General features: G+C 31.4%; 41 protein-coding genes, 1 long non-coding RNA gene and 2 pseudogenes across 59 annotated transcripts; 25 read left to right on the forward strand and 19 right to left on the reverse strand.

The window, feature by feature from the left end:
* Positions 1–15109: 15109 nt before the first annotated feature.
* LOC113397344 (protein MAK16 homolog) lies at positions 15110–19959 on the reverse strand. The gene is made up of 8 exons (XM_026635644.2): positions 19829–19959; positions 19715–19761; positions 19489–19632; positions 18207–18389; positions 17508–17637; positions 16086–16289; positions 15759–15830; positions 15110–15222 (listed from the first exon to the last, which is right to left on the reverse strand). Exons 1-8 carry the CDS (start codon positions 19841–19843, stop codon positions 15121–15123), a joined length of 897 nt encoding a protein of 298 aa, XP_026491429.1. The 5' UTR covers positions 19844–19959; the 3' UTR covers positions 15110–15120.
* Positions 19960–20641: 682 nt separating this feature from the next.
* Positions 20642–42212, forward strand: LOC113397132 (centromere-associated protein E-like). 2 transcript variants are annotated; one of them, XM_026635298.2, is made up of 29 exons: positions 20643–20973; positions 21134–21368; positions 21450–21603; positions 22347–22421; positions 22581–22786; positions 23393–23518; positions 23842–23977; positions 24553–24758; positions 26668–26810; positions 26892–26951; positions 27538–27650; positions 29054–29221; positions 29681–29834; positions 30071–32574; positions 33070–35531; positions 35736–35910; positions 36218–36347; positions 36524–36635; positions 36874–36904; positions 36997–37084; positions 37453–37492; positions 37587–37752; positions 38201–38306; positions 38493–38664; positions 38921–39089; positions 39418–39547; positions 40160–40245; positions 40424–40525; positions 41088–42212. In XM_026635298.2, the coding sequence occupies exons 1-29, from the start codon at positions 20823–20825 to the stop codon at positions 41223–41225; spliced, it is 8538 nt and encodes a 2845-aa protein (XP_026491083.2). In that variant the 5' UTR covers positions 20643–20822; the 3' UTR covers positions 41226–42212. The 2 variants fall into 2 exon arrangements, with proteins under 2 accessions (XP_026491082.2, XP_026491083.2); XM_026635297.2 differs by having other exon boundaries at positions 20642–20973; positions 30071–35531.
* A 1992-nt stretch (positions 42213–44204) lies between these two features.
* On the reverse strand, positions 44205–54568 carry LOC113397094 (gem-associated protein 5-like). Its single transcript, XM_064217627.1, has 18 exons — positions 54309–54568; positions 54016–54175; positions 53014–53230; positions 51767–52370; positions 51511–51702; positions 50381–50635; positions 49949–50135; positions 49621–49780; positions 49094–49250; positions 48794–48933; positions 48057–48178; positions 47593–47767; positions 46818–47234; positions 46580–46727; positions 46247–46326; positions 45569–45701; positions 45250–45336; positions 44205–44908 (listed from the first exon to the last, which is right to left on the reverse strand). The coding sequence occupies exons 1-18, from the start codon at positions 54506–54508 to the stop codon at positions 44641–44643; spliced, it is 3702 nt and encodes a 1233-aa protein (XP_064073697.1). The 5' UTR covers positions 54509–54568; the 3' UTR covers positions 44205–44640.
* Positions 54569–55180: 612 nt separating this feature from the next.
* LOC113397338 (protein FAM50 homolog) lies at positions 55181–57833 on the forward strand. The gene is made up of 6 exons (XM_026635637.2): positions 55181–55647; positions 55723–55818; positions 55955–56159; positions 56569–56723; positions 57242–57354; positions 57708–57833. Exons 1-6 carry the CDS (start codon positions 55303–55305, stop codon positions 57805–57807), a joined length of 1014 nt encoding a protein of 337 aa, XP_026491422.1. The 5' UTR covers positions 55181–55302; the 3' UTR covers positions 57808–57833.
* A 641-nt stretch (positions 57834–58474) lies between these two features.
* On the reverse strand, positions 58475–470606 carry LOC113397339 (dehydrodolichyl diphosphate synthase complex subunit DHDDS). Its single transcript, XM_026635638.2, has 6 exons — positions 470597–470606; positions 60027–60238; positions 59809–59942; positions 59566–59714; positions 59309–59484; positions 58475–58759 (listed from the first exon to the last, which is right to left on the reverse strand). The coding sequence occupies exons 2-6, from the start codon at positions 60216–60218 to the stop codon at positions 58559–58561; spliced, it is 852 nt and encodes a 283-aa protein (XP_026491423.1). The 5' UTR covers positions 60219–60238; positions 470597–470606; the 3' UTR covers positions 58475–58558.
* On the forward strand, positions 61520–63588 carry LOC113397341 (RNA transcription, translation and transport factor protein). Its single transcript, XM_026635640.2, has 4 exons — positions 61520–61689; positions 61776–62000; positions 62425–62511; positions 62811–63588. The coding sequence occupies exons 1-4, from the start codon at positions 61620–61622 to the stop codon at positions 63107–63109; spliced, it is 681 nt and encodes a 226-aa protein (XP_026491425.1). The 5' UTR covers positions 61520–61619; the 3' UTR covers positions 63110–63588.
* Positions 63463–376204, reverse strand: LOC113397343 (mitochondrial import inner membrane translocase subunit Tim8). Of its 2 annotated transcripts, XM_064218799.1 has the most exons (3): positions 376194–376204; positions 64700–64818; positions 63463–63929 (listed from the first exon to the last, which is right to left on the reverse strand). In XM_064218799.1, the coding sequence occupies exons 2-3, from the start codon at positions 64790–64792 to the stop codon at positions 63756–63758; spliced, it is 267 nt and encodes an 88-aa protein (XP_064074869.1). In that variant the 5' UTR covers positions 64793–64818; positions 376194–376204; the 3' UTR covers positions 63463–63755. The 2 variants fall into 2 exon arrangements, with proteins under 2 accessions (XP_064074869.1, XP_026491428.1); XM_026635643.2 differs by lacking the exon at positions 376194–376204 and having other exon boundaries at positions 64700–64879.
* On the reverse strand, positions 65338–67474 carry LOC113397337 (adenosine deaminase-like protein). Its single transcript, XM_026635636.2, has 7 exons — positions 67319–67474; positions 67102–67250; positions 66841–67029; positions 66540–66753; positions 66112–66268; positions 65946–66046; positions 65338–65550 (listed from the first exon to the last, which is right to left on the reverse strand). The coding sequence occupies exons 1-7, from the start codon at positions 67355–67357 to the stop codon at positions 65362–65364; spliced, it is 1038 nt and encodes a 345-aa protein (XP_026491421.2). The 5' UTR covers positions 67358–67474; the 3' UTR covers positions 65338–65361.
* On the forward strand, positions 68228–70435 carry LOC113397336 (N(4)-(Beta-N-acetylglucosaminyl)-L-asparaginase). Its single transcript, XM_026635635.2, has 6 exons — positions 68228–68388; positions 68461–68614; positions 68757–68985; positions 69170–69363; positions 69654–69761; positions 70048–70435. Exons 1-6 carry the CDS (start codon positions 68277–68279, stop codon positions 70289–70291), a joined length of 1041 nt encoding a protein of 346 aa, XP_026491420.1. The 5' UTR covers positions 68228–68276; the 3' UTR covers positions 70292–70435.
* On the forward strand, positions 71726–73233 carry LOC113397340 (small ribosomal subunit protein uS5). The gene is made up of 3 exons (XM_026635639.2): positions 71726–71882; positions 72211–72730; positions 72929–73233. Exons 2-3 carry the CDS (start codon positions 72212–72214, stop codon positions 73193–73195), a joined length of 786 nt encoding a protein of 261 aa, XP_026491424.1. The 5' UTR covers positions 71726–71882; position 72211; the 3' UTR covers positions 73196–73233.
* On the reverse strand, positions 74460–75407 carry Polr1d (RNA polymerase I and III subunit D). The gene is made up of 3 exons (XM_026635642.2): positions 75252–75407; positions 75067–75167; positions 74460–74681 (listed from the first exon to the last, which is right to left on the reverse strand). The coding sequence occupies exons 1-3, from the start codon at positions 75264–75266 to the stop codon at positions 74495–74497; spliced, it is 303 nt and encodes a 100-aa protein (XP_026491427.1). The 5' UTR covers positions 75267–75407; the 3' UTR covers positions 74460–74494.
* LOC113397242 (cytochrome P450 CYP12A2-like) lies at positions 130032–134382 on the forward strand. The gene is made up of 10 exons (XM_026635515.2): positions 130032–130277; positions 130585–130712; positions 131874–132010; positions 132093–132211; positions 132653–132769; positions 132864–133142; positions 133227–133383; positions 133485–133697; positions 133766–133937; positions 134172–134382. Exons 1-10 carry the CDS (start codon positions 130219–130221, stop codon positions 134324–134326), a joined length of 1536 nt encoding a protein of 511 aa, XP_026491300.2. The 5' UTR covers positions 130032–130218; the 3' UTR covers positions 134327–134382.
* LOC113397243 (cytochrome P450 CYP12A2-like) lies at positions 134384–143297 on the forward strand (annotated as a pseudogene).
* LOC113397093 (carboxypeptidase Q-like) lies at positions 163206–165257 on the reverse strand. Its single transcript, XM_064218473.1, has 3 exons — positions 164966–165257; positions 164363–164492; positions 163206–164293 (listed from the first exon to the last, which is right to left on the reverse strand). Exons 1-3 carry the CDS (start codon positions 165175–165177, stop codon positions 163211–163213), a joined length of 1425 nt encoding a protein of 474 aa, XP_064074543.1. The 5' UTR covers positions 165178–165257; the 3' UTR covers positions 163206–163210.
* Positions 197163–240666, reverse strand: LOC113397174 (uncharacterized). Its single transcript, XM_026635402.2, has 7 exons — positions 240535–240666; positions 239017–239115; positions 223904–223991; positions 213915–214000; positions 210677–210784; positions 198682–198741; positions 197163–197890 (listed from the first exon to the last, which is right to left on the reverse strand). Exons 2-7 carry the CDS (start codon positions 239113–239115, stop codon positions 197804–197806), a joined length of 528 nt encoding a protein of 175 aa, XP_026491187.1. The 5' UTR covers positions 240535–240666; the 3' UTR covers positions 197163–197803.
* On the forward strand, positions 255059–257353 carry LOC135194121 (ctenidin-1-like). Of its 2 annotated transcripts, XM_064218821.1 has the most exons (5): positions 255059–255166; positions 255551–255721; positions 255902–255964; positions 256053–256085; positions 257127–257351. In XM_064218821.1, exons 1-5 carry the CDS (start codon positions 255093–255095, stop codon positions 257275–257277), a joined length of 492 nt encoding a protein of 163 aa, XP_064074891.1. In that variant the 5' UTR covers positions 255059–255092; the 3' UTR covers positions 257278–257351. The 2 variants fall into 2 exon arrangements, with proteins under 2 accessions (XP_064074891.1, XP_064074897.1); XM_064218827.1 differs by lacking the exon at positions 255902–255964 and having other exon boundaries at positions 257127–257353.
* Positions 259643–262427, forward strand: LOC113397092 (uncharacterized). The gene is made up of 5 exons (XM_064219355.1): positions 259643–259759; positions 260267–260377; positions 260735–260866; positions 261167–261301; positions 262245–262427. The coding sequence occupies exons 1-5, from the start codon at positions 259692–259694 to the stop codon at positions 262357–262359; spliced, it is 561 nt and encodes a 186-aa protein (XP_064075425.1). The 5' UTR covers positions 259643–259691; the 3' UTR covers positions 262360–262427.
* LOC113397211 (carboxypeptidase Q-like) lies at positions 269963–275182 on the reverse strand. Of its 2 annotated transcripts, none has more exons than XM_026635452.2 (3): positions 274913–275182; positions 271264–271393; positions 269963–271118 (listed from the first exon to the last, which is right to left on the reverse strand). In XM_026635452.2, the coding sequence occupies exons 1-3, from the start codon at positions 275110–275112 to the stop codon at positions 270027–270029; spliced, it is 1422 nt and encodes a 473-aa protein (XP_026491237.2). In that variant the 5' UTR covers positions 275113–275182; the 3' UTR covers positions 269963–270026. The 2 variants fall into 2 exon arrangements, with proteins under 2 accessions (XP_026491237.2, XP_026491236.1); XM_026635451.2 differs by lacking the exon at positions 274913–275182 and adding an exon at positions 271691–271932.
* On the forward strand, positions 282380–285852 carry LOC113397212 (cytochrome P450 CYP12A2-like; annotated as a pseudogene).
* LOC135194112 (putative uncharacterized protein DDB_G0285869) lies at positions 352414–669592 on the forward strand. Of its 2 annotated transcripts, none has more exons than XM_064218781.1 (3): positions 352414–352420; positions 668272–668472; positions 668697–669592. In XM_064218781.1, the coding sequence occupies exons 2-3, from the start codon at positions 668337–668339 to the stop codon at positions 669431–669433; spliced, it is 873 nt and encodes a 290-aa protein (XP_064074851.1). In that variant the 5' UTR covers positions 352414–352420; positions 668272–668336; the 3' UTR covers positions 669434–669592. The 2 variants fall into 2 exon arrangements, with proteins under 2 accessions (XP_064074851.1, XP_064074849.1); XM_064218779.1 differs by lacking the exon at positions 352414–352420 and adding an exon at positions 667865–668011.
* LOC113397397 (trimethyllysine dioxygenase, mitochondrial) lies at positions 368906–376357 on the forward strand. The gene is made up of 8 exons (XM_026635717.2): positions 368906–369016; positions 369457–369556; positions 369833–369945; positions 370772–370992; positions 371835–372010; positions 372970–373194; positions 375414–375547; positions 376171–376357. The coding sequence occupies exons 1-8, from the start codon at positions 369010–369012 to the stop codon at positions 376305–376307; spliced, it is 1113 nt and encodes a 370-aa protein (XP_026491502.2). The 5' UTR covers positions 368906–369009; the 3' UTR covers positions 376308–376357.
* On the reverse strand, positions 404037–443284 carry LOC113397249 (venom dipeptidyl peptidase 4-like). Of its 2 annotated transcripts, none has more exons than XM_026635524.2 (18): positions 442974–443284; positions 418388–418460; positions 417062–417380; positions 416798–416892; positions 415810–415887; positions 413752–414013; positions 413316–413485; positions 411058–411149; positions 410477–410597; positions 409751–409843; positions 409106–409239; positions 408203–408410; positions 407491–407675; positions 407159–407353; positions 406640–406797; positions 406120–406205; positions 405727–405852; positions 404037–405047 (listed from the first exon to the last, which is right to left on the reverse strand). In XM_026635524.2, the coding sequence occupies exons 2-18, from the start codon at positions 418436–418438 to the stop codon at positions 404958–404960; spliced, it is 2463 nt and encodes an 820-aa protein (XP_026491309.2). In that variant the 5' UTR covers positions 418439–418460; positions 442974–443284; the 3' UTR covers positions 404037–404957. The 2 variants fall into 2 exon arrangements, with proteins under 2 accessions (XP_026491309.2, XP_026491310.2); XM_026635525.2 differs by lacking the exon at positions 442974–443284 and adding an exon at positions 422460–422546.
* Positions 449819–450407, forward strand: LOC113397253 (uncharacterized). The gene is made up of 2 exons (XR_003368820.2): positions 449819–450085; positions 450318–450407. It is a non-coding gene; the product is annotated as an uncharacterized LOC113397253 (long non-coding RNA).
* Positions 457823–510042, forward strand: LOC113397251 (synaptotagmin-5-like). 2 transcript variants are annotated; one of them, XM_026635528.2, is made up of 9 exons: positions 457823–457932; positions 458360–458691; positions 493158–493301; positions 502620–502852; positions 506285–506508; positions 507279–507486; positions 507577–507803; positions 508395–508540; positions 508920–510042. In XM_026635528.2, exons 1-9 carry the CDS (start codon positions 457929–457931, stop codon positions 509064–509066), a joined length of 1665 nt encoding a protein of 554 aa, XP_026491313.2. In that variant the 5' UTR covers positions 457823–457928; the 3' UTR covers positions 509067–510042. The 2 variants fall into 2 exon arrangements, with proteins under 2 accessions (XP_026491313.2, XP_026491314.1); XM_026635529.2 differs by lacking the exons at positions 457823–457932; positions 458360–458691 and adding an exon at positions 484232–484556 and having other exon boundaries at positions 508920–510041.
* On the reverse strand, positions 510806–517834 carry LOC113397248 (myosin-2 heavy chain). Of its 5 annotated transcripts, none has more exons than XR_010309650.1 (7): positions 517471–517834; positions 513126–514525; positions 512849–513057; positions 512578–512772; positions 512053–512505; positions 511639–511745; positions 510806–511039 (listed from the first exon to the last, which is right to left on the reverse strand). XR_010309650.1 is itself a non-coding variant. In XM_026635523.2 (6 exons), exons 1-6 carry the CDS (start codon positions 517661–517663, stop codon positions 511691–511693), a joined length of 2505 nt encoding a protein of 834 aa, XP_026491308.2. In that variant the 5' UTR covers positions 517664–517834; the 3' UTR covers positions 510806–511690. The 5 variants fall into 5 exon arrangements, 2 of the variants coding, with proteins under 2 accessions (XP_026491308.2, XP_026491307.2); XR_003368819.2 differs by having other exon boundaries at positions 510806–511566; XR_003368818.2 differs by lacking the exon at positions 511639–511745 and adding an exon at positions 511321–511566 and having other exon boundaries at positions 517471–517833.
* LOC113397250 (TBC domain-containing protein kinase-like protein) lies at positions 518459–531328 on the forward strand. Its single transcript, XM_026635527.2, has 13 exons — positions 518459–518663; positions 518973–519225; positions 519670–519886; positions 520455–520717; positions 521107–521350; positions 522215–522376; positions 522796–522973; positions 523943–524149; positions 525085–525272; positions 527574–527657; positions 529547–529671; positions 530664–530835; positions 531183–531328. The coding sequence occupies exons 1-13, from the start codon at positions 518471–518473 to the stop codon at positions 531303–531305; spliced, it is 2409 nt and encodes an 802-aa protein (XP_026491312.2). The 5' UTR covers positions 518459–518470; the 3' UTR covers positions 531306–531328.
* Positions 533647–632463, forward strand: LOC113397252 (cyclic AMP response element-binding protein A). 2 transcript variants are annotated; one of them, XM_026635531.2, is made up of 7 exons: positions 533647–534059; positions 616661–616862; positions 625920–626110; positions 627412–627553; positions 628577–628764; positions 629019–629162; positions 629373–632463. In XM_026635531.2, exons 1-7 carry the CDS (start codon positions 533997–533999, stop codon positions 629559–629561), a joined length of 1119 nt encoding a protein of 372 aa, XP_026491316.1. In that variant the 5' UTR covers positions 533647–533996; the 3' UTR covers positions 629562–632463. The 2 variants fall into 2 exon arrangements, with proteins under 2 accessions (XP_026491316.1, XP_026491317.1); XM_026635532.2 differs by having other exon boundaries at positions 628580–628764.
* Positions 633781–656315, reverse strand: LOC113397275 (heparan-alpha-glucosaminide N-acetyltransferase). Its single transcript, XM_026635556.2, has 10 exons — positions 655896–656315; positions 647182–647312; positions 643686–643801; positions 637889–638045; positions 637360–637564; positions 635516–635683; positions 635314–635435; positions 635056–635225; positions 634639–634825; positions 633781–634319 (listed from the first exon to the last, which is right to left on the reverse strand). Exons 1-10 carry the CDS (start codon positions 656082–656084, stop codon positions 634025–634027), a joined length of 1740 nt encoding a protein of 579 aa, XP_026491341.2. The 5' UTR covers positions 656085–656315; the 3' UTR covers positions 633781–634024.
* On the forward strand, positions 639292–641222 carry LOC135194132 (esterase FE4-like). Its single transcript, XM_064218981.1, has 3 exons — positions 639292–639565; positions 639654–640876; positions 640960–641222. The coding sequence occupies exons 1-3, from the start codon at positions 639386–639388 to the stop codon at positions 641153–641155; spliced, it is 1599 nt and encodes a 532-aa protein (XP_064075051.1). The 5' UTR covers positions 639292–639385; the 3' UTR covers positions 641156–641222.
* On the forward strand, positions 651950–873572 carry LOC113397191 (large ribosomal subunit protein bL27m). The gene is made up of 4 exons (XM_026635422.2): positions 651950–651953; positions 872151–872207; positions 872394–872557; positions 873321–873572. Exons 2-4 carry the CDS (start codon positions 872156–872158, stop codon positions 873522–873524), a joined length of 420 nt encoding a protein of 139 aa, XP_026491207.1. The 5' UTR covers positions 651950–651953; positions 872151–872155; the 3' UTR covers positions 873525–873572.
* LOC113397276 (lipase member H-A-like) lies at positions 659191–662713 on the forward strand. The gene is made up of 6 exons (XM_026635557.2): positions 659191–659371; positions 659678–659853; positions 659949–660079; positions 660557–660738; positions 661848–662000; positions 662342–662713. The coding sequence occupies exons 1-6, from the start codon at positions 659284–659286 to the stop codon at positions 662686–662688; spliced, it is 1077 nt and encodes a 358-aa protein (XP_026491342.2). The 5' UTR covers positions 659191–659283; the 3' UTR covers positions 662689–662713.
* LOC113397271 (phosphatidylinositol 4-phosphate 3-kinase C2 domain-containing subunit alpha) lies at positions 663184–685649 on the reverse strand. Of its 2 annotated transcripts, none has more exons than XM_064218731.1 (33): positions 685500–685649; positions 685208–685343; positions 681714–681837; positions 681285–681410; positions 680616–681210; positions 680208–680292; positions 678711–678898; positions 678426–678516; positions 678202–678345; positions 677999–678087; positions 677602–677839; positions 676927–677099; positions 676280–676484; positions 675877–676081; positions 675597–675797; positions 675231–675349; positions 674864–675042; positions 674601–674767; positions 674276–674409; positions 674065–674153; positions 673591–673764; positions 673220–673377; positions 672659–672746; positions 672450–672579; positions 671964–672119; positions 671511–671661; positions 670852–671008; positions 670571–670704; positions 670309–670416; positions 669883–670083; positions 666547–666740; positions 665530–665675; positions 663184–665206 (listed from the first exon to the last, which is right to left on the reverse strand). In XM_064218731.1, the coding sequence occupies exons 2-33, from the start codon at positions 685317–685319 to the stop codon at positions 664943–664945; spliced, it is 5325 nt and encodes a 1774-aa protein (XP_064074801.1). In that variant the 5' UTR covers positions 685320–685343; positions 685500–685649; the 3' UTR covers positions 663184–664942. The 2 variants fall into 2 exon arrangements, with proteins under 2 accessions (XP_064074801.1, XP_064074797.1); XM_064218727.1 differs by having other exon boundaries at positions 680145–680292.
* On the forward strand, positions 688532–703631 carry LOC113397273 (uncharacterized protein). Of its 2 annotated transcripts, none has more exons than XM_064218747.1 (17): positions 688532–688876; positions 691225–691356; positions 691900–692005; positions 693335–693393; positions 695270–695481; positions 695947–696045; positions 696294–696398; positions 696482–696560; positions 696927–697144; positions 697654–697888; positions 698413–698514; positions 698735–698869; positions 700361–700675; positions 701173–701286; positions 701826–701972; positions 702402–702607; positions 703170–703631. In XM_064218747.1, exons 1-17 carry the CDS (start codon positions 688628–688630, stop codon positions 703324–703326), a joined length of 2670 nt encoding a protein of 889 aa, XP_064074817.1. In that variant the 5' UTR covers positions 688532–688627; the 3' UTR covers positions 703327–703631. The 2 variants fall into 2 exon arrangements, with proteins under 2 accessions (XP_064074817.1, XP_064074813.1); XM_064218743.1 differs by lacking the exon at positions 688532–688876 and adding an exon at positions 690452–690638 and having other exon boundaries at positions 691206–691356.
* Positions 703634–712754, reverse strand: Ube3a (Ubiquitin protein ligase E3A). The gene is made up of 16 exons (XM_026635552.2): positions 712528–712754; positions 712079–712292; positions 711402–711532; positions 711076–711236; positions 710138–710320; positions 709798–709913; positions 708891–709107; positions 708343–708512; positions 707941–708109; positions 707620–707754; positions 706947–707149; positions 706350–706531; positions 705900–706068; positions 705219–705386; positions 704463–704618; positions 703634–704114 (listed from the first exon to the last, which is right to left on the reverse strand). The coding sequence occupies exons 1-16, from the start codon at positions 712560–712562 to the stop codon at positions 703776–703778; spliced, it is 2748 nt and encodes a 915-aa protein (XP_026491337.2). The 5' UTR covers positions 712563–712754; the 3' UTR covers positions 703634–703775.
* Positions 713239–716941, forward strand: LOC113397381 (retinal rod rhodopsin-sensitive cGMP 3',5'-cyclic phosphodiesterase subunit delta). The gene is made up of 5 exons (XM_026635698.2): positions 713239–713494; positions 713784–713815; positions 713989–714140; positions 714702–714838; positions 715740–716941. Exons 1-5 carry the CDS (start codon positions 713424–713426, stop codon positions 715819–715821), a joined length of 474 nt encoding a protein of 157 aa, XP_026491483.1. The 5' UTR covers positions 713239–713423; the 3' UTR covers positions 715822–716941.
* On the reverse strand, positions 752002–790374 carry LOC113397264 (protein sprouty). 4 transcript variants are annotated; one of them, XM_064218184.1, is made up of 3 exons: positions 790199–790374; positions 767759–767787; positions 752002–753141 (listed from the first exon to the last, which is right to left on the reverse strand). In XM_064218184.1, exon 3 carries the CDS (start codon positions 753082–753084, stop codon positions 752428–752430), a length of 657 nt encoding a protein of 218 aa, XP_064074254.1. In that variant the 5' UTR covers positions 753085–753141; positions 767759–767787; positions 790199–790374; the 3' UTR covers positions 752002–752427. The 4 variants fall into 4 exon arrangements, with proteins under 4 accessions (XP_064074254.1, XP_064074247.1, XP_064074245.1 ...); XM_064218177.1 differs by having other exon boundaries at positions 790213–790373; XM_064218175.1 differs by lacking the exon at positions 790199–790374 and adding an exon at positions 788309–788466.
* LOC113397557 (eukaryotic translation initiation factor 5B) lies at positions 793272–814607 on the reverse strand. Its single transcript, XM_026635967.2, has 18 exons — positions 814392–814607; positions 814248–814310; positions 813919–814076; positions 811578–812740; positions 811154–811318; positions 810308–810442; positions 809805–810023; positions 809327–809440; positions 808868–809095; positions 808011–808193; positions 807707–807868; positions 807415–807545; positions 806793–806925; positions 806306–806413; positions 805603–805767; positions 805417–805524; positions 803796–803957; positions 793272–794341 (listed from the first exon to the last, which is right to left on the reverse strand). Exons 1-18 carry the CDS (start codon positions 814436–814438, stop codon positions 794234–794236), a joined length of 3552 nt encoding a protein of 1183 aa, XP_026491752.1. The 5' UTR covers positions 814439–814607; the 3' UTR covers positions 793272–794233.
* LOC113397222 (ATP-dependent RNA helicase SUV3 homolog, mitochondrial) lies at positions 815279–826860 on the forward strand. Its single transcript, XM_026635466.2, has 15 exons — positions 815279–815772; positions 816132–816252; positions 816507–816675; positions 816932–817118; positions 817563–817640; positions 818196–818287; positions 818586–818725; positions 818992–819126; positions 819875–819981; positions 820589–820782; positions 821552–821731; positions 824908–825056; positions 826049–826147; positions 826388–826529; positions 826690–826860. The coding sequence occupies exons 1-15, from the start codon at positions 815349–815351 to the stop codon at positions 826786–826788; spliced, it is 2316 nt and encodes a 771-aa protein (XP_026491251.2). The 5' UTR covers positions 815279–815348; the 3' UTR covers positions 826789–826860.
* Positions 829948–832889, forward strand: LOC113397223 (uncharacterized). Its single transcript, XM_026635467.2, has 5 exons — positions 829948–830135; positions 830213–830345; positions 831274–831576; positions 831936–832102; positions 832396–832889. Exons 1-5 carry the CDS (start codon positions 830063–830065, stop codon positions 832677–832679), a joined length of 960 nt encoding a protein of 319 aa, XP_026491252.1. The 5' UTR covers positions 829948–830062; the 3' UTR covers positions 832680–832889.
* Positions 833175–835047, reverse strand: LOC113397362 (transcriptional adapter 1-like). Its single transcript, XM_026635670.2, has 3 exons — positions 834524–835047; positions 833884–834248; positions 833175–833351 (listed from the first exon to the last, which is right to left on the reverse strand). Exons 1-3 carry the CDS (start codon positions 834917–834919, stop codon positions 833201–833203), a joined length of 912 nt encoding a protein of 303 aa, XP_026491455.2. The 5' UTR covers positions 834920–835047; the 3' UTR covers positions 833175–833200.
* On the reverse strand, positions 837484–848005 carry LOC113397090 (cytochrome P450 4d2-like). Its single transcript, XM_026635243.2, has 11 exons — positions 847754–848005; positions 844421–844527; positions 844096–844186; positions 843008–843193; positions 842567–842636; positions 842286–842488; positions 841821–841930; positions 841496–841629; positions 841115–841215; positions 839439–839627; positions 837484–837674 (listed from the first exon to the last, which is right to left on the reverse strand). The coding sequence occupies exons 1-11, from the start codon at positions 847902–847904 to the stop codon at positions 837508–837510; spliced, it is 1509 nt and encodes a 502-aa protein (XP_026491028.2). The 5' UTR covers positions 847905–848005; the 3' UTR covers positions 837484–837507.
* LOC113397189 (cytochrome P450 4C1-like) lies at positions 855472–869523 on the reverse strand. Its single transcript, XM_026635421.2, has 11 exons — positions 869324–869523; positions 863470–863576; positions 863202–863292; positions 862377–862562; positions 861994–862063; positions 861719–861915; positions 861429–861538; positions 860168–860301; positions 859937–860037; positions 856744–856929; positions 855472–855754 (listed from the first exon to the last, which is right to left on the reverse strand). Exons 1-11 carry the CDS (start codon positions 869472–869474, stop codon positions 855588–855590), a joined length of 1500 nt encoding a protein of 499 aa, XP_026491206.2. The 5' UTR covers positions 869475–869523; the 3' UTR covers positions 855472–855587.
* An 83937-nt stretch (positions 873573–957509) lies between the features above and the next one.
* LOC113397328 (lipopolysaccharide-induced tumor necrosis factor-alpha factor-like) lies at positions 957510–964254 on the forward strand. The gene is made up of 3 exons (XM_026635628.2): positions 957510–957650; positions 958422–958560; positions 964017–964254. Exons 2-3 carry the CDS (start codon positions 958427–958429, stop codon positions 964117–964119), a joined length of 237 nt encoding a protein of 78 aa, XP_026491413.1. The 5' UTR covers positions 957510–957650; positions 958422–958426; the 3' UTR covers positions 964120–964254.
* An 85851-nt stretch (positions 964255–1050105) lies between these two features.
* LOC113397372 (roundabout homolog 2-like) lies at positions 1050106–1105208 on the forward strand. The gene is made up of 11 exons (XM_064218454.1): positions 1050106–1050268; positions 1090633–1090749; positions 1098005–1098334; positions 1098432–1098585; positions 1099675–1099805; positions 1099933–1100205; positions 1100308–1101624; positions 1101738–1102071; positions 1102166–1102338; positions 1102899–1103245; positions 1103325–1105208. The coding sequence occupies exons 2-11, from the start codon at positions 1090701–1090703 to the stop codon at positions 1103907–1103909; spliced, it is 3693 nt and encodes a 1230-aa protein (XP_064074524.1). The 5' UTR covers positions 1050106–1050268; positions 1090633–1090700; the 3' UTR covers positions 1103910–1105208.
* Positions 1105209–1153433: the final 48225 nt, after the last annotated feature.

Below are 1153433 nucleotides of genomic sequence, written 5' to 3' on the forward strand. Positions count from 1 at the left end.
GATTAGGTAGCAATTCTATTATAGTTTTTAGTCCAAGGTAACTTCTAGCTTTCCACTTGCAGCTTATGCAGGATATTTTCCAGTTCAATGAACAAGATAACGCAACATCGCCAGGGGATAAAAAGAATAATTTGCTATTGAACTTGCCTCGTTCATGTTAAATTAGTGTCCGTAAAGAATTTTTGTAAACTTGGAAAGTTTACAAAAATTCTTCACTTACGGAAATTACTTTGAATTTATTTGGTGCGTCTGCTATGTTTTTTAACTATTATGTTGTCAAATATTTGTAGTTTTTAGCTTGACCGTATATAAATCGAAAACTTCCTGACAAAATTATATGTAGCTGATACTGCAGATATCGAGTTATTGACTTTTCTGTATAAAAATAATTGAAAATAACATCTCGAAGTTAACAGGTACCCGTGGTTTGAAAAGTACCTAAAGTCGTTGGTCCGATACATTTCATTATCTTATTGAACTTACAACGCACATAATAACATTCTGTGTAGACAAATAGTTCTTGAAATTAACCGTTGTTGATGACAGACAAACTATTTTTTTATGGCAGCCTCGTGAATTTAATATGCCCAAGGACTTTAGGAACACCGAAGGACTTGCAGCTACGTTACCGGCGTTTCAGGAATAATGATCTCTTTTCTTGACGTCATGTTTATAAAAGACAGAAAATGCTTTTAAAATCAAATTATTTTGAACTAGCAGATTGACATAAATCTAAGACATTAAATAAACAGAGTATCTTGATTCAAAATTACATGGAATAAATTACTTGTGGTTTAATATTGAAAATCTTTAATTTGAATTCTAGTACGTGAGTCGAACTCGCGTCACAGAATTCCCTTAATGAATCGAAGCAAATGAAACGTTCATTTAATTGGATTTCCTAAGGGACATCCTCGAAATTAATTTGCAGACGTGTATCTGTCGTTACAATTTTACTAAAATTAGATTTTTTTATTCCCTTCGTTGTATTATAAGTATATTAAATTTATTTTACTTTGCTAATTTTCTTAACGTGACTATAGTACACGGCCTTCAATTTGGTCAATGTATTATTGATCCTAACTGACACAAAAGTAGGAGATTAGGAGGTATTTACTTATTTACTAGCTGTTACCCGCGGCTTCGCTCGCGTAGAATAAATAAATAAATAATAAATATTGGACAACATCACATACATTACTCTGATCCCAATGTAAGTAGCTAAAGCACTTGTGTTATGGAAATCAGAAGTCACGACGGTACTACAAACAAACAGACCCAAGAAAATATAGCAAACTAATTAACTTTTTCTACATCGATTCGGCCGGACATCGAACCCGGGACCTCGGAGTGGCGTACCCATGAAAACCGGTGTACACATTACCCGACCACGGAGGTCGTCATCGTAGAATATGAATATATTTACAAATGAACCTAAAATATTACGTTAATGTAAGATCTCTTTGTATACCACATTGGTGTGTATTTCAGCCCTTAGAGTAGAATATCCAGAATTAAATTCGCTTAAATTCGAATCAAGTCATTTTTAATCGGTAGCCCAAAAATAAAACTTCACGCTTCTAACATTAAAAACGACGGACTTTCAGACTAACTCGTATACGAAATGTCAATCCCTATATCTCCTTTCCTTTCTCAGGCTCTAGACTATTTGTGTACCAAATTTCATCTAAATCGGTTCAGTAGTTTTGTCGTGAAAGCGAGACAGACAGACAGACAGACAGACAGACAGAGTTACTTTCGCATTTATAATATTAGTATGGATTACATCGACTGTATTCAATTGAGATATGAAGTACGAATAACTTATAGTTCTTCAGAAGTAACATGTTTGTTGAAGACTGAAACTTTTTTTCATTTTACAATACAGGTTTGCTGTTGAAATTGTTTATATTGTTAATAAAACTTAGTCGTTCATTGTTTAGCCTCGACACAGTTGTCAACTGCTGACATTTTGTAGGTCATTTAAAAACCTTCTAATAGAAAAATCATTATTATTATCTATTTATTTCTAAATAGGTTTAATCGAATTAAAAAACCTGTTTTTTATTCTTTTAATATAACTAAAACTTAGAAACTATTATTTGATGATATAAGAATTACCCAAAAGGTTCAAAACAGTTCCAACGTGAGTGAGGATAGAACCGAAAACTATAGTTTAAAAAAATATTATATATCAGTTTGATGTAGAATCATGTTTAAAAGTGGTTTATTGTATTGATATTTTGAGAGATTTATTGTACATAAGAACATCATCATCATTAAGAGAGATTAGCTTAGCAAAGCATAACAATAAAATAATTCGTGCCTTAGAAACATTTCAGACAAATTATGGTTTGTTTCTATATATTTCGCTCGTGTCGCAATTAACGAGTTAAATAATTAATTTGCCGTGACGCGACGCGCCGTGAGACGAGTTCCAACTAAGCTTACCAGACATATACGAAACAAAGGATTGTCCTGTTTATTTTTAAGTAATTAATAAATAATAAAATAAAAAGCCTTATATATCTTGCTTAATTATACAAAAACTATGAAAACAAAATATTCTTATTATCTAAGTATCTTGTCTTTTTTTTCAAAAATTTAATTTTTGTTATATATAATATGTATGTAGCTAAGAAGAACCCCTCGTCTCGAAAGTGAAGGCCTCCTCTAGAGTTCTCCATTGGTCTCTATCGCAAGCTATATTCATCCAGTGTTTTCCAGCCACTTGCACTATGTTATCAGCCCACCGTGCCACTGGTCTTCCTCTTTTTCTTATACCAATAGGTCTGGACCAAGAAGTCAATCTTTTTGTCCATCTGTTATCAGTCATTCTGGTTATATGGCCAGCCCAGTGCCACTTTAGTTTTTTTGAGTAAGAGAGAGCATCGATAACTTTAGTATTCTCCCTTATACTTGTACTTGGGTATTTTTTGTATTCGCCTAACTTTCGTAATGGTTTTAAGTAATTATCATACATTTATTAGTTCCTTCAATGAAATAATATGACTTTGAGTTAAAAATAAGTCTACAATGATTAGAATATTATGTAAGGTTAATTGAAGTTTATGACTTTAATGAAGAGATGTATTTTAATTCTTTAATATTATTTCTTTAATACTTTGATCTTACTTATAATTATGAATCTACTTTATTCCAATTTACAATTAAATAAGCGGTTCAAAATAGGGGTCATTACCTTGCAAAAAATATACAGATGCTGGGCTGAGACCACATTTCTTTTTTGAGGAAGACTTATTTCCCTAAGTTGTTCCAATGTGCGTTTGTAGATCCACATATGGGAAATTTTCATAGAGGCTACCTCACGACGTTTTTCTTGACCTAGCACGAGATTAATTATAAACACAAAAACAAGATAATTCATTATTGCTTGCCCGGTTTTGAACCAGTTATCATCAGTCAAGATTAAAAAAATATATAATACTCACACAAACATTTTGTTCACTAAATAACAATGAATATGGTGCACATACTTTCAACGCGCAAACTAAAATCTGGACTGGCGTGTTCACGACGTGACGTTGGCATTTAATGCAATATATTATGTATAACCTATTTATTTAGTAATTAGATCAACCTTTTTATAGCAATAAAATGGTGTGCAAATTAACTTCTCTTTAAAACTCAAAGCGATTTTAACGTATAAAGCCTATCCGAATAACCGAATATATACAGACCATGAGATTGCAAATTGAATTCTTGATTGAGTTACGCCTATAATTTAATTTATAAAGCTTCATGTTTTGTAATGTGTTTTTAAATATAATTCGACTTATGGTAAATTAGAAAAATACAATTTTAAATTCAAATAGCTGTGTGATAAAATGATATAACTCTCAACTTGGACGCCATTTTGATGCAAACCCCTTAACACGTCCTCGAGTTAAGTCACGGATCGACTTTTATGTTTTGGGCAGTCCGTGTAAATCTTTTTTTTCTCATATGTTTACATTATTAGGCAAACCATGATAAAACATTACTTGGCATGAAATTTATGTGTTTTTCTGAGTAGGCACCACCATATTCTACCACTGATCTTAAGATTAAGGTAGCCAGTGCAATAACAAAAAATACGAGACATACCTTCTTAGTTCTCAAGGTATGTGGGTCATTGGTAATCGCAATGCGCACTGATTCGAAGCGCCATCACCGGCAATGCCGGTGGGCTGATAACAAGTTACCACCAGATGGTCTGTTAGCTTGTCCTATCTACCATAAACAAAAAAAACACGAACAGTAAATGCATGGCTGAGGTCTTCTTTTCTTTAGAGGAGAAAACTTGGAGCTTATTCTACAACACAATTCATCACAGCTCCAATTCGGATTGATGAACACACATATGTTAGTATTACATACGACACATCCAGGTTTTTACATACATATGTTTTCCTTCACCACCAAGCATGAGATGAATATAATAGGTTAAACCAGTGCTTCCCATTGGTTTAAACGTGCTATCTTCTTAAGATTCACATGTACTGACTACTAGTCCACCTCGGATCGAAACATAATTAAGAAGGTATATTTTTATTGATAGCATGGAGGCAAACATCCAAAGGGATTGCTAATGGATATTACATCATCATCACATCTGCAAATATACATTAGTATCATAAGAGACATTAGCGATTCCTCACATGTTCCTTGCATATTACGATGTTGGAAACGAAACGAGATCTAAGTTATATATCCCATATTATCATGTACAGTTGTATTCAAAATCTAGTAAAAAAGAGTTTTCCTCCAATCGGTTATAAATGAAGTAAAGTATAATAAAAGGTTTCACTAATGTTCGCATCTAATTCGTGAAATTCATACACGTTATTGCTAAAATACATGTTAAACTTATGTTAACAATTTATATGACAAGATAAATGTTGAAAATAAATTAAATGATGAAATTGAAAGTAAATAAGAATTTTATTCACCGTTATACATACATATATCAGATGACGCCACAGTACACATTTACAGTTAGTAATGTTATTTTGACAAAAATAATACTAAAATTGACAAAAATAAATCATCAACCGTATTAAGGTTGCCCTTTTCTTATGATATATTCAGTGGCCGAAAGATTAATCACCGTATTAATGAATAGACAAGGAAAATACGCGAAGGCAGTGACGCGAAAGCTATGCCGAATATTCCGTAAATTTCCGTATCACTTGAACGATAGGGATCGCGCAATATCGGAATACCGACGCAGCGGCATTCGCTCAATAGTTCCACTGTTCTATACCGCCCTTAATTGCTCAGGAAACATAACCAGTACCCTGCGATGTGACTCCACATCTACTGCCCCAATTGTAAATAAGCACATTTTAATTACGTATATTCTATTTATTGCATTTGAAAACAATATCTCATAGCAAAACATAACAATAACAATAAGCCATAACGATATATTGGTTAACTTGTCCTTATTAGGTTGTTAAAGGAACATGTTTGTTTAACAGTTTTACCATACTTTAATACTCTATTTAAGTTCATGAAACTTTAAAAGAATAAAAATATAAAAATTGCCCTAATTTGAAAGGGAGTTCAATAAGTTATAATAAATACTTCGATTCTTTATAATAGATGGCAGGTAATAAATTGATCTGAATCGAGTCAGTCTGATAGCAAAACCAGTATTTAAATCTAAATAGTAAATTAAAACTAATCGCGATAATAATTAATTTAGAACATGAACATCAATTAATTTATATTAACATTTAAATTTCGTATAAAAAAATTCAAAACGAAGATAAAAGGGGTAAAATCATCGAAGAGGAAGGAGACAGAATAGATTCCAGTGAATTGACGCCTTAAGTCGATGAAATTATCAGAGCATTAAATTATAAAAATATTCTTTATTTATGACCTGAAACAAAAATCATTATTTTAATGTAATTTGTTTTATTTTACTAATAGGGTACAGATTAATAATTTATAATTTAATTGAATATAGAATTTACAACTCGTACCAGAAGTATAATTATCAGTCGGTGCAAATATCTTCAAACCTAAATCAATAAAGTAAACCAAATCAAATTAAACGTGGATCATCGTTTAATCGCCATCGTTAAATCGTACTTCCTTTTATTTATCTTAGTCGGACGAGAGCGTTAACAGGCAGCCCTTCCGAATCACTTCGAATAAATCCACTTCATCAATCGTGGGCCGCTACATTAATTTAATGTAATTGAAAACAAATATTCAGGAACAGACCGTGTTTGTACGAGCTGTAATTGATAACAGACGACCCACCGACCCTCATCCACTGGCTCTGTGTTCTTAAGCAGTTTGTCCTAAGTTTAAATCTTCTCATTCATCAATGGTTACGGAAAATTCAATAGGAGTATAGTGTTTATAAATAGCTACGAATCAAATAATTTGTAATTCAATAAAACGCCATTTTTATGTATATTAAAATACTTTATCTATTTATGCATTTTTGTGTCATTTACTTTCAAGCATCAAGTTTGATGCATGTAGAAACAAAAATTAAGCTTTTAATATTTTGTTTGGACTAACGATAGACAATATTCGAACACACAGCTAAGATGAAGACGATGTCACTAATTATTTTCATAAAACACTTATTTCATTACCTAATACTTACAATGACTTTACCAGTAACTTAGGCAATTTTTTTGTTATACTTTTTCTCATTCAAGACCAACTATATTATATTACGAAGCTTATTTGAACATATTCATTTCGAGGTCACAAACATTTTTTTTTTTGATTAATCATAAATATCACGTAGATTTAGTGGATTAGATCCTGAGATTGAGGGGCCCGGGCATTACATTTTTTGGATTTCATCCCATTTACTTGGTGGTAGGGCTTTGTGCAAGCCCGTCTGGGTTTGTACCACCCACTCATCACATATTCCACCGCCAAAGAGCAGTACTCAGAATTGTTGTGTTCCGGTTTGAAGGGTGAGTGAGCCAGTGTAACTACAGGCACAAGGGACATAACATCTTAGTTCCCAAGGTTGGTGGCGCGTTGGTGATGTAAGGAATGGTGAATGTTTCTTACAACGCCATTGTCTATGAGTGGTGGTGACCACTTACCATCAGGTGGCCCATTTGCTCGTCCGCCTACCGATACCATAAAAATAAAAAACATTAAATTTAGCATTCAAGAATTCTTCAACAATCGTAAATTTGCAATATTATACTGCCGCCCTTGAAAGCACATAAAAACACTTCTGACCTGAGTCTACGTCTTCCCCGGTCGAATATGCACACATAAACAATATGATACCTGCTCTGTATCCACATGCTGGATTATACTTGCATTCACTGCATTGGCAATACAACTATTTTGTTTTTACGCGTATTATTAGTGTTATAAATACAATTTATCAGACTCTGTATAATTTATTCACTTGACGCAAGTACTAGTCCTTACTAATAACTTAATAGGTTTTGGTTCCTAACCTTTTACAGATTAAGCCCTTCGTATGTAACACAATAAACACTTTTATTTTTATTTTATTATTTCATTATGAAAAATGTATCAAATTCGAACTTCAAGCCACAAACCTTTGTAGTTATTCGATATACATCTCAGGTAATCTTAGCCACCTCACTAGCCTGTCCTACATACAAGGTAAATAATGTATCTCTCACATTACTCATTAGTCAGTTCACGCACGCTTTACGAGGCCCTTACTGAGGTTCATGGTGGTAAATAACGCCACCTGAGATCTAAGCAGCACTTTATTATAGCGATGATATGATATGCGCTAGTTAAACTTCATTTACCGTACCGTCAACATAGAATTACTTGTATACTTTCAAGATTCACCTACGAAAACTATTGAACTTACTTGTTATTTAATTTTTATTATACTTAGATACCGACGTTGTAAATTAAATACATACTTGTAAGCATGGTACTCGTTTACATAATTTGATTTCACGTTTATTTTTAACTTATGCTTAATAATAAATTGAAATATCGTGTAATATTTATGAATAAGTAAAGCTTATTGCCCGATAATTATACGATAAGTAAGCCTGGATCTGTTGATTTTTATATAGGACAATTATAGACATTATTTTAACTTAGATTCTTCTCGGTAGATTCTACATTTGATACTGTGACATGACGATTTAAAAATTGTTTATTTTGAATTTGATAGATAAAATATTTATAGATAAATTTGACAAATATATTAATGTATCTCTGATATATTGTGAATATTAATACGCATATTATAACGTGCATTGGGTTTGAAGCCGATATTTAAAACAATTCATGACATTAAACGTATTTTTAACACAAGCAACGGGTATTGCATGCGACAGAAGTACAAAACAAAAGACACGCGAGTTCACCTACACTTCGCTGAAATGCCTGCGGGTGACAACCTCATTAATCCAGCACTGTCAATGCTCCTCTACAGTTTCTTGTTACTCTAGCGAATGAGATACGATGTATTGTAAGGGTGTGTGTATTTATTTTACAATATCCATTTTTTACGTGGCTTTGCAACTTCGACTTCGGAGTATTGTTATTTTTGGTTTATATTTCTTACTAACTTTATAAAACCTTGTAAGGCATATTATATCTATGATCCAGTAATTGACTGAACGTAATGACTTAGTGATACACATTTCTGAATTTAATTTTTAGTTCGATAATTTTATATATTGTTATTGTTATATGGTTTTCATTTTATTTATTTACTCTCTTTTTTATTACATAAAATAAACACCAGACTGTATTCAAATTATTGTAATGAGAAAGTCGTCTACACATTCTTAGGATTATCATCCAGCAGAAAATTGTGTAAGTCCGTAATTTTAATGACATACATTAATTACGGACTCCGATGGTTTTCTGTTTGTGTATACAGTAGAATCCGTTTATTATGATTCCGCCTGTAATCGACCAACCGTTTATTATCACGTAATTACACTATGAAGTTTGGTTTTCATATAAAATTATTTGTAAAAAAAGTTGGATATAATGACTTCCCTTATAGTGACAGTTCGCTTATTATGACCCATTTTTAATAAATTATGTCCTGTTATAATGATCGATATGATTCTTTACACCTTCGGTAATGTTCGTTGATTCCCGGCGACGTTCGGCACCTGGCTCGTTTTTGTTTTTTATCTGAGTGAGTAATTGACACTTGAAGGTCACGCATCACATACTATATGATGTATGATACAGGTTATGTCTTAAATTGGTAAAGAGTAAGTAGAAGTCACATATACATTTACTTTACTTTGCTTTGCTAATGTACTAATAATAGCTTTAAGGCTAAGTATAAAAATAGTAACAAATAACCTAATTAAATAAGTCGCGTTATTTTTCAGACTCCAAATTTATTACATCTCCAGTAAACAAATTTCATAATGTAAGACAAATTTTTCGAACATCACTCACTACTGAATCAATTATTCCCGCCATTACGTATTTTTTTCGCTTTTATCAAATTTCTGAAATGACAAGCCTGACGGTGAAGATAATCTCATTAGCTCAGAATAAAGAAACCGAGAAAATTGTTGTATTAAACAAGACAATTTTATAAAACGAAACTGCTGTATCACAGTATAGAAACACAATTATTTTTTAACAAGTATTTTTCTTACTACGTTTTACTTTATAGTTATCAAAAGTTGATATGGTGAATGGCCATGAATAAAGCGATCCGTATCATGAATTATTTCCTTACAATATATATATGGATATACTAGCTGCACGCGGCTTTGCTTGCGTGAAAATTTATTATATGACAGAATGATTTAAAATATTACATTAAATTAAGACCTCTTTGTATACCACATTTGTGGTTCGACTTTCGTGGGCTAGATCCACCAGACTACTCGTAGAGCTCACTGTAGAACAGGCTATTTAGAACTGTCCATGCGAAAAACGGTCATCTCTTAGTTCTACTCCGGCTATTTTAAAGATTTACCTTGTGCTTTATTCATTGTCATGGCGAAGCAGACTTTAAGCACGAACTATACACTCTTGAACTTGAATGGGAATTTTGATGATATCAAAGATATTCGTGAAATATACAGTTTCTCTTTTAGCACATCCAGTGATAACTGTAGTCTCTGTGACGTATGGAGTGCCGTTACTATTAGTCTGGTGCCATTGCATATTTTTGGAGGTCTTAAATTCCTCTGTAACATTATTGGCGAACCAATCTACTAACCTTAACCAATCTTTTTAATCAATATACCAAAAATAAAGTTTCATATTTCTAACTTAAAAATTGAGGTCGTGCATTCTGGTCGTGTTATTATTTACTAAATGCTATTAAATGTGTGTTCGCTTGACACTCAGTGTACCAAGTGCTCTAGACAATCAGCATATTATTTCATATGATGAATAACTCAGATGTTTTTAGGAACAAAATTACATTACAACATTGCAGGCCTCGCAATAAATAAAATATAAATATAAGGTATATCTTACGGAGAGACACATTTTTGTAATATTAGAACAGTTTTATTATACTAATATTAATTTCAATACATTTTACGTATATTAATACTAAACTTTTTTTTATCTTAACTTAGAATTGAACAGCCATTACTTAAGATTAATATAAGCCATTGATTTACGCTATTCCCAGCACAATGTGGCCGTTATCACGCATCTCACATGTGTCTCTAAGGAACGACTCTTTCGTATTACACTATATTTTTATTCAGACTCCAACGAATAGAATATTTGTAAGACATGCATGAAATTAAAAAAATATATATTTATTTAAAAATTTCAGAACACATAAAATAAAGTAATCAAAAACTTAACACTTAAAATAGATATGATTGTTTCCTTAAAATTTAAATACAATACGATTATAACAGATACACGTATGGTATTTTATTAAAAAAAGGCCTGAATAATAATTCATTTGGAACCCTTTAGATTGTTATTATGGAACGAAAAAATATGTACATACACACATACAACAAAACAGTACAACATGTAAAAAATTATCGTATCTAAATATTAATGACTTAACAATCATCAGCAACAACAACTTACTTGTGATAATTTATCTTATTTATATTCGTATATTAAACTTTATATGAATCGAGAAGTTATAGGTACATCGTAGAATCGATCAAAGATATTTGAATTTAATAAAGTAGGTAAGCCTAAAAAACAAAAGAACGTAAAAATAACTGACAATATCGTTTAATAGCAGCGAATTTTTCTCACTGAGCTTAATTTATAAGAGCTGTAACATGTGTCGGGGACTGGCAGATTAAAAGTGTAATTTCCGATGGCCGCGCCGGCATTTCCTTCGGACGATGTCAGAGTATGATGTATTATCATAAGCGTTACTTTTACGGCTCCCGTGTTTGATCAAAAAATAAGTAGGCTCTTTGATATTATGTCGTTTGGGTTTTTCTTCAGATATACATATTACTCAAACTCATGTAAATAAAAAATTGGTACGCGGTTTTATCTCATTGAAATTGGAAAGTGTTTTTGTGTCAACAAAGCCCCAATCGCTCAACGTATACGAGCCACCCAGTGATAAGAAAGTGGCTAGTCAATCCTGACCCCTTGGGGACTTGAGGTGTTGTGGTACCCACTCCTAACATAAGTAAAAAATAACTTAAAAACTGCTCTAGTTTCAGAGGAGATCAAATGAGACGTTGATCGTTAGTTTTCTTAAACCATAGATTAGGTAACTTTATAATCATTCAGATATTTCGTGTTCACTTGTACAATATTTAAAGTTGAAAAATTCTATTCTACATCCTTTTTAGCTTCGTTGTAGTAAAAGTAAATACAAAGTTTGTAATTATATATTACTTTCACGTATACGCCCCATTCTCTCTAATGTCTCCCCGGAGGACCACACACCGATTCAGAATGCTTTATGTTCCTGTGAAACAAACAAACGTTGGATTTGAACACGTCTTGTGGTAAGAATAAAATACTCGTTTTATCTCGTGCTTTACTTTAAAAGTAAGGTGAATAACGTAATGGAGAATGATTAACTTTTCAAAATTAGTAATAAAATGTTATACTAAATTAAAAGGATCTAAGTTTATTTCTCCAATTAAAGTCGATTATTTTCTTATTTAAATATTTTATTGTTAACAATTATATTCAACAATAATGTCAAGTGCCTTCTAGTTTATTCCCCCCGTTGCCATAGTTACATAATTAAAGTAATTATATGACTATGGCCAGTTATAACTTATGAATTTGAAACTTATTAGTGTATATATTACATAGTATTAAATAAATATATCATAATATAATATCTTGGCTAATTAACCTTACAAAATATTGCAATTACATTAGCTGATTCCCTTTTTTGTCTGTCATACATCTCCATTGATTTACTGTCGGTGTATTTGGAATATGTTTACATATACCTACATCTCGTATACATAACTACATAATTATTTTGTGTATTATTATTTTTTATTTATATGTAGTATATTACATATTCGCTTTTTATAATTGTTGTACCTCTGCGAACATTTATTTTATAATCTGTCCTCTGCCCGAGTTTTAATTCATCTAGTGCTCGGTAGTAAAAGAAACCTATATGTGTTGAAATATTTTGTACATCAAGTAAAATCCAACACCTTCAAAAATAAGGAGAGGACGCCTTCAGAACAATTTGTCTAATGTGTAACTTTACATTTAATTCAACACTGTAACAAAACGATTCAAAAGTTATTTTATTAGCCTACTTGAATAAAGAATATTATTTTAGATATTTGATTTTTAACCCACATAATACCTATATACTAAGTATACATTTACTTAACAGAACTATAGAATGTATTGTATAGAATTTAATTACGTCTTAAGTAAACTGGAATACGTCGAAGAACGCAATGGGCGTTCTCCAGGGTATCGATTCAGATTCGAATAGAAAACTTTCTTAATTAACGAGTGAGTGTAATTAAGTCGCGAACAAAGTGTCACCCTTCACTAGCTTCTGATTTCCAATCAATAGTGCCTATTCATATTCAATAATCAAACTAACTTCTATCAGATTAAGAATAGTAATAAACATACTTTAAAGTACTTATTATTCATTTACTTTGTAATAAAAACAGATATTTTTAAATTTGTCACAAAAATATAATTGTTAAAATGCATTGATTAATCAGATATTACTGAATACCAGATACTGAAAAACCGCGGCGTTAGTTTTTTTTTGCTGTTCATTTTAATACCATACATATTATATGTAGAATTTGACTATCTTTTTGCCACAATTCTCGAGATCTTGGTTTCAAAGCCCAGGTCGGGCCGATAAAAAATTGGATTTATCGAAATTTAAACGTAATTAAGCATAAAAGCCCGCAGTCTGGAAGTTGGAAGTGTATACACTTCCATGCCTCGGAACTCTTTCCAGTCGTGTCGGATAAACCGCCCCATCGGATTATGATTGAGGGAATAAATAGTGCGTCCATGTTTGCGCACACTCTCGTGCACTATAATATGTCCAACTTAGTTGGCTGGTGGCCCTTGAGATTGACCGAGGCTGAAATTAGTCAAGACGACATCATCATATGTAGAAAAGAATAATAAATTCACTTGACATTCTTCTCGGTAAATTCTACATATCTTAGAACACGTATTTTTATTAAATATTGCTGTATTCAAAAGTGCTTGGTGCGAGCCTTCCTGAAGAAAGTATATTTTGATTTTTGTTATTCATAATATCATTCAATTGGCTGTAAATTATTTTCTTATATTTTATATTTATACCAGTGTTATGATTAAATTTATCTGTGATCAGCAGTAAACATAGCATCTACAATTACGTCTACAGTTTACAATGTATTTGTATTTACTTTATCATTAGTTCAGTAATTTGTTACTTGAAAAGTTTTACGTTTAACCAGGCAGTTTCGAACTTTGGCATTTTTATTGATTACGACGCTCTTTTTAACTTATCTTTATAAAAATATTTGTCATCTTTGACGACCATCATTTCATTTTATAACATACAATACCATGAACCTCCATGCAAAACTAAGATAGTTTGATATGTCACAATAGGCTATTTGACTGATTTTCAAAATTCATTTTATATTATTTAGTAGAGGTTAAGGAACCCAGTAAAAGTTGTTTTTTTAAATTCTAGTACATGTTTGCTGAAAAATATCAAAGTAAAAATTCCATATTTAAATAGCGCGCGAAAATGCTACTTTTACAATATGGCGCTGCAATGGGGTCAGTGACGTCACTTGCCTGTATTGTTATCTGTGGCACATATAATCCACATGCAGTAGGCAAACGAGGTTAACAAGCAAGTGACGTCATCATAAAGCCGACCAATCAGGAGCGTTTTGTGCCACGTGACAAGCAAGCGTTTAAAGAAATACATTTTTATTTATGGATTTTTGAATAAATAATTATTTTCAACTTTCGTTAATAAATAACCATTTTTTAACTCTTAATATATACTGATTACAATAATTGAATCATTATTTTTCGCATTGTCAAATAGCCTATTACAACTTGCTAATTTTAGGGCATTCTACAACTAGTTAAGTAAGTAAATAAGAAAAAAAAAACTTTATTAAAATACAAAGGTTTACTTTTGTCAGCCATTCAGGGCAAGGAAAAGTAGACGTTAATAATAATCATATACATATATGTTACTATCCAAATCAGATTGTCTACTGTGTGTTTCGATCACGATGAAAATTATCACATTTATGTACATATTTCTTCATCGCTGTCAGGAGGCGTGGCGGCGGTAGCACATTAGTTGCGATATCGTTCAACCAGTCGCCACGACAATTTGACTATACATACAGACTGTGATGTTTTGTAGATATAAATGATAATGTTTAGGTAAAAACTTTCTTTGAAACACGTTAAATATAATGGTACAAATTTATTTTTATTTAGCGATCATGGCATGATGCGCGTTTAAAAAAAGGGATATTTTTATAGAAAAAGCTTAAGCAATATTTATATGTCATATAAAAATGAATATTTATATGAAAAAAAAATTACATTCCATACAAATTTAATGAAATGAACAATATTTATGTAATTTCAATGATTTAAATAATTCACAAATTCATTGTAATGAAAGGATTTTTTGAATAATAAAACGTTTAAAAATCATCATTGTTTTATTTTCTTTCTGGAGACTGTTGCCACTGGCTCGGTTTCATACTCAATTTCTACACGAGGCTTCTTAGCGATTGGAAGCTTAACTGGCATATCCTGTGAATTGGAAAAAAAGGTTAATATTTACTTATGAAAGGCAGAATAACAATATTATTAACAGATACCATAATCCTCTAATATACATCAAATTTAATAATTAATTCAAAAAACAAAACAAAACTAAATATGATTGCATACATCTTGATGATACACGTTAATGTTAAGGCAAGGTCGTTCGTTGACAAGTCGCGTCCAATTTTATTCGCTTTTAGTTTTGTGGTTTTAATAAGCTAGTAAAACTGACTCCCAAAACATTAGGTTTAATAAACATTGAGCATGATGAAATATTCTTCAATAAAATATTCTTATTCTAAAGCAATAATAAACGGTTTAAAGTAATCAGTCTGAATTTTTTTTTGTCTAATAAATGCAATTAACCGGTTTCTAAAATGCTATTAAAAGTAAGTTAGGGCGGACGTAATCGCGATTTTCTAAGACCAATTCACCATAAAAGAGGAAAACTTAATCCAATGGAGGGACATTTAGGGGCTTTACTTAATCAAAACAAGTTCATGAAACATTGTTTTCCTCACCTCAATATCAGATGTTTCCGATTCGAAATCACTTCCGACATTTGCATTTTCTTTTCTACCAGAATCGCTTTCCTAAAAAAAAATATAAAAGAAAATTATAACTATGCCAAATTCAAAATACTGTACTTGTAATTGTTTCTCATTAACACGTTAACAAAACAAATGTTTATTACATTACAAAATATAATAATATACCAAAATTAATTAAACAAATCAAACAGCGCAGCTTCGTCCCTTTTCAGGAAATCACTCCCAAACAACGTAGAAAATTGTGAGAGAGATGTTACACATAAATAAAAACTTATTGATATGATTGAAAAAACATACCGCATCACTCTCCATATCACTGTCAGCTTCAACAAATTCATCAACTTGCTCAATATTTCTCTCCAGTTCCTTTTCAAGTTCAGGCTCCATTTCCCTTTCCACATCTTCCTCATCTGATTTCTCACTTTCGCTTTCCGAGGAAACTTCCTCGGCTTTAAGTGCTGCATCGAAAGCCATTTGCGGGAAGTTGTAGATGTCATTGTACTGTGAATGTTAATTAGTTTATAATCAAGTTACCCTTATTAGTTGTCTTTGTTGTTTTACTTTTTTTTTATATTTAAATATTTGTTTATTTGAGATACAATTTTTATTCATAATTATCAAATAGGAAGGAATATGTAGACCTAGTCTGTAAAATTGGTGGTAGGGCTCTGTGTATGCCCGTCTTATTAAATAAGATCTTACCCGCACTTACTAGAACTCAGATTGGTGGTGTATTGTAATACAAAGAATGTTTTATATTTCAAATAGTGCCAATACCATCAGGTGGCCCATTTGCCTATCTGCCTTAAACACAATCAAAAATCTAATAACATGTTGTAATCTAGGCCACAATTAAATTTTATGGTGATGATGTGATCCTAAATGATTTTGGTTAAAACATGTTAAACACGGGAGTGTAATCTATCAAATTCCAAACTGCTATATAGTACTGCTATAAGAGACTTTCTACAAAATCAAAATATACTTTATTCAAGTAGGCTTTTAAAAGCACTTTTGAATCGTCATTTAACAAACTATTTAAAGTAAAGCTACCACTAGTTCAGAATGTAGATTCAACCGAGAAGAACCGGTAAGAAACTCAGTAGTTACTCTTTTTCAACAAAAATACAGTCATGTTAGTTAAATACAATTATATATGTATGTTATGTCTCCTGCCTGGAAGTCAACAAGCATTAACTCCACGCTTTTTTATCATCGATATAATCTTGTATCGAATAATATACCTTGTTTACAAATGTGTTTTTTACAATTGACTTGAATCTATGAAACGGCAATGTAAAAAATGTCTGCGGAATTTTATTATAGAAGCAGATACCTTGCCCCAAGAATTATTTATTGACTTTGCAGAGTCGGAAACTTGGGGTTCTGAGCATATCCTTACTTCTTGTGCACATACAATGATTATCACTGATTTTATCAAAGTGATCAATGCTACTGTGAATATACATAATATTGTTGTAAATATATTGTGACGCAACAGTGAGTATTCCTACTTTGTTAAAAACATCCCGAAGAGAGTATCTAGCTCCAAGATTATAAAAAGACCGGATTGCTCTCTTTTGTAAAATAAAAACAGATTCAATATCTGCAGCAACACACCAAAGTAATATGTCATATGATACAAGGCACATACATACACTTTAAAAAAAAATTACAGAATATTGTGTCGCACAATTTTTGCCGTATTAGATTACTTACAGTCCCTTTCTTTAATCTATCTAACAATTGCTTCTCTATAGCATTGTCTATTCTTGCAGCAACTAGTGCTTTCTCCTCTCTTCTTCTTTCACGTCTTTCTATCTTACGTTGTATTGGAACCAACTCTTTCCTAGAACAGATAAATTATTATTTAATTCAAATTTTGTATTAAGTAAACCATGAATTCCAAGAATGAATGTTTCTTTCCATGAAAATTTCTTGCAAAAACATTTGATGTAACATTAAAGACAATAAATATATAAAAACAACTACAACTACAAGACAAAAAATTTAAATCAATTTAAAAATTTAAGCTTTTGATGCATAGTTATTCAATGAAAATATATATATTTCAATATTTATAATACCTAATCCAGTCAGACACAGAAAACAAGGTGTTTAGATATTTGCATGTTAGTTATTGATTATTATTATTTATTTTTTTATTTATAAATATTGTTGTCATAAATATATTCTACTAAAAGTCCTGCACAAATGAGGCTGTACCACTTACATTTACACCAAAATATAAATTATTAACATTTAGATAAAAAGCACCTTTAAAAAATGTATTCATAAATTTAGTGTTTTAAGAGTTTTTACAGTTGGCCATAAATCTATTTATAATAATGGTATTTCCTTTCTTATTATTATGATTAAATTACAAAATTATCAATGAAAAATTTATATCATACTCACACTCTTCTTAATTTGAGTTTTCTCATTCTTATCAAATACTGTGTTATCTTGACAAATCTTTGTTTGCATTTTGCTTTTATAAATGCAGGCCAGTAGAGTAGATTCTCATTTATCTGATAAATAGCTTTTTCGAAATTTCTTGACAGCTTGACTTTTTCCCATTGTTTAGCAGGAAACATTACCCTGTAAAAGCAATAAATTAAACTAACTTATAAAAAAACAGAGCAAAGGACAATGTTAGGAAGGAATATTATAACCACATTGAAAATGACATTTCATGTAAATGATGTTTCACATTGAATCATTTATGATATACATTATGGATTTGCAAAGAATAGAAGTAAAATTATAGTGAATGTAAGTAGTTAAATGGAATAGTATTTTGTTACCCATACAGATATATTAACCTAAAACTGTTAGCAATATATGTATATGTAAAACTAAGGTTTTTCTTAGATTGGTATGGACTATGGTAATGTATTCTTGCCCTTTTTATCACATTATAATTGCTACACTTTTAAATGACAGGACATATATCATTTAACAACAGAACTAGACTTTACAGATATATATATAAAATTTAAAACCAAATGGTTTGAAAATTTGTTAAGTATACAGTACATTCACAGATTTTTATAATGACAATAACAGTAATGAAGGATTGATTGTATTAAGTGTCTAAGAATTAAATATCTATAACACAAACATTTCACCTCAGTCCTACTCACTGTAATGAGATACTATTGTGCTTTATTAACCCTTGGATAGAAAATAATAAATAGAGTCGAGACCTAAGATAATGTGAAAAAAAAAAAGATTAATACTCACTGGGTATGAGTTAAATTAAATTTTTTCACATTTCAATTTACTAATGTGTGATTATTTCACATGATAAAGCCATACACTATTTATTAATTCACATTTTAAACAGTGAGTAGGCAAATTAAGTTGTAAATTAAATATACTTATGATCTTCATTAAAAAATGTCAAATCCTATGAAAATAATATAATAATAAGTATATAGTAATAATATAATAATAATAAGAAAAAATTTAGTGCATCAAATCTTAAGTCCTTGTTGTTAATAATATTTTAATACAAAGAGCACTGTACAATCATCATAACTCATAAACATATCACTAATATTTTTTATTTGTCTGTTGTCATTTGAATGTGTGACAACTGTATATAAATTGGATGCTCACAATTTATATAAAAACATCCTATTGTTATACAATTGTGAATAATATTATGTAGTAGAATGTGTCACTAAAACCAAACCTTTCAGCAGTCTTCATGTACAAATAAATAATACCATTCTCTTCTCTGATTGTAGCATATTTACTGTTTGCGAGAGGACAAGACGACCGACTGCACAAACCTGTGAGGTTATATTCATTTCGACAAAATTGTTGAGTTTTAGTGCTGTAATTATAACAAATAATTAATAATAACGAAAAATAAAGGTATGCTTAAAAACTATACTAATTATAAAAAAAATACTTACGTTACTTTATGAGAACAATGTGTTTTGTTTATTATTGCCCACACAACCTAAAAAAACATGTTGTTTAGTTAAAAAGTTCAATCTTATGCCATAATTCGTTTTAATAATACTCACATCATCGTGCTGCATCTTTCTTTTAAAATAAATTTAAGTTTATATATTCTTTGAATATTAATGTTCATAAAACTTCACATGTGTGATGTGTTATAAATGAAAAATTTACAAGTGACATACCGTCATAGATTTCGATATGGTATGTCACAATGACAATGACGTTTAATCTGTAATGTATAATATAAATGTTTGTGTTGACTCTTGGCATGGGCGTTGGGATTTTGTCTAAACATAGACAATGTTACTTAATGTGGAATACAATAAAGTTAATGAAGTAAAACTAAAGGTGTGTTTAAGTTCGCAATTTCGCAGTTCATCTATTTATTTTTAAGGTTAATTTTTATTTGATTATTCATCAATCATTGCTGTTTGCATTTTATAATTTTTAATGATAAAAAGATGTCAATTTGTATAATAATTAATAGGTCATTACATTAGCGCTACGTACATTACAGTATATTTTAGTTTATTTTATCATCTCCCAGTATAAATAACACTGGGTTAAACGGGGCTTTAATTCTTAAATATTTCATTTAAATCATAGGATAATTGCTTTTTGTCTAGTTTTCAATCGATGCAGCGTGATTCATATATATTTTATATTTATAGAAAGAAAGTTGGTATAAAACATACAACCCTTTTCAAAAAAAATATTCTTCCTTTTCTTTTCTACTAAAAATGAGACTGAAAGAGATAACATTATAAAATCCGCGGCAATTGGTTTATTAGTATAAATAAATTCACGCAAAAAATAATATATATATGTAATCTGCGACAAGCGAAAGTAAGATTGTCTATAGTAATCGGAAATGAAATTGAAATTGTCCGTTGGTTATTTTGGTGACGGTCTGTCATTATAATCCATATTCTGTAAAATATTTCGACTAAAAGCAAGCATGGGAATGTTAATTCTATATTATTGTGACATCTTAATTTAAATAAGTAAATGTACCTTAATATATTTAATTGATAATAAGTTATAATTTAATTGAAAATGAGTGATAATATCAAAGTTGTTGTCAAAGTCCGGCCACTTATTTCCCGTGAAATAGATGACAAGCTTGGCTACCAATGGCGCGTAAACAATAATACACTCTATCAAATAGATCAAAATGGAAAAGATTGTGGACAATATTATACTTTTGGTATGTATAACATTTGAAGTTACTTTAACAGTGAGTGCGTTGTCAGTAGAATGTCTAATATTTGTTACTTAAGCAATGCGGCAATGCCATGCACAAATATGTACTTACTTACTTTGCGTCAGAGTGAAGGTCACAAAAATTGTTGCGTTTCCAATTTCAGACAAAGTATACGATAAAGATACGAAAACTGGTGATGTATATAATGATATTGCGAAACCTATTGTCGAAGCTGCGACTGCTGGATTCAATGGCACCATTTTCGCATACGGCCAGACATCCTCAGGCAAAACCTACACCATGGCTGGCACAAAAGAGGCACCCGGTATAATACCGCTGGCTGTAATAAATTTATTTGATATTATAAAAAATATTCCAGACAGAGACTTCTTAGTCAGGTAATACTTATTAAATTAATTAGCTAGCTAATTTAAAAGCTTTATAAATATTAATTTAAGTAATAATATATTATTTTTCAGAGTATCTTATGTTGAAATATATAATGAAACATTAACAGACTTACTAGATTTGAGGAAGAATATTAAAATAATGGAGACATTACAAGGTGTTAAAGTTGACGCTACTGAAAAAGTGACCACATCACCTGAGGAAGTGCTAGAAGTTATGAGAACGGTAAATAAATTATACTAAATTTTTTTCATATAATAATATATTAATGATTGATTTAGTATAGTAAATTTTAATATATTATCCTCCATAGAAAATATATGTTTTTTTTATAGTATCAGGTTATAAATTTAATCATAACATATAGGAACAACTAGTACTAGTAGAAGATCTGTATTTTATATATTACTTTTCATTGAGTGTGGCTCTTAAAGTAACAGCTTATCTCCTTTTTGAGAAGAAGATTGCTCCATTGCATGCACACACACACACACAGACATGTGGCAGAATTTAATTGAAATTAAATGCAAGTTTCTTCACAATGTTTACCTTCACTGCTAAGCTTTAGTAAACAACTATTTAGTAAATTAAAATTCAGTTGTGCTTGTCTGGGATTGAACCTACAATTATTGGTGAAAATGCACACATTGTAACATCTGGGGCATCTATGCTCTGGGCTATTACTAATATATAATAGATTTTAATATTTATTCAACAAAAGATTTTTACATGTTTTTCATTTTATCAATTTTATGTATACACATGTGGTTTTATTACAATTATGTATTTTTAATTACAATTATCTATATACAAATCAGAATGTAAGTTTAAAACTTATATGCAATACTCGTGTGATTTTATATGTTATTTTATGCTTCTTGCGCCATTTGTTTTAAATTAACCTTGAACAATGTGCATCACATGTATTGATTCAGTCATTATTTGTTTTATAAGGAAATTGTTTTTAGGGTAAAGCTAATAGACAAACCGGTGCCACAAATATGAATGAAGAAAGCAGTAGATCCCATTCCATCTTTCAAATTGTAAGTAAATATAACTTTCATCTGTATCTATTAAAGTGTAAACATAAAAATTGCCTGATTGGACTTGCCAGTGGAACTTCTTCTAAGATTCCGAAAATGAAATTACATTTCGATTATTATTGTTTTTTTTTTTAATACATCGTAAATGTTTTTTTTTAGACCATAGAATCGCGTGAGCATATCGAAGGTGAAGAAGAAGTGGGTTCAGTGAATGTATCTCAGTTAAATCTTGTTGATCTGGCTGGGTCTGAACGATCTGGTCAAACTGGAGCTACAGGCATACGTTTTAAAGAAGGCACACACATAAACAAGTCCTTGTCTTCACTAGCCTTAGTTATTAAGCAATTATCAGAAGATCCCAATAAGTAAGTTCAACAATATTGGTACAATTTTTTTTTAAAGAAATTTGTCTTACTAACATTCTTATTTAATATTAATACTACTACTAGTACTAGGAGTTAAACTGAAATTGAATTAGTATCTTTAGGATTTCAATTACAAATTTAATATCTCAATATTTTCACAAAGACTCTTATTTTATTATTCTTTGATACTACTCACTTTAATTTCCTCCTCACCTTTAATTTACCCCCTGCAAATCAATGTATGCATACATTGAAAACAATGCCCTGATAATAACTACATATGTAATTTTAATTGAATAACTTTATTGATCGCATAGCATTTTCTGCTTTATGCTTTCCTAAAAAATGCGATTTGTAATTGATAGTAATAATGTCTTACACAAGGTTAATGGGATAATGTATTGAATATGTTCAGCTAAATTTAAGTTTAAGATCATTAATTTTAAGTTATCTTACTTATCTCTTAAAAAAGAATAATCTATGATAAATTCAATACTATTTTAGATTATTCAGATTTTGATATACTCTTGGCATATTTTAAATTGATAACATTTTTATCAATCAATAGCGATAGCAATTGCTTAATTTTTATTTTTATTTTTTCAGGCATGTAAATTACCGTGATAGTAAACTAACACGAATACTTCAAAACTCCCTTGGGGGTAATGCTAAAACAAGTATTATTTGTGCGGTGACACCTGCTGCTGTCGAGGAAACAATATCTACATTACAGTAAGTTACACAGAATATCATATTATTGTGACCTTTATTTATATGCTTAATGCTTTATGTATGTGATTAAAAAAAAATGTTGTTCTCTTAAAAATGAATGACAATATCTTTAAAAAAATACAATTTATGTAAATATTCCTTACTATTTCTAGATATTATTAGTATGCAAATTAAAATTAACAACATTTCTAAGTACTAACTCAGACCAGAGAAACAAATAGACATGATTTTTTTTATATAAAACAGCTTGAAGTTCATTGGTTAATTCCCAAAGTGCAATGTTATGTATAAACTTACTACGTGTGCTACATATAAATTTTCAGATTCGCTAACAGAGCTAAAGCAATCAAAAACAACCCGGCAGTTAACGCCGTGGCCACGAATGTGACAATGATCCAAACGTTAACAAAACAATTATCAGCACTTAAGACTCAACTCGAGAGCAAAAAGACTGTCGAGGTTAGTTTTGAGACATTAAATTAGCATTAAAATAGACTTTCGTTATTAAATTTTTAGCTATGCTTTAACCAAAATATTCCAAAATATCAGCTATTGTGATGCATATTACATACAATAATAAATAATTATTTAGAATATCTCTATCAATCATCGAAAATCAGTTTTTATCATCAATAAAACATTCAACAATTTTTTTATTTTATTAGGAAATCAAGCTACTATAAAAACATGTACAACAAAACCACCGACGTTTCTATACCATAATGCATAGATAAAAATATTATGTTATATAGTACTTGTTCCTTCCGCGGCTGCGTTCACGTGTTTAAGGGGGGGGAGCATTTGTGGTGGGTAGTCATACCAAATTTCATTAAATTTGGTTCAGTGGTTCAGCCGTGAAAGCGCAACAATTACTTTTGCATTTATAATATTAGTATAGATAATCCATGATACAATAATCAAAAATAAATGTTGAATACTAACAATTCTATGTTATGAAAAATGTTTTAGTACAACTACAAAATCACCACTATAAATATATTTTTATTTTACAAGTAATTATTATATACTTACAGCAAGATAACTACAACCTACAAAAGCAGATTGGTGGCTTACAAAGATTGATCCTGAATGGATTCGCCCAAAGAAGCAGTACAGATCTCAGCGGAGCTCGAAGGAAACTCCTTCAGCCGAGACGAGTTACAATATCAACGTTGCATCCAATACAAGAAGATCCAGTTCCGTCAATACCAAAGTTTTGTACTCCCAGCTTAAAATATAAGTAAGTGCAAGATTTTACTTACTACTTGAAGGCCTTATGTGCGTAAAACTTATTTAAATAGTAGTGATGCAAAAATGATACTCGTCCGTCATCTGTACTGAACTTTTTAATTTATACAAACTAGCTTACCCAAAAAAAATAAAAAATTAAATCAAACGAGAAACAAAAAGAAAAAAATATTATTTAATAAAAGTAGCAAAACCTGGCAAACATCCTATCATCGTATGTATTCCGAGTCATGGTGATTGATTGAACGGTATAGAAAGTTAAGTCCTATAGTGCCACCTAGTGGTGAAATGCTGCAATAAATGTAAAATCAACCAAAATATTCTTTATTGAAGTATAAAACCACTTTTGAATCGTCATGTTACAGTGTTGAATTAAATGTAAAGCCATCATTAAATACGTGTGTAGACTATTCCAATAGAAGAAAGAATAAAGATAAATATACCCTAATTTTACGTATTCCATGCAATTTGTTAATAACTTAGCAATATTGTGCACCAGTAACAGTTCTTGATTTTTTATTATACTATACGCGATGTCATTGGTCGAGAGATTGATTAATCTATGATGTTCACTATGGATTTGCGAAAACATGCCGTTTTGAACGTCAACGAAACTTACCGGAATTTCGGATGTAAAGTTAAAGTGAAAATAAGTGGTTAACTGCAATAGTGTTGTATTATAAATAAAGATATATTGATCATAAACTCTTAATAGTGCATAATGTAGCTGAGCTATTAGCAAATTGCATGAAATACGTAAATTTAAGATTTGTTTATCTTTTTTCTGACTCCCATTGGAATAGGGTATAAGTGTATTTATGTGTAACATAAAGTATAATTATAAATAAAAACCGTATGAATAGTATGAATTGTAAAAGTAAATAATTAATTATTTACTTTTACTATTCATAATTTGATATTATTCAAACGTAGTCGTCGTACGTCGGGTATTATAGAGAATGGTTTAATAGTTGTTCTCTTTCGTCGTTTTCAATTATTCACTTTATTTCATTTGCATAATATTTTCATTATCAAGATTAAAATACTCTTCCGTCCGTATAAAAATTATGTACCTTCTTAAATCCTCTATACAAACTTTTTATTAATGTGACATTCGGTTTAAAATAAATATTTTCTTCTGTCATAAAAAATAGATTTGTCAAGATTTACTATATTTTAGTAATTATGCACAATAAAAAGCAATCGTTCTGAAAAAATAGGTATGCGTTTCATATACTATACTATAAATAAGTTTACGATATATTTATCGTAATAAAGTCTAAAAATCTAAGTATACAAAAATATTTTTCTATACTGCTTTAGTTTCCGTAGCGATATTTAATCAAAATTGTAACTCTTCTTTCTCTAAATTTAATAGCTCGAGGTGAGATTTTTATTTGCTGGTATGTTTTTGTCCGAATTGATGTCGGTGTTGTGGGAAATTTTCATAAATGACATTGTATTTGGACCGTAATAGAGGGAATAAATAATTTAAAGATTTAAAACAGTACGGGTCCATTTGTATGTGTTTTCTTCAGACTTTTAACAAATAGAATACGCGAAATATGCTCCTCAATGCCCTCGGGATAATTAACAAATAACGGATGACGCGTTATGTCACGCTCACATACGTGACGAAAAAATAAATTCCGGCGCAAGAGGGCGCGGGCACTAGTAAGTGCGGAAAATAAAATATAAAAAATAATACGTACATACATCAGGACGCTAGATTTCAGAAAAATAAATCAAAATTAATTTTGATAAAAAAAAAGTAACAATATTTTTTAAAACGATTTTTTTTAGAAATTTTCTGTTATGCTATTTTTTATTGGTAATTACAAATTGTTCAAAATATTGCAAAATAGTACAAGCAAAATATATATATTTTTTAATATTTTCAGTCCTATGTCAATAGCAAGCGCATCAGACTTTGTACCTATTCAAAACATATCGAGTCTACCGAGTGTGTCAGAAGAGCTGCGTCTCATCACACCTCCACCAACTGAAAGGAAGGTCAATTTTAATAACGAAATAATTGAAATAGGTAATTGACGTATTAAATAATATTAACAGCTTAGTATTTTGTACGTAGATTGTTGATTAAAATTAAGTCATTTACATCTAGATAGCGATGACGACAACTCAACAGACATACAGACTTGTTCGCCATATCACAAATGTTACCGTAAGTAAACTAGCAATTATTTTTAAAATATAGATTGTTATATGTTAAACTATCACCCCATACAACTGAAATTGTTAACTTTTGCGTAACCGACGAGAATTCATAACCTTAGATTCTGTAATTAGTTTTATATATCTTATATAAACTTTGAAAAAAGATTGTATACGTGACTTCCTGACATATTGCAAGCATAGACATTTTTAACTATTTAAATAAATAATATTTACAATAAATATGTACTATTATACTTTGTAATGCATCATTCGTATTCATAAAATGTGTTATAAATACTTATGTAAGGCTTGTAGTTGGAACATTTTCATACTTTAATTTTTTTTAAAGATTAGATTAACTTTTTAATATAATAATAATATTAGAAATATTTGTATATATCTTTTATAATTCTTACATAAATATAATGTCTCAGTTATATTGATTAATAAATATTTTTATTTTTTATTTAAAGCAAGCAAGAAGTAGAGGTTTTTTAGGGAGTACCTCTGCCCAAAGACATTATTATTGTAAAATATTTTAGTGTCCTACTTCATAATATTATCATATTATATATTATCATAAAATATTTCAGAGTCATCAAAAACTCCACCTTGTGTTCTCAGAAAGAATGCTAAGTTAGCAGAGAAGAATTTTAAAGACATTGTTGAACTGACAGAGAGAGAAAAGATATACACACCTAATATCGTAAGTCTCTTTTATTAGATGTTGTGACATATTATGTAAATGACATATGACAGAACAATTTATAGTCCATACCAATGAAAGGAAGAATGAATATAAATAAACATGTGTACATATCTCTTCTACATTTTGTACAGTCACAAGCAATAAAACTCATCAACCTAGCCTATTCCAATCGAAGTAGGAATAAAGATAAACAAACCTTAGATTTACGTACTTCATGAGATTTTTTAATAACTCAGCTATATTGTATACTACTAAGAGTGTATGGTTAAGATATTATTATTTATAATACAACACTATTACACTTAACTACTTATTTACACTTTAAATTTACTTCCAAAATTCCGATAACAGTTTCGTCGACGTTTAAAACGCAATTTTTTCGCAAATCCATTGTGAATATCATAGGTTCTCGACCAATGACATCGCGTCAATTTGCTGTCAAATGTTGTTTCTTCTCTTATGGTTGGAATAGAGTAAATGTATTTATATATATGTTGATAAGTTTTGTAATTCATCTAAAATTAATACATAACAAAAAAGAGTTGACGAGCTTTGTCTAAATAATATGTATTGTATGTAATAACTAGTGTTATCAACTACTGTATCGGTACTTTAGTTCAATTTTAAATGGATACATTTAATTGATTATTAAATGGAGATTAAAAACGACATTAATGGTCTTAATATTTATAGTGATTGTTCTAATTTTTTTTATATTTTGCAATGTTATGTACTCAATCGATAGCTGCAAAACAACATCAACAACAAAATGTATCTCTTGACGCCGCTTTAACAAAAGGTTATTTATTCCGCTTGTGAGAAGTTAAAGAGCGTTTGTGTGCTAAAGGATATTACAACACTAATGACTTTTTAGTTGACTGCACACCTTGGGAATGAAATGATCGCCTCCAGGCTGTTTCAAATAACTAAAATATAATAATTATTGTACATGCAAAATGAAAAAAAAAAAAAAAATATCCCGCTGAGTTTCTTTCGCCGGTTCTTCTCAGGTCCGAGGTGCTAAATTCCGAACCGGTGGTAGATTTTTGACAATCAATAAGCAAGTGTAAACACTTCTATATTGAATAAAGATTTTTGATTTTGTTTTTTTTTTTGCATATCATGCTCTGAAATTATATACCTCGATATGTGTGGGTTGGTTAGTTGAAATTGACGATTTAGGAATATGTGGTAACAGTTTCTAAATTACAAAAGCAATGGTCTTTAAATAACAATTCTTGTATTATTTAGTTTATTTAACCTGTTTTGAATAGAAACTAAGTTTTTAAATCAGCTGTGCCTATAACCCCTTGTCTTGTGGCACTTCTAAAACTGTTCAGTATTCCTTGTTAAATAAAATTTTATTTAAAAAAAATTACAATTTGTAATATAATTTTAAGGTTGAACTAATGGAAAAGTTGGAAAGCAAATCAACAAGGATAGCAAAGTTGGAAGACGAAATTCATAAACTTGGTAGATTGAGTAATGACAAGGATTTAGAAATGGAAAAGCTTAAGTGTAACATTAATAAAATGGAAGATGAAATAAAAAACGTGACTTCTGCGAAGGTAAACAACATTTAACACAGTTCATTCAGTTTATGTATGTTAAAACAATAGGGAATTGCTACTAGTAATACTCTCCTCCTATGCAATATTAGTTTTATGAAAACGCTTAAAAACTGCTACAGCGATGGGCAATTCACGACACAGATTAGTCACTATTGACAGAATAAAATATTATAATATGCAATATAGTATACAAATAGCAAAATTAATATAACATATAATAAAATAATTTATCAAATTGGTCATAGTTTCTCTCCCTCATGGATGTTCAGAGCTTAAAAAACATCAATTCAATTTAATACATCATTAAAAATGTGGGTACTAATAAAACTTTTGAATTGTAAATATAGTTAATTGGGTTTATAGCCTTTAGATTTATGCCTAAACATTATTGTAATGTCTTAATATGCCACTTAAATAATTAAAAACATGGTAAATGGGTATAACTTATAATTTCAGGCAGATCTTGAAGCAGTCTGTAAGAACTATAACACGAAACTGACAGATTGGGAAGTCAGTTACGAGACCTTGAAGAAAAAGGCTAAAACTAGAGAAGATGAACTACTTTCTCTTTTGCAAGAACATGAAGCTAAGAAAAAATATGAGAAAATTGGTACAAATATAGATTTTTATTTAAGTTTACTAAACTAAACTTAATTTACTTTGTAAAGATACTTAAATTACAAACATCATATTAATCTTAGAGTTTCAGTGAGATTCATTTGAATAATTTATTATTATCCAATTACTAACAAAAGCATTCATTACGAAATTTATTTTAGCATAAATGTGTTGGAATTGATAATATTATTACTTGATTAAAATAAATTTATTTACAATCCTAAACAGGTAAATTAGCATCGAAATCTATAGAAAGAGAATTAACAAATTTCATGGAACTGTCCAGAGATATATCTTTAGTCAATAGTGATATTGAAAACAGTATTATAAATATAGAAGAAGGAACGACATTTCAAGTTCACCATACAAAAAATAATGATATTGAACTATCTGTCCAAGATCAAACAATTTTAGACTTAAAATTAGATTTACAGTCACAAAAATCAAAAATAGACAGCTTAGAAACTATAAACAAAGAATTACAGGAGATCATTTCTAGTTACAAAGAAAAACTTAAGGACTTAGAAAATGAAAATTCTTTACATATATCAACCATTGATAAATTAAATAATAACATTGAAAGTCAAAAAACAGTATTAGAAACAATCAATGCGGACATTGATTCCTACAATAGTGTAATTCAAGAGTTGCAAATTAAATTAGCTAAAAAGGAAAATGTCACTGAAAACGTTGACTCTGAGTTAGAAGCAATGATAACAAAGGAGGAAATGTTCATAGCAAATAACGAAAACATTAAAAACATTATACATTCACTAAAAGCTGCCCTCTATGCTCGAAACAAAGATATAAAAGAATTAAAATCATCTCTTGATAAAGGCAAAACACAAGAAATGTATACTATGGAAGAAGAATCTGAAAACAAGAAAAAAGAAATTTCTATACTCACTCAAGAAGTTGAACGCCTGAAAACTCAGTCGAATGAAAATGTCGGTATTTTTGATAAATTACTCGAAGAAAAAAATAACTTTTTACATATGGAACAGCAGCTTCAAATAAAAAATATTAAAATCCAAAAAGAAAAGGAATTGCTTGATGAAACAATTGCACAACATATAATTGAAATAAAGGAGTTAAAAAATTGTAAAGAAAAATTGAATATTCATTTAGAAGAAAAAGACCGAGAAATATTATCTATTAAAGAAAGTAAAGACAAGGAAATAAGAACTATGTCATTAAAAATTATAGACTTAGAAGAGAATATCAAAGTAAAAGACGAAATTATTACTTCACTACAAAAACACGAAATTGAAAATCAAGAAAATCTAAATAAAGTCCAATTAAATATAAACAAATTCAACAGAATAATGGTTTTATTCACAGGAAATATATTAGCAGTCCCAGAAGAAATAAACGACTTAGTTTCAGCGCTCAATACGCTAAGTGATAATTTATCGTCTTTGGAGAACCTCGCCAAAGACACTATCACACAAAAAAAAATAGTAGTTACTTTATTAGAGCAAAGAGAAACAGAATTAGGACATCTTCAATCACATATTAATGATCTCAGCAATGCTGTAGATTGTTTTTATAAGGAATATGAAACCTTAACGGGTATTAATCACAAAAACGGAACATACAGTAAAGATTCAAACGAACCGCAAAATATAAATACAAATTCCATCGAAAGTTTAAAAAGTAACATAATGAATCTCATTGCTGTTATAAAATTGACGCAAATTAGCATTAATCAAACTTTACGTGATAAAGAAACAGAACTACATGAATTAAATTCAAAGTATGAAAGTAAAGAAATAGAACTAGAAAATGAATGCGATAAAGTTACAAAATATATGCAGGAAATCGAAGATTTAACAAATGAACGGGATAACTTATTACAAAATATTCTACGGAAAACCACAGTATTGACATCTGAATATAATGTCGAAAATACTTTATCCTGTCAGTTTAGCAGTAATCCTCAACATGTGTATGAACGAATTATTTTAACTTTGGATAAAATAGGCAACCATATATCGATGTTAAATTCTGAACGTGAAGCAAAATACGACAACATCGAAAGCACATTATTGGAAGCTAAAACTGAAATAATGAAATTGACAGAAGAAAATATTAAATTAATTCAAGATATTTCAAACTTAGAAAGCAGCAATAAAACTTTAACAAGTGATATCAAAAAGATTCAGGATGATAGTAAGAGCTTAACAATAGATTTACAAATAAGTCATAATCTGTTAAACCAGATGCAACAAGACTTGACAACAAAGAGCAGTGAAATTGAACTTGTGGAAGGGAAAGCTATAGAATGGAAGGAAAAGTTTACAAATCTCGAAGTTATAAAGAAACAACAAATAGAATTGTTAGAAAATGAAAATATAGAACTCAAGTCCAAATTTTCGGGATTACAATTACAAGATAGGCAAGAGTATACTACGGGATCTTTAAAATCAAATCAACATTCCACAAAGAAGTCCAATGTTTATACAGACATTAACTCACCGCCCAGTCTACTAAAAATTTGCTGTGAAAGTATAATTGATACGTTTTCGCCTAATGAAGATGACGAAAAAATTAGTTCTGCAAGCTCTTCTATAGACGAAATTAAAAATAGACCTTGCGTTATGAAAATATCCCAATGTGAAAAAGACTTGGACATCTTGAAAGACAGCAATATAAAATTAATGGTAAAACTAAAGCAATTAGAAAATGATAACGAATATCTTAATAAGGAACGAGAAGAAGTACAAAAAGAGGTACAGTTACTTGTAGAAAATATATACGAATTACAGAAAAAAATAGTCAATCATCGAACTAATTTGTCCACTTTGACTGCAACTACGTATGCTGAAAATAGGTCTTTAAGCTCTCAAGTAAAATTCTTGCAACATCATCATAATAGATTCCATATCGTATGCCAAAGAGATATACCAGATTTTAAAAACCAATTGCAGGATCTGCTAATTTTGTTAAAATCGGAACATTTAGGCAAACTAAATGAGAGTTTAAAACGCTATTCACTTCCAAATGCATTAGAGACAGTTGCGTTACATTCGCCACTCATAAACGAGTCGATGATTGATGGTGATCTTTTAATGTTAGATACCAACGTTACTTTAACCACTTGTGATAATACTCTCATTTCTCATGATCAAACATGTTTTGATGTTACTCAGGTTTGTACGTATAATGAGGTAGCATGTCAAACTAATACTACTGAAATTTCTAACAGTAATTTGTCATATCCTCAGATGAATGTACAATCGCTTGATGAGACCAAAATATTAAAGACTTTAGAATCTCTCAAGAAAGAAAATCAAAAGTTACGGGATGTTGTTGATGAATATTTGCAAAATAAAAAATCCAAATGTCTATCAGATGCCCAAAGTAGTCCCATTAAAATATTTCTTAACTGTAATGATCCTATTGAAAATAGTCAAGATCTAGAGTCATGTAATAACTGTACGCATATTTTAGAAAAAATGAAAATTCAAAAAGAATCGTACGAAAGTGAAATTGAGTTAATGACAATTAAAATGACGGATCTTGAATCACAAAAAGTTGATATTGAGACGAAGTACCAAAATCTATCTTTAGAAATTCCTTCATCCGAACTATTAATACGCAAATTAGGTACCTTAGAAAAAGATAATTGGCAAAAACAAAATGAAATTGATAAACTAAATTCCGCATTAGATAAAAAATGTGCAGAACTTAAAACCTTGCAAGAAGAAAATGATCTTTTATCGAATCAAATAATTGAAAGTATTTCTGAGGTAGATGACCTTAAAAAGGAACATGATTTATTAAAAGAAATAAATATTAATCTAAATGATAAGTTTTCTCAGCTAGAGAGAGAAATCGAGCGGTTAAAGTATGAGAACTCTACTGAAAGGACGTGTATGGAATGTACAGTTAAAAATGAAATTATAAGCAGTTTAAAGAGCAATGTTACAAATTCCCACCAAAAATTAGACAGAAGCTATAGCGATTCTGATAGTTCATCAAGGTATAACAAAATCTGTACGTTACAAAATGAGTTACATGCCGGCAAAGAAGATTGCATAGAATTAAAAGAACAAGTCACTACAATTAAAAACCACCTAGAGCGTAGTAATCTATCTATGGGTCATGCTATAGATTTAGATGACAGCATTGGCGATTCACATATATGTTCGTTTAATGAAGATTTCGACAACATTAAGTCGAATATTAACAAGTATAATATGCCTGACATCCCAGAAGAACGTCCTTTAGATAACCATACAATAGATAAACTTGATTGTTTTAATTTCTATCTTGAAAAAACAGCTGCTGATAAAAATACTCTAAACTGTGATGGTAAAATAATAGATGTCATGAAAATGCTGTATGAAAATATAGAAAATAAACATGCAAATGAAATTGAAAATTTAAATAATAAATTAAAAGACTTTGAAGAGTCTAAAACCGAAATTCAAATGCAGTTAAATAAAATGAGCTTAGACCAAACAAGAATTACTAAAGAATTAAAAGAAAAAGACACTTACTTCGAAACATTAGCTAATATAGTTTCTCAAATACGAAATAATATCGAAAGTATAAAAAGTGTAGAATTTGACGATATAGTCAATTATTTTAGTGATAATGTTTTGATGAAAGTTGATAAAGAATTTGGTTTTACTAGTACTGAAATATTTAAATTTATAATACAACAGATAAATGTAAAACAAAGATCTGAAATAATAAAATTAGCCACGGATAATGACCAATTAAATAATACTCTTAAACAAAAATCTGGAGAACTTGAATGTCTTCAAGAAAATTTATCTGCAATGAAATTAAATCTAACTGAAAAAGAAACTAATCTCGATTTGCTGCAAAGGCAAAGAGAAAAAATACATGAAATAAGTGCAGCTGTTACTCTGGACATTGTTACAAGAGAGAAGATATTAAAAGACCAAGTTATTAAAAATTACGAAAAACTTGTAGAAAGTAAAATAATAAACCAAAATGTAGATATGGCATTGCCTGCGATGGAAATAATTAACTTAATATTCGAAGATATTTTTAAAAACCATGAGAAATTAGAAATTGAAAAACACGCCCTTGTTTTAAAGATGAACGAATTAAAGGAAATTATAGATGTAAAAGAAAAAGAATTACAAAAACTAAAGGCTGAGTTTGAAGACCTTAACAAAATGTATAACAAAAAAGAAGACGAACACAGCATTAGTGTAACAACTGTAAACAAATTAACCGAAGATATTTGTACATTAAAAGCAGACATTTCAAATAAAGATGCCTTGATTACGTCCTTAAAAAGTAAATTCGAAGCAGTTAATAATAATATGCAATATGAAGTACAAGTAAGCGAACTTCTCCAATCAACTGCAAATTTACAACAAGAAATAGATAATTTGAAATCTATTAACGATATAATACTAAAAGAAAAGAAAACGTGTGCAGAAGAATTGGAAAATGCGATTGCAATAATTAAACAGAACAAAATCGATTTTGAGAATTTGACATCTGAAATTCTGTTACTTAAGGATAAAATTAAGAAGAATTCGATAGTCACTGAAAATATGAAATTAGAATCAGAGAGATTGTTGAAGGAAAATACAATAATACAAAATCATTTGGAAGAAAAATGTAAAGAATATTCTCGCATGGAAGACAACATAAAAAAACACCAGAAAACTGCAGAGATACAAAGCGGAATTATAATAAGGTAAGAGTTTCATTTAATGTGTGATTTCATTGAGGTGTTATTATTAATTATTCGTTTAGAAAACTTAGTAATATTTGGGTAGATTTAAAGTAACATTTTATCAACAATATGTTGTGTATAAATTTGTCTTCAAGTTTAGGTGTTAAATACTTACAATAAATAATTCAATTTCGTTCTTTTTTCGAAAATCAAATTGCCTTACAGATTAAAAAAACAAAAACAAGAAGATGAAACACTGTGTCTTGAAAAAAATAATCAAATTGACAAATTGACCCAAAATTGCAAGATACTAGAGACGCGAGGCCAAGAGTTGACCAATGAATTACAATCGTCTAAAGAAAAAATTGAGGAGTTATTAATCTCCAAACAACTATTGGAGGTAATTTTTATCTATCTCATTGTTTTTCCAGTGCATTATAATATCATAATGTATTTCGTATTTAATTATTTTAATTGTCAATGCTGAAAGTGAGACGAATCAAAGAAATATATATTTTTTTCAATTATGAGCAATATCTGTTTAATGGTGCATGTTGCCTAAGTTCGTTCTGCATTTTTTTTTTTTTTAAATAGATTACAAATTATTTATTGATGGTCTGAAATATTATATGAACAAGTTAGAAATATTAATATTTAATGAAAATTATAAATTAGATTACACATGATACATTTTGTTTGTTCTTTAGACGCGCATATCTGAATTAGAAGCGAATGTCAATACAAGGCCACGCTTATCTATCGATACCATGGCAGATACTACGAGAAGAAGGCGTCAGAGTATCCATGACTCTAAACGATTATTTTCAGACGATGAAGGTTTGTAGAAATGAATGCACATACAACTGATATCTAATAAAGTAAAATAAATAATTAAGAGAGGATCATTTAAAAATTATTAAGATTAAACATTAAATAACAAATAGATAGACAACTTCTTTTCACATTAATAATATCAGTCTGAATTTATTTATGTTATGTAATACAACTTTCAGAGCATCTGAAAATGGAGGATGTATTCAAATCTTGTGGGAAAATTGATGACTTATGTATGGATGTTGATGAAAATACTTCTAACAGAAGCACTCCCATTAGGTTGAGCAGAGGGTAAGATACAAAGTAACCAAACATGAAGCGATATACACATTGCATATTGCTTTTATTTAATTTCCAAAATTTGGTCTCAAGGATTTTATATGTAATAAAACCTTTTAAAATAGTTTACGATTAATTGTTTAAAATGAGGTACATTGTAATAAGCATTATGAGTATTAAGTATTTAATTTGAAATTTCATTTATTTTACGGCAATTACAAAATTAACACTATATTTTTCTTCATTTCAGACGCGATAGTCTCCCATTGAATCACGATCAGGTAAATATATTTTAATTAATTATTATTATCTCATTCATCGTCATCCGTAGTATGTAATGTTCTAATACAATGTTGTGCATGTGCACGCGCAGGGCGAGCGGGACGACGAGCGGCCCGGCCGCGTGCAGGCCGCGCGCCGCCGCCGCCAGAGCGCGCACGACCTGCGCCGCGCCGCGCACGGTAAGCCCTGCGAGCACTTTAACCTTACTCTGACGTCATTGTCTTAAATACACACCAGCTTGGTATATATTCAAAAAATAGTTGCGAAAGAATATTTACCTACATTTGTAACAATGAAATTTAAAAAAATAACCCTTATATCATTAGATGTCATAAATCATTCATTAAAGAGGCAAATATATATATTTTTTTCAATATTTCTAATTACGTGCCACGTCATTGTCTATTTGCAGATTTGACTGCATGTCCTTTTGCTTATCGATATTATATATCGAGTATTATCCTTATCAAAACTTCAAAAATGTGAATTATAATGTATTTTGTTTTGGGTAGAAATATTTTTTCTCATTATTCTTATTATATTTTAGACAACTCCCGTGAATCTTCGCAAAACAACAGTATGGAAAGGTAAATATTTTGAACAATAAAAATGTAACTGCTAAAGCGATACCATATACTTACTTTACCTAGTTTTACTTTTGCATTTTTTTATATTTTCCAGTGAAGTTACTCAACTAAGGAAACAACTATCAAGCTGTCAGCAAGAGCTAGAAGAGCTAAAGGATAAATACAAAGAGTTAGACGAAGAGTGCGAGACATGTGCTGAATATTTGAAAGAACGTGACGAACAGTGTCTACGGTTAAAGAAGGAAAAACTTGCTCTAGAGGTATTTCTCCAGTTATTTAATACTAGTTTTCGGCCAGGCTTTGGGGGTAGTAGGTTTTAGTTATAAAGAATTAACCTATGTCCTTGGGGGCAAGCCTGCTTCATACCATATTTCATCAAATTCGGTTCAATGGTTTAGCCGTAAGAGAGTAACACACACATAGTTTTTGCTTCTCCCCTTTGTTCGAAAAAATCCAAATTATTTGTTTATGAAGTAATTATTTATTGAAGTAAAAGACCATAAAATTCATGCTAGTATCGTCAATAGTTAGAATTTAAAGAGAGTTAAACTGCGAAGCGCTGCTAATTAGAGTTGCTCTAACATTTATTAGATTATACATATTATATAAATTTATAGAATAGTTACATTGAAAATACTAATATATTTGTTTAAACATACTAATACTATTGGGGTGTTTTTTTAGTGTTTTGTTTTTCTTTTGTTTCAGAAAACGGTTGCTGATTTAAAAGAAAAATTAACGAATAGCAATCCAAGCGATATTACTACAAATGTAAAAAAAAATCTAGTTAATGCCTCAGTTAAAACTGATGAAGGTAATTATGTGATCAAACTATATTTATTTGTTCACTTGTATATATTTGAAATATTATTTTGTTAATAATATACAATATTCTGTAATACGTTAATTGTTTATGATTGTGAATTGTTTATGAAAGTATAAACTATTAATACCTTAAATTACGTTCCACTAACAAAACTAATAAAAGCGAAATTCACAGATTGGGTAAATCTTCATTCCGTGGTTGTGGACAGAATGTCATATGACATGGAAGTAGAAAAGAACAAGAAATTAATGAAAACCGTCGAAGAGCTCCGCTTCAACAAGCAAGACCTGAAAAAGACTATTGCCAAGATGCAAAAAGCTTTAGAGAAAAATAATGTAAAAGACAGGTATAACAATACAAAATGAAATGACATAATTATTATTAGATTCTAAATTCAAAATTAATATTGTTGTCATGCGTCACTTTAATTATAAATATTGGAAGCATAAATTGCGTATAAGATATTTACTGCAGAACCAACCGTATAGTAAAGTTTTATTCAATTGCTAAATGCTTTACCATGGATTAGTGGTCCTAAACTTGACATATATTGCAAAAAAATAAGGGAAGAATAATTGTTCAATTTGTTAATACAATTTCAGTAAAGAATTGGAAACTATGAAAGATGAGCTGTCAGCTTGTAAACAAGAATTAGAAGAGTTGAAGGTGAAATACAAGGAGCTCGACGAAGAGTGTGAGACCTGCGCTGAATATCTGCGAGAGAGGGACGAACAGTGCCGGAAGTTGAAGGAAGCTAAAGCTGCTTTAGAGGTACACTAACTACCCATTGATTGTAACTTTATTTTGAGTTAGAGCCGAACATTTGTAAGAGTAATAAAAAAAATTCAAAAGGAGTGAAAGCCCTATGTATATACAATAATACAGGCTGTTACTTGACTTCAGATGACAGAATAAAAATAAACAAACGCCATAATGGATTTTCTACCCTTATGATTTTATAAATCTCATCCTGTACTACTTAATGACAAAAGTTTAAGGCAAATGTTAAAGAAATAATTATATAATAAAACTAATCGAATTTTGTTATGCAGGTCATGAAACAGTCATAAAATGTTATTTACTGATATTTATGTTACAGTTAAAATTACAAGAGTATCACGATCTTAGCAACATAACGCATTCCGTTCGTAAGAAGCGCCAGAATCTCCACGACAAAAACCGCACCTCCAGCATTTCGCTCATTGACGCCGCCACACTCACCGACGACGGTAATTAGACACGTTAATTGCTTAATTACGACAAATTAAATATTACATTCAATTTCATCTTCTTAGTTCTTGATATAATTTTAAGACAGTCAACGGTCAAGAGTAAAATTTGGCACAATAATTGTATAGTTCATAAAAAACTAAATGGAACGAGACATTTACATTTTTTACCACAACACAATTTAATTTTTCGCTTTATCGATAAATTAATTTGCACACATGATGATTATTTACTCAATTACCAAGTAAAGAAATAGTGTAAAACTAAATTTTGTAAGACAGAGATGCAACTATAAAAGACATCCGGAAAGATTTCACTTAATGACCTGTATAAGATGCAAACCTGTTAATCAAATTAAGTACATTATAAAATCTAATTATGGTTGTTTTTTTACACCTATATTATACCACCCGCCTGAAAGCTTGTCCAAGACTGTCTACGCCACATTGCTAATGAGCATTTAAAGTTTTTTAAAACTGTTATTGATGGACTAAGGTAAAAGTGCTTGTGGCTCACGACCTGAATGTGATCATTTGATATATTCCTAAATAAATCGATTGTACCCAAAATAATATATTGAAAACTAAAGCATACTAATAATCTTTTTTCAGACTTACTCCAACAACAAGTTGAAAAAAATACCTCCTCACTTCGACTATCGGATGATACACACGCAGAGATGAGACGCCTCAAATTGGTAAATAATTTTTTATATGAAAAATTATTTAGTACAACTTTCACCCTGTAAATATTATAAAATTATTCCTAATTACGATTATAAAATATTTTATACAAATATTTTTATCAATCCAAGAATTCAAGTTTATATCTAGTTTTAATTAGTTATTGAGATTATCTATTATTTTTATATACAGGCCTTGGAAAAGTTATCACAGCAGAAAGTTGCATTAGAACATCAGCTACTGGTAGCTTCGGCTAACCCACTGTATGTAGCTACAGGAAGTGCGATTATCCAGGTGAACTTTCTCATATTGACTCATATTATAAATATATAGTAGATGGCCAAATGGACCTAACTGGGTCCCAATTCTACCAACAAATTGAGAGTTTATCGCAATCGAATCGAAAAGAATTAAAGTAATTGTAGCCGTTCAGCCGAGTACCTATTCTACAAAAGCAATGATCAAGTTGCGGTTTGGTCAATCAAGATCGTAAACCCGATATAAATAAGTAGAATTGGTCTTCAGTTACGATTAAGCTGAATTTCTGGGGAATTAAACCTGTGATATATATACTCAGTGATTTTTTATTATCTTACCTTCACTCAGATTCACTTAGTGTGTGTGTAGGATAAAAATAATATTACAAATTACATTATTTTATGACCGTCGTTTTAAAACAAACTAAAGTTTTGCGTGTAATTTAAAGTGGGGGGGGGCACGGGAATTAATACTGGTTTTTGTTTCGTGTTGCTGTCAAAGGATACTGAACAGAAATAAGTTAAACAGAAGCTAAGTTCTGTTTAAGCTGATTTTAAAATAATGTACTAAATTAATAATCGTGACTAAACTATTACAGAACCAACAACTAACCGATGTTATGAAAGAAAATCAAAAACTAAAGAAGATAAACGCGAAATTAGTTACCATTTGTAAGAAACGCGGCAAAGCACAGATTGACGCTAACAGAGAAAACGAGGATCCATTGAACAATTGAAACGAACTCTTAATAATATTATTTAATACTCAATTTTATTTCATTGTTAAATTTTGTAATAACAAGAAGCTGGATTTTTTGTTTTAATTTTTAAAAAGATCTAAAATGATCATATCTTTTAATAATACCATTGGAGTTTTCATTTAGCCTTGCATAATAATAAGTTGATTCTAAACGAAAAATTAAATCTTCAATAAAAGACTGAAATGCTATGATGACATTCCATAAGCATTTACTACTAATATAATAAGGTTGATATTGATCTAACAATATAATAATTAATTAACATAAATACAATTGTAGCAAAACATGACATAACTTAAACAAAGTGCATATAATACTTTATGCTACTTGTAAATGATAAATAGTTAATTACAGTAATATGTTATAGAGTACTCTTTTTTACCGATCTATTCATAAAATGAGCAAGGACATTATGAATCAACATTTATTGTTTGTTTGAAAATACTAATCAATAACTTTTAAATATGACAATGTTAAAAAAGTTTTTGGCCATTTGACTCTGGTGCCATTTTGAAACACTGAATATACTTGTATAATATTGAAACGTACTTATTGATACGGGTGCCTGAATAGTAACTAAACATAAGTTTTCAGAATTGTATATTTTCATTAGATTGTAAATTTATAGCTTACAAAGCCTAACGTCCAAAATTAGTTAGTATTACTAACAAAGTACCTATAGAAAATCGCTTACGAAATTAATTCAATTTTTTTTTTTTTCATTTATAAAATTAATTTTATACTTCAGAAATAATTAATAAATTAATTATTATATATATATATATATAATTAACTATTTTGCTGTAACAACACAACATGCACAAAGCTATGCCAAAATAAGATAAAACACATGTATATTATTTGCCTTAACAATGTTTATTAATAAGAATATAATTAATTTGTTTTTAAAAGAATGGTGCCTGCGTTGATTGATTTAAATGAATGATTGACTATTGAATGAAACCTTGTTTTATTTGTTTTTTTCCTTTCCTATGAAGATTTTATCACGATGGTGATGGAAATGCCTTTCATTTGGATATACATTCAAACTAATTTCAGATCTCAATTGAAATTCGGAATTTACATTGCTGTTAGGATTTCTTTGCTTTACGATAATGTTCCGAGCGCTCTATCTGCCCTTTGTTTTATAATCTGATATCCTAGCGTTATCAATTTTATGGATTTAAAATCGGAAATGTATTAAATTGACTGTTGTAGAATTTTTTGCAAAATTAATTTTAAGAGTATTAAAAGTATCAGCGAAGTCCATCGCGTACATGGCCGTAGTTTGAAGTTTCAATTTACTCTTAAGAAATTCACATACCAATTATAACAAGTCAGTATTTGTAACAACTGAAACGAAAGGCAATAACAACAACTATGTTATATATATTTTTTATTATTAATCGTTTATATTTTTTTCACTCAGTTCTCTTTTACCGCCTTATTGCTATAGCGACCCCGTCTTTTCTTTTCTGTTATCGGTTGCCATGGGCGACAATCCCTTTTGCATAATTGTTAATGAGTAACGTTCGGAAAAGACTGGGTCGGCTATTCAATTCTAAGGCTTGGCTTGGCTTGGCTTGGCTCGGCTCGGCTCGGCTAGGCTTGGCTTGGTTTAGCATATAGCGTTACACAACTGAACATTTAATATACTCTAACAAACCCTAAAATTAATTAAATAAAAAAAAACACGATTGGCTAACCTATACTTCTTTATTTATTTATTTATAATCGAACACAATTACCGTCAATATATAACTCTAATCAACTATACAAGAATATTGCAATACATAAAGAGTTAATAATTATATAAGAATTATAAATATCACGACCGATACGAACAGACTCGGACCTAGTCGACCGACCGACAACCGAACATTAACCCGTTACTAAGCGCTCTGCCGTATTTATGTGATTCCGCTCGGTCCAGGCTGAGGAGAGGGTAGTTCTTGTAAAAATACGTATTTCATGGAACTTAATACGTACTATGTAGTTTATACGTAAGAAAAGTCGTAACATAGTGCTAATTGCAATTGCCTCTTGTCAATTTCTGTCATATCTATGCTTGTGTTGTGCGTATGCGTGTATAATCAAACAACAACAACAATAGTTAATTACATAACATTATTTATTCCGTATAATTTTTCAATGAGTTTTATTTAGAAAATAAAATTACATACCAATCATAATAAATTACTGAAATAATTATAAAATATTAGTTATAGACAAAGTAGATATATAAAAAAAGAAATATTGAGTAAAATATTAAAATCGATTCATAATTGCATAAATATTAATAGGTTAACTATGTAGATTTGTAAAAATAACATGAAGTTTGCATATTGTGCATTAAGTTTGGTTTTCGTTCTTTTTTTTCTCAAAATAATATGGGAATACATTTCTTTTTTTTCCAATACATTCTAAAGAAGTCGATCAGCGTTCAATTTACACTAAATTATGGAAAATTTTGAAATAATACATTTTTAACAATTAATTTGTCATTTTTTGATTTTCTGATTTTTCAATAGATTTTATTAATAAGAAACTACACTTTTATATAGTATTTTTTGTTTAAGTAATTGTAATATAATATTTGACTATCCCTTTAAAAAGTCGAGCAACAACGGCTAATCTAACATAAGCGCTCTTAAAAATAAACATTTAATATAAATTTTGTTATTTTATGTCCACCTATCTTACGTCGTAATAGACATTATCATAGCTGCATAGGTATTGAAAATATAACTCTGGGACATACCACAATTATAGTCTTTGTTTTTTAAATCTTCTTTTACTCTTCATTATTGTTTATATGGATCAAACTTTTTTTAGGTATATCTATAATATTACATTGTAAACCTTTGTTTTTTTGTTGTTGTTTTTATTTATGTCTCAAATAAACATTTCTTATTCTTATAAAGTAATAACGAAGGTTTCAACATAAAACAAAAAAACGTTCCATCTTTTATTTAAAAAATAAACTTAAATCCTAAAACACAGGTATTAAACAAGTAACTGGTTAAAAGTTAGTTCCACTTAACAATTGGTAAACTTAAAGTTAAAAATCACACTTTACAAAACAAAATAGTCATTTAAATATAAGTAACATCACATTTTGTCCTATTAATATAGTATAGCACAATCTGTCTGTTTATACTTCAGTAAAGTGATATTTAATATTTTTTAAAACTACCTTAACAATATTTGTGGTTTATTTAACTAAAAAATACTCCCTATAACTTTTAATGGTCTTCTAAAATAATATAGAATTTAGTAAGACCACATAACATTAACTAATAAACAAACCAGTATTTTTGTAAAATAGTAATTTTCTAAATCACATGCCATTTATTTTGCATTCATCAACACATATTGTCATGGTTTCATGTTACTCTTCATTGGTTTCAGTAACATTTTCACTTGTTATTTCGATATTTTTCATCAACAGATCTAACTTCGAAGGCAATGGTTTTAAATCCTCAGTTTCTTTCTCTGGCGTTTCGCTTTGAATTTGAGATCTTTTATCTTCAATGTGGTTAGCAAACGTCGGTTGCCCAGCAACCTTAGCGAGTTCTGAAGCTAAACTGAGACACTCTTGATCATTTGACTTAGCTAAAGTCACAGCTGCATTGTACACATCTCCTAATCCAAGGTAACTGGAAAATAGAAAAAAAATATTGTGTTCATTTTACCTAACAAGAGTGACAAATCAATTAGTGTGACAGAAGGCAAATTTAACAGTTTTGACAGAGGACAGAGTTATAAGTGTGCCAGCAGAGAACGGAACTGTTGAATATCTGGCCAGTTCTATTTTAAATCTCATCATTATATTATATATACATTATACTCCAGCAACTATTATTGTATCTAGACTATTACAATTAGTCATTAAGATTAGATAGTATTTAATTCCAAGACTGTTTTAAACTTAAAACTTATATTATGTTGATTTAATATGTTACACAATTTATTATATTCAGTTATAAAATGTAATTACCAAATAGCAGTCATATTTATATATCCTGAGTATGCACAGTCTGCTGTCCACATTTTTAAAGTTTCTTCAGCTATACTATCCATATGTCTGAAACAATAAAAAAAAAATGCTATAATTATACAATATTTCATATTAAACAAACTCTTATGAATATTATAATTGTATTATATTATATATTTATAGTCAATGTATATATTATGTATATTTTATTTTTTTACTTTAAATAATAAATATAATATATTTATATCTAGAAGAGAACAATCTGTATTATCAATAACATTAAAATACTTTTGTTTAAACATTTAAAGCCGTTAAATACCTAGATTTAGATAGTATGTAGGCCTCCTTGTACAGCTTAGTGTCTGTGAGCGCTGTAACAGCACCCTTTACGTCGTGTATGCTCAGCAGTAGTGCCACTTTTCGATATATTTGACCACCGTAGTGCTTGTTTTCTGGGAATGGACAATTAAAAGTGTTTAAATGTTGTACAGATGGTCCTGCCTTTGTGATGATTTAATAAAAGAATAATGATAAATTTTCTTTTTAGAAAAAGCTGTGGGCACAATTTTGAATTTTCACCTTATAAAACAATTTGGAATAAATTTTTGTCACATATAATTTATATTTTGCATGAATAACATAAGATATGTTTGTCAAACTTTAGGAAATCCTATTGCAAGCTTTTAAAAACAAATACTCATAGTTAACATATTACATGCCATTTTGCAGTTTTTCTAATGAATATCATTAGAAAAACAGCAGATTTATTCACTTCAGAGCACAGTTCTAATGCGTTTTTTCACAAATGTATGTATAAAACACACTAAAGTTTTATTTGTTTGTAATTGAAACCCAAATCTTGATTTGAAATACCTACTGACTGTATTGGTCTAATTGCAATAGTATATGTGAATATTTCATCAGTATTTATTCTATAAAACTAAAAACTATTTTATGGATAATTTATTTACTTTAAACCTCAGATTGATGTACTCACCCCATAACTTTTTGTGTTCCGATTTAGCTACCAGCCTTTCAATTTGAGCCAAATACAGCTGTGTTACAGTTTTCCAATACCTATGTATGGAAAAATACATTTTATGAACGCAATAAAAAAAAACGGATTGACAAATTAGCTCAATTGTAACATTGTATTATAATACAGTACTATAGCAAATGATTTTATTTTTGATTACTTAAATATATTTATTTTTAATATAATAAGAAAACTATATTACAGTTACATATAAACTCTTTCATATTTATACTAGAAATGGCTCATTAATGATTGCATATGGTATTATTATTATATAGGATCATAATTACTTACTTGAAAGACACACAAGGCGACAAACTGACTAGAAACGGACAGAGCGCGTCCCTCTGCGTCGCGAACTGAATCATAGAGTCGATGTGACCACGGAATATCGATAGCATAATCGAAGCCTCAAATCTGTCATTCTCAATGTGTTTTCGCACTAAAATAATTATAATAAATACAACTTTTAGTAAGGTATTGTTAACTTAATACTATGATTTAAAAAAAATATATTTCAAAAAGCACTTACTTTCCATATCTAGCAAATCGTTGATATCATTCGTGCTTCCAAACATCTTAGTGAAATCTACATCCTCTGCTTTATCCTCTTTAACATCGTTCGAATCACTTTTCTCTTCACATTGATCGGGTGATTCTAATTTACCATTTGATTGAACATTATCAGAGACTAAAATATATTTTTCCGCCAATTTTCTTACACTTTGAATTGTGGTGCACGGTGACATTTGTCGCTGTATTGTCGGTAAGAGGAATCGTTTTGGTGCTTTTATTTTAGCATTAATATCCACATTTGTTGCAACTTGACCCTCTGTTAATTCTGTTTCAGTAGGTTTTTCTTCGGCTGCATTTTCTGTTGATTTCTTTTCTTCTTTTCTCTCTTTCCTCTCTCTCTTTTTCTCTTTTAGAGCTGTTTCATGTTTGACTTCTATAAACATAATTATACATTGTTAGTCGAAAATTACTTTAGACATACAACTAATATAGTCTGCATATAACATGTATATATTTAGACATGTATAATTATAGTATAAATAATAAATTTGCATAATAGATTATAATATAAATTATATCAATGGTATTGTATATATAATTTATATTTTATTACGTTTATTATTACTAATTTTTTTACTTGCATTTTGCACACACTCACTACCAACCTCTGCTGTACATCGTTTGTACTTGCCTTATCATGGGAATATGATATATAATTTATTCATCTATAAAATTCAAAGAAGAAGTGATTGAGGAGTTGCTATATTCGATTTTTTTATTACACTACTAACCTGAATAAGCTTCGGGAGGGTAGTCTTCATAATTCCATATTCTTAAGCAGCAATCCGCTCCACCAGACATTATAGTAGACGAAAGTTGTGGAAAGGCACTCCAGCACGCAGAAAACGAAGCTTTATAGTGCCCATCGAAAATGGCGATACATATACCGTCAGAAACATCCCATACCTTGTGGACAAAAAATAATATTTTTAAAGTTCACACACAATTAAACAATACTTGTAGAAGCGAAATGTTTTAGGGGCTAATATTGGTAAAAAAATAATGAACTTTAAAAAAAAATACAATAAACACTTAGTCTCTATTTCATTTTAATTATCCAATAAAATATTGGTAAAAACTGGAAATAACTTATTGGAACTATGTGGTAGAATAAGTTCAAACATTTGTCAAAAGGAGGGCTCAGCAGTTATGTTCGGCATGATTTTTAAATTAAAATAAAGGGTGCTATACTCACTCGGACTGTACTGTCATATGATGTGGACAAAAGATAACCATCTTTGTGTGGATTCCATGTCACTTGGCACACTGGTTCTAGGTGACCATTGAGCATTTTCCAAGGATGTAGTTTAGGGCCATCTAAAAATTAAAATAATATATGATCAAAGAGATAGGCATAATTTTCAAAAAATATATAAGCCTAACCAACAATGCAGAATATTAAAAAAAAAACTTAATAAAATTTATCATTCAATTATTTATTCATTAAAGTTTAAAGTTAAGTATAGTTAGAGGGATTTGTATCTACATTTTTTTGATGAACATAGCTTCAACATTTTGAATTATAGCTACTAGTTTCATTTTAAAGATCCATCTCATAAAATGTATTGTGTTTTTTTTACATTTATATATAGTTGGATATTTTAAACACAATGAGAGAGTTACAAATGAATGTGAACTGTTCCACAAACAATATCTACTTCATGTGTACATATATGAATTACTGCACTTTAACATTCTTGACCCATATAACAAATATAAATGGATTTAAATTACTTATAGTTATTCTATATATCAGCCTCCTCCAACTATTTCCAAGGATTGATCTATAAACACTGTTTATATCAAACATTGGAAATAGTTGGAGGTATTATTACTTTAAATTTTTAATTAATTTGCTTTTTCTATTGTTGGTAAGGGAAAGTATCAACAGTTTGCATTAAATTTTAGACTACTTAAAAGCATAACTCATACCTCCTTTGTCAGCATATTCAAGTACAGCGATAAAGCATTCTTTATCTAATGATGAAATGGCTATTAAATTTTTGTTTGGAGATTCTTCACTAGAATTAGACGTCTGTTGTGGATGCCAGGTAATATTGTGAATCATTTTGCTAGAAAAGTAGATGTATCTCTTGTATAAATTATATATAATAATATATAGACTGATTAACTGTATTGATAGAAGTGTTTTGTAATAGCAGTAGTAGGAGTCAAAATTGAACATCCAATTCTTCTTATCTTTAAAAAATGTATAATAATCTTTTAGTTTACCTGAAAACAAAAGTCGCAGTAACAAGCTCATAGGTTACTGGGTTCAGAACAGCAACAGCACCATAATAACTACCACATACAAGACCCATTGGATACCAAACCCCTGAGCTGATTTGTAACTTCTTGCCTTCAAACTCCACATTTATTGGTTCAGGAGCTGGAGAGACAGATAAACTTTATTATATACTTTTGTTACCTTTAATTGTAATAAAAAAAAACATTTGACAACTTGTCAACTCGGAAAGAACAACAAGAAAAAATATTATTATTAAACCTTCCTAATGTTATTTACTTACCTAATAAATTGTCAAATACCTTCGATATATTCTATTCTAAAAATGTTGTCCTTTTGTCTGGCAAATCAAATCATATATCGCACTGATTTCAATATTTTTTATTCACAAAACAAGTTAAACTTCTGTTGCATATTTTGAGATTGAAAGATGTAAGAATGTAGCATTTACTTAATTTTCACCTAAATGTACTGTACACCCTTTTTAATCTAAAGTGTGGATATTTAAACATACCTTGTTCAGGCTGATCAGTGTGATACAACACCATATCACCTCCGCCACAAGCATAGAGGTCAAATTTATCTCCCCAACAAAGAGAATATATTGCTCCGTTGACACCTGGTAATAAGTTTTTGGCCGGACGTTCAGATTTACTTGCATCTATTATACCGATCTGGAATAATATTAAACAAAATATTCTATATATGTGAGATATCTATTGAGCGATGGAATGTGAATGATATACTTACGAGAGAGTAACAATCTCATCTGGTTTAACATTGTGTAAATCATTTCCATAGACCATTAAAAAAAATATGTTATCTAACAAATTAATAGTTACCCTTGATTCAGCAGTGGCAAATGCTAGTAAGTTTTCCTTAGTCGGGTGCCATGTAGAAGTTAACACTTTTCCCTGGACATTCTGCCAAAATGACATAACATTCCCTAAAGAAAGTTTTAATCCATCTTCATCACATATATCAGATTCCCATACACGTACAGCACCATCACCTACACTCACTGCTATCCTGGAAATACAATTAAATTATTAAATTGATTATTATTAAAAATTTAAGTTACAAAAAAAAGCAGTTTGATTTCGACTGTTGATTAGTAGAGCACGAAAGCATCCTAACCACTAGTATTTTGGTTAGCATGGTAAAAAAGAGATGTTCATTTCATTTAGTCTTCATTTTGTTATGCGAACAAGAGTTTGTCACTTCTCTCACTTCATTTGGAAAAACAAAGAATTACATTTAAGAATTACCCTTACTTTTTCGCATCATATGGACAACTTTGCAAGGTGTATATAAAACTTCCACATGTATTGTATGTGGCAATTTTTTGTTTTTTCTCAAAGGAATAGCACACCATATTCCGATCCTGTGCGACTGTCCAAACTTTCCATTCGTCCTGCAACTGATCACTCGACTGGTCCATCGACTGTACGCGTGGTGCATCTGTTGCTATACAATATAAGCCACGTTTGTGGAAAGTGTGCAGCACACTCCACTCAAGTTTGTTTTTACTGAAAAAATATAAATAATATAAATGGCATTTGGTGTAAAATATACTTTTATATCATTAAATTTATAAAATATAGTTAAGTGTTAAACATAGAATGGTCATGAGTTATTTAAAATGTCTTATTTGATATTATGTGTCAGTCTAATACTGGTCCCTGAAAGAAATTATTCAAAACAAAATTCTTGGAATACCCTAAAAAAAACAGGAGATTAAAATTTTATTCTAAAGATTAATGTTATATTTAAACATATAGCAGATCCAAGATAAGTGGGAAACTATTACCACTGACATCACAATGACTTACAAATTTGAATCGAAATATCAATAACTGTTTCTAATGGCAGGAAGAATGAAGATAAATAAACAACTTAGACTTTGAATAAATATGACATAATCTATGGTATTACAATGTAACATTTTTTTATAAAGATTTCGCCAGCATTGTAACTGTGATGAAGCTTAGGCTTTAAAGCTTTAAACATAAAACTTAAGGTGATATAAGTAGTTGATAGATTTAAGTGAATTTATAAAAAAAAAAAAAATTAAAAAAAAAAGATATATATCTTTTCAGAATTCGTAATGCAAAATAGAGCTTTTAGAAAATCGATTGAAATATGTAAACTTAAGCTTGTCTATCGTCACTCCTAGTACTATTGAAATATATGCCAAGCCTTCATCTACAGGTAGATGTACTACTGCTGGGTACTGCTGCTGGGCTGAACTCTATTCTTGAGGTAAAGACTTGGCATCAATTTCAATGATATAGATTGTTCATAAATATATTACTACACATAATTTCTCAATGAATAAGTAGTTAGTAATCTTAGTTAAATTTATAGCAAGTTATATTAAAATATATGGAAGTTTTAGTCTTACCAGTCAATTTTTAAAGGATTACACTCTAATAGTTGGCTCTTTCCATCAGCAATGAGAAGAACATCAGGTTTGTACCACAAAAGTGAGTTCGAATTTGGATTTGGTCTCTTATTTCTTTGACTCTTATTTACTGAATTAGGTACAGCACAGCTACCCACAAGTTTGCCTGTTTTAGACCATATCCGGACCCCACTGAAAAGAAATGCTTAATCAGTAATATATCCTTGAAAGGAAAAAAAAAGTTTTTTTTACTAACCCATATTTTCCAATAGTTGCTAAAAGGTGCCTATGCGTGTGTATGGTAGAATCACCTAATTGTTTTGCTTGTGTTTCTTTCTCATCCCCTTCTGGAGATTCTCTAGTATCATTCTCTTTTTCTTCTGAATCTGAAATATCACTATCTACATGTGTTTTGTCTAAAGCTTCAACTAGATTAGCTATTGTTGGTTCTGGTTCACTTTTGTTTTTTAATATAACTTCTTTGAGCTTTAGACACTCTGCTAAAAAGTCATCATTTTCCTTTTCTTCTTTGACTTTAACTATTATATCTTCAGGTTCAAACTTTTTGTGACCAAACTCATCTGCTTCATGATCTTTGTATATATCAAACATATCATCTTCTTGAACAACGGTTTCATCAAAACTGTCTTCTGGTAGGGTCTTGGCTATAGCAGAATTGTTTAAATTTACTTCAGGTTCATCAATTTCTGACCTTATCTTTTCCAACCTCTCCGTGGCAGTAGACCTCCTTTGAGACTCATTGAGAGATTTTCTGACTATGGTCTTATATTGTGGACACCATGATACATTGACAATTTCATCATCTTGACCTCTAATTTTGTATATGATTTTCCCCTGATCTGCAAATCATTCAATTGAATGAAAAATTGGACATCATTATTAATTACTTTTTTCTATTTGATTGAATAAAAAAAAAGATTTGTCAAATTTAATATCAAGGCATTCCTTAGGTATGGTTTGTTAGTCAGTCATCAATCAGTTTGTAAGATATGGCCTGCTATATTTTTTTAGAATATTAAGTAAATGTGTAAGTTTTCGAAAATTTGATTAGAATAAGCAGATCTATAATCTGTATTAGTTCAAAATAAATCTATACTAATATTAAATGTGAAAGTAAAGTCTGTCGCTCTTTCACTGCCAAACCAATTAACTGAATTTGACAAAATTTGGTATAAAGCAAACTTGAACTCCAAGGAAGGACATGGGCTACATTTTTTGCCTAACACATAACAACCAACCCCTAAAACGCGAGCGAAGCCACGGGCGTCAACTAGTTAACTATATATAAAATGTCATTAAATTACAAATAAAATGTAGAATACTTGATTTTAATGATAAAAAAATGCATTTTTAGACTAAATTTAAAAATAATTATACATCTTTATTATAATTTAATACAGCGAGAACTTCTCTCAGTTGATAATAATTATGAATATTATTAATAATAGAGATTGCAGTAGAATATGTTATAAAGGAACTTACTGTTTAAGTCTAATACAAAAATCACTCCTTGTTTGGTACCAACAGCTACATTTAATGGAATGTGATGGGAACATGCAACACAACTTGGTCGAAAACTTTTCAGAAAGTTATTATAATTTTTAGCTATATTTGAATTAAGATCCCATTTCACAACATTACCAAAACTACCCACAGTTACAGCAAAGGGTTCACTGCTGTAGGCGACACTAACCACTTCCTAAAATTGAAAACATTTAAGAGTTACAATATATGTCTCGTATAAGATATCATTACTAATATAAAATAAAGCTACAGCCTAATTTGGCAATTAAATATTATACTTGTGTCAAAATAAACAAATATTATATCAAACTTAAAATAAATTTTGCATAGAGTTGAAGTGTATGTATGTATGTATGTATATATAAATTATATATTTTAGATATACTATTAAAAATGAAATATTGAAAAAGATGGCTGATGTCAAAGTTAATTTGTGATTAAAGTACATGAAATGTAAGCTAAAAAATTCTACATATATGTTGAATTTAGTCAGTGGTAACTAGCATCAATACATAATTTCTATACACTTGCTTTATTTTGCCTTTGGTCCAACATGCATAATTCTAGTCAATAAGGCTTGTTACTTATTCAGTGTAAAAGATTATTTGTTCACCATATCACATACATAAAATCACTTTTACATTTATTTAAGTCTGTACATCAACATCAACATCATCATCATCAACAAATCTGTACATATTTATACAATAATTTTATGAATAATTCAAAAAAAAATTGTTTTTGTTTCAAATATTTTAAGTGAATTTCCAAGTCCTCTCAAGCCAAAGGTAATAAAGATATTGTTATTAAAGTGATAATGTTTCCTTTGTACATTATTTTGTAACATTTATAGATATTTATATTATTTTATTCTTAAGTGTAGATTTAAGCATATTTGTGCTGCAATTAGTAAGAAAAATAACCAGTAACTATAAAAGTAGGAAGAAAATAAGGATATACCTCTTTTTCATTTTTGTGAACCGCATGGGTGTGAGTTGATTTAATTTTGCCATTGTTATCCAATTGATCAACATTCCATTGTTTAACAATACCATCAGCACTTCCAGTAAGTATAAGTTTCTTTTCAGGCCATTGCCTTGATAAATCTACGCTCACTATTCTGTAATAAATTAATAAAGACACTAAACAAAAAATAGAAGTATGAGTCAAAAATCCTGTATTTTAATGATAATAATTGAAATACTAATTAAAAAAAGAGTCTTATTTTCTAAAAACCAGAACACTGAACATACTTTTCTTTGTGCACTTTCCAATTTATTTGAGTTTGATATGATGGTTTTTTCTGTAGAATTCCATCTTGACCAGGATCTAAAGGTTTTAAAATACACAAACTTTTTATTGGACCACCATAAACTAACCAACCATCTTTAGAAACTGCAAATCCCGAAACTTGGAACCAATTCGGTGACGGAAATAATACACTTTCGCCCATGTTTTTCAAAATATAGCAGTTTATTTAAGCCGGTATAAGCAAAGAACGAAACTATTAGCTAAGTCTAAGCCACAGAGTATATATGGTCTCAGCTAGCCATACGCTTGCTCCACACGTTAGCTCAAATGCCGGCCTGCTCACACTACGTGTAGTTTGTGAAATTACTATAAGCCTAGTTGGCCATTCTTTTTCGGTTGTTTACATACGTGTAACGAAGACTTCATCTTCATTTGCAAAATCACTACTCATACCTGGCCGAATGAAAAAAGTTTTCGAGTTAATAGAACACTTACATTCTTAGCAAATAATATGAAACGCTTAATGCAATTTGATCTCAGTAGCGTACACATCACATATACTTTTATCAAAGAGTAACAACTTTTCAAATCAACTTTATGTATTTCCTGAAAATTTACTTTACATACATATTTTTTTTTTATTTAGTTTCGAATTTCTACATACTTTTGTTTATCTTGTATTTATTCAATGCAGTTTTTAAATTCTATTTAACTATTAACAATATTACATTATGCCAGACTTTTTTTCGTAAAGCGGAGTTCCGAGATTAGTAATTTAGTGAAATAAAGTTATGGTAGTCGATACTTTGTAATAATATTAAATATATATATAATCTGTTTTGTGAGTTTTGTTAGTTTAGTATTACTCTTGTTTTGACTTTGAGAGGAGGGACTGTCAAATGTGTTAAGTAGATAACCGAGCTGCAGTAGATTTTCTCGTGCTCAATATTCGAGAAATAAACATTAATTCTTCAATAACATTAAAACTTGTTTGAAATGGCACACTACAAAGGTGCAGCTTCAGAAGCTGGCAGAGCCATGCATTTAATGAAGAAACGAGAAAAAGCACAACAAGAAATAGAACTACGAAAAAAGAAGATTGAAGAGGATTTAAAGATAGATAATATCGAAAACAAATTCGCTACACATTATGATGCAGTGGAACAACAATTAAAAAGTTCTACTATTGGCTTAGTAACTCTTGATGAAATGAAAGCCAAACAAGAACATATAGTTAGGGAAAGGGAGAAAAAGTTAGCCCAAAAGAAAGCGGAAAAAGAGAAGGAACGTCAAAAAGAAATAGAAGCTAAACAGGCCCAAAAAAACAAACAAAAAAGACAAGTAAATTAAAACTGCAACAAAAAGTATTGTTATATTTTATATATAATCATATTTAATGTTGTTGTTATTTTACAGATTCAAGCTCTTTCTTTTGATTTAAATGAAGATGAAGAAGAAGATGTAGAAGACGAAGAAACGCCAGAAACTACCTGGCGAGACAAAGATGAAACGGTATGTTAATTTTTTTAATATTATATATATATTATATATACTTTTCTAATAGTTTGAATTCATCACTTATTTTGACATACTTTTTAACAATAAATAGACTAAGTTAGTAAAAATCAGCCAATAATGTCATTTACAGGTATGTAAAAAAATTAAAAAAAATCCAGATGTAGACACATCATTTTTACCTGACAGAGAACGAGAGGAAGCTGATTTGAAATTAAGGGAGGAGCTCAGATTAGAGTGGGTCATGACTCAAGCGAGCCTTAAGGATGAGCCCATTACTGTTACATTCAGCTATTGGGATGGATCCGGCCATAGAAGAAATGTCACATTAAAAAAAGGTATGCAATCAGTTTAACTTTGTCAATCATCCTCACTTCAAGAAAGAGCCCAAACTCCCACACCCCATAACAACACAAATAATATAAATCTATACATTAGTAAATAAATAAATTTGGGACCAATTTAGCTATTAGTAAAATGTATGATGTAAACAAAATAGGGTTCCCTGGGAAAGTTCCTCAAAACATTTATTATTGATTACTTTATCTTAGTATAGAAATTTGCCATCTTATAATTTGCAACCCCTAGATTTACATACCACTTATTTTGAACTCAATCATTAAAAACAACTTTTTTATTTACACTTTGGTTTTATTTAAAAAATAAGTAACATCATTTTTATATATATAATTCTACAGACATTATTAAACTTTAAATAAATTGTAACTATGCTGTAATACATTTCAGGTAATTCTATATATCAATTCCTTCAAAGATGTTTGGATACACTTAGGCCTGAGTTTAGTGAACTGAAAACAGTATCAGCTGATCAACTTATGTATGTAAAAGAAGACCTGATATTGCCGCATCATTATACATTTTATGACTTTATTGTTACAAAGGTATTAGTCTTTCTTATTAAATTAGTATATGTATTTGTTTGTATTATATACATTTGTGCCTCAAGTTCAAACTTTAGAGATCAACAGATTATATTATTATTATATTGGACAATTTTTACAAAAATATATTATTTTTAATAAATAAGGATGTATGATAATATTTTTTGTAAAAAATACACTATTGTCGTATAGAAAAACACAGACAAAATCTTACTTAAGTTTTTCTTGATACTTAATAAAATCCACATTGTTCACAAAAATATTTGCAAGCGAAAGCTTGAGAGAAAAATAAATTTTCTTTTTCTAAAATTGATTTTTGTAAAAGTTAAGATCAAGTAAATATGAATATTTGTATGGTATATATTGGTTCTGATGTGCACATTAGACGAAAATCTCTTGTAATGCTTACTTTAAAACTTATTTTAAAACAACTGCTTATATTAAAAGGAAAACATTGAATTCCAATTGATTTGTTTTATTATTTGAGTTTTGTACCTAAAATGAATAATATTTTGTAGGCAAGAGGTAAGAGTGGTCCCCTATTCCAATTTGATGCCTCAGATGATATACGATTAGTGAATGATGCAACACAAGAAAAACAAGATTCACATGCCGGAAAAGTACTTTTAAGGTAAGTAAAATATTTTGTTGCAGTAAATTTATATAAGGTAACAAAACTCATTTTTAACTTCCCAAAATGTCTTATGTAACAATACTGAAAAATCCCTACTTATTATTAAAATTACTTTAAAAAAAAAATTCAGTTTCTGGTTCTCCTGTATATTTGTTGGTATAATACATGCCATTAAAATAAATCAATAAATATAAGTATGTGGGAAGTACATCATTATATTAAGATAGTCCTTGTGTATTTTATCTCTATAAATTCAATTTAATTTATATTTGCATTTTTTCTGATCTTAAAAATGTCTTTCCATAAAATAAAATATATGTTTATTATATTATAATTTTCCATGATTACAGATCGTGGTATGAAAGAAACAAACATATCTTTCCTGCATCTAGGTGGGAACCCTATGATCCAACTAAAACATATTCCAAATATACAATTAAAGGAAAATAAGATACAGTAGAATTTATATATATGTATACAAATAAACTAGTGTGACAATGTGTTTACTGGACAGTGAATTAACCAATTATTGTCATCAATATTAATTTAAATGCTAGTTTAATTATCAAATAAGTTATTATTATATTAAAACATTAAAGTAGTTTGTAATTTTTAAGTCTCTTTTTTGTTTCTTATCTGTGTCTAAGAAAATATCCACTGGGTATGAACCCACAACCTTTGACTTAATCAAAGAAGAAAAAATCAGGTATCCTAACCACTGGGTCATCTTGGTAATTTTTTTTTATCGTTCTATATTCAATTTCAATTTAATGCAATTAGGAAATTAAGCTGTTACATTTATTATAAAACTGATAAATCCTAATGTTTGAAAATACTCATACAAGATAGATATAAGAAAGATATAAATGTCTGTTCATGAGGACTTATGTACAAACAAACAGATTACACTTTATGGAACCCAGAAACAAATTTTTGGAGTCTTATAATCTTTGAAAATCATCAAAACTTAAACTTTAAAAGTAGGTTTTAATTAAAATTTTCTAAATAGAGTTACAGTTAATAGTAAAAAAAAAAATGTAATCTATTTATTAATAAATAAAATTTTTTAAATTGCTAAAAAACTTATTTAAATTGCTAAAGCATTTCAAACCCAAAATCTGCATACTGTACAACATCAGCAATTATGCCTAATGTTTCACATGAAGTCTCTTTCCCATCATATAACATAAATAACTATAGTCTAAAAGCTAATAATTTTTTCCAGCTCTTGCCATTTCTTATTTTCTAATTTTTTCAAAAATTTCTGTTGAACAGGACTGTTTTCTTTTTCTTCTGGTAATGGTGGTGCATGTCTTTGGAAATGTATGATGGCACCCAATAGGTTCCATATTGTAAATTCTGGCCATAAAACATCACTGAAGTAAAGAACTGTATTAGATACCTGTAAATGAAAAAAAAAGGACAAAATAAGGATATTGAAAACATATCACTGGTTTTAACACAACTTACCTTTTATACTTACTTATATTTATTTTTGGGCTATGAACCAAATAAAAGTTTAAAACATGATTGTTTTGTTTATTGAATGGTTTAGGTTAGGTTAGCAGATAGAGAACAAATATTCATTTTAATAGATTCATTAACCTACTCTGCGAGAAATATCTTTTGTCAGCAAGTAAACTTAGTGCCTTTTTATTGTAGTGTGATACAGTATCCAAGTTATGAAATAAAATTGATTGTTTATAAATTAAAGAGAAACATTACATGCACTACAACATTTATCTGATAAAAAAACAATCTCTTACATTAATATTATAGTTTTAATTCCTTTTTTTTGTGATATATGTTTTTTTATATAAATTTATACACAAAGCAGGTGAAGTAATTATAGAAGTAAACCTGCCTTATTTTTAGTATAGTAATAAGTTGTTCTAGTATAAGTACAATTAATAAATTGTGATGTTTATATATATTAAAAATTTTATTTTACCTGCCATAGCATGAAATCAGAAAGTCTGACTTCACCAGAAGTTCTTACTAATAGTTCAGGTGCTCCAAGGTCCAATGTTTGTGTGATTAGGTCTTCGTCGATATCATCAGGTGAAAGATCATTATTCTGAACGCTATCTACAATATGTGAAGCAGCTCTACTTATTTCATCACGACCTATAAAAACATCAATGTTAATTTATATTATAATAAACTGATATTCAAATGAAAACTTGGGATAGTGCATAAAATATATACCTGTATAAGAATATGCTATATTTAGGCGAAGTTTATTATTATTTTTAGTGGCCAACATTGCCTTAGACAAAATTACTTGCAAATCACTAGGCAGAAGAGACAAACGTCCCGCAATATGTAACTTCACTCCCCATTCATTTATCTGATCACTGTTTGCAGAAAAACATTAATTGTAAAATAAATAGAGATTATTCATATAATAATCAACATAAGAAAAATTGAAATAAAAAAAAATAAACATACATTTCATCCAAAAACCTCTTAAATTTGTCACGAGCTAAGTCCATCAAAGCATCAACTTCTGAAGTGCTTCTCTTATAATTTTCAATACTAAATGCATAGACTGTCACTTCAGGAATACCAAGGTCTAAACACCACTGAAATTATTTAATTCTGTTTTACACTTAACTTTATTACCTTAAAAAATATATATAAAAAATAATATAATTAATTCATAATACCTTCAAAGTTTCTGAAAGCTTATCAAATCCTTTAACATGACCAGCACTGCAGTTCACACTTAACTTTTTTGCATAACGACGGTTACCATCCATTATAAATGCTAAATGTTGTGGTACTCGTCCATTCTTAATCACTTTTATGCAAAATAATTGAAAAAATGATATGCAATTTTGTTTTATCCATGTCGCCATTATATTTTTGTTTCAAAAATCTTAATAATTTTAATAAATATTTCTCTTTAAAACTGAACTGTCTATACTTTGTAAGAATATTACTAATTTCAGTACCACCTTATAGAATGTTATGTTCTATAAAATGCTTATTTATTGTTACTGCAAATATTATTAATAAACTTATTTTACAATTTTACAGTTATTTACCCGAGGTATGTGGTAAAACTTGTTTTACTGGTAGTTCTGATTTTGTGTAAATTAAGAAAAAAAAAATTAATTTTTCGCAATTAAATGAACATGTAAACTTGCATTACCAATACATACTTACAAAATATTTTTTAATCAATTATTTATTCGTTTTGTTACTTTCATTTTTATCTTTAAGAATTTTCTTATATTTGTTCACTATTCACAAATTCACAATTCAGTATCAGTTTATAATTGACCCGTCGTATGTCAAATTGTCAATGTCAATTGTCTTTGTCACTAGCTTATCGCTAGCAGGTACACGTTACATAAACACGTATGTAGTGATTTTATACTTTTTGGTGTAAACTGCCAACTTTTCAGTTCTACACGTAAATTGTACATCTTAGGTATTTGGGAACACTATACACATTACAGTAGAACACTTTGATATGATTTTACAAACAAAAAAAAATTATAGGATCCCTAATAAAAAGTATATATTAGTTTGTTAAACCTATTCATTGATACTATTCCAATAAACTCAAAATGCAAACATGATACCTCTTCTACAAGTTAGTGAAATTTTGAATTTGGTTGACTTCTTCTGAGTTCTGATCTGATCATTCCTTTCATTACTAAAATATACCTGATCATTTTTAAGATGATATTCCTAAGTATATAATATATTATATGGAAAAATAAGTATTTTACAAACATTCTAAAAAGAAAGAGAGCCGCGAGTTTTACTTGGTGGTAGGGCTTTGTGCAAGCCCGTCTGGGTAGGTACCACACACTCATCAAATATTCTACCGCCAAACAGCAGTACTCAGTGTTGTTGTGTTCCGGTTTGAAGGGTGAGTGAGCCAGTGTAACTATAGGCACAAGGGCCATAACATCTAAGTTCAATCCTTAAATATTAATGGTTAATATTTCTATTGTCTATGGGCGGTAGTGACCACTTACCATCAGGTGACCTATTTTATATTAAACTAAGAAATAAACAAAAAATTATAGATTGGGCTGTGTATTTCAATATTTTTTCCTTTCCCAATGAACAAATAAACAAACAAAACTAATAATTTTAATTTTAAGTTTTGACATTCTATCAAGTACAACTATTTTACTTGTCAATTGTTGTGTCGCCGATGTCGGCGTTATAAACGAGAATATTGCAAAATATTGTGCTGGTGTAATTAACAAAGAAGTAAAATATATATATAATTATCCAATATGAATAATATTTTTAAACTTAAGCTCACAGCTCTCGGCCATCCGAATCCGGTAGGATTTAATTCTGAAGGTATGGAAGTCATAACCAACGTTATTAGTATTTATGCGATTGAGAAAATCATTTGTAATTAACATTTAAAACCTTTTAAAAAACAGATGAAAAAGAATATAGGAGTGTTGTCTTATGGCTAGAAGATCAAAAAATTAGACATTACAAAATTGAAGAAAGAGAGGGCTTGAGAAATATTGAGTCTGATAAATGGAAGGATGCGTACAATACGTATCAAAGGGATTTAGTTAGTCCAGTTGTTGAAGGAACACTTAATGAACAGTTAAACTGGTTATTGTCATATGCAGTAAGATTAGAATACGCTGATAATGGTAAGCAAAACTCAACTAGTATGTCATCATATTAAGTAATCTTCTTTTATTTATTTTACACTATAAACTTCAAAATCATAGTTTCATACTGGAAAAAATATTTAAGAGTACCTATGAAAATATGACACCTATACAAATAATACGTAAGCTTTGAAGTGATAGATTTAAATATTGTTACTCAAGATTTAAATATTGTTACTCAATGACTTAAAACTTTATTTATACTTCTATATTTTCGATAGTAGTTTTAATACAAACATTTGTAAAATATGGATTTAAATCTCATTTCTTTAAAATCTTAGTGCTAAAACTATTGTTTTAGTACATTATTTAAATTATATTAAAATCAATGAAAGACTGTATAACCTTATACCTTTTTATTGTTACTTATTAAAATTTGTGTTTTTCAAAATTGTATTTTCAGTTACAAAATATAAAGATGTAAAAGTGGAACAACCAAAACAGTCTGCTCCAAATGTAGTTTCATCTAACCCATTGGACAATCTAGACTGTAAGTATGTTAACATGTCTTTATTCTGACAGTAATAAAAAAAAAATGTTATCTATTTTCTACAATAGTTTTTTTTTAATTGTTATTATTAGAAAGGCAAACAATGGGGTGGATAAATTATCAAAGTTCATTTCTGGCATTGTAACATTCAGTCATTCCTTGTGACAAGAAAAGTATTCAACTATGTATCTATCAAATAAATTGTATTGTGTAATTTTATTTTGAGTTGAACTACAACTAACATATAGATTTATTTAAAAGTAATATAATTTTAAAACTATTAATGTATTGTATTTCAGTTGATAGCCCTGCATTTAAAGCTGGAGTTGAAAGGATTTGTGCTTTAACTGGAGTGGGACCTCATTCGGACCCTAAAGTTCGTCTGTCTGCTGTAGCTAAGATCTTAAAGACAGCCCCTCACCCAGATTTTCCGAAGAATGAATTCAACATGGTACAACAGCCAGTTGATGTCTTGAAGCTTCTTTTCATACAAGATCTTAGAGAATTACAAACAAAAATTAATGAAGCTTTGGTGGCTGTACAAACAGTCACTGCTGATCCTCGCACAGATACATCTTTGGGCAAAGTTGGGAGATAAATTTGTGTTATAAATGCATTTAAAATCAAGTTAAATAAAAAATATATGTAATCTATGTATGCTTCATATAACTTGGATTATTTAATTTTTTTTGGAAAATAGTTTTTTGTTGTTTTTGTTGTTACAAAAACAGAAATACTTTTTTAATTATAACACACGTAATATACATATATTACCAAAATTAAAATGCTTATTAACAGAAAATTTTGACTTTGTCATATTCTTAAAAGGCCCTATTTAATTGAATATTATATGAGTAAAAGAACAGTTTTGATAAGGTCTCTTTTTTTTTGATGAGAAGTTTTTTTTAAGAGAATTTTATAGTATATTTTGGTTAAATAAATACACTTAACTGTATTTAAGGTTTATTTCTTTCTAGTCTTAACAATATTAAAGAAAAAATGCATTACGATAAGGATATATCCTTAAACTAGGATTTTTATTTATTTCAGCAATGGGAGCAATATATTAATTGCTTTAACATTTTTTGTTTTATTTCAAAACATTTTTATACATTAACAACAAAATGTTAATTGGAAAAAAACTTACTCAAATTGTTCTGTGTAATAACCAATTCACTAAACTACAAGTTAACCAACATTCATAAAGCTATATTATACACAACATAGAATCAAGTTTTTGAGTTTCAATGCATGCCACCACCCTTCTCTAGCATCTGTGCAAATCTATTTGTGATGAGTAGAGACACATCGATAAATCTCTCGACACAATTAGTGAGGCATGTTTCTGTTCTTGAATCCAACTTTGAACCAGGCTTGTCGACACACTTGTCCCAACAGAAGTCATTAAATTCATGAATCTATAATAAATATTTTTGTGTATTTCATATGAAATATTAAGTTTCTCAAGCTATTACTTTTTATTAATAATAAATCTGGTGTGAGAGTGCTTTAAATATTATAAATTGAAAAATATATTTCGGAGGTATATTAAATATCTATTCGCTATACATATTTAAAATAGTCAAAATAATTGGATTTTTATAATAAAATTAAAAGGAGAGAAGAGGAACGTAATAGTCTGATGCAATATTACATTAATTGCACAAGAACTGAGCATGCCCATAACTTACTTTTTTTAGATATGACATTGCTAAATTAATAAAATAGTTTAAACAGTTTTAAACCATCACTTGAGTTACATAATATAAACCTAGTAGTTGAAATTATTTCGCATAATTTTAAATAAATAATATTAATTTGTAACTAAAATATTTATGAAATTTTATATTGTATTTTAACATACAAATACCAATGGTATTAAAATTTTTATTTTATTTTAATGTGTTTTGAAAATTATAAACTTCTGCAACTTGTTAAAATTATTAAAAAAACCAAAATAAATATAACATCTTTATATGAAATATTTAGAAAAAATGAAATGTGTTTTCTAAGAAATGAAATTAAGATTATGCTAGAAAACCTTGCTATCACAATAATAACAAATTTTAAAGATCGGTTTAAATATGTATGACTTTTTTGAAATTACCCTTACTTAAGTTGGTACTTAAAATAAATTTCAAATAATTGATATTATAATATTAAAATTACTGTAGTATAATAGAAGTACCTGAGCATGGAATTGAGCTTTCTGCTTTTCTACTAACAAAAAGTCTTGTAGTTCCGAATCTTTTCCGGCTGAAAAGTCCGATAAGTCAGTCATTTTGTAATTTATAATATATTTTATTTCTTACAGGGTTTTCGCTTTTCTTTTTGGCTATAATAAATGCTAGATAAGTTTTAGGTTAGAATTAGAACCACAGATTTCAAAAGCTTCAGAAATCAATTTGTTATTTGACAAATTATATTCAAGTGTTGTCATCATTTTTTTAAAATTATAATAAAAAAAATCAGGATTTTAGTAGAATCGGTAATAACAACTGGGAATTAATTATAACAACTATTCAGCTATGTTTAAAAACAGATCCCGCAAATAAAAGCACTTCAAGAAAATTTAAGAAATCTAACTTACTTTTTTTTTATTATTCACTTTTATTATTATTTCCTTCACATTCTATAGGTCTTATTTTTCTTTTACTTATTCCTCATTATTAATAGCTTATCTAGCTTACAAAACGTCTAGTAACACAATAATTTGCTCCCGGAAGTGAACAATAGCAACATTATTTTATATGGTGCTTATAACAAAAAGATTAAATTGGGAACAGCAGATGTTTAAGATTTTTTTTAAATAGAAATAAATTGCGATTATTGTTTCAAGTATATTATCTTTTACAATCCATTTTTATTAATGAAATTAAGTATTTTATCACTAAGAGTCTTCCGTTTATCTTCAGAAAATATATAATCACATGATCGAAGGCTTATTCTGGCTAGCTTCGATGGATCTATTCCAAAAGTTTCAGCACAAATACGATATTCTTGCGAAAGCGATGTTGCAAAGACTCCTTTATCATCAGTCTAAAAAATAAATTTCTTATATTAATATAAGTTAATAAAAATTATTAGAAAATATTAATACAGATATTTCTGATTGATTGATAAATATCATGGGTATTTCAAATGAGCAATATGTAGTAGAGCATATTTTCAGTTGACTATGAATCTCATCTGTTATTTTCAACTTAGGGAAGTATGCCCAATATACTCTGAATGTAGTTATAGAACTCCAACTCACACTCTAGCAGCTTACACTGTAGCGATTGGGAAAAAGAGTGGGCATGTTGAATTAAACTATCTATACAAGCATATTTTATTAATCATTTGACATGAAAGCCTTATTCAATTGAAATCTCCTTTCCCTTCTCCTTGATTTTGTAAATATTCATAAGAAATAACTAAAGAAAAACACTTACACATATAGATATAGGAATATTTGCATTATAAAGTTCTTTAAAATGATGTGAACTGTAATCTGGAGTTGATTTTGTACTGACATTACTTGTTAAGCAAACCTCTGAAACATATTTAATATATTATTGTAATATCAAAATGGTTAATTTTACACAAAATCATACTAACCAACAGGTATCTGTGATTTGCACAATAATTGCCATATCTCATCATTGCCACCATATAATGGATGTATACAAACTGCATGGCCAATACGTTCTGGTTTAAATTTAAGCATTTCTATAACTTCTTGGGGATTGCATATTTCGCCACAATGTAATGTTATCTGAAAAGAAGAGAATTTGTATAAAATTTAAGAGTGACAAAAAATATTGTATAATTTTTAATTGTGTTTGAACATCAAGTTCAAGGTTTTTTAAATAGGAAAGTTTATCCCTTGCTTTCATCATTGATATAATGTGTGACAGTCAAAGCAGCATTTACCTATTCAGTCACTACACAATATTAATAGGTAAAACTATACAAGTTTACTAAAAATGCAACAACTTGTTTGTAAGAGTAATATCTAAATCAAACTAATATAATATTCATTTTACTTTTAAACCAGCTTCCCTTGCTTTTGTTAAGACTGGTACAAAATATTGGAATTTACCAACAGCCGGATTTCCACTTAATTCAATACCAACAACTAAATCTGGATACTTTTTGTGATATTCAATTGCCAAGTCTGTTATGATCTCTATTTCTTGTTGTTGGCTACTCCTATTTATGGATATTATAAGACATGCTATAATTGAGGCAGTATTATTTCTGTAAAACGCATATCATATTACATAATTGTTTATAAAATATGAATTCAATAATAGTTGTTCTTAATTAAGGTATCATGTGATTTACTTCAATGTTTGAATAATTGCTTCTATATATTGTTTATAGGACATGTGCAAGGTTTCCTTAGGTGTGCTTCTTAATTCAATATAACAGCAACCATCATCTTCAAATTCTTGGAGAGTCAGAGCCGTTGCCATAGCTAGTGTTTGTGGAATACTTGTCAGTTCATGTGCTATGACAAATAATGGAAAAACTCTGTAAAATTTTAAAGAGTTAACCAAAATCCAAATTAAATAAATGAATATTAGTTTGTTGTATAAAACTTACTCAGATAAATTTATTGAATCACCAGAACTCATTTGAAATTCGTCTAGAAAAGCGTTAGATTTATCTGTCATGCCTAAATCTGCGAGGCATCGCTGCAGCTGGAGCATTGTAGAACGGCTTAGTGAACCATTTAAGTGAGCGTGTAATTCCTATAAATATAGTTAAAGTTATTATTATTTTCACGTTTCACGTTGAAAACATATCAATCCATACTCACAACTTTAGGAACTTCGTGACAAAAAGTAACAAGATCCATTTTTGCGTTTTCTTAAAATTTATTTATTAATAATTATTGTGAAGAATTTTTTTTTGTGCCACTGCCTTTAAATTTCAAATTTTCACTCTTCCCTATGTAGTATATAAAAACTTCCTACAGAAGATCTACTCTATGACTTGATTCTAGATCTATGTTTAGGTTAATTGTTAGTCGTCAACTCAAAAATAATATTATCATTATAATTTTACATAATAATTATAAAAGTAAAGTGTAATTTTTATCTTATCATCAAATTAATCAAAAAACAAATATATATATGTTTAACGCTCTTGTTATTGACATTAGAATCTCATTATTCTTGTTTTGAAGCTAAAGCCGTTTTAAAGACTTACATGTACAGACTACAGTGCACATGGTGCCACAGCTTTGTTATTAAATATTAATTAATTAATAGACCACCGCACGCCACTGACTTCGTTGTGCTGCCGCGGTGACAGTTTTACTTTTTACTATGCGATGCTGTATATTGTTTATATGCGCCGCTAGATTTGAATTTAATATAAGTTGACAATAAAAATGAGGAGAAGTATCAATTACAAAGTAAAACATTTGGAATATTAGCAAATTGTTATTTAATATGTTACATTTTCTATGAATATAATAAAATTAAATTATTAAGTTATGTCATAATTTTTTTTAACTCAACTTTTTTATTGCGAATCATTCATAACTGCTTTTTAAACATGACATTTATAGCATGTGTGGCTCTAACTTATAGATTTTTGTTTTACTGACAGTGACTTCATTCACTAGTTCATTCATTCTTGATTTTTCTTTCTGTCAAATATGAAAATATAAGTTTAAATTATTGATATGAAAAAATATTAGACACTATTGACAAAAGGGTTTAACAAATAATACACAGAAGAAAACATAATATTATATTATATTTAAAAGTATGTCAAGAATATGCATTTTTATTACTTTTATGTCGGTTATGCTTGTTAATAGTGAACAAAATACGCCAATAGTTGTAACAACATGGAATTTCGTTAATTCTACTATCACCGGTAAATATTAATTATTATCGGTAATGATTTTTACTTTTACTAAATAGTTTAGTTAATATATTTCTGTATCAGCTTGGAACATTCTTAAGCAAGGCGGTTATTCCCTTGATGCAATAGAAAGAGGAACTTCAATATGTGAAGAACAGCAATGCGATGGAACCGTAGGTTTTGGAGGAAGTCCAGATGAAGACGGTGAAACAACATTGGACGCTCTTATAATGGACGGGTATTTAATTATCTTGTATATAAAACAAAATAAAATCAGCAAATAAATGTTTTTCTCACAACATTGTGAGAGAAACATTTATTTCAAATTACCTTACTATTCGAATTGTATTTAATTATGGAATATTCTTTCTTATATTCAGGAGGACAATGAATGTTGGTGCAGTGGGTGCACTGCGTAGAATTAAAAGAGCAGCTTCGGTAGCAAGACATGTCTTAGAGCATACAAAGCATTCTATTCTTGTTGGAGAGTTGGCAACACAATTTGCAGAACAAATGGGTTTTTATGAAGAATCTTTAACTACGCCGGATTCAAAAAGGTTATGGTTAAGATGGTATTACAGAAATCACTGTCAACCAAACTTCTGGATGGTAATTAAGAGTATTAATTGTATTAGTATGAAAGTAAAGAAATAAATAATAAATCTTTAAAAAAATATATTAAATTTATAAATGTATATAGAATTGTTATCATTCAACTTAAGACAATAACATATATGATAAATTCTCAAGTACTATATTTGTTGATGAGGTCAAGTGTTTTATCTTATCATAGGATGTCACACCTGATCCTGGAAAATTCTGTGGACCATACAGTAAACTTGAAAATTTTGGTCACAAGAGTGACAATTGGATACCAATGAAAATAAATAGATTCAATCATGATACCATTGGAATGGTTGCTATAGACAGGAAAGGTGATGTTGCTGCTGGAACATCTACAAATGGGGCAAAGTTTAAAATTCCTGGGTTCGTTTTTCTAATATGTAACCAAAGAATAATACGACTAAATATATAAATAAAAGCTCAGTAAATTGTGAGGGAATTGATTTAATTACATCTGAATTAAATTATTATATATATTACTGATTGAATCACATAGGCATTAATGTGATAGGAAACCAATGACTTAACAGTATTTTGTTGAATCAGTAAAGCTGATTTTGCTCATTAAATCAAAAACTGACAGTTAATCTGCTTTATTATTATATAATATAGTATAGGTAAGTAAGCATTTTTTTAATAATTTATATTTTTAGGCGCATAGGAGATTCTCCTATCCCAGGTGCAGGTGCTTACGCAGATAATGCTGTAGGAGGTGCCACTGCTACTGGAGATGGAGATATAATGCTTAGATTTTTACCAAGGTACTTATTTCAAAATTTAATAAAGAAAACGAAATCATTAAGATTTATAATAAGCATGTAGCATACAGCACAAATTGAAAAAAATTACTATAGTCTAAAAGTATTTGCACTACTTTCTTTCCAAAAACAAGCCATTAATATATAACATAACAATCGTTCATATTATTTATTTAGTTAACAAATTCTTTTCAGTTTATAAAATTATTTCTAAAATAAATTATACTATACATATATTGTTCACAATTTTGTTAACTGTAAAAATGAAACGTAATATTCTTGTTTTCAGTTTTCTCGCCGTTGAAGAAATGCGTCGCGGCGCAACCCCAACACAGGCTGCTCGGACAGCTATAAACAGAGTAGCAACACATTATCCTGACTTTATGGGTGCGGTCATTGCTTTGAACATTGATGGAGTGTATGGAGCAGCTTGCCATGGCTTAGGAGATGAACCATTCCCATTTGTAGTTCAAGACATCACTATGAATAAATATAAAATTGAAACCGTCAATTGTTCCTGGCCATTACACTAAATTTACATCTGATACAAATCAGTCAATTTAATGTTGTTGCGATATTACGTTTTTAGTTCCTGTATATATTTACTTAAGAGTAAAATTTATGATTAAATTGTAAATACATATTGTTTATATAAATAGATTTTGAGTACCGATGCAGTGATGCTTGTTCTTTTTATAGGCAACTCCTTATATAAGTATTTCAAATGTATACTAAAAAAATTGGGAAACCTAAATCATTCTGCTCTGCTAACAAAGTCTTAGTCACCCCATAATAACATATTTTCAGTGGAAGGGAAGAAACGCCAAAGGACAGCCATTGGACAACCAATGTTTTATTTATTCCAGAAAATAATATCTCCTTTGGTTTTATGCGATTGTTTGTACTACACAAACGAAAATAGTATTATTATTTATTTTTCATCTAAAATTACATTTTTTTTTTCTGAAAAAAATCTAAACCTCTATTTCCAAAAGTAACATATCTTCGCTTTAGCTTTCTTTTCTTTCAACTATGGTATGAGGTTTAGTATTAAGTGTATTAGTAAGATAATATAACACTCAAATCTTCTAATTGAACAAATTAATCTCGTGGGAAGCAAGCTTAAGTTTCCGTTGCTTAATTCTTAATTTTTTAAGTCAAAACAAAAAAATAAGGCAATTGCAAAACCATATAAAATATGTTCTCATTCTTTCAATATTTACAAGCGCAGCATATTTTTTATAATTGACCGCCAAATTTCAAGACCACAGAGTACATCACCACTCCGTGACTTGCGTTCATGAGATCGAAATGGTAAAATCGCGCTGCAAATTATAACGCGGGATTTTTAGTTTTGCGGTTTAACTGCTCGCAGCACTGCAAATTAAGTAATTCGTATAAGTCATTGTTTGATTGATATCACAATTGAAAAGGAAAACGACATTTTAAAATAGCAGCTGCTATTCTAAAATGTTGAAAATGAGGGCTTGGCATATTTTTTCTTCGCAACTATTGGAGCGACATAACTTTCCGTACAATGTATTCGCCCGAAGTAATATTAAATCTGCAAATCTCCGCATTAAATTACCTAACTTTATTCGCGTCTATTATTACTTTATATACCTATTTACATATTTATTTTTACGGTTCAAATTACATAATAAATATCTATAATATTAAATACACCCTACATCAAAGTACATATAATAAAATTTGACTGTTAATGTGAATAGATAAATGTTGGATATTTTTAAAAGAACAGTATGTCTATTTTTGGAAAATAATTTACAACCTGAGAATATAGTAGTTGTAAGAAAAGTTGTGCTTATAATTAATCTTTATTTTGGGATTCTGAAAACTACATAAATATCCTATAATTTCCTGATTTAGTTAATTATAATAAATCAATCAATTAGTATTATTTTTTATTAGATTAAATTACATCGGCTTTAAATTATTGTCACAAACTTATTATATAATCTGTCTCCAGTTTAATATCTTACGTTTTCATTCACTCAAACGAATGATTCTTTGAATTCTAGGCAAAAAATGTTTCAGTCATTTACGAAGTAAGCATCTTCGTCCATTTTGAATTTGACCGTCTTTTCAAGCTCACGGTTCAACGTAAGTACCTACTTTCATATTCTTTAAATTTAGTTACATATTTTGCACATGCAAGTTTATTATTAAATAGATCGAATTAAACTATATAAAGCACGTGCTACATATTTTATGGTTCAATTTGATGAAGTGATTAATTGTAAATAACCTAATACCACGTGGTGAGTTAAATATTGATATGATGAGGCTTAAATAACTATTTCATTCGTGGTATCCTACCATAGTGTTTACACGGTGATGGCCTAAACGCGTCTGATTAATATAAATCAGTCATTGATGTATCCAGTTTTACAACATTTGATTAAATATGCCTGGTGCATTTTCCTTGCAGAATGGCGGACGCAGCTCCAGCCGGTGGACGTGGCGGTTTTCGCGGTGGCTTTGGATCACGTGGAGGCGATAGAGGACGTGGTGGTCCTCGTGGACGTGGTCGCGGCCGCGGTCGTGGTCGTGGACGTGGAAAGGAAGACCAAAAAGAATGGGTTCCAGTTACAAAGTTAGGTCGCCTTGTAAGAGAGGGAAAGATTGATAAACTGGAGAGCATTTATCTGTTCTCTCTGCCTATCAAAGAATTCGAAATCATCGATTTCTTCCTTGGCGCATCCTTGAACGACGAAGTGCTTAAAATCATGCCTGTCCAGAAGCAAACTCGTGCCGGTCAACGTACACGTTTCAAGGCTTTCGTGGCGATTGGAGACAACAATGGACATATTGGACTTGGTGTTAAGTGCAGCAAGGAAGTGGCAACTGCTATTAGAGGAGCTATCATCTTGGCTAAGCTGTCTGTTCTTCCAGTGCGAAGAGGATATTGGGGCAATAAAATCGGCAAACCCCACACTGTACCGTGCAAGGTATAATATTTTTATAAATTTTTAAATTAACATTTTATATGTCCGACACATTTAATGATGAGAGCTTAACAATCATTTCATTCGTGGTATCCTCTTGAGGCTTAGCCTATGAAGCTTAGTTGCGTCTGATTATAAAACAATAATTAATTTTATATTTTAATTCTTTGCCCTTCGTAATATTTTTCATGTATTTTGTAGGTTACCGGCAAATGTGGTTCAGTAACGGTGCGCCTGATCCCAGCTCCTCGTGGTACCGGAATTGTGTCTGCTCCAGTTCCCAAGAAACTTCTTCAGATGGCTGGAGTCCAAGATTGCTACACTTCTGCCCGTGGTTCTACTGGAACTCTTGGCAACTTCGCTAAGGCAACTTATGCGGCTATTGCCAAGACATACGCCTACCTAACACCAGATTTGTGGAGGGATATCCCATTGACCAAGTCGCCATACTCTGAATTCAAAGTCTAAACAAATGAATAAATAAATACCTTGGAATACACTTAAAACTTGTTTTTTTTTTTATGTTATTCTTTGTAAAGAAAAATCCAATAAATACAAAAAGAAATTATAATCTGAGTTTATATGAAATAATATACATTACTAGCTGTTTACCATGATGGCATGTCCCAATCGAAAATTGAATTCGAATTCCTTTATTTAATATAATAGAAGCATTAAATTCACCAATTTTCAAATTAATAACTACCAACTGTTCGGAACAATATAGCCTGACATGAGACTGCCGCTCTGTTTAATTTTTGGTCAATTTGTAATTGTTGCTCACATGTTCAAATTTCAATATAAAGAAATAAAAAGAAATAGAAGGCAGTTTAGTTACAGGAGTAATTAGGTTTGTTTCTTATAATAATGTTAGATGTATCGCATTTTTTTCATTACTATTTATCTGGATATACATGATATTACAGAATATATATAGAGAAGCAACAGATGCGTAAACCTAAAAACTGATTTATCTATTTCTAGTATTAGAAATGTCGAATTTTAATAAAAACATTCATGGTCTATGTAACTTAAAAATCCTTTATTGCCAGGTGAGCAATAAATGTTCCTTAAGGAATTACTGGGCAAATTACATCTTGTTAGACCCACTAGTCTAGGCTGCGCATTGTAGTCATAATTTTAAAATTGCATTAGGTAAATAGATAGAGCCTTTTCAATGGTCATTATGGTCAATAAATAAATTATTATTATTATATTGTAAGAAAAAATTAATGTTGTATATAATTATAACATTGGTTTTCATTCATATGTCCTTCAAATTGTGAATGAATTTACTTCACATGGTATGGTAAAATGCATTATTCCAAACATTTTGAAATAAATCATAAGTCAACATAAATTACTTATGAAAAAGGCCCATCAAGCAAGGTTTATCTATTGGTATTTAGGCCATAATATGTATCTTGTTACTGAGAAATTTATATAAATAAAACTTTATTGACATTCAATACTATAACCCTGGCAATATTAATAAGATTTGAATGAAAATGTTGCAGAAAATGTGTTAATAGAAGGAAAAGAAATTGAGGCAGAAAATAAAATACTAAATCCAAAAAACAGTAAGGCAAACTGTTAGCTTAAGTTATTTACTAACTCCATATTAATTCTAGATGGAGTGTAGCACTACAAAATAACTAAAATAAACTTTGACAATTTTTCTTAATTGATGTATTTATATTATGTGTTTCTATTATAATTGCTAATAGAAATACAATTCAGACCCTTCCAGTTTAAATAAAAACCCAGTTACGCTTTACTAAAGTCTTTTACTTCTTTTTCAAACAAGTCTATTGTGTGGTCACATACTTTTTGTAAATCCTTAAGACCACGTTTTAATACTTCAAGAGTAGGAGTTTCATGGGTTTGTATACGGAAATGCATTTTTGATTCAGCTGGATGAGGGACTGTGTATCCACAAAATTGGACATCTTCACTGAAACAGATAAAGATATACTAATTGACTGATTTAGATCCAATCCACGTCAGTTAATTAATAATAATGAATTTAAATTAATGTAGTTTTTGCTAATACTCACATTTATGCAAGTATTTTTAGTATAATCTACATTATACACATAAATGTGTGTTAAATTTTGCTTAAGATTCTAATAAAAATGTATACATTCGTTTTTAAAATAAATGTATTAATTTAATAATAAATAATAGTTTGACTTCCATATCACAAAACAATACTTAATATATAATGAGACAATTTATTTCATAAATAACCCTGTATTATATATTACCTTAAAGAAATGTAATGTAGATGAGTTACTTGACGAAATTTTAGTATTTAAAATTATTTATGAATAACTTACTATTTATTTATAATACACTTCAAAGCATTTCCTAGTGTATGACTTTCATTCTGAAAAACATATGTGCGACAGGTCACCCCTGAATCTTCGTCACCAGGAAGCTAAAATATTATGGTAATTTTTAAAACAATCGATTTATAAAACATAATTATAAATTATGATTAAAACCTCGCAACATCACACACCTCTGATATTTTCATTATTATATATTCCTTAGGAAATTTGTATTCTTTGAAGCGAGAAAATTTAGCTTTCGATGAGAATCGTTCCTAGGGTTTTTATTTCATATATTTTGTTTTACAAAAATATCCACATGCTATTGTTTTGAAATGTTAAAATGTAACCTTAAGTGTCAACTGTCAAACGTTCTTTTTAAATTATTGAATTGCTCTGGATACGAGCATTTACACCTTCCTCGTAATTAAAACTAATTTCATCTTGAAAATAAAGTAACATACATGTCGGCGGGAAACCACGTATTTAAGAAAAACACGTATCTGGAAATGATTTTTAATTATTTTAATGATTGAAAACTGTTAGTTTATTAAATTAATAATATTTAGTGAATTCTCAGATGTTAAATTATAATTATAGGTGTTATATTGGGTGAATTGTTCTCCCCACCCAATTTTGTTATAAAAGGTCGAGCGCCCGCCGGTATCGAGAATCCAGCGGGAACGAGATCCAGGATTAGTGACGTCACGGAAGTGGTCGTGGTGTCAATCGATTCAATCGGGGATCCGAACAGAAGTGCTCTACACTCCACCGACTACGTTCTGAGCCGAGGTGCGATCTCATAGGAGACACCCTCAGGACGAACGTCACTCTCAAGCCCGAAAGGGTTCAAACTTCAAGGCTGAACCTACTAGTACTTGCCCAAAATACCCTCACTGCCTGATATAAAGTTACAATACGAATCCTCTAAATATTATTAAACAAACAGAATTATAGTATCTGTGAACTTCAAACGAATTATATTTATATTAAAGTAAGAAGGAAAAACAGGACAAGAACATTGGTATTTATTTGATGATACTAATTATTAGATTTGGAAGTTTTATAATTTAGTTATTTTCCGCTGTACAGGATGCTAACAATGACGAGCTTTTACAGTAAGGTAATGAAATAGGACGACCCGTAAACAATATAATAATAGTAATACAAATTTTTATTGGTATAAAAATGATACAGTTTAATTTAATCAGAAGAAGATGACTTCTTTTAGGCTTTATAGCCCGTGCCAGAAGTCATCGTCCTTCCATATCCAAATTTTTTTAAACAGGGATATGACATAATTTACAATATTAAGCTTTAAATCTAAAATTTTTGAAATATCTTTAATAACATCGTTTAAAGATAATTTTAGAGAAATAATAGCTAAATATATTATTATATAAATATAAAAGTTCAAAGTGGATGAAATTGTAAATAGGTAATAATTAATAGTCTTATATAACTTAAACTAAACGGGGAAAATTGTAAATTGAGTTATTTGGTATGGTTATGCGAATAAATGTAAATGCAATAGGATGACCGAATAAAGATAGTTGGAGTGTGTGAAGGCTGTTATGTGCAACATTGAGTATAATTGACGGTAAGTCAGATATAGAGATAAATGAAAAAAATTGATGTAAATATCAGACATGATGTAATATTTAAAATATTTTTTTTTATCTGTAAATTTGTAGGTTTTACAAAGTTAAGAACTCGAGCTCAGTTATTTAATGCCTCACAAAATGGTTCATAAATCCTTTCTCTAATTTACGAGTGTAACAGAGTGCTTTAAATTCATCGTCTGAAATAATTATGCCTTGTCTACATTTCTCTTGAGAGAAAATTTCTCGTTCAAGCATGATCGCTGCTCGTTTAAATTAGGTGCTATTCTATAGCGGAGAACCAAATCACGGATCTTAAGTAGATTTAATATTTGATTTACTTGCCGAAATACTATAAAATATTATAAAAATCAGTTTCTTTTCTTTCAAATTCAGGCTAATCTACTTTAATGTGATTTTTATGCCCTAATGGACCGTCTCAAAGTTACTCATATAACATGTTACACATCAAACTTGATGCATTTTGTTTTTAAATTTCTCTAATTCATTCGCCTTTTAGCTTATGTTGCTTAATATTATTGTAAAGAAATCTCTCTTCTGCCATCAACCCGCACTGAATAAGCTCTAATCCTCGTCTTAAGTGGAGAGATCAATGCCCATCGGTTGTACATTTTTGGACTGTTCGCTTAAGTTTTATTTTAGAGTGTTATGTAATACATTTTGAAAGCGTTGTGGTATGTCGTCTACAAGCACTGTAGGTTTTATACCGTTATTTTACAATAGTATGTGGTAAGTTACCACCAGTTTGGAATGTAGATTCTACTTAAGAGAATGAGCACGACACTTAGTTTTTTTTCATTTTTATTCAGAGCTTATTTATCAACCGCCAGTAAAAACTGACATAATGTTGTTATTAATAAATTTATTGAATACATTTATTTATTTTTAAACGAATTTATAAGTAACAGTATCTAAAACGGGATATTTACCATGTTTTTTATTTTTATTTGGTGGAGCTCGATATTTCGATATTATCTACGAATGTCTTGTTCACGAGACTGACGTTTGCGGGTAGATGTTGACGGCATTAGAAGTGTCCATATCGGACTACCTCCTTTCTCGTACGTTTGCTGCGTAAACACTGGTTACCACTACCACTGTCACTTTCACCCCTACTATTTGTTTTATTTACACTCGAAACTCGATCCCGTGTTTTACAAACGAAACTCACCGTATCGATTCGCGAATTTTTTATATTATTATTCAAGGGTTTGCATAATTTTATCACTGGATTCCATACTTTTGACAGTTGAGGTAGTCCGATATGGACACTTCTAATGCCGTCAACATCTACCCGCAAACGTCAGTCTCGTGAACAAGACATTCGTAGATAATGTCGAAATATCGAGCTCCACCAAATAAAAATAAAAAACATGGTAAATATCCCGTTTTAGATACTGTTAGTAATAAAAATAACCATGTTAATTTAGAATTTATAAGTAGCCTAGTAGTTTCTAATTTAATATTAAAATATATTGTATTCATGTCTTAATTCTATTAATTATTATTTTGCCTTAATACCTACTTGTCAACTGTTATAATTATGTTATTCTTTCACGAAAAAATTCTAAATACTTTGTCGTTTTCATATTTAAAACGCAGTTTGCTATGGTAAGACTGACTAGCTTATGTGTTTCATACAAGTAAGTTAAATGAGTAGGTAAACAAATTACAAAAGCGGTCGTAATCTTAACATAGACATTTTAATTTCCGTCGTAAAGGTTAGTTAAATAATGCGACCTCCTTTGAATAAATAATTTCATTTGTGACTAACTTTCCTATGATCGTATCTTTAAATTCTGATTAACTTAAGCTCACGCCCTAACTTAAATGAAGTTTGTGTAAATTATTCATCTAAAATGTTGACAAAAGAATTATTGATTATAACAAAACATGAAAAATGTTTTGTTATTTAAATTACTTTAATTTGGTAACGCATAAATAAATGTGATTACTGTTTACTACCTACTTTTTGGATAAGTACCTACTTCATTTATTTTCAGTATTTAATTTGATCTGTACTCTATTCCAACTACCTATAACAGGAAATAATTGATAAAAAAATTAAACCGATTTCAAAATTAGAAACAGCTAGTGAACTACTGGATCGATTTTAATGAAACTTACACTGTTCCCTAAATTAAAGTGTACCTAAAAAATGATCCTCTCGATACGACTTATAGTTTACGAGAAATTCGTGGACTCTCACACTCAAATATAATTCAATTCACCCCTTTTTTTGAAGTGGGTTAAAAAGCCAAATAAACAACATTTGACAGCAAATTAACGCGATATAATTGGTTGAGAGTTTGATTAATCTATTACATTCACTATGAACTAGTGGGCATGCCGCGAAACTTCGCGTTTATTCAAAAAATGTTTAAGAATTTTGTAACCTATGACTGGTTTTGTTTTGATTTAATTACATTGTAAACTGCAAGTCACTCGTCTGTAGACGAGTGACTTGCAGTGGCGCCAAAATGGTAAAACATTTTTAATATCAAATACATTACATCTTACATCTCAGTTAGAATTTGAGTTTTTCTATAGCAATTTTCTATAATTTTATTTACATTTTATCCATATACAGCCGTAGTACCGCTCTCTAACCGGCCAGTACCTTTTTTCCTTCTCAAAAATTAATTCTTTGTTAAATTGTACCAATTTCGTAAATTGCAATCAAGAATCCTATTTAATTTTCTTTACATCCACGGCTGGAGCTCTTTAAAATGAGACCATGACCGTTATTTTTGTCGATGAAACTGTTATCGGAATTTTGGCAGTAAAATTACAATGGAAATAAGAAGTTAAGTGTAATAGTGTTGTATTATAAATAAAGATATATTAATCATAAAACAATATAGCTAAGCTATTAGCAAATCGCATGAAATACGTAAATTTAAGTCTTGTTTATTTTTTAAGTATTTTTTCTACTTCCATTGGTATAGGCTATAGGTATTTAATCTATCTATAATATTTATGTACTATATATTATTCATCAAATATATTTTTTTTTTATTATAGAACAAAATACAAAATAAAATCAGATAAAATATATAAATATTATTTCGGTTTTAAAAAGCCTGTTAATTTGGTCACTTAGTAGAACAGTCCCCTCAAAATAATGTAGTTCAGATAACGTACTTATTTAAGCTTATTATGTAACAAGTTGTTATGCAGACTGTTAATTATTTTTGACGCTTATTAATTTTAATAATGTCACAAAGCCTCTGGATATTATCTGCGAGGTAAACTAAGTAGGTTTTATGTAGAACACTGTGTTTATTTAGAAGTATAAACAAGCTTCAGGGCGTCTTATTATCATCCCTCGTCACCGAGAAACGTGACTTGGTAATGTGAATTCTAATGAAAATATAAGGTTTTAATATTGTTCATTCGGTGCTAACGAGTGTCCAAAGATAAAACAGTTTTTTTTTGTATTTATATTAGGTATATATTTGTCATAAATAGTATGTTATGATTTATAATAAGATCAAAAGAAGACGGAAATATGGGTCACCTCAAAGCCAGAGGAGGATTTTTCTATAAGCCGATTAGGCCCGGGCCTGAAGTTGCAAAATTTGGTGAGTTTTTATAGTAGTCGCAACTTTTTTGTATTCTGACGTCAGCGTTGAAAAACTCAAAAAGATGTCTATAAAATCTCACAATAAAATATTGTGTTGAGATACCTTAAAAATTTCATCTATTCCATTTCTGCTGGAAGTCGGAAGCTGAATTTTGAACAAATTACTCTTGAAGTAACGGTGTATCAATCAAAAAGGAAATCATTCGAGGGTTCGTCTAAGGTAGAAAGAGCTTAAATGCTGAAAATGTGTGTTATAATTGTAATGTATATATGAAAATTATTGTATTAAGATAAGTAAGGGTAGGAATATAAATAAATAAAAACTACTGGTATACTCACCCTGTAAGCAACGCAAGTGTTGGTTGGGCTTTTTCAAAGAGGAGTTAATTTTAATGAACATTAAAATTGCTACAAAGTAAAATGTTTAAAGAATATACTTATGTACATATGTTGAGATGGTGATGGTGGTAAGACGGTGGTGCAAAGCCAGGAAAGCATCACTGAATTTTTATTTATACCGTGCTCAGCGTCAAAATTTGCTGTACATGTCCTTCTACTGAGCTAAGACTCTTCTCTTCTCATTTGGTGGTTCGGAGCTCATACCTCCACGCTGCTCTAATGTGGGTTAGCGAAGAACAAAGTGACTGAATTTCATGTGACACATACAGATTTCCTTACGATGTTCTCCTTTTCCGCCAATCACGATTTAAATCGATAACATAAATTAAGCACACCAAGCTCAGTAGATCTGATCCGGTTTGAAGCCGTAATCATCGGCTAAGATTCATGACTTCTAGCGACTGGGCTATTTCAGCTCTTAATTATTATATGATAAATTTAGTTATGAATATTTGATCTGATACCTATAAATCTGTAATGGTTATACGCTGGATGTCGAAATTAATTATTTGATATCAAAATATTTTTTTCTACTCTTGGGAATTTTTGCTTTATTGCGTTGTCTTGTTTATTTCGGATAATATTGTTCATAATTGTATTTTTACGTCTGCATTGGCTGGAATCAATATAAATCGTTTAATTTATTATTTTAATATCCTCAAAAAGAAAACTTATGCTTGCCAACAGGTGTCGAGTATTGTACTCGATATTTGTTGGCAAGTCGCTTGGATAATAATGGTAGGTAATATGTAATATGTAAAATAAAATCTTTTATAATGTCACCACACTTGAAATGTTTAACGATTCTGTTACCGTCAGTAAACTTCTGAGAGAGCTAATCTTAAAAGGCGAGTTATAAAAGGTTTATGCATTTGGCGGCCGTAAAGAGGTGATTTTATATTTATTTTATATACCCTATAGATATATTGGATAAAAAAAGTAATTTGATTAAATAGCATAGTCTACATATAGTATTTAAATAATCAATTTATTATAAAAATATTTTCGGCAAAGTTAAAATAATTAGTAATGGCTTTAAATGTATCGGTTAAAGCTGTTTTTATATGTAATATCTGCTCATTGTTTATTCAATAAAAACATTGAAAAGTTGAAATATTATAAGGCTTGGAATTTGTGAATGATTGTTTGAAATATGTCTGGGTGCAGTGAGGTATGCTTAAGCTATCAATTCCTATACCGATCAATTGCCAAATAGGCTAAGTTAGTATGCATAATTTATGCAGTTTTATAATTTTTGTGATCAGGTAATCATTCTGCCAAATTTTTGAATTGTGTTACTATTTTCTATATTTAAAAGAAATGTAGTAATCAAAAGTCTTATTTAGCCCTTCTTACTCGGGAAGGGTCGCTCCTTGGACATAAATCAGCATACAATTTTGGGACTGTGAAATTAAATGTAAATTTAAATAATTTTTAATTCTTATAACATCAGTTGTTCTGAATTTGTAAAAGCTAATTATAACTTTTATATTTCACGTGATTTAGACATGTTTTGATTTTAATTTTATTACGCAGTACATACATCACAAAGTATGTAAATACAATATATTATTTTAATGCAATGATTGTCGACAATACAAATGAAGTAGCAAATATATTTACATCTTCACAATCGTGAGGAGGTATCTATACGAACATTATTATTTTATAGTATATCGGTCGACGGAAGGGCCCATAAATATTGTCGCTGTAAGAATTACATCTTCAGTACTAAAATGTAAATCAGAAGAGTTTAATTTTCACTAATCTCAAGATATGCTAGAACGTTTAACGTTAGAAAAGACAAGACTCACGAGGCGAAGCTGTAGTATAACTCAAGGTTTAGCTATACTCTATTCCAAATATAAGAGGAAAAAAGCCAAATAAACAACATTTGACAGCAAATTGACGCGATATCATTGGTTGAGAGCTTGATTAATCAATGATATTCACTAAGGATTTGAGAAAAAATGGCGTTCTGAACGTCGACGTAACTGTTATCAGTTAACTCGCTTGCACGCCAAAACTACTGGACCGATTTAAATGAAATTTGGTACACAAATAGTCTAGAGCCTGAGAAATGACATAGGCTAAGTCATTTTGAAGTTAGAAGCTCGAAATTTTATTTTTGGGCTATCGATTGAAAGTGAGTTGATTCGCTTTTAAGCGTTTTCGGATATTTTACGCTTAAAGGGAAAAATTGGGGTTGACATTTCGTATACAGGTTAGTCTGGAAGTCCGTCATTATTGAAGTTAGAAGCTCGAAACTTGATATTTGGGCTACCGATTAAAAATGAGTTGATTCGCATTTAAGCTATCTGGATATTCTACCCTAAGGGCTGAAGTACACACCAATGTGGTATACAAAGAGGTCTTACATTAACTTAAAATTTTAACTTCATTTATAAATATATTCATATTCTACGCGAGCGAAGCCGCGGGTAACAGCTATTAAATAAATATATATTAATCATAATTTCTTAGTAGTACACAACGTAGCAAATCGCATGAAATACGTATGTAAATCTAATGTATGTTTATCTTTTTTCCTACTTCAATTGGAATAGGCTATATGTGAAGTCGCATGGAGTAACTAGTTAGTAAAGTAGAGATAATTTTTTTTTTACCTGAGAATGGAATGGAATGAAATGGGCAGAAAACTCGTAATTTGCAATTTGTTTTGTATATGTTACTTGATATATTTACTAATCATGAACAAAATTTTAATGATACTTTTTTATTTATAAAAAAAAAGCGTATTATTTGAATGGTTTTATTTTTAAAATATAATTAATCCTCATACCTTGAAAAGTTAGGTTGCGTGTATGTTAAATTTAATGAATATTTTTAATTAATAGGGTATATAGGCTACTTGATAATTAATATGAGATTACAATTTACATGTAAAACCGACGTACGCCAATATATCATACGTCTATACTAAACTTTGTATGCCAGTGAATGTATATCTGTATTTCTTGAACAATTTAACTTCGAAAATGAATTCTCACCACAGCGAGAAAGCGTTGTAAAGGGTCTAATTAATTAAACAATAAATTATTCTGCCTGTAATCATTTAAATCAGTGATTGAAATTCAAATAAGTATAAATTGAGATTAAACTTTGAATATGCATGTTAAAAGACTCTTCAGTTGAACGTTTATAATTTTCGTCAACGATTCACTAACTTTTGGTTAGCATAGAAATTTTCAATACCGGGATAAGCCGACAGTCTAACTTCTATCTACCGATTTAATTCGAAGGCTCAGCGCAGCTCAGGTGTTTAACAGAACATTAATTTTGTAAATTATTTCGAATAAATGGTAATACACGAATACATTTCAATAAAATATCAAAATGTATCCTTATAAAACGCCCAGATTCAATATATAACTTTATCAATGAAACGGTTAAATCAAGAGTTATACATTATAATGTTACCGCCAAATAAAAGTACTCTGTATTGTTGTGTTCCGGTTAGATGGGTGAGTGAGCCAGTTTTATCGCAGGCACAAGGGACATAACATCTTATAGTTCCCAAGGTTGGTGGCGCATAGGTGATGTAAGGAATGGTTAATATTTCTTACAGCGCCTTTGTCTATGGGCGGTGGTGACCACTTACTATCAGGTGGCCCATATGCTCGTCCACCAACCAATGCCATAAAAAAATCTTTTATGAAAAAGATTTGAGTGTTGAGATTAAGTGTTGCACGATAGAATATCTCAGAATACACTAATATCATCATCATATTATAGTCTCATGCATCATATGCACGTCAAGTAACGATATCGTAGTAATATAATTTGACATTTTCTTGTTCTAATAAGAATTCTAAGTTACATTTAAATAGTCATTATTTGTTCAAAATTTAGCCAGTATTTGCTGTCTAGGAGAGCCAATTTATAAATTTGAATATCAGATTGCATAGAAAATTTATAATTTAATATTTTAATTTTATAAAACTTTAATGTTTTCATAGAAAATTTATAATGTAACAAACTACATTTACAGATCATAAAAGTATTGATAAATAATTATCATTGAGAATTATGTAACATAAGCGACGTGATAAATACATAAAGACCAAACCTGGGAAAAGTCAGTCATTGAAATAATACCAAAAATTACAAAATAAATTTTGTTATTTTTTATTTTAAATAATTATTGATCAGTCACATGATCTACTCGCTTTCTAAAAATACATCGCCTGTCGTTATATCTCTGAAATTTAACTCTGTAACGGCACTCTACTAAATTGCTTGGATACAAAATGAATCCAAACTGTACATTTTCCACAACAATGTCTAATGACAATGTTTTGATTCTCGTTCAAAGCTGAAAATATCTTTGAAGAAAATATTTCATTTCTTCAAATTACTTCAAAAACTCCGAATGAAGGATTTAAAGAGATAACTTGAATATTATTTAAGGCAGATAAAATTACTCGAAAGCAAAACTTAACTTATTTTACAATAGATAGCTTTAAATTATGTCTTCAAGGAAATTATACAAATACTTATTTTAATATATTTCATTAGCAACCTTACAATTTCTTGTTATATTTTGTAGCTTAAAATACATTAAAAATAGAAAATCTAACAATATTGTGAAGTTATAAACACATACCACTCATTGTTGGCAATTTCACAGTAGTTTTGAATAATCACTAATGAAAATATATTGCACTTAGACACAGATTAAATAATACGATGACTTTATTGAAATTGCTTAACAAATTTCAATTAAGATAACTTCTTTTTAATTGTAGAGAAAATTTTAGCGTTTACATATGATGTTCATGAAGCATTTAAGTAAACAAATTTAACGGCACGCCGATGTAACGACCACTTAAAAGTTTACAGCCGTTTAAATGCGCTTAAAAAGTCGTTAAAACATGTACAATGAAAACAAATGGAAGTGACGTTTAAAGAGTTGCACCATATTTTAATTTTAGACTAAAAGAAAGTGCTGACTGTTCCGATCTTCATCCCTAAACCCACCCACACTACAATAGGTATCTAAAATAAATGTTTTGATTAATTAATTATTATTAAATACTAATAAACAATTATATTGTGGAGAGATGGAGAGATTCATAAAATATACTATTTATCTAAGTTATTTTATCACAACGGATTGTATTCTACTCCAATAGACCATCGAATTATGCAAATAGGTTTAATAAATTACATAAAAGTTCCAAAGTAATTTAAACTTAGGCAGTCGTGTTCAGGTGCTGCAAACATTGAATCAGGACGTTTTAGATAAATATTCATTCCATACTTTTGACCAAACGGCGCACTGTTAAACTTCTGACATAATTTTTAAATCGTTTTATTCGAATCATTCTGCACAACATTATATTGTGGAGACTGGCAAATATGACATACAGTGGTAGTAAGTGGTCACTTTTATGTAGCGCCAAAGACAGTCTCATAAGTGTAAACTATTCCTTACATCATATCAGTGAGCGCATAAATCTTGTGCAAAGTATTGATGTTTGTCATAAAGATAAGTGGTTTTTAGATCTCGACCAATTTCCCGTCATTGCATTGATGTATGTTCTCTTAAGAAAGTATATTCGGCAATACTATTTAGCTTCAGTTGCAAAAGGTAGTATAATAATAATAAAACTGTCAAGCTTAGTAAGTGACTGTATCTCGAAAAAATATATTAAAAATTATCAAAAGTACTCATAACGTTCAAAGAATAGATAAAAAATATACAAAATAATTCAAAGTTGAACTTTGAGATGTGAGAAAGGTTATTTATTAATTATAATTAAACGACACTAAATAAGAAACTTATTCACAATAGGGATTATATTGAAAATAAATCACTCCATTCGTGATTTTTTTCGCAAGTAACAGTGTTTTCATATTTCACACCTGATTAACGTGAAAAGTTTTGGACTATTTTGATTAAAACTATTTATGAAAAGAACAAAAGTCAGAACAATCGGATTAAAGTTTTCTTTTTGAAGACTACAAAATTAGCAACACTCATAGTTTGTTATATAAAAATACAAAATAAAAACGAAAAATAATGTTTAACTATCTTGAAGCCATACTTTTACATGGTTGTAAAATTTTATTTTATGAATAAGACTTCACCATTTCCGTAACGTAAAAGTCGTTCATAAATATAGCAACTCAATTGCTCCTAAAACGTTTACTTCGTAATCCTGCGTCCGGAAACGTCCCTAGTGGAAACAAATGAAAGTTCTATGTAAGAACAGAAGCCACGAATTCCTATCTGGGGTATTTGTGAAACTGCGATGGACTTCCCTCGATGTACACATAGACTCTAATATAAATACAATTTAATTAATACGACTGAGGTTAAAGAAAGGTTATTTAAAAAATGTACGCTAAATAATATTAGAAGTAAATTAATTATCCTTTGATGTTTATTAAATTTTAATGTATTAATAAAATTCTTTTTGTAGGATTATAAAGTTTTGTATTAAATGTTGATGAGCGGTAAATGAACTATATTATTATGTCAAATGCAATTTATATCAGTTTTTTTTCTTATATTATATTTCTAATTATATATAACTAAATATTCAAATTTACTAATTTTAACAATTCTGTTATTATGGCTTTGAATTTCCTATAAATTAAAAATGGTTAAATAAATTCCAAGTATTAATATATAAATATTACTAGAAGAAACCAAGTAATTTTAAGCTTAATCTTGGCCTCGGGAGTTCTAATCCGGTTTTGATAATAACTATTTCATGTTACAACCCGCCGAGGCGTTTATATGATTATGGTTCATTTTATGGAGATGTAACCGAGGAGCAGCTTTCTTCGAAACAATTGAGTGAAAATGAAAGTTTTTATTAGAAATTATTATTAACTGCTTGAGATTGTTTGCTCAAAGGAAAAAGCTTTGCAATATATTTTATGAAAACTCGTCTTTTTCAAAAGTTATAAATATGGAAATCGATATTTAGGAATTTGTTTATGAGCGAAAGACAAGTTAAACTGTTATTGAAAGTTCATCACCCAGTAGATTAAAATTCCTGTGCTTAATATCATGTACAATCAGTGTTTAGGCATCTATATATGAGTAAAAGACTATTCTATCGCATTTTTTAATTAATCACCTAAAGGGTGAAATTAGGCATGGGTTACACAGAAAGTGTGCTGTGACCGGGGTAATGCAGGTTACCAAAAAACTGTATTATTTAGGTAAATTCGGTGGGTTTCTAAATAATACCGAAATTTTCGATCGGGTAGCTTTCTACGAAAACATCTTACAGATGATTTTCATAATTAAAAATTGTCTCTATCATTTTGTAGTACAATATAATAAAAAACTACGTAATTACGAAGTAGTTGTTCAAATAGGCAACTAATATTAAAGGAATATTAAGTAAGTTTTTAATATAGTTAAATTAGTTTGTCCAAGTTCGCTACACGAGTCTCCGGAGGTCACTGCGCGTGTCTCGAAGTCAAGATCCAATTAAAGTTAGTTTTAGCTCCAGCGAAGCGTTATCGATAAGTGTCACTATGGTTCAGTAATGACAAGTCTTAATTTTGAATATTGTACGTACGTATAGTATTATTTATTGTCTTGTTGTTCTACCAAAAATGTTGCTTAGAAGAGATCGCTATAGCGTGATTTGATACTTGGAAGCAAAATACGTAAAAATGGTCTTTTTAAAGCTGACCTAGATCTCGGATCCGGCAGTGAGAAAACGTCGCGACTCGTTTGTTAAAAAAATGTGTTTTGGATGTGACGTTTGCCTAATCTCAAAAACGTATATGACTTTATTTATCTATTTCTCTAAAAAAATATATATGCCGCATATATGCTGCACTCGTGCGGCATATTTTGAGATACTAAATGAAATATAACATGAGAGGATTATTTAATTTAAGGCACAAGGAACATAACATCTTAGTTCCCAAGGTTGGTGGTGCATTCGCGAAGTAAGGGATGGTTAATATTTCTAACAGCGCCAATATCTATGCGCGGTGGTGACCACTTAACATCAGGTGGCCCATTTGCCGGTGCGCCTACCTATTACATAAAAAAAAAATTAATGTTAATCAGATTACTAAGTACTGCTAAATTTTTTGATGTTAATAATTTCAATCTTTTAAAGTACCCATTATAGCCGTTTTTTTAATATAATATTTAAAAAAAACATAGCGTTGACCGAATTTTAATTTTAGCAAGGCGACATAATCTTTAACTGTCGCTTAAAGGTGTTTAACGGGGTACGTTTATCAAGTCGGGTGCCCCATTAACTTGCGGTGAATAAAACCTATTTTCCACTGAATAAATAAAGCCAACAGACAAAAAAATCATAAAAGCAACTGTGAATGTTTCATCGATAATTAGTGGAGGATTAAAAGATGGTTAGGATTAAGTTTCTCACCAGAAATTAAAATATATCAAAACAACACTCGTAAGCGCTGCGAAGCGCTTCGCTATGTTGGAAGGCTTACTGTGAGCACAGTCTCTATACATATTAGAATTCAGGTACAGCCGCAGAACCGTTTTAATAATGGATCTTATGACATAATACGTATTATAGGTATATGTTACTATACATTTTGAAGAAATATTTCCGTTCCATACTTTATTATTTAGAAAACAATGATTGTGGTAATTTAATGTATTTTTTAGCATCTTAATCGTGTTATAGATTGTGTTATTGAAAATAAGTATATTTAAGCGGCTTACAGAGGATTGAACTAGCAACAATCGTCATGAAAGGAATTTTTGTTCTTGTTTTAATTTACACGGGATTTTTGAATATTGGTATATTTGTTGACTTAGACAGTGCTTGACATCACGAAAGATGGCTTGTAGGTATGTACTTTTTTAGGAAAAAAAATTATACAGTCCAATATGACGTTATTCCTCACTAGGTTACTGCAGTAGACTGTCAGGCTAACCAATCATTATGGCGATCTGTTCAACACTACATATTCCTTTCAACAGATTGCCAAAATAATTGGTTTTTATAAATATATTTTATACTAGTGTTCGCCCACTGGTTGATATTCGACCATACTATTTTTTATCAACTGCTCTAAACGTTAACACGAAAGATCATTAACTTTCCAATTTTTTTTATTTACATAACCACAAATCTATTATTAAATAAAATAAATAAAAAAGCCATGCCTATTTTTCCCTTCTGCCGCACTGCTCTTCCCTTTAATTGGCGTGGTGCGTATACTATATACATTGTTGTTATATATAGTTTTACAATAACCAGAACGATATATTTGTTTTATTACTCGGAAACTCGGTTTTTAATTATTTTACTCCATATTTAAATATTTATTGCTTTTTGTTAATTATAAATTCTTTCATTAACTATCATATTTGATATTTTACAAGTGCCGGCGTCCCGTCGATCACATTTTATTATTAACAACACATTCAAAGAATTTAATTAAACTATTTATAAAAACATGGGTAGAAATATAATAAACAAGATTTTACTCAATCATTTAATCAACAGTACTCTAAACACTGTACTGTACTGTACTGTTGTTAATATAACTTCGTTTTATTCAAATTATGATATTTCAATTCATTAGCGAGTTTATTTACATATATTTATAGGTGGTAAATATATTTGAAAATAATACCAGACTAATACAAATAAAATTAAAGCATATGCTTGAAGGTTTCCATTAAGGCATCATCACGTCGAGAGATGGAATCCTAACTATGCGAGCGAGGTTAAATACAGAGGCAGGTCGACTTATTAAAGCCTACCTTCCATTACCGCGTTTATGTGTAAATAGTTAAGTTTAACGATTTTACGCTCTTACTTTACAGCTTTGAACCTCTCGTGTATTCCCAAATGACCTCGCTCAAGTACTATTCATTATGTTATTGTATTAGAAATGTACACGATTCTAGTTTAATATTATTACGTATTTATCTTGTTTGGATTAATTCGAGCGTTTGTTACAACGATTTACTGTTATTTTGGTTTTAAGATTGAGGTGTTTTAGGAGAAATTATTGGATAATGATAATACTGTATAAGTCGTGTGTACAATTTTGTGTACTTAATTTCGGAGCAAAAAATGTGTTTATTTCGTCATATTATAATAATATATCATATTATTATTTTAGTAGGTAAATATTTAATAATATAATTTCTACAGCATCAACTAACGCAGGTTTTTTATAAAATTTACAATACGAACTTAATTTTTGTAGACGACTTTTTGCAAGTAACATATACCTATGTTATATAGAAGGTACGTTAGTCTTACAAAAGCGGTGCAGCAAGTTGACTGTGGGTAGCGAGTTCAAATTATTTCACTTCATGGTATTATCAATAAATAATTAATAATTAAAAAGTTGGTAATGGCTAACTTATGGGGTTGTAAATTCTGAAGTCAAATCCCGGCTATGTCAATTAAAAGTTATTGGTTTTTACTGATAAAAAAATCTCATTAGCAGCATAGGTTTGTCAGTTGGTATTTTTTCAGTCCTTGTAATTCATAAAGCTAAACTCAGTATTGGCATTGAGTTCGACTTTACTGTTGCTTGTTAAATAATTATATCTTTCATTTTTTTTGTTTGTTTTATAAAGATCTATAGAGATATTCTTCTATGTTCTGATGCATAATTCTGTCAAATAAAATTTAAGATACCTAATTATACAGAAAAAGTAACTAGTAAGTACATTTTAGGAAGATATTGCAACGATAAAACAAAATGTTTTTTTTAACAAAACTCTTACGAACTTCAAAAAAATCTTAATGCTTTCGTATTCCCTCTCGGGAGTTAATATTTGTGAGACCCGAAAACAACAATGTTTGTGTTGTCTAATACAAAGAATTAGGGTAAAGAATAAAAAAAATTGGAATTTTTGCTTATGTTATTTGCAGAAAACTTTTTTAACACTTTGTCAGATGAATTTCATAATATTTTTTTGATAAGTAACTTTGTAAAAGTAAGTACCAAGAGACATGGTCGCGGATTGAGATGCAGGCATGCACTGAGTGTGTCATGTGCTTTAAAAAAAGAATATAGGAATGTTACGAGATCATGAAATAATTTTTAGTCAATACATTGATGTTTTCAATGTAAGTGAATACATAGGTTTTCACTTCTAGCAAAAAGTTAATAAACATATGTATTGTTACATGTTTTAAATAATTAACTAGTCAGTAATTACACAAGTACTGTTCTTGTTAACTAAGCTATATGTTTTTTAAAGCATGCTAGGTTTACATCCAGAAGACTGCAACTTAATAACACTCTGTTTAGCTTAGATTTTATTTTGTATGCACTAGTTGTAAGTCAGTTTTGTAAACTTAAATAAATTAAAAAAAAATGTTGTTTTTTTCACAATACGAGTTAACAGATTTTGTTTTAAATTAGAGCTATATGAGTTGAAATAATAAGTCATTATAATATTAAGAAAGTAATGTGTTATAAGATTTGTTTATAAAAAGTTTAATCGATATTGAATTAGAAAAAAATTAATACGCAAAAATAATTACGTGATTAATACGCAGACTGCTTCAATGTAATTAATATCTCAAATTTAATTTATATTTATAACATTGCATCTCGATTTTTTGCTTTATTTTCATATTTTTTAATTAGTACAAAAAACAAATATTAATTAGTAATCAACAGAAAAGTTAATTAATTCGAATACTCTTATCCAAATATTTCTTATAACGAACAAAGTACTTTGTGTCGTCGTTAAATTTTAATAGAATAAATAGAAAATTATATCAAAGTGTAATCATCTAGTCGTGAAACTAGTAGCTGAGTAAGCTAAAGAACAATCTTTGTGTTAATTTTAAATAACTTATTTAACCATAGGATTATTTATCCTTTTAGTACATTCCAGAGGTTCTCTATCGGTTTGAAGTTGGTATTTCAAGTTGACCAATTAAAACGTAGAATTTTGACTTCCGAATCAAAATTTTCTTCGAGACATGAAGAATTAAAGCTTCCCTTGTGTATCGATGCGCATTAAGTTGGCAATTCCAATTTAGACCAGCTCTATACGTTGTAACTTGGATTCATGTTTTACTCGGCGGTAGGGTAGGGTACCTTGTACAAATCCGCCTGGTTCCACCCTTTGAGATACGGCTAAAAAGCATTACTAAATATTGTTGTGTTCTGGTTAGCATGGTGAGTGAGTCAATGTAACTACAGGCACAAGGGACATAACATTTTAGTTTTCAAGGTTGGTGGCGCATTGATTAAGTGGTTAATATATCTTGCAGCGTCAATTTCACCAAAATCCACATATCTTTTATAATAAAAAAAACTATAATATTTCTGAGAAGTGCTAGTATTTTTCTCGTTGCTAAGTAACGGGATTCCGTTTTTAGTAAACTTTAATAATTTAGTCAAAATTTATTTTAAATAGATGGAGAATTATTAAGAAAAGTAATTTCTTTCTATTGTATAGAAGTCTGAATAAATCATTTGAATTTGAAACTAATTTTTACACGCTAGAACACTTTATTAACAAACCGGTATACTCAAATTAAAAAATAATAAAACGTTTTTCATTATGTTTTTTTTTTCAGGCAAGAAAAAAATAATAATAAGGTTTTTGCAATAATAATATAATAATGAGATTATTGTATTAATATCAGAAAGAGCATATTTTGTTTCCTTATTTTTTCTGGATTCTTGGAAATAAACTTAACTTATAATATATGTTGAAGATCTAGTAATCTTACAAATTGATGCTGGATGCAAATGGATACAATCAGAGAGTTAAATTATGTGTCGAAAATTGTTTTAAATAATTTCGATGTTTAAATTATCGAAATGTCTAATAAGATTCTGTTGAAAATGATCGATTTTACAGAAATGAAGCCTTATAAACACTATTACATGTAGCAGTTATGAATTTAAAAAGAAGATTTTTTCAAAAATCTAATTAGGCTTCAAAAAGTCATAGATATTGGATTGGAATTTGGAAGGTTAACTTTTAGGATGAAATATAATATAATCACGACTGAGATTCACGTGTTTGGCGGTAAAACATCGGTAGGAAATGCCTGTATTAAATTAAATTCTGTCCCAAAAAAAGTTGTGTTTGCTTATGATTCGACACACATTAATTTGATTTAGTTAGAGGAGATATAAATGATTTTTGTTTTCAGTGCTAACCTTTTTAAATAAATGAAAGGGTAAGTATCATATAAATCGTTAATCGCTTTCTCTCTTCGGCAAAATTATTATTTTTGTAGAAAGAAATATTTAACGTTATCGTGAAATGGTTCAATGCTTTCGTATTACGTGACCCTCGTCATAACGACATTTAAGTATTTGTTGCGAAAAATATTTTTCTATGAGGAATGTGGCAATATTCTTTAGTAGTTTTGGCATTATTACATTTTTTTTCGATATATTTATGAAAAAAAGTGTGCAAAGATAACCCAACAGGCCCTCAGTATATTGAGGAAATATTCTTGACGGATTGAAGTATGTCACATCTGCATCAAAAAAATCGCCTAGGAAGATAGATATAGACTATTTTAATTTATAAACATTAGAGATACATTTACAGGCTGACGCTTTACTTTATAAAATATAATTAAACATAACTTTGTACTTTGCACCTAAATACATGCGTCAGGAGTTTTTGTAAAAGCTGCTAGCTGCTGTTGTTACTTCTAGAACGTTTGAGCCAAATGTTAAGAATATTAATAGCAATTTTACTTCCAACACGCACATTAGGTTTCGCTTAACGAAATAATTTACTAAAATACTAACCCCATATGATAACTAAAAAACCTTACTACTATTAAAGTTAAAAAATTATATTATATACAAAAAACAACAAACGACACATAAACATATTCCTATTTACTGTCAACCATTTATAAAAAAATAATTACATAATGCTGTAGAATTTGACAGCTTAGGAGAGCAGCGAGTAATTTAAATTGTAATTTCGACAGAATTTTTCACGTAAACATAAAATAAATATACAAATTTACTTAATTAAGTATAACTATTAGTCAGATATCATTGATATAAAATAATAAATAATAAAAATATAATTAAAAAAAAATACCACTACCGAAAAAAGGTCTGTTAATAAAATCTATAAGTCAATAATACATTTAATAATAATTTTATTTTTTTACAGTAACTGAGTGTTCAAGGTAAAAATTGATGCAAAGCAATAAGCTAATATCTATTATAATGTCTATAATAAATTCTGATATTGTAAGTCGGTATTTTTTATCTGTTGTGATGCGAATAACTATTTCAGTATATCCAATTTGCTGGAGTAGTAAAACATGTGATCTCTTTTCAGACGAATTAATGTTTTATTCCATCGTTTTATTTTGCTACGTATATTTTATCTTTTATTTTTTGTATATGATGTTATAAGAACTAAAAATATGGTATATATATATAACATACATTTATAAAGATTTTACACACATAATACATATTTCTATCAGTATTATATATTTCATTGAATAAGAATTTAATTTAGCTCAGCCGAACATTTTAAACTTTAATATTAGTTAGCCAAACCTTGTTAAGGCAGAATATGTACACCCAAATAATATAATTGCCCCGATTTTACACCTAATTTACGTACATATATCCCTTAACCGTTCCTTAAGTAAGTTTTATGTTAGTCAAAGTACCAGGTCATGGGGAACAAAGTTTAATTAATCCAACAGGACCCTAATAAGTTTGTAGAGATTCTCACCCTGTTTATTAGAGTTTCATCCTTTGTGATAGCTTTATATAAAAATCCTTAATATGTTTTATTGAATATTAATGCACGGTAAATATTTAAATAAATATTGGTTATGACAACACGTAGATATTGCGATACTGCAAATAAAATGTTAGGTACACTTAAACTATGAGAGTTTTAAGTTTCCAATTTTTAAGACTCTCTTCTAAACCATAAGGTAAAATTTCTGAGACAAGTAATTAACACTACTTCGTTTTTGAAATGCTCGCTAAGCCGCCATGTAAGTGCCAAGTCACTCGAAATAGACAATTTCACACCTACTTTTACGATGTTTAGTTAATTACAAATTTAAATTAGAATGTTTAGATTCGTGAGTGAGTGTTAAAGTTAATAGAGGCGAAAAAGAAGAAATTAGTTTTATCACAATAATAATTATTAATATAGTATTCATAAGTCGATTTTTATTATTTTATTGTAATTGATTATTCGCACGCAATTATTTTTTTTTTTTTGATTACGCCCAAGATGTATAACTTCCCACGCACGTACATAAGTACAAACATGTTTTTTATTATATGACAGCCACTCAAACTGAATTGAATACGACCAGTTCCAAATAACTGATTTATCATACAATACCTATATTGTTTACTTATCTTCAATAATGAAAGGTTTGTTGTATTTGTAATCGCTTATTTTTATTACAAAATAGTAATCTGTTATGACCGCTTTATTGATCCTTAAGTAATGAATATATAATGATAATCAAAACCTTTATAATATGTTAAGGACATGTTAGTAAAATAAGTTTAAGCATCTAGTATATACTGAGTACATACAAAAACTAATATTATTCAAACATCAGTTAAGGAGATATCTTAGACTCACAAGATTGAATGTTATTTTGGTTTGAGGTGTGTCAAGAGTTTAATGCGTCTGGCATCATTGAGAGCTTTAATTAAAACGGCTTGCGGTCTTGCCTTTGTTCCTAACAATTTTAATATGCGGCAGGAGTGGGAAATATTATCCTGCCGGCGTCGTGTTAATGAGAACACCCAGTCTTATAAACGGGTACCTTTCACACCTTTAAACAAATTAAAAAAAAAAATTATTACATTATTACAGGACTCTGTGGGTTTTATTACATATAAAGAAATGTTTAAATTTTTTGCATTTGCTTATGAATATATTTTTTTGTAAAAATTTTGAGTTATTTAGGGAGTTATGTCTACTTATTTTATATTGTAAGATATTGGCGGAGAAGTCTGTTGAATAAGGTACAAGATAAAGGGAATTTATCTAGGCAATCTATCAAGTTATTTATGTTCTCCGTCAAAATACTTTAACTAAAGTTTACTCAAAGAAAATGACAACTAAAACAACTTTTGAATAATGTGCATACTTTACATAATCTTAAATCTTCGTGAAGTTCTTAGGACGTTTTGATAAGGTTTCAATTTAAGGGAATATTTTTTTTATATAAGAGCCTTAAAATAAAATAACATTTCAAAAAAGGCAAAGCTCTTTTAATGTGATGGTTTCTTCCAGCACTCTTCTGTAGTGCATATAAATATTTCTGATGAAAGAAAATTAGTGGATATTTTGTTTTACATTTTTTTGTAATATCCTTGAACAAACAAAATTTTTCAACTGCATAAATTAAACGTTTTCTGAAATCCTGTTACAAAAGTATACGTTGCCCAATATAAGAATTATTAATTCTACGTAGTCGGGTATCATTCGTAACTAGCTTATCCTTATAATTAGCACTAATAATATGAACGTCACAATTTTTACAAAAGTCTCTTATATTTTAACAAATATACATCACATTATCAAGTATATATTGAGAAGCAATACTTTAATTTCTATATTTTTTTTCTTAGAAAACTCTGGGGCCATGATTATATAATCTTTTGCAACACACAGATCACAAAAATTTAGGCTGCATTACCCTGAAGCAGAATGACACAGTACAATATGCTGTGGAAGTAATTAAAATAAACAAGGCGAACCGTTTCCTAACCTAACCTAACCTAATTTTCTTAACCGCGAATGCGGCAAAGCTCAGTCCACTCGCCAACCCATTAATATGTTTTGAGGCACAGTAAGTAAGTAATTAGTCATTTATATTTTATTAGTAGAAATATTTACTACTTCGTGTATGATAAGGTAAGTTATGTGAAGCTAACTTATATTTGTAACGGTTGCAGAGATAGATAAAAATATTTAATTTTACCGGAACTCTCGGCAGCCTTGTCTGCGTCTTACTTGATAGAATTTGTATCCATTTATATAACTTTAATTTATAAGATACTAAATGGAATTAATTATCGGGCTAGGCTTCCTCTTCTTTAGAAGAAAAGAAGATGGTAATTTATTTGTTTTTTTTGGATCTGGTGGAAAGTGACTATACCGCCCATGGACATCTATAACACCGAAGGGCTTGCAGGTGTGTTGCCGATCCCAAGTCGTATCTGTTCGGAAAAACCGCCGGCGCTAGCTGGTTCCGTACTGTGGTTGTACAAGGCAATATTAATCACATTTAGTTAACATTAAGCTATTTAAGATGTACAATAATGTGTATAGCATTTCAATTCAAAGAAAATTCTCTGTATTATAGGCCAGTCAATAAAGCCCGTGAAGGTCAAGTAATTAGTATCATTATGATTTTTTTATATGTGGTCTATGACGTTAAAATAATAACAAATTAAAATTTACTTTTTTTTTAATAACTAATTTTGCACTAAACAAAAAAGGTTGAAATTTTAATACAAGGTAAGTTATAATTATTTATACCTTCTGTCTAATTTTCAACCATCTAACAATTTTTTTCACAAAGTTATTAACAAAAACGCTTTTCACCCTCTCAAACCCCTAACCTTCACCCCAGAGGGTTGAAAATTTTAATTTGTTATTATTTTAACGTCCCAAACCACATATAAAAAAAATCATAATTATACTTATTACTTGACCTTCACGGGCTTTATTGACTGGCCTATTATGCTGATACAATTTCAGCGTAAGACACAGTAACGAAATTATACTTGGATATTTTTAATGATAGTTACATGAAAAAATGATTACATCACTATATAGTATAAAACAAAGTCGCTTCCCGCGGTCTGTCTGTCCCTGTGTATGTCTAAAGCTTTAAAACTGTTTATGTTGCGGTCTATATATGTACATATATGCGGTATACATGCTTAATATAGTTGAGAAACACTGATTGATTTGAATTTTAGAGGTTTCTAATGTGATGTCGTAATTATACACATTTTTTTGCGCTTATATTACAAACGTTGGCTGAACCCTACTAAGTGGTTTTAAGCAGTACAGCATTCATCCTTATCCAATTAAGTACCTCAAATACATTGAGTATTTAATATAGATCAAAATGGGCCTTTGCAGCATGTAATTTAAATGAATATTTTCGAAGATATTACAAATGCATTTTAATGCAGGTATATAGCGGTTTGTATTGTCTAATAACAAAAAAGCTATGAACGTTGTATAAACATACATTCTATAGTAATTTTAGTATCAGCATTGCATCCGTGTGAAGCCGGGGCGGGTCTCTAGTACATCATGAATTAACAAAAGAAACTATTTTTTTAAGTAACAAAATATCAAATCGAATTTATAAGGAGGAGCAATTTAGGATTTATGTCTATAAATATATATTATATAAATGATATTTTATGTATTATATAATATTTAGTATTTATATACTAGATAAGAATTACTTTCGGTGAAATTGTATGATATAAATAAAGGCTATTCATTTTAAAGTTTCAAACAATTTCTTAAAGATCCATAATTTCTAAAACTTTACAAATTAATTACTATTTAACTACGTTCTTAATTTTTTAATTTATGCTCTCTTGTTTCTAATTAATATTAAAATAAAGTAATATTAATTTAAAAGAGTATTATAATATTATTAAAGGATGACGTTCATGTCGTATCACTAAACATTTTACATATAAAAACACATTCTATGTATAAAATTGCAAATTTAACCAGACAACTCGGTTATACAAACCACTGTGATGTTTTATATCACTTAACGTAAATTTATTCTCAAAAGTAACTAAACGTTGTAAAGTGGTAGTTAATTAATTTAAAATTTTCTACGTTGGTTATTTAAACTAACACTTTATTAGCAATTTGCATTTTACAACGGTATTAGCCGCTGGCGGTGTTGTACTACAGATAATTAAAACCTTCAAGATCTCTTTTAAATATAGAAGTGCAGTTAATATTATATTCGACAGCAGTTTAAATGTATTTTTTTTATTTGATAGTAAGCAGTGGTAAAATAGCTTGTATTATTTTTTAAAAGTAATGACTTTGTGGTGCGACATATTTATTAAACATCGAGGGGTCAAATAGAAGTCTTCTATTCTTATTCGCCAGTTTATATTTGAGACATCTGTGGTTATTTTGCTTGCTTTTATTCAAGTTTTTTGGAGACTTAACAAATAGACGAAATATGATTTCGAATTTACTTGAAATTGATATATTATTTAAATATTATTAAAAAAATCGTATATTCATATTTTTCGAAGGTTTTCTATTTGACGTATACGATTTGGGGAGTTTCATGACCCATGTGAAGCCTCGGACTATTCCTGTGTAGAAGTAATTCATCTATACAAATTAAACGTTATCTACATTCTACACACTTAACTAGCAACAATGTTTAGCTCATTTTATATTATGGATATCACTCACATACCGTTGATCTATAAAGTGCCTGAAATTGTGTAAGTGATATTATCTCTTTCATTAGAATCATTTCAGGTGCTGAGTCAATCATTTTCACGATTTCATTGGATCATTCTTTTACACCTAAAAGGTTATGAACTAAATTGAATTTGGAGGTTTACGATCGGTTATTAAATAGCTTGTTTTCGTTTAATACCGCTTATATTTAAATATCGTTAAGACTCATGATTTAATCTTTTCAATCATTTTTGTAATCAGATTAATGTTCAATTGGATTCCATCAAATAATGTTTTAAGGGTCACCGTGAAAATTTAGGGTTATATACGATATTTTTAGTTTAATTAAATATTATAAAGTGCGAGCAAAACTTTCTTTTTCCATCAATATGTTTTAAACTTAAAATTAACTTTAATCTTGTATAGATTTCGTCAAGTGCTTTTGTATAAGCGCTTTAAATTACAAATAATTTGAAAATACCCGGTCTAAAATGTGTCCATATCAAAGATCCTCAGTTTGTTTATATAGTTTATATTATTGTATACTTTTATAAAACAATATGATGTGATAAAGTATAGCGAGAATGACGTAAGGCGTGATCTACGATGTATTACCGTTGAGCGAAAGTCGGAATGGCAGGAGAAATCCCTTGAGATTATTGAGATAGATTGCCATATATTTATTTATACTTATTATGTCAAAGAATTGGTTTCTTAAAATATTTCTTTCTGTGCACGAGAAGTCAAAGAAAATCACTAAAACATTTAGTAAATCTACATTAGATTTTTAATTTTATTAGTCTGTTAAGCATTTTGATTTTATAATTGTAATAGTTTTTACACATGAATTGTCAGTATCTGTTTGTCTACTCCTCCACCATTCCACGCGGTCGAGATTTATACAGTAACTATTATTAATTCATTTTTGTTTATATTTAAGCACTCAATGTTATCAATTCTTATGTTAATAAATAATAAAACTTTTTATACAAAAAAAAAAATATATATGTATAATTAATAAAAAATCCTTTATCCAATGACGCATACTACTATAATTACTATGGTTATTTAATTACAAATGTTCCATTTATTTCTAGATAAATTGGTAAATAATTTGAAATCGAATGTTTCTTGTATAAAATATGCCAATTCCAAAGAAGGAGAGAAATCTCATAAGCCCTTATTCTAATTTAATTTCAATTTATTTGGGTTTACTGTTAAGATAGTGTTGAGTTATTATATAATTTATGATTCTGCTTATCCTTGGAGGATTTTACAGCTTTGTATCGAAACACTTGAAGTCTAAAATGAGTCAATTCCTTTGAGAGAACGACGCAAATCTCATTCAGGTAGCTCCTATCTTTATATAGATATATCTCTATATAGATGTTTCATCAGATCACCCAGGGGAGGTTTTCGCTTGTAGGATTATGGAATAAACGTTTTAGAAGTCACTTAGTTTCTGTATTTACGAGCATATTCAAGATACCGGGTGGTCCCAGTTTGTTCACAATGTAAAATACAATATTGAATACGCGTGGGATTATAATTTCCTTCATATAAAAGTTTGCTGTAGTTGTAATAGATTTGGCAGCGCTCGACATGAGAGCAGACGCTACACGTCTGGCTGGTTTTCTTCGACCGCGTTTATTATATGAATACAATATACGGGGTGTTTGAGATCTATATTTTATCATGACATAGAAAAATAGATAAATGGCACGTTTCATAATAATTTGTATTATTCATATAAAACAAAAATTAGGTATCGATTTTCGTAGGAATGCAAAGACAGGTTTTTGTTTAGATTTTTCTTTATACTTTGAGTGGAAGGTTCTGGATATGATATTTTTGAAGAACATTAACTTCAGTAGATTTCATTGTAAGGAGGAATGGAAAGCCCGATTTTTACACAAATTATTTCATATCCTTTAATTTATACGGATTGAAAATTTTTTAACAATGTTTTGATGTATTTCTCGAAACCCTCATTCCCGTTGACTTCGTCTCATTGCCTTTGTTTTTTTTTAAATATTTCTCATATTAATTTTCATTCCAAAAGTCATCTTCCAAAAACAAAATTTATTTATAGAAATAAAACTCTTTGCCCACGGCTAAATTTTAACAATTTTTATTTCGTAGATGCGGAGATAATATGATGTGGAAAATACGAGAGACATAGGTAATCTTAGAAAGTTTTATATAGACTGAACAAAACAGAAATAATTGAAGTTAATTTTTTATTAAGATTTAATATTTTCACAATATTTGACGCTTAGTACATGGTTCCCTTTATTGTATTCGTGTTAAGATATACTTAAAGAGTAACATTTGCTACAACGAAAAACTTTTTCAATTTTGATCAAATGTTAAAATCAATACTTAGAGATGTCAAAAGTTTTATAATAAAAAGAATCGAATAAGGTATTCAAGCTTGATCCGAATGAAAATAGTATGAATAATTCCTGAAATGTAATTTTATCGAACCGTTTTATTTCTATGAAGGTCGTTCTTTTTTTTTTTTGTTTCAGTAAGGTAGACGATTTTATGGACCACCCGGCCCATTTTTAAAATGATTTAACATTTTATCACTATACACTAGATTGTATTGTTACAAGACCAAAAGTGTGATCAATATTTCAGTACAATCGGCAAAATGAAAAGGTATTTCAGAGGGTTAAATTAATATTAACATTTCTGTTGTTTAATTTCAGTAATATATTATGAAAATAATTTAAACGAAAGACAAACGATTATCATACAATAGAGGCTACTATAAATTAAGTTTGAAGTTGTCGTTCATACAATGGATTATGGATCCATACAAATAAAAAAAATAGCTTCTGAAAAAATCATGACCGCGTCGAAGCTTGACAAAAATGTTCGCAGCATTTCCACTTTAAATGTCAATACTGACCATTTGGGTATTTTTACCCAGTCCTCCGTTTTTTAAAGATTTTTTCACTATTACTTCAAGTCTCCACTTCAAATTTGGAATAAGGGGCGAATATTTGTGTTATTTGTTAATTTTAGCATTTTGCGCGTCGGCTTCGGTCTTTAACATTGTTCCTTTGTTGTGCGACGTGCCAATATGTCAAAGTGTTGCGTCTTAAACTAAGGAAATTCACTGCAAATAATGTTAGGTGATATAACTTAATACATATATTTTTAATAAATAAACTCTGTCTAAAATAATTAGTCCTCTCTAAAGAGTCTGACCTGGGGTATGTTTTTAAATGTTGAAAACATACTCAAGTTCAGGCGCTTTACTGACAAGACATTAAATGCCTGTACCCAGTTTTTAGTTGTCTGAGAATAGTTTGCGACTGAAGCTGCATGAATTTGAAACAAAGAGTTTTTAGAAATCCTCAAGTATTACGTTTGTATTGATATATTGGTTAAGTTGGGCGTAACCTTTGAATTTAATAAACTTATCAATATACACCAAAGAAACTGTACAACTAATATATTCGAATATTTATGTTGTTTTCATTTTCAATGTATATTAAAGTTTAACCGTTTAAGTGTACTTGAAAATTGTGTTAAGTGGATATTACAACAGCACCCCATCGACGTTTTGCGATAAAATTTCATTTTACATGATCTATTTTTATATTCATAGATTAAAGGCAGATTGGTTGACTCATTTGCCAATCTGGTACTCATAAATAGTGCTATTATCATCATATATGATAAACTCCGTATACTATTAATGCATTATTGAAGCAAGCAAATTTATGACATTTCAACCCAAGCTCATGTTCTTAAATTGGAATCCTGCGCCTTGAAAAAGTATTACAACTTATTATATTCGCCAGTAGGATTTGAGGATCATAGATGAATCTGGAAATACTAGCTTGCGAGTGGTATGCTAGATGCTAGAGTGGCGATCATAATTTTTTACAACGATAGATACAATTTGTAAGAACTGATTTATAATTATATCTGTTAGTAATAAATTTAGTAGTTTACTCACGTTTATTTATATGCTAATATTATTATGGTCTATAAATACTTATCCTGATAATAAACAGTTGATTTTGATTATTCATATATAATTTCATAAATTCCAATGTGGTTATGCATTTGCGATGTAAGTAATGATTAATATGCCTACAGCTTCAATGTCTATCTGCGGTGGTGACCACAAACCAGCTTAAGAGTTGAGCTATGATACCTAAATATATATATATATGTATATATTTTTAGGGCTTCTGTATAGCCGAGATGGCCCAGTGGTTGGAACGCGTGTATCTTAACCGATGATTTCGTGTTAAAGCCCAGGCACCACTGAATTTTCATGTGCTTAATTTGTGTTTATAATTCATCTCGTACTCGGCGGTAAAGGAAAACATCGTGGGGAAACCTTCATGTGTCTAATTTCAATGAAACTCTGCTTTATATGCTCCAAACCTTCTCAACGGGAGAGGCCTTAGCCCAGCGGTGAGAAATCTACAGGCTGTTAATGTAGTGTTTTTGTATGAAATGCCCCATTCTTGTTCATTTTGGAAAACGTATGTTAACTTTTGCCGAATATATATTTGAATCCGTCCTACCGATTGACGTAATTTTGACAAATTTGCCCCGAATTGTGAGAACGCGAAAAACGGAAATGGATTTTTCGAATGATTTCACAAATCTTTTTTCGAAAATTTACGATAGTATTTACACATAATTTTTTCAACGAGTTTCCATGTCAAATCTGGTGAAGTAAGATCAAATGACAAAAGTACGATCGGTTGTTGATCAGTGCACGGAGAATCATAATAAATCGAAAATAATAAAGTTAAATTTTTAATTAATATTAACATATATATTCTATGATAAAAATGTAGAAGAATATAGTGAGGATGATAAACCAATATTTAAAATTAAGATTATTATAAAACTTTTTTTATTACATTATTACAGGACTCTGTATAATATTTACGTAGAACTGTCTCGCGCTAGTGATACGCGATTAATAGATTTCTTTAGTGCACAAGCACTTTTACGTTATGTTACAGTGTTGATTTAAATGTAAAGTTACCACCGCTTCGAAGGAGATTCTACCGAGAAGAATCGGCAAGGAGCTCAGTAGTTACTCCTTTCCACTATTTTAACTACAGAGTATGTCAGTAAGATACAATTAAATTTTTATATGTCTTGTCTAGAAATCAATAAAGACGAAGTCCACGCTTTTTATCTTTAATATAAAATTGTATTAAGTAATATGCTTAATGCATCAATGTTTTTTTATCACTAGCTTTTTTAATTTTTAACAAGCCAAGTTAATAAATGTGAAATCATATTATAGAAACGAACACTGTGCCCCAGGAAGTATGTATAATATTTGCGAAGTCGGAAACTAGGTGTTATTCGTTTACCTTTTTTCTTCGTGTCTATACAATGATCTTCACCTTTTCTTTTAAAAAGATCTATTTTATTATGAATATACATACTCGTAGTATTATTGTAATAATATTGTTAGTAACTGTAAGTATACCCACTTTCTTGTCTCGGGCTCCTTTATTATAAATAGACCGATAGCTCTTTTTTGCAGTATGAAAACAGTTTCAATATCTGTAGCGTTACCCCAAAGATAATGCCGTAAGACATAATACTATGATAAGATTATTTCAACAGTTTTTGATGGAAATTAAAAGTTATATTTTAATATTAGAAACTATTAATAAATTCGCTAAAATGCATGATGTGTCTACCCATTTAGAACTTTTATTGTTCTGAATGTGTTCCACCAACATACATTAATGTAATTGTTACATATTATACTTGGATACTTACGCACTTTACGTACTCTTTTTGGTAAAACTACAAAAATATATAATCTAAATCAAATTAGTAACTTTTATACTGCGTTGGTTTCATTCGAAATGTAGAAAAAATATTTTGAAGTTATTTAAAAAGGAATAAAGCGAAAATAGGGTTTTGATAATAATTGGCCCAAAATGATTTACAACAACCAGCAACATAATAAAGACACCAACCAAAAGATTTCTCATTGAAACCCGGTGAGACTCTTTTATGTTTCTTTAACAAATCTAATAAAAAATAAAAACGGAGAGAGAATTTTATTTTTGAAATCTATACTTATTCAGTGAATAAAACGCAACGTGACTTCCCAGGGGAAGCTGATGAGGGCGTATCTTTAGCGCGCGACAGTTCTACGTAAATATTTTCCTGGAATATACGGTGAACGTCACTACTTCACCCAGTTTCGACTTGCTAGATAATCATTCGAAACTTGTGTTCTGTCAGACATTACCGCACATTTATTGTGTTATAACGTTAACGAATAATAAACTATAATATTTTTTACCATCCGTCACGTTGATGCAATTGAAACATCTAAATTTTTGGCTTTAGATGATATTAATAAAAACGAGTTTTCTTAAACAAATAAATATACGTTTGTTGTTATTATTATAATGATACTTTATACGCGTCAAGCATACTCCGTAAGGGCGTTGAGGAGAGAGAAACACTGGTAAGGAGGCATTTCGTTTGCCGTCGCGACATTCGAGTCCTACCCATTACCCCTATCAATCTATACTTAACACAATAATTATAAATATATAGATGTAATTAAAAATTATTGTATTAACCACACATCGACGTCACTTAAAATTTATAAAATTATGTAATAAAATATTATTAAGAGCTGTAGCAAGATATTCTTATAATCGCCGCTAGGGTGATCCCTGAACGTCAATCCAAGTTATAGGTATTAATATATCATCTTTTTTTGTAGAAAGTCTATTCTCTAGTGATATACGTTGAGTTTTTTGTTTATGTTCATATTGATTTTCAAAGGAACTTAGTTTAAGATTAAAAAAGGTTTATAAAACTTAAGTAAATGTCCTCTACAAATTTTGTATAAAAAAAATCAGTAGATGGTGAATGATATACAGCGAGGTTAATTCTAAACAGGCACTACTATGACATATTCCAATTTGAAATACATTATTAGGATTTTTTGCACGAATCCGGCTCTTGTAGGATATAATTACACTGTAAATTATGGAAATGTTCATGATAATTAATTAATCTGTATTTTAATTTATGAACGTAATAATTATTATCTGACTAGATGCCTCCAGCGTTATCGCCATGTCAGGGGCGATATAGAAGTTAGGTACCCAATGTCCATTTTTATACACCTGACAACGTGTATGCAAATTGGTGACGATGAGTAATTAAGATTTAAAATAAACAAATGAACTCTTACGAATTGTACTAAATATTCTATTTAATTAATAAAATAAAAAAAAATAATGATAAAATAAATGTATATTGCCTGACATCACATATTAAATTTATATTTATAGTACTAGTAATAATAGCTCGTAAGTGTCACATTGTTGGGCTAAAGCCTTCTCTTCTTCTGAGGAGATAGTATACTCCTCTGAAAGGATCAAATTTTTTTACGCAATCACTATGCATGATATGAAACACAAAACCACGAGATTTAGATATACTTGAAAAGGTAAATTTTAGATACAGCGTTTTAAGACAAACTACACTGAGAAAAGTTTATTTTGTATTATGTAAGTCAAGAAGCTGATTTTAATCATCTGAAACCTAATATACGTTTCTATTATTTTATGTATTACCTACTTTCCGCGGACGGTTCATGTTACAAGTTTGTTTTTACTTCTTGTGTTTACACAATGTTTGTAACGATTTCTATCAACATAATCAATTTTATAGTGTATTATTTAGTTACAAATATACTTTGATGCTCGTGCAAGTATTCTAACTTTGTAAACGATAGCCCGAAGAAGTATTGTATTGAAGTATTAATAACTTTTGTATGCTGTAGCGTTACCTAAAAGTAATAATATAAATTTTGAATTTTACGAATATATTTTCTTAATAATATATACAGTAGAGTTACAAATACTCGTATTACATACATACAATAGTTATAGTGTGCAAATACAGCAATTAGCACTCTCTATTCAATCCGTCACAGAGTGCGATGGAACAGCAATCAGACAAGAACGATCAGAAAACCTGAAAGCTGAAATATCGAAGAAAGATCGTCGAAAGGCTTTACGTCCTTTCCGAGTCACCGGATTTCACTGACAATTCCTTTTTGTCTTTTATTGATGACTGACTTGACAGAATAACTCGATGACTGTTTTATTGTTCGACTCGGCGATCAAACCATTCATTTCCTAATCTGCGGCTCACAATAAATATTTATTTTTATTTTTCACATGGTCTTATTTCTATGTTACATAAGGAATGTATATTTTAATTATAATATGTTACTACTAAAAAGTGGCCGTTAGGAGAGACCAGACAGAAGTGAAACATCGATATTGCTGATTATTTATTGAAAGGTTTTTTATGATTGATTTGGTCGAAATATGGCATTCATATGCAACAAATTATATTGTATACGCGTCACGAACACACAAGTGAGTGTACAGTGGCAACGGATAATAACTGCATAAGAGAGCGCCATGTCGATTGCCGTTCCGGCATACCAGTTTACTTTGTGATTAGGCTTTGTCTAAGATGGGTCTGAGATACTTCCACTCATACCACCACCTACCACCAAACAGCGATACTTAGTGTCGTGATGTTCCGGATTGAAGGGTGAGTGAACTGGTGTATCCACAGATACAATGGACATAAAATCTATGTCCCCAAGCGCTTTTTGGTTGCGCATTAGTTATGTGAGAAATGGTTAAAATTTCATACGGCGCTAATGTCTATCTGGGCGGTGGTAATCGCCTACCGTCCCATTTTAGCTTATTTGCCAGTTCGTCTATCAATATGAATTGTTAGATTATGAAATTTCCAAAATCAAAACAAACTCATAAAACTACTTTTGAATGATCATTTAACAAGATTAAATTAAATGTAATTTTATGGTTGAATATAGATTGTTTGACCACGAAGTATATAATTTAAAGGAATTACATATAATCAACTACATTAATTATACATGTTACTGTAACAGCACGAACTACGGCAAATCCTAAGATGTATATACCAACAATATATTTGATAAATAAAATTGATATAACGCACATCTTAATCGTATTGTATTAACTTGTTGAGAAATGAACAACAAGAGAGCAGGTTTTCCGTTTGAGATTCGGTCATTCGGCAAATACAATCTTTTTGCTAACGGATTCTCAAGGAGCACTTGTAGGATCAGACTGCAGAATGATAAAATTAAGCATTATAGCAAATCGTGTCTCGAACTCAAAGGACCAGGATCGAAAATCGAATGAAATCATTAATGTTAATAGAAGTTCAGTATTGTATATTATCAAAATTGCATAATTATATTTAATTCAACAATTATAAATTTAATTAACCACCAAACCTATAATAAAGATTCATTATATGTATTGAATATATTTCGCAATCCGTTCTACCTATATTAAATATTTATTTATTCATTCATTAATGCGTTGTAAATCTTATAATTTAATTAATGAAACATTTCTCGAAAATAGCTATAAATTTTATCTTTCTGTTTATAGTTGTAGTCCTGTATACGCATAAAATAAACAAACTACATGTAGCTGTGTGTAGTACACTGCAATGCATAATCTTAGCAAGTGATCTATCATGACTATACTGGTCGTTATTTTAACGAAGGAAAACCGCAAACGGTAATTAAGTCTGTCTAGAGCAATAGCACGCGGTTGCTGTAGCCGAGATGTTTAAATTATGTTAATTTTCTTTAGCAAATAACTAAACAATAGCTATGTGAATCATGTAATTAAAAAAAAGGAAAAAGGCAAAAGCTCAAATAACTGAAAAAAAATATTTCGTAAAATGACACTTAAGTCTGTGGAGATAAAGTTCGTACGAAAATAACATGTAGTATAAATCTCATAATGTTTATTGTATTATTAAATTATAAAAATAACAAAAGACTAAATATAGTAGGATTAATAGCTGTAGTAGATTCATAGATAGGTTATTTGTTAATCCATTTTCTGCAATTAATTCTTACACATATGTTAGATACCTACCGTTTGTTCGCTGCGAAATGAGTTGTCGGATTATTGGCTGTAACACAAAAAAAATGATACAGGCGGTTAAAAAAAACCAAATTTCAATTTAAAACAAATTTTGATATATGTTTCAAAATAAAATTTTAATTCATATTTCTCAAAGATGACTTACTAATATAAAATAATAAATAAATAAATAAACCTATTAAATATTTTCTTGCTAAGCGCTTTTCTCATACAAAGCCGGGACACTAGTTTTGTTAAAAAAACAAAACTGCAAGTTTTTTTATTAATTAACTTCACAACTGTAACATATAATTTTAACGTGAATTGCGATAAGATTCATTTATTATTAAATGAGCCCTTTCAATTATAGGTAAGTAATTAGAAAATACATTTATTTAAAAAATATGAAACTTGGAGTAAACCTACTAAGGAAATAAAATTAACAGTATAGTGATAATGTGGCGGACACTGAACGCCATGCTAGCTTTCTAGTGACGTCATAATAAGGACGATAAAATTTTTGATTTGATATTTTTTATTTGATTTGATTTTTGAATAATAAACTCTTTTTCTTTCCTTTAAGTATCAGTACAAGTATACAACATTTAAAGGAACAATACACACGAATAATCTAAAGCTTACTTCGCGATCCAATTTTCTTTGAATAGTGTGATTTAGAATATTCAAAATATACATTTGCACTTGGATTCAGCAGATGTAATCCTAGATTTATCTGGAGATTTTCGAAAGGAAGATAATCTTATAGGTTCTATTTGTAAAAGAAAAATCCACTGAATGTATTCCGATATATCCGAAGCCGCGGATTGGGGCGAATTTACCGTTATTGCGGTAATGTTCAATTATATCACCATTATTTATCTTTTGTCTATATGGTTGTCCCCTTATATCTTTTGAAGTTATAAATAACGAACAGAATTTTTGTTTTCGAGTGTAAGTACTAAACTATAACTATGGTAAACGAGGAATATAAATAGTATAGTATTTTTTTTGAGGAGAAAAATCTTATCAGCCGATACTTTATACTGTGTGTTACATTGTAACAGCTTGTTAATAGAAAAATAAATTAATTTGCTTATATCTAACTTATACTGAACTGGCTTGCTTTGTAATGCCTCTTTAAAATTGTTTGTAAACGTGTAGCCATATTGTCCCGCCACCTGTTACGAATTTAGTACGTACATACGTACGTACGTACGTAGTTACGTACGTATTCTGTCAGAATCCCTCACAAGAGCCCCAACAACAACTCCACTAAGCTACAACTACATCCGATGAACTATTTATGAACTCGTATACAACAAACGAAAACAAGTATAAAATCAATCACGTTTGAGTAGCCAATTAGCTTGCTTATAATTATATATTAAAGCTATACGCTTCGGAATATAGATTCTACCGAGAAGAACCAGAAACGAAATCAGTATTTACTCTTTTCCACCAATTAAATTATTAAGGTAGGTTTGTAATATAATTAAATTACTAAATATGCTTAATTAATTTTGTACGGAAAGTAAATTTTATTTAAAAATACTTGGAAAAAATGTAATCAATCAAAATGCATCTGCAGATAAATTTTATATAAATAATAAATGCTGTGTATATGTATATCCTATAATGCTTTGACGTGGTAAATTCAATATTTGTAGGATTTTATAGTATTCGTAATTAGTTCGACACATGAAGTATACGTATATCATCTCATTCTTAGATATATAAGAAAAATCTTCTATTCGTGTGTATGCATTTGAACTGTTCCTAAACGGTTGGACCTACTTCACACGTATACTATTTTTTGTATACCATAACGTACTTTGTAATAAGTATTTTTTGCTAAGTAAGAAACCTACTAGTGTGAAATAGTAAAAACTGTCTAAAATATTACTAAACGTTATAAATAACAAAAATGTCTTCTTGACTGACATCACGTCACACCGCCACGGCGGCCAATCTTAAACCGGAGTCTTATGGCAGTTTTACGTGCTTAGCGAAACTCAGACAAATACCTAATTCCAGCCCGAAGTTAGTAATTTTTTGAAAGAAAGAAACTAGATATAATTTATTGCCATTGCACCAACAGTTCGTCATAAATATACACATAACATGGGCGAGTATGACTTGCATACTAAGGTCTATATATCAATAAATATTAATGAATTTTCTATATTTTCCTTAACTTTTACTTTGAAAATCACTCACTACACAAATAAATATAAATAATTAAAGAACGAGATCAAGATCTATTTATTTTCATTAGCACCATTATTATTAAACAATATATTTGTTAGAAATTGAACTAAATAATATTCATCTGTTTTTGCTTTTATTGAAATCTGGTCATCTTCGTCATTGATTGCGGAAAAATGTTTTGTGTAACAGATGCAATTGTTCTCAACCTCAATACAAATGTTCCATGCACAAAGCTTATTTGTGCAATGGCTACTGCGGGTATTCGCAATTTAAATTACACATTTACTTCAGGACAAAAATAGAAAACTGCGCTTAACCCGCGGTCACATCCTATCTGCAAATCAGATCTACATTGCTTTATTTTCTGTTCTGTTTCTGCAATCGAAGTCAAATTACTATTTAATTTCCAATGTAGCACTGTCCTTGTCGTGAACTCTACCCTTGACATAGGAATTACATCAATGTCAACATTAACTGGTAAATCATGGGCGATTTGATTCAATTCGCCAAATTGCTTGCGTGTCGCGAAGTAAAGTTTGTTCCAAGAGTCCTATTTTATTAAGGCAGTTTCATGGTCGAGGGCAAGAAGCCGAGTTTATTTATTGAATAGTTTTTTTGTTATCAATTCAACAACACTTTTATATAAATTTTGAAGAAATGCCATCTAGCGTCATTCCTTAGACAGCATTTAGTTAGACAATGATTCGTCTTGTCAAATCAATGAGGACTGAAATAGATAAATTAGTGTTTATCTGTTAAGTAACATTATTAAGTTAAAAAACCCCGATCAGTTTACAGTTTAAATGGTTTTTTTTTTAATGTAAAATATCGTCCAATTTATCAGTATAGTTACAAAGTTTCCCCTGGGAACATACAGTGCTATGAAGTTGAGGAATGGCGAAGGGATTTTGTTGTTGAACTCGACAGGACTTTGAACTCGTTGCCAAATTGGGCTCTGATAATCTTGTCGAGTTTAATGCTAATAAAACGCAGGTATGCGCTTTCACTGTGTAAAAGTCATAATTTTCCTCTGTTCCTTCCTTCTGTGGCACTACGCTGGTGATATAAAGCAAAATTGCCACGCTGGGTTGCTGAATTATTGCCACTGACGTTCTCTACAACCTCTATTTAAGAGATTATTATCTATCGATTGTTATTTATCTATCGAGATTGTTATCAAAACAGCCTCACGGAAACTCGGGGTCTTGATCAAGGTGCGGCATTTTTTCATGCCATAATAACTGCCTAACCGTGATATCAATTCCACCGCGTACGAAGAAATTTGCACTAACACTTTTCTTTGTCGCACCGCAAAAAATGGAATTCTCTACCAGCACACATGTTAACCTCCTCATATCCCCTGGGTTTCATTATACGAGGCGTGAAGAGGCAGGTATAGCAAGGTAGTCCATTTCATTCTTCCTAATTGTACTGGTTGGCTTGGCGTTTGGACTCCACTACCACTTACCATTTGCTTACCCGGGATATAAAAAAAAATAGTGCACTGTGCAACACAATAATATTATATGGCTGGGTATGATTATTACCGTTTGTTATTTAGTATGAAACTAAAATTATTGTGTATAGTTTTTACGTCCTCTTAATGATTTTTGTTTGTCCAGCAATAATTTTTCACTGATCACAACGTCGGAGCTCATTAGTTCTCAATTAGACCAAGTGACGAGGATTCACCCGACTATTCGCCGTAGGATCATGTCATAAAATTTCCCCGCAAATCTTGTTACGTTAGCGTTACGCCTTGAGGACATATTTGTATTAGATCACGCGGTATTTTCTGAAAAAATATTTTGATATTATTTATCTTCAAACTATTCTTACAAGAACTACCCCCTCCTCAACCTGGACCGAGCGGAATCACATAAATATGACAGAGCGCTTAGTAACGGGTTTAATATTCGGTTGTCTGTCGGTCGATTAGGTTCGAGTCTGTTCGTATCGGTCGTGATATTTACTATTCTTATATACTTATTAACTCTCTATGTATTGCAATATTCTTGTGTAGTTGATTAAAGTTATATACTGACGGTAATTGTGTTCGATTATAAATAAATAAAGAAGTATAGGTTAGCCACTCGTGCTATTTTTTTATTTAATTAATCTTAGGGTTGTTAGACTATTATAAATAATTTTACTAAAAGGTCTTGAAAAATAAACTTTATTGTTTTGGTTTTTTAATAGGCCCTATATAAACAGTTTCCTGGTACTGTATTTATCTACATTTTACGAGCTATTATTTTTACATTTACTGATAACATCTAACTATCACGAACGATTTCTGGAAAATTAAGACATTGAATTGAATTAACGATCTTTTCATATAAAATATTTGATTTTACATATAAAATAACATAGATTTTGTTAAAAATAAAAACTAATTCTTTATGTTTAGCTGATATGTATTATTAGTGGATACAATAGGAACATTTTTAAAATTTTATTGTCAAAATCAGTAGCTTATTTAATGAATACAGTCTACTTAAAAATGATAAGAGCTAGACTGAAACTCACTAAAAATGCATCTTTCGGCCTACTGGAACACCTACTTTTGGCGATTTCCAATGTGGATAGAATTTTGACGACTCTTCCCTTCGAAGACGCTGAAACTCGCGTCGATTTAAAACATTTGAGATATAAAATACAACTGAGAAAGCGGTATTTCCACCTTTTTATTTTGCATAATTTAATAATTAGAAAGCTAAATGCAGGTATGTGTTACTACAGCTTGTCTCTACAAGCATGCAGATGAGATGCAGTATGTAATATTTTCCCTGATCTAGTTGTTAAACACAATATATATAATATCGTTTTGTTATTACCTACTGTATTGTTATTACAGGATATTTGAAGATGATTGAAGTTTAATGAATTCGATGTAAAATAAATAATTTATTCTATTAAGTAGATGAGCCCTCTTGTGTGAGCAGTGGGAAATTTACAGGCTGCTAGTGTAAAATAAAAAATGTTATGTCCCTTATAGAAGTATAAGATTTAATCCGTATTAAACCCGAAAATAATAATATCGTTAAAAATAAAGAGTTTGTTAAGTAAAGCGAAATTATAATTATAATATTTATTCGTCATACGATTTATGAAAGGTATTTTTAAGGCGACGAATAAGTATGAAAAATAAAAATTAAGCGTGGACTAGTTTTATGAGATGGTTATCGCATTTTATTTCTATTGTACCCATTGAAACGAAAGAGTGTCATATTGTATCACATTTCTATTGTAGTTACCGCACAAAAGGCTTGATATACCAAGTTTGACGTGAAAGGAAATTTAGGAAGCTTGAAATATTACTGACAGAGCCTTCTACGTGTTCAGCGTTGATTATGCATATTCAACAAACTGCGTATATGAATTCGTGTAAGCGGAGTTTATTACTGATAAAATCTCACATTCAAAATTTATATTAATAGTGGAATAGGCTAATTTGCCCTACGGATAGAACAAGGGAACCTTAATCGAAGATCAAGGCTCAAACCGACCAAGCACCAAATGTTTTATGTAATATATATTAGAAGATAAAACTATAATAATATTGGCTTTGATAAATAATATATATATTGTAGGTACGACAAAACGTGTACTGTATGTTACTTTTAGTATGGAAGAAGAAGACATGCTGCGCCGACCCCAAGTAAAATTGGGATAAGGGCAGGAGGATGATGATGATGAAATAATATATATATTTGCTTTAATTATATTCATAATTCATCTCGTACTCAGCACGAAAGAAAACATCGGGATTCTATTAATTTTCTTATTTATATGCTACTTATTGATATCGTTCTGTTTTGTTATGATTTTACATTGATTTGATTTATTTTATAAAATAGTTTATTGAATAAAAATTTTACATTGCCCAAAGCTTATTTAAATGAAGTGGTGCGTCGCTGTTCAGAATTCAGACATAAATGTTGTTAAAACGAGTAAATACCGCGCGCGATAAATTGTCCATAAATCAAGACATTGTTGATAGATCCTACCATGTTACGATAGAGCTAAAATGAGCGATACAATTATTATTCTTTATTACAACTATATATATATTATTACTAAGAGTTCGTTCGTTTGGTATTGACAGATCAAATGATTGGATTTAACAGCGTTGAAGCCTTTTTAAAATTCGAATGCTCATTGAACGCTTTCTCGTTCTAGGGACAGGTTTGAGTTCATTCAAAAAATAGTTAAGTATAAGTTTATAAACTTCCCTTGTAATTTGTTAACAAACTTACTGAGCGAATAAATCGAGATTTTAACTTACTGATAACGTTATAAACACCGAATTAAACGTTTCGTATTTGTGACATCGCGCACACATCATTTTCAGTTCGCTAGTCTACGTTAGATAGGTCGCTGTTACCAAAATCGGTCAGCGGTACAACACAAATTGTTTTAAGAAACGTGCTTTAAATTAAAAATACAACAATTGTTTCTCGATTTCGTCAGAGGAACGAATATTGTCACAAATTAAACATAATGGTAAGCAATTACTTTCAAATACATCGACTGTAAGCGATGTTAACGAGTTGGCATCATACAAAGTGCATTTGAGGCAATATGCTTTACTGATCTTGCCTCTACGTCAGTATCGGTGAAGCTATTCAAATTATAAAGCGAGAGTAACAAGGACGTGTAAATGGCAGGCTATTTTAATATGGGTCTATGAAAATTCAATATTCCGCAACGGCTTTAACCTGATAAAGCACATCGATGTACAAAGGAAAATGGCAACTATGAACGTTTTATATTGACCAGAATATGATATTAATATTATATTTAATATTTAATCTATGAAAGAAGTTTTGAATATTTTTTATAGAATTATTGCAAGATTACATTGAGTACATCACTCAAATATAGTTTTAAGCGTCGGTAGGCAATAAATAATAAATAAATAATTAAGCTTGTAATGTTTTTTTTTTATTTATGTATTAAAGTCGCTTGAATGAAAATTGTGCAGTACAATATTTTGTGCGATGTAAACTTTTAACTTGGTAATTTTAAGTGTTATAAGATTGTTTATAATGTTAATGTTATTTTTTATCCTTTTATGTTCTATTTACGAAATTCAAAAATATAATATAAATCTTCGTATTTCAGATTTGGAAAATGACAAACTTTCATGCAAACAGTCACCCCTTATTAAAACTTAGGTGGGAAATTTTCACTTCAATAATAACAAACTTCTAATCAAGTTTTTATCCCCCACCTAAACGTCAAATACGGTTGAGTAATGATAACGAATATGATGGTTTATTAAAAAAAAAAATGTTCTATTTACATTATTATAAGTATATTGGATTAACAAAATTTAAGGAAGAGTCCTAATAACAAATATTTTATTTAAAACAGATTTAGTATTTTAATAAAAAAACACGTTTTGGTGTTGAAAACTGTATTTTTTAAAATTACAAATAAATATTTATTAATTTTTTACTATTCTAAAATGTTCATAATCAATCACCCGCTCGTACGCGCTCTTACTTTTGTGTTAGAATATAAAAAAAATAGCTTTATTTTATTTTACTATCAAAAGACTCCACAAATCGCCTGCATATCTGACCCCCAGCCTCAATTTAGCTGTGTTCAAATGCTTGCTGTAACGAAGGTCTTGATGTGATGCTTACATTTGCTACCCATGAGTCTAGAAAAATATTCACGATTATAAGCAACAGTATTTATAAGTAGTATGTGGGGTTTGTCCTATGTAATTAAGTCTTGGACACACTACAAACTATGTAAAGTCTGGACGTAACACTCCACAGTCCACACGTTTAACTCATTCTCTTAAGATGTCAGTTTAAATAAGTTTATTTTATTAGGCCGAAATGGCTTTAGTGTTGCTTTATGAAGGCTTTGATTTTAAAGTTTGCTTCAATTACTTAAAACAGTCACAAATAATATAAAGCAATCTACGCCAAGCGATCTTCTCGTACGTTGCTATTACAAGTTTAATTATCTTTAAAAAAATAAATATGCAGAATAAATGAAAGTATGTAGCTTTTATCCGCCATTTCGTTAAATTAATAAAAATATTAATTCTTACAATAAGGTCCAATATCATTATTTAAAAGTTGATGTGTATGAGAAGCCACCCATAAAGGAAAGAATTATTGAAATTCTACTCCTAAGGGGGTGAAATAGGGGTAGAAAGTTTGTATGAAAGTCCGTCATTTTTAAGTTAGAAACATGAAATTTAATTTTGGGATTAAAAATGATTAGATACGTATTTAAGCGTTTTTGGATATTCTACCCTAAGGGGCTACATATACATGCCAATGTGGTATACAAAGAGGTCTTAAATTAACGTAATATTTAAAATTAATTTGTAAATATATTCAACTTCCACACGAGCAAAGCCGCGGGCAACAGCTAGTCCTAGATAAATAAGCACTGTCAATTATTCATTCGCAAATAAATGTGATGCCAACATTAAAGGTATTTATCAACACAAATATACTTTACGAGTTACATCAAGAAAGATGTTGAGAGGAGCATAATTCTCCAATGTTACCGTATCAACGCCACTGAATAGATCGTTCGTTATAATGAGAGCCATTTTTTCGTTTGCTTCGAGAAGTTTCTTTAACACATTTATTTGATAGTTGGTACTTTACCCTTTTGCCCGATTGTAGGTACGAAAATAAGTGTACTGTTTGTTACTTTTAGTATATATTTTAAGGATAGGTTAAGTTAGGTTAGGTTTTTAAAAAAAAAATGCATACTTAATATAAGTTCGCTAATTACCGTAAAATAAGAAAATGAAAAAAAAAAACAAGTGAATATTCGACACTTAAGCTCTTATAAAATGTTGTTTTCGTTTGTGTATATAATATTGTACAGAAAAAAATATAATATATTAAATTTGGAAGCTTTGGCTTGAAGTTAGTTTTCGTTGATTTCAATACAGGATATATTATTATAAAAATGTACTTGTATGATTATTACATGTATGTTTTATTGATGAGAAACTTACTTATTAATATTGTTTCTTGTCGGTTACTCTTGGTAAAATTCCGAACTGGATTAAGCTTTAATTTATCTTGTAAAATGATGATCCAAAAATTCCCAATTGAATCGAAAAACTCAAAAAACTTTGAACTATGTAATCATTAAATGGATGAACGCCAATATGTGGTTGTTAAATTAAGATACATTATCAATTTTTTACTTGTATAACATTCGCACTCTTAATACTTGCTTATGAGTCAGGGCTACTAATTATATTGATAAAATACGATGACTTTTATTGATTTGATATAGATTTCGAACCAAGGATCTCTGAATCTACAGCCGTACGCTAGAGCAATAAAGCATTCGACCGAATGGAATAACGTTTAAAGGCATTTTTATAAAATATCGTAACTAAAACAATACGAAAGGTTTGCGTTCTGAATACAACGTTCTCACTTAAAAAGTTTATATTGGAATGATATTTAAATAATTATAATTTATTCAAGTAATCTTTACAATAAGGCATTTTTGGAAAATTATTTTTATTATTTTTTAATTTATTAATCTTTAAATTATATATATATATTCTAAAGCAGTCGTTAATACACCAATTTCTTTAAATGTTTCACGCAATGGTATCCTACAAATATTATATTATTATTATATATATAATATATTTAAGTTTTCTTTTTCTTCTTGTATTTGTGTTTCAAATGAAATAACTTATTCCTTAAATATTAAATATGTATAAATAAAAATTAACTATAACTTAACAATTTTGTTATTAACATCCCTCAATTTACTATAAAATATATTTACAGATATTGTATCATGAAAATAAACTTGAAGAAAGTCCAAAATATATGAAACACTGAATAGTTATTCAAATTTATATAATTTAAAAAAAAGGGATAAAAAAGATACATATGTAATAATTATTATTTTAAAAATAAAATGGGCAGTTTTCTTTGACAAGGAATTATTGATGTTACTTTATGCATATTTAAGCGTAAAATGTATTGAAAGTGGTTGTAATAATACACCAAGGGATCAGGAATGAACCTACGGTTTATGTACAATGTGTCATTGAGCCATCGAGGCTTTATCTATCCCGTAGCTGTTCTTGTATGCTTTACATTACATGTAGTGTGAGGGAAAGATGTTATATCTTTATAAGCTATAAAAACACTAATTTATCAATACAACTTCTATGATGCACCGAGTTTTTTCGGTAATCCATCTTTCTGGTATATATTCCTTTGCTCTCGGGAATTGCTCTTCCATTGACGATAAAAATTGATGACCAAACGATACATGTATATATATATATATATCAATATATCATTATTTATAATATGACGACGACGATAAGAGCTCCCGACCAATGATTTCGCGTCAAATCAATGTCAAATGTTGTTTTCGCCCACAGGAGGACAAGAGCCATTTCGCTTTTTTTCTCTTGTGGTTGGAATAGACTTTACGTAGAATATATGTCAATGGTATTTCCTTACTCTAATACCGCGATGGGTTGATTACGAGAAACGACCAAAGGGCTGGACTCGGTCTTTATCCGGAGTTAGGTGTGTAATATAGCTGCTTAAGCCCGTATTAGTTATATGTAGAATATAGTGAAGATTTTATTATGAAACAAGTGTGAGGGAGAAAAAAATTATAAAAAAATACTATAAATATACCATAAAAATATGTATAATGTACAAGATAAAATATTTTTTTTTTATACTGCATATTTTGATTATATATTTATTTGAAATGTGCAATCAACTATGCTACTTATTGGTTTAAGGTAATGCTCATTCTTAGTATTGATTTTTTTCATGTTTTTCATCTTAATTAAAAAAATACTATCACTAAAATCTGCTGGTTGGCTTTAGGATAGTTATGGTGGACATCGTTGTGTTTTGAGGGTTTATTGTGAGACAACGAAATACATCTTGTTATTGCTTCAATATATAGGCTTGGTTAGGCCCAATAACGTGTATTGTTTCTGTTTCAATTTCAGCGCCTGATGATATTTCAAAAGCATCAACCGAGACATCGGTGACTTTTTCTTTGAGTTTCTTTTTGTGCACTGCTGCTCCCTGGATCAATGTTTTAACATCGACAATAATGAAGGCTCATAGAAAATTACCTCGCAAGCCTAAGTCGAGTTTGACGTTTTTTCACCATAATATATATTTATTGGTGTATTGTTTGCGGCAAAATAATTTTAGGCGCTCTGAATGTTCGATTTGTGTTTTGTTTTGTTGCTTTCAAAACGTCTGTGCCGTTGTTGATATCGGAGATAGTATAAATGTCTAGTGACTGGACAGAGATAGCAGTGAGGTCCACTTCGGATCAGCAGTGATCAGACTACAGCTTGAGCAGCATTTTCTTGTTTCATTTAAAATCTTACTTGCAGTTCTTCTAGATCATAAAATGACGCTTGCTTGTCGCATCGAAAACATTTATTTAAAAATGTGTCAGTTTTCTAATACAATATGAATACACTAAAAAAAATTAGTCTATTAAAAATTATACATTAAAGTTGAAAATATTTTAGAAATTGAATCGCAAATTAATTATTAGTTTTTTTTTCTATTAATAACAAAGACGCGACGTAAGAGCACGACGGATGAGCGCCATACATATATGTATGTATGCTTGCCCGCTCTCGCACTATATATAATACGAAATTAATTTGTTTGACTTACTAAGAAAGAGTCTTTGCCCTTTGGACATCGACATTCGTATGTTGTAATTATGATGTCAGTCCTACAGTTTTATTTAAGGTATCTTTTGAATTTCCTATTTTTATCTTATTATTGTAATACATAATATTAAATAATATTCAAAATAAATGTTGGTTTATATTATTATAATTCAATACCTAAATAAAAAAGTATCAAAGGTTAAACTAATTTAGTTGACATTGTAATTTTAAAATTTAATCAAAGCATGTTAGGATGATATTGTTTCTTATAAAAAATAAAATTTTATGTAAAAACGTAGTGACTTTATTATGTACCTTTGTGATAATATAACGTATACATTTACATATTTCGATATGGTTGGGAAATTAAATAGCTATCGTCCCAATCACAGCAATTTCATTTTGGTCACTATAGACAAATTTAATTTAATGTTTCTCACCCCATTTCAGTTCTCTCCCAATTGTTTCCGAGAGCTGCGAAAATTTATTACTTTTGAGACATTTTAGATTGAATCAATGACTGTCATCGTCAAATAGGATTTTAATCACTAAATATAAAGAAAGAGCAGTCAAAATCTTAAAAAACAAATTATTTTATATTTATTTTAAAAATCTCAGAGATTAAAAATCTTACTCTTAGTTTTTATGTTCATCTTCGTACATAGCGACCATTTGAATGAATACTGACGGGTTTAAAGGAGGACTTAACTACGTCATCAATTAATCATAGGCCTTAGCAATCCATTGATTTTATGAGTGCGGCATATACTAAGAAGGTGGACATAATTATAGTACTTTTCTTTATAATTTTGTTTGTGTTACAGTAGCCTAACACCACGGTATCGGTGTGCCTTCAACTTTACTGTACATGAAGATAAATAACTCGATATATTTTAATAATAAAAAGTATTGGAGTCAACGGAATGCGACCACCCATCGCCGGCCCCGACCGTGGACACCATTCTCTTACTTCACTTCAGTAGGGAATCACCTTTCTTTAGTTATGTAATTTAAATAAATATTTTAATTGTAATTTAAATTAATAAAAGTATTATAAGTATATTGCCTTTTTTTGCATCTGCAGCTGCAACAATAGTAACTAGAGTTTCTCTGTTTGAGAGCAACAGTTCAAACATACATAATTTTCATATAACTCTATTGATATTCACGTTTTGTCGTATTTCAATTCGGGTTATATACGTATGTTCATATTCATCTGTCTCGTGGTGCGTGATGTAATGGCATGTCAAACGGGAGGTCGGGCGACGGGGATGATTTACGTATACTAGGTGTTTTTTGCACGTCACGTTTTTTTAAGCATGAAAACGTATAGGCATAATGTCTACAGCCATATTATTGCTGTACTTTTTTGTGATATATTTATTTCTGTGCTTTAACTAGTGACATTTCAAACAAAATATGATCATATCGCCGACTTTCGTAAATTGCTTCAGTGGCTCCCAATTCGCTCTCGCAGGAATACTCATATTCTCCATCTGCTATATAGTCAATACTTTTTTATCATTTCTATTTTTATATAGATATTAGGAGCGTGTTTCTATATAGGTATATCTATTTTTAGGAGCGTGTGACCGTGGAGAATTATCTGAAGATAATTTACTTTTAGAAATTCCTCCTCATTCGACTTCATATTTTATATACTAATATTCCTTTACCGTTCAAGTTGTTCGTCTGTGCAACTCTCTTAATGTTGTAATAAGGTGCTTCATTTAAAACTATCTTAAAACAATACTGTCTTGCACTTTAATGCTGTATGCTTCGCGAGCATTTAGTTTAATTTGATACATAGATTATATTTAATTATAAAATACATATATGTATGCATATGTTCATATATATATATTAAATTGTACATAAATTTATTTAAAATCTATTATTATTTCATTGTAATGTAAATTCGGTGAACAAAAGTAAATATTTTTGTAACCGCTAAAGCGCACTCACTTTCTCACCGTTGTAGCCTTTTAAATATTCACCCAAATTACGTATTGTAAAAGAGAAAGTGCTTTAAATATTACAAGATAAAAATATTAATTTAAATAAGAATAAAAGATAGATATACATGCACTGCCAAGGACTTTATTGTTGAACTATTTAAGACAAACATTTCCACTTAACTTAAATTACAGTTTTTGCATCGTACGCCAAAATACCTCGTAGATCACAGAGTTTTTTCCGAATACATTGAAAATAAAATATTTCCAACTTCCGACTCATTTGTATAACAATTGTTACCAAATTTTCAGCAATCACAATGACTGCGAGCGTTAAATTAAAAAGAGACCTGTGTTAAAATACCAAAACCTGGAAACTTTCGTTTTATTATCTTTTATTCTGTTAAAATGACAAGAATTTAAGCTAAAATTTGGGTAGTGACAATTTACACGTTTTACAAGGTTCAGGGTTCAGCTAAGAAATTATTTCTCTTCGATGAACAATTATGGGTGGACTCGACCCTTGACCGTTTGAGGATCAAAAACACTACGTCATGTCCGGCCGTATTCTCTGCGACGTCTTGGAATATCTAGTTCGAATTATTTCCTGCGGTCAGTACCTGATGTCATAGAAAAAGGAGCGATTGTGTTTTTTGCCCAAGGAAGGTCGTCCGCTTTAACTCGGCATACCGACCACTTGTCCTCTTCTTTGAGAAAGTATGTGCAGGTCCAAATGAGCTAACTGGGTTTGTCTGGTTTGGCCCGAAAGTAGGGCTTCGGGCAGCAGCAGCAGCAGCCTCCTACGCAATGTACGCTACGCTAGTGTGTAGCTCTTAATGGCACTCTATGGGGCACGTCATAGGGAGAACGCAGGCATAATGGTGAGAGCGATACGAGGTTGTGTGTCGTGAACGACGGACAGTAACCATCTAGGGTCGACGTAGGTGAATCGAGTTAGTGAAAATTTATTCGAGTGGGATTCTGCTTATAAGCAAAAGTAGATTTCTTATATGATCATATTGACGCTTATACGAAAATTTAACGCTTTCTCGGCTAATCTATTGAATCGAATTTGAAGAAATTTGGTATAAAGTAAGCTTCGGCTGTTTTATTATACCTAACAGCCGACGACCCCTACAACTTGAGCGAAGCCGCGGGCAACAAATATAATGTAATATATAATAAATAACGTTTCAAACAGTAATGTTAGTTCAAATTGTGAAATAAATATCATTTTCTTATTTTTACATTACATTACATTAACAGCCTGTAAATTTCCCTCGGCTGGGCTAAGGCCTCCTTTCCCTTTGAGGAGAACCTGCATGTGGCAGAATTTCGTTGAAATTAGCCACATGCAGGTTTCCTTACGATGTTTTCCTTCACCGCCGAGCACGAGATGAATTATAAACACATATTAAACACATGAAAACTCAGTGGTGCTCGGCTGGGTTTGAATCCGCAATTATCGGTTAAGATGCACGCGTTCTAACCACAGGACCATCTCGGCTCATTTTCTTATTGCCTATTCTATTCTTTTTGTTTGTTCTATTTGTTCATGTGTTGTTTGTTTTATTCTTATAACAAATAAGCTACCTAACGTTGATGGATAATTTCTGGTCATAATTAAATTACACGTGACCGTAATTTCTTGTATCATATTATTCTAGAACGAATATAATTGGTCTTCGTTAGAACAAAAATATAAGCGAACGTTAAGTGTTCACAAGAAACGTAAACAAATAATAGACGTCTAAATAACACTTGAAAATTACCTGCTGATTACTTCGCTCGGTGAGTCGCACTTATAAAAAGCGCTGCTAATGATGTTCAATTGCATTCGCTATGGTCGTGAATTTATATGTGTTTTTGTTATATTATTAAATACCTTCGTGGAGAGTTTGTTCCAATAAGTCACATGTTCACATTAAGTATTCGAAGTCACTTTTCAATGGGATGAAATGTAATTAAAACGTAAAAAACTATAAAGTTATTTTTGAACAATAATTGTTTTATATATAACATTAAAATTTATATCATAGTAGATACCGTAAAGTAAAGAGTAAATTATATCATTATCATTATGTATTTATTGTCAAAGTTTTGGTTGCTCAGGTAGTTATTTTAGCAATAGTCGGCTATGTTTCTATGCGGAAAAATCACAAGATTCATCTAATTGAATATCATATAATAATGGTTGAAATTTTGACTCTAATTAATCTCGTATTCTGCGAAAAATGTTTTGTTTTTTCTATAAATTTATTTATACATTTACGTTTACATAACGTTTACGTTTATACAATGTTCGCTTGGAAATTGCTCATACCGAAAATTCTGTTTTCAATCATGTCTACGTAAGAAGCTCTGATAATCTTTAAAAAATATACAAAATATAAAAAACAATTCGAAATGAATAGCATTAGTTCTATTTTCATGAACCCGAAACATATACACTAAAAAAAAATTAGTACTAGCTTAATACCATTTAAATGATACAGTGTGTGATTAATTTTGAATTTTAAAATTTTATTAATTTAAAAATAGTCTTAGGTCAAGACTTCTTTCCTCATGAGTTTTTTAGCTTATTACATGACGCTGCAGCAATGCGGGTTACACCACGATGTTTTTCTTCGCCACTCCGGATGAAATTAAATATAAACACTAATTAAGCGTAAAAATCAATCTTTGGTTACGATTCACCTTTTATAATTATTCGATCATAACTGTTTATAAATTATACTATATTACACTCATAAATTTAATATATATATACTTATTTATTTCAAGTTTATTTAATATTAGTAGTAAATTATGTCCTATGATGTCTGTGTAATTTTTTGCTCAAATAGACATTTATAATATAAATAATATATTATTATTTGAAGGGTTCTTATCTCATACGATAAATAAATAAGATAAAAGTATGATGTTATAAATCTTATCATATCTATGATAAACCGGTGCTTGGAACTAAGACGAATATATAATTATCATCAACATTTAAATGCTGCCAGTCGTTGTTTACGTCTTTGGATGACTTAGCAACTTTTAGTAAGTATAATATGATTCTAAATTTATACTTAATCAACGAAATAAGTGTTCATTGTTGAAACATAATAATAAAAATTAAACAAACATGAAGTAAACTTTTTTTTTCAACGATGATTTGAGGGTCTCTACCGTCAACTTCACCTGCCCGTGGTGCATCCTGCTGATCAATTGTCCTGTTGAACATTGTTTGGATTAATCCCTGCTGCTGAGAGTACGTTCTGTTGTTGAAGGTTCTGTAGGAAGTCGTATCGGTTCGGAAAAACCGCCGGCGACAGCTGTCCAGACTGTTCGAGCGAGGCAGAAAATGTTTTAAAAAACGCGCTATTGTGGGTTTTTGGACATCTATATGGAAAACATCTCTTATTCCGTTCTCCACAATAGTATTACACCAAAGGTATGGAGCGGAGGTGATTTTGTACTATTTTTCAAAAAGGTTAATACAGCTCTTTTGTAAAAATGTACCAACCACCAAATACTGATGAATTTAAGCCGGTGAGCTATTGAAAAGGCTTCTGTACTACGGTACGGTACGGTAAGGTTTATGGACCAAATACATGCACTTAGGCAAATAATACAGAAGACCGAGGAATATAATATGCCTCTACAGCTAGAAGATTTTGTGGACTATGAAAAAGCCACCGATACCAATGAGACATAGGCTTTTTTGGAATCCATGCAGATATGCCTAATTGACTGTCGGTATGTCCAGGGGTTAAAGTGTTTGTATAAGACCACAACCATGACATTCCAAGTTCAAGATCAGAGCACAAGATCAATCCAATTGCCTCGCGGGGTAAGATAGGGGGTTGTAATCTCACCAAAATTTTTGGAATTGGAAAATTATTGTATAAATAAAGCTATATAAATCAAGAACAGTTTTTAGCACATTATACAGCACAGTAGTACATTATATAGCAGAGCTGTTAGGAGTATATTTCTATGGTTTCTAGGAGTCTTATCAAAGCGCAGTGGTAGTCTAAGCGAAGCCAAGACAAGGCCAATTGTCATATTTCAAGGCTTCTTCGCTTCACGTCCAATGATCACATTGTACGGCGAAGAAACTATATCCCTTGTGAGTATTATTCCTATTGGTAAATTGATATTAGGCTACGTTTCAGAAGTTATATTATATAATAAAGTTTTCCTTTAGATACTTCGGAGTGAAAATACGTTGTCAGTTCGTTTCGGATTTCAATGCCTAAAATATTTCAGAACGAATGTATAGTATAATATAGTATGAAAGAAGATTATCCACCGGATGGGCCAACTGTATTGATAACAGATTATTGTTTACGTCAATTGTTGCATACATAATCATAATTTTATATAATTAAACTAGCTGTTACCCGCGGCTTTGCTCGCGTAGAATATGAATACATATAACAACACAAATAATATACAAATTAACTTAAAATATTACGTTAATGTAAAACACATTGGTGTGTATTTTAGCTCTTAGAGTAGAATATCCAAAAACGCTTAAATGCGTATCAACTCATTTTTAATCGGTCTTTTTTTCTTGATATTTTAGGCGTAAAATATCAAGAAACGCTTAAATACGTATCTACTCATTTTTAATCAGTATCCCTAAAAAATAGTTTCATGTTTTTAATTTAAAAAATGACGAACTTCCATAAAAACTTACATCCCTTATTTCACCCCCTCAGAGATAGAATATCAAGAATCGCCCAAATACATATCTACTCATACATTGACAATTACTGCTATAATAGCAATAAAAATACATTTTACTTTACAAAAAAAGATTGTTTTTTTTTTGGTCTCCAAGTGTACGATCCTAAAAACGTCACGAAACACAGAACTGACGAATATTTACAAACAAATATATTTATATATTTTTTTTATTAACAAACAGATATTTCTGTTAACGTATAATTTTATCGTTGATTATTCGCTTGCTATTATCCTATCTTATTTAGCTGAACATCACGACCGGCAGTCTGCCGTATATCCAACATTGATGTGGGTTGTGGTGGATTGGTTCCTCGAAACCATACGAATGGTAGAGCTGTCGTCTCTTACGAACCTAAAGTTTGAAAAAGGGTTGCTCTATACATTCTAATATATGTCCCGAAACTAATCATGAAATCAAATAAGATGAGTAATGAAATAATTAAATTTCAAACTTGTATAAATATTTCTTTTGACAGTTTGATGGTGTTTTAATTATTAGTTTGTTACGCTTACACGTTTGCACTGGCTAAACTGAGATACATTATATAACAATACATAACAACTATATTAATAGCTATATATCTGATACAATGTAATAAAAAACTTTATATTAACATTGGAATGAATATTTAAGAAGATGTGATCGTCTCCAAAATATGTACAACGAAAAAAATTCATCGTCGGATAACTGGTGCCTACAATAAAAAATGACCTTGGTAAAAATTTGAGCAAATAATATTCGAATATATTATAAATACAATAAGAATGTTAGTACTTTACATAATTCAAACAGATAAATAGTTGAACGGAATAGTTATAAGTTATAATATTTATACATAGACTTAATAAAAAACTCTCATGGTACTGATAGAAAATTTATCTTGTCCAATATTAAATAATTTTAAATGAGACCACCTTGGAGCTAAACTAAATCCAACATATAAATAATCTTTATAAAAAAAAATGTATCTTTATAAATAAAAAATTGGGAACCTACCACCTTCACTTTTGAAGTCGTTAAAAATATATATGTCTTTAAGCGTTTTTTGCTTTTTTTACATACAACAATTACAAACGTATGTATTTACATTTAATACTAACTACACGTTTAAAATATACGTTTTATTTTTATAATTTTGTACATAATAATACTCCTTGTTTATAAATATTAAACGTAGACTTCTGTGGTAATAACATAAAAAATACTATTTGCGTGTTACACGTTTGATCACGCACGTTAGTAATATTATCACAGTGGTATAGAATGGTCAAGCAGACAAGCATAGTAACTATTTCGGTATGAATTGACGATCAAGGTCAAAAACAATAATAATCGCTTAGTAGGCGTCGTCCCGCTGTTCGTATCATTAGACGTCCATATTTTGCGTGGATATGTTGATATTTCATGATTTAAAAGATAATAAGTGATAAAGATTTCATATAGTGTTGCGCTTAGTGTAAGTCAATTCCACTGATTAGTTTGAAGGCAGTGCAGATATAGTTAATTGTAGTATAATTTTATAATTTGTGTAAAATATGCAATCATTTAGGAAATCGGCCATAAATTTGGCCGTGTTAAATAAACAATTCGTAAGGTAAGTTGAATTTAATAAATCTTCTTGTTATATTTGTATCATATATTTTTTGGTTAAGATAAATATTCGTTATGTTTTAAATTTTAGAAGTTATTGAAAATTATAATATTAATTTGGTTTAAAGTCATATAATTTAAAATTAGCTCTAAATTATCTAGATAACAAAATTAATCGCCGATTAATTTTTTACTTGTTATCGAATGAGTATTATCAAACAACAAATTTACCTTGTTTAATTATTTCTTATTAGTTTATTATCTAATTATTCGTGTTTGTTAAAATTCATGCCTCTAAATATATTTTAAAGGTCAGTGACCGTAAGCAGTTCAGCCGTTAATAGTAATGAGAATTGTCAGGAACTGAAGTCATGGCGAGAGATACCTGGCCCTTCTTCTTTACCTCTAATTGGACAAATACATCATTTTCTTCCTGGAGGTATGTTTATTGTATCCGACATTACGTGAATGTTCGGTAGATGTGAAACAACGAAATCGATAGTTATTTAAATAGTTATAATTAAAGAAAACCAATAAATAAATATGGTGTAAAAATATATATTTATTATGATAACAATAGATAATAGGAGTAGTGTATTTACCTACGCAGACAACGTAAGATAACGATAACGGCAAACGGCACAAGATGCCCTTCATCGTCATGCCCTTTGCCGTGACGGCGTACGAGACGATTTTACCTGCAAGACTTGTTCGTAGATGTTTATCTTAACTTTTCTAAAACTTTAAATTTGAAATTTTCTTAAAAAAGAATTTAAGATAATATTTGTTTCATCCTTTGAAATCTCTCACATTGGCAGTACTATACGCTGTTGTGTAAGATGTAAATTCAAATCCCAATCTCACTCATGGCAAAAGTCACTAATGTCAATGATTAACTCGATGTCGACTTAGAGCGATGGGCTATTTTGATATTATAGTGATGCATTAAAGGATATCACTTTCTGTTAATGTCGACGCTTTCTTAATGATTGTTTACTACGGTGAGTTTTGAATTTCCACAAATCTTCGTGAAAGAATCAGTTCAACCAATGTTGAATTTATTTCATGAAAATTTAATTTATTTTTAATATATTTGGAAAGACATAGTTAATGGTCAATTACATACTTAGTAGATAACATGTCTTGTTTGTTTTAGAAGTCAACCTCATAACTTTTAATAGGATAACTGATATCGAATTATTCGTTTTGTAAAGTTAATTTAAAAGTAATAATAACTTCAACCAAGTTTTATGAGTAACTTGGATGGATTAAACAGATCGTTTACTGTAAAGACATCGAAACATATCTAAATATTTAATGCCATTTAAAGTAACAGCCGTTAAATGTTCTACTGCTGGGATAAGGTCAACTCTTGTCAACAATTTATTCCACCACGCTGCACCAGTGCATGGAATGTCATTGCAGTTAAACGATTAAGATTGACACGTTTTCACCACTGGACCAATCACTCTTAATATAAAAATATACATCATCATCATCATCAGCCCACAATTGTCCACTGCTGGACATAGGCCTCTCCAAATGCACGCCACTGTGGTCTTTCTTCGGCAAAAAATATACTAAGAGTCAATATTTTTAGGCTCACTACATACAATTGAAAGTAATATGGGCTTATCCGAAAAGTTGTACCAGCTTTTTGGACCGATTGTTAGACTGGATGGTGCATTTGGTTCGCCCAGTATAATTTTTTTGTTCGACGCTGAAGCTTCGTCTCAAGTAAGACTTTTTCTAACATATCAAATAGTTATGTGACTGGCAGGTACCACAAAGACTATATGAAATAAAATACAAATTTCAGATACTTCGTAATGAGAATTGGATGCCGATTCGAATCGGTTTTCAAAGTTTGGAATATTTCAGGAAGAACTATAAGAAAAGCGAACGTGATCAAAATGAATCAACAGGTCTAATCACTGAGTGAGTCAGTATATTTTTTTATGTCCTTTTATGATAAAATAATTTTTATGCTTAATAAAAATAAAACATAATCAGCCTGTAAATTTCCCACTGCTGGGCTAAGGCCTCCTCTCCCGTTGAGGAGAAGGTATGGAGCGTATTCCACCACGCTGCTCCAATGCGGGTTGGTGGAATACACATGTGGCAGAATTTCGTTGAAATTAGACACATGTAGGTTTCCTCACGATGTTATCCTTCACCGCCGAGCACGAGATGAATTATAAACAAATTAAGCACATGTAAATTCAGTGGTGCCTGCCTGGGTTTGAACCCGAAATCATCGGTTAAGATGCACGCGTTCTAACCACTGGGCCATCTCGGCAATTTTTTTTTTTATGCTTAACTGTTATTAAATTGGTAAAAATTTTATACGACATATAATAGTTATTTTGCAAATTTTAGACAACTTGAACCGTGGAAGAAGTTCCGATCAACTGTCAACCCTATTATGCTACAAACTAAAACTATTAAACTGTATAGAAATAGCTTAATTGAAGTTGCTGAAGATATGATTAAAAGGTATAACACCGTTTCATTGAATTTTTACGAAATAATATTACTGCTCTACATCTCATTAAAAGTAGCAAATCTAGTTAATTTATAAACTTTTTAGAATGAAGCTTATACGTAACGAAAAAAATATGTTGGAAGGGAAATTCGATGAGGAGATGAATTTGTGGGCTTTGGAATCCATTGCTTTAGTAGCACTTGGGGGTCGTCTTAATTGCCTTGATCGTAGTCTCCCAGAAAATTCTCCGGAAAGGAAGTTAATACAGACAATACATGACATATTTAAAACAGCGGAAGAAATTGATTTTAAGCCAAGCCTCTGGAGATACATTTCAACCCCAACCTTTAAAAAGGCAATGAACATGTATGAAACACAAGTAGAGTATGTATCTTTCTTTAATGGTTTTCTCGTAACATATTTATGAATTAATAGAATAAATTATTTAATGGTTTATTCGCCCTTTAGACTCAGTAAATTTTTTATTGGAAAAGCGATAAAACAACTTGAAACTAAAGACAAAAACTTGAACGAAGAAAAAGGCATTTTGGAAAAACTACTGGAAATTGACGAAAACACAGCCGTAACCATGGCTAGTGACATGTTGTTTGCTGGTGTCGACACGGTAAGTTATTGTAATTAATAAAATAACATATTCAAAAACAGTATGCCCAAATGCATGCAATGAATATGCAATTTCAAATTATAAACACTGAACTGTTTTAGGCGGCCAACACCATGACAGCGACTCTTTACTTACTGGGTACAAACCCAGAAAAGCAAATAAAATTAAGGAAAGAAATCATGTCCGGAAAAGAGGAGCGATCATACTTAAAAGCGTGTATAAAAGAGTCGATGAGGATGCTCCCGGTGGTTGCGGGTAACATGAGGCAAACAACAAAAGAATACGATATTTTAGGCTACAGAATACCCAAAGATGTAAGTACAAGATATTTTTTATCACTTTAAATATTCAGTGGAATTAAGCCATTCACCTATAATTTCAGATGCATGTATCGTTTGGTCATCAATTTTTATCGTCAATGGAAGAGCAATTCCCGAGAGCAAAGGAATATATACCAGAAAGATGGATTACCGAAAAAACTGACCCGTTGCATCACAGCAATGCACATCCTTTTGCATTCAGCCCATTCGGATTTGGAGCTCGCAGTTGTATTGGTAAATTAGCGTTTTCATTGCTTCCTAAGATGTTCTGTTTAACGTTTATACATTTTATGAATTTTTAATTTTGTTCACATATCGTTTTATGTCTATTTTAATTATATAATTAGATATAAAATTATTTTACGCTCCTTCTAACGTTCAACTTTACAAATATTTAGATGTATTTTTCATACTAATATATGTTGTTACTGACTTCTTTCCATATATTACTTATTCTTTATGTTACAGGTCGTCGGATAGCTGAATTGGAAATAGAAATATTCCTCGCTAAGGTCATAGAGAACTTCCACGTGGAATGGTTTGGACCACCTCTGAAGGTTAAGCCTAGTACTCTCAATTACATCACGGAACCCTTCAACTTTGTGTTTAAGGATGTTAAGTAGTATATTTTAATAGCGTCTTAGTTAGTGCTGAATAGGATACAAGATACATACTGAGTGATGTCTTCCTCTACTATGTTGTTCCTCACACCCACAGGTAATGTAAAGCATAGAATAGTAACAACGGGATAGATAAAACCTCAATAGTTCAATTTTATATTGTATATAAATCGCAGGTTCATTTGTGATCCCTATAATCCCTTTGTCTTACCCACTTCTAGTACACATATTGAAAAATACAATATTTATAATTTCTTGTTAAAGAGAACTGCCACAATTATTTAAAAAAAAAACAAACATTTATTTTATGTCTAAAGTGTCCTTCTACGGAAGAAACATGATTTGTGATATATTTTTTTTAGTTGTATAAATTTTAATTATTATTCAATATTTTATGTATAATATTTGAATTTCATTATTTTTGTATTTATTTTTATGATGTAAAGGGATGTGTTTGTTTGGTATAATTTAAGTTATTCCTGATTTTTATTTGTAATGTAAGTACATATCTAATATTTAAGCTCTTTAAGTTATTTATCCTGGAACACATCCACGAAATGTTTTTATATAGGTTAATATAATTTTGAAAAGTTCTATCTACAGAACCTTTTCGTCTATTAAAATAATGCACACAAATAATAATTTACAATAAATTGAACGGTACCAAAATACCTTATATACACATATTTTTACAATTATAAATATATAATTGGAAAGTGATGAAGAAAAAAGAAGCGTAAATATATTTTATCGATACGTATTAAAATAATTCAAAACGTTGGGTCGAAACCAACAATAAAGCAATACTTTACCAACAATCTTTCGTTTCTCTTTCAAAATTGTCTAGTTTATATTCAAATATCATTCCAATATAAACTTTGTAATGAAAATTTTGTATTCATAACGCCTTTCGTCGTGTTTTAGTTAATTTATGATGTCATAAAATGAGTTTTAAACATTTCTCTATTGTTCCGAATGACCCATTGGTCTTATAGCTATCATCGGCTTTAGATTCTGTGATCCTTGGCTCGAAATCTGGGTCAGATGAATAAAAGTCGTTATATTTGATCGATAATTCGCATTGACTTCGAACGTTTGTAGCAATCCTATATACGAGTATTAAAAGCGAAAGCCGATTTTTGTCCCAGTGATTATGGGACGATAGCTGCACATAGAAAATCGGTTATGATCTCATTTCGAAGAGCTCCAGCCGTAGATGTGAAGAAAAATAATGAGGATTCCTGATTGTAATTTATTAAATTATTATGATTTAACAAATTGAAAAAAGCTACTGGCCGGTTAGAGAGCGACGCTACTGTTGTATATAAAAACCATACCTGCTACGACATACGTTGTGTTTATGTTTTAGTAAAAATATTTTTTAACTGACTGCTAGGTTGCGAACTTGAATCAGAGGCCTAAGCAAGTACATTTTGATCGAATTCAGTATCAGCTTAGCCGCAGCGAGTCACCATGGGCAGCACCGTACATTCCAGCGTATCTTCTTCGTATTGGTGATGACAAACAGGTCAGTCGCTGCTACAAAAGCATCGACTCTGTTGTCACGGACGATTTTGCAGTGCAAACTCGATATCCAATTGAATTTTTGAACAGCCTCAACGTGTCAGGACTTCCACCTCGCAACTTGCAATTGAAAATTGGTTCAATTGTTACCCTGCTTCGTAGCTTGAACGTGAAGGCTTTCTGAAGCGTCGCCAATTTCCAGTCAAGTTGGCATTTGCCATGTCGATTAACAAGAGTCAAGGACAAAGTTTGGGCAAAGTTAGCGTTTATTTGCCGAGTTCCGACTTCGCACACGGTCAAATACATGTGGCAATATCTCGAGTCGGTTCTAAAAACTCATTCAATATACAAATAGACAACAACAACACTAATTCACAGTTCCTTGCATTGATCATTTATTAAACAAGTTATCGTTAATATAATTTAATTAAAATAACAATATTTTAGTTGTAAATTGTGAAAGTGTATTCTAAAGAAAATTAAAGTAAATTGCTATCAATAAACTCCAATTCTAACTAAACTAATGTGTACCATTTGTCATTAAAAAAAACGTTTAAAAAAATGTTTCTTTGTTTGGCGACGACTTGCAGTTTACAACGAAATGAAATCAAAACAAAATCTGTCATAGGTTTCAAAATTCCTAAAAAATCTGTTGAATAAACGCGCAGTTTCGCGGGCGACCCACTAGTAAGAATATAATTGTCATACGAGTAATAAATTAATGATGCAACTTACGATCGACGATGTCGATAGCTTTGAACTCAAAGTTTTGTGATTACACTTGTACAAAGTTACAAACCAAAGATCTTCGTCGCAAATGGTTAGTCTTCAAGATTGGCAACTGTGGGAGACCCTGAGTTAAAGAGACCGTATTATTATTATTACGAAAATAAAATAATTATACTCTTACAATCTAATTCATAAATATCATATGGCGAAATACTTTAAAAAAAAGTGCGCGTGGATTGCTTTATATTATATTTGTGATGGTTTTATCATTACAACTCTAAACGTTATTAAGATTCCTGCGAAGTCATAGGCACTAACTTTAAAACAATAGTTTTTACTTCGCAAAGCCTAAAGTACTTAAGCCTATTAGACTTATTCAAGAAAATGTAATTATAACTTGTGGAGTGTGGAGTGTTACGGTCAGAGCCACTTCATTGTTGTACGACCAAGATTTATTTACATTTAAAACTTATTTATAAATAAAATATTCAAATAAATAAATTATGTATACATATACAATATATTTATATTGTTGTTTATGTTTTTACGGGTAGTAAAAAATGTTAATGGGTAGCAAATGGAAGCATCACATCAAGAGATTCATTATATCAAGCATTTCGTATGAAAATAAAAAAAATGTTTTATTTTAATATTGCATTACAAAAAGATTGCGTTTACTTGTAACCAACAATTTACACAGCTAAATGCGTACGATTATATATTTAATTTATATAAATATATAAGTAATATATTTAATTAATATATTGAACCAGCTAAAACTTTTGCCGAGAATGAGAAAATGTGCACAACGAAGAATTGAATTATAAAAAGGCTGCAACGCTATTAAATTCAATCATTTGATCTGTCAATACCAAACGATTGAAGTCATAGTCGCTTAAATAATAAATAGTAATTTTATCCCTAATTGTAGCTCTATCGTAACACGTCCATAAACAATTTATGGACAATTCATTGCATGCGGTATTTATTAGTTTTAACAACATTTATGCCTGAGTTGCACTATTTCATTGATTAGCTTTCAGCAATGTCAATATTTTTTTATTTAATAAAATAAACTTATTGAAAATAAAATTAGATTAAACGTATTTTTAATAAATAAAGCATTATAATCAGTACGATTTAAATAAGTAGCATATAAATAAAAAATATAGTAATATCCCGAAGTTTTCTTTAGTGCTGAGTACAAGATGTATTGTTGTTAACATATAATAAGTCTTTTTAAATTAACATGGTTATTTTTATTACTAACAGTATCTAAAACGGGATATTTACCATGTTTTTTATTTTTATTTGGTGGAGCTCGATATTTATCGAGCTTATAATAATATCTATCTTTAATAATAAATATCGATATTTATCGATAATATCGAGCTCCACCAAATAAAAATAAAAAACATGGTAAATATCCCGTTTTAGATACTGTTAGTAATATAATAAGTCTTTTAAATGAGAGATTTTATCAATAATGAACTTCGTTTACACGCATTTGTTGAATATGCATAATCAACGCAGAACACGTAGAAGGCTCTGTCAGTAATATTTCAAGCTTCTTAAATTTTCTTTCACGTCACACTTGGTATATCAAAGCTTTTGTGCGGAAGAAGGTCATGTATCACATTTCTAATGTAGTTAACATTAGAAATGTGATACATGACTTTCTTTCGTCTCAATGTGTACAACAAAAGGGTAGCCATCTCATAAAACTAGTCCACCATTAGTTTTTATTTTTGAAAATACTATTATTATTATTCGTTTATTTATTTTAATTTTTCAATGTTTTCGTTTTATAGAGGTTTTTTTTCCGTTTTTACGGGATTTTGTCCAAACAAAAACGGTTAGGACTACCTAATCTTATTTATTTAGATAAGAATTTCCGAACAATTCTACATGAATTGAGTATGACTGCTTTCTGTAATAAAATAAAAGTGAGTTTGTGAATACCAAGCGCCTGTAAGCTGGAGAATAGTGAGTGAGGCATGACTCCAGTTGATGAGATGATAATGGGTATAATTTTTACGACCTTAACTTTCCACTGAGATTTAATTTCGATAGACAAATCAGTTTATCTACTTGGCTATTTTTTCAGTGAAAGTTGGAGCTATGTTATGAGTTTTAAGCACAGCGATATCTATGAGGTATACGGTCTCATTTAACTTATCATGTATCATCATATCCGTTCTATTAAAGTGCACAGTCTTATCAGTTATTCCAGTCCTATCCCAATACAGCTTAAATTCACGTGATTCGAGGATGATGTCTGGTTTGTATTTATAATATGCAGTTTTGTCATTAACAAGTTTGTATTTGAATGCTAGGTATTGATGAACAGAGACAGCTATTTGATCGTGCCTATTTAATATTTAATTATTATCGTTATTACTTGTTAAATTCATGTCAGCGGTAATAACCCAAAAAAAAAAAAACCTATTTGCGTTTTACACGTCAAATCATGCACGCTAGTAATATTATAACAGCAATATAGAATGAAGAAGCAAACAAGCATAATACATATTTCGGTAAAATTGCATTGAAAAGTTTGAAGGCAGATATAGTGAATTGTAGTGTAATTTTATAATTTGTGTAAAACATGCTAATCGTTTAGGAAATCGGCCATAAATTTCGCCGTGTTAAATAAACAATTCGTAAGGTAAGTTGAATTTAATAAATCTTCTTGTTATATTTGTATCATATATTTTTTGGTTAAGATAAGTACTCGTTATGTTTTAAACATTAGAAGTTATTGAAAATTATAATATTAATTTGGTTTAAAAACATATAATTTGAAATAAGCTCTAAAATTATAATATTATAGTTATAATTATATAACTCTAAATTATGTAGAGTACTAATAAACACCGGGTAAATTTGTACTTATTATCGAATAAGTATTATCAAACAACAAATTTACCTTGTTTTATCGTTTCTTAGTTCATATAGATAAAGTATATTTTATATTAAAATCAACACAAATTATTGTTCGTGTTTATAAAAATTCATGCCTCTAAATATATTTTAAAGGTCAGTGACGGTAAGCAGTTCAGCCGTTAATAGTAATGAGAATAGTCAGGAACTGAAGTCATGGCGATAGATACCTGGCCCTTCTCCTTTACCTCTAATTGGACAAATACATCATTTTCTTCCTGGAGGTATGTTCATTGTATCCGTGAATGTCCGGTAGATGTGAAACAACGAAATCGATAGCTAGCGAAATAATTTATAATTAAAAAAACCAATAAATAAATATGGAGTAAAAAGTATATAACAGAGAAGTATACAATGTGCCTGTGTCGCCAAAGCATTAAATGATACCAATATTCATATTAGGTCCTTACAATATGAAATTAGCGTTTTGACGTACTGACTCTTGGTTAAGAATTCCAAATTCAAATTTATAAATTCATTTAGCTGGTATATTTGAATTTTGAAAACAGACATTCATTTGTTTTTTTCTCATTATTTTTTTCTTTGGCGTCGCTTATTACCTCATAATAGAAAACAGGAAATATGGGTATATTTACGAGTACGAGTTCTACCGTGGCACCAGTGCTGCAGAAACAGCTCGAAGGATTAATTATATGTACGGTGCTGGTATCGCATAAGAAAGGACGGTACTTTTTTGGTTCCAATGTTTTCGTTCTGGAATATTGGACCTTCAGAACCAACCCCGAGGACGGCCGGACACCAAAGTGGAAAATGAAGAATTAAAGGCAGTCCAAACTGCCTTCAAAGACTTTATTGATTCTCGCCCCCATGGTTTTTTTTAGTAAAGGGATAAATGAACTACCTATGAGATGGCAAAAGCGCATACTTTGATTAATTATATATAACTTTATATTCCTCCCGTACAAAACGCCAATTTCATATGTAAGGACACAATATATGACATTTTAAGACCAAACGTAAAATAAAAATCAAAATCATTCATTAACTTAGCCACAGGACATGTTTTTTAATTTCATTAATTTACAACATCTGATAACATTATCAGAAATGTTGTTACATAAATATTAGGGGATCAGTTACTTGTGGCTAAAATAGTTAAACGTTGCCGTTCCGAACAAGTCATTCACAAAATTATTAACCTTAAGAAACCTGCCGGCTGAAGTCAAAAGGGACTGTGCGAGGAGCGGGTGAGCAGGTACCTCCAATGCTCGCGTTGCCGCGTGTCGTTGCCGTTTTTACAGGTTATTAAAATAATTTTGCAAATGGTGTAATTTTCCTGTAAATTATCTTGTTTGAAAAATCCACTTTTTTATTATTTGTTTTTTTTTCGACAATTTAATTACACTTATATTAATGAGTATTAATCGTCGTTTCATTTAATGTGATGACGTCGGCGCCACTCTGTATAGTCACGCTACACAACGCAAAATAACTATAACGGCAAACGACATAAGATAACGTCATGCCGTTTGCCGTGTGACGAGATTATCTTACCTCCAAGACCTGTGCATGTTCATAGATGTTTAACTTAACTTTTCTACAACTTGATAATTTATTCAAGTAAATTTCAAATTTACTTAAATATACCAATCTCATGTAATTTGTATCGACTTACAGTGATAGGTTCTATTATTTTTATATTATTTAAAGGATATCACTTTTTGTCAATGTAGAAAAATTTATGATTTTATATTACGTTGAGTTTCGAATTTCCTGAATGGAAAATAAAGTAACAGCGGTAAATGCCTCCTCTCCCTATCGAGGAAAATATTTTGAGCTTATTCCACCACGTGGGGTAGTGGATACACATGTGGCAGAATTTCATTGATATAACACGCATGCAGATTTCTTACCTTCAGTTCAGAGCACGAGATGAATTATAAAGACAAATTAAGCACATGAAAATTCAACAGTGCCTGCCTGGATTTGAATTCGCAATCATCGGTTCAGATGAAAACAGAATAAAAATTATACTGAGTCATTATTTTCAGGCTCACTACATTCAGTTGATAGCGGTATCGGTAGACCAGAAAAATTATACCAGATTTTTGGACCTATTGTTAGAATGGAAGTAGCATTTGGTTCGCCGACTATAATTTTTTTGTTCGACGCAGAAGCCTCGTCTCACGTCTTATTATCGAAGTCTTTCTAACATGTAAAATGTTATGTAAATGGAAGCTATCACAAAGACTATATAAAATGAAATACAAATTTCAGATACTTCGTAATGAGAACTGGATGCCGATTCGAATCGGTTTTCAAAGTTTGGAATATTTCAGGAAGAAGAAAAGCGAACGTGATCAGAATGAATCAACAGGGCTAATCACTGAGTGAGACAGTATTTTTTGTATGTCCTTTTATGTTAAAATACTTTTTATGCTTAACTGTTATTAAATTGGTGAAAATTTGATACGACATATAATAGTTATTTTGCAAATTTTAGACAACTTGAACCGTGGAAGAAGTTCCGATCAACTGTCAACCCTATTATGCTACAAACTAAAACTATTAAACTGTATAGAAACAGCTTAAATGAAGTTGCTGAAGATATGATTAAAAGGTATAACACCGTTTCATTGAATTTTTACGAAATAATATTACTGCTCTATGTCTAATTAAAAGTAGCAAATCTCGTTAATTTATAAACTTTTTAGAATGAAGCTTATATGTAACGAAAAAAATATGTTGGAAGGGAAATTCGATGAGGAGATGAATTTGTGGGCTTTGGAATCCATTGCTTTATCTACTTGGGGGTCGTCTTAATTGCCTTGATCGTAGTCTCCCAGAAAATTTTCCGGAAAGGAAGTTAATACAGACAATACATTACATATTTAAAACGGTGGAAGAAATTGATTTTAAGCGAAGCCTCTGGATATACATTTCAACCCCAACCTTTAAAAAGGTAATGAAGATGTATGAAACACAAGTAGAGTATGTATCTTTCTTTAATTGTTTTCTCGTTACATATTTATGAATTAACAGAAAAAACTATTTAATGGTTTATTCTCTCTTTAGACTCAGTAAATTTTTTGTTGGAAAAGCGATAAAACAACTTGAAACTAAGGATAAAAACTTAAACGAAGAAAAAGGCATTTTGGAAAAACTACTGGAAATTGACGAAAACATAGCCGTAACCATGGCCCGTAATATGATGTTTGTTGGTGTCGACACGGTAAGTTATTGTAATTAATAAAATAACAAATTCAAAAACAGTATGCCCAAATGCATGCAATGTATATGAAATTACAAATTATAAACACTGAACTGTTTTAGGCGGCAAACACCATGACAGCGACTCTTAACTTACTGGCTACAAACCCAGAAAAGCAAATAAAATTAAGGGAAGAAATCATGTCCGGAAAAGAGGAGCGATCATACTTAAAAGCGTCTATAAAACAGTCGATGAGGATGCTCCCGGTGGTTTCAGGAAACTTGAAGTAAACAACAAAAGAATACGATATTTTAGGCTACAGAATACCCAAAGATGTAAGTAAAGTAAAATTTTTATATCACTTTAATTTTCAATTGAATCAAACCATTCCCCTCCATTTTCAGATGCAAGTATCATTTGGTCATCAATTTTTATCGTCAATGGATGAGCATTTCCCGATAGCAAAAGATACCAGAAAGATGGATTACCGAAAAAACTGACCCGTTGCATCACAGCAACACACATCCTTTTGCATTCAGCCCATTCGGATTTGGAGTTCTCAGTTATATTGGTAAATGGCGTTTTCATTTCTTACGAACTCCTTAAGACAAGTTTGTACATACTATGAATTCTTAATTTTCATCACATATTGTTTTATTTATTTAAATACTTTATTGACCACCATAAAGTTAATGGGACAAAAGGCGGACTTAATGCCTGAAGGCATTCTCTGCCGTCAACCTTTAGGTCAAACAGAAAACCATGAAGGCGGTAATTAAAAATGAATTAACAATATGTGTACATACTTATATAAAACTACATTAAAAAAAACATATACATACATATCCATATAGTATCTACAAAATAAATATTGATCTATACTGTCTATCGTAAAAACATATATAATATAACAATAGTTAATTTCATAATAATAGTGCATAACAGAAATCATAAGAGCTAGGTGCTTTCTTACAATATGTGCTCACGTAGACGAGTTTTAAAAGTAAATTTTGAGGTAGCTTTTCTAATATGTTCGGGTACTTTGTTCCATAATCGGACAGCTTGAACGGAGTAGGAATTAGAGACGAAACCGGAAGTGTGACTAGGGACAGAGAAGGTAAGAATCCTTAGAACGTAGTTGACGATTGTGGTTATCACAAAGAAATTTGAATTTGCTTTTCAAATAATAGGGAGAAAGGATCAAAGAGAATAGAGAAAAGAGATGAAAGTAATCGGAAGTCTCTACGTTGTCGAATTGTAAACCATTTTAGTTTATCACGATACTGAGAGATATGGTCGAACTTACTAAGACAGAAAATGAAGCGAAAAGAGTTATTTAAGAGACGATCAAGTTTATCCAGTTGATTTTTGTTGAGATCGTAATAACATACGTCTGCATAATCAATTATGGGAAAGACCACAGCGTACACAAGTAAAATCTTAGTCTTGATGGGAAGGAAATTTCGAAGTCGATTCAGACACCTTAACGTGGCTGTAACTGAGCGACTAATATCAGAGATATGCACAGACCAACTGAATGTGTAATCAATATGAAGACATTTAGATGGATTTACCTTTATACCGAATTTTTGAGACCAAGTATTTACACTAGCTAGGTTATTATTAATAGTTGTAACAGCATCATTTATGTCATCCAACTTGGTTTGACAGTAGAGCTGCAAGTCGTCGGCGTAAAAATGATAAGAACAGTTGATGTAAGTTGTGAGGAGATTTATACACAGAGAGAAAATAAGAGGAGATAAAATGCCACCTTGTGGTACGCCAGTATGAAGGTCAAACCAATCGGAGAGCGATTGATCCAATCTAACTGCTTGCTGGCGGCCGCGAAGATATGATGAGAACCACTCCAAAACTAATGGCGAAAACTTGAGATGCTCGAGTATAGCAAGGACAATATCATGGTCAACCATGTTAAAAGCATTAGAAAAGTCGATTAAGACTAAAATGGTGACCATTCTATTCTCCATACCATTCAGAACATCCTCCGTGACCTTCAGAGGAGCCGTAGTAGTACTATGACCGGATCGAAAACCCGACTGAAATGAACTAAGGATATTGTTACTATAAACGAAGGAGGTCACTTGTTTGTAAACTGTATGTTCAAGAATTTTGGACATAAAGGGCAGGATCGAGATAGGTCTAAAATCAGTTAACTGGCTAGGGTTAGAGACTTTAGGAAGAGGAATGACAAAAGCCTTGCGCCAATTTATAGGGAACATACCGAATGACATGGAAAAGTTAACAATGTGAGTGATAGCGGGCAGTACTTTATTTACAATAGATGTAATCATCAGGCGATTGATACTATCAAAAACAGGTACCATTTGAGTTAATTGAAAATAAAATTTTACGAATTTCATCATCAGTTATCGGAGAAAAGACAAAGTTATCACTTGAAGCAACGGACATGACCTGATTTCAGAAATAGTCGTTAATTAATAGCTGAGCATAAAGGCGTAATTGAGGAAAAATATTGATTTAAAACATTAGGAGAAAGTGTTGAGACAACAACTTTTCCTTCACGCTTGTTTAAACCCATGGTTTAAAGGAACTTCCATACAGTGGACGTGGAAGCATTTGAAATGTTACTGTGACAGTAGTGGCGCTTTGCTGTTCTCACCATCGTATTACACCTGTTACGAGCAATTTTATATATGTACCAATTTTCAGCACTTCTTTCATTTTTGTATCTCCTGAATGCGCGATCACGTCGTGTCATGGCCATACGCACTTCTTGCGTTATCCACGGTGCTGGTGGCCGTCTTATCTTAATCGGTCTTAGTGGAGCATGTTTATCGAAGAGCGTTAAAATGGACGGTTTAAAATGGGAGACTTTATCGTCGAGTGACGAAGAACTGTATACCAGTTTTATGTCTATTTTAATTATATAATTAGTATATAAAATCCTGTTACCTTGTAACGTTCAATTTTACAAAGACAGCGACAAGCTATTATATCATATAAATTGTGTCGGATGTGTCAAATGTGACATAACGTTATAAGTATAATATATAAGTTAACAGTAAAAGTTTTAGTGTTTTTTTAATGTTTTGTTGTGTTTTATTTTTTCTTTTTACCGCACTTAAATAAAAGCTTGTTTTTAAGAAGGTTTTTTTATTTTTTACTTTTAAGTAATTAATCTCGCATTCGTAGTCTCAGTAAGTCCTTTCATTTGATACCCATATTATAGGCAAGCACTAAAAACTTACTCCGCCATATTGGTTTACAGTCAAAAAATAAAATGAAGTCAATTTTATTTTTTGACTTATTCTCAGCAAGCTCTTTCATTTGAGAGCCATATTGTAGGAATGTATTAAAAAAATAATAGTGAGTGCTAAATATATTTGCTTCTAAATTGAGTTGCAAGATTTCACTCGCACATACTTTTGAAGTTACGTAAGTACATTGGAAGTTAAATAAAAGCTTTTAAAAAGAACAAGATTTCTATGTCAAGACTATCCTTCTACGGAACATAATTTGTGATATATTTTTTTAATGTTATATAAATTTTAATAACAATTCAGTATGTATTTGGATTTTACTATATTTAAATTTATTTACTAAATAAAGGGATGATTGTTTGTTATAAAATTTTCCTCCATTTTTTCTTGTAATTTAATTACATATTTATTTTGAAATGAAATTATATCGAAATGTTATATCTATATAACCGTTTCATTTATGATATTAATGCACACAAATAATATTTTTTAATAATATACAATGATTGCCACCGTTTCTTTAAAAAAAATATATGGAAATATTATTGCATCATAATATTGTTGTAAACATATTGTGAAGCAACTGTAATTATACCTGAATATTAAAAACATCCCGAAAAGCGTCTCTTTTTTGTAGGATTAAAACAGTTTCAATGTCTTTAGCGTTACCCCAAAGCATAATGCCACGACAGACAGTATACTATGAAAGTAACCAAAGCATATTATTACATTACAGTACAAAATTATTCCGTTTGCTTGAAAACAACCTCTATACAGCTAAACATGTACAAGTGGACGATTTTTATATACAATTAGGAGTGAGTTGAAACCTAGATTTATTTATTTTAATTAAATATACATTTTTATTTTATATTCCAGTGTATTAAGAATGATGCAACAAAAACCCTATTGGATTTATCCGTACATCGGTATTCGTTGTCAACACTTCTAACAGATAACATATTATATATATATATACATTATAGACTTAGAACTATACAATAATAAGAAGATAAAAATATAAAAGAAACAAAAAGCAGCTTCATAACAAATAAATAATGTTATAATTAGTGGTTTTCGTTTTTTTTTTCATAAAACAGTGGTAAGTGGATTGTCGCGGTGACTATTCAACAACTGGCTTACAAACAAACTTAACTAACTAAACTTGGTGTACTTACAAGTACTCGTACAACATCGTTGAGTATACCATTTATACAGGTGTTCTAAGAATTGTATTAAATATTTTATATTTGCAAAATATACATCGAGTTTTTTTATATTTATTTCCTGTTTTTTTTTTTATTTTTCAGTCACCAATTTTGTTAATTTATAAATAAATATTTTGAACCAGCTAAAACTTTCACTGAGAATGAGATAATGTGCACAGCAAAGAATTTAATTATAAAAAGGCTTCAACGCTGTTAAATCCAATCATTTGATCTGTCAATACCAAACGAATGAATTCTCAGTCGTTATAATAATAAATAATAATTTTATCGCTCATTGAAGCTCTATCGTAACATGGTAAGATATATCAACAATGTCTTGATTTATGAAAAATGCATCGCGCGCGGTATTTACTTGTTTTAACAACATTTGTCTGAATTATTAGTGGACGATAGTTGCACATAAAAAATCGGTAATGGTCTCATTTTGAAGAGCTCCAGCCGTAGATGTGCAGAAAAATAAAGAGGATTGTTGATTGGAATTTACGAAATTGTTACGATTTAACAAAGAATTAATTTTAGAGAGTGGAAACAATTTACTGGCCGGTTAAAGATAGGTACTCCAATTCTAACTGAACTAATGTATAATATTTGACATTAAAAATTAAATAAAATAAGGTTTCATAATTTTGGAGTCAAATGTAGATGAGCGAGTTTACAACGAAATGAAATCAAAACAAAATCTGTCATAGGTTTTAAAATTCCTAAAAAATCTGTTGAATAAACGCGAAGTTTTTTATCAAACAGGTGTGTGTTTAAGCGTCTTCAAAGGGAAGATTCATCAATGTTCTATCCATATTGAAGTCCGTGTGATCGCCCTTTGAGCCAAAAGACGCATTTTCAGTAAGTGACAATCTACTTTTTATCATATTTAAGTAGAAAATATTCATTGACTTAGCTACTGATTCATTTTGTATGGATATTTCTTAATATAAAGTAGAAACAGTTTCGATTATCAATAAATCTCACTTTACAAATACAACGACGTTAAATAGCTATTATATCAATAACAGAAAACAATTAAAATTGTAATCGTGAAACTTCGATATTGATGCCGCCTGAAAATAAAAAATGGAGTCTAATCAAACAAACATTGTTAAAGTCTAATATATTTAGTTTGAATAAAGGTCAATCAAAGGGACGAACCACGTCTGTGGAGATTTGATAGTTTAAATATAATTTATTATGTCCACTCCAACATTTTGGTAAATATCAAATAATTAATATCAGCTAACTATAAAATATTACTTTTTACTTTTACAATATATTTTTTCTTTCATGTGTGAAATTAAAATATAATTAATTCAATTCAATGTCTTCGTTTTCTAGTAATTGTTTGAGGTAGTGAGATATTATCGGTAAATGTAAAAATAATAACTCGTAAGATTTGAAACTGCCAGGAAACTGTTTGTACAGGGCTCTTTAAAAAAACAATTATGATTATTTTTTTCAAAACAAGTGGCATCGTACTACAATTTTTTCTGTTAAAATTATATATAATAGTTTTACAGATAAAGCATTTTAAAATATTGTTTCAGAAAATACAGCGTGATTAAATATAAATATGTCCTCTAAGCGTAACGCTAACGTAACAAGATTTGCGGGGAAATTTTACGACAATATCCTAAGGCGAATAGTCGGGTAAATCCTCGTCACTTGATCTAAGAGAGCACTGACGATAACCGACGTCGTGTTCACAGAGAAATTCTTGCCGGACAACAAGAAAATGTATTGTGTCATGTTTTTCCATACTAATTTAACAAACGATAATAATTATATCGATATAAATATATTATTTTATTGTGTTAAAAAATCGGTGCACCACTTTATAACATCTGAAACACTGAAAAACCGTTTTAAGTTTATCAATTATACAGATTTTGGACAACACTACTCGGCGTTTGTTAACTTAAAAACGTTAATTTTCATATAAATTCTTATTTATTTATGTCTTCATTGATTTGACATTCGAAAGAAGAAGACGCAGTATTGTCTAACATATCACCCCTTAAATATTTATAAGGCAACGACATTTATAAAGCAAAGGCGAAACACTTCATTATTTATTATAATATAAATATTGTTGTATGGATAAAAAAAGCGTTCGATAAATTTGGATTCTTGCCCTCGACCATGAAACTCGGCCTCAATAAATTAGGACTTGGAACAAACGTTACTTTGCGACACGCAAGCAATATGGCTTATTGAATCAACTCGCCTAAGATTCGCCAGTTAATGTTGACATTGATGTAATTCCTATGTCAAGGGCAGAGTTCACCTTCCGGAGTAAGTGGTGGCTGGTGGCGCACGCGATGTCATTACCGATATTGAACACGGCTTTTAGTAGTATTAAAAATCTATGTTTCTATAGTGGCTCGGAAATATTTACGCCTACGAAAATTTTTATTGAGTCGGATTAGTATCGAAGTTGAAAATAAAATCACTTAGCTAATTAATCTATAAAATAAAGTTACGATCTGTAAATGTACTACTGCTAGGTTAATTAGACACTAGAAAATTTTGTGGTGCTTGCCTCGGTTTGAACCCGCAATATTCAGTTCACGTTAGCCTATGCTAACCACTATGCTCTTCCGGTATTAATTTCTAATTTGAAATCATTTTGCACTTAACATAACTTTTATAATAGACGAATAAAATATTCAAAACATGAATGTAGAGTACCGATTACTCTAGCTTTCCTTTGCCGTTGGATTGAGTTATCTTATTTCCCAGTACAATTTATATCTTGCTTGAATAAAACAGTGCTACATTGGAAATTAAACGGTAATTTGACTTCTATTGCAACAGAATACAAAGCAATGTAGATCTGATTTGCAGATAGGATGTGACCGCGGGATTAGCGTAGTTTTCTCCTTTTGTCCTGAAGTGAAGGTGTAATTTAAATTGCAAATACCCGCAGTAGCCATTGCACAAACAAGCTTTGTGCATGGAACATTTGCATTGAGATTGAGAACGATTGCATCTGTTACATAAAACATTTTTCCGCAATCAATTACAAAGATGACCAAATTTCAATAAAAACAAAAACAGATGAATGTTATTTTGTTATATTGCTATCAAATAATATTCTTTAATAATAATGACAATAACGATGTAAATGAAAATAAAATAGATCTCGATCTTTAATTATTTGTTTTTATTTGTGTAATGAAGATAAATTATGGATTTCTCAATCCTTACTTTCTCAAGCACACCGTACCTATATAAGTTTAATTATGTGGTACAATTTAAGTGGTATAAGTTACTTTCACTGATGACGCTATTAATTTAAATTATAATTTAAGATAAAAACAAGACTTATCTTATACTAAGATTCTTAAATACTAAACGATTTTAGGAAGTAAAATAAATTCTACCTTTTTTGGGTTTCATAAATTCAAATAAAAAAGGTAACATGATATCTAGAGATACTAAGTCATTGTCAGGCGAGCAAATCTATCCGTCCCATAACAAATTACGGTCCTAATATTGTAACTCACCACAAAATTTACTGCCATTGACTAACAAACTTAAAATATAGCAAAACGAGTTTCTGTTATTTAATAGTAAAAGTTGAGGGAAATATCGAAAAGTCATTAATATTTATTGACATAGAGCCCTTAGAGCGAAATCGTACTCACCCATATAAATTTATTTATAACGAGTTGTTGGTTCAGTGGTATTAACATTCATCTATTTTTTTTCTATCAAGTAATTCTTACTGAAGGTTTGGAGTTAGGAAGTTGCCAGAGTTTCGTAAAGCACGTTAAAGTGTCGTTCCTGCTTCTGATCTCTCTCTCTAGTCTCTGAGTGTCGGGTAGCCATTCATCCAGAGAACTGGCATGATTTTGTCGGCCATAACTAATTTCAGTCAAGACGACAATGTTGTTATTTATTATATTTACTAAGATTGTCATTAGTTTATAAATCTATTTGAAATAAAAAAATAACATGATTGGTCAAAATAAAAAATATTTCTTTCTCCACCCTAGTGGGTGTCTAGTACTTTGTAAAAATGTACTTATAACAACGTGCGTTATGGTATACAAGAACTATTTAGTATATAAGATGAATAATACGTTATAAATAAACGTTCATCGTAATAATGTCATGTAAAGACGAAATAAAACCAGACATCGTTCTAGGTACTTAAATAACATCATTCATTGTGATTTCCAAGAAAGGAAATCTCAATTTATTAAACCGTAGGAAAATTTACCACGAGGAAGGAACCTCTCCCGATCTTATTAAATAGCGGTTCGCTGTTCTTTCGTATTATTAAAACGTTTTTAAAATACAAATGACAATATAAAACTAGAGATATCTTACTAGCTGATCGTCCTAGCTTCGTTCGGGTGAAATAAAAATTTTATTTACAACCGGGTCTTTTCTAAGCCATACTGAAAAAAAACCCACACAAATACACACCAAAAATAATTATCGAAATAGGTCTTGGACCATTTAGGAGTCGAGACTAGTACATATTGTAAGCAAATCATAATATGTCATATTTAAGAATATTTATTACTTTACGTTTAAATCCAATAATTATTTATGTCTACTGTAATCGAACGTTAATTAATCATTATATATTTATATTATTACGTATTTTCATCGTAATTATTAGTTCATTTTACACCTAACTAGTAACATTTTCGAAAGCAAATAGCTGTAGTTTTCCATGGAGGAAAGATCAAAATTAATTTATCATGTCATTGCTGCCAACTGTATTGTAATGAAGAAAGAATTTGGCAGCATCGTGTATCTATCTATCTATCCTTCCCAATGTTGCCAAAGCATAATGACAAATGACAAAATTAATATTTATAACAACACCTATTTTAAGGGCGGTGGAGACCACTTAAAATCATTTGCCGGTCCGCCTACCTATTACATAAAAAAAGTTACAAATAAATCTTTAAGCGCATACAAAAATAACTATAATTCTTACGTCATACTTAATAAAGTGGTGAACGTAAATGAAACGCCACTAATCACTTTGAAGCACAACACTCTTATACACAATATATAGTGCACTTATTATATTGAAAATGATCACCTTACTGTTATTAATTGTTCATACGGCTTGGAACGCAAATCCCGCGTAATTGTAAGAAAACTCCTTTCTATAGTTTAAATTGCTCTAATTATTGATTTATTTATTTATTAAAAAGACACAATTAACCGTTATTCTTTCAGCATATGAATTATATTTATCTTTGTGATTCGTTAAAAAGCAACGTCCATTTTGTCAAAAATAATTTTGTGTTTTAAATCTTAAATCCCGCCAAAACTATCTATTATTTTTCCACAGATAATAAAATCTTTTGTTCGTTTCGTTCGAAAAACACATTACAATGTAGTAAATATTGAAAATTATAATATTACAATTATGATTATTACAATACGATTATATTTATAGCAAATTTCGTGCCTACCACCCTTAAGGCCCCAACGAATTCGACGACGTGCAGTGCGATTCGCCCTTGACACTTTCCCCCCGCGTTAGTTCTGAATCTGAATTTTCACAATCGTATTCTGCGGTGAGTTTCGAGTTTGCTCTTATAGAATATTAAGTAGTACGGCTACAGAAAGATAATAATTATTTTTTGTTTTTTTGATACACATTAAATTAGGCTGTTTGATCTGATGTACACAATATATAGTTAATCAACGATAGGACTAATAAAAAAATTGACTGATTTTTTTACAAAAATATTATTTGTTTCAACGAAAACATAATATAACTCACCTTGAGAACAGTTTGCATTTTTCGACTATTAGTTGTAAGCGTTTAACTCATTCGCAAATTTGTTTTTAATCGCATTTCGTCATACAGGCGAAGAAATATTCTTACTTTAAAAAAGGGGAAGGTTGTATAATATTTTTATTTTTACGAGCATAATTCCGTCACATATAAATTGATTTCCTAAATTACTTTTTTGTTCGAAAGAGTATCATTCCGTAATGTTACCGTTCAATTTCCTATTTTAAAACTCTGAGGTTCGGAGACAGACAACGGGAATCTTCAATAAATGCCAGCAAATCAAACGCGATTGCTGCTTTATTATTGCTCTTGAAATTGGGTTTTTTACGAAAAAATACTTTTTATAAGATCTAACCTTGGTGCGTGATTACATATATAGGAGGAAGTGGCTAAACTATTCCAGTTTATTGTTTATATATATATATATATATATATATATATATATATATATATATATATATTTTAAATAGTTTCTTAAATCATATTTGTAATGTTATATTTATTATCGTATCAAATCTTATTAATACACTCCAAAGTTATTATTATAATATTGCTTCACACGTAGAGTTGAAGTTGAGCAGTGTCGAGGGGCCATCTTAACGTTTCGGCGGGAAATACGTAGTAGTTATATAGTCTGTGACGGGAATTTGAGTAAAAGGTAATAAACAATATATACAATATAACCAACGATCCACCACGTTCCAGCTTTCCGCCAAGCTAGAACGAGGTGGATCATTGGAAAAGTTAATATTAAATAATAATAATTATTAAATATTATATTATAAATGTTGTATTATATTATAAATATAAATATTAATAAAAGTTGTTGAGTAAAGTTAGATCAGTGTCGCTAACTTGCTACTCGATTGTAACTGTTGGATTGTTGTTTTAGTAACCGTGAAATAATAATTATGAAGTTGTTGAACATTGTAAAACTTTAATTAAATTTTAGAACAGTTTATAATTTGTTTTGTGCTCGCATTCAATCCCGATGACACCCATAAGACATGTAACCACTTATGATGATGTCGAGGAGGATAGTTGTAAATTGATAAAAAAAATATCGATGATGACGTAACATTACGAGTATAACCATAAAGTAATAGATGGGTATATTTTTTATATAACTAAATAAATCAGTCCCTTTTATTTTTATTTTGCTATCTTGGCGATTCTAGCCAAAATACTAGAACAAAATCATTATTGCCAACAGTCGTTAGTACGCGTACCAATTGGAGCATGGTGAAAATCGCGTTGATAGATTCCGTTACGTATGTAGATACATTCAGGTTAAGCGTATGTTAATTAGAATAATATCAGATTTGCTCCAGTATTACTTAAAATGTTAGAAGATTGTACTACAGCTCGAACTAGAAAAACAGATTTATTTATTGATCAACGAAGCAAGTCTAGACAAATCAAGTCAGTCACACACACACACACCTACAATTATTTGCATGCACTCACACAGTAGATTTTAGCGCATACACTACTACAGTTTTATCTTAATTACTATCTTCACGTTTGTAATAAAATAATATCATTAAACGAATTGTGTAATCCTAGTTCAGTTTTCCTTACAATTTTGGATACGTTATGTAATAAGTTATGTATTTAAACTGTTGGATTACCAAATAAAAATGAATAAATCATAGTGTACATTGCATTATAAAGATCGGTTTGATGATCGTTTTGATAAGAAGAATTGCTGTTTTACGATTTCCTAGTAAACAATATTTTCTTCCTAACCGATATAGAAGAGAAGGTTGAATGTTAAAGATGCATGTTTCGTGCCTGTGTATGTTCATTTTACATGTTTAAACAATTTTTACAATACAATTACAATAGCAAAACGAATCGCAAACTAAACAAAATAGTATGTATAATATTTGAAACTGTATATATATATATATATAAATGTAATATGTTTATAAAGTAAGTCGTCTATTTACACGAATATATTGTGTATACATTAAGTGAGCGTGGAATAGTAAATATGTATCATTTTCTGTGTGTGCTATTAATGGGAATTTCTTCTCAGGTTTGACGTGTTTCTTTTCGAACCGGTTGTAGAATTTTGACAAGCAATAAGAAAATGTAATGCTGCTATGTTGATTGAAGATATTTGTATTTGAATTTAAGTTGGATCCGGGCTCCTGACTCTTTGTACTGTTTTCATTTAGTTGGAAAATCAATAGGAATTGTATGCTTTAAGCTTATAATGATGCGATGTTTATTATTAATTTTATATATCAAATAAACGTAATCGAATATTTAAAAAAGGCGTAATAGACCAATGCTTTAACCTAAACAAGTTTTTGACTCTTGGAAATATTTAAATGAAAAAAAAAAATTAAATCAATTTTTTAACTATTTTTTGTAATAATGAATTTTCATTCTGAACAAAAATGTAACTGATACCATCGGCTATGGTAAACTTTATTTAGATTTATATTTAGTTCGGTTTAATTTATTCAATGCTATAGGGATAATCCTTCTCGTATTTTATCGCCGAGAGATCGCAAAGGGTCAAAACTGTTTACCCTTTAAAGTTGATTGAATAAGTAAGTGATTCGGTAAAACAGTAAAATTTATGATTTTGTTCTTACTTATAATTTTGTGAATATGTTATTTAAAGTTGGTAAATGTAAAACAGTAAATCTGTGACATTTGATTCTTTTTGTGATTTACTAAAGCGTTCTTATTCTATTTTCAAAGATAACTTACTTTGTGGTGGACTGGGTAGTTACGACCCGCTCAGATATTCTACCACCAAACAGTAGTACTCAGTGAGATTATGATCCGGTTTTAACGGTGAGTTAGCCAATGTAACTACAGGCACATCTCAGATCCCTCGGTTACTGGCGCATTGACGATGTAAGGAATGGTTAATATGTTTCCTGATTGATTGTAATCAATCGTAAATAGAAGAATTATAACAAAGTTAAGGGCTTTGATAGAGAAGGGAAATTTACAATAAAAAAGAAAGGGATAAAAACAAAATATAAGTGTGGTTTGCAATGTATTCCATCACGCTGTTCCAATGCAAATTGGTATATCTATCAAATTAGCAAATTTTGAATTCAAAATTAATTGTGCTTCACTGGGTATGAAATAGAAGTTTTCGGTTAATATTTTCCTGTTCTAAGACTGGGCTATCTCGGCTCTTATATCAGGTATGAACATTTCAGTATCATTTAATCGACATCGTAAATTAATAACGACAGCACAGTATGGTCAGTTACGTTGACAGGCAGCATAAATCTCTTGTCATGTTTCGTAACTGTGTCGCTGCAATAAATCTCGAAGGATAACGAACTAAGGTTTCAAACCACATTTTCAAGTATTCGTCGTCAAAATGAAATATGGATAAATACTGTATACTATTTAGTGTTACTGCTCATTTACAGAAGGTTATATAATTGATTATATGGTCCTATTCCGGTTTGTTAGAGTTGGTAAATGTAATTAAAAAGTAGAAGTCAAAAGCAATGTTACTGAATATGACTGAACAAATTCAAAAGTATATGAAAAGATATTCTATTTCAAAACAGATTTGCTTTTGAGCAGGGCACAGAGCTAACTTTATTTTAGTTTATTTTTCAGTCAAGATTTATCGCAAACGAATAAAAGAAGTAAGTCATTACGTCAGCGGTCCACGGACTCAGCGATGTGAAGCTTTTGTAAGAATTCTGCAATTTATCTGAATTGGAAAGAAAGACACATTTTGTAGTTCGTGAAATACGAAATAGTCAACGAACTTGTTAGTATAAAAAAAATTAACTTCTAATGTGTTATGTATTGATATATTCACACAAAAAAGACCCAATACCCTTATACGTTAAACCGTCGGCATTTTAATGATATACTTAACAAGTATAATCTTATTTTGTATTTTTTTGTTATCTTTACTCTTGATCGTCTCACGCACACTAAGACATATTGTATACACGAACGTCACTCACTCATAATAATCATTAATGCACGGCCATAATAATTTAACGTAGAGAGGCGCCCCTTCGTGAGTGTATAGGTCTATAATTACATTAATCTTGTTCGTATCTAGTAAATTACTCATACTTCGAGCATGTTTCGATCACTGATTGTTATACATGCTGATATTATAAGGAGAAATATTTAGTAGTCGTTATAAAGTAATACGATTGAACCTTTATTACAGCCTGTATCACATGTATGCCAATAAATGTTGTTTAGGGGGTTCTTAGGTAGATAATGCTGTCTTTTTCTCTCGAATATCAAATTAATGGTGACTAAAGGAGATACAACAGAGTTTATCTAAACATCCGCTATATAATTATGGGGATCAGATTTCTAACCCTATGAGTATGGTCTTATCAAATTTGTTACTACATAATACTATACTCGTAATTCAATTATGATTCTGGAGTTGTCGAGATTATGCAATCACAAAATGATTTTTCTAACTTAGATGGGTCAGTTAGAATACGTGAATCTTGATCAATGATTATGGGTTCAAAGCAAGCAAATACTTTGATTTTTATAATTTGTGTTTATAATTTACATCTTGCTCGACGGTGGAGGAATAATATCGTTAAGAAACCTGTATGTGTTGGTTGAAAGTACATATATATGAATTAGGCATGACCTCCGATCACCTGACTCGCCTATTGGTGGTACACGTTAATATATTTAGAGTTAGAAATTATTAAACAAATCAAACGCGGTGTCTTAAACTTTACAAATAATTAAAAATTAACAAACACTCTCATTATCATTAAATATATTGTAGAAAATGAATTTATTAAAATAATTTATTTGGGATTCAATTTTACATTAAATCTTTACAATAGTCAATCATGCCTCTAAAAATCATAACTATAACCTTATTACTATGAGGTTATAGTGTAACTACAGCCACAAGGGATATAATATCTTAGCTCCCAAGGTTGGTTTCGCTTTATTATGATGTAAGGAATGGTTTTTATTTCATACAGCGCCAATGTCTACCGGCAGTGGGGACAACTTACCATCAGGTGGCTCATTTGTATAAAAAAAATCGTTTAGGAAGAGATCAGTTATAGGATTATATATATTTATAAAGAAGTGCCTCAGCAAAAGGTTTTTCTCAAATAATACAAAATGGCCCTAGATTTTAATTTAATGAGAGCATAGCAAACAAAACACACGCGGCCGGCTCTATTGTAAAATAAATCAATGATTTACATTAAAATAATACAAGGACTGGTAATTCTTGCTTGTCACTTCCTTTTTATATATATAATACTGCGCGACATCTTTAATTAGTTTTGTGTATATTGGTTTAGTCGATTTTCAGTTAGGCATTACAAACATTTTTTTTATTTATTCGTATAGATAATAAAAGTATAAAGCATAAAAGAAACCTTTTTACCACAATAATGATAAAAGAGAGTCTTCATTGGTAAGCGAATGCGGTGAATTAAAAGGGACTAATGGTCGGTACATCAGTCGGAAACGAGAATCATAATAAGGGACATATGAGATGGGTTTCAATCTCCACGAAAATTGAAATAGATCTGGGGACGAAACCTCGTTATGGGACCTTTACTATTATCGAGACCTTCAGGGCTCTTGAAATTTGGGAAAAGGACAAAAGTTTCTCTTGTAATGTTCGTGAATGAGAATATATTATTCAAAAATGTCATGAAGGGAAGGGATTTATTTCTTTTGTTTTTATTAACATTATTTGATGTTTGTAAAATTATTATTATCAGTCTTGTTTAGTCTCTAGTCTTGTTTAACTATTTAATTACTATACACTGATTATTACTGCAGTCCTCTGGCATAGGCATTCTCTAACATAGGCTTCTGTCATACTGGCTAATAAGCACGTGAAGCCATTGCTTCTGGACCTGAATTCTCTCCGGTCTTGCCAGATTGCCGTTCCCTCGATTAATGAAAGTGTACCTGTTTTCGCACATATTCGAGTACTGAATTAATTAAATATAAAAGCCTTCGTGACCGAAATTGGTTGGAAGGATTAGGATTATCTTAAGCAACTACAACTACAACTTAGTGTAACTTTTTTTATGTTTCTTATTAACAATGTATGAATCACGTGTTTCAAATAATAGTAACTAAGATTAATCATACAAAAGCCCTAGTTACTCGATACGATTTCAAAGATTAACCGATTCAAATCCAAGAGCCGTAGTGTATTTTTTTAACCCATAAATTTCTCAAGAATTATGCAATCACATAATTGTAGTTCTAGAAATTCATACAGAAAACAAAGTAACTCGTATGAAACATATCGGCTATTATGAAGAACACGATTATAAATAAAAAAAATATTTTCATATTTTTCACGGTCAACCGATTTCTGAAAAGTCATTTCAAGATTGTGAACAAATAATACGATTTAAAAAAAGATATCTAAATAATTAACATACCGTAATCCTGATTAAAAGTTAATTTTGATTGTAATAGACAAGTATATATTGAAATAGAATGATTACAAGTTATTTGTTTGATTTCTAAGACTAAAAGGGCAGATTTAAAATATGTATAGAGACGGTTCCTAATAAACTTTTCAATTTGTTGAACTTCTCAATATTTGCAAAAGGAAATAACCAATAAATCAATTGAATTGATTTATTGCTCAGTTATTTGAACTAGCCGACCGTCATAAATCATTCACAGATGTTTTTTGTTAAAATAGTAGATGTTTGTTGATGGTTCTGGTAAATATTTGTATGAATCAACGTCGTTTAAATAAGATTTTTTAACCGTTTGTTTTCACTTGTTTTAAAATTGATATTTTCATGAAAATTGGAACGAACATGACACATTGAGATAAATGAAACGTATCGACTAATTAGGATATTGAAGCGACCCCGTGACGCCCTCGTATAGATGGAGTGGATGCTCCAGCTTTTTTAGTGGGTAGTATGGCGCACTCGGCGCGACTTAGATACAAGATAAATACTTTATGTAGAGGAAACGCGTAAATGCGTTTTAACAAAAAAATATGTACCTACTAATAAATTAAATTTTATCCAATCCTTTTAATGTATCTATTGTATATTTAATCTTGAAACATACTTTAATACCTTTCAATATATTTAGATACTAGCTGTTGCCCGCAGCTTTGCTCGCGTAAAATATGAATATATTTACAAATTAACTTAAAATATTACGTTAATGTAACACCTCTTTGTATAACTTATTGAAGTATGTTTGAGCCCTTAGGATTGAATATCCAGAAACACTTAAATACGTATCAACTCACTTTTATCGGTATCCCAAAAATAAATCTACTAGCTTCTAACTTCAAAAATGACAGACTTCCAGACTAACCTGTATAAGTCAACCCAATTTCCCTCCTTAGGCGTAAAATATCCAGAAACGTTTAAATACGTATCAACTCATTTTTAATCGGTCCCCAAAAATAAAGTTTCATGTTTTTAAAATTAAAAAATGACTGACTCCCATAAAAACTTTAAACCCCTATTTCATCGCTTTAGGGGTAGAGTTTCCAAAGCTTCCTCCATAGTGGGTATCATGGTATGTTATTTTATAACTGTAGATCAACAGCCTAAAATATAAGTTTTATGTTTCTAGTTCTAAAAATGACAATACTTTCATACAACCTTTCATCCCCCTTTTTAACCGTTTACAATACTTTTTTTTAATTAGAAAGTGGCCTCTCCCCCTATCTCCTTTCTCAGGCTTTAGACTATTTGTGTATCAAATTTCATTTAAATCAGTCCAGTAGATTTGGCGTGAAAATTAAAAAATATATATAACCGAATTAAAAACCTCCTTTTTTGAAGTCGGCTAAAAGGTACTAAATTGTAATGTTAATGACATCATCAATTTACACGAAACTTTATTACCGTTTAAGTTGAATTTCATAGAGAATAATAATGAAAAATATACGACACTTCGTTATTAGGAGTATATATGTACGTATGAAAACGTTTGGTGACAACAAAATATGGTCAGACGAGTACGATTGAATATTAATCAAAAACAATACCGCTGACCAAATTGGAATTTTATTTTCAACCATAATCAACCGTGGCAATCAAAATGGAAATGAATAAAAAACTCAAATTCAATTATAATACTACGTATTTGATTGATGTGGATTTTTTTAGAGACTAGTTAGTTTAAGCATTTATGTAAGTTAATGGTAATGTGGAAAATATTATTCCACTAAAAATTCGTAGCCGTACATTAAAATGTATGGAATAAGATTTGTGGAGAGTGTCAATGCACTAGTTTTTTCATTACGCTTATGAAAATACACTGAATAACGCTTCTATTTGTGTACCTAGGGCGCTTTATCAGAAATATTTGTTATGAGATAATTAATCCGGGATCTCTACTCAATCTAACCTTTGTGTGATAAATGATGCTATTCGTATTGGAGATTATTGCAAGATTTGTATCACACGATTGTATGAACACTTTTTCTTATTCCTTACCGAATACATTTATAAGATAACTAATAAAGATAATTATTTGGCATCGATCTTTTGAAATAATAACAGTCGGGAAGATTCATAATAAAATAGCCGTTTAGAAACATTTAGGTAGAAATCACGTAGAGAGGAAAAGAAAAAAGTATTTAATTTGTCGAGATAAAACGTGTAATGAAACAAAAGTTTAAGTGACAAGAAGAAATATTAAAACAGAAATTATAACGAAAAAGGTATTATACGTAATTAAACCTCCTTTCATAATTTATAAAAAAAATGACAATGCCTTATTAATGTATGTTTCGAATTTCATTACCATATACGAGTACAATATCGATATATAAAATACTAGCTACCCGCCCCGGCTTCGCACGGGTGTAATGATGTTACTAAATATACTACAGAACAATACAACGTTCACAGTTTTTCAGTCGTTTGACTATACAAACTGCTATGTCCCTGCTTTTTAAATCTGTAATATTCATTTAAATTACATGTTGTGAAGGGTCATATTGATCTGTATTAAATGCACAATGTATTAAATGTACTTAATTGGATTAATTCTTTGTTGCTTTAAACCACTTCTAAAATAAGCCATTATTTCTCGTAAAAAGTAAAGGATAAAAAAATGGTTATTGTGGGTTATCCCTAAGAGATAGATATATACCATCGAAGACTTTTTTGTGTACAATACTGTACTACATTATTTTGATCGATCTCATAGGGTGCCGCCAGCGTTTGCAATGTAAGCAAAAATGTCTTTATTTAAGACATCACTTCAGAAACCTTTTAAATTATGAGTATTTCTCTAGTATATTGTGCATGTATTATACATATAAACCTTCCTCTTGAATCAATATATCTATTAAAAATATCGCATCAAAATCTGTTGTGTAATTTTAAAGATCTAAGCATACACAGGGACACTGACTTTGTTTTATACTATGTAATGATGCAGCAGGTTAAAAGAACAGATTTAATATCAACACGACTTAAAACTAAGGACAATATACTAATAACTTAATTTAAAAGCTACAAAAAAAAAATTATATAGTAGATTTCTCGTTTGTATGGACGAGCATTGTCGATGCACGTAGTTGATGTTTTCTCAGAATAAAGCAATTCCATCTCAAATCCCAAAGCAATAGTTTGTAAAATGAATTATTATTTTTTTAATTTATGGGTTTAAGGATGTTTTATTTTGAAATAAATTGACATAAACCTATATTACTTATATGAATAGGTATAGTGTCGCACTAAAAAATAATTAAAACAAACGAACTAACTTTTTTTTTTACGTTTGTCTTTTATTTGTGTCAAGAGGGCACAGATTATTTCGCCAATGTCACGTGCGAATGAACTCACTTTATTATCTAGGTGTGGGTGACAGTTATGATTGACACTCACCAAAAGTCATAATACTTTAATAATCCCAAAATTAAAGTCAATCAAACATTAAAAAAAAATAAAAATATATAAACACACATCTTTTATTTAAATAGTTTATGTGATAAATATTAATATTTTTGTTAGTATTGTACGTAGAAGTTAGTTGTATCATCTGCCTAAATATTAATTTATGTAGCAATATGTCTCCGATATTATCAATTTTATGGTTGTGTGGTCGAAATAGCTCTGTAACGTTAAGACGACCTCTATAGCATTGTGCATATTTTTGTAATGTTGTTTATCTTTACTTTGGTGTACAATAAAGTATTTTATTCTTATTGATATTGTTATAGCATAATCAAATTTCAATACTAACTCAAAGAAAAACATTTTTTATTAGTGTTCGCTACATGTTTTTCTGAAGCAATCGAATATTTTTTTGTATATTTCAGTGTCGTGGAACTGGAATCGGTATATCTGCAATAACGTAAGATATCGCTGCCCAAAACGCGGCACAATCTGTTACTTGTTGCCTATTTTGCGCTGTCAAAGTATCAGCATTTGTATGATGGTATAAAAAGTAATTATTATCTCGATTCAACAATGATGCTCCTGGAATTCCATTATTAACAAAAAGAGACAATTCGGATCCTGTATTATTAACAAGCTTTATCTTACTAATCGGCGAAAAAAGTTTTAAAATGTTTGCAATTAAACATTTTGCATTTTTAGATCCAGCTATTTCTAAGCCTAAAGGTTTAAAGGTTCCTGCATCGGATTCTAACACAAAATTTATGTTATCTAGCTCATTCATATGTCTCCTTAAATACTCAGCTCCACCAATAAGGCCCTCTTCTTCTGCAGTCCATAAAATAGAGCGTATAGTTCTTCTAGGTCTTAAATTCAAATAATTTAATATCACAGGTACAAACCAACTAATCATCATTCCACCACCGTTGTCAATAGCTCCTTGCCCTACATCCCAACTATCTATATGACCTGAAACTATCACCATCTTTCTTGGCTCCGACCTTCCCCTCAGATCAATAATAGTATTTCGAGATGTTTTTTTATTTAATGTATTTAACATTGTTATGTTTATTGTAATTTTTTCTCCGTAATTATATAATCTTTGAATTAAATCGGCGTCTTCTGTTGTAATAGCAGCCGCTGGTATCTTTTTGACATTTTGTTTATATGTTAATGCACCGGTGTGAGGAGTATACAATGAAAAAGGCGTTAGACTTCTAATTAATACTGCAATGGCTCCCTTTTGAGCAGCTTTTATTGCTGAATAAACTCTGTATACTACGGTTTCTATATATGTAGTAAATATAGTATTAAATAAAACAATTTTCCCTTGTACATTATCGACTTCATCCAATTCCTCGAAGCTACGAACAACAATTAAATCCGCAGTAAGGCCATAAAGAGGAGTTGCAACACTAAGTCCTAGACCAATTGCTGCAATATCTTTTACGCGAGGACGTATCATTTTGATAGATTCATAGATCCGTTGCCAATGTGGTACCTGCAATCAAAGACTGTCTTATAACTAAGTAATTAAAAAGCACCTTTATTAGACTGTGTAAAGATATACCGAAACATTCTCCGTAAAAACATTTTTAACTCCACTGTGGTACGTAAGTCGCTTCATATAATCTATTGCATTTTCCAAGTTCTTACTTCCAGCAGGACGAGCCCCAAAAATATCGAGGAATGTTGAATATCTATCATAAAAATAAAATATTTAATTACTTAAAACTATAATGAACAAAGGGAAAACTTAATGCCTGAAGGTATTTTATTGTAATGATAGCATTTACTCGTGTAAGTCAACGTATAATAAAAACTATTTTCTAAATCCTACTACCGGGTTAAATCCTTTCCCCTTTTTTTAAGGAATAGGATGAAGTTTAATCCGACACGGTTTCGTGGATACACGTAGTAGATTTTCATTCGCCATATGGATGTTTTTTTCCTTCACCTCCGTGCATGAGATAATTATAAAAACTAATTAAGCACATGAAAATTTAGTTGTTCTTACCCGGGTTTGAACTCGTGATCTTCCTTTGAGATTTATGTGCTCTTACTAGCATCTATTAATGTATGCGAAAGATTAATGGCAGACAGCCGGAGGATGAAACTAAAAGTGATAGAGGATGAAGAAGATTTAATGTTTAATCAGTTTGGTTTTACTCACTTTTCATAAAAATCCTCTGAAATCAGCTTAGATTTAACCGTAGCCATAATATAATTAATGACAGGTTGATATGACGAAAGTTTGTCCAATAACGGCTTATCAAAATGGCACTCATTTCTAAGAAATATACTTTCATCGTTGTCCAACTCATGTTGTTCTATAACTTTTGTATAATAAATAAAAATTATTGCCAAAATTGTTTTGAGATACATTTTTATTTTCGTTTTTAAGATTATTACAGTATTTAAACCATGACCAAATATATTTAATTGAAAACCGTCAGCCTGTGTTAGTGCAGGAAACCGATGTGTTAACGATTAACTGGTTAATAAAGAGAAGCAAATCAAAATGTTTTGTTTTAATTGGAACTTTATTACACCAACTCAAAAGTCATATTTGTTAATCATTGAAACGTATACACACCTAAAACTAATTATACACTAATTCCACAAGCGTGAAATATTAGATTGTGTCGTTAATTAATCGTTTCCAATGCAAAATAATGTGGTGATAAAAAAATCATATTTCAAATATAATACGATTTTTTATGCTAAAACTTTTAGAGAAAATTATGTTCAGGATTAATTTAAATAATTAGATTCGCATAATTTGATGTATATGAGTAAGAATGAACAGAGCAATTTGTCTAAATTTTGGTCTAAAAATAGTTATCATATAAAATTATATGTATAGTATTAGTTAAAATCCAGATTACATTACTTTTTTTGTTTAATTTGTTTCTTCTTTTATATAACTTGTTATTGTATGAGTACCTAGAATGATTTACAACATTTATTCGCAACCTGCAATCTAAACTTATATTATAAATACGAAAGTAACTCTATCTACCTGTGGGTCTGTCTCTTCGTTTGTCTACGCTCTAACGGCCAAAGTACTGAAAATTATGAATATGATGAAATTCGCTATGAAGCCAGCTTGAGAACTAAGTCCTTAACATAGGGTACTTTTTTATACCTAACACGTGACGACCAACCCCTAAAGTCGCGGGCGAAAACTGCTTATCAATAAGAATGAAGTTTTAAGGCTGACTTTATACTGTAGAAGTTGGTACTGTGCTGCAGTGGATGAAAGTAAAAGTTATTTTTAGTTCAAGCGTTGTTGTATGTCAAGTTTTTTTTTAGCATAGAGCGATCAAGCAGGCTCGGGAAATGGTAGAATGTTGGGGACGCGTGATGTAAGTACCTCGAATGGACATTCGCTGTCAGTTCCAGACGGCCCTGAGGAGAACCGCAGCTGGGATGCCCTCGTGCTACCGCAGGCATTAGCAAGAAGTGCGGGGGTGGAAGATCATCACGTTATATGGACATGATCCCGAAGCCTCTGGGATCCGTGTTGATTGAAGATGGCAATAGCAGTAGATATCCCACAAAACCCGGTTGCCCCCATCCCGGGTACATTTCTGAAGGTTCCACTGTGTGGAAAAAAATCATAAAACCGTTAAGGCGTTAATTAAAATATGTAATATCTAACCTTATTATAATTTGGCAATTCAAACTACACTTAATCAATATTTTCTGTAAATATTCAATTAATCATCTATTTTAAGGTCTCACTTTAGATTTGCTAATTTAAGATTTGGAATTCAATCATTTCTCTTATGCAGTTACATCTACTAACTTCGAATTTATTACGTTATTTTTCATACACACAAAATTTTGTTGTGATTTTGCTGATAAAAATATTTTTCGTTATAAAATTCGTAGAAAAATTAACAATAGATCAAATGCTTTGAATTTTATGGAAACATTTCTTACTTAGAAAAAATATTCAAATTTAATATAGAGCTGTCTTAATTATCCATCAACACATGAAATCAAATTAATTAAAATAAAGTTGATTGAAAAGAAATCGTCATCATCATTTCAGTCGGAAGACGTCCATTGCTGGACAATGGCCTCCCAAAAGAGATCTCACAGTCGGTTTAGCGCTATCCGCATACATTGGCTTCCCGTGACGACCAGATAGTCGAGAATTTTCTAAGAGCTATGTGCCAAATCTGCTGCCATTTCAGTTTGGGTATTTTTCAAAAATAAAAGGAAAATGAATAATAATCATAAAACATTTGCTTAAGATAACTAATTATAATAGGAGTCCCCCCACTGTATCTGTTTGTCTGCTCGCAATACACTCAAAAACTATTTAATATATTTTGTATGTAATGGACGGTGCGATTTTCGAGGACGGTTAAAGTGTAATTCATTACTATAAGTTTTCTGTAAATTAGCTGAAATATGTTAATGACTAGCTGTTCCCCGCGGCTTTGCTCACGTAGAATATGAATATATTTAGAAATTAACTTAAAATAATACGTTAATGTAATACCTCTTTGTATACCACATTGGTGTGTATTTCAGCCCTTAGGGTAGAATATCCAGAAACGCTTAAATGCGAATCAACTAATTTTTAATCGGTAGCCAAAAATAAAATTTCGAGCTTCTAACTTCAAAATGACGGACTTCCATACTAACCTGTATACGAAATGTCAAACCCTATTAAGCCTCTTAGAGGTAGAATATCTAAAATCACTTAAATACGTATTAAATCATTTTTAATCAGTACCTCAAAAATAAAGTTTCATATTTTTAACTTAAAAAACTGACGGTCTTCCATAAAAACTTTCATCCCTTATTTCATCCCCTCAAACGTAGGATATCAAAAAACGCTTAAATACGTATTTACTCATTTTTTATCAGTATCCCAAAAATAAAGTTTCATGTTTTTAACTTAAAAAATGACTGACTTCCATAAAAACTTTCAACCCTTATTTCACCCCCTTAGTGGTAGATTATCTAGAAACGCTTAAATACGTATGTACTCATTTTTGAGCAGTATCCCAAAAATTAAGTTTCATGTTTATTTTTCAAAAAATGACGGACTCCTATACATATTTTCAACCCTTATTTCACCCCCGTAGGGCTAGATTGTGTAAAAAGACTTAAATAAGTATCTACTCCTCTTTAATCAGTATCCCAAAAATTTAGTTTCATGTTTCTAACTTAAAAAATTACGGACTTCCATACAAACGTTCAATACCTATGTCACCCATTTAGGGGTAGAATTTCCAAAATTCGCTCCTTAGTGGGTGTCATGATATGTTAGTTTATAAGTGTACAGCCTAAATATAAGTTTTATGCTTGTAATTCCAAAAATGACTATACTTTCAACAACTTACAAACTTTCATCCCCGTTTTCAACCCTTTACAGCACTTTTTTCCAAATAAAAAGTATAGTGTAGTGTCCTTTCTCAAGCTCTCTATCTGTGTACCAAATTTCATTTAAATCAGTCCAGTAGTTTTGGCGTGAAAGCGAGACAGTCAGACAGAGTTACTTTCGTATTTATAATATATTAAATAATGGAATATTAAATATATCAAATATTAAATATAATATATATATAATATAGTATGGATTGTTGAAGATATCGGAAATAATTTTGCCGACTGGAAGCTTCACTGGTGTGCGCCGTATAAACCATTACAGGAATTACATTTATTACGATAATCATGTTTTTTGAGAACTTATATTTTACACGTGTGAACCCGAGACGAATAATAACAAATACATGTAACAAATCAAATCAAATTGTAATAAATTAAGCGTTGGATTGATATTTCTAGCAATGTGGAAAGTTTGTACAGAAATTCGCTGCAGAAATTGCATCGAAATGCATTGAACATTGCGTATTGAGATTGCATCATTTGTGTGCTGTGTTTCGTACACAACCGATATCAAAGGGGATATCAAAGGGATGACGTTGCAGACAAGAATAATACGAGAATAAAATACTATTACTGTTAAAATATGAATAGTTTTTGTTGTGGTGTCTTTTTTTATAAACAAGTTGTGGTTTCAAATTCATTGGCGAGAAGTTTATTAATAAAGTTATAGTTTTGGCTCGCTCTAATTTGCTACTCCCTCTTTAACACACTCTTTGCCATTTTTCTTTGATAATTTATTTTTGTCTTTGTTTATATATATTTCTAGATAGACTTTGATAGCTGAGAAGGCGTCGAAAAAAATAGTAACCAACAGTTGGCGATTAAGTACACGCACACTAGTAAAGTAGTATGACTTTATTTACTTGGTGGTAGGGCTTTGTGCAAGCCCGTCTGGGTAGGTACCACCCACTCATAAGATATTCTACCGCCAAATAACAGTACTCTGTATTGTTGTGTTCCGGTTAGATGGGTGAGTGAGCCAGTGGAATCACAGGCACAAGGGACATAACATCTTAGTTCGAAGGTTGGTGGCGCACAGGTGATGTAAGGAATGGTTGATATTTCTTACAGCGCCTTTGTCTATGGGCGGTGGTGACCACTTACCATCAGGTGGCCCATATGCTCGTCCGCCAACCGATGCCATAAAAAAAAATGACGTTTGGCGAGTGTCGAGCGTAGCTGTCACGCACGCCAAGATAATAAAGTGACTCGTTTGTTGTAGTTCTTGTGTAATGCGACAACTTTATTGTGTAGGTATATTTATAAATAATCTAAGATATAAAAACGACAATGTTATACACTCATTTATTGAATTTCCAATACTAATATGTTTCACCTTAATTTACGAGATATTATTTTAAAATACATAGGTATTACACATTACAACTACAAATTAATATACAAAACTTGACACTATTTATATAAATATTATAATCGTATCGAATCGTATTCACAAATTATCTTAAAATAACCATGTTTATATGTAGGAAAAATTATACCCAGGACCAGTTTTACTTTTATCCAAAACTCTTTGTCGGATGTTTCCTCTACTAGGGCGCCGAATAAAGTGAACTCGGCATTTGTCGATCACGTGAAGTAATCTCGCAAAACAAGGGTTTTGACAAGTGGCGACATCTGCAGCAAATAGCTAACCGAACACATTTTTATTATAATTGAAATGGCGAGAATAGATACTTGTATTCGATTACAAGTAGTACAAGATTCGGTAGAAAAATTAAAACATCTCAAATTCAACTCAAATTTTTTTATTTGAATTTCATTATAGTGACTAACCCAAGCGTTGGTATTTAAAAGTTACATATACTCGTAAGTTAAAAAAAATAATCACGACTACGTAAGGAAGCCTAATGGGTTAATTATTTGTTTCTGAGAATAGCATTATCTCTTTGGAGCAGCAAGTTTTACTTGTTTTATTATATCAGGATATTGAATGAACTATTCTTAGAGAAGCAACAAATCCACAACGGCGTGGTTTTTAAGGCATATTTTCCCTTGCACAACCACTCTGGAACCAACTTCCTATTGTGACATCGGCCTTTTCTATAAAAAATAAATATTTAAAGATACCCAGGTATTGTTTCTGGATATAGATCGCAAATAGTAATCTCAAAGTAACATTTACGGATATATCAATTACGAGTTTGTACTTCAGTTAAAGGTCACTGATTAATCGATTTTACGTTATATTCTTGGAAACTATACGAATCCTTCGTTAGCAATTCATACAAGGCTAGCAACCCGTCCGCACTTTTCACGTTTAAAAATACGAGTAGGTTTTAGTTAGTCAGTCATAAATTTTAAATACGAGTAAGCTTGAATATAAATATTCACTTAATTGCTTTGATTTTTTTATTTTTTGTATTTTTGCGCATCATTCAATATGTTAAAAGTTTTAACAGCTGTTGTGAAGTTTTTGGCATAGTACCAGTACCCCACTTTCAGATTAATGCTAATCCGACAAGACTCAGGTCCAATCCGAAAAGAGATCAGGTGAAGAAGCAATTGCTTTATGCACTTTGCACGGAAACCTATACACTGCCAATATCCAGACACCAGGCTGCTATTGACATTTTTTGTCAGAAAAACCTAATAACTTTTTAATGGTCTGACCAGGGATTTGATCATATGACCCTGTGATCTGCAGCCGTACAGCTAGCTATCAGACCAACCAGTCAATAATATTATTTGATGCATTGTTATGGTGACTCTGAAATTTATGTGGAGTATGAGTTAGGAATAAGTTCATCAAATAGAGAAGTATATAATTTTCTTATACGTACATTGTAATAGATACCCTTTGAACTAAAACCCTGTAATCTTTTTTGTCTTTTGGTACTAGTAGACCTTTTAATTTATTATAACTATGAAAGCTAATCGATATTACCCCAAAGGTTTTGAATTATTCGTAATAAAATGTTTAATCCAAGAGAAACGAAAATGTTCTATTACATTTACTCCGAAATGTACCTGAAATCAAGCGTCTTTCACACGAAGTAAACGGGTTATTTTTGTGTTTAGAATATTGTTGGAAAAATCTTGTTTGTTAACGCCAGTACCTACAAAAGAAATGCAGGCAAAACATATATTTATTGACCAACGGATATCTGCATTAGCACGTATGGAAAACATTACGACTGAACCAAACACAATCAATATATTATATAAAAAGAAGATAATTAATATTAAAATACATAATTATTAAATTGACACGTCTATTTTAATAATAAGAAATAGTACAGATATGCAACGGCTTCAATCTAAATAGTTTTTGTACTGTGAATGCATTCCTGCCCACTTTTTACTTACGCTGGCTTATAAAGATCACGTAACTTAATATATCTATTATAAAAACATTTATAAATCCTATAACTAAGTGCGTACCCGACAAGCACTAATTAATGCTTAATTTGTATTTATAAAGAATCTCATGGTCGACGGTAAAGGAAAACATCGTGAGGAAAGCTGCATGAAAATCTTCCAAATATGTATTAATTCAACAACCCGCATTGGAGCAGCGAGGTCAAGTAAGCTACAAAACTTCTCAAAGAATCGAGGAGGTCTTCCTAGCAGTGGGGCATTTACTTTATACTTTTATAAACTTTTACAATACTATTACTACAAACATTGGCTGTAACCGGGTTCGATTCTCGGCCGATTCGGTGTAGAAAAAGTTCATTAGTTTTCTATGTTGTCTGGGTCTGAGTGTTTGTAGTACCGTCGTTACTTCTGATTTTCCATAACACAAGTGCTTTAGCTACTTACATTGGGATCAGAGTAATGTATGTGATGTTGTCCAATATATTTATTATTTATCCGTGTACTCAGATGAATATTAAACACAACTAAAGTTCCCAATTTCATATAATTAAAGCTTTTGGTAACATCCTCGTTATAAAAAGAAAAGTATTCGGTAAATTTAAGACTTCTTTGCCTCGTTACAGTTGTTATAAAAGTAATATCATCTCGCTTCGAAGGCAACAATGAAATTATTTTTTTCCATAAATTGCTCCCGGTTATTTGAAGCAAAGATAACTCTTTTGACTCGTTTTTCCGTTATAAAAATAACATATTTTGTTCAAGAAATGTGAACTGACTTTTAGCAATTAGTCTCTGTCGCTTCTTATTTTAATTATCGCACGAAAGCGTTCTTTCTAATGTTTATTTCATTTATTTAGCCGAGTCACTGCTTAGCTCGACTCTTGTTAATTTGATGCTTAAGGTGCCACTTGAAAGGAATATATACGTATATTTTTTTAAACTAATATCAACCTACTAACAATCAAAATCAATATAATTGACGTATTATGAGATTTAATATTATAAGAAAAACGTTAAAGTATACGCGCCTACATAAGCATTTCAGACATATTTTTTTTGTTTGACATATTTAAATCACTTGTACAAATATTCCTAAATAAACCATAAATTTATTTTTTAAGAAGTTACTTAAAGTTTGGACTAATAATGTTTAAAATTCCTGATCTAAAGTGCGAGCTAGCAACTACTACGAAGACTGACTCGCGGTCTTCGTAGTAGTTGCAATGCAGCAAATTATATAATATATAATATTTAAATATCACCCGCACCACCTAGATGTCCGAAAATCCACAACAGCGCGATTTTTAAGACATTTTCTGCCTCGCACAGCCACTCTGTGGAACCAGCTTTCGAAAAGAGCGTATTCCTTCGTGAAAGACCAGCAACGCACCTGCAAGCCCCCCGGTGTTGCAGATGTCCATGGGCGGTGGTAGTCACTTTCCATCAGATGAGCCTCCTGCTCGTTTGCCACCTATGACATAAAAAAATAAAGCTACTCGCACTATGTGGACGATCATACGAGTTACTCACACTTGCGAGTAGGACAGTAGCTCGTGTTCGATTAACTAGGTCAGTTTTTGATAGCAGCTCACACATCACTCGTAACGAACGTACACGGACCATGAATGAGGGTCCCGGTAGCGCACTACTTTAGCACACAACTCGGAACGTCTGTCATCATTTAAACATCTAAGGCATGCGGGGTTACCAACATACAAGTATACAACGCTGTCAACTGACTAGTCAGCAGCTCGCACTGCGTAAACCAGGCTTTATTTGTCAAATGAATGAAGTGACTAAATTATTATAGACTAGATGAAAACTCGGCTTCGCTCGGGTAAAATAAATACAACTTAACAAATACCGTTTAACATTTACTTTTTAAATAATATTTACTTTTTCATAAACGTTGATCTATAATTTAATGTGGATAAGTTTCCGTCGAGTCTACCATACCTGAATGATTATTTGGAACAAACTTTCTGAACGCACCCGTAAGCATCAAACATGACCACCCGTTGAACTGTTATGTCATTGATTTTTATGGATTTAATATCGAAATATATCAATTATACGAATTTTGCGGATACATATTTAATCGGATAAAAAAAAAAATTAACGGACTATAATTGTGGATAGGTTTTGATCGGGTCTATTGTAAACCTGCACGAAATTATTAATATAGATTAGCGTTCGTTTCGAGTTGGTATGCGTAGATAAGTAAAAAATATCCTTTTAATGCGAAGACAATATTAAAAATTGCAAACAAACGTAGGCTAATGGACCTAGCAGCTGATTGCGTGCAGGAATTGGAGCGTTCATGATTTTATGTTCTCTGGTAATTTAAGTTAGTACAGCGTTTTATCCCTCTGTATATAGGTTGTATAATAAAGTTGTACAAATAAAAATATAGATGATACGCAACTATTATACTTGGTGGTAAGACAAGGGACATATAATTTTAGTTCCAAAGGTTGTTAGCGCATTGGCGATTTAATTAAATAAGGTAAATGTTTATAGGCATTAGTGATCACTGACTTACCATCAAGTGGGCCTGTCCGCCACCTATGTTATAAAAAAAATATAAAATATAGTAATTTATTTGATGTTCACACCTTCGTCATTGAATAGATCAATAACGTGCACCTTATGTAAGCGAGATCATTAGTTCTAACATGTAGACGTAGTCTCGTCAAATAACAAAACTTTAATTACACATCGTATTTGATACGTACATATTATGCTTAGACAATGAATGCTATTGAATTAATGTAATTTAGGAGTTATGACAGTTGCTGTAACTTGGAATAGAATTCGATATTTAAGCAAGTGTAATAATAAATATTTTTTATAGTACTATAGCCACATATATTGTGCACATTATATAAAAGAGCAAGATGTTTTCGGTTGGATAATTGTTACGATTATCCAATTGGAAACGTGATTGGAACGCTTCTGTCGCTAAAGTTAAAATAAAAATCTGAAAAAAAAGTTTAGGTGTCAAAATCTTAAACTCTAGTGCTTAATACAAATACTTTACAAAGGAGTATTGTTAAGCTTATTGTGTGTGGAATAAAATGAAACAACTGATATTTTGATGCAAATAAGACGAAGCACAAAGAATATGGCGGACTCATTTACCGAAATATCTGAAAGTAATATAAATAGTGAATTTGTTAAATATTATTAAAATAAATCTTTTCAATTAATCTTTAAAAATATCTATAGTAATGATCGATGACGTTTACGAACTAATATATGTTCAATTTGATTTTTTTTTTTTAAATTGTACAGAAATATAAATTTAAACATAAATATTTCATTTATTTATTACCTTAAATTGGAAACGGATCGAAATTTCGGGTTGTATTAGGTTGTATTCAATACTAAAACTGGAGTCCGTGGTTTCGACGATCCGTTCCAATTCTCGTACTGTGTCGAAACTATATCTCAGAAACATCGAAACAGATTTCGGTACTCAATTTGTCATTGTATACTACGAGTATATATCAAAAGCAGGAGCAGTGGAGATATACAGACCAAATTCAGATATTCCATGCGCTTTGAATAGCTATGCTGTTATGCACTACAAACAGTTCTTGACAATTTTTTCTTAATTTTGATTCCTTTAGTAAGTACTTACTTTAATTTTACTTTTAAAATTCAGATAAAAAATTACCGTCAATATACTTTATTCGAAAAGCAATTTTTTTCGAATTCTTAATGAACACCACAGATTATTTTCGACTTGACCAGTGATTTCTTGTCAATTCTAGACGAATTCTATGGCTAATTATTTACTTTGTATATTAGTCCTTTTGTTATTCGAATCGCCTATTGGTTGGTAAAAATACATATATAAAACCATTTAAAAACACACAACTCTATTTGTTACATAACGTTACGTGTTGTATTAGTCCTAGGAAACGTATTAAGATATTAAAGGCAATCACAATAAATACAATTTTGTACGGCGTGGCACATACTTCGGAAGCAATTTACTTAAGTGTGGGTAATAAACTTTTTTTTACATCAAGTCGTTTTGATTCGAATCCCTGACCTTTACCATGGTATGCATTAGCCATTATTATAGACGTCAACGATTTTCTTTGAGATATCGTTCTGCTGGAAGCCCGAATAACCTCTTAGGGAGAGATATAAAGCATAAAGATACAGAGGACACAATTAATAAATAATACCTTATTATAATTAAAAAAGTTTTACTTCTATTGGTCCTATAGGTCATGATGACGTTGTTGGGTTGAGTATTGCGACGGTCGGCATAATGGAACGCGAAATCTTAGGGTTTCGGTCTCGGAGGTCATTGGCCCTAGAACGTGGTCGGAATGTTTTGTATGGGTTGGTTTGTCTTTGATCGACGTGATTATTTACTTTCAGATAGTTTATGGATCGAAGAGTGACTGAGATAATTTTGATTCTGGGACGAAAAATGTCTTAATGACGAGGCTGTGGGTGCAAACTCGTTGTAAATAAATTATAAAAATTTTGCGACGCCATTTTGAAGTGTACTACAATTCAAAACTAAGGCACAATTGACTGCTTAAGCTATGGAATAATCGGGAGAGTCTTCAATATATTCTTTGTATCGGAAAAGCTCGGATTTTGCGCCACAAACCTGAGTCGGTAATTGGAATAGTCTTTATATGTAGTACGAACTGTGCTCGGTACTGTTACTTTTATTTCGTAAAAAACCAATTACAGCTTTAAACTCTTTAATCTACAGTTATGTAGTTTAAATTAACGTCTAAACGTAAAACATGTTTTATTTTAACTAGTATCAAACTATCCACTTTTCTATTTTTTATATTTTACTAATACATCCATTGAACCCTCCATTAAACTTAAATTTTGTGGTAGGAGTGGGGACAATAACCCATGGGGTCAGTATTGAGCGTGTATTTAAATCATTGTGCTATTGACGCTTCAATTTGACATCTACTTCTCATTACTGATATATGATTCTCTGCCTATTTTTTTTTAATTTTTTTTTTTATAATAATTAATTGTATTTTATAGATAAAGGCTTAGTAGGGCTAATCCAAAAGGACAAAGGACTTCAGATAAATAAGGATTCACCAGTAAAATGAAGATATTCCAAATGAAAAAAAATATTCTAACTACTATAACAATAGGTAATCTTTTGTCTGATTTACCAAATACTAATAACGTTGCCGAGGGCAAAATCGTTTTGTTTATTTAAAAGTAAAAGAGCAACAGCCTTAAATACATGTCTCACGGTCGAGCGATGGCCTTTTTGTTCTCTTAAGAAAACAATTTGGAGGTTATTCCATCACATAGCTCTAGGGCAGATTGTTATATATATATATATATATATATAGATATATATAAAGTATATATAATTATATACATACTTTCACTAATGAGCATAAGGGTGGCTTCTCACCGGCAGCAGACAATTTTGAGCGTTACATTTACAGTACAGCTTTGCTGACTGACGAGCATTCACCTGTAATGTAAATATCTATTATTCGATTTTGAGCCTTCCCCAGCAGTCGAGTCTTCTCTCTCACTGATGTAATATTTCAAATTGTATCATTACAGGATAAGTACTTCTCCTAACTCACTTATGTAATGCACGAATCTGAATTTTTACTGCAAAGGTGAATGCTCTCGGTGAGTGACCACCCTAAAATGCATTTTAAATTCAAACGAAGCACGTAAAGATTAAGTTGTCCTGGCCAAGACTAGCATCCAAGATCCATTAATCTCAGATTTATCATATGTTTGTTTCTAATCAAACATTGCACTTGCTATTTTAATGACTAACTTCACATTGAGTTGTGATGGAGCTGTGATGGCCCTCTGGCTAGAACATGAAAATATTTGCCTAAGATGACGAGTTCAAACCTGGCTTACAGTTCTGAATTCTCATGCACTTAATTTTTTCTTTTGCATAAATTTTCAGCTCGTGCTCTGAGGCGCTAAAAAAATTATGAGGCATTGCATGTGTCACATGAAATTGTGCCATCTACCAACAATAGGAGAGGAAACCTTAGCCCAATCGGTTCACACGTTTCCAGGCTGTTGCGTTACTTATTAAGTAAACGAAGACGCAAGTATAACGAGTGCCTTTAAAGGTACGTAGCCATTCATAATACATTTGCCCAATTGTTAATATGTTTTGTATATAGTCCCACACCGTACATTTTTACCTGATAAACGATAATCTTTGTACAATGTTATTTGAAAACCTTCAAATGAATTCGTTCGTGACGTTTCTAAAGTTATTGTAATCCGTGCAAACTGTGCCTGTAGAAATCGGATAAAAGGCAACTTTTCTAAAGTAAATAGAACGTTCGAGAACCACGTTTAGAAAACTTTATTTAAAATGCCGACCAAAGTGGCTTTAGGTTAAGAAATGTTGAATACTCATGTATTTTTTATTAGATTATTTCGTATAGCCTAAGAGTTAAGTTGCCGCAAAATTACTCATCGAATACTCCAATACTAAATTGATTCTATTTCAGTTCATCGAGTTCTTAGTTTGTACTTTTATTGGAACACCTTTTCTATTCCCTTTTAAATACTGAGTCTGTGTTTAATAGACTGTATTAAGTTACCGGCTAAGCTATGTTTCAGTGTAACCGAAGTGGAACTAATGCATTCAAAGCCTTTGATACCTAATTGGCATTGGTTAATCTAATTTTTAATTTATATGCATACCCTACTAGCTGTACACGCGTTTTTACCTGCATGGGATTATATGTGATTAGTTCAGACACATATTGAGGACATTTATATATTCCACTTATTATTCTTATTTTGCATATGAAAATACATGTTGGCAATTGAAAAAATATAATTTTCGATACTAGAGATTCCATCGATACTTCTATTAACAATTATCTGTTGACGCGTGATCGCCTAGATCGATAGGATATAATTGAACAAACAGTTACTGACACGCTTATCTGATGGCAAATATTTGTGTAATCGAGTATATACCTGTAGCTTGACGCCTGCATCAATAGATACTTGACAAATTTTATTAAGATTAATACGTTGAATTTTAATATTTTCTTATATTATAGAAATCTCTTTCAAAAAATATGTGGTCTAAGGCCATTGAGTTATATTCTAAACATCTTAACTTTAAGCATCTGAATTAAACTTTGAACAATCTTTAAACTTTCTATTTGAATTTGGTAATAAACAATTCCGCAACTACAGAGATTTTAATCTTTAAATAGAGTTTAGTTTTAAAGTGACGTAAAGCTCAGCTAGCTAAATCACCAGCTTAATTTATTTGCAGTGTGGGCTAGCAGTAAGATTAAAATCCTAATACCCTAAAAATAAAAACTCATTATTTTTTAATCTGTGTTAAATCACTAAGGAGGTTCCAAGCTATTTTGTTTGCTGTCTTCTTATATAAAATTATCGTAATATTATATAATAATACGTAATATTATATAATATAATAAAAGATAATCTAACATAACACTCGTATCCTCTTTCTTTTATATTAAATTCTTTATCATAAAACATGATTTAATATTAAGATATATAAGAGAGGCAACAGTAATCTGAATTTAAAACAACATACTTAAGTTTGTTTTATCTAGTTTAAAAACAAATCTAGAGAGAACGAACTCGTTTAATTATGTTTTCCAACTTTATTTTGAGCTGAATCGGATTTAGAAAAACATCGCTATGTTTAATTAATTTTTGGATAGAAATAATACGTCTGAGTTAAATAAAAACAATGTTATCTGTATTTTAATCATATAATAAATCCTATCTCTTTTTCGAATCTATGATTATTTTGTTGTTATTCGTTTTAATGTATTCTCTTTTGTATATCGAATGAAGGATCACAAATATGGCGACATAAAGTTTAAGCGATGCGTGACCAAATGAAATCAAAATATTCTTTATTCAAGCATGTTCATGAAATAATTAGATTCGTCACGTCAATATGAAGCTACCGTCAGTTTCAAAATTATATTCTACCGAGGAAAATCGGCAGCTCTTTACTACTGTTTTAATTACAGAATTTATGCCAATAAAGCAATTGAATATATATAATAAAAAGAATATATATCCTGCCTGGATATCAACAAATACTAAGTCCACGTTGTTTTATTTTTCATACATAAAGTATTAAAGTAACAGCCTATAAAAACAAACTGCTTGGTTAAAGATCTCTTTTATCGTGTAATAAGATATTGAGCTTATACCGCTATGCCTTTCCAATTCTTTTTGTGATCACACTTCAGGGAGATTTTTATCAGACTTATACAAGTTTCGTCACGGTAATTTTCAATACAATTTTAAGATAGGTGTACGAGCAGATGAGCCACCTTGTGGTAAGTGGTCACCATCGCCCGCAGGCCTTGGCGCCATAAGAAATTTTAATCGTTCTTTATAACACTAACGCCACGTCAATCTTGGAAACTAAGATGTCCTTCATACCAGAACACAACTATATTCTATTTTGCTGTTTGATGGTAGCATATCTGACGAATGGGTGGTACCTAAAAAGATGTATTTATTTTGACTTGGTGTCAATTTGTTAACATAATAATCGTTTATTATCTAACATCATCATTCGGTAGCCCTTACCCATGTAGTTAGGGTTGGCGTCATTAGCTTTTATTTGTTACAACTACGAAAGAAACAATAAATAATACAAAATTAAATTTGTAATAACTTAACACATAATAAGAGATATTAAAAATAAATGTAAATAAAAAAAATAAAGTGCAAAGAAATTAGGTCTATGCGATATAATAGACAATTTTATTTTGGTGCTTGCAACACTTTTTAATTTCTGTTATCTACATAGACATATAATATATGTTATTATTATTTATACTATCGTAGGTAAAAAAATATATTAATTATATTTGAATATAAAAAAGGAATAATTTCAAGAATGATGAGAAATAATTTACAAAGTAGTTAACCCTCACACCAAATAATTCAGAGAACCCTGCTATAATATAAATCAAAGGGGAGGCCAATGTGGCACGAGATAAAACCCTGGCTCATTCATTAAAGATTCGGCCACAAAATTCTTGAATCTTCTACATCTATTTTTATCTTTTAACCATAAGCAATTATTTTATATGATTTTTTTTTTTTGTTATAATATTTAAGGGCGAGAGATCACCTTTGTCTGGATTAGCCATGATTTATGACTTCTTGATGCAATTGGATAACAAGATAAAACGACAAAATCAATTGTAAAATCAATTTATTTCTTCAAATATAATTAAAATCAGTGTTTAGTCCAAAAATCAAATTAATAGTCTCAATATTCACGTTATATCACAAATGAATCGAAATTAATAAAAACTATCGCAGATTACACGGAACAATAGCAATTCATCGTATTTGTGGTGCATTTATGATGACGGTTTCTTTTCCCAGTTGAATGCCGCCATTACGTCTGAACTAACCATCCACACGACGCTCCGCTAGATTTTGACAGTGACGAGTAGTTGTCAAATCTAGTTCCGACGTAATTCATGATATGGCGCTACGCATGCGCCGTCATATTTATGAGTAATTTTATAATAAATACAAATTATCACAAGCGACAAACACATTTTATTTTGTGTAAAGACAAATACAAAAAGGAGATGATTTCAGAATCTAAGTATATAAGACTATGGTAGTACATTCATCTGTTCCCGGTTAGTTTCAAAGTAAGTCATCATATTTTGACAAATTAGGTGTCGTTAGTTTCGTGGTACAGTCAACGTATTAAACGCTATGTGATATATTAAATTCAATATAGCTGATAAGACTGGCATTATTTGTGCCAAGTAATAAAACTAAGTTAAAGTATTGAGCTTACATAAAAAGTATTATTCATGTAATATCACTAGCCGTGCCTCGCAACTTGGTCCGCGTGGAATAGTGACTTTTGGCAGCGTTTTTAACCTTTAGGCTAATTATTTTGCAAATGAAACGCATACATACATTAGAAGAAGCTATTTACAATATATTATTTAAGTACATTTTTATAAGCGACGTTTTTAGTTTGTCCACCTTTTGACAAAACATAAAGATTTTGAGGGCTTCATGTACGTGAGCATGCCATGTATGAAAATTTACTGAAATGGCAAATTGGTCCGAATTATAGATATAATTCTAAATTATAAATACTGGGAATCAATACATTTTCTCCTTTTGCCATTCCAGTCATGATTATAGCTTATATAATGTGAGATGTAGTGAATAGATTATATTAACTAAATATACTTATTAACCATTATACATTATGTAACCTACTTTTGTACCTATTTAATGTACGATCTATTGCAAATAAAGGCAGTATCTCTTTGAGATCTTTGAATGAGGAATACAATTAAAATTATTCTACCTACTACCTTTATTTATATACTTCCAATATATATTTAATAGCGCTCACAGAAGTCTAAGACTCGGCATTTATATTATGGTCGTAAAATATTTTTAACAAAATAGGCGAATAATAAACTATCAAACCATTATCTATAGTAAGATAACTGCCGTTTCGGAGTTTTTCAGGTGCTGTTCAACCTCCGTCTGCTGGCGCCTTTTTATGATAAAGCAGATATCCGTTATCATTGTGGTCAGTCTCTTTAATAAGCTTACGAGAATATGTTTTAGTGCATTGCTTATACTTCATGCAAGGGCATTGGGGATTTTTGCATCGCATCTACCATAAATCATATTTATAATAATAATTTCATGTAGTGACATGTCGATATCAATTTTTATTTGATCAGGCCTTAACTTAGCCTTTTAACTTTCTATCTAAAAAATCTTACAACTATAGCGTGTCTATCTATCGCACTTTGTCCCGACAGCAATTCATCAACTATTTCCAACTATTGCCAACTTGGGTTGCAGGTGAAAGTAATAAATAAATCAGGGCGACCATATGTACGTACATAAGCTAAAGCGTCTTGAATATATTCATGTAAATACCTCAGGCTATTTAATGATGACTATTTTATTTAATTATTAGGATTAACATTACCATTATTTGCTACAGCATCTTGAAGATGAATGTAGTTGTCCGCTCTTAATTTGCTTTATAATGCATAAAAATCTATGAACGATTTGCCAGTCATCATAGGGACAAGAAGAATATTACTTTCAAATATTTGAAAGTAATATCCTTCTTGCCCCTTGCTAAATATTAGCAGATGTTACATCGTATCAAAAAATGTGTGTTTGTGTGGTTAATGTGTCATTAGGGTCGTTTAAAATAATATCACGGGAAGCAAACTGTTATTCAGATATTATGGCTGCGACTTTATTGATTACTAGTACATTGGTACATTGTACCATCTTGCATATTCGCCACTTGGGGTACAGTCAGGGTTCATGACTAACTTGTATTCTTCCCTGTTTTGAAATGAGGCTGTTATGATCGTGCAAAATTCTTTGAATTTGTAAAGTGACATCTCCCTGAATATTTTGACATCTGATCAACTGCGCTAATTTCGTGTCTCATAAAGTAAATTTGGCTGATCATCAGTGGGTAGTAAAAAGCCAATTTTATGATATATCTGCCCTTGGATTGTAAAGTATTGGAAAACCCTATTATAACAACCTCATTACCTACTCTAAACGACGTCATTTGTATTACAAAATTCAGTACAAAAAACGCCGCGATTCATTATTATCGTACAAAAAAAGGGTTTTAGGGGTTCTCACCGAGGGAGGGAAGTGAAACTTTATAACAAGAAAAACACATGCCCGGAGTTTCCTCTTTGCATTTTAGTGCTTCACAATGTATAGACTCTTTATCCACGCATTTTTGTTATACAGGGCTATAAGAATTAATCGATGAATTATATAATTATTAGCTGTTACCCGCGACTTCGCTCGCGTAGTATAAATAATAAATATTGGACAATATCACATACATTACTCTGATCCCAATGTAAGTAGCTAAAGCACTTGTGTTATGGAAAATCAGAAGTAACGACGGTACTACACACACCCAGATCCAAGACAAAATAGAAGACTAATGAACTTTTTCTACATCAACTCGGCCGGGAATCGAACCCGGGACCTCGGAGTGGCGTACCCATGAAAACCGGTGTACACGTTACCCGACAACGGAGGTCGTCATCGTAGAATATGAATATATTTACAAATGAACCTAAAATATTACGTTAATGTAATTAAATACCTCTTTGTATACCACATTGGTGTGTATTTCAGCCCTTAGGGTAGAATATCCAGAAACTTAATAAATGAATGGTCCCTTAGTATGGAAGTCCGTCATTTTGAAGTTAGAAGCTCGAAATTTTATTTTTGGGCAACCGAATAAAAATGACTTGATTCGAATTTAAGCGTTTCTTGATTTTCTACCTCTGAGGGGGTGAAATAAGAGAAGACCTAAAGCCATGACTAGGAATTCAAATAAGCCATAAGGACTAGTGATGGCGGTTTTAGGGACATCATTTTTAATGGCAGGAATGTGACTGTAGGCCTTCATCAGATCAATAGTAGAGTCTTCTCTACGATTGATAACGACACAACCAGAAATGGAATGGGTGAAGTCGTGGATGTGCCTAATAGAATAACAGTCTGGGATAGTCCGTGAATTAAGCATTAGGTAATCGCCACACGGCCACCAACCGTCATCATACTAAGGCCCAGATGTAAAGAACAGGACTAGGGGCTTTCAGAAGGACGCGCAGTGCAGTCGCTGATCATCAGCTCAAATTCTTGGCGAGCAATTTTCAATTAATTCAGGGCCAGTCTGCGGGGTGTACTTGAGACAGAAGGGCTAGGTGTGGTCTTTATATTATGTACCGTGTTGTGCGTGTCGTCTGTTATAACCTTTACAAAACAAATATTAGAATATGCACTGGAAAACAAAGTTGTGCTATTGTCTTGTAGGCGTTGATTCTGGATATCTACAATTAAATTATACTAAGGAAATCAACGCCTATTATTGGCTTAGTAACCTTAGTCACAATGAATCACTTAGTGAAATTACGTCGTAAACCAAGATTTAAATCGAGTTCGATAGAACCGTATGTGTTCGTTGGACATGGACACGTATTCGTGCTGCGGTCGATGATCTTCATCAGGCCTCGTCTCTTCAGGCGTCCCTTGTAAATTGGACAATGGTTCGTCGCCACTACTGACTGCCCGTGGAGTTATTCAACTTCTTGAAGTCATAAGGTTTTAAGCAATGTTGATCGCGTGATCTTAATTTGTTATGGACTTGAATGAATTGGACCGACTCCGTTGTCGCGTTGTTGAACGTCGCCTTCGAATATATACATTTTTGTGTTTCTTAAATATATACATTCATGTCCTTTCTCTGTACCAAATTTAATTGAAATTGCTTCAGTAGTTTAATATTAAATAATATTAGTAAGGATAATAAGGATTAACGAAAAGCAACATGCCAAAGTTTCTTAAATTTTTAATTATCTGATGTTGTCTTTGTTTACTGAGTTTTTGAAGATATATCGCCGCAAATGTAACAAAACTAATAAGAATATTTTTTACACTTTCTTGGCATCATTTAAACGTTGTTTATTATTTAGTAAGCTCTTCAAATAGTAAATACTGTAAATGCGAAAAAATTTTTTAAAAACGGTCAAAGGATGTAAGTGCTGTAAAACAAAAACGTGACCCGATTAAATAAAAATAAGAGGTGTGCCCTGGGAAGTTGGAAGGAAGTTGCTTTAGCTATATTGTATATATTATTGTATACGAACTGCTAAAATGAAGTTCGCTTATTATTATATGAGTTGTTTCAGCCTTTTGTGTATTACCCGTATCAAACGGACAAGCTGCTGTCAGAACTTTAATAAATTAAGCAAATTCACGAATTGTACATATTTGTCACCTAATCCTGCTATGTTTCTTCGTTTTTCTACTGGTAATGAAATTGATGTTTTTTGTTTATTCAAAATGAAATCCAACAATTACAACTTAGTTGAGGTTCCACGTAACTTGTCTAAAGCAATCTACGTATACACAATGTGTCATCTTAATATATTACAGAAGTATATATATATCTGTCTTTATCACTACTTCTATCATAAACTTAGCATATATTCTTGGCTACGATGAAAATTCAGAAATAAATAATATCTGTAAATTTAAAGGCGGCCTGATGGTTTAAGGCATTCTACTTTTAGATTATTTACAGAAATGCACTTTTACTGATTCATCTTGCAACTTTTTTTTGATCTTCCCTTTTCAAATGACTTTTTGGTATAAATTTAGTAAACGATTTTAAATTTAAAATAAACCATCTTTGACCATTTTGATTCTATGTTTTATTGATCAACGTGGTTAAAACTACAAGAAAAAGGCGAAACTTATGTTTCGCGTCAAAGAACAGGTATTGAGATGCCGTGATTGATTGTAACTTTTAACCAACAATTATGAAACAATTGTAAACGACCAGCATGTTGACCATCTCTTTATACCGGTGCGACCGATTAGTGCGTTTCTTGTTCCAGTGGTTGGGGTTTGGAGGCAGCGCTGAGCCCGTGAAGAGTGTTCGAAGTATCATTGCCGTCGTCGGTTCTCGCATTTTTGATCCTGTGATTTTACCAGAATTTTACCAGATGATCACGAGAATCCTTAGGTAGGTCTATACTTGATATAGGACACCTTTGAGCCATGGTGAATATGTTCACCTTATTGAGGTACTTCGTCAAAAGCATCTCCTAACGCTTGCAAATACTCAAGCGTCAAGATTTGATGATTCTCCAGGTGTTTTGACTTTTGAGATGGGTAGGTGGAGAAATATATTTGATCTTTTATACGAAACTTCTGTTTCTACCCCTGGAGATTCAGAACGTGGCCGAATGTGCTCAGTTCCTGCAGGCAAATTAGCATCTGCAGCAAGTTCGGTATTGAATAAACATGCTATCTAATTTTGACTCTCGGCTAATATTCAATAACGCCTTTCTTTGTTTAATTCTCGGTTAAACTCAGGATGAAAATTTATCATCATGACTCTCACGATTATATTAAATATTGCAGACAAAATGTAGTATTTAGCCGAAATATCGTCAGATGAATTAGATTAAATAATTTTACGATGTTAATTATGTCGATTACTTTTTTCTTCTAGTTTCTTAATTTTTTCTTTATAATTATTAATTTTATCAAAACTTTTATTTTATCGCTTCGATATTTATTTATTTTTGTAGTGAAAAATCTCTTGAAATTTGAAGAGCGCGTGCGATCTTAACCTTGCAAGAAAAACCGAGCGCAGGAACAATGAAAGAAATAATTTAGGTACATATACGAGTACATATACCTTACTTGATATACATATGTATACCTACCAAATTACTTCTTGTTTTGAACCACAGTAAATAAAATACTCTTAAATACGCGAAGTTACTGAAGAATGAAATAACGAAATATAATATGTATTAAATAACAGATACAATGAAATAAATTAACAAAGTTTGATAATGGTAAATAACAAGAAAAAAAACCCGTGTAAATTAAATAATTTTATAAAACCGTAGATATATTTATAATAAAAAGAGACAAAGTGTAAGAGAAAGAGTGAGAAAGCCTGGAGGTGGTATAATGCTATTTTCATACGTGACGATGGTTAGGACAGGTAGGTAATTAAAAAATTAGGAAGCACCTTTCTTCTAACAGTCTTGTTGACCAGTGTAATTATTCGATACAACGTGCACGCCGTAAATTGTAGGCTGATGGAATTAGACCAGTAACCTTAACGGGAGTGTCAATAAATTAGTTTTTAACAAAGATTGATCTCAATATTATGAATTTGCTCGATCGAAATAAATCGTTTACTAATTTATTGCGTCGCTTTTTAGTTTTTTAACTCATGAAAGATAGCTTTCTAGTCTGCACAAAACTTAACCTTTGATATTTAATTTTTAATAAAGATAATGAGAAAAGTTCGAGGGGTTAAACTTGGTGTTTAATTTAACTAATGACTGTTTAACGGTTCAAAACTTTTTTCAACAATCTATTTTGAAAAATATTGAGATTTTCCCGTTTTCTTGTTTTATTCATTTTAAAAGTTAAAAGAGAAGACGAAAGCAAGAATCGCTAATCGACTTTCTTAATAGGCCTGTTGTTTCTCGTTTCAACTTTTAAACTAGATTTATGTTGATGTTAATTGCTCTTAAGGTACTTAATGATATTATATTTATTATTATATCTTATATAAAAATTTACTATTATGTCTATTGCATATCTTAAACTACAATATATTATTATATACACGTGTTAGATTTAAGTGATATATTTGAGCTTATAAAAAATATAATATACAGATAAATAAATATATTTTAAAGTTAAGTATTTAAAAATTATGTATATAAAAACTAGCCTGGAAGTGATTTTTTCATTTCTAAGGTATGCATTCATGCAGTAAATTCTCCTTGAATGTATTTAGTTTTAATATAGTTCTTAAAATGTCCAAAATACTAATATGTGAATAAATTATACGACTTTTTACCGTAGTAATATTTATCAGACTAATATTATAAATGCTAATTAAATCAGTATGTCTATTTGTTACTTAATTATGGCTAAACATTAGAGATGTTACTGATTTTATAAACATAAAATAAAACATGAAGTGTTAGATTGAAGTGATTTGCTACAAAAGCTTCAAGTTAATGCTTCTTTTCGCATGATAATGAACGCATATTATAACCTAATTAGCATTTCTAGATTACTCTAGGAATAAAAATGTTTTGATATTCATCATTACAACTTGTCCAAATCAGATTTTCTCAATAGTACATGCGTAATAATGCAACTTGTACACCTTACATTGATTAATTTTAAAAAGGTATACTTCGTGTAAATCTCTCGTATGAGACTCATAAATTTAATAAAAATAAACCGCTCAAATTGATATTTGATAAAGGATATAGTTTGAGCTTTTTTTTTCTTTTTTTTTTATGTCATAGGTGGCAAACGAGCAGGAGGCTCACCTGATGGAAAGTGACTACCACCGCCCATGGACATCTGCAACACCGGGGGGCTTGCAGGTGCGTTGCCGGCCTTTCAGGAAAGAGTACGCTCTTTTCTTGAGCTAGGGATCGACATAAAACAAACATGGATTTCGTGGGATTTTTAGCCAGCAATGCGCCCCTAACCTTGGAACTAAGATAGGATATCCCTTATGCCTGTAGTTATACTGGAACACAACAATACTGGGTATTGCTCTTTGGCAGAATACTATGTACGAGGTGGTACCTACTTGGGCGGGCTTGTACATAACCTTATCAGACAGTTAGTATAAAATAGTATTATCATCTTGCCAGTTTTATGTCACACTGCTTTGATGGTGTAATCGACTTTACACCAAACTATCGATTATTAAAGTTTTAATTTAATTAGATTGACAAAAAAAAAGATCGCTGAGTTTCTTTTGCCGGTTCTTCTCAGGTCAGGGTGTTTCCTTTTCCGAACCGGTGCTAGTGTTTAATTTGACTATCAATAAGTAAGTATAATGCTTCGATATTGAATAAAGGAATTTGTGTTTGAGTTTTAAATGTTTTCTTGGTAGTAGGGCTTTATGCAAGCCCGCTTGGGTAGGGCCACTGCCCACTCATTAGATATACTGTCGCCAAGCAGCAATACTTGGTATTGTTGTGTACCGGTTTGAAGGGTGAGTGAGCCAGTGTAACTGTAAGCACCAGGGACATAACATCTTAGGTCCCAAGGTTGGTGGCACATTAGCGAATTAAGGCATGGTTAATATTTCTAACAGAGCCAATGTGTATGGGCGGTGGAGATCACTTAACATCGTATGGCTCATTTGCCGGTCCGCCTACCTAAATAAACAAAACTGTTTTCTAATATGTATCTTTTTATTATTTTTGTTTATCATAAGTAATAATAAAAATATTCGATTTTGCTCTTTTTGAAATGATATTTAATATTAAGTTTTCCATTTACTTTGGGAGTCTACTTTATGTTTTGCGGTTTGATAGAGTTCTGATCAAAAGTTTACAAAATTTAAATATGGAATTTATAGCAAATATTTCTAGTTTTTAAAGAACGGAACAAATTATAAATATATTGTAAAAAAATGCATAAATATACTCTCAATATGATCATTGTAAAATAAAATTCCACACTTTTTATTATATACTAGTTGTACCCCGACTTCGTGCGCGTTTGAATTTAACAAAAAATATATTGTTGTAGCCTAAGTTACTCCTTATCACATCAGCTTTCTGTCAGTGAAAGTAGCGTCAAAATCGGTCCAGCTGTTCCAGAGATTAGCGGGAACAAACAGACAGACAGACATTAATTTTAAAAAATGTTCTTTTGCTACATTTAGTGCATATATGTTTTTAGTAAAAAGCGGTTATTTTAATATTACAAACAGACACTCCAATTTTATTATATGTATAGATGTATCCTTGCGTCAAGTGGTAAGAAACGTGCCTATTTAATTATTTATTTTTAACAAACAGTTTAAAAATTTAATAATAGGCAAAGTTAAAAAAATCTGAAGAAATGTTTTATAGAAACGAATAACGTGCTCCAGAAACGTTTTATTGAGTTTGCAAAGTTGGAAAGTTGGCGTTATAAGTTTATCCTTACATCTCGAGTGACTATCGAAATTATCAATATTACAGTCGCAAGCGACGACTAGCTTACAACTAGTTGTCGCCCGCAACTTTGCTCGCGTTTCAAGCTTTGGTCCGGTGTACTTTCTTGGAGTTCAAGCTTGCTTCATATCAAATGTCATTAAATTCGGTTCAGTGGTCTGGCCGTGAAAGAGCAACAGACAGACATACAGAGTTACTTTCGCATTTTTAAAAATGGTATAGATGTAATGTTGCTATGACGTAGGTAACTGTAAGTGTTACCATTTTATTAAAAATATCCCGAAGTAAGTCTCGCTCTCCGAGATTATAAATAGTCTGGACAGCATATTAGGATGCAATTTGCAACGTGTGGTTGCCATTAATTAGTTAGTTATATATGTTTACGTTAATGCAAATGAAACCAATACATAGTAATATACATAAATATATGTCTGTTGCTGTTTAATATAATAACATTTTAGAATACTTCAGATGGCTCAATATCAAAAACCAAATATACTTAATACAAGAAGACTTTTACAGGCACTTTTGAATCATCATTTCACAAAACGTTAACGTTTTAAATGTTAAAAGTAAAGATACCACTGGTTTGGAATGCAGATTCTTCCGAGAACCGGTAAGAAACTCATTAATTACTCTTCAACATTTGAATTATAAAGTTATGTTAGTTAAATAAAGTTATATATCCTTCCTCAAACTCAAGAAGTATTAGGTCCACGCATAAGGTGTTGAACAATATTATTTATTAATGTTTTAGAAACAAATGATTTGAATTTATGCATCGGCAAAGTTAATAATATCTGTGGAATTTTAATACAGAAACGAATACCTCGCCCTTTTGCAATTCAATTAAGAAGGATTTATTGACTTTGCGGAGTTGGAAACTTGGCGTTATAAGTTTATACTTACTTATTTATCATCACTGATTCTATCTAAGTCATGTTATTGTGAACTTACATAACAGTGTTGTAAATATATCGTAACGCAAGTACTAGATCATTATCTCCATTTCCTTTTGATTTACTGGTGTTTTTAAATTCAAAAATTTTCTTCATACTACTTGAAGTAGTTTGGCTGTAGTTCAAATGTGCTCAGCTACGAATACCTCAAAACTTATTTAATACGTTTGATGCCGTACCATTAGATCAAGACACTTTTATTCTCAATTAAGTGACATTCTACATTTCTGTCGCAAATATCCATTTTTATTATTTTTTAAGATATCTAAATATTGACTGACCTTTAAAACGCATCACATAAACAATTCAACGCAGTGCGGCGCGGCAGATGTGTAACATCAAAATTGATGGTAATTCGAAGAATGTGTAAAGAAAAATATAAGGATGAATGAATATATACATCTTTACTGTTATAATTATGTATAGCAACAAGAAAGTAGAGAGCGGCGGAGAGAACTTCCTGTGGTTCGTCACGGCATACGAGTCGTCTTTACCCCCACGGCGCGCCAAAAGCTTATTACATGTGAATTAAAAAATATAGATCAGACAAAATGTGAGTAAATTTGAAAGCAGAAATATTTTATAGTTTATACTAAATTGCCGAAAACTCTAACAATTATATAATACTGAAAACTCAATAAAATACTCTCTCGTCATAAATATTACATGTAATTTTTCTCCCGCTTAATATAAATTTATTTTTATATACAAATCATGTTTTTAGAAAGTATTAATATAATTTGTGCTACAAAGCTTATTGCTATACGAGATTTGTTCCAGCCAACATAGATTGTAAGTTGAGTATCAGTAAGTTGAGTATCTAAAGAGGTGTATACGAGGTAAGTGACGAGTAACTGAGCCTGAAGAGTGATCGGGCCTATTATTACTGTCAGAAATATTTGAACTACTTCTTACACTATCTGCGGGATCCTACCTATTATCAAGACGTTACTTATGCCCTTTTGTTTGTAATTACATCGTCTCATTTATCTTTAAAAAGAAACAGAAATAAATAATAATCTGTAAACGATGGCTGGTAAAAGTTCTCTTATCAAAAAATAGATAGATATCCTTACAGGCTTTGGTTCCAGGTTATGTAATCTTAAAATTATATACTCGTTCATATAATAGTATTTATTTATTCGCCAATTTTATTTGTCCTAATAATACTTATTAATTCGTTTGAGATAAGGAAGAGTTGGACTGCTTAGATGGCACGTCACCCTATCCTCTTTACAATAATAATTCATGTTTGTTTTCTAATATTTAAAATAAATTCCAAATTATCAAATCTCTTACACTGTAATACCGATCACAGATCAGTTACTCTGACACCCAAGAGCTATGCACCTAAGAGCTAGTACTTTGTATTACGTACATCTAACGGTTATAATCCTCGTTCCAATTGTTGTATTACGATAATAATCTTAGATTTCATGGTAGGCGATAATTAGTAGTGTATGAAATGCCTTACATTAATTAATCCCAGTATTGACTTTAGATATTTTAAGGAGTAGATGATCTGTTGTTATTATATGACTCAAATCCCGATCTGCTGAGTTATTCTAAATAAAGAGTTTTATTACAACATATAAATTTATCTTACACTACACACGTCTTTAACGATAAAATGAATGCGTGTAATATCTAATAACAAAAACGCTTTGAATATTACAGTTTAATATATATATATATATATATGAATAATGAATATATATGAAGATATTAAATGCGATTGAAATTACAAATGAAATGAATTCATTAACCAGCTTCCAAGTGACGCGAATTTTGCATATCCAAGGCTAGGTTATAAAGAATTTATTTTATATAGCAGGTAGCAGACTTTTGCTGCGGAAGGAATTTCAATTATTTCATAAAGGAAATTTATTGTAATTAAATAATATAATATTTTATCAAAAGACATAATTTTGAAATTCTTTAATGCTTTTATGATATTAAATAGCACATTTTGTTTGAATATCATGCTTTATCTTACTCTTTGCACAATATCTATATATTATTATGTACATAGATGTATTAACAATATCATTAAGAATTCAAGGACAACATATTTTAAACTCCCAGAAGTATCATATGTAACGTGAAAGGTATTCAGTTCTGTTTAAATATGTACGGCTTTACTTGATTCGTTTTAACAATGCTGTGCCCTTTTCTTGCGAATGTCAAATCAATGATGACAGAAAGAGACAGTTTCATTGAACATTCGTTAAACAATAGTCCAATAATAATTATTGTATATGCAATAGCACCACCTGCTCTGTACAATAGGATTGACAATATCCTCTTAAGCTGAACTAAATCAGCGAATTGTGTAGCGCTATCAGATAGACGGATTTACAGCCCCGACTGGCAACGACAAAGGATCTCGGGATTCCTTAATAGCCTTCGTCCAGTCTTTGAAGGCTTTTGATCCTTACGATTGCCGACGTCTTTTTTCTGCGGAATTGTTAAACGCCTAATAAGATACCAGTGAGATTGAAAATATGCTGTAAATAATATTTGTGCAGGAAATCGAACCTATGTAAATATATTTTTTTGTATATCTGCCTCGCAATTTATATTCCATATAGACTTTGGTCTTGACGATCCCCAGAGAATCTTTCCAATTCCAGGGATAAAAAGTATACAGTATGTTGATTTAGGTTACTAGCTTGCCGTGATTGAGTTTGCTGAGTTTTCATGAAACTATCAAATACTTTTCGATCGCAAAAAGAGAATATAAAAAAACTATTTTGAAATTCAAATATTCGTTACAGAAAATGTAATACTTAGCTGACTTAATAATTATTTTTATATTATTGTATACAGATAGATACCTCGAATATAGCTTAAACTATCAGGACATGCTCCTTTTTATAGGAATGAATACTTAATTTTTTTAATCATAATCATTACTGTGAGATATCTAAAAAAGATAGATAAATAATTTTATAAAGATATTTTGGAGTCACATCTATTGTGTGAGATACAAATCTATTGTCTATATACTTTTCGTAGCGTATGCTTCTTGGACTTCTTCAAATCTCTCCAACAAGGTCAGAATATTAAAATATAATTCAAAAAATATGCAACATAATAACATTCCGTATAATACGTCGCTTGTTTGATCTAAAACTGTAGGCTAGAATAATAGTAATTTTAGTGTGAAATAATAAAAAACCTCATTCATTTTTAATATTAACTAGCGACCATCTTCTTTTCATTTCATGAAATGAAAAGTGGAAACTGAGTTTAGAAAGAAAATACTAACTTGTGTATTTATTTTATAACGTTTATTTTTTAATCTTTATCAGTATGTTATCCATGGAAATTAAAAATAATATCAAAATTGTAATTTTAGTGTGAAATATATATCAAAATTTATCTATGGTTTATAGATTCAAATTTGGATAATTTTAACTGCCAAAGGCCCAATTTCATTATTACAGTCAATTATCTGACCGTTTCTAAGCGAAGGTTTTTTTAATTTACCTTATTAAAATAAAAATAAAATATATTTATCTGCACAAGGATTATTTAATAATTTACTCAGTAGGGCTTTGTGCAAGACACCACGCGCTCATCACATTTTCTACTGCCAAACAGCAATACATAGTATTGTTATGTTCCGGTTTGAAGGGTGAGTGAGCCTGTGTAACTACAGGTACAAGGGACATAATATTTTGGTGCCCCACGTTGCTTGTGTATTTTTCTCTATAAGCAATGATTAATATTTCTTACGGCGCTAATGTACATGGGCGATGGACATCACTTATCATCAGGTGGTCCATTTGCTCGTCTGTCTGCTCCTGAACTACTTCTGCTATATCAGTCATTCCCTAGAAAGACTGGCAAACTATGCAGTGTTTATTAAAGCGGTCAGGAGTGCTTGGGAAAACAAGTGTAATCTCTTTTCTCTAATGTACATAAACCGATGGAAGGGAATTAAAACATTACTTAAAATAGTTGAAGTGCAGAAACATTGGCTTTGCGGTCTTTCCAGATGTAAACACTGTCAGCTGTCAACAGAGTCGGGACCTCGGACCGATAAAGAGTTAAACTTTTTAATTTTCGTGACACAAATCTAATAACAATGTTATTGACCCAAACCGGGATTTCCCAGAACCTCGGGCTCGGATTAAAAAGTTTTTGTTTAACTTGCAATGTGTGTTAGTTTATTCGGATCAAACATCGCAAACTGAATTTGAACTACTTCATCTGATGATATTGAATTATGATTATAGACTTGGACCCAGTGCAGTGCCTACTCAAGATTAGATCCAGACGAAAAAAGTCTCCTACCTCGAACAGCTTAACACAAACTTTTAAACATTAAATATTATAGTTTTTGTATATTAATTTATTTTATATATTAGCTTTTAGACCAGTAGTTGTTATTTAGTTTTATTAAAAAAGCAAATCTTCATATATTTAAGTGCAAATCAAAACATAAATAGTCAATCAATAATCATTATCATAATATAAAACATCAAGAAAATAAACTATTTGTAAATTAATCAAATATCCATTGAATGCGTTATGTAATGTACCTACGGACTAAGAGTATTTTCAGGAAGAATAATAGGCTTTTTGTTTAAGCCGTGAAGCCTTCGAGTCGATCAAGTGTAAAACTAATCGACGCCAATATAATCCATACTATCCATACTAATATTAAAAATGGGAAAGTAACTCTGTCTGTCTGTCTGTCTCGCTTTCACGCCAAAACTACTGGACCGATTTAAATGAAATTTGGTACACATATAGTTTAAAGCCTGAGAAAGGACATACGTTACTTTTTATTTGGAAAAAAGTGCTGTAAAGGGTTGAAAAGGGGGATGAAAGGTTGTATAGAAGTCCGTCATTTTTTAAGATAGAATCATTAAACTTTATTTTTAGGATACTAATCAAAAATGAGTATATACGTATTTAAGCGTTTCTAGATAATCTACCCCTAAGGGGGTGAAATAAGGGTTGAAAGTTTTTATGGAAGTCGTCATTTTTTAATCTTAACATATGAACTTTATTTTTGTGTTACTGATTAAAAATGTGTAAATATGTATTTAAGCGTTTCTTGATATTCTACTTCTAAGGGGTTTAATAGGGGTTCACATTTCTTTTAGTTGGGTTAGTCTGGAAGTCCGTCATTTTTGAAGTTAGAAGCATGAATCTTTATTTATGGGCTACTGATTAAAAATGAGTACATATTTTTTTAAGCGTTTCTTGATATTCTACCTATGAAGGGGTGAAATAAGGGATGAAAGTTTTTATGGAAGTCCGTCATTTTTGAAGTTAGAAACATCAAATTTTATTTTGGTGCTACTGATTAAAAATGAACAGATACGTATTTAAGTGTTTCTTGAATTTTTACGCCTAAAGGGAAAACGTAGGGTTTGACATTTTGTATACAGGTTAGCCTGGAAGTCCGTCATTTTGAAGTTAGAAGCTAGAAATTTTATTTTTGGGCTACCGATTAAAAATCAGTTGATTCACATTTAAGCGTTTCTGAATATTCTACCCTAAGGGCTGAAATACACACCAATGTGGTATACAAAGAGGTCTTATATTGACGTAATATTTTAAGTTAATTTGTAAATATATTCTTATACTACGCGAGCAAAGCCGCGGGTAACAAGTAGTGATTCATACACGCTTGCCTATTATGTAAAAGAAAATCGATTTCCAGTTACCTCTTCCATGTTTTCAGGAGTAGGGTCAAAGAAAACTGCGTTATTAACATTCAATAATAATTTATTATGGTTAAAGTCACACGTTTTACCGTGAGATTAAAATTTTATATTTACAACTTAATTTTAAGAAACTGTTTTACAATATTTTAATAAAGTTTATTTATAGCGTAACATAACATGATACATTAATCTGCGTTTCTAATAACGGAAAATTGGCATTTTTGAGTTTACAACACGAGTTGATAACAAAAGATTCTAAACTATATAAAAAAACAATAAACGTTTTAAATTATTTGATGGCTTTTGAAGTATGCTAAAAGTTTCAAAGATATTAATTGCACACTTCAGTAATCACGCCTCCTTGTAATAAAATATATCTTTCATAACAAAATAAAGCTGAAGTTTACAATATTACATTGTCATGTCACGATACTATAGTCTAATTTATATACACAAATATAACTTCAACTAACTTTGTATTTACATATAATATAAATAACAAGCATCATATCAGTATCATGTACTGACTCACTTTACGTCCTTGTGATATTTTGATTCGCTTTAAAATTTTACTACAGTTATTCATTTGAACATTTTTCTGCTATGTACCATATTTACATTTTGATATATTACAATTTATCTTAAATAAAATTATGTATTTTTTAATATAATTAAATCATTTAAAATAAAATATATGTTTTATTATAAAATAGAACAATACACTTTTTTATAGAAATTTATATTAACGGGATATTTGTATTTAAATTAGTAATTATATTCATTCGAATATTGCATAAATATAGTATAACAATCATTTGTACGATTTAATTTGTCAATATCAGAAGTCCGGATATAACACATAATTACGAGCAAAATTCACACTAACTGTAAGAACTCATTTGTGTCATAGTGAGTGCAAACTCGCGTCAGTGTCGCTTTCCGCCCCGCCGAGAAGGAGACTTGTTTCACAGGGAAGGGGGCGGCTAGGCGAGTCTATTCGGACGTCTGGTTGACGCATTAGTCACAGCTCGATAGCCGCGGAACCTTTCCACGTGATACCGGCTCTTAGGAGATGATATAATCGCAACACGCACCATATACATAGACACTGAAAAAAACGTATGAATTAAATTCACAAGTCGTAACATGTAATAGGAACAACTATAACTACTAACATATTTTTAAACCATTTTTTTCTTGAGCGAGAATCGAAACCGTGACCTCGAGCGCAGCTTTATAAGGTAATCAAAATATTCTTATTCAAATAGCCAACCTCTTCAGAACTCATTCCGTAGATTCTACCGAGAAGACCCGGTTAGTCACTCAGCAGTAACTGTTATATAAATGAAATAGATACGAATTTCTTTACATATATGTCACTTTAGTTGGTTGCGGCAAAGCAAGCTCATCTCGCTAGCTGCAACCCACTCATCAAATATTTTACTGTCAAACGGCAACACTTAGTATTGTTTTGTTCCGGTTTGAAGGGAAATGTAACTAAAGACTCAAGGGACATATTTCAATCAAAAGAAGATATACATATTCGCACATACGTTGTGTGTATCTGAGTACAATTTTTTCAATCGTGTATTCTGCTCGAACGACACGATCAGAAAATTAAAATAGATATTAGTATGTTTAAAGTACGTAAGTATTGAAATATATTATTTATTGAGATCCGATGAATCTAAAATTTAAATGTAACTTTCATTTTGTAGACTTTCTGGTGTATGAAATGAAGGAATCTTCATTTCCATTTTATATAAAACTTTTTTAAGATTTTTAATTTAAACATTCAAATATTTGTTCAAATAAAATCGCTGAAGTTTATAAATATTATTGCGAAGGTAAGGAATAATCTTTCGTTGAAACGAAGATCCGACTAAATAGTATACTTACATTCAGAAGAATTCTCGGTATTAAGAATGATATTTCCGCTTTGCACATCGCGTCGAATTGCTGTAACAATAGATTCATATTGAGTATCTATAGTAATAATAATTTCAAAAAGCGTTTTAAATTATAAGAAATAATAATTGAATTTGGGTATAAGCAGGTTTGAAGTACCAATAAATAAATCTGGAGCATAGTATTGAAGTATATACGTAGTATACGTGTCACGCAGAACAAAGGAAGTAGAGAACGAGGTCGGAGAGAGAGCACGACGTTATATGAGAGCCAATGGGCGTGCATCAATATAAAGGAAGTATAAAATTGGTAAAGGTAAACATTTAAAAACTTAATACTAGGACGGACATAGCGCCTATAACAATATGTAGACTACAATCTTCCTCAATAAATAGTCTATTTAATGCATAAGAAAAATTCGATTTTTCGAAATAGGTCTGGTAGTTCCTTTATGATATTAACAAAGCTTAATCAATGCATCTTCTGACATGTTAGCTGCTATAAATATATTTATGACCACCAAAAATCCCTGATCTTTATTTCGTAATACGAAGGGTGGAAATATACGGAAACTGTTTCCTTTTAGATAACAATGAATCATTATTGTATCATAGAGTATATTCTTACAGACAATATAATTATTACATTATATCTATATATAAAAAAGTCAGAATACGCATGTTTGTGCGCGTAAAACTCAATAAGTATCGGATCGATTGACTATCAATGTTGATACAACGTTGCATTTAAAACAGGCGTGTTTTAATAGTCAAATAAACGAATACATCAAACAAAAAAATTAGAACGATTTTTATTATTTCAAACAGTAAATAGTACGAGAACTTTGATGTATGCTAGAATTCCAACTGTTACATTTTGAATAAAATTCACGAAATAATTTCATACAATAGAGAGGTCATATACGGCAGCACGTAGAACGGCGTGTAGTTTATGTTATATAATATTTAATGGTGTGTTAGCTTGATATTTAGGGTGTTGCTCGATGAAACTATGTTCGCTAGAATTAAAACTGAAGCCTGAAGTAAACTGAGCCACAGACTTAGCTAAGCGTGGTCGGGCTTAGCTAGTTTTAATATAATAATAAAATTAATAATATTAGATTATTTTTAGATATAAAATCAATAAAATAATATAATTTGACCTATTAAAATAATCATGCATTATAATTATACATATTAGTATAAATTTCTCATAGTATAATATATTTTGGTCATATTTTTTTAAATAAACCAATTTTTCATTTATAACTGTATCCATCGTTACTTATATATTTTAAGAGACATCTTTTGATTATTTATTTCATAGTCTTTTTTTCAAGTACGTCTCAATTAAAGTAATATTGGGCGTGGCTAAATTATGGAAACATCGAAGATCATCTATCCACTGGGCTATCGAAATTCACTCGTCTATGTTTTGGGGTATAATGATGACGATGAAGATGTCGTCATGATTGATTTCAGTCACGTTGGAATTTCTCAAGGGAGACTGGACGTGATGAATGTTATAGGGCTCAAGTGTGTGCGTAAACAAGTATACTCTTTATTCATTCTCTGTACTAAGCAGATGGGACAACAAGTCCAATGAACAAAAGTTCAGGTGTAAAACATTTTCAAAGGATTGGGATTTTATGTCTTTATTAGCTAGCCACTAGACTAATGAGTTAGAGGCAGTGTAATAAAAATTTAGTTTTATATTTAACTAGCGATCCGCTCCGACTTTTCACGGGTGCAATGCTGATACTAAATATCCTACAGAATGTCTTTGTATACAACGTTAAAAGCTTTTTTATCATTAGAAAATACAACCCGCTATGTCCCTGCAATTTAAATCTGTAATATCTTCGAAAATATTTATTTATTTTACTTGCTGTACCATATTAATCTATACTAAATTCATAATTTATTTAAGGTAATTCATTGGTGAACATTATAGGCAAGTCAATAAAGCCCGTGAAGGTCAAGTAATTAGTATCATTATGATTTTTTGATATGTGGTTTGGGACGTTAAAATAACAACAAATTAAAATTTTCAACCCTCTGGGGTGAACGCTAGGGGGTTGAGAGGGTGAAAAGTGTTTTTGTTTATAATTTTGTGAAAAAAATTGTTAGATGGTTGAAAATTGGACAGAAGGTATAAATAATTATAACTTACCTTGTATTAAAATTTCAACCGTTTTTGTTTAGTGCAAAGTTAGTTATTTTAAAAATATATTAAAGGTAATTTTACAAGTAGAAATGTTCAAATAAATAAGGTACAAAAAACATTCATTTTTGTTAATAACTAACTTTGCACTAAACAAAAAAGGTTGAAATTTTAATACAAGGTAAGTTATAATTATTTACACCTTCTGTCCAATTTTCAACCATCTGACAATTTTTTTCACAAAGTTATAAGCAAAAACGCTTTTCACCCCCTCAACCCCCTAGCGTTCACCGCAGAGTGTTGAAAATTTTAATTTGTTATTATTTTAACGTCCCAAACCACATATCAAAAAATCATAATGATACTAATTACTTGACCTTCACGGGCTTTATTGACTGGCCTATTAATGCTGTATTACTTAAAATCGCTTCGTAAATAAGCCCTTATTTCTCGTATAAAGTAAAGCATAAAAAATGGTTATTGTTAGCTATCCCTAAGAGATAGACATTTACTATCGCGGACTTTTTTGTAGACCCTTTTAAGGTGTACAATACTGTAGTACATTAATTTTATCTATCTCGTAAGGTTCAGTCAGCGTTAACTGTGAAAGTGAAAAATTTTGTGTTTATTTACAACTTCACATTAGAAGCCTTTAAAATTATCAGTGTTTCTCTACTTACTCATGCAAGTATTATACATATAAACCTTCCTCTTAAAATCATTCCATTTTGAAAAAATAAAATCTGATAAAATCCGCTGTGTAATTTTAAAGATCTAAGCATACACAGGGACAGACAGACAGCGGGAAGCGACTTTGTATTATACTATGTAGTGATAAAATACCTATTTAAATTGTACGATCAAACAAAATTCAAGTAACCATTACGGAATCATAATGCTATTCTAAAGCACCTGCAAAATCTATGGATATAAATACATGAGCTATCTCGGTTTACAGATGATTTCACTTTGCGCTTTCGCTTTGCTTGGTCGTGTAGGTATTTTTGAGGCTTAAATATTCTTATGTACATAGGAACACACTGTGTACATTTTTAAAGGTTAAGGTGACTCGAAGGACAGAAATACAATTACACTGATTGATTTTATTCATAATATAAAGGAAAATTGGTCAATAAAACATCTGATAATAAATTAATAAGTCAGTTAAACATTTTACCGATTTTGTTACGAAAGCTGTTCTTGCAGAACAAATAGCATAACAGAAACAAGTGTTTTATAATTCATCCTTTTTAAATTGGGAAGGAGATTCAAGTGAAGAGAATTATTTGTATAGTACTGAATCGGGAAAATATATTTCATGATAAATACGACTAAATAGCGTGACGGTTTGATATCCAAATCTTCCATAACTCTTTAGTTACATATTTACAACATCTCTCAGAACTCCTTCAGTATAACGAGCTCATTATTTTGAAAGCTCCGAAATCATAAAATTAAATGGATATATATTTATCAACTTTTATTATATATGTTTATTAAGCTATCCAGATAATGAGCAGGTTTTCTTATGTAATTTATTTATATAACTCAAGAAACAAAAAACTTATCATTTTATATTACCATCACTTCTATATAGACTGAGTCAGTCTGTAATCTAAGAAAGCTCTTTGAAGTTGACTTTTTTTAAAGAATCCTCACAATGCTTAATTCTAAAGAATTATTAATATTCCTATTTACTCATCCAAAGAAGTCTAAAGCTTGTGCTGGGAGTGTATACGACTATAGTCCAAAGCGTCAGGATCGAACCTGAAACTTTTTTCCATCACTATGCGGCGGTAAACCTTTGCGCTATTGACGTTTCTTTGATTTACTTGTAAGGAGTTGCTATACTAAGTTATGTAGGTAATACAATTGAATGCAAATACAATAATTTCGCACCATCTGACTGATGTGACGTGGATGAGTATTGTTAGACTTGATTCTAATACTGGATACATAAATTAAAGTGTATGTGATTTGAGTTTGACGAAAGAATAACTGGAGTAGTAGAGTTACTTGTGAGTTTCTCTTCCTTCTCAGAATTCAAATTCCGAACCGTTGGTAGATATCAATTTAAAGTAATCTTGAAAAATAACGATTCCAAAGTGCTTGTTAGTGCCTACTTGAATCAAATATATTATGAGTCGGAGTTTTTGACTCTTCGATGGTTGATCTTCAAGTTTGAGTTCATGTGGACTGTTCTGATGTATCTTATTAATTGTTCTCACAAAAATAAGCTTGATAGTCATTTATACTGATTATTATAATCAGATAAAAAATGATACATAAAAAATATACGTACTATAATAATACCTACTATTTATAACACTTTTTAGTGTTTCTGTTTACTTTTAAATTTGATGAATTGAATATCACTCCGCGCAAGTTTCAGGCATACTTTGCTCTTAAGATGTTTTAATCTCGTTAATTTCGGTAGCACAGAAATTTTGTTTTAAAGGTTCGCGAACTCAATTCAAATTAATCAATTTCGTTACATTGAAGAGCACATATATAACTTGGATTTCATTCATCTTTACAGACATAATAATTTACGGCGACTTAAATCTTGATAATTTTGATGTCTTTATAAAAATTAGTTCTAAAGCAGTTCGTACAAAAATGAAAATAAATATAAATAAATATATATTGGACAACATCACATACATTACTCTGATCCCAATGTAAGTAGCTAAAGTACTTGTGTTATGGAAAATCAGAAGTAACAACGGTACCACAAACACCCAGGCCCAAGATAACATAGAATATTATGTAAATTTTTCTACATCGACTCGGCCGGGAATCGAACCCGAGACCTCAGAGTGGCGTACCCATGAAAACCGATGTACACACTACTCGCCTACTGTAGTCGTCAAAGTCGTCGTCTTTGGATAAGATTAACGTGTTCTATCAATTAACCAAAAATAAACAAAATCATAATTCACGGTACGCCAGGCAAAGTGATGTGAAATTAAAAAAGTAATATTATATATTATTGTAAAAGCGATGAAATTTTTAGTATACGCGCCACAAAGGCGGGAGCAGAGAACTGCGGTGGAGAGGTGCATGACGGCAAAAGACTTAAAACAGTATCATACTTTTTGTGTTTAGGACACGAGACGGTTTTACCCCCAACGCGACCTATGACATGTAACAAAAAAGGACTGTTAAAAGTCTAATCCAGCTATTATACAAGTAGAATACAGTACTATAATTTAAAATACTAAATAATTCAATAATTACTAGCACGAAACATTTTATTATCTGTGTACGAACCATCTGTTTTATAAAACTTAAGTAATTACTACTAGGTTACATCAAACGTAGCACGTTCATAAAAGTTGTCCCCTCATTAGCTAATGAAAAATCATTATGGCAACACTCAGTTAGAATAAAATTAATGTCGCAAGTGGTATTAATTACCCTAGTTACACGTGCTGTTATTTAAATACGTTGTTTAAGTAAAAGACAATCTTTTTTACCTTAATCACCGTAAGTCATCGAATTGAAAGCACAATTAATAGTAACAATATACAAATAAAATATAATAATAATATTTTTCGTTAGTTATATGACAGTATTATTATTCAACATTACTTGAATGAGTAAATATTAAATAAATCAAACATAGATTGAAGAATAAGATAAGAAGGACTGTAGTTGAGCTAGGAATCTTTTGTTACCGTCACGATAGCATGCGGAAATCAAAAAGGGAACACTTGGCGGCCGCAGAAGAGATGTAAAGGGTACCGCTGGTTTTATAGTGGGTATTCCGGCTTACTAGTGTACACTATGCATCCTTGGCAAAGGTGTGTCCCACATAGACAATACCACCCGTGGGGAAAACGCAAAACGCGTTTTTCCAGTAAAATAAAAAAAAGAAGGAATCCTATGTTACGGTAGAACTCTTTCATTAATGACTAAGAAGTATATGTTATGTATTTTTTAGTTCCTACAGGACATATATATATATATATATATAATCAAAATATTAACCATTTTAATATAAGCTTTAAGCATCACAATATTATCCGTTAAATCATTGAAAAACGGATACCCAAACGAACGTATTATAATACGTTTTAATGAGATATAGGTTAGAGTTCATTTATCACAACAAAACACCGTAAATCATCTGTAGTAAATGAATACGGGTCTGTAATTTGACATTTCAATTTTATCTGCTCTTGATTGGTGAACTGTAATCAAGAATTCTGCGGTGTCTACAAATCACACAAAGAGATTTTTTTAATAAACGCTGTTTTTGTTTCCCTTTGTTTTCTAGACAATGAAACTTATGCGGTTTAAAGATAAAAACTGAATAGTTAAGTTGTAAAAAACGCGAGCAAAAGTCCCGAAAAAAATGTTATGAAGCTTATTATATCAAGGTTATATCAATGCTTGGCAGTGGATTCATTTGTAGCAGAATTTCATTGTACTGATGTATGTTTCCTAACAACGTTTTATTTCATTGCTAAGCACGAGTTGTCGCATAAATTAATTATATGAAAAGGCAGTGGTACTCGTTCGGATTTTATGCCGCAGTCTTCGTTCAAGATTAAAGTGAGATTCATATGTTCTAATCACTAGACCATCTCGAATGTTATATTACTGCAATATGTTGAAAAAAAGATATAATGTAGGATTATTATGGTGCAGTTAAGTAATTGCACCATAATAATACCTACACCTACACATACACATACTTACCACCAAGTGGTGGTAGGACTTTGTGCAAGCCCGATTGGGTTACCCGCTCATCATATATTTTATTACCAAACAGCGGTATTGTTGTGTTCAATTTGAAGGGTGAGTAGGCCACTGTAACTCCAGGCACACGTGACATTACATCTTAGGTCTCAATGAGTGGGGAATAGTTCACATGTCTAAGGGCGGTGGTGAACATCATCAGGTGGTTTACTTGCCAGTCGACCTGCCTATCACATAAAAAAATCATTAACAATAGTTTGTCTGCTTACTTAATTTTTATTAATAACGTTTTCACATGTCTTCACAGTCACATCTCACTAATCCATATGACACTAAATAATATTAATACCATTTCCAAAAATATGTTTATCATAAAAAGTATGGATAATTATTACATACGTGATGTTAGAATTGTTTGAAGGCCGAGGGAGTTTCTGATCGATATACGTGAGGACGTATTGTGTTAACGATTTATTAGTATTCGGGACATTGATATTGGGAGACGAATGACCGAATATTTTGTTGATTTAGTTCAGTCACAAAGACGTCACATGTTTTGTTTCGGCGAATACTGCATTATATTTGATTGAATGTAAATTTCATATGTAAATAATTACTAGTTTGTATAACTTTTGCAAGAGCATTGCAGACATGGGAAGCCTAGAATGACGTTTTCTCACCTGCGACGTTGACATAACAAGCTACATTTCAAGCATAATATATACACAAGTCTACAATCTATTCTAATTGAAGAAAGAATAAAGATAATCAAACCTTAGATTTATGTATTTCATTTGCGATTTGCTAATAGTTCGGCTATGTTCTTGATTAATATGTCATTATTTATATGACAACCCTGTTCTACTCTACGACTTATAACAGCTTCAACGTATAAAATGCATATTTTCGAAAATCAAACCAATAATATCGCGTCAAATCATGACAAATGTTGTTTATTTGGCTTTTGTCCTCTTGTGGATGGAATAGACTACCCATGTAGATATAGCAATCTATATCTGAAGTTTAATAATAATATATAAATTTCAGGTAGAAATAACATGACTTTAAAATATTGTGATAACTTTTAAAATCCATAAAATTTAATATCATAAATGTATCATATCTATCGGATTAGCTGTTTTTTCTGCTTACATTTTATCTTTAAGTATTTATCTATTATATATATTGTAAAGTGGGAGAAAGAAGAATTCATAACTTAATAAGTCAAAGCATACCGAGAAGTTTCGAACTTCCTTGGTTCGGATAAGGACCTGTCACCTTCATGTGAGGATGAGGAGATGGACTTAAAGTAATTTTATATGTCGAAATTCACGTATATTTGTAATTTACCTATTTTATACATTAATATGATTATTTTTTTACTAGGTATCTCTACCGATTTTATACGGGAAGATTTTATACAAAGATATACATACATTGCAGGTAAAATAACTTATTTTTAAAAAGTTTTTTGTTTTATTTTTTAAAGCCAATTTAGTAATATCTATAAGTTATCTTTATATCGAGGTTCATAGGTCATAATATCCGCCGGTAATTATTGTTTGTTACAACCAAAACTGCCAAACAGGGACTGTATTGATTTTTGAAGAGTGTTGTCAAAGATCTCTTGTAACATGATTTTAACTGAAATTTCAAAGACACGTTTAATTTTTTAAAGTGATTTTTTTTGATAAATAAGAAGTTTACGTAGATCTTAAAATTTATTAAAGTGCATTTTTGTTTCTATATTGAACTTATCGTTTTTAGCGAGGTTTGAAGGATAATTGAGCCAGTATAATGATCGGTTCAAAGGGCATGACGCAAGCATGATGGTGCGTCTGTGTTGCAAAGAATAGTTAATATTTCTTACAGCGCCTATGTTTTTGGGCGGTTGTGATCATTTAGCACCAGTTGGCTCATTTCTCTCTTCAAACAATACGTCAAGAAAAATTAATATACATTATGGAGTTGATTATTGTGTTAACTCAATCCGATATCATATTTTACATTTCCTTTTGTAAGTGTACATAAAATTCATATACGTTTTGTAGTGTGTGTTTAGTTTATCTCTTACTGTCATCATGACTAAATATAACTAAACTTAAACAAGATTTATGGGTAAAGACGTAAATGTATAAGGGAATTAGAAAAGCATGAGCGTAATTTATATAATTCAGATATACATCACGAAAGATTGAACGTAGGGTCAATTATTTCGTAAGTCAGACATAGATGTATGGAGGATAATTGTTACACTGCTTCATGCTTTTAATTAGCACCTAAGCTATTATCTCCCTCAAACGCAACTAATCTTACTTGTAATAAGAATGACTAAAATATATTCGTCTCTGTCTCTCAATATACCTTAGAGAGAGAAACAAAATATGAAGTTAAATATGATTATATTATATGATTAAAAATTTGTTTCGTTTTAATTAGGACATTTAAAGAAATCGTGTTAGAGTCAGTTAATAACGTAGGGTTTATTACGTAGTTATTATGTAAGGTTACATTAAAAAATAACATGGCCAGGAAATGAATTACATCAACTATACTAACTAGAAATAAAGCTATTAACTAAGTTACAGCCAAGGCCTCATAAAAAATAACATTTCATTTGTACAGTGACTTCATACAGAGTCAATTTATATTTAAATGGAAAACAGAGAACCCTTGCAACGTTTATATGTGAGGTCGGTAATAATTTTCGTTCGATAGAACATGTTAAATACGTCATAAGAATCTGAAAAATGTTCAATAAGGAGGGTCGTTCGGAAATTGCAAAAATAATCTGCCATTTTGTAAGTGCTTTTAGAATTATATACAGAGAGTACTGTAAGGATTATTTGTCCTTTCATTTTAAGAGTTTTTTTATTAAGTTTTTAATAATCTTTTGTACTATATAAAGCAAAGTGTATACTTTTACATTATTATATACAAGTATTTGTATTTCGTTACATTGAATAGGTAGTTAGTTGAATTAAATATAGTTTTATGAACTGGAAATGTTAAGGAATTTAATAAGTTCAAATGATAAACAATATCAAAGCATTATTGCTTATGATCGTTATCGATAAAAATATATTTATATATTCATCTTAAATATTAAAGAGAGTTAAACTCACGTTAACCTTTTGCAATGTAGATCCAATTAGTACTTTATATTTAACTTTTGAAGATGATCATGTCATCTTATTTTAGCCGACGTTCGCAATTGTTGCTCTCGTGGTCACGGGCTGACTGGAAGCTCCGTACGTCATACGATGTTGAGTGCACGAGCTTTCAACGCTTACGTCTACCTTCATTACACTTTTATCATTGTTATTTCTAATATAATGTTTTGAACACACTATAATAATACAATCGGACCGCGCCCACGTTTGAGGCACTTTAATTTTATTAAATTTATGTCGGTGAGAACCGGATTTCATTTTGTAGATAAATTAAATAAATCATCATGATTACATTGTTTTTTCCTTATTTCGTTTCGGGTACAAGAAGTCTCAGGTGTTACGATGTGGAATTGTTGCAACTGTGTAATATGTGCAATGTACGTCTTGAAAGCTTATTATATGTACTTTTGTAATTATTTTTGCATTAATCTGGATGACATTGAAATTGATTACCGCGTATCAAAATATTTAATATGGTTACCGAAACCTTTTAGTTAACATGGTTTTCCATTAAAACTGAGAGCTTAAACGCAAATGTACTTATTCTATAAAACAAAAAAAAAAATGTTTTTATAATGAGCTTGGTTTCTCATTATATTATCTTTCAAATTCATACTCCGAGTATGTACTACATATTTTAATTAAAAACAATGAATATCGATGAAGTATGTTGGCTGATGTAGCGTTATTTACTTTGAAGACTAAACGGAAATTAAAATGTTCATCCAACTTCGAATACGTATGTATAAATGAAGTAGACTTGTTGGTACCATAGCTTTGAGCGAGACCGTCTGCGCAGATACCGTTCACTTATGAGTTATTCTACTGGTGAACTGCAGTCCAATTACTCGCTGCCTGTCCATTTATTTGTCTGTACATGGGCTTTCTGTTATTATAAATACTATTAATAAAAGTTTTATAGTCTTATTTATTCATATTGGTCGCTCAGGTCGAATGTGGATATCCCGTTGTGTACTTAAAAAAACCTATTGTTAAAAATAAAACAGAAATACCCTTCTATTTCTGTTTTTTTTTTATAAAACTCAAAATTTTAAAAAATATTAGTAAACCGTCGCATTTTTACCTATCTAAGTAGCTCTACAAATGTAGCTTAGGACCTTCGTCAGAGAATTAATTATACCAACATCGTGATTATAAATAAGAACTTTATGAATTACTCACAATTATGCATAATTATATGTATACAATACAGCTTCAATCTAGAAAAATAAAAGCAAATTAAAAAAATATTAAACATCCATCGCAAATAATTCTTTTCTTATTTAGTAATCAACTATTAAAATAACTTCTGAGATATACAGCGAAGCAACTGAAGTATAAATTAGAACTGAAATGAGAACGTACAATTCTAGTTTTTGTAATTTAAAAATCATAATTGAAATTACGATGCAGCAAGACGCTACAATTCTTGAAAATTTTAACAAATATCGATTTTTAATTATTTTATTATATGATCGCTTGCTTCACAAGTGAATGTTTGCATCAGATGCAGTTTTGTAATATAATTTTAAAAGGTACGAATATTATTATTTGCCATGAATGCTACTATTTACGCTTAAAAAATTAATAAAAATGTGTTTATATAATTTAGTTGCTGAACCTGCGGATTTAACCGAGCGAAATAACTAAATACTTAATACTGTACCTATAGCACAAAAACCATCACCCCTATTTTACTCCCTTAAGGAGTGAATTTAAAAAAAGTAGCCTTTTTCCTTACAAAATTTCATCTAAATCGGTTTAGCGGTTTAAGCGTGACGAGGTAACGGACAGAATTACTTTTAGATTTTTTATTTAACTAATGAAGCTACTAAAAAAAGAAAATCGATTGACATGGATACAGGAAGAACAGATACACAACTATTTTCGAGATGCCTGTTTATATGTACATATATTGATTATATAATAAGGTGTATATTTACTTTATTGACGTGATCCCGTAGTATGTTAGAGTACACCATTGCCATCGCCTCCAAAGCCATGAAGGTCATGCAGCCCACTACCCATGGAACGAGAAAGGCGACGTTTTCCTGAAACAAAATATGTTTACCTTGAATTTCCTGTATGAACTTGTATTTTTATAATACGTCGTTAGTTTTCTATTTACGGAGTACCTTTAAAACCTCCGATAGGTTTAAACTTAATCTTACTACTTTATATATAAAGTCTTAGTTAGCATCTTAATTTAGATGCATCAACAACATGTATAACATAAAAAAAAAACTATTAATTTAATTCCTCGTGGTATTAATACATATGTATATATGTAATCATTGCATAAACTAAGTCTTTATTATTTTTTGTTTTTTCTATGCATACTATTATATAAATAAATTATGTACATCTACATCTCTTAGATCTTAATTATTTATACTAGTGCCACAAATATGTATTATGTATTGATATTTCAATAATACAGCCTCTGTTAACTCAAATATTTGCAAATGAAACATCCCTTTATTTAATCAATTACAATATTCAAATAATAAAATGAACGACATACATTTGTATCGTTGTCTTCATTTCGTATTTAGTTGAATAATTATTACATTATTAAAAGATCTAAAGGACATGAGAAAATTGACATGAAATGACAATTTGCTTTTTTTTATATAATTTAGTATCTCGAGTCTTGAGCCGACTTTGTACGATTTCAAGGTTTTGTGTGTAGCCTACCCAGCGACAGATTTTTTATTGTGATAAGTTTTCGGAGTGGTCGGCGGTTACTTAGTGACTGTTGGTTGCTGGTATATGTTATCAGAGTTATCTAACTTTATATAGACTATCAAATTAACTATGAAGGTTTATATACTCCGTGCTTAATATTCAGGGACAATGCATGAATATAGTTCAAATGTAATCTTTGTTTTATGAGTTTGTTCAACTTGACTTGAAAATGCTCCTTGAAATCACAGCGTGAGCTCGTAGATGCCTAATGCGTTGCTTACGATACTCTAAAGCAAAGTTCTTTATTTTGTTCTTATAAAAATAAGTCAAAGTGTATGTATATACAGTGTTTGATGTTAAAGTTACGTGTAAGAAGAAAGGCTATACTACATCTGAATTTCAAATCTTTAGTCGATTTTATTAAACTGTAAAATCACCACTGCTGGGCCAACGCTGCAGTCCTCTTGAGGTCAAGGTTTGAAGTTTATTCTATCACGCTGTTTCAATGCGTGTTGGTATATGGATATACATTTGACAATTTTTCATCCAAGACATGCAAATTTCATCACGATGTTTTCCTGACAGCCGAGAGCGAGATGAATTATTTAAACACCGATTAATCATATGAAAATTCAGCGGGTTCGAATACAAAATTAATATGATGAAGGACATGTGACAAAATTTCATTTGACACATACGGTTTTCACACGATCTTTTTCTTCGCCACAGAGTACGAGATTAAGTTTAAGAGTTACTAAAAATGTATATAAGCTCATATTTTGTAAGATCTTTTGCATTTGCATACACGTCACCGTATTGGTACTCTTAGCTATAACCTCAGTAATTAGAAATAATTTATTTATTGCTATAGAAGTAACACGAACAACACGTGTGTATCAATTTATTAATTATTTTACGTTCCTAAATAATTGTTAAATGTGAATGTGTCCGACGAGATTAGAAAACAAATAAATGATGATCTGTTGACTGAAAACGTATTCTGTAGATTATATATTCACCTAGAATAGAATTCTAAATAAGAACGTACCCATTGAACAAGAGATTCAGGATAAAAATGCTACGATTGGAGAATACGCAAAAATAATTTTATCAGACATTATTTTTTCAAACAAAGAAAAAGACAAATATAAATTTCAAATTATTTAAACTTGTATTTAGTAATTCTGTCTCATAAAAACCATCATCGCAGCGCTACGTAAATATTTATTCCAATTAAATATATTTATCTCCTGTTATTGTTTTTTTTTTTCTATAAATAAAACGTATTTACATAACGGCTTATTGCTCTGTCATAGGATTATTTTAATGATACGTGGAATAGAATATGTACATGTAAAATAGACTTATTCGCGATACCAAATGGTAACAATCATATTTGATAAATGGTTAAATTTCTAACACCAATCATTATTTTACGGTACATTATTATTCTTTTCACTTAACCTACTGTTATTTGAATTGTGTAAAGTTTGCAAGATGTTGGGTTTTGTAAAATCCAGGGTGGGTACCATTTCCTTGCCGGGTATTTTATCAATATATATTATTATTTTGCTGTCAATTTCAATGTTAAGTAGGACAGCGTATGTGCGGGCACGAGGGATAACATCTTAGAACCCATGGATGGCACGTTGACGGTATAAGAAATATATTATGTATTACTACGCTATCTATATTAAAATCGATCATAATCATATTTTAATTTAGATTTTATGTGATTGGATGTGTCTACGTTATATATGTATATACTTCTAAGTTATGTTGTCCGTGTTGGATGAAACTGAGCCGATTTCGAAGAAATTTGGTACAAATCAAGCTTGAACCCCAAGGGAGGACATGAGCCACTTGTTAGAGACCTCGTTTTTTTATATAACTGTTTTAATTCTGTTAAAACAGTAAATTGTAACCCTTTGAAAATAAAAGAAAATGAAAAATTATTATCAAATAATATCATTAAAATTAATGTTCTATAACATTCTTAAGCTTCATGAATCTAACAATCTTTGAAGTTATTAAGATAAGCTCTTTATTATTGCCGTACCAGCATGATAGAGTTATAAAGTAAACTCTGATTCTCTCGTGACTCTCGTAAACCATCACTTCACATTCGATCTCATTTCAGAACACTTTATAACACTTGCGAAAAACACAGTTTCATCATGAAGAAAAATATACGAATAACTTTAGAAGCGAGCGGTTGTAGTCTCCGGCGTAATATTTTTCAAGAAAATGCATAAAACAGCATCTATAACGGAATACGGAAAATGAAGGAGAGAACATTCCTACTAAGAATATCAAATAGTCACCTTATTTAGTCACCGGTTCTATCGATAAAAGAAAATACTTTTACAAGAATTAAAGGTTAAAACTAAAATTGCACTCAATATTTTAAACTAAAAAGCTTTTCAGCTGAAACATAATATGCAAATTTGATTTTACAGATAACAGCTGAACGAACTATAAAATTATACTCACTTTATAAATTCCGTAAAATAGGAATATGCTGAGCACAATCATAAACATTTGTGTTCCAATGATTGCAAAATACGCTATCTGAACACCTGGAACAAACGAAATAATTTATTAGCAAACACATACCAATATACAAATATATCTTTAGTCTTATGTAGAATTTATGAATATAAGCGATTTTTTTTTTATGTGTATAATATTACTCTGATGCATATAGTATACAATGTCTTCGCCAATATACTGAATTGTAAATAGTTTTTGTTTGAGTCAATATGAGGTAGGACAAATCTGTCATGTGTAAATATAGAAAAAAATATATCCACTGCATTGAACTTTCACACTGAAAAGCTTTCAATAAAAAACACTGTTTAGTGTATTTTTGTATTTTTTTTTTAATTTTGAATTAAGAATGTTTTAGTGTCGCGGTATAATTTAGCTGTTTTATTTGTAATCTCATTAAAGTGTAGTATTATCATAGCAATTAAATTTGGCTAATTTTTTTGTAACGTTGTTTTTAGTAGACCAAACATTAAACGGGATTGCAATTCTAATATACCAAGTATATTTCGTAGAAAGCAATCATAATTGATCAGCCTGTAACTACTGTCTTTATATATCTTACAGGAGGCACCGATTTGATTGTCTTCTAAATATCATATATTTATTAATAAAATTAAAATTTCTGATAAAAATATGAAGGTGACGGTGAAGGAAAACATCGTGAGGAAATCTGCATGTGTCTAATTTCAACGAAATTCTGCCACATGTGTATTCCACCAACCCGCATTGAAGCAGCGTGGTGGAATATGCTCCAAACCTTCTCCTCAAAGAGAAAGGAGGCCTTATCCCAGCAGTGGGAAATTTACAGGCTGCTAATGTAATGTAAATGTTGAAATCCAATTTAATCATAAGTCACTACATAATTTCTTCATAAATCCAAGTCTTTCTGATCGTGATAAAATAAAAAATTACTGAACCGATTTTCACACTTTCAACTTCAACCAATAGATTTATGTGTTCATGTGGTTTAGGTGTACAATTAATTTAGGTTTTGTCTATATTGGCTGAAATATGATAATGATTGTTGAGGATATCAGAATAAATCATAACGACTGAGCTTTACTGGCGAGTGCCGCGTAAATAAATAATTATATCGTTTTTTATAGAAAAGTAGATAGAAACGTTTTACGTAGACCCTTATTCTAGCGAAGACGGAACGGAACGGAGAGCTAGTATATTATAAAACAAAATATAATATACTAATCTCTATTGGATAGTGTAAAATTACAAAAAACAAACTAACCTAAATAACTTCTATAAAACGTTCTATGTACAAAGGGGTGGTCCCTATTATAAATATTAACCATCACTCCGAACGCTTACGCGCCACCAACCTTGGAAACTAAAATGTGATGTCATTTGAACCTGTAATTGAAAAACTTCAAACTGGAACACAACAATGAGTTACGTAAGTATTGCTAAGTATTGCTGTTTAGTGGTAAAATGCGTGATAATGCCTAAGGGCGGACTTGGACAGTCTCAACAGTAGGAGTACTACTTATTATTTACTAGCTGTTACCCGCGGCTTTGCTCGCGTAGAATATGAATATATTTACAAATAAACTTAAAATATTACCTTAATGTAAGACCTCTTTGTATACCATACTGGTGTATATTTCAGCCCTTAGGGTAGAATATCCAGAAACTCTTAAATGCGAATCAACTAATTTTTAATCGGTAGCCCAAAAATTAAATTTCGAGCTTCCAGACTAACCTGTATACGAAATGTCAACCCCTATTAAATCTCTTAGAGGTAGAATATCTAGAAACATTTAAATACGTATTTACTCATTTATAATCAGTATCCCAAAAATAAAGTTTCACTTAAAAAATGACTGACTCCCATAAAAACTTTCCACCCTATATCAGCCCCTTAGCAAAAGATTATCTAGAAACGCTTAAATACGTATCTACGCCTTTTTAATCAGTATTCCAAAAATAAAGTTTCATGTTTCTAACTTAAAAAGTTACGGACTTCCATACAAACGTTCATCCCTTACCCTATTTCACCCCTTTAGGGGTAGAATTTCCGAAATTCCCTTCTTAGTGGGTGTCATGATATGTTTGTTTATAAATGTACAACCTAAAATATAAGTTTTATGCTTCTAATTCTAAAAATGACAATACTTTTAATAATTTACAACCTTTCATCCCCATTTTCAACCATTTACAGCATTTTTTTCCAAATAAAAAGTAGCCTGTGCCTCCTTTCTCAGGCTCTAGACTATTTGTGTACCAAATTTCATTTAAATTGGTCCAGTAGTTTTGGCGTGAAAGCGAGACAGACAGAGACAAACAGACAGAGTTACTTTCGCATTTATAATATTAAATAATATGGAAATAATATGGATTGTCAGTCTATAAACTATTCTTCAAGCAATGTTATTAAAAATATTAAGTTATGTAATTTAAGAGTATAATTATGCAAACAAATTATTAAAGATGGTCCAGTGGCATCTGAACCAAAGCTCGCAGGTTCAAATTCAGGTCAGTTTTCATATACCTAATTTGTGTTTACAAATCCTTTCTGTCGAACATATTTTATCTGATGATAATCTGCCACATGTGTATTCACCACATATTTAATTTTACTAATTAGTTTTCTATTAATGAAAATATTAAGACTGTTTTAGCTTGGTAAATTGTTTTGGGTAGCCACAGTTAAAAAAGTAACAAAGTTTTGGGATTTCGACAAAAAAATAATGGATAATTAGTTCTATAAAATGGCGTTGAAAAATTACAAAATGTTTATCTACTGTCTTTGTAAACTATTAGTGTTATGTCAAACTAACAAAGATCAAACATCACACCACATACGTTGAACAAGAAATGTTTTATATAAATCATTTAAAAAAAACAAAGAAACATTTGCATTAGAGGTCCAATAAAAAAAATTGTTCCATTTTTAAATATGGTTTTCGAATGTTATCGGATATTGCATATATGAAACTGTCAGTTTTTGCGTTACAGGTTAATACACAAAACATTTGCTTAAATCGTGCATCGAAACATATTCGCCGTAGCAATTTAGCCTCGCTTAAATTTCTTGTAATAATACGGCGAAAATGTACATTTCATTTCGAATGAATTCAAGCAAATAGTACGAACCTATCCGAATGAAATACCCTTTATCAGTATTTATTTATATAAAAAATGATATATGCAATATTCACAACGAATTCTCGAAAATTCTAGTAATATTTTGATATATTTTTGTTTTATTCTGGTACGTAACAGAGTAAATAAGAATTTTATTCAGATTGTAATCACGTACATCACGTAATCGATTCTGAAGTGTACAAACAAGTCGAGTAAAATCGATCACATCGATTACCCGAAGGTATTTGCTTCGCTCGGCTTGAGAAAATATATGACGGAATTAAGTTGGAGGTCCCGTAGTAAATTGCATTAGAGTCGAAAATTCGATGCTCTAAATTAAATTACATGGATCATTGAAGAAACTAATTAAATTTCTTTACTTTTGCCTTTTTCTTTTACAGGTTAATTAACCTACTATTAAAAACACATTTTTTTTTAATTTTCATAATTTAAATATTATTATAATGAGACACGGTACTTATAATGAAGATTTCTCCTTGACCGATTCCGGTCACGACAACCGTTAATTATAGATATTAAATAACCGGCCAAGTGCGAGACGGATTCGCGCACGAAGAAAAATATTATCTATAAAACGGCAAAAAAATACATATCTGTTGTATGGGAGCCCTTTTAATATTTATTTTATTCTCTTTTTTAGTATTTGTTGTTATAGTGGCAACAGAACATTATCTGGGAAAATTTTAACTGTCTCACTATCTTTTGATTTATGATATACATATGGTTGGTGAAAGAAGAACAGAGAGATGAACGGACAGCGATTTCTTAGAAATAGGGTCCACTTTGCCCTTTGAGTACACAACCCTAAAAATAACTCAATGTCGGATATTATATCAATATTACATGTTTGTTTAAAGTCGCTGTAATTATTTAATTTTTTGGGTGCGGATGGTTGATTTTTTCAGACGCTAATAAATCATTTTGTTTCTAAAGAACTTCAATTTAAGTAAACCTTTTGGATTCACTGTTACCCCTCTATCATCTTGTCATTTTGATGAATTGAATATTTGGCAATTATTAGTAGTATTATATCCATATCATTAATAGCCAATATGTTTTTGTTTAATTGTACAAAGTTTTAAATACAAAAATAAAAGTGGGCTAGAAGTGAATCACGTTTTGCTAAAACAATAATTTGATCACCTTAAAAAATGTGAGGTTGAAGCCAAAGAAAACACTCTTTTTGTGTAACATACATTTTATTGTAGTAGTAAAACGTTGACTTTGAATTTTCATTTGAGAAGAAGGGTATCTGTTGAGTTTCCGGCCGGCCATTCTCGGTAGAATATCCATTCCGGGAACTTTCAATTTATCTTGTAAAATAAGGATTCAAGTGGGCTTGTATGGGCTTGCTTGAATAAACTACATATATTCTGATTTTGATATACGAAACTTATATGTGTCTATTGTCAGACAATTTTTGCTGCCTTTCATATTTATTGCAAAATTACATAAACAGTCAATACATTTTCAAGGAACTAAATATTATATTGATAAAATCTGAACGAAATAAAATTTAATCTTCTAGTCTTTTTAATATCAGTAATCTTTGAATGTTTATCCCTGGATATAATTCGATCAATATAATCCTGGATTAGAAAAATATCGACAACCGAATTTTAAATATTTTTATTTTCTGTTAAGAGTAAAATATGTCTTTCATGATTGTCACTAGAAGGCATTGATTTATTTTTAGTCCCTCCGATGACTTCGGATGTGATTACTTTCCATAATTATTTAAAAGGTTCTAGATCATCAAAGTTAAATAAACAAGTGCTCTGTTCTTTTTTTTTCTCATTTTTTGGCGTGTATCTACGATAGTTGAATGCAAAATATTCTGTCAATGTCACATGTAAAAGAGATGGTTATATCTGTCTCATTTCAACGATCAGTCAGCAGGCCAGATTCTAGATTTAAAAAAGTTTTTCTAAGTAGGTTTTACTATTTTTGTGTACATTTTAATGCATGTTCATGGATTAGTTGTTTTAATTAAAATCACATTTATTGTTTTAAATATTACTTATTAGTTTATGGACTGCTCGAGATAGTAGAAGGTTTATTTATTTTTCGAATTTGAATAAAATAAATAAAATAAAATTTATAAAAAATATATTACATTATAATAAAAATTAATAAAGATTTTAACCGTTACCATATTTTCTCCGTTCAGACCATATCAAACTATTTCAAAACTGTAACAGATCTATTAATAAACGTGTTACAAAACTGGTCCATATATTGAAATGTCATCTGAAAGCTGTGTCTATTCTTGTTGAATATATGCCATATGTAGATTGGAAACATTGTTATGGGCTATCGACCCGTTCGTTCGTTCCTTGTACCCCTATTCTAGAATAGACGGATGGCTCAGTAAATTTACACCGTAGCTCTTGGAATTTATAAAATTTACCACGAAGGTACAATTTAAAAAGAAAATAATATAACAACGGACCAGTCCGGAATGACATAAAAGAAAAATCAACGATATAAAAAACAAACCATTTTTTATAAATGAAAGTTTAATAAACTTTTTCATATCATATCATCATAATTATGGTATATTCTGTGACTTCGATATTATATTTTACAGTCCGGTCACATAATTTTAGAGATAACGTCTCATTTTCCACTGCCTTAATTATCTTTGGTAGTCGATGTCCATAAACTCCGTTCTCCGAATGACACTAGGAATAGAAATTGAAGATTAAACGCATATCAAGTTTGTAGATCTCATAGTTCTTGTGAAATAGTTTGAAGTGAATTATTTTTCAATCATAATAAGTTTTATGTGGATTTGTAAACTGAGCCAAGGTCTAAAGGACAAGGAAACTGATCTGTCTGATGATTGTTGGTGTATTAATAAAAGGAAAGGCTTATACGCTACATAATAAAGATAATTGTTGCTGACTTTCCATATACATTTTAAAGATCTACATTTTTTTTGTACAAAGTTTCCTTGTGTTTTTTATACTTTCGGCAGCATTAAAAATAGTCCCGACCTATTATTTACTCCTCGACTACGTTTACAAAAGCAGCTACATATATAAAACGTCCTAAGTAGCCTAACTGCGTTTTTTAATAGTATGAACGTTTAATATCAAACGTGAACACAATTTTTTAAATTATAAAAACGACCATTTATCGAACTAAACATAGGTGTAATAAAAACTATCAATACACTTAAGAAATCACATTAAAACACCTTATTTCTTTTACGAACTACATCGAATAACATCCATGTTTTCAAAACACGTGTAATGAAAGCGTGAGTTTTGACATTTTTATATAACGAGTTAAAATAGGCGGACTAAACAGCACTTGAAAGCGGAATACAATTTTTTCAAATTATGTTATGTTTCTAAGCTACTTGCTGATATACAAAAAATAAATGCTTAATAATTTTTATTATATGTTACAATTTTAAAAACAACTTCAGATTTGACGCAACAAAGGATTCGACCGAGTACTATTAATTTTCTCCTCAGAATTGAAGAGTTCAGTTACTTTGTCATGGATCCCATGATCCGAACCTAACCAAACTGATACCAAACAATCCCTGAACTATATGCTTTCCAATAAAAAAAAGAATCATCAAAATAGCTTGACGTGATAGTGAGTTATTCGTCCATTTGTCGCGCACATACTTAATGCAAATTTAAGACATATGGTTTTCTTATGGATACCATCATCAGAGCTGGACCAAATTAACTTGTCCACACGGGAAGCACTAGCTTCCAAATAAAAAAAAAAATCATCAAAATCGGTTCACCCAGTCAAAAGTTCTGAGGTAACAAACATTAAAAAAAAAATACAGACGAATTGATAACCTCCTCCTTTTTGAAGTCGGTTAAAAAGAATCGAATAGCTTATGCCAATCGAAGAATGAGTAGAGATAAATAAAAAAATATTTATATATGCCATTGATTTGCTTTGAGTTATAATCTATGCTATATAATGCAAACAGTTCTTGATTAAAATATATTTATTTATAATACAACAATATTCCATTTTTTCTACTTACGTCCACTTTAATTTACTTCTAAATTTTCAATAACAACCTCTCTGACATTCATAACGCCATTATTTCATGAACCCTTGACGAATATCAGCGATTATTCGAGATCTCGACCAATGATGTCATGTCAATTCAATGTCAAAGTGTTTTTGTATCGTTACACGTCCTGCCATTCGAATATCATGTCGTAACACTTGGATTGCTGTCATTAACAATTTTTATAATCACTAAATCGTTCTCGAATATAGCGTATTTCCTTCTGGAAGATTCTTTCCCGAAGTTAAATAATTCCATAAATTGTTTGCACTTAATGTATTAGTTCTCTGATTTGAATTGAAAATAAAAAATACATATAACACTAATTAAAAAATAATCTTATCATTAGAAGCAAATGTGGAAAAGCAAAACACTCAACGTAATTATGCTTCAAAAGCTAAATTTTCCATTAAAGAAAAAAACATAGAAGACCAGACAAAATATGAAATGTATTTGATCAACTGGAGAACATGTTACTTATGATATTCCTATATCAAAGGTGTAGAATCTTTTACTAACGTAGATTTTTATTTTAAATAAATAAAAGTATTCTAATAAGCGTGAAAGAAAATATAAGTTTGTAAAGAATTTGCAGTATTATTTAATTATGCAAAATTACTTGTGATGTTGTGAAAAGCCTGATTTCTTCTACTACCGTACAAATTACTAATTATTCTAATTTTAATAAACTAGAAATTAAATACATGTTTTTTTTAAAAAAATAATTCTTGCAGTAGTATTTAGTTATGCAAGATTGCTAAGATTTTTTTTACATTTTGATAATTTTTCCTAATTTCAAGTAAGTTTAATATTTACAAAAAAAATCTTTGTACCAAGAGCTGGCAGCCCGCACTGCATCCATTGTAATTTATTGTACATTTATGATAGGCTTTTTAAATTAAATCAAATAAACTTGACTTGAAATTATTTTCATTGTTACTGTCATTCCAAACTGGCTGCTGACTTGGGTAATATAATTAAATAGTTATAGTTACATTTTAGCTTTGAGAATTACGAAAACATGATAACGGGGACAAAGGGAAGATTTAATTTTTAATTATTTTTGTTTTTTTTTTCGCTAGAAATACGCCTTTACGCGTTCCCCCGCATGGTGTGGGAGGTATTTGGGGCTCGCCGGTGCTGAAAGTACCGGAATACCAACTAAAAAACACGTAATACCCATTCTTTTCGGGGGACTTCACGGGATCACTTGCACATACTACCGTTACGTTCCGACGGTACCTCTGCGGGCCTCCAAATCCTAGGGAGACGCGACCCAATGCCCGAGGATAACGTACCTTGAAGTTTATAATTTACAAATATTTTGATATTTAGTAGTTAGGTGGTCGTTTTTGACTTGACCGACAATTAATCTAATGCATCATCGGATAAATGAATTTGACTTTAATTTGAAGAATTGATGATTAGACTTTTATTTTCAAAATTTTAATTATATTTAAATTTGTATTTTTCACGTGATAGGTAGTACAAATTCATGTGTATAGGAAAAAATGTTACTACCTCGTTGGTCTATTGCCTAGATACAAGGCCACAGAATCCCAAATTCTGGGTTCAACTCCCAGTAATGATTATATTGGATTTTTATGTCGAAAAATTCTCAGCCCGGTGTCTGGAAGTTAGAAGTCTGTACACTCTCGTGCCTCGGAAAGCAAGTCCCTATGGCCCTGCACCTGAATACTTTCCGGTCGCGTCGAATTTGCCCTCCTATTAAATTATGTGAAGGATTGTGTGAAGGATTATGTCAAGAGTGCACCTGTGTTTTGTTCAAACAAGTGTATAGGACTGTAATATTATGTACTCGGTTGGTCTCCTTGAGATTGGGAGCCGTGTCAGAAGCCGGTGTGGCCGATATTATCATCATCAGGATAACATAGGACTCTTTGATTTTCAAAATAAACAAAAAATTTCATTTTTGAGTTACTTGACTTGCTTCTGCTTTATTGCAGTTAATAAAACATTATTCATTAGTGGTACTTTAGTGCTTTGTGAAAACCCATCAGTATAGGTATAAAATAAATAAATAATATTGTTATATTAAACACAATAGTAAATACCTATATATATATATATATTAGAAGAAAATTAAAATCACAAATAGCAACACTGCGATCGGATACATAAGGACGACTGTTGGCGGTACTCGTACGTCCGTTTATCTATAGCTGTCCGCATATCTAGCGATGGCCTGTCATAGAAGGAAAATGTCTGTTGGCCGCCATTACAATATTTTTTAAAAATATTATTACATTTTCTATTTGTAATAATATATATATATGTATATATATTTTCCTAAATACGCAATTAAATATCGATATGTTAAAACGTGACTATAAAAAATATCGTACTTTTGTACCTATTCATTATAAACTTCTCATATAGTTGTGTAAAATAGCCGCTCTACCCCATTAGTAAATGAAGACCACAGATCAATATTACCAATAAGCGTATTTGCTCTCAGACTATCAAAGAAAAAAAAACAATATACATTAGTATTGTTAATTTCTTAAAACGGCTTTGTGTTACAAAACCTTTTCATCTAAAAAAAATTATAATCTCATTTGGCGTTATTCGAAATTTGAAATATTTTTTTTTTATTTTAAGTTATTGCATTGCGCAAAGTTCTCAATTCGTCTGCCAAGTTAAGAGTTGTTTCAAGAAGTCCAAAAGTTAGTGAAAATTAAATTGCAAACATACAAATATAGATACCGTTCTAGCTAATGTAGAGACAAATATAACTCACCGTAATAGACATCGTCAAGTTCTTTGTATCGTTTGGCGTTAACACCAATCCTCCAACTGTATAAAAGCACCACCAGGATTGATATATTCTGTAACAAATTTACTTTACTGTATTATAAATTAATATTTAACTTATATTTAGAACTAAAATATGAACTATTCTAAAAAGTGTAACGCAATAATAAAATATGCTGTTATTATTTACATTTCAGTTTCTGCCATCTGAACGAATCGCACACAACTAATATAAATTAATTAAAAAAACGTATGAAAATATGTACATTGAATATTAAATAGTGATTCTGTAATAGCTTCGTACAAAAAGTTGGTAAAAAAATTTACCTCCGTTTCATTTCCCGGTTATCGAAAGAACTCTGATGCATTTCTTGTTATGCGTACAAACTAATCGGAAAGTGTTTTATTGGAAAACATTTTTTTTAGATTATAAAATATGTTTGAAATATGTACATGCATGTACTACTATGTAAAATATAATGATTATAATCATGATATATTTTTTTCAAAATTGCACGTTGTGTATAGATACATAATTGACGGATAGCATTTATTTATTTTTTATTATCTATTTGGTAAAATAAATTTTGCCAAAGCGATAATAATTTAAAAATCGCTCTCTAATTATTCTGTCATATAATTACACGCCGGAAAAAGATTAAAAAAAATTATATAATAGTTTGTGTATACTTTCGACGTCTGTTGTTTTATTGTAATATTATTACTATTTCAACTTGCAGATGTGTTTTACTTTTGCTATTTGTTGTTAAGTATTCGATCCTGCCTGTTCGCTGATTTGCGCTTCTCTCTAAATATTTTTATAATTATTTGTTTAACTTTGTTTATTTGTTTTGTATAAATTGTCGCCTGAGCTAAGACTGGGACGACGATCCTAAGATATGTTGCTTAATCGTTACAATCTACACAGCAAACTCATCTTGCAAAATGGTAACCGTTGCTGCAGGTATGTACTGAGTTATATACATAGCAGATATACACATATACGATGCACGGCATTATAATACATTTAAAACATTACGAACAATAAATACCTAACCAAATAATAAAAATATGTATATGCTTAGGACATTAAGATTTATCTTTAGATTAAATTAAGATTTATAATTAATAAGAATCAATTTATGACTTTGCGAGTGGGACAAAGTTCTATAGAGATTCGGACATTGTCCCTTAAATTATATGTATGTTATAAAGTTGAGGATTTATTTTTATAACCTTTTATTTAATTCTCTAGTAAAGTAGCCCTAACACAACAGAATACAGTATGGTGCACTACAGTTGCACACTCATAATCCGATGTAACACAACCAACTCATTAACTCCGCACTGCAGCCTGATAAGCTACCCACTGGAGTCTAGACCAATGAGGCAATTATCAATAATAATTGAAATTAATTATAATAACGACGTCCATAATTTAAGTAGCATTTATCTTAATAAACGACAATGACAACAATGACGTATTTGAATTGGTTACGAGCAAACAAAACTAGAAGGGTAAAGGATATATGGATGTCGTTAAATCTGAGGCGATATTTGCATAAGATTCGTACGGATATAATTATGCAGGTCGTATGCAAATATACTGAAATCACAAGACGTGCCGTGCGAGTTTATTTCACGTAGCGTTTTATACGAACACACATTTATAGTCAAAATATAGTAAAAACTTATGTCATTAATATATATATAATTCTTTTGAGTAGTTATTTTTTGAGCGTCGGACGGTATTGAGTCATATTTGGAGGTTTTTTTTTATGTGAATTAAATATATATATTGAAAAGTAGATTACTTTAGAAGATAAGCTGAAGTCAGTGATGAAATTTTGTGTAACATACTTGTTTGAATAATTTTGAGTAGGCACTAACAGTTCATTCAACGTTTGCCTGTCTGTCTTAGAAGTGTGTAAGGAAATTGTTACAAACACATAAGCACAGCTACAATCAAGCAGTGGATCCTTTAAGATTAAAAAAATAGGTATTAACATCGCCTAAGAGGATTGGATTAGGAAATTTAGTTTAAAAATTAACTAGTTATTTAAAAACACATTTTTAAGTTGTTGATGACGTAATTCGTACGAGCCAATCCGGGAGTAAAGACTACCTTACACACACCAACAGATATGTATGTAAGTACATAAGTACCTACATACATTTAATAAACTCCCTCCGTCGTATTCGGGTATAAATATTGATGTACACTAAAGGCGCCATTAGAATGTGGCGTCAGGATCTTATACAAATGAACATGAATAGCAAACACATTGTCCACACAGATTATGGTATAGTTTATAAGATGACATTCTCGTATTACGTAAGTGGGATTCAGTGTGGGTGGGATTATGTATTTTCTTGTATCTATATAGGTATTCGAGGAACTAAGGAAAATTGATATACTACTTTATGTAGAGGTAAGACTTCTGTTTGTTTATTATGAATATACGTTAAGAAAATCGAGAGATATCGAAATTCCCAATTATGATAGCTTATTGTTTGCGTATCGATAACGGATTATGATAATTATAGGATATATATATGTAACCGATTTAATATAAATAGTTCTCCGTTTATATGATCATGATATATATACTAGCGGCCCGGTACGTGCTTCGCTACGTGTAAAGTGATATAATACAAAAATGAGTTAGAACATCGATTCATTTCTTAAAAAAAAATATATTGTTCTAACAGATTTTTGTATTATTTCTAATGACAGCTCAAACATTTTTAAAATAAGAAATTGTGTTACATGCCAGTATTTAATGCTATGCTATGGGTTATTTGGAAATAATAAATTGAATTAAGACGTATTACCTCTTGAAACTGGTGGATGAGTGTACTCATTTTTAATTGATACTTACTTTTAATTTGACAGACAATTCCCCGTCTAAAAAATCTCCATTAACAAAATGACCCGCCATTTATTGAAATCATTTGTTATAATAAATGTCATAAATGAAGATCAATCGATTTTGTGCAAACTTCACATAAACCATCTACTAAATAGTCCGAACAAACCCTGAACATTTGGTTTGGATAGAGCCAGTTCTTGAGTTATAAAGTGACAACGAAAAATGACACTTATTTTTATATATATAAGAAATATATATATATATATATATATATGACGTAGAAAATAATAAATAATAGAAACCGATTAAAAAATTATGGTTGTTGTATTGTAAATATTGAAATGTAACTTTTAAGTTTTTAGTGGAAACTTACCGTACATTTATGTTAAATATTTTTTTCAAATGAACAATTTTGGGAAATATATCGCTGGACTGGATAATTTTGAAGACAAAACAAAAAACCGAAGTCCAAGGCACAACACAACATGTTGTAATTGCTTGGACACGATGGAAATTTGTCTCCGTTAAAATGAGTCCACTGATAATATCTAAAGCAAGTAACTTTACAACACTGCTACCGGTGCTGTAAAGTTATTTCATCGCGAAATACTCTATCCCAGCATACATGATCAAAAACGTTTTGAATTTATAGCGAATTGGAGCACTTCATGGACTTGTTTTATATTATGTACTAAACATTTTATGCGAATACAGTAAAGTTCAAAAAGGTAATAAATTTATATTGTTTTATGGATATATTTAATGATAAAAAGATACTTACATTTGAAACCGATGGTTGCTTTTTATTTTATTTAATCTTTGTGTCTATTTTTCAAACGTGTATATATATATATATATATATATGTAATAGTAAATGAAACGGGCAAATGGGACACCTGATGGTTAGTGGTCACCACCGCCCATAGAGACACTGTAAGAAATAATAATATTTTTTTACATTACACCAATGGGATAACATGTTATGTCCCTGTGTCTGTAGTTACACTGGCTCACTCACCCTTCAAACCGGAACACAACAATACTGTTTGGCAGTTGAATATCTGATGATTGGGTGATTATATGACAAAAGGAATGTATATTAATTTAAAAAACGATTACAAAACTAATTTTTTTTAAGATTTTAAACTAACATGGTTATTTTTATTACTAACAGTATTTGAAACGGGATATTTACCATGTTTTTTATTTTTATTTGGTGGAGCTCGATATTTCGACATTATCTACGAATGTCTTGTTCACGAGACTCTATAAACCTTCATAAGGCCAGGAATAATGAAATATTTAAAGTGGATGTGCAGCAAAAATACTGATAGATTTTGAAACAAATTAAAATTATCTAAACTCACAAAAATATTTTTTGTTTTAATCACTATCATACGATTATTCTTCTGCATTAATTAGGGGTCCGAGCTGCGCGTTTACGACATAACACGCTACGACAATCTCTCTGTCAGAATAACTCTGCCAACTGACAATAGACACTCGTCGAGGCTGGATCTTCAACTGTAGAAGTAGAAGTAAAGTGAAGCATTATCATCTGGCATCTCACTAGATATCCTAAATCCGAAGATAAACGAAGAAAACAGTACTAGAAGTTTCTTTTCGCGAAGGTGTTGAAAAACAAAAGTGTTGGAGAACGAAATAAAAATTAGCAACAATTTACAACCGAATATTACGATATTCGGTATCAAATAGTTGGAGGACAAGGTATACCTTGATATTACTATTTGATACGTACATCTTATTAGTCGTACTGGAATACAATAAACAATATTAAGGTCAAAATGGGTAGGTCAGACCACATCAAAGTACCCACTTTGCAAGTATGTATAAGTATCCAATACCAAAACCAAAACTCTTAATCATGTTTTTTAAGCTGTCATAGTATTTCTAATAATAATATGTTTTCCTTAGGTCTTGTATCTGAATTAAATTATAATGACAATAGTAGCAAGAAATAGCATGAAATAGCAAGAAAAACAAGAGAAAGTGTAATGGAACCGTTTGAGTTGATATGGACATATGAGGCGCAGAGAGGAGACACATGCAATTAAAAGAGTGGTGAGCATTAGCGCAGAGGGATGGAGACGAAGAGGATGACCTAAGAAGATATGGATGGAGTGTCTGAAGAAGAATATGATGAATGTGAATGATTAGATGACGAACAATAGACGATAATAAAAAAAAAAATATGATGCTCCGACCCTAAATACTTTTAACAAGGACAGGGAAAAAATATATTGAAGATTTTTTATATTCATATACAGAAATTTTAAATTTCCTGGTTTATAAAGTTTTAGTTTCATGTTTAAATATTTTTGTGTAGTTTGCATGTGCATAAACTTTCTGGAGTCAGTTTTAATTCCTTTTTTTTTAAATAAGTTTAAATTTTAACAAAGTAAAATTTTGGTCTCCTGTGGTAAGCAGATTTTTTTGTTAACTAATTAGATTTTTTTAAATGAACTTTGTTTCCAACAAAACTTTTGTTTCGTCCAAAGTAAGTAGGATTGTGGAAGTTTGACAGCAACTTATTTTTGTCAGTTGTTTTGTATTTAGTTATAAAATTTTCGGGGGTTATTTTAGCAAGAGACTTTTTCTGATTAATGCCGGTCTAGTACATACTATTTAACGAATAGCATAATACGATAATACATAATACTGAACACCTCAACAATAAACCTATGAATACCTTTACCGAAACTTTATTGATCGGCAGAGGCATTTCTGTAACAGCCTTGTTGGTCTCGTGGTAGATAGTAGCCTATACGATTACATATTACTAAGTCCTGGATTCAAATCTTAGGTCAGAAGAACATAAAAAGTAAGTTATTTCGGCTAAAAATTCTCAAAATTTGGAAGAACATATTATACATGATGGTAACTTTTACTTATAATAATTTTACTAAAAGTTCTAAATCGTAGAAAAATCGGTAAAAAAAAAAATATATTTCAAAAATGTTGACAATGTCAAGTACATTTTATTAGTTGTTACTTATTACGATAGAATCCAAATGTTATAAAACAAGTCCGATATAATTATTAAAACTCGAGTCTGAAAACAATATGAAAGACGACAAAGAGAATTTCGTTTAAAACGATGTTTATGAATTTGGATGAAATTTTTAAACCCATTTGAAAAGTCTTGTTCAAACTAATTTCAATTGAGACACAAGTCTAAAGATCAAAGGCTGGAGAGAACCGATCCAGTTTAATTTACAATTCGTATTGTAGCATTCGTGAAATGCGACGGAATGTTTTTATTTTCCATTTTTATGGTTCTGCAAAAAAAGAGATCTTTACATTTGGATTACTATTGCTAGACGGAATATTTTTTTGGTGGATTATGCTTAAATTACTGAGCGATTTTCATCAAGATATTTGATGGTAAAATAAATCTACTAATGTCCTGGGTTCAAACCGTGGAAAGTACCACTAAAACACCAGAATTTCTGTACGGGTTTTTTCAATATTACATTCAATTCAATTAAAAAAAATCAATTCAATTCAATATTATATGATTTGAATATTGAAATACTGCGCATGAACTTTTTTCGGTCATGTCGGAGAGAAAGACATCTAAACACAGATGTCGCCAGCGCAGGATCTCTGTTCAGATTAAGCACTGTTACCACTGAATCAGAAAGGAGATCGTATTATTTGTGAAGCCGTAATATAAATAGCCGTAAATAATATCCGAAATACACAAAACCTATCGATACTGTAATGTTTTTAAGGATAACAGTTAATAAGACGTATTAAAAATATATCATAGTAAAATGTTTGATAATAATAATAGTCCCATTTTCATTTACTTTTCGTAACAACGTTTGAGCATTGGACATACTCGTAGATATATTAACCGTGTACCTACGATGACTACCCTTGTAATACTACTACACTTAAACAGCTCATAAATATTTTAAATACATGCAAATATTTGGTTTTATTATCATATTCTATTGCGTTTATTTTATAGGCGATTTTGTTAATTTAGTATTTTTGAATCGTATTAATAAATTCAGTAAAGATTTTACTTAAAGTAATTTATTCAATACTTGGCTTTAATTTATATTTTATTATTTATTTTTTTGTCGATTACAATAAAAAAATAATATAAATTACTTTAACATTCCATGCAATGAATCTTAATGTAAATTGTTTCGACTGTGGCAACATAAATCGAGCGGTAATCCCCGTGGAGTACAAACAAGGATGGCCCTTAGGAAACGTAAATGTTGTCCAAACAACGTTATTTGTTAAACAAGTGTAGGTAAATTAACTTTCACAAAGGACATGAAGAAAATAACAAAACGAAAAAAAAAGGTATATTTGCGAAGCACGTTGTTAAACTGAGACATTTTTAATAAATATTAATCTGCAAGATTATTATTACGATTACGCTTGATTTTATCTTAATGTATGTAAAATCCTGATAAAACGCACGCACGCACACACGAGCACGCAATAGGTATAAGTTAATTTTGAATTATCTGAATATTATTATTCATATTATAATTTTAGCTTACTTTATTATTGATTTTTAAATTATGTCACTTTGAAACGGTCATCACTTATATCTCCTATTTTGTAATTCAAACTCAAACTTAAATTATTTTATTCAATATTACACATACATACCTAGTTATTTCGATTTTGTTTTACCATTGTTGTAAAGTATCTGTCAATGTTATTATTCCTTCCCTTTTGAGTGTGCTGGAAGAAATTTCTTCATCAGCATGTCTTTTGTACTAAATTCCCTTTGGTATGTCTTGAATTATTTTTTGTTGTTGACTTATAAATTTTATTTTATTTCCCTAACACAACTTTCTACCTCAAATATTGGAAGAGAGTTTCTTGCTGATTGTTCTCGATAGAATGTACATTCCGAAGCGATGGTAGATTTACATATAATACAATTCAGTAGAATGATGATTCATAAGTGCTTGTTGCCTACTTGAATAAAGTATATTTTGATTTTTATATTTATTATTTTTCTATACGTATAATAAAGTGTAAAATAAAATAAGAATTCAATTCGTTACTTCTCGTGATATATTGGAAAACAATTTACGATGATACGCTATTTTGAGCCGTGTATCATTTAAATATTATAATTTTTAGTTTCAATGTCGTATATCACCTTTTAATTTCGCAATCACTTTCTAAGCTGAATTTCGAGTTTGTTCATACAAAACATATGAATTATGTTTGTTTTATTTGTTTGATGTTTTATTATGTTATCAAATCTGTTTATAAGTAATACAAGTGATTATATAACTAGTTAATTTATTCCGAATAATAAATAATAGCTAAAGCAATGTTGATTTTGGCAATGTTTTGTCTAAAATTATTATTTTGTTTTCGGGACGTTCAGAAATGGCCAAAAGAAGCCTCGGGTAAATAAGCTGTCAAGATGTATTCGAGATCAAATTTATCAACAATTATGATATCATTTTCTAAATATTAAATATTTTATCTTATTTGATACCAAAAATAAATACTAGCTGCCCATCCCGACTTCATTAGGATTTTATTCCGTCCTATGCTCATTTAACGAACGAAGTAGAATAATAAGAAAAAATCGCTAATCGATCTCTTTGCCCGCACTGAGCTAATACGTCGTACAGGCACATCCTGCAACGCGTTCCCTATACTAATATCATAAATGGGAAAATAACTCTGTCTGTCTATTGTTCTTTCACGGTCAAATCACTAAACCGAATAAAACGCAAGCAAAGCCGCGGCTGACAACTAGTTTTAAATATTTCTTGAACAACTGGTTAGAATTGAGAGTGTAAAAACCAAATTGATCTAGAAAAAACTTTTAAAATTAAAATGTTTTCATAGGTTACTCAATTATTTATAAGAGGTAGGTATTCTTGGTATAAGGTAATATAAGTTATCGCTACCTTATCTTTAGACATTTTTGAGACCTACAAGTATCTCATACCAAGTTTTAGTTTTTGTGTATCTGTTATAGTTTTGTCATGGACTAACAATTTTCTCGCTGACCGCTTTGGCATGGTTTCGGAAGAAATATTCAAGATACAATTACTTGGTGGTAGGACTTTCTGCAAGCCCACCTGGACAAACCCCCACCCGTCTACCATATATTCTACCGCCAAGTAGTACCTGGTTGTTGTATTCCGGTTTGAAGGGTGAATGAGCGAGTGTAAATACAGACACAGGGGACTAAACATCCCAATTCCCAAGGTTGGTGGTGCGTTGGCGATGTCAGGAGTGGTTAAAATTTCTTACGGGACCAATGTCTATGAGCAGTGTCGATCACTTACCATCAGGTGGTCCAGTTGCCCGTCCGCTTACTTACGCTATAAAAAATATTATTATACAGGGTTATTGGTAATTCGACGTATTCCCGTAAGGAGGTGATAGGGGTGACTATTTGCGATACCCCCATATGCATGATGCAAAAGTGAAACATTTTTGAGTTGTCACGTTTTTTAGATTTTTTCAATATAAGTCAAAATTGCAACTTCAAAAATTTATTAAAAAAAAGTTTCAATTAAAATCTACTTTTTTCTTCTGATTTATAAACACGATTAAACACTATATTTTTCAATATTTAAACAATAATTACCGGTCCAAATTTAAAAATCCGAGACGGAAATCGATATTATTTCAATATTGTTTTAATTTTTCCCTCAAATATGCCTGAAAAACAAAAAAAAATTTATGAAACTTGTTCTGCAGATTATTTTAAAAACATAATCGTTTCGAACCCAAAATCGGGATGATAAAAAGTTGTCTGGTTTTTCTGACGAAAAAATCCATTAACAGCCCTACCTCTGGAAATATGATGTGTATATGCTCCCGTACTTCCTGAACTCTTTCCGGTTGTGTCGGATTTTCTATCTCATCGGATTCTGAGAATGATCAAATAGAAAGTGCACCTGTGTTTGTGCACCCATTTGTGCACTACAATATGTCCTGCATAGTTGGCTGATCTTTAATTTGGCATCCGTGACGAAATAATCACCAAATACAATGTTGACATTATCAAGCTTAAAAGCAAAGCATTGAATCATTTCCGTTATAAATTAACAAGCGCTTAATTCTACTCCACTTTGTCCATTCGCTTTATATCTTTGTCTGCTTTCCTCGAAATCTGCATTTACTAATCTTTCGATGGAGACAAATATAGAGATTAAGGCAGGATTTTTTATTCGTAGATTATCCGATTTGCATTTTAGAAAAGGTTTTTAAAATTTTAAATTCGATTTTTTACTTTTTTTTCAGCGTTTTTTAAGCGTCACCGTTTCCGTTGAGCTGGATATGTGTGCTGCTAAAATAGTAAGTTCACGTTCAGTGTGGTATTACAGAGTTTTTACTTTTGCTTTGTGAAATAGGATTTACCTTATTATATGAATGTAAGAAGTTTAGTTGACCCTCTGCTAGGCTTATGCCTCGTCTCCCTTTGAGGAGATTTCAATGGTTCTTGTCTGGGTTTGAACCCGTAATCATCAATTTAGTTTGTTTTCTAAGCTCTGGATCATATCGATTTCTTATGTATCATATTACATATCATCTTATATTTATAGAGCAGGTAATTGAAATACAACTCACATATCATAGATTAAAAGGATAATGGGCAGATGATATATAAAGTCACAACACTCTTTCCTTAATTACTGACAGTATGTGATCAAAGGCTCAAAACTATAAATAAAACAACAAACACAATTCACACATTGATCTATTCTATTGTGTTTGTGTAATCAATTAAACAACCGTTAATTCCAACAAAATGAGTTAAGTAGTAAATGATAAGACAGAAATCATATTATGAAATAGTGAAAGAGTCGTAATATTTAAAAAAAATAATAAATTAAAACCCAGACGATACTTAATTGATTTTGACACGTGATAATAATAACGATAAGACTTCATTTGTTAACGAGATAAAATGACGCAAGAGTCCTCGAAAAAACTAGCAACAAGTGCTCGAAAGTGGTTCAGTTGTTGTAAACTATTTCAATAAATGGGATACGAAGATAAATTTAATTATTCGCCTAATATTATTTCACCAACATCACACAGAAATGAATAGATATAAAGGAAATTGATCAGTGCGGTTGAGATTGCAGAATAAATTAAATTTCCAATAACGACACCAAAAAGGGCTTCTTAAAAATGATAGAATTTAAAAATGAGCCAGGGAAAAGATTTTCTATAATGGCCAGTATGGAACTTAATAAGTCAAGCAAAAGAGTTCTTCGTAAATTATATGAACAGGAATAGGGTATAGATTCAACTATAGCAAAGGCCTCACCAGTAAATATAAATGTTTCAGGGAGCAATTAAATTTTAGCAAAATTTTTATGTAGAAACCCATACAACGACTATTCGAGGAATTTTTTTGTTTAATGGAAATGTAACAGCTTATTTAACCGTTTTTCTCAGGTTATTTTTATATGTATATTATCGCGAATATCTCGACCGGTTTTCCTGTTTAAATACGAATGTAATAAAAAAACGGGTACTCCAGTTATCACCAATATAGTATAAAATAATATAATTATCTACTTTGTGGCAGGGCCTTGTGCAAGCCCGTCTGGGTAGGTATCACCCATTCATCAGATATTCTACCATCAAACAGCAAGACTTTGTATTGTTGTATTCCAGTTTAAAGGGTGAGTGAGCCAGTGTAACTACAGGCACAAGGGATATATCATCTTAGCTCCCAAGGTGGGTGATGCATTGTTGCAACATTACATGTTAGGAATGGTTATTATTTGAGATCATCATCATCGGATTATATAAACTCTTTGTAACCAAGTATATTATAACGGGTAAATTATAAATTAATATTTGTTATTTCATTAATATTTTGTGCTCAATAAAATAGCTTTGTTCTCAATTGCAATATATAACTTTAAAATTGAAGCTTTTTCAAAACTAATTGTGAATAAATATATATAAACTTGTAATCAAGTTAAATTGCGTTGAGAGTCAGTTGAAAACAAACACAGTTGTAAAATGTTGTTTGGTTAAAAAACAATACATTATACAATATAATGTTTGTTGCCTTAAACATCTCATCGATGTATGCAAGGAAGGGCTACAAACTTTGGTCATGAATTCGGTGGCATGTGACATAATTATCAAGTTTATATGATTTGTAGATCGTTTGTTTCAACCCGTTAAATGTACAACCAATTTTATTCAAATAGTTCAATTACGAAATCAATTAAATATAAGCAGAAGATTACCAATTCTAATGTAAAATCACACGCAAAAATTCGCCACTAAAATTGGGAATTAAAGAGGTATAGATGGTAAGAGCCAGTAGTGTCGCTGGCTCATCACCCTTCAAACCGAAACACAACAAAAACAAGTATTGCTGTTTGGCAGTAGAATCTATAATGAGTGAGCGAGATCTATCCAGATGGGCTTACATAAAACCGGATGGGCGACTAGGTGTAATAGTACCAAAAAGTAACAACTGCTGCAGTCATGTAAACGATTCAGATCCAGTAATTATTAAGCAACATTAATAAAATTTGAACCCCTAACTTACAATTAAAATTAAAAGTTACATTCCACTTAGCCATCTCAGCTCTCAGCTACAATGTAAGGAAAGTTTAATGTAGACACATCGCTTTACGTAACGAGTTTTGGTGGCGAAGTTTGAAAAACTGAACGATCTCCCGGCTACATGTCTTCCGATTTTCATTCCTCGTTTTATTACCCTCTCAAGATTGTAGAATTACGGTCCTCATGTGTATACCGTGATACGATACTACGATTCTATTTGAATATTATACGACGGTAATCGAAAAAGTTGCCTTCGTTATTAATATTTTCGACTGTTTTATTTGTATTAATGTAGCGTGTCGCTCGCTTTGTTTAGATCTGTGGTTTTTGTAATATAAATATACAAACATTGTGATGGCTGTATAATAATAATCTTTAAGGACAATTAAAAAAAAAAAAACGTTTTGTATGTTGTAAATGTTTCACTGTTGCGTTTTCTCCTCTGAGTAGAAGGTTAGGCTCAGGAGTCGATTTACAAACGTAAATTAAATAAATATAAACTCGTGTTAGTTGCCCGGATTTTATTCACGATTCATTCCATCTTTAGTTTGTCTTTGGGTCTGCATAGAATATCATACAAAGAACTGTGAGGATCTTTGTGTTATAATAAAACAGAATATATTGATTTGGTATTCCAAAGCTTTTTGAAAATTAGTAATATTCGAATCTGAACGTTTCATTACCCAGATTTGTTACGATTGAACTTTTAGTACTAAAGGACTTAGCACTTTTTTAACGTTGCTATTTAAATAAATATAAAAAGTGTTAATAGCTTAACATTGTACGGGCTGGATAGCGATGTGAATGTCACCACGTGCAATCTTGACCTCTACCGTGGGGTGAGAACGACTATACAAGATTTACGCTTTTCTGGAGAAAATACCTGAATTCTTTGAAATTACTAACATAATTTTATGACCGATTTCTAGAATCGTCATCTCCTTTCAATAAGTTTACTCAAAAAGCGTAAACATTATTCCATATGAGTAGACTTCTTATACTTATGCGAATGGCATGTTTTTTTTTTAGTGTTTCTTTTTTTAATTTAATGTTTTTTTATGGTTTTGGTGAACATTAGACAATCTTAGTCGCATTGTAATGACCACGGTAACGTTTCGATGGGGGGTGTACGGCGACTGTATCTAATGTCACGTCTAATGAAAAACCAGCCTAGCAATACTGAATAAAAAAAATAAAAAAACTGTTACTTTTTCATGCCACTTTTAAGTCTCTAGTAAAAATAACACGAACGAATTTCATTTTTCTGTTGATAAGAATAAATTTGTATAAAGATTAAATTGAATTTTACTTAACTGACACAAAAGCGTACCTATTGTTATTATAGTGATCATAAAGTCATTCGTGTCATATATAAAAGTAGCGACTTTACACGTAGTTATATATTATACATAATTAGACTGGGAATTTAAACAATCTTTTACGTATACAGATAGAGTAAATGTCCCGTTTCGGATATGTTAACCTCAGTTTTGGATAGTTGAACTTTATATATCATAATATATTTCTTTCGTGTTTAAAGTGCACTTAGGAATTGTGAGTCAAATATTGTAACCGAATTTCAAATCAGTTCCGTCCGATTGAGTAGAAATTTTGCAAGCCGTTTGTTATCTATTCAAAATATTCACCAAAAGCTTAGTTCTGAAAGCTTTATTGTATAATATTTACGACTAAATTTTAGTTTTATTCACTCCAAACTTTATGCCCCGAGCTTGAGTTGGTTTGCATTTACAAAACACACACACACACACACGGATTAATTTTAACCTGTGTGTGCAAAATGTCTGTCCAGCAAATATACTGTTATTTATTATTAATAAATACTAGTTACTAATAAATGAAAATGTATTTCGAATTAGCCGATGATAATACGTAATATATATTATAATTAAAGCCATTTTGAATGTGTGGTTACGTTAATATAGGCCTAATATATATGTTAGAATATCATAACAGTAAATTTTAGCATCGTATTTAATTTATAGAGCTTAGATTCGTTTATAGAAATAAGATCAAAAGGAAGTGGCGTGAAATAAAGTGAATTCATAATTCTACAACGCGGTTTTTGATTTCCGTAGGTCGTCGACCTATCAATTGGCACAAAGCATTTTCAAAGGCAAATAAATGTGTTTTATTTAAATTGAGAATTTATATTATGAAATTATAAATGTGGTCCTTGGACCTTAACTTTTGTTGTTATCGATTTGTGATTTTAGAAAACGTAGTGGTGGACGGGAAAATGGGCTACCTGCATTGCCAATGCGCCACTTACCTTGGAAATTAATTTGTTATGTCCTTTGGACCCATAGTTACACTGGCTAACTCACTCTTTAAATCGGAATACAACAATATTAAGTATTGCTGTTTGGTGGTAGAATATCTGATGAGTGGGTGTACAAGCCCTTCTGAGTAGGTAACACCTACTCTGAAGGGCTTGTACAAAGTACTACCACCATATAATAATTTTGTTTTTGTAACTGTTTGTTAACAGATATTACTTTTATTTCTATATACAAATAGGCCAAGACTGTTTGATAGCTTGGTCATCTTACTGAATAGATTTTTCCTGAATTTAAATTATTTTTCTATTCCAAGTAAGTACATATCATAGGAGGTAAAATGGTAAACTTACTAATGTGTACAGGGCACTCGCGTAGGCTGCGTGCTTCACGTGCAAAGTTCTGCAGCAAGACAGCGTCGTATCTTGCTCGTGGGCTGACCACGCTTTCATCTGTCGAAAAGATTTATCATTAATGTACATTTATGGAGCTCTCATGGTGCGGTTAAAACACGTTAATCTTACCCGAAGATTGCAGATTTCCCTAAACCCTAAATTTTTGAGCGTTTATATTGTCTTTTCGGTGGCACAGAAAAATACGCAGAATAAGGAAAAATATGTCGTATGAAAACCATATGTGCCTCCAGCGATCCTCATAATTGTCGCATTTTACTTTCATATTTTTTTATCAAATGGGGAGTTTTCAATTTTATTATAAACTCTTGCACTGCAAGAATAATTATTATACCTCTACCATAAATGTACGTTACCCATAAATTCTGAGACGTTATGTCCTTCATGTCTGTAATAACACTTGATTACCCTTTACCGGAATACCGCAAAATATGTGTTAATATTTTGCGGTAGAATAACTAATGGTATCTACCTAGACGTATTTCCACAAAGTTCTTCCATCGGTTAGTGTTATTAAAACACATAAAAACAGCATTTGTATTCGTCGTGTATAGTTCTCAATTTATGCCAATTAGGCAGACTTCAAGAGCCAGTCGTGACAAAACTCTTGATCGAGTGTTTCCATTCGACAAAGTCTTTGTGTTTTCTTAACTATAAATTAACATTTAATAATCAACAGATGATAAACTACTTCATTATTTTTTTCAAGGCTTTGCTTTTATGCTTTGAAGAACGTTATCGAGGCCAGTAATTTTAAATGAAAATATTCGTCATCTTAGTTTTGTATTATTAATCAACTTTAATCAATTTATGGTTTAAAGTATTTTTAAAAGTCATATTCTAATGTAGCCCTTTATATTTTGTTAAAATATCAATTACAATTTATATCTGATCTATATTAATAAATGAAATATGTTTAGAACTTGTTTCGGAGATATTAGTTGTCGTTATTCAATTATTCTATGTTAATTCATTTCTCAATAACATATCACCTCCACTTTGAGAAATATTAAAAGTCATAAAAAATCAGACAACTAATTAATACAGAATTTACGTTATAATTCAGCCATAAAACAGTAACACTATAAAAAAAAACAGATGTTCTTAATTTAAAAGTTTTCAAGAAACCACCCGTATTAAATTATAAATACATCTTAAAGGACAGTGATATGATGACTTAAAAATAATATCTACAAATGTTTCTATATTTAAAAAATAAGTTTAATTTATAAATTGCTAAATAATTATTTAGCAATTTATAAACAATTATTTTTTTATAATATTCTGGTTAATCATAATAAATAATTCAATTCAAACTTGATTTAAATATTTAAACATGCATGGGAAATAATATACGAATCGACTACATCAAATTTATCATAACATTTTATCAACCATTCATATCATATCATATACGAACTTACTGATTTTGCATGAAATATAAAGTTTATAAATTACCTTTGATTCAATGATGAAGCTGCAAAAATATCTGAATCACATTGCATAGTATTGTTACTAGTTCTTTTTATCGTAATTATTTGCGAGTTTGGGGCGACAGGACGTGGACTCACCACCGCGGTCGCGTACTGACTGAATATGGAAAGTCTTTCATGAGGCAGCGATATAAATACGAGTAATACGTTGACTTTAGGAATCGTTTTAACGAACTTTTATCGTAAAACTTTTAACAATTGGTTGAATATCTAGTTTTTTATGAAGATTCAAACTGTTCCAACGTTATATGGAAATAAGTAATTATATATAAGTGATATTATTCGTATTTATTATCCTCTCCATTAAATAAATTATAATAAAGGCTTTGTAAAATTTTGATTTGATTAAGTATATTATTTTTACTAGCTTTTATTTTACTTGCAATGTATGTACGGGTGAAATCTTGCAACTCAATTTAGAAGAATCTTTAACTGATCAGTCTGAAATTTTGTATTCATGTTCCGTTTTAGATGACAATGTGTGACGTCATTCCAAATCCAACATGGCCGTATACGGCATACCCATACTGGTATACCCAAGATGGCGGACCAATTATTTTTAATTCATTCCTACAATATGGGTATCAAATAAAAGGGCTTGCTAAGAATAGCTCGAAAAATAATGTGACATCACTCTTAATACAATATGGCGGACTTCTATAGCTTAAATTCTATATTTAAAGTAGATATCTTTAACCGATTGACCTGAAATTTTGTATACACGTTCAACTTGGATGACAATGCATGGTTAAACGTGTGACGTCATTCTAAATCCTGCATGGCAAAACAAACAAGACGGCGGATTTTTTTAAAATTTATTTCTAAAATATTAGTTTCAAATGAAAGGACTGTAAACCAATATGGCGGAGTAAGTTTTTACAGCTTGTCTATAATATGTGTATCAAATGAAAGGATTTACTGAGAATACGAATGCGAGTTTATTTACAAAAAGTTATAAAAAAATTAAAAGAAAAACCTTTTTAAAAATAAGCTTTTACTGAAATGCGATTATTTTAATTTTCAGTGCATTTAAGTAAAAACATTTTTTTAAAAATATTTTCTACTTTCAATTTATTAAATTTAATATTTACCAGTGATTTTTCCTTTAAATTTGGCCGAAAATCAATTCACGATCGATTCTAAATTCGAATCATTGCAAATCTAGTGTCTTATGATAGGTAGGCTTATAATGTACCATCATACATTTTTTAATAATTATATTGCGCAAAAGCTGTTACCATTAAAATAGATAAAAAAATCACCAGTCATGACTACACTGCTGTCGAGAATATTCTTAGGGCCTTATTATGTTTCGCATTTTCCTATTCAAGGTCAAACCTGTATCCCGCGTTACCGACGATACGAAACCTGATAAAAATAATATTTACCGAACCACTTAGTGTCGGCAAACTTCGAGGAGCTTCTGAACAATCTTGTTAAGGTAAATGTAAATACGGTCGCATGAACTCGCTTACGTTTTACTATACTTTGATATCATTGTAACTTAACTTTTTGGTTATTTTTTTTTTTTTCGTTTATAAATATCATTAATTTAATGACCTTATGCTGGGATAAGGCAACTTTGTCATTTGTGAAGAAGATTAGGAGCTGATTCCTACACGCTGCTCTAATACGCATTGGTACACGTTTGATAGATTTTCATCCCAGACATGCGAGTTTCTTTACGATGTTTCCCTTTGCAGTTGAGATCAAGAATAATTATTATAAACACCAATTAATCCAAAATCATCTGTTCTAATCACTGAAACATTTCAGCGCCTTTTTTATAAAGAATAAGTATCCATTTATTTACAAACAAACCATAACATTTGTTGTTACGTATCTGGTATAATTCCTTAAAGTGAGCCAAGGTTGTCTCAGATAAGGCCGCGAATTTTAAGCCAGCTTTTGCTGAGTTTTTCTTTTACGATTCTGTGCTACAAATAGCTATGTATATGTGTACGTGTTTATTTTGAAAAGCATCAAAAGTGTTTGGACGTTTTTAGCGATGTTGAAGCCTTTGGTGCCATCCCTTGTCATCGTCGTACTCACTTCTTACCAAACTTCAACATTCATGAGAAAATAACTATAATAGAATTGTCTTGGAATTAGATATCAGACTTCTTGTAAAACTTGTTGACCTCCAGGCGGGATGTATTGTATACACATGTCAATTACATATGTATATAATATTTAACTGACATGAATTTGTGTTTTTAAATGTTGAAAAAGAGTAACTACTGAGTTTCTTGCCAGTCCTTCTCGGTATAATCTGCATTCTGAACCAGTGGTAGCTTCACTTAATACGGTAGCCTTCTTGAATAAAGTATATTTTGTACTTATTATTTTTTATTAGCTTAACGAAAAGGTAAGATGAACACAAAGATATAAATAAAATAACGCGGGTAAAAATTTTAAACTTTATTTTGATTCCTTAATTTAGAATTTTGTCTAATTATATAGTTAATGCAAGGAATAATTATTTATAATACATAGAGATCAAAGATCGAATGTCACCGTAACCATATCACAGGCATATTTTGAAAATATTTTGTAAGCTTAAATGGTGACCACAAATCTGTGGATAAATTCAGGACATTTACGATTTTAAGTGACGCATATCACTCACCTAATTGGTATAATTATGAAGGTGATCAAATTGATACAGTAGTGGGTTTTAAATTGTTGTCGATATTAATTATTGCTTCAACAATGAACAGATGAAATATATGTACCTACAGTCTTTCGTAATATTTACGCTGATTTTTTATTCATGTTTAATTAAAACGAAAAAAAAAATGTTTTATTCGATAGCTTCATCTTAATTCCTTATCATCTTGACCTGGCTCTGGTTCATATCAATAGTATATAGCACGTAACACGTTATTGTAAAATCCAGTCTCGCTGAAATACATTCTCGTATAATATTGTTTTTGTGTGTGTTTTGTGAATATTTTACTTTGTTAAATCTGCAAATATTTTCGAATATCATGCATAAATATTCAATTGTAATCCTATGTTTCTTTGCTTTAATTGCAATAAACGAGTCTATGCCCATTCCTAGGTAAGCGTGTTTCTTATTACTCTTGGTTATGCGTCTGCTCACATGGTTTTTGTTTTAGTTTTAACTTATTAAATAATTACATATTTATAAATAAAAAATTGAGATTGTTATAAAATTTTGCCATACCTTTACGCAGTAATTTTATCAGAGCAAATTGCGTGACATGATTACGACATCATGAATCTGTCTTGCTTTTTTCTAGTACCAAGTAGATAGAATGGCTGACGACTAAATGACTACTATTTTGCCCAAAGACCTAGTTAATAAATAAAAAAAGCGTTTCTTATTGTCAATTCGCTGAATATCACGGAACTTAAAATATCATCAAAAACTAGCTACCTAAAATTGAAAAAAAATTGTGTTCGTGAGATATTTTTTCTGATTGGGTCTCAATCGTGGGAAATTAAATAGCTTAATTAAAGCTTAAATTAATTATTAATTTTACTTATATCTACTTACTTTTTTAATCCATTTAATTTATTTTTTAGAGTAAAATCTTACCAAGTTCGTGATTATACAGATCAGAAAGATAATGAAAGACAAATATCCGAACTGAGAGATAGTGAAAACAGTCCTAGGAGAGTAAAAACTAAAAAAGTGGCTGCGACTTGTGTGAATTGTAAATTAACCATAACTGGAAACGGCGTCAAGAACCATAATATAGTACAAATTAATTACTCAAATGAATGAATGCCTTTAGTTCCAGCAACATCAAATCAGCAATGAAACAGTATTGAAATGTAACGACTACAATAAAACAAAATGTAAATATACATCATTCAAGTAAGCTCTTACCAGCGCAATCGATTCTATTAAATGTAAACCTCATATCAATAGATGGCGTCACTTGACCATTCAATTCATTCATTCAAAGTCAATGAACCATTTCGGGTACACAGAATTTTCATCACAATCGGACAAATGCAACGAATTGGATATGGAAGGATTTATAATAATAAAATATTTTACGAAATATTTAAGTAATTTGATTTCGCTAATGTGTCTTTTCATATATTTTTCGTTTTTTTTCCATTTTAGTTTTAATTAATTTGAAATTGCCGTGCGTACTTACGGGTGTTACATTTATAAATAAAATATATATTAGTTATATATATTTTATATATTAGTTATGTATAATCATGTTGTTATATAAATTTAGTTAATTTTAAATAAAAATTAAACCTTTTTAATGAAATTAAATGAAAAAAAAAACAAAAATAATTGTGTTCCTATTTTGAATCCGAGATAAAGGATTATTTGTGTCTGTTTCATTCAGTTACAAGTATTTACTTCATATTGAGTGACGTTGATGTTTGCCGCTCCGCTCCTCAGGATCGTAGTAGGTAAGGAGCTACATAAAGCGATACAGCCTCAACAATCGGAGTATCTAATACAAGAATTATTTACGTAGGACTGGTATTCCATAAGATGAGTGCGAACAATCATTTAACTCCCCAGCTTTGTAATAAAATCTATTATAAATGTAAGTTCCTTGTTTATATATAATATACATATTCGCAATAATCTCAGAAACGATTGACTGATATTCATTTTGTTTTAGCCACTATGTTTATCTAATCATAAAAAGTCGAAAACAGCAGGAACTCCATTCCCATGGGAATTTGAGTTGTCATGGAGTTCTACAGGAATCGATTAAGTTGGAGATTTATGGGAGATATTCCTACTGCCTTTGATCCTTTATTTACATGAACTGTAATTATTTGATTAATTGTGTTTATCGGTAATTACTTTAACAGTTTAAAAAGTACATATATGTAAATGCTACTTTACTCATTGGACAGTATATTAATTAAGTAAGGTTTAATTATTATTCACTCACTTGAAAGCAACGATAGATTATGCCAATTGAACAATATTTATTTTTTGTCTGTATTAAGCCTTTTAGGTTATTAGAATATAAAATAAAACATAAAATAACTAAATTGTTTTTTTTAAAAATACTTTTAATTTCAACTATTGTTAAATAATATTTCTTAATAAATACACTATTAATATAATATTTTATCACTGTTATGGATAAGAAATGACATCACTTAACCACAGAACGAATAGTGACCTCATTGAAGTTTTTGTATCCGTTGCCTATAATGTTAACTGTGCAGTTCATACACTTTTCAAAATACGTGTATTCTTCAATTTCGCTTTCTTCTTCTTCGCTTTTGTAATCAGCCCAGTACTGTCTGAGAAATAAAATTTTAATATAAACACTTTCAAGTTCATTATATAGATACGGATACTTGGTGCTACCACTTGCACAAAGCACTACTGCTTTGGTTTGAGGGGCGAGTGAGCCACTGTAATTGCAAGCATGTGGCGCATTAGTGCTATCTAAGAAATGGTTAATATTTTTTGCAGCAGTGTATATAGACTGTGGTGACCACTTACCGAGGCCCGTTTGCCCGTCCGCCTATCTATTACATAAAAAAGAAAAGGCTTCAATAATTTGAAGTTATACATAAATGATTAAAAAAATCAGTTTTTTAAGTAATATTATGCGATGAAAATAAATTATAGGGAAATAATAATCAGATAACAATATTGCTTAGTAGTCAAAAAAAGGTAGATGGAGCCCTCCGATCGTAATAGAGATGCAACAAAGGTGAATACGTAATAGTAACGTCACATGAATTATTAACTTTAGTGACGTATTATAAATAGTATAATGTTACAAGGTAATCTGAAGCAATAACAGCATTTAAAAATCACACATATTGTGTAATAACTTTAGATAATGTTGATGATGACGATTATTTCTCAAATAGTACAATTAACAATGTTGAAAAATTAAATGGACAATATAAAAGGTGAACTATAAATTTACCATTTCTCTTTACCTGTGTCGGTTATGCGGCACCGCTTTATTTATAGTAAACATTACAAATAAACAAAAAACAAAAACTAGAGTTTTATTCATTATTTATCAAATATACTAAAATCACTATTTGAATAAATGTATTAAGTGAATACTCTTGTTGATTACGACTGTGAATTATTTTTAACGATTGGCTTATTTTATACATGAATGTCTTGAACCGGAGAGAGGTCATTAGATAAACAATTCGCACCATTTTTTTTTTCTTACCCAAAGATAATTCCAATAAAACAAACGTTAATAATAAAATATTAATTATATCATTTTCGATTTAATTGATTCAATGTTGTTTTTTTTTAATATTCTCTCAACCGTGTCAACCACTGTATTGTCTATTCGAATTGAAGAAGGAATAATGCATTCAATTTACGTATTCAATGCGATTTGCTAATAGCTCATCAGTGCTATTCACTAAACCCAGTTACTGATAAATACATCTTTATTTAAAATACAGAGATGTAACATCTAACTTTTATTCATTTTAATTTTATTTATTTAATTGCTTATTTACATTAAGTCCTTAAATATATACAAATATGAATTAAAAATAGTTACTCTACTAAACTTGACTGCGTGGAATGGTTGTAAGAATGCTCGCAGCATTTCCCCGTTGAATCGCAATATTGCGATCCTCTGGGCAAAAAACGAACCACCATCCTTCCTGTCACCAGTGGAGGAAAAAGGCGAGGTGTTATATTTTTAATGAAGCTTTTTGCACTACTACTCCAAGGACCAAGTGTTTCAACAGCAAATTAATTTTACAACAATAAGTAAATTAGTAATTTTATTTCTAAATTTCCGATATCAAAACCTTAATAAATATCCTATATCGTTATTCAAGAGATTTCGAGCAATGATGTCGCGTCAATGCAATGTCAAAGTTGTTTATTTGTCTTTATTACTCTTGTAGTTGGAAAAGAAATAGATTGGCAATCGTTAGGACGATGCTCTGAAAAAAATGGTGTCTATATTTATGTATATTTCATTGCACATAATGTAACGAAGTGATTCCGTCAGACTCATAAAAAAATTGTATGAGAAAAAACGTGAAAGGACTTATCTCTTGAAGCGATTACTCACAGAATACCTTTGGTGAAACAAGTTTAGTAAAAAATCGTGTAAAAGTTATATTACAAAATAAAAAATATTTTAACATATACATGTATATATGTTATACCGCGAAACATAAAATTTATGTATAATCATTATAAAGAGGTAAAGTTTATTTTTGGATCCGGGTGGGTAATCTTCAAAGTTACTCATCCGATTTAACAAAATCTTTCACCACCATTTGGAATAAACCTTCAGGGACATAGGCTATAAATTATCCCGTTAAATATAAAGGTTTTTCGGGAACACTATTTTTGGAACGGAATTCGACAAGAAAACGTCCAAGCGTTTCTCACGAAGGCTGTCTTAATGGCAAGAGATCTATGAAAGCTTTATACATTGAAATTGAGTTTAATCTGTTGAGGTTCATTCATTTTCGTAACATAGTACCTAATGTTAAAATTTTGACATAATAAATTTGTGTATTTGTTATCGTCCGGTAAATTTTGTATAGATAAAATTTACTTATACGTAACATTTTTTGGACGAGTAATTATTTATGATCGCTTTCTATTTAGATGCAATGTCTGTTGTTATATATATTTATTTTTGTTTCAAACAACTTAATTTAAAAATACGTAATGTGACGAATGTAATGAAAAAGTACTTGTCTTTTGTTTGTGGTAAATGTCAATGTCCTCTTTTATGGAATGTATAATTTTTTTATTACAACGTATAAGTGTTTTTTATCTATTTCTGCTGTTGTAATTCGTAAACGATCATAACAAATCGCGCTTTAAATTATAAAGTAAACAGATAAGTTTTTATAAATATTTTTTTAGTACTACAAATTCTATTATATCTTAGTTTATAGTTTCGGGGTTGAAATGTACATAGTAAGTTAATATTTATATTATTTGAGATGCTGTAGTCAGAAAAAAATGATACTCCTATAGGTTTTGAAGAGAAAGGTGACCAAAACAATACAACATATACGCAAAAACTTTGCAAGGGGAATATTTCCAAAATATTTACAAAAAAATATCGATTGTATATAACTATATATTATAGGTAACTCACTGAAAACAATATTAAGTATTATCCTTATCGAAATATATAATACATTAAAATGATTTTAAAAGTTTTATGTTGATATAAATTGTGGCTTTGATACTTCATCAGTCGAACCGGCAGTTTTATTGTAAAAAGCATTAGCTAAGTGAGGGCGAATAAATCAGTTGGTGAATGTTTCTATCTCACTAGTTAAATAAACCAAGGGATAATTGTTTTAGCCGTACGAATTTGGGTCGTAATTATAAACATATTACGTACATAATTCTTAATTATACTTACAATAGCATTTCAAATGAATTTTAAATAACAATTATCCATAAATGAATATATTTTTTTACTGTTTTATTTTTTTTAATTCCTCGTCGTTAAGCATGTCTTTCTTTTTTAAATTGTTTTAAAGTAATCGATTTAAAAAATATATGTGATTGATTTGTTTTTTATTAAACAGCTAGGCGGACGAGCAATTGGGGTACTTGATGGTAAGTGGTCACCGGCTCCCATAGATATTGGTTTCTAACCATGCCTTACACTTCAATACGTCACCAAACATGGGAACTAAGTTGTTACGTCCCTTGCGCTTGAAGTTGCACCGATTCACCCCTCAAACTAGAACACAACAACCCAGTATTGCTGTATGGCGGTAGAATAAATTAGGATGAGTGGGTGGTATCTATCCAGACGGGCATACCCAAAGCCCTAACATCTAGTATAAAATATTGAAATAATATACGTCATTATTAAATAAATTAAAATTCATATTTATATAGCATACCAATCGGTTAGATAAACGTTTTGTATAAGTACATACGTACGTGTATAAGTATATATGGAACAATTTATAAATTTTGTTTACCAATTAAAGCATTGCTTACACTCATTTATTTATTTTATTAATTATAATAAGTAATACAATACTGACTTCTTCATAAACCATTTGATATACAAATGTAAAAATATAATGAATCACAACATAATTAGTAAACATTTTATTCAGGTCCATGTTTGTCACAGCTTTGGATAATTTTGGTTTCGTATATTTAACGGTAGAAAAAAAGTAAAGTCCAAAGAATATGACATTTTTACATACAATTGCAGCCTGTAAATTTCCCACTGCTGGGCTGCCTCCTCTCCCTTTGAGGAGAAGGTATGGAGAATATTCCACCACGCTGCTCCAATGCGGGTTGGTGGAATACACATGGGGCAGAATTTCGTTGAAATTAGACACATGCAGGTTTCCTCACGATGTTTTCCTTCACCACCGAGCACGAGATGAATTATAAACACAAATTAACCACATGAAAATTCAGTGGTGCCTGCCTGGGTTTGAACCCGAAATCATCGGTTAAGATGCACGCGTTCTAACCACTGGGCCATCTCGGGTCCAAAGAATGTACATAATTATTTCCGAAACGTCATATTAAGATAATCTTTCTTAATGAAAACGAAGGGAAAAGAAGAGGAAATCTTGCCGAGATACGAATTATATTAATGAACTAATAATAATATAATAATTATATTCAACACATGAAAGTTGATGTTGGCTAAGCATCGCCGAATACAATTAATAACCTTTGATTGTAATTAACAATGACAATGTCCTGACGAATTACGGATACGTCGACCGAATGGCCACATCGACCGAATGAATGAAAAGAGAATTCAATCCATTGCACAATTGCAAAATCAAGTCCACTCTCTTTCATTTTCCTGATCATTTGATGGGACGGTAATCTGACACGGGTGAAAAGAGATCAGGTAACAGACCAATGGATTTACGTACTTTTCTAGGCACATGGAAACCGTGCTAACTCCCAGATTCTGTGCTGTTATTAGGAATTTCTTAGCAGAAAAACCCTTTGGTTTTTTTTAATTGCGCTTGAGCCGGGGATCTGCAGCCTATAAATTAGTCACTAGACCAACGAGGCAGCTTGTATTTTAACAATAGGCTTTTTAAAAAAATTAACAACAGACTTTAAATTAGGCATTTAACATATATAACATTAACAGCATGTAAATTTCCCACTGCTGGGCTAAGGCCTGATCTCCCTTTGAGGAGAATGTTTGGAACATATTCCACCACGCTTCAATTTCTTTGAAACATTTGTTTTCCATCACCGCCGAGCACGAGATGATTTATAAACGCAAATGAAGCACATGAAAATGCATTGGTGCTTTGGTTTGAACCCGCAATCATCGGTTAAGATGTACGCGTTCTAACCATTGGGCCATCTCGGCTCTTAATTAGGCATTTGTGATAATTTATTTCCTGTGATTCCGTTTGACATGTTTTTTATATATGGATTGTATGTTGATTTTGTATATACAGTTTTTTGCAGATAACGGAGTAGTAATGAATTATATTTTTTGTTTATTTAATTTATTAAAATAAAAAATATTTAAGTAGAGAAAAATGTAAAAAACAAATAATTCAGCTTTTTTTTTATTTCATTTTATACGTCAATATATTTACGTATTACCAATTTTCCTTTAGATAGCAGTAAATAATGAATTTGAATAATTCAGAAGGTGATACGCGCTGTGTTTATGTGAGCCGAGATGGCCCAGTGGTTAGAACGCGTGCATCTTAACCGATGATTTCGGGTTCAAACCCAGGCAGGCACCACTGAATTTACATGTGCTTAATTTGTTTATAATTCATCTCGTGCTCGGCGGTGAAGGAAAACATCGTGAGGAAACCTGCATGTGTCTAATTTCAACGAAATTCTGCCACATGTGTATTCCACCAACCCGCATTGGAGCAGCGTGGTGGAATATGCTCCATACCTTCTCCTCAACGGGAGAGGAGGCCTTAGCCCAGCAGTGGGAAATTTACAGGCTGATTATGTTATGTCGCAAGCCTAATTGATTTCTATCCAAGTTAAAGAGTTTTTCAAGTGAATTTAATAACAATTCGTGCAAATTATGTTTTTTATATTTTATAATTGATATTATATTTCTTATGTTTAGTCTTTCTCATATTTGCTGTAAAATTATATAAATAAATAGTTTCTATCCTAGAGGGGGAGTTAGCAGACCCTCAGTGCAGGGCAACCTAGTTAGGGCTCCTGCGTCCCACACACAAATGTACTTATTACTTATTATTAAAGCACATGAAATATATAAACTGTTCTGTCTGTGGAAGACAATACATAAGTTATTATTATTAATTATTACAATTTACAAACGCAACTTAGAATAAAAGTCTTCATAGAATGTATATTTAATACATATTATCTTGCAACACAAATATCTTTGTTCAATTTCTAAGCTTTTTCTAAACAGAAGTATATTTTCCGCTCTGAGACTAAAATTATACAAGGTCGTCTCACGTGTGTGTGTCACGATGCTTTGAAGCTTTCGTCTCGCATCAAAGACATAAGAAATTGCCACGCGTTTGCATGAAACATGAAGTGAGCATAAACACAATGTTAGAAACAAATATGTTTAAAAAATTGCTATATTTCCACGCACGAGTCTTATACCGGGAGGTAATATTTTATTTGATGGTCGGGTTTTGTGCAAGCCTGTGTAGATACCATACATTAAAACTGTTATTTTAGTTAGTTAGAGATTGGAATCTCTATATAAAATAAACTATCACTTAACATATTTTAAACGTAAAATCATTTTATGTCTGAGATAACGAAACCTTGCTATTTATGAGTTTAAATAATGCGTCGTAACTATATGAAAAACCCCGAGAAAACCAAAGTATCGTATTATTGATACTAGTTCTTTATCAAGTAGCAATTATATATATTTTTAAACATTAGTACATTGTTCAACAGGAATTTATTTATGTCTTATCTAATTCATATAATAAAGCTGTAAAGATTCTGTGTGTTGTATACGTTTTTCTTATATATTTGTATCGTACGACTGTATATAAACAAATGGATGTATGTAGTAGTTTTCGATTTTGTATTCGCTTTTGTTGCTTCACTATAAAGTTCCGAGTGCTCCATCTGACTTTTGATTTATAAACTGAGCTGAAATAGCAAGTGCAGCGGTCAGTAAGAAATCTGAACAAATAAATTTAGATTTCCTTCAATTAAACTTTAACAAGCATACTTGCATGACTAAGCATACCTTGTACATATCGGTTTGAATTGTAGATTTAAGTGGGAAAAAACGGCAAGAATCTCAGATTTTTTTTATATATACAGGTAGAGTGCCTCACTACAAAATAACTAAAGCAAACGAGTCAACTTCATTATTTTGGTGTTCGTGACAGCTACGCTTGTAACTCGCCAAACATCAAACTAGTTTACTAATATGCGTGTCATTGTGTGTACTTACGCGTGCACAAGTATAAGCATATTAGTTAAATATGACTTTCGGCTGCGCGTGTACTTGCACGTGGCTACCTGTGCACAAGTACACGCATATCATTTTCTAGAATACTATTTACTTTTGGTATTTAAAAAAAAATCATTCCTAGTACCGATACGTTGTTACAAGCGTTATTTGTAACAACTTGTGATGTATTCGAAAGAAATGATTTAAATTGTAAAGGATCAATGTTAGTTCGTTCAGTTATACTGAGGTATCGAATTATCGAACAAAAATGAAAATGTTATTTATGTTCTCTTACGTAATATAAGGCAACACTGAGCATTTTGTGTTTCGACTCTTAAAACGAAATTATTTATTGTTATAACGCAATTGAGTACCAGCAAACTATGCATTAATATTGCTTACATCGTCATAATCAGTGTTTTTGCTGTCAACAATTTAAATTTGTTTATACTTAAAAAGAAAAGGCCTTAAAAAATATCTTGTAGAAGTCCCACTTTTATTACGCATCCTGAATAAGATAACTTTGTTCATTAATTGTTAATTAATTTTTAACGGTAGGATAAATACTTGTATAATTAAAAAAATACGTAAACATTGCGTTATACTCGAGGCCGATCTGATGTCGTATCTCTTAACATAGTATTCGTGTAAATTATAGCTTTCAGGTTGAAATATTTTTACCTCTACGATGAATACTAATAATAATCGTATTAAGTTCATTGAACGTCAATAAATCTGGTATAAGATAATTCTATATTTATTGTCTGATCTTCAACTCAATGTACGTAAAAGTCATAAAATTAATAACAATGAAGTAATGCTTTGTTTCTCAATCCTTATTCGTAATGCCACAAACCTCTAATAATAAATAATAAATACATTGGACAACATCATATACATTACTCTGATCCCAATGTAATATGAAATTACATTCAAAATAAAATTACACACAGTTAAATTAATTTTGATCTATTTTTCACCATAAAAATATCATTCATATTTTACATTTATGGCTAGCGACCCGCCCCGGCTTCCTACGGGTGCAATTTATTAAAGGGCGGGACGCAAATTGTATATGATATTACATGTGCGTATTTTTTTTTTAGTTCTCATTAGAATCAACATTCCGACTCACTAGCAACTTCTCATTAAAATAAATAGTATATATTGATTTTGTTTTTTGTCCTCATATCAGTTGATTTTAATTTTTGACGACCTCCGTGGTCGAGTAGTGTGTACACCGGTTTTCATGGGTACGCCACTCCGAGGTCCCGGGTTTGATTCCCGGCCGAGTCGATGTAGAAAAATTTCATTAGTTTTCTATGTTGTCTTGGGTATGGGTGTTTGTGGTACCGTCGTTACTTCTGATTTTCCATAACACAAGTGCTTTAGCTACTTACATTGGGATCAGAGTAATGTTTGTGATGTTGTCAAATATTTACTATTTATTTATTTATTTATATACAAATACATACAATAATTTAAATGAAATACGGTTGTACAAAAATAAAGAAAGGTTTGTATCTGTGTCTGCCCAAATGAGAAATAAAAACGAGCTTGAGAGATTTCATATTTATTTCCATCATTTTTATTTAATTATTTATAATAGCACACTTAAAACATACACTCGAACAATTGCAAATAAACTAAAATAATAATAATAAAATATTTTAATATGCCAAGTCATAAATAAACATCAAAAATCAAGTGTGAACTACATTTTAAATTAACATCGTTGTTGTAATATAAATCTATTATAAGAAGAGCAATTGTTGTATATATATATAAGCAATAAACGTATCCCAAATGAAGCTATTTCATGTGTGTCAATACCTTTATATACTTGTCATCCATACCACGTACACCACGTACAGGCACCTTTATTTTTCCTCCATATTTGATTGGCATGTACATAATCGACTTGTTCTGGTATTATATTTTTCACCTAATGTGTGTACGCAAACTGTTGTACAAGGTTTATTTTTCATATTCACGTGTCAGTATTTTGTTTGGATATAACTTGTAAGTAAGATTTATACCTTCTTGACCTTTAGTCCTGGTCGGTCGATTATATAAAATAACTTGAACTACATAATATTATTAGTACCCACTTGGCTCGGTAAGAGGATGTACAGCGATCGTTATGCAGAATATTTTACGAGTAATCGTATCTCTCAGCGTTGTCGTAATATTTGTTGTAATCGATGCAAAACCCTGGTAAGTGTATAATTTTATTTAATTTTAAAAATAATATTTTGATTGATTTTTCTTCTGGGCAAAAAATGTACCAACCCTCCTTCACCAGTAGAGACAATGAGGCGAGGTGTTATACTTTAAGTGTAGGTGTTTTCGCGGTCATGATAATATGTACAGTCATTGTTTTTAATTTTAATATGTATATGAAAGTTAGACCATTATGGTGAGTAATGATTTATTCTTTTATTTATTTTTTTATTAAATTTAACTTAAACTTCCTTTTTATCAATATGCTACAAAAGTTGTTTAAGCTAGAAGCAACAAATGTTTTTTTTTTTACTAAATATTAGAGCTATATAATCACACATCTTCGCGGAGACATTGAATATATTTTGTCATAAACAGGTGCGGTAATTATGGTTGTGGTGATAGCGCATATGGTGGCGACAGCAGTGGGTATGGTAGTGGCATAGGTGGATATGGTGGAGGCAGGGCCGGTTTTGGTGGCGGCTATGGTAGATTTGGTCCCCCATCCATAAACGGTGGATTTGTTGGAGGTAGATTTGGTGGTCAAGGGTAAATTATTTATGCCAATGATATTTTTATAATATATTTTTTTTTAATGACAATAAAAGACCAATATTTGATAGTTGATAAACATAAATACAAAAAGATCCAAAATAATTATAATAATAATATATATAATTTCAATTTTAAGTACAAAATTATAAAATTTCAATATTATATATTTTTTAGTGGCGGTGAAATGACATTTGGCGGTGGAAAACCAAATTTTGACATCAATGCTTTGTTTGGAGGGTAAAAATAACTAATACAAGTACCTTTCGTGAAATTCATAAAAGATTTCATTTTTAATATATTATGGTTTTTTTTTCATTTCTCTGAGCTTTGGTGGAGGGCTACAAGGTCGCGGAGGGAGGTAAATGTTAAAATGTGTTATAATTTTAATAATATATTTTATTAATAATGTACTATACTTTAATGAGCCGAGATGGCCCAGTGGTTAGAACGCGTGCATTTTAACCGATGATTTCGGGTTCAAACCCAGGCAGACACCACTGAATTTTCATGTGCTTAATTTGTGTTTATAATTCATCTCGTGCTTGCCGGTGAAGGAAAACATCGTGAGGAAATCTACATGTGTCTAATTTCAACGAAATTCTGCCACATGTTTATTCCGCCAACCCGCATTGGAGCAGCGTGGTGGAATATGCTCAAAACCTTCTCCTCAAAGGGAGAGGAGGCCTTTAGCCCAGCAGTGGGAAATTTACAGGCTGCTAATGCTATACTTTAATGTAATATGTAGGAATTTTATCATTTGAAAGGAATTATTAATATCTTAGGCGCATTTTAAGCAGCGATCGGAAATGGATTTATTTTAGAAATAATATTAACGCATGTTGTTTGAGCCGATCCAAACGTAAATTCAATGATTATTGAAATTTCATTTATTTTGATGAATGTGTCCCTTGAGTGTTAGAATATATGTAGTCAAGTTTCTTCGTTGGGTTCTCTATTTAGCTCATGAAATATATTTAGGGATATGTGTATTACGTGTTATGGTCAAAGAACAAAAATGTTTTTTTTTTTTTTGGAGTTGATTCCAAACATAGTTATCCTTAACACAGTTTATGTAAATAACCCATAAAGGATAATACGTTTCACTCTTTGTAAACTGCCAAGCTACATATAAATAGAGTCTCATATGAGAATAAGTATGACAATAATTCTTCTTTTTGTAATATTTACTTTTCGCGCCAGTAAATTATATAATTATTATTATATCAAAAATTGCGAATTATTTAAAGATGTTAGAACGTAAACTGTTTTTTTTTATATCAATTATCGTATTCGTTTCTTCGAGAGTATAATATAAACACATCGTCTAAAAGTGTAGCTATTCTATAAACAAACCTTGTTTTTTATTAAGATGTTATTATTTATTTATAATTTTTTTCAGACGACCCGAATATGACGACGAATACGAAGAAGTTGAGGAAGATGAGTATAGTGACTACACTTTCCAACCCCGTGTTTGTAGGGGATGCGCGATCAACAATATAGGGAACGGTCGCAATAACAAGAACTCGTTTCACTTACATAGACATTGAATATTTTAGATTCATTAATTTAATCATAATGTAACCTGCGACTATCCTTCACGCTCCATTTAATAAATAAAATATAATTAAATATTACGCTCGTTTCAATATATTCAAAAATAATGATTGAGAACACAAATATTAATATTATATTACTGTATCGGAACTCAGCAAATTGCACATTATTTAAATTAATATATAAAATAGTCTTCATTTTGTTTTAGATAGAAAATCATTCATTAACATATACACTTACTTAGTTACTGTTAAATTAAAAGTTACATTCGGTCTAGAAAAAAAGCCCTGGCCTGAGGAGCACCGGTGAAAGAAAAACAGTGTTCTTTTTGACACATTTTGTATTTATTTTCATATACAACAAATATATATCTACTACTAGATGAATAATTTTTGGGCTACCGATTAAAAATGAGTTGATTCGCATCTAAGCGTTTCTGAATATTATACGCCTAAGGAGAGAAATTGGGTTGCCATTTCGTATATAGGATAGTCTGGAAGTCCGTCATTTTGAAGTTAGAAGCTCGAAATTTTATTTTTGGGCTACCGATTAAAAAGGACTTTATTCGAATTTAAGCCTTTCTGGATATTCTACTCTAAGGGCTGAAATACACACCAATGTGGTATACAAAGAGGTCTTACATTAACGTAATATTTTAAGTTCATTTGTAAATATATTCATAGTCTACGATGACGACTTCCATGGTCGGGTAATGTGTACACCGGTTTTCATGGGTACGCCACTCCGAGGTCCCGGGTTCGATTCCCGGCCTCGATTCCCGGCCGAGTCGATGTAGAAAAAGTTCATTAGTCTTCTATGTTGTCTTGGGTCTGGGTGTATGTGGTACCGTCTTTATTTCTGATTTTCCATAACACAAGTGCTTTAGCTACTTACATTGGGATCAGAGTAATGTATGTGATATTGTCCAATATTTATTATTTATTTATTTATTCTACGCGAGCGAAGCCGCGGGTAATAGCTAGTTTACTATAAATAAATTTAATCAATTAGGCTGAGAGTTAAAAGATTTAAATAACACGAAATAATAAGAAGGTTTAAGGCTAAACCTTGTACACTTATACACTTTTCTACGGCGAAGCAACTTTACCTTACGATCTACTGTTGTCGTGTTAACTGCAGACGTATCGTAACTGAAGCTGGTTTCAATGGTGCCGTGATAGTGTATTTCAAAAGTCAAAGAAAGAATAGGTGAAATTCTTTCGAAATATTTACGGATGAAGAATTCAAATGAAGATATCGCTGATATGAATACCTCGAATTATCAACGCGCGAAAAACACAGTAAGATTTACTTATTCTGTTTATTTATTGGACTGTGATGTCGTCCATACAGCCACTTATAAGCTACAACTATCGTTATTCAAATTGCATAATAGTTATTCGCCAAATATTTACGTTGTTTTTTTTTTAGAAATTTGTAATGATTAATTTTGGTACTAAAATAATGTTTAGAAGTTGTAACGAGATCCATCTACTGGCAAATTAAGGAACTGACTATCAATATCGGTTTTATAGTAATAATATTAAGTAATTTAAAAATATAATCTCAACGTTCGTCTCTCTTAAGTGAAATTTTTTTAAGTGTGCCAGCTTTAAAGTTGATGTGAATTATTATTTATAGAAAAATAAATAATGTAATGAAAAAAAACAATACATTTTAATTGAATGAACACAATGATATCCTTTGCGTTATTTTGTTTTGAGCTCCTAATTGAATCGCATTATTTATTTTGAAACGAGTAATCATAAAAATACTTCGTATCTTAGTAGATGTGACGGCTTCTGATATAATTTTAGCGGCAGTTTATATGTTTCTTTGTTCCGATTCCTTCGATTCTTAACTTGCTGGCAACGTAAAGTGAGAAATTCGTCGTTTAATCTTAGATTAACTGAACCGACTAATATTCGCCATTTATAATGTTGACTGAAGTTTTATTTCATTATACCATCTTTGTAATGTCATTCTAATGTAATCAGTATTTTGAAACTTAATTCCTAGATGAAGTTGTTCAAAATAATTTCTGAAGTATTTTAATAATATAAAATATTAAAGAACCTTTAATATTTTATAATTTTACCTCATTTCATTTCCAAGTCAAGTCAATGCATGTTAAAGAACCTTTGCCATCATCTCACGTGACAAAAATGGTGATCAAATTTCTTATTCGATTATTTGATAATTCATAAGTTTAAGTTTCTTTGTTTTTTTTTTTATTTTGTCTTCAATTCAAGAAATATTCAAAACATTTTTTATTCTTAACACAGTGAGTAATATAGATATTACTCTTTATATCGCGTGATCTTTAACCCGAACAATCACATAAACGTTTTAAGTTTTAGTAATAAGCAATTGAACAGTTAGCTTTGACGTGTTTAATATACTTAATATGAACAAGTCACTGTTTGTTTCGTTTTGTTTCCTTGTTTCGTTTGTTAAAATAGAAACAAAACCTTGGTAAGGATAAAATTCACTGTTAGCATGTGTTGAATTTTTTTTTTTTTTGAATGTCGATAATAATTAATAATTATTATTAGTGAAGATATAATTACATATAAACTATTTACTCAGTTTATATTAAAATGAATATTTACATAGTGCGTAATTTTGGAAGATTGTCCCACAAACATGTTGTTGATCTTATCATATATACGACAACAGTTTTACAAAACACGTATTCCTTGGCCAGTCGGAAATTAGTCACGAGGGATTGTTTAATATAGTTTTTATGAAAATAATCTTGAGAGCGTTCGAAAAGTCTTTGCGAATACCCACAAACCGGCAGCAGCTCCCTCTGTCTTTCGGACCAAGATCGTTTGCATATAAAAAACACTATATTGTGCATTGTAATTTAATAATAATTCAGTTATTGTTATTCTTACCGTTTTATATTTGTCTGACTAAGTCTAACTGGCGCATGTTATAATTTTATGAAATTTTGATTATTGTTTCTTTATTATATAGCTACACGTGTCTCCAGGGAGGTGGGGGTTATTTTGGCGGGTATGGCAGCGGATATAGTAGCAACTATGACTCCTTTGGCACCTTCTATCGCAGCGGCTTTGGTGATGGAAGGTGAAACTTATTCATCTTTTTAGAACGAAGTTCTTTACGCGACTTACAGTAGAGTGAACCGGCACGAATCGTCACGTAAGGCGACCATTTCCTCACTTTCTCTCTGTGTCTTTCTTTTATATACGGTTTTATTTCAACTTTATTTGTTAAAGATTTTATTAAAAAAAAAAAAAAAGATTTTTAATTTTAATTCATTTAATTGCGTCTATTATTTAATGCATAATATAGTTATAGCGAAATCTTCTTTCGAACCATGTTTATTATTTTGTTATATGATGATCTATAATATAAATTTTATTAAAGGAGTATTTCCATAATATATGTCACATTTATAAATCTATATTTTCCTTTACACAGTCAAATGCTCGGTAATTATTTACAAGGTGACGCTGTTGGCGCTGGTGTTGATCTGCTAGGTGCTGCTTTAGTACTCGGTCAAGGAGTTGTAAATAGTGTTTATCAAAAAAACAGTGTTGCTTGGGATGGCAGGTATGAAAATACATTCAATATTAAGATTTAATATTTTCATAATGTATGTTAGCATTTGCCCATGTTTATCGTTATGGTACAATTGTGTTACGAATCGTACTGATACGCAAGTCATTAAACTATTTTGAGTAGTTACATACATTGTTAGATATAATATTAGGTAAGTTCTTAAAATGTCAAAAGTGTTTATTATTGTATTTATATATTTAAAATTTAATTTGAACACTGATAGAATAAAAATAAATAAATAGCATAAATAATAATAATAATAATTTTTATTATATTTTTCTTTTGAAATAGAAGTTTTCAACACGGCGGTAACTATCATCGCGGAGGTGGTTTCCAATATGGTGGTGGCCACTTTCGCGGCGGTGGTTTTCAACACGGTGATGGTTTTCAACAAGGTAGTGGATCACAACATACTGAGGAAAATGGGTATGAATATTCTCGAGTATTGATAGATTGTGAATTTGATTTTCCTGTGAATTACCGTTATTGAGTTGGCAGTTCTATCTCTATTAACCACGAACAACATATATACACGTAAAAATATAGTTTATGAATAATATCGTTACTAATTAGTATTGAAACCTGCAGTGACATTCTGTTTGAACGTACTTATTACGTATATCATTTATGAAACGTTAATAATTATTGTGCTATCCGTGAAGCATAAATGATTTGTGTTTATTTTTGTCATTGACTTATATGTATACTACTAGACAAGCTGTTCAAAATTAAAATTGTGTCACAGTGACGGATAAGGAAAGCGGAAGGGGAAGTTGCCGAGACGACCGCGCAGATGTGGCACAATAGTGTTTATATTTTTCTGTTTGTCTCTGAGAGTATTATAGTGAGATTATTTGATTCAATAATGGTCATAATTGTAATTGTATTCAGTAGATCAGACAATAATTATACAAATAAATTGCTGCTTTCAAAAACTACTAAATGAGTAATGAGATTAAATGAGTTGTGGTCAATTTACCGTAACTTAGTGCGCAAAACATATAATCAATGATTTTAATACTCACAAAATATACGACTTTATATTATATAATACTTAATTTATGTATCAATCAATATTAATTAGTTTTCATAGCTTAATTAATTGTTATATTAAATTTTATCCTTGTCCTGACACCATTATATTAGATAATGGTGTCTTGTATTGTCAAAGTCACGCTATAATTATGACGGAAGTAAAGAGACAGATGAAAATGACGATAATATCATTTGACATTATTACAACTCTGGTTTCTGAATGACAGGCTTCAACACGGCCATATTTCGACAATTAATTCACGTCACCGCTATCCGCGGAAAACGGGGTTACTGAATACAAATTAAATGTTTGTTTTTTTTTTTTTTTTTGTAGAAATTCTGGTGGTAAAAGCGACAATGGCAATGGCGAGAAGAGTAGTCAAATATACAACATAGGAAATGGGCGCGAGAATCGTAACACAGTTAATATATATTTAAATAAACAATGAGTGTTTAATGAAAAAATATTGTTATATACTATATACCATTGTTGTTAAGAAAAATAAAGCTCTATAAATCATTATCGATACTTCCCATTCAGTCATACTGACTGAACCTTTGGATCTTTACCAGTGTCTGAAATTAGAAATTTGTTTTGGCAAATATTAAAAAAAAAAAATTACAAATACATACTTTCTGCTATGAATTATTTTCTTTTTAACCAACATATATTTATGAGTTTTTTTACTCTCAAATATAGTATAACGTTAACGAGTTAGAAAAAAAAAATCTTGTTCCTTTGCCGATACCAAACTTTTTAATTTTTATTTTATAATGTTGGCAATCCTAGCCAGGTCATAACACTAAGGGATAATATTAAATTATTGTATTGTTCTCAATCATTACTACTTGTTCCAATTTTGAAGTCCATCTGACGTTTAGTTACGATTTCTTACGACGATTATTTAAATATCTAGAGGGAGTGTCGCACTACAAAACAACCAAATAAAAACGAACAATCTTTATTATCTTGATGTGCGCAACAGCTACGCATGACGGCCTAACGTCATACTACTTTACTAGTGGAGTGCCAATTGTTGACCAATTAACAATCTTTTTCGCGTTCTCAGCTTTGTTAGTCCTCGACATTTACAGGTGAAGCTAATAAAAATGTGTACAAACAACAAACTCAAACTCTTTTTATATGGTAAAATAAAAAACACATTTAACTTGATATTATATTAATAAAGGTGAAGTGTTACTGCGTTTTTTTTTATTTCTTGTAGTTTAGTTAATAAGGTAATCTGCCATTGAAGATTTGCTATTCATTTGTGCCAACACAAATTGAAATTTGGAAAACTGATTACTTTTTAAAAACTGAATAAAATCTGCAATCATGATTTTTTGTTAGAAAAAACTCCAAACTCCTTTCTCTGAATCTGTTGGTCGAAATTTTTTATATATGGTAATGTGACTGAAAGACTGATGTACAGCGCAAATAAAAAAATAATTATTTAGGTTAATTTTAGGGAACAATATAGACACTAAAAGGTATATGTAATAATACATATAATGTATCGCTAATGAAAGAACTCGTTATGAGATATACAAAATTTACTACATTTTATATAAATATTAACTTAAATTCGCATTTTAAGTCGTGAACGCAATCTATATAATATTCTGCATAGTAAATAACGATATATTAAAACTATTGATATTCATTTATGTATTCTTTTATCAAAGTTAAATTGGACAATATCCAAATATTTAAAAAATCGATCGTCATTTATTGACAAACAATATCCATTAAAAGTATACACATTGACGACGATGATTCCAATCATTAATGTATTTTAGCGAAAATATAAACACAACAATCATATATTATTTAAATATATTGTTTTAGTAGTTCAAACATTTACGGATATTTAATTTGTGTCGTCTAAATTAGAAAACAATAAATCAGTGATGCGATTAATTTCGTTGCTAGTCAAAGGACAATTATAATATAGTTACAGATTTATGATTAAAATAAATAGAATTTAATTCATAATTTTGTTTCTGTATGATCCGTGGTCCTTTCTTTCCGTTCTTGCTTCTTGATAAAAATATTGATTATTTTCATTTATGTGGTTTATTAATATGAACAATGTTTGTATTTTTTCTTCCGTTACCGATGCTGTTAATTTCGCATCCTCGGCATACCTTGGGTAGATAAATAAAGGCGCTGTAGTCACCGAAGCCGTAGTCACCGTCGACTCTGAAAAATTATATATTTAAAAAGCCTAGTTATGTAGGTGATATTGTCCTCACCGATTTCGAACACGGCGGCTTATCTTGACTGTTGCGGATCAAATGAGCCATCTGATGGTAAGTGGTCGCTTCTGCCCATAGATTTTGACGCTATAATATATACCATTATTTACATCGCCAGCCTTTTATCTCTTGTATTCACCTTCACTCTACAATTATGTTTGGCGGTAGAATATTTGATGAGATGGTCCTTAACCAGGCGAGATTGCACAAAAGCCTATCAACAAGTAATTACAAAATAATATTTCTCTCATAATAAGATGGGATCGAATACGACCGTTTACTTGTAAAGACACAGGAGATTTTGACAGGAAAAAAAAATGAAATTGTTTAAATTGAAATCTGGCTTTTGGATCCGCTTCTATATAAGCTTACCATTAAACCAAAGAGGCTGTAATTCAAATTTATGTAATAAAACGAATAGGGATTTTATGGTACATTTGGGTTTATAGCACACACATGGACAGTTTCGACACGATTCTAACTTTTTTTTGTTGCATACTCAACTGAGGTCTAGCTTTTATAGCATTTACCCGTGTAAGATTACACAGTATTTTTTTACGTCAGGATATTTTTGTATGTAATAGTATTTAATAAATATTACATCACAATACTAGTTCATCGTCACGACGTTCGTCTAAAAATTTTGGATACATATAAATGGTAAATTTGTTGCTATAGTGAACTAATACAAGTTACTTATAAAAACATGTATTATTTAAATAAAGGTAAATTCATGTATTAATGATACTGGTACTGCTTAGGTTATGTAATAATATATTTAAGTAAAAAAACTACATAAGAATAGAGTATGATTTTCTTACCGTGGTTCTGGTCTTGCCTCACTGACCGCAAAGTGAGCGACGATACAAATAATGAACAAAACTGACTTCAACATTTTTTTTTTTAACTTTGAAGCAAATAGTTATCAACAACGTTACTCTCCGATGAATGTATTTATTATGTTGCTATATAATTACAGCAAGTATTTAAATATTAATTTGAACAATGCGGTTAAGCCAATTCGATAAATTCAATAATTATATAAAGTTTTTGTTTTTCAAAATAAATACATTTATCTAGTAGTATTTTCCTCTGCTAGCAATCCGCTACGGTTGGATGGTTCTATCGTTAATATTTATATAATTATATCGACATTTAGATATTAGGTAATCGTATTAATATTTGTTTTGATTTTGACATATTTTTTTTTTGTATAAATCTGTATCACAAATATTAAATTAAAAATATTAAGCCACTAAAACATGTTTTGACGGTATATTTACTTATCACGCACCTTAGAATAAATGTATTAGCCAGCAAGAGGTAGCGGCGTAATTTCGAGATCTAATGACCCGCAATATATCTTCCAATCATTATCCTGAGGTAAAAATACATTGGATTATTATTATTGACATATAAATAAAAATATTAAATAACAAGTGAAAAGGGCTTACGGGTAATATTAAAGGGTTCTCACACTCACAAGGGTCCTTCTGTATCATTTTCTTTTTCTCATTTATTCGACTTATTATTAATTATTATTTTTGATGGTGACATTGGTTTATTTTGAATTGTGAAAATTAATAAATTTTCCACTTCTGGGTTACCCTAAGTTGGTCAGAGAATACACGACGCAAACAATAAAAATAGAGAAAATATCAAATAAAAAAAAAAATAGACACAATACACATACATACACTTAAATTGGAGTTATACATAGATATAGTAATATAATATAAGTAAAATAGTTATACGTACGTATATGTCAAAACTGGGAAAGACAAACCAAAAAAACTTAACCCATGAGGAAAACCAACGAATTAGTTGCGAGTTTAACGAATTCAGTAGCTTCAGGTTGTCGCGCAGGAATTTGGAATTTAAAATATTCCGGTTTTCGTCATAAGAAATAGAATGAAGTGTATCTACGATAGAACAGTCATTCAAATATTTAAATATGGTACTTCTATAGAGCGTAGTAACTTTCGGTCAATCTCTATCTCCATTTGAAAAATATATCTTAATTAAATTAAAAATACTCTGTTTATTTCATAAAAAAAAAATTAATTTCCCCGATCACTTAACAACCGCATCGAATACTGTTATTCATTAATACTAATTATTAGTTATAATATAATACTAATATTCTTTTATCTTTACCAATAATCTTGAACATAAAATACAGATTGTTTGACCATTCTATTTACATCAAATTAATACGTCTGCGTCGTTTTAAGGAAATATCATTATTATCGGAATTAACCGCAATAAATCACATCAAACTTAAAAAAATATATATATTTGTAAAAATAATTTACTGACTGACTTGATTAATCCCTTAATGAATTAAAGGGATATTTTTTACGAATTTCTGTTTACAAAGATTAACAGGACATTGGACAAGCAGAACTCATTTAACGCAACAGCTGGGCCTCCTACAGCTTTAACTCAGTGACAATTCTCCGGTCATATTATTCTAGGTATTATATAGTATTGTAATCAATTTAAATAATATTACAATTTTTAAATCTTGAGGAGTTTTGTTGATAATGTAGAGCAAATAATATTTAAATAAAAGTACGTTTGGGCAAGCATACTCTAACTGACAAATTCCTTACACTTTTTTGTATTAGAGTGTTGTTTATAGTTTAAAGATTAATGACCACCATAGATATTAGAATTGTCAAAATATTAAACATTCCTTACATCGACAATGCGCCACCAACCTTGGAAGTTAACATACGATTTGATGTTTCATATCCCTTATGCCTGAAATTACAATGCAAATTGGTAAACAGTGGCAGATTGTCACCAGACACATGCAGACTTCCTCACAATCTCACTATCCACCTCCGAATTCAAGATAAACGCTAATTACGATCATGAAAATTCGGTGAAATTGTAAGTTTGATTTATAATTTAGTACAAAGAATTGTCATATTACATTGAATGCAACAATAACGTAATGTAACGCTTGGATTATAATTCAAAATTGTTTTATTTTGTTACAAATGAAATCTTAACTAATATTATGAATAAGAAATAGTTTATTTGTTTCTTAAGCTTTCTCGTCTTAACTACTCAACCGATCGTCATGGAAACTTGTAGTTAAGGGTACAATAAAGGCTTAGGATACTAACACTTTACCTTCCTCCACACGCGGATTAAGCTGCGGGTGGAAATGAGTGTTTTGAATGTTAATACTGCAAAATGATTGTTATATATTATATCTGTGTTCTTTTTATAAGTGTGATTTTATTCACGAATAGCTCTCTGTCATGGTATTTATTCTTAAAAATACGTGTAGCAATTATTTTATTTTCGTAATTTGCCCTCTCTCTCCAATAAGCTAACACGTTGTGAATCTTATATTGTCCCATTGATTATGGCACGATAGCTGCATATAAAAAACAGTTATGGTCTCATTTTAAAGTGCTGAAAATTAAAGAGGATTTTTGATTGCAAATTATTATATAAGCATTAATATTAGAGAGCGGATAAAAGTTACGATTAGAGAGCAGTATACTATGGCAAAAAATTAAAGAAAATTGTTTTCGTCAAACTCCAATTCTAACTAAACGAATGCATACTATTTGACTCTATGTATTTGAGTAACCTGCATTGAAGTGAGTCGTTTATAATGAAATGAAATCAAAATAATTATTGGTTCAATCATAGGTTTAAAAATTGCTAAAAAATCTTTTGAAGAAACGTGAAGTTTCGCGAGAGACCCATTAATGGTATTATTAAATTTACTTTTCAATTACGGACGTCTAAAAGTAAGACTTAATTTTAAGCACTACTTAAGTTATACCTTCTAGCTGTTTAAAGTAATGATGTTGACCATCTAAGAAAATAAACAAGCTATTTTAAAATATTTTTCAATTATTTGTACTATTAACTTTAATATTTTATTTTTATTTGGCATTTTACAAACTTCAAAGAATATCAACTTAGAATATCTTGAGAGTATTTTTTCCTTGAAATTTACTCCTTTAAGGTATCCTTACGTGTGAAGGTGTGTGCGTAAACACCACCGCTCTCTACTCCCTTATTCACATAATCCTATGGGACGGCCACCCAACACAACTTACAGATTTACGTGCCCTCCGAGACACGTGAATTTAAATACAACTACTTTTCCCTTCGGGCACTACTGTGAATTTTTTAATAATAAATTTTATAAAATAAAAAGTCAATATTTTTTTATGCGTCGACCCGTATTCGAACCCTTAAAAACTAACCAACGATATATAAAGCTATACTAACGACATTACCTAGATAAATTAATGATATGCTTGGAAAGTAATAAGGGGTTTTCTATTTGCATAATAGCTAAGAAATATATTTTATATATATTATACTTTTTGTAAGGTAACACCGAGAGCTGGCTATATCAATGAAAGCTAACGACTCAACTTCTTATCTTGCGCTGGCAGCTTTGCGAAAATGCGGACAAAAGGCCCTCATTTCAGAGCATAACTATGTTACATCCTACGTGTTTTCTTTGCTTGAATTTTAATTAGAATCTACAATGAAGTATATATGTCTAGCCGCCTTGTAAGATACAGCCTTATTTTCCAGTGTTGTTACGTCTTTATTTAAAAACTGATTCCTGTATTTCCATCATTGTATTACCATTATTAGAAAAATATACATACAATAGAAACAAGCGGCTATTCACGGGAAATTATTAAAACAAAAGCGGAAAGAACAAAGTATTATGTCATTTACATTTCAATGCAACTACATTTAAAAAGTTAGAACCATTACGTACTGTTACGAATGGTTTTTCGACGGAAATTACGACGATCCTATTAACTGGAAAATTTTGTATTGAATTCAACAAATTCAAATATACTTCAAAATCATATACTAAGAAGCAGTATAGCTCTAAGTAATATCTATCTATTGGTTGTATTGCGTAAACAAGAGATGGTTGCGATTTTATTGAAAACTAAGAAGGGCCGCATTAAATTACTTTAAAAGAAAATCTAATAACCATAGTATTTTTTATTTTACTTGGTAGTAGGACTTTGTTGAAGCCCGCCTAAGTAGGTAAATAAATAAAATAAAATAAAAGAGGTTGTGATGTAAGGGATGGTTAATATTTATCGCAGTGCCAGTATTGATGGGCGATGATGATCACTTCAGCTCATTTGCTTTATATTTAAAATAAAATAAAAACAAATATATTATTAAACTAGCTCGCTCACTCTTCTACTTTAACATAATAAATCAATGCGTCACTAGTTTCTAATATTGAAACTGCTGAAAATGTCTGAACTCAATTTCGTGTACTTGGTTAATGTGATGCCCTATAAAATAGTTTCTGATATGTTTAGAAGGTATTATCTTCCAGCTTAAAATCTACTAATTAGGAGCAGATGTATTGTTACATACAAGTTTAAATAAAGGATTAATTAGATATTAGAAATTGCCAGTCAGAACAAGTAATATTAATATTAATCCCTTCTAAATAATGGCGTTAGTTTAGCAAAGTGGAGCCTGGAAAAGATTTATAGCAATGAATATATCATTTGATTTAACAGAATTTTATTTTACTGTGGTCTAAGTTATTTATATTAAATTTTGTACTAAAACTCATCTAAAATGATAAATTATACATAACCAGGTGAATATCCCCATTATATTTTTAAACTTAAATCTAAAATAATCGTTACTTGTATCATGAATATAGTGGTGAAAATAAAGTGTCGAAGGTTAGTGTCTTTTTCGTTTTTATTGTAACGTTAAAAAATTTATGTATGTTGATCAATACTTAAAACTCAAATGAATATATTATTAATTTATTTTTGTTTGTATTTAACAATATTTTAACTGAATGTAATCTAATAGTTTATCGTGGAATATCAATGGAAATGTCAGCTATGATGTAAGCCACAGCTGTCCAAAAGGCAGCACATAAATCTAGTTCATCGGGATCTTCGACATTCATCGTATCTCCTTCAGTGTGATGAAACCAAAAATAACGTTCATTTGCATTATGAAGACTTGCGCCAGGAATTCCATTCTTGATAATTACATTTATATCAGAACCAGGACTGTCGTCTTCAACTAATGTAGAGGCATTTATTGATTTGAATAGTTTTAAGATTTCAGCTATAATACACCGAGCTTCTTGAGTACCAGCTACTGCTAAACCAAGCGGGGCAAAGGTTCCTTCATCGGACTCCATTATGAAATTGATATTATGACTTTCATTTCTATGTTTCTCTTCGTAAGCATATGCACCGATCAAACCTAATTCTTCAGCGGTCCAGAAAATTGATCGAACTGTTCGTTTAGGTCTTAAATTCAAACGTTTTAGAATAACTGGTGCTGCCCAACTTACAAATAAACCACCACCATCATCCATCGCACCTTGACCAACATCCCAGCTATCTATATGTCCGGACACTATTACCAATTTTTCTGGATGATCAGTACCTTTCAGGTCTATAATAGTATTTCTTGAAGTCTTCGTTTCGTATGTCGATGACATTGTAATATTTAGTATAATTTTTTCTCCACGGTCATAAAATCTTCTCAACAAATCCGCATCTTCGAGTGATATTGCACCGGCAGGTATTTTTTTAATATTGTCGTCATAATTTTGAGAACCGGTATGAGGCGTGTTGATAGAAAATGGAGTGATGGATCTTACTAACGAAGCAACAGCACCTTTTGCAGCTGCTTTTGATGCTCCTTGACTTCTATAAACTACAGTTTCACCATATGTTGTAAATATTGGATCATATACAACGATCTTACCATCGACATCCTTATTTGATAGATTAGACAGTTCCTCAAAATTTTTCACAATCACTACCTCAGCTGTAATACCTTCAGGTGGTGTGTTAACACTGCGTCCAAGACCTAGTACATCAATCTCTTTAATTCTTGGCTCTAACATAGTTACTTTTTCTGTTCCTCTTATCCAATGGGGTACCTGTAAATATTTTTAACATTATAGTACATACTACTAATAAATAAAATAATTAGTTATTTTGATTCCTATGGCACATTTTTGCAAGAAAAGCATGGAATGAAATGATAAATATGGAGAAAACGTGTTACTTATTGCGCTTAATTACCTCTAGCTCTTCCGTAACGATGTCGTTTAATTCCTCCTCTCGAGTTAGCTGAATCATGTGATCGATAGAATCTTCGAGAACTTGTGATCCCGAGGGCCGCGCACCGAAGGTGTCAACAAATTTTGCCAATCTGGAAATAAAGATAAATCAATTATAAGTATTCATTTATTAAGTAAAAGATTCTGCTACAAAAAGATTATAGAAATTGAAATAAATATTATGAACATCCTTTTCTTCCGCATATTGAACCTTGATCCCTTTCATTAGAAATGTATGTGGTGGATAATTAATTAAAAACAAAATGTGGTATGTTCAGAGAGTAGATTTTTTTTTAAATATTAGAATTATTTTAGGTGAGACAATTGTGTTGCCATCGAAATCGATATGTATGCGATCGGTAAAATCAAATAAAAAACTATTTACTCACTCGTCATAAGTTTTATGCTTGAAATCCCCGTCCAAAACATATTTAAAGATCTCATTTTTTACATTTTTATATGACGCTATCTCTTTTATCAGAGTATCTCCTAACAAAGCTCGGCAGCCGTTACGACTTTTTGGTAAAAATTTAGCCTCACTAGCAAAAATAATAAAAAGGGTTACAAAGATTCGGGCGGAGAAACTCATTTTTCTGCCCGTGCCTTGATAAAAATGCGATGTTGTGATAAGAAAAGACCCTTTTGTTGAGAGGCTATCTTATCGTCAGTTGTCGAAAACGTCATATTTACTTGAGATATATTCGATATAATCTTAATGTTTCTAGACATTTAGGCTTTGGAAAGATCGTTTTTCTATCTTATCAAGTTTTCTTAGAAGATTAAAGTTACAAAAAACAATACTATGTACGTACATATATTGTTTTACGTGTTCTCTAATAAACATGTTAAAAGGTATATTTAAAAGGTATAATATAATTTTCTCTATAAGTTTCTCAATCAATAAAGCCATTACTAGTTGAAAAAAATTTTTTTTTTTACGTTTTTGTAACTTGTAACTACCACTGGAGGTAGCGATTATGTGGGATTCTGCTAGTCGAAAGCCCAGTTCCAGTTTTCACCATAGATCGCAGAGGAGAGGGAGTTTTAGTATACTACATCATCCATGTCTAGCTCGGCTTAGCTTAGGGGAGAGGGGAGGGTGAGAAAGTAATCTCTTTCCGCTTGCACTTTGTAAATTTTTTTCAAAGGCGGCAAACTTTGTTTGTACGAAAGTTGCGAATTGCTACTTCTTAAGCTTGGATTTACTGCTACTCAACAGTGTTTTGAAGTGGAATGATAATATTGTTAAAACAGAAATTGTAGACGACCGATTCTTCAAAAATCTTACAACAATTTCTTCATTAAATAAGATAATTTATACTCAACCTATGTCAGCTGTTAACTGACGTGTGTGATTAAGTTTTTCTCTATAAGATCCTATATACAACTGACTAATCCTATTTACTTTCTGACTTCAATTTCAAATGTCTAAGAAATAGACATAATTCTAGTTATAAAGTTACTTTTTATGTTTCCGTCACTAAAACTAAATTGATCGATGAATAGATGTTGTGCCCAGCAGCTCAAACATTTTTTATAAAAGATTGTTGTGAATATTTTTTTAATATATATACATATAATAAAAAATAATCTTTTATAAAAACATTTACAATGTTTAAACTACTGGTGGTGGTGGTGGGATAATAGGCGGGCATATTATAGAGGTTTCCTCTCTGTTTTATTTGATTTGTTAGTTACTTTTAAAAAATAAGTATTATAGTAGCTGTGTACTTCGCTTTCATGTGTTAAGGTTTCTGAATTTCTGTTTCGCATGACATACATTAAGAGTAATCACAGCGTGCAAACCTCTATAAAAATTGCCTACATATTTAATTTTTTTTTTTTAATGATAAACATACAGATTTTACAATCTTATCTTCTAATAAGTATCGATGTAACAAAATAAATGATTTTAAGATAACAGTCACTTTATCTGCATGTCAAATATTAGTAAAAAATAATATAATATTGAATAAAAACCGAAGTAATAATAAAGTTTGAATATTTTGTTATTAAAATGTTATCTCTGTCACACTTGTTAATACTGAATCACTTTATAGCCGTGAATTTTTAAAATTAACTTATTGAAGTAGGATTTGTGAACATTAGAAGTAACACAGTGAAAACAGCTAAAATATCTGAAAAAAATATTTTTTTGTTACTCGGAAATAAGTCGTCGATCTTAAAAGAAGATCGCTGGTTCAGAACTTGTCATTTGCTGAATTTGTGCTTGAATAAGACAACATACTCATGTTTACTGATAAAATAATAAGTAACAGCTTGCCAATGTCCCATTGCTGGGCTAAGGGCTCCCTTTGAGGAGAAGATGTGTAGCTTGTTCCAGCACGCTGCTTTTATGCGTGTCGATGGATACACATATGGTAGAATTTTGTTGAAATTGGACACGTGTAGGTTTCCTCACGATGTTTTCCTTCACCGACGAGCACGAGATGAATTATAAACACAGATTATTATATGCATATTTAAATCATTAATTATGTTTGTACATATTAAAAATATATAATGTATTAATTGAAAAAAATTATTGTTTTAAAAAGTATAATATTTTGAACTGTATAAATATTAAGTTCGATTCTCGATTCTACATTTGACCTTGTGTTATCAAACATAACACAACACAGCTATCCGGTCTGTTCTCATAGAATGTCTCTGAAGAATTGTTTATTGTATTAAATATTATAGATCAAAATTATAGTGCATTTTGTTCTTTATAACCTTTATAAAAATACTGGCTATTAGAGCATGACGTTTGACCTTGATTATCTTGAGTCGCGTACACGAGTATCCATTGTGTATGTATTGTAAAAAACAAATCGTTTTGTGTTGTCATACATATTCTATTTACCTACCTTGGTTAAATTTAAATATGGCTGGACTATGAACTTCAAGCATAAAAAATTTTCCAACACTCTTTAAGTATCGTTAGTCTACCAGATACTACAAGGCATGCTGGACTGCTGAGGCATGAGAGTGCAACGTGAGAAATTCTTGACAGAACACACCAATATTTTTTATTATTCTTATAAATTTTTTTATTTGATTATTCTTATAAAGCGATATTGGCAAATTAGTTACGCTACACTTATAAAAATATAAGAACATAATAATGTAAACAAAAAACCTTTTTTGTTATCCTCAATCTTACGGGTAAGAGTTATTGGGTATCTTATATGCAATCTTACAGGTAAAAATTACTTACTATTTCAAAGAGAATGACTAAATTTTATCTTATTTTAAAACGTTAATGCTATCTATCGTTGTGTTCTTTCATACACGGCGATTAATCCAGCGTTATTATTGGCATAAGGATGTAGCCAGTTAAATCTCAAGGTTGGCAGCGCATTCATAATGTAAACATATAGTCACGTCTACTGGCAGCGCTGGCCAATTCTCATTTCTTACCCATTAAAAAAATATGAAAGAAATTGAACAATTTCTTGGACTTTAATAAATATTTATTTTCTAATCGAGTTAATGACATCTATCAACGGTCGGATTATTTACATATACATTTCACATAAGATAACACAATGTCAAACTTACCTAAAACCGAGACACGATCAATATTAATATCAAAATGTATTACTCACTCATTATAAGTCTTCCTTTTGAACGGGCCACTAACCACGTAGTCTATTATATCCTTGACCACTGTATCGTAGGATGCTATTTCATCAGCCAATGGACCGATATCACATTGTTTAATTTCCGAATAAGATTTCTTCTTAGGAGCACATTGCACTTGAGACAGTATTATCGTAAGTAAACTCACTTTGACCAAAACAAACATGTTTTATTTAGGCGCTTGAAACGTCCATACTTAATGACCAATGCAAGGTAAATGATCACACTCCAAGTCAAGTATTTTCTACAACTAGATGACTCGTCTGAGTGAAATGTTAACGCACGTACGATGTGGTTATTGAAAATTATAATTAAAGTTATTGACAAGACTTAGAGAGTTAATCATTGTTTTAGTGAATAAATTAATAAACTTCTAAAGAAAATATGTTGAACAAAAATGATAGTATGTAACTATAATATTTTTACTAGACATATATTTCTTGAAAAAATGACAATATATAGGCAATATACCTACTCCCAAAAAAAAAAAGATTTTCATAAATTATTGAGGTATGATGTAACAAGCATTAAAAATATACAATTGAATTCAGAACGACGTTCTTATCTATTTTTAACGGATTTCATCTTTGAAGTATAGTTAAATTGTATCTGAATTAACGAATCATTTCATTTAAAATACACACACACACACGTCATATACTTTAAAGTTGTGTTATATTTTCATTTTATTCTGTTACATAATATTGTATTAATTAATCAAATTGTACATTACATTTCTATAACGCTGTTAATTAGCAATAAAACATATACAATACAAATTTTGTATATATGTTATTAAATTATTATTATGATGAAACAGTGTATTATTTCTATGGTGTTGCTGTATTGTAATTAGTACAATATTTAGATCATTGAAATTTTTATACCTATATTTTTATACCTATATATTTCTATATGAATCAGAGTTTTGGGCTACAAAAGGGATGATTGTAAGACAAGTACATGTAGCGGAGATGAGACTGTTGAGATGAATGTGTGGTGTTACGCGAATGGATAGAGTAAGGAATGAGTACATAAGAGGAAGTTTGAAAGTGGCACCGGTAACCGAGAAGCTATGTGGAAACCGGCTGTCATGGTATGGGCATGTAATGCGGAGGAATGAGGACCATATTGTGAGGAAGGTCTTGAGCATGGATGTGGATGGATATAGAGGTAGGGGACGATCAAAGAAACGATGGATGGATTGTGTGAAAGACGATATGGTTAGAAAGAATGTTACTTGTGAGATGACGTTCGACAGTGAAGTATGTAAGACGAAGATATCCTGCGCCGACCCCAAGTAAAATTGGGATAAGGGCACGAGGATGGAGGATGGGTGGATATCTATTTCGTTTGTTTTAACTATGTATATATTTACTAATCACCAACACACACTTGTGTGTTTGCAACAAAATCACACTATTTTAGGTGTATTATTATTTTACTCTGAACAAAAGAATGATATTCCTCTAATTTTTATACATATATTTGTAGTTTAGGTGCTATTTAAGTTAGTACACATTCCATGTTCTTGATAGTGATCTAAAACATATTATAATACAACGTCTTATTGCCTCACCCGTGACAGGGTTGGGTTTTTGGAATTGTGATAGACACAAAAATACTATTAGTATTCTTGGAAACATTCGGAGCTTATGGTTTTTACAGTAGCATTATAAATTTTATTTAAATAATGCATATGTTAATAAATGAATTTCACCAATGAATATTAATTTATGATATGGTTAACGCATATATTTATAAACATAATATATTATATAAGGGTACAAAATATATTAAGCTGTCGCATCTTGAATGACTCTAGGAGCGATACTTATTAACACAAGAAGAGATTAAACAATATTTATTTGTTTTGGTGTTTGTATTTATTTTATCAATAAAAGTAATTTATATATTGAAAACAAATAAATGAATTTTATAGATAACACTAATATAACAGTTTAAGGAATCTTTTGTGCTGGACCAAGCGCACTCCATAACAGTACGAATTGACAATATCCGCTGTATAATAATCGGTTCGTTTGTCGAACTCAATGTCATTTGTTACATTAATATTGAGGATGCGTCGAAACCAATAGTTTCTATTGACCTTCTTTTGAACTCATGTTATCCTAGTACTTGATTTTGGTTTTGGTCGCAATATGAAATTTATAAACGGAATTTTGATTTAGAAGGTCCCTCTTATTTAATAAAATAAATATTTGTTGCATGAAAGTTATATAAGATTTCATTAATTCCAGATAAATATTATTTATTTTTATTGTGAAAATGTGGTATTTTGCAACATACGAGAAAAGAAAAATAATTTGGTCGTTATGTTTATTTATATTTCATTGACTTTTGGATCTTCTTCGTATATGTAACCATTTACGCTTGTGCAAATCTTGTTTCCTGTAGTGCGATTCTGTAAGAAATAACTTCGGATCTCACTCGTGAAATATGGACAGCCGACTTACAGTGATACGCCATTTTGATACGTGTATCCTATACATTTTATAATGGTTATAGTCAATATCGCTAAGTTTCGAGTTTCTTGTTACAGAATAGCCTGCCTGGTAAATAATATTTTTAAATACATTTTGTTTTAATACTCAATTGTGATCAGCGTTAATGACATTACACATGTGACAGTTTTATTAGCCTTTACCAGAAGTACTTTGACTTTACTTGGTGATAGGGCTTTGTGCAGGCCCGTTTGGGTAGGTACCACCCACTCATCAGATTTTTTTCCGCCAACCAGCTTATTTAATGTTGTTTTATTCCGGTTATAGAGTCGACTAAGATAGTGTAAGTGGACACAAAGGACAAAACAACTTGATGTACGAAATGGAAAATATTTTTGTCCACTTGATGAAGTGGCTCATTTGCCCGTCCGCCAATCTATATCATAAAAAAAGATCTTAGCATATTGAATTCCATTCATATGTTGGCGAACGAATAGTCTTACACGAGATCAGAGTCCTTTTACGGATTACCCTAGTAGTGTAGGGATATCGTAGCATGTCATAGGAGTTAGACAAGTGTAAAGTTATGACTCTATTCGTGTTGGGTATTCCATATCGTTTTGTGTACCTCTGATAACGTGTTTCCGTATATTATGATAATCTGTTGAGTAAGTAAGACGTAAAAGCATAACAAGGGATAGAACAACTAATAATTTTTAACATTGCCGTTTCATAAATTCAAATCATTTGTAAAAAATACATTGGAAAAGAAGGCATATTGTTCGATACAAGACTATATAGATGATAAAAAAGCGTGGAGTTAATGCTTGTTGACTTCCAGGCAGGATATATTATATACATATATTGTATTTAACTAACATGACTGTATTTTTAGATGTTGGAAAAGAGTAACTACTGAGTTTCTTGCCAGTTCTTCTCGGTAGAATCTACATTCCAAACCGGTGGTAGCTTATCTTAATATAGTTTGTTAAATTACGATTCAAAAGTGCTTGTAAAAGCCTACTTGAATAAAGTATATTTTGATTTTGAAACAAACTCGTTTTGTATTCATAATATTAGTTAGGATTATTTAATTTATAACTGGTATTGCAAACATTCTAAGAATTAATCATAAATGACTTTCCTTGATCTAATAGTATCAAAAGAGCAAGGTCGCAGCAAATGAATCGTACATTGCTTAACAACTCATTCAGTAACCGCGATACACAGTAATGTGCAGTCAGTATTATATTGTATATATTAGATAAAATGTAAAATTAGATAAGTAGCTATGTATATACATATATACTAAACTAAACATTTATACGATATCGATAAGATAACAAGTGTCCTGTTCGTAGTGATTTTTTTCTTTGTTATATACTAAATAATAGTGAAGCAATACACGCACTGAAAATATTTCCGTTTTATTTGGAGACCATTTGCAATGAATTATCAATTGTAAGGTAGGTTACTGGTGTATTTGAATGTCATATACGCATCAATGTTATTTTATTTCTGGTTCGTTGTTGTATAAAGTCCATCCGATCGTTATTGGGGTTTCCAGTTATTCGATTTTAGCTGGACGTGTTCGCCTTTTTTGCGGTCGTGTCCGATGAAATTATTACGTGTCCAGTTTATACGGCTTCTGGTAAGCTTTTTGTCAGTATTTTATAATGAAATTAATGCAGTCGCATAGAACGCTTGCAGAAATAGTGGGTCAATACTGATGCGGACAAATATTATAAAGTTATGTCAAAAATTAAAACAACTTTTGACAATAACAGGCATAAAAAAGTATCCTATTTTGAGGCAAAACACCATATGACTTGGTTCGATGCCAAGCCTAATTTTCTCTCACGTACTGACAACCTTAATAGCAATTACACACTGGTGCGTTGTTGTGTGCGTATCAAAATAATTAGTCAAAAATATAGTTCCGTAAAATAATTAGTATGTACGAGTCATTAAAATAAACATATTTAAACTTTATGATTTAGTAACGTTATTTTCATTTTATTGAAAAAAATGTTTTCTAAACAATTAATTTGACTTAATTTGACAATCGCTAACTAATACATTTTCACTTCCTAACTATTAAACTGTTCATGTTACGAATTTTGTCGAGGGTAGAGAAAGGGATGTCAGTTCCTAGCACCTTCTCATAACACGTCCACACATGCTTACTAGTATAATTTCCTACAAAAGCCTAGGTTGATCGGGAATTTGTAGTATAACGTCGTTTATTTTAATAGCTCGATAGGTTAAGGAGTTCAAAAATGATTGTAGGAAACCCTTACCGTACAAGTTTAATTAAAACTTTACAGGCTAAGTTGTTTCTAGAGAAACTGCTTCACTTCAAAGTAATAATTACAATAAACGGCTTCCACTTGAAACCCTAGGTCAAGAGTTCTTGAGTTCTAACCTTAATAATGTAACCTTAATTTGCGCTACTCTTTATAAGCCGCCTAGCGATGTGAACGATCCAGGTTCAATTCTGATTTTAGGCTTTTGTCGTCCCCTAAATATGAATACTAGTAATATCTGTAAAAAAGGCTCTTTGATTTTCAAATCAATAAAAACAGAATGTCGTCTAGTGTCAGACAGCTACTGAGTCCGTTAAAAATAAAGTTACGCCTGTTCAAACAGGTCAGTTACTGCAAAATATTTTAATTTAACTGTCCACTGACCTACCTCCTCTCCTACGCGGTCAGCTACTGGGCCAACACTCATTCTGGTTCCCATATGAACGCAACTTCTACAGTGACCAGTCAGTGCAGACAGACAGAGCACGCCTTGACAGTATCAGATATTTTCTTCGTCTTGGGTTTTTAAAACAGCAGTGGTAGGGCGTTGGAGGACACAGAAATGTTGTCAAATGACTTACATATATATGCTCTTTTCAGCAATGATTCCCGGCTGATGGTTCCATCCACAATTTTTTCTTTCTCTCCCGGTTTTAAGAATTTTTACTAAATGTTCACCACAGAATATGTAATAAATACAATAATGCGGCGACTAGAATTTCGCTCTCGTAACTGTCATGTTCGCTTCGTGGAAACACGATGGTTTTAAAACAAATTGTCAGAAATAGCAAAACAGCAGCTGTCTGCTATGGCAGTAGTCAGAACACGTCGAGAATGTGACAGTACTGTATAGACGGCAAAATATACAGTAGCTGACTACTGGGCGGTCAGAAACTGGCACCGTGAAAACCAGGCTTATAACGGTCAAATAATTTAATGATGATACAAATCTTTGCGTTGACACTGATGAAACACATATATTATGATCGGACTCTAAGAAGTAATCATTGTTATGTTCATTTTTTAGGAATAGCTTTAGGGAATTGAGATGATTTTTGTTTGATACAGTATATTAGTTATCTGCCGTTTAACTAAATAATAATTATAAGATTAAAATAATAAAAAAATATTATTATTCTGCATAGTTTCACACAGCCAAATAAATAATACAGAAAATTACACCATTAGGCTACCTTGTTTCTTCGTCTTATTTATTATAATCTATATAATAGCTAGTTTCAGTTAAATGTGCGGCATAATTATTGTTATATATACAGATTAATATCGACTGCTAATAGTATCAATAATGTAATATATAATTACAGTCTATAGGAAATCCCTGGAACGACCTCTCTGCCTATAATTGGCCAGATGCTACACTTCTTACCAGGAGGTATGAGAGACATTTCAGAACTATTGATACACATTTCGCGCGAAACAATAAGCAACTTTGTTGTAACGGCCAATATTGCGAACATATTATACAATTAATTTCATTTCATCGTGATATTTTTCGTGATTTTACTGAATTTGTTTATTTTAATTTATATTTTTATGTAATTGGTAGGCGGACGGACCACAAAGCCCTACCACCAAGTATATTTATTTGACATTATATGTATGATTTTTAGTATATATTATACGTATTTTATTATATTTATTATTAATATATCCTTATACGCCCGAGATAATTTTATTGTAAAATTTGCTGCTAATCTATTGTAACTATAATTAAATTGTAGGCGTCAGTTAATGGCCTGTTCGAGATTGGCTGTTTTTGGTATTGTCACTGCTTTTTGTTTTGGTATGTTATGTTAGGTATGTTACATGATTACAATAAGTTACAAGAGATATTATATAATAAACACGGACCAATCGTTAAACTTGACGGATCTTTAGGATCGTCTACGTTAATATTCCTCTTTGAATCAGTAACTGTATCATAGAGCCAGTAACTGTATGTTTCTAATATAATCTTTATAATATAATTCTTATAATTGAAGAATAAGACAAAAACCACCAATGTGTGGGGCTGGCTTAAGGAACGATTCTAGAATAGTAACTTATAATACTACAATGAAATGTCAGGAACGTTTCATTATAAAACGCTACGTTTAGAAAAAATGTTCATCTACTGTCACGAGTTCTGAATTATACCCGCTGTATTTTTTTTTTATAATTATAAAACATAGATTTATTTTTTATACATAGATGATATTATTTTGGTTTTTATTTTTAATTTACATATACAAATTAGCCATGAGCCGAGATGGCCCAGTGGTTAGAACGCGTGCATTTTAACCGATGATTTCGGGTTCAATTTGTGTTTATAATTCATCTTGTGCTCGGCGGTGAAGGAAAACATCGTGAGGAAACCTGCATGTGTCTAATTTCAACGAAATTCTGCCACATGTGTATTCTGCCAACCCGCATTGGAGCAACGTGGTGGAATATGCTCCAAACCTTCTCCTCAAAGGGACATGAGGCCCTTAGCCCAGCAGTGGGAAATTTGCAGGCTGCTAATGCTATATAAATTAATTCAAATTTATGGCATAATAGCAAATAATAAGTCTGTATTTATTTTGATGTTTTTGTAAACAGTTCTCACTCGTGTTACACTACAAGTGTAGTTGGTACTTGTATAGTTGTGACACAACCGAATATGCGGTTCACAAATGCAGTTACAATTGTAACTATATTGATCTAAGTTTGTTAAATTATATACATAGATTATGTGTATATTTCAGGCATGGAGAAACTTGGCGCAAATTCAGATCAGTTGTGAACCCAGCATTGCTACAACCAAAACCGATTAAACTTTATAGAGATACTTTAACTGAAGTGGCAGAAGATATGGTAAAGGTTTTTCTTGTTTATTGTGAAACGACATAATTCATTAAAAATATTGAATATAAAAAGGAACATTAATCTAAGCCTACAAAATAAAAAGGCAAACGGTCACCTCATAGGAAGTGGTCATTCGCAATGTAAGTTAACTTTTCACTTACAACTATAGAAAATTAGGAAATAATATGTTTATTGTTTCTGTATTATGGGTTGCTAGAAATCGACTGTCTTAATACTGAATACATACTTGTAAATACTACTATAATTAAAATATTACTTATTCTAATAAAATTAATCCCAAAGAGTATCTCAGAAAAATAAGATTAAATTTTATTACAGATTGAAATCAAAACGCAATCATAAAAATATGATCGATGGTAAATTTGATATGGGGATGAACTTGTGGGCTTTGGAGTCAGTTGGTGTGGTGGGCTTGGTGGTCGGTTAAACTGCTTAAATCCTAACCTCACAGAAGACTCTCCTGTGAAAAAGCTAATTCAAGTTGTACATGACGTCATGATAACTGCAAATAAACTCGACTTCCAGCCAAGTCTTTGGAGATATATCTCGACTCCAATGTTTAAGAAAACAATGAAACATTATGAAGATCAAATTCAGTTAGCCTTTGTTTATTTAACTCGTTGATTGAAAAATCAGGAAAAATATTATTGACCCGACTATATGTACCTATATGAGACGTCATGGCCTGCGAATTCATTCACCTAAAATTTTGACGAAAAATGAATTCGTTTAATACATTTTGAAATGATTTGCGATGAACCACACGAACTACTTTGCGATTTTTAAGACATTTTCTGCCTCGCACAACCACTTTGTGGAACCAGCTTTCGCCGGCGGTTTTTCCGAACCGATACGACTTGGGAACCTTCAAGAAAAGAGCGTACTCTTTCCTGAAAGGCCGGCAACGCACCTGCAAGCCCCCCGGTGTTGCAGATGTCCATGGGCGGTGGTAGTGACTTTCCATCAGGTGAGCCTCCTGCACGTTTGCCACCTAAGACATAAAAAAAAAAAAAACTTCGGATTTATAATTATGATATTTGATTATTTTTTGATATTCTATTTTTTATTCATTTTATATTTACAAGTTGATTGCTCGACCTATGTTGTGATATTTTTTTTTTAATCATCACGTTGATTATGTTATTATGCCTGAATTCTTCAAGCAAGTACGAAAAAAGTTCCTATATTTATATAAAAACTAGAAATTATGTATATATTATATGTAATTCTCATGATACTAAATAATGATTCATACATATAGTATTTTAAAAAATAAATGTGAAATATTCTGTTTAAAGGTTAAATGAATATTTTATAAACAAAGCTATAGAAAATCTCAAGAAGAGAAAGGAATCACCACTTGAAGAAAAAGGTGTGTTTGAAAAATTACTTGAAATAGATCATAAAGTTGCAGTAATAATGGCAAGCGATATGTTATTCGCTGGTATTGATACGGTAGGTCAATATATAAGTTAATTCAAATATGAACATCCGCGTTATCTGCAGAGATAATCCACCCCGATTTTGTAACTGTACATTTCATACACGACTACTCCTCCCATTCCTCCCCTTAAATGTTGTAATACCAAAAAAATATTTCTCAGTAGACCTGTAGCTATGACCCATTATAGTCGTAATGTTGTCAAAAGACCTGTTGAACTGACAGTATTTCCCTGGGTAGTCCCGTCACATATCAAGTAAATTATTTATTTCAGGGACCGATGACGACACAAAAATTCATTGTTTCCAAAATATATATTTTTGTACAAAAACACTCCTAGGAGATATATTGTTTTAACAGAACAAGACATTAATTTTCATTAATAAATACTTTGGGTTATTTTAGAGTATTTCGTTCCCTACTCGTATACTAAATATGCAACTTAAATAGTTTAAAAATTACTGACTTTCAGACTGTTCATTCGGTCATAGCAACGTTGTTTCTCCTAGCGAAAAATCCGGAAAAACAAAAGAAATTACGAGAAGAGATAATGTCGAAACAAGAAAAACAAACATATCTTAAAGGTTGTATTAAAGAAGCTATGAGGCTAATGCCAGTAGTTCGAGGAAATTTCAGACAAATAACAAAAGAATACAATGTGTTAGGTTACAAAATACCGAAAGATGTAAGCTTAATAGAAATATTATAAAGTAATTTGCATTTAAAGTAAACAGAATATTTTTCAGATGTAAGGCCACAGATTCCAAGTTGAATCTTGAAGTTGGAAGTGTATACATTCCCGTGCCTCGGAAGCCAAATAAAGCAATTGGTGCTGCGCGTAGAATTGGCCGCGGTGACCGTAATCAATCAGAATGACGTCATCATCATCATCATTTTTATTATTATTAATATATGCATATATTAAGACGGAGTATTTTAAAAAGCGAATCGGCAATCACAAAATAGTGATGTAATTATAAGCATGTCAGCTTATGAAAAACTTTATTACTTAAAATTGTGAATAAACACCGAGATATTAAGTTTAGACAATGCATCATATATTTTTAAATATTTAATAATTCGTAAATTATATTTCAGACGTTTGTGGTTGTTGGTAATCAGTATATGTCATTAATGGAGCAATATTTCCCGCAACCGTCCGAGTTTATACCAGAAAGGTGAATCGTTGATAAAGATGATCCCCTTTATTATGGTAATGCTCACCCCTTCGCTTATCGTCCGTTTGGGTTCGGCGTGCGAAGTTGCATAGGTAGGTAGGTACTTTAATAATCCACTTTCTTGCTATTTTTTCAACAGTAATTTGCATATCCTCTAGTATTTTTATACCACAAGAGGCAATGTTAAGCTTGTACAACTGCAGACATGAGGTTCCCAGATTCGAATCCTGGGACAGTGCGTTTTGTGGCAAACAGCAATACTTTGTATTTTTGTATTCATGTCGGCACTAATGTCTATGGCTGGTGACCACTTACCATCCGGTGGCCCATTTGCCTGATCGCCTCCTATTGCATAATCTGCCTGAAGTTAAGGCAATCAGAATTAAACTTCTATGATTTGGAGAGCATGCAAAAGATGGGTTTATATTGTGGGAAGTCTAAAACATGTCAGTAAAATGTTGCTATTTTTGTATTCTAATTTTATTACGAGGTCGACGTATAGCAGAACGTGAAATAGAAACATTTGTCTGGAAAGTGATTGGAAGTTTTCATTTGGATTGGTTTGGACCATCTTTGAAGGTTCGGCCCGCAACTATTAATTATTTAATAAGACCTTACAACTTTATCTTTAAGGATGTTTAATAAAAATAGTAGAATTAAAGGTGAACGTAATTTTTATTTATATTAGCATGGATTTTTTTTTAAATAAAGACATCTTATGATACATATATGTTGAAATTATTTTGTGCAATTAATTTTTTTTTTTTTATGTTAGAGGTGGCAATCGAACAGGAGTAATCTCTTCTACGTCTAATGTGTAAAGTAAAAAGGACAATGCATGAATATTTAAATTAAATAATTCAGTTGTTGTAATGAAAACATAAATGGGTAAAAATGTTACGTGATTAATTCTCAAGTCAATTAAACTAGCGAATAAAGAAAATGATGAAACATTCCTTCTTAAATGTATTATATATACTCTTGTAAACTAAATATCTATCTAAAACTATCACAAATACTCTTGAAATCCATGTTTATTTACAATTTTTACACATTAAGTTATCGAAGTAAAAATTCGGTCTTTTTCAAATTCCAAAAAAATTTTCGAAGTTCAAAAGACGAAATTCGACATATTTTTTGAGAAAATTTATTTTATGTTACACACTAAGCACGAGCGTCACTCACGCCGTATGTCGATAAAAATTGAACATATTGATTAAAATCGTAATCTTGGACATTATTATTGTTGTGCAAATGAAGAACTGTTTTCTTAAGGCAGTATAGTCTTATTTAGCATATAAGAAAATGACTTTTATTTTGGAATACGGAGTAGAGTAAATAAATAAATAAATATTGTATTGGACAACATCACATACATTACTCTGATCCCAATGTTAAAGCTAAAGCACTTGTGTTATGGAAATCAGAAGTAACGACGGCACCACAAATACCCAGACCCAAGACAACAGAAAACTAATGAACTTTTTCTACATCGACTCGGCCGGGAATCGAACCCGGGATCTCGGAGTCGCGTACCCATGAAAACCGGTGTACACACTACTCGATCACGGAGGTCGTCAAAGAGTGAAAGTTATGTATTTAATTTTAATTCTATACTAGTCTGGAATAAATATGCTCTGTCACAGTGCCAAAAGGCATTTACTTTGAATTTTTCACGAGGCTACAAAAATACAATATATATTGGAATGTAGTTCAACAAATGGCATGAGTTCGTGACAGATGTTAGGTTATTGGGAAGTACGTGACATTGGGGTGACAGTTGGGTTTCAAAACACCAGTTAATAAAAGAATGCATGCATTCATACATTTTTTTTCTACGTTTTAAGGATAACCTCAGATTCAGTGAATATTTTTAAATCACAATTATGGGTTTTGACAATTACGTCATTTATATATTATGACGATAGATAACCAAGTGTGTATTGATAAGACAAGTTATACGATTCATACAGTCCTAACGCCCGCGTGACCGAAGGGCCGTTGACGTTGACGACGTTGACCGTAGGGGCCTCGCGTGTATTGTTTCAGACGGTCCTGAGAAGGACGACAGTCGGGATAAGCCACGAAAGGAATATAACACTGGAGGGCCGCGAACCCGTTATATCGACACGCTTAAGATAAAAGAGCATTCATTCGAAGATGACGTAATATTTGACCAATAAGCGTTCAGTATTCAGGCTATTAGTAAATCTGACTTTTCTCTCTGACTTTTTTCTCATCATTACAGAGGTTAGCTATATATACGTGCTTTTTAAATGTTATGCAAAATAAAATAAAATAAATAAATAGTTAAAAATGATGAATAAATTTCATAACTTTTTACTCTTTTTAATCAATCGTAAGTCACATGACATGTCGTATCCGTATGACATTTCCATAACATGGTATTCACCAACTGTTCAACGTCACCACGTGTATCTTTGTTTAGGTTCGCAGTTAATTTGATCGTTATATATTTACATAGGGAAATAGGGAACTCCTACTATCATACTATGTATGTAGGCATTTTAGTTAAAAATAAAGGTATGTAATATACATTTTTGCAAAAAAATAAATAATATATATTATTTGAAATAATAAATGTTATTATTATGATGATAAATGTATTTTTTTCTTTTTCGCCAATACTAAAACACACCTTAACATAGAAAAGTTGTGTGAAGTTGTCTATTTCTTTTTTTCGGACTATGGGTTGCTATTGACCCTAATGACCCCTACAGCATCACCTGGCGGGAAGTCGAGTTAAAGTACTCAAGCCAGGTGTTGGGACCTCAATTAAGAATTCAGCATATCCAATGGAAGACGGACCTCGATATTCAAGCGAAATGACACTTAATTGACGGCTTAGCGATCAACATCATCAAGTAGTTTTTTGTCGTTTGATGCATTCCTTTTGAAATTTATGAGATCGAAAGAGAGTTATAAAAAAAACTTACCGAAGGTCTATAAAATTTATGGATACTTTTATTAGTCAAGAGGATACGATACTCGACAAATTTTTTATAAGGATTCTTTATGGTTTTGTGCACGATGTCGCGTGTACATCTCAACCCTCAGCATAACAGTATTTCAAATGCCACTAAAATTATGGACATGACAGGAATTTTGAATATCAAATAACAATTTATATGAAAACAGTACAATTCAATGTCATCAAATAGCGAAATTATATTCATACAAAAATAAAATATATTCGCACTGAGAAACTCCATGTGGTTTGGTGGATAAATACGTACTTATATGGCATTCATCCGATACAATGATTTCTTTACGATGTTCTCCATCACCGGTGAGAAATAAACATAAATTAAGCATATTATAACAGAGTGATGCGTTCGCGTGTTTAAATGCTCGATCCATCTGATTTATTCAATGGGTCATCTCAACTACAATGGCTGAGACCGTCAAAGGCAACACATCAATTATTAACCGACAAATACCGATAAACCTGATCATCGCTTACCGTATTTCTGTAGTCGTACGGTTGAAATATATGATATAGTTGTAACCAGTAAACCATTATTTTAAATGCTTTATGCGATTATTAGCAAATTTATATTCCCTAACCTACCCTCACTGCTCCGCCCCTGTAGGTGCATCTGGTCTATAACTATTCTCAATCTAATGAGAAATATTTTTTAAATCGTACCGGTCGATTCTAAAGTTAGTGTATTCTAAAAGCAAAGTCCACAGCTATATTCACTAAATCAGACCTACCGTCAATGTAAAAGCTATATTATTTAATATAAATTGCGATATTTTAATAATTATGTATGCAAACCATAGGGCATATGCATAGCAATTATTGCTAGCATCAAGACCCTCTGTGTGCTGTTGGTATTAGCATAACTTGATTGGATTAACGGTTCTGAAAATGTATGAATAGATTATGTTTCACGTATCGACCTACTGATACAACTCGTCTGTAAAACTAAAAATAAATTAATTAATATTATTTTTTTTTATTTACATAATTTTTTATGTTATGATAAATATTATGTAAATAAATGATAATTAATGAAAAAGCTCATCAAATCAATTCAAGAAATTGGAAAAAAAAAAGTCAAAATAAAGAACGCCTAGATATCTTAGTACGTAACGCTTAGATTATCGCTTATATTATAGATATAATATATAGTCTAATATACTATGTCAATAGTAATATTAAGTGAATAAGTATAAAATCATAAGTGTGAAATCAAAGTGGTATACGTTTAAAAAGTACTTTCTGTTGCGTGTCGGTTAATAGAGAGCAAAGGTTTATTCAACCTTTGCACGAATATATGAATTAATGAGTGGCATTGGATTTAAAATTAACTAGACCTTGCATGGAAATCAATGTCCTCCAACTTAATGCCAACAGCTGATTAGTATCGATTTGTCTTGTTATGCAATATATATAGTATTTTTTTAAATTGTTAGGTGGACGAGTAAATAGACCACCTGATTGTAAGCAGTCACCACTGCCCATATATATTGACGTGGTTGAAATTTTGATCATTTTTCAAATCGCCAATGCGCCACCAACCTTGGACACCAAGTTTTAAAGCAAAGTTTTTACGGACCCAGTAGTTTGCGGACAGTGAAGGTCATTTACTGTCATACTGTGACCGATCAGCGCAGCCAAACAGTGCATGTCTGGACAGTTTCAGATTATTAATAATTAACAAAATAAAAAAAAAAAATTTTCAAGAAAAATACTTCACAGACCGACACACACACTGTTTACGATGTGACGATATAGGGTAACTAGTTTTTTATGTTGGGCACTAGAAGACTAACACCTGAAATGCGAACTCAGCCGCGGGCGACAACAAGTATTAAATATTATTATTATTCAAATAATTAAATAATAATAATTAATTAATTTAGATAAAGATAATATAATTTGGTTGCTTACGTTTGCGATGTGTTTAATCCGTCCAATATATTTATTAAAATATTTCGAGATACTGTCCCGCTCCCCAGTCGTATCTCCCTTCCTCAGGGTCAACCACACTAAGAAATCATATATAATATTTGACAGTTCTGACACATAAATGCACAAAACTCGTCACAAGACCCGCAAACACTGAAAGCAGATTAGTTAAGCCATCTGTTCCTTAATCAAAAACTAATTAGCAATTACACTACGTTTCTGTGACTCCCTCGAGTGACAGTTTCATCATGCGATTATACATCATAGATGTGTGATGAATATATAAGGCAACTAGTGTGGTAGTTGCTACATTTCAATTGTATCATTAAAACTAAAAAATATGACGGAGTATTCTTTACCATTTTTTTACAAGAAGGGCACAAATAAATGTTCGTGATCAAGGGTTCATATGTTACTATTACAGAGTGGAGTAGATTTACGATATACGCTCCAATCATCCTCTATATGTCATACTTTGTACATTTTGTTATAATATTATCATTCTTTAAATTAACATTGATCTGTAAAATAAACTGCGGTTTGTTATATAAAAGTGTGATAAGAACTTTGCGGATGGTATTTAAAAACCAAGTAAAACGGAGATTAATCTGCGAGGTTGGATGAAAGATTAACTCTGTAGCACAGTTTGAGCTTTTTAATTGATACCGTTGTTGTAACTCAGAAGTGTAGTGTTTCATAATGAATAGGTTAGGGATCTAACAGATTACATTTCTGTATGATTAAATAAAGTCGAAGAAAATTGTTATAGCGATTGAATCCAAACCGTTTTGAATTTTGAAATAAAGAGGGAATCATATAATCGTTTAAAAAGGAGTACCGTTTTCATAAAGCCTATATCTATATCTGACGCTAATAATAATAATACTTTTATAAACGAAGTAAATTAAATATGTACTGAATTTTACTTAATAATTTCACTGATATTAAATACAACATTATATCTTTTATATGAAATGCAGATATTCAGACTTGGATCTTTGTTTAAAGCTGATATGAAACATAACAATGATAAGCTCAACAAGGGCCAGCAAGGGCCCGTTGACCTCGTTGATTCAACTAATAGAGCTTCAAACATGTAAAAATTTGTTTAAAAATAACACCCATAACAAGCAAAATATCACAACACTAAGCATTAATTCAGCAATTGCATACAAATAAGCGATTAACGCATAAATCCATGAATTTCAAAAACGTCAATATGACTTACCATTATATCGTTATCAGAGGATTAAATATTTAATTTAATTCCAAACTATCATAATGTTTTCAAAGATAATATACCGGGTTGTCATATTAACAATTCTGTGTATAGTTACCTTAATACGTGACCTTCATATTATGTAATTTATAAATAAAATAAATCGAAGGTTTATTTTAAAAAAATATTTAATTAATGTAATCCATAACCATTGAATCATTTAGCTGACATGTTTTTATTATTTTATTATTAGTAAGTAAACGTATAAAAGACCTACTTTCTACACAATAAATACTCCAACTACGTAGGATGTTTCGTCTCTTGTGTGTTACTTACCTTTCACACGGGAACATAGTTATACAATTTTGCCGGTTTGCGGTACCTAATTAAGTGGGCTTGCCTATGAGTATATAAGAATTGAGTTATATCATTAAATATTTTGTAAAAAATTAAGTCTTAGGTCTCTCGAATAAGTATCAATTTTAATTGGACAAAAACAGGATCATTGGTAAATTTAAAAATCGGAATCAAATTTATTTTATTCGATAATACCTAATATAGTATATCTTACAAATAAACCCCACAGACGTTCTCCTGACTGCGTAGACATATCAATAATTTTCATGACGATCGGTTGAGTTACAATAGAAAGTATAAAAAGTATAAATATATCAAAATATTTTAATCATAAATATACATAAAAAAATCAAATTTTAAAGGATAAGCTGACCTGAGTCTTCCTTTCCTTTAACAAATACCGCAACTATTATATAATGTTAGGTGTGTATATATATATATATAAATACATATTAATATTAGGTAGTTCGAGTTCATAACTAAATCTAACCTCACAATATGTTCACATATCGAAATAAAGGTTTATTTACAAGGTTTATTACCCCACACTCGGCGGAAGGTCTTTTGAATTTCAAGCTCGACTTAGCTCGTAAAAGCGAATTGTAAACACTGCCCTAGTGTTTGACCTACAGCTCTGTTGAACAAGATAACGTAACACTCAGATAATTAAGAGTTATTCATGAATATTGAATCACAATTTAATAATGTCAATTTGTTAAAATTCTTGCTTGGTTTTTTTTTTGTGATAAATGTTTTGTATTTTATTCAAGTGAAAGAAACTTGAAAGAATACAAAGGGAAGGAAAAAAATGCTTAAAGTTGATGGCTATCGTTGTTGCTTCAAGCGGCTATAAAATCAAAAGATAAGATGAATCGAGATAAACATTTAAAACAAGACATTTCTTTATCTTTAAAAACATTCAAAACTTCAAAGCTTACGTCGGATCAGCGGAATATTCACGAAATTTATTTATATTCATAACATTTTGTAGCGTTTAAATTTACATAATAATGTGTACCGATTATGAACCAGAGCAACTCTTACTAAATCTTAAAATTAGAAGAGGTCTGTTGTAGGAAAAAACGCAAAACCCGCAGTACGTGACATGTCAGATAAAGGAAACAAAACATATTTTAAAGATTCTAGAAAAATAACGTATAACAAGTTAATTTGCTTATACTAGCCAATAGTGTTTTATAATCTAAATAAGAAAATAAATTAAAACACTTTGAAGTTACTTCTTATAGAATAACACAATACAACACACCATTACTTTGTAACGTATAACCACAAGTCGGATTTTTTTTCATTTGTTTGTATAAGCCTATAGTGTTTTATAATATAGATACAAAAATAAATTAAAACACCAAAAACATTTCAAGAGTGAATCATGAAGTGACTTCTTACAGAATTACATAATATAACATTACTTTGTATTTTATCACATTTTTTTATATGTTCTATTCTTCAAGTTTGAATGGGAATGAGACGGTGAGATTACAGGCACAAGGGACAACCCAGTTGTTAGCGGCACATTGACAATGTAAGGAGGTCGTATAAATAAGTCTACGTAAGCCTAATGGTACAGGAAACAATTAAATATTTTTGTTTTATTTACTAATAATAACTTAAAATTAAATTTAATATAAAACAAGGACAACACTACAACAAATTTATTAATTACTTTTGTTATTTATATTTAACTTAAATGTATTAATTTCCTTTCGTCATAGTGATGTGAAAATACTCCGAAGTTTCGATAAATGTTAGATGGCTGTCATCCTTTTAACCCTGTTATCTCTAAGCTATTTAAAGGTCAGATAAGTAATTAATTTTGGTTTAAATCTCTAAATTACTTTTTGCCATTGATTTTATAATTGCGTTACATTTTATTATACTATCTAATAATACATTAATATGTTCACACTTCAAACAAATAACATTACTTGGGACAATTTATTAGTAATATTATTTGAAAAGTGTTTTTGTAAAGCGCCAAAATTTAAATATACCATGAACATAAGCAATAAATATTAACACGTGCTTAGAAGTCATAGAGTCATATATTATAATTTTATTTATAAAAGAGTATTATTTACCTATATGAAGCGTATAATATAAATTTATATTGACGTTAAAGTAACGTACAAGTTTCGTATATATGTATAATTATAGATTCTATATTCAACTCGTGGGCTATTACATCGTAAACTTCCCTCATTCCTAAGTGGGTTATTCTGTTTAAATTACACGTACAATAAAACACTGAGGGCGGGTAAATGAAACAATTTCAGAATAAGTGTCGTTTTATCCGGGCATTCGTCTCATGCTGTGACATTAAGGGTCTAAGGAGAAAGAGTACGCTGGAAATGTCATCATAAATTCAATCATACAGAATTTAAACACACACAATACATACAAACGTATAGAATACAAATTGTGTTTTTATGTTCCGGGTGATAATTTTAGGAGTATTGAAAAAAAATACTGACAAATCGAGAAGTGGGTAAATGTCTCTGAGTGAGTATTTATGAAATCAGAATTATTAATGTTACTGAAAAAAATACAGAAATGGCATGAAAAATCTATTTTTTTTTAAAGTAGTAGGTATATAAATGTTGTAATAGAAGAATAGTAAAACATTGTTATGGTGAGCTTAAATCGTTAAAATCGGTTTTCCACATGAAAAACAAAACATAAAAGTATGTTTTCAGTTTGGCTCTAGAAGGGTGCTTTCAAATTGTGTAATTGCTATAATTATTATAATCCCATAATCAGATAAACGTGAACCTTAAGTGATAATTATATTGTTTTATTACATAGCATATTTGAACAAACAAACAAACTTTCGAAAATTCTCGCAGTTAATAGTGAACATTCGGAAGATCATACGGTGGTATCACTTCAATGTCGTTATAGTGATCGCTACACACTACAAAATAAATACTAATAGGCCAGTCAATGAAGCCCGTGAAGGTCAAGTAATTAGTATCATTATGATTTTTTGATATGTGGTTTGGGACGTTAAAATAATAACAAATTAAAATTTTCAACCCTCTGGGGTGAACGCTAGGGGGTTGAGAGGGTGAAAAGCGTTTTTGTTTATAACTTTGTGAAAAAAATGTTAGATGGTTGAGAATTGGACAGAAGGAATAAATAATTATAACTTACCTTGTATTAAAATTTCAACCATTTTTGTTCAGTGCAAAATTAGTTATTAACAAAAAATATTTTTTTTTGTACCTTATTTATTTAAGGTAAGTTATAATTATTTACACGTTCTGTCCAATTTTCAACCATCTAACAATTTTTTTCACAAAGTTATAAGCAAAAACGCTTTTCACCCTCTCAACCCCCTAGCGTTCACCCCAGAGGGATGAAAATTTTAATTTGTTATTATTTTAACGTCCGAAACCACATATCAAAAAATCATAATGACACTAATTACTTGACCTTCACGGGCTTTATTGACTGGCCTATAAGAATACTAGTCAAAGTTTGCTAGAGGATCGCTCCAAATACCGAATATCTATCCGAATCAAAATGTCTTTGAAACCGAAGATGCGTTCACAACAACCCGTTTCGATCATTCATTATTGCGGTTTGTGTACATTTATGTGTATCGATAAACATCGAAAGAATTTCCATTATTGAACGACAGAGGAATTTCATTCTTTGAGAGATTATGGGGATGCGTGCCTCGGTCGAATTTCCTGGGCTTTGTTTTAATGTAACAATTGGCGTCTAATCGAAGCCATTCATGCTATATTACATACGGTAAATTTTATTTGTTATTTTGATAAATTTTGTATGGAAAATATTTGTGTGTTATAATTTTAATCTAAGACATTCAAGATTTAATTAATAAATATATAGCTGTATCTGCTCTATATATGTATATACCCATATATAATTATATATTTGTATATATAGAGGGTTTGATTGATTTTATTGCAATATACACCGCTTCAATTTGAATTAATTTTAGTAAAGATATACTATAAATTAAATTAGTTAGTGGTTAGGTGAGTCGAGATGGTTTGCACACGTGAATCGTTGAAACTCCGGTAAGCACTGAATTTTCATATGTGTAATTTGTGTTAATATTTGAAATTGGTAAATATTTCAAATAACATTTAACAAAACTAAATTAAACTCATCATAAAAGTTGTATAATATTTTTTTAAATTTTCGTAATTTATTTTATGGAGTATGTTTTTTATTTTTTAAATGTCAAATATAAATTGAAGTCTATAAATATAAATATTGTCAATACTAATCAGGGTTGTTACCTAATACCGTATGTGTTACACTTAACTTAATAAGACTTAAGTTATTAAGCCCAAGATTAGCATTAACTTAGCGAGCGAAGCTGAAATTCCAAGAGACCGATACGATCTTTTAACTTAATTTATTGGTACATTTAAGAATGGTTTCCGTATTTATAGAGTCTTGATAATATTTTCTCCGGATTCGCTTTACAGATAAAATTCTTCTAGATTTAAAATTTAAATTGTAAAAGAAATGTTTGTTATATAAGGTTAACTTTTTTAAGTAATGAAATATCAGAAAATAAGGAGTTTTGTTCGGAAAAAAATATCTTTTGTTAACTAAATTGGTCGTTAGATATTTGGACATTTGAACTTTTAAAATATATGGATAAAAGTGTTCAGAAGAACACACGGTGAATACTCATAAAATCTACATGAATATTTTGTACGAAGTAAAAAAGATTTCGAAGATAATCGGAATCTAGTTAGCGCTTCCACGTATGCCGTTTCGTTGCGAACCAAAATTGGGATGTAGAAATAGTTATGTCTGTACAAACGTAACATTAGACTTGCACGAAGCCTTTGAGTCCAGTGTGTCTAATTAGGCAATGTGAGGGGAGAATGTAGATATTTTTTTCGAGATAAAAAGTACTGAGCACTTGTGTACTTAATGTTGTTTAAAACTTTAAAGACGTATCACTTTGTATGTTACCCAAGTCAGATATTAATTTTAAGTGCTTAGTGATACGTTGATGGTGTAACTTTTCTAATAAATAAATAAATACATAAATAAATGTGCTACTTCAGATCAGTTCATAAATTCTGTCATGAGTGAGTAACAAATATTCATCCATCCATCCAAATTTTCGCAATCTTTATTTTAGTAAGATAATATGAGGGTAAAATACATAAAATTTAGTATTGCGGTGATACCGAACTTTTATATATGTACAATTGTACACAATAACATATAAATGATTTATTTTAAAAAGTTTAGCTGTTTTAGCTGTTATTTTGAATCATAAGTAAGGTGCATTCAAAACTTAACTTCAAATATTTTTCCTATCGACAAAAGCTAGACAAAAATAAATTCCTTTTTAGAGATTGAGACGGGTAATCTAACCAGTTACGTCCATTTGTTCGAGGTATATTTTCTCTTGCATTATGGCCATTATCTCCAATTGCATAAGGGCTACTCCTGTTTGTACACGTCCACGTTTAAGTGAGCACTAGGGATATCTCGGTAAATATTTGCTATCGCTTCGAAAGGAAACTTCGACTAATGGCTCACTCTGGTCGCGGGACTCATTAGAACCACTCAAAGAAAAACGTGGGGCTATTTTGTCATCCATTCTATGTTTAAACGTTTCTAGTTTATTTATTTTGTGATTTTCTTGTTGTTGGGAAAAAGATCGGCTATTACTGTAACAAGTTTGTTTTTTTGGTCATTAGTTGTTAATGCTCGCACGATAGTAAATATATTATTTATTCGCAAACAAATACAGGTAGTAATAGGATTTAAAATTTAAAGTAAAGTAACAACCTGTCAAATGTCTCTGAATGACCAGTGTCACCTTTCCTCTAAGGGGATAACTTGGAGCTTATATAGCTTACAGCCACCAGCAGCAGCGTTTTCTTTACCAAGTTAATTATAACATTATAACTGGGTAATACTTGCCTAGATTAAAAGCTACGACTTTCAAGATCCAATATTTATAATTAAAAAAGTTTTCTTAAATAAATATATAAACTCTTTTTAGTTGTGTAAGTAAAATATTTTTCTTATAAGTTCAAGGCATGGTATCGTTGTGATTTTTTAAATTAAATATAGCGCTTTAAAATAAAAAAACTTTAATGCATACACTAAAAATTTAAGTTGATCTTGAAAAATAGGTTAGTTGGCAGCCCTACCTTACGACCTTTTAGCTCAAATCCATCAAAGACTGGATAAACCTTCAAAGACTGGACCGGGGTGGCCATTATTATTAAGGGCTCTGAAGAGTCCTTTGTCATTTTCACCAATTTGACATTGATCGTCTATCTTGTATCAGCGTTAATATTTCACTGATTTTGTACAATATTGAACGTAATGATATAAACATTTTTGACAAGTGGGAACAAATTGGGTAGTTCCAAACTGGAGACAAGATGTATATATTTCGAGTAACGTATTATTAGTAGCAATATGTCTATATGAGTTATCTTTATTAACTGTTTAATGATGGACAAATTATAGGATTATTGTTTAATCGGTCATTTTAGTGTTAACTCTATGACAAAGTCATTGCATAGTTTATTGAGGTTGAAAAAGATTAATTGCAAAAATAAAAGATTACATGTCTGAGTTTAACATAACTATTGACAACGAACCGATTACTTAATTTTGGGTTCACTTGAAATTATTTGCAATTTTTTTGCTGAAATTCAATTTCCACATCTACCCACTTGTTGTTTCCTTTCCTAAGATCACGGAATCGTATTTTTTTTATAAGCAGTAGACAGACGGACTGGCAAATATTATTAATAATCTTAAGATTTTTTTAATAAATTAGTATACATTGACGCACACAAAACAATTTGAATTTACAAGTACTTGTTCGAATACTAAGGCTGGTTTTGATCTCATTAATAATATGTTGGAAGCTTCACATAAAGGTTAAGGAGATGTTGTAATTTACCTAAGGCACGATTTGTTTAACATAAAAAAAAAAAACTGATCAGAAAGCTACATCAGTATGGGGGCATCAGCAAGGGATAAATACCCCCCGTATTTATCCCACAGGGATCTAATTTTGGTCCTATAGTCTTGCCTCCTCTGAAAGGTAAAAACGATGGGATAGTCATTGTTTGCTAAGGGCTTTAATTTTTAACACCTCATTAATCATCGTTATTTAATCATCAATCAACAGGATCCCAGAAAACGTTCAAAATTATTCAATTATAAAATTCAAAAGAATCGTTAAAGAGTGTTTGTGTGCTAAAGGATATTACAACACTAATGACTATTTAGTTGACTGCACACCTTGGGAATGAAATGATCGCCTCCAGGCTGTTTCAAATAACTAAAATATAATTATTATTGTACATGCAAAATGGAAAAAAAATATATCCCGCTGAGTTTCTTTCGCCGGTTCTTCTTAGGTCCGAGGTGTTAAATTCCGAACCGGTGGTAGATTTCACTTTTATATTGAATAAAGATTTTTGACTTTGACTTTGACTTAATACACGTTATTTAATCATAAGCATTTCATGGCGTGTAACTTACAATTGTATAAAAATAAAAACAAAATGAATTAAAAATGTAAAATGCCATAAAAATAATACCTTATTAATAGTACATAGGGCCACACAGTTACACTACCATTGCCTGTTTTCAAGTGATATTATAAACTAAACTGATTGATATTCTAAGAGTGACATTATAATATTTATTTCTCAAATACGCACAATATTCCATAGATTCACAAGGTCGTACTGATTTTTAAATATATATTGAACATTTACACTCTCGGGGAATGTTTCAGATAATTGAAAATATGTACTTCATTTTAAATATATTAAAGCAGGAAATTTGGATATTTCCTAAGGGAAACGTAACGCCAGCTTTAAATAATATGAGAAAGCTTTTAGCTAAATGGATTCGATGTCTCGAGACTGTCCCGATATTGCCGTTTCTAAAAAAGGTATATTTAAATGGTAAATAAAAAAAAACAGTAAATGATTTTTAAGATTTCGTGACAGTATATATTATAATAATAATTACATAGAAATATGCATGAGTGATTTTCAAGTCCAAAATATAATTATTTTATAGTGTACATGAAAACCACTGACGGTATTTTTTGGAAATACAAATTCCATTTGGATTTTTGTCATTGGAGCGGCGGGTTCATTCAAATGAACAATATATAAAGAAATTAGAAAGATAACGTTATATACGAAAAAGTTTGCAGAACATTCGCCAAAATCAATTAACACTGGAATGAAACATACTCGATATCGTTCGATATAAAAACCCAGCCATCAGCCAGTATTAGGTTACAGTTTTTTAAAATACTTTTTTTCCCGCAGTAGTAAGGTTGAACTTCGAAGATTCTTCAATATTAATTCTTGTAGTTGTTTGTAGTAATATCTTGCACGTTAAAAATATTTTAAAATAATAGGTGACATTGTAAATAATCTGCTTAACATGATGCAGTGCCAGACAAGATACTTCTCAGCTTAAATCAGAACTTTGTTCCTCGTAATTTGCATGGATTCAGAAATGTACCCATGGCGAAGCCAGACACAAACAGACCTAAATTTTCCACAATGTTAAACCTCCAAAAAATATGGGATTAAGATTACTTAGAATTAATTCGAAATTATAATTAAACATTAAATTTTATGTAATTCGGATAACTACTCGCCTATTTATCTTAGCTCGTATGATTACTTATTTAACTAGGAGAGCAACGGATTATTACAGTCCCTGGTTCGAATAATGGGTAAGGTAAATTAAAGTAATTGTTTAATTCTGTCAAGAAAATCTTAGTAGCAATTTGTAGCTTGAGAGCTGTCAGTATTAAATGAAATTATACAATAATATTATACGAGGGTGTACCTATGTCTGCGCACATAATTGTGCACTTCAACATAAAACTCTAATACATATAATCAACAGTAAAATATCTAAAACAAAAATACATTTGTTAATTCTCTTCAAAATGTTACATTTCATCGTGATCAACTAATGTGGATGACTCGACACTTTCCCAATCCAGAATTTTCATTAGGTCGAAGCCTTGAAGGACTTAATAACCCAAAAATAATTAGAGACAATGACGACAATTAAGCACGAGCCGCAGAATTAAGCCGCCCAAACCTAATTGTGAGTGAAATCGATGTTTTAAAACTGGGCGACAGAAAAGGATGAAAAGGGTTTAAATTTAATCCTGAAAATGTCCTTCTATTTGTCGGAAATTTAATTACGAATTTTTGTTGCGTAAAATTGTATACACGAATGATCGAATACCGCGGGACATAGAAAAGTGCTCATAGTTTATTAATCCTTGTAGAAGTTTGACTCAGTGCACGTGTATTTCTGTAAGTATTATTCAGTCGCCAGCTACTCCATAGCCGACCAATGTTTTATGTATATTCCTGTATTCTAGGATAAAATGTTAAACATTTTGTTTAAAGCAACGCAAACAAACTACATTATATATGTCAGATTGATTTACTTCCTCTGAAGATTTTTTATGATTTTCCAAGATTAATAAAATAGTTAGTAAGTTGGTAAGTATTAAACTTCAAACGAGTGATATTAGTCTCATTATATTGTATTCAACCTTTTTGGTAAAGCCTGTAAGGTGATAGTTTATTTGTTGTTGAATAATATTTATTAGAGATTATTTGGTAAAAAATCTATTAAAATATGTATAATAATATATTACATTTCATAACGTTGATATCAACCCTATTCTTTCAAATGGCTTGAAGAAATGATAGCGCTAGAGGCAACGTAAATCTTCCACGAAGTTTATTTTTATTAGAAAATATGTCTTCAGCTATTATAATTGTTACGCCTAATTTTAATATTAATCTATTTACAAACGTTGGGATAATAAAATAAATTAACTAGATTTTTTTTTAAAAAGACATGCGCACACACACATATACAGAACAGAATTGGAAAGGTACCGTAGCAAATAACGAACATGGCAAATCTCAAAATCCTGTTCAAACTACAGCTGTAAATTATCTGCGACAATAAACATTAATCATATCTATGTATATAAAAGTTCTCGTTTAAATTTGAACGTAATATGTATTAATTTCAGAAAATTTTCGATTCGAATGACTCATAAATCATTTCCCAATATTTATTGATGCCAAAACTTATAATTAAGTCCGAAAACATTTATTTTAAATCAACGGTGCGTTTCTTCGTGCGATATTTTGCAATTAATGATAAAAAATTACTGAAGCCCGAATTTTGGTACTTTTGTACCTTTCGAGGATCGCAAAGTTCAACTATTTCATGTATGTGTATTAATGCATGTACGTGATTATATCTCTTGTCCCACGTAGCACAATATCACGAAAAACACCTAAATTGACGTTTTATGATTATTTTTTTTATTGATATTGTCTATATGTTCTTTCAATGGCAACTAATCGTATAAGTTATGTATTGTCACTGGTTTTTTTTTTAAAAATAATTCTAGCAATGACCCAAATTAATTAAGGAATTACTAATACTCCTATTTAACCGTCCTTTTAAGCTTATCATTTGTGTTAGGAGTGGGTACGACAATAGCCCAAGGGATCAGCATCGATCCTGCGACTTTTTTCATCGCTAGGCGGCCCTTAAACCATTGCGCTATTGAGACTTCTTTCTTTTTTTTCTAAATCTGAATCGTTAAATCAGATGGTTTATGATTTTAGTATCTAAAACTTTTTAAATAACAATTTAAACTTTTTAATGTTGTAAAATTTTGTACATGTAAAGGATCTAAGTATTCTTAGATAGTTAACAAAAACATCAATTCATTAAGTTTTGTCATTAAATTATTTTTTAACTACTTTTATTTTACAGTCATATTCAATTCAATGAACACTATTCGTCTTATTTGGATATACGAACATCCATTTTCATTTACAACAATCAAAGTAAAGTAACATTATTTATTTATCTATAAACTTAATATAGTTAGTTTAATTTGGAGGTAAAAGTTTTCTTATATAAAAAATAAAGTAAACAGTAGTATCATGTACCTGTCAACAGTAGTAACAAGTCCTACTGCTGGACTAAAGAGCCTCTCTATTTGAGCAGAAGCTTCCATCGCATTGCTCCAATGCTTCTTGTTGGATAATTGTGAGATATCGACGCATTGAGGTTTCTTTAGAATATATTCTATCAACATCGAGCACGAGATGTATTTTAAACAGAAATTAATCACTTGTAACTTCTGTTGTACTCGACAACTTTGACAGCTTTGATCCCAAGATGTGTTGCGTTTATTGTATTTTTCCCCTTTTTGTATTTTAAGAATATTCATTTTTTAAATAACAAAATACAATATTAAAGAATCTTTCTATACCTTCATAGTTGTAGTGTACCTGTTACACTGCCACCAATTTACGTAATGGCTTAATTTATATCGCAATTAACAAAGCTGCGATATATTGTATTTTATGCGAATAATCGTCTGTTAGTAATTGAAGCGATAATAGACCAACATTAAAAGCTGAACGTTGAATACGGGGAAAGTTATCTTTTTATATGTGAAAAAATCTTTATATATGAATAGGTTTTATCACCCTAACTCCAAGGCCTACTGAGAATTTATTGATATAAAGAACGAATAACTTTTATAGGGCGACCCAAGGGATCTTTCAGGCGATAAGCTAGCCACTAAACCAATGAGCTATTTAAATTTCTCTAATGATTATTTGGTAGAATTGGCTAATTAGCCGTAAGATTGCCAGTTAAATAAATTCTTATTTCTAAGCTCTTTATATGTATGTAAGATATTTTCTGATATTTTTGTTTTGTGATTAGGACGACATAGTCAAACACAATTGAATTTCTCTGTAAGAAGAGATTTATTGGTTAATTTATATAAAAATAATAAAACTGTGTATTTACTTGTTGCTTTACAATAATAATAATTACGCGCCTGTAAGAAGAGAAACGACATTTAATGTTATTATTAACAATGTCAGTTCATAAATCACAATTAGGGTACTTTACTTTTTACAATCGCGAGATGCTCCTAGGTTATCTTTTTCATAGCTCACAAAATTCATTTGTCATGTCACTGCGCGTTCGATGACGTTTGACGAAAATTAGATTTTTTCTTTACATGTATACCATAAAGTAACGATCCGAGAAGCCTATTGAATTCGTGAATCTTTACCGATCACGTCGGGTTCAATCATTTGTAAGCATCAAACACCTTGTTTCCAAATTTCGAAATTTACCGATGGTGAAAAAATATCGTGATGAAACCAACCCGACTTCAGGCAGCGTCGATGAATAAGCACGAAATCGTAGTCTTATGACGAGCTTGTTTTTGTTATTTATATGTATAAATAATATATAAAAGTTAAGTATAGTTAAGTAGTAAGTTGCGAGTTTCTGCGATGATTGTCCTGGGAATACCAAACCGAGATCGACTTTTCGTACAACTATTGTTTCGACTGATAATCATAGATAATCAACTGATCGATGCCTTTCCATTAATAAAATAAATACGAGTGGGTCTTGCGCGAAACTTCGCGTTTATTCAAAAGTTTTTTTAAAATGTTGTAATATCAACACCTCTGACAGGGCTGTGACGGACTCGTGATATTGTGACGATGTAAATAATTTGTGCGTATTAACAGCTTTAACGGTCTTAGGTTTCTTTGTATCAACGCAGTAAGGAAGTATGTTTGACAAATACATATTATTAAATTTAAAGCATGATTTGTTATAAACGCATTCTTCTTTCACCAAAAAATAATACCAAACATACATAGTATCCTATAATAATAATCAAAATTAAGACTTTCAAAGCATGGAATCTTCGATGTTACATTAATTACTAATTACTCTGCCTTAATAACCCTTTGAAAAATTAGTGGGCGGGTAGGTTGAGCCATCACCAATAATATAGTAATATCGTTAATAACCTTAATCATCTCCGTGGGTTGCCTTGCTTGGCCATAACAATAATAGACTTTATTGTGTATCAAACTAGACAATTACATTGAAATATATCCAAAATATATCTAATGTCCACAAAATGTTACCTTCTCGTTAAAAGCGATTTTGGCAATCTTTGGACAAAATAATTGTATATTTAATACCTACATATTTAATTTAATTGAATAAATGCAAGATTCATTAACTTTTGACATATAATTAATGCTTGTTTTTGTTCATCAGATTTAATTGATTTAATAAAGGAACAGTGGAGAAATTACCCATATATATTAACTTAATGGTAAGGCTTTGTGCAAGCCCATCTGAGTAAGTACCACTCACTGTTCAGATATTCTACCGCCAATCAACAATACTTAGTATTATTGCGTTCCAGTTTGAAGGGTGTGTCAGCCATAGTAACTACAGGTCTTAACTCCCCAGGTTGATGGTGCATTAGCGTGATTTACGGAATGGTTAATATTTCTGATAGCGCCAATGGATATGGGCGGTGGTGACGACTTACTTAGCGGCTCATATGCGTGTTCGCCTACCTATTACATAAAAAAAAAACCTAATAAACCCCTCATGGTAAAGGTAAATTCGATTGGAGTTACAATTAATGCATATAAAATAAATGAAATGGCTCAAAACTCTATAAACCTTGCTTCATAATAACGTAAATCCTACATCATATCTGGTTACAGGACATTGTGTTGATAGGTACCTGACATTATCTGTGTATCATCTGATCATGAATTTTATGTATACGTAATTATTTATCATTCTATGCCACGGAGAAAGATATTGAAGGTTGCATCACAGTCTAATCATTGGGATATGACAGAGATGACAGGATTATTTCTTAAAACGATCGGTTTTACGTTTGTTCGTCTTAAATTAATTGTACGAGATAGAAGATCAATTCAAGGGTATACCAATGGCACGTGCTAAGCACGCTTAATATAGTATTAAAATTTAGTGTTATGATCAGTACCTGGTGTTAATATATGTATGAAATATTGAAATTCTACGCTCATAATGATTACCAAAAACAATGGAATCAATTAATTTTATCGCTAGAAATTGACCAGGGTCTGTTTCGTTCTGCTTACACTATCAACTTCTCTTTCGATGAACTTAGAAGTCACAAACACACACACACACACACATAGACACAAGCACGCACACGTTTATTAAACTCGTATAATTATGAAGTTTGTTAGAATATTTATTAACTATCAAATGTAGTATATTGAATGCTTAATTATCTGTTTGCAATTCAAAATGAATATTTAGGTCAGGCGTCTAATTGAAGCCCCGCCCCGAATGCTGTGAATAAGCTTCATTTGATGCCAGCTGCTGTAAGGAAACTTAATATATGGGAAATGAAGGCTATACCTTGTTATTATAAAAACATATTAATGGATAAATATTAATAATAAGATTCCAGTAATAATATTATTATTGAAAATCTCATTAATCATCATTACACAGTATAAAACAAAGTCGCTTACTGCTGCCTGTCCCTATGCTTAGATCTTTAAAATTACACAACGGACTTTGATGCGGTTTTTAATAGATAGATTGATTCAAGAGGAAGGTTTATATGTATAATACATGCACAATATAGTAGAGAGACACAAATAATTTTAGAGGTTTCCAAAGTGATGTCGTAACTAAACACATTTTTTGCGCTTACATTGCAAATGCTGGCTCAACCCTACGATATAGAAAATAATGTAGTACAGTAATGTACACCTTAAAAAGGTCTTCAAAAAAGTCCGCAATGGTATATGTCTATCTCTTAGGGAGAACCCACAATAACTATTTTTATCCTTTACTTTATACGAGAAATAATGGCTTATTTACGAAGCGGTTTTAAGCAATACAGCATTACGAAAGCGCATCTGATAGGATGGTCCTGAGGATGATACTCAGAATGGACCTCATTCGGAGCTAGCTGACATTCGGTTTAAATTTTAAGGTGGAACACAATCAGAACAAAGCGTACAGCACGTTATTATTAGTCTCGATGTATGTTATTGTGTTTTTAAATTTACTCAATAAACTTAACAAATGTTTTTAAAATTTGGTGGTAGGGCTTTATGCAAGACCATCTGGGTAGGTACCACCCACTCATCAGATATTCTACCGCCAACACAAATTCACACAACTCTCAAGCAACAGTACTCAGTATTGTTGCGTTCCGGTTTGAAGGGTGAGTAAGCCAGTGTGCTTGTAGCACAAGAGACATAATATCTTAGTTCCCAAGGTTGGTGGCGCATGGGCGATGTAAGGAATGGCGCTTTCTTACAGCGCCATTGTCTATGAGCGGTTTTGACCACTTACCTTGAGGTGGCCAATATGCTCGTCCGCCGAACTATACCAAAAAAAAAATAATAAAAATATGTATACAATTTGAAATGTCATTCAAAATTGCTAACAAAATTTAACTATAATTGATTTTATTCAAAACTTTCTGGACAGATTCCTTATTATATTACTTTTTAATTATTAGAACACTGGTTCAATACAATAACATTTATAAATTATACACTTCTAGTAATTTATTATCTTTTTAATTCTTTTATTAAACTGGATAAGTAATATCCGATGATTTGTAGACGATCAGAGTTAAATTAAATTTTGTATAATTAAATATTCATAAAGAGGAAATAAATTGTAGCATCTATATAAATCACTATCGGGAATACTTAAAATTGCTTTGCATATTACGCTTCCTCAAATTGGAAAGTTGGATCTTCGCCAACCTTTAATGTATGTTTTCGGCAATATTCCGTTCCGTAATAGGTCTTTGATATTACGAGAGCATAATCATATTCAAAAAGTATATTCTAGCACTCTTAACTTTACAACGTTGAAGCAATAGGTATAGCAAACATTATTCATTTACAAATAAAACGTAACCATAAAGGTTTTAATGTGTCGCAAGCCGGGGATATAAATAAATATTGTAGTTTGATATGAATGAAAGTTGAAACGCATTTTTATTTCGGTTTTCTGACCATTCCGATAGATTTCTGGAAAAGGAAAAAACGAAACTCCATTTTCATAATAATACGAGAAAAATCGTTGAATTATTTATAGTGAAGATCACGCTTGTTACGTCATTATTCTATATTTAAAGCGGGAAATTAAATGAAGCAATTAGTTGTATGTGTAGTCGAATGAACAATTCATATTGGTACAGATTATTTTAGTTATGTGTAATAACAAACAATACGGGACAAAGGATATAACTTCTTAGTTCCCAAGGTCAGTAACGCATTGGCGATGTAAGGAATGCCACTAAACCTCTTCGAGCATCAATGTCTATGGATGTTGATGACGTCATCAGACCATTCCTTTCCCATTTTCCAGCCCGAATACTTATTAAATACAATAAAAAACGACCACTGAAAATATAATACTTAATACATAATTATTACACAGATATATGTAAGTAATACATATATGTCAGTATGTGCTTATTATGCTTTTTGGTACGAACCTTGAGATATAAGCTTAATATTGGATCATCGAAACAATCCCAATATTTTGCCTTCGAGTTATACGGAAACTGCTCGAAGCAACTTCGATAGGGATAACGGATATTGAAACAGTAGACTATTGGGTTTAAACCTACAACAGAATGTACACAGAATACATACAGAGGGAAACTGTGGCAAGAGCGCTATTCAACATTTCTATCAAAGCTTTCATACCTAAACGGTATATAATACCGTTTAAGTTTAAAGTTGGGCTGTAAAGTTTAACAACATACTAGAAAAATAATCAGTAAGGTATTAACACATAACTAACTTTAAAAATAAATAAAAAAAACCTTTTGATATGCTATTGAAATTTTGTTATTTCGTAAAAAAAAATTACCTTTATCTTTACTTCTCGTTAACTTCAAGGTACTTTCAATTTTTTTAACATTATTGTAATACAAATAATAATAAAAAAATTATACATTATTATTCAAAAAATATGTGACGCAAATAATTAATAAGGAAATGTATGATCAAAATACCACATATACGTGATATGAATATTAATTAATCATTATAGTTCATTCGTTCATCGTTCATTATTCATTTAACAAACAAGCCGAGGAGCAAGTAATCTGTGCTAATGATTATCAGTTCGGACTGATATCTTTGTCCAGAAGTGGGACGCTTATAGGCTGTCATTTGAATTGATTATTTATATTTATCAAAAGTTTCTTTCAACACATTCAGAGAACTATTAATTTTATTATTAATTTCCTTAACTGTCTCACGTTATATATTATAAGAATACATTTAAAAACGATAAAAACCAATAGTGTTTTATAACAATAACGTATTGTTTGTTTGTTTGATTGTATATGTGTTGTAACGTAGTGAGAAAAAATACCTTACACAAAGCTATTATATATAATTTATGACTACAGAGAATTATAACACAACCATATTGTAACGTTTGATTTTTAACGTTAAGGCGTTATATAACAAAATGATAATTGGATTGGTAACTGTTATGTCTTCTTTTGTTTAAAAAATATATTTCTTGTACAGACACTCGTTATTTTCATTACGCATGCATGTTGGTATCATTAATATTCCGGATAACTGAAATACGAATATTGCGAAACCAATAAATTGAATTTACGCAAACTTTCACATCTGGCGATATTCCAATATGTATCATTATATTCCAATAAAAATATCTTCTATTTATGGAATTATTAATAAAATATATATAATCTTTATTGTCGATTTAATTTTTGAATAGATATAGTTTATAGCCATAAGCCGGAAAATGAAAACGGAAGCCGGAAAGCTACTATTAATAGTCTCGGATAAAACTAATGTTTATATTATTCATTTCATAATAGTGTCGGATACAATTAATATTTTTAATATTCAATTAATGGTTCGTAACAGAAAATAGAGTTAGTATTTTTTTAATATTTTATTTTATGATATTGTGGTCACCACCAACCATAAACAATAGGGCTGTAAGTAATATTAATTATTCCTTACATCGCAAATTCACCACCAACCTTGGGAACTAATATGTTATGTCCTTTGTGCCTGAAGATGCACTGGCTCACGCACCCTTCAAACTGAAAACAACAATGCTGAGTACTGCTGTTTGGCGGTAGAATATCTGGTAAGTGGGTTGTACCTACCTAAATGGGCTCGCACAAAGTCCTACTATCAAGTGGAAGCTAATTGTGCATGTATAATTAAAACATTTTATTTTATATAGTAAGAAACTGTCTTTGTCAAAGACATATTAAGAATGTGTCTTTTACATAAAGGTTTTTACTTAAGGTTGAATTTAAATCAACTGAACCATTATTTGTCTATGGTAATCATGAATGCAGCTTAAAGAATTAAATTTACAATGTTAACTTCTCGATAAGTTAAAGAACTTACTCCAGCAATGGTTGGTCATTCGTTAAATTGTAGCAAAACTTTAGAACAAATTATGTTGAAGTTTAAACTGCAACTAAATAATGACTATTGAAAAGTTGTATTTTATTGTAACTAACTACTGTCAGTTTGTCATAGTTTATATATAAATATCCTTATGTTTTTGTTTGTATTTAAGTTGTATCGATTTATTGTTTGAAACTTAATATTTGTAACGAAATAAATGTAAATATTTATACTTTAAATAAATAAATAAATTATGTTGATCTGATAAATAAATGATAGTTTCTACAAGAATTTGTTATCAGTCATTATGTATTATTATATACATACATGTAAATGACATTTCAATTATTATATTGTTTGACAACGATTTTCTATTTTAATGTTATAATTTCACAGAGTATAAAACTGATTTTTTGCAATTATTTTCGAAAATATCGAAACTTCCTTGCTAAACAAAAAAAGGCAACAAAATTGCAGTGATATAACTACATTCTTGAAGAAAACTAGCATGAAAACTGATTTGTTATCATGCAGAAAGATCTGCGTATGCAAAGTTAAGCAATTTAATTGATATAGCTCATTAGTATACTCAGTTAATATTTCGATAGCGCCAAAAGTGTCTTATACTTTATTGTAATGCATAGACATACTACAGCCACTTACGTGTTTAATCTAAATCATCCAACCTATTAATATACGCAAGAACTACATACTAAAAATAACGACTTGTGGTCACCGTCGCTCGTGAAAGAATTTTATTATTTCTGCCTTAAACTGGACTTGTAAAAAGCGGAAAGTGAATTATATAACTGTGTTCGTGATAAAATTATTATTACAAATATTAAAGCAAGGATTTACTTAATGAATGTCAATTTTGTTCAAAAGAAAAATATGTTACTTTCAGTCTAGATGAAGGCGCTTGTATAAGTTACTGTATAACGAGAGTAGAATAATATTATTTAAGTATGAAAAAGTCATGAGGAGAAGTTTTTTTTTAAATTTCAGAGAAGTTTTTAAATTTTAGACTCCTTCGTAAGATCTAGCGAGACGTAATAAATGTCCAGCTTCCATTAGAATTATTAAAAAAGTTCTGAATTTTAATAGTAGGACTCTTTGCTTCCAATGATTATAAGGTTTTTGTGATCATTAGTTTAGTATACTTCAGAAGTAACTCTTAATTTTAGCTAACATATTTTATGAGTCAGTTTTTTATTGCTTTAAAAATGTATGTACTACAGGCTAAAGGGCCAGCACGGGTTGAGCCTGATTACATTACGGATAGTAGACACGTTGGCGTTTATATTTTATACACATACATTTACCCTACTTTACGTTATTCATAGCCTTCTGATTCGTTTAGCCTATTCCAATGGAAGGACACCTTATTTCATGCGATTTACTCATAACTCAGCTATATTGTGCACTACTAGGAGTTTATGTTTAATACATATTTATTTATAATACAACACTATTACAATTAACTACTTATTTCCATTTTGACGACCTCCGTGGTCGAGTAGTGTGTACACCGGTTTTCATGGGTACGCTACTCTGAGGTCCCAGGTTCGATTCCCGGCCGAATCGATGTAGAAAAAGTTCATTAATTTTCTATGTTGTCTTGGGTCTGGGTATTTGTGGTACCGTCGTTACATCTGAATACTACTAGCTAGCTACTTACATTGGGATCAGAGTAATGTACGTGATGTTGTCCAATATTTATTTATTTTATTTACTTTCATTTTACTTCCAAAGTTCCGATTATAGTTTCGTCGACGTTCTAAACGCCTAAAAAATTTTTTTGCAAATCCATAGTGAATATCATAGATTAATCAAGGTCTGGACCAATTATATTAATCTGTTGTCAAATTTTCTTTATTGGTCTTTTCTCCTCTTATGGTTGGAATCGAGTATAAGTAATCGTAACAAGCCAACGGTATTTTTTGACTTATCCTTATTTAAAACAATTATAATATTCGTTATGGCACGGAGAAAAATTAACCTCATTCCATGGCTGTTACTGTATTAAAAAATGATGAGGATTCGTCATATTATCAATTATAAAATATTATATTATTTTTTATATTTCATTTCATGTGACACTTGGTTGAGTTGAAACAATAGTAATGACTTTGCTTAATCAGGTGTTTATAGATCTTTACATATATGTATGTAGGTGGCCAGAAAAGTTCACGAGATAATTATGCTAATTTAAGTGCTTACTGCGCCGATGGCGCTGTAAGAAATATGAACCATTCGTTACATCGCGAAAGCGCCCACGTGCTTTACAGTTAAGATGTTATGTCACTCACCCGTTACACCGGAACACATCTATGCTAGTTTAATACCTAGATGAAAGTATATATCACACATTTATACATATACCTGATGAGGTATCCAACCAGACGGACACAACACAACAAAACAAGTTCATATCATTATATATTTTACGGTAACAATATTAATGAGCGGTTGTATCCACTTATCAGGTGGGTCGGTCACATATTTGCCGTTCAAATATAAAATAAAAAGATGTGTTTCCATTTCTCTTTCGTATGTACGTACCTTAGTTTCATATGTTAATGTTATTATTGTTATCTCGTTCCTTATATCATTATTGTATTGGTTATAATACTTGGTACATAAACTTCACAAGCAAGTCTTTGCTATCTTAGTTCGTGACTTCGAAGTCTCTCGAGGGTTTTCTATTAAATCCTCAGTGACCTAAAGTATTATTAAGCTTTTAGCATTAATTAGTTAATGAATACTTAAATTCAGATTCGTGTATTTAGAAGTCACATTGTATATGTTCAAATTCGTATTTTTAAGGATAATTTTTATTGGAAATAATTGAAATAAATAAAACTACGAATTATTTTATGGTTTATACAAATTTATTGTGTGGTTAAAATATGGCTTTCGTAATCAAATACACCTGTGACGGAGAGAGATAATATCATACCAAATAGCTTGTTTTTGTGCTTCAATTTTTTGATGGTCGTCTGGTTATTTTCCCATCGTCACGTTAGATGATTTGATTATTTGCAAAGTTTGCAAGTTCGCCAAATATGAAATAATATATCGCTTCTATATATTTATTGCATAATAATTGTAGATGCAGGAGCTATAAAAGAAAAAACTTTTTTTTTATTATGTTGGTAGACTAGCTATTTGTTTACCTAACGGTAACTATTCTCCTTTCTCAATTGACTTTATAGTCCAGTTATTATGTATATACAAAAAACAGGTCGAGACATGCAAATTAAGTGGTAAGGTTGATTGTTAGATAATATGTTGCAGGAGGAAAAACTTAACTTTAAATTGTAGACCTTGATTCGCGTGTGCGTTGATGTGCGTTCGCCGCCATCTTTAAAAGGGGGTTAAATTTCGATTTTTTTCTTTTGCGATAACTCGGCCGTGCATCGTGATACGAGTATTGTGATAAAATATTTTTTGTTGCTTCATTTACACTTTTTTTTATGATATCGGTAGGCGGACGAGCAAATAGGTAACCTGATGGTAAGTGGTCACTACCGCCCATAGACAATGGCGCTGTAAGAAATATTAACCATTCCTTACATCACCATTGCGACACCAACCTCGGGAACTAATATGTTATGTCCCTTGTGCCTGTAGTTACACTGGCTCACTCACCCTTCAAACCGGATCACAACAATACTGAGTACTGCTGTTTGGCGGTAGAATATCTGATGAGTGGGTGGTACCTACCCAGACGGGCTTGCACAAAGCCCTACCACCAAATACGCTCTACAATTTAAGTTTTATAAATTTTTAACCTACAGTTGATTGTAATTGAGATATTGAGATGGCCCAGTGGTTAGTACGCGTACACCTTATCCGATGATTGCGGGTTGAAACCCAGGCAATCACCACTGAATTAACATGTGCTTATAATTCATCTCGTGCTCGGTGGTGATGGAAAACATCGTGAGAAAACACCTGAATGTGTCTAATTTCAACGAAATTCTGTCACATGTACCACCAACCCGCATTGGAACAGCGTGGTGGAATATGCTCCAAACCGTCTCCTTAAAGGGAGAGGAGGCCTTAGCCGAGCAGTGGGAAATTTACAGGCTGTTAGTGTTATGTAATGTTGAGATATCGAGGATAAAACAGTTCATTAGCATTTCCAAATGACTGGACTGTTAACAATGCATGAAATATAAGTCGCTCCCTACACCGGAAGTCATGAGATCTAAGGTATTAAGTCCCTTATACCTGATTACACGGTGCAGTGGATCTTCATACCGAAATATAATGTTTTGTAGCATCACTGATAAGTGGGTGGCACACAATCAGACTAGATCGCACAGAGCCCAAACAATCAATAAACACAGAGATATGTTAATGAATATAACACCTTACAAAAGAATTTCAGATGGATTTTTTTTAAATAAAAACAAGTCTGTCAGTGTATTTACAACGCGGCACGTTCACTATCTTTCGTATTCAATGTACCGCGTAAGAATTACGAGTAGAAAAAAACAGGAGCCGAAGGTAGGAATTACGAATAAGGTTTGTTAAAATGTATTTTTTATTTCACCAATCTTCACCAATCAATATAACAAAAATATGTTACACATACTTTTTATAATACATTTATTTTAATATAAAAATCTTTCGTTCTACGAACTGTAGCAATAAAGAACGGCGTCATGATAAATTGCCAAAGCCTTATAATCTATATATACGCAAATGTTATTATGATCTCCGTGCAATAGTCGTACCAAGCAACTCACAGACTATTCTCGTAAATGTCTGAATTGTTACGTTTTTGTCTTTGACTTTGGACTTGACTTCCAAATTTTTTTTTAACTTTGTAGAATCTATATAACCAAATTATTGAAAGAAATACCTCCGAAGAGTGACAAATACAGAGTGTTAATTCCATGCGATCTAAGTAAATGCTTATTGCTTTGACGGTGGGAGTTCAAGTTTTTCATGTTCTATAAATGTTAAATAATAAAGCTAGATATAGATAACCTATATCTGTAAATAGTATAAAACAAAGTCATTTTTGTTTCTGGCTGGATCTCCAATTTCTTCTTCAAAACACTTAATGGATTTTAATACGGTTGTCACCAATATGACGAGCGAGAAACGAATAAGCTTTGTATATGTAATATATAAATATGTATGTGGTACAAAAAGGCTAAAACATGACAATGTTTCACGCAAAGACCTGCTTTTGTATGCTTCTAATGGCTAATGCCAGTCAAACTTTAGGAGATACATGAAAACGATGTACTAGAAAATCGTAGGTCTTAAAACAAGTCTACAGGAACAGTCCGCGGCAGCATATATTATCACTGAGTCCAAATTACGTGCAAAGACGTCGTCAGAATATACTCAAATTTAACAACAACATTTTGAACTTGACAGTTGAAAAAATATCCAAATTTAAATGTATAAGCTGTGAATAAATTCACAACTCAAATAAATTATGATATCATTCACGTTTCACATTGATGACATCTTAATATAGACTAATATCTAACGTTATGAAACAAATAAACCGATCAAATATTTTCTAGCAAAGAGCGCTTCTTACTTCCTTTATTAATAAATTGCAAATTCCAGCCGGGTCGCTAGGACTCAATATGAAAATATCACTCTGTATATCAATGTCAATGATAACAAGTCACGTCGGTCATTGACCGACGTGACTTGTTATCAGTTATCAGTTAATACGCAAACAAACCCTTACACGTATAGCTTTTCGTTTTTACGAGACGCAATAAAATTGTTCTAACGATAAGGCGCAGTCCCTCCGGCTTTTTTAGATCTGGTAAAAGGTAAAAAATTAGGGTCCGTCCGGGCTGGTACTCTTATTATAAGCAATTTTTCATCCGGATAAAAGGTTGCAATGGGGAAAGTGAATTTATAAATGATTTTATAAGGTTTATATTGATATCGAAACTGTAATAATAAGTATTTTATTGTTTTTTTTGTTAACATTTTAAATCAACCATTTTTAAATTGACTTTTCTAATAAATTTACGAGTTGCAAGTGCTCGCTCTCACTAAGATTGGTTCGCGGTTTTACTTGCGGTTTACGTTTTTGGTATTTTATTAAATTTGTACTGGAAGCGCTATCGCTTCACTATCTGAATGCTTTTGAGGCAAATTCCAGTTAATATTTGATTTATAGAAACCGAAATGTCGTCAGGTCTTAATGGTCCGAGTATCTATTTCTATAAATGTTGAGTAATAATGCAGGTAATATATCTTTGTGAAATTTACGATGATACATTTGAATTGTCGACTTACTGATTAATCCTCTAACTATTAACTCATTGTATTGTATTGTCAATCGAATAATTTGTAATATTTGGTGTATATGTGTGTGTGTGCGTGTGTGGCAATATTCATATATTGCATTGCATTGCATAGAACATCGTTTCATATGTATGGTATTAATGTCTGCTGTGAACTGACGAATTCTAAGTAATATTTCATGGCATGTGATACAGAGTTTCCATTTGAATTTATATTACACTTGAAATTTACGGTGAATATGATAATGGTTCTAAATGTGACGAATGTGACAAAGTTATAATTTATATATTATGCAAAGAATGCTATAAAGAAAAAATAATTTATTACATTTTTATTTAAATTAAATGTATATTTTTACGAAGCGTAAAGGAAAAAAATTGTTTTATTTATGTATCGGAATATGTTTATTTCTAAAATTGCAGTGAACTTATGTACGTTAATCACAATAATACTTTATTTGAATATTTCCATTACCATGTTTACTGGGTTTGCATTTGTTATTATCCGTCTGTAAAATTGCAAATGTGTCAAAAGGTCTTTTCGAAATAAGTGAGTTTTTTAATTATGAATTATTATTTATTTTTTAATACATTAAAGATATCCAACCCTAAAAATGTCAAATTACTTTTTATTCCCATTTGCTGTCGCAACACTTGGCCCTTGGAGTAATGGTGCAAAAAGCTTCATCAAAAGTATAACACCTCGCCTTATTGCCTCCACTGGTGACAGGAGGGCTGGTTCGTTTTTAGCCCAGAGGATCGGAATTGCGATTCAACGGGGAAATGCTGCTAGCATTCATGCCACCATTCCACGCGGTCAAGATGTATACAGTAACTATTTTTAATTCATATTTGTATATATATTTAAGCACTTAATGTTATCTATTTTTTAATAAATATATACTAGTAATAAATAAAGGTAGTAATTCACTACCCTAAAAAGATAAAATCATTGTTATTTATTAAATATTGTATAAATGGATTATGTAAACATGCATCTTTATGTCGTTGATATGTCATGGGTACTTAGCCACGTTTCGAGTGCATTTGCTATGAAATCATTGAGACGCTGTATCAACTTTTTGATTCAAAATCTTATGGGCACGATCTTTTGCTACTAGAATTGTGCTTCAGGAGCTCGTTTATGTCAAAGTTATTTAAATAATGGCATAATTGTGTAGGCGAATTCGGATGAGTATAATTTGACATAACAAATATTGATTTGTGTAATGAAGTTATATTGAAAGCGATGTATATCATAACACTCGACTAGACACGGGAGCCGTGCTTGGTTGTCAGATCAATTATTCAGGACGGATGCTTTGTAATATTTAAAGTGAAACCTTACGCTGAATTACACAACGTAAAAACAGATCTTTTTTTCTCATAATATATTTTATAATCTTGTTTTTTTATTATTTTCACATTTATTTTATCAATTTAAATGTATTTACTTGTTAAAAGAAGAGAATAAAGTCCTTAAGTCGTTTGTAGGTATAAAAACTTACTAAATACATACAAATGCGTATTAAAAATAAGAATCATTTATTTGCGTACAAATCATGGCAACACTTATGGACTAAAATGTTATTATATACCCCGCGTTAAATGTCTGCATAGCCGTAAATTAAATATAGATACTCAAGTTGAAGTCCACAGCACTAACGAGACGCGCATTATACCTGTATAAATTATCATAGGAACGATATGGGCAACCTCTTTGCTCGTACACTTATCAAACCAGATATGATCCCTCTCTTTCAGATTGTACTGGAACACACCCCCATTTTTTTGTGTTCGTTTCATTCTTTTACATATCTAGATGTATCTTTGAATCTCTACAAATAATTTAAAATTTTATTTTCTTGTGATATAGGTATAATTTTAGGCGATTGCACATTATATGGATAAAACGGTGACCCCCGGGCTATTTCAAATATAAGAAAATGTATTTTATTATTGTAATGAAACTGATAATTGTTAGATATACGCAAAAAAAAACACGTCCAGTTACTTTCGCCCGTTCTTCTCAGGTCCGAGGTAATTATTATCGGACCGGTGATATGTTTGGGCATTGGTTGGCGGACGGGCAAATGGACCACCTGACCAAGTGATCACCACTGCTCATAAACATTGGCCCCGTAAGAAATGTTAACCATTCTATACATCGCCAATGCGCCACCAACCTTGGGAACTAAGATGTTATATCCCTTGTGCCTATAGTTACACTGGCTCAATCACCACTCACTGTTTGGCAGTAGAATATCGGTTAAGTGGATAGTACCTACCCAATCGGACTAGCAAAAAAACCCTACCGCCAAGTAAATTAAATGAATATTATTATTTGAATTATAACTTTGTCTTAATTATTAGTGGAACGATTCATTATATTTATTACACAGAATTTTGTTGAAAATCGTATATTTAAAAAAGTAATTGCTGAATTTAATTTAAAAAAATATAGAAGCATTATGAAATCCTTAGAGAGATGAAAAATTATGTATGTATATTTAAATGTAAGACTAATGTGTCGGCATAGACAAATTTATGTGAATACACAAATCCTTGGATACGCTAGTGGAAAAAGTGAAAAATTGTGTCTACGTTTATCATCAAAATTTACATTATAAATGTATATTTTTTTATAAATAGGTACATTTATAGATTTTGTAAACTAAATAAAGTAGGTACTACTATATAATTTTATTTTATACTATTATATAATTTTAGCATTAATAAGGTATTTGTGAACGCTCGTTAGGTACCACCCAATCACAATTATTCCATGTGACGGCAATTTATTATGACAAAACGAACAATTAATTATTAATTTGATTTGGTAAAGAATATTTTTCTATAATCATTAGTCTTTTATAACATGTAATAGAAAATTATAGGTATATATTAAAAATGTATTAACAAAAATTCAAATAGGCGTGAACTAAAATTAAATTAATGCACTGTACATGCTAAGTAACATATTATATTACCTGTACTTACTTTCCGTAAAAAATTGAAATGTAAAAATCGTAAAATACGAGAAATAGCTAACAGCCTTTTTGAAAGCAAGTACGGTCGCAAAGATTTTGCAGTCTATTATAAAATACATTATTTGAATAAACCGTAGTTTTTGTAAGAAATTTTGTAAAGAAAAGACTATAGTCGAAAGAAAAAATAATTATAAGAACCGCGGAAGAAAACATAAGACGGTTTTCAGAGTTCAGCGTACTGGATTAGTCTGAAAACCCTCTTATGAGACGTCTTTGTTCTGCAACGTGCAGCAAAATTAATTAAATGTTATACCGTGTTATGTTGAGATACAACATTATAAAGTTAATAAGCCTTTTAAAAATATGACTTCGTTTCAAATTTATGTTGCATTAAGTTTTTGTCTTCATTTTAAATTAATAAAACTGCTTTTGATTTTTATACAATAATGGACATGTTTGTATGGTTTTTTTATATATATTTATTTGTTTTTACTTATTTGCCTTATAAAGACCGTAAATATGGTCGAAATTATAGCAGACGCAGAAAGAACAACTCGTATGAAAAAGAAACCAAAAAAAGTTAAAAAGTTCAAGGCCGAACAAATACGAGAGCTATGACAGTGGCAGTGTCGAAAAGGAAATGAAAAAAAAAAAAAAAACGCAAAGCGATTACACAGCGGGCTCGTCGGGTTTACAGCATTCAGCGACAGTATTTGCGTCCTCGGATCTTGAACAGATAGGCAAAGTAATTGAAAGGCAATACAAAATATGTATGTATATAGATGCTGATCTCTCTTCGTTTGCTCAATATTTATAGCAACATTTAGACATGGAAAGACTTGAGGCGTATGCCACTAATTCTTGCAGGAAACTTTAACGTTAATGAAGATAGAAATTAATAATTTCGTGCAATTTTGAAACACGTCATGATTCCTGCCCCTTGCGACGTTCGTCAACAAGAACTTTGATTTAAAACTGAATTATTTGAGATAACGTTACTGATATTTAATCTGTTTTTCATTTATAAAAGAGAGCTTTCTTGGTTTATTTATTATCTTGGAGCTAAAGACTCTCTTCGGAATGTTTTTATATGTTTTATATGTTTTTTTATGTTTTATATGTTTTTATATAACAGTTACATCACAATATATTTGCAACTATGTTATGTATGTATATTCACAAAAAAATATTGATAAAATGAGTGATGATCAACAATTATTGTACAAATAAACACGAGAAGTGAGGATAAGCTTATAACGCCAAGATTCCGACTTCGCAAAGTCAATGAATACACTTCCTGTACTTCCTGGCACAAGGTATTCGTTTCTGCAATAAAATTCCGCTTCCGCTTTTTAATTACGGCTATTTATAAATTCAAATAATTTGCTTAAAACACATTAATATGGTAGATTTTTAACACGAGATCATATAGATGATAAATAAGCTTAGAGGTAATACTTGTTGACTTTCAGGCATGGTATATATTATATAAAATAATTTAATTAATAATTTATTTAATAATTTCTAACTGAAATAACTTTGTATGTCAAATATTGGAAAAGTGTCACTACTGAGCTTCTTGCCGGTTCATCCCTGTAGAATCTACATTTCGAACCGATGGTAGCTATATAGAATTTTGTAAAACGACGATTCAAAAGTGCTTGAAAAAACCTAGTTCAATAAAATATAGTCTGATTTTGTTAGAATTCGATGCAGTGCGAAAAGTGTGTATTTGTATAGCTACCACAGGCACTTGATACAGTCAATGAACTTGTAATCTATCAATCCTTTATGTATTATACCACTCTATTAGTGATATCAGTACAAAACACCTTTGTGTACAGATATATATATATATATATATAATTGAATTTGTTTTTATCATGAAAGACGCATGTAGAAATGGAAATAAAGAAAGCGGTTTGGAAGTGAACCCGTATTTATTCAAAAATTTATATTCAATGTCAATTTAAAAAAATAATTGAAAACTTCGAATACAATTTTGACGTTTACTACATTATGTTTTCGCAAAAGACCATCTGGTCACCTTCTGTCGCATACGACGCGTGTTATAAAAATATGACTGCTTCTAAAATTAAACACTTGAGCTCCGTTGAGAGAAGAGGGGTACGCAAAAAATGTACCTGCGCTTTTTAATAAACACCATAGTGTAAAATCTTATTAAAAGGAATAATCTTCGAAATTGTTTTTAAAGCATATACAACAAGATAAAATTAATATTACCCGTTGTTGACGATATAAACAGTAAATAAATTAGATTTCGAGCCGAGGATCACGTAAGGGATGCGCGGGTGAAATATGATATTTTGGTGGCTTTACGCGCGCTCTTAATGTTGATCGAAATAAGTAATATTGACAATAATATTTTTCTACACAATATCTATATCATAACTAAATTCAAAAAATATTATTAAGATACGCTAACTCAATCCATGTCAAGAGAACTTGTAGTTAGTAATAAATCATTCTAAATGAATACAATACAAGGTATTCACAGAAATATCTACAGAAGTAGCACTCGATGTACTGACCTATATAAACTTTGATACATTTTACGCGCGACAACTTTTAACAAGGTAACCATATCTGTTCGCTTATTTGACCTAAGTTTCCGAAATATGTATATTCTGTTCCGCAGCCGAAAAAACATGAATTAGAAATCCGTGCCTACGAATGATCACATAATTGATAAAATATTATATCCACCTATGTCCTTTTCTGCGTCATAATTGGCTCATAAATCCAATTTCGTTAGAGCTATACACGCGTGAATGATTGAGAGAGTGAGCAAATGAATGATTGTGCCAGTGAGTGAGAATGAGATTAAACCTCCAAACATAATAATATAATTTAAAACACTATTTTAGTGTAGACGTCTCAAACGATTCTACTAAAGTAAATTCGTCAATCATATTTGAGAGCAGCTTTATAACGCAAACAGAAGATCATATTTATGTTAAATTTATATAAGTTAAAATCCTTTGTCTTTATTAAAGAATATCTAATAAAATTAAGATCAATATTGAACATCCAAGATAATCTTATTCGAAAATTCTAGATTCAAATACAAAATAGCAAATATTGAGTATTCACAATTTTCATATACTTAATTTGTGTTTATATATAATCTCTCTTTAAAATACAAAATAAAATTCAAGAGTTATAAAGACATTTTGTGAATGTAATTACTTAATTAACGTTGAATGAGCGCCATCTCTATTGATACATGTAACTTGCTTGCCATTCGCCAATATATTGGCAATTAAATTATATAAGGAAATTAAATTCAAATTATACTTAGTATAATTAATTAATAACTTCGTGTTAAGCGAAAGCGATAATGGTACCAAATACAAGAGACTTTTGATGCTATATGCACTAAGCCTGTATAATTTTATTTTTTAATATTCAACGAATTATCCTAACATCTAAGCTTTGGATTTACAGATTGCGATCTTTGCAGGTTTTCGTTAACCGCCGATTTACGAGAAGAATTATAAATTAAGTATTTATGTTACATGAAAAAACAGTGGTGCTCGCTCGTAATTGAACCCATATTCTTCGGTAAGATTCACGTGTTGTCCATTCAATTGGACCAGATCGGATTATAAGTTATATTTTATTACTTATTATTAAATTATATGATTTGCTTTCATTTTGCTACGAGTGCACGTTTTGCTATAATATTTAATGAATAATCAATTTCTGTACTGAAACATTATAATTTATTATCCATTACACAACATAAAGATTAATAAGTGTCTTATAATTTTTGCTGTCAATATATAAGATATATTTTATAAGTAAGGTTCAAAGGAATCATTTTTTTCCCAGACTAATTATTTACAAGAAACTATTGGTTTCGATATCGAATGATTACGATGCATTGTTTTCGCGGCGTAATTCTTAATATAAAAAAAATACATTACATAAGCAAAGCTTACCTAAGTAGCTGTTAAAGCTGTTGATCCTACAGCTATCAATATATCTGTGATAGCTCCGGAATTCTGTCCCACCAGACGATGAGAGCTCACGCTTAACTATATATCAAAATATACTTTATTCAAGTAAGCTTTTAGAAGCACTTTTGAGTGTAGATTGTAGATTCTACCGAGAAGAATCGGCAAGAAATTTGAAATACAAAGTTAAATACTAATCAATGCATAGTATAAAACAATGTCGCTTACCGCTGTCTGTCCCTGTGTATCTTTAAAATTACACAACGGATTTTGATACAGTTTTTGTAATTAGTAATGAAACATTAAAACTGATTTCTAAACAAAAGGTGATCGTGTTAAATGGCGACAAGGGTGCTGGCAGCATTTTTCCTTTAAATGTAATTACTTACGCAACAATTTCGCTTATTTCACATATTGTATACTTCAACAGTTATATTATTTACTTTCGTGCCAACAAGCGTTGGGCACAAAACCCGCGATGAATAATTCACGCAGTCCCGTCGCTTTGTGGTTGGTAATTCATTTAGTACTGGGACACGAATGGTGCAGATCAAAATACGAATTTTTACTATGCCCACAGTTTACTTGTTAAAACTGCTGCGGTGAAATTAATAAAAGTTTTCACTCTATATCGAGTCTGTACAAGTTCGTATATTGTGAATTGGGAATGTGAAAAAGCTTTGTGTTCTACACGCACTCTGGTGTATCCTAGCCATCGTCGATAGATAGGGGGGGCGCGAAAGACCGCAAAAAGAGGACGCATAGGCATAATTTACATCGAGGGGGCAAGGAACGCAATGGCTTAGTGTGGCTTTTTGGCTATACGCACAGCCTACTTAAATCGGGCATTGAATCTCTCTAATTTGGTGGAACTAACTCTGCTAACTGTGATGTAACTCCTAGATATTCACAGTTCACGAGGCGAGAACAACAAAACACCGCCCTATAGGTAGCTGAGGTGAGAAATTTACCTACTAGCAACGTGACTGTATATTTTATTGTAACTAATAAAATCATATGGATGGCATGACATAGTTGGGCGAGAATTACTAAATCCCCCAACAAAGAAGAGAGGTAAAAGAGATTATTTGCTTTCCACTACTGTATTCAGGAAAACCTCATTAGTAGTGAATGCCAGGGTGATGCAATGAAATGCACAACCGTGTCATCCCGTACACCAAATTATACTATTGTAAGGTTCTGCTTCTAGTGAAGTCTGACATCTCTTTATAAATCGACGGCTTTAATAAAAAAAACATTATACCTACTTTATAATTTTTCGAATACACAAAATACGGCTGGTCCATAAAACAACAAACTGTCATCGTCGAATTTACCGACCGTTCGTGTGAAGATAAAATGGTCTATTTAAACAGATCCATTATATGAACCATAATTTATCAAAGCTGACACGTGCTACCTATAATAACACTTCCAACGTGTGACAATTTTCCAAACGAGTTATGGCCTTAACATTTCTCCTTGTTGATACACGAGTAAATTAAAACTTAATGTCAATGGACATAAGGTTGATAATATACGGTACATGATACACAGTAAAATAGGTGTTATTAGCAGATTCACGGCCATTGAACATAGAACCAGTGGTCAATGTAATCGATACTGTATAAACGCATTATCTATTTTTACTAATCAATCAACGAAGGTTACAACAATCCCTCGTTTGTTTTTCGTTATAGTCAAAGGAAGGATATTCACTTTTTATACTTTTCAATAGAATTCCTTTGATTTTAGTTTCCACGAGAAAAATACACAAAGAAAACTTATATTTTCCGAGCTTTTTAAAATTATAAAAATCAGACAGGAGAATGTTTGCTTTTAAATTTAAGAGAAGTTAACGTATACTTTTGTAGATAATTTAAGAGAGGTATCAAAGTTTATACTTCCGAAGAACCGAATGTGACATGCAATATCATAAACTTGGCGCCCGATTCAAACTACCTTGGAAGTTTAAATAAAAGAAGAACTCGGAAGTGGACTACTTTCGCAGCTAGAACTTAGGCAACAACTTTCCGACAAACGAGGATCGTACTCAGGAAACTATTTTGAGAAAAATAGGCTTTGATGTTTTTCATTTTTCGTATTTCGTAAAAATCTCTACGAAATGAAACTTTTGTGCGTGCGATGAGGATAAAATTTCAGCGAATTTGAGCATAAACAGTTTTAATGGGACGACTACGAAGTTATATATTAAAATAAATTTTAAACATTAAAATAATATCTTTTTTTAAGTATAATATTTATAACTTTCCGGTTAAGCGTTTACCCTAGCATAACAAGTGGGTACAACCATGACCTAAGGGATCAGAGTCGAACGTGGCTTTCATATCATGTACCTAACCCGTATGCCATTTAGCTATAGAAGTTTGATTTAATATTGATATAAAATATCTATTAGCGTATTTTGTAAGTGAGGCTAATTCGTGTGCCGCCAACGGCATGACCGCAGCTCTTTACTCCCTTGTATGGGTAAGTGTGTGTATATGTGTGTATGTGTACGCGTGTGTGTGTGCGCGCGTGTTCGTGCGTGTTTTTGTTTGTGTGCGTGTGTATGTTCGCGCGTGTGTGGTAAACTATATACTTAAAAAGACAATTTATGTACTTTAATTATTTTACTAAATATCTTAATTATACAGATTTTATGTTACTCCATATTAAATTTATTTATTGGCTTTTTTTGAATATAGGTATATCCCATATTTTTTATTATGACAGTTGTCAGTTGTCAAATCTTTTTTATTATAATTATTTCAACAATACTTCATACAAAAATGTTTCTCATTTACCGATCCCATATTAAATTGTTACTTTGAATACAATAGCAGAATTAAAAGTCTCAAAATAGATTAGTTGGTATATTGGAAAAGTTTTTAACAAAGATTTTATCATAAAATATAGTATTTGCGTAAATTTTGTTTCAAATTTACATTCAGTGCACATATTTTGCCTCACAATTATAGTTTACTATGAATATTTTCATTTAAACATAAAATTTTACTCATTCCTGTATAATTATTTTTAGGGAATTGAGTTTGTTACAAAGTTAAGTCCGACGTTTGTTCTGTTAAAATATCCTAGGATCAAAATTAACGAGACTAGACGTTACGAAATACTTTAAAGTAATGCGTCTGTGTAGCTAGACGGAATAATACTAACTTTTTACCCAATTGCGGCAAAGTTCTAATATTTATTTATACTAATGTTATAATAGTAATTATTCAATTGTTCTTAATTACTTATGCATTTGTCAGGAAATATTTACTACCAAGCTTCTTGCCGGTTTTACCCGGTAGAATTTCTATTTCAACGCTGGGGTAGTAAAAATATTAAGTTAAATTTTAATTAAACTATTTAAAGGTCGAATCTAAAGTGCCTACTCGTAAGAGTCGAATTAAGCATAACTTGAATTGTTATATAATTTGAAAGGATTGTATCCGTCTGTTGAAATGAAATTTAACACGCAGGTAACCCAATCCACGTAGATTATGGGGAATCCCCAAAATAAAAATGTATTTTTTTTTACATTAACAGCTTCTAAATTTCCCACTGCTGGGCTAAGGCCTCCTCTCCCTTTTAGGAGTAGGTTAGGAGCATATTCCACAACGCTGCTCCAATGCGGGTTGGTAGATATGTCAGGATTTACGAAAAAAAAAAAACAAAATGAAAAGTTGTTACTAGGAAATTCCTTATCGGACGCTAAACTCCAATCACTTAATAAATCATATGACTAAACCAATAATTAAATAATTATTACAATTATTTAATATTTATAAATAAATTAAAAATTATATTTTTATAATATTGAAAAAAAAAAAACGTGATCAAATTTTATTTCTTATCTATCGTTAATATTATAATCTTCAAGCATTTATTCTTCGAATTATATAGCGAAAGAACTTATGTTCCGACCGGATGTCACATGACACCACTCGTTATTTATTAACAATTTCATTTCGGTATTTGAGAAACCATTAACTATTACGCAATTTTATAATAGAGTGAGATCCCGAAGCCCCCAGACCTTACAGATTTCTAGTCTACTATGTAGTTAAGACAGTATACGCACTTACTAGCTAGAAAGCGAGGCCCTTTCACAGGTAGCGCGAACTAAAGGTGTGTAAAAACCTTACTCACATATGTTAAAGTAGAAAGGCTTATATTTAAATATGTTTTCAAGAATATTATCAAAAATTTATATTTACTATTGCCAGATCATTTCCGCGGGCCATTACTTCCGCCAGACGTTATAAAGATCGTGAGTATAAAAAAATAAATTATGGAAATATGTATCGTAGAAATTGAAGTGGTTAATTATTATTAAAAACGAATTCATATATTTTTGTAAATAAATTATAATATTTTAATTTATATTTCATAATTATTTATATATTTTTATCATTAAAATGTTATTAGTTATTGATTCGCTTATCAATAAAAACGGATGCTCAACAGTATTATAGATCCATTGTGTGAAATATTGTGGTGTAAGGATCAACTGAAATAAAATTCCATGAAACAAAAAACTTTTACATACACGTTATTGACTTTTGATTACATTGGAACAGAAGAATAATTGATGGTGCTAAGGGGCCAATTCAACTATAATAGTCCAGTTATCTTAGAAAAGCTTATCTTGAAATTATCAATCTCGATTTCCTATGGGCATTTTCAACTTCGTTTTTTAGCGCATCTAAGCGTCGTGTTACGTGAATTATGGTAAGATATTCTTTTTTGCCACATTTCCGCTCTACAATTTAGGTCCTATTCACTTTTAACCTACCGTTGATGGTTATTGAGTTATTGAGCGCGAACGTGACGATGATTTTGAAGTTGGAGCGCATTCAGTATGAATGAATGAACTTGAACTCTTGGATCAGATCGGCTTGGGTGCTTAGATTTTACACAGATCTTCAAAGATAGGGTTGGCGGTGGCAAAGCGAGGACTTGAACCAATTAGCAATGTAGCAGAGTCCGGTCCATCCGAATTCTTAAAGCTCATATTCTAATGCAGAGCGATCTGCCTTTGGGTGCAGGAAAGCGGGGATTGTGTCCTCCGTAATCCGTTATGGGCAAACAAGCAAATATCATGTACAATTAAATTTATTTATGCCTGAAAATCGACGAATTCTAACCCCAAGTTTTATCACCTAATAGTCTTTACATTAAGATATATATATTTAATATTAGTTTTTTAGTTAGTAAATGTAAAATGATTTGCAATTAAACTGAAGTCAGGAACGACGTAATACAGAAATTAGAAATGTAATTTAGAAACTTGCTACTATTTACTTGGGTCCTCGAAATTGCCCTGTCGTAGTTTCAAACGTAATTGACGGTTGGTATACACTACCATACCATACCATACTAATAGGTTATAATGAAACTAATTGAGAACTCACTCCCTCGACCTTGGAGCAACTTACTTCTATTCCTATATAAACCTCTTTACGTTATTTTAGGATAGAATCATAGGACGGACATATATTCATTTGAAATGCGATCCGAAATGGTTCTCCTTTTGAATTTTATATAAGGTAAGAAAAGGTTTTCTGTCTTAAATGCCTCAAGGATTTGAGTTCTTGTAATATTGTCATTACTCAAGTGTGAAAATATTCATTTTATTAATTATATTTATTTTTACCAATAATGTACTCATAGGTTATATTAGTTAGGTACGTACAGTTAGTTCGTGCATTCGCAACATATCGTGAAACGGACTTTATTACCTACCTACGACGCAGCAAGTAATTTGAGCCTACACATGTTAGTCGTTTACACGATAACAACATACGTCTACAACATATTTAACCGATAGTTTCGCATTTTTATGTGAGTGTAAATGTTCTGCGTCACTGTCGGGGTTTTGTTAGTTATGTATTGTAAACATGGAGGTATTGTTACTTTTAATTAATATATAAATCAATATTTTTCTAAAGGTTATATTGGATAGAATGTAACCAAATGAATGAAAAATGAAATGTATGAAAACGCTTAACTGTGTTTTGATTCAAATAATGAATGAGCCTTACTTGGTGGTAGGTCTTTAAGCAGGCGCGTTTAGGTAGGTGCCATTTACTCATCAAAAATTCTACCGCAAAACAGCAATACTTAGAATTGTTGTGTTCCGATTCGAAGGGTTGGCTCGATGTAACAGCAGGCACAAGAAACATAAGATATTAGTACACGCTTTGTTGTGATTAATATTTATTACAGTGCCAATGTTGTGGTGACTATTGGCATCAGGTGGCTCATTTACCCGTCCACCTACGTATGACGTATAATAACTTACACTTCATACAATAACAAAGTTTATGACAGGTGGAGACTATATATACCAACCAGTAACCCAAATATTGGTCGGTTTTCTAATATATGTATATTTATATTCTTAATTACAGAATCTAATTGGCTAAGTGAACATAGAGGATCTTAACTGTCACGTTTTTGAATCTGGAAAAGAACAACAATGTTTTGTTTATGATTCAGTCCTTAGAATCAAATTAAATTAAATAAATTTAAATTATATAAATATTATGAGTTTTTGTGGAAATAAGGCTTCTTGTGTTCCGATACGGTGTGAATGAATTCAGTCTTGCGTTCCAAAAAAGTTTAATTTTTGCATTATTAGTTTTTGCATATTTATTCTAATTACAATGTATTTCATATTTCTATTATAAATAATACAATAATTATTTCAGTTCAATTTATGTACGAGCATATAATAATATGCATCCTCATATGCATGCCCGTGGGGTTGGTTAGCGCTGCTAATTAGGTTCGTTGTTTGTTAATTTATAACTAAATTACAATTATGAATAGATTTTTAGTATTATTTTAATATATCCATGCAGATACCTACCTACTGTTTTGTTTTATGTAATTTGTAATCTATGTTTTTTGTAATTTAATTCGTGTGTCTTGATAAACACCACTTACTCATTCTGTCGCTTAACAGCGCTACTTTTGGTTGTGTTTGAATTTGAAGGATGAGTGAGCCAGTGTAATTGCAGGCACATTGGATATAACTTTTTAGTTACTAGCGTTAATGGGATTTGTGACGTATGGAATTGTTAATATTTGTTACAGCTACTATGAGCGGTGGTTATGACTTACATTAGCAGCCTGTAAATCTCCCACTGCTGGGCTAAAGGCCTCCTCTCCCTTTGAGGAGAAGTTTTGGAGCATATTCCACCACGCTGCTCCAATGCGGGTTGGTGGAATACACATGTAGGTTTCCTCACGATGTTTTCCTTCACCGCCGAGCACGAGATGAATTATAAACACAAATTAAGCACATGAAAATTCAGTGGTGCTTGCCTGGGTTTGAACCCGAAATCATCGGTTAAGATGCACGCGTTCTAACCACTGGGCCATCTCGGCTCTTTTTGTTATGACTTAGTATTAGATAATCAAAATACTAATGCCACGGGCATATGTTTATTATGCCTAACGTGAAATTACCGACGGAATATATATAATCGGAGAGAGAGTTGTAACCACGATACTGCTTGTTCACGATAACTAAGCCGACACGTTTCGATTCAAACATACATAATATCAATTAAATTAATCAATTTCATTATGCCACCGTCAAACAGAAATGCAAATAAAAAAATAATTAGTTTCTTTTTACATGGAAGATTATTAACATAATATCACTGCCATAGATTCAATTACTTTTTGTCTTTAAATGTATAGTATTTTTCCTTAAATTTTACTGGTTAATTCCAAGATTAACAGTATTCTAATTTATCAATTTTTGTATGAACTCATTTTAATTTATTAACAAGCACAGATAAAAATGTGTGCGGAAGTTTATAGATTTAAAGACCACAGCGTATAACGTAGAAGGTATATTTAAAGTGCACAGATAACAATGTACAATACCTATACTAGCCGTGGCTTGAATGTCGCAGATGTTTAATGAGATGTGAACGTCGACATCGTGAGGGGATAAGCGATGCAGCTGAGGGAAAACAGCTGATGCATACGACGCCATATTAGTAATACGACTGAAGAAAATAATCTTATTATACTTGTCCGTCGGTAAATAGAATAAGAAGGTGTCGTGAGCCAGACGACAAGAACGAAATTACTTTCGATATATATAATGTATTAAATAGTAGACAGGCTTAAGAAAAGTTCAATGAAATTAAATAATGTTTATAATTTAATATAAGAATTGTCATGTAACTGTGGTCGCTAATGACCTTTTATGTTAAAAGGCGACCTAAAATAAATAAATTAAAAAAAACTATTCCGCGTTAATAAAAACAATACCAAAGAATAAGTTGTAATAATATTATTTATAACCGTATACAATAAAAAGAGACGGAGAAAATGAGAAAGAGAGGTCCTAACGTGACGATTTCTGCCATTTAACTGTAACGCGCGTAAAACAACTTCGTTCCAATAATGGCTACTTCGTATTTTAGGAAATTGAAGTATATTTTTATTAAGAAATATTAACAGTCCTTTCAATGACAAGCGCCGGAAATGAGGATCTTAGTTCGCTCATCGTTTAATGTATATAAAATAAGACATAACAATACAAGTATTCTACCCAGACGGGTCTTTAAGAATACCTGCAAGCTAAAAACGTTAAACGGAACTTGATAATAAGAATCAATGATTTCATAACTTAGAATTTGAAAATCGATATTTGCTGCACATTTGTTTATATTAAAACAGTTTGTGTGTGTGCAAAATTTTATCGAATAGTTGAGATTATAACACACAAACTTGCTATCGTATAGTTCAGATTGTATTTTTCTTTGTTTCTGATTTCAACTTTGTAAATGCTTGAGTCTGTTCATGGCACGAATATGAGCAAACCTCATTGTTTTCCAGACAATGCTTCGCTCATCATAAGTAGTGCTTAAAATAATTACCTGTCACGGCCAATATATTGCTCCAGAAACTAAATAACGATAACAATTTTTCGCTTATCCGACTGTAAAAGTGAAGCATAAAGGTGGGTTTGATTATCACTATGTGTATCTATGTATGTAGTTGTTTCGGTGTAGTATGTAAGCTTTAAGGATGAGATGTCGTTAGTTCTTTTCTTAATTCTAAGGTAAACTTAACATGCATGTGTGCGTTTGACACTTTTATAATATAATAATATAATTTATTTAATCGAAAGAGACAAAAGACAAAAAAATGAGCTCGCGGGTTCACCCGCGTGAAATTCAGCTTGTGACAAAAATCCTTTAAGAACTAACTAAGAAAATAATTAATAAGCGTCTATATTGCAGTCTGTAGTATTTATTAAATAGAGTATTGTTAAAAAAATTGTTATTGGAGGCTAACGTAACTATTAATGCTGTATATACCTATTAAGTGTTTGAAATTGTATCTGTCATTTTATTGTATTCTTGTTTTAAGTGCTATATTTCAAATACTGTGGTGTATCGATTAAATAAATAAATAAATAAATAAACATACAACCGTACAACCACTATCCATAACGTCTCCCTGCTGGGCAAATGCGGGTTGGCAATATATAATATATGTATGTGCATTATATGCATTGATAATATTACAAATGCGAAAGTAATTCTGTCTGTCTTTCCCGGTTAAATCACTTAACTAATGCCTTCAACAGTTTTACCCTCTGCTACAATAATATTAAAATACTAATAAATAGTTATAATTTATTTATGAAAGAATTAAGAAATTTGCTTTGAGAGAATTCCAATAATATTTAAAAATAGTTCAGAGCCTATTTAGGATATTATTTTATGTCAAACCATCTACTAGAACAAAGTTAAAAGGCAAAATGAAATTTGGGCTGTAACAAACATAATTACTCCGAGGCTTGTCGCCGCTGCGACCACGACCCGTTTTGTTAGCAACTTTTGTTTACCAACCGTATAAAGTTATGACAAAAAATATTGAATGTGGTTTGTTTTTGCAAATGCTTCTAAACGAACAAATAGAACTTTCTCGTATTTTTATTTTTAAAATAGATAGACAAGCCACCTGATGGTAAGTGATAGGTGATCAATACAAGCCATAGCGATTGGCACTGTAAGAAATATTAACCATTCCTTAGATCACTAATACTCCACCAACCTTGGAAATTAAGATGTGATCAAAAAATCTAAACGCAACGATACTAATTATTGTTGTTAGGAAGAATATATGACGGGAGCCTTATATACAGACGGACATGCACTTATCTCAACCACGAAGTAAATTATGATTATATAATGGTTATATAATATTCAAAGATAAAATATTTATGGCTTGGACTTGGATATCAACTAATTTTATTTAGTGTATAACTCATTTATTAATAAAAACATTATGAAACAATTTAAATGTCATGAATAAAATATTAACTCATGTTAGTTAACCAAACCACACTAGTACAGCGTGGTTGAATAAGCTCCATCCTACCTCCCAACATTAATAAGGGATGTTTAGTGGTGAGCTTAATGTAAATGCAGTTATTTTATCATAGTGTGTTCTCGAGTTTAGTGAAATGTCTTTTCAATATGATTTTAAATGACATTTCTTTAATTTATAATGGTATACCTTCAAACAAAATCGACCTTTTTCGACAATTCCAGTTACCTGTTAGTGGGTCAGTTGAATTTTAAACCAGTTCCACTGTTAGATCGATTGAGCTGAAATTTTACACACATATTAATATTTCATCGTGCAGGCAACAATACAATATTGTAGTTTTAGAACAGGGAATAAATTAAAGTTAGCTTTTAAATATATTTTAACTTATTTTAATGTAGACGTCAGCAGATATAAAATATATAGATATAATATATATTTTAACTGCTTTGTTAATAGAATTATTGGCAACACTTTAAAATATTAACTGGAAGTTTTGGAAACATTTCAATAAATTTAAATTAATACATAAATAAAATTCTAAAATAATTCGAAAATAACAAAATATTCAAACTAAAGTTATAGGTATATGTTTACATCAAAATATATCACATTTAAATTTATTCTAGCTGTTATATTATATAATCTTCGAAAAGTATAAATTCATTATGAAACATATTTTCGGTTTAATGAAAAACGGTATGATATAATATCACAAAGGAAACTGGTGTAGGTTCCCAGATCGTCCAAATTATACTAATATATACAAGTATATCAAGTAATTATTCAGATGTATAACAATATTAAAAGTGTTATCCAGGCAGAATTTGTTTCAGCAACCAATTTCAAAGCTTAGCCCCAAAGCAGGAGATATTATCGAGCACAAATTGCACGCAAAACCACAATCTTTTTTCACTCATTCTAATAATATGCCGATGGGGTGACAATTTGACACGACTTTCACATTCCAGGCTGCTACTGAGAATTTGTAGACAGTTTTATTTTTTGACCAGACGATTTACTTCAACCTAATGTGTACTTCTCAGCCAACTACCTTAATTACTCATTCAATTAACAGCTTAGCGACTTTCCTAATCGGCGCGGTTCAAGCTTCCCCATGACATCTAATACATCTTCCGTTCATAGAATAATTTGCTTTAAAGTAACAACTGTAACCCACTGCTGGGCTAGTTAGCCCAGCACGAGGACTACAACATAATATACCTACATTATTACCCAAAATTAAGTACATGAAATTTTAGGGCTGCTTGTCTGGATTTAAACCCCTAATCGTCGGTTAAGGTGCACGCGTTGTAACTAATGGACCATCTCGGTGAATTTGCTTTAAAATATAATGTATAAAATTAAATAGAATATGATATATAAAAATAAACAGTTTAATTTACCCTCTCCCAGAAACAATCAAAGGGGAAAATGCTATACATGAAATATTTATGTTTCTGAATAGTTTTAATGGTAATCATTTTAATTTTATCCAGATCTACGAATAACTGATATCTTTGGCATTCGTTTCTAATCACGTTTAAGAACGATTAGAAGAGCTCTCTGCAAGTTTGTTTTCGCTAAAGGCATTACTGCGTGACTCGATAACAAATTATATCTCTCCTAAGGATGATCAAGATCTAACTTGCTAAGAATCCGACGTGCCATGAAATTGTTCGTTCAACTTTAATTGATTTTAAGATTACGTAAAGAACTCACATTAGCAATCCCCTTTACTCGTAAGTAAATATATTTTTTATGAACCAACTCTATTATGTTTTATTTTAAATATAATAAAAATATTTTTAAATGACTTTTTAGTAAGAAACTTGTAGTGTACTAAAACAGTTTTTTTCACTCATTTCCAATTATATTATTGTACTGCAAGATAACTATTTAAGTTGTCCCTTATTTCGCATAGCAGATGTAGATTTTTAGTATTAACTTTGATCTAGAAAAAAGTCCTTAGATCTTTGTAAATAAACTTGGAAGATAAATTTGGAAACCAACCAATAAATTTCTGTTAGAGCCCGTTTATATCGCTCGTCGCCAAACAAATTGAACTAAATTAAGTTTTTGAGAAGTTGAAGCACGTATCTTGTAAATTAGGTTATTTAACTTTATTTGTTTATTTTCAGAGGATGTGCAAATTGGGACTTAGCTTAGCTTGTATGTTTTATTTATTACTAACTATTAGTTTTTTATTTATTACTAACTATTGAATGCCTCGTTGATTATTGTCTTGCTAATCCTTAATTTTTCAATATGTACTATTATATTCGGAATATAAAAGAGCATCCACACGTACTAAATTTAGCACTCGCTGCAACCACAAGGTACGCAAGCAAAACTTAAAGTGGACTCAGCTAAAATTGAAAAAGGTCGAACCGAGTGTATTCTACGTGTCTGAACTAACAAACTGAAAACTTAACCGTCTGTAATTTTCAACTATTGTTGGATATTTATTTAAAGATATTGGTTCTAAACAAATATATGACTTGTAAAAACCTGTTTCTGTATAAAATGTATAGTTTAATTTATTTCGTAAAGAAAAAATTGAAATGAATCCAGAGGGTGAAAATTTCAATAATTTATCTAATATTGCCTTTTATTATACTGTTCCGTTTATCTTTAGATCTTTATAAAAATATAAAAAAGATCTTATAATATTATAATTGCGAATATTATAAGATAGAATTTTTTGGTTTATTATTGATGAGTCTATTTTTTTTTACCTACCTAATATTAATTTAAATTAAATTTGACTTCCAAACTACGAACTAGGACTCAATCTCAATTACCGCTTTAATAGAAACAGATTTGATTGCGATTTTGTTTTCTAAAATAAACTTGACAAAACACAATGGAAGCTATTCATTGTATTATGTCGCTGCCAAGCATCTCTCTCTTCTAGGTTATGTCTAGAAATTTTCTGTTATTTATTAAATCGTATCTAGAATAAGAGAACATTCAAAAATAACATACGGAAAACACTTGCGACCAACGTAATATATAAGATTTTAAATTAACAAAGTTATTTTTATTACTATCAGTATTTAAAACGGGATATTTACCATGTTTTTTTATTTTTATTTGTTCACGTTTCTTGTTCACGAGACACAAGACATTCGTAGATAATAAAAAATAAAAAACATGTCAAATATCCCGTTTTAAACACTGATAGTAACGTAATATATATTTCTTCTAGTACTAAATTAATGTATAAAATATTATTCAATTACGTCAACCAAACGGAAAATATTATTGTAATAAAAGTCTTACTTTGATTAGGCTTGTGTGGTTCCAACAACGAAGTATAGAGCTATAACTTAAACTCAATTCAATTCTAACAGCCTTATACATCTTTGCAATCGAATAAGGATTAAAGACAAACAAACGTTTGATTTTATATTTTCCATGCTTATAGATTTTGTTATATTATGCACTACAAACAGTTCTTGATTAATATACTATATCACTATTAAACTTCACAACATATATTTTGTCAAATCCAGACAATCCTGAAAAGCGAGAGAAGAAGAGCAGACAGTCTCGCTGCAAAATAAAATATTCTATCAAAAATCGTTGCTGAAGATAAAATCCTTTGCGAGGATATAATATTCTCTATAATAGATTTTTCATCAAAGACTGAAAATTTTGGGTAAGTAATCCTTGGAGTTCGTTAAATTATTACCAAAGTTACCTTTTAGCTAATATTTCACCGAGACTATATTTTCTTAAGAAAGCGCTCTAAAAGGCTATTACAGGCGTATAATATATTACGGAAATCCCTTGGGGACAAAACTAGTTTCGACTCGACAAACTTTTTGTATTGATAGTGTTAGTTTTTTTGTTGTAACTAATACTTGCTACGTATTATATTCATTTAGTATTTGCAAGAACTCGACTAAATTTTTGTCATTATACGTCTTTCTTTTCGACTTTAGGGAAAGGTCTTGGGAGGGATCACTCATCCAACGACGGACCATTTCTAAGTTTGGTCACCGTTCAACATATATTCAACGTATCTTAGAGTAATTGATATAAATAACGTATTTCTGTAGTAGATTCCCTATACGAACAACATCCCATTGGCTGATTTAAATTTTGAACAGTTCCATAGTACAGTACAGTAGTTATCAGTGCACAAATATGGTATGACCATACTAAATAAAGTCATAAGTAATATGAATATAACCTTAATTTTTCCATAAGTTAAAATAGGAACAAGCTTTTAAAAACTCAGAGAACCGCAAAGTAGGTCAATACTTACGCGGTAAGTACATTTACGTCTTACGTATTTTGCTTCTCGTAGATTACCATTTATTTAGCACCTTTTCTTATTTTTCCTTACAGTTTTATTTAGGCTAACACGATATCACTTTGAACCAAAATATAAAGTCAAATAATTTATTTTTCGTGTTTATATGAGTACTATATAGTATAATATTATAAACGCGAAAGTATTTGTCTGTTATTACTTAATACAAACCTCAGGGGGGGGTGGGGCTTTATAATGGAGGGTGATTTATGTGTTTTATAAACATATAAATAAATATCTAGGTAAAATTTTATAAATTTACTCAACACGCCGTGTGTTAAATAAAAATTAAGTCAGCGAAAACCAGCATCTTCTCTTTCGTACTTCTTATCTTCACGAAATCTTTCCCAATCTTTCAAACCCAGTCAGTATCACGCTCGGCTGTTTATTTTGTTTTTATAACTCAAGTTTTCTAATTTCTTAAGCCACATACTAGTTTTATTGACTAAGGGTATGTTTTAGTTAGTAACTTTGAAGTCAGAATCATCAGTTGGGATTAATGTCTTGTAACCGCTTGGCCATCACGGTTCTCGTAGTACTTCACGGCTTACGTAGTTTTATAATTAATAAATTTATTGTGACGTCATAATTTATTTGTAATTTGTCAAGAAAGTACATAATTTTATGTCTATATCTTTTCAAAATGTATAAACTATCAACATAATGTTTTTGTGTACCAATAAATTAAATACGTAGTTTTGCCAGAGCTAGTAACTAAATGTACCTGAGCCTGCAATGTTGTCTCCGACCACGTTGACATAATTAACTATGTTTCGGAATAAGCAACGTATAAACACATACTATATTGTCAAGGGCAATTTAAAAAGTATAAGCTCCGATACTATGTTTGCAAATTGTTATCTGCCCGCTTTCATCAGCGTTATATTAAATTATGATTTTAATTTGTTTGCAATATATTTTTTATTTTTAACAAAATAATTATTTACACTAAGGCTTTAACTGTATACAAATAAAGTAATATTTGACTAATTTAAGAAGTAACCTGTTCCTCGATAAAATCATATAATTATTATGACTTGATAATCGCCTTTACAAAAAATCCCTTAATAATAATATTTGTAAGATTATATCAATACATCAATTGTAGTGTGACGATGACACAATATATCAGTTGCCGGCTACGAAATATGAGTTACGTGACTTCGCACCCGTTTTTTGCCTTAAATCTTACAGCCTGGACTTTATCTGGCCATGTAATATAAAATTTATTAACTTGATTTTAGGTGAAGCACGTCTCGCCGTGGTAACGACGGATCATTCCGTATCTATGTATGTATCTAGTGAGAATTCAAGTGACAGCCTGTAATTTTCCTACTGCGGGGCTATAAATAGCTACCATGATTTAGAGCTTATTCCTGTAATTGGCTCTAGTACGGTTTAGATATATGTATGTGTGATTTTCATTCGACTCATGTTGGTTTCCATATGATCTTTTCTTTCATCGTCAAGAATGTCTAGTGTAAGCACTAAGCCGTCTCTTATACAAGACAATATCTTACACGAAGCTATTTATTACACAAAACCGTCTTTTACACTATGCCATCTTTTACACTATGCCATCTCTTACACTAAGTGGTCCTTACACTAGGCCGGCTTACAATTTTGTTATACAAAAAAATATACTTTCTTCATTATAATCTTTACATATTTCTATGATTTTTCGCACAATAACAGTAAAAATATGCTATATAATTAGCTGGTGCCTGCGACTCCGTTTGCGTGACTTAAAGTACTTTTGACTTTTTGTATTTTTTTTTTATAGTTAACTAAAGTTTCAACCAAATGAACTTGACGATATTTTTTCAATTAGTATATTTAGATGTTTTTTTTTTAATTGCTGAATATATACATCTATATTACCGCAAGGTTACTACAGTACATCAGTGAAAACCGCATCCAAATCGGTAAAGGTGTTTCCGAGATTAGCGGTAGCAAACGAACAGCAAAAAATTCTAAAAATCATAGTCATGTTATCTATTGCTTCAATAAATACCCCTAGTAATATTTTTTCTCAAATATCAGTTACAATTTTATTATATTTATAGATTGATATTTTACAAATCTTATTTTTTTTTAAAACGTGCCTTGAATATTCTCTTTGTTGTTTTCTTTTGTTATTTTCCTGTTTCCCGCTCGAAATATAAAATTCTTATATTTGATTCCTATTCAATTATAATATAACTACATATGTTCCTTATAATTAAGAGTAAAAAAATATTTTGTAAGCACTTTAATGTTAAGATAATATAATCAAATCAAAATACATTTTATTTCAGCATCAATAAGAAGCACTTTTCACATTAATATAATTAATATATATTACATTCAGTTTAAAATTACAGTTCGGAATTTAGATTCTATCGAGAAAACCCGATTAGTGGTTACTATGTTCCGACAATTTAAAATGATGATGAATATTGAAAAAATAATCGTTCCGTTTTGTTCGTTAGTTTTTCTTAGGTATTATTTTAATTTTACTATAACTACATATAATACTTAAATTTTTAATAAACAAATATGATTTTTTGATTTACAACGCGCGCATGACGTACAGAGCAGTTCAGATTTTTGTTAACGATCAATTAATAAAATTACGTACATCGAATCTGAAAGAAACAAGCTATACGTCTGGAAAACATAAAATGCAAGCAGATAGTTTCAAGTAATAATTAGCAGATAATATTGGAAGGATATTTGCATGCCAGTGATGTTATTTCTAATGTGACGTGAGCTTAGTTTGTGAACGCGTCCCAAGCGGCTCATATTGCATTCATGTTAAAACAACGTGTCTGTTTTTGTCACTAATTAAAGGGACGCTGACGATGCGCTTGTATAGCCATATACACATTGCTAGTGATTTATTATTTAACCTATTTATATTTACATTTTTATAAATTAGATAGAAAAAAATGCGTGTGCGTCTCGAACGCACGCTTATTTACCTTGAGTAAAGCTTAGGTTATTAATTAAATTTTATATATATTAATATGATAATCTAAGGAAAGGTTATTTATTAATAATTTTTTATTGATTATAAAATATATTTTATTCTTAGTTGTAAATCGTGAACATTATTAGTATAATTATTGCCTGCCTACCGCTGCCTATGCATAAGCGAAATGGAAGCCAGACACACTGGCGACGTAACGCGTTACGTAACGAAGCGGTTTACCCTTCCATTAGACGTTATTACTTCAAAAAAACATGTAATTCTAACTATTGATAGATCGTGTAAACGTAGGCCGAAATAGCACAGTGGCTATTATAACTAAATATTGTGGGTTCAAAGCTTTTTAATTTTTACTCGCCGTCGGTCGCCATCTTGAACATGTTAAACATGTATTTATTTAAATACCTATTATTATACTATGCACTTATAATTAAAACTTCGTACAGTGACAATCAATTTTGTAAGAACATGTATGTGTGTGTGCGTGTGTGTTTATTTGTGAATAAGGTCGTGCAGCTAGTAAATTCCCTAGTAAATTAGACATTACATATTGTCATCGTTATATTTTGAATACATGTCGATATGATCTCTATGGGAATGGTCGGAGTATCATTAATTGACAATCGGGATATTGAGTTTACGTCTTGGTATAGTTACAAAGGACTTTGTCGCCGCAAAGGATTCGTGGAAACGTATGCACAATATTATGTAATAGTGTGTATTAGTTGGCGTATAATAAGTATCTTTGGTATTCTATTTGATTTCTCTGTAGGGGGAACTTATGAGGTTTCTTATATTTTAATCATTTTAAATATAAATTTCCATACGAGTGCAATAGTTTTGTAATCATTGATATATGTAGATAGAGTCATATAAAATGTCATTGATATGACAGTTTTTCGATAAAGGGTTTAGTCTACAGACTTTATTTGCAAATATTATTCTTGAGGGGCGAGTTATATTGGACTTTAGTTATTGCCAATTATTTGATTGCAATTTCTTGAGTTACTGACTTTCATTTCTTCTGTTACGTAATTTTTAAGTAATATTTTTAAACATTATCAAAACTGTTTTTAAAAACAAGTCAGTTGTGTTATTTTATTATTCTCTTTAAACTCCAGTTAAATTATATTACCCATGACATCGTCTGCTTTTAAGCCTAATACTAATATTTGGTATTGTTGTGATCCGATTATAAGGGTGAGTGAACCAGTGTAATTAACTAACAAGCAAACGGAAGATAACATTTTAGTTTATTTTAGTGTGTCCAAAATTATTATTTAAAGCGTACTGCCAAACCTTCTACTCATGCAGTCTTTGGACATCCTACACTCAAAAATCGAACAACGCTCTTCGTGGTCAATAAATGTTTAGAATACTGTTGGGTATGCCTCGATTCTGTAGTGTCTCAGAAATGTATGCTCAAGCACCCACAGATGATTTATATGCGATCATGAGGAAAATATCTACATCTTTGATACGTGGAAACAGAGACACTATCCTAATGGTTATACGTGAACGATTGTATGATGAGGCGGAAGATCCAGATGTCTGTGTATTACTCTGGTTAATGTGCCTCATACATGTTCAATCTCTTATCATAAATTTGTATTATTTCCTTTTTTATGTTATTAATTCTTATATATTTAAATTATTATTATTGTGATTGTGTGATCTAAATGTGTTGAATGTGTACCAAAATTATGGTCCTTGATGCCTGAAAATTAAGATATTATTATTATTATTTAGTCGCAATATATGTTTAAATTAGTTCAGTTAAGTTTAATTTTATAGAAAATGTAAATTGCTTAGAATAATAAAACCTTTCGCTTACAAAAACAGTATTTGTAAGCGAAACTCAATCTTATTGAATTACGCTTTTGAATTATAATTGCATTTGTTCAAAATGTAAATATTTTTTAGATATTTCTTTTCATTATTATCGAATTATGTGATTTTCTACTACACACGATAGATAGTACTGGCATTGATTCTCCTTGCGAAGTTATCGAGTAGAATTACATTTGTTACCGAAACAAAGCAATCTGGTTCTGCGCTAATAAATGGATTCGTGTAATGTTTGGAGTTAATAACATTGTTTGTTTACGCATACGTAGTTTCTAGAAAATTATTGAATCAAAATGCTCTTTGGGATTTTATTTGATACACTCGAGTATAACTCGTCGATAAGTTAATAAATAAATTGGTTTTTATGATGAACACCTCGTGGACAAGATTTTTGACATTGCCACTTTAGACCTGAGCAAAAACATTTAATTTAATAAAAGGTATTTAAATTACATACTATGTATATGTTTGAGCTTTCTGCATTTCTTTTCTATATAAAATTTCTTCTCGACGCGTCCAATATGCTTATTATCATAACATGTCATTTATTTTTTTAGCATTTCATTTGCAGTATGTATTTCTCTCGACCTCTCGGTTCCGGCCGTTCATGAGAACAAATAAATTGAAGTATTTTCGCAACGGCTCCAGTCATTTATTTTAGTTTAAGTGTTATAAAAGCTATCGCAACTCTTGATATTATTCAGTATTACTTGTTTTTTTTTTGGTTAAAAATTTTTCCATTTTTAAACTAGCAAGATGAAAAGATTTTAATAATTTGAAATCTTAAGTTCTATGATTTGTAAAGAGTAATTCTAAAATATGACTTGTTATTGTCCATGAAAACAGTATTGGTGCGGAAAGAGAACAAGGTGGGAAATAACCGTGATGGCTCAGTGGTTAGAACGAGTGCATCTTAACCGATGATTGTGGGTTCAAACCCAGGAAAGCACCACTGAATTGTCATGTGCTTAATTAGTGTTTATAATTCGTCTCTTGCTCAATGTTAATAGAAAACATCGTGAGGAAATTTCATGTGTCTAATTTCAACGAAAATCTGCCACATGTGTATCCACCAACCCGCATTGGAGCAGCGTGGTGGAATATGCTCAAACCTTGTCCCTAAAAGGGAGAGGAGTTACTGTTGTATGTGTAAAGAGAAATACCCATTTCTTAGGCCAAATACCCATTTCGTAGGACTTTGAGGGCAAATACCATATAGGATTATTCTATGATAACCATAACCTCAGGTTATCAATCCCGACCACAAGAACAGCAAACCGATTTTATTTCCGCCGGTGTAACTGCTAAGGGAGAACAAAATAATTTCATATTTAAATAAAACGGGCATGCTATAAATTGAAAAAAATTAAATCATTATAAAAATATATTTGAGACACAGCATAAACGATTACATATCGTGTTCATTTTATTAAAAACGTGAAATATCATACGCACAAACATGTCACATATAAACTCTCCACCACATTTGTGCTTTTTTGCCTCGATGGTTGGACTCTGAGATTAGCTGACAAAACTGCATTTCAGATGGGAGGACATTATTATAGGATTAGTATAAATTACTTAACAGACAAATATAAAATTACCAAAGTCGCTAATAATATATATTACATATAATCCTTTTTAATATTCATAAACAAAAACATTATAACTTAAAACTTAAGCTTTAAGTGATCACACTATTAGCAGCACGTGTACTGTATATATACGTATACATTTATTATTAATGTAACCCCAATAAAGGCTCATATATTAAATTATTTACTCAAGAATTGAGATGTTTATCTCATATGAACGCAATTTTATATTGACATTTAATAATGATTACGTACGAATAAGAATGTGACCTCGATATCGGTTTGATACGAATAATTTATAATGCGGAGTATGCCGGAGTATAATCTAATTCGTACATACATACGAATATTATTTCGATAAATATGTACGTTTGTTGTTTATGCACTAGTATTTGTAAATAATACGTTGCAAACAATATGTCATACGGTTTTGTTGAATTTTGTCGCGTGTGTGGTCATCGCGATAAATAGATGTATCGTGTTTATATAATAACCATCTATCTATAAAAAGTAATATCCTATTAAAGTTCCACTAGTATTAATGTAATAATATATTTGTTTATTCTCTCATAGTCATGATATTCTCTATGAAAAATTTACACCGTCATGTCTGTGCATTAAAGTTTACATTTTACATCCGCCTTAATAATATGTAAAGTTGTGTGTGGGAGTTAGGATCCCAAAGTAGGTTGGCTGAAAGGTTGTCTTGGGTCTAAGTGTCTGGTCTAAGGATCTATTGGCTCCCTCTCTAGGATAGGAACTATTTGCTTTGAACTCGTGGTACACCTTCTCTCCTGTTGAGGGTAATGGCTTGACTTATTTCACCGGTCTACTCCCATGTGGGTGGGTTATTACACATGTGATAGAGTTAAATCTGACATATATTGGTTACTTCAATATTTCCACCACCGTACGTGACATTAATAAGCCAATTAAATACGTGAACACTCAACAAAATAAATTGTATACATAAACAATGTTTTTTATTCTGGATCTCAACATTTTCGCAAGAGATTCGTGTGTTCTACAAAGTCACAGTCTATAATTGTAAATCTATAATTAGTAAATTTAACAGGAAAGTTAGAAAATGTGCGAGTTTTCATTAGCTTTTAGAGAAGATATCTTACATCGATTAACTTCGTTCACAACATGTATAACGTCTGACCAAAAACTTAACCCATCATTGCTTGTACATAAAAACAAATGCTTGATAACTTCAGTGGGAAAATTTGCTCTTTATCTAATTCCATAAGATACATTAATACAAAAATCTTCGCAAATATTCTCAAAAGCCCCGATACACTTGTTACTTTGTGTAAGTTCAGCCTATTCGTCATGTGTATAGTCGGAATTACTCATCGAAAACTCATCCCACTAAACAAACCATTGGAGTATGTCTGCGATGATCAAACAGACGCTTCATCACAAACAATGTTTGTGCTTGTAATTACATTGTTAATTAATACTGGTACATGGTTATATATACCTTTACGATGATTTACTATTTGAATAATTTTGAGTGGAAATGTCAAAGTAAAAAATCAAAAACAATTCATTATTAGAACGCCAACCCGAAATCATCGGCTAAGATGCTTAAACGATAATTGCAGGTTCAAACCCAGGAAACTACCACTGAATATTTATGTATTTAATTTTATGTTTATAATTCATCAAGCGCTCGGTGGTGAAGGGAACCATCTTGAGGGAACCGACATGTGTCTAATATCAGTGAAATCTTTCGCTTGTGGTCAGCGTAGTGAAATAATCTTCAAATCTTCCCCTCAATGGGAGAGGATGCCTTAGCCCAGCCGTGGGACATTTACAGACTGTTGTTAAGCTTTACACAAAGTTAACGTTAGGAATTTTGATCGTAGCACAAATAAAGGCACTGTTTTCCTCGACACATTGACGACCTTATGCAATAAACACATATAAAATGTACGATAATATTCAACGTCCACGGATAATCTTATAGTTGTTAACAATAAAGATACTTATAGTTGTTAACTTTATATTTAATACACTGTAATATGTTGAGTCAAAATTGCTTTTATGTGCCTTTTTGAACAAAGAATATTTTGATTTTATAATCCATCGTTCTTCATCATAAATTTAATATTTTTATCTTCGTATGAAGTTTCATAAGCTTAATCTCTGTTTTTACGACCTCAATCCAATTGAATCACTTAAGACATATCGACTATCGTTTAATGCACCCATTATCTTTTGCGCAAATATTTTTTCTGGGCCTGGAAATAAAGAAATATACAAAATTTACGATTTACCGTATAAGGTTTTTTGAATTCGGTCACGTAGCAGACACTCGGTTCGACCATTTCAATTTGAAAGCTCACTTCGAGTTTTGTTTGCGGACCTCTTGTGTCTAAAGCGAGGTCTCAATCTGGCGCCATGGATAATTTTACTGGCAGGCTTTCTGCCATTGTCAGTTATGTACACGACTGTCCTATTGTTTTAATTATTTCAAAATAGTTGAACTTCGTACAAATTATTGTTGTTTTATTTAATTTACTTTTAATAATTAATACTACACCAACAATATCAAATAAATTCTGTTGAATTTGTACAGAAATTGTGACGTACATACAGTTAACACAATGTTAGTAACTTTTTTTTTTAAAACGAATACGCTTCTACAAAAGGAAACTTAAAAAAAAATCAATAATAAAATATAAAAAAAACGTTACGGAACGTTTGTGTGCTAAAGCTCACAAACGGCACACCTTGGGCATTAAAGCACCGCATTTAGGCCATTTTAAATAAAATTATCATGCTATTAACCCTACTGTAGAACATAAAAATTATATTTTATATGTTTATATTAAAACGGTTAAGTTTCTTTAATCTGTTTTCCAGGTTTGTAATATTTTGATTCACTGGTTGATCTTGAATCGCAATTTTTCGTATACATATTATTGACACCACCATTTAGATCGGTAGTTTTATTTTTTGAGAAGATATATTATTTAATAAATTCAATACTCAAGTCACAGAAAGGTTGTGACAGCACATGCTGCAACACGTGACGATGCCACGTAACACAAGTTCCAACATGTTCAACCGTACGTTGGCCACTGTTTTGCTTATGTCGGATACCAATAAGCTCTGGATTAGAGAGGAGGCTGCATTACCGAGGTTCAGCTGTGACTTATTGTAACATCAGGAATTAATATTTTTATTGTAATATTCATGATTAAGTATTACCATTTCAAATAACTGTTCAAATGACTGTTTCAAATAACTAAAATATAATTATTATTGTACATGCAAAATGGAAAAAAAAAAATCCCGCTGAGTTTTTTTCGCCGGTTCTTCTCAGGTCCGAGGTTTATTGACTATCAATAAGCAAGTGTAAACACTTCTATATTGAATAAAGATTTTTGACTTTGACTTTGACATTATATTGATTCTGTAACATTATATGATAACTCATTAATTGTTTTTTAAATTCCATAACATACGACGCGGTAGAATATCTCTTGGTATCATTGACCAATCTTCTAAACTTTCAAGCTCCACTCTCACTAAATTAGCATATTCTTATTTTATAAGTATACCTTTTGAATTACACTGATTATATTTTATTTATTTTTTTGTTCTTTGAGTGCTATACATGATTATATTTTTCATTTATATATTACTGCATTTTGTATAAAGAAATAAAATTATTTAATTCTTTATTGGATTGTATGTCGTCCGAGCTATTGTTTATACGTGCGAATTTGAAACCGGTAGTTGGCACGCATCAGACTGCCTAGTGCGGAGTAATATTTCTGCTATTAATAGAATGCACGTCACATTTTTTGGAGATTTTTTAATTTTTTTAGGAACATGAATCACAAAATTAACAGTTGCTTTCAATTTTACAAATAAAATTGAGGTTAATAGCACTTATCTAATAGAGAATTGTTTACAGCTTATACCATCAAACATAGTCTACATGTGTTAATATTTTTAAATTACCAAAAGTGTGACCAAAAAGGAATAGTACCTTCTTATGATCTAACAAATAATGGTGATCATTTATATAAACGAGGAAGATAAGTGGACCAAGTAGTGTGATAAAAAATTAATGCTTATTTCTTATCATTATTATTATTTTTTTTATGTTAGAGGTGGCAATCGTTTGCAGGAGGCTCACCTGATGGAAAGTGACTACCACCGCCCATGGACATCTGCAACACCGGGGGGCTTGCAGGTGCGTTGCCGGCCTTTCAGGAAGGAGTACGCTCTATTCTTGAAGGTTCCCAAGTCGTATCGGTTCGGAAAAACCGCTGGCGAAAGCTGGTTCCACAGAGTGGTTGTGGACGCCGAGGCGTCCATTACTCTTCTATCCTTGTAAAATTATTAATAATAATAATCTAGTACTACTCCATTTTATTTGTTTGTTGCTATCGATTTTCAGAGCTGAAAAATTTCAACGAATTTCTTTATCTTTTCTTAACTAGCGTCATTGAAGAATAAAAATCACTGAAACGCGACTGTTGTATGCTGAAAGAAAGTAATCATGTTAAAAAGAGGAATTGTATAATTTTATTTACTTTTTAACACGACGCCATAAATTTGATAAATGTTAAGATACGTTACAATACACGTTGCTACAACGAAAGCAACGACGGTTTGTTAGAATTAAAATGACAATAATACAGAATTTATGATGGCAATTTTTTATCTCTTGAAATAAAAACCTATCTTTATTTATTCGACAATATTTTTGAAATGTCACAGGCTGTGGTTGTGTTATATGCGGAAAATGATGATAACTGATACTGAGTTTTATAGAAAGCATTTTATGAATTTCAAAATAACTTCGACATTTTTCTTTTAAAACAAATAACGTCGATATTCGTTTTTAAAACGTATTACCGACTAACGCTTTTGATAATATCCGTTTTAATCTTAGCCTGTCTGTATACAATCTAATGTGTGTCCATAACTTTATTTGACGTTATATTCTATGTTAAACTAAATTAACTTCAAGCTGTCGCTATTTTGTTTGTATCAATTTATTAATACATTTTTTGTAAAGATTTGTCATTTAAAATATTTTAAGGCCAATGAATATTAGCACAATTAATACCAGTAGCTCATCCGTTTATAGTATGATTACAAGTACATAAGATATTTTCCAATATAACAGTATCTATAACTGTACCGCGAATCTTAAGACGTGAGAAATCATCTAAAAAATTAAAGCGAATAACAAATAGATATTCAGATATCTCTTCAAGCAAGTAGTGAGGATTTTTTTTTTTTTATTTGCAATATTTCATAGTTATCTTATCCATACAGCCATTGATCAATAATGAAATTATACATGCTAATGATCTTATTATCCGCCGTAAAATTAACGCTCTTTCTGATTAAGAATATCAGTCATCTTAAGCAGGTTTACGTTGTACAGCTTATTTAAAGTGATGAGTTCTAAAGAGTTCATAGGGGTTATAAGCTTAAGCGTTTTAAACGAGTTTGTTAAATGCTGTAGAATCCTTCTTAAGTCTATGCCATTCTTTCAACACCAATATTAATTTTATAATGAAGCATGGGTATTTGTATACAATTTAAGCTTTGTCGCGAATTACAATGCAATTTACTATATATGTAGTTAAATATTTAAAATAAACTTTAGTTATATAGTTATATATAACGAAAACAATATACAGATAAAAATAAAATTATAATTATTATAGCCTCTATTTCTGCTACAATGAACTTTTACATGAGAACTTATTCTAGATTATAACAATGTTTAGAAAAATTGTATATTATTATGACTTATTAGTGTGGTATAAATATCAATGAATTTTTGTAGCAGTAGCCTCAGCGGCGTAAGTTTCTCCTAAATCTTTCCGTACATCTGTTTCCCGTACTTTACTTTCCGTCTTTTGCACCCATTGATACCCACATCTCTGACTATATCTCTCCATCTTTTATTTGGTCTTCTCTTATTTTTTTTTCTTTTCTCGTGGCAGCCACTCTGTCACACGTTTTGTCCATCTATTGTCACTCATCCTACAGACATGTCCCGCCCAATGCCATCTGAGTAATCTAATTCGTTTTCGTGCTTCTGTTATTTTTGTTTTCCTTCTGATGTTGCCGTTGCCAATCTGAGTATAGTTCTTTCGATTTTAGATCGGCAGATAGCAATCCTTTCTTCGTTCTCTTTTTTTCGATGACCACGTCTGACAACTGTGATAAATAAATAAATAAATAAATATTGGACAACATCACATACATTACTCTGATCCCAATGTAAGTAGCTAAAGCACTTGTGTTATGGCAAATCAGAAATAACGACGGTACCACATACACCCAGACCCAAGACAATATAGGAAATTAATGAACTTTTTCTACATGGACTCGGCCGGGAATCGAACCCGGGACCTCGGAGTGGCGTACCCATGAAAACCGGTGTACACCCTACTCAACTACGGATGTCATCAAAAGGTGATAGTCATGGTAAAACTGCAGTTTCTAAACCTTGTTCTTTAGAATAATATTACTAGTGTTATTTTCCATTATTAACTTCAATCCCCAATATTTTTTCCAGGCTAAAGTTATCCTTTTGTTGTCTACTTGTCTGTATTATTCCTATGTTTGTATGTATTCATATTGAAAATGATATTCGTTAATATTGTTTGTTTTTCTTTTGCGTTTGTGATTTTTCTGTTTTTTTGTTCTAAGAAATATTTTGTTTTTTGGTTAATATACCTGATTGTTTGTTTCATTTTGCTTGTAGTTCTATTTCTAATTTATTGTATTGATTTTTGACTACTGTAGACAAATAATTCCAGATAATTTAATTTTATTTACAAAAGGTAAAAATACAATTACGTATAGTTAATATTAATTTCACAATAGTAATTTATCACGCGGGAGATGAAGCGATTGAGGGATCCAACAATTTTGTTCATGTTGAATCATGTGAGTCTTACCTCTCTTACCAGGTCTATCGGGCTGATGTCGCGATAACTGCGGAGGATCTAGAGACTCCCGTGTAAGGATAAAGTCCAGCGATAGTTGTTAAGTTGCGTCGACTGTCCTTAAATCAGTGTTGTATATTTTTCCGAGGTACCTTTAATTGGAAAAAAAAATAAAAAAAGCAACTGCCTATAAATGGGCTTTATCGCCTTTTTCGAGGAAAAGGTTTGGATCTTCACGTCTACATTAGGTTAAGATATTGGATTTTTATAATATAAGTAGGCGGACGAAGCCCTACCACCAAGTAGAGTGAATCCTTTCAACAGTCTTCGTCAGAAGACTTTATACTAATATTATTATAATGAAAGGAAACAAATGCTGAGAAGTCTGTATCCGTATTCATAAAAAAATCACAAACGATTACAAGAGTATTATAAAATGCATGTTCGTATAAATAAGAATATATATTCTCTTTGTAAAATATATTTTCTTCTTTTTATAATATTTGATGTTTTGAACAAGATTCAAAATGATTTGATATGAACATACTTTCATCGATCTTGAGGTAACTTGCGCAACACTGACCCAAATAGTAGAACGGAAATTCGACGTCACGGAGCTCTTAATCTTTTTCACACCCTCGTCAACTTAAGCAGAACTTTAATCTTGCTCATTCATTGACGCTATAAAATTGGATCACAAAATTATTCTTGTTTTAAACAAGCCAAGGTTGGAAATCTTCGTTGAAAATAGATAAAAACATACGCAAATGTAACATGTTAAGGTCAAAAGAGATGTTCGAATGAAACATTATTACAATAAACACAATATAATATAAGTAAAAGTATTTTTAATTTAAATAAAACCAAACAGGAAGTTTGCACTCCTACCTACAAATAAAAATTTCCATATGCCTTTATAAATAATGGAGTTCTGAGGTAACGATAATTAAAAAAAATATATTACAACTTTACAAACAAAATATATTAATAATGATTTAAACAACAGTTTTACAATACAATTTGAATTTAGACTTATTTGAGTCCTCAATAAATAATATTAAAATCCTTATTTATTTATTTATTAATTGCTTTAAAGTAATTTATTTCTTTAATATTTTGTATGTTAAATTTCGCTATTCAATTAAAATAGTGCGTCATAGAAAACTATCGGCATTTGCAAATAAAGTGAACCATAAAATACAGCCTGTTTATATTCAAATAATTTATGTTAACTTCATTATTCGGACTTATATCTAATGTGCATAAATCACAAAGATTAATTCTAAAATGATTTTATTCAGTAAATTCCATTTATTAAATATACATTTCTTTTAACAGTATGTTTATAATTGTGTTCTTTTGTAAATTTAATTTTCATTTAAAGGCTGCTGGCGATAATTTTTTTTTCGATTTGTTTAAGCTTTAAGTATGTGAATCTGAATGAATTAATAATAATACATTTTAACGAAAGCAATTCATGTCAGGCGCAGTTGTTAATATCTTATATACCTGTGTCAAAGTCAAAAGGTTAAAGGTTGTCCTCAAACAGTTTTGTGAATGAATGAATGTCTCCAAGACTTTTTTCAGTGTTTAATAGAATTTACATTTTGGCTAATATTATATTTTTCTTATTCTAGGAATTTTTTTATTGAAAACAAGCGCGTTACTTTCCATTATAAATCATGATGCGGAAAAAGGTATCAGTTCGGACTGTATTCCGATATATCCCAAAAAAATATTTACATTTAAACAAGATCTATTGATATATATGTACATATTATATTGAAAAACACAAACAGATATCTTTGGTATATATAATTTAGCTGGTTTGATTATTAAGATTTTTTCTTGAGCTAACGATATAATTTTTTCTTCATCCGGCATTGTTCAGCAGCTTTTTGCAATGCAGCATCGCCATTTCGTGTTCTCCTAATAATAACGTGACGTATAATTATTTAAGTGACCATGCATCATAGTTTCCGCCATCTTGAAATAGACCATTGTCACGATAAGCGTGAATTTCAAGTGTTTTTATAACATAAATTAATCACAGAAAACACGAAAAAGTAGACTTACACTTGAATGCGTGATCGCTTTCGTAATCGCATATTAGTAAGACATAATCAATTACCGAAAAAACACGCACTCGACGTATCCTCTTTGATTAACAATGCCCGTAAAGTTACCCCGTTGCAAAAGATCCCATTATAATATGTAAGGCGATACAACATATTATTTGGTAGAGTACCCTCATAACAAGCCCGCCACGTCACTCAAGCTCGGTGTTATTATAATTGATTGAAGGATCGTGTAATTCAATAAAACGATACAGAGTTATACTTCATTTAACTTAATTAAGTTTTACGCGTATATATATCTCATATAAATTGACGACAATATATTGTCATGGAATTAGGTGAATTTTAAAATCAAAATCGAAATATACTTTAGTCATGTAGGCTTTTGAAGTACTTTTGAATCGTCATTTTACATATCTGTTTAGATCTTGTATTGTAAAGATGTCTCCAGACGGTGTTAAAAGCAGTAATTGAATTTCTAAATGAAACACATAATTTAAATTGGTCCAATGATCGAAAACTCAGTAGGTATTACAAAATATAAAACGTCAATCAATGCGGTTTTTACGCGATAGTTTTCAATCAAACATTTTCACTTACTTTAGTTAGCCCTGTAAGCCTATTGACGACCTAAATGAAAGTACGAAAAGTCTTAAGTATTGTTGAAATTAATGATGACAATGAAAATAATGTTAAAAACCAACCATTTATTTAAAAACAAATACTATCCATAAATAATATGATTGTATTTCAATTAAATTTTAGTCATGATCTTGTACCGCCTGTAATATATTTGAATAATAAAAACCATATAAACTTGCATATAATTGTTGCTCGGAGTGTCAATAGATGTGAAAACCTGATTGATGTTGATGATTTCAATTTAATCATCATATAGAACCATTATTTTTCTGTAGACTTTTTGAAGAAGTATAGACACTGTGATAAATAAATATTTCGGATGGTTTATCTTAAAAGGAGCCCCCATTTAAGCTATTATCTATTTAATATATTATGTTCTTTGAGCCAGGAATTATACTGACTAAATCACTCTTAGGCTGAAACACAGCAATTATAATTTTTAATGTTCGGTTTTAAATTAATGAGGCCTACCTACGTGAGTTGCGAAAGCGTCATGCTGTCGCTATATACGAGCGGGTTTACCCCAAGGCGCGCCATTGAAGGGTCGCATCAAAATCATATTACTTAAGACATGGAAATGATTGAACTCCCTTGCATAATAAAAGAATCATCTGTGTTATCTCACAAAAATAAATACCTAAAGCTTATGACAATATTTCAAATTATAAACAAAAACTGAATTGCTGCTGAATCCGAAATTATTTTAAAATTTCATTAAAACATTTTAATTGGTAGCTCCGAAACATATAAATTAACAAAAATCCGATGTTATGAGAAATTATGAGAGCTAATTACTCTCTGAGCGATACATACTTTATACTGAAATAAAAAGTTTGAATAAATGGGTCTATCCAGTGATAATATGTTTACTCCAAGCGAATAAATACTACGATCCTTGATAAGTACGAGTGAGGTACGCAAAGTATGCTGTCAATATTCAATTTTTAAAACTTATTATAACATTTTTTTTTTAATTTGGACGATGTTCGGCTCAGAGTTGTATATACATAACCTAATTTATACCAATTTCACTCAATATAAGGGAACGTACATATTGTATTGTGTAACAAACATCGTTTTCATTAGACTTACTCTTTGTTAGAAATTGGTAAACAATAAACGATATTGAATGAAAAAGTTAATTTTGTATTTGCCGATGTACATTATTAGGGGTTATAATAAAAGCATGTCATTATTATATCTGTTCCACGTTATACAGGGAATTAAAACACAGGGAAAAAAATACTCTAAGCGTGGTTTTCAACGCATGACCTTGACTCTCGCTTGACCCTTTTTTCCGCGTTGAACAAGGATAATGAAATGGCGAACAAACCAGACCGTTATTTGAATTGTAAATGTTATTATTTCCGAACTCTTGCCGAAAATGCTTCTCTTTCCTGTCTTGCTTAAGCTCAGCCTGTGAATAATACTTTTTTCTACAAATCCGATGTCGTTATAAGGAATACTAACACAACAGTAACTTCTGTATAAATTGAAACAAAGTTGGAATTTGAAGCTAAGCTGAATTAATTTAATTTAGTCACGATTTACCAGTGGATAGAAAACATGACTCTCAATCAAAGATCGCAGCTTTAAATTAGGATAAGTACTATTGAGATGTTAAGATTTTCTCCGTATTCATTTGCTGATCAGCTATTATATAGAGCAGCATAGAGAAATACATTTCGACACCCTACATACATACATCTACTAGATGCTGCTTTTTACCAAATGAATATAGAACATTATAATTTACTAGTTCTTTATAGTCAAAACATATTATTTATACAAACAGTCTATGACTGAAACAAAATAATAATGTTATACTTTCAAATCACAATATATAAGTATTACATACATATACATACATACATAGTTGCTACGAAGATTACTATAATATGACATGTTTAAAAGTCCATAATTTATGTTTTTTTTAATGTTTTCTGCCACAGACCTACATCAACTAAATATTAATGAATCGAAGGACTACTAAGTTCGAATAATTGTTTAATATTGTACGCTGAAGTATATTACTGTTCTGATAACAATTTAATAGACATGACAATTAATTGAATGTTTAGATAATTAAATATATTGGAAAAGCATTCTTAACCTACACCAAATAGTTTCCAATTAATATTGTATGTAATTCATTATATTCTGATTAACAACAAATTTATGTACCAGAATAAACAATTTAGTAGAGAAGAGGAGTAGCTTTTCTTTTTCTTAATTTTAAGGTATTTTTGTCTTTTCCTTTTTTCTTATTTTCAGTACGTATGTTATTTTATATGTGTTCACCTTCGATTACTCCAAAGGCTAGATTGATTTGGATTATTTAAATATATTAGAAAAAAAAACGCCAGGGTTTAGGCTCGGGTCCATCACAGGACACTAATTATTGTGAAAAACAGCATTGTAAATCTGTTTATTTGACAAGAGCAACTATGCGAGTTATTTGCCGTTTCATCTCGCTGGAGGCTGCTTTCCGAAACGGTGGTAGTGTTTAAATATTGACGATTCAAAAACGCTTCATTGTGAAGTTTACTTGAATAAAATTGATTTGATTTGATATAAGTTGACATTCAAGTGGTTCGAACCTACCGTCTATTGAAGTAAATTAATATTTTATTTACAATTTATTCCTCCGTTCATTTTCTAAAGCCTTTAATTATCTATTTTATTTTTATTTAGATTTTCAATTTGTACATATAATGTATTATTCCACAATATATTCATAAATTATTCTTGATTGTCTTTTATGTATAATTAGGTAGTTTACCCGTCCATTCTGAGCTGTAATTAATAAAATTAAAATATTAAATTGTATTATATTATATATTATGAGCTTTTCCTTACCTTTTTCACATTATATATTTCTTTCCAATTATTTCACTTTATCTCAGAGCATTAAAAATAATGTAAAAACCGATTATATAAATACTATTTAGCATTATATCACAATGTTTAATATATTATATACCCATTTTTAATAACAAACATAAATAGTTTCATTTTTCAGTTCTTTTTTTTTTTAGTATTTTATCTTATTTCATTGTTCTATTAACTATTCCAAGCACATTATCTAGACGACCTCTTAAGAAATAAAATAGCGTTCGTTACGTTCAATTAGAGCTGTCAATCTTTCTGTCACGGCTGTTCTTTCTGCAGATGAAGACGGATGACTTCCAATAAAACATTACAAAGTTTTCTTTCTCGGTATGAACTTATTTAGTATTATTAAAATACGACACTTCCAAAAAGTTTGTATTGATATAATTATTATAATAAATTTTCATAAAGCAGCGATTGTAATGTTTCTATATCGATATTGCTACAAGGCTAATTATTATTGGCACCCAATGTGGGACAGCTTCAAGGTTAATATTTACAAAAATAATCTATGAAGGGAGTTTTATTAAATTGAAGCCAATTTGGGACTAGACTTTTCACATCGTTAAGTTAACTAATATTTATATTGAGATAAATCGTTATGGCTGTAGCTGTAGAGAATGAGCTTCCATTTAAACTTTAATCATGAAAAACATGTACACGTGCTAATTAAGAACGTGTCAGATTAACTATAATATTATTATCTTATATAAATTCGAATTAAGTTATGATAACACACTTGTATAAACAACACTTGTACAAAACCTGATGATGCAATATAAAATTCAAAATAATTTAGGTAAACAAATAGTTGTTTTAATATTTCGTATTATACTCCTTCATGCAAAGTGTGACTATGATAGGGGTATACTTGTATTTAAGATCACCGGGTCTCATACCACGGGAAATAGCCGAATTGAATTTTAAAATAGATTGAAGAATATGAATAAAAGAGACATTTTTTCTATCATTTTCATAATAAACAACAACAGAATAACACAACAATCATACTTTACTTGTTATTCTTTTATTCTGAATGATTACATTTCATTCGATACGATAAATTCAGCATCATTTGATCCACGTGTACAAAAGAAAATGGGAATATTTTATGTGCGCGATAAATTCTATGGGATTATAATAAAAGTGTTTGTATAAAATATATTCTTTCCGAACGTAAAAACGTTTAAAAAAACACATTTCATATCCAACAATACACATCACCAATACGAAGGATTCAATTTAGTCTCGAACATTTCAAAGAAACGTTTCATTTTGTTAAACGATTTTGTTTAGCGTGCCCTGTTTCTTCTTAGGGTTCAAATTTATAAATTTAAATTTTACCCCCTTCCCGTTGATCGACTGATCTGGCAGTTGATACACACAAAATGTCAGATTCTAATTTTTAGTTGTGATGACAATACAATTAAATCCAAAATGGCCATCGCCACAATACAGCGGATTACATATTTTTTCACAACCCTTTAATATGGGTATAAAATGAAAGGATTTGGCTATTAAAATACACCATGTAAAATTAAAATTCTATAATCCCTTTAATATACGTATTGGATATCAAATGAAAGGCCTTTACAAGTAGAATACAGTGCATAGCACTACTAACATTGCAACTGAATTCTAGGCATTTAATCAAAACAAAGATTCATGGTCACATCTGATTTCATAAAAGCTGTAATACAATAAAAAAATAAAATTAATAAAGTATCAAATTTGGTTCAAAAAAGAAATTAAAATAATGTTCTTAAATTTAGTTACAATCATTTTACTGTATTTGTTAATACTAATATATCAGCTAGACACGGCTAAATAATCTGTCTCATTGAAAATTAATATTAAGTAACATACTTGCGTCACGATAGTATTACTAACGACGACGATGACGATATTATTAAATCAAATTTCCAGTAATACTCGGATAGCTCCAACAATAAATAGAACAGCCACTGCTGAAGCGCACCCTTCATTCATATACACTCTAGAATCACTCCACAAAATAAACACAACTGTGACTTTCAAAATTGCAAACCAATGCATCCAAGTAAAATCAAAAATCAATGCCTAACTATCTCTTAGGTCGATAGGAAAAGATATCTGCTATGAAATATTTTTCAATCATGAAAAAACGAAGTTAATTATAAAGACACCTCACCAATATAGTAAGTATACACCGAATATTAAGTTCAAATTCGATGTTAAACCGATAGTAGAGGACTGCAATTTTTTTTTATGCGAGTTTTAAATTTTTCAAAAACTTGAAAGGCTTTCCGAGTGCGACCAGTACAAAAACTACCCCAATTCGCAAATTTATCCAAAAGATGTACCGTTAGTTCGGATCGACTTTGACATTATTCATCTTAAAGCAACACAGTTTCCCCCAAAATGTATCTGTGGTACGGCTGAAAGAAGAATGTTGCATTTAATTTTGTCTTGGGTTTCAACTGCACGGCGTTGATCAGACTCAAAATAAAATCGTGGGACGTAGAGTAACCTGAGTACTATACGCTCCAAGATTTTACTTTTGAATCTGATCTATGGCCTAGATTGTTGAGAAGATTGGTGTACCTGGAAATACCCAATTATTTTTTACTTATTTACCCATTTTATTTAATTTAATAATATTAGTGTTATTGAAGAAATAATACAACTTCAAACCAGGAGGTAAAATAAATTGATGTATGAATTTAGTTTACAGGTATTAATCGTATTTGTTGTTATGACTTTAATAATTTTTCAAGACAAACTAAATTTTATCCCTGTTGTAATGGTATATCTGTTAAATTTATGTATATATGATACCGTTTTTATTCCTTTTGAAATTTGATTTTCGAAGGTATAGTTTAAAAGTAATTTATTTTGTATTTATAATGAGTTTGAATAAAATTTATTTGTCAAATGATTAAATTTCAAGGCATTTGAAACATGAATAAATTGCCTTTAAGAAGTCGTTTGAAGATTAGGATCATCTTCAAAATGGAGTTCTATTTATTGTGAGTATTTGAGATTAAACTTATTTTAACGTTCATACAAATAATCGAAATATACAAGTCGATGAATATAAATTAGGTTAAAAGTAAATACAGATTTTGAAAAGCATATTACTATCTACTCTTTTTAAATTATTGAAATGATTCGATTTGATATGTATTATTAAAAAAATCATCGCCCGAAGCATAAAAATAACCTGTAATATCAATTTCGTGTAACGTAAAATTCAATTCTCAGGTAAATACTTTTAAGATAAAAATGATTTTTATATTCTTAGAAAATAATATACATTCAAGCAAATAGCAAGATTTATGTCACGCTATATTCAATTCAATGTTTATATTAAATTATTTTGATAGGTTTATAATTGAAATAGACATAATTAAATAAATCCAGCAGCGTTGGTTAATTTAATTGGTGGTAGGCTCACCACATATTCTACCGCCAAACACTTAGTATTGTTGTGTAATTGGGGTATTTATTAGTTTTCAAGGCTGGCAGCTCATTGGCGATGTAAAGAATGATTGATATTAATTCTTACAGCGCCAATGTCTATTTGCAATGGTGAACACTTACCATCAGGTGGCCCATTTTTTCGTCCTATCGCCTTTTACATATATAATGTATCAATTATAAAAATATTTCATTTTGTACTTTTTTAAAATTAGGCTAATTAAGAGTCTGTCTTGAGAAAGCAAATTTTAACCTTACACCCTTTCGATTGTTTTTTGTGTGAAGTAAATGTAATAAACGTCATAAGCATTTTTTCATTTTAAAAATTGAATGTAAGCTTTTGAAAAAATCGCTCTAGGCGAGACTAGATTGTTTGTAAACATAATAAAATATCGCATAATAGGACAATTCATGTTTCATGTTTATCGAGTCAATTTTATATGTATTGAGTGGGTGGTACCTCTCAGATGGGCTTGCACATAGCCCTACCACCAATAATAAAACAAAATATATGTCGTTTTATGAGCTATATCTACCGATAAAGGTTGACATTGACAAATACAGGGGGAAGTGACATGTTGATGTATTTAGCCAAACTTGATTGGTAACGATCCAACCGCTTTGTCTAAGAATCGTGTCATAAATTGTCTTCAAGCACACCTGTTACCGATATAATTTAACAGACCTTTAAGTTGCTGACATGGTCCATTGGACAAAACTCGTGGATAACTGAAAGTAAAGGAAAATATCGTGAGAAAATTTCCATGTGATGGTAAAAAGGAGAACTGAACATATTCATAACATTAAAAATACTTGATTTTAGCTTGTTTTTAAATGCTAGTTCGACTCACAAATGGCCGATTTCTTATATTTAATATACATAGTACTAATCATCATCTTCTCAATGATTGTATCTCTATTAAAACTCAATATAAAAACATGTTTCAACGCAAATAGATTCAGCACTTCGTTATAATGAAGTTGATAATCGAATATGGTTTCCGTGTTTCAACTTAGTATAATGGCCTGAAGTAGCTTGAAACTAACTTAGGCAATTGTCGCATTCAGAGATAATGCATTTCAAATTGCACTCCAGCTTCCCATTACGCCAAAACTTGACAAAGGTCAACTTTAACGTACACTTGATTTATAAGAATTTATTATTTTACTAGTCCTTTTTTATTTATTTGAAATATGTGGGCAGAAAAAATGTAGGCATGACAAAAAACTTAAAGGTAAGTGGTCACCAACGCCCATAGCCCAATGCGCATTGTAAACAAATTAACCATTACTTACATCAATAAAATTATAAAGCATTTAACTCACACTAGGATGACTGAAAGAAATGTCTAATAGAGATAAGCTTTCTCGTATAAAACAAATCGTGTACATTTTAAATATTCTTAAGATAATGATTGATATATAAATAATAAAATAAAACACAATAAAGAACTTAAATATAGTCTACGTATATTTTATCATCTCAGTTAATTTTATTATTTACTAGCGAACTGATTTGTAGCTACCCGATCGATAGCGATTCATTTAATAAAGTTTCTTTATTTATTAGTCTATTTAAGTAAATTTATAAATGAGAAACATAAATAATATAAAATTTGTATTGAGTCATAATTTTATTGAGAAACATAGACCAATGTTTGTTCACGGTTTATTGATTCAAATTTGGGTAATTTCTACTGCCCAGGTCATAAATTTATTTCCTAACACCCGTTTTCTACGAACGATATTTTTGCACGTAATTTCGAATATGTGATATCTGATAGATTAATGTCGGAAATGCAAACACCAAAAAGATGAAAAAAGATTTTTAATCCGTATGTTAATACATTCGAGAACGTTCCAGAAGCAAGTGAGAGATGTCAATCTTTTTTTTTTTAAAACTATACAGCTACGGAACATTCTTTAAGACCCAATATTTAAGCATTTATAGAGTAAACATTATGTGAGACCGAATTCATAATTATTTCCCTAATGACATTGTGTTTATAAAGACAGCTCTAATAATATCTTCTATATTCTAATGTAAAAGGTGATTGTATATTATAATACATTTTCTTAGGTATTAATAAGATATTTATCTGAATAAGGGCTAAGAATTAATGGCGAAAATTGCTTCGCAAATAACCTATAGTTCTATACGAAAGTGTAGTAACTAAAATTATTACGATATCATAATTATTGCGTTCTGTTATACTTCAACATTCATAATCGTAACAGCTTTAGGAATTGACTATATTTGGCGTAATTCCAGAAATCCGAATATCGGGCCAAATTCTATCAATATTTTAAATGAAAACTTAACATGCTAAATTATCTCATGTATATATACAGGGTTATTGGTAATTCGACGTATTCCCGTTAGGAGGTGATAGGGGTGACTATTTGCGATAATTTTAACCCCCATATGCATAATGCAAAAGTGTAGCATTTTTGAGTTATCACGTTTTTAGATTTTATCAAAATAAGTCAAAATTGCAACTTCAAAATTTAAAAAAAAAAAACGTTTCGATTAAGATCTACTTTTTCTCTTCTGATTTACAAAAACGATTAAACACTGGATATTTTTCAATATTTAAACAATAATTATCGATCCAAATTTAAAAATGCGAGACGGAAAACGATTTTATTTCTATATTTTTTTCCCTCAAATGTGCCTGAAAAACAAAAAAAAAATTATTATGAAACTTGTTCTGCAGATTATTTTAAAAACAAAATCGTTTAATTAGCTTTCCGAAAATGTATAAAAACTAGGAATTTATTTCAAAGCAAACGAAATAAAATGATCAGAAAGGACGCTGGTGGAAATTCGTATTCGAACATGACCGAATTCGTACTAAAGGTCGCTCTTTAAAATTTCCACAAAATTGATTTAAAATAATAACCATTTGACAAATCTCTATTAAAACTGGTGGCCAAAATCGGTGAGGAATGGGGCGTTATCTTGCAAATTTACATTCCAACGAACGTAGATGATTTGTATGAGACTGATATACTAACAGATAATTTTAAACAAACTTCTAACTTGAATAACATTAGTCTGATTAGTTCAAATAAAACCCCCCAATTATTCAAGCGACTTAACCTTCAAAAACAAGAGAGACAAGAAGTTACAGCAAGCGCTTGGAAATCGTTACATTTACAATTCAAAGAGCGGTTAGGTTTCCCATTTCATTATTGCCATTCGAAAGAAGGGTCAGACGCAAGTCAAGGCTGCGTACTTGAGATCCGTGTTTGTTGATATAAATTTTACGAGCGATACACAAGTTTTGGCCGTTATCAAATGTATTGTAATCAGTTATCCGCCTCGATGTTGCAACATAATTATAATTCTTAAAGATATATTCGATAGTTCAGTTTTTCATCAAAATATATTACATTTTTATGATATTAATGTAGATATTAATATATCATTGGCATTTACGATTTACGATTTTTCGTGCTATTGGAGAAATATGTTTTGTTAATTTAAGTAAAATACTTTATAAATGGAAGAAATGACACTATAGTATAGTATAGTTTATGCCATATTATTTTATTGTAAGTCCGTATAACCTACTAGCAAGCCTTTGAAGTTGTGTCCGCCAGTGAAATTGAAATTCTCTTTATCCATTAGTACATGTACATATTGACCTTGTACATGTTCGCAGTCTATTCAAACAGTCTATGGGCTATTGGATACATTTTCTGTTAGTGACTCTTAATTCCTATATGCTATTGCATATAGCAATGACATTCCATCCTAATGGTTTTCAATATGAATAAACTATGTGTTAGGCATAAAAAAAATAAACTTTGTCCTTTAGTGCAAGCTTGCTCCATACGAATTTTCATCAAATTTGGCTCTGTGGTTTGCCCGTGAAAGACAAACAGACAGACAGAGTTACTGTCGCATTTTTATTACAGGTATAAGTAAAATGTGGTAATTATAGAAAGACATTAAATATTACTTAACAATAAAACACAGATCAGATCTTAAAGCAGTAGAGAAACAATTGAACATTTATATTTGAGTATTAATTTAATCTTTGATTAAATATTTTAAAAGAATGAGAATTCAAATTACTATTGTGTCTTAAATCAATTGAAACTCGCTATCTGAAGAGAACACACTTTTGAGAAATTGACTAGAATGCTCAAGCTTCATCTCTTCAGATTGCTTTCAGTATATTATACTGTGGTGTTTAACACAAATGTTTTTTTATCAAACAATAATATTAGTTTATGGTTAACTTATATATTAATATTGGGTATAATCGTGAAAAAATATAACAGTTCTCTAATGCTCCATTGCTGGGCTGACACCGCATCTTTAATTGAGCAGAAATTTAGTAATGCATTATTTATTTATATAAGTTTTTAATTGACACGATTTCAAAAAACTAGGTATTTGACTGGTGGTATGCTGAATTTAAAATGAAAATATCACAAATCTAATGGCTATACTTGGGTTAGCACGTTCGCGTATTTGCATTAAGTATACATTAAGTATACGTCACCGCCAATGTGTAAAGAGATTTATATTCGTCCACTTGGTATTTTATGACTTTTCTCTTTTAACAATATATAATAAATATAAAATAAATAAATATTGGACTACATCACGTACATTACTCTGATACCAATGTAAGTAGCTAAAGCACTTGTGTTATGGAAAATCAGAAGTAACGACGGTACCACAAACACCCAGACCCAAGACAACATAGAAAATTAATGAACTTTTTCGAATCGAACCCGGGACCTCAGATTAGCGTACCCATAAAAACCGGTGTACACACTACTCGACCACGGAGGTCGTTAAATAATATTACAATTAATATTACAATGATTAATAAACACATACAACAAAGCGTAATTGGTTTTGATGCAATTAATAATTAATTAAAAAATAGATTTGAAAGACGGAGAGAAATGTCAAAAAACGTTCAACTAATGAATAATAAATTAAATCAGTGATGCCATTAATTAAAATATTTTCAGCAGTGGGAAAAACTGTCAGGGTAACACACAAAACAAATAATGATTTAGTGAAACGTATTACGTTCTACCCCGGATGAATACAGGAAACCAGACGATAGAATTGTAGGACTGTATGTACCATAATTAGCATTCTGTCCACTCTATATAAAAACGCTATGGCGACTCAGGATATTGTCATAAAACAATTGAACGATATTAAGCAACCGTTTATAACCCAGATGTACATCTGTTATTTACTATTAGAGCTCATAACGAAAATAGACATAATAGAACGTTTGACCCAAAATATGATTTCGTCTATCATATTTCCGGCGCTTACGGTTGGGTGTTCTATATGAATAAAAGACTACGACACACAGTCCGAACAAAATGACAGTGGAGAATCGATTTTTTTGGGATCTAAATGTAATAACATAATAGTGTTTATGTGTGTGTGTTTAAGTAGTAAGAGATTGTACGCGTGTAAGTTATCGATGTATTTTTTCTTTTTCTTTTTTTTTATGATGAAAGAAGTATAAATGGTATGTATGGTGATGTTCTTCTGATCAATGTCCCTGACTCTCCGGGCTGATACTGAGAATTCATTGACAAACATGTATAGTTTATTGGTCCTACCTGTTTTTTGATCCAAGAATTTTGTACCCTTATAAACTAACCAGTAGACTAACGAGGTAGTCGGTTATATAATTTGATTAATATCCGATATATTTTACATGCTCTACAATTGCATTTTATAAGTAATATATAAAAAAAAACATTTATGACCAATGTTTGCGTCCGAATGTATACTAAAGATATTTATAAAATATCCCATATCCTGAACTGAAAACATGTATTACCGTGCTGATATGTGGGTACGATTTTCGCAGCTTTGCGGGCCGTAATAATAATACTTACACAATACAATATATGTACATTGATATTGTGGCATGTAATACGAGATATTTCATAATGAAAGCAACGCGCGGTCTCTAAGTGTGTATTATTAACTAGTTGTTATCACTGGCTTTACTAGATGTAAATTAAATCGTTGTAATAATGAGCTATTTTTAAGTATTTCTATGACCCAGGATTTATGTAATGGCATACACATAGAAAAGAAACCTAAGATATGTATTGAGCGTAAACAATGTGTGCACTACGCCTTTTATTAGCGCCTTCGAAACCCTTGATGTGATAACAGTAATAAGACTTATTTAAAGGTGACATCTGTATTCATAATTTCGTGCAGGTCTACGATAGACCCGATCGAAACCTATCCACAATTCGAGATCGTTCAAAAATTATTATTTTCAAATCGACAATATATTATATCCGCAAAATTCAATGACATGAAGTTCAACGGTTCAATGAAGATGGCCATGTTTGACGTTTACGGGTGAGTTTAGTAATTGTGTTACAAATAAAATTGCGTGCAGGTGTACGGTAACCTCAATGGAAACTTATCCACAATAAATTATCAATAAATGACAAGCCGTATTTGTTGAATTTTATTTATTTAACCTGAGCGAAGCCGGGTTTTCGTCTAGTATATAAATATTCATTATCTTACGAATTACATTTTGTCGTAATTAGTGTAAGCTTGGTTAGCCAATTTAATTTCATTTTGCTCATAAGAGCATCTCGTTCCATAATAAAATATAAAAAAATAGTATCATGCAAATTTTTAGGATTTCGTACATTTGATGATTGATGGTTTGTCGAATGTACGAAATTTTCATGCAATGTACGTAACCTTCAAATGCAGACACGGAGTTCCATCTCTGTATTTGAAACTAGTTCCATCCGATCGAGCTAAATTTTTGCATGTTTTAATTGCTAGGACAAACCAATGTACTGCAGTTTTAAGCTTACTTTACTTTAATGTTAGGACGTAATTTTTTCTTTAATCATATTTTTCTACGGTTATAGTATGAAATCCTACTTTGCTAGTCAGACTTGACTCGACCGATAAACAAACAATCTCGCAGTTAGATAGAGCTAGGTTTAGGACCAAAAGTCTTGACAAAAAGACAGCTTGCATCATTTGCGTCCTGTCGCTTCTTAGACCTGCAACTTGCCTCAAATAGTGGTGGCACACCAACATTTTAAAATAAATAAATGAAACTGCTTTACTTAAATGGCAACTAACATGAGATGTTATAACAACTTCAAAGAATAAATAAGATCACAGATTCGGACTAAATCACCCATGCAATTATATAAATTGATATATATTTTATATAATTCATTTAATAAAACATAATATAAAGGAAGCATGAAATATCAACACGTTTCCAAAAAGAATCGGATAGAAAAGTCTGAAGAGAAATAAATGAAATAAAAAAAAAGTACGGTAACGTTTCAACTAATGAACGTTTCTGAAGCAAATAGGTCGAAAATGAGGTGTCACTTCTGTCACGAGAGCTGTACACATTTTTTTTTGGGATTAAACTCAACAAAATTTTATCGAAGAAAAAGTTAACACATACTTGTCAGTAAAATACAGACTTAAAGTACTTTGGTAAATTTTGCCAACGTTTCGGCACTTTTTCGAATGGAATTCACACACTTTACGTTTTACGTGACATTTTTACACATATCACGTGTCTGAAATGGAAGAATAATCCTTATAATGTCTCCATGTCCTGAGTCCCAACGGTATTTGCTGATTTATTCTTTCATTGTAGCATTTAAGGAGTCTGAGTGAAAATATATCGTGTAACTATAGCCGTTTATCTTATTTCAGTACAAACTCAAGATAATCTCTTAAAAATAAAACAGAAATATAACAAAAAAAATATTATCACAGACAAAATAGGTTTAATAGGTAAAAATTACATTAAAAGTGGTATCAAGGAGGATATATGCGGTTTATTATTTCTACCATTATAATAACTTCATGATAGTTATCTCAAACACATTCTGGATCTTAAAATTTCTGATATGTCACTATTTTCCTTTAAAAAAAACTATCATGCGAATAAAGATTAAGTGTAAAAAGCAATAAAAAAAGATAGAAACAAAAAGGAAGCTGTAGCAGTTAGAAAAATAAATTTAATATAAAACATTTAATTATCAGAGAAACATTAATGACAATAATTTAATGCAATCACAGAAACTAAAATTAAATAAATCATAGGAAACGCAAGCTTATCTAAACAAAGTTATTAATAATCACATCAACCTATTTCCCTAATAAGTGATGTAATATTTGTAGACCTAGATATTGCTTTGGCCTTATGTTTTGAATGTCAAATTGCTGATGACAAAAAGAGATAAATCACTGACAACAATTATACAACTTTTATTAGACCTTTAATAATAATAGTGTAGATTATAATCGCGCGAATATTACGGTGACGTATTGCTAGCGGACGTTAAACCTAAATCGTCATATAGACCTAATGACCCCAGATGATAAGCCAATTAGTGTTATATATTATTTATTTTTAATGAATGTACTTTGAGCTCAGCAATCTCACAAGCTCATTTAGACAATGAGTGACGACAGACGTGTATTCTGAATACATTAGCTTGTAGAAAATGGCAGGTGAGATTTAAAACTTTTATTAAATTATATGCGAATAATATTTGATGTTTTTTTAAGATATATTTTTTTTTTACTGATAAAATATTAATTGCAATTCAGAACTAAAATTAGTTAGATAATATATTAGTTTATAGTTTATACTAAAATTAAATGTTTTTATAAATTTTTAAATTTATATATCGTGCGAAATAGGTATATATTTCAAATTTGTATTCAATGTATTTGCGAACATTTTCATCGCAATTAGAGCAATTGCTTTAAATTGTAGGCTTGTTTCCAAACAGCCGAATTAACGTGACTTGTGTGATAATAGCAATTTTATTTAGTTCGAAATTTGTACCTCACTTAAATATAAATTACGCTTATATCCAATATTATATTACAGCTTAAATTAAAAAAGTATTCTCATAGATTATAATTATGTACATTGTTTATTGCAGTGTTAGAAACAATTAGTGTTCTAGACAAAGTGTTAACTGTAAAATTTCAAAATGGCACATCAATTGCTTATGAAGAATTTTGGCTGCGTGATCACTGCAGGTAAATATTATTTTGCCAAAATTAAACAGTGTCATCACTCTCTCACAGTTATATAATCGTCGCTATATAAATATAATATATTACTTATTTTTTTAAGCTTAAAATCATCATAAATCAATTATTTTATTTCGATCGAAAATAATGAAATAAGATTATGTAGACAAAATCTATCCAGATTTAAAACATCCAAATGTAATCGAATTATGTGTGTTTCGACATCTTTGTTCGTGAATATATGTTGGCATATATATATTAGTTCAATTTTTAATTTTACAGATGTTCGACTTGCTACCATGCAGATACATTCCAAAGAGCTCATCACTTATTACAAATACCAGACGTAAACATAAGCAACGTGAAATATGATAAAGATCAACTTACTATAACGTGTAAGTATTTCAAGAATTTAATTTTCCTACGAGCTATTGCTAAACTATGTAAAATTTCGTCGCGAGCAACTATTATATATAAAGTATATATTGTAAGTTTCGTATAAAGATAGTCTCATTAAATTATTGCACATAGCACACCAAATTAGGTGAAATTTGTATCAACGTCATCATTTTCAGTCAATATGAAACCGCTGTAAAATAAATAATAAATATCAAAAGCGTAATTGAATAACATATATTTTGATTTGATTTGATTTAAACTTCTTACACATTGTTCTTGAGGCATTGTGGATTGTTGAAATGTTGTTGTCTTTGATATACATAAGTTATAATATTCAAGTGTTTGACAATACATCACATGCTACTATTAGAACAACAATAACACCACGACAATGTCCCGTTGGACAAAGTTGATAGGTAATTTTTGATAGCCCCAATTAATACGCACAGTATGATTGCCCTGATATAAAACTTAGATGTAAAAGTTAGGTTATAGGGTGAGAAATAAAGTTGCAACCATAATAATAAACTATTTATGTTTAAAGTTTTGGACAAAAATTTTCCACTTCATGCTAGTAGTTTTTAGTGAGGTTTGGTAGATAAATGTGTCAGAGTTTCATCTACCACATGCAGTTTTTCTTTCCTTGTTCTATCACTCTCACGAGATTAATAATTAATAATATAAACACATGAAAACTTCTCTCTACTCTTCTTCACAGGTGCTTTCTTAGATTTTCAAGTAATTATCCTGTTGGATATCCATCTCGATTCGATCAATATCCAACAATATTGCTTTTATATGAATAACAATATATTTTTCCAGGGAGTGATAATCATGAATCAGTTTACAAAGCTGAGTTCTTAGCAGAATTTAGTTATGACAAGTGGAGGGACAGTCGAAGACTAAAGCCGATAATGTGGAGTGGAGGAGACGTAGCGGATAAAGTCACGAAAATTCATGTTGATGAATTCCTTAATTCGGTCAATGGCGCGAAAGCAGTATTTAAATCCCTCCTAGATTACGGCGTAGCTCTGATTGAAAATGTAAGAATGAAAACAGTACTTTAAGACTTTTATTTGAATAAGGAATGTGTAATCGAGACAATCTATTTCCAGAATCACTAAAAATAATAAAGAATTCGTAGCATGTGTATTTACGTATATTCTTTTTTATCATCAACTCATTTAAATATGAAATAATTTAATTCACATTATTATCAATTATGGCAGATGATGAACTTCGACGTTTGTCGAAGTTAGTAAAATCAAGACAGAAAATATTTCTTCAACTTAAAATATTGTCTTTACAGACAATAATAATTTATTTTACTTTATAGCCTATCACAATTAACTCAGTAACCAAGACATACGTTAAACCTTTTTGCGATAAAAACGTTTTAATCAAACGTTGCTCTCAAATATAAAACATGACATCAATTGTTTCTCACATCGCGCTCTGAAAAATTTGCCTTCAATAATAATTAAATTAATTGGTAGCCTAGGTACAAGCACGTATCTCGTTATTAGTACTTCAAAAATATAATTAATAAGTGAATTTATATTCCGTCACCATTCAAATACAATGATTTTGTTTCTTCATTAGTATGCGAAGTCGTTGTCGTCATTGAAATATATCAAATTGAATAGTAATTCAAGATAATTAATAATCTATCATATTTTTTTACTTAAGTAACAAATATTATGCGATATATGAAAGTTTCGTTGCGACGTTGTAAATTAAGATTTAAAATTGATAAAATAGGAGAGAAAAATATACAATTTGCAATTTCTTAAAACTAAATGTTTTAAGAAAACATAACACATGTATATGTAACATCGCCAATAAATGCAAAATCATATTTTAATTAATTCCATATCATCTCTAGGTAGACGTATCAGTGGAAGCGACGGAAGCAGTGTGCAATGCATTAGGTGGTGTTCAGCACACGATGTTCGGTGGGATGTGGGAGTTCACTACGACGCAGGATCACGCTGACACCGCATATACAAATTTACCATTAGCTGTACATAACGACAATACTTACTTTACTGAAGCTGCAGGGTGAGGTTGAATTTGTTACATTATTATTAAAGTGAAGACAACTGTCTTTTCTTCAACTCTCTTTCCCTCTCTCTTCGTTTTAATGTATCATATCTCTAACATATAAGTACTTCTTTAATTATGTGATTAGATTAATAAGTACCTATTTTTTATAAGCTGAACCACGTTCTCAATATGTATTTATTCATATTTCACTCAGCGAAAATTAGAATGTCGTAAGATAACTTATATATTTTAAATTAAGTGGTAATTCATATTTTACTATATGCATAAAATAACACTAACTAAGCAAACGTTTCATAAACTCAGACTAAGCACATGAAAATTCACTGGAGCTCGCTGGGGTTTGAATCCAATCTTCGAAAAATCTATTTCGGCCACATCAGCTCTTTTTTCTCGCTGGGAAAGCACTAACGCTTTTTTCTCACGTGGATTGGTGGGATATGGAATTCTCGCTATTAACCAGGACGCCTTGTGCACCAAAATACACACAAAAAACCCTCACATGCTACAGTGATGGGTCACAGCAACCTATCTCAAAGGCCTGCCAAATACGCAGACCATAAGAAGTGCACAGATGTATGCGCAAACACAAGATCACTTTTTACTTCTCCATTCTCATAATCCAATGGGACGACGCATCTGACAAGGCCGAAAAGAGGTCAGGCGCAGGGCCAACCCCTTTACTTGCTTTCCGAGACAGGAGTGTACAAACTTCATTTAGACTTGTTTGCTTTGTACTGAAAAATTTTTGAAAGAAAAATCTCATAAGTCACTGGACCAACGAGGCAATATGTATATATTATATACTATAGAAATGCATATTGTCTTTTTTCACTTCATTTGTTAAATCTTTTGTTATAAAATGTGTGCATTAATTTTCAGCGTATAAAAGAATCATCACGTTATATACATATGTATACAGTCTAATCATAAGTTTATTTTTTTCAATATTACAGACTTCAGATTTTGCACTGTCTAGAACATTCCAGCGGATCCGGTGGCGAAACGCTACTAGTTGATGGATTTTACGGAGCGACCCGATTGAAGAACGAACATCACGATGACTTTGAATTCTTAACGAACTTTGACGTGGAAGCCGAATATTTAGAAGATGGTCACCACTATAGATATTCAGCGCCAGTCATAAAATTGGACAAGATGAAAGACATCACACAAATTAGGTTTGATGCAATCAATATTACATCTTTTTATGGACTAACTTTAACTAGAGACAAAAGCTTGAAACATTTGAATATACTGAATTAAATGCATTTTTTTACGATATAGTTAGGCGGCCTGGTAAGTGGTCACCACCGCCCATAGATATTAGAGCTGTGAGAAATATTAACCAATCCTTACACCGCCAATGCGCCACCAACCTAGTGATCTAGGATGTTATGTTCCTTTTGCCTCTAGTTACACTGGCACACTCACCTTTAAATTTGGTTTTGTTGTGTTCCGGTGTCACAATATATGATGAATGGGTGGTACCTACCCAGACGGGTTTATACATCACCCTACCACCAAGACATGAAATATACGAGTTGATAAATCATATTCGCTTTATTTGAGGTTAGTTTTGGAAACTTTTTTATTTTTAAATATCAGAGTGATGAACATAAGAATAATTTACAGTAATAATTGACAGGGTATGAAATAGTAATCTTTTTATATTGCTCCACCACATGTTTAAAAAAAAGACATTTACTGCCATGGGATTACTAAACTGTCTCACACACCTTTCAAACCATATGCGCACACAGACAGATATTGTTATTAATTTTGTTAACAATTAAATGTGGTTATTAAAAGTCATACAGGGAAAATATATTGTACATAATTATTTTGTAACATACAAAAAGGGGAACGGGACTGCTACTCGTTAATACAGATTATATTGTAACCTAGCTAGGAGTACAGCACTTCACTCGCCCGATTGGAATTGAATTATACGAACCAAAAAATAAAAAATACTGGAATAGCAATACAATTCGAATTGTTAGGGGGATTTGTAACGATATAATACCTGGTTTATTATTTTGTACAGAATATAATATACTTGTAACATTCTCGAAACAAATGGAAAAAAAATCCTTAAAAGACTTTTAATTTTTTAAATAAACAAAATACGAGCTATAAAATCAAATGTAATGTATTTTTCTCCAGGCCATTTCATACAAAATTAATTAGCGTCCTAAATGTAATTACACTTTTTTATTCCTTTCCTTATTAAGTTCGTGAATGCTCTCAAGGTATGAACCTCCTTAATTAGGAAGCTTACGCTCCTGAATGAGTTAACACAACACTAAACAAGGGTAACTCGGAATTAATCAAATATGTAATGTTGTGTTACGAAGCTTATATTTTGCTTATATGAAATTATTTTTATATTAATAACTAGCTGTGCCCGCGACCTCGTACGCGTTTGAATTAAAAAAAAAGTTATTGTTGTAGCTAAGTTACTCCTTATTACATCAGCTCTCTGCCAGTGAAAGTCTCGTCAAAATCAGTCCAGCCATTGCAGAGATTAGCCGGAACAAACAGACAGTCAGACAAACAAAAATTAAAAAAAAAAATCTGTATATACGGTACATATGTACCATGTATACATACATATGCATTTAGTAAAAAGCGGTTATTTTAATATAAAAAATAAACACTTCAATTTAATTATATGTAATAGATTAAATAAAATATGAATCACTCTTCATTTATATAAGAAATAATAACATTGAAGAATTAATTTAATAAGTATAGATAAAAGAGACAAATAAAACAAAAATAGTATTATTTTAAAAATAATCTGGTTTTGTTGCACATATATTTCAATAAATCGAAGTGAAAATTTTCTTTTCTTCTTATGAAATGAACATACGTTATTTATTTGTAAGTAAAGCTTCCAGTTTCAAAAACGTTGATTAAAGTCATATTGAGTGATTTGACGAATATAGACTAGAGTTATCTTGTAATTATTCTATATCTATATTCGTAAGTTCGTGCGCCAAGCAAAAATACTTAGTATTATTATTCCGGTTTGAAAGTTGAGTGAGCCAGCGTAACTACAGGTACAAGGGATATAATATCTTAGCTCCCGAGGTGGTGCATTGGCGTTGTAAGAAATGTTTAATATTTTCTACAGTACTAATGTCTAATGACATGGGCGGTGGTGACCACTTACCATCAGATGACCCATTTAACCGTCCGCCTACCTACATCAAAAAGAAAAAATAAATAGATACATTCTTGACCACAGTAAAAGAATCACAAAACGTATATAATTTCATAATACATGTAACATAGCTACAAGCATAATACGGTTAAAAAAGAGAACTGCATATTATTGTTGAAATAAATAAAATATATCTATGTATTATTTAACCAAAGGATAAATATTTTATAGATTTAACGTGTACGATCGTTCAGCGATGGCATTCCCCAACGACGAGGAATGCAGGTCATACTATCGCTCGTTGCGGAATTTGTCAAGATACTATGAAAATCCGGAATTTCAGTGGAAATTTAAACTTAAACCAGGTAAGGCTTGAAATACAATCGGTAACTCGTAACGTCTCTTTGCATTCCACTATTCAAAACTTTGGAAGTTTAAAGTTGTAGAACGTTCTAGAATGTACATATTAATACGATATACACTAAGTGGCAGTTTGCAATAACTGGTAATTGAATTAATTAAAATATAATTTGTATAGGATCAAAATTTACTTTAAGCATCAAGTATCAAATCTCAAATTAAGTATTGACTGTTTCTAAAATAACAATTACAATTACCAAAATGTTGAGGCATCTTTTTACAACTAAAAAAAAAAAAAAAAACTATTCCCACTTTATAGTCAGTATGGAGTTTTCCACTAAAATACGATGGTAGTCTTTATTTAATACAAAACTGTAATATGACGACAAAAAAGTTCTTTTATGAGCCTACGTGAATATTTTGATTTGAATATAATAGAAGTATATTATTGGAGTCTCTTAAACAAATCAAATCATTACATTCCAGACCCATGCGTTTTTGTGTCATTAAATATATTTTTAACAATTAATTATTCTTATAATTTAAATTTACTCTATTTTGTTTATAATTTCTTAAAGTGCTCATATTTTCAAAATATAAAATAAATAAATTATGTGTTTTACCACAGGCCTTGTAATGGTGATGGACAACTTCAGAGTTTTGCATGGCAGAACGGGCTTCAACGGTAAACGCGTTCTTTGTGGAAGCTACGTGTCGCGTTCGGATTGGTTAAATAAGGCTAGAGCGTTGCGCCTTATACAATGATATGTTGCATACAAAATATTGCTTTCATTATAACAGATTGAACCACTAAATATATCTAATAATAATAGTACTGATAATTGTAAATATTGCATAATAAAGTAATCGACTATAATGTTTGTTTTATTTGATGAGTTGAATAGAGTTGCCTAATAGAACGAATGAGGGAATGAATGATTTACATGTACATCGAATGGAAGACAACACATAATGAAAGTAAAATCCAGTATCCAGTATATGATATTGTAGCTATAAATTTTATAAATAAATACCTTATGTATTTCAAATTTAAAACTAAACATCTACGTGGGTATTATACAGCTCTTATAATCGCTAGTGTATTAAATGCCAAGCTATTTGTAACGGAACGAGATAAAATAGTCGCTTGGTCGCGTTTGTGTGTCCGAACCTTTAAAATTGCTATTGGCTTGGGACATTTTTCACAGAAAGTCGTTCCATAAATTACGTTCAGACACTACTCGTATTCGGGCAAGTTTCAGGATTTATATCTTTCAATCTAATTATTTTATTTCAGATTAGAACTTAGTAAAGTTTAGGAATACGATTAATAATAAAATAGAATATTTTGATAAATGCATTGAAATTTTATAAGCTTAAAATATTCCATAAAAGAAGCTAGCTGTTCCCCTTGGTAACTTGGCTAAAGGTAACTTGACCTGCGGTTTTTATTTCTCCTCCTCCTGAATCAGGCTACCTGTTTATCAAATTTCATTACCGTCAGCTCCGTAGCTTGGTGATGTGGCAACAAAGAGACAGAGTTTATATCAAACTATAATTAATGATATATATTAAAAATATGTTGTAATAATGAAAAAAAAAAAATTATACAACATCAGTATGTGTAATGTAAATGTTTTTAAGTCAACAGTAACAGTCACTGTCCTACCATCTCCTAGTACAAACTTAAATAATTTTTGAATAAACCTGTGCATTTTTTGAATTGTGTTTGAACACTAACTTTGAACCAGCCAAGTGGACGCAATAACGCATTTGCCAAATTAAATTTAAATTAATTTCGAATAAAATGTTTGGACCAAGAATGTTTTTCCATTGCTAACGCGTAAATATATCCAAATTCACTTTATACAAAACATTTATAATATAGAAACAGTCTTTCAAGAACTCGCTTTGTTTTATTCATCGTTCGTTTATACTTCTTCCAATGTTGAGGCGAAAAATTGCGCATTCGAGTATTCCTGAACGTGAAGGACGATTTTCCTCGTTGTCAACTTTAACGCCGAATCGTGAGAAACATTCGACGCTTTGATCTATCAAGAGAATTTATTTTGGTGATGGATAAATTGTCTATGAAAATATACAAATAAATTGTCTATGAAATTTGACTTCAGCAATATATTATGTAGTTCATGGTTAAAAAATATACGTATACTAGCTGTTACTCGCGGCTTCACTCGCGTAGAATAAATAAATAAATAATAAATATTGGACAACATCACATACATTACTCTGATCCCAATGTAAGTAGCTAAAGCATTTGTGGAAAATCAGAAGTAACGACGCTACCACATACACCCATACCCAAGACAACATAGAAAACTAATGAACTTTTTCTATTTTCATCGACTCGGCCGGGAATCGAACCCGGGATCTCGGAGTGGCGTACCCATGAAAACCGGTGTACACACTACCCGACCATTGAGGTCGTCATCGTAGAATATGAATATTTTTATAAATGAACTTAAAATGTTACGTTAATATAAGACCTCTTTGTATTCCACAGTGGCGTGTATCCTTCTATCATATATATATAAATTTCATCTAAATCGGTCCAGTAGTTTTGGCGTGAAAGCGAGACAGATAGATTTACTTTCGCATTTATAATATTAAGTATGGATTCTCTATACTTTACGTACAAATACATTATGTATCTTTTTCTGTTTTAACATCACAATATTAACTGTATATGATTAGATAAAAATTATAAAAACAAATTCTTAAGAATTTCGCTACAAAGTAAATTATTTAAAGAATTTTTGGTTCACGCAATTGTAATTTTATGTTTCTTTTGTTTTTTATAACAATCATAAAACAACATGGATAAAAATGCCGTTTTCAATTGACGGTAATAATATTAGCAATAAAGGATTTCCCCGTTAAATTGCAATTCCGATTATCTGAGCGAAATATAAACTTAATAACAACGGACAGTGATCGGTGCTTAAAATCTTACTTTTTTTCCACGATTAATTAAGCACAAAAAGTTTACACATATGATTTGTAATATGAAACCCATATTTCCGCTAGTTGTTATATAAGTTAAATATAACATCATATTATGATGATCATTAAAATAATGATATATCTGCAATGAGAACTCACATAAAATGCTAAATATATATTTTTTTTATTTTACGATTCTTAGCATATCATAGGAAAAACGTAGGTTCTATGCATCATTTGTAAGTTATATTAGTGTAAGGTTCTCGTAATACTAATTTAACGCTGATTTGAGAGAGGATAGAAGCATATATGTACTTAATGAAAGTATTAGTACTTAAATTCTGCCATTTCCAAGGATAACTTGTGAGAAAAAAATATTTGTATTAATTTTGTTTCGGAACTTACCAAAAAGTTGCAACAATGCAAGATTTTAATCGATACCCGTCTAGGCTATCTTGCCAAAGGCTCTTTGCCAATTAAATTACGTGCATGACGTGACCAAATTTTATATAATTCTTATATTCACTTTGGCAGTGTGTGTATAAGTATCGTTATAGCATATATCTGTACAAAATATTTACTTCCTTTTTAAAAAAATTTTAGAAATTCACAATCAAAATCTATATACAAGATCTGTTCTTTACGACTTGCAGGTTTCTTTCACCTTTCAGATTTTCAATGATGGTTGTTAGCGCACAACAAACGATATCGAAAACTTGAAAAGACTCACTCAGTCACAGTCCTTGGATACATTTCTTCAATAGCCAACCTTTTACTTGAATAGACCACGATTGCTTTTAGAATTTCTTTGACGTTTCGCTGTACATGAATTGCCACCAATTTATTTCATTATCAGACCCAATGCCATTTCGAACGCGAAAGATTTTGTTTTAAATTATACATTTGAGCAGATCGTACCAAACACCCTCGATTTATCCAAACTTAATTACTTTATATGAAACGTTATTGCAATTTACACAGATCAAGCAGAAATTTTCATCTACGGAAAATAAATTACCATATGGTTCGAAGGTCATCTATGCGAAAAACAAATTCCTTAAAATTAAAATAAGTAACGGCGATTTGTACAATAAAAGTAAGGTGCTAATTTCTTGAGATTGAGACTAAATTTCATGGTTCTCGTGGACATTTCAGAAAATTCCTTTAGAAAATAATATAACTTGGACAGTTTTACATGGGCATGGTGTTTTGCAACAATTCATTAAGAAGAATTAGAGGGAGCCGAGATGGCCCAGTGGTTAGAACGCGTGCATCTTAACCGATGATTTCGGGTTCAAAACCACTAAGCACAACTGAATTTTCATGTGCTTAAGATGTGTTTCATCTCGTGCTTGGCGCTGAAGGAAAACATCGTGAGCAAACCAGCATGTGTCTAATTTCAACGAAATTCTGCCACATGTGTATTCCACCAACCCCCATTGCAAACCAAGAGCAGCGTGGTGGAATATACTCCAAACCTTCTACTCAAAAGGAGAAAGAGAGAAGGCCTTAGCCCAGCAGTGGGAAGTTTACAGGCTGTTAATGTAATGTAATTAAGAAGAATGCGTTAAACAGAAAATGTATTTTATTTACAACAAATCTGCTTAGACTGTGCGACTGTTGTTATACAAGGAATAAAACAAAACGCAGACGGTAAATTGCAGAAAACGTGGAACCACATTTTGCCGTCAAGGCGAATTCAATTTCCAATAACTTCACAGGCGGATAGTTTCGTATTTTCCTAGATATGTTTATTTACTGGTTGAATCGGATAGCTTGAGATAAATGAATGTACATTTATTTTATTAATTACGAATAATTACTCAATAATAATGATGATGACATCCTGACCGATTTCGCTCACTGCGCAGAACGTATTAAAGTGTGCGTAAAAACAGTGGCTAGAGTGTACACACTTCTAACTTAGACTCCAGAATATCTTGCTTGCCTTGCCTGAACTTTGAACCCAGAACCTTGGGGTCGTGGGCCTTATACGTAGCCACTGGGCCAACGAGGCAGTCACGATTACCTCCAATATTTTTGTAGGTACAAATCTGGTTAAAAAATTACAATGACAACTACAAATTAAATCACTGTCATTATAATATAGAGTGTCAAACTGAAAATATGTTTAATGTAAAATCATTTGCTTAATTACCTTGACTTGACCTTGACCTTGACCTTAACTTGGTGGTAGGGCTTTGTGCAAGCCCGTCTGGGTAGGTACCACCCACTCATCAGATATTCTACCGCCGAAAAACAGTATTCTGTATTGTTGTGATCCGAATAAAAGGGTGAGTGAACCAGTGTAATCACAGGCACAAGGGACATAACATCTTAGTTCCCAAGTTGGTGGCGCATAGGTGATGTAAGGAATGGTTAAGACTTCTTACAGCGTCTTTTTCTATGGGCGGTGGTGACCACTTACCATCAGGTGGCCCATATGCTCGTCCGCCAACCAATGCCCAAACATATCACCGGTCCGGTAATAATTACTTCGGACCTGAGAAGAACGGGCGAAAGTAACTGGACGGTTTTTTTTCCCGTATATCTAACAATTATCAGTTTCATTACAATAATAAAATACATTTTCTTCTATTTGAAATAGCCCGGGGGTCACCGTTTTATCCCCATTATGTGCAATCGCCTAAAATTACATTAGTTAATAACATGTAACACATAAATGAATCTTTTAAATTTTACAATTGAACAATTTTGAACGTTTTCTGGGATCTTGTTGGAAAAGAGAATACATTGTCCAATAAAAGAGTTATCAAACTTATGTAATCGAGTAAAAGTAGTTACTAACTTATAGTTGTTGCTGGTGTCACAATTACTGGAAAAACATATATGATTTTGTGTACATACATAACGTTATCAAATACGTATTGAGAAGCGACAGTAATTATTTTAATTGCTTTAATTTTACATCTTAATGAATCTCTTGGACCCCGGCTATAAATATCACGAATAACCTTCTTCAGCAGAATAAAAATCGTATAAATATTCGGATGCGTTAACCCAAGTAGAATGCCATGGGAAAAAGACATATTTTTTATATACGAATAACATTAAAATACATAATAATATATATGTAACTCTATAATAGGATAATAACTTCATAGAACTATCTAAATTGTTGTAATTATTCTGTTTGAAGACAAAATTAGATTAAATCTCTTATCGTTTCTTACAAATAAATTTTGAGTCGAGTTTCACTACCACACGTCTGTACCGTAAGTCTGAGCTAATGAATGAGCTCCTAATAATATTAGCTGTGTCAAATCCAGCAGGTAGCGCTATTATCTCTTTTATTTTTAATTTACTTGATGCTAGACTTCAGGGTAGATACTACGTGTATCAAATATTCTATCACTAAACAACAATACTTAGTATTGTTGTGTCCCAGTTTGAAAGGCGAGTGAGCCAATGTTAGAAAAAATAGTTAATGGTTATTGTATGTGTTTGTACAAAACATTTAAAATATAAAAAACTGTCTCTCAAGAACTCGCATTGTTTTATTCATCGTTCGTTTATACCTCTTTCAATGTTGAGGCGAAAAATTGCAGTTAATCTATATAAAGACCGATAGCAAAACGCTCTTCGAAATATTAACACAAAATATGTTGTGACAATTATTTTATATATTAAACTTTTACCGAATTTAGTTTTTTTTTTATTATTGTTTTTTTATCTTATTTCAAAATTTAAGAACAGAAAATAAGACGAAGATTTTCCTGAATTTGCTGAAGAGAAAATTCCGTCTTAAAACAGCATAATTACAGAACCACCTAGATAGTGTCGTAAAGTTGAACATTCCACGTTCCATGTGAAAAACGTAGAGCCACACTATATACTTAGTACGTGTTTATGTCATGAATAGGAGCGTTACGTGTCAGCTGTATAAAAATGTTACAAATGTCCCTTCCTTTTATAAAAAAGGGTGTTTACGTATTTATTCACTCTAGTGCAAATATAAATTTGCATGTTTTTAACTTCTTTTATTATTGTAATAGATTAATTATTATATTGTTATTTTAATTTTTCTCTCTTATGAGGATAAAGGATTTAGTTACCTCATAAGAGAGACCTCATAAGAGGCCAGTGTGTGTAGGAAAACACACGGGCCGTAGGCAAGCGCTAGTAGGTCCTAAGTAATGGTATAGGCAGCTGAGATGGATTAAGTCGTAAGGAACTTGCGGGTGAGGCGGCAAGTGCTGAGGATTACTGCCTTTGGAGTAAATGATTAGTGTGACGAGGAATGTGTTATATATTAAGGCTGCGTTGTAGGTTTTTGGGTACTACCCCAGTTGATGAGATGTCTATGGGAACAATATGGATGGTGTCTGCATGCACACAGTTCTATTGTTAAGTCTTGATATTTACAGAGCTTTTCCGAAATTGTCAACTGTATGATGTGAGTGTTAAGGATAGCTATGTCAATAAGATAAACAGTTGTATTCGTTTTGTTATGCAGTGTGATATTGAGTCTATTGAAGTGATTTGTTTTATCTGTGATTATGGTTCCATCCCAGTATAAGCGGCACCTGTTATTTTCTAGTATGGTGTCGGGTTTGTATTTATAGTTTGGTATTTTCTTATCTATAAAATTATATTTGTGAGCGAGATGATGGTGTATAATGACACTCACTTGGTCTTGTCGATGTTTATAATCAGTTTGCTCAAGAGCTCGGCAGGCAAAAGTTATATGTTGAATTGTTTCAAGATTAAAATGACAGTGTCGGCATGTATCTGATTGAAGATTAGAGGCGCGTATTATGTGCTTCTGGTAGTTCCGAGTCTCAATGACTTGATCCTGGATCGCTAATATAAAAGCTTCCGTTTCAGGAAACAGTTCACCATGTCTCAGCTAAGCGTTTGACGTTGCCTTGAAAGATTCCTCGTCGTATTAAGTTGTCAGGTGTTTCAGTATTAGCATGTTCCGTGATTTTAAGAGTTGTTTTCCAGTTTAGCATAGTTTTCAAGTAAATAAATAACTTGTGGGTAAATTTTATAGTGTTGTAATACGTAAAGAAGCCAGCTATACGATATGGAGTCAAAAGCTTTCCTGAAGTCTATATACATGGTATTAATATTTTTTTTCTTAGAAATAGTATGTTTCATTGTTACTAAGTCTGATAGATTATTATTATTAATAGAATTGCCATATTTTTATAACAGTAACACTTCTATAGATGCTAAACAAATAAGAGAAAATCGGTCAGCAAAAAAAAAGAAGAAAATGATACTGAGATATTTTTTTTATAATTTTAAATAAAATGTATTAATAATACTTACTAGCCATAATTTGTAGTTTTGGTCTCTACAAAACATAACATCTTACAAGTTTCGTGTGTACGGAACAAGTATGTGTGGACGCACAGTACGTTTTAGTAAAATATAAGACTGAATTTGAAACCAATTCCACGCAACTGATTTAGCTGAAATACTACACACAAAGCAATTAATGGTATTTATAGTAATCGAGTATATTTAATTTAATTTATTAAATAAAAAAATATATTAAATCTTAATCCTGAAATTTTAAATAGATAATTATGATTAACATAAATATATTTTTCCTTAGATACTGGTCTGATAGTTCTTAATGCCTTCAATTTAAAAAAAAAATCTAATGGAGTGTTTCTACCTTTACAGTTAAACCAGGTGCTATAAACTGGTAAGCGAAGCGTAGGTAAAATAAATTTCGATACTATAACGCGGAATTACGGCTGCCTATTTTAAACTTAAAAGAAATGGAAATTTTAATGCAGTTACTTATTTAAATTGTTTTTAAAAGACTATATATATTAAAACGTAATATTTTCTGAAATAGTATAGAATTTAAAATAGAATATCAACCAAATTTCTTAGGTTTTCTTAAGAGCATTATTTGTTATTATAAACATACAAATATATTATATATTATGTATAATTGTCGTCAAACTCCTATATTATATTATTTCAATTATTGCAAGTAAAAGTAAAGTTTCATTGTAACCTAATTGATTTTTTTTATTTATAATAGTTTTACGTTTAATTTGTATAGAAATGTTGCTTATATTTCGGGAACATTACAGTATTGACTTCTCGTTACGTAAACGGCAGCAAAGTGTAATTACTAGCGACCCGCCCTGGCTTCGCACGGGTGCAATGCTGATACTAAATATACTATACAATGTCTTTATATACAACGTTCACAGCTGTCATTAGATAACACAAACCACTATATCCCTGCCTGTAAAGAGCCAAATGAATCTATATTAAATGCACAATGTATTTAAGGTACTTAATTGGATAAAGATTAATGCTGTATTACTTAAAATCACTTCGTAAACAAGTCATTATTTCTCGTAAAAACTAAAGTAAGTAAAAATGGTTATTGTTGGTTATCCCTAAGAGATAGACATACACCATCACGGACTTTTTTTTTAGACATTTTCAAGTTGTATGATACTGTGGTACATTACTTTGATCGATCTCGTAGGCTTCAGCCAGCGTTTGCAATGTAAGCGCAAAAAATGTGTTTATTTACGACGCCACTTTATAAACCTGTCAAATTATCAGAGTATCTCTGCTATATTGTGCATGTATTATACATATAAACCTTTCTCTTAAATCACTTTATCTAATAAAAAAACCCCATCGAAATCCGTTAGGAAGTTTTAAGGATCTTAGCAGACACAATGACAGACAGACAGCGGGACGCGATTTAATTTTTTACTATGTAGTTATAATAGCACAGAGTAAAGTTGCAATTGACTTCTTCAATTGGAATATATTTTAAAATTACTTATGATAACAGATTTCATTACACGATGCATAAATATATTACGATACGAAATTATTATTTAACGTTTACCTTTAAATAGAATATATTATAGAGATACATATCTCAATGGCAGTCATTGAATGAAAGTCACTCACCGCGAGGCGTGCCTTTCTTGAAATCAAGTTAATCTTTTACAACACGCTAGGTTTAGACCGGTGAAATAAAATCACGTGTTTCCATAAAAAAACATTACATCATCAACGTAATAGTGTATATGTTACTGTAAAAGCTCGAACTAAGGTAAATCTTAAGATTTTCCAGTAAAACCTAAGATTTACGGACATGAATTGGTAAAGGGACGACTTTTTCGAACTTTTACCATTCCATCCTAACCTAACATGTAAATCTTAAGATTTACCAAGTGAATGATGGTAAAAGTTCGAATCCCAAAGTTTTATGGACATTTACCATTCATAATCGGTAAATCTTAGGTTTTACTGAAAAATCTTAACATTTACCGTAGTTCGAGATTTTACAGTAACATATACAATAAATAGTAAGTACGGTCTAAAATCAAATGAGTATAATTTTAAACAAGCTTCAGCTTGACAGTGGTAAATTACGCGCAGGTGTTGCTGGAATATCTTCCGGAGTAAATGGAATGCGAGAGACTAGGAATTCAGATTACATTATGACTAGAGGTACGATTAAAACTATTTATAGACAACGCGTTTTATAAGTATTTTTTATTGTAGATAATGTATTAGTGACAGTACAAAGCCTGATACATGGTTACTTTACTTTACTTTATTTTGTACTTTAGTGTACACCAACAAGAAAAAAAAAAACCACATGGATCCAGCCTAGGGTGCCGTACTATTTATTATCTATAAAACCGCCAAAAAACATTTCTGTTGTATGGGAGCCCCCTTAAAATATTTATTTTATTCTGTACTTGTTGTTATAGCGGCAAAATAAATACTGTCTCGGTTCATGAGCTACAGTTTGGTGACTCAGGGACAGACAGACGAGCGACTGAGGAGTCTTAGTTATAGGTACGGAACATATTAAATAAATACTCGAATGGCTATTCAGGTAGTTTTTAATGTAGTTCTAAATAAAAAATATATAAGCCTGTAAATGACCCAATAAATGTAAATAACTCTGTCAATGCTCGGCTTAAGACCAAAGAATTTCTTTCTAAGAAGGATTTTAGGAACTTATTATTCTACAAATGAAAGTTTCCTCGTGGTGTTGTCTTTCGTCGCCAAGAATCAAACGGTCCTTGCATGTGTTATTTATTTATTTATTTAGGAAATCAACGTGGTATACAAAGTACCTATTTCTATACATACACATCAAAGTCTTAGAAGTATTACAATGTACACCACTCTTACAAGCTAAGTCGTCATGTAATAACAGAAAAAAGACTACTGTGACTGTTTAAGAAGTCTATTAGAAAAATAAGTATTCAAATTTCAAATTAATTTCAAATAAACATAGAAAATAACAATTAAAAAAATAGAACAAATCACATTAATCATAATAAAACGAATTTAAGTTTTAATTTCAAATAAATAGTATATGATAATCCAAATCCTTGAACGTTAATTTTTATTTTATGTCTATAGTTTCTATTATGAAATGTATTTTAGAGCTACATCGGTTTATTTTCATTTGAATAACACTGTTTTCAATTAAATACTCCCTGAAATAGTTTTCGAAATAGTTTACGTTGAATTCAATCCTGTGATCAATAGTCAAAGGGTAACTTTTATTGCCATTGTTATGAAATAACTGGTGAAATGAAAGTTTAATATATTCCATGACAGATGTCATGGTAGGAGTAAAGATTAACAAACCTTAGATTAACATTTTCTATACGATTTGCTAATCATTTCTTCATCGTTAGCAGCCTGTAAATTTCCCACTGCTAAGCTAAGGCCTCCTCTCCCTTTGAAGAGGAGCATATTACACCACGCTGCTCCAATGCTGGTTGGTGGAATACACATGTGGCAGAATTTCATTGAAATTAGACACATGCAGATTTCCTCACGATGTTTTCCTTCTCCGATCACGAGGTTAATTATAAACACTAATTAAGCACATGAAGTTCAGTAGCTTGTCTGAATTTGAACCCGAAATCATCGGTTAAGATGCACGCGTTCTAACCACTAGGCCATCTCGGCTCAACGATTAACGATTTGCTAATATCTCTGCTGTATTATACACAACAAATAGTTTAACATTCGTGTATATTTGTTTACAACACAACACTATTCCTAACTAAGGTTTAAGTGAAATTTTCCAAAATAGGTTTAAAAAACGTAATAAAAAATATTTATTACTTCTACCATTATAATCTGCTCAACAATTGTATTAGACATTCATATTGAATTTGACCTTCAATTTGACTCTTATCTCAGCAAATACAATACATGTAATAAAGAATCGGAGTCATGTATGTATGCATTGCCATATATATTATAAAGACGTAAAATTCGGGTGTACGAACTACGTACTAAGCGATCGGAACAGTCATACGTTTGATTACCATCAAGTAGTTTAGTCACGTTTTAGCAGATATAGACATTAGATTTCCTCAAATACAGAAGGTACATTTGTAGCGTAATCATGTCTGCCTTATATATTATGTGCTTCTCAGCCTATGATCGAAACTCCAGCAGAATAGTTTTCAACCAAATACATTTCTGATTTCATAATATGTTATGAAATACATGTTAACTAAAAAAAATCATCTAATTCATTACCGTCGTAAATCAGTTATTAATATTTATATTAATTACTGTAAAACTTTTAAACATTAAGTATTATATATAGTATAAATAATATAAGCTCATTATACTGAGCCGTTACTAATATCAGTGATATATCTCAAAGCGACTACTCCACCCATCCATCCAGTCATTTATAAAAACGTAACAAATACTTTCAGTATATATTTGTTTTTCGTATGTAATAAGTAGGTAGACGGGCAAATGGGCCATCTGATGGTAAGTGGTCATCACCACCCATAAACAGAAAAAATAACTATTCCTTACTCCACAGCAATGCGCCATCAACTTTGGCAGCTAAGATGTTATGTCCCTTGTACACGCAACCGGAACACAAAAATACAAAGTGAAGAAGAGCTGCTTGGCTATAGAATCATTCGCCATTTGAGTGGTTGGTACCCACCCAGATGGGCTTGCACAAAGCCATACACTAAGTAACTACATACATACATGAAAACAAACCCCCACCCCCCGCCGCCATTCGATCACATATGTGCGTTACGCGTATACGTCGTATGTTTTATTTTTATTTAATGGTACAGATTGGCGGACGAGCAAATGGTTCACCTGATAGTAAGTTGTCACGACTGCCCATAAACAAAGGCGCTGTAAAAATATTAACCATTTCTTACATCGCCAATGCACCACCAATCTTGGGAACTAAGTTATGTCATTTGTGCCTGCAGTTACACTCGCTCACTCATCCTTTAGACCGGAACACAGCCATACTGAGTACTGCTATTTGACAGTGGAATATTTGATGAGTGTGTGGTATCTACCCAGACGGGCTTGGACAAAACCCTACCACGAAGTAAGTGTATTATTATCAATTTTATTTAATACTTTCTTATTGGTTTTACTTGATTACTAATCTTTAAATATCCATCGATTGCGATGTTTCACGTTTACTGGGCGTTTATGATGGCCAAATGTTTTGTTAATTATAGTATTGACATATAAATTTCTGTACGTGTTATAAAATTATATTTACTTTGATTATGCAAGCGTTAAATATTCATTTTCAATTTACAGTCTCGCTTTAGATATAGGGCTAGCTGATTAACTGCCCGATTATACGACCGGCTTCAGTTTCTATTTGCCAAATAGTAAATTAAACCAATTGGGCGCCGACGGGTCCAAATGATCTAAATTAGATAATTATATCAGAATACGTTATTCAGTTCCACATAGTTTGATTCATATTTAAATTTAAATTTATCAAAAGTCATATTTGTTATACTTCAAAGTGTCAACCCGATGCACGGTTTTAATCGCACCACGTTTTAAAATTATAACCATTTTATTTTCTTGGGAGTATTTAACAAATATTTTCTAGGTAAGGTTTTTTCTAGCAATTACAAATATTTGAACATAACGCGATTTATAACGCCTTATTCTGATGGATAAAAAAATTTATAAATTTTTAATTCTACCATGCCTTATAATAATAATGAAGCCTTATAATAGTTTGATAAAAGACAAAGTTAATAATAATTACATAATTACAAAAATAAATCTTTTGACATGATTTACTTTTAAATTTCGGCACAACGAGAGCGTTATGTGTCCTGTAATTGTACAAATTAACTCATCGTATTGTTAAATGAATTAATTGAATGAAAACAGAAGGCAGCTGCAACCACTCAGTGTAAATTCAAGCCAGTTTGTAAATTATTTCTGGTATAAATACAAACGACCGTCGAATTAAATGAAAATAAAGCTAGAGCGAAACAAACTATTAATTTTAATCCAAATTGTTAATGCCATTGCAAATTTGAATATTGAAGGCGATGTAGATCGATGAATATCCAATCACAGTGCTTCTTGAACAAAGTGTTTTGTGTGAAAATCAATCAACGACGACCTTTCGGGGTATAGCGCGATAAAATTCTCAATTAAGGGCCATTTTTTAATATAATTAATTTTTATTAGCCGTGACAATTTTGCTAAAAAAATCTTATCTCATCGATCAATCCGGGGTTCGAACATGAACATTGTCTTCGGCCCTGAATCTTACTAATAAATCAGGCAGTTATATAACCTTTTTTATCTACAATATTTATATATCTATATTATATATTATGACATCAATAATTTACATAAAAAATATTTGCACTAAGGTCTTAAGCATCTACAAATAAACTACTACTGTACAAATCCTGACCGATTGGAACGCTTGCACTATTTCCCCGTTCAACCGCTATACCGATCCTCAACGCGGGTAACGAATCAGCCCTCCTCCTGTCACCAGCACAGGCAATAAGATGAGGTGTTATGCTATTAACAAAACTGTTTGCACTTTTACTACAATAAGTCACTCTTAAATTAATAAAGAAAACAATGTTAGTTATGTGACATAAAATTGTATATTAAACAACATTTTTTAAATTTGACAGAGGAAGAAATTTTATAAATAGAAATTCTAAAATAAAAATAAATCAAGGCAATGAACCTCCTTTTAAAATTTGACAAGTTAAATAGAAATAAAAATAGTTTTAACTAAACACTCATTAATTCTAAATATAATAAGATTAATAATTATAAAAAACATGATTTCTAGATTTAGTGACGCAAAACTAAAGTGTTAACATACTACAGTAATCGTAGCTTAAATACTATTGAAAACTCTTTGATTAAGAAATAACTTATCGCTTCGTGAAATGCAATTAGCAACCGTTGTGTTACGTTTTCCCAGAGGATTGCATCAGACCTAATTAGTCTAAAAGCCAAAGTCTTATAGTTTGGAATAGCTTAGTTGATTAGTCGACTGTGTTCCTTGCAACAATTGAAGTAAGCGTGCCTTAAATCCTTATAACTTTCTCGACTAAATTATATACTATAGTCACTTTCGAAGACTTTTAAAAGACAAATATTTCTATAAAAATGTTTAGTAATGCTGTTCAATGAACCTTTAAACCAGCCCTAAATAGTTAATAGTAATAGTTCTACAAATAAATATGGTTAGTCTCCTGTGCCTGTTGTTACACTGGCTTACTCATCCTTCAAACTGGTATACCATTATAATAGGTCATGCTTTTTGGTGGTAGAATAAGTGAGTAGGTACCACCCGGACGCCCTTGCAAAAATCACTACTACCAATTTATTTATTTTTTATGAAATTGTAATCCATTATTTTATTTACAGAAGATACCACAATCGTTATCTGAACCGATAAAACAATTTCCCTACAATTATTCATTTTAGAAATGTACTAGGTAATTTTTTTTTAATTGAGTTGCCTACTTCATGTGCTAACGAAGCGAATCATTCAAATGGACACGCTCCACCACGAATACGGAATTAAGCCCGTAATCTACTTTTCAAATTTGCATCATTCACGAGTGTATTAGTGCGGCCTTTGGACCTCATGTCAAATAGGGCACACATCCAAGATCTAATCACGAATACCGGAATGATAAATATCAATTAAAGTTCAATAATTTTAATTAATATTTAATATTTTCACGACAGTACACTAGAAACAATATTAAAGTAATTTTTTACATCTATAGGCGTTTACTGCCCCAGAAAATAAATTTAATATGTTTTATATATTAAATAAATTTAATAAATTTATTTCAGGGCATGATATCCTCTAACCAAGTGGACATCTTAGTTCTGAAGGTTGGCTTATTCCCGTTTATTCGCCCGTTTATCCTACCAATATCATAAAATCATAAAAAAATTCTAAGTTTTATTTTTCTTCGATAGAATTAGATAAAGCAAGATTATTTACAAAAAAGCGAAAAGTGACGGAATAGAGAGTTTTGTATGTGTTAACTCACACGCTTATACTTCGTATTTCATATTATTTCTGTTCTTGTAGTATTTTAGAAAACATGATTCCATTATAAGTTATAGTATTTAGTAAAAAAAAACATTATATTATCCTCAATTATTTAATAAGTCATCAATGTGCGGGTTAACTAAAGACGAACTAAAATTACAATAGTAAAATGTGGTTCATACTATAAACTCAGATTAAAATATAATGTTCATTATAAATATATATATAACATTTCATGGTTTATATTTCATATTTCCTTGATTTAAAGCTGTTGAATTTACTATCGATAACCTCCTGTACTTTTCAAGCGAATCAACTGTGCAAACGCAAGACGTGTACTCTCTCATAATCTGACACGACCTTACTCGAGTTTAAGCGCAGGATGGACGGCCTGACGTTTCCGATGCATGGGAATGTAATAACTACCAACTTCTGGATTCCAGACCGTTATTGAGAATTTCTCGACGGAATAACCCAATTTTTTTGTCTGGCCTTTTACCGTAGGATCTCGTAATAAGCTACCCACTTGACCAATAAGGCAGACTATGTTTATAGTATTAGATCTTAGTAAGATTATTCAAATTGACGAATAATCTTAAACATGTTTCAAGAACATCTCAAAGTAGGATTTTTTTTTTTCTCCAAACCGAACCTAATTCCAACATATTTTTCTTTTTAATGTTTACTTAATCAAGCTTTGAATCAAAACAATAATATTTTCTTTACGCCTTTACCATTTATATTGTCAATATCATTTAACAGAAGAGTAAGAGTTCACTCAGTACCTATATGTGTTATAAGTTATCAGATCTTAAGTTTAGCAGTTCGTACAACTGCACGGCTCAGCACCACAAGCAGGATTTGTAAATGTACTTCATAGAATAAAATGGAATAATTTTGCAGTGAGTAATTTTTAATTAATTAGATCTAGGCTCGCTTATTTCACGATCGTGTTTTGTTTGTTCATCGAGTTAGTTCTTAGAGAATACTATTTTTATTTAATAAAACTAAGCAAACACTTCAGTGAAAATAATGAATTAATTTAAACATATGAATGAATAAGGCAAATAATATTATTTAATCTAATTTAGGTACACTCAAGCTAACAGCGGGACTTTATAAGCAAAACAGAGTTTTTCAATTGCCAAGCAAACAATTGTAAATGAGATAAAACGTTTCCCGTGTTATATTTTCGCCGCTTGAATTTATGTCTTCGGAATTCTTCGTCTTTGACTATCATAAATTATAATGGCCTTTTTGTGGAGTAAAGTAAACTTTACAATGAAGGAATTTTGAAACTTCAGAATTTCAACTCTGCCACTATTTCGGAAAGCAAACTCCAGCGAGAAGAAACGACGAGAAAAAAGAATTACTATTGAACTCAGCTGGTATTTTTTTCTGAAATTACAAACAAAGTTCCTAAATTTGATTGGCGTCAGGCAGGCGGCTGGTTATACAAATCCACCAAATTCTTTTCCTTGCAGTTTTATACACAACATACTGTGGGATAAAAGCAAACGAATGATTAATGACGATGACATGAGCAAAGATATACGAAATTTGCTTACTTGTATTTAAAGGGCAATGATTTTTACATGTTAAAGTGTTACTCTTAACTACAAGATAACAGGTTGCAAAGTTCTATATAACGAATTCGAAATAATGTTAAAAAAGTTAAATATTACGAAATTCATTCCGGGTATTGGTTAACACTTCATTTGTTACATTTGAGAACTTTGATTTATACATCTATTCACTAAGGCACTCTCCACATTAAATAATCAGAGTGCATTAACAAATATCATTTTACTTCATACTTATATAATTTTGTAATATTACAAATGCGAAAGTTTGTATAAATGGATGTTTGCAATGAATGAATGAAATTTTGCATAAAGATTCATAGATTATTCTGTGTATAGTCTGGAATGACAAATAGGGTACTTTTTATACCTAACATATCTCCCCATTCCCTCAATCTCGGACAAAGCCGCAGGTGGAAATTAGTATAATTTATATTTTTTTGTTGTCTTTGTCTTACGTTCGTCAACTCACGCACACTAAGACATCTTGTAAGCCTGTTCTTCATTCATGTGCGTCATTCATACTAATTGACGCCGATAAATCCTTTCATGTTACTCCAATTTTTATGAACAAACCTCCTATGAGAGATCCATATTGTATTACATTTTAAAAAAGAAATGTGACTCCTGAAAAAGAAATGAATTACGAAATAGTTTAAAGATTCCAATTAACAGATGAGGGAGATATTACCTTCGAAAAATGACTATATTGAGAGCTATCAATGAATTCCTTCCAATGTAAAATTCACGAGCGATTTATTCTATAATGTATACATTTTAATCGGACGCTATTTTTCTTCTTTATTATGTAATTAAATGAGTATACCAAATTAACTATAATTGCATAGAAAAATGTTATGTCTATCTGAATAACAAATTGTTCGAAAAATAAAAGATGTATTTAATTTTCTTTTTTATTATAATTGCCTGTTATAAACACTTTTTATGATATAGGTAGGTAGACGGACGGGCAATTGGGCCACCTGATGGTAAGTGGTCACCACCGCCCATAGACAATGGCGCAATGGCAATAAGAAATATTATCCATTCCTTACATCGCCATTGCGCCATTCTGAACTAAGAATATGTTATCTGTCTTTTTCTTTATTTAACTATTTCATAAATGTATACTAATAAAATTGTTCTGAAAACTTCTTATAATATCGAACCATAATATTTTCGTAATTTCGTACTTTGTATGTGGATACAGAAACTTTCCCGCATAAATTTCCCAACATCGATAAATTGTCACTTTTTCAACCACTTCTTTGTTTTGTGCTTGTGAGAAAAACAAAGGCCTTCAAAGTAAAAGTAGCGTGAGCAAGATGTTGTCACAATTGCGAAACCTCTACTTTAAAAGTTGTTTGAAAAACATCAAAGAGGCAATAATTGAAAGTCTTTTTTTGAATCGAAGTAATTAGTATCGTAGAAAAGCCTCATTATTATTATTAAGCAGTTCGTCTCTCGCGCTTTTTGTTCTTGACGTCTTCTGTCAGAAACTTTTACACAAAAGCCAACAACGAGTACAAAATTTCAACTCGGTATAAGTGTTACTTGAATACACGAACCAAAGCAAGCGTGTTTTTCATACATTTGCCCAGCACTGCCAGTCACGGCTTTGTTCGTGTAAAGTTAAGAGTTTAGTCCATTATAGTATATGTTTTGGGAAATTTTTACCGCTGTGAAGTCTGCAATATTGGAAAAAATGTAATACTTTTTAGAAGGATACCTGTGGCGTGTGTCATTGATAACATAGTTAACGGGAAGTCAGTAGTGTGATCAGAACATTTTATTAAATTTATTATAGGAAGAGAGTACTAGACTGTGGAGATATAATCATTAAATTTAACATTGACAAGCTTCTTCAATACTTACTTTTGTTTCGAATTCATTTCGTACAGAGCAGTTAATATGAGAAGTTGTTCAGCTATGAAAAACAATCATAGAGTATTGAAATGTATATGTTACTGTAAAAGCTCGAACTACGGTAAATCTTAAGATTTTCCAGTAAAACCTAAAATTTACCGATTATGAATGGTAAATGTCCATAAAACTTTGAGATCCGAACTTTTACCATCATTCACTTTAGGATTTACAGGTTAGGTTGGAATGGTAAGGGGTGCATGTCAGTCGCCTCCTCGTGGCGCACCCTGGGCAACGGGGCTGGCTTGAGCTTGCCCGTCGGCCACGGCTAAGACTGACGCGGAGGGATGCCGCTGGGTCGCTCCTGGTACTTCTCCGACCAGCTGAGTGGACTGTGTGAGCGGCCTCGTTGGCAAGAAGGGGGGAGGCTCGTTATGAGCGTCGGAGGTGTGGTCGTACACCGGTGTTCGACGGCGGAGCCAGTCATCCTATCCGTCGCAGGGCGTTAGCCCTTGGCGTCCGGCCTCCAGTGGCGGAATCGGGGGAGTCCGTTATTTTAACGGGACGGAGGCAGCGGAGGAAGGCGCGCCTTTAGGCGCGCATTCATTTATTTGGCCGCCTTACGGTGGCCGCCGCAGGCGGGGCCGCGGTGGTAAGCCATGGCGTTCCCGTAGCCCCACCATTATGCGGCGCGGTGGAAACCCGAGGAGGTTTTAGTGGGTAGGACAGGGCATTAGCGTGCCCTGGCACGGGGCATTAGGCCCCGATTGAGTCCCACATACCCGTCCCGGTCCCCCAACCGGGCGGAACGCGTAAATGCATTTCCTTCTCGTAAAACAAAAAAAAAAGAAGGTTGGAATGGTAAAAGTTCGAAAAAATCGTCCCTTTATAATAAATACTTACATTTACCAACCAATGTCGGTAAATCTTAGGTTTTACTGGAAAATCTTAAGATTTACCTTAGTTCGAGCTTTTACAGTAACATATATATCGAATTCAGACTTAAGGTTATATAAATATAATTATGTATATATACGACGAACATGCAATTCCAATTATTTTATAATTTGAAATCTAAACCAAAATATGAACAGGATTCACATTCAACTTTTAGAGGAACTAATTCAAAGTTTGAACATTTTCACTGGGTGCTAAATATCAAAACACATTATTCATTCTGACTGTACATACATCGCCAAGTAAGTTAGTAGTAAGGTGAAACGTTTAGCACTTTCGCCAACATCCAGCAATTTATCGTCAGGTTTATCTGAAGTAACACCTGTATGTATGGTTAATGAGTGTTGTTCAGGAACTTCTTAAGATTAGTGGCCCGTGTAACTTACTCTTTCAATACTTGGCTACTTCGCATTGCGAATTCAACACGCATGTGTAGAATTCTCTAAGAGTTAGATTAAATAACTTTAGTCAAAACTTTTAAAATTTATTGCAATTATTAATATATTTAAAATATTAAATATTTTTTAATGAATTAAACAATATTCTATAGACTAAGCTTTTCCTCAGATAGACCAATTTATAAATAAATAAATATATGACAAAGGGGTGTTTGACCCGAGTTGATGTCCTCACCATCAGACATGTGTGGGCGAAATGTAGGTAAATAATAACAATTCCGTAATCACTCAAACAATTTTCTTATTCGCTTTTAAACACAATAATAACGACGAATCGTAAGACCTAATCGTAAGTTCCTAGGCGTATTGTCTGTACGGCAGCTAGCGCTGAAGTGTAGCCTACTCGCACCGACCGATCTAGACTCGTCAAATCAACTCCCGTATTGTTGACTTCTCCGATATACATATTTACGATATATTACTTCTAAGTATTTTTTGACGTAAGAAAATGATAATAACAATATTTTTTTTGTTATTTAATTAAAACGATTATTAACACCTAAAAAGGTTCGAGTATAGGTTTACCTAGAAAACAAAAGATCTATTGACTCAGAATTATGTATCCTACTTAAAAAAAAAATTTGATTGGATTATTAAAATTTAATTTTTAAAATGACCTATGTACATTCCAACCGATCCAGTATCATTGGATTTTTTTTTATACAAAAGTTAAGAAGTATAATAAAGGTATACGAGCCGTAGTTGGGAAATTGTTTGCAATTTAAATTCTAACTAAACTAAAATTTTTAAGGATGACTCAACCAGTTACTGGCTCAATGCAACATCATTTTGTTTATATTTTATTATATAATGTTTTAAACCTGTCTGTGTATAATAAAACTCAAGATGAAAAGTGAGTCACATTTAGGATATTATTTATTTTGCTTAAAATGTCATTACTCTCGACGAATCAAGTCTTACAAAGAACTTGATACATTTTGTGTCAAAACATTTTTGGATTTTTTTTTTAATTTACACATTTAAAATAAATCCCTCGTGAGAGGCAGATAAAGCTTTCAATTGAAGTAAGATTAAACCTGCTTTCGTATTCAGCTGGGATTTATGGAAGAAATAGGCCTTGTGTAGGATCCATATACTTGTGGATCAGATATAAGTATATATACATAACAAAATTTAGGCGGTTTTTCTAGTATGTAAAACTAAAAAAAAAACGGGCAAGTACGTGTTGGACTTGTGCACTAAGGGATCTGTACCACCACACAAGATACTGAAAGATTTACTGGTTTTCGAGTTTTTTCCTATATTTCGTCTTGAAGAAGATTTCGTCTTGGCAAATTTCATGATTGTGGTCAATAAGTTCGGGAAGTTCTCTATAGGTTTGGATTCCCGCTGCGAATATTTGAAATACATTTGCAAAGGGACTCTCCAAGGGACCGCAGACTTCAATATTTGGTATTAATTTCAAATTTATACCTCTACGCATTTCTGAGAAGGGTCTTGACAGACAGACAGACAAACGGACAACGACGTGATCTTATACGGGTTCCATATTTTCTTTAGAACTACGGAACCCTAACAATGAAGATGTCAAAACACAATTGAATAAAATTTGTGAAAGCATTATCCTGAAAAGGAGGTTGAATTTTAATGTAAATTCGATATGAATATTCTATTATATATACAAATGGCCTATTCCGATAACAAGAGGAGTGAACGCAAATAAACAACGTTGACACTATATTGATACCACTGGTGATGCAGATCATGAATATTCTATGGAATCAATTACAGATTCGTAACAATATAGTGTTTTAAGTGTGAGAGATGTTATGTTTTAATTAAAATACCTTATATAATACTTGTTATTTACAATTTATTTGGCTCTATTAATTAAAATAATTATAAAGAAAGAAATTTATGTTCTACGATAGGGGACAGGGCTTCTTGTGACTGAACAGCTGAAGCTCACCTAGTTAAATTAAACGTGTAACGTTCATATATTATTAATATAACTGAATGTCATTTTGCTTCAAGCTTATACTAATATTAATTATTAATATAATTTTATTAATTTTAATAAATTTATAATAACACAAATAACGTTTATATCAGAATAAAATAGTTTAATATACAAATACACTTATAGGTATTTAATCGTAAATTGAATATGTCACTGAGTTTCAAATATATCTATCATAAAAGACAAATTAAAATAAAAGTAAAATTAAAAATTTTAAAAACCTCGACTCATAAAATGAACTCTGAAAACTAACAAATCATATCTTATACCTATTATGAAATTATTATAGTCGGATATATTATGTAAATTCAAGTATTTTCGAATATTTTTCAAGCTTCGTCTTCGCACCGGAGGATCGCTGAGTGAGAATGACAAATGTAGCCGTAGATTGCAACAAAATAATTCTTTTCTAAAAATTCGCAATACCTACACAACCGTCAATGTCGTTTGAGTGATACGTTCTTTTCACTATTCTAGAGTAACCTGTATTTTGCCTTTTTTATATTTAATTTCGATCTATTGAGTAAATTATTGAAATCTTTAACAACAGTAATTTGTACTTGTGACTCAGCTCCTTTGAAAGTTAGTAAATTAGTCGATTAACATCCGACGCTGAGCACGATATATATTATAAACACATGAAAATTCATAAAAACAAAACATGATACTACTTTTATACTTTGACAATATGTTATATCCGACTTTGTAGATAAAAAAATTACACATAAATCAGTATCGTTCATTATTCTTAACCCCAAAATGACCGCCCTCCAGACCCTGATATTAAATCTTAGCTTGGCATTTTAGTATTCTCGTAATATTTGGGAGCGTTCAACAAAAGATACGAGTGTATTCGTGTAAGGGTGCGGTGGTGAGTCAATATGGGAGGATTTATGTGAATACACAAGAACTCGAGCGGTAAAGACGAAATCAACCGAGGGTTGTTTGTGAAGTCCACTGTATATTTATAGAACATCTTTTTTTATGATTCGAACGTTCTTACTATATAGAACGGATAAAATTCTATTTTATCTCTGTATGAAGTAGGTAGTGTCAAAATGAGTTTCTAGTTAAACTATTAATCAGCATTTTGAATTCGCTGAATCTCAAGGTGATGCAAGACAATTTCTTTGAGGTGTTTCTTAGACCAGCCCTTCCGTGGAACACATTTTCATTGAATCAACAATTCATATTCTAAACTTCTATTGTGTGATATTGATAATTCTTGCCTATCAATCAATTACTTTTCCTCACTAGTATACCATCTTCAAAAATTTCGCGAACACGAAGAGTGAAATGGCAATTATTATAAGAAAACCTAAAAAATACTATTACCAACGTCCAGTAACCTTTGAAGCAGAAATAAAATCAGTACTAAAAATTTTAAAGTCCTTAGTCGTAACTGGTTGCAAATATAGGTTGCAGTGTTGGCAAAACTTCACATCATTCTAAGGTTGCATAGTTAGAAAAAAAAAACACTTTTCTATTGAAGCCTTTTCCTAGTATTTATGTTGTTACTATAATATCATGAGTAACATATTGTTAATATTTAATACTTGTTAATGGAACAAAATGGTCCGATAACGATACAAAGTAGAACTAAGAAGTAAGTAAAAATATTAAGGCGATCTTTCGATGAACATCGTCTTATAAAATTAACTAGAAAAGTTAAATGAATGAACAAATTAAATACAAGCAAAAGATTTTGGGTTCCGCAGTTTTAAAAAATATTTTATTTTTATGCAGCACTTTGTTACGCAAGTGTGACAAAGTGATTCATGTTAAATCTGTTCTTATTGTTAAGTGCATTAGAAGTTAAGAAATATAATCAAACTACAAATGTCGATCTTTTGAAATTTTTTACCAATTAGTTGAAACAGAAGAAGCCTATGTATTTAAGATTATGAGTTCTTAGTTTGACTACGGAACCATAAAAAGTTGAATTACTTTAAAAACAATCATTTGTAAAGAAACAAAGCTTTTTCGTTAAGTTTTTTAGACTGCTATTATTCTAGCAATTCGTTTAAAAGTTACAAAATTAAGGTGAGTCAAATGACTCTGCATTCCTTTAATGAGTCTACTAAATTATCTGATAGCGTGTCCGAAAGAAATTGTTTTTCTTATCATTAATATACACAGACTTATTTTAGTCATTAGAGATATATATATACTTAACAATATTATAAAATAATCTATATACTACGAATATATGCAAATATGTACGAAAATATTTAACAATGTTGCCACATCAATAAATTAAAGTAAAATTAAACAATAAAATGTAATACTTTTAGACTCTTAATTATAAAAAGTTACGCTACTTAAATCTTAACTCAAAATGCTTTAACTTTTATTTAAATCAAAACTATCATTATGACATCCTCGTCGAAAAAAATATGTGTAAATTAAAGTGTGACATTAAAGCAAATATTGTTATTAATATTTTGATTGTATCAATTAGTAAAAAGCAATAACATTGATTACGCTCAATCTCGTCTTTAATTAGACATTTCGCCAAAGGGGTATGCATGATTGGAGTCTATGCCAAAGCAATATGTAATTGTTAATATATACTGTAATTAGTAGTTAAACAATTCAATGGCTCAATAGTACTAACAATATATTTAACAAATTGTTGTGTTAAGTTAAAAGGTCGTATACGCTTTTTTTTTTTTAATTAAATGGATTTCATTTAATTTGATATACTAGAGGCACTTATAAATAAATCGAACTTCGTACTAGTCAATTATAGTACATAGATCAGTGATATACTAGACGGGGTACATTTCTAATAAGCATTCTACATAACTGAACTAACATCTACCAACTATTCTGCTAACCATATATTTGTGTCTTATGTCAAATTATTTATTTGTCCCATTTTCTGTTGAAACACTTGGACCTTGAAGTAGTACTGCAAATATTAAATGTATAAAATCTCGCCTTATTGCCTGCACTGGTTACAGGAGGGCTGGTTCGTTTTTTGCCCAGAGGATCGGAATTGCGATTCAAAGGGGAAATGTTGCCACCATTCCAAGCGGTCAAGATTTATACAGTAACCATTTTTAATTCGTATTTGTATATAGTTAAGGACTTAATGTTAATAAAATTCCTACTATTATTAAATGTAGTAAATAAATAAATTCGCACAAGTAACTTATTTCCAAAAAAAAAAATGGTATAAAACTCTGCCTAATGACATTCACAATAAAACTCCAGAAGACTTTTTACGATCTAGTTGAGGAAAATGGAACATTTTACTGGATTCATTTGCATTTTAAAAAACGATTTAATGAACGCCTTGCAACTGACAGATTATAAACTGAGTCAAATTAAATTATTAATATATATCATAGCTCATCTAACGATATAAATTTTATTGTAAATGATTAATTTATAAGTAAAATAATATAAATTAGTCCTACAAATCGCAAATGTAAACATTGATTAAAATTAGTTTTAATTATTAAATCGAAATCATTTTATCTATAATAATGTCACCTAGTTATATTTTGAGGAATTTTGTTACTTCACCATTCTTCACCATACTTCAAAATATAATTATCTGTGGCTATTACATTCTAAATAAATATAATGATTAACTACTAATATAAAAAAAAACAACAGTTTGTCGTTATTAATATTCTGAATCTGAATTCACAATTATTTGTGCGAAGTATTATACGTATAATCGTAGAAAATAAAAGACGCGATTAAAGCTGTATTTATAAAACTACCTCGAGACATTAAACCTCTGGAATAAATTGTATTTTATACTAATACAGTTTTTATACTGTTTCATTTTTTTAATACTCTTTTTATCGTAGTAAAATTGCCAGAGTTTAAATGATATGTACATTGTAAAACAACTAATTTGATAAGATAAAAAAAAAATTGTACAACATAAAGCCGAACAAAATAACGTAACATTCATAGCTTCCTTTTGTAATATATACAAAAAGGAAGAGATTTCAGAAAAACACCCTGTGTGCACCTGTTGGTCAATGACGGAATATATAATAATATGTAAATATACATTTAAAAAAATAAACAAAAACGAAACAACTATCTAAGTTTATACTAAAAACTGTTTTGATATTTAGTAATTTTTTCTTAATAAAAATCAATTCAATAACATTATAAAGCTATGGGCGTACAATAACATCACTGTAATGAATTCTAAATAAAAATTCTTTCTTGGCTAATGGACTACAGGAGCTTTTATTTATAGGAGGCGGGACGCAAACAGCGATATAACTTTAACCTTTAGACCTAACCTTTATAGCCAGATTTTTAATATATAACTTGCTAGGGATGGAAATAATCGATAATGAACCTAATAGACCTAACAATGACCGGCAAAACAACAATCAAACATTCCTTAACGTGCAAAAATAAACTTTGTAAAGTAAATATAATATATCATATTAATAGATCACTAGTTCCTAAATATTCGCTTTTATCAAAATATAAGTTTTAAGGGTTGATAATATTTTATTTGTTATCCAATAACAAATAAAAACTGTTCATAGAGACAAGACAGCTTAATGATTAGAACTCGTGAATCTTAACTGGAAATTGCGGGTTCAGGCCCAGGCAAACACCGCTGAATTCATCTACCAGCCCGCATTAGAGCAAAGCTATGCAAAAGTCTTCAAAGCCTTTTCCTTGAGAACTTAGCAGTAGGACATTTACTGATTTTTTTGTTCACTTTATGTCGGTAATCAACGGGAATTGTTTGTGAAACGGAGAAGGTTTGTGGCGCATTGGCGATGAAGGCAATAGTGAATATTTCTTGCAGCGCAAATGTCTACGGGTTATAGTGAAAACTTACCAACCGGTGTTCCATATATCCGCCCGTCAAACTCTCTATTAAACTCGTATTCACATTTACCAATTCATTTCATTAAAATGATATATTACGAAGGACTAAGCCAGAGCGTCTTCGTGTTCATCATTCGACTATCTATATATCTATGGTGTTGCTCTATCGCTGCTCTAAGATTATTCATATATCTAGATTGAGTATCGGACTACAAAAAAACTAAAACAACGGGCCAACTTTATCATATTGGTGAATTATATATTTATATCTAGAAAGTCTGTCAAAGCTGAGAAAACGCCGAAATATTGTGGACAACTGTTGGTACACGCACACTTGTAAAGGTGTATGACATTTGACGATTCTCGAGCGTAACTGCCACCACGATAATAATGTTGGCTCGTTAGTTTTATCTTTTTTGTAGTGCAACACTCTATCTAGATATCAAAATTATCTGAGATATGCATAGATAAGTGTCATATTAACTAAATCGGAAAAATAATTATAGAAAATAATAGAAAACATTTTTATTGGAATTGATACTTAAAATTAAGATTATATAGATATTTACAAACAAACTATTATGTATCTGCTATATTATCGGCGAATACATTCATGTATCTATGATATTATAATTTCAATAAATTCAACATATTATACGGACAACCCTGTCATACTGACTGTATTTGGCAACATTAAAATTAAATATATAACATTATATATTTACAATACCTATTTCATTTATTGTACTTTTTTTTTAATAAAACAATAATTTATTTAAATTCAATATAAATAAATATTAAAAATGTTAAGTACAAAAAATACTTACATAGTCGACCTTTAATAAAAATGACATAATATTTTATATTAATACGAAGCCACATTAAATATAGCTTCTTAATAAACTAATAAAAAACAATTTTCTTTAACAATATTTAGTGACTTTATTTAACCCAGAACTGTTCATGACACAGATTATCGTCGAAATTTTTTTTTATTAAACTTCAATATAATATGTTTCTTATAATAATTTGTATATTTCAGTTTTTCAGTGTGGTTAAAACGACCTTATTAACAGCTGATTAGGGTTAATTATTACTATGGGATGGGAATGTGAAAAAAATCCACAATCGCTGTCAATATCTGACGTGCCGTAACATTTAATATACACTTATCTTGGACATACTTTGTTCTATTACACCTAGATTTCAGCTGTTCTTATATCGCAGGTCTAAGCTTTGAAGACTGTGTAATATATATGTTTGCTAATGTGCAAGCAATCTGTGCAATTTCATCGTAATACGACAAAATTAGTTTTTAAGAAGATAATTTACTTAAGATTTAATTTTATTCTATCTAAATATTTAATTGGAATGTAATGTGTGTAGTTTACATAGATTTATAAATATAGTTATAACGTTTGATGAAAATTATTAAAACATGTTTTCTCTCAGGAACTTCTCTAATGCATGGTAAAGATGTGGCCTCACGCCTCCGAGCCCGTGGTCCTCGTCAGTGTAACTCTGTAATATATTTTGACACATTTCAGATTAAGATGATATTTAAGGTGATATTTAATTCTAATTCTTTGTTATTTGTAGTATATGATTGTTTTATTTAATCTGTCGTTATATTGATGGTTCGAAAAGATCATCCTTCCTGGGTGTACCGTGCGGTATTCGTTACTATAATAAGATTTCACAGTAATTTTTTTTTGGCCTATTGAAAATTTAAAGCTCAAAGTTAAAAATTGATAAATAATGCATATTACATACTCAATACAAGATTATATTAAATATTATAAGTTATTGATTTCTAGATACGATATACTTATAAAATAATAATTGTACTATACTGACATATCCCGTTATTAGAATTGTAAAAAAGAGTACTAAGTTTCTTATCGGTTCTTCTCGGTAGAATCTACTTTCAGACCGGTGGTAGCTATACGTTTAATTTAACACTAACATGAAGATTGAAAAATATTTTTATTAGCTTTCTTGAATAAAGAATATTTTGATTTAGATTTTTCGAAAAATGTGCGTATCAATATTACAAAAATTGAACATTTTAAAATTTTATTTAAATTAATATTAAAATAATTCCAAAATATGTAAGTTGCATCGATACTAATGTTGTGACTGGAGTGGAATTTGAGTATCGTCAGTTAAAGGGGGCAACATTTAAATTGAACAAACTAACCATCTGAGTGAAGTAGACATCTCGTCGCTGCAACCACCTTGATATCAACATGGCGTGCTGATAGTGGACATTGTCGTCTTCCGTTCCGTGGACCAGGAAGTACCGTTTGTCTCTATAAGCCTCCATCTGTAACACATTTGTTAAATCTACATTTTTTTCACTACCTATTTATTACCTTATACTAATTCTAAATTTAAATAGTTTTGCTTTTATTTGTGAATATTATGTCTCAAATTAATGTTATATCAATATTTTTTTGGAATAACTAAAACATTTACATTACTTACAATAGCATTCGTATAAATCCTGTAAAATATTTTTACAACGGAAACTTAAATTTCGAATAGTAAGAATAGCGCCACCTAGCGATAAATATAACAACTTCACACTCACCACTTGGTCGGTTAGAAGAGACGAGTTCGCGTAACCTTCAACGTTGTTTTGCGGAGTGTCCATGTATCTCTCCGTGTAGATGGTGTCTATAATACATTTCAAATTTAATATTCGTTATTTTTTTTAAAAAGTGCTTAATAATTTATAACTGAAATTGTAACAAATAAAAAAGATAAACGCATTTTCTTTTTCTTTTTCTAGAAAAATAATAAACTCAGAAATTAAAGTTCATTGTAACAATTATATACAAATAATACAGAAAAAAACAACAAATTGGTTCGAAACTTAAACTAGATGATAAGAAAAGCTTTAGAATATATTGGAACTACACTGCAACTACTGTAGACGCCAAAAAAGGAAAAAAAAGGTTTTCCATACATTGATGGACCATTTCTGCTTTTTTTTTTAATGCAAATTAAACTTTGCAAATATTTAAAATCATACCAAGCAATATTGAAATTATATAAAGTTTATTTCCAGTACTAAGCAATATCTTCAATTATATAGTTGCAATAATTACCATAAAACCGCCAATCAACTACCGGGGCAACAGCAATAGCACATCGGAAGACGTCTCCTCCACGCGCCAGCGCCAGCGACGCCGCGTACCCGCCGTACGACCAGCCCCAGATACACGTACGATTACGGTCTATCCAATGGGTTTGTTGCTGAAGATACCTAAGGATATTTTTAAACATTATATGTTTTCTAAAAATACTAAGACGAGATGCTCTAATATGTAAAATGATAACAAATGTAGTTAGCAGCGACGAACAATGGTCTTGTGTCACATTGTTTACGCTATATTTTTGTTTAGTTTGAAGTTTTCAAGGGATGTAAGTTACTGTAGATATATTCCACTCCGTCTTATTGTCTCCGCTGTTAACAGGAGGACGGCACATTTTCGCCGGAGATAGCTAGAGTTATTACAAGAATTCCATACCAGTAAATACATAATTTAATAGATGGGTATAGTCATGACTTAATAGTCATAACTATATTAATAATCCTAATTATTATGTATTGAAGTATAACTCACCTAGCAACAGTAATTTGATCCTCGATTTCAACATTTCCTAACCGTCGGTTCAACGCGAACATATGTTCAACTCCACGAAGTCCAGAGCCTCGTCCATCAATACGAGCCACTGCGATACCATAACGGCTCACGAGAGATGAACCCCAATCAATATTCCATTGTTTTGTGACTAGAGCTGTATCGGGGCCACCATAACTAAAAGAAAATATCAATAAAAATGCAATCCAGCTTAAAAAAAATTCCAACAGGTCCATTAAAGCTTGGTTGATCCTGCAATTCCCTAGTTTAAATAAACAATATTTGGTACTTAATATTATAAAAATAATACTTACACGTAAACCAATAGTGGTACGTTTGAACGTGAGAAATAATCAGACGGTACTTGGAGGAGAACATCCGCATCAGGAAGACCTACTCCCAAAGGTACGGTCCTCCGTAAAGTAAGTGGCACAGTGTATGTGGATGCAATTTCAGCAACTCTTGAATTGTCATCCCATACAAATACTAGAGTACCATTCTGGAAAATATTACAAAAATAATTAAATATTTTTTTATCACTCTTAGTAACGACCCGTAAATGTACAACTACTGGGCTGAGGCCATTTGTCCTTTTAAGATCTGGACCTTATTCCATCACGCTTGTGTGGATGCGGGTAGGTGAATACATATTTGTCAAATTTTCACGACACGACACACCGACACGTGCAGATTTTACCGAGAAATTGTCATAAATTCAATAGTTATGTATCGCGTAATGATTCACTCAAAATAAAGATCCAATTTAGAGGTACACCTATATATACGTACTAGCTCGATATTTACTTCTCGTACTTAGCTTTTTTATTTCTAATACTTTTAAAAGATTGCCAGACTTACTATTTCAATATAGATAATCAAGTCACTCCATGGAGTTTTGACGTGATTATTTATTTTTGAACTCTCATATATTTCGCGAAAAATTAAAACATCTATGTGTCGTATAGGATACTGAGTCAGTTCGAAGACGAAGGAAACCTTTACAATACTGTCAGTAACTTTACTTACGATATCATGAATGTAAATTTGAGGTATGTCTGGTCCAGCGCAGTTAATACTAATACGAGATCCCGACGTAATCACTGCTTCGTTGTACAGGCACTGACCGCCATCGGGTCGCACAATGTTGCACGTGAAGCAAGACACGTCATCGTTGTTGTTTATTGTGTAGATGTGTTGTTCTGATGTGTCGTTTTCACTATTTGCTTTGTACCAACTGAAAAATAAATAATCCATCAATAAAGCTTTAACTAAGCGTTGATTAAATTGAGGTCACTTGATAAAAGAAATTTTAGTCAGTATTGAGCATTTTAACTTTCCCTAATTCTATCACAGTGTATTTATCAAATTCAATTTTGGACTTTTTGTTTTTCTTTGTCATTATATTTTTATCGAAGTTCTTTTACGCGGCTTAGTAAACTGTAAAGTAAACGCAGTAGAGCAAACTGGCAGAAATCGTCACGTAAAAAAAGTTATGGGGCATAACACGAACGCCTAGAATTAATATTCCCAGGCTATCTGACCCTCTCTTTCTCTTTGTCTTAAATATTGTTAGTTTATTTCTATATCTGTTTGATTTATAATTCATAATATAAAGCGAAAACAATTTCTTTCCAACCAGGTGTTCCACGTGATCTCTATTTTTATTAAAATTAATTTAAGTGCATCTGTCAGTATAGTTTCAAATTTTAGTATTTCACCTTAAAACTAGCTTGACTCAACTGATTGAGCTGAAATTTTGTGCACCTGACAATAATTATGATTACTGACTGCCGACTGACTACCTATCAACTGACTGCCAATTATAATGTACAAGCAAGCATACACAATCGAACTCTCTAGTCCCAAAATCCGGTTATGTAGTCAATCTTGACGACAATGGCTCTACGTAAAATACTTTTGCTTACTCACATAGTATTATCAGCAGTCCATAGTAAGATTTCCGCAACAGTGTGCGCTGTGTTGGTACGACGTCTAAAAGACCAATTGTTTGCAGTACCACTTGTAACTTGAATTATTTGCTTGTAACGAACACCATTTACCGTCTGAAAATCAAATGAAACATCTGATCAAAAAATATACTAATAAATATTTACTTCGAATTGATGCATGGCTTTCGTTTCCATTTAAGATAATATAAGCACAATGTGCAATAGCTGTTATTTAAATATTTACAATACTATTCATATATGTATGCTTATATTCGATGAGAGCCCGGGAAGACAAACCTTCCCTGGACTAAATCTAATGAATACCACGGCCTAAATATCAATTTCAAAACGCTTATTTCCATTGCATACTATAATATTAGGGTTCCGTAGCCTAATGGCAAAAATCTGAACCTTTATATATTCGTCATGTCTGTCTGTCTGTTTGTCCGTCCGTATGTCACAGCCACTTTTTTTATATGCATTGTCTTATGAATATTTTAAACAGTGATTCATAGGCCACATCTTTTTTTTTTATTAAATCCTTATTTTGAAATGATTTTAAGAGCCAATTTGAGTACAATATTATTGATTCGATTTCAGAAAAATAATAACTAATCGGACTTACATCAGGTAATATAGTGATAAAAGAATTTCCTTCCTCGTTGAACATCAGCGGGATGTTATCAATCCAACCATTTGCTTCTGAGTATGTGTAAATCTGTAATAATATTTTTTAAAATATTAATTTGATTTAATTTATTAATTTGATAATCTAAAAATCTAACTGAAAGTAAATAGTCGAGTCGGTTTCAATTCAGTTATTGTAATTTCCGACGCCAAACAGGAATACTTAGTATTATTGTATTCCGGTACGAAAGGTGAGTGAGACATTGTTATTACAGTTATTATTATTATTATTAATCATTGGTGATGTACAATTTTTTTTAAATTTCTTACGTTGCCAAAGTCTATGGTTGGTAATGACCACTTTCCATCAAGACGCTAGTACCATAACTAGCCCTTTCGGGCGAAAAGTAAAAATAAATCAGATGGCCTCCGTTTGCCTATTATGAAAACGAACGTGGACTGTCGAGGGTTAGTTACCTGGCAATAGACACCTGTAGTCTTGGTTGTATAATAAATTGATTAAAACTGAAATTGCAATTGTCTTTTTTTTTACTTTTGACTTATAGTTACATACAACTCTATGACTATCGTAGTGACATTACGATAATTTTAGAGTTACGCCACTGCAGGTGGCCCTTTTGCTCGTATGCCTTTCAGTATTTTAAAAAGGAGTGAATTCTGACCATACGCTCCTGTTACTTTCAATGAATATAACTCTAATTACCGTAGTGCAAGTGGTAGATGTCTCAGCGCAGATTACTACACGAAGTGTCGTTTGAACTCGGTTAGTCCACATGATAGCAATCCTGTCATTGCCAACAAATGCAACAGATTTCAAAATTGGCCTGGAATGAGAAAATCTAAACTGAATACATGCCTTAATTGCAAATCAATTATTGCTTAGTATCATTGGATAAAGTTAATTATGATACCGATTATTAGAGATGAAATGACTCAGTGGTTAGAACTACTGAATTTTCATGCGCCTGCAATTTGTTGTCATAATTCACTTCGTTATCGGCGATCAAAAAATACTACATAATATATCTGATGAGAATCAGTCACATGTCGGTACAAATATCAAACAACTCGCACTCACTCCTCCATAAGGAAAACAGAACACCGTTAAAGCTGTAGTTCACATGTTGTTGCCTCTTCTATAAGAAATTCTAAAGAACGAAAGTGACGTAAATCATGAAACTCAGCTACATATGATTTCTTCATTAATTATAATAATGATTGAAAAATATGTAAGGTATGATGAGGTATGAGTTTAATGGTATTCAACGTTACGTGTTTACTTACTCGTTGAGATCTGTGGGTGCATTGAAAATTGTCACAACGTTGGTAGCGATGTTTCGAATGCTGACTCTAACAGTTGGATTCGTTGTACCAGACTGAAAATAAAAATAAAAAAAATATTATTTAATACGTACGTATTAGTGGCTGACAAGAACAAATCAAGTCAAAAATTTCCACAGTACAAATCACGATCGTGTGAAATAGAAGCAAGGATTCTTTATTTCCCTGTTGAATCGCAATTTTCTGGAAGAGATGGCTAATTAGTCATAAGTCTGCCCGTCGTACAACACCTCAAATATATATATATATATAGTCCTTACATTTCTGTGTATTATCAGATGTTTGTGGTATACATTAAAGTATTTTAACACAAATACAGTACATTTTTTAATGTAAATATTATATTAAGTGGAATCCATTGTATTATATATATTTACAAATATTTAAATCAGATTACGGCAATGACCCCAAATAGACTTGCAGAAAACCCCACGACCGGGTTCTTATGATAAAAAACATGAGATCAATATAAATAATTCCTCATACCTTCTATCCTAAAGATCAGTCCCCTTATACATAAATATACGAATAAACCTTTCCCAATAAATAAGATGCGCTCTAGTATAAATGATTAAATCTCATGATCCGTGAAGTTTGGATACATTTCGTTTTCAAAGGTTCGTATGTATTTTTCTTCAAAAACCGTTGGATATTACATAACATTATATGTTATGCGATGGTGCTATGATTAGATATTTTGACATCAAATATATCGATATATTCCGTGACTATGTGTAACATCGGTAAATAGCTGGTGTTAAGATTTTCTTAAAAGATAATCTAATATATTATATAATATTATGAAAAATACATTGATTATTTCATTATATAAAATCTCTACATAGTATAAAACGCTTCCTGTCATCTGTTCACTTAGATCATTTAAACTACTATCTTTTTAATATTTTTAACGGATTTGAATGCGGTTTTCATCAATAAACAGTGATTCTAGAGAAGGGTTTATATGTATTATACTTGTATAGAGAAACGGAGAGAATTTCAACATTTCTAGGCGGAAAAAAAACAACTTTTGTATAGTCCAAAATGACCAAGTATGATTAGTACTACAATAAAAAGAGATATTAAACTGGACCAATGCGCGTCGGAGACAGACAAACGACAAAATGATAATTACATAAGCACAATGTCAGATAGTCGTATAATTTCGCAAAAATCGAACAAAAATACACAATCAATGCTACTTAGCGCAATGCAATGAATCATGATCAAGTTTCAATGAAACCATTCTGGAAAATCAGAAAACTTGTTGTGTTTCAAACTTAGGTAAATTGATGAAGATTAAAATATAATAATATTCGAAAACAAACTTTAAATATCATATTAAATGTTTTTGTTAATATGCGTTGTTGTCAATGTTCATTTATGAAGGTAAAACTGTTAAAAATGTCGAATTGAATTTAGTTTTTCTTTTTTAAAAACACCGCTAGCAACGTTAATCCAAGCGTAAACACGAATATGAAGTTGTGCTGGAATAAATGTGGAAAATTAGCAAACTTTTTCGAAATAACTCGCCGACATTAAAGTAACTAAAAATGTTAGTACTTTTTTCTTTGAAACAGTGAAAAAAAAACTTACGAAACTATTAGTGTATAAATATTTTTTATTCTTACTGTGTTATATTTAATTACTAGATTATATAATTAAATAGTTAATTCGTAAAACAATACCAAATGTTCAATGTATGTTACTTAGTAAACTTAAATTAAATATTTAATTATTGACAGATATCGTGTTTATTCCGTATAATAGATATATTTGTACAATACGAGTATTATAGTTCATACTTGAGTATATAAAATTTCGATGTTTTAAGAAAATCGAGTTGGATTAAATATTGTTTATAAAATTTATACTGATAAAGAAATAGGCGATACAGACAAATAAATTACATATTTTATTGATAGTTTAATTTTCTAATCGCATTTATTTAATTTATACAAGTCTCAAATTCATGTGATCAAAGTTTATTTGTCTTTCAGTATAAAAAGATTGCAATTTTAATTATATCAATAATATACTCATTAATAATCAATATATTTTTCATTCATATTATCATTTATGAAACTATAAAATTATTATGAGAATTTAATTTGGGACGACCTTGCTAAAATCATACAAACGTATATGCTGCATTATTTAATATGGGGTAATATTTATTGATACCAATAAGTTTGACATACCTTCGGGTATCGTATATCGCGATGAGTTGTGTACTGAGAGTCCACGGAGCCTGGTACGCCGAAGTGCGGTATCTGCATTACTCTAACGTTTGTGTCGTCAAATGTCGCGTACGCCATCCTGGCACCGTCACGCGAGAACCAGAGCGCGTTGTTAGAACTGAAGACCTCCTCTACACGGGATAAAAATAAATTACTCGTAACATATTAAAATAAAGACGTAAACAATAATTGAACTACCATTCCGTTCCCATTCGAAAAGTCCTATAGCTGTCCATGTTCCTCAGTTTCCCATAATTATGATGTGTATATTTAATATCTCCACCACAAGTACTAAGATTACTGAACTGAACTGATTGAAGTTTCATAAAGTGTACAATAATATAACAAGAACAATTTAAATCGAAATATTTGCAAAAGTAACAATAAAAATACCTACCTTCATATACCCAATCAGGAACACCGTTGTAAACAATATTCTTTTGTCCGTTAGTCGTGATTTGCTGAGGAGCATTCGCCAAACTCGATTGGTAGTAAATATTGTTCAAGTAAACGTAAGCCAGTGCTGTACCCGATGGACCCCAAACGAAGTTCTGGAGAATTGCCTCGTTAACTTCCACCCCGGGAGGTATAATGGGCGTCACTTCACCAGTGATGATATCAATCACTGAATACCGAGCTTCGAAGCTGTGCCTATATACCTACAATTATATGACTTTTGTTTATTAATCTTAAGGACTATCACATATTAATATAGAAATGTATGTATATAATGTATATCAATGATTTATATATTAATTTTCTACAATTATTAAAGTGACGGTATACACAATATTGTATAACGAAAATATAGAAATTTACCAAAACATAACATATTCTATCAGGACATAGCAACAGTAACAAAATTTTGTTGGGCTGAGATAAGCAACTTTCTTGAATACAAATGCATGTTTCGATCGTCTACATTACTGAGTTAGTTCAGTTTGAATACTGTAGTAATCTAATATATAATTGTGTTTTGATACAAGTTCGAGCAGAAATACGTAGATCGTATGAACATGACAAACATTATTTAAAGGGCCCAATGTGGTCCTTGTGGGACACCAGAAGTAGGGATGCATATTTTGATTTTAGAACATTTATGACTTAAACTTTTCCAAAGTATTTAAATATTAAACTGATCTATGGTTCCATAAACTTAATTAACGGTAAATAGCATCACGTGTACTTATAATCCACAAAGAATACAAAATTATACACAATGGATATTATTTCATTAAACCCTAACGATAATTTTTGTATAACATTCTGTTTTAACCTATCAATGACAAAAATGTTCAACATTATTTTATTGTTTATAATGCAATTGTCACAAGTGCTCTTAACATTTTAGTCAGCAATAACAAATAAATTCATAATAATGTGACTTGGAGTGTCAAGGCTCGATTTGTTTCGGTTATGGTCTATTAAATTGGAATAATTGTTTGTCTCAACAATATATTTAATATCATTTTATTCTTCATTTCAATTTGATACGCTAAAATATTGTCAATAATTAATTTAAATCGTCGCTCAACCTTTACTGTATCAACTCGCTGATATAAGAATTGTTAATTATAAACTGGTCTTGGTGATCTTTATTTAATTCATCAGCAAAAATTTCTAAATGAGATTCTGGCATAAAATTGCGCATGATTTAGGAATTTTAAGATACCAGATAAAAAAACTAAATTAACGTCAGTCATCGTAATTATCATTGATATTTTTAATAGTAGGTATGTAGGTAATATACGTTCATCAACCTCAATATTCACCCTCATAGACAATGTAAATATAAATTTTAAACTAGGTTCCTCGATCCCTCTGCGAGCGTAACATTATTTAAGATCACGTCTGTTGCTACAAAGCTTTTAGAGGCGCGAGTCGAATTAATTTTTGATTGAATTATTTTTTTTTACTTCGCGCCATTTGTTTACTAAATTACGCGATGGTGGTGATTAAGTTCGATGTAGTGTTTTTTTCTTGTTATAACGTCAGCACCTTTACATTTCAACGATATTTATTCAAAAAAATATGTTATAATTTTTCACATGTTTTTTTCTTAAAATCGGTTAGATCAGATCCTATTTCCATAAACATTGTATGTGGCATTAGATATAGCGTATTTTTATCAATGTAATGCCAGCCTACTTATACTTCATGCCATTAGACATCAAAAGGCATGGCATAGCATGTCTTGTCTGTCGAGTACCATTTGATGGTATTACACCGCCATTGATATCGGCTCAGCAAGAAACAGTAACGAGAATATTTATGCTTACAAGATCAAAACGCCGCCAGCAAATAAGAACCATATGAAAAGATTATATCCTAATGCATGCAACCTTCAAACCGGAACACAGCAATGTACACTAACTAAAACTAAAGTACTAACTAAGTAGGGCCATCTAACATGTTTCCCCGCTGCCAATAAAAGTACCAAAGACAAAATACTAACCGATTCTTCGTTGTAAGAAAGCACCACATATCTCCCATCAGCCGACAGCTCTGTCACTCGGAAAGATTGTTGCAGGATCTAAAAATAATAACTTATCAATGGAAAGTATTTTTTACTTGAAGTTTAAAAAAAAATTATACACTGACGTTACATAAATTATAACATTTAATATATAACTGAGCTGTACTGGACTAACTACAATGTTTTAAATTATGTACCAACTTTAACAATTTAAGTTCAACTAGAACTCGTGTATAACGTGTGAATTAACTAAGTTTCGCTTAAGGTGTTTGTCAAGATTAAGTAAGATTCAGATTGTATACATTAAAGGAAGCAAAAATAATATATATATATAGTAAATAATTCATCAAAATATCATAACCATTAAGATTTGTGATTATATACACTACATTAAAACTAAATATATACACTAGAACAAAAGCCGACAAATAGCAACGGGAACATCATATTTTGTTACATAATCATTATTTTTTGCCTGAACAACTTATTAAATTAGCAAACAAGTTGATGACGAATAAAATTACACTAATCATTTTCTCTCATCGAAGAACGGAAACAGTATAATGAGAAAAAAGTGCTAAAAGTGTAACTACTTATCATTTCTGTAACAAAATTTATAATCTCGTATTTTATGATTTATAGGTAGAGCGATTGAAGGATGGGTCTCATATAAAGTGGCCACCACTGCCCATAGACACTGGTACTTTAAGAAATATTAATCAATCCCCAAATCACCAACGGGCCACAACGTTAGGACCAATATGTTAAGCCCCTTGTGCCTGTAGTTGCACTATATCAAATAAATGTATTTAATTGTATTGTTATTATCATAGTAAACTTGTTATTAGCTTAACTTAGCTCAGTATTCCGTATTGTTTGAGTCTGTATGTATTAAGGGAATACTTTTGTTCTTAACGTTAGTGATTACGAACGAACTAAAAGTATGAATTGCATTAAACTGGTAAACCTGTGATGTATTTGAAACAATGATTGTTGAACTATCGGCATCAACATCATACAGCGCCAGATCACCATTCGCATTTCTGAATAATATTTCTCCATCTGAAATAATCCAATATTAAATCTATTATCACGTACGAGAATAAAATTACTTCGTTACTTACAATTCCAACTGATTGTAAGAAATATGTGATATTCATATCATGACACGTTTTATCAATATTCTAAAGTGTCACACTAATCAATGTAATGCAAAGTAAAAAATACATACTCGATGTCCAAGTCCCATTGAATATTGGCGAAGCAAACTCCCCGTTTATTACATCTTCCAAATTGATCTCTCCCAATCCTGGCGTCGACGGTGGTGCCTCAGTCGTTGTCGTTGTTGTTGTCGTCGTCGTCGTTGATGGAACGGGTATAGTTGTTGGGAATGTTGGACCTTCTGTCGTCGATATAATAGGATCAGCTGACCCTGCGTCGTTTCCTGTTAGTAATACTACAAGCGTAATAACAACACCAATAGCGACCAACATTGCGACGAAACCGATACCATAAGTCACTCTCTTCGACTTTTTACTCGCAACCAGGACCTGCGAAAATACAATAACAGAACCACTTACACTCACTGAAAACAATATCACTTCTTTCCAAATAGATAAAAATACTCAAAGTAATCTTATAGATAGCATCATTGTGTTTTAAAGATACAACACTGTTGCTAAGATAACTGATAACACGTGCTTCGTCTCAATCGTATTGATTCTAATGTCGTACAAATCAATTCAATATGAACAGAACAAACACCGACCTTATAGGAAAACTTTAAACAAACTGACAATTAAAAAAACAGATCAGTTCTTATATCGTCCTAAACATCGTTGAGCAAGGTTAACAACTTATTGAACGTCACGATATCACTTTGATTTTTTGATAAAAAGCATGAAAATTAATAATTACTATCCTTATTATTATTATCCTTACTAACTCTTATGTATTGAAATGTATTATTTTTGTCACTAAAACTAAGGCATGCTCGCCTGTGATTTATAATACTGAAAGATTTTTACTTCTTTGATTTCCTTTCTAGTGGTCAATGATTCAGAGTTATCAGAAGGGTTATCTACTTGACATATAAACACTATTAAGTATTAGTAGTAATTACTATGATGTAGACTTTTACGCTTGCTCGTCAAATAATAAAGAAATAATAAATTAAATTAAAATTGTTAAAGTGTTAGATTATTCGATATTTATATTTATATTATTTATTTGGTTAAGCGTATAAGTTAAAATAATAAGTTAAAATTCAATAGTTCGATAATTTTCGTCAACATACACCCTACGTTTATTTTAAAAATTATATCTTGAAATATAGATCGCATTTGAATATTTTTTTTTTCTTAATTCATGTAACATTATCGATACCAAATGAATATTTTGGGCTGATTTCAATAAAAATATAACGAAAATATAATATAATTAGATTTATAAAATATTATTAATAGACTAAAATGAATATGTTACTACTGTTAAAATAATCTTTTTTCCTTTGTTATTTTCTTTCAGGGAAAATTATGAGTAACATCGGGTTCATTACCTGATCACTAGTGCCCATCTCCATGGTCGAGTTGCCGTTATCTTGTGCCATGGTGAAGCGGATAAAAGATCACCTGTAAATAAATAATTGGATATCAATATTTAAGTGTTAAATTAATAACCTATTAATATTATTAATATTTCACTTGGTGGTAGGGCTCTGTGCAAGCCCGTTTGGGTAGGTACCACCCATTCATTAGAGATTCTACCGCTAAACAGAAGTACTCAGTATTGTTGTGTTCCGGTTTGAAGGGTGAGGGAGCCAGTGTAACTACAGGCACAAGGGACATAACATCTTAGTTCCTAAGGTGGTGACGCATTCTTGATGTAAGGAATGGTTAATATTTCTTACAGAGCCATTGTCTATGGGCGGTGGTGACCACTTACCATCAGGTGGCCCATTCGATCGTCCGCCTCTCGACATCATAAAAAAAAAAAATTAAGTATCGAATTTTTATTTGATTTTTTACTGTTATGTATTATTTTTCTACTTTTTATCGTAACTGTATTTAAATAGTTTTTGCTTAATAGTGCATGCTGTGGTCTCCTATAATTAAAGGAACACACAACTTTTAAAACTTAAATTCATTAACACTCTTAAAAATATATATTCAGTGTGTATCTTTTATTGGAGACTCAAAAATTAAATAAATAAATGTATAATAATAATATTGTAAAAAATTTTATAAATAAAATAAATATTCATAACGTATTGACAAAACCAACGTTTTCTAATTTTTAAAAAGGAACAATAAAAATAATTTTAGATTGAAATATTGGTTTTTATTTTAATTATTTTCGAATTTTAATATGCAAATATTATAATAGAATATATTTACACTACTATTAATAAGAAAGTAACTAAGTCATTAATTTTTAAAAACAACAATAATAAAAAGAGAACTCAAAAAGGCACGGTCGTAAAAATAGTCAGAAATTAATTAAATTAGAAAAAAAGGTTTTACTTACAATAATAGATTTGTATAAGCAAATATATAATAAATATAAATACAAATTAATATTTTTGTTATAAATAAAAATTTTCCTCACTGTTAAGACTTCCAAATTCTCGAATTCCTTGTCTCGTAAAACTCGCCAAGCGGAACGAATACATGTTACTGCAGTTCGCTAGCTTATTTTTATTTATCAAAATAATTATTTCATAAATATATTGTGTCTTATATTTTCTTTGTATCTACACGATAGGACTTTTGCATGCCATATTTTAATTTAAAAAAAAAAACTAATCAGTTGTTTTAAAAATGCAAAACGGAATTTGCAAACCTCAATGCGACTTCCGAAAATTAGAACAACTCCACTTTCAAAATAAGAACTGAACGAACGAATGTTGTACCGGGACCATTCACAACTCGCGCCAAAAAACGTAAAAGATTAATAGATAATTTTAATACAATTGGTTGTCAAAAATTGATATGAGCCAGTTATCTTATTACATTATTATCTTATTAATCCGTAACGTAAATTACAATTCAAGTTTTTTATTATGTGTGTATCGATACCAGTTAATGTTACCATAAATGTATATATAAAGATAATATTTTCAAACGTAGCACCGTCACTACATATTTACCTTATCTTATATACTGTTATTTTTATTAGGATCTATTTAGAAAAAAATTCCTTAAAAATGTTAACAGATTAAGAAAATGTATTTATAAATCAATATTTAATATTTTTATTCTAAATCGAAGTCCTCACAATGCTATATAATGCTATTGCTGAGCTGCGATTTTGTGAGTAATCCACAAATAATATAATTTAAGCAAGAACTATGAATAGCAATAAATATATCTTCTGCCTAAATACAATCTGGATACTCTCGGGCTCTTCTAGTTTTTAATAATTTAATAAAAATTTAATTAAATTTAATAAAGAAACTTAGCAATTGATTCCAAGCTTACTTTTTCTATAAAAAATGTTGTAGGTACTAAAGTTTATGCTTTACGATTTTCCAAAATAGTTACATCTGTATACTTATTTAAATATTAAAAAAAAACTTCAATGTATTTAATTGTATGAGTATAATAATTATTTAAAAGTATCACACAAATAAAAAAACAGCAAAACAAAAAGCTTAAAGCGTTAAATAATAAAACATAATCCTACTAAAACGCAGTAACTTGACATATATTTTAAGATATATAAGGATTTTCTTTGTACATAAATTTGCCGGTTAGATTAGTTCGTTAGCGATGTTCAAATTACGTTACGCCATTTCCCATTAAGAACAGAGGTTAAATGACAGCCCGAGGCACGAGATACAAATGAGCGAATAAGATAACCGAAGATCTTCTTACGTAATTATAACAGAGGATATTTTTTATTCCTTATTAAGGAAGGCAATGAGCCAATTGCGATTACGGTGTGCAATTGTTCCCGATGAACACGTTCGGCCATATGCCATTGTAAGAACGATAGATGTCTCCTTAAACGTTATTCGTCAACATGTTAAACGGGATTTAAGATATTACGTTTCTTGTGCAAAAAGAAGCAACTTTGAAAAGTATTACTCTGTGGCAATATTATAATTTTCGAATGCGCGGTGCTCAGCTAGGCAGATCTTCGCGAAGCCCTATCACAGATGCTATGATTACCAACTGAAACTAAATCAAGAGTATCGTACTTGGATACGTAGTGTTGATACGAAAATAAACGGTCAATTATTGTGGTAAAAGCTAAAGGAAATTATTGATGGAAGGAAGGAAGTAATGTCTAGGAGAAACATACTCGTATTGTACCGACACGCTAAGATAATTGCTTCTCCTAATCCAAGTCACAGTAACTTCATTATTTACAGAAAAAAATCTGGAGTTGTAGGTTGAAAATATTTATGGCAACTAAAACTATTATTATTATTTTTATTTCAATAGGCAGATCTGACAAATGGACCAGATTGTAAGCAGTCACCACCGCCCAAAAAATGTCATCATCAACCTTGGGAACTAAGATGTTATGTCCATTGTGCCTGTAGTTACACTGGCTCACTCACTCAAACTGATATTGCCGTTTGGCGGTGGCATATCTGATGAGTAGTGATACCTACCCAGACGGGATCGCACAAAGTCTTACTACTAAGTTTTTCTGTACAAAATAAAAAGTCAAAGAACTTTTCTTTATTAATATTGACGAAGTCTTACTAGATATGTCATATTGACAATTATTATTGTCAATGTCTAAAGATTAAATGGCGTAATTGTATCTTATTGCCATTATCTTATCGTATAATTAGATAATAATTAAAATTAGATTGTAAATTCTTCAAAGTGTTTTGAGAGGTGGGATTACAAATTATTAAACCGCAGATGTAAATTTGTAATAATTGATATATATTATATGCTACAAAATATATACATATTATAGACTTCATTAGTTATAAACAATACGTAATATAAATAAAAAACTACCTAAGAGTCAGGGCGTTGTATAGTATATATTCGATTTACGTCATAAGCGTTTCATTTGGAAACGTTACAAATAGAAAACTTGCAATCAAATTCAGCAACGAAAAATTAATAAAGTACAGTACATGTTATAGTTCTACATACATACATACTCGGTATATACCACTTCTAGTTAATTCTACATTTAGATCATACTTATTAGTTTGATTAATATAAAGATGATGACGATATTGATTTCATTTTCAAAAATTTTAATAAAATGAATTTTAAATATTATTATAAATTAAAATATAACGTTGTCCTTTTTTTGTTGTTTTCTATTTATTCATACCACCGCCTCGTGTGTTTATTAAAACGCTTTGATAGATTTTGCTAGACAAATCAGCCTTTTGCTAATTTGACATAGGTATTTATAGCAAAATAGTTGGGTAGTTTTAGTTATCCTAGAAGACTATTAAACAAATATCCGACTAGACTGTGATATATTGATAAAATGACCATTACGCTTTATTCAGATCATAAAACATATTCGGATATTAAAAAATATAAATAAAAAAAAGCAACATGTTCGGTAGGTACCATCACATTTAAGGTTAACAATAAAAAAAAGGTCGTAAGAAATACGTAAGAAATATACTTAAGATCACTTACCACGACAATTAAATATTCAACACCGGCCCGTGGCCGACTTTCCGCCTCACTAAATATTGATATTTAACAGCGTTAAGCGAGATTAAGATATCCGTATCTTTAATAGAGATAACAATTAAATTAAATAATCACTAATCAGATATAATAGAAGGCGAATGATAAAATGCAAATAAATTAGATAAATGTAAAAAAAAAACATCTCAAATGAAATAGTTATTTCGTTAGTACTTACACAATCAATGCATTTAGCATCATTTTATAGTTCTAAGAAACTATGGGAAATTTTATTCGACTTTTGAAATGCCTGAATACTTAAATAGATTTTCTTATGGTATAGTTTGACGAGTATTTGGATCTCTTGATGGTAAGTGGTCACCACCATAGACAAAGTCGCTGTAAGAAACATTAACCATTCCTTACATCGCCAATGCGCTACCGACCTCGGGAACTAAGATGTTATGTCCCTGCATTTTAAAACTGTAATACTCCATTATTTCTCGTAAAAATTGAGGAATACAGATGGCTATTTTGGGCTATCCCTAAGAAATAGAGATATCATCGTGGACTTTTTATAGAACGTTTTAAGGTGTACAATACACAAGTAGTACATTATTTTGATCTATCTCGTAGGGTGCAGCCCACGATTGCAATTTATGCGCAAAAAATGTCTTTATTTACGACATCACATTAGAAACCTCTAAAATTATCAGTATTTCTCAAGTATGGTATGCATGTGTTATACATATAAACCTTCATCTTGAATCACTCTTTCAATAAAAAAACCGCATTAAAATCCGTTACGTAGTTTTAAAGATCCAAAGCATACATATTGACAGCAGGAAGTGATTTGTTTTATACAAGTAGTGATAGTGTCAATGAACTTTACATCCTTTTACATCTTGGTTATTTAAGTATATATTACTCTATTCAGTTTGAAAAGCCATGAATCGGTAAATCGATTCCCTTTGTAATATAATACGTAAAATAATACAAGACGTATTTGCTATAAAAATATTTGACAGGGGATTTTTAATGTTCTCATGCTTGGAAGACAATACACATTGAAAATCTGCTTTGTGTTTGCAAAATTAATCCTTCCTCTTATCCAAACCAAATTAAGATACAAAACCCAAAGGAATAATTTATTTACAGTTTTCAATTTTATATTTAATAAATTTTACAAAGTAATTTTCAATTGAAAATAAAACGACCAGATAAACATGCAATTTGAAACTAAAATGATTCACTGACACAGAACCTTCAGTACTGAGTATTGTCTTAACTTATTATTAAATTAAAATATTTTACCGCCTAATACATTAATACCTTGTAGCGTAAAACATTTAAAAAAAAGACCGCGCGATCGCCTGCCACAGAGATTAACGTTTTAGAGGGAAGTTTGTATGCTTCGTACATACCATTTCTGAGTCAAAGAAATTTGTCGTTTTAGTTAGGTGTTATTTATGGCTATTAATTATAATTCTATTAAAGTTATTTATATTATTGTTGATTGTTATTTGTTATTATAAAGTTAGATATATATTAGATAGTATTAGTCTTTACTTTTTAAAAGATCACGTCTGGTCTGTAAAATAGTTTATTCAGTGACTATGAAAATCTAGATTCTAGTTCTAGTTAGTAAAAACATATTTATTATTGTCATCGTCGTCAATTACAGCGCTTGTTTTCATTCTCAGTTAAAACTAGCCAATGTTTCAAAAGATCGGATACAGAATTATGTGCACAAATACAGGTGCAATCTCTATTTTCTTATTGACATAATCCGAAGGAAATAAATCCGATACGACCGGAAAGAGTTCACGCGCAAGGACTATAGCTTTAAGGTAATTTCCGATGCACGGAATCGTATGTAATACCAACTGCATTCTCCTACTGAAAAGTTCTTGAAAGGAATTCTATCTTTTTTTCATTCACCTGAAATTAGAATTGATTCCAACTCTATGAGCTAGCTATCAGTTTGACGTAAAAGTCTTACTTATGACTTATACACTATTATAAGGCTGAATGTACATCATTCGTAATGCAAAGAACCTCTTTGCATTACGAATAACCGTAAAATTTTAGTAATTAGCACGTCTTATTCTCCAATTTACTTCATAGTTAAAACCATGATAAGTAATCTGTATAATATTAACTATGATATTTATTAAAGAAACGTTACACACTATTTCAGTCTTGAAATTCTATTCTAATCGCGCTCTAACAATTTATACTTTATAAAAAATATGATCAATTCAATATCCGTGGTATACGTAAAATTCCGCTCTCATTTTCCTTCAAATAAATATTTATTAATCTTCTGTCCTTTGTGACGTTACTTGACGCGACATTGTAATATTACTTTGAGTGAGCCCAACAAAGTTTCACTTTGAAAAGTTAAGTATTCAAATAATATAGTAATAATAATTCAAGCCTTAATATGCTAATGTTTCCCTATTAACACACTCATAATCTTTGAATATATATTCATATTTCGAGTTTGAATAATCGAACAATTACTTTAATGTTAATAATTAATACGCCTCTCTCCAGAAACTTGTAATTGTGAGACGCTAACATTGTTATCATACCCTACATCGTTGTGTTACCAGAATAGTTCAAAGAAAACGAATGAGCCCTATGAATGGACAAATTAAAGATTATGGCAAATAAGACAAAGGATGAAACAATAAGTCCCGCCTTTTGTGCTGAGCATACGTTTGGGCAAACTTTATGACGTTTTTTTTTATGACGTCACATTATTTTGCCGCTCTATACGAACTTTTGTGTGTTGAGCGTGTTTACTTCGTCGATATATTGTATTGTATAATACATTTTTTATTATGAATTATTTTAATAATCATCAATTTTGAATCCTCAATGTCTCACGTCTTCCGCGATGGTTGCACAAAGATAAAAAAAATTAATAAAAACTATTGGCATTATATACGATTAGAAAAATGGATAAAACCTTCATATCTTTAATTTAATGGAGATAACTTGGTAAGCGATTTAAATACGTATTATATAGTTCAAAACAAAAAATACTGTAATTGTCTTTATATAATGTACCTTGGTGGTAGGACTTTGGGCAAGCCCGACTGGACAGGTACCACCCACTCATTAGATATTCAACCGCCAAACAGTAATACTTGGTATAAAGGATGAGTGAGCCAGTGTAAATAAGGTGTTATGTGCCTGTAGCACAAGGGATATAACATCTTAGTTCCCAAGGTTGGTGGCGCATTAGCGATCTAAAGAATGGTTAATATTACTTACAGAGCCAATTTCTAAGGGTGGTGGTAACCACTTACCATCAGGTGGTCCATTTGCCTGTCTGTCCGTTACCTATCATAAATAAAAGAAGTATCATATCATTAAATCGTAAAACGGAACAGAAATTCCAATTTCCGAAAAAATCTCATAAAGGCGGTCTTTCAATTTCCCCCCGTTTTCATTTCCTGCCCTCGCGATATTTTAAAGCGTCTCAGATTTATTCCTCTTTAATCATGAATACAAACTTAATTTCTATGAAACACTGTACTTTGAATTTTTTCACAAAAACACAAATATCACAAGGAATTTGAAATTAATCTAAGTCTTCATTTTTTTTTGTTTTTTTCTTTTTTTTATATCATTGTAATATTGATAATAAAACGAAAAAGAGGGTACTCTTTTTCGTTTTATTAATACTTGAACTTAAAAATTTCAAAATGTATACAAATAACTTATATTTTGTATATAGAGTACTTTTAGTACTAAAATTGTTTAAAAGCTATTTCAAAACGGAATTGTAGAGCTTCCGATTTCAAATTGTCGCTCGACTTCCGTTTAATGTGGTAACATTATTTTCCTACGTACGATTCATACATTCTCGTACATTTTCTGAAATGTAAAATAATAAAACAAAAATCAATTATAGTAAACTCGGTATCGTCTTCATTATTATTTATCAAAAAGAAAAACAATTTAAGCAACTTTAAAACTAATCAGCTGATACATAAAATTACGTATTTATTATGAATTAAAAAATACTTTAAATAAAATGTGCAACATGGGTATATTTTTAGGAAAAAAAGAAAAGTTTTTTTTTAAATATTACACTTGTTTATATTCAAAATCGAATATAAAATAACTAGTTCGAAAGATGTCGTAAACTCTTTCGGTCATTTTACTTCAATATTCATACTTTGTTATTAGTCAATCTATAATCCAATATCTATTAGAAATTATCTCTTATTTTCGTTTAATACACATTAAATTTCGCGTGTTCTTGGCCCCTGGCCATCTCTTAACAGCTGTTATATAACAATGAAAAATAAAATAACTTCATGATATAGTTTCATAAACACAGATATAATATTTTATCACTAACAACTATACCATAACCAAGCTATCAAATATCTTGTTAACTCTATTTAGTTTCTTTATAATATAAGCAAATATGTATCATAATTTTGTTGCCTTCGGATTTTATTAGGCGCAACTGCTTAAAAATATATAAATAAATAAATCGAGATAAGTAATAATCTTTTAACTTTTAATCGTTATGTTTTTATACGATTAATTTTATGGATATATTTTATACACTAATAAAAAATAGTTAATCGCTTTATTATATATATTTTAAATATTAACTAAGATATCGACCTCCGTGGTCGAGTAGTGAGTACACGGGTTTCATTGGTACGCCACTCCGAGGTCCCGGGTTCGATTTCCGGACGAGTCGATGTAGAAAAAGTTCATTAGTTTTCTATGTTGTCTTTGGATTAGAGTAATGTATGTGATGTTGTCCAATATTTATTTATTATTATTTTGAAACTCCATCTCCCTTCTCAAATGCGTGTTAGTCGATACAAATATTACAGTATTTCAGCTGACACAGAATTTTACTTAAAGATATTTGTCTTCACCGCCGAGGTTTTACAACTTATTTTTTATTATTTAACATGTATTCGAAAAAAAGTAAAAATGTTCGTACAATAACGATTCAACAAAGCATATTGAATACATTTTGACAGCGTTTAGAGTATATTATATTGAAACGTATATGTATCTTTAGGATATCCTTGTTAGTACTACATCCAATATCCTAAAATAGGTATTTAAACGCCTGACTTTGAAAATTAACACTTCAAATTTTTAATTATGAAACAAGTGACTTTTAAATGTCTCCCGTGCTCTATGTCAGTCTGATAGAGCCATTTATCGTTAGCTCACGATTACTTTCCTCACGAGTCAATGCGAGTGACCTGAATAATTAATTGCAGCACGTAATGTAACATAATAACAAATTTATTGCGTCTAAGGAAACTTACGTAAGAGGTTGAATTTTTGGCAATGTTTTACGATTTCTCCATACTATTGTTCGCCCAGTAGTCAAAATTCGAACATGATCATTATTAAATTTGAGAGAAAAACATAAGAATATTAATGTTTCCAACATTTCTATCCACTCTTATATCGTATTTATTTTATTCATAACACTGAAGGTCGTTGATAGCTACTAAACAAAAAAAAAAGGAAAATCGGTTGAGAAACAGAGCAGAAAAAGGTACTGAACTGTTTTGTCTTTGTCTATTTATACAATAGATATGCTATGTCACATAAATAATTCTCTCTTAAAACAATATGATCAACATTCGAATCTACTAAGATATTTTGTATTGAAATATTAATAATTAACAGAAGTGATAACTTAAAATTATATACGTTGAACTATTTAATATTGAACTTGTTTAATTTGAGAAAAGCTTAGGTTATTATTTCAATTTTATGTATTTTAATATGATAATTTAAGGAAAAACTATTTATTAATAAAAATTATTATTGATTATAAAATATATTAATATGTACATAACAATTATGTATATGTACATACACTGAATTCTAATGCACATATTCAAGAATTGTAACTAAGAATATATAAGAGTAAGGGAAGCCAGACAGACTGGCACCGTAACGCGTTACGTAACGAAGCGGTTTACCCTCCCATAAGAAGTTATTACTTCAATATGGTACCATCAAACAAAGACAATACAATCTTATACTCCTAATATCGTATTTGCTTAACATTGACGCCAAACATGAGTTTGTCATAAAATCACTATTTTATCATATATACGATATATATTTCCATAAGAGTAAAATTCATTTATACATTTTTAATCAAATCAGTCAGATCAGTCAATATAATTCGGATAATTTTATTTAATAGGAAGCTGAGCGTTGCGAGATTGGGTAGCGAAGCTGCAGACGGACTGATCCACGTCTATTTTTCATACCTTAAAACACTGTCTATTGAGTGAATGCAGCTGAAGCCATATCGCACACGTTCCTTGCTTGTTTTGTATATCAAACCTCACTCTACTAAGGTCTTGTCCACCGGAAATGCGCTAAGCGAGGCTACGAAATTTAATTGATACTAAAGGTTTATTTTTTCCTCGCGCATCTTCTTCGCACATCTCTGGTGGCGCAGCCTAACTATAGAATAAGCTCGCAATTACGTCATTCGTTAATGTTGTGGAATTAGTGACCACTTCATTGACATTGTAAATGTATTTGACACCTCTTAGTCTACTGCGTTTTTGGTCTAGTGACCAAGTGTACAGACTACACAGTGCTGGGTTCAAACCTCAGGTTAAACAGATATTACGTTTTCCTGAAGAAATTATTTTTTCAATAATAACTCCGAAGTAACTTGGAAAATTTGTAAAATTGAAAAGTTGTAATTCTGTTGCTTAAACTAGTAAATCTCGAGTTTTTGTCTACAAAATGTTATTGATCTTCACGGGTTGAGTTGCATTAAAATCATTTAGTGATATCAACGTCTTCATCACACAGATTTAAGAGTAAGAAATATAAAATTATGTATGTTTAAATTCTATTTAAATACCAACAGTTTAGGGTTTTGTCAGGAAAACCACAATAGCCTCTATTAGAGATTAAATTACATTTAAATTTACTAGCCATTTCAAGTGAATTTAACTAAACACGTATGTACATATTAGGAGTATTGTCGGAGAATTGTATGAAATATTTTTACAAGTTATATACAGATAAACTAAATAAATACAATGTAATTTGCGTTTATTTTTTTGCACACAATGACATCTTGTAATAATGAGTGTCACTCACTCTAACGCACGTTTATAAGATTTTTTATCATAGAGGGCACGCATTAGTGAGTGACTAGATATATAAATAAAATAAATAAATAAAATAACCTAACTTTAATTTTTACTTTTTTTTTTATAAAATGTATAATAAATAATCTAGTTGCTGCTAACGTTACTTACAAAGTTCAATTAGGTACGTCATACGCTAAAAGCATTTAAAACAGATCAATCAATTTCAAATTGACTAAATTTAAATTAACTTTTATCAATTTTAAAATTACAATATTGAACTTACATAATTGATATTAAATAAATATAAATTAAAGTGAAATCTTTTTACTCGAGTAAAGGAGAAAGCTGGTAACAAAACAGGTTAGTTACAGTCATTCTAAGAATATTGAAAACCTACAGCCGTACTTATAAATATTATTTTATACATGGTACGTACTGTTTTCAGCTGGAGGTACTCATAAGCGATACAATGTTTATATTATGAAATGTATAAATTATAGAATTAACGAAGTAAATACCGTGTTAGAAATTTAGCTAAAAATCGGTATTTTACTTACAAAACCGGTTATGGTATATACAAATACTTATATGATATTATTAAACATTATGATACTAGTTTTTTAACATTAGATATTAGGTCATTGTAACCGCACACTACATAAAAGGTAAAATACCTCTAATGTAAAGTAATGGTACTTGTTTTATGTATTTCACTTCACTCTCATTAATAATAACTAAACGTCGTTCACCTGCTTCTAATTACGTAGCGAAATCAAATCAAAAAACATCACACATATTAAACGATGTATTTCTATTTTCATTTAACCAGAACAAATATTAACATTATTTTATTTTTATTAAAATATGTATAAAATATTAGATGCTAAGTATTAATTTAATCATGATTTAGATGACTAGTATTTATATCTAAACTTTCAAATTAATTATATATCATAAACATAACCCAATGATAACTATTTTCAATGAATAACAACCGCGCTACAATTCATCCGATACTGACTAGATAAAGATTTTTTCCTGACAATAACCTCGCCTTACTTAATACCGTATTTCGCAGAACAAAGGCCCTTGCCATAAGGGTCAATTTCACAAAAAACAAAAGATCCAAAGAAATAATACTTTATTCTCCTACATTACTTACAAGTCCCTCGTGTTCGAAGCGGAACTAAGGAACTGAGCACTTTTGTATTATACGTACCGAAAGGGGGTCAACACGAAATAGTAGAAATGATATTAGGAATCTATTTCCTTTCTTTAACAGGATTATTGTAATGTTCGTCACTATCTTGTAATGAGACCGTGTAATGAGTTTGATGTTAAATCATATAACAAATAACAGAAAACGTAAAATGTAGTAAAAATTATATTTTTTAAAGTCCCACTGTTAAGCTAAGGCCTCGTCTTCTTTTGAGGTGCGGGTTTCCTCACGATGTTTTCCTTCACTGAACAGGAAATTAAATACATGATTAGGGCATGAACCCACAATCTTCAATCTCATATATATTGTGTATAGAATATTGAAACAGCATGCATGAAGGTACAGTTGCTATGTATTAGTCTCCTTTCATCATTTAGAAGGTTAGTAGAGTTTATTCAGCACTCAGCTCCAGTGCCTGGCAATGTCGCATGTCATCTTGTTGTCATTTCACTATCACATTCTGCGGTGAGTATCGAGTTTGTTCTTATATATAGCTCTGAAGCGTACATATTAATAACATGTTAATAATAAAATATTACACTAAATAAAAGAAAAACAATATTACCAAATAAGCAATCTTTAAAGAGCTGTTCAAATAGACGGCTTTATTGCTAAAAGGCAATTTGTTAAAGACAAAGCAAAGTACGTATAATACCACAGTAGACTTTAAACGAAACTCATTTAAATTTATATTATAATTATTATACGGAAATAATACTCCGGCGAAACAAAAGAAGGGCATTCAGATAAGATTGAATAATATATACGTCATGACATTAATCTGTTACGAACGTATTTGTCTTGTTCGTTTAGTAACCTAGCTAGGCTAGGCTGCAAATCCCTAGATCCTTGATTCTACCCCATTTCACGATAGTACAAAAGTTGTACAGTCCGGAAGTTAGCAGAGCTTACGTAGACGGTCCTGCGCTTGCTACCTTTTCGGTTCTGTCGGATTCTGAGAGTACCGGAATAGAAAATGTACTAATGGTTGCGCACACACTTGTACAGTATAATACGTGCCTTTGAGAATGGCAGTCATAACCTAAATCAGTCGTAAGGACATTATAAGAGTATTTTACAATTTTAATAAAATAAAACAGACTTGTATTAATAAATAGTCATCTAAGAAGAAGTTTTGAGACATATCAAGACAACTACAAATCAGAGTGGCACTATACAAATAATATTACATCTCCAACCAAAACATGCAAGTCTTTCAAAGATGTATTTCACCGGCAAGCTAGATATGATTTAAAAACACAAAGCAAGAACATCAAAATTTAGTCCGAATGACTTATATATTATACAACTAGATAATGATATAAAAATGAACTTATACATTCGGTTCTACGTTATGGTATAAAGTTATATATTTTATGTACATTGAACCCTTATTCAAGCTTCGTACTAAAGAACATTGTAATTGGAGATAGACGTAGAAATTTCAATGAGTATGACTTTAACAATAAAGTAATTTAATCCAACTAAACACTAGCTACCATCTTACGTACAATGTTATAGATTTCCAATGTGTGTATAAGTACATACAATATCGTAAAATTAATAAGATTAATAAAATATATTGAATGATGAATTCTTTTTTAGGAAATCTTTAAGGATGAAAAAGATACTAAAATAATCTATAGAATATAGATGATTTCAGTATTCTTTTCGTATTGATATTTTCATTGAATACTTCCTCCTTTTTAACTGACGGTATCAGACGTTTTTCCATACCTCGTTTAATAAATTTTATTAATATATAAGAGTAATAATCTTATAACCAACGCCAACGAGACGATAGGAATAAGACAAAAGCCAAACAAACAAAATCACCATCGAACTGACTTTGTATCTTTGGTCGAGAGCTTGAATAATCTATGATATTCATTAAGGAATTTCAAAAATAATGCGGATTGAACATTGACGAAACTGTTATCGGAACTTTGGAAGTAAAATTAAAGTGAATATAAGTATTTTAGTGTAATAGTGTTGTATTATAAATAAAGATATATTAATCAAGATCCGTTAGTAGTGCACAATATAGATAGCTATTAGAATATTGCTTGGCATACGTATGTAACCAAGGTTTGTTTATCTTTATTCCTTCCTCGCCTGGAATAGACTATACATTAAACACAAAATCAGTATCAAAGTCATCAAATATTCAGATACTTGTTGTTGTTTGACATCTTTTCTATTGTTTTGGTTTACAATATTTTTAATGAACCTGAATGTTTTATTTCTTGGCAGCGTCATGCATGTAGCTTATGTCCATTACAGATTTTAATGAAACATTTGTTCAGCGGCAATGTTGCTAAGCTTGATGGTATTATTTAAGCAAAATAAATCGTCACTTACTGTTATTAAATAACCTATACATAAATCTAACTATGAAAGAGGTTGACATCCTTGACCGTGGTCGATTGTCCGTAAAAGATAAATAAACCACGAGTAGCCCCACACAGCCTGTTCCCTGTAATTTCGGAGAAAAGTGTCACAAGCTAATTCAGCACGACGCAATCAGTCAGAAAGATATTACTATATTAAATATTTATGATTTGAGAATATTCTATATAATTCATTATCATTGTTGGTAAACCAACGAAATGATTGTCCGATAATAGAGCTGCAGTTTACCGTCGGTTAAAGTGATTAGGCTGGTATTAACTGATTTGACCTTCACAACTCGCCGAATCAAACGTCAATTGGTATATAAATTAGTAATTTGTAACTTTTTTTCATAATGTTGACTCATGCAATAATATGTACCAAATCAAATTGCCCCGAATTCACCACATATACATTTTAACCGAAGATTGCGGATAAAAATTGACAAACAATACTCAATTTCAACGTGTTTATCAAACATATCGTGGTAAGCAGTGAATGCAACCTACATGGATTTAATGAAAATCTGCTACACGTGGATCAACATATCTGTATTTATAACACACTGGTGGTATGAGCTACAAATACTTTTCAATAGGAAAAGAAGCCAACTGGAAGGAAAAAAAAACAAACAAGTTGTTACTTTACTTTAATCCAATAGTTCTGTTATAATGAAAATTGATTGATTTACATATACAAATAGGTAATACACGCAAATGGATCGAATAAAAATTCTTAAATTAAAATATAATTCGACCTTTCCACAAATCTCTGTATTTCATATATTCAACATTGCGTTAGTATATACCCGCATAAGGTCCCCATTCCTTAAAAGTAGCTATAAAAGTAATTGGACTTGAATTCGCAATTAGGTTTCTTCATCAGAGCAAGCCTGATTACTTTAGACATCTCGGAGTAAACTTGAATTAAGCCACTTGTCTTATTCACAAGGACATTATTAGATACGACTCTTACCAACTTAATGGAATCAATTTTAAGATAAAAAATTTTTTTTTACCAAAATAATTAAAAGGAAAAAGTTCTCAGTTGTGGTATTATATTCGTGTATAATCTAATATAAAAATATATCATTGAATGGTTTCACTTTCTAATTCTACAGATTCGAAATGAACCTTCAAACTCCGAGCTTCTACTAAGAAGTTCTTTATGTAGACTTCCTATCGGCCCGTCGCGGTATTTAAATCCAAATCGGTATATGTAGACTCATAAGCTAGCTAGCCTAATAAGTATACTAAGTTTAGTTCGATTATAGAAACATATATTCAATAATTAGATTCTAAGTTTGTCACAGATAAAATTCTAAAATTAATAAAACTTCTTGTTTTGCATATTCATCAAAACACTTAGGAACTTCCGCCGTAATCCAGTTTACTTGCTTTCCATATTAAAGGTTATCCGGTAGTCGTAATAAAAAATATTTATAATTTTTGTTCCTGTGAACCATTTTTATGTAAAGAAAATTAGTTTAAAAAAAAACGTATATTGTTATAAGGGGTTTTCCAATAGGGACTTGACAATTTTTAATTTAGATTGTGAACTAACCTTTTCACTTAACATCAAACTGTCACTGTCAGTTTATACAATAGACATAACATTTTCATCATGGTGAAGTACACAAACGAAAAACGTCTGCAAATCATAAAAATTTACTGCAGAATTTCGGAATCGGTGGCCGCTACTTTAAGAGCGTTAACTCCAAATTTCGGTCGTAATTCTCGTCCTAGTAGCTTATTAACAAGTTTAGTGAAAAAGTTTCAGTCTACATGTTCGGTGTGTGATGTTGCCGTGACAGAGAGACAACGGGTTGGTCGAAGTGTCGAAAATATCGCTGTCGTTGAAGCGTCCGTAGCAAATGAACCAAATCAGTCCATTCCACGGCGTTCTCAAGAGTTGGTCATCGCCAAGACTACTTTATGGCGAATTTTGCGTAAGGATCTTGCTTTACACCCATACAAGATCAGGCTCACTCAAGAATTGAAGCCGATGGACCATTCGAAGCGACGTACGTTCTCCGATTGGGATCTGGAAAGGATGCGCCAAGACGATAAATTTCATCGCAAAATCATCTTCAGTGACGAAGCTAATTTCTGGCTCAATGGCTATATGGACTTGGACAGTGGTTTCAACAGGACGGCGCCACAAGCCACACAGCACACGCTACAATCAATTTATTGAAGAATAAGTTTGGTGAGCGTGTTATCTCAAAAAATGGACTAGTCGATCGGCCGCCTCGTTCGTGCGATTTAACGCCTCTAGATTTTTTTCTTTGGGGCTACATCAAGTCGTTGGTCTATGCTAATAAGCCGCCGACGTTGGAAGAGCTCAAAGCCAACATTGAACGCAAAATAGCAGCCGTGTCGGCCGAAATGTGTGGCCGAGTCATGGAAAATTGAATCCAACGAATCGACCGCTGCAAACGTGCCCGAGGTGGCCATATGAGCGAAGTCGAGTTCCATACATAAATCTATTGAATGTACTTCAACCCGATTATAAAGTTTTTGAAATATCTTAAATGGTTTTCATTTTATTTTGAAAAAAAGTTGTCAAGTCGTCAAGCATGAATATGATGATTTCGAAATAGTTTGTTGCTATAAACTCATCCTATACTAATCCGGTAATGGTATGCGATCTGCGTATTATTCCAGAGAACAAGGAAAATACGCTTGTATAGTGCGATAAATATGACATAAACAATAAAATGAAATACGTAAGATATATATATTATTTTTTATAATGAAGCAAGAATTTTTAACATATAAATCTCGATTATCAGCGAATTATTTTCCGCCCGCGGGATCGGCCGCATGATTAGATAAGACTTAAAAGCCTAACAAACAAAAAAATAAACAAATTATGTTTCACGTTTACAATATTAGTGAGAATATACATATAGGACTATATCCATCAGAAGTTATAAAGTGTAAGTGAATTGATATAATTTTCACGCTAATTCCATGATCGAAGTGTGACTGTAAACATTTATTGTTCACTGGAGCTAAACTGATGAGGTTAACCCATTTAACCTTGTTTCTGTACGTAACCATCCAGTACATAGAAGTTTAATGCTATAAACGAAGAGTTTCCTCTGTCATACTAAAATTATAACGAGGTAGTTTTGTTCGTTAGCTTTTTCTGGTTTTCGCGCAATAATTACTAATTCAATTGTTATAGAACATCCGTATTATTTTACATTATATTTTCAAGTTTGCCTTAAGAAATACAGTATGTTAATATCTTAGATATTTTTCGAGATAGGTATGTCAGAATCTTCATCTGACGACGAGATTTTTTTCGGCGCTTTTGCGTTGCCAGAACTGTCGAATACACAGACATTTTCTATAAGAGATTTGCAGGTCTTCAAAGTTTCCACATAAAAGTTACTATTAGTATGTTTAGAAAACAAGGAAAAAACTATATACTACTGTAGTTTAGCTTAGTTATCTCGGAGTATTTCCGTATCGAAATAAATAATATATTCGTTTTAAACGTTTTATGTCGGGATCGTATTTTAAGCTAAGCTATTCAAAACGATGTTCACGTAATCTCTTGATTGAAATAAAACCTTTGTTTTAATAATTGGACCTGAAGTGGGGGCGGGCAGGTAGCCTTATTTTATTGTATAGGTAGGCGGACGACCAAATGGGTCACTTGATGGTAAGTGTTCATCACCGCCCATTTAAATAATAATAATAAAGCCTTTTTATTTCCTTAACATACATAGAAAAGTAAAAACATAAGTATATATTCATTTAAGATTAATCTGTTAAGGCCTGTTCTGGTTAATGACCAATTTTGTCTTGTCTTGTCTTGACCAGCATATTTCCACCTTAATCTTTTCATATGCTTAAGAGTATATATCACTTTGGGTTTTTGTGTATTCATTCTAATTTTTGCTTATCCTTCATTCTAACATTCAAGATGCTCCTTCCATCGTACGCTGGATCCACTGTACTATGCCCCTTGCATATTTGTTTTATATACAAGTTTGTAATCCGTATGTCAAGCAGGGGTGCAGACAATCATCCATATTTTTTCAGTTTCAAGGGACTGTTTACTCTGTCTTCTTTATTCTTCGATCAATTTCGTATTTGTTTTTGGAATATCTGAATGAAATATTTTTCGCTGAATATTGTTAAGCTATTTACATATTCTTAACTCTGTTTATTGTCAGCTAATATAGGAGTTTGGATAGCGTTCGTCATTACTTTAGTTTCTGATGTGTTTAATTATATTTTTATAACGTTGCTTATTTCGTATAGCTCTTTTATAATCTTCTAATTGCTTAGCTGATCTTGATTCTTGATTGTACTATCAGCGAATCTAAGGTAATCAAGATGTTTCCCATTTATGTTCGTGGTAATTTACTTAACTTAATACTTACAATTAACTTGGTACGAGTATTTTATTTTCTCTTACTAAATTGTTATCTATAATATTATTTTTACGTATATAAAATTATTAATTAATAAAACGTTAACAAACACATTCAATTCTATGTTGGATCAAGGTGAAGATCGAATTATAGAACATGTGTCGACGTGTTCTTTTATTCGAGACACGTCGAACTCTTCAACTGGCTCACAAAGCTGGTATTGTATTGTAATGAAATGATACACGTCGTAATAGTTCTGCCAGTAATCGTTTGAAAAACGAAAGTAATGACATTTAACAGGGATTCAAGCGTTTACAGAAATATGCTTGTTTGAATTAGGAATAGAAAAGCAGAAAAATTATAATAATAGTAGTGCAAAAAATTAATAAAAATCTATAATATTATGTAGATTGAAGGCACAAGAATGATGGATGAAAATATTGTTGAATTATAGGAGAGAAAAGAAAAGTTTATTTTTTTATGATATAGGTAGGCGGATGCGCCAATGGGCCATCTGATGGTAAGTGGTCACCACCGCCCGTAGACAATGGCGCTGTAAGAAATATTAACCATTCCTTGCATCACCAATACGCCACCAACTTTTGGAACTAAGATGTTATGTCCCGTGTGCTTGTACTTACACTGGCTAACTCACCCTTCAAACTAGAACACAACAATATTGAGTACTGCCGTATGACGGTAGAATATCTGATGAGTGGGTGATACCTGGTCAGATGGACTTGCACAAAGCCCTACCACCAAGTTAACACCACCACACCACACGTGCAAGGAAATAGTTAACTGACATGGGAAATAGATGAAATAAAATAACATATGTCCTGCGCCTGCAGATTAATGAATGACCGCAAGCGAATGAAGTGAAGAATTATCTTTTTGTAATATTCATTCACTCATCAGTAATTACTGATAATAAAGACACGTTTATAGATAAACAAAAAAGTCAGATTGGTCCAGCCCCGGAGGTTAACATACGAGAATACTGTATATTAATAATAATTAATCTCATGCTCGTTAGTGAAGGAAAGCATTATGAATCTACATCTTATGGTACAGCCTACTGTGGAGTACAAACATATCTTAAACAGTGTTTTTTCAGATTAAACATTCACAATGATCTATTAAATTGATCCAAAGAAGGTTGACCCTACGGAATGCGGAAGAAGGAGAACCGTGAGCTTTAGTGCACCTTGGGAGAGGCCCATGTCCAGCGGTGAATTGCGATTTAGCGTTGATCTATTGTTTGACAATACATTTTGGAAAAATATATACATATACCTACAACATGTGCTAATACTCTAGGACAATTATCGGCCATTACAAATATTATTTCTTATTCACCGAATTAATGACACGTCAACTAGCAGTCTTTAATAATAATTTACAAAAATAGTTGAGACTGTTTACGTGTAATTTTTAATACTTTATGATAAGTAGTTACAAATAAAATACTATATGTGACTCAGACGAAAATTTATTATGATAAACGTGATCTACAGAAACGCACCCAAAACCCGCTCCCTAAAATAGTATTTTAACTACGTTTTGAATATAATATGTACATATAACAGATGTACTCATAAAGATCACGCGTACATATTATATGTACGCGTTCACAGTTCATGTAAAGTGGCCAGTCTTAGTAGCGTGTCAAGGATAACCGCTTTACTTAAAATGCATTGCATTTACAAGAAAGTTATTTTACACATAAATAGTATATACCTAATTAGGATAAAGATAATAAGCTCATTTGAATTACGTATCCTATAACGATGTGAATACATGTAAACAATGATTTTATTTACGTTTACTCTCATTTCACGACTTCTAAATTTAAATGTCATGATACAAAAAATCTTTAAGAATGTAAATATACTTTAAAGAATACAATATTTTTTTTTAGTAATGTAATGCAAAGAAAATATTTTAATTATCTCTTAGCTATAATACTCAGTACTTAACTACTACTAAAAGTTTACAAAACAATATTTAAGTACATTACGTATTATTTTTCAAAATTTGATCGTCGTAATAAAATTATAAATAGACCATTGTCAGATTAACAATGGCCACTGTTGTAATCACAAAGGTAATCTTTATTGAAATCTTGAGAGAACACAAAACGATAAACCCGATAAAGTTAAGCTCCAATGAATATACTTATATCTTATACGAAGTATGATATTATAAACTATTAATTGTTATGTGATACATTTTTAGTTAGGCGGATTGGTAATTGGACCAGCTGATGACAACCAGTGCCCATAGATGCGCCAACATTGGCCCTGAAAGAAATATTAACTATTCATAACATCGCCAATACGTAACCAACCTTGGGAACTAAGATGTTATGTCCCTTGTACCTGTAGTGAAACTTACTCACTGATTAATTAAACCGGGAGACGATACTATCAAGTATATTTTCTTTTGTTCAATATTAGAATATATAAAAACGAGTGATATCTAGAAAAGTTTGCACAAAGTTGTACCACCAAGTATATATTAGAAAGTATACCAGAAATAATAATAGTTATGTATTCCAGAGAAAGGTTGTACATTAAAATACATAAATAGGATATACAGGGTGTTACTTTTTCCAATGAATACAGCGAATAGACGTGTATGTAACCAATTCGTGTCGTTCCATGTAAACCTTTCTTCGAGAATACCTTTTACGCAAACAGCATTCAATATTGGGTGCTACGTCGTTCACACGCTTTTATTTCCCACGTACGTTCAGCAACTTCAGAGAAAATAAGAAAATTCCTTTATTGAGAGAGATTTTCCTTCTTTTTTTTGTTACTAAAATCTTTAAATGTTTTATGTTTTCTACATTTGTTATTCCTACGATTATAATAACGATTGACAATTTTTAAAACGGTTATATAGCAATAAAATTAATATTATGATAAACCAACACTAAATTTTCATAAATACAAATCATTTATAAAAAAAATATTTTTAATAAATAAAGCGTATTATTCAACACAAGATTACATAGATGATAAAAAATGTGGAGATAATACTTTTTGACTTTCGGGCAGGATATAATATTCTACATATATATATATAATTTGTTAAATAAATGTTATATATAAATTTAAAGTTATTTAAATTTTGAAAATGAGTAACTAATGAGTTTCTCGCCGGTACTTCTCGGTCGATCTACATTTAAAACCGATGGTAGCACTACACTTAATATAGTTTTGTAAATAGATAATTCAAAAGTGCTTAAGTGCAAGTGAGTGTACTTGAAAGCCTTATTGAATTAAAGATCTTTTGATTTTGACTACAATTCAATTTTAAAATAAATAGTTCTCGTTACCATTTATACATTAGTCATTTATTTCATTGGTAACCAATACTGGATTAAGCAGTGCTGAGAACTGGTACTATGGTAAATTTACGTTTAAAACAGTACTAACAGAAATAACGATTCCGAAGCCCATATAAGAGTTAACTTGAAATTAATGATTTGATTAGAGGTCAACTAACCATGCGCTATTTGCTCTTTGACAACTATCATAAAAACATTAACAATATTTAACATGACTTTAATTATGACTTGAACTTGACCCATTCACATTTTGTAATTTAAACTTATTAACATTTATTTTTTATGTAATAGGTAGGCGGGCAAATGGGCTACCTGATCTTATAAGAAATAATAACGATTCCTTATTTTACACCAGCCACCAACCTTGGGAGCTAAGTTGTTATGTCCCTCGTGATGATACCATTCATAATTATATATTCTAATGCTGAACAAAATAACAAAATGTTTATATTGTTATCTTCCGGTTTGATTGGTCAGTTAGCAAGTGTATATACAGGCACAAGGGACAAAATTTTTTTATTCCCAAGATTGGTGACGCTTTGGCAATGTAAGGAATAGTTAATATTTCTTGCAGCGCCAATGTTGGCGCACGAGAAAATTATACCGAGTAGACGCGTTACTTAATTCCCGCAGCGTAAGATGTTTCTTGTGTTAGATAACTCATTCATAAGAATCATTAATAATGATTCAATCAATTACTTGACGGATACAATTAATGTAAGAAACTGTTATTCTCATTATAGACCCTCAATTTCTTTATATATTTAAGATTATAAAACAATTGATATAACCTACTATACAATAATATTATACTTAACTGGTTATTATTTTAAATAATATATTTAAATACTTTGATGAAATAAATGTAGAAGTTCGAATTTTTTAGTTCATAACTAATCTAAGAATAACGTGGAAAATCATAATATTATTTTTTATAAATAATAGTATTTTTATGGGTTTAAAAATATTTGAAGTGATCTAAATGAACGTGCGTAAAAAATATAAAGTAGACAATTTTGGGTTTAAAATTGAATGTAAAGCTACCAATATTCGAAATGTAAATTATTACACTAGAAGAACCGGTAAGAAACTCAGCAGTTAAATTTTTTTTATTTAATACTATCCTACAAACAATATTTTTTACTAATATATAATATGACATAAGTAATTTACTAGATATCGTAAACGTCAAACGAAAATTACTTTTATTTTTGAGTACGACAAACAATAAATAACTACGCCTTTATAAAATCCGAAACGTCGTAATTTATTCGAAATAGAGATTTTTCATCTTTTATATCGGATGTTAAGAGATGGATTTCCTTTCGTGATGTTATTTTTATTTCTAAAAATATCTGAATTATTTAGAAATGTATCTTTAAGTTATTTTATGACATCATATACAAGTACAGATAATACCTAACATTCGATAAACGACATTTTTTTCTATAATTAGCTGCAGAAATTATACAAAGAAATATGTTAAGCTGTAATTAAGATTGTTGAATACTTAAAGTAATCAACAATAAAACTACGCGTTTAATAATAAATTTAATAAAAACGAAATGCGAATATATTTAGTATAATCAAAATAACAGACCAACAAAACTTAAGTACTGCCTTAATACATAGAGCAATTTTTATTTTATATATATTTTATTTTGACGTATTAAAATAGTAATTTATAATATTGGATGTATTATATTTCTTTATCCACCAGGGTCAAATTTAATCTTACACAAGTGACCCACAATAACACTTAACGAATATACTTGTAAGTATATATTTTGTGGTTTCTCTTTTTATCTCTTTTATAATCTTCAAATATTAGTTTATGTTAGAACATTAACTGACTTTGTTACACATTTTATCCCCAACATACGAGTCAGATATTTCACTAATAATGATTGTAATTATAAATAAATAATAAACCCAAAATTACTTTATTTTTTAGATATGAAACTTAAAACAGAGACAGACAAGTAATCAGTAACAAAACCTATAAATAATATATAGAACAACTTACCTTAATAATAAAACGTCAGCTTCGAGTTCATCAAGTCTACCAATCCATATAAAACTTTTCACATCACTTAAAAATGTACTACAATCACAAGAAGTTGTATACTGTATACTTCACGTACATATTATTTATACTCGTTTCCAATAAAAAATCAAGAGCATATTACGGCAATAATTTATTTTTTAAACATTCGATTTATTCACACACAGCTGATAAATTCATTTGACCACTTCACACGACTCTTCGTAGTTCGTACGTTTGTAAATAAACATTGTAATCAGCTACCACATAGTACTTGTGCGTACGACAGTCACTCGTACACTGCCGTCCGCGGACTGGTAACTGAATAAACCGAATAGTTCATAGAATGATTAGCGTACTTGACGTAACAGAATCTTGTTTCTTACAGAAATATTTATTATTCCGAAAACAAGGTAGGTATTTGTTATGGGTCGTTCACGTCGTTCACGTCACTTGAAATACTCAACACAGGAACACGAAATTCACTTGACACGTCATTAATCTATATTTGTATAAAGCGGATGAAACTGAGAAAGGCAAATTATAAAATCATAATATTATATACAAAAACCTACTCCGTAACGAGCTTCTGGTATTTATTTATATTGATTTAGAAGGATATTCCGATCGGCATTACCAAAAAAAAACCTTCTATTTATGATTGAATGAAATTATTAAAATAAAATTGATGTTTATATTGTTCTGAAAACAAAGTTATGAGTAGGTACTTTCTACTCAACTTTAAGAATTCAAAATTACGTTCATAAGTTCAAAGATTGCTGTAATAACGGGCTATGTTTTTATGTTATATATTAAAACATAAACAAGGTAATTGTGACGAATAAGATGTGTTGCTTGAAATACTAAATAGTTTAAAGGTTGGTTCAAATTACGTCATAAGTATTTACTTTTCTATCCATCAAAACATATATGTATTAACTGATAATTAAGTACATAAATAACAAAATCTAGAGCAAGACTTAACAAATAATCGAAGCGTAATCCATCAAGACCCATTGTAGGTTTCTGAAGTATAACAAATAATAATTCTATATTATTCCTTATTGTAATATATTTATTAATGATTCAACTATTTGGCAAAAAGCATTAAATATATATTCGTATTATTGTCATTATAAAGTCTGGTCTTGTTTAAAACGTATTAATTATTCGCTAACTCATCTAATCAAAGACATTAAGATTTTCCCGAAGACAATTTACCTACATTTAACATTTGTATCACTAACTGTATTCACCTATAGAACAAATACTTATTAAACAAAAGATTAACCAAACTAATAAAGAATAAAAATCGTCGTTGTCCAATTGTGTAAACAAAATTCAATACTAAACAAAAAAAATTATGCTTATGATCTATAAATAAGTCAAACTGTAAAATTATAAACTTGACGAATATTTAAACTCAGTATATGAGCTAAACGCTCTAGCTCTTGAGTAATCGGTAGTGTGGACCAGTTTAATAGGAAACAAAATGTATATTTTATATCTAGCGAACACTGACAGCCTTGTATAGCCCGTACTCACTATTAGTTAACGTCTCTATGCCTATTTTTAATTGTATGTGATCTACTATAGACTTTACTTTCACTAGACTTTCTCCCTGTCCCTGCATACAGTGCAAGCACGCTTACACTCTTGTAACAATCTTAATAATAACCCAATACACGCCACTCCACCTCTGAGCAAAACGGTTTTTTCATACACTAGATTTTGTAAAATCTTATATATTTGCAGTATTTAATTTTAACGGCATCGGTAGGTGGACAGGAACATAGGCCACGTGATAATAAGTCACAAGTGCCCCTAGACTATACGCAGTATGAAATTTTAATTATTTATTGTATAATCAACCATTATAACTCGGGAACTGTGATGTACAGGGGACTCCCTGTATTTACATTCACTCACTTTAATCCGGATTACAAAAATACCAAATACCAAGTAGTACTTACTACTTTGCTGTAGAATATATGGTGAGTGGATGGTACCTACCAAAGAAACGATGGATGGATTGTGTGAAAGACGATATGGTTAAAAAGAATGTTACTTGTGAGATGACGTCCGATAGAGAAGTATGGAAGAAGACATGCTGCGCCGACCCCAAGTAAAATTGGGATAAGGGCAGGAGGATGTTGGACAGTACCTACCCAGACAGTTTGCACAAAACCTTTCCATTAAGTAAACCTGAATTATTTTTTTATGAATTTATGCGTAAATGGCTAACGTAATGAAAGATAATTCAGTTTGTATAGTGATGTATTTTTGTTATTGTAAAAGTGATGTGAATCTGTAACTGCTGCTTTATTTGGTTTTAAGAATTATCATAAAACTAAACTTAATAAACGGTAAACTCCTAATAAACTATTAAATTTATTAGGAGTTTACCTTTAAGTAATTGTGTTACTATACTTAACTTTATTTAAGTTATTTCGTGTACGCATAGTTTGCTATAAACAATGATTCAAATAAAATATTTACAATAAGTACCGTACCTATTCATAAAACTAAAATTATATTTATTTTTACTACACTCGAGTCTATGAACTTTATAAATATTTATAATACTAAATTATTTGGTGTACACCATTGTTGTTGTAAAGCTTTACAAATGCTTAATTAACATCAATTTAAGTATAAAATTAAAATAATCTCATAAGTATTAAAAATCCTAAAATAATAGATAATATGTATTGATTTTATTAAAATATATATAAATCGTTTATGTTTTTGTAAAAATCGTCACTAATATAGTCATAATAATTCATGACACATATATGAAGTATATCATCTCATATCATATCATATCATCTGGGTTAAAGTTTAATTTATCTAACGGTCTAAGAGACCCTATACATGAAAATACTTTTACTCTATACTGATATGAAATAAAATAATATATATTTACTTTGTTAATATTAATAACTTAAATATATGTATATTAATAGCAGTATCACCTATAGATCCAATGTAAATCACCCATGCACCCACTCAAATGCTCACAAATGATTTTTATCATAATTCATTCAAGACTTTCGTTAAGATTTCACGCGTGGAAAACAAACAAGATAACGCAGATTCTCACTGTTACCTAATCAATATCAGGATTAAAACAGCCTACGTTATTATTAAATTTAATTGAAAAAAATATCGCTAAGGCATCGAATTCAATACAACTAAAAGTTAAAGGACTTTTGCATATAAAAGAATAATTTATTTTAAACATCGCGTTAATAAAACAGACGCACAAAAGGATTTTTCATTTCATTATAAAAGTATTAAAAGATACCAACGAAGAACGAAGAAAAAGGTGTGCAGCTGCTGCGTATTGTCTATTTATAAATATATAAAAAAAGAATTTAAACGTCGCGTTAAAGAAGGTTGTATTTAAAGACTGAACTCTTTTCTTCAGTGATAAACTTGATGAAATACGACATGCACGGCCCTTTACAATAACCAACCTGTCAACTGTATGAATGGAGCTCGGCCCATAGAATATTCATAGCCTTTTAAAGTATAAAACCGCTACTTGACTGCTGACAACCTTGTTCTTACAAGTTGATCCTACTTGCTTAACACGAAATAACTTACTTATGTAACTTTAATTTACAATAGAAAGGTACCAGAGCTGAACCATATACACATAATGAAAATGTATCAAAGCCTTTTGCGATTGCCAATGATGTCTCTTGAAGTCATTGCAAAGGTCAAAACATTTTTTTTTGTCTGTAACGTCATAACCAAATTGTAATTTTTCTATATATCATTTATCTTATCAGCAATGTTCCACCAACTTAGGGGATTAAGATGTTATGGACAATGTTGATGTGTAGGTGCCCGAATGGGTAGGTGTGGTACCTACAACAAAGCCAATATTATAGATTGGCAAACGGGCAGGTGGGCCTTCTGATGGTAAGTGGTCACCAATGCGGCACCCACCTTGGGAACTGAGATGTCAATATTTCTTATGTAAATAGGTATATGTATTCTTATGTAATTATATAATATTTATGTAGTTATCGATTAAATAATACATAAGAAAATAACAACATTTGAGAAGAATTTAATGAAATTTAAAAAATATAATAACAAAAAACGGTTATAAAATTTAAATCGCGCATGTAAATATTTATATCTTTTATAAGATTTAAAAATAATTACAACTCTCAGCAGATCATATTACGCGTATTAAACAACAAAAATAATTACTATATATTTTTTTTCCCGATCGTAGACTACGGTACCTACCTGGTCCAATCCAAACCACCATTAACCTACTAAAATACAAACAAAAATAAATCATCGAAGTAGATCCATTCGTTTCGGAAATTAGTTAAATTGTATATTAATATACACATACAGTTACATATATATATAATACAATAAATATATGGAATACTTTGCCTAATCGCAACCGGTTTTAAGACTAAAACTGTAAATGTAATATATTCATAGTTCACACATGATAATTGTGTATGTATTCATACGTCTTACGTGTATGTATTTAAGCAAATTAGGTCATCTACATGATAAAATAAAAATAATTACACATTGATGTAGTGATAAAGCTATATTTGTTCAACAGAAAAAAAATACTGTTAATATGAGAGCGTACTTTCGGTAAATCCCCGGCAACGGTTAAGTTATGCGTAAGCGTTTGCTATGTCGTGATATTATATGAATGTTTGTGGTTTAGTGACTAATCCATGAAACATATCTACAAAGGGTTATTCCTATTTAACCGACCAAAAACGGAAGAGGTTGTATGTTCGACGTTTATGTTCCTAATGTTCACTTATTACTGTGGTAAAAATATCTCTCCCTTCACCAGTGGACGTAATAAGATGAGGTATTTTGCTTTAAATTAAGTCTCTATTACTCCAATGTCTAAGTGTATCAACTGCAAAAGGAAATTTAAGTAAAAAGAAATAGTGAAAGTAGCCGCGGGCCATAAGAACTACTTACATTGTTCATGTAAAATATTCACATATATCTTGGAGGTTCAATAAAAACTTTAATTTTTTTTTTCTTGTTGGCTTATTTTTTTGGATATATTTGTATCTCCACAGACATGTCCATTCCTGTAATTTATTATGTACCTTTAATTTTATTTTTTTAAATTTATTTATGTGTGCCAACAAGTTTTTATTACCAGGCAGCGACTCTTCTTGGCGCCTTTATTACTCTGAGATTATACTTATTAAACAAATTACAAGATAACGGTGAAAATCCTCGAGGCCTTTGTGGACGGGGGACATAGGTACCCCTGGGTATGTCATCCGTCTGACATAATTATAATGTAATATTATTAAATTTTTATTCGTCTTGTCATGAAGCTGAACTAAATGTTTTATATGTATTAAGGTAAAAACCTTAATACATATTAGTAAAATAACATGGAATAAGATAATATGTAAGAGAGGGCTAGAACATATACTAAGCACAACAGAGGTTTGTTAGTAGATGACAATTAAGGCTGGAGATGTTTCGTATGTAAATATTTAATTAATAACTGTCTGTTAGTCTGTCCCTGTAATTATTGTTTGACAACGTGTCATACAAAATGTAGAATATTTTTAAGTATATTAATTTAAATAATTATTTAAACTATTTTATTTTCGTGTGTATGTCATTCAAATCAACTAAAAAATCTTTGGGGAAGTTATTCAAAACCAAAACGAAGCTGTGAACAAAATTACAGCTCGAAATACGGCTGTCAGTTTTCAGAATGTTATCCAAAATTAAAAAAACTTTATTAATAACGTTGATAACGTCGAACTACAAAATATTTTTTAATTTTTGAAAATACAAGAAAAAAAATATTAAGAAAAAATCTACTGTTCATATTAATAGCTCTCCTTTGTTACCTAACCTATTCGGGTATCCTCCAGAGATATATTATAAGTACACCTGTAAGCTTTTTAACAACATTAAATAACACGTTCTGTTTATTGCTTAGACTCACGAGAACTCCACGCTGAATGACTTAGTTAACTAGGTCAAGACATAACCAGAAGACAATAACGTGTAGGGTATAGTCTAGGTAGTTATTTGTCTAGGGCTCTATTTACAAGAGCTTTTACTTTTAAATAAAAAAATAAGCCGGCCAAGTTAAAGATAGGTATAGTTCCGAAAATAATAATCAAAACTGCGCTTACACATTATAGCGTGTATGTAAATTCATCATTATTTTTCCTTCCAAACTCAATAATATTATAAATGTATATTATGGAAGCTACCTATATTATATAGCTTAGTACATATCTGCTGTCTACGTTCCAATGAAAATAAAGACCCATGATGAAATTGTATATAAAAAATAGATATTATTCACGTAGGTATTGAAAATATTAATACTATTTTGCACTAATAACAGTAAATTAAGTGTTTATTATTTGGGTAATAATTTTCATACATTAATATTTTTTACCTAATTAGCCTACATGCCCCTTTGCCTAAAAATCCTTGTCTCTGTGTTGCATCTACAATAAGCCCTGGGCCTCGCAGTACACGCTGGCTCGAGCAACCGAAGTGAAAAACTCTGTTATAATAATTAGTATAACGTAATTAGTAGTTTAAAAATATCAATAACTTAATAGTGATAATAAACAATTTTAATATTACTTTACAATCACTTAACTTTATTTCGAACGGTATATATATATATATATATATATATTAGTTTTGAAAGTGTGCTTTTTGTCTAATAAAAATTACGTCTTTACTTTGCCAACCACAGAGTATATATTCACTACGATTGACTGTCATCTGACAAAAATGACATTTATTCATACTTGACAACTGACAATAGCAAATGACAGCACTGAGCACAGTGCACCCTTGTCAAACGAAGGCAAAAATAGCCGGGTACTATTTAATTACCTGTTTCATGGAAATAATTCAAATAAAATTATAGTTAAACATGACGACTGCCGCAGAAAACCGTCCCCAAGACTGTGATGCGTGCAGGATAGTCAGCTCAATAGGTCTCGTTGGAATTGGTGCTTATCTTGCTAACACTGCTTGGAAGAATAAGACCCTTCCTGGGAAGATGGTTATATCAACAATCTCTTTTGGTAATTATTACTTTTAATTTATCGAAGTTCGAAATAATTATATGATATCCTTGCAATAAAGAACATTATTGTGTAAACTTAGAACTAATAGAATTTGACCTGTATAACCTATCAGGTAATTTGTCACTCTTCAATGATGTTATATATTTAGGCTATATTCAATTTTTAAACGCGAATTTTAGATTATTTTAGGCTAAAGCATCGTCATTGTTTTTTTTTTTCATTGTTTCAGCATTTGTAACCCTTGGAGTACAAAGATACAAGAAGCAATATCCATTCAATAAGCATGTTGAGAAGTCATGAAATAAAATTAAGGAGACAATAGTATATATAGCAAGTTTAATGCGTTCAGAGTTTAATTCCTAATATATTATTAGACTACCTCTTACTTTTCTGAAATACTTTTTAGATTTATTGAAGTTTCTAGAACTCATTACATTGAGAAGTTTTATTTTAAATTCACATACAATGTTTGGTTCCAACGTGTATATATTAGGATTTTGTATATAATATAATATATGATTATACATTTTATAAAATCTTCTTTTAAAATACTATTATTTATAATTAGTGCAAAGCACTTGTAAGTCATACTGTTTTAATTTATTTTACATAAATGAGTGTTAAATCATACTTACTAAATAAACTTAGTTTTGGGTTTGTATAACTTGGCATAATATTGCATCAAAATTAGTGTCCAAAATCTTTATATTTCTAATTCTAATACAATAATTGTTTTATGTGAATATTGTAAAATAAATTGTTTTAGAATATAAGTTAGTTTGTAGTATATTAAGTTGTTAATAAAAGTTTTACAAGATATAAGTTGTTTTTTTTATATAAGTTTCAAAATGTTTTTTTTTAGGATCAGAATTGCGATCCAACTGGGAAATGCGTCTAGAATACTTGCCAAAATTCCACACGGTCCGGATTTGAAGAGTGACTGTTTTTAATTATTATTTGTGTATAATTAACCCCTTCATGTTAATAATTTTTATTTAAAGAAAGTTTTTAAGTAAATTTTTAGGTTAAGCTTAAAAAAGTTCATGGGAAGAAAATTATATACAAAAGAATTTTGTAATAAAGTCCTTAGAAAAGACATTTTTTATATAAGGTCTTTGTCCAGCAGTGGTACTGAAACGGGCTGATGAGGATAATGATCCAACCAGAAAGATTTATAAGAAAAACGCTCAGAACTAGTTTCTAGGGATTTTTTTATTTATTTTGTTTTTTTTTTTAAGAAACCTATCGCTTGTTTGTCTTTACTCTTGTATAGGCTATAAATATAATGAATACAATATCATATTATAATACACATTCAATTAGATAAAGTAATAAAAAATGTTAAAAAGCTAAATGTAGAGACATCTATTTTTTTTTATCAAACTTAAAAAGGCAGAAGTAACTAGTACCTACCTCATTGTTTTAATAAAACTAGTTACCTACAGATGGCGCTTTACAAACATTTGAAGTATGTCGGTATGTATGCATGCAATTAAACATTGTATAATTTTCAATTATAATATTATATGAATCTGATTATTTTTCTGTAGTTCGACCATTTTTCGTGTTGATTAAAAGCTCTTCGATCGATTTGGTAAGACAATTCAGTATTGTACTAAAATCTAAGTAAGTATATAAATTTAATTTACCATTGCGACCACCAATTATATATACCTATTTTGGATCCTTACCTTGTAATGTACCTAATACCTTTATGCATACAACTCGCTAAAACTAATAAAAAAAACAAAAGCGCGCTAATCTGAACCAAACCGCCATTAATTTTTATTTTTGGGCTCAGACAGTAAGGTCGATATTGGCGTAACTTGTAGTTTGTTAAAAGTGTTCGTTATGCCGAGATGGCCCAGTGGTTAGAACGCGTGCATCTTAACCGATGATTTCGGGTTCAAACCCAGGCAGGCACCACTGAATTTTCATGTGCTTAATTTGTGTTTATAATTCATCTCGTGCTCGGCGGTGAAGGAAAACATCGTGAGGAAACCTGCATGTGTCTAATTTCAACGAAATTCTGCCACATGTGTATTCCACCAACCCGCATTGGAGCAGCGTGGTGGAATATGCTCCATACCTTCTCCTCAACGGGAGAGGAGGCCTTAGCCCAGCAGTGGGAAATTTACAGGCTGATTATGTTATGTTATGTTTATGTTCGTTATGGTTTTAAAGGAGGAAGTGTGGCAGTACAATAAAACGACTGATTTGTAGAGAGGAGTATTGTGGAATGCAATGGATGAATGAATGAAAATGAATGTTTATTTAGATAAATGTTTCGGGTATATATACAAAAGTTTCGGTAGCAAAAACGACCCCTTCCAGAGTCTCTAATGTTTCAAATACGCAGTTTTTTTTTGTGCATAAATGTGGTATGCGCTTGGAGTAGCCTGTGGAGTTATTTACGACGTAATGATGGCGTGCAGATGTTGTATACGCTTGGAGTGGCTATCTAGTGGCTAGCGACAAACAGATGTGCTGCTACATGGTTTATTTAGATTTGTAAGCTTAACCGAGTAAATAGTTTACTTCAATATGTATAACTTAGTGGTTTAATTATGTTAAGATAAATTCGAAGTTATTTTTTGGTTTGTTAGTAAACTGCATTGACATAGTACTTAGTATATGTATACTGAAAGACAAGCTGTTCAAAATTTAAGTTATGTCACGGTAACGGAAAAGGGTAAAACGCGGGAAGATAAATTAGTTCAGTCGAGACGATCGCGCGGATGTGGCACTACCATAAATTAGTTAGGTACTAACCATAAATAATTAAATTATGAAATTTTAAGAAAACAAAAAATGCCCGAATTTATTAAAAATACAAATAAATTGCTGTTTTCAACTACTGTCAGCTCATCTCGGTCGCTCACATTCGACTAAATGAATTGTGGTCAATTTAACGTGCCTTCGATCTTTGTAATTTAATTTTTTAAAGTATTTTTTACTTCTAGACCATAATTATATACATAACTGGTGGTCTAGTGGTCTAGGTATCTATGTTCACTCGCGATAGTGCTCTACTGCAAATTATTATCAGCGTACATTAATATCAGTCAGTTATGCTTTAGCTTACAAGATTTAGTGCGCGTGAGACAACAAAATAATACAAATTAGATTATATTTCGTTAAAAATTAATTAATTTCAATTGGAGGGTCGTGTCTCTGTGAGTAAATCGATATAATTATACTACGAAGTCAAAATATACAGGATTGATTATAAATGGTTCGCTTCCACAAAGTTAAAAACGAATGGAAACCCTTAGAATCAAAATTTAGCTATTTTACTTGGTGGGCATTGTGCAAGCTCGTCTAGGTACACACTACGTCAATGCGTCACGGTAGCATACGAAAGCGATCCCGTGGCGCCCGCCGAAGTGACGGAGAGAGGTTACCGCTAGTTTTTTTGTGTGTAATCCGGTAAGGTATACCGGCACCGGCACCGGGGAGTCCCACATACCCCCACATTTCCACGTGACATAAACGCTTAAAGCATTTTTTCTAGAAAAATAAAAAAAAGGTACCGCACACTCATCATATGAACTACCGCCAAACAGTAATAGTTAATATTGTTGAGGTCTGATTTAAAGGGCTAGTGAGAGACATAATAACATAGCTCCCAAAATCGCCAGTACCTACGCGTAACTAGTTTATAAAAATATTTTTTTTTACCCCTGTATTACGTAACATCATGAGACGCAATTAGAAACGCTGCTCCAATGAGTTAGGATACACTGGATGCACATGTCACAATTTCGTCCGACGCATGCAAATTTTCTCACGATGTTTGCCTTCATCGCCGAGAGCAAGGTGAAATGTAAACACAAATTAAGCTCCTGAAGATTTACTGTCTTTGACTTGCCCGTGTCTTGTCAATTAATTTTCATGAGTTCTATCCTATCGCTGAGTCATTTCAACTCCTTTTTAAGCCTACTCTTATTTCAAAGTTAAAATTGAATCAGTGTATTTATGATTGTATGTTATGTTTTATACATAATTTATTTAAAGTAAAAGCTATATAATATATGTTTCTATTTCGACTTGAATAGTGAGTATTAAAAGACACAACTTACTAAGCACATTAGTTTAGATTGATTAGAATTTCGTTGTAATAATCATGTACGTTAAAATATGATTTATATTTTTTTCTGGTCCATTGAAAATCAACCCTTATAATTAAGTAAAAGAAAAATAAAATATATTCGAAAAAATATTTTAATATGAATTTTTGACATATACACACACTCAATCCCATATTCTATCCTTCTGGGCAAACAAAAACCGATATCTCCGAAGACAATCGATATATCTCATGATACTATTACACTATTTATTCCGTCTATATTATCTAGGTAAGTTTTTTATTTTCAATTTTATCGATAATAAAATGATATGAATAATAATTAACACAGTTAACATAAAAAAATACTTCGAGTAAAATGTTAAATTCGATTGTCACTCATAGTAACCGTAAATTTTAAGATCCTTACGATTTCTTAATTTTAATATCAAATTTTGCCGTCAAAACTTGTAGGCCAACTTTTGTAAGATAAGCCAATTCTACAAAAAAAATTATTACCCTAACCTTTAAGGGCACTGGTAGTCTAATTATAAATGACAACTAATTGATTAGTTCGTGAAATTAAATAAAATAACTTTTTTTAAATTTAAGGCCGGTTAAAATAACTAATAAATACGTTGTACCTGGTTCTGAACTAACAAATTAATATAATTGAATTGAGAACCTCCTTTTCTAAAGTCGGTTAAAATGTATTGTCATCAGAAAAATATAGGTAATAGTTTTAGAGCTGAAAAAATGTTTTTCGTAAAATAGACTTCAAATTTATAATTGCATAAGTATTTATTCAGTTAACAATGTATTTTATAAAAATAATATGATTTTTGAAGCTAAATATTGTCCATTTAGATTAGTTTTCATTTCTTTTTTTTCTCAAAAATTATATAGTAAGTAATACATATTTTTATCAATACTTTCTAAGAAGGCAATACAAAAAATCTTACAAGTCATTTTTATGGGTAAAACAGCGTTCAAAATCACACTGAATTGTAATATTTTTGAAAGATCCATATTTAAAAAATAGTTCGTCTAATATTGGTAATGTTTACTATGGATTTTTTCAATAGATTCTATTAATAAGAGGCTAAACTTTTGCGCATTGTTTTTTGCTTAAATAATTGAAAAACATTTGGCTCACAATCCCTTTAAAAAATCTCGTTAAAACGGCTAATTCGGCATAAAAGCTAAATAGATAGATTTTATTCTTTATAACTGGTTCTCTAAATCTTGTATATAGTAAAGTAATACTACGTAGTGACTGGCTTTAATCTGAATTAATCTGATTCAATTGAGTTGTGATTGCAAAGAAACCTAAAGTAAAGAGTGAGCGTAGATATTGTTTTAGTTTGCTACGTTGGTTTTTATGTAAATATCTCAGTGCTAAATTATGAGCAGTGTCAATGCACATTATAAATTATTGGACTCGTGGTTTATCTTGGTCCATTGTTTAATTTAACTTTTTTATAATTAATTGCGGAAAACTACGGTAAATTGCGGTTCTGAGATTAGCGCTCAACCCTTTTTTTATCAACGCATTTGTAGGTATAAAGAAATCTTACTAGCGTATATTTATTAGAATTACTAAATCCAAAGAATTGTAAAAATATTATGTATATAATACCTGCTTTTTCTTTATATTTCTAAAGATATAGTAGATATCGTACTGAAAAAATTGGTCTTTCACTTAGTATGAAGTTGAACAGATGACCTTTGTGTTTAGGGTCAGTAGCGCCTATTAAAAAAGAAATAGACCGTCGAAAACACGGAGACCATTATTATGAAAATCTTCTATATATAACTCGAATGTTTGTTAAATACATATGCTTGTTATAATCATTAAACATAATATAAAAAATCTTACTCTAAACTGTTTAATCGAGGTTGTAGGTGTACAAAGTATTTAAAAACCTTTTTTGATTAACCTAAATTGTTTATGTAGGAATATAATCATGTCTACACTACAATTTTACATCAAAACAGTGATTTGATAGATAAATTATAACTTATTTTTAATTACCGTTATAATTAATAAATTGTATAGGTATAGTTTATAATAATAACGTGTATATTTTTTTACTTACTCAGTCATAATTAGACCGAATTGTGTTGAAATCGAGAAGAGCAAAGCAGAAAAGTAAACATATTAATTTAAAATAATTTACATTACATTGTATTTATTAACATATATAAACAAGTTTACTGTCACAAAAATACTTTTAAATAGTAACAACTTTAGTGCTTCTGTGGGTTGGTTCATTTCTGCACCACGCAATCCAATAATTAACCCATCGTCTTCTACCTTTTCCTGTTTGTCCTCCTTTTTAGTTGCATATTCTTCCTTCTTTATCTCTTTCTCTTGTTCTGTGCGTAGTTTCCTTTTCTATAAATCATTTACCTCCTTGATATAAATTGTAAAGAAAGAGTCAGCTTGATCCGCGGTTAGTAAAGTTAGTCAGTATTTTGTAGTAATACTTTAGTTATCATAGTATTATATCTTACGGAGTTTTAATGTGGTGGAACGCTACAAACATATTGCAGTCAATATGTTTTTATTATACACGAGAGTTCCAGAATTACAAATCTTGAAACCGTAATAGTATAAGGGGATCATCGAAGCGCGTGTATTTTACAAAGTGGGACTACATACACGTGCGACACGTTACGTTTCCAACAAACATTAAATACTATCAAAATTACCCATACCTTGGTAATTTTGATAGAATTAGCTATAATTAATTATTTCTTAAAAAGGATACCTAAAGAAAATCTTATAACAACATGTTACCGATTCCGCAAAGTCAATACATCTTTCCCGATTTAAAATTATTTTAGCATTGCTTATTAATAATAGGTATATGTCAAAAGTGTGGAGTTAGTATTTGTGGATATCCATACAGGATATATATTTTATAATTCTATATATTTGAAGATTTCTTGCCGATACTCTGACCTATAAGACGTGGCAATATCCTTACCTTTTTAACGTTAGTTAACTTAGAGCTGAAAATGAATCTTTATTGACGATATATTATTTTTGTTTAGGAATAACTGATAGAATATTATTCAACATAGATTTATGCGTATGAATAATACGTATAAAATAAAAGCATAAGTAGATCTAGATCGCTTGAGCGCTCGTGCCTACAAATTGTTTACTGAACCAAATATTTGTGTTCCGAAAAAGTTGTCGTTCGATATTGCCTCAGATATATATACGTACCGAGCGAATATTTATATTTATATATACTTTGTTTTTGAAAATGTTTTTACGTTTTTTTTCTTAATTCGGTTAAAAGATACTAATCGCACGACTTACATCCAAAAAAGATCAAATCTTATCTTTAATTATCCAATGATAATAATAATTAATATAAACATGTATTCAAAACATGTATATATATTATAAGCACGTAGTACATATATATGTACATATCAAAGGAGACTAATTTAATAATAATAATTATACTCGAATAATTTTAATATTATATATTTCAAATGAATATTTGATTTTATAGTATCTTTGCTTTTAGCGATAAGAATCTTCCAGGCTAACTAAATGAATGGTATTACACGATTACGTCGCCATAAAATCAACATCGCAACACAGATCACGACTTGGCGTAAACAAGTCTAATGACAAGACGAGCGCCGCGCCGCACAGTCGTGCGCTCCGCCCGCCCTACTCGTGACCTAAACAACAGTCAAAAACAATCATCTGAACCTACAAAAATACAGAGTAAACCACAACATATTATGAGTAAGTAATATTAATACAAATACACCTTTAGCTTACCTTATACACTGTTATCCTTTACCATATGGCAGCGAAAACGCAATAGTAAGCTCAAATCAGATAATAACGTTTATAGCGAAAGTTTGTTCAGTGCTCTTAAACTGTCGTGTGAACAGTAATTAGTCCCATTAAATAAACAGTGAGTGCCATCAACTTTAATGGGTTTTTCGCGTCAGTGGTTTTACAGTCGTGTTTCGTTCTACAATCTGCATAATCAGGTTGTCTGTTGGAATTTTTTTTAAGAATTTTTCTAAATACACATTACCGTTACAACGTGGTACACGCAGGTGTAACTAAAAAAACTCTCTAAAACAACATCGTATATATATATCATCGTCTACGATTCGATCGATGATACATTGTACTATGTAACTAATTTCGTTATCTGCAGATAAGCTGTGGGCAGAACGGAGTCAACTCGGTGGGGCACCTTGGGACGGTCGCGAGTACGATATTATGGAGGAATATCGAAATAATTGGAACGTAGAGGCGCCAACAAAGACCTTTACTAAAGAGAATTTTATTCCTCATAGAGAGGTTTCACCTCCGCAAGCGTTATCGAGGGTGGATGATTGGTCTTCAAATGGAAATGCGTGGAGTGTTGCTTTGGGGGCTATGGGAGGGGCTGGAACTGTTTTAATCATCGCAGCCTTCTTGTTTTTGTTCAAAAGACCCAAGAGACAAGAGCTACCACTTCTAGCGCCATTGGATCTTGGACAAAATGTAAGTACTTTTTTTTTTTTGACGTGGTTTCAATAAATTTTCGTTGTTGTGATTTACGAAAGTAGTCTTTGTGTGCTTTAAAATATTATTAAAATTATAAATCACTGGCCTTTTGTGTCCTACAGGATTTCCCTTCTCAGAGAGCACCCGACTATTATCAAATATACTTATAGTTTTTGAATAACCTGTTCTGGCCATCTTTTTTAAATTTTTAAATAAATAAATATAAAAAAGTATAACGGTGTTTCCACGTCTCTATTAAAAAATTAAGAACTTCAATACAAACTCATCCCCTATTTTTAATGTAGAATTTTGATGAACGCTAAAAATCACTCTCATAGAATATTTCTCAAACGCTGATTCAATTATTTTTTCTTATGATCAGAATCCTTAAAACCAATTTCCATATTCCCAGCTACGAAAATGAGGTAATCCCAAACAAACTTTCAGCCCCATTGAGGATGAATGTTCAAAAAGGCAACTAGAACCGATTTTTATTTGCGCAGTAGCCTAAACAATAATTTCCATATTTATAACTTCAAAATGACTTACTTCCATAAAAAAATTAATTTGAAAATCTTGTGGGTGATATTTTAAAAATCCTTGCTTATTTCTTAGCTTCGATATATAAAAAACTTCGGTGTAAAATTGTACGCTTCTAGACGTACTTGTTATTGGCTATTAATAATACTTTTTCTATTACAACATTAACAATAATAAATTAATAATAATGTTTTTGTTAATGTTGTTACACAAAAAAAAAAAAAACTACAATTAGTAATACTACTGATATAACAATACATTGGTAATGATTTCGCCGTGATAATCACTCATCATCCCACACGAAATACATTTTAAGCCCGGTTAATATATACAATAAAAGATTCAGCGATCCCTTAAACTCATGAATGCGATACAAATACATAAATTACACTTAAATGCGTAGGTAACTTTACATTTATTTCTAAAATCGCTTTATTATACAAATAAAAGCCTGTATTTCTAATCTTAGCTTAATAATATTATCATTTAAAAACATATATGTATATGATGAATAGAAGAGGAAAATAACGAACGAGATGTGCTACAATATATTGATTTTACAGATGTTGATATATAATATTATTTTTTATATTGCTAATAACCAATTATGGCAGTAGATAAAATGTAAATGGTATTTTCACACTTTGTATTTTTATTCGATGTTTAAAAATATCCGGAATAAATTATTGAACTCTATTTTTACTATCGCGTAAAACTGTTAGTCCAGCTGTTAATTAAAGTTCACAGTAAATCGACTTCCTTGTCTCCATTAAAATCCGTCCAGCCGTTCGAACGTGGTTAGGAGACAAACATGCAAATCCAATTGTATACTTAACATGTGTATATTCAACATAAAATATTAGTAGGATTTTATTATACCCTTAGTAAAACACATTGGATGTACATTTTCGTAATAGCATAAAATATATGAACCTAAGAATTAATTGTTTATGATTTAAATAATAAAGAAAAAATAATTAAATATAGTAAATTATTTAATAATATTTTGTGCGCAGACTACACTACATTACTCAATACACATAAAACAACAATGTAAACCATTTTAATTATTTTATACATATTTAGTTTATAAAGACTTTTAGAGTCCTCGTAAGTGTCCTAGCAGGACAACGCCGTTTAGATAAAATTTACGAGTCTCCTTGTTTCCCATCCTGGTTTTTTTTTCTTTTTATTAACTTGAGACCACCCAACAATCAAATTATAATCTGTACAATAAAAATAAAATAATCATAATTGTTTCACTGAACTGGAGTTCCTTAACAAACAAAAGAAGGACTAAAATGATAATTCATATGTTCGATATTGGCTAATTATTCGAACATAAATATAAGTATCATCCCGTAAATATGTATTCCACTGAGCTGCTCCAATTTGAATTGGAGCAGCTTGGTGGAAAATTTTATTTTCTATTAATAATTTCAAGTTCCAGGATATACTCAAAACACACTCACAACAGACACTCAGTAACTAATTGTTTTTCCACGAATTAATCGATTTAATTTGATATGACTTAGAGTATTGGTACTAACCGCGTTTGCCGACTTAAAAGTGGCCATCCCAATATTTGAACTTAGATTTGCAAATTATTCAAGACCAATCAACCCCAGATTTCAAAGTCCGTTTATAGATTAATAATAATTTGTCAGATTAAACCCATTTATAACAAGAGAACCTAAATTTAAATAACTATAGCCGTAATTTCACAGCAGTTAATGTGATGCATATTGTTGCGAAGTTGCAGCAAGTAAATATATAGTTTATAAATAGTACGTGGTGCTTCAATGATCGAAGAGTCGATATGGTTGAACAAGCTAATCTCAAGAACTACACGTCTCATTTGAGTGATTATTTCTTCTTTAAATAACCTCCTTATTAACTACTACAACAAAAACTACTACTATCAAGATCGCAAAATCTGTGTAATAGTATATATGTAATCAACTAATACTCTTATTATAATTATATCTCTATAATATATATTTTTCTAATATGTACGATTTACTACTTGTACTTTACTTATGAGTTCATGGTCATATATATCATATTTAAATATCTCTTATGATTCTAGTAAAGACTTTTTGTATTTTAATCATAAACTGAGTGTCCAAGTACTCGATAGATATATATAAATAAATGAAATGTCAATCTTTTTTTTTGTTAAATAATTCAATAAATATATATATAATAATATCGTCCATAAATATATTAAGCAGGTTCATATATTTTTCCATACATTAATACTTATAGCATAAAATACGCAGTAGTGACTTGCAATCATAAAACTTCAAGTTTTACGATAAAGTTAAAGTTGAGATTATGCAAGCCAAAATAATATCTGTAAAAAGTTTTTTTTAATTTTACATTTAATATATAATTAAGATCTACTAAGCTTCTATATACATCAAGCGTAATCTCATTAGCTCACGAGCTAAGTATTTACAGAAATATCCCAAAGGTCTAGTAACTTGTACTATGTAAGTATATAATGTTATACTCTTTGGGGTTTTACGATATTAGAACTAGGCCTACAAAATGAGACTAAATATAAACCTTTGTTTATATTGGTGGAAAGGCGGTCGATATTTTTAAACTATTTAAAGATACTATGTGATGGGCTGCAACAAAATTATTTGGTAAATAAAAAGATTTCCAGCTTAATTTGTATCAGATTTTTAAAATATAAAAGATATAAATAATTATGACTGTTTGGTCTTATCTAGTATGGGACCCTAATTAGTTGGATTTTCAATGGTTGCGAGCAACTTAATGTGTTTTATATAGTATGTCTAATAATTACTTTTGATATTTACTACATAATTCGGAGTTATTATGAAATGTTTGAAATACCGTTTATGAATAATATTTGTAGGTAGCGTGTGATTTGAATTTGGAAACGCAGTTGCAAATATTCACTTCGTACAAAAAAATATGCGTATAAAAAAACATTTATAGTATCCACTTATAAATCGGGGCACACAACAATTCCCTACTGTATTGCAACTTCTCAGTACAAAACTATAGCTATACAGAGCTAACAAGCTTATTTGTTCCTGACGCTAGTGTACTAAAGTCAATATATTCACGATTGAGTTCACTAGTGTTTTTGCACTCGTTTAAAATAAACAAGGCGGGAATCAATTTCATTACGCACTTGTAAGTCTGTTCGTAACACGTATTGGATGCATGCGAAGCTTGTGAACGTGACTAACCATATTTAAAATATATGGAACGTTTTATGGACAATTCGTTTCATATGTTCTATAATTTCCTTACTGTATATTCGTATAAAGATATAATTTATATGTTTGTGATAAAATATAATAAGTTTTTTGTTCGTGGTAGAAGATAACAACGTGGGTAAATCGGTACATGTTGCATGAAATAAAGCAACAAATTTGGATAAGCCTGGATTATCGGGGTAAAATAATCTCCAAATCTCATTAAACGGAGTAGAAGCTTGATTTGACTTAGGTCTTTGACATTTATAGTTTGACCTTATTTTAACTTTGACGTATAAATTCTTTAACAATGTTTTCCTTTACATCCCCAATATGAGGCGTAAAATATGAATTATAACAAAAATCAAAAACTCTTGCCCAGATGAACAAATCGTCCTCAGTTAACTTTCAATCTATTTACTTATACTTCACGACTCTGACTTAGCTATGGAAATCCATAAAATCAAGAGCCGAATATCCCGAGGTCCTGGGTTTAAGTCCCGGGTCGGGCCGATAAAATGTTATTGGTTTTTTCTATCGAAAAAATCTCATTACTAGTCCGGAGTCTGGAAGATGGATGTGTATGCACTCCCGTGCCTCGGAGAGCACGCAAAACCGTCCTGCGTCCGAACTCTTTCCGGTCGTATCGAATTCTGCCGTCCCATAGAATAATAAGAGTGAGGGGCTAAAATGATTAGTATTTGGCTGGACTCCCTTGATATAGGCTACCCAACCCGAAATCATTCAGGCTGAGGATGTTATGAAAACGTAAAAGTCCGTGGTGTATTAAATAAATTTTATTTTTATTAGAATTTTCGATATCCGCTCATATTGAATATCAATATAATCCTCGGAAATATAGATATATTCTTAACTTACTCCGTACAAACTGTATGAATAACGAAAAGCTGCGAAAGAATTCTCAAGCGTATTAAGTTTGCCTTCGTAATTTCTGAATGCGCATAAAAATAAACACTATTGTACTTTTATTATATATGATATACATTCAACACCCCAGGGTGGCAGCTGGTCCTTAGATCTATATCCTTGACTTTAAAGATTATGATAATATTCTGGTATTAAATTGCATTGAATGTTTTCTTTGTCTTAAATGTGTTGTAATAACATTTAGATTCTAAGCGATTATTTTAATTAAAGATTGGCACTGTAATATCGGTCTGTTGTACCTTTTTATTATCATTGTATTAAATTATGACTATCCGAGTCTCGCCTATTTTATCCAAGTTAAAAAATTAAACATTTTCATGTGAGCTACTTCATATATTTTACTATATTGGTGGACGACTACGCATCCTTTTGTATTTCGCGTTATCATAAGTAATATTAAAATAAAGATGACTCACTGCTGGGCTACGGCCACCTTTTCTGATGATATGGGTAACACGATGTCATGAGATGAGGTATAATTAAGCATGGGTCTAAGCCCACACCCTTAGTTAAGTTTCACGTGACTATCTATAGGATATTTCAAGCTCTAGTATCGTAGCTTCATATTATATAACCTTCTTCAATAGTGCTAAATACAACAAATAATTATTTAAATCTAACAGATGCGTAGGTCCCTTAGTTATATATATATATACAGAGTTTATTGCCTTGGTAGTTCAGTAGCTAGCTTATAAAACTACAGCTCCCGGGTCGTGCGTACGAATCCCAAATAGGGCCAGTGACATGGAATTTTTCAAGTTGAGATGTTGGTAGTGTTACAGCGTGTAAATGACTGATATCTTTCAGATTGACAGCCGTGGTCAAAATTCAGTGAAAAGGATATTACTAATATACGTTCATGCAATACCTACATAATTTTGTTGTAATAGCTATTCTAAATATTTTGGTTTTTAAACTTGTTGTTTTGTAAACAGTAAATTATTATTGCATGTGTTGAAAATATAAAACTTGTCTACGTTTTCTCCTCTCATAGAATAACACATTTAAAACGCCATCTATGTTTCATGTCGTTAACTAAATACATCAAAGCTCGTAAGTACCATGTCGGTTAAATTCAAAAAAGTCCCATACGGGTCAATAGATGGCGCGGTAATACATATGCACACTATGATTACGAAGCTTTTTCTTGTCGTAGCGGATTCGTAGCAATACGTAGCTATTGCTTACCAAGATATTATATCAAGTTTTTAAATATTTGTTTATTTAACACCAAACCAATTTGGAAAACGCTCAGCACATTTTGATTCTGATATTAATGCAACTCTTGTACTAAATATTGTTATTAGTTAAAAATACCTTTTCTTATAAGACTTTTACTTCGACGCCCTCAGATAATATTTATTCGTTTTTTCTTTTTATATATATTTTATTATAATCTAATTTCTTCTTTAAATAAAGTTGCAAACAAAATAATCCTTATATTAGTAATTAATTATGTAATGTTTATACAAATCGGTGACAATTAATTAACATTACATAAACATTTTATGCTATCATAACATTATTAACGAAAACAATTCACACGCTTAAAAACACACCGCATTTGATTGAAAACTTAAGAATTATTTATATAAAGTCAAAACAATATGGCAGTATAACTTATGGTCAATTAACGGTCAGTCTCTGACATATATATGAAATTGTTTTTAGCATCTATCTAAGGTTATCGTAAGTGTGGATATAAGAGAGGAATGTTGTATGCAATTTTAGTTTTAATTTAAAATCTAGATCATATAATGTGGATATTCACTTGGTGGTTGGGTTTTGTGGAAGCCCGTCTAGGTATGTAACACCCATTTATCATATAATGTACCACCAAGCAGCAATACTTGGCATAGTGTGTTCCGGTTTGAAGAGTGAGTAAGCCAGTATAACTGTAGGAACAAGGGACGTTATATCTTAGCTTCCAGGATCGGTGGCTCGTTGGCAATATAAAGAATGGTTAATATTCCTTACGGCGCTAAGGTCCATGGGTAAGGTTACTTACCACCGGGTGGCCCATTTGCTTGTCCGCCCACCTATATCATAAAAAAACGTTAACATTAAATCCTCAGAATACAAAGATGCAATCGCTTTTATTGCTACTTGCTTAGATTCTCTTGATTTAATGACTAACACACTTTTGACCTTCACTTGTAAATTTAGTGACCATATTTAATTATGTTGACAATATTTACAAAAACCCCATTTTTGTATTTCAATTTAACCTCTTTTGGTATTCATATTATTAAATATAAATCAAATCGAATCTATCTTGTTATAAATATAATCAAGTATACCACAGGTAGTATTTAGTAATGTTCCTATTGATAGCCTAGTAACCGATTTCAGCCATAGCAGGCGTTTTCAAGCAGGGTCTCCCTTTGTTTATGTGGCTCAACAAAAGTGCACTCTCTGTTTCTTTACTATCACAATGCAATGCGATATGGGATCTAAAAGAAACCAGATTGAGAACCATCGAATTTAGGTGCTTTCCTAGACAAGGAAGTATTAAAAATTAAAATGCAAACCAAATCAAAATAAAATTTATTCGAGTAGGCTTTTATAAGCACTTTTGAATCTTCATTTAACAAACTATATGAGTATAGGTGAAGCTACCACCGGTTCGGAATGCAGATTTTACCGAGAAGAACCGGCAAAAAACTCAGTGGTTACTCTTTTTTAACATTCAAAAATACAAAGTCACGTTAATTGAATATAATTATACTTATATGTATGTAATACATCCTGCCTGGAAGTCAATAAGTATTACCTCCACGCTTTTTATCATCTACATAATCTTGTATTTAATAATACGCCTTCTTTGGCAATGTATTTTTTAACAAATGATTTCAATTTATGAATCAGCAAAGTTAAAAATACCTGCAGAATTTTATTATAGAAACGGATACCTTGCCCCAGCTACTCAGAATTCTTTAACATAAAAATCCAATAACGCTTCATGCTGCCTTGTAAGCTTGCCCCAGCACCATTCAGGTAGTACACTAAACAAACAGTGTTAAGTGATATGGTATAATCATAAAATATCATATAAAAACATAAAATTCACGCTGTTCACGTCAATATTTTAAATTTAAAGCAGATAAAGCTGCGAAGTTTAACTGCTAATATAATGTTATAACTTACAAAACGCGCTCCATCCTCAGATGTATGTTCAGTATTTTTATCAATTAGACATCAACTTCAACGTTTTCTCATTTAATAGTATAGATGTATTTATGTAGTAGTAATTATTCTTTGGACAGCCAGAGTGCCTAATGTAGAAACATATACATGAGTTTGGAGTTCTCCTTGACCTAAAAAATTACACTCCGTTTCAGCTTGGATTCACAGGGAAGTGTTTACGTATTAATTTTTAGTTACATAGCAGATTATATGTATTTCGGTTTAACATATCCTACAGATATTATTGCTTCAGTATAATACTTAACATTTATTTTAATTATTAAATTATTAATCGTTTGTAATGTAACAAACTCTTTTTGTAATCCTTGTTCTACATTTACCATGAAAATCTGCGTCACTGTAAATTTATAATTCATTGAATACCATTGTTTTAAACAAAATGATGTTCTTCAAAAGCAGCTTTTAATAGTTATTTTTACAGGATTGTATTTTATATTTAATTTACGAATTATATATCTAAACATCGATAAAAACAAATCAACTGATTATACATTTAATATAATCATAGAATTTAATTTGTACTATCATATAAAAACGCCAAAGTTTTTATACTTCCCAGAAACTACTAGTCTGCTTTGAATAACATTTATTTTAATTCTAAAACTATATAAGTTAAAGCTAGAAACCGATAACAAGGCGGTAACAACGAACGGTACTCGAGTATTTAATTATTTTACAATCACTTGAATATGTAATTATTTTTTGTATGTAATGGGCTTAAAACAAATGAATACGCAGGAGAAATCGCATAACAAAAATAATATTAGATTATAAATTTTGAATTGTGCTCTTAAAAAGTTAATAATATTTCTCATAACATATTTATTGAAACAAAATAAATACAAACTTTAAATGTAAAAAATTTAAGACACTTTTAAATTAAAAAAAAAATCTCATGAAATAATTTGACTTATGTTAAATGTCTAATGTTGACATACATTCTATACTGAGGAAATGTTTAAAGTAAATTCAAGTTAAAATATAAAAATACATAAACCCCTTTTGTATCTCACTTTCCTCTGAAGCTGTTGTTTACTCTAGTCTTTGATTACGGTCCCAACGTACTCCATTATATTGTTACAGTCCCATTGTTTCAGGATTTATTCAGAATGCTGTTTGTATTCAATTTGTGACTCACGTTTTTGCGTTTTAATTAACAAACATTTAACTACAAGTTAAGTTTTGAAAGTTGTTTAATTTTTGACACTTTTTTACATTCATTGTTATGTTAGGTTTTGAAAACAATTGGGTTATAAAATTTGTAATTCTATACGGTTTAAAATTGTAGAATATTATCAAATTATCATCATTAAATATTAAATCATATTAAAGGCGAGTAGTTCCCGTACGGATATCGACATCCCATCTCAGACCGTGGGTAACTTAATAGCCGACTAAAATAATTTGGTTAATTCAAGAGCTCCAATTACCAGCATGGTGGTGAGGAATTAACTTACTTACACAAGCGTACCCAAGGGTAACTTTACAGAGCCTCTTGGCTAAATACGAATTGTATTGTAAAGTTTGTTTATAGATAATGATTAATATTTAAACAAATTATTTGTGGTATTATTTAGCTATCGTACACGGATATTTAAGTTAAGTTTGTATATAAAAATCACATCATGAATGATACGAGTTAGATGGCATAATCGTAAAATAGATCAACAATTGTTTTATCATCTTAATAATATGTATATATATATATGTACTACTAGTATAAATGTACGTAACCAATAATTTTATTTTATATATAAAATACGACATAAAGATAACCATTGTAAACATTTAATTACTTAAGGTAATTTTGTTAGTATGAATATCATAAAATTATATATCATCGTCAAAAAAGTTTCTCTTTTCATTTCAATGTCGCCACTATCTTAATATTATCAAACGAGGTCACCAAAATCCGCCGGGGCTCGAGCGAAATGCCCCGAGCCTGTTGAACGCCGCAACAAGTGCTGCATCGATCAGTAATTCGCATCCACACCCCGCGCGTACCTAAAACTGCTTTTATGAAAAATTTGTTATTGATTGACGATTATGGTACAGCGCTTTCTGTGATTTATTTAACAATTTCCTCGTTATTGAAACAGGACATTTGTGGTTTAATTAAAACTATAAAAAACGTAAATATTTACGTACCGTTGTCGCTTTTGTTTTAGATTTGAAAACTTAGACACAGCGCTGTCTGTATTTCACAATGTCAATGTTATTGAAACAATATTTTTATGATTTAATTGATTACTACAAAAATATTTGATTTGAGGACTCGTCCAGTACTTCCTGTAGTTTATTTTTGTCCGACGTCCATAGTATTTAAGGATGTTATTATTTACTTTGGATATTACGAAACAGTTTTAGCTGTAATTGTTGTTTTGGAAATGATTGGTTAAACTATATTGTTTGATCTTTTTTCGAATTTCAACGCAATTCTGACAGAAAGAGAGATACAGTGATTAACTAAACCTCGCTATACAACGTTTATAAGTATAGATACGTAGATATCTATTCAATTACGAAGACGCGCCCCTCCGCGCGCTAAATTATTGGCACGCATGAGTGATGCTCGTGTCTACAAAAATACTTAATGTGGGTGATTGTGATGATACAATAAAGACAGCAAAACAAAATACAAATTAGATTAGATTTGTTTATATTATCGATAATTTAACGTATTCCACATTCGTGAGTCAACAGATGTATAAGGTCGTAAGTACTTCTAGTTATTATTTATCAATTCGTTAGTATTCTTTTTTTAATTAAATTATATTTCTACATAAAAATTAAAGTACGTTTACGTGTTCTTAACACGAATATACATACATATATGTTTATATTTAAAACAAGCAGTTTGTTTAAATGTTTCGCTATAATTTGGTTTCTCTTACTATTTATACCCTACTGGTTACTTTCCAATAAATAAACAAAATAAATCAATTGATATAATTATTAGTAATAATATAATTAATTAAATGCAATATATATACATAAATCCTTATTGTGCATTACATTAAAGAAGTAATTTGAAAATCAAATAAATGGCTATTTAAAGTATAAAATAAAACGAATTAATTATAACTCCCATTCGAAATAAGATACTGAACATTCCATGTAATAAAACCCATCTCACTTTCTGTTTTACCACAATATCATAAAAACTGTAGTCATAAAAGTAAAGCAATTTTATGAAATGGTACTAAATTTTAAAAGTTGTGTTAAACTCTCGCGTATAACTCGGGTACCGAATCCTTGGAGCTTAAACATGCGCAGCAAGATGACGTAGACAGAGTAGAGCTACTAAGTCTTTAAGAGTTAAGAATATATCCACGAACACAGTAAAACGATACTCGTTGGCCAGGAAATAACACCGATAGTGAGATCGCTGAATTCTAATTAATATCTTTGTTATTATCGATTTTTAAAAGAACTTAATTGACCCCTCCGAACATTACAAATGAAAAATCAATAACTTTTCTTAGTTAGTACATCTTACTTGAAATAGTTGAACCGTTAATTTCAAACTACATATAGTACAACAAAATGGAAAATGAAACACAAATGAACGATTAAATCAATCCTGGTTTTAATTTATTTTAATATCGCTGGTGGTATTTTTCCGTTATAAATATAAAAAAAAAAACAAATTTTGTCACAGATGCGATATAGTTCAGTGATAATAGAAGATATTCAAAACTGAAATTATACATTCATAATTAGTGTTTATAATAAAACTATATAATATTTTTCTTAAAGAGACAAAGATGTAATTTTAAGGCACACAACTTAGTTCCCAAAGTCGATGACGCATTGGTAATATGAGGAATGATTGATATTTCTTACAGTACCAATGTCTATGGGCAGTTTATGACCACCATCGGGCAGCCAATATGCCAGTCCGCCTACCTTTATGACATAAAAAACATACATAAGTCCACCATTGTAATTATCATAAGCTAAAATACTTTATTTTAAATGTTCCAAGGCTGTGACTTCTAATTAGCAAATTTTTAGAAATGTTAGACACAGAATTGTATTGTATTGTATTAAAGTTAATGAGCACGTTTCTACGTAAATATATTTAGTACATCTTAATTGGAACAAACTTAATTTGAAAAACAAACTCAATTTGAAAAACAAACTCAATTTGAAAATAATATTTTAATAATAAAAGATTATAGCTAAATAAAAAAGTTATAAGAGCTAAAGTAGAACTAAATTCAAGTATTCTTTACTTTTGATTAACCAAGGGGTTCGAACGACGGTACCACTGAGCGTTCACGTGCTTAATTTATCTGTCTGTCATCTCAAACTAAACGAAAAGAAAATAATTTATATATTATAATTTATATTAGAAGGAAAACTGCATCTGTATACACTTGCTGCATTCAGATTAAATTCAACCACATGTATATCATACAATCCACCTTGGAGCGCTTGGTGGAACAATCTACCGACTTATTCTTCTTCTTGTGAGGGGAAGAGGCCTGTGCTGTTGTGGAATCGATCCATTTTAACCAAAAACCGCTTTTTTTCTACCAGTAATAGTGCTTCTCTACCAACAAATAGGTGTTATGCTTGTAAATTTAATAAAATAATATTTATGAATTACTGTTTTAATCTTACGAAACTATATAAAAGTCGGGAAAAATTTAAAAGTATATTCTAAGGGAGAGATGTCGGATAGATTTTGTTACGAACCCGTATTATAATGCCACACGTAACTTTTATCAGATTTCTCTGAGGAAATGTGTTTAGGAACCCCATTTATGTCGGTAAAAAACTAAATTACTTGGGTTGACGTGTTGAGATCGTCCAGAGAATACCATCGGTGGTGATGTACAATTTTATTAGTTATACTATTTCACGTTATATAATATTATATTAGTCGCACGATCCATTGGCTTCGTTCGCAGAAAATAAAATGAGTCAATGATTCTTATCACAAAACACAAAAACAAAACAAAAACTATACGTTTTTGTGATATTATAAAACCCTACTGGTTTTATGAAAGCCCAATTGAGTAGGTACTATCCACTCATCATATATTCCAAGCAGCAATGCTTAGTATTGTTGTATTCCGGTTTGAAAGGTGAGTGAGCCAGTGTAACACACAATGTGTACACAAGGGACATAAACTCTTTGCTCCCAAGACGTGACGCTTTGGCGATGGAAGGAATGGTTAATATTTCTTACAGCGCGCGTTTATTATTATTTATTTATTATTATTATTATTAGGTGGTGACCACTTACCATCAGGTGGCCTATTTGCCTCTCTGGCTATCTATACCTTGTTATCGGAAAAATAATGATCCATTGAAAGGATTGATTGCATAACACTAATTAGATTACACTTTACCACAAAAAATTGCAAAATATTTGCATACCACAACATTGACATTTACTACACTACATATATACATTCCCACGACCACGGTATTTGTGTCTTTTTCATATATAATATTAACGAGCTCTTTTTAACACGCTTATATTAGCTTTACTTGTATGAGCTTTACTTCAACGGTTATAACGGTATGTAAGAAAATCTTCGATTAGGATGTAATATTGCACACGCTCTGAGTTCTGATGACAATACATGACTAGCTAAGAAACGTCATTACAAATCCAATATGGCGGCTTCCCCAAGATGGTGGACAAGCTGTTTGATATCCACCCCCATGATATGGATATCTAATGAAAGGGTTTGCTGTCAGGAATAGGAAAAAAATAGTCACGTGACTTAAATCAAATATGGTAGACGTCCAAGATGGCGGATTGGCTATTTGAAATGCACCCCCATGATATGGGTATTAAATGACAGGGTTTGCTTTTGTAATTTTTAGTGCGTGCTAAAACCGAGTTTTTTAAACTATTATTTTTAGACAAAACGCTCCATTTGTAATTTTTAGTGCGTGCTCAAAGCGTGTTTTTTAGTTTTTAAACTACTATTATTTATTTATACTCATTTTAATGTGATTTCTGAGTGCTTATTTCAACGGCAGTGGCTTTCTTTACTCATAAGTTATGAATAATAAAATATTTTTATTCGTAGTTCTAGTATTCTCAATTTTAAGTATATTTCATGCACAAAACCAAATACCTACAACTATAAAATCTTAATACAATACTTACCTATATTATTGTTATTACATTTTCAAATTAAGGTAAAATAATTACAAGTGTCTATGTATTCTTAAGTAAATTAGTTTAATATAGAACCTTGTAGTAATCTAAGTCAGGAAATCATTTATTAAGTCGTAATAAATTGATTGGTCAACGCAAGCGGCATGGGGCCAGTTTAAGTACACTTTTCGCTAATGGAAGTTCGACGTCTGGCGTTTAATTATATAAGTTATATGAGTTATTTTGTCCCCCATCTATATTTATAATTAACTAGCTACCCGGACCGACTTCGTGTGGACAACTCACCATTTTCCCCCTTTAAGTTGAAATTTCCTAGTCACTAAACTAGTAATTAATCCTATGTTATCAGGGCCGGATCTACCATATAGTCTTTTGGGCTTCTGCCCAGGGCCCCGTGGATTCAAGGGGGCCCCAGCTAAGTCAAGTCAAGGTAAAAAATAGACGATAATGCGAAAGAATCCATAACTTTATTAAATTAAACAGGTCGTATGGTTTCAAGTCTACGTTCAAATATGTCTTAGCCCACCTAAGTAGTGTTAGACCGGGCCCCTCTAAACTTACGGTCCGGCCCTGTATGTTACAATGTTCAGCTCAGTACGTACAGATTTATACGCATTAATTTTAATAGGTTTACAACAAACAACTACAGTATAATGTTACGTTTTCGATCCAATTTGATGAGCATTTAATTTACAGTTAAATTTTATTTTATTATAGTCTAAATAAAACATTGAATAACTAGTGAAGATATATCGAAATGATCTTTTGGCAACAGTGCTCTTTCTATCATAAATGGTATATATATTATTGGTTGAAATAATTTAAGCAGAGTGAACGGAAACTTCTTCGAATTCCAATTCAACAACAAAATATAAAATTTAACAATTAATTACTATTTATATTCCAACATTTACAGAATAATATGTTTCAATGCAAAGAACATTATCATCGAAATTAAGATCAAAAATATCAACAATTATTAGGTTATAATTTGTTTTTTATTATGTTAAATGTACCCAATGAATGTAATTCATAACTATTTCAAAGATTTATTGAATGTAACTAGGTCACGCATACAAAGACGCGTGTACTATCTCTTTCGTTCGTATTTCTCGCATATCGTTAAAATAAGATTAAATAATGTGGCTTGGCTCACATTTTATTTCGTCCTTCGTTGTCTTTGGATGGTTGAGCCGTAAATAGCTTTACGTACACTTAAAGCGCTTTCTATTTTGATGGATTTATTATGGATCTTAAAGATAAGATTCTGAACATAAACGGCTTTCTTCACTACTTTATACTAAACTATAATATTATTATCTGTACTATAAAGTTTCTTGTTATTTTGTGTAGTTTTTTCATAGACCTCTTAAAAGTCTTCGATAGCCACATGACTATCATACCCAGTGGCTTGGTTATAAGACTGCATATTTGCTGGGTTCAAATCCAAGTTGGTCCCGAAAAATTTATTGAGTGTATCCGTCGAGAAATTATCAGTAAGAACCTAGCGTTTAGAAATTGACAGTGTCGCACTCCCGTGACACAGAAGGAACGTTAATACATTAATCCATCCATGCAACTTAAGAAAAGATGACTACTACAACTACTATTCGCAAAATACAGTCAAGCAAATGTGACACTTTATTTCAAGTTATATTACCTCTGCTCTGTCAGTAATAAAATAAAACAACTCACATCACACTGACTTCCATTATATTAAAACCACTCGATACATATATTAATTATAACTTTAACAGCAAATCCGTCCTTCGTCATAAGTTTATCTCTCCAGTTAAAAATCCCGCGCTTCTCCGTGCCAGGCAGTACCAGCTCGCCTCACCACGCCACGAGACGGAAGTGACGGGAGTGCCACAACACGGTGTCGATAACCGAATCAATAATCATACTTCATACATGTTATTTCAATTTAAAAAAAAACGTATTTAAAAGTCAAAGCAGTACTAAATATTATTATTTCAATTAAAATTATATAAGTATATTTAAAAAATCATGACAGTAATCTTCTATAAATATAATTAGAATAGCAGTGTCTGTTGTCACGGCCGAACGACTGAATTGAATTTGATGGAATTAGCTTGAATCCCAAGGCAGGACAGGTTAATTATAAAGGGGAGTTTTAAGTATGTAGAAATAGCCTATTGTGCGGAAAATTAGCGTGATTATATTGAAATAATGCAATTGATGGTATACATTTTAATATTGAAGTAAAGAAAGACACATTATTGACATGCAAAAATTTTTTTATCGTTGTCAAGTGATGGATGTTATTCGTTGCTAACGCTTATTGCGCATGCGCTCCAACACCTAACTTCTTTATACTTAAAATTTATCTTTAACACGAAGGCGAATAATAGTTGATTTTACACTAAATCTGAAAATCAATTAGTTCCTATCATCTATGTGCATTATTGTAAGGCTCTACTCTCGGACAAAATTAATTATTTTATTATATAAATGGCTTAATTGTTAATAATAGAATTAAATTAAATAATGTAAATATCATTAATGTAATATAATATTATTATTATATTATTACGCTATCAGTGTATCTGTTTGTTTAAACGCACTAATTTTAGATAAACCAGTTAGTCCTTTTAGAAAGTGTTAAATAATTCTTATATAGAAAAGGGTTATTGACTATTTAATATAATACTATGACCGGCGAGGGCGGACAGTACGTTAACCGCGGATAACCTGCGCGGAGCAGATAATGTTTAGCAGAGGTTTATAATATATTATTATATTAATTATAATAAGCAAATATAAATTTTACTGCTAGTAGAAGTCTAATATGAATATAGTAATATTGATTACTTTATTCAAGATCGCCAGTAAATGAACGGTTATGTATATATTTCAATGTTAAAAAAATAGTTTTTCATGTTATTTTTCCTTACAACCTATAATAATAGATCATACGTATCTTGTAGAAAATTAGAACTTTGTCATCAATATTCATCTTGAAAATATTCATTTTTTTAAGGTACAATGAATACGAATTTTCATTCAGAGAGCACTCATGGCAGCTCTTAACGCCAAAATAATTACGTCTCGTTGACCTAGAAATACGTTGTCGTAAATATCAGTGGAATTAGGTACTAGAATATTTAAAAAAGGATCACACGTTGGTACTCTGTAAATTATCATTTTATTGAGCTAAAAATAACACTGATATTGTGAATATATACATACATACATACATTAGCAGCCTGTAAATTTCCCACTGCTGGGCTAAGGCCTCCTCTCCCTTTGAGGAGAAGGTTTGGAGCATATTCCACCACGCTGCTCCAATGCGGGTTGGTGGATACACATGTGGCAGAATTTCGTTGAAATCAGACACATGCAGGTTTCCTCACTATGTGTTCCTTCACCACCGAGCACGAGATGAATTATAAACACAAATTAAGCACATGAAAATTCAGTGGGGCCTGCCTGGGTTTGAACTCGAAATCATCGGTTAACCCACGCGTTCTTACCACTGGGCCATCTCGGCTCGTGAATATATAGCAATTTATTATTTTGGTGAAATCTTGCAACTGAATTTATAATCAGTTATATTAATCCTGAAATTTCACCACAATTTTCGGAGCTGTCGAAAACAATATCTATAATATAGAAAATATATTATAAATAAAATTCGAACTCTAATCCCGTTTTTTTTAATAGAACCAAACAAAAGTTTATACGATTCGTTAAAAAATAAAAATTTTACAAATCGTTTTGTTAATGGCGGAGTTTTACCGCATTCATAATCTCCTTCTTTTTTTAAATTTTAATTAAAATTGTAATTGCCAAATAACGGTTTTTTCTTAAAATGATAATTTTTTTTTATCAAATACTATATTATATTTTGATTAAAAAGTAAGTCAGTAGTAATAATTATACTATACTGTCTTAATAGTGATATTCTTCTAGAAAAACTCTTAAGACAAACTCTATATTCTATCTTTCAAAATAAATTTCTATTTGCTTTTAACTTTCAAGTGTAACTAGTCACTTTGTCTCTCAACTTTTTATGAAATATAGTTCAATATAAATTCTGAAATACTTACCTAGAAGCCAGCGGTAAAGCAGCGTAGCTACTTGAAACTCGAAACTCTCACCTTTCAAAAGGGTCCTTTCTTCAAATCAAAAGCTTTGTTTTTTTTACTTCGAGTGTAATATTTTTTGCTATAAAAATAATCAAGTATTATCATCGTGACCGTTTCAATAATCTTTCGAGTGTTTTTAAAAAGTATAATTCGCCTTGTCTTGTCCTTCTCTCGGTACTTTAAAATTATTTTTTATTTTTATTTTCACAATAGATATTTCGAGTGATCCATTTTAGGCTGTATGCTAGTATATCGAGGGATGAGTCAGCGATGTCTTAGCTCTAAATATATGCTCTTGTGTTCGAAATAAACCAAATAAAAAATATATGTACATATTACTTACATACCTGCTTTTTTCGTTGTGCCTTCTTCATCAACATTCATGCTTTTGATATTATCATCAATCATTAATTGAATAGCCGAGATGGTCCAGTCGTTAAAACGTGTCCCATCATCTCCGCCAACCCACGAATGTGGAGAAATAAACTTCAGACCATCTCCTCAACAAAGAAAGCATGCTAAGGCGCATAGTAATGAGTCTATTCCTTCACTTACTTTACTAATCATTCAACCCTTATAACATCCATTTAATGTAATATAGAATATTATAAAATGGTTTGTCCTGACTAACGATCAAAGAACAGCACAAAGTTCTCTAGACTAGTCTAGAAAGTGAAGTTTAGATTCGGTCAATCAATATAAAATTTAGCTGTATAAAGTCAAGTGCTATAATTTGACATTTCAAGTGCTATAAAATGACAAATAGTCCGTCTAATTTGAAGAATGACCTAGATTGGGTGATGCAATGACGACATTGGAATCATATTAAGCGACACGTCGGCGAGCGATCGGCCATCAATATTTGAGTAGCACACACAGTTGAGGAACACAAGCATATGACAATTGTAAACAAAGGCACGCTTCAAATACACTATTTTCCAAGTTTGTACGCTTATGTATATACATCTTTAAATTCCCGTCAGTTTGTGTAGTTGTATTGTGTTTAATCTAGAAAGTCTTTTATTAAATCAAAACAAAGAAAATAACTGTAAAAATCTTACCGCAGATAAAGGCTTTCTTAATATAATTATGAGCATATAATTTATTATATACCCAGAATTAGCTAATTATATAATTAGTACAAGTCTCTGTTTTTTTTTATTATACAAGTTGTCGCTCGCGGCTTTAGTCCCTTTTTAAAGGTTGGTCGCCAAGTGTTAGGCATAAAAAAGTAGTATTTATGTCCCATACCTACATCAGAGCCGAGATGGCCCAGTGATTAGAACACGTGCATCTTAATCGATGATTGCGGGTTCAAACCCAGGAAAGCACCACTGAATTTTCATGTGCTTAATTTGTGTTTATAAAAGGAAAACATCGTGAGGAAACCTGCATGTGTCTAATTTCAATGAAATTCTGCCACACGTGTATTCCACCAACCCGCATTGGAGCAGCGTGGTGGAATATGCTCCTTACCTTCTCCTCGAAGGGAGAGGAGGCCTTAGCCCAGCAGTGGGAAAATTACAGGCTGCTATTGTAATGTAATGTAAACCTACATCAAACTTGTTTGTTTCCCTACAATTGTATTAGATTGGCAAACTGTATTATTTACTTACAGAAAAGCGACTTTCGCAATAAATTCATTTCATGTATTTATAATAATAATCATATGTTTTTGATTGTAAGTTTTGATTAACCACATTCATGAAAAACTACTATTTCTGCTTACATGAAACATGCATTGCATGCAGTTCGGATGCTTCCAAACGTTTTATATGTTTAACATTTAAACGTGAATATTTTACTTGGCGATGGTACTTTTTATAAGCTCGTCAGAGTAGGTACCATTCATTCATCACTTATTTTTCAGCTATTTACACCTAATAGCACCACTTAGCATTACTAAGTTCTGGTTTGAAGGGTAAGTGAGCTGGTGTAATTACAAGCGCAAAGGAATATAACTTTGTAGTTCCCAAGGTTTATAGCTCCTTGGCGATGTAAGGAATGATTAATAATACAGCGTCAATGTGTTTGCCAATCCGCATACCATTTATAGATATAACTTATCTTTCAACTGACAACAGTTTATAATCAACACTCTATTATACCTAAGGTAACTATTAGAAAGCTCCTTAATTATATATCGAATGGAGTATAACACGAGGCTGTGCCCGTACTCCCAAGACGCCCTACATGACCTTCCGTACCTGTTGCTCGCCCAGAGAAAGTGACGCGGCCAAAATGCGCCGCCGCCCTTGGTGATACCAACTTATAATGTCTCATCCGTTTAATGGCAAATTATTCTAACTTCGATAAAAAAAGGTATAAAAATTAAGTTTAATTTATAATATTTTTAAATCATTCAACCAATCAGTATAGCAACGAAACAATTGGAACCATTGATGTTAAATAATCAATTACCATCCTGATTTGCATAAATAATTTATTTAAATTACAAAACCTTAAACTAGTACAGCCAAGTGATATCCAATTATATACAAAAATTGTGATTAATTTACTTAATCAACATTTGCATAGATCGATACTACTAACAAGCATCATCCGTCTTAGCTGCAGATGTAAGATATATCTCAAGTTGCAGCAAAAAGCAATATATAATGTACAATTATACGGAGTGCGTGCAGCGAGGCGTGAGCGATTATACGGGTGAATTCATTCGCATCGCACCTGCAAATATGGGGTAAGGTCGCATCTGGGAGGGCAACACTGGCCCGGGGAGCGGCAGTTTTCGCGAGACGCGGTGCTGGCCGCGCGCCGCTCAACCCTTAACCCGATCCGCGTATAAAACAAGTGCTTCAACTGTTATTCTTCCAATTAAATACAAAACTACTCATTCATAAACGGTATATTAAAAATATTGATTTCAAAAATTTATTTAATCTTAATTAAATCTTATTTAATTTAAATCAATTTGAGTAACGTGTCAAAAATCTTTCGGTACCTATCATATAAATAATTATTATTCATATTGTATGCATGTATTTTGGTGTTGTATTATTTATGTACAAAATTTTATAAAGTTGGATATGTTTCCTATGATTTCTATTGAATTATAATATTCTAATGGTGATGTGAACGCTTAGCTGCCATTGAAGTATTAAGGTCGATGTTCACACTTGACTTAATTGACAATGAACTTTCCCATATGACATCAAAGCGAATAATTATTTTACAAAATTTTAGTATTTAACAAGCGAAATCTGAGTTAAAATAGCTTCGGGAAATATAATTCATGTTATCGATGCTAATTTATAAACAAAAGATATTTCTTATTAAAAATCTGTTCAATGACATGCCAAAAAAAATATAAAAAGTAGGTCTCATAGAATTCAATACGCAAATTCAATTTTAATTCAAGATTATACTTACGAGTAAAACCTCGAAGACGGCTGAACAACAGTAGCTCAGCGCTACGCATAAATTGAATCCTCTTCGGAGTTAGACATAATTTGATCTTTCTAGAGGTTCGCTCTGGTTGAAAACTGCTAATTTAAATAAATTCGCAATCTACTGAGATGATCTTTCCTGAGATAACTCGAAGCGCAACAGTTAGCTCGTTATCTGGTCTCCTTTTATATGATTTTTCACAGACAATTCGCTTTGAGATTATCCATTCACACTCAGCGACGGAATATTTAAAATATTTTCATGACATTACTTTACTTTACTTTAAATGATGTTTGACATTAATCTAATCTTGTAAAATCAGAACTGCTTGTAAGACTCCTCTTGAATAAAGTATATTTTGATTTTGATTAAGATCTTGTTTTGTCCTTATCGTTTTTCTAAATATTAACATATTGCTGTATTTAGCCTTCGTTTTATTTGTATTAAATTTATTTCACTTTTATTTAAATGGATTGAAAAATGTCGTAAATATATTAATTTTTAATTTAGATTTAAAAATCGACATCCTTCTACAAATTTAGATAACAATGAAATAAACCCTAATTCCTCTTTTATATTAAAGATTATTTTATAACTAAGCTCAGTACAAAAGTAAATAACCCATATTATGGTCTCCTTCTTTATTTATTTATTTCTTCTTCCACCTTCTTTATTCATTAAAATAGATGCAATAGTCATAACCTTTACTGCAAAGACAGAACTAATATGGCATCTATGTAGTTATCTCAGTAATGTCGACTTGACTGTACGTAGCAATGAATTTTAACAGTAGAATATTCAGTAATGACTCCTTTTGACCCAGATCTTGAGCGATTCGTTAAATATTCAAATATTAATTATTCAATCCTTGTCAATCTACATTTGTATATCAACGTTTTGATATTTTCAAGTGATTATAAAAATCCCCAAAGGAACGACGGTATGCAATCGAGCGACACAGTTTTCTTAAACCTACTTTGCATAGAAAATGGACGATGGAATGGAAAAGCAGTAAAATTTTGCAAAGTTTATAGTATCTTATTTGGTATTAAGGCATTGGGTTCTATATAAAATGTTTTATGCAATTACATCAACCCATCCCAAAGACTTTATTAGCATTATTTGGTGATGTTGATTTCCGCTGAATATGCCGCTAAAAATAAGTTTTAAACAAAATAAACAACCTTTGAAAATCGAATCAGACTGTATTTTTTGCTTATAAATGAATTTACAAGTGAAGTTAATTACTTACAATAGAAACCATATGCCAAATCAATAATGCATTGAGGTGCTACGAGTTTTTATGCTCTCGCTTTGTTTTGCAAAAACAGTACATATTTTACTTGGCGGTAGAACTTTGTGCAAGGCCGTCTGAGTAGGTACTTACTCGTCAGATATTCTACTGCCAAACATAATATCGTTATGTACTGGTTTGAAGTGAGTGAACCATTGGAACTACAGGTACAAGGGACATAACATTTAAGTTTCGAGATTGATGGCGCATTGGCAATTAAATGAATGATATCTACATCAAAAAAAAAAAAATATTTAATTTAAATTGTTTATAGTTCAATAGCATATTCTGGGTATGATAAGCAATTAAAACTCCTTCGTCCATAATTATCTACGAAAAAAATAATATTTACTAATATAGTGGTTAATCCGAAGTCACGACGTAAACAAACACCTACACGTTAAGTTCGTAGTACGCTACAGGCGGCGCCCACGCACGCCCGTCCGTGACCCCTGCCATGCGTCTAGCAGGTAATTTACTACTACTATACGGCAAATCATTTCAATTTTAAAATATATTCTTTATAATTTAAATACAAACCGTAACCACAAACAGTGATCGATTCTACGGTATTTTCACACATTCTACGGCAGTTCTAATTCTCTGAATTTGCTAAAATTCCCTCTCTAGAATCATTATTCACAATCTATACATATTATAAAATTGTAGTCTGTTTGTGATATTAAAATAACTGCTTTTTACTAAATGCATATGTATGTATTCACGGTACATATATTTCCCACTGCTGGGCTCAGGCCTCCTCTCCCTTTGTTGAAGAGAAGGTTTCATATTCCACCACGCTGCTCCAATGCGGGTTGGTGGGTAAACATGTGGCAGATTCCATCCGACGGTATCCTCGCGATGTTTTTCTTCATCACCGAGCTCGAGTGACAAAAGCTTATGTAATTGACTTACATTGCCACGGCGAATTAATACAATTTTGTATAATCCCAGCAATTGCAAACGTTGAAAACACAGAAATTGCCAAGTATTTCAGTGGACCAAAGTATGATTACATTTAGCGTTCAAACCAAACCAGTTACTCTTGCGAGCCTGGAGCGGTCTGCCTCGTAGATAATTTCACAACATTATATAATTATATTATATCATATTATTTCATATTATAAACACATAGATTGACATTGACCTAATTCCTACAAAATTTAAAACATATAACAACACTTTAAATATACGATATGAAAGAACAAAAAAATATTTTATATTTTCCAAAACTAAATATAATTATCGAAAAGTTTTAACAGCGCGCAAAAATATGTTTTTATTTATTTATTTACCAGCTGCTTTGCGTGAATTCGCAGTTATATAATATATATCCTCTCTCAATAAATAGGTAAATATTAAAATCGAACACGGGAATAGAAAATACTGAGCTTTTTACGTATGTAATGTGTTTATATTTCTATATTTCAGTTATGATTTAGAGAGAATTTATTTCGTTTCACTCTGAAAATTTGAAAGTCTATATAACTAAATTCGTTATTTATATTTATATATTGTTCTTGCTGATTTTCATGCTCCTTAGTTATGTTCGTCAAAATCGCCCGTGCAATCATGCAACAATCATGTTTAAACCAAGCTTAAGACATTCATGCACTTACTATTAAAACTAAGGTTATATTCAATTGTTTAAGAATAATATATATATAAATATTTTAAAAATAATGTAGTTATTCTATTTTACCTTTTGTATAAAATCTAGACCTTCAATATAATCGTATAACAAATAAAGTCAATTTATAGTAAGCCAACGATGCTAAATAAACAATATGTAATGAATATCATGAACTCCATAAGAGTAAAACTAATTTTCTTTAATAGGTTTACCAATTGCTATTATTTCTTATTCTAGATTACAATGTCAAACAATAATATGGTTTTACGTAATAGTTCCAGTTAGTTTTGATAGCATTTATACTAATATTATAAACGCGAAGCTATCTGTCTGTTTGTTGCTCTTTCACGGTCGGTTTGACCGTTGGTCGGTCTGAACCGAATTTGATAAAATTTGATATGACGGAGGCTTGAACTTCAAGGAAGGACTTGGCTATTTTGTGCCTAATACCTGAAAACCAACTGCTAAAACGCGACTGAAGCCGCAGCCGAAAACAACTTTTTAATAAATATAAAACCTCCAAAATACATAAAAGTAAAAACTGGATACACAATTTGATATTGTGAGTACATGTTACTTAATGTAAATCCTTTAATGTAGAAATAAAACCAATATGTGTAGCTTAAGCTTTCTATACGTAAAATTTAATAGAAATAATCTTCTTAGGTTTTTTAGATATCGACAGCGAATCCCTAATAAAATCACAATTTGTTGTAAATTAAAAAAATACAAATAAATTTACATTATTATTTACTCTAGTACTTTTTCAAGCATATCCAAGTAACCTATACTAGGTAAGCTCGTATCATACTATTTTACGTAATTAGCCTATAAGCAGCGGACATACATATTTTCGACACCAAAAACATACAGCAATTATTGATTTTACCAAATTTCCGACTAAAACTAATTCATCAATAAAAAGGAGACAAAGGCATGATATTATTTATGTACATACGTAAATAAAAATATAAAAATTAAATTCACAGAATATAAAAATAAAAAACAGCTTCAAGATAAATTTGAACAACGATAACTGACCTAAAGATATTTGAATAGTCTTTTTTTTACTGTGAGTTATACAAGTGACACAATATAAATCCGTAAATGACTTTTTAAAATTTATCTTTAAAATCTAATTAAAGTATTGTGAAGTAATGAAAAAAGAATAGTTAAAATGAGTGGATTAGGCCCTCCTGGAGTGTGGGCTGCTCAAAAGAGACTCGAGTCCTGGGCAAGAGCGGCTAGAGAGAGGACCTCGAGCGCAAGTAGTGGCCAAAGCCATAACTCAACGGACAGCTTCGGTGAAGATAAATCTCATGGCAGTCCAAGTGTATGTATTTATTATTATTTATTTATATATATTATATTTTAAGCATTAGCATTATTGTATTAGAAGTAATTTGACTTATGAAACAGTGTCTTTCAATTATTTTAAATATCAGAATAAGTAGATATCAGATGAGATATTGAATATGAGTACTTAGTAAGTACAACATACATGTCTGTTCGTACCATGATAAAATAATTAATAATAGATTTCTAAATAAATATTTTTGAAGAATAATTAATTTTTATTTTAAAGCAGAACAAATATCTTAAATACAAACTATTCTGACACTGTCACGATAAATAGATTATGATATATTTATTTATTGACATTACATTATAAGTGATACGTCTTTAAAGGCGTAAACAATATTAATATAGGTAATAAATAATTATAACGAAATATCTTTATTGGTTGGGCTTTGTTCAAGACCGTCTGAATAGGTACCACCATATATTCTACCGAAATATATCAATACCTTGTATTGTTATGTTCCGGTTTGAAGGTTCAGTGAGTCGGCGTAACTACAAGCACAAGGGACGTAACATCCCAACATTGGTCATTGGTTAATATTTCTGACATCGCCAATGTCTATGAACAGTGGTGACCACTTACCATCGGGTGGCCGATTTGTCCGTTCACTTTTTATTATATTATAAATATAAACACATCTAAAAACCTATCACGTGTAAGAACATAATTGAATCATCATTTGAAAATGACTTAGTTACACAGTTAAAATGTTATTTAAACTACATGCAAGAGCTTATATTTCCAAAGTCGTATTTCAGTTTGAAATATTGGCAATAAACTGTATTCGCGATAAGTATCCCTCTCGACGTCGTAACGTGGCGTGACAGAGTGGGTTCCTCACCAACACACTCATAATACTCGTAAGTGCACTGTATGAACTATTATTATTTATATTATTTGACCTGATGAGAGAACAATTTAAAGGTTAAATTTAATAGCACTGTTAAAATATTACAATGTTATTTTTTCTGTCACGTTTACACAGTTATGTGGTTTATCTTTTGTTCAACAATAGAATACTAAGAGATGAGGGTGTAAGAAAATCTTGATCTCGTGTGTTGTCTTGCGCAGTGGGCTAGTCTAACTCTCTTCAACCGTCATGGTCAAAATCGGCCACGAGAACATCATGACCATCATTAAAAGTATTCATTTATTCACATCATTGTATTCGTTTTATAAATGTGGACTATATTAAATATATATATGAATGTCAAAGTAATTAACGCATCTTATTTTAAAATGAATAAAACAACAAAGAGTTCTAGACATGAATTTCTCATAGCTGTGTCTTGTACAATGAATTTCCTTAAAAATAATTTCTTTGTAAAAGCATTTTTTTTTAATTAAAAACGTTCAACATAATTTTTCCGTGCATGACCAGTATATATATGTATATATATCATAAAGTCAATTTACTAGTTAATTAGAATTGACTCTTTTTTATTATACAATAGACCTTATATTGCTGATTTCTATTTCATAACAATAAAAGCGTTATCAAAAATGGATTCAACTTATTTAAACCCAATGAAACTGTTTTATGAACCGAGAATTTAATATTGTTTCGAATATGACTGGTAAATTAAAAAAAAAAAACAATCATTAGTGCTCTCAGCTTTTAATTGAACCGAACGGACACATCCCCAATTAAAAATAGAATGTTGAAAACAAACAGCGTTAATTAAATTTCGAAAACAAACAAAAATCCGTTTTTATTTTAACCTAGAATCGAGTCATTGGTGATTGGATTTTCTTTAAAATAAGCGGATGTGGAATTAGCTTTCTATCAAAATATGACCTGTGTTAGAATGAGTGTTGTATTTTTGTTAATATTGTATATTGGTTTGCGATAATATATCGAACACAATATTTGGAAATTTTCTCTGTCCATACTAAATATTGACTCTTGACATGACAATAGTTAATATGAGGACTTGAATCGCAGTTTCGTATTGGCGGTCTACCTAGAGTCTGCAGAAACACGAGTGCTGTATCCCATCAAAGGCAATTCGACATGATTGGAGAGATATCAAGCGCTGTAGCAAGAACTACCGCTTAAAGCCGCTAAATTACCGAGGCAGCCATAAACTGCTACTGATTTTTTTTCGATGATGACACACACATTTAATGTTATTAAAGGATTATTTATTAGACTTATTCTTGAGAGCCCCACCAAGTTGAAAGTAATGAAAAGACCGCTGGTCTTTGTGGGAGACAGTAACCCGAGCTCTCAAGCAATGAGGGGATTTTTACGACTGACTTGTGGAAGTTTTGAAAGTCGATAACACCATCCAAGTCAACGTCCATTCGCTTAAGCAAATTATTTGACTAAATCCTTAACGACCTCCTCGACATCGTCATCTCTTGAGACGAAATTTTAGGTAAAATTTTTAACAACTATTAGACTAACGACTACTTAACAATTTTTATTTGTGGCTCGTTGGGTTGGTAAATTTCTGGACAACATGCTTAATTTATAATGAGCGATATACATTATATGTTGCAATAGTAATAAATATACAAACAAAAATCTTACCTTCCATCAAATCGTGGACATTCGCAAAGCACGTCACTGGAACCTATATTCAGCATATAGGTATTTTCCAACCGCAGCTATCCATTTTGCGTGTATACTCCATTAAATATTACATTTACTAATACTGAACAATATTGTGTAGTAATTATTAAATTATCAAGATACTAAATAAACTTTATGATTTTTTTTTAAATTATCTTGCAAGACAAATAACATTTTAATAGAGAGTTATTTGGAAAAAAGGAATTTTTTTTTATTGTTACGAGTAAACCTGACAATAATAATCTAACAGTTATGTGACAGCTATTAACAAATGTGTCTAAAAAAATTCAGCGTAATCTGATAAATTAATCTGGTATAAAATTCAGTTGCAACATTCGACCTGCACATTAACAGATGAAATTAAAGAAAAGCATACAACAATTAAATACCTTTTTGACTTTGAGTGTTACATTCAGACAGACGTGGAACATTTTACTTTAAATATGTTGACCTAGAATCACCAGTCATACTAGTATTTTTCATATGATGTAGTTACAATATCCTGTCCATTTTTTATTTGCGTCACAGCCTCCAACTGCTGCGTATCAAGCGAACATACACGTAAAGTTTTTAATTACAACTTCAGTAAAACGACTCGGTTTCAGGAAAAAAAATTGGCGTAGTTGAAATAAATTTCATGAAATTTCACCGATTTAATATTGCCTATATTGTGTTGCCGTTGAAACGAATATGCCTATAAATGTTGATGTTGGATACATTTCAACTTTTTTATTTTATACAGATATAGATTTACTTGGTGCAAACCCGTTTGGGTAGGTACCCACTCTTCAGATATTCTACCGCCAAACAACAGTAATTATTATTGTTGTGTTCCGGTTTGAAAGGTGAGTGAGTATAACTACAGGCACAAGGGAAATAACATTTTAGTTCCCAAGGTTCGTGGCGCATTGGCGATGTACGGAATGGCTAATATTTCTTACAGTGGGCAAGAACATCGAGGTAGATAGCTATAACTTACGATTTATTTAAACATTCATACTATGTGTTTAAAGGAGTGAACTAACATTATAACATTGGCAGGGCATTTTAGATCCCAATTTAAATAAATATTACATTGATAACCTATGTCACACCTACCTTATATACCTTAGTTATTAAAATAAGTGAAACAAAACTGTAATGCATAAGAACCAAATATTGCGATAAGACTGTACTCACCCAGTATCTCAAACATTTTGTTAATAAATTACTAAATACTGCCGATACTCAGAAATGAAACGGCAAATTCAAAAGGGTCAGAATCCAGCCTATTGAAGCTTAACTTATTCATATAAAGACCTTATAAACTGTCAATCGATATTGGCCCAATAAATAATGCATAGAAATACCATAGCCAGAACTTGGAATAATTTATTTTTCCATCAGTGATATATTTTATTTATCTATAACTTCATTTAGAATTATATTATTAATATGAATTTAGTTAGTCAATCAAATGCAATATATGTGTCTCAGACAATTAGTCAAATTAGCCTTTCACTTAGCCATATTATTGAACAACGCCGTTCAACCAACTTTCTAAATAGCATTTGCCAATACGTCTTCCGTTCATTCACCACGCTGCTCCTCCACTACGTGCAGGTTTCCTCACGATGTTTTCCTTCACCGCCGAGCACGAGATGAATTATAAATACAAATTACGCAAATGAATTTATTTGGGTTGAACCCATAATCGTCGGTTTATTTAAATGAAAAAATGGAATATAGAGTTTAAAAAATAATTAGAAACATGGAAATTTATGTATTTTTAATTAAATTTTAGAGCAAGATTACCAGTGGTCCAAATCTTCTTAAGAGGGGAGATCTTTGTCCAACTGTGGGGCATACACTGGCTCTATATTTTTTATATATAGTGGAAAGGAAGAAAAACTAAAGAGTCAATATTGTACTTTTGGGAACTGAGGTTTAAAGTTTCAACTTCCTTTCATGGACGATACGTTTAAAAAAAACTCAGGAAATTACATTCATATTCTGCGGCGCGAGAATCCATTTTCAGTTTTTGATGGAAACGAGGGAAGGTGCTTATAACACAACACTTTTTATCACTTTGTTCTAGCTTTAGTTACATGTAAACTTTTTTTTATAATATAAATCGTCGTATGATAACATCAGCCCTTAATTACATTACATTATCAAGAGTATTGTTGTTTATTTAGTTCAAAATGATTATAGTTTATTATTATATCACACTTACGAAGAGTTCGCTCTTACTGAAAATCAAAGCAGCCGATCTATTAAATTTAGAAAGCTAAAATTTGGAACATGAGTTTATTTTTTTAACGTAAACACTTAAAAAATGATTTTTTGGAAATTACAGCATTAAGAGGCATAATGGGAGGTAACTTTTCACGAATTTTACGCGAATGAATTCGGGACATTAAATCTAACAAAGTACATACTATTTTATATTTTAAACAGTTGTTGGTAGTAAAATAGAAACTACATAACACATTTGTAAGCGATGTTCTCAGATTTTCATTGATATTGTATTCGTTGAGTGAGCGTCCAAAGAAAAATATTGAGTATAGTTGTCTTATCGGCAAAATGTATATTCCAAAATATTATAGGTTATCCTATGCGCTGAACTGTATTATAAGATATAAAGATGAAATATGTAAAGAGAGCATTGTATTTAATACGAGTATATGACGTTGTGATTGATACAGTACTATTTATTCCTGTTTAAGGTTAAGTAAATGATCATTTCCAAGAGCCGAACTGCTGTTTTACCTGCACGAAATTATAATTTAAGCCTTAACCCCTATTTTATCACACTTTCAATATAAATTTCTTTAAAAAAATTATCCTCTAACTAAACAAAAAGTTCAATAATAATTAGATTTATATTGCTTACTTAAGAAATTGATAATAGACTAATTCCCCATGCAAACTTTCGCCCTCTTATTACACCCATATGGGATGAATTCCGTGATACAAACTAGCCTAGTCCTTCCCCAGGACTTAAACCACCGCCTTACCAAATTTCACCTAATCAGTTTTGCGATTTAAGTGTAAAGAGGTAACAGGCAGAGCTTTTGCGATTTTCTCGTATGGTATCATACTGGGTTAACTGGGGAACATCTCATAAGAAACTTTATATGATTGACAAATAGTGTAATAGTAGAATGCATTAAATCGCGGTAAAACAAAGCCAATTACAGCGAGTTTTGAAGTCTTCATAAATTATTGGCGAAGTAACAACCGAGAACCAACATAATGAAAAATGTACGTAGCGACAGGAGACGGTCGAGAGTCCTTTTGCGTTATTTATTACGTATTTTGAGAAGGTTTGCATTAAACTATGCAAGGAACTCTTGAGACATGTCTTGATTTGTCAATCGAGCCGTAATATGTTGGTAATTCATCCCCATCTGAATATATTGGTATGGTCATTTTTTTCTTACACTGCTAATATGCCGTAAGGTATATAAGATACTATACAAACTGTAAATGTCTACCGCCGAGCAGGAATACTTCAAATCGTTGTGTTCCAGTTTGAAGGGTGAGTCAGCCAGTATAACTACAAGCACAAAAAAAAATGGGCAGTGGTGTCCAAACTTTTAGAATTTTAGTGGATATACGTTTGGCAAATTTTTAACAAAAGATTATACATATCGGTGCGTTCAAACTTGTTTGCTTCGACAGCGATTACAATCAATTATAAACACAAATTAAGCTAATGAAAGTTGAGAGAAATCAGAAACTTACGGTCAAATTTGTATACGTGTTTTAACTAGCCATCAGGGCTTTGTACGTCACTGATTCATCAGAATACAATAACAGATAAGTTTAGCGTTTGCAAGAAACTCTTTCGACAAAGGTGAACAAAAAATAGCTTAAGTTTGTTTCTATATCACACAATGATACTCAAAAACATCGTAACTTTTGTTATGTTAAAGTCTTACGACGGACTCCGAGAAATCAACAACAGGCTATCAGAAGGCAAAACATAACATTAGCCATAATTAAATTATACTGTCGCCAAATACCACAGCGATGCTTTATATGCATGTATTCCAGTTTGAAGGAAAAACTGAACATGACAGCATATTGGCAGAAACATACTTCATAACATTTAAATATGATGACGAGCTTCATATTATTTTTAAACAAAATAACGAATTATCACAATTTACGTACCAAGAATTTTTAATATGCCTTTTTTGATGTTATTGTAATGTTTACGTGTTTCAAAATATTTTTGGCAATTCTACGGTTTCAAGAACAATATATGTTTATAGGCATTTATGTGTGTATATTTTATTCATATATCTATGCTTGTTCCTTCATCTCGCATTTATTCAGTACAAATTACATCAACTTCAATCTAATTTCACCCGAAACGTAATAGCATAATGAACATCCTTGGTTCTATTACACGTTTGCATAAAAAACACGCAAGGATTTACACACACATGCATACAAAAGCGCACCCACATACATAAATATATAACACGTGCTTATCATGTGTTGTAAAATCAAGAACTTAATGAAGGCAAACGTTGCTTACATAATATAATTTTGTTCTGTTTTACTGATTAATTTATTTCAGCAGCAAAATTGTGAACCGTAGTAACAGCAGCGTAGTTTGCAAAAGTGACATGATAGGAAGGGGCACTAACGAGCACACGACTTGCCTTCCGAGCTGGCGCACCCAACTAAATACAAAGTACTCAAATTAATCTTAAACCTTCATATAAAACTACAACATTTTGCACTAATGAATACCTAAACTATTATTTAGTCTAGGAATAATATTAGCTTTGGATTTACACGTCACTCATATAATACGTAATGCCTCGTTGAAAAGATCATTTAAAATCATGTTTACACTTAATAAGTATCGGCTTTACTTTTAAATGTTGTTCAGGTGCTGATTAAGTAAACACTGTTCTGTCTCCCTCTTTCGAATGTCAAATCAATGATGAAAAAAGAGACATCAGTATTTAATAAACCTACCACTAAAAATGTTTGTAATAACGGTCGAGAAAATATTGTAATTTTATTTCGAAACGTGAAGGATAAAGCTTAAGTCGTGCCGGTAATACAACTCCTCCGTCAACCTCCTTATCTCTGGTGATGGAGATATTCTTAACTGACATTTTAACTTTTTTTTCCCGATTTGATCCGCATACGTTTAGCCAAATAGACATACGCTTAATTCTTATATAAAATGACCTAAAACAAATACACTAAGTTCCATACCGTCTGATTTCCATAATATAACCATTAATTTAGGCATATATATAAAAGGTATTTTGGCAATTTATATAGCTTAGTAGCTGATTTATATATATTCGGTGATTTTATTATTTAAATTGAAACTGTATTAGAATCAAATTTAATTTGTAGCGCTGTCGAATTATCTATTCAATTATTCAAAGTTTTCGTATATTTTGTCAGTTTTACATAAAGGTACGAGTTTGGACTTCGTTTATTTAATTATTATAATGCTTTATTGTGTGACAGTATCATTTATAATTGGACCATATTATGGAGAAATGCACAAATAAACAGAAGCACCAATAAAAGCACTATTTATAATCTAAGAGCTAGAGACTCTCTTCGAGAACTTATAATAAAGTAATAATAATTAAAATACGTGACAATATATTTAAAATAACATGACATTGATCCCTTTGATCGATTTGTCGATAACCATTTTATGAACACGAGAAGTAAGTTACAAGTTTCCTTCAATATATCTTCTTCAGGCTAGGTATTCGTTGTTTCAATAAAAATTCACAGATATTATAACCATAGTAATATGTATGCGTAAAAATGTGCTCTTATAGTAAATAGGAAGGAGATTTGGTACAAGGTCAATGGCTTTACGGGCTCTTCGTTGCTCAATATTTTTACTTCCTTACTGACAGGAAAACCTAACAACTATTATTTGCTCGAGCACAGATTTAAATCCAGTATTTGCGATTTTATGCTACAAAATATTTTATAGTATTCTTTTGTTACAGGAGATGTTGATACCCAAAGAACAATGTCGGGTTCAACCGCTGAGTGAAAGTCGAACGGCTTCTTCTCTGCCTCATGCGAGGCTTGCGCGGACTCCATCCATATCATCTCAAAGCAGTCTTGACAGCGGAACTTCAAGAGCCACTGTAAGTATAACCACGAATTGATTTACTGGGTTAATAACAAAGGCACAAAATATTTTTATAATGCACCAGCTGCTCTACGCGGTTTTTGCTATAACGCCATTTTGTACCATAGCGTGATGTTAGTCTATAACCTTCCTCGAGAAATTGGCTATCAAACGCAGAAACATTAAATGTTATTTTTTAAGACTAATAAACGTTAAACTATCCTTGGTTCAGAACGTTGATTGTACTGTGAAGAACCTGCAGGTAATTTAGTAGTTACTGTTAATATATACATAGTTATATTATAGTAGAGTATAGTTAGTTAATAGTTATCAAATTACATATATAAAATATATTAGCATAATTATTCATTTAATCGTGCATCGTAAAAGAAAAATCTTTTACACTATACATATACTATTTATCATAATTCATTCATTTTTTTAAAATAATAATCTTTAAACTTATTTATCACATTTTCAACTATTCCTTTTTTTAATTTTCAAAATTTTTAATTTATATTAGTAGAGCAGTATTTTGTACGTTATACTTAACACACACGCACACCGATTTTAGATTACAGGACATATTATAGTGCACAAGTGTGTGTGTGTGCAAACACAGCTGCACTCTCTTTTCCCTCACTCCCATGATCCGATGGGACGGCAAAGCTGACACGACCGGAAAGAGTTTAGGCGCAGGAACAACGGCTTTACGTGTTTTCCGAGACACGAGAGTGTAAACACTCTCAACCCTCTGGGCTGTTACTGAGAATACTTCGACAAAAAAAAACATAAATTTTACATCGGCCCAACTTGGGAGTGGAACCCAGAACCTTGGGATCTATGTCTTTATAACTAGTCACTACACCAACGAGGTAGTCGAAGTAAGTCAGTTTGTTGTACCGATAATTGAACTACGAGTATATACCTAAGCACATTTTTAAAAGCCATCAGCACTTACCAACTCTTTGTAGATCAGCCAAATCGCAATAAACCGCCAACAAATAAGTACCTAATTAAAAAGTCATTAAAACGAAGTACAGCTAAAGTTCGTTAAGTTGGTGGTTATCTGGATAAAAAACGTAAACGCAATCAAGAACTTTGATCGAATACACGAGATTGAAGTTTTATTTAATAGTGATTACTGAATACTCATGGATAAATAGATAAAAGCGTTTGTTAACAATATTTTGTTTTCACTATACGTATGTAAGATAAAATATTTATTTAACGGTGGTAGAACTCTTCGGAATGTTTTTAATAAAGTGGGTATACTTACGATATCGTCACAATATGTTAACAATATAACTATGTATAATCACAATAATATAGATATTTTTCAAAGAAACAGTCACGATCATTTCATAAGCGCGTCAAGTAGAGGTAATCTTATAACAACTAGTTTCCGACTTCTCAAAGTCAATACACCCTGTATTGACATTGTCCCAGGACAATGTCATGACGTTATTCCTTTCTGTAATAAAATTCAACAGTTCTTTTTAAACTTGACATAGTAAAAAATGTCAAAAACATTCATAAATAAGGTAAATTACACCAAACAAGATTAAATTAATGATAAAGGCAATAGCTAACATACATATGTTGAGTTCGAGGCAGGATATACACTTACGGGTATATATATATAATTTTATCTGATTGACATAAACTTTATAATTACAATACTAATTGTTATAAGATTACAATTTAATAGAAACTGATAATTTTGTTAACTAATTTCAGATTAAGTTACCACATACAAAAAAAAAAAAAACAAATCGGTTCATGAGGTTCTGAGGAAGCAAAAAAACCTCTTTTTTTTTAATAGTTAAAAATTTAAGACTTTGCACAGGTCAATACGTTCGTATAAACCAATTTATATTAATTAATGTGTATATTTATTAAGATTTTAAAATGAATGACTTGTATACAAAGGACCACCAAGCCAGGCTGCGGAACATAGGTGAGCACAAAGAGAAGATTTTTTTTTTTCAAAATTAATTTATGGAGTGGTTACATTTTATGGAAATTCGTCATTTTTGATTGAGTTTTGCCGTATGTCAGTGAGTCAAAGACTGACCTAAAGATCGTCTGAAAATTCATCACCCAAAAGGATGAAATTTGGAAAGATTATTTCATTGTTTGAGGTTTTTGTCCACGATTAAAAGAAAATTCATCACATTAGGAGTAGAAATTTATGATAAAGGTTATTAGAGAAGTTGGAATTTTTCTTAGTTAGAAGGATGAAAATCAATGTTTATACTTCTGTTAGAATTAAAAAAGAAACTTTATGGTGTTTTTGGTGGGATGTCAAATCGGTAACACAGCAAAATTTTTTTCAATATAATTAATTATATGTGTGGCAAAAATGTTAGAAATATATGTCTCAGATGCCTTAGTATATATAGAATAGATTATCAATTTACTTGCAACAGAAAAACTACGCAACTATATTAAAATGGGATGTCAAAAGCAGTTTATTTTTCAATGAGCTTATAAAAATCTTAACACTATACTTGCTCATTAAATATTTGCTTCTTCAACAAAATAATCATTATCTTCATATAATTTACTCGTTATAAGGTATGTACATTGCACGAGCCGATTCTCGCATATTGGACGCGTTTAACATACGTGAAAATTCCACGAATCACTTCCATAACTTTCATAACCGACAGCCGATCGATACGTCGGTATTTAGACCGAAATATGCAATTGTAAATATCGAATGCACGGTTATATTAAATGCATTATTTTTAAGAATAATCTAAATAATAATGTCACGAGAACATTTTACACTTTAAGTTTTGGTTAACAAGCATTGATTTTTCTGCCGAAGCTACTACTTATTTATATTATATTATTCCTCTTTAGAAGAATTTCAAGAAAAGTGACGATCAGAGTATATTTTAAAAGAAAAACCGCGCAAAGCAATTTAATGACATTTTCATTATTTTATTTTAGATTCATCCTTAAACGTACGCATAGAATGCAGCTGCTGCCTTGTAGTCTATGTGATATATTAAATATATTTCAATAGGTTTGACAATACAGACAATATTATCGACACAAAAGTCAAACACTCAAAAAAGCATACCTTGCTATGCAACTAGTTATTTTTATTTTTGTTGTTTTTCAAGAGCTGCAAAATATTAAATATTTTTTTGTCATCCATGAGGCCTCCTTGAGATACATGTTATCCCACACATAAAAATCCCACTGCAGGGCATATGCAACTCCCGTTTAAAGCTTACTCCGCGCTGATCGACTGGCAGATTGCGTTAATTTAGATCATAGAGAAAATCATTAAATCGTGTTGGTTTATATTTTTCTTTACCACCGTGAACAATATAAATGTAAGCACAAACTATTCGTGCGAAAACAACAAGTATTGCCGAGATTTGGACATCGGACAGTCTCTGAATCCAATACTCTAAAAGCATCATATATACGAATCAATATAATAATATTTAATAACGCCTTTATAGAAATTACATACGAAATTTCAAATTAAAACAAACCACAATGCGTGGATAACTTTCAGTTCGAATATAATATCAAACTACTATTAACATTTTCTGGTACTGCTACGTACGTATATTGGAATATTCTGCAACATGAGTAACAATGTACTTCACACAACATCCAATTTTCTCAGCAAGTATTCGATCCTATCGGGAACGCTCTTGTTAAATTAGAAACAGTGCATACCAATACAATTTAATATTCTTACCATTGTCACGCGTTTGTTTTAAATTGTGTGTAATCTCCCTCTAGTCTCAATAGCTAAATCGTATGCCGGGCGCTTATTAATGCTAAAGTCTCATTTTTAGTAAAAAAAAACCAAGAATATCTTAAAATAATATAAAATATTGCCAAAAAAAATACCACAAATAATTTTCCAAATCGATTCATAAATTACGGAGTTCTGAAGTAAAAATAAAAAAATATATATGAACCGTTTATAAATTAAATAACAGCAATATATGACTTGGAATTGCCTCTAGAAAGCCTTCACGATGCAAATAGGATAGTCTGGTTCGGTTAGACCCGCATTTTCTATCCAGGGAGCCATCTTAGTACTAAGCATAACAATAACACTTATGTTCTACTTTACTCTCGTAAAATAAACTTTAATTAGGACGTCAACCCAACATAGGGTAGATAATTTGTAATAGAAAATCAGTACATAATTAATGTCTATGCAATGAAGGAACATCCCTAACTAAGTCTGTATGTTTTATCATCAAAAACTGGAGTAAGTACGTACAGGTAACTCTAAGGACGCTTTAAAACCCAGTCGATTTTGTTATAAATTATAGCACTTATTCAGCAAAAGATACCAACATACAATAATTCTGTGTGTTTATTTTATAGTTTCGGAAAATTCGTGATGCAATTAAAATCATCTTTTGTGATTTTGTCTTTTCAATTTGGAATTTGGAGTGAGTTCGTAGAGACATAAGGTGGTTTTATAGAATCTATGTTGACTCTTTGTATTAATATATAAATATATATTCCTCTAGAATATAATTGTTTACTAATACAATATATTTTACATGTTCTCCATATTTCTAACTAGATATGAAGACTGCGTAAATTTATTTATTGGTCCAATAAAAGATCTCTTTGGTAGCGACTTTACATATTTTATTTCGTAAAACTGAAACGTAGCGTATTATTTTAAAGAAAATCCTTTTAAAACTGGAATGAAAGGATGCATGTCGTCCTTATAGTACCTTAATATTATTTTATAATGAAACGAATAACGAATTGAAGTAACTCAACAGAAAATACGGTTGAACCCGTAAAATGTTCATTAACAATTGATACCATTAATATGTACATTCGTGTAAAGCACTTGTTACGGCAACAACATTTCTTTGAAAAAAATGCTTTAAATGTCGAAATGCTGTGTTGGAAGGAAAGGTCAAAGGAGAAATGTATACATCAAAGTAGGTACGTTTTTAAAACAAACTCCGATGACTTTGTCGTACGGATAACGGTTTTTTTTTTTACAAAAATACTAGCATCGCATTTCGAGGCATTACTTCTGTTTCTATTTTCCCATCCATCTTTTTGGACACAGTACGTGTAGGCGTATAGTCCGTCATGGAAATGTAACTAAGCTTTATTCATGTAGGCTCATATAAACACTTTTGAATCGTCATGTTATAAGATTATTCTACTAATCCTAGTAGTATTATTAATGTGAACGTTTGGATGCATATTACTCAACCGAAAGAAAGCGCTTCAAAAATTGAAATGAAATTTTAGTCGTAATTTAGATTTTACCGACAAAAACCGACTCGTAACTCAGTATTTTACAAATTAAATGACAAAAACCAAGTGTACAATTTGGCAGTCTAGAATTATACCGTTGATGGTTAGATTGTATAATTTATTTATATAAATAGTACGCACTTCTCATTACGTCACACAATTGTTTAGTCAGGAAACAATGAATTCGTATATGAAGCCTCGTACTAACGGAATTCGTGATGAGAACAAAACGCAGCTCACCGTGTCACTCTCATCACAAACAGAGAATACAAATGTACTATATATTCGATTCACTTAAGTTTGATTCCAGGTATAATTTTACCGAATAGGCTTTGTTTTGTAGTACATACCTTGTAAGTCTATAGAAACAATAAAAAATATGAAATTGTTAAGAAAAACACACTTAGGATTAGTTAATATAGCTCATTAAAATAATATAACGAATCTTTGGAAAATATTTTAATAAGCTTGATCTTGAAACGATAATAAAATGTTATAGAAAACTCTTCTTAAAATAAAAGTGAAAATTAATTCATAATTAAAAAAACCAACAACTACACGATTTTAGGATACAGATCGATAAATATTGTCCATTATACATATACAACAATGACGGACTTAACCGTGATCAAACCGTTTTTATTTTACCCGACGTTTCGAGAGAAAGGACGGGGGTCGTGTTAGGGTGAAAAGTAATTATAATTACGACCTGTAATGATCACAAGTGAATGTCTGACTCCATAAATTATAATTAATAATTAACAGCCTGTTAACATTCTGCAAGGCAAAGGGAGACGCCCTTTTGTGGAGGTTTGGAACTTATTCCACCACGCTGCTCCAATGCGGGATCCACCTGACCTCACAGGGCGACTTTCAGAGTATTATTTTATTGTCATTATTTTTAATTTATGGTCAAAAATAAGGAAAAATTATTATCCTAACAAAGCTGTACCTCGCGAAAGTTGTTCGGTTAAACCCGAATAAACTATTTAAAATAGATAACAAACTTCGCCAAAGTTTAAAGTGTTCTATAAATATTCTAATACAAAATCTAACATAAGTAGTTGTACCAAAGTGGGTACCTAATATAGGGACGATTTCCATAGTATTATGAAAGTTATAGAAAGTAAATCAATAAAATTGAATCACTTACTAACTTTTAAGAAAGACGCCATTTCAAATATATTTACGAAGCTTTTGTATTGAAGATTGAATTTCTACATAGTTTTGTTGGATACTGAGATACTGAGTTAAGAGTATTTTATTAAGTAGATTATTCTGTTTTAAGCATTCGGAGAAGTATCCATTAGTCTAGAAGTTCGACGATATTTACATTCTCGTATCTCGGAATGTCTGTAAAAGATATTCGCTTTTCACCTGAACCGTCTACAGATATTTTTAGAGAATCTGACTCCAATTTTATTTAATATGGAAATTGACTATGTCGTTATATAAGAACTTTTTTTAATATGCTCAACATATGATGTGGCAAGCTACTGAACGCATTACTTTTAAATCCATAATCAGGTTTGAATTTAAGGACAAAACTTCCGAGTTACCAGTATTGGCGATATATAAGGAAAGTTTAATACTGTACCCTGTTTAAGTTAGCTTGATCTTTTTGACAGACGGGCTAGTGATGAGAAACAGAAAATATAACATATATAACAGTCGATGGAACGATGGAATGCGTAATTCAAATTAGAATTGAATTTTTTTTAACTTATTTTTCTAAAAAAAGTTATACTAGCTAAAGAGACCCCAACTACTAGCCAAAGACACCCCAACCAAAAGGACCCCCGTTGGTAACAATAACTTAACAATGATCTTTAATAAGGATTTTTGTAATCGATATTTGTAGCAGTTACTGCCTGTTATTGGCGTCCCTACCGTTCGACCGATGTAACATTGTACAAGCGTCTATTATTTTCAGTGTTTCTATTTAAATTTTACTTTGAAGCAATAGAAAAAGAATAGATGTCTTAAAATTTTCGGATAACGCTTGAATCTTTAGGAACTTATTTATTATACGTATTTTTTTAAATATTTTTACAATTTTTAAAATCATTAAATTAAGAAAATAATATATTCGTCATTGTAATGTTATCTCGATCAGAAAAAATTACATCCGTCAAAAAGATCAAGCTATCTTGTACAGGGTATACGGTAATTTCATACAGCGCAATGTGTGTGGGTAGTGTTGATCTGTCAAAACTATACATATAATTTAAAAATAAATATACGTAATAATAATTTCCAAACGACATAAATTTCTTTTGTATTTTTTAACCTTTATACGAATGATTGATACTGATTATATCAGCGTAGCATTAGGTTATACTATGCAGGAAACATTTAATAGTAAAAAACACGCGACCGGCCAACTTCCATTGTCAAACAATTGCCTCCCCTGAAACTATACCGTTTTGTTTTTGGAATTTAGTCATCTAGTGTAATTTATAGCAGCACTCAAAACTAATCGGATTTTTGAGTGTATTTATTTTTTTGACACTCGTCGTAGGGTTTTACTTATATTGTAGTGATATTACCATTGCAAAATAAACAATCATCCCAATTTTATACAAAGACGAATTTTAGTGAAATTGTTATTTCTTTCTTATTTCATTTGTTAATTTTGAACTTATATACTAACAATAAACATATGTTACATGATAAGTCTTCATTGAATTCATTTGTTCAATATTAGTTATCGCCCGCGTCTTCGCCCGCTTGTGAGGGGTAAGAGTGGTATTCAGTAGTTTTCTCCGGGATAAAAAGTTAGTATGTGCTATTTCAGACCAGAATATAACAATACTTTACTCTCAAACTTCTGAAATTCGTCGTCATATATTTTTCGTCTAAGTGATTATTCAATTGAAGCACATTATAACACAAAATAAACATTTTAATATTACAGTCAACTAATGTTTGCATTCATAATTTTGTACTGCCTTGTGGGTCCAGTGACCAGTTGTAAGACTGCAATTCCGGAACCCCCGGACCATTATTCTGAATCGGATTGCTATAAAGTTCTTCATTTTTTGAATACGGGACTTCTTAGTAGCAATCCGGCTCTATGAAGTGAGAGGTGTTACATGCCCGTTCATAGGAATGAGTTACCTCATTCCTATGAACGGGATTAATCCAGAACGCCTATGTTGGGGCACACACAATTTTAAGAACCCGCGCACTCAGCTTGTCTCTTTGATTGATCACGAGAACATTATTATTAATTACAAACAAAACTAATAAATAATATGACTTGATTTATATCTATAAATTAAATTGACATAAACATACCTATATAATATATTCTGCATAAATTAACACATATTATCATTACCCTATAAATGACGTTTTGTATTAATAATATTACGTTAAATTTGCACTAATTAAGACTAAATTGTATAACGTTATGAGAGATTAATCAATTACCTACTCTATCGCGTATTGACCGGTAATGATGTTTGCAATGACAATTAGAATTGATAAGTGGAATTGAAAACCATAATCAACAAAAGCGCCTTACGATGCAGTTACAGTAAATAAAAAAAAGAAATAGGAATAAAGTAAACTATAAGTCAAAGTAAAAGTCAAAATCTTTATGCAATTTAAGTGTTAAACTTGCTTATTGGTTGTCAAAAATCTACCACCGGTTCAGAATTAAACATCATCAGCAAAATCGGTGAAACTTAGGGTTTTTATTCGTCTGAAATTACCAATTGCAAATTATTTTTTTTTAATTTTTTTATGCCTCGATGCGATCGTTTCATTCCCAAGTTGTGCGATTTCATAACCAATTGTGACGTCCATTTTGATTATTTTTATTTTTACGTATTTATTATTTACCATATGTCCATTGCACTTAAATATAAACCACTAAGTAATATTGAAAAACTTTTTATATGTTTAGTATTAGTATCATTATATAATTTTTTATATTTAAATAAAAATTTATCAAAAATAGAATAAATACACTCAATAATAATTATGTATTATACCAGGTTTATTTTATTAATATAGGTTTAATGTAAAACAAAAAAACGTATTACAGAGTCACCGCGGTTCATCTCCAGCAATACGCACATTTGCTCCCGACGGGCGGACACTAGAAGCGGGAGTTACTGGAGTGCCGCGGTCACCATCGCCGCTACGAGCCGCCTCTCTGGATGTCAGAGCGGCACCTCTCGCCCATGGCTCACTTGCTTCGTTAGCCGATTCCCCCGCACCACCCAGCCCCCGACATGTACCACCGAGATGTCTGTCTCCCCTATTGGTGCCACCGAGGTCTGTTCGATTTACCAGTAATTTTTAATACCTTTAGTAGTATTAGTCGGTATCCATATCCATATCCATTTTATTAGATTTGACTTCGTAATGTTCTTAATTTATTAAAGCTCCGATTAATTTCAGATAATTTACAGGATGTTTTTAATGTATGATCGGTTCACTTGTGTGTTTGAGGCTTGAGGCCGGTTCACTTGCATATAATATATAAGTCAGAATAATTTGAAATATCGACTAATTTTAATTACATTTTAATAGGACAGAAGTTTTTACATTACTCGGAAAAGCAGCACACGCTTTCCAAAAAGCAAACTCAACTAAGCTAATTTAAATTTTAATGATAATACTGCCCTTTTTTATACTAGGCGTAAAGCAGCTCTCACTAAGATATTCTATAACCTACACTATAACTACTCACTTCTATGCTTCCACTAAAATGGAATATACCTAAATGTTTCTCTGAAATAACGAAAACGACTTCATAAATAATATAAAATGCAATCTGAAAATAAAAGTAATGCAATTCATGAATTCAATGCTTTTTAAAAGGTTTCAAATGTTACAAAACCGGAGTCGGTTCCACTTCATATAGCATACTCCATTTAAACCATATTATGTAACTATCCAAGTCAAAGGGAGAGTGTATATAAATTATACTGTTTATCCTCTAGGGCGAAGATTGTTAAGTATAATTAATTTCGTTTAAACTTATTTTCTGTTACACAATTAATATTACTTTAATATATGAATTGACAGCCACGGCTTCACTCTTGGAGTTCAAACCTTATCCATAACAAATTTTGTCATATTCGGTTCTTGAATGAGCAACAGATAGACGGACAGACTTACAGAGTTTCGGATTTGTTATATTAGTATAGATAAACCTATACGTGTCTTAATCAACCAAGCTTTTTCCTACATCCCAATGGGATGGTGACATATCAATTTAGAGTTAAAACATCAATACGGGTAGAAATTGATTGATTTGTTTTTTTGATTTCTTTGTTATTTCAGTAAGTAAAACTGGTGTTTAATAAATATTGAGCAAAGCGATAAAAAATGAACTCTAAAATGGTTGAGCTGAAAATTTTCATAAAAGTTTTCTAGATTTTCTGTCGTACAAAGTTTTTTCAATCGTGCGTCGATTCCCTAATGAACTTATACAAACCCCCAAAAATTCTAGTTAATATTTTACTATGTCATGGAAGTAATTAATGACTTTTTGAAATACAATAAATGTTAGGGAAGCTACCTCGCTTTCTTAAGACCATTTTACCTAATGTATAAATTTTACTTTCAGAATAGTAATTACCTACAAGAAAAGTGTAACCATTTTCCGAATCATCAATAATATACTTTCTTAGCGTTTACGACAAAGCCAGTCGAGGTCAATGGAATTTGGTTTAGTTTACTTTATGTTATATAAAAATATATTTACAAATCGCTGGTCGCCGGCTAGATGTGGTAAGATATTTCATCTTCCTTCACGTTAAACTCAGCGCCCTAGATTTCAGAAATGTGATCTATGATAAATAGCGATTCGGCTAGCGAGATACGCTAACCGAATATTTACCGCACACGATGTGTTCAGGAGCTGCTATACCAAGTACGATTTACCTATTAATGTTTTAAAGATTCTAATTTATTTGTTATATTATTGTAACAAATTCTGTTGGTTTATTTTTTGTATTCAATTAGATACAAAGAAAATTGTAGCAAAATGTTTACTAGAAATATATTTTTATTTTGCGATTTTTATTCTAAATTATGACATGCATAAAAATACAAAGCGAGTGTTTTGTTCGTATATCTAATATATATCTCTCTCAGTTTCGGTCACTATATTCCAAGTTAGATGAGAATCTCTAACCCCTTTGCAACGTTGATGGAAGCCAGATTAATATATATATAAATTAACATGCACTGAAACATGTGCTTTAAAATCTGAATAATAACACTTTACTTGTAAAAGTTAAGATTAATAACGTCACGTAAATTGTTCTATATTGTCAATCGGAATTGTACGTCAAATATTATGTTCAAAATTCGACACGCAAAAGTCCCCGCTCCGAGAATCAATCTGAGGCGGGCGTGTCCCGCACAAATTGATATAAACTCAATTTACCCACCCGGGCCTTCTTCTGACACTCCGAACTCATTACTTTGTGCCAACAGCCTATCTGTGCTCATGGAATTATTTAATGCTATTTATAATCACTTTACATGTCCATAGAACACTCCTAGAATATGTCACATAAATTAAGTAAAATTCACCGTACCGCTTAACAAAACAAAAGAACTCTTTTATTCTAAAAAAGTATATTCATAAATTAATCCTGAAAAAGTCAATATCAATATAAATAAGTTTTAAAAACTAAATTCAACGATCTTAATAACAAGGTTCCGTTTACAGAATTTAAGCAACCAAATACTTTAGTAAAATTAAAAAGAATCACGAAAATCGATTCTCAAATACAAATATAACATAAATACAAACGAACAAGAATACGTCCAGAATTATAAAATACTCTTTTGAACCGGCTCATATTTGTGATAAAACATGAGGAGGCTTTAGAGTTTAGTTTAAAATTTTAATTTTCAATCAGATACTTAGGTATGAATTGTTAACAGAGGTCACGGCTACGAGTAATGGTCGCTGAATTATTAACCACTTCGTTGACACCAAGTATCTAGGTACATTATTAACTTCGTGAAATATGTATTTTCAAGTCCCACGGGTGCGTTTAATATTTAAGGTACATTACGAGTTGATGATATAGGATGCCGAGATGTAACTCGTTTACGAACATAAATGTACGTATATATTATGTATGTGAGCCCTCATACTGGAGTAGAGAATAAATGAACACTGACCTCATAAAATCTGGCTCCGTTGTAACCAAAGTAGTAGTATTATATAAAATAAATGTTTAAATACTTATCGTTAATACTGTATTATGGAACTGACAAAAATATTATTTAATTAAAAGTATTATCGAATCTATTTTCCTATTTATCGTAGCGTCGAAGCTTATGACCCGAGTTTCATATAGCCTTTTTGATTAAAAGGTGACTTTAGCGAGTGTTCATAGCTTTAATAAAACAAAATCTGTTCAGTGGTTTAAAAATCAGCTCTTTTCTCTTCTAATGGAAGTCACTTGCACTGACCTGATAGATTCAAAATTTAGTATCATGTGACTTCAATAAGTCTTTAAAATAGGAAATCTTACCTGATGCTGCAGCTTCATCTGTCATCAGCACCCAGTTACCCAACTCCTCACCAGAAAATGGCAGCAGAAGTATTGTGTTTGCAATAATTGGAATGGTCTCAATTAAAAGGTCATATATATACATGTATATATACTTTTAATAGGTATTTTTGGGTCGAGAGTTCTTAATTTTTTATTTTAGTTTATTTTCCCTGTGTTTCAGACGGATAGACCGAAGCAACTCCTTAGTGGAAAGTAGCAGTGGCGTGCCTCTGAGTCCTGGTGCCACTATCAGCGCCCTGGGAGCACTTCAGCCGGATCTCTACACTAAGCGGGAAGCCCCTCTCGTTATTGAGCTAGAGGGTGCAGGACCTTCGCTAGGAAGAATCCACTTACGTTTGAAATACGATTTCGATCGATCCGATTTCGAAGTTCATTTGATTGAAGGTATACCTAAATACACACTATTTTTAATAATAAAAATATTAATTTGAGTTTTAAAAGGCCTCTTTATTTTGTATACATTTTTCTCAAAAAAGGTGTGCGTGAGGAAACGTTAGGACCGCAACTTATTTTTAAATGAATGAAATGATTATTTTAGTACTTTGAATCGGTATACATTCGCTTATAATAAAATTGTTTACTATGTATGTAATTTTAATGTATTATGATTGGTTTGTTCCAAAATAAATTAATACACTCGTGGTAGATAGTCTCATAACACAAGCATGTATTTGTGTTATGCATGATGTTTTGTTGTTTCTTCTCGATATTTTCCTTAAACGCAAATCACGTGATAAATTACAAATGTAAATTAAGCATATGAAAAGTGGACCTACAAGAAGAATCCTAAGGGCGGTCCTCTAAGAGCGGCCTCGCATGTAATGTAACAATCTAAGATTAGATGTTCAGCATAACGTTACAATACTACACAGTGTAACTACAGGCATGGACATAACATCTTAAATCCCAAGGTTTAAGGCGCATTGGCGATGTCTATGGGCGGTGTCCACGTACAGGAAAAAAACGATATTAGTATCACAACTCATTTCAAAAACGGCGAAATTTGCGAATTGTGTATAGTAATGCTCAGTTCTTCTCACTTACTCATGTAATGCTCGAAACTGAATTGTTACAATAAAGGTAAATGCTCCCTGTGAGGCCCTGAAACTACCGGTAGTCCTAAAATGAAAATGTCCTGTTATTGTCTCTTTTAGCACATGACCTCGCCGGTTACGAAGCAGGGGGTTTCAACGATCCCTACGTAAGAGTTAGCTTGTTGCCCGAAGTAGACACCCGTGTACGACAAACACCCGTTCATAGAAACCAAGCGAACCCTTTTTTCGACCAGCATTTCAAGTTCCCGGTGTCCCATGACGAACTCACCGATAAGACACTCCTGCTACAGGTCTTTGATTATGACAGGTAATGAATAAAATAAACAGTACGCAATTAATTTATATATTTTTAGGTATTAATTTTTCACAAAAGACTTTGCTAATCTCGATACATTAGGTTTTCGCGCAACGAAGTAATGGGATCAGCGAAGGTACCGCTATCACGAGTAGAGGTGGCAGGTGGTGCGGAAATATGGGCAGAGCTATCCCGAGAGAGACGACCGCCAGAAGAACTTCAGGAACTGTTACTATCTCTGTCATACTTACCTTCAGCTGAGCGTCTCACGGTGGTAGTTCTGAAAGCCAGAAATCTTCTGCCCCCTCAGGAAGGAAAAGATGCTTTAGGTAAAAAAATATTATTTTATTATATATTCTTTTTAGAATTATATTAGACCTTTCAAAAAATAAATAGCCAATGTAAAAAAAAATATTTCCTCGTGTCCGCAATTCGTCCACATCATAAAGTATCCGCAAAAATTGGTGCACTTTTAATGAAACTCAAATTGTGTAAAACAATATTACATGCTATCACCGTGTGGTGCATGCTTCACATTGCGATGGGCTTGGATATTTACCACTAACTACTTTTCGTGTGTAAATAAAGTACAGGACCGGATTTGGATGTCTGAAAGCCCTGGGGCAACAGAGAAGTGGCGGCCCCTAAATATTTTTTTGTAAATTAATTTTAAGAATTTCATTTCTGCCAGTAAGGTTTGTTTATAATTTATTTACTCTTTGTATATAACATACTATAATTGACTATATCTAGATATCTTAACATATATTACATTATAATTGTTAACTCGTCCGAACCTCTTTTGTGGGGTCCCTTTCTTGTGGAGGCCCCTGGGCAGTTTCATAGGTTGCCCTCCCCTAAATCAAGGCCCTAAATAAGTTTAAAAATATATACATGATTTGATTTTGATCATGTTTCAGATGTGTACGTCAAAGTATATTTGCTCGTAAACGGAAAGCGGGTTAAAAAGAAGAAGACCAACAGAAAAGAGATCAATAATCCCGTTTGGAATGAGGCGCTGTCGTTCAGTCTGCCTTCAGCTAATTTACACGAAGCTTCCATTGAGGTAAAATTAAAATCTGCAGTTGGACGACTTTAAATTATTCTTTTTTTTTTCTTTTTAAGTAATAATTCTTACTTCATTAATTGCATTTTATAATTATTGATTATATTTGTTTCAAACTTATTAAATAATAGCTGCCAACCCGAAAAACCAAAAGCTTTTTCGTTTATAATAGTTATTTAATCTCAACTCCAGCTTAAACTATCCAAACACACAAATAACATCGAAATTCGTGCAGCCGATTAGGAGGAATCTAGTAACATCCACGCGTACACAAGTACACACAAATTAACAAAGAACAAAATATAAGTACGTCTTCCAGTCCAGTTCTCCGAAGAAAACAAAATGATGTATATACGAACTAAAAGTCCCCACCGCGCAGGTGTGCGTGGTGACGGGCGGCGGCAGCGGCCTGGTGGTGGGCTGGTGCTGCGTAGGCGCGGCCGAGCCGGCGGCCGAGGGGCGCCACTGGGCGCAGATGGCGCAGCAGACGCGCAAGGCCGTCGCCATGTGGCACACGCTCCGGTAGGCGCGCCGGCTGCCTCCTTCCCCTATATTGTGTGTGTGCTGGTGTCTATATAGAAATACTTCTCTATCTGAATCGAAGAAACTTTTTTTTTATATATGTAATGTAACCCTTGTCTGGCCTTGTCGGAGTTTCAGATTTATAGAAAATATAATAGCACAAAATAATTTCAGATATAATCAATACATAATCATCATCGCGACCATAATTGAATAAGTTAGCTTAGATAACACCGAAAAGACCTTTAACTGTTAACCTGTGTCGGTCTAAAACGCCTATTATCAAAATTACGTAAGTCGAAACATTTTGATTTGAATTTAAACAACACAACGAATTTTATTTGAAAAATATACTAAATGATATAATTTAACCACGTTGGGGTAAGAAGACACTAATTCTGGGATTCGATTTTTCAACTTCTAGCAGAATTTCTACCGACGTACTTATATCATACAACACAATACGCGCGTTGACATCATAAACTAAAATAAAAAAGTAAAAAAGGGACTTATTAACAAAAAAAATACTCCAATTTAAGAACCCCAACATAAGTGAAGAACATCAAAATATAATAAAAATGTTATGTACTCAACACAATATATTTTTGCTAACGGAATGATTACATTTTATTGGGACTAAGAGCACAAATACAAATAGGAGTTAATAGGTTAAGTAAGTTATTAATTACCTACCATTTATGATAAAGCACATTTTTGAACCATTAAATGAATAAACGTATTCCTTAGGACCCGTACCAACCACAAAAAAATATCCATACCCCAATGTTCTACATTAATAAATTAGTCTATAGATAAATTATATTGCCCGACTGACGGTTGGTCGAACATTGATCATACTTCATTTTGGCCCGAAAAGGACTGACGGTTTGGCCGAAGCCGAAGATTCAACGAACGAATAAATCGGAGTTTGATAAGCTTTGCTCCAGCTAGCCGAATTTCCAGAAATGCTTGATTATTTTAAAATGTAAAATGTAAATTTGGAACGTATTCAGTTTTTTTAAAAGACAATGTAAAGATTGAACGTCCGGTTTCGGACAGTTTAATAAAGGTCGGGCACTATAAATCACTTGTATGTAACGATCGTATTAAGATGTTGTATTTCTAATTTTCCTATAAAGGTAAACTTAAATGCCTGTAGAATAAAAAAAATATTGACGCAGTCAAAATAGCCTACCCTAATATTCACATTTATGTATAACCTGTTAATGTCCTTAACTGTGGGCTCTTCCTTAAATTAAATATATATTTCCGTGTAACATAGGTAAGGAATATAACAAAAGTAACGCGTATAAGTTTTAAAAAGACATTATATAACTACTCGACTATACAATCGTTATTATGTAGATACCTAATAATGGAGCTTTGGAGACACCAAACAAATCTTATGATTATAGATTTTATATAAGAGTATTATATAATTTTTTGAAACTAAAATTTTAAGTCCATATTGTTCAATAGGTAAGTTCTTTTTCAACAATCTTTGCCCACAGTTTCACTATACGTATACCAGTGTCTAGTCATTTCATGTGATTACTTATTTAAAAATAAGAATTGTAATTATATCGAATTTGATTCCAAATTATACCTATTTTTGTCTATATAAGTGTATCTGTGTGATGAAAAGTATTTTTTATTTTACAATGTCTGAATAAATTATCTCTTTATATAAAGTCTTTCATTTCCTTTAGTGAGTTAACTAAATGGTACTAAAATAAAAGTCGATTATACAATAACTTATATATTTTATTATTTTCTTTATTTTACACTATGTACAATTAATTAATTAAAGTAAATAAAAATAAGTTTATAACGTAAAATGTCCACAACAGTTTACCATTAACGCTGGATCAGTCGCTCTTATATCACCGCCGACGCTTTGAAAACCACTACAATATCACTAGTTTAAAGGTTCGTAACTTACCACACCGACGCCGAGGCCACCATTTTCAACGGCAACTAGAATTGCATAGATAGACATAAATAACTTAATATTCCTTATCAATGACATTCAATATTACAGTTACATTTATATTCTTAACCCCTATTTTCAAGTTTATGAGAAACGATTTTACCCAACAATCAACACACCCACACTCTAACCTAACGAATATGGAATATTATTTTTCCTGCATTAAAATAACATAAATTTTTGAAAACATTAAAATGAATAAATATTAAATAAAAAAAAAGATATTTGCATGCATGAAAGAAGAAATAGATCTACATATATACTTTACACATAATGGCATCCATAGGCCCTCGGGGATGATACGAAAAGTACGTAGTACAGGAAAAGATTTAATATGAGTAGTGTTGTTTACGTATATTTGTATGCAGGGCAGTGTGTGCGTACGTGTACTTATACGTGTGTGTAGTGTCATTCTTGTTTGGGAATTTTGGGATGAAGGTATTTGCAATCAGGGTCTCTGCAACTGCCGCCAAATTCGAAAGGGCACAGGACGGCATTCGGGTCCTCTTCCCAGCTGAAACGTTATCATTTTAGAAAAATTACGATAGTTTAATGGGACCCGTGGACAGTTTTGATGCATACTTACATCGCAACGCAGGCGGGCGATGTTCGTACGCATATGGCCATCCACATTATATTCAGTTGCGGAAACGATACTTTGAATGTTTATTTACTCTCGTTTTTTTAATACACCTAATGAAGAACATTTGAAAGTGAACACTTTGGTCAAAGTTAATCAAACTTAATTTCCTACGATTTCTATGCTGATGAAAATACCTAATAAAATAATTTACTCTGGAGTACTCAAAAGAAGCACGAAAATATTTTATTGTATTTTTAATGTTTCTGTCTGTTAGTGAACACGTATACGTAGTCTAAGATGTTTTTATAAATAATGAAAATGAAAGTATATATGATTTTAACCTGTCTGGAAATTATATTATTATACTATTAGATAATTTATTTTAAAATCAATATGTTTAAGGATTAATATACTTACTTTTTACATTGCAATGAGTCCAATGGCGATTTATAATCATCTAATTCTGGTTCTAGTATGCAACTAAAACTTTTAGAATTTGGTGAATTTCGGTGGCTGTCTGTATTCTTATCCAAAGTGTAACTGAACATTTTATCATTTATACTTTCTTCGTTAACACTTTTATTTGGACTGAGTTTCTTCAATTCAACTACTTTGTCTTTTTGTGGACTTTTTGGCAATTTCATATTTTTTTTATTATTAATCGTTTCTACTGGAACAGATCTAGGACTAACAGGGGCGGCTTCTTTTTTGAGATCGTTAGCGACAGTCACTTTGACGGACGTCAGAACAGCACAATTTTTGTGTTCCTCGTTCAATGGATCATTTTCTTTTTGTAATTTTACACTCGGCAGTGCATTCTGAATCGACCGCCCTGAAGTTAAATTTTGATTGGAATGTTTAGTTGGCGAACTGAAAAAAATTGTTTAAATTAATTGAAATAATCACAAAAATATTTACAGTTACAGTATTGCATAGAAATACCTTTTCAGGAGCATTTGATGTTGATGCCTAATTTTAGTTAAGCCAATCTGTACGGTTTTTTGTTGTTTTTTATTAATCGTTATTGCAGTCGCAATATTTTTTAATTCAGTGGCAACAATTTTATATCGCTGAGATAATTTTGTTGCCTCCTCTTTCAATTTCAACATTTTCGATGATTCTTCTGCTATCCTTTTTCTGGAATATATTTCGAAATAACAATTAAGAAAATAAAAGATACCTACACCTAATTCGTTTAAGCATGTATTAATACCTCGATAAAGCAATCTTTTCTTCTACTTTTTTAGCAGAAGCTATTTTGGATGCCATTGTGAAATTTCTAGGCTTAAGAGTGTCTTTAGCCACATTGTTTTTCACGTTCATTAAATTTTGCCTAGTTTGTTTCATTTTCTCGAGCTCAGCCATTCGTTTTACTAAGTTTTTATATTCTATCTGTTCCGATTTTGGTAAATGGTTCATGGTCTAAAACAATAAACGTTATTAATTTAAAGGTTAACTTTAAGAATAACATCATATGTTAAAAATCTAACCTTCGCAATAAACTTCTCTTGTGGTTTTGGCACAGGCTCTTGTACAACATCTGGTAGCGTGGTTTTTTCAACTTCTAATCTAGTTGTTTTCAAAAATTGATCCAATTTCTGTTGAAACTCTGCTTGTTCGGATAATTTTATATGCATTTTCGTTAAATTTTTTGTTGCTTCGTGTTCACCTTCAGAATCAGATTCTCCCAATTGGATTATAAATTTCTTTTCCTCAACACTAGCAGCAGGTTGTAAAGAACTTTTCTTTTTCTCAACTTTAGCTGCTTCTTTACCGAGAGCAGAATTCAAAACATTTAGGTCAACTAAATTTGGCAGATTTTTACTTAATGAAGTTAATAATTTAGCTCGTAATAAGTCTTCGTCCTCTTCTAATTCATCTTCTTTACGTAAACTGTTTTTGATATTATTTTCTTCACTACTATTTATCCTAGGACCATTGAATGAACAGACATTTATTAATTCTTTTCCTTTATCTTCGCCTTCAGAGCCAATGTCCATGTCTACAGATTCTATATCGGTATTGTTATCTACATGTAAATCATTTTCCGGTTTGCATATATCAAAATCATTCATATTGGTAGAAAGTCTTTTATGTAATTTTTGTTTCTGTTTCAATTCAATAACTTTTTTCAATAACGTTGATTTAAGGCAAATCATTCTCAGTTCCGCCGTATCACTATCTTCGTCTTCAGATAAAGCATCAGTCTTATGTTCAAGTTTATCATTCATTACTTTTTGGTCATTTTTTGTTTTAACAGATTTGGTTTTAAGTGCATATTGTCGAAGCAATTCTAGGTCTTCATCTGAATTTTCCACGCTGTTTTCTTCTTTTTTATCAATGACACTTGCATCCACAATATCTTTCGGGCTATTTTCAATCTGACTTGACTTTGAAACTTCGTCTGTGCACAAATTAGCTAGATTGTCTGAAGCGTTCGAATTAAGTGTTGCTTTGATGTGGTTATTATCGAATTCTTGATCTTGAGGGCTACTTTTACATTCAGATATAAGATTTTCAGCTTTTGATATGCATAACATCTTAGATAATCTGTCTTTTAATGTTGATGTGTCATTCTTAACAATATTCAAGGCAACTGCATCAGCAAGTTTACGTCTCTTATTTTTGTAATCATCATCAGAAAATTCACTAGCTTCACTATCGCTACTCACTTCCACTTTCTTTCTGTTACGATAAATTTTCTTTCGGTGTTCTTTATTCTTGCCGCATTCTTTATCAGTTTGCTTCAGTCGCTTTTGTCTATGATGTGGTTTGATGTGTTTTTTTTCTTTGGTAATAACAAATTTTGTTTTAAGAAAGCCATCATCTACATCAGTACCAGAAATTTCAGAGAGTCCATACAGTGCATCTTTGTTTCCATGTTCCTTACCTAAAATCCATTTTTTCTCTGTTGCTTAAACTAAATCAATTCACAATAAAATCAACATGCAAGTAACTATATTTTCAATACTAAATACTATATAAGTGATTGATTTAATTATTTTATTTTACAGTAAAAAAAAAACTTTTTTGATTTTTTCTAGTCTATCTATGTTACAGAGAGACCAGAACCCTATCATCAGTTGTCTACTGTCAGTCTTTGTTCGAAATTAGAATTTGGATGAACCGAATATTGTGTTAAATTTTAACTACAACTAAGACTACATAAAAATCACGGATGTATTAAGAGGAACATAAAAAAACCGGATTCATATTTTCTAACTATTTTCGATACAAGTCTCCCAACTGTTACTTGTATCGATCGTATCGATGTATCGAAATTGTCACAACAGAGTGGCTTAAACACTACGAGCTTTCAAATCTGTCGTTTTCCACAATATTAATGCCTGACCCCAGACTGGAGTAAGCATGCTAAACTTGACTTAATATGCAAGATAAAAAGTAACAAAAGCGAACCATAAATGGTGGATTACATGCTTGCCTGATGTGAGTCATCAGGCACTTATAATGTACCTTTATGTACCTCAAAATATGGAGACGGAATGACGGATTGTCAATAATAATGTATGCATACACGAGACAAATAACCATAGTAGAAAATTGGTCAATAAGCGGTATTGTGGAGCAGATTGTGATGTCTCGAACTCCATATAATGCAAACAATTTTGGAAATACATAAGAGATATTGAAATGGCAGCTTTCGATTATCTTATCGTCATTATTTAGATAGGGACTGCAAATTATTATGATGAAACACAAAGCACGGAAGATGTGATATAGCTACTAATATATATAATTGGAATACCTATTATATTTTGTAAAAACTCAAACAACAAATATTATTGTTTCGATAAGTAGTCCTGCAATGTTATTAGTGTTTAATACCCTGTCCAACACGTCATTCGCTTTTTGAGAGGTGTAACTAGTGCGGTGAATGTAACACTTTGATTGTCGATTGGATTATTGGGTCTAGCATTAAATAAAAAAAAAGTTGTTGGCGTTTTCTATGCCTTGGGTTTATAATTATTAAACGAAAAAAAAAAAATCGTTACATTACCTTTAACGTAGTGGTAGAAATTTTTCGACTCACATAACCCATTAGCATAAACCATTAGCAATTTTTTAACATGTATTCAGAATTGTGTAATTTATAAATTTAAATATTTCAGTAGTTTTTTTTTTAATTATTATTATTTGAGTAGTTTTTAAATAGTATAAAGCTATGAATTTCGAATAATTTATTTGCAGTGTATATTTGCTTCGATAATGTTACTATGTGCTACAGAATGTAACTACATTTGATGCATGTCAATTAAGTATCGTGCTTAAAAAGTCATTTATATTGTATTTTTTGTATTCCTCTAAATATTTCCTCAACTTTATTTTATGCAGTGAGTAAATAAGCAATGAAAACATCAAAGTGAAATTAAAGACACAATAAATAACCCAAGCAAACTTACATTGTATTTATGAGACTAAGTAATAAAAAATATTAAACAGTTTAAAAAGCGATAAATCAAAAGGAAAAGAATTAAACTTCTCCAAGAGCTTTAAATTCACTATGAGAATACCAGTCAGATTTATAAAAATCTTTTTGTATTTAATAGGATGACAATTTTACGACATAGGTTTGTGGACAATCAAATGGGCCACCTGAAGTTAAGTGGTCCATTGCTATTTTATTTATAAGAAATATTAACCATTCCTTACGGCATAAATGGGCCCCAAACCTTGAGAACTAAGATACTATGTCCCTTGTGCCCATAGTTACACTGGCTCACTCACCTTTCAAACGGGAACACAACATTACTCAATATTGCCATTTGCTGTATGTTACACCTACCCAGAAAGACTTGCACAAAGCCCCACTACCAAGTAGATTATAGGCTATTTCACCATAACAGTAACAGCATTATTCAATGAAGATGAAACCACATGGAGCACATTTTTTTTTTTAATAAAGTTTTCAGAATTACTATTAAATTTGAAGTTCAAAATTTAAGTTACACAATGCAATCAGTGAGTGCTTTATTTCTTCAATCAGTTATTTTGATTTATTTTATAAGTATTTAGAACAAATACTTACCAGAGTAAATAATATGTTTAATTAAATTATAATTTAAATGATTCTTTTTTTATAATTTATCTGCTGATGGGGGATAGAAGGTTTAATTTATTCACTAAGTTAATGAGTTAAAGATTTTTTGAACATTCATTGCCTAAGAGGGAAAAATTTAGGATGAAACTTTGTATGAGAGCTGATTATTTTTAAAAGTTATAGGATAATTGGTATTGGGCTGTTTGTGTGTGAAAGATGGTCGATAAAGCGATTTTGAAAATTTATTTAAATTTATTTAAAATTTTGAAACACGAAATTTTTTTAAGTTCAAATTTAAGAAACTAAGAATTTTTTGTTTAAATTTTTCAGTGTTTACCGATGGCATATCCGATTGGCTATATGGTTAGTTAAATTAAGACATTAATTTGATGTACCCATATTGGCACATTTAGTGACTTAATAATGATTGAGTTCAATTCTTATTTCTCTTCAAATAAAAGGAAAAATAAGAGAGAGTATCTACTACATGTAAAGCACAATGATGCATATACCAAGTTTGCCATGAAAGCAGTTATGAAAATTTTAAAGAGTTAAAAGAAGTGTCTTTATATTTAATGTAACTTTTTTTTGTTTAGTTTTCCTATGTTGATTTTCACAAAACATCTGTTATTTTTGGCTTTTATAAAAATGTTTTTTTTATAAGGTATGACTGTTACAAAATGGTTCATAATCAAATAAGCTTTCATTATTTTTATATGATAATGTCGTACTGATTGAAGGTCATAATAATACTCAACGCAGATCAGCACAAGTACCTGACCCGATTGATGTCCTCTTGGCTTCCTTACGTTCCAATGCGTTATTATAGTTTTCTAAAACCTTCAACCTCTGCCTTAATAGAAACTCTTCGTCAGATGATATATCAGAGAGATAATCCACTTCATCCACAATTTCTCCTTCTTCCATTTCCGAATCAGCATTAGCTGATGGTAAATCGACGCAGGCCATTTTATCTCTTCGAAGAAAAGCAACAAATCACAAAGATTTATGCATTAATAACTTAAACATACATTAAGTTATAGTAAAAAGTGATTAATATTATTTTAACAGACTCCTGAATTCTCTTAAAATCGACTATATATGAAATTCTTCTCGTCAAAGTCCACAACTGTCAAAGATTCAGATGATACTTGATACAGATAATCAAACTATAAAGTTACTAGTACATTATCTGTTTGATAAAAAAATGATCAAGTGATTCAAGCCAGTGATATAAAATAAAATTATACACGAAAACTGTTTCGAACATGTTTAGTTCAATTAAATTAACATAAGGAAAAAAAGGATAAGTACTACATTATTTTATTTTATTTTACGCTTTACAATATTCATGTTGTCAATAGCCACTTTTGTAATTTTACAATGCAGTAGTGTAGACTTTAGTGCAAACGTTGCACTAACACAGGTGACCTTAAAAAAATAAATAAAATATAATATTTTCATAACATTGTCCTTATCAACACTTATAATATAATAATATAAATCAGTAATTAATAATCTTTTTTATTGTGATTTACTATAATAAAAGTTTACAGCTGAAAAGATTTTTGTAACATTAAAATGTTATTATAATTATTGAACATATACATTTATATACATTTGGTTGTATGTTGTTATTCTTTTGACTTGTCAGATGGAAAATGTAATCAAATAAATGTCTGTCAACGACAAATGTCAGGAGGGTAGCAAACTGAAACTATCAATAAAAACAAATCATTTTTTACCTAGAAGGAATACTAAAATAAAAAAAACAGTATGCATGAAGACGAGAGCTGTAAATTTGCAGCATGTACATTCTTTGCCAAAAATCATCCGGGAGAGTCGTGTGGTAGCAATGGGTTACCTTTAACACCTAGTTCTATTACAATACTGGGTAGATCTCAGCGACTACTAACAATTGAACATACCAACTTGTGTACATATCTCGATATTATAAGAGGCAAACATGGTGAGTTATATTCGAAAATTGTTAACAAATAACACCTTAACCATTTCTTTTGTATACGTTGTCCCACCTTCACGAAAAAAGTAAAAAATGTTGTAGTCCTTAAACACACAATATAATTATTATATGCACAAATTTTGCTGCAACAATAAAGCATTGAATACATTTTCCAACCACTTCCAACATTTTCTAGAATAAACCAACAATAATTTTCATAGAAAATAACTAAATGTCAGACATATGATAATTATTTAAATCAAAGCTATGCAATGTTTTATATTTTATAGTACATTTGAATTTTTATACTTTCAGAAAGAATCATTGTAGTTGCAGAAGTGATTGGGAAGTCTTTAGCTGAATATTCATCTAAGTTTTCATATGAAGAGATAATAAATATATCACTGCAAGTAACAAATGCAATGATGTTCCTTCACAAGCAAGAAATAACCCACAGGACATTGTCTGATGATAATATTTTATTGGATAGTAGTGGTCGAGTGAAATTGTTTAACTATGGAATGTATTACATGACAAATGAAGGAAATGAAGTACCATTCCCACTAGGGTATATCTATAGCTTATATTTTAGTAGTAGGCTAGGTTCATATTTCTGTAAAAACATAATTTCTATTAACACTTTGAGTCTCTACTTGACACAATATCTATGTTATGGTATTTTAATGGGTATAGTTTTCAAGGACCCACACTTTATGTATTAATATTTCTAAGAATATTATGACTGTATGATGATGAATTGTTAAGTATTGTTGTCTGTAAGTGGAAATGCGATTCTTTGACAAAATAAATTCTTTAGCCTTTAAAAAGAAGCTCCTAGTAGGACAAAAAACTTAAAAAATGTTTTTTCCGTATTCTGTATAAATTTTAGAAACAACATGAGTGTTTCTTACATTTATTGCTTGTTATTCATAACTGAAAAATGATTAGTTACTGGTATACAATAACATAATAAGTTTTTCTATACCATCAATTGTATAGTATGTATTTGTAGATTACCAAGATATCTCAGTCCTGAGACTATTTTGAATGGTGGTGGACCAGCAGCCGATGTCTGGACTTTTGGTATTATCCTTTTAGAACTATGCATAGGAAAATTATGGAAAAATATAAAGCCAGGTCCTACACTGAGAAGAATACTAACTCTGGTTCATGCCAATAATCCTGCGGAAAGGATAGCCCGGGAACATGACTGTCTTGAAGCCTATAAGGTATATTTGCTTTTATGGAAAATCTTTATATTAATATTAAATACTCTTATAACAATGTATTAAATTTTTTCAAACTATTAAAATTTTAAATTTCTAAAGAAAAATAATTTATGTTATAATTAATCTTATTTATAAATAAATTTATGATTCTGAGACCAATTTAATCTTCTATAGTATATGATATATATATATATATATATATTTATGGCATTTGTTGGCGGACGAGCATATGGGCCACCCGATGATAAGTGGTCACCACCGCCCATAGACAAAGATGCTGTAAAAAAATATTAACCATTCCTTACATCACCTATGCGCTACCAGCCTTGGGAACTAAGATGTTATGTCCCTTGTGCCTGTGATTACACTGGCTCACTCACCCTTCTAACTGGAACACAACAATACAGAGTATTGTTATTTGGCGGTAGAATATCTGATGAGTGGGTGGTACCTACCCAGACAGGCTTGCCCAAAGCCCTACCATCAAGTATATTTTTTAATCAAATTTTAATGTGGGTAAAAAAAAACTAGATATCTAAAATTGCGTGTAATGAAAATGTTTTTACAGGAAATACCAGAAACAGTAAGAAATTTGATAGAGAAATGTCTTAAAATATATCCCAGCGAAAGAGCAACATTTGAAGAATTAATTGAAGACCTGTCAAAAATTAATAGCAAAACACTAGAAGATATAAAGCAACCTCGTGGCCTTATGGGGTGTAAGTTACAGTACTTGTATTACTGGTGGCAGCTCACAGGGGGGGATATACAAGCTGAACTGAAAAAGAATGGACTCATAAAAAATAGTCCACCAATATTATCTATGCCTATGTAAGTAAAATATTTTGCATATTGATATCATAAAATAAATTCCAGCCAAAGTTAAATTTCAGACCTGTCAGGATTGCATCTCTCATTACCTGAACTAACTTTAATACAAAATGTTTCTTTCCTAGTTTGAAATTTAGTAAAGTTTAAAATAAAATACATCAGTCAATAGACAGACCAACCAACATTATCCTAGAAGTACCTGATCCTATCAAACAGCATAAATGTTGCCTTGCTAAACACCCTAGTCTTTTATTATATGAAGATTTGACCATATTATTATACATGCATATCTGATATATAAATTTAAAACTAAATATTATATATTGTATATACGTAATAAAAAAAAAAAAAATTCAATGAGAGTTATAATCATATAAAATTTTTTTCAGAGCTATTCTTCTAGATGGTGGTACAATAGGAGGAAAGACGGGGGCTCTTTTTGATCGACGAATTGCCAAGTACAGTTTAGATTTACTCAAGAATCGCCTAAGTCACATTCCCCCTCAGGACTTCTACCCATTGATGCACGAGAGGAGAAAGGACTATGATGCTGTCGCCTTACCTAAGATAATTAGAGAAAGAGACACTGAATATCAGTTTTATAGATTGCTCTGGTTTCAAAGGCTATTACATGTGAGTACAATATCAGTCCTTAAATCCATTCGCCGTCTGTCCTAGTGCTAAAAGTATGCCTTATAAATTAAGCATATTATGAAGTTTATTAGAAGTAACACATACAATCCATGTAGTATACTGATATATCTTGGCTCATACATATGAGTAAATTAGCATCATCATCCTCCTGCCCTTATCCCAATTTTACTTGGAGTCGGCGCAGCATGTCTTCTTCTTCCATACTTCTCCGTCGGACGTCATCTCACAAGTAACATTCTTTCTAACCATATCGTCTTTCACACAATCCATTCATCGTTTCTTTGGTCGTCCCCTACCTCTATATCCATCCACATCCATTCTCAAAACCTTTCTCACAACATGGTCCTCATTCCTTCGCATAACATGCCCATACCATGACAGCCGGTTTCCAGATAGCTTCTCGGTTACCGGTACCACTTTCAAACTTCCTTTTATGTACTCATTCCTTACTCTATCCATGTGCATAACACCACACATTCTCATCTCCGCCACATGCAATTGTCTTTCAGTCATCCCTTTTGTAGCCCAACACTCTGATCCATATAGAATAGCAGGTCTGACCTTGGTATTTTAAATCTTCCCCTTAAGTTTAAGGGGAAAAAAAATTAGCAATCTAATAAAATGTATTTTTATATAAAAAACTGCTCTTTATTAACAAGTCTAAATACAATGATAAATTAATTTCGAAATCATTACGAATCTTCAGAGTTAATAATATACGAGCACACGCAGACGCAAAAATACACACGCGCACACTTGTACATATTGTTCGTTTTTTTTTTACTAAATATTGTTTTATTTTTGCAAAATTAAATAACTAATAATATCATTCTTACCACTTAGGGTTATCCATATACAACTCAATATATAAGAACTGAAGCAGAAATAGATATCCCGCCTCTAGAGAGGGGGGACGTATGGGCGGCTCTGCTGGGTGTGGTGGGGGATATTGAGGACCAATACGAGAGAATAGACAAGGAAACACCTACACCCACAGACAGACAGGTATTCGGTATGAAAGTGATAAATGAACTAAATATTTTATAAAGTTTAATCTGTAAGGAGTGGTAAAGTCATTTCCATTTTTTCCGCAGTCGAAGAAGGTTTTTTTTTGTATGTATGTATAATTAATCATTTTGGAGACTTTTTTTTTTTTTTTTAAATAGCAACACATTTGTCAGTGGTTTTAAAAAATTTAAAGCCCTTCACTGTAAACATGTATAGTTACTAATACATTTCTTCACAGATTCATTATTATTTACAGACAATTACGGTATTTTTATTGATGTTTTAGAGAATATATGGAAGATATATTTTATATAATCATGAGTATTAATTAAGACTAAAAGTTTCTGAAAGTGACTGAAACTTTTAGTCATTAAGATTTGAACCTTATTTGTGTTGTAAATAGAGTCCTATTTCAGATCGATGTAGATATACCTCGGTGTCACCAATACTGCTGGTTGCTTTGCGGTTCGGCTGGTCATAGGACATTGAAAAGGTTGCTTAAAGCTTGGCTGTTAACCAACCCACAATACGTATACTGGCAAGGATTGGATTCGTTGACAGCTCCCTTTTTATATTTAAACTTTTGTAATGAAGGTAAGTGATGAGAACAGTCTAACAATTCTATTAAGCGATAAAATAATTTAAAGCTCATGTCGAAAAAACATAGATAAATACGACATATTACTCAATACAAGTTATCAAATATAAATAAACGTGGACTTAGTATTTGTTGATTTCTAGGCAGAATATATAAAAATTTTAAAGTACTTTACTGGTATACTCTGTAATTAAAATGGTGGAAAACTACTGAGTTTCTTGCCGGTTCTTCTCGGTAGAATCTACTTTTCGAACCGTTAATCGCTTTACGTTTAATTCAACACTAAAACACAACTAAGGAATATTTTGATTTTGAAACCTGCCTTTGCTATTTATAGTAAAAATGTACGTTTTTACATTTATAAAATATATTTAACGAATAAAACTTGAAATAATATATTTGATTTTATATATATATGTGTAATTGTATATATATATTTATAGTAATATATATATTTTAAAATATATATAATTGTAAATTTAGAAATTACAGAAATAAATGTTTTTGAAAGTATTGAAATAAAATAATTTCACACGTTTTTTTTCGTCTGAGAGAGAAGGCATTTTGTACTTCTGCCTTTTTTAAAAAAAAAAACTATACGTAGTATGCGAAATTGTAAGCAGCACCAAGGTGTAAACAGATTTCACTTCAATCATTTAAGTGGAATTATTTATAGAAGACTACGTAATAAAATACATATATATCATACAATCTATTGAATACGTAAAGTTCTACACCTGGAGTCGTATTTACACTAATTGCTAAGAACACAACAATTGTTAAAATTATTCAAAATCGATGCCAGAAAAAAGTCGTGGTCGTACAACTTGCATGCCAATCATATCTATATGATGAGAATATAGATATAATGATGATTTATGTATATGATAGGATGGATAAAATGTCAATCCAACCGTCAATTCGTATATGACATATGTATATTAAACTTGTGTTACCTTTTGCAGCCCGAGCATTTGCCTGTTTATCAGCTTTCGTACCAAAGTTTCTCCACAAATTCTTCTTGAAAGACAATAGCGCTGTGATCAAGGAGTACTTGGCAAAGTTCTGGCAAATGACAGCGTTCCACGAGCCAGAGTTGGCAACGCATTTACACGATATCAACTTCGTGCCGGAGCTCTTCGCTATACCTTGGTTCTTGACTATGTTTTCACGTAAGTTAGAAATTACAGTAATTGAATATTCAACGTTTATGGTCCGTTTCAAATACAAATTACTTTTGACTCTGTAATTTATTTCTCGAATTAAATTACTCAATTTAAGATGCCGGATATTTTAAAGTTTTTAATATATTATTTTGAGACAGCTTAGTTTTGAATGTTTAGTTAAATTTGAGAATAATAGAATCGATTATTCGAAAGAAATACAGCAAAAAAGTGTGCGTTGAAGAAAAATTATTTTAATTGTACGTCTCAACCACCCTGGGTAAAAGAAGTCTTTTTTTTATAAATAGTTCAATCCATCCGATTTTGGCTTCCCTTTCTAGAAATAGTGAAGTTTCGCGTGTAGACAAACTATGTAGGTACTAAACTTATTTGACAAGACTAAAAGTTTGCTATAGAATAACAAATATGTATTCCAAATACCCAGCCTAGTCCTATTCGCGTAAAAAAAAATATTTTTGCTCTTATTAAGTTGTAAATTTGTTTAGATAAAAATCTGATATACTTAATGTTAGACTAATATGAATAAAAGCCGCTGGTTTATTCCGTTATATATGTTAATCACTTTTTTATGTTAACATGCCATTCGGTAAATATATTTGGATTTGGTCGTTTCACCACGAATTGAAGTTAAACTTCTTTAAAAGCAAATAGTAACATTTCAAGGTCAAATTCGATCGCAAATTTTCTAAATGTAACGTTCGAAAAAATCGTTTGAGTCATATCATCTTAGTTTCCCAGGTTAGTGGCTTTGACGATGTAAGAAATGGTTGATATTTCTTACAAAGCTAATGTCTAGGGGCTGTGGTTAACACTTACCAACACGTGGCCTATTTATTCGTTCTACCCACTTTAAATGAAATAACACCTCTCAAGTCTAACGCGTAGAGTTGTTACAATCGCTAATTATTTCAGTTCTGTTTTAGACGTATTCCCATTACATAAAATCGTCCATTTATGGGACGCCCTTCTGGTGGAAGGACCTTCATTGCCTCTGTTTATGGGTGTTGGAATTCTGAGGCAGTTGAGAGACACGTTGCTGGATTCAGGGTTCAATGAATGCATTCTTTTGTTCTCCGATCTGCCTGAAATCGATATCGGAGAGTGTGTTAAGGTGCGTATACATTTTTTATCGAAATTTCTAGAATTTTATACCATATTAAGAGTTGCTAGTTTTTGAGTGTTGAACTCTTCATTTATATTGAATTCGAAATATGTTCGATTCGTTTCGTAATACTTAGATATATTTTTGATACTTTTCCGTTTAAACTTAATCATTAATAAAAGTTTATAATTAGTATTTAATATATATATAACAATAAATGTCGAAGTGTTGTTGTATATATTATAAATTAGAATGTATATTCAGTTTATTAATTAATAAAAAAAAACTTTTAACTTGTATATAATACAAAGTAATGGTAACAATATAATTTAAAATTCAAATCGTGTGTAAAATATTCGTCCATGCCGTCGGCCAATGACCGAAATGGCGGGTTGTTAATGAAATAATAAAAAGTGTTTTATTATTAATTTATATCATGGTAAGTGCCTACTTAATTATAACTGTACATTTTAATATGTTTGACGATTTAGTGTGTTTAATCCGGTATTTCATAATATGAGGATACAAATTTAACTGGTTAAAAGGATCGAGAATTATCATTTAGCACAGATTATTTCGTTCTAATGAAAGTATAGCACAAAATTAATAATAAATATCATTAATAATTTTAAAAGAATCTTTTTATTTCCAATATAACTGTTTTTTTTTTTATTTAATTAGCATCGAGCCCTATAGTATTCAGTTCGAAAAACGAATGGATGTTATTTTTTTATGTAAATACACTGAAATAAATTTTGATACTCAACATAGAGTGAAAATAAAGTTTAAAATACCTTTTTGTACATAGCAACACTGACACTTTATAGCATGACTTATTACGAGATACGGCGCTGATCTTTATTATACGCGAGTGATTATTTGGTGTTATCAAATGTTGTCACGGTTATGTTTAGGTATTAAAATGAATAATTTTATGGAACATAATATTTTTGTTACCGTATTATTTATTCACTGAACGACTCATTCAGTACTTTTCCCCTCACTAGTTAAATTCTAAAGTAATGTCAATTCGAGGTGATAGTTGTTTATTTTGTCATTAATTCGAACAATATTTATATACGTACTGTACAAGTATAAATTACTTAAGACCAAAGTTAAACTTGGTTTTTACACTTGGCGGTAGGTATCCATCCACTCGCTGTACATTCTGCCGGAAAGCAGCAATACTTAATATTTTTGTGTTCCGGTTTGAAAAGTGAGTGAGCCAAAGCTATTACAGGCACAAGAGTCATAATATCTTAGTTCCCAAGATTGGTGGCGCATTGGTGATGCAAGGAATGGTTAACATTTCTTATAGCGCTAATGTCTGTGCGCGGTGCTGACCACTTACCATCCGATGTCCCATTTACCCGTCCGTCTACCTTTAACGTAAAAAAGAAATAAATAATTTAGAGGTAAAGATTTTATTATATAATTACGACATCTTCGTATCATAAACCAATTATTAAGAATACTTAACTCCGTTTAAATTATTTTTATTCGCTGTTATTGTGAAATTTCAATGTTTATATGGTATATGTCAAAGATAGCATAAAATAATCTCATGTGATGGTTCATTCATTCAAATATGTACTTCTACGAACAAATTCTTAATAATTAAGGATTAAATAAAATTAAAATGTAAGCGGCTGAAGTTCAATAAAAGCGAATAATAATAAATCGATATCAAAATATTCTTTATTCAAGAAGACTCATGAAACCGGTTCGGAAAGTAGATTACACCGAGGTAACCGGCAAGAAACTCAGTAGTTACTCTTTTCCACCATTTTTATTAATGTTAATATCAAATAAGTACGATATTGTCACAATTATGAAGCGCGAATTCGTTTTATTTCACAATATGTTTCGCTCAATTCAAGTCTGAATTGAACTTAGTGATTAAACTTGAGACCTGTCATTAATGCCCATAACGTGAACAAAACTCGTAATTAAACCATAGAGCATATTCTACCGACTTTATGACAGAGCAACAATTTGTAATTTACCGTATAGTTATATTTTAGCCCTTATGGCTTTGTGATAAGATCTTACGTAAATGTTTAAGTGATATTAGATATCTGTTGTGGTATTATTAAGCAGCGTTAAGTCGTTTTTGTAGATGAAGAAGTCACGAGTACTATTTAGACAAAAACACTTCAATGTATTTGATATTTTTTTGCTTTCGTTCAAATCTATTAAAACAACGTAATGATCAATAATTATAATTGTTATCATTAATGTATCTCAAGTTAATTTCTGTTTCCGTATCATATAGTATTGACTTATAATAATTGTTACATTTTAATTCAGGAATCGATTGACATGTGTCGTATTTCACCAAGAAGCATAAGTTATAGAAGATTCACAAATGAACCAGAAATGAAGGATCCCATGGTAAGTTTAATCACTAATACAATTATTTATTTTTGCTGATATATAATTATATATTCTCATTTTTCAAGTATTTACAATAATACAAACTTTAGAGCTATAGCAAATTCCAATGGCAGTAGGAAAGAGGATACAAACCTTAGATTTACGTATATCATGCGATATGCTAATAACTCAGCTATATTGTGCACTAATAAAAGTTTGTGATTAATATATATCTTTATTTATAATCCAACACTATTACACTTAACCACTCATTCCCACAATTTTACTTCCTAACTTCCGATAACAGTTTCGTCGACGTTCAAAACGCCATTTTTTCGCAAATCCATAGTTAATATCATAGATTAATCAAACTTCTCGACCAATGATATCGCGTCAATTTGCTGTCAAATGTTGTTTGTTTGTTTTTTTTTCCTGTTATGGTTGGAGTATATATAATTATTATATATTATATTTTATCGTTGTTTTTCTATTACATATTTTTCATTATCATACGTAGATCTACACTATGATTGTATTTCATTTTTGGTGATTAATTAAGAGCTATTCCGTAAAAACAAACTGCAAAATCACTGCAGAACACTATCGTGAAATGCCAGGAAGTGATATTACGTGACATTGACGTTAATAATTATAACCTTTAAAGGATACAATCATAAAAATAGCGTAAGAGGGTTTATCACGAGTGAAATACGAAATGATATCTATACAGACTTTGACTGCTTGTCCAGTTTCGCTTGGAGCGGGCTTTCGACTATGGTAATCGTAATCTTCCCTAATACTATAAATGCAAACTATTCCTACTAAAATATACCTTCGATCATCGAAATTTTACATTCACGTTGACAGAGAACATCATAGGGTACTTAACATCTGCTCCCTCCTTCATACGATGGCGAGGTTGCGGGCGATGTCTAGTCAAGTAAACAAATGTCAATTATGTAAAGCTACCATCGACCGTTACGGAATGTGATCCTAACTTGCATACCTAGCGTGATAGGTTAAATACGAATTTGGCTTGTAATTGCAGGTGAAATATCGAGCAATGGGTCTCATTGGAATATCCTATTTTATTTAGTCGATAGGACATGCTGATCTTAAATGAAGATCACGTTTTTAAATCTGGCAAAGTTCTACTGAATTTTCTTTATTCTATCTATGGTCATCAGTTTGTAACAGAGCAGTATGGGGGTTTTAAATGTATATCGCAAATTAAATAATTCCTACTACTGTTAACAAAATGTATTAGAACTTTTAAAAATAGGTTTTCTCCGAAAAATCTTAAGGACTTTTATTTGTATTTCTGTGTATAGTAAAAAATATAACATTATGACGTCACAAAGTTATCAATTATAACAAAAAAAACAAATGAATATTTATTACGAATTTTCAGTACGCAATTTCCTTATAGTTAATTATTTAATCTTCACTCATTCTATTCTTAGCATCGAGTAATTAATGTGTCATAACGATGCATTAGGTAACTACCGAGTTTATATTGTCGTTGCTAAATTGACAGATTGTTAATAATGAACACTGTACAGATATTTTTATTACTGTACCTATTATATACAGGTTGATGTTTTTTGAATAGACGATTTCGTTTTATTTTTTATTAATAAAATTGAGATAGGCTTTTTATCGTGCTGTATGTATAAATGCAAAAATAAATGATCGACTTCCGTCATTACCACAAACTCAACTGACAAAATTGTTGAAAACTAAAAATCCATAGAGTAGCTATTGGTATTTTCAGGACTAAGGTACTTTTAAAAACTAATACATTTTTAAGGTCTATTTGACCTAGTTATATGTTAAATGTACCTAAATGAATGTCTCGGGTGATTTTTTTTTTGGATTTTAATTTTAATACTGTATTGTTTTTTTAGGATATAGTCGAAGTTCCATTGGATGTGCTGTTGTCTGAAACATGCTCTCGTATAAGTCTCGCCGATTTCTTCTCATTGACATGCCAAGATAAATGTTGTGTAGTTGACATAAGATCGAATTTGCTGTAAGTAAAATTTTATTTATCTATTAGAGATCCGCATTGGTTTCGCACGGGTGCTGTTTATTAATAAAGAATACGATATGATAGAAATAAAATTGATACCCTATAACACTCAGGGACGACGTAACTTTATAGTAATGACAATGTTTTTAGAATTGTATCATTATTTCCGGAGAGTACCCCCTATATACAAACAAACCAATTTTACCTCATTATAATATATTATAATATTATTATAAATACTTTTTAAATTGTTTGTCTAGACTGACTAAACTACTGATTTTACTAAGCTGAATTTTGGAACAGAGGTTATTTTATAACGTAAGCATTTTATCTTTCGGAAGGGGATTTGAGCTCTCCCCATTTCACTCTTTATGAATTTTAGCTTGTTCTATAATATAATTGTAAGTTTTTCGTAATTATTTAATTTCAAATATGTTTATGATCGCTATTGTCGAAAGGTAATTTTATCATTTGACAATTTTTTTTTTCATATGTTTACGTAATTTAGATATTGTTTATAAAAATATATTATTCGTACCTTTATACCTTTGTGTTAATTAATAACTCGTTTTAAAAGGATATTTATTTTGGTCAAGATTATGTCCTTGCAGGTCATATACGAGTATGTTTCGCAGATTGAAGTTGTTATTCTCGTTTTGTTCGCAAAAAATCAATCATATTAATCGTAGCGTAGGAAAAATACTAGAATCTGACTAAATGTTATATGTGTTTCAATATAAGGGTTTCGGAGTTCACGTAATTGGGTGTTTGATTAATTGTTTTTGTCTAATGAAATAGAAAGATCAGATTCAATGATTTTGTTTTATAAGGATACTATTTTATTCTCATAATAATACAAAAGTTAAATTATATTAAAATAAAATATATGTTTAAAACTATGTAACTATAACGCGACAGTTCTCGAGCGCATCCGACGTCAATTATAAAACATTAAGACGAGTGCTTGAAGAATATGTTTTTTTTTTGTCTAGATACGAAAAGAGTTGTATAGAGGGTAGTATAAACGTGCCCTACAGCGGGGTACACCTTGGACAGCACGAGCTCAAGTCTCTCGGAGCTCATCCGAACAAGGTGCTGACCGAAGCTATCCGACAGAAGAAGATTATCGTTGTTGCTTCAGCGGAGGACGAGACAGCTCAATTAGTGAGTGTAAAGGTTTTATAGTACTTTTTGTTTTGCTTTTTAGAAGTGGTTGGGCATTGTGAATTGTAAGAAACCGAAGATTGCGGATTTTCTAAATTCTCGGCGGTCCTTCACCGCAGATCGTGAGGAGTCCTGCGTGTTTGGGATAAAGATGTTGTATGTGTGTAATATGTATTCCACAATCCGCATCGGGGCAGCTTCATGGGATACGTTCCAAACTTTTTCCTCAAAAGAAGAAAAGTCATAGGCCCAAATGTGTGACATTGACGCTTTGTTTTTGTTTGTAGACTTTAAACCAAAATACAGCAATACAAAGTTGTACAATTTCTGTGGTTTCTATCCCGTAGTTCAGCGACTACCTCGTGAAGTGCGGAGTGTCGCGCGTGTGCGTGCTGCACGGCGGCGTGTCTGCGCTGCACACGCACGTGCCCTCCCTGTTCGGCGTGCCTAAGAAGACCGCTCATAAGTAAACTCGCGAAACGAATAAACGATTTACATTTTGCTATTAAGAGATAACAATAACTCATTGATCATATGCATATAAAGATTTTTTTTGTTGACGGTACTTTAAAATATTTATAGAATAAAATTTACTTCGCATTATAGTTACGCTGGTACAGATTTACTTGTTTAGAATCGAATATCTGTATGTATTAGATATATGACATCCGCTCAATATCCGGCCAACCGATACCTGCAGCAAGTTGTGTGTTACCATATTTAATTGTCACTTGAACAAAATTTGTTAAAGAATAAATTATAAACCAATTATACTTTTTTGTAAAATGGCTCTTAAAATAATCTTTGAATCGAATACAAAACCGAATGAAAATTCCCGTTAGTGCGAAACGACCGTCTTTTTATTGATACGTCAATAATAATTAATAATTTAAGTGATACTTTGACGCAATACCGGAGTTTTTACTCACTTTAATATTCCGTGCGCTCCATCTGCCTTTTGTTTTAGTATCCGAGTCGCCGGGTTGCTTTGTTCAGGAAACGGTTTGTTTTGCTTAATTTGAATTGTCTAGGAGGTGAAATTCAGAAGCTACTAGAAGTTTATCAGTTTTTTCTTATCAGTGGACTCAGAATAATTGGATTGCGAGTAAATGTAATTAAGAAAATATTGTTTTAATAAAAAGTGTAAACGTCGATAGAACAATTCTAATAATCTTAAGATAAGTGAATCGATTTGCGAAATTAGCAATCGGGCTTGAATTTGGTTTATTAGTTTTATGCCAACGATTTGAGGATTTTTATTTACCTCTAATTGAATTTATATACTGAAAATGAACGAGTGACTCTATCCTGCTCATTTATACTAATGTAAATGTAAATAAATAAATATTATTATATAGAAATATTTTATTGATTGTATAGTGTGTTTATGAACACCAAATATTTAAAACAGCCTGCGCTATTGAATTGGACAGTTTCTGATTTATGAATTATTCTCAAAATTTTAATTTTTATGTTCAATATTGACATGATTTTTTTTACGTTATATTGAAGTCAATTATCTTGCTTAATAATTAATATAATTAGTAGCGTTTAAGAAATATTTGCTTTATAATAGTTGTCTTAATTTGTTTTTTTAATGTTTTGCATGATTGCATCAATTTCGATTAACGACGATTCATAAAAGTAGCCAAATATTCGTTCCAAATATTACATTTCAAGTAAATAAAATATTTTTATATTTTATTATCTCTTTCTAGTTTTAATGTGCAATCAATAAAAATATTTTAATGATTACATTAAGAATTTATTTATTTAAGTAATTGTATAAAGGACAATGACAAAAAACTAAAGTAATCTTGTCAATAAAAAAAAAGTAAAATATATTTTTATTCTGTACTGTTTTTTTTTTCGATATTACTTTCTCATGTGGTAACTCCCATTTAATTTCAACTCACGTGTTAGGCCTTGTAGCTTATTACGGCATCCATTTATCTATTTCTCTGACTGAGTTGCCCCATTAACTGTAATTATATTATAAAATACTTTAAAATTTAAGTATTATATGTCAGTGTATTGAAAAAAATATATAAATAATTCAAAATCTTTATTTTCAAAAATCTATTGTATGATTTATGTATATTAGTACTATTTATTTTTAAAAGTTTAATACTAAGTATAACTTATTGTCCAATTTGTTTTTACCAAAATCAATTTAAAAAAAAAATACTTATATTAATTTTAAATTCGTTTTTTTTTATTCGCAAATCATTATGTGTATATGAAATAGTTTTATGATTAATTATTGTCAAATATCATTATATATTTATATGTTAGGATATAATCAATCAAATAAAAACTTTATGTAACAATATATGTGTTTGTAAACACTTTATTTAATAAATATGTTATTTTATTCAGTGAATGTTTTTTACTAAAAATTTTAAAACTATAATTTAATTATACTTCGAAAATTTCGATTGCGGTGGTGCCTAAAAATGAAAACATACAAGCACATTTAAATTAAAATCAATTACAATAAGAGAAAGACGCGCATACACGTGTGAAGATTGGCTTATTAAAAGAAAAAATAATATTTTAGTAATAAAACAAGTTGCTATATAATATAAATATGTACACCCGAAAAGTTTCCAGACTACTTTCAACTTTAATAATACACTAATTAGTTTTACAATTTATGTAACGCTAAAGAGTAGTGCACGCTGCCCGTATAATTAACATATTTCGGATTGAAGAATGCATGGGCACCCCCGTGTCCTGACGCTCATGGTCATGTTTTTACCCCCTATAACGTTATGAATGAGAGGCTGGTGGGGGGAGGGGGAACGGTCATCGTCGCTTCGCATTCGCCGGCCGTACTCCGCCGCGAGCGTGTGTCTCATTTACGATCCGACGCTCACTAAACATTCCTCGCGTGCAGTGAAATTTCACAAAAATAATCCGCATTTAAAACAAATGGGCGTCGATAGTGAAACCTAAACTTGTGGTGATACGAAGTGATCCGTAAAAAATATATTTACTTATTGACATTAAGTAGTAGGGCAAGTTTACATTCTTTCCGAGTTTCGCACCGCTCGGGAAAGGACCGTAGAACCGTGACAGTTCTCTGTGTTTTGTGCGAGTTACTCGAGGGAGTTTCTTTAAGTGGAAGTCGGAGGCCGTCGTAGAAACCCGGCCCCGACATGGAGAGTTACTTCGACATCTCCAACGATCTGAATGATGTCTGGGAAGCGGACATCGACCCGGTGAGTTTACCTTGTTATCACATCTTATCGTGAAGATGAATTTAAATTGTTTATTCCGCGCCAAAATTCGCGAACGTACGATTAAGTTTTCATGGAATAAGATCAAATCAAATACCGATAAAGTTGATAATAAATAATTGCGACTCCGACCGACCTTGTTTTGTAATCAAGGTACCTGCATCGGTAAAGAAAATAATCGGTGTACGACTCACGATTCCAGTATCGCAACGAGGTAATTGCATTCCTGCATATTAGTAACCAATTTCATAAATTCAAATAAAATTGTTATCATTGCAACTTCAATCGATAGATTGTGATACTAGGCATTGTTGCTGTAGCATTAAGTGATACGATATAGGTACTAACTGATTAATAGTAATTAAATATTCAACGTTTTTTATGGTCAAACCTTTATCTCAAATATTGGATCACATATAAAAATATATCACAACTGTAATAGTTGTAATAAATGTTTTTTTACTAAATCGATGTTCATTAAAGTTAATTTTAACATAAGTACCTACTTAATGGAATCTGCGTGTTTATAGCGTTGCTATAAATGTTTCATTATCTTCATTTATTTTTTCATAAGTAAAACACAACAAGAAATCCGTCTTATTATACAAAAATGTATATTCATAGTTGGTTATAAGTATATTCGAGAATCTATTTATTTTTGTGGTTTCTAAGCATAATCATAACCGGTTAGTCCTGGTAGATATTCAAATAATTACAAGATTTACAATAAAACTTGTCGTCAGAAATTTAAACTCGATCATAAATCGAATTAACTACTTACATCTAACTAAAAATATAATAATATCAACTTCACGAAAACTACTTATTTTATAAATATGGTCTGTATCCATAATATTAAAACTTTCTATCGCGGTAACGGGGAAATGGAAAATACCAGATGAGAAAAGTAAATTATTCCATTTTCCGTCAACTTGATTTAACCATTTTCAATCTGACACCTGTTACCTGTTTCCCCCGGTGGACTATGACGTCATTTGTAGAATGATGAAGAAAGGTAATCCGTCTAAATTAGGTAGTTTGTCCGTGCAGAATAATTTGTTCGATGTTGAATGGTTATTGCATATGTATAGGATATAGCGTACATTTCTTATGGTAGCGGCGTACGGTACACCGTGGTGCGACGACCTGGTGCGCTGAACTAAGAGGCCCGACAACCGTTTTTATTAACTATATTAACATGTTCACTGTGGATAGTCAAGTTTGAATAATTATTAACAATGATATCATAATATCCCATACCGAATGTGGCGATTTCTATGTAAATTAATCATTCAATATATTTTACAATAAATATTACAAATGTACTGAATGATTTTATTGTCGAGTTAATTTTTTTTTTCGTTGCTCTTCTCATTAGATCTTACATCGTTTAATAAAATATTGATACTAATAATTTTAATTTTATGTATTTACAATGAGTACGATAAAACGTAACCTTTACCTTTGCTTGTCTAAAATTAAATTTGTAAGTTTGAGTTCCATTTACAGTTGAGTCATATAACGATAAACTTAATTGTAACAATTAAGACTTATGCCCGAATAAACGCATTAATATCAACTAGTATTTAAGAAAGTAGGCTGGAGACTGGAGTAACGATAACTGCTAAGGCAACGTAACGGCCGCACTGATGATAATTGAATTTCCTTTCCGGGTGCGGACTGTCGGCTAGCTATAAGACCGTGATACACTTACCGATTAAATAGTGTAAGTTAAATGCAATATAACATACCAAGGAGTTTGTTATTTCATATAGGTATTACCACCAACGGCTAGTAGGCTGGTCCGGTGGTTTTGATTTTATTTACGAACTGTAGACTTTGTCTGCACTAATGCACAAAATATTCTGCCACCTTTACGTACGACGGAATAAAGCTTATTTTACTTTACTGCACATGTAAAAAATCTTCTATTATTAATACTATTGAAAGTATTAATCAAAATTTCATTCATATATATATATTTTTAGTATAAACTAAAGTATCGATCTTGAGGTGAAGTTTGACAGGCATAAATATTAAATATACATCTATGTATCATAAGTTTATTTTTTATAAAGCATAAAAATTAAATTAAGCAAAACGTGGTTACTTGCATAACGGGTTTCACTTGAGTGAATGTTGATAATGTCAAGTGACAAAAACTTGAATAGGTAGGTAACTTTGAATATGTGAAGGCAGGGGAAATTGTTTGCTCTCATAGCTTCAACGAGTGAAATTTAAACGATATTAAAAGCAATTTAATTTTTCTTCTATTTATTGATATGATGGAATAAAATTCAAAACACTCAAAAATACTTAAAATATTCCACTACACGTTCTTAATAAATTTATTTGAACAGATTTTTTAAACAAAACAAAAATTAAATAGTCTTTAATTTAATTAAATTATATAATATAATGTACAGGTACTTTATTCAAACATGTGTAATGTTTTACACAGAGATAACGACTTATTACATTTTATTCATAAACAGTATTAGTTATAAAGTTACTTATATGTAAAATATTTACAAAAAAAGCTATTGGTAGAATTTATTAGAATCACGATTTATATAATTTTTTTTCTTAATGCCGTTAAATTCAATTAAAATACAGAATCAAGCGACGATTAGATCATCCAAAGATATACCTTAATATTGTATCCGACTTGTTTGTGTAGTCAAACAATGGGTATATTGCGTAAATATACATATATACCCATTAGTTGCGTCACGATATACCGAGTGCTTTCAATAACACACACTGTTGACACAAGTGCACGGCCGACATTGTTTCGTCCGCGAATATCTATCAAATTATATTTTATTCACTGTATAAAAATAATATCGATAAAGTTCCTCTGTTAAAGACGAAGAATGACCTATAAGCAGGGTCAGTAAGTAATTATAGAGCCGGTTTAAATCGTAAAGTTTTTCAGCGATAAAATAATTTGTGTGACTTACCTTTTCAAACAAATTTTTTTTTTTCTTTTGAGTACAGTTTAGAAAATTCTGTACGTTATTTTTTAATTTGGCTGTAAATACACCAACCTGGTACCTGCAAGGTTATAGTTTAAAAAAAAAAAAGAAACGAAATATAACGATAAAAATTTAAATCATTAACATATGGCATTGTGTACAACAATTATATGTTATAATTATTATTACTTAATTATTGTATTTAAGTTTAATTTAAGGTTGTAACCATCGACGTAGCGTATAAATAATTGTATATGTATGTAGGTAATCCTTATTTCGGTCGAGTTATATAGATGTAAAGAAACTTGCTCAAGTGACATTTGATTATACTATAACATTTTCATACGTAATTTGATGTATTTGGAGCAATCTTTAACATTAACAATATTGATTAATACGATCAGGGTTGTCAATACATGATCAACTAGTTTTACTGGCATTTAAGACGAGACTGATATTTGATGAAACAACCTTAACAACATATATCATTCGATATTTAAAAAAAAAACTCGTTATGAAATATCGAAGTATTAACTTATAGCCTCAATAAATTTTGGTACGTTGTTAATTTTTATTTTCGTACGTAAAAATGTATTAAAATCCTTTCTCCCTGTCGATGTTTCGTCAAGTGTGCGATTAAACCGGACTTAATAAATAATACATTCGCTCTCATTCCGTCTTTTTTTATTCTGATGCGATGCAGGTATTAAAGTATGTATTATTATTACGTACATATGTACATGCGTGTAATTACGATACGGCCGGCAACCGTGCGTGCAACCCTGTCCGTTTCGTGTCGTGTGAAAGGCGGTCCGTCGTTTGCATTCCTCTCACCGCACCGCTGCAAACTTACCGTGAACCTGGCGCTCATACTACCGTCATAGCTCTTACCACTCACGTAATAAAGATCAATTTAATAAGAATAAATAGTTATCTAGAATTGCTCGCTCATATCACGAATTTAGAGAGTCGCTGGAACAATTGTCATTCTTCATTAGCACCGTCTAGCGGCACATTTTTCTCGACACGGTTAATGACACCCAAGACGCTATTTCAGAGGCTCTAATAATATATATCAACGGGTTAAGTGTCAACGTTGTCAATAAACAATTATTATATGATGGAAAAAACGACGTTTGAAAATGAATTACACAGACACGAGGAATGACATATTAGTTCCTATGTTTGGTGACGCATAAAGAATGGTTTATATTTTTTCCAACATCCCTGGGACTCTGTAGTAATATGCTAACCAATTAAAAATTTATGTACATTAAGACTGATCAAAATTTTAAACATATGTTTACAACTTTCAATGAGCGTCCAATTTCTTGATAATAGTGCGTCGAGGCAGATTGTATTAGAATTAATGTGCTATTCAATTAAAACGCTCATTATGTAACATTTTGGTTAATATTGCTCTAACAACTTAACTGACACTAACACTCAATTTTAGATAATTGAAAAATTATTCATTTGAACTCTCAGCGCCTAACCGCAAATGCGGTCTTATGATTTAGCTCTGCAAATTGAAACGCCATAATGGAATTGAATTTCTAAATAAATCATGAAATTCCTAGAATAAACAAAAAAAAATGTACCTATATATAAGTATGTTTCCGGCATTGTGTATAATTAAGGTATTCTATACAGGTATCGTATAGAATACTGGATTATACAGATTGCCGGTAATATAATGTACATTTACTTATATCATTGTTGTCTCTTCATCTTTCCATTATAAGTATATTGTTTGATAGCGCAAAAGTTTATTAATATCATTTGAAAATTTTGATGCCAATCGTGTTTGTATTGATAATAATTACGACAATAATGTATGTGTGAAATAACAAATAATGCAAAAAACAATCAAAAAGTAAACCTAATCTTCGCTGCAATTATCTTATGACGCGGTTACATAACTGTCATTGAGTTCGGTAGGTGCATTTTTTACTCGTCTGTAATCTGTGAAACGAGTGACCCCTGATAAACTTAACCTTTTGAATCGGATGAAAGACATAAGATATTTTTTTTATTTACGATACCTTGCTGAAGGTCGTAATACCGTTTTCACCTTTTTTTTTTATTGATACAGATGTATTGGAAGTTCGTAAATATATTATAATTTGAACCGGTATTTCAAATCGATTGGTATTGTGGTAAGTTCGTCATAAGTTTTCAATTTTTATTACTAATATATTTACCAAAGTTCTTGTATTGTGATGTATAATTTATAATATGTAGGTATGTAGCTACTCAACAGCGCTCGAACGAAGAGGACTGTAATGATTACTATATAAGTTGTTTATGTAGTAAAATGGAACGAAAGCAATGTACAGAGAAGAAAAAAAACAAAAAGTATCTCTCTCTATCTGTTTCTCCTTTACGTCTAAACTCTGAACCAAATTTGATGCAATTTGGTATGCCCGTAACACGCGGGTGAGATTTAGTATATATAAATTATACGTATATAAAACAAAGCTAGTTATTGTATTAATATTTTGAAACGATACTCTATAGTTATTTAATAACTAAATTAAAATTAAAATTCTTATTTAATTACTAACTTAAAATGAGTATGTCATGTTCACAAAAAGGGAAAGTCAGTATTTATTATTTCTTTGAAATCTTATTGGTTTTAATATTTTAAATAATGCTTTCACAATCAATCGTTCATACTATCATTATTAATAGATAACAAATTTATTTAATTATTCGTTCGAGTCTATTCATAGATTCAACAAATTTCACTGAGTAATATTTTTTCATTGCTTGTTATTTCAATATTTTTAAATTATTACAATTTAATATTCATTATATGAGGACTAAGTTAGTTATATTAAATAAATTTTACTTAAGAGCAAGTTTAATATATTATCAATAATTTGAATCGATTTAATTCAGATAATATATTTTTCGAGTTAAATTTGAAATCTTTAATTTCAATGTAACGTCGATAAGCTTGATTGTAGTTTTATGATTTTTTAACACCGCAACATATAATCTTTATCATAGGTAATTATCTTTTTAAATAAATTATTTAATATGTAATAAATTAGTATATCTTTTTATCAATTTTTTTCTGAGACATACGTTTTATTATAAAAACAATCGGTTTTTATTTCATTTAATTGATGTGTCGAAGAAAGAACAATTCCATTTCATTCATCGCCAATATTGAAAATGATATGTTATGTTATGTTTCTTCAAATAATATTAAGTATTGCTGTTTGGTGGTTGAATATCTGATTATCACGAAATTAACCTAAATCTAATTCCTAAAAACGTTCACATGTTATTAACAGTGATTGCGTTATATCATATCTTGGACTTTATAACATACAGACGACATCTCAGCTTAAGTTAACAACTTACGTAATTAGTAATGAACTGCAATATCCCTTATACTCCAGAGAGAGCTATTTTTATCGACGAAGCCAGCAATTTTAGACGGGATTAGAAAGTTTTTTTATAGTTTGAGGAAGTTGTGAGCTGATCCCAGTGAAACAATGGAAGCTCACAGAAATGTTTATTTTTTATGAGACGAAATGGCGATTTGCTAAGAAGTTAATATACAGTTTTAATCGATACCATTAGGTATCATATAGGTACGTAGAGTTTTGAATGTGCTAATCGTAGTAACTAAAACTGATTTATAAAAAATAATACGTTTATGAATTTAGTATTAAGGGCAAATAATATATATCACCCAACGACCCTAAGGTTACAGTTACACAACGCAAAAAATATCGTACATTACATAGACATTCCGTACCAAGCGCAGTATGTATTCGATCGCGCATTGATCCCACCTAAAATATAAAAGTGTATTATAATTATGATGCCATAACATTTAAATTCTTCTGAATAACGTAACCGTGCCAAGCGTTTAACACAAGGATGCGGCGCGGCTGAAATACGAAGCAAATTTGTACTGACTGAAACGGGCGAGGGACGCTATCAGCCGCAGTCTAACCGCAGCCTTAGAAGCGAATAATTAACCATAAACTAATCTCGTAGGTATTAAAATCAGAAATTTGGAAATGGAAGAGGTTTGGTGCACAGATAATATCTAAACATATCTAAAAAAAATCTAAAACAAAAGTTATATATTAAATTACTTTTTGATTATTTATGATTTTTTATTATTTTTCTGCTTAGTTATAGTTACGTAAATATATTAGCGATATATTACGTTATCACTGGAATAAGTGGATTATTGGACCGTGGGCGAATAAAATTTATCGCTTGATAACATTAACAAACTGGACATTTTTGTATGGAGTTTTATGTAAGATGCTTTCCCCAACCGGTGAAACCCAATCCGGTCGCATTGAAACTAAAGATTGTTGGATAGAAATGCTGTCCTTAAGTAGATCATTTTATATAACGCTGAGAATTCTAGACAGTCTCGTGTACTATACGTGATTGTACGCTATGTGCTTCGTAATACAGGCAGGTAAATTTTATAACAGACTCATTTCGAGTATTTAATTTTCATATCAAATAACCTATTAAATTATTAATAAATTTAAATGATTATTATATAACTGTTTTTTAAAAAATGTACGCAACAGTTTAATCAAATATGTTGCTATGTCGAAAATGATGATAGCTTATTTATTTAAATCCGTTGTAAAAAGAAAATTATAGTGAAGAATTCTTTATCGCGTATATATATTTATCGATGTAGCAGAAATAATTTATACAAGCTCATTAATCTTATTGTCAAAATATTCACAATTTATGTCAAAACATAGTGCGTTTGACATTACATAATATAAAAAAAATATCAGTTGTAATTAGTATTGAACAAAAGAAATGTTTTGTCCGATAAAATTATCGTTATATATAGTAATACCGATTTCGCTCTAAATCTGAATTACAGATTATTTTTAATTACAATAAAACTTAATTTATAATTTGTAACATTCTGAATTTAAAATACTTACTTACAAGGAAAGTAAACATATAATAAAAATCAGCGGTTAGGGAAAACGAAAGGCTAGATGAGAATAAATTGAATTCACACGACTTTGTATTTCAAAAAGCTTACATAATCAGTATCGACGAATCGAAATTAGTTGCATAGTGTTCACACAGCACGTGTCGCTTATCAGCCAGCGTGTGATTCGATTCGTTTCCATAAAAAAATCATATAAATTCACTTCAATGCGAAACTATCGCCCCAAGGTGATCTGAGCGGAAGTTATAATTTCTAAAACTTTACCTTGTTGCTTATACTTTTTCAATTTAAACACGAACATTTATTCGTCCATTAATATTTCTAAATTTAAATTAATATTCAAGAATCTATGTTTTTGTAAATTTTTAAACTTTGCTGTTTACCATTCGATATATTTTTTTTCAAATCGTTATTTTGTTTTATATAATATATATAATAGTTTATGTACGAAAAAAAATCATTGCTTATTCAAATTGTTGCGATACTTTTGTATAATGATGAAAGCGACCTTTTATTTCGCTATTATGGCGACTGCAATACTTAGTCATAAATCCAGTAAGGACGTAAGGCTTCTTCATATATTATTTAAGGAAATATCTTTACAATTGCCATTAACAGCGATGGCCGGATTTCACTCACACGGAACAACAGGATTATCACAATTTCTGTTAAATATTTTATACTAATCTTTTTAACCTTTTACGTTAATCCGACTCATAAATTCATTTACTATAATTAAACCATTTGAATTATGAAATAGTGCAAAATTTTTATATTAGAAAAATGTAATAGTATTTTTGAAATTTGGTGTTCTTATTAGACGTTTTGCCAGTATTAATGTAAAAAAAAACCACGAAATTTACAGAAGTTGCATATGATCTGTAACATCAGACATACTGCCTTTTTAACAAGCAACATTAACATATCCTTACGGGAAAAATAGTTGTTAGGTACCATCTCACACCCAACTCTACTCTAGCACGGAGCACAGCGCGTTCATTGGTCAAATCAAATAGTTCCCCTGCTTCCTATTACACATTTCCGTCCCTTTTCCCAAAGTCATTCCCACAGATTGCAGTAAAGCTATTACACATAAAAAAACTGGCATCTTGTAATATGTATACGTAGTATGTTTAAGTATGCTTGTAATTATTTTAAAAGATTAAAATTCATAGGGATTTGTTTTTTTAATTATTGACGTCATAATGTATTATTAGATATAAGATATTAATCTATGAAGAAATATACAGTGTACATGTATGTCTAAAATCCATTGCATATAATTGTCTTAGCTGAAGCATAAACATGATTGTATACTAGTAATGCATCTGGCTTCCGAAGCCAGATAAAACATCATGTAACTCTCTTCTGTAGTTTAAAATTAAAACTTTGGTTAACGTTTTGTCCCAACTTTTGTTTCATACATTTTTATTTAAAATAATTTTCTCATTGCGACAACCGTTTGTTTATGAACAACTTAATCCGTATAGGATTACGTGTGTTTATAAATTACAGATTTATTTATATAATACGCCTATAAAGGCGGTTTTTTCTAATTTAGTTTACGTTTACGTATTAAAAATACATTCTAATCTTTAATATCATATTAAAGTTTATTCAATAATTTTAATATAAACATTATTAAACCTATATTATTTTTATTTTTCACTTAATCAAATCTTTACTAATATTAAAAAGCTGAAAAGTTTTTTTAACGCGCTAATTATGAACGCGTAAATGATAAACAAAATACGATAACTTACATATTTATTGAGAAGTTTATTGCATTCACGTTAAACGCGGATGAAAACGCGCGAAGCAGATAATATTGGATAATAATGCAACTTAACGATCAACGTTGACTTTTAAACCAAACTGTCGCTTCAATTTACCCGTTAGTAATGCCTGAATAATTATTTCAACCTTAATTCGTAGTCTGTCTCTAATTGAAATACAGCTCACTGCGCCGTGACGTCACCCTCGAAGCCTTTTGAGGGCACTATCACTATGACTAAGGACCGACAAAAGATTGGAATGTTGAGCGGATAGTAGGGCGAATTTGAATAGTAAAACAGATCAGTACTATTTAAAAACATATAGGTACATATTATTTGTAACTTTATCTAATTTTAAAACAAAGGGGTTTTCACGTGTATTTAATATTTTTTATTGATTGTTCTTGTAAAATTTAGAGTTTATTACTAAAAACTGAAACATTAACGTCAATACATAAAATTTATTAAATTAATCGTCAGTGTAAACAGTATTCACATACATTACACCTCTTTGTATATTTATTTACAAACGTTTATCTAACTACTAATGTATAATAGTATGTTGAAGCCAAAATCTTGCAAGCTGATATAGAACCACTTCCTCTTATCCTTTGTAGTTGAAATTTTCAATTTTGATACAGCTCCGATGACAAAGCCTACAAAGAAACTCTTCAATGTTCAACAGTACAGACAGAAAATTTTATATAAAAAATATGCAATTATTTTCTATGTTCCTAACATCAAAAATAATTAATTTTTATTTTTTGTAGATTTTAAGAGGGATAATCCAAAATATTTTTTTTCCAATTTTTTCCAACTTCCCCAAACATTTAGTGTCATACTTGTTAACTTTTTTAAAAATGTTTATTTTATCTTACTATATGTTCAAGTTCACTATAAAAGTACACAACCACAGTGCACTACAAAGAACATGACTGAATTTGTTTATCACAGCGATACCTAAATAAGTATTAAATGCAACACTAAAGGGCAATTGTTAATTGTGACAGTTGACGATAAAGGGAGCCATCACATAATAAGATATTTGTTTTTATCGTACTAGAGAAATGCTATGGAAATTCCTTACGATTATTGTTTTGTTATCATTTAGCTCGCATGCTTCACACTATTGACATACATTTGTAGATATTCAAGACAATTAAATAATCACCATACATTGTTCAGAATTGGCTGTGGAGTAAATTTCATAAGTGATTTCTTATTACATACATTCTTTTTAATATTAGTAATACAATTATTAAACAGAATATTTATTGACTTCCGTTTTCTTTTTTCAAAATCAGTTTATTGTCACGTGAAACGTACATATGTACACCATTTATTTTAGGCAGAACTCAATATAATCCGCCATATTGTACTCTGAGGTTATTTGATTACATTAAGAATTAATTAATTTTAATTATCAAGAAAACGTATTCTATATTCTGATTTATTTATGTAAGAACTGTTATCTCAGAAGATGATATCGAAGCAATAGTTCCCAGAAACTTGTGGACCCATTATCAAAGGAGTAAAACCAAATGAGTAATAAACATGATTGTGCACAAATATGTGCGCAAGTACAGGTGCATTCTATATTTCCTAAATAATACATAAGGGTGAGAGATATATCAGAAAACGTGCTCATTAAAAACGTCCAAACAAGGCTAAGGCTGCAGTTTAGAATTTCTGGACAGAAAACCCGTGAACTTCTCAGTCTAATTCAGGAACTCAGGTCTGCAGCCTTATAAGCTAGCTACTAGACCAACAAAAACAACGTAAAGTCGAGTTATCTATATTAAAAATTTTGTGCAGGTTTACGATAGACCCGATCGAAATGTATCCACAATGATATCTATCTATTTTTAGTCGATAACATATGTCCGCAAAATTCGAGATATTTCGATATTAAATCCATGAAATTCAATAACATGACAGTTCAACGGGCAGCCATGTTTGACGTTTACGAGTGATGTTATAATTGTTTGATAAAATCACGTCTATGAAAAATGATATATTATGGTATATGAAAGTAAATGATAAACCGTATTTATTTCTAGCCAATTCATAGTGAATATCATAGATTAATCAAGCTTCTAGACCAATGATATCGCGTCAATTTGCTGTCAAATGTTGTTTATTTGGCTTTTCACCTCTTGTGTTTGGTCTATTTATTTTACCCGAGCGAAGCCGGGCTTTCATCTAGTAAAATATAAAGTGGCACTAACATAATTGAATGTCAAAGCCATCGTGACGGCTTGTTTTCCAGATGGCAGCGGTAAACACGCGGTCGTGTGCATTATGTTATGTCGTATTGTCGTCCGCTCATTGCTTGTATCCGGTGTGACTATTTGTCTTGGCGAATGTCACAATGGAAACGTAATAACATATCCCACGTCATAGTAAGCGCATTTGATTTTATATTTTTGAAAGGATTTAAAGGAAATCTCTCATCTGTAAATAAAGTTTTTCAAATTTGTAACCTTGTAAGTGTACATTAAAAAATATATTTTTATTAACTAAGCTGAATCACATACACTTTTTATCTAAACTGCTTCACTTATAAACAATGATGTTAGAAAGAGATAAATCAATGTTTAAGCACCGCTAAACCTTTAGGCCGTAAGGGATAAGTTAATACTAATAATACTATATATAACTACTTTTTTATGTTATATGTTGGCAGACGAGCATATGGACTACCTGATGGAAAGTGGTCACCACGACCCATAATGCCACAATGGCGCTGTAAGAAATATTAACCATTCCTTACATCGCCAATGCGCCACCAACCTTGGGAACTAAAATGTTATGTCACTTGTGCCAGTTACACTGGCTCACTCACCCTTCAAACCAGAGCACAACAATAATACGTACTGTTGTTTGTACATACCCAAACGGGCTTGCACAAAGCCCTACCACCAAGTATATATAAATCAATATTAGCCCAATACCTGCCCGTTTCGACTTCATCTGGAAGATTAAAAAAAAAATTACTTCCCGACCGCAGCGCTTTCTACGGGGTCACATCTAAACCATCTAGGGACCTACTAATACATCCAAAAACAGAATCAAAATCGGTCCAACCGGAGGACGGAAGATAAATAAAATAGGAAGATAAAATATATATAAATATAGGCGAAGACAAAACTGTTCAGTACCTCTTCCTTCTCTTTTTGTCAAACGATTTATTTTTGTTTGGTAGTTATCAACATGCTTTGGGGTAAACAATAATATAAAAAAAATGTAGAATAGAAAACTAAACGATCAAAGATATGTATATAAAATCTGGTGCTGGTTATATTATGAATAAAATGCGGTAAAGCATCGTGTAACGTGTCGCCGGTGGAGTGGAACAGGGTTTGCGTTTATCTGCCGATTTCTACATTGTGGAAAATTTATGATTTTATTGGCACAATTTTTCACTTCAGATTTTATCGATTTGAGCAATTTGATTAAAAATCTCTTTAAACGTTTAAATATATTTGCATTTTAACGGGCGTATTATTCAATAAATTAATAAAATGTTCTGATGAATATACTGTTCAAAACGAGCCAACGAGCTGGCAGTGCACTTGATGTTAAATGTTTATTACCACCCATTGAATTTGCAGAACCAAGGGAATTCCCAACGCGTTGCCGGCTTTTGAGGTACCTACTAGTCCGACCCCCTTGAATAGCCGCATATTGTTTTGAAGAACACCTTTAAATTTATTATGATTCATATTTTTTCGCTGGTTCCTCGCAATAAAATATACATTCGGACCTGATTGTAGCTTTACGTTTAATTTAATTCTTTTTATGATTCTAAAAGGACATGTAAGGGCTTACTTGAATAAAATAAACTCGAATTTATTAAAGTTACTATTTGTCTGACTTTGTACAGGTAAAATAAAACTCAGACGTTCTTGTGCCTAGCGAACGTAACATACAACGAAAACATTCATATTATAAAGTTACTCAATTTAATTTTTTGGCTTAAGATAAAACTTTGTTCCAAATTTCATTTATAAGTAAATATTTCGTAGTGTGATAAGGAAATGTGTCCAAGGATACGGGCTCGAATTACCTTCTTAATATCTAGTTTGATCTGAAACTGGATGCAGTAGTAACTCGTAGTAAATAATGGGAAATTGAATAAGTTCATTGAATAATATGTATCAATGAAATGAATTGTAGTACTAACTCGATTTAACTACTATCTGAGAATGCGATTAGGAAGACCACAGTAAATGAATTAAATGGCACTGCGGACTTCGATTTATAGCAATAAAACTCCTGGAAACGATAGTAAATATTTCATTTGAAAATAATATTTATTAATAAGCTAATTTATTTTTCTATCGTATAAGACTTTACGTCTGACTAAATGCGTTTCGGATACTTTTTTTACGTAAGGTTAATGGCATTCTTCATCACGGATCGGAGAGGCTAGGGATTTTTGATGTCTACTTTATTATAAACCTTGTGCTGTTTATTGTTGCAATATAGTTTTCCCTTCCTCTAGTTTCTATCCTATCCTCCACTTATCTCTGTCTTTATTTGCTCAACTAAATACAAAGAGCAGTTAATCCGTTACCCTAACGAACTCCCTCGCCAACTCACCATGGACCAATATGTGAGACGACTAAAACGTCATCATATCTTAGAGCTAGATGACCGGCATTAGCTCTGAGTAACAGATGACTGAATAGATTTGTTCATAGCTTTAGGGCAGATTGTAAATAAAAGCGAAAAAATAATGCCAGCGTCAGTTAAGTACTCCTAATACATTTCACGTTCACTCCATCCAATTTTTTGGACTTCCTCTTGCCTTATAGGAATTATTAATATCGGTATGAACCTGATGCTCCTCTTGTAACGTGATATTCATTGCGTGCCTTTATACCATGATATAAATAAATACAATAATCCTGATACATAATAATAACATATTTATTTTTTACTTTTCCATACAAAAACTTATAATCGAATTATCATTAAACCTCCATATAATGATAACATAAAGTATCAAATTGGACAAAAGTTGTAGAAACCCAACATTCATTTAAATTTTGATGTAAAATGAATATTAAACAATACTTGAAAGTTTTCATTTAAATATATACTAAGGGAAACTAACATATATTATTATTTATTATTAAATCAATTATAAAAATAAAATAAGTATAAAATATAAAATAAAATCCGATCCATCTGAAACCGATTATATGTTACAGAGCATGTATTATATCTGGACAAAGAAAAGATTTACTATGCTAAGCCTTGATAAACCGTTTTAAATCCGAAAACATAATTTGTTTAATTTTAAACGTCCAAGATAACAAGCTCTTATCACGTAATACTACATAAGGATTTCCCCACGACTATCTTCCATTATGGAATGACGTCAGGTTTTCTACTGATTGTTGAAGTCTTTATGTTTACGAATGTTGACTGGTAAAGTCCCATAATAACTAAAAACGAAATTGGTTGTATTCGTTTCATAGCATTTTGTTTTTTTGCTGGAATATGTATATGCGTTATTTATAAGTGAGGTGGTGGTGTACATACCCTTTGTGGGATTCCATCCGTAATGGTAGGTAGTGAGGTATTATGATTAGACAAGAAATAATAAAACAAATATGTATGAAACCGTTACAAAGTTAATCTTTTAATACAAATTAAGTAGCGATTTCAAAATACGTGTTTGTTAAAAACCAAGTACAAAAATATATAGTATTAATTCGCCTTACGGGCAATTGATCTTCAGTAATTTCATCCCAGCGGCAGTTGTCGCTCCCACGCAATCTTCATCCTACACACTGCATTGAAAAACAAGGTAAATAGGGCACGCGACGTAGTGTGCCTAATGCGTCCCGACATTGTCCTGAACACGAGAACTAAGGCTGGGTTCAGACTGAGCGACAGGTCATGGAAACAGGTGTAAATGGATGCGAGTTTGTTTTTTTAATATTGATCAGGTCCACAAACTTTTTTAACTTGAGCTCTTTATTCCCTTCCATGTATGCTTCGATGACATGATCGAAGGTATTCAACATTATGACGTCATTAACATCTCAAACAACAACTCGATATATTGAATAATATTCATATTTAATAGATTTTATTTATGAATTCAAAAACCAAAATATTAAAATTAAATATTTTTTTGATTCCGTAATTTAATTAAGAAGAATAGAAGTAAACTTGGATTTACGAATAAACGTTTTAAAAACTGTATGTTTTATGTATGATTATATACCCCCGCTATCGTGTACATATCTTTGCTATCAGTTACATAACAATGTAAATGGAACACGCAATGTGCTTAATTCGTTCTAATGTCGCTTCCTTAAGGGCTTTGTAGGCTGTGAGTTTTTTAATTTAATTTAGTTGATATTTTTTGGACTTAAACTGAAATAGTCCAGTGGATACCACTATCCACGTAATCGCAATATAATAATCGCTTCTTAATAATAACATTGAGATAATTGTTAAGTAAATAGCGTAATACAGCTGTGTTATTATTAATAAGGTATTTAACGTAATAATTACATAGAACATAAATTAAAAAACTAAAATATGTCATTTGCGGATTTCTTCTCGTGTTACAGATAACAAGAATGCGTGCAAGTCTTACGAACGAGTCACATCCGTAGTGCATGTAAAATTATTGTAATTACTTGAATGATTTCTATATTTCATGTTCCGATTAACGAAAAATTTCAACTTTCTAAAGCATATTCTGATTTTAATATCAAATTTAAAAAATATATCATAATTATTTTTAAATATATTTTTGTTTAACAAAGAAACAGAAACAAAGTCTACTCATAAACAGTAGCTCCAGTTTTTCTGTCTAAGACTTGGGATACGTTATTTAAAGACATGATGAATTATTAAAATAGAGTATGCAATTTATGCGAACGATGTTTGATATAATGTTGCCATAGCGGAAAGTCCGTTCTGAAGATTCTATGGAATTTATACGAACGATGTTAAATAGGTTTTTTCAACAGCCAAAATTCAATAGTCTGTTTTGAAGAGTCCGATTGAATTTTACAAAACATGATTTCATAAACAACGAATGCTGTTAACCGGTCACAGTCGACACCGAATAGTATGACATAATTCGGTAAGTACGTCAAACTGTGTTGATCGGTCGGCTAAAGATCTGGGTCGATTGTAACCGAACGGAATTAGTGGCTTTTCGCTAACAACCAATATCTAATAAAATAAGTATGGATCATAGTTGCGGCATATTCGTACATGACTTAAAGCGGCAGCTTATTAAAAAATATCATTTAGTAATTTTACAAAAAATTACTAAATGATATTTTTAACATTTGTGACTAACATTGACGAGAAAACAGAAAATTGTACAAAATGAAATCGTTTTTGTCGTTTGAGTATCGATAAGTCTTTGTTGCAACTTTGTACAATGGCGATTTGTTTGTAAATATGTAAGGCTTAGTTATTGGTGTGAAAATGAACCAGTGCTAATGACCGTGGGAGACAGCGGACTATACTCGCTTCAAGCAGTTACAACGCCTTGGTTGCTATAGTGCGTCACGCTTTTTGACTGGTCATGTTACCGGTGCTCGAAGTCCGTTAGGCCACTCGAAAGTGTTGCTTTTAGTTCAAAGCTAAGCTATAATTAAATTCACTATAATATTGTGATTCATCATCTACGGTTGATTATATAACCTATTTAATAATTTATAAAATATCAATTGTTGAAGTGAAACGAAATTCAAATATATTTCAGTATGGAATTAATTGAAAGTAATTTATCTAGATGTAAAATACAGCATGTTGGTGAATGGTGATTGATACAAGATTCTTCGAATTTGCGTCGGACATTTAACGGTTAATGGAACTATTAGTTTAAAGTATTCGATATTCAATTAATAAAAGTGTAATAAAATACATATAGGTAACAATGAAACTAGCCATATATTACTGAGCGAAAAAAATTATGATTTAAAAATAGAATTAATGCTGTCATGTCATTGGATATTTTAGAATTGCTTTGCACTTCCAACTTGTAAGTAATACGTAGCATAAGATAACAGTACCTAACCAAAATGACCAAAAAAATGGACAATCGCTGATTGGCCCACACCTATGTGAGGTCAACGACTTGGTATTCTATTAAATTAAAAAAGCGTTTTGTTACTATTCGTATTTATCTTTTTGTTAGTAGACTTTACAACACAATTTCAATCGTATTTTTTTGTAATAAGACTTATTTTCCACCTGTTTGCTTAAGTCAAGTGATGTCTTCAACGAGTCATCTCGCTAATATTTCAGCGAATGTGCCATAGGTAATTTAAAATGTAATTTCCAATTTTATTTTCATTACATCGTTCAGGAATGTTTTACTTGAGTAGATTTGTCTACATTTATGTAAGCAACTAAGCTTTCATTGAAATTAACGTCAAAGACTTTTTTACTGACATTTAGTATAGACATTAATACACTATTTACTGTTGTTTTCTTATCAAATAAAAACCCAAATTCCATGTGAATAGTAAATAAAAACAATCAATATCCATCCACTGCTTTTAATCACGGTATTTTTAGCATGAACTATAACGAAGAATCATCTCAATTAAGCTAGTATAATGGTTCAAAATTGCGGTATTGAAACTTTTTGTCTATTGCGGATTAACGACTCATAAATCTTTTTACTTACGATAGTAAATTTAGAACATTTTTATCTGTATTTAAATAGGCAAAGGTATAACAGTTCAGTGCCTTTTCACCTTTGTTTGTTAAGTTCTTTTTTGTTTCTTATCTATTGTTTTTAAAGTTATGAATAAAAAATATTTGAAATAAGAGTAGAAAAAAATATAAATTCGCAACTTGAAAATTTATATAATAATAATAATAAATCAATTTAGTTAAGACATAGCCCATATAATGTTAGGAGCAATATTTATTACAATTTTTACATAATTATTCATATATATTCTATATGTATGTTTCACTCAAATTTTCACTAATGACTAAACACACCATTGAGCTAATACTAGTATCATTTATTGATTTTTTTTATAACATACGCAGGGGAACCGCGAAATGTGCCTCTTGATGGTAAGTAGTCACTACTCCATAGACATTAGCTCAGCAAGCATAGCAACCATTCCATCAGTGGATGGTACCGACACAAACGAGTTTGCACACAAATTCCTGTATTACAATTCTAAATAGAATTTATCATTGGATGTCATTTAGGCATAGATATATAACTACATTATTATTTACCCGTATGATACTTGTAATTGATAATAATTAATTAAAATTCGTTACTTTTAAATCTCTTTTATTTATAATAATAGCAGAAGGAAGTTATAATTCATTAGTTACTTTGCTGTCACGAATTACGGGATGACCGAATTTGGATCAGAACGGACGTCCGTGTTGACATTATCAGAATTGATGGTCTATGGTCGACTAAGTCATTGCCGGTTACTAATTTAGCATATCTGATAGTTTTACATTAAAATATTTAAAGTTCTATTATATAATTAAATGTCCGTTCTAACTTCAAGTATGCTTAGTTTCTAGACTTGGTTTTTCGTTTGATTGTTCGTTAATAGATAGGACAAACGATTTTATAAGTATAGATAAACTATCGCTTATGTTGTATAACAGTTACTTTGATTATATTAATAACGATGTCTAAGTATAATTACATATGTCAAGAGGTAAAATCAAATGACCTATTCGAAATGTTATTTACGTTCTTGAATCTTGTGGTTTGTAAGATTTTTTGCGCGTTTTTATACATATATATTTTTTGCTAATTCAATAATGTTATTTGCTCATCGAATAACAAATTTTAATTTTTTTTCAAGTACATACATTTATTTTTTTGCAACTATATTTATTAATAGTCGTTTGTGACTCTAGTTTTTATATTTTTAATCTGCAATCATAAAAGATTGAACATTTGGTTGTCTTTGAAACTTTACGCTTTAAGTCACAAACGATTGAAATGCTTAATGAAAAATTATACAGAAATATCCAAAACTACTTTTTACATGTTTAAATGGATTATCCGGTATTCTATTTCTCGTGGCAACACCAGTCGATTGGAAATGTCACGAAATACATTAACTGAGGCCGAGATCCTGTTATGCTAATGACTGAGGCACGCTAATAATTATTTAGATGCGTTCAAATTAATAGCACATGTCACGATTATGCTTACTTTTTTTATTAGATTTTTTGTCAATGGTAGCACCGTTATACAGCGTAAGTACGTATAACATGCCTGACTTTGAAACATAAATATTGCTAGTTGAAAAAAGTTTTTGTACATTTGAATAATTAATTATATTATTTAGTGCTATTTAGAAAACGGATTTAAAATATAGAAATCTATTCTCATCAAACGTTTATTTATGCAACTAAAGAATATATTAAATGTCGTTTCGTTTTTCGTAAGTTAATAATGATTTTACTTTACTCTAATACCTTACTAATTATTAAAAATGTTACAATTTAAAATGTAATATTTGTTAAATTTTTCGAATCTTGTTTTATTACTATACATTTTTTTATAGATGATTACAGCCACCGTCCTGATTTCGTTTACAGACAAATTATCACTAACTATTATATAATAATATCTTAAATTGTCGACTTTTTCGTAGCCTTAGTCTTATAACTATTACAGTTTTTGGCTTCGTTTGGCAAAATAAACTACTAGAGTATTACTAACGAAAAAATCGTTCTGAAACTATTCATTTGAATGTTCCACATCAAACAGAGTGCTTGCACGATTTTAGCGAAAACAACAAAGTTTACCTCATTAGTATGATAATAAAGGGCGGAGTTAATATTCGATGATTCATGCAGGATATCGAATTTCGTCCGGTTCTTGTCGATAGAATTTGTAAAATGACGATTGCTTGAATAAACTGTTAAAGCTAAAATTATATTATTTTTTTCTTCCCACGTGTTTAAATTAAATACAAAATATAATTAGTTTTCATTTCCATTACACACATGCAAACACACACACATAAACATGCACGGATGCACACAACATATTTACACTCAAAAATGTTGTCATGATAAAATTACGCAGCTAATGTTTTAATATATACTTCAAAACATCCAAATACTAATGTAAAGATAAATCTACCCACACAATTGCCAATACAAATGACGGATACTTTTTTATCCTATTACATACAATAAGACCAGACCGGCATAAGTACCAAGTACTAGAATAGAAACCCATTATATCAAAATAGAGCTAAACCTATCATATTACTTTTACATTATTTATTTAATTACTCATCTCGCTTCAATCAAGCCTCGATTGACGTTTATGGGCTAACAATTAACGCTGATACTAGTTTGGAACGTGACTCTACTGACGAGGAGATATTTTATTTATTCAGTTATGTGGATATATGCCATTATTTGATGTACCTCGTTGGCCTAAAGCGGTCATTGAGATATTGGGTTTTTCCGTTAAATGATTCTCAGTAGCAGAATGGAATTCAGAAGTTGAGTGCTACTCTCGCGTCTCAGGAAACACGTACTTTTATTTTAGCGCTTGGTCTCTAACATCTCATTCTTAGTTGTTTAGTCTATGAGATCAGCCATAGTTATCGAAATTTGAACTATCAATGAAAAAAGGCATTTCTTTCCAATATTATCAGTGTAAGGGCTTAAATAAATAATACACTCAGTTAAAATGCTAGCCTAGGTAACTAATTATAACATACTATAGATTTTATGCAAACTCCCATAACAATTCCAAATATATCTAAAATACTACGACGGGTCTATTCTAAATGCCATGATTTTAAACTAACGCGTAAAATGTAGATTCACTGATACCTCTCTGATCACTCGCATCCGTCACGTCGGCAGCGTCAATTCTGTGTCCGGCCAGTTAACTAGTATATTACTTATTCTAGGAACGTAGTACATCTTTTGTTATACAAATTTGAAACATAATTTATAAATATAGAATTGATTTTCATTTGACCGTCACATTAGCTGTTTGCTTGTTATAAATACAAACTTGTTATTTAGTCATTCGTTATAATATCACCATCATAATATTCGTTTTAAAAATTAAATATTTTGTCGAAATGAAAACATACTAGATGGTATATAAAAACCAAAATGAAAGTAACTGATTAAGGAGTACTTTATAAACAGTACGCGGACTTTTATCTGAATTTAGAATTTGTCATTTTCTCAGTATGGACCTAACCAAACCTGGCAGACATTGTCCCGCCTGTATATATCTACTAATATTAATGGTAATCGGTTGAATCGTCTATATACCGTTAATTCTGAGCTATCTATTGTTGAATTACAATATCCAAATATCTCTTTAACTTTCAAGGTGATCGCTAAAGTGGTTTGGAAGTCTATTCATCTCAAACAAATACATCTACAATATCCATTTTTATATATGAGACTAGCCGGTGCCCGCGACTCCGTTCGCGTGAGTTTAAGCCTCAAAAGTAAGGGTATTATATTATGGTCGCTCAATAAATATTTGATGTATTTTTTTTAATGGCCATAGCTTTTTTATTTGAAAACCAACTTTAATAAAAATATGTTTATGTTACCCCGTTTTGACTACAGTACATCAGTGAAAACCGCATCTAAATCGGTAAAGCCGTTTCAGAGATTAGCGGTAACAAACGAACAGAAAAAAAGGCAAAAATTCTAAAAACCATATTTTTTTGATCTATTGCGTTAATAAATACTCCAAGTGCTATTTTTTTCTCAAATATCTTCTATGTACAAATTTCGATCAGTTACGATTTTATTCTATGTATAAAACAAATATGTAATGTAATTTGAAAATCGAAACTGTATTCTATGGAATGTCCATCAACTAAATACAAAACAATCTCTATTAAACATATATTACGCGGTTCGATGAAAAAGATAAGCATTGTCATTCCAGCTCATACATTTGGAAATACATTCGACCTTGATAGCATACAAAATACTGTTACAATCGTGACAAGTGGATGAAAGCTTCTTTGATAAGTTATCAGGGTGATAGGAAACGTGCCAGCGAATGTCTCTAGCATAATTAATATCAGATGTAACTTATACGAAGATAAGATTATTTGAAAATAAACAATATATATATCTGATTCTCGAATTGTATATTTTATTCGTCTATTATTTCCTTTATAATATTAAAATTTCCTTTTAAACTACATTTTAATGTAAGACTAAATTATTCCACTTTTAACAATGTAACTTGATTTATTGCAAGTATTTAGTTGCCATTAAAAATTTATTACTTCAATGTTTTATTAAACCTGTTTTTTATATATATTTCGTACTTCAATAAAACGATTTTATAGACTTATGTCAATTGAAACATTACTTTTACAAATTCAATTTAATATATAATTTATTTACAACACACGTTATTTATAGGATGCAATTGTTAAATAAGAAATGTAAATGAAATGTTAAGTCAAATTATTTAATACGATTCCTCACCCAAATATCACAATACCGTAATTTGTGTCCAAAAAAATGGCAGAACGTTTGAATGGAGTAAGTCTCCCACCTGTTGATGCAACATTCCTCGGGTACCGTTACACGCTCACAATCCGCCGGCCGGCTCGTTCATTTGTTACTTTTGAATTCGTTTCACACAACGCAGAATTATACCGGCCCAAAGTTTAATCGGTATTAGTACATTTGTTATCAATTATAATTATACAAATATTCTGGAATCATCGAATGTTTATTATTAACATATCTTCTAGCGAACCTATATTATGCTATGAATAAAATACTAATTGAGCAAGACCCAAAAACGGAAATTTATTTCCGTGATCTTCGGCTATTGTATTTTAAAAAAAAAAAGCTTTATTGTAAAGATGACTTTAATACAATTTCATTTGATTTGAAATCAGGAATAAAATGATTCTGCTGATAGCTCTCGCCTCTTTCTTCTCTCGCTTCTCTTACATTATCCGAGACCTGTGATAATAACCGTTAGTTAATTCAATCATGTTAGTTAATTAATCGTTAAAACACCATTTCTATAAACAACTTTCATAAACAAAATTTCGTGTCTATGCTGTTAATCGTTGAGGAGTTCCTCCGTCTTGAGGCAACCCTGGACTAGGACAAATGGAAGTCTTTCAGCTCGCATGACTTGACCTAAAAATTGCAAGTTGAATAGAAGCTTGTAAAATTAAGAACATTTTACAAAAATAACAGTTTTTTATTGCGAAACACTGTATTAAATTTAAGTTTTATTGTTATTTATAAGGTTTCAGTAAAGTTGCGCTGGTTTCAAATTATAATGGAATATTACTCGAAAGCCGCGGCTTGCGTTATGTAAAGCGTATTGTTAAAATTGGTTAAATATCATGTAATGTATATTTACTCAGTGCGGAGTACTTTTACTTTAATAACATTTGAATATTCAATCGGATCGAATTCACATAACTTTTCGTATTGTTTGTGAAGTCGCATCACCAATCACGAGCTCGTAAAGATTGATGATGACTTGTAATGGATGACTGCAATATCGTGAAGGCACGAAAGTGTAGGTCACCTCGCATCGCTAATATTTTATCTCCTTTTCTCTTTCACCAGTCTCGTTATTTTCATCTCTGTCGTATCTCATGACAAAACATTTATAAAGGTACACTGTTTTGTACGAAAATTTAACGATATTGTAAACGCTGTTTAGCTTTCTCTAACATTAACAGTCATACGTGAACAAAGTACGTACTGCAATTATATCAAACTCCCACATATGAAATAAAAATAACTTGTAATCCCGTATTTTTATTTTTATATTGAAGAAACAATTTTAGCTTTTAGATAGTTTTCTGTGAAGTTGTTCTTATTAAAAAACATATCTCAATGTTTTGACTTATAATATTGATTTTTTAAAATATAATGAGTTTCCTTTACAGCTATTGTTTCTCGAAACAACTCGTAACCTTCTTCAGTACATCATCTTTAATTATTATTTATATATTTATTAATACCGTTAACTACATGTACATTTTGTTTAGGGAATAATTCGTAAAACTATGCTGTGTTTTGAATGGAAACCAATGATTACAGGCAGCGATAAATCATTGAAGGCTCACTCAATTTTACTGAAGGGTGTTCCACCCTATAAGCAAGGTTAATAAGTCCTTGGTTGTTTTAAATCCGTACACTTCCTCGATATTCTGTTATTAAATTATGTTCTTTACCAAAAAGTTTTCAGCCTTAATTTGCAAACTTTCTTTTCTTTATAAATTCTTTTTTTTTTGCGTTTATGCCGCGTACTGTGAAGCATATTTGTGGTGCGTCGTTTTGTATCTATAAATAAATATCCTTTGGCAACATTTCAATAACTGCAGCTAAAGGACGCTTCATTTTATAATAATAATCACTGGATTTTCATGGTCATAACCGATACGAGTACGGATCTTTTTGTTTTTATGTAAATAATATTGTCATCGTTGATCTATTGGCTATACCGTGGAGTCGAGTTTAGATTCCGAGTCGAAGATTGGAAGTTGCCCGTGATTTAATCGGTATGCACGTAAAGCTTTTGGTCCTTCGGTGGATCACTCTCTGTACTTTCGAATTATAAGTGTGGAAGAATAGAAAATGCACATGTGCTTGGGCACATCAATATGTGAGATATTATATTGAAGTAATCTTCAATATAATATCTCCAACAATTGGTTGTTGGACTCAAGATTGATTCTTATGGTCAAAACCTCAGTGTCATTTTGGATACTTCAAACTAAACATTTAATATCTGATGTTCGTGCTGCAATATTATAAAGACGAGTCAGCACGATCAGTATCAAAGATATAGGTATACTGTATATTGATCAAACCCATCAGACTAATAATGAAGAACTACGTGGATGGAATTCCCCAGTTTTGACTTAAATTGTATTTTCCTGTACCTTAAACCACGAACTGGGCTGTTCCTCGAATATCATATCTTAAGACGTGACTGTGTCATCGAGTTACTTTTTTATTCAGTAATATGATTTTTGTTTGTTTGTTATAAAAATATTTTTCATATGAATGTAAAACATATTGTATTTGGAACTGTCTATTACAACTTCACGTGGGTTCTTATATGAATAATATTAACCGGTCACCTCTGCTTACAGTATCATATTATATGCCTGTTATAATGCTTTTCTATACTTTAAATTGGTACAAATGAGTACAAAATTTACCTGTTTAGAGGTGGCTGGCAGCTACCTAGACACCCGCACTATCCCCTATAATATAAGTAAATGTACTTGATACTTACGCCGCCATTTTTCTGATCGTTATACTCACAAGCAATTATTATAGAATCATCAAGATAAAGAATTCTTATGATACATATTTCTAAATGCTCTCAAGGCTCAACATATTATCCTTATCGGTAATCGTTATATAATGAATTTCTATACTACACGCATACGACGTAGGATTATTGTAAAATATATGACACTATAAATTCACTTATGATTACAATTGCACTGAATTTCGTCAACCGTCTCAATTTCATACAATATTATTGACTATTTTCAGCTAAACTTTATGTAACTGGACATATTCAGTGGCATTATAAATAACACTCGTTAAATTATATCAATTGTAGCAACACTAGACTGATGTAGAAGATCTCGCTCAGTTTGATTGTTCGATTCTTGGACATTGACTGTAGATTGTACGATTCTGTCAAAATTGACATTAAACTAGGATTAAAAAAATATATCAAAAAATTATAATTAAATTAATAAATCCTAATCACGTCAGATGAAGCATCGAAATTGATGTATATTGAAAGAATATCTAGAAATAAAATAAATAAACACAGTCAGTTTCCTTAGTAAAATATATTATATATAGTTTTCCTAATATAATTATAATATATAGTAACGAAGGGTATAAGCAGATAGAAGTAAAGACAGGCGCGGACAGTGAACATGACGGCCTAAAAGAGCTACATGCCGTTTGCCGTCTCGGAATACGAGTCACCTCAAGTCGCGGCTATAGACAACTTAAGTCATAAAAAATCCTGCAAATGTATTACAAACATACTAACGTTTATAGATGTAATCCTAGTATGAACGTTGAACGTATTGAAACGGCAATATAATAATTCAACTTTCTAGAGGTCATCCCATGATAAATTAATACGCCTTAAGCGTTTAGATTTCTCGGTACGATTCAACAGAGAACAAGTCAATAACCCTATAATGGATGTGTCAACGCTTGTAGTACTGTAAACAGCTCAAATTTTAAACAGGATGAAGAAGATTGAAATTTTAATGTCTATTCTATAATTTTATAAGCTTTATTATAAACTAAAACTCTTTGTTTTCATAAATAATTACTTTTGATTTTTAGACAAGACAACTATCAAACTAGCTTAGACACAGTATAGGTTGGATGTTAAGCAAATCAATAATAATCTTTGAAATGAGAAATGTATTTCGTAAAGCGTATCGTTTTAATTATAGAGTAATATGTTTAGTGCATATTTCTTTTCATTTAATTCGAATATAAAATATCTATAATAAAACGCTTGATAAGATAAACTCTAAGTTCCAAACATAATAGTACCAATAAAAATTATCAGCAATTAGAACTACTAAAACTAGCGCGTGCAAAATTTACGTTCAATTGTTTTCACGTTTTCAACATAAAAGTTTATGGGAACGCTCACCCTGTCTGCTCTGGGGTATAAACTTCTTATATTATAAAAAATGTGTAGTACTGTGTTTAAAAAAAAAACAAACACGTTCTGGAATATTCAATCATAACGGAAATTCGAGCTGTTTGACATCTAATATTTTTTTATCATGTGATTGATTTTTATTATCTTAAATAATTATTTTTATCGGTGACAGTTTTCTGTCTGTTGGTCTTTAGAATGTAATTGACGAAAAACACTACGACCATAGATATATAATAATAAATAGCCTTTATTCGGCTTTAAGTTACATCCAAGCAAAATAAGGCAAAAGCGTTGACCGACCTCATCATATTTAATACGCAAATATTTTGTCCTATTAGGATAAGAATAGCACGCCTTTACACATGTAACGTTGTTCAGTTCTGTCAAACGAATAGCTATTAACAGAATTTAAATGACTTTTAATTTAGATTTCTCTATATTTTAACACCTGATAACGTTACGGAACGTTGTCTCTTGTATTTCACATTCAAACCAAAACAGCACTAAAAACTTTTGCTGTTTAGAAGTACAATATTGATACAGTTATTGATCAAACTAACCTAAACGAGATCCTACTAATGTAAGTACAAAATATTTCAAATTAACAAACGTCACCTAAAAAAGTATTTCTAATTCATTTTTCTTCAGCTACAGTAATATAAAGTGTACTTTATATTATTCCTAATATTATACCTATATATTAATAATTAATATATATTATATTCAGTTATTTGTTCTGAACAATAGAATAAATACAATGATTGTGTAGTTAAATTTACGAAACCAATTATAATTGGTGTGATTGGAATTTTAAATTAAAGTGCGCTGTTGAGCGCTTTATCAGCAGATAATGTTCACTCAAAATAACAAGTCTAATTTATCAATGATGTTTTTTTTTAATAGATTAATGAGTGGGTTATTTTTTATATTGTATTTTAAATCAGGTACCGAAACACGGTGACAATTTTCAGCACAGCAATCTTATATTTATGGTATATATGTACATTAAAGATTTAATCAGGCAATATTTTATGATAATGTGGAATAAAATAATGCAAGGTTATATTTAATTTCACCTATTGAGTATATCTTGTATCTTTCAGCTCAATTTTAAACGAACAACGAATGTTTGAGCTGAAACTTAACTTATAATAGTGTTGATTTCATAAAATCTATAAACAAAGTTTTATTTATTTTATTACAGGTATATGTATATGAAATATTGTCATCCATGTGCAATATGTAAAGATGTATATCAGGAATGATATCGAAATTAAAATGAACATACTGTATTATGATGCACAAACTATGCATAAATTGTACAATATTTAAAACGCAATTAAGGAAATAACGTAAAATAAAAAGATAACATATCTTTAAACGTTTACATTTTCTTGTTGCATGTCGATAATGCTCTTTAGGCTTTCGGCTTAAAACAACCAATAGAATTATCGGGCGCAGCAAAAATTCAACGTAAAAGACTCTTAACTTCAAATTACGGTTACGACATCCTGAGTTCAATGACATTTGACGAATCAGACTTTTACATTAAACCTGGTCATGAGATTAATCATTAGTTCGTTTATTTCTTATGAAATAATGTTACAAGAAAGTCAGAACATAAAATTTGTTCTAAAATTTTATCAATATCCAATCATAAATATAAATCAAATTATATATGTTTTTACTTTTATAAATATGACTGTTATACACGAACAAACAGAATGCTTACTGAAGCAATTAAGTGTATAACTCAATAACTTTTTTACTATGACACTAATCAGCCAATGACAGTAATTGTCGAGTCAACTAATCTTTGTGATCGAAGCTTCTTAACAAGCAGAAATTAAGACTTATTTTATAAGAAGTAAGAACTATAGGTAATGCTAATACAAAAAAAATATTTTTGCTTCTTCTAATGAATTAAATTATTTACCTAGAGCTACGAAAATGTATCTTTTGATAATTTTGTTTCACTTATTACCCACAATAATAATTATTAAACAATTTTTTACTTATTTGCCCGTATGAACTTGTAGAGGTCAGGTAGAAATAGCTCTGTATAAAAACAGCAACCAGTTTTTGAGTTAGAATTTTAAACAACCTTTAGAAATGCAAAAGACAAAACAAGGTGACGTTAGATATGTAATAGATTTTATTTCATCGGATAATTAACTAGACTGTCACCCTCCCGCTATGCTACGCGTAAATTTAAATATTATAATGTCATTAAAAAAAGGTACTAAAACTCGTTAATTAATTCTCACGTGATTGACTGACAAACTAACACACAAACTTCCGCTCTTATAATAGTAGCAAGATTATCTTACTTATCTATGTCGGAGATATTGTATCTTTATCAACTGAATATATGTATAATTTCAAAGAATAGAACCTTGTCATAAAAATTGGAAGAGACCTATTACGTAAATAACTTATGTATATGTTTATGTAATAGATGCATTTGATTGCATATAAATGCTTATCACTATCCACACTAGCTTAGCTTTGGGTGAAAGTACAGTGGCCTTTAGATTTATTGTTTTTAAACAACGTATCAATCATAGATTTATTATGGTGGATTCGATATTTCAGTCAAAATTTTAACGAACCTTCACATTTTGAGTACATTGAGATTTTTATAAAATGATTTTTTTTTTGCTTTTCAATTGCGTATTAATTAGAATATTTTTTTCAAAGTAATTTTATTTGAAGTAATTGTATAATAAAATTATGTAAATAAAAAAAATTATCAAAAAAACTGTCTTCAATTTTTTTCTTCAAATTTAAATAAGAACAAATGGGAAATATCCTTCCCAAATAAAGAATTTTACAAATCGGATCATATATGACAGTTCAAATTACATAGTAAATATTATTTCTGCTCAATTCGTAATAGCGATTAATCAACTAGCGAGATGTCAACAAAATAAAATTAAACACCAGATAACTTTATCTTTTGTCATTGTGCATGTGTATCAGTTGGTAAATGAGATTTTTTTATCAGCGAGTCTTCGCCATATAACCCGACACCGCTCTCGTGTCGTCAGGTCAATTATATCCCAAGCGGATGTACGCTAAAAGATTTTTAGAGTTACTTTATAAAATCGTTAAAACATCTAACTTAAAAAAATATTATTCTTTTGAAATTTCTTATCGTATCGTACATTGCATTATTGTTGGCTTTTCTATCGCTATTTATCATAAATTTTCTTAACTGTTTTCTATTAAAAAGCAAATAAAAATTTGTTTTTATTTTTTTAGTTGTAATAATTAGTCTATAATTATATTAAATTCATGAAAAATATACAGAATCTATAAACATAAATCCATATCCTATGAATGAGATGACACAGTACAGACAGACGTGTGTGACCGCGACAGGGTCATTCTCCAAGAAGGTCATAGTTGATTTAATTCGGCTAAATGTCAGTAGATGTCCTAGCCAGTTTCATGTACAATTAAATAGATAGCGATTTGTTGAGATTATGTTTTTTTATATACAAGCTGTAAGAAAATTAAGAGGAATTAATTTTGTGGGAGGCCTATGTTCAGCAGTGGACTAATACAGGCTGATTATGACGAAAAAAATTAAAGCATTAAACTCTATCGAATTAATAAATGATATAATATTAAAGTACCGGATTTGATTTATGTTTAGATATTTCCACGGTTCGTTTTTATTTTTCAAGTTTATCTGTTTTATTAATGGGAAGACATTTTTTTTATTGCCTTTCGAAAAGCGTTTCGGGGTAAGTTTTAGTTTATAATACATGACCAAGCAACGTCTGCCGTGTATTGTAATTGGGTTAATATTATTTCTTTGGGCTCACTCATGTCTAGAAAAAAAAGGTGACATAGTTTTTAAATCAATTTTATGCAATACGTAATACATTTATTTCCTTAAGACGGATTAAGCGATTTATTTCACGATAATAAATGCTTAAAAGTTGATAAATATCGTCTCTAAAGCAATTCCCGCTTGCAGAGCAATTTAAAATTCAATTTTAACTCCGATTTAAATATTCCCACCAGAACAATAATGGTAGTGCTCCATTATCTAACATTCAAGTCAGTGCCTAGCAGTTCTAGAAACTTGATAATTAGTATTCAGCTAGTGCTTAGACTATAACGAAAAATAACATGAAATTGTCTCTCCAAAGTTTACTTTAAAATATATATAAATATTCTTTGTTACCCTTTTAAAGGAGAGCCAGTATTAACAATAGATTTGACTCTTCGTTTGCGTTTTTTTATGGATGAAATTAGCGAGACTTACGATCGAATTATTAGTATTAACAAATAAAAATTGGTTTTTGTTATTCGAAATACAGATTAACAATTTTTGTATAAATTTTGCAACTTTCATATTTTTTATAATATGAATAATTTTCCATTTATTTAATTATATATAATATAAATTTAAATCACTAAAGGGCATCGGCTTTGCTATCTGAGTTCGAATTTATAATATACCTACTCAGTAATTATCTTTCTATATTTAACTTCAAGGGCCCCATGTTCTCAAAGCTGCCGATATCTAAAAATGGCTTTTATAAATACTCTGATGAGTATTACCAAATCCGTCTCCTCTAATCTTGAAACAAATGTAAGTTATTGAAAATGGTATCAATAATTTATCTGAAATAACAAAACGTGCACACAATATTCAACGGTAAACCCAAGCAGTAGAAGGCTTAATCGAGTGTTTAAAGTTGGAACTTCCAATGGTTTATTGTACTGGTTAGAAGTACTTATGATGCCACGAAAAGTTCGATAATCTCACATAAAAATTGCGCCAATTGCTGTTTAATGTAGACACATTAAGATAGACTATCGCTTGCTCGTATATTACGTTAGGAACAAGTTTTATTAACGATTGCACGTCTTAATGTTTTCATTTCCTTGAGACAAGTAAAGTTTACCCGAAGGCGCCGGAAATATCGGACGATAACAATTTTTATGCAAATTTTCTTGCGTTCCCATGTCTAATGTATGTATTTACAAGTTCTCTCTTTAACGTGTTTATTTTTTTTATTTTTCAGGTAAGTGGTATGAATCGGAGTGCTGCATTTAGAGTTTATATATTTTGACAAAACACGGCGTAAGTACCGTACAATAAAATATAAAAAATACCTAATTCACACATTGACAATAAAGCCGAGCGCATATCACAAAATAGATTTTAGCGTTCAATTATTATAGATCGACTAATCTAGCCGAGTGTACCGTGTACCTATGTGTAAATTGTCTATGCCTATAGTTAGCAAGTACAATGTCAATGTCACTATATGGCGCGTTGTTCAGAGGTCAATAACCTCGAAGAAATTTCGTCAAACGCGTTACGTACTTCTAATTGCGAAACATGTAACCCAATAACACTTATTATTAAACAGTATAATAATTAATTACCTTCCTTGAACTCATTTCGAAGTTTTATTGAGAAGCATTGTATTCAAAAGATAAAAGAATTTTACTTGGCTTAGTGGATATTAAATTTATAATTTATTACTTACTTTGTAGATAATCTTTTTCGTCACAAATAAACTAAATCAATTTCCATGAATATTAAAGAAAGAAAACAATAGATTATAATAATAATAAACACAAAGAGATTATCTAGTCGAAATTACTGTGAATTCACAAAATAAATATAAATTACTTCCGGAACTATGCTTTTGTTATGATAATAAGGTGGTAGATGAATTATTATTATATTTAGTTAATATTTCGAATCGTAAAGATAATATTATAGGATAAGAAATCGAGCATATCACTGTTATCACGTTAAATTTAAATTTATCATTAAATACGCACTTATATAATAATGTTTGTATTTGTTGGAAAATGTAGATTATAATGAGTAATTTAGTTACTAAACGCATTATGAATCATTATTTACATTATTACCGTTATAATTATTATTATAGAATACTAGTTTATGTTAGTTATGCGCTTAGATCTATTTTGACTGTAAACTTTTTTGATGCGGCTTATGCTAAAATATTGCTCAAATGGCAATTCCAATATTCATGGTGATCGGTTAAACGGTATGGATGTGATTATACCATTAGTTGCAACTAAGTGGATAAAGACCTTCCCATTAAAAAATGATAATCGGTGAAACAGTGTTTGAATTTATCAATCTCAAATAGACATTCCAACAACAATTATTATTATACATTTCGAGTAGTTGCTAGGATTATATAAAGCCAAAACAGACATGAATCATTTTATATAATATTTATTATTAAATGTATTTTTTTTTTATGTTCTTTTTTAATTTACAAACAAAATTATAATATTACCCAACAAATTAAAAATAAAATTCCAATCGTTTTTGTACAAATGTTAATTAAGAAATGTCAGGTGGTAGAAATGTTTTTTTCAGTAGAAATTCTTGTACATTAAAAAATGAAATATAATTATATGAACTAAAATGTCAGTGTTTAAGTTAAAGAATCACTAAATATATAAAATGTACATATATATTTTTTTATTGATTGCGTCTTTATCGTAATTTTTTTTTTTATTGAAATGTATTCTATTGAATCGGGCAATAGGGACTGTATCTTCAATAACAACAATTATTACTATGAATCCCTATTTAATTTTAATATTTTGAATATCATTACGTACAAATGAATTCTATAGTTACATTTTACAATATCAATCACAATGGTCATAACAGTACAAAAGGTAGTTCACACAACAAGCTGTTTACAATGTTGTCAGAGCAAATTGTTGTTACCGCTTACAATAATATCACAACGTGATATAAACATGCGGGCGTGACTCGTGTCGCTCATCTCATTATCATTTTTATCGCACGCGCTCGGTTCACGCTCTGACCGATCGCTTCGAGGAATCTATATGGAAAACCTAACGTGTTTCTTACATTAACATCATTTATAATCTGTGCATAACGTTAATTTTTAATTTGTTATTGGTACTGACACAAAAATGCTAATTGTTTTTTTTTTATTGTCGTCACGTCTAGTTTTAATTTTTCATACAATTCTTAGGTATATAACAAATGTATTTTTTCTTTTCTAAGACCTAGAAAATATTATTATATAACATTATTAAATAGCAATGTTTTTTCTATTGATGAGGTAATTTAAATAAATGAGATGAGCTCTTATAAAATATACAGTTTTTAGATTGCCATAATTCAGTGGAACCGGTTTACACTTATGAATATTTAAAAACGAGTCGAAACTCATAAAAATCAATCAGTTTGAAAAATATTCATTGCCGTTCAGAACCAATAATGTAAAACTAACTTGATTTTTAATTTTTCCTTCTTGTAATTTGTCTTTAATAGTATTGATTCTTTGTATTATATTTAATTCTCCGTACCATTACATTAAATCTTGTTTTAAATTAACTATTAATATGATACAGGTGTTTATTTTTCCTCCATATGCGGTATTTAATACATTTTCCGGCTCTATATATGGGTAAAATTGTATGGCTGATTGTTAATTGAATACTATATGTCAAACAACTTAAATTGAATATAGACAGCAATCATATGTCATAATCAGATATATATCTGACTTACTACTTTTACTGTAGTATTGAAATAATTAGTAGAATGATACAAATTTCAATAATAAAGCAAAAGTAATGTTTAAGAAAAAGAATGAATAAATATATATAAAGTAAACTATTGTGATACATTCATTATTATTTTTTTTATAAATAAACTAATTGGATAGAGGAAAAAGTTTTATATAATTTGAGAAATAAATTAAATAAACATTTAAATTTATTTTTAAAACCGTAAAGACCTTGCAAAATCAACTCATACTTTTATAAACAACATATTCGATACACTTGTACGTCAAAGATTAGGTACAACTTAATATAAATATTATATATGCTCCATAAAACTAGCTATAGTCAGGTGTGTTATGAGCGATAAAAAAAGTATATTGTAAACATATTTTTTAACCATGACGTTAGACATCAGTAAAAAACGCGGTTCAAGAAACCAGAGGTGAACAAACCTTCCGGAACCAGTTTCGGATATGTCGCTGATAATGTGATTACCATATTGTTGTGATGTACGTGAGGTAGCGGCTTTAGAATAGTTCTGTATAATCTGTGGTTTATTTTAGCGGGTTATTATGAAATTCGTATTTTTTTGTTTTATCGTTCCTTTATTTTGAAGTATTTTTTCATAATGAATATTATAACAGCTTTTATAATTAACAAAAAATAACACATTGACATACATACAACTTTTTAATTTAAATAGTTTATGATTTGTAACAATAAAATATATCGCGGTCTTATATACTATATCGCGATGTTAAAATATCAACAATAATTTTTATGTTTTAATTTCCTTATCCGATCGCTTCAATCATTTTGATGTCAAGCTATGAAATATGTTGATATGTTTACTATTTCTGTTAAATTGAGCGCTTATCTGCACGTTTATTTTCAAGGACAGTGGCCGGCAATTACACGCGTTGTTGCTGTTTATTGCATGTTACTTTTCACTATCCATAATATTTTTAAATTATACTTTACAATATTTTTTAGCATTAAATGCTAGACAAAGATTATATTATTTTATAAGTTTGCATGGCGTCGTCTATGTCTTTATATTTAACGAATTAAGAAGAAATTTTTAAATGTAATTAATTTCGCGCCAATAACTACTTTATGTCCGAAGTTAGTTTTAATCTAGGTATTCAGGTCGTCGTTTGCTTACAAATAATTAACTATGAATTTTTAATAATTGCATTGCAAATAAAATTTTACTGTAAAATAAATAATTTTCTTTAATGTGAAATAAACGAGTTAATCGTTTTATTTTTGAGTTTAGACTTAGTTCTTAGTAGTATAAAAATACAATTATATATTTTATCTTTATAGACGTAATATGTAGACGAGCTGAGGTTCTCTGGTTCAACTGGATTCTGGTTCAGACGTGCCCGTTTCATACATTTGCTATACTGGTTGACGTTTATTTAGTGCTAAGCCTTTTAGGGTCATAGCGTTTAATTATTATACAGCGCTATTACCTTTCTGAATAAAACGACCGCCTAATATTACGAATTTATTGTGAATATTCAATTCGTATACAGTTTTCGTATTGTCTTATAGTAGAAGCTTGTACATTCAATTTTAAAGTAAACGTGAACATTTATTCATTCGATGGTATAATAAATAAGAAAAATAATACTCTTTATTATGCTGAGCCTATCAGTTCTATAGTAATTTATTTATATAAATAGTAGAAACGTGTTTAGCACACAACTATATACGATAGAAAAACAAATAGTATTGCTAGCACATTCGCCATAATTTAAGAACCTTTTTATAGTGTCAGATAAATAATTAAATATGCTACATTTGTTTATATACCGTATAGCTCAATAGAGTATTTGACTATTTTCATAGATTGTCATTAGCTATTTCTCTAGTTGAAAATCTAGTTTTAAAATTTTATGTCAAAGAAAGATACGGGAATACGGGAACAGTGACACGTTCATAGTGACAACCCTAAACATGGTATTCATGGGTTCTTATAAATTCATGTTTACGGGAAAGTTTAAGCGCAGTGTTCACACGAATCGATAATCAAGAATTTGGCACGGTAAAAGTTGCCATTTCGAATTTAACAGCAAAACCGTAAAACAGTTAGACTTTCAGTTCTGATAATAAGATTTTTTAAAGATAAACACCACACATCAAGGTATTTTTATTTATAGCACGAAGTAGTTACTTTCACGTAGATGACTTTTAATGATTGCAATATTAAGTATTGGCGAACATATCTACTTCTAACTACTCATTTGTAACGTACCTAAAAGTTATTGTGTCAAAAGTGGAAATTTCCAAAATTGATTCTAGATATAGCTTCCATGCATAATAGTGTATTAATTTATGCTTTAGTGTGTACTGTGATTAATCTACATATTATGTTTGTACTAATGTTAATTGTGCAATAACCGAATTCGAACGAATCGGACCTTAACTGAACGTAATTCATTAACTTGCTTGCTGATAATATTTAATATTTTACATATAACATTGTTATTTAAATTTAAACATTTTAATCGTGAATAAAACTTATTTCATTCGCAAGGTGGTACCACTTAGTTATGAGCACAAAAATAAATCGGTATTAATTTAATAAAATACATTAAATAAATACAAAATTTGTCTAGCCTCTTTATAATTCTATAATCAAAATGAAAGACGGTTATTATTTTAAATTTAGCTGTTTAATAACGCTATGACGAGGAAAATTTCACGATATTTGTCCGACTTTCAAGTGCGAATTCGTGGTAACGCTAGGGGTCGTTGACTTCCAAACATGCGGGCTATTTATTTGGTATTTATTTGCCATACTGGTCTATAACAGCTTTTTATAAATGGTTTGAAGGGAATATCATAGTGTTCGTATATCAAATGTAGATGAAAAATGTTAATATTTTCCTGTTTATGCATATTCATTTATCTTTACACTAAATGTGACACGTACGCTCACTAATGGTGTTGCTACAAAAAATAAAATAATGTTAATTACCCATTAAGCTATCAATTATGTAATGACTATATCAAAAATCTTTAAAAAAACAATAGCAAAAAAACAGACTTATTCCTATAAAAAAAATACATGATATATATAATTACTTTATTAATCCATGATAGACTTTTATTAAATATAATTAAATATATTGAAGTTCTTCATTATATTTAAATTATAGCTTCACTTTAAAGTAGAATGTATTGTCAAATCTTACATTGTCTGATTCCGTTCTGATCGTTGGAATTGTTCTACAATTACCACGAAAAATATATGTACTCGTAGAACATAATATTATTTTAACTATATAATATTTTTATATGATTAGCAGTTGAAACAACCGTTTTTATTTTTGAGTATAAAATCACAAATAATAGGATTGTCCCTGGCGACTTTTAATGATGCAATCAACGTAATAAGTGGGTTCGCCCGCATTCACGGGCTCAGGAAAGCGTAAAGCTAAACTAACACTCGGTTTCCCTACGTCACGCGTTATTACTTTTAATCTTGTTCCGATATAAAAGATGACAACGTGAATTTTTATTCAGTTTCTATAGGAACAAGGTATATAAAACGGATGTTCGATAAAACATGTTCCAAATTTGAATTTGATTTTTAAATATATTTCAAAACAAAGACTGTGTGACGAAGGTCCGAGACGCTAAAAATACTTCTAAAGAAAACTTTATTGTATGCAGATTTCTTCAGGCAAATAGAATGTTATTTTTGTTTTCCCTTTTACTTAGTTAGTTTTATTTCAAATAATAATGTGCAAAATTGTTTTAAAAAGCATAACTGAAAAATGCAATTATGTACTATGCGTGAATACATTTTAAATTTTCTGCTGTAAGCGTTGCTGCATTCTGTGCTAAGGCTGTTACTAAGTGCGATAAGCGAAATGCATATCACGGTTTATAACAATAATAAACGATTATAATTGAAAGAAAATCTATTAAGTATGGTGAATTTATTTTAATCTCTAAATTTAAATAATATTTAGACTAAACTTACTCAGGTACTTATAGTTCTCAATCAATATTATTGAATAACCTGGTATTAATATAAAATATAGTATTAGCTTAAAGATTATAATAATAATATGCTTCAAACACTTTGTAATATATTTTAATTTTTGAAATGACTATATATAATATTAACCAAATTCGTCAATAATTTTAATCATATTTAACGGCAAACCTAAATTCAATTTTCAATTTCTCGTTAGGTACTATTACTAAAAAAATATACATTAAGATATATACGAATATAAATATTCGGAACACACATATAAAACAAATAAAGTATATTGTGGACATTATGAACAAGTTATAACGTAATCAAAAAAAAGACCGTAGCAATACTTCAACATTTCACGGGAGAAACAGAATCGACACATTACGAACCGTAACGCAACATAATACCTAATTTTTACACACGTGCCATTTCACTTGGAAAGTAACGATACAGTTTTTAATAACAGTTGCGAATATTCCCACGATCAGTCGTTTACCGCAATCTTATCAGAGAAAACTGATCAGATAAGGATCTATTCGCTGGTCCGTGCCGCTACATCCGCGCTTCGCATGTGAATTACATGTTTGTTGTGAAAAACCATTAATATTTCGTTCATTTTATTATGTTTCAAGATCATTAGGTTTGTTGTTTACTAATGTTGTGTCTAAGCCAATGGTAAATTGGCAACCATGTGTTACAAAAGTTACATAGGTAAATATGTAATAGGTACATTACATTCATTGGTTACAAAAGATTCTATAATCAACCGAATGTACTCGTATTACCAAAAATTGTAAACAGATATGGATAAAATTAAATAAGAGTGACTTGCATTCGACGGTAAAAGTTGGTTACTTTGAATTGCAACCAAAGAAATTACCAATTAATTCAATGGGCACTCGTATGAAGACACGTTTATATGGTATAACATTATTATAGCTAAAGCATCGTTTAAATATTGCTCGAGTCAAATGTAACTTAAGCGAATAAATCGGTTATTAATTGCGCGCTGTATTGTCCGAATTCGATGTTCCTCAGAATTTTATTACTTATAAACTCAGACAAACCATATCTTTCTTGACCTTTCACATTTAGTCTAGGACTATGAATGTTCTGTCTGAAACATTTTTGTGTGTGTGTCTTTGAAATTATATAGTTATTAAATTTGTTGTTTTTTTTTATAGTAAATTTTAGACAAGTTAACAATAAAGCACACTGTAATCGCGTTTAATCACTTTGATGGGTCTGTGTCGTAATTCATTGTTCTATTTGATCACTTCATCGCTTTAATATTGGCAGACAATAATATTTAGAGAGGTCATTGCGCAAGCATTTCGGTTCCACTCACGACCGCCCGTTTGATTGCAAGCCTGACTTTTGCAATTATAAATTACTTATAGCACATGTGTTTGGCAAGACACGATGCTTGTCATTTTTACAATATTTTTTATAATAGATAGTATAATAGTAACTGTAAATGTAAATTTCCCACTGCTGGGCTATGGCCTGTCTTTGAGGAGAAGGTTAGGAGCACATTCGATCACGCTGTTCCAATGCGGCGCTCATATGTGGCAGAATTTCATTGTTTGAATTTCTCACGATGTTTTTCTTCACGCAAATACAAATTAAGCACGTGAAAATTCAGTGGTGCTTGTCTGGGTTTGAATCCGCAATCATCTGTCAAGATGTACGCGATGTAACCATTTGGCCATCTCGGTTCTTAATATTTTTTATATTATTATTATATTTTTTATATCATAGCTTTTTTACGGAGTTTTTAAATACGACTTTTTTTTAAATCGTAACGTTCGATTTATTATAACATTTTGTGTTTGTTTTAACATAGAAATCCACTTTTAAGAATATTTAGCCGCCCGTCTTATTGGCTCCTGTCGTGACTAGTGACAGGCGAGTTGATTTTTCTTCGCTTAGCGAATCGGAATTGCGATTCAACGGGGAAATGCTGCTAGCATTCTTGCCACCATTCCACGCAGTCGTGATTTGTAAAGTCATTATTTTGAAATTTTAATCTGTTTCATTTAAGTATTTGTCCTCTGTGACCCTTATTCTATTTGTCTAAATTTCATTTTACGTTTCTTAAAATAGAAAGTATCTCCATAATTTATTTTGCTTAATGGTAATTGTTTCTGTTACGGTAAATGTTTTTCTATTTAGCTGCTTAGCTTAAGTTAAAATCACTTCACTGATTGATAACTATTTGAAATTGCTTGTGTGAGACGATAAAATTAAAAATTCTAGGCTCATCAACTATTCTACCGTCGAATAGCATTATTAATATTACATTACAGCGTAGTTTGAAGGGCGAGTGAACCAGTAATTACAGGCGCAAGGACCATAACATCTTAGTTCTTATATGAGCTTTTGACAGAGTAAATAATAAGGAATATTTCAAACAATGCATATGTTTATGGATGTTCGTAACTTACTATCAAGGTTGACCATTTGCACGCCTTTCTATTTTAAATTTTAAAAAAAATTAATCGTATTACTTGTACGTAAACTTTATATGTATGTACATGATATAGATGTCGCAGCCTAGTAGTTAAATTAGCCTTTTAATTAACAGCCTAGTCATTTTAACAGGGCCAGCCAATATGTCTTTCGCTCATAGAATAGAGTAATTTGACCGACCGTTGATTGAACGACGCCGCTTCGTAAAAAGGCTAGGCTGTTACTTGAATGGATAATTAAGGTAATTGTCTGCTACAAATATACCTAGTATATAAAGCTCTAACTTTATCTATGTATTTGTTACAAAAATATTAATAATGAAATTTATATAATTGTTCATTTTTTTATGTATAAAACTTGGAATTTTAATCAAATGTTTTCTACACTATCTTACATACTGATAAAATGTCTAAATGTATTTGAAGCAAAATGTCATATCTACTAGTTCCAAGCAAGTTAAAGTCTATTATCATATAAAATATTATTAATAGTCATTACATATTAATGCCTTGCTCTTAGTATAATTCCAACTTTGACGTTTATATTTATTAAGATTTCTACATTGTAAAATTTATATTAGCTTTATAAAGTATAAGTGGGTTCTATGAATGTTAATTTAGTGCACGGTTAGCGTTTATTAACACCATAGCCAATATGTAGTCGTGATTAAAGTGATACATTCACTGTGATACTTGCATTGTTTTGTATATAATATATGGATATGTTTATGTCCTCATATATGTCAAGTGGTGATGTTTACTTTTTTTTTATTCAACCATGAATCAAGATGCGACCGTCATCAGACGTTTGAGATGTGAGTGTAGAATTGTACATTGATGGTTATAGAAATAATTTATAATTAGAGAAAGAGGCATTTTAAGAGCTTTATTTATAAAGATAATAATAAAATATATATTGCTTATTAAACACTATTATATTATTATTAATTACGATATTCGCGTCACGCGACAAAACAGTACAGAGAGCGAGACGATATAAGAGAGAGGCGTTAACCCCACGCCGCGCTAGTAGATGTCATCAAAAACTACAGTTTTCATAGGTTACGTTTATTTATCAATTTATAATAATTAAATAATGTTTGACTTAAAACAAAATCACTATGAGGAAATTGTATTAGGTGGTAGATTGAGTTTCTTAGTAATTTTTCTCTGATACCCCTGTTCTTCTATATATATATAGTCGTCAAGACATTTCACTTTATATGTATAAAGATAATAGAAATCCCGCGCCATGCGATCTCTCTTAAAACTGGCTTTAACAAAACGCTAACTATAATTTTTGTATATTTACGGATATAATTCAAATAACTGAAGCTTTAATTTGAAAGGCAATAATATTACTTTACACATTTAAATATAATATACATGGAATGGCAATACCTTTTTTTATTTATAAATATATATTTTTTTATATATATATGTACAATTTCTGACACATAAAAAATTATAAACCTATCTCTTCACGTCTTCAACTACAATCAAGAAAAATTTTACACGTAGGTATTCGCTACAATGTAGTATCTATTTTATCTACATGGACACGATTATTTTTATTATTATTATTAGTAATATATACATTTGAAAATGATTTAAGCTTGAAAATTTTAAACAGTGCAACCACTATAACCAGTATATAGGAATACAGGTTCTCAAAGATTTCAATCAGATTAATAGTATTTAATTCTATACAGATTAGAATCGAATAAATCAAAAACATTAATATTAAATATACATTATTCAAACAGGCTCTGAACACTAGAATAATAATTTTACGAGATAAATTCGGACCATCGTTTCCGAATGTAGATGCTATCGAGAAAAACTGACATGAAACTCATTAGTAAGTCTTTTTATCAATCATACACATGTAATGATCATATACAATACATGATTTATTAGCTTTTAATTAAAAGTCTCTATATATAAAAACAATTCTATAACATCCGTAAGTTTACGATGAAACTTCAGTGTTTTGATACAATAAAAGGAAAATATATTGTGGCTTCGTCCTCATTACATGGCTGAATACAAATATTTTTTTCGCAACATTTTAGATCAGTCTGCCAACACGGTCGAATTTCTTTGAATTTTGAATCATAAACACATTGAATCTCACTTCTTAAAACACGAACGTGTAATCGGCAATTTGTTGTATATTTTATCATCCACTTTCTACATGATGCAATCGTCCCAGTATTCACATGTTTTAATTGCATACAGTCTTGCTCGCTAGACAATTGAATGGGATTGAGATCGATTGTATTGTTTTTGTTTTTGGTAGGTGAAATGATGAATGAATACTTAGATATGTGCCTGCGATAATTATTTTGATATTTTCAATGCACATATACGAATGAATGAAGAAGTTATGAGAATTAATTTATATGCGGGTGGCATAATCTATACTTTTTGTTGAGTTGAAGAGTTTGTTTGGACGCGCAAATCTCAAGATCTACTAGTCGGATTTGAAAAATAGTTTTGAATTAGATAGCCTACTCATTGAGAAAGTCTTAATGACATAACAGGTACGATTCATAAAGGCGAAGCAGTAAAGTTAAAAGCTGGTGAAATCGCGATAAACAACTAGTCGTATAATAAAGAAATATTTTTAAATAGTAGTGTATAAATAAAGAATTAGTAAACTTGAAAGTCATAAGTATAAAATAACTTGTTTTCGTAAACTCTGTAAATTACCATTTAATAAAAACACAATCGGTGGCGACTGTTCTAGAAGTTACTTAAATTATTTTCATTAAATGTAAACACCCCGCGGATCACGACGCGTTTTTAAACTGTAAATGGGGACCTTGATATTTCTTACGTTATTATAATATTACTTTTATTGAAGTTTTATTATAATTTTACAGTATTTTTGACTATTGAATCAATTTGTGTATACATTAACAATACTATTATAGCCTTATAAGTATATTGAAGTATCTAATATTAGTCATTAGGGATTTTATTTACATTCATGCCTTGATTGCCTACCAGCTACTTAACCAAACTTAACCAAAGATTGGGTCAAGTCCTGGCACACTGAGATTTTATGTGCTTAAATAGCATTTCTAATATACCTCATTGGTAAAGGAAAAAATTTCCTATGTGGAATTAAATACTGTCACTCACACGTGACATAAGCTCCCTTAACAAGAGGTGAAAGGCTTTTTCCCAGGTGTGGTCCAGCTGGCTGTAACTTTTTCATAATATTCATATTCTTCTATTACGCAATAGCTATGTTAAAATTTTTCAATGATAGACCAGTACTTACGTTAAAAGTTACGATTTTAATGTGAATTCATAAAGATAATTAATTTATTGTAATATAAATTTAAATTTATTTTCAGCAATACTGTCATTCCTTGGTATTTATTTGCATAGGTTAAGAGATAAACACACCAATAGCACACGTACCTGCTCGTGCTTCAGTAGCGTGACTAAAATATCGACGGCGATGTTAGTCGTGAAAGTGAATTTCATTTGTGAAATTGCAGTCAACACAGTCTGAAATAAATTTACGAATAAAAATTCTTAAAGTCTATTTGGTAAAAGTTTGAGAAACTGTGTCCAATTGATTCATTGGTAATAATTTCAATTGTCATATTGTATTTTTACTTTGTATAGGGTCCGTCTTCAGTATTTTCTAGAATAAATATAAAACTATATCTTTGACATTAACTAAACTAAATATCGTGAAACGGATAATTCTAAATGGAAACGATTGAAAGGAAAATTTAAAGAGTAACAAAATACATTATAAATAAAATACCACTTAATAAATTTCTATATAATTTGTTTAATTTTTTTATCTCAATTCTATTATTAAAGTATAAAACACAAATAATAGTACAAATACTTTTGTGGTGTGTTCTTAAGAATTTATAAAATGAAATATAAATAAATTCATTAGTTTTAAATGAGCGGCTAGCTTAGATTCACGTTTGACCTGAATCACGTTGATGGAAAGTGATGATGGAGCCAAGAACACGTCTTACAAAATGTATAAACTGTCGACTCTCGGAGAATGCAAGTCTGCATCTGAAATACTTATTATAAACAACGAATATAATTATTCGATGTATTATATTTAAAAATTATAGCTTTTCATTTTTAATATGATAAAACTAATATTGATTAACCAGTTTACAATAGCACATTAGAAAATGTAATTCCATTTAAATAACTTTTGCTTAGTTTAAAAAAAACTACGTATTTGTAGGACTTGTGGAAACAAGCATGCATCTAATGAAAATAAAATGCCAGACGTTTTGTGTAACTAAGGTTGCCAGGTCGCCAAACCTAATAGCCGGACAGGCCAGCTAGTTTGGCCAGACATTTGTATATAAAGGCCGAACATCCTACATTATTGAAAATTTTGTATCTCAGTAATAAAAGATACGGTAAAAAAATTGTATGTAAAATATTTTCTGATTATAACCATGAATCTTGTTAATTTCTAATGAAATATAAATAAAATCGAATGTATCTCGTTTGCTAAATACATAAATAAAATATAAAAAGCCTAACAAAAGCCGGACCAGTAGTTTGGCCGGACACACAATCAAAAAGCCTATGTCCGGCTTTATCCGGATGCCTGGCAACCCTATGTGTAACGAGCAATTGTGAAGTGGAGCAGCTATTTGTGATAAAACTTTTGTCCAGCTCAGACAATTGTGAGCTATTACTGTGACTAAACAAGAAGTTGAAGAAAGTGTCGTGGAACAATCGTTTGGAACGAAGTTGCTTTTGCTATATATTATGTATTAAATAACAGATACAATGAAATAAATTAATAACGTTTGAGAACAATTAAATGAAAAAATATAAAATTATAAGATAATACTGAGACCGCCAAGAGGGGGCGTAACGCTTTTTTACGTATCGATTTCTGCTAGCTCACTCTACTGTAAGCCGCGTAAAAAAAACTTTCTTCCAAAAGATTTACTTACTTAAGGGTTACTTACTTAATGTTATAGATTATATATATTTTTAACTTAATTTAATAATGATAAGTTAGCTTACGTCCGCTGTTCCACCCGCTTTAAAGAGGAAGACGAGTGTTAGGTATCCTGTCTTTTTTCTGTCCTGACAAGATTTAGGCGAAATTTAATGACGAACAATTGAGATGTACAAACGTGAAAGCGTAACGTAACAAACAAACAAACTTTCACATTTATAATATTAGTTAGGATTATGCATGAGAAGAAGAAATCTAACTAACTGAATCACGAACAAATTACGAAATATTTATTATAAAAAATCAGCCTTTATAAAAGCTGAGAAATCATAAAATAAATACTGCAAATGAATTTAATTTGTATGCAATTAAAAAACATTTACGTCAGAAATTATTACAATTTAATTATGATTTTTTAAATATTTGCGCAAAAATTGCTGGAAACTCAGCATTTTTCTCACGATGTAAGCGCATATGAGCGATTTCACAATGTCGATCTGGGTTAAATAAATCAATGCATACGCACCAATTAGCCGAATAAACATATTTATATAGAGCAAATGCAAATTATTACAACATATTTGTATTATATTAATTTTATTATGTACACTAAGATAATGCATAGGTACCTAGTGCTTACGTATATAAAAAATATAATAAACGATCACGAAAATATTCGTATGGAAAAATAATGTTGAACAAACAGCAGCTGGTCAATTGTGCATAAGGAAAATTATCTTTTTTAATTTGATAAGCATTTTTGATAAAGCAACCGTAATTTTTTAAATCTAAGCGTTCACCGCTTTTTTAGCTTAGCTTATCTACATTTCCTAATATTTTATCGGTTTTATGTATATACGAATTTTGAATTTACCTTAGTCAAGTATAGATTCGTGTTTTGTTTATCAATTATTATTGCTATTATACTTTAAGACTTAATTATTTATACGATTATTAGTGTCGGAGCGGAGAATAGTTTGAAAAAATTAGTGGCTAACAGTTGGCCACTAACTACTCGCACACTGGTAAAGTATGACATTTGGCGAATATCACGCCTAGCTGTCTCGCACACCAAGATAACAAAGTTGGCTCATTTATTAGTTCTTTTGTAGTGCGACACTCTGTCTATACACATAAATAAGACTCGATAAGTGTTTAGCTAAATCCTTGATCTTCTTAAATGCCATTGAGGTAGTCTCTGGTAGTGAACAATAATTCGATGCAAGTAAAGCTCCATGTAATAGACAGTATACCATAAATTATAAGGCATGGAATGTCGTCGAGGCGCGGTATATGGTGTGAAGGTCGGCCGCCTGTAGGACGTCTAGGTTGATCACACTGAACTTTCTACGAGACACAATATATAGCTTAATTTAATAAAAAAAACTATGTACCACTGTACTTATTTTATTTTTGCTACCACAGATAAAAAAGGAACGCATTCTTCTTCATACCTTCCCCCTTTCTAGAAAGTAATTGTGCGTTAGCCCAGTTTATATTATAAAGTTATTGAAGGTATTGAGACGCTATATATGATACTTTTATATAGATACACTAGTAAAAGAAAAAGTTTCGTATCGCCAAGTGCAGTGCAGTTGAGCAATGGACCGGATCTCCGGGTACGTAAACGTAGTCACGCGCCTGGTATACCACTAAAATTAATAATAAAACGTGCATATAAATGTTAATTTTATGCATATCGAAATAAATAATAATGTGTTCCATCATCGTATTGTAAATCTGCGGTTTCCTTATTTGTTTTATTGTACAATAATCAAATGTTTAGAGTAAATTGTTCACCATGAATTTTCTCCATACTGTAATAAACAACACAAACACACGCTGCAAAAATAATCCAATTTCAATTATATAGGGCTTAGTTTTGCTTAAATAACTATGTCTTCATTTTTTTTTTCAATTTCATAGTAAATTTGTTGAACTGTTGACCGTTGAGAATATGTTCACCGGTATCAATAATACTACTGACGTCAATAGAACGTTCTCAGACTAAATCAATTTTGAAAATAGCAAAATAAATAATTGTTTGAATATTAAGTTTGCATGTGTTGTTCGTATCCGTGCAGAAAATTCATATGACAAATGCAGATACAAATAATTGGACCACAATATTTTCCTTGTCACCTAGGACTAGATATTATAAAATGTCCTCAACCATACATATAATAAAATGTGAATTTATTATACATTTTTCATATTATTCTAACTAATAAGCATTTAGTTTCGACGCTATAAACTAGAATAAATATATTATAGTCGCAAAATCCATTGCTTGTAAATATTTTATGGAATCCCGACAAACCAATAGGTCAGTGACAACGCACTCATGTGATTCATCGAACAGAATGACGGAACTAAGAGGCTATATACAAATACATACGTAACAGGTTACCGTATCTATACAGCAATAATAGTACAATATCCTTGTATGTTTATACGCGCCGATTCCATTGTAAGTAATTTAAAAAAAAATTGCCATCTGTTTCTAATGTGTTGAGAATGTGTTGCTATCTCTTTCTCGTGGGAATTATAAAGGATTAGATTTTGTCTTATCAAATTATTCTAAAGATTGTGTGAAACAGAAAGTATCAAGATATTGTTATTCGAAACTGATATTGTTCGTTTGCAAAATGCCATTTGTTTTTATTATTGTTAATAATACTCATTGTTAATTTTATTCGAATTATAGATATTACAAAAATAAACTTTATTTCATATCTACCTATATTACATATATTCAAATTAACGTAGGACTGGAATTAGAAATCTTTTAAAAACTTTAAAACTTTTTATTGATAAAAAAATACTATGCATACATTTTTAATCCGTGCTTTAATTTATTTGGACGATTGAATGAATGAATCAATCTACACTGTTAATGATTGAGCGGGTATGAAAGTGGAAAACAATTATTGTCCTTCGACAATGGGTCACCAGTTACCACAACTAGATCACAGTGAAAGTTGCATTGTAAACGGATACCTTTGTGTGATTGGCTGATTCTCCCTTATTCATAGTTTCGTAAGCATTTTATAATATGTTATCATAATAATATAATATTTCTATTGATTGAAATTGAAAATTTAAAATATCATATTTCATACAGATCCAAAAAAAAAATGTTTTTTTTGGGTGTGTACTCCAAACTTCCTTTTTTACAGAATTTTATATTATTTTAATTGAATAAATAAAAATTTTATTTAAAGTAGGAATAAATTTCAGTTTATACACCATATCATTTTGTGAGTTAACACGGTGTTGGTTCAAATCTGTATTCCGCAAGAGAACACGAGAAAGCGATCACACGGACCTTTTAAAAGAATATGTACTTGTGCCAACATTTGGATAAATTTCATTTTCTATTGGATTATAATCCGAGAAGGTTTAGAAGATACGATAAGATAGGTATAGTTGTAAATTTAATTAATCAATGTCAATCTGATTAAAATATTTTGCTTAGTTTAGTTGAGATTATATGTTTCATATATCTTATAAGTGATATCATGTGTTAACACTTGTGGGTTTTCTGGGTTTTTATGAAAATAAAACACAGTCCAATAATTGATACACTTCAATTTATAATACTCGGACAGCGTAACGTTGTGCCAGGACTTATTAAAACAACCGAATGTCTTCCTTTGGCGTGTACTACTTTTTTTATATCAAATAATCGGAAGTCAGTTTACGAACTAGTAAGGTTTAATTATTGTTCACAGCGTAATTTATTACTATGGTGATTAACGAAATTATTAATATTAATGAATTATAGAAATAAGGTATTGGTAAATAAATCACTAAGATAAATATAATTGAGAATAGTTATTATATGCCACAATAGCTGGGCGCCTATGTGCTACTTGTTAACGCATGAATATCAACACTGTTATAGTTGAAGTTGTGTTCTCCAGTTATTAGGGGTACCCCGACATAGTCCTTTTTTTCAATAGTAACAATGCCCCAAATTAATTGAAGAATTACTAATATTATTTAATTACTATTATTCCTATTTTCCCCCTCCTTTTAAGCTTATCGTTTGTGTTAGGAGTGGGGTCGACAATTAACCAAGAGGTCATGATCAATCCTGCGACTTTTTACATCGCTAAGCGGCCCGCAAACCATTGTGCATTACATATTTATTTTCCATTAGAACACAAATTAAGCACATGAAAATTCAGTGGAGCTTGCCTGGGTTTGAACCCGAAATCATCGGTTAAGATGCACGCATTCTAACCACTAGGCCATCTATTGCATTAGCAGCCTGTAAATTTCCCACTGCTGGGCTAAAAGCCTCCTCTGCCTTTGAGGAGAAGGTTTGGAGCATATTCCACCACGCTGCTCCAATGCGGGTTGGCGGAATACACATGTGGCAGAATTTCGTTGAAATTAGACACATGCAGGTTTCCTCACGATGTTTTCCTTCACCGCCGAGCACGAGATGAATTATAAACACAAATTAAGCCCATGAAAATTCAGTGGTGCTTGCCTGGGTTTGAACTCGAAATCATCGGTTAAGATGCACGCGTTCTAACCACTAGGCCATCTATTGATTCTAAATAAACTTGAATAATATTGACGTTTATAAATAAACATTTAAATAAATAAAATTATTTATTTAAAAGAAACATACATTGACATATCTTCATTTGTAGCTACACTAAATGACAGACTAACTAATCAAGTGTCGTAATAAAAAAGTACGCGATAAGTCCTTATCACGTTTTATTTAGAAATGAAGAAACAAACAGATACAAATTACATAGAAGCAAATAAACTGTAACTCAATTGAGTTTGTTTATTACAACGTAATAAAGTTTTAAATAGATAACGCCACTTAGAGCGGGGGCGTTTGCCATCTACATAGCTAATCATACCCTTTATCTGTTATCTCTTATGCAAATAGATAGTAATAGTAATGAATCATTGTTTTTTTACAGGTAAGTTCTACTTTATTCGCAATCCGCAATCATGGGTCAACGTTCGTTACGAACTAATATAGTAAGTCCCGTCCATACGGTTTGTTTTGCAAACATTGCTAAGTGCAATGTAGGTATTTATTATTGTATACCTTTGTTAAATGTTGTAATATGAAACGTCGATCATCGTGTGCTCGAATAATACTTTACTTATTGGGGTAATTAAGTTGCTTAATTCACACTTAAGCGTAGTTAGAGTTATATGCAGGAACTTAATAAAAAAATTGATTATTTTGAATTTAATAAAATTGATGGTTATTCTGGATAATTATATATTTTTTTGCAATAAATGTAATATAATGTTTAGAACATTTTTAACGTTTCAAATTAGAATGGGATATTTAAAATAATTTTCATTGTTATTCGGTACGAAAAAATCTATACCAAGATCATTGGAACCCGCATTTCCGACTGTTTACAATCAGATTCTATAGGCGCTATTGGTTGCAAGTACCGTTATTAACTCAATCAATTTACTGTTAAACATTATCACGAGTTACTTTGATGCTCGTTCTAGTTTTTGTTTTTTTTTTTATGAAATAGTAAAATGAAGTATTGCTTGATTACCGTTAAAGATATCTGTCGCTGGCACTCCCTTTCGTTTCCATTCATTTATTGTAATGTAAAAATACGAATAGTTGATCGAATTAAATTTAACTTCTAATCTCATTAAAATCGAAGCGATAAATTGAAAACGCTAATGATTTTTCCGCCCATCGTGATACAACATAAGAAACTAATATGCCCTAAAAATCTGTGGTTTTTTTCTTGCTGAGAACTTCATTAAAAAATAATTATGGAAATCAATGTTATGAAAAAAGTTATCTATGAGTATGTCTTAAGAATTTTAGGACCGACATCAGTAACTAAACATTCTTCAATCTGGTAGGCTCATAAGAAAACATTCGAATATTCATTTTACAGTATTGAATTAAATGTTAACTTATCAGGATTACCGGTGATCATTGTCCATATTACATGCTGAGTATACGGTAACTTTACAAGCAGAGTAGGACTCTACTTGTAAAGTGACTACGTTTGTTTTAGATTTATAAATCCAGACTGAAACAAATGCATGCTTTGCATGGCTATTATAATACCCCATGCATGCTTATCAGATGGTTTGATTTGGATAATATTTATCGCTATCAGTTGCGTCAATCGGTACTTCCATCATAAAGTATTTCATATTTTATTTATTAAGTTTCTTATGGAATCAAAATTAACGGCGATCCGTCGTGACACAGCAAAGAGTATGCAATCATTCTCGAAATCACTAAAATTGATATTCTAGATCGATGACGGTGCCACATTCTCGTCGCCATATTTTTGCGTTAGATAAACCATTTATTGCGAAAGCAACTAGTCTATATATTACATAACGTACATAATAAATATGAACCATATCTTTTATGATTCTCCTACGTCTTCTGACTAAAACTTTTAACATTATAACTTATATACTGATACATGATATTTATAAAATTCAGTATTAATTATAGGGCCGTCTTTTGGCCTATTTTCGATCAGGAAATGTACACAGATTGGTTTGTAATGAAACTCGGCGTGCTCACGATGTATAAGTAACATTTTATCGCAGTAAATGAGACAGTTCCCATGAGATTATCTATACACTCGGTATCCATGCCCTAAGTGAAAGAAAATAATTCACAATACATTTTGTGACACAATTTCATTAGTGATTCATCACTAATGGAATTTAATCGCCACTAGGATCCTCGTCATTAACATCTAAATTGAAATATTATAAGTCTATAACCAAAATCACTTCAGTTTTTGATTTTCTTTTATAAGTAATCATAAATTAAAACTACTCAACAAATACGCGGGCGTTCGTTAGTACTTCAAGTCGAATCATACTGTAACTTCAGATTAAAGTATTATAAATATATTTAACTTAGTAATAAAAGTGATCAAGTATAGAAAACTAGTATTATATAAATTTAATTACAAGCAAGTGTTTTATTAATAAAACAATGTGCTCCGTTTTCCTCTCATGAATGGCGTGGAACCTCGCTTTCTCACACTCGGGTGCAAAAAGTGGAATCACCCGGTATAGTAAAAGAAGGCGATGGCCGCTTCTAAATATAATTACTGTGCCAACCAGTTACAACGTCGGCTACCTGGTGGATACTACGATTATGTGTAATTTTATCATTTTTTTATTGAATGCTAAGTGAAATTGATCGCCTTTTTTTTCTTTTATCTTTTCTGTGGTATTAATAGACCACAACCGTATACGGTTTAATTTGAGGTTGTAATTTAAAGTTTATATTTAATGAAAGATAATCGTGGAAATATTTTTCCTACATTCAAATTCGTTTAGATCAATAATAAACATTCGTTAGTATTTTAATGTCACTAGAGATGTTTTCAATCATACCCAAATCAATATAAAATGTTCGTCAAAATTCATCAGAAGACCTATTTTGTGAGAATAAACTCGAAATTAAATTTATATATCAAAACGTAATATAATAATTATACATATTATATATAACTATATTATATATAAATATGAGTATAATAATTATAAAAATTATAGGACACACGTTTTAAAATGGCGTAACACCATAAGTTGGCTGTTAATATTTCACGAGTGAGATACGAAGTGAATTCCTAAAAAACTGTGTAGTAATGCAGTGATGTATTATTATTATTCATCAGTATATTTATACATAATATCTTATATACAGAGTCTATAACAATTTTTTTCTGTCTTAACTATCTCTACCAAGTATAAAACAAAGTCGCTTGTCGCTGTCTGTACGCTTAGATCTTTTAAACTTCGCAACGGATTTTGATGCGTTTTTATACATAAACAAAGTGATTCAAGAGAATGTGTTATATGTATAATACATGCATATTATAGTAGAAAAAAGCCGAGAATTTCAACTTTCCTATCCGGACTTTTTTTTTGTTCGTTGTTCAAACAAAAAATTGCATACCCTTGATAAACCCTTATTGTATCCGCGTGAGCTGGGACTGGTAGTTATAGTTGTAGTAGTAGTATAGTTAGAGGTGTAGTTGTCTTTGAAAAAATACCATTAATAATATCAAAAAGTCTTTCCTTTGTAGTCAATTGTTGTATTCAGTATATTTAGTGCCTAAAATAATAAATTAGATTTATGACTGGCTTGGTTAGCGTAATAAGATAGAGGTTATTTTTTTGACAGAATCCTCGATCTATTTAAGGCTTATGTTTCTTAACAGCGTTATCTTGGAAAAGGAATGAAAGCCTTGCCGAGACAAATAACAGATTGTTTACCTTCTACCGTCCTTTAATGTCTTATTCGTTGATAACAGGGTTGACAACAATTTACGTTAAATATATCAATATAAATTTTAAACCTTTCTCCTTAAAATTATTTACTTAATCGTATTTTTCAAAAACAAAAACTCTGTGTTTTTTTTTTTACAAAATGATGCTCAAGGCTTATTTGCAAGGATTTACAAAAATTCCTTAATTTACGCCTACAGCTATAAATGTATAAATTGTATTATGACGGGATATTTTAAGAGACTATCGAACCTGAATTACATCGCTAGGCGGCCTTTATATCGTGGAGCTATTGAAAAAAGTCTATGTGCTATGTACATAGAGACATTGATTCTGAGATGTACCCGAAACTTGATAATATCCAATACTTATATACTTATTATTCCAATAGTATCAGTGAAATATATGGACAAATTATAAATATATTAACCAAATACAAAAAAGATTATTATAATTGATTAGTAGCATTATCGAAACATTAATTTGCATTGACATTTAACTGATTAAATAATCTTTGCGTTACCAACCCTGGTAAAGGAAAGGCGAGCTTTGCGTGGAGTGCATCTCAAGAGATGGTCGGTGATGGGCCCTGACATCCCGTTGAACACAAATACCACGGTAGAGCGAGACGGAGGATTAATATTTTTAAACGATAGACAGAGACAGATATGTAACACACTTGTATACTCAAATTTAACAGGTTTTCGCTGTACTGGTTGAGCAGGTGATGCGCTATGAATGATTTTGTCTATGAGAATAGGTGAAGTAAAATTTAACTGGTTTTAATTTCTGTGAATTGTGTTTCTCTTTTTAGCGATTATATTAATTATAGTTAAATACTACATTAATAGAGGAAGTACCGTATTTGTTAAAACTTCAATTAATACGTACTGCCACTGAAAATAGACGAATAATTAATGTTTTATTAATAAAGATGATACAATATATCTTATCGGTGTATAACAAATTATATTTTCCTTAAAATGATACTTTGATAAACTCATTTTATTTCATAATATACATTTAGTAACAATATTAGCTTAGCTTGATAAAAAAAAAAAATTACCTAAACTATTTAAAATTAAACTCAAGTTTACAAGTAACAAAAATATATATTTCTGTAGTAAGAATCTTAAGAAGGCTATAAATAATAATAAATACTTGATTTATTCGAAATGTAGTTGAAATATTCGATTAAATAGTTCTATTTTAATATGAATGTTATCAGTGAGTTAAGTCTTAATCATAACAACGACCTCGGTAGTTATTGATCGTTTTCAACTTAACCGTGCCAATCTACTTGCATTTGCATTATGTAGTCATATGATTAATTTGACTTATTTATTTTTACATCACTACTAATAAACGAATTGTACCCGCCGTCTGTCTAAATGCGATAAACTCAATAACTACCGAACGTATTTTCATAAGGTTTTTAGCAATAGACCGAGTGATTCACGAGAAACATCTAGCTCTATAATACTTTAATAGGTGGATTAAGATTGGATGATTGTTGTTAAATAAACTAATAGAGTTATATTTATTGCAATATAGACATGCGAAGCCGGGGCGGATAGCTAGTTCATAATAATTCTTCATCTGTCGTATGTATGTCCTTGTTTTGATATCGATAGTCGATTCTCGTTCCAGACAGGTTTTTTATTAAACATTAATATTAATTTGTACTGTTTGAAGATATTATATAAAAATTAAAATGATTGTATTATAGAAGTAATATTAATTTATTAAGTTAAAGTTAAATATGTGAGAAAATATCTGTATCCCGACTTCCCAAGAGGATAAAATATTAATCTTTGTTTATTATTTTGACTATAACGTAAAAATTCAATATGCGATAATATAATTACGCTTTCCAATATCTTATTACGACTGTCAAATAAACGTCATCAATTATAAAATAACTTTTTTTTTTTCGCTAATTTCACTTTTCTATTTTGAATTTATAAATATTTTAATTCGACTACATGATGGAATGCGTCGTTAGACTCTCACGGCCCTTGAGTTTTGGCTTTTAGGGCGAACACACGCGGAATGCATGCATACAGGACAAATCGACTTTGGACCAATAGTGTTTTAAATAGCACTTGTAAGCTTCTCGGTATCAGTATTGTATGACTAAAATATTAACGCGTACACATTGTAATATGGGATTAAAATGTGTAATAAAACATCGAACCGAAGTATGTTTTATTGTATTCAAAGTAGATACTAATTGTGAAACGTTTGAATGTCAACAACGGAATTTTTTTAGAGATTTTTAAATACTGATTACTTTTCATTTTGTTCTGTTTCATTACGTGAATGTTGAAAATTTTAGATGTATTTTATTGTGATAAATAAATTATAACAAAGAAGTTTGGTAAGCTAGATTATAATATAATCGTGTAATCTGAAATCTTACTATGCATCTAAAATCTTGTTATTTTGTTGTAGTTAAAATAATACTTAAATATAAATTGGTCAAATAATTATTCGTTCGCAATGAAATTAATCTTTGCATCAATTTTTCATATATATATGACATTACAATTGTTCCACGCCTTCCTAAAAGGTTAATGTCAGGAATATACCTTATATACAGTACGTTATTTTTATTAGCAATGTTTATAAACCTATTGTAACTTAGAACGGCTTACATGACGTCACACACCGCAATCGGATTACGAGTAAAGTAAGCTCGAGTCATTTCCATGTAACAATTCCTTATGTGACTAGTGGAAAAAGTAAAAATAAGATTTTATTATCACTAAATGAATCGTAATGTGCATAATTATATTATCATTGAATATTCTCGGTTCACTTGTGTGATTTGTGAATGGGCGCTTATGTAAAATTGGAGAAGACTGGTTCATAACTGTATTTCTTTGCTTTTTTTATTGTTCATGTATTGTGTAATCAACCTTAAGAAATAATGATTTTGAACAGACGATTTAAATGTATCAATGGGCAAAGGCGTAAAAAAACTGCATAGTTTTATCTGTACTAATATTATAACTGTGTCTGCCTGTCTGTATATATGTCTGTTACTCTTTCACGACCAAACCACTGAACTGAATTTGATGAAATTTAGTAAGAATCAAGCTTAAACCTCAAGGAAGGCTTAGACTACTTATTTATACCTAAAACCTGATCACCGATCCCTATAACGCGAGCGACAACAAGTTATGTATGAAACGAATTCCATGCTTCAGGAAACTAAATAGCGGAAGTAGAATAGGTATTTAATAATAATTAGAGAACCGAGGCTTTTGTCTCGCAGTGTGTCATTTACACGTTAATAATTTGTTTATTTAAAAATATACGAGTATTCGTCATATCGTATTGGAAAAGAAACATGTTATTCAATGTACATTAGCACCTAAAAGTTTTCAATACACATTATACTAGGAAAAAGTATTAACAAACGTAAAACTGTTTCTGAGAAAAACATTAGCAGTTAAATATAAACAACCTTTGCATGAAGGTGTCGAAATTAAATATCGACTCGACCAAAAATAGAAACGAGGAAAATTTTACGATTAACCTTTTTTTAAATGCAAACAATAGGACCTCTTTTGATCGGTTGGATAGAAAAAAAATGTATAATAAAAGTGCTAGAAATACAGGGCTTTTCTTACTAATTCATTTTAAATTCGTTAATTTAATGCAAGAAACAGTCCAAGGATATAACTGAATTTAATGGAAACACTTAAAATGAATATAATAATCAAAGACAGTTCGGACAGGAATAAACTGTCAACGATAAATTAATTTATAAAACCCGAGTTAAATACAAATTTGGAACAGAAGAGCTAATTCGAATAACAAACACGACACACCGAAGAACACGATCGTGAAATGTCAGAAAGTGAAATGCGATATTGAGTATATCAAAAGAGCGAGTGACATACGAAGAGAGCTCTTACAGAATAGCGTTGCGGAACTCTAGTCTAGAAGAATCATATTCAACACAGTAACATCACAATACAAACACATCAGTAACCCGTCACTCGTCAACGTTCGTCATATCTGTTGAAATAATCGTACAGATACGACTTACTCTCACTATGTAACCTATAAAAATATACATATAGCAATATTCGTTATCACTATAGTAAACAGACAAGTGCAACTGGCGCAATGTCACCGCCTGTCAATCTAGGGCATTTGATACTGCCATAGACCATAGCCGATCAGACATGGCATTTGACTTATCGGAACTTTCACGTAATAAAAGCTATTTTTCATTACCGGTTTTTGATTTTATATTTGTTTTTAGGTGATTTAATAATGACAGCATTATACGGCGGGTCTTTTGGCAGTTAGTCAGTTTTCACTATCAGAAATATCGGAAGGCCTTATTTGCGTTTTTTTTAAAACAAGAAATATTTATATATGTAACCTTTATACTTAACGTCATTGTAATTGTACTATTTATTCATTAGAACTTTGATACTATTTTCTGTAGACCTACTGTTCTGATTCGATTCAATACTCTCATAAAATGTAATCAGAGACGGTACAAGCTAATGTATACTTTATAATTATACGTCAACGTCGCCCGTGCACATAACATTGCGCTCCGTAGTTTTATTGATTATTTAGTGGTATAAAGTTAACTAAATGTTTTGATTGTTTTATCAGTTTTTTTCCTGAAGAAAGTGCAAACTAATTATGTAAAATTTCCTTCAAAACTGCAAGTCATTCTTAAAAAATTGAGGTAAAGAAATTAAAATTATACCATCAACTGACAAATTCCTGACCTACGCAATACACAACGCATCGTAGCGCGCCGCGTTATTGTGGCGCTTCAGCACTACGCTGACATTGGATCTAACACTAAGCTATAAATGCAAGTACTGTCATCGCTTGATATTTAATAAAACTAACATTCCTAAGCTGAACCGTATCAGACAACTTTAAGCGCTGCAATGTTGGATACTGCGTCAGTCTAACACTTGAATAAAATTCAAAAGCGCTATACGCTATTTGCTGTACGTTTGTATCGCACAGTTTGGTTCATTTTTATTATAATTACAAGAAATTATTTCACTTTATAGTACTTAATTATATTATACAGAATAACTTTCTTACCACATTGAAACATCAAATATAATAAAAATAATTATCTACAATAATGTACCTAAAATTAAACTCAGAAATCGAAAATATCCTGCTTGGTACTCCTTAGCTTTATTGAAGATCATAGCCGAAAAAGAGAAAACTAGATTAAAATTCAAAAAATATAGTAATCCAAGAGACGCCTTACAACTCCAAATGTTAAATTCCCGTATTACAAGAGTTACAAATTGGTGTTACACTAGTTATAGGGAAGGTGTTGAATTAGCCGTCACTAAAAATCCGAAAAAAATTGGTCTTTTATTAAAACTACTCGTGGGAGCTCTTCTAATATTCCAAAGGAAATGAGGAAGTCTGATTGCAAAAAGATTGCTGAAACTGGCGAAGAAATTTGTAATGTATTTAAATTTAAATTTGAATCTGAATCTATTTTTACTCAAGATAAGATTATCTACAATACCAACATATTTTCTTCACATAATACCTACCCCCAATTTTCTCTAAGCTCTGTATACTTTAGTGAACGTTCCATTAATATAATTTTAAAATCAATCGATCCTAGTAAAGGAGCTGGCCCCGATGGGATACCTTCCATATTCATTAAAAAACTCACAACAATCTAACTTTGCCACTAAAATTAATTTTTGAAACTTCGTTTAAGACCGGGGTATTTCCGTCAGTATGGAAAATAGCTAATGTTATTCCTATTTATAAAAAAGGCGATACAGACTTAGTCGACAATTACAGACCGATATCCATACTAAATCATTTTGCTAAAGTATTTGAATTTATTATTTGTCAATCATTATCAAAATATAGCTCAAAAGTTATCTCAACAAAACAACACGGTTTCTGTAAAAATAAGTCAACAATTAGCAATCTAGTAAGTTATGTTACAGATATCTCCAAATGCGTGGATAGCGGTATTCAGGTAGACTCCATTTACACAGACTTTACTAACGCTTTTGACAAAGTTGATCACTCTATTTTATTACGCAAGCTAAAATATTATGGAATACATGGGGAGCTACTGCGTTGGTTAGAATCTTACTTAAAAAACAGACTGCATCAAGTAGTAGTTAATGGTTATATTTCAAAGACTTATACTGCATATTCGGGCGTTCCGCAAGGTTCCCATCTTGGTCCTATATCCTTCTTCTGTTTTTTTATAAATGACATCACGGACTACATAAATCACAGTGAGTGTTTAATATTTGCTGATGATCTAAAGTTGTATAGGACCATTGAAACTGTTGATGAGTTGATGATACAGTACCGCTTCTGAAATCTTAAACTCGTAAACTTGGTGTAATCATAATAAAATGGTACTAAATATTAATAAATGTCAGCATATTAAATTTACTAAAAAAAAGAAAAAATTCATACCAACGACTTAATACATAGATAATCAATTACTATCCGAGGTTACGAGACTTAGGTGTAATTATAGATAAAAGCATACAATTAAAAAATCACATAGATACAATAGTTAAAAAATACTTTAAAATGATTGGTTTTATTATTTATTTTATTTAAGAACATGTCACGATTTTAAAAACATAAATGCCGTTCTAACTTTATATTCTTCACTAAGCCGTAGTATTATTGAATATGCTTCACCTGTATGGAATCCTACTTATAAAATTCACGTTGCTCGACTAGAAAGAATTCAAAAAGGATTTACAAAGTTTTTGGCATATAAAGATAGAAGCTGTCCATATCGTGCAGACTATTATACACGATTGAAACACTTCAAACTTGCCACATTGGAGAAGCGTAGGTCCAATCATGACTTAATGTTTCTGCATAAATTAATCCATGGTTGAATAGACTCGCAAAACTTACTTTTTCAAATTTATATAAATGTCCCAAGAACGATTCCGCGTCACCCAATTCAAAACACCTTCGGTATTCCTAGATTCCGTACAAATGTAGAGATGTTGTCGCCTATGATCCGATATATGAGTAGTTACAATGATATCGCCGCTCATGACATTGATATATACAGTCATAACAGCCATAGTTTTAAGAAAAAATTAGACTCTTTGCTCAATTAGTGTCAAGATATTTTTTTTTGTTGTTATATTTCTATTTCTTTTTAATTTGGAGTAATTTATTATTATTTTTTGTTCTTTCACATTTTTGTTGTTATTTTAAAGATATATTAATGTAGGAGTGTAGTGTTTTGTTTTTTTTTTTTGTTATTTAAAATGTTTAATGTAAACGCCTGTCGTGGTGTATCACACCGTACATGAATTTATTTCCTACTTTTTCTTAATAATTTGTGAATATTCCGATGGTGTTTCGAAAATCTATAAATAAAATAATTAAGTGTTTAAAGATTCAAATAATTTGAATACATGTACAAGGGCTATTGTATTATATATGCACATTCGGAACTGGGCCGGCGATGACAGCAATTACCTTCTTGCAACATTTTACTCTGGTTTAATATAAGCATATCTTACTTATCTTTATTGTTTGTAATGTGATTATATATATAAATAACAAAAAATACTTTGTAAACATAATTCGTATCTACATTGTAATATTGTTTTTATGTTATATGTTATATTTTTATACGATAAATACGATTATGAAATTTGAATACTATTTCTTTTAGTGTTATGTGATTGTAAAACTTTATAATTATTTCGAGGAAAATAAAAACAGTAATTTTAGTTAATGACGTCAGAGATAACCAGTTTTGGTACTTTCAAATTGCGAGTCATTAACCTCATCAATTAAAATGCTCTAAATAAAACCAAGTAGAGCATTGATAAGAGTCGAGATTGGATGTTTAACTGAAAATCGCGAAACAGACGTATAATTTGTATTTTTATATCTTAAATGCAGTTTAGTAAAAATTTATTACGGTTTTATAATAATTTGAACCTTTTAGAAGGAAAAGGTAAAATATTATACAGCCATAACTGATAACGATTAACCTTTTTAATGTTGATAAAGCGATACAAGAACTTCTTTGTGAGATTGGAATGTAAATATCGTGAGTTTTGTTCCATTTTACCGCTCTCCTAACACACTGCCACGAGGATGATAACAAGAATATTATGACACAATAATCTTTAGACGTAATTAGCCGTGTTTATAAGTTGTGACAAGTTTATCAATTATGTATTAATAGCAAATGTAATCATTAAAATTATTGTTGCATTTTTTGTGACTTTATTAATAACATTAAATTTAAAGGTTATTTATTGTATGTACAAAAATACAAACAATTTGTCTTTCTGGTAATATATTTCTAACGAAGAAAAGCGACACATTCACCAATAAATCAAAATAACCTATAAACACTGATAATTGATTCATAAAAATGTCTCTAAGAATATGTATTACTAGTGATCGGAAAGCAATGAACTATGTATGCAGCTCACGCAAACAATGTCTCGCCATATGACTTAGCGTTACGTCAGGGCATGCAGTACCGTTAGCTAGCTAGCCATACTCTGATGCATGGATTCTACTCGATTTCACCGTTTACAATTCGTTTATTTCGGTTATTTTATTTGTTTCGCATTCCATTTTTTTGTATTCGATTTTTAAATTAGCTAATTTCATGATCATTAATTATTTTTAAAATGTTTTTTTTTTATATATGAATTTTTTATTATGTTCAACGGATTAACTATTAAGTTTTTTAAATGTTATAGGATTTTTTTATACGAATAGATAAAGTTTCTTGTTTAACGAGACAATAATGTATATAAATATAAAGTATTAATTAGAACGTGCATTTTACACTGAGAGTAAGATTAACGTATTTACGTAATTTAATAACATTTTCAGATGAGTTTCCGCTGATAAGAAGTTTCCTTCCTGTGTATAATATTATCGCTCGCTATCTTCTGGTATGCGCTATTATTATAAAACGACTCAACAATAATGATATTACATAATTCACAAATAAAATTCAGACGAGATCACATTGTAAGTGAGAAAGTATTAATATATTCTTATCTTTTTTTTGTTGTATCATAAATGATAAAATAGGTAAATATGTTTATTATGTTGTCCACACCTTAAAAGACGTATCAGTAAGTATGTTACCTACATTAGTTGTTAATTTAGAGTGTTTAGTGATAAGTTGATGGTGTAATTATTTCAATTAATAAATAAATGAATTTGTAATAATCTGTGGTAATCATAGACAAGCCTGTATATATATAGTTTTCAGTAATATGTAAAATTATTATTTACTCGTATACTACTACTTGCTCACTTAGAAATAATAAAAATTGCAATTGTTTTCTCAAACCTAATTTGTTATGTGGATGCAGCACCAATACTTGGGAAACAAGCCAGCAAGGATATATATATACCTATATAAATATAGGTATATATATTTATTTACTTATTTTTATTGTCCAACGTTTCATCGTAACATCTATTAATTTCTATGAGCTCAGTGAAAGGGTGTGGTAATTGGATTCGAAGGCTCTATTCACATCGCAATTATTTCACGCCTTACTAAATAATTCGCGATAAAAAAGGCGAACCCAATAAATTATTTGGTTTCAAATGAATCTATGTCTTTACTAATATTATAAATGTGAAAGTAACTCCGTCTGTCCGTGGCTAATTTATAACCAAACCACTGAACTGAATTTAAAGAAATAAGTTACTTTTTATGACTAGCACCTGAAGACTAACTCCTAAAACATGACCGAATGGCCGCGGGCGACGAATATTATGTATTAAAACAAAAATGAAGAGCCTTATAAATTGAGCTATCTTAGCTTAGCTTAGCTTAGCTTTTGGGTATCTAAGTCTTTCTCACTTACAGTAGTTGTCTGTTTGATTGATCAACTTTAACGCAGCCAAGGTGCATCAATGTGTTTTTTCAGCATGTAGTTTATGGGCTGTTATTATATAGTATTGCCATGGGTGTAAGTCACTGGTAAAAAATTGTTTTCAAATATTTTCGCTTGTTTTCTTATTTAAATATTGCAAACAAGTATTTTACAAACGATTTAAACGTACACGAAATCTTCAGTTATTTCGTACCCACGCGTTACATTATAATTACATACTCGTCAACGTCAGATTACTTACTTTAGATGATCAAAGGCTCTCGAGTGAACTTTGATCATTACTTCATCATACTTTATTTGAATACAAAATTTTCCGCTTTTTAGGATTCCGTTCCTCTGAAGGAAAAGGTCATTCCTTATAATTACATTTCCTTGTCCATCTGTCTGTCCATCGAGACCCTTTTTCTCAGAAACGTGTAGACGAATAAAGTGAATTTTAATACCAAGTACTGAGATCTGCGGTCTCTTAGTGCTGTGAAAAAACCAAATCTCAAGTCTACGCGATCAAAAGATATGGTCGTTTATGTCACTTTTCCCATACATTCGCAAAGGTAATCCAAAGCTATATGGTACATCCAGTTGGCCTAGAATCATGAAATTTACCTAGAAGCAAAATCTCATTGCACGAGTATACGAAAAAATCCGAATCGCGTAATTGTTTTGTTACATGAGTGTCTGTTTATCTATCTGTCTGATGGTACGGAACCCGCAGCACGTTAGACCGAATCGCATTTGCCCGGTATTTATTAATAACAACAACTTATATACAATAGTCATTTTATTTTTAACTCCAAAATTTACGATAAACCAAGTGGCGTCAGTGAATTAAGGATGTATTTCTTACTTCGATTTAATGAATAATTGAATTTCAATTTAATGAAATATGCAAATGACGATGATGTCCTTCTAACCGATTTTCGCCATGAAGGTTATTCTCAATGTTGAATATTTATTATATCCCAAAATATCATTATTTTGACGATGACGATGTGTTATGTCTAACATATAAACAAATCAATCGTGATTACAGAACTTTAAAAATATCATAACATGTAAATATAATTACGAAAAGGTGCTTAGCAGAAGCTACTCCTACTGTTTGTCACAATTTGAAAACCTACGAAATCCAATTACAAGATTTGTTTGACGAGTATTATGTAATTCAATATTCAAATATTGCTATTATTGTGATTCGTGTTTTCCATATTTTACGTTAGTAAACAGCTAAATTCAAGGAACGTAACGTAACGAACTTTACTCGTAAGTATTGTATAAATACTGTATTTCTTTTCAATATAGATAATAGAGCTTACTTTTGATTAATTCGAGTTGAAAAAGGATTAATGCTAGTGGTATCTTTATGAAATTCCCATTATCTATGTTCAGTCAAGCTTCTTAGAATTCGGCGTTAACAGTTGCGAAAACGTATCTATTCTTCGAACATACTGTATTGTCGAACAACAATTGAAATAAAAATCGTATTGATGCATTTTATTTTCAATTTAACGGATTTAAAATACATCATTCAAGAGAAGATATATAAGAAAGGGTAGTGGAATTAGATCAACCAATAGAATGTGGGAAATTGCTTGTAGAAGCTATCCGAAGTCGCAGGCGGTGGTATCGTGGCGGAAAATTGTAAATTGAATCGCCACTCGGCCGACACTATGACGACACCGGCGCCCCGTGACGACACGACACGCCCCCGCATCGGCACACGAGAGTACACTCGTGTGCTTTAGACTATTTATAGAAATAAATATATTTGACGTTCACAAATATATAAAGAGACCATAAATATATAAAACGCTTACAAAGGAACTTTCGAAAGAATAAAAAAAAATATTTTGAAAAATAGTACCCGTGTGATGATTTCGAAACAGACTAGGCCTAAAAAGCGATCGATCACACGAGCAAGCATGCATCATTGAACGTTGAATTTGAATTTGCAAATAATTATTTTCTCTTAAACAATATCTTATTCCCTAATTTAATTATTTATAAAAATCTAACGTTCCTAAAACAAGCGACTGAGATAAACGTCGTATATAATTATTGTACAAAAAAAAAAAAAACCAGTGCTCGAAAATACAGTTTCAGTTAAAGAAATGCGTCATACCGTGATGATAGGGGCTCAAGTGCGATGCCTCATGTCGTTTGTGATAACCTGCTTACTGTGCCTATTGTGTAAATAAGCGTTGAAAACTTGTTCATGTAATATTTAAAGGGAAGCAATAAATAAAAAGTTAATACATTCTCAGCTCCTAAAAAGGAACAAAATTATAAATACTTAAAGCAATATCATAAACGCTGCGTATTCATATTAATATTTTTATTACATTTCCTATTAATTGCAACATTTCAGTTAAACGACATATCGCATTTATAATGCCTGTACACAGTGCGTTTCGATTTCGAATAGATAGTCCTAAAAAAAGATAAAAAATAATAATTAACATTAGCATTACTGTATCATAGCTATTAAGCGATTATTCCAAAAGATTTATGTATATTGGTTCTAATACATTTTTTTATATGTAAATTCAAAATAAATTAAATATTTAAGTTATTAATGATACTTAATATTAATAATTATATCAACGGTGATTGAAAGTGTATTCTTTCACAGATAAGCCCATGGAAGGAACTTGCAAAACATATGACTAGTTTTGTATAATATTTATTAATAATACAAATATAGGAGGTATTATATATTCGTTTATTTGAATACAAAAGAAACAGAGGTTCTGAATCGATTTCTGTTTCATGAATAATTTTCTCAATTCAATAATCGCGATTGAAAATGGTCGCGAGTGTACTTGTGACATTTAAAAATAATTTTACGCTACGGTACTCGTTACTGTTGCGGACGCTGAAAACATGTTGGCGTAATGTCACTTGTGGGCTGGGTTATGGGATACGGGATAGCTGGAAAATTGGATAGACAGGGCCCGAGTTATCGATAAATTGTGTTATTGTGTGAAAATTAGTTCTATTTTTAGCTCAGTAGGGTTGCGTCTTTAGATAAAACATTTATAACAATCGATCATTTTAAATTGTATAAAGATTTTTGTTCTTTGAATGCTTTTTTTAAATAATATATTGTGATTATTATTATAGGTAATGATACCAATTTAAATTGGACAGGTTTTATTCAAGTTGTTGATGTATAAGACATTGTTCGGTCAAAATTCAACACCGAAGATTACGGAATGACCTTATAAAGATAACTAAAGATAAAATAACAAGTTATCGCAGTTTAATGTATTGAAAAACATTTTTCTTTATTCAAATTTATGTAAATGTTTTTTTTCGAGTCATACATTTTTTCAAAGGCACATTTTAATAAGAATGGCGCTTCTGTGATGACGTGGTAGCTGTCTAGACAAATTTTATGGCGCGTATGACGTCACGCTCCCTAGCATTTCGCCCACATTGTAATTTTCTGATGTCACCGTTTGACACTGTTATATTTTTCATTTGTGTCCAACAGGAACCGCTGTTACTATGATAGGGTTCATTCATGCGTCAAATTCAATTTTCATAAAACAAGTTGGTGAGCGCAAACATTTTGTTAATTCAAAATCAATTTGCACTTATGGTTAACCATAAAATATCTACTGGTTTATTTATTTTATAACTGTCAAATTAGCAAGTAATAACTAACTGTCATATTTTACACAGATTAAAAATATCTGTAGATGATACATAAAACAAATTTAAAAAACATTTAATACTTTTGAATTATCTTTACTTTTAAGCAATTCATAAATCTTATACTGGATTTTCTTCTCAGTCTTAATTTGATAAGGCTCGACTGAAGCAAATAGATGAATAAAATAAATTAATTTTCATTGTCTATAGATGAGCTTAAAGCGAACGAAAGATTGTCCGATTTTACTTTTTACTTAAACCCGTTGTGATAGATTTCAACAGAGGAAATAAAAATATCTAAACGTTAGTCGAAACTAGAAAGCAGCAACGTATCAAGTTTTTAGTACATTTAACACGAATTTACTTTCAAACAACGATTCATTTCATAATCATTGAACGTAATCAAAATTCACTCTTACATAAAATAATTTATATTTGAAATCCGTTCATATTAAGAAGTTTTGTATTTTTTATTGAATTTAACTCAAAGGCGAAGAAAATATAAGATAATAAAAAAAAAATTAAACCATTATCTCCTACAACATTACCACGAACGCATTTCGAATGTATCAGTAAAAGCCTTCTCAGCTTTTCTACAAAACATTATTCAAGGCGCCAAAATGTCGTGGAACGCAAACATACGCTGTAATAAAATGTATACATACATTAAGGAATTCTATCCTATATTTTATTCATTGGAAGTTCTCTTTAGCTTTGAATAACTAAAAGAAGATGTTTGAAACCGGGCCAGGTACAGAAATCAAGAAAAATAACTGTCATGAACTTAAATGGGAAATAATAATGTAAAAAAAAAAATTAAGAACAATTTGAAAAAACTTTGCTTGTATGTATATTTATTAGTTTAAGTACATTAATCAATTTTAAATTTTTGTAGGTATTTTACATCTATCATGATTGACACTCTGTTAAACTATCATATATGATATAAGATATAACTTTTTGGTAGGGCTTTGTGCAAGCTCGTCTGGGTAGGTATATATTCTATCGCCAAAAAGTAATATTTAGTATTATTGTTAGGCCCGTCTTCATCCAGGCGCAGGGTGCCGCGAGTTCTTGGGCTCCTCGCTGATGATGGTCAAAGATGGTCTAGTCGTGCTTAAAACGTTTCTGATTGGTGTTTGTTTTGTGATATCTACAGTACCAATGTCTTTAGGCACTGGTGACCGCTTACCATCAATTGACCCTTTTGCCAGTCCGCCAACCTATAAATAGTATACTTATCAGTATATGATTTAGACAACGTAATAGCTAAGTGTTATATGAGAATGATGAGTAAAATAATTGAAGTGGTATTTTGTCTAATTATTTTATCCGTTTATTGTCTAGACAGACAATTACGTAACCTTCTATCACTGAACATTTCAATATAACTTGCGAAAATGGTGTCCTTTCTTGTGACTACAATGAATCATATGGTTTCGGAACTTATTAGAAAGTACAACAGACTCAGAAAGTTTCCAATAACGAATAATATATTTTATGAAAATAACAAGTTTACTTTATATTTAGATATATATTTTACATTCAGTAAAGAGTTATAACTTAGGTCTTGTTCATTTTAAGTGATTACAGTACGAAAAAAAAAATTAAATTCACTATTAAGTTCAGTTCTTTTTTCAAATTAATTGTAAATCAAGCATCAGTTGAACAACATTTCAATATTCATTTGAGGATAAGAATTGTTGTGTAATACAACTGTTATATTGTTCTATTTTAAACTAGTCACGATTTAAAATTTAATTTAAGAATGTATTACTTTTTTTAATGTGTAGATTTGTAAATACCCGTATCAGTCCGTGTATTTATTAATTACTTTGTTTCAAATAAATAAATAAATCAGTATGGAATGTAGATTGTATCAGAAACAACTAAAACAGTGCAAGAAACTCAGTGGTACTCTTTTTCTCAAATTAAATCATAAACTCAATTATATAATAGCGTATTTACTTTATGCCGTATTTATTTGAGAGGGAATGTATCAAGCAATAGTATTTAACCTTACGACTTTGTTTTACATGATTCTCGTTGTACTTTGTAACGGATCTTCTTTTGCGTGTTTAGACGCGCACTTGACCGTATTTTTTAAACATACGTTCTAAATAAATTAATGATGTCGCAGGGTGGTTGCAAAAAAAACCTTCTCACCTTGACATTGGCAGAGCATTTTGCAGGGCAATAAGTAATGGAGAATATAATATTCTGGACATTAAATTTTTTTACGCCAATAGTGAAATATAAAATGATATATAAGAAATATTATTTGTTATTATTTGATTTTTTTTTATATATACATTTAAAAGAGAACTTAGAACCTAAATATTTATAATAACAGTGTTATCATTTATTGAAAATTTGTAACTAGTATGCATAAAATGCTTACAAAATACTATCTAATGTAGATAAAATTAAAAAAATAACATAATTATTTGCAATAAACGAGTCATCGTGTCATGACATATTATATTTATGAAATTTATGTTTGGCTAGATAATTACAAAACCGTGCACAAGTGTCGATAAAACAAATTTAGTGTGTGGATCGTGTACTGGGAATTTCTCAAGCCATTCGTTCTATTATTCCGCGACCTATTTCGTGCCCGACCGGTGTGATGGCACACATATTGCAACATACGTGATAGCATATGCACTATGCATGCCAGAATACAGGCTCTCGGCACTTTAATAAGCATAATGGCCATCCTCAATAGAATATCTAAGCTAGCCGTCGTTTAAAGACGTGAATAACGTCTCTCGGTGAGATGTTTTGGAATAAATTGATTGATTGCTTGATTATTTGAAATGTCACACGTTTCGTATATAGTCGCGCAAATTATATAAATTATTAGCAAAAATGTATTGCATATAAGTAATGTTATCAGTGATAATTTTAAGTACTTGTTTTAATGCGTTGATGGCCGTGACATAAAAAGCGCCCCGTGTCAATATATACGCCTTATATTACAGTACCATTTCATAATAACAATTATGAAAACTATATAAAAAAATACTTTATATATGATATTAATATTTAAGCCGCGCCTTTTTCTCGAACACTATATTATAAAAAGTATGAATAAAAAAAATTCCATTCGAAACGTGATATTCTATAATAAATACAGGATCTAAAATCGCTGATAGATTTTAAAGATTCAAGTCGAAAATATAAACCGGCGCGCTTAGGGAGTATAGTTTTCAACTTTATAGGGTTGATTTATTACATCTCTAGTGACATCTCACACGTTTAAAATATTAAACACGAGTAAGACCGAATGTACATGATCAAGATAATAGCCGATACAAACGGTTCTTGAACCGGATGCGAATCCACTATCGGTTGGTGAAAGTAGATCTCACAAAAAATGCTCCCATTCCTTGCGCCCGCGCCGGTTGATATTTCATGAGACATTCACTTCAGACCGACAAGAAATAGAGGTCTAAAAAGGGTGTACTTAAACGTAATATATCTGGCCTTACTTAATGACTGGTATTCTAGACCAATACGTATCCTTTCATCTTGTATCAACTTTAATAAAACCGAACGTTGTTACTAATAAGTTTAAAGTCGATTAAAAACACAATATCGCAATATGACTAAGCCGTACTTCCATTATTGTTAATATTGTCATATTTATGCGACAATGAAATTATTCCCATCAGTATTCGACATCGGATGATCATAAAAAAAAATAAAAAAACTTTCGAAACCAGTTTGTTCTTTCAAATTACATTTCAATGAATATTGTCGAGTCGATTTTAATATATATAAATAAATAATCAATTAATCCTTGGTGTCATTTATTTATCATTGCTGTCTACTGCCAATAAATTTTAAGATAATTTTAGCGTATGTATTATATCGTAATCATTAAAATTTCACTTCAACCTTGGTTATTGAACTAAACGATCAAATCTGAAAAAATACCGTATAATTATTGTACGACCTCTGAGAACGGTTAAAATATTATAAACAAATTCGGTTTATTAAATACTGCATAATAAGTTATTTAATTATTTTTTGTGGTTATTTTTTCCAGCGCTAACTTAATGGAGATAATCAGTCTTATTGAAAGTGTCAAAATAGATTTAGCTAGTGTTTATTTTAAAATGTACAATAATATATAGGTATGAGAGTAGATTGGAGGGAATGGAAATGGCTATTGTACGTATACGACTATGTTGAGAAATAAGAGATTCATCGTAAGAATTTGTTCAGTCTTTAAATGTATATGAAACATTTTTATTTGTTTTATGTTTTATATACAGATTTTATCGCTATCATTCTAATTGTTTAATTTCACGTATCGTTCCTATAAATTTATATCGGCCGTAGTCGCAAGGTTTCTGTCAGCCTAGCTGTATACATAAACATCGAGGTGAAAATGTAAAAATTCATATTAAGACTTATTCTTTAAAAACAATATATTGCATTAGTTTGTCTGAATTTGTTTTGAACTAATTCACACCATGTGTGTGTCACCGCCTCAACTCAGTCGTGAGATCAGACATATTATTTGTTGATGAATGACGTGATTCAGTACCACGAAGTGACTTAAGAGTTTCATACAATTGAGGTCTAAATTCTAGAATAATTTGTGTATAGATGTTTAAATTTCGTACATTTTTATTATACTCGATTGTTTGCATATTGCACTTATCATTAAACAGAATACCAAACCGTTATATTAGAGTACACACAATTTTAGTAAATTCCGTTTAATGAAACATATTTGTCCGATGATTTTTTAATATTTACGATGGAAGCGCAGAAAGGGATGGTTGGAACGCACACTGAAATACATACAAAAATAACACATGTAGAAAACTCTATATGTAAATTATAAATATATATGAGATCTGCATTGAATAAATGCGTAATTAGATCAAATAAATCCCATAGCTCATTCGGCGAATTCAAAAATCAATATGAAACCTAAATTAATATACTTATTTAATTAGGAGCAGTAGTGCTATAAGCTTCATTAAAAGTATGAATAACACCTCGCATTATTGCTACCACTGGTGACAGGAGGGCTCATTTTTTGCCCAGAGGATCGGAATTGCAATTCAACGGGTAAATGCTGCTAGCATTCTTGCCACCATCCCACGCGGTCAAGATTTATATAGTAACTATTTTAAATTCATATTTTTATTTCAGGTCTTTTAATTTAATATCTATGGTTTCCGAATTATTAAAAAATATAACAATCAGACAAAAAAATTGGATTAGAATCAAATAAGTCGCCTTAACTACATCTGATTTAGCAATTTTCAATTGTATCGGAGCTTGTTGAATGAACTTTGAATGTGTTTTGATAATGATGTCAGTTTGTCATAACGGGACGCTATTTATCACTCTCGTGTCCCACAATGGAAACTACATTGTACTTAGTTAAATACAGCAAGGTGAATAGACAATACATCGTTGATGAAATGTAGATAATAATATTTAGAGTCAAAATGTATCTTATATCGTTTATAAACTCGATCAAACTGTTATACCTCTCAGTACTCTGTAAATATCTAATAACTTGGTTTCCTATAAAACATCTAAATGAGCCGAGATGGCCCAGTGGTTAAAACGAGTGCATCTTAATCGATGATGGCGGGTTCAAACCCCGGCAAGCACCACTGAATTTTCATGTGCTTAATTTGTGTTTATAATTCATCTCTTACTCGGTGGTGAAGGAAAACATCGTGAGGAAACCTGCATGTATATAATTTCAACGCAATTCCACCACATGTGTATCCACCAACCCGCATTGGAGCAGCGTGGTGGAATATGCTCAAACCTCTTCAAAGGGAAAGGAGAGGAGACCTTAGCCCAGCAGTGGGAAATTGACAGGTTGTTAATGTGTCTAAAAGAATATAAACTTATTGTTTATGTTTTAAATTGGTTGCTTTCTGCTTACTTTCCTTTGTCGGTTTTTCTCTGTTCGGATGCATTTATTTCCAAACCGATGGTTTTTGATATCAAAATCAAAATATTCTTTATTCAATTTGCCTGATAATCACTTCTGAATCGTCATGTACTGTATTGAATTAATTATAAAGGGTCGGACTGTAAGATAGCGGAGAAGATAATCAATAAGCAACGCGTGTAAAATTTGTAACGCTTCTATAATGATTAAAGATTTTGACTTTAGACTCATTTCACTAAATAATCTCTGCTGAACACCAAAACATATTTATCTTCGTGTTTAAAATAACCTTTAAAACTCTATGAAATCTTCACTACAATTTATTTATTGCAATAGTATAAAGTTATCTGGGTATAGTTTTTTTCTTAATAAATATTAACATAAAAGATATTTACGGGCAAACGGCAGTTCATTTTGTCGGTCAATATTTACTGCAGAATTTATGACGTTGCTCATAACTATAAAGTAACTTGTCTATTCTTGTAAAGCGGGAAATCCTATTAGGATGGAAATATGATCGGCCTTCCTTAAATTACGGGACTTTTTAAGATTTCAACAGACTTAAAAAATATATGTTAATGTTCTTTGAAATATTTGTTCTGCGATTGTCACAGATGGACAACTATAACTTTATAAAATAATATTCATTTGATATAAAAACTCGAATAAGACATGTTCTATAAAAATATTTTTTTTATTTAGAATATTTCCTAACTAATCTTCTCGTAATTGAACATGTCCAATATCGGCGTACTATATCATATACCGTTAAAGGTCATAGCATAGCAATCCATAATTTTATATGAATCTTTCATATATTATTCCTAAACAACAAGAAATACTCAGTTGTTAAAAAAAACATAGAGCTATAAAATATTTAGAATAACCTTTATAAATTACATTGCCCTACGGTTTCGTCTGCGTTAAAATTGCATTATACAATTATACGCCTTGTTTCATAAACATTAAGAGAAATTGCCAACAAATTGCCGGACTAGTTGAAGTTTATGGTTATTTACATCTTTAAGGATGTAACGTGAAATTATATAGCACAGAAAATTCCTCAATAAATAATCTAACACAAAATCGTTTCAAATCGAACTAATAGTTTATGAGTATATAATATTATATAAAGATGTATATATCAATGATCTTAACACGGTTGTTAATACATATTATTGTTAAGAGAATTAGGTTATAGTGACATTATCCGCTTGATATTATTATGCAAGTGAGGTACTGACGCGTTCAACTAGTTTGCGGGGTTGCGACATCTTTGTATATGTACGTACATATTCACAGGGTGTTATACGTGTGTTATGAGCGTAACTTTTGCAATACATCGAAGTTAGGCACTTCAAGTTTATAATAACGGTGTAAAATTATCATAGAATAAAGATAATTGGATTTTAAGATGAAGTATGTATTAAGGTTGATTAAAAAAGTTTATTTAAAATGTTTTAGATATTGTAGTATTTGATTTCATTTACTTTTTATACATGAAAGTTTCACTTACAATATTATTATTTAAATAATTTCATTTATAAGTACTTTTGAATTATCAAGCACATTCATTGCACATCCGAAGATTTTTTATCCAATTTATTTATTTCATTATTTTAATAACTAAGTAAAAACTTTTTCAGAATGAATGATAGTATTTTTACTACATTCGAATTAAAACTAATCAATTTTAATCATGACATTGCATTCATATGAAAAGATATATTTTAGCTTTCTGATATTATAAAGACTAAAGATTGAATGTTTATTTGGTTTGGCTTTAACACACAAACTGCTGATATGATCGAGATAGAATTTTCATATTGTTTTAATATATGTATACTTTCAGGACAGATATATGCTATATATTATTTTTATATACTGCCAAAATAGTAAATGATTGTTACACAAAAACATGCTATATTTTTAGATATTCAAATGTGTACAGAGCAGAGAGCTATTAGGTAGGGCTTTGTGTAAACCCGTCTGGGTAGGTAGCCTCCCCTGATCAGATATTCTACCGCCAAACAGCAGTACTCTGTATTGTTCTGTTACGGTTTGAAGGGTGAGTAACTACAGGCACACGGGATATAACATCTTAGTTCCCAAGATTGGTGGTGCATTGATCATGTAAGGAAATGGTTAATATTTCTTACAGCGCCATTGTCTATGGCCGGTGGTGACCACTTAACATCATGTGGCCTATTTGCCGTCCGCCTACCTATTACATAAAAAAAACTCACAGAAACTACATAGAGTTAAAAAGGGGAGAAAAAATAAAACTAGTTCGTAAGTTCGTTATCCATGTTTCTAGTACAATGCTTTACTTCTCGTACTTAAACTGGTTACAGTTATGAGAACATTAAACCGAAATAAGTTTGACTGGTCTCAGTTAACTGTTCTCCGAGTCACGGTGTTAAATATACGAAAAAAATATAAAGTTATGGTACATTTCCCGGAAGTAAAATCTTTCTGGCTGTAGAAATCGCATACAAATTAGTTCAGCAGTCCATACTATTATAGTATGTTAGTAAACAGAATTAGAAATCTTTATATGATCGATTAAAAAGAGTAACTACTGAGTTTCTTCCTGATTACTATCGGTAGAATCTACATTCCGAAATTGTGGTATCGTGTTTGATGAAGATTTAAAAGCATATTTAAGAATCTACTTAATAAAGCATATTGTAATTTTGATTTTACGACGCTTCACACTCAACGGCTTATATTTACATACGCTGTAACACGTCCGGAAATAATCATTTTTATATTTGAATCGAACGCATTAGAATACATACTAATGCAACAATTAATTTTTAAACGTTCCCTATTTTTAAATTAATTGCTGTTTAATAAAAGACGTAACTGTATTAGCAAAAATATTCCTGGACATAATCTTGGTACCGATGGTTGTTGGTGCATTGACAATGTAAGGTTTGGTACATATAGAGGTAAACGGTGGAGGATCTGCCTTCCTATTAAAAACTATGGATTAATAACGATGATTATTAATGATGTGTTTATTTTATTGGTTGCTTGTGACACTATTAGATCAATGTAGAGATGTATTCAATTGGCTATCTGAAGTATAATCACTTAAACAAAAACCAAGTTCCTTGCGATTTGATAGTGAACTACCAATCTAACGCCAACGATAAGCCGATGCCAGTTGCCAAGATGACTAATCTACAAGTTTACGTGATATTTATATGTGGTAGATGATGACATGATTAACATAATATTATCAGTTTAGGAACGATTACCGTTAAGATATCGATACGTCGATAAAAATATAAATGTTGTACAATTACCAACTCGACTTTCGAAAATTTTGAACAAAATTCTGTATCGATATGTTATTTTAAATTTGCTCTACCTAGTATTAATATTTATTTTACTTAATTTGAGATAATTATAATTTGATATCTAAGCCGAGGTGGAACAGTGACTAGAACGCGTACTAAGTTTTCGTGTGCTTAATGAGCCTGTAGTTGTTCTCGCGCTTGTTGGTGAAGGAAAACATACATGCATGTGTCAAATTTTGGAATTAGCTTGAAATAAGTTGCAGTTACATTTGTATAAAATACGGCATGCGGGCCGCCTTGTGAAGTGAAAGTCGCAGGTTCGATTAACCCCAGGGTATTTGTCGTTCTTGTTAGCATATTTTTATTTGAATTCATTAAGAACATCGTACTGGTGCTAAGGAACATGTCATTATAGTATTATAAAGTTTAATAATATTAATAAGGCAGCGGCACTTTTATTTTTTAACACATTTGCTTAGAATATATCAATTATGTTAGAAATTATTTCTTATTAATAAATGACAAGTGGTTTACCTTGCATAGCGTTATATTTTGATTAAATTAAAAAATGTGAAAGCTTTTAGCAAAATATATCATATTTATACATTCATAGACAATAAATAAATAATTCGACGTTGACAACATTTTTTTAATATATAATTATTATTTGTAGGTTATAAAACTATTTTATAAATGTGTTTAATGAACAGTCTCAACCATCTAATATCACGTTTTATCCCGCGTCATTTAAAACAAAACTGCAATTCTGTGCGAGACTAAAAAATAACATTCATCCAAAGGTCATTTGTAATTATAGAAAATGATATAAAATTTTCATCTTTACGGACTCAATAATAAGGTTTTAGAAGCTTTTATTGTTATAATCTTTATTAAACTAGTTAATCGCAAACTATTTATCGTTTGATTAGTTTCGAACAATATATCCTAACGGCTTTAGACAATTTTATATTGTCATTTAAATTTCACCTTTAAAACAACTAAATAAGAGTTTATATTTGCTGGAGCAGGAAAAATGACTTAGTTATTTATCAGGAAAAATTAATATAAAAATAAGATCTCTATAAACTATTTATGAGGCTGGGCTGAGTCATCATAGTTTTATCAAGTTAGGCTGTTATTTGAAGAGCGAGACGATATTTGGATTGACTTTATTATTTATTTATTGACTATGAATGCAAAAAATAAATGAACACACAAAACGACGCGTAAAATTACTTGATTTGCTAGATTTACGAAACATAATCAGAATTTACAATAGTTGTTAGATGTTATAGCAACAACAATACAGCTGGCCTTGCATAACCTACTTTCTAGGTATGTTTTAGTAAATATTATTTATTCTTTCGCAATATTTTTTTTGTTTTAATTTCATCAATTGTAAGATTTATTAGTGAAAGCCTGACTTCCAATATTAAGTACTGTAGCGTAAAGTGTGCAAATAATTTAATCAATATATAAAATTTTATTAAATTGATTTGTAAAAGTTTTACGAACTATGACGAATGAGCACCTGTTTGAATGGACTGCAAAATGTATAAACTAATCCTTAAACGTCAACAATTGCCAACTATAGATCTAGGATGCTATTGCACTGGCTCGCTCGCCCTTCAAATAGGAATACAGCAATAGACTATTGATAAACTCTACCGTTGTTCTAACTCGTAAATGCTGCGGTTTATAATACATATTTTTATACTTCAGAAACGGTAAATTTACATTATATTTAATATTGGAAACGTGCAGTTTTATACGAAACCGCATATAAATTCTGTTTTACGATTTGATAATTACAAGTTTTTTTTTTCTTTAAATATAAAATAGCAAATATATAAATATCAAAGTGCAAAATCGACACGGAAATATAATATAAATTAAGAGTAAATGAAACAGTTGTTTTTATAATATGCAAGAATGTTGAATAATATTTTAAGAAACGTAACGTTCCGATATACGTCGCTGAATCACGTATTTGCGATTTAACGATACAAACGCATCTGCGTTCCACGAAAAATTTTGTTTTCTGAGTCTATTGATAAAAGTAGATATTAAGTAGATTACAACGATGGCTTTTATGGCTATGATGGCGTATCACTTTGAAGAAAATAATTTTATTTTTTCTTAAAATTTAAAACATTTCTAAATAAGTTAGGTATATTAAAGTCATTCTTTTCTATTCTACTTTCATAGTTATTCCTGTTCCCTTTTATTTATACGTAATGAATATAATTAGAATTATAATAAGCGCGCACATTATAAAATCGTGCTTAATGTATTCTTTGAAACAGATGTGTTCAATACAATATTAGTAAAAGTGCAGAATAGTGAGGTAGAATTACTAAAAAGACATATGCTAAAATATTAAAAAGTATCTATATATAACTAATTGGACCAGTGGTACATGCAAGAATTGTTCGCCTTTTACCATAGCATCTATAAAAGTAAAACCATTCCGAACTTTTTATTTATGAGAAAGACTTTGTATTTAATAATATTATCAAAAAATATATTGTAATATTGTCAAAGAGAATAGAAAGTGAAATATGAGTATCGAGACGGGAGAATGTTACGTCAAGTCTAATTAAGAACCAGTGAAGCATGCTGCGAGTAAACGCGAAAACAAACCGCCATTATGGGTAACAATTAAATAACAACTCATTTATAAATCGAGAATAATTAGTTTATTACAAGGACGGACATGAAGAAACTTCCTCGCTTGAAACGATTATTCACAACAGAAATAAATGAAAACAAATATATTTACTGAAAAGTGAATAAACTAGAAGATGAGCCATTTGTAATCAACCGCTCTTAATAATGCCTAAAAATAAGTTAGGAAGCTCAGTTTTACTTTTTATTATTCGTCAGTCGCGCTCGTGCAGACATAATACAGAAATTATTATATAGAAAGGTATCGTTAAACTGAGAAAACATTTTAATCATTAAATATAAAGTCACGTAATCAATAAAAATAAAAGCAAGAAGAACTTCTCGCATAATATAACCGGCTTTAAATGAATGACTACACAGTAATATATACAATCGTGTAAAATAATCCTAATACCAATTGTAATTCAAATTTCCATCACGTTCATTATAGTATGTTGGTCGGTTTTTCCCACAAGCGCCGTGAAACGCCAAGGCGTATACTAAAAGTACAATACCCCGATCTCTAAATATACGCCGAATTTACCATTATGGCCTCTATAAAGAATTCCTTTAGAAACACTAACACGAACAATTATCTGTTTTCAATACTTATAGACATTAATTTACATTTACAACGCTACGTAATATCTCCGACTTGAAAAGCTATCGTTAGCAGAGCGTTCTGTTTTGTTTCCGTTTTGAAACTCTAGATAGTTTGAAATCGTACAACAGGCAACAACAATAGACTACTATTATAGAAATGGCGAAAACATTTTTCCAACAATGCGCTCACGCGAGCGTGTCCACGATTCACAGTCTCCGTCGAAAGCACGCTAATAAACATTCTAAACTGAGTACAGCGTATGGCAATACAAATTAGGCAGTGGTCGTCCACCTTCAGCGTTATCAAGTAGTTTGGCTCATCAGGCAGTCATCGGGCGTCGCAAGGGGTCGGTGACCGTGTTTGGCGGACGTTTACTCTTCGCTTCCACTATACGAGCGGCTCCTATTTACACTCGGCCAAGGTGAGGGCCGAACGAATCGCGCAGCTAGAGATGCGAATTAATAGTTCGTGTTATTGACCTCGTATGTTTTGAAGCGTGATTTGGAATGTTCTGCGAGCACAAATATACCTGATCAGACGACTTCGTTTTGGTATTACGCTATCGCTATTTATATCATAAAAAATAATCCATACTTCCATACTTAATATTATAAATGCGTAAGTAACTGTCTGTCTGTCTGTCTCGCTTTCACGCCCAAACTACTGGATCGATTTAAATGAAATTTGGTACACAAATAGTCTAGAGGATGAGAAAGGACATAGGTTACTTTTTAATTGGAAAAAGTGTTGTAAAGGGTTGAAAAGGGGTTGTAAATTGTTGACAGTATTGTCATTTTTAGAACTAGAAGCATAAAACTCATATTTTACGCTGTACACTTATAAACTAACATATCATGACACCAACTAAGGACGGAACTTTGGAAACTCTACCCCTAAAGGGGTGAAATAGGGGTTGACAATTCGTATACAGGTTAATCTGGATGTCCGTTATTTTGAAGTTAGAAGCATGAAATTTTATTTTTGGACTACCGATTAAAAATGAGTTGATTCGCATTTAAGCGTTTTTGAATATTTTACACCTAAGGAGAAAAATTGGGTAGACATTTCGTATATAGGATAGTCTGGTAGTCCGTCACTTTTGAAGTGAGAAGCATTAAATTTTATTTTTGGGCTACTGATTAAAAATGAGTAGATATGTATTTAAGCGTTTCTTGATATTTTACGCTAAAGGGAAAAATAGGTGTTGACATTTCGTATACAGGTTAGTCTGGAAGTCCGTTATTTTAAAGTTAGAAGCACGAAACTTTATTTTTAGGCTACCGATTAAAAATGAGTTGATTCGCATTTAAGCGTTTCTGGATATTCTACTCTAAGGGCTGAAATATACACCAGTATGGTATACAAAGAGGTCTTACATTAACTTAAAATTTTAAGATAATTTATAAATATATTCATATTCTACGCGAGCGAAGCCGCGGAGAACAGCTAGTCCTAAAATAAAAACAATTGAAAGTCAGCAATAGAAGCATTAGAGAGTATTCATTAATATTAATTGCCAATTAACTATGAAGTAAGATTGGAGATATTTGGCAAATAGAATGACTGCCAAGGATAAGCCAAATATACCATTAAAATTAAATTCGTGATGTTTCTCATACCGCAATTAGTTTTACAAGCGGGTAAATTATTAACAAATTAAATATTAATTACTAACGGGTTGTTGGTATTCATTTAAATTAATAAAATAATTAACCATAATCTTTAAATTTTATACAAAAGTTAGAAAAATATAATGTTTTTGCAGGAGATGCAAGATGTCTTAGACGAGGACTCGGAGATGGGTGACTGGCTGATCGAGCGAGACTCCAAGCTAGGCGTGGTGTTACACGACAGACTTATGACAGATGCAGCCCTCGGCGCAGCCCCCATCAAGACAGAACATTCCTACAGCCTCCACTCCGATGTTGAATCCGCACCACCTTCGCCACACCACACCAAAGTTGACGGTGAGTGTATTTACCATATAACGCTTTACATAATACGATGGTGAGTGGAATAATTACAATTTGTTCATGAGACAACGTGTATTTGATTATATAGCTGATAAAAATGCATGGACTTTTCCGTTGTTTTTTATGCAGAACAAAAGTTACTACTATGTTTCTTGACGGTTCGTCTAGCTAGAACTTATATTCCGAACCAGTGGTATCTAAATGTAGTCTTTTAAAATTACGATTCACAAGAGCCTCTTTGAAGAAATAGTATAGTAATATAGTATATCATTTTGACAGTGTACAAATACATTACAAAATGTATTTTACTTGAAGCTCATGTTTTCGTCCTAATATATCTAAAAATGTATCTCTTATCTACTATACAAGTACTTATTTTATTAGATAACGATTCTTATTTAACTGATATTTAATTTACAGACTATTATTTAACATCACTATTTCTGTTCATCCACTTATTGGATAGTTTTAGGGTAAATATTGAAATAAATTAGATGAATGCGTATAAGGAATGATTTGGTAGTAACTACCCGTGAATATCCCACTGATTGACAGAGGGTTCTCTTCACCAATTGAGTTGTTTATACCAAGGAACTATATAGTGGGTTGATTATAGCCACGTGAATTAGTTTATGCAACATAATATGCAGGATTCGTCACGATATTTTCCTTAACTGCCGAGCAATAGATGAACTATAAATTCAAACTAAGTTTTATATGTCAGTATTTGAAACCGATACTTCGGTTATGGTTACCGTACTTACTACATAATTTATGGTGAATTTAAAACATTAAAAAAAAAAACTTCATGGTAACCTTAGTCAGATACGAATTCCTAAATCTATTACTAGGGGCCTTTAAGACATAAATAGACATCACCTATGTTTTATATATCTATACTATACTCTTTGTTTAATATTATTTTATCTGATGGGAATCGCGCCATCTTTACGTTGATAGTATCATGTCAAATCCCCACTAATGTTAAAAATAACTGTATTCAGTTTCAAATCATTTGAATGATGTATAAGAATGCAACAGGAACTAAAAAACACATTTTTATTTAAATAGTATAGTTATTACTTTGTTTTTTTTGGTTTTTTTTTATTAAAAGTACAAATGTTGCTTAGAATGTATAAAGTCTCCACATTTGGTGATTCCTAGAGTTTTATTATACATATGAATCGGACTGGGTTTGTGTATTTATCGATTTGTACAAAGAAGATGCTGATAATGTAATATAACACATTTCAATGAAAATACTACTTCGATGATATCAAGATAAACGCTTATCTCTTAGATGAAAAAAAAATGTAAAATTCGTGTACGTACGTACGTGAGTGCGTGCTCTTAAACAAATAACTCTAAGACTAACTTAAGTGTGATTTTATTTTAACCACGTTTTGCTTACTAATTAACTACATTGTATATTTCAAAAGAATGTGTCAATTTATGCACAATATTGTTTTAGGTAGTTATTTTTTCTTAAAGGGTTATGAAATCGCGGCAATTGCAATTGCTCGGATCGCCAATCAATCAAAATATATAATCAATATATTTTTTACATAAATAAATACCAACATTTTAGGTGTAATATTTATTTACACAGCCCACTCACTGCTCAGGTGACCCATTTATAATAATAGACAAACGTGTTGTGCTGAATACGAACTATTACACTTTGTAAGGAGTCGGGGCGAAGACGCGACAAAAAGTGTTGGTAGTGCTAGTGCTGCACCAAAGATAACTCACTACTCACTCACTAACTCACCTTATATAAGATGTTTTTCGAGAGCGTGTTAAGAGTCAGTGTTTTTTTTAAATTAATAATATAAAGAAAGAATATCAAACTGCCAATTCTAAATTCAAATGTAATGAAAAGTTAAAGCATAAAAACTAATTCTCCGTGCACACAATAACTAGGAATACAATGACTATAATGGCATACGTGCTTATCTCGTATCACATCTTTCGTGCGAACGAGACATTGTGCACATTCGTGTCGCACGCGGAGAGTCCACATTGCGCCGCGGCTACACAATTATAACATCATGATGCTTAAAAAAAAAAACATTTGACGCAATATTTATCACCCGTCATTTTTATTATAAATAAATTAAACTTATCTGAAGTATAGCAGTATACAACCACGCGTATAGTGCGTATAGTCGATAATTTCAGGAACAAACGAAGACAATAAGACACTACCGGTAACAGTAGTACCAACGGCTTAACGTAATTTCTGACTGACGGATGTGTAATTCTGCCCATTTTTAAACTACAGCCATGAAGGCTAACCGATACACCAAAAAGGCACATAACACCAACATTCACTTCATAATTACAAATGCATTTCCGTGCTTCGAACCGAATGATAAAAAACCCGTGTTACAAGTTACCAGCCCATACATAACGGTGGAGCCAAAATGATATCGTCTTACATTAACAAATTTTATTAATCTATCCACTGATCGTGATTTAATATATAATTTTAAAGTTCTATGTCAATATTCAGTAATTATTTAATGTGGCAATCAGTAGTATCCATTTATTTATTGCTGGCATTAATCATTAGTCGTGTTAGCGGCACAAGTGACGTATAAACGAATTATTTTTAATCTGTTAAAACGATAACGCTATCGTAATGCGATAACCATTTGTGTTCAAACAATGCCGAATATTCGTTACTTAACATGTCCGTCTTATTTTAATTTTATTATAATTTATGATTTTGATAATATTAATTATATATAATAAATGTTAAGACCTCATTTTCGTTTACCGATTTCGATTAAGTATTGAAACAGGAGGTGGTATTTTTTATTATACCGCGACAAATTTGTCCAATCTTCGGTCTTCTTATTGCGTTACTACTTATTTAGTAACTGTTTTCACAGCTTTCGCCGAGCTAGCTCTACTCTGCTCAAAAAATGTGAGAGTTCGATTAAACTTGGTCTATTGTGTGAAGAGATTTAAGAAATAGGTAGATTATTTTCTTAATTTATCTTTGTTTACAAATATCCATATTTTAAATTTTAAATATTCATATTTTACATAAAAAAGAAAAACATTTAGGCAATTCGTAGATGCCTTGTTTTAATATTTGTTTCTACTTTTTATTTTTAAATAGGCGAAAAACAATATAATCTCAATTCTTATATAAATGTGTTTTTTTTTTTCAATATCTCGAGGTATAAACTTTAAGGGTCGATGGCCAAAAATACCGACAACTGTTAGAATCGATTTAAAATTCAACGCGTTTTCAATGCTTTACATTTGATGACGATGACTCAACTCGGAGTTAGTTTCCTCACCGACATTGTCACAAGAAATTCCATGTGATGATGATTATTACTGTAGATTTAAAGAGAGAGAGAGACCCAGACTTGTAATACTTAGCTTCTAATATTTTAATAAAAAAAAACATTCACATAGTTTGGAATATACTATACAGCTGTAGTTTAAAAAATCTGCTTCGTTCAATTTAATCAAAGCTGAATCACACGTTCTTTATGGTTATTCTCCCTAACGGCATTACTTCACTCAGTTTGGCGGGTTCGCTTGGCAATATCGCTTTCTTTGATCAAACGGTAGTGGTACCACGCAAATATAACAAAACGACGTATGAACCTGCAAATAGCTCTATAAACATATGTCAAATATTTGCTTGTTCACAAAATATAGATTCCACGAGCGGTGGGATCAATCTGTGTGATTCCTTTCATATGAACCGACAAAGAGACACATATATGTATTTGTTATGTTTGCATTATTTGTGCACACATCGCTTTATGCAAAAATATTTTCGAAACTATTTAATTTAACTTCGAAATTTTATGAAAATTGAGAATTCGCGAAAACGGTTACGCCACATTTGTTATCGTTAGATACTTACTTTGTAACGTTTTTCTTCCAATAAATTGTTGCTATCAGTCTGATTTAAGGAGTTAGCGGTATTACACTCCCACGCCTCAGTCAGCACTTATATATTATATATATACCCGATATCTCGCCGGTTGTAGACAGGCCCATCAGACTACCAGAGTGAGGATAAATATTGTTATATTCGAGGAGTTTTACAGACACGCTGTCCGCCTTTGGTATATCTTATCTTTTATTGGTATAGTTTTGTTAAATTGCAATAGTAGCAATGGCCGAAAGCGGTCAGGAGGACATCAATGCAGGTCCATCTTGCAACAGAATTGTCGTTGTATGTAGTTACAAAGAGCATGTACTTATTAAGTACAAACAGTTCTTAAAGACTTATCGTTTCTCGGAAGTATAAATGATAAAAATCGCGATAATTAAATGGAAACGTAAAATGTTGTATAAGATAAAAAATCAATTATTATATATCTAAATATATTGATTACATGATCTAATCCGCTTTTATCAAGTTTTATTGTTGATAAGGTATTAGAAAAACATTGGAATTAATGTAGTTTTTAATCATATATACTTGTACTATTTAAGTTTATAATTCGTAGAATCGCAACTTAAATACATATATTCTAAAATTATTACAATAAATGATTATTATTTATTAGAAGGACTATTTTAGAATAAAAATTGCACCCCATAAAACCTTTATAAGTGTTTACGTAATCGCTTTGTGTAATATTTAATAAACTAAATATTAAGATGCATTAAAATTTCCTTTTTCAATTAAATTACGAAAGCTATTCCTTGATATGGTCTTACAAACATCTGTATCAGGTAAATAAAATATAATTGTATTGCTAAGTTAAACCCTACAAAACCCCTAGGACAAGATAACGAGAACTTAATAAGAATGAGTAATTATATATAATTATAGTAAATGATTAATAATATAAATAAATATGAATGTATAGATACTTAACATGAGCAGATACTAGCTTGCAGTTGCAGTTAATATTTTGACTTTCTTTCACGTGCCATATGCTTTGTCCACTACCGTTGTAGTTTCCCGTTATTTGTCAGTTCAGACTATATGGAACTAGACTATTGTCTTCATTGTTGAACTAAAAAATATTATCAAAATTTATAACATATATTTTACTTGGTAAGGCTTTGGGCAAGCCCGTCTGGGTAGGTACCACCCATTCATCAGATATTCTACCGCCTACTAGCAGTACCCAGTATTGTTGTGTTCCGGTTTGAAGGGTGAGTAACTATAGCCACAAGGGACATCTTAGTTCCCAAGGTTGGTGGCGCATTGGTGATGTAAGGAATGGTTAAATTTCTTACAGCGCCATCGTCTATGGGTGGTGGTGACCACTTACCATCAGGTGGCCCATTTGCTAATTGGCCTACCTATACCATAAAATAAAAACGTATGCCTTGCCTAGCTATGTGAAAGCCGCAGGTTGTTCCTGATCCCTAAAACTATTGACGTTCACATAAGCTTTACGCTTAACTGGAGGGGAGAATTAGGCTAGCAATAAGAAATTTCTAGATATTCTAGTAGTATTTCCTTTCTTTTTAAATAAAAAGGATAGTAACTTAAATTAGATATTTAATCAAAGTAATTTATTGATTGTCTATGAAACTCCAACAAAAGTATATACACAGTGAATCACATGGCTTTGTGTATTCTTTAACTATGAGGATACACGATAAAATTAAGCCACGCATTTAAAAGAAATATAATTGAAACACAGAATAGTTTAACAATTCAATAAATCACAATGGTCAAAACTGTTTCGCTTGGAAGCGATGAGAACCTCAGAGCATAAAATAAACTGAGGAACGGTTAGTTTTTATAAAATAAATTACATTTAATTATAAAAGAATACATGATTTATGCTTAGACTATTTATATATCTGGATAGAGTTGCACTACAAAGTACCTTAAACAAAGAAGTTCACTTTATTAAATTTTAGTGTGGTTGACAGTTACGTTTGACACATGCCAAATGTCCCCTATTTTTCGACGCGTTGTCTGCTTTGACAGTTTACGTAGACAAATAAATAACGAAAGGATTTATTTAGCGCTAGATATTAATACTTTATATCGTCGCGAACATATTTTAAGGGTAAGTGAACCATGATAATTGCATGAACAAAGGTTAGCGACATCTACTGCCTATATCGAACTAGACTGTTTTTTATTCATTTAGAACTCTAAGAAGGTGCCTAAACATTGTATCTTATCAGTATATCGATGGTGAAAGTGTGTGTGCCGACATATTTATTGGTAAATGTTGCCACTTGAATCCGCTCAGGCCAAATGATTATAAAATTACGACTTACTCATATCATGTTGGTAGAAACACGACTATCAAATGCCCGTGTACGGTTCCCGCAAATTGTAAAAGTATTTTTCATCCCAATATAATCAGTTCTCAAGTGGTAACCTACTACTGACCGTTACTCGTCAGTCATTAATTTAATCACAAGCACCTCCGTATAAAGTACGTCTCATTACAGTGAAAGGAATTTTTAAATACAACGTACGATCGCCGACTTAAACTATTCAAATTACCGCCAAACAATTTAAGCATTTATGACTAATTGAATATGTATTATTATTCTTTCAACTATATTTTCTTCCGTAGTTATGTTTCTAGATCGTATCTACGACCATATAGTATAATAGACTACTTTCATGTAGTTAGTGCATTAACAGTTAAACTAGTGTAATCTTCTACTGAACTAACCAAATAAAAGCATAACTTTTGAGTATTTTTTATCATAGCTATAGAAACGGTGTCGAATCTATTGTATACAAAGGCAGGCGCAATTTTTTATCGCAAAGAAATTCTCAGAAGCGATCGTGAGATTCGAATTTGGCATTCAAATTAAAAGTCGGATTGCCATCTCGTCGGATTATGAGTGTAAGGAAATAGAGAGTGCAACTGTGATCCCGTAGAGTGTGTACGGGATCACAGTTGGTATATGTATGTGTGTGTACCCACTATATCTAATGTGCATGGTTAGTCGTAGTTTAAAATGCCCGCCTTTGCCGCAAACGGTCAAGAGGATTTTGTACAATGTCTAATGTAAAATAATTAATGAAATTAAAAAACTTGCTATCCTTGTTTAACTTATTTATAAAAATGAGACAAAGGTTTTCCTTCTCAAATTAGCTTTTAAGATTACACACAACACAATTGGTACTAGTATGTATGTTTTATTTTAATGGAGTAATTAAATCGCAAAATAAATGTATACGTTAAGATTAACTAACTTCGATGAATTCAATAGCTGTTAAAATACGAGGTTCAATGACCGCAACAATATCGCCAATAAAAATATAAACTTGTCCTAACGAACCTTAATGTTCTGTATCAAGCAAGATGAATGACTATTAGAGGCTTATTATCTATTATTTTGACACATTACAAGCTAAAATAATGCTTATGTTTATAGACGGGTCCGTAGATGGAAGTTAACTTATAATCGAAGATTCTAACCCACGTTATTAATGGTGATTACCATGTCTTTATTTGATCTTTCGTGCTAAATTTGATGTATCTAGTGCTCCGTAAAAGAAAACTTTGTAATGGACCATGGGTCGTATGAAAACAGCGTGGCGAAATAAACTCCAAACCTGCTGCTTAACAGTCTAGGAGAAAAGTTTGTACTTGTCTTGTTGGATAATAATAGAAAGAAAAAAAATACTCGATGGGAATTATTTTTATCAATTAAAATTTTGAAAAATCAATGTCTTCGGCATCGGTATAATCTTGCATAAAACAATGTCTTGTCTATATTAAACATAAGCTAAAACGGATTTCTTTGATATATATGCTGTATAATCTCTATGTCCTACAGTCACGCACAAAGTTAAATTTAGCCGATTCCAATCCAAGAAGGAAAGATAAACAAACCTTAGATTTACGTTTTGCATGCGTCTTACTAATAGCTTAACCATGTACATTATGCACTACTAACGGTTCTTGATTAATATAAATTTATTTATAATACAACGTTATTCCACTTTACTACTTATATCCATTTTAATTTTGTTTCCAACGTTCCGATAAAAACTTCGTCGACGTTCAAAGCGCCATTTTTTCGCAAATCCATACCGAATACAACCTATATTATTCAAGCTCCCGACCAATAATATCGCGTCAATTTGTTGTCAAATGTTTATTTAGCTTTTGTCCTCTTGTGGTTTGAATAGACTATCGGTACATGTAGGTACAAAATATATAATGTATTTATTAACATTTTCAAGTGGTACTATTGAAAGTCTTATATAATTTGACATTTGACGATGATATTTGTCATTCTCCTATGTTTCATAATAGGTATCTGATAAATCTGCATTTCCATTCGACATTTATAAATTACAATATTATACATATGTAATATCATTGTCATGTATTCATTAAATTTATAAATAGCATTGAACCTAATGCATATTGGAATTTAATAAACTAAACCAAATTATGATTCAAGTTCGATTTTTGAAGTATTTAATGTAATTAGGATGTATAAATTAAGACCTTTGTTTTCTACCCAAATATTACTTTTTAAGATATTTTTTTTGTAACTAAAACTAAAATACGTCATGTTAAATCGTATTATGAAATATATACCTACATATATTGTATGAATGTAAGTGTGTTACGAATTTCCATTGTTGTGTATTATGTAAGAATAATCGTACCAATATTATGAGGTACCTCGAGTATCGATTATACTCTTTCGTGATGATATTTATAAAAGTAAAGCAAGCTTCATTTATTACTAGATTGATATTAGTTAAGTTTAATTTAACAAGAATAGAATCAAGGATGTATTAAAACATTTTCTAATAGAATCGTTATAAACTCGAAATATATAAACTAGTTGATGGGTTAATCACTCGTTCCTGTTTTAAAATGCTGATGCAACGGAATGTCTGCGAAATCGTTTTAAAACAAACAGCAAGCTTACGTTAAATATATCAACAGTTGCTTCATTAGATCAATATCATACCTATGTCGGTTTTATAAGTTGTATAAGCTAATATAATATACATCATAAATTCAAATATGAATTTCTTTATAGTATACAATTGTTATCCATTGAGAAAATGTTTCACACGCTGTAACATAATGTTTTAAATAATTTCAGACATGGAAGACGAATGTTATCCAGCTATACCAGCGAGCGCGTGGCGGAGCAGAAGGCGGTCCAGCGATTCTCCGCCACCAGAAGTGAAGGCTGAACCCAAATCGGAGCCTGAGTCTCCTGCATCGTCCTGCCCTTCTTCGCCGACCCCTGGCACGCCTGTTACACACGTCGACTACGTCATTGACCACACGGTACGGACCAAACTAGATTAAGGCAACATTAATAATTTATTTTATGTATAATATTGATGTTAATCTCACATATTCAAAAATATTAACACACAAACATTACTATATATAGGAGTATTTGGTAAAAACCGATAGAAATAGTTGGTTTTAATAAAAGACCTAAAGAACTTTTCTCATAACAAGTTAACTGTTGGTAACGAGGCTGTCAAATGATCTCACAAAAAACCTCAAATAATAATTTACATCACCAGAATTACTATTTAAATTGGCTTTTATAAAAAAGTAGGAACTAAAAATAAACATTCTATGGAAAAGAGCATAAAGATGATTATACATTACATTGACACGAGAAACGAAGTCGTGAGTTCAAACCCAATCTCCATCAAAGCTGGATGACTTGACAAAAAACGAAAGGTCACTGGGGTTCAAATAGCCCACGATACTTTGCGACTTTCTCTGTAATTCGACCTTAAAATATAGACGATTTAAAAACCTGTAAAGTTCTTTTGTAATTACATACCGAGTTTTCCATTTCCGAACAGAAATGAGAATGCTACGGTTTCTCATAAATGTCAAACAATTAAAAACGAAGACTAGTTTTCGTATACTAGATTTAAAACGAAAAATCTCTGCTAATTGTGTACATATAGCTCACATTTACAGAGCAAGTGAATGATAAAGTGTTAACATTATGCAAATGGTCGAAGTTTTTATTAGAAATATTTAAAACCAGCGCGGCGCTGCGTCAAGGATGCAAATTCTCTTTGCAACGGAATAACAGAGCAGCTGAATGCCTGCATACTAATATCTAAGATAAAGATCAGATAACAGGACACGCAATATCCATCACCAAATATGATGATTCCGGTTTAGCAAATGTTTACATATAGTAGTTACAATTATACACTTCGGTGCCGGAGAAAATATAACTTTGAAAAGGAAAGTTGATAGACGCAAATTGTTGCTTTTGGGGAGCCGTGACGGATCATTTGGTTGGTATAAAAATCTTGTACAGGACATAACACTGACTTTTCATGTGCTCAAATTGTATCGGCGAAGGAAAGCAACCTGTTACCGGCGGTTTAAGTAACCGATGAAGTTTTACCACATGTGCCTTCACAGTACAGTATGTGATACTGTAAGCCTTCTCTTCAAACGGAAGCGCTTTAACTCAGTAGTGGGAAATTTTCAGGTTGTTACTTAAAAGTTGCTTAAGTCATTAGTATATAGTTGATATCAAAATTGTACCCATGATGCAATGCTTAAAATTTATATTATAATGAACAAGGTCAATTTAATTTCAGACCGGAACAATCCACATGCCACAAGCGGTGCTCCAGAAAGTCGGGGCGGCGGGGGTGCCGCAGCTACTGCTGAGTGCGGCGCCGCGCATCTCCATGAATAACAATAAGCTCTCCATTAAAGTCACATCGTCCGGCACTTCAGGTAGAACGCTGACATGGTTACTTCATTATGTTTCCTACCTCTTTGGCGAACTACTTGAGCAATATTTCTTGTCTAAAATTGAATTAAGAAAAAAGTTTTCTATTTTATCCATTTCTGAACTGCGGATATATTCATAATCAGTAATCAATTAAATATATATTATATTTCATTCAAGTAGGCCCTTTTTTATGTCACATGCAAAATTAATTTAGATGTAGTCCGTTTAGAATGTTATATGAATGACCAAAAGCAGTTCTTACTCTTCACTATCAATTATATTCATATATGCTGCATGAAAATCAACGCACACTCTATTCATGATTATCATATATATTACATATCATATTATACCGATATTAAGGTTCCTAACGTATAGGATATACCAATATATACCAATAGTTTATATAAGATTAGGGGTTTAATATGACATTTAAAACTTGAGATTACGTCTCTCCAAACGGACGTTTAACAATTTGAATATTTTATGTTTTGAGAATTGTATTCTTTATTATAAAATGTTTGTTAAATTTAAAGTTTTCAAATGTCTAAAGTTTTCAATGTTTAAAAGGTCGTTTGCCTCCAATCATTTAATAACAATGACTAACAAATTCTTTACCGATTCGTGTACCATGCCTTGTTCGGGTGTTAGAATGCCCATAAAATCTTTGGCAGGACAAAATATTGTCACATTTAGTACGTAATATTTACCCTTTTGAAATTATTTAGTAAACAATATTTACTACCGAATACATATTAATCCAGGTACTTGATTTCATTTGAACAAATAAATAGCAATTACTGCTGAGCATTGCTATTTCTAATTGCTTAAATTAAGGCCTAATTATTAACCATATGTAGATATGAGTATAAACAACTCTGAAATACTCGTATATTGCTAACCTAAAATTTGTAAGTAATTTGATCCTACGGTGACATTGAAAGTTCAAGGGGTCAATGCGCTGCCTCAAATGAAAATCACCTACTCATGCGTCGACTCCTCGTAACACTGGCATCACTCACCAGCAGGTTTCAACCTGCCTCCCACGCCGCCCTCGTCGCTGTCGTCGTCGGACAGCGAGGGCGCGCTGTCGCCGGCGCACGAGGCGTCCGCGCCGCCCGCCGCGCCCGCCGCGCCGCCGCGCCGCGCGCACCTCTACGTGTCGCACCACTCGCGGCAGCCCATCAACACGCCGCTCATCAGCAGCCAGCCGGTCAGTTGTCCCCTTCATGCTTATGGTGCTTTTTATGCGATACGGGCGCGCAGATGAGCCGAGGCCTCGATGCTAACTGGATATCTCTCTTACGATACCGTGATGTTAAAACTATCGAAAAATACCTTTAATACTGCAACGCAATTGTACAATATATATTTCGTTGTCTTGTTTTTTTCGTCCGACGTTAATGAGCAATGACTTAGCTTAGGATTTATATTTTAATTCACAAATTTCATTCCTATTTATTACAGAAGGGTTCAACGGGCACGCTCGTGTTAACAGAGGAAGAGAAGCGCACACTACTGGCCGAGGGATATCCCGTTCCGACGCGCTTACCCCTCACCAAGGCTGAGGAGAAATCACTCAAAAAAATCAGAAGGAAAATTAAAAATAAGGTTAACATACATGATATTTACAACTTCCCGTCTGTTATGTTAATGCGGAAAAAATTAATAACCGTTTGTGATGTTATACATTGATTAACGTCTTAGTCGACGATCCCCATAAAACGTACAAGTAATCGTCTAAGCAATCGTTAGGAACCGCCGATGCATTTATAAAGATTTATGTCTTTAAGTAATTAATTATTCATTTATCTCTTCTAGATATCGGCACAAGAAAGCAGACGCAAAAAGAAGGAATATATGGACCAATTAGAGAGGAAAGTAGAAATTTTAGTATCAGAGAATACAGACTACAGAAAGAGGGTAGAAACACTCGAGCAGACGAATGCGAATCTTCTGAGCCAGTTGGCAGCTCTGCAGGCGCTCGTGACTCGAGGCGCCAGGAAGTGACGTCGTCAAACGAAATAGTTTGCGTGACGTCACACTTCGCTCTCACATGCACAGGGACTTAAATCTGCAGAATACAAAACAACAGACGCTCTGACGTCACTCGGCAATAAACTGCTGCTGGATTCGATCACAAATAGACAACAACCTTAATACTTTAACCAATCTATGTTTAAAGCGAAACCGGCATTTCGAACTTCATATTATTTCTCACTCAAACAGTCTATAACGCTATTTGTTTTTGCTCGCTGTTCCTTCCAATCTGTGTTTCGATGTTTGCTATTGAAATAGAACTTGTAACAGTATTACGGCCGGTTCTCGTGATCAGACAACTGCGGAAATATAACCTAAAAAGGCTGTGAGAACTGACAGATACGATTTCTCACAGTTCCTAGTGTACATTCACCTATGTATTAAGTGAACAGTGACAACGATACTGTCCCCATAATGAAGTGTATATTTTGTCGATGTATATTTTAGATGTAATTTACGAACCGTTACGTAGTATCCAGAGACAAGGACTGTTAGTTGAATGGTTGCTCATTGTATTTGTTAGTAAATAGTTACGCTGTGGTGCTGGATATGATATACCTGTATTTTCGTTTAAGGTATAGCAAATTTCGAGTGCCACATTAGATATTTATTATAAACTCAGCACGTTTTAAGTGATCGTTATCGGTCGACAGCGAGCGGTACCGGGTCGTAGACGAATGTCGATACTTATTTACGCGTGTTTGAAATCTCGTAATATATTTTAGATGTATGCCTCACGGCGGATAATTTAAGTTTTCATTCGTGCGTGTTTTTATTAAAATATGCAAATAGTTTAAGGAATTTTAATTGTTACCTAAAGCGTTCGCGCGCCCGTCGCGGGGCCCCTCGCTCTCCGCGACCTTGAGTTCTGTCGATCACATTACAATGTTATTGGTCTTACAGTTTATATCGGTTGTTGTGATTCGACGAGGTGTTATAGGCTGGTGGAACTGTTTATGATGGTTTCCTTTATAGTGACTTTAGTACGTCCCATATACCAACGCGTGGCCGAGTCGTGGTCGAGTCGATACTGTGCGGTGATATCGGGAACCCTAGTAGCATAATAATGTAAGGCGAGCACACCGTGAGCCTTATCTTTTAATATTGAATTCCATGAATTTGCATTTATAGCGAAATGTGTATCGTCCTAGAGATTGTATCATGTATTTAAGATAACGTTTAGATATACGCATCAAATAGCGGACCTGATTTGTATGCAAAAAGAAATGTCTTCGGTAACGTCTAGTCTCTGTGGAAACATTCGAGGTCTCGTTGTGGAGGCGCTCGGGTCGAGGAGGTTAGCAATCCATTTAAAGCTGCGCTCTAGATAGACAAGTACAAATAACTGCATGCCTTTCATGAAAATAACGTAACTAACTATATTAACTATGAAATTTAACATACATTACTTAAATATATTATATTCATAGAATCTCGCAGTTCTTATGTATCGTAGGTCTTGCCAACGAAGTGCGAATTTGAAATCCACAACAGCAGCCGAGGGTCACCGTCTTTGTGAACTAACATTCTTTTATACTAAACATTCCATGTATCTATTTAGTAATGTGAGTGACTTAAAGTGAGCTCGAGTACTTATATCGATATATAACTTAATTTCTAAAGCCTGTACAAATCATTACCTGTTAATTTCATGTTTTATATGTGTTATGTAAGAGTTTCATCTTTAAAAGCATGATCGTAGCTGCGGTATGTTGCGGAGTTTTGTCAATTCGGAATTATTTTCACAATATTTCTATGCGAATAATTCATATTATATTTATAAATCTTTATAGTATTCATGATGTTATTAAATCTTCAATAAAAAACAAGTTAATCGATTACTAAACTCTAAACAAACATTTTCGATAGATTCCGAATGTGACAAGGTTCCAAATGAATGTATATGTTCAAAAAGTTAAACTCAATCGATCGGCATATTCGTGTTAGTATATTATATTTACTATGTGTGCAATTACTATGTTCTCTTTTACATTTTTTAGAAGTTCTTCCTATTTAGATGTAAGAGAATAGAAATTTATTTATATCGCTCTGTAATGTAATACTTCTCTCCCCGAGCCGGGATTAATGTTAAAAGAATTTATCGAGATATATTTTAAGAGATTTTTTCTAATGAAATTTTAGAAATATATATATAACACTGTTTTACGTGTCTGTCGCTATACGAGTAAGGCTAGGTTAGTGTATGTACATATATACAATTTTATCGTGGAAACTGCAAGCGTGCCTGCCTAACAATTATTGATTTTACCACAAACTAAGAATCGAACATATGAATAAATGAATGGTGATTTTTAAGAATGCTGTATTGTAGAAAACTATACATAAAAATAAAGTATTTAACTTTTATATAATATATTTAATTCCTAACATGGCATTTACCGTCTACAGAGGAGTGATTTAATTGAAAACGACTTATAGAAATTTACTAAAGTAGTTGATATTTTAAATGTATCGTTATCGAGTCCGATCCTAGAGTCGATATTAAAGGATTTATTGTATTGTAAACAAAATGCCAAACTTGAAATGCATAACTGGTGTGAGGGCACCGCAGACTGGGTGACGACGTAGAATCCATTCGAGACAATCCACGATATAATTATAATGATATAATATTGAAATATTTTTTATATATATTAAAATTAAATCTCGAATGGCTTGTACGGATGTCGATCCACGCCGTGTCGTTTTGTTATTATTGAAGTGTAATTTTATTGATAGTTTTATATGTTAAAACTATTCACTGTTACCTTGAGTCATGATTTGTTGAATCGTTTTGTTTTATTATTATATTTCAATGACATTGCGGATTTTACTGTCACCCTTGAGCTAATAAAGCGTCGGATATTGTAAATCGATTGTTTCATTTTTAATTACATACTCATTAACGCAAAGGTCTTTTGACTATTTTCCCATATTTTATAACCTCGGATTAGTTGACGTGTTTGTAAGACGTATACTTGACAATATTCATAGCTAAAGTAATGCATTTAATAATACCCATTTATCATCTTCTTTGACGACCTCCGTGGTCGAGTAGTGTGTACACCGGTTTTCATGGGTACGCCACTCCGAGATCCCGGGTTCGATCCCCGGCCGAGTCGATGTAGAAAAAGTTCATTAGTTTTCTATGTTGTCTTGGGTCTGGGTGTTTGTGGTACCGTCGTTACTTCTGATTTCCATAACACGAGTGCTTTAGCTACTTACATTGGGATCAGAGTATTGTATGTGATGTTGTCCAATATTTATATTTATATCTTCGTCAAATTTGTTTAGTAAATTAGATAAAGTAATATTACTAGTGCTAGTAGTTGATACCTTATTTATAGCACAAATCTGTTGTTAAGTTTTAAACGTTCAAAACCATCCCAAATAAAATAAAACACAGTATGTCGAGTTGTCTCCGTTTATTTATATATTTTAGCAAGCATAGAAGTCTTTACTTATACAAATCGTATAAAGTTTCGATATATAAAAAATATTTAGACTAGATTCTTATAATATATAACTTTTTGATATAGTAGAAATATTCGAAAAATTAAAAGATTTTTTGCACGAGTAATTTTAAATAAAATTTAAAAATGGATTTTTTTTTAATTATTGAATGTTAAATTTCATCATAAAAAGTACTGTTTTGTTATTAACAAAAAATATCTCATAATTTCCTTTTAAAACAAGAAATTAGGATGTTTTTTTTTAAATATATATTAATTCATGTTTTTTTTTTTATTTTTACTCTGACTCTAATCAGACTTAATTTGACTTGCATTTTTTTCAGTCTTAATAACAAACACAACCCATTTTAGTAGTTCAAGTTATTTCATAAGATGCAATGAAAGTTAAATATTAATAGGTTTTTAAACCTTGATAAAAATATATTTTTTAGTTATAAAAATAAAATTACGAAATCCGCGTCTCTTATATAATTACAAAACCTACTTATTATTTTATAAATTGTCTGTAATATAATAATGGCAGTTTTTAATTATTATACTTTTCTCGTAAAAGAAGGTAATTTTTTTTACCTTGAGTTTTAGGTAAGCGAAGTTCTTTGTCGTTTGGTTTTTTTTTATGTCGTAGGTCAACATTGTTACTTTCCTTCCACATGATTTAATTATTAACACTAATAATGTGAATTACTCAAAGTAATTTTAAAATTGAATAGCTTCGTATAATACAAGTAAACGTTTTGTCGAATGTAAAAATACAATGTCGACTATTTACAAATATCTTATGTAAGGGATATTTTAAAGTAAGCATCATAAACGCAGCCGTAAACAGCACCATGATCGATAAATAATCAAAGATAACCAACACAGAGATAAAATTGTAATTTTCGTATTTGGCTGTCTAATAAAACTTATCAACACTTTTTGTAATATTCTAACTGGCGATATTCATTTTTAAACTTTTTCTTAGAGCGTAATAAATACTTTTTTCTTCGCCATAATATGTGCGATGATCACCCATAGAGCAGTTCCCCATACGGCTTCTATCAGCCGTATGGCGTGCGTTCTCATTAAAGGTACTTTCCAGTGGAAGGGGAACAAGTGGGCACATATCGAGTGTCCTATGTAGAGAGCGATGGCGTTAAGGCCAGGAGCTCGGAAGGGTCCTCCGCCCCACAGACGCCACGCGTCGGTGAATGTGTAGCAGATGCTGAGTATCGCTAGCGAAACTGCCGACGTTACCAGCACGAATGACATGGACCTAGAAATATAATCAACAATCAAGTTTGCTTTTACAGCTTAAATATTTATAACTCAAATAAAAATGTTGTATTTTTAAAGGAGCAGGTACAATATGCAACTTAAACCGATTGGCTAAAATGAACATGCAATTTATGGTACAACTTCTCTCAAACATGATAATATTTAAAAATGAACGGAACTTAACCCAGTACTAAAATTGTATTAAAACACTTGACAACTGCAAGCAGGTGATATTTTCATGCACTACATACTGTATTTTATACAAGACTTGCGCAGAATTAAAGCAAATAGTAGGGTTAAAATTGTGTGATGCAAACCAAAGATTCTTATTGATGGGTACGACGCCATGTTCCCTGGAGAAGCCCGCAAGCAGCGCGCCCGCCAGCGCGAACACGAGCGCCCACGCCAGCCAGCGGGACACGCGCGCCTTGTGCGAGCGTTGCAGCAGCACCGTCGCGCCCGCCTGCACCCCCAGTAACGCCTGCACGGCCGACGTGAGGCAACCTGGAAACGAGATAATGTGTTACAGGAGTCCACCGGTAGAGCTAAGGTTTGCGAGTTACGATTCGAAGGTATTCTAATACCAGGCACGAGACGTTGACGACATTTGTCATATTCCAAGATCTGTGATGACTATAGTACTAAAATTATTAGTAAGCACTATTATTGAAAAACTTCGTTGCGTTTAGATTGTATATTATGAAAATCATACAACGAAAATAATTTATGTTTACCTAATAAGCTTTCTGGATCGGTCACTGGTCCACCATACACATTCCTAGCGTCACTATGTTGGTAGAGGTGAGAGTCTCCTAAAAGCAATCGGTCAATGTACCCCGCGGCGCCCCCGCTGCACTCCGGAGCGACCCATTCGTCGTGCTTACCACCGGGACCAAGGTATCCTCTAAAAAGTACAATGTTATCAATATAATGTGTAAAAAAAAAACAAAACGCATAAAAGTTTTTTGTAAAAGTTGAGATAAGATACGCACGCCGGACAGTCAGGATCATGTATGATTAATGTGATAGCGCTATGGACTGCTATCAGCACGCCCGCCAACACCCAGCACCACGCACACGACAGCACGTCTTTTAACGCCTGCCCACACGCGCCCTGGAAATAATTACGTGTTTAGACTTTGCTATTTAAATTTTATTATTTAAATCTTACTAATAAAATAGCTAAATATTCACCCTTGGAGGCGTGTAGTACTTAGGGGCGGTGAGCGCGTAGAAACCAGCGGAAACCAGATATGCTACAGCCAATCTCTGCAGCACGCCAAATATCCGCAGCTCGCCCAACATGTTGGATCCGTAGATTGTATTTAGAGATATACCGAGAAGGAACATCATTACTGAACGCTGGAAAGTGGGTTTTAAATTATGAATAAAATTCAATCATTTTATAAAATCTAAATACCTAAGTGTCTTTTTATTCTACTATATGATACAATTTTTTAAATGATAAATTTAAAAATATACAACTATTTTGTAATCTACTTTATATATTTTTTTTTAAATATACATCTATCATGCTGGAACTATCACGACTGGTATAAGTTCAAAAAAATCTAGAAGATTTTAAACGTTTCTCTCGACCAGTTACCGACATACTTACCAGTGCCGTAAGTGTGTCGGTAAATTGGAATAAGTATTCAAATTATATCTTTGTTAGTGCTATGCCAATAAGATCAATCAAGTTGTCTCGTACATCAGGACACACCTGATCGTCATTTAATGAAGCAACCTCATTCAGTTAACAAAACCAGGTCAAGACTAATTTCTCTAAATCACCGTACCTAACAATCATTATTCGCCGACTATTTACTTCTAAATTATACAATGCATTGAAGAAAGTGATAGCATAAATGTTCCAACGTCAAGAACAAATAATGAAATGTATGAAAAGCGATACGAAATAAACGCCGCATAATAGTCGAGTCAGTTGTGAGAGCGCATGTTTTGCACGCAATGTAAGAATTTCACATGAAACGTATTGCAAAGCCTTGCAATCTCTTTAAATTTGTATTAAAAACACGTTCGTGAGATATTGGATCGTATATAACCGTAGAGTAAGAAAACACGTTACATAATTATAGCCAAAGTAAGCATTTCGCAAACCAAACGCTAACTGGTACCTAAAGAGCGGCTCGAAAATTTTCATACATATGTATATAAGCAAAAACCTCGCGTTTGTGAATAACTCTCATAAGAAATTTAAATAAATAAATGCTTAAGAAAAAGTAGACTTATGAAATGTCGATATTTCTATATCTTATCTTTTCTTTCATCCATGACTCAGGTGACAGCTAAAAGAAAATTCTATTGTCTAGTATAATAGGGCTGACATAAGGCGAAACAAATAAATTGAATATATTTGATAATGTTCGGCATATATCGGCATAGCCCGTTCCAAGGTTTTGGATAAAATTATTGCTTACTAATCTGTTCCTACGGAATACGTCAACTTTACTTTTGCATACCCAACCATGTGATCCATGCACATACCTGGCTACGCCAATGGTAATCGGTTAATGTATTTTTTACGTAACCGGTTTCGCGATCGCTTTAAAATATGAACAATAACTGCCAATCTACATCACAAGCAGGTTTTGTGTTATAGTACTGGTTCTTAAAGGTTAACTGACTCGTCTACCCTTATTGTAAACAAATAGATATAATATACATAATGTTACAACTCGCCGAACCAGTCCGCTCGAGAACCTCGTCCCGTTTGTGTTTATGTAATCTTAGCGGTTACGGCTGCGGTAGGCTGCACGGCTGTACTTTGATAAATTATTATTAAGCTTTCTCTCCAATATATTTTTTAAATTACTTTCGATACGATGTTTTTAAACCACGAGATTTAATGAATAATTTCGAAAAGTACTATTTCATTACAAATATCGGATATCATTGACAAATGTTCTATTTTTTTTAAACAATTATGTCACTGTGTACAATGTTAAAAAATGGAAAAAAGAAACAAAATTAGGTTCAACATTTTTTTGTAAACTAAAATTTAAATTAAATCTTACCCTAACGATATGAAAAACAATTTTCCATCTCGGGACTCCCTTAGCGAAGGCACTCTTCACCGAGAGTGGTATGCATACGCCCATGATCCAGAGAAAAGCGGGAAAGACCAGATCGCCAGCAGCCAATCCGTTCCATGTTGCGTGTTCCAACCACCAGTATCCACCGGCCCCATCATTTACAAATATCATGAATACTATGGCAATCCTAAGAAACAAAATCAAGTAGGTACAGATAAGACTAAATTATTTTCAATTCAATTTCACATTATTAATTTTCTAATTTAATTTAGTAACGATATTTTTTAAACATTTTATATAATCATTAACTATCTCCAGACTAACTCTTTCGTTTAGTGATTTATTAGTATGATTTCGAGTTCCCAATCCTAGAGCTCACTTGAGTTTGCGCCCAGCACTAAAACATATCTTGGGCTATTGATTGGCACCAAATCCTTGTTAGATAGGCTTGATACATCTTGACTTACATTATTATAAGGAATTTAATGGTTTTACTATAATTATCTCTTACCCTCTAAAGGTATCAAGGGCGCGTAGCCGTTGCTGAATGGCCAGTTCCTTGTCTCCATACCGAAGCTTTGCTGATCTTCTCACTCTTGACATTATAAGCCTCATCATACCGTACAGCACCCATGCCGCGAGCAACACTCCCAGTAGAAGGAGCAGCGCTAAAAGATATTATATAGTTACAGCACTTATTTGCATTTTCTATACGAATTAGTGAATTAATTATTACAATGTAATAATAAAATTAACTAAGAATGGTTAATTATAACTACATAGTTAAAGAATTTCTTTTTCTTTACTAACATTATAGATACGAATATAACTCTGTCTGTCTGTATGTCTATTACTCTTTCACGGCCAAATGGCTTTACACCTAAAATCGGTTTTTATCGAGAAAACCGCGACACCTAGTGTTTTTTAAAAGATGATCTTGATGTCAAAACTATGGTTAATATTTTCCACCTGATGAAAAAACATCGAGTAGTGTGTACATCTGTTTTCATGGGTACACCACTCTGAGGTCCCGAGTCGATGTAGTAAAATTTCATTAGTTTTCTATGTTGTCTTGGGTGTGTGTTTATGGCACCGTCGTTACGTGTGATTTTCCAAAACACAAGTGCTTTAGATACTTACATTGGTATCAGAGTAATGTATGTGATGTTGTCCAAAATTTATTTATTATTTATTATTTGAAAGAAAACCCAGCTTGCCATCATTCAAGCATTTAGTGGCAGCATCTGAACTTCAAGTTTATCTCATCGTTACGTAGAGATAATTCAGATGATAGATGATAATATACATGCAAAAGAATTCGACTTTTATAAATAAAATTATAATATACGTAAATTGTATGTTATCTACAATTATATGTATTGAAGAAACATTTTTAAAATCTTTTTCTTCTGAATTCATTCATCATATGTTTTTTTTCTTAAACCGATCGCCTTTGTTATTATCTTAGAATTTAACTAAAATAATTCGTTTAATGACCGAAAGTATGGCAATTAAACGCCATTTTCAACTTTTATAATATGGGTACTATTCGAAATGTAACTACTGAATACTGAGCACCCATTTCATTAGTGCATAAAATAAAAAATGAGTTTATGAATAAGGATGTATCATTTTTGATAATAGTTTTAATACTTTAATTTTAGTGTTGTTTATTGATAATAAACGTAGGGTTTTATTTTGTTTATATTTTTTCATTTTTATTTAATTACTTACTTAACGCTAACAAATATATACTATTAGTTACAATAGCTGATATTGATAAATTACGTCAAAACAGAAACAAAAAAACCATAATCATACAGTATTAAGCGACATCATGAGCACTTGAAACATTCGATAAGGAAGATGAAGATTCATTTCGTCAAGATAATCTGATGCCTATTTATGACAAAACTATTTATCAACGTTGCATTACAAAAATTCTCTCCAATAGTGGCGCTTCTTCCATGTTCATGTTATGTAATCTCATATATTAGCTTCATAAAAAATGAAGTTTTTTACATTTTTAAGTTTTTCTATAGTGTGTGTTAGCGGTATTGAGTTTAGAGTCGATCCACTAGTAATAACTACTCAAGGTCTGGTCAGAGGTCTTAGATCAAGTGATGGCAGTTATTCGTCTTTTCTGGGAATTCCTTACGCTCTTTTAGATCTTAATAATCCATTTGGTGTGAGTAAATTTACATATAATATGAACGTTTTAACAATTGTATAATCTATAGTATAAATGTTTAAACTTTATCATGTTTTCATTTCAGCCTCCACAACAACATCCAGGTTTTGGGTCAGACGTATTCAATGCTTATTATGGGTTAGTCAAATGTCCGCAAGTTACGCCTGTTGTTTCAAATAATGGATATGAAATATTGGATTGTCTTCGGCTTAACGTATACTCGCCCACAATAGCGAGCTCGCAGAATCCATTACCAGTCTTAGTATGGATTCATGGAGGTGATTTCGGACAAGGGTTTGCTGGTGAATATGGCCCAGAACATTTAGTCAAACAAAACATTATAGTGGTGACGATTAATTATCGTTTAGGACCGTACGGATTCATGTGTCTTGACATACCTTCCGTTCCGGGAAATCAAGGACTGAAAGACCAATATGAAGCATTATTATGGATAAGTAATAACATAGCAGCATTCGGTGGCAACCCTTATAATATAACGATTGCCGGTCAAGAAGCGGGAGCAACTTCAGTTTTATTACACTTATTTTCGGATAAGCAAAAAGTGTACAGCAAAGTGATTGCAGAAAGTGGCACTCCTCAATCTATGGGCACTGTTGTCGACGGTGATGTTGATGCTGCGTTAAAACTTGCCGGCCATTTAGGTTTTATTACAACAGATTCGTTGGAAGCTCTGAGTTTTCTCTCTCGAAGCTCACACGAGCTCGTAACAGCCGCTGCTTTTTATTTAGACTTAAATTTAAAACCTTGCAAGGAGAAATCGTTTAGTGGTATCAGTAATTTTATAGAAAACTATCCATTTTCTTTATCAAATCATAATAAAGTACAAAATACACCAATTTTAATTGGACACACTAGCAGGGAGACCTTAGATTTATCAACTAAATACGACAACGTATATTTTGAAAGTGATCCTTTTTACAATAATATAAAAGAAAACTTTAATCTAGATGAAGACAGATTAGTAGAAGCTGCTAATATTATAAGAAATTTTTACATTGGAGATGAACCCGTATCAAAACTTTTAGAACCTGAATTGGAAAAATTTGATTCTGATATCGCTTTTTATCATCCCCTACAAAGAACTATAACGCAGTTACTTAATGAAAATGCAAGCCCAATATTTGTATACGAATTTAGTTATTCTGAAAATGAACAAGATATGGCTGAATACGGAGATGAATTAAAATATCTATTTCACATGTTAAACAATAGGATTGAAAATAATGAGAAAAATCAACTGATAACTGAAAGAATTGTGAAATTGTGGTCTAATTTTGTCAAATTCGGGTATAGAATTTTAAATATAATTTATTTTATTCATTGATTATTGCCTAGTTGTAATGGGTTAATAAACAATATATTTCTTACAGAAACCCTACACCAGAGACGAGTGACTTATTACCGATGACGTGGACCCCTGTTACTGCGAGGACAAGACCTTATATCGTGATTGACTCAGACATCCGTATCGAGCACAGAATAAACAAAGAAAGAATGGCATTTTGGGACCTCTTTTACGCAGCTTACGGACAATACAACAGATATTCACGAGAATGTAACATATAAATATATTTATTCTTTTAAATATTAATGTATCATTGAAAACGACTGATTAACTTGTTTGAAATGACTTCAAAAAGCAGGTGATTCTCTCGCGTATACATTTTTTAATGTGTGTTCGGTAATATATGTTATATAACTTTGATTGATAATTGTGTTCGGCTTAGTATAGTCTTGTTACAATTTCATTGATATTGTGCATTGTTAAGATTTTTGAAGTCGGTTTTTATTTACAAAACTTTTATATTAAAAAACTCAGTCGATTGTATTATTCGATGTTTCTAAAAATTGTTTTATAATTAAATAAATGATGCGAAGACTGCACATTCAACTTTGTCAGAATATGAATAATTGAAAGCATCCTGTATATTGGAGAGATTAGCAACAAATTCGTACCACTTAAATCCTTAGTATTCTAGGTCGCATCTAACGGATGATGTTCATCAAATAATATAATTCCAAGTCGACGAACAAAAGATTTAGAACGGCTGATGTACCTCCCTCAAACTGTAAGCCAGTTAATATTTTAACAGGTAACAATTGACAATGAGATTGAATGATATATAGTATAATATGTGCACAATGACAGGCTTTAAATAAAATCAGATAACGGGGCTGCCAAAAGTATTTAACAAAACCGAGAGTCAAATGGCAAAGAGAGCCATACATACATAATAAATAAGTTATTTAAAAATATATAGTCGTATACAAAATAAAAAATGCTTAAGTCTTATTTTGATGCCTAGGAATAAATTAAGACTTTCTAAAGATCTAATGTTAAATAAACATTAGTTCCGCCAGATTTTCACAATTTTCTCCGACCTTTGGTGCGTGACTTAAAACGGTTTATATTCGATCACTTATAAACACACCTTCTCATTATTAGTAGGTATCGAGCATTTTTGTACCGTGACTAAATTGATTTCAAGCTGATTTATAAATGTAGGTACACTAAAACTAATATAATGCTACTGACTTTACTAAATGGATCATATTACGATAAGTGACATTCTTTACCAATATTTTTTAGTTATGTATCCTTACAAAAAGGCTTTTAAAGCGGATAATGTCAAATAAAATATAAACATTATAATATTGTTATTACTTTTTAATGTAAATTTTTACACGTGAAAAAACCGAAGATAGCAATTCTAACTAGCAAGTATCACTGAATTTTCATGAGCTCAAAGTTTTTTCATATATCATTCAACAAAAAACATACAAGAGGCAATGAATTCACGGAAAGTAGACGTACTTACTATTTGATACAAGATATTTAGCATGTTTCATAAATAACGCGAACTAATGTAAACATGTCGATGTAAAGGGACTAATTTATGTAACGACAGACTTGTAAACCTGAAGGTCGTTTTTATGTAGTACAACTATATTTCAAATCACCTTGACCGTATAAATTTGCATATGAAATATATGTTATATGGCAATTTGTCTGATGACAATGATTTCGCATACTTGAACTATCTAAAAATGGGAGTGTCTACAAACTGAGCGAGTGCTACATATCATTGAGTTTTGTTTTTGAATAGAATAAACATAAATTACAAAAGTAAACAAAATTGTTACGATACATTTATGCAAAGATGAAAGATTTGTGCTAGCCTAGTTTGGGTAGCTTCAACCCATTCGTTAGATATTCAGACAGTATTGTGTTCCGGTTTGAGGTTTGACTCTATTGAAGGACGAGTGAGCCCGTGTAATTGCAGACGTAAGGGACATAACATTCTAGCGCCCAAGATTGGGGGTACATTGACAAGGTAAGGAATGGTTTTCTTGCAGCGTTAATATCTTAGGGTAATATCCATCAAAAGACACATTTACCCATCCGCCAACTAGTATTATTAAAAATAAAATCTTCTTAAATCTCCATTAAATATAGAAGTATTACAGATGTTTATTAGATTTGTAAAATCTAACGGATCCGAAAGAAACTTCAAACTTAAGAAAAACCGACGGCAGAAACTCAACGAGTTTTTTTTTACGACATATAGATATATATTTTATTTATAAAAAACAATTAATTTAATTGCATAAAATATACAATAATAATTTTAATGCGTAATTATCTAATGACGGCGTAAATAATTCTTCAAATAAGAAAGTTATATATCTAATCACTGTCGAGTCTTAATTCATGTGTGAGTACCCGAGCGATTTATGTGAAGAAAAAATGAGAACATCGTGCGCCTCAGTGAAATCAATTGAAGAGCATAATTTGATCGAATGTCTCAAGATATAGATAATATAGGCGTTTATATCTGATAAATAAGACGTAAGTATATCGCTAAGTGTTTTCGTGTCAAGGATGGTGCTTCCAAAATGAACTGTCAATGTATGTTATTCTCTTATAAGGATTTTTATTGTTATTGAATATATTTCAATATTTGCAACATTATGTAAAATTTTTTATTACAATTTTTCTTCATCGATCCACCTAGTTGATGTCCAGTTTGAAGTATATTATATTATTTCATATATGGTAACACCATTTCAATTAAACGTAATTATTATCACTTACGCATATATATGTCAACAGGTTCTCTAGTTGTTCGTATGGTGCATCCCTCACCAGTTGTATTTAAAGTGTAAACCCCAAACTCCCCTAAGTTGGGTCGGAGTTGACACAACAAGCCCCTGAAACAAAAATATTTTATAAATACAAAATATAGTTACAATCAATACCATTTTAATGAATGACACATGTTGAAAACGATAATTTAAACAAAAAACTTCGATAATAAGTAATTCCGAAAGGTACCGCTTAAAATATAAAATAATTAATCTAATTTTGTTTATAAAAAAATAAATTATAATCTCAAATTAGTCCTAATCTATAGAAAAACGACTGGCTGATTAATATATTATGTAAACTGTCATCCTTGTTTTTATTATGAATTATATCAGTGGCGTGCTAGACGGATAGAGGCCGCACTGAAGGCGTTGCATTGAGAAAGAATCGCGCTCCTGTCACTTCATCTACTCATATTTTGGTATTGCTAATATGAATGAAACTATAATTTTTTTTAATGAATAAGTCTCAAAATTAATTATCAGTTTCATTTTAAATATTTCCCCTCATCTTTGAAGGCCCTTGTGCACCGCTCCGCCTTGCTGATAGCCACGCCTCTGGATTAAATCATCTTAAATAAAATTCTTCACTGTGTTAAATTTAAACTGGCGTATTCTGTGTTATGTAATTATATTATTAGACAAAGATAACTTCCAATCACGGCGAAAGATTCAGAGTTTACTTCACCGATCTTGAAATGATACAGAATTCAATGTTTTCTTCCCTTTTTGAGCGTAGGATGAAATTAAATTACAAAATTACGTGATCCTTGCCCGGATTAAAGTATTTCCGTTAAGATCCATTCATTCTACTGAGTCATATTTCGTTAATTATTAAACAAAAAGGTTTTTTACTTTATGTATATAAAATGATTGAAGAGGGCTCAATGTCTTGTGATAATGAATGATGTATCGTCTAAACTGCATAAAAATGTATATGTCTATGGACTTTCATACATGCCATAAAACTATCATAATATGCAAGTGCAGATGAACTTAAGTAATCAAATATATGTTAGAATATAATATACTTTATTTTAAACCAAAAGAGTAAAAAGTTATTGACAAAAATAAATTGAATGCTATTTACGACAGGCGGCCTGATCGTTACGAGAGCGATCTCCTCCAGAGAACCTTTGCATAAAGGACTTGAGATTTATAACGCATTAAGGAGGTGTGCATATCGCAGAAGCCATAGAGTAGACGTAATTAATATATTTACTTATATATGTTGAATAAAATGATACACACACATGTTTATTTTAAATATGATTATATCACTGTAAAACTGTAAATACCGTTACATTATTAATCTATCGAAGCGGATTTAGTGAACTTATAAAATCTCTAACCGAAAGATTACAAACAATCGACTATGTACATAATTTCACTACAATAAAAACAATTTTTATTTAAATTATTTTATACTAAGCCTCTATTATTTCTGTTTATGAAAACATGTACAATAAAACATAAATAATACTAAACGCTCCCCGCACATTGATTACTCCACGAAACCTTTAGTAAGAAAGAATTAATGATTTGCTAGGAGCGTCTTTTTTCATTCGATACTCGTACTAATTGAAACGTTATTCCCACGCAACGGAAATCGCGATCAAAGACTAGATGGCTAAGAACATCTTCAATCGAGGAAGCACTCATTTGACCCGAGAACCTCTCCACCTGAGACCTGAGAAAAGGTCAATCTTTCGTTGAAACAAAGAGAATGCGTCATTAAATTATGTTAAGTAATAATTGTTTAGCGAATAAGGCAACGTATAGGAATACGTTGATAAAAACATTGCTGTTCCCATACGAATAAATTTACAATCTCAGAAATATAATAGGTATAATATGTATATTAGTTATATACACATTTTTTTTTTCATTAACAGCCTGTAAATTTCCCACTGCTGGGCTAAAGGCCTCCTCTCCCTTTGAGGAGAAGGTTTGGAGCATATTCCACCACGCTGCTCCAATGCGGGTTGGTGGAATACACATGTGGCAGAACTTCGTTGAAATTAGACACATGCAGGCTACCTCACGATGTTTTCCTTAACCGCCGAGCACGAGATGAATAATAAACACAAATTAAGCACATGAAAATTCAGTGGTGCCTGTCTGGGTTAGAATCCGAAATCATCGGTTAAGATGCACGCGTTCTAGCCACTGGACAATCTCGACTCTACATATACATAAATAAATACATTTATTGAAACGACTATTGATTTAATGATAAAGGGTGCTATGTGCGTAGTCACTTACTCACTTTATTGGTACATTAAAACGTTCATACCAATAAACATAGCATATAAACCGTAGCCATACGTGTAATCGAAGTTGTTATTAGCGCCTGAGATTACTAAAGATCACATAACCTTCTAAACCGAAGCGATAGTGTACATCAGTCAGTCAATGAAATGACAAGGCGTCCTAGGGGAATAACTATAATAAATACCCTTTAAATTAAATATTACACAAATGAAGATTATTATTTTAAATAACTCGAAACAAGAAAAGCGTTTATTTAAAGCGACGTAAGTCCAAATAGAAAATGTTCTCATAACAGTCAGTCGGTAAATTTACGTGCTTTTCAATATGCAGACATGATTTTTACCTTAATTTTTGAACGTTCTTTACAGAATGACAGCTAATACGATAGTCGGTATAAAACACAATTAAAAAAATATTTTCAAATCTCAAATATTTTTAGGTACAAAAGGGGCCGTCCCAGATCGTCGCTTTATTGGCCAATATGTGTCGGCACTGAGTTATACTAGTTTTTGGACACATAAATAGGAAATAAATCAAATGATTTCGTTAAAGTAGCGACGTTGTTGCATAAGATGATGCTTTACACACTTTGCAATAATATTAAACAGTAGAAAGCAGACATTTTGTCTCCGTAATTAAAACAAGTCACGTCAACATTGTTGTGTCTGTGTTTTATAAATTCATCTTACTGAGTAAATACCTAGTAGGTAAAAACAAATTTATTAAATCAATTATTCTAGGGCTATTTATTTGTAAAAATATTCTGATTGTTAAAAGTCAGGAAACCTACGTTCTAAATTACCAACCAAAAATTAAGTATGGTTAGAAAAAAAAAAACAAAAAAATTAATAAAGGACGAGCGTCGAGGCGAGTCCGTCGAACAAGAGGTTCACCTGCTAGTAATTGGTCACCAACGTCTTAGATAGACATTGGCCAACATATTAATGAATGCATTCACCAAAAACGCCCTGTCAACAACAGAACTCAAAGATGTTTTTTGGCACTGGGTTGAACAAGGCCCTGCCACCAAGCAAATGGTTTACCTCCGAGGAGTTAATATAATGTTACGTTTTTGTTTGTACAATACAAAATACTTGTAGGATTGAATATCTATTTGGTTAAGTATTAGTATTTGAAAACAAATGTTGTTTAGTAAACTGTGAGGAACTTACGAAGTATTTCTAGCGCTTGTGTAATTTTCTGTAGCGTCTGAATACACGCGCCAGGTCGAACGCTTCGCTGTGTTCACCACCCACCAGCCCTCGGTCTCCGGAGAAAGATTCTTCTGTAGTTCGAATGGGCACTGAAAAAATTAAAGTGATCTAAAGTTATAATATCTTTTATGTTATAAGTGTTAGTGTAATTGAATTTTGATATAACAATATATATGTTTATATAACGCAATGCATATTTGTATGGGCCTTGATACCTAAAAATAGAGCTAAAATATATATATAAAAAGGCTACACAAGTAAAAATAAGAGATGTGTCGTTGGACACCCGGTTGGATAGAAGATGTTTTCGTTATATATTGTGTATTAAATAACACAATGGAATAAATAAACATCGTTTGAGTATAATGAAATGACAATAAAATTGTAATTAAAAATCCCGTATGAATAAAACATTAACAAAAAATAAGTTTAAATTATGTTATATTAAAAGGGACAGAGAAAAAGAGAAAGAGTGGGAAAGGTAGCCTGGGGGGGGACACGACGCTTTTTCCTTACGTGACAATATCAGACAGTCTACTGTAAACCACGTCAAAGAACTTACTCCCAAAGTAATATAATGAATATTAGGACTATAATTGGTCAAAGGGGGGGCGTATCTTAAAACACCCAGTCGGATTAATTAAATATAGTTTAAGGACTATCGTCTTAGACTTTAATGACATAATTATATATTAAAGTATTCATTGTGATAGCTTACATAACAATATAGTCGGACTGGATAATCCGAAACGTTACGAAATCCTCTTGTTTCACGATATTCACATCTGAACTATCTAAAGAAAGGTGAACTTATGTAACACATCGAATGTGAAAGATTAATTTTTTAGGAACTTCACAATACATTGTACGATTACCTAAGTTTCTATACATTATTTAAATTTAATTTAATGTTACGATTGTCATTATCGCAATTAAATAATACTTTATTGTTTGATTTCTGTAAAGTTGAATTATGAGAGCTCAGCTTTGTAAAATTAAAAGAAAGTTCTGTTTTTCTGGTTAATATTATTCAACTGAAAGGTTGGGAGATATTTTTTTTTAGCAAAACGCATTTAATCATGTTGAATATTAAGTCAAATTTGACTACTTTTATTTTCTTCTCATTCATTTCTGATATAACAATAACATATGATAAAGAATACAATTACATAATTGTAATTAAATTACTACTGCTACAAAAATAACTCGAAACAATATAAATATTTCGTGTGTATGTTAAGCATTCCAGACATGCAATTGATCTACTTTGAGAGAAATTATTCTCTTATGTGCGTTATTGAGATATGTACGCCTACTTTTGTGATGAAACGAGAAAGAACTGTTACAATAAACTATAACACGCACGCCAAATAATAGCGGTGCTCGGTATATAAACTGGCACGAAAAATTTTTTACTTGAATTCACAAAAGTAATTAATTTAACTGTTATTGATTTATCTATATTACGTCAGAGGCTATCATCATAGTTCGCAAGGAAAAAATAAAAATATTGAAAATATTGGGAAGTCATTTATATATTAAATAAGAGCAATAAATCGTCATGATATAAGCCGTGTGCTAAGTAGGTATGATCGACATATTTTACAGTACATTAGTGTCGCCATGGTCCAATGGATTGCATTATCACAAATTTTAAATAGTCGGTAATTCAAATCCGAATAATAATCACTATTTTTAAAGTGAGACAACAATAATCTCAGAGTTCGGTGGTAAAATCTTCAGGAAAATATCAATAAATATTCTGAGATAATTAGATACATAATTTTAATTACGTCTATCGCTTAGCAATAACAGACCGTATTATTGAGGTCATTGAAACTAATTTATTTCGTTCTTACCTCTACACCACATCAAACCACATAAAAGACAAATGCAAATATATGTTTGGTACAAAATATCCTTATCACATTTGAGAATTGAGATCAGTTATATTCCTACCTTTTAACAGAGATCCTTTTTTGTATAAGTTAGATAGATTATATTGACAACGAACCTTGTTACATTTTCCCAGTCAATTCAAAGTATACTTTATTCGAATATGTTTTAGAAACTGTTTTGAATCGGCATTTTACAAGTAAATTATGTCAATTAAATCTTTCAGTAGTTAGGTAAGTAGATTCCACTGAAAATATATCAACAAACTCTACAGTACGCATTGACTTGAGTACGTTTAGTAATTCATATTTTTTTTTATAAATTTAATTGTAAAAAATGTCAATAGTTACTTATTATATTCATATTATAGTCATATGTACATACTTATTTCAGTATTGTTTCAGTACATATATATATGAACGTACAATGAACTTTATAAAACCAGGATCAATACTTATATTTTATTTATAATTAATTAATTAATTTTTATTATTCATTTTATTACTGTACATAATTCTAGTAAGTACTAAGTTGTTACGTACATATAATAAACAAGAATATTCCCAAGTAATACGGAAAACCCATGACACGTCAATAAAAATCGATGCTAGGGTCGCTCCGATACCCTTTGCTTTCCACAGAAACATAAACACATACAAAACATTTAGTTCGGAATCATTTGAATGTATTAAATTAAAGACTGTATTTACTTCAACTGATCTCACTTTGTCAAAACTTCAAGCCTATCCTATTTATATCTGAGTTTACTTATTTTTATTTGAATCACATGATAAGTTTTTTAAATTCCAACTATTAATGTTCAATATTTGGCATATTTGACAGATTTACCAAAATTTCGTATACTATATCAGCTTTAAAATAACATACATAAGTATATTATACATTCCGTTAAATACAGAACTTCAATCAGAATTTTTTTCAATGCTTGTCAAAGCAACATTTGTTTTAAGTATATAATCGGTAAATACACATATCTGTATATTATAATTTTGTAATTAATTTTCAATTCAGAAGAATTCCGCTCTTAGTAAGATATATTACCTCTCGTGATTGTTTTAAACTGGGAAAGAAGCCAGCCGGCCCTTTCACAAAAAAAAAGTACCTATATATTATTCGGCTTTAATTTCTGTGTTACGGAAAAATATATATCTTCTTTGTTTTGTATTTATTAGTAGTCTTATGTTTATTATATTTATCTTTTTTTATCTCCGTTGTCTCAAATTGGCCATGACTAGCTATTCCTGTTTGTGTTCCTGGATTTCAGGTGAAGTCGTGAAATATAAGTGGGAAAAACACTATTATATGGTCTAAAAATTCGTATTCAAATGTCCACATTTTCGTTTTGAAAAACACCTTGACTACTAAAACACTTTCAAACTTTATTTTATAACATATTTTCTTTTTGTCATCCTTCAATATCTATATTATATTTTGATACTATAGTGTTAAAATCATACCGAATACGATTTCTGTAAAGTATTGGCTCATCGCCAAAAGTTACACGGTTGTTTTCAACACAGCTAAAGCAGTTATTTGCCATTTGTTACTATACAGGAATATCGAGTTAGTCCGAAGTCCTCGAAGGCTCAGGTTGGTAATCGTCGGCCTTACTTTGAAGAGGACACTTAAACATAAATAAGTTCTTACAGTTTAATAAACTTATATAATACGTATTTACGCTACTACTTAGTTATAAAGATAAATTCATAAAATATTATTATTCAACTAGAATTATTCTACTTTAAATATAAATATAAATGCCGTTGCAAACATGACAACAGAAAGGCTGAACTCGGGATGGATGTCATGTCATGTGTACGAAGAGAATAACTGACATAACCAAGGTAACGAAAGAGAAAGAATGGTTGAGAAAAAACTCACTGCGACGAAAGCAAATCAATCAAATACCAACGTGCATTTAATTAACCTTAAACCGGCTTTCAAAAGCATACACGCGTAACGCAGGATATTTCGTGAAATCTTTTACAAATACATAATTACAAAACAATTGTTCATATATTCAGGATGTTATCATTCATTACACGATTTTCAACATGATCAACGAATTAGCAACTGTATTAGTTATATTCTAATTTATGAGTGTAAAATATGTATCAGCACTTCTACTTTAACTATTTACAAAGTATTTAAAGTTATTATTATAATAATTTTCTTTGCCTAAATTGCAAGCAGCTGCAATAATGTTTTTTAATAGTTACATCGTTTTAAAATTATAAAGATATTTTCAAACATTTTTACTAACTGATGATATAAAGTACAATTACTCAATATTTTGCACAATATTTTAAAAATAAAATATCGGGTTAAAGCTTAATTCATAGCCGTGAGAATTCTTTAGGATTCTCGTATAAGATAATTTTTTTATATGAATTAGATATGTGGATAGGAAAATGGGGTATCCTATGGTGAATGGGTAACTCCATCCATTCACATTGGCACCGTAAGATTGGATTGGCCAACCACTCCATTGCTAATGAGCAATAAATTTTTTATACACACACAATATAAAATTTTATGTCCCTTTTCGTTACAGGCACAATGAATAGATCTTATTTCCCATATTAGTTCCCTTAATTTAAAGAAATGCAAATTGTTTACATATACCGACATAAAAATATTTATTAAATTTATTCGCTGGATTAGTTTTTATCAACTCATTTTTTTATATTTAATTTTGTAAGAAAACGAAATATATTTATAATACTTTTAATCTATACAAATAATCAATTTATTCTTTGCTTAAAGTTATTGCAATGAAAAAAAATATGTGGACTTTTTGTAACAAATTTTGGCTTCTTGTAAATCGGTATTAATCGCAACTTGCTTATCGGTCAATTTCAAAATATTCGTCGTGAAAGTACGGTTGTAATTGACATAAAGAATAAACAATATTTAAATTATACATGCACATACAAGCGTAACTGCAATGAGAATTTTGAATAGTTTTAGTCATATGCCTACACAATAAAGATCACATTCGTTAGACAATTATTGAGCAGTTATAAAACAATTTTTACACGAAATAAGCAATAAGAAAATTAATTATGTGCTATTTTGCTAGTTATTTTAACTTATGACGAGATTTATGGCGGAATGTATGCTTTCAAATATACATAAACAGTTTCTTATTTAGAATATATTGATGATTTAAAGTATATGTAATTAATTGATTATGTAAAGACCGTATGTGCTAACCAAAGTACTTATTTGTATATTTCCTACTACTAGGCAGTCTTGCCTATATAGGAAGCTTATTTCGAGCATATTCCACCACGTGGAATGGATTAGGTATAGATGCTAGTGCTGGTACCAAAATAACTTTAGACATATGACAGGTTCATTGAACTTTTTATTTAAATTCGATAAGACGATACGAGTGTCCTAATCAATCACCATGAAGCAATAAAATAGTTTTTGAAACGCACTGCACTGTAGTGATTGCTGTTAGTGTATTGACTCTCTCTTATACTTTTTTTTTGTTTTGCTGAAAAAACACGCTTACTCGTTTCCCCGCATGAAGGTCCTGTCTAAATACACCAGAAAATCCATTAAATAAACCAGCGGTACCCGCACCGTCTCTCTAGGCGACGTCACAGGGTCGTTTACGCTCTCTTGTACTCACATTAACTTTTGAATAGTTTGAATTATGTTTTTTTTTATAAGAATGAAAGTCATACTAATAAAGATTAATTTTATTATTGTCTTCGTAGATATATGTAATTAAAAATTCATTAGATACTCGTTAGCTTTTCACGATCTCGTGCCACATTCCAAAAAACAAAGATAGAAGGAAGCCTTTCTTTATTATCTTTTATTTGTCATGCTCATGATTATGCAAAAAAAATTAGGTAGCTTAAATTAGAAGACAATAAGGAAAAATCGAGGAAAGTTCGTTCTATTCATTCGTTTAATAATAATTTACAATCAATGAAAACTAATGTACCTATTCTAATAAAATCGACAACGTAACACTATTATAATTAAGAGGACTACAAGAGCTAAGTGCCCTTGAGAATCGCACGCACACATTTACAAAATCGACAAAAACGGCAAGCCCGTGAACTAAGGGTTAAGCGAGGTAACGAGGTTACGCCCAAATATTCTAATAGATGGCGCCAAACCGAGCGAAGTAAGATCAATCATAAATCTCATAAAAAATAGATAGGACAACAGAATTGTTTTTATTTCTTTCGATGTTAGTTAACGAATGATTATAAAAAAAACTGATTCAATTAAACTTACAATATTTTTATTTATATTTTGTACACAATAAAATAGACAGTTAGTTTTAACCTTTTTTTCTTTTATTTATATTATTATACCTACCACAATTAGTTCTTATACTAAATATTAAAACATACCAATTTTTAATATTTTATAAAAGTTTGATAATCTATTTATATAATAAAATCGTAAGTGTTCGAAACCTGTAGTGTAGTAACCGTGGGGTAACATATAGCGTAGTGTTTGTTCGTTTTATTAATATCGGTTCACAAAGAAAAAAAAAATTCAATTAAAACAAAAACATCTAAATATTTACAAGAAAAAAATGTCGTCAAGTCGATTTGGTTGAATCATTGGTTAACTAGGTTAATCATACTAGGTTTAATTATAAATCTCATAAAAATAGATAGGATATTAGAATTATTTGTTTTGCTTTGGACTGTTATTCGAAAATGATTACAAAATAAAACTGATTTAATTAAACTTAAAATATTGGGATTTGGTACTACAAAAAAAAAACATTTAGTGTTAATTTTTTTATTAAAATATTTTATTTAATTTCACTATTTCACATTCATACATACAATGTATGTACGTATGTCCTGAAATCTTGCAATCAATATTACACCTACTTCCATTGAAGCTATGGAGCTGAAAGTTGGCACACATATTTAGTCTCGATGACAATCCACGATTCATGAATTGCTTCCATTTTCAATCTAATATGGCGGACGTTACTAAAAATTACAATTTTTGAATTACGTACAAATGACACTTCTAAATATTCTAGTTCTCTGGTTCACAACAATTACATTATTTTTTTTATTATTAAAATTAGTTCATACATAACTTTAATTCCTATTATAAACAAAATCGATAAAATTAAACTCTTACGCAATATAAATAGCTTCCGTGTTATTGTTTTCGACTTTCTTTATTCTGTAAAAAATAAATATATGTTAGTAATTATATTTTTATTAATTATAAAATTATGTATTTAAAAAATATGTATCTAAATATGCCCCATAGTACTTTTAATGAAAAATATCAAATTGCTTCGAGATCATGGGGATCGAACGTAGTCACTCTCAATTGATTTTTTCCTTACTTTCACCAAATACTCTATCATAATATTTGAAGAACAGCTCGAAAAATCTCATTCTATGCGAACTGATTGCACATTTTTTCTAATAGATGTTTTCAATATTCATAATTTATAAAAAAAAAATATGTTTACTAAAAAAATACTCATACCTTTTAATATCGTTCATATGTATGTTCGGCGCTTAATTTATATAAACGTTTTTTAGTTTTCCTCACGCGTTTCACTTCGTTTCCCATATTTACACAATTAAAATTTATGACAAATAATATAATAAAAAACAAATGCCTAATTACTACTACATTATTTTAACTTAATATATTTATCTACAAGAAAGAATAATATTTATTATAAGAAAACATGAAACAATGAATTTACAATTAAAATTACAAAAAAATATTTCGTAACGTAATGATGCTCGTAACGAAAAGATCGACACGTCTGTATAGCATCAGGCCTCGGCCGGCAATGTCTGTACACGGCGTTTACGCACACATGCGTACGAATTTTGTTCGAAAATAAGAATATCTGATTTAAAAAAAATCTATTGAAGTTATTAAAAAAGTGACGCAGAGGTTAAGTAATATATTGCTTGTAGAATAATCTGACAAAAAACCAGAATTATTGAATGTATATAAGTATAGTTTTTATTTATTAAAAGATTTTTTTAGAGGTAACTTTGTGATTTTTTTCTATCGTACCAAATTAATTACATCATGTTTTCAAAATAGCAAATAACTAGCATGTATCCTGAAGATTATCATATATTTTTTTCATTTGATTTACTGCATTGGATCATATACTTTTTTGCATTATAAAACTTGCATTTAGCTCATGTAGTCCTCTTAAGTGAGACCGAAGGAATTTTATTAGGAAGGAAATGAATGCCTTTGACTCATTTTCTTTTAAAATGTTTTTAAACAAAGAGGTTTAATATCTCAGTGAAGGCACTCGAGCGTATCGCATTTTTTGATACAAACAAATGTTCGTCAAATCGAGTGCTATTGTTTGTTCGAAACCTAATGTTATATTCGTAAACATACCGCCAGATAACGGTGCTTCACTCAAATTTTAATCTCAAGACTAGTATTACTGAACCGAAACAGAACTAAGTATTAATAACTACAAGCCATTTTTAAACAAACTAATAATTATTGTATTAGTACTTGTTTTACTATTATTAAGTACACGTAACACAATAATAATTAATTTCCATAGGATTCTGGCCTTGTCCTTGTGCGTGCCAAGTATAACTGATATCAGCCAATGTATGGTTTCGAATTGCTTATTTTCAATAATTGAAATGAAATATAAATATTTCCAGTAAGAACTATAATCGTGTCCTTTAAAATAAAAATAATTTACTGCTTGTTTCTTATTTCAAGTCATAAAATACAAGTAAACTTACCCTGAAACAGTCGTCTGACACCGCGTAAACACCAACATCCCTATCAGTAACCCCGACAATATAGGCTTGGTCCATACTCAGGGCGCTCATATTGAGACCCTGGTGTTCTTCCACACCAGGGTCTTCGAGCCAAGACCTCATCACATCACGGATCCACAACCAAGCGTCTTTATCCACTGTTTCATTCATTTTTTCGAAACAAAAAAATATGTTAGTAAAATGTCACTAAAAATAACACAGAGCACTTGTTATTTTTTCAATAATAACAGCAATCATTGTTATAACAGTGTCGTGGTGTATTTAGTCTGCATTTCTGGCAGCGTCTTAGCGACGGGACGCACGGACTTGCACTGCCGGTAAAACCGGTGCTCGCGTCTCGCGTATTACCACATTAGTAAATAATTGGCTTTCTACCACTCGCCTCGGGAAAAAATCTTCGAACATTGTGATGAAGTACAGACGTGAGGCAAGTTTCCATTGCGAAGGAAATCAGTCTAGTTCCAAGAGTCATTAGTACATTTTTTTTCGTTTAAAAACATGCAATACCAGTAGTACTGGATCCATTGATTCCTAATACGGAAATACCAATTGCGATTCGCTTTAATTAAATGAAGTGAGTGCCCTTAAGAAGGGACTGACTGAGATTTATTTAATTACAGATGTTTGTTTTTTTATATTCGTTTCGTTTATACATGACAATGATATTATAAATGTAAAAAGACAATGATACAATATGATATAGATTTACTGTATATCGTAAATATTAATAATTTAATATTGCATTACCAATATTATAACATAACATAGCCCATTATGACAAAAACCTATATCTATTTTTTAAGTAATTTTAATTATTCTATTCAAAGTTTTACATGATCTTCAGCACGTTATGATATAAATAAATACACATTCAAACTATAAATATAACTACAAAAATTAGAGAGCAAGATAGTGTTGTTTTTTTTAAGCAAACTAATCTCCGTGTGTTTTTTCGAGAGACCGAGAAATCCGCAAACAAATATGTTTTATACATTTTTAATAAAAAAATCAATTAAAAACTCTAATTTAAAATCAATTTATATTTAATTCACCTCTTGATTGGTGCTGAAGAAATACATTGTGTAGAAATATGCATGATAGTACTGCACTTATATACAAACCCGGACCGGACAAACGTGGCGGGAGATGTTCTAAAGATTCTACTTCCAAATGGTGGGATGTGTGATGTGATGGATACTATACGTTATGATTTTTGTTTTCTAAAAAGTATATTCGTATAGAAACAAATCATTGATTTAAAAATATATTTATCATAATTAATAAATTTATATAAAAAACATAAATGTAAGTAGGTTTAAAAAATATATAGCTCTCAATTCTGCAGAATACATTCAATTCCCAATGAAGTCATATAACGACATCAAATGCCTTCAAATTAAACTTTATTCTATTATTGTAAAAAATAATAAACACAAAAAAATATAAATAAAATTAACTCGGTACGGATAATCGGCAAGAACATGAAGATACTAATTTATACACACACATAAATACATACGAATTAGTCTTACACAAAATTGTTTTTTTTTTATTACCTAGGTAAGCGTAAGGACGAATGGGTCGCCTGATGGTAAGTGATCACCACCGTCCATTGATATTGGCGCTGTAAGAAATATTAAGCAATTCCTTACATCACTTACATACTAAATTTACTTAGATAAACCTCGGGAGCTAAGATGTCATGTCTCTTGATGATGTGATCTTGTGCCTGTAGTTATACTGGTTCACTTATCCTTCAGACCGGAATGCAGCAACACCAACTATTACTACTAGGGGGTAGAGTATATGATGAGTGGGTGGTACTCTACCACCGATTAAGTAGTAGTCTCGAATAATCGTAACTTAGAGTCGATGTATACAAAATCAGATCAAACGTTAAATAAGTATACGAAAAGAAAGTTTTACGTTAGCGGCGATTTCGGGTATGAAAATTAAGGACGGAACTCATGGCCATGTTCTTGTTTTTATAGTTAAGCAATTATGATCAACCAGATTGTATCTATAAATAAAATGTTTTATTTATTTTGCGTATACTGAGTAAAAGAAATGTGACTAAATAATTCTAAAAATAATCTAAATTTATTCAAGTAGTACTTATGTTATGTAGTTTGACGGGTTTTATACACGTTAAATAAATTTGTAAATATCTGTAAACCGTGTAATTTTTTAATTATTGTAATATAAACTTATTATTTACTTAGTTATTATATATTAATTAAAAACATAAGTTTACATATTTTAACCTTTTAGTTGAAATTATTGTCTGTAAAAAACTCCGTTTTCTTTAAAATTTCGTCTTCAAGCGTCATTCTTGAAGCAGATTGCCTTGTTTTACTATCTTAAACATTTCTTGGCATACTGACCTATTGCTTTAAAAGATAACATTTATTTATATCCTTCGGTTTTTTCAAAGTAGTCTACAAGATGACGTTCTTATTCGTAAATAAAAATAAGTACGAATTTTGTTTCTAAGTTTGTATCTCAAATAAGTACGTATCTATTAACAATATTTGCATAACATATGATCGTGAAAATACCCATCGAGATTTTAATTACGTTTTAATCCTTTCGTAATTTTTTGCCTAAAATAGTAGTATTATAAAAATAGTAGTTATCATAGTAGTATACTACTCACATGAATAGAGAAATTTAAGTAAATATGGAGTGATATTTTTAGTTACATTTTTTGTATAAATTCTTGTTGATTTAAAATAAAATAAAACAATAATACAACAGGAATTTACATTACCTAAGTTATATCTATATATCCTTCCCTCATAAATCTAGGGATAGTAATTATTAATTATCAGTGGTTCATGATTTTATATCGTTTTGCTTGCTTATTATCCTTTTTTCCTTTGACACTTTACAACGTTTAGAATTTAATTTATAATTCGATCCAATATAGTATATTTATAATACATATATCTATTCAACATTATACTCAAAGTTATATAATTATAGTAATGAGTCAATAACTAATCACTATGTTAGTTTAAATTTAATTTGTTACCAAATACCTACACTTAATTGCGCACTATCTTCTGATTATTCTATAACAATCACGAATTATATAACGATATTTTTATTTGAATACGAAATTACACAAATGCACGTGTGAAATTGAATAATTAATAACGACTACACCAAATTAGTACCTTATAACCCCTGAGGTTGCGTGTGAAGGTAGTTATCATAGCCTTACGAAAATTGTTCACGACCTTCTCAGTTTAAGAAACTTCATCAGCAAGTCAGTTTGGTTCGTATTCTAGTAACGATCACTCGGCTTACCTCGATTTGCAACTTTTTTGTTGTATTATTTTTTGAAATGAAATCAGTTGTTCTTTTATTTTGTATGTGCACGTTAAGTCTCGCTAGACGAGACACCGGATTTCCAGCCGGCCTAATGGCAGAATGTACGTATATTATTCTAATACATAATTATGATAAATATAATACTCGCTAATTGAAAATATCTAATTAATGAATTAAAAAAGCGTAAGAAAAGGTGGATTTGGGGCTTTTTACACCATCCTTTATTAGTTAATAACAGAGAGTAGCTCTAGCTGACGGTTTCCTTAAGATTTGTTAAAAAAAATGCACGGAAATATGCCTGCGAGCTTTAAACCGACGAAATTCGAATTTTAGATTTTAATGTGTTATTTCAAAATAGTTCACTTAAACAAAAAATGTTCTAATAAATAATACTATTTATAAATTAGGCCCGGGAATGACAAAAAACACAACATTATCAGAGAAAACGAAGGATTCGCTTACAGCTGTAGTTCTCTGGCCTAGCAGTGGCTGGCTCGGGAGCAATGAAGAGACTTGTAAGCTTAACCACCAAGGAGCATCCTGTGTGGAGAAACATCTGGACTTCAAAAAGAGAAAAACATTGGTATGGGACTTTATATTTCTGATTTGGTTTACGGACAGTGTTACTTTAGCTTTATAATATTAGTATACATTAAAACGCAGCATCATTCTGTTCAGGTATTTATAAGCGGCTATTTGGATGCGTCGTTTTCGCCAATCGTGCGGGCTTTGGCGACTCCTTACCTCGACCGAGGACGAAACGTCATTATTTTGGAAATTTATCCAATACTCCATCGGAGCTACCCAATGTATGTATTATTAAACTTATTAACATAAATAACGTATATTTTATTTTAAACATTAATATGGATATTTAAAAACGAAAAACGGTGTATCAGGATATTTATATAACAACAGACACATTAGTCTAGCTACTTAGCTTATAAGTAGCCAAATTCCGTGGTCCTGGGTTCAAATCCCAAGTTGGGTTATTAGAAGGTGATTTTTTCTATTAAAAATTTTCAGTAATTACACGGAGAATTTTTAAATATAGTGTTTACTTTCGCTTTGCGTAGAGATGTTGGAACACTCTGTATATCTCCCTGGCTGGCCGCTGAATTTCACCTTCGGACATCGCGCCAGAATTTCAAATTTCATCCGCAACACCTAGATGTCCTAAAATCCCCAACAACGCCATTTTAAGGAATCTTCTATCTGTGTTAATAATATATAATAATACGTGTGTGATTTTTTTTTAATAATGTTTATTCTTATCTTATCGACAGCGCAGCACGCCTTACGAAACCCCTAGGTATCCTGTTAGGAGAATTCATTGCTGAATTAACGCGAAGAGGTTTGCATCCAAATAAACTTGAACTACTAGGAGGGAGTTTGGGTGCCCACATTGCATCATACGCAGCAACTAGATATCATGAATTAACAAATTGGAAACCAGCGCGCCTTACTGGTAAGTCTTTTTAACTAATTGCGAGTATTAACTTTTTTTTATCAATAATTTCTCAATACAGTAACACCCCGAACTTACGCGATAGGTAGGACCGAGCGCTCTCCGCGTAAGTCGAATTCGCGTAAGTCGGGGTACAATTTTGGCATATAAAGACATACAAAGTATGTTTAATTCGGACCGGAGACTAAATAAAACAATAATTTAGGAAATCAATGTGTAACTAATTGTAGATAATATGACAAATTATATTATTATAAATTGTATAAACACAATTCGAAGTTATTTTGATGTAGAAGGCTTCTTTAAATCTAACAAAGTCGTCTGGCGAGTCAATGATTTTTTTTCCCGTAGGTAATATCTGCTCGTAGCATGCTAGTAATTTTTTTATTCCTTGTTTCGTAACAGAAATGCAGTCTCCGTTATAAATTTATGCTTTTCAAAATTGTTAACCCTTTTTCAATTGAACCGAGGGCTACTGTCAAGTTTCCAACTGCCATTTGAACTGGATCCAAAGAATCAAGACTCTCAATGTTTTCTTCTTGTTTACGCATTTTTATGAACTCATTAATTGTAAGCTCCTGATTGTGTGAATCCAGCAGTTCTTGAGCGTCATCACTACCCACTTCTAAATTTATATGTCTACCAAGTTCGACAACGTCTTTGATCACATTACCAGTTTCACCAGGCCCTGGCACTGATTCCGCCTGAGTCTGAGTGCAGAAAAAAATGGACAGATTTTTTTTCGAAAGACAAATAGACTAGAAAATTTAAAAATCGCGTAACTCCGAATTCTCGTAAGTCGTGGTGTTCCTGTATTTTAAAACCAGAACTTTATTTATAGAAGAATATTTTTTATTAAATTACTGAACATGATAGAATCGTTAATAATCATTACCTTATAAATATATTTTATTTTGCTACAAAACATAAATCTACATTTTTAAGATTTCAACATTTTCAACCTTGTAATAAACACAAGAATGTATGCGAATTGAATTGAGTATGAGTGTCCAAGGTGCATATAATGTTATTGAATGTATATTATATTATTATTAAAGTTTAAGAGCATGATGGTTTGGTATTTTTTAATTAATAAGCATATATCGCAGGTCTGGACCCAGCAGGCCCATGTTTCCGCTCACTACCACGCTCTGAGCGATTTAACTCGGATGCAGCGCAAAAAGTCGACGCTGTGCATACTAACATCGATGGATTCGGATTAGCAGAGGCCGTCGCACACGTCGACTTTTATATCAACGGGGGTACTTATTTAAAAAATATTTACATTTAACAAAGTTTTAAGAATGTTCAATAATGTATTGTCACATTTGCGTTATCAATAGGCTGGAAAATAATATGTATTTTTTTTAATTTACACTTTCGATTGCTTCGATCGTATAGATACTCTCAAAAATAAATTAAATTGGAACCCATTTGGTTTGGTATTGGCTCACAGTATCGATGGAAGCAAGTCACTTTTCTAAAAAGCACACTGTCTGAAATTCATCGAAGTGATAATTATACAATATTATTATCAGCTACATACAATTACTGGAATAATTCATATTCAATTTTTTTGTTATATAAAGTATTCTGATTTCAGGTGAATTTCAACCAGCAACGATACGAGACTATCTAGTACCATGCTTCCAACTCTGTAGTCACGTGCGAGCAGCCGTCTACTGGGCTATAGCTAATTACGAAACAGACCAATTTTTAGGAGTCCGTTGTGACTCCGTAGCACTCGTAAGATACGGACATTGTTACCATGGACATCTGGAGAAGAATGTCCTCGGCCCAAAGACTAACTTCAGCCGCCCCGGTATATACTATCTGCCTACATTAGATACATTACCCTTCTACATGGGCGAGAAGGGATTAAGTAAAAGACGATATGATGTTAACAACTATTTATTAAGAATTGCGCCAGATGAAGACATGGTTATATGAATAAATGAATGTTTTGTTGAGTTTATTAATTTGTATATATCTTATTTCATTGCTAACATAAGCTTATCTATGGATGGCTTTGCAATAAAATTTAGTAGGCAGACCAATACCTGCAATTATTTTGTAATTATAAAAAAAAAAACATGAGTTAAAGAATAGATTAACTTACTACTAAGGGTAGTAAAAGGCGCCAGCAACAAATGAATATTACCTGATGTCTTAATAAGTAAAGAATATATTTATATTTTTTGTAAGAACGACTCCAAAAAATATATCTCTAGATGTCTGGTAACTTATTTTTTTTAGAATTTAAATGTACAAGTTCGAAGTTTAACCAAAAGAACACCTTTGCGATGAAACATCATTAATATTCGTATATTCTAGTACATACTTAAATTTGTCAGCCTTTAACCGCCCACAGCAACTATCATAAACACATAATTATTTTCATGATCAAGGCTACGAAAAGGAATGACGTAAATCAAACAAAAGAAAGAATACATCGCAGATATTTATTAAACTTCAATACAAATAATATACAACATATTATTTATTATGTTCCCGGTAGGACAAGATTTCATGACATTTCGTATAAAATCTATCTAAACGTTATATACAGGAGCTACAAACATTAATTCTATCGCAAAACGAATGCTCATTCAATAAATTTGAGCAAATACTGGAAGCCTGAGGTTTTTGTATGCCAACGCCAAAACTTATATAAAAAGCTGTGAAATAAAATACTTTTTTTTTTACGTAATTCTGTCATACAAAATTAATACCGATTACAGAACACATTTAATATTTTATAAATAGCTTTACTTTTATAAATATTTATATTCATTTAAATAACACAGCAAACGCAATCTAGTTTTGTAAAATATAGATATATTATAGAAATACATTGATAAAAAATACCATGCATCCATTTCAGATCTCAGGATAAACATCGTACAAATTTCCAAAGACAATCTTCAAATAAACACAGATTATATATTCTAAAGCAGCGAAATATAAAGCACCACAGATTATATTACGAGTTATAAAAATGACATACAAAAATATAAAACCTTTTTGGAATGTGAGTTAAAGAGCCGATTAGTTTTCGAAAGTGATATGTAAATTAAATAATTACGTTGTGCTTTGGAGGCCATTTTTAAAAATAAGCCAGTATTCATTATAATATAGGAACGACGCAATCAAAACAAGACACGCTAATATTTATAATATTCTCCCCTAACTACAGCCGAAAAAAAAAACATTACTAATAAATGTTACATTTTTTTAAAACCATTATCAATTCACAGACGACTGGTTCTTAAAGCAGTTCTTAATCTCCACGCATGTATGAGATATGAAGACTTATAGAATTTCGATCGCCCCAAAATACACACACATAATAATCGTATGTTACACTCGCTTTGCCAAAACCTTCCGAGTGAATTAATTTGATTAACAAAATGAAACTTTATAATCTCAGTCCAGTCAGTCAGTGAACAAATCAACCGTTGATATAAGACCTCTAACAAACGGCCTGCGTTAGTGAGCGGAGTAAATAAAATATAACGAGAGATTTAAATAGACATCAAAAACTAACCTTACAATTTTAAGCAATACACATCGACGAACAAAATACTGTTATCATATGGAGGTTTATAGTTATTAAGTCACGTGACCAGTATAATATGTATTGTGACATTGAATAATACCTGTACCTTACGTAGTTACAATACCAGCGCGTTATTTCCTATACGTAATCGCAATCACAATAGTTCACATTCGGACAGCAGACCGATGCTCCCATTGCAAACGAAACAAATGCATCAGTTTGGTATTCTCGTAATTAGAACTACATCTTATTTGAGAACATTTAGCCAGTATACTCGTTTTAATTCCTTCACTTTGTCGCCATTCACTTGAAGGTTACGAAAAACATTTGATGATTATTATTAAAATGCTATTTATTTATTAATTATTAATTGCTGCCAATATCATTTATGATTATATATTTTATTTTAAAAAATCAATAATATTATAATTTAATAAGTATGATTAACGGAAAATTGGGTGAAGCATTATTCAAATACATTAGAGTATAATTTATCCAAGCTACAAAATAGCACGTCTGGATTTTAAGAAGGTACCGAAAAATTTTCTAAATCGCTACGCATCATTCTATATCAGCGCACACACAGTCTGGGAGTCACCTCATCGGCAAGTCTGTGCTCCACATGGCTGAGCGGGCCAGCAGCAGCTACCGAGGGATGTACTCCAGCGGATACCACGCCACCGTCTCCTGTTTCAGCGGCAAGGAGCCCAGGGGGATGACGACTCCCCCCAGGAACTGGTTCTCCTGCAAGGAGTCGTAGTGCCACACAGTCGCCTGTAAGCTTCTGTTTTTGACGACGTCCAGGGGCAGGCGGTACTCCAGCATCTCCATGAAAGACGGGTGCGAGTTTCGTTTCAATACGCGCGTCTTGCGTTTCGTCTCTTTGGTTGGATCTGGTACTAGGTATACCTGGGAGGCCGTGAATATATTATAATACAATATCAAACTATTCAACGGTCGTGATGTTTTATGCACATCCATCAGGGTGGGTAACACCCACTCATGAGTCATTCCACCGACAAGTGTAAATAATTTGTAATACTGTATTCAGATACAAAGAAATAGTCAAATCGTACTTCGAGTCGGGCATGAGTAATAGAAATCTGTCACTGCCTCGAGCTAATTTTAATATATTTTTTAATATTGGAGATCTATAAGTAAGTCGCTCACAAAACAATCATCAAAAGTTATCGTTACGCGAGTTGTACTATTGGTCAGCCGCTGCGTGTCACCTTGACATAGGGGTTGGGCGGCAGGCCCTGCGTGGAGGCGGCCAGCGACTGCGCGTGCAGGATGAGCACGGACAGCACCCCGCCCGTGTACTGCACCGACAGCTTCAGCGAGCCCGAGCCGCTGTTCTCCGCCTCCACGGACTCGCCTGCGTCGGGTCACAAATATTATATTATATTATAGTATATTATATTATATTATGTTATGTTATGTTATGTTATGTTATGTTATGTTATGTTATGTTATGTTATGTTATGTTATGTTATGTTATGTTATGTTATGTTATGTTATGTTATGTTATGTTATGTTATGTTATGTTATGTTATGTTATGTTATGTTATGTTATGTTATGTTATATTATATTATATTGTTATAGATATAAACGATGCAAATCTAAGGAAAACTATTGCTGACCTAAGACTTTTTCCTTTTCGTTTTAATTCTTCATTTATATATATTTATTAATTTATTTAAAGATGTTATTGACCACCACAAAATAAATGGAACAAAGGGCGAACTTAATGCCTGACGGTATTTACTGCCAGTCAACCTTTAGATCATACAGAAAACCATGAAAGCGGTAATTAATAATTAACAATACATAAAAATATACAGACTTATACATGTATAAAACTATGGCAATAACCTATACATACATACACGTATAGTATCCACAAAGTGAATGACGATCTGTAGATGAAGCACTATCTCTAGTAAAACATGAATAATAAATAATATACAATAGTGCATTATAGATGTCATGAGAACTAAGGGCTTTTTGACAAAATATGCTCACGTAGACGAATCTTAAAAGTAAATTTAGAGATAGCTTTTGTAATATGTTCGGGTACTTTGCTCCATAGCTTGAACGGAGTCAAAATTAGAGACGAAACCGGAAGTATGAGGAGGAATTCATTGTGTATATTCAGAAAATTTTATGACTACGAAACCAAATATCTGATTTGGTACTTTCTTTACTTTTTACATACTGAATTTTATAAAATGAATACTTAAGATACCTTTCTTTAGCCTCTGCGGTTCCACATCCTGCTGATCCCGCAGCAGCGGATGGAAGAATGTGTAAACTAGATCTGAATGTGCTATTTCATCCGCCAGGCTGAACAGAGACGTCAGGAAAGCTTGTACATCGCTGAATCTCCTCTCGGCAACTTGTCTTGTGTTGGATCTTCCTACGTGTAAACCGGACGGTAAGCTGAAATTAAATATGATCTACTTTATATAACGACTCATGACTTTAGAGACATGTCATTTTCATTTTCGAAAGTAACATAAAACACAAGTCTACATCATAGTATCTATATCAAAGATTTACGAAAAATATTTATTTAAAATGTTTGTATAAAATGGTGTTGAAAAGGATAACTTAAAACGTATATGACGAATTTGCTTGTAATGTACAATTATTTTACTAGATAAAAATATAATAGTTAGTATGTAGCACAGTTTTATCTCTTTAAATTGTTTATACTACTCGTTCACACTTTTAATTATTAATTTTAAGAAAAACAATAGAAACTCAAAAAGTGGTTTTTGGTATTATCTGTTCTGGTGTCCTCATTTCCCAACCAATAAGACAGTATGATTAAAGTAACTACTTTTACTTTTTTTTTACATGATTGTCCTTTTTATTAAATAAGTGCAATTAAAAAATGTATTTATATGGGATATGTTTATAAGCTCTTCCTCCAATATATCAGAACCCTCACTGTAACAGGCTGTAAATTTTCCACTGCTGGGCTAAGGCCTCTCCCTTTAAGAAGGTTTGGAGCATATTCCACCACGCTGCTCCAATGCGTGTTTGTGCGGGTTCGTTGAAATTAGACACATGCAGTTTTCCACACGATGTTTTTCCACACATTCACCGGGATGAATAATAATAATTAAGCACATCAAAATTCAGTGGTGCTTGCCTGGGTTTGAACCCGCAATCATCGGTTAAGATGCACGCGTTCTAACCACTGGACCATCTCGGCTCAGCACTGACCTTAAATAATTTTAATTTTTATAATCCAAATACCCACACTGAAATCGTCAATAAATCAAATTAAAGTGCTTTAAAATGGACGATAGTGCAATTGATAAGACCTCCGTCCTACTTAACACCACTGTGGACATGTACACGATTTTTAATAAGATAACTGTAAATTAAGTATAACATATTAATCGTGTCTATGAAAATTCTTCCATACAATGAAATTAGTTAAAATATCTACTGATAAGATTACTACATTATTCATTGCAATAATAGCTATTATCTAATCTCATTCGAAACAAGTATTGATTCAGTTTTAGAGGGACTGTGGTAAACAAAACTATGTTAACGTTGTAATGGCGATTATAAGAGACTTAAATACCAGTGAATAGTATTAACATCTGTGATTATTATTTGTGTAAATTATATAAAGTCGATTTCGTGTGGTATAACTTTCTAATAAATGAAGTAGGAAGCCATTGTTCTAACAAGTAAGTAAATACTTTGAAAAGTACTTCGTAGTATATCCTCATGTATATAAATATAAAAAATAATATTCCATAATAAATGTTACATTAAATTATTATATATATTTCTTTAATTAAAGTTATCAAATCTGAATAAACATTTCGATTCGAATTTGATTGCAACGATTACAAATCATCATATACAGTAACGCTTAAAGAGAAGAAAGGGAAGAGCACACTTTCACCTTTCCGTCATCTATGTCTGTATGTGTTTCATTTTCTAGATGAGAACATCGTAAACTACGTGGGAACAATCGCATTTTTCTGTGCTATTTCATGTTCAATAACAATGCTAAGATTTCGTGGATTCCGAGCTTCACTTAATTTCACTTCCGGAAAGGGAAGTGGTATCGATTACCACTATGACACATCCCCCGGTGTGTCACTCAATGGCGCGTACAGAAGTAATAAAGATGAACTCATTGGTAAGTTCAACGTGTGCATGACAATACTTTTACGTCATATTCATTCTTAAGAATTTCGATTCGGAAAACCGTTATCGTAGAGGATTATAAATAAGTAAATGTTATACGATAAAAGATAAATATGATCGATAAACGTGTATAGCGTGCTGAAGAAACAAAATAAAAAATAACATTTTGATATCAGATTGCTAAATATGAAAAGAGCTTTTTGTTTTGATTTTCAGATAATTTTACAAATCCAGAACCTCCAAAACGAATCACACCATCCATGGTCAAATTACCGCAGTCGCAATCAGGTCCGGCAATAAAACCATCCAAAAGCGCCAGTGACCTCATAAGACCTCCTAATGTATCAGCGAACGTGAGAAATAGTTCATCAGATATACCTCATACAAGTAATAACAACATTCAACTAACAAAAAGTCAAATAAAAGAACAACAAAAGCTAGACAAGCGTCGTCTAGCCGAGCAGAAAAAGAGGGATAAATTAGCTGCTAAGGAACAACAAAAAATGGAAAAATTACGAAAAGAAAGAGAGAAACAAGAACAAAAAGCGAGAGCAGCCCAGCAAAACAGTAAAGTAAAAAAGCGGCTCGCCCCTCAACCACAAATTCCAGTACCTCCTAATCCTCCAGTACCCCCTCCAGTAGCCCCTCCAGTTCCATCGCACCCGGAAATACTAGCAACGTATTCGACTAACACGCTTGAAAGTTCTATAAGCAGAAGTAGTGGACCACCTCCATATACCGCTGAAGTTACATCGATTCAACGCCATAATAAAGGGGACATAAATTTTTCGAAACCAGTGCAAGATTCGGGAAGTTGGGACATGATATCTCAGCATCGGCAGCAGTTGAACCGACCGACAGGCGTTAGCAAAAGTATGCCCAAACAAACGCATTTAGACTTACATTACAATGCTGACACTTCAAAGACCACTCGAGACAATAGCGACGCCTAGGTCTCCTGTAATCGTACATTATAGTACAACCTAGTCGACGATTAGTTCATTCGGTTCACTTCGCGTATGCGTGTTAACGATAAGATAGTCGATTTAAAAAAATATAGAAAATATTTTTATGCTTATGTAAGTTATTAAAATAAATCTAAGTAATTTATACTTTTGTTATTGGGCATTTTTTATTTATCAGGTATTCAACTTATCTTTATACTAATACAGCACAAGATAACATGCATTTCGAAGGTATATCGTTACATATTTCCTGCCCAAATCTACGTTGTCCTAATCGCCTCGTCTTCATTCTACATATTTTATCGGGAAAGTTTATATATATACTTTATTGAAGCACATAATGGCGCTGCAGCCAACCAGTTTGTAAAATGTTGAATAGATCGCCCTGACTAATAAAACTATTTTATAAATTATAGATATTACAAGGTAATTCTTACCTATGGACCTTCGCTAAAGGAAAATGCAAGCATATCTTCTGGTACAACTCGGTAAAATGTTTGTAGGAGCGGTAGAGCACGGAGGGCGTGGCCTGGCCCTGTCGGAAAACTCGTAACGCGTACACGTAGTGCTTTTCGGGATCGTAGCGTTTCTCGTAGCTGAGGCACTCGACTCTCACGAGCCGACCTTCCTGAGTCATGCTGTTGACGGTGTATAGATACGTTAGTTCATTTTTTAAAGTTATTTTTTATATAATATATTCTTTAACTTCGCATACGTGTCTAGTGTGGGCGGCTTGCCGAATTTATTTCACTAATTGCAATCTCATCTAAGATTAAATATATTATATATATTTTTATTTTAAAATCGTTTTTAATAAATTCCTCTCACAAATTAAACCAAATATAGCCTATTGGCTAACTCACGTATAAGTTCGGGGCATGAACGACAAGAGCTCCGATGTGTTGTTACTCTGGTCACCGCTAGCTCTCAGCTGCGCCAGATTGTGCAGGAAGAAATTTATAGGCGTAAACCTGTAACCATTTCAAAATCACATAATCTTTGAATCTGCATATTTCCAAATTAAAATAAACTTTAAAATAAATTGCCCCAATCATGAGATATTTGTTATCGATTTTATTTTCAACAAGCAACGGAGTGAAAGGAGGTATAGTAAAGTGTACGCACTTGCTCTTGAGCGAGGAGTGTATGAGGCGCGCGAAGGCGGCTGCCGCCTCGGCGTTGCTGGCGGCGGGCAGCAGCGCGCCGCGCACGTAGCCCGCCGCCGCGCTCGACACGCCCGGCACGCCCGACATCGCCATCTGCGCACGCCACGCACGTCTTACGCACTCGCACCTCTCGCACCTCTACCACCTCTCGACTCTCGGGCTCGGTGCCGCCCGATGGTTTGCAGCGGGCGAATTGCCTCGATTCGAATGATACGAGCGAACGTAGTAAAATTGTCTCACCAGGGCGAACAAGTCCAGCAAGTGGTCGTGGTGCGCTCGAACGATATTGAAAGCCATGCAGCACAGCTCTACGAAGTGCTGGAAGCGCTGCGTGGGTCGTTCGCCGCCGTTGATTACGTACACCATATCGTTTGTGAGTACGAAAGGAGCTCGGTCCCTTGAAATAAAACAAGTAATTGAAACTACAAAAATGTTGTCGTCGTTAAAAAAAAAAATCAAATGATAAAATCTAGTTACTGTATACTCTACGAGGAGAAGCATTTGACAGCAAATTGATGCGATATCATTGGTCGAGAGCTTGATTGATCTATGATATTCACTATGGTTTTGCGAAAAAATGGCGTTTCGAAAGTCGACGAAATTGTTCTCGGAATTTTGGAAATAAAATTAAAGTGAAAATAAGTAAAGTGTAATAGTAGTATTATGAATAAAGATATACTAATCATTAACTCCTAGTAATGCACAATATAGTCAGAGTTAGTAGCAAATCGCATAAAATACGTAAATCTAAGGTTTGTTTATCTTTTTTCCTACTTCCATTGGAATAGGCTATAGATTATTTGTAGTGTATTTAATAAAAAAAACTGAAAGGTAGTAATTATTATTATTTTTAAAAAAAGGTTTAAATTCCAAAACCAGTTCTGAAACATAAAATATACCTCTTAAAGTTGCCAAACATCTGCGCGTCACCGAGGAACTTTCCGAAGTCGATGTGGAACAGATGTCCGGAGGTCTTCAGCATGATGTTGTCGTTGTGTCTGTCGCAGATGCCCAGCAGATACGTCGCTACGCTGTAGCCCGCGCATGATGCTGAAATGATGATACTGATGAAAGTCTTGATGGAGGGTCGATAAAAATTAATGATGTACCACCTCATATAGGGACATAAAAACTGGGTAGAGTCCAGACCATTTTATCTAAATTGATTAATAAATCAAATTAACCACCGTCTCAATCGAGTATCGATAATCGACTATTTATGCGCCCAAATTGCGTATTTGAATGTGATGGTTGGGTGGTACCTACTGACGGGCTTGTACAGAGCCCTAATAATTTATGTAGCACATCTTAAAATAAAAATTTAAAAGGTTCAATAAAATAACAATTAAAACCTGTAAAGTTGTCCCTGGCTCTCTGGTACTCCAACTCCGAGGGATTATGCTTGGCGAGCCACTCAGCTATGGGTTTATCTTTGAATGAGCCTGTCAGACCCCACTCTGTCTGGATAGCTCTAAGAGTTTCGGCCTCTGACACTATTTCAATCATTCCTGAAAAAAATAATTACCTTAAGAATATTTTTAACACAAAAGGTCTTAGCGTATTTGAACAACAGATTTAAAGGATATAATATAATAATATAAGGATAACTAAGTTTCTTTTTTAGTTAAATAAATGTATTATTAACCATGGGATCTATTGTGCGCTTATACCACCCAGAAGGGCCTACACAAAGCTCTACCCACTTTGCAGCAGTCTAATGCACAGATTATATTATCCTATAAATAAAATGATACGGAATGATTTGGGATCGAAAACCCAGTATTGAAAACATAATAAAAAACAGAACACTAGTATTGTCATAGAACTTAAAATTATACCTCTTTTACTGCTTGTTGGTAATGCCTGGAATGTGACCATTCGTAAATCTAAGCCTGCTTTTAACCAAAGGGTGTCCATGACTTTGATGACTTGAAGGACCAATGAATCTTGCCGAAGGTCGTCACCGACCTGTAATACAAACATTAATTAAATTACATATAAAATACCATGTCATAACTCTTCGTAAGTATTTTATAAAATATCTTACTTTAAACATAGCCGGTACAACAGCGGTGTCATCACCAATGAAGTTTATTTTCAAGGGAAGCGTATTTGATGAAAAATATGAACAGGACCTGTGAAGTTCCACAATTATTTATTTAATAGCGAACATAAATACTTTGTTAACTTTTTTCAAATGCTTTATAATATAACGGTTGAATTGAACAGAAACGTAATGTTATTAAAGAAATAGACCTATAGCAGCTAGCTTACAATTCAGAGCCAAATCTTAATTTACAAATTAAATTAAATATTTATTATTTCAACCTAAATTCTATGTATAAAGAATAAAAAAAAAGAAAAGGAAACAAATAACTCGGATCATGAATTGACTTCACATTAAAGTTTAACTAGCAATGCCCAAAGTTCCAAGTGGTTCATCTACGAATAAACGATCCGTAAGGCATCATATATTTTGGCGTTTCACATTCTTATTATAATTTAAACAAAACGAAATAAATACATTTATACAAAAACAAAATGTTTCGTAATTTGATGAAAACTTGATCTGATCCCATATTATGAGGCGGCAGGGGCGGGGCCTCACTTGATGTCGACGTCGTGCACGTAGCGGTGCAGCGCGAAGGGCAGCGCGGCGGGCGTGCGCCGCAGCTGCGCCGCCAGCCGCTCGCCGCCCGCCACCAGCGCGCGCGCGCGCAGCGCCTCCTTCGCGCCCTTCACCGACAGCGCCACCTCCGACACCGTCTGTCGGCGATACGCGCACCGTTACACTGGCCTCCTAGATTTGGTCGGGTAACTCCTCTGCTACGTATTCAATTTGTGATATTAACGAGACAATATATGGAGACTACAGTGTCCGAGCGTGTATATAATATTGAATCATCCAAAGTTTTTTTTTATCAAAAATAATAAATAAGTATAAACCATGTTCACCGTTTTCTCTATTTGCTCACTCACTTTGACCAGTAGCTGTTGTCGTAGTAGAGTCTGACTAAGGTTTTCGCCACAGATCGCCAGCAGAGCTCGCAGGAGCAACCGATTACGCCAAGTGGCTGTCATACATGCATCCACTTCTGTGTTATCAGTCGCATTATCTTCAAGACTAATACCTAGAAACTCTTCATTTGGTGCCTGTAATAAGTAATGGATTAGATCTTAAACTAACTTTAACTAACTTATTAATATAACACATGTGTTATATTTTTATTTCTAAAACTACCATTTTTTTTAATAAGTGCACATTTGAGATCTTCATTATTTGTGATGTTAATATTAAATATTGTAATATATTAAAAAAATAATAATGGAATTACTTGAAATATTTATTTAATAAATGACAACGACTGATTCGGAAATGCGTTTCATCACAGTCCATATAGGAATAATGTTTTGTCTATGCAACACTTAAGTGTTATTATTTTTAGTTCTTACCAGTGGTACATTTGGCAGCGAATGTACTAGAAGCCAAAATAATTTGTGTGCGACGGCTGGAGCGGACATCGCTCTTGATAATAACATTCCTAAAATAAAAATTCAAATAATGTTACGTATATAGTACAATACATATATACATAACTCAACACATAGTTAGGTAGTTGCTACAATATTTACAGAAATGTAATAATTGAGGAAGTAGATTTACCAGCAAGCGGGCTAGCTTCGTAGGTCTCATACCGAAGCGCCTGTGCAAGTTGAGGTAGGACCCGAATAAGTTCATCATCTGACATTCCACTTGCTAGTTGTGCTGCCATCTCTCGAACCGCTGCGTCTGGGAAACTATGTATAAATATGTATTAACTTTCATAACTCCTGCTTATATCGTATTCTTATCTAAAACAAGTAGAAAGTGTTTTTTTTAATAATAGGTTAATTTTAATACTCTTTTAGACAAATAGTTTTTGTTAATCAATAAGTTATTAATTTAAAGTCAATATTAATTTATAATTAACTATGCCACACGAGCATACCAAGGCAGCAGTAGGTGCATGGCGTTTAGTGGCGAGGGTCGCTCCCAACGCTGCAATAGCGCCACGAGCTGAGCACGTTGCTCGCCGTTCCAGCTGGTGGCAGCCAGCAGCACTAATGGTAATGCACCTGGCAGCTCTACTAGGTATTGACGCTTCTCCCATAGGATCTGTTAAAAATAAATAATTTCTTAAAATTCCATTCTTTTCTTCACGAAAAATAAATCTTCTGATTACATTGAGTTAACTAAAAGTAAAAACTTCACCTCTCGTCCTTCAGTAGGCATCCTTTGATAAGCTCCTTGTTCTATGAGATGTAATAATTGTGACTGGGTGTGTCCATCCAGGGAGTCGAACTTGGGTAAATTTTCTGATGAGAAGACTTTCTGCTTCTCCTCGTCGACATTCGTCCATTTTACACCAGTCCGAGTGTAGATTGGAATTTCTGCAAGATCATTTTATATTTATGTTCAAAAGAATTTTTTTTGTCGGCGGCAGCGGCAATTATGTACTATATATAATACATTATGTACTATAGGGTGGGTAAGAATAGTAGGACAATTAGCGGCGGCGAGTGCGTCAGTGCGGCGCGGGGCCGGTGTGTGCGATAGTAAAGCGGCCGGAGCTAGTCACCGATGTTGACGACGGGGTAGGGCAGCGGCGGCGCGTGCATCGGGTGCGGCGCGGGGCCGATGCGGCGGTCGCAGCACGCCGGCCACAGCGGCAGCACGTAGTGTCCCGACGCGAGTAGGCTGTAACGTTAATACTTTAGTGTACACGTAGTCGTTATAGTCAAACATCTTTTTTGGTAATGTATATTACACATATAATATATTTGTAGAACATGACACACGCTTAAAAATTTACTTAATAAAAATGTCAGAAATTGCGTACATTTGTCTTTGTCTGCTGGTTTGTTAACTTTACATAACAAATTTTATAACAGCTTTTTAGTAGGAAAATTCTAGAACATAATGAGATCAGAATCAATGAACTAACCCATCATAATCGAACATCTGTATCGAAGTCCAACCCAATTCAACTTGTTCGAACTGTAAGTCGCCATTCCCCTCGCCCTCCTTGTTGTTCTGTTGGTCGGCTAGCAGTTGATCGTCAGTTCTTTGTGTTCGACCATACAGTGTCATCACGAGTCGAGTCTCACGAGGTAGCGTGCTAATTGGTACATCTTCTAGATTGAGCCTGAATTAAAATTAAATATTATATTTTATATGGAGTACTTATACAGTCCAATAATTTAATGGATAGTAAATATTCTCACCAAGTATCAAATATGATCCTAGGATAAAATCCTCCGCACTCGATTTTTGATATATGAGTAACGTGTAGCGTCTTCAAGGGTCGAGTGCCGTAGTACGCCTGCACGTGGAACAGATACTCGTCGTGTGTCCAGCACAGCGGAAGGCTGTGGACCGCTTCGATGCACAGTAACATAGTCTCCGTTATTGTATGCGCTGGAACTGCCTCTATAAAATAAATATATATTTCATAACATCTATTCTATCTATTAAACCGTATATTATATAGAAAGATAAGGAGAGGAAAAGGTCGACAGGAGGGGCCTTACGCTTTTTCCTTACGTGACGATTTCTGCAAGTTCACTCTACTGTACGCCGCGTAAGGCTTCCGTTCCAAAACACAGTGTGGAGGTAACGTGTACTCACTGCTGAGCTCGGCGACGCCGGCCGCGTCCTGCAGGCGGAAGTCGAGCAGGCGCGCGCGCGTGTAGAGCGCCAGCAGCGCGCGCACGGCGTCGCGCACGCGCGCGCACTGCTGCGCCAGCGCCTCGCGCGCGTTGGCGGCCCGCAGCGACACCGCGCAGTACGGGCCGCTCTCCGCCTGGATCTCCGGCCGCATGGCGCCCGTGCTCTGCGGACACGGCGGGCGTAGCTGTAGTCAAACTTCGCGGGAAACGATTAACCGATGGATGGACTGTAGTGCACGATCCATAAATTTATTCATCAGGATTAAAACCTTTTTACACATGAGAGCGAGATAATTCTTTATCTAAAACTTTAGCGATTAATTACAAAATAATTGGCTTCTTGCAAAATGACGTAACTGCTTTAAATACAGTATTTCTTGTTTGTTAATATGGGAGGATGCTTCCAATGGTACCGCTGTCCCTGTTAGAGGAAACGAGTACAAATACAAACACAAGGATAACGTGTTAGATGCTGTGCCAGTTAGCATTGGCCGTCAAAGGAGGTACCTTACTTCTCGCAGTGCCAGTGTTTATGGGCAAAGGCAAACACTTAACTTTAGGTGGTCCAGTCTGGCTGGCGTCTGGCTTCCTAAAAGTAAGGAGTACCTGCGCGGTGCAGGCCTGCGCGTACGCATTCAGCGTGTGCGTGACGTGCAGCGTCTCGACCCCGCCGGCCAGCGCGCAGATGGCCTTGACGGCCTGGAACACGGCGTTGGGCGAGCAGCTGCCCTCCGCGCTCACCACGCCCACTGCGCGGGACAGCTCGCCCTCCAGCGTTTCTGTGAATCGAGAAATATGTCGAGATATATTAGAGAACTTATTCCAAGAAAAGTATATGAACATACGTACGGCATGAAGATACATACGACCAACGTTTCCGGTATGTCCCGTGACGCTCTGACAAAACGGAAAGTGCGTCTTTTTTTCAGCAATTCCAAAGGGCCTTTAGAGGGGTTTAAGCACAAAATTTTGAAAAAAAAAAATCACACCTTTAATATACTACTTTAAAAGTAAATGAAAAACGATTTAAAACATTTCGGATTAAAGATATAAAAGGTACAAAAATGTGAAATACTGGAATGGAACAGATTACGACACAGGTAGTGTTTTAGTTTTTCATGGTGACTTATTTTTAAATTAATTTAAATAATTCCCTTAATATTTTCATATTAAACCAAATATTTATTATATAAATATCTTATAAGCTAATAACTATATAATATAATTTGAGATTAACATCAAAAGCTAAACTATACGTGTATATTTAAAAGGTCTACTCACCAAGTAAAATAGAAAGATTATCAAATGACAGCATCGGCATAGAGCCTTGAGTCGGTATCAAATCGTCCAAAGTGAGGTGCGAGTCTCTCGCGTCATCTCTCTCGGTCCTGGCCAGCGATGTATCTTTGCATTCAGATAAACATAAACGGACGTCTTTTTCTAAGCGTACACATTCACGAATATAATCATATTCACTGAGCGAACTGCCTGGTGTTAGGTATTCTTTTGCTCCCCAAACCTAGAAATTCAATTCTTTTAATTACATTATAAATTACAAATTAATTACACAATATATAATCTGAGCAAGTTTGAACAATATTTTTAATCGATATTGTTTTTGTTTATATTTTCAACTTTATTAAAAGTAGGTTCCTCAAATAATAATACAATACTTTACCCGCAACATATACTCAGACATGTCTTCCCTTATATTCTCGTCTAGAGAACATACCACTGTTAATATCACATGTTCCACGGTTGACTCGACTGAAAACAAAACAATTACATTACGGCAATGTTTATCAAATCATTGTAATAATATGTTAAATCTTGGTACGATACTACGACTACGACTACTACTGAAACTATTAATGTACTTACCATCAGAGGTAAAGATGATTGGCTCGTCGGTATGGGAGTTGTAGACTAGAATCTTAATACTAGTGTTAGGTGGGTATCTCCCGCCCGACCTCGCCGCGATCACGTGACCCGGATTAGTTTTTTCATCAGAGTGAATGAATTTTTCTGTAAATAAATGAAAGTAAGTAATACACACCGTGGTTACGTAGAAATTGTAGAGTATTTTTTTAAGTATTTTTACTTACTTCTGACATCGAGGACCATTTTTAAAAACGCTTTATGCTCGCTATCATAATTCTTGGTACGAGTTTTAATTATGCAGTCGTAAAGTTTATTCTGAAAATAATTTATTATTAAGCATCTTGGTTGATATTTGCAATAACTATGCGATTTATCCATTTCACTAACATTTTTTTTAAAATAATTTCTACCACACGGAAATCAGCTCAAGTCTTATGATTTAATTATTGGGTAATGGCACTCCGTGTACGGTGCCCACTTCCTAGAGGGTATATCGTGGAATAGAATACCGTAGTAGGTCTCTTGGCGACGGCCGGCACGCTGGGGATGTTCTTGGGCGGCGGCGACGGCACGGCGGGCGCGTCCCGCTTGCCGGCGCCGTACTGCGGCGCCTCGCGCAGCTCCGTCTCGCCGTACAGGAAGTCCAGCGGGTCGTACTCCTCGTACACGCTCGAGCACTCGCTGGGGACCGCGTAGTCTGCCGATGTACGTCATACGGACTCGTTAGTCAATTGGCTTCATTGATTCATTTTAGCTTTCAATTTTTTAAAATAAATTTAAAATTTCAACTCTCTTATTTAAGAATACTATTAAGCTTTAGACAAATTTAGAAATTGTTGAATATACTTTTGCATTTTACAAATTTACAATTTGTAGATACTGATTCATTATAATAATTACGATTTTCTTTGAAATTAGTGTAGCATTAATTTATATTTCAAAATAACCCTCATTATAATTATTCTAAAAGAATATTTAAGTTATTGATACTTGAACAGAATGTGCGTTATTTACGTGGTAACATAAAAATATAATTCACAATCCAGACATTACAAAAGCAATACACCACCCGTCTAAATGATTTTATACAATTATAGTGAACAACTAAATGAGGATGACCCAGTGAGGAATAAAACAGCAAAAACACATTCACAAAGAACATCAAACACAAAATGAATTCCGTGAATGATATTAATGCCATATTTTGTGTAAAGTACGAGATTGTGTAAAGATTTAGACCCATTGAGTTAAATGGCAATTTTTTTACACAGATAAATATAGACATTGATTCAATAAAAATCTATGTTCGTGTACCATATACGCGCGTTGAAAGTTATACTTCTTCGTAGTACGAGTTGGTTTGGTACGTATTTGTACGTATACTCTATTCCAACGATAAGAGGAGAATAGCCAAATAAACAACATTTGACACCAAATTGACGCGATATTATTGGTCGAGAGCTTGATTCTGAGAGATGATGATTCTGATGAGAGATTTATTATATTCACTATGGATTTGCGAAAAATGGCGTTTTAAACGTCGACGAAACTGCTATAGGAATTTTGGAAGTAAAATTAAAGTGGAAATAAGTAGTTAAGTGTAATAGTGTATTACTATTGCACAATATAGCTGAGATATTAGCAAAGCGCATGGAATACGTAAATCCAAGGTTTGTTTAGCTTTATCCCTACTTCGATAGGAATATGCCTTACGTATACCACCAGTCATTGACGAGTAAAAAAATTATGTACAAGTATATATTTACCTATTTCTCGCAATTAACTTTGTATAATAGTAAAATTTTAAACTCAACGCGTTCAAAGAAGTATAACATAAAAAAAAACATATACTTTGTGTTATGGATAAAATAATATATAATATGACATACTAGTCATCTGCCATCGAGCTTTTCAAGTAATGGAATGAGACACAAACCACTCACCAGGATGATTCTGTTCAGTTAGTAGCGGATCAAACGCCTCTAACACACTGACTCTTACTCTACCTTGCCCAGTTGACTTTCGACCACCGAAGTCGATCAGATTCATCGACTTTGGTAGACTTTCCACCGTGTCGCTGGACTCGTTCGGCTGTAAAATATCGTTCCTTGTATTTATATAAAACACGATTATCATATAAAAGTTGACACACATATATAAATACTAATATTATAAATGCGAAAGTAACTCTGTCTGTTACCTCTTCACGCTTAAACTGCTGAACCAATTTAGATGAAATTTGGTATAAAGATAGTTTGAGTCCCGGAAAAAGACAAGGCTATTATTTTTAAATCACCGCTCTTTGTTTAAAATGGGGATTGACGTCATGTGTGCTACAGGTAAAGCTTAGTAAATTTCGCGCGGTTAAAACCGCAGGCTCAGCTGGTATAAAATAGTATCATTAAAAAACATACCCCAGAATTAACTTCCGATGTCTTTGAAGCGTTGGTCTCAATGCTGCCTTTGGAAGGTTGGTTCTTCAAAACAGGTTGGACTTTAACATTATTGTTATTATTATTATTCACATTTTGATTTTGTGCAGACTTTGGCGGATATGTCGGCATTTGATTTAGTTGAGGGTACAACGTAACCGGCCTCGGCGGCCTCGATATTAAATTCGTAGTGTTGTAATTGTATGCTGGAGGCTGCGAATGATTTTGAGGATATCCCATGTAAGGTGTCGGAGTTGCCATTCTAGTTTGTGTGTAGGGTATCGTTGGAGCATACATTGGTGGATTGGTTACAACATATGTCGGTGGTTGTTCGTGTTGTCCCGCCACGGGAGGATGGTAGGGATAATTGGGCGCCGGTGTACCCATTGGTGCGGGCATTCCGTAAGGATTGGATGGAGGGTATGGAGGGTAGGGCGGCATGGCCGTGTATGGTGGGGGATAGTTGTAATTATACTGAGCATTGTAAGGATAGCCCGGTCGTTGGTTATACTGATTATTCATCGTCGTTGACGCGTCTGGAGTATTCAATGTGAGATCTTCAGGTTGTTGACCCAATCTACAAAAAAAAAATGAGTTTGTCGAAAATATACTTTCAAACAACAAAAACCATATAATCAGTTGCCTTCGTACTTGCTAATTTGGTCGATATACTCTTTAAGGGAGGCATGGGAATCTTTTGGCGGAGTTTTACTTGTAGGACTTGCGAATGATATCAGGTCACTGCTAGTGGTTCTGGTGGGACTGGTTCCCGTTGACCTTTAAAAAACAAAATAATTATCTTAATTATCGGTAATAATAACAATAGACAATTCTATTTACAACTTAACAATATATTAATTCTATAAGTATTGTTCAATTCTATTTAATCTATATTAACTCAGCCGCACATACTCTAATCACTACTACATTTTATCAACACTTATCATAACAAACTATTGTGAATCACAACAATTTATATATATAGCATCATCATTTATATAACATTCATTAATGATTACTATTAATGATACACATTTCTAAATAAAAAGGATTTTTAATTTAAATAAATATAAATAATACCTAGAACTTTCCGAGTTTGAAGTTCTTCGTGGAGGCTTACGAGGGGGGGGCGGTAACGCAGGTGGCGGACCGTCACTCTCGTCTCGACGGCGTACACTGGCGGCGCCCGTGTCCCGCACATTATCTAAAAGATGACATTAATCCGATAAAATAAACACCAATCACCAAAGAGTATTATTGTATATATTTTTTTACTTTAAGATAAAATTATCTATAAAGCTATCTGACATGTATTTTATGACAGTTATCTGTGTTTTATCAAACAAACATTACAAATTTCGTTTTCTGACATGGTACTAATGAATGTGGGTTATTGCTCTTTACAAAGCAATTGTTTCGGTTTATTTTTAATCTATACGCATATATGACTCGAAAAAAAATCATAGGAAATATAATTTTGATAGATAGGGGTATATATTGAAACATTTTTACGATACATATTAATAAATTTATCAACCATGTGTATTGTGCAGTGTATTCACGATTTTGTATAGGGAATATTAAAATCTAATAAAAAAATCCTTTTTTTGTATAAATTACAGTCATATAACAATTTTGTTTCGAAATTAATATTGAATTGTATAAATAGTTTTTCTACATGTTAAAGACAACTAAAGATATTTACTACATCCCCTTAGAATTTCAATGGTTTTATCATATTTATTAATCAATATAAATAACAACAATTTAACACATATTATGCATTTATATGAATACACTCTAGATAAGCACATTTTATAAGAATTGTAAAAGTTACACTAAGATATATAATTTGAAATTACATGTTATTAAATCAACTGCTTTATTTTTAATAGTATACAATTAGTCGTAAACAAATAATAATTATTGGATTACCACGATGAATAATTAATAATTATATATAATGTTATCAGTATTAATTAAAAGATCCCTTTATGGGTAATTGACTCATATGCAGCAATAATAATAATTATGCACACTTATTGCCAATAACATAGGTATATTTTATAAAAACACTTTGCTTTAAGAGTGAAAGATATACATGAAGTCAGAAAAATATTAAATTATTAATGAATAGATACAAAAAAATCTGAACTTCTGTTATGAATATAATGTCAATTCAACATCAACCAAACCGTATACAAATAAATTTATAATAATGATTAAATTTGTTATAAGCGTTTTATTTTTGTTTTGATATTTTTGACAATTAATATTAAATGCTTTCTTGTTTTGCATGAAATGGGATAAATAAAAGATGTATTATATGTTTCTGTAATAAACAGTGTTAAGCATATCTTAATGTTAATATATATTTTTAAATCCATATTATTGACAAATATTCAATCAATGCTCTATAAAGAAATCATAATTAATGAACCCATTAATCCATTCTACATTCAACCATTTATTCTGCTTTGTTGTTTTTCACATGACAATGGCTAAATGATGAACTTGCTTTGCAAACCAAAATAAACTTACAAACAATCCATTGAATAATTGATGTAATTGTGATGCTCAGTGAAATATAATACTTATATTGATAATGTGGTTCTGACCAATTTCGGGAACGGCGGTCAATCTCAAGGGGGACCAGCCAACGTTGCAGGACATATTATAGTGAACAAGTGTGTGCGTAAACATAGGTGCACTGACTATTACCATCTCGGATTATCCAATAGGACTACAAACACATCCGGAAAGAGTTGTGGTGCAGGAACAATGCTTTTACATGCGTTCCGGCACAGAATTGTACACAGTTCCAACATCCATACTCTGGGCAGCTACTGAGAATCTTTCTATAGAAAACCCAATAACTTTTTATCAGCTGGACCTGGGGTTTGAACCCACAGCTCAGGATCTTCAGCCTTATATCTAGCCATTAGACCAACGACACTTCCACTACAAATATTATCATCATGCAAGCCCTTTTCTCAATGTATTTGGCTTACAAGGTATTTTTTTCTTCCATTAATTTCATCCCTTATCCTATCATCAGGTACTCCATTTGCATATGGAGGTCACCCAGGACTATATGAAATCTTAAATTCAATATATTAAGTTTCTATTTGTGACTAAAATGATTTTTAAAGACAGTTCTTTATTATGTTAAACCAGTAAAATGTGTGGTATACCTTTTACATCACTGGTAGATCCAAGTTAAGCATTTATCATTGTATATAGTATACTATATTGCAAGCTACCTTATACTCTTTTTAAAACAGTTATGTTATAAAGAATATTAACATTGTATGCATCAGTTACTCACTTATAATTAAAACCTATTTGGTATAGCCCAACACCAAGTAAATAATTCTGAAACTATTTGATTTGTATCTGTGTTAAATAGCTTGTGCAATATATATTAATCAATACAAGAAGTAAGCTTGTTACAAGTTCACATTTAATAATAATATATACATGTCTATAAATATTACTTTATTCATTTAAAACATTTGGAAAGTAGTAGAAATGTTTCTATTGACCATAAACTACAAATACAAGATCATAACTATTTATCTGAATATTTCATCTTTTATATATGAAAGCATGCACACATAAAATTAACAATTTACTTCATAAACTAAATAATACCAGAAAGATATCCTCTCTGCTTTGAGTCTATCAGTTCCTTTTTCTATCTATCTTATATTATATTTTAGATTTTCAAGCAATACCAATAAATATCTTCAAGCAATACCGTTGAGCCCAGAAAATTATTATTAGCGAAGATGCATTTCGTTGATTATTCAATGTATGTAAAACATATCATATTGACATGTATAAAGTTTTTATTTAAATGAGCATTTTTTTTCTAAATGTTATTATTGCATCTCACTTGTATAATCTATTTGCTATATACATAAGTGATTTTATGGATGATGTTAACAATTGCAATAAAAAAGAATTATTCGTAAAAAAAAATTTTAATCAAGCATTCAAAGTAATATAATACCTTAAACTATATAAATAATATAATAATTATATTTTTTGTTAATAAATAAATTCATATTATATTTCCACAGCAATGAAAAATATATTATTCTCAATTCTTGCAAGTAAATTGTGTAAGGTTAATGAACTTAACTTCCTTTCAGATTGACAACCTTGTTATCAATTATATTGTGCTCAATTGGGCACATTTCAACAATACAATTTCATCTCATTCCCCTTTCAATATGACTAAACAATTTGTTTATCAAACAAAAGTTATTGTTTCAAAGGGATAATTTATAATTGTACAGATTATTTAGAACTGATGTTTTAAGCTTTATTAGATATACATATATATTAAAACAAGTAAGTCTGAATGTTAAATAGTTTCAGTTTGTCCACTTCAGTAAGTAAAAAAGTGTATTGTTTACTTAAATTATTGTACGCCGGAAAACAAAAACATTTACTTACATGCACGTAACAAAAAGTAGTTAATACGTATGTAAATTGTATATTTAAAAAAGGCCTTGGATAATCTTATCTCATGGAAGTCATGGAGTAAACAATATTACGTCAGTTACCTGAACTCGATAGTTGCTTCTGCCTGCGAAATTGCTCCAATGCCAAACTTTCTAAACTCAAAGCCTGAGCTTTTTCTAAGTCAGCTTCAAACTGCAGGTCGTAGTCAGACATTATCTATCAGTCCTCAAATATCATCTATAAGATAAATCCAGAAAAAGCGTAAGAACAACATAAATATTCACTGTTTTGATCATAACATATTTCTACACAAGGCACAAACACTAACGTATCTATTGAACAAACAATATGATAATTTATCATCGAGTACCAATAATTTAGTTTTTATCTTACCGAAGGCAACTTCTCGATACCGATTTATTTATTTTACTTTTCAAGACATTATAAACGATTGAATTTTGTTCAGCTGTGTTAACACTTCACTTTTCAGAGTTCAGATTCTCATCTTTTTTACCACAGACAACTAATTACTGATCTATATAGAAACTTCATACAAATATTTAGTGATTCTATGCTCTCTGTAGTAAGTAAAAAGAAAGCAATAGTAAATACAAAAGTGTATGACCATTGCCCATACACTATTCATCCCAATAAATTTCAATGATTATTTTATAACAATATATAAAATCCGAAAGCACTATGTATGATTTTTATACAATTTGCAAAGTGACTTTTCAGTTTATAACCTACCAACCAACCAAAATTTACCACTAGCAATAACTAAACAATAACAAAAACGTCATTTTTATTCTACTATATACATATAATAATTATTTTTATGGGTACCCAATATTTAAATTAATGTTAAAAAATTCACAACAATTTAATTATGTGTTATAAACCTCGAAAAACCTCTGCTCTGCTTTTATTCATTGAAAGTTATTAATATATCCCAATAGCGCGGGAAAACGTTGTCATTTTAAATACAGTAAACAATTTGAAATAGGCTATTTGACGATGCGAAAAATAAAGTGTCAATTATTGTAATCCGTATATATTATGAGATTAAAAATGGTTATTTATTAACGAAATTTGAAAATAATAATTACTTTATTCAAAAATCCATAAATAAAAATGCATTTTTTTAAACATTTGTCACGTGACACAAAACGATCCTGATTGGTCGGGCTTATGATGACGTCACTTGCTGGTTAACCTCGTTTGCCAACTGTATGTCGATTATATGTGCCACAGATTACAATACAAGAAAGTGACGTCACTGACCACATTCAAGTCATATTTTCAAAGTAGCGTTTTCGTGCGCTATTTAAATATGGAATTTTTAATTTGATATTTTTCAGCAAATATGTACTAGAATTAAAAAAAACTACTTTTACTGGGTTCCTTGGCCTCTACTAAATAATATAAAATGGATTTTAAAAATTAGTCAAATAGCCTATTATTGAAGACCCTATAAAGTCTAATGACCTGTTAGTTTTTATTATTTTCTTAATAAAAATGGAAAAAAAAATTGGTATATGATATATAGGTTCAAATAAATTAATATAAAAATTACGTAAAGCAGTATCTTTTTAAGTTTATTAGAAAATTATTTAATCATAATTTTAGTCATGTTAAGCAGCTTTTTGGGTGACTTCATTGGTTCTTTTAAAATTTTATATTTAATGCTGTATCGTTTTCTTGAACCTGAAATGATTATGTCTGAAAACCACAGATGTGTATATTATATTTCTTTTTACAGGCAATCATCATGTATACCTGGATCTGGTCGTTCTGGTTTGTTTTTACTACGTTTCTTTTTAATAATTCTTCTCTGTGATGTACTAGCGACCTCTGAGGCACCATTTTTCAACGTCATTCTACGGCTTTGTTTGGGATTCACAGAATGTTTTGTCGCTAAGCCGATAGACGCCCGTTTATTTTTAGTTGATGATGAGATTTTAGAAGTTTTAATACCGGTTTTTGGACCATCTTGTATTTCCGATGTTGTCGTTCTAGCCGTTGTTGTAACATTTGTAGATGAGAGCATGCTTTTCGTTTTTTTTAATCCCTTTCTAAATTTAATGTGCTTTTTCTTAATTTTCGGTTCTATCTGACGTGTCAGTGGAGTTTTCCCCTGTGCTGCCATCTGAAGATTTTTTATTCTTTATGAATTTAAGCTATGATATAGCTAAATAATTAAAACATATCTTAATAAAATGGGATATTAACTGAGAAGTTAGACATCAACTAGTTTTATAATGAGATAGTACCATACAATATAAATAAGGAAAATGTATTATCACCATTACACATAAATATATATAGTAACCTGTTCATAAAACAAATCATCTGCATCCTGACGGTCGCAGAAATCTAGCAGCTTATTACATACAGCTCTAAGGTTTCTAATCCTCTGTTTTTTCTTTTTTCCTGCTGTACATCGATCCATTTCATCTAAGCGAAGAGTTCTATAACATTGTTTGCGTTGCTTAATATTATTATTAATCTTGATCAAATTTAGGTAAAGTGAATTATCTTTCAACTTCGACTAAAATTGATTATTCTACGTAAATTTAGAAAAGTAACGAATGCGACAAATTATTAATACACTATTAATTATACTTATAATGAATACCATAAGATAATTTGTTCAAATTCTATTTAAACATACTTTATAATTTTGGGCTTGTTCATAATATCATCTTTTTCGTCCACTTGTATGGATGTATCCCATATATTTTTAAAAAGTTTCCTGCGCTCAGCATAGCTCTCCTCCTTTGACAGAAGCTGATCCATCGTTCGGTTCATTTTATATCATGTTGTTTTTAAAACACTATTAAATAAAACTGGAACATTATTCGCTATTTTTTCTTCATTTTATTTTTATGTAACTTTTTATATAATATTTTTGTATCAGACTAGTGTGGAAAATATTTTACGTTGATACTGCTTTTACATTTTTTTATTTAACAATTTTGCTTTAGATTGTGATACAATCTTTCGACATTTAGGTAACATTATGTTTTCATTTGTTTGACATTATATTTAATTTTAATTCTTGTGACATATGACACAATGAAGTTGAAAACTATTCGGAACTGCAAAATAAATTTTAATCATCTTTAAATAATGGAAATATTATTTTCAACAAGCTTTTTTAAAATTAATTTAAGTGAAAATGGGCCATACAAATTAAATTAAAACATTAAAATACTCTAAAATCATTCACCGCGATCCAAAGCAACAGGTTGGATTTCGTGACGACCGACCTGCCGATATATGTGCTTTGGTTCAGTTAAGTTCAGTTGGCGGGCAGCGTTCAAAGAAATAACGCATTGTGTATCGAAAACTTTTATATCACATTCTTTCATAGCTCGGAATAAAACACCATTTTAATGAAAGCAGAGATTTTTTAAATACTTATCGATGATGACATTTTCGTTTACTGAAATATAAAAATTAAAAAATATATATGTGGATCAATTTAGGACATTTCGATTTTGTAATGTAATGAGAAAATGCCGGAGAGATATGATCCCAATGCTTTGTGGATTGCGCTTAGCGAGTACAGTGACGGAAACCTTTTCGCTGTCTATCCTAAGCTATTAGCTGAACTTCTCATACAGGAAGATGCAGCCAGGCAGGAGGGAGATAACAGTGAAGCTGAAAGGCTTGTGTTACCGAGCGACAGGGAATGGAGACTCACACAATATTTTAATCTGGTGGCTATGCAAAAGGCGCTGGATGTTGACCAGCAAGTATTGCCAGTTAATTCAATGATTGAATTCAAATAAAACTGTTAGGATTATGCCCAATTACAAACTAAAAAAAAAATGGAGATATTTTGCAATGCTTTTCCTAGCCGCATTTAGTTATTAACTTGAGTTCCAAATCCTACAGAAATAAAATCAGCTTATTTTTATTTTATTTTTAATGGTAAAACATTGTAATACGCGTGTATTGAATGCATCGTTATGAACTTGCTTCTATCTTCAGCTCCTTAATTGTGTTGTGGCCATGAACTTATTCTCGTTATAGCTTACCACACGCGTTTTACATAATGTGATACAAACACATATACCTACATCGTCTGACTGACGATATCATGAATATTGATTGCAATAGTGCCTAGATATCTTATTTTTCGATTGATCGATAGTTTTTTTTTTAATATATTACAAAAAATACTAGGTTTTATTGCAAGCGTAGGTATAGGTAAGTACTAAATACAGGAGTAGCTAGAATATACAAAAGTAAGCTATTGTATCCTCTAGCTTAAACCACACTATTTAAACAAGATTATTGGTAGACCATAAAGTGTTTACTTACTGTTTTAGTGAGTACATTTTTGTACAGTTTTTTTTTAATCACTCCTACCTATTCTATGATTGTTATAAACCTAATCACTTAATTTTACCAACTAAACTGCTTTAAGTAGATGCTAAACTTGCATTAGTTGCGACACTAAGTTGATACAGCATTGTATTAATCAGGATATTCATTATTAAAAAAATACTGGCAACGGTTGATATAGAGTGTCGTTTGGGAGGGGCTTGACTCCGCTGTGGGTAGATTTTAGCACTGTAAACACTAAAAACTACATAACATTTTATTTTGCGTAGCACTTAACAAACCTTTATGGATACTTTTCGTAAATTTAATTAGAATTTTCTGGCGTCCTCAGCAGCCCCCTCATTCAACCGCCTCAGTTTATAAGTATATTTCTTATGTTCAACCAAAGGATTTTTGGAATAAAGTTACTGGGTATTGTCTACATATTACATAGATGTAATCGCTATCCAATTAAATACAAAGCTCGCGTGCCACATATCAGTATAATTATTTTACGGCCTGTAATTTTGATTGCTTAATATTTAAACCAATTTTCAAAGCAAGCGTTGTGTTAATAGCGCTGTTTGAGGTCGACTTGAAAATATCAGTCATCGATCTTTAGCTGTTGATTTCTCGGTATCAATAATGACTGTGTTTTAAGGGTCCTGTACCCAAAGGGTGTAAACGGGACTTACTGTTGTTTGCCTAGTCAATGGTAGAGAACCCTTCGTGCCCGAGTCCGACTCGCACTTGGCTCGTTTTTTTTTTCAGTTTTGTTTTTATATGTGATTCATAAGAGGTATTTTAAGAACGGTTTTATTTTTAGGGCATCATAAACCCTTAACATATTATTTATAGGCTATTTTTTTAAATTTAAATGTTGTCAATTTTTAATTTATGAATCTGATTAAATTAAATGTTTTCAAATAATTTACAGGCACTTTACACACTGTATTATTATTTTTTTTAACATAATGTCATTGACGACCTTAATAATTAATTATTGTCTCTTTTTTAATTTTTATTCAAACATAACAAAACAGGCTGTAATTTATTGAATTGGTCTCAGATAATCAGGCCTATGCGCCTTATGAAAATGAATTTCATTGAATTATATTATTTTGAAGAATAATGAATTACAATATTTAACTTTTAATGGATAAATGAAATGATTGATGGACGTCACAAAACATTACCGTAAATATTTTAAATATTGAGTATATTTTTCATTTTTACATCATATCAAGTAACTATATATAGCTAACTACATTATAGTAGTTAAGAATTTTTTCGAATGAATTTCCTTTTCAAGGTTTCATAATATAGTCGACAGTTCATTTATTGTCATAAGTTATCAAAGCAGTTCTCGGCGGTCATATAGTGACTAGCTAGCTAGCTAGTAGGTTAACTAACCTAACAGTATTTTCTTTATATCTGTAATAAGATAATACTATTCAGTTGTTGGATAATTAATGTATGTATGTTACATACATACATACATGCAATTTATTCTGGTATCGTTCAATAAAAATTTATGGTAAAAACAAGCAACATCTTTATTATAAATATTGTGTACGTTCAGAAACCACAGAGCAGCTCATACTATCGTGTCATGATCTTAAGCATATTAGCACATACATTAAAAGATCGGTCATAAAATAGTAAGAAAACTGTAGGTACTTACAATATTCAACATCGAAAATAAGTCTTAAAAATATAACATCTACGTGATTTTTGTATGATTAAAATATAAGCTATATATAGGGATGAAGATGAGGGCAAGGATAAGAAGACGTCGGAAGAGGCACCAGAGGAATGGGCGCCTTGGAGCTTAGTGCTTCCAAGCAAGAATCCAAACGCACCACCACCTGTATCAGTAAAAACTGCCCCTGGACCAACTTGGGACATTGGACAGGTATTTTTTGGATTTTTTCATATAGTCATAATTATTTACTAGATTCATAATTAAATTCATAGATTCATCATTAAATACTAATATTTCCACGCTTTATTATAAAATAAGATATCAATAAATAAATTTTATGTTTTTTAAATAAGTATCTTTGTATATCAATACGGGTTTCTTTAAAAAAAAAACCCGAGTAGAAGAAACTTCAAATATTGTTACTGAAATAATAGTCATAGTTATAATATGTTTTGCATATGAGGATATACTTAGAATAAAAAGCCTGTACACTCTCGTCAGTTTTTAAAACGTGGACAATTACTTATATACCATAAGTAATTGTCCACGTTTTGCATGATTAGTGGCGCTTTGATCAATTAATTAATTGATTGAACGGTTAATATTTCTCACGTCGAAACTCACACATGCCGGGTGGCCTAATTGCAAATAATTATTAAGAAGAAAATAATGCTCTTATTTAAATAAAAATGAGTGCGTTATTATGTTTTCTGAACTACATTGTGTTGATTTAATTGTTTAAATATTTACTAGGTTTTGAAAGCTGCTCGTCTCCTCTGCAAGCCCCCATTGGATGTAGACTTCTTAGATGAACAAGAGATGCGATGTGTTTATTCTCTTATCTATGATGTTTTCCGATGTAAGTATATATATATATATATATATATATATATATATATATATTTTAATTAGTCTTCTACGTTTGGGCCTAATAAGTATAGAAATGTTATCTACCTTTATTTTTGTGAATATCATAATACAATAGCTAGTTTTGACAAAGTATTTATACTTACACTCATTTACCGAATTACCCTTAATGTTGTAAAATTTGCTAATATAAAAATCATTAAAGCAACAGCCTGTTAATAAAGTTTCACTGCTGAGATCAAGTCTACTACTTCTCCTTCTCATCATCTTTTAAGGATTTCGTAGCGATTCTACTGTAGGCTTGTAGATCACGAGCAACAATCTCAAATCCATAAAACTGAACCCGTATTTCATTAAATTGAAAAATACACTGTGCTGACCCGAAATGTGTAGAATAATGACTTAGGCATTGATAAAAATCCTACCATTGTGTAATACCTATCCCAAAAATGAAATATAGCATAGCGTATAAATTGTAACATTTTATTATTCAGTCATAAAGTGATGATATTTTTACCGACGTTATTCGAAATTCGTTCGTGACTTTTTTGTTGTAAATCACTAAACACGATGATCGTAAAGCCCTTTATACTCTTATCCGTATAAAGTACCCTAAAATGTGGGTTCCGGATGGGAACATTTCGACATAAGTAAGTGTCACGATGGTAACGTCGGCGCGTGAACGATAACTGCTGTAAATTACATCACGCGAACTTCGAAACTAGTTTACGAGGCACCGTAAGCATTATTCAACTTTTATCACAAAACGCCTAAGCGATTATGTCGTGATAAACACTCGCGTGTGTTTTAACTGTCTTATTTAAATGTAGCCAAATGTTTTTATTGCACTGGAATTTGAATTTGATACAATCACTACTAGCTGGTAAACTACTGCCTTCACTAGACGTACCTGAATTAAAATTATTTGAATTACATTTCTTAAATGTTAAAACAACAAATTAAAATAATAAATAAATATCCAAATATGTAAAAAATCGCAGCTATGCTATCAATATATATATATTATACATGATTATTAAAGTATTCAACATACTCGTACTTATGTGACCACGAATCGTAAGGCTTTGTACAAATCGTTTGGTTAGGTTACAGAATAATAGTCCCCAAGGTTGGTGGCGCATAATATGCTAAGAGAGGGTGATACCAACCCTAACGGTCTGCCAGTCTGCCTATTTTATTTAAATAATTAATTTAAAAATTATATCATAATTTTATAGTCATGCATTTTTTCAGATTTTTAAACGCACATTTAGGTGCATTTCGTATTCTATAAGCATACCTTATTCGCTTTTTTTTTCAGATAAAACAATTTTAGATCAAGCCATAGAAGACATCGACTTTTTTGGTGATTTCCCGCAAGTAAGCACGTATTAACTTATTATAGATTAAGTAATAATAATAAGAGTCAGTCAGTTAGTTTGACGACCCGATTAAACAAATAACTTCTCTTATCACCTGCATCTTATATACTACAGTAATAATAATTAAATAAAAAATAATAATAGTATAGTTATATTCTGTTTCAGCAGAACACACGGCTTTAGTCGTGAGAAATTTATAAAATTTTATTAATAGTACAAAAACTTTCATCCCGATTTTACCTTCTCGAGGGGTGAAATATCAAAAAAGGTTTAAGCTTAAATAATGTCCCGGGGCTCGAAGCTATCAACATAAAAAAATACATCTAAAACGATTTCAGTGGTTTAAGTGTGAAAAGTTTACACACAGAGTTACTTTCGCATTTATAATATTAGTGGGGATTGCGTATAAGTATTAGTTTATGTATGTCTGTTTATTAGGGTACTGCAACATCTGTTCGATTGATATTTTAAAGTCTCCCTTTAAATTTTATTGTCTGGAAGATACAGCTTATTACCTTAAGATAAGATCGCATCTTATATATAAGTTAATAAATGAGATCTAGAGTATGCGGTAGGTACGTACGCGTAATGGATTTTATATAACAATATAGAATGAAAGCTAGTAGGTATAGCGCTTGCGTTTTGTTCAGTAACTAGGTCAATATCTTTTACTTCCGAACTGCATGTTGTAATCCACATGAATATCCAGTAATAGACCAGTATACACTATAACATGTTATTTCCTATAAAGAGACAACTGTAACTGCTTATTCGAATCAACTACTGAAATCAACTGATTGAAATCCTATTAAGGGACATTATAGTTGGCAACGGTTTTTTTTTTCTTTTAGTTTGCTGTAGGTACAGGCATTTTTGTGCATTTAATTTTTATATACGTGATTTTCTTTTTCAATAGCTAATTCATTTTCCAGGGTAGTACTTTTTTTAAATTATAGTCTTCTATTTTACTCGTAGATTTTACTATATACATATATATCTACTATATTTATCCATATTTCTATATCATTAAATATTTTTCCTCATCGGAATTGGGATGCTTTTTTGTTAAAATATCTCCTGTGGCCCCAGGGCTGTAGCCTCGGATGCTATGCCCTCCCCTAAATCAGCCGTGCATGCAACACATAAATAACTTAAAATTTAAGTTTTGCCTGACCTAATAACCTTCTAAAAGTAAAATTATTTACATTCATGAGCGTATTTCTGGTGTTCTTGAACTTGTGGATATATTGTCCTAAAGGTAATTTATTCCGAAATTTACCAAGGTTAAAAATAAATGTCATTACCGAAAGGCAATAACTTCGGTTAAAGCAGATTCGACAAGATGTAACAACAAAAAGTATAGACCATCTAACTCACATTACGACGTTATCGTGACCGAAGCCATTTCTTTTTCTTTGAGGACGCTCACGAAAACGAGCTTCGTATTTATGAGGGTTTATTTTCGCGAAAAAATCAACATCGGTAGCATTGAATTCTGATAAAACGACTTCGATAAATAATAATACTGAATCGTGTTAAAATACATTTAAGTTTCAATGACATCTTGGATAAGGCACCATTTCTTTAATTAATTACAAAACAGCTACAACTATTATTCACCAAAGAATTTGCTTTCAAGTAAATATTTATAGACTTTCAAGAATAGTTTAATAAATATCTCGCGCGCCTGGAATAGAAATGCATAATTTAATAAATAATATAATTTAATAGAAATGAACAGTAAATGCCGTTGTAATCAGAACTTATGGCATATCGTATCATATTATCAAGCACATAAAAGTTTTAGTAACAACATAAGTTCTTTTTTTCTCTACATTAGACTCGTAGTAAATTTAAACATAATACGTCAACAGTTTTCCGTACACCGTCACACAACGTGGCTGTTTCTCATGGAGTTAGCGAGACGTCGCTGGATGGCAAGAGCACGTGGTGAGGCTGAAAGAGCTTCAAGATTGCTTAGAGACGCAGGCTTTCCTTTCAAAGATGTGGAAAATGCGGTTTGGGAACAAAGGATACATTTTGCCGCAGCCATCGCCAGAATCCGCATTAAAAATAAGGCTTTCTCGTAAATTTTACATCATTTTATAGTCATTAATACTTAATATATTGCATGTATTATATTGATTCAACACTTTGCTTAATCGATACGAGTATTCAATCATTAAATATAGATTAGTTTACTGTAAAAGCTAAGCTTAATAACTAATCAAAGATAATGACATTTGTTTACTAAATATAGACGATTTGTTTACTTTTTACTAATTTGATTTAATCCTAACATTTTTTTGTAAATCATGTTGAAAGAAATAATAAAAAGGCAAGTAGGGTTAATTAAAAAAAATCCTTTCTGTAAAGAAAATCTATGATAAACATACCTGAGTACATATTACATCATATAAATCATATGCTTTGTTGTGGAATATATTTTCGCTGTATCTATGCTGCTTCTAATTCAAATTTACAATCTGTTTTTTTAAATTATATTATATAATTAGTTTTGAGTATGACAACTTGATCATAATTTTTTTAGGTTATCAGACCTTTTGCCGCCTCATTTACGAGAAGAGAGAATATCAGCATGTGTTAACAAGGACACAGTAACTGGTTGGGTTAACACTTTTAAAGCGAAGTAAGTTAACTAAATACTTAATAGTGTCTGGTCTGACAGATGTTAGATCGAAACCTATTATATTTTGATGTGTTTCATACTTAATTAAAGCTTCAATCCTTTCAAAAGTCAAATTTCGATTTTCATTTGAGTTTTCTGATATAGATAATACTATAAGATTAACACAACTAGAATTTAAAAAACAATTGCAGAAATATCGAATTGGTTGAATGATGTAATATTTTTCCTGAAATGTTTTTTTTTTTCAGAAAAGTAGCCTTGCTTGTGAAAAGACTTAATGATATGGGCTATTCTTATAGTAATTCTCGTCAACTTTGCGCTGGAGAATACAGATTTGATCGTGTGTGTCCCAGGTATTTATTATTTTTACATTAAAATTGGCTTCTAATTCTTTTTATATTATTAAGACACAAAATAACAAGTTATTGTTTTTCAGATTTATAACATTGCGTCCACCAGACAACATCAGTTTTGGACAATTAGATCTCGTTAAGGAAGGGGTCATCGTTCTTCAGGTATTAAGGAACTAAATGATATTTTTGTGTCTTATTTATTAAAATATCCACAGAATCTGGTCTTGATCTACGACATCAGATATACTTTCGGGAAATTTGTCGTTTTGTCCTTTGAATATTAGGCGTTCCAATAAGCAATTTAATGATTATTTAAAACGTGTGACTTGCCTCGTCATTTATTTCTTAATTATTATTATATAGTTGTTAATTACGTTTAAAAAATATCTTAGATCAGATATCAGTTAAGAGGGATGGTTGGATCTTAAATCTGTGTTCTTACGCGACATTACAATATCAATTCAGTACTTATTACTTCCTTCTAAATTTTTTTATTATATGAAAAATAACAATTCGCATTGTGATCAGGAGCGTGAGTTTTGCGCAGGCGCTTCGACGCTGTGCCGCGCCTTACACGCGAACGCGTTGCGAGGCGTCGTTGCGCAATCGCATGCTTCCTCCCCGCGATGCTCGGCCTACCTCGCCGCGCAGCTTCGGGAGCTGGCAGCGGTGCTGAAATCCGAGACTCCCGCGCTTCCCGTTACACCTGAGCTAGGAAAGCTGGTCGTTTTCGGAGCTGGTGATAAGTACGTTCAAGTTTCTATCTAGGATATGCTGCTTCGCCTTTATTTTCGGAAAACTATATTCAGAGTCACTTCCGACGCTTTAATGTAAATGTATTGAAAGTAGACAGTTAAATACGTGTTAATATCACAAGCCTAGGACGGCATTTAGAAAGCGGCAAAACTTGCTAAGATTTGTTTATGTAGTTTAAATACTACTACTACTACTAATAATATTGTGTCATAGAGTTTCAAACATTAACTAGCTTATCCTTACTCACCATAAAAAATACGACCGGCTTTAGGTTCACAACATTCCCTCGCGGTTCTTATGATTGTGATTCGAACAAGATTTTTTACCTTGACGATTTTCTCAAATATTCATATCTTATAACTGAAAATTGGCAATTGTCAAATAATTATCTCTATAGACTTTTCAGCAGTAACACCCCGTTTTTTAGCTTAAACTAAAAGTAGTTGCTCAAGTACAAAATAACTACAACATTAAATATTAAAACATGGAGAATATCTAGGGCCGAAAGCTACGTGTGCGCTCTACGCGAACTGGGCATTGAGGCGTCAGAGCTGCCTCAATCGAGCGCACCAGTTTGTGTTCTAAGTGATCCGGTACACGGGGACACGCCTATCGTAGCCAGCGCCCTGGACGGAGTTGTAGCAGTGCTGGCTACGCCACCTAATTCCTTCTCAGCAGTTACGGACCCAATCGACTTGGTGTGCGGGCGAGGAGGAGACTTGGCTATGCTTGAGGTAATAAATATAAATAATATAAAATTCTAATTATGTAATATTTACTCTGAATAACAATGTACTTAACGATGATGTGATGATTGAAATCGAACTTATAACACCAGGTTTATCATTTTAAGAAACTGTATAATTTAAGTGATACATAATTTTCATCCAACTTTAGCTGGTTAACTTTTGGACACCTCTAGCGAGTTACATATGACTTATTTCCACTCCATTCCGTTTATATTTCCAAACACAATATTACGATTACAATTTATACGAAATCCGTAAAATTATGTTGATAATTTGTAGCCTGTTCGGTACTAAAAATATCCTAAACCTAGACGCAAAATTTATATAACAAAATTACGGAAAGTACCGCAGTAATGATAGAGACGGTACTGTGCGGTTTTTGTAAAACGCTTATTTAGATATTTATAATACAAAACAGGGGGTTACCTATATGAAATAACATAAACGAACACAAGGAAATTTAACTTTTTCTGTAGTACTTACTATACTTACTGGAAGTATATTTTTAGGTTCTGACAGAATCAGAAATTGATTCTAATGGGAAAGCTCGTGTGCAGTCTATTTTGGAAGAGCAAAAGAAAACTTTGAAAGTCCTTTTATCTAAACCTCAGGTATGTAAAGCTTTTAATGAATATTTATTAAAACCTTAAATTAAATTACAGTATCTATGAGTACCTAAATGTTTTTATAGAACTTTAAAAAGACCTAATCGGATTCGGCTTATGTACTACATATATTTATATTTTTATACTTACATTATATACACATAATTACGAGTATCTCTGTAAATATGACAAATGAAAATTTGTTATTCGATATAATTACCTTCAGATTCAATTAATCCTGTATGAGACTCATTCGGCTCTGGAGGCGGAGAACCAGGCGCAAGTGACGCGCGCCGTGGCGGAAGCTAACCGCCTCGCGCGCGAGAGGCACGCACTGCTCAAGAAGAAGACTAAGGACCACGTGAGTTTTGATGGCTTCGCCGCTTTATCTAGCTGTAATTGTAGAAAGAGAAGCAGGAATGAAATCCTGCTTTATATATCAATTTTCTGTCTAGAAGTATTAGAAGTATTACAGTAAATAATTTAGTTTTGAATACTCAAAAAACAAAATTTGTAGTATTTACCCTACCCAATGTTAGAAAGCAAAATTGTAATATATCTTTATATGGGGGCCGTCTTGATGTAGCCGATGCTACGGTTTTTTTGGGAATAGCATTGAATTCCAAACTTCAGTGAAGTCCTCATTTATCATCCCTGACAGGAAAACACTGATATTGATACCGCTGGTCTAGTATATTTTGGTTATTTTCACAGTATTATGTCATATGGCATATTACTTTGGGGTAATGCTGCAGATATTGAATCTTTTTTTATTTTACAAGAGAGCAGTCCGGTCTATTTATAATCTTGGAGCTAGAGACTCTCTTCGGGTTGTTTTTAACAAAGTAGGAATATTCACTGTGGCGTCACAATATATTTACTATACAATATTATGTATATTCACAGTAGCATTGATCACTTTGATAAAATCAGTGATAATAATTGTATGTGCACAAGAAGTAAAGATAAGCTAAGAACGCCAAGTTTCCGACTCCGCAAAGTCAATAAATCATCCTTGGGTCAAGGTACCCGCTTCTATAATAAAATTCCGCAGATATTTTTAACTTTGCCGTTTCATAGATTCAAGACAATTGTAAAAAATACATTGGTAAAGAAGGCATATTATTCGATACAATAATATATTGATGATAAAAAAGCGTGGAGTTCATGCTTTTGACTTCCAGGCAGGAGACATAACATACATACAAATATATAATTGTATTTAACTAACATGACTGTATTTTTAGATATTGAAAAAAATGTCTTGCCAATTCTTCTCGGTAGAATCTACATTCCGAACCGGTGGTAGCTTTAGTTTAAATATTTTGTTAAATGACGATTCAAAAGTGCTTGTAAAAGCCTACTTGAATAAAGCATATTTTGTTTTGATTTGATTGAAAGAAGATATAATGATCCCCTAGGATTTTTAATTTTGCTAAGTTTTCTCAAATATATTTAAGCAGCATTTCTTCACATAGGTCAAAGTAAGCAATCTTAGTGCTAATCTCCCATTAAAGTAAGTAGGTTCTCCCGCTTCTTCCTTCGTTATAAATCAGTATCTCTATCAATCAATCAGTATCTCTATCTCATAAATTCTAAAGACAACCAAAATAATTGCAATACAGATATCACAAAACCTTGCTTTAAGGCAATTCCGCCACTATCTATATAATATTAATTAGAAAGAAGAGTAATTCGATTGTATTGAATACTCAATGACTATATATATGTAGTTGTATTTGCTGTCCTCCAAAGTATTGAACTCCTATTTGTAATGCCAGCTTTGCTGACAAAAGAAGCAGTTCGATACAAATACTTACAGAAAATTATCGTGAAATTTATTTCCTAACAGACGCCGAAGCATAAGGAAGTTGCAGAAACAGGAATAACCGATTCGTGCACATCTCTAGATCAGACTTGTTCACGCTCTGACATAGAAAAAAATGAGGCGGATGAAATGCGCCTCTCGCACAAGAGGCCGATGTCGTCACCACCCACCACTGCGAGGACGAGGTCAGATAGTGATGAAACAGTGCTAAAAAAACGAGCGGAAAGCGCTGATATGTCATGGCGACCGGGACATAAATCTAGACCTATCCCTGAAATGCATGTCGCTGAATATGACCCTATCCCGCGGGACCCGGATAAAGATAGTCCTGACGTATTGGTAAGTATGAAACAATTAATAGGCAGGTTAAATAATGTCTTATAAAGCAGTATTTTCGATCACTAATAATTACATACATACATATATGACTATCTGATATCGTAGTGGGTACAATATTATTTAGATCCTAAATTATAATATTGTGACTGAATACAGACCGATTTTGATAGAATATTAATAAAGATATCTTCCACTTCTATAAATTCCTAACGTACACATAAATTATTATCGAATAATTTTATCATCATAGGTATATAAATATTTTTTTAAATAACATGATCAATCAAACACTTAGGTGTTGAAGTAATTAGTTATTGTTAATATAGTACTTTACTAACGTAATAATAAAATATACGGTGAAGAAATATTTGTATGCAAAGGTATAAGAAATGTTCCATGGTTATTTATGCTGTCCTATAAAACTTAGTATAACAAATCACTACATAATATGTTTCATTTAAATTATAAATGTTATGAACGTGAGCTCTTTTTGACAGGTGCCTGAATGTGATTTATTTGAAATTCAAAAATTGCCAAACCTTGGCAATGGTTTAGACATCAATTATATTCTGGATCGAGACGGGTGTTACTTGGGCCTCATTCAAAGAAAGGTATTTGTTTTTTCAGAATTATTTACATTTCAATGCTCCTTGTATATTGAAAATATATCTTTGATGCTAAAATTGCATTTAAGTATATTATTGTTTTTAAGTTTATGTCTACTTAAAAAATCTCACTTTATGATAAACTGTTTTACGGGGTTGGTACTCAGGTGTTAGTCATTAAAAGGTAAAACTTGGGGGTGAACCCCATAAGCTACAACATAACTAATTTCGCTAAATTTCATCCATTGGTTTAGCCGTGCACGAGTAACAGACAGACTGTCAGAGTTGCTTTCGCTTTTATAATATTAGTATAGATGATCAAACAGAAGCATAGGCATCATAAATATAATTCGCATTAATATTCGATAACTGCCAATGTTTTGCGAAACTCATTCACATTTCTCACCGGAATACAGCACTACTAAATGTCGAAGTCTACCGACAATAGTTATTTGACTATCACTTCGGCATTAAGTAGCACCGGTCGTGCGTTGCCGGCGCCCGAGGCGCGACGGTACGATATAAAATTGTCAGGCGTCGCTCAGGAGATCACCCGGCTGGACGCCAAGTACATGATCCTGGTGGCGGAGGAGCGCGGGCTGTTCGGCGGCGCGCCCGCGCAGCGCCGCAAGCGCGCCGAGCCGCCGCCCGCCGCGCCGCGCGCGCGCCGCCGCAAGGCCAACGTGTTCGAGGTACCGCGCGTGATCGCTGCCCTGGCCTCTGCCTGAATAGATCTTACTAGTTGTCGCCTGCGTTGGAGGGGTCGAGGGGTCGTCTTCTTTGGGGTATCAAGGTTCATCGGTAACAGAAGATAAACATCAAATTCGATTCAGGGGTTTAGTAGTGCAAGCGTAACTGACTGAGTTACTTTCGCATTTATAATGTTAGTTATGATTTAACTTCCTCGGTTCCATGTCTTATCTATATTCAGGACTATCCCGTAATTTGATGCGGTTTTACCTTTTATTTAGATTTAATTTTAGTTTAAAGAAGTAATTATTTAGTAATCATGTCTATATTATTTATTATATCTCATTATTTATTTGATATAAAACAATAAGTCTAAAAACATTTAAATGTGAGACATTATAATAATTTGCAATATGTATATGTAAACGTAGGTAGAGCGCGTCGCTGCTCCGACATACGCTTCGATGTCGCGCTCGTCGCGGCGCAGCTCGGCGCCGGCCTGCTTGCCGGAGGCGGCCGGGCCGGGGGCAACCGGGCCGACGGCGGAGCCCGTCCGCGTGTGTTCGCGCCACGCGCGCCGCCACGCCGCCGCCGCCGCCTTCTCGGCCGCCGCTTGCACGTGCGATGCCAAACACCGGTCAATACAATTCTAATTGTTAAGTTACTGTTTACTATGAATTGCTTTTTATGCTACTCGATAAATATTTTTAAACGAATATTTATGAACAGCAATTGACATACCATAGTACTATACTATGAAACAGAAGATACATTTTTAGAGACAAGTAAATAATTTTATAATTATAATAAATTTGCTTGATTAGTCATAAATTTATAATGATTTTATAATCCCGAGGTCCTGGGTTCAAACCACAAGTCGGGCCGATAAAAAGTTATTGGGATTTTCTATCGAAAAAAATCTCATTAACAATCCGGAGTCAGGAAGTGTGTACACTCCCGTGCTCCCGTGCCTCGGAAAGAACGTAAAGCCGTTGGTCCTGCGAACTCTTTCCGATTCCATCAGATTATGAGTGACGGAATAGAGTGCACCTGTGTTGGCGCATACACTATAATATGTTCTGCGAAGTTAGCTGGTCTCCCCTGAGATTTCCGAAATTGGTCAGACGACATCATTATATTAGTAAACGTTAAACCATTAGTCAAAGATAATAATAGTACACATTTTAAAAAAATTACAGAAACACAATGAAAGGTCGTCGGCTGTCAGTAGCAGTGACGTCACCACGTAACGCCGTCGCGCTATCCGTGGCCTGTCGCCGACCGTTCCCGCTGACGGTGCACGACCTGCGTCTGCGTCGCGAATACAGCGGACTCTATCGATTGAAATTTGAATAAATGTCCACGAGTGCGTTTACAAGCTAGAACCATCTATTTTTATAAAAACTAAGAGATGACTTATTAAATATGTATTCGTATAAGTCAGACAATAATAAAATGTTTTGAACTTGTAACTCATTAGTAATCTTATACGCAGTTTTGGCGATAGAGTGGGTTCTTCGGTGAAATTAATGTAATTTACTGAAGAAAGACATAATTAAACTTACTATTGCAAAATACACTCAAAAGAGGCATTTTTATTAATATAGTATATATAATTGAAAAATAGGAGTATGATATCGGTTTATAATAAAAAAATAACATCAAAAAAATATGTTTAATTTCAAAATCAAACAATAATATCTGTATAAATAAAACAAACTTTATTCATTATTGATACAGATCTGCCAAAAAGTGGCATTACAACAATAGGCATTTACTGTTATGTTCAGGGCTTAAGCGAAAGTTTAAAGTAAACCGAAGCCTTTGGAGTAACTAATCGCTTTCATCAGTCTGTCTTGTAATTTCTCTTTGCTGTCGTATTCGGGTAGCAGGAGAACGTTAAAACAGGTGTGAGCCGCCGGTAACCGGTCGCAGTCGGGTCCGTTTCTGGCTATAACTAGTTTCAAGTGACTCAAGCCGCCCACAGGCACTCTGTCGGAGCCCGTGGTGAACTGTAGCAGCTTTCGCTTATCTTCTAATGACAAACTGTGAACGATGCTCCAGAAATCTTTTATGGTCTGTGAATCGGGCGTGTAACCACCGTCGTATTCCGTCGATTTTTCTAGTTCATTGAAGTCGAAATTCTGCAATAAAAAGAATATATTTAATCAAATTTAATAATAAATAAGGCTGATATAATTGAATGTAATTTAGTATAGTAGCTAAACACAGTGACGTTAAAGTAACGAATTAGTTGTGTGCTAGAATGTTCATAGATATGTTTATTAATTATAATTTATGCATACATAATACCATTCTTATCACTTGGCCATATTATTGAAATTCATAAATGGATTTGAATAAAACTCTATTATTACACAACATCATATCACTGAGTACATTTAACTGAATTTAATTTTAAATAATTATGACACACTGGTACATTAAATCTTGTTACTTAATACAAAATGAAATGGTAGAACGACAAGCACCTTGCTGCCGCACACCAGCATCTCGACCTCCTCCGGCCGGAACAGCGTCCCGAGCTGGCTCTCGTCGGTCACCATGGCGAAGCCCCGTCTGAACGCCTTGAACTGTGTCTCCACTGACTTGTTTAGTAAAAAATCTGCGTATAGTTCTACGAATTCCTAAAATATATTTTAGATTTATTAGAAAATGTCGATATGAATTTAAAAAAATATAACTATAATCTGTAAATACACGCATATTAGGGCTACTAAGCAATTAGTGTTATATGAGGTATGTTAAAGTCGTTTTACAGTTTTACCCATACGTACAACTTCTTCGAAGTAATATTTCATTTGTGGACTCAGTGCTTAAAGTTAGTTTATTTTTATTGAAATTGCTAAGATTATGCTGCGATTCTGATCCCTTGGCCTATTTTCGTCCCCGCTCCAAACACAAGCTTTAAGCATAATTGGAGAGATAAATAGGAAGCTAATATTCTTTTTTCAAATATACACATATATATTTTTTTTTAACCAAAATCGATGTGAGCAATGCCGATAATTAAACTTTCACTTAAATATAATTTACATTTATTATATAACATGCATTTAAAATGGATGAAACTGTCTAGCAAAGGAAATACCTTTGTTACACAGAGTTTCATTTTGATAATATATTACACTGTTTTCACTCAACCAGAAATGTTAAGAAATAACATATGTATTTAGTTAAAAGTGATATTATGCATAGCTAATAATATAGCTCACACTAGAACTCACCTGTTTATTATCCTGTGTAACAAATATATCATCACCATTCTCTTTCAGATCATGAAATATATTACTGCCGAATACATCAGTATAGCATATCCTAAATGTCTGATAGTACACTTCTTCTAAATCACTACCCGTGTAATTTAACATGTCTTTTAAGCCATTGTATAAGGTCTGAAACAAAAAAATACACAAACATAAAAATACTAGAAATGCCTCTGCTATTTTCCGTTCCAAGAACGTACCTCTCTCTCATTACTATAGACCTCTTGCTTTAATACTTATTGAAATTTATTACTAGCTAACAGCCGGCATGTGTTGTCCATTTATTTATTTATTTATTTATACTGACTATTTTTTACATTGACTTTGTCAAAAACCTATTTGTACGCGCGCAAGCATCACTTTCATTAAAATATAGACTGAACAAATATTCAGTTTACATGAGATAATGCTTAATCATATTTCTTTTATATATCTATTTATTAAATTTAATTAAACTGAATTTTATTAAATAAAATAATTATTTTAAATTAAAGGTGTCAATTGTAGTCAAAAGTTAATTGTACATTATAACATAAAAAATAATAGAAAAAATTAATTACATTAGCCAATTTGCTGAAAGTTATTTTTTTTTTTTCGAAAAAATAGGTTAATTAAACTACAGGAATGTGGAAGGTATATTACCAAATTCCAGTCAGCCAAGTCTTCGAAGGATCCTTTCCTGCCCATTAATTTTCTGTACACGACCATGGGGAAATTAACAGCTAATATAATATTGTTATATATTGCGAGTCCTAATACTATTCCAATTAGTGTGAACTGAGCCTCTGTTTCAAATGATGTGGGGTTAAACCTGGAATTAATTAAATTGATTATTGCATGTAATACAAAATAAAAAAGGCAATGTATAAAACTTTGTTATTTTAAAGATGTTTCAAATTTGGAACATAAAAAATGGTAATATTTTCTTTTATATATATTAATTGCTCTCCAGACTTTTGACTTTTAATATTGGCAAATTACAATCAAGGTAATACCAGTTCGAAAAGATAACTGCTTCAGAATAAATTAAATATGTTGGGGTCAAGTTGATGAGTAGGTGACAAATAGCCATGTACTTGTTCAGGTTCTCACCAGACCGTCTGCGAGTCAGCCCTGTGTGTGAACATGCCGTAGTCCGCGTTGAAGATCTGTTCCACGACGAGCTGGAAAAACTCCTTGCTGACGCCGCCCTCGTCCACTCCCTGCTCGCCCTCGAACTCCACCACAAGCTGCTTCTTCAGGTCCAGCGCTCGCTCCATCGCTATCATCTCGAGCTGACGAATGTGACATAATATGTACAGTGATAGTTTGAGTCCCGGGGAAGGAAAAAGGCTACTTTTTTATTTTAACTCTCGAAGGAGTAACCCAACTAGAGATAACGGTTTTTGTGATATACGTAAAGTTTTATAAAAGAAGCGTGGTAAAAGCCGCAGTGCAGGTAGGTAGTCGTCTTCCTGTATCTAACTTATTGCGTTTCCATCTATTTTAATCGGCTTGGTTAATTGGTATCTTCGTGATTCGTGATTAAACAACTGCGCTACGAGACCGAACTTATATTTTACACCTACAACATGTCTGATAACGGCTCCGACAGCGAATTGCCCCGAGTTGGCGACCCCACGACGTTTAGTGAGTATATATACACTCATTACTCAGCGATAATAATGATAACGGAAGAAGTGGGCGTACCTCGACGAGTGCGTCGTCGATGAGGTGCGAGCGGCGCACCTTGAGGCGCAGGAAGGGCATGGGGGGGGCGGCGCCCACCACGGCGTGCAGCAGCGACACGCGCCGCTCCGAGAACATGCGGATGCGGTTCTCGTAGTACAGGCCCAGCGACTTGGTGGCCGCCGTCAGCACGAACGGGTACTTCAGGAACGAGAACTTGCGGCCTGCCGGCGAGTCTCGTCGTTACAGGCGCGCGCGGGTACGGCGACGGGTGCACAGTAAAGTTACAGCCTATGAATCTCCCACTACTGCACGTCCTCTCCCTTTGAGGAGAAGGTTTGGAGCTTATTCTACCACTCCAGGCGACTCCAACACGAGTTGGTGGACTCAAATGTGGCAGAGTTTCATTGAAATTCATTCCTCAGGATGTTTTCCTTCACTCGAGCACGAAATGAATTATTAACACCAATTAAACACAGATTACAGTCGGTTAAAAATGAAAGTAGTAGTTAAATTGATAAACGCTTCAAACACGACAGCCCTAGTGGAAATAATGCTTAAAAAAAGATTCGAAAATCATTTGCATTAACCATTGGACCTCTCAATCGCCATATAATGTTAGTCCTTTATTTGATATATATTTTTCAATTTAAATTAACAATTACATTAAAACAATTTAAAAAATTAAACGTACCATTTGCTACTTCTGTTTTACAATTAGCTAAATCTATATCCATTTCTATAGTATCACTAAGGGGTTCATTATAAAACTCCTCAAATGGCAAATAAGGTTTCCTAACGTCTAATACATTTACATCTAATTCGATAGCTGAAAAAAAAAAATGAAATTGTTAGTAACCAATATATTTGTTTAAAATCATTTATAGATAATGAATTATCATCAGACTATTAAACAGCTATGGGTATTTTTCGTTGAGAGCTTGTCATACCATTGAGTTATAAGAGTAAGGCAATAAAGGAAATTTTTCAAGAGGATATAATAATCATTGCTTACCTAAAGGATCTTCTTGCTGTGCCTCTTTAAAGCTCTTGATCGATGACAAAGGATATAAGTGGTCTAAAGCATCACCTAAAGGGTCTAACTGACTGGCTATAACAACTGGCTCCTCTCGTAGCGAGCTTGGTTCCATCACACCCGCTAACATATTGGCATAGTACACTATCTGAAACATTATATATATTTTTTTATAATAAATAAAATGTTATTTTTATGTTATTATACTATTATAAATGTGTAAATATGTTTTACACATATAATAATTATTGTTGTAAGGCGAATGAACACACATTGACTTCTTTCTTTCATGTGATTCGAAAGAAGAGAACAAAGCATTATGTAACTGTTATGTGTCATCAAAGGACATTTGCGATACAAAGGGGAAATAGTATATACTACCTTCATAAGTTTCGTGGCCATAGTCACACTATCGTCATCTTGAACTTGAAAGGTTCTAGAATAGTTTGTTGATATAACTCTGAGTGTGATGAGTTGTTGGATGGTTTCTAATATGTGTCGGAGACTTTCTTTGCAGTGTTGTCCCCACAGGCGCGCTAGTTTAGCTTGAGCTGAAACATCACCAAACATATTCATTGTATCCTAAATTATTTACATTAAATATAAACAAATATTCATTCAATATTAAAAATATCTACCATACAAATAACGACCATTAATATAATTTAAAAAAAAGGACATTAATTATATATTATCTAGAGAAATAATATAGATATAATGTTTATCTGTAATATTTTTCTAGATACATATGATTTAGTTTTTTTATATAGTTGAATTTAAAAAGTAATTAGACTAATTTTGATAGAATAGGATTCATTGTAGGAAAAACTGATATTAGAGTTATATTGATTAATATGCATGGCTTGTGAATTATCAACAGCTATTTCAATTTATTTTTTTACACAAGATGTAATTAAGGTATGAAATACCTTTGACAGACAAATGCTGAGCGGCATGGCACATTGCTGGCAATGCAATCTCCAAGTAATCACTGCAGCCAAGGTCTGGAACCTCGAAGGCTATGACGAAACAGTAGACTATATCATCCATACTCAAATTCTTTGTTATCCGCAGATCTATTTCTATATTCTCTGCCAGTGTTGTGAGCGCTATCACAAATGCTGAACTATAGTATTCCGATGGCACCTATTTATTCAAAATTTTATATAAAACTATTGGATATAATAATTATAAAAAAATAAGTTAAATCATATGTATTTTAATTTATTGAATGTATGTTTATATTTGCACCATCATATTGTCAGATGTACAAGATGAATTAAAAGTACAAATAAGTAATGAACAGTGGACAGATGAAGTGACAGATCACTGGAATATAATAAAAAATCTTGATGTACTGGGAAAAAATGTATGTACTATGTTTGACATATAATATATATGATTTATACCAGGGATGTTATGGATATGTTATTTTGGATCTGGATATGGATACGAATGCGAAAACGAAATTATTTCGGATTAACTGCTTTTTTCAGATAGTTACAGTTACATATATCAGATTATGTAGAAATTGTAAAAGGAAAAATTACTGCAAAATTAATGAAGAATTTGACTTAATTTGTAGGCTATCATTTAGTATTGGGTATTAGCGTGAAAAAAAGAATAACAAATCACTTTAAAATACAATGAACTACTTTCTTCAAAGTATAACACTAAGTAAAAACAAAATCATAATAAAGATTTTTTTTTATCAGTTTCGGTATTGGTTATGGAGTTCCATGACATCCCAGAGTTAAAGTGAGGAATATCATTGAATGATAAACAAATATTGAAACTTTTTATAAACTTAAATAACATATATGTATTGGGACTTACTTTGGTAAGGTACTGCAAGGCTCTCTGACACGAAGCTACATCTAAGCCCGGTCCCATAACACTGTCCACATCTTTATCTGGATCACTTGAAGAACACATTGCCTCTGATTCTTTATCTACAACATATTTTACATATATGATATGATCAAAAAAATATTCATAACTATATTTGCTTCTAAGTGGTTTGGTTTTTGTAATGGTCATCAATCATCATACATTAAATACTAATAACTATGACTATACAAAAGAGTAATGAAAAATAATAAATGTTCTCTCTAAAGTATTTGTTAAATTAAAAGATTAAAAAATATATATATTTATGTAATGACAATATATTTACCTGATTTTTTCTCTCCTTTATTGCCACTGTCCCTTTCGATTATTTTTCTTTGAAAACATTTTGATAGTATCGTGGGCTGTGTGAACGCTTCACCTAGTGCTCTAATTAAGGGCTCTGGATTTTTCGTTTGAAGACACTCATCACATAACTCATATATACGTTCTTCAGTTAACGTGGAACCGTCTAGAAGCAATGACAGAAGCAATTTGTCTAATGCCTGAATCAACAACTTTTTTTTTAATGCAAAATTAGCCTCAATAATACTAGACATATTCATCTTTAAAACTTTCTATTTGTAATGAAATATTTGAATGAATTGTACAATTATTTTGATGTATAATTAATTAATTACCACTAAGACATTAACCAATAGTTCATTAAAAAGAATTGTATTTATATGTAATTAATATTTTTAAGCTTAATAGCATATATTATCAGCAGTTAGTAATTTAGTAGCAATGGGTAAATGGATGTTAATCCCATCTTAATTATCAATCACCTAACTACTAAAATTCAAATTTGAAATATCCAATAGCATAATGACAATAAGGAACAGTTCAAATAATGTATCTATTAAAATGAATAAATAATTATGAAAAATAAGTATGCATATAAAATTCTCTAAAGTCATTTGTTACAAGTTCGTTCATATAGTTAAACTCAAATATCATGTTAATTCAAGATTAAAGTTGTTTATTTTTTCTCCTGCCATTGGAATGGACTATAGATGGAAGAGATATTAAAACCACTATGATTTATATTTTTATAGACTTCTTAGTTTATTACATATTTTATATTTGATTACTTTCTGTCTTCCTTAAGATTCATAACAATTATTACCTAAAAACTAGTAAACATTTTGGTAAAAGCAAGATTTTATATAACAGATTATGTATCCTGTGAACTGCCCTTTAAACAATAAAAATAATTTAACTTACTATCATAAATTACATTTTCTTTGTCTTCATGGGTTAAATTATGACTAGTTTCAGGTTTATCTTTCTTGTTGTCTGCCGGTGATACACTGCATGATGCTGAATCTGATTGTTTACTCTCTACACTTGATTTGCCTTTTACGTTAGAATTTGTACAAGTTGCACTGAAATATTTATTTAAGGCATTACTATTGTTCTTTGGATAAAGTTTATATAATTTTACAGATAACAAAGGTTAAAGATACACTTTAAATCTACTCAAACATAAATAAATCTTATTTTTTTATTTATAATGATTATGAATTATAATGATGAGGTATTCAATTTACCTAGCACTGGAATCACAAGTACTTGCTTCAGTCCTTGGAACTTTGTTAGGTAAGGTGTCACAAAGGCGAGCCTCTTTATAGAATAGTTTGATTGCCTCTGCTGCTGCTTCATTTGGTGTCAAATTTCTTGCCTAATTGAATAAAAGAGATAAAAACTTTTATGGACATAAGTTTAACATTTTTTATTTAAGTAAAACCTTAAATAAAAAATCTATATTAAATCAATTTTCCGCAACCTCTGCTGTTAAATAAGTGTAGAACTTATCACAATGTAACTTGCATCATTATCCTCATAATGTTTTTCTTTACCATTAAGAACTATATATATATATACTATAAACATGAGTTCAGCACTTGGAAATCTTAGTAGAGGTGATGATGGTTTTAAAACCTTGATCTTCCATCAATTGAATCCACTGGACCTTCTAGGCTCAGTTGTATGAATTCCTTTATAATAGTGATAATTTTTTATGGTATACTGAAAGTAATTTATTATTTTTACTTCAAATTCAGTTGCAATTATTGTTCTTCTTTATTTTTTTTTTATTTTAATTTATATTATTCTACATAATTCGAAAAAAGTGTATGCCATGATTTATTTTTATATTAAATTAAGTCACTAATTAAATAAATTTTACATCACTGTCATGGTAACTTTGTAAGTCTAAGAACACTACCTCTCCACTTGAAGCACAATATTTGTTGTCACAATTAGGATTGCCGCAGCCATCCAACAACTGATAAAAGTATCTTTCAATTAATTGTCTCGCAGCAGCTCGTTTCATAATGTGAGGATTGTTTGAGCCTGATCCGGCGCATAAACCTACTGGTGGTTGATTCTTGGAATTACTTGGGGTTGAACTGTTGTTTGACGATGACGCTTCGCTCCCCCTGAAAAACATAAAAATGAAAAGGTCCAAGATAGCAATATAAATAGTCGTCAACAAAGATCAAAATTGGCAAGTAATGCATAACCTCGAATCATTACTTGTGTCAATTACGCAAAAATTAAAACAATAATCATTACTCATGAATACACGATGAGATTAATATAAAAAATTAAAATAAAATGCAAAATTTACTATTTTTGACTTATGAAAATAAAAAAAATGGCAAATTTATTTACCTTGAAGCTTCGTCAGTTTCACTTTTCGAGTTCATAGAAATAAATGATTATGTATTCTTATTAACTTCTAACCTTCTAATATTTTTAATTCAAAATCACCGGACATAACATTAGTTATTTGATCAAATTCCGAGGCAATGTTTTTACAAAACAAATTAAGCAGGTACACAAAAAAATACCACCGATTGTTCTCATCCTACAATCTGTCAATCTACCATTTTGAATTTGCATGAAGTTGTACGCATCAGAAAAATATTTAAAGAAACAATTTTTTTTTATAAACTTATTAATAGACAATTCAAAACAAAAAACGTGTATAATAAATAAAATAAATATTGATAAAGGTTTTTAATTCATTGTAAATACTAAATTATTCCATCCGTACGATTTTATACCAAAATTTTTTATATTAAAATTAAAGTCTGCGTTAAATGGAGCACTAATTTTCTAATTGCAATTACTTAACTTTTAATAAAATTAAATTTGTTCATAAAAGGAGTAATGATACTTTTGATTGTATGTAGAAATAGATATATATATATAAAGTATTTTTTTTGTTTAAACGATGCGTATGTATATCTCATACAATAACTTTCACAAGACACAACGGTCTATCTTGAAATGTCAATATAAATGTCAATTTGCCCAATGAAATCAAATTATATTGTCAAATGAAATGTCATTTTTTGTTTGCAATTGCATAAAATTAGGCAAATAATATTGTGATATTTAAAATTGTAATTTACATCGATAATAACATTCCACACTTTATGTACGTGTGTTTCTTGACTGACATTTTTGAACGCGTTTGATTTTAATTCATTGTATACGTTTCACAACCTAGACTTATTTAAAAGCTTCATTAAAAACAGTAAGGACCTTTTCAATCTAAAAAAATGACGGAGCTATTACCTCTTGAAGAATCTGAACAAGATCGAATGAAGTCAATTCTCAGCGGTTTCCAAATGTATCCTTTTTTCTTTGTTAAAGAAAATTATTCGTAAATTAATATTAGTAACCATATGGTGATATGATGGTGACATTATATTTTATCGAATTGTATTTTCTCTTTTTCTCTAAACAATACCTTGTGTTTAATTATTAAATTATTTCAACTAATTATATTTCTGTACCTATTGAAAATGTCACATTATTTCTGTTAAGAAAATAAGAAGATGAACTTTGATTAACAACTTAATAATATGTGAAATTCTATTCATTGTTAACCAAAATTTTTTTAACAATACATTGAGCAGAAATTATATGAATCTACGAGATGTGGACACAGGTGAGTTTTTTATAACGTAATGGTAGCAATAAATAAAAAAGAAATTTATTAATATTTCCTATATTTTGAGTCTCATTAACAAACTTTTATAAAACTTAATAGATTACTTTGTTGTAAATAAATATAAATATACTAATAATTATGACTTCAAAATATATTTTGTGACATTATAGGTAAAGTAATCTGGCAGCACAATGAAGACATGTCAAATCCTGATGTTGAGCATGAGGCACGAGTACCCAAACGCATCCTCAAGTCCAGAGTAGTCTCTCGTGAGATGAACTTCAGCTCTGTTGAATCTATGGACAAATTCCGACTAGAACAGGTGAGAAATCTTACTATGTAAATCTATAGTATATATAATCTAAAGTATGTATTATACTATGTTTTACCCAAATGTGGTGGTGTATTAAGGATTGACTGATTGTAATTTACTTGGTGGTAGGGCTTTGTGCTAGCCCGCCTGGGTAGGTACCACCCACTCATCAAATATTCTACCGCCAAACAGCAGTACTCAGTATTGTTGTGTTCCGGTTTGAAGGGTGAGTGAGCCAGTGTAACTACAGGCACAAGGGACGTAACATCTTGGTTCCCAAGGAAGGTGGCGCATTGTGATGTAAGGAATGGTTAATATTTCTTGCAACGCCATTGTCTATGGGCGATGGTGACCACTTACCATCAGGTGGCCCATTTGCTCGTCCGCCTACCAATATCATAAAAAAAAAAATTTTACTGTTTATAATTGTCAGATTGTCAATTATCTTTCTTGTTTATATTATTTATAATACTTATTCTAAATCAAAAATGGTACTCATGTTCATTTAAAATTTACTTCGTCATCCAGTTAATTTACAAATAACAATGATTTTTTTATATTATGTTTCAGAAAGTACTATTCAAAGGTAGATGTCTAGAGGAATGGTTCTTCGAGTTTGGATATGTTATTCCTAATTCCACCAACACCTGGCAATCTATCATAGAATCGGCTCCAGAGTCTCAGATGATGCCAGCTAATGTACTTAAGTGAGTATACATTTTTTAATTTCAGACTCTTATGGATTCTCGCTGGACAAACCTTTTTTTAAGTATTCTAGAACAGCAAAAGCGCAAATTGCCCACCTTTTTCTGTAGACAGTACCAAAATACAAAAACTTTGCCTGATTTATGTTATGAGCAGTGGAAATGGACTTACTGTAACCATATATTTTTTTATTAATTTTTGACACCTGTATTATTTTTGTTATACACAAAAAATCAATGTCATAAAATAAATTGAAAACATTTTAAGTTATGTGAAAGATGAAAAAGTGTGCAACAATGATGTTCCTCAAAGATTATATCTAGACAGGTGCTATAATGTTGTCATGTAATTGATGTGTTACAAATATAAAACTATACACTTGAAAATTTAGAGGAAAACATTATGAGTAAACCTCCATGTCATGTCAGATAGAATTCTGCCACATCTATAGTTACCAATTACCAATCTAATATAAAACAGTAAGCAGGTAGTGGAATAAACTTGAACTTTCAGGTTTTTTTTTTAGTATAGCTTTGACAGAGGTTAGATATAACATGATCCCAATCTTGAGGTCCTGGGTTCAAACCCCCTTGTCGGGCCATTCAAAGATAGTGGGTTTATTTCGGAATGTATGTCAACCCTGGCCTCTAAAATAGTAAATTTGCGGAACCAATGGATTATGAGAGTGCACTTGATTTATGCACATACTTGTGCACTTTAAAATGTCATGAGTTTGCTGGTCTCTTTTGAGAATGGCCATCATAGCAGAAATTGGCCTGGAGAATATCTTTAAATCCTATAAGTTTAATATAAAATTTACTTTCAATATATTACTGAATTTTTGTAATTTGCTTGCAATATTTTTATCAAATGAGTTAATAATGGGCACACCTTTCTTTTCAGCGGGAATGTCGTGATTGAAACTAAGTTCTTCGATGGAGATATTCTCATAACAACGTCTCGTGTGCGCCTGTTTTATGTTTAAACAATTTTTATTTATTGATAAGCATTTATTTTATGTAGATGTATGTTTTCAATATATGCATTTATCATGCACAATTTGAATAGTATTAATTTCTATACTAATGTCATGATTTTTACAAGTCTAGTCAAATATTTTAAATGCATAATGCGCACTTCATGTTTAAGATAGATAATATTTAGATAGCATTTTCCTTACATGTTAAATACTATTTCAAACAAATTTTAAAATATAATTTTATTGTATGACTGTTGCACCGGCTTAACTTAATATGTATGCTATAATAACGGTGCTTAAGTGTTTCTATCGAGCGCAGACATTTGGTGAGCTGGTCGTTTCTGGACGACTCTGAACATGGTCTCATCCGTTGAGCAGATGCTTCTTCATTCATTTGTACAACGCTGACTGAGTCACTCACCCTTCAAATCGGAACAGAACAGTACTGAGTATTGCTGTTAAGTGTCAGTTGCAGATGCAGAAAGCACATTTTGTGTTCGAACATAAAGGAGATTTAAGATCTGAGAGTGTGTGAGAGCGATCGACGCGATTGGTAGAAATACGGAACCATTCCTCAGGCATTCCTGTCACAAAACAGATACAGTCAGCGTCAAAGACGTCTAAAGTGATCTTATATTTAAATTTACGGAAATTTCTACTGTCGAAAATGTGTGAAATGTACTTAAAATCTATTACGATAAGGTTTGTTTTCATGGTGTGTTCTATATCTTCGGAAACTTACATAGAATAGGATAGAAACCACTGGTTGTTAAAATTATAATGACGATTTCAGTGAACATATTTTTAACGATGTTCTTGCTCCAATATATTTAGGCAAAATGAGGGTTTTAAATATTTAGACGACTTTGGTTGTTTGAATAGTATTGATCACTTTGAATGTTTCTATGTTTTTGGTAATCTTAACTGTTACTTTGTATATGACGCTGACTGTACAAATAGTTTCACTTCATAGTCCACCATAACTATCAAATAATTTATGATTCAAACTGAGCTTAGACTTACATTAGAAATAAGTTAACATTTAAAGAAGGTCGTTCACACTGTATAAACAGTTGTAAAAGACTATGTAATGTCAAACCAGTTTCAATAAAACATTTTCTTTATGTATTGTTTCTTTTATTTTTTTTCAATGTTTTAGGACTCCTATCTGGCGTCTATCAATTTATTTTAACACAATATATTTTCATGCAATCTTATGAAAACTTTGGTCTACATATTGATTTAACTATTATATTTTTTTATGTTATTATCTGTCCCCACCGACATGCTGCCTGTGCTACTGTCATAATATGATAAATATAATTGAATTTATGTTATTTTAATGTGTTTGAATGATTGTTTTTTGTATTGCCAAGTAGCATCACAATCTACATTTTTGGATTGCAATTTAATGACAAACAGTTTGTGTTGAACTCTATGATGACTTCCTTATCTTTTTTGAGGAGTCCTCAGTGTTATTAGTTATCGTGAAATCCTAGATCCCTCAGCTGGTCGGGTTATCACTAATATAGATTGTAATCCAGAATGTTCTTAGTGGTCCCCTCTTCACGAGTGTTAAAAGTGTTTTACACTGCATGGGATACGCTATCGTACAGATGTCGCTTTCTTGTGGCACATGTCTCATAATCTAGTCGCTATGTTTCATGTATTGCGAGGATGTTGGATCCTTCTTCGTAGCCGTTTCCTTGGTCCTGGAGAGATTCTTTCTCTGCCTGTATGTATGTTTAGGTTGGGTCTTGGACGCTATATGGACTTAGATGCAGGGTCTTTATTACTTTACTGGATGAGTCTATACCTCGGTAAGCTTCACTGAGACAAAACGCTACATCCTTTGGGCACTTGTGAGATGGTTGACAAAAGATTGTCTTAGTTAATGCATTATGGTTGATTGGCATCTCCGACAAGCAAGAGCTTGCGGCCTTTGTTGATACGCGATGGTACGTTTTAATATTAAGCTCTCATTGTTTTCATCTAAAGAGTTCAAAGCCGTGAAGCATCTACATGCATACTTAATGTTATAAAGTATTTAGTAAATATGCCACTCAGTCAAAATGAAAAAGAGAATAACGGCATAAGATAAGGTCATGCCCTTTGTCGTCACAACATACGAGTCTGTGTACCCTCAAGGTGTGCCAATAGATTTTTTTAAGGAAGGTACTTACATCGGGGTTTTTAAAAAAATCGTCATCGAGCGGTTTGATGCTTTTTATAAGAGACAGTTTTTAATGTGAGGTTATGAAAATTAGTGTTTCGGTTATCTGTATTAAATAAAAAGGTGTATTTGAACATATCATCATAAAAAAGGCATAAAGGTACGAGGTTTTTATAAAAAGCTTTTTTCATTGTCATTTTTGCTTAATAGATACATACCTCTATTGTATTCTCTATTGTACAATATAGGGTAATAAAATGGATATTGATTAACGTATAAATTCATGGGTTAATCAAACACTCACAGCATTAATACTCCTTAAAAGAGTTATCTACATACATACATATCGCATAAAGTACTAAATTTACCCACTTTCTAGGTAGTAATAAAATTTTATTAAAATGAAAGCTTATATCAACAGTTGATAGATGGCGTTATACCTATCAAATAAATCGCGCTTTTTTTTTTTTGTTGCGTGGCTCAATGAAATGCTACTATATAACATATTCTGTCTAGTATCGTTCAATCATATAATTGGTACAATAAAAAGATAAACACAGCTAAGAAAATAATATTTATACAGGGTTATTGGTAATTCGACGTATTCCCGTTAGGAGGTAATAGGGGTGACTATTTGCGATAATTTTAACCCCCATATGCATAATGCAAAAGTGAACCATTTTTGAGTTATCACGTTTTTAAGATTTTTTCAAAATAAGTCAAAAATGCAACTTCAAAAATTTATTAAAAAACAGTATCAATTAAAATCAATTTTTTTCTTCTGATTTATAATAACGATTAAACACTGGATATTTTTCAATATTTAAACAATAATTATCGGTCCAAATTTAAAAATGCGAGATGGAAAACGATATTATTTCAATTTTTTTTTCCCTCAAATGTGCCTGAAAAACAAAAAAAATAATTATGATACTTGTTCTGCAGATTATTTTAAAAACATAATCGTTTACTTATCTTTCCGAAAATGTATAAAAACTAGGAATTTATTTCAAAGCAACCGAAATAAAATCATCAGAAAGGACGCTGGTGGAAATTCGTATTCGAACATGACCGAATTCGTACTAAAGCTCGCTCTTTAAAATTCGCACAAAATTGATTTAAAATAATAACCAATGTAAAAAAACTTACTTATTTACTTAACTTACTTAATACAAATTTAAAATAAAATTTAGATACATAAACAGTTCAGTAGCTAAGTTACAATTAAGATATTTTGTTTTATAATTTTAATCCTGTCTTATCATTTTAATCCTGTGCACGCTTTTTACGAAGAGGATGCTGAAAGAAGAGTTGCTTTCTGTAGATTCATGCTTAATGAGGATTTAGAAGATGCATCTTTTTTTAAAAATCCCCTGGACCGACAAATTCAAATTTGATCAAGATGGTATTACTAACTACCACAATAAACATTATTGGAGTGAAATAATGGGAATACGTCGAATTACCAATAACCCTGTATAATCGTTTTGAGTATATATGTATAATATTGGATGGTAAGTAGATGTTTAAGGTGAATGCAACTCATATACCTAACGTACATCACTGTGGTTCTCAAACTGTTGGTTTTAATGGGTCCAATAATCTTGGGAAAATTCTCAGTAGCAGTTCGGCTAGAAGCGTGTCTCCAGTACAATGAATGCAGTGGCCGAAATACATTCAGAAATACTTCATGCCTAGGTAAAGGCTATTCTGCTTTTCGACAAGCAAGTCATGCAACTTTAATACTCTATAGTGCAATTCAGTAAAAACATACTCCGTACCTCACTCATAAAATGTTGAAACCGAGTTACGTGATAAGTTATTTTATATGGATATTTTAATTATTATTATCGAGTTTCGGGTTTATTGAATGCAGTTCAATGACTTTAATCTTTATATTAGTAACTAATACATTTTATAATAAAGGTTGTGCTGGGTGCATGTAATAATAATAATTTATTTAACACAGGGCCAATTAAACTCCATTTATACCAACGCTGATTTGAAAACGCTGGATTTTTTAAATAATAATTTATACCAACGCTTACACCTTTTACTACGAGACCTTCGTTCTTGAGTTTGTTAATCTTAATGATTGGAACAATAGTAGAATTATCAGTTGTATCGATAAATCGTGACTCGATGCTGAATCTTATTAGTACGCTGACACGTTTATCAATATTACCATAGAAGAAGCGAGGAGCGTGGTGAAACGTCACCTGCAGGAAAAGCTACGGACGTTTACGACAGGAACTTTTTGTGAATTAAATCATTGGTGGCGGGCCTTACATCCTCTCTAGCGAGAACCCGTCGTCGGATTTCTTCGTAGAGTGCCGTCGAAGGAAGCCGTGTCGTTTCGATGCACGGCACACGCACCGACTCCGCATATAAATAATAGAAATTATATAATTATGTACCGGCGAGTGCTAGCCGCGTACTTGCCAGGAATCGTAATTTCAACCATACTGACCGCCTAATAAATAATAATTATGACATTCCGATAAATATTGAACGCTTTTTTTCGATAGGAAGGTCGATGTTATCGGTTACTACCTATTACAAATTATAATAGAACGATAAGCTGCCTAACTGTACGTACATATACGCGGACCGATCGCTCTATTACATTCGGTCAAGTTTTTATTGCTTCGCCACACTATTTAGGCACGATGATGAAGAGAAATTGAAAAATTGTATTTGGAGTTCGTAAATGAAGAGTATTTCAATTATTTATTACAGTCAATCGTTTATATGATTATCTTATCGGCAATGAAGACTATTTAAACAAACTATCGAAATTATGTCTTTTTACGCTTAAGTGTTTCAAATAGTTTTCAAGAACGTTTTAATAGAAAATCAGTAAAGTTGATTTATAACTATGATCTGAGTAAAGCATTAATAAGAAAATACATTAATGGTCATGTTCATAAAATCTTATTATATGTACGCATTTGTAATAGATTAAGCTAATGGTATGTCTTATAATCATATTAGTATCAACTTTACCGAGATAAATAACATTCCAGCAATTTTCTGAAGTAATATTTTATTTAAATAATGTATATGTATTTAATTAAACTATTTATTATTAGTCATAGACCGAAGATAGTGTGATGAAATCCAGGTAAATTCTGGTAAATACATATTGAAAAGAGGGACAGAGTGGAGGAATAAGCTTAAAACCTTTTTAACAAGAGCCCTTTGACCTGTAGTAGAACATATACAGGGTGCTACTCTGCCACTGTTTACTCCAAATTTAGCCGTATTGATGCCAGCATACGGTATGTTCGCGTCACTAGGGCGATATGATGTGTGATATTTTTAGCTACGTTGATGCTCTCTTCCTGTTTCCGGCAGAAGTTGCTTGATCTGCTCCGCACCAAACAGCTAATTAGTGATGAATAATTAATACCAATGCTTCGTTGACATGTAAATGACATGATTAAATTTGGATCCGTTTGACATAAAAGGCAATTATTTAAAAACGCTTGTAATTAAAATCAAAACTCTATACATATTTTATTTGATGTGAATTTAAGTTCAATAAATGTATGAAAGTTGATGATTACGTCGAAGCAACGAAATGTGAATTGCAAGAAAGTTGAGTGCTGGGATTTTTATGAGTCTGGGTTCAGACACACCAAAATAGGCTATATGTACTTCATATCTCAGATAAATCAAAAACTAGTTTTGATGAGACTACTGTATTACGAGCTAAAATTGCTTTTTAAACCAAACAAAACCAAACCAAAGTAGATCTTAAAGATTAAAATAGAAATATAATGAGTATATATTTGTTATTTTAAAACATAAACTTTAAAAAATATTTAAATGATTCCCTGCAATCATAAATTTCGTGTTTTAAATAATCCAGATAACTATTTGAAATTAGACTTCTTAAAAAAAAAAATTTGTACCCTGTTCGTTAAATTTACAAAGTAATTTTTATTTGCTTTTACTTTTAATAATCGTGCTATTGGTTATCCAATAAGAGACTAATGCGAGCGAAAAGTTCCCTCAAAAAAGTGGAAAAAATATCATGTGGAAGGATAGCGGGTGCGTCGCGCGCGCATCGTCGGCGGGTCAGCGTCCTCCGCCCCTCCCGCGACCCCCCAACGTCACGACCGCTACGTCACTATCTTGCTTGTAAGTCGAAGTTTTTTGACCAAATAATAGTTACATAGATGGGATAGTTTAATAGAACGTTAAAGGTTAAAAGATTCGTCATAAGTCAAACGTATGTCTAGACATTATTAATTAAAATGTAAGCCTTGATGCCAGATGAACTTATACTTTATAGAAAAAAAAAATATTGAAAATCATAAAATATTAAGTAGCTGCAATAAAATACTTCTTTAATATAAGAACATTGTTTTAAACAATAGTATTAAAATTATACAAGTCTTAATAAGACCGGAAGTTCGATAAAAAAATGTAAACCATATCCAAATCTAGGTTTTAAAACAATGTCCACGATAAATGTTAAAATAAATCTCGGCTCGTTGGTGCGGAACATGAGGTTCAGCAAAAAGCGTGGTTACAAAAAAGTTGATGTTTACGATTCGTTGTCGAAGGTAGTGGACGTCGTGACAAGCTATGGGGAGACGCATTGAAGCGTTTAGCGGGTGCCTGTAAAAACTGGATGCGCATGGGTATCTGCGATTACCTCCGGTGTCTTAGCTTAATAAGAAAGTAATCAGAAACGCCGCTTGCAGGAACTCCAGTAACGATTGAAAAAACAATAAGCTTAGCATTCAGTAAGGAAATAAATGTGCCGTTTATTCGTTCTTTAGTATTAGGCTCAAGTTTTAAGAGTTTCACAAAGTATATTTCATACTACATAGTTATAGCGATTGATTATATACTGTTTAAACGTCAGATAACCTTCCCACTTCGATTGTTTCTATTAAATGTAAAAATAAACTACTATTATTAACAAAATACCTTTGTTTTATTGCAGCCTGAGTGAACTCAAAACTAAAGCCACTTGGACTATATCATATATAACGTAGACTTATAAATATTGTTAATAAACGTGCTGTAATATCGAATTAGGACAACCATGTCCTGTAATTATATCTATACAGTTTTGTATTATAAATAAATAAATAAATCTTTGGTATTAGGGATGTTATCGTGGTTTCTACAGTTTCATATTATCAAAACGATGATGTCTTCCGATTTTTTGTTCACAGCCGTGTTACGGCGAACTATTCGCAACGGAGTCTAAAAATTTATAGCGTATACGTAAACACATGTACTTACTGTTCTCTTCCTCTAAAATCCGACACGATCGGAGAGTTTAGAGGACCAACGGTTTTACTTATATTCTTGTGGTGGCAGTGTCAACTGCTGAATTCTGGACTGTAACTGAGAAGTCATTGGAAGTATTTTAGCCGGCTTCAAATGAACTTTTAGCTTCTGAGCTCCTCTAATAACTAGCTTAGAAGGCTGGCTAATGCCAACGAGGTGGTTAAAATCAATATATCATATAAAAGATTGATAAAAAGAAGAGAAAGCGACATATTTTTATAAGATTGACTGGAGAAGGCATGAATTTTACGAGGAAATATATGATAGTATTTCTTAATAATAATTATATTTAACTTAATGTGGCTATGTGTACTGGCTCGCTTACAATAATAAAATAAACCTGATGGTTATATAATATGTTAGAACAATAAACAGGGTAGAAGCAAATATACAACAGTTTTTTTTTAAATGATATATATATTTAAGACAATAAATAAATAGTTAAGAGAATTACATTTTACTACGTATAAAAAAAAAATAAAACAATAAAATGCAAAACTTTTATTAAAGGTTACATTCGATCACGATTAAAAATAATAATGATTACCGGTGATTCAAAGAATCAAGACAATCAAACATAAAAAGGCTACCTACACGTACAAAGGTACCTCCGACGACCTCCCATCAAAACGAACAGGTCCTTAATAATAATGATGCAAGATGAGTTGCGATGGTCCGTATGGACAGTCAAGGATAGCTACTGCGTATTCGGAAGGCAATGGTCCACGTTTGGACCAAGTTACATCACATCTTGTATATAAGGCGCGGTGGATTGGAAATATGAAATCGTTTATCGTTAATTATTGATTCATTGTAAGTGCGCCGCCATCTTGGATGTAAGTGGCCAGCCATGTTCCCGAGCGCGGCTTCCGGCGTGCGCGTGCTGCTGAATGCTAATGTTCGCGGTTGTGCTGCGCCCTCGCCATGTCCTGGATCAATTCGTACACTTCTCACTATTACACTTAACGCTTATATCAACATATATCTTTAAAAAAAATCATTACAAGTATAATGATTACATTTTTTTAATGTCTCGCCTTGAAATCGGCATAGATTAAGGAACCATGTTAGATAGAATTAAAAATTGAAATTTTACTCGCTTAACTATAGTAAAACAATAATTCCAAAGTTTATTCTCGTCGCGAGAGAATTACTAGATAGACAGCTCGGCTTCTTGCCTCGTATAAACTCATAATTTAGCTTCGAAACGCGATAATACTCATTCACTGACAATGCTATTGTTTTGCGAACTACACAAGTTGATATGAATCGCATGAATAGCGCTGCCACAGACTTTATTATGTATAATATAGATTTCTGGTACAACAAAAGATTAGAGGTTAGGTCTGCATATAAATGTTTACTTAGGAACTGCGAAGAAGTAGACAAGAAGCTGATAAGTGACCAGTATATGGAAAAATTATATCATCTTAATATTTTCCAAAATTCTAAACTTCTAATGTGATTATTTTCTAAACAAATATTTTATTTTCACTTATAATTAATAAAAGTACTTTTGACATATTTATATATATAAAGGTAAAGCTTTGTTCAACGTACAGTAAAAAATAAGTTAATTAAGTTTGAAACGAGCTTATTAAACGTATCTACAAAATTGCAGGTAAAGTCGCGAGACAAAGGTTAACGTTGAGCTAACTGCAATGTATGGAAAATTCGTCGATTATGTCAGTCACAGAGCATTCCTTGAATACCGATATCATGCCTTGAGTTGTTATGATTAGTTAATTTATTGTTATTTATAGTGCTTCTAATTGTTTATTGTTCTGATTACGATTATGTTTATGTTGAACATGTATGAAAATAATGATCTGTTGGTTATTGAATACAAAATTTAGTAATTAAATAAAAAGCAGTTTGTAATTTTATTGGTCCAGAGCAACCTTGCTTAGGTATAAAACGTGTGTATGTCTGCTCAGCAGTAGCATAACTCTTTGGCATTTATGCGACATGTGATTTCTATTGTCTTGTTCGAGTTTATACATAACTACTTAAGTTCAACGGCATCACATTGCATTATATTACCCAATAGTAATAATAGCAGTGTTCTCTTGACCGAAAACGGCCTCGGTAACAAACATAATGAACAAGGGTGTGTTCACACCAATGCACTTTCAATTCTTTCATTCTCATAAATCATAGTTCGATACGACAACAATTCAAACCAAACGGAATAAGATCAAGCGTAGGACTTGATATGCTCTCCAAGGCAAACGACCTTCCTATCTCTGGGTCCTATTGGCAACGTCTTCACAATACAAAATTTTATTTGATTTTATTATTAGAATACCAAGGGAAAAATAAGTTGTTTATAGAATTCAGTACCAAAACATTGTTACAGTATACGAGCAAAACCGAGACGTGTCGCTAGTATTCTTATACATCCACGTATAAAACTACTCCGAAACAAATTAGTACAAAGCAATGTGCGGGCGTATTTTTTGCATTCACCCGTTCGTGTCTACGCGTATAAGTGTTCTTGCGAGTATTGAAATCGTCTCAACCGCCCCTACCCCGCATATGGTACCAAAGGAAATGACATGTGGTTCCCGAAATCTGCTCACGATGAACATAAGGAGACACTACCTATATGTTTATTTATTTAAGCACAAAATTCAAAGTACCAACTGTAACTATACAATACTATCTAGTATTGCATACATACAGTTATATAATTGTTCAAAGTATTTACTAATTCATTGCTATAATGTTCTTTAAAATGATACAATTTTTGTAACTTAAGATTTTTTCTCAGATTATGATTACGATAATTTATCACAATTTTACTTAAAGCCCTAAATAACGTTAAAAAAATTTATAAATTAATAATAATAAAAAATATTCTAATAATGTATATTTTCTCTTTTTATCTAAGGCGTGTCAATGTTAACATCATCATTACGTTAGAACACACCTGCCGATACATTCCGTTCATCGCATGGCTTCGGTCGCACACACATACACATAACCGAATTTTATATATTTATAATACTATACGCACTATGCAAATATATAAAGAATAAGATCGAAAGCTTTTTTTTGTACAGGAGGGTACTTATAGTCTAACATACCTACATTTAGGATAAATTTAAGAGATAGATAGCATAGATATGCCGCAACTAGAATGTTTTACAATCTAAAATTAAGATTTATTTAGTTTTACATTTACTAAACTGAGAATCTTCTAGTTGAGTTATATCATATTCGTTTCTTAAATCTAAAACGCAAACTAACCTTAAAACATTATCATCAACTATCTACATCATTACCAGTTTTATCAGTTTCGGAAATTATTTATTAAAATGTAAATAAATCTTTTGAGAACTGCCGCTCGTCTACAGACTAGCTTGTATGACTGCAGAAATCTCGGATCCTGGATTTTTATGTAAAGATGTTCTAAGTGTTCTGTTCCTGTAGTATTTTAATTTTAGAGTGATGATTTTGGTTTATATATTTCTGAAAGTGATATAATTTTTTTCAAGTAAATGTAATAACTAGTACCGATCCTCGAAAACGAGAGACATTTGACGTTTCTGTACCGATATAACAAATATGAATTATTGTGAGTCGTAAGTACATGTTTACAAAAAAACTTCGTGGCGTAAAGTGGTCTTATTCATTGTTAGAGAGCACGTGCTCCGCCTGTACACTTTCGAACATATTTAAAATTGTTTATTAAGTAAAAACATTCGAAGCATGTTTGAAGAATTCGATAAATATATATAATTATAACGTGATTAATTCTATTAGTAAAAAAAATTCAAGCCATTTAGATGGCAGATTAAATTGACATCATCATCACATGAATAAAATAAAAAAAAATCAATTAAAGATTTATGATAATCACAGAAACAAATTTGTGAGAAAAACGTTACAAATATGGCATAATTATTTTAATTCAATGTCAGTATAATGAATGGAACATTACGTTAATCTCGTGACTAAATCTACTGGTTATTTTAAGTGAAACAAGTTTCGATTCTGTAAAGCAAATAGTTCTCGAATGTGCTTCAATTAAATTAATTACTTATTTGTGAATGACTTATGCGATAATTAATTTGATAGCATAGACTGTTAGGTAACAACCGTCTTAACCGTATCAATTGGTAATTAAAATATTTCTTTTTTTGAAAATAAATTTACTTACAAGATTGATATATAATCTTTAATTCGTTTTTAATAATATATTTTTACCTTTCTAAGTAGATCTCTTTTGTTAACGCCGTCGAACACCCTGGAAAGTCAATGACAAACAAATTTTAGTGTTATAATTAACGATAAGTATCTGTAGAGCTATTCCGTAAGATCAAACTCGAATTCCCCGCAGAATACGATTGTGAAATGTTAAAAAGTGATATTATACGTCAGTGACTATAATAATAATTATAAAAGTCGATCTATCAATGAGTTAACTTTTATATTAGTTTTATTTCAGTTTAAGAGTGACTGAGCCAGTGAGCTAGCAAGGGATGTAAAGTAACGTAATTTAAAGGGATGGGAATGGTGTAAGGAATTATTAACATATCCTAAATGTTTATTTTTATGTTTATAATAAATACACTCGCGGTTACCAGGTAACATTATCAGAGTTAAGATGGTCTGGCCGGTTTCAAAGCTTAGAAAATCATTGTTTAAGAACACTTAATCTCATTTGATTTATGTGTTAGCAATAATTGTGTTAACAATCAACCTCACGTATAAGTAGTTAATATTTCTTGCAACATACAATGTATAAGAATCGGAATAGGTTTCGGATATAGAATAGGTAAATCCTATCTGAATATTATTTGCTTGTCATTTGTCAAAGCCGTGCAAGAATCGTGCTTACAATATTGTTTACTCGTGTTTGTGAATATTGTAAAACACATTGGGATAACCTGTGTGTATACGAAGAAATAATGAGATATGTACCGCCAATTAGTAGTGAGGCACCACAACATAATAATGCACCATTTTTGAATGCCACAAGTATTATCAGAAGATAAGGCGTTGAAGATCATTATGCCTTCCTGGCCGATTTTGGCAGTGTCTGATTTTGACAGTGGCCAGGAGGACTAGCATACTTGAAGCACATGCGTGTGTGCGCAGACACAGGTATACTGTGGATAATTCGATGGGATGGAAAATCCTGCATGATTAGGACTGGTCTGAACCTCCCATATATCGATCACAATTAAATATTTAAATGACATTTGGTGTATATTGTCAATTTGTAAAGAATACCTGCTTCTTGGTTCATGGCATGTTTAATATTTACTCTAACATAAAGAAAAGTTCTCACGGTGTCGATCTCGTTCCCGATTTCCGTCCGGAGTAGACATCCCGCTGGTAAAACATTCAAGTGCATGTCATTCCACTTTAAGTAAAATAAATAAAATATATATATATTTATTTAATTATTATTTTACTTCACCTGTTAGCACATTTGAGTTCAATCTTCCAACAAATTTCATGCAGCTGATTGATACGAAATTTTGCAAACACTTGATACTGCTGATAATTCAACTCAATTTATTAGAATATAAGGTTATTTTTTTTTTATAAATAGCCGCTTAGTCAAGTTGCTTTATGTGTTTTATTATAAATGTATATAAATTATATTATATATTATAATTATACTTTGTGGTTGGCTTGAGGTACCACCTTCTCATCATATATTCTACCGCCAAGCAGCAATACTTAGGATTATTGGGTTTCAGTTTGAAGGATGAATGAGCCAGTGTACAGGCAAAAGCATATATCCTCTCAGTTCTCAAGGTTGGAGACGCATTGGCGATGTAAGGAATCATTAAAATTTCTTACAGCGCCATTGACCATTGTCTATGGGCAGTGTTGATCACATCACGTGGTCCATTTGCCAGTGAACTATGGCGTTTCATAGGAAACGAAACCTTTTCGCCAACGTAAAGTAAGGTATGGTACAGTACAGCAGCATTAGCATAGTCTAAAGTAAAATCTTCTAGGAATATTTAAATTTTATAGTACTAGGATTGATAGATCAAATTAAACAGTCTAATCTTCATAAATTCTTGTATCATATTTCAAACTTCGGCTTGAAGGATAGGATAGAGTGTGTACTGATAATAGTTTATGCGTAAATATAAAGATGACAAACAATTTTGAATTTATATAACTACAAAAGGAAATGTATTTTTTTGTTTGAAATGATGTTTGCACGTGACAAAATCTAAATTGCAAGCAAAAAAATCGGAAACAGGAAACGTTAAACGGATTTCGGAAACAAGTTACAATAAAACGTAAAAGCGAAGAATAATTCCGTACCTTCCGGACCCTTGTCAATGAGTGCATTGTACAACGTAAACTATAGTAACGAACGCGGACGGATGGGGTCTGTCGAACGGAAGTAGTGTGCCTAATATCAACAAAAGCCTACGGCTGGTGAATAGATAGGTAGCTATTTCGCCATACGTGCCTTTAGTTAAGTTTGGCCGCTGAGTGTGAATAGTGTGATGAGTTCGTAGGGAGCGTGCGTGAGCGACGGAATGGGGCTCGGCTTAGAGGCGCGGGAGGGGGCCGGTTTCCGGCCGCGCGGGCGCAGCGTGGGAACGCACCTACACTCCACAGATTAAATGACGGGCACTAATTAATTTAAGTTTACGCCACGTAAAAATAGAAACCCGTGCGCGAAGGTACTACTGAACGACCATTCCTTAGCGTTTATGACGTTTATCTGATTATTGGCGTTGATTAGCGCAGACGGCGAGCTGGGACTTGCGATATGATCCAAGTAATAAGCAACTTTCTTTGGCCTAGACGACATAGTTTAAGACCGGTAGCTTTAAGATGGTGCTTAAGAATTCTATATAATATAGAATTCTTAAGCACCATCTTAAAGGATAGGATCAGCCGAGCGGTGAGTGCAATTAAGATGGTGTTTATTTTTGATATATGAATAATAATTCTTAATTTCCGTTAATATCATAAAATCTTTAATCGCATTACGCCGCAGGTGCGTAACAGTCAGTTCATTGAGTGGCTAAGGCTCAATCGGAACCCGCCTGTTTTTGATGTTATCTGTTCCAAAAGCTTTGCAGTTTCGCTGAAGCGGGTCGATCTTTGTGCGCAGTCGCTCGGCGCAGCGGTGCGGCGAGACGCGCGGGCGCACCTGGCGTGGCAGATGCTCGGCTCCATTCAAATTCACTATTAAGTTTTATCAATTGCGGACGCGCTGAACTCCATTCATCGTGTGTTTATAGTCCTTGTAGGTATACATTCGCGTAAATTAATACTGCTCTGTAAGAAACTTTGGAAGACGACGTTTTATATCCGTTTGCATTTTTTACTATTAACATTATTGTAAATAAATTGCACTAATTGCATTTTATTATTACAAAATAACTTTAAAACACAACACAACTAAATAGAGCATGGCCTAAAATATATATTTGTACATAGTGTGAATAAATAAAATAAAAAATAAAAAAGTATATAATTTGATATATAATCGTATAATCAATTGAAATAACAAAACGGAACGGATACAATGTTATTCGAATCATAATTACTGTCGCGATATTCTATATTTGGCATAAAACTATTGATAAAGCGTTACATCGAACGTATCTGATATCTTGACATCCTAATGGGCTTCCTATTTATTGCCGCTCCACTTGATTGGTCTAAACGAAAAACACATTAATGGTTACAATATAACCCCTTATCTGAGACTGCTTCATTCATAATTCCCGTGATAACAAGACATCATATGACATTAGTGTTATTTAAATGGAGATTATTATTGGTGTGCTCGAAAATGATCTATATTGAGTGTTTATTGGTGTTTATCAAACATTACATGTGATTATTTTACTTATATAATTATTAGTTTATATAATTAGTTCAATATTTAAAGTGAAGATTGTATATTCATATTAAATATATTTTCAATTTACAACGAAATATAACACGTGTTTTAAAGTATTACTTTAATTCAATTGTGTAATTTTGTCGTTTATAAAATCGTATATATCTAAAAGTATTTCGGTAGAACCTCAAACTGCTTTGAAAGTGAACAGCAATTTTTTTATTTTTTTATAAAAGACGCTGTCATTTTGTCCCTTTAGATCTAGCTATTTTATTCGGTCACCACTTCCTAAATTAAAGAAGGCAAAGGTGGAAGCTGTTTGATCTCGTATTTGTTAACATAATTATTGTTAACTTAACCTTATATGTATATACTAAAGTCACTTTCAAATAAAATTTAACGTTATAATTAAAAATATATAATTAATTTATAAGTTCATCGACAGTAACCAAATTCGATACCTATATAATGAAAAAAAAAAATTACATTTTAGATGTTAAATCCTTTTTTATATTATAGTACCTTCTATCGTTCAATATTTTCTACATTTGAATTAAATTAAACAATTTTGTTTTCTGTGAAAAATCCTGATATAGTAATTTTTTTTAATCAACAATTAGCTTGAAATCATGGGATCACGTTACCGCTTAAGTTATGTAAAGTTAATAAAATCTGTCTTGTATTTAAATATTTTTCCCATATCGATATAAAGCCATGTAACTACTGGGCACCAGAATACCCGCTGAATATATGGAGAACTAGATTGTCCAGACTACAATGTTAATGTCGCGAATACCAAACGCGTTTCGCTGGGATTACTTCTTGCAGCACAAATTACTTAACTAAGCGTCATTACAGCCTTAGTTCATACTTTTTTAATAACCACTTTCATACGACATCGTTAGATAACATCTTATTTATCGTTTCAAGTTATCAATAAAGATAAAATGAAATCTGGTGTTGTAAAAATAACATACTTACTTTACATTTTTAGATATTTCTACTTTTTCTTATATAACTTTTATTTAAGTTAACCATATAGCTAAGTTTAAGTGTAAGTAGTAAATCATATTTTGTTCGTGTTTAACATAATGTAAAAAAAGACAGTAGATCTGAATGAGAGATCGTCTGAGCTCATAATTTTGGCTTGCCGCCAGCACGAGGCACTTCGTGAATAACATTGATTTAGGAACGTTCTTTATTTTTGTGCCGAAAAAATCATAAAGTAAACTAATAATAAATATTCTAGCAATAAATATGAAATGTTTTCGTATGTAAAACGACCTCCGCTAAGCCTATTTAAATAATTCCGTAATAAAAATAGTCTGAGTAAAGCGAAGTGCGCGCGCTTAAAAATACCTCCCCTTTTTCATTCACATCCTGCTGAGGATGAACCGACCGAATAGAAGTAACACTTAAGACAGTACATCATATGAAACGGACGAGTACTTTCAAAATGGTATATTTATTTTCATTCATGAATTAGTCGTTACGGGTGGTTCGGCTGGTAATTCTCCCACGGTCTCGTGAATGGGATCGGAGTGCGGCGCGGGCGCATGATCAAGAGCGCAGGAAAGAAAGGGGCCCACTTCCCTTGCAGAGGCGTATGGCGTTACTTCCGTCCGTCGCCGGATACGTTCCCTGTTCGCGTCAATTATTATTTCCTACTTAGTGTTTCCTCTGGGGGTTATTGTAATTAAAGTGTAAGACTGTTTGACAACCGAACATGTAAGGAGCAGAAATGTTACTATGACATATATATTATGTATACATTTAAATGTAAGCATTTTTCTAAGAAGTGGCTCTCTCATTATGTTACTTCGTATATACTGTTTATTTATTTGCTGTTTGTCTTGTATATGTATATCCTTAAGAGTACATATAACGAGATTCAAAGATCAAAACAGAACTAATTCCAAATATGTACTTATTTTGCGTTAGTTTATTTTATTTTTTGGAAATCCTATATAGGACAAATACAATGGAATTTTCTAGGACATTAAAATTGAAGAAAACAGAGTAATAATTTTAAATCGAACGTGCGTTCTTTTGTTTTACCTTTAGATTTGCGTTCCAAGACTACTTTCGCTGATTGGTTTACTCGTTTTTTTTTATTGTAGAGACTGATCTCATTATTCATTTGTAATTCTTACACTTTATTCTAAGAAAGGTTCTGATTCATAGCCTTACACAAGACTCACTCGCCTTTTATTTCCTACCTACTTTAAAAACAATTATTAAAGTTCTGAACTTTACTTAATTTAATACAGTAATCCAATGACAACTTCAATATTATCAGTTGATCTTTAAAAACTAAAAGTCAAACTTACTCCGAAAACAGTTGAATCTGATTCACAAGTTTCACAATCAAAGAAATTGTTGTATTCGCGACGTAGGTGGCTTAAATATATCTGTCTCATTAAGTTAATTTATTTGTTATACGAGTGATAAGGACGGATAGCGGAAGTTGTATAAGAATGGCGCGGGTCTGTTCATTGATGTTTCCGTCGAGTCACGTCGACTCCAATGGCTACTTACTACAAGAACGAACTTAACGCTTTGTAAACAAGAACTTCTAGTTCTTTTGAGTAATTAACGTAAGAGATTAAGATTATCTTTTTCTGTAGATGAATTATAATATGAAATTATAAGTATCGAACATTTAAATTTAAAATAAACTTTTCTTATTTTATGATATAATAAATATTTACTGTATGTGTCAAGCAAATTTTAAAGGATTTTTTTTATCTATGATATGTCGCAGGGACAATAGAAAGTTATTCATCATAAGGTAAATATATTACTTTTTATGTCAATATGAATATTATAATCACACAATCGTCATACCATGGAATTCAACAAATACATTTAACACAGTTAAGAGTTACTGATAATAATTTTAACAGCCATGGTCTTTGAAAATGAATTTAAGTGTCTTAGTAAAGGTAGTTCTAAACGCGGATTTGATTTTTAATTTCCTTACTTTCTCACGCTGCCGTTTACGTATATATTATTCTTATCTCGGATGTTTATTTTAACCCTGGCAAAACGACAAGATGGTATAAAAAGTTAGTGTGATGACGTAACTAGTTTTATTGAGCTCAACCCCTCTCCCCGATGTCGCGCCCGCCCACCAGTGACGTCACGGGCAACTTTCATCCCTGAATAGATCTCCAGATCATTCTAATATTTTATATATCTATTTTTATATACATGTTTAATAGAAGTATGCTCTATGGGTACAGAATAACTTTCCCATGGGTTTCTGAAATACTCAAACGAGTCAATTTGTTAAAAAAATAATTGCACTATTCGTTTTTTAAAAAGTCTTAGCTAGGATTTTTACTTAACTTATTTCGAGCAAGGAATGGAACTCGCTCTATGGACACTAATTCGTACACAGGTGATAAGGCACCAGTCGAAAGGTTCGCTAGTACAATCTACAATCAAATTCTGCGAAGTAGCGTGAAACAGTACACTAAATAACTCATTTATTTAGTAGCTCATTTTATTTCAATCAGCTAGAATTTTTTGTGAATTATTTAGAATATTTGGTAATTCGGGATTGGATCATTCATGCACACCTGAAACATGCAATCGTAGTCTTATATAAATTATCTCTTGTGAGTTAATAGAAAAAAGTATGGAAGGCGCACTCGAATAAACTCTCTCAAGTTAAATTACATTCGTTAAGTTTTTTTATTAAAATATAATTAATTTAACTTGAAGACCGTTCAATTACTTATTTTTTAAATAAAATGAACAAATAAATTTAATATATATTTTTGCTCTTTTGTCTATACTCTTGTAAGCGCAATAACTCCAAATAATGCAAGCCAACGACTATTTTACATATAGGGGCGCTTCTTCGTGATTGAAAAGATCGATGATCTGTAACGTTAAAATATCGTATATAACAGTTACGTATTATGTTGATAACCACTCATCAAATATTTAATTCTAAAAAGTTTAACAAAAATAAACTATACTTTTTAAGTCAAAAGCAATTTGATAGTCTTCAGAACTCGATTATGAAAAAAAGATTAATTATATACATGTTTAAGTGTCAGGGTCTAAATAGAAACTGGGTTTAGTTCGTATCAAAAATAGACAATAATAATTAAATGGTGCACATTGCAAAAAAGCACAGAAAACAGTCTCATATTACGCGCGTATCCGGTAGTCGACAGTCGGTAGTCACTCGCGGTATTACTCCACCGACCATCCAACTAGATAATATTACTTCAATGGCACGAAATACGTCGAGCGCGCGAGGCTACCTATCTCGTAGGGCTGGCAGTTTTCTTTGCAGGAAATTACATTTCATATAAATTATAATAAATAACGACGAGATATCTTGTTTGCATAAAAGAAATAAGACAACTACGTGTATAATATTACTTTAATAGCACGATATGCAACCTGCGAGCTTAGTAATAGGGTTGCTAACGTAAAACAGTTGCACCTTATTTGTGTGTGATATTGCGATAATGACAGTATACCGTAATCCGGTGCAAAATCATTCGTTATACTTAACAGGCACACGAGTTTTTCTTTAACTATATGAGCTGTAATATCTATTTATATATATTGGAAAACATTATTTAATTATTTTAATCTCTCTGTTCTTATTGTGTTCAGTTTTGTTTGAGTGAGGGAGTAGAACACGCATCTATGTACATACATACTATATTTACTTTTAAATGCTATAGATAATTTGTTGCCGAAGCTCAGTTAGGAGAAATATAACATCAATTTGTTGTTAATGATACAAAAACTAACAAGCAAAGGTGCGACTAACATTATTTTAAATTATTATGTAATACATGGTGTAATTCCAACATATATATTCAATAATATTACTTTGTATTTTAAATTAACTCGTTTTGTATTGTTATTACAATTATATGCTCGAAATTACTCCTACTACCGGAGTTTTAATTTTGTAAAACAATTTGAATGGCTATTATTATTTGATTAAAGCTAAAACGATACTGTATATCATTACATATTTTATTGTGTAATTGGTGTATTAAACCATTTTTTTGAATCCGTATTCGTTAGCGTTAGGTATATAACAAATCCTAGGAACTAGGAATTAAATGTTCACTTCATCAATTAGAAGTGCCTGTATAGAAGAGCTTGGACTCATCTTAAATAATTGAAAAGATATTAATGAACTAAAATAAATCTCTTTTTAATTATCTAAAATAAATATCTTTGCGATTTTAACGAAACATATTTTATTAAATTATTAATCTAACTTGAACAATGGAATGGATGGATTTTAAATGCGACATAAAACGCAACTTTTACGTTTTCATCAAAATCGATTGTGAATAAATTTTGGGAACTAAGATGTTATGTCACTTGTGCCTGTAGTTACACTGGCACACACCCTTCAAACCGGAACACAACCATACTAGGTGCTGCTGTTTAACGGTAGAATATCTGATGAGTGGGTGGTACCTACCCAGATGGGCTAGCACAAATCCCTACCTCCAAGTACTTCATAATATTATCCTAAAAAAAATATACCGATATGTAATCTATGTCTGCGTTAAGCACTTATACTCGATTATGAATGTTCATATTTATAATATTCCTAGTTTTTTTAGAATGCTCTTGAATACTAATTGCTAAAGGTACACTAAGTTCAGAGATATAAGAAAGTATAGATAGAACTAAAGACATTGAAGTAAGGTCTCATAAAAAAACAAACATTCTTACTTTCAAGTTTAAAGAAGGTGAGGTAACAACAACAACAAACTTTTATGTTTATTTATATGACGTATTCGTATACTACGAGTATTAACAACTGAAAAAAACAGTTTTTTAAATCAAATCTATCCATCAGCCCTATTGGACGAAACAGCGCGTCCGGCGAGTCGAGCGGCGAATGGGAGCGGAAACCCGCGGTTAGTCCACTTCCTGTTTCCTGCGGGGCGGCGCACGCGCAGCCGAGCGCGCCCGACCGTGCGCGAGTTCAGCCGAAGCTGTTCGAATGAACTCGAGAATTTTAATGGTTAGGTAGAATACTCAATGTCTAAGCGTTAATATTGATTTAAGCTTGAACTATCCCTTGACATCGGAGAGCAAAAAAAAGGTCTTTCCTGGTAGGTTACACCTGGATAGTTTGTAACCCAATTATCAGTTTTTCTAGCCTTTCATAACACGACTCGTATATTGTAACGGTTAAAAGCATACAAACTCTTATGCCGTCCTCTTAACCATCGCTCTCTACTCCCTTGAGTGTTCGAGTCGATATACATAAGTATTATACGAGTATTTTTTTATGATAATAAGATAGATATGTTTATTTGCTTATTTCTTTTTTTTATTATAAATTCGTTCTATAACTAAATATAAATTTCGATGTTTTACATCTCCTGGGCGTCCCACAACAGCCATATTAGAATTATTAGTATTAAATATATGAACAAAAACAGATTAAGGATATTATTAATTCTAATTATAAAAAGTTTTAACCTGTTAGAATGTCATTGGCGTGGAATAGTATCGCTATCGTCCACAGTAAATGTACGGCCCAGCTTAAATCGCGGATGCAGTACGCGAAATTGTCTTACTTAGATATAGTTGTCTGGATAATATTAACTTCATAGTTATTATAAATGTTCTAGGTACAAAATGTGTATTTTTGTTTATGGTAGCGCAATTCATAACCTAAATACTCTTTATATATTTTACTACATAAAAATATTCTATTGAAATCCTTATTTAATCTAACGTCTTTATATTATTCCGAAATATATCAATAAACTAGTTTTCTTTAATCTCTTCTCTAAATATCGTAAGATATATTTTATCTTGTATCTTCTCTGTCTATATCTATATCTATTTATTGATCTACCTATATCTTGTAGACTCATTATTAATATTATTGTATTAACGAAACTGAAATTTAACAATATTTTTATTTTACCGTTAAGTATAATAACCAGAAACTATTATTACTAAAAACACACTTTTTTTATAATTTATTCAAAATAAGGTTCGTTATTGATTTCAAGGAAATACTTTGACGTAGGTGTTTCAATATGTCAAATTGTCACTAACAACATTCGTTAACATTTACAAAAGTCAACACGCTATCGTGTATTTGGATTGCGTTATTTTAAGCGTACACATAATTATATGCATAGCAGAGAATCATTTGTAAATAAAATATGAATATTTGTTATTTCATCGGAATTGGTCATAAAATTTATGAAGTCGCAACTCACATTTTGATATCGAGTCGACAGTCAGCATACATTAATTACTCAAATGCGAATATATTATAAATACATACATACATACATACGCCGCCTACGCGGTCGCCCACGCGTCGCCTACGCTCCACGCCTCGCAGACTGTGTAGTGGCGTAGGCTCGCTCCATGATTATATCATTCGTAGAGACGACAGTCAATACGTCACTATCATAAAAAACATTACAAGATTAAAAACGTCTACTTACTCATAAGTTCTATAAAATGTCAATTTCAGTTATTAAAATAAATTTATTTCAAAATTTATTCGACCAAATGTTTGGGACGTTTCCGAAATTTTCATTTTTATTTCAATGCAGCTGAATCTCCAATGAATGAAATTAGGTAATATTTATATCGTTAGAGGACAAAACCGTATGGTTTTAAACCAAACAACTAAGTTTTGGTGTTACTAAAATATTTTTAAAATCTTCAAAGTACGAGGAAGGAATTTATTAAGCTTTACTAACTCGCTGTAGTTTTAAATATAATGTTGCTTCTGTGTTCAATGACTATTAATTAAAAATATATATTTTAAAGAATTTCCATTGAATAAAATAAACGTCAGCAATGTATGTATCTTCTGTTCTTACCTACTGCTGTTAATTCGTTATTCTTTGCCACTATCCTTTGCTCAGCAGCGCGACAGAGCAATCGAGGCAGGCGACTGGTTTGACTCGTAGGTACGTTAACTTAATTAAAATGTACAACTCTTGATGTTTTCAATATGCATAAATATTGGTCCTTTTTTATTGTTGCATTCAACTACTAATAAGGATCATCAATTTTATCTAAAAGGTTCTCGATTTTTATTTATTTTGATTTATCTTAAAAAACAAAACATATTTGTGTTAAATTGTTCTCTTCTGGCTAAGAAAGTTTATTAGCAACAGTCTAGGAATAGAATGAAGAAGCCGATATGACGCAGTGATTAGATCACGTGACTTTTAACTTATATCGAATGGAATAAACTTCAAACCTTCCAAGCCTTTCAACCACCAGGTATATATAGGTAGTTATATCAAATTACTGATACGGACACTTAAATTACACATTTTAGTACTACATTACTACTGATGTAATTATTAATATACTAATTACTACAAAATTATTAAGCAAGTATTAAAAAATAAAGATGATATTTACCCTTATTGTGGTAACATCTGTATATGTTTTGTCATTTATCATGATCTTAGACGTAGATACAACGCTCGTGTTATTTACATAAAAGTAAATTGTTTGTTGCATCATACTGGAAAAGGTCACTGTTCTTCTGACTGAACGAAGTCAGTAACAAGTACATATTGGTAAACTAATGGTAAAACATTTTGAATTATGCCTTAGTAATATTTAGTTACTAGCATTTAGGCAACCTGATACAACCCGTGCCCGTAGCTATTGGCGCTTTTAGAAATATTAACAATCTTTACATTATCAATGCGCCAGATACTTTTGGAACTAAGATGTTATGTCGCTCATGGATCTAATTACACTGGTTTTCTTTATGGTAGTTAATTGAATGTTTAATGATACTTTGTAATGAAAATTTAATAATAATACATAAATTTATGGATTCATTAAAATAGTCAGCAAAAAAAATAACAAACAACAATATTTAACAATAAAATACTATTAATAGGCAATATTACTATCAAACATATTAAACCCAAATTAACCCTTTTAAAGTGACGTTAAGCTAATATCAAAGAAACAGAGTTAATAAAGTCACAATGCTACCGATGTTACGAAAATTGAGTCCTCGTGCCCGAGTAAATAAGAGGGTGAGGGGTGACTCAGGGGTGTACGAGGAGGCGGGCTGCCTACACACCATTCATGAAGACTTCGTTACGAGTCGAGTATTTGCATAATGATATTCGAGAGTCTGCAAATTAAGAATGTTAAAAATAGACCACAATTTCAATCCGATATCCTCGGCCCTAACCTAGTATAATTGAGACTCCTATTTTAACGAACAAAGTCTCCAGGTTTATTTTAGGAATGTAGTTTTCGTACGTCGTTTTACGAAACTTAAACTAATAAAATTAAAATTCCATGTCAATTGAATTTTTAGATTTCTTGTGGAATCTGTAAAAACAAAACTTATCTCTTTAGAAAATTAATACGATTAATATATTTTTTAAAAGAAAACTATTTATAGTACTTTTATTTTGTAAAAGAGAGCTATTTGAAGTGAAAACTTCTTCGACCTTCAGGCAGACAATTTATATCAAGGTTATTCGGTCAACAAACTTACTGAATACATATGAAGATTAATCGTTTCTGATTATTAGAGATTTAGTTTAACATCATTTTATGTAATATTGAACTGTTTGAAGTGCATAACACAGCATAGTATTGCATAATATATATCTAAGATTTCCTTATCTCTACTCTATACAAGACCTGAATCTTAACCAATGAATTCAAACATCGCTGAATGCATGTGCTTAATTTGTGTTTCAAACTCATTTCGTGCTTGGTGTTGAAGGAGGACATCGTGAGAAAACCTACACGTACTGGATGAGAATCTGACACGTGTAACACGACCCACATTGGAGCAGCTGCAAACTTTGTTCTAGAAAAAGGAGGAGGTCTATATCCAGAAGTGAGAAATTAACAGGCGATCTGGCTGCCATCAAAAGGGCAAATAATAATAGTAATAATATTTTTCTTATTAAGCATCACATCTTATACGTTTACTTAGTAACAAGAAACAAATCATGCAACAATAATGTTAAAAAAGATAATTTACAGTACAGTCTTTTCATCCGATATATATACTTCTAATGTAATATTGATAAGTAGTAAATACATACTTGGTTGTACTACTTCATATAGCAATAACTAAGGAAATCTGAAAACGTTGTCGTGTGACGCATTTGATATTTAACCCCATCTCGAGGGTGGCTTTCCGACAGCGCTGTCACGTAATACACAAGTTGACGCACCTACGCTACGGCACGGGTAGGATCCCTGTTTAATAACGTCATTCGGACTTTCTTTTACAATTAGGTTGCTTCACGTCAGCAATTATTATGAATATTGTAGGTTTAACATCGTAGCTAATATTATAACTGCGAAAAGACTTTGTTTATTTGGGACGATTTTTAATATTGACCATAAATTTTACAGACAAGACAGAAATGTTGTTGGGGATAAGGACAATAGAGCACCGAGCACAGTTAGTTGCATTCATGTTATCTTACGTATTATTAATAACGAATGTTAATAGTAAAGTAACTGTAAATGTACCAATGCTGGGTAAAGGTATTCTCTCTGTTTTGAGGAGGAGGTCTTGCGTATTAATGAGAATCTCATAGTTGTCGATTTCAGGCAGGCACATTAAAATAACACTTGTAAATAATGTGATGTAACAACACCACCGACAACAGTTAAAAGTTATAATTATGATTTCATTCAATTTATTTTTAACATTTATAATAAATTTATATTTTTATGACGTTTTTATACTGTATATAACAGTTGGATATTTATGAATTATTATAATTAATACGTTTTTTATGAAGCTACTTACTATTGTTAAGTGAAATAGGTTAAATTAGATGCGGTAGCGTTAAAAGACAGAAGAATAATTGTGAATTATCAACATTATATCAAGTGTGTATAAAATTTGTTTGAAAATCGAGCCTTTATGATATATTAAATTTAATTAGAAACATAAAAGCAGAACAAAATCATTATACATTTCTCTATATTAAATTATTAATATTATTGATTACATAACTTACAATTAACTAGTTTTATTTAGGTAATAAACCAATGTTCTAGATCGTGATTATTCTTTGCGTAGTTGTCGATGTCGTGGTTCTGGGGGAGGAGGCTGAGCGAGGCGAGGGGGTCGCGTGGGCCGCGACCAATATGAATGAACTGCCAACGCAGCCTCAGAACCGCTTATAAATGTTAATTTCAACACGATTACCATCGGTTGTAGAAAGTGCAACGTGGGTGAACAACTTGCTTATAAAATGATTTTACGAGTAGATATAAATATGCTTATATAACCTTCGTAAATAATGTGTATTTAATTAATTTATTGGTCTTTATTACCATTTTTAGATATTATTTTATGTACTTATTATATTGGGAAAGGATCTCAATTTCATACAATATCTATTTCGTAACAGCTTTTAATTTATTACTAATATTATAAATGTAAAATATTGTGGGTTTCGGTGTCTGTTATTCAGACAAAAATAGATTCGAACGAAAATCGAAATACCTGAATAAAACTCTATCACAAGGAAGATCAGATAAGATATGTTATATAGAAAAAAATAAAATCGTTTTTTTGGTCATTCTGCCAAATATGCTACCTCAAATTTATAAGAACACCTACGACCTCGTCAGAGTGGCGAAAGCGCGTCCCCTTCGAATGCGACCGTCTTCGCGAGGATCGGTGCGTGCTCAAACGCGTCGCCCACCTTTTGCTGAAGGTATACTCAATTACTAAATATTTTAGCTGTAATGTCGCCCTAACCGATTTACAACGGCCAATCTCAACGGCGATCAGCGATACAACTACACAGAACAAATTATAGTGCAAACCTGCGTGCGGAAACTTAGGTGCACTGTCTATTTCGTCATTCTCATATATCTATCGGTGGGACGGCAAATCCGAAACGACCCTAAGTACTTTAGGCGCAGGGTCAACGGCTTAATGCGCTTTCACGGCCACTTGATTATACACACATTAAACTTTCTTCCTGCTATTGAGAATTTTTCAACAGAAAAACTCTATATTTTCTTATTTGCCTTACCTGGAGTTTTAACCTATATAGTATCTCCATCTCATAGATAATTATATCCTTAGGGGGGAAAATAAGCTGTTTAGTTCTATCAAATATAACAAAGTTTCTATTGTGTAGGCATCCGCAGTTGTCAAAGGTGCAAATGTCAACTGAACATCATAGTTCGGTATTTCAGTAAAAACAATCCTGTTGTTGTTTGAAACGGATGGTAGTTCATCTCGCACCGGTGCCGGACGTACGTCCGCTGCGGCCTGGAATTCAACACCTGTACTACCTGTGTACAGAACACAGGACTTATTTCATGAATATCATTTTATATTTTAAGTTTCTTAAAGTAAACTTTTTAATTTTCTTTTAAAACGTATATGGTATGTCTATGCATAATGTTTTTTTTTTTTAATAATTGACCGCAAAAACTTCGAAACAGCAATAACACTTATTGTAATACTTAAATTATGACTATTTTTTAAATGTATTTTATAATATATAAAACCTATATCAGGTTTATATGTAAGTTGTAAATATTATAGACTGAGTGTACGCCATATTTTGTTTTAAAAAAAATGTTCGGAGATGGTATGACGATTTGATAGATTATATCAAATATATATAGTTCTCTCGTCTAATTGGATTTTCGATATGGGATAAAGTATAATGAAAGTTTCGTCTATAACATTAAATCTATCCTAAATAAAAGTGTGTACCCGTTAAAGTCGCGGGGCGAGGCAGCTCGTTTCGTAATAAACTATAGGATGCTGATAAGACGGATGTGCTGTGACCACGCCGGCGGAAGAGCATCTGTTACGAGCGATTGCTCTGGAATCCGCCTCGATTGTTACGCTACGTTATGTATTTATCGAATAGTGTCATATTTATCTTTTTACAGGTTTACTTGAATAGTTATGTTATAACTTCTTTGTTATTTAAAATATTTTGTAGGTACGTTTCTTGTTCAAATGATAATGCTTACTATTTAATTATTTTTTTTTTATTACTATTACTAAAAATATTTTAGCATTTTGTAATATCTAATAAATAAGCATTAAATAAAGGTTTAACTGTCGTCTCTGTGGCGCGCGGTCTATACGACAAATGAATATAATATGCCCTCGAATTTGCTTTGAATGCCCTAGGCAATGTAAATTTACACACAATATTGATCACTCGAATATTCAAGCTACTCGTACATACAATTCTAAGCCATGGTTCATGGTTTGAAATACAATTTCTAACATATCTATTCTGTTTAATAAATTGGCTATCGATGACTTTAGTGTTTTAGTCTCACAATTGTGCAGTATTGTTCATACTAAGGGCATGACGCACACAAACTTAAAACCCGGTAGGAGCCCTCTCCCCAAATTTTTGTTTGATTTATTTTTGTTACATTTATTCATAACCTCTAAATTATTTAAGTTATTAAAGTTTAATCCAATCTATAAAAGAATATTCTATTAAGTACATTTTTGGTTATACGTATGGTATATAATTCACATAAGAAAGCTCTTTCTATAATCTTCTAAATATAAAACAAATATAATGAATTAAATACATATAATTACAAATAATTTAGGCGTTGTAGCGGCGAGCAGAGCGATCAACGACTCTTTAGGAATTAAGAAGAGTTTCTTACTGAAATTTGGTCAATGCGTTGAGCCATAAGGATTAATGAGACGGGACTTATTATCACAGCACATAGATGTGCGCAAACACAGAAAGCACTTTTTATTCCCTTCGATGACCATTTCATACGATTAGAGAGGATCAAGCGCGGGACAGCCTTACGCACTGTCCAGAGAAACAAAGTATGTAATGATTAATATCCAATGGCATTCTGTTATGCAGATTTTTATACATAATTTAATAGAGATATTCATAAATCACTAAAATAAATTTTAGTTATTTAAAAAAACTTTGGTAAGTATTTATAATATATGTACCGAGAAAAAAATACACATCTATTTATACATATATATTTAATAAATATTGTTTATACTTGGTGGTAGGGTTTTGTGCAAGTCCTTCTAGGTGGGTATAACCGATATTCTACCACCAACCAGCATTACTCAGTATTGGAACTACAGGCACAAGAGACATAACATCTTACCAAGGTTTGCGGCGCAGTGGCAATGGTTCATATTTCTTACAGCGATATTGTCTATGGCCGTTGGTGACCACTTACCATCAGATGGCCCATTTGTTCGTCCGTCAGTATATATAATAGAAAAATAAAAAAAATATTTTTATGGTATTAAATATACTTTTCGACTAATCGAATATAAAAACTAATTCTGTAAATTTATATTATAACTGTTAATAGAAAGTTATTTAAAGTTACGATTATTCTCTCGAATTTTATGTAAACTATACTTTTCACTTGCTAAGTATCAAGAATGCAGTAACAATTAATATATTACATTACTGGGTTGCTTCTTATCCTATGAAGCTTATTGCACAATGTTACCGCTGAGATTTACTTCAACCCCGAGCAACAGTCTAATAGCAACACTATAATCTATTGAATCTATGAATCTGTTCATTGATTGAAATATTATTTATGAAAGATTTAAATATAAAATTATGTGAAATAAATAATACACGTTAATAAATAAATAAAATATGGAAGAAATGTAAATATGAAAGCCATTGATGTATGAAACACGTTAAAAGTTGAATCGTATTACAATTATCGGTGTCGCAACGCGAGCTCTTCCTGTCCGCCCGTCACACGACACCACGTAACAAAACACCCGTACACAATCCCACAAATGCGGTTAATATGCAACTTAAACTTAATAGAATCATGATAATATTATCTTCTTCCATACTTTAAATAATTTTATAAGCTTTCGTCTATAACTTTGTATAAAATATTGCAGCTTTTATTTAACTCTTTATATAATTTTCCTTGATAATATTAGTGCTTGCGTCAAATCTTGGCGCTGAATTTTAAACCAGTTTCACTCAATTAATCGAACTGTTTTCTTTCTAACAGGTAGTGGAAATAGATATAATGTTGGATATAAATCCATGTAAGTATTATGCGCTAGGGGGTCTCGCTCTACACAGTAAATGCAACAAAATGTGGTGAAGCACACCAGTAAATATTGTCCTTTTGGTACCTTGTAAGTAACATTCATTTTAGTTATGGGATAAATAATTATTTATATATATAAATAAACATAATGTTAAAAAAAAACATAAAGTTATAATAAACATAAAGTGTAAAATTAAATTTGCAGGCTGTCCCCCGTCTTACTGATAAAGTAATTTTAATCTATAACAAATATTTGTTTATTAAAGTTGCATTAAATTTTTTTTTGCTTTTGTCTCAAAAAAAATATTACATTAATATTTTGAATTGCATTTTATTTGTGGTTACTAACTCTTAGTATGCAAGATTGCGCACGTGCTCGTCCCACGTTCTGCTGAGCTGGGTTAATCAAAAAAATTGCCAAACTGATAACAGTAATAAAATATAATAAATGCAAGTACTTATTTTATTAAAGAGAACTTTAATTTTTTTATGGTAATTTGTATACTGGAAACAGATTAGGAGAATTTACGCTACTGTAAGAAGTGGCGTTGAGCTCTACGATGGTACCACCAACCATTAGATCTGTTATGCCCTTTGTGCCTGGTAAGGCACTGGATCACTCATTTGTAAAAATAATGTTAGTAGGTGGATTGGGTGGTACTTAACCTAACGGACCTGTACGAACCTATCAACGGGTAGTGTTAAGATTTCCCACAATTTCCGAAGGTCTGCTTCTGTAAACCTTATACTCAACAGCTTACTAGATAACTTCTGTGGTTTTATTTACTAAGGAAAAAACACGAATTTCACAAAATTTGTAACTAAACGAAGGTTTTAAATAGTATTGAAAATATTATGTAAATAATAAATTTAACGTTGTGTATTAAATTAAGCTTAGTTTCCCTTGATTACTTAACACTTTATCAGATATAACACGCCAATCAGTTTTATAACAAATGGCACAAAACACAGTTTTTAGTTTAGTCGAGTAGACGAGAAATTAAGGCTAAGAAGTTTTATTGTTAAACTTGGAAACTGAACTAAAAGAAAAACTAAAGTAAATTCACGAGCAAAGACATCTGTAGCTTAAGAAAACGATGAAACACTGCAGTAACTTGATAAGTTCTTGTTAAGTATGTATAGAGAGCGTGGAATTACTGTCACTTGAGTTGTATCCATATTTATGTGAGAGTTGTTTTTCTGTTCCGATTTAGGTTTCTTTGTACCTAGTGCATAAATTACCTCGACATCTCATATTGTCATTATGTTACTTTTACGACAGCGTATGTTTAATCTATACCAATATTATAAAGATGTAAAAGTTTGTTTGTATGTAGGTAGAAGGTAATATCTGGGACTAATGTTTTTATTCTAAATTCTAATTTTTAAATATTCACTTGCAGAAAGCTACGTTATTCCTGAGCGTTATAGAGTATTTCCTTTATTAACAAACTGCATTTGTGCAAAGCCGGGATGGGTCGCTAGTTTCACTGATATAATATTTATCTGAATTGTTATAAGTTTATTTAAGACGTTTGAAAAACAAAAATGTTTATATTTATTTTATATAGAAATATATTAATAACTTTATTATATCAATATTTATTAAGTATTCGAGCAATAAGTGTCATATGAATGGGTAGGCGACGTACACCTACGACGTCGCGTAGGCCGGCGACAATGAGGACATATTTTTATCTTCCGACTCACAACCGATGACCGTAGTTTCTACGTCGCGAATTTGTAGATACGAAGAGTTTAGATAAACCCATCACTCGGCGGATCGACACAAATATCTTTATTATCGTCGTCTTCGACTAATCGTGTCATACGAGCATTGTAAAACGTCTGGTTTCAGATTTGCATGTTTATCTGCCAAGTGTATGAACTCTATACAATAAAACGTTTTACAAGTTTGTCGTAATTGTTTTCGTTTATATTGTATTAGTTGTATTAATGAGTCATTATTATTTAATTTTTATTAAGGAAATCGTATACAATGTTTTTATTCAATAATGTATGAATACTATCTGAACGAACAACTATAATAACAAATTATGTGTTATTTTAAGCCAACCAAGAGTCTATGTAAATATTTAATTGCGACAAATGTAGTGCACTCGGGTTTTATTCCTTTAAATAAAGTTGTTATCTTATTGATATCTTCATATTAAATAAATGTTATGTTATATACGTAGTACTTATTCTTTAAGTTTAAACTGACTAGTACATATTCAGCCAGGATACCGAGGTAGATTTATTGCTCTAAGAAATGAAAACAAAAAAGACCGTTAAGATATATTCAAGTTGCACTTGCCGTCCATAGGCAAGAAACTTGTTTCTTATTTATGAATTCTGTATAATGTAATTTTTCTTTAGAATAGATATAAAGTTGAATAAGAAAAAAATCTCCATCCATTGTATCTGACGTCAGAATTCGAAGTGGAAGCCGCCTCACCCGTGCCGCGTTTTCATCTTTTATTTATAGACGATTGATTGATGAAGCGAAACGTCGTATGAATGAATCGATTTATGGTTTCGTTGAGCGGACACTGTTTATGTGCCCGCTTGACGTCAGGAATCTTAAATGGGAGACGAATAAACGTTCCTAACCCTACCGCCGCCTACCTACAACACGCATCTTATGTTATTCAATCATCTTTCCAGAAACGCCGATATGTCGCTACACGGGACAGTCGTACACGCCGTACAATGATTCATTAAAGCGGCAATTGTATCTTATCTACAATAATGTGTCAATTTATGCCCCATCAATCGACTTCGTCGCGAGTCGTAAAACCGACACCTCAACTTTAATCTTCAGGCATTTCCCTTAGATGGCACGATCAGACGGTGGTCAAGGTTCAGCGTTAATAATATAAACTTGCCATTAAATTCATCCTTAGGTTAAACAGTATTTAATTAATCCTTCGTATAGACTTCTATGAAGACGAATTATAATGGAACAAAATGGAGAATTGAACTCGAATTGACACCGACCGGTGTTTCGCATTCGCATTGAACTCGGAGTCATCTCAACATTCAAGTAGTCTATTGCGCTTATTAAGATCAACTAACAGAGCAATAGATTACGCACGATTCGGCGTGGCAAGCGGTCTAATTGTTTAATTTCGGTCTTGAGATAGGTTAGCAACGGAATGAGTACGGACGGCGCGTTTGCTAACTCGTTATCGTCGCTTCGGGAGCTCGTTTGAAGAGCCGCTTCCTGCGCGATGACCTGTCTTATCTGCTGCACCATTGCTGCAGATGATGCGAAGTAACTACCATCGAATTCTTCAGAGCCCCTACTAACGTCTCGTAAATACTCAACGTGTTTCATGTTATCATGAAAATACTTGTAAACACAGTTTTAGTTAGTTAATAGTTGTACCAAATATCATCCTAATAATATTAGTTAATTTTGAAAAACGTTTATTATTGTAAAAATATTTCTGTATTTTGACATTTAACTGTTTACAAAATTAGATTGCCAGTTTACTTAATAATACATTTCAAAATAACTCTGATGCTAATGTCGTGACGCGAACCTTAAGTAAGACGACTAAAATTCGTTCTTAATCCCTTTTACTATTCTTTCGGATCGAGAAAATTCCGTACGTAATTTTGAAGTAACATAATATCATAGACTTTATAGTAAACCACAATAAATTACATACTGTTTAATTTTATTTAAATTCTAAGCGTATTGCTACCGGATAGAGTATTTCGCAGACCCGCTGGCTACGTGACTGAGGCGTCAGATGATAATGGCTACTTTATTAATAGAATACTTATTTATCAAAATATTGCACGTCGTGAACTTGTACAGATATAAAATAAAGTTTTATGGCAATTTTATGCTTGCAGTAGTACCTACTTAAGAATGCATTAATTACAAAGTTTTTCTAGTGTAAAATAATCTTATCACACTAAAATACCATCAAAAGGTTTTTAAATACAATAAGTCATTCCTTGTTATGAAAAACATACTCTTATCGCTTGTATTATATTTATCTATATAAATAACAGACCAAATTCGATTATATAACAGCGGGATAACAATAAAAAGGTAACCCCTTTATTATCGTATAAAACGAAGTAGAGTATTATTCACCGAGCATCGAACAATCAGAGTGCCACTGCATCATGCATCACGGGGCACAGGTCAAGGAATGCGATCGATAAATAGCAAGATTTGACAGTGAAATAGCGTGTTTACGAATACAAGCGCCACGACGCACCTCCATCGCCTCGAGCTCACACAAATCTCGAATCTGCCTCGCAATGACACGAATAATTCATCTTCCACGAAGCATAGGTCAAAAGATCCGTGGGGCCGACATATTTTATACGGGAGATTATTTTTTTCTTAATCTAAAACATGAATTCAGTATGATATCTATTGTAATACATCAGCTAGACACATTTGCTTTTGAGTAAACAGAAATGTCGTGGTGTCTATTCGGAGACATAGCGCGAGGATCCTGTATACTTGCAAATATCGAGCATTAAAATTCTCGATGTGGTGCGCTTACGCACGCTGAAAATAAATAGGCGTCCTATACGAGAATTGCTCACAACGTACAGCAAAACCTAAATATATCGAGAGCGGGTTCGAGGCATCGTCTATACAATGTGGGGTTAGGCACGACACATTTGCACTTTACGTTCTCAAATACGTACCTTAGGTATGACGACATAATTTAGGTACAAACAAAAACTACGAAGTGGAACTTTGTTTTTTTTTTTCAAACGTTTATATTATTACATCTCTGATATGTCCTATAAGCGATAGTTGCCTTTTATCCCATGCCAGAGTTCATCCGCCCATCAAACGCTGTCGGCGGCTTGTCGACATCTGTTGTCCCCATTTAAACGATCCAGCCAAGTACGTACTCAAGTAAATCTTGTAAATAGTCTCCACGAACTAAATTTAAAACAACACGTATTACTAGCGTTATTTTTTTGTATTGCTATTTTTTGAACGATTTATATCATTGTACTGATGTCGTAAGCTTATGAAAAAGTACGGTTATACGTATAAAAAAATAAGAAGTATTGCAACAAAAGAAGATTTAAACAATTTGTAATATTTTTTAGCATGTACATTGATTCCATTTACGTAAGTCAATTTATAATAGTACGGTTAAATAAATAGAAAAATAGTTACATAAAATTATGAGCGTATATTTTCGGAACGCATTCCAGGCATCAGATAAACATGGAGCGAAGGAAGGAAGAGTGGGACAGGAGGTGCATCCTGCGCGCCGAAGGAAGCGGCGCGCCTCACTTCCTCCTGCCAACTCATAAACGAACCACTATTTATATACCGACACATATGCTTCTTTAATATTTCACTATTGTAACTGTTCGATGATTTTAACGGAGACTTCAAACGAGAAGATTAATTGATTACACCTTTTTTTGTAAAAAATAAGGACGGATACATTTGCTATAAATTTATTTAAGAAATTAGAGAAACTTAATATTAATTAAGTTTCAATAATATAAATCCGTCGCAACTAAAATCTTGTAATATATAAAAAAAATATTAAAAACAGAAAACAAAGCAGTACAGAGTTGACGAGTCTTTAAAACAGAGTAAAAATTTAAAATAATGGAATATTTTTATCTATATAGTGAGAGACGACTTTCAGTTTTCAGTAAAAAACATATTATTCGACTTTGATTTGCTTCACGTAATTCTTATTTTTCATCTTATACATTTTTTTTTACATTTCATAAGTCGTTTTAGGTTTTAGTGACAAAAAGAAAACAAATATTGTAGTAAACATTCGTATTTATAATATAATGTTGTCGTTTTATTTACAAATAAATACAAATTCAGTTAATAAATAAATGGTAAATTATCTACATCTTAATAAGTATGCTTTATATCTCATTTCTTAATCTTCTCTGGATTTGTGTGGAATCCAAAATACTAATGTTAGCGTTTTCTTATGACACGTTTCGGTCTCAAGAAAATTTGAGACTTTCGGCGTTCGGGCGACACGTTCACGTACATTCACACTATACGACTATATTTACAAGAGACGATCACTCAGCGGCGCGGGGCGCTCGTCCGCGCCGGCCCCGCGCCGTCACCACTCACTCGGACCAGGCACAGCGATCACTGAGTCCACCCCCGCGCGGTCCGGAGCTCTCCGCTCGCCAATAAATATTTGTACAACGCGGGCGCGCGGCGGGACTAGATAATACTGGAGAGCGGCGGCGGCTCGGGGCAGCGGCAGCCGGCGCGGCGGCAGCGCGCGTATGCGGTCGCACCCGCCGCCGCGCACCCGCGCAGCGGCCAATACAACCACAGGCACGGCAGCGGCACCGCCAGCGCCGCCACGCACGCCAGCCGCGGCCCGCAAGCGCACGGCTCGCTAGCCTCCTCCTCGCCGCTCCCGCAGTGGTAGAACAGCGCCTTCGCACAGCACATGCACGACGCGTAGTCGACGCATGCCTCCGCGCTGCACAGGCACGAGCCGCACAGCCAGCGCGAGGGCAGCGGACGCGGCCGCGCGCACTGCTCGCAGCGGCAGCGGCCGCAGGTCTCGCACACGATCGAGTCCGTCGCGAGCGGCGTTCGCCTCTTGTCGGCGGCTGGCTGAGCGGTCACCGGCTTGAGCGGCTGCGACGCCGCGTGTCGGTGGGGCGGCGCGGGGGGCGCGCGGCGCGGGGCCTCCACGTACGCGTTGCGCTCGCGCTCGGCCTCGGGCCGCGGCCGCAGCAGCGACACGGCGGGCTGGCGCGCGCCGCCCGCACCCGCGCCCCCGCCGCCTGCCGCGCCCGCTCGGTGCACGCGCGCCGCCGGCTTGGGCGGCCGGGGCGGCGCCGCCGGCCCGCCATACTCGTCCATCGAGCCCGGCTAACGGCTCTCTGGGCCGTCGCCTTCCTGTTCCCTCATCGTCCCCACCTTAGAAAAAATAAACACATACGTTAATACAATACTCGTAGGAGGAAAATACATCAGATTTTTGTACTCGCACGTTTCATTCCCGTTTAAAATTACAGAGTATGTCGTTTAGCTATTCTACAATCGTTTATCCTGTTCTAGATATAAAGTTTTTATCAATTTTCTCATAAGTTTAAGATGACCTTTCAAGCCTACGAAAATTAACTGAGTATGTGAGAGATATATGTACGTCTGATTTCCAGTTTTATCTTTAATACTCATAGTTATCATCTCTTTAAAGAAGAGTATAGTTATTTTCTCTTTTCAGATACAACATATCGTAGTTCACTGTGTAGTATAGTTATAATACTTTTGGTGAATGAACGCGGAAAGTTCTTAACTTTATTGTTGTAAATGTTAATACAAACTACGATTGTAATTCCTATGGATAACAGATACATACGATGTAGTCTGGTAGAAGTTCCATAATTTGCTTTACTAAGACACTATGTGTACGGTAAATTAACGTATATGTAATTAAGCAGCATAGAGAAACACAGTAAAAGTTTTTTCTTCCGAGCTTATATTGAAATGATAAAATACAAGTTCGTACTTTACCTACACGTATGGATTTAACGTCGATAATTTAATTGTTATGAATTTAAGTTTAAAATGTCCTCGTCCGTCAATATTAATTTTGGAGCTTTAATAGCTTCAAAATATTTTTCAAATTCACTATTTAAGAAAAAGATTACATACCTAATATACGTACATAATTACATATATGGGTTCGTAAAGGGATTCATAATATTGTTTTAGAAGATTTTTTTTATAATCCTCTAAGACGCGTTTCCAGTTAATAATGGAGTGAGTTTATTAAACAATATTGTTAGCATACATACTTTACAGCATTATAAATATATTATACCTCTTTATAGTTATATACAGTTGGCTTATATTTCAATTCAAAACATTACATCATTTAACTCGCCCACGGGGATAAGTTTTTTTTTTTGACAATTAATTGCATAATATTTATAATGTGTACAAGAAAATAGCTTACAACTAGTCCAGCTCGTTTGTGTAACAATAATTAGGAGAATTTCGATAAACCCGTTGGTGATCTGTCCTTCAAATTAGCCACTAAGCCTATTAGGTACTGATGCTGATTGAAAATAAGTTTCATTAGTAAGTTGAGTCCAGTTACAAAATGGTTTCAAAAAAATGTTTTGTGGGCTGTAAAAGTGATACTCTCAATGACTTTTACTTTCGTTTTAATCTGAATAATACTTTTTACGATTGTACATAAAAGTACAAATCAATTTAAATAAAAAATACTTAATGAGTTTCTCTTTCCATTGCGTTTAATGAACAATCAATTATAAAACATAAGTATGCATTGATTGACAACGATTTTAATTCATAATTATATATTTTAGTAAACAATGATACTAAATGACGTATAATTAAAATAAATATCATGTTATTACTAAATGTATGTATATAATGTTTTAGAAGATAATATTAATGTATTTGTGAATATTTTCGACTGTTTCAAAGTTGTATGAATTTCTAATGTTCTTTAATTTATAAATTTTCTAAAATTTAATTAAATGAAAAGCGAATGTAGGCCTGTACTTATGTAATGTATTCCGTGCAGTTGATAAAGTTAGTATATAATTGCAATGACTTATTAATTGATTGAGATGAAATAAGTACATCTTTTGACTAATATCATTCATCTATATAATGTTTTGTCAAACTTTTATCATATGTAGAGAATAATTAACTCATTCGGTTGGGTACGCAAAAACCTAAAATGTACCTAAAACAAAAAAATATACAGACATAACAATAATGATTAATTGTGCTATATTTATGTCAAGCAAACCAGAATCAAAAACGTTATACGCTAACTCTAGTAATAGTAATATTTTATATGCGAAAGGTTTTTTTCACAAATCAACGAAGCAATCAATCCACGTGATTTTTTTTAAAGAGGGCTGAGAGTAAATCGACTTTTCTATATCAGGGAACATCGGAAGCGAAGTCACTTACAAAATTATGTGTAATATTAAAAATAAAGATAAAATTAATTACATAATTGAGTACGTACATCTAATTTATATATTGAATTTTACATCACTATATAAATTTGATATAAATATACTGTTACGATATAATTTTTATGGGAAACTGGTATGAATAATTCCGATGTGATCTGTGAATGCTAACGTACGCGTTGAAACATATAAGCAGTTTGTTGATTAATATTGCTACGATTAAATTAATAATGTTAGAAATATTTACATATATGTAATCTATGACAGGCATCTGGCTACCATGAGCGTCTGCCTATCTGAGACAAAATAGTGTCGCGACTACACTAATGAACCGAAATTGAATGAATTAACTATTGGTATTACTTACGTACATGTTTTTTTTTTAAATACTGATTACATTAATATTTGTTTTTTTTTTTTTATATATTTGCAAAAGTACTCGACTTATATTTCTAATTCTTATAATTTTATTTAAATTTTGTGTTCCATTTCAAGTTCGTGTGTATAAATTAAATAATTAAACCGCTTTTAGTAAAATCTCTGTACATGCATTTAACTTTTAAGTTAATAATATAAATGATCAGTTTATAATTATATAATTATACAGTTATTTGACCACAATCCATTAGCAACATAACATTTTCCTATATTTTTACCATTCAAACTCTACTAAAATACTTTTAGCATTTAAAAGCAATAACGATCTATGTATTGTCAGTACAATTGTAACGAATTTAAAATATTAGACGAATACATAATATACACCAAATTCTAAACGTATCTTGAACAATATAAATCATACATACTGGAAAAAATATGTTCTTTTTTTTAATTCATTTAAGAATGAAAAATGGTATGAGGCGACATTTATAGTGACGTTGTAAATATTTATTTCAGAAGTATCTTACTAATAACTTACGATTGTCTATTGCTTTCACGCTTTAATTTGAATATAGTATATAAACGTTATAGGGAATGAATATATGAGTAATATACATTATTAGTACTTTAAAGCGAATAATATTTTTTCTAGGTATATACATATATTTTACGACATTATTTTGTTTAGTCTAAATGCGTTTAACGTCGTAAAGTTTGTTAAATGATAAGGGTTGTGTATTGTTTACAATACATTTTTATTCTTATCTGCGTTGAGTTATCAAACGTTGTCGAAATTGTTCTCGCTGTTGCTATAATAATTCTCAATAAAACGATCAAAATATGTAATAAAGTTTATCATCGTATTAAACGTTGTTACTTGAAACGAGATACGGTTCTCTACGACTTGCAAGACTCTACCTTGTCTAGTACTTAAAAAATTGTGCCATCGAGGACGGGGCTAGTTCATGAAAGTTTATGAGCGCCTTCTTTAAAGTTAAAGGTGGTTGTTATTTCGTTCTAATGATTTTTGAAGTAGCATCATAAATGAAAGCTTTCCTATTAAACTTGTTAGCAGAGAGGTTCTCGGTGCCACTGCGTGGAGGTGCACACGTGTGACGGTATGTGACGGCGCTAGTCACACTCGACGGTCGCCAGGCGCGGCGCGACGCCTCATCATTCATGTTTGCTTAATTTTTTTCGCGATCGGACTGATTACTACCTACGTATGGTACGAGAGTTATAAAATCTTGCCGGACAAATCCGCCGCGACTCGTCACATCCTGGATATGGAATGACGTCGTGCGAGTACTTACGAAGCAGACGTTCCACGGTCACACGTCTCCTACACACATCTCACAAGGGCACTCGGGCCGATTGGCCCCACTCACTACACTGAGCATCTACGCTAGGCCGATAGTGCCGGACCGAAACCGCGCCGGTAGGCTCACTGACACACAAAAATACGGTAGAACCACCGAATTTTGGCCGCGCAAATCCACGGGAAGGCTCATAAGACCGGCGCGGTTCGGAGTGACACCTGGCGCGGGCGGGGGGCGGCCCACGCACCGGCCTCGATTCTCGTCCGCCCGCCGCGCGGTTATCACTGCAATATGGCCGCTACTCACTTCCTCGGTGAAGTTCTTCGTTGATTTCTACTCCTGATCTCGATGACGGCGATTTTCGTAACCGTTCCGAACTCGTGCGGATTCACTGCACTTATCCTTATACACATTTTAATGGAAAACCGGGAGCGTTAGCGCTACGCTCCAACGAAACGACCGTTCCGTTCGCTGGCACATTCCGCACTGGCGTCGGGCGCGGGAGCGGGCCGGCGGAGAGCCGCACCCCGCCGCCGCGCGTCCCTCCGCGCGCACTTCGCCTTTTTATGAATGGAAGGCGGCCATACTGAATGAACCGCGTACACGAAGCGGTCGGCCGCTATTTTCGCAGGCGAACGGGGACGGCAAGGGGGGCGGTGGGCCGGAAGCGGGCTGCGAACGCTCGCGGTGCCAAATTTTGCGGCGCGGGCGACGGTAGCGGATGTGCTCGTTTATCGAGCTTCCGGTGAGATCCCCGCGCGGCCGCATCCGGGAATTAGGTTTCCGGTCGGTAAGAGTCGAACCACGCCGCCCACTTTCGTCCTGCAACTACAACTACCCTCACTCAGTGGTAAAGAACATGAAATACGACTCCATTCAGAGCTCTCGATAGTCATATGAAACATCTCGAGCAGCATGCGGAATGTTATTCACGACACAAATATCCGGGTGCGCAAGGAAGACGCGCAAGCGGCCGGCGACATGTTATCGCAGTGGTAATAGGTATACGCGAGTATAATTTTCGCAAGGTTGCAACGACAATAAGGCGTGTTGAGCACGCGGCGTCTCTGTGTCAAGGACGAGCGATAACGTTACGCCATACGAGATGTTGTCATCATAATTTAAGGGACTATAACCAACGACGAATTTCGATAGAGACAGACACGCCGTAGTATTTAAAAACTTAAAAAACCGACTACCAAAATTAAGCTTCATAATGTTTATGGTAAAATAACTATTTAAAAATATATCACAATGTAAATAAAATACAATTATAGACGTAAGGGACTCTCTCCCACTATGGTATAAGATATAATGAACTATATTTAATAATAAGATAAAATCTAAAATGTAGACCAGAATGCATTGTAAATATTAAATATTAATTCATAAACTAGATTGCGAGTGAATGGACGTCACAAGTTAGTCATAGAAAAAATTATCTCTACCTGAGGTTAGTTCTTCTATTGTCCAGATGCAAGCGCCAACCGCATAACAATTGCTCTTAAAATTCCATTTCATTTCTGAGAGTCACTTCAATGAAATAACGATTGCACTGAATCATCTTTTGGTGGTAAATAATTTTTCACATTAAACGAATTTAAATTGTTACATTTAAAAAAATTGCAAAATTATTAAAGATATATTTTTAAAAAGCGTGAGTTACTTTATTATAAACCTAATTTTAATAAAAATCTCAGATACTTTACGTAGCACGACAATTTCATGTCCACAGCTCTTGTTTCGTTTGACTACTTTAGGTAAATACGAGTAGGGCAGTGTAATAACTATGTTATTTGCGTACTTTCAAATCTAACATAGCAATAATAATATTTTCAACACCATACAAAACATGTTATAGATGATACCACCGCCTATTTTTTCTCTAAAGATTACATAATTTGTAAGATCCTTGTTTTGGCGTTTTATATAAAATAATATAATTTTGTATTATCATTACGTAGTATAAAATAAAGTAGTTTCCCGATATCTGTGTCTCAACTACACTACAATATATATAATATACAACAAAAACTACACAACGTATTTTGATGCGGTTTTTATAGACTGATTTAAGAGGAAGGTTTATTTGTATAAAACATGTATAACATAGTAGAGAAACTCTGACAATTTTAGAGGTTTCTAATGAAATGTCGTAAATAAACACATTTTTTTCAAACGCTGTCTGAACCCTACGAGGTAGATCAAAATAATGTACTATATTATTGTGAACCTTTCTTCCTATCCTTTACTTTTTATAAGAAATAATGGCTTATTTACGAAGTGATTTTAAGCATTAATACTTATCCAATTAAGTATCTTAAATACATTGTGCATTTAATATAGATCAATATGGCCCCTTACAGCATACAATTTAAATAAATATTTTCGAAGATATTACAGATTTAAAATGCAGGGACATAGCGGTTTCTATTGTCTGATGACAAAAAAGCTGTGAACATTGTAAATAAAAATTCTGTAGTATATTTAGAATCAGCATTGCACGCGTGCGAAGCCGGGGCGGATCGCTAGTTAATAACAATTTAGATGATTAGTCTGATCTGTCTGATCATTTTAAGCTTATTAGTTTTACATATTTTGAAAATAATCATTATCTAATTTTGTTGATTATAGTCAATACTAAAATTATTATATAAACACTCTATTTTCTCCAATATATATATCGCTCTACATATTTATTTTTCTAACATCATCATATTTATAATTATTGTAATACTTTACGGATTCGCAAACTATTTCAAGTTTTATTTCGACCGAAACATTGGGTTGACATGTGTTTAAAATGATTGATTTTTTTTTAAGGAATCTGCATCCGGATCGTTGTATTTTTTGTTGAGTTAACGGTAAGGAGAAAACATACAGGAAGTATTATTTTTTTATCGCTTCACAATTTTCTATCGAGAACAAATGATTTATTTATTTCAATTTTAGTAAGAGATCAAATTTTGTGTCTCACAAAATACCACACATGTAGCTTAATTATAAAGTTAAATTACTTTATTTCATAAAGTAATAATTTAAAGAAGCAAATATCTCGATTTATCTCCTAGCCTGTAGCACGCAAAGGAAGCGTTGATGAGTTACACGATACCATTTAAGAACAATGGGTTGACTAAATAGGTATACCATGTGAAAACGACACCATTGACAACCAATTGAGGCAAGGTTTCGTTTCACGGAACGCTAAAGGTTACATCCAGGAACGAACACAATGTGATTCTCATTCTGTTTTTCGTAGTATAAGAATCCTATTACTTAATTTTTAAATGGAAATTTCACGTTTACCTTTTATGAATAAATTAGTATAAAAGTCATAGACATAATAAGAAATGGGTTTACTATAGCTTAGAACTTTAGAAAGTAGAAACGGTAAATATATACATACACTGTTTTATTTTATAAATAACACTATAAGGAGCCGTCAATATGGCATTTCCACTGGTAGGTGTGGATGAGTCAGATTTCATTGTTCCATTTTATATAAGCCCATATAAGAGTTATACCATAAATGACAACGTGGGCTGTTTAGACTTAATAAACAAAACTATTTCAATATCCGCGTGTATATAGAGCGCAATGCCTACTCGAATAAGATTCGAAAAATATGTTTTGATTGTAAAGTATTTATGAACGTGGGCCTCGATAGAAATCAGGTTTCGTTTGTTATTCTGGAGGCGGTGCGCCCGCGTCGGTCGAGCGGAAGCCTTCGCCTCCGCCGCGCTTTCCATCCGCCTCGGCCCGAGCTGCCGACCGCAACCAGTGATCCTATTGACAGTATTATCTACAACTATACAATTAACGTTTAATGAAACTTCATACACAACTTCATAGAAAGTTATTTCAAGATTATCTAAATTTGCTACACTTCTTAAATATGAGATTTTATTTATCTTATTACAGCTATATCTAAGCATGTATTTATAATTTTTGATTAATTTCTCATTCCATTTTAAAATACAGACTATGTTATGAATTTCAGCCATTTTGATGAATATTGGAACAATATTAGTTTACACATACTATATGGATAGTATGTGTAAACTTCACACTGACTTCGTTCAAAGGAGTTTGTATTTATTTTCGATTAATATAAAATATATAGGCTTACCGTGTTAAATAAGACGTGTTCGTAAGGAAAAATAAACAAGATAAACTCAGTCCTACACGCATAGTATAGTTAGCAACAAAGTTTTTGAGACATAAACATCATTTATTAATTTATTATAATAATTTTGAAATATTTAATGTAAGACAATGAGATCCACTGTGGCGCTAGTTATTATCTTTCGATTGTTTTCTCAAAATATTGTGTTATCTTTGAACTTCCTTCTGAAGTCAAATAAAGTTATCAGTCTCGTTTTAATCGTAATTCTTTTTAAATATATTTAAGCTTTGACAATTAGCGTTATATATACACGAGTATATTACGAAATAAATTGTCTGGTTACTTAACAACGATAAATAGTATTGTTTTGAACACGTATTATCTTTTGCGAGTATGAGAACCGATAAGCGGTTCATAAGAGAGTTGTTTGTCTAAAATTACTATCTCAGTGTGTGCCCAAACCGTGTGATAACTGTCCCAGTACTGAAAGTCGCGTTAGGCACACTATTATGCCGGATGTGAGACCCAGATAAAGGCAACGTATAGAACTACTATTTAGACTATCTATGTAAACATATTACGTACTCTGTCGATCCGACGATAAAAAAATATAAAGCATTCGTTATCCGCGCTCCGAGAATTCTGCTAATGCTCTTTCTTGGAAATAAACAAAAACAACATGAACTGCGCGTCGCGCCGGTTTTCGCGGATACTCAATTTTTTTGCAACATTTGGGATGTAAACATGTTTGGTTACATGACAAATTAACACATGGATGTTTGAGTGTAAGCAGGAAATAAGATGAAAAAGTGAATTGGTTAAAAATCAAACGGATACGCGTTCGTAATATAACAAATTCTGATAAATGTATCTTTAACTGTATATCAAAAGCATTTCAAAATGTTTTAATGATGAAACGAACATTATACTACATACTCTACTTTACTGCACTAAAAAAACCGTAAGTTGATGTGTGATTTCGGTTATAAAAAATGTGACACTGACATCGTAATATAATATTTTAATGTAACAATATATCTAGTATATGAACAAGCGTTACGTAAGAACAAAAGTTAGAATGAAGGATCTCATTGAATGGACGCTGTCGCGCACGACTCACTCCATTCATGGCACGCACTCATCGACGATGACCTTCCATGCCCATGCGGTTATTTAGCGACGGATGTGTGTAGTAGGTAGCAAAAATTCGCTCACGTGACCGATCTGATAAAACGCTCGGCGTCCATCTAACGAATTTGTCAGCCTAATATCCGTCACGTCACGTCACGTCTGTCATGGGAAGATGGAACATGCGCTGGATGAAATTCTCGTTTTAATTGAAGGCAATTATATAAATTCCACGTAGCGGTCGAGTGAGGGCGTGCAAGAGGTGCGGGAGCGCGGGCGGCGAGAGAGGCAGTCGACCTTCCGTGAGGCCGTCCGCGTCCGGCGCGCTATAGCCCGCGCCATCACCTCGGCTATTACGAGTCCGGCAAGCGCGGAGCGCAGGAAGCCACCTTAATCACCGACACCGGCTCACCGGCTCGAATGCCCCCAACAACAATCACATCTTAACTTGACGTCCAACGGAACGGTTCGGAGTAGATGCCGCCAGGCATGTTTAAAATTTACAGATATTTAAATCAAAATATTCACTGTTTATGGTACTACTTTTCATATTTATAGCTAAAGTATGTAAGTAGGTTAAAATATCTGCTTACGTGAATATTTTATTAAATGGATGGAATGACCTTAACAGCTAATAAATTATAAATCAAATAAATTAACTTTTTTTTTTAATTAGTTTAGCCGAAATTAATTAATTAAAAATCGGATCGTTATTAAATATTATTCATTATAACCAAAGAGCAAAGTTAAATATGTATGTATTTTCCTCATATGATAATGTTTTATTTGTTTTGTGATATTCCAAAGTTCGGAAACAGGACGGTTAATAAAATACAACGATAATCCTGTACGTACGTCGTACAGAGCAAACGGCGAATAAAACCTATTGAAGTAGAATTTCAATGACCCGGAACTAAAAAATGTTTAACTTTTTATTGCCAAGTCTTTCTAAAAAGTGAAATTGTACACGTTAATCTTAAGAAAAAGGCGTACATACATCCTTTTTAATTTGATTAATTTTAAATCCTTACTAGTATTCCTCTTATAGTATTTATGTCGTTGACAATAATGTTTTTTTTACAATAATATATCATTGTAAAATATTAAAAATTACGGTTATAAAATTTGAATTATCTCACATTTATATGTATGTGTATGTAGTAAATAATAATTGATTTGCGCACCATATTAGCTCTTAAAAAAGAATAATAATTTCGTTATTAGTGAATACCAAACGAATGACGTGTTCATCCAGGATGTATAATGTTCACACAAAAAGCAAAAGTAGCTGTGACAGAGCTAGTGGAGCACTCTGTTACGGCCAATGACATCACTTTCCACCACACCACAGACTAACATTCTACTCTATGACCACACCATAGATCACAGAGTTGTTATACCAGTCTACATAGACATGTGAACTAAAACATTTTTTGTGCTTCATCAATAGCAATCGTATTGTTGCTACAGATCAAATTGTTTGTATCATAATAACACCGCATTAAGCGCTTTTGTTTTTTCGGTAGGTTTCGTGCATGATAGCAATCGTATAATCAATTCTATAGGATGCTAGCAACGTGCTATTAGATACCCTTTTTAAATGGTAGGAGTATTAATTCATTCCCATCGTATAAAATCCGTTCGTGGGAATTGATTTTGCTAATAAAAAGCTACGTAGAAATGGCATTTCTTGCTTTTGAAAATATAACGATAATGTTAAATTAGAAAAAAGTGCTGATACAGTTCCGTATTCATTTATAACTGATATAAGAAATATGAATATATGTACATATATGAATAAACATTATTAATTTTTTTAGATAAACATTAATTCATTTCTAGGATATTCAGTTGAGATACGAATTAAAAAGACTAATCAAATTTATGACTTTTTTTCTTCATGTCATATTTTGAAAGTATATAAAGTAAGTGTTGTATTACAATTAATATTAAACATATATATTTTTAATATTCCGGTATTTATTAAATGCTGGAATCTTTGTATAATAGTGAATAATTGCTTTTAAACAAATTCTTTACTGACGAGTAAAATCATCTTTTACAGTTTAGGTTAAACAAAACTAGCTCAACCTACTGCGCTGACGATCATGTCATCCTGGTAGATCTCAGCCATGGTAACAATTTTGTAAATGCATTTGTAAAAATTCATTGTTAATGAATTTGTTGAAGTCAAGTATCTTTTCCATTTGAATATTATGGTAATTATATAGATCTATTCATTCACGCACCATTCCACGTCAAATTATCAGCGTTTTCATTAAATTAACAACCGTGATCTACTTTATCTTTTTTTGCTGTGTTTCCTCTTATTTGTCTCACGTACACTAACGGCTGTTTTCACTAACCCATCTAAGATAACGGATAGATCACTATCTTTGATTATCAGTTAGAAATTATCTATCTTTAATTTTCGTTTCACAATCAAGGATAAGTGTTATCTACCTTTAACCAATGACATATTACTTTTTCCCTCTCACTTATCTAAGTTTTTTGATCGTTTCGTTTTATTATAACTACGACACAATGTCATGATCAATAAGGTATTTAAGATACTTAATTGGATAAGGATTAATTCTGTATTGCTTAAAATCGCTTTGAAAATAAGTCATTATTTCTTGTAATAAGTAAAGAATAAAAAATGGTTATTGTGGGTTATCCCTAAGAGATCGACGTATACGATAGCGAACTTTTTATCGTCATTTACCTTTTTAAGGTGTAAAATACTGTAGTACATTATTTTGATCTATCTCGTAGAGTTCAGCTAGCGTTTGCAATATAAGCGCAAAAATATGTGTTTATTAAACAAAACCGCATGAAAGTCCGTTGCGTAATTTTAAAGATGTAAGTATACACAGGGACACACAAACAGATGTAAGCGAATTTGTTTTATAGTATGTAGTGATACAGTAATCAATTATTTTAAATACAAATAAAGTATATACATAATATTATATAAATGGGTTTGTTTCGTTTTATTTACTATGCTTTTTAACGAAGTCAATAATGAAACAAAACGTTTTGACAGTTTGTACTTTGCTTTTCGGCTGTTTGTTTTGTTTGTAAATATTTATGCTAACGTATCTAATGCATGGAATCGTAGTGCCAAAGTACGGGCAAAAGATCAGATTTGCTTATCTTTAATTACTGAAATTAGGGATAGATAAGGTATTGAAAACGGCCGTAAGACAATTTGCATCACGAGCGTTAATCACTCATACACGCCGATGCCAATTTCAAGTAGAGGGGCGAACCTTTGTGCGTGAATAGAATATTTTAATAACATATTGTAATTATTAAAAAAAAGCGTTATGGGAAAAATATATATTTTAGAAAGTTTAAAAAGGGCCAAGTGGTTCCGAATTGGGCCCCAACGTGGTTAATCCGGCCCTCCATGTGCGTGCTGACACAAGTGCTGTCTGATTCATTCCCGTAATCCGATGAAAAGGCAAGTCCGACACCTCAAATGCCAATAACATTTTATCGGCGTGATACGTGGTTTTTACGCAGGACCCGAGGATTTAACGGATATACTTTATTCGCGTTTCACAAATTCCAAAGAGACCTGTTCATATAGTTCCTTGCCCACTGCGAAACGTGAATTTAAAAAACGAATTGATCCATTCAGCTGCTGCTGTTGCAAGCTGTTGAAACGCTTCTATTATGTACTGACCAATGGCTCAATTTACTTACATTTGTTTAACTATTACGGGAATCGGAGCAATGTCATTTTAAAGAAAAATACGTATCGTTTATGATAATTTTAAACAGGTATATGTATAAAAAGACCAGGTATCTCAGATAATCATAGAACGGTTGGCAACTAGCTCTGTATGGAGTAGTGATTAATGATTTATAACACATAACGATGGTGAACACGCACTGTACTTTACGTAAACAGCACGTGATTTTTTTTATATCATATTTTAATTATATCATGATGATCAGTTGAGTAGTTAAAACATGAAAACACTTTCGAATTTGAAATATAGGTTTGAATTATTAAAAGGAAACGAATAAATTAGCAGATCAAACGCACAATAGGTGACCCGATGGTACGTAACCTTGGCCCAAAGACAAAATTATATAATATCAATAAGAGATATAATATATCTCTTGCATGTGCTGCCAACACTAGTACTTTTATAAATGATTATGCCTATAGTTACATTAGGTCATTCACCTCGGCAATACTGATGACTGAAATGATGTTGGCTACGAATTACTAAAACCCGATAATTGGATAGTTAATACTTATTCGGGTCTGATTTGAAAGATAATTACAATTTCAATATACTATTTATGAAAAACGCGTAGCAGTCCACAGTGCGTATATGTCAATTGAGGCGGCGACGCGGCTAGGTGCGGCGCCGTGGGCGAACAAGCCGCCCACGCGATGCCTGCGACCACGCCACGCAAATTCCGAGCCCACACCTGCGTACCGCATTGCCACACAAGCCTCACGTCCAGGATGTTCAAGCTCATTAATACGCTTTTTTTTATATTTACCTTCTAGCTACCATCGGAACTGCGCTACTTCAAAACTAATAATAGTAGATAAATTATACGATATTTTTTTATTTAAAATATGAAGGTATGTAACGAAATGTATTATCCGTTAGCATTTAATGACATTTTTAATCTGTCCATCAATTTTGCGTACGCAGTTGTTTTAATATAACATAACATGATATGCTTATATCCACGATCCCTTCGCCACCACGCGTCCAGCTAATTGATCCCGACATCTGTGTTCCACGTTTTCTTATAAATTCAAGTCTCATGTGATATGGACATACACGATGATGGCGAATGTATTCAATATTGACAAGATAGAATTGCTCATATGTCTGAGTTTTGTACGCTTAAAACTTTCCAATATAAGTACATTAATAATATATTTTAACATTTTTTATTTTGTATGACTCTGCGATTGTTACATCGTAGTGATCACAAGCAATAGTCAAGCCGAATAAAATATATAGATATAATAATAATAAAAATATAAGTCAATGCCTATGATATTACAGTATGAATATAATTAATATTTATTTTAGCTGATTAACTCCAATTGTATTAAAAGTGAATGCAAATATGATTTCAAATGTATAACATACGAGCATATATATTTTATAGTGATTCTTAAAAACCTACTTATTAAAACATATAATAATGATTACGTAAAACTTTTTACAGTAATTCATATTAAATGTAGTATAATGTTCAAAAATCTTGATTGTACAGTTACTCGGTAATTAAAAATTATTTGGTTAAAAATTATATTCACGACAATCAATGTATCGATGACAATTAATTATTCTTAAGGCGTATTATGAGGCAATCTTTGATTAAATACGTAACGTCCATTTGACTACTAAGTAATGAGTTGCAAAAAGGAATATTAATATTCTTTAGTAATATAAACTCTAATTCTATTAGATTAAAGTTTAAAGTAATCATTTAATCATAATATATAGACATTCATTGATTTTCTTAGTATTGATTTTTAACCATTTCAATATAAATGGATTAAATGTCATACATAATTCTTCAATGAAGTGTTCTGTATTTACTTGCGTTAATTGTAAATGGTATTTACTTACCTACATTTTACGCAGGGTCTGGCATAAACCTGTAAATTGACAAATTATTTTGTTAATATGAATTAATTTCAATAATTATTTTAATGATTGACAGTGTACGCTCGACACTTGGTGGTAGGACTTTGTGCAAGTCCGTCTGGTTAAGTACCACTCATCAGACATTCTATTGTTTACTGATTGACGTGTTTCAGTTTGAAGAGTGAGTGAGCCAGTGTACAGACACAAAGGTCGTAACATCTTAGCTCCCTAGGTTCGCGGGTCATTGGAGATGTAAGGAAAGATTAATATTTCTTACAGCACCAATGTCTATGGTCAGTGATGATTACATACCATCAAGTGGCCCATTAGCTCTGCGGTCAATGAATACTTACTATAACTTAAACATACGTAAAGATGTTATTTTGGTACTAAAGTAAAGTTTAATAGTAATGAAGGTTGATTTTTATTAAGAAAGTATATTAAGAAAAGTATCAATTCCGTAAGGAAGACTAAACAGATGTGCTACATGTGCGGAAAGAATATATTCAAGGTCTCCGTACGCGTACGTAAGCATCATAGCATGTCTGCTTCAAGAAGGTCAACCTGTGTGTTGCGGACAACAAAAACGTTCATTTGAAATAAAAATATTCATCATGAATGAATAAACAATTCCACGTTCATAGCGTTAATCAATGAGTTGCATGCAGGCAACAGTCCGAGTCGATGTCGAGCTCATTGATCGATCGACTCGATATACACCACTACAGGCGCACGGCATGTGTACACGGTGCTCACGCGCAAAGAAAACCGGATGGCGCACACTGGAACGCCTTTAGCTGTGTGCGCTCGTGAGCAAAGGATTTCCTACCGTCCGTCCCGCGCCCGCGCCCTCCGCCTCAGACCTGTTGCACTGCTACCGGAGTTACGCCGCATAGTTACCAGACTTGATATGCCTGCTCTCCGCGCCTCGCCCGCTCGCTCGGCCACTCGGGCCCACGCACACCACCGCGTTTCGAACACTTAATTATCATGGCGCACTATTCGTGAAATTGTTGCCGATCTCGTCTGCTCTTATCGACTGCCGATAATATCTACTGTTGCAATTAATTTGAATATGTAACCCGCTCGGCTCGTAATTCATGGAGGAGACGCGATCGTAACTCACCGGATAGTAATTATTTCAGAAGCAAATATTGTCACTTTGAAAAGTTGTCTGTAATTCTCTCACTACGATTATTTTATTAACGTCCCATACCTTAAAATGTAAATGCGAGTGTTTTTATAGCATCATTAATTTGTCGCTGCTAGTGTCGTTTAGAGAAACGCATTACAATATCTAATGACATTTATGGTATCTCTTTCGATAGTATGTAATAATCCGTTTAAAATAACCTGTACTTAAATTTAAAAGCTAGAGGGCCCATAAATTGTTATTTAGGTACAGACATCGGAGAGTACAAGAGGCTCTTAGGAAGATTTAAAGCGGGATCGATATTCATAGCTAGTAACAGTAAGTAATGAATAATGGTAATCACTTCCACGAGGTACATATTAACTCATTAATCAGCAGAGCCTAATGACCGGAAACATAAGTCGCAGCTCATGTTTGGTTTTATTTGTAACTGTAGACACTAGATAGTATTTTTTAGTTTATATTACTACTCGAATAAATAGATAATTGTTGAGACGAAGCATTCACGTGGGACGACGAGCAAGCAAACTTGCATCAAAAGTCATTCTATCATTGGTTTTGCTTGACAGATCATTGTATGTTTTTACCCTTTGACTATTTTATTCGTGTCATTCTTTTTTTATATACTAGGAGATTAAATTGCAGGAATGTAGAGACGTAGAGAAAGCTACTCATTCAAGTTTAATGTATTCTGATCTTTATCACGTATAGGATAATTGATTTCGTGGTTTATTTTTCATCGCGTGTTTATATCGTGTGCTATAAAGAGGAATGCACGCATATAATATGTACAATAAATATGTTGGCCACAGCGACACAAGCGTCCCAATTGCCTCAAGCTCTAAGGCTCGGTGAAAAAAACAGGTAGCGCCGTCCCGCCGTATCGATCTTTATGTTATTTTTTTATTTATCTTTTTTATCTGGGCCTCCGCTCCGAGACTCGGACCCGAACGGAAGTTGTAACGATTTTTAATCGCACCAAGTATCTCGGCCGGCCGGTTCGTACGCCCGCTTTCGGACAATGATTTTATATATAGATATATATTATTTTTTTGTAAACAACCACCGGAAACGAGCAAGAGATCTCGGCGATTTGGAACACATATCTTCCATTACGTCTCTCCGCTCTTTGTAACAATGATAAGGTGCAGATAAGAGACCCTGAGACGGGCGGGGGCAGCCGACGTAAAAACAATATCGACTGTCGCCATTAATGAGGTCTAATCTACTAGCGAGCGTTGGAAACTTCATTGATGCCAGCCCACAGGCCGCGAGCAGCATCAATGTCAGCCTCTGACTCGGCACAAGACGAGTGAAATGCGACGATGTATTTTAGTAACATTTTTCTGCCAATAGTGAGACGTGGGCGCGCGATAATGGCCCAAAATATCCACATTCTCGACGCCCACTGGCACCATCGAGAATATTACTCCACAGATAAATAATTCCGTTTGATATTATAATTGAATACAAGTAACTTATAATATCAAACAGTACTTTGCTGGACAGTTTATTACTGTCGAAAAAAGTACATCACTCTAGACAAAAAATATTCAAACAACAATAAAAAATAAAAAAAACACGTAACTTATTCTATCACTATTATTTTTAAGACTTAAATAACTGTTCGGAAACATCGATAAACAAATAAAAAACTCAGCGAAAATGAGATTCAATCACAATATTAGATACTTGGGAAGTTGAAATATGGCGTAGGTATTCACGAAATTGTTCGAATTGTGAAGCAGTCTTTCGTCATTCATACTGGAGTTAAATTTAATTTATAGCTTCATTTTTAATTTGAACGAGTTGTTTTTTTGCATGTCAAAGAATTGAGAGAGTTACCAAACGAACATTAAATTCCAGAAAAGGGTAATCATTGTCATGCTTTATCAATATATTTTTTTAAGGAAAATTTCTATAATTTTATGAAATTATATTTTTTTAGATTAAAGTCTTATAATATAGAATACAATATTATATCGTTGTTAAAATCTTTGATATATATTTTTTTCTTTAATATTTTAGCCGTTTATAGCGTTTGGTGCAATCATCATGATCATACAAATAATGAAAATTCTCCTTTGCGTGTCTTTGACTTTTACAGTACAATGCACAACTTTGTGCTCAGTCCATTCCCGTCCGGCATTGCAGCAATACGTCAAGCGTGTCAAAAATGCCACATTCCCTTGTATTATGTAAAACACTTCAAGGCTAATTAGCTCAACGTGTAGTAACAATTCATTTCATCAGTGAGGAGTTTTGTTATTAAAGTATTTGGGTATTTATTTTAAAACGAATTCTTGTTTTCGTGTCAATTTTAATGAGGTAAGCACGAGAACTCCTATTACTGCATTGCACATTGCGGCTTAGAGTCTATGCAAATATGCATGATGCGTTTTCCGATTACAGTACAGAAGCAGAGGATATTATAATTTTTTGAAGCCTTAATTACGTCATATTATGTCATTGATGTTTATAATAAAAACAAGAAGCTTATTTTGAGCAGTGATAGAAATAAAAAAAGAGAATTGTTTTGGTTTTGGTATCTCGCAAATAGCCATATTAACTATTGGCATTTAATTGGCACTTAATTTGAAATCACAGACTGTAATTTTTTATTATTTGTATAAATTAACGGTTCCCGATTATTGATACTGAGAGAATAGTTAGTAATAAAAATAAAATGACGCATTTGAGGCATCTATTAGTACATAATTATGACCGTTTAGTATTACTTAATAATCACTTCTAGTTTAAGAGCACTACATATATTTCACGGCGCTGTTCCTCACATAATCATGCTTATAGTTTTTTTTTTTTTAATATAGAATATATAGGGATTTCTTAACATGACGTACAGTGGAAGTGCTCGGCTAGCAAACATCAGGTTATTTTAGACGTGACTTCCGTTCGCTCGCCTATCAAATCACGCTACGACGCTAATTTTAAACTCGCTTAAGTTTCGAGAGTACAATCAAAGGTAATTCGTGGCATTGTTAGTCAACAATAGAAGTGCAGAACATATATGTATAATTCTATATTACATAGTAGTTTCACTTCTTTTTTGTTTTTCTTATTTTCTTTTCCCTAAAACTGCTATACATTGAAACAGATATTCCGCTATGTTAATACGTATATTGCTGGCCGTTTTTAAGTTCTCGTCACAAAATTAAGTAGTTGCACTTCCAGAAAGACACAATATGTGCTTGATTGTAATGTGCTATTGATTATGACGAATATATATTTTTTAATAACGCTGAGGTGACCCAGTACACGAAGACAGAGCAAGTATCACGATTTCAAGTGCATAATCTGTGCTTACGAGACTGATAGTCTGGTTGGTCTAGTGACTAACTATAATCCCTGCCTGCCTGCAGATTCTCAGGTCCTGACCAAATGTTCAACCAGGTGTTCAACCATTAAAAGATTATTCAGTTTTCTGTCAAGATTTTTTTAGTAGCCAGCCAGAATCTAAAAATTGACAGTGCTTATAGTCCCGTATCTTGAAAAGAACGCAAAACTATTGGTCATGTGACTAAACTCATTCCGGTCCCATCAGATTATGAGATTGAGTGAATGTCCCGTGCACTTGGCTCTTATGAGAATGGTCGTCGTGTCCATTTTTAATCCATGGGACGTCAATAAAAATGTCGTTAGGAACTAACATGTAACAACGTATTTAACAAATGTGTGGCTTATACGTGCCATTCCGCAAAGGAATAGATTTATTCAGAATAAAAATGGGATAATAAGAATCAGACCTAAGAGATAAAAAAAAAACATTTGATCTTTACAACAAAATCGGTTAATCTTTTATTCATATTAAAATAAAATATTTATAAATTAATTAAAATAAAAATATATATAGAAGATATATAAACCAATGTATCAAAATTGTGTATCAATTTGGATTAAATATTTTTAATTTGAGGTTAGGATTTTATGTTTAAAATAAATGACATAGTGAAAACAGCATTAGCTAATTATATAACGATAAGGATTTAACATCTATAAACATACTTTTAATTGCAAAGCGTTATTTATTGCTCTAGTAGCTTACGTCGCGTATTGAGTTCTAAGCCGCCTTTCCCACACTAAGAGATTCATATAAATACCTCACATCAATAATAAAAGATTAATTAACGTATTAAAAATATACATGTAAAAATTAATTAAAACAATCTGTTCCCGCGACTTTTCTTTTTTTGGCAAATATTAATAGTAAAAGAGTATCTTTGTCAATTATCAACTCAGACTACTATAATAAATATTACCAGTAAAATTAATTTATTTATTTATTGCACTATACTTAAATATACATAAATAAAAAATATGCGTCAGACCACTAAATTTTAAATACATCCACAGCAATTTATTTAAGTTTTTAACAAATAATTCTTGGTCAGACGTAAAAGGATTTAATTTTATTATGAAATGAAAAAAAAATGTTTTTATATTAAAATTAATTGGCCTTTTTATTATGGCAACTATAAAGTTACGAGTATGACTAAAAACTCATAATAAAATTGAATTTAATTTTATCATACTTAATTCAAAATTATCGAAAACCAGAATTGTACAATCTAAACACAAAATAAGTAGGTTGAAATAATGAAACATCTATCATTAAACTTAGTTGAAACCTGTATCATGTACGAGTACAGTAACTTTGAAAGTGGATGTTACTATTTAAACATATCTGATATATATTTTTAACGAAAGAAATGTCCTTACTAATCACGCCGGTTGAAAACTGTTATTGTAATAAAAATTTACATTAATGGGCGACAATGACAAAAAGATATTTTTTTTTAATATTTCTGAAGGGGAGGCAAATTGGCTCTCGCATGAGATCAGAGATTAGTTAAGAAGCGTTCTGTCGCTGTAGCCGGCGCCAGTTATATTTATATTCCTTTGAAACACCGCCCTTGTGTTTTCACTCAGTTTACTTAATTCCCCTCTTCAGCTTTCCGTTGTAAAGATTTTAAAACAATTTCTTTTTCACTTCGTCATAAAACCCTAAATTATGAATATGTTTATACAACATCAAACTTATTCTATACATATATTAAAAAAATTACTAGTTTTTAAATTTAGAAATCTTGTTTCAAATAAATTACTCGATCATAGTTACCAAAAATTAGTTGTAATTGTTTTAAGTACTTAGAGATTAAGTACCTAACTATAATAACCCAATATGAAAATGTCTAAGATACGAGTACACACTTCAGCTTGTGCTAATCTTAAACATCTTTCCTTCTTGTCCTTAGCCTGTCCTATCCAATGAAAATTTATTTCCATTAAATATATTATATTGTAAAATGATTGTAAATATTAAACTGCTAGGAAAATTTTCAATTATATGATTTTAAAAATATTTAATACATGAATTTGATGTTCAATATTATCGCAGAGATCATAGCTGCGGTCACAGCGAACGAACAGCGTGTGCTGGAACCAGTTTGATTTAATCATCATAATTGCGTCCCCCGTTAAGCCTTATCCCGGATTTAACCGCGACAACATACATTATATGTTATATAGATTGCGTGATTCTTCTATAAAGAAGCAATTTATGCTCCACAATGTAAGATTGTTGATCTCTCGGTGAAAAGCGGCAATGTATGCCACCAGTTGTTTTATCATCGTAATTGCGTGTCCCGTTAAACGTATCCCCAAGAGTACCATGACATTAGACATGAGATATGTGATACGGCTTCTTGATACGTAGCTTATAGTTGTTGCTTTATTGAATACGGAATGTTAAATAATGGGTGTCTCTAATTTTATAAACAATTATTGCTTATAAATTCAAAAATATAGAAGCTATGTGGTTTCATATACAATTTAAAAAAATATAGCACACTCACCCAAAAAACCTTTCGATTGAAAATTACTTTAACTTATTTAATTTTGTTGCAATTATAACATTTCCATATTTGCTACTATGCTATTACATTGCTATAGATGGACGATTTTTAAAATTTTAAAGAAGTATTATATTTCTATATTGTCTGCAATAATACGTGAAATATGTTCGAAAAGTGAGCTCTCTTGCAACCTACCATAGTATTACAGTAAAAAGGTTTGGTCAAAAATTAAAAAGGTTTTATATCATATATTCCATTTAAAATATAAATACGATATAAAAAGTCCCTTACATTTGTATCAGGCTAATAATAAGAATATAAAATAAAATTATTAACAATACCTGAAACTACCAACTTACGTTTATTGATTTACAATAAAAAATTGCAAATAACACAAAAAACCCGAAGTATCAGTTTGTAGCCAGCGAACCGGATGTGAGTCCATTAACGAATTTAATGAGTTGAACGTTTAAAAAGAGAATATTAACGATACAATTTTAATATTTCAATTTTATTTTTAATAGCCATGTAGTCGTAGCCATATTAATATTATATTGAGAGGTATGCTTCGTTTGCTTGTTTATTTATATTTTACAGATTCCAAACACATAAAACTTGTTATGTTTATATGCTAATTATTTTTAAAATTATATTTTAATAAATTGTAAAAAATCTGAAAAATTACCTTCGTTAATTACATATTTATGTTTATGTTCACAGATAAGTTATTTAAATAACGACAAAATAACGACTGTTATGATTAAAGAAATGGCGAAAAATAACGATTGTTTTTTGTGTCGAAATAATAAAAAAAAAGTAATATATTTTAATAATATCTACTTAATATAAAAAACAAGCGTGAACAAAAAAAAAAATGAGAGCACTATAGTCTGAACACAGACGGATTAATATTTAATGTATTATAATATTTATTTAAATATATGTATTTATTTTTAAAACACATTTAGGTATAAATTTGAAACACACGTGCGACGTTTGTACGAATAGTATAAATTTAATAAACACTGTGCAAATATTATTATTATTATTAAAATTAGATTTTTTTATTTATTTTCGCAATATTCGAGCTAAGAAACATCGACACTCGTTACTTTGATAAAGTGACACAATGCGTTATCTGTGTATAAACGACAAGAAGAAAAAATATTTGGTCAGGTTTGTTCCTAATAGTTCCTATACTATATATTATAACATCTATAAAGTTACAAATATTTAAGTATGTTATGTTTTAATTAATATTATTGTAAGAAATATATAAAATTTTATGTTTTCTGCTACAGCAAACGCTTATTTAAATAATTTAATTTTATTAGTATAATTTAAAAAAAATGATTTGACATTTATATATAAATCAGACATACACTCATGCCCAAATAAGTGAAATAAAGTAGATAATTATTTTATATATATAAGAAATAATTTCAGTAATAATGAGTTCTGATAAAGATCTGATTGGTAAAGACACCAGTCCCATAATTATTACAATTATTTTAAGGTATATCATTTCTAACATTATGCATTCTTAACAACTTTTCAAAGAGATAAAAAATAAATGACCCAGCGCTGGGCTAACACCTTATTTTCTTTTTGTTAAACTTACACACATGTGGCAAACTTTATTCCGCCTTGTATGCAGGTTTTCTTACTATTATTTTATAAATATTAAAAACCTAAATACTACCTCTAATTTTCATGTACTTGACATGAAAAGTAGATATTGTATTTGCAGGGCTTGAGCCCGCAATCGACGGATAAGATTCTCGAGTTTTAGTTACGAGACCGTTGCAGCTCTTCAAAGAAATGTATCTTAACTTTATGAAACTTTAATAAAATTAGTAAAATATATTTTCTAATATTACTACCGAAAATTGTCCAATACGCTAACATATGCTAGTTTGTATTATTTAAGGAGGATGAAAAACTTATATTACATATAATATAATATGTTCATATACCATGAGTGTTCACAAAATAAAACCGTCACCCATTATATTTTTTGCGTTTATGTCGAACGTCGACGATATTCAATAAACATTAAATATTGCACTGAGCTTCGTTGTAGATCTAAAAAGTGCTAATAGGAGCAATCCTTCGGTCAACACTCTCCAAGGCCATGTCGTACGCGGAACTCTCGCATCGAGATTCAACAAACGGAAACTTAGTAAGAAAAAAATAGATTTTTTAAGTGTTGATGTAAACTACGAGAGTTGGGCAATGTTAAATAAGTTACTGGGGACAATTTGAGGTCGTACGCTACTTTAGATTTTTACGATCTGATAACAAACTCCTATTTACCTAATATCGAAATGTAAGTTTATCGAAATGTAATAAAATGTATGTATATGTTATGTCCACATCGTAACGATTTTGGCTTGCGATATTAGATATAAGATATTGTCAAGATTTAAGTTCTAAATTATGATAAATAAATAAAAAAATGATATGTTTAAATATTACTATAAGTATGCCTTTAACTTAAGAATCAATGTGAATATTAAGCACATTTTTTTAATACGTAATTTCAATATTATGTATGTTTTAAATGTAATAATTAAAAGCTCCATATTTACATCGAGCACATATTAATTTTACATAACGTACAAAGACGGTAATTATTGATCCGTCTAACGCCAAAAGCGTCTTATACTTTCCTTCGTGTATTTTTCGAATTGAATCAAATATTCTTAATCCTAACTTTCATTGAGGCGTGCTGGGAGACGGCGCGGGCGCAGCGCGGGTGACAGTAAACAGGAAATGTCGTAGCGAGTTGGCAGCTTTTCAAGCGACACGTGCTTGACGTCGGCGTCACCGCAGCGTCGCATACTCGTGACCGTGCCCACTCTATGGCTGTATCTTACATATTTACGGTGTTGATTAACATTAAATAAATTTAATAATAATTAAGATATCTACATATCGCACCAAATAAAGATAAACTTTACAAAGTTATTTTATTATACACAATATTTATTATAACATATAATTTAGAAACCAATTTTTTATATTAATACGATTTAATAACAACAAGTTAAGTACCTTTAATAATGCAAAATAGATCCGTGCATTTTATAAAATATCAAATAGAGCACGTTATGGAAGTCAAAACATAGAGTATTTTTAAAAAAACGTACCTAGATACCTATTATCACACTTTTTAATCGAGAGCTCAACTCGAAGACCAAAATGCCATTTAACATAACTCAACAGTGTAACTAACGAAATAATATCCGTTCCACTGTCATGTAAAGGCTTATTTTAGTGACCGGATACTCGAATAGGCACATGAATGGTTTTTAAATTTCGAATGTCAAAAAAAACTGTTAGAAAAAGCGTCGACTAAACGTACCGCACGCCACATGGTCAGGGTAGGAACAAAAGGCACGCTTGAATATGTTCTACAGATGTGCTATATTATGGTATAGGGTAGGGTTGTCAACAGCGTTAATTAATGTAATTATTATTTTTATTATTTGACTTAAAAAAAATTGATTTCGAAATTACTTGGCCGTTATTATTTTTTTATAAAATCAATAAGTATTGCACAGATAAAAAAATAGATGGGTAGATTCTTTTATATGACTGATATATAAATACGATTGATTTTGTCTATACTTTCATATTATTTTCCTCGTGTGAATCATCACAATCACCTGACATTTTTATTTTTACTGATTGTTTTGACGTTACAATATGACACAAATTAATAAAACTAATCATTTTTTTTACCATTCATATTCATATATCATTTTTTGATAAAAATGATATATATATGAAGTTAATATGCAATAGTAAATATAATTATTTTAGTTAGAAGTATTTTCTTAAAGTTGAATTATGTAATATGCATTTAATTAATGTATGAAATCTTTAAATTTGAGAGATTTGTTCGGAATTGTTAACCCTATCCGTTCTTGGAGTAAGAACAATGCATACCTTCATATGTATGAAGTATGACATCGTACGATACTAGTTTTGGCGCGATGAGTTTCAGTTCATTTGTATAAATGATTTTTTTATTCTAGTCGTAAAATAAAACCAAAGTTATATTCTTAATTAACAAATGTCTCTACTTTCATAACTACAACAATATATACTTTTTAATCAGCACGTTTAACTATATAGTATTTTATCTACCTAATAGGTCGTTATAAATATTGTTTTGTTACCGATTCAATTTAAATTATTATCCATTTCAGTTACAGCTGAAGAGTAAATCGATTAAAAGTTTAACATCTCTCTATAAAGACCAAGTCGAAATTAAAATCTAGATTACAGTTTGTAATCTAAGAGCTAAGCTAGTCTTCATTTTAAAAACTCTGTTAATATTTCAATGGACAGACGGTTCTTGTTCTTGTTTTTATCTTTCGAATTATAAGACGCGTAAAAATAAGCTAGAGTTAACATAATATCATCGCATTTTTAATCTTAAAGCACAATTAAACGCAACCGTCTACTTACTCCTTCACTTAGAAGATATAAATATATATAATGAAGTATATGTATTACAATAGGTACCTATATATTAAAAAAAAAATCCGAATCTGTTGTTTAACATGCGACTTGGTCCGTTTCTTATAAAATTTAATTTAATCGATGTCAATGTTATTCCTCTAAGGTGAAACCTAGTAGTAGTATTTTACATAACACAAATGATTTAATCTTTTGTATGAACAAAGTATTTTAACTGACAATTTCGTTAAAAACTCTTCAATGATGATTTATTATTAAAACTAGATATTGGTACACTGTCTCTAGTATTCTGGCAGATAATGAGTTAGTGTCAATTTGTCAAATACAATGATCGCTTATGAATGAATTGGTGAATGACAGTTCGGCCATGTTTGTTTACGCGTGCTCATCGCTCGGGTGTACTCGGCGGCGGTCGGGCGCGCTCGCGCTGGAAATAGCACGCACAACGTCGAAGAGTGCGGTCGACGACCCTGCGCCCTGCCACACCGAAATATTGGTAACATCAATCCTTTTCGATTACGATATGGGGGTGTCAATTATGTAATGACAATTATGCAATGAATTTTATAACTGCAGAGAATTTTATTAACGTTTTCAGCAGAACTAACATTACTACGTCATGTTTCTTTTTTAAATTGTTGAATGGAAATCGATTCAACTTAATAAAAAGTGATTTTATTTAAAATAATTAGGTTTAATCAAATTGTAGAAAGTATAAATTTTAAATAGTTATGTTAGCATTCAAAATAATTATACAAACAATTTAAATTTGTTACAATTTAACTATATTCTATTTTATCATACTTATGCAAAATACCATTGAACTAAATATGTGAACGTTAGTAACTTATTATTATTTTACAACAATTAAAGTTGTAGTCTTGATTTTTAATAAATACTTAGTATTTTTTTACACAATATAATGATGACGTTAAAAACGATTGCTTAGTAGCTAACTGGAATATGAATGATAAATCGATGTAAACTCACACGGAACAAATATGTACTGAAGAATAATTTTGAGCAAATAAAAGAAAATAGTCTATCCTTTTATTAATTATTAAAAGTTAGTAAGTTTAATTTATAGTTTTAGGTGTCAGCTAACACTTTAAGAAAACAATGATATTAAAAAAAAATAATAATAAGAAAATAATTATTAAAAAAATATTAACATTTTTACTATATACAAATAGTTTTTTACTATTTGCTTTTGTAATACGCATAACTATAGCCAGCTATTAAACATTGCAAGCAATAAATCATTATTCGTTGATAATAATTTGTAATAATAAAATAATAGGCGGTATAATTTCATTAACGGGGGCGCTCCTACGGCGGCCGCGCCAGTCCCACACAGGCCGCACTGAGTGGTTCCTATACAGTACCACCTACCAACACCCACTATTGAAAACTTGCACAAGCAATTCCAATTCAAAGATCAAATTCTTGTTATAAAATCGTATTCGTGTATAAAGCAATTACTTCAGAGTAACATGAATTTTAGAATATGAAATAGTTGTATATTTATAAGTAGGTACATATATATGTCTATACACACACACACACTCATATTAAGTATTGTTTATAATAATGTATAATAATTACTTTGAAATATAAGACAATTATGTTAATAATCAATATTCCATTAAAAAGTTCTAATCTTTACCCATATTCAAACTTACTATTTAAAATATCAATTGTATTTAATAAAACCATAGAACATTTTTAGTATTATATATTAATAAAAACCCCTTTCCAGCAGAATTGTTATAATTTATTTTTAATTAAGTATTTATAGTGGTTCTATTTTATAACCTACCATTAACATACGTACAAATTCCTGTATTAGGTTACAGGAATTTGTATTTATTATGCTTAATAGTAGTACAATAAAACCGATGGAAATATTAAGTTGACTTCACAATCTGCGCCTACGCATAATAATAATAATCAGTTTCGCAAGGCGATGCATGGAGGTTGGTACCAAATTCTTAGCCCACAGCCACACGTGGGCAGGTGGAAAGCGGAGCAAGGCATTATGCAACTGTTCAATATGGCCTGCACCTTATTGGATGCGAAAGTTGATTGTACCAAAATTGAACTTAAAGGTAAACAAAACAGGTATCAATATTGTAAAATAAAGTAATAATTTTGCAATAAAGTACAGATCCAATTGTAGCCGTAAATGCTTCGTACATCATTTTTAAAATAAGAATAAAAATGTAATACATTTATTTATAACTTTATAATGAGTCCTGCTTAAGGTAAGTAGAAAGTAAAGTGAGATATTTTAGGGCTGATAAAGTTATTAGTGAAACTTAATCGCCCAATATTTGTTTCGATTATTATAATATTTAAAGTAACCTTAAGTCGGTTTTCAATAAGAATCGTTCGCAATAATCGAATAATTAAAACGTAATTTGTTCTTCGATAATTTTGAAACGAAATCGCTAAATATAGTTATTTCGTAGAATTACATAAAATATTATATAAACTGTGGCTTCCCGAGGATTTCTCAGAAATCCAATCAAAACTGAACTCATGAATTGATATTTCGAAATTTTGATTAAAAACTCTCGGTGTTACATTGAGAGTTTGAACGCTAATAATAAATGTGTCTTTAACATTTTGTTAAATCGGAATTAAATAAATAGTAATTTGATTGAAGTACCTAATTTTGTTTATATACAACTTTTATACCGAAGAACAGACTAAAAACTATGTTAATATAATTTTCGTTTATATTACATTCATTGGATTTTTTTATGTACTAATGTTATGTTAAATTAATTTGGATATATTATACATACACTTGAATATTAGAACACTATTTTCATTATTGACATGATCGTGATAGAATGATCTATCCGATCACTATCATAAGCATGTCATGTGCATATTAAAATAGATAATAGTGTACATTAAAAGTAATTAATTAGCACAAAATCAATAAACGAGACTACATGGCCCAGCGGTTAGAATACGTGAATAATATCCGAAAGATGAACAGTAACAGACAAGCCAAGACTGAATTTTCAAACTTGTGTTTATAATTCATCTCGTGCTCGGTGAAGGAGAACGTCCTGAGAAAGTTTGATTTGACCAAGTGTCGAATGAAATTTGTCTACGAAAGGAGGCAATAGTCCTACATAGGGATTTTTTTTTTCTATATGATATCGGTAAGCGGTCGAGCAAATAGGCCACCTGATGGTAAGTGGTCACCACCGCCCATAGACAATGGCGTTGTAAGAAATATTAACCATTCCTTACATCACCAATGCGCCACCAACCTCGGGAACTAAGATACGTCCCTTGTGCCCGTAGTTACACTGGCTCACTCACCCTTCAAACCGGAACACAACGATACTGAGTACTGCTGTTTGGCGGTAGAATATCTGATGAGTGGGTGGTACCTACCCAGACGAGCTTGCACAAAGCCCTACCAGCAAGTGTTTACAGTTTACAGGCTATACTTTACTATATAATAAATTATACGTTATAATACAATTATAAGGTACATATAATTATTGTATAACAGCTGTTTATGTATATGTAATCAACTTGGTACTTAAAAATATGATCAAGTAAGTTTTCCAAACGGACTGATGTCAAATATTATAATATCTTCCTTAATTTTATTTCCGAGCCATGCCTTGCTTTGCTAAAATGATGATTTGTTTAAAAATACCCATACTTGGATAAACAAATAATGACGTAAAACGATGCGAAATGTTGCGAACATAACGAAAGTCCTTAGTCCCTTTTTTAAGTATTATAAAAAGAAATTTGACCACCAAAGAGTTTTTATCATGAAGTTTATTTCCTTATGTCTTACTTTGTGTGTTGTTGTTTGTGTTATGGTTTACTTTTTTGTGTTTGTATACATTTCACTTGTATGCGAATATGCGCCACTAACGTTTTAGATCGCGCTGTAAATATATTTACTATTTAATAAAATTTTAACACTTATACAAAGTTGTTTTAGCCCATCCTGGGGCTCTAGAACACGTGAGAATATTAAAATCCTGAATGACCCTTTTATACTTTTGCGAGACCCATTATTTTAAAACAGTACATAATTCATAAATTTATTAAAATATGTAGTTTTTTTTTTATATAATATGTTTCTTAGGGGCTCTCTATATCTTGGTGAGCTACTAAAAGATTTGGATTTGCCAATAATAGTAGAAGACTTCTATATGTTTTATAATTTTATTTTTGCTATAATATCGAATTCTTAAGTTTTTCGTGCAATACCTACCTAATACAATAAATACAACTAATAAGGCTTTGTCAGAAATTACTCCTAAGGCATAGGTAGCATTAAGAAAGGATTTTTAAAATTCCATAAAGAGGATGAATCAAATACCTAACTAGAAACTTATAATAAAATCTAAATTTTTAACACGGAGCTAACTAATCACTGTGGCTAAAAGCGAGTATAGACAGATAGCAGGTTTTATAAAAACTTCGCCATTCAGAAAAGTTGGATGTCACTTATTGAAATCCCATCAAGCACGAAACAGGTTTTCTTTATAATTATTTCGCAACGTAATAATTTCTACTATCGTATTTGCTCAGACTAATGACTTAAGATTATGCGTATACTTGTATTAAATTGCAATGATTCCCAGATAATTAGTTAGTTATTAATAGTTATAGCCTCATAGGTTCTATAAATCTTAACAAGTTGTGGTTTCTCCTTATACTCAATATAAAGTACTAATCGCTTTGTATTCTTTAAAAGCAGGATTATGGAGTTGTACGTTTGTAAGTACCTACCTTAAGCTTAATACGTAAGAAATAGGTTTACTTTAGTTTTATTAACAATTATTGATTAATGCTCACGTTATTCAGAATTCAACTTATCGTTAGTAATAATGTTAGTAAGCCAATAAACTTATTGTAATGTTTTATAATAATTGTAGGATAAACAAATATGTTAAAAAAAAAGATACTTAAATAGTTTTTAATAATAACTGTTGTTGAATTACCGTAAAAATCGTCGTACTTGATTTATTTTTTAAAAACATCTTGTCCTGTCTAATTTGAATACTGAAAAAAAAAAATACAAATATATACTAATGTAGCCCCGGGTAAGCAAGTAAGAATAATAACAATTCCTTATTGAATTTTGAAAGATTTATATAAAATTAGGTTAGTAAGCTGTCGAGACGGAAGTTGTATGATTTTATTATTCTTTCCAGATTGTCTATAATTTTTGAATAAATGTTGTATTATATTGTATATGTAATACAAAAAGTTTTCGATAATTGAATTGTATAATGAATTAAAGCTTACACGCTAGTAAGATAAATAAAATCAAGTAAATACTTATGGGTTTAATAATGGAAATATGAAATAACACATTTTTTATTAAATTAAATATTTTTTTAATAAATAATTCGTATCTCAATTATTTATGTTTTTAAATGTATCCCTTCAAAATTTCACTTAGTAACGCTTTTGTCGTTTAGAAATGGGTTTTAAAAAAAACATTGTTTGCTTTTTACATACAACATTGTAAAGGTAATTGTTTATTGGCGAAATACCATTGTTTTAAACTGTAACTTATGTAAAATATATACATTAAATTATATACATAAAATATAACATTAAATTCATAAAATTAATATGTGTGTATAACAATAATTATTAAAATTAATCATCTTAGTGCTAACTTTGGATAAATGAATAGCATCATTTGCTCATCGACATACCGCCTACTGATTAATTAATGACCACGAAGTTTTTTTGAGTTGAATATAACGATTCATCGGTATATCTGTCGCCTTCTCAGTGGCCATAAGTAGGTTATGCAACCTACGCTGCATTTTAATTTTGGTGTTAGCATGAATGTCACGAAATACACAATTTACCTGTTACCAAACGTGTATGTAATGTCCTAAGCAAGGTCTAATGTAAATTCAACAAATTGTTTAATTTGTTTGTAATATAAATGTATTTAATTTTTTATTTTTTATTGAAATTACGTAGGCAGACTAGCCTGATGATCTTGATCGCCACCATCCTAGAAATTGGCACACACTGGCTCCCAGACTCTTCAAACCGAAACGAAATGGTATTGTTTAACCACAGAATGATGTGTGGTGAGTGATACCTACTCATACGGAGTTGTACGAAATAAAGCTCAAAATTGTATTTTAATTTGTAGCTAATATAAACCTATGTAGGATTGACTTTCAAAGTTTAGACGCTTTATTTTTTTGTATCCTATTATAAAAAATACACTAAGAAATCCTAACGATCCGAAGAACAGATCGTGTTTCATTGTTAATGAAATAGGATAAAGGTGATAAGCAAAGTTTCCTAAACAAAACAATACCGGTACATCCCTATTTGCATGTAATAACATAAACATTTATGCGCACGGCAAACGCATTGGTCTGATGCCAAACTAGGGTTTCCGGCTCTGATAACTAGAAACAACACTAGCACAAATAAATAATTAACAAGCTCCACATACAGAAAGATTTATAATGTGTTTAATTTATATTATTATTAAGGAAATAGTAGACGTACTTGGATGTTCGTATAGGTTTTTAAATCTGTAGTGAGTTCAAAATTTTACGTATTTATTGCCTCGGTGGCTAGGCTAGTTTATGACGGAGGCGCTACGGTTCCAAAAACCAAGGGCAGGTGTGAAGTAATTCGATCTAACCCTGGATGGTCACTGGGGCTTCGAAGAAGACTTCGGGCGACCGGTTACGGATGTTTTGGAGGATATATGTGTAAGATCTGACGCGAAGCGCTGACGATGTGTTGTTAACACTTTGATGTGATCGGGATACCGCTCAGCGTACGCAAGAGGCGTTTCCTGTGTGGAATTCAGAGAGGCAGAACCGAATAGAACAGGTTTGTGGACTCGGACATGGTCTCTTTCTGTGAGGAATCTTTTCAACGATGCTCCGCAGGTAATCATCGTTGAAGGTTTCGTCATGTTTCAAAAGGAAATGGCGGAGAGGAAACGGGAAAAGACGGATCAAACTCAGCAGAGACGACGAAGGCATCTTCGGGTCAGTCAAAAGTTATTTTGACTGACCCGATTTCTGTTAATAAATTCTCACTAGTAGATCAAATTCTAAAGTGGGTGTGTTAACACTCCCGTTCCTGAAAAAGCACATATCCTTATGGTACTGCCATTGAACTCTCACTTCACTCACTCGTGTGAGATTGCTGTATCCATAATCATATAGGTAATAATAATGAAGTCAATAACTGTCTGTCTGTCCGTGTTGGAAAATTACTTTTATTCAATATTCCATAATTATTCGCGTATAAAAGTTCACTAAGCTTAATACTTTACTTTTTGGTACTGCACATTTTTCCGCCTTATTTATTACAAAAATTCTTGCGATATTAGCGATAGCGCGTTCAGAGTGCAGGGCGCAAGCGGAGTCGGGGCACTTCCTGTGGTACGTGACACGCGGTCCCCTTATCGCCTTCATTGATAGATTTATCTCGCGAGGTCGCGTTCCCGCCCGACGCCCGCGCCGACCCGCTATCATACTCGCAAACGGTCACCTCACGTTTCAAAACTCGTATTATTCTTTCATCGCTTAAAAATATAATATATTAATATGTGTCTAAACCCAAATCAATGAGCTATTCAACTACAATAATTCCATTAAAAAATTGATACAATATTTATTTACATTTTAGTAGCGAAGTTATTTATTATTAATAACTACAGTAATAGTGAGACGTAACAATGATATCTACTGCAGCACTGCTGTGCCATGGCAATACACTGTATCTAAAATACAAGTACTTTTGACAAATTACGTTTTTATGTTTTTTTTTTGGAAACTGGCCTTAAAGTCTTCTATCTTAGTCCTTAAATTACGAGTATTTTTTTATTGTAAAAAAACCAGCAGAGTTATTGCTATTATCGATAATAATCATATAGTAATCTGTATCAAATTAAATTGCGGTAATATATTTTGTGATTAAATTATATAAAAGTATGAACTGTAAATATTATTTTATTTAAAAATTCAAAGTCTTTAAACATTTATTTGCAGGATTTATTCAACATGTGCGATACGTATCGTAAATTCGGCTAATTGATAGCGACTACAACGATAGATTTGTTTAACATAACATAAAATAATCAGAAATATAATTCTGAATATCATACTACAAGAATCCGCTACATATCCAATAGTTATTGTTTTTCATCTAAAAAAACTCGAAAGCAAATCTTTTAATCTAAACCTCTTAACGTTCGTATGTATTGAAAAAACGTCTGGCGCCACATTGATAACCGTCTTAATTTTCTAAAAGCCTTGTCATATTGGCTTTCAAAATAAATAATGGCTGTAATTCTTTTAAAACACGGATAATTTTCTAGTAGCCCTTTGTGAATGTCTTATCTTATCAATGAAACAGTGCTCCGAAGTGGTTTTTTGTTGATGGTATTTGGCACGCGCTTTGTTCGAGACATTTTACAATGAGGTCTTGTTCTGTGTTGGCGATAACTGTGATAGGTGTACCGAGTACTTCCTGCAAGTGATATATCAGTGTTCTGCATGGAGCGAGTGTCGAGAGCCGGCAACTCGACTAGGCTCTGAACAACGGGACCCAGCTACTGTTAGCCGCCCGCGCCCGCGCCGGCCCTACTGACAACTTTAATTTCCTGTCAATAGTCTTTCTTAGTATTTAACTGTAAATATAAAAGGATCTACCATAGCGTATGTACTTGTAGGTACTTTTTTCTGATTATTGTTTATAGCTTTTTATACGTTAGCAAATGAAACAGCGGTAGCATATTCTATACAATATTTTTGTTGTTTTAAAAGCTGAAATTAATGACTTTGAAACGGTCGAAGTCGTCCAATTCGTGCATTCTTAATCACAAACAATTTTAGATCGTATAAATTATCTCCAATTAGCGAAACTCCCGTCATCGATAAGCCGAGAACATCGAGAATAAATAATGAATGAAACCAATTCAAGGTTGAAGGAGTCAAAATTTATAAATAGATGACGCACCGATAGTTTCTGGTGTGCTGGGGCTTGGTAACTGTCGTAACCGTTCGTGACTGGCAGCAATGGCAATGGCACGGTGTCACTCGCGTTGCGCAGGCGGCTGCGCTGCGCGGCGTGCGCGCGGCCGATCGCCAGCCGACTGTATCTGCCCGCGACTCCCCATTCACTCGTACGCATGAATGAATGATGCCAGCACGTGGCCGAAAAATACTGAAACTCTGCTCTAGCAGGAAACCACTGAATCGACCTTGTCTAATGGCGACTAGACTTATTAGTTTACTGTGCGAACTAATGTACTTGTGTACATGCTATTGCATTCGTGAGACTATTGCGAACATAAATATAGAGCAACATAACGTTATCTATTGAGAATAAATCAGTTGTAGGACGTTTCTGATGTTGACGAGATGTGTTTCGGTATATATTAGTAGCGAATGTTATCTAGAGTGTACGCTAAATTACTATATCTTACATTTTTATCGCAATTAATAATTGGAAAAATTAAAATAAGACATTCTCTGTATTCATATTTTTTTAGTGATAAGATTTTTTTTTTATAAATGATTTTTTAATTACCTACGAGTATACAGCGCGTAACACGCAAACCATTACACTTTTTATTTTAAGGAATATTTCATTAATTTATTAAATTTTTACGTGTATATGGTTGAGTCTAAAATTACTTAAAAAATATTTTGTGGAATACCATTAAGCCTTATCAAAATGTTAATTGTTTTTTGAAGTTTATTCAATAAACTTTAGTTCCTAAGTTTGGATCTATTAACAATTTTACTTACCAACAAATTTTTGATTAATTAATTTCTTTGAATATTTTTTACTGAGAAATTATGGATCGGTTGTTCTTATGGCCATTCTAAAATGAATAAAAATCTTAGTCAGAAAAATCTAACTCAATTATTCCCTGTAACTTGTCTTTTGATATCTGTTATCTATTATTATATATCTTCAACTGTTAATAATGCAGTTTTTTATTCTTTTTCTATCAAAAGAAGAGATTTATATCAAAACATAGTAGGTAGCTAGGTAGTATAGGTACCATTTTGAGGCTGTTTTATTAAACAACTTAAAAATTGCAAATCCCTTACTAAACTCTGCCTAGTTCATAGTTCGTTTAAGACTATTTACAATGGTATAATAGTTATAATATGTATATATTGTGCGTTTTATTGTGTTAAAATTTGAAACTTTTACACGGTATTCGATATTTAATAAGTCTCTTAACCTACCCAGATTGTACTACCCTTAGAGATATATTTAAATTTCTCGCAACTTTTTAATAATAAATTTATAATTTATTTTCATAAGAAGTGCTTAATGTACGCTAATGTATTTTGAATATCCTATTTTTTTCTTAGATTTGACTTCTTATTAACGTATTTTATGAAATTCAATAACCGTTTAAGTGTTAAAAGAGTTATTGAATTTCATCATTTTTTGATAAATATTTTGTCTATAGGTACATTAATTGATAAACATATTTATTGCATGTCAATTAATTAAAACAAAACGTACTATGTTATGTTATGGTTGTGTGATAGTGGGCCCTTAATTTATTCCTTGTTGACATTAAATATAATTTTAAGTTAAAATTGTATTTTGAAATGTATACTAAAACCAGAATTATATAAGTTTACTTTATTTAATAAATGTATTACAGATATTATACTAATTATTGTGCAGTTGCTTTAGTTTAGCAAAAAAATAAATATTATTTAATTGATAAATATAGAAATAAATGAGTATCGTGATTATAACTATCACGAGTAATAGCTTCTTGAATGAAATACGTTAGTTTGAAGACTTTTAAGAATAAAGTGTTTTATATATAGTAATTAGGATTATTTAAAACTAATTATTATTTACTCGTAATACCTTAATAAACGTACCATAAAGCAATTAAACAACACTTCACCCAATTTTGTAAAATAAACACTCACTGAGATCACTTTTTGAATATTCTGCCAATTATATTATATATGTCACCCACAAAACCGACTACAGCGGAAGTTTGGTCTTCCATCTGCAAGCTCCGGCGCGGTTTGAGCTGGTCTGCTTCCTAGCGCCTCAACGGTCCCGCGCCTGCGCACTCAGCACCGGGGCGTGACCTAGACCCTGAAAACACCACCCTCTCGCCCACGCTCACCGAATAACATGGTTATTTGCAAAGATGCAACCAAAAAGCAATCGGAAATTATTATCTCATTTTAATGTTTAACGATCTCTTGTCACAATTAAAAGTATTAAGTGCCTTTTAGGCATACATCTAATTTTTTATTGTCCGTCTATGATGGTCCAGTTTTACTTTACTACGTCTAAACTTATGAGGAAGTAACGCGCTACCTACACACTCTTGCCCCTCCCTTTGAACGATTATGCTTCGTTTGCATTGGCTCCTCCATTTGGTATGAGTACTGTCCTTCCGGGAGCCATTATGGTTGAAAAACAAGAGCAACGTAGGTTACGAGCCTATTAGCTTGTCAAAGGTTACGTCTAGAGCCATAACTCTGTGTATTATACTGGGAACATTATCTAATTAAATAGTGCGCTGGTTGTATATGTAGGAATGTACTTTTTAATATGCATTATTACCGCTCAGGTCTCCTTGCGGCAGCTCTACATAATAGGACAAATATATAATACATAACGTCGCTTTAGTGATAATTGTACCTGATTAGAATTGTATACAATAAATATTTATTGAATTTATAACATTAATACTACACCTGAATTTATTTTTCATATTTATAAATATAATAACATGAATGAAAAAGGCAAACAATTACTATTATAAGAGAAATTATCGTATTTTAAAATTTAAACTTAACTTGTATTATAAACAATAGAAGCATTTTTTAAGTTATAAATAAATATTAATTACGATTTAATAAAATAAAACTGTTTATTTTTTTATTAAAAACTCTTCAATTTTTACATAAGAATTACACAAAAGGATTAATATCATAATAATATAAGTAAAATTACAAATATGCTGGTCGAAAACTCGAAACAAAACACTAAGCAGAAGTCCATGTATGCTTATTATGCTTATGTCAATTGACTTTACATAGAATTTTAACTTTAAAAACAATCTTACTATAATTTAAAAAGATATATGTGTAGTGTTACCTACAAAGAACTTAAGAATATAATTTATAACTATACCGAAAATTTCAGTTTCTTGTTTAGACAAGCATCAATTTTCACGTGCTTAATTTGAGGTGCACTCGAGCTGTGTTGAAGAAAAACATTATGATAGAGCTTGCATTGAGCATCTCAATAAATAAATAAATATCTATTGATTTTATTGTCTATGTAGGTACCTACCATATATTCTATCGCCGAACGGCAATGCTCAGTATTGGTGTGTTCCGTATTGAAGGGTGAGTAATCCAGTTCAACACGGGACATGTGTACGATCTAAGTTAACAAGAATTGTAACGCATTGACAATGCAACAAATATAGACCCTAGCTATAAATCTTCCACATCGATTACGTTGATATTACATAAAATATATGTTACAGTTTCTGAATAGCACAGTTATTATTTAATAAATCAATTGAACGCTTGTCTCTGCTATTTCTGATACGAGTACGAATGCGAAGATTTACGAAGTAGACATTTAGGTTGATTCAATGAAATATTTAATCAAATTATACATGTAACTTGATATGACTCGTACCAAATTAGTTACATCGATACATTTTACATTAACCTTATTTTTTCTCAAATTACAGAAATATTCGAAACGAATTTTAATGATTGAAAAATATTTTATAGATTAAGGTTGTAAATATTTTTATAACAGATGAAATATTATTACTTTAAGCTGAACTTTTTTTTTTTTTTTCTAGTAGTGAGAGTATTTTATATTTCTCATAAATCTTAATTTATTCTGATAGGTATTCAAAACTAACAATTTTTGTATTGCTTAAAAACCGCCAGTGGTCGAGTTCCGATATAGGCGATGGTTTGGCGTTGTGCTTGTGTGCTATAATATGTCCTGTGCGGCTCACTAGACCTACCCCACCGACTACGTTCTGAGCCGAGGTGCGATCTCATAGGAGACACCCTCAGGACGAACGTCACTCTCGAGCCCAAAAGGGTTCACCTTAAGGCAGTCTTAACACTCGCCCCAACGTTCGGTGATGCTGTAAAGGCCAGTAGGGCCAACAGCAATACTCAATCCAGATACAAACAAAAAAAAAGATCACTAGACCTGATGAAATGCTGACCAAAATCGGTCATTATTACATTTAAAAATTTAACATGATTTTCTAGAACTATTGAAGCTTCATTTTCTTCCTTACAATTTTTATTTCTATTAGCTGTAAAATCGTATTTCTATATCTTTTCGAACTTCGTCGAAGGAAATGTATATCTTATTAATTGATAACCTTTATTGAATTATAATTAAAAGGACCAATGAAATTATTACAATTTTTTTTACAAAAATTAATACATCCAAACTCTGTGCATAAGATAAGCATAACATAGTCGTAGTAGTTTTAGTTTTCTATATTGTCTTGGATCTGTGTGTGTGGCACCGTTGTTACTTCTGATTTTCCATAACACAAGTGCTTTAGCTACTTACATTGGGATCAGAGAAATGTATGTGATGTTGTCCAATATTAAAAAAAAGCAATGAAATCCTATGAGTTGTTGTAACTTTAGTTTGTAAATATGAGATTTTTTTAAATACATTAACCAGAATAACTATTGTATTAGTAAATAATCAAAATACACAGAATATCGTAGTTACGTATAATTAATAATTACTATAATTTTGAAATATAATATTTCGTAGCAAGTTGACGTAGAATTTTTCAATATAATAAAATAAAAATAATATGACTTACTAGATATAGTTTATTCTCGTTTAAATTGATTTATACTCTATACTATGATATAGATGGGAAGGAAGGAGGGAAAATAAAAATCAAATACGTATTTTGTAATTTATTAAAATTTCTTCAATATAAGAATATGTCCGATTCCATCTATATAATATAAGCATTTCAAAAAGGGATAATACCTAAAAAAATTACAACCTCCTGTACCTTTTATATGGACGCCTTGTCGCGTTAAAACCTTATGCCAGCAAGGGTGAGATTAAAAAAATCATATATTTAAGCGACTTTTTATAAATTTATTTCATTATTATCAAGATCACATCACTAACAAAACTTTATTTCTATTTAATTTGATACCAAGGAAATGATTATTGTCAATTAAACATTCCTACGAGATCAATTACTGCACCCTCTGACAAGGTCATAAATTAAAAAAAAAAAAAATGCAAGCGTTGCCACACTATTTACATAAAGTTACAATAGTAAATAAATCATACGTTTGTATATGTACAAATAATTAGTGATATAAAATGTATATCTAGAATATAACTGGCATATATTATTTAAATTGCAAATTATTTCCCTCGAATCGATCGACATTGACGTCCAATGAAAGATACCGAAAGGTTCGAAATGAAACGCGTTTTTACTTTCAATAAATAGTTTATAATGGACTATTTACATATGGAGACGGCAGAGTGAGGTATTATTGAATGCTCGATGTAATTTGAAAACAAAAATATGATACAAAACATACGAAAGAAAAGTATCTACGGGCGCGGCTAAATTACGACGGTTATTAGTTATACTTAAAGTCCTGAGATTCAGACACAACGGAATAATTAGATGGAACAGACCGAGGGGGTTAAAATGTTTGCACCACAGAAATTGCTTTTAGTATGAGAGCTTTATAAAAAAGCAAATATAGAATCCAAATTACATGTAAACGACATGTAGACACATATTAATACGCGAGAAGAGCACGTGTCGAGTTGACTCGTGTGACGCAACGAGAGAAGATCCTAAGTAACGTATACTGTCTTCACTACAAAACTTTACAAGATAGCGAAGAGCTTCTTCAGTTCAACCATCAACTGCCAGTCGGTCTTGATAAGGTCGTCCCTGAAATAATCCTTGCAGGCGTCGATACTCGCTCGCGATATCTGTAACAAAGATTATTTTTATTACAATTAAAGTCAACGTTCTTTTACAGCGTGTTAAATGCTTTAAGCATTGATCCATTATTTATTTAATTGAAAGAGTTTGAACCGAAGGCTATCTCCATTATGACCCAAAATAATCAAAAAATATATGAAGTAGGTTAAATTAATAATATATCAGCCTGTTAAAATTTAAATCAAGTATCACCTCCTTCTTCAGACGTTAGATTTATTCCAATTTTATATTTAAGAGCAACTGTACATGGATGGATGTATTCAACAACGGTAGGTTAGAGCTTCAACGGATACACTGACCAGTAGAAGCTGGTCTAGGGCCATTTTAGCATGCTACATATAAACAGTACAACAAAAAGGTTTAGTTCAATAATATAAATGGAACCCACGATGTACTCGTGATTTACCGCACTTGATCAACAAATTATGAGACGAGCCAATTATTAATTGCATATACATTCTATTCCCTAAAATTTTCGGTACACCAAATATTTTTCTTATAAATATATTTAATATCATAATGCAAACAAGTCGCTGTTAAAAATAGCACATGAATGTACACGGGGGTCCATTCAAGCCGACCTAGTTTCAGAGCATCGATTCAACTTTCCGGGGTTGAATGGAAGTATGACGTCACTCGGAATTAGATCAGGTTGTGCAAGCATGGAACTGGGTCAGCCGCACCCCTGACCTGGGTTCGCTGCACCAACCCCTCGAGGTTTGACGTCATTGAATTAATCCGGGATACTGAATGAACCGAGGCGCGGCACACTTACGTAGTTTAGAATTTGCGATTTGGGTTAAAATTAATTCGTAATAATTGAAACAATCAGTTATATAATCTTTTAAATATAATTTAAAAGATGCTCGTATGTATCTGCTACTTGATCATTTAATTATTTATATATGTATTATAATATAATTACAAAAATATTACAATTAAAATAAAAGGGAAAAACAAGTAATTTAATCAATACAATCTTTCCTTGAAATACGAAATTCGAATTTGGAAATCTATAAAAAGCATGAAAAGTACGTTTCCAAGATTTTTTTTTTTTAATTATATTGAATTAAACATTTGGCCTTTGACTTTTAAATCATTGCATTCCTAAAAAATCATAATCAACGATAATTTAATTAAAAAAAAATCCTGATTGTAAAATATTATAAAAGTATACAAGTTTAAATAATGAATTGGTATATGAAATTAATAAAATTTTAACTATAATATAATATTATTTCAAATGGTTGTATATTATTTTCCTTAATAAAATGCAGACAATCATTAACTTTGTTTACAGATATTGCTTAATCTTTCGTGCACTGCGAATGTGCTACAAGGCTGCAAAGCAAAGAAGTTTCATCAATGAAACCGCGATGCGAAATATCAATGGAGCTTCGAGAATGGGATTTGACCCGGTCATTGCGTCTGTGTGCGAGCTACCATGGCGGGTGTGTCGGTGTGCGTTCCCCCGCCCTAGCAACACGGAACACCAAGTGTTTCTTATTACCAAAGACAGAAGAGATATTCGCGGTACTCGTATCTGTATGTATGACCTCGTCGCCACGTCATATAGAATTGCAATAAAACAGACCCGTATAGTTTCTTTAGTGTTTGAACTTTTTAACATTTCAAATCGTTTCGACGAATGTTCGTCTATGTAATGAATGAATGTCTTTTATGTAGTTAGACATTTATGGAACAAGGAGATTGTTAAAATATTTTCATTTTTGATAATAACTTTCAAGTAAAAATAACGTTAAATTAAGAGGCAAAATTTTTTGAAATTAGATTTTGTATAATTTTTAAACCCTAGTAAACCGACACTGATTTAATTCAAACGGTGCAGCTGGGCAGTCATCCAAATACCAGATTTCATGGACTAGGTCGATTGACTTGGACAATATGAATGAATTTCACATTTAGTTAAAACGTTTATTTTGTACAGAATTTATTCAGGGCACGTGAACGTGATCGGTGTTTCGTAAGTTTTCAACGAATTTCACAAGATTAATTATGTTTAATGTGCTCAATCGGGAGGAGCTGGGTCGAGCTGTTAGCGATACCATAAATCTCTATATTACTAGGACGTGATACGGGAAGTTCTTGAACATAATAATAGCATGCTGAACACTAATAACGCCACATGTTCGAACAATGTAAACACTTCTGGAACTTTCTCAGCGAGATTAGAAACAAACTTCAATAATTCCTATACCTACACGTATATGAGCTTACTTTGTTCATAGCCGTGAGAACATTTTACACCGTTTCGACTTATTTATTGAGACTAACATATGTCTACATAGTTTTATATGCAAATGTGCGATGTACAATAGCCTCCCCAATGTTTTTATTCGTCAATTGAATGAACTGTAATTAATGCTTAGTATTGCATTGATGCGATCCGTAAACAATAAATCTATCCATCTGTCTCTTTAAATCAAAAAAGGTATTTTTTTAATGTTTCAAGTTTAATGCCAATCATCGGGTGTATGTATCTACATGCCACGGAATATCATCCGACAAATTATGCATATTTATGTTTTCCTACATTATATTTTTGTCGAATGACATGAACAATTCTATACACATATCAAGCACCGGGATGGTATTAGGCTTCCGGATTCGAATCTGCTATCCGTCTTAGCCCTTCCGGGGCACGCGGGAATATATGCCCTGGCAGTAATTTTGTTTTTCCTGATTCCCTATTATTTGTTATATTTAATTTAAACAATACAGTATAAGCTTATTTGAGGTCCTTGGCAACACCTCTGGGCACGTGTCCCGTGTACACTTATGGGAACGACGGTAATGCTGCTATCGTCGTGTAATGTCACAATACATATATTCTATACGCAAACACATAAAGACCAAAGCAAAATCGAAACAAACTTTATTTAAATTTACAAAATCTTTAATATACGAGGTAGATTAATTAGAATATATATAAATACTATAATAATGGAACACTTATTAGTTATTACTAAATACGATATAAAAATAAAGAACGAATGAATAATAAATCAAACAAAATATTAATAAAGTTCTGGTAAAAACTGTTTTTAAAAAAATATATAGGCTCAAGCCCAACACGCGCTACATCTCTTACCTAATTCATGGAAAGCCGTCATGTGACGTCACGGCCGAAAATAAAACGACCTTCGTGCGGGTGACGGAAAACTGCTCAGTTCATAACGACTGCTTTATAAAACGAGGATTAAAAGAAACGTTGATTCTATCATGTTCTCTCAATACCAACATTACGTATTACATATATTTGAGCGCAGCGTTTGTCATTACGTCAAACGTTTCATTCAAAAGTTTAACGTTAATGAGCGCTACGTGTCATTTTGTCATCCGAGTTATTGTATTTTATTCATACTTTTTTCTTTATTTCTCCAAATGGCGTAAATGATAAATTGAAATTTCTTAAATAAACTGTAACTGAAGAATATTTTCGAGTCGAGATCAACGATACTAAAAATAATTAAGAAATAATAGAATATGTAATATTATATAAGATACCATAAACCAAAAATATTTAAACTATCAAGTGAGCAAAAACAGGACAAATAATATTCAGTATAATTTTCAAATATCTTATATTACGTTAGATTTGTAAGTTAGGTATTAAATTAATTGGTTGCGTGACTTACATTAGTAGTAAGTCTAACGCACATCGTTAGGTAGCCAAGTCCCCTCGACCTAGTGACCTGACGTGATCAATGCAGCCCGCGGCCGAAGTGCTACATTCATGCTTACTGCTCAATGAAGGATGCGGGCTACGTTAAGTGATAGACTTCAATGGACTCGAGGAATGAAACATTTTAAATAATTTTAAGTTATCATAATATGGCTTTTGAAACAGTTCAATTCACGAATAAACCTTCTAAACGGCATTTGTTTTAAAATCGAAACGAATTGTATTTATAGAAAATAAAATTTTATGCAAATGAAAGATCATTTTGCTGTTCAAATATAACGATTCAAACAGAAATATTTTATATTTCTACATAGAAGTAAGGCTGATGGTCAACCACTCTACACATTTGAATTGTAAGAAAAAAATTCTTTGCTTCATCGACAGCAAACGAAAGAAACTAACTGTAATTTCCTTTCTTGTCTTGTCTTTACAATTTTTGTGACTTTTTTTATATTTCAAAAGAATTGCTGTTTTATTAGATACAGTAACTCAGACGATTTGTTAGAATTCTAAAACGTAACATAATTCGATAGAAAATAAAATGACATACGAAAAATTGTTTCGAAACAAAATCAAATAAAACCGTATCGAAAGAAACACAGAAAAGGAAGAACTCAATGAAAAATGTAGACGAAGAGGTTTTTATTTCTAAACGGCCCAGGTTACTAATAAAAGGACAACCCCTCATTTGACCTAGTGACCTGTTGTGATCATAGCCAAAGCGCGGCGGGGCACGGCATTCATGCTTGCTCCTCAATGAAGGATAGATATAACTCAATGAAAATTTAATTTAAGCTCGTGTATAATTTTAGGTTGTTGCACAAAATATTACAAAATTCAGTAGCTAAATTCGCTTTCTCAATTATTATTGCACAATCGAGACTTCGTACTTAGCAAAATCCGACTATTGAATTGATGAATTGTTTTTCATAAGTGTTAGTTTTCTATTATATAGCTGAATAAATATAAATCTTAATATATAAGCCCATGTATGTGAATGTCTTTTACATCTATTTAGTGTAAATCCTAGAAATACATTTGCAAGGTTAAGTATTTTCCGAATGTTAAATCAGAAAATGAACATTGTACAAGCTATACGATATTCATACATATTTAGTAATTTGTGAATTATTAAATATTTTACGTACAATATCCGAAGAATGGTAATCTATACCTTCTAGAAGAAGAACTATTTATTAAAGAAATATAAATATATTATTTTTCAGTCTGTAGTCATATATTAATAACATAATATAGGCAGTTTGTTTAAATTGTTACGCAGACAATAAAATAATATTCAAAAATTCTCAACGCAGTATAAAACATTTGGTCAAATTTGAATTACAGACGACTTTATTTAATATACATATTATACATTTCGTTAAAATGCAAAGGCATCCTATGTCGCATGTTAATATAATATTGACAATGGCATCAGAGACGAATGCACTCACAAAATAATGATTGTTTTATATTATGTAGGAGACGCGAGTGTTTGAGTAACACAACGCAAATATAAACACGCCGTGTTTTAATACTATACATCAACGACATACTGTTTCCGTTCTATTCTCGTATCTAAACATTTGCACTTCGGATGCAACGTAAAGGGACATGTTAATTGCATAATATTCCTTATTGATACTGATAGCATTAAATTATATTTTAAAGTACCAATTTTTTTATACCGTTGGTTAAAATATAACGAACAAAAACACCGTTAACTGGCGATAGGTACATAGGTCAGCTATATGAGCAAATTTATTCTATACATATAATAAAATTGGAGTGTCTGTTTGTAATAATAAAATAACCGCGTTTTACTAAATGCATTGCAAAAGTATGTATACACGGTACATATATCTAAATAACATTTTTTGTCTGTCTGTTTGTTCCGGCTAATCTCTGGAACGGCTGGACCGATTTTGTCGGGACTTTCACTGGCAGATAGCTGATGTAATAAGGAGTAACTTAGGCTACTTTTATTTAAGAATTATATGTAAAATAATAATAAAGTCACACTTTTTTATCAAATTCAAACGCGCACGAAGTCGCGGGCACTGCTAGTATAGAAATATAAAGTCTATGCTTTGGTAGTCTCAACCTTCAAACGATATTTTTCTTCTTAATGCACTATTGGTAGTAATCGAGACGTAAATTTGTACAAATGCAATTTATAAGTTGTCAAGTAATAGCCTGTTATTATTCCACTGCTGGTTTACTAATTCTTCTCTTGAACATAAGGATCGAAGCTTCGTGCACAACGCTAGTAGAAAGCGTTTTGATCAGAAATTGCCAGAATTTACCTATTAAAAGCGTTGAATGTTAATCAACAATATTATAAAAAAATTTACTGATATAAAAAAAATTATAACAAATCTTAAAATTTACTATAGAAATAAACTTTGGGTAACTTCAAAACGTGATCTAACTTTAAACACAAGTTCCTAAACATTTAATAATTGACGTCACGTCGAATATGATTGCACGAGCGTTGCAAATGCGTCGTTCATCAGAAAACATAAATTAAAGAAATAAAAATGTCACGTAATTTTTTATATTAACTTTTCCAATGTTTACAGTTATTAGATTTGATACGATTCTGTTTTGAAATCGTCATCTAAACGAGTATTATAAAAAGGAAATGTTTGTTTGTTTGTAATCGATAAATCCAATTACCCAACCGACCGGACTAAACCGGTTTAAAAAAAAAACAGTTTAAAATGAGTTAGGGTTATAATAACTAACAATTTTCAACTTTCAACGTTAGTACTCCGTCCCATGGATTGTATCTGAATAATATAGAACACATATACAAAAAAAACTCAAATTAAAACAATGTATATATGGTTAGTTTTATATTTTTTTGGGAAAGTCAAATAAATCATTTCGGGCCTACGTTATACCTATTGCTAACATAAATACGCCGTCAACCAATGATTCAAAGGCTCTAGGCTTTTGGTAAAATTCAACAATGTATTGTATTTTTCATAGAATATTTAGGTTTTTAACTCGGCAATAACTTCGAAATATAAATTTACACGGGAAATTCATAATAACTTTAAATGTGATTTTTGTTAAAATTTCAAAAAAAATAATGAATTATTCTAATAAATTTGTAATCGGAATCTGTCGAACGATAGCCAAAATTAAAACTATTAATGAGTCAAAAGTGAAATTACGAATAACTTCAATTAAAAAAAAAACCAACAAAACAAATGACAGCGATTTTGTATTAATCGTGAGAGATCAAAAGTATTATTAATAATAGAATTATTGTAAATATGTTATCGATACAACATATTATAACATCGCGAGGTAACGTTATTAGCGTGCTAATAAAACTTTCACGCGCGTTCCTTTGATATACATATACAAAAAAAAAACTAATTAATTTCAGTGATATAAATTTACATCTGATCTTTGAAGATATTTTCATTCGGTATTATTTATAAAAACCTGTTCCTGCATCTAATTTACATAACAAAAACATATGTTAGATTTTACTATGGACGTCGAACGCTAAATAAAAAATCAAATTATTATTCATATAAGTGTCCAATTTCTGCTGTATATTTAAAGTTTATGTCGATGCGACTTCCTGGATTTTATATTATAATAATATTCTTATAAGTTATTACCGGATGTCATTTAAATGCTTGTACTTTTATAGTGTTAGAAACATGTCGTGGCAAGTTATATTTTTGCATGACGTTAAGAAAACAAGTTGATGCTACCCTCGTTGACAAGGCTCCGCGACCAACTGACTAGCTCAATTTGAGCTCATAAGTTTTTATTTTAATAAGCAAGTTAAATTGATACCTGAACCAAGTGTTTTGGTTTAATAAATATACAGATCAATGATTTTATTTTTAATGAATTATTCTAATTCTAATGCAAATCTGAAAATCCGATGATTTTTATAAATGTTTGGTATTTTTTTTTCAATCGCACATATATTCTTTAAACGTGTATCGATTTCAAAAAACTAAAAGTAAAAATAAAGAAATAAAACCTTAACAAGTGAATATATTTTTAACTAATTTAAATATGCAATTAAAAGTAAGTTTGGGCGGACGCGATCGCGATTTTCTAAGTCCACTTCACCTCAATGTCAGCTATAAGAGCGTCTTCGTGGATTTGCGCCCTCGGATGACTTTCAAATTTACAAATCGTGTCTTGATATAATATAGATATAAAGGAATTGTATCAAATTCTTCCTCTGGACATTTCCATAATTAATTATTATTACATATTTTGAGTAACTTCTTATATGGCACATTATATAAAGCAAAATGGATAGATCACGTGAACGCTAACCAATAAGATTAAGTTAGGCAAGGACCATTTTTATGTATGTATGTATTCTCTTAGTGGTAGAGCTTTGTGCAAGCTCGTCTAGGTTGGTACCATCCACTAATCAGATATTCTACCGCCAAACAGCAGTACTCAGTGCGTGTGGACCACCTGATTGTAAGTGGCCATCACTGCCCATAGACATGGACGCTGTGAGTAATATTAATCATTTCTTGTATCACAAACGTCACCGACGTTCAAAGCTTATCCTTACTTCTTGTGCACATACAATGATTATCACTGATTTTATCAAAGCGATCAATGCTACTGTGAATGTACATATACTATAAAACTATATACTATATTATACTACTAAATTGCAGTATTTTATGTTGACGTGTATCGGATTGCATTTGTGTGTGTGTAAACGAATCACATTGGACAAGGGATCGTAGAAAGCTCTCTTATAAAGGTATGCAAATGTAACAGATTTTCATTCAACACATGCAAACATCTCACGATATTTACTTACAGCAAACACCATGTGATAAATATGACCAATGACGATGGTTACGTTTGTATTTACTATAATCATCAATACCTTTATGACTACACTCGAAAATGACGCGGACATTTCCTAAAAAAATCTACAGTTATAACTTGGCCTATAAAAAAATTAAAAGCGAAAAAAAAAACCTTTGATAAATAAGGCATATCACTCAATACAAGATTAAATTTTAAATTAAACTTTACTGACATAATCTTTAATGACAATGGTGGAAATGCAACTATTTAGTTTCTTGCCGACTCCTTTTCGTAGAATGTATTTTCCGAAACGGTGGTAGCTTAACATTTAATTCAACACTGTAACGTGACGATTCAAAAGTTATTTTATAAGACTACTTGAATAAAGTTTATTTTGATTTGATTTGATTTCAAAATCAGGTAATTATTTAAATGTACTTTTTAAAAACTATAAGTTACGTATTTGAAATGGGTCTAAACTTAACAAAACAATCATACGGACATATAAAAATATTTCTTTCTAGCGATATATTAGTTTAAATAATTATTAATATGTAATACAAATTAGCGTAAATTTTTTTCCTTCCATAAACGAACGACAAGAACCGTCATGAAACCGTCATGAAACACGGTATATAGATCGTTCACTCACGAAGGCGCTCCCCTCCACGTTAGCCTATCGGCGTACATTTGTACGAGTGAAGCTCGTGCTAACACGGTGTGTTAGTGTGCGTGAAATGACTCTACGAATAAAGACGGGAAAAAATACAAATTAGGTTAAATTTGTTACACGCTGATAATTTACCGTGGAGGCGCGTGCCTTCGTGAGTGAACGGATACGGAAAATATTACTCATTAAGTATTAAAATCTAGATAATATATAATAAAATCTTATTGAATATATTAAAGATTACCTTGCTGACTAGCATATCAGTCTCGTCGAAGTGTCTGCCGAACATCTTGGGCGACTCTCCGGGGATCGGTTCGATCTTGATGCAGACCTCCTGTCCCTTGCGGGCGGTCTCCACCTGCTTGTGGTTGATCTCGATAGAGGTCACCAGTCCCAGTTCCACGAACTAGAACAAACGTTTATTTATTATACATTGAATTGGTGTTATACAATCGTATTATATCATGGATATATGATATAAAACCGTACTGTAATTGTACCTATATCAGAAGTAAATAGTCCCGAAAAATGCTTATATCTGAACAATGTTTAATACAAGGAGCGGTCTTGTGACCAATTAACTATTTATTTTAAACTACTTTAAAAGCAAACTTTAAAATAAAATGGCAGGTGGTGTAGTAATTTTCACATACAAGCATATACATACTATAATATGTACTATAATAAATTATACACTTAGTAAATAGTATACGCTCCGTGCACACACAAGGCGGAGAATGATGAGGTACGAGAGCGTCGTGCCGTTTGCCGTCACGGCATAAGATTCGGTGTTACCCCAAGCGGTCCTACTAATCATATTAATTTACACAAAAATACATAAATCTAAGACGCTTGTAATGTAAATTATATTTGTAGCGTTCGCCAGACAGGCGGTAAAGCACGACATCATTGGTCGAGATCTAATCAATGATATACTTTATAGAAACTTGAAAAATTGCCGTTTTGAATGTAAGCGAATTTATTATGTTATCAGGACTTAGTGAGTATTATTAAAGTGGATGTAAATAGTGAAGGGAAATTGTGTTGTATCTAAGGATATATTAATCTAGAACTCTCTGTATTGCATAATATAGCAGAGCTATCACATGGAATGTATACAAATCTAAGGTTTGTTTATCTTTACTTCTTCTCTTCTTCCGATTGAAGGGTATAATAATGTTGCTATGTGAAAAAAGGAAGAAATATTTTCATTTTTTCTTAACTTTGGTATTTAATATATTTTTAATGATATATTGTTATATGATTAAAAATAAACTATATGCCTTATGTATTGTATATATATATATATTTTTTTTTTAATGAAGAATTATTTAAATTTTTAAGAAAATACTTTAAAAAATATTAGTTTAAATATAATTATTTCTTCGACATCAATGTTCATTCGTTCAGCTGCGTAAAGACATTTCGTTTTCTTAGTAAGTAGTTCTTTATAAAAGTACATCCTAAAATATTAATGTTATTTCGTTCCTTATTAAAAGCAACGAGGTATTAATATTACGGACTTATTGTAGGTGAGGTCCTGCCTAATTCATTTTCGGTTGCGGCTTTCATTAAATGGAGTAAAAATGGTGCGTTTTATTAACACGCAATGTAAATTAATGCAATTGATAATATCTAATACGCTCTCATATACGATATTGAAGAAAATATCTTCTGTGTTCTTTAGTGTTGGCAGGGCACGTTCAGCTATTCATATTAGCGCTCGAATTCGAATGCGTAACGTAATCGAAATGACGATCGATACATAAAAAAAATTACATATAACATTATATTGTTTTTTTAGACTCAATATTTTAGAAGAAACACAATCAACATTAAACTTTTTAAAAAGTAAATCGTGTCACCTCCTGGCTAGGCACGCAGATGGGCGTCCCTTCCTTCAGGATTCCCGCCTCCACCATCACTCCCGCCACGATGGGGTCTCGCGAGTTGAACACGAACTGCGGCAAGATCTGTGGGGGAAGGAGACGTGAGTCAGAGCGTGAGGAGGGGCGCGCGTAAGGGGTGAGTTGTGTTGGCGGGGGCAGCACCTTGAGCTTGCAGGGGAACACGGCGATGTGCTTGAACTCCTCGCGCTTCTTCTGCTTGAGCTCCTCGCGGTAGGCCGTGAACTTGTCGAACAGGTGGTAGATGATGTCCGCCGCGAATATCTTCACCCCCAGGTTCTCGGCCATCTCCTGCGCGTCGCGCTCGATCTGCGGGCGGTTCGCGTCAGTAGATGTTTTTAAATTAAACCTCGAGTGGATGGGATGATTTCTTAACTGTGCGTGTTTGACTAAATCGTAAGCTGAAAAAAATACTCAAAGGTCTCTGAAACGATTTTAATGAAATCTACTGTGTCATTTAAAATTTTTTGGAACCAATTTTCTGCTCGGAAATCGAATCTAGCTTCTTTCGTACCGTACCGTTCGCGAAAAGTGAAATTCATTTTATTTATACAGATCAAATACTCGAAACGGAATCATACATAGCAAACTAAAAAAAACTGCACTTTTGTAACAAGATAAGTATTAATTTGTAAATATATATACAATATCTAAAAACTCACTTAATAGGGCTCAATAAAATATTTTGTTTTTATTGAACAACTTCAAAGAAATCACCTAAAACTAACTGCTTCAAAAATGGAAAAATCGACGGTGTAGTTACTAAATCATTCAAGTCTATACAAAAAAATCTTAAGGCAGATTAATATTATGTGATTTACAAGCCGTTTTAATGTACTTCTCTTACCTTGACATCAAAAGCCAAAATAGTTGCGTACTGCGAATCATGTTCCAACATGGCGGATGCTTTCATGACGTCACGCTTTACAACTGGTCCTATCCTAATGGCGGAATACTGTAAATTAAAACAAAAGCACAATTTATTAAAAATATTTTTTTTTACAAGTGATATAAGTCATTATTTTACAGTATATATATACTTTTTATAGTCACCATTAGAAATAAAGTGGACATTTAATGTAGCAAGTAACTATGGTATATTAATTAATATTATTTTACATTAAAATTAATAAAATTTATAACATAATCACTGAACATATTAAACACCTAATTCACACACACAAACACAGTCAAGTAATAAATATATATATTGATAATAATAAGACTATTCTTTCTGATTTAGGTTCGCCCTGTGAAATTAATAAGAGAACTTGGTTGGTAATATCAACCCTATTGAACACTTATTCAATACTATGATTTATAAAAATACTTACAGGAATTTTGCTAGTCCTGAGGAACTCGAGCAATGCTTCCAGGGAACCAAGCGTAGATGCTTGAACGTAAACGCCACGGTCCGACAACTTGATCGACGACAAAGCGGACTTCAGTTCACGAGCTACCTCCTCTCTAAAATATCAATCATTATTATAATTTAATTTTAAAAGCATTTTTAAAAGACTATATTGGAGTTAGCGAATGTAATAAGCGATCGATAATTTATCGCTTATTTCAGTCACTAAGCCTTCTCTTGAAAACAAAAAACTTTATCCCAGTGGTGGGACATTTAAAGTCTGTTACTTTGCTATTTACATTTTTTAAGTATTTATTAACTAATAAAACTTAACCTTATTATTTCAACCTAATAAGAGCAGACCAACACCGGAAACAAGTTAATTAATTTATAACTTCAAAATTAATTCGACATTTCAATATATTATGCAGACTGTCTCTAGTATTTGTTTCTAAATAAAAATATATATAATATAGTAAACGACTGTTTGTGGGTAAGTGGGTTGATTTGCACCGCTGCGAGTTCCTTTTATGTAGTTCCTAGTTAGTCTCACACTGTGCACACCTGCAACGCAATACGTAAGAACAACTTATTTCGATGCTTACATTAGCACCTCGACTTCGTCCGGCTTCTGCGCCACGAGCAAGTTCAGCCCGGCGATCGCCTTCTCCAACTCCTTAGCGGCGATTTTAACTCCCTGCGCACCGACGACCTCCTTGTGCTCTATATAGGCATTCTATAACGACAAATATTTTTTATTTTATAAAACGATGATCATTACAAAATCGGTTATGTTATGTTTACGGGTGGAGTTTTTGTGAGTAGTTATTGTTATATATTATTATTTTATGAATAAAACAAATGCGTCATAATATAGTGAGAAATCAATCAACTAACCTTGACTCTGAGTTCCTTCATAGGTTGAGGCATGAGTAGAGACCTAATCTGTGTAACAATGGGCCCGTCTGTCCCCGCCAACACCATGGTATCGCCTTCTCTGAGAGTACCGTTGATGAGGATTGTATCAATCGTGGTACCCAGCCCGGGTATAGCTTTAACCTGTATCAAATTAAAATTATAAAATTAAATACATATTGGGGTTTTGATTAAATTTGCTTGATTGCATTTAGAATGGAATAACCCAGAGGCAGTAAAAATACAGTCGGAGTTATTAAAGTTGAGGTAGTTCACAGTATCTCACCTCGAGAACAGTAGCCAGCAGCTGTTGCGAGAAGACCAGTCTCTTGTGCAGCGGGCCCTCGCAGGCCTGAACGATCATGGCCAGCAGGTTGCCCATGCCCTCGCCGGTCACGGCCGACGTGGGCACCAGCGACACGTACGTGCGCGGGTCGGGGTTGGAGTAGAACAGAGCTGCGTTAAGACCCTGGAGGAGATGTCATTTCTTATATACATGTGGTGATGTTGTTTACAACACTTTCGTGAAATGCGGTTGGGTCTATATTTTTTAAGGCCCTTTTTTATCTCTACCCTGCGACTTTTGGAGTAAAGACGGAAAATAATTCTGACGTCCTTCGATGCTACCAGATACCGACAGCTTAATAGACAGATCTCAAAGTCCCTAACTCGCGACCAACGAGAACCAACGCTTAAAAGGATTCGTGAGAGATACGACCATTGGGCTGAGCCTACTTACGAAGCTGGAGAATGAGGAGGGCAGAATCGTCACGTCAATACCTGTATGGTTGGAAGAACTCGAGAAGTTCTATGGAAAGCTGTACAAGTTTACGCATTCATCTATCAGGAGTAAAGTACTAAGTAGTTCTTTCTACTAAGCGATAGAATAAATGATACCTACCCAGACGGGCTTTATATTTAATCCCTTACCAAAAAAAACAGGTATTATGAATCATTACAATTGATTAATACACTAAAATTAAATTCGCTCGCGTTTTTGGAGTTGGTCGTCAGAAGTCAGGCATAAAAAGTTGCCCCACATTTTTATTAAAATCCGTTATGTGGTTTGGTCATGAAAGAGCAACAGACAGACACACAGAGTTACTTTCGCATTTATAATTTTAGTATTAAATATGAACTCACTTGTTCAGCGAACTGAATGATCACATCTTTGCTCCTCTTCTCGAATTCCAGCTGAGTGTTAGGTTGCTGCATTTTGAGAATGTCACGTATATCTTTCCTCTGTGCACTCTGCCAGTCATATAGACGATCTATCTTATTCAATGCTACTATGAATGGTGTCTTCTTTTGTTTGAGAAGATTTATCGACTCAATTGTTTGTGGTTCAAGACCGTGCATAATGTCTACTACCTGTCAACAAAATGTAGAAAGGGAATTAAGAAATTATTAGTACACGAACAATGGTTAAAAATTAATATGTTAATTTTGTCTTGCCTATGCTTATTATTATATAAAAAGGCAACATAGCAGAATGATATGAATATAAAATTTATAGCAATATGTTATTACATTTGTTATATGTATAAATTAAATTAATAATTTATGTAATCAAATTAATATCAACTTGTTTGTAAAACTTACAAGAATGGCGATATCACACAACGAAGAACCTCTGTTCCTTAAGTTACTGAATGACTCGTGACCGGGTGTGTCTATAATAAGCAGCCCTGGTAACTTGAATGCTATCTCATTCACCTGTAACAAATATAATATTTAATTAAAGTTTTGAAAGTCCTTTATTAGACATTTTTATAATAATAACTGAAGAACATTTTTCGATCGTATTACAGTATGGAAATAAAATTATGTAAAATATGGATATTAGCTTATTCTAATGACAAAAAGAGTGAAGGTAAACAAACCTTAGATTTACATATAATAACATAACCCCATTCCACAATGATTGAAACATACTCATAAATACCATAGAATATTCAAGATCTCAACCAATATAAATGTATAAATAAATATAATGTCAATTCAATGTCAAAGTAGCTTATTTGTCTTTGCCTCCTGCTATTGGTTTAGGTTATATGAAAAACAATTACAATAAACTTACGCCCTTCACGTGTTTAGTCTGTTCCTTAATGTTCTCAATGGGCACATTAGTGGCTCCAATCTGCTGAGTGATTCCACCTGCTTCCCCATCCTGTACATTGGTTCTTCTCAATTTGTCCAGAATCTTGGTCTTACCAGTGTCCACGTGTCCGAGTACACACACAACAGCAGCTCGCAGTGGATTGTTCGTTTTATTCTTTTCGTTGTCCTCGCGTCGTTTCTGTTTAAAAAAGACATATATATATATAAATATTTTTATTTCATTAAGATACGAAAATTTCATAATAACTCATGTAACATTCAAATAAAGAATTGTGAACATTATTACCTTTTGGAAAATTTCTGATTTTAAGCAATGAGGGTTCGCATTTTAGTTACTATTGCTTCCAGCACCATTAAAGTAATATATATTAAAACATTTTGCATCTATTTTTAAGAATAATTTTTAAAAATTGTTTATTTCCATAATTAATGTAGGCTATAAAGTAGAAACTACTAAAATACCTCTAATCTCTTCAAAACCAATTCACGTTTCTTTTGCGCATCCGTCATTTGTTCCTCTTCGGAGTCTTCTTCGGAACTTGATTCTTCTTCTGAACTGTCATCATCATCTTCATCTGAACTATCATCTTCATCTTTCTGATAAATAATAAAATATTTTGTTTGTTATGAACTATACAGTTTTACTTTTATACAGTTTTTTACTTTCAATAAGTTACTAAAACAAATAATAAATCACGGATATCGTGGGATATATCTTAAAATGCGATCAAATTAACTTAACCCTTATATACAAATGGCACCATGCGCCCCATTTAGTCGGATTACGGAGACTTACAAACAATTGCCAAATATTAAAAAAGGCATTTTTAATCTTCCTGTTGTTATTTGTAAATTATTATAAATATTATAATAATTGTTTTTGTTTTGCATCAGTTAATAACCAATTAAATTACTCCCTTTGAACAATTTATCTAATTTTATTCATATTTTTTTGAGTTATTTTAGTTTTTTCAATAACTTTATTTTTATTTCTGTATTCTTAATACCTACCAATTTCTTAAAGTCGTTAGTTATGTTTTATAGTTTTTATTGTCGTTCAAATCCGTTGATTTACGAAATTAGTACTAACTATGTAAGAAATTTAGAATTCGTTTTTAATTATTTGATAATGATAATATAATATAAAAACCCAAGAATTGAAAGTAAAGTGTATCTTTTCTGTAAAACGACAACTTTAAAGATTTTTTAGAAGTTTCATTTGATTATGATACTAACATCTTATGATTTTTATTTAATGTAATTTAACTGTTTTTATATATATTCTGTAAATGTTAAATAAATATTTACCTTAGACTTTTCGTCAACTGATTCAGATTTCTTTACTTCTTTTGCTGCCGGAACAGATTCCGGTTTAGCTGGTTCTACTTCTTCTTCAGAAGATTCAGCATCCCATGCATCTTTTACTGACTCATTGTCTGATTCTTTTTTCTCTTCTTCTTTTTGAGGTTCTTCCTGAGGAATATAATATTGATTAGTATTCATGTATATTAAAGCGTTAAGCTTATGTTGAGTAGCTAACTTTAAGATGATCTTATTTCTCCATGAGAATATAAATATAACACCGCTTAATCAACTTATAAATGATCATATGAAATATTTTTTTGAATAGGAATCAATTTTTCGGTCGCCTACTCATCTATAAATGATTGTTATCGTAAATTGGAAGTTAAAGAAATAAACTATTAAATTGAATGTAGGTCAAAACACTTACTTTTTTATCTGTAATCTCTATATCAATTTTCTTTTCCTCAGCTGGGGTGCTAGGAGCTTCTTGTGACATTTGTGTTTTTAATTTGGTGGGCTTAATTCTAGTTCCAGGTCTTGGAGGCAGTTTTTTCTCAGCAGAGCCAATTTCTATGCCTTGAGCTTTTAATGATTCAAGCATTGCTTGAGCCCTAGCTTTCTCTGCTTTTTGCTTGGGAGTTAACAATTTGCCTTCAGCTTTCAGTCTTTCTTTCCTTTCTTTCTCTTTCTGCTTCTTCCTTTCTTTACGTTCTTTTTCTAACCGTATAGCTTCTAAACGCTGTTGTTCTCTCTCTTCTTCTTGTTTCATCCTTTCTTCCTCTTCTTTCTTCAAACGTTCTTCCTCTTCCTTTACTTTCTTTAAAGCTTCTTGCATTGCTGCTATTGTCTTTTTGGTAGGACCTTTTTTACCTTTATCATCTTTGTCAGCCTTCTCTCCTTTTTTCTTTTTTTTTCCATCGCCTGTTGGCACCTCACCCTCACCATCCTTTTCTTTTTCTTCAGAAGGAGCTTTGGGTTCCTCAATTTTTTCATCAGCAGGTTTCTCCGGCTTTTTTTCTGTTGGTTTTGCAGGTGTTTTTGGCTCTGTATCCTTTTTACCATCTTGTTCTTTTTCTTTCTTTTTAGCCTCCAGTTTTTTTAGCTTTTCTCTTTCTTTCTTTTCTTTTTTCTTTTGCGCAGCAGTCTTTACGGTAACATCAGCTTCATTATCACTACCTTTATCTTCAGCTTCGTTTTCATTTTGTTCCAGTTGAGGTTCATCTTTCTTACCCTTTTTCTTAGATTTAGCTTTTTCCTCAACAACTTCTGAAGGTTTCTCAACTTCCGGTGCAGGTACAATTTCCTTTTTAACACCTGAATACTCCATTTCTAGTTCTGCTAAAACTTTTTCTATATCCTCATCACTATCATCCTTCTTTCTCTTTGCTTTTTTTCCTTTCTTACCAGCAGGTTCTTTTTTTTCCTGTGCTCCTTTTTTTTGAGACTTTTGAGGTTTTTCATCGTCAGAAGAAGGTGGTGCTTCAGGTGCTGATCCTGCTGAATCCTCAACTTCTAGCAGAGAAAATGCACTTTTCTCTTCCTTTTTTTTGTTCTTTTTTGGTTTTTCCTCAACCTCATTATCTGATTCATCTAGCGTAAATAGAAATAAATAATTATTTATTGAAATATAAATATGTAATTATGGATAAATTGGTTTAGTTTGTTGTGTAGAATATTTAAGCTTTGAGAAAAACTTAAAATGGGGCCGATGAAATATCTCACGCAAAACGGCGGTGATAGTTAAAAAACTATCTAACAACAGAAAATGCCAAATTATCCAGGCCATAACAAAAGTCCGAAAAAACTTAAATAGCGAGACAATGTGTCCAAATTATTTTCGATTCGATTCGGGCACCCAGACTTGTAATTATCAGAGAGAAATTTAAAAATCTAAACAGCAATCATCTTTGCACAGTTACACATCTAAAACAGTACCAACACACTATCCAATTGATCTCAACAAAGTCCCAAACTTTTTACTTTATTTATCAAGTCGAAATATAACATCCAAAACCAAAACTACACTATGACTGTATATGTGACTGTATATATGACTCATCTGTTTTACACACAATAAGTGCAAGATGACATTAAACATAATTCAATCTTAATGATAGAAAATACTACAGAATATATTGATGAAATAAATTCTCTAAAAACTGCTTTTAAGTCACCTGATTAATCATTAATCAGTGAATAGAATTTTAATATTTCATCCAACTATATCCATAAATTGTCAACATGATTATGTTTACAAGATCTGAGAGTGAGAATGAGTGTCATTATGATCACTTTAATTTTTCCTTTAACTTCAACACCAAGAACAACAACATCAACAACAGTCAAAACACTACTTTTTACACTTATCCATAATATTATATATCAAAAATAATTCAAGACCAAGTCAAGTCAAGTTGATCAAGTAATTAACTGGGGGTACACAAGTTATTTTTTATTATTATTATTTATAGGCTTCACTTTATTACACAGAACATATTAGCTCATATGAGAATTAAATTGCCAGATTAAAAAAATAATTAAAAAAAGACTAATGAAAATTATAGAAAAGAGAAAATCTAGTATTTTTACAAAAACATATGTCTCAAAACTATTTAGAAAGATTTTAGTTTAAATTGTATTTTAATCATAGTAAAAAATACTTATGCAATCAATTTTTTCAGCAAATGTTAATAAATATAGATATATAGATCTAGATAGAGTTATTATACCTAATATACCAGATGATTACAAATTGGATATTAATTTACCTTCACTACTGACATCCACTTTTTTCTTAGACTTATTTGAAATTGATACATTCTTTATACTTTTTGTGACTTCTTTAACATCAGAATCGATTGATTTCTTCTGCTTAATTTTAGATTTTGGTTTCTCATCTTCGCTTTCATCTGACTCAACTATTTTCCTGAAATTTATTTTACATGTCATAACAAGACTCAATTGTCAACATTCACTGTAGCAATACTTTGTGATATATTAATTATACAACCAAGTATGAATAAAGATTAAATAAAATGTTATTTGTGCTTTAAATGAATAGAAAGTAAGCATAACATATAACCTATAAGTTACTTACTTTTTTCCCTTATTTTGGACAGGTTTGGAGCTTTCAATAGCTGTAGTTTCCACATCACTATCACTGAAATGTTGTTAATAATTAAATATTAAGATTATAATGTAAGCAAAATAACTGTAACATATGTTATAGTAAGAAAATTACCCATCCTCAGCAGCCTGATTTTTCTTCCCTTTTTTAGCCTTGCCCATTATTTTTATATGCTCTATTAAGTCACGATGCCTGTGATGAAATGTTCTATAGCCAAATACTTTATGATTTCTATCATGTGAAACGTAATCAATGCACTAATTAAGCTAAGCCGAAATATATTGCTCGTCGTCGTGTCCGTACTCTTCTCATGTCAGGCACGTCAATGAAAATATTAAAAAGTTTAAGCCCTATACAGATAAAAAACAGTTATTACAAGAGAATATTGTAGTAATATTCGTGGAGATCCCTTCTTTGAGCATTTAACATGAGAATACACAAATTATTATTTTAATTAAAAATAAATATATATGTTTTCATATTTAAAATGAATTGTATTTTATGTGTCATAGGTTTCGTAGTAATAGAGAAAAATCTAAATAACGAATTACGTCGAATGTTACTAAACAGCAAAATACAAGAATTATAAATTTTATTTATTTATTTAATATGGAACTCCAACACAGGTACATATGTAATACAAAAAATACAAGTTTTGAAAATTTTGAATATAATTATATTATATTGACGTGATAATACAGGCGGCAAAAACAGTTCAGGCGAAAATACAAAAAAAAGCTTCATTGTGTTATAGGGATTGAAAAGTATAGGTATGAATGAAGTAAGCTAGCTTTAGCTTAGAAGAGATTTTCTACCATAGGTGAAAAGTGTAAAAACTATAAAACAATAATTCACTATAACATAATATGGTATTGGTTAAGACAACGCCAATTACTGTTATTTATTTTTAATTACAATTTCAATTTTATTAGTCTAGTTTACATTATTTGTTTCGAAATTAAGCATGCTACTTACTACTTAGTAAGTAGCAACACTGTTTTTAAAAGTAATGTGACAGACTGACAATATAGCTACAAAATTTTAGTACATTTATTTTTGTTTTTTATCAAAATGTACAAAGGGTTTTCGCGAATATGGACTGTTTATTGTGTAGATAGGTTACAACCGTGCTTTTCCCCTTTTGTAACCAGTGTATTCAATTCTCGAAATGGAAAACTTGATAATATAGGTTATGTTTTTAAGAGAACCAAGAAACATGATAGAGGTAATCCCTCAGCTCTATTCGTTCCTGTGCCGGTGAAACCTAATCCTGATGATATAAATGTAGGAGAAGAATTCACAGGACGTTTAAAAAAGCAAGATCTGCTAAAAATATTAAACAAGTTTTATCAAAAGCCAGAGATTCGATTACTTGCATCAGAAAATGGACTTGATGATCAGTTACTGCATCAAGCTTTTTTATCATTTAGAAGACATTGTTTAGAACATGATTTACCACCGGACTTACATATAACAATAAGTGATATCTTAGTTGGTAGGTATTGATGAATTTATTAAAATTTTAGACAAATAAAAAATATGTTTACATGATAAACTATTTTCAGGTCCGATTGACCTTACATTTTTTATTAAAAAATCATTGCACTACTAAGTAAATAGAAAATTATTAAAACCATTTTACAATAGTACAAAAAATGAATGTTATAAAAATAAAGAGACTATTAATAACTAAAATTATAATTCAAATTTAACCAATACTAATATTTATGGGCAATACGCTAGATACAATAGATGAAATAAAGAAGACACATAATTTGATATTTGTCATACTTGTAGTTATCATAATACTTTTGTTGATAATTGTATATGTTATTTCAAATAATTATCTCACAGGTGCGGGCCATGTAGATGATTTGTTTCCATACTTCCTTAGACATGCTAGACTTGCATTTCCACACCTTGACTGTTTAGATGATCTTAAGAAAATTTCAGACCTAAGGACTCCGGCTAGTTGGTAAATATAAAAAAAAAAACTTAGAATTCCATCTCTTGTCATAAGAAAGAATTAGAATGTCCGAGTTTGATATATGATAATTGTTGTAAATTGAAAGTATTTTTGGTTTTATTGAATGTCAATAAATAGGCCTCTTTGAACTTTGATTTTGATATGAGTTCAGGAGTGTTAAAAAAGTAAATATTTATGGTATAAGTAAATATTATGCTGGAGGAACCTAACATTTAATATTATAAATATGTTTCTTCCCATAGGTATCCTCAGGCTCGTAATATGAATAGGAAAATAATTTTCCATGCAGGACCAACAAACTCTGGCAAGACATATCATGCTATGGAGAGGTTCCTTACATCAAAATCAGGTGTCTATTGTGGACCGTTAAAATTATTAGCTACTGAAATATATCACAAATCCAATAGTAAGGTATGTTTAATATACACATTTTGGTCATTGCACTCATTAATGTTGTAAGTTATTTTAAAAAATATTTATGTTTTACAATTGTTATATTTTAAAATATAACAATTGCATATATTTTTTTATAAATGAATTGTTATAATAAATAAAGGTGTAATATAAAAACATAAAAATTAAAATGTTTCAAAGAATCTTTAAAAAATGTAGTTTATATTTATTTTTATTATAAATAAATATTATCTTTATATTATATATGTTTTAGGGTACTCCTTGTGATTTAATCACTGGTGAAGAACGACGGCATGCTACTCAGTACACAACTCTCATAGACAATAAAGATGATACAGAACCTGAAACTGAGAAAGAATCTTATTTGCTTGATGAACCAGAACTTACACCGTCAAAACATATTGCATGCACAGTTGAAATGACATCCTTGAATGATACATGTAAGTTAATTAATCTGTCTGTTTGACAGTTTATTGTCGACAATTGGATTTTAGCCAGATGTTTATTTGATTGGTTTATGTCAAGGTAATTCTAAAAAGAAACTAGCCTGTACACCTCAAATCCAATAAGGACCCTAGATACTTAGGTATTTTATAAGTATAAAGTTTACTGCTAGTTTACTAGCTAGAATCAATTAAGTTAAGAATTTAGTAGGTACATCTCTATTTAATAAAATATTTATATCTATTTAAATAAATAAAATTTAATAGGTAGCTTGTAGAGAAGCTGCTTAGAGAAGCTCAGAACTGTATTCATTAGTCCTTAACAAGAGACCTATGGCCAAACAGTGGGAACTTTTCAGGCAATTACTTTACACTCAAAAGTAATATTTATATATTTTATGACAAACAAGATAGATCATATATCTATATCAATTTTTACAGATGAAGTTGCCATTATTGATGAAATCCAGATGATTGGTGACAGAGGAAGAGGCTGGGCGTGGACTAGAGCAGTTTTAGGTATTTGACATTACTATGGATTTATTAATTTTACCTCTAAACCAGATTATTAACTTTATTGCAAACAATGTTATCTATAAATATACTACAAGATTTTGCCTAAAAGTAAGGCAGACTATGTGTTTAATTTGAGAAAAGGATTAATTACTCAGTTTCTTGCTGGTTCTTAGTTAATTTCATTTAAATCATTAAAAATTCCATATTTAAATAGCGCGCGAAAACGCTATTTTGATAATATTAATATATATAGTATAGTGATGTCATCATACGCCCGACCAATCAGGACCATTTTTATTTATGGATTTTTGAATAAATTAATTATTATTTTCAACTTTCGTTAATAAATAATCATTTTTAAGCTCATAATATATACTGATTACAATAATTGACACTTTATTTTTCGCATCGTCAAATAGCCTATTACAAGCATATATGCTTAAGTTTCACTCCAATCTATAAATAATATCCAATCCAAAAACATATTGATCATTCCTCCGTCGTGATAGAAGAGATTAATTTAAATATTGTTAAGATTTTAAAATTTTATGTCAATAGGTTTACAAGCTGAAGAAATACATTTATGTGGTGAAGCGGGTGCGATAGGCCTTATAGAAGAAATTTGTAACACGACTGGTGAGGAAATGGATGTAAGTAAAATGTTATTGTTTAACAAATAACTTCTAACATTATTTTGTTACATTGGAAGTATTTTTTATTGTAACAATGTTTACTGCTGACATTCTACGAAACTTGCTTTGCTTTTATTTTTCATCTTTAATTAGTATCTATCCTTATGCCCCTTAAATTTAACAGGAAATTTTTCAAAGACATTATAAGAACATAATATTTGTAATAGATATAATTATCAAGTTGTTTTATGAATAACTTTGTACGTTAGTTATTAGGCGCCTGCTACTGATTACTAAATTTGTCTGTTGTTCGCAGGTGCGTTCGTATAAACGGTTAACCGAACTGAAAGTGGAAGACTCGGCTCTGAGCTCGCTGGACAATGTGCGCGCTGGCGACTGTATAGTGTGTTTCAATAAGAACGACATTTACAGTGTAAGTCGAGCTATAGAACAGAGGTCAGTCCCTGGTCGAGGCAGGTATCCGAATACAAATTAAAATCATTCTATATTTTAGTTCGCGTTATAATAAGTAGATGAAAACTGTTATTCGATAGTTAATTTGATAATTAAATCATTATAAAACTTGTGTTATTGAAATGAAAAATTTTAATTTAAATCTCAAATGAAAAACTTAATAAACGAAAAAAATATTATATATTTCTTATATATAATGGAAGTATTTAGGTGTATAATTAACAATGTGTATGGATATAATATTTCAGAGGACACGAAGTGGCTGTAATATACGGAAGTCTACCACCAGGAACAAAATTAGCGCAAGCGAACAAATTCAATGATCCAGAAAGCTCTTGTAAAGTGATGGTCGCCACAGATGCTATCGGACTTGGTATTAATTTGTAAGTTAACGCTTATTGTTAAAACTAGAAATCGTTGGATTTAAATGGTGTTTTTAAAACATAAAATGATTAGCGTTATTGGATCATGAATTCGGCGTAATGCTCTTTCTCTTCTTAACGCTCTTCTCCTTTTCTTCGGCGTTTTCAATTTTATATGCATTTTTCTTAACTTTTTTTCCGTTAAAACTTTCTACAACATATAATAACATATAATCTTTAAAAGATTAAATCGGTCAAGTGGTTCTCAAGTTATGACGTGACCAAAGGAAATAGGGATTCATTTTTGTACATATAGTTTAAGCTCTAGTAGCTAGGCTCGGTCCAGTGGTGAAAGATGTTAATTTTCAAAAAATACAAATCGTCAGCAGCTTTAGTCGCTTTTTAGGCATTGGTCGTCGGGTGTAGGCATAAAAAGTAACCTTAGAATTCGCATCATGCATCACAAATTTCATCAAATTCGGTTGATTTTTCGGTGCGAAAGAGCAATAAACGGACAAACGGTTACTTTCGCATTTATGATATTAGTATAGACTAGTTGATAACAAAATTCGTATATCCTTATAATATTGTTAGTTTTTAGAATTTGTCTTGAATAGCCAGGAGTCTAATTCTTAAGGTTATCAACATCTATAAATTGTAATTGTAATTACATGTCACTTAACATTCTTTTTCTAAATAAGCAAATTTATAGAACAAAATATTATAATATATTGTTTTAATGACCCTAACGTTTGATGATATATTTTAGGAGTATACGAAGGATAATATTTTATTCTCTCATAAAACCTGTGATAAATGAGGATGGTGACAAAGAAATGGACGTTATCAGTATATCTCAAGCTCTACAAATTGCAGGTATGTTTATTGAGGCTTAATATTACTTCATGCACAACAAGGTGAAACGTTTCGATTTACGTATGGGGGTTGCAAATACTTAATGGCTTTCAAATATTTCACAGACTTTAATTACACTGTTTTTAAAAATGTGTGTTCTTGGTGGGGGGGGGGGGGGTCTTGTGCTTGGTTAGATACCACTTACTGATTACTTGTTCTATCAGCTGACAGCACTACTTAGTATTGGTGTGTATCGGTTTGAATAGTTAATGGGCCAGTGTAACTTAAGGACATCACATCTTAGTTACCTAAGGTTGGTTGCCCATTGGCCATGTAAGGAATGGTTAATAGTTCTTACAGTGCCAATGTCTACGAGTTGTGGTGATTACTTGGTACTTACCGTCTGGTGATCTATGTAGGTTAAGTAGGCACATACGGGTGTAATAAGCCACCTAATGGTAAGTGGCGATACCACTGCCCACCGCCCATAGACATTGGTGATGTATTTATGTAAATTAATTGTCATGGCGATCGATTGAAGAGTATAAAAATTGATTTGATGCAACGCCATTTTTTTAAAGTTTTAATAAATTATATGAAATTCAATCATTTTTGACGAAATTATCAGGTCGGGCCGGTCGATACGGTAGTGCCTGGGAGACAGGGTACGTCACCACATACAAACCGGAAGACCTCGCTACGTTGAAGACGCTGCTCGCTCAACCACCAGACCCCATCACTCAAGCGGGGTTGCATCCTACGGCCGAACAGATGGAGTTGTACGCTTACCATCTACCTCACGCTAGCCTTAGTAGCTTAATGGTACACATAAAATTAAACTATTTAAGACTTAACGGTACCAGTATTTCGTGCAAACTTGTGGTTTGTGGTGGTGGTTATCACCGACTCTTTAATTACTCTACCGACAATGCTCCGTATTGCATTGCAAGACATATAATACCTATGTTAAAATGTTTGGTTGGTGACTATTGTCGGCATAAAGCAAACTTTGTATTTAATTTAAAGGTCAATTCACTCATAAAGGCGCGCCCCTCCACGTTACAATAGTTATTTTTTAATAAAATAAATTTAATAAATATATATTTTTTCCTGTCTGTACTCTTAGTCGTCTCACGCACACTAAGATTTGTAATCTCGTAAGCACGAGCGTCACTCACTCATACACGTGCGCCGATAGTAATTAACCATGGAGTTACCTGCGCGAGTGAATAGATCTATACCAACAGGTAGCCTATTCGTTCACTCACTATTAACGAAACTTAAATAGAAATAACCTAATTTTAAAGTTTTACTTATAAATGTTGTCAGACAGAGGCAGTCTTCTTTCGAATGTCAAATCGGTGACGACGGAAAGAGATAAATCAGTATTTAACTGAACAATGTTTGTAAGTAAGGCTGACCGCTGATAGGATATCAAAAGTGTGAAAATTGCTTCCATTTCAAATGATTAATCTTAAAGTAGATAAGTAAATAATATCCGAATGATTTCATTTGATGTTTTTCATCATGGTCTACAATTTCTTATTAAGTTGGAACATAGCGCATCATTACTGTAGAAATAACTCGGCAGGATATATTCGTCCACCTGTGCACCGTGGACGACTCGCTCTACTTCATGTGCAACACGGAGGCGTTCAAGTTCCTCGCCGAGATGATCCAGCACGTGCCGCTGGCGCTCCGGGCGCGGTACGTGTTCTGCTGCGCTCCCATCAATAACAAACTGCCGTTTGTTTGCGCTACCTTCCTTAAGGTAAATAGAAACACAGTCTCTAAAACACTTTATTAGCAGTTGTTTTGTTGAGTATTAAAATATCTATGTGTGTATATAAATCAGTCCATATTGCTTTTTCACGCTTTAACTTGAGAACGAATTTACCGATATCATTCTTTTTTTTGAAGTTTTCTAATGCTTTGCTGAAGGTGACCACTTAAGAGGGTATTAATAGGGTGTTATGCCGTATAAGCTGTTTACCTTTTTAATTATTTATTCCACATCGAATTTAATTTTAATAGATAGGACAACGTCTGTCTTAATATTATTAACTTTGGCAAATAAAATACATAATACATAACATAACATAAACATAATCAGCCTGTAAATTTCCCACTGCTGGGCTAAGGCCTCCTCTCCCGTTGAGGAGAAGGTATGGAGCATATTCCACCACGCTGCTCCAATGCGGGTTGGTGGAATACACATGTGGCAGAATTTCGTTGAAATTAGACACATGCAGGTTTCCTCACGATGTTTTCCTTCACCGCCGAGCACGAGATGAATTATAAACACAAATTAAGCACATGAAAATTCAGTGGTGCCTGCCTGGGTTTGAACCCGAAATCATCGGTTAAGATGCACGCGTTCTAACCACTGGGCCATCTCGGCTCCGTTAAATAACAAATACATAATAGTTAATGGTAATTACAAAGTACTTTAATATCAGTTGTTCTCAAACTATCGTATCGAAATTAGATTGATGGCAAAATAAGTACATTTTGGAAAAAAATAAAATCACAACCCATCACAAGTGGAGAGCAACCACCACCCAAGTTTCGAAGTGTTACTTAACGTCTTGTTTTCTAATGTTTCCATAAATGTGTGCTGAGTTTTCTCGAAGAACACTTTATGTGGTCCAATGGAGCTACTCTGTTGTAGACTGATTACCATTGAACCTTAGATTTGATTATCCAGCGTCTTTTAAGAGGACTACAAGAGCTAACTGCCCTTGAGAATCGCACGCACACACTTACAAAATCGACAAAAACGGCAAGCCCGTGAACTAATGGTTAAGCAAGGTAACGAGGTTACGTCCGAATATTCTAATAGATGGCGCCAAACCGAGCGAAGTAAGATCAATCATAAATCTCATAAAAAATAGATTGGACAACAGAATAGTGTTTATTTCTTTCGATGCTAGTTAACCAATAATTATAAAATAAAACTGATTCAATTAAACTTACCATATTTTTATTTTTATTTTGTATACAATAAAATAGACAGTTCGTTTTAACCTATTTTTCTTTTATATATATTATTATACCACAATTAGTTCTTATACTAAATATTAAAACATACCAATTTTTAACATTTTATAAAAGTTTGATAATCTATTTATATAATAAAATCGTAAGTGTTCGAAATCTGTAGTGTAGTAACCGTGGGGTATCATATAGCGTAGTGTTTGTTCGTATCATTAATATCGGTTCACAAAGAAAAAAATATACATTCAATTTAAAAAAAAAGCATCTAAATATTTATTAGAAAAAAATGTCGTCAAGTCGATTTGGTTGAATCATCATATCATTAACTAGGTTAATCATACTAAGTTTAATAATAAATCTCATAAAAATAGATAGGATATTAGAATTATTTGTATTGCTTTTGATTGTTATTCGAAAATGATTAAAAAATAAAAGTGATTTAATTAAACTTAAAATATTTTTATTTATATTTGGTACTACAAAAAAAAAACATTTAGTGTTATTTTTTTTACATATGTCCTGGAATCTTGCAATCAATATTACACCCACTTCCACTGAAGCTATGGAGCTGAAAGTTGACACATATATTTAGTCACGATGACAATGCACGATTCATGAATTGCTGCCATATTCAATCCAATATGGCGGACGTTAAAAAAAAAAAAATATTTTAGAATTACATACAAATGACACTTAAATATTTTAGTTCTCTTCACTTCACAACAATTACATTTTTTTTTGTTACGACTTTACTTTTTTTTATTATTAAAATTAGTTCATACATAACTTTAATTCCTATTATAAACAAAATCGATAAAATTAAACTCTTACGCAATATAAATAGCTTCCGTGTTATTGTTTTCGACTTTCTTTATTCTGTAAAAATAAATATACGTTAGTAATTATATTTTTATTAATTATAAAAGTATGTATTTAAAAATATGTATCTAAATATGCCCCATAGTACTTTTAATGAAAAATATCATATTGCTTCGAGTTCATGGGGATCGAATGTAGTCACTCTCAATTGATGTTTTTCTTACTTTGACCAAATACTCAATCGTAATATTTAAAGAATAGCTCGAAAAATCTGATTCTATGCGAACTGATTGAACATTTTTTCTAATAGATGTTTTCATTATTCAAATTTATAAAAAAATTAAATATGTTTATTAATAAAATACTCTTACCTTTTAATATCGTTCATATGTATGTTCGGCGCTTAATTTATATAAACGTGTTTTAGTTTTCCTCACGCGTTTCACTTTATTTCCTATATTTACACAATTAGAATTTATAACAAATAATATAATAAAAAACAAATGCCTAATTACTACTACACTATTTTAACTTAATATATTTATTTACAATAAAGAATAATATTTATTATAAGAAAACATGAAACAATGAATTTACAATGAAAACTACAAAAAATATCTCTTAACGTAATGATGCGGCAAAAAGATCGACACGTCTGTATAGCATCAGGCCTCGGCCGGTAATGTCTGTACACGGCGTTTACGCACACATCCGTACGCATTTTGTTCGAAAATAAGAATATCTGATTTAAAAAACATCTATCGATTTTACTAAAAAAGTGACACAAGGGTAAACTAGTATATTGCTTGTAGAATAATCTGATAAAAAACCAGAATTATTGAATGTATATAAGTATAGTTATAATTTTTTAAAAGATTTTTTTAGAGGTAACTTTGTGATGTATCCTGAAGATTATCATATATTTTTTTCATTTGGGTTACTGCATTGGATCATATACTTTTTATTATAAAACTTGCATTTAGCTCATGTAGTCCCCTTAAATTGTTTTGTAAAGCTTTTACATGATGTTTTTTTTATGATCAGTGGGTATACAGTAGTACATTAAAATAATTGTCTCATTTTGGGACAATCTGTAAATAGATTAGATATGATAATATTATTGTATTACAGATGGTTCGTCAATACAGTCGCAATGAGCCAATCACTAGGAACTGGATGAGTAACGTAGTGGATTGGCCGTTACCGTCACCTAAGACCATTATGGATTTAGTTCACCTTGAAGCTGTTTTTGATGTACTTGAACTGTATTTGTGGCTCAGGTGAGTGAAAGTGATCCAGTTTTAATTTCAGTATCATACATTTGTTATATAGTATCGTCATAGTGAACCTAGTGTAATGCATTAATGTAATAATGCATATAAAAATATAATCTCAGAGTTTTCTGTCGGATCTTTTTGGTAGAATCTATGTATAAAACTTCATACTTGATGACTATGAGTAGTTACTCAAAATTTTTATTGTTCCGGCTCGCGATAGGAATCCACAGGGCCGGATCTACCATATGCGAGTACTACAATTAATCAAACCCCTTCAATTAATTTAGTTCAAGTTTACGTTCAGTTATGTCTTAGGTAGGCCCCTCAGTAGTGTTAGCCCAGGGCCCCCTATACTTACGGTCCGGCCCTGGGAATCCAGGACGTTTAGATTTGCAGCTTTTAACGCCAGTAGACTTATGAGGCATATCATAGAAATTCATGTTCATGGAAAATGATGCAGAACGTTTACTGCTCAGAATCAAAAATATACTCTATTCAAGTAGGCTTTTATAAGCACTTTTGAATCGTCATTTAACAAAACTATATTAAGTGATGCTACCACCGGTTCTGAATGTAGATTCTATCGAGAAGAACTGGCAAGAAGCTCAGTACATATTCTGCCAGAAAGTCAACAAGTATTAGCTCCGCGCTTTTTTATCATCTATATAATCTTGTGTTGAATAATATGCTTTATTTATTAATGTATTTCTAACAAATTATTTGAATTTATAAATCGAACGAACGAACGACAGACAGACGACAGATTCCTTTTTAAAAATTCGTCAGTTGCAAACACTATAATTATATATTTCACTATAATTATAATTATATATTACATACAGATAGATGCCTCGTCCTTGGATACCTTACAGACATAATACACATAATATCTAAGGATATCTATATTATACATACAGATATCCATAGATATTCTTTAAACTAAAATGATATTATTACGATATATTTATAGTAATATCTTCTATTTTAATATACAGTTATAGATTTCCGGATATGTTCCCCGATGTCAAGCTAGTTCGTGAAATGGAAGTGGAGTTGGATGCAATCATTCAACAAGGAATATTTCAAATTACAAGGTTATTATCATATATCGATCATTATTATTTTTTATTTCGTTTATTAATATTATTTAAATATATGTCAACAAAGAGTAATTTAAATATAGTAACTTTATATTGAAGTTACCTGAGAAATATTCACGCTAGAACTTAATTGGATTAATATTTGTATTGTTTAATATCCGTTCTACCGTATGACTCGATATACTTTTTATGCGCTACGTATTACAAATAATGTTTTTTTAATTTAATTTGCAGGTTATTGAGGAATTCCGAGCAAGTGTTCCGTAGTGACACGGATATAAGTGAAATGGGGAGAGGCAAGAAAACCGGGAAAATGCATGCACAAGTCGAAAGCGAAGAGTCGAAAGGAAAATTGTCAGATTTACTCGTTGCGAGGGTAAGTCGTGTAAATAGAAAGGTTTGACTCTTGGATCAAAATATTTTATTTTTCTTTTTAGTTTCAAATTTAGTTATTTAGCGTTATTTTATATGAAAATTTGTTAAAATTTGATATATTTTTTAAATGGAATATATATGTATAATTTCTTTTTTAATAGGGACTAATAACGCCACAGATGCTAAAGAAGTTACAACAAGAATTAACGACAGATAAACCGGACCGAAGAAACAAAGGCGGTCGAAATAGAAGAAAATAGTTTTATAAATTGGTCGCGTAAATGTTTTTGTTGAATGAACGCGGGAAAAATTAAAGAATACCATGTTTAATCTTATTGTTGTTTTATTGTGCGTTTGTGTGTTAGTTATGTTTATATGTAGGTATAAATTCCAATACCCACGGTTTGATAAGGGGTTGGCTCTTTTATACCATGCCAAAACAACACGGCTTTTTAAAACAAACTTTTCATAGGGCATTTCATAGCAATAAAAATTGAACCATGCTGCACCCTCTCGACTCGAGGGTATAATCCTTGCGCTATTAGAATGGAATGGAACTTTGTCAAAGTAAATCGAAATTGGAAGTTTTCGAAAAAAGTACAGTCAGCAAAAAAGATTCGTACAATAATTACGTATCCGATTCTGGCAAAACTGAAAGGGGTTATGATTTTAGCGTATAAATGCCTATGTAGGTATGTATGTCAGGGTGTTTGCATGTGTCTGTGCGTATGAACTGCAGGAAAAATTTCGTGCAATTGACTTTCCAAAATTTTACCGTCTCTTAAAGTAATGAAATTTACCACCATAACAGTTTGGAGTCAATACTTACTTAACTATTATTAAAAAAAATTATCTTGTCCGATACAATATTTGAACTTTGAAACTGTGGAAGGTCGGAGTTCTGCTGCCGACTAGACCAGCAAGGTGAATAAGTCAGTGTGTCGAATGTAATAGTTAAATACTGTTATATCAATAAGCAATTTAAACAACATTGACCTATGTATCGGTATTGTGATATTTTTTGTTTCGAATTTTGAAACATGGATAGATAACAGCGATCGATAATACAGCGATATGTTGGAAGAGCTCGCACTCTATTAGCAATCTGGTAAATGTTGTCATAAAAATAGTAAATCACTACATAGTATAAAATAAAGTCGTATAAATTTAAGACGCTTGTAATGTAAATTAAATTTGTAACGTTCGTCAAACAGGCGGTAGAGCATGACATCATTGGTCGAGATCTATCATTACATAGTATAAAATAAAGTCGCTTACCGCTATTTGTCTCTCTTAAATTTAAGACGTTTGTAATGTAAATTAAATTTGTAACGCTCGTCAAACAGGCGGTAGAGCATGACATCATTGGTCGAGATCTATCATTACATAGTATAAAATAAAGTCGCTTACCGCTATTTGTCTCTCTTAAATTTAAGACGTTTGTAATGTAAATTAAATTTGTAACGTTCGTCAAACAGGCGGTAGAGCATGACATCATTGGTCGAGATCTATCATTACATAGTATAAAATAAAGTCGCTTACCGCTATTTGTCTCTCTTAAATTTAAGACGTTTGTAATGTAAATTAAATTTGTAACGCTCGTCAAACAGGCGGTAGAGCATGATATCATTGGTCGAGATCTATCATTACGTAGTATAAAATAAAGTCGCTTACCGCTATTTGTCTCTCTTTATGGTTAGATATTTAAAAATACGTAACGGATTTTGATGTGTTTTTTTATAGATAGTGTTCCAAGAGGATGGTTTATATATAAGATTTTATATTAACATGGTTATTTTTAACATCTACCCGCAAACGTCGGTCTCGTGAACAAGACATGTCGAAATATCGAGCTCCACCAAATAAAAATAAAAAACATGGTAAATATCCCGTTTTAAATACTGTTGGTTTATATATATATATATAATATATGCGTACTATAATAGAAAAACACTGATAAATTTACCAGTTTCTAATGTGATTTCGTAAATAAACATTTTTTTTGCGCTTACATTGCAAACGATGGCTGAACCCTACGAGATAAATCAAAATAATGTACTACAGTATTGTACACCTTAAAAATGTCTTAAGTCAGCGGCGGTATATGTCTATCTCTTAGGGATAACCCACAATAAACATTTTTTAGCTTTTACTTTTTACGAGAAATAATGGCTTGTACACTGGCAATACAACCTTAAAATCTAAAATCTAAATCCAATTAAGTACCTTATATTTAATATAGATCAATATGGCTCTTTACGGCATGTAATTTACATAAATATTGTCGAAGATATTATAGATTTAAAATGCAGGGATATAGCGGTTTGTATTGTCTTCTCTTGTAATAATGATGAATAAGTATTTCTTTTAATTTTAAGCGTTTTTTTTCTTTTGTGAGATAGCTTTACCCTTCCTAGAACCCCCAAACAAATTTTATACAGGGCTCCGCCAAGGCATGTTACACTTCTGATCAGCATTGAACCCGTGCGAAGCCGGGACGGGTCGCTAGTATGTACATAATAAAATATTGTATTAAAACAGTAAGATTATTAAGATCTTAAAATCGTGTAGATATTTAATTAGAGTGTAACACAATGATTTTATCTTGATATTGAGTTTACTTGATGAAGGATGACGACCGTCAAATGCCTTTGGATTCGATTTCTCAGTATGAATTAATATAGCCATATATTTGTTTGGTACTGATGTCGTGTCTTTTCAGCTTCGTTCTTCAAGTCAGATAACTTGGTTAACATAAATAATTCTATTAAAACTAGGTAACTCTGTACATATCAGCTCAAGAAAAGAACAATTATAATCAACGCTTTTTGAAATGTTTACTAGAAATACTTGCTTTTTTAGGCATCCAATAAAAACGTGGTCACATAATTTCGTGTTAACTTCCCTGGAGTGAAATTTAAGTACAAAAATACATATTTTTATCAGTGGATAAAGTTAGTTACTTTTGAATATTCTTATATATTATATTATTTATATAGTTTTATATCTATATTGAATATTTATAAATATTTAACAATCGTTTTTCTACATTTTTGATTGAATTAAATTACTTAAGGTACATTCTTTTCGATAAACAACAAATCTAGGCAATTTTGTTTTCTTATAATCCTTGAGAGATCTCAAAATAAATTCATGCTTCAAAAACAATTTAACGAGTAATAATTTATGCGTATTTTGTATTATATAAACAAGCGTTACCCGAAAATAATCAGTACAGTTACTAAGAAAAATATAGTATAATATTGAAAAAAAACGAGTAAAAATAATAAAATCGATTGCATTTTATAAAGACAAGGATCCCTAAAATGAATAATTAGAACTAAAACATATAAATTTCAGGCATTAACTTGTAGTCACTATCATCATTCATGAGTGTATTATCAAATTTTAAGGCAGTAAAATCACGACCTATTGACATGATATTTATGCAGTAAGCGTTTATCACTTGCCATTACCTAGGCCGGAGGGTAGTCGGTTCACAGTACAATTAACACCGTCTTAGTGACAGTTAAAATGATAAGCGTTAGGCAATATCTTGTCGCACTGGCGTTAATTATTTCTAGTGAAAATTTTGTGCACATCAATGGTACGATTTTTTAAAAACTAAATTTTCATCTTCCTTGTGAATCGGTGGTTGATTATAGTGTAACTTTACTCTTTCAGCATATAGGATATTTAAAATAGATGGCAAAGAAACAATATTAGCATCAGAAAATGAAAATATAAGCATACAATGCAAGTCTGATTTTCCTATGACTTATTGCGGTTTTGTTCATCCCAGTGGAAAACGGTTTTCGTGAGTATTATTTTAGTTACTAGGTTAAAAAAGTCGTAAATGCAGTGTAATGTTTTTGTTATTGTAAAGATTTCTAATGAAGATTTTAGTAGATACTTTTACACAGAGTAGCTTAGACAGTTTTAATTAATATTATATTTTATGAACATAATATAATTGGTATATAATCTAAGTATTATCTTATTGAGAGGTCAGGAATATTTTATTTATTTTTGCTATTAAAATATTGTTTTATTTACATTAGTATGCTACTAATAAACAATCTGTCATTTGTTTTGATAAAAGGTTAATTTTATTTGACAATCCACAATCAAAACAAACTAGTTGGTAATTATTAAATAAAATGTATTTAGTGATAAGCAATAATTTAATATTTTTACATACCTGTATCGTTCAACAAAGTTATTAGAATGATTTTGTTACATTATTTAGTACTATTCTTATCTTTGTTTAATTCTTACTTATTTGAACTAAATTGTAAACAAATACTGTAAGGTACCTATTCATCTTATTGACAACTTAAGGTAGTACAGGAACTTTTACCATACGCGTCGACACCAAAAAGTTGCTAATTTTTCATTTTGTGAATACGCAGTTTTTTCAAGTTTCTTGTTTTTTTTATTATTAAGCGGGCAAATGGGTTACCTGATTTTAATCATTTCCTATATTAACAATGCGCCATCTATCTTGGGAACAAAAATGTTATCCCTTGTGCCTGTAGTTACACTGATTCACTAACCCATCAAACCTTTTATGTCCCGGTTTGAAGCTAGAAGCAATAAATACTAAGTATTGCTTGGCGGTCGAATTTGGATGAGTAGGTGGTACCTACACAGAAGGGCTTGAATGTGGCTCTAACACCAAGTTAATTTTTAAAATAGGGGTTACACAGGCATATTTAATATCTACTATATTTTTTATGAAACAGGTTTGCAGACCGTGCTGTTACCAATGGTAAATGCGTTCAAAATATCAAAGCAACAAATTCGGACAGTGGTGAATGGGGTTGTCATATAGGAAGGCAGTCTGTTAGATTAGAAACTATAAAAAAAATTCAAGTGCGAATAGTAAATAAAGTTGCAGCCGTAGAACCCAATATTACAGCAAAGTTAGGGAAGCCGATCACGATCGCATGCGCAACAACAAGGGGATTGATGCCGCTAAGTTATTGCCGATTTGAACCGCCCAATGGACAATCTTTTAACATAGACTCGACGGTTACTGAAGATCAGTAAGTGTTAAAAGCTATTTAAGAACTTATTATATCCCTACAATAAGGTTAATTGTATCTGTTATTCTTTTTGCCTACTTTTAATTCATAGTATGCATAGTTCTAGTCTTCGACGTTGACGAATCAAATATGTAAACTTGCGTTACGAATTGTTTAGAAAACAAAACGGTCACGGTGTTCCGAAAAAAGGAAACAAAGATGTGTTTATTTATTATAGATTTAATGGTCTGTGATTATTAAATACTTATATTTACTGATAACAACATTGTTATTTGTATAATTTGTATTTACACGAGTTAATGTAAGCACATAATCACTAGATTTGTGGGTTATGTTTAAATTATTGTAAAATATTACAGACCTATTTTGAAGAAATACTATTATCCATCAAATAGTAGCCTTGACCGAGGAGACTGTGCTGTGACTATTGGTAAAGTTAAGTACGATGATGTAGGGGACTGGACGTGCGGGGCCGGCCTTGATGATGGCAAGGAGCACATCGACGTTATCAGGTTGGAGGTCGAAGGTTCGTATCATTCGATACTGCATAAAATATTTATCATTAATTTAATCGAAACTCATAATTCAGTATATCTACCACATTATAATTGCTCTGATAATTATTTGAGTGCGATATTAAGTATATCTCTTATTTACTGAAAAAGCAATTAATCTACATAAAATTTACTATAGTGTATATTACTAAATACTAGTTTTTATAATACAACTCTTAATAAACAATAAGTTTTCATGCATCAATAAATAAAACATGGAATCTCTATTGTTAAAAGTAGATGAACTTTTTGCCGAAAATTCTAGGTATGTACACGATGTCTACAGCATCAGCCACCGGTGTTACCTTTGGCGGTATATTAATCGCATTCGCACTTGCGTCGCTGGGTTATATAGCGTGGAAGAAGAGAAGGGTTCTAGGCCAGACACCGGCAGCGCCAGAAGAGATAGAAATTGAGAATTTAGGTCAAGAACACTATAGCAGTCCACAGCCAGGGCGAAGCGTGCCAACTGTTGTTGTTCAGTCACCCTCTGATCCTGGGGAGCCCGGGACTTCACCACTCATGTCCCGTCAACAGAGTCCAATGTGATTATTATTTAATGCGATTACTTGTATAGGACCGTTATAACATATTTAATATAATCAAATAAAATGGATTGTAATTGACTATATATTTGTGGTTAATACCTTAACTTATTTTTATCAATTTAAAAAATGCCAATCTAGGCAACTTAGCATCATTTTAATTATTTCTAATTTATTTTTCTGTTAATCTTTTCTTTTATTCTCTGAAGCACTTTTTAATGTTTTAAGTATACATAGATCGGCACAATATAATAATTAACAACTTATCATACTTTAAAATAAATTTCAATTCTAAGTAAACTAAACTTATGTAAGTATTTATAATAATAAAAATAATATATTTTTCTATTAAAAAATAAAACTTTTTAAATTTATTAATGTTTATAAGATAATTTTAATGATTGTATTGAAATAATAAATGTAAATAACTTTTTATGAAGATTGTATTAATTTGTGATGTAATATTTTATCTGTTATGGATTAAAATAAAAGGAATTGAAAGTTTTTTTTTTATTTATAATATATTTAGTAACTAGGATGATTTAACATAACTGCTAATCTTTCCATATTTACAGCATAAACAGAATGACAAGCTATAACATTTTTATGTGTCAGTAATGTGTTATAGAGCTCATAGACAGATAACTTCTCATCATTTGGTTCCGGATTTTGTACACTGAAACAAAACAACAAGAATTAATATACTATATTAAGAATTAATCACTATATTCTATATTTTTATAAATATGTTTATAATAAGCATCCTGCTCACCCTATATACCATGGGTCAGGAGGCTGTACAACAATGAGCTTGGCAGCATTAACCTGATTGAAATGCCATAGTGACAATCAATACTCATAAGAATGTCTTATCATAATGATGAAAAACATGCAAAAAAAGCAATTTATTTATTTATTATGAATGAAAAACAAAATGAAATTTTCTTGTAGTCCAAATTATACAAGTAAAATACAAACATAATTTGAATTTTAACATGTTACTAGTTTTTAATACATTACTTAGATGTTATTAAAATCCATAAACCTTTATAAATGAAAATTATACAAATTAAATAGGAATTATTTTTATTTAAGCAAATAATTGTCTCTCTTGAGTATAAAAATAATAATTAGCAGGGAAATGCACAATTTGTTTATGGGTGGGATGGTTTTTTGTTTTTTTTTTAATACTGTGTACTGTGACTCACCTGCAAGCAATTTCAAATGCCGTTGAATGCTCAACTTCATCTATAGTCGGAGGACATCTGGGTCCTAATGCATCTACACTGTCATCTAAATTGATTCTTCCATCATTTTGGGGATCATATAACTTATTACTATTCCTTAGCCAGATATTAGGCATATCTGCTCCAATATCATACATGAATCGTTCATTTCGTAACTTATAGCCTTTTCTCTGCGAAACAACAGTGCTTATGATATTTTTGAGAAAGTTTTGGACAGCAACTACGATAAGATCTGCAGCTTCATCGTCGGCTCCTTCTAATCCAAGTTCCCAGGCTGCTAGCATGAACCGGCCCACAACCAGTGCATGGTCTGGCAGGAATATTTCCTGCAACATTATTATATGTTTGTTGATTCTCTTAAAATATTTATGTACAATTATGACTAAAGTGTATTAAGTTTATCAACAAAAATATTATGGAAAATCCTTATAAATAATAAATAAAATATATTAGGAAACTTCTGTTAATATATGACACAAATAAAAATTGAGATAAGTAATATTTTGTTTGTATATAAAATTAATTTCTTCTTGACTGGAACAGAATTATTTGCCCTGAAGTGAGACATATACTGTCTTATATAATTACATCTTATCCTCACCTGTGTTGCATATTTGACTCCATCGCTACCAGCTCCTGGTGGTGAATTAGGTGGTAAGTATTCCAATAGGTCTGCTGGTTCAAAGTTAGATTTTTCAGATGTCCGAGAGTTTCTTTTATGTCTTCTACTATTCCTGTTATGAGAACTTGCTTTTTCTTGAGCAATAGTTATTGAAGTTTCTGCCAAACCTTCGACTTTATTTAATAAAGCTAGTAAGAATTCGTTGTGATAACGCACCTGATCAGAATTTAATAAGGCGCGGGCTTCCGTATCAAATTCTTCCTTTGTAAGTTTCATGCGAAACCACTGTTTCATTTGATTGAAATATTTTGTAGATTTTTCACCAAGTGCATCATTGAGCTTTCGACGAGATATATTCAAGGCGTCCGATGACATACTCCTGTTGATATTATAGTAGTAATAAAATTGTTGTAATATTGGTTCAGTATGTTGCTTAGAATGATTTCTGCAATTAAACAAAAATTACTAAGTAACTTATATATACCCAAAAGGATACATCTGTTTTTTTTCAACGTTTTTGAAAGCAATATTATATTTATTTAGAATAACTCAATTCAATTCTTAGTTTAATGGCTTTTAGTTGTGCCGACAGGGCACAGATTATTTAGAATAACTCATTGATATAACGATTGACACCTGACGTTTGAATGATATAATAGGCCAGTGTTACCAAGTCGAACTTTGCCTTGGAAGTAGTTGTAGTTTTTTGACCATTGTATACATATTTATTTATATATAATTGTAGTTGATATAATTATATTTATGACCCGTGACTAAAATCGTGTACTAAAAAAAAAAAAAACAAACACATTTAAGGTACGTACTGAAATGTATATAAATGAGATCATTAAATATGATTATGCAGCAGTCAATATTTCTTTTTATCGCGCATTTTAAATTTCAATTTTATTCAATCAACGGTTCAGGCCACTGTACAAAAGTAAATAATTTATTGGCTTCTTACTTTTTTAAGTTTTCAAAAGACTCTAGAATAATTAGGATATTTGGTATTCCTAATGATTGTTACTTTTTAAAATAGGAATCAATTACATGAAAAAATTAAAAACTGAGCCAGAATATATACCTATATCATATTTTAGTTTAATAATTATTTAGTTAAATAATTATACTTATTATAAGTAAATAAATTCGCCGAAGTTTATGAATTTTCGAAGAATGGATAAGTGGCAATAATATAAAATAATTGAGAGCATTTTGTTTCTCTTTTTAGAATATTTTAACATAGCAAATATTTTATATGCAATTTTCTTAACGTATTTGATATTTATTTCAGGTCAAATTTTCTAGCAATTGCACGCGCTGGAAATTATAACAGAAATTGAATAAATAATTTGGAACTTAAAAGTAAAAATGTTATTTGTTTACACCGAATTAATCGTTTATTTATATTAACGATGTCTATTGAACTTAAATATAAATAATTCCTATCTAGCAACAAATAATTTGAACTGTCTCTTACTAATAACATAATTATCATCTACTTTACACTGACTTATTGACCGATAAACATACAACGCAATCTATGCCTGGATCTAGAAGAATTACAGAGTACATTAAAACAAGCACAAAGGCAGATTTTCTTTTTAAATCATCTAAGGATGTGTTATTATAATTATATTTTTGAAATGAAATATATTAATTTTAGTGTTTAGGCTACTGTTTTAAAAATAAAAATATAAGTCCAGCGGTCTTAGAAAATACATCTCTAATAAGAATAAGAGCGGATAAATGTTTGTATCAAATGTTTTATAATAGTAATATGTCAATTAAATGTTCTGTTCAAGTTGGCTGCTTTTGTATTTATATCGTCAGCATACCCTTAAGCGATATATGACGATGCGCAGGGTACATTATGTTATGCATGTATTTGCACAACCGCAAGTTCACTTTATATTCTCATAATAAGATAGGCCTGTAAAATCTGTGGTAATGAAAAGAGTTTAGGTGCAGGACCACCAGCCTGCTCGCAACATGCTTTTCTGAAGCCGTACCTTCGTGTGTAATTATTGCCAACATTTGGTTCAAGGTTGCTTCTGAAAATTTCTTGACAGAAAACGCTATTTGAATTTTTTAACACCCGCCCATGCACCGCCGCAAGGTAATTCCAGAACATCCAAATCGGTGACCTTGTAAGGTAGCCACTAGACCAACGAGACAGTCAGCAAAATATAACAACAATTTAATACAAACTATCTATGTGTACAAACTATCAATCTATGTGTCTATTAAAGAAATAGGTATATTAACGGCTGCTTCACAATATATTTATGATAATATAATGTTTATACAGAAGAATATATAAAAGTATTCCATAAAAGCTGATATACATACTATTAATACAAGAAATAAGAATAAACTTGTAACCCCTATTTTCCGTTTGCATACGGTAAAGAGAACGTTTTTGGACAATGGTATACGCATATATAATAAGATACCGGGAAATGTAACAAATTTACCATTTACGAAATTTAAAAAGTTTATTAAGACTAAATTAATAAGTAAGTCTTATTATTCATTAAAATACTATTTTTTAGAAAAAAACGCCTGGATTTAGGCTCGGGTTCCATCACAGGACACTAATTATTGTAAAAAAACAGCATTGTAAATCTGTTTATTTGAAAAGAGCAACTATGCGAGTTCCTTGCTGTTACTGCTCGCTGGAGGCTGCTTTCCGAAACGGTGGTAGTATTTTAATATTGACGATTCAAAAACGCTTCGTTATGAAGTTTACTTGAATAAAATTGATTTGATTTGATGTATGTACTTATTATACATAATTATTTAATAACTAATCATTTCTATCATAAAATATATGGTTCAAAATGTAAATGAGAAAAAAATGTTTATTTAAGACATCTTTATTTATAAATTGCATAGTTTGTTTGATATAATATTCTTAGCAGTTGTTATGTTGGTTAATGAATTCTATTTTACTTTAATGTCTAGTACATCTTATCTCTAGGTTTCAATTTTAATTTAACCCCCGTATCTGATCGCAATATGAGTTCTGCACAGAGCCCTATATCTTGCATATTCTCTGGTAGCAGTATGAAATGCTTTATGATACTAGCAATGGTGACTTTCATTTCCATCATCGCAAATTTCTGACCTGAAAAAAAATAATGATATATAGTCAACAATTCTCTTCGTCTAATAGGTGCCTACGTGATGGTATTTTATATTTAAAAAGGATCTGTGAAAAATGAGCCCAAGACTTACAAGTAAAGACTTTATATATAATTAAATATACAATATGCTTAGGGAAAACCCGATGATTGACTAAATAGTGATCTATTTATTTTAATTAGAGCTCATATTGCATCTATTTTTGTTCTACATGATAAAGGTATATAAACTTATTTACCGTTAGCCGCCTTAAATGGGTATTTGACTTTGATTTGGAGCCCCTGAAATGGCTCAGTGGTTAGAACGCGTGCATCTTAACCGATGATTACGGGTTCAAACCCAGGCAAGCATCACTGAATTTTCATGTGCTTAATTTGTGTTTATAATTCATCTCGTGCTCGGCGGTGAAGGAAAACATCGTGAGGAAACCTGCCACATGCGTCTCCACCAACCCGCATTGGAGCAGGGTGGTGGAATAAGCTCCAAACCTTCTCCTCAAAGGGAGAGGAGGCCTTAGCCCAGCAGTGGGAAATTTACAGGCTGTTAATGTAAAAAAATATGCAATATTGGAGCCCCAGTCCAAGCTATATCATTCATGCGACCAGAGTCTGTGTTCCAATTATTATGTATTTTTTTGTATTAATTAGGGCTATCAAAAATGTGTATAAATCTATGACACTATTAAACTACTAAAACAAATTGATAAGCTAATTATAAGTAAACACTATTATAGGTTACATGTATACATGTGTAGATGTTAACTAGCAATAATAATGTATGCTTACGTTAAACTTAAATAAAATAATATTTTATATTTAAATAAATATTAATATGAAAAAAAAACAGATAAATATAATTTTACACCATACTATAATTAAAACTTCAAGGACTGATCTCCGGATTAAAGAGCTTCTTCAAAGAGCTTAATATAAAGTCTTGAGATTGGTGTGTTAGCAGCCATAACTGTGGAGCGCCTTGGAAAATACTAAAGCGATTTCGGCGATTTCGACAAATAATTCGTAAACTATTGAGTTTAAATAGTAGTTAGTAATATTATTGACAAATATTTTTAAAAGAATAGGGTCCAAGTGTGAGCCTTGAGGAACACCAGATTTATTGATAATTGTGAAAATTAATAACCACCCCACAAAAAAGAACGGTTAGTAGAAATTACTAAAAACATCGTTAACATCGTAAGTCGGTATATACCACAGCTAATCTATAAATCAATATACTGTGAGAAACCGAATCAAAAGCCTTACTGAAATCTGTATAAGTATAGAATCCACTTGTTTGTTTTTGTCGATTGCCTCAGTTCTTTTTTCGACAGATATTACCAGTGGTACCAGTTTGTGGTTGTGGATTTGGATTTAACAAGCCTGTGCAGACGGTCACTTAAATTCTATTAAAAATATAAATATTTTTTCAAAATCGCGTTAAAAACAGAAAAAGAGGCGCAATTTATACTAATTGATTTAAAATAGTCATAAAGTAGAGTTGAGGAATCACACTTAATATCAACTTTATAAACAGACAAAAAGTAAGATGTAAATACATATTTCCACCCTATCAGATGTTGTAGTTTCAGTAATGAGATCTTCCATATTGTATAAATACAGTTGGTAGCATTTTATTTCAAATTTATAATACAGAAGAAGGAATGTATTTTTATATTATTTAAATTGAATTCAGATTTTATTTTTTCCTTAAGCGTTTTTAAGGGAGTTTGGCTCAATTAAATTCTTACCAATACAATTTCTCGGACCAGCACTAAACGCAAGCCAACTGAAAGCGTTCACCGCTGAACTGGCTGAATCGGTATCAAATCTCTCAGGTCGGAACTCCATAGGATTATCGTAAACGTCGGGATGCCGATGCATCTCGAAAATGTTAACAAGGATCGACGCTTTTTTTTTTATTTTTAAGCCCGCTATCTCTGTAATAGAAAAAAAACAGTTTTTAGTTAAAATTAACCAAATAAATCCAGCTACTATTCAATTAAAAACTAATGTATTTTTTATGCAGTTTTTTGGGACTAGGTTTGGACTGAACTTACTCAGTGCCGTTTTGATATCATTAAACAAAAATTTTAATATTATAAATTCAATTTATGCAACTTTTTGTAAAATCCCGCCGATAACACCGACACAAAATCCTAAGTTCGGTATAAGTCAATTAACAACATTAATATTCCATTCGATTTAAATAAATGAAAATATTGTATGTGTATCTGTTTTTTAAACGTGTATAGCTAAGGTTAATTCGTGTTTAATGTTATGTCATATTCGTTTATCGTTATTGTTCAATTTATATTATTATTACAAGGTTGTATGTTTGTTAAAAATGCTGGCACTTAACACTCAATTATATAACATAAAAAACAAAAAAAGATAAAAATTATTTAAAAATTACCGTATTTTTACATAAAAAAATAGTTTTTTTTTTGTAAAATTACATGTAATTGTTGTTTTATAAAATTGCAAATTGTTTTTTTGATATGTGTACCAAAACAAGGTGAGTTTCGATATATTTCAAAATAATATTATCTACGTTTATAAATATGTATATCCTTTAAATTCTCAAATATTAATTCGATTAGTGATGATGATATCGTCCTGAGTAATTCCGGCTACGTCGGCCCACCTCAAGAGGTATTAATCTACACAGGAAATGTTACACTCCGCGGGACGGTAAATCCGAAATGACCGGAAAAAGTTCAGACGCAGAACTAACGGCATTAAACTTCCAGACTCCAGGTAGTTACTGAGAATCTTTCAATAGAAACCTTATAACTTTTCATAGGTCCTGACCTGGGGTTAGAACCCAGGAGTCTGTCAAAAAAAATTGACAAGTATGAACTCAACAAAAACAATAAAAATTAAGCTTGGACTTTATTTTTATAAATGATAATATTGGTTTGACATTACGTTACGTTGCTACATTGTTTTTATATCAAATATAAATTGGTGTACAATTTTGACCTCTTTAGACAATTGTACTTTTTCTATAATATTTTGTTTTCTTATATTTTTTTAGTTTTAAATAACATAATATGTCGAGCCCTTGAATAGATTATTATGTAATGTTATCCTTGACTCGACATATACCATTACGCGGGTAAATGATTCAAAGCTAGCAATAAAATATAACCTACTAACTAACCAGTCATGGCTTCCGACAGTTTCAAAAAAAATATATATTAAATATATATACAGGGTTATCGGTAATTCGACGCATTCCCGTTGGGAGGTGATAGGGGTGACTATTTGCGATAATTTTAACCCCCCTAAACATGATGCAAAAGTTAACCATTTTTGAGTTATCCACATTTCATTAAGAAACAAATTATTATCGTTTGCGAATATTTATCTAAGATTTAAATACAGTGTTTATTTAATTGACTTATAAAACATTAAAAATTACCAGTATCTTTCGTAACTAGCCTTCCTATGACAGGTACGGAAGGATACATCCGAAGACTCTCTTTGATAACCGTTTCCAAGTATTTCATTTGTTGCACTTCCCTGCATATAAAAATATATTATTTTAACATTCCGTTAATCTGCTAATGCTGGGTAAAGACCTGCTAAGGATGTGATGTGTTGATGCCATACATTATACGATGCTTTTTGTTGGTAGATGTTATTTCTTCTGAATTTGTAATACAAAATGTAGAAAAAATGGTTATAACATTCGATTCAGATCCAAGAATCTATTGTGTATTTTCTTTTTTATTGGTGAATAAAAACGTATTTAGTATGTTCTTTACGATGAACAGAAATTACAGTAAAGATGTAAACATACGTAAAAATTGGATCCCTGTCTAGGTTGTCTCCGATGATACTCTTCTGTTCTTCTAGAATTTTCTCTTGAATCTCTGGATGTTTCGAGAGGCAATATAGCGCAAAACAAATTCCGGATGTTGTCGTATCGTGTCCCTAAGAATTTATATAAATTCAACATATGTACATTATGCAATTTATTTTTAAATGAAGATAAAGTTGCAATAATTTTGGAAAAAATAAAAACAATTTTAATATTCGATAGCACATATATATCGTAATAAGATTTATATTATAAACTATATAAAACACTGTAAACATTCAAGTGGTAGTCTCGTGGACCTCACCTCAAACATGAATGTGTTAACTTCTTCCATCACGTGCTCGTCACTGATTTGTTTACCGTCAACTTCAGATAGAAGGAGTAGGTCCAAAAATGCGTGTTTATTTTTTATACCTGAAACATACAAGTTAATAAATAAATTCATTGTGTATAAAAGTATTGATTGAAAGTTATTTGGACAAATACATCGTTAAATTTTAAGAAGTTTTGATGAATTAATACAGAAGTGGATGTGGTTAAGGGAACGTTTGTTTATACATATGTGGCAGAATTTCATTTGATTTATGCATGTTTTCTCTTGTTGTTTTAACTTGGCCATCACCGCTGACCCTGAGGTAAATTATTAAACAGGCCAAGATTTTCATGGACGCTTTCACTTAAATTTGTCGGAGTTCAGCCAAAAAACTTAGAAAATATTTAAGTTATCTTAAGTTTAAAAATATGCAAAATATATTATATGTATGTATACCTAAATCAGAGTTTTCATTTAAACTATTAATATTTATTTCTGACTTTTTCAATTCTTCCCGTCTCAAATTGATAACTTTTCTCGTATGTGAGTGCAGTATTTCCGTTGCTTCGTCTTGTACCTTTTTATACGGAAGAAAATTGAATATTGGGTCTTCTCCTATGAATGGGTTTCGCATTCTCAATGACAGGATCTTGGTCAGACTAAAATTGCAAATATGATATTACTATAAGTTCGTACAATAATATAAAAAATATTTCTAATTATACAAAAATACTTACGACTCAATCGCCTTTACATATTTAGATTCGCTATTGTTTTGAGCTTCGAAAGAAACTCCCATAATAGACTCTGCAAAATTTTATTTAACTTGGTTTTATAAGCATCTTTGGTTGTAAGTGTACTAGGCTTTTTTCCACTAATATAAGGAAGTCCATACAGGCCTAAAGACTTTCTCAGTACCCTGGGACGAAAGAGGCTCGCAGAGGTAGACCCGTCAGTGATAATTTAGTATAAGCAAAAGAAACATTAGTTTTTAGTAGGCTTTGTAAAATATGCAATACGATGCCGTATCGTGACGAGAAAATCAACGAATTGCGTAAAAAAAAATTCAAAATTACTTTGCATCGTGATACGTTACACGGCAAGATGTATTTATGTCAGTTTTCTGTTTCGTCTCAAAAGTAAAACTTAAAAATAGTGTTATTAATAACATTGATCACCTGTGATATTGTCCAAGGCTGTTAAAGCTATTATAGGGAACGTGTCGAAAGCTTTACCATCGGTGTAATTTTGCAATTTCTTTATCAATATCTTTTCGTTTTTCAAGAAAACTGGCAGAAAGTTTTGTAGGATTTTGAAATGAAATGCTGGCGTTAAGAACTTCCTCGTCGTTCTCCATCTGTGACCTTCAAAGATTTATATATAAATAACGGTTGTTTTAATAGTTTCTTAATAAAGTTTAATGGTGGTAAGTAAATTTATCTACCGCTGTATTAATGTGCTGTAATAGTTTAGTTATGACTTATAGTTATGCATTGAGAAACAACACCATTTTTTTCATAACTAGCTTAGCAGTTTTGTAGCTGGCATATTTTATGGATTCATATTCAATTATTCAAAGAAAGGGTATTGAATAGTCTTATTATTACTTAGAATAACGATAAAAAAATAAGTCACACAATTTGATATTGTTTTTATATTATAGGCTATGTACCAAAAGAAGCCCGATAAGGAACTATATTTAAAATCGAAAAAAAAAACTATAATTACTATTAATTGTGGAATAATAAGGTTAGTCTGACTGTAAATTTGGTTGAAAATTATACATTTTCAATTAGATTTCGTTTCTATAGATGTTTTTATCAATTATTTTTTATTAATATTATATTGATCCATCTTACGCTTATCCTAAGTAAATAAAATGATTTTGACGATTTAAAATTTGGTCATTTAATAATAGTTAACAGCATAAAACAATTTTAAGATATTATCTTAACTATTTAAAAATATGAGATGACGTAAATTTACTAGAACATTGGTGATAAAACGTCATTGACCTAGTTAAGCTGAACATTGAGAAACCGAATCAACAATTAATTAATTCAATTTGAAGGCTTAAGGCTGCGTACAATATACTATATTTCTTTCGAAAATTTCATATTTAACATCAAGGTTTTATGAACATAATTTTAAAGCCAGTTGACACTGCTATCACTTTAGATACTACACCAAACATTAATTAAAAGCAACTCTTTTATTAGCTACTTATTTTTACTTTTCATGTATAAAATAAATAATAATCTCGTACCTGTAGATGTAAGAAGTCCATCGCCAAGCCAAGGTTTCAGGAAATAATACGAATATCCCTTGGTTATTAGATCGTTGCGAGACATAACAGCCTATCAAAAACATAGTAATGAAAATAAACAAATACACAACAGCGATTTTATTTAATCAAGGACTTTAACTGTCCATTTCAAATATTGTAAAGAGAAGTATCTCTCTTTAATCATAAAACGTCAAACAAACTCCTTGTTAGGATAAGATTTTTTTTACTTCACCGCGTTGTTTCATCCCACAAATGCAGGTTTCAATGAGTACATATAAATATATAATGACACTTATATAGTAACCTCAATATACTTTGGGTGTGACAGCACAATATACACGGTGTGAAGCAGATGAGCCCGGAATACGTTGCCATATTGTTTCCTTAACTTATGAAGAAGAGGCAGGAATCCTAAAAATATTTTTTACAACATTGTTAAGTTAAAACGAATTTAATACGATCTGATACGTAAAGTAAATCTGTAAATCTTAGGTTTTACTGGTAAATCTTAAGATTTACCTTAGTTCGAGCTTTTACAGTAACATGTACAGTACCTAGTGATTGGGCACAGTACTCTCTCGGTTAGCATTACCAACATGCCAGAACACAATTCAGAATAGAACAGGTTTCTACCTATTTCAGTTTTCCGCCAGTTCAAACCATTGGAATTGTTGGCACAAGGTTGTAGGCAGATTACTTTACTAGTCAAAATAAATTTTTGAAACTGCCATTTATGTTGTGTTAAATATTTAGTAATTTATGTTATGGACCATGCTTCGAAAATTAATAGAAAAATTAAATGCTTACAAAATTAGTAATATTTTACTTAGTTATCATAGGGTAAACTGTTTAACATTCTAGGTAAAAATAAACTTATCTAACGGTATCAATATTAATTGTTTAATACTTATATCAGCGTATGCTGTTTAGCCGAGTCTGTTAGGAATGATAAACAGCACCCAATTTCGAATTTAAAGTGATTTCTAAATAAACTGTAGTATCGGTTACGTTCGATCACTATGTTCAATGTTAGCTAAAAATGTTGCTCTATTATTGTTACTAAATTGTTGGTTGCAAACAAAATGATAAATACAATTTCTGATAATGCATTGTTTAGCATTAGCAGCCTGTAAATTTCCCACTGCTGGGCTAAAGGCCTCCTCTCCCTTTGAGGAGAAGGTTTGGAGCATATTCCACCACGCTGCTCCAATGCGGGTTGGCGGAATACACATGTGGCAGAATTTCGTTGAAATTAGACACATGCAGGTTTCCTCACGATGTTTTCCTTCACCGCCGAGCACGAGATGAATTATAAACACAAATTAAGCACATGAAAATTCAGTGGTGCCTGCCTGGGTTTGAACCCGAAATCATCGGTTAAGATGCACGCGTTCTAACCACTGGGCCATCTCGGCTCATGCATTGTTTACAAGGTCACAATTAGCAGGGTTTTGTCAATTTTGAAATATAAATAATGAATAATGTTAAAACTACCATTAAGAACGGCGATACCCGGGAACATTTGCCCTAAGTGTAACAGTTCCGATTGATCTACCCCAACATAAGGCAATATGCGACAAGCGCTTGGTACAAGCCAAAAAGACACCTTTCGAATCACAATCACAAGATATTTACTATTATTATCAACATTAACTGCAAAAAATTGATAAATAGAGCTGTAGATTTTAGGATAAGTGTGCAATTTTATGGAGAATGGAGTTACAGGTTGTGAGATAGAACGAATTGTGTTGTTTAGTTTAGTTTACATTTAATAACTTTCACCTACTCATTACATATTCTACCGTCAAACAGCAGGAGTTACTCAGTGCAGTGAGTCAGTGTAACAGGCTCAAGAAACATAACACTTTAGTTCCCAGGGTTGGTGGTTGGCGATGTAAGGAATGATTAATATTTCAGTGCCATTATCTATAGGCAGTGGTGACCACATACCATCAAGTGTCCCATTGGCTCGACCACCCTAAGGCATTAAAAAAATCTAACCAGTCAATAAATAATTTTAATTTTTTAATTATTGAGCAGTAGTTTCTTTATCTTTAATAAGAAACTTTAAGAATTTCATTGTTTTGTCAATACTTAGCATGGAGTATTGTAGTTGATTATTTAAATGATCTTATTATCGGGTTTGGGGTTTTTGGTATTGCAGCCAAGTTATAGTGGATTAGTACTCGTTAAAATTAAAATAAGAAGAAAGTCAATAAAAGATATTCAGGTACAGTGGTGAGCGCGTATCTGACGAAAATGGTTTTATAACTGAATTAATATCGGAAATTACTGAAGTTTTATATTTTCAATATTGTTAAGGCTCGTCATAAAAGTATTTATAGAATCAACAAAGGGTACATAGCTCGGAGTTTGAATACAGATAAGTTTAAATTGTATTATTTTATAAAAGTAAGCAAAATTTAGCCGAGATGGTCCAGTGGTTAAAATACGTGCAACTTAACCGATGATTGCGGGTTCAAACCCAGGCAAGCACCACTGAATTTTCATGTGCTTAATTTGTGTTTATAATTTATCTCGTGCTTGACGGTGAACATCGTGAGGAAACCTGCAAGTGTCTAATTTCTACGAAATTCTGCCATCCGCATTGGAGCAGCGTGGTGGAATATGCTCCAAACCTTCTGAAAGGCCAGTAGTGGCAAATTTAAAGGCTGTTAATTTAAAACAAAAATTAAATTAAGAAAAATATTTTACAACGTTGTCTCACAATATATGTATTTTTTAAGGCAAAAACTGTTAGTATTATATTTTTTGTAAAGTTACTAATATATTATATATATAATTATCATAATTATATATAATTATCATAATAATTATATTATATATAATTATCTTCATCCGTTAGATTTTTTATACTAGACTCGTCGTAAGTCATAATAATAAAATGTTGTATTAACAATACACGTAAATTAAATCTGATTATTTTTATATTTAAAGTAGGTAGTAAAGTAGCTCATAGATTGGCTATGTAAGAAATATTAACCATCCCCTACATCGGCAATGCGACAAAAACCTTGAGAATTTAGATATTATGTCACTTGTGTCTGTACCACTTTCTTAACGGAAGACAAAAATACTGCTTGGCGGTAGAATACTTGACATGTCAAGTCTAAAAATTCGTGTGTTAAATTAACCTACAGTCGTTTTATCTAAACTATATTTTCATTTATTTTAAATAATTTCAAGAACATCTTCAAAAGTCATATCAAATATCACTAAAATCTTTTAGCGGTGAGGAATATATAATAATGTATAGGTCAAATTTCACAAAGGATTTTAACATTACGTTTGATTAAGATTGCTCCAATGTCTTACTAAGTCAAAATAAATTCATACTTAAATTTTTAATATTTCAGTTTTTAGCTTGTACAGACTTTTCATTACTGATAAGTATATTTTTATTAATGGGGAGAAGTTAATATGACAGGAATTTAATTATAGAGATATTTATCTTATCCAGGAAGGTGAATTCCAACAGTATCAATATCAGTTGTCTAAATTTTCCAATCGCATATGCCCATTGCATATGCTATGAAGTTGAAACCTTTACAGTATTTTTTTTAACAATATTCAAATTTAATTTTAATATTTTAAACTATTTTAGATCTTGACTTACCTCTTGATTTTGTTAGAAGTAAAAGTCCATTGCCTATTAAAGGAAGAGGTCGCGGTCCCGGCAAATTAAACGTATTACAATCTTTAATAAATATTATACAAGATGTTAAAACGGCAAACACTAAAATTAACAATATTAATATCGCAATCATTTTTTTTCAATAATTAATAGGCTTCGCTTTATCGATCAAAGGTACTTAAAGCGTCCGTATCGTGTCACTGAGTATCGGCGACTATTCGATTTGAAACGAACGTGAAAATTAATTATGATTTTTAACATATTATATATAACGGTTTCTGTTGACTTTTACGTAGGTAGAAAACTATAGTATATAGATATATACAGGGATTTTCAGAAATAAGAGTTTACTTAAGCAAAACTGCTAATCTTAGATTTTATTTGGTATGGGTAAATCTTACTGGCCTTATAGGTATAACACTAGACAAGCCGCTCAAAATTAAAATTGTGTTAAAGTGACGTCCGTTCAGTTCAGTGATTAAGCCGCGAAAATAGCGCAGATGTTTCACAATATTTTTTATCTTTTTCTGTTTGTCTATGCGAGTATTAGGTATATTAAAATTTTATTCGATAATGACCATAATTGTAATGATACTAAGAAGAGTAGAGAATCATTATAACAACAAAAAAAAACATCAGATTGGGCTAGAACCTAGAAGAAAACAGATACCTATCAATCTTCAATACTTACTTGAGAGTTCTCTAAGAATATTTTTTAGTCTCAAAGAATGCACTTCGGCATTTTTGTCAAAATACTCGTTTTTAATAGTATTTGTTAAAATACATATTTTTTAACGTTATGTAAATATTGATGTCGGCATGTCGGTTGTGCTGCTCCATTTAAGATAAATCTATAGTAGCGGCACGCTATGATGGCCGTTTTGACGTTTGCCCGCTCATGAAGTTTCGTATTTAATAAATAATTACATCAAAGGAGCAAATTGTTGTTCTTTATTGTCAATAGTGACGTGCAGTTAGTCATAAAATTTATCGAATGTGATTTCTAAACTACAAATATTAGGGTACCGCGAAGATAACTTTTTTATTTATTTTTTTGCGTAAACGTGTACGTCACACTCTCACACTCGACCTCGTAGTCGGTGTTATATTTGTGTTTTTTTATGTAATGTGTTTATAAAGTTATTCATTCTAATTCCAATTTTTGATTTAAATTGATTTCGTTCGAATATATTACTTAAACTTATTTTATATTTTTTTTATTAAACCTTTTTAATCAGATACTTCTTGCAACAAAAACTTGAATTAAATTACTTGCAAAAAAACAAAGATTTGAATATATTATATCGATAATAAATTTACATTTCACATCACTTTTTTAATGTGTCAAAACGGCCATCGTATCTTGCCGCTAGAATAATAAAGAGTAATCGAAATGGCATATCAATATGTCTGTTATGCAAGTATCTAATTTTCGTCAAATAATTTGTGTACAAGAAAATACGAAATCAATTGAAATTACTATTGACTTATACGAGTATAGATATTATATAAATCAACAGTAAATCTACATTAAAGTGAAAAATTAAATATTGTATGTAGACCTACCTATATTTCGCACTCGTAATTTTGTAGGCTTCTAGCTGCGCCCGCGACTTCGTGCGCGTTTAAATTTAACAAAAATGTATTGTTCAGTTCGCAGATTTTACTATAACTTATTAATTCTGTATTAGGTAGCTTTTATTGATATTAACTCGTTGGTGGGAGGAACCCGACGTGACGGCAGCGCGAGGGCTTCGCGCGGTATTGAATAGTAGTTGGATATTGTAGCGCGACTTTGTTATTATTTTATAAATAGTTCTAAAATAAAAGTAGCCTATGTTATCCTTATTACATCAGCTGGAGAAAGTCCCGTCAAATTCTGTTCAGCCGTTCTAGAGATTAGCCGGAACAAACAGACAGACAGACAGACGGAGAGATTATGACCAAACTATTTAAAAAAATCAGGGCCGACAGGTAATTTTGTAAATCCCTTTCGTTTTATTTATATAACGACAATGAGTTAAACTTTTTACCCCAAATAAAACAACTGGCGCTTGGCAACCGTCCTTAAAGCATATATTATTTTTTTAAATCAGTCACTACAATTTAGTTTTTTTTTTAATTTATTAAGTACATTACTTAAACAACACCTATAAACTTTTTGGTATAATACACCGGTGGTCAGCGGCGGAGCCAGTCATCCTATCCGCCGCAGGCGGGGCCGCGGTGGTAAGCCATGGCGTTCCCGTAGCCCCACCATTATGCGGCGCGGTGGAAACCCGAAGAGGTTTTAGTGGGTAGGACAGGGCATTAGCGTGCCCCGGCACGGGGCATTAGGCCCCGGTTGAGTCCACATACCCGTCCCGGTCCCCCGAACTAGTTAAGGTGAACACAAAGTTAAAAAAACTGATATATTCGGAGATTTTGTAATTTCCAATTCAATGTAAGTTGAGCTTTCACCAACGTAGTCCATCATATGAAATAGGGTTCAACTTATACTGGTCATATTGGTCGGTCGCGGTCTGGCCTATACAAGCTGCGTCGTTAGCTGCGCCGCGCTCTGTAGTATAGAAACTGCAAGCGTGCGCACATATTATAAAAATATTAAAAACACTCGCGGTTACAATACTATCTTTACTAAAACCAATGTATCATTATTATATTCTGTGCGGAAAATTAGCGTGATTATATTGAAATAATGCAATTGATGGTATACATTTTAATATTGAAGAAAAGAATGACACATTATTGACATGCAAAAAATATTTTTTTTCGTTGTCAAGTGATGGATGTTATTCGTTGCTAACGCTTATTGCGCATGCGCTTCAACATGCCCCGGGCGTTGAAAGACGTGCTTTCAATCACTGGACTCCGATACTGGTGAAACAGGTAAAGGGCATATCCTGTTAAAAGCTCGGCGGATAACTCCAGCGGACGTCTTTATATCTGCTACACGAACGATTCCATTAAATCCTGGATGTACGGCGACAACTCGTCCCAGTCTCCATTTCAAAGGTGGAATATTCTCCTATTTGACGACAACTAGGGAATCCAGCTTTAAATTATCCTTACATGAACGCCAGTTTGTTCGTTGCTGCAGCTCGGAGATAAACTCTTTACTCCATCTGATCCAAAAGTGTTGGCGGAGTTGTTCAATACGTTGGTAACGACTAAGATGGGTTGTGTCTTGATTTTCATAGTTCTTCTGCGGCAATGAAGTTAGTGGTCGGCCGATGAGAAAATGACCTGGTGTCAATGGAGTGTAATCGGTAGGGTCTGAAGACAGCGGCGTTAGTGGTCGTGAATTTAAAATAGCCTCAATTTGAACTAATGTGGTGTTAAGCTCCTCATAAGTTAAATTACAATGTCCCAACACTCGCTGTAAATGGTACTTACCCGCCTCCCAGAGACCGCTAAAATGTGGAGTATACGCGGGATTAAAATGGAAATTAATTCCATTATTAGCTACGCGTTCAGTCATAGCATTAGAATTACATTTTAAAAATTTGGATAATTCATTATACGCACCAACAAATGAGGTACCGTTATCTGAGTATATATGAGCGGGTTTAGCTCTTCATGAAATAAATCTATATAAGGCTAATAAATAATTATGGCTAGTTAAGTCACCCACAAGCTCCAAGTGCACAGCCTTTGTAGTAAAACAAATAAAAATTGCTATGTACACCTTGACGAGTCTACATCCACGACCTTGATGACTAGGGCTCATAATAGGGCCCGCATAATCAACACCGGTGCATTCGAACGGATACCCTCATGGGTTAAGACGCTGACGCAGAAGGTTACCCATCATTGGAGTAACAACTTTACCCTGCATTCGTCGGCATAGAATGCATCTATGGTAACAGGCTTTGGCAAAATTTCGTCCTCCTATAGGCCAATAGGATTCTCTTATGGATGCTAGTAGTAGCTGAGGGCCAACATGAATTAGCCTTTGGTGCTCAAAATTAAATAATAATTTTGTGAAAACATGAGTTGACTGTAAAATTATAGGATGCCGTTTATTATATGAAAAACCGGAATTATCGAGACGTCCTCCAACACGTATTAAAGTTGTCATCTAAAAATACATAAAATTTTAATAGAACGCTCTTTATCGGCAAACTTTGTTTATTTAATAATAATTTATGTTCTGGAAATGATTCGTGTTGACTTTGGTAAATCAAAATGTTCAAAGCCTTATGCAATTCGTCACTAGATAGGAATTTATTATTTGGTGATTGCTGTCTACACAGTTTAACAAATCGTAGTATATGCCATAGATCGTAAAAGCCTCGAATACTTTGAAAATCGATTAAAATCTATAAAAACCTTGCTATTATTGCCAACAATTTTTAACGTCACGTCAGATCTAGTTTCAGGGAGTGAGCTGATATCAAATGGTTTAAATTACGAAGGCCAGCTACGTGAGTCTTGTTATAGGAAGTTAGGACCAGACCACCACGTTTCTAAACCCTGCAGATGACTACTATCCATACCACGAGATACTAGGTAACCCAGTAGGTTCTCATGGGTTGGGACGTGCCTCCAGGTACATGCACCATGATCTAAAATTTCACCAACGCGGTTGCACATTCTTTGCAGTAACATTTTCATAGTGATTACAAGTGGTGATAACAGCCCTAAAGGATCGAAGATCCTTGCAACCACAGAAAGTAAATCACGTTTAGTGTTACTACTGCAAGATACAATTGAGCCTATGGAAAATACGAGTTCATCTGAATTTGCATACCAACCTAGTCCAAGTACCTTATCGGGCTCACTAGAACCTATATTTAAATTAAGTGAAGACTGAGCAACTTCAGACAATAATTGAGGGTTGTTAGACTTCCACTTACGTAATGGTATACAAGCTGATGCAAGTACATTAGTAACTTCCTCACGAATAAATCTAACCTCGTCCAAATCATCACCGTCACATAACAGATCATCAGCGTAGAAATTGTGCTTGAATACGTCAGCAACCTTTTGATCCTTAAAATCAAGACCTAAGTAGTAATCACCATGATTGCCACTTATAGGACCCGAGACAATCCAACCTAATCTAGTTTCACACAAAACTGGTTTACCAGTACCTAATTTAATTCTTTGTGACCCTAACAAATCCCAAAAGACATCCGCCCCGATTAAAATATCAACATCTGCGGTCTTGTAAAAAGTAGGGTCTGCTAAATAAATGTGAGACGGAATATTGAAAGTCGATAGATTGACTGCACGACACGGCACAACACTCGTTATTGATGGTACAACGAAACAATAAAGTTCGGCACTGAACCTATTGTCTAATGACGTCACATTAATGCGACACGTTTCACCTACGTGAGACATCACGTTATTAATACCAAATATCGACCTATCTATCTGCCTAGTCTCTAAATTTAACTGACGTGTACATCACAAAGCACGATGTACTACCGCTGTCAAGAACCGCACGAACGATGTGTTCCCGACCATTGCGATCATATAATTTAATTAATGCGGTTGACAATAATACATTATGACTCACATTAGTGGGCGAAGATGTGACGTTGGCTGATAACGCAACATTATTCGTCTCAGTCGCACCGGTCACAGGAGACGATGACGACGACGATTGCTTCAACAAGTTATTAGACGAGTTATTAATCGTATTATAGTGGGTATTAGTATTTTTAAAATCAGCAACATGGATTAATGTATTGTGTCTTCGCTTACACAACTTACAACCAGGTCGTTTACAATGGTTTGCGAAATGACCCGTACGGAAACAATTATAACAAACTTTATAACTTGGCAGCAACTTAATCCGTGCCTCGTTGCTTAAAGCAAGAAACTGTGGGCATTCAACCAAGTTATGATCACCTTTGCATTTGGCACAAGTCTTTGAGTATTAGCATCTAAACAAGAATTATCACCATTTTGCTCGGCCACCATCGATCTTAGCTGGCCCCTTGACTTATTACCAGATTGAGGCTGGTCGCTACGAGACAATTCTAAAATTTCAATTAATTCAGCGCGCTTACGTATAAATTTAAGGAATGCATCGAAGGAAATCTTAGTGACCTTGTTCATGCGACCTTTGAACTCCTCCCACTCACGGAACGTCCTAGCATCCAACTTGCGAGTGAAAATATAAATTAAAAGGGTATCCCAAAATTGAACTGGCTCACCTAAGGTATCTAATGCACGTAAATGTTTATTTATTTGGTCAATTAAATTATTTAAATTAAATGAAGATTCCTTTGTAATTACCTCCATGTTACAAATAGCCGCAACATGGTTCTGAATTAATAACCTTTTGTTGTCAAAACGTTCGCATAAAACTGCCGCAGAACTCAATCTATTAGCCAATCCGTTAATATGGGGGACCCATTGTAACTTGGCATCAACAGTAAGGCAAAGAAATTCAGCTGACTCAACTGGATCCATCGATTCCCCATTGATAAGTACATTAGTACATCTTACATTTTGCATATTTGGTGTACAAAATTTTACAATTGTGGGATTTTTATTATTTAGCCTAAGATTTTTTACGCTAAGCCGGTGTACTGTATCAGAGATAGCATTGTTTGCATCGTCATACTGTACCTGGTTTCTATTAATTTTAAAAACTAAAGAGGTATCATCAGCAACCAATACTATATCACGTTTGTTCCCAACAAGAAAGGATTCCAGGTGATAATGCAGCATCAGGTCGGGATTAACCGGTTTTTACAAAATTATTAAAGTATAGGATACTCAATTTTAAATCTATCTGAGAAGTAGTACAAGTTGCTCACATCTCTTCAACAACTAGAAAAGGGATGATTATCTTCAAAAAGCTGAACGAATTTTCTTTAAACATAACTAAAAACATTCTTCATCCGTTTAGGAGCTATAATATAAACACACAGATACACACGGTAAACTCATAATACCCTTTTTGAGTCGTGTTACTTACTAGAAGCACTTTAAAAAAATAGCATAGTGGTATTAAAAAAGTAACATGTGGTAAAATTTATTATTATACTTAAGTTTTTATAGTCTAATAATATATTTATAAAAAGTTTGACATACTTAACTTATTTATTTTATATCACAATTATAATTGGACCGCGTTGTGCCGAAATGTATCAACCCACAGGAGCATAAATAAATATTGTTAAAATTTAAAAGAATATTATTTTTTATTGCTTATTAATTGTCGACATTTTCTTTTAAAGGACACATTTTTTTTCTATTACTTTTAAATAGTATTATGTCATCAGTACGACGTAAAATTCAAGACAAAGACAATTAAATCTATATAATTATTATATAAAAATTAACACTCAATCTTGGGTTAGAAAAATATATTACTAACTAGATATTAAAAACATACATTTCGTTCAATAAACCTACCAATAACTTTGCTTATCACGAATACATGAAATTACACAAAGTACAGTTTTACTTTTATATTTTATTAGCAAAATCGGGAAGACGTTATATATATATGTATGCATGTCAATTGTCATTTCAATCAGTTGCATGGTAAAGAAATTGTTACGCTACAGCAGTATTCCACGGTGAGTTACAAAAACCTCCTTGAAAAATACGTATGAGCTAACTCTCGTGGTGATCGGTTTAACCGTTTCGAAGTCTATTTATCGACATATACTGTACTAATGTCCATTTTTATTTATAAGATTACGTGATTTAAAGTACTTTGAAAGAAATATATAAGTTACAAAGTTTTCAATTTGGAGCCCACACTATGCTAGTGGAGCGAGTGTGCGCTGGATGTAGTAGTCACTAGTCATTATTTTATTCAATAAGTTATATTTTGCTTTTGTATCTAGTACTTCTTATCTCTAGGTCTCAATTTCAGTTTAACTCCGGTATCTGATCGCAATATGAGTTCAGCACAGAGTCCTATATCTTGCACGTCCTCCGGCAGCACCACGAAATTCTTTATGATACTGGCAATTGTGACTTTCATTTCCATCATCGCGAATTTTTGACCTGAAAAAGTAATGTACACATTACTTATTTTAATGCTGACGTACTTAACGAACTTGAACATGAGCGTAAGAGTGTTTTCACATTATCCGATCCAATTTCGGTATCGGACGACGATAGCTGACAGCCGATAGCCGACACCATGTGCTATTTTCACATATTTTCGACAAAATCGTTCCGGTTCGGCCATTAGCTCCATAGCTTCGTGTGGTCAGGTCAACATAGCTACTATAATAGAAAACTTTATTTACTGTGTCTATTATATTTGAGACGCAAAAAGAGTAAAGTAGAGATCTGAACAAAGAAAGTATTGGATACATCCCATAGTGGAAGCTAGATATTCAAAGGAAGCATTTTATAGTCTTTTTAGCAAGCTACAAAACGTCCCTGAAACAAAAATGCAAAATAGGGTATGGGGCTCTGCGCACACAGAGACAATTTAAATGCACGTATAGGCAGACTTAGAAACAATATCGTCCGACAACTCACGGGCATCCGATGGTGCCAATATATCGGACAATATGAAAGACAGATACATATTTCATACATTTTACTTCCACCGATTCGGATCGGTGCCCGACACTAATATCGGGTCGGATAATTTGAAAACAATATGAGAGAATGAATAGTTCATACATATTTTTTTTAAAGAATTGTAGTTCAGTGTCCGCTCATGATATTAGCTATTGCTCGTTTAAAGACATTTAAAGACTTTTTCTCAGAGTATTTGAGAGAAATCTATCTTAATTCTGTTTAGTTTTTAATGCATTTTTAATTATTGTTGATTAGTTTACTTGACTTGTGAAACTTATAATGCAGTTACAATGCTAATACAATGTATTTTTTATTTGGTTTTACGCTGTTGCGTAAAGTCATATGATGCATTTTATGAATTAATTAATGCCGTGCATTGCATTAACAACATACAGTATTGTATTGTATAACTGATGCAATAATGCTCATTTTGTTTAATTTTATCTTTAATTTCTTACCAATACAATTCCTCGGGCCAGCGCTAAAAGCAAGCCAACTGAAGGCGTTCTTCGCTGTAGGTGATGAAGTTTCAAATCTCTCAGGTCGGAACTCCATTGGATTATCGTAAAGTTCGGGGTTACGATGCATTTCGAAAAAGTTCACTATCACCGATGTATCTTTTCTTATTTTTAGACCATCGATCTCTGGATAAATGTTAAGTGTTAAGTAAAGTAAACAAAGTTATCCAGCTCATTAAATAATAACAATATTTTACTATATGGATTTAGGAGTTAGGATGTATATATACTGTTCGTATATTAAAAATAGATATTGTGTAAAAAAATAAACGTATCCTTTACAAATATAATTAAAGAACATAATACAAAATATATGAAATTGAATATAAAAATTATTATATATATACCCTATATGTATTTATTTTTAATAGATAAATCACAGTAACCATAACGATGTTTATTATTTTCATGACATTTGATCTTTAGCATTTGTTTATCATAATAATTTATAATGATTAACGGAACTTTTTTTAGAAATAATCTCCTTTTATAATTTACAGTTCGATTCAATAGTTTTAGTGATACGAATGATTGAAAAATGACTTGATTGAAGTGTAAAGATTAACTTACGGCAAAAATATTTTTTGTTTGTAAGAAAATAATTTAGATTTACTTTTCAATCAAAGAATAATTTATTATTTGACATAAACATATTTTTTATGAATATAAAAAATAATGTATTATTTTTTTTTCATTTACATGTTTTAAAATGATAAAGCAACCCCAAAGTCGGGCTTTTACTATTATGTACATACATATGTATATCATATACGCCCCCATTGTTGGGGTAGGCTTCTAAAGTAACAGCTCGTAAATGCCTCAGCTGGGGTAGAAGCTCTCATTATTCAGAAGAAGGCTTAGAACTTCTGGATGCACATATGACATATTTCATATGAAACATGTTTTCAAAGTTTTCTAATTAAAATCACTAAGGAAGCACTAGAAAATTCAAGTGGTTCTTGCCCGGGTTATAAATCTTCAATTAATATTCACGTATTTTAACCAGTGGTCTATCGACTTTATCTTTTGATTACACATCGAGAGGCGGTCAACCTTTAAATTACTAGTTTCGAGAGCATATACGTTGCTGCATAAAGTTTGAATGTTGACCGCTACATGTTACTGTATTTTAGATTTTTAAATCTTTGTACGTAGTAATAATTACTGCGTCACGTCTGTTAAAATGTTGTAAAATAGTCAAACATTAATTGTTTGTAAAAACTAAATAGATTTTTATTTATCTAAGTATAAATAAATCAAATGAAGGATTCGAAAAGTTGTCTTTAAACAATAACAGGACTTCACGACGAGCAACTACTTAATTATTCAATTATTATTGTCAAATTAACCGAGTTTTTTATTCCTGAGCTTGACAATAGATAATTCATTCAATGGAGATTACATACATGTGAACCGTGTAATTTGAATAATATGTACTGATTTATTTATTAATTCATATTTAGATTAGATTCACTGTTATTTATATTATTATTCTAGGTGTCACTTGAACAATTGCTGTGAAAATATCCCTTACATTACCGAAAAACGTTATTTTGTAGGGGAAATAATTAAATTTTATCGAGATGTTTAAGCTAAACATATGAAGATTAATTGAAATACCTACCTATTTATTTCATGGAATGCGTGCCCATACCAGCTTTTAATTAGGTAGTTGACACGGGATACAGTCATTAACATAACAATAATTTAATTCTCTGTATACGTAAATCTCGGTTAGGAATAATTTACGATCACTGGTAAATAATTCAGTCAAGGTAAATAATATTGACAGTGATCTTTGATACTGTTTAAAACAAGTGAGACAGGTTACGAATTACGTAAACGTTTTTTTATTAACATTAACATCACTCAACAGAGTTTGCATTATGGTATAGTAGTAACCGAAATTATGTAAGCGTTTTAATTTTTGTTGTAAGTTCTTGCTAAATAAGTCATTATTTTGTATTTAGACAACTGTGAGTTATAATTGTTGGATATTCCATCCCTGTTGGAATAAAGAGCATTGACGTTTAACTCTTGTATGACTTTTGTAATTTTTAAACTAAATTACACACGTGACACCATATAAGCTTAACAAAATGTATACATTTTTATGACAAAAAAATATAGAAATAAATCCTAAGAAAGAAAGAATATTCCAAAAAGGTTCCAATTCCAAAGAGTTTCTAAGGGACAATCATAAAAAAATTCAACCGCATTGAAAATTCCTTTCTTTTATGAAGTCGTTTAAATATTGGCACGTTTAGTCACTTACACTATTTGACGCGTTTGCGGTAACTATCTCTGCATACACATATCGGCGGGAAAACCCATATTGCAATAATATAATATATATTTAAAACCATAGTTAATAAAATTATTTCTTACGCATCGAGTTATATATACAATATTAAATATTAATTATATCAATATTTAATTTTGTTTCAACACACAATGAATATTTCCAAATATACATATATAAATATATATACATGAGAAAAAAATATCTTACTCTCTCCCTTCATGAAACTATAAGAACGCTTAATGCGTCTTATAATGTCGGGAAGTGTACCACTGTCCATACAGCAACGTATTCACTATTTTAACATTTTAAAAGCATTGATGATATGATTTTAAATTAAATGTTTAATCTAAATATATGTATTTATGTAGATATATTTAGATCAAACATTTTATTCATCAATAAAAAATATGTATATAAGAATTAGGGTCGTTGAAGAAGTGATTATGAGGAAGAGGAGAAGGAAGAGGAATTGTCACGTGCAAATTTAGAGGATGCAGATGAGGATGAGGATATTTTTCGAGAAAGAGGATGCGGATGAGGAAGCGGTAGAAATATTCTTATTAAGAATACTCATTTTGTAAAACATTAACAGTATGCTAACATCATCACCAACATATAATAAAAATAAATAAATTATGAATTAATTTATAGCTTAGACAATAAATATTTGGTCGTTATAACGCTTATACAGTTACGTAAAATATAATTTAAAAAATGGTTAACATTTTCGTTATTATATTAAGAATAATTTCATTTCAATTCTATTATTTACATAACACAAAAAATATATTTTACAATATTTATAACTTTGGTCAAAAAAAAACTCACCTGTGTCTTTTGTAACGAGCCTTTCTATCAAAGGTACGGAAGGATATATCCGAAGGCTCTCTTTAATAACTAGTTCTAAGTATTTCATTTGTTGCACTTCCCTGTAGAATATTACATATAAAATTATTCATGTATTTTGCCAGCCGAAAAATTCTAAGAGTCGCCTCTCTTATCCCCTCAAACACATAAATAAAGATTAAAGGTATGAAATTAAATAATAACATAACATACATGTATATTGGATCCCTGTCTAAGTTTTCTCCAATGATAATCTTCTGCTCTTCGAGAATTTTCTCTTGAATTTCCGGATGTTTTGAGAGGCAATATAGTGCAAAACAAATTCCGGAACTTGTCGTATCGTGACCCTGAAAATATATTACCTTAATTAAAACCTTTTAAAATCAAAGAAAAATGATCAGCTCTTTTCTTACGTGTTTAATATATATTTTACTAGCTGATACCCGCGGCTTTGCTCGCGTAGTATATTAATATATTTACAAATTAACTAAAATATTACGTTAATGTAAGACCTCTTTGTATACCACATTGGTGTGTATTTCAGCCCTTATATCTATATATAGTAGAATATCCAGAAACGCTTAAATGCGAATTAACTCATTTTAAATCGGTAGACCAAAAATAAAATTTCATGCTTCTAACTTCAAAATGACGGACTTCCAGACTAACCTGTATACGAAATGTCAACCACTATTTCTCCCCTTAGGCGTAAAATATCCAGAAACGTTTAAATACGTATCTACTCATTTTTAGTCAGTATCCCAAAAAAAAGGTTTCTTGTTTTTAAATTCAAAAATGACTACTTCCATAAAAACATTCATCCCTTATTTCACCCCCTTAGTGGTAGATTATCTATATTTATTTTTGATCAGTATCTCAAAAATAGTTTCATGTTTTTAACTTAAAAAATTACGGACTTTCCTATAAACGTTCAACCCCTATTTCACCCCTTTAGGGATAGAATTTCCAAAATTTGCTCCTTAGTGGGTGTCATGATATGTTAGTTTATAAGTGTACAATCTAAAATATAAGCTTCTAGTTCTAAAAATGACAATACTTTCAACAACTTACAACTTTTCATCCCCCTTTTCAACCCTTTACAGCACTTGTTTCTAAATAAAAAGTAGCCTATGTCCTTTCTCAGGCTCTACACTATTTGTGTACCAAATTTCATTTAAATCGGTCCTGTAGTTTTGGCATGAAAGCGAGACAGACAGACAGAGTTACTTTCGCATTTATAAAATGATTAAGTATGGATTTTTAAGTCTTAATAAAAAATAAATATTATGTCGCAAGATTCATGACAAACCAAATTGTTATGGGCAAAAAAAATATTTAATTACACAATGGAATTATTTATTTAAATATACATATATATATATATTTTTTAAAAATATTTTTTTTTTATATTAAATGTTTCAACCCAAAAAGACCTGTTACAAAAAAAATACATTCAAATTCTCGCGGAAGTTACCTCGAATAAAAATGTGTCCACTTCTTCCCTCACGTGCTCGTCACTGATTTGTTTACCGTCGACTTTAGATAAGAGGAGTAGGTCCAAAAATGCATGTTTATTTTTTATACCTGAAACATACAACTTAATAAATAAATTAAATGTAAAATTGAATAATAAAACAATAATACATTTTAATATCTAGATAATTTTGTAGGGTATATTTTTTATTAGCCAGAAATAAAACTGCAAAAAATGTATGTAATGTAATGTCTGCAAAATGACCAAAATATATTTTCATTAATGTATACCTAAACTAGAGTTTTCATTAAAATTAGTGATGTTTGATTTTTCCAATTCTTTGCGTCTCATATTGATTACTTCTCTCGTATGTGAGTGCAGTATTTCCGTTGCTTCGTCTTGTACCTTTTTATACGGAAGCAAATTGAATATTGGGTCTTCTCCTATGAATGGATTTCGCATTCTCAATGACAGGATCTTAGAAAGACTAAAATTGTATACAAGGTAATACTGTGAGTACGAACAATAATATAAAAAATATTTCTGGTTATACTAAGATACTTACGACTCAATCGCCTTTACATACTTAGTTTCGCTATTGCTTTGAGCATCGAAAGAAACGCCCATAATAGATTCTGAAAAAGAAAAAATATTTTTTATCGATTTTATTTTATGAGCAAAAGTACAAATATATTCCGGTAATGTAATTTACGATTTATATAAGTGACTTTGTTTCAACAACGTCACTTACACATTAAAATCATAAAAAAAATTTTTACGGAAAGGAAAACATTGTAATTTATACATATTCATGTAACTCAATGCTAAATAAACCTTAGTTAAATTGTTCTCGTTAAAATTTAAATATGCGAGAATGACGTATGTAGAAATATTGTGCTGTATAAAAAAGTACTTTGAATAAATCAAGTGAGTGAAAATATTGATTACCTGTTACATTATCCAAGGCCGTCAATGCTATAATGGGAAAAGCGTCGAAAGGTTTACCGTCCGTGTAATTTTGTAATTTCTTTATCAAAATCTTTTCGTTTTTCAAGAAAACTGGTAAAAAGTTTTGTAGTATGTTGAAATGAAATGCCGACGTTAAGAACTTCCTCATTGTTCTCCATCTGTGACCTTTAACGAATTCATTTATGTATAAAGTAAAGAGCCTTCTAATTAGTGTGATGCTGAGCTCAGGACTGTTACTGTGAAACATTATATGTGTAAAGCAAGAGCAATCGACAACATATGGGGTCGATTTTTATCAGACACGTGCAACTTTTCTCATGGTGTTTTAATTCGATTAAGGTATAAATTAGCTAGATTTCATTCAATCATCGGTATAAAAGTTTGAAACTTGTCAAAATGAATCGAAGGAAAAGTGTGTAGAGGAATGATCAGCTCGATAGAATGGAATTATAATATTGTCATCCGAATTACATTACTATTTCACAATAATGTGAGCGAAGGCAGTATATTGTTTTTTTATAATGGTAATTTTCCCAGATTTCTCTGCAAACGTTTTCATTAATCTGATTTTTCATCAACTAAGGCCTTTCCTGTAAACTTGGCAGGTTAGCGATTATTTACTCAGCCTCTATATATATAGGCCGCCCAATAAACAATCATAAATCATTGTACATTGGAGTGACTTTTATTATTTTTGTTTAATAGTATAGTAATAATTGATTAAATCGCCTTCACATGTTGACTTGGTTACATACATACGAATCTACATAATATTGTGATATAATAATAGTTTGACGGTTATACCTGTAGATGTGAGAAGTCCATCTCCAAGCCAGGGTCTCAGAAAATAGTACGAGTAGCCTTTAGTTATTATTTCTGTGCTAGACAGTATGCCCTGTCACAAAAATAGTTTTTTTTTACATTTTGAAGAAGGCACTTAAAAATACAATATGGCTAAAATTTTACCGAAATAATTATTTCAATTGTGATACAATTAACGTACTCGTACGTACGTAAAAATATTTATAATGTAAAGTTCAATTTGTAGTCCAATAAGAAGTAGAAGTAGTACCTCCATATACTTGGGGTGTGACAGGACAACATACGCGGTGTGCAGCAGGTGCACTCTGTATGCATTGCCATATTCTTCTTTTAGCCTATGAAGAAGAGGCAGGAAATCTAGAAATAAATGCTCTATTTAGATAAAATTCAATACACACATATATAGGTATGTAAAATAAGTAATCAGCTTGTAGTAGTTTCTGCACAAAACTTAAGGTTTAGTTTAGTTTAATACTATTACAGCATGGACTCATTCCCGGTGGACTTATTCCAATAATAAAATAGAATTTCAAATTCCGACTTTATTAAATTATTTATTTACCTATTTTATAAATTACAAGTGACTAAATGCAGTAGCATTAGTTAGTATCAGGTGAATTGTAGTATGATGTTTTATAATAATCTATACAGTTCCATGAAAGTATATTCCAATCGAAAAAGAAATAAAGATATGGAAATACCATTGATTTAGGCATTTCATGCGATTCGCTAATGGCTCGGCTATATTGTGCACTACTATAAGTTCTTGAATAATATTTAATTATTATTTATAATATCACACTATTTCTCTTGACGACTTGTGTCAACTTTAATTTTAGTTCCAAAGTGCCGATAACAGCTTCGTCGACGTTCAAAACGAATTTTCAAAATCCATAATGAATATCATTCAATGTCTTAAGAACAATTGTCAAATGTTGTTTATTTAGCTTTTGTTTTCTTGGGGTTATAGTATATAACTTTCTCCTCAAAGGAAGCGAGACTTTACTAAGGAGAATCTTTAATTCCTATGGCAACATAAATCAATCAATAGTAAAGAAACGAACATGTTAACAACATCTGCATTTGTTATTATTGGCTTTTCCCCTTAAGCTATCTATTATAAGATTTTGTAGCGCGCTCACTCTCTGTCACTTTGTATTCAATACCTCGCATCTTTAAGGGCTGGAAACTCTGTTTTGCGGTTTGTATTTTATAGGCAGCTTAATTACATTAAATACAGAAAAAAATTAACTTTAATGTAGTCCGGATGAAATGAATGAAAAGTTTATACGAAATTATACCTGCTTACACCTGGGTGCCTAGAAGTTGCGGCTAGGCAATCAAGGTCATCTGTGACTTTTCAATTCTTTTAAATACACTTTTATGAAGTGGTGTAGGTTTCATTTCCATAAGATATAAACGAAATACTTCACTAAAAGTAAATCAATAATATTTTAATTAATAGTACTGGCGGCAAATTTTTAATTGGCACCTTATGAAAAATGAATTCCCCCACTTCTGATAATATTTAAAAAAATAGATTTTGATTATCTACATTATTAAGGTACAAATCTTGTTACGGGATCCCGTAATATGAGATTTCCGTGCAGCATATTTATCGGCAACACCCAATCGAGCAAGGTCAACAACGTATAGCCACTTTTTAAGCGTATCCGTCAATTGACCTCGAAAAATTTTTAACAAGTGGTTATTTATTTTCAAGTTACAAAACATTTAAATTCGGAATTTGAATTCTGAAAGGTCAATCGTATTATTATATTTTTATCATTTTAAATTAAAGATTTATATATATATATATATAAATATTTATTTGTTATTATTATTCACAGTAAATTTCGGCGCTGCTGCTTACAAGATGTCTTACAAGACTACAATCTTATAATTATTAATACTTACAATCAGATGCGTCTCACGCACTCTAAGACATCTGATTTTTTTTATAGTAGTAGACAGCAAAAAAATATCAATTACAGTCAAAATCTGTTATAACGACATTGAAGGGACTGCTCACATTTAGTCGTAAAAACCGATAGTAGTAACAACCGGTGATGCTTATTTTTTTATGAAGTGTTATTATTGAATGTGTAGGTCATAGGTATTAATAGGCAAAATATGTATATTAATGTATGAAATTAAATTATATTTCGTTTATTTCAATGAAAACGTATACGTATTAAGAAATAACAATGTCATTTTCCTGTATGCATAAAATCTGTAATTTTAGTTTGTTTGGAACAATTCTGTCTTGTATACACATTTTGTAATTGACTTTGGAGTTTAATCAGCGTATCGTTATAATGCAAGTGAAACTGTTCATTAAAAAGAACAATCTTGCGTAATACACTAACAGCATTGAGACCATCATTCAAAGTTGCCAATGTAAATTGTTCATCAGTTCGTCTTTTTCTTCTTGAACTTCTCGTACAATATCATCTTCCGCAGCCGGTGCACAAATCGCAATAGACCTATCTACATCAATGCACTCTTACTGCTTCAGTAGTAATTGTTTACAATACGACTCAGCTGGTTTTTCTACAGATATAATTCTCCAAAAACATTAGCCAAATGTGGTCGTTTAATGCGGTATTTCGTAGTAAGCAATGTCGTACAAAGCAATATTTTTGATAAGACAGTTATATAGCATTCAGCCGGAACTTTGATATTGGTTAATATAACCGATATGTTGTTCTAAACGATGTCGCCATAAACGGTTTTAACTGTATATTTGTATACTAGATAAGTTATTTTTTTGTTAAAATTAAATAATTTAACGTGGAAGGGTGCGCCTACAAAACATAACTTAAACATAACTTTGACATTGACGCGATATTATTGGACGAGATCTTGAATAATAATTAAGCTATGATATTCATTATGGATTCCCAAAAAAATTTGAATATTGGCGAAGTTCTTATGAACTTTGTAGTTATACTTAGTGGATATAAGTAATTAAATGGAATAGTTTTTTTAATTAAATAATTGTATTAATTGAAAGAACTGTTTGCTGTACATAATATAGCAGAACTATACACAAATCGCATGGAAAATATAAATCTATGGTTTGTTTATTTTTATTCCTTCTTAGATTGAAACAGTCAGTCTATACGTGTTATAATTTTATTACTATATGCGTGCTAATCACGCATATCGTAATAAAATACGTATATACGTAAGTACGCGTTTTTGCGTAATTATTTGTGCGTAGGAATTCCGAAAACATATATCACCTTCGATGGCTTCAAGTTAAAAATTCTATAAAATCCTATAAATGTTACTTATGTAAAAAATACCGATTAATATTCAAATAGCATAATATAAGCTTGTGAAATGTTAAATTCAATACATTGTTTAAACCTAAATAGTAAATATTAGTATTTTGGCACTTTAACTACAAATGTAAATTATATATATCGTCATGTTTAGAATCGACACAAAATAAATATACTTGTTTTATGAGTGATGCATGTTTTTTTATATGATTAATATACATAATATTAAAGGTACACTGCAATTAATGTACTACGTTTGAAAATTATCATGATTATCTTATAAATAATGATCTTTCTTCACTTTATTTTCAATAAACTGTTTATGCCATAATTATGTAATAAAGTAGCCACAACATATATTACGTAAAACCTTTCGTGGATAATGACTGTAACTCTACAAGAAAATAATATATAAACCAATTTTCACCTGTGTGCTTTAAATATACCGTTTTATGCTGCTGGGGAAATTGTAATGATTCTCAAATCATAATTTGGTAAATACTTAGTAATAGCCGTATAAATGATGTATATATTTATATATACTGTTAGTAAAAATTATAATATTCGGGCATATTATATACAGATCCAAGGACGTTAATTTGATTTTTACCCAAATATGGTTTAGGGTAGACCGAGGTGAATCGGATCACTTTTTCTTTGAGGTTGAGCAAATCATACTAAAGTGTTATATAATGTTATTTTTATTGATAAAAACGTAAGAAGTAACAATCAGCTATGGAATAAACATTTGAAAACTGAAATCATACATATATTCTCTTAATTAGCTATTAAAAACAAAAATATCCGAATCGCCCCAATTTTCGGGGTGAATCGGATCGTACACAACATTAAAAATAAAATTTAAATTTTTTAACACTATAGGTTTGGAATGAGTAAAAAATTAATAATGAGATCAATTTTAAGTATCGGCACATAATTCACATTAATGTGGTCCATTTCCCCGCGTGGTGTGAGACGGGTGTCCATCCAAAATTAGAATTACTTTTCTTGGGGTCCGGTAGCGATTGAAATGTTGCAGCCACAACTTAAAAGCTTCTTCGGTAACCCAGCCCTTTTCTGTCATGGCCACTTCAGTACCAGGTGGCATACCTAGGAGAAAATCGTCACGTTTACGTACACCTTTGAATATAACATATGGAGGTATGTACTGTCCTGCTGTATTTATACAGGCGAGGACGGTTACATTTTCACCTCGTTCAACACTGGTCATGCTGACAACATCTTTAGCACCTTTTTGGGCTATAATGTTGGGTGGGCGATTACTAAGTGGCACCCCGTTTCATCAACGTTGTATATACATTCAGGTCTTCCTCTTAAATTGTTGTTATCTACTACTGTTTCCAAAGTATTAAAGAAGTATGTCACTTTCTCCTTCTTCATACCATCAATCCTTGCTCTTGACAGACCCTCCGGCTTCCGAATAGTTAATTTTTTGTTCCTTTGCATGAAGCGATGAAACCAGTCCTGGCCAGCCATTCTGGCACTTCTGTCAAATTTGTGTTTTATGTTTTGACGTTCTGCAAATTCAAACGCGTACTTACGTACTGCTTTGGGTGTAATTCCGAAGCCACGACTTGCCAAGTGCAATAGCCGGTCAGCTAACTTCTTTTCTGCGTTCTCATCTAAAGCTGGCTGTCCACCTCGACGCTTAATAATACCCCTGGATAAAGCAGCTCTTCTCTGTAAGCTCGTTAACGGTACTGCAAAAACCTCAGCAGCCTTACGTAAAGTTCTTTATTCTGGACTTTACTTACTGCCTCTTTCATTTTTTCTTGTGACCATTCTCCGGTATTAGTCTTTCTTTTGTTCGTGCGAACCATCTACATACAATTAAATAAATATGAATCAATAACCTTAAACATTTAATAAGTCAGTTTAAAAGTGTGATCCAATTCGCCCCTGACGATATGATCCGATTAGCCCCATAATCAAGACTTTTGAAATAAATATTTTAGACATTAACATCTAAGATCATACTTAAAAGCGAATTGATTCTCTAATATAGACACGTTGCTTAAAAAGATAAACCTTAAGTAGTTGAGTTTTAACACAAATACGTCATATGACACAAATAAATTGTGAGTACGTACCTTAGATTAGCGCCAAAATTGCGACATACACAAACGACCGAGTCGCTGACGAGCGGCGTCGACAATGATTCACAAGCGCGATCGAAATACTGATTATGTCGGGAGGTGCGGGGTGAGAGGAGAGACGAAAAACGACGGTTGAATGCGTTCTATGTAAATGCGATATTTGAATTATCAACAAATTTCTTATTTAGATCCGATTCGCCCTGTGATCCGATTCGCCTCGGTCTACCCTACTTCCTCTAAGTACAATGGAGCATATTAAATATAGACACAGAGCACATAAAATAACGATACAATTTATTATAGTTTCTCAATAATTCCAAATTTTAATTAATAATCTGATTTACCCAAGACCGTATTAGTATTATTTATTATATGATTAATAATTGTGACAGAAAAATGACCGTTACAGTAGTTTTCATTAAAATTCGTTATCGTTTTAATTTTAATTCTCACACAAATTATTTTGTAATCTACGTATAAAAGACAAATGTAAATTTATTTTATTATTGCTATTTATTAAATAATTTATTTGTTTTTTATTATATCATGTATAGTTTAAAAATAAATAAGATTTGAGATAGTGCGCATATCTATTAATTATCACTGGCTATCTATTTATAAATATATATTTAACTTACTACTAAATACGACGTATTTTTGCTAATAGTTTATATATTCAATAATATTCGTGACTTACCCCTTGATTTTGTTATAAATAAAAGTCCATTGCCGAATAAAGGCAAAGGTCTCGGCCCCGGAATATTGAACGTTTTACAATCTTTAACCAATATTAACCAAGATATTAAAACGAGTAAAAATAAAACCAACAATATTAATATCGCTATCATTTTTTCACTAATAGAACTATATCAATTTATTAATCGTCGGTATAAAAGCATCTATGTCACTGTATAACAAACACTGCAGTAGGGTGCTGAGTGCGAGTGAAGTAGTAAGACAAAAACGAACATTTCCGAGAAAATACGAAAGGAAAGGGTTATTCACTACATCTGTAGTAATGTATTATCCATGCACTGCAGCGTGCGTTAGTGCAACGAACTTAAAAAATATACGTATATGATAATAAAATCATTCATATTAAACGCACAATGCTGATGCCATCTGAAGCGGTTATTTAAATGGCATGCAAGTTTTTGTCGCAATTATTTAAATTAATTTTTAATTATAGATTTAGCTAGTATTCTTTTCATTAGATTTTTGTATTCGCGACTATAATCCTGCAATGCAATTTACTTATTAGAACTAATATAATTATTACTCATAATGCATTACTAGTTATCCATACTATTATTAGTTAACAGTCATTGTCATTTGGCGGTTTACATTATATAAGTACAAAAGCTAAACTAAAACAAGTATTGGTCAGTAAATAACTTGTAACTTGTACGTTTGAAATTTTAGACATAATTTATCTTGAGGTACTTTGTGCAAGCCCTGGTCTCTGGCACTCAACTGGCCAATCTTTTTCTTCTTCTGCCTGGCATTTATTGGTCCCGGGCTATGATGGCCGTAGCCAGGAATTAATTTATTTGGGTCGAGTAATCTAACTTTATTTACAACTTAAAATAATGATAAATAAAAAATAATAATACATATTTTACATAAATTCAAGACAACTGACAACGTATATGATGAATACGTCACGATTGACCAGTGACTGTTCTCTGCTGTTTCTTATAAATGGTTTCAGCCACCCTCGATGAGGAAAAAAACGCCTTAGTGTTGCTGTCGATGCTACCTGTTCACGAGTATTGAGAGTAGCTTGTGAATTATAGGGAACGTTTTTTTTAATGTGATAGGTGGTAAACGAGCAGGAGGCTCACCTGATGGAAAGTGACTACCACCGCCCATGGACATCTGCAACACCGGGGGGCTTGCAGGTGCGTTGCCGGCCTTTCAGGAAGGAGTACGCTCTCTTCTTGAAGGTTCCCAAGTCGTATCGGTTCGGAAAAACCGCCGGCGAAAGCTGGTTCCACAGAGTGGTTGTGCGAGGCAGAAAATGTCTTAAAAATCGCGCCGTTGTGGATTTTCAGACATCTAGGTGGTGTGGGTGATATTTTGAATTTTGACGAGATGTCCGAAGGTGAAATTCAGCAGCCGGGATTAAACCGAACAATTCCTCGGAACATTCCCCGTGATAAATTCTGTAGAAGATGCAGAGCGATCCAACATCTCTACGCAAAGCCAAAGGATCAAGCAGATCGGAAAGGGCTTGGTCGTCGATAATTCGAGCCGCTCTACGTTGGATACGGTCAAATGGAAGGAGCTGGTACTGGGGAGCACCCGCCCAGAGGTGAGAGCAGTATTCCATGTGAGATGTCCGAATTTGCGCCTTGTATAGTCTTAGACGATGGGCTGACGTGAAATACTGTCTTGCCTTGCTGAGCACACCGAGCTTTTTTGATGCCAATTTGGCTTTGCCTTCCAATTGATCGCGGAACTGAACGTGACTCGAAATATCGACGCCAAGTATTCCGATACTAACTGTGGCGGCTAAAGGAATGTTCTCGAATCGTGGAGATACGACAAATGGTGATTTTTTAGCAGTTAACGCAAACTTGCGTCTTTTTGGGGTTGAAATGGACTAGGTTTAGCCGACCCTAGTTCGAGACTTTGTTTAACGAAGACTCGATTTCAGACACAAGTTTGTTCCGGTTTTCTTCGACGTTTTCCCGAGAAATGTTGCCTAACCTTTGAGTGAGAACTGTGAAGCGAGATGGTAGAGCTACCACTCTTATTGCCGGTTTTTAGAAAAATATTTCCGATTGGAAATTTCTAAAAAAATGAGTATTTAAAAAATCAATGACGTCATTTTGTATGAGTAATTTATTTTATAGTTTAAAATAATTTATAACGCAAAATCAGACCCTTTTTTATATCTTTCTGAACATAGATTACCTTTGCGTGAATTTTGTAAAAAAAGGTATCAATGTCCAATGTTCCAAACCTCAGTGCCACAAATAAAACTGATTTTATTCTTTAAAGCATAATTACTTTTAGCCCTACTAATCTGCTCTGTGGATTTTAACATTTCTGCACGAAACAGCCCATATTTTGATAAGGGAGTTGGGGAGTAGTTTGGGTTTTCGAACAAGTAATTAATAATTGAAAATGTAAAATATAGATCTAACATTTTTTCTCATTCCTTACTATGTTTCAACAGACTGATATTTATATAAAAATCTCACAAGAAAAAAAAACACTTAATTTTAAACTTAATTTAAACACTTTCTTATTTTGCAATTGCTATAATTTAATTAAAATTGCACGTATTTATTAGCTGTGTATATATAAAATGATTCTTGAACACAATTTCAATTCAATTCTTAGTTTAATGGCTTTTAGTTGTGCCGACAGGGCACAGATTTGAACACAATTTGTCAGATTCATAAGTTGACAGTTGACACTCGACATAGGAAATTATATTTTTAAGGTTATTTCTATTCCTTTGAATTTTAAAATATTTGCAATAATTATTAATTAAGAGAAGTCAGACTTGTTGACTAGAATGTCTTTTAATGCTATTTTAAACACAAGTAGAAATAAAACACCCATTTTAGGTAAGATATTGTCTTATTCATTAATGTTTCAAAGTGAATCTAAAAAAAGTTTCGACAGGAATATATTGAAAATCTGTTAAACATATAAAAATCTTTATAGTTTATATAGACTAAAATTATGAAAACTTAAAGATCAACTTGTTCAAAAATTTATGAAAATTGACGCGTAATATTATATTTTTACAGAAATTGTACGTCACGCAAGTAAGAAAACTGGTGGCAGTACTAAAAATACAAATTGTAAAGTTAAACCAAAACACAGAGGTTGGAAGGTGCAAGATGGTCACTCTGTACGGGCTGGTCACATGTTGGTAACTCAACTTACCCCTAGATTTCATCCAGGGTTAAATGTAAGTATAACAATACTAAAAGTTTAGTTATGAAGAAAAAAACTCATTTGCTGAATCATTCCGAATTAAACAGTGTGGAAAAGGCATTAAAAAGTACCATACATTTCAAGTAATAATCTAAGCTCAAATTCAAAGACAAAAATTGGTGGTAAGAAAAAGTAAGCTTTACCGAAGATTGCACATGTATAAAACCTTTAACCGAGCAAGTTTCACCGTGTTTAATAATTTGTGTTTATATTTATCACATGCTTGTCAGTGAATGAAGCTATTGTGACATATGTGTTGCTCAAAATTTTGCCACATGTGGTTAGACATCCATATACCTGCTTCACGGCAGGAGTTATGTAATGTGCTCCAAATTTTCTCCTTAAGTGTTAAGAAAGCCATAGCCCAGTGATAGGACATTTATTGGTTGTTATATATAGACTGCTGGTTGAGTCTTTAACCAGTCTGCCTGTGCTCTATGCTCTCACTCAACAGGGATACTTTGTAATTTAGTATTTTATTTTGGGTGTAGATAGGGAGTATCAATATTATAATTTCAGATAACATAGTTTAATTACAGTCATAACAGTTCAAAAGACTATCTAATCCAATCATAGGATCTAGTAAATCCATTTTTGTTCAAGTATTCAAATTGTATGTGCCTAATTCTTACAATTTCTATTTGAGGTAGAGGTGATCACTTACTATACATACGCCCATCTGTCTTGCGGTTTATAAAAAATATTTATATGTTAAAATATATATTTGCATATTACAGGTTGGTTTTGGAAGAAATGGCACACTATTTGCAATGGTGCCCGGTAAAGTGGTCGTAACCTGTGAGAAATTTGATCCTAACTGGGAACACACATGGGTACAAAGAGTTTACGGAGGAAGAGAAAACCAGACAATATATAAGAAGTATTTCAATGTCATACCTGAACCTCAGCATACCAGATTTAAATTAATCGATGAAGTTTAGGTGTTATATTTAGATGTATTGTATAGAGTAATTATATGATTTAGTTAATATTGTATTTTATTTTATTACATATACCTTTTTATGTTTATATAAAAACATTACCATGCAATTAAATATGTAATTTAGTATTACTTTCACCTCAACTTATACAAAAGGTCGGGCTCACAATGAGATATTATTTAAATTGTTTTATAGTATTGCTCATGATTTTTTTTTTTAAGATTTATGAAAGACAAATTCTTTATCTTTAAGAATATTGTTACTTCAACTGCCAATAAAAGATTAAATAGTAACATAGTAATAAGTACATAAAGTTCAACATGAAACTAGAACACAATCAGAAGGCAATCTGAATATGTATGTAATAAAATTACTTAAAGTATTTTGGTTTCACAATGTGTTATGTTCATAAAGTATAAGATTCAATATTAAAAAAGAGTTATCCATTACATTATATGAAATTGGGTCACAATTAATTTACGTATTTTGATGGGGATGGGTTTTAGGCTGCCCAAAAAAGGAGAGTAGTCTTTCAAGCTTCATGTCTTTATATATGTCTATGTATGGACCTACAGAAGAAAGGAGTAACATTGTATAGACACTGCTGATTTTGTAAAGACTTAAAAATATAACAAGAAAAAACATTCTGTTGTATGTATAGCCTATTCGAATTACAAGAGGAGTAAAGACAAAACTGAATCTTTGACATCGAATAACGCAATATAATTGAACGAGATTTTGAATGATCTATGATGTTCATTATGGATTCCCGAAAATAAAGCGGTTTGAATGTCGTCGAAGTTGTTATAAAAAAATATAAAATGTTTATATAAATCTTTGAAAGTAAAATTAAGTAGATATAGGTACTTAAGTGGCAAAGTGAATATAAATAAAGATAAATTAATCAAGAACTGTTTGTAGTACGTATCGTATGGAATATGTATAAATTTAAGGTTCGTTTATCTTTATTTCTTCTTAAATTTGAATAGAGTATAGACAAAAATAAATTCTACTTGTCGCGAATATCGCGATTTAATAATATATTAGGTATTTATTATCTGTGCGGTTGACATGATACAAAAATTGGCGGGATGGCGGGCGCATTTCATTTATTAATTTTGTTTCGAGCAAAATAAGAATGATTTCACCTCGAATTTAAGTAACCTTGGTGAGTTTTTGTTATTTCACTTAAAAATTATATCTCGTAATGTTTTTACTGTGTTTGTCATAATGTTTTTATAGTGTATAAACTATTCCAATTACAAGAGGAATAAAGACATATTATTAACAACATAAAATTGATGTGATATCATTGTGAGAGTTTGAATAATCTTTGATGCTCATAATGAATTAGCAATAAATTGCATTTTGAATATCGACAAAGTTGACATCGGGACTTTGAAATAAAATTAAAATAAATATTAGTATTTAAGTGGAATAATGGTGTATTGCGAATATACAGCGAGCTATTGGCAAATCTCAAGGAAAATGTAAATGAAAGTTTCTCAATTTCTCAGACGAGTAAAAAACACTTGAAAGTTTAGTTGGAAGTAAGTATAAAATTATAAAGTTCTGTTTTTAATATTTTTAACTTCTGTCTTGATGTCTAATAAATTTCCATACACACTCTTTCACTATTGTAAGAAATTAGTCTTAACTCAGAAATAACACATTTTTGATTAGGTTTTCTTATATAATTTGATAAGAATTTTAAATAATGTTTTTCTCGATATGCATTTAAAAATAAATCCGAAAATTGATTTTCCCGCAATTACGAGTATCTTCAATGTTTGTGTTACCAGATTAAAAATATAATATTTTAATGTTTAATAGACATGTTGACAGATAAAGATAATAATAATTCATATAATATTGAATATAATGTATTAAATTCTAATTGAATCTTGCACTATGTAACTTACTATGTGCATACATTTTGAAATATATTTCTTTAATCTCACATACGATCCAGCAGAAATATCTGTACAAAATTATATTCTGTTAGACCCACCGGCTTAGGCAGTGCGTCTAATAGGAAAAAAATTACAATTTAAGTCAGGCTGTTTTTATTAAGTAGATACAACGACAAATTATTATTTATTGTTCATCATATACCCGAATTTCTGTGGTAAGTCGGTATGAGATTAAAAAATATAGAATTTTCTTATAGAGCTATATCCCGATAAGATGACAATTGAGTTTCCATTGATGCTGAAATTCATAACTATTTTTGTACTGCAGAAGAGGGCTATTCGTGCAATTTATAACCTGGGCCCAAAAGATTCGTTAAGAGATAAATTTAAAGAAATTAAAATAATGACTGTCGCTTCTCAATTTGTTTTTGATAATGTTATGTATGTACGCAAAAACATAAACGATTTTCCCAGAAATTGTGACGTACATTCTATTAACACTAGGAACAAGAATAAACTTGTTACTCCAAGTACCCGATTACACAGGGTTAGTAACTCTTTTTTGGGGCAATGTATACGTTTTTACAACAGGATCCCAGAAAACGTTCAAAATTATTCAATTATAAAATTCAAAAGAATCGTTAAAGAGCGTTTGTGTGCTAAAGGATATTACAACACTAATGACTTTTTAGTTGACTGCACACCTTGGGAATGAAATGATCGCCTCCAGGCTGTTTCAAATAACTAAAATATAATTATTATTGTACATGCAAAATCGAAAAAAAAAAAAAAAATATCCCGCTGAGTTTCTTTCGCCGGTTCTTCTCAGGTCCGAGGTGCTAAATTCCGAACCGGTGGTAGATTTTTGACAATCAATAAGCAAGTGTAAACACTTCTATATTGAATAAAGATTTTTGATTTGATTTGATTTGATAACATCTCTAATTTTAATCATATTATAAAATATCTTGTATGTGCTCTGATAAGTTTCTTGGGAATAATTGCTTACCTACAGACTATTTATATTTAAAATATATTTAAAATTTATTATTAAATTTATTTAAATATTCATATTTTAAATTTATAGTACATAACTCTTTCGTTCGGCCTATCGAATATGGATCGGTGCTTATAATTCCTAGTATAGTAGTAGCTCATATGAATCTTTTGAACAAGAACCAGCGAAAGTTTATTAGGTTCTTTAACTATAGGTGCCGTAAATTTGCAATTTAATCCACCTCAAATACCCTAGAAAGTCGTTTAATGTTAAGGCTAATATAAGAGGATAAAGGATAGAAAGGATTCATATTTATTAATCGAAAGAGAAAGTAAAAAATTAAGAAATTTAAATCAGCGTATAAATCGAAAAATTGAAATATTCAAATCACCAAACAACATGGTCATATATAATACATAAATATACATAAATAAACTATTCTTTAGTTCGACTACATTTTTGGTTCATTGGGTTTCGAATTGACAAACAAATGCATTTATTATATTTCAATATTTATATTTTTGGATAATTATTTAGTATAAAAATTACATCACTTCTAAGTATTTTTTTTATTTTTTAATACAGAATAATATCTCAGTGCAAATTATGTACCTACATATATAATTTCTTAGAATATTGCTCAGGAACAAACGTACTAACAAATATTTACGTCTCAATCCTACATGAGGTAAGCCCACGCCTTGCTCATGAAATATGAAGAAAGTGGAAAGACGCCATGATGGACGGACAAATTTTATTGCCTTATAAGTAAGTCCTTTCATAAATCAAACTTTGTTAACAGTGCGACTAAAGTACCTGCAATTCATACCTATTGTGTTTTTTTGATCAGGACGACTTTTAGAAATGTTAAAATAGCAGTTCAATTTTTTACCACATCGTATTCTTTATTTTCTAGTCAAATGTGATTTCATAATTAATAATACCACGCAACTCTTTAGTCTCAGTGAAAGAATATGGTACATGATACATACTCATATCGCCCATTGATATAGAGGCGAAACTGAAAAAAGATTTGCAAGTAATCTCAATAGATCTTGCTGAAATTTGGTACATATTATTAGACTATAACTGCAAATTAAAAAGGGTTAAGCTGCAAAGCTCAGCTACTTAATGTATCTTTAATTAGGTAATATTGGTTATTTTATATTGACTTAGAAATCAAAAGTCTAAGGGAGAAATAAGTATTACCTTTTTTATCGCACAATGATAATATTTGTTTCTAAATCTTTCCTCTATAGGTTAGTAGATATATTTTGAAAAATATATTTAATTAAAGATGCGAGTGTCATTATCTTAAATTTATTTATTATAAATGTATGATTCGCAAAAAATATCATGTATAAATTGTTATTTAAAATAGACAACGCTAAAATTCAATACATTTATCCAGTTTCCGTTAGCGAGTAGTTTTATAAAATATGCAAAAAAAAACCTAGCTTAAATATATACCTATGTAAATAATATTAATATGTTTGTTACAGTATGAGACGCTTATGTAATAAAATAATAAGTTAATAAATTAATAAGTTCAATAAATCATTTACTAGAACCCAACAAAAAATAAAAGGCCCCTTTCGACACTTTATAATAAAAGTTACAGAGTATATTTTAAATTTTATTGTCATTAATATTTTAACCTGTTGTTGCTTTTACATTATCAATAAATACACTGCTTCACGTTTATTTTTCTACAATTCAAACATGAATAGTTCCTAAAAGATATAAATATATATATATATATATATATATATATATATATATATATAAGGAACTATTTATCAAACTTAACTACCTATACAGTCGTTATTCTTAACGTAATTCAAATATGTCGAAAACAGTCTATAAATTATTTTCACAGCTCCGGCCCGTATATGTATTTAGGTAACAGATGCTAGTAGCACGAATATGTAACATAAAAAATAGCAGGTAGGGAGAGGAGATTGGTGATTTTCCGGTTGCGAAATGGTGTCCGGCGTCCGGATGTAAACTCGAACTGTATTTTCTAAGTACCTATATCAATTTAGCAATTAACTTTTTAGTAATGGTACGACATGTAAAGGAAGTTGGTATTTATTTATATTAAATTCACGAATACCTTACACTGACAGAAAACTACTACAAGATTTTTTACTTATATTTTTTGTTTACCGAGAAATCGATATAAAAATATACACATACATACATTTACATTTAACTTTTGAATCGAAAGACGGTTGGCAATTCTCTGTTTCATTGTTTGATACATACATAGGCATATAACATGCTTTCAATGTAATACGACCATATAGACACATTTTATGATAATCGTACCGTATTTCACAGGTCTATAGCCGGCATGATGGGTACAACGCATTCATAACTTACTCTGCCATAAATACAACGTTTCTATTATAAACAATACTACTTCTTGCTAGCGTTTATAGATTAAGGTAGCTACTTACTATCAGGTAGCCCAAATGTTCATCTGCCTTTCCCTTTTAGCTTTAATAAATAACTTATTTTTTTGTTTTGGTTGAATTTATTAATTTGTTCTTTCGATTAAAATCCAATTATAAGAGTAGTTTTTAAAGTTAATGAAACGGTAAGATTAACCACTCGATGGTTCTTCCAGTTAAACTTAGTTAGTGTAAAGTGGACGGTAGGCGAAATACTAAACTGGTAATTTTTCTTTTCCCCCATATGGCTGTATTCGGTTGCTCAATAATGTCTCACACCCGTTGCGCAGTATAACTCAAGAGCTAAATTAAACTTTTTGCACGGTAGCGGAACGTGTCACGGTTTTTGCTGGTTTTATGTTTTGTTTCATTACAAATATAATATTTGTATGTAGGTAATATGGGTATGTTAACTGTATTGTCTGGTGGTTAGCTGACTATAGATTGCGAGGTTCCAGGTTCAAATGCCCGCTTCAAACAAGATTTTTTTTATATCGGCCCAATATAAAAAAGTATTTATTGAGGTTTTCTGTCCTTAGCTCAGATTTTGGAAGTCTTTAGAACTTACAAATAAGGCTTATCCTCGCTTTTAACTTCCGGTTTAGAGGGTCATAGATTAATTCTATTTTTATAAGAATCAGGTTAAATATATAGGTATGTGTAAGTAAATAAAAGAGATGAAGTAAAAACCGAATAGGTAATATTAATTACAGCAGTTTGGTTTAAATTTTTAATTGCATATTATTAAGGCCTTAGTACAAATAATTATTAGGTAAATAGATAGACCAAGTTATTTTACTACTTATACATAGAGTACTAGAAGGAATCAATACCTTACAAAACTAAACAATGAATTTTAAACTTCAAATAATAATATACATATATATTGTGCAACCTATTACTGTATTACATTTCTACTGTCTCTAAATAACCCCCTAGCACCTTGAAATTAGCTTACACTGAATTATTTCTACTCATGCCTATTACGAATCGTAAAAGAGCTCGATGTTGGTTCCGTATTCACACTCATATCTATTACTGTGCATTTTCCCCTCTCTGTTTCAGACATTTGCAACTCATCGTACTTTGTGATTAAAAAGCTTCAGGTAAATGTCAACCTTATGATGTAGAAAATAAAGTCGTTAGGATTTTTTAACTACGGTCCAATTAAAGAGTATTCTGTAAGGAGTAGTGTTTCCCTAATGAAAGTCGCTGACAAGACTGCACATTGTCGAGACTTGAGTGACGCGATGTCGTAGCGACATTTCCTTTTTGATGACCCAGAAACTCGTTCAAACAGAAAATGTATATATATTATACTTACTAATTTATTTTATGTCATTAAAATAACAAATTTACGGAGGAACGTATCACTGTATGTTTTTCAGGGCATAAATAAGGCATTCATTTTTCGAAATTTGAATCATTAACCAGGTATAACACAAATCAGCTTAGTCTTTGCTACGTACATACACATTGGTACGGAGACAAAATACAATAGAAAAGTACAAATCGGTCCTGTTTGCCTAAACCCTCTCGGAAACAGTAAATTTCCGTCCCTTTTTAATCCACCTGATCGTGTTTTACGATCGTCAACTTTTACGTATAAAAAGTTTTGACACTCAACCTGCTACTGTAATAAACATCATCCTTCTAACGGGTGGGTTAACGTATCTTGTTTTTTATGTACTCAGATATTGTTTTAGTCCTTCACTGGTCGACTAAGTGAATGATTATAAGATTCAATGTGCAAGAAAATAATGTTCAATGTATTGGACCAGAAAATAAGAGAAAAGTTCTTTAGGTCTGGAGTAAAACTACCTCATCTTCACTCGATAGTGGGATAGAAACCACGAGTAAAATGTTCGTTTAATTGATTGTATTATATTATACATATAATGTTAACTTGATCATCAATCAATGAAATGAAGTGCCTGTTTTTTTATATTAAACACTAAAATCTTATGCATATGTTTCCGACAAAACTGAAATAAATTGTAAATATTGTAATGATTTCATTGTACGTATTTTTATTGAAAAGCCATTAGGAAAGTATTGATTCCGTTCCGACGTCAGGTGATTTACATCGCTGCTTGGTAATTCGTTGCCTGACGGACATTCAGTATAAATCAATGTTGGACCCCCGCTAACCGGACATTTATCTCGGCTCAACGATAAAAAACTTCGCTACGGAAGGGCTGAAATGTATGCCCGATCGCTTGTGTTGGCGTATTTATTTACTTTGTCTGAGATATACTGAAACTTTGTCTATCAAGAGAGTTCAGATTCGGTGATTAAATTTACATTTTTTTAAAGAAAAACAGTTGAAATTTTGTTTATTTCAATGTTCAAATTAAAGAGTTATAAATAGTTATGCTTGTTCATGTATTTTGTAATAATTTGTTCTTGTTTTGATTTGATATGACTACTCCTTTGCAAACGTAGGTGTGTACATATTATTTAATTCTGAGTAACCTTGAGCTAAAAATAATAATATATACCTACTGTTTTTATTATCTATAATCTAATGTTTAGGTTTGTTAGAATAATAAACATTGTATTTTATTGGAAAGTAGTGACATGAGATTATTCACATACCATATTTTGTAAAGCTTAAAGAAAAGTCTATTTATTACCCATTACAATGTTAACGTTACGTGAAAATCCGTGCTGATTAACTCCTAAAACTTTATAAAAATGGTTATCACAAATAAAAGAAAAAAAAAGGAATTGTCTAAATATAAAAATAGAAGTAAACGATTAGTGGAATAAGATTAAAAAATAGTATCGAAAATAGGATAATCTTATTATAACAAAAGATATATCAAAGTCAAGGTTCAGTTAAATAAAGAGGAAAGATTGCGACATCGAGTATAATATTCATGGAAAATCATAATTTAATTCCGTGAGACAGGTCGGGCGAGCTCGCTAGAGATTAGACTCTTGTCTCGAAAAATGTGTAATGAAAGAAAATCGTAACCGAAATTTGAAATTATGGACTTACACAAGATATTACCTCGTTTATATCTCAGAGACTGCCTTTAATGTTTTATTTTTATGGACGGGAAAACATTAAAATAAGTTTTTTATTTCGTTAATGATGGACGTATTTCCTTGTTCAAAGTATGCTTGAGGTTTATTTATATATTAATAACACGAATACTGTATTTATTAAAACAAGTTAAATGATCAATGCCGATTAATGTTGTAAAAGTTTAACAAGAGAATATATTGAATTTATATTTTTAGAAATAATCGTGTTTGGAACATTCATATGAAATACTAAACAAAGACAATTTAATTATAAAAATTTCAAAATGAAATTATGCATTAATCAATGTTGAACACAACTGTAATGGATAACAGCTTAGTACCTATTATTTTTCAATTATGTCGTGACATTTATAAGCTAATTCAATAAAGTTGTTTTCGAGTCAAGTCGTTCAATAATTCCTTTACAATTTTGAGGAACTTCACGTCAAACCTCCTTAACGAGCTGAGCGAATTTGATTTTCAAGGCAATTGTTTTATCTTATTATGATTATTTAGATCCTTTGAATTTCATTCGACGTTATTTCCAAGGAGAGTTTATGAAATTTTTAATTAGAATACAGTTCTAATTGTGACGTTATAGAAACATTGGAAAAAACAAATATTCATTAGGTTATATTTTTGTCTTCAAAGGTCAAATCAAAAACTCAGTTGCACGTCGTAAACTCTTAAACACGGCAAATATGTCATACACAATAACCTTATAAGGTGGATAAAGATATAACAAGAAAAAGTTTGTTATTAAGGATTCTGGTACCGTTACTAATCATTATTAAATCAGGCGTAGAATAATGTTGCTCGGTTTTTTTTGTAATTATTACGAATGACCTTGCTGGCAGATAAAATCTAAAACCATAAAAGAAATAAACTAATAAATACATTATTGTATATACGATTTCATTATATTAAATTTTTACAATACAATAAACCCTTCAAAAAAATTATTTGAAATATTATAATTACATTGCCCCAAGGTAATTTGGTATGCAAGATTATTCTTTGCACGTTGAAATTAATTATCCTTGGTCCGGCCAGGTGCGGAAGAAATATCATGCACACATTTTATTAAACACAAGGGAATTTTTAAGATATTCAACGTGTAGTGGAGCAATTTCAGTGGAACATTTTGCGCTGTATTGGTATATATATTTCTCTAGTAAATATCTAACTATATTTCTATTAATGACCCTTATACTAACTTTAATTTTATCTAATTATCTAATCGTTTAGTCCATTAAATACCCTTAATCTAATAATATTTACTATTTTTGTATTGTAATAACAAAAGAAAGCCATTACAATACAATTATTTTACAATGTCTAACGATCCCGACTTTCTTATTCTTCATCTCATTACGTTTTGTGTTGAAGAAGCGCAATGCTGTCAAATGAAACAAATAATTGCTACCACAATTGCATCGTATATTATATTTCTGTCTGTGAGACTGTTTAATATCAATTCCAGTGGCCTGTATTATTTTCAGACGCCAACATCGCCGCGGGTAGCATTTTAATTTTCCGCCATTCTTAAATTTTTTATTTTAAAAGATACACATTCAGTATTTTAATTTTTACTCCGTTCACGTTGGCTATTTGCCGGCTCGTAGGACCTAATTGAATGAATATTACATATATTCTGATTTTAGAGCTGCTTCTACATCACGAACTGAAGCGAAAATATTTCACATAATTTTATTCAGCATTTGGATCTTAATATTATTTGAAGTATTTGTTTCTTTATATATATATATATGATTGTACCAAGTATATTTACTCGTAGGTATATGTATGTGTAGTCGATAAATATTATTCTAAATTATGATTTTGTTTATAATAAATTATTTAGCTTATTTATTTATTTATTTTATCATTAAGAAAAGGTATAAAAAAAATATTCAGTAATACAATTTTAATAATTTATTTGATTGAATGCAAAAATGTTTTATCTATTTTATCAAAATAGCATCTGAAAATCAAATACTTTAAAACAGGACAAAGTACTTAATATACTAATATAATAAAAGTACTTAGTATAGATATATCTTATTTATATAGGCAATAAAATGTCCATAAACAAAAGGACATCTTAATAAATTGTTTTTAAATTGACTACATGTGCTTCAGGAATTACTGCGACCCCTAAAATGCGTTTACTTGTTGGCCATATAAAAGGCCTATATTTCGAATGCGATCACGATAAAGTGGTCAATATTCAAACCCGAAACACATAAAATCTGAAAAGGAAAGTCTCTAAAGTCCACTAAATGCACAAACGTCTACTCTGATAGCGTTGTTTGCGTATATTTATAGGATTGAGCGGTAAAATAAATATTTTTAAATTTGGAACAATATGGCCGACAGCGGGTCGCCATAAATCTAAAGATGGTCGTAATGCGCGAATACACGGACTGAATCCTTTATGAAGGGTACACTTTTGATTTTCGTTTGTATTCGAAATATAAATTGTATCGAATTTGATCTGTTCGTTACATTTATATCTTTTATACTTTGTTTTGTAAAACAGAATAAATCTTAACTTACGGGCATTATTCTTACTATCTTTTTGAGATCAATACGTTTCTTAGTTTATAAATAAAAATAATAAATGTTTTTGTTTTCCTTAAATGCTTAATGCTTAGATATTTTGCTTGAAAAATCTACACATACTACATCTTACTAATTCGCTTATTCGCGTGATTAAAAAATATTTTTAAAGTTGACTGACAACTGTAAGTAGCTATTTATTATTTGTATAATAGGTTTTCCGAAAAGTAAGAAAACAGTTTCATAACGAGTTCTCTAACGATTTCTATGTGTACTTCATATTTATCGGCGTGTATTAAGCTTACTAATGAGTGGTTCAATTAAGTCTAGTATATGGTAACAGTGCAAACGCATTACTGCATCATTAACTGTAACGGTGGACACAGTCGGTAGCAAGAAATGGAAAATTGTTGTTTCGTAATCCTATTATTGAACTCTTATGTTGCTTGTGACGTTTAAAAGGCTCGATGGTTATTTTCATGCTTAGAAAAATAACATCTTAAAATGATCTCTGATTGGCACTAATAAGTAAGCACAAAGAGCTCATAATACATTGATCATGTTTTCTATGTCCTAGTTTTAATGAGCTTTGAGTTTACAAAGGCCCTTTTATATTTCATATAAAATAGAATTGTTAACTCAGTACAATTAAAAGTCGATGTTTTTTATCATACTACAAACGACATTGAGATTAATTAAAATTAAACAATCCCGCGGTACTGCTGTTAGATGCCTTAAAACGATAAATAATAATAAGAAAAAAACTGTTTTATTAATAATAATCATAGATAATAACTGGCAATATTGCAACCCGGCCCGATTGTTACGTCAGTAAACTGCCAGTGTACCTACATAATCATACACATGTCGTGTATCACGTAAAATAATAGTAATTAATGTTACGTCAATGTTTATGTCAATAAGATATTAACTTAAAATAAAATACAACATAACATGTTACTTTATATTGAAAATTTAAACCACATTAATATATCACTTATAAATAATACATATATAAGAAAGCTGTAATTAATTGAATACTCATAAAAATATCAATCAAAGCTGATTTATTGATGAACTAATGTAAAATAATATTCAATTTATTTTCGGTTTGACCTTAATTCTTATTCTTTATTTATACGTGTTTGTCTCGCTACCTGCTTAACGCCTCTTCTTTTGAGGAAAGATTGGAGTTTATTTCATTACAATGTTTCATTGTCAGTTGATCGATAACAATCTAAATAATGGTGACTTTTTGGATACTGAAATAAAAAATAGGTTCTATTATTCATACTCCTCTTAACAATTATATCAATCAATATCTCTTATTATCAATTAAAAGCCAAAGCTTTAAAATATTTTCAATTATTTTAGAAGTAGTAGGAAGCCGATTTATATATATATTTTTTATAAATTTAGTCTTTTCTTTAACCATACTAAAGAACGTAATCACAGTAATGAGAAATGGTTTTGATCAGATCAGATCGGATAACAGAGTACCTCATCGTGTCGCCTCGGTGCCGTTTTAATTTTCCGCTAGCCCACAGATTTATATGTTTTCAGTTTTCCCGTCAATTTTCGCGATTTTTAATTTAAACGCTACGTTGATCCCAAAAAGGCAGTCGTTTCAATTTTCGTCCCACCTTACCATTTACCGACTTGTTATTTAAACTTGCGGGGATTACTTTTGATGTAAAATTAATTTGTGTTTTGTGCAGGTCAGATTAAAATAAAAGGCAATTTTATTTTGTCTTGTGCTGTGTTATAATTTCTAATATTTCGTTTAAATAGTACATTTGATAGAATTTATTTTGAATTTTATAAATCTAGATCATCAACCAAAATTAAAATATTATGATCAGAGTGTGTGAATCACAGAAAAAAAATTCTTTCAATTGTATTGTATGTTCTCAGAGACAAAAATATTTGTCCATTATTTTTAATTAAAAAAAATATATACTTTATAATACATATATTCATTTAAATAATAATTATTTACACCGGAATTATACACAAATAAAAATTAGAAATAATTACTGCACAAATCATGATTACATTACACGCGGTCATGACATCAGTCAGTGGCATCCTCCCGCTATATCGCAATTTCGATCCTCTGGGCAGAAAAAGGACTGGTTCCTTTCTGACACCAGTTAGTTAGTATATTTACTTTTATCTTTCTACTCTATGAAAAAATTACAAGAAGGGAATATATTATTATCTTATACAAAAAATTGGTTTAGAAACAAAGGAAATATGTCCTTTAATAATTCAATATCTCAGGAAGTTTTTGTTAAGCACCCCACGTTTTTATTATTATTTTAAGTAATTTATTTGAAGCTCTGATACAAATGAGTTGACTTGAATTGTTTTATAGCTAATAAATTTATTATTATGGCTCAAGCCTACTTAAGGATTGGTTAATATTTATTCACTTTGTCTGTGAACCGAGATTTTCAAGTAGTTAGGACGTGTTCATCTAGTGACATGTGGTTACTGGTTCAAGCCCAGGCAAGCACCACTGAATTTTCAAGTGCTTAATTAGTGCTTATTCATCTCGGAATCGGTGGTGAAGAAAAAATTAAAAATGCAAAGAAATTCTGGTACACGTGTAATCAACCCGCAATGGAGAAGAATGGCTGAACAAGTTCCAAATCTTCTTAGCCTACCACTGAGATATTTGAAGGCTGTTTCATAATGTCTATGGGTGGTGGTAACCATGTACCATCACGTGGCATATTTGTCCGTCTGCTATCTCTTTTATGAAAATATTAATCTTAAGCAAGACGGCCTTTTTTCATCTGTTCGAGCTTCTTTGAGTCCTTAGTGTTGTTCTACTTTTTGATACATATTTTATTCGGTCAACTTTCAATATAGGCATAATATATAATTTTAATGTTTCATAGATGATCGTTTTCGAAAGAGAGAGAGAGAGAGAGAGATACGACATCCGTCAATTAATATCTTGAAATCGACGGTTTAATAATAAGTAATTAAGTGTAGTGGGATTTAACTTTACAACATGCAAAATAAATTTGTAGAAATAAAAGTAATATAATCATTTTTTATCTATTGTAATATTATAAATGTCAAAGTAACTTTGCCTGTCTATTACGCTGTCACAGCTAAACCATTGAACCAAATTTGAAAGAACGCGGGTGATGCCGCGGGCGAAAACTGCTATAAATTGTGGTATACTAAGATTAGGTTAAAAGATAAAGTATTCGATAGAGGCGAATCAACGCGAAGTCAATAGTAGGTAATTTAGACTATTTCCGGCTCTCCCCAACCTCTAAATTGTAAAGGTCCGATACGCTTGTCTACCCTTTGTCCTGCGTAGGGTTTATATTACGACTGAGGAAAGATTTAAGGCGTAAATCTTACACGACATTTATAAAAATACCTCATATCCATATAGTATTGTAAAATTGATAGAAGATGTTCTGGAAGAAAACAAATAAAAAACTATTACATGACGACCTCCGTGGTTGAGTGTGTACACCGGTTTTCATGGGAACGCTACTCTGAGATCCCGGGTTCGATTCTCGGCCGAGTCGATGTAGAAAAAGTTCATTAATTTTCTATGTTGTCTTAGGGTCTGGGTGTTTGTGGTACCGTCGTTACTTCTGATTTTCCATAACAAAAGTGCTTTAGCTACTTACATTGGGATCAGAGTAATGTACGTGATGTTGTCCAATGTTTATTTATTATCATTAAATCTTCACAGAATAATTCTTGTTTAATTTAATCACTAGATTTTTATATTTCATTGATTCATTGAATTATAATTATTACATAAGATAACGTCGAACAACAATAGCAGTTTTTTGCATACATTACTTAACTTATTATATATTAATAGATTTTTCCTCATGTAGTTTACCCAGGTAAATACCTACGTAAAATAATTGGAATTTCCAATAAAGTACAGGTTTTGTAAACTCATTGAAAATGTTTAATGAAGTATACTTTAAAATAATTTAATCATTTAAAACAATCTACTATGAGTCAGTTGTTATAAGCGCTTCATTTAAACATAATTAAATATTATTTGAGACTAAAATGAAATGAAATTATCGCAATATGCTTTAAAATATTTCATTGTTCAAATTATTTATGGATTTGTAAATAAAATATGCAAAAATAATCGTTTAACAATAATGATTTGTAAAAATCGATTTAATCACCAGAAATTCTGAATATTCATTAGTTTTGAAAGTACGATCGATATATACTAGTTTGACATGCACGCGATATTAGCTATGATTAATGTAGTGCATTCACTCAACCATATTTTTAGTTTTGTAAATCATGCTAACATTGTATAACATAAAGCATTGCTCATTCGATTGTCTGTTTTGCATAGCGGAATCATGTCAAATCAAATCAAATTCCTTTATTCAATACAGAAGGTACACTAACTTATTGATTGTCAAATTAAACACTGCCACCGGTTCAGAAATTAATTTATTAAATATTAAATATCAAAAGAAATTGGAGGCGATTGTTTTTCTCCCGAGGTGTCTTGCGTTTAAATTTAGCGATAGAGGAATTTTGAACGCTTTCTGGGATCCTGTTGTAGAACCGCATACAGTGCCCCACAAACTCTTCTCATAAAATCATTAATATTTTTCCGTACATACATAACATTACAGAATGTATATTGAGAAGTAACAGTTAATATCTTGATTTCTTTAAATTTATGCATCAATGATTCTTTTGCGCAAATAGCCCTTTTCTGTAGAACAATTAATATCTTATGGATAGCTGCTGCGTTACCCCAAAGCATATTACATTATGACATTATTCCGTGAAAGTAACTGAAATATACTAAACAAGCCGTAATACGATTGAAAAGATATATGCGTCGGTAAATTGGATAAGAAAACAATGAAAGATATGGAAGGCGATGTTTAATTATTAAGAGCGCTTATTCCAATTGTCGCTTGTAAATTTTTGTGATTTTTGAGCTTGTGTGCGTGCGTATGTGTGTATAATCACAACTGCTATCAAGCCATCCAGTCCATTTAGGCATCGTGATGCCATAACATTATTTATTATATAATTTTTTAGGGGTTTTATTTGCAATTGAATAGAAAATAAAATAACACATCGTAATAAATTACTGAATTAATTTTAATATGCTGGATATAATAAACACAGTTTATGTATAAAAATGAAAAACTGTAAGTAAAAAAATAGTAACGTAAATTTTAAGGTGCTTACGATTTCTTGAGTAATTTTATTATTACATTTTGGCTTGTTGTAAAATTTTTGTATGACACGCAAATTCTACAAAAAAAATGATTACCTTAACTTTAAAGGACACTGGTAGTATAATTATAAGTGATAACTAAATTATGAGTTTATACACAAAATTAAATACACTTGGATTTTTTTTTAATTTAAAATTATAATTAATTATAATTAAAATTAAAAATATTCGTAAACAAAGACTTAGTTGCATAAATATTTATTCGGTTAACGATGTAGTTAAGTAGAAATAACATGAAGTGTAAAGCATTGTGCATTTAGCTTAGTATTCATTCGTTTAATTCTCATAAAATAATATTGGAATATATATATTTTTATCAATGAATGAAATATATTTTTTAACAAATTATTTGTCAAATAACTAATGTTTTTTACTGTAAATTCTATTAATAATTGACTCAAATATTTACAGTATTTTTTGTTTTAAGTATCAGATAAATATATGACTTACAACCTCTTTAAGAAAACTCATGAAAACGGGTAATCCGGCATAAATGCTCCTAATATTTCTTACAGCGCCAATGTCTATGGGTTATGGTGATCACTTATCATCAGGTGGCCTATTTGGCCGCCCGTCAATATACACCATAAGAATATTTTTTTGTTAGTCTAGACTTAATTAACTTTCGTTTATTTAAATTAAAATATGATAGATTTCAATATATTTAAATTTTAAATTAACATTTTTCAGAACTGTTTAAGATTATTGGCCTGATTGCATATTTGAATTTTTAAATATCGCCCAAAATCTAATTTTAAATAACAACCAGTTTTTTTTCGATTAGGATAGTTTTTTGAAATGCTACGGTTCGTATTAAGATGACTAAAATAATAAAATTGAAGAATAGATGATTACTCTTTAGGATAATTTAACACCAATAACGTACAACCTTATCAAAATATTTAATACAAAAACCCTCTCTTAACGGATCGATACGGGTGTAGTACGACACAGCTTAGATGCAGCATCAGCAAAATTCGTCAAACCGATCACATCCGAATTAAGTGACTTTAAAATCATCAATCTTTATTTATTTCATAGGCGAAAATGATCTTTACGCAAATGTAATAATTTGTAATGTCATAGCCAAATACATTCGCATAATAGACAATGGATTGTTATTTTTTATAATTTAACGATGTTACATTTAAATTGTGTCGTAATATATCTTCGGCTTGAATAGCTATCGCTGTTACACACATAGCTTAATGCTGTGTGCGTATGATATGATTCTTTCATAGTAATTCACATATTAAAATCGGACAGCTGAGATTTATTTCAAGTCAGTCCCATAGTCTGTACAAGAACGAAACGCACGCTCTGGGGGGGATTCGAGAAAATTGCAAACATAAAGTTTCTAATCGACGGATCTTTTATTCCCTAGCTCTCGAGATACAGCCCATTAGCTTCGTAATGGGGGTTGCTTAAAATTTATTTTATCATCTTTTGGCACGTGACGTCTGTTTAAGTAGTCTTAGTAGAAGAGACAGTCGGTTCCGTTAAATTAATGTTTTAATATTTATACATGATCTATTAAAACAATTTGTTTAAAATCAGTAAATAATGGTCTTAAGCATTAGCGAACAAAGATTGTATTTTAAAATTTGTGCTTAAAAGTATAAAGCTTGACAGATATTTGTTTGAACACGCTAATCGCAGGAAAACTACTAGTATCATAGCCCGTTTTTTGAGAAAAGTTTTTCGTTACTTACTTTCTACGCAACGATACAAGGAAGTAGACAGTAACAGAAAATGGAAACCAACCTGGCAAATCTGGCATAATTGGTATGCACAAAAATTTTGTTATTATATAATTTTATTTCAACGAGGATTAAAGGCCTCGATCCAGCTAGTGTCTATCTAAATAACCTAGCCTTAAATAACCATAATATATTCCAACGAAATAATCAAAATAAATAATATATACGATTTCAGATTTATTATAACATACTTTTATATTTAATCAAGCGATAAAAATACACTCTCGGTGTATTTCAGTAATTTCACCTTTCCTATAAGTTTTTCTGCTATAAATAGCAATAGATTCAGACAATGTATTCGTATGCGATTTATACGTCTCTCGCAGCGGGGAACAGACTGCAATGCATTAATAGCTTAACAACCTTTGCTAATGTTCGCATACTACCATTTACGAAAAAGCGTAGTTTCTAACTATATAGGCCCAAGGACTATTTTTCTGGACCTAGTGGAGTTGCGAATACAATACTTCGACTACAATCATATGCCTATACGGCAACAAGTATCTCCTATTACATTACTTTAAGATCTATTTTAGAGTAAAATAAGTAGATACTTTTTGCCTACCGTATGACGCAAATTTAAAGCCATGCTTTCAAATAGTAATTAACCAACGAGGCTTTAATTGTTGCACTTTGTTAGGAATAAATGAACATATTTTATGTTAGGGGTAGTTAGCGTCCTGCTATAATATGTGAATGGTAATTCGTAGCTATTTTAATTGTAATGTTTTCTAGTGTTTCTTTCTTAAGCTTAGGATATTTCATATCACTAAATATTATCATAGTCATCTTGTGAAAAATATATTTTTTTAGATATAGTTTACTGAAATTTGACAGGGTTATAGCCTGTATCCAATATAAAAATACATAAATTAAAATAACAGTCTGTTTCACTAGGGCTAAAAGCCCTTTCTAGTTGAGGAGGCGGAGCTTGTCCTTGTGGCGCTGACAACTAGAAGTAGATGGAATTGTCAAGGGATAAATTCAAGTTTTCTACCATCATTTACGCAACAATTGTAGACAACATATCAAAGTTTTTTTTTTTTTTTTATGTTAGTGGTGGCAAACGAGCAGGAGGCTCACCTGATGGAAAGTGACTACCACCGCCCATGGACATCTGCAACACCGGGGGGCTTGCAGGTGCGTTGCCGGCCTTTCAGGAAAGAGTACGCTCTTTTCTTGAAGGTTCCTAAGTCGTATCGGTTCGGAAAAACCGCCGGCGAAAGCTGGTTCCACAGAGTGGTTGTGCGAGGCAGAAAGTGTCTTAAAAATCGCGCTGTTGTGGATTTTCGGACATCTAGGTGGTGCGGGTGATATTTGGAATTTTGACGAGATGTCCGAAGGTGAAATATCAAAGTCACATATTTTTGAAAACTAACAAAGAATAATTATGAAAAAATATATTTGAATGTAACAAAATATTTCTAATTTGTATTAAATAGAAACTCAAGCATACAGTCATTGTTATACAAATTTAATTTCATTGTTGTCTTTAAGGCGTAGTCGGAAAAGTATTTTTTTCAGTTACTCGACTTTATCCAACCTCTTCAAAGAATAACAAAAATGTCGACAAAGAATATAAATTAAACTTAAAAATAACTTTATAAAGAAATACAGGACGAACAAACCATCCTTGTACGTAGTGGTGTGTGGAATGAAAGCGACTACAAAAGTTGAGAAGTTGCGTCATAAATCATGCTACGTACTTACAAAGTTGCAAGAGTAGGAAATAAGTAAACAGGACCATATGGCGCTTGTAATAAAGATGACGATGGCTGTAATACGACATGTGTTTTAAGGCAAGCCCAAGGGAAAGTGTAGTGAAGGAACAAAGATAAGTCCGGATTGTCGCAAGCTCGTCTACGAGGAAATTACAACTAGCACAATACAAAAGGCTTCAACCTCTTCTGTTTCTATTTTAAAGATGTTCCTCGTCTCTAATATGAATTAGAAGCGGCAATTTTCTAAATTAACTCTTCTAAAATATTGTTATATTATTTACTTTTATTTATTTTTACAATTGTACTGTTTTCTTTTTTGCAGCTTCGAGTACAAAAAACACAAATTATATTTATGAAACAGTTTTGAACAGATAATGAAAATAATAACATAATAACATTATCGAACGTAATATTTGTATATTTATATCGCAAATAAGTCTCGACATTGCTATTGCGAACTAAACGAAACATAGATAGCCTAATTGGCTTGTTTCAATTAATTCACGTTAAATTTTAATATCAATTCTTTCATCTTGCATTTATTTACACCGAAATTACATACATTTTTCATAAAATAAAACGAAGGATTATTGTGTTATGTTCCTGTCATTATTTTTTTTATTTTCTGTCGTTGTTGTAGCGATAAGGTCGCCTCTTATAATACTTGTCTATATTAAACAGTTATAAGGTAAGTACATACATTATATCGTTTTCTGAAACTTGTTGTTATCATTTTCAAAATAGATTGTTATTGTATCTTCCATTTACAAATCGCAATCAATGCGAGTTAGTTCGGTTTTTCAAATTCCATTCACAAAATTATAGGCATCATTAAATTTAGATGCGTTTAAATTAGGAGTTGGCTTATTTTGCCGTTCTCATTCAATTTTAGATGCATGCGTTCTGACTTTAAGGTTGTAAATGCTAAAATGGACATCATTTTAGCTAAAGAGAATAGGTCGACGTAAAATCATGGTAGCTCATGGTCACAAGCCAAATTAGCTCTTAATTACCAAATATTATAGTCCTTAATGCATTGTTTGAAATACTTGGTAGGTTTCGAAGGTGGAAAGATATGCCAAACCCCAGTGCAGACGAAATATGAGGATTAAATTCCTGTACTGCACTTAACTAGACTAATTTATACGCGGGATGCCTGCAACGGCGTGTATATACTTCACTAAACTAAACAAATTGAGAGGTAATTGTTGATATTCAGCGGTAATACGTTCTGTTTGTTTGTAGTTTGTTTGCGTTTATACAATAACAGTTTTATTTGTGGTGTTTTCAATTCGTAAATGTTTTAATGTTTTGGTAGATCGCAGCGTAGGTTATATAAATATTTAAGGCCATTGTAAATAAATTGAATTATTTACAAAACTATTCATCTTTATTGAGAAGCTTTCAATAATTTAAAAGCTATATCCGTTAAGTTTTATATATATTTATGATCGCTAGTTTTAATAAAATATAAGTTATTTAATATAGATTTTTATTTTAGAGTGCTTAAAGAGTTATTATTTCGTTATTATGTAAAGATTTATATTTTATACTAAACTCTATATTTAAAAAAATATATAGTTTTATTTACTCAGGTATAGAAAGTGAAATATTTTTATAAACATTATCAATAAATAAGTTATGTAATATTTTCTTTAGTAAAAAATAACATAATCATCCATGATACGAGCGTCCAAAAATATATACATGTATATTTCTGATGAAAAAGGAACACTTCATGATTTACCAAAAGAGATAAGTCCACGTCTCATACGAAAATGACATTGTTTGAATAAAGAAAATACAAAATTTTTCATCGGCCATATTTGAGAGGAACGAATTACACGAGAGGCCTACGACGACATGGCGTGAAATTGCCTTCGGATGGAGCCGGGATGCTGCATCTTGAGATTATCTCCTTATATTCGTTTAACATTCGAAACGAGGACACATTTATATTAGTCTGTAAATGGGCACTTAGGTATAATGTGATGATAAATCTGTTGCCTGACGATACCAATTAAAGAGGATTATGTGATTATGATTATGTGGTTATATATATATTTAGCTTTGACTAAATATTACCATTATTTATAAATGAATATACATATCCATATATAACGAGGTAGAATTATTTTATTAATTTTTATTAATTGATTGATTATGAAGTTGTAAAGTAGCATTTAAGAGTTGTATGGTTCAGGCAGTGTAGAGTAGAGCTAACTGATCTCAAGACATGACTGTCGTAGCAGCCGGCTACGCGATTTTTCGATCTTTTCGATCTATCGAGCATTTAGGCGCCTTAAGTAAACTTATGGAAGTGGGAAACCGATCCTAAAGGAAAGGATTTCCCAAAAAGGGTTGGCTGCCAGTCGCTTGCTAAATCCTTTCATTTCATGCAGTACCCATCATGAATATAATAAGAACTAGAATACCCGAATGCTAATTATATGTGATAAATAGCCTAATTTTTCAGCAGGGCTTACGATAACAATATTATCTATGTTGCTAATTCACGTATTTTCGAAGTAAAACGTGTTATATAGATATTAATTTTCATTTATTTTTTTGTTTTAAAACTGATAAAACCCTTTCGACTTCGTAATAATATAAACCTCTAATTATGTATTATTACTGACTCTCATTTGCGCTTTCACCCCGATGCCGAGTCTGAATACAAATAAAAAGCCATATAAATCATTCAAAGCGAATAAGTAGATGAAATGCGGTGCGAAAATGTATAGCGGCGGCAATAAATTAATAATTCCAGCAAAAGCCTGCCTGAAAAGGCTCCAGCTTTCAACTCGACAATAATACTTAACTGAAAGGCGATTATGTCCTGTCCCTATACTTTTAAACGTTAAATAATAAACCAAACATTTCTTTAAGCGCCACTCTAATAAAGTATTGTCTCAAAATTTGAAAGAGAACATTGTTAACCTAAGTTTTCGTTTGTAGTGTACTTGAAAATAAAATCACCCAGGTGTTATAAAAGGCAAAAACATAAACATGTATGTAGAAAAAGATATAGAATTGATACAGCAAATGCACAAATAATATATTTATGATGATTAGTTAATTTTTAATAATAAAAAATAGGTACATATATGTTTTTAAAGATCAGGATAATAGGTGCAATAATGTACAATATTGACGTGTAACAGTTTTCCTCTCGCTTTCGTGTCGTATGTGGAAGTGATATTTGAAAAGGAACGGAAGTGCGTAACAAGAAGTTGAGACAGCGCGCGCTATTTGATTTGAACAATAATTGCGCACGGCCATCTGAAGCAAGTTGGCCGCCAGATGATACCAACGCACTTTCCGAGGGCATATAAATAAAGTTAATTTTAGTTATTAGCAAGGCAAGATGTCAGATATTACACAATTTATGCGACTAATGAAAGGGTAAATTAGTTTGAATTTTATCAAGAACTAGGTGTGTGCCCGATGGAATCTCCCATTGGAAACATATTAGGAATCATGCAACTTTTCTCCAATATTAGAATTTTCGTATAGACTGTCTTCTTAACCTAAATTTAAATTTAAATTTGTTCTTTAAGGTATACATTTTCAAAAACTGAACGGGTTTTTGTTTACAGACAAAATCTTAAGTAAAGTAAAGTTAAATAATTCGTAAAATTAACTTCGATTTTAGAAAGAACTTTTATAAACTGAAGTTAAAACACAATATTATTAATTTTATTTTACTAACTTTCATATCCCGTTTAACTCACTTGGAGGATTGATTTTCCAAAATCTTTGAGTTAAATATTGATGTTAATCACCTGCGATATATGAGGAACTCCTGGAGTCAGTAAGTTTTTCAGTGCTAGACTTATATTTAGTAAATAATACAGAAATAATTTAGCGGTCAGACTTAATCGAGTCTTTTTTTTACCGATGGTCCACACTAGGCAATATCCATAAGTATGTGTTCATTGACAGTATCGGTATTAACTTTGTAAGTATATCTTATAGGCCCAATGTTTATAGGCGCGGGTTGTCATTTACTATCAGATCTGTTTGTCTATTTGATTTTCATTTATAAATTAAAAATAATAAATATCCTCCAGTAGAAGGACATTTACAAACTGTAAATCCCTTACCTGTTTCTCATATTGTCAGATCAAACATTTACTTGTTCCAAGCAGCTCATTTATCAGATTGTATTTTTGAAACAATATTTGAATTTAACATAATACTGATTTCGGAACCACTTTGAAGGCACCGCTTAGAGATGTTTGCTTAAGTACAAATGAGCACGACTCAGCTATTGTTTGCTTGAATGAATTTTCATTTATTTGCGTAGATTGCCGTAATGTTTTCTCGTATTCCCCATTATTTGATGATACTGCCGTTACGTTCAATAATTGGGTTTCATTATATCTTGCAAATACCATTTCAAAGATGGTTATCTGTTACGATAAAATCACTTTTACAAGCTTAACTTCTTAAATTAAAAATAATATTCAAACTCAAGTAATTACATTATCAAATATTTAAATGATTTTATTAAGCCATATTTACTAGTGAATAAAATACTTATTACAAATTAAATGTGGCAAAAATATATCTAATGTAATAAATGCTAAATATTGGTGTTTATTTATCAATGAGCGCTTATTTTCACATACGATACAGCGGCTTCGTTCTGCGATTACATTACAGGATGAGCGCCTGCGTGTTGTCGATAACAGAAATTAATGTTTTCCTTCTAAATTAACGTGTAAAACCCAATAAAGCCCGACGCCATATTAATTTGTTTTTTTTTTTCGTACTACCGAGTAAACGCGGCTGTTTGGTAACAATTACTTTTTCAGGATTGGACAAATATAAGGAGCATGAAGATTATTTAAAAAATATTTTTATAAAATTCGTTACCATAGATACGATTTAAAATGCAAACATAATAAAATGGAAGGTTTACTAAATAAAATATATGTAAGATATATTTTTCTTTACGTTTTCTGATAAAGATATCAGAAAATATAACAAGTTACTTGAAATTGAAAATGGAATGAAACACAATAGACATGCCACTAGATAATACAATACACTAAATGTAAATATTCATGGATTCTTCTGTAGTATTTTCTTTTAAAAATCTGAATGCAGGAAACCTTAGATTCGTATCGAGTATGTATTGGACAAAGCTTTAGCTGACAACTGGCCCCATTTACCTATTGTTGTGAATATCGCAACAATGGCTTGCTCCCTAGTCCCGAGTGGTGACCCATTTGTGCCCGTTGAAAAATATGAAAAGTTATCTGTGGAATTTTTTTGTTTAAACTGTGGAGTCGCGTAATAAATGATGACTCCGTGCGCATCGTTATTGTCGACCACTTTTTCTGAAAACCGGAAAAAACTATATGAACGGTTCGTTTATTCGGTATTACTTTTCTAAGATATTACTTGTGGCATTTTTCTCTGTTCTTTCATAGATAATATTAGAATAAAGAGTATATTTTAGAAGGTAACCAACAAGAAATGTAATACATTATTATTATATGTTTTATAATGTAGAGATAGCCCAGAGAGTTACTTACTTTAGCTACATTACTTGGTCTAATAGGTGGTAGGGCTTTATGCAAGCAAGGTAGGTACCACCAACTTGCTATTCTACCGCCAAACAGCAATACTTTGTATTGTTGTATTCCGGTTTGACGTTTGACAATTCAGACGTTGGTTGTCTCTGTATATATACTAATATTCATACCAATCTGTTGAAGGGTACGTGTAGGGTTGAAGTTGATTTTCTGTAGCATTCTTTCAAAAAATGTAATAAAAAAAGTCCTACAAATATATTTCCTTCAATATATATATATAGTTATAAAAGTCACACAGTGTCACATCAAATAGATATATCGGGTATAAGATTAAACTGATCTTAATACTATAGTCCAAATTACAAACAAATCGAAAAATATATCGATCTAACATTTACTTAAAGTTGCTTAAGTAAATATAAGATCATAAAGTAAACAACGGAGATAGAACTCTTACATGCTTTACCACTCAATAATAATCTCCCGTAGCTCTTAAACAAACTTTCCTATTACGTACGCTGTCGAAACTTACACCTTGAATAAACTCCACGTCTAACTCTTGTCTAGAATGTTTGAAAACTATACAAACATAAAGGCTTTATCTCAGTGTATGAGGAGAGAAGTAATTAGTTCCGAAGAACGTTAAATTTGCATGACAGTAGCAGTCTTTGGCGCAGTCCAGTTAGCAGTCTTTATAGCATTTCAACTTTTGTTGATACACTACATCTATTACTATCCCTTTAATATAAAACATTTTTTTTCACAACATTAAAATTATGAGACCTTAGTCGTTTTAAATATATGATTATTTGTACCCATATCATATTTATTAAAAACTTAATTATTATTATTATTTTATGACAAGTATATCGGATACAAGTATAACGAGAGCGAAATGGAAAAGGCAGGTATTATTTATAACACTACGGTATAAAGGTAAAGGCGTCTTATTAAGTTTATTACAACACATACAATTATTATACAGAAGCAGATGAAGCAAATCTCTTAGAGTTTTGACCATTGTTTTTGGGTATCATTGGTTTTACTTATAAGATACGCAATATTTAAAAATAGTATAAGCAATATTAATTTATACAAAATAAAGACTACACATATAATTCTATCGCGTAAATAATGAGTACTAAACCGAGTAACAGCTTGTATTTTAGTAGCGACTATAATACTTAAAGACCGAATGCAACGATTGTAGCAAAGATATAGAGTCACAGATATGGCTAAGTACTTCGGAAGTGATATCTTAAAAGTTGTGAAATTTAATGTTAAGTTTACACGAAATAATAATGTACTAAAACTGTGTGCGATACAGAAACACTGTCTCTAATTTTAATAATTCGATGGGATGATCATGCAACGAAAGAAAAATTAGAGGCAAAAACAGATGCTTCACGTGCTCCCTACCCTACTGGCCCTGCAGTGTAACACCAACGTAATAAGTTTGAAGAGTTACGAAAGCTGTGTCAAAAGGTCTATTCTCTACACAATAGATTATAATTCAATATAAGAAAAAAAAACAAAAACAAAAAATGAACTGTATAATTGGCTCTTTGCTCATCGCACTGATGTGTATTGGTGTTATTAAAGAGATAAGCAAGAAATGTTACGTTACATTGCACTGCAAACAAAACAGCTAAGTATTTCTTACTTACTTGTAAATCTAATACATAATTTTTGTCTACATAAATAAGTTAGGCTTACACAAAATTAAGGTAATTACATGTATATGTAATTTGCTTTGTCATTAAGATGCACCCTAACACGAAGATATACACGGCTATGTAAGATACACAGTGAGATTAAGTAAGTGCTTATGAATATTCAAGATTACAATGTTTTCCAATGTTTCTTATTAACCTGTTCTACTAAATATGTACTTGTTAAGAAGGGATTAATTTAAAAAAGTATGAAAGAAATGTGTTATTACTTTGTACCTTTTAAATTACTTAAAAAAAAACTTTTAGTTACATAAAATATAGTACAATCCGTTATTTATAGTGCAATAATGTAATGTAATTTAAATAAATAGGTACTGTACAAATGGAACAAATAGAATCGCTAATCGGGTAAAATTTCAATAAATCTCGGCGCTTCGACTACGACTTTTGTAACCAGAATAACATTAATAAAGCTATAAATATAAATATTTAGCTTACGGTAAATAAATATTAATATTTAAAAAACGAGCTCAAAGAATAACTTTTCAAACATTGTTTATCTGACAAAAATCGTACCATAAAAAGGAGTTATTGCTCCCAAACTCTCCAATCATAATTTCAGCCAAGAGATGTGTAACATACATCAATTTATTTGCATGGAACTATATGTACATATTTTTAAATATTGCGGTGAAAATTATTGCTATAAATCGTATAAACTGTGATGCTTGTATTGTGCTTTACTGATATTTTATGAGGGAAAGGTTCGATTATTATGTATGACGATATTGCGGTGGGGACTATTGTATACCTGTTGTTGTTGATGAGGGTCCTCAAAGCGTCGTATGCAAGTCATATTTTCTTCAATATTAACTTTTATTCTTGTCTCGTCGTCTCATACACTCGAGTGTATTATTTATATAATACGTTGTAATACTTTAACGTGGAAATTAAATTAAAATATCACGTTGTTGATGTTTAGTGTACTAATATTGTCGTAAATAATGTCGTAAATATTGTAAAAATGTAATGTTGTCGTAATTAACGTATCTTTACAAAATAATAACGTATCTTATTCCTTTAAAAATTGATTATCTTCTGACCTGATAAAAAATAATGACTATTTTTTCATGGTTTCAATAATATTATTTAATTAGAAATAGTTAGCAATATTTGTATATTATTATTTTTACGTAAAATATTTTTTGTTTCAATTTATGGTTACTTATCTATGATTATAAAATATATATATCTACCCTATAAGATGAATATGTAGTAGACATAAATTCATTAGTATTGTTTAGCAGATTTATTATTTATTTTGCTTATAATAATAGAAAGTAATATGATATGAAAATAATATAGATATCTAAATAGATATGTCGTTTTAAATACAGATAGAAGAGTCATATCTACAATTTTCATAAGTTTTAGATTGAAGTCATGGAAGCAAAAAACTTTGATGTATAATATGTAAGAATCGAACCGATCCATCATGCAACTGCGGTGGGTTTCCGTGAAAATGTTCGCAGAAACTGCACGCAAACGTCAACATAGCACGGAAACGTTGAGCGACCTATATTCTTGAAAGATTGCTATTGTCTTTTTAAGGTTAAATACTAAAATAAAACTTTAAATAACAAGTTATGAAATGCATAAAATACTTTATATTTCGTAACATTTTACTTAATGTTTTATAAAAGCATTTATTTTACATAAGTGATGTTAGATTTTAAAGTCATATAAAATTATGTCTTGTTGTGTTTGTTTTGTTTGGGCTTTGTGCAAGCCTGTATGGGTAGGTACCACATACTCATCAAATATTTTTACGCCATACAGCAATCCTTAGTATTGTTGTGATTCGGTTTAAATGGTGAGTGAGCCAGTAAATGGCACAATATAGCTTCTAAGCTCATAGAACTTACGATTCACATCTAAATGTAGTCTTGAAGAACTATGAAAGAAATACTGTTCGATATAAATACAATCTAAGGATGAAATCTTTTACAAGAACGTTTTATACGTAGTAAGTTTACATACGGTGATTCAATGTTCTATGTTATGAAATAAGATTGGTTTAATTATTTTTACTGTTTTGACAACGTTCTTTGAATTGGTTTTGGTTGAATTGCGTTTTTTCACCACTATAAAATGTCATGAAGTAGAATTTCACTATGTCTATTGGACCTCTAACTATACGAAAATAAATTATGGAAAATTGTTTTCCAACCTAGAAATAACTTATACACAATCCGAACAGTATAGTCTGCTGGTTTGCAACTTGTCGCTCTGACGTCCAGGTCCGGCCGGGCATTGAAGGCCGGATCCACTGTCGGGTTGTAAATCTCCGCCCGCTTCAAATATTTATTCGTGTAATGAGAATGTAAGCTTAAAATATCTTTATGTATTTAAGTAATCTTATCATACAAAATTTTCACTCTGTGTGTATTTATTTTGTTTGTGCGACCTAAAATTATAAATTAATAATATAACCGGACAATTCTGTGAATTTTCACAAGCAATCAATTGCAAATGACGCCGATATTCGACTGAACGAGTTAGGGGAGAATAAAATAAAATCTCATCGAATACCATCCATCATTGCTCACCGTGATAGAGAGGCGCCTGACAGAAAAAAAATGATTTTTATACGAAATGACCTAAATTTAACTTGAAGGATTATGGGAAAGTCGAACAAATTCTTCATTGAGGTTTATAAAGTTGATCAATAACATTTATGAATAAAATTCCTCGTTGGTCTAGTGGATAGTTTACAAAACGGCGTATAACGTGGGCCTGGGTTCTAAAGTCGGGCGTTTTAATTATTAGTTATGTCCAAATTTTATTTTTGGAAATTATTAAATAGAAAAAGCGCTTTTTATATAAACTAATAGAAGATACACAAATTACTCTAAGTTATATTCTCTTAGTTTTATTATATTCTCATCCAATTTGCGTTTTTTGAAATTCCAGTGGCATATTTAAGAAAATAAACATATCTTTTTATAAACATAGGTATCATTGAAGCATTAATGATTAAAGAAAATAAATTGTTAAGTTGAATAAAGTGGTAGTAAATAAGGCAGCAGTTATGTCATATCATTTTTTTATAATGATAATATTATCATTATATGATTTACTCAATATATATGCATAGTATATGTTATGCGCTTCGTTAAACATGTACACCGTTAGATCCCGGTATTAAAGTACCAAAGCCTGTTTGCACTTGTTGGCGGGTATTAGCCGTTTTGCGTTTAATTATTACAGAGTATCCAAGAACAAGAGCTACAAATGTGTATAGATCTGACGGAATCTGAAATGATAATGTTCTTCAATAAATAATAATAATATAATACATAAATAATTTAGCAGTATTTTTTAAACAATTTATTGAAATATTTGATTACTGTAATAAAATGGAGGAGGTAAAATCGTGACGTCAGAATGTAATGGCGGCACGTGGATGGAGTAGTATTCGAGAGTGAACAGTGTGCCGGACGCTCATTTTGACTGGATACACTAACTTGGTCACTCAGTACGTGACTGTCAGTTGACCAAGTAATATTATGATTAGGTTCCGGATACTTAATAAATGAGATTATTACAGAAATATCGTATCGAAGTTATTTATTATCTACCTGACAAACTGTGAACCACCCAATCCTGAAGATTTCATCTATTGCTCAGCTATAGCAGGCGTCTTCAAATATATAAAATCTCGGTTACCTTTATACTGTTATTAGGTCTTTACAACATGTACAAATGAAAGTTGATAAAGTTTATTTGTCGTTTCCCTTAAGGGCCCTCAAAGCGGCGCGCGAACTTCACGCACAACGCTTGCGGCGGTTACCTGTAATCAAATTTATTGCTCTCACAGTTTTGAAACTAATTAGAAAAATATTTAATTGCTAAAATTAACATCGTGGCACTAAGTTTCTTTAGCCAGTTCTTCTCAGGTCTGAGGTGTTTCTTACCGAACCAAAGGTATTTTTTTTCTTTACAATTGTATGATTACAATATAATGATTAAGTGTATTCTATAATGAATAAGGATTTTTGACATTGATAGTTAAAAACATAATTGATATGAGAAATAAGTCATTTGATTGATCAAATTAAAATATTAAGCGCTATTTATATTAAACTAGCTGTTTGCTCTGAATTCGCTCGGCATTTACGATAAGATATTTTTTAAATAAATAAATATACATATATCTATATGATATACTCGTAAATAGCCTTTTTTCTCCCGCGAATTCATTAATATATAATTATTTAAATTGTTCTACTACCGGTCCAAATAGTAAAGTGTAATAGACAACTTTATTCGAAAATGTTTAATTTTTTATTAGGTATATTTAAATCAACTGTGTATAGTAAGACAAGTAAATGTACTGTCTGTAAGTTTGAAAGTGGGTAGTATATTCACTCGAATCGGAAAGCACGGAAAAGCGCTAGTTCTTCGACTCAACTTCTTGGTCGTATAGGATTGCTATCCCTTTAAATTGTAAGAATGGGGCAATAGAAAATGCATCTGAGTTAGCACACTTACCGTTACTCTACACAGTTGATAAGTCTCCTTTTGAAATAGCCCTAAGAAATTTAATAGAAGGAAATCATATTTTCATAAATATTTTGGAGATGTCCAAAGAGTTCGTGTGTGCATAGGTATGTTGTATGTGCAGCATCCGCTTGCAGTAAATCCGGATCGGCAATAATTTTACCGAGTACGCATAATAAACAAACATATAATGTTACCTATTAAAAAAAATAACAAACCAATTCTTGTACAATTGTGATTGCTTACATTTCAATTAAATACAGCAGCTGTAGAACATAGAAAGTACAGTTTTATAATGGAAATTTAACGATTAACTTCAATTGTTTGGTTTAGCATTAAAAGAAGATACAAATCCCATAATATTTGATAAGTAATGAATATATTGAACCACATTCAATATTACAGTACTCTTAATAAAAATATAGACATCAATATCAACGGACTGATATTAATATCACTCTCTTTTCATATAAGTTAAAACAATACAGTGATGGTTGCGTGGTTGCGTTTAATAACACAATGGCGATCTGTCTGGAGTTAATTAATAGATCCATTCCATTGTCGTCTCACAATGCCTGTCCTTTGTTCACGTGTGGCCCAATCTTCCTTCCTGTGCCTTCGTTGAGGATGTTTATCTTTGACGTATAGCTGAGTTGTTTTAACAAACTTTACGAATACCGTTCTTTAAGAAATTTGTCATAAGCATTTTCGTTGATTTCGAAGGCAATCTATAATTTGCTACCATTTACGACATGGGCACATTCTAATTTTAATGAAATGACCAATTCTTTTATGTTCAGAAAGTTTATTAAAGCAACGCAATACACACTCGACTTCACGTAAGATTTTGCTGAATTGAAAACTTTATCTATCTTAAACTTTAAAATAAAATCGGATATCATTTAGTTTTTAAAACTCAATACAGTGGCTATTTTTAAATCTGAAGTTATATACGGCTCAGAATATAACGGCGATAACATTAACGATAAATCACAAAAAAAAACAATTTTCATTCTTGAAATATATCAACGTTATAAAAGTTTGTAATGTGTGGTTAATAATCACAACAACGTATGTGTGAACTCTATTTATTATTACTGGCCGTCGGGTCGCTTCTCGTACCCCCGTTTTCGATTGTTTGTTATAAAAAGTTGTGGCCGTCCATAATTATTACTCTTTTATAGGATAGTGAATATTCAAATATTTATCGATATCTCTGTATTGATGTTAAGAGTATATATAAAAAGGAACTACTGAGTTTCTTGTCGGTTATTTGCAGTATTCTACATTGTTAGCTTTGTATTATATTTAATCTTGTAATCTTATAAATAATTTACCATTTAAAACACACTTTGGAATATAAAAAATCCTGCTGAATTTCTGTTACCGGTGGTAAAATTTTGACAATAAATAAGTGTAATGCTTCTATGTTGAATAAAAATTTTTAATTTGTATTTGATTTGTAAATGTTAATTCAAAAGTGCTCGTAAGGAATACTAATCGTATAATGTAGGTATATTTCTCGTTATTATTTTTTAATTCGGTTATAAATTAAAAAATAACCTTGTATAAATTTGCTCGGCTAGAAAAGCGAAAGCAACATGCAGAATCATCTGTAAAGCTCTAGTCAAACATGTGCGGGCAAGCGAGAAAACTAACAAGGAGACTAGACTTTGCACTCGCAGTCGACAGATGTGGTCGAAGCTCAATAATTTCCTCTCATGTCACGCTGCTTCTGCAATGTCTGGATACGCAGGTGGTCCATACATGGCAGGGAAAGTTTATTTTATCTGTTTTTATTGATAAAGTCTTTTCATTTTATTAGATGACTAGTATATTTTTTTCAAAATTAATAAAGTATTTTGACTTAAATCTGAATTGTTATTGGTTAATGGCAGCTGATGATAGGACACGATAGTTAATCTTTATTATCTGTTTAACATCTTTGTTTATACGTATGTTTAATCTGTTATGTATTATTTTACTCGGCTGTAAAAGTTTTAAATATCATTGGTATAAATGTAAACTCACGAAATATTACCAGTACTTTCAATGACTAAATCTAAGGACAAAAGACTAAAGCTTGCCTATTTTAAATTATATGTAATTCAATATAAGGTTATTAAATGTTAATCGTAGAGCTATAGTATGGTATTATAATGTAGCAAATATTACATATAATATCGAATATATTTACAATTTTTATTCAGACCAAGTTTAATAGGTCACAATTAAGTTTTTATTGCACTAAGTTTAAGTTTACTAATCTTACTGGGTAACTCGGGTGTAACTAAGACTACATTGTTGGCTTCAAAGCCCAAAGCGACTTCAAGTATTCCCCTGGGAGCGCAAACTTCGTCTTTGTATCTTCATATTCAAATCATATCATACAACTTGTCTTACGATAACGCTTTATGTTAAATACACGGAGATTTATTTGTTTGTAACAACATTTATCATAAATTATATTCCTAACTTGTAACATTGGAGTACTCACTTTATTAATCGGAAAATGGTGGAATATTTTTTTATAATAAATGTGGTAAATTATAAATCAACAAGTTACTTTCGCTGAGGAGTACCAAGTATTAATAAAAACATTTTGTGTAATATACATCTTTATTATTAAGCTGATGAGTTTTATGGTTGAACGAGCTTTTTAGCAAGAAATACGTTTAATTAAAAAAAATACACATTGGATATCCCCTTAATTGAGTGAGATTTTATTTTTATTTACGATAAACGTTACTTTAATATTAAATTTAATCAAGATACCTAATAATTAATTAAGGAAAAAGAGTAGGTATGCAATGAAGTTTTTGTTGGTTTTTATTGCTAATAATCTTCATTTCGAATAGGATATTTAATTCAATATTGTAACGAGTAGATTCAATATGCCTACTTAAATAAATAATCTTTTAATTTTGATTAGGATAGAGTATGTATAAACCTGCGCAGATTTATACATACTCTATGAATACATCTAGTGAACTGGGGTAGCCCATAAAAAACTATATAAATCTACCGATATGGCAAAATTTATGAAACTATTACTATAGTACAAATTATTAAAGTTTTAAAATAGCTATATATATGAGTAAATAAATGAATATATATGTATATGTTCATCTTAATTATATCCTATATGTTACGTTATTTGAAAATATAAAGATTATTTAAACAAATTCAGTGGTATTAAGGCTTATCAACACCGGTAACTTCCACATTTTAAGTTGCGACGTTAATTTTGAAAATAAATTGAAGAAGACGCCTCAAGCGTTCGCCTCATACAAACTGAGGAACCAGCATTTAGATGTTCAACTTTAAAACTGTTTAGATGAAATTTTCAAAGGATTTGTTGTCTACACTCTGAACTCTGGCTTTGTTGAGCTTCGAACTTTTACAACGCTTTAATGATTGCTTTTGCTGCTAATTAGGTTCACAGTACAGTAAATTTCTATTGTAGATTCTGTACGTTGCTTTTTATTTAACACAATTCCCATTGAAACAACATGTTCATAAAATATAAATACAAAAAGCAGAAGTTATTATAGTTGTACTGAAACAAAACTACTCGAAGCAATTACAAAGTTTTATCGTTTAATTGTTACAGTAGGAAAAAGTTGGCCGCAAAAGTGGTCATAATTAACCCTGAGTTCTTTGTTTTTACCCATAAATATTGGTCCACTCGGTCCACTCTCACTGACAACCGCTTTGCGTTTGCATTGCAATCTAATTTAGAGTGATACACGCCACCGTTCCCGGCCACAATTACGTTAGTGTTTAGGCAGCCATAAATTTAGCAATTACAAGCCCAATGCCATAACAAGGTGGCTAAAATTTCGCTAGAATAACAAATGATTTCAAGATTTTTTTTAATATCATTTTGAACCATTATAAAAATATTTGTATACTGGAACAAATGTTCAATCGTCGAGAATCGATCAAAATTTTTTTTTTAATTTTAAATTCCCAACACTTACGAGAAGAAAAACATTTTCCAAAAAAATCTAAAGCACATCTGATGCTTTAAATATATTACGATACGATGACTTCTGTAAATTTATTTAAATATTACTTAATAGTTTATAGTAATTTTATTGTACATAAAAAAGTTACTTTAGGAGATGATCGTTGCAAGTAGCATTTTATGTGTCCAAATTTCGAGGGAAGAGCATAATGCCGTTGGCGTCGACGAGGCGGCGACTGCGCCAGACATTTCCTTGCAAGAAAGCTACAAAAATATATTTTGGCACTACATAAAACTTTCTTACTTATTAAACTTTCGAAAAAAAATCATGTAGGCACTATGACAATTCTTAGTTTAGCTCTTAGATATACGGTAATTAAAAAATGTGATCATGATATTGCCATTTATAATATATGATCAAACGAACTTACAAAGTTCGATCGATATTATATGAGTACGCTTCATTCGAAGATATAAATATATACTGTAGTCCTTTTATTGTGCTGGCAACTTCGCACGGTTTTTTAGGGATAAAAGTAACTAATTTGACTTTTTCCCTTTCTACCACATAGCATGCTGCGCTCGAGTTTGTCTTTCTTTTGTCGTGCGAGGCAACGAAATATTAAATGCCTAAACGAAGTGCTGAAGAAAAAATTAATTACTATAATGACATACTACAATAACAAAAAGTTGAAAGCGAACGGGTAAAAAATATCATCGTGTGATAACTTATTCTTCGTCGGATTCAGAAATAAACCTCGGTATGTTCATTTATTACTAAGTTGTTAGTGAAGTGAGATATTTTAAAACATTTCAACAAATCAGCGTCAGTAAGTTTTCCTGGGGGTTAACTGCGAGTTAACACGACGGTTAAGCAGACGTTCAATAAAAGCATAAGCCTGGGGATTGACTGCGAGTCAACAAGAAGGTGTAACTTTGAAGTTAAAACGTTGAAAGTGTTAAATAATTAATTAGAGAAAAATAGTTCCTTTTTTTCCATCTACCCTATGAATATTTATTTTTAATATTTTTCTTCCTTTGTCGAATAGAAAACAAAACCGAGGGCAATGGTACGTCGCCATTATGTGAACTCGAACTTCGTTCACCTACACCCAGCACCGTCGCTGCGTGTGCAGACTTAACATACACAGCGTTCGCCGCCATCACCTCATGCACAACCGGCACTAGACATAAATCAAGAGCCTGAACCCGAACTCAACTCTGAGTTACTAGAGACCTTGGGTGATGCTTCTGAAGAGACCCCAGCTTATGGCCCCAATATTCATTATCGTTGGCTTCCGATCCTTAAAAAAGGCTTACCTTCTGAAACGAAAGAAAGACTTAAAAGAATTTACCATACCTGATAACTGTAGGTTGTTGTTACAAATGGAATCAATAATAAATTATACTGTTAAATTTACATTTGTTTAATGGAAAGCTATGCTTTTTTTGTTTAGATAAATATATTGATCAATATGTCTGGATTATTATTTTTTCGAAAAATTTAAATTTCCCACTGCTGAGCTAAGGCTTCCTCTCCCTTTGAGGAGAAGGTTGGTGAATACACATGCGGCCGAATTTCTTTGAAATTAGACACATGCAGGTTTATTTGTGATGTTTTCCTTCATCGACGAGCATGACATGAATTATAAACACAAATTAAGTACATGAGAATTCAGTGGTGCTTGCCTGGGTTTAAATTCGCAATCATCGGTTAAGATGCACGCGTTCTAAGCATGGCCATCTCGGTTTTGAGATATTTCGATACATAAATTTATGTAAAAGCAATGTTAAAAATATCTGCATGAATTTATTATTGTAACGAATACCTCCACCAAATGATTATCACTGTTTCAATAATTATTATTTTTATTATGAAGTATTGTTGCAAACATACTGTAACGCAACTGTTAGTATTTTTACTTTGTTGAAATCATCTCTAAGGTAAGTCTCGAGCTCCGATTATAGCCTAGATGGTTACTTTTTGGGAAATAACAACACTATAACAGTATGTTTATTTAAAAATAGTAAGGGATAATACTATAACAGTAACCAATATCTGCAAATATAGCAGCATAAATATAATTTAGTTGTAACTTTCCTAGCTGCGTATTCTGTAGAGCTGAGTCCTTTTAGGGATAGATCAAATGACATTTCCACTGAAGATAAATGTTATTCCTAAAAACGCTGTAATTATTCTACATTTAGACCACTAATGCTTAACATCATTTAGACATTTGTGGCTAAAAATTCCAATCGTGTTCGCTTGTTCGTAGTCAATAACGTACAAAGCCAATTAAGTTTCATATTTATTTTAATTTATTTAACTTACAATAAATACATTTTTATGGTTTCTTACATCTTGTAAATGATGTATTATAGTAATACCGAGTATGTGTCTCCAAAGTTAAAACTTACATCTGTTATATACGAAGAGAGAATTTTTGACATCGACAGTTTTGTCATCGTCACGAAATACAATACTCTAAGGTATAAAAGGAAAATTTCTTCGTGAAACAGGCTAGAGATGTTTTATAGCTTTAATAAAATATCATCGACGTATAAATCATGGGGTATTACGGTGTTACGACTTCGAAAATTGCTTGTTTCGGTCGCCCGTTAATTTGTCAATCGTAAGTGCCGAAATGAAGCAATGACGTTAATTTTTTTACTAAATCAATAAAACTTTATCGACTGATTAATGAGGGCAACTTAAATATAAGACTCGAATCACTCAACTTTATTATGGTGTAACAAAATCTCACTTTATTTTTATCATGTAAATAAAGCAAGTTATTGTTTTTCTTTGTATCATGGCGTGTCTTGTGTGGTTTCAGACCAATTTAAGATTGATTGGACATCGTTTATAATTTCGGCACATAACCGAGTAAATGTAAATGATTATTTTGTCAATTAGTATATCCACTTCGTCTAACAATATACAATATATGCATAAGATAAATTGGCCTTCAGTATTAAATGCTTTTAGATCCCAGTATGTAGTCATGAGCAAAATGCTCAGTTTTCGATTGAAAGGACCGATATCCGTTCTCTTTGAAAGCTATTTGTGGACTAAATTAGTAAATGCAACGGGCAGTTTGTATCATTTATTCAGCTGGTGTCATTATTTATCCTGCTATTTCTATTATTGTTACTAAGAATAAACTATATTTGTTAGTATTTATATTAATTTGTAAGTTATATAATGTCTACTAATGCCTCTGGACCATGATATCCATTATCTACTATAATCTGTATTCACGACTATGATGCTTAGTTTAGTGTCGTGGTTATATAACTACTTTTGTAGAATTATTTACTTTTTTCTATAGTTTATATACATCCTATTGAAAAATATATTTCGTGTATTAGAATTGTCTTCAGCATTCGTGCGTTTCATCATTCCAACATAAGTTTAAAATGCTTGATGCTTTATATCGTACAGAGTGACGCTGCTTAAAATTAAATTTTTCAACCTATATTAGTTTATTATTTTCTTCTACGTATCTATTATACAAGATTTTATATAATATTGCTTGGCAATTTCGATATTGAAACGTCAATTTATATAAAATATAAATTAACCCGAATTTTAATACCCGTTAATTATGATTTATTGCTGATTAAAAATACCAGTTGCTAGTCTGAAAGCTATTTGTGGGTCAAATCAATAAACGCAGTCGACGTGCGGTTGGGTATTTGTACCGTCATCTCGTTTATTCAGGATCCATTATCACTTGCGTCCGTCTGATATTATTTTACGTCGACATAATTTAATTTGAAATAGATATGTGCAGGTAATTTTAATGTAACATGTTTGTTTATAACTGTAGATTATAATTCTACATTAATAAATTGGTAAAATAAATTGACCAAGGCTCAGTCCGCTTGAGTCCCTGTGTGCTAGCCTTGTAACTCTAACTGTAAATACTATGATGGATGATTGAGTTAAAGCCTAACAAAAAAACACACTTTCGCATTTGTTATATTAGTTAGGATGTGGTTCTAAGATTTCAATTATACGTTTTATTTTATTTTATTAAACTGAATGTCTGATCTAATGTATATCATGTTTTTCAATGTATTTAAATAATAACATATATTAATGCGATACGATATTCGAAGGAAGTCTTTAACAAAAAGATCTTAAAATAATATAATATATATCACTTTCCATCAGGTGAGCCTCCTGCTCGTTTGCCACCTCTTACATAAAAAAAAAATATATATAGTATGTGTATACATGATTAGATAGTATACTTTTTTAAGTCATGTAACATTGCTTAACTTATAAATACTATTAACTAAGAAATTGAAGAATAAATCGAAAATATATATGATAGTAGAAACCTCGCTCGTGGAAATTATATAATGGTTGACTGATAAATGGGCTACTTTAGAAACATTTTGTTTTCGTCGTAAACCAATTGAACGTCCTCAGAATTTCAGGCTAAAAGTATTTTTCGTGAAGCTTAACTTAATCGAGGCGGCCGCAGTGCATCCAAATGGGGATATGCTTAGGTCACGTTCGCAATGCATTCGAAATTCAAATGAGTGTATTTTTTGGCCTGTCTGAGTACACGGTGAATTAAATTAGCGCCCTCCCACGGACGATGTTTGCTGTTCCTTTTTAAATTGTTAACAAAGGCGACGGCGAATTTGTATTTGCGGATTGCGACTGTGGAGGAGGGTAGGGATGTCTCGATTCGTTTATTATATGCGAGTTATTATTATATGTTATGCAATCAATTAGCTGGTTACTATACAGAATGACGACAATCCAAATCAGAAAATTTTCTGATACTTTTTTTTTTTAATTTAAAACAGTACGCACACTAGCAAATGTCACCGCCTCCTATAGATGTTGGACCCGTGAGTGCCTTGAAAAATAAGACACTGTCTCTGGTTAAATTGTCCACACCCTTCAAACTCGAACACAAAAATACTTAGTATTGCTCTTTGGTGGTAGAAAGTCTGAGTAATAGGTGATACCTCCCCTGGTGGAATTACAAATCGTCCTAATACCATTTGACTATTCTATTGAAACTATACTTTTTTTTTAATTACAGTACATCACAAAAGGTACGATTTTTGAATTTAAAATGTATTCGTGTATTTATAATTCATTCTAAGAGGTAGAATAAAAACGAATGTTTGAATGACGGTTCCTAGTTACAGGTTAGTTTCATATTGAATGCCTAAACCAAAAGTTTGACTAATTTTCTGTAAAACCATCCTTAAAAACAGAATTTGAAATATATGAAAACACGTTAACCGAGGTTTTTGCTAATTACAGCTATTTACCGAAACAGAGCTGATTCTTTGTCCCATTGGCTTTAGACAGAATAATTAGTGTATGGAAATGGTAAGGGACACTTCAGTGTAAGTAAAAGCCTGCAAATGTTCCACTGTAAGCTGAATCCTCCTCTTCTTTTGATGAGAAGGTTTTCAGCATAGTTCATCCGACAAATGCAGGTTTCGTCACGATGTGTTCATTAACCGCTGAGCACGAGATGATTTATAAACATTCAATAACAACATTTTATAAAATTCCGTGTTGCCGTATTTGAAATCGCAATCTTCAGTTATGTGTATAGCAACACAACCATATTAATCACCTAACATATTTAAAAATGTTATTTTAACGTGAAAAATATATAAAAAGCTTTAATGCAATATTATCATTTAATTAAGTATGTGTTTTATAATTGAAAAGTACGAGTGATTATATCATTTTTATATTAGTGTTACCTCTTAGTTGTTAGAGTCCAAGATATTTACGCTGCTAATTACCCCCTGGGCTGATTCTGTCCACAAACAGCAAAGCTAATTGCAGGCCAGCTTTATACTAATGCCGGCTTGGCTTTGTGGTCATGCTTATTTCAATTTTTTTATTTCAAAGACGCAAGTGAGGATGTTGCTAATGACTGTTTTAATATTAAAATATAAATACAAGTCTTTTTCGATTCATGTTTTTGGATGAAAATATTTTTTATAAGCGACATCAAGGCATATAAATAAAGAAATTCGAGATTATAGTAATGTATACACTAATTATTTTGTAATCCACGTGTAGGCAATTCAACTACGGATAATTATTTTCCTGTGATCTAAATGTTACATACCCAACTTTATTTAGATTAAATTTACTTAAAAATATGATACTAACTAATTTATTTATATAAGTAACACTAAACTTGCATACTAAATACGAAGTTTGTCTTACGAAGCCCTTATATCTTAAGTATTCTTAGCCCCTTTAGCCACAGTCAATACAATTATCAAGTTCAAACAGCGTTCCCGAAGCCAAACTCAAACTTCGTCTGGTTATAGCTGCATCCAATATCCTAATTGACATATCGGGTGGACCGCATCCTACCGACGGATTATTCCCGTTGATAGACATATTTCAGACGTTCTATCTGTTGAAAACACGCAAGATATAGTGCATATAATTATCGAGACGTCATTCGCATGGCTTTACCCCTTGTATTGTCGGTAATCTGTAATTGGTAAACTGCTAGTAAAAGACTTGAAATAGGCACTTTTTTATGTTCCACGCCACTCATATCTTCTCAAACAACTGGGGAATGTCCGTGTTCTATTTATATATGAGCTGCACTTTCCTCTGACATCTCTTCATCTTCATCTTCTTACCCACGTTGAAATTGTTCCATCCTACTCTAGCTATTGAGCGCATCAAGTTACTAATTAACATTGTAAAATAAATTGACTCAGATTTGTCACTTTTAAATTCGCATGTAGCGATATTAAGTTCAGAACTCTCAAAATTAATTGACAAAATTACTCCCTACTTTACAAACCATCCACAGGAACGAAATATAAAAAAAAAATATGTCTCTTTTTAAAAATGTTTATTCATTTTGCACCTGAAGAGAAATAAATTCTAATGAATAACTTGTATTGTGTTTATATATACATATATATATATAACACGTATACTCATTTTTTACATATTTTATTATAATTTCCATATTAGTGGTTATTCTATTTATAGTGGCAGAGAGCATTGACGTTACATAAATCTAATTATGAAGTTGTAAATGTAGCTGGATTTTCTTCGGCTCCATCATTTGCGAATGACCACGTGGCAAAACATAAAAAGACGATTCACGACTTCATTACAGAGTGCCAATCACATCTTTTGGCACGAAATCATAACTCAGCGAGACGCCAACCCTCATTCTAAATCTTTGGGGAAGCTCCATCCATTGCGTTTAATTATAGCCCGACCCCAAGCGATCTACCTGAAGATCGTTAATCTTTCTTAAAGATATATTCCCTGCACAACAGCCTTCATTCTATGCCCTCAGCGCTAATCGCTTCTCGTCGCACTTGGAATTTGTTGTATAAACATTTGAAATCATCTCCTACATCAAGAGCTAAATAAGACATCACCAGTTTCATCTATGTAACATTATTTTACTGGTGATCCCAACCCTGATCTTAGATCCCAAAGTTGGTGGCGTATTGGCGATATAAATATTGGTTAATATTTCTTATAGTGATAATGTCTGTGGGCGTCGGTGACCAGTTATCATTAGGTGACAAAAAATATTTGATTCTATATCATTATTTTATTGTCTATGTACATTCAGATCGTTGAAAAAAATTTTGACATGACAGTTTTTTTGTGAAGGTATTTGAAGTAATCAACTTATAAGTTGTGAATGTACTCAATAACTGTGCTTTCTTTTGATTTCGTTTATTTTGGTAAAAATATTAATCGTGCTGTTTATTCTAGCATAGTTTCGCATCATGTGGATGCTCAGTTTTAAGCTTTCTTAACTTGCCGTTACTTCGTTACTGCATTGAAAACTCTTTGAACCTCCCCCTTCTAAATTAAGGCTTGACTTTACGTGTCACGATCTTGATGCCAGCGTTTATATTTATTGATTAGCGAGGCGATGGCAGATATCAATAAGCTCCATTACCCAATCTTCTGACGAGATTCGTTAAGTTAATACGGCCTCAACTTAATGCTTTCTAGTTAATTGGTACAGATTAATCTGTAAATCCCATCAAATAACTTAGCCTTATGGTTCATTATTAACTTAACGATTAATGTATTCTGTACAATTTAAACTTTATTTATTGAATTCAACTTTTTGTTTATGTTTTTTCTGTAAATTATTGATATGCGTTTGTCAACAAGATATAAACAGACTTAACAAGGAAATCTTTTTTATGCTTTAACGAATATATTGTTGATAACAAAAAGAAAAACTTTTTGTTATCGATGAAATGAAAGTGCTTGAAAGCCACTGTGTATTAAGTTGATTTAGATTTTCATCACAGATGAACGTGGAAGGTGAAGAAAAAAACAATCATTCAAAGAAATGAAAGCTTAGAACATACTGAGTCAACGCATACACGAATCAGTAAGCACTAATCTCAAATAATAAATGACATAATTAGTAATAATTAATTAAGAAATTATAATGCACATGTAATATTCTAGTAATTTTGCTAAAATTCATAGTTTTTTTAATGTATTTGTGTTCACAGTTCAGTCTTTGATACAAGTTGGACAAGAGCTGTACACACAGTCTGGCCACCGCGAGTACTGAGCAAATACACTGACGCCCGTTCGCTTTTCAATTAACTTCAGGAACTGTTTGTATTCAGGTATCATACTTCGGCCTTTGATGTTCTCTCATATTTTGAGCATTTCAATATCGAAGTACGTTACGATATTCTGAGATTTCTCCAGTAGTGCACAACAACGTGAAGGTACTTGGCAGAGAAAATGTTTGTATATATTCTTAGTTTAATTAAACGAATATTAATAACATTTCTGATGCTTGCGGCTGCCGCATGCTCGCCAATTTATAAGTATATAAGTGATTAGAAGATATGTCTGTGTTTTGTTATAAACATTGAGGAAGTTGAATTAATTTCTGATGCAGGAGACGAATCGCCAAAAACAATTACACTTTTTAAATATTTTGTTTAGCTTCTTTGACCACTCATTCATCAATTATTATTATTAGAATTTAAAAGATAAGTATTACAAGTTAATCACAGACACAAGGGATATAATATCTCACATCCCATGGTTGGTGCATTGACGGACTAATATGTAGTTTATGCTTCTATCAAGTCCATGAAAGAATGTGAAAATTTACCATCAAGTGGTTCACATGCTCGTCTAGAAAAATAATTAATATTTATAATTTCTACTTGCACACATGACCATATATTACGTGACCATGTTATTTTGCGTTATATTAAATTATAAAACTTGAATAAAACTTAAAAATAAAATTAAAATAATCAATAATTTAAATTAGCTGAAACTGGAAGATTTATATTACTTACCGATTGCGATTTGAGTGAAAACGAACATTGAAAGACAATGACGTAATGCTCTTAACAAAAGTGAATACGCTTTAAGAAGATTTATGCACTCGAGGTGTCTAAAACCAAAGACAATGGAGAAGACTTGACAAAGTTATTTAAATTAGGGGACAATTTTCTTGGGCCATAACGTTTAAGTGGTAGAGGCGGCGAGGTCTCGCTAAATGAGGTTTTAAGCCATCCTCGTCGAAATTCACAAAGCAGGTTTCAGTCAGACAGGCTGACTCTCGACGCACAATGGTCTGATACAGCGGAGCCGTGAACAATACATACATTATTATATTGTTTTATGACTGTGCTGGTTTCTGACGTTCCGAATTAAGTGAATAAAGTTTAAGCCTTTTGTTTGGTTATTCATTTCAGTTCCATTATTATATTTTCATGTATATTCGCTATATGCAGTAGATTTAGTAATACTTGCGAAAGAACTTTCTTAAATATGTAAAGATTATATTCAATTAATTACAACAGAATTTATAAGAGAATTTTCGTTGCTTATTTCATATTTGTTATTTTAGTAAATCATGAATTATCGTTATATTTTTGAAATTATCTTTAATAAATTTAAGAGGTTGTTTTAAAATTATTAATAAATAACACAATACTACTAAATGCAATGCTATAAACATGGTTAAATTGCACGGAGTTCGGTCGTAGACTTCACCATAGTACATAGAAATTGGTATCGTAAGAAATTAATTTTATTGCCAATGCCGCGAACCTTGAGATCTAAGCTGTTATGTGCCTTGTGCATTTACTTAGACTGACACACTCACCCTTCAAACACAAAAATACGATGTATAGTATTTTCGCTACCTGGTAGGGCACCAGCAAGTAGTGATAGCATTTAAATAGTATTTTTAACGTTATATACTTTTAATATTACTCTTAATGAATGTAAATAATGGTGTATTCGTTTGATATTTCTTACATCTAAATACATAACTCAAATGAGTCGTTGAAATAATATAAGTTTTTAGTATTCGACTTTACAACGTCGAAGTGAAATTCGTTTTAAAATGAAATATGAACAATTGTTTTAAGAAGCAGACGGTTTTATGAGTTGTTTGAATTGAGTGCATTTTACGATTTCAAACTTTTATTATTTATCGTTGACTATAAAGAAACATTCAATAGTGTTTTATTTAAATAAAAAATAAGATTTGTATGTTTGTAAGTTACGCGTTTCTAAGCCAATTGATCTCATTGTCACCACAATGGTTAGGTGAATCACATATATATGGTATTCTATGTAGGCCCGGATTGGAAGTCATTAGGTATATATTTTTTTCTACTTTTATTTTTCCTTCAATGTTAATTTTTCAGGATAAACAGAAAAATATAAAATAAAATGCTAAATAAACAAAATCCGATATTACTCAAACAAACGTTCACTGATAAAATAAAGTTTAAATGCTCATGAACCTTTTTTTTTTCTCGGAACACGAACATTTTGTCTATTTTCTCCGAATGTAATAAATTATGCTAGAAAAGTTGACGGTTTTACTTCTGGATGCAGATTAACCTAATCCATGTCGCCACGCTCTTGGAACTAATTTATTGCAGCACTTTTCGTTCTAGGCTAGGTTATCTCTTACTAGAATTTATTTCGCTTTTCCAGCGAGCTGGGAATTAAAGGCAATGGCGTTATAAATCGAGGTCACAGACTGAAAGTGAATTATCGAGACCACATAAGCTACGAGTAGAGTTAAATGTGAGAAATACTGATCACTTGATACTTGTAATTACTGATAGACAACTGGAACGCCGCTTTAGATTCAGGGGTATATCAGAATTCTAGTGTAAAAGGTATTAAGGATCGATTATTTTTGTAGATTATGAATATACAAAACGATTCCATAAAGGTGATAAGCAAGGAAAGTTTTGAGAAGACTATCTATCATCTTGTATTTATTTCGTATTTTTAAATGTCTCTAATGTTGATATCATGTAAAAACTCAGGATCAATAGCCATGTGGGATAGGTGGTACCTTTTTTAACGCAGTGAAAACCTTCAGAAAGGTACCCGGTTCCGTGAAAGGGAATCAGGTTATGTGGACACTGAAACCGCTGCTAAGTCTTCGGCATGGATCGGCCATCGGCATCCACGGCTTCTTTCAAGCTGTGCTCTGCAGAAGTTCTCCTGGAGTGGCGAATATCTCGTCCGCGGGCACTCTTCGCTACTGTGTGAAGCAGCGCGATATTAACCGTTCGCCTCAGCGGCCGTCTGAGTAATTACAATATAAACATCCTTAATTATAATTACTTACTTAGTTTTTATAGCGTCCGGGACTGTTTTGTAATAAAATCTGTAAGATATTTTTTTATATTCTACAAAATGTGTATTGTTTCAAAGATATATAATAATTCTACTATCGGGTACTTATGTATCTCACAGTATACGTTATATTAGTAACATAGCATTAGTAAGACAGGATTAAAGGTACGACTGGATATTTTTTATTTTATATATATATGTATTATTTATAAAAATCCTAATTAACTTGCATATGACGAAGTATACATAAAGAGTTTAAAAAAGTCCCAAAATTCTACATCACCTCCCACATGACATATGATTACGTATCTAGAATACAAAACGGGATTCACAGTAAAATATGAAACTAGATAAAACTTCTGTCCCTTGAATAGTTTTGGAAGAAATGTCCTCAGATTAGCATAATGCTATACACTTAGTCATCGGTACGTTATCTAATACAATTTATTGCGGACTCCTTGACTATTTATCAGAAGATAAGCTCAGAAGATAGGAAAGACCTATTTCTAGACTGTCAGATAATTTATTTGAATATATTTTAAAGGAAAACCAGTCTCGAAGAAAATCCTTTGATTCACCTTCTTTATAATAACGACTAGTATGTATATATGAATTCACGAGAAATATGTTAAATCACGGCTCCACCACGAAATTGTTCCATATTATTTTCTCTTTCATTTTCATCATTAAAATATTTTAACTATTATTATATTTTATTAAATAAATGAATAAATTTAAATTTTATGTATTTTTTTTATTTATCTATTATTTTTATCTTTACTAATTAAGTTTTATGAAATAATATAACTTCCTACTTATCCGATACAAAAAAGGTCGTATAGGCAGAAAGTTTGGTATATATTGTACTGTCACGTTCGTCAACATGTAACTTGGAAGGGTTTCAAGAAATATAAAACGATTATCACGTTATTCAAGTGAGATGGCTGTAAGTGTATTTTTCAGTCACGGATATCTGCCGACTTTAGAACTCGTTATCGTTCAGAGCCGGCGTCGTGAGTATTCGCTGTGACTTCTTTACTAACAATAAATGCTTTGTCAAACTTCTTCTTCGACTCTAAAGATAACCGACTTATGTTTGTTTTGTGAAACTTACCGGGTTTCTCGTTTAAGTTTTCAATCTTCGGTGATTTTATTTGCCTTCAGTATACCGGATTAATCTAGTTCGATGCGCTTATTACTTGCTGTATTATTAATGAGCGGTAAGCAGATTTGGAGTTGCGTACTCAGACTCTGGTAAGCTATTATCTCCCTGTCATATTATGTTACATAAGCCTATATTATGTTCAGTGGTGCAATATTGGGTATAAGTTATTAATATGTATATAATTAACACTTTATATAAATATATAATAGAAAATATTGTTATAAGACAACTTATGCAATATTTTATTGATTTCTTAAATATAATATGCAAAAAATATAATAAATATAAAATAAGCGTAGAATGCTTAAAAATAACATTTTCACCAAAAATGTTTTAACGTGATTTTTATAAATGTAAAAATATATATTATAATAACTATATCATAAATTTTATTCACCATTTCACTGAAGGGTGGCCCGTTGTGAGTGTGATCTGAAGGCTTTATAGGGTTTTGAGGCTTGTAGGGTCGTAATCCAAGTAGCGTAATAAAGGAGCACTTTTTCGGAGATCAGCAGATACGGAAGGTGAACGTCGATATATCAAGAGATTAGTCGTTTGCCGCCGTCGTGAACAAGGCGTTGAATGTAAAGTGGTATGAATAGCGAGGGATGTGAAAAATATCGATATTTTTATAACTGTAATCTGTTAGTCATTTTTCTTAATAGTTTTATCCCTTTAAAATAATCTACTTCCATAAGAAATAAGTTTAAAAATTTGTTTCGAATTTTAGATTGTTTTGTCTTTGTTTAAATTTTGAAAACAATTAAAATAGTTCATGAAGACACGTTTATGGCACATATCGATATCGATAGTTATCATTTTATTTAAAACACGTCACTAAAATAGCAAGGAACTCCATAAGTTAACAGCTATCCGCGAAGCCTATCATATATCAGGCGGGTTGACATATTCGCCCGTCATGTACGCTTTACATATAGAAGTAGCCCGAATCATGTATTTGTATATCAAACCTCAAGTGTGGGGTAACCATTATGATTTATTGGCTTAATTTATTGTATTCGGAAGTAATTGAAAATTTCATAACTCGTCTATGAGTTATGGCATTTGGTATGTAAATTAAGTATATTTATTTCTACTATCGTAATAATTTTAAGTAATTATTTTATTTTATTACACTTTACGGCTTTTCTAGTTATATACTACTGCCTGATTCGCTGACTGACTTACAACACAAGGCCTACACTGGTACGCCTGGAAGATCACAATTTTTCATAAGCGTTCCTCGTAAGGGTTAAATGAAAATGTAATTTTATATGAATTATTCTCATATTTGAAGCTAGAAGTATGAAAATGCGTGATTAGGCATCTCTTTATTAATAAAAGTTAGTATGAAATTTCTTAATTTTTGTAGATATTAAGCGGAACTATCATTTAACATATGAATAGAGAGTTGGATTTATCAAATACTGAAACTTTAGGACTATAAATCAAAAACAGTAAAAATATATTTGAACATTCCTTTAAGGTTTTAGGCTTTTTCTACATACAAGAAATCCAGTATTGCAATTGTCCATAGGCAGTGATAGTCACTTTCTATTAGGTGAGACATCGGCTCTTTTGCAACCTATATAAAAAAAAAAAACTAGTTTTAACTCAATCAGAAAACGATGCATGAACGCACAGAATAAACAGAAACAAGTAAACATATTTATATGAGACGTAATCTATATTATGTACAATACAAAAAGCACTGAACATTTTGACATGAATCTGTACAATTATGTTTAGCGTGTTTCAGAGAAGATTTCGCCAAACATTATCATTAAATATCATTAAACGTATAACGAAGCCACAGTGACGCTTGGCTCTGATAGATATTAATATATTTTAGATCCTTTTTGTTGGTTCACATTTGATTTATCGATGATAACGGATTTAATTATGACAAGCAAGTGTTTTTACTCAGTGTTACTCAAAACATACATTTTAATAAAACTCACATGTGTCGAATAAACTTCTTCCACAGATTGAGCATTGTGGAATAAGCACCAATAATTTTATGAATGAGAAACGTTATTATATCAAGGATAAAATAAATCTTTTTCCAGTTACAAAAGACATAAACAAATATAAAGCCGGGAACGTCATACTAACACATTTACACAAATAATTAAACACTCAAATGAAACGCCCTGTCTGCGTACTTTTCCTGTTTTAATGTGTCTGCTTCCTATTTCCCTCTATAAATTGCAACCTTTGTAAGGGCATGAGCACCGAATGTTTATGATACCACATAAAATAATACAGTGCATAGTGATCCCTATTTCATGGGTCGTAAAGTGTCTAATCCCATAGCGATATATCTGTGATGGATCTGCACAATTACATTTACGTTGAGGGCTAAATCACGGGTTCCTTTACCTTTACATGGTTTTTTTAAATTTTCCTGCTTATGTTTTATAATAGAATTATGAAATGTCTTCTGTTATTTGTTAATGTTTGGAGTATCTTAATATTTTAACAAGACAATGATTAATAGTAATGTAAACAATGTTTACACGGTCCTTTGCGATAATTTACATACATAAAACATTACACTTTTTTATATTTTTATATTTCACTTTCTTCGCGAAACTCAAAATGAAAATAATGCAATACTTTATTTTGCTATTTTCTAATTGGCAGTCAAAAAACTAAGTAAGTAGTGAGTAACACTTACACCTTCTACCTTCTACCATCAGTAAAAATAAGCTTTAATTTTATAAACAGGATATCTTTGTAGTAATATTTAATACAAGAAATATATTTGATAACAGACGAAAATCAAAACAATGTAGCTACAGTCCGTAAGCCAATCGATGAGGGGTCGGGATGTTCCTTAAATTCTTAATACCTCACGTAACATTAGAGATTAGGGAGGGGGAAACTGCACTTAACTTTTATAGAAGCCTGGAGTGTCGGGCTGTCGATCGATGATAATGGATTCATGAAGAAACTGTACACAGTATACTGTTTACTGACTTCAGTGCACTTTTATCGGATACACGAGAAAACTTGCAAGCTAAGTAGAACGGCTTAAGATAAAACGTATTGAAATATTTTTAAATAAGTACATACATTTATAACAACAAGTATGCTATTCTAAATGAAATCTAATATTCGTAGTGCATTCGGTAAGTAAATACTGCGCGAAAAACTAAGAGAGACAACAATATTGTTCAAAGATCCTATAGATTTAGATAAAAAAATAACAAAAATACTATAGTAGGATGACCTTTCTGTTCTTAATGAGATAAAAACGTCAAAAAATACTATCTTAGAATCCTTTTTATTCAACTGAAGACATTAAAATACCGTACATGAATCCTCATTGTTACATTGACGGGCACACACATGTGTCCACATGTAATTTAACGTCGATAAAGGTATTCTACAAATTAGTCATTAAAAAAAGGCTTACAAAAGAATTATATTAAAAACGGAAGCCCTCATATGATATTCATTATAATTGTACGAATGTCAAAGTTATCTCAAATGCCATTCGGTTAATTATCTTCCATCCCCACACAGTATTTAATCCTATTCAAGGGTTGCATCGTATGGGTATAAGCCGCTTACAATATTCTACAGGGCCCAACAAAGCGACAGTCGACTTGTTAGACCCAAGTTTGTCTTGTTAAAACTCGCCTCGTAGACTTATGACATTTCAGACGAACTGGAAAGCCTTTCAACTGTGTATTCGAAGTTTTTATCTGCAATGGAATATAGCAAAGTTCGTCCTTTCCAAATGGGTCTCGTTCCTTATTAGATTACTGTGCATCTCAAATGCATTCACAAAGAATATTTACATAACGTGCTTTTATAAAATTAAATAAGACCTAATTAACTCCATATATAACAATGCTTGAAGTATTTATGTTAAGACTTTGTTATAACACTACACATTATTTTTTATTATAGCACACATTGCGAACGCTGTGCTTAGTGCAATGAATAATGTCAGTCTGTTTTAACATAATCAAATAAGTAAGCGTTCGGGATAAAGTCGAAATGGTACATTTAACACGCCTTTTAGTAAAGATTACGTAATAAGTTAGAAGTATTTGATAAAGGTTTTACAAAGTTTATTATATAGAACTAAAAAATATATATATTAATTACTTATTAATTTTAGTAATTAATTAATTTTGAATATAGCTAAGAAGACATAGTACAAATAATTAGAAAATAAATATTAAAAAAAAATAATCACAGAAGTGTGTGACTGAAGTAACACTTTAACTAAATTCATGATTAACCTTCCACTAAAAATGTAGATTCAAGAAAAATCACTAACTTTTTAAGTCTTTTGACAAAATTTATAGATCTTTTATTACTTTATGAAAATATTCGACACCTACAAAGACTGCATTTCTATAATAAACAGTTGTATTAACGTAGCATGTGATCAACACATCTGTAAACGAAAATAATTAAGACCGAATGATCAAAGCAATTTAAAACAACATCCGAAAATAATCAAAACGAACTTACTTATCCATATATGCAAAACAATTTACGAACACAAAATATGTATTTCGCGTCAATTAAATAACTGTTTCATATGCGGAAAAATTGTTTGATGGTTTTAATTGAAGTCGGTCCGGAGGGACGGCCTGTTCAAAACGTACTCTGTAAATAATCCAAAAATAACGAGGTATAGCAATTAAATACAGCTTTGAGACTAACAGAGACAAACATTGGTCACGTGGGTCGAGCTGACATCAAAGCAGTACGTGTCATTAGTTATATACGAACGTCGATGTGTAATATACTAGAGCTTAATTGAAAATTTAATGCTTGTGTACTCAGATCGCAGTCGGAAGACATAGTTTGTAATGTTTGTGACGACTCGGTACCATTATCAATAACATTTATTGATTAAGCTTGCACCTATTTACATCAGTGTTTATTTTTTACTAGCTGTATGTTTTTGTTGTAGCCGAAGTTACTCTTTATAACAAAGGCTATATACCAGTGAAAGTCCCGTCAAAATCGGTCCACCAGTTCCAGAGATTATACGGAACAAACAGACAGACAGACTCAAACTGTAAAAAATGATTTTTTTTTTTGGTATATGTACCGTGTATACATACATATACATTTAGTAAAAAGCAGATATTTCAATATTACAAACAGATACTCCAATTTTATTATATAGATTTAATATAGGTAGGTAGACATGCAAATAGTTACATTGATTCACTCACTCTAAACCAGAACATAACAATACTAAGTATTTTTGATTGGCAATAGAACATATGATGAGCGAACTGAATCATACTCCAATGGGCTTGCACTGAGCCCACTAAGCACTTGGTGGTAGACCAAGTAAAATATAATTACATACTTATGGTCGTATCACTGACATCCTATACTACCCTGTGAAGTTGCGTGGGTAGCTGAAAGAAGTATCTTGTAGTGCTCGTGTGTAACACACTTATAATTTATGTAAAAAAAATCTTAAAACGTAATTGGATGTATATAAATATTGAACTAAATAAATATGAAATATTTTTCCAAACAGCAATAGGTGTTGCTGTGTTATGGTTTGAAGACCGAGTAAGTGTAGCAGAGGAATATAACGCCTCAGACCTATGGGTACAGGGCCATACATTCGACGGCCTTTCGAAAAACACCTAACATACTAATGAAACAATACCGTTGTGCAAAATATTATAAACAATGCGTGGACAATTGTGTAAATCTCTAAACGATAGTATATTTCATTTTAGTGTGGATCAAGCCTTACATATGAAACATATAGCATTCTGGTGTTAAAAGGCTTATCGGTTTCGCTTTGAAACGCAAATGTTAATATTTGCACGTTCATTCTGCTAATAGCCGCGACTCCCTTTTGATATATTTTGTTTGTGAATAATACTTGATTCAAAGGTGTATTCATTTATTAGGGAAATGCATTTTGTGTTAATTTAAATTTATTTGCATTTAATATCATTTCGAAATGATGTTTGGAGAGAAACTGAGCTTACTTGTATTAATAATTTAATATTGGTCCTTGCTCGGCAGTTAAAGAAAACATTTTGAGAAAACATGCACATGTCGGAAAAAATTCTGCCCCGAGTGTCAACGAAACTACAAAGTTTGGATAATAAAACTAACTGCAAAACAAATGAAACAGTCAGGATATACAACAAATAAAAGTGACAATAGGAAATTCTTCAATCTGCGGCCATTTAATCTACACGAACTACATCGTAACTGTATTTGCAAGTAACTGGCAGAACAATTACTTGCTTAGACACTTTAAAAATTCCGGCCACAATTCGGAAAATGGAAACGTCAAGTCGGTTTTAGAGGTACGCTCTGATTTACAAGCATGCAGAATACACATCTAAAGTGCTTTAAATTCGTCGCTAGTTCGTTAGGAACCACTGCTTTTAGTCATTTTGTCTTTACAATTAAGGTTACTTCTACGGAACCAACGATATGTTGCTTATTTTGGAAGAGGAAATAGAACGGAAAGCTTAAAAAAATGACCTTCTAAATAACTCTCACATCCAGGTGAAAAATTTAAATTTCGAAGGAAATATTAAGTCTTTTCTTTTCGTACTAATGTATAATGTGAATTAATTCTTATTTTTTAATCGATTCCGAACCAGCGGTAGCTTTATATTTAATTTAATATTATAATATTGTCAAAAGTGCTTGCGACTAACTAGCTACTTGAGTAACGATTTTTTTAATAGCTAACTAAATTATTAGTCTGAAACCTTAATGCAATCTTAATTCTTATCTAAATTTATTTATAAAATCCTTCTTTTGTTTAGTTGGATTCCGATTGTGGCAAAATAAATTTAAAAAAAAAATGTAGTCGGTTATTTTCTTTAATATAATAAAATTATATTATTTACCAAATAACTGAAAATGAATATTTACTAATATTATAATATTTATTAATATGTACATACATTTTGATGTATTATAAATATTGTTATTGTTAATTATTTTCCAAACAATTCTAATAAAAATATCAGAATAAGAATTATTTACGTTTGGTTTCTGTAAATAAACCTAATTCCTATTCTAAAAAAAAAACATTACGAATGTACTCCTAGCTTTATGTTTCAAAACAAAACCTTTTACATCCGTTAAACCATATCCCCATATCCCCGTGTTAAGGTTCGCCTTTATGCAAATATTATGCAGAGGTATGTTTTGTTTCGTTGTTTATTTACTTAGGACTAGCGCGAAAATGTTATGTTATAATTATTCAAGTAAAAATTAAAGTAAGAATTTTCTTTTATCACTTTTTAATTTAAATCATCAGTAAATAGAAAAGGTTAAAAGTGAAAAGGTTGAATAGGCTTATTTTTAAAGTCACGAAGAGAATAATTTATAATTTTGTGACATAAAAAAATGTCTCTTTGTGTTCTCAGCGTTTATGAATCTTATATTTGATTTAGTTCAAACTTTGTACAAATTTAATTGGAACTCGCGTGAAGGTTTCAGGCATAATAACATCGACGTACAATATTGCTAGTTGGTTTATAACATGCAATAGGATTTTTTAAACAATATATCTTCTAATCATATTTAAATAATTATTTACAGTGTACAGTAGCTGACTGGCTATCATATACGTAAAGGCGCATAGCAGACGCACTAATAATGAAAGAGATAAACCATATCAAGAGCATATAACGAAAGTCCCTTTTATTGCCCCCACATGATAAAGCCGTGATTCCTAACGTTCGTCGAGACCTCTATAGCACGTGCGTGGAATACTCAATGCCTCTGATTAGCAGCACAGGTACGGCAAGAGTGGTCAGAGGTCTATTTCACTTGAATAGAGGATATTATACTATCGTGCGGCTCTATTACGACTAAATATCCTTCGGGATATTATAGGGCGTTCATTTAATTCAATGGCTTCAATTAGTTATTTGAATTAAAATTATTTTATACTAATTAATAATATTAATATACTTTATTCCGCACTAATATGGTATTCCATAAGTAATAGTAAATATATGATGTATACAAAAGGCTTATCGTTAAAGAGCGATCTTTTCCAGGCAACTTCAGGGCAAAGGAAATTCCTATTGAATATATATACATACATCTAAATAAATAAATATAACATTTTTAAGTTAAATAAATAGATTCTCGTAGCAGTGTTGTCTGTGACTTTGGAGTATATTATTTATGTATTGATTGAATTTTATTGTTATATGAATAAATATAAAAATATAGAAAGTTGTACATAATATCAACGTGTTATCGTTGCTTAAACATGTTGTAAAAATCGTTGATGGTTGACAGAAACTGAAAGACCTAAAATATAAATAATCAATACGTTACCTATTAATTATTTTATTTATTGTTGCGCAAAAGCTATTCTAATTTTTGTACAGTCGGGGTAAGAAAAGGTTCGTCACCTTAAGATCTATTTTCGTATGCGATAACCTGCTTTACCGATTGAGTATGACATATTGCGTCACAATAAGTCGCATCTAGCAAAGAGTACTTTAGAAGCTATAATAATAATAAGAAGATAATCAATCGGTATGATAATTACCAACTTTTCACGAAACCTCATAGTCCTTCGTGAATGCTCGTGTAACATCGGAGATTAGGACATTGTCTTGTCTCTTATAAAAGAGAGTGCATAGTACTAATCCTACTATCTACTAATATTATAAACGCGAAAGTTTGTGTGTATGGATCTGGCTGATTTCTCTGAGGTATGAATGGATGTTTGTTACTCTTTCACATAAAATATAAAATAAACATAAAAACTTGGTGGTAGGGCTTTGTGCAAGCCCGTCTGGGTAGGTACCACCCACTCATCAGATATTCTACCGCCAAATAACAGTACTGTGTATTGTTGTGTTCCGGTTAGAAGGGTGAGTGAGCCAGTGTAATCACAGGCGCAAGGGACATAACATCTTAGTTCCGAAGGTTGGTGGCGCATAGATGATGTAAGGAATGGTTAATATTTCTTACAGCGCCTTTGTCTATGGGCGGTGGTGACCAATTACGTACCATCAGGTGGCCCATATGCAAGCCCGCCAGCCAATGCCATAAAAAAAAAATTACTAAACGGATTGGATAAAATTTTGCACACAGATAGAATATGTACTGGAATAACATATTGGATACTTTTAATGCCGGGAAAACATAAAATCTTCGGGAACGCGGGTTAAACCGCAGGACGGAAGTAGTAAATAAAATAGTAAAAATAAATAGTAATTATGGTAAAATTTATTCATTTAAACAAATCTTATTTATTTTATTAAAAACGAGTATATCCGCCATTCGTATCAATCACAGCTTTTAGTCGCTGTCGCATTGATCCAGCAATGCGAGAGCATATGTCGGTTCCTCTGAAGCCCTCCGAGACACTTCGGCAATGTTCTACGACAGCTGCTTTGGTTCTATCGTTATTATTTATGCACCGCTGCACCATCAAACCCCATAGATTTTCGATAGGGTATATCCGCCGCTTTTGCAGGCCAAGGAATCACCACCACTTCCCGGTGCCGATGGAACCACTCATCACACGTCACGTCACTACATTAACCGTCACTTAAAATAACGGCCGAATAATATTACAAGCGTTTTTATTCTAAGATTGCATGTTATTGCAAGAAAATATATGACACTGACAGACTTTGACAATTCAGTAGAAGATATCATATCTAATTTGAATCTTGTAATGACTAATTAGGCCATAAAAAAGTTTTTATGTTGATATGACACTAGACGTAGTCCAAAGATAGTCAAGCAATAAAATTATTTATTATCGAGTTCATATTAGTATGAACCAGTGAAATGACAGACGAATTAAATGAATAAAACATTTCAGAACAGCTATTTTGTAAGAACATATTCTATAATTTTGATTAGGTTTTGTAGTTTGATCTGCACTCACCCCTTGTACATAATAATCACACATGTTGCTTATTGAATAAAAGAAACTAGATCTGTAATAGTCATTTATAGCTCGATATACTAGTGTTATTTTTTTCATTGTAGCAAAAACTACCCTATGGGCTGATACGAACCTGTATGTCATGGGTTCAAACTATTTGGTTACCGTTTTGTTTGTATAATAGATTCGATTTTTAAATTTCAATCTAAATTAAATGGTAGCTTTGATTTTTTAAATCATCTTTGTCATGTTAATTTCTTAGTCAAAATTAATACATTGTTTGATGAGTTTGTGTCAAATGACATCGCTTCCTGTTCATCATACGCTATTCGCACTACATCAGAGTCATAGTGAAGTTCAGAAATTCCGTCTGAAGCTTCAAGTGTCTGTATTTAAGATCAATTACAAACTTCAACTGTAAGTTACGCGAGTATTGTTTCAGTGTTATTTACTTACCATTCAACAATTTAGCTGGGACAGAGTTGCGCTGTGACTTCGATTAATTCTATACAATGTCATCAATGACAGTTTTTTTTATGAACGTCTCAATAAGTCAGCTTTAAATAATATCAAATACAATAATATATATTCTACAAAACGTTTTCAAGATGTAAATACATAAGCATAAATAAATATTTATTACTAGCTTTTACCCGCGGCTTTGCTCGCGTAGTATATTAATATATTTACAAATTAACTTAAAATATTACGTTAATGTAAGACCTCTTTGTATACCACATTGGTGTGTATTTCAGCCCTTAGGGTAGAATATCCAGAAACGCTTAAATGCGAATCAACTCATTGCTAATCGGTAGCCCAAAAATACAATTCCGAGCTTCTAACTTCAAAATGACGGACTTCCAGTAACCCAAAAATAAAGTTTCATGTTTTTAACTTAAAAAATTACTGACTCCCATAAAAACTTTCAACCCTTATTTCATCCCCTTAGTGGTAGATTATCTAGAAACGCTTGATTACGTATCTACTCCTTTTTAATCAGTATCCCAAAATTAAAGTTTCATGTTTCAAACTTAAATAAATACGGACTTCCATACAAACGTTTAACCCCTATTTCACCCCTTAGGGTTAGAATTTCCAAAATTCGCTCCTTAGTGTCATGATATATTAGTTTATAAGTGTACAGCCTAAAATATAAGTTTTATGCTTCTAGTTCTAAAAATGACAATACTTTCAACTAATTACAACATTTCATCCCCTTTTTCCTTTACAACACTTTTTTCCAAATAAAAAGTAGCCTATATCCTTTCTCAGGCTCTAGACTTAGAGTTACTTTCGCATTTATAATATTAAATAAATAAAAAATAAATAATATGGAATTTTGTAAGCTAGCCATTTTATGTATCTATACAGGGTTATTGGTAATTCGACGTATTCCCGTTAGGAGGTGATAGGGGTGACTATTTGCGATAATTTTAACCCCCATAGGAATAATGCAAAAGTGAACCATTTTTGAATTATCACGTTTCGAACATGACCGAATTCGTACTAAAGGTCGCTCTTTAAAATTCCCACAAAGTTGATTTAAAATAATAACCAATGTAAAAAAACTTACTTATTTACTTAACTTACTTACTTAATACAAATTTAAAATTAAATTTAGATACATAAACAGTTCAGTAGCTAAGTTACAATTAAGATATTTTGTAATTTAGCCTAGTTCTTGCTCGAAGCGACTTCCCCTATTGCGAACGCAAAGTCGCATTCTTTTTCTAAGTTGTGACTTAACTACCGATTAGATTGAAATACGAACATATAAATCTAAATAGATGGTAAACATATCGTTATATTTCTGATCTAAAAATAATAATTCTATGACCTCGTTATATTAATAAAAGCGGCAGAACACTAATGATGAATCTCGAGAAAATCTTGATATGACAAAACCATAACCATGAATGCAAATACTAGTAGATTACGACCAACAAATTCGATAATTATTAACAAAGTAATAAAAATATTACAACCCTTATCGCATATAGAATACGGGTTATTTTTCTATTTGCTAGTAGTAGTAGTATTACCACGTCACAGTAACAATAACGCCAATAAGATGAACGTCATGCCGCGAGTGCGCGTCTGATTTATGGCTTCATTTTCCACTGGGAGATGGAAAATTATCTTTTGTTACGATTTATGTATAGAACAGAATAGAGAAAGCATACCTTTTGACGCCCTTTGAAAGTAATGAAACGATTTAATAGGTCGTTTGTCAAAGTTAATTTACATTTAATATGTTATATAAATTTTGGGGTTGAAAGTATTAATTTATATTTAACGACTTTATTTGAAAATATATCTATAAATAAGACAGTTAGATATCGGTGGTACAGTGTACAAGCTCGTTTGTGTACTGACCTCTTGTCAAATATTCTGCTGCCAAGTTTCCAAGGTTGGTATTACATTGACGAAGTTAGGGATGGGTAATCTTTCTTACCGTGCCATTTGCCAGTCTGCCTACACATCCTAAATAAATAGTTGTGTCAGTTATATTATATATTGAGCTGAGATGGCCCAGTGGTTAGAACGTGTGCATCATAACCAATGATTGCGGGTTCAAACCCAGGCAAGCACCACTGAATTTTCATGTGCTTCATTTGTTTATAATTCATCTCGTGCTCGGCGGTGAAGGAAAACATCGTGAGTAAACCTGCATGTGTCTAATTTCAACGAAATTCTGCCACATGTGTACTGTAGTGCCACCAACTCGCACTGGAGCAGCGTGGTAGAATATGCTCCAAACGTTCTCTTTACAAAGGAGAGGAGGCCTTAGCCCAGCATTGGGAAATTTACAGGCTGTTAATGTAATGTAAAATGTCAGTTATATAAGTCTTTCACCGTCTTTAAGGAACTTGAAATTATATTATTTCCAAGTCTATGTCAAACTTGCCACAAATCTCTAACTTGTTAACTACTACGATAACTTTATGTTTCGTGTTTTAGTCATAATTTTTTAAACTTTTTACTAAGGGGCGAGGGTGAAAATTTACTCAATGGTTTATTCGTTCCCTGACACCATTAGTTTTTGTATCGCGTTCGCCGCTCAATGTTGTGGAAGTGCGTGGGAAGCCAGAGATATGACGGTATAACATATCATAAATATTTCAAACGCTGCCCGGATTTGTTCCGGACAGTTTGAAATTTCGTGCACAAACAAAAATGTTACTTTTATCAAACAGTAAAATATGCTTTTAGTTACGTGATTTTTATTTTATGCTACAATCAAAATGTGTACGATAATTTGAACTAAGTTTGTTTTGTAAACAAATTTTATAGACAGATAAATTAAGTAAAAAGTCTATCATACCGTTACAGTATGAGTTGGTAGTAGAAATTCATACAAAAAGATTATCACGCGATGTTTTCCCTTTAATTTCCATGATGTTCCACCGCCGAGCACGAGAATTATAAATCATCATCATTATCACGAGTACGAGTATCAACATGTTCCATTATTATGCTTTAAAATAACTCAAATTAAGTTTTGCTAAGTTTAATAAGTTACTCTAAGAGTACAATAAATTTTACGATTCATAAGAAACCGTCATGGCCCCACGATAACGTAATGTTAACCGAATATCGCTGGTTCAGTTTCATGATTCAGTTGTAAGCTTTGTACTATTATAATACTCTGGGAGAGTACTGGCTGTTGCTTTTGTTTTAACTGACTATGATCGTCCATCTGAAACCTTGATCTATATATGGAGTATATTTTATTACCAATGAGGTTATTATTATAACTAGCGTACGGCGGCGTCGTCGTGAAAATTAAAAAAAAACAACCATGTGCTTGCATGCTTTGTACATTTATTTTATGTCTTAATTCTTAATTTTATTGATAACGAGCTACTCGTCCCGATTCGTTTGCTTGGCTATATTACGGATTCTGTCATACATGAATTTTGCGAAACTTTTAAGCGTTTACGCAGTGTAAACTCTCAAAAGGAATATGTCTTACTCATATTGGCAAAATCTTTCATTATTACTACGCTCGTATTGGTCTTAAGTTAATTATATATGGTCTATAGCCTTCTTCGATAAATGAGTTATCTAACAATGAAGTCGTTTTTAAAAAAACAAAAAATTCTGAGTAAACAGACAGGCCAGAACATCTCTTTCGCGCAGACATACAAAAAGACTCCGGCTGAACTGGGAAGATGGTTTGGACAAAGAAGAAAGAAGGAGAAAAGACAGAGGAAAACAGTGTACTAAACTGTTTTGTCTTTATCTATGTATATATCACTTATTATAATAAATAATAAATAAAACAGTCGACAGATTCTGAATCGTAACATACTCCTTACAATTTAACACATTATTATTTGGTTGATTATAATTTATCGAAGTGAACTGCAATTTTAAATTATAAACACCTAACCTAAGGATTGAAAACTATCGTAAATTTTATACTTTATATTGAATAACGAATTTTTCGGCTATTTATATGGATATAATAAAAACAAGGTAGCATTGAATATATTTATATATTCACTGATTCGGAATTACTCTCTCAATTGTTATAACAACATCAAACCGTTAAAGTACATAAACTTTGTCTTTTGGTATGTTTTCTATTTTAAGACAATTTTCAAAATAATCATCTTACCTTATCATTTACCCGACGCCATCTTTAAACAAATATTTACGTTTAATTACCGCGAATTGTTCAAAGTAAATGCTGATCTTATAAAGTTAATGGTACAAGTTGATCCCAGGTGTTTCAGCTTGCTGTTTACCTGTAGGGAGAGAACTGGGGTCACTATACTGAATTGTGAGGGTGCTGGAAGTACGAAATATATGGAGCGGCTGCTTGTGATAGTACTTGTTTTTTTATTTTATATTTTTTAAAATAGTACGTATCATATGTACATACATTATTTACATACATTTATAAATATTTTTTGTACATATGATAGTAGTAGTTATTAAGTATAACTTTTTTCGTATAAAAAAAAGGTTTTTATATTAATGCATTGAATTCATTTTTCTAGCCATTTTGTTCAATACCTTTTTCAATTCTAATTTTTTTATTCAATAACTTTTACAGTTTTTCATTTAAATATTACTTCTTGATTTTTAATCGCTTGGTTATATTTTGTCTTTTAATTTATATACAAACATAATTCGAGATATTCGAATTAAAAAGCCCTCGGTACTATACATAATACGTTTATGTGTGCGTTTTATAAGAATTTTATCTAATTTTTATAGTTCCTGTGTATTTATAGATAAATAAATATATGGAGACTTGTATTTTTTACTGTACACTGAGACTTAAACTGCCACATATATGAGAAAGGGGACAATAATTATGAATTGAGAATATATAAACCACTAATAATACATAATATATGAATAAATACACGCATACATGACTATTATCTGTATAACTCGATATTAATATAAGAGGTATTTAGATGTGAAAGAGAAAAACATTTATGTTAATGCGACATTGATTTTATAGTAAGCCTGTTACATAATTATATGGATACTAGATGAAAACCCGGCTTCGCTCGGGTAAAATATTAAATTTGGAACACTCTCTGAACGCACCCGTAAACGTCAAACATGGTCGCCAATTGAACCACGAAATTATTAGTATATATTTTTAAAAAAAAAATATTTATGTTTCTTTGGATCAAAACATAAATGCCAAACAAGGGCCAATAGTTAAATGTTACATTTATGTTCAGAATATATTGATGAACATTTTCAAGAATAAATAGCTGACTCTATAGATTCTTGTTTCGAATTTGGAAATTACGTACGTCGAAGATTATCGCTGTCCGTGCCCTCCGGAAGCTGCACAATGCGGGTGGGTGTACCGGTTATAATCTAGCTGCGTCATTGCTGTCGTTGTGAAAATTCTGTTTGAGTTGTCTTTACACGAAAGTACCAAAATTATGTATCAGGACGAGGAGACGCGATGTCGATGAGTAGTAATTTTTAATTTTCTTAAATATTTAATTTAGTTCATGCAATTTGTAATAAATAGCACATTTTATTTGTCTATCGCTCGGCTTAAAGCTTAATCATCTTCTACGGCAAAACATTAATTACATAATTTTCCTGTGTTCTGTATTGAGGAGTGATTGAAGGTGAAATTACTGTACAACGAACACAATGTCTAAGGCCCTAGTTTTGTGGCATAAGGTGTAATATTAGTTGTATGGTGTATAGTATGAGCTTTTTGTATTGTCAATAACTATCAATTTTATTAGGAAGACTAACGAGCAAATGGAGCGTTTGAAAGTAAGTAGCTTTGCGGTTGTAACTACACAAGCTTACTTATCCCTAAAACCAAAACACAAGAGCACAGTTTATTTATGCTTGCACAAAGCCTTCTTGGGGTGTAAATATGTCATATCAGGTGACCTATTTGTTCTTAGCCTTTCTGAAAAAAAGAAAAGTTCAGTGTAAACACAAATGTTTTGTCAGTTTTTAATTGTCTTTGTATTATGTCTTCTATCTTCTATATTATTTTTATATATATAAACGTACCATAATGTATTGAACTGAAGCTATAGCAACGGACTATGGCTATATAGCTATAGCGACGGGCAGCTAGCCTTATATAAAGCTTGTCTTTACGTTATTGAATGCGCCTGTTTTTTTTATTACTAGACAGCACTTCAATTTTCTTTTAAAGATCACAATTATACTAGGGTTTTGTGCATACCACTCATCACATATTCTATCGCTATACAGCAATATTCAGTATTGTTGTGTTTCGGTTTAAAGGGTAAACTACAGACACAAGGGACATAGGTTCCCAAGGTTTCAAGGCCCATTGGCATTGTAAGGATTGTTTTGTATTGTCTTACGGCGCCATTGTCTTTGAGTGATGGTGACCACTTACCATCAGGTGATCCATTTGCTCGCCCGCCTACCTTAACAAATATATATATCATAATTAATTGCTTGTAAATAATATATTTTACGTATTTTTCTTTATCTATAATAATCGTATCGTGATTATTTTAAATGGTTACACTGGTCAGCAATACGTGAGTTTTCAAAACAAATTCTTTTTTTTATTTCAGCCACCACGGTTATTATCTCGCAACGTCACTGACCCGCGCACCAGAAAATTCGTTTTTTAGTTTCTGTTCTATTTTGAATTTTTTATTGCTTTTGTTTGTTCACCAACTTTTTGCCCACCAACTAAATGGTTCCAATTTATCTGTTCGAAAACCGCTGTTCCTTTCCATAGCGAAACATATTAGTTATTATTAAGGATTGCATCGAATTTTAATAAAACAAAATTAATTAACTATTTTTTTTTTAAAAAAGAGCGTACTCCTTCCTAAAAGGCCGGCAACGCAACTGCAACCCCCCTGGTGTTGCAGATGTCCATGGGCGGTGGTAATCACTTTCCATCAGGTGATAACAAAAAAAAAATGTACAAAAATGTATTTTCTGATTTTGATAGGTATAATTATAAGCTATATAGGTAACACATTATATCAGCACGACAGTTTACTAATTTCTAGTTGCAGAATAATAGTACTTCGGTATCCTGAGGGTTGTTGATTAATCAGTAGGCTGAATTGAAGTGCTTGTGATTTGTTCCGATCCCACTTCCGATCCGACGGAGTTACAGTATCTGGATTGTTGTTAGTTGTTAATTCTACCGAGACTTTTTTCGTGTATAATATTAAATTAAAGGCACGTTATTCGTTACTTGTGTATAGTATGATACAACTTAGATTTAGCATCGGCAAAATTCGTAATTCCGACATACATCCGAATTAACGACTTCAAAATCATCAATCTTTATTTATTTCTTATGCGAAAATTATCTTTACGCAAACGTAATAATTTATAATGTCGACGCTACACTTAAATTGTGTCGTACTAGGTCGAATTTATAAACATTAAAGAAACAAGGTTGTTTGCAGACGTAACTTACTCGTCCCTACAACTTGTCCGTTTAAATTAGCGTCGATAAACATTTTATAATCAGTTTAATTATTGAATCAAATAACGAAATTGATGTAAACTAAATAATTTAATTCAAAATTATTTTACACAAAAATATACATATATATGTCACAAATATGAAACTAATAGACGCGTTATGACGAGCCTCGGGGCGCAAGAGCGAAAAAAAAAATCTGTTTTTATTTATTAATTCTTTCAATAACAATTTCTTTGTTCCACGTCGTAAGCACACAGGCTTTATGATGTTCTCACTCACGAAGGCGAGCCCTTCCACGTTTAAGTATCGGCGTGTATTAGTGAGTAACACTAGTGCTTACAAGTTGTCTTAGTGTGTGTGAGACCGCTAAGAGTAAGGACAGCATTGAGTGAATAGATCTATAAAACATAATTCGTGGATAGAGTCGCGAGAACCATACTATACTTAATACATTTAATCGCGATTAACGATGACCACTTTTATGTTCGAATTTTCCGTAAAACTTGTTATTTTATTGAGAAGAATAGTGTTTTCATCTATCTATCCATCTATCTGTGTATCTATATATCTATCTATCTATCTAAATGCGACTATAGTCTTAAGTAGATCGGAGGGTTTCACGGTGCGGTTGTTTTAATTTATTATTGCTCCATAAAAGTTGGTAGTGTAACTAATTAAGGCATCCGGGTCACGCTTACCAAGTTAGCAGGTGACTGTAATTGTCAAGAATTATGGTTCGTTTAAGGCATTTATGGTGGTCATTGTTAAATCATTTCAGTGTTTATATGTATACATTTCTTAGTCTATTGATACGCGATTAGTTCGAGTTACCGGTTTAATTATTTTGACCAATCTAGTTTCAAATTGTAATACCGTTTGAATTTAATTTTGTCATCGGTGGTGAAGTATCCTATTAGCTTATATATAAATAAAATTATGTTGTAAAAACAGCGTGGTGGAGTAAGCTCGTCTGTTATATATTTTTGTATATTTATATATATATAAATTAATTACACATACATATCTATGATAACTTATAATTATAATGATATCCTGACCCTAGGTTCGGCATTAATGATATCATTCAGGATATGATTATCATTCATTCAGGAAATGAATGATATCATTAATGCCGAACCTAGGTTCAGGATATCATTATAATTATAAGTTATCATACATATGTATGTATGTGTAATTAATTTGAGTTCAAAACAGAAGTGTTAGAATTTCCGCAAACCCGAGAATATTGTTCATTTACACATCTGTATTCCATTAGCAAATACGCCTCAACCTGCCACGTGATTTGCCATTTTTCCTTGACCCCCTTACCCTCGCGTATTGCTAATAAAATTGGATTACAAAGGGGTTGTCGATGTGTGATTACGGGTCTTATAAGAGTGGTCCCGGTAAGACGCCACGAACGCCTGAGGTGCCATCATCCAGGTAACGAGTTAAAAGATAGGGTTGTTACATCTGATATAAAACTATTAATGTTTTTCTTTTCAGACATATTCCGTATACAATTTATAAATAAATTTACGTCACTTAACTAGACTAGGACAGACTAGTAGAATTAATTATAATGAACGCTTAAAAGAGTTAGTGTATTTAGTATAGTAATTTACGATTGACGTAATATTTACATAATCGTTACAAGTAATGCTAGACAAAATTCAAATTTAATGTTTTAATTTAAACTTTAATTTAACAGCCCTATCTATGAAGACACGTCAGCCAGCCCGTGTAATCTTGTTCGGATCGCGGACACGAATTTCATAAATGCTCGGTCGAGTTAATGGATGAAAACATTAACTTCGCAGGCCCTTTCAGTTAACGCCGGTTTTACCTTTCTGTAACAACTTTACTAACGACACGTATAAATGTTTTTACAACATTAGCATAGTGTGGCGAATTGCCACAGATGATGCCACAGAATTTATATAAATACCGTCTAATAAAACAAATAGGTTGAATATAATCTGTGACGGCAAAATATAGGCCTAACTGTGTTCCAGAAGTGTAAGCTAATACTGTTTATGGTTTTGTTATACATCATTATAAAATATTCCCAATACATACTAGTACAAGTCAAATCATTTTATGTCATCTATTACTAACCCATATCATGTTTTAACAAAATTATCATGTTGAGTAATGGTACTTTCACTAGTATTAATATATTACAATATGATCACCATAATGCTAGATAAACAATGGACAGTTAAATATATAATTATAAAATAATATAATATATTATTATAGTAAATTCAAAAATCTTTCTAACAGTTAAGAGCATTTCACATAAATAACAATTATTGCTATATTTTATTTGTAGGCGCTTGACATTACTGTGATATTTTAAGAACAATTGATAAGAATTGTTATTAAAAAATAAATAAGTAAATAATGGTCACCGTCGCATGAATAATTAAAAATTTGTTTAATATAAAACTTACTAGTCACGCAAGATATACATGTAATACCTAATTATTTATAAAAAAAACATATTTTTCAAAGTTCCTAGGATATAATTTTTATCAGATAAAAGGTATAGAACTTGTAACAATTATGAAATAACAGATATATTATATAATTATTATATATTAAGTTCTGTAATTTTTATTAACAGATCATACGAACCTATGATAATTTAATGATTTCTATAAGTATAAGAAATATTTTGATGTAACCTATTATATATATTAAGATACTTCTAATTTCAATTCGAATTAAAAATAATTTTATTAATTAATAAACAAAACACACCCCGATACTTAAAAATGTGAACATTAAACTGTATTTTTATTGGGTAAACTGATATCGCGATATTTACCCAGTGGCTAAGTGCAAGCCCGCCTGGGTGGGTACCACTCATGTTACCGCCGACCATCCATACTATATATTGTTGTATTCTGGTTTGAAGGGTGAGTGAGTCAGTGTGGGATACATTAACATCTTAAGAGGAGGCTAATTTTTCTAGCTGTAACAGTGTGATTGTTGGTTAGGTTACGGTATCTAGAATTGTCATTATGGAGGGGTTCCAGTTCGCTCAAGGTAGGTTTAAGCAAAGAAAATATTAAACAGGCACAAGACATTTTATTTTGCTTCATAATACAAATTAATTATAATAATAGTTACCAAGTTTACTCAGACCATTAGCCCATGAATCTGCCGCTGGTGTGACTTACCAGAAGGATATCTTTTACCTTTTTGCTCATTGGTCTACCTAAAAAACCAACGAATTATCACAATCACGTCACATAGCTGACAAGGAACAGTTTTTTTTTACTTTACGTAATTTAAAATGAATTGGAATAATAATAATAAATAGGAACGTTATAGGAATTCGTAGAATATATTAGTTCTACGACATACAATGAAAACATTACACATTTTAACGCCCACTTCATGCTTTGCATGACAACTTTGACAGTTCCTGAATTTCGTCTGCAACATCGACGGCCAAACTATTTTATGAATATAGAAAATGATATGAATAGCATGTGAATTATATACATTAGATGTTCAAATCCTAAATACCTTATTTAGTATTTTACTGTGCATATTCAAAATATAATATTATACATATTAAACTTTTTGTAACTCTTTTAAATATATTCATTGAATTTAAAAAGCAAATTCCGAGCACCTAGTTTAGTCTCTTATCTAGCTTAGATCTCTAGTTCGATGAGTAAAATAGCATATTAAATATTTTTGTAAAGAAAATTTTCATCAGTACCATCCAGGGGCTTGATACTTGATTTGACCTACTCGTGATTTTCGCGGCTAAAATGAGGATTTACGCTGTAATTTTTTTTTAATTATAATATTATTTCCGATTCTTATTGGTCTTTTATCTTTCGTCAGTCAACCGTTTACTTTGTCGCGATAACGAATTATAAGCGGAAAAGATAACTTTTCCGCTTTTTTTATAAAATTAAATTGTCTACTGAAACTCCTTTATAATAGATAAATATAAAATGGCATCGTTAACTTTTTTGTAGGCAATAATTTTACAGATCTATATATTTTCCACCAAACAAGCGTATTATGAGTATTTATCAAAATGTAGGTACTAATATTGTTTATATCTGTATCCCTTTTCTAGCAATAATTTGTATTCATAAATGTAATTTAACCTATGGTTAATCAACTCTTCAGCAACGTAATACATTTTTCTATCAGACTACATTGATATAATAATATCATGAACAATATACAATATATGAAACATTATTAGTATAGCCTATTTCAATAAAGGGGGCTAAAAATAAACAAACCTTAGAATTACTTATTATCTGTCATTTCCTCATAGCTTTGCTATATTATGTACTTCACATTTTGATTATTATATTTTCATTTATAATACAACATTTACAAATAACTTGTACCCTTTAACTCAAAACAGGTTTTTAATGATTTTATAAAAAATACGATAGATCATTTAATATAGATAAAGAACAATTTAAGTTCAAGGTCAAAGTTGTTTAGCTGACTCTTCTTCACTTGCTGTTCGAATAGTCTACGGTTGCGTGAATCTGATAGAAGTTTATCTCGTTGGAATATTAGTATAATAAGGAAAAAACATAACGGAATAATTGTTACAGCTTTTGAATTTTACATTAATTTTACTTGTTCTGAGTTGAGTTGATGATTTTTATATATTTTAACGATTTTGTTAATTATTCGATCTTCAATAAAAAAATATTATTATAGTATAAACAAAAAATGGCATTTGTTATTATCACCTTAGGTACTCGTAAACTCACTAACCACTCTTAGTAAGTATGTATGCTTAGCCACATAATAGTGTCATTCCACCGCCAAACAGCAATTTGTATTATTGCGCTTCAGGTTAGTCAATACGGCGCATTTAAAGGCATTGAGTATCGAAGATCATTAAATACTCGATAAATTATTTTTCTATTTATGTAAAAACGTTTTATGTATATTGTAATATTGTATATACATATTTTTTATGCTGAAAGTTGTGATCACAGTTAAAAATTTATAACTTAAATAAAATCTTACTGCTGTGGATGAAGTAAAAGCAAATGATTTAAATATATTTTCTCAATATAGGTTCAATATAATTAAGAATCAATAGATGCACGTAATATAAAGCAAGATGTAACTATGTTAATTATGACATGTTTGTCGTATATTGCACCATTATTATAATAAAAGAAGGAACTGTTTAAATAGCACAAATACCGCAATATAATCTGATAGATATGAACGTCTCGAGACTCCCTTCGGATATTTTTGACAAGGGACAAGAACACTTATAGCGTTCCAGCATTATTATGTATAACAGTATTGATTCTGCACAACTTGTAAGAACAAGTTTTCGACGTCGCAGTCTTTTCTGTTAAGTATTGACTACAGCAAAAGAATTACAGATAGTTTCACAACATATGACTATTTCGAGGTATCCTTTCGTTTACCCAAATATTATTCAGCGTCAATATCAGGAAAAAACACAGCATATTATTAAAATAAAAAATTACTTCATATATTTAAATATCATAAAAGTCCAAAAACGAAGTCAAGTACTAAAACCGGTTTTAAAAAGTAAAAAAAAACTTTGTTATGACTTTATACAAACGTACAGACCATCACAGGTAGCGGCGAGACAACATTTCAATTACGTAATTGCTTGGTCTGAGTTGCAGGACAAATAGGCCTTTGTGCAACCCTCCAATATGTATTGAGCCCGATTCTGCCAATGCCGATGACATGACGCATGGACTAACGTACTATAAATATACGACTAACTTGGTATATCAACATATACCAATTCCATAATGCCACAAGCGGTAAATTGACTTTATATTTTAATTGTATGATTGAATAATGTGAATGTTTATTCGATTATAGAATTAATTTACGATAGTGATTTAATTATGTTCTATATATCGAAACCCTTGTCAAGCACCAAACTTTGGTTTAAAAAACGAAGCATTATTTTATTACTCTGTCCTACTCTGATACTTTAATTATCTATTTATCATAAAATTTTAAAACGACTGACAAACTACGGACTGCCTAAGACGGTGGTTTTGATAGAATATTTTTTTTTAAAGGAAACGAACCTTACGGAACGAAACCTTATGGAACGAGGTGAGCAATAAAATATGATTTTTTTAGAATTCAACTCCGAGGGAGTTGAAAGGGAGATAAAAGTTTGTATGGAAATTCATAACATCTGATGTTAGAATTAGGTGATTAGGCTCATCTCAATGAGTCAAAGAGAGATGTCAAAGATTTTTTGGAAATTCATCACATAAGGGTTAAACTAATGATGAGTTTCTATGGCAGTCGTCGTCATTTTCGTAAGTTGGAAATACGGAAATTGATATTTAGGCTTATAAGTAAAAAGCTGTTAAAGGGTTCCTGAAAAATAATCATCTAAGAGGGTGAAATTGGGGATGAAACTTCATTCATTCAAACCTTTATTCAAATTTGTTTGAAATATGAAAATCGATGAAATACCAACGTTATTGTGTTTTCTGACGGGATATTACATCGGCTATTACAATAGCAGCCTGTAAATTTCCCACTGCTGGGCTAAAGGCCTCCTCTCCCTTTGAGGAGAAGGTTTTGGAGCATATTCCACCACGCTGCTCCAATGCGGGTTGGTGGAATACACATGTGGCAGAATTTCGTTGAAATTAGACACATGCAGGTTTCCTCGCGATGTTTTCCTTCACCGCCGAGCACGAGATGAATTATAAACACAAATTAAGCACATGAAAATTCAGTGGTGCCTGCCTGGGTTTGAATCCGAAATCATCGGTTAAGATGCACGCGTTCTAATCACTGGGCCATCTCGACATCGGCTATACGGTATTTATATTTTTTTATTTTGTTAAATATTGAAATATATAATTGTGTACACATTATGTTATTTATATAGTACGTTTTAATATATCTGTCCCCATATGGTCTGGAAGAGGTTCGCAATTCAACGATAAGACCTACAGTTATGTTAGTATTAATGCTATTTTAAAATTGATTTGTGTATTATTAATATAATAATAAAATGTAATAATAAAATTTGAGATAAAAGAAAAATAAAGTGAAGAAGAAGAACATAAATAAAAATAATACAAGGATGTAAAATTTTAAATGTTTGTTGTTGTTATTCAATCGTTGTATTAAGTTGTGGAAAAAATCTCTATTGAAGATTTACTAATTAGTTACAAAAACAACAAACAACGTTTGATTATTGAAGTTATACTTTTGGAGTATTATGAAAATAAAAATGAGAGTAAATTTTTTTAATGCGTACGATGACATGACAACTACGTGATGAATGTGATCACTAGGCCGCCAATTAATTGCCAAGTCGCTCGAAATAGACGACATCCTCTCCTTATTTTGTTTTACAATGTTTATTTTGTTAGAAATTTAAAATGCGTATGTTTAATTTGTTAGTGTTATAAAAGTGGTAAATGGTTATTATTTTATTTTTGATAAGTAGATTATTATTATTTTATTTTTGATAAGTAGATTATTATTATTTTATTATAAATGATTATTTGCATGCAATTAAATACTGTTTTTAATTACGCCGACGTTAGAACTTTTAACTTTTTTTAAATTTCATATCGTTTATAAATTACGTTTGCATGAAACTGATTAATTTTAAAATAAAATACACATGTTTGATTTAGCTTTATTTGACTGAGTGTACGTACAGATGCAAGCGAGACGATTCAATTAAGTGATTGCTTGCTTTAGAAACGGAACAGCTACTGCCTTTGTGTATCTCCTACAATGTGTATGGAGTTTGATTTAGCTTAAACTTATGACACGCAGGAGTTTAAATGTATGTATGTATATGAGGAGTATTGTTCTAGTGCCTCGTTTATCCAGTGGTTCACTTATTAGCAGAGAGATCCAAGGTTTTTTTTATTGACCCGAGAATAAGCCATCAATAAAATATAACTGTAAGGATAATAAAATAAATTATCGATTAGAGAAACAAAAACGAAGGCAAGGTGGTGAAACGTGAAACGTAGAAATAGTATTGTTTTAGTTTTAGAATATTATGGAACAGTTGGACTTATCGACTCCAAAATATAATCAAATGTAAGTCTCGATGAACCCCACCGAACGCCATGTCGTGAATCTCAATCGATTGACTCGATCTTGAGATTCGTACGACGAAAAATTATTTATTCACACACAAACACATACACGCGACCGGTTAGAATGGCTCCTCAGGGTGAAGATCCAGTAAAGACTCAAAATTTGGAAATCTGGAGATAACGATAAATGGCGGGTAGTTAAAAACATTATATTAGAAAATAATATTACAAAGTATTGCACGTGTGATTAATATATTTCCAATGTTATTGTGATTCAACTTTGTGTGCGTGGGCCCACATAGCCACTCTGTACGTAGCAATAGAACTCACACTCGAGCAGCTTACATTACACACTACACAGTAGCGTTTGGTAAAAATAGTGTGGTGCGCCATCGTGTATTGAACTACTTACCACATATTTATTGTATATAATATTTTTTAATCTATAAAATGCACAGTTTATCATAAATATGTTTTTACATAGATAAACTGATAACACAATGAGTCACGTCATTACAGAATATTAGTCATTTGCTTGAGTGGAACGTACGAGTTTAGATAACAAAGCTGAACATTTTAAGGAGTATTATCAGCTGTTGTTTTAAGTCGAAATAATTAAATGCGAGCATAAAATCATTGTGATTAAGTTCATTTCACTATATTACTTTGTAGAAACGATTTGATAAAATAATCAAATAACTTCCGTTCCGACTTTTACAGCTGTAAATCATTTTTATTTATAATATTAGGTGGACAGGCAAACAAACTACCTAATGGCACCGTCAAAAGATTATGGCACTGTAAGAAATATTCACGATTCTATACATCGCCTACAAATACAATTGTAGTCATTAAAAAGTTCCTACTTCTAAACTAACTCTGCAAACTGTCACACAAGAATACTTACAATAAGTAGGGCTGTTTAGCAGCAGAATGAGTGATTAGTTAATAGTAACCTATACGGGCTTGTACAAATCCCTTCCACCGGATTATGAGCTATAAATATATCGATAATAACCAATACCTAAATGCAATAACGCGCCGAATTACTTCTCGGACCATAATAGGCAGCCGTTTAATTTGATGAGGAAAATTTGACTAAACATTGTTCAAATGTGATTATCTTTATCTTTTATACAAATATATCACAAACTTTAGTTTAATCTCATTTCATAGTATGCTTGTTGATCTTACTCGTATATGAACTGTTTGAAATTTTCCAAAAATTGATTTAAGATAATTATTTTATCACATTATAATGTTTTGTATATCGACGACCTCCGTGGTCGAGAAGTGCGTACACCGGTTTCATGGGTACGCCACTCCGAGGTCCCGGGTTCGATTCCCGGCCGAGTCGATGTAGAAAAAGTTCATTAGTTTTCTATGTTGTCTTGGGTCTGAGTGTTTGTGCTACTGTTGTTACTTCTGATTTTCCATAACACAAGTGCTTTAGCTTTAACATTGAGATCAGAGTAATGTATGTGATGTTGTCCGATATTTATATTTTAGTTATTTATTTATTGTATATAACCTCATCTGTATGTAATTATATATAAAATATTTGTAAAATGTTGATGTCAAGATTAGCCGTACACATAATATTGGTTAATTATATAAAAACGTTTTTATCGCGGAAGTTTATTTGAACCTGAATGTTTCAAAATAAATAGATAAGTCGGTTCTATGAAAATCTGATAGTAGTCGTACCTGTGGATTTTTCTTGAAACGTACCTTAGTAATAAAATTAGGTCTTCACAAGACGCCGCGCAGATATGAAGTATGCAAATTGGTATTGTTAGACTTTAGTCAAAGAAAAGTATACATTTTAGTATGGAATATTAAAAACATTGAGAGAGATAATAAATTGAATATATTTTTCTATTTATTACATATAAATGCGATACGTACTTAAAGGTTGTGGAGAATATCGGCGGAGGCGGGCCATCTCGAAATACAAGAGCGTCAGCATTTACCGTCACAGAATACGAGTCGTCCTACCTTGGGCGGCTCGCTAATAGATGTTAAACATAAAATACGTATAAATTATGTTCTAGGTGAATCTTGTTTGTAAGTCTTTAGGACGTGACAAGTCGACAAAATCTTATATAAAATCTTGTTCAAAATGATGGTACTTCAATTCTCTTAGTCAGCTAAATACAACCTATTTTATATATTTTTATTAAATTGCGTTTTTTTTTTCGAAATAAAAGAAACATCTCATGCCTTATCACGTAATTTTTAGGATTGTAAACCAATCAATGCTTTGAATACTTTTATAAAATTTATTTAAAAAATGAGTAAATCTTAGAATTTTTTATTCTCTTTTCACCAGAAAAGCTATAATATACGTTATATATTTGGCTGCTCATACGTTTGATTCTTAAAGAAAATAAGTTACCATAATAAAAAAATAAAGGTTATGTAATAAATGTTACAAAAATATCCTATTTGATTCATATTTTGTTAATGTATATTGGAGGTTATGGATAAATAATAGAGAGATCTCGTTGCGAATTGAATTTATTTCACCGAATGAATCAATATTTTAAGACATTGTTTAAAGAAAATATTTAAATTGACAATACTCTGAAATAAATATTAGTGGCCAGTAGCAGGCAATCCTTTTATAGTAAAAAACAAAATACTCTTTACAAGAGATTAAGTTTTGCTTATAAAATTATTTGATAATCCAACAAAGTAAAAACAGTTTTTCTCTGAAAATAAATAGGCTTTATACACGGGTATTCAAGACACAGACATACCACAGGTGATACCAGCACATTATTTTATTTGAACTTGAATAAACGTACATTTTTGGTACAATCACCCATACTTTTTTTATCAAATATTGATAAGTTATCTCCTATCATCCGTATCCGTACCATCAATAGTGATATATTGCCTAGTTCTTTCCGAGTTGTTACATTAGAAGTTGCTGTAGTAAAAGACGAATCGTGTTTCTGAGTGCATAAAAAATAGGCAAAAAGTAAGTAGGCACTTCCTTATTCGTTTAAATTTCCTGAATATTTGAGTGTTAATGATTCAATTCGAATATTTTTTTTTTAATCTAAGGAACGTTTTGTATATTTTAAGTACTTTTTGTTATCTTTTTTTAATTATTAAATGGTTTTAAATAATACAAACAGTTTATCAACATTACTCATAGATAGATAAATTGTTATTATAGCATATTTGTTTGTTTAAAATTAAAGAATTTCCAAAGAAAGACTTCTTAGAAGTGCTTTTACTTATTGTTTTTGTGAGATTTTGGCCATAGATTTTACAATTAGACATCTATGACCAAAATCTCACAAAAACAATTGAGGAATACGGTTGAAGACTTATAACGCCTATAAGTTTCTGACTGCGTTAAGTTAATAAATTCTGCCTGGGGTAAGGTATTCATTGCTCTGATTAAGCAACTATTTCTCATTTTATCAATACATAAACTTAAAGTCATATCACTAATTAGTACAAGATTTACACGATAGACGATAAAAAGCGTGGCGTTTAAAATTTAAATTTAATTGTAACTTTATATTTCAAACATTGGATAAGAGTAATTACTAAGGTTTTTGTCCGCTCTTTTCAGTAGAATTGTGTTGCTAAATTCAATAAGTGCTTGTTAAAATCTACTTGAATAAAATTTATATTGATTTGATTTTATTGTAATTCTATAATTACAAACCAATATGTCTTATAATCTTACTCTATAAGAGACCTCGTAAAATTATAAGTATAGTAAATATAATCAGAAATTTAGACCTAAAAAAAGTTTGAAAATTGTAAGATTTTTACAAGAATTATCTTGTAAAAATCTTACAATATTGGAGCTTAGTTGTTGATAACTTATTTATTTCTAACCAACAAACAAATGCTGTAATTAAAGTATTATTTCAAACATCTGTATAATAATTATAATTTCTTAAAATTTTCAGTGAAAAATACGACAGAAGACTCGTATTCTCATTTTCGACCGGCTATGAATCCACCGCCATATTCCGAACATCTGCCAGCGCAAAATCCTTCAAACCCAGCAGTTGGACAAGCTGGCTACGAAATGGACAATCAGCCTCAAGTGACAATTGTCCATCCACAAACTACCACAATAATCCAAGGAACAACAGTGATACCAGCACTCATTATGTCAGGAAATTTGGGTCCAAAATCAACACCGTACTTTTGCAATAAATGCAACCAGCAAATAGTTACCGTTGTTAAAAAGAGATCCTCAATGAGAACGCATGTGTGCGCGGGCTTATTATGCTTTTTCCTGTAAGTTGATAAAATATTATTAGAATGTAGTGTAACTAGCATTAATGTGTTATGACTGCCTACCTGGGTATCTTGAGGCTAGTCGATGAGAACGTAGATCCGGAGGCCCTAAGTTTAATTCCGGTTTAGATCAATTCCGGGTTATAATCAAGTGTTATTTTAATTTATATCAAGATTTTCTTAGAAAGTTGACAGCGTTTACACTTTCATTTTCTTCATTTGATGAGTTAAAATATGAACATGCATTAAAATATATATATTACTTGGTGGTAGGATTTATAGGAGATGCTAGCCCATCTCGATAAGTACCTCCCACTTATCATATATTCTACTGCCAAACGGCAATAATTAGAGTAGTTGTGTTCCGTTTTGAAGGATGAGTGTAGGGTAACTACAAACACAATGGAGGTAACATCTCAGTTCCCAAGATTGGTGGCGCATGGGTTAAAATTTCTTAAGGCACTAATGTCTATGGGCAGCGCAGACAGGCAAATGCCTGATAGTAAGTGGTCACCCACCCTGATAGTAAGTGATGCCATCAAATAAAAAAAATAACATGTATGTAATTTTAATTTCAGTTGCTGGCCCTGCGTTTGTTTACCTTACTGTGTGGATTCGTGCAAGAAAACTGAGCACTATTGTCCGAACTGTGATGCGTTCATTGGTAGATACGATGCATAAAATAAAAGGATATAATGATACTGAATACCGTGTGGTTCCGGAAAAATAGAATAGAACCACCCCTAATTCAACCCAAGGGTGTCGTAGGAGTCGACTAAGGGAACTCCGAACATGAAGATATCCTTGTTAAATTTGAGCTTTTCACTCATACCAACGTGAAGTAGGACATTGGCGGGAATTTGACTCACAACCACAAGCGACAGAGGCAGTTCGTGATATGAAATAAAGTTGGGTATACACATATTATTATATTATAATCATGTGAAATCAGTGAATACCGATGAACTAATACATACATATGTCGATAAAAACATTTATGGAAAATTGTAATTACAACGAAATGTTTAAATTATATATTATAGTTGTGATTAAATTTAGAGCTATGCAATACGTACTTTTCATATGTACATAATTATTGATGTGAAAAATAATAATAAATATAAAAATAAATGCACATGATTTTTATTTATTTTATGTTAAAGCAGTGTGTCCTGTTGAAGTGTGTGTGTATGGATGTCTTTACTTTGTTACAGAAGACTGTATTCTTTGTGCAGAGAATACAGTCTGCTGTATTATCTGCAGTGGTTATATTATTCTATAGTATTCTATGGTGGTTATATTATTATATATTTTAAGATATATGTCAATATCACTCACTCATTAATCTTATAATAAAATAACCTTTGCACTCAAAAGTCGCTAAATTTTAATTTCGCTATACTTCACTTCGTAAAATACATCCGTTACGTGTTATTTTAAATAATGTTAAACACCTACCCGGTGTCTAATTCGCTAAAAATACATCCAAGAATAACCCCTAATTGCTGAAAATTTACAACTCGAACCGCTTTTCGAAAGTTATTGTGAATTTTGTTATTGTAGGCACGCATGCATTTACAAGTGACAACTCTCCGTGCACTGTTTTGGTTGATGCCAAAGTGAAAACCTGTATCATTGATATTTCTCGGTAGTCAGAAAAACTGGGGCAAAAATTTCGAGAAATCGGAGTGGTTCGTACAATGGTATATCAGTAAACTTGGTGGTAGGGCTTTGTGCGAGCCCCTTTGGATAGGTACCTTCATTCATTCTGAGTGAGTGAGGTGAGTGAGGTAGTGTAACTACAGGCACATGGAACATAACATTTGAGTTTCTAAGGGTGGTGGCGCATTTTCGATGTAAGGAATGGTCAATTTTATGACGGCGCTGATGTCTATGTGGCAGTGCACTTACTTACCGTCAGTTGCGTCGTTTATTTGCTGACAGCCCGGGTACCATATCCGCAATACTATTTCTTTGTTTAATAAGAATTAAGTAAAAACGGAGTATCCGTTGTTGCGTCATATTTTTAGTTTTCTAATCGCTTAACTTATCTACACTAAACCAATTTACTATGTAAAAGATTCTGTCATCATTATGTTATCTTTTTCAAATACCAATGATGTATTATTGGAGAATAATACTATCTCATATTTGTGTCCTATAAGATAGGAAACAAATATATTTTAAGTTAGTTGGCGCCCGCTGAACTACTCGCATGTTGAGGGTTGGTTATCAGGTATTAGGAATAAAAATTGATCAATGTCCTTACTTGGAGTTCAAGCTTGCTTCATAACAAATTCCTTCCCATTTGGTTCAGAGGTTTGGCTGTGAAAGAGCAACAGACAGACCACACAGCGTTTCACGGGCATTTTTAATAGTAGCCATTTATAGTATTGATTAATAAGATGTAATCATTAGTGTCCTTATCGTTAGAATAAATTACAAAGTTCGTTTATGCTTTGAATCTGTCTAAAAAGTAACACATATAATTGTGTCAATCTTTCAATCAGTGGTCGTTTAAGCATAGGCTTAGCGTTGCTTATTTGATCTAACCATTAAAAAAGAATAAAAATCCTTTAAATTATTCTGTAGATATAAAATATATAATTAAATACGATTGCTCACAACTTTAAGAGATTTTAAAATGATAAATAATTGTATATGAAATATATACAATTATTATATGTAGCACGGATATTTATATACCAGAAAAATCTTCTATCATAATCTATAAATACGGAGATGATCGTCAAAACCTTAAATAAAAAAAAAAACAAATTGTGGTGAAATTATATTCGAGAGAGAGAGATCGTTTGATATAGCCTCGCTACAACTTTCTAGAAAGAAACCGAATGTGCACCCTCTACTCTTCCACGGTACAGATATCTACAGGTAACGGGCTGTATGACCGCTGTTTCTGACTCTGTCTCCTTTCTTGATAGGCTCAATTAACTATCAATATCTATGACACAGCAGACAATAGAAATATTTTAATTTGTAATTAGTGCTCGAGATCTTGAATGATCTATTTTATTCATATTTGCTAAAAAAATTGCATTTTGCTTGTTGGCTAAATTGCTATCGGAACTTTGGAAGTACAGTTAAAAATTTGCTGCTAACTACTTATTGCGAAATATTTAAATAAAAGCTTGTAAAAATACGCGTGGTGTGTTTTACATCACCACGGTACGAGCGAATAGTTCGGTTGGCGAATGTGAGCATATCATTGGTTAAAAAAGGCACCGGATCGAATCCATATATACCTATATTTGAAAAAAGGAACAGCAGCAATTTGTAAACGTAGTCGCATAGATAACAAAAATGAATTTGTAAACAAAGTCTTAGAGATAAAAAAAAAGATTTTTTAGGAAATATCCGTATGATAAATTTAGCAATTTGATACAGATTGTATGTTTAATAAAATTAGTGCTCTAGTGTCAATATCCAGAGAGGAAAAAGAGGAATACGGTTGTTTGGACAAAACGCCGCCCGCGTTTCCTCTTAATGCGCGGGAGGTTTCGAATTATCATGTTATCAACTCGCTAGTCGCCGCGCCAGCCGTGAATAAGGCAATGAGGTGAGCGGGCGGAGGGAGCGGTACGAGCGGTACTAAGGCACGCACGCTTGCTCAGTGCAATGTGCATAGTCAGCTCTCAGCGGCACAGCGCGATGCAGTAATAGTTTGTTAAAATACTAAATCTTATCTTGCAGCCCGCGTTTCGTCTTAAGCTATTAAAAAATGATAACTTTCGATAACACAAAACCACACATTTAAATACATAATATGTGTAAATAAATTAATAAATATACGCGTACATACATTAAAAGTAGATTAACTTAATGTATTCTATTCTAAAGATAGTTTTATTAAAATAATCTGAGCAATTTATTTTAGCTCTGGGGCTTACAGTAATTAATACGTTTTATACGGCAAGAAGATCTGTATAGGTATTGCGTTTATAAATACACAATTAATAGACAGCTCTCTCTAATGCCGTTTCTCCGACGACTGACGTATGTACTATGTAGGCCTTGACATTGAGATTCTAGGCCAACGACAGCGGTTCCGATGATGTCATCGCTATAAAGGCCATCGTGTTTCTCACCTCACAGAAAATTATTGTTAAAAATATGTTTGAATCATATTACAAATAAATTTTCATTTTATTGTGATTCAATTCACTAATTGTAATTATTTAATTGAAAGTCGTTTTGATTTTACTTTGTAACTTTTTTTATAAGTTTTATTATAAATATCCTAATTGTAACTTAGCTACTGAACTGTTTATGTATCTAAATTTTATTTTAAATTTGCATTAAGTAAGTTTTTTTACATTGGTTATTATTTTAAATCAATTTTGTGGGAATTTTTAAGAACGACCTTTAGTACGAATTCGGTCATGTTCGAATACGAATTTCCACCAGCGTCCTTTCTGATCATTTTATTTCGATTGCTTTAAAATAAATTCCTAGTTTTTATACATTTTTGGAAAGCTAATTAAACGAATATGTTTCTAAATAAAACGGAGAACAAGATTCATAATGATTTCTTTTGTTTTTCAGGCATATTTGAGGGAAAAAATAAAAAAAAATATTGAAATAATATTGTTTTCCGTCTCGCATTTTTAAATTTGGATCGATAATTATTGTTTAAATATTGAAAAAATATCCAGTGTTTAATTGTTTTTATAAATCAGAAGAAAAAAGTAGACTTTAATCGAAAGTTGCAATTTTGACTTATTTTGAAAAAATCTAAAAAACGTGATAACTCAAAAATGGTTCACTTTTGCATTAAAAATTATCGTAAATAGTCACCCTATCACTAGCACCCTAGCACTATCACCTCCTAACGGGAATACGTCGAATTACCAATAACCCTGTATATACTGAATTAATATTATGGTCATGCAATCTAAAATTGAAAAATAAAACAAGCTATGCAGATCCACTTACCGCTAAACAACAATACTTATTATTATTGTGTTCCGGTTTGAAGGGTGAGTGAGCCAGTGTAACTACAGGCACAAGTAGTACACATCATAGTTCCTAAATATTAGGCGGCGCTTGGTACTGTACCAAAGTACCAAAGTTCGTCAGTAGTTACTGTTCTCATTTGTCATATCACCGAGCACCACCTACTATAGGAAGTATGCCTGTAGTAACATTGGTACTACCAATGTTCGTCAGTGGTTACCACTTAGGTGGCCCATTTGCCAGTCCACTGAGCAGCAAGTAACATTATACAGTTGGAAAGTTGGTTGTTTGGACGCGATCTTGGATCTCTGTAACTACTTGCGAAATACTATAAAATGGCTTTGCGAAACGTGACGTGCACTCTTAAACATCACAATAAATATATTTTAAACCAATTGGTTATGCACTCGTTATAAATACATAACAGGCTTGTATACGTAATATAAGCCCAAGTGAAACCGCCAACCACACCGAGTATTTAAATAAAATATTATGATTAAAGATAAGTCTACCAATAAATAAAGAGGCCGCAGCCGGCAGCATGCTTTTAGACTTTAGTCGCCTCACGCCTGTTGAATGTATAGCTAGTCAGTACGCTTCGACAGGAGTTATAAACAGTGCAAGTGCTTAATATTAGAAACTTACGTTCAGGTAAGATAAGACCTTCTTTTTTTTTAAATATTGTAAATTAAATAGCTATTTTGTAAAGTAAATATTTTAAACCGTATATTATTATTTGAAAGTATTGTGTTGGTTTTTATTTTTAGTGCACGCACCAGTGTAATTAACTTAGATGCGGTTTGATGTTTTGGGTAGATAAATTTAATATTAGAGTTATAAAAACACAATCAGTGTTTGAAATATTAGTTTATTGTTGGATTTGATTGCTCTGTGAGGTATACAAATTCTGCCTTAATCACTACAAAATTTAAATTCCAGAAAAGGAATTGTTTGGTAAATGCATAAAAATGTGTTCACCTTGTGTTTTTATTTAGGAATATTTGTTATATAAAATATTGGAATAATACATTTTCGAAATATTTAATTTATTGTATACATACATATTAAATATTTGTTCAACGATTTCTATAAAAAATTGTCTTTGAGCTAAAATATTGATTTATTTAATAGTAAGCCAACGTGATACGGAAAAAACTTAAAATGAAATATTAAAAACGATGTAATTGATCGTCTACAGTTGTGTATCGTTGCTTATAACTTGTCTCAGTGTGCGTTACATTGTTAAAATATTAAAAAAATGTTTTAACTTTGTTCTGTAAAATACCTACTTAAAGTTTGGATCATACAAAAACAATTATCTGGTAAACTCCTATATAGTCATATAACAGTATTATATGTGTACGATTCATATTTATATTTTTGGATAAATTGTGTTAATAATCATATTCGATATTTTTCCAGTTACAATGAACATTTCACCAGTTGGACCGAAGCCAACACAATTGGTCTGCCCATCTTGTAGGGCCAGTATAGTGAGCAAAGTGGACCACAAGGCGACCACTAAGACTCATCTTATTGCCTTCTTTTTATGCCTATTCCTGTAAGTAAATTTATAAATATCGTATAAAAACAAACTAGAATATAATTAAGTTAGTAGTAGCACGTAAAGAATGCTATTAAGCTATTCTTTATAATTGATGGCTGAATTATAAAAGGGAATTCCCCGCTTAGTAATAGTATTCTGAATTTAAAACTTCTGCTTTTACGTATTACAGCGATTTAGTGAGTCATTCGACTAGTATTTAGATTAAGTGGAGGTGAGTAATATATAATAGATATTTGTTAATCTATAACCAAAAGTGGCTATGGTTAATGTGTAACGAAATTAGTTATTTTAATTATAAACAGTTTTAGAAACTAGATGTAGGTCTAAATTGTTTAATACCTTTGACATTTACCATTAAAAATTGTATATTTTCGTAATATTTTGGTTTGAACCCATATTTTTAGTGAGTACATAATATTCTTACTTTGTGTAAAAATCAATATCGTTATGCCTAGATATCAGTGCCTTGCGTGTTATTCTTTAATTAACGTTGAATAACTTCAATTTTAAAATAACTATAGCGACACTTAAAGGTACACATTGCCAGTTCTTCAATTGTTAAATGCATTGTGAAATTTTTTCAGATAAAATGTATATCGTTTACCTTTATAACGTTTAGTTAATTATAAACTTTAATATCATAGTTATAGGTTATAATATCGCATGCACAATTGCACATAATATGATTGCCAATCTAGGTTTTATGGAGACTGTATTAAGTATTACAAGACTGTTATCGGTCGCTTGGAAACATGTTAGTTAAATATTAAAATTTGCTGTAAATTTACAAATATGTATATACTTTTTCTTTTTTTTTATGATATTCGTTGGCGGACGAGCATATGGGCCACCTGATGGTAAGTGGTCACCACCGCCCATAGACAAAGGCGTTGTAAGAAATATTAACCATTCCTCACATCACCTATGCGCCACCAACCTTGAGAACTAAGATGTTATGTCCCTTGTGGCTGTGATTACAGTGGCTCACTCACCCTTCTAACCGGAACACAACGATACAGAGTACTGTTATTTGGCGGTAGACTATCTGATGAGTGGGTGGTATCTACCCAGACGGGCTTGCACAAAGCCCTACCACCAAGTATATAGTATATAGGCACTATTACTTAACGAAACATTTTGTTAGTGTAGAACTTAGTGTACCGGGGAAACGATCATAACGAAATACCACACTTAACACACAAATAATACGAACTAACAAATCTTGACCAAGAATGGCTATGTGATTAATTTTTATGCGGTGGAAGTTGGCGCGAGAGGAATCTCAGCAAAATATCTTTATAACCTTCTACGACCTTGGCCTGTTTGAATCTGCAGTCGACTTTATATTAGAATTAATTCACAAAGCTGTGTTAGTAGGTTCCAACCACATTTGGCTAGGCAGGGAGGGCAACACGAGCATTGAGGCTGAACGTTGATGCACATTGTAAAGCGGCCCCCCCTTAAACCAGCACCCGAATTGCAAGGAACTGCTCGGAGTTCCACTCTCTTTAAAGTTTCGTCATTATATTTATATCTCCACAGACATTTTATTGTACTATTTTTTGTGTTCGTTATGTTTATTATCAGACAACATCAAAACTTAAGTTTAAGATATACATATGTTTCAAATATTGCAATGCAACATAAATATGAGTTTGCATTAGAAACGGTAGATTCCAGGCTTTATTGAGTCGGACCGTCTTATTGAAGAGGTGTTTTGTCATTGTGGGATTCTGGATTCCTTAGCCGTTTTGGATGTTATTCGGCTAGTCTATTCATAATCGGATCCTCTCTATTATAGATTCTTATTTTTAGGTTTTAATATAGAATGTTTTTGGTAGTAGAAATCACGGGCAGTCCAGAATGGTATGTTAAATCGACTCGGATGTAGTTTATGTTTTATGAACGTATAATTAAAAATATATCGAAATCCCTTGTAATACCTATAATAACACCGGCTAACTTAAATTTAGTTGTCGAGTGAGTACACACTAAAATGAGCTTCTCCAAAAATCTATCAACGAAAAACACTGTTTCATATATTGATCACAATTAAAATAGACTCGTATTCGTATACTGCATTAATCAAAATTAAATTATTATATTCGTTCCAGTAAACAATTTTTCTGTAGTATTTTTTAAACATTTTATAAACAATGCTCCGTTGAGCGTTATGTTTGATTAATATTTACCAAATTCTAAATTAAATATACAATTGTTAAGCGACGTTTTTTTTAAACATGTTTGACGGTGTCGGTAATCGGTGTGACTCACGCAATGGTTCCTACATTTAACGAATCGTTATTGTACTTAAGACCGTTTTTCGGTAATGAGTAATAAGTGGCCGAAATTCGTATAAGTTTTCATTCATTCATTGATTTCATTTATAGGTCTTATCGTAGGTAGGTCGCTTTTGAAATTAAGCCATTGTCAAACAAATTATTTCTTCAATGTATAGGATAGAAATGATACAATCGATATTTATTTTGGACTATTATAAAATATCTTTAATGCCAGTTGTTTTTTTCCTTAATCATGGGTAACATAAATTGTATTGTTAATTTAAAAATCTTTTATTTATCTCTTTATCTGTGTTGGCTATTTCAAGCTGATGACATATCAATTTGTTTGTACTATTTGTTCTATTTTTTATGAACAGAGATTGACTATAAGATATTCCTTCATCAAAACCGAGACAGATTTTATTATGATTTAAAACATGTTCTAATACGTCTGTATCTTCTAAGACCAAATTGTAAATTACCGAATATCCAAACAAACGACAAACTATGTCATAATTTGATAACAACATGTTCTATGTCATGAATAAATCAAAATACATTTTCACTATTAACACTACTAGAGAGAGTTCATGAACCTTTACGTGTTTTCCGTCAGTCTTGGTAAAAAAAAATTCTTACATTGTTTTATAACTGAGAATATACTGACAGAAAAAGATAACTTTCTATGGTATTTAAACTTAAGTGAAAACATTATTTTTAGTCTGTGACCATCTTGAAACTGACAGATACCATAATGATAAAATTCTACTTAAATGGGATCACGAGTACCCCAGTAGTGATAACAGTATTTGTAAGCAAACAAATCTATTTATTGTCGCCTTTATGGCATGATAACTTAATGTTTTTGAAATGGGAATCCCTGAAGCTCTTATCAACGTTATACAAAGTATGTAATATTACTTAAAAGTATGTACGAAAAGAGTATATAAATGATATATGAGGCAGGTTGGATTATTAATTATACTTACAAGAGGATTATAAACAAAGGTCCTCGATTCAACTAAATATCATTGAGATTTCCTGTCGTTCATTTTTATTTGCATATTAATATTATTATTATTTTTTTCTTTATTATGTCGTGTTTCATATCATGAGAAATCCTAGTTGTGCTGGGTAAACTATATTATCGTACTTTAAGCGTATATAAAAGGATATATGCCTGGTATTAGTCCAACAGTTAGAAACTTGCGGACTGTTAATTGCAGAATTTACTTTGAATATATCTGTTTTTTTTTGTATCTTTGCAATCATAGAAATGTTGAACTTTTTAAATATAAACGCGAAATGATTCCTCAAATCTTGGGCAGTCACTGTTTTATTTTATTTTGTTTCATTAACCACTAAAAGGTCGTAGAAGTCATTAAACTATTTACATTATCATTATCTTGATCTTGGGTTCGAGACCGAAATTGAGGTTAATTTTTTTTAACACTATTCATATTTTCACATCATATACTTATAATTGCGGAAATAAGTCCTTACGTTCATTCGGTAACATATAATTGACTGATTATATTATATTATTTTGTATATTAATAATTTCGTGCAGGTCTACGATAGATCCAAACGAAACCTATCCACAATTATAAATCTATAAAAAATAACGATTTTTGAGTCGATAACATATTTTATTGAAGTATATTTTCCGCAAAATTCGTATAATTGAGATATTTCGATATTAAATCCATGAAATTCAATAACAAGGCAGTTCAACGGGCCGCTATGTTTGACGTTTACGGGTGCATTTTGAAATTGTGTTCCAAATAATATTTTCGTGCAGGTTTTATTCATTTTACCCGAGCGAAGCCAGGTTTTCATCTTGTATATAATATAAAGACCGAAAAAAAACTGGTAATCTTGTCAGTCTATATGGTCTGTGTAATTTATAAACTGTTTCATTTGGTATATTTTATCTTGAGGAATATGATAGAAAATGTACCTATCTAATTGACACATTTCAGTGCTGTATTTCGGTACCCGTTCATGAGGAAACTCAGCACTTGGTTATACATTTTCCGAAATGCAATACTACCCTTAAATTCTACTCACATCCAATACTTGACGCATTGTATTTACAATTTAAAGTTCTTATGACGCCGTACCGAAGACAATGAGTGTTTAAATACTGGCGTTGCGTACTTTTCAACTTTGTTTTCAGTTCGGGGTCGTAAAAATATGCGGAATGTAAATTATGATGTGCTATGCATTATTATTAATTAAGCTCTGTAGTATCTCCTCAGAACCCATGCAATTTTTCGAATTATATTTTCCTCATCTTCTACAATCTTATACTGCTGAGCTATATTCTAATTCAACGTTAAATCTAACGTTGAAACAAAATCTAGTCTAAATTTGAATATCTGAAAATTTTACACGTACTAAGACTAAATTTAAGAAACGCAACCCTGGCTTATTATTAAAAAGTCTTGAAAACCACAATGTTCATTGGTATTATTATTTGATGACGACCTGGTCCTCACCGATTTCGGCAAATCTCAAGGGAGAGCAGCCAAATGCGTTGGACATATTACAGTTCAGACGTGTGTTCGAAAATACACGTATGGTATGGGCATATTATGCGGAGGAATGAAGAACATATTGTGAGGAAGGTCTTGAGCATGAACGTGGATGGATATAGAGGAAGGGGAGCGACCAATGAAAAGATGGATAGATTATGTGAAAGATGATGATTATGGGAAAGAATGTTATTTGTGATATGACGTCAGAAAGGGAAGTATGGAAGAAGAAGTCATGCTGCGCCGACCCCAAGTAAATTGGGAGAAGGGCAAGATGATGATGACGTGTGTTCGAAAACACTGGTGCACTCTCTATTTCCTTACTTTCATAATCCGATGGGACGACAATTCCGACATGACCGGAAAGAATAAGCGCAAGACCTATACGTGCTTTCCGAGGCACGGGGGTGTACTCACTTCCAACTTACAGACTCCGAGCTGTTACTGAGAATATTTTGATATAAAAACCCAATACTTTTATCAGCCCGACCTGGGCTTTGAACCCAGAACTTTGGAAACTACAGCCTCATATTTACCCAATAGACCAACGAGGTAGTGTCAGTGAGAAAACCTAATCGTCAAAACTCATCAATGTCAATTTTTTAAATCTTTATTATCTTTTTTATTTCAGATGCTGGCCTTGTATTTGTGTTCCGTATTGTGTCGACTCTTGTCAAAACGCTGACCACTATTGTCCGAGCTGCAATGCCTATCTTGGAACTTATCAAGGATAATTTATTAAGAATTTAATTATATGGAAATTGATTGTCAGGTGATAAATATATCAGGGGTGTGTTTATTGACGACAATTCGCAGTATCGCATTATAAATATATTATAAAAATTTATACTATTATTATAAAATTCTATCTATTTAATCTTATCACGATAAAACCACTGAAACAATCGCAATTAAATTTGAAAATATGATACAAAATATACAAAATAATACAGTATTTACACAGGGAACAGATAGTTAATTAATCTTATTAAGTATAAAAAAACAATATTTAATAATATAATATTAATATAAGTCTTCGAAGAGCACTCGCGCTTAATGCACAATTTTTATCATCCAATATCTTAATGTTTTATATTATTGAAATTATATAAATTGATTTAAGTAATTGCAGACACAAACCAGCAAGTTAAATAAACTAAACTTCAGGATACTCTCACGTACAACCATTCAACCATTTCTTGCCATTTCAAGCCCATCGCATAGAATGGACGAAACAGAGCGGTTATCTGAAGTCGAAGAATCGGTCTTTGACAAATACCTCATAGTTCGACAACATCTTCAAACATATGCGACTACATATTGTTAGTTTGTTATGAATAATAAAGGGCTCATGGATATATTACTACTACTACAAGTCCTGTTTTATTAATTTTAAATACTGATAATTAAATTTTTGTATTAGCATTTACCATATAAGTTATAGTACGTACATAAAAAAAATTAGAAAATTCAATAATGATCTACTATAACAATCTATTCAATTATATCTGATATATTTTGTTTAAAATACACTTTTATACACATTTTTATATCATTTCATGTCCTGTGACATAAAACATGACATAAATAGTAAAATTAGTCTTTTAATTAACAGCCTAGGCATTTTACAAAACTGTGCCGTTCAACCAGTGCGACGGTCTGAATAAGATCAGCAAATGCATCTTCCGTTTATAGGTTAGGATTATTTTGATTAAGGCTCTCCTGAATAATTAATTGTTTAAATAAAATTTAATAATTTAACTTTCAGCATATTATATTATCCACATACATACCCGTACGTACGTAACGTGAATTACTCCAAGAACGGATGATGTATTCACTGAATGTCATATAGGCTGCTGATTGAACGGTGCAGCTAAGTAAAAAGGCTAGGCTTTTAATTAAATAGCTTATTAAGCTAAGCTAAGCCTAAGTTTTCAAATATGTAAACTTTATTTTTCATATAAATATAAAACACGTTAAAAATAAAACATGAACGTTATTATAATAATTAAGATATGAATTCGTCCATTAAAATGTATATATCGATATACCTTTTAATTTAAGTTCATTACTTAATAGACAAAGCTCAAATATTTATTACAGTGAGCATTTATTACGAAGTGTATTTTAATAAATAAAGCGCATGTGATGATTGCATTTGTGTTTTTTTTTGTATTCGATAATGAGTATGCAATAAATGTATATATTTAAAAAAAATACTAACAAGTGATTTTAAATTTTCAACTATTAATATGATCAAAAATTAATATTATAACATTGATAAAAGCACACACAAGTCACACAATAAGCAAGCACCCACATCACATCATAGGAGACACTTAAAATCAGACATGATTTACATCAGATATGATTTTTATTTAAAGACTAGTCTACTGCTCACCCCTGTGGGGTGACGCTGTAAGTGTAAATCAGTTACTACTGCTACAGCAATATTTTTTTTATGATATAGGTTGGCGGGCTATCAAATTGGCCATCTGATGGTAGGTGGTCACCATCGCCCATAGACAATGGCGCTATAAGAAATATTAACCATTCCTTACATCGCCCATGCGCCCCCAACGTTAGGAACTAAGATGTTATGTCCCTTGTACAGCAGTAGTTACACTGGCTCAGTCACCCTCCAGATCAGAACACAACAATACTGAGTACTGTTGTTTGGCGGTAGAATATCTGATGAGTGAGTGATACTTACCCAGACGGGCTTGCACAAAGCCCTACCACCAAGTAGATGATATAAAAGAATCACAAATTAAGATTACAAGTGTATACGTAACATGCAAATCACGGAAATATGTAAGTGTCGTGTCGTAAGTAGATTTGCCTTTTATTACCTTTCCGGTGCCATAAGTTCGCTCTGACGACACACCACTTCATACATTTTGTATCCTAACTCCCATGTGTAGAGTCTGGTTGAAAATTAATGGCTTGGTCATATTTTTACTATTATCTTCAATGTAAGTAATTATTTAATAAAGATTACAGATGTAAAATAATTTATCGCAAAACGCATAAAATATCGATATTTTTTTTTTTGCGTAAGTCTCATACGTAGCAAAAGTGCAATAAGTTTATAATTTAACAAAAAAATACCCGTGATATTTTAAACTGAACGCTCCGTTTTTATTTTTAGTAATGATCATTACAGTTAATACTTGTTTAAATTGATAATATCTATTTTAATAGATACATATCGTCCCACAGTTTACAATGAAGTTCCTTTAGATCGTATTTGTGTCAATACAATTCTATATTTACACAATCGCGTACTTTCTGCGTGTCTTTACGGTATTCAAATCAAACCTATCACGAGGCACCCATAAAACGCAAACGTATGTGATATAACACGAAGGAAAATTCTTACGTAGAAAAACAGAATACAGCAGAAGTGGCATTAATGTACTGTTATAACAGTCCCTTGCACCCTTTAATGCCTACACATCATTATCATTATCTTAACGTCTTTTTTTTTTTAACGCTGGAAAAACGCATAACGCGTTTCCCCCACATGTTGTGGAGGGGTATGTGGGGCTTGCAGGCGCTAAAGGCGCCGGAATACTCACTAAAAAACCAGCGGTACCCACTCCGTCTTTTTGGGAGACGTCACGAGATCGCTTGCGCATACTACCGTGACGTCCTGACGGTAGGCCCAACTTTGTGGGCCTCCAATTCCTAGGGCGTTCTCAGGGTACAGAGACCCCCTATCCCCGGCGTGCCTTATGGCGGGAGGAGAAGGTGTACATAACGAAGACGCCTTCTCCCCGGTCTTCTTCGGCGAAGCGGGTCGGCAGTACTGTTCGCACGCTCCCGCTCCGCGGCCTCCTTTTGTGTCATTACGTTTTCACAGAACAAGATCATTTCCTTCCAGCATCTCTCGCTGTCGATCATAGCGTTTATCACGCTCGGATGCTTCCACCCGGAACCGGTACACTTCCGCAAGCGCTTCCGCCTGTAGTTCCCAGGGCGGATCGCTCGCAAGAAGTGTCGCCGCCGTCCACGACACCGTACGGAAATCCCGTATCGTTCTTACCGCTATGACCCTCTGCGATCTCCGCAGAAGAGCCTTGTTACGAACGGTGAGCGAGTCCATCCAAATGGGTGCACCGTACAATGCCATAGAGCGCACCACGCCAGCGTATAAACGCCGGCAAGGCGTTTCCGGCCCTCCTACGTTGGGTAGAAGGCGACATAAGGCCGCAGCAGAGTTGATGAGCTTCGGGCTGAGTTGGACAAAATGCTGCCCGAAGCTCCATCTTCCGTCCAGGATGAGGCCCAGATACCTCATCTGGGCCTGCACCTTAATCAATTATCTTAACGTCTGAATATTCTAATCGGTAGCCAGTCAGTCCTATTCCAACTTCCTTATCCGATGCTTAAGAAAAATAATTTTAATTTTCTTTGTAAAAAGTCTCAACCACTAAACCCTACAACCGTTGTTTATGATCAGTTAGTATTAAGATATAAATGTAATCTACTAACTGTTATGGCGGTCGGTTCAACGGTATAGAATTTGATGTACGGTGCCGCCATGTGGATTATAACAATAAGGATTGTATAAAAAAATCTTTAAGACACGCCTGAAAAAAAAATATACTAAAAATTAGCTGAGAGATTAGTTTATAAAGTTCCACTCAAGCAATATACATATATTGGATAATATGTTTTAACTATGACGTTACAAAATAAAATATTACAAATAGCTATAATTATAATTCTAAAATGAAGTGACATATATTTTAAGCAGTAAATTTTCTTGCTTCAAACTCTTGATATCATTACATAATGGTCTGTTCTGTGAGAGCAATAAACAGCGCTAGAACTCAACGTAAAAATATAAGTCACGCGCTGCGGCGACGGCGCCGGAGACTACGTTTATGTAAATTATATTGCGTTTACGGTAAACTTGAGAATTGGTACTTTTTTAAAATGTCTACGTTATCAGAAATATTTTTCCTTCAAGGCAGGTTACGTGCGATGGAGCAGACAGGAAGGAGATTGATCGGTACGGTCGAGGTTACAGGCCTAATTGAATTTTTAAGGCACAATAGTGATAGATACTTGGCACACTATCAATCTAAAACAAGACAAATATAAATAATTTATTAAAAATAAATATAAATTGTTATTGTTAAAAAATAAATGAACAATCATTAAATTATTTACAACTCAACTTAATTACTCTCAATGTATTTACATAGAAATGTACGAATTATCAGAATATAGATTACAGATATAAAATATTATAATCGACTGTAATTAATTACCTACATTTCAGACCAAAAAATGAAAAATTATCTTTGCCAACTCTCACGACTGACATAATGATTATAAATAAAATAAACGTAATACTGTTGTTTCGATGTCATATGGCGGGATAGATTTAGGTGGTTATTTTATTTAAAGAAAGCTCGAGTTTATCGCCAATAGCATATGAATAAGTTGGTATGTAGTAATAGTTTGTAACTACCTACTTCTGGGTAAAAACTTCATATACGCTGCTCCAATATAGTTTGGTGGATAACTATGATACAGACTTCAATCCATTGTATTGAATTCAGTCATTGTATTAAAAACACAAATTAATTTACGTGTTCGAACTACTGAGCGATCTCGACTATCTTAGAAGCGAAATTGATTATATATTTAGTATTCACAATGCAATCCCATTAGCTTAACACAATATTTACAACGCTTCATTCAAGTGCGATATTTGTTTAAGCCGTATATGTAAGTGGGTTAGTGATAAAGTTTGTCCATTGAAGACGACCAACTCTGAAACTTGGATCAAGATGCGAGACGTTCCAATTAAATTATAGACGGTTCAAAGGCAGAATGCATAACGTCTACCATGCACCGACTGAGCAATCGCTATGGAAATCATTTACCAAGTTCTCGAACGTTCCGTCGTGGTAAGGGCGGTTGTACATGTTGGAATTGATTAAGGCATTACACGATACGCCACAATTGTATAAGAGAATATCGAGCATGAGTTATTCGTTGTGGGATGTGAAGTCCGATCATGTCAATTGAAACATGCATACTATTTTCCACACGGATAGGCAAAGATAATATTTTTAAACCTTAAAGCTTACATATGTGCATATATACCAACCAACTCTCATTGGAGCAGTGTGGTGGAATCCCATACGTCAAAAGAGAAGAAGGCTTTATCCGGCAAAGGAATAGGCTGTTACTTTAGCCATAATCAGAATCTTAGCAGATAAATTATGTAACTATAACAATAAAAATCAAATATTTTTTTATGTATTTTAATGGTAATTCTTTGAATATAGAGCTGAGATGGTTCATTGGTTAGAACGCGTGCATCTCAACCAATGTTTGAGCTGACCAATATTTGTCCTTAATTTGTATTTTATAAGTCATCTTGTGTTCGCTAGTGAAAGAAAACAGCGTGAGTAAAACTGAATGTGTGTGATTTCAATAAAACTCTGTTTCATGTGTATCCACCAATCAGCATTAGAGCAGTGTGGTGGAATTTGCTCCAAACATTTTCTCCAAAAGGCGAGGATATCATAGAGGCAAAAACTCATAAGAGTAAAACTTCAGAGAAGGGTATAAATGTCAATTATTTCCCTCCACAAGCCCTTTTTCATTTGGTGGTACAACTTTAGATGTAACAGTTCAGCCAAAAAGCAATTAAAATTGGCGCAAAAAAATTGGTACATATTATAATAAATAATTTACACATCCTATACTATGAATATCTACGCCCAAATCATTTGCTAGGCTGCTTACATAAATATCATTACATAATAATTATCTTTACACCTTCTCAATGAAAAAGAATAAAATTAAAAAAAGAGTCCGTAAAAGAGACATTTGATTAAATATCTTGGACAAAACCTTAATATTAAAATACATTCGCGTCGAAGTGTACAAACTCGTTAACCAACGAAGCCGTTTAACTTGGTTCGGCAAAATATGTATCGAATGAAATGTTAGTGAAGCTGCCTACAAGCTCAGGCATCTGGTATTTTTGCAACTATTCACTAAATTGAATGTACGCTGCAACTAACTCCGGGCTAGATTACAGCTCCATTCCAATCAATAGTTTATCTAATTTATGCACATAGTGTGGTACGCGGTAATAATCACATAAAGAAAACACATTCGATATTCAATATAAGCCCATATTGCTGTAACCTTTTAATATGTTAAGTTAATGTCTAATAGTTTATCGAGGAGAAAAGAGAGGCTTATAAATTTGTTGCATAAAAACGCTGCTCCTGTGGGGATCAGTAGAAATGTGGCAAAAAACGACATGATGATACAATAATACTTACCAGGGTTCGAATTTAAATTGATTTATTCAGTGTATAACTCTTACCTATTGATTGTCATAGAAAAAAGTACCACCGCTTAGGAAACGCTGTAGTGTAGGTCTAATACAGTACTTCATAAAGCCCTAACGCCAATGGAAGGTACCACCAACTCATCACATATTCTACCGCGAAATAGCCATACTTAGTATTGTTCTGGTTCAGTCAGAAGGCAAAATGGACATAACACCCCAATCTATGGGATACTTCATATTTTTTACCGCTTTGTGCCCTTATAAAACATTTGTTGCCCTTAGTAAAAACTAAGATTTCAAACTAAATTTAAAATTATATTTTTTTATTTTTGCTGTAGGCAATGAAGCATCCTGTTATTACTTCTTACCTCAATGACTAGAGATTACTTTGGACCACGTCAATGAACATGTTATCACGTGACGACTACAGGCGCGTGCAACAAAGTGTTGATATGGACTATATATTACATATCATGATTATTGTGCAAAAGTTAATATTGTATTTAAACATAATACCACAGAGAAGCGCTTGCTAATTATTTGTGCGTTAGATTTTGGTTTATTCACCAGTTTCGATACCAATCGGTTTAATTGCGAATCAATTTGAGATAACGTTAGTCCAGAAGCTGCGATATATTCGAGTTGATTATATTGTCAACATCGCGTCAATGATTTAACAAACTATTATATTTGAATATTTGTTGTTTTCAAATAAAATCATAGTACAAAAATATTGTAACCTAGGATTAAAATTTATAGAAGATAGATTTTTTTTTTAATTATAAAAGCTAAAGTTCAAGGTTTTCAGGTTATAGCGAATACCCCTTTTCCGAGACACAGGTTTAAAAAAAAACCCAATAACTAACATTTTTGCACAACCTTGGTTACGCACTCAGGAATCAGTTCGATTATTAGCTACCCAATGAGACAGTTATTATTAACCATATTTACTGCCCATATATCGATGGTAAATTCACATTATTCATGTATTACAATAGCGGTGTTCAACAAGTCATTACTGTTGAGCGGTAATTACTTGCCATTTGGCTCGGAGTGCGTATTAGCGCACAATGGACGTATTAGAGCGTCAACGTACGATCAATGCTTTGACCTATGCTTTTAAGCGTATACCAAAAGTACCAAGCTATGTCGTACAAACATAGTGGCTATCGATATATTTGACACAGAGTGAGCTACTTCGCAAATATATTTGTAAGTTATTTGTTTTAGAGTACTTTACATTTTCATGGTTTTAACATTTTTAGATATAATTATTAAATAATTATAATAACATGACACGCTAGTATTTTATACTGATATTATTATTGTAAGTAAATTTTAAAAAAATATATATTTATATTAAAATGACAAATTACCATTACATTTTCCTTATAATATTTTTACCTACGCTTTTTACGTCGTTGATTAACGCTTATCGCGGTGTCTCCTAATAATTCAGTGAGGGATGAGACGAGAGGTGCAGTACAGATCGGTGACATTTCTCCAAACACAGACCATAGGCGCATGGTCTGCGGGGGTCATTCTTATCGATAATGCATAATCACAAGGTCAACGGCACATATCGACCATAAAGTACTCATTGATTAATGAGCGTGATCTTTTTTAGCCTGATTTGGCTTTTTTCTCAGGTTGGTCGGAAGCATCGACCAATGAGGTGCTCGTATTTTTTTGTCTAGAAGTTTGATTCGTGGTGTACATTACGAAACAAGTTATATAAATTATAGCACTAATGTCTATGGGGGTGATGGCTCATTTGCCCTTTCGAGTACATTTACATTACATTAACATCCTGTAAATTTACCAATGCTGGGCTAAGGCATCCTCTCCCTTTGAGGAGACGGTTTGGAGCATATTCCACCACGCTGTTCCAATGCGGGATGGTGGAATACACATATGGCAGAATTTCGTTGCAATTAGACACATGCAGGTTTCCTCGCGATGTTTTCCATCACCGCAAAGCACGAGATTAAGCACATGAAAATTCAGTGGTGTTTATCTGGGTTTGAACCCGAAATCATCGGTTCAGATGTACGCGTTCTAACCACTGGGCCATCTCGGCTCTTTCGAGTACCTTTATCATAAAAAAATATGGGCTCGCACAAAGCCTAAACCAACAATTCTATCTTTATCACAATTTATACCAAACTTATATAATGTGCACGACAGTTATGTATTGTAAACATTTACGTAAAATGATATATAGTTGTGTGTCTTTAAAATAAATAGAAAATCACTCCTCATTCCTTAATTTTTTAGAATCATACTTAGAAACAGCATATGGCAAAGGTTTTATTTAAAATAGAAACCTCTTATGAGCCATATATTATTTACAAGGAACTGATAGAAAACATATTATATATTTTGTGACATAAAATAGACTATATCTAAGTGTATTCGCCGAGGGACTGCAAGCCGAAACCGATTCCTCGACTTCAGATAGCCGCTCTATTTCCTCCATTCTATGCGCTGGGCTTAAATTTTACTCTGTCGGGAGAATTTAAAGGCTTCACATAAAGAGAAATGGTTGTACGTGAAACTATCCTGAAGTTTAGTTCATTCAACTTGCTTGTTTATGTTTGCAATTACTTTAGCCAATGTTTCGCAGATTTCAAGGATTATAACATTTAAAAAAATCATATTTTCATGATATAAAATATTAAGATATTGTATGTTAAAATTAGGAGTGTAGGGAGAACGTTCTTGGAGGACATTTTTCAGGAGATAGATCAGTGATTGTTAAAGGGTTTCTTCGTGTACATGATAAGTTTAATCTTTTTTTTAATAGTTCTCGATTCCCTGTACAAATCTCATATATATTATAGGTATATGTCTGATATTGGTGGAATATGGTGGATATCATAATTTCAAATTTCATTGCGATTATTTCAGTGGTTTAGACACGATCAGATGAAACAGACTGCCTTTTTTTTATCGCATTTATCAAAGTCCTAAAATATTTGGTCACACGCATTAATTTTCTTTACTGTTAAAAAGACAATAAATTGACTGTACATGAATTATCCTGTTTAATATAGGTTATGATAGAATTTACAATTCGAGCACTAGTGGACAGAGTTTTAGCAAGAGTCCGCCCAATAAGTAACGTCAATTTAAAACCAGCAACTGAAATAAAATTATTAATTAAGTTTAAAAAACGTATATATTTATCAAATTTGATGATCAGGCTCCCTCACAAATATTTGAAATTGAATAATAATGTTATTAAGGCGTTTATTAGCTTTATGAAATAATCAAAGTTGTATGAAATTAAATCTAAAACTTACATCTAAACATCTTGACGAAAACTATTTCAGATGGAATATGGGTGACATCTCTCTAGGTCGAGATGGACATGGAAAAATGGGTTTGTAAGAAATTGTAATGTTCTACGCAGCAGATTTGGAGACAGTAGTGTATTTTCATGATGATGACTGGTCACAAAATCCTTTCGAAAGCCTTGTATGAGACAAAGCGATCCGAGCAAGGAAGAAAGGTTGAAACGTATTTTTGTAGCGGCTGTGATTATTTAAGACATACACTCCACGCCGTACGGTTTAAGATCGTAGTTTGGATAACAAAAGTCGGAAAAATTTTAATGATTATTTTCTACTAATATTCAAGCTGAATGGGTTAAACTTGCGAACGCAGATAATATAAAAAGTATATACCTAATCATTCATTTTATAAACATAAAAAAAAGTTTATTATATTTTGTTTTATTTAACCAAATATTATGAATTGTTACCAGTTGGATATGGAACCAGTTTTCTAGACCTTCCACGGAGAAAACCAATCCAAATGTGTTCATTTATTCTACATTTACATTTAAAATATGCATATACTATACATAAATAGTTATGTATCAAAATTAAAATACGTGAAAATATTAGGGCAAGGTCATACAATAACATTCGATATCGACTCACGGTGAACATACAAGTTTACAGTCGAGTAAACAGGGCTTTAGATGCGATTACCATTTCCCGCAAGGTGGTCGTAATCAATCTCCAGAAACTAATCAATTAGCAATGAATGCCGGACCGGTATTGACTTTACAATATTGTGTGCACGTATAATGAGGCGATGTTCAACATTAATTGGTTTGCAAATCCAATTAGGTCGGCTTCGATACGCATTAAGCACGTACCGCTCATTATGGATTACTAATGACCTATCGTTTGGAGTCCACTTTGTTGTTAGTACTTAAAATTATCTAATAGTATGCCCTTTAATCGTACGAAGCTTTTTAGAATTAGATATAAAAAGTTAATTCACGTTAAATGTTTATTTTTGTTAGTTGAGATGGTCTCGTGCATATCACTAAGTCGACGATTGCGGGTTCTAATTCAAGTTTCAAGTGAAATTCTGTCACATACGTATCCATCGGACAACCGTGATGGATAGAGTTCCTCCTCATCACGAGGATATAAGGCAACTTTATATCATTTGCAGACTGTTAGAGTATAATACAATTTTCTGATTTTAATTATTATGCAATGTACCTATATATTCCGCAATTGTTTATATATTCGCGATAAAAACATAAATTTTAATATATTTCTTGACATAAAATATATTTGCTACTTCACTGATATATTTTACATATGTCAATATTAATTACTATAAGTTCGTCATTTTACTACACCAATGAAGAATAAAAATATAATTTTGGATAACGTTCTGAATGTATTTAAAATACTACAAGCACGTTGTATTAAATAAACACTATAATAAATACTTCCCGTAGCTCGTAGCAGTCCGCAACGAACATCGCGTAATGCGTGGCGGTACCTACCGCTTGTGCTTGCAAATATTATTGTTGGCGGTACGGTGGCAGACCAAACAACGACTCAGAAATACTCGCATGACGAGCGCTTTAAAATTAATTAAAACTTCATGCTTGAATTTCAACATTTTAATCATCAAATTAATCTTTCATGTAAACTCCGAAAGTTTTAAACATAGGCATAGATATTGTTTTTTATTTATATTATAAAATAACTGAAATTTGTAAAGTTTTTGAAATTTGTAAAATTTGTAAATTTGTAAGTTGAATTTGTTTTATAATTGAACATCGAATTAAAACTAAATAAATCAAAGTACTCTTTATTAAAGTAGGCTCACAAAAATACATGTTACATTGTCGAATTAAATGTAAAGCGAGAAGAACCGGCAGGAAACTCAGTAGTTACTCTTTAATTCCCATTACAGAGTATGTCAGTAAAGTACAATTAAATTTAAATAAAATTTATAAATTTAGTTTTTATCCACGCTTTTTTTTCATTAATGTTATATTGAGTAATATGCCTTATTTATCAATGATTTTTAGACATGGCAATTAATTTTTTAATACGCTTAATTCCACTTGTATTTTATAATACTATGACCACATCAAATACCTATATACGAGTTACGTATATATCTACTATGCGAGTGATATTTTAATGACAGTTATTGAAATGTATAAAATCAAGACAAACAAACTTAATGTAAATACTTGTAAGAAAAACTTGCAATAAAAATGCAATTTTTAAATGTAGATAGTTCAATATACCCATTAGGAAACGAATACATTTCAAAACGTTTTCATTCCTCTGCTTTCATCTTTATTAATATGAAACAAAACCAGCGCACTGTATGTTAATAAGATATAAAAACGTGAGTAAACTATTGTTGCGAGGAGCCTCCATAAAATAAAACTTTCGTTATTGTCGGAGGTCGAATTAGACGGAGCACATAAAGTAACTCAAGTGGTCATGTGGCACCCTCCTCCATTTCGAGAGCTCTTGGATAAAGATTCGTTTGGATAAACTCCAAGGAATATTTATTACTCTACGAGCATAAGAATTCTCCTTTATGATATAGTTCTAATAAACAATTTCATGTGGTTCATAAAATTAAACGTTTTTCTTTTTACGACAGATATTATGCCAATTAAATTTGCAGATTTGTGGATAGAACTGATGGTTCTTAACAGAGGATCGCTGATTCAAATCCGAACATAAACTATTCGAGTTTTCCCTTGCCTATTTACGTTTATAAAAACAAATACTTCTTGCAACGCTTAACCAAAACCGTATTGATTATACTTTGTAATAACAAGTTTTTGTCGACCATAATTTGTCGTATCCGCAAGTTTTGTCACGTGATTGGATAAAACTTTCTATTATGCTGGAATTTCATTATATGGAATAAAAAGTTTTATTAATATTAATATTAATAGAGATATGATGAATATTATTATGTATAACAAAATTAAGTAACGTAAAAGGCTGTAAATGAAAAATTCACTGCAGTCGTCTTCTCCTTTTGAGAAGGTTTGGAGGTAGAAAAATATGTGGTAGATATGCATCCGATACGTGGATATTTCTTAACGATGTTTATCTTCACCGTAGAATACGAGTTAAATTATGATAACTGATTAAGCACTCGAAACTTTAGTGGTGTTAACCCGGTTTTTAATCAACGATCTTCGGCTTAAATTCATGTGTTCCAACCACTGAGCCATTCAATTTCCCGTTATAATGATTGTGTAGATATTATATATAACTGTAATTATCGTTATGTCGTGATATTATTTTCTGATAATAACTACTAATTTAAGCAAAAAGGAAGTCAAAATATGTGCCCGATTTACAGTAATCAATTCGGCAGAACTTGTCAAACCTAGACCGGGATGACCAAATATTTGCGTAAAGAATTTTCATTAGCTCGCAAGGGTGACCACATGTCCGCCCTTTTCCCGAACTGCTCGTTCTGAATACACTTCCTTTTCGAGGAGCCTCCACGGTAATTGTGTTACGATGCGTAAATGGAATGACAGAAGAGTTTATTCAATTGAAGTTAAACATTGTGTTAATTATATAAAACAGTACTTAAGTTTATGTTATTTTGTGATAAATAACACGAAAAATTTTAAGAAAATAATGAAAAGTTTGCCGAAAATAAGGATTTTATCATTATAATAAACATTCGACAAGCAATATATACTCCAGTTATGTGTTAATACATCTCACAACAAGGCCGCACATTTTAAACCCGTTTGTTTATCTGTAATCTATTCCATTCATTGTATATACATATATCCGTGGCCATTTTTCCAGATTATTTTTAAAATACCAGTTCGAAGGTTGTTTATAAAGCGAAAATCTCAATATTCATCTATAGACGCTTAAAATTAATACGACAGTTATTTTGATAAGGTATAATACTCCGTGACTGTCACACTAAATAATATATTGAATTTTTAATATTTTCTCTTCTTTTAGAACATTAATTAATTACGCTTCAAAGGCTCTTTGACCGAAAGTAATATTTTGATTACGTCTGCCATAACATATGTTCTATAGCTTTAAACGAAAATAATATGTAAGTTCTAAATCAACCGAGTTTGTAATTTTTAGGTAAATTAAACAAACTAATCTGGCACTTTATAATGATTAATAAATGACTGTACCATAATAAGAATATTTTTTGTAATTATTTAATCAAATCATTATTTTTTAGCTATTGCCCTCGACTTCGTTTTACCCGTGCTTGCAACATTTTCCCTGATACTCAGCTCCTATAAGTCTTAGAGTGATGTTATATGCCTAAAGTCTTCTTCCATAATTGGGCTATCTAACATCGAAAGTTTTTTTAAATTCCGAACAGTAGTTCCTGATAGCGCGTTCAACTAATCAAACAAACTAACCATTCAGTGTTATAGTATTATTACAGATAAGCTTAAAATGTTTTAAAAAAATATAATACCGTAGTAAGGTATAAATACGATGCAGCGATACACATATTTTATACGTAAAAAAACAAGATTTAAAATCTTGGACTATTTTCAAATTGCTTAGAATATATATTGGCATCCATTTGGCACGGTATCTGGCAGGTTAAACATTTTGTATCAGATCGTAATATACTTTAAAAACGTTTCAGTGATTGCAGATAACATTTACGCGTCAGTATGAAATGTTGTTTATATTTAAATGAAGAATGTATTCGAAATAAAAGGTTTTCCCGTAAATTCAATTTCACGGAACAACATTAAGGATGCGTTGTCTACTTCATGCCACCCTACGTTAAATTCAGTGCAAGTTGTCGTGAGGGCCTGACGCCCTCTCGTTCCTGTTCAGCTGACGTCGCATCTAGTGCTTGATCTGACGGATGATCTTATAAGTGCGTATTTTGCGGTACACGACGTAATAATAGATATCAATATAATACAAGGATTTAAAGGTTCCAGATATTATTAACAGTATTGTATATTATTCAACGTAACTATACGAAATGTGCTTTATAGTTGAGCGATAATTTAAGCGTTTTAATTGAATTAAATTATATAACACTTGTTATTAATATATCATATTTTAATTTTATTCAAACTCAAGTCTTTATTATTCATAAAATGATCAATAATATTTTCACCGCTTTAACAAACGTGGTCGTTTGTATTAACAATTTTGGTTAATTATTTCAATATGACTTTAATATATTTATTTAAATAAGAAATTATTACTTATCTTATTTTATTTGTCATATTTAATATTATAATTTTTATTTATCCAAAACCGATAGTTTTTTTTTATTTGAACTCCAGATTATTTTTCATAAAAGAACAAAATATGCCATTTAAGCGGTATATTTAAAGTCAACGTCATCAAAGGGTTTACTTAAAGACTGTCCCTTCGGCTGTCAGTGACAGATAAAAACTGGTAGGACCAGGACATAAACGGCGAGGTGTGCCCGTGCCTTCGTCAGCATATTTACTTTCCCCGGGGCTGTTTGCTCCTTTACCTAAAACTAACCTTCTTTTCTTGAGTAAAAGGTGTAAGCGTTAGCGGGGGAAAGTTCTATTTGTTAGAGGGGGAAAGTTTTATTTAAATGATATGTTTAAAAAATGTTCTAACTTAAACGGTATAGGTGTATTAAAATTATTTTCGCAAAATTTTCATTGCATATACGAGCCGTTTTTCGTATTTGTTTGCAATAGTGATATTCGATGATTTAGTACCTACAGGGTACCAGGTAATTTTGAAGTATCTCTATTATATTGTATATGAATTATAAACGGTTTAATAAAGGTCTATACGAAGTCAAAGCTACCTTCAAGAAAAGAGCGTACTCTTTCCTTAAAGGCCGGCAACGCACCTGCAAGCCCCCCGGTGTTGCAGATGTCCATGGGCGGTGGTAGTCACTTTCCATCAGGTGAGCCTCCTGCTCGTTTGCCACCTATGACATAAAAAAAAAAATCTTTACATATAAATATATCTTTATATCTTCAGCAATCTCATAGCCATTAAAATTTTCACAGAATCCATTTAATAAGGAAAAATCCAAATGCAAGTTTAATATGAAACCCTTACGGCTCATCCCAAAGGTATTTGGTTTATATTAATTTAATTACGAAAACTTATTTTGAACATATTTATTCTAGAAATGTTTGGTTAAAATAAAGTTATCCTTACCTAATAACTATTCAGATGAAAGTTATCCAATTATAAGTTTTAATGTTTCCGAAGTAACGTCCGTGCGCTTTTGATTTGCACCACGTGGGTCTATTGATTTCGCATCGGACTCTAGTTTTAATATTCCTTACTTCAGCATTATTTTATTTTATACAAATATTTATATTGGTTTTGCTAAATTTATTTTCCTATTAAATATTTTAATAAGCTTCATGTAATGTATAAATTGTTTATTAATATTTGGTATAAAACAATAAAGTTTTTCATTCTTGTTTCGCTCGGAGTCTGACTTGGTCATACTATTCGTATTACATACGAGATTCTCAACCAAATTATGACGAAGATCTTTATTTTCTAAATAAATCCATTTGCAAAAAAAACGGAACCCATCACCCAATACTTTTCTGTACAACTATGAAAATCTTAAACAAAAGAGTTTTTATATACATTAAATTAATTAGTAACAATTGTCTACGTATTAAAAAGTACTAGAAAGTAAAATAAAATATTCCAAATTTGAAAATTTAAAAGTTATTTAAAAGTACTTTATTCGATTCGAGCATTTTCTCGTAGTTTGTCTTTAGATATTGTGCTAAAAATAAATATAGTCTCTTTTTCAAAAACTCTGTACTCAATGTTATGTATCGAAACGGTTTGGTTCCAGTCGTTCTACTTGATACTGTTCAGAGGACCTGGATTAGGTTTCAAGAAACCGGTTCTTCAAATAGAAGACCGAGATCAGGAAGAAAATAATGTACTAAGGCCAGGAACGATGAATATATTGTGAGCCAAGCTTTACGAAATCGGAAGTCTATCTACAATAACAATTTTGAGGATGTTAGAAATTTGAGTGTTAGCGTATGGACTGTCAGAAAGAGACTTCTAAAAGTCAATATACACAGTCAAAGATCAGCTAGGGGTCCTAAATTACTCTGTGGGCACGGTATTAGAAAGTTAAGATTATCCCAAAATTGATCGAGTTGATCAATCGATATTTTCTGATAAAGCCAGAATCTGATGTCGTAAAGTGCTAGGAAGACCAGGAGAACGGTATGCAGAAGTATGTTCTAAAGAAATGACACCGTATGGTGGGGGCTCTGTCTCTTTTTGGGATGGCATAGGTTCCGAAGATTGTACAAAGTTAATTTTCGTAGAAAATTTATATCTAAATGCAAAAAGCTACATCACTGAACTCCTTATTCCTCATGCACAGGTTGTGCAGCTGTTACAGGAAGTGCTGCTGTGTTTATGGACGACAAGGCTCGAGCACACCGACCGAACTATGTAGACGGTTAATTAAGTAAAGGCAGGATCAGCCGTTTAGATTGGCCAGCTCAAAGTCCCGACCTCAATCCCATTAAGCATCTATGGAACTTTCTAAAACGACGTGTTAGAGCTGTACATCCAAGAACATCCGAGAGCTTATAATTGCTATTACGGCCGAATGGGGGCGTATTCCTCAAGATATTATAAAAACCTCGTCCAAAGCATGTCACGAAGAATTGTGACGTGAAACACGTGATATTGTTTTTTTTATTTTATTGTTTGAAACTGTTAGTAAATTAATGAAAAAGTCAATTGAAGTTACCTTATTTTTTTGTCAAAATGAGTAATTTCCTAAAAGTTAAAATAAAACAAACTAAGATCGACTTAATTACCAAACAAGTGGTTTTACACCAGTAAATAATATTTATTTTATTTTGTTACATCAAATCCCTTTTACAACTGTTAATACTAAAAGTACTCGAATAAAAGAAAAGTGCCCGTTTGTTTTGCTTCAATTATATTTTAATTAAAAATTGTGTAAGTACTACAGAAATAGTTTCAACAATAATAATGTTATAAAATATTATAACTCAAAAACGTATTACAAACTTCTAAAATACAATTCATTCGTTTCACTTTAAGGGGTAGGAGTCTCAGGGGATTGAAGACGTCTCCATCACGTAAGCCTGAATGCGAAAGTCTTCACTTTTCGGATTTCATCTGTCATAATTTCACAGTGAAAAGGCTTTTAAATAAATAACTTTTGTATATCGACGTTTATAATAAAAAGCAGTAAATGAACTTTACACCCTTTTATATAAGAACTAAAATAATATGGCATACAATATTAATGTCTGTCTAATGTTTCTATATAATTTCGTTGTATTTATGACGTTCGAGAATATATTGAGTAATTATATTGTCCTAAAGTTTTTGTTGAATTTGATAAAAATAAAATGTTTTGTACGTATATATATATAATATAATATACATATAATAAACTAAGTATGTCTTCTGTTCATCGATACAAATTTCATAAATGCGAATACGCGGGTATGTTTATTCTTCAACGGCTTAATTTCAAATCAAGGTGCAAGTAAATTTAATTAATCATTTATGAATATATTATATCTCTATGAAAACAAGAAAAAATAGTCGCATAAAAATATTAGTTTATTTTTTGGTTTAATTCGAAAATTATTTATTTTCAGGGCAAGCTTGTTTAAAGTTTTATTTATCAGCATTTCTTTTTTTTATATAACCTTAAATAGAAGTGCAACTAATTATTTACATAAGATATTATATAAAGTAAAATATATAAATTTCCATCATTCTAATATCATCAATATTTAGGAGTTGGTCAAGTCAATTATATTAAACTAGGTGTTCATTTAGATTTAACAGCCGTTGAAACCGTTACGAATTTGTGATGACCCTTGGCGATTGCGGTGAAACTCTAATTTCGCCCCTTGGAATGATATTTCCTTGTCACACTGCAAGGTAAGATCGTCGTAATTAATTAATAGACCAACCTAATTAATTTGTCTGCCATTAGAGAATTTCCATTATGTAACAAATTGTATATGATTGTCATATTTTTAGCCGACTTTCACGTTTGTAGAAAGATTATTATCTAACTATAAAAAACGCTAAATAAATTGAAATGAAAAATATATTAACTTAAATTGAATTTCAAAAATTAGTATTAAATATTTAAATTTATGCTATTTTTTATTTCTAAAATAATGACAATCCAAATAAAAGTAATTTTCCCAATAATAACTAATCAAACAGTAATGTTAAAAAATGCTTTAAATGGTTGTTGTAGCCTTAGTATTATATTTCAATATTTTATACGCAACATAATATGTTTATCTCTTGAATTAGTTTCCTGACAGAATGTTCCAAGGTCTTGCATTCATTACTGGATACCGTCAACGTTCCAGCGCTCGGCCGAGGGGTCGTTGTAGCCTTTTTGTGTGTCCCCTAAAAGCAAGCTACAGGAATTCTATAGAACTTTCTCGATATTTGTGTTGCTGCGCACTCCAATTATGGGGATGGACATATACGATTTGTCATTCCATTGCAGTATTTTGGAAAGAATGCTGAAATGTGTGTTCGTGCTGTCAAATAATTATTTACCAATGTAATTAATTTGCCAAAGGGTATAATTATGTATGTGTAGGTACATATACATATGATTTACATATTATTTATTAGATATACATTCATGTGCATTCATATACTTACGATGCGTTAATTTACAAGTATATAAATAAACATTGGACAAAATCACATACATTACACTGATCCCAATGTACGTAGCTAAAGCACTTGTGTTATGGAAAATCAGAAGTAACGACCGTACTACATACACCCAGATCCAAGACAACATAGAAAACTAATGAACTTTTTCTACATCGACTCGGCCGGGAATCGAACGCCACTGCGAGGTCCGGGATCTCGGAGTGGCGTAACCATGAAAACCGGTGTACACACTACTCGAGCACGGAGGTCGTCATTATATCAATAGTATATCGCTTGCTTTAATAAGGAAATATATTTTAGGCCAAATGTGACGCTTAATATTAATCTGTTACGAACTTAGTTTTAAGTTTGTTTATGTTCAAGATTGTTCCAAGTCGTGGAATGTATGTGTGTACAATGTTGAAATCTTTCATGTTAGGTACTATAAATGTAAACCTTCTTGTAGTAGGGCTTTATGTAGGCTAGGCAGGGTGAGTCACGCTATTATATTAACGCCAAAGGTTAATACTTCGTACGACTGTGTTTCAGTTTGAAGAGTGAGTTAGCAGTGTAATTATGAGCGCAAAGGGCACAATATCTTATATTCCATAGTTGGTGGCGCATTGCCAGTGTCTATGAGCAAAGTTGACCACTAAACGAAACTACTTCACGTGGTCCGGTTCCGGTCCGGCTGTTTGTTTCCCGGCTTATTAAAATTCAAAACAAACCTTAAAAAAATAATAGCGTGTTTTCATTTCGTTTGTCGATAAATTGTATAAATTTATTTCCTTGAATATACTACGTAGTACAAATTCAGCTGAATTCGTAGTACAATACATATTCAAGAAAATAAATGTATACATGCTGTTTTTATTCGACGGTCGTTTAAGGGATAGTGTTTTCAGGAATTATTTATTTAGAATTTATTGCAAATTAAATGTCCTTTTCTGATTGAATCATTCAATAGAATTGTGAAAATATTTATTTTAATATTAAATTATAATGTACTCTACTTTTTATGAGTTAGTATTATAATTTATTTTTGTTTCTCGTTCCATTATATTTTCATTATAATTAATGTTTATGTTTAGATCAAATACGTTAACATAATCATTGAATGCTTTTCATGTTAATACAATTTCTGTTTGAATATAATAAAATTGTTACATATGTGAAAAACAACTTCAATATGTTGATGTTTTGTTAGCAAATGGATTTTTATCATCGCTGTTAAATTATACGACAATTTATGTCCTACGAGCAAATCAAAATAATCCATTATACATGCAAAAAAATCCTTTATAAAACCGAACGCTATCAGAATAAACGCCGTAAAGACGTCAAATTCACATGTTCTCGTACACATTAATATGCATACGAAAATGAAATCGCAGTCGGCACGTTGCTGAAGCAGTAAATAAGTTCCGGAACAAATATCCGGTGTCAAGTGAGCCCGTTATGCGTTCTGACGTCCCTTTCTTTTTAAGGGAGAGTGAATAAGACGTAGATACTTGTGTATGATAGTCCCAACAGTTTCCTAGTTGATGATTGACAGAGCAATCAGCGTTTTGATGCACTGCGTGTTGTGTTAAGTTCAACGTTAATTCCATTGCTTATGGTTTGTACAAAATTCTGGAATCTCTGTTTATGTTTTGAGAGAGAATGGGTAATGAATTGATAGTGTTTTATGTAAATAATAAATAGCTTGAGAATAATTCCTAAAGAATCAAGCTATACCCAGTCATTATATTAGTATCGACACACATAATATTTGTATTGATTTATAACAGTCAAAGATAATTATTATTATCAGGTAGATCATTATGTGACTCTGTCTCGACTCTAGACTCGTCATCCATTCTCAGACTAGACTATGAGCAGGAGATAGTACGCATGTTAGTACGCAAACACAGATGTACATATGACCTTATTCTCATAATTCAATGCGGTGGCAATACAGAATGAAAGTTCACGAGTTGACTGAATCATCTTCCAATATCGGAGCTGCTACTGCGTTTCATAACAGAGGAAATCACTAAATTTTTATTTGCCAAACCCTAGATTTAAAGCCGGGATCTAAGGCTTTATAATCTACCCATAAAACGAACGTGGCTATCAATGTGTATATAGGTGGTTTATCGCATATAATAGTATTAACAACATAACATCTTTCTAGCGTATTCGAAAATATTACACGATTGTCCTTTTTAAAAATACCCCTATAAGAAACTTAATTGTTATTTGACGCTAGAGGAGTTCGATTCCGATTTAAACGAACCCGCAATATGTAAAACTGTCAGTAGAATATCAACGGTTCCAGCGTACAAGCGACTTATCTTACGACACAGCTTACTGGAGAGCGTGATAAAAATTCAAATTACTCCAGAATAAATATTTTAAAGTATTGAATAATTTTATTAAATATCAATTGCTTTAGAAAGTTAGCTAGTTGATCATTTCTTTAATGTAATATAATCACTTAAACATACGCATATTATATACGCACACAAACAAAATTATCTTTACACATATGATAGAATCTGTTTTATCCTTATTATATATTTTATATAATCATATTTTAATGAATTATTTTTTTGTAAGTAAAATTTATTTAAATTTGGAATAATAATTTAATAATTATAAGAATTGCTCCATAGGCGGCGCTAAAAATCGGTCATAAAATAATTTACTATTTTTACGAATATTACCTTCAAAACATAGATAAGTTTTGGTAATTGAATAAATAGTACACATGTTCCACAATGTAGAGTACTCTTTATCTTTCGGAGGGATTGATTGTTCTCTACATAGATATATCTGTATATATTGTGCGTATCGATTAACTAAGATTTTTTTTTAATATAATATGTACATTTTATTTATATTTCATCCCTTTATTATCACTACGATATATAAGGTACATATTATATTTGTTGTACATATTACAATAAATTGATTGAATTGTGTGGTTCAAATAAATTAAACAGTAACAAACAAGTAACAAGCAAATTTAGTTTGACGTTTTATTTCATAAAAAATAATGCACGTAAGTTTTAATAGGGACGAAGTGTAGGAATCGTTCTAAAGTAATTAAAACGATTTGTCAAATTAATTGTTGATCTGATAAAAGTTATAAATGTCTGCAATTTATTATTACGTACTGCGAAATACTTCATAAGCTTTGTAGGTACCATTTAAATAAGATCTCTAGAGTCTGTTCAATTATTGGATTGAATCATATGGATACGAGATCATCAAAATCTGGTTATAATACGCCTTTCTGCGCAATGTCGCTGATAAATTTAATTAGTTTATAATCATATCTCAGTTGCTGCGATTTTGAAATTTAATTTCTTGACAATTTATATTATATATTCATCTATATTTTTATTTAACTTAATTTTTGAATAAATGTGTTTATAACGCTATTTATGATTAAAGAAATACGAGTTAAGCATATAATTTATTTGGTCACTGTTTATATTTTAACTGCATATTTATAAATATAAGTAAATATTTTGTTACAAACTAGCATTGAAGTTTTATATTAAACACCACTCAAAGTTATGAAAATTCTCTATAACATGTAAGAGTAATAGTCACAATGGGTTTTCAGCAAGTCATAAGATGTCTAAATCGACGAAAAATCCTTGCGCAAATGCCTGCGTCCCCTCATTTAGGGGGCCCTCGTGCAACCCTCCCTCGACACCTGCTGTTCGCAAGATGTGCAGTGATGTGCTAAGTTCCTTGTTGCAATATTTTTCAAGAGTCGTTGGTTACAAAGAATGGTTATTTTCAAGTTGAGTTTTTACGTGACTCTTTGTTGGATGTATTTCTATACATTTATAATATTACAAACCATTTCTAGTTAATTATTATAAATACGATATATATGTATATATTTATATAAGTGTATGTGTGTGTGTATGTATGTATTATAATTAAACATAACTAGTCTACTACTACTTGTACACAATGAATGCTTGAATACTCCTGCAAATTGTTTTGAATATTTAAATCAAATCGAAATAAATGTAATAGCTATATATTCCATATATGGATATTACCATTTACATCCATATTAACATATTTATTAATTATATAAATATTGCTTGAATTTGACTTTTATATTGAATTATGTTAAAGAGAAGACATTTCGACGCCCAGTTGTTAATTGTCGTTGGAGGACTTTGGTAAGAGACAATTAAAGTCCTTTGCCAAGACCAAGAACGACGAAATAAGATATGTTTTCCAACTTCAACAGCACAACGAGGTCATCTATTTCAAACTGAATTAAGAATTTAATGCTTGTTTAAATGTTTTATTTCATTGATTAAAGTAATTAAACTAAAAACAAATTAATGCATTTAATAATTTAGCAGAAAATTAATATATATCGTATTTCAATGGTATTTTCAATTGGGATTATAGTTTTTGATAATCATATTTACTTGGTAGTGGGGATTTCTGGTAAGCACATTATATAGTCCAGCGCTAAAAATTTTGCTAGGAATTAATTTTTGCACAAGACATTTTAATATTTTAATGATTATTTTACGTGAAATTCAATTGAAATACATGAATAATTATGTATACTTATTTTAGATCAAAGTGGTTATTTATTTTATAAGAACATACGGATAATAAAAATTTATTACTGGTCTTTTTAGTATTTTTTAACATGTTGTTTTTATATAATTTTTAACATCTCTATGTAAAATATTTCGAATGAAAATGTAACCAACCATTCGTTCTTCCTTCATACGTTAATGTGTTCGCTTGCGACGGGTGCAAGTGTAATTTTGTGACCCTCGAGTTTCGTGGCGGACGGCGACATCCACTCGTGAAAAATAGCTCTGAATATTAAGCGATTTGTTATGCCTAACTACCTTTATATTCTGACGTATTCGATTTAAAAATAAACCATATTTCTCTGAACAAATACATGAATATTTTATTGTAATGATTATCTGAGGTTGTATTGTAGAGAATAATTAAGTTGTAGTGACACAGTTAATTAAAAAAATTGTGACAAATCTTCAACATTTAATACAAAATTTTTTTAGTATTATTATTTTTAAGTTCTTCTTATATTTAAAGTATGCTAGGGTATTTATAAATTCTTATTTTGTCATAAATTATCTGTAATTTTTTTTTATAGCAATTCAAAATAAAGAATGAAGGTATACATCTTTTTAAGTTAATACTATATATATTTTTAAATAATCATTATTTAATTTGAAAAAAAAAATTATATATTATACAGGCCATATTATGTAGGCGAGTGAACGAATGACGTAGCGATCGTAGCTAGACTACGTCGTAGCGTCAACCGCAAGAGATTTACTACGCCTCAACCGATATTTTGTGGTTTAGCTACGAGGATATTATCTTCTTACATAATCTTAATCTACATAGATGAAAATGTTTGTATAAAATAAATGTAAACAATTAATAATAATATATAAAATTACTATGTTATTAATATAATTTTCTTCAACATATATTTTGCTAATTGTAATAATATACTGTATAACTAAGTATTTTAAATGTAATTGTTATATACTTTAGCAAATTCAAAATGAGAGTTTGAAACTAAAATATTTCAAAAGCGTTAAAATTTTAGTTAACTTCGTAACTACAACTACACGAAACTTATACTGAGCAAAACTTTATAACTGCACTCAGCACACTTATGACATTTTCAATATAAAATATACGGAATTCTTTGTTGGTAACATGATTTACGCACACGTTTAAATTAATTCATGCTACCTTTGAATGGAGGAGATATCAAGTGCGTGCGTGTGTCATACTGTTTGGCGTAGGGAGGCGAATTGTACAAATCGGGCAACATTAAGTATTAGAAGTCGCACAAATGGATGTGTGATTCTTAATCCTTATTGTACTAAGAGTAGCTATTAATGTATTTTTTTTTCAAACATTTAAACTATTATCGGTATAAAATTTATTACGAAGGACATCGAATTGGAAGACTGTGATATTTATTATGTTCTAAATCTATTCCTATCTCTTTAAAAGTAATACTTTGTTTGTATGAATTTCTGTGTAAAAAACTTAAAGATTAACTTTTATTTTAAATATCTTTTTCGTAGGTTTTCGTATTACTTGGTTTCAACTCACTACATGATATTAGAATACAATTAGGCACATGAAAAACGTAAAAGCTGTTGCTCGTTTTGGCGTTATTTTATTTGATATTTTGAATTCATTTATATCAGGAATATATTTAGAATTCTGCATGTCTTGGGGAATCGGGCCTCCGGGACTCTCACATACCGGACGAAACACGGTAGCATAGCTACCACTTTACGCTGATTTTAAGTGACAGAGTGGTACTTCCCCGGGCGTGCCGGCCCATTCGGCTGCACCCCCGAAGGTAAAATAAAAATAGTAAATATATAAATAGTACAGGATACAATCAATTGAACAGGAACATAAAGTTAACCAAGAATTTTAATCCGTGCCTTACAATCATAAAATAAAAACTTTAAAACTTATTAAAATAATAACAAATGTAGTATAAATATTTTAAATAACAGTCAAGATTAAAAAAATAATTATAATGTATGAATGAAAGTATTATTTTTACTACAACTCAATAAATATATGAATAAATCTGTAATCTCATACATTCAATGTTTAAAGTGAACTTATCTGACGAAATAAACCCCTACTGATAGGGAACTATCTCGAAGTCCGTCTAGTCTCCGGCTCTATTGGTCTCTATTTAGTTAATTAATAGCTCGTAAACTTGGAGTACCTTTACCCTTAAGAATTCTACGGGCATTTGCTTTGAACATTTTACTCCTGGATTACCTCGGAATTAATTAGTAAGCTTCGGATTGGACGATTATATCGTTTAGTTTGTGTTATCGTATAATATACTCGATAATATGTTTTAGTATGCATGCGAGTATGTGTTTTAGTACATATCTAACTTAAAAACTTGGTTCCCAAGGTTGGTGGCATATTGGCAATGTAATAAATGGGACCATTTGTAGCGCCCAATTTGCCAACCAGCAAACCTATATTCAATTTTTAAAAAAACTTACTTTATCAATAAAACAGTGTGGGTTTACGTTTTTCGACGTTTATTTTTCAGTCATAGTGATAAGATGAACTGTGAAGCTAGCGGTTACAGTGTGTGAAAATAATATATCAGCAAATATCGCGGGTATCTGTATGTTTTTTTATGTATGTTTAGGTGAGTTCATTTAGCCAATGTTTTTAAAGATATAGCTTAAATTTTTAGTATTGAACTTCATTTAACTACGATTAGTAAAAATACATAGTGATCCCATGATAATAAAAAAAAATTATTCAATTAATTATATGAAAGAAATATAATTCCTAAGCGATTCAAATTCAAAACATTATTATTCAAACAGACATTCAAATATACTATATATAATTACTTTTAATACTTTCGGAATATGTATTTTACCGTTAAGAATAAGGTAAAGAATTTAAAAAACATCCATTAAAAAAATTATAAGTTACACTGAACTTTACCTTTCCACAAAAGGTCCTACAATAATTCAATCCATGTTTTTTGACAGATAGTTAGATATCGTGTAATTAATAGGTTTTATTAAAATAGTGCAATACATTATACAGCAATTGCCGAGGTAAGTTAAACAGATTAAAAATTAAATAATTATCACGTCGATAATTTATAAATTCATGCTTTTAGTTCTGAGGAAACACTTCAGAACAACGTCCAAAACAATTTTAATAAAAACTGTCGGTAAAATCCGTAGGTAATAGGGAACACGGAACCAATCGCGACTGTCCATGCTCTCCGAGTTGAACTCGTTGTCTATTGTGATTTTCCTGCTCAAATTAATCCTGCGGCGTGTTCATTCGCGAAAATTATTACGATGCCTGATATAAAGTGTGGTACACACAACGGTTTTAGCCGCAGCGGTTTCCTTCCAGCGCTTCGATATTTTCCGCAACGCGTGGTACCGACGCTTCTGTGTTTTATGGAATAATCTCTTGCGTAAAAAGACCAGAGTTAAATAAAAAAAAAAGTGTAATTGAAACGGCAATTTTACACGATTATGTATACAACTAGCTTAGGAATGAAGTGAGGAGACTAAATGGCAGTAAATTTAGGATTTCGAGCCCCCGTAGAGTACCAATAACGTAGATTTAACATTCAACCCTTTTATTTGAACGTGCAGACAGAAGGGTGGTCTCGGCTACGGTCTTACGTATTTGTGTTTAGAAATAACAAAATATGCTCGATTAAATACGGATTAATTGTTGTATTTGTAACCGATGATGTTTCAAACAAAAATGGTTGCTAACGAAACTTCAAGTGATTAAACAAAATAATTAGGTTATTATTTACTATAGATATTAAATACTAATCTCTGATCTGAATATATATTAGAACGATATAATATTTTTTATCTCGAAATACATTTATCTTTTATAGTTAATAATATTAAGATCTATATTATATTTATTTAAAATAAAATGTATGTATCAGACATAAAATGTATGGTTTGTATCTATGTTTATAAACATGGCGACATGCTACCTGCCAGCACAGATTAGAAAGAGAAATAGATAGAAAAATAAATTCATAACCGGTGATATGTATGATTACACACAATTTAAATTACAATTTACAGTATAAACCTTGTTTCTTCAGTTACATATGCTGTGCATATAAATATACAATTATATATTATGTCGTATGAACCAGGATAGTGGATAAAAAATTCAGTCCCATTTACAAAAGGATCTGAATTATAATCATATATAGCTAGCGTATCACTGAAAGGAGGCGTGAAAAGATTCGGTTTCAGCCGGAATAGAGTAGCCCCTGAAAATCCCTTTAGTCTGCGCGTGACAAATGATGTTGTTCTTTTCAAATGTCGCATTAACAGAAACGAGATCTTTGTGAAGGTATAGGTTTTAATCAGATCTGTTCATATTTCAAGTGGTTAATGGATTTTTGTGGACTGTCTACTTAATATTTGTGTTATTAATAATACCCTGTATATTTTAGAAGAGGTTTTTTTTGTCTATAATTCAGTCCATAAATGTTCCACTACTGGGCAAAATCTTGTCTTACAGAGAATATGTGTATCACATATTCCTGCTGCTTTGTTGAAGGTTGGGATATTCATAATAAGACACGTGTATATGTCACTAACCTGGGTACTAAATGATTAACATAAACTAAGCACGTGGAAACTCATTTCTTCGTGTTATTTAAATATTTTCTTTGATTAATATTCAAGTCAAAAAATCAGTAAGAATTGAATCTAAAAACGAAGTGAAGTATGAATACATATTGAAAACATTTTCATTAAATTAAAAATAGATTAAATCACTGAAAAATGTTTCGAAGTTATTCAAGAAATCTATTTATAGGTTAAGGTAGAGTCGTAGCAATAAATATCACAGCACGACGTCCAACCCTCTGATTATACCTAGAGGGGAGTCATCGATTGTTGTAATTAGATTACAAATCTCAAAGGTATAGAAATACCAGCTTAAAAAATCTAATTAGTTATTTAAAAACGTCCCGAACATATTTAATGTCTAAGTTATTGATCTATATACAACTGCTATTGTTCACTTTTTTGTACGGTCGATTTAAAGCCTTGCCTGTTGCCTTAACATAAATATCAATAGTTAAATATTGAACACGTACGTAACCTCAAAGCACACAACATATAAACTAAACATAATTATTTAGTTTCAAAATATTGCTTTCAATAATTATTTAAGCGTATAGAATCAACATTTTTTTTTTTTTCACTAAGCCGATAATACTCAAAATAAACGAACAACTATTACGTTACGTTACGTTAAGACATTGCATAATAAATCGCATTAATAAGTAATCTTTAAGTCCATTCAGATTAATCAAGTGTCCTCTTTAATTTACAATCTAATTAATAATTCAGGCAAAAACGAAGTCGTATAATCCTGTTAGACGGAATGGTACGGACCGCGGTATCCCAGGGTTTATCTTTACGGGAGGTAATGATGAAAACCAAAATTAACAATTATAACCTTTATGCCTCTGGAAATAGAATATAAATGGTAGTTGGGCGGTATTCTTACTGTACTTCTGTTGCCAAAGGGATTAGGCTGCATTAGTGAGTCCAGTGTACGCACATTAATATTCTATGTTGTCGAATAGGTAGTGTGTGTGTGTGTGTAGCATTCAATATGTTTTATTGATTAAGTTTGAATAATACACGCGTGATTAATAAAATCTTGAGCCGTGATGACATATTTTGTTATTAAGGTCAATGCATGTATTTGTAGAGTTTGTTCTCTAAGCATAAAGAGTTAAGCAATTATTTCCTTAAAATTTGTCAAAATAATGTAAGAGTGTATGAGAAAATAAAATTTCAATCGTTCCCTTTTTCTTTATTTTTTTTTTATATTAAGTATCAAAACTTAGGTTTTTTTTTTGCTTAAGACGAAAAGTTAAGATACAAAATGTAGTTAATTTTATTACCTTGAAAATACGAGGCTTTGTGTTTTCATTATTGGTCGTTACCAGACTATTTCTTTCTAGAGAAAAACATTTTACCCTACCAATGAGCCAACAACAGGATCTAGAATATGTTATATCCTTGATACTTGTAATTACACTGACTCACTTATCATTAATAATGGAATTAATATTGCTCTATGGTTAAGTTAACCAGCAGATGGTACTTATTCCGATGAGCCTGTACAGGTCCCTACCACTGTCGCTACCCCATGTTTTCAAAATATAACTGGAATTAAAGTACCTTAATGGAATCTATTTAACTTCAAAATAAATGTCGCTTAATGCATACAAGATAATACCCGAATGAAGTTTAAAGTTATCACACAATATATTATCATTTGCAAACATTTAAAAATACAGAAACGTTTTAAATGGCGGTATTTAAAGAGAATGAAGGTGGAATCCTCTAATTGCGGTCCAGGCTTGCGAGATAAATATGAATAATGTCCTCCGATGTCCAAGGAGCGGACAAACTCTATTTTCTTACTTTGTCACCTGCTTTGCAGAGATAACACTTAGCTTGGATTCGTGAAATGTTCACTTTGCAGAATTGTCGGCTTTTTGGTTCAACTTCGTATTTTGATCCTTCCCTAAGCGTTATTCATGTATTGAGCTTTATACAATGGAGTAATAATTTCTTCATATAATTTTAGTTTTGTTTACGATGAACTAAAAACATGATGCAAGGTATTTACCTCCTCTCTTTACTCTAATGCTATAAAACCTTTATGGCGATGAAAACTAAGTGAATTTTCAGATTAGAAACCGACATGTCTGTTAAATATAGATATATTCAGTATACTGAGTTTTTTCAATGGAAATATTTATAGAAAATATTTCAGACTATATATATTCCATTTTACGAGTCCTTTATTTATAACTATAACTATAAACTAAAAATTATAGAAATATATATATTATATATCTGCTTATTCTACTTACAAAATAGAACGAACAAATTGATTTTATTAACGTCGTTATCGTAGACGCTGATATTTCCAATAACAATTTATTTGTACACGAGACAGGCTCCACTTCGACACGGCAGCACACTTCGCTTAGCGAGTTACGGAAGGGAGTTCCTAACGCCTATTTAATAGGCATCCGACGCGACTCTGTACGCATCTCGGTAGCAATAATCTCGGTAATTGCTCGCCAGCATCCTGCATACAGAATAGACGCAGATGCTCAAGAATTAGCATTGTTTAGCCTACGAGGAACGAATTTGAAATAATTACATCCATTTGTCGAGCCTCGCTGAATATGCGCAGCCGGTTTATTTACGAAATGTGATATCGACTGGCCTTTTTTAAATTACCCGTTAAATAAAAGCAACGAATATAGCTTCGAAATTTACAAAGTAGAAACGAGACTTTTTTGCTGGAGTTCGGTATTAGGACATTGTAAGATAATGTATTTTTCCGTTCACGTAAAATACTCCAATTTAGGCTTTAGTAAATGGAGCCTATATTGATAATCTATACGATGGTGCCTTGATAAATAATATATGCTTCTTTTGGTAAATATTACTTACAAGAACAATTTACTACATTGTATTTTCGTATGAGAAGAAGTTTTATATTTTGAACTGATATGAATAAATATTTATGTAATTTCTATTATCGATCAAACCCATTACCACACACATGGCAATGACCCAGTGGTTAGCGTCAATCATATCTGATGATTAATGGAATACGCTTCAAAGCTTATCTTTCAGCGTGAACTTAATATCTATTAATTTCTAGGCAGGATATATAAAAAAATAATTGTTCTTTACTGACATACTCTGTAATTAAAGTCTATAATTAAAGGTGGAAAATAGTAACTACTGAGTTTCATGCCGGTTCTTTTCGGTAGAATCTACATTCTGAATTGGTGGTAGTTTTACATTTAATTGAACACTTTAACACGAGGATTCAAAAGTGTATTATGAACGTACTTAAGTAAAGAATATTTCAACTTTGATTTGATTTTTCAAAAAGAGAGGAATCCTTAGCCTAGCTGTGATACATTTTTGGTGGTTGTTTTATTTTTTATCGATAAATTCAGTTAAATATCAACAAAAACGTGTTGCTATTGTATTATTGATGAATCTTGTTATTTTTATCGGTTTTATCTTCTCAAGTCTGAGGTTATAATTTCTAAACCTGTGGTAGATTATAATGTAATAATTCAATATAATATAAAGGTCTCATTAAATAAAGATTTTAATTAATTACATCAATATATCATTATCACGATATATTTTTAATCTTTTTATTTAAAAATTCAAGGCGAACTTATCAAGTGCGAGGGAACAAGAAATAGCATGGCAAACAACACTTAGACACCCCAACACAAGACAAGTATTTGTACAAACTTTGTCTGTACTGTCGATCGAATCTACGATCACTAGAACAAACTAGATGCTGTTAACTGAACTGAAAACTTTATTTTGATCGACTTATACCAACTGGTAATTACTCTATCTATGAGTTTTAAAATGTACATAAATAAAAATACAATTACTTTTCAAAATTGGAACATTAAAAAAAAAGTGTTATATATTTAGACATTCTCCTCCTGCTATAAGTCTGGATCGATTTTGATGATATTTGTGTATATTTGAGTAGGTAGGTTAGGTTTAGTAGGTAGGATAGTTAGGTTAGTTTAGAAATAATGTATTTTTTATGTATTGTAGTTATTTTGTTAAAACTTTGATAAATTTGCTTAAAATGTTGGTAAAGCAGTACACGAACCAGACGTGAAACCTTTTTTGCGTCAGAAATATAACGTGTTGAAACTCTGAAGTTGAAATTTCACTCGGATTATATGTAAAGATTTTTTGTTCAAACAACGACTCGACTGATTACGGGGTAGAGATGGTCGTAAAGGGTTGATCAATACGTTTTCAAATCAACATTACGCAACGATTATAATAAAAATAATCAACTCATTATAGTATTCGTTTAGTTGAATTTCGGTTAAAGTGTTTGTAAAATCACCGTATTTACATTAGTAAATTATCAATATATTTCATGTATTTATGACTTATGAAGATATTGTTCTAAATTACGAATAATAGACTAAATGAATACGTCGTTTCTTCTTTATTTAACAGTATATATAAGGTTACCTATGTAATTTGGCACAATAATAATATTATACTTCAGCATATAATCACGTGTGTAGGATCGTTGATCAAATAATTCATTAACTATATCCACAAACTTTACTGTACATATAATATTGTTTAAATAATTTTAATGTATCAGTAACAGCACTCACAAAAACGGAATAGGTTTTAGTTGGTAATATGCTAACAGAAGTGTTTTATTTTTGTATAATAAATAAATTAATGTAACCATTCAAACTTACCACAGGGTCACCCAAAGTATCACTTCTGTAAATAATCCAAAATTAATGAGCTTGTAATTAAAGCGCTATGTTTAGACAAACAGGGACGCGCTCACATCAAAGGCACGGATGAAGATTAAACAGGACTGCGTCTGCGCCACGTGCACGTATTAGAGAATATATATCTGAACAATATAATAATACTATTGTAAAAACACATCCACACCCTTAATACCTTAAGATAAAGTCTAATTTTATTTGGCATGTTATTAAGCGGAAGCATTATTTTGGCTTATTGTACAAGTTGACATTGCTACTAGTCCCAACTATCAAGGGATTTTCCGTGTAATAGGGTGTCGTACTGGTAAACGTTTAAAACTAGATAAAGCTGTACAAAGACGTACATAAAATTGGGTTTTTGTTATCATGACATATATCATTAAATGAAGTACGACGTGTAGCGGTTGTTTCGTTTATAGCCTTTCACAGTCATATTTAACGCAATGCCTTTGATAATATTATTGGTTATATTTTATACGTATATGGTTTGGTATTATAGGTTATATTTTATACGTATATGGTTTGGTATTATAGGTTATATTTTATATTATATGTATAGAAATAATATTATTGTTACTAAAAATATAATATAATCAAGATCAGGAAACATGTACAGTGAGTTAAAATAAATTAGTCTTTACTAAAACAAATCTCGTAGTTATCGCTTTGTACGAATTTTTAAGTTCTAATTTTAATTTATATTTAAAAAAATCAAGTCAAATATATGAACTTTTATATAAGATATATATTTAAATGCAACTGAATAATTTTTAGTGAAAACTTTATAATATTTGAATAAATATGTAGTATAAATAGAATTATTAGGGATGAATGGATTCGAAAAAACAGGTTAACTTTAAATTAAAATCTAATTTATTTTAGGCTTTTCGTAAAAGTCAGTGAAAACTTTCAATAAGAATGTTTGATTGAAATATTAAGAGAAAATAACGAAAAACCGCTGAGTTTCTTTCTCCTAAGTTTCTTAGGTCATGATATTTTCTTTTACGAACCAGTGGTGTGACAGTTTTTACTTTGACTACAAAAAAAAAGTAATGCTTCTTCATTGATTAAAGAAATACGATTTTGATTTTTAAAAATGTTACAGAATTTCTACTATAAAATACCAATTTTGGTTTGAATCAAAATTCATCTTCAAAATAAGTATTACACTAATAGCATTCGATAAAAGATATCACCTATTAGATCGGTATCGGTTCACGTTTATAGCACAATAACCTAGATGCGTACCACTTAGGGATATGGCGGTAAGCAGGTCAACTCCCAGGAGGTCAGAATCACGATAATCTTCGAAAGACACGCAACGATAGTACAACGATTTATTTTAGATTTATTAATGTGTTTTCTTAACCGAGAACTATCATTTTAAAACGCAATAAATATATACGTCATTGAAGGCTATTTATTACACATAGGATTTTCATATGTATGTATAGATCGATTTAATATAGGGTATATTTAATCGACTACAAGTTTTAAAAGCTATGTGAACGAATAACGACAGACGAGAGACATTGATATTTAAATAATTAAAAAAAATATATTAACACGTTGACAGTCCCTGCATCACATATGATACAAATTTATCTTTCACCATACGTCCTTGCATCACATCTGATGCAAGTAGGCGTACAGACTCTACACCGTTTATTGGCGAGGACGTCTGAGTTAGGGAAATAAATATTATTAGGACGTCTAGAATAGATATTAAGAAAAGTAAAACACCAATGAACCAACACATTTTTTTTACTGAATGAAAATATTGCTAAGACAAAAAATCAATGAAATTCGTTAAAGCATGGGATACAAAATGGCTTATTACATTGCTTACACTCTATGTGTACCTGAGGTGATTTCTTCTGAGCTTCTTTTGTAGTGCTGCCAGCATCCTTCAATTTCTTGTAGCAACTAAGACAACGTTTTCTTGCAATTTTACCATTAGCTATTCTAGGTATATTGGTAATTTTATGCGATGAAGCCATTAGAGATCTTGATGGCCCTGTAGCGGGTACAGCTAATGCTCCATTTGTCAATAATTTTTGTATTATGTATTAATGGCCAGCTAATAATCTAAATTTTTTGGTTGGATTTAATTCATTGTGAAGGATGATGGCGTTCACAACTCCAATAGACAAAATATCTGCTGCTATCTTTTTGTACCAAATACATGTCTTTCGCACAGGAGAATTGTAGCTTGCTAATTGATCCGCTAGATCAATTCCTTTTTTTCCATTATTGTACGTAAGCACCATCTTTTGTTTCATAATAGGTCGAAAACCTCCAGATAGCTGCATTTCATTTCATGTAGATAACATGAAAATATCACGTTTGTCGTGCCATTTGAGGCACGTCATGCAGTCATTTTGTTGAGCGGCGACTTCACCCTTTTTCAATGGTTGGTGTACCACCTCATAAGGAAGCCCTCGCCTTATTTTTCTGACAGTTCCACAAAAATCAGTTTTCTGGTTTTTAAGAAATCTAGCTAAAGGTACACTGGTATAATAATTAGCATCACTTAACGGTCGGGAACTCATTTTTGCTAACTAATTTGTGCAACAATAGATCTGCGATGCTCGATTAATTATGATTAACGTTTATAATTATTTTTATGCAACTACCGCAAGAAAACTAAAACAATTAGTTATATGAATACCCACATTTTTTACTTCGACGTTCCCTGCATCATATGTGATACACTAAAATTAAGGACGAGACGTCCTTGTATCACATGTGATACATGCTGAAAATAGCTGTAATATTACAGTGACGGAGATTTCAAGTATATATTTATTAAATGTGAAGTATTTCCAACTACTTTTAATAAAAAAACCGCAGGACGCCACGTGAAGGTTGTTGGATTTGGCCTGGACAGTCAACGTGTTAAAAAAGTTTGACCTTTCTATAAGACGTGGACATTTTAATCTGTGTTCCACGATAAGATTATTGTACATACTTATTAAATAACGCTTCTCTTTTTTTGTATTGCACCCATGCGAAGCCGTGGCTGGTCACTATAATGTAAGAACTTTTGAATCGTCATACTAGAGGATTAAATAAGTAGTAAGTTAATTTAATTAAATATTCGGAATTTAAATTTGAAACTGACAACCTATCCAACTATACAGTTGTAATTTTTTTTTAATTATAAGAAATACTTGTTCAACTACAAGTAAGTACACAATTGTAGGTTTTTAAAATTGTTTTATCTAAATCTATTTAGATATGAAAAATAAATACCATAAAATCAATACAGTATTAATTATCAAATTTACATTCTATAAAATAATTATTGAACCCAACTGCTCGATGTACGTAATCGGTATTCAGAGCAAGTCATTCTACGTCCGATTCGCTTGAACCTGTCCGCCTATCCTATTATTAGGCTGGCTCGTTTAATGTCGCCACATCCTGAAATGATTGTCGGCTGCCGTTTCATTTGACTGCAGTCGCACAAGTCTTTATTGTGTTCCAATTGGACAATCAAGCAAATGTTGTGTTAATTTGCATATTCGTATGTATGGTAACGTACATATAAAAGATAAAATGTTAGGGTTAAAACGTTTTTTTATATTCGATGAAAATTTAAAATAACAATTTAAAATAATAAATTTAAAATATTATATAAAATCTTTTTGTGTATTTCTAATTAAATTGATGACATTTCAATTATAATAATGTATTGGTTAAATTGTTGAAAGTGTTCCTTTATAACATCCATAGCATAAATATATAAAAGTAAAATATTTTAATTTTATAAAGCTAAATGTCGGTAAGCAGTTGCTGTATAGTATTCACGATCGTTTATGAATGCTATTCATACCGGAGTTAACGTCTAACCAAGTTCGTTTCCATTCAAAAGGGCTCGATCAAATTAGCGGAATGCTTCATTTTGAATTTTTAAGCCAATTAACATTGAGCTCCAGACTCAGAAGTTACCAATTATAGCGTTACGAGGGAAGGTTCCGCGTCATCAGGGCTCGGAGTAGAGTGGTTATGTCGAGGCATCGTCGGTTGAAGCCGACAATGTGTATAAATAGGCAATCCCGATTGCGATCACGTAGGTCTAACGAGCCGTCGCGACTGCACTGCCTGTGGTGATCGATCCGAACGATGTCGGAATTACTTCAAACAGGTGCAAAATTTTATCTTACATACTGCAAGCATCAAAGCGCGTAGCAGTTACATATATGTATTAAGCTACGCCGTCGTTGAGATCGACTACGATGGCTACACAAAGTAATAGTAACTTGTGGTTTAAGCTCATAAAAAAAAACAGTTGCAACCGATTATGCCTGATCTACATTTGTTTCCTTCTAAACTTCTTTTACAGTATATTTCAAAAACTACACACATAATTTAGTGTCTCGTCTGAAAAGTTAAGTCATTTCTCACTCAAGGAAATGTCTTCTATTTTTAACTGCATAGGGAAGTGACTAGTTCATAAAATAAAGTCACATTCAGACACGTGATTATGGTAACCTAACATTATCACAGGGATTCTATTTAAAAAAAGTAAATTAACTCGAGTCTTAGGAGACAAATTTTATTTATTACAACTAGTTTACGCATTAGTCGCTTCAATTCGCTGCTTTGCTAAAGTTCGCAGGTTCGTGATACAATAATACGTGCAAATGATATTTCTGATCATACCCAGACGCGTGTTTCCCACCAAAGCTTGTCTATTTTAAAATTGAATGAGGATAATGTTTACTATCCATGAGTAGTCTACATTTTCATATATTGTAATAAACAGTAAATCAAAACCATTTAAAACTCGTAAACAAATTGACGACCTCCTTGGTCGAGTAGTGCGTACACGGGTTTTCATAGGTACTCCACTCCGAGGTCCCGGGTTCGATTCCCGACCGAGACTATGTAGAAAAAGTTCATTAGTTTTCTTTGTTGTCTTGGGTCTGGGTCGATGTGGTACCGTCATAACACAAGTGCTTTAGCTACTTACATTGGGATCAGAGTAATGTATGTGATGTTGTCCAATATTTATTTATTTAATATTTATTTAAATGCAAGTTCAAGGGTTTTACATAATCCAACACTGTCACACAATCGTCGTCGTATCAAAGAACATTTTAAGTAATAGTGATGTTCTTGGATGGGTTACACTTCGTAATACCGACGTTCAAACACATGGTATAAAATTTACATGTTATAAAACCGATACAAATGTGCGGTGGGAGCCGGAACATCATTGATTTATAGAGGGTTTAATCCCAACCCTTTATGCATCGTTACTTGTACATTGCTTTAACAGTAAGCGCCTTTTTATAAATTGATCCGTAATCGAAAGATCTATTACTCCATAAATAATAATGAATAATTTTCACGTATTATCGTAAACATTTTCTACCGTAATTTATATTACAAGAAATTAAATAAGGATTTCATATCAATATTTTGTACTAGTGACCCGGCCCGGATTCGCAAGGTTGCAATTTGTTAATAAAGATATTGACATGATATAAACATAATCACTCAGGAATAATGTATTATTAGAGTTTAACCCATCTCACTTCGCCACTTCGGGTTGATGGAATTAACTAAGCAGGTGGATTGTTACACCACTTCTCTGGCACAAATAAATTCCCACGTAATAAAACATATGCTACTTCTATTAGAATCCGCTACCTTTGGTTGTCGTGTTCTATGAAATAGGCTACTGTACTGTCACGACTTTTCATATTATGGAAGGCTTTTTTCAAATTATAGAAAAAGTAATTATGCGTTTCCCACACTTGAAGGGTTATGTGAGACTTGCTTTCGCTAAGCGTACCAGAATACCCACTAAAAATCAGCGGTACCCCCTTCGTCTCGGGAGGTGGCATCACGGGATAAAATATATACGGATGAATTGCGAAGAAGCGAATTCTCCCATATGTGTATTCACCAATCCGCAATTGATTAGTGTACATAATCTCTTTATCCTCGAGATGAAGTCTTTGTTCAACTGTGAGACATTTACTACCTCTCAAATTTTATTAATATTTCTTGTACGAAACGTGATTGACCGTTCAAGCGCTTTAGGGAGCTTTCCGCTGGGGTAGGTATTCGTTAAATTAATGAGTACTATATTAAAATTCACTTATAAACATGAAATTTGTATAATGTCAGGTTTTTTCGCTTAATATTAACATAACTCAATATCATTTAACTTTAATAAGATAATATTCTCGTAAAGTTTTCATGGATATTTTTTAAGCATGTCTGCAATTTTATTGCATGTTAGTATTTGAATATAGGTTCAAGTTAGGTACGAGTTTAAGTAAGATGATACGAGTATAAGTAAATAATTTGATCCCTAGCTTGCCTAGTAATACTCGGAAGCCTCTTCCATCGGGACGTTATTAAGGATCAAGTTATTCCGTCATATTAAGTCATTCTAATCTCATTTTTAAAGAGATTTTCTTATAAGTAAACTAGTTGAAGACATTATTAATATTAAATTGCAAAACTACAAATTAATATTAAAATTTTCATTTTACTAAAAAAAATAGTAGTTAGAGTATAGAATATAGATTTTTAAACGTATAATATAGCTTTTCTGTTTTCTCATATCTGAGTAAATTGTTATGTATTTTCAGTGAAAATTCAGTGGTGCTTGCCTGGGTTTGAAACCGCAATCATCGGTTAAGACGTACGCGTTCTAACCACTGGACCATCTCGGCTCTCACTTTCTTCATAAATATACGAATTATTTCGATGTAAATTTTAAAATACTACCGATCAGTGGTTTTCCTTTACTTCACAATCTAATCAATGGCTTAGCACTTAATCGCATACAATACAAATTACCTATTGCAAGTAACGGAGTACCGCTAATGGAAAACAGATGTGCTTCGATGTGTTCGAGCGGGCTTACATTAACCTCGTACTGAAATTGTAACGAATATATTTTATTTGTAATCTTTAATTGAATCGTAGCAAAAAAAAAAAAAACATTTACAGAGAACAGGAAAAATATATCTAGAATATGCCAGTGTTTTATATTTTTTATCGTTATTTCGTTTAACACATTCTGTAACGGACTATACTATATTATTTACATATATACGTGAGAATGTATTATTGTTATTTTAATACATTTTTTTTTTATATATATAAAACATAACTTCGGTCGCAGCGCCACCTTCATATGAATTAGTGTTCTCAATGAGACATCATACTTATTATATAAAAGCGATATACAGAAGGTCGGGGCTTACCTCGAATAAAATATAATAATGAAATTAATATGATATAGAAACGGTTCGATGGTAGCCGTCTTGGGATAATATCTAATTACAAATAAGTATGTACGGGGCGATACATACTGATGGTAGAGGGGTACCTCGACGACTATTAATTATGAAATTTAAATCAAGTATATTAACAAATAGCAATAAGGCTATAAATAATTATTGAACTTCCTTCAATAATAATTAATTTGCTTAAAATAACTAAACATATTGCTTGTCAACTTTGTCTTCCATGTTGCAGATTCTTGGGAACCGTAAGCGAAGCAAGTTGTAGCGATATTATATTGTAAAACTGTGACGATCGACGGATGCAAGTCCGTATAGCGGTCGAAATCAATAATCTTCATGTAAAACTGTGACGATCGACGGACGTAAGTTCGTAAACCGGTCGTTATAAAACTCTTCAAATATTATCAGTTAACAGATTTAAGTTTGATATAACTGTTTGGTACGATCACAACGACAACGATCTAATTATTTTGATGTTGTAAGATTTTTATTGTTAAATAACAAAACCTTTATAATATATTGGTACTATGCACATTCAAAATGATCGCGCACGAGTACTGTACTGAATATACTCGGGTGGATTCTTGATGATTCGACGCGTGGTCCGAGGCTGTGTGGCTCGACCGAGAGTCGCTGCATTAGTGTCCCTCGTGGTGATGTCGTCTTGAATTTGCTTAGGTGATGCAGTTGCGAGGTTTGAGGTTACTGTATAACGTCTTCGGCGATACGGTAGTGTACCTCCTTCTGTTACCAATGAGGCTGGCTACGTGAGATAGTTTCGGGGTTAGAAGTTACTGTATAACGATATGGTAATGTCCCTCACTCTGTCTTACCGGGTTACTAGAGTAGTGTATGTACTATGTGGTATTAAGCTATGGCTGGTTGACGTTACGATGTCGTTATTGATGTCTCTCATCAATCAGTAGTACCAGAATCACGACCGAATGTTGCAAGGCATTGCGGAGGCTGTAATAATGCTGAAGTGCACTTGAACTGGTGTGAGAAACAGTGATTTAATGCAATGATAATCCAGGGTTTAACCTATTTACTACAGATTTCCTCAGCTATGACTAATTCATTATTTATGGGACTTTGATCTTTATTTTTATTATAATTGTTGTGGCATTGGCCACTTTATAAAAACCGCAGTTATGGCTGTGAAACCCACTGGACCACGGTCTAGTTTATTAATCGTCGATTTAAATAATGTAGTTATTATTGTGCTATCCGCTGGACTATGGTCTAGTTTATTTATAAGACTATTAGTCTTTTATACACCTCAGCTACGGCTGTGATACCTGCTGGACTTTAGTTCTAGTTCATATATTATTTAACAAAGTGTTGGCACACTATAAAATAACACTTCCCATGTTCGCGGAAGGTTCACCGATCTATGGTTGGAATCTACAGTTGATGGCGGGCGCGGGGCCAATTCAACCTCCTCCCCCTTTTATATTTTTCAAAACAGTTAATTTAATATAAAGATGGGTAGGAGCGATATCCTTCAGCTACTCGTAAGAGGTGTTAAAGGAAATGGGACCGGTATCTCATACATTCGATTATTATTATTCAAATTATTTAAACAATATTTATAAACGTATTTAAAAGATAAACATGGTTTTATTTGACTCCTCTATAGTCGATTGAACTTATTATCTCTGACGCTCTAAAAGATCACGGCTATTACACAAAGTCAACGTTATACGGTTCCTAACTAACTAAACGAAATCACGAGCCAAACCGATATTTAAATATAAGAAATATAAACGTAAAATTATATTTTAACTAAGATAGGCAGGGAATAGTTACAATTCGTGCTAAGCAAGGTCTTATCACCATACAGCCTTATTTAAATAATTGATAATACTATTAAAAATTAAGTTCTTAATGCATGTAAACTTCACGTTGAAATTATTAAAATTACGCTGAACAATATAAAGCAAGTGCTAGGAAAGTTTTACAAAATAAACCAAGGATTGAGAATCTAACTTACGATTATCACATAGCTAAATATCCCCAGAACCATTCAGTTTTCAAGATTTCATTTTATAAAATAACGTACAAGCATTTTATAATTTTAAACTGAACGTAAATACGTTTGTTGATGTTTGCTATCTAAAGTTAATATAATAAATCGCGATGAATAAAATCAATCAAATCAAAATACCTTATTACTCGAATAACGTATCATTCGTCAAGATATCAAAGTGTACAAGCCGAAAAGTAATAAAAATATATATAATTGTATATCGTATAAGCGTTTTCAAATACCGAAGCAATAAACATGACTAGACTGAATTTGCTTCGAACATGTTACATAATGTACGAAAACATGTTCCGGAACGGTAAGCTCCGACGTTTCATTACAAGTATTTGATTTATTGGGACACTCTAAAATACTGAACACGTACGCCGCTTAAATTTGAACATTATGAACCTTAGGTCGCGCGTTATAAGGACATCTTACAGATTAATAGAACATGAGATCTTAGCTGGATAAATAAACCTATGAACTTGTAAGGTTGTGTTTTATCGATGGTAAGACAGTGGATGACCACCATCGACGACATTTTCTTTTGTTTAATATAGGCAGACTTGCAAATGCCATCAGATAGTAAGTTGTCACAATCGTCCAGAGCCATTGGCAGTTTGAATATTAACCAATTCTTTGTACGTGTGATGTTATGTCCATTTGCTTGTACCCTGTCTATCTCCACCTTTAAACCAGAATAAACAATTCTAGTTTGATTGATGATTGAAATTGTTGTTTGGTGGTAGGCTTTGTGGTAAGTGGGTAGGGTACATACCAACAGACTTGCATAAAATCTTACCACCGAGTGAAAGTTTAATATATGGGTTTATGTTTTTTTTTATTTTATACGTGGCAAACGAGCAGGAGGCTCACCTGATGGAAAGTGACTACCACTGCCCATGGACATCTGCAGCACCGGGTGGTTGCAGATGCGTTGGCAGTCTTTAAGGAATGAGTACGCTATTTTCTTGAAGGTTCCCAAGTCGTATCGGTTCGGAAAAACCGCCGGCGAAAGCTGGTTCCGCAGAGTGGTTGTGCGAGGCAGAAAATGTCTTAAAAATCGCGCTGTTGTGGATTTGTGAGATATTTTTGATAGATGATGAATATGTTGACTACTATTTAAGTCCTGTTTATTAAAGGTATTATACAATTTATATCTTTTACCTAAAATAAAAATATATTTTTTATGTATTTATATAAAAAAAATCTTTCTTTACTTTATAAAGAATTAAAAACTTTATATTTTATTTACAATATCGAATTAATCATAAATATTATTTTGATTAAAATAATTATTATTTACAACGATGGAAGTAGTAGCGTCCGATAATAAATTAAAAAATATATATTAACTTGCAATAAATAAGGCTTCGGATAGCTTTTGCAATATCTGGCACTTTTCCAGAAACACTTTAGATAAGAAAAAAACCTCTTGTTGAACGAGAGCAAAGAAAACTACGATTGGGACATTCGAACATTGAATTAATGGGATACGGTCGTACAAACGGATACAGATATTCATTGAATAAAAAGATAAAACCGTTTTATAGTCGCATGAATGTTTGAAACTTGGCGCGTTTTATTCTGAACGCGACAGCAAACGTTTTTTTCAATTTAAAATTAAAGTAACAGTGTGTACATGTCCCACTGGGCTAAGGCTTCCTCCCTCTTTGAGGAGAAGGAGATAATTCCACCACGCTGCTCCGATGTGGGTTGATGTCACATGTCCATGGACGAATTTAATTGAAATTAGACACATGCAGGTTGCATGGAATATCAGCAGTAAATCCGTAGTCATCGATTAAGATGCACGCGTTCTACCCACTGTGTTCTTATTTCACTATTTTATATATTAAATAATTATAATATATTTGAAATGTAAAAATGAAATTATAAGTTACATTTCACTTATTAGTGACTTATACCTTACTAAAAAAACCGGCGTCAAAATCCTAATAATCTAAGCATACGTAGGGATTGACAGACAACGGGTAGCTACTTTGTTTTATACTATGTAATAATGTGTGTATAATGTATATGTAATAAAAATAAATCCAACATAAAAATGAAATAATACCCAAAGTTTTTTATGAATGTTCCCTCACCTTTTTTCAATTTAGAGTGCTTTATTGAACTAATAAAGCGATGCAGATTGTCAGCTAAGGGGGCTGTTTTCACGTCACGATCTGTCGAGTCAGGCGCTCAATGGTCCGGAAAACCCGCCGATAATGCCTTTCGTTTCGAACTCATCCCGGAATATGTGAAATATCTTTTTGACACCTGACGTGTCAAAGGTTTAGTGACCTTTGGGGTTAAAATAACCTAAGGCAAGTTTATCGAATAAATATTAAGATTATTTTAGCACCTATTATGAAAATATAATTAAAATCAATACTCGTATACTCCGTTTAAGATGGATCTTACAAGCATTATTGATTAATCATTTGAATTCTCCTTTATTGATTTAAAATTGTACCGTGACCAATTATTAACATCTCAAACAATTCATACATAAGTATTTTCTTTATGGTAGGCGGAGCGGCAAATCGGTCATCAGTTGGTAAGTAGTCACCACGGCCCTTCCTGACATCGCCAATGCGCCACCAACCTTGGGAACTAAGATGTTATGTCCCTCGTGCCTGTAGTTACACTGGTTCACTCACCCTTCAAACTGGAACACAGAAACACCAAGTATTCTGATTGGCGGCAATATACCCGATCAGTGGAAGGTAAGGTAACCTAGGTAGACAAGAATGAGACACTATTTAATTTATATATACTCCATGAAAATCAACAAATACTTTGTGCCAAAGTGTTGTTAATGTAAATGTTTCTTGTAAAACTATAATCACTTTAACTAATATTTTTAGTGAATGCAACGAAATACTCGATCTCAATAAACCAAAACAGGTTCCGCTTCTTTCATTAAGTTTTTAAATCTATCGACTCATTGATGCAATTTTAATAGATCCAACCCCGAATTTTCTTAAGATTAACCCCCAGGAGATAGTACGAGTTACCTATTATTTAGTTAATGTTCTAACTTATTCCATACCTGACCAGTTTAAAAAGAACTTTATATCTCTGTTTTCCTTCCGTCATTTGGGCTCTACTAAATTGGCTGGTTTTTGAAATCCCTCGTAAGTTGGAGTACTAAATCTGCTGAGATCCCCATCGATTGCCAATAATGCCTGTAATTACTTCCCCAGTGCCTTCGGCTGTTAATCTTGCTTAGGCGTATGCCCTCACCGGTAATGCTTAGTTAAAAATTATTATTATTTCACGGCAATTCAATGTTGGATATATTGAATTTGATATTCGGAGATCGTAGTAATTTTTAAACAATACTAGTTTACTATTAATATCTACGGTATAATAAAATTATACATTACATAATATTTATTATACCGTACTTTGTAAGGATTGTATATAGTAAGCTTGTATAACAAAAAAAATTTTACTTGTTTCATTATTGGAAATATTTTAAGAAGATTTAGACCATAAAACTTTTAGAATATTTTAAACGTAGCTAAAAAAACTAAAGTAGGTGCGACATAAAAGGCGGCTATCACAGCTCAAAAACGTTTTCTTTTAGTAAACTTTTGGATTAGAACATTTGAAGTAGAGATCAGGGTAGGTATTTATTTATATCTACGCATACAAATAACCACATAATAATACAAACATATTGTAGCAATACCTTAAATAAACTAATGCATATTAGATGTTGATAACATTCTACATGCAATCAATAAATAGAAAAAAATATTTTTAGAAATAAATGTTAATGATATTAAAATTTTAAAGAAAGTATTAACATTGTTCCAGGATTTGACAATTGTTGAGAAGCCCGAAACTAGATTGACTCATCCCTGAGGTCTGTATCATAGAACCTAGTCACGTGACGTAGTTTAGTTATTCTTGCACCAGCCTCCGGCCACTGTTGATATGATTTTGAGACACAGCGCTCACTGCTAGTGAAACTTTATGTGAAAAATTATTACTAATAATAATAATGTTAAGTTTTTTTTGCACGATAATTGTTGACGTCACCATCCCTCATGACGAGAATCTCGTGAAGGCTGAGAAGGATAAGCAAATAAAATATCTTGACTTAGCTCACGAGGTTGTCGACATGTGGGATGTGGATACAGCAGTTATTGTGCCGATAGTCGTTTCAGCGAATGGCCTAATGGCCAAGAGCCTCGACCAACACCTTAAGAGGCTCTCGTTAGGCAGCTGGGTCAAGGGCCTGATGCAGAAGGCAGTACTCCTCGGCACGGCGCGTATTGTGAGGAAGTTCCTCTCTCTGGGGCCCTGACCACTGGTGGCTTGGACCTTGTTCCCGCCACTGGTTGGCCTCTGTATTTTATATTTTTAAATATATTTTATATATTTTGTATTCTATATTTAAAAATCTATTATGCATGAGTGTAAATAAATAAAGAAAATGTTAAGTTTTATGTGCAGCTGAGATGGCCCAGTACTCATGTGCTTTATTTGTGACCATAATTTATCTCGTGCTCGGTGGTGAAGGAAAACATCGTGAGGAATCCTGTATGTGACTAATTTCAATGAAATCCTCCTACTCATGTATGCATTGGATCACCAATCTGCAATGGAGCAGCGTATTAGAATAAACTTCAAACCTTTTCCTCAAATGGAAAGGAGGCCTTAGCTCAGTAATGGTACATTTACAGTACCACTACTTATTTTATCAATCGCCATGGGATTTATTAGCAAAAGGTAAACTCTGTAAAAGTTCGTACACACCCACTCTGTAGCTAGTGATAGGTTAATTCGTTTTGTGCAAGCGTTCAGCCAGCAAAACATTTAGCTAAAAGCCCTTTCAGTGAATCAAAAACAAACTCTTTGTATGCCCACACAAATTTCAATACTGTTGCCTATAAATATAACATACGCTGCAATCGAATTTTAAATACAACTGGAACATGTTGATTCTTTTTGTTTTTTTTTCTTTTTTAATGCTTTATTTTTATGGATGATTCGTGCGTAGGTTTTATTAATTGGTTTTGTATCATAATGTTATTTTCTAATAGCATTAATCGGACATTTGGCAAAACAATACAAGTATTAAGGTATTGAAGTCATTATAAAAAATAATCTGAGTTGGCTCAGTGGTTAAGGTAAGAAGATATATTTGAAAATTGCGGGTTCAAATCCGGACTAACAAATCAACATATATTTAAAGTATCACCAAATAATGATACATATTATTATTATTATATATAAATTTGTGTTAATAAAATATTTCGTGCTAGTGTTAAGCAAATAATTGTGAATAGATCTGTATGATCTAAACGTTCCACACATTATAATATAATATGACATTCCAGGATTGATAATTTTAGTAGAACTAATAGTTTTAAGTTTATTTTGTCCAAATACCAATTATATATTATGTATCTCAAAATGTGTTAATTATGAATCCGTCTGTACTGATTTTATATTGGAGATTATGTCGTATAGATTGTATAATATATTGCTGTTGAATTGAGAATTATTTAGGTTCGATCCGATTGAAATCAAAGGTTAGATTTATGGAGAATTTTACTGCATTTGAAGTTTAAGTGAAAAGCTTGTAATTTAAAATGAATTCGGTTCTATTACATTTGCTAATTTGAGCGTGAATTTATTTCGTTATCGGTGAACAGTCCATCTGTTGCATATAAACAAATTAGCAATAAAAAAATGTTGCATCTAATATGAAAATCTTCTTCGGTATCCCTATGTGTGCTGCCAACTTTAAGTTCGTTACATAGTCGACTGGGAAGATATAAATGTCCCAGGCGTCTTGGTAGAGCATTAGTAGTCAGGGACTACGCTATCCCGTCACGGCTGAGCCAAGGCCCCGCTATTGTTTGGGAGAATTTGCCAGCGGCGAAAGTATATTAACTGCGCGGCTAGACTCTTTTGTGACATATAAAAACGTTTTGTTGCTAACGAGTTTTTTGGAATTGCAATTTCTCTTTTGACCAGACGGCATAAAGTATAATGTTTACTCTTTTTTCCTACTGGGATGAACGAAAAGATTTCCCTTTTCGTTCATCGCCATTTGAATAACATGCCTTTAAAGATAATTTTACAAATTTTCTGTAACATAAGCAAGTGTAGTGTACTGTGTGTAAGGATTTATTTGCATTCGTTTTAAAATATTTATAGAGTAACAAGAAAATACATTTTTTTTTTTACTTATGTCTATATGATTTCAACTTCAAAGCAAACGTATAATTTAAACAGTTTTTTTGTTGTGAAATATGGAATTAGTAGGATCATTCTCTTTCTGCAATTAACTGCTATGAATATCGGCATTATATTGGCACTTTGGTATCGTAATTGACGGACATGATACGGACAATGTGACATGCGACACCCCACTTTTTTCCACCCCAGTGAAACACAATAAAAACATTATACTAACTCAAATGTACTCGTATCTTGTTAGACAGGGCTTAATCTAGTTGTCAATTTGTATTATAGAGATCAAACTTGTATAGCTCAGAAGACTTATATGAAATATTTTCTGATATATAATTTTTTTTTTAATCTGCGCTAAGTAATTGTATATTGTCGTCTCACTTTGTTAATACGTCTAATAGTATTTTAACAACTAGTAATAGATTCTTATTAGTAGATAAATATAGATTAAAATTAAAATACATTAATTAATGATTGGTTAAAATTTCCGTCGGCAGTGGTAACCACGTACCATCAGGTGGTCCATTTGCCAATTATGATATAAAAATTGCAATATAAGAATAATAAATGCAATTTACGTCATCATTCCTTAATTTTAAGAGACCAAAGCTTAAAATATATTGTCTACGAACCGTGACATCCAGTCTAATAAGTATTATATTATATTTAAGATAAAATATCCTTTTCGAAACATGCAATTTCCATTTTCAATTTAAGCATTTATGATTTCAATTAAAATTATTTAAAAACAGATATCAAAGTGACTGTATATTGCAATGAAATTAATGTGTTCCGTATGTAGTTTCGCAGCTGGGTACCACCAAAATAATACTCCCCACTATAATGTCCGACATCAAAGAGTTCGTAGGGTGATGGATTAGGCTCGTATCGACGGGCCACGCGCCAGATAACAGAGATATCTGTAATACTAAACGATTGTAAAGCCCGGGGGACAGATTTTGGTTTCTATATTGCGCTTGTAGATCTTCGAGAGATATTAAATGTTTTCGCATTATGGAACGTAGGTACCTATCTCATGTTAGAAATATTCAAATTAATTCATTGTGCAATCGAATTCAAAATAAAATTAAAGATCATAAAAAAAGTAATATATTATATACGTGTATTTATTATTTCTACATACTTGTAGAACTATAAGCTTAAAACTTATATTTTAGGCTGTACACTTATAAACTAACATATCATGACACCCACTAAGGCGGGAATTTTGGAAATTCTACCCCTAAAGGGGTGAAATAGGGGTTGAACGTTTGTATGGAAGTCTGTAATTTTTTATGTTAGAATCATGATACTCTATTTTTAGGATACTGATTAAAAAGGAGTAGATACTTATTTAAGTCTTTTTGCATATTCTACCCCTACGGGGTTGAAATAAGGGTTGAAACTTTGTATAGAAGTCCGTCATTTTTTAAGATAGAAACATGAAACTTTATTTTTGGGATACTGATCAAAAATGATTAAATACGTATTTAAGTGTTTCTAGATATTCTACCTCTAAGGGGTATAATAAGGGTTGACATTTCGTATATAGGATAGTCTGGAAGTCCGTCATTTTGAAGTTAGAAGCATAACATTTTATTTTTGGGCTACCGATTAAAAAGGAGTTGATTCGCATTTAAGCGTTTCTGAATAATCTACCCTAAGGGCTGAAATACACACCAATGTGGTATACAAAGAGGTCTTACATTAACGTAATATTTTAAGTTAATTTGTAAATATATTCATATTCTACGGTGACGACCTCAGTGGTCGGGTAATGTGTACACCGGTTTTTATGGGTATGCCACTCCGAGGTCCCGGGTTCGATTCCCGGCCGAGTCGATGTAGAAAATGTTCATTAGTTTTCTATGTTGTCTTGGGTCTGGGTGTTTGTGGTACCGTCGTTACTTCTGATTTTCCATAACACAAGTGCTTTAGCAACTTACATTGGGATCAGAGTAATGTATATGATGTTGTCCAATATTTATTATTTATTTATTTATTCTATGCGAGCGAAGCCGCGGGTAACAGCTAGTTATAAATAATACGTATTAAAACAAAATGTTCTATAATTATTTTATAGTTATTATCGTGGGCTTCTTAGTCTATCTATAGCAATTTATCCTGCAAATCACGAAAATAAAATATAAAAACTCAATAGGTAGTACTATTCACGAAGAAATGTATAACGAAGTTAATTTAATGAGTTGTTTAAACTTTAAAATATTTAGTGTTAATACGAAGATCAAAGTCATGTCATTTTTTATTTAAAAAAAAAACATGAATAGGTATGTTCGTAATAAATGATTTATTCGAATTTCAAACTTTTTTAATGGAATCAGACAATAACGGACCATTATATTTATCGTAATATCGATGTTCCTTTTGATTGTTTGAGAGAAATTAATTCAATTTTTTTGAGGGAAATCGCTCGAATTCATAGGAAGGGGAGAGATTTATCATATTACTGATTGCGTCTCTGCGCACCCTCGTATATATTAATAGGCTGATGGATAATTTTGCGAAATTATATCAAACGTTTATAATTGTCTATGTATCTGTAAATTGGATACGTTAAAATACATTATATATAGAAACCAGTGAGAACTCTAATTTTATCAACGTAGAAATTGTATAAATTTTCTATTTCTAGAGTTGGAATTAATTCTTATGAATAGCGTGTTCTGTATTCTAACTTGCAAAACGAAAATCAATAGTAACTACTTACACGATTAATTTTAAATATATTATACAAGATATACGTAAATATATAACTCAATAACATGCTTACATCTGAATAGATATTTTTAAGTATACGGGAAATGGGCTATATGATGGTAAGTGCTCACTACTACGCACAGTCCGTAAGAACATTTAACCATTCCTTAGATCGCCAATGCGCTTCCATGGGAACGAAGGTATAATGTCCGTTACGCCTGTATGTTGGCTCGCTTACTTTTCGAACCGGAATACAACAATTCTGAGTACCTTTTGCTGCTTGGCTGTAGAATATATGGTGAGTGAGTGGTTCTTACCCAGACGGGTCGCACTTTTGCCGGATACCAAGTCGTTTAAATCTTTGATCAAAATTGTAAGAATTTAAATAAAATATTGTTAAGAATATTTTTTAATCAGTATAATTGTAAATTTTGTAATCATAATTATTTACGTTTTATTTTATAACTTTTTTATATAAAATTCTGGTTATCCTTTCAAACTTCTTAACCTATTTTGATGTACCTAATGTTTTATTTGTTTCTATGGGATCACCAGGAATTTCCCGGTATGTTGCGCCTGCTATATTAGGCTGTCCCCCATCATTTTTAAAACCAAATATACGTATTTAAATTTGAATATCGTAACTTATTAATCTATAACTGGATAAAAAATATCTCTACATTTTTTTTTTTATTTCATTAGTACAACCTCGTAACGAGCACGTCCCGTCCCTATAATATATATATTCTGGTATAATAAAAAAAGCAGTAAATTCTGGCATAATTATTTGTAACATAAGAGTATCTGTGTGTATTTTATGGTAAATTATTTTTAATTATTATAATAACAACTGTAATCTCCTGAATTGGCAAATACATTTATCATACAATGAGCAGTCTCTTATTAGAAAGTTAAAGGTTTCCATATATAATTAATAATGAAAATTAAAACATGAATAATTAATATTTTTATATAAACTTTGATTTTCGGCGTTATTATACGCAATTACGAAGAGCAAAGTTCACTAATTAGGATCACGAAACCGCTAAGCAACTTTGTAAATGTTTGAACGCGAAATCAAAATAACTCCAATAAAAACCAAAGTGATAATAAAAACTAATTAAAGTATGAAATTGTCGGAGTTATAATGAATTATGAAAATTTATTAATTTAAGAAGATTATTACATGTTATATCCTGTATTTATTAATAAAGTTTTCCACGTAATTAATTATCAAAACTAAATTAATTTTTGATTTGTTTTCCTTGTTAATTAAATTAATAAGGTTGGGATTCTATATGTTTTTTTTTAAATTATATTACTTATTAAATTAAAAAGTATGTTATAATCTATGTTGTTTTATTGTAATTAGAATGTAATTTGCATCTTAAATGATAATTGAATGTGGTAGCGGGTTCAAGTCTGTACCAGCACAACTGATTTCGTTTGCTTAATTTGTGCCAAATAAAATGCTCGGTGCTCGGTGCTAAAGGAAACCACGGGAGTAAAGATGCACATGTTTCAAAATCTAACACACGTGTGTAATCGAACACACATAACTCTAACACTTCCCTTAAAAGTAGTAGGATTTTACTTATTATGTTAAAATGATTTTAATTGGTCTGTGGTTTAATTATTTGTATTTTTAAATAGATTGTCAAAGATAAAAATGCGTCGAAAAAAATAGTAGTAGTTTTAGTTATTTTTTAGAATAACACTCCATAGATATATAACTAATATAAGCGTCTGTCTTTACATTTTTAGCCATATTTTAAAGGTAGTATTATCTGACCTCAATTGATATTAACTGTATGGTAGTTCCCAATTATTCGAATGCACAATGAATATTTTCAATTTATCGTAAGACTAGCTCAGCGTGGTTTGACTCGCGTTTCTTCTATCGATTCGAATGCTATCGAAGATTATATATATAAGAAGATTTTTAAATATTATGTAGAAAACTTAACTTGATTTTGTCAATCAAGATTTCCTATGAGCGTTGTTCAGAAAAAGAAAAACGCCATCTTGAATAAAAGAGCAAATTTTGTTTTTTTTTGCAATAAATCGACTCTCCGATATGATACTAAAATAGCGTTATTTTTTCTCATATTTTTATCTAATATACATTTTCCACGATATATTTTTTTTCTTTTTTGCTATTTTTTATCTCTTGATACATATCGAAAAAAAATTATATAATATATATGTTTTGCATTATTAATATAAGTTTCGTTTTCTGTATAGAATTATATCTTAGTACATACAATTACATAAATGTATATACATATGCTATGGAATCCAATACAATAAGGATAAGTTCCTTTTAATATCGTGAAAGGGTAAAAAGCGATTCAACGAGAATGACTGATGATCACAAAACGTGCGATGTGAGATTAGATTATAAGTAACATTTTACTAAGTATATTATTTCTTTTTTTAGTTATATAAAATATATATCTATAGTAATATGATAAGGAGGTAATATTTGTTTGTTTGTATGCAGGAAGTAATCTCTGGAACTAAAATTACATTTTTTTTTAATTTAACTTACCTTTATTTTATTATTACTTAGTTCTGTAGAGTATAAATTATTTTTAATATCATATTATTTTCTTTATTAAGTTGTACGCGCAAAGCATGGGCGGGTCAATAGTTTAGGATGTGATACATTATTGTAATATTTATATTACTCAAAGTAATGTTCGTATTGAACATAAAATTATTGTTATTGTAATGGACATTCACTTGGTGGTGAGGCTTTGTCCAAAACCCGCTTGAGTTGGTAACACCCAATCATCATTTATTCTACCTCAAAATAGCAATACTTAGTATTATAGTATTTCGGTTTGAAAAGTGAGTGAGCCAGTGTAACTGCAGGTACAAGGGGCATAATATATTAGCTCTCAAAGTTTAAGGCGTATTGTTGATGTAAGGAATGGTTTATATTTTTTACCGTAAACAAATCTATGGATATTGGTGACACCTTACCACCAGACGCCTAATGACCGCGTCCGCCAAACTATATTATAAAAAAAAATTGCGTCGTAAATTTAATCATTGTTTTTACAAGTTGTTGTTCCGACTTAAATAATTCCAAAGTGAGCACCCTATATGTTATTCTTGAACTAAGATAATTTAAAATTAGAAGGTACTCCTATTAAACATTAACCAAAGTAAGCACAACTGAATTTACATGTACTTAAATAGTGTTTATTATTCATATTGCGCTCAATACTCGCAGCAAAGGAAAATATTGGAGGAAACATGTACATTTATTAGAATCAGGTGATATTCTTTCTCTTATGTATCCACAATCTTGCGTCGAAATAGTGTGGTGGATTTATTTCTAGACATTCTCCTTGGGTATAGTACTTGCATTTTAGGGTATTGTTAGGGTATTGTATATTTACGGGTCTTTTGTTGTTATTTGAATGGTTTTTATCTATTAATATATGAATATTTTTGGTCTTAATATTTTAAGATATGATTTGAACTTTAACAAGAAGGATTATATTAAACAGTTATACATTTAGCTACAGATTTTATCAGTGTTAGTTTTACTTTTGATGAAATTTATGAAAAAATAAATATTTATCAAATATCCAAATATAAAAGTCTTCGAGCATAAAAAATTGAAAGACAGTTTTAAAAATACTAGTAGTTTTGTTTAAGTTTACTTCTATATCGTGTAAATTAATTTGGTTTCAAGGTATATTTACTAAATTTTTGGTGTGTATTTATTTAAAAATACTTAATGGTTTAGAAATTTCAAAGTGGTACCACTGAAACTCGACATAAACAAATGAACTCGCATCAATCATGACTCGTAGGCAGCATTTTAATGAGATTATTTCCTAATACTGAAGGACAATTTCCCGACTAACTATATTATTCAACGGTTGATGAATCGATTACGTAGTAGGGGACTAGAGGCTTAAAAGGTTATTAAAGCAGGTGACACTTTAAGAGTTCTAGGTATTTATCAACGGGTAATTACATGATAATTTGTGTTGTTTATTATTATTGTATTTTAAATTATTGTTTTAAATATTTTTCAGAGGGAATTATTGCAAGATACTTCAATGTATAATCAAAATAAGCATTATATAAATAAAATATATTTCTACTTATCGTAACAATATAAATAATTTATTCTATTAAATAAACTATTACACTATAAAATCATGAAAACCTTTTTCTTAAACATAAAATTTATGTCATATCAGTTAAATATTAAACGAACGAATCATAAGGTAAATATAAAAAGATGGAAATACTCGGAAATATGTGTTTAAAGGTACTGAATGAAGGTCGAGGAACGGTAATAGGAAATTCAACTTTATGTAGCAAGCTGGTTTGATGATTGATATCGTCACGCGAAGTACATGGAAGAAGTCAGCATGACGTGGTGATACAAATAATAGGTATACCTAGGCAAAATGAGGCGACAGATGTTGTAAATAGATACAGCTAGAGCTATATATTAAGATTTTACTCGTAGATGTTTTTAAACATTTCAATGTACACTTTCATTAATTATGTAATGATTGGAAAAGTATTATGCCAATGTCTTTTGAAATCGTTTGTGTTCTGAACTGAAGAAGGCTAGATCTGCTTAAAGGATTTGAGCCATTTTTGGAGTAGCTTATGCTTGTCAGTCGATAGCGGTTATCTGAATGATGATGATGTTTGGGCGGTAAGATTAATTAGATTCAAAAGTTAGTTTTTGAAAAAACTTATCGGCCAATTTGCGTACACATGTATAATGTATATATTTTTTATGATATAGGTAGGTTTTTTAGCCCAATGGGCTATATAATGGCATTGACATTGGCAATGTAAGAAATATAAACCATCGCCAATGCGATGTAAGAAATGGTTAATGCACCTTGAGAACTAAGATGTTATTTTCCTTGTGCATGTAGTTACAGTGACTCACTCCACCTTCGAACTAGAAAACAGCCATTCTTAGTACTGCTGTTTGGCGATACAATATCAGATGAGTGGGTGGTACCTACCGAGACGGACTTGCACAAAGACCATACACCCACCAAGTAAATTTTCCGCGAGTTCCACCTGTTTTTCACCGCACACTGTTTTGTAATTACATGTAAATAAAATTATACTTTACAATGTAGTGCTTGCTCGTTTTCAAACGCAACACATTCAAAAATTATATCTTTTCAACCACTTGACAATCTCAACTCGATAATAATGTTTTTTTTTTCAACCCCGGCTTCGTTCAAAGTCATAATAAAATTAACATTTCAATCGTATTTCATGAATAGTAGATTAAAAGAAAATGTTTGCTAGGGAAACAATCCACTAAGCGAATGAGAGTTATTCTCTCTGCAATACGATGGGAAAAATGTATTTGATGTATTTTCTGAGCGAAACAGAATAAATAAATATGTTTAATAAAGTGATTAAATTATTATTCTCTTCAATAATCATATGAAATTGCACAATGGTGTTTATTTCTTTTGTTTTTAAATCGCAACCTGCTAAGTATGGAAACTTTATTTTATTAATGTATTTATATATATTTATTGTTTTATTGGCTTAATAGCTAGGTCATAAGGTTCGAAATTAATTTGAACATTATACATCTGTATGTTTACATGTTACTCAACTTTTGCTAAACAGTTGGACCGATTTTGATGATTTTTTTTTTGTGCGTTTTTAAGTGGATAATTTACGTCTGATCAGTTAGATGGCGCTTCGATAAGGATGTAAGTAAAATTCTTATTTCACATGGACGAAGCCCGGATGGGCAGCTCGTCAATTTAAAATAATCTACCAGTTAATGTTGATATTGAATATTTTAAATATTAAATAAGAATTATTTTATTTTATTTTCTTCTTTCATAAAATAAATTTTATTATTATAATAAAACAAATTTGTTCGAAATAACTTTGCAATTAAAATATAACATCATATTTTGTATTCATATTTTCAACATTTTTATACAAAATATATTATTTCTACCTATAGTAAAGTTCCTGGCCTAAAAAACAAGAAACTTGCTTTGTCTGTTTGTTCTTCAATATATTTTTTTTATGTAGATCCTTATTCTGCCCGTGCGAAGCCTGGATCAATAGCTACTGAATAGACATACTGATACTGAATGAACATAAAATTTTGCAACCACTTTTAAAGCTGGTAACAATACAATTTAAAATTTCAATTTTCATTTATTTAAACTTTAAGGTTTGTTATTTTTTTAAAGGTTACTAAACTTGAAATTTGTTATTTTCAGTTACATACAATTATTTTGATTGTTATAATAATATAATATTATATAAAATGTTTTTTATAATGAGCATTGTATCAGTATGATTGCTCTCTAGTGCGTGGAGACGTTAAATTAGCCAAAAGCCACCCACGAACCCAGTCTCACACGGCATGTAAACTGGCAACGTCTTCATTTCATTAGGGGAGCGATGCTAACTCACCCCCGAAGTCTTGATATGAACGGCAAAATGTTATAAGTCTGGTTTTTCAATTTTGGTTCAAACAATAATTATTATGTTTGAAAAATATTTATTTAGGTAGGTAGGTATTAATTACTAAGTATCTTGTTATTAAAATATTTTTTTGAGCAATTTAGTAATAGAGAAGTAAGTATCATGAGGCGCCACTGCAACATAAGAACTTACTATTTTGATACAAATTATTTAACTTCATAGCAAAATCTTAGTTATTTAAATATATTTTTTTATGATTTCGTTTGCAAACCAGCAGGTGGTTAACCTGATATGGAAAATGATTACCACCACTCCTGGACATCTCAACACCGGAGGGCTTGCAGGGGGCTTGCAGGGGAGTGGGGAGTTGTGCGAGGCAGAAAATGCCTACAAAACGCGTTGTAGTGGATTTAAGTACATAATATTTCACCTCCTCTCTCTGATATTAATCAAAGTTAACAAATATTTGAATATTAATTGGTCGGTGGCAACTGATGACGCCATAAACGGCCAATGGGCGAATAGATTATACAGAGCTTTAATATTGTATAGTATTGCCAATAACACTAGAAGGATGTGTAAAATTACGGCTCAACCGGTAAAGATAAAGTTTAATATCCAGTTGGAATAATTGACCCAAACATACTAATTGTTGTTACACAACACAATAATTTGGAAAATAAATACATATTATTTTGTAAAATTGCGGTTACACAATTTTGCATAGTATCGTTTATCAAGTAACTTATGTTTGTTCTGCACATTGCATTAGGGCTGTTTGTAACCAGTTGAGATCTCTTCCAAGACTTGTTACAACCGGCTACAGTCACTTGCAATAAATTTATTACAATGGCGAAGCCATATTTCCTTGTTAGTGGTCCCAGAAATAACCATTTCGCTTTTAAACGGGTTAATAAGATTTAAAATTATAAAGAAAAGTGAGTGATGAATTTTATTATTTTGTATAATGTTATTGTAATATTTATTAAAGTCAATTTTATTAATTTTATTTGATTGACGTGTGGAAGAATACGTATTCATAATATACATAACATTTAAAATGCTATGGTCATATTTGAGCAGTTTTGTTAAGATACAGATAGTATATTGTACAATATGTACAATATTCACCAATTTTAATAATTTAGGATATCCATATCATGCTAGCTTATACTTAGTTTTAAAATAATAGACACGCGTAGTATTTTTATATTTGGATCTCTAATTAATATCTGGAGGGATAACCGCTAGTTTTGGATACTATTAAGTATTATGATAGTATGTAATGAAAATAATAATCGATTAAATATACTTAAAAACTTCCTCAATATGAATGAGATTTTCAACTACTTTTTTGTTCTGCGTCAACTTATATAAAGATTTGAGGCATTCGTGTAAGAACAATCAATACATTCCATATATATTTTTATTTTTCCTATTTCAACACATTTACTCGTATACATTTAAAAAACGAAGTAATATCCATTTAGTCATTGAACTTTAAATCTTGTAGTTGTTGTTATAAAGGCGATAGTTGTATAAATCTAATTATATCGCACGTGGCAATGTTCTAGCACACCATATTTGTTATATTCTAGGCTTTTTCAGCGTCTGCTAACTGGAGATAAGTTCTAGTTAGTCTGGAGTCTAGCGAAATAACGATACTAATTAAAGATCATTTTCGCTTGACGGTACCAATCGATACGTTGTAATAACTATATCAATTAATAATATATATCTTTATTTATTACTTTATATTATTAAGCTGGTAGCAGGTCATTTTATAATGGATTATTATGAAATAAACCGTCGCTTGAACTATGAACTATGCGTTTTTATTTAATGAAATATTTTCCTCATTATTATTAAAGCTTGATTAATTTACAATGTTTTGTAAAAAATCTTATTTGACAAAACAGCAGAGTTCATTTGAAGCTGGACTTTAGACGATTGTCGAGTTTGTACAACTCCCTGTGTTCCGACAAAAAGTTAAATTGAAACAACCTCGGGATAAACTATATGATACATCCTGCTATTCTAATATAGCCCTTATTCATTATGAACTAAGGCTGATATATAAACAGTTGTAATAATTCACAAACAGTACCATAATGAGTGTACTAAGCTTCGTGTACTCTGCGTTTATGTACAATGTTCTTATGCAGGCTTTGCCGTGTAATGTGTTGTCATATAATGAAGTTATATATGTAGATATTATTAAATGCTGTTTAAAATAGTTTTGAGTTATTTCATAAGAGGAAATATTTACCCAGTGGTAGGGCTTTCCTGGGTTGATATAACCCACTTACTGATTACTATACTGCCAAGCATTAGTCATCTGGCATCTTAAAAAATTTGCCCGTCAAGGGATGCCTGGCAGACGTGAAATACGTGAAAGAATTTATAAAGAAAACTAATAAACACATTTGGAGTAAAATTAATAATAATATAGAATTTTGGTAATTAATTTTTTTTTTTTTCTTATTATTATTATTATATTAATATATAACAACGAAGTATGTAGTATATGGGCTTAAGTGAGCGTCATATCGCTTACCATGACGGACGAGTTGATATTACCGTACATTAACAGCCTGTAAATTTCCCATTGCTGGGCTAAGGCCTCCTCTCCCTTTGAGGAGGAGGTTTTTGGAATGGAATGAAATTAGACACATGCAGGTTTCCTCACGATGTTTTCCATCACCCCCGAGCGCGAGATGAATTATAAACACAAACTGAATTTTCATGTGCTTAACATGAAAATTCAGTGGTGCTTGCCTGGGTTTGAGCCCGAAATCATCTGTTAAGATGCACGCGTTCTAACCAGTGGGCCGTCTCGGCTCTTCTCATCTCGGATATTACCGTTGGCGTACCGAAATATTTCACGTTAAAAAAAAAATTACATGAGATATTTATATAACTTTAACAAGTCCCATTTCAATATTTCTCTACTATAAAAAAATACATTGTAATATATGGGTACCATTACACACACAATACCATTTCGAATTGTAGATGAAAGGAATGGTAATAACTAATACAGTCTTATTATTTAAAGGCGGTGGTGACCATTTACCATTTGCTCGTCCACCAAAATATATTACAAAAAAAAAAATTAAAGTTACAAATCTTACAATATTAAATCAGTATTCCATATCCATTGTTCGAAACAAAAGCGAGAAAGAGAAAAGTCCACAAAGATAGAATTTGTTACAAGACTTATAAACAATTAAAGTTTGTCCTAAGAAATGGCTTTGCTTCGCTAAGTGCTTCGGTTGATTTGTATGAGTTTCAAACATCGAATGACGATTGATGTGATTGGAAAACTAGATTTTTTAAAACTCTGTTTTTTACATAAGACAAGGAAAAGTTGACAGTATAATCCACTTTTAAAGTAATAACCTTTAATGGATTCAAATCCATTTCTTAAGGAAATTATACGTATAACAATAAACGAATAATTCTATCTTTATTTTATGCCGAACCTATCAAAATAAATCTTTTTTTTTTTTTTAATTATTCTTTACATAAATACAAGCAATCCAGAATTCAAAAACAAATCAATACCTATGACGATTTAAATACTTTTAAATTTATTTGAATGTTTGTCATGAAGTATAAAAAGTAATAAAAATAAATATATAAGTAAAAAAAGGTACGAGCAAATGATTTATTATACTTTTAAAACAAACAGATTAGACGCGAAAGTTTTTAAATGTAACGAATTACAGTTCAAAACTGACAAATGAGCGGACACTCTTGCCTCTTTACTTTTTCTTGTGTTTGTTTGTTTTAAGAGTTTCAGGGCTTCCCTAATTGATCCTCGTTATTTATATACGAGGTACATAATGTTTTTTTTTTTATTTTTGTCATAAGAATCGCTTTATACAGCATTATTTTTAATATTTTTAAGTTGTTTATAAATGAAATAAATGCATTAGCAAAGTTAGCGTGTAAACTGTTTATAATTTATGTTGTGGTCGGCGATGAAGAAAAACATCGTGAGGAAACTTTCATGTTCCGAATAAAAATCTGCCATATAATTATTTAAAATGAATACGTTACAAGTCTTTTCAAGCGGAGCAGAATAGATTTACCTCATATCATTGTAAAACTGTTCGGCAATGACTAAGCTAATGTTGTTAAAAAAAAATCCGAACTCTGTTGTCATATAGCTATCGCTAGCTTAAGGTTAGGAGATACACGAAAACAATGTAAAAAAGCGGCCAAGTGCGAGTCGGATTCGCCCATGAAGGGTTCCGTAGCAGCAAGCAAAAAAAAACTACTTACTAGATCTCGTTCAAACCAATTTTCGGCGGAAGTTTGCATGATAATGTACATCATATATTTTTTTAGTTTTATCATTCTCTTATTGTAGACGTTACAGGGGAGGGGGCAGAACACATTTTACCAATTTGGAAGTGTCTGTCGCGCAAACTATTCAGTTTAGAAAAAAATAATATTAGAAAACTCAATATCATTTTCGAAGACCTATCCATAAATATCCAATACGTACGGTTTTGATGAAAAAAAATTTTTTGAGGTTCAGTTTTAAGTATAGGAAATCCCCAGAATTTATTGTTTTTTTTTCAATTTTTGAGTGAAAATCTTAATGCGGTTCATATAATACATCTATTTACCATATTTAAACAGTATAGTTCTTATAATATCTGAAAAAAGTGGCTGTGACATACAGACGGACAGACATACAGACAGACATGACGAATCTATAAGGGTTCCTTGTTTGCCATTTGGCTACGGAACCCTAAAAAGTAGTAGGTATTAAAAATTCCTACAAATAAGTCGCCAATAGCACATGTTAATGTGGAATCATTGAAGAGATATGTCTATCTTCTGTCTTCGAGTTACACTTATTATAAAAATTATTATCTATTATAAAGGAGAACAAACCATTTTCTAAAAAAAACCATTAGTAATCCTTATTTGGATAATTATATAAGTTACCTCGAGTTTTTAATGTAGATTAAAAGTGTACACTATCATTCTATGATTGGAATGAATACTTTTAAGTAAAAATACATACGCTGGGATGGTTGTAAAAGTAAAAATTTTGATTTTTGCAGTTAAAATTACACAACTTTAAATCTATAAGCCGTGAACAAATTTTTATTTGTTTCATTATAAAAATTCAACTTAAATAATTTTGTATCATTTTCAAATATCTAATTTATATCATACTTATATAAACAGTAATATATCTACGAAATATTTTCTTGCAGAGTTTTATTTTGTTTTGGTTGAACATTCATACACTTGAGCCGAGTTGGTTCAGTGGTTAGAACGTGTGCATCACAATCGTTCGAATGAATTTCTACGTGCTTATTTTTTGTTTGTAATTCATCTCGTGTTCGGCGATGAAGAAAACTATCCTGAGGAGACCTGCATGTGAAATTCTGTCCATATATGTCGGTTCATATATATCCACCAATCCGCATCGGAGCAGCGTGGTGGAGTAGGATCCTAACCTTCTCCACAAAAAAAGGCAGAGGAGGTCTTAGCTCAGCAGTGAGACAGGTTGTTACTTCACTTTACCTTATAACATGAACTTTGAAGCATATAGAATTGAATTATATAATTGAAAGCTTAATTGAGCCGAGGCCTATTTAAGTTGACAGAGAGTTATTATGACCATACATTAGTCAAGCGTAATAGCGGTAAGTAAATCAGCAACTTCAAGTATTCCGCGGCTTTCGTCTCAATAAATTAAAGTGATTTATCGACAAAACTCAAAAGACGAGAAACTTTTGTCGTTTGCGGAAAGAAACAGATTTTCTCTGACTAATGAAACAGCCATTTTGTCTCTGCAACACGCCCCGACTTTTTACCGAGTTACTTTACACAGTTAAAAATGTCCCCATAAAACAATATTTAAAAAATGTTTCTTATTACTGTGACATAAAAATAAATCTATTTATTTATTGTTTTTAACAATTTTGTCAAAAATAAAAGTTTTTAAAGATAAACATTTTTTTTTTGCAACTTTAACATTCTTTATTGATTATATAAGCGATACTTTATTGATTAGTTATCAAAAAATCTGCCATCGACTCAGTGTTTTTTTTATAAATATATTATTTTTTATTATTTTATAAATATATTTTTTTAAACTATACCTATTAACAATACTTTCATGCTTTTATTTAAAACGACCTGGAGACGATCGTTTCATTCCTAAGGTATGCTATATCTAAGGAGTTAAAATTCTTCGTCAACAAAGAAACTGATCAGAAATTCTACCGCCAAACAACAATACTCAGTAAGTATTGTTGTGTTCCGGTTTAAAGTCAGGCCAGTCAGAGTCAGTGTAATGACAGGCCCAAGGGACATAATATCTTAGCTCTCAAAGTTGGTGGCGCATATGGAATGGTTAATTAAACAAACAAACAAACATATTAAGCTACTAGTATAAAGAATTATTGTTTTTATTTTTTGTGTTCAATAGAAAGGTATTACTATTTAAATAACACGCAAAGGAAAACGCAGCGTCTCTCTGCCCGTTTGTAAGGTTCTAGATAACAATATATCCTAAGGCAATTTCACACTTACCTGCAAAGTAGTGTTCCATGTCTCGGGATTTTACAGATAAATGGCGTGATCAGACGCAAAACAAGCACGAATACCGTCGCGACAATCTTGTGACAGAGACATTGAAAATTCCTTATCATTAATGTTACTTATGTCTCCTTTAGAATATTAGTAATTTATATACTTACCACAATATATTCGCTTGTCAGTGTAGTGTTTGAATTATAAGCCTGTAGATCCAGTGGTCCTAGTTCTACCCCTGTTTCGGACCCATCAATATATTTTTTAAAAAGTACTCAATAGCAGTTTGGAACTTGAGTATCTTGAGGTCCAGGGTTGGGCAAGTAAAAAGTGTTTAATTAAAGAATTTTTCTTTGAATAAATTTTATGAAAAAAGCGGAGTTAGATAGGGGAGTTGACTGTGATCCAGTCATCTCACTCAAACTCGTCTTGCACTTAATCTTTCTCCGATCAAGTCGGATTGTCGTCCTATTGGATTATGAGAATGATTAGAAAGTGAAACTGTGCTTGCACACATAACAATAATATTACCTGATCAAGCAAATGTGTACATTTATAATATGTCCTATGCAATTGGCTATTAACCTTTTTTTATTTTGGATACCATCGAATTTAGTCAATAATAATTTCGTGACACGAAGGGCTAGAAAATCATTTATCAATATTAAGCACACGTACTTAAAATTTTACTTCAAAAGTACTGGTGTTTGTCATAATGAATTTCGAATGCTAATATTTTGAGTAATTAAAGTGCGAGAACATAAAAATTATTATTATTAACTCATCTATAATTAACCAAGAAAATTTAATAAATCTTTCTCATTATGGCATAAGAATATATGATAAATGATACAGTGGCAATATAAATTTAATGTGATAATTGTATTTTAATGTTCAAACGATTGTAATAAATTCAACATGGTCATAGCGAAGCATTATGCAAAAGTATGAACATTTTCTCCGGCGACATTATTCGCAACTGTGTATTTACTTGCAACGGAGTCGGGAATAAATCTGAATAAATAAATACAACAGCACGTGCATACGGCAATAAAGCCCCGGTAGCTTCCTACGAACATTGCAAAGAATTAGGTTACGATCTTTGAACCGTTACTACAGCATTAGAGATAATATTCATTCAAATTGACTAATAAAATCTATATATCTTCAAAAGTTATCCTATTAATGTGACTGTGTGTTGTATTATTTTAGTTTGAATTTACATGAAGTAGAAATATCTTTTGTTAGATGTTAAATTAACTATTTTCAAGTGTAATAAAATGTCTTATATGATCTATATGTTTTTTTTTATCAAGCGCACGAGCAAACACATCCATACATAGACGTACGGCAGCGTTATCGTTTTTTATGTATCTATCATTTATTGATGATTACTATTTTTTAGTAAGCAAAATTTGATAATTTAAATTACTTGGACTTTAGTATTTCCACTCTTCGGAAATGTCGATATAACTATTACCCAATAGTAACAGTAGAATAACTCAGAATCTGAAATGATGACTACGATAATTCTGCTATTATTCTAACTGTAATAAAGTTATCTTTCACTCAAAATTTGAATCACTTATATCCACTAACACGAGTTTTGAATTTAGAACGTATTTACGTAAATTTTGCGGAAGTGGCTCCCTGGTACAATTTACCAATTTAATTGTTACTTGTCTTGTATTTTTCTTGCTGATTCATGAAATTAGAACAAACTTTAGATTAAGATATTTACAAAAGACAAATTTTGTCGTTATATTTTTTTGAAACACAAGGCAAAATTTATTAATTCACCAAAAGTAACCCTTGGTGGTTACCGAACGCTAACGTTGGTGGCTAACGAAACATTTACTTTTTTACTAAATATACTTTTTAATGTTTTGCACTACTCGAAGTATCGTCCTATATTAGCCATAAGCTGACTCGGAGCTTCGTGAAACGTCCATAATCGATTGCAGCAGTTTTTATTTTCGTCTAGTCCAAAAACACAAAAAAGATATGATCAGTGCTAAAACTCTAATAAATAAAATGTATAACATACTCGTACATCGTGAACGCTTAAGACGTACAATGAATACTAACTCCACTCTTATTATTAATACGTAAGCATTTAGAATACTAGTAGGCGCCGACGGCTTCGTTTAAGCGGTTGGTCGTCAGTTGATAGGTATAAAAAGCCTTATGTCCTTCCTCGGAGTTCAAACTTGCTTCGTACCAAATTTCATCATTTGATTCAGTGGTTTGCCCATGAAAGAGCAATAGATAGGCAGACAGACAAAGAGAGACAACGTTATTTTCTCATTTATAATATATATAATAATAATATTTATATATGTAATATTTATAATATATTATAATCTATTATTCACAAAAATATTGAAAAAATGTACATAAGTACTCATTAGTTAACAAAGTTGAAAATGACAAAAACATTAAGGAACTCATTTAACATGCAACCGACTACTCAATTCTCTATCTTAAGTCAACTAAAGATGGCCGCCTCGCCGCCCGCGCGTCATATATTTTCTTATGCCACGTCGTCTGTCCGGTGACGTCACTTCCCAAGCCACGTCACTCAGTCTCCTGACTTGAGAACGTCCTCGTTCTCTTTTGTTGAATGAGTCTGTACTTCTCTGCTAGGCCCCGCTCCTGACGAGGTATTAGGTTGAACATCTTATGAGTCTGCACCTACCAAAAAAGAACATAAAACAACTTAAAAGATAAATTACGCTATGAAGCTATTAACAAGTGAGATAGAGGCACGACGTGAAGCATATCTCAAAAACCAAACATAAGGGAAGAAGCACGACGTGAGGCTATCCCAAATGTACGAGATAGAGGCACGACGTGAAGCATATCTCAAAAACCAAACATAAGGGAAGAAGCACGACGTGAGGCTATCCCAATTGTACGAGATAGAGGCACTACGTGAAGCATATCCCACAAACTATACATAAGGGAGGAAGCACGACGTGAGGCTATCCCAAATGTACGAGATAGGGGCACGACGTGAAGCATATCTCAAAAACCAAACATAAGGGAGGAAGCACGACGTGAGGCTATCCCAATTGTACGAGATAGAGGCACTACGTGAAGCATATCCCACAAACTATACATAAGGGAGGAAGCACGACGTGAGGCTATCCCAAATGTACGAGATAGGGGCACGACGTGAAGCATATCTCAAAAACCAAACATAAGGGAGGAAGCACGACGTGAGGCTAGGTAGGGGTTGCCTTATGATGCCTGCTCCGCTTGCCCCGAACAGTGGCGAGCGCAAAATTGCCCCCCCCCCCCCCCCCCCAGAATTCGGAGGGCAACCTGGGCATCCCTGCTCAGGTGGTGTACGTCCTGAGCATGGATGCCCAGAGAGGGATTCTCCAACGCAGTCGCTGATGGTACCCTCCTGGGGTAATGAAACCAAATTCTGCACAACGTGGGCGTGCCGGCCCATTCGGCCCATTCAGTATACAGTGTGGCACTACCACTTGTGACTATATATTATTGCCTTAAAATTTAACAAAATCTAATATTAAGTTAACCTGGATACGAACCGCATAGATTTCCAGCATAGCTTGTATTGGACAACATGTTTCTTTAGTTCTCAGACATGAAACCGCGAGCGTAATGCGGTCGCAAGCAAAACATGTCGCGAGAACCATATTTGCGTGACACGGCCAATGTTCTAGTATTTGAAGTCTGAATTTCTATTTCATAGCATGCTTTGAATTTTTAACCAGGGCTTTGTAATGGCTTTGTTTTCTAGACCAAGTCATTTTTACTTTGGATTCATTTATGGTTACATAATTTTTATCGTTCTGTAGAATAAAGTTTTGCAAGCCCGTTTAGTAGTACCCGGATAATCCATAATTTATCGGTTAATATGCCATATAATTAATTTAATTTACTTTAAAAAATGTGTTTTGTCTATTTTATAGTGCCAATACAGGTACAAGGAATAAATAAAAACATTTAAGATATCATAAATGGATTCGAAATATTATAAATTTTACAACGCCACATATAAAGAGAGGTGATCACTTACCATGAGCTACCCTATTAGTTGTTGTATTTATTAAGAGTAGGAACTCTCAATAAAAATATATTATAGATTATGGTTTTATTAAACGCAAACCACCATGTCCAGTAAGCACTTGCGTCAGTTTGAATGTGAGTGGGCCGTGGCTCCGTTCCACCCAGATACTCAAGTGGGAACAGATCGCATCGACTGTCGCCTGATCTGCTAATGAGGACCTCTGTTCCATTCTCCGTCTGCGAATCAGGGTTCTTTGGCCACTAGCCCTAACTCACCCTACCTTCGCGGACCCGGGACGGTCCCTGCTCGCTCTCATCGGAACCGGTACACTTCCTGGAATCAAATGACTTAACTTAAACAGGTTCCTTATAAAGATTTACTTAATTCAAATAGCTTTTCAATATTTTTTGTGTATTCTCATTTCTAATTATTTATATTTAATCTATGGTTTCATATACATATACGTATAATGTTTTATTAAACGTACGCATAAGTTAGGTTTTTTAAACTGAATTTAGTATGAATGTTATCTTATGGAAGAGAAATACTTTGTAAAAACATGGGATGTATTTTATTTCAATACGAATACAAAACTATTTTACAAAAATATACGTAACCGATTTATTCGTGAAATGGACCGATTTTAATGAGTACGTCATTTTATTTTTTAAAATTCAGAAGTAATATTGTTTTTAAAATTACACTATAATTAGAGTAATTTATGAAGTATAGTTTAAGAAATTTTGATTTCATATAGCAATTTTAATTTGGAAGATATTTAAAGTTTAGTTAAGGCAATAATATTATTAGATGTAAATAGATTGATGTGAAATTGCCATAGTTAACTAATTTATATAGAATATTATAGATTCCGTCAAAAACATAAGTAGATAAAGGAGAAAGATATCTGTGACGGTAAAAAATAAATTTTCTCGTGGTTAAAATATAAATTATTTTTGATTGACAGAATCCAAATTAGCAATTTTTATTCTACTATAGATAATTTCATACGGACATTCATTGTATTAAAATATTATAATTAAATCTTTCGTCAGTAAAATTTGCGTGATCTCTGTTTGGAGTTTTACCTTTGTTTCAAACATACCAAAATGGTGAATTATACGTGAAATTTAACCGATGATTCCGGGTTCAAACATGGAAAGTACAATTAAGTTTTTATGTGTTTAATTAGTGTTTATAATTCATCTCGTACTCAGCGATGACGATAAAAATTGACTCTCACGATCTGCATGATAAATGGAACAGCGTGATGGAATAAACTTCAAATAATTCTTGAGAAGTTTCATTGCTGGGCAAAGGCGTTCAGCAAACACTGAATGTTTCTTTTTGACTTAACTTAACATAAAGTCGTGTATAGATTAACTAACGTATTATTTTATATTATCACAAAGCTATTTACGTCTCAGCTTGAAATTGCCTAATAAGTGAAATTGGAACTCGATAAAATTTATCTAAAGGGCACTATATCTTCATACACACCCACGCTCTATTTAAATGACTTACTAATTGAATAAAAGAAACCTATCTCAATAGCTTGCGATAAGACAATTTGAACGTTGTTTCCACAATTTCTAGAAGAGATGGTTAAGTGATACTGTGACGATGTATTGTGAATTACTGTTATGGGTTTGAAGGTAAATTCCAAGATGATTTATATCGATCTAACTGTGACTGAAGTAAGTAATATTTTAATACTAGATTTTTTACCTATTTAAAGCCAATAAAATAATTAATTTTGCTTAAACAAATAAAAGTAAGTCACTGAAAGTAACAATATTCTTTAGTTCAATTTAATGATTTTTTTTTAATTTTACATAAATAAAGGGTTATTTCGAACTATGTTAGTAAATAAATGTAAGTTTTCGGTCCAAATCAAAGTAACTCTTAACTAAACTACGAAGGAATAATTATGAACAAACTGATTAGAAAATAATATTATTTATACTCATATTTCTTCCGCGTTGAGAATAGAATAACTTTCCTGCTCGTTTTGGTGGTGGTTTCTGACTCCATTCCATTTCATGTCCATAATAGTCATCATGTATCATAATCGTCGTTCCGATAATAATCGCTCGGAAACAAGGTTTTTTCTTCAGTGTTCGTATTTGCTCATTAGAACAGCCGTCTTATAGATCTCGGCAAAGATTGTGCGATCCGTTTCCATTTCTGGCATCGGATTTGGAAAATTATTGGGACTTGTTGCCATAAATTGCGTCGGGTAATGTTAGTGTTTGTCTCCGGATAGAACATCTTGCATATTTGACGTAGGCAATCGGTAGCTGTAAATCGGTAAATTTCGTGAATGAATATTTAAGATTTTTGGATTTCTTTAAAGTCCGTAGAGCCAAATCAATTTTAAAATGAAGTCAAAATTTTTGAGTTTTACTCTTCGAGACAGTTTGTTTATTACCATATAGGGTGAAGTGTAGTGCAAATAAATTGCTTTGGCGATCCAGGATTATATGTATTGTCCCGTACCTTGAGTTTCTGACTTCACGGAGGTGAGTAATTTAGGAGACTTTCGAGTGGCATCCGCTCTGCTCTTGTCATATCGTTGGTTTTTAGTTGAATATTATATTATATATTTAAAAACGGTATATTAAATATTTCGTAGAATAGTACATTAAGTTTCATTTCTGTTTCCTTGAAAGAGAAAAAGATATTTCATCTTATCGTTTTTCAGAATAGAAGATCGTTAGATCTTATAAGATGTATAAGAGTTGATCATAAGAAAGCTTTAAAAACAAGAATTAAAATATTTATGATCTAAATTATCTAGTAAGTGCATTAAAATTATCGATTCCTGAAATATTTAAAACAAGGTATTTTTATAAAACGGCCGAATAATGTTATCATTAAAAAGAATGAAGGAGAATAAATGTAAAGCTGTCTCTTTTCAATTAAAACTTGTAAATACGAGTGGCTCGTTAAAATGTCGTTGAAGGTTAAGTGAATAAACAAGTTAAACGAATTCTCCTCGCTTAATACGGCCTCTCATACAAATGACGTAATTTTCCGTTGAATTGAAAATAGTACTGAATGCAAGGCTGCAATTGCCCCAAGTCGTTTAGCATAATACCGTAATACCATTACAGCACAAAGACTAAGGGTGGTTCAAAAAAATAATACGCTGAAGGTTTTCAAGTTAATATATTTGCTTGTAGGATTATATTTTAACCTCTAGTGGAGCAATTATTTTATGATATGGTACACACTTTACGGGTTCAACCCTTAGAATAGCAACAACTCATTTTTGTAAGTTTTGAAACATTTGATACTTATTTATCGTTTTACTTTTGTTCTACTGTTACCGAAAGTGTGCAAAATTTTTTTGTTTTCTTTTTTTTCTAACATTACGAGCGTTATCTACGAAGTCAATGTACGATTTCATACAACTAATTTATAGATTACTAGTTACATGCCTAATGGGACCTGAAGCTCAATAAGCTGCTACTTGGATGCAAGCAATTGTCTGGCGATCTCCTCTACCCAAAAATATTGTGAAAATACCGTCTGGGGCGTCTCTCCGGTAGTCCAAGACTTGCCTAAAGTCTGCGCGGCGCCTGGCGATTTTTGGCACCGCTTGTGCCCCGGGCAACAAGTCAGAAACTATCCGATTTTTGTAAAAATATAGCAATTTATGATAACCTGTTCTGCCTATATTCTTAATTTTTGCTCATTGGTCGCGGCGGCAAATTATTTCCACGTACACAAATAAATAATTACATCATCATTTTAATCCTTATACAGGCTTAACTTCCAAGAACGCTGTCAAAATCATAATCAAAATCAAAATATACTTTATTCAAGTAGGCTTTTACAAGCACTTTTGAATCGTCATTTAACAAACTATTTAAAGTAAAGCTACCACCGGTTCGGAATGTAGATTCTACCGAGAAGAACCGGCAAGAAACTCAGTAGTTACTCTTTTTCAATATCTAAAAATACAGTCATGTTAGTTAAATACAATTATATATGTATGTTATGTCTCCTGCCTGGAAGTCAACAAGCATTAACTCCACGCTTTTTTATCATCAATGTAATCTTGTATCGAATAATATGCCTTCTTTACCAATGTATTTTTTACAAATGACTTGAATTTATGAAACGGCAAAGTTAAAAATGTCTGCTGAATTTTATTATAGAAGCGGATACCTTGCCCCAAGAATGATTTATTGACTTTGCGGAGTCGGAAACTTGGCGTTCTAAGCTTATCCTTACTTCTTGTGCACATATAATGATTATCACTGATTTTATCAAAGTGATCAGTGCTACTGTGAATATACATAATATTGTTGTAAATATACTGTGACACAACAGTCAGTATTCCTACTTTGTTAAAAACATACCGAAGAGAGTCTCTAGCTCCAAGATTATAAATAGACCGGATTGCTCTCTTTTGTAAAATAAAAACAGATTCAATATCTGCAGCATTACCCCAAAGTAATATGCCATATGACATAATACTGTGAAAATAACCAAAATAAGACGAGCGGTATCAATATCAGTTAGTTGTCTAACTTTTCTAACCGCGTATGCTGCATGCTTGTATGCATGTATGCGTATAGCTGAGTCTTCCTGTCAGGGATGATAAATGAGGTCTCAACTGAAGTTTGGAATCCAATGCTATTTCCAAAAAAACCGTAGTATCGGCTACATCAAGACGGCCACCATTTAAAGAAATATTATAATTTTGCTTTCTAGCATTGGGTAGGGTAAATACTACAAATTTTGTTTTTTGAGTATTCAAAACTAAATTATTTAGTGTAAACCAATCGTGTATCTGTGATAATGCACCGTTCACATCGTCATAGTCAGTTTTTTTCCTGTCTACCTTAAAAATCAGTGAAGTATCGTCAGCCAACAACACTATATAACAAATACCTTTAACATAAAAAAGGAAGATCATTTATATATACTAGAAATAGAAAGGGACGCAAAATGTATCCTTGTGGAACACCAATTTTTAACGTAGATCCAGAAGACTTTATGCCATTAATGAAAACTTGCTGGACTTTTGACTTAAATATGAACCTTTACCTTTAATACCGTAGTATTTGAGCTTATACAGAAGCGTCTCGTGTTCTACACAATCAAATGCTTTAGAGTTTAGACAAATCACAGAATACCTAACTTGTATTATATGAATATGAAATATAATTCTAAAGGCCAATTTTCATAAATCCATGTTTAAAAGATTCAAACTGAAATACAAGCCATACGCATCATAAGTATGAATTTCCAATAATATGGTATAGAATTTCAGATAGAGCGTTGTTGTCAAAAAACCAATAGGTTCATCCAGTAGTTTTCTGACAGTTAGACGGTGCTAGAATTTAGTAAATGCATACTATATATTTCATTATTATCATAATCAAGGGCAACCAGCTCTCTTACAAAGATTTACTAAAGTTAAATACTTTTTCTTTGTCGTTTTTATTAATTAATGTTATTTAATCTATAGTATCGTTACATATATAACCAACATTTTTTTTTTTAATTATTTTATTTCAGAAGCCTTACAAAAAAAACGGTTTTTTCATTCTGGAACGATTATTCACGGTCTCCTCTTAACCGTTTGTTTAAATTATTGTTATCGTAAATATCTTTGCTTTGCATTGATATTAGCTTTGTTTTTTTTTATTATTTTTTTTAAACGGAAAATATTGTACTTCCAACCGATGTACAGTTTTATAGCAATTAGAGCATACTTTGCATTTGTTATGTATTTTTAGTTAAAATGCTTTGCATAATTATACCAATAAAATTATAACTTTCAAATTAAATAATTTGAAAAGGTACGTAATGAAACAATACTTATAGACGCATATACTCGGGTACACTACTATATCTGGGTTCGAGTATATTAAATAGCTTACAACATTATGTTTTGTTGCGTGCGAGCGTCATTATAATATTGTTAAATTAAAAATTTATTCGGATGAATGTTTTATGAGAGGATGGAATACACATTTTGAAACTTATACTAATAATACAAAATTTAATATCATCAGTGTGTATTTAATTTTTTTTTTGCAAGAAATATTTATAGCTTAAAAAGTATTCTTCATACTGTATAAACAACTTAGACCATCATTTTTCATTTTCGTAACAGGGAAAGCATAATTTAATTACCTTTTTGTGAATTAAAGTTAAAATTGAATGTGTAGAATTTGCAAATATAGGAATAAATATTTATAAAAAATGTCCCATCAGATACTCGGATGCTTATTAAATATCTTTGAGCTTCATAAATATTTAATACAAAGTATTTAATTTTAATTTGGACGCTCGCTTAAAGCATTCGTGTTATGCACGTGCTAACAACACTAGCTCTAAACGTGTACTGCCATTTAGCCCGGTATTTTCATTACAGCTCTTCTGGATTTATTTACACAAGGGTCATCTAAGAAAATGAGAATGGGTGTAAGCCAAGCCAGTGGCGTGTTTGTAAAATTTACTGCTCCTATTTCGAATTTGCTAAGAACCTACAGGGTTTAACGTTACGATGTGTTAAGAGTGAGTACAGAATACTAATCATTAAGATAAGATTGAGTAAGTACTGTCGTTCCAAAGCTAGAACAGTGAAACAGTGTGCTTTTGTATATATTTTTGTTTTACCTAATCTTATAAGAGCTGAGATGGCCCGGTGGTTAGAACGCGTGCATCTTAAGCAATTATTTCGGGTTCAAACCCAGGCTAGCACCACTGAATTTCATGTACTTAATTTGTGTTTAAGTTTAATAATTCATCTCGTGCACAGCGGCGAAGGTAAACATCGTGAGGAAACCTGCATGTATCTAATTTAAACGAAATTCTGCCACATGTTAATTCCACCAAACCACATTGGAGCAGCGTGGTGGAATGTGCTCCAAACCTTCTCCTTAAAAGGGAGAGGAGGCCTTAGAACAGGAGTGGGAAATTTACAGGCTGCTAATGTAATTTAAATAAAAAACTTATATTTTGTCAAGAAGAACCTAGTATTTAGCATTTTTGAGTGCAAGTATTTCAAGCTTGCGATGGGCAATGACGCTGCTTGATAGTGACAACATGATACAACTTAACAAACTTGACTCCCGAGATGGTATATTGTAGATAACATACTAGGCTTTTAAATGTTAGCATTCCATCAAGTGCGCCTCCAGTTCGTTTGCCACCAATACCATAAAAAAGTAGAAAAAACTAGATTAAAATAACTTTTGATGACCATTTGACGACCTCCGTGGTCGAGTAGTGTGTACACCGGTTTTCATGGGTACGCCACTCCGAGGTCCCGGGTTCGATTCCCGGCCGAGTCGATGTAGAAAAAGTTCATTAGTTTTCTATATTGTCTTGGGTCTGGTGTTTGTGGTACCGTCGTCACTTCTGATTTCCATAACATAAGTGCTTTAGCTACTTACATTGGGATCAGAGTAATGTATGTATGTGATGTTGTCCAATATTTATTTATTTATTTGTTATGTTAGAGCCCAATCCTGTTGCTTGATTTGAATTTGCCATAAAACTCTTTCAGTTACATGTTCTGCAATTTGTCATCACCCTAAAAATAAATAGAGGAATCGAAAGACGCTGGTTTCCTACATTTGTGCTGAATTACCAGCCGTGTTGTCTTCCCAACTTATTATTCGTACTAAACAGAGGGTGCCTCAAACACACCACTTAGACACCAAACAAGGGTGTATTAAGTGTGAGTTAAAATTTAAATTGATTCCACCCTCCCTTCGAAGGAAATTCAAATAGTGCAGTGTGACGTCGAGCGGGTAACACTCTGTTTGTGGGATTCTTTTTCTGCAAATTGGACGCCTCGGGCCGTTTAGTCACTAAAAGAGGGAATTGGACAGTGCGTATATATTTTTTGTACATAAACACACATGTGCAATTATTACACGCTTCATTTGGAAGGGAGCGAACGAAAATCCTGTCGAAATGTTCTTTTATTAAAACATCCACTGAAGATGACTTTGCTTACATTAAGTTACTGTCTAATTATTAATTTGTAAGAAAAAATGTCTCAGTATCGAAGATCGTTTACATAACATCCAAGGAAAATTCGGTAACGCTATAATATTATGTAAATTCCTTCGATTTTACAGCAGTCTTTATTATTTTTTCGTTAGACAAAGTCAATTTGAAAGCGTTCAGCTTACGTTCGAGCGTTTATTTTTATGTCTATTTATAAAGTGACGGCAAAAAAGTTTATATAAAAAACAAGAAAAATTATGATGTCACGAACTAAATTTTCTTGAAATTATAAAATCAACGAAAATCGACAACATTTAAAGTTTCAAGACTAACGCAAATAACACGCCGTCTTTGCCCTTCCACACGTTGGTGCCCTACCATCTGCCCAAATCAATCTTAAATATTGAATTTGCGTCGTAATCTGATGGAAACTTTTCTCGGAACGGGCTCCTATTACGTTTTAACACAATTTGTTTCAAATTTTCACCTTCCGCTTTATATGATCACGCTTCAAACTCGCGAGGTGGGGTAGAAATTCAAATTTTAATTATAGACGTTAGTCTGCTGCATAATATTCTATACGTGCTTTGTTTTCATGAATAATTCATTGTACTTAAACTTTTATATATTTCAATGTATAATATTTTTTTTCTTCTCCATCAGCTGATTTAAACAGAAGTAAAGGTAAATAAAAATAGATACAAAAGATTTCTATTATTCTCTTACTATTAATAATTTAATTTTTCTTATTTTTATCAAAATTAATATTCCTTAAAGTACAGTTACAGCAAGTAAATATCCCACTGCTGGGCAAAGACTGCTCTTAAGAAAGTGGTTGAAGCTTATTACACTATCCATGAATAAAAGCATCAATGAGGTGTAATCACGATGATTTTCTGAATGAAAGTTCACATATCTTCATCACGGATTGAATTTTCAATACAAAACAAGCATAGTACTTTCCTGGATCTGAACCGACTAAATTTGGTTAAAATTCATGTGTTCTTGAGACTGCTTATAAACCTTAATTTAATACAAGCCAAGGTAAAAGAAGTAATCCTACATCTACAAAGATGCCAATTCAGTTCTGTCGTTTCTGTTAAATTTTCAAGGCTTGTGATCATTTTGGTACATAAATTGCTTATGTGCGATTTGGGTAGAGATACCAATCGATTTAGTCGAGTCACTCAAGATCCTACGTGTCTATGTGTTTGAATTATATATGTATATCATATGTTCTCACATCAGCTGCGTTTCGCACTGATGATCAAAATTTTAACTGATTTTTTTGTAATTTACTATTATAATGACAAATATTTTTATATACATATATTAATTTTTTGTGTGACTCAAGTAACTTTGACTTAAATTAACATAGTTTAACGACATTTATGAGGCGATTCCAATATTAGATTTATTCTATGAATAAATAATACTAAAATTAATCACTAATGTTATTATTTTATACACGAATTTTTAGAAAGAAAGAAAGAAAATCCTTCCATTATGGATTATTTGAAATTATTTATTGTTTACGTTAATAAAATACAAAAGAAAATATATATATATATAATATACAAAGTTAGTGAGTTTAATCCGAAAGTTGTGCTTTGTTTGTTTGTGTGTTGTTGTTGTTGTAAGTAGAATATATTTATTGTTTATACCTTACGTAGCTCAACTGTATACCTTAATATATTATTATCTGCCAGACGAACCATACAGCATATGTACAACCTCTAAGACGTGAAACAATAAAACAGTAGCAGCCTTTGCAGCAGTGCGAAGTTGATAGACCAATCTTTTTTTTTTATGGCATTGGTTGGCGGACGAGCATATGGGCCACCTGATGGTAAGTGGTCACCACCGCCCATAGACAAAGGTTGTAAGAAATATTAACCATTCCTTACATCACCTATGCGCCACCAACCTTGGGAACTAACATGTGCCTGTGATTACACTGGCTCACTCACCCTTCTAACCGGAACACAACAATACAGTGTACTGTTATTTGGCGGTAGAATATCTCATGACTGGGCAATCAATCTGAGCTATGAGCTACGAAGCCATACCTTTAAGGTAAGAAATAAATAATTATTATAATAAATATGCATTATTCAATTATACCTGCTACATTAATATATATAAATGTTAAATTATAAATTTTTAACATTTAGGCAAGATACTGTATCTCAATAAATTAATGTAATAATCATAAGCTAATAAAAAACTAACAGTATTAGATAAGTTGTTTATAAAGTATGTGTATACAAATACTTATATTGTAATTATATAAGATATTCAATATAACGAGAAAAAATAAAATATAACCGACTTCTACCCATATTATGTCATTTTGATATATTAATACTATAATGAGCCGAGATGGCCCAGTGACCATTAACCGATGATTTCGGGTTCAAACCCAGGCAAGCACCACTGAATTTTCATGTGCTTAATTTGTGTTTATAATTCATCTCGTGCTCGGCGGTGAAGGAAAACATCGTGAGGAAACCTGCATGTGTCTAATTTCAACGAAATTCTGCCACATGTGTATTCCACCAACCCGCATTGGAGCAGCGTGGTGGAATATGCTCCAAACCTTCTCCTCAAAGGGAGAGGAGGCCTTTAGCCCAGCAGTGGGAGATTTACAGGCTGCTAATGTATGTAATGTAATACTATAATTATATATAGTATTGATTAATTAGAAAAAAAACTAATTATGACTGAAGCTGTAGATTATGTAAATATAGTTTGTATCTATAACGAAATATATTAATGGTTTTCGGTATCCGAAGGGGAAGCGGCAGGTTGTTCCAAGGCGGCGGGTTTTAGATTTACGTTCATAAAAACTTTAGTATAGAATTATTTACAGGTAATGAATAAACTTTATCAAGAAATTAGAAAAAGAAGCAGAAGAAGAAGGAAAAGAAACGAATATGTTAGGAAATAATAAATGAATACAGGTTATATACATTTAAATGCATCAAATTCACGTTGTAAAATCATTTGTGATTATTATAGATTATATGTAAATAAGTTGTTAATCTATAGGTATTCAGAATCAACAGTGGTTTTATATTATACTATTTTATTTAAATCTATTTATTCTAATTTTATTTTTCTTTTCGATTTCCATCATTACGCTCTGATATAAACAATATTGTAAATAAAAACTATAGCTATACTTTGAGAATACTACAATTTCGTTTTTAAGGTCCAATAAGTATTCAAATATTTAAAATTGTTCAATGTAAGTAGGTATATTTTATATGATTATATTAGTATATTTTATGTAATCATTTGAAAATTTTCACGGTCCAATCACGGAATGGCAATTCGCGAAGGGATTACTGGCACGTCAATGGCTGGTCGTTGAAACTTTGCTTAAACTTTTTTGCCATCCCCTTCAAGTACGCACCTTATTAATTAACTAATTCAAGGGTTTTAAAATCTACCCCTCATGACCAAAAGTGAAAATTTACAAATTAACGACCTGTAACGCATATTTCGTATGGTAGTATTAGAAAGATTTTAAAAATAGAATTTATGTATATGTTACATATTTTACTCCATGAGTAACACTAGCTGTTACCCGTCCGCTTCGCTGGGCATTCAATAAAAAAAGGGGAATAATCAACGGAATTCAAAATTCATAGCCATCTAAGAACGATTTCGATACGTACGAAGAAAGAGACATCAATATATATACATATATACTAGCGACCCGCTCCGGCTTCGCACGGGTGCAATGCTGATACTAAATATACTACAGAATGTCTTACAACGTTCACAGTTTTTCAGTCGTTAGATAATACAAACTGCTATGTCCCTACGTTTTAAATCTGTAATATCTTCGGAAATATTCATTTAAATTACATGCTGTAATGGGCCATATTGATCTATATTAAATGCACAATGTATTTAAGGTACTTAATTGGATAGTGATTAATGCTGTAAAAATAAGCCATTATTTCTCGTAAAAAGTAAAGGATAAAAAATTGTTGTTGTGGGCTACCCCTAAGAAATAGATGTATACCATCGCACACTATTTTGAAGACCTTTTTAAGGTGTACAATACCGTAGTACATTATTTTGTTCTATCTCGTAGGGTTCAGCCCGCGTTTGCATGCGCAAAAAATGTGTGTATTTACGACATCACTTCAGAAACCTCTAAAATTATCAGTGTTTCTATACTATATTGTGAATGTGTTATACATATAAACCTTCCTCTTGAATCAAACTATCTATTAAAATAAACCCCATCAAAATTCGTTGTATAATTTTTATTGTATAAGCGATACTTTGGCGGCTAATGCATTATTTTGTTGATTCTTTGTCGATTCGGTTAACGGAAAACAAAACGTATCAAATTATTCATCCATACTAATATTATAAATGCGAAAGTAACTCTGTCTGTCTGTCTGTCTCGCTTTCACGCCAAAACTACTGGACCGATTTAGATGAAATTTGCTACACAAATAGTCTAGAGCCTGAGAAAGGAAATAGGCTACTTTTTATTTGGAAAAAAGTGCTGTAAAGGGTTGAAAAGGGGGATGAAAGGTTGTTAGTTGTTGAAAGTATTGTCTTTTTTGAACTATAAGCATAAAACTTATATTTTAGGCTGTACACTTATAAACTAACATATCATGACACCCATTAAGGTGGGAATTTTGGAAATTCTACCCCTAAAGGGGTGAAATAGGGGTTGAACGTTTGTATGGAAATCCGTATTTTTTTAAGTTAGAAACATGAAACTTTATTTTTGGGATACTGATTAAAAATGAGTAAATAGGGATTTAAGCCTTATTTTATATTCTACCTCTAAGGGGGTGAAATAAGAGATAAAAGGTTTCATGGAAGTCCGTCATATTTATAAAACTTTATTATTGAGATACTGATTTAAAATGATTAAATACGTATGTAAGTGTTTTTGGATATTCTACCTCTAAAGGGTATAAGGGTAGACATTTCTTATATAGGTAGTCTTGAAGTCCGTCAGTTTTGAAGTTAGAAGCATGAAACTTTATTTATAAGCTTCTGATTAAAAATGAGTAGATATGTATTTAAGCGTTTCAGGATATTTAACGCCCAAAAGGAGAAATAGGGTTTGACATTTCGTATACAGGTTAGTCTGAAAGTCCGTCATTTTTAAAGTTAGGAGCATGAAATTTCATTTTTGGGCTACAGATTAAAAATGAGTAGATACGTATTTAAGCGTCTTGACATTTTACGCCTAAAGAGAAAAAGTAGGGATTGACATTTCGTATACAGGTTAGACGATTTAGGGGGGGGGGGGGAGTAGGAGCGTCGACCATGTCTTATGTTTTCTTACAAGGGGGTGGTGTCTCCTTTAGATTCTTACGTAATAAATATTAAACAGGGTGGGAGGGCGTCGGCCAGTTCTTATTTTTTCTTATATTATGAGGGGAGGGGGTCAAAAACTTGCGAAATAAGTCTTACTTAATAAATGAATGGTCCCTTAGTCTGGAAGTCCGTCATTTTGAAGTTAGCAGCAAGAAATTTTATTTTTGGGCTACAGATTAAAAATGTTTTGATTCGAATTTAAGCGTTTCTAGATATTCTACACTAAGGGCTGAAATACGCACCAATGGTATACAAAGAGGTCTTACATTAACGTAATATTTTAAGTTCATTTGTAAATATATTCATATTCTACGATGACGACATCCGTGGTCGGGTAATGTGTACACCGGTTTTCATGGGTACGCCACTCCGAGGTCCCGGGTTCGATTCCCGGCCGAGTCGATGTAGAAAAAGTTCATTAGTTTTCTATATTGTCTTGGGCCTGGGTGTATGTGGTACCGTCGTTACTTCTGATTTTCCATAACACAAGTGCTTTAGCTACTTACATTGGGATCAGAGTAATGTATGTGATGTTGTCCAATATTTATTATTTTATTTATTTATTCTATGCGAGCGAAGCCGCGGGTAACAGCAAGTACAAATATAAATAGATCGATTTCGCATTGCTTTGGCTGACATCGGTTCTATATGCTCCTAATTAAGTATAACTTATAAATAATAATTAAGAAAATATATAATATTGTGATGGTATAATATTTACATACATATGAACGCGTGTGTATCTATATATTAAGTAATTTACATTAATCTCTTTGAAAGATATTATTATTTCATTGGAATATAGATATATATTATGTGAATATCAATGTTGTTTAAACCTTTAAAGACGTATCACTTTGTATGTTACCCAACAGATATTAATTTTAAGTGCTTAGTGATAAGTTGATGGTGTAACTTTTCCAATAAATAAATAAATAAATAAATAAATAAATAAAAAAAATAAATAAATAAATAAATAAATAAATAAATAAATAAATAAATAAATAAATAAATAAATAAATAAATAAATATCTCTGCTATTTACAACCCTACCTTTCTTACCTGTATATCTTTTCTCTACCTTTAGCTTGTCTGAAATTGATCGCTGTTTTAGCGATGAGGCCGCCTCGTGTGCGTCTCTCTTGAATGTGATTTATGTAAATGATTTTATTTGAATGTTTTATTTAATGTAATTAAGAATATTATAAATATAGGAAGGTATCTTAGGTATATTACCTATACCTAAGATATTTAATAGGTAAAGAAATATCCCACTACTGGTCTAAAACCTGCAACCTTATTTTAGAGCAGCCTGCATACCTTCTTGTGTGGATGGACAAGTTCGACAAATTTTCATCCGAGTTATACAAGTTTCATCACGATGTTTTCTTTCATCACAGAGCACAAGTTAAATTATATATACAGATTAATCACATGGAAATTCAGAGATGCTTGCCCGGGTTTTAACCCGTAATCTTGGGTTAAGACTCATATGTCCTAACCACTGTCCATAAATAATAACCATACTAAAACAACCTCACTGGTACATTAATACACCTGTAGATATTAATATAGGAACGCTATTCTGTAAGAATCCGGGGCCTTGGAGTGGAGTACCCATGAAAACCGGTGTACACACTACTCGACCACCGAGTTCGTCTAAGATAATGGACATCAATGCCCTATTATTCCAATCAATAAACAATCTATTTTACTAACGATTGGTATAACTGCCTACGAGGCGTCATCACAGAAGCTAGGATTGGCTTCTTAATAACGGATCAGAAGGCTAGGAATAACAAATATTAGGATAAATTTTTGAATATGACAGACACAAGACAGTGTTTCAACAGAAAAATATAAATGTCTATTAGTCAGCAATACAATCGTTTTCAATACGCATTACAATAATGTAGCATCGTTAATCGGTATTTAATATTTCAAGAGTAATGTGAGAAGTGACTTATTCCATAATGGAACTGAACCACCACAATACATAAAACTGTAATTAGTAAATAATTGACTTATATTTACCTACTGTGGGTACCATAAGCCAGTAAATACATTTAAAATAATAATATAAAATATTAATAATAGCAACTGACTACAAAAGAATTCATTATATAATATTAAAACATTATATATTAAATATGAGTATTCACGTCAAACAAAATAAGTTACCTAATTAATTATATGTTCGCATTCAGTGAGTATATCAAGCGTATAACATTACATAAAAGTATAACAAAAAAACAAAAAAATAAACTGTACAGAACGTTTCATTAAAAGAAAACACAGTTAATGCTCTCCCGTAAAAAGGGAAACCGTTGTAACTTTCTTTCCCATTAAAAACATGGAGATAAGCCTCGTCTGCGCTGTCAACTCATACATCGTTAATTTTGCGAGAGCCTCCAGTTTTTATTGTTGGTAATTTTTTCCTTACAGATAATATATTAGCTGGGAAATAGACGTGTGTCGCTGAGTCGGTATTTACTTCTGGGGCAGATGATAAAGGTAGTTGCAGTTACTTTATTTAGTTACTATGTCACCGAATTTATAAAAGGTAATATGTAGTATAATTATTTCATTATTTTCTAAGTTTTTATTAGGTTTATTTTGAATAAAATAAATTGGCAATACTGCTAAATAAACTAGTTTTTACCTCAAAGTATCAAACTTTTGATATATCATGATATATCTTTATGTCTGTACCTGGCTTACAGTACATTAATATAATATATTAAACATTAATATAATATTATAAATCAAATCGCATATGGTGCCCGCGACATATTAGAGTGAAGCAACAAAAGCGAATAGAAAATCAGAAGCGAATTCATATTACGCGTAGCGCGAAAAGACGCGTTTTTTTCTTAATACGTCAAAAGTGCTGTCAGTTTAATAATTTATTATTGACGTGTTAACAAATTATTACACTACTGGGAATTTGCATTCGATTTTGATTTTGTATTCGTTATGGTTGATTCACTACAATATTCCATGTGCTCCATGTGCCATTTGATAAATTCAAGTTTCTAGAAAATGTTTTCTTTAACCATCAAGATTATTTAGTACTTGGAAAATTAAGTGGACCTTGTTCTCTTGACCGTACCGTCATGATCGACGGTAATAAGTCTAGTAAGTTATTTCCTCACTGTGTAGTTCCAGGAAATAAAAATATCATTAGCAAATTTTATTACATGAAAGTATACGGAGTTTTAATTTCATCGGTTTAAGTTTAAAAGAGAAACTAACTGAGTTTCTTACAGTTTCTTCTCGCTGAAAGCTGCTTCCTGAAACGGTGGTAGAGTTGAATTATTTCGACGATGGGATGACTCGTCAAAACTGATGTATAGTTTACTTAAATAAGATATTTAATTTGATATAATTAGCTTGAACTAATGATAATTAAATTATGTACTTTCACCAAATATATTCCTATTTATGTACACAATGATACACGAACAAGTGTTCCAAAGGGAACATGTAATAAATATATTTGATATCACATTGAATCCGGCCGGATTTCCTTGAATACATAAATCCGAAAAATCTTATTCCACGTACGATTTTCTATTAACCGCTTTTCCATGTAATATGACATTGGGGGTAACGGCGTAGCAATGTGTAACATTTCTTACCTGGCTCCGATATTGCAGGGTCCTTATGCATGTATATAGTGCTCAAGGTATGAGATGCGCGCGTCTGTTATCGGGAGGCTCTGGAGGTTCTGCCCTCCCCTAGTCCCCTCAGTAAGATATTAGCTGCCGGGGAGGAAGCACGCGTTCGGGCGGTAGTTACACTTTCCGCCCACGTTACGTACGTTCTAGGAAATTACGGATGATTTTTGTCCAAGTTTTTTCGCAGTGCCGTGTTTTGTGTAAATGACTCAGTGATTGGACTTGTTTGATAAGATTGCAGGATTTTTAAGGTGAGATATGTTTTAAAGTTTTTATAACTACCGAGAAAAAAATATTTGTTCGGCTTTTAATATTTTTGGTATGGAAAATCAATATACTTAAGTTCGTATAATTACCAAATAAAACTTATAAGAATAACTAATAAAAATTTAACTTACAGCTAACTAGTCTAAGCTAACTTAGTAAATAAAATAATATAGCAATGATATATTATTTCATAATATTGGAGCTGAGATGGTAATCTTCACTAAAAATTACGGACTTGAACTCAAGCAAGGACTAATTTTTTTTTAATTCATCTCATGCTCGGCGGTGGAAGAAAACATTGTGAGGAAACCTGTGTCGGTTATAAATTTTCAAATGTGTGGTGGTAGCGTCGGTTAAAAATATGTACATAACGACCCGCATTGGAGAATCGTGGTGGAATAAGCTCTAAGCCTCCTCCACTAAAAGTAGAAAAAGACTAACTCAGTACTTTTTCATATTATAATAATTCAATGTTATATTATAATATATAAATTGTATTAAAATAAATTGTACAACATTTACGTACAAGACGGGTATAATGTACTCGTATAATGGGCATTTTTTTTACAAATGTAATACCATCACTTGTCCAAACAGAAAACACGGGAAATATAAAAAAAAAACTGACATAAATTACTCCAACGCATTTTGGACACACGACAATACACAACAAAGATGTCAGAAATAGAGTCATTTAAATCTATTGTAATATAAAGATTTACCCGTGATCTATACTTAAATAACAAAGTTTTATAGTCGATAAAGATAGCTCGTTTTTTTTTTTCATTTTGAACCTTATTCACATGAATTAAGGTGATATTCGCTGTATTCGAAGGCAAAGTTATATTTGTTAAATGTTACAAAGAACCTGTGATAAAACAGATAGCAACAAATGTTACAAAAGACTATAACAATAGATATTATTACAAATAAACAGACGGACCTTAGACAATCTAATAGGATTAAAAAAAAAATTATTTCGATGGTAACTTACAACTTACAAAAAAAAATAGATACTTTTACAACGAAACAGAATAAAAATTGTACAATCTGTATTTATTTTCAATGCACAAAGGTGGGTTTAAACGGATTATTACCTTTATGATTACCAGAAATAAAACTTTTAATCCTTGCCATTAATGTTTGTAAATGAGATGATTTTTTTTGAACGATTTTTTTTTATGCGGTTCACAGTAGAGTAAACTGGTAGAAGTCGTCACGTAAGGAAAAAGCGTTATGCCTCTCCAGGCGACTTTTCCCTTTCATTCTCATTCTCTCTGCCTCTTTGTTTTATTAAAACCTATTTTTTGTTTTAATTCACATGAGATTTTTAATAAAAAAAAATTTTTTTTATTTTTATCAACTAATTATTTTCCAACGTTGTTCCTTTATTTAATACATAAAATATAATAAGCAACTTTGTTACAACAAGGTATCCCACGACGCCTCTCTTTTTTCATAACACACTAATTAATAACATTTTCATAATATTACTAGAATAATCTCTCATTAATAAAATAATCCTCTACAAAATAAAAGTAACGGAGTACGAGTACTCCGTGTACTTACGTACGTACTTAAACCACTTTTGGTGAAGGTTTTCTATCACAAGATTATTAGAAAAGAAATAATTAAAAACGGTCTTAATCTTTATCATCATGAAATATTTTAAATTTAAATTTTACTCGTAGTATTTTTGGAAAATATATCGTGAAACATGTATTTCAAAATATATTTATTATATTTAATGTTGTCAATCATAATGTGTCAGTATATTTAGCTTACGAAACCTATATATTAAATTATTTTTAAGTACCTAATTATCATTATAAATATATTTCAGACTTCATAATGTTGCATGATCATGAATATATTATTGTCTCACAAAAAAGTAAGTTTTCATTAATGTTTCAATATAACAACAAGTCAATTAAACAATAGCAATTTCTCAAATGATTTGTCAAACGCTATCGTACAAATATGCATCGCTCGTATTGTTGAATAATCGGGAAGCCGGTTTCGATTCCGGCGAAACAATCCGAACGATTTATATACCTTTATCTGATGTCACATCAAGCGGGTGTATCTATTACGAAATTGCGATTTGATAAATCGCCAAACATTATTATGGGCGGCGAAAGAAATGGACGTACTCAAGTTGAAACGCTCCCGCGAGTTTTGAGTGTTGCTAAACAAAAATCCACTCTATGCCTCAACGTTATAATTTATTATTGAGTAAAAAAAATATTTGATACATTTCATCAAAAGTAAGCATTATTAGTAAAAGGAAAATATTATGGCATGGGCTCTTTGACGACGGCGAGTCTTTTACTAAATTGGCTATGTTTAAGAAAACATCAACATTATTTAACTGGAAACGTTATGTTAAAAAATAGTACTCTTATAAACAAGTAGTTTTATTAATGTTATCTCGAGGTTCGCTACGCCTTGCAATGCGATATGAGTATTCTGAGTAAAAACGAGTTAATATAACCAGTAAATCAATTTTAATAAGATATATTTTCAAGTAATCCTTGTCTTCTCATTTATCCTCAAATATAAAATTATAATAGTACTAGCGACCTGGTCCGGCTTCGCACGGGTGTAATGCTGTTATTAGATATACTACAGAATGTCTTTCTATATAACGTTCACTGTTTCTCAGTCATGAGACAATACAAACCGTCCGTCCGTGCATTTTAAATCGGTAATATCTTCGAAAATATTCATTTAAATTACATGCTGTAAATGTATTTGAGGTACTTAATCGGATAAGAGATAATGTTGTGTTGCTTAAAATGGTTATTGTGGGTTATGCCTAAGGGTTAGAGATAGCAATAAAATGTGTTTATTTACGACATCACATTAGAAGCCTCAAAAAAAAAACAACAAAATCGGTTAACCCAGTCAAAAGTTCTGAGGTACCAAATAAAAAAAAATACAGACGAATTGATAACCTTCTCTTTTTTGAAGTCAGCTAAAAATTATAAGTGTTTCTCTATTACATTGTGCGTGTATTATATATATAAACGTACCGCTTGAACCAATCTATCTATTAAAAAAACCGCATCAAAATCAGTTGCGTAATTTTAAAGATCTAAGCATACACAGGGACAGACAGACAGCGTTAAGCGACTTTGTTTCATACTATGTAAATTAAACCGGGGGCGTGGTGGAAAAATGTTCCAAACCTTTTCCTTGAAAAATTAAAAGGGCTTTGTCCAGCTGTGTGATTTTACTTTTACTATTTGTTAAGTATCTCCTCATACAAAAAAAAAAATATCGAATATCAGACATAAAATGAGAAAAGTATAATTCAATAGCTAATTAGTAATTATTTCAATTATAAAAACAACATTTGTACGAGTAAGTCGGTACTTTCAAAAGTAATGATAAAATAAATATTTTTTTTATGTGATAGTTAGCAAACGAGCAGGAGGCTCACCTGATGGAAAGTGACTCTGCAAGATCGGGGGGCTTGCAGATGCGTTGAAACTACTATAAATCTACTACTACTAAACATCATAGATTACATAATTATCGTTAGAGTATTACGTACATTAGTTTAATACATTACCAAGAAGTTATTAAGTTTGAAATAAAGCATGCCTCGCTAAAAATTAACATTCAAACGTAACAATACGAGGATTAACCACGGAGGAAAATATTTTTGTATTATAAAATAAAATCAGAAACTTAATATATTTAAGAGAAAAGTAATATCCCACTATTGGGCAAAAGCGATTAAGAGCTTAATCCAGCACGGTGATTTCAATGCGAGTTGATAGATATACACATATGGTAGAATTTAATTGAAATTCAGCACTTGAAGGTCCTTACGACGTTTTCTTCATTACGGAGCACGCAAGGTTTAAGTTATCATGAAATGTGTACGACGTCTGGGTATGCAAAAATTCATCACATGGCTGCTTATTATAAGTAGCGTTTTTTCCAAAAGCTAACAATTAACAGGCTCATTTAAGTAGCTACTATAAGCTATTAACCTAAATATTTACATTAACTTTTGAAACTAGAGTGAATTCTTAGAGAAAATTATTTTTAGCTGAGTTTGTAATTAAACTTGACTATTTTTTGTATTAAAAATTCTGTAAAGTATGAGATGTGTAAATGCTTCGAGGTAAAAAAAGGTTTCAGGAATTAGTGTCTTATTGCACACATTTAATAATAATTTTAATGGTTGAGAAGGTTAAATTAAAATTTGATATTACTTAGTACTTAAGGCTGAGGCAATTTCAACTTGTATCGATTATAAATTTAAGAAACCCTTTGATGGTACCCATACACGATAAAGCCTTACATATTTATTTGACTTTACATTCTGTAAGTTTATTTATTACTATGAGGTTAACAAAATCCAGTAAATATGGCGTACATTGACACTTCTATCAATGATCTACAAAGAGAATTTTTATTCTTTTCTGTTTCAATTTTCTCTTTTTTCTGTCTGGTTAATTAATTCATTTCATCATTGAAATGGTTGCATGCAATTCGGTTCAGATTTTAAAACAACAACTAAGTTTTAGACGGTTAGCCAAAAGTACCACAACATAAGTACATTATATAGATCTACCACAGGTCGGTTTCCACGCTGAAGTCTATTAGGGAAGCGTGCCAGTAAATTATCAGCCCCGGTTTTCCTTCTCCTCGGTAAGAAATGATCGCGTGTCCATGTCTGTCGAGGCCGCACGCGATATCAAAATTTCCTATACTTTGCAGATTACGTAGCAACTATTACTCTCACGTTTGCACACGATACCTTGTCGTCAGATTTGGGAACTATTAACAGCTGTTTGTTGAGCCACGCCCCGTAATCGAGGAGTTTTAGATGGAATCTGGATTAAACAGTTTGGAAATAAATTTTACACGGACTGTCGCGTTCAAGTAAAAACTATGTTCGGTTGAAATTGAATTGCTTTAATAATCGATTTTGAATGCTTTTACATAAAATTTATGAAAGGTATTCCGTGTAACTTTAGTGTTATCTTTCTACGATATCTATTGTATTTGGTATACGAAGTGAGACATTATCTATAATGCGATTTAAAACTAAAAACATATATTAAACATTATTATTAAAACAACTTAATTTAGTATCGATGGAATTATTTCTTCTTTGGAAATTTTGTGTACGGTAATATTATGACATGAAAATCTACACAAGTTAGGGTGATCTGTATGTGTTAATTTAGTTCGTCATGCGATGGTTACTACAATTCCGGAATTAGGAGGGTCGTGACGAAAAGAATCTAATTACTCATCGAGCTTGGAATAACTGACGACTGTATTAAATTGTGTTGATTATTTCAACCGAAAATAAAGTTTCAGCCCAAATTACCTTAATTATTTTATGTTAGTTTCGTTTTAGTATATTTTTTAATATTTGCCATGTGTATAAAAGTTAATTATATGTATAGAAATGTTTGTATAATAATACTAAAAAAATATACTTACCACCTATACACAGTTATGGCTATACGTATACATAGATTGTTATACCGATCATTTGAATGGTATAAAGTTTGATATGCTACAGTACCATCTTGCGGTGTATTACAACAAGGAGGATATACATACGTAAGCCTTCTTTATAAAGAAATACATTTATATACCATGTATTACTATTATGGTAATGAGTCAAACAGTTTCAAAGTCAATTAATCTCACGAACATACCATTTTATGAGTGTCATTTATCGTTACAATTTTTTTATATCAATTAAAATGGTACAAAAGTGTAACTACTGTTTTATTACCAGTTCTTCTCGGTAGAATCTACTTCCCGAACCTGTAGCTTAACATTTAATTCAACACTGTGCCATGACGGTTCAAAAGTGCTTTTAAAAGTCTACTTGAGTAAAGAATATTTAGATGTAGATTTTTCTATTTTATCCTAAATTTTTATTGCGTTGTATCACGAAGCTAAAACTGTTGTGGCAGCGTTAATGGCGATAATTGTTAACAGACAAAATGCATTTAGGAAGGTCAAGGCGACAACTACACGTGAAAGCGGCAATTAGATTAGAGCGCCCAGTAAATTGTCCAGAGGGTGTACAACTTTCCCTGTCTGTTCCCTAGCAGACATTCAGGATTAGGATAAAGTTGAGGTCAATTTTATCGTCCTTGGTATTTTCGATTTGTTTCTATGGCTTCAATACAAAATATGAAATTAATTTTTTTAGTGATTCATAAACAAAAAAAAAACAAGTTCCATCGAGTAATTAAGAGAAATACTTAGCTATAAACTAGTCTTGTCGTAATTTCTTTCAGCAGTGTTACGTATTTGCAATGATAGAAATATCCATGTATTGAAAATTACGTACTACGAAAAGTTACCCATAATACCTTATCTACATATACATATTCTTGTAGAGGCACAAATATATACACCTAATATATAATGTATAAAGTAGTCATATGAAGAAAAGGTGATGTGACATTACTATTATTACGATATTTACAGAATGTTAATTTTGGTTAACAAACTATTCAATGACAATGACTAATTGAATGCACTTTTAACTTATTTTCAGAAACACATTCCTTTGCTATGTCTTCAATAGTTTCAAACTTTTTTTTAAACTAGCTGTGCCCACGACATCGTGCGCGTTGTTTGAATGTAAGTTATTTGGATATTGTAACGTGATTTTATTTTTATTCTATATATAATTCTAAAATAAACGTAAGCTAAGCCTAAGTTACTCCTTATTACATCCGCTATCTGCCAGTGAAAGTCCTGTCGAAATCGGTTCAACCGTTCCAGAGATTAACCGGAACAAACAGACAGACAGATAAACAAAAATTGTAAAAAATGTTATTTTGGTATATGTACCGTGTATACATACATATGCATTTAGTAAAAATGGGTTATTTTTATATTACAAACAGACAATCCAATTTTATTATATGTATAGATGAATAAAATATTATTTAATTGTTGTCAAAGTATATACATCGATATATTTAGCGCTAAACTTCTTCAAGAACAAGTTCCCATTGAGTAATAATTTGTCTGCATACCTGTAATTGTACCTTAGTGTAAAACACAATGAATTTTTAAGTAAAATAATTTCAGAACAAAGTAAACCATTGTGTTAAATAACGTTTGCAAAAAATACTTTGAATAAATGGCACCCATGCTTTTGAATAATCAATTCGCCACACGTTGCGGTAGAAATATTTTGTCGTTCGTTCTCCACAAAGTCCAGTCCCACTAAAGTACGGTTATTTAACACCCATAATGCATTTTTGAGAAGTGTTTCTCTAACAATAGGTCAATGATTATGTTATATTGGTTGTAAAGTTAACTCGCTGTCCAGTCTATTGTTTACGCCAGAAGTGACTTACAAAGTTTTACCATCTGATATTGTATGTCAAAGGAATAAGGTTCATAATTGTATACATAATTTTTAAAGTGACAGAATTTTGTATTTGCCTCGGGACGCGTGGGGCTTGTGATTTATATTCGTCTTTTGTTTTTGGCTGTTTAGCCAGTACCAGTATCAATGGCAGACGGGCTACGAAGGTCGTTATTCTTGCATTGTGCCACCAGTATTGTCTTTAACGACATCGTTAGTAAGTAAGCGGGTGGTCTTGCGCATTGAAATTCTATTGATGACGTGATAAATCTTTACCTATCGTGTTATTACTGGAAACGATTCTGTTAATTATTATTTAGATTAATGTAATGTTTATATGGAAATACTTTGGAAGAGTTTAACTGAAAATATAATATTTGTTAGTGTACAATAATTGCTCGGTGTTAGGGCAAGTCTATCTGAGTAGGTATCACTTATATTCTACTGCCAAGCAGCAATATTTAATACTGTTTTGTTCCGGTTTAAAGGTGAGTGAGGCAGTGTAACAACAGCTACGAGGGACATAACATCCTAGTTTCCAAAGTCGGTGGTGCATTGGCGATATTCGGAATCGTTAAAATCGGCAGTCGTGACAACTTACAATATGGCAGCTAATCCGCCTATGTTAAAAACCTAAATAAAAAAGGGCAGAAAAATCAATAGTATACTTAATAAAGGCCAAGATAACCTAGTGGTTACAGTGTGTTTACTCTAATCTAACAATCAACATTTAACTCTAACAAGCACTACTGAATTTCCATGTACTTCATTTTTATTCATCTCATACTCGGATGAAAATCTGCTACATGTTTGAATGAGCTCCAAACCTATTCCACTAAAAGGAGGGGGCCATAACCCAGCAGTAAGATATTAATAGGCTCCAAAAATATTAAAAATAAATGTTAAAGTTGTAAAGCAATTTTCATCATGTCTCTTTAAATCTAGACGTCGATTCATAGTTTTTTTCTTAGTTATGCGATACAAGCTGATACATTACCTTAAATATAACAAAGAGTGTTCTGGTCCGTTTGTCAAAATAAAACGATATCGGCCCACACGATGTAGGGAATGTCACATTCAACAAAAACGTCACACGCATCAACGATTTACTTCTTTCCGAAAAGACGACAAATAGGCAAAAAAGGTTTAAGATGTGTTTTGTTAACATGGATTTAACACTGCATTTTATAAAAAAATCTTTGGTAAGTTTTTAAAACTCCTTTCAAAGAAAATACGCGGTTCAGTAGGTCAGATATAGGAAAACATGTATATTGTATGTTTCCGATAATGTTGTTGATAGATGTTTTGTCCGAATGAAATTGGTTTCTGAACTTACTATTTTTCTGAAAATTTAATTACAGTTCCAATAATTTGAGGGTCAAACAGCAATTAACGGTGCATGAAGAGATTGTTTACATTTCTACAACAGAGCCAGTGCCTATGGGCGATCGTGATCACCGACCACAAGGTCACTTAGAACATTTGGTAGTCTGTCTCCCTAAAATGAATAATATAATTTACAAGCCAGGGCTCTTGAAGCTTTTGGCCTCTTTTTTTCATAAAACCAAAGCCATTCGACAAACTTATAAGTACAACACTTTGGTTTTATGATGCAGATTGCTATATTCACCAATTTTACTTGAGATATTTTCATTGCTACTTTACACTGTTGTTCAAGCTTTCAAATTATCTTTGATTAATGCACTAATATAGATTATTAGTAGTAGTGTGTGTTACTGTACTGAGGATAAATTGATTTGATAAATCGATGGTCACGGTGCAAGCGATCCTCTGATAAAAAAATCTCAATATCATCTTTACGGACTGTTCAAATACTTTTATTGCCCAAATGCTATGATCCGCTCAAAAACTTATTACAAAACCGAAGTTGTATTGTTGTTTAGGGATGGGTGATCCGTGATGTCGTCTATTGTACATCCTCGGTGTCGAACAATAGTTGACCATTGGAAACAACCTTTTGTTAACGGCAGCTGAATATTTCTGTTGAGAATATCTATCAGACCGAAATGTTGGATGACTTTCATTGTGAACTAACTCTCGCTAGCGATTTTATTCGAGAGATCTAGACCATAGAGTTTTAATTTTTTTTCGTCGTATTTATCAACAGTTTTAAATGTATTTTGGCCGTATTCTTTTAAAAAATTTCAGATAAGATTTAATTTTCTACATTACACACTAGATAGACGTCAAGATACATATTTCAAGCTTTATAAGATTGATTAGATGATTTTTGGGAACATTTAAAATGTTAATTGTGATTTGAATGATTTATTTTGGGAAAAATGTATAAACTGATATCAAAATAATTTTCGCCCACGATAAAGTTACGGCTATCACAAATTTAACTGACGTTGATATACACACCGCTTTACAAACCATTATTTCGTAAATATGAAGTCAAAGTGAGTTATAGTTTATCATATAAAGGGATTCATAGTAATAATCCTGACCTGTATGATGTATCGAACTCTATTATAGTTTCAGCAAAAAATACGTTTGGGTGACTTCATTCATTCACGGGGATTTTATAGTAGCAACTCCCGCGTCATCGTCTTCTATGGGACATATTTTATCTGTGGATATTTTTTTTATTTATCACAAAGCTTTGTACAAATAATAAAAAAAAAACATTAGATTTATTGTTATTTTATTATTGTTAAAACTTGAACAGCTTAGGAATGTCAGAAATTGAATTATGATAGAAGTATTATGATTTTCATTCATCTTCTTCATCATATAACTTTTTTAACAGAGCTCAAAAATTTGGTGCAGTATTTTTCTATTTCCTGAACAATGGCGTTGACTTTTGCTTTCCCTCAGCCAAATAACCTCTCAGCTTTAACGAAGCAAGCAATAAAGAGACAAAATTAAAACGTACTAAGTGAAGTGCCCTTTAAAATATTTCAGGGACATTCTGCATTAACACTACTACGGTAATGAGGTTGGAAGTGAAACTTTGGACCGTTTCCAGAATATCTGGTAAACATCTCTAGAAGCTATCGGGGTTACAGTATTACATCAATTTATTAGGGATTGGCTTAACAAGATAGTTTGGCACTTAACTTTAGTATATCTTTATTCGACTCCAATTAGTATAAAATTGACACAGTATCGGTATCATATTTGCCTTTTTTCTACTAAATGAGCCAAATGATATATTCTTAATATTATTATTTTTGTTATATGAACGAGAGTCGAGGAAAGCCATGATATGGTTTGTCTTCTTGGTCTGGAGGGTAGCTTGTTAATTTATTTTTATCAGAGGAGTACTCCGCTGAGCTATGAGTGGAACTCATGTTGGAAAAGGCAGCTGATGCGTGTGTTAAAACATCCTGTGGCTCCTCCGATCCATGTATAGCACATCCGTCGTAGGAATTTGGCTGGGTAAATATTATTTAAAGTGCCTCGGAAAATATGGAGTGCTGTGCCTTCCGACGCCTGATCTTTTTCCGATAATTATGAAAAGTATCTATCCATTTGTAGTGTAGTAAAAGCGAGAGTGAGCATGAATATATATTTTATGCAATTGGCTTGTAAGACTAACCGTGGATGAAATCGTTCAGGATGACACGATGATGGAGAGGACAAGTAGATATTATCATATGAACTGTCGTTTAACCAAAACATGTATAACATAATTTTCTCAACAAATGACGTAAATGTAATTGATAAATAATAATTGGTAAGAAGACAACTCGTGCTGATATGCGAAATTGTATCCTTGAATAAAATTAATTTTCAGAATATAAGTCAATGTTACTTGTTTTACATCTAATCTCCTCTTCTGCGAAGTATACTTACCGTGTTCCCAATTATATATCAAATAACAATAGAAAATTAATAAAGTGCTGTAGTTGATTGGTATTTGTATCTATAACGACATAATCATTTATTAAAAAAATAACAAGTAATTAAAAAAATACTTCATAAATGATTGAGTATTCTATTGTTTTATTTTTTTTTCAGAAATTAAAATCCTTAACTTGGTATAATATTATATCGAATTTACTGTAATAATAAATATAAAACTGTTATAGTACAACTGAATCACACGAATCGCCAAGAGACAGGTAAACTAGTCTAATACGAAGTAAATCAAATTATTTAACATATATTTGTGAGTTTATTATGTACGTTAATTGTTTATTTTAATTCAAAGTCTACTCCCATCTCTTCAAAGTACAAGATTTCCATTCTCGATTATGTGGATTTGCATTGCGTCTCGTGAATTGTTTGAAATTCCTAGCGCTTATGTGAGTTAACAGCGTTCAATCAGCAGTGAAGATAGATTACAGACGATCCCAGCGTATGATAATAATAAGATTGAGATATATATACAAATATATTTAGTATAATATAGTAGCTAAGTAACAGCCAGTTAATATTCCATTAAGTACCTAAGAAAGATATTCTCCAGAGTGGAGAATACTTTGAGTTTAATCCACCATGCTGCCCTGCTGCGGTCTGCGCTATTTCTTGTATTCATCAATCCATATTGGCGCAAAAAGCACAAGTAGCAGAACTTCGCCTGAAAGATTTTCTCACGATGATTTCTTTCGTCACTGGTTTGAATCAGCGATTTCTCTTCCAGATTCACATGGCTGGAACAGGTTCAATTTCAGTCAAGTCATACAAAAAAAAAAAACAATAAGTTCACTAATTTCAAATTTGTTATAGCGTGACGAAAATCGTTAAAGTATTAAAGTTTGACGGTAATATTGCTGATGAAAAGACAAAAACTTACACGGATAAACTTGCGCAAAGCCATCGTCATCATTTATGGGTAGGATTAACTGCAGTAGCAAAATTTTTATAACGATAAAATTTCGTCCTAAGCTCATCACAGTATCATTTTTAAGTTGTAATATAGCCTTTATTCTTTACGTATTAAGAGTGCTTGTCAGTATAGGTCCTAAATACACAAAATAATTCAAGTAAAAACCGCGGCGCCATGTCCGTACTAGTTAAAATCTACATGGAAGGTTTTGAGAGCTTAACTCGACGCTGGGGATTAAATGTCCTCTAGATTAGTTTAACATGCAAACTTAACGATTAACGTGTCTTTTAACGCGACAGTTCTAACTTGATAGGACATTAAAGGCGGTATTAAATTCCTAGAATAAAAGACATTATGTAGTGTTTGTTAGCGCAATCTTATCTCGATATGTTGTTTTCAAATATTGAATATTTACAAAGGCTCATTGACGTTATATTTTAAATAGGTTGGATGACGACATCAATTAATTTATTTTTTATTTTTAATACACTACGAATGCAGTATCGGTTTTTAAGAGGAGATCGTTACGTGACATTAAATGTAAACTATTCCTTAAATCATCAATGCCAATAAACGTATATAGGAACTGCTAAAAACGACTGGACCGATTTTGATGTTTTTTTTTTTTATTTTATACGTTTTTTAGTGGTAGTAGTGGTTTAGATTGAACCCGACAAATGTCCGATAAAGAACCAACATTTTTATTACAACCAAAAAAAAAAAACGTATTTCATCCGAACGAAGGTAAGAAGGGCAATCGTAATACATATAATTATAATTAAGATAATGTTCTCCTGACTAATTTCTGACAAAATGGACTATCAATCCGTGCACGAGATATTAAATTGTACAAGACTGTGCGAAACACAGCTGCAAACTGTATTTCTTTCACTATCATAATCCGACAGCAATCCAACATGACGACCAATGGCTTTACGTGCATTCCGAGGTACAGGAGATTATACTTGACAGTGTTTAATCCACAAGCTGAAAACCAATAAATTTTCATGGGCCCGATTCTGGAATTCTTTATAAACTAACCACTAAATTAACGAGGAAATAAAAAAATAATATTAAAAGATAGATATTGTCTACATTCTTTCTATCTATTGATAATTTAGCCATCCCACTACTTTTGCCATATCACTGTGCTTCTATTACTCAGTGCCACTTTAAACACTTGTATCAAACCAGCCGTCATATGGAAATCAATTTGTCATTACGCCCGCATCTTATTCTGGGACTTACATGGGTATGAATAATATTTTTTTAAGTAGTTAATATTTATTAAGCCCTCTATGATATGATCATATAAGACAATAAGAGCATGGTTGATGTACATTTACAACTACATTTATAATCTTTCCCAACGCTATGAACTTTTTCTTTGCCGACAGTTTCAATTTTTGTCGCGTTGGACTTTTTTGGCCGCGACGTATAGTGGTGAACGTACACGTGACTCTTAACCATAGTTCAAATCCGTGTAAGAACCACTGAATTTTGTTCTTGTGTTAACAAAAATCACGTACTTGATGTTTGTTTATAATTAATTTCATTCTCGTCAGCCAAAACGTCTCGAAATATTGATATAAATATGAGTATTGATATAAAAATGAATATCCACCGCCTTGTTTTAATTGGAAAAGTGCGAAGGAATTAGCTCTAAGCATCTCCTCAAAAGGTGACTATTACTTGTTGTTAATTTATGTGCATCGCTAAAAAAGATCATATTTTATTTTACTCTCAAGAATGGCAATTATAATGCATTTCATTTGTTTATATTTCAATACTATTAACATGAAACATATTAACGCATCACCACATGATATGAAAGGGTTATGGAAATCCTGGCCGTATTCCAAAGTACCATTAATACCATTGGTAGTCTCCATCTTAGTGGGATGCCACGGGATCGCTTACGCAGGCAACCGAGACGCCACGAAACAACACACCTTTCTAATTAATGTGGTTGCAGTGCAGATTAATACTAACGTATATTTTTAAACCAGGATTTGATCAATTGTATGAATTATCTCGACGGCATTATAATCAAAAATATTAAGAGATCAAAATGCGTCGAACATTAATATTACATTAAACATTTTTGTTCATAAGTGAAGCGACAGCTTCGACACGTTAAATACATATAATTATTCATTTATACAGGCAAATAAATTATATGCATTAATGTGTGCAAAACTTAAAGGATGTTCTGAAAAAGTCAAATTCTCTATTTTGTTTCCAGATATTTTCGCGCGTTATCGCCAATACTTTTAAAATACTATTTATTGATATTGATAAATTGTCAAGAATATCACGAAGCGTACATGACAGTATCTCTGTTCTGTTTCTAAACTTAAAACAGCAGCTTCGTCAATACTTTAAAATTAATTATCTATTATTGATACAGACAAAGAAATTTAATATATGAAATGAAATGAAACGTGTCTATGTGTATATCTGTTTCTAGACTGTTGTGTCTACTGTCTGCCGAAACCCTTACAGTAGGCATGGAACTAAATTTAAACTTGATCGATACCGTTATATCCAGCTTCCAGTTCACAGACGTTGCAGACATTTTATTAATAGAAAACTATTTTATTATTACTTCTAGGCATCCTAGCCATTAAACTTATATTATTTAAATATTTTGTATAGATAATTTTCTCACTAAACTTCCTGCACCCTGTTATATAAATCATAAAATATTTCAAATAATTAAAAAAATAAAATGTGAATATATTTTAATACTTAGTTTTAAAAATTGAGAAAACTCGCTGCTTAAAATGTTTGAGTCAAATCTAGTTAAGAATACTTAGCTTTATAGCGACTCGTGATTATATTTTGGACTAGTTGACACTGGCGTCTTCGGTCGCGTTTTAGGGGTCGGTCGGCAGATGCTAGGAATAAAAAAGTAGCCTTTGTCCTTCCTTGGGCTTCAATTTTGCTTTATATAAAATTTAATCAAATTAGACTGAGTGGTTTGGCCGTGGAGGAGCAACAGACAGTCAGACAGATTTATTTTGGCATTTATATTAGTATTAATTAGACTTCTTAACGTTAAACTGATACATAAATTAATTACTGACGGAACCTTACCTTTTCAATGATTTTTTAGGAAATTTTACTTATTCATTTAATATTATTATAAAATTTATCGAAAATATTCCGATGTCGTAAGGCTCGGACCGATAAAATTCTGGAGCATTTCAAATTATAGTTAAAATATTTATATATTTTAAAATTTTAATAATAGTGTGTATTAATGTATTGTTTTTAGTAGTACGTTGTTGGTTTTCAAAAACCAACAAAATGCCGAAAGCAAACTCTGTAACACTAAATGTTAAACTCAATCACACACAAATACACTCGGTGGCTAAAAAATTGAAACAGTTAATGAAAAAAACAAGCAATTACATCACAGTACACTGGCTATTGTGTCCGGATCAGAAATCGCCTCTATCGACAACGAACCATTTCGGGTTGGCTAGGGTTGATTTACCCCGCCCCATCTGCCTCCGTCTAGACCGGCGACCAGACTAGTGTGATTCCAACTCTGGCAGAGGGAGGACGTTCCGACACGCTCTCTTTGGCGCGAATTTTGAACGCGAGTGCGTGGATTGTGATTTAAGTGAATTCATCGGATTTTTTGTGTCGATTGTTTCGTTTCTTTTTGATTTGGAAGCCAATTTAATGTGAGTCTTATGGTGTTTTATACTTTAATTTATTTCACTTTATTTTAATTAAGAGATATATTTCATACGTCTTTATTATAACCTAATTCATCCTTTAACTAATATACATTATTCCGTAAATAAATATTTAGCAAAGTACATAATACATATGCTTATTATTGAAATCGTATATAATTGTCCTTTTAATTTTATTTTAAACAAGTTTTATAATAATTTAGTGATATGATGTCACCAAATTTTCTATTTACTTAAATTTTATAAATAATTTAAAAATAATAACCGTTCATTTGCATATATTGGCATATATGTATTAATAAAAGAGGTACTCAATATCTCAACTGTACGTATCATGTAATTTTCCATTTTATTCACGCGTTTCATTTTTCCACATCGGAAATGGAATTACGGAATAACGAATAATCGATATGGTTACGCAATTTTATTTCTGTCAAAAGTAAAAAATAAACATCGCGAATATTTTCAGCGCATTGTTTTTTTACTCGTTATTTTGAAGTCAATGAATGTAACGAAAGCTTCATGAAAGCGAAGAGCGGACAGGAGTGGTATGGCATTGTAAAAATAAGTGCAAAAGGGATGTCAAAACGTACTTAAGAGCGAAAAGTCGTTTTTCGAAGACATTTTGCGAGGATCTCGAGAGTTTCGAAAAGAAAAAAAAACGACTTCCGTCCCGACCCGTCCGCCACTTATCACCACCGGGGCAGAAACGATGAATTAGCGAAAATATAACCCCCCCGATCTTAAGTATTACGGTAAAACTTGGATCTTCGGCAACGGGACTTTTGCTATATGACGTTTTTTAATAAAAACGGCTTTTTGTCATACTATAGTGGTCTAAATAATATATATGCACAGCGCAAGCATAATATTACAAACAAAACAAAAGCAATCTATGACTATTATTATAAAATGATGGTGTTATAATATTATATAACCAGCGACGACTAAACAAAGTTCCAACAGTTGCCAAAGCCGATTGGTGGATGTATTTGCGGCAGATTTTCATCCGACATATGCAGGTTTTATTAAGACGTTTTCCTTCACCACCAACCAGTAAATGAAATATAAACACAAATTAAGGCCGTTCGGATTTGAACCCGCAATCTTCAGTGGGAACAATTTTGTCCAACCACTGGGCCATACGGGATTTTTTATCAGTCTAGTTCAATTATCTACGCTATCACTGTGAAATTATAATTTTTTTTCACAATGTCGCGAATCGAATATTTTTCTTTAATTTACGAAGTCGTAAATGAGTGCGCTTCGCTCTCGATTACTTGAACAAGATCGTTTTCTATATTTTATCCTACAATATTTTAACTGTACTGTAATATTGAAAATCAAAATAATCAACAAGTTTTGTTCGTTTATCTCACTTTTGAATCGTCATCTCAGACAATCGAGTAAATTTAAAGTTATCATCGATTTAAAATGTTTAAAATTCCATCGAGAAGAATCGATACGAAAATTACTAATCGCTTATTTTATCGATTATAATAGTGTATCTGTTTTAAGTAATTTTGACTTAATAAGACTAGTAGTAAGTAAGTAGTAAGTAGAGTAGTATAAATAAAATTATAATTAATCTAATTATAAAGAAAAAGTCATTATTAGTATATTATATAAAAACCATTTGGGTAAATCTACCATTGTTCATTGCCATGAAGATCGTTACCAAATATCACACAAAAGCCATCAAAATACGACAACAATAACCACTAATGGTGCGATAGAATCATAATAATGTTCCATTCCTTTATTATAAGATAACTACTTGAATAATATCGTACTAAAAAAATATTCTATAGGCTATAGTTTTATTTTAATTCCTTTGTCTATAGTTGCCCATTATAGTCTTCAAAAGTTTGCATAATATGCATTATTGATTGATAAACATTAATCAGTGTTCGGTAACATACAGAAATTTCAATATATATAATATTCAATGTTAATAATTAGAACGAAGTATCCCTAACACAAGCTACTGAAATAACTTGACTAGTATGCACGCTAGTACCGTAGAGTTATTTTATAAAAAAACAAGCTCGTAATTCACCTTAAATCACGAGCGTGGCATGTCAAGTGATGTGCGATATTGACTATAATCATAATAACAACATTTTAAAGATATACATCAATATAGCGTAACGCCATTTGTAATTTTTCGACTGATATACGAAGTGAGTTCTTACATGAGATCTCGATGTTGCGCAGGGTGTCCATATAGTAAGTTTTAAATTATCTTAACGCCTAGATAAACCTAGTTTAATTTTTTTTTTGTAAAATAAATCTAATCTTATCTAAAGTTCTAATAAATTATTGCAAATGTTATATATAGGTACGAACTATGTTTGAAATTAGTTTGTTTTTTAAATATTCTTGTGGTTTTTATAATAAATATTGAATAAAATTAGAGCAGAATTGAAGTAAATATTTTAATAATAATAATATTATCTGGAGTATTTATAGTTGTAAAATGTTTAATTTGTGTTTTTAAAACCCTTTTTCATTGCTTGTTAGCAAACTACTTTTTTACTGTAAAAAACAAAACTATGAAGTATTTTTTTGACTTCTTTGAAAATGAATAAACTGTGAAACGTCTACAGTTTTTAAAAAAGGTGTTCAAAGCGTCTCTTTAAGAAAGTATTGAAATATTTTTCTACGTTCCTGTTGCTTCGCATCTTTCGTTCTCTTTATCTATTCCACAATAATAATTTTGCAAAAGTCATAATATAAAATGGTTCTATTATACGTATACAATTATTCATAAACTTTCTAATCTTCATATTATATTGATGTAAAGTTGAAAATATTGCTTCGATATACATTTCTTAATGACCACGTTTGAATATTATTTTAAAGACAAATACAGACAACGATATATAAAAAAAAAAAAAATTTGCAAGAGTATCATGCAGACAAAAACAATATTTCATTCTTAAAAAAGAAAAAAATCTTATTTTAAAATTCATGTAGGCACAGACATCCGTTATAGTTATGTATGTAGAGATTTTTAACCTTGAAGTGTAAAGACGCCAGCAATGAATCCATTAGCACATGAATCAAACGTATACCTCACTGAGTAATATAACACAGTTATTCTATTTCGAGAAGATATTAACATGTTATGGAGAAAATAATAGCGTTTCTTATCCCGGAGTCAGTTATAATAACAGCAGTTCAAATAAAACATTGACTTAGACACAAGATTTTATACAACCGAATGAGTTAATAATTGTTTTTTTAATTTTCGTAATATTTATCATTAACGTAACGTTACAAACAGACACATTATGTTACAAAACTGTGGTCTACGCCTCTGCTTAGTTAAATATTATTGAAAAAGCTGTTGGTTACAAATCAATACAAAAATAATAGCTCGTAACTCCCACTGCTGGAAAACGGCCTGCTATCAGTGCAAATTGATGATAACACGTTGCTTAAACACACAAGTGCATTTGAAGTTTTAAAAACAACTAAGAACATGAAAAATTTGGCCCAGATTTAAAGTCGTGATCTTCGCTACAGATCCATCCGTTCTATCTGCTAAATCATGTCAGCTCTATATTTTCAAAAAATTGATCTCTATAAAGTCAGGATTAAAGCTTAAACTAAGTAGAAACCTTTTACCGACTTAATACAAAATCCTCTTGAAAGTTGGCAATCTACCAAAACATCTATAGTTAGAATATAAAAGAGTAGATTTAGATAAACTACCTTTTAAAATTTAATAAACCCTAAAACGAAATGAGTGTAATTATTTTATAATGCACTGATTCTGTTAATAATAGAACTATGTTGTACTAAACTTAAACACGAGTTTTCTAGATTCGTTAGCCATTTTTATACTTTCATTATTTCGTTTGTTGCTTTGTAACATGACAGGTACATTTATCATAAACCTGTCTAACTCAAGAACCGCTAGAACTCTGTGTTGGGAATACGGAAGCAACTCAGACAGACTGACCACCATATACCCTTATATGTATAAATATATTTGCGATTGGTTATAATTGAATCTACGACTATTCGGTAGACAAATAAACTAATCGGTATATTTCGCATTTCAAATAGCCTATATTGATTAATACAATCGTTGTATCTAAGCGTTGTTACTTTGAAGTATTTTTTAACAATAAACATTAGTAATATAGTTTTTGAATTCAATCTAAACATATATATTATCGGCTGCGTTATTGGGTAAAAATGCAATTAGTATTTCATTTCTAAAATGTCGTAAAACAACTTACAGTGATTTGCTATTTTGACGCATGTTTCAATTTAATGTTTTTATTACTGTAGTCGCATATCCCATTTCATGATCTTGTATACTTCGGCGAGTGTCTTATTAGTTCTTACAGAGTAGCTCTACAGATCTCGTCGCTAAAACATATTATGTTTTAACGCGTTCAGTGCTTAGTATATCGTAAAATAAGCTTGCTTTTTTATATAAAGCGCCGACTACTTACTAGGATAACTGCTCTAGACCCGAGTAATCTGGAACGGGAAGTCGATATTATAAGATTATCAAGATTAGCGTTTTAATCACGTATTAAGATGATAACAATCTTCTTTCCCTTACAATTTGCATATTAAAAACAAAACGGTTTTATTACTGTAGTAAAAAAACATATTTATAAATATAAAACTACCTGTACTTGGTGAAAGGGATTTGTGCACGCTCATATGGGTAGGTACCACACGCTCATCAGATATTCTACCGGCAAACAGCAATAGTTAGTATCGTTGGGTTCCGGTTTAAAGGGTGAAGCAAGTGTCACTGCAGGTACATGGGACAGAACTTCTTGGCTCCAATGTTGGTGTCGTATTGGTGTAATGAGGTTTGTTTAACATTTCCTTAAAAAAATGGAACTTTAACACATCTTACAGTTTTGCTTTTATTAGATTAACCTAGAGGTTTTAAAACGGTGTTCAAAGTTAGATGAACTCTGAATAGTTGTGAAATCTGAACGGTCATTGGTCAGTGGTAACCGGTGACGTTATAGGCGACCAATGAGCGTTCAGTAATAGCTAGATTATCTAGTTTGACACTGATCAGTGTTTCAGACACATATTATACATAAAGTATCAGTGTGCAAATGGCTGGTCAAAGGTTTTTTCTTCTGCTAAGGTTACTCCACTACTCTGCTCCGATGCCGGTTTGCGGATACAAAGAAGTTCTTCAGATACATGACGGTTTTCTTATCAAGTCCGAGATTAATCACAAACAAAAATTAACCATAAGAAAACTCATGCTTGCTTGGATTTCACTCCGCAATCTGCAGTAAAAAATCACGTGTCGTAGCCGCTATTTCTATTTCGGTTAGCTATACTTTATAACGTTATTTTAGATTCAAAACGAAAAAAATACATTTTAGTATCAAAATTGTTAAAGATTTCAACCACTGTATAAACTTTATACAAACACCCGCATATATGAACTAGCAAAAATTTCGTATACACAAATATTTGGAAGAGATTCGCGTTTTATTAAAATACAGCGTATTTATCCATCAATCTCATAGATTCATGACGTCAATGTTTTATTTTAATCCCCAGCGAGCTATTTGAACTACTAACGGATATTAAATGCATATAACGTAAAAGTTCATTCAACGCTCGCCGAGTGTTTTAACGTGATTACGCGATCATCAAAAATTTACTAAAATAAGGTTATTACACTATACTCGTATTATATGAAAGAGGATTTTGTAATTTTATCATAGAGTAATAATATCATTTATGAAAAGCAAAACAATGTTTAATGCATGATATTTGTGTCTAATTTATAATTTTTAAGACACCAATGTTTGAGATCACTCTTGCTCGTCAGTGGAAACCCGCATGTGTCGGATTAAATTCAGCCATATGTTGTATCCACCAATCCGGACTGGGGAAGCGTGGTGAACTATGTTCCAAACTTCTCCTCAAAGTCCTTCACCCAGCAGCAGTTTAGAGGCTGTTACTTCTTCAATATAGTATATAATATAGTAGTATTACACAGCAATACCTTAACTTTTGAAACTTATTTCATAACAGCCGTGGTAATATTTGATCAGGAGGATGAAATTATAGATCACAGATGGTAAAGAGATTGAAGAGACAAATATATTGACAACTATTTTCTAAAATAAACATTGGCACTATATACCGCACTTTAGGGAATTTGGATTAAAATGTATTCTCATTAATGTCAGCGTGATTATGGATAAGTAAAGTTTAAATACACACCAGACAGTTGGTTGCTTGTTTATCCAAACAAGTATCGTCATAGCTTTATAGCAAATCTTATCTTATACAACAAATAACAATACTACTCGCATCAACTGATGCGAGCAGTTAAAAAGTTATATCGTAACGAAAAAAGATGCAGGAATTAATTCATATTTCAAAATGTTTTACCTTTTTTTAATTGCTCAACTGAAACATTAGTTGCAAACCGGAAACATCCGAGTCACAAATAGAAACATTGCTTCTTGTAATCGCGTCATATGATACATTTGGCTAGTATTGCATTAACTTGTTTGAGCGACGTAAAAAATGACGTTTTAAAATATTTATACATTAAGAGATCGGAGCCGTCGTATTTAAAAATATGACATTGAATAATATTATTTTAAACTAATCCAAAATCAATAATAATGAACGTCTGATTGTTCATTTAATTTTGATTTTTACATATTATTAATTAGTGTGTTATATTATTTTATAATTGTTTAAAAGGAGGACCAGGGCAATACTTTAAGAACTCACTTCGAACTCTTATCTCTCTCTAGAAATTTTAAAACACGACTTACGGCGATTCGCTATTTGGATTTGTGTATCCTATATATATATGTTATAAATAAAAGAAATAGTTACTCATATAACTTTATGATTTTACAATCGAGTGCTTCAGTATTATTTCATCAAGAATAACTCTAAAGATTAAATTGTAACATAAACTTAATTTTAAATATACTTTGTGTGTTCTAAAATTAAATTTAATAAACAATTAATTATTTTACATCAGTTTTAGTAAAATGAGACTAATTATCAACGTCGATTTTAGAACATAATCTCTTTATATTTTATTGTTTAAGGAAATAACGTCATTCGCACGTTGCTTTTAGCAAACTTAGGTTACATAACTATTTATATAATTTAAAATAAAATGAACCTCTCAATCTTCATAATAATATATCTTGGATTATCCTAAATTGAAATAGGAATTGAACATATGGTAATCAGTCCACTAACACACAAAGATTAAACGTTATTTACGATCTTGAAAACATCGAACATGTAACAAAAGTTTTAACATCGGTAGTTGAGTGTGTCACGGTTCTTAAAAGAGTCAAGAGGTCATCGGTTAAAGAACGGATACATCCCATCTCTATTCCTGCACGTTATTTTACATACAATACTGTCTCACAAACGCGCATATTTACTCAAGCCCACAGGTCACAGACCACAGTACTTAAGAGAATCTTGCTCGCGAAAATTTAAAGTAAAAAGTTAACATCCGTTTTATTTGCATAAATATTTATAAACCACACATGTTGCATGTAGATTTTTTTTTTATTATTTGCATACGAAATTGCAAGTTACCTGTATATTATAGTAAATTTAAACATTTAAAGGTTTATCGTGTTGAACAAATTCTTGACTATAATAATTAAAATGATTTATTATATTTAAGTACATGTTTTCTGTTTAAAAACGAGTAAAAATATTTAGATTAGATCCAACTTTATACAAACATATGAGAGCTATTTTAAATATTAGAAAATTATAATATATAAATATATACATATTAAAGCATCGTGTTCCACTTTTGCACAATCATTATTGAGGAATTGATAAACTGAAGGAAAGAAGCGAAGCAACTGCAACGAACGAACAAAAACATTTCGATAGTTCCACAAATTGACACTTTGGACACCTAAATAACTCTGTAGTTATTTAATAATAACTATATTTTCAAACAAGACAAAAACATATTTTTTCTTTTGTTTTGTACAGTAAAAAATCAGCACGACAGCAACAACCAAGCGAAAGAATTTTTCTGCAAAACATCTACAAATATGAATGAAACATTTTACAATGGCAATAATTTAACATAATACTAGATGTTTATTTTTAGGAAAGTTTTAGTATATATTTAATACAATTTAAATAAAAAATTGAGGTCATAAGTCGATTTCTTATCTTATTTACTAACCAAGTCAAATATAAGATTAATCTTTCTGAAATCGGATTAATAACAGATCTATGGAATAAACACCGCCCGAAGTATTATCAATTCGTAAAGGTCACGTAATTATTCCTCCGAACTCGGCTATCAGCGGCACTCTGTTTTAAAAGCCTATTCTTGTCACAGATAAAACGAAGATATCTGGTGACCTCGTATATCGTACATTTTGAGGATAACAGAAACAATGAATTTTAATTCCGTGCGCAACCCGACCCGCTAGGTCATAAATAAATCCCTTATCGAATAGGTAATTGGTGATGGGGCGACCACTCCAAGCCAAGAGATATCCAATACGTAACTATAAATTAAATTACACCGTCTTAATTCAATCCTTGAGGTGACACCATAATTTGTTGACAATTTAAATATGTTTATAAACTAATGTTTCGTTCGGTGTCGGCACCTGGATGTTCTGAGTCTGTATACTTTGAAAAGCTTATCATTTTATGAACAAATATATCAAGTGCAACTTCAGTAGTTTTTGTGTATCTTAGATAAGGCGAGGAGTTAAAAATTATAATAACTTTTATAGCTTCGGAACACCCAACTTGATCTGGGACGACTTCTCGATCTTCATTCTTAAAATAATGTACACAAAGTATAGTCTTCAAAAATCGTTTAAAGCAATTTGAAAGATGAAATATGTTTATTTGTGAGGTGCGTCTTAGCATTTAATTCTGCAATAAGTACTAAAATCCCCGGTAACAATATTAAAGGCAGTCAGCCCTTGAATGACAGCGGGACCTAAATCCATCATCAAGTCTATCAAAATCGAATAAAGTGCAATTTTCCCCCATTACCGCCCTTATCTTCCGTCATTTTACGTATCGCTTCCGAACCCAAAAGAGGGTAAGATGTAAAGATGAATATAATAAATCCATATCGAATGTATGCACGGTTAGAGAATGTTTCTACGAAATGTGATATTCGTTCGTGAAATTCGTCTGTCAGATGTGGCGATCCATCACCAATTAAATGTTGGGCTGTTGACGATACATTATCAGCTGCGAATGCACTCTGATTGATGGCGGCTAGTACCATGGAACAGTAATGTACACGTTCGCGCCCAATTGCCTCTTTGTAAGCGAAGACTGAAGAATGTTGACAAGACCATCATAGTAACTTGCGGCACTAGTGATGTCGATAAAAATATTTTTTTAACGTTACGTATATAATACACTGTAAATAAATTAATAAATCCTAGATTTGTTTATTTTTTCAACTCAACCGTTTCATTGAATTACATAACTGTCCTAAAAACTTTATAATTATATTTCAGTATAAAAAGCAGAGCACGTAGCAATTAACATTAAAAATATCACATTTATTTTATAAAGTGCTGTAACAATAGCCTCGCTATAATAATTAAGCTCAAAAATCATAATTATTTTATCCATTGGATAATTAATAAAACAAAAGACGCCCCGTAGGCCTAGGTATTAAAGGCGTCTATTGTTTTTTGAGTTCATGGGGAAAAAGGGACGTTTCCGGCCTCTATCGAAGTATTGTTCGTTCTTCTTCTTTCTATTTACTCAAGTTTCAGCCAGTAATACATTTATCATTTTATCCAAGAAATTACTTTAGCTTAATAAATTGTTTATTGAACGGGCGTCTCTAATCGCTGTTCCGATAACTTTTGATATCGTTTTGATTCGAGCGACAGATTTGTATACTTTTAGTTTGGGGCCGGCGGTTCCCATGGCTTTAGGGAGTTACGCTATTTTTGTGCGTCGTCAGATAATTTATGATCGTGCAATGCACAGACGCGCTTTTAGGGAGATGGCACATTCATCGCTGGGACAACGATTCTTCTTAAATTTATGCCACCGTAAAAATGATAAGTGACGCCTAAATAGGCCTTCTCTCTTAAGATATTGGCTTTTAACAATTTTATGTGTGTAACTAATTGTTGACATAAAATTACGTCTTTATTACTAACTCTTGTTCGCTTCACTTTATGTTTATTTTATTAGTGAACTTCTAAAAACACATAATTAAAACCAATTTAGTATCGTCCTATATAATAGTTTAATATAAAATACGCATTTATAAGTGATGGGCGGGTTTTATTTGTTTCATTTTCGTGTATTATAGGAATTAGTTTTTATTCATATACATTTTATTGTACTAGTTGTATTGTATCGGTAAAATTAATATATAGTAAATTTAGTTAGCGATTAATTTGTTCTACTTGCGGTCAATTCTACAGCGGTCAATAAATATATCAACTTTATTTTGTATTGAGTAACATTTTTAATAGAATAATAGATTAAACGTTACCTTGAAATCCATTGTCAATTATTTATTTATCCATTCCATTAATTTATATAGTATTTACCTGAATATTTTTTGAAAGACGCTAAAATTTCTTGTATCAGTATTATTTCTATAAAAATAAAGTCACAAACGAGTGAAAAAAGAACAAAAAAAATTTAAGGAACGAAATTGTTCGCAGAGACGGCCTTATCTCTTATAGCGATCTCTCACAGATAACCTCTGTGAAAGAAGTTTAGTATGAGAAAGGATTCAGACTACGAATTATCTTTTGTTTTCTCATATGTAGTTACTTTGTACGCCAAGAAATTATTTTAGTCACTATGAGTGACTATTGTAATAAAAATAAATAATGGAGATTTTTTTAATAATACATTAGTTTTTGGTCACTATCCAATATAGTCCAGTTACTAGAACACTCCAGTTACTAGAACACGTGATTCTAAATAGAAGATTGCAGGTTGAGCAGAGTTGAGAATATATATATTTGGCGGTGAAAGGCAAAATTGAGAGGAATCCAAGCCTCACGAGAAAAGAACATAGCCCAGCAGTGGGCTCATTTAAGTCTGTAACTTGTTTTTAATAAAAAAAAAAATAATAAAATATTTGACGCCCAAACCTTAAAAGCGTATCTGTAATATAATATGGAATTTATTCATCTGTAATATAAAATAACATTTTCAGTGTACCGTGTATGTTTGCTAACTATAAATGCTAATAAAATTCATTGCTTTTATCATAGATCAGTGACCTTTCAAATATGTTCATGTTCGAAATGTACCCAATTAGTTAATACATATATATATATTTTTCTAAATAGCTTTCTCTTGTGGTACGTCAAGTATTCGGTGGCTTAACGAGGCCATTGAATAGGTGAATTGTTGAACCAATTTTGTACTTAAACTATTTGTCAAGAGAGTCCATGCCCTAAAATCGCTTCCAGATTTAGAGACGAAGGGTTCCGAATACAATTTGTTGTTACCGTTGAAACAATGCCGACCGATGTTATGGTAATCTTAGAGGCGGCGGAACATTTCTTTCGGCTTTATTTTGTAAGCCAACTCCTTTTTTATATTCATAGATGTAAGGGATATCTTGTAGGATTAAGATTAGATTTACTTATCCATACGCTATGATCCGTTACTTGTTTTTTGTTTGTAAATATTTTCATAGAATTCTATATAAACATATAAATAGTTTTCGGAATAAATTGCGTTATAATTTATAATATGTACATAATATTATCACGATTGAAAAATTGATTAAAACATGGGTTTTAAGATAGTATGATAACATTCAAATGCACTAATGTTATTGGAAAACTTGATATATTTTATGGCATAGCGCAATGTCACGGAAGAACCGATGAAGTGTAAGCGCTGCACAGCTGCTGCTTTTGTATTCGTAATGACTGTTTGTCGATTTACGTCGCGGCACATTCATGTTTTCATAAACAGTTATTTTTATTATACACCAAATGTTTTTGATACAGTTACTTAATTTGACAGAAATAAATGTTTTTTTTTTTTAAATATATTCAACGCCTAATATATTCAGATTATCTGAAGTTGAATATTATTGTAATTTAAATATTACTTTTCATTGTGTTTACAGTATAAGAGTACGATAATGTTTCCTTGTCAAGTCTGTAGCCAATGTATTCTATGGCACAATCGCTCCGGGAATAGAACAGTAAGTTGAGTATATAAATTAGCTGTCAGAGCGCTAATCGCTCCGACAGCCCGCGATGAAACTTTAGAGTCCATCAGTGGTAGTCTAAAAGGCCAACGTATGTTTCTAAAATAAATCCACAATAACGGCATCCATTTATTTTGTTATCCTTTTAGCAAAGTTATTTTGATGTACATTGTACATCGTTTGTTCGAGAAAGGATTACGTTTTCTCATCAACTATAAACCCATCTTTAAGTTACCGGGTATTATCCGACCATTGGAAATTTCTCCAATTTATTTCATTAATTTTGAATGGTAAGCTAGCGTGAACGTTACGAATTAGGGCGATTTTGCCAGATTCACACGCTTCGCAGAAAAATGGCTGCGGAGCGAAATACAATAGAGCACAATTACGTTCGAAGTCGTAATGAGTTCGCCAATGAGATAGCAATAAAATTTCGCCTTACAATGCGCCCATAATTAGAATTAACTGTCTCATTCCCACCCACATCCGACGACCGTCACAATTTAGTTCCATGGACATTGTCCTGAATGAACAGATCACATTTGATTCGATTGCGTATTTAGCTTTAGGTATTGATTTGGAAATTTTGAACGTCTACTTTCAAAATTATATTTTTTATTCATTTATTGATCGACAGAGACAGCAAATGTGAAACATTTCATTTAAAAAAAGAATCATTTTATTGATAGACAGAAACAGCAAAAGAACTGGAAAGCTTTGCAAATTTTTCTTTTATATTAATGTACAAAAAGAAATATGATTATTTTTAAATTGTACAGCTTATTAAATGATACTTAGACACAAGTGTTTTGAAGAAAGAAATTTTGTCCGTTACACAATAAGAGTTATGGACGTGGACGTAAACGTAAAACAGTGCGTGGCATTTACGAGACGAGTGTTTTGTTTCTGCAAACAGCTGCCACATTAAATGAAGGTACCCTTGTATTGCCTTAATTTTTTACCCCCTTGTTTTTGTTATTAAAACGATACAGTTTCTTGAGTGAGACTGTTATTGAAATTCACGGATTGCCACTCGAGCGGTTCTTCATTTAGAGGATTTAGTGGGAATTAGGAATGAGCACTGTGACGCCATTGTCGGCGGTTTTCGGAAACAATGCTTCATTGTGCGTGGACTCGAGAGACTTAACTGCGCTTTGCTATTCGGTAAAGCGAGGATGCTACGGTTATAATTTTCGAGGAATTTGAGAATAAGTTGAAAATTGCGTGCCGGATTAAGTCAATGGAAATTTAGTTTCATTAATTAAAATTTGAATAAATTATGTGACTAACATTTTGTCTGCTTTTATATTGAACATATCTATCTAATACCACATTTTTATATATTTTAAATTGTGCAATATATGTACGTATTTACAAAACCTTTTTCATTTCAAAATCTAGTATATGTCTACAAGTTGTCATTGTACATATGTATTAAATGTAAACAAAAATGCTTTCCTTCAATATTCTTATAAAATATAATAATAAATAAAAAAAATACGAAGCATATTTAAATGATTGGCCCAACAAATGATTTCACCAAAAGTCAGTAATTCGCGTAATAAATATATTGGAATTTTATAAAACTCCATCATCGGCAACACGATTGATGTAAGGCCATCAATCAATGCTTTGAAATTCAATCTGTACTTTTAGACCCTCCAATTAAGCATAATTTGAGATAAGCCTTTAATTTTTCGTTACGGGTGGCCCTCAAGTGTAAGCCGGTCATTAGCCACCTTTTTTAGGTTCATTTTTATACCTTTTGTCTTAAAGCACATCGTATTTCTCGAAAATATTCCATAATGCATGAGGTACTGATCCCTTCATAGCAATTATCTGTAATAAATCTTATGTTAGATCAACAGCTGATGCCTAAATTTATGTTCTTATTACATAATGTACTATATATGGTTATATATTGAATGGAGTATAAAAAAGACTGCGGATCAAAAAAATATTTTACCTTATCTTTCGAGTGCCACTCGAGTAACCTCATGCACTCGACGCAGGCTAACCGACATTATCAACGAAAATAAATGATCAATTAAACAATCTAATTCATTTCGTTTGCGTCCCGGTCCTCAATGGGGTGGAAACATAAATCAACATGTCGTTGAGTGGCGATAAACATTTTGTGACTTCCAGTTCAGGTGATAAAAAATTGACCACTTTTTTCGAAGTTACACCCGCAAAGGTTTTAAAGGGGTGACATTTTTTAGCTCTAACAGCTTCTTAATTGCGCATGGCCACCCTTTAAAATCGTCCCTTTCAACAAAAAACAGGCTTAATAAATGACCATAACGATTTAAGGCCGAGCAAAAAATAATCGGTAGCCGCGCTAGTAACGAGAGCTTGATAATATAAAATTCCTCGTATAATGATTCGCCGCATCGAGGCGACGACACAAAGGTAAATATTTTTTTACATGGCGCATACTTACTCCATTAAGTATCGGCTAATGGGGTACGCAAATAAGAGGTGCTCACACTTGTTCGTATTAAAGTGCCACAATGCCCGTCGTTGCGGATAAGAGGATCAATATTTTGATAGCGCGCGTGGTGGGATTGTAGAAACATGTGGTCAAACATTGTGCAACATCGAATGTAGCTGTTTAGCCGCGGTTAACGGCACGCACGCCGAGCAAAATAAACGTGGCTGCGCTTTCGCCACGCTCCTAAACTATACACTCTACGTGCTTTGTAAAGCCAGGAGCTAGGCCCAGCTATGTGGACATAGTGGAAAATCAATAACAGACCAGTTAAATTGTGATGAAATGAAAATATTGTTTTTGTACATTTTTCGTGAAATATACTGTTAAATGAACATAAAAGGCAAGTCTATACTACCTTATTCATACATTTGTATTAATGGAAGATAAAATAATTTGAAAATGGAACTAAATTAAAACTACTAAAAGAGCGCTTAATTAGCGCTCGATTGTGATTGAAGATGACTCAGTTAATTTTTACGAGACTATGTAACGGTTTTGAATATAGTAGAGCTGAAAATTTATATAAACGAGCATAAAACCACATTCATTGATTACGTTTAAACTACATAATATGACAGTCTTCTACGATTAAGTATAAAAAACATATTATAAATAGATACGGCGCCAGTGCAGTTTTGTTATGTATAAGTATTTGTTAGTATTGCTCTTAGTCTAAAAGCAATAGATGCTGCTGACCAAAATAAACTCCTGCGATGAATCAGCTGTCAACCCAAGAAATTCCTCCACATCAAAGGAGTATATTCGCGGAAATGCAGACGTTATTTTTCATATAGAAACAGCGACAGTGACAAATAATTTGCGCAAAAATCCTGTTGAGCTTAAATTTTACATCCTGTTTTAATTTAATAATGCATTCGTTTCAGTTTTTAAGTCATTTACAAATTGATGAATCAACATCAAAGCTAAAATGCGACTCGGAGAACTTACTCGGGGATTATTTTGGATAATGAAATGAAATAATATCACTTTGAAAGATAATTTTACTTGCGATAAGTCATTTGTAAATTTTTGAATGAATTAACAAAAATGATGTGTTAGAATTACATATTTTAGTATTATAGTACATTTTTAAACTTTTATAAATGCAAAAATAACTCTATTGGCTCTTCGCGACGAAGCCAATGATCCGACCGCTATGACACTTGACATACTTAAATATAATTTCGAATGTGGATAAGAAAAAATAAATTACTTAATTTATGAGTAAAAATTGACACGGTCGAAGTCTTGAGATATAGCTATTCGTAATATTAGTTTTTTGAATATTTGTTCTAATTATACCTAACGCTATTTGCTAAAGGAATGTTCTAGTCGCCTAGCGTCGACGCTACTATTCAAATGCTTCTTTCATAAATCATACTTTAGTTATTTTTATAAAATATTTTTCAGCTAAGTATTTTACTCATACAACATGTTACACCTGGGACTACGTTTGCTTTAAAAATGAAAATACAGTTTGAAATCTACTTTCTGAGAATACGTTATTTTTCAAGAACAAAATTTAAAATATTCACATTGCTCATAGCTACTAAGTAAGCTTCCATCACGTCGAGTTACATTGAAAGACAATAGAATAGTAACAGATAGGAAAATCTTGCAAAAATAGTCACATTTGCCTTTAAAGTTTGGTCAACCGTTTGGTCAATGATCATAAAGACGATAATTGTATCTCCATATTCCGATACAAAATCATTATAATCCACTTCGGTGTACTCTCATAGTATTGATGAAATTTCTTCTTATAGTTTCGGTTTCATTTATATTTCGAGGAATTTTCGACAAAGCGACATGTTTCGGGTAGACACGTTAAAACTCGAAACAATGACACATTGAACAGGATAACCTGAGCGCAAAAAGATACAGCTTTATTAAAACTATAGATAATAACTAAATATTATAGTTCTCTGCCCGTTCGGGTAAACTTTTGTTTTGCAACAATTTGAAAGTAAGGAAACATTTAAATGACGCGGAAAATTTGACACTGCCTGTGGGCTTTGGGTCGAATTATACGGAGTTTTATTTACGGGCTGAGATTCAAGCGAACAGCTGTCCAGTTCTAGGAAGTGTACGAAATTTTCTGCATTTTAAAAGAATACTGTAAAAGTTTCCGAATAATTTAAAACGACTTAAATTCAATATACTATATAAAAAATTTACGGCATATAATCAACGTTTAAGCGTTTCAGATTATTATGAATAGTAGTTCTGTAAAGATTTATTTATTTAATGGTAAAAAGAAATCGTGTAAAAATCCAAATCGGTCTTAAACTATGCAAGTTTAACTTTCAAACGTTTCGCTATGGCTTTATTTACGGACGATGGAGTGTCGTAAAAATAAATATTTACTGAACTCCGAGTATTTTAAAGTAACAACAACTTACACCGTTGTTAGTGAGTTGAAATATTGCAACGATATATTTATTTTAAAAATAGAACAACACCTAATTATTATTCTAATTACAGTTAATTACGTATTTTCATTAGTGTAGTGGATTTAAGCAGATCTGTTATTTTATTTTGTAGCATTCATTTTAAATAAAATTACTTTTTGATAGATGAGCGAAAATTTAGAAGTCAATTTCGTTTTCGAAAAACTATTTTGGTACTAAAAAGTTCTTCATTCTGCTCTTCTGAAATCGGACACAAGCCACGCATCGTAAAAATAGTGACGTACTTAAGCAAGTCTTTCACTTTCTACTAAACATGACACTAACTTTTTGCAATTAAAGTTAGTTTGTCTATATATGTTTTTCTTCAAGATAATTAATTTTACTATCATGCCACTTAACTGCATTCAACTTGTACGTGTTAGTACGATAATCAAAGCTGTCGGGCTTAAAACAGCGTCTCCACGTGATTACTATTGAGTTAGATGCTTATGACGTTTAAGCGATTAAATATCCTATGAACCTTATTTGTGTAATGTAGTGTTATTGGCTGATTCTATAAGTAAAATATAGTTATATAAGTTAAGACGACGATGTATATATTGATTTTAACAATAAAGCACTTAGTATTTGCTTCGTCTTTTGACTTAGTACGAGTTAAGTTGAAATTTCCAATAATCCTTTCATAGTAAGCGTCTACGTCGTAAAAAGAATAACTATGCTATATATAAAGTGAGTCAGATATATAGTTTCGACGATTTCGTCATGAATCAATCATGTTTAAGCCCATTTGAATGTTTAAACGCGTTTAATTTTCATAATTTCACGAAAGTTCGAAATGGTTTTAATATAAATGTCATACATGATAGTTAAAATAAAACTGTCAGCATTAAACAAATTTATATAAGTTTTCTTTGAAAGTTATATAAAATTTTATCAATGTTACGAAACTGCACATCGAACCGAACTCATCGCGGTATCATAAACTACACTTTTCCTCTACTCCTCGTTGTGACATTTCTATTTCAAACTTCAAAGTTACTGTCACAAATATTTTTTTATTATATTTCTATGCATGACATTTTAAAAGTTTGATACTAGTTAACTTTGACGTATTTATTTATATAAAGAATTTTACGTTTAGGTTTTCGTATTTTCGTCTTTATAGGTAGGTAGCTAGGTAGATACCTAAATATTATATATTAAAAATTTACACTTGGGTGTTCTCGTGAAAAAATTGCGTTAAAACCCAAGTAAGCACCACACATTTTTCACATAAGCACATATAGGTGCTATTACCTAATTTATTTGGTGCCCGGCAGGGTAGGAGAAGATCGTGTGAATGAATTGGGACACATATGTCCACTATCTCTGAAGGAGAGAACATTAAGACATTCTATCAGTAAATTCTAGAACTCCTTCCACCAAAGTAACATTTATTTGTTTCTTTTACTTAAATGTCACAGTTTTTAACTGTTACTGGTGTAATGATTAAATACTAGCGGTATTATTTCCATTCGCATTCCACGATAGTTATTTCTATCAAGATTACGTAAATGAAAAGGATCAAATTAATGCATTAACTCTCATTGCAATTAGTGAGAATTTCAGTTATTATCAATTATTCCACGTAAAACAACGCATAGGCTTATAATTTCGCTCAAAGTTGGTATTGTATTTCAAATCCCCAATCATTTATAAGCGCCTAAAATTCACCCCCGACAATAATTTCGTAGCTGCTTTGTGATGCCGCTTCCGGCGTACACAATAGATGCATGCAAACTTCGTGAAATGGGTAAAAATAATCCTCTACCGGAGCCCAATACATCACGCGAACTGTCAGTTGAGACCGCACGAACAAAAATATACCATTGAGATACGAGCTATGCTTTGTCGGGAACTTTGAAAAAAACTTGTGCAATTTTTGACGATACACGCACCGACGCGTTCGAACAAAAAACTGCGCAAACGAACTTAATCCTCTCGTCAAACAACGTGTACGACAGCCCAAATCAACACCCATTCCAATTGACTATCAACAAGATCGTTAACGTACAAATCAACGCTATGATAAATGAGAGTTGCGATTAAAAAAAATAGCTCTCACGCCCACAATTAAGCATTTGAGTTCGTATTTAAAATTAGATCATACAAGCTCATATCTTAGCGTTGTATCCTACAATTAATCAATTCAAAAAATGGAACGTCGATCGTATTTTACAAGACCCCGACTCATTCGTTCTTTGTGTGGGTCTAATATACGTCGACACTTAGTTGTGAACTACCATAAATATGGTAGTCGTCGTCAAAACAAACATTATTCAAAAGGCATGTTTTCATTTATTTTTACAATAGCACTCGGGTATAAAAATCTCCGCGTGTGATCTCGGCGAGCAAAGGTTTGGTGAGATTTCTCTATTTACTTTTAAGGCTGCTGGTTAAAGACTTGATGTGTCGTCATGATGGATTTGAGAAAATCTCATGTCAATTTCTTAAGTAAGTGTTAGTAAATATGGCACTTCCAAAATGATACTATTCAGACCAGGAGGTTTGTGAAGTCCGCTTGTACAAATATATTAAATGTGGTGTACATTAAAGTAATATTAACCAGCTCTGTACACGATCTCGAAAGTTAATAAACTATGTTGACGCAGCTAGCCAGTATGTGAAAAATAAACATGATGAAGTCCAGAGCGTAGTGCATTTGCTAAAGTTATCTCTGCACCACGCCTCGAAGTAAAATGTCAACAGTCGCATTATGTTTTCGAGAGTACTCGCTTTACTAATGATGTTATTGTAGTGGCCAACGTTTCAATATTGTTATAAGCAATAAAAGAACGGGCAATGCTTAAATAAACGTATTTTGAATCCTTGTAAAAGGTCAAAGAACTAATACAATTACTTTCAAGAGTAAAATATAAATTTGATAGGTATTTCTCTTATTTTAGTGCTACCTATATAACAGTAGGTTGATATTTCAGAGTCGACGTGATTTTTGGCCGCATCGGACTCTCAACTAAAGAGCTCTTTGTTTATTGGATTGAAGGATACATTTTTTCGGTTAACTGGCGTCCCGTCATCGTTCAAGTGGCAATAAATTATAAACTTAACCTTGGCTACGTTTGTTTTGGTTAACCATTTATTTCTGAGTGCATATGTGCTTCGTGAGAACCTACGAAATAGAGAAACCAGTGTTTGGAACAATAAATTTACTATACACGTTTATTTTTTTATATAACGCATCTCAGACAGAGTTTAACACCCTTTGAATAATAACACACTAATTTTATACCTTAATCAAGATTTAAAGTAAAAATAAATTGATGTCATTCTATTAGTATCTATCAGCAAAACTTAATAAAAACAGTTATTGACAATCTAAATTTCAATACTGTATCCAATTTCGATTCGATTTCCGATTCGAATGAGACTAATGAAGTTCCATTTCAACACATTATCCGGTGGATTAACACGTTCAGCACATTACTGTTGATTAAAATCGAAAATGAGCACAAATTTAGTTGAACTGTTCCGACATCACAACCGATTCGAATATGTATCGATTTTGTAACTAGAACTTTCCACTAAAATATTGTTGTCATAAAATTCGAATACATCCGTTATCGTGAGGCGAATTTATTGGCGGTCGCATAATCTCTCTATATTTATAACATGTATCCCAACCATCTTATCTCGGACGGCTACTGCAGCGTCTTATTACAGAGATATTATTATCACAACCCTATAAAATGTCGAGAAAAATAAATATTTACATGTTATTACATAAGCATATTTTATGTGTCATATTTATCAGAAACGGCTTTTTGTGAGGTTTGTAAAATGTGATTTATCACATAAATAAATTATAAATGATAGCTAAATAGTTATCTATAGCACCGAAGTTACTTACATTGTACTATAAATCGGAAAATAAAAACAATAATATTTATTTTCAAAATAATTAATATTATAATTATTAGGAATGGTTTGAATATTTCTTGCCCGAGTTGCCAGCATACTTGAATTAATTTTAACCGTAACCCAGAAAAAGTTGGAATTTCACTTCATCCGACCTTTCCGTGACGTCACATTAGGGGTGACCAATAAAACATTAAATTATTATTAATGTATAACCAAAAATGATTATTGTATAACCAGTAACGAAGATATTATGCAAGAATTATAAAAACATCTACCGTAGCGGGAATTGTTTTGCGAACATTAGATTTTAGGACGGATTCGTCCATTGCGTCAGACGTGAGATGGACATCAAACAACGTACCTGAGAGTATATGACAACTCCAGCTGTTAGTGTATATTGCCCCCAGCTAACTCGACAATGACGGAAGTTTGTATCAAACGTATTTGAGTCGAGTAATTTAAACCAGTCGAAAGTTAAATCAGGGTCATACATTCGTGGAACCGTATTAACTAATAAATTCATATAAGGGTTACTGATGATATTACCCGCAGATCTCTCAAGATTTACTTATTTATCCCATCAATCTATTTTATTATCTTTTGTATGCGCAGTAGAGGTGATATTCCTGTGAACGTAGTAACGCTTCATTAACAATTTTGCTGTATGGAACGTCGATATGTATTCAATACTTATTTCAGACGAGATAAATATTGATTGTTATTGAGAGTGTGAGGAAATGTCAATTTTCATTCATAGTTACTGTCAGTCGTAAGTAGTCATATTAATGTTGATTTTTTTTTATTGTATTAGAAAAAAAATACATATAACCTTGGTTTTATATGTTTCACTCGCATTTAACTGGTCGGGCGTCAACTGTAAGGTATAATTAATATGGTAATGGCCTTTCTTGGAATTCAAGCTTGGTTCATACCAAATTTCATGAAATTCGGTTCGGTGATTTGGCTGTGAAAAATTAACAAGAGTTACTTTCGCATTTATAAATGAAATATAGATAATAACTAGCAATCGGAGTTTTCGCGAGATAAATAATTATGTGTATTTCGAACTTTGCGAGTGTTGTGTCTACAGAATGGAAAAGAAAATGGTTATCAAAGCGATAGTGAAATTGACTCCATAATTTATTTTAGTTTATTAAATATTTATAATTTAAGTTAATTCACAGTAACTTTTACCTGTACAAAGGCCTCCTCGTCAAACATGGATAATGCTAATTAATTCGATGTATACGATTACCATATATTTTATTCATTGAGCAATAAGCTTAAGTTATTTATGATTTAACATGAAATTTAAATGTATGTTTAGGCCAAGTTATGTATATATTTGTTTTAACGTCATTATATTGTGTTAAAGTAAGAAATTAATCTCCACCACTTACTGTCGTCACAATATGTTGTGTCACCGTTAATAATTTAATTAGCAGCTTCATAACATAAATCTGGTTATGACAAGATGCAATATGAACATATACTTACATACATATACTTAGATATATAAATGCAAATGTAACTCCGTGTTACATTTAGACGTCTATGCCACTGAATTTGAAATTGTAATTGTTTGAATCTTAGGAGAATAAACTCAATTCCTTTTAAAAGAAATGAACATCTATTATATTGAAATAAGGATTGAAAGATTTTGTAATACATATTTGGTTTCATTCAAACTCTAATTTCTCGGAGCGTTTGTAAGAGAGTCCAGTGGCTAGAACCCGAATCTTGTCTGATGATTGCGGGTACAAATTCATCAAGCACCACTAAATGTTTGTGACCTTAATTTGTGCTACACGCCATGTTCAATATCGAAGGAAAACATAAGGCAAAATCCTGCATGTACGTCTGATGTAATTCAGATACAAGTGCATTCAATAATCCAAACCAATAATTAAATTATAAAGAGAAGAAGACCTCCTTGCTCAGCAGGGGAACGTTTACTATAATGATCTTTGGCCATAAAAACAATGACATTGACAAAAACGATATTGCTTTGATAAGATTATAATAATTATTTGGTGTATTATAACTGTGGCATTTTATATGTTAAATTATTTTTATATTGTATTTTGCAAATGCGATGGTGCTTATCTTTGCATGAATGGAGTTAAATTATTTGAACCGGGGACTTATACCGTGTAGAAGCATCATAGTATACAAATTTTAGCGAAGGTAGCCACTTGTCTTGGATACGGCATGATTGGCGAAGTACTTCGAGCACGATTCAGTAGGGAATCGAGCATTGCCGTGACGGAAATTTTATATATTATAATATTATAAAATCTTTATGGCTCCGATGCTTTCTTCTTCTGAATGCAAATTATGAGACATTATATACATATAATCTGTACGTTGATGATATGGCTCTTTATATTAAATTTATTATCTATTTATTTGTTTGTCTTATTCTATTTGTCAATAAATAAGTTCTTTCTCACTCTAAATAACAAACGATTATGATGTAACATATTTTAAGACATTCGATTTAAATACTATATATAAAATATAAATAAAAGATAGATAAAACCAGCCAAGACATGTGAAGTAAATTCGGTAATGGTTTCCACGAGGTTTTAACAGTTTCAAATCACGACGTGACAGATGTTTACAGTCTCCTTAATATTCCAAATAAATATTATAAAGTTGTTTACACTATAGCCGACTCCGAAGTGTCCGCACTCATCAGTCCGCTGTTTGTTTAATTTGATTCTGAGGGTCCAATGGTTTGGTGATTTAATAGTGTTGATTGTATTTATATACAATTATAAATAGTTAGTGTATTTACTGTTATAGCAGGTATTTAAATGCTGTAGACCAGTGATTAGAATACGCGGAGCTTAATCGAAAATTATAGGTTCAATTTTATTTGCATAAATTGATTTTAATTTCTACCATATGTGTAACCAGCACTGTATTAGTGGGTAGGAATATGCACTGAACCTCCAATAAAGGATAGTAAGCCTAATACCAACAGTGGGATAGTTAAAGGCGTTACTTTTTTACAAAAACATTGATTGCTTTGATAGAAACAGTGACACACATTGTATAAAGACGAGAAGTATAGGAAATTTGTTACAAGTTTCCGTCTCCGCAAAGTCAATTCATACTTCCCGAGTCGAGGGTCGCTTCCATAATAAAATCCTATAAATATGTTTCGCTTTCTCAATTATTACATTTAATGTTATAAAATTACAATTTAAAAATTGCTCTTGAGAGATGACAGCATTATTACAATCCAATAATATTTACTGATAATAATTATTATATAACAAAATATAACAATCTAGATTCAAGGAAGATAACATTAATTATTAAAACAATTAAATTAGACATTTAAACAAATGAAAGCTGAATATGATATATTAAAATTTATGATTTTCATGTTTAGTACTAAAAGGATTTTCTCTTTGTTTCAGATGCTAGATAAAAATAAAACATGATCACGAGATATCAGGAGTCATTTAATATGTGGCAGTGAGCCAGCATGGATACTCTGGCTGTGGTGACCTCTCTCCTGGGACTTTTCTGTCTTGGTTAGTATTTTCCAGTGTTTCCTTCTGTTTTCTCGATAAAAGTCTATTACTATTTGTATCGTAGGCAACAAAAATATATTACAATTTGAAATTTCAAAATATTATGACGATAATATCTTATTAAAGGATGTATGCTTGATATTCGTATTTTTTATTGAATATTCTCAGTACCTAAATGTGATGCAAATATGTATTACTATTGTTCTAGAATCGTTTCATTTCGAAACGTTGCATAAGGAAACGTTGTCTTACATTTGACCTTGAAATGCTAAGATAGCTTTCAAAGAAGTTTTAGTTCAAGTTCAAACATGCTTAATTAAATTTCTGAAAAAAAAATCTTAAGTATATCTTATTTACAAAAGTGGATGGAAGTTTAAAATAACCATTTCGGAAGTCCACACGAACGAATTCCTACTGTTTGAATTATATGTATTAAAATAATTTTATGAACACCGTGTAACAAAACACTATGATTAAAAAAACAATTTAACGTCATTTGCTTATTTTCACAATTTATACTTAACTCTTTAAATTTTATTAAAATCATATTTTGTGAATGTTCATATAGATACTATTATATTTATTTCAATCGAACTTTAACATGCAGTCGTTGTGGCGTGATTGAGTAATTAACATCCATTCAAACGATGTCATATTTAATTTGTGTGATGTCATTTTTATTAATGATATTTAAATACAATTAAATCCTTTAAAAATCTTACGTGTATATATAACAAACTCTATTGTTTTCAAAAAATTAACAAACAAGCCAAAATGAAAACGTCTCTGCCTCCATCACAAACTCATTCTATACGTTTCATATAAAGAATTCATGGTGAAGTCAAAGTTCAACCAGCGCTAATAGCCACCCTCCCATGGGGTCGCATTCCCTGCTCTATTCGAAACTTAGTGTCACACCGTACCATCTAAGATTTGTGACACCACTTAGCGAAGTGTCGTTTGGAAAAATATGCACGATATTTGTGTTTATTTCAAACGAGAGGCCATTTAAGAAATTCGTGTTATAAATATTTTTAAATATTTTTCTCACTCTCGATATTTTTTCATATAAAGGACTTAATTAACGATGTATTTTTTTATTATTAAGTTTAAATATTTATAATTCGTATTCAGCAGTAGACACGAGGCACCCAGTGACGTAATGCTGCACTCGCAATAACCTACTTTTAACAAATAAATACAATACAATTGCAACACTGCCAATATCCCTATACTTGCTACATGAATCTAGCACACACACTTTATAGAAGTAATATATAAATACTCACACATATAAAAAAGTAACATTGGCCATGTCTTACAAATAAACAGTGGGGGTAATAACACCCTCGGGACTAATAATTTTCAAAGGAAAGCGTAACTTATTTACTAAAATCATTAGGTTAACAAAATACACATGCAGAGATTTAGTGACGCATCTGTCTGTTGCATATATTTTACAATCAGCTGAGCTTGGAACAGAGTAAAAAATATCGCTCCAATATATATTCTATTACCCCAGCTAGAAGTGTCACCATGAAAGAATTATTTTAGTCTATGGCTTTGTGATCTATGTGTAAAAACGACCGCGCCCCAGGCGGCTATCAAAGCGTAAAGAAGTTAAGCTAATGTTAAACGACGCCTATCTTTTGTATCTAATGCGTGATGGATGCTGCGTGAAATACGGTGAAAAAACAAAAATAAAGAGATTCGATAGTTAGGGTACTTCACAATGGGCACGCATTGTGTTCAATGAGATTTGAAAAATGGATACTATCTCCGATCTGACTTGTAACAAAAGTGACTTTTATGAATATTGACACATTTTGACCCCTATTATAATAAAGTATCGGGTATCGAAAACCGATTTAAAATAGGAACCTACCTTTTTAAATGAATATTGGCGGAAGTCCCAACAAAAAGGTTTATTATATAGTGGATGCAAATTACACTTTTAGAATTACTAAGACCAACAGTCGGTACCTTTTTTAAACGTAGATATCACTGCTAACAAGGGTTCTTATCGTAACGGTTTATCGCTAAATATGTTTTTACGTTTTTTAAGCACTTAAACGATCAGATAGCTTTGAACTTGCAAACTATACCTTTTTATCTGCCGATATTAATGGAGACAGCTCAGAAGCTGAGATAAAACGGATGCTTGCTTTAAGATGCCATTACAAGTTTTTTTTTTTTTTTTATTATTCTATTAGTAAATCTCTAAAGTATAAAATATTCTTAATACTAATTAATAGTCCTAATTAAACTTATATAAAAGTATTAATATAATCTAGCGTGGTTATACATATTATAACAAATTACTGCAGATATTCAACGATGCTTTGCAAATAAAATAATATATAATTTTATGGGTAATTATGTATATCTTGTAAAAATTTAACACCTGTACTATCAGTGTAGACCATTGCCTCTGGAATAAATAGTTCTTGCTCAATGAGGAAGCCGTTTGACACACCATATATTATTTTATTCGTTTACCGTAACAATACAATCTTGGTGTGAAATAATGTGGTATTATTATTATTAAAATTTGGAGCATTCAATTATGGGGAATAAAATACTTTTATCTCGTGCTCAACGGTAAAGGTAAAACATCGTGGGGAATTCTGCAAGTGTATGATTTCGATGAAATTTTGTGTATCCACCAACCCGCATTGAATCGGCGCCGTTAAATTAGCTTTAAACTATAATAAAGGCCTTAGCCCAGCAATGGGCCATTGTGTAATGTAAAAGGAAAGTAAGAACTAGGACCTTAGGGCTAATATTAGGGATCGATTTCAATTAAAATATACATATAAATTGTCTGCGTTTAGCTAAATAACATAAATTTGCAATAAATGTGCCGTGACACTGTCTGGTAAGAGTAACACAAACTACGATATCAGTATCTTTATTTTTTCAAATGTCCACGCGTTAGAACGCTGAGAAAACAAACTACGAAGAAAAAGAATCGTCACAACTGTCGCCGGCGCGTTTCCGTAAACTCGTACAAAGAAATGGCTACAACCCCAAATAAGATAGAAACTTTTAGTCTGTAAATATCAAAGTGCAAACTTTAAAGTCCCTATGGCTATGTAATAAAGTTCAAATTCCGATAGACGTATTTACGAGCAGCATTTTTGATATTAGATAACAGTCCAACTGTTTGTCATAGGGCTGCCCCCATTTCTCGCAGGTACGGACGAAAGGCCCTATGAAAGATGACACTGTGTCAACAATTTGTCCTTACATTAGAGAAGCGCCTTACAAGACAAACATTGGAACTCACGAAATTCATATTAGCCTAATCCGTCCATCCGTTGAAGCAAAACGGCTAATTTTGAACACATGTGTGACGCGAGTCGATACGCGTTTTTTGCATCGTAAAATTTAAGTGCTATTTTATTAACCGTGACATTCCTTGAACTCTCAGTAACTCATTTAAACTCACTTAAATGGTAACTTAAATTTATGTACGCAATACAGAGTGCATGGGTTTTTATATTTATAGTTTTTTAGTAATGTATTTCTTTTTAAATAAACGTACACTGTCTTAGCAAGATACGTCTTGCTAATATTATTTTAAGTATTTAATTGTTTACTTAACGTTGCATTTAACAATTTTTACCGTTAATTTTTTTGAAAATAAATAATTGTGTTAATGGTCATAATAATATTCTATAGTTATATGTATTACAAATGGAAAAGTTTAGCTTATGGAGACTTTGAAACAATGAGATAAACTTAAAATAATCACAAATGAAGTCGTGGAACCTATTTGAAGTACTCGTAAGTACGTGGCAGCTTAAGACAGAAAAGCTGACACTACTTAACTACTTACTTTCCAATTTTATTACGTATTATGTGTGCTTACTTGTGACATAATATACTCTAAACATCTTCAAATATAATTGCTAATGTTTGTGTGTGAGCTGTTTTGTTAAATAAAATCGCATCACCACGTAATTGATCCCCGTTCCATATTCAAAATATATATTATTATTACTTTTAAACTAACATTTATCCAATGTCTAGAATTAATAGAATATGTTTATGACCAATATTTTTAGGTTTTACAGGAAGGTTCGGTGAAGTTGAAAAAATAAAACAAAATGTTTTGTAATCGCATCGAATTTGAAATACATGTGTATTATCATTTTGGCATTGCGTTCATATTTGACTTATTTAGAGACTATAGATTTATTTAAAGTTTTTATTATATAGTTTTATATTTTAATTATATAGTTTAAATTGAGTATGACTGTTGTGTAGCGAAACGGTGTTAAATTGCGCCAATTATATTTCTTCTACAATATTAAATTGCCTAATGACAGTCCAGCGTCACATTGCAAAGGGGGTCCTAAAAGCTGAACACGTGTTCAAAATTTCAAAAAATCATGATTGCCTCCTAAGGGAGCCAATCACGACCATTAGAATTAGATATTCGATTTTCAAACTAATATCGAGTTACTTAGGGTGATAGATACTTGATGATAACGATGACTAGAAATGAGATAAAAACCGTATTTCTAGAAGGGTAACGTCATCAGTCGTTTTAAATTATTAACTGTAATATTTTTTTAGAAAAGTCTATTAATGTGCCTCAGCTGGGCTTCCTTTACTATTACGACGGATCTGTATTCGATCACGTTCCATTGGTCGTTAATATATGTATCACAGTTTAATCCAGTGCATATGAGTGTTATTTTAGCTGTACCAATAAGAGTGTAATTATTATATTTTATTACATCACCGAGTTCGACAATTATAAACATCAATTAATCCTGTGAAAAACTCAGTAGAGGATTCTTGGATTTGTAAACATCATTTATCCGAGACACTATTGTCATCTATGAGTCGCGAAAGAAATAATTTGGACTCTAAGTCGGTTATGCAAAGCGAGTTCTTTTATCTTGTTTCACCAACAACGAATACAGTCGAATTTAAGTTTTATGTACAATGTAACACGATCGTAATATAATTTATTTTGACAAAACTACTGTTAATAGTAAGTTAATATCACAAAAAAAAAAAAAATTAAATAGATTAACTTTTTTTATTAAATATTTTAATAAGCTAGTTAAGCATTTTTAATGACATAAAATAATAGTCATATTACTTAATATAGATAATTTGTTCAAATTAATACGACTATAATAACAACTGAATAACGCAAGATTTTTTTAGATAAATAATTTTCATTTGTAAACCATATTTAAATTAAGACATGCTTAACAAAGATGTTCGATAATTTTCAACGATCAAAGACGACCGTTTGAAGTGAATACATGTAGACAAGTTTGTGATACGAGGCAATAGGAACTAGATTGAATCAAAGGAGTTTCTATTTAAAGCGACGATTAGCCCATTTTTTGTCCGTATTCTTTTCTAAATCGTATTCTTTTTTAACTTTGTGTATAGTAAAAGGAGAGCTATCAATTTAAACCAGACATGTAACACTTGCGATATGTTTTAAACGTAGACGTATAAAACAGCTTCGGCCGTTCGAAACGGCCGCTTGCGATTTAAATTCAAAAGCTATGTTACGATAACCGATTTTTTATTTATTTTTTTTATTCGACGCGTGTCAACATGTGCAAGTAGTATAAATTAGCTGGGGGACGCGATTCTCCCTCGCAAACTTTTTTTAACAAAGATTTATGAACAATAGCGACATAACTACACGCGTGCGAAATGAAAATTCACTCCCTTTACCGTTGGGCGTCATCTACGTCGTCACTATAAAAACACTTGGATTCGGATCATTAATATTCTTTTGTCATTTTGTTAATATGTACTTATTGTTTAATAAGAAAATATTGTATAGTAGTTTTCGCTCGCGACTTCGCTCGCGTTTTAGGGGTTCCTTGTCAGGTATTGGGTATAAAAAATAGACTAATGAAGATCAAGTTTGCTTCATACGAAGTTTTTCATACTTACTTGACATATCGGTATATTTTGGTCAATTTATAAATTACAATCTACGTGTTATTTTTATGTATGAGTTATACTATTGTCCATTTTTTTTTTAATCCATTTTTGCGTGAAAGAGTAACCAGTATCCATACATACAAACTTTCGCCTGTATGACATTAGTAATATAATATGTCAAGTAAATATTACAGAATAAAATAAACTGAAATTGGTCCTTTTGCGGATAATTAATTTGATAATCTTATTACTTCTGTTTTATCAAGGAAGAATGTTTCAGCATCGAATATAATCGATAGTTCAAACGCACAACTACGTAATAAAGTGACTTTTATGTGCGATAAAATAACGTATCGAGATCAACATAAAGAATACTTTATGGTCATACATTCCGCTAAATCTTATTTTATAGTTCTTGGTTTCTTTTTGCTCTGTTTTAGTAGATATGTATCGTATTCAATGTGCGATGATTACGAAATACATCTTATGAATCATAACAGTTCTTTGAAAACTGAAGTAACATATGGATAGTTCAATGAAAGTATTGGTAAACAATTATTATACAATACTAGATTTACCTTACGGTTACTTTTCATTACACTACGGTTTTTTTTTCTGTAAATGTTCCATAAGGCCTGTAAATGTAGGTGAATGTAAAATTGTCATATGAAAATACGTTTTTTTTTTTTTAATTTGTTTAAGTATTTATTTTTTTCCTTATCTCGTATATCAATGTAGGATAGAAATATAAAGATAACAAATGTGATCAAGATTCAATTATAGATTAGTACCGCACCACACGATGGGATACGTGAATAAATAAACACAATTATTTTGTACAATAGAGGTAATCCCTATTCTGTTACAATTCGAAAATCGAGTCGCAGACGATTACGGCCGGTTCATTTTAGCCGAAATCTGTATTTTTTTCAGAGATCGATTTTTGCGTTGCCATAATAATGCCTTGAGGCACAACAATAGACGTACATCAATTCAAGTGTCAAAAACTAACATCTGCGTCGTTCGTTGTAAACAGAGTAAAATAGTGAGGGTCCCAATTCAGCATCCTGGGGGACTTAGCCTGTGTTTATGGGTCATTATTATTGTGCGCTGCTTTAAAGTAGCCGAGAATAACATACTCCAGCCGTTATTCATATATTATGTTAACGCCTAGAACGAGCCTTTGTTCATTAAATTTAAAATAATGCACGCCACTTATAAATAATCAAGGAGGTCTATAGTTATAAATTCTTTCAATTATTTGAACGCAAAATTGCCTTTTGAAAACAAAGGCGTCATTATTAAACAGATATTTTTTTAACAGGTCCAGTGAACGGAGGCTTAAGTGATGATTATATGAGCAGTGGAGAAGCGCCCTATATAATAGAACAGCCTCTTGATGTGACAGTTGCTAGACACCAACCAGCAACTTTAAACTGTCGAGCTGGTGGTTCACCAGCTCCATCAATTAGATGGTACAAAGGCGGAGTTCTGGTAGTATCTGATACACATAGAAGCCTTCTACCAGCTGGTGGATTGTTCTTCTTACGAGCGACCCATGGTAGGGCCCATTCAGATGCTGGTGTTTATTGGTGCGAAGCTACCAATCCATATGGAACAGCTAGAAGTCGAAATGCAACTTTGCACGTTGCTGGTAAGTTTTATTTAACTTTTACTTATAATTACAAATGGCTAAGTACTGTATATTGAACTTCGTCCGCAATTTTCTACATTCCTATTTTATATTTTAGTGCTTCGCGAAGAATTTCGTTTGGAACCAGTGACAACACAGACTGCCCAAGGAGAAACAGTGATATTAGAATGTTCACCACCACGGGGTTCACCCGAGCCAATGGTTTATTGGAAGAAGAATGGTCAAATTTTACACTTTGATGGAGATTCTAGGTAAGTCTTCAACACATATTTCTGCCATAAAAAAATTTAACATACAAAAATACTATCTCACTGTGGAGATAATAATTAATTTATGCAGCCACTAAAAACTATTGAAAACAAACTTTTGAATTGCGGAAATGTTGTAAAGTTGCCAGATATATTAAAATGTGGAGCACTGGAATATCAAATGAAAGTTACTCGCTAGTTCGACAGTGCACACTTAGCGTAAAATCGAGGGTAGTTGGTAAGAGCACTTGAAGTTAAATGGGATGGCGGAAACCCGATAGTCTTGTGAATCTTTACAGATAAAGTCACATAACACCGAATTAATAAAATTTAAATTATTTAAAAAATGTGATCCTAAAATCGTAGTTAGCCGTCTAAAACATTACAATCTATTCATCCACTTATAAATATTATAAAAAAAATATTATTTTTTTCAATGTTTACTTTCTCTTAAAAACCTAAAAACATTAATAGATTTCGAGTAAAATAAATTTATGAATAGGATTTTCAACGACAGAATAGAAATCAATTGAACATATATAGTTTATTAAAAAAAAATATTCATTCCCTTATGGTAATAATTCCAGAGAGTTTATTTGCATCTAATACGTTTATATAAATTGTTTGTTGTTTTATTAATCATTTCCTATTATTATAATTTGTTTAAGTTTACGACATAAAACATTTTTATTTTTTATTTATATATCAATTTTCGCTAACTTTGAAATCAATTTTGTAAGTTTTATTGCCTATTCATCTCCATTCGTTGCCTATGAATTTTTATGAGGCATGGCGTAAGGTTACATCTTGAGGGAACAGTATGTATGATGAAGCATGAAAATAATTAACAGTAGGGAGAGTACATCAAAGTCATAAAGAAGGGGATATTTGAAGAGCTCGACAAGCAATCAAGTAAAAATCTGAATAGTTCTTACCCACTGGACCCTTTATTAAATGTTAATTTCCTATTGAATTATTCCGCCCGATATTTGAATGACTTTGTTACTTTACGCTTAAGCCAAAGTAATGAAAATTGAAGTCATAATTTTATTGTACATTAAAGCTCCGCTCATAAGAATGTTATTGCTTCAGAATGCACTTAGTAGACGGAGGTAGTCTCGTAATACAAGACGCGAGGCAAACTGACGCTGGCAGATATCAGTGTATTGCAAGGAATGCAGCTGGCACTAGAGAATCTGCGATTGCTACGCTTAAAATACATAGTAAGTTATTAATGTACATGTATATGAAATTTTAACAAAATATTGAGCTTAAATACAATCGCTTATACTTTATTTTATACACTGTTTATTCAACAAATACTTTAATTATATTATCTGTATTGTGCAGTTAAACCATATTTAATTGCGGGGCCGGAGGACGTTGTAGCACAAACTAGTGGGAGTGTTACCTTTCAATGTAGAGTGGGTGGTGACCCCCTCCCTGATGTACTATGGAGAAGGACAGCCGGCGGTGGTAACATGCCACTCGGCCGTGTCAAAGTCCTTGACGACAGAAGCCTTAGGCTCGACAATGTTGTTTTAGCAGATGAGGGAGAATATACATGTGAAGCTGACAATGCAGTTGGAGCAGTAAGTGCAAGCGGATACTTAACCGTCCATGGTTAGTAATATTTTTAATTGCTTCAATTTTTATAACTACTTTCTATACTGAACAAAAAATATTTAATATACAGAAGCAATAATCAAAAATGTTTTATTTCAGATCCACCTTCAGTCATATTAAAACCAAGTTCTGTTATAATAGAAAGTGGTTCGACCGCTACATTTACTTGCACATCTACAGGAAAACCTGAGCCAACGATGTTCTGGAGCTTGGAAGGAAACAGAACGGTTATACTACCGGGTACATCACGGGGAAAATATCATGCTTCAAAAATATTAGACGGTGTAACTGTATTCACTGTCAATAATACAAATAAAAATGATAGTGGAAATACAATAGTTTGTTCAGCAGTAAACTTTGCTGGTAGTTCGTTTGTTAGAGGGAAACTAACCGTGACATCAGACGATGACCGCCCGCCACCAATCATAACGAGTGGTCCCTCTAACCAAACGTTACCTATAAAATCGATGGCCATTTTCCCCTGTGCGGCTATAGGCACACCTGAACCAATCATAGCGTGGTACTTTGAAGGAAAAGCTTTGATACAAAATCAAAGAAGAAATATCTCAAACGATGGAACGCTCATTTTAAGAGATTTAGATAAAGTAGACAGTGGGACGTACACCTGTGTTGCTTCGTCGCAGCACGGAAAGTATGTTTGGAGCGGAGTTTTATTAGTCGATAGTCCGACGAATCCAAATATTCATTTCTTTAGGGCGGCTGATACGTCGGCTTTACCAGGTCCTCCAACTAAACCACAAATTTATAATATAACAGACACGAGCATAACAATAACATGGAATCAGAATAATAAAATTGGATCGTCTTCAATTCTGGGCTATCAGGTTGAAATGTTTTCAAGAGAGACCCTTTCAGGAAATAATACTCCTCGCAACTCACGAGGATGGGTTGTTGTTTCAAAGAGAGTTCATCAAACGCACTACATAGTGAAATCATTAATTCCCGGCATAACATATATGTTTATTATTAGAGCGGAAAATTCTCATGGCTTATCAGGACCAAGTCCAACATCAGAAGCCGTAACGGTTGGAGAAGATACAAATCTTCTATGGGAAGGAGGAATATTTTCAAATAACACAGAATTTAAAAAGAATATCATGACTGATAATATCGTAGAACTTATTGAGGCGACACCTATAGATTCGAAAACAATCAAACTTATGTGGGAAATATTAAATTTCTTTTATTTAGAGGGTCTTTTCATATATTTTAGACCTCTGGACAATAAGACTATAGAATATGAGATGAAAACTATCCTGCATTCCAATGATGTATCAGGATACGAACTAACATCTTTAAGAAAATATATGAAGTATGAGTTCTTTCTTGTGCCTTTTTATAAAAAATTCGAGGGAAAACCTTCGAATTCCAAAATTGCTCAAACCCTAGATGATGGTAATTATTATGGTTTTTGTTTTAAATTTAAATTGAATGATAATAATGTTTGTTTTTATTTTTTATTTAAAAAACTTTCAAAATGGGTCCTTTATATATATTGTTTTTTTCAGTTCCCGATGGACCTCCAACAAATATAGAAATGTTTATTTATAATACAACAACAGTACATTTAAAATGGCAACCACCAGAGCCTAATTTGCAAAACGGAGTAATCATCGGATACAATGTTGTATTAAATTGGTTAGACATACCTGCAAACAAATCAATGGTCGCTATCAACACAACTGTTCATCAAGCTACCAGTTTAATAATGACTAATTTAACTTCAGGCGTTAGTTATTCCGTTCAGATCGCAGCTGAAACTATCGTCGGATTAGGTCCGTTCAGCCAAAAAGTATATCTGAATATAGATTCGCGCTCTGTTGGACTAGACCCATTATCAAGGTAAAAAAATGAAATATATAGATCTAAATTGAACCATAAATAAAGTATTCTTTTAAATTACGACATTACATAGTATGGGTATTTTTTATTTTAGATATCCAGGTAACGGAGAAGTGTCAATCGTCGCAGGAGATTTTGTAATGGAAACATGGTTTTACTTTTTGATCGGAGCAATTGTTTTGTTCAAAATTGTTATGATCGGTGGAATAATTTACGTAAGAAGGCACAATATTTTTGCGAAGAAGTCTGCACTTCCCAATATTTACGGTGAGTAATTACATACATTATTTAGAAATTACTGTTAGATATACATACATGTAATAATACAAAGGGTCGTAGTTGTGTTTTTTAAAGCAAGCACATATTCATCTTAGCCCCAAATACTTACATCTTTTCCTAGAATCAGCATCAGAATTTCAAAATTAAAAACATTCCACGGGTGTCGTAGGGTGGCAAGGGTGCCGAGCGTTTGTTTGATGGAGGCTTTGCCATGCGAGGGGCGGGAGGGTGCTAGATTACTTTCAAGTTGAAAGGTAGCACGAGCCCTCTCTTCGTAGCGCAGTGGATCTCTTTCATTTCGCATTCACGTTCAAGGCACAAAGGAATGATACAAATCCGAAAAATAAAGACTCAGTAAATGTAAATGTTTTTATTTTGTTTTCTCGAGGCAATTCGTTTGTTGATTCACCCAGTTACCTTTAAGCCAATTTAAGTCGCTTTATTTGTGGGTTACATTTTACAATCCTTTGTGTATAATATCGTTATAACAAAATATAATGTGAGAATATTCTATTCTAATTTTATCAATTATAAAATTATTGTTTTAGACTCAAACGGAACAAGCTTAGTGACTCAAATGAATATAAAAGCAGCAGTCTCATTATCGCACCCGCTTAGCAGTTGTTATAATAAAAACACAGTAACTAAAACAGAGTCACTTTTGTGGATGGAGAACCAACCGGGCTTATGTATGTCTGGTAGCCAATCAAATCATAGTAAAGATAAGGCTAATTCTGAATATGACAAAGTAGCGCAACAGTTACCGGAATATGCAGAAGTAACAGCTTCAAGAGTTAATGGCAATGAATGGAATACAAGCAAGACCGCAATTTCACCTGCTGCCTATGCTTCAGTTACGCTCGTCGCGAATACTAGACAGTGCGTCAGTTCCTTGGTATGTTTTTTTTTTTTACTTTACTATTATAAGATATTGAATAAATTGCCCTTATTACAACTATTTGTTTTACCAACAGGGGTGGTTCCCTCCAGGAACCAAAAATGTTGATAATTTTGACAATCGTTATGCACCAGATGAAGAATTATATCCAGCTAGCAACGGTGGCTATTACAATAGGAACGTATACAGTGAAAAATACTTTCAAGGTCATCCGAATGTTCTTAAATTTTATGATTTACCATCATTAGATAAAACACAAAAAGCTCAAATTAGATATAACCAAAGCTTAGAAGAGAGAAAAGGAGATAAGAATATCAAGACCGACGTAACGCAATCGCTTATTGGTCGAAGTTACGGTGTGAGTTCTCGAAAAAATTCACAATCGGAAACGACGTACAGAGCATTCGGCGAAGAAGAATCGGATGATGAAAATTACGGTGACGACGGTGGTTATGATGAATTACAAGCGATGCAGCCACAACGTCAAAGACCGAAGCATCAATACGAGAGGCCTAACTTTGACAACGATGCTACAAGAACTTTAGCACGCTTGACGTCTTTTAAGCATGGACAAAATGTTTTAAGTGGAACTCAAGGACTTCATGCACCTGTTCCCCCACCACCCGCTCCTCATCCACGGGTTGATTCAGTGACACGGTAGTATCACGCCTTGCCGGTTTTCGGCGACTTGTGCCAAACGGACGTATAGACTAACGTAGTGCACTTTTCATAGTGATGTTGTTACAATAATGTAACTGTTCTTCCGCACCTTGTTAAGTGTAAAATCAATAAATAAGAACTTTTGTATCTACATACTAAATGCTTCATTGCAACCTTGGATTAATCGTAAAGACTGTGACTTTCTCTATAATTTGAGGTTAATACGTTAGTTTAATATTTTTAAGATACTTAGTAACACTAAAATTTTATTGCGTATAATAAATATTTATTACGTTATTTGAAAATTGTAGCTAGTCTTTTGTAATGTTAATAAATGTAAATATTGTACAGTACTGTAATAAGTGTATTAAAAAATATCGTCATAATTATGAATCGCTAAGAAATGTTTATCGTGTTATTGATTCGATTAATAAGCCAATTGATATAGTCCGTCGAATATCAATAAACGAATTTGTGAATTAATTATATCATTAGCTTAAGTCTTCAAGTAGTAACTGAATGAGTAAACGCTTGGCAATAAATTTAGTAACATTGAAAACCCGAGTAGTGTAAATAATGTAGATAAAAGTTCAAGTAGCATTGTCTTGATTAGAAATCTGTAAAACCGATGTAGATAATTTAATTAAAGCACCTAATTTCCAATTAACGACTAGTTACATAAAGCAAAACATTAAACATTTGATTGTATTATAACAAAACACGCTAAAGTATTTCGTCGTGCCTAAGTAAAGGTTTCTAATTTTTCACGTAAATAATTTTGTCAAAAAATTATAGTGATATTATGTAATTATTATATTGAAATTTATTTCGTGTGCCATAACATGTTTCCTATGATATAAAATAATAACATTGGAGTTGTGAAATATAAAATTCAAAACTTTTACGAAATGGAAAATTTTTATCTACGTAAGTTAATGTGATATGTATATCCACTTGTTATAAATGATAGCACTACTTGTATCTTTGCATATCATTTGTAGTTACGTAATTAAATGTTAAACTTGCATGAGTGACACTCGCATATATTAATTTACATAGTATGAGAACTATCTCTTATCACTAAAATACTTCTAAACATTTCGAAGCAACTATTTTCTGTACCAATATTCGACTGTTATGACAAAATACAAACTATAAAATCAATTCTGGTATATCAATAACAAACACAGCTATTACTTTAATAATAATTATGATACAAATAACGAATATCATACGATGGCTCAACAAAATCAATTATTGAGACTCCTTGTAGTTCAGAGCTTGCCACGCGTACTTACAAAATATTATCAACACTGTTGACTGTATGCGATATAATTCATTATTAAATTGACGTGTAGGGACGGATGAAAATTGTATTATTTCAATATGTATCGTTCGCTCTCTATACACTCGATAGAATAGTCATTTGACAAGTATTTATTCTAATAAATGAAAGGCACGCAGCTTGGTTTTATATTCTTCAAAGAAATATACAGAGAATCTCTTGATAAGTTGATGTTCTATTGCTTACTATTTTTGATATTGATTTTTTAGTAAAGTCGTGTTTACATTTCTCCCCCCAGATTATAAAAAACTTATAAATTTCTGGTTATATTTTCTAAGCAGTTATTACTTAGTTATTATTTATTTTTATCTGTGGCGATGCTCTATGTAAATATGTAAGATCGCATTTTATACATTAATAAATAAAGCCTATGTTTTCAAATTTATTTCATAACAATATCCGAATATAAACTACTCAATAAAATTTATTTATTGAATTTTTTTTTCTCAAAATGTTTTTATCTGTAATAATTTTTTCAAAGCTAAATAACACATTTTCGAATACATCTAATTTTTATAAAATTATTCACGATTTATTATTATAAAATATATTTCTCATAAATATATTCGGATAAATCAATCCGCATACGTAGTTACACAACATTTCTCTAGAATATGTACAGATAAAAAATAAAACGAAAAATAATATTTGAACATACATTGACAAAAAAATTACTGTATTCAAATATGTTTCATTGAAAACCTAAATGTTGCGAAATTTTGTTTTTATCTTTCGAATATCTATTTTAAAAAAGAAACTCGAAAATATTCTTACCTAGTTCCTACTATCGTGCGTTAAATGATCGTTGTTAAGTTCTTAAGTTCAGACTCACAATGATATATTAAGTCAATCACGCGTTCAATATAAAATCTAAAGTATATATTGTATAACAAACTGCAATTTAAAAATCGTTACAGCAATTTTATTCGATTAAGTCTCGATTTAAATTAAATATATATAATAATAATCATAGAATCGATTTCTGTAGAATGAATCTGCTCACAACACTAGTAACAAATACATCAAGCATATGTTATTGTAGTATTATATTCTGTGTTATAATGAGCAATATTTATATTTATTTTTCAAAAATGACTCTCATTTCATGGATTTTGATATAGGTAATAGGGGGTTGTAAAATTATCGTGCAGGTATTTAGGGAAGAAATTAACCCAAACATCAAACTGTTCTCAATGATAGAATAATAAAATTTATAAAGTATCATGTTATATTCATTTGTATAATTAAAATAATATACAATACATAAATTGTTATGTATATTTTTTGTATGATTTAATCGTTTCTGTGTATTATTTTTACCTATTTTAATCAAACTGTAAGTACTGTGTAGTTAGTTGTAACTTAAACTAGCATTGCAATAAAATATGTAAGAAAATTATGTTTACTGAACTTCAAATAATAAATCTTATATGTCTGTACATCGCGATAATAAAAAAATATACTTTATTTTCAATGTAAAAAGGCCTATTTTTGTGTGTGATAGTATGCGATTATGTTATTGCAACATTAAAATATGAATATCGTCACAATAATCAAGACCCTATTTTAATTTTGTATCGGTCTTTGAATATCTATTTTTAATAAAATAATTAATTTACTAATTTAACTGCAGTTTTATTTAAATTTTTTTATTTACATAAAAATGAAGTTGAACAACACGAAAGGTGAGTTTTAACGCAAATAATTATGTACAAAAATATTTTTTCACACACATATGGACTAATTTTGTTAACATACAATGTTTTCACCTGACGCTCTAAGTAATTTCGAGTGTGGGCTATTTATTTATTAAGCAGCACATTATTAAAGTTTATTTTATTATTATTATTAAATGGGAAGGCGGCTACATAAGCTACTTGATGGTAAGTCGTGATCACCTACCATATATTAGCACCAAAAAAGAAATATTACCAATTCCTCATATCGTCAATGAGTCGGCAACCGTGGGAACTAAGATTTTATATCCAATGTGACTGTAGTTACACTGGCTCACTCGCCTTCGAACCGGAAAATCAATATAATGTTTGCTGTTTGGCGGTAGAATATACGATGAGTGGGTGGTACATAACTAGACAGACTTGCACAAATCCCTAACAGTAAAGTAAGTAAAAATTAATTATGCCAATAAAAAGAAACATATAATTTGTACAACACAAGCGGCTTTATCGCCGAATACTTCAAAACAACATTTGGGTTAGGGCAATAGAAAATTGAAATCAAGGTATTTATTTATCGAATAGATCTAATCGGAAAAGGTTACGTACCATCAATCGATAATAACCTTAAAATCTGTCACTAAATTGGGTTTTAAAATATGTTATCTATGATGCTGGATGTTCACACAAACTCAAAGCGAGTTTGTTCATACTTCATACTACTATGGACGACGATTAGTAGTTGTCAATTATATAACATATGATTATAAATGAAAATTGTTTGCAATAAATATATAATAAAGAAGAAATTAATAATTCAAATATAATACATTTGAAAATCTTTAATGTAGATTATATCTTATGTGTATCCAATGTGCGTCGGATCAGTGTTAAAATCTCCAAGCCTGATGAAGGGTCAGAAGTTGAGTTGGCATATAGTGGTACATTACCAGGCTGTTACATTACTCTAATTATTATAATCAATAATATAAATAACAAAAGCAATAAAAATAATTGAATTCGTATATAATACATACTATTTTAAAACAAAAGCATCGAACGATTGTTTCAATACAATTGTTGAGTCAATAGCATCTACAATTCATGCACTTCGAAAATATCAAATAAACAGTGACCACACGAGCTCGTCGTTACTGAATAAATAAAGAGAAATTAAATCGAAACGAATGTAATATACACCCTGTATTGTCAGCGCATTTCAATTGATGACGTAGCAATTCATAAACCAAATCTCTGTTCGACACTCGTCGTAAGTACATTATTGGATATTTAGCATTCGCTCGTGGTCCGGTCGGCTCGTCTGTAAACGCCCGATAACATAGTTAAGTATATTAAGGCTTCGTTCATGCGATTGACAAGATTTTATATGAAACTGCCGTTGATTGTTTGGTATTTTAATTACGTGCAAGTGTTTTGTTCCTGAGTGATATTCATTGTATTTTAATAAAATGTATAATGTAAATTTTCATAATGGTATTCTTTGGTTGATTTTTGTTGTAGTTATAAATTCTAAAGAATAATTTAAAGATGTAATCTATGATCTTCTGTTATATTTTTTTTTTATTTTAAATCCAGTAATAATTCATTAGCTCTAAGGCAGACTCGATTTGGTTGAATCTTTTAAAAGTTACATATTAAATTTGTGATATTGCGATCTCATTTACTGACATAACGTATTTATTATGTTATAACAATTAATAATGCAATCCGTATAAACATTTCCGCTACACAAGAGTTTGTTATTCCAGACCAATGACGTCATTGGATAAATCGTATATTCACATGTAACCAATTTACCTGTAATAGAAAAATCGTGTCCCGTGTTGAATTTTGTACAGCGTCCGTTGAAACAGGATTTTTGAATCAACAAAAAATATATAAAAAAAAAACAGAGTTCCAGCGTATCTATGAAACCGATAAAGTTTTAGAACGATGTAAATGTATGAAAAATACGCCAAGTTTCTCTCTTTCCATTTTCGCATATTTTTTTTTTCATTGAATAGTATGTGAAGTGCGGAGGGCGCGGTCGCCTGGGGTACCGTTTTAATTTTCCGCCAGCATGGAAATTTACACGATCTGAATGAACCATCAATTTTAATGAGCTTTAAAAGTTAACTGATCAACGCTCTCGGTGGTGCGCTAGGCGAGGAAAATGTTTCTTCCGTTAGAAAATTATATGGAAAATCAAAAGAGAGTTCATTTTAAGAGAAACATTAGACGAGTCTACGAGGAAATAATGTGGGTTATTTTAGTTGGATAAACTGTTCATACGTATATCTGTTTGCTGGTATTAAAAGAGAGAAAAGGTACGTGAGTAGATTTATTTATTTGTCATGTGCAATAATAAATACATGATTTTTATAAACATAAATCTAACAACAAATGTATTAATTAGATTAATCATATACGTGTATTTATTCTTCATTATTACGGAAACGATATAAATGTAAATGTCATTCATTTCAAATTATAAAAAATCTTTTTGTTTTTTTTTTCTTAATCTTATCATCAGGAATCATCAGTGATATCTAAACATCATCAAAATCAAGTTAAATTTCAGACATAAATATAAAAATGACACCATAATGCTCTATTAATAATAACTAATTATTGACTAATACGTAATGTACACACTTCCAGTGTAATCGTTTCAAGTTAAAATACTTTATGACAGCGAAAATAAGAAAAGAAAATACTATAAATACTTATATTATAGAAAAGTTATTCCACAAGCAATTACGGATCGTCAAATGGGCAGGTATTTTAAGTGCCCTGGACTCCCGATGAGTCGGTGACGAATATAATTCAATTAGAAATTAATTGCTTGATTAAGTTGCGTCCGTCATCGAGGGGTGTTTTGTTCTATTATCAGAAATATGATTTCGAAGGTGTGGCGTTTTTAGGGTCAATTTTAGTAATGGGAAACGGTTGTTAGCCTGCTGTTGACGTAGATGGATTTTAGAGTGCCGATACGATATTCGGCAGTTTGATTTATTTTCAATAAATCCAGTATTTTAATATTAAAATTAAAAAGTATTTTGGACCATTAGTAACGTACATTATATATACTATTCCTAGGTTTCACGCCTTGATAAGGAGAATTTGGAGCTAATTCGAGCAAGTCTCTCCAGTGTCGGTTGAAGAAAAACATACTACATATCCGGGAACCCATTAACATACGTCTTCCATGGTATGGATATATGATATTTTCAGTGCTCTTTGTTTTACTTTTTGAAATAAAAATATAATTTAATTAAAAACTATAAAAATAAAATTGGAAGGTTTATCACGATGTTTTCCATAAGCTCATGTAAACTTAGTGATGCTAGCCCAGATTTGAATACACGGACTTACTTCAAAGTCTACTTGTTTTATTTATTTTATTAGTCCATCTCGGCTCTTAAATAAGATTTACTTGGAGAGACTTGGTTTTGCTTGATGAAAGCCCGTCTGGGTAGGTACACCTACTTATCATAATATGTTCTACTGCCTAGCAGCAATACTGAGTTTTTTTTTGTGTTCCGGTTTGAAGAGTTAGTGAGCCTGTATAACAACAGGACAAAGGGCAGTTCTTAGTTCCTAAGATTGGTGGCGTATTGGTGATATGAAATTTGATTATCCATCAATTGCTGGCTTGCCATTCCGCCTACCTATATCACATAAAAAATATAATGAAATACAATTATAATTTTTAAGAACAACTATTATTGTGTAGGCTTTGTAGTGACCGAGACACATAAATGGTAGAGATGCGACGTGACTCTGAGAGTTATTTCACTAATGCGAGCACACTGTATCTCGACGTAGGATGACATGAATTTGTCGAGAGTCGGAACTTGCACTTGGAAATTATTTGCTTCTTAAATTCAACCTTTGAAATTCCTGATAAGCGATGCAAATTGCAAATCCTTATAATACATTTTACAATATGTTTTTATAGTCAAAACGTTGATGAAATTCTCAAGAAGTTATACTATACTATATTTGTATATACTATATATATATGAATAATGATAACCATTTTTTTTTTCATCACACAGTTTTCATCATCCGCTATAATATTTTTTTTATACTAAAATATTTTTGGTGTAACTTATTTGGATTGCAAAGCAATGCTTATGAAACAAATCAATTAAAAACAAGAATTTAAAAGGAATTAAAAAATAAAACATATTATTCGCAACGATGATGAGATCCGAAATTATTTATAAATAATTTATAAGGCGGACGCCTCCGTTCATAATACGATTACGCTACACTTTTCATTTCAACAGCGAGAGCATCCATAATTACCTGCTTAAATTTTAACGCAGCTCGGTCTAATTAGTGAAACATAAAACGCATATAAAATTTTCTCTCATGTAGGAAAAAGGCCAGGATAATATACGACCGCCCTTAAGCTGAAAGTGCCCTTAATACTGTGCTTAAGTGGGCGAGGTACAGACATGTTCAGAGGCTTTTCGGGCCCAACACTTCTAAGCCTTTTAATATCGTACCCTCAGTAGGCCTTTCATCGGATCTCTTATATGTTCTTAACTTTTTTAATAGCATTCGACGCTGAAACTGTTAAAGTTTCCTTTTTGTAAGTGATACTGTGTACTTTGTTACTTAATTAGCAGTCTTTATCATATTTACTTGTCAGTGATTTTTATAAATCAGACTAGCTGTTACCCGCAGCTTCGCTCGCGTAGAAAATGAATATATTTACAAATTAACTTAAAATATTACGTAAATTTAAGACCTCTTTGTATACATTGGTGTGTACTTCAGCCCTTAGGGTAGAATATCCAGAAACGCTTAAATGCGAATCAACTCACTTTTAATCGGTAGCCCAAAAATAAAGTTTCATGCTTCTAACTTCTAAAATGACGGTCTTCCAGACTATCCTATATACGAAATCAACCCAATTTCTCTCCTTAGGCGTAAAATATCCAGAAACGTTTCAATGCGAATCAACTCATTTTTAATCAGTATCCCAAAAACAGAGTTTCATCTTTCTATCTTAAAAATGACGGATTTCAATACCAACTTTCAACCCTTATTTAACCCTGTAGGGGTAGAATATGCAGAAACACTTAAATAAGTATCTACTCCTTTTTAATCAATATCCCAAAAATAAAGTTTCTATCATAAAAATGACGAATTTCAATACAAACTTTCAACCCTTATTTCATCCCCGTAGGGGTAGAATATGCAGAGACACTTAAATAAGTATCTACTCCTTTTTAATCAGTATCCCAAAAAGAAAGTTTCATGTTTCTATTTTTAAAAAATGATGGACTTTTATACAAATAATAACAATAACCCTTATCTCACCCCCGTAGGGGTAGAAAATGCAGAAACACTTAAATAAATATCTACTCCTTTTTAATCAGTATCCCAAAAACAAAGTTTCATGTTTCTAACTTAAAAAAATACGGACTTTCATACAAACGTTCAACCCCTATTTCACCCCTTTAGGGGTAGAATTCCCAAAATTCGGGTGTCATGATATGTTAGTTTATAAGTATATAAACTAAAATATAAGTTTTATGCTTCTAGTCCCAAAAATGACAATATTTTCAACAACTTACAACCCCCTTTTCAACCCTTTACAGCACTTTCTGTCCTTTCTCAGGCTCTAAACTATTTGTGTACCAAATTTCATTTAAATCGGTCCAGTAGTTTTGACGTGAAAGCGAGACAGACGGACAGAGTTACTTTCGCATTTATAATATTATAGTATGGATTATAATATTATAATTACGAAGGCTTTTTATTTTGTACTAGCTACTCGTTTCGGCTTTGTACAGTTAGGTTTTTAGGTTTAGATCCATGTCTGCATAAAACGTTTATATTGAAAGAAAATACAAAAAAAATGATCTTGTCTTATTTGAGTCCGAAACACGTGTAGGTAAAAAAACTCATAAAATATTCATCATAATCGAAATAAAAATATTATTTAATGATTACTAGATAATGTATATACATTATCTATACGACGTTATATATATAACTCTGTGCAAGACCGTTTTACCACCTACCCATCTCATATTCTACAACCAGTGGAAACTACAGGCATCTGAGACATCATATCTCTATCCAATATTGGTGGCAAATTGGTGATGTAAGGAATGCTTAAAATATATTTCGGCGCCAATTTCTACGGGTGGTTACCATCGGAAGCCCTATTAGCATGTCCGCCAAATGATTTAATAAAAACTATAAATATGTTTATTTTTCTTGAGATAATTACAACTAATTCTATTAATTATACATTCAACCCCTTAATATCTTTTATAAGTAAAATCACTAGACCTTAACAGAGTCTACGGTTTAAAAGACATTTGTAGCACACGATAAAGCACTAACAAACGTGATTCAGCTTAATTCACTCAATTCTCACACCAGGGTCATCGTTAGACAGTAACGTCCTTATAAACTGCCGATGACGATTGGCCAAATTTAATTAAGGCGATGCACACTAACCCTTTGGATGCGAATGGGCTGTAAAGTTGAAACAGCGCGGCACATGGTCCCGGAGTTTTGTAATTTTATTAATGATGTAATAACAGTTCTGTCAGTCGCATGTGTGTGCCCATGAGCGATAGTGAAGTCGTTAGTTCGGGCGGGTTAATATCGAAGGGTTGAATTAAGGATTATCTATGGAATCCTGGTATTACTATGGATATAAAGCGCTTTTCTCGTATTATTCAAGCAGCTATTCGAATAAGTGAGCGCAGAAACGCTACAACGACACATTCTTTGTATGAAAGCGGTTTATGAAAGCTTCAAATTAAAAACTCCCTCTTTTAAAAATTGTTTTTCACATTTTACGTTTATGTCAAAACCTGTTCTTGAAAAATGAACACTTACTCAGGTAGTGCTCTTGCTACATATTACTTTCAAAAGTATAAGTGAGACAAAACAAAAATCATTATTTTTTACTAAAAGCGCGATGCATTTTATATATACTGACTTCGTTTTAAACCTATAACTTAGTCTGCTAAGCGATACAATCGCCTAATCATGCACAATATACATTTATATATTATTTATATAGTAATATACTTACATATAGGAAAATATTATAAAAATTCATAAAATACGGATGTGGTCAAAATGAATCTGACTAAAAGCCTCGTTAGAAGAGCGGATAAATTCGCGAGTCTAGTTGTGTATACAAAATTGCCACAATTTACAACTTGAGAGCAACTTTGGAAACTTTGCGACATAACAATAAATGGCTAGGTCGTCGCTCCTCGCAGATTACCGGCGCATTGTCGACTACAGACTCAATTACTCAAGAACTTGACGACATTAAACTTTTCAAACTTCAATGAAAAACGAGTAAAGCCTTAATTAAGTAAAAACTGCGTCTTACGAATTTCGAAACACCGTTTTTACCCTTTTGCCCAATCAATGTTCTTGTTCATTTTAAGTTCGAGGGGCTTCAAATTTAAAAAGAAAATTCTTGATAAACTGTAATTTACTAACTAGTTACTTAAGTAGATTAAATAAGACATAATAAACATAAATAATACATAATCAGCCTGTAAATTTCCCACTGCTGGGCTAAGGCCTCCTCTCCCGTTGAGGAGAAGGTATGGAGCATATTCCACCACGCTGCTCCAATGCGGGTTGGTGGAATACACATGTGGCAGAATTTCGTTGAAATTAGACACATGCAGGTTTCCTAACGATGTTTTCCTTCACCGCCGAGCACGAGATGAATTATAAACAGAAATTAAGCACATGAAAATTCAGTGGTGCCTGCCTGGGTTTGAACCTGAAATCATCGGTTAAGATGCACGCGTTCTAACCACTGGGCCATCTCGGCTTTTTATGAATTATTTTTTTTGTAACAAATATTTTTATAGGATATATTTGTATTTTATAATTAGGTACTCGTTGCTTCGCACAATTACTTCCGAGTTTAGCGTAACTGCTTACTTTGGTGTATCGTATACCTTTTTGAATATTTTTCGAAACATTGGCTATCTATATACACAAAAATTTCGGTGCTTGGAGCTGGATTACAGTAGTCTAGATCTAACTCAAAGCCCTATTACCAGATAGCAGAGATTTGCTATACACTAACGATGGTACTTACGTACGATGGACGTTTTTTTTTTTTTCATAATAAAATTAAAGGAAAAAAAAATACTACTTATACATTTTTAGAATTTCTTACATTAAATATATTGACTCTTGATTAATTTAATTCAATTAGTATTGTATAATTTCGACGAAGAAACGAAAACGATATGTAAATTGGGATTGAAAATAAAGGCTATTTTATTTTATTTTATAACGATGGTACTAATACAGTAAGTATTTGAAACGGGATATTGACCATTTTTTTTATTTTTATTTGGTGGAGCCCGATATTTCGTCATTATCTACGAATGTCTTGTTCACGAGACTAATACAGTCGCATAATAGAAGGAAATCAATAATAACTTGCAAATTTTTTCTCTATTCACTCACATAACAATATAAATAACACGAGTTACCCACAACACGCCACTTCGTTCGAACATTAGCTTTTATTCAATTCTTTACTTTACTTTGACTTAAGAAAACGGTGTCATTTAAATCAATAAATAATAGCGATCATTATTCATCTAAATGATTGTCCATGCATATATTTTAATGCCGTCACGACAGCTGCGTGCGTACTCGAAATAAATTAGGAGGCCCTGTCGTCTATAAGACTTAGTTGTTTTGCAAAGTTTCTATAGCAATTCGCCCTTCGTATATCGCCTAGACATGAAACACTTCAATGTGATAACGGTTTGTAAAAAAATACATTATTTTATTTATTTTGTAAAAGGTGGACCGGCAAATGGGATACCTGATGGTTAGTGGTAAAACACCCCACAGTCATTGGCGCTATAAAAAAATATTAACCATTCCTTAAATTGAAAATACTCAGACAACTTTGGGAATTACACTGGCTCACTCACACTTAAAATCTGAAAAGAACAATACTAAGTATAATTTCCGATGAGTTGGTGGTAGCCAGACTAACAAAGCCCTTACCATATAAATAATATAAACATTAGATTAACTGTATATAAAATGAATTGGTTAACTTGCCTTTTACTGCGAAAATACATTACAATTATATTGACAATCATTCATACGTCCCTTATCTCCGTTTTTCTTATAATTATCCTAACATTATAACGAACGTTTTAATTTAAATAGCAAATAAATTGTTGAGTAATGAAGATATTGGACTAGTTGACCAGAACACGACAGCATCACCAAAAATTGTACTTAATTTGTGTTTATAATTCGTCTGTTACCCAATGGTGAAGATAAACGTCACAGGAAACCTCGAGATCTTTGCCCAGCAGTGGTATAACTATTGATTGATACTGATCTCTATCTAATTGTTAAAATAAATGGGTATAGAATTAATTATTTGAAATCTATATTTAGATTATGGGTATCGTGTATGATATAATGCACTTTGGTAATTTAATTTAAGCTGAGTGAGGTTTAATCCGTGTCTTAAAATGTGGATGAAACCCAATTTATAAAACAAAATGAGTTGTAAAACATGTACATCACAAACTAGCATCTAAATTGATATATGGCTGAACAGGAGCTAAAATTCGAATAACAAAAGAAGTATTATTATGTACAAACACAAACGCGATGTTACGAACAGATAAGTCTACGATCCATCATTGCATTAGAGGGGACGCAATATTTATTGATTTTTAGCAATTTTCGCCCATCGCCAGTGCCCAATAGCCGTTTTTATGGAACGCTAACAAGATTTGAACATTTTGTGGAACAACACTCATATTGAATTAAAAAACGGTTATATCATTTCGTTTATGTAAGCTTGCTATCGAATTTATTTCCATAATTTGTTCCATGTGGATTGTACAGAGGAAAGTTTAATTCGTTTGTTCGATTTTTCCGCTTTCATACAAAATCTACTATGACTAAAGCGAACGCTGCCAAAACTAAAATATTTACACTTTGTATGAGAGGCATCCAAATAGACTACAAGAAAATCTGCAACAGTATACGTACTATTTTTATAGATAACCAAAACAATATATTCCGTTAAAAGCTGGTGTGAACATCGTTTCTAGTAAATTTGTATTTATTCTAAGATGAATTGCTTTCAGCTAAATATAACAGATACAAATAGAACACAACTCTATTTATTTAAAGCTATTCTAAATAATGATTAATAAATAAATTGATAAAAAATAATCGAAATATGGGAGATAATTTTATGTTACATGTAACCATTCCTTACATCGGCCAATACGCAACCAATCTTGAGAACTAAATTGTTATGTCACTTGTCTCTGTAATTACACTGGCTCATTCAAACCGCAATATTTGTTATATTACTGAGTATTGACCATAATTAGTCGTTAGTAGAAGGCTAAAGTACATCTAATTATAAATGTCCACACAAAAAGATCCTTGATCTTGGGAGTGACATATTTATAGAGCTCAGCTGTTCATTCTTAATAGTTTATGCAAATGCGTCAACCGCTCCGTGTTTATTGCTCTAACCCTCTCTTTCGTTATTGTCTTATCTACCGTTGTCTCATTTCAGAATGGAAACAAAATGTTGATTTACATGTGCAAATAACGTTGTAGTGAGATCCAAACATTAATTTAGTAGACAATCGACTCAGCTGTGTTTACACTCTCGGTGTCAAAACAAAAATTAAACAATATATTTCTTGTAATATTATTCATTGCATAAAATAATACAATAGATTTAGTATAATGATACATACAATATATTCAGAAGAGAAAAAATATATTTTGATGTTGCCAGTACTATAAATAATAGAATTTAAGTATAATCCATGGTTTACACTCTTGGATTGACAATTAATAATATCTATTGACGTTAAAATAACATTACTTTAACGTAATTAAGAGTGCACTTACGTTTTATCCTACTATGATATTCTCATAAAGCCTACTCTAAATAAATATATTTGACATATTTGAATCTTAGTACATTTGTTTTTTATTTTCTATAAAAAGCGATGATTCGCGAAAATTTCTGCCATAAATAATCTACAAACGAAAATGAATCTATTCAACAATACTTCACTATCAACGCAATGCCAAATACATAAAAATGTCATGTTCATAATGCACCCTATAAATAATATTCCCAGTAGATATAGCTAATGCTACTTAGTCCCTCTCTAGAGATGTAGGTCAGAATGTCTATCCCTTTCTAATACATTCCTGATGTTTATACCCTGTTCTGTCATCCATAAAGTTTGGTTTCGATAAAATTATTTTTAAACTCAATAAATAATTGAAAATCTACTATAAATGTCGAGCAATAGAGTTCAAAATAAGTTAACGTCTGTAACTCCTAAAATGCATATCCTGTTAGGACAATGATTTGTGCATCTATTGCATAGGGTTTGTAATGGTCGATACATGCGTCTGTCCTGAGGACACAAGTTCGTTTAATTTATGGTTTAAGAAAGGGTCGACTATAATCCTTTGTCAAAAAAATCTTAAGTCTTTTATGCTGAATTAAGCTAATATAAATATGGTCAAAATTTTATTTGTGTTGAACAAACAAATTTTCGTTGGTTTAATATTTGTTTTATTTTTATATTTCATAAGAATGATGTTTCTACTAAAAAGTTTTTACATTATTATGAAACGTATTTTATTTGTTATATTTGAAATGTTCTAATTCTTAGAGAATTATTGGAGTGTCTAATAACCACACGAGTAATTTGAAATGACGAGATTTATTCAACTACATAAACGCACAATCGAAAAATATAGCAACATTTAGGCACACTCAAATGACATCTATTTTTGGTATGTCTATAAACAAAATAATTTCATAAATATTAATTGATAATTTAGATATAGATTCAAATATATCAGTTTCATTGGCACGGAATATGACATAGTTTCGAAAGCAAAGGCCGATCACCCCAAATATGTTTGCACAGTAACCTACATTATATCGCCGTATGAGAGAAGCCATTAATGATCACAGTGAGGGTCACAATTCGAGGGATGACAGACCCTCCGTGACTGTGAATGCATTGAACTACATCTCATCAGCTTTGACACAGACCGAGATGAAATTTGACTAAATCTATACGCTTTGCGACAATTTTGAAAGTTCTTAAAGTCAACATAAACAAGCTGTTTAAGTCCAGTCACGTAGAAACCTCGGAAGTTTGCATGGTAGCCTATTTTTATCCTCGCCGTTCGAGATGAAATTGTGTTAACGATATTAAAACAGGAACAGTGTTGCCTATACGTGAATAAAATGAAAGTCGTTCCCTTGAGATTTCCTTAAAGCATCATATTTATTTATGGGATATTATTTTTATTAATATTCATGTAACGATCCTGTCTATTCCTTATGTATAAAACATAATTAAGCACTAAATTATAAATATCCTCGAGAATACACAAAATATTGATTAAGGTTATAGTAGATAAGTTTCTATTAAGGATATATCGCTTCTATTACGGATATTACGTAACTTGAGCTCCAATTTCAATATGAGATTGAGTCCGTGCCGATCTATTGTGACCGACCAATGTCCGAGTGGTCGGAAGTATGCCTGAAGAGCGTAGTGGGCGTCACCGGCCTTTCATTTCTCCCTGTACGTATATTCTATTCAAATTTTTACCCCCAGCTCGTTGGGTACGCTCGATGAGTGCTCTAACGTCCGTTCAATGCAATTTGATGAAGCCAACGCGGTGTACGCTATTCAAGCTGAATAGGATTGCCCACGACAATGCTGTGATTTAATGGAACCAATCCAAAACTCGCCAATACCCGACCGTACCGTTTTTGATTAGTGCAGTAACAGAATTCCGTCCTTTTGGAAGCAAACAGCTTAAGTTGTCAACTGTCACGTCAGAGTCACAGTCACCATAGTTAGCATTACTGTAATTAAAAGCATTAATTCGTTGAAATACTAGCATATTATGAAATGACTAAAGTACAATTAGAATTCTACGGACTATTTAAACATGGAAAATTTTAATAAGCAGCTGTGTAATAACAATTACGCGTGTCATATCCACAATCTAAATCGTTGGCCTTAAGTGGCGTGTTTCATTGAACTAATAAATCTGACAACAACGACAAACAACTGAAACTGAGTTATAACAACAAAGTCAAATTACTGAAGGAGTTTACCGCAAGGGGGAAGGCAACCGACACCGGGTGGCAACGCGGGAAGAATACTGATGATGCCTGGAGACTCCTAACTCGCCCAAGATTTTCGGATCGGGATTTTCCTTTCTTTACAATGGGCCTACTCTTGGGGCATATCAATTGCAGGCGGTTATGTCGTTAGGAACTTTCGCGGAGGGAACACCAACGCCTCATCGATTTCCAAGCTAATACGAAATATACTTTTGAAACGTGTTCGTCTGAACGTTTTTTACCAAGACTTTCGAATCGTCTCTAAGATTTTTGTAGTTGTTTTTTATTCCGTCGTTTATACTTTTTGTTCTCGTTAAGTGGTAACTTGTGTATATGATAAATATATCATAATTTAATCTTTACGGCTATATACCAAAGTGTAAAGATATCAAAATAATATAGTTGTAAATCTTTATTATATTTTAATTTTGTTTATTGTCTGGTAAAAAGGTTACCACATTGTAAGTGGTCACTATTGCTTGTAGACATTGGTGCTGTTGAGAAATATTAACCAACACTTACATCGCCGATGCGCTACAACCTTGGCAATTAAGATGTTATTTCCATATGACACTGACTCTCTTATCCTGCCAATCGGACCACAATAATAACTAAGTATTTTGCTTGCACGAAGTCCTACCACCAAGTAAAATTAAGTTATTTAATTAAGACTTATCAAATTAAATATTTGCGTTGAATTTTAATTACAGCCTCATTGCCTCCACTGGTGACATGTAGGCTGGTTCCTATTTTTGCTCAGAAAATAGGACTTGCGACTCGACTTGGGAAAATGCTGCCACCATTCCACGCGTCATGAATTGTACGACTACTTTTAATTATTTTGTTTTATTTAGTTAAATATACAATGTTGTTTTCTTAATGTTAATAATTCTTAGTATTGCTATATATAAAATTAAAAAGATTGTATTTAAAACGAGAAAAAAAAAATTATATATTTATTTGAGCAGGTAGTCTGCTTTTGTACGACAACAGATGGCGGTCAATAATGATATAAATTTCAACCAAATTTCTTTTAATCTAGGGTAATAATGGTAAACGCACTTCTCATTGTCCCTAAATTGAATTTACATAAATGTGCTGCCGATTCATTTTTCTATAAAAGGAGCTTATCTGCTAAATACCGATCCCTAGTGTATTAATTCTATTGTCAAATAAATGTGTACATTCGTCCACCCACATACAGTTGTAGAGGGTGAGATATTCATTCAATATTTTGAAAATAAGTTCCGTGGATAGAACTATTAATACTGAGTTAGTGATAGGTACAGTGGAATGTCATTCACTAATTTCATTATAAGGATGTAAAATGTTATAAACACGCTTTTCTTAATAAATTGTTATAATAACTTGTCATTTATAAGTTAGTGGTGATATATTTATAAAAAAAAATATATTATTATGCACAACACAATTATTTTTGCATTCAATTTAAATTTGTCGTCAAATACTTTATTCTCATTTTTAATTAATCAAAAGTTTTAAATTAATCGAGTTGAGAGTATTTATTGCGTTGAAACAAAAATAATGGTATTCATACAAATGGGGCGTTTCGCACGGGTGCAACTTTTTAATATAGATTTTTTTATAATATAGATTTTTTTAGAATTGGATCATTATTTCCCCTGCATACAAACAAATAAATTTTACCTTTATAATATCACATACACGCTTTAATCTAAACGAATCTTTACAATATTCGTTTAGGTTAAAGTATGTTTTTTAATCTTATTTTCATAATATTTAAATAAATATAACTAGTCTCAGTCTAGTAATGCACAAGATATTATTTAAATATAAAAAAAGTTATCTTCTACGATAAATAATTCAATATGAATAGGGTATTATGAAAATTACATAATGCTCAATGTTTCACTTAATATAGTATAACTGAGTATAGTTGTTCAATATGTTGTTTTGATAAAAAAAATGAAAATATGAAACCGCCCCATTGCTGGGCAAAGACCTATTCTCATGGAGAAAGTATGGAGTTCGAATAAGTTCGCTCCAATCCGGCGTGGTGGAAACACATGTGACAGTATTTAACATACCCAAACTATGCATATTTCTTTGCGATGTTGTTCAATTACAAACCTAAGAAAACTACGGATATAATGCCTCGCTCTTCGTCTAAGATCCGCTTGTTATTTATTATGAATATGTAGTAAGTCACCGTAAGATGAAAATTAAATGTTGATCATATTGTTTAATTAGAATGATTACGCTTTAAAGGATTCAAATTCCTCGAGCAATACAAAACTTTTTCGTCACGTATTCGAAATATTTCTTCAGTGTCCCGTGTTCTTGCAAGGCGGGCCACGAATTTACTGTTAAAGCATTTTGATCTTTATTTTCTAAAAGTTAGGGTTCATTAATATATCTAAGAGGAACAGTTTACCAGGTGGTAGTTAGGTAAAAGACGCCGGAATCAGAGGCCCGCCTAAACTCTGCTCAGGGACTTGGAAAATTGCATTCGTTATCGCATATCCGTGTTCGACTGTGCCTGCACTGAATCGGTGTTAGGATAAGACCATTGTGAGCTTACATTGAGTATCGATTTTGCGACTGTTCTACGCGGTCAATTATAAACTTACTTCCGGGGCTTAGAATTGCACCGTTTTGATAAGTTTTAATCAAAATTTTATAACTTACAACTTATAGCGTTAAAGAGGAATTTATATGAAAATATTTTAATTTATGTGAAGTATTTGTTTATGAATTTAGACAATGGTTTGATTGTTCCATTATTACATGACATACTTAATTAAAGCAATATAATATTTAAATATTTGAGAATGCGCTGATTCAGTTACACTTTTTTTTTAATAGTTTGTATATCTGTTATTGTAAATTTTCTTCGTCGTTTAGATATTTTTGTCATATTATCGTTGTTTTAAAGGTGTATCAACCCTAGCTCGCACCTACTGTTTCCTTTCACTCCGCCGTCTTTGTGACACACGACATCTCCTGAATGACCTCTATTCATTCCCCGACGCTCATTCTACTAATGGACTTGCCTTTTTAACTTACAAATAAATAGTTTCAAAGCGTTGCCGGTTTATGTAAAAGGATGCTAATTAATTAAAAATTTCGCTAAAGGCCAGTCTAAAGCGAATTGCGAATGATTTTATCTCGACGACGTCTCGTAAAGGCATATGAATGAATGAAGATGAATAATTTGGTTCAAGTATAATTTATGGAGTAGTTCATTTCTCGCTCTTTTTCACGATGAGTTGGGTTGGATGTTATTTCGAATATTATTTTTGATATCATTAAAACTTTTGGTTTTATTTTGAGTTGATTACTGAATCTAAAAGTCTGTGACATATGATACGAAAATAATTAGATGTTCACAAGAAAATACCGATGTTTGTAGGCTGAACGTAAACATCGTCTTTCACATGCCAAAGTAATTGAACATTCTGTTGTGTCTCAAAATATTTCTTGATAAGTTGGCAATAAAGCGCTCTTGCATCTATAATCCCCGCGCCCTCCGAAGATTTTCGATTCTACGTCTCATCCCGTCCTTTGGTAATGAAAATTCTAGACGTCCCGGAGCGGATTTTCAGTTATTTGAGGATCGCAATGCGACCGGAAAAATAGGCTCCTTTCGGCTTAAGAAAATACTTGTGAAGAGAAAATTGATAATATTTATGCAATAACGAGTTTCCACTCCATAGCTCGGATCAAATTAAAAACAGATGGAAACAAATTCGATTCTTTAAATTTTCTTTAGCAATATGTAAATATTTCTAAAGGAAACCCATTAAACCGTGCTTTTGAGAATTGATTTCAATTTAGAAATATAGAAATATATTGCAATTACATTTTAGTAATATCATTTAAGTCAGTGTCTCCAAATGTGATACTGCTGGGGAAGGGCTGGACTGAGCACCATCTTTCGAGTTTATTCCTCGACGGTGCATCAATGGATTGGTGCATACACACGTAGCCAATTTCCATTCGACACAAGCAGGTTTCCACACGATATGTTCCTTCACCGCCAAGTCCAAAATGAATAAGCAGAAAATAAGCATATGAAAATTCAGTTATGCTTTCAGTTAAGACGTATTAAAACTGTAATCGTATTTCAATTGTTCAGTTATGAAATTTAATTATATTCATATATTTGTATTTTGTAAGGTTTATATGGAAATAGAATAATACTTGTGTCACGAAGAATAACCAACACGTCAACTGGGAAGCTTTGATCGGATTCATCCCGAGGTGTCGTGAATGAATAAAGTGGAAGCTCATGAATGTTTTATAAGTCGCCTGGTGATACGGATCAGCGGACCGATCGACTGAAAAACCGTATAAACGAGCATATATAGTGAAGTATATACGTTTTGAATATAATGCACAACGTGAATTTGTATCCAGTGTTCGTTTTGTGAAATGGCTGTTACTCTTTTCGGCTGACTGATTTATGGTATTACAGCACTTGAGCTATTCGATTATTTCTATGATTAATTAAATTTATTTTCAAAAATAATATATTTTATAATATTGATTGAAATCTTAGCTCATTAAAAAGTATTTAAACATTAAATAAAAAATAAAAAAATCTTGTTACATACATCATGCCCTCGGTAAAAATATTTCATTGATTAATTTTTAGGGCCTTGGAATTATAAAAATATAGAATTAAAACGTAAAACGTACAAAAAAAATATATTTTCACTATACAGTTGATATAACAGATCTCCCAAATCGTAACATAAAGCCGGACATCCTTACCCTATCCGATAATGGAAGCGAATTTCTAAAATATTCAACATCAACCTTATTTATGAGCACTTTATGTTGAGGAACAAAAGCATTGTGTTCCATATTCAATTTTTATTAAATAAAAAACAAAATATGCCTTAATTTTTTGTTCGGTAACATTTGATTTGGAACGAAGTTTCGTCCTTTTTCTTATATACATTTTACTAAACAGAATTAACTGAATTTATGTTACGGTCGTTTTTATATTCATGATTAATCTTCTTATTAATTTTATGCATTCGAGCATCCTTATAACTTCCGAATTAACGAAATATCTCATCGAATATTTACTTATAGAAAATACGTACAATTCAATAAGGTATTTACATTTATTAATTTTATGATTCTGTTACAAACTAAAGTAACAATTTTTGTCCTTTAATTGTTTAAAAAAGAGTAAGTAGTGCGTGTAACATTTTAAAACGATAAGCTAACTTCGATCAAATTTGTTGTTACGTAAATCCAAAAAAAAAGAAAGATTTGATACTGAAATAAGTATAAATAATTTACAGTGAAGAGATTATTCGTATTAACTTTATTTCCATTCGTAGTTTTTATTAAAAAAAGAAACAGCGTACAAATGTTTTACTTGTAGGCCAAGGACTCTTTTTTTCTTAACAAGTAAGCTCGGAACTTATTCTATCAACATTATTACATATATACCTGAATTAATATTAACATACATACTCTAGGAAATAAAAGTTTCTACTGTTATGATAAAAATCATATCTTCTGTAGGCGTTGTGCAAGCTTGTCTGGGTAAGTATCACACACTCATACGATATTATATCGCCAAATATAATATATTCACAAGGGTCATTACATCTTAGTTTCTAAGGTTGGAATGGTTAATATTTCTTATAGCATCAGTATCTATGGTAGGTGGTGACCACTTACCATCAAGTGGCCCATTTGTCCGCCTAATGAAATTCGATTATCTGAAATCGAAATTCACCCCTTGTTTACGAAATTAACCGATTTTTGTCGTAAAAATTAAATTGGAATATACATGTAACATAAGCAAACGTGAAGAATTTTGCTTACGTAATAATGTAACTTAAATTATTTATCATAGTCCGAGTTAGAGCATTCAGTTATAAAAGTCCTTTTATAAATGTGAATCGATTTGAACGTTAATAGCATGTTTTGCTTCACTTGAAACAATATTTCTGCGAATTGTTAAGTTACGTGTTCACTTGTTTTTAAATTAAACGCGCTAATACGTGACAATAATAATATTAATATGAACTAAATTTCATTTTTAATATAAATATGTTCAATTTGTATACATAGACTAGTAAAAGTCAGTCGGTCTTGTCACACTTTGACAAGCATCATTAAATAAATAAATAAATATTGGACAACATCGCAGACATTACTGTGATCCCAATGTAAGTAGCTAAAGCACTTGTGTTATGGAAAATCAGAAGTAACAACGGTACCACAAACACCCAGACCCAAGACAACATAGAATGGGAATCGAACCCGGGACCTCGGAGTGGCGTACCCATGAAAACGGGTGTACACACTACTCGACCAAGGAGGTCGTCTAATTTATTTATCGTCATTACATAGTATAAAACAAAGTCGCTTACCGCTGTCTGTAGCTGTGTATGCTTTGATCTTTAAAATCACACATAGGATTTTGGTGCGGTTTTTTATAATAGATAGATTGATTCAAGAGGAAGGTTTTTATGAAATATGCGCAATGTAGTGGAGAACCACTGATAATTTTAGAGGTTTCTAAAGTGATGTCGAAAATAAACACATTTTCTTTGCGCTTACTTTGCAAACGCTGGCTGAACTCTACGAGATAGATAAAAATAATGTACTACGGTATTATACATCTTAAAAAGATCTTTAAATAAGTCCAGGACGGTATACGTCTAACTCTTAGAGATAACCCACAATAGGCATTTTTTATCCTTTACTTTTTACGAGAAATAATGGCTTATTTTCGAAGCGATTTTAAGCAATAGAGCATTAATGCTTATCCAATTAAGTACCTTAATTGTGTAATTTAAACGAATATTTTCGAAGATATTACAGATTTAAAACGCAGGAACATAGCGGTTTGTCTAATGACAAAAAACCTGTGAACGTTGTAAGACATTCTGTAGAATATTTAGTATCAGTATTGCACCCGTGCGAAGCCGGGGCGGGTCGCTAACAATAATATAAATATTCAAAAAGTTATATATAAACCTCTCATAAAATTTGCTAATCATTTTGATTACTTGTTTACAATAATAATTATTATGAATTAAACGCGTTATTTTACTACTAAATATTTAACCATTATTTTTATTCTTTTTAAAACAAAATTCATAATTTCTACCAATAAATAATTTTAAGATCAATTGGTTTATGGGCCGACTAGCGATTTAAAAAGTCGCGAGTTCAATCCTGTAGCACAAGCTGTAGGCTTAATTGGATGGGTAAATAATAACATAAGCAATTTCTTAAGGTAAAATGGGGTATTGCTACTACTATACTTTAAAAATAAGTAGTAGCAATATACAATACAAAATACGGTTATTTATGTTACGAAAATAATGACTAATAAAAATTTTAAACCAATTACATGTACACGGGCCTTTAAGTATTATGAGGGGATGTCGAATGACGCCTTTTGCGTTTTATAATTATAGTCTATTAACGACGGGCCTTTTCCTAAATGTCTCAAACCACGTTGGTCTGATTGCAAATTCTGTAAGGCTTTAACCTAAAGGCCGGAATTAAATCAAATCCCGGCTCAGACAAATATATAATTATAATTTCCGTCAAAGAATTCTTAGTAGCAGACCATATTTAAGAAATCGGCGGTGTCTGATCTCTCTTTAGTCACCTTGATTTGTCTTCCCACCGGATAAAAAGTATATATAAGATAAGAGAGAATAGAGAATATATTATCTGTGCCGTGACTGAAATTAGTAAGGAGAACATCATCATTATCATTATTGATTGTCTTACAAATGTTGATATGATCTTTTTGAACCGTATGACTTCGCTTTGAGTACATCAATGTCATTTTTAAAACGTATTATTGAAAAAAATATATTTTCTCGAATTTAATTCGACGAGATACAACAAAAAATACTTAATCAATTCTTCGGATTAAAAATGTAACGAGAGGAGTCTAATCAAATATAATGCAGATATCAAAGTCAATTCATGTTGTTCGACTTATGAAAAAAAAAAAGTGAAATCAATTTTGTCGGTATTAAAAAAAATCAGTAGGATGTCCGAGGGGAAAGTTTCACGAGATTAATTCTCTTGATAAAATTTCACGGTTCAAGAAATCCAACTACCGGTTGCGTGGGGCGATGAGCGATACTGATTACGTACGAGTTCATGATGCCTTATAATTCTTTAGAAGAAACTCAGATACTTGGTTTAAATTAGCATCAGCCTTATATAAGTAATATAATAGACAGAGCCATACTAAGAATGATTTCAATAGCTGCTAAGATAGGTTATCTTTCTAATTAAGAAGGAAAATAGAACATACATTTGAAAATATTAGGATAAATGAAACATCCCTTTACAAATAAAAAAAACTGTAAAATTAAACTTTTTTTTTATAGTTTAATAATATTAAACAGCATCATTTAACTTTAAACCATTCTGTAACACTTGTAGCTCTGCCTTCGTTACCGTAGACGGTACGTCGCTACGGGTCGTAGCTGGCGCTACGGGTCCCCAGAGATATAAGCCTTCGTAGCTTTCAATGTTCTAGCATTTACGCTCAGAGCTAAGCTGACGTCTTATTATTTTTGCCCTGGCTTTCAAATTGAATTACTTTAAGTAACCAGTTGTAGACTTTCAAGGAATTTAATATCTTATCATTGCCTTTTAACGCCGGGCTTCTTATTACTTAAGTAAATAAATTGCATCGTAATTTTAACTCCACGCGGTAATTAAATATAACTTATATCTATTAGGTAAGAAATACCTTTTGCTTATCTCTTAATTTTTTATCGATATTAATTTCCTTATTCCTAAAATGCGAAGCTTGAATTCAAGATACGGTTAACATTGGCCATTATGAAAACTTAATTATATAATTTGTACTATAAGACAATGGCACTCGCGCACAAATGCCCACAATAATGTACGATATTTCGAAGGTCGGCTCATTTGATTCACAGGCCATTGACCGCAAACGACCGGCTGTGAACGAACTTGTGACCATTAGACATTAGAGATACCTCAGTTATTTATTTGACTCCCACAAACTGCGCAATTGAAGATAAACTATTAAATTAAGCACCAAATTTGAGCCGCAAATTGTAAGCAACAATTTCAAGACGTTGTCATTCAAGATACGTTTTATATGAAATCTGGAAGTGCAAGTGTTAATAATAAAATCAAGTAAATGATATATTTCTTAAGTCATTTAACGCCAACCAAATGCTGATATAAATTAGGTGGGGATTTGTTTCTATTTAAATTCTAATTTAATAATCAAATTTATAAATTATTATACTTATAATATAAGCTTTTGTTTATTTTAAAGAAGACATATTTTTAAGGACATAAAAAGTATGTCAATATTTGAAAAATTGTGACATATGATATTTGTTTTTCTAACAATGTATTATATTGGGTACAGTTTATTTACACGTCGTACTTATGAATATGAATAATAAATTAACTTATTGAAATATCTCCTCTATTTAATTTAATTCGTAATGTCGAATATTAGTTTAACGAAGGAAACTTTGTCTACAACGTTGAGTCATATCACTTCGTCCATGAATCAACCAGTCTGTTTCTTTTCCTCACAAGGTTTGTACTAATATTTCATTTAATATAATTATTTTATGATTCAGTCATTATATTGTAGTAATTTGATATTAAACAATAATAATTAATTAGATTTTTATATCACAATTATTGTATTTGGACATTTACTTGTGCAATATAATATATCCTGTATAAATAAGTAGTCTTTAAAATTGGTTTACGCGATCGAATGCCAGGGAGAAACGGGGAGTGAGGGGGGGGATTATAAAGTTATTCGTGAATAGATTGCGTGTCTTTAAGAGTGTATTACAATATTTTCACATATTTCTTAGATTAAAAAGTAACATGGATTACAACTATACGGCTATACAAATTGTAACCGAAGAAATTTATATCTATGATTTCCAAAGTTTCTTGGTTCGTAGTAATAAATAGATAGAGCGGAAAATTATACAACATCTAAAAAAATAATAAATGTATTTCAATCTAAATAATTTTATAACTTTTTAATTTTAGTTTCCAAGTACAAAGGTAACTATGAATATACTATGAAACAAAATTAAATTATGTGTTGGCTTCTAAAAACGTCTGTTAAACATTTTAAAAGCGACGTTGTACGAAATAATTACCTACGTGCTGGTTGACCCCTCGGTTTTAATCTTAAGAAGAAAAAACTTTATTCGTGCGTAACAGCTTGCAGTAACAATTATTTATGGGATCTAAGAGAAAAAGATTTGGGGCCTAAGAAAAGTTTTTCCATTTAGAAACATAACGAAATTAACTACATTAAAGTTTAACAGTACATGAATAATTAAAGGTTCATTTAAATTTATTCATTCTATTTTATAAATAGATAGTTTAAAATTATAGTTATATTTAAATATTTTACTTTTGAATAATATAAATACTCCTTTAAATGTTTATAACAATTTTTCTAGGAATGTTATATTGCTTGACAATTTTTATCAGGCGCTTATTATTATTAACTTTATTATAATAATGACTAGATGAAAATCCGCCGATGCTCGGATAAAATGTATAAAACGAATCTAATATTAATATACTAAATACCGTACCTCTGGAAGAAATTACTATTTGGAACGCACTTTCTGAATGCATCCGTAAACGTCAAACATGGCCGCCCGTTGAACTGTCATGTCATTGAATTTCATGGATTTAATAACTAAATATTTCGTTTATACGAATTTTGCGGATGTATGTTATTGACTAAAAATAATGTCTTTTTAATGATTTATAATAATTGTGGATAGGATCGATCGTAGTCCTACACTATTTTTTAATATACCTACTTATATTATTTCGTTATACACGGGTTTTTCAAATTTTTCTTATTGTAATAAATGTAATAATTATTATTTATTTATTATTACTGAACGAGTAATATATCGAAATATTGTTAAAACATAATTATTAATAATAGTGAGTATTCGTTATTAAGTATGTATTTATTTACAATGAAAAAAGAAATGTAAATTATTCGTAAACGCGTTTGCTTAAATAGTTATTACTTAATAAGGATTATAAAAAAATTACAAAAATGGTCAAAAAAATGCGTTTTTACGCAGCAGATGGTTTGTGTTGAACAAGCATCACCAGTCTGTATAAATTATTGCTTATCGCGACCATTGCTTAGCTATTTAGCTCGTAATGGGACATGAAGTCGCGTAATTATCAGCAAAGCCATTATGAGTTATCCTGAATGCCTTACAAAAATTCGAAAGGAATATTATGATATTATATTTCGTATTCAAGCTCAAAGCAATAGCAAGTAAAACTTTTTGTTCGTATTCAAAGGTATAGAGAGCTATCAGATATGTACCGGATGTTTCCTCTTTGAGTTATGGCCGACCAATTCCGGTGAATGTATTTCCGCTGTGCGCTCTCGGTGACCAGCTAATCGCCCAATAATTCATAGCTAATCAGCTGACTGAACTTCTTGTACGTATGTATGGTTTTAAATACGGAATACAAAACTCATCGATATATTGCTATTTTTGATTATTAAGTTATATTACAATAAAGTAAATAAATAATTTAAAAAAATGTTTTTATTTTTTTTTATTTAATACTTCATAGAATATTACGTTAAAGCATTGTGCAAAGACTGTATTTCTATGTTCCATTATTATTTAAAACTAATGAGCAACTAGGCAACTTAATTTATTTTAAGCAGTATTCGTTATTTTTATTTGTGCCTCTATGTTTGTATAATAAAATTATAATATGGTTTGTTTATTTTGATAATTTTATTACTTAGTCTTAAGCATTTTATTATTTTCACGTTATAAAATTACGTGATAAAAATTAAATACTTGTATACTTATTTAAAAAATATATTTCCACATAATCTATGTATACAAATTATAAAACGCATACATCACACGGACTAACAGTCCTCTGATTCGGATCTTTATTTATTTTTATTTTCAATAAAATTAATATAACATTAATAAAAACATAACTTCTGTCAAAATATAAATAAACTGTAATGAAGTAGATTCTTATGAGATCTTTTAAATGTTTAACAAGATAAATTTAATTTACAACTTCATAAAACATAATCAGCCTGTAAATTTCCCACTGCTGGGCTAAGGCCTCCTCTCCCGTTTGAGGAGAGGGTATGGAGCATATTCCACCACGCTGCTCCAATGCGGGTTGGTGGAATACACATGTGACAGAATTTCGTTGAAATTAGACACATGTAGGTTTCCTCACGATGTTTTCCTTCACCGCCGAGCACGAGATGAATTATAAACACAAATTTAGCACATGAAAACTCAGTGGTGCCTGCCTGGGTTTGAACCCGAAATCATCGGTTAAGATGCACGCGTTCTAACCACTGGGCCATCTCGGCTCAATTTACAACTATCGACATTAAATTCTGCTGTGTTGAACTCCAAAATAATAAAATAATAATAATAATAATCTAAAATATGTCTCTATTTAGTTATAATCTTAAAAAAAATAATGTATAAAAATCTATTCCCAACTCTTTTGTATCAGTTTTTTTTTTTATTGAGTGTATAATAAATCTCCGTCTCTTCGTAGTCTATGCTATGGGCTAAGATTAAGTTGATATTATAATTTTTCTCCTTGAATCTAGATAGCAGTTCAATTTACATCCCAATGCCTTTCATCCGAAGGTCTGGACTCTTTATTATAATGTAAAAATCCATTTCTTTATTCACACGTACGGAATATTTAAACGTTCATTAATGTTTGACTTTCTTTCAGCGATCGCAGTTCTCGCTTCGAACAAAACTCATAAATATTTAAGTGATGGTAACTCCGAATGCGGTCCATGCAAAAATATAGCTCACTCCCCTTTGAAACAGGTCAAGTTTGTAAAGTTAAGATTTCAGAATATTGCTAATAAGCTGTATTCTGAAATCTAATTTTACATGAAGAAGAATATCATACATAACTTATACGCTAGACAGTTTTTTTTAGTAAGAATTTTAAAGTTTCTGTTATTAGAGTCTATCACATTGTATAAATATATTTTTTTAATTGAATTAATGCTTTCTGATTTCGCAAAAACTTTTAATGTGTGTAACAATATAAACGATGGCTGCAGATATTATAGCAGACACAATTAATTATCATATTATACTACAGATACTTTTCCCATTTAAAAGGGAATAATTGTAATACGTAACAGAACATGGAATTTAATTTATGCGTAGCTGAATGCATTTACTCACAGTACAACTGTTTTTGAAAATCTACACCGTTTCCTCTCCGTTATTTTAATTTATTCGCGCAAGCATTATAAACCTGAAAGTTTTCTGACTGCAAATAAAAAAACACCCCTTTCGCCTGACCGCGGCTCGGGTCCTCATAACTTGGCTCGTCCAATAATATCGTCATTTTTTTTTAACGTTGCGAAATTGGAATAAAAGGAAGGGAAAGTTCCGCATCGAAATTGCTAGGGTCGTGTGCTCGCCATAAATAATAGACACAATATGCGAGTGCGTCGCCGCCCTGCCGGCCGCGTCTTGGCTTGCGTGTCCGCTGGTAGTTCGAATGAAATATATACAATTTGACGCGTCCGATTTAACTTTATCACCATTATTTTTTATTTGAATTTTGTTTATGTAGAATATCTTATTATATTTATTTGGGAACCTTTAAGAAAAGAGCGTACTCTTTCCTGAAAGGCCGGCAACGCACCTGCAAGCCCCCCGGTGTTGCAGATGTCCATGGGCGGTGGTAGTCACTTTCCATCAGGTGAGCCTCCTGCTCGTTTGCAACCTATAACATAAAAAAAAGAATAAAAATATACTCATTTGTCTACACTACTATTTATTTTATGAACCAATTTTAATGTTTCTTTATACTGGCTACGACCTCTAGAGATGTCCCATGTAAATACACAGCGGTACTATGATTTAATGATGGGTTGGATAAATGGATTTTATTTATTGAATCGGTTATAGATTGAGATTAGTCGTAATTCATGAAATACAAAATATATTTTTCATTGATATTAATAATAATAATTGCAACGAAGTTTTTTAACACGACTTGCAGTAGCGTGAACTGGCGAAAATCATCACGTAAGGAAAAGGCGTTAGATCCTCTCCAGACGACGTTAACCTTTCTTTCTTATTTTTTTGTTATTGTTTTGTTTAATATTATTTATAACTCAAATTTTGTTAATTTATTTAATTATGTCTTTTATTTATTACATAATATAATATACCAATAGAAACTTCTTTCCAACCCGGTGATCCTCGACATATGTCTTTTTTTAACTGTATCCTAAATAGAAGATCAAATAAATAATTTAAAATAGCAAATCTCAAACTTGAATTTCGGATTAGAAATTCTCAGTAACAACTCGAAGATTGGAAGTTAATAGTAGAACATTTCCGTGCCTCATAAAGCACGTGCGCCGTACGTGTCTGAACTCTTTCCGTTCGTTTCAGATTATGAGAGAGGGAAGTGCACCTGTGCTTACACGCACAAATCAGCCAGGAGGACATAATTTTATATTAGTTTAATTGAACTGTATAGTTTATCATAAATTAAACAAATTCATATTACTGGATAACTGCATTGTCTTGAATGTGAATTAATATGTAGGACGTCCCCCCGCGAGATTGACGGACGATCTGGTCAATTCCGCGGGGTATCGCTGGATGCTGGCCGCTACTCACCGGTCAAGGTGGAAGTCATTGGGAGAGGCCTATGTTCAGCAGTGGACGTCTTACGGCTGATATGATGATGATGATGAACTGCATAGTATGTTTAGACGATCATATTTTACTCTATAGCCTATTCCAATCGAAGTAGGAATAAAGGTAAACAAACCTTAGATTTACGTATTTCATATGATTTGCTACTAACTAAATATTGTGCACCACTAAGAGTTTATGCTTAATATATTTATTTATAATACAATACTATTACACTTAACTACTAATATCCACCTTTATTTTTACTCCCAAAATTCCGATAACAGTTTTGTCTACGTTCAAAACGGCATTTTTTTCGCAAATCCATAGTGAATATGATAGATCAATCAAACTATCGACCAATGATATCGCGTCAATTGTTGTTTGTTTGGCTTTTCTCCTTATGGTTGGAATAGAGTTTAAATACTAATTTGCATGGAACATGCTATAATGAATTTCAAGTCCAATCACTTTCCCTGTAACTATCAGTCACCCTAAGAACAATTATTCAAATCAATCAACTAAAGAATATATCGACAGTTATCGTAAATAAAGTGTCGCCAGTCATTGTGACACTCAGCCCGCCTTTTCCCTGTCTGTGGTAAATGAGACGATCCAGTGATGCGCTCTACGGTCCCCCGCTAGCCTCGACTGTGGAGTAAGTATAGAAAAAATAGCGTTTATTTTATTTGTTTAGTTCGAAAACAGACATTATCCGATGTATAATTGAATGAAATGAAATTTAAATTTATTTTTATTTCTCAAAGTTGTATTATTCAAATAGGTTACAGGCTATAGGTATTTGAAACGGGATTTTAATTTAAAATATTATAAAGGTTACGACGTTACGTTACGACGTTACGGCTGTACGGCCTTGAGAAGTGGATAAGGGTCAAGCAACATTTCGAACTATATAAAACAAGTATGAATAAACTAAACGTATGTAATAACAAATATAAATGAATAAAGCGTTCATAAGCAAGCCATACAATTTTAACAACAAATATCTGTGGAAACATAATGTCTATACATTAATAAATAAAGCGAAACATTAATATTTTTTACGAATATGACGAGGTGTTTTATTAAGATATTGGTTTAGATAGAATTTATATGGAGAATTCAGACATGTAATATTTTTCATATAATATGCATCAAAAATAGATTAAATTTCTGATAAATAATTATTATTTCACTTACGTTACGTGTAAGTACCGAGTTCACAGGCGATCTTTTTTGAAAAATCGCTTTCCGCTTATCTTTTGAGCTTTACCAATTTTGGTTTTCTATACCATCATTCCGATTACGGCTTCCACCTTTTAAAATAATTATGATAATATCTCTGCTGTTTCACGGTACGAACAATTTACGCATCTCTTTTATATTTTCTCTTATTTTCATCGACGTGAAATGAGAGATCCGCTTTATGTAATGACTAACATTACACGCCAGCATCAAGTTTAAAAGAATTTTAAAAACTCCACGATAGTAAAATATTTTAAATAGATTTTAATTTAATAATAATGACTGTGACATAAATATATTATACAAAAATACATTTTCTGTCTCCAACGTGTGTTTTGTTATATATTCATTAATAGTTTCCGTCCGCGGCTTCGCCTGCGCATGAAGGCGAATAAGGGTTGAGAGGAAGGGCAGGTGTAAGGTTCCGTATGTCCTTTTTTGTACCTTACATGCAAAATATTATAACGCTCAGTTGAGTGGTTAGAGAAGCCTGAGATTGATGAACGATTAAACGAATACTTACATTTATATTATTTGTTAGGATTAAAAATATTTAACAATTGTGGATAAAACACAAAGAACAATTGCTATTAAATGTATTACAAAATATTTTTTTAGTAAATTTTAATTACACATAAGACATATTTAATTTATATTGTAAGATATCAAAGGAGTACAGACAACGATCACGGACCTCTTTTGTTTTTCCGTTTTGTTATAAATTAATTAATATAATTAAATTTCAACTGTTCCTCTCGTGTATTGTTATAATTTCGTTGAATATTGTGATTAAGTATTCTTTGTAGGCGATATTTCACTTCTGGTCTAACAATATACTATGAAAACCTTTTTAAATCTTTAACATATTATGCATTGACATCACCAGCAATGCTCCACATAATATATCGTATTAACGGGATTTGAATGCGATTTATCCAGGAAATGACCTACTGCGATACTGCAACATGTTTACAGACGTGTTAAAAGTGAATATTAATTTCATCTGCATTAACGAAATCCATTAAAGAAAAATACATCGATTGACTCGTTTGTACAATCGTAGCTGGCTGCAAACAGTAGCAGGTTTGATCGCCGCTCGTGACAAATATGTGCATCCTACTCTATTTTTTTATTTGTTTCACTGTTATATCAGTATCTGGAATCTATGGAATCTAAATTAAAATATTGAATAATAACTTTAAAATATTGATGTTTATATGTTTTTTCATTGAATAATATATATTTATGTGTGTCAGTATATATATAAACTCCAAGAACACAGTATGCATGCACACTGTAAAATATTTGTTTGCCAAAACAATATGTGTGATATTTGTTGTTTACGGTGATTACCAGTGGAATGATACACGAAATAATTATCTAGAGGTGAAAAGAAATATAACAGTAAATTTGAGTGAGGCTGCAAAAGCCTTTTAATTTAATATGTATAATATAGCCCTTTGTTTTCATATGATCTTGGAAAAATCCCATTAGCTGGCTCGCTGTAGCCTGCTGACTACTGCTTGCTTGCTGCTTGCTTGCTGACAGCTAGCTGATTTCGGTCGACTGCTTGATAGACTGCAATATTTATGTCTATAGTGATTAATGAAATTTATAAGCTTAACGTATGCACTATTTAGATAAAAAAAAAACCACCCGCGCATCTAAACAAAATTCATACATTCATCGTCGAACTTAGGATAGTTCCGAACGTTACTATAACGATAAATGTCTAATAGAAACGAGCGGTAGTTTAGTATATAGTTCTTGATTAGATTTTCATTTCACCGTAGGGAAAATCTGCCTGAGACGGCTAGTGGATAACTTATTATTATACCCTACTTGTTTATCATGGCTCAAATGGTAGGTAACTATGGGGATACTTGGACATTAAAGGTCGGCCTATTGGTTAAAGTTATACTCGTATAAGTTTTGGATGGACTGTGTATTAGACTGTTAATTATACGTAGATATTGTTTTTTAATTTCGTTTTATAATAAAATTAGTTAAGCTTAATTTAAACATATTTGATACAAATGAAAAGTTGAGTAATTAGTTATTAAAATGTGGTCACACGTCATATATATGTTTTTATGGTTTTGTGTATGTATGTACTTTAAATATACAAGTTCATAAGGTACTACCAATTCCTAGGAGACGTTTTTCTGTCGTTTGCATATATACTTACCATAACGATCAGTTCATGGGGATAGAGGTTTAGTGGCAGTGCCATCTAGTGATAGCTCACAACAAAGTGGATAAAATAAAAACCTTTGTAGCCAAATTTGACGGTGATCGGTCTAACGGACAATTTGACATCAAGATAACTATTAATATCAAACACACATTTTTATATATAGCATAACGTGTAATGTAGGTAAAAAGTACTACTAATACTGTTGTGTATAAATTTAATTGTACGTTACTGATATACTCTGTTATTAAAATGGTGGTAACGTGTAAGTACTGTGTTTCTTGCCGGTTCTTCTCGCTAGAATCTACCTTCCGGATCGGTGGTACATTTACATTTAATTCAACACTCTAACATGAATAAATTTAAATATTTTGATTTTGATTTTTGAATGTGTAGATATTTATATACATTATAATATGTAATATTTATTAAAGAACTGTTTCCTATGTCGTTAAGTCGACTAATACTATATTTCATACAGTTAGATTACCGTATTTTCTATTAAGGAAAATTAGAAACAGTATTCCATGTTTAATGTTTCAAAGCGTAAAACACATTAATATTCCTAAATTGAATACACCGCTGCACTTTGTTTTCGGCGAATGCACTATGAACGCGATATAATAATACAAATATATATTTTACCCATTAATGTGTATGAGAGGTAACATCACGCACAAAAGTTAGAAACAATAATAGGTTATGTGTGCACGAAATTAGCATAATGCTAACAGCTCCGTCTCGTGGGAACGAGCACGTGGATAAACTGCGGGACAAACGATGCTTGTGACTGTACGCTCAAAGTAATATTCTGATATTATAAAAATACATGTACAATTTGAAATTATGTTTTAGAAATTCTCTTAAGCGACTCGTTATTGTGGGGAAGTTACTTGTAACCCGAATAAGCGTAACAGTTATAACGTATTCATATAATTTGTTTCTGTTGGAATAGGTACTTGGCCATTTCTGGATTTGAAGCATTTGCAGCTAAATAATAAAAAAAAACTAAATGTAAATTGGGTGAAATTATTATTATCTTTGTTAGAAACTTAAGTCTAGATAATATTGTTTCCATTTTTATTTCTATAGTAAAAACGCAGCTATCTAAAACTGAGCTGCGTGTTATTAATTTAAAATTAAATTAATAAAAAAAAATACTTAAATATACGATCTAATGAAAGTACTTACATTCTTGTCGAAATCATTTCTTCTGAACATTGAATTTACTACGGTTCAAACATTTATATTTAAGTTTCTGTTCTCGGAACTGGGTTAAACATTTTCATAATGCTGGCTAAGCGCCCAGCGAACACGTGCCTAAATACGAAAAGTGCACGGTTATTTAAATAATTAGCAGCTGTAAACAATCCTTAATTTCGAGTTTAGCAAAATTTCTCAAACCATATTGTACACACTATATTTATCCCACAAGATTTACCCAATATGATTTAAATATACCTTCTTTTCAAATTTTCTAACTTGTACATACGTATTTCTATTTTGTATGTTTTATATACTATATATAAAATACATACATATACACAAATACATACAAACATATTATGACATGTGTTAGCATGTAACCCTCGCCTCCAACACGATGTTATGTCATTGGATTTTATAAGTTATATATAATTTTTTTGTATTATATCGGTAGTCGGACGAGCAAATAGGCCACCTGATGGTAAGTCACCACACAAGTCACAAGTGGTATGGTCACCACCGCTCATAGACAATGGCGCTTTAAGAAATATTAACTATTCCTTACTTCACCAATGCGCCACCAACCTTGGGAACTAAGATGATCCCTTGTGCCTTTAGTTACACTGGCTCACTTATCCTTCAAACCGGAACACAGACACGGAACAATATTGAGTACTGCTATTTGGCGGTAGAATATTTGATGAGTGGGTACCTACCCTGACGGGCTCTACAAAGCCCTACCACCAATTAAATTATATCACATTATTATTACATATAATTATTAAAACCAATTAAACCAAAAAGATAATATTTAATGTAAATCACCATCATTACATAGTATAAAACAAAGTCGGTTATCCGATTTGGATGCGGTTTTCACTGATCTATACTGTAGTAACCTTGTAACATAGCGTTTGTTTTATTAACATCGAGATATTATACAACCAGGGCTAATGAAGTTAAAATCTTTTTAAATGGTTCCAGTTGAGTTACATCATCCTGTTTATAAGAAGGTTCGGTCTCATTCAAAAAAAAAAATCGTTTACTTTTTGTTCTGTCGCGTGTTTGCAACTGCAAAAAAATCTATGCGTTAATCCGCAACGGCACTACGTGTGATCTCGTGTAATATACATTACGCAGTTAAACAAATACTTATTGGGAACTACAATGCCACGACAGACTCAAAGATACACGGATATGACAACCGTATAATAATACTTTTGAGGCTTAAAATCATACGAATGGGCACCAGCTAGTTGTTATTAAAAAAAATATTTTTTAAACTTTAATTACTATTATTTTATGCGGTATAATATTTAAGACTGGCATAGATTGATCACAAGAAGTAATCACATTATAGTGAGGCATTGAGAAAAGTCTTTGTTAGAGAATTATTATCAAACTTGAATGTAATTTTTTCATTCCAATCTACCAAAATTACGTATGATTATACCATACATGTAAGGTATTTATATAAATTGAAGGTAAATTATAATTTGCAGAAGCAGGTACCTAACCCAAGAATCCCAGTCAGCCGAAATGGCCCAGAATTCCATCACGCTGTGCATTGATGAATTTAATTTTCCAACATAGACAGGCTTTCCTTTACCACTTGATATAATTTTCATGAATAAAAAAAAACTCAGCGTTTTTTAACTTTTGAATCGGCGACATAGCTAACAAATACTTGTAATAACAACTCAGTCATATCGACTCGGCTATATTGTCTTTAGAAATATTTATATTTGTTTGTATGTATTTGTATATGGCAGCTTTAGTCATTAATAGTTGTTCTGAAATATATATATATTTTGGTATAATGACTAATGTAAATTGTAGCACCGTAATTACGTTAAAAATAACCTTCATATTTTGCTATAGCGAGAATGAAATATCTCAAAATCATTTGCTGAAATATTACAGAGAGCAATGTCAAGAATTAAAAGTATTTTTTGATATACCCCGCCTGAAGTAGCACTTTATTAATATTTTCAGACTCCTTTGTAAAATGTGTTTTTTATTTATTTTACTTGGTGGTACGGTCAGTATAGTTGCGTCCCGGTTGGAACGGTGAGTGAGCTAGTGTAAAGGCTTAAGAAACATAATACGTATCTCATTTCCTAAGTTGGTGGCGCATTAAAGATGTATGGAATGGTTAACATTTCTGACAACACCGATGTCTACGGGCGTGACCGTGGATTACTAAGCGTATACCATAAATAAAATTTGAAATGAGCAAATCAACCACCTTAGTTTGACAACCAAATATAACTTATCCCAACTACGGTATCTATTTTGTCATATCCTGCGCTTGTAATATCTCACATACCGTTGAATTTGGAACATAGCATTATAGTATTAAACATACTTAAAAAACTCTTTATTTCTAAGAAAATTTAGAGTCAAATGTTACGACATTATTTTTATTACTTAAAATTCCTTTCAATCTAATAATTACGATGGTGATGATTTCGTCCGGCATATTATATTCCTGCTCGTTTGCCACCACTAACATAAAAAAAAAAAAATCGGTTACGGTGACCAATATCATGGGAGACCAGCCAACTATGCAGGACATATTGTGTGTATGTGAGTGTGTGTGACATATAGTGCACATGCGTAGGCGCAAACATAGGTGCACTTAATTTCGTCAATTACGTTAAATTACGTGCTGTGTTTTTGAATATAGAAATTATAAATAGAGGGTGATTTTTTTTAAATTGACAGGTTAACTCCAAGATATTGAGGAATAGCAAATAATATTCAAAGGATACTAGCCAGATTATGATGAAAACTAAAATTGCATCAATAGGTCTTTCAGATATGTAGCAATAATCCTAGCCAGAATGATTTGAATCCTAGCTAAAATTATTTGAAGAATAAAATACGCCTGTATTATTATATTGTTCGTGTCAATAAGGATTAAATTCTGGAAATTATTGACACAATTTAAGGTAATTGTTTGAATATTATTTGACTTTAATTCGTACATCATCCGTAACTTGTTCGAAATTTTGTACAATTTGCCGGCCGCGCAGTCAATATCATAATTTTATTTTCTAAAGGCCACAGAAAAATACCTTCTAGTAACCAGTACAGACAGAATCAATACCTATAACTTTGTTTAAGTCTGGAAGTTAGCAGTTTACAATTACGTGCCTCGGAAAGCACGAAAATCAGTTGGTCCTGCGCTTGAACTCTTTCCGTTCGTGACAGACGAAATCGTAATCATATATATATAAATACCTAGAAATTTTCATAATGTAGGAAAACAATAAATTTTAGTATAAATTTAATTCGTCTCTCAAACGCCCACCGGAGCGGGACTCGTTATGCTTTTGAAAATAAACAAAAACTTGTTGAGCTCTTTTAATAAACGGTCGAATACGTCTGACTTTGTACGGTAATGTTTTAATTACTTCCTTCTTATTATCTTATAACTTTCGACGCATATTCTGCCGCCCTGAGCCTAATTAAGAAGGGTTTTAATTAAGCCTTTTCATATATACCGCTTATAAGATTTCACACGGCGTGTTGGAAAATAAGCTTATTTGGCAGACGGAGTAGAATACATAAGCACAGATAATGTCCTATCTGGATGTAGAGTGAATTGTGATCAAAGTCTAAATTCCAGTTCTAATTTATTATCTGTGAAGGTTTTATATGTATTTTATATTCATCTAGAACAATTTCCTACGTAAAGGAAAAGTAAACTATGAACCTGTAAGTGTCCCTAAGCTGGGCTGGACTAAGAATATGTTCCAATGGATGTTAAATGATGAATTCATGTGTGACAGTTTTTCATCCAACACATGCAGGTTTTATCACCATGCTTTCCACACCACCGAGCACAAAAGTGATTTATTATGAACACTAATTAAGGACTTGTAAATTGATTTATCGGTCGGACTTTAACCCACTGTCACTTGTTTCTTTTTGCAAAATAGTTATTGCTGTTATTAGTATGGAGAGTACAGAGTTTAATGATCTGCAACGTCTTCAAGATGACTTGCAATATTTAGCTTTACACTTTTAATCTAGACAGACATGTCAAAGTCGGACTATTACTTGATAACCTAATTAATAAATCACTTAACACGGCTGTCACGTATAACACAAACGGAATGCTTAATCGCCTAACGCAAGTCTGTACAGTTTTTAATCTAATATTCATAGGTTACTGTAAGCACAACCCTGATGTTAGGATGTTACGAGAAAATGTAGGTCGTATTTGCATAAGTGCTGGGACGGTGGAAAGTCAAACCACAAACCGCTGAGGCATTTTTGTATAGTACTCTGCTGTGGTTGTTTGGACCCATTAAGTTATTTGAATTTGAAAATACATGCTTAATGTACCCTTGAATATATAATAAATACACGAAAGGATGTTTCAAAGTATTTTATTTTACGTTGATAACGTTGGGTAAAATAAAAAAACAATTCACTGATATAATAATTAAATATACTCTCTAAAAAATCTCCGAAGAGTAGAACTGAGAATTCGGTACAAGAATACCGTCCTGTACTAGCTAGCCGTAACTACACACTACACACGGTTAGAATGACAGCTACATAGAATGTTTATATTAAGGGACAAAACGTACAAAGAAAAATATCTTATTTTATTTTGACTGGGAAATGTTCCCCCGGGCGTACGCAACTCACCGAAGTTTCATCATAATCGGATGAATACTTAGTAACGAATAGACGAACATAGAAATAGTTGTTTTTAATTATTAATAAAATATATTGTGAACTAGTACATTTCAAGTACATCACTTGAGATGTACTAGTTCACAATATATTCTTCATTTATTCATACAACATTTATTGCTGCATAGATATTTAAATTAAATTGAAATTTTATTGAATTGAGTTTGATAACAGGGGAAACTCCTTCATTAGTGTACATAACATTAAAAAATTAAATATGCACGTGATACTTTGGTAGAACATTATACCTAATATTAAATATTTATTTATTCTTTAGTCACATTAACATAACACATTCAAAACAATTATCTAATCGACGATATTATTTTGTAATATAATAATAAGCGTTGTAATAAAAAATATATTATTAATAATGCCTTCACAACTAATGACAGACGATTATGAAACTGCAAAGGAAAAATTCTTAAATGATAGGTTTGCAACGGTCTATAATTGAAAGTATTTTCTGCAAGCAGGTATCGGTGAAACAGTACCCACGCTTCGAATTATAGGTTGATGAACCCAATAAGCTACATTGATTCCTACCGTACCTTGTTACCTAGTCTTCAAAGAACTATTTATGTTTTACGAGTGGATGGATTGTTTGTTTCTGATTAAATTTATACAAAAGACTCGTCCTCGGGTGGGAGAAATGAGAGGAGAACACACCTCTTTTTTTTTAAAAAATAGTTGATTATACAATATGTAATTATACTACCTGGGGGAATAGAATATTGGTTTTGTGCCAAAATGAATTATGAAATCAATTTAAATTAGTGTACAAACAAGGCCTGATTAAATATGTGAATTCAGTCCCACACAACGACTTGCATGCTATCCGAAGGGCGTTTGTACGGGTAGCTTTCTAACTCCAGGCTAGGACACAAACTATATTGAACCTTGGGATTATGATGATGTATAATATATATAATATGTTATACTCTAGTGGATAGTTATATAAAAACACGAATTAATTTCAAAGGTTTTTATATAAAGTACAATTTTTATTGTAAAACATTAAAAGGCGACTTAATTAAAAGCGTATAAAATTGTTTATGAAAATAAAGGGCATAATAGCTACCTGTCGTAATCATCAGTTTCTTAGCGGCCGTTCTCTATAATTACGTCTTTGTTGAGCATCAATGTTCTTTTGTTTAAAAGCAAGCACAGAATAATAACAAAAGCTAGTAGACAAGGGAGCGCAAACAATGATGTCTGCGTACTATGAAACTGAGACTTAGGGGAAATTTTTCACTCGTTTTAATTTAGAATCAATGCGTATTGCGAAAATAATTGATATCGGATTTGCTTGCAGGTTGTGTATTTACGAATAATATTATTATTATTAATTATACATGTATATGTATATACATATATTTTCTTTTTTTTTATACTGTAGCTGACTGATACAAGATAACATTTATACAATGTTAGCTATTTTAAACGTCCTTGGTAGTTAGATTTTATTTACCGTACGACTTTGTACGTGTAAAACAAAGATTTTATCCCATGATATTTTTATTGAAAAATTAACTATTTTGTGATTTAATATTTCGCAAAAATATTCTGAATTTTGGGAACAGCTACACCAGGGTCAAATTATAGCTAAAAAAATGAGATTATTTCGTAAAATAAACATAAATCATAAAAACGATCAAGCCGAATTAGAGCTGAGGAAAAGGGAGGACAAAAATAACGAACACACACACACCGAAATTATATACATATGCAAAGATGTAAGGGGTTATTTATTAACAGAATTTAAGCAATTCATGATTCACTTCATACAACAATAACAGTTAATCACTTGATATCACATAAGTACCACGCATAACGTTCTCGTAAGTGGCTTGAAAATTATCTTTAATAGAGTCTGCGGATAGTTTTTCATGACCATAGTGAAGGCTCGATTAACACACCATAACGGTCAAGCGGAAACTCGGACGCCATGTTGCCGACGAGATAGCGGAAATATATCGCCGGAAGTCGGCAGCCATTATTCAGGAAAGGAACCTTCCGTTGTCACTTCATAAGTGCTCTTATTTTGGAGATTTGGCGGCGCTGGCTCCGCGTACGCGGGACGATAATTTATTACTGATTTTAACACATTGTTGCGTTTAAGCTTTCTCGGTGTACCAGTAATGAGATAAAAATAAAACGCATACTATTCTAACATCTATTGTGAGACAGCATACCATGACGAGAATCGGCATGAGGTAAGAGTTTTTTTTTATATTATAGCTGGCAAACGAGCAGGAAGCTCGCCTGATGGAAAGTGACTACCACCGCCCATGGAGAACTGCAACACCGAGGGTTTGCAGGTGCGTTGCTGGCCTTTAAATTACTTGATTGATAATGTACAAGAGCAATCATATTCCCTTTCCGGCGCTTTTAGAGTGTCTGTAGGGAACATATATTATTAAATAATAATAATATATGTATATATAATAATATATAATATATATATTTGCTTAAGACAATAATAATTTTATTATTCATTTTTGCTGTTTTAAATAATTCAGTTAGCTGAGTATTTTAAGTATATTATACATTTCTTTGTCTTTTTGCCAAATCAGACCAGCTGATTATCCCAAGAACATTCCCGGTTAGCCATTATTTTCCCAAATACTTATAAAAAATATCACAAATATTATACATTATTGGAGTCTATAGTTAAGAGCTTTCAGTTTTTTTACATACAAATTTACAAACTATCAACCTGTTAATATTATAGATTAGATATAAATAAACTGTAGATATTTTTTAAGTTTTTATTTTAGTTCAAATTTCATTTTCTTCCTATTGTCCGAGTGCCTATTGTTCGAAACTAGGTTAACAATTAGTTCAGAAAAAAAAAATCGCCTGCATTTATAAATGCATAATATTTTTCCATTTAAAAAAATATTCTTTTTAATAGACAAAGGAGAGATAATTATAAATGAATACAGAAACAATATTTATCACTCTCTGGATAAGGAATTTATTAAAGATAATGGGTTCAAATTGAGACATTCAATCAAATATTAAGTAAACAAAAAAGATTATATAAGAATACTAGCTGAACCTGCGGCTTTATCCGCTCGAAATTTTTAAAACACAAACATCCAAACCCCGTTTTGCACCCTCAGGGATGGAGTTTCATAAAACCCGTTCTTACCCTATAAGGAACCTGCCAAATTTCAATTTTGTAGGTGTTATACTTTCTGAGATTTCGTGATTAATCAGTGGGTGGTATTTCGTTTATATATATATGTTCATAGATAATAAAATTCCGCAGAATATTTAAACTTTGCCCATATACTGATATTAATTATACAAACGGGCATAACATCTTTGAGTCATAAAAGATTAAACATTTATTTCCTACAAAAGGAACCCATAAAGATGCGGACGTTTACGTAGGAGGTATAAGAGAAATTTAAATAAAACATTAACCATCTCTGGTTAAAAGGAAATTAAAAAAAATGAAATCAGCCTATTATTTATCTCAACCTTCTTTTTAATAATAAGTTCTACATTTAACAAATATCTCATAAAATAAATAAAACAAAAAATATATCTCATAATACTAGCAAAATGTTATGTCAAATCGCCAAGCTAATACGCGAAATTTTTAAATGCCACGTAAGTACTTCACCTTAACAAAAACTTAAACAAGTGTTTACAGTTCATTTTGTGTTCGAAGTTGAAGCAAAACATCGTGAGAAAACCTACATATATTAAGTATTCTGGGATGAATTCTACTGCAGAGACTGTTTCAAATGAAACATCAATAAGCCTGTAAATTTCCCCTTGCTGGATTAAGGCCTCCTCTCCTTTTTGAGGAGAAGATTTGGAGGAGATTCCACCACACTGCTCCAATACAGGTTGGTGGATACACATGTGGTAGATTTTCTTTGAAATTAAACACATACAGGTTTTCTCACGATGTTTTCCTTCACCGCAGAGCACGAGATGAATTATAAACACAAATTAAGCACATGAAAATTCAGTGGTGCTTGCCTAGGTTTCAACCTGCAATCATCGGTTAAGATGCACGTGTTAGATTTTTTATAGAGACTCAATACATTATGTCAGGATATTTTAAGATAATTTCTATTTATTTATTATTTTATTATATTTTAAGGTTTTAAGACAGTAAAAGATTATATATGAAACACAAATATTTATTTAACCATTATAATAGCTGTAGTAATCGTAATATTGTATCAATTAATATTTACATCAACACCAATTACCTTAATACTAACTTTGTATCTTGATAATTGCAAAAAACACAATTCATATATTCATCAATAATTTAACAAGCAATAACAATTATACTATATCACAAAATGATATCGTACCTTAAATGTTAGCACCTTGCTGCTCCAGAAAGAGTAAAGTGTAAAGTAAAAGTAAAGTAAAGTATACTGTACCGAGCTTCCATCACTTATATAAGCCTCACTACAAATCACGTGACTCACAATAATGAACAGAAAAGTCAAAGTACCCTCTTATTTAATATATAAAATATAATAATATATAAAGAATAATAATATATAAAGAATAATAATATATAAAAATATATAAAAGAAACACGCTTCTTCTATCAAAACCAATAAGATAGATTTAAATAAAACTGTGCCGTATAATTTTCCTATATACTTCCACATGTGCAGATAATACGACGATCCCAAATAGTTTAGGGGACATCAAGTAATTAATCAAGATTTCCAGGTGACGCGATAGATTGGATTCCATCATGAGTCGGCTTGATGTCATTGATAAATGCAAGTCGTTACGTAACGTGCCTACAAGCCCTCAGAAAACATAGATAAGGATCTTAGATGAAATAGTAGTGAAGAAATACAATAAAACGATATATTTAGCAATTTAATGTGTTATTGGTTAACTCGTATATGCTGCTTAATGCGTATAGTAGTAAGACCGTATTAATGTCCCACTGTTGGGATAAAGCCTTTGAGGAAAACATTTGGAGATAATTCCACTGCGCTGCCCCAAAGCGGGTTGAATTAAAACAAATAACACTTATTTTTTTATTTTTCACCGATGAGTCCTGTTTGAAAATTCTAAATTTTTTAATATTAGAAATTCAGACAAAAACTGCACTCATTAGAAGTAAGAATATATATTATCAGTGACTGAAAAAAAATACAATTGACCAAAAAAAAAAAACAAACAGCATTAAAACAACTAAAAAGTAGTCGATGAACTCAGAATTACTAAATACAGCGTAGTTAGTTAACTATTTTCTCAATATCGAAAATAAAATTGTACGATAATATTATACTATTTTGACGATCTAATGTGTCGTATTTCTGTCACGTGAATTTGAAATGTGTCTGACGTATCCTCAACCACCTCAATCAATTGTCTGCTTGCTACGTGTAAAGACTGACGATATTTAAAAAAAAATGTTATTATTTGTTAATATTCTACGTGTGTACTGCGCTTAATTATAAAAAAAAAATATGCAAGAAGTTCGTTACTGTAAATTTTTATGTTTCGATTTCCTAATATTAATGTTATATTTTATTTATTTAAGAATTATTTACAAAGAGGACAGAAATTAATTCTTATTTTTGTTAATTTAAATTTACTGTTTAATATTTGTTCCGCTTTTAAGTGATTTTTTCGCAAGCAAACCCTTAAATATGTCTATATTCTCTCCAAACTAAACATCCCTTTTGTTGAGTTGTTACCGTTATTTCTATTAACTATGTCATCAAGTTCTTTTAAGTGTGTGTATTACACACAAACATATGTGTGTATTTAAATCTATGATAAATAACTACTTCCCTAAAAACAGACATTGTATATTTTAGCTTTTTCTATCTGATATAAACTTCCAAGTTTGTGACGCTTTTGGACGCGAGGGAAATCTTCGAATTATGTCCGTATTTTTTGTTTTAACGGGCGGAATTTTGCGTAATTATTACCAAAAAAACTTATCTTTTTGACACTTATTTCAATGGGAGTACGGAATCTCACCCTAATTGAAATCTACAATTAAAAAGTTCTACCGTATGTGCACAATTTATAACCAAATCACAAATTTTTTTGTATTTTTATAATGGGTATGTATTGATCATATATCGGTTCGTTTCATTGATATTACAAATTAAATGAATAATATCCATAAATATGTAACTTTATGTTTGAAATTTATGAATATTTATACATAAAAAAACATAAAAACATAATCAGCCTGTAAATTTCCCACTGCTGGGCTAAGGCCTCCTCTCCCGTTGGGGAGAAGGTATGGAGCATATTCAACCACGCTGCTCCAATGCGGGTTATTATAATTATTTATTATATTGCGGAATATTTATAGTCGATATTTAAATAAAATTGGTTTGGTTTGTACCATTATATTTTCTACAACTTATTCTACGTCAGTTATACTTTAAACAAGCTTCTTCTTTAAACAGACTTCTTTTAAGGATCAGAGCCGACTGAAGTGTAGGCCATAACAAATAACCGTAAATTTGTAAGACACGGAAGCATAACGGTTTTCAATACAACATCTGTACAAGATACGATAACATAAATCATACTAAAGATTAACAATATAATTCACAATAATAATAACAATATTTATTTTAAAAATTAATACCCGTTGCGTCTTCGTATATTATTTAATATCTGTAATTAAATAAGTTTGTTACATTCTCACAGATACTTGTACTTAATACCAAACGATCTAGTTCATTCTGATCATACAAATATATGTTATAAAATAGAACCAGACTTGAAAACTCTAATGCAAGCAGGTGCACGCTGACCACTATGCCAGACGGTCATCCATCAATCAGGTCATATTAACGTCGGTGTTGCTAGCTAACTTTTATAACAATGCGTAGTAAAGAGACTTATCTGTCGCTAGCTTTAAACACAACGTTTATAACGATGCATGCTATAGTCGCGTATTTTCTGGTATATATTGTTTCAAAAGTAACTGCAGAATAAGGAAAGTGGAAGGATTCTAAATTGACGTTAAGAAGTAATAATCAGTTTTTACTTAAACAAACAATGTAAATACAGTTGATTATATAGTCTTCGATCATTTGGATTATTTTAATCTTATTTTAAACAAAATTTAGTCTTTTTACTTACTTGTAGTTTTTGTATTATTTAAGAAACTATCAAACGTAAATAAATATATGTAAAACCAGTATTCGCTCGTAGCTTTGCCTGCGTGTAAAAGGTTGCAGATGTTAAGTACATTTAACCGAGATAAAAATATTTCAATATGTGCTTTTTAAAATTATAAGTCTGGAAAAGTCATATTATTTTTGCCAAATTTCATTCAGATCCGTTGAGTCATTCTGGCGTGGTTAAGAAAACATCCATTCATCCAAACTTTCATAATATTAGTAAGATTATATGAAGATATCACTTGTTTGAAATGTATATTTCAACTATATACGCTATAATAACGCTACGCATTGGACCTTAAGCTTTAGGCTATATAAACATATATTATACGCATTACACTAAGTACTTCATATGCAATTTGACTATAAATTATCTGCAAACATCAATGTTATATAAGTGCAGTGCTATTTCAAAAATCATAACAACCCTTTTCCTTCTTCCCGTTTGGTATAAGTTATAAGATTCTCATACATCATAATCGTTCCCAATTTAAATGATTAAATTTTATTTTTTATTTACTTTATTTACTACCTCTTTGGACAAGGTAATTTACATGGCCTCAGATTTTGTGTTCAAAGGTTCTGGTCAAGTATAATTAGTGGATTTTTCTGCCGAGCAATTTCCGGTAGCAGTCTGGAGGTCGGCGATGCTTACAATCCCGTTCCTCGAAAAATACTTAAAGTCGTTAGTTGTGCGCCTGATTTTTTTCCGGTCTTTTACGGAATCACTACAGTAAGAGAGTAGAGTGTGCTTTTGTCTTTGTGTACACACTTGTAATCTATATGTATCTGCATGTATCATGCTCTGAACAGATGGACAGTCTCTCTGAATGCCGAAACTGAAATCGGTCTGGAGGATATCACCAGCATTCAAAATGCGAAGAAACCACTAGAATATTTGAATAAATTAATATGTATTTATTACTATTAACATAAATATATGCACTAGCTGTCCGTCTCGATCTCATCTGGACAAAATAATAACTTTATTTACTTCCAGAACGCAGCGTCACTTGCCGATCTAAATCAAAAACAAAATATACTTTATTCAAGTAGGCTTTTATAAGCACTTTTGAATCGTTATTTAACAAACTATATTAAGTAAAGCTACCACCTGTCCGGAATGTAGATTCTACCGAGAAGATCCAGCAAGAAACTCAGTAGTTACTCTTTTTCAACAAAGTACAAAACTCTCACTCACTCGAATACACACAAAAATTTCATCGAAATCGATGAAATGTGCACACGCTGAGAGAAGATTTATTCATATATAAATATTTTATAGTTGAATCTATAAAAATGTAAAGTTAAAGTTCAAATGTATAAAAATCTTTCTTTTTAATTTTGTGACCTTATCGCTAACATTTTATTGATGTACCAAAAAATCAGTAGAAAAACTCGAAGCACTCCCTCGAGACACGACGTCTAGCTAATGAGGTGTTCTTGTCGTGGCACGTGACAGACACGTGCCGTTATAACCGAATAGTTCTTGTAGAAACAACATGCAGTACGTAAACTACAGGTTGTAACGACACTTCTAATTGGAATCTTATTTATGTTGCGTAAAAAATACTAAGTGTTTATTTAATTTTTTAACTGTTTCAGAATAATTAATTAAATTATTCCTTTTTAAATATTCAAGAAAAGACACGGTATGTTTATTTGACAAAATAATTTCTAAGCTAAAAAATTAAAAGCCTGTGAAGGCTTTCTCTTCTTTTGAGTGGTAGATTCGGAGATAATTCTACCAGGCTACTCCAATGCGGATTGGTGGATACACATCTAGTAGATTTACATCCAATACGGGTAAATTTCCTAACGATGTTTTTGTTCTCCGCTGTACAGGAGAATTATTCTAAATACAAATTAAGCACATGAATATGATGTGGTGCTTGCCTTGGTTTGAACCTGCACACATTAGTTTACATTTTGTTTTAACCACTGTGCAATCTTCCCCCCAAACTAAATACAGCACAAATATTCTAGTTATCCTATTTCACTAATAATAATAACTTTTTTGTCAATTAGGCTATGGTTTTTGACT

This window comes from Vanessa tameamea, chromosome 3 (assembly GCF_037043105.1).
Source record: "Vanessa tameamea isolate UH-Manoa-2023 chromosome 3, ilVanTame1 primary haplotype, whole genome shotgun sequence".
Taxonomy (NCBI): domain Eukaryota; kingdom Metazoa; phylum Arthropoda; class Insecta; order Lepidoptera; family Nymphalidae; genus Vanessa; species Vanessa tameamea.

What these genes read in the sequence shown, in the direction of transcription:
- LOC113397362 (XM_026635670.2), bottom strand. Translation starts at nt 834,919, where the DNA reads ATGTCATCGGACGCCTTGAATATATCTCGTCGAAAGCTCAATGATGCA. An exon ending in GAGTCAAATATGCAACACAG is followed by an intron (nt 834,249 to 834,523) that starts GTGAGGATAAGA and finishes ATAATGTTGCAG; the next exon opens with GAAATATTCCTGCCAGACCA. An exon ending in GCATTTGAAATTGCTTGCAG is followed by an intron (nt 833,352 to 833,883) that starts GTGAGTCACAGT and finishes GTTTTGTTTCAG; the next exon opens with TGTACAAAATCCGGAACCAA.
- LOC113397337 (XM_026635636.2), bottom strand. Translation starts at nt 67,357, where the DNA reads ATGGATCTTGTTACTTTTTGTCACGAAGTTCCTAAAGTT. An exon ending in GATTCAATAAATTTATCTGA is followed by an intron (nt 67,030 to 67,101) that starts GTAAGTTTTATA and finishes AAAATTTTACAG; the next exon opens with AGTTTTTCCATTATTTGTCA. An exon ending in GCAATTATTCAAACATTGAA is followed by an intron (nt 66,754 to 66,840) that starts GTAAATCACATG and finishes TGCGTTTTACAG; the next exon opens with AAATAATACTGCCTCAATTA.
- LOC113397275 (XM_026635556.2), bottom strand. Translation starts at nt 656,084, where the DNA reads ATGAATGAAACAGTGGATAAAGACGCTTGGTTGTGGATCCGTGATGTG. An exon ending in TGTCAGACGACTGTTTCAGG is followed by an intron (nt 647,313 to 655,895) that starts GTAAGTTTACTT and finishes TAATTTTTTCAG; the next exon opens with TGCCCATTCGAACTACAGAA. An exon ending in CATGATCCTGACTGTCCGGC is followed by an intron (nt 635,226 to 635,313) that starts GTGCGTATCTTA and finishes TGTACTTTTTAG; the next exon opens with AGGATACCTTGGTCCCGGTG.
- LOC113397248 (XM_026635522.2), bottom strand. Translation starts at nt 517,663, where the DNA reads ATGGCCTGCGTCGATTTACCATCAGCTAATGCTGATTCGGAAATGGAA. An exon ending in CATCAAATGCTCCTGAAAAG is followed by an intron (nt 512,506 to 512,577) that starts GTATTTCTATGC and finishes AATTTTTTTCAG; the next exon opens with TTCGCCAACTAAACATTCCA. An exon ending in GACTCATTGCAATGTAAAAA is followed by an intron (nt 511,567 to 512,052) that starts GTAAGTATATTA and finishes ATAACGTTTCAG; the next exon opens with CTGGGAAGAGGACCCGAATG.
- LOC113397271 (XM_064218727.1), bottom strand. Translation starts at nt 685,319, where the DNA reads ATGTCTGACTACGACCTGCAGTTTGAAGCTGACTTAGAAAAAGCTCAG. An exon ending in CGCTGCCAAATGTACCACTG is followed by an intron (nt 673,765 to 674,064) that starts GTAAGAACTAAA and finishes TACTTATTACAG; the next exon opens with GCACCAAATGAAGAGTTTCT. An exon ending in TGCTGGACTTGTTCGCCCTG is followed by an intron (nt 670,705 to 670,851) that starts GTGAGACAATTT and finishes TGGCGTGCGCAG; the next exon opens with ATGGCGATGTCGGGCGTGCC.
- LOC135194112 (XM_064218781.1), top strand. Translation starts at nt 668,337, where the DNA reads ATGCTAAGATTTCGTGGATTCCGAGCTTCACTTAATTTCACTTCCGGA. An exon ending in TAATAAAGATGAACTCATTG is followed by an intron (nt 668,473 to 668,696) that starts GTAAGTTCAACG and finishes TTTGATTTTCAG; the next exon opens with ATAATTTTACAAATCCAGAA.
- LOC113397223 (XM_026635467.2), top strand. Translation starts at nt 830,063, where the DNA reads ATGATAAGCGTTAGGCAATATCTTGTCGCACTGGCGTTAATTATTTCT. An exon ending in CCCAGTGGAAAACGGTTTTC is followed by an intron (nt 830,346 to 831,273) that starts GTGAGTATTATT and finishes TTTATGAAACAG; the next exon opens with GTTTGCAGACCGTGCTGTTA. An exon ending in TATCAGGTTGGAGGTCGAAG is followed by an intron (nt 832,103 to 832,395) that starts GTTCGTATCATT and finishes CGAAAATTCTAG; the next exon opens with GTATGTACACGATGTCTACA.
- LOC113397093 (XM_064218473.1), bottom strand. Translation starts at nt 165,177, where the DNA reads ATGTATCTCAAAACAATTTTGGCAATAATTTTTATTTATTATACAAAA. An exon ending in TCAGAGGATTTTTATGAAAA is followed by an intron (nt 164,493 to 164,965) that starts GTGAGTAAAACC and finishes TTTTTATGATAG; the next exon opens with ATATTCAACATTCCTCGATA. An exon ending in TTTTTACGGAGAATGTTTCG is followed by an intron (nt 164,294 to 164,362) that starts GTATATCTTTAC and finishes CTTTGATTGCAG; the next exon opens with GTACCACATTGGCAACGGAT.
- LOC113397189 (XM_026635421.2), bottom strand. Translation starts at nt 869,474, where the DNA reads ATGATAGCGATATTAATATTGTTGGTTTTATTTTTACTCGTTTTAATA. An exon ending in TAATGAAAACTCTAGTTTAG is followed by an intron (nt 861,539 to 861,718) that starts GTATACATTAAT and finishes TGTATGTTTCAG; the next exon opens with GTATAAAAAATAAACATGCA. An exon ending in GACAGGGATCCAATATACAT is followed by an intron (nt 860,038 to 860,167) that starts GTATGTTATGTT and finishes AATATTCTACAG; the next exon opens with GGAAGTGCAACAAATGAAAT.
- LOC113397276 (XM_026635557.2), top strand. Translation starts at nt 659,284, where the DNA reads ATGAAATCAGTTGTTCTTTTATTTTGTATGTGCACGTTAAGTCTCGCT. An exon ending in TCAAAAAGAGAAAAACATTG is followed by an intron (nt 659,854 to 659,948) that starts GTATGGGACTTT and finishes CATTCTGTTCAG; the next exon opens with GTATTTATAAGCGGCTATTT. An exon ending in CGACTTTTATATCAACGGGG is followed by an intron (nt 662,001 to 662,341) that starts GTACTTATTTAA and finishes TTCTGATTTCAG; the next exon opens with GTGAATTTCAACCAGCAACG.
- LOC113397222 (XM_026635466.2), top strand. Translation starts at nt 815,349, where the DNA reads ATGTACAAAGGGTTTTCGCGAATATGGACTGTTTATTGTGTAGATAGG. An exon ending in TCAAGCTCTACAAATTGCAG is followed by an intron (nt 819,982 to 820,588) that starts GTATGTTTATTG and finishes CGAAATTATCAG; the next exon opens with GTCGGGCCGGTCGATACGGT. An exon ending in CTAGCCTTAGTAGCTTAATG is followed by an intron (nt 820,783 to 821,551) that starts GTACACATAAAA and finishes ATAACTCGGCAG; the next exon opens with GATATATTCGTCCACCTGTG.
- LOC113397381 (XM_026635698.2), top strand. Translation starts at nt 713,424, where the DNA reads ATGACGGAGCTATTACCTCTTGAAGAATCTGAACAAGATCGAATGAAG. An exon ending in ATTCTCAGCGGTTTCCAAAT is followed by an intron (nt 713,495 to 713,783) that starts GTATCCTTTTTT and finishes TACATTGAGCAG; the next exon opens with AAATTATATGAATCTACGAG. An exon ending in TCTACGAGATGTGGACACAG is followed by an intron (nt 713,816 to 713,988) that starts GTGAGTTTTTTA and finishes GTGACATTATAG; the next exon opens with GTAAAGTAATCTGGCAGCAC.
- LOC113397340 (XM_026635639.2), top strand. Translation starts at nt 72,212, where the DNA reads ATGGCGGACGCAGCTCCAGCCGGTGGACGTGGCGGTTTTCGCGGTGGC. An exon ending in CCCACACTGTACCGTGCAAG is followed by an intron (nt 72,731 to 72,928) that starts GTATAATATTTT and finishes TGTATTTTGTAG; the next exon opens with GTTACCGGCAAATGTGGTTC.
- LOC113397336 (XM_026635635.2), top strand. Translation starts at nt 68,277, where the DNA reads ATGTCAAGAATATGCATTTTTATTACTTTTATGTCGGTTATGCTTGTT. An exon ending in GTCAACCAAACTTCTGGATG is followed by an intron (nt 68,986 to 69,169) that starts GTAATTAAGAGT and finishes ATCTTATCATAG; the next exon opens with GATGTCACACCTGATCCTGG. An exon ending in ATGCTTAGATTTTTACCAAG is followed by an intron (nt 69,762 to 70,047) that starts GTACTTATTTCA and finishes TCTTGTTTTCAG; the next exon opens with TTTTCTCGCCGTTGAAGAAA.
- LOC113397341 (XM_026635640.2), top strand. Translation starts at nt 61,620, where the DNA reads ATGAATAATATTTTTAAACTTAAGCTCACAGCTCTCGGCCATCCGAAT. An exon ending in GGTAGGATTTAATTCTGAAG is followed by an intron (nt 61,690 to 61,775) that starts GTATGGAAGTCA and finishes TTTAAAAAACAG; the next exon opens with ATGAAAAAGAATATAGGAGT. An exon ending in CCCATTGGACAATCTAGACT is followed by an intron (nt 62,512 to 62,810) that starts GTAAGTATGTTA and finishes ATTGTATTTCAG; the next exon opens with TTGATAGCCCTGCATTTAAA.
- LOC113397249 (XM_026635524.2), bottom strand. Translation starts at nt 418,438, where the DNA reads ATGGCACAAGATAACGGCAACTCGACCATGGAGATGGGCACTAGTGAT. An exon ending in TTGTTTCAAATACATCACAG is followed by an intron (nt 415,888 to 416,797) that starts GTTTACCAGTTT and finishes TATTATTTTTAG; the next exon opens with ATCCTGCAACAATCTTTCCG. An exon ending in TTTCTTACAACGAAGAATCG is followed by an intron (nt 414,014 to 415,809) that starts GTTAGTATTTTG and finishes ATATAATTGTAG; the next exon opens with GTATATAGGCACAGCTTCGA.
- LOC113397343 (XM_064218799.1), bottom strand. Translation starts at nt 64,792, where the DNA reads ATGACTGACTTATCGGACTTTTCAGCCGGAAAAGATTCGGAACTACAA. An exon ending in AAGCTCAATTCCATGCTCAG is followed by an intron (nt 63,930 to 64,699) that starts GTACTTCTATTA and finishes TATTTATTATAG; the next exon opens with ATTCATGAATTTAATGACTT.
- LOC113397211 (XM_026635452.2), bottom strand. Translation starts at nt 275,112, where the DNA reads ATGTTTGTTTTGGTCAAAGTGAGTTTACTTACGATAATACTGTCTCAA. An exon ending in AAAAGGAAGACTTATAATGA is followed by an intron (nt 271,394 to 274,912) that starts GTGAGTAATACA and finishes CTTTATTTCCAG; the next exon opens with ATTGGCAAAATTTGTTGACA. An exon ending in TCGTTACGGAAGAGCTAGAG is followed by an intron (nt 271,119 to 271,263) that starts GTAATTAAGCGC and finishes AAATATTTACAG; the next exon opens with GTACCCCATTGGATAAGAGG.
- LOC113397090 (XM_026635243.2), bottom strand. Translation starts at nt 847,904, where the DNA reads ATGATTGCGATATTAATATTGTTAATTTTAGTGTTTGCCGTTTTAACA. An exon ending in CACACCCAAAGTATATTGAG is followed by an intron (nt 844,187 to 844,420) that starts GTTACTATATAA and finishes TGTTTTTGATAG; the next exon opens with GCTGTTATGTCTCGCAACGA. An exon ending in TGGACTTCTTACATCTACAG is followed by an intron (nt 843,194 to 844,095) that starts GTACGAGATTAT and finishes AAATCTTTGAAG; the next exon opens with GTCACAGATGGAGAACGACG.
- LOC113397264 (XM_064218184.1), bottom strand. Translation starts at nt 753,084, where the DNA reads ATGGACGAGTATGGCGGGCCGGCGGCGCCGCCCCGGCCGCCCAAGCCG.
- LOC113397132 (XM_026635297.2), top strand. Translation starts at nt 20,823, where the DNA reads ATGAGTGATAATATCAAAGTTGTTGTCAAAGTCCGGCCACTTATTTCC. An exon ending in AAAACGTGACTTCTGCGAAG is followed by an intron (nt 29,222 to 29,680) that starts GTAAACAACATT and finishes TTATAATTTCAG; the next exon opens with GCAGATCTTGAAGCAGTCTG. An exon ending in ATTATTTTCAGACGATGAAG is followed by an intron (nt 36,348 to 36,523) that starts GTTTGTAGAAAT and finishes TACAACTTTCAG; the next exon opens with AGCATCTGAAAATGGAGGAT.
- Polr1d (XM_026635642.2), bottom strand. An exon ending in AAGTGTATTATAAATAAATA is followed by an intron (nt 74,682 to 75,066) that starts GTAAGTTATTCA and finishes TATCTGTTTCAG; the next exon opens with TGAAGATGTCCAATTTTGTG.
- LOC113397273 (XM_064218747.1), top strand. Translation starts at nt 688,628, where the DNA reads ATGCCGGAGAGATATGATCCCAATGCTTTGTGGATTGCGCTTAGCGAG. An exon ending in TCCTTTTATCTAAACCTCAG is followed by an intron (nt 698,515 to 698,734) that starts GTATGTAAAGCT and finishes AATTACCTTCAG; the next exon opens with ATTCAATTAATCCTGTATGA. An exon ending in ACGTGCGATGCCAAACACCG is followed by an intron (nt 702,608 to 703,169) that starts GTCAATACAATT and finishes AAAAAATTACAG; the next exon opens with AAACACAATGAAAGGTCGTC.
- LOC135194132 (XM_064218981.1), top strand. Translation starts at nt 639,386, where the DNA reads ATGAAGTTTTTTACATTTTTAAGTTTTTCTATAGTGTGTGTTAGCGGT. An exon ending in ATCTTAATAATCCATTTGGT is followed by an intron (nt 639,566 to 639,653) that starts GTGAGTAAATTT and finishes TTTTCATTTCAG; the next exon opens with CCTCCACAACAACATCCAGG. An exon ending in TCTAATTTTGTCAAATTCGG is followed by an intron (nt 640,877 to 640,959) that starts GTATAGAATTTT and finishes TATTTCTTACAG; the next exon opens with AAACCCTACACCAGAGACGA.
- LOC113397191 (XM_026635422.2), top strand. Translation starts at nt 872,156, where the DNA reads ATGTCTTTTAATGCTATTTTAAACACAAGTAGAAATAAAACACCCATT. An exon ending in AAATAAAACACCCATTTTAG is followed by an intron (nt 872,208 to 872,393) that starts GTAAGATATTGT and finishes ATATTTTTACAG; the next exon opens with AAATTGTACGTCACGCAAGT. An exon ending in GATTTCATCCAGGGTTAAAT is followed by an intron (nt 872,558 to 873,320) that starts GTAAGTATAACA and finishes TGCATATTACAG; the next exon opens with GTTGGTTTTGGAAGAAATGG.
- LOC113397557 (XM_026635967.2), bottom strand. Translation starts at nt 814,438, where the DNA reads ATGGGCAAGGCTAAAAAAGGGAAGAAAAATCAGGCTGCTGAGGATGG. An exon ending in AATCAGGCTGCTGAGGATGG is followed by an intron (nt 814,311 to 814,391) that starts GTAATTTTCTTA and finishes ACAACATTTCAG; the next exon opens with TGATAGTGATGTGGAAACTA. An exon ending in TGCTGGCTACTGTTCTCGAG is followed by an intron (nt 807,869 to 808,010) that starts GTGAGATACTGT and finishes AATTTGATACAG; the next exon opens with GTTAAAGCTATACCCGGGCT.
- LOC113397092 (XM_064219355.1), top strand. Translation starts at nt 259,692, where the DNA reads ATGAACAAGTCACTGTTTGTTTCGTTTTGTTTCCTTGTTTCGTTTGTT. An exon ending in AAAATAGAAACAAAACCTTG is followed by an intron (nt 259,760 to 260,266) that starts GTAAGGATAAAA and finishes TTTATTATATAG; the next exon opens with CTACACGTGTCTCCAGGGAG. An exon ending in CAACATACTGAGGAAAATGG is followed by an intron (nt 261,302 to 262,244) that starts GTATGAATATTC and finishes TTTTTTTTGTAG; the next exon opens with AAATTCTGGTGGTAAAAGCG.
- LOC113397372 (XM_064218454.1), top strand. Translation starts at nt 1,090,701, where the DNA reads ATGGATACTCTGGCTGTGGTGACCTCTCTCCTGGGACTTTTCTGTCTT. An exon ending in TGCTACGCTTAAAATACATA is followed by an intron (nt 1,099,806 to 1,099,932) that starts GTAAGTTATTAA and finishes TGTATTGTGCAG; the next exon opens with TTAAACCATATTTAATTGCG. An exon ending in TGCTCAAACCCTAGATGATG is followed by an intron (nt 1,101,625 to 1,101,737) that starts GTAATTATTATG and finishes TGTTTTTTTCAG; the next exon opens with TTCCCGATGGACCTCCAACA.
- Ube3a (XM_026635552.2), bottom strand. Translation starts at nt 712,562, where the DNA reads ATGAACTCGAAAAGTGAAACTGACGAAGCTTCAAG. An exon ending in TCAGCATTTGTCTGTCAAAG is followed by an intron (nt 708,513 to 708,890) that starts GTATTTCATACC and finishes GTGATGTTTCAG; the next exon opens with CTCAAGCTAAACTAGCGCGC. An exon ending in TGCTGGTGTGCGGCAGCAAG is followed by an intron (nt 704,115 to 704,462) that starts GTGCTTGTCGTT and finishes TTTTTATTGCAG; the next exon opens with AATTTCGACTTCAATGAACT.
- LOC113397339 (XM_026635638.2), bottom strand. Translation starts at nt 60,218, where the DNA reads ATGGCGACATGGATAAAACAAAATTGCATATCATTTTTTCAATTATTT. An exon ending in AGCTTTCAGAAACTTTGAAG is followed by an intron (nt 59,943 to 60,026) that starts GTATTATGAATT and finishes AAATAATTTCAG; the next exon opens with TGGTGTTTAGACCTTGGTAT. An exon ending in AAGAGGTTTTTGGATGAAAT is followed by an intron (nt 59,715 to 59,808) that starts GTATGTTTATTT and finishes TTCTGCAAACAG; the next exon opens with TGATCAGATAAATGAATGGG.
- LOC113397252 (XM_026635531.2), top strand. Translation starts at nt 533,997, where the DNA reads ATGGAGAGTTACTTCGACATCTCCAACGATCTGAATGATGTCTGGGAA. An exon ending in ACACCACACCAAAGTTGACG is followed by an intron (nt 616,863 to 625,919) that starts GTGAGTGTATTT and finishes AAATAATTTCAG; the next exon opens with ACATGGAAGACGAATGTTAT. An exon ending in CGCTCATCAGCAGCCAGCCG is followed by an intron (nt 628,765 to 629,018) that starts GTCAGTTGTCCC and finishes TATTTATTACAG; the next exon opens with AAGGGTTCAACGGGCACGCT.
- LOC113397251 (XM_026635528.2), top strand. An exon ending in CGAAGTTCATTTGATTGAAG is followed by an intron (nt 506,509 to 507,278) that starts GTATACCTAAAT and finishes TGTCTCTTTTAG; the next exon opens with CACATGACCTCGCCGGTTAC. An exon ending in CAGGTCTTTGATTATGACAG is followed by an intron (nt 507,487 to 507,576) that starts GTAATGAATAAA and finishes TCGATACATTAG; the next exon opens with GTTTTCGCGCAACGAAGTAA.
- LOC135194121 (XM_064218821.1), top strand. Translation starts at nt 255,093, where the DNA reads ATGCAGAATATTTTACGAGTAATCGTATCTCTCAGCGTTGTCGTAATA. An exon ending in ATCAATGCTTTGTTTGGAGG is followed by an intron (nt 255,965 to 256,052) that starts GTAAAAATAACT and finishes CATTTCTCTGAG; the next exon opens with CTTTGGTGGAGGGCTACAAG. An exon ending in CTACAAGGTCGCGGAGGGAG is followed by an intron (nt 256,086 to 257,126) that starts GTAAATGTTAAA and finishes AATTTTTTTCAG; the next exon opens with ACGACCCGAATATGACGACG.
- LOC113397344 (XM_026635644.2), bottom strand. An exon ending in AAACTCAAATTAAGAAGAGT is followed by an intron (nt 17,638 to 18,206) that starts GTGAGTATGATA and finishes TATCTGTTCTAG; the next exon opens with GAAAGAGTTGGTTCCAATAC. An exon ending in CGGAAACATCTGATATTGAG is followed by an intron (nt 15,223 to 15,758) that starts GTGAGGAAAACA and finishes TCCAATTCACAG; the next exon opens with GATATGCCAGTTAAGCTTCC.
- LOC113397338 (XM_026635637.2), top strand. Translation starts at nt 55,303, where the DNA reads ATGGCACACTACAAAGGTGCAGCTTCAGAAGCTGGCAGAGCCATGCAT. An exon ending in AAAACAAACAAAAAAGACAA is followed by an intron (nt 55,648 to 55,722) that starts GTAAATTAAAAC and finishes GTTATTTTACAG; the next exon opens with ATTCAAGCTCTTTCTTTTGA. An exon ending in ATGACTTTATTGTTACAAAG is followed by an intron (nt 56,724 to 57,241) that starts GTATTAGTCTTT and finishes AATATTTTGTAG; the next exon opens with GCAAGAGGTAAGAGTGGTCC.
- LOC113397328 (XM_026635628.2), top strand. Translation starts at nt 958,427, where the DNA reads ATGAACATTTCACCAGTTGGACCGAAGCCAACACAATTGGTCTGCCCA. An exon ending in TTCTTTTTATGCCTATTCCT is followed by an intron (nt 958,561 to 964,016) that starts GTAAGTAAATTT and finishes TTTTTATTTCAG; the next exon opens with ATGCTGGCCTTGTATTTGTG.
- LOC113397242 (XM_026635515.2), top strand. Translation starts at nt 130,219, where the DNA reads ATGCAATCATTTAGGAAATCGGCCATAAATTTGGCCGTGTTAAATAAA. An exon ending in ACGCTGAAGCTTCGTCTCAA is followed by an intron (nt 132,011 to 132,092) that starts GTAAGACTTTTT and finishes TACAAATTTCAG; the next exon opens with ATACTTCGTAATGAGAATTG. An exon ending in TCAACAGGTCTAATCACTGA is followed by an intron (nt 132,212 to 132,652) that starts GTGAGTCAGTAT and finishes TGCAAATTTTAG; the next exon opens with ACAACTTGAACCGTGGAAGA.
- LOC113397397 (XM_026635717.2), top strand. An exon ending in GCGTAGCTCTGATTGAAAAT is followed by an intron (nt 370,993 to 371,834) that starts GTAAGAATGAAA and finishes TATCATCTCTAG; the next exon opens with GTAGACGTATCAGTGGAAGC. An exon ending in TACTTTACTGAAGCTGCAGG is followed by an intron (nt 372,011 to 372,969) that starts GTGAGGTTGAAT and finishes TCAATATTACAG; the next exon opens with ACTTCAGATTTTGCACTGTC.
- LOC113397174 (XM_026635402.2), bottom strand. Translation starts at nt 239,115, where the DNA reads ATGAAAGCGTGGTCAGCCCACGAGCAAGATACGACGCTGTCTTGCTGC. An exon ending in ACTTGACGATGTCTATTACG is followed by an intron (nt 214,001 to 223,903) that starts GTGAGTTATATT and finishes CGTTTGTTCCAG; the next exon opens with GTGTTCAGATAGCGTATTTT. An exon ending in TACCGAGAATTCTTCTGAAT is followed by an intron (nt 197,891 to 198,681) that starts GTAAGTATACTA and finishes CGTTTTTTTCAG; the next exon opens with TGTCTATGTATATGGTGCGT.
- LOC113397250 (XM_026635527.2), top strand. Translation starts at nt 518,471, where the DNA reads ATGCATGAAGACGAGAGCTGTAAATTTGCAGCATGTACATTCTTTGCC. An exon ending in CCAATATTATCTATGCCTAT is followed by an intron (nt 520,718 to 521,106) that starts GTAAGTAAAATA and finishes AATTTTTTTCAG; the next exon opens with AGCTATTCTTCTAGATGGTG. An exon ending in GGTTTCAAAGGCTATTACAT is followed by an intron (nt 521,351 to 522,214) that starts GTGAGTACAATA and finishes CTTACCACTTAG; the next exon opens with GGTTATCCATATACAACTCA.
- LOC113397094 (XM_064217627.1), bottom strand. Translation starts at nt 54,508, where the DNA reads ATGGGCGAAAGTGTATTATTTCCGTCACCGAATTGGTTCCAAGTTTCG. An exon ending in TGGAAAGTGCACAAAGAAAA is followed by an intron (nt 54,176 to 54,308) that starts GTATGTTCAGTG and finishes AATTTATTACAG; the next exon opens with AATAGTGAGCGTAGATTTAT. An exon ending in GCAACTATTGGAAAATATGG is followed by an intron (nt 51,703 to 51,766) that starts GTTAGTAAAAAA and finishes ATTTCTTTTCAG; the next exon opens with TGGGGTCCGGATATGGTCTA.